General features: G+C 38.1%; 2 protein-coding genes, 2 non-coding genes and 2 pseudogenes across 5 annotated transcripts; 1 reads left to right on the plus strand and 5 right to left on the minus strand.

The window, feature by feature from the left end:
- Window positions 1–49,515: 49,515 nt before the first annotated feature.
- On the minus strand, window positions 49,516–824,742 carry VPS13B (vacuolar protein sorting 13 homolog B). Its single transcript, XM_052651420.1, has 61 exons — window positions 824,596–824,742; window positions 811,792–811,935; window positions 776,593–776,713; window positions 767,035–767,202; window positions 763,693–763,874; window positions 760,246–760,420; window positions 751,569–751,837; window positions 747,891–747,986; window positions 747,294–747,416; window positions 746,692–746,829; window positions 745,735–745,822; window positions 737,210–737,401; window positions 731,839–732,008; window positions 728,568–728,762; window positions 719,494–719,618; window positions 690,077–690,258; window positions 615,301–615,435; window positions 614,340–614,513; window positions 515,169–515,278; window positions 509,965–510,112; window positions 487,158–487,285; window positions 472,025–472,259; window positions 447,620–447,840; window positions 428,956–429,159; window positions 403,945–404,116; window positions 403,256–403,370; window positions 401,383–401,449; window positions 397,150–397,558; window positions 391,445–391,556; window positions 348,001–348,204; window positions 333,014–333,140; window positions 330,020–330,163; window positions 280,250–280,937; window positions 256,881–257,018; window positions 230,021–230,416; window positions 211,707–211,909; window positions 209,164–209,371; window positions 208,679–208,863; window positions 161,845–162,041; window positions 149,846–150,027; window positions 148,320–148,669; window positions 142,332–142,493; window positions 115,443–115,598; window positions 107,046–107,309; window positions 106,293–106,376; window positions 105,940–106,115; window positions 105,349–105,519; window positions 104,476–104,677; window positions 103,178–103,366; window positions 99,731–99,877; window positions 97,471–97,754; window positions 93,718–93,845; window positions 93,319–93,518; window positions 76,189–76,307; window positions 69,933–70,738; window positions 65,786–65,962; window positions 63,560–63,730; window positions 56,981–57,157; window positions 53,920–54,022; window positions 53,198–53,447; window positions 49,516–49,874 (listed from the first exon to the last, which is right to left on the minus strand). The coding sequence occupies exons 1-61, from the start codon at window positions 824,740–824,742 to the stop codon at window positions 49,626–49,628; spliced, it is 11,982 nt and encodes a 3,993-aa protein (XP_052507380.1). The 3' UTR covers window positions 49,516–49,625.
- Window positions 177,371–177,505, minus strand: LOC128059709 (small nucleolar RNA SNORA70). Its single transcript, XR_008200633.1, has one exon. It is a non-coding gene; the product is annotated as a small nucleolar RNA SNORA70 (small nucleolar RNA).
- On the minus strand, window positions 535,496–535,568 carry TRNAS-GGA (transfer RNA serine (anticodon GGA)). Its single transcript has one exon. It is a non-coding gene; the product is annotated as a tRNA-Ser (tRNA).
- LOC128059064 (chromobox protein homolog 1-like) lies at window positions 554,420–554,967 on the plus strand (annotated as a pseudogene).
- Window positions 824,743–830,050: 5,308 nt separating the features above from the next.
- On the minus strand, window positions 830,051–830,588 carry LOC128059206 (ferritin light chain-like; annotated as a pseudogene).
- A 69,714-nt stretch (window positions 830,589–900,302) lies between these two features.
- Window positions 900,303–907,895, minus strand: OSR2 (odd-skipped related transciption factor 2). Of its 2 annotated transcripts, none has more exons than XM_052651793.1 (4): window positions 907,577–907,895; window positions 902,792–903,566; window positions 901,606–901,705; window positions 900,303–900,762 (listed from the first exon to the last, which is right to left on the minus strand). In XM_052651793.1, the coding sequence occupies exons 2-4, from the start codon at window positions 903,445–903,447 to the stop codon at window positions 900,688–900,690; spliced, it is 831 nt and encodes a 276-aa protein (XP_052507753.1). In that variant the 5' UTR covers window positions 903,448–903,566; window positions 907,577–907,895; the 3' UTR covers window positions 900,303–900,687. The 2 variants fall into 2 exon arrangements, with proteins under 2 accessions (XP_052507753.1, XP_052507752.1); XM_052651792.1 differs by having other exon boundaries at window positions 900,303–900,844.
- Between the last annotated feature and the right edge of the window lie 137,740 nt (window positions 907,896–1,045,635).

Raw genomic sequence — 1,045,635 nt, forward strand, 5'->3', positions numbered from 1 at the left:
GACCTGGGTTAGCAGATTGGAAGCATTAGACTTCCACTTTACTACCATCCCAGAAAGTATATTCAAAGTAGAAACTACCATTCCTAATTGTTTAAAGAGTTAAGCATTGTATAGGGGGGAGAGCATCAGGAGAAAGACTTCAGATATCCCACTTGTTTTCTAAAGCAGTGGGTTTGGACACCTTTTTTTTAAGTATCAGAACCCTGTAGTTTCCTCTGTTCCCATACTCCCCTATACCCTATATTAGTCAAGAAGTTTGTATCTGTTTTCCATTCATTGCCTTTTTTTTATTCCATTCATTTTCTGCCTTTTGATTTTAACTAAGCCACTCCAGTACTTTTGAGCCTGGAAAATCCTATGGACAGAGGAGCCTGGTAGGCTGCAATTCATGGGGTCACTAAGAGTCCGACCTGACTGAGCAACTTCACTTTCACTTTTCACTTTCATGTATTCGAGAAGGAAATGGCAACCCACTCCAGTGTTCTTGCCTGGAGAATCCCAGGGACGGGGGAGCCTGGTGGGCTGCCATCTACTGGGTCGCACAGAGTTGGACACGACTGAAGTGACTTAGCAGCAGCAGCAAGCATTTTCTGTGATTTCATTTTCTCTCTTAGTGTATCAATTATACTTCTTTTTAAAGTTGTCTAGTTAGTTGCCCTAGAATTTGCAATATACATTTACAGCTAATAAAAGTCTACATTCAAATAATACTCTGCTGCTTCATGACTGCTTCATGGGTAATGCAAGTATAATACCTTTTAACAGAATTTTCCAATTCCCTCCCTCCTATCTCTTATCATATTGCTGTCAATTAATTTCACTTATCCATAAGCTATAATTGCTGAATGCATTGTTGATGTTATTATTTTTAACAACTGTTTTCTCCTAGGTCAACTCAGAATAAGGAAATAAAAGGTATTATTTTACCTTCATTTATTCCCCTAATACTCTTTCATTCTTTGTGTAGATCTGAGTTTCTGACCTATACCATTCCCCTTCCCTCTGAAGAACTTCTTTTAATATTTCTTTTAAGGAAGGTCTATTGTTTGCCTTAAAACATCTTTATTTCTCCTTTACTTTTGAAAGGTAATTTCACTGGATACAAAATTCCAAGTATTTCTTTTTTCCTTTCAATGATTCAAATGCTTCACTCTATTTTTGCATGGTTTCTGAAGAGAAGGCAAATGCAATTCTTTTCTTGACTCTCAGATTCCTTCAAGATTTTCTCTTTATCTTTGACTTTCTGCAATTCAAACATGATAGGTGTAGATTCTGTATATATGTCCTGCTTGTGATCGCTGAGCTTTTTGGATCAGTAGTTTTGTGTCTCTCATTAATTTTTGAAAATTCCATCATTATTACTTCAAGTGTTCTGTTCCTTTTTCCCCTGCTATCTCATTATGTACATGTCACACCTTTTGTAATAGTCTCATAGTTCTTGGATATTCTTTTCTTTTTCATTGCTTTTTTTTTTTCCTCTTTGCATTTCAGTTTTGGAATTTTCTGTTGACTTCTCTCTAAGCTCACTGATTCTTTCCTCAGCTGTATTTAGTCTATTGATAAATTCATCCAAGACATTCTTCAGTTTTGTTTCAGTGCTTTCAGTTACTAGCATTTTCTTTTGATTCTTTGTTTGAATTTCTGTCTCTCTGCTTATTTTACTCAGATGTTCTTGCATGTTGTATACTTCTTTCTATTAAATCTCTTAACATATGAATCGTAGTCATTTTAAGTTTTTGGTCTGATCATTTGAAGTCTCTGTCATACTGATTATGATTTGATGCTTGCTTTTTGTCTCTTCAGATATGTTTTTATGCCTTTTAACATGCTTTGTAATATTTTTTGAAAGTCAGATACGAGGCATCAGGTAAAAGGAACTGAGGTATATGGACCTTTAGTGTGTGAGATTCTATATTTATCTGACTAGGAGTTAGGCTGTATTTAATGTTTGCCGTATCTGTGGTGTTAGTGACTGAAATTTCCTCTATGTCCTTGTTATTTTCTTCCTGTGCTTTTGGGTTTTCTTAGAGATCCCTTAATAGGGTCTGAGGCTTGCAGTTCTTTTATCTGTAATCACTGACATTATATAGGAGCGCTGTTGATGTGGTGATAGAATGTGGGAGGAGGAGAAGTATTATATAGTCCCATGATTAGATTTCTTTCCTTTAGTGAGCCTGAGTTGGGTATTTCCCCCCTCCCATGTCAGTTCAGTTCAGTTCAGTTCAGTCGCTCAGTCGTGTCTGACTCTTTGCGACCCCATGAATCACAGCATGCCAGGCCTCCCTGTCCATCACCAACTCCCGGAGTTCACTCAGACTCACGTCCATCGAGTCCATCGAGTCAGTGATGCCATCCAGCCATCTCATCCTCTGTCGTCCCCTTCTCCTCCTGCCCCTAATCCCTCCCAGCATCAGAGTCTTTTCCAATGAGTCAACTCTTCGCATGAGGTGGCCAAAGTACTGGAGTTTCAGCTTTAGCATCATTCCTTCCAAAGAAATCCCAGGGTTGATCTCCTTCAGAATGGACTGGTTGGATCTCCTTGCAGTCCAAGGGACTCTCAAGAGTCTTCTCCAACACCACAGTTCAAAAGCATCAATGTTCGGCACTCAGCCTTCTTCACAGTCCAACTTTCACATCCATACATGACCACAGGAAAAACCATAGCCAGTTAGGCTTTGGTAAAAACCACAGTCTGTTAGGCTGTGGCAGAATAGTTTCTGTAGGGGGCAGGCATTGTTAGGAAAAAATGGATATATTCCAAAATTGTTACTCTGTCCTTCCCCCTACCAGAAGCAGGAGAGGGGAGTTTTCTCTGATGGAAGTTTTTATATTATAAATATTTACATGTTCATTTTTGGCCTACGCTGAAAGCATCTTACAGCATGAGTTAGTCTCAACTTTTGCCACTAGAGTCAGTTTCCTTATGTTAGTGCTCAGGAAGAATCTTCTCATTAGTTCTACTGATTTCTTAACATGCCTTCAGTGCGTTTTCTCCTTCACTCATCCTGCAATGGATGACTGCCTTATTTCAGATTCTTGACACCTTGGATATGAATTTTAATTAGTATCTCTAAAATAGACGTTGTTTATTTAGCATGACATACATATAAGGCCCTCCTGTCTTCTGATGTAAACAGTGATTCAGATCAGACATTCGTTCCTCTGGGATGCTATCTTTGATATTCTTATCTCACTGCAGATTTCTAAACAGCTGCATGAGTTATCACTCACTCTTCTGTCCTAACACTGTAGCTTGTTCATTACTCTATAATAGGTACATTGATTGTAATTTAATTTCCTGGTTAAAGCTGTCATTTGACTTTCAGTATCTTACATAGAACATCTGTAAAGTAGATGCTCTTTAAGGATTTGCTGAAATGAAAGAAATATCTGCACTGTAAAATCTCTGGAAAGCAAAAAGTCACTGCTCATTGAAGAAAGTCAGTAAAATGCTATTCAAACAATGTTTTCCATTGGTGTTTTTGTAATTAGAAATGCACAGCAAAGTGGCTAGTTTTATATAAAGTATATTTAATAATCTTTATTGTAACTACATCATTTTTTCATGTTTATGACACTAGATCTATGTGTCATTGTGGCTTTCAGAGAATAAATTAATACTTATTAAATCACATTCGATCACTTAAATCACTTTAGGCTTGGATTTCTCAGTCTTGGCACTGTTGACATTTTTGGCCAGCTAGTTCTCTGTTGTGAAGGACTCTCCTATGCAATGTTGAATGTTTAAAAATATACCTGGCTTCTACACTGTGTGTTGGTAGCACCTCCTCTGTTATCACAACCCAGAATACCTCCAGATGTTGCCAAATCATCCCTAATTGAGAACTATTACTTTAGACTTTGGAACATTTTTATGTGTTACTTTTTGAAATCCCTAATTACAATGGAGTCTTCAAATTATACTTATCTAGCATATCATTTTTTTAAAGTATCACACCTGCTATCTCTGTAACACTGCCAAGAGTGCCTTCTAACTAAAGATAGCTTACTTGTTTTAGTGGTATCTGTTTTACATTCACTTGAATTATTTCTTCTTTTATATCATCTTTGGAAGTATAATGCCTAAAGGAGATGCTCAACCAAGGTTTATTGAATTAATAGAACATAAAATAAATTTCTTACTTAGATTTAATGTCAGTGACATACACTATATTTTAGGTAATCTTAAAAGTGCCCTTAAATCTGCATTGGATTTGTACAAATAATAAATTCTAACTGAGTTACATGTTTACATCTGATATGCTTCTCGATTTTATAAGTCCTCATAAAGAAAAAACAACTTACTTTTAGAAGTCTTACATTTTAAAAACACACAAATTACTCTGTAAAGTATGTCAGCTTACACCCTTCAATACATGGGAAAATTGTGCTTATACTTTCTTTATATTATTGTTTGCAGTGAATAACTATTTTGAAATAAATACAAGAGTGCGGTAATCTCAGTAATGTGGCCAGTTGAGCCAGATTCAGATTGTGGATATTATTTTTTTCATAAAAAATTTAGTTTTAAAGGCATAACCTAATTCATGTTACATTTCTTAAATGTGTATGTTTATAATTTATTACATAATTGAAAATTATAGAATTTAGTGATGGTATCACTGACTCAATGGACATGAGTTTGGGTAAACTCTGGGAGTTGGTGATGGACAGGGAAGCCTGGCGTGCTGAGGTTCATGCAGTTGCAAAGAGTCAGACACAACTGAGTGACTGAACTGAACTGAACTGAATCTGTGAATAATTTGTTTCTTAATTGACATACCCTTTAAAAAAATTACAGTAACCTTTTTACTTCAAAAAGTATCTCAGTTGGTGTATATCCAAAGATTCAGTAGAAATTTGTTCTAATCTTGAATCTGTTACTGTCTTTCTGACATAGAGCCACTTATTTTTGCCTTTTTGGGTCTCAATTTACTTATGTATAAGAAACAAAGGGCCCTTTTTTAGCACTAATATGTAATTCTGTGAGTTTATGATATTGGAGACTTTTTACTCTATAACTGTATATAGAGTTTTAGTGTATTCCTCAATGAGCAGTTATTTCTGTATTTTAAATTAGAGACTTAGGTCAAAAGATGAAGTCGGGGAGGGTTCAAGATGACAGTGCAGGAAGATCCTGAACTCACCTCCTCACACAGACACACTCAACAGGTCTACAATTGCATATGAAATAATTCCCTGAGAAAGGAACCTGAAAGCTGGGTGAATAAAACTTCCACAAAAAAGGTTAAAAGAACACCAGTGAGACCAGTAGGGAAGATGGAGGTACAGGCTCACCAAGGAAAAACCCACACTCCAGACACAGTAATTCACAATCGAGAGGGATTTCAAAGGTACAGACCTTTCTTCTAGATGAATGAAGGATTCAAATGCCACATCAGGTACACAAGCTTCTAGATACTGTAAAAGAGAGATAAGCACCCAAATACCTGGCTTTGAAAACCCAATTGGGAATATGCACAGGAAAACTATAGAACCAAGAAATGGGAAACCTATTCTTAAAGAATTTATACATAGACTCACTTGACCTGAAAACCATCACAAAAACACCAGTTGGAAGAGTTCATTAACCATAGGAAAAATGTACTATCTTGAAGCATCTTTTTAGAGAGGCAAAAATCAGTTGCGTTACTCCTTGAGGACTGAGTCACAGGCAGGAACTATTTATGCAATCTGAGGCTACCTTGCTAATGGCAGTACTGGTGGGCACCACCTCTAAGAAGTGGATCCAAAAAGATACTGCTGCGATTTATTGTAGTATAGTCTGAAATCAGGGAGCTTGATTCCTCCAGCTCCATTTTTCTTTCTCAGGAAGGGATGCTATTCTTCAGTTCATTGCTTAGTTGTGTCCCAACTCTTTGCGACCCCGTGGACTACAGCATGCCAGGCTTCCCTGTCCATCACCAACTCTTGGAGCTTGCTCAAACTCATGTCCATCGAGTCGGTGTTGCCATCCAACCATCTCATCCTCTGTTGTCCCCTTCTCTTCCTGCCTTCAATCTTTCCCAGCATCAGGGTCTTTTCCAAAGAGTCAGTTCTTCACATCAGGTGGCCAGAGTATTAGAGTTTCAGCTTCAGCATTAGTCCTTCCAATGAATAATCAGGACTGATTTCCTTTAGAATGGACTGGTTGGATCTCCTTGCAGTCCAAGGGACTCTCAAGAGTCTTCTCAAACACCACACTTCAAAAGCATCAGTTCTTTGGTGCTCAGCTTTCTTTATGGTCCAACTTTCACATCCATACATGACTACTGGAAAAACCATAGCTTTGACTAGATGGACCTTTGTTGGCAAAGTAATGTCTGCTTTTTAGTGTGCTGTCTAGGTTGGTCATAGTTTTTCTTCCTAGGAGCAAGCGTCTTTATTTCGTGGCTGCAGTTACCTTCTGCAATGATTTTGGAGCCCAAGAAAATAAAGTCTGTCACTGTTTGCATTGTTTCCCCATCTATTTGCCATGAAGTGATGGGACCGGATGCTATGATCTTCATTTTTTGAATGTTTTAAGCCAGCTTTTTCATTCTCCTCTTTCACTTTCATCAAGAGGCTTTTTAGTTCCTCTTCACTTTCTGCCATAAGGGTAGTGTCATCTGCATATCTGAGGTTATTGATATTTCTCCTGGGAATCTTGATTCGAGCTTGTGCTTCATCCAGCCCAGCGTTTCTCATGATGTGCTCTGCATATGAGTTAAATAAGCAGGGTGACAATATACAGCTTTGCTATACTCCTTTTCCAAATTGGAACCAGTCTGTTGTTCCATGTCTGGTTCTTACTGTTGCTTCTTGACCTGCATACACATTTCTCAGGAGGCAGGTCAGGTGGTCTGGTATTCCCATCTCTTGAAGAGTTTTTCACAGTTTGTTGTGATCCACACAGTCAAAGCTTTGGCATAGTCAATAAAGCAGAAGTCGATGTTTTTCTGGAACTCTCTTTGCTTTTTCTATGATCCAACAGATGTTGGCAATTTGACCTCTGGTTTCTCTGTCTTTTCTAAATCCAGCTTGAACATCTGAAAGTTCTTGGTTCATGTACTGTTGAAGCCTCACTTGGACAATTTTGAGCATTACTTTGCTAGTGTGTGAAATGAGTGCAATTATGCAGTAGTTTGAGTGTTCTTTGGCATTGCCTTTCTTTGGGATTGGAATGAAAACTGACCTTTTCCAGTCCTGCGGCCACTGCTGAGTTTTCCAAATTTGCTGGCATATTGAGTGCAGCACTTTCACAGCATCCTCTTTCAGGATTTGAAATAGCTCAGCTGGAATTCCATCACCTCCACTAGCTTTGTTCATAGTGATGCTTCCTAAGGCCCACTTGACTTTGCATTCCAGGATGTCTGGCTCTAGGTGAGTGATCACAGCATCGTGGTTATCTGGGTTGTTAAGATCTTTTTTGTATAGTTCTTCTGTGTGTTCTTACCATCTCTTCATAATATCCTCTGCTTCTGTTAGGTCCATACTGTTTCTGTCCTTTATTGTGCCCATCTTTGTATGAAATGTTCCCTTGGTATCTCTAATTTTCTTGAAGAGATCTCTAGTCTTTAAAGTACACACAAAATTTCACATGGTCTGAGTTCCACCACAGAGGCAGTAGTTTGAAAGGAGCCAGTGTCCAACCTGTTTATTGATCTTGGAGAACATCCTGGAGATGCAGGAGTCAGCTGGGACTTCCCTTAGGGATGGAGACATGGCAGCAGCCATTTGGGGAAGTCATTTTACTTCAATAAAAATGGTGATGGCACCTGCCACTTTGGAATAATCCCTCTAGCCTACTAGCACTGGGTGCTGATATGCCCACCAGCAGGATGGCTCCAGCATCAGGTCCCCCCAGGTCAAGCAGTCAGCCATACAGGGACCCAGCACTACCCACCAGTAGGCTAGTACCAGCCTCCAGTCCCCTCAGGCCATACAGGCAGCTGCATGAAGACCACGTTCTGACTTCTGTAGGTGACAGCCTCTGAAGAAGACATGGATTTAACCGATTCAGGGTCCAGACCTGCCTATCAGGGCACCCTGTATAGTCAGCCCTGCCACAACCTAAGGAAATATACACAGCCTGTGTAAGGGGAACTTCTAGAGCAAATACCTCTGATGACCAGAGGGGAGCATTTTGCTGAGCCTCATATGGCATCACCCATATAAGATAATTCTCTAACATCAGTAAATACAACCGATTGACCTCTGTCTAGAAATAAACAGTACTGGGCAAAATGAGGAGACAGAGGAATATCTTCTAAAAGAAGGAAGAAGACATAACTTCAGAGGAAGAACTAAATGAGGTGCTGCTAAGCAATCCACCCAATATAGAGTTAAGGTAAAAATCATAAATATGCCCACCAAACTTGAAAAAAGAATGGAAAATACAGTGAGATTTTTCAGAAATGAGAAGAAGAATCTGACAAAACCAAAAAATACGCTAACCGAAAAGATACAGTAGAAGAAATCAGCATCTGTATTAGATGATACAGAAGAATGAATCATCAAGCTGGAAGACAGAGTAGTGGTGATCACCAAGCTGAACAGCAGAAAGGAAAAAATAATTTTTAAAAATGAGGATAGTGTAAAAGACCTCAGGGATAACATCAAGAGTACTAATGTTTGCATTATAAGGGTAGAGAAAAAGAATAGAGAGAAAGGGGTAGAGAACTTTTATGAAGATATAATAATGGAAAACTTCCTTAACCTGGGGAAGGAAACAGACATCTAGGTTCAGGAAGCACCAAAAGTTTCAAACAAAGTGAGGCCAAAAATATCCAAACCAAGACAAATTGTAGTCAAAATGGCAAAAATGAAAAAAAATTTTTTAACAATAAGGAAAGATGTAACTAGTTACGAATAAGGAACTCCCACAAGACCCTTAGCTGACATTTCAGCAAGAAGTTTGCTGGCAATAAGGGAGATGCGTGATATTTAAAGTGGTGAAAGGCAAAAAATCTACAGCAAAGTATACGCTAGCAAAGTTTTCATTTAGAGTTAAAAGAGAGAGAAATAATTCTACAATCAAAACCTAAAAGAGGGGCTTCCCTGGAGGTCCAGTGGTTAGGACTCCGTGCTTCCACTGTGGAACTGGGTGGGGAACCGCATCCCACATGCTGCCCAGTGTGACCAAAAAAAACACACACACACACACAAAACCAAAAACCCAAACCTAATAAAAGAGTTCAGTCATCTATGATAAAAACACTCAACAAAGAGAGTATAAAGGGAACATTCCTCGGCATAATGAAGACCATATGTGACAGATCCACAGCCAATATACTCAACTGTGAAAAGCTGAAAGCATTTCCTCAAAGATCAGGACCAAGACAAGGATATCCACTATCACCAGTTTTATTCAACATGGTATTGGAACTAGCCATAACAGCTAGGTAAGAGAAGGAAATAAAGGAATCCGAGTGGAAAGAAAGAAGTAAAACGATCATTCTTTGCTGATGGCATGATACTATCTATATACAGAAAACCCTAAACAGTCCACTAAAAAATTTTTGTAACTAATGAATTTAGTAACAGGATACAATATCAATACACAGAAATCTGTGACTTTTCTATAAACTAATAAAGAACTTTCAGAAGGAGAAATTAAGAAAACAATTCCTCTTAAAGTTGCATCAATAATAATAAAATATCAGGAATAAATTTAATCAAGGAGGTAAAAACATGTTCATTAAAAACTTATAAGACACTGATGAAAGGAATGGAGAAGACACGAATAAGTGGAAAAGTATTCTGTGTTCATGCATTGGAAGAATTAATATTGTTAAAATGTCCTAACGTAGTGTCTAAAGCAATCTACAGATTCAGTGAAATCCGTATCAAAATTTCAATGGCATATTTCACAGAAGTAGAACAAATAATTCTAAAACTTGTGTGGAATCACAAAAGACCCAAAGAACCAAAACAATCAAGAATGAAGAACAAAACAGGAGGCATCATGCTCCCTGATTTCAAGCTATACTACAAAGCTACAATAATCAAAACAGTATGGTACCGGCACAAATACAAACGCACAGATCAGTGGAACAGAATAGAAAGTCCAGATATAAACCCACACATCTATGGACAATTAATTTACAACAAGGAAGTAAAAATATACAATGGAGAAAAGACAGCCTTTCCAATAAATAGTGTTGGAAAAACTAGATCACTGTCTTACACCACATACAAGAATTAACTCAAAATGAATTAAAGTCTTGGTGTAAGACCTGAAACCATAAAATTCCTGGGAGAAAACAAGCAATATCTTCATTAACACCAGTCTTAGCAATGTTTTTGTGGATACTTAATGAGAGAAAGTGTGTGTGTCAGTCACTTAGTCATGTGTGACTCTTTGTGACCCCGTGGACTGTAGCCTGCAAGGCTCCTCTGTCCATAGGATTCTCCAGGCAAGAATAGTGGAGTAGGTTGCCATGCCCTTTTCCAACTTAATGAGAGAAGATATTTGCAAATCATATATTTGACAGGAGGTTAATATTAAAAATATACAAAGAATTCATAGAATTAAAAAAAAAAAACCCTGATTTTAAAATAGGCAGAGGACCTGAATAGACATTTTTCCAGTGAAGACATACAGATGACCAACGGATACATGGAAATGTGTTCAGCATTACTAATTATTAGGGAAATGCAAATCAAACCCATAATACAATATCACCCCATACCAGTAGAATAACTATTATTAAAAAGACAAGAAATAGCAAATGTTGGTGAGGATGTGCAGAAAAGGGAATTCTCATACACTGTTGGTGGGACTGTAAATTGGTACAGCTACTGTGGAAAACATTATGGAGATTCCTTAAAAGATTATGACTATAACTACCATATGATCCCACTATTCCACTTCCAGGTATATATCTGAAGAAAATGAACACACTAATTTGAAAAAATACATTCCCTATGTTCACTGCAGCATTATTTGCAATAGCCAAGATATGGAAAGAACCTATGTGTCGATCAATGGAATGGATGGATAAAGATGCTCACACACACACACACACACACACACACACACATGTCTGTATATAAGATGTTGACACATCTTATATGTATGAGACATACAATGGGATAACACAATACTATTCAACCATAAATGAAGGAAATCCTGCCATTTGAGACAACATAATGGACCTTGAAGATATTAAGTGAAATAAGTCAGGCAAAGACAGATACCATATGATTTCACTCATATGTGGAATCTAAAAGAAAGCAATGAACAAACAAAAGAACCCTCATAGATATAGAGAACAAATTAGCAGTTACCAGATGGGAAAGGGATTGGGAGGTGGGCAACATGGGTGAAGGGGATCAACTGCATCGTGATGGATGGCAACTAGATCTGTGATGGTGATCACTTTGTAGTATATATCAGTTCTGAAGTATAATTCTGTACATCTGACTCATATAGTTTTTAAAAGATTAAAAAATTCTATACTGTTTTGTTTTCCAGAGTCAAATACTTAGTGTATATGCCTGTCCTGAAATAGTTGTTAGAGACTTTTTCTTTAATGTAATTATTATAAAACTAGTTTTTTTTAAAATTCAACAGCATGTTACTTTTAAGAGATAATCAGCCTTCTCAAACCTATTGGCAATAGAGGTTGCTGTTTCCCAGCGTCTATCCAACACATTCCTTTTAGTCATGAAATCTCCAAGTTTTAGCTGTGCCCATGACTACCTGAGCTTCCCAGGTAGTGCTAGTGGTAAAGAACCTGCCTGCCCGTGCAAGAGACATGAGACATGGGTTTGATTCCTGGGTCAGGAAGAGCCCTTGGAGAAGGAAATGGTAGCCCATTCCAGTATTCCTGCCTGGAGAATCCCATGTTACTTCTGACAGCTTAGAAGGCAGAACAGTGCTTGCTGTGCCCACACTTTTCTTTTTTTCATCAAATGAACTTTTAAAATTTAAATTTTATTTCTTTATTTTTGGCTATGCTGGGTCTTCACTGCACATGGGTTTCTTTAGCTGTGGTGAGTGGGGTCTGCTCTCTAGTTGCAGTATGAGGGCTTCTCACTCTGGTGGTTTCTCCTGTTGAAAAGCATGGGCTCTAGGCACGGAGGCTTCAGTAGTTGTGACATGTGGGCCCAATAGTTGTAGCTCGAGGGCTCTAGAACGTGGGCTCAGTATTTGTGACCCACAGGCTTAGTTTCTCTGAGGCATGTGAGATCTTCCCAGACCAGGGACTAAACCCATGTCCCCAGCACTGGCGTGCAGATTCTTAACCACTGGACTGCCAGGGAAGTCTCTGCTCATAGCTTTTTAAGGAAGTATTCTCCCACAAAAGAATATTGGTGTCTGTTTATGTGTTGGTGGCTGTTTATTTGTTACACTTTTATCAAGGTATCATGAGAGATATATTGGGCAAGAATTACCCTGATTTTCAATTAAAAAGGAAAGCTAAGGGAGTCACATTCTGTGAGTGTGACTTGCAATTAATTAAAATGGAGGTAAAATCTGATAGTTTGGGCCTGCAAAGCTGGGAATGTCAACTGCAACTATGCCTCATAAAACAAAGCCTTTGTTCAGTGCCCTTTTCAAAACTTGCTCATTAAGAGTTTTCATGTGGACAGTGGTGGCCCTATTACAAAGGTCAAAATCCAGCCTACTGTTTTAGATGACCATAAAATAGCCACCATTAAAATAACAGAGAGTGAAATGTGCTAAGCACAGAAGTGAATACATAAGAGTTGGCAGGCTTAAGAATCATGACAAGAAGAAATTTTGACATGGAACCAGTAAATAGATTGAAATAGATTGAAAACTTACTAACTTTTGATGCAATTACATTCACAACAAAACCACAAACCTGGCCTGAAAATGCCTGTAATTTTTCAGTCTATAAAACAACCACCAGCTACCAAACTTACATCATCATCAGAAAGCAGGCTGTGAAATTATTCAACCTCCAAAGAGGCCCACTTTCCAATTCCAACTTCAGACGTGGCTTAGAGGATAATAGATAAGGAAGCTCGTCTCAGAAGGCAAAGTCAGGAGCCCCAGAGCATGAGGGACAATGGAGTTTCTCCCATACAGTAGCACCAGAATCTAACAAAGTGTCTTAGTTCAAGGTTCTATAAGAGAATACTATTGACTGGATAGCTTATAAACAACAAATTTATTTCTCCCAGTTCTGGAGGCTGAGAGTCCAAAATCATGTTGTCTGTAGTTTCAGTATCCTGGTGAGAAGCCTCTTTGGTTTATAGATGATGGTCTTCTTGCTGTGTGTGTGCATATGGCAGAAAGGAGAAGGGAACTTGGGGGTCTGTATGATAAAGGCACTAATTCCATTCATTAGGACTCTACCCTCATGACCTAATAACCTCCTAAAGACCCTACATCCTGTAACATCACACTGGGAATTAGGATTTCAAAGTATGAATTTGGGGGGGCCATAAATACCCAGTCCATTGTAAAAAGGTATCTTCACAGTTCTAACCAAGAAGATGAAATGTGACTACTATGTTTTGTCCTTTCAAACCATCATAATTGTTTGTTTTTTCCACCCTGGTTTATATGTCAATATGATCCAGTAGGAAGTTGCTCAGTCGTGTCCGACTCTTCGCGACCCCGTGGACTGTAGCCCACCCGGCTCCTCCGCCCATGGGATTCTCCAGGCAAGAACTGGAGTGGGTTGCCATGTCCTCCTCCAGGGGATCTTCCTGACCCAGGGATTGAACCCAGGTCTCCCGCATTGCAGGCAGACGCTTTAACCTCTGAGCCACCAGCGAAGCCCAATACTGCAGTGGGCTACCATTTCCTTCTCCAGGGGATCTTCTCAACCCAGGATCGAATCCAGGTCTCCTGCATTGCAGACAGACACTTTACTATCTGAGCCACTAGGGAAAAGTTTCTCCCTTACAGATATCGTTAAAACCTCTGATCCTCTGATGAATTCCTTTCCAATCTTCAATACTGTTATATATTTATTCTCTTTGAGCTTCTTTACTATCACATCTGTAGGTTTTTCAGAAAGAAATGTTAGAAAGCATATGCTTAGTTTTGACATATCAAATGTGGTGCCTTTAGCAACTTAAAAAAAAATTACTAAATTGTTAAGTAGGGTGGGACTTGTAGAATGACTGAGTGAGAAGTTTAGCAAATCGTATCACCAAAAAGGAACAACAAAACTAGACAGAATTCCCAAAACAACTACTTTAGAATTCCAGAGATTGAAAAAAGACATATAATAAATTGAGAAACATTTATTCAGGAAAAACTACTGAACCTTAATAGAAATAGTTGGGAGTTTATGGAATCTTGGTCTAGGCCTGCTTCCATTCCCCCAATCCTGTTCCACAGTGGAGTAGTTCTACCAAAGTAAGACAGCCCTAAGGACCGATAACCTTGCTGCCAAGGGGACTGATTTGATTTTGATTAGAATGTGGGGAAAAAACTCGTTCCCAGGAGTTTTGTCAATACGATGGAACAATCCAAGAACAAGAGCAAACATCCAGGAAGGCCAGTCTCATAGTCTGACTGAGACAGAGATCAATGTGATAGAATTGAGAATCCAGAAATAAATCCATATATTTATCATCAGTTAATTTTCAGTGAAGGTGTCAGGGAAATTCAGTGAGAAATTATCTCACTCAAAATTGATAATAGATCTGTATTAAGCAACAAAACAGAAACCCTTGAAAGGAGGCAGGAGAAATATCCTTATGACCTTGAGTTAGTCAAAGACTTTTCCGCATAGCTCTATAAAAGAAAAAGTAGATAAATGGCACTGTATAACATTTTAAAACTTTGTGCTTCAGAAGATGCCATTAGGACTTAGCCAGTGGTCCGCTGCTTAAAGAATTCACCTGCCAGTGCAGGGGACACAAATTTGCTCCTTGGTCTGGGAAGATTCTACATGCCACAGGGTACCTAAGTCCATGAGCCACAACTGCTGAGCCATGTTCAGCAACTGTTGAAGCCCATGCGCCCTAGAGACAGCACTCTGCAACAAGTCAAGCCACCACAGCGAGGTGCCCATGCAACACAATGCAGAGTAGTTCTCTCTCACCACAACTAGAGAGAGCCCACGTGCAGCAACCAAGACCCGGGGCAACCAAAAAATAAAATTATCAATAATAATAGAAGTTTTTAAAAGATCCCAGTAAAAAATGAAAGATAACAAAGGACTGGAAGAAAATATTTGCAAATTATATATCTGCCAAAGGATTTATATTTAGAGCATATGAAGAACTCCTAAACTTCAATAATAACCCAATTTTAAAATGAGCAAAATATTAGAATAAACCATTCAGCAAAGAAAAATATATAAATCGCCAATAAGCACATGGAAAGCTGTTTAACATCATTAGTCATTGGGGAAATAAAACCACAATAAGATACCAACTCATACTCTCTAGAATGTCTGTTATCAGAAATACAGACAATGACAAAGAGTTGGACCATAAAGAAGACTGAGGGCTTAAGAATTGATGCTTTTGAGTTGTGGTTTTAGAGAAGACTTTTAAGAGTCCCTTGGACAGCAAGGAGATCAAACCAATCAATCCTAAATCTTCATTGGAAGGACTGATGCTGAAGCTGAAGCTCCAGTACTTTGGCCACCTGATGCGAAGAGCTAATGTACTGGAAAAGACCCTGATGCTGGGAAAGATTGAGAGTGGGAGGAAAAGGGGATGACAGAGGATGAGATGGTTGGATGGCATCACTGATTCAATGGACATGACATTGAGCAAACTCTGGGAAATAGTGAAGAACAAGGGGAGCCTGGAATGTTGCAGTCCATGGGGTCACAAAGAGTCAGACACAACTTAGCGACTGAACAATAACAAGCAAATGTTTTACAAGGATGTGGAGAAACTCAAAACATATAGATTGATGGCGGGAATGTAACTGACACTTTGGAGAAATTTGGCAGTTCCTGAAAAACTGCCAAATGGTTACTGTACTACTCAGCAATTCCACTCCTAGGAATCTACCTGAGAAAAATGAAGACATTTCCACACAAAACATTTGTATGCTAACATTCATAGCAGCCTTATTCATAGTAGCCAAAGTGTGAATACTATACAAATACCAATTGACTGGTGAGTGTATAAACAAAATGTTGAACTTGCATACAATGAAATAGCATCAATGGAAAAAATACTGTTGTTTTCCTTGATGTAACAGACTTTGTACATTTTTGAATATACATTTTCTAAATACCCAAGTCTGAATAACTATAATTTGTATCCCAGTCTTACCAAGTGAAATGGTGCTCTATGAGAAGAGTGACTGGGTCAGTTAGCAACTCAAGCAATTACACAAGTGCTTTTTCTGGAGATAACCATTATACTTTCGTATGTGACAGGCATGCTTCCTGTTTACTTCCCATTTCATCAATTAGAATATTATAATGGTATGTGCTCAGCAATCAATATTAATAAAGTTAATACTTTAGGCATTCTTAAGCAAAACTCTTTCTTTTTTTCCTATAAATGAATGCCACTGAAGGCTTCCCTGCTGTCTCAGCAGTAAAGAATCTGCCTGCAGTGCAGGAGACATGGGTTCAATCCCTGGGTCAGGAAGATCCCCTGGAGGAGGGTGTGGCAACCTTTTCCAGTGTTCTTGCCAGGAAAATTCCATGGGCAGAGGAGCCTGGAGGGCTACAGTCCATGGGGTTGCAAAGAGTTGACACACTGAAGTGACTGAGCACACCGCCTTGATACATATAAAGGTGCCAACAGTTTTACCTACGATCACATTAGCATTATCAGCACAAATATCAACACAGTGAAAAAGGCACATGACATCTTAGTAGTAGTATGAAAACTACCTTTACCTCACAGACCTCCTGAAAGAGACCACTGAACAAATTACTTACAGCTGACATATAAGTTGTAACTGTTTCATATTTGTTCCCTCTGCCTGGGAATCCCTTCCCTCTTCTACCTGCACTGCCCCAATTCGCATTTCACAGGCCCAGTTCAACCATTCTCTCCTCAAAGCCTTCCCCGATCCTTTTCTACCCCATCTGAGTTGCTCTTTACCTCTTCTGTCTTACACATATCTTGCTATGCATGCCTGCATGCTAAGTCACTTCAGTGGTGTCCAACTCTTGCCACCCTATGGACTATAGCCCGCCAGGCTCCTCTGTCCATGGGGATTCTCCAGGCAAGAATACTGGAGTGGATTGTCATTTCCTTCTCCAGGGGATCTTCCTGATCCAGGGATCAAACCTGCGTCTCCTGTGTCTCCTGAACTACAGGTGAATGCTTTACCACTGAGCTACTGGGGAAACCGTGATATCTTGCTATAGTACCTATCAATTGTGTTGCATTTTTGTTTACAATATGTTTTATTCATACCATTATTAGATGCTGTAAGCATCTTGGCTGCAAGCATTTTCACCACAAACATTTTTACCACATAACTAATTTTCCTTAAGGCACTTTGGACATAAAAAAATAACTGGTTGACAGTTTGGTGTGGCAGTTTAGTTTAATTTCTCTATTGATGCAGTACTCCCATTTTTATATTACATAAATCTTAGCCCTGGTAATGATCTATACAATGATGAGTAGACGTGGTGATCTTAAAATAGTGAATGATAACTACACATATCAACTTAATAGATGACATGGTGATAAAACCTCCTGGAAGTGTGAAGTAAGACAGTGTAAAGCCAGACTGCATCCATCTATACTAGACAATGATAACATCAGTTTGAAAATCCTTCAGTGATTTGAAGATGTATCATGGAACCCACATTTCTCATAAAACTTTGGAAGGTCTATTAACACACATGTGATGATACACCAACAACAAATGGTGTAGGAGGCTTTCAAAACACAATGCACAGCTCAGTTACAGATTTGCATCCTAGTATTTGGAAACTGACGCCTCTCTTGACAAAGGAAGAACCTTTAGTGAAAATGAAAAAGTGTGATGCCCAAAGAGGAGACAAATCAACAAACAAACAAAATGTGTAGTACTATGGAAGACTGGAAGATAAGTGCTTAGGTACGATTCACAAAATAAAATCCGTTAATTGAGCAGTATTGCCATGAATCTACATACATTTTAAAGGTATTCAAGTATTTTGCACTTCACAATACTTTTTAATTGTCATTCATTTCTCATGTTTCAATATATCCTTTTTAATGATTCTCTTATTTTTCATTATTTTATCTTTCACAACAAAATTGCCCAGTTATAATGTGGTGACACTTTTGACGCCAAAATGTCTACAGGCAAAAATACTTATGATCAAATGCTATGAAGCCATCATTATCCTGCTCCCAAAACCAGACAAAGATATAATCAAAAAAGAAAATTACAGGCCAATATCTTTGACTAATATAAATGCAAAAATTCTCAACCAAAATATTAGCAAACTGAAGCCAACAGCACATAAAAAGATGATACACCATGACCAAGTGGGATTCATTCCAAGTTCACAAGGATAATTCAACATATGCAAATCAATGTGATATACCACATCAACAAAAGACAAAAATCACATGATCATCTCAATAGATGCAGAAAAAGCATTTGACCAAATTCTTTCATTATAAAAATCCATTCAGTACAAAAATGGGTATAGAGGGAACATATCTCAAAATAATAAAAACTATGACAAACCCACAGCCAATATAATAATCAATTGTGAAAAGATGAAAGGCTTCCTGCTAAAGCCTGAAATATGGCAAAGAGGCCTGCTCTTACCACTTCTATTCAACATAGTATTAGAAGTCCTAGCCACAGCAATACTACAAGAAAAAGAAATAAAAAGGTATCCGAATTGGAAGGGAAGGTAACATGCAGGTAACATGATATATATATGATATATATAAATGATATATAAAAACCCACAAAGACCACACAAAAACCATTAGAACTGATGAACGAATTCAGCAAGGTAGCAGTTTACAAGATTAACCTATAGAAATCTGTTGCGTTTCTTTACACCAACAATGAAATATCAGAAAAGAAATTTTTAAAAGTAATACCTTTTAAAATCACAACCCCCAAAATAAAATACTTAGGAATAAACCACTCCAAAGAGGTGAAACGTTCAAAAGTATAAAACATTAGTAAAGGAAAGTGAAGATGATTCAAAGAAATGGAAAGATATCCTATTCTCTTGGACTGTAAAAATTAATATCATTATAATGGCCATACTACCCAAAACAATATACAGATTTAATACAATCCGTATCAAATTACACTTTTCACAGAAACTAGAGCAAACCTAAAATTTATATGAAACAATAAACAAACAGAATTCCAGAACAATCCTGAAGAAAACAAAGCAGGAGGCATAACCTTCCCAGACTTCAGACAATGCTATAAACCTACAATAATCAAAATGGTGTGGTATAGAAAGCCCAGAAATAAACCCCCACACCTATAGTCAATTAATTTTTGACAAAGGAGGCAAGAATATACAAGGAGAAAAAGGCAATGTCTTCAGAAAGTGAAGTTGGGAAATTTGGACAGTCACATGGAAATCAATGAAGTTAGAACACACCCTCATACCATACACAAAAATAAACTCAAAAGGGCTTAAAGACTTAACTAAGACATGACATCATAAAACTCCTAGAAGAGATCAAGGGCAAAACATTCTCTGATATAAATCTCACCAACGTTTTCTTAGGTTTTTCTCCCAAGGCAACAGAAATAAAAACAAAAATAAACAAATGGGGCCTAATCAAACTGAAAAGCTTTTGTACAACAAAGGAAACCATAAAACAAAAAGACAGCCTTTGGAATGGGAGAAAATATGTGCAAAAGAAGTGACTGACAAGGGATTAATTCCCCAAATATACAAACAATCATACAACTCAACAACAACAGAAAAACAAACAAACAACCCATTCTAAAAGTGAGCAGAAGATCTAAGTAAACATTTCTCCAAAGAATACAGATAGCCTTGAAAAATACAGGCACATGAAAAGATGCTCAACATCGCTTATTATTAGAGAAGTGCAAATCCAAACTACAGTGAGGTACTACCTCACACCAGTCAGAATGGCCGTCAATAAAAAGTCTACAAAGAGCAAATGCTAGAGAGGCTGTGCAGAAAAGGGAACCCTCCTGTACTGGTTGTGGGAATGTAAGTTGGTGCAGCCACTGTGGAAAAACAGTGTTGGAGGATCCTCAGAAAACTAAAAACAGAATTACCGTATGATCCAGCAATCCCACTCCTGAGCATATACCTAAACAAAACTAGGATTCAAAAAGACACATGCACCCCTGTGTTCATAGCAGCACTGTTCATAATAGCCAAAGCATGGAGACAACCTAAATGCCCATCAATAGATGAATGGAAAATGTGGTGTGTGCTAAGTCACTTCAGTCTTGTCCAACTCTTTGCGACCTATGGACGGCAGCCTGCTCCTCTGTCCGTGGGATTCTCCAGGCAGGAGTACTGGAGTGGGTTCCTGTGCCCTCCTCAAAGAATGCGGTGCATGACAACAATGGAACACTGCATGCGTTGCATGCTCAGGCGTGTCCAACTCTGCGACCCAATGGACTGTAGCCTCCCAGGTTTCTCTGTCCATGGGACTACCCCAGCAAGAATAGTGGAGTGGGTTGCTATTTCCTCCTGTGGGGATCTTCCCAACTCAGGGAGCAAACCTGCATTCCCTGTGGTTCCTGTATTGGCAGGCGGATTCTTTACCACTGAGCCATCTGGGAAGCCCACAATGGAATACTACTCAGCCATATGAAAGAAAGAAATAATGCCATTTGCAGCAACATGGATGAGCCTAGAGATTATCATACTAAGTGAAGTAAGTCAGAAAGAGAAAGCCATGCTATATGGCTATAGTCAGAAAGAGAAAGCCTTTCTCTTTCAGGCTGTGTCAGAAAGAGAAAGCCAAATACCTTATGATATTATGTGGAATCTAAAATATGGCACAAAAGAACCTATCTACAAAACAGAAACAGACTCAGAGAGAACAGACTTATGGTTGCCAAGGGAGTTTAGAATTAGCAGATGTAGACTATTATATATAGGATGGATAAACAACAAGGTTCTACTGTATAGCACAGGGAACTATATGCAATACCCTGTGATAACCCACAATGGAAAAGAATATTTAAAAAACAGAATGTCTAGGGACTTCCCTGGTGATCCAGTGGTTGAAACTCTGCCTTTCCCCACAGGGGGTACAGGTTTGATCCCTGGGGAACTAAGATCTGACATGCCTTGGAGTGTAGCCAAAATTTTTTTTTAAAAAAAGAATGTATGTGTCAAACTGAGTCACTTTGCTATACAGCAGAGATTGGCATAACAATGTAAATCAACTTACTTCAGTTAAAAGTAATAAAATGCATAGAGTCAAAATAACTGAACACAACTTATTTGGGAGCCCTATTCATTAATTATTCACATACCAAATGTGACTCCATGGACTGTAGCCCACCAGGCTCCTCTAGCCATGGAATTCTCCAGGCAAGACTAACGGACTTGGTGGCCATTTCCTTCAGGAGTTCTTCTCCACACAGGGATTGAACCTGGGTCTCCTGCTTTGCAGGCAGATTCTTTACGATCTGAGCCACCAGGGAATTCCCATAAATAAATGTAAACCCATCTATTACAGTTCCCATCATAAGAGTACTGAAATTATGCGTAGTATTTTTAATTAAAGTTCTTATCAAAAAGCCCTTTTTTTTAAGTTAAAATAACATGTATGTACTGTTAGTCTCTCAGGCGTGTCCAACTTCATGTGACCCCATGCACTGTGGCCCGCCAGGCTCCTCTGTCCATGAAATTCTCCAGGCAAGAGTACTGGAATGGGTTGCCATTCCCTTCTCCAGTGGATCTTCCCTACTTTTTCCATTTATCACTAAAAGAAGAAAATAACTTACATTTCTTTCAAAGAATAATTAATTTGGCTCATACGAAAGACACTTTATAACAGTGATAACACTCCATCTGAGGATTTTAAGTGAATTGTTAAATCAGTGTGCGTTTTTTCATTTTGTATACTGTTCATTTTTAAGGCTGTCAGCAGACCACAAAAATGCACTTAATCCAATTGTGATTCTACTTGAAGAATTTTTTTTTGTCCATTAAGACTATTATGGGCAAGGATCTTTTATGCCATATGTGTTTGAAGTTTCCATCTTGCCAGAAATATAATTTTTTTCAAATCAAGAGAATTATTTCTTCTCAGAAAAATATTCTTGCACACAGAAATACAATCATCTCATTCACTAGAATGTGAAATGAGACAAACGACAGGACAAACAAGGAACAAACACATTGTCATACAGGAAGAATGTGCTAGCGTGTAACAGCTTATGCATTACTGTTGTTAAGACAAATAATGTGATATATCAACAAAATATATAAAAATGTTTATAAGTGTCAGGGGTTGTGTGTGTTTGGAGGATGGCTATCCTTGTTGATATATATTCATTATTATATTTCACCCTAAGCAGAATGATGGTTTTAATTCAGATATAATTCAGCAAAGACCACTGTGTAATTATTATAGCCATCAACACACTGATTCATGTGCAGTTGGTCCAAAAGTTACAAAAGCTGTTTCTGAGTTCTTATTTGTACCCACCATCTTAAGATTACATCAGAATTAAAGCATGCAGGACTTGAACTGACTTCAAAGACTAAACTTAGACTTTTAGCTAGTTTAGCTTTTTTCTTTTATTGCTTCATGTTTTCCATTTGGCTTCCATATCCTGTTTTAGCTTGATGCCCCTTCTAGAATTTCATTTACAAATCTTACAGCTTTGGTTGGTGAAACACACTAATTAATGTTGTGGTGTAGGCTGAGGATTTTAGAAATCTCATCCCTCCTGCTTGAAAAAAATATCTGTCGTTTTTCCACCCCATGTCTATTACCATACTGAACATGGCAAAATGCATCTTAAGTGGAACTCTAAATGCGTTTAATCAAAATGCATTTAAGGAGGACTGTTTACACTATCTGCTGCCAATACTATTAATCATGAAGCTCAAACCTTTCAATGCAACAGAAATATGAGATCTACTTTTTCCTAATTAGATTTTTTCAAGAAAAAAACAATAAAGTAAAAACAAGTTATGATATTTTTGAAATCCCAAGTAGTGCTTAAGCCAGCAGCATTTCAGCTTTATAAAATGGACAATTCCATGGGCTTTGTAAATCTCTCATGAATGCATTAAGCATTACCAATTTAAGGGACAAATTCCAGCTCCAAAGGTCGGCCAGCCTGAGAATCCTGTACAGGCAACCAAGCTCAGATTTGCAGCTTTATGCTTGAAGAGAGTTTTCTGGTGACCAACTTCTTAAAAAATTTTTGGTTAATACTATGGCATATCCATCATATTTTAGCTGGAACTGAATAAAGTTAAAAATACTTGTGTTAATATGCCTGCTATGATTTTAACAGATCGAAAGGTGCTGTATATTTTTGATTGAGTCTAATTAGGGTCATTTTATCTGCATGCCATCTTGTGAGAGTATCAGTACACATCCATTCAGTGTTTTGTTTTTTTTTTCAGTGTTATTTTGAGCAGCAGGTAGGGGCCAGACTTATAGTAGGTTTAAAATGTTAGAATAAATAGTTGAATGGTTTTATAAGCACCATGTTTTATAGCTCCTGAAGTTATAGTTACGTTTTCAGTTTTTGGTAAAAGACAATGTGACCTTAAAATAAGTAGATAAATAATTTCAATTTCTGGATTTCTCCAACTCTAGCTAGCTGGTAAAGAGGAAAAACAAGCTACTTTTGAAACTCCAGTGTGCCTGGAACATAACACCCTTGTTCAGTGGGTTGACTTGGCCATGTCAGTTGGCATCTATAAACCCAGGGAGAAGGAAGGGAGACTTCGTGAATCTGTGCTGTAGATGTAGCAACTTACACTGCCAAGTTCAACCTCTGCTTGCCTGGTTACCTTCTCCAAATCTTCACGTATTTGAAAGCTTTATGTGTCCCTTGAGACATTCTGATGAATGTGATTCCACCATACTTCCAAGAACCTGGGGATCCAAGATTAAATAATGAAAAGATAATTTATAATGCATTTACCTTGAGCTCTGATGGTAGTGTTTGTGTTAACAGAGCCGCTGTGTTCCATCTAATGTGTGTGTGCGCAAACACAAAGGAATGACAAGCTGGTTCCAAAACAACAGTTTAAAAATGTATGAGGAATAAGCCTGTATGTGGCTTGCTTAAGGCTGTTTTCCTCACAATTTAAAAATATCTCTTCAAAGATGGCATGCTCTGATTTTTTGAGATTTAACTGAAAGTTTCTTTTGAAGTATAAAGAAACCTAGTTCAGAAATGTATTCCTTGACTTCTACTTTTAAAACTACCACAATCTCTGTATGCCGTTTATAGTAATAATCCTATTTTATTAAGGGGGGTAAAAAGAAAGCCCCCAAATGATAAAAATCTATTCACATCCTTGTACAAAATGAATGACAAAGTTGTGGTCAGCACTGAATTTCCTTACTATAGTGATGATGATTGTGATCATGATGATATTTGCTATCATTTATTAAATGGTGATTAATTACTGGCTTGTTCTACATTCCTTACAAGAACAGAACCATCACTAAAAGTGATTATTTTATAGATGAGATAACTGGGATAATTTACATGTGGCTATGCTAACAGTTTATATCATTAAATCATGCTGACTTCCAGCCTTAATTCCCTTTTTAGCATAGCCAGTTTTGTATCATTCTGACACCTTGCCTCAGTGTCAAGGGAGAATTAAAGTCCAAGCTCTATATGAAGCAAATTAGTCTTCTCATTTGATATTAATAATAACAGTGCTTATTTCCTAGAAATGAAATATCTGTTTAAGCAATAAAGGCTGATCTCATCACTCTGGGCAGATGGGTAGAATAACCTCTTTAGAAGTGTTTGAATTTTCTAAAATGTGATGCTTGGCTTTGGTTAATTTAGACTCTAATACATGACCTAAAGATACTAACATTGATACAATATATTTTGATAGTATAATTCTTAGATTGTACTTTTGCATTTTTGGTCATATAAGAATTGATTAATCACTTGAACTCTCAACAGATGAAGTGAGAAAATACTTTTTTCCCCCCAAAGATGTGGAAGTTACTTGTTGAATGATCTCTGAGATGTACATTATGGTATGGCAACTTAAATGTTTATATGTGTGTGTGTATGGGAGATCCAACCAGTCCATTCTAAAGGAGATCAGTCCTGGGTGTTCTTTGGAAGGAATGAGGCTAAAGCTGAAACTCCAGTACTTTGGCCACCTGATGCGAAGAGTTGACTCATTGGAAAAGACTCTGATGCTGGGAGGGATTGGGGGCAGGAGGAGAAGGGGACAACAGAGGATGAGATGGCTGGATGGCATCACCGACTCAATGGATATGAGTCTGAGTGAACTCTGGGAGTTGGTGATGGACAGGGAGTCCTGGTGTGCTGCGATTCATGGGGTCGGTCGCAAAGAGTTGGACACGACTGAGTGACTGAAATGAACTGAACTGATGGGAATAAGTTTTCATCTAAATGCTAATGCATATGCTCTTGATGCTATTGTTCATGGATGTTAACAATATGGATGCTGTATGACTTCCTTTTATTTATTAAAAATAGTTTTATGATATTTTTTGATGGGAACACTGGTCAAGCTAGGCCAGGCCATACTATTATAGCAAACCCCGAAATCTAAGTGACTTAAAATAAAAACACTGAATGGTACTCTGGTAAGACTTAGGTGGATTCTTGATGTTTTAGCTACGTTTTTATGAATTTGTAAATCATCCTTTCTGGATCCTCAGTGCAAGCTGAGATTACTAAAGTCATAGGAAGCACACAGATAAGGATTGCCCATGTCTCCTAGCCTGTACAGAACTGGAAATGACATAATATAGGTTTACTTACCTTTAATTTCTTATTGTATAAATATAAGATTGATCTATGAAAACTTAAGAAATATTTGTGAACTTGTGGCACTGGACATGATGAAGTAACTAGTATCAGACCTCCCCTTTTGTCATAAACAATGATTCATCTTTTGACCTAAACAAATAGACTGCCAGTTGTTTCTCCAGCAAAAAAATAAGAAGGGGGGTGTGTGAGGGATAGTTGTGTTCAGGATCAGCAGAGAATTACAATTTGGGGTCTGCAGTCATGACAAGCCACATGCACAGTAGGGGAAGGAGACTTCCTTTACAAAGGAGCTCGGAAGGGCTATAGTAAACAGTCTATGACTTCTCACAAGCTGAGTTATTGCCACAGGAGTCTTTCTTCTTCCCATTGGTCTCTGCTATTGTCAGTGTATGACAGCTCCCCCTTCTGGCCTCTTGGTTCTGTTTAACTGAGGGTTTTGTTTATTTGCTGTTATTGTTCAGTCACTCAGTTGCGTCTGACTCCACGACCCTGTGAGCTGCAGCACACCAGGCTTCCCTGTCCTTCACCATCTCCTGAAGTTTGCTCAAACTCATCTCCATTGAGTCGATGATGCCATCAAACCATCTTATCCTCTGTCACCCCTGTCTCCTCTTACCCTCAATCTTTCCCTGAATCAGGGTCTTTTCCAATGAGTCAGTTCTTTGCATCAAGTGGCCAAAGTATTGGAGCTTTAACTTCAACATCAGTCCTTCCAATGAATATTCAAGGTTGTTTCCTTTAGGAATGACTGGTTTGATCTTGCAGTGCAAGGGACTCTCAAGAGCCTTCTAAAGCATCACAGTTCTAAAGCATCAGTTCTTCAACTCTCAGCCTTCTTTATGGTCCAACTCTCACATCCATTCGCTCAGTCCATACATGACTGGAAAAACCACAGCTTTGACTATATGGTCCTTTGTTGGCAAAGTGATGTCTCTGCTTTTTAATACACTGTCTAGGTTTGTCATAGCTTTTCTTCCAAGGAGCAAGCGTCTTTTAATTTCATGGCTTCAGTCACCATCCACAGTGATTTTGGAGCCCAAGAAAATAAAATCTGTCACTGTTTCCAATTTTCCCCCATCTATTTGCCATGAAGTGATGGGACTGGGTGCCATGATCTTAGCTTTTTGAATGTTGAGTTTTAAGCCAGCTTTTTCACTCTCCTCTTTCACCTTCATCAAAAGGCTCTTCCGTTCCTCTTCTCTTTCTGCCATTAGGATGGTGTCATCTGCATACCTGCAATTGTTGCTCTTTCTCCTGACAATCTTGATTCCAGCTTGAGCTTCATCCAGCCCAGCATTTCACATGATGTACTCTGCATATAAGTTAAATAAGCAGAGTGATAGTATGCACCCTTAATGAGCTCCTTTCCCAATTTTGACCCAATTTTTTGTTCCATGTCTAGTTCTAACTGTTGCTTCTTGACCTGCATACAGGTTTCTCAGGAGGCAAGTAAGGTGGTCCGATATTCCCATCTCTTTAAGAATTTTCCACAGTTTATTGTGATCTACACAGTCAAAGGCTTTGGTGTAGTCAGTGAAGCAGAAGTAGATGTTTTTCTTGACTTTTCTTGCTTTTTCTATGATCCAGTGGAAGTTGGCAATTTGATCCTGGTTCCTCTGCCTTTTTAAAATCCAGCTTGTACATCTTGAAGTTCTTGGTTCACATACTGTTGATGCCTACATTTCCCCCTTTTATTCAAGATCTTTCTCTGAAAACATCACGGATCAGCAATCAGGTTTTCAGTTTCAGTGGCTTCTCATCCCTCATTGCCAGGAAAGACCTTTCCTGGGTGTAGTGTCTCACATCAGAGGGAAAGTACACAGATTGGAAACCTATTGAGATCACATTTGAGTAGCAAGAAGAAGTGGGAGGGAGGACTCTCAGGCACTTTTTATCTAAAGTCCTGTTATCAAGATCACAGACACTGGAGACCATCTGAAGTGTTGTGTCATTATCAAAGGTTTCAAGCCTGATCAGCTGTCTTGGAAAAGCTGTCTCATCAAGGTGTCATCAGCTTCAATTCTGGGAAATCTTTAACTCACCAGATAACACGCAGAGCCAGTCAGCTTTGGTGTTTCCTATATGTGCGTCATGTAAACCCAAGAGTCTGTTCACATTTTTGTGCAATCATCACAACTATTTCCAGAAGCTTTTCACCTTCCCAAAGTAAAAGGCTGCACCCACTAAAGAATAACACTCCCATCGTCACCCCTCCCCCTGCCATCCTACAGCCCCAGGCAACCACCATTCAACTTGCTATGATTCTGGGTATCTCCTATGAGTGGAATCATACAGTATTTGTCTTTTCACACCTGGCTTGTTTCACTTAGCATGATGTCTTCAAGGTTCATCAATGCAGAAGCATGTGTCAGAATTTCTTTTTAAAGCTGAGTAATATTAATGGCCTGTAATTAATATAATTATATATTGTAATGTAATTATATATATATATATATATATCACAGTTTGTTTATCAATAGGTGCTTGGGTTGCTTCCAAATTTTAGATACTGGGAATAACACAGTTATGAACATGGATGTATAAATATCTTTTTGATATCTTGCTTTAAATTCTTTTGGGTATTAACCCAGAAGAGCAATTGCTGTATCATATGGTAATTCTATGCTTAATTTTTTCAAAGAAATGTCAGATTATTTTCCATAGTGGCTACAACATTTTAGACACTTACCAACAGGGCACAAGAGGTCCGAATTTCCCACATCCTTGCCAGTGCTGGTTATTTTCTATTAAAAAAAATATATATCCATCCTGGTGGGTGTGAGATGGTATCTCATTTTGATTTGATTCGAATTTCACTAATGATTAGTGATATTGAACATGTAATTGACCATTTCAATATCTTCTATGTCTATTCAAGTCCAACGCCCATTTTTGAATTTGTTTTTGTTGTTGTTAAGTTGTAGGAGTTTTGTGTGTATTCTGAATACTAACCACTTATCAGACATAGGATTTGCAGATATTTTTTCCTGTTCTGTAGGTTGCCTTTATACTCTGATTCTTTTGATGCACAAAAGTTTTAAATTTTGATGTAGTTTACTTTATCTGATTTATCTTTTGTTCCTTGTGTTTTTGATGTAATATCTAAGAAAACATTGCAAAATCCAATGTCATGAAGCTTCCCTTGTGTTTTCTTCCAAGTCTTATAGTTTTAGCTCTTACCTTTGGGTCTTTGATTCAATCTGAGTTAGTTTTTATATATAATGTGTAAAAAAAGGGTCCAAATTCATTCATCCACATGTTTCCCAACACCATTTGTTAAAAGATTGTCCCTTCAAAACTGAATGGCCTTGACATCCTTATGGAAAGTCATTTCACTGTATATGTAAGGGGTTTGGGGTGGCTGGGAGGGGTCTCTAGTCCATTGATTGATCTATGTTTGTTTTTATGCAAGTACCACATTTTTTGTAATTGGGAAGTGTGAGTCCTCCAACTTTGTCCTTTTTCAAGTTTGTTTGGCTATTTACAGACACACACTACCTTAACCAAGTCGTAAAATGTTAACATTACAAGGAATGAGGAAGCTGGCACTGTGCGCTTCCTGAGGACGCGCGTGCTAACTAGTGTCACTTCTGTGTTATTCCTGCCAAACTCGAGAAATGAGAATATATCAAACAAACTCAAACTTAGTGACGTTTTTCAAAACAATTGGCATATACTTTTCTAAAAAAATGTCAAGGGCATGAAAGACAAAAAGAGGTAATCTTCCAGATTGAAGGAAATTCAAGGGACATGATAACTAAATGCGATATGTGATCCTAGATTGGATTGTAGACTTATAAAGAACATTCTTAGGACAGTCAGTGAAATTTGAGTGAGATCTGTGGGTTAGACGGTAGTATGGTTTCAGTGTTAACTCCCTGAACCTGGGTCATTCATTATATCTACAGGTTACTTTCAACTGGTTAAAAATTATATTATGTATAAATATCAAAAGTCAAGTATAAGTATATACATATACATATAGAGAGACATAGGGACAGAGAGAGACAGGAAGACAGAATAACTAAGCAAATGTGGCAAAATGTTAAAAATTAAATGTTAGCAGTTAAGAAGAGTATTTGGGAGTTCTTTGTATTATTCTTGTAATTTTCCATAAGCTTAAAGATAAAAATAGGAAAATGATGGCTAAATGTAGACATTTTCAGAAAAACAAAAGCTACAGAAATTTATTGGCACTAGACCTGCAGGGCAGGAAATTCGAAGTTCCCAGGGCTGAATAGAAATGATCCCAAATGGGAGCCTGCATTTGCAGGAAGGGAGAAAGCCCTGGAAATAGTAATATTTCTAAACTACACCTTCAGGCTTGTAATTCTATATAGTGGACTAACCATATGTGCTTAGCTCCTCTTATTCCAAACCCCTAAAAATTACTGTAAAGGATATAGTTATAAACCTGCAGAAATAAAGAGAGGCCTTCAGTTTATCAGAGGTTTCAATCAATTTCTGAAGACGGAAGGTGGGTGATGGAGCGAGTACTTAGTGAGGCAGAGAGGAGAAACTGCTCTTGAAAGAAGGCAGGGTGGGTCATTGTAGTTGAGCAGATGGTACAACTATGATAGCTTATGAACGATGTTGGATTCACAATCTCCAAAGAAGATTAACCTTTGGGACCAGCGACCAGGCTTGACCACTCAGGGCTCTTGTGTGGCAGAAGTTTTATTACAGTGAAAAGGGACAGAGAAAGCTCCTTACATAGACATCAGAAGGGGGCGGAGAGTACCCCCCACCCCCGCCCCCTGCTAGTCTTAGCAAGGGAGCTATATACTTTCTCAATTGGTTATTGCAGTAAATCAAAAGAATGTCTCAAGGTTGTAAAGATCTTACCAGAGCCACTCCCACAATATATATTTTAAGATAATAGGATTAGTCAGAAGGTTCTCAAGAAGGAGAAACATGTCCTCAAGCAGGACACATTGCTCTATCGACTAAGACAAAGCAATGTAGAAAAAAACGTTTATCCTTTTTTCCTCCTTGAGAACTCCAGAGCCCTATCTCCTCCTCCAGAGCCTCAGACCCCTTTCTCCTCCTTGGGGGACCCAGACTTCTTATCAGCCTGCCTAGGAATTGAGTCTCTCAACTACATCCCATAAACCTGGAGAGGCTGAGCACTCAGATGTGCTAGGTCTTCTGAGACAGCAAAATAGGCTTAAAATAGAGGAGTTACTAGAAAGTTTGTAGGCAAAATCAATATACACGTATCTCTGTAAAGAATGTCCCATTCTCCCCAAGCAGAGGAAGAGAGGCAGAGAAGGCAAGGGTAAGAAGGAAAGACTGATTGATTTCATTTTAAAAGAGATGGAAAGATACCATTTGTTTCTTTTATATGTGTGCTGAAAACACTTAAGATCCAGTCTCTTAGTAAATTTTAAGAATATAATACAGTATTGTTAACTATAGTTGCCATGCGGTACCTTACATCCTCAGAACTGATTCCTCTTAGTACAAACTGAAAGTTTGAAACCATTAGATAGTAGCTCCCATGGACAGTAAACCCTGACAGGCTACAGTGCGTGGGGTCAGAAAGAGTCAGACACGACTTAGCAACTAGACAACAACCCCATTTCCTCCACCCTGCAGTCCCTGGAAACCACCAGTCTTCTCTCTGATTCTGTGAGTTTGACGTTTTTTTTTTTCACATAGGAATGAGATCATACAATATTTGTCTTTCTGTGTCTGGTTTATTTCACCTAGCATAATGCCCTGCAGGTTTATCCATATTGTTGCAAATGGGAGGATTTCCGTCTTTATGTCTGAATAATATTCCATTGTATATAATCTCACAGTGTATGTATACATTAAAGCATCACGTTGCACACTTTAATGAGAACAAAAAAAATTGCATTGTATAACCTAAATTTATATAACTTTTGTCAATCATACCTCAGTAAAGTTGAGGGGAAAGAAATTAAAACAAATTCATAAGACCTAAAACCAAATACCAATAAAACAAAAGAAATGAATTGTCTGGTGAGAGATTGGTCAGTGAACACGTGAGTTGGTGTCTTGATCAGCACATGTGCTTCCTCATTTCATTTTTGTTGTTACTGTTTAGTCACTAAGTCACGTCCGAATCCTTTGCAACCTCATGGGCTGTATCCCGCCAGGCCCCTCTGTCCATGGGATTTCCCAGGCAAGCATACTGAAGTGGGTTGCCATTTCCTTCTCCAAGAGATCTCCCCAAGCCAAGGATCAAGCCCGCATCTCCTATACTAAGGTGAATTCTTTACCACTGAGCCACCGGGGAAGCCCTATGAGGTCTAAAACCTCAATGCTTGCTCCCTGTCTCCTCACCTAAACTGACATCTGCCGGTTGACAGACCCTGCCATGGACACAGAGCTGGAGATGAGCTTCTATATCGCCTTATTCTTAAGTATGCATGGGCAACCAAACATCTTCAGAGAGAAATGTGCAACATTAAAAAAGTACAAAGCAAAACTGACTCCCTAGGGCAGCAATGGAGATGAAGACACAGACGACAGACCTGTGGACACAGTGGGGAGGAGAGGGCGGGACAAACTGAGAGAGTGGCACTGAAGCATGGACTTTACCGTATGCAAAACAGGAAGCTGCTGTATGCCACAGGGAGCTCAATGCAAACCTGGTTACCTGTGACAGCCTAGAGAGGCAGGATGGGGTGGGAGGTGGAAAGGCGGCTCAAGAGGGAGGGGACATACGTTACCTATGGCTGCTTCATGTTGATGTGTAGCAGAAACAAACACAGTATTGTGAAGCAGTTATCCTCCGTCTAGTCAAGGCTATGGTTTTTCCAGTGGTCACGTATGGATGTGAGAGTTGGACTGTGAAGAAGGCTGAGTGCCGAACATTGATGCTTTTGAACTGTGGTGTTGGAGAAGGCTCTTGAGAGTCCCTTGGACTGCCAGGAGATCCAACCAGTCTATTCTGAAGATCAGCCCTGGGATTTCTTTGGAAGGAATGATGCTAAAGCTGAAACTCCAGTACTTTGGCCACCTGATGCGAAGAGTTGACTCATTGGAAAAGACTCTGATGCTGGGAGGGATTGGGGGTAGGAGGAGAAGGGGACAACAGACAATGAGATGGCTGGATGGCATCACGGACTCGATGGACATGAGTCTGAGTGAACTCTGGGAGTTGGTGATGGACAGGGAGGCCTGGCGTGCTGTGATTCATAGGGTCGCAAAGAGTCGGACATGACTGAGCAACTGAACTGAACTCCCTAGGAGTTGGTTCATGGGGAAAAAAAACTTTAAAAAGTTTACAGTTAGTATCTTCAGATATATCTACAGCTGAGAGTGAAAATGAGAACGAGAGATCCCATAAAACAAAAGAATTGAAATTAGGGTCTCAAACTGATATCTACAACCCATGTTCCTAACACCATTATACACAATAGCCAAAGGTGAGAACAACCTCAGTTTCCGTGACACTGACACACCCATGAGCATATAAACAAAGTGTGGCATATAGGTACAACGGCCTTAAATAGGCAATTCTGCATGAATGAAACACCATATGATTCTACTTACACATGTCAGTCAGTCAGTTCAGACTCTCAGTCTTGTCTGACTCTTTGTGACCCCATGGACTGCAGCAAGAATACTGGAGGCAAGCATACTGGAGTGGGTGGCCATTTCCTTCTCCAGGGGATCTTCCTGACCCAGGGATCGAACCTGTGTCTCTTGCCTCTCCTGCATTGGCAGGCAGATTCTTTACCACTGTGCTACCTGACTACCCTTAGGTCAGTGCATGTAGAATGTTTTTCCTCCCAAGTGAATGGTGGCAGTATGGTCAATGGGAAAGCCCAGGTTAACATCTCCAAATACTAATAGCTACACTGATTTTTAAAAAACAAGTCAATTTAAGGAAGAATGTTAATGAGTAATAGTATAGGGGTGTGCAGGTAAGCAAAGCTTGGAAACTTTGGGTTAAGCTGCAGGCACACTAAGATCCTGTCTCCTGGGGCTGCATTCACCTTTACTTGTCCTGAGTCACTCTCTCTGTCTCTAGAAGGCAAGGAGAAAAGCACAGAAAATTGATACATGAGCTTAATTCTATCAATAATGAGAATAGCTGGTGGTATGAAAGAGATGGAAAGCTTAGAAGGCAGTGTCTTGGAGTTTAGAAGGAGGAAGTAGGACTCTGGGAGCTTGCCAAAGTTTGAGACTGACTCATGGTCACGTTTGCTTCCACAAAAACTGCTGTGAAGTATAGCCCAGAGTAACCTCAGTAAACGTTTATAAAATGAGTCCCTTAGACTGAGAGGGAGTAGAATTTTTGTATTAATTTATTTAGGGTAATGCTAGCTGTGGTCTGATTCCACTTAAAATAGGATGGCTTGGGCTTCCCTGATGGCTCAGTGGTAAGGAATCCGCCTGCCAGCGCAGGAGACAAAGGTTTGATCCCTGGTTCAGGAAGATCCCACATGCTGCAGAGCAACTAAGGCCGTGCACCACAACTGCTGAGCCTGTGCCCTAGAGCCCTGGAACGGCATCTGCTGAGCCCACATGTTGCAACTGCTGAAGCCCGTGTGCCTAGAGCCGGTGCTTTGCAACAAGAGAAGCCACAGCAGTGAGAAGCCTGCCCACCAGAATGAAGAGTAGCCTCCACTCTCTGCAACTAGAGAAACGACCACAAGGCAGCAAAGACCCAGCACAGCCAAAAAAAAATTACTTAAGAGGAATGAGAGGACCAGAAATTGAAAATTAAATTTAAAAATTAAAATGTAGTTATGGATAATCTCAATATGGCAGAAAATAAAGGCCAAATGGCTTTCAGATGAGGTTGGCATTTAAAAGCCTATATACAAAAAGGAAAATGAAAGGTATGAATCACCTCCAAGGATAATACCAAGAAGGCTGAAGAGTGGTCTGAAGCTTGTAAATAATGCTGAAGATATTCATTTGTTGCAAATATTTTATTGAGGAAAAACATCAAACATGTGCAAAAGTAGACAGAATAGTATGATGAAATACTGTGTAACCATGATCCAGCCACAATAATTCCTATTTGACTAGGGGGTCAGCAAGTTCTGGCCTAAGGGCCAAGCCCAGCCCACTAGTTTTTTTATAGATAAAGTTTTATTGGAACACAGTCAAATTCATTCCTTTATATTAATATTTTGCCTGTGGCTGCATTCACATTGGATCTTCCCTGGTGGCTCAGACGGTAAAGCGTCTGCCTACAATGCGGGAGACCTGGGTTCACTCCCTGGGTCGGGAAGATCTCCTGGAGAAGGAAATGGCAACCCACTCCAGTATTCTTGCCTGGAAAATCCCATGGATGGAGGAACCTGGTTAGGCTACAGTCCAGGGGGTCGCAAAGAGTCGGACACGACTGAGCGACTTAACAGGATAGTTGGATACTGTCAACAAAGACATTGGCCCACAGCCACTACCTGGCTCTTCATGAAACCATTTGCTAACCTCTGATTATTTCTCCCCTAATCAATACCCCTGCCACATTTCTCTACCTGCCTGCCAGCCCCACTTGTATTATATTGAAGGAAATAATCATCAAGCCGCTTGATTGAGAAATAGTTCAGTATGTACTTCTAAACCGTAAGATCACTTTCATTCCAAAGAAGAGATTTTACAGTAATTTCTTAATTTCATAAATAGCCAGTATGTGTTCCCATAATTGGAGAAATTAGGATCCCACATGCCTCAGGCAACTGGGCCTGCACACCGCAGCTGCTGGGCCCGCATGCCTGAACTAGAGAAAAGCCTGCTCACTGCAGCCAGGAGCCCCTAGCACCACAACAAAAGATCACGCCTACTGCAACTAAGGGCTGATGCAGGCAAAAATAACAAAAACGGAATTTAAAAATAATAATTGAAAAGCTATAGCTGATTCTTTTTTTTCTCCAGGGACCCCTTACCCTATCCACTAATATTATCAGTTGTTAGTCTAGTTATTATCTTAAAATGTGTGTCACAGCAGTAAAAAATTTTCTTTGTCAATTACTTTGTCAGGTATTTAATTGTGCATTTTAAAGTCCTTTGTCATGTACAGACAGTTATTATTGTATTCTGATGCTTTTGCAAAAGTGCTTCATCTTCCAGAAGATTCATAGTAAGGACTTTGGGACAAGTACATGTTTCTGATAACTTTCAGATCATACTGCTGAATTTGGTAAGAAATGAAAGAATCCTAATGGAAAATCTGATGGTGTCATAAAACTATTAAGAAAAGAATTGCTTGTTGAGTGAACTGGTAGATATGGTTATATTAATTTTCATGCTTTTTTGTCTGGAATATTATTGGTTTTGATCTGTGTTTTCCAGATATAAGGAAACCCTTCCCCTCATGCTAATTATGATTTAAAAGCAGTTTGGTAAATTACGTCTCTATGAGTAGAATTGAAGCACTTATCTTTTCTTTCTACCTGATTCATCCAGAAATCTGAAGCACTTAGGTTCTGAACAGCCTTATCAGGCAAACAGGAAAGGCTGCTTCCTGGCAGGTGCAGGAATCTAGATATTTGCGGGACCTCTAGAAGAAAGAAATTCATCCAGCCTTTGGCATGGCTTTCCTGGCCTTGAGAGGCCTATAAACAGTTCAGTCTGAGACTCCTTATGAAAAGTCTCAATATAGCTAGCGTAAAAACCCTATGTAATCAGTTAACCGGACTTAATTTGTAAGCAAATTAGTCTCAATTTAGTTGTATGTGGTAAAAGTGAGGGTAATTTTGGAGAGAAAAAGGTTATATTTCAATGGCTATTAAATTCTAGTTCTGTTAGTTAAGGTCTGTATTTACGCTCTAAGACTCACCTTCCAGATTACTCACCTCCTAGATATATAACAGCTTGTCTTTGAGTTCTGCAGAACGAAGGCCCTCACCCACCCAGGTGGAGGATGGTAACGCGAGGCTGCGCACGAGTCCTGGACACCGCTTGGTTTCTTCACCACCAGCCAACTGCAAGAAAGTCACACAATCTCTAGCCCTCACCCTAAAGTTTGTGTTTAAAAACTCTTCCCCCCAACCATCAGGGAATTCAGGTCTTTTGAGGATGGCTGGCCTGTTCTACTTGTGTGTGTGTCTGCTTAGTCGCTCAGTCGTGTCTGACTCTTTGCTACCCCATGGACTGTAGCCTGCCAGGCTCCTCTGTCCATGGAATTTTCCAGGCAAGACTACTGGAATGGGTTGCCATTTCCTACTCCAGAGGATCTTCCTGATGCAGGGATTAAAGCCGTGTCTCCTGCGTCTCCTGCACTGGCAGACGGATTCTATACCACTGCACCGTCTGGGAAGCCCATAAACCTTTCTCTGCTCTAAACTCTGACATTTCAGTTTGTTTAGTCTGTGTCTTGGGACAACAATAAGTAGCCTGAAAAATGTTGCTGAGGTACAAATCTACTTTGACTTTCAGTTACCACCATTTATGACTGAAAGGTTTCACTCCCCAGAACCATCTGTTAACAAGTCTCCGAGGACAAAGACTCCACGACCTGCTTGATGATCTGCCTGACTAATAGCAGAGCCTGGTATCAATCCATATATGTTGAATCAATATCATGTAGCCTATAAATCCTTCACAGCACTTGCTGAGTTGACTTCAATAGTGCAGTACCAAGTCAGGTTATTTCAATAAAAACCAAGTCTGACACCCCTAAGGCACAAGTCTTAGACTGCTTTCCATAAACTTCCAGATGTCTTCCTTTAAAAACACCCGTCTCTTACTAAAAGTCCACACAAGTACTTCCATCAAAATTTGTTCAACTCTGCTAAGCAGGTAATTGCTTCTGCAACAGCTAGGTCAGCTGTCTACTACAGCATCCATTGGTTGGGATTCATGATATTACTCTGTTTATGTCTGTCTCATTTGCTGGGCTGTGAGCTTCTGGAACTTGGCTGTCTGGTTCACTGTTTACCCAAACAAGTGGCTATATGCATAAGGATAGTCATAATGAAAATGTTGGTTTGTGCACATGGTTGGAGCAATCCATGTCCAGGAAGATTTTTGCTCTATTTGTAGGGTATATATTTATTTAAATTCACACATTTAAAATCTTTGAATTCCTTAATCAGTTCATATCAACTCTGTGTATGAGGAAGATCAGTATCTCCAATTTACTAAGGAAACTGACGCAGAAGGTCACAGTCTAAATAAATCCAAGGTTACCCGGGGAAGAGACTGAACACCCTGGTTAACGTCACCTGTGACCGGCGGGAGGCGCGCCGGAGGCCTTTTGGACTCTTTCGGCCACCGTAGCCGGGTCCTCTCTCCCCGCCCTCTATTTATGCGCCTGCGCGCTGCGGGAACGCCGTCCATTTCTCCATCAGCCTGAGAGGACGTCGCGGTTGAGGTGAGTCGTGCGCCTACTGCCTCCCTTGTTTGGATTCCCCCGCCTGCAGCCTCCCGCCGCGGGTCTGCCTCTCTAGCCGTTACTCTGCATCTCTGGGATCGGGAAACCTCGGACCTCTGACCCGTGTCGACCCCAGCTTCCCGGCGTTGCGGTCTCTTCGGGGAGGGTCTCCCGGGGACCCCGGGTTTGCTGAGGGGCGTGAGAGGGGCCTCGAGGAACCGCCAGGCTTCTGAGGCAGCCGGCCCGGCCCCGGGGACCGCTGCGTATCTCACCGCGCCGAGCGTGACCTTGGCGGCGTCCTTTGACCTGTCCGGTCCCGGTGTTTTCACCTGCAGGAAGGGAGTGGTTTCCTCCTCGGGGCTCCGTGGGCGCTCGGTGGCTGTGGCTTTGTGGTGGCGTTCGGGGTTGGGGTTGGGAGGCTGGAGGGCGGGGGCGGGCCTGCCGCAGCCCCCTCCGCGCGCGCACGGCCTTCTCGCCCCGCGCGGGCGGCGCTCGCCGGGAGCCCGGGGGACCTGCTGGGGTCCCGCCCGGGTGTTAGTCCTGACTGCGCGACCTTGAGATGGCCCCCTGACCTTCGTGCGTCACGGTTTTTGTCAGTAAAACGGGCAAACCCCTGCTCACAGGATTAAGTGAGTTGGTGGTAGAGTTGCTCGCACTTGTGCTATCAGCCTAGAGCCGCTGCTGATCTTTCCTGTAATTCGGAGAGGTCCGTGTCTTTCTTGTACCCCGGTTACTGTTGGGCCGCAATCGGCTTGCTTATTTAGGGTGGTCGTTCAGTGTGTGAAAGGGAAAAAGATGAAGTCACTAAGCCCCTAAAGAGCTTAAGTTTTGGTAGAGGAGTTGGTCCACTGTCCTGCTCGTGTCTCTAGGTACTAAAATGTATTATGCAGAAGAGTTCTAAGAGCTCTCTCTTCATTCTAGCCGTCGAGAAGAAAAACTGCCATGTCCACTGCTTTGGCAAAACCTCAGATGCGTGGCCTCCTGGCCAAACGTCTGCGATTTCATATTGTTGGAGCATTCGTGGTCTCCCTGGGGTTTGCAACTTTCTATAAGGTATGTATGTTTTATTTTTACTTTGTGCTCGCGGTCCAAAAATGTTTTCGATTTGAAAATGTATTTCATTTTCATACATAGTTCTTAGAGTCTTTTAAAGAAATTCGTTTTGTAGGGTGCTCCCTTGCTCTTACCTTTCTCCACCCACCTCAGTGTGATGGGGGCAGTATCTCATTCTCCACATGGCTTGTCTTCCATCTTTAAATGAAGCTTAATTTGGTAGGGCTGCCATAACAAAATACCACAAAGTGGGTGGCTTCCACACTAGAAAAAAATTTTTGAGGCTAAAAATCCAAGATCAAGATGGCTGTGGGGGACTTACCTGACCATCCAGTGGTTAAGACTCGAAGCTTCCAGTGCAGGGGGCATGGGATCTATCCCTGGTTGGGGAACTAAGATCCCACCTGCCACCAGTGCCCCCCAAAAAAACAAAAAAACTTTGGGGTTGATTTCTGCTGCTGTAGAACATGTCTGTCTTCTCTCTCTCATCACATGGTCCTATATGTGTTAGTATGTTTCTGTCTGAATTTTGTCCTCCTATAAGGATGCTAGCCAAATTAAGATCCATCCTAAAAAGTTCCTTTTAACTTATTACTTCTTTGTTGTTTAGTTGCTAAGTCATGTCCAACTTATGTGGCCCCATGGACTGTAGCCCGCCAGGCTCCTCTGTCCATGGGATTTCACACATAGTAATACTAGAATACTGGAGTGCATTGCTCTTTCCCTCTCCAGGGGCTCTTCCGGGCCCAGGGATTGAACCCCGGTTGAATTGTTGACCACCAAGCCACTAGGGAAGCCCTAATTACTTATTTAACGGCCTTAATGAAATAATGGGCTTCAAGGTGAACGCAAACTTGGTGATTTATGTTGTCTTTAGATATTGTTTCTAATAATCTAAAAAATAAACCCTGAATGTGATTGTTACCTTTTAGTTTGCTGTGGCTGAGAAAAGAAAGAAGGCATATGCAGACTTCTACAGAAATTATGATTCCATGAAAGATTTTGAGGAGATGAGGAAGGCTGGTATCTTTCAGAGTGCAAAGTGATTTGGAATATAAAGGTAATATGGTTATTTTAAGTTACTGTTTAAAATCGTTCAGTTGTGTGTATACATAAAATATACAATCTTAATTACATACAGTTCAGTATTGTCAAGTACCTTTACATTGTTGCACAACCCATCTTGCAAATGGGTATCCATCTGTACCCATGAAATATTTCCCCCTTCCCCAGGCAGTCACCATGCTTCTGTCTGGGTACCTTATGTAATATCCTCAAGGTTTACTCATTACAGCTGTGTGAGAATTTTCTTGTTAAGGCTAAGTAATCCATTTTTATCTGTATACCATATTTTGTTTAATCATTCATCTGTTACTGATTCCTTATAATCATTAAATCCTTATAATCTGTTAAAGATTCTTTATACAGCTTTTGGCTCTTGTGAATAATGCTGCTGTTCTGTGTGCATATCTCTTTGATACCCTGCTTTTAATACTATTTTGAGTGTACACTCAGAAGTGGAGTTGCTAAATCATATGATGTTCTGGTTTTAAATTTTTAAGGAACCACCATACTCTTAAATAGTGGCTGCTCTATTTAACACTTCACCAACTTTTGTGTGCAAGGATCTTTCCACGTCCTTGCCGACACTTGTTTTCTGGTTTTTTGATAGTAGCCATCCTAATGAGTGTTAGGTATTGTTTTCTTTTGGTCTTTGTTTGTATTTCCCTAATGGTTAATGATGTTGAGCCTCTTTTCCCATGCTTGTTAGCTGTTTGTATATCTTCTTTGGAGAAATATCTATGCAAGTCTTTTGCCCATTTTTAATTGGATAGTTTTTTGTTGAGTTGTAGGAGTTATTTAAAAGCCCCTATCAGCTATGATTTAGATATTTTGTCCCATTCTGTAATTGCCTTTTCAATCTATTAATTGTGTCTTTTGGTGAACAGACATTTGAAATTCTGATGTTTTCTGATTTATTTTTTTGCCTGTACTTTTGGTGTCATATTTAAGAAATCATTGACAAATTCACTGTGATAAAGTATTATTTTTTCCTGAAGTTTTATAGTTTTATTAGCTCTTACCTTTAGGTCTTTGATCTATTTTGAGTTAATTTTTGGATATGATGTTAAGGAAATGGTTTGCTTCATTCTTTTGCATGTGAATATCCAGTTTTCCGAACACCATTTGTTGAAAAAATTTTCCTTTTCCCGTTAGTCTTAGTACCGTTGGTGTTCTTCTCTATCTGGATGGGTTTATTTCGGTACTCTAGTCTATGGCATTAGTTTATATTTCCATCTTTATGCTGATACTACACTCTTGATTACAATACCTTTATAGTAGGTTTTGAAATCAGGAAGTGTTAGTCCTCCAGAGTTGTCTTTTTCAAGATTGTTTTGGCTGTTCATGATCTTATTGATAATCCACATGAACTTTAGGATGCATTTTCCTATTTCTCAAACGCTGTTGGGATTTTGATAGGAATTGCATTATACAGATCACTTTGGGTAGTGCAAACATCTTGACAGTTACAAGTATTCTAGGTCATGAACACAAGATGTGTTTCTGTTTATTTGTTTCTTTAATTTCAGCAATGTTTTATACTTTTCAGTAGATTAAGTCTTGCCTCCTTGTTGAAGTTTATTCCTAAGAATTGTAGTTTAATGCTAATATAATTGAGATTGTTTTAATTTGCTTTTCTGATTATTCATTGTTAGTGTATAGAAACACTACTGATTTTGTGTGATTACATATCCTGTAGCTTTGCAGAGTTATTCTAACAGTTCTGTGTGTGTGAGAGAGAGATCGATCAATCTTTGAGGGTTTTCTGCATATAAGATCAGATCATCTGCAGATAGCTTTACTTCTTCCTTTCCAATTTGGATGTCATTTCTTTTCTTCCCTAATTGCCCTGGCTAGGATTTCCAGTACTGTGTTGAAGAGAAGCGGCAAAAATGTGCATCCTTGTCCCCGCCAACCCCGACCTTAGAGGAGAAACTTTTTAAGTCTTTTACCATTGAGTATATTAGCTGTGGGTTTCTCATATATCACCTTTATTATGTTGAGGTAGTTTTTCTTCCTATTCTTTATTTGAATTTTTTTTTAATCATGGAAAGGTATTAAATTTTTCAAATGCTTTCTTGAATCAGTTAAAATGATCATGTGACTTTTTGTCCTTCTGCGGTGTATTTTTCATATGTTGAATCATCCTTGTTCATGGTGTATAATCCTTTTAATGAACTGTTGAATTGTTGGCTAGTATTTTATGAAGATTTAGCATCTGTATTTGGGCTATTGCTCTGTAATTTGTGTTTAATATATTTGATGGTCTTATAGAATGTGTTTTGTTTTTTTTTTTACTTTTATTTTTGGCTGTGCTAGGTCTTTGTTGCTAAGTGGGCTTTTCTCTAGTTGCTGTGAGCGGGGGCTTTTCTTTCCAGGGGCTCCTCTTGTTGGCAGAGCACAGGCTCTTCGGCCACAGGCTTCAATAGCTGTGGCTCATGGGCTGTCATGGCAGCTCCCAGGCTCTGGAGCACAGGCTCAGTGGTTGCAGCGCACGGGCTTAGTTGCTTTGCAGCATGTGGGATGAAACCTGTGTCTCTTCATTCGCAGGTGGATTCTTTACCACTGAGCCACCAGGGAAGCCCCAAATGTTTTGTATTTTTAAATAAGATGGTGAGTCAGATGTGGCCACGAGACGTGAGAGAGACAGGAAAACATGGAAGGGCAGTCTCTCCCGCATACACGTTTAAGATGTCTTTACTGTTATAGAAAGTTAAAAAATACATAGAGTGAATTTGAAAGTGTTCCCCTCTCCAGTTTTTTGGAAGAGCTTGAGGAGGATTGGGGTTAACTTTTTTAAATGTTTGGTAGAATTAACTTGTGAAGCCATCTTATCCTAGGCTTTTTGTTTGTTGAGTGTTTTTTGATTGTGGATTTAATCTTCTTACTTAGTTAAAGTCTGTTTCTTGGTGTGTTTTTTATAATCTTTATTTTCTGTGGCTTTGGTTTAGCTTTTCTTTCTCTGCCTTTTAAGGGGTAAACTTAGGTTGTTGATTTGATCTTTTTAAACTTCTCTTCTTAAACCTACTTTGACCCATTGGTGGTTGGAGAGTATGTTGTTTAATCTCAACTTATTTGTGGATTTTTCTATTTTCCTTCAGTTCAGTTGCTCAGTTGTATCCGACTCTTTGCAACCCCATGGACTGCAGCGCACTAGGCCTCCCTGTCCATCACCAACTGCCCAAATTGACTCAAACTCATGTCCATCAAGTCAGTGATGCCATCCAACTATCTCATCCTCTGCTGTCCCCTTCTCTTGCCTTCAATCTTTCCCAGCATCAGGGTCTTTTCCAGTGAGTCAGTTCTTCGCATAAGGTGGCCAAAATATTGGCGTTTCAGCATCAGTCCTTCCAGTGAGTATTTAGGACTGATTTCCTTTAGGATGGGCTGGTTGGATCTCCTTGCAGTCGAAGGACTCTAAAGAGTCTTCTCCTACACCACAGTTCAAAAGCATCAATTCTTCAGCAGTCAGCTTTCTTCCTAGTCCAACTCTCACATTCATACATGACCACTGGAAAAACCGTAACCTTGACTAGATGGACCTTTGTTGGCAAAGTAATGTCTCTGCTTTTCAATATGCTGTCTAGGTTGGTCATAGCTTTTCTTCCAAGGAGTAAGCATCTTTTAATTTCATGGCTGCGATCACCATCTGCAGTGATTTTGGAACCCCCAAAATAAAGTCTGTCACTTTTTCTACTGTTTCCTCATCTATTTGCCATGAAGTGATGGGACCAGATGCCATGATCTTAGTTTTGTGAATGTTGAGCTTTAAGCCAGCTTTTTCACCCTCCTCTTTCACTTTAATCAAGAGGCTCTTTAGTTTTTCTTCTTTCTGCCATAAGGGTGGTGTCATCTGCATATCTGAGGTTATTGATGCTTCTCTTGGCAATCTTTGATTTCCAGCTTGAGCTTCATCCAACCCAGCATTTCTCATGATGTACCCTGCATATAAGTTAAATAAGCAGGGTGACAATATACAGCCTTGACGTACTCCTTTCCCAGTTTGGAAACGGTCTGTTGTTCCATGTCCAATTACAACTGTTGCTTCCTGACCTGCATGCAGATTTCTCAAGAGTCAGGTTAGGTGGTCTGGTATTCCCATCTTTTTCAGAATTTTCCAGTTTGTTGTGATCCACACAGTCTTGGCCTTGGCATAGTCAATAAAGCAGAAATAGATGTTTTTCTGGAACTCTCTTGCTTTTTCGATGACTCAGTAGATGTTGGCAATTTGATCTCTGGTTCCTCTGCCTTTTCTAAAACCAGCTTGAGCATCTGGAAGTTCACAGTTCATGTACTCTTGAAGCCTGGCTTGGAGAAGTTTGAGCATTACTTTACTAGTGTGTGAGTTGAGTGCATTTGTGCGGTAGTTTGAGCATTCTTTTGCATTGCCTTTCTTTGGGACTGCAATGAAAACTGACCTTTTCCAGTCCTGTGTCCATTGCTGAGTTTTCCAAATTTGCTGGCATATTGGGTGCAACACTTTCACAGCATCATGTTTTAGAATTTGAAATAGCTTAGGTGGAATTCCATCACCTCCACTAGCTTTGTTCATAGTGATGCTTCCTAAGGCTCACTTGACTTCGCATTCCAGGATATCTGGCTCTAGGTGAGTGATCACAGCATCGTGGTTACCTGGGTTGTTAAGATCTTTTTTGCATAGTTCTTCTGTATATTCTTGCCATCTCTTAATATCCTCCTCTTCTAGTTTAGGTGCATACCATTTCTTTCCTTTATTGAGCCCATCTTTGCATGAAATGTTCCCCTTGGTATATCTGTTTCTTCTGTTAGGATTTCTAGTTTCATCCATTGTGACCAGCAAAGATACTTTATGTGATTTCAGTCTTAAAATCTGTTGTTCTATGACCTAACATGGAAATTAATCCATTATGCACTTAAGAAAAAGTATATATATTCTGATGTTGGGTAGAATGAGATTTGATTGGTCTGTAGTGTTCAAGTCCTCTTATTTTCTTAATGATCTGTCTGGTCATTTCAGTTATAGCCATTATTGAAAGTATTGGGTTTGCCAAAGAGTTTGTTTAGGTTTTCTATAAGATTTTACATTCTAAGTCACCTGCTATTACATAGAGCTGTATGTTTCTTCCTTCAGTTCTGTTAGCGTTTGCTTCATGTATTTCCCGGCTCTCATGCTTGGTGTGTATATAATCTGCCTTCTTGGTGAACTGACCCTGCCATTATAAAATGTCCTTTGTGTCTGTAGCATTTTTTGACTTAGTCTGTTTTGTCTGCTAACAGTATAGCCACTCTTGCTTTTTAGATTGCTGTCTGTATGGAGTCTCTTTTCATCCTTAACTTCAAAAGTATGTGTATCTTTGGATCTAAAAAGTGAATCTTTTGTAGATAGCTTGTAGTTGGACCTTGTTTTGTATCCATTCCTCAGATCCATGACTGTTGGTTGGGACGTTTAAACCAACCTATTGTTATAATCTATTTTGAATTGCTGATAACACACATACAAAAATTTAATCACATACAAAAATTCTCTTTTACAACCCTGTTCCCCTACTTTGTTATTAATGTCACAAATGGCATTTTTAGATATTGTGCCCATTAACACAGATGTCTTTCTTTTAGTGCTTTTACCTTTTAAATACTACAAAATTAAAAGTGGGGATATGAAACATGATTAACACTGGCTTTTATATTTATTCATATATTTACCTTTGCCAGGGAACTTTATATTTCAGTATGGCTTTGAGTGATTGTCTAGTGTAATTTTGTTTCAAATTGAACAGTTCTCCTTGCAGATCTAGTAGTAATGAACTCCTTATCCTTAAGCTTTTGTTTATCTGGGAGTGTCTTAATTTCTTCCTGATTTTCGAAGGACATTTTCCTGAGAAGTCCACTGATAATCTTACAGAAGCTCCGTTATAGACGGTGAATCTTCTTATTGCTTCCAGGATTTATTGTCTTTGGTTTTGACAGTTGGATTATAATGTGTCTTGATGTTAGGAGACTTTGGGTTCATCTTACTTCCAAGTAACATATTTGTATATACATTTCTTTCCTCAGATTTGGGAAGTTTTTGGCCATTATTTCTTCAAATAAATTCTCTGTCCCTTCATGCACCTCCACAATACAAATGTTGGCCTTTTTGATGGTGTCTCATAAGTCCCTTAAACACAGTCACCATTGTCACCAGTGTTCCGAGATAAAGATAGAAATAGTCCCTTGGGAGGCCCTCAGACAACCCAGAACATTGTGTGCAAGGTCTGCTCTTTCCCTCTTCCCTGAAGTATTTGAAACCTTTTATGGTTTGTTATTTGGAGGTCCACAGGTGACTTGGTGGCTTTCTAGAGATTCTGGTTTGGGTAGTCAAGGTCCACTGCCTCATGGACAGTGTGAATTAAGGTTCTGTGTCTAAAATTTAAGGATAATTTTGAATATAAATAACTTTTGCCTAGTGTTAGATTCAGTTCTGTTACATTCCATTTCTGTAGTTGCTTTCACAGATTGATACATGTGTATTAAGTAGCCACAGTTTAATATATGTAATACATAATAGTAGAAAAACAAGTTTATTCCCAGTGGTTGGAAAACTGATAGGAATTGTAATTTCCATCATGGACTGTTATGTCTGTTAGAATTGATAATCACAAAGTAACAGGAATTACTAAAATAGAAAACTAAGAATGTTTTATGTAAAGGGTGATATTTGTTAAAAGTGAATAAGAAAAAAGGCTGAAGGTAAAAAGATGAAGAAAATACTAGTTTTTTGGGTGTGGAATCTTAACACTGCTGTTTTCTTGTACTTTTGAAATTTTCAAAACTTTCACAGTGGTTATGCTTTTCATAAATCAGATGTTAACAGACTGATTTTTTAAATACTTTTTTTTTAACCTTTTACTTATAAGAAGTTGATTGCTTAAAAAACAATAAAAAGAGGAGCAGATTTGGAGACAAGAATACAAAAGTTTAGAACAAATGGACTGCTGCTTTTTAAGAACAGTCTGGGTCTGACGCGGGAACGCTTGGGGTGGACTTGGAGGAAAAAAGGTAGAATTTGGTACATGAAAGCAGGAAACCTCAGAAAAAGATGTGAATGCCCCACATGGAAAAGAGGTTGGACAGAGAGGTTGGGGAGCGTGGGGAGAATGGACCTGGAGCCCAGGCAGCCTGCACGGGGCCGCTCCTGGACTAAGGGCGGGGGGGTGGCGAAACGTGGCCCGCGTCGGTGGTGGGAGCGCTGGGGGGGCCCAGCGTGGCGAGCTATTAAGAGAGTGACTGTCGTTAACTTGGTCACTCTGTTTTTCTCCACAGAATCATCTCTTTGGGTTGAATTCCTTGGAAGTTTGTCACTTTGCTGTGCTCCTGAACTATGAAACTGTGACTCTCTCGGGTGAGAAATAGTCTCTCAATAAATAAACAAACAATTGACAAATACTGTGGACACTTAAGTCTTTGTTCAGTTATTCTCACCAACATGTAGAGTTTGGGGTACTTGTATTAGAATTGGTCAGGAATTTTTAACTTTACGAGTCTTAGGAAGGTAACTTTAAATATTGATTAAAATTTTTACTGTTCTAGGACATTTTTGACTCTTCTCACATTTTGTCCATTTCACTGAGATAGATACTGCCTGGGCCATGGGTTTAAAGGATCTGCATGAACCTACATGACTATATATATTGTGGGCTCTTAAAAGGAACAGACTGTCTTTCAAATAAAATATGTCTTTGGACTTCATTGTTATCAGATTGCCCTGCTGGATCCAGCCACTGGACAGATGGACATTTAAGGCTCTTTATTCAGTTATATCACTTTATTGAAGGCCTAACGTATGCATGTACAATATGGAATACACACACAAAAAATTACTTAATTAATTGGAACTGAGGTTGAGTAATATTTGCTAATTGAGAGTGTGGTAACATTTTTCAGAGGTCGTCTTAGGACCTTTCTCTCCTTTAGTAATTGGTTTTGTTGTGATCAGAAGAGCTTTAAGAATTGTGTCATTTTAGTGAAAACTAACTGAATCCCCAGTAATTGAATCCCCAGTTCTTTCATTGGGTTAACAAATTTTCTTGTGCAGAATTCTTGAGTCCAATAATGTAAGCTGTAATAAACCCAGCTATCATCAGTGAAAACCTGCATTTTAAGAACCCACGTTTATGTATGATCAGTAATTCAAGAATTTGTTTTATTTTAAACAATTTCATATAACAATTAGAAGTAGTATGCAAAATTATCATAAAAGATACAAGACTTAATACATATTTACAAGGTTAAAAATAGTTACTCTTGTGGTTGACAGAACTGTCACTTTCCTAAATGAGTATGATACAGCAAAGTAATGGTGGAGCCATTGTTTTCATATTCAGCCTAAATTGTCCATTAACAGTAAACAAACAACTATGCAGTGATCTCTTATGCCCAGTAACATGTGAGGCTTAAGTTAAAGCGCACATTTGAAATTGAAATTCCTTAGCATCTCACAATTGGAGGTATCAGGCTGCAGGCCAAAGTTTGGATGTAATGAGTAAAAATGTGTTTTAGTTGGAGTATCAAATTTTTACTGAATGCTCAAGGTGTACGTGGTGCCCCAGGATCTTGAGCCAAATCCATTTTTTAAAAACAAAGAAAATCATGGGAATATCTTTATGCTGGATCAAGCTAAGTCATCAAAATGAACTACTGTTAAGGTTAATGTTGGGGTCCTTGACTTGGCTAAGGCATCAGGGTGAGTCCGTCCATAAAAGAAGTATCCTGTAGTGGGAGTTCCCCAGTAGTGCGTTGCTTATGGAACTAAAGAAACTCACCTGAGCACCCTGGATCTGTTTTTAACAAACAGTAGACAAAAAAAGATTTGCTTGCCTAGCAAAACAAATTAGACACTTTTCCAAAATGTACCTGGATAAGTCATCAGTAAAATTTCAGTAAAAATTTAGAGTAGGAATGTACATGGCCGCTTTCACTTAAAATGGCATCACGTTTAAATAACATTAACAAGTTAAACAGTGAGATCCTAAGCTTTGAATTTCATTGAACGCTAAACTTCTGCAGAGAAGGGTGTTAGGCAAAGATGATGTCTCATCCTAAAAAGAGGCAGCAGGAGATGAAGTTTACATCTGTTTCCAATGCCTGACTACAGAGTTGACGATTTAATTGAAGTAGAAATTTTAGCAAAAAGCAAAAAGGAATGTATTTTCAGTACATGATAAGACCCAAACAGGAAGGACTAAGTTTTTTAATCACTCAATTTTGAAGTATCTTAGTTGTAGGAAAAAGGAAGAATTTGAGTTGAACAGTGGTTTTGTGTCCACAATAGATGTTAAAAGCTCATTAGGTTTTTCAAAAATAAATTGCACAAGCAGCAATCAACACCTTGGAGGGGACTCAAGGGAACCCTTTCCTCAGGGCTTTATTTTTCACCATGGTAAATTTACTAATGAAAACTTGCGCAAAATGTGGATCAACCATGTAATGGTACGTTTTCACAGTGGAGGGGAGCGGTTCCACAGCCACCACAGGGCATGATGTCTGCACGGAGGAGCAGCCGGGGCCCAGGTGACAAGAGGTCTTTGTGATGTAGTCCACAAGTCTGTTATACTGTTGCTCTGACAGTCTCTCTCGAACTCCATCCACCTGCGACCCAAAAGAAGTTTTCAGTTGCCAAACCCTCTTAAGGACACTTCCATAACAAGATTATTCCTTCTCTTGCCTTGATACACTGGATGTTGTGCCTTTTAGGTTATCTAATAAAGCCACTGAATAAGCATTTGGTGTTGTGTGAAAGTCCCCTGTTTGACGATTTGGGAATATTTTACTCTTAACTCTTAAAAACATCTGTCACTGCTCTCTGCTAGTCTAGTCCAGGAACAAAGGAGTATCTTTCCTCCGTTTCAATCTAATCAACATTAAACCCTGAGATAAAAGCTCCGCTTGTCTCTGGAAACCTCTCCAGACAGAACCTCTTTACCTCTTTCAAACTAGTGGCTTTGGACAGAGTATTAAGAAAACAAATACCTTTTGAACTGTAACATTTTCTGCTTTATAAATATGAGGATTTAAAGCCAGAGAAAATGAAAAAAAACTGGGCAGAGGAACGGGAAGTTTTTATGGAGAAGAGGGAGGATGCAAAGCGCATTCATGGTCTGTCAGGGTCTGGCGTATCTTCTGTGGAGCTCAAATAGAAGAACTGATGGGCTTCCCAAACTCTTAGAGAGTTTCTCAGGAAGTACCCATCAGAGGCGAGTGGAGCTATAAATGCCCCCCATCCTGGAATTCTCTAGCTGTCTACTGTGTAAATCAAGTGGAGTGGGACGTTTCCAGTAAGCCACTGGTCTCTGGGAATCAGGTAGCCACTGACCTCTCCATGGCCTTTACCTACCAAACGTTGGGAAGACTACTCTGAAAGACTTATAAACATTTTAATGAGGACTTCTGAGTTCTTGAAATAGTAGTAAAGAAGGTATATGTTTCTGTGTAGGGCACAGAGACAGTGCAGCCAAGGATGTCTTACAGGCGGCAGAAAGCCAGTGGGGTGGTAAATAGGGCTGCCTGCCAGAAAAATAAGGAGGGCGTCCATTAGAGTTCAGTCTCATATTTTTAAGTTTGGGCAAGAAAATAAAGGCCCCCAAAGATTCACTGACAGATGAAAGCTGCACCACCAGGCAAAAGCCAGAACTCTGATGATATCATTTGATGGGGTCAGGATTCAGCTGGAAAGCTTCGAATACACAAGAGTCTTAATTGCTCCTCCTGAACAGCAGCACAGGAAAACCCGTGTTGTGAAAGGAACACGGCCAAGGAATAAATTGACCTTCTGACTCATTGTGAGCCTCTCATAAGGGATTTCAATAATGTGCCAGGCATATTAAGCAATTATTACCCTAAAAATGGCTGCATTTAACTAAGAAAAGCAAATGATGAAAAAAAAAAGTCCTGCCGTATTTAAATATACTGAATGATGTCATCTACAAATTAATTGCTTCCAAAATCCAAAGGAGCTATGTTTGCTAGCATCTAGAGCAAAATCCCAGAAAAACCATTTCATGTAAAGATTTTAAAACACTATTCTTTAGTTTTCACTGGAAGACAGTGGGTAGGCTTCCCAGCCCGGCTTTAAGCCCGAGGCTTAGGTTGGGCGTGGCCACTGAGGAAAAGGCACTGTCAGGCAGCACTGCTGAGTGACCCCCACTCCCATTTTGGAAAGACTGGATTAGAGCATTAGTAACGAAGCGTCTACTGTCTCCAAAACATTTTGGGGGGCATTTTTGTTCTGCAGCCTGGGTCTCCATTGGAGTGAGTGGGGGAGGGGAGGGTTTGGACACAGGATTAACGGGGCAGTTACTTTCTGTTTGTTAATAAGGAGTTGGGGTTAGAGGTAAAGGGTGAGAAAGTGGAATTTAGAGGCTGAAGGGTTGCAAATCTGCTGGTCTGCCCAGCGCCTCCTGCTGCTGTGTAAGCTGCCCTGCAGTGCTCCTGCTCCCAGTCATCTCTTCCTGCCTCTGACCCCTTCATCCTGAGCACCCTTGGGAAACGAGTGGTGACTCCACCAACCATCTCAGTAACCCCCAGGGAAGCTGAGGTGTGTTCCCCTCCAGCTACAATTCCCCACAGTACCCTCCTCAAGCAGAAAAGCCAAAGAGAAGAGTCACAGCAAATGCTGATTCTCTAGTCTCAATAGTTTAAGATCTGAAATAGTTCCCAAGCAACTGAGGAATAACGATGGTCACAGATACTCCTCAGGGCTTTGGAAGTTTCTCGTTAAGGACCAGGGACTTGAAGATAATGATACTATCCCCTGCCAAGGCCTGTAGCCAGATTATTGCTGCTTTATTGTCAACTGGATCAGAAGATTTTGGCAGATCTAATAAAGTCAGGCTGGACATCTGACCTCTGTTTATTCCCAGAAAGTCATCAACTCGAACCAGCAATGTAGTCTTAGTGCCAAGCCCCTGCTTAAAGCCTGACTGATTATGATCCAAGAAACTAGAGAAATCTCAGAGTTGTTGTGGTTGGCTGCCTTCCATCTTCTCAGATAATTTTACCCAAACAGTGGTGTGAGGGAGATGCAGGCTCCCATACCAGGAAGAACATAATGAAAGAAGGAATCAGGCAGGACCTGCTAGAGGCAAGGTTTGCTGGCCTTTCTGGGAGCTACTTAGACCCTAAGTTAGGACAGGCAGGTTCCTCTTAACCTCTGATTCAACCCCAGTCTAGCTGTGTGGGAAAAGATGTCCGTTTCCAGGTCAACTCTCGGGGCCCCAAGGATCAGGCCGTCAGCAGGGAGCCAGGGGCAGGGGGCAGGGCAGGGTTCCAGTGGGTGCATGTGCTCACCCTGGTCTGGACGGCAGGAAGCCCACGATCATCTCTGACCCCCAACACCCAGAATGGACCCCCTCCCAGCTGTTGTGTGGCCAAGGAGCCTGCCCCCGGAGCCTGGGCAGTGTCCCCAGGAGGTACCGTGTACTGCTCAGGGGGTGGGAAATGTCCCACGGGGAAGGGGACACAGCTGCACGGAAGACAGAGCAGGGGGTGGGAGAGAGCTGGAGACAAAAAGTTTGAGCCCAAGCTCTCACGAGCTGGGGCTGAGAGAGGCAGTGCCTGTGCTTGTCGCACGCCTGACGCCCCTTGCTCCTGCGTGGCCCTTTCTCGGCCCTGCTGGAGGGACCGGCTGCAGCACTCCCAGGCCACGCGCAGACTCAGGCCTGCCCTGTGGACTTCCGACAGGCTCACTCTGGAGCTCCCGCACCCCAGCCCCACACGACTGACCTTGGACTCTCGGGTGGCTGAGCCCCAGCGGTGAGTCCACTGGCCTCCTGCCTCCCCTGGCCCTGGCAGCCTTCCTGGGCTCTGGTGCCCACCGCAGGGGCTGCCGGCTCACAGACACCCGGTACCTGCGGTCACCCCGGGTTTCAACGCTGCCGGCAGCTAACCCCGGGCACCCTGCTGTCGAAAGGTACCTCTGTGTCACAGGCCACTCTGGGCTGCTTGAGCTGCACGACGAGCAGGCCGCTCTGCTCGCGGTCCTGTGCGCAGTCGATCTCCGTGACCGGGAAGGCCTGCTGCTGGGTGTCCTCGCTGACGCTCACCACGAAGAGCACGTCTGACGTCAGCAGCAGGCAGCCCTCGTGCTCCTGGCCTGAGCCCCTCACCAGAACGACCTCCAGGGCCATGTGCACTTCCGGTCTGCCCAGAGACTGGAGCATCTTCCTGTGTCAGAGGAGAAAGGTGAGGCCACAGCCAGCTTGGGAGAGATGCTCACCTCTCAGGGCTCACGGTTTGAACCAAAGCGAGGGCCCTCACCAATCTTATCATGAAATGTGTAATTGTCACTTTAGTTCTGATTCTGGTCAATCGAACCCAGCTCCTCCTGAAGACAAAGATACCCTTGGTTTGGCGAGTCTTCTTCCCCCCGTTAGAAATGTCACCCCTAATGAGGACACAGATAACCTCAGGCCTATCGTGGGCCCTGGCACCTCTGCCAATGGACATCCTGCCCTGAGTGGGACATGGGGACAGGTGTTCTGCTGCCAGCCCAGAGCTGTGGACCAGCAGCCTCCCCTGAAAACAGCTGCTCCTTGTGGGCTCCCCTGGAAGGGTGGCCTGTTAGCTTGAGAGGAAGCCAGGCCCTGTTAACATACAATGCACGTGTGCAGCTGAACCAGCCTCCAGATAATCTTACCAGACGTATTTGACGTGGCTGTTTGGAGCCTGGTCAGCGTGCAGATCACTTGGCTGATAGCGCTGTTTGGGAAGCTGAGAAAGTCCAGCTCCATGTAAAATACCTGTAGTAAGAGAAGTAAGGGGGTTTTACTAGTTGTTTTCTGGAAAACAGCTTCATGCTATAGTGATGTCATTTGCTCAGAGCCATCTATAAAACGCTACAGTTCCAAAATGATGTCACATCTCTGGAAGTAAGTGTACAGATAATCATTAAACATTGCAATGCTCTTAACCCGAGTGATCTTATATTAGCTGCAAGCTGAAATATGAATGAGCTACAGTCCAAGTACAGGCGGGCAATTAGAGGAAGCATGATGCTCCTGGGAATAGTCAGGCCTGAGCAACAGCTTACACATCGTTTACAGCTGATGTGGCGCAAAAGTCAAGACTGTTGGTTGACTCCCTGGCTTAATCTCACAGTATGTCTGTATCTGCGGTGTGGCTGTCAAACAACAACGCACAGAGATGCACACGAAGGCGCGTGGTCTGCCTAGATACAGTGTTTAAATGACAGTCCAGCTGTTAGACATGAATCCATATATATTTATGAGCGCTCGTGGGGCCTCTGGTTTGCTGCACGCTCTCCCTGGTGCCAGCACCGAACGAGGGCACCACGCAGTCCTCCAGAGACGCTCCGGAACCAGAGATGGTACAGCCTGTGTGCTTTCTGAGGGCTTGTAAATGTTTATAAACGAGGCACAGTCATTAGACCAAGAGTTAGTGGTTTGTAAAACCTTCAGAGCGGTAATAAAACTTTTACAAGAATGATGGAAACCAACGAGGCCATGTGAAGCTCTGCTCTGAGACGCTCTTACATAAGGGAGAAACCCCACAGCCTTGGGAAACACGCAGTGAGGGACAAAGGCGCTTTCAAGACCAGAGGCATTTATGAAGTCTAAGTTGACTATATCTTGCTGCCGTCCATGGCAAAAGGAATACTGTTTCTGTGAATGTACGTATTTGATAAGGGAGCATTTAACTTTGTCCAGTTATGAGTTGTGGCAGTACTTTTCGTCAGTTTCCCTGTGAGTGAAAATGTCATTCATGTAAGGAGAGAGAGGCAGGCATGAGGGGGAGGCGGCGAGGGGAAGGGGAGGGAACACGTGTTCCTGTCTGTGTGGTCTCCTAAAGGAGCCGCTCCGGAAGGCTGCCTGAGCGCGGGCATCCTCCCCGCTCCCTTCCTCTCAGACACGGGGTTTATGCCCTAATCTGGCTGCCTCTTGTCAGATCTAGCGAGGTGCGGAGCCGCAGGCAAGTGCACCCCGCGGACTCTACGGCCAGATGCAGTTACACGTGCAGGGCGCCTGCCCATCACTTGTGGTGCCAGCCAGCCACCACTTCGTGACCCAAACGATACCGGTGCCAGGCACAAAGGTAACAGTTCCAGAGTCCCTGGCGGTCCTGTTGTTAGGACTCTGTGCTTTCACTGCAAGGGCAAGTGTTCAATCCCTGGTCGGGGAACTAAGGAAGATTCTATAAGCCTTGCTGCTGCTGCTGCTAAGTCACTTCAGTCGTGTCCAACTCTGTGCGACCCCATAGACGGCAGCCCACCAGGCTCCCCCGTCCCTGGGATTCTCCAGGCAAGAACACTGGAGTGGGTTGCCATTTCCTTCTCCAATGCGTGAAAGTGAAAAGTGAAAGTGAAGTCACTCAGTCATGTCCGACTGTTCACGACCCCATGGACGGCAGCCTACCAGGCTCCTCTGTCCATGGGATTTTCCAGACAAGAGTACTGGAGTGGGGTGCCATTGCCTTCTCCACTATAAGCCTTGTGGTGAGGCAAAAAAAAAAAAAGTAATTCCAGTTACCTATTTGAGGAGAAGGGGACGACAGAGGATGAGATGGTTGGATAGCATCACTGACTCAATGGACATGAGTTTGAGTAAACTGGCAGTTGGTGATGGACAGGGAGGCCTCGTGGAGTCGGACACGACTGAGTGACTGAACTGACTGACTGACCGTCACCACTTTGCAGTAACTCACACTGCAGCCCTGCTGACACTCATTTTCACAAGCAAATGCCAAAGTGTCTTCAAGGTAAAGTACCATATTTATTGTAGTATCTATGCATTTAATTCATTTTTAAAAGACTTCTTTTTTTAATATTGGATGGTTAGATAGCATCACCAACTCAATGGACATGAATCTGAGCAAACTCTGGAGATAGTGGAGGACAGAGGAGCCTGGCGTGCTGCAGTCCATGGGGTCACAAAGAGTCAGACGTGACTTAGTGACGGAACAACTATTCATGTCAAGTCAGTTAATGCGCTCTGCCCAGAATGCAGAAAATTGGCACAGGAAGAGGCGCTCCCTTTCCCACACCCCCACTGTGTGTGCACGGCTTTGTGGGGAGCCCTGGCACCATCCTAGGTGCTAGTTCCACGAGCCCGGCTCTCCGCACCAGTCTGCTCTGCGAATGGTTTTCAGTGGCAGATGATGTGCCTTTGCTGACCCTGGCCGGGAGACCGGGCCTGGCTGCAATAGCAACAGAGTCTGATGGCGAGAAAGCCACGCCTGAGGCCAAGCTGCACGGGCAGTGTGCGTGCATCCACCGACACACACGTGCTCTTTCATTCTCCAAATTCATAGGCATTGTTTTTTAAAGATAACCTTCCTGCTTTAGGACCTATTTTTTTCTTTCAAATTGCTCACCAGAAAAAGTCAGTCTACTCTCTGCTTTGATATATTCAACTTTCTGTCCTCAACCTCTAAGTCGTTATTTTCCATTAAAGCCTGCTTTGTTAAATGACTATGAAAAGATCCCATGACACAAATACACTGAAATTACTAATTGATTTCCTAGCTCTATAATTTTATCATAATTTATTAGTAATAGTCCAATTTTACTCTTCGTGTAGATAAGCCTAGGGAGGTGAGGCAAAGAACTATTATTTATAGCTTTATCTATTTTATTTTTCACTCCTTGGTCATGTGAGGGGCTAGATTATCTTAGGGAAACCTTGGTATACTAACACAAAGTAACCAGTGATGTCCGAGTTGGCCAGTTCTCCAGGACTCACCATAGCCAGTCTGTGACACCAGCTCAGCAGCCCCACCGATGGGCTTCGTGAACACCCCCATGATTCCTTTCCCCACGCCGGAGATAACACCCTTGGCCTTGTGTCCTGCTGAAGCTTGAGCCTCCGATGTTTTCTGGAAGTTCTGCATTGGCTGATCAACTATACCAGCAATTGCACCTGAAAAATAACGAAAGCCTGGGTAAGGACTGAGGCATGAAATCCTGAGAAAGTGAAAGCTTTCAATCTGGAACAGTTTTGTTTGGATTGAAAATGAAACCCCACCCTCATTATAAAGCTCTCTACCATGCATTCATTTACCCTTTATCTAAGGACACTGAGGCTATTAGACATTTATTATTGCAGTATCTTCATCAAAACACGATGTTCTGACTAGGTTTGCCCCAACACAGCCAGGATCTATGAAGTTCAGTTTAGAATTTAATAAACATGCCGGACTATTTCCAAGCGCACCCATACACCTTTCTCCAGAAATCAAGCAACACAGTTTAGAGAAAAGCACGAACAATTCCTTAGGAGAGTGAGCCGAATACAATTTCACTGAATCTGGGGATGAAAAAACTGAAAAGGGCGAGCCTCTTTCTTGTTTGCTCTTTTAGTAAGAATAAGAGCAACTGTTTAATATAGTGAAATGAGTGAAGTGAGCTCGCTCAGTTGTGTCCGACTCTTTGCGACCCCATGGACTGTAGCCCACCAGGCTCTTCCATCCATGGGATTCTCCAGGCAAGAATACTGGAGTGGGTTGCCATTTCCTTCTCCAGGGGAACTTCCCGACCCAGGGATCGAACCCAGGTCTCCTGCATTGCAGGCAGGCGCTTTACCCTCTGAGCCACCGGGGAAGCCCGTTTAATATAACAATATTAATATATTAAGAATTATATAATAAGAGTAATTATTGATATAGTAATAATTTGTATTACAGTAAATCTGTCTCAAGGGCTAAGGGCTTACTTGTAGGAGATTATTAATTCTAACAATCCTCAAGAGTCACGGTTTTTATCCTCAGCTCCTAGACAAGGCCGCCGAAGCACAGGGAGGTTAAGGAGTTTTCCCAAGGTCACACAGCTGTCCTGTGCTTGCACCAGGATTTGAGTCTAGGGAGTCAGAGTCACAGCCTCATTCTTAACCAACAAGCTAGTCACTGATCCTGTTTATAAAACAAGCTTCTCTCCTTGATCAGTCTTGGAAAAATCTCCTTTTCTCTCACTTCAACTGAGGGTTGGCCACTTATCTCTTCGCTTGAGAACAGCTAGAAGCCCAGAGCTCACGGCTGTCTGCTCTGGCAGCTTTCCCAGGGGGCAGCCGGGCCAGGTGTGGAGCTGGCGTGTGAATCCCTTGGCTTCTGTGGGTCCCCTCCTTGCTCCTCTCACTCTGAGGGACCAGTGGTGAGTTTGAGTAAAGGCCTCAAAAGTCCAGATTTTTCTGCCACAACGGAGTGAAGGGTTCCCTACCCCAGCAAGAGGTAAAAATTTCATTACAATTCTTGACAGAATTCCGTTTTCAACTCAAACCTGCTAGCATTAATGAAAATGCACCGTTCCTGGGTGGAAATTTTAGCTCGTGTCAAACCCCATTATTCCAAATGCCACTAATTCAGAGTCTCCTGGGTAAAGGGAGATTTCCAGGTCTCAGTTAATGACCTGCTAATTTCAAGTCATATTCCACTGAACAAAGTCCAGTGAAACAAAGAGGCCAGTTCCTTTGTGTCAGTTGTACAGGGAACATTCTTCATGGATTCCACCCTTCTAAATTTTGACAGCACCATTTAGGTTTATGTATTGACAGATTAACAGTGACCTGAGGCAAAGAGTCTGTTTCCCAGCCTAGACCACGGCTTCCCAAACCTCTTATACACACGAGGCTGGAAGCAGGGGAGGCTGCTCACGGTTGGCCTGGGCCACCCTGGCGGTCTCGGGTACCCTACGACAGCCGGTCTCGGGGCCTGGGCTGGGAGCTCGCCCCGCATCTTCAGTCTGAGGAATCTGAGGTTCTGTTCCCCATCTATGAGGTCAGGAGTCAGGGCAGCTGGGAAGTATTAACGGAACCGGCTACACTGGGAGGGGCAAGAACCTTGGGGTCTTCTCTTCACATCATCTCACAGCAGGCAGTTCAAAGCGAAAAGCATCATATCAAAGAACATAGCCTTTGCGATATCGCTTCCTGATTTCTTTGAAAGATGCCCATGCTGAGAGCAGAAAAGGTGGGGTCAATAATAACAAATTCACTATTAAATTAATTGCCTTTCTGCACTTTTCTGGTAGAAATGTCTTTTCTCAGGTACAGATTTCCATTAAGACTATTAAAACTGAGTTAGGAGGGGGACAGGTGAAAATCTCCCATTTTCCTTTAACGTGCCAGGCCTGTGCCTGGGGCAGCACCCAGCCCGGGCTCTGACCTCCACCTGCCTAAATGCAGACAGGAACCGCAGTGAGGCTCCCCTCTGATCCTCCACTTTCTCCAGCCACCGGCCGCAGTGAAGGCTCAGTTACCAGGGCTTTGATAGATAAACTCTTCGGCTGCCTCCGAAGTGGGAAGCCTGAATACTGCAACAGGTGTTAGATCCTAAGAGGCAGAGGAGGAGCTGCAGGGGCCCAGGGGCCCGGGTGGAACGCTGGCCCGACGCACACACAGGGCCCGGGTGCCTGAGACCCCAGCCCCGCCCGCAAAGCAGCTCTCAAAGAGGCAGAGGGCTCTCTCGGTAAGCCTAATCCAGCCAAATCCCACCACCGGTAAATAATTTATTGCCGTATATTCCAACTCTGCTCTGAGGCTTTAGGTAGTGGAAATGGATCCCAAAACTTGTCCCCCCCGGCATCAGGCCATGGAGGGCAGCCACGTGGAGCTGGCTGTGATGTGACGAGGTGAAGCGGGGAGGCGAGGGGGCTTCCAGGGACCCTTTCTGTGCTGGCCGGCCCGGCTTTGCTTTCTCCTTTTCTTTCATTGCCATGCCGTGTGGCCTGTGGGACCTTAGTTCTCCAACCAAGGATTGAACTCATGCCCTCACGTGGGAGGGACAGGCAGAGGCCTAACCACTGGACCACCGGTTCCAGACGTGTTTCCTTTCCTGCCCTTCCTTCGCTGGAAGAGGGGGGCTTGCTCTGTGAAGCAAGGGAACGAAAAGGCTCTCCTCACCCCTTCTGTGACTCGCTCAGCTTTAGGCTGGGTCACTATCTATTGACGTTCTGCCTGTGTGGCTGTCCCAGTGCTGCCGTGTTGCATGCTGTAATTTTATTTTGGGCTTTTTTGTTTTTAATCACGATGGTGGAGGCACAGGCTGTGACACCGCTCCAAAGCTCACCATTCCAGGGACAAACAAGCCCCACAGAGTGTATTGGGCATCCCAGCTTGAGGCTCACTTGTTTTTGACCAGAACAGATCAGCAAACCGAGAAGGAAGCACGCTCGTTGTTCCGAAACTCCCTTCTAACTGGAACACAGGGTGCTGATGGCTGAGGGCGGCACCAGGGGGACCGCGGCCAGCGCCTTCTGGGTGCTCACGTCCTGACTCACCTGGTGGAGGCGTATGGCCGGGATTCCGAACGTCATCCCGAAAGTGGCCGTGGAGACGGGGCGTAGCTGCTGGGAAATCCAGCAACTAACTCGTCTTAAGTCAGAGAAGGGAGTTCTGACAGCCTGCCTTTGGTATTCATGAGAGAGAACTCCCATCTGGGAGGTAATGTGCCCGTAAGTGCCACACGGAGCTCATATCCCCTCTCAGCAGGCTCCAGGCCGTAGTAGAAAGTGGGGCTCTCTGGGGAACAGAGCTGGTAAGTGCAGGGAAGTCTGACGCCAACTCTGCAGGCTGGACAGAGCTCTTCCAAAAGCCACTGCTTTCTGAAAACAGTTGTAGACCTCCTCCAGGAGCTTCGGTGGCATCCCTCTCTAGGCCATCACTTCCTCGCTGACCCGGGGCGATGGGCCTGGCCAGGAGCTATAGCTGTCCTTGGATTTTTTCAGGAGCCTCATAACACTCCAGTGTCCTCATGAGGGCTGAGCTGAGTCAAGAAGGCCCATCAAACTCATAAACTTTTGGGGGAAATGTGTTTTCCCTACTCTGCAACTTCCAGTTGTTCAGTCTCCCCACATCCTGATTGTTTCCAGGCGTGGAGCCCTTCAGGGTGGGTGACATGTGGAAAGACCCAGGCTCTTGTCCCGCCTGGATGCATGACCTGGGCAAGTCACCTAACCTCATCCACATCTAGGGTTTGAAGACCAGACAAGATGACTCATGTGGAAGTGCTCTGACAACCCTGGAAACTGAGGAACTAGCTTTTTTATTTCACTAAGCGTGGCTATTATACATAAACAGCTCTAATGTCAGCTGGGCACTTACTGGCATGCGGCAGTTTTATACACCATTTCTGGGGATGTATTGCGTGGCGACAAATCCATACTTTCCCAGGGGAGGAAAGTATAGATTGGTTCTAGCCTCCCTTTTTTCTTCCTGCCATACATCAAGGACCAGATGTTTTGAGATGACCCAGCGATCATGTGGGATACAGTTACTGAACTCTTCCAAGAAAGGAAGCTGGTTGGCTCAACCTTAGTCTGAAGAGCATAGAAATGGACACATTGCTCATGGCGTGTTGCTGGGAGCGGAGCTCCTGGGGGCCCGGGGTCAGGCCACTGCTGGCGGGTGCAGTCAGGTTCACATCATTCCCAGAACTCCTCGGTTTGCAGAAATTAGATTCTGAAAGACTCCATGAGCCTACTGCAATTTCCACAGACAGCCTAAATGATTCCCTTGCATGGAGGAGTGTGTACAAAACATGATGACTATAGCAAAGTTCAAAGGTTTGGGATTGTCTATTATTAACCAGGGTAAATAATAGGAGCTATGCTCCAAAGGGTGACGTCACAAAGGCAGAATCACAGCTCCCCACGTAAGTGATTTCTACCACCCGGCACAGTCTCAGATAGTGGAAAATGGGGAGTGGGTGTGGGCGTTTCTGGGTGGGAAGAGCCCAGATCAGCCAAGATGGAAACAGCCACATGCCAGCCAGCTCAGGTCTCCTCTGCTGAGTGCCTCCATCCAAGAAGATCCTGGACAGCGGGGAGGAAGCACTCCTGCCCACAGCAGAGGGCATGCAAGGTCACAGTTCTTAGCAGAAAAAGGTCCCACGGTTGCCAGATAACGACCTGAGGCCTCCACGGTAACCTCACAGTCACTTCCTATGGTCACAGCAACCGGACTAAAGCTAAAGCCAAGACGCCCCAGCCACTGGTCAGATGGCTCTCTCTGCTGGGACACTCGCTGAAACCAGACGGCCCTTCTCGTTTCCTTGCTACCATAATATAATGAAGGTGCTGCTGACCAAACATGGACGCTGCGTCTGGCGCGCAACAGACCACCACTACTTCTAGTAACAGCAGAGTCATTTCCAACCCACGTTTACAAAAGAGAAGCCCTGAGGTCACAAAGATAGGGACCTGGAACCCAAGCCTGGGGGTTGCTGACTCCTGAGGACCATGCCCCCCTCCCCCCTCCCATCCCCCCACCTACACCAAAGCAGCCATGCCAGCAGCGAGGGGATTGCTCCTTAAGCAGCTGCTCCACCCCAGGTCCCCATTCCCACACGTTATCACCCGGCCATGCCCCACATCCCTGCAGGTTCGTTAGGACTTAAACAATTTCTGGTAACTGCACCTGAACTTGAAACATCTCACTGCTTCCTGTCAGAGCCTCACTCAGCTGGCCTCTGTGAGAGGAGGGCTTGTGTACAGAAACACAGCCTGGAGAGAGGGCAGGTCCTTTCAAGCTCATCGTTTCTGACCTTTGCTCTCCCTGCTTTGGGCCTCTTTGATCTCCCAGAGATGCAAACTCCTTCAGATGCTCGGCAGGCAGGCGGCCAAGCAACACAGTTTTAAATTCCTTTGCAAACAAATAAACAGAAGATACCCTTGAAAATCCTGCTCTGCAAAATTTCAGCTCTGAAGCTTCCTTTTTTTATAGATTTTTTTTTTTCCAGAGCAACTTGTTTTTCAAACGTTTGTAATATTTGGAAATACCCAGAGCAGTCTTCCCCTCTCCGTGTACCATCTGGCTGCTGGACAAACGGCAATTACTCAGAAAAATAAAAGGAAAGAGTGGGCTCCTCACTGAAGTTTACATGACATTTGCACATGGCTCAAGTGTTTCTCAAACAAAAGCAGGCGATTCGATTGCTGACTGCCCTATCTGAGGCCGAGAGGCGGTAAGGCTTCAGGAGGCTGGCAAGCAGGCGGCTGTGGGCTGACATTCTCCAGTTGATGCCCCGAGCGGGACCCTCCTGGGTGAATGACGCCTTAAGGATGCCACGAGGGGGCAGAGAGGAGGCGGCGGGAGAGGCGACTCCCACCAGCGCGCGGAAGGGCGGGGCCCAGGCCGCAGGATGGCCCTGCGCAGCCAAACCAGGATCGGCGTGGGGACCAGGCTGCGGGCCTCGTCTCAGCCTCAGCTTCGTCTGCAGGAAGCCGGAAGGGCCACCCCGCCGCCCAACTCCGGTCCGGCCGGGGAGTACCCGGCCGCGGTAGGGCCGCTAGCAGACGCCCGAGCGCCCCCGCCCCCTCCCCGGCCCCTTACCGAGCAGACTGATGCCCAGCCGGGACAGGCCCTGCCGGAGCCCCTCGCCCAGGCTCTCCGGGAGCTGCCGCCGCCACTCCTCCTGCCGGTTGTAGTGCTCCTCGTCCAGCGACAGCCGGTCCATGTTCCGGGCCAGGCTCGTGGCCAGGTTGGTGATGGACGTGAGGGTACCTGAGGACACAGAGGCACGTGGGTTTGGGGTCCTGGTCACACGGATGCCGCCCCAGGGGAGGGGTCCCCGGAGCGCTGCGGGCGAGCGGAGTCCACAGCGGCCTTCTGGCCTCGCCCACGGACAGTGAGGGCGGCTTCCCCCTGGGCAGGGTGAGGCCGTGGCCTTCAGAAAATGAGGTGAGGTGAACACTTTGAGGAAAGGTGATCCACTCAGCCCTCACAGAGGATAGGATTAGGCCCTCCCTCACCAGAAGAATGCCTGCAGTCTCACACGGAGCTATCATGCACTCATCTGACCGCCAGGGCTTGGCTACAATAGTTAGTTTTGAAGATCTCAGGGAGGCCCGGTTTTTTGAAGGTTGCAATTTGCCTGCTCTCATTTGAAGGGGTAAGGTTATGTTGCTGAATTTTAAACAGATTGTAAAGGAATGTTTCCACTTTAGAAGTAAGATCTATTCTTCCCCATTACTCTAGCCATAGTAAAGGAAGACACTCAACTTTATCATTTGACAGTCAGGAAATAATTATTATGCCACAGAGAATATGTGTGATTTTGATATTCAGGCTGTGAGCTGGAAAAAAAAAAGTGAAGACAATAAAGAGAGTAAGGCATGTGAAAGCCAGGATTCTGTCTGGTTTTCCCAAGAAAGGCTATTTCTGCGTCTTGCTCAAGACAGTCATAATCCCCTCCAGCAAGTCTGCATAGGTCTCCATGAGCATAACTGAAAGACATCAATGGACATATCCTGAAGCTAACGAATTAGTTCATCTGTTATTGGATGTCTAGGTTCAAGAAGAAATGGAAGATGTTTTTGCAGCTGCATCTTTACCAGTCATCTGAGAAGAAAAAAAAAAAAAATCCATGCGCACACACACACACACACACACACACACACACACACAGACAAACCAAACAGATTTTGCTAAGAGGAAAGAACAAGTGTAAAAAAAATTCAGTGAGTCACTACGCTAAAATTACTGCTAGAGTTCGATTTAGCAGGTGTTGGTTGTCTTATTCTAAAATAAAAACAACAGAACCACAAAGATTCAAGTGTCAGGAGTGAGAAATCTGCAGTGACTCACCCGTGGGTTCCTGCGGCTCAGCTCACAGGCCTCCCGGATGACCGGGGGCCCCGGGGGGAGTGGCCCTGTCACTGTCCATGGAATTTGGTTTATTGCTCTTGCTGTTCTCTTGCCAGTCCCCCCTCTATGGATCATGGGTTCTCGTATTTCAAGCTCAAGTCTTGTTGAGGCCTTCTAGAGACTTCTATAACCTGCCCACTCATAAGAGAGTTGCAGTACTGTTGACTGTAAAAGGCCTTTTACCAGACGGGGGGGAGAAGGCCTTTGCCCTGTTTCCCCTGCCTCCCGCTGAGAAGAAACGGGGACTCAGATGGACCTTGTTAGTTCCCGAGTTACTGCCAACTTGACCAAAATATGGGCAAGCAAACACGGATGAAAGGGAAGCACGCTCTTTCTCGAGGTGGGGAGTGGGGGTGGCCGACTGCAGTTTGGGTCCTGTGCCCGATGACGCGTCTGGGCCACAAGGTGGCGCTGTGTACGTGGCGAGCAGGGGGAAAGCTGGCCCGCTCACCTCCCCACCGGCTTCCACTGTCAAAATGTATCCTGCTCCTTAAGAACGTTATGACAACTGTATCTACATTTTTATATATATATATATATATATATATATATATGATGAGGCAACACAGTGTAGGATTTCTGATGTTTAGCAGAAGTCCTGAACACCTTTAATATTTCTGCATTTATCACATGGAATAACAGTTGAGCCAATCCTTGTTTTCCCAATGGGAGGTTTCAAATTCTGAAATTTCTGAAACATTTTCACACAACTACAGGCAAGCAGTGATCTGTTTAAAACATAAGACGTTATATATGAGCTTTGTTACAAATCCAACGTCTCACTGCCAGCTAACAAGTCAAACAAAGCTAGAGGCAATATTAATTCACGGAGAATGTTTAACGCGTTCTCTAAAAAGTAAGACAGGGAAGGAATGAAAATCAGGCCTCATTACCAGGAACCCGAAGAGCTACCTTTGGAAATGTGCTTCACAAACGATGTAGTCCCTCTGGAAACCCCACTCACGAAGGCTCCTGGGCCTCGGGTCAGCCCCTCGTACGGAAGCCTGAAGAAGTCAGCGATGCCATTCCCGATGCTTCGCACCAGACTCGCCGGGCTGCCAAGGATTTCCAGGGATCCAACCACCCAGCCTGCGAGGGAGACCGGAGGGAAGGGGTGACTGAAACCTTAAATGCAGCACTTTCAACATTTGGGAAAAGTGACCCATATTCCCTGCAATTCATTTTTCACACTAGAATTGAGAATGTAATAAGCTCCTTTGGAGCAAAATATGGGAAATAACTCATTCACTATGAATTCATAAATGGCAAACTTTCATACTTTATAAATCAAAGTGATCCTTTTGGCAGCCTCACAAATAGCTTTAATATGACTTCCCTGCCTCCCGTATTCCTGCTAAAAGGGACCCATGTGCAGGGGGATGACGCTCCCACCCCCTCCAAGCCAAGGCGGCCCCTGGGGTGGCAGGTGTCTGCAGGCTCGGGAGTTCTCCTTAAAGCTCCTTGGTGCAGTGAGGGGCCGGGACGCGGGGGAGGCCAGATGCTAAATGGGGTGCTGCAAAGAGGACGCGCAGCTCTGACAGGGATGGAGGAGTTATTTTTAATCTTTCCCAATCCTACCAAGCTGAGCGCTTCCCTTTGGAGTGGAGCTGGAGCCAGAGAAATGTCTCCCCTTCCACCCCGGCTTCAGTTGTGTAAACTCTGGTGACAGGGACATACTGATTAGCTTAGCGAGAGGGGCGTGTTCCCTGAGGGTCCCAGGCGGGGAGCTTGGGATCTGGTTTCCTATTAAAGCTGAGGCTTGCCAGGAGCTGGCCTGCTTGGCGGCCTGAGTGTGGAGCGCTTGGCCCTGTGGGAACGTGGCTGAGTGTGGACCCCGGAGTGGCTCCCCTCCTTCGCTCCTGGGTCGGGGCTCGGGGCTCTCACTCAGAGGATTCAAGAGGCAGGCAAAGGCTGGGGGCTCAGGAGAGTATGAGTCCACACATACAGTGTCTTTGGGGAACATGCTGACCTCCCCAGCCCGGGGCTGAGAGGGCTTTAAGGGGAGGCTGCTGGGCAGGGCCCGAGTGGGAGCCAATCCTGCGTCCCCTGTGGCAGGTCCTGGGAGGCCGGGCCTGGGACAGAGAGCCCCCCAGTCAAGTCACCAACCCCAGAGGGTTGTGAACATGTGGGGGCAAGAGCCAAGCCACAGCCCTGAAGGGTCCCCAGGCCCAGCGCTTTGGAGAGGAACATCCTTACATCTGGAACCCCCTTCTCTCCTCTGGAACATTAGAAGACAACATCAGGGTTTAGGTGAAAAGAGGGAATTATTTCCAGAATTTGAGGATTATAAACGGAGGGGCCTCTGGGTGGCCAGGCATTCACCTCACTTACTTCGCCCAGTCACTCTGCAAGCCTTAGTACCTGCCTTCAGGTAAATTTAGATTTAGCTAAGGACTGAGCCTCTCCCCAGGTGAAGGGACCATGCCAGGCTCGGGGGACAGGGCCTCATGTGACGTCGTGTCGCCCTGTCGCCAGCGTCTTGAGGGCGGGCAGGACAAGGAGGGGACTGTGGCTCGATTCTCCCCATCTCCCTGGAGCTTAGAGACACATGGGAGGGCTTCAAGGCCAGGCTTACCCAATTCCAAAGCCCACCCTCCCTCTTCCTGCGAGCCCAGGCCTAACTGAGTAGGCAGGCTACCATGGAAGGTTGTGGAATATTCTTCCTCAGAGGGCCTTCTCCGGATGTAAAGAAACAACAGATTTCCTTTAGCCTGGAAGAGCTGGAAGGTTCACTTGGAGGCAAGAGATTGGACTTGAAACAACTGCCCTTCTCTCCAAAGCTTCCATACCGAGATGAAGAAAGGAGAGTTAGCTACTGCCAAGCAGAGAGCACGCACTGTCCGAGGGGCCTGGTCAGGCTGGCGCAGCGGAGCACAGGGAGCATGGCAGGCAGCCAGCCCCACCTTCCAGCCCACAGCCCGGCCACAGGAAGATGAGGCAGACAGTCCTGGATCAGGCCACTGTGGATGGGGAGTCCAGGTATGGACCAGAGCTACTTCTCAAGGCCCCAAGCTGGCCAGAGGAGGACCAGAGCACCCGAGGGCATTCTGCCTTTATTTCTCTCCAAAAGCAAATGTATCGTCTTGCTTACTGGGTTTGGAGATTTTATTGAAAAAAGGTAACTGTCTGGCTGCCCATAGAGCCAAGCCTTGGAAATAGAGAGGGAGCCCGGGAAATTAGAGAGTCCACACAGTCTCTCCTTCAAATAGGGTCAGTGGTCACTCATTTCTAATCACTTTATTGTTAAAACCTCTATAAGGACTTCCCTAGAAATGAGGTCAGGATATTTCAGCCATTTAATCAAGTCCAATGGGTGAATCCTGACCCAAGTGACGCAACTTGCCCACTCCCAGGCCAGCCCTTCCTTTCCCAAGAAGGCTAGCACATTCTCTCTGAGACGCTTCTACCCAGGGGTAACCTATCCTCTTCCCATTCCCACTGCTTTCCTCCAGATAGTCTTCAGACTGTCTGTAAGGCCTTTAGTGACAGAACTCCCAACAGGCCTAAAACTTGGCTCTCTAGTGTAGAGTTTCTTGTTTCAGCAAATAATGAGACTGGGACAGCAGCTTGGAGAACTTTTAGGTAGATTACCAAAAAATCCAAACAGAATGTTCCTGTGAAAGCTCATGAAAAATGAGAGAGGTCACTTTTAGCACAGAGGCTGCAGGACATGGTTCCCTGGCGGTGGTCACAGCTGGAGTTTCCCTGCCAGCTCACTACTCTGACGGGTGCTCCCACACCTTTGCCCAAGGTGATGACTGGGTGGACGGGAAGCTTACTCCTTCCTAGGCTCCAGACCAGAGCTCAGTAACCTACTTGCCTGCTTCTCATGGGAAAAGCAAAAACTGCCTGAAAGAGTAAAGCTTTTCATATACCTGTCTATTAAATTTGAAATGGTAGGTGCTTGTTTTAAGATAATTTCTTAGCAAGAGGGAAATCTTTTCTTCCTTGTGGTACAGGCTATAAGAACAACAGTTTCAGGGCAGGGACCTCCTCTGATCTGGCCATCCAGAGTTCTGGGTAGCTATGGATTTCGTTCCGGAGAAAATATAATCTTACCAGTATGGCAACAACATGGGTCGGTCGGCCACTGCTACAATGTTGTCTTATCTGGAATGCACTCACCAAGGACAGTGTTACCACATTCTGTCCTGCATTAGTTTTAGAAAGTAAGACCTCCCTGGGTTTTACCAGAAGGGGCTGCAAGACCAGCTCCGGTTGGTTGGTGTTGGTCGCCTGGAGTTCATAGCAACATGAGGAGCCCGATTATCAGACTGAAACCGTTTGAGAGTGAATTTAGGTCAGGAAGGCGAGCTCTGACGCCCATTACCATAGGGAATCCGGAGACAACCTGGCCTCCAAAACAACCTTCAGCTCGCAGTACTCCCCACACCACACTCTGTATACACAGCCAAGCACCCCCCGCACACTCTTCCCGCTCAGGTCGTGGAGAGGCTGAGACACCTACAGCCTTCTCTTTGCCATCTGTCTAGACAGGCAAGGCTGCACTGGGTAGGTAGAAGGCTCTTTATGCATATGACGAGCACACAAATCCTCTGAATTTCTCACCTAGAGCTATTCATGGGCTGTAATGAAGCAAGTTAACAGCCCAGAACTACATTTCTTTTAGGCCCAGGGGCTGAGAGGGCCTGGGCTGGTTTTCCTGGCTGCACTAGCTCCCTGATATAGAGCCTTGTGCCTTCAAGGAGCCGAAAAGGCGCTTGCTAAATGGGAATCAAAATTCTGTTACATAACAGCAAATTTAACAGCTGCTACTGCTTAAGGGTTCATTAAGCGCCACCCTAAATTCAGGGGACTTCACATACTTTCATTGTTTTCTTGTCAGAAATCTTAAAACCCACCTTATGGGTGAGGAAACTGAGATGGGGGAGGTTCAGTAACTTGCCCCCAGCCTCCCAGCCAGCAGTGGCAGGGTCTGGATTCCAACCCACTGCTATCTAACTGCTCCTCACACTCCCATGCTGCTTCCGGGTGTCTTGGAGTCAGGACCACCCGGAGCCTTTGTTTCTCGCTCAGGCTCCCTCTGCTGTGTCCTCACCTGCTCTGAAGAGGGCCCCCGCAGCGTAGTGCATGGCCAGGGCGTGGACGAGCTGCCTGGCTGTGGTGAAGATGGGGCCTCTTTCAAACACCGAGAAGGACAGCGGAGTGTGGTCAGAGGCAATGTACAGCTTGAGGGACGCGTGGATGCTGACGAGGAGGTTCACCGGCTGTATCACCAGCTTCCGCAGCTTCACAGGATGCACCAAGGCCCTGGCGTGCTGCCTCACCTGCACGGGCAGCACCTGTCTGCCACCTGCGAGGGCCGTGGGCTGAGCGCCTGGGCTGCTGCTGGGCAGGTAGGTCTCAAACAGAGTTTTGATGTAGTAGACAAACGTGTCTTCCACATATAATCGGGCAGGTTTCAATTCAAAACTGAACTCGTTCACATCGAACAGGACGTCCTTGCCCTCGGTTAAGGTGAGGCAGAGTTTGATAAAACAGTTTTTCTTGTATTCTTCCAAATCTTCGCTGGATACGAGGAGACTCTGCATCTTGGAGCACTGAGGAGATTCTGTTTTCTCCCCCTGGCAGACCAAGACAGCGAAGTGGAAATTGGACTTGTTGTACAGCTGGTTGTCTAGCTGCAGGTCCCCGCAGCAGACCTCCACTGAGTAGATGTGAAAGGGGGCGGCGGCCATCTCTTCCCCAGGGAGGTGGCCAGCCACGGGGGCCATCTGGAGGAAAACGTGGTCCAGTGTGAGTCTCAGAAGCTCAGATGACGCTCTGTGGTGGGTGAGGTCATCAAACACCGCCAGGCTCAACTGAGTGACGAACATTTTAAATGTCACGATCTTCTCCAGAGTTCTGGAGGAGAAAGGGAAGAGAATATGAGCATCTCTCCTCCACTTTTCTTTTCCTCTCTCCCTCCCTTCCTTAATGTCTTAGTAGATTTTCAATGACAGAGCCTTCTTAGAAACCTCCTGATGTCCCATCAGATTCTCATAAGAAACAAATTAAGAACTGAACTTGCAGTACATCGTGTCTGGAGAGCCGGGCACACTCCAGCAGCCCCGGGAGATGTTCCCAAAGGGACCATTACAAGCTCTCGTCACACCGCTCTATCGTGTTCCCCTCATCAACACCAGATTTTTACTCCCAAATCCTCGGAGTTCTTTGTGCACTAATTCTCTGTTGTGATCATCATGAGGCGAAAGGTCATAATAAAATAACCAAGATGCCTTATATTGGGAAAAGTAAGAGCAAGCAAGAGAAAACTTCCCATGAACCCCCGGCACAGCCCAGAGGCCAGCATCTCAGGGCGCGTGCTCTGTTCTCCCTGTCACATTTAGAGCTGAGCAGCCCGAGCTGCTCCACGAATCTCTGTCCTGAGCTAAGCCACCATGCTCTCACCCTCTTCAAAGTCATCACTCCAGCAACTCACTCCCTCCTACACCATTTCTTCTTCCTTACCAGCAGCTTATAAACATGCTATTATTTCTCTTAAAAAATCCCTCTCGTTAACTAACTCCTCCTCTAGCTACCCTTTTTCTGATCCCCTTCACATAAACACCCCAAAGCACATACACCTCGTCTCCTGTTCCTCACTTTCCATTTTCTCTTAGCCTTGCTCCAGGCAGGCTCTGTCCCACCTCCTCCACCAGAGCAACTCCCATCAGGGACCCCAAGGGGCTTCCTTGTTGCTAAATTGAAAAATGGGCTTGAAGTCTGTGACTCACGCCCCCTACTGTGGCATTCGAGTGGATAACTCCCTCCTTCTGGGAATCCCTTCTTGGCCCGTCTGCTCTCAGCTCTTGTATGTCTCATCACTCATCACCTATGGGACTCCCTCCTCTTAAAGGTCAGGTGCCCAAGCTTCAGCCCCTGGCCCTCTTCTCTCCCCATCTCCACTCACTCCCCTTGGAGGACTTCATCTGGGCCCGAGGCTTGGCATCTATATGCTGATGACTTCTACAGTCACACATTCAGCCTAGAACTCCCTGTGAGCGCGGATCTTGCGTTTCTAACTGCCCATCCACACAGGAGTCACTTACAGGTCTCAGACGTCTCAAGGGTCATGTGTGTGGTCATACTCATGATCTTACCCCCAAACCCACAGAACAGTTGTTCTCACCTTAGTTTATGATGACTACATCCTACTAGTTGCTCAGATCAAAACTTTGAGAGTTCTTGATGCCTCTATTTTCAACCCACATCCAATGCATCAAGGAAAATTTCATTGGTTTCTTCTTAAACTGCATCACGAATCTGACCATTTCTTACCACTTTCCCTGATAGTGTGGCCTAAGCCATCAACACCTCTAGTGTGAATAACTGTAACAGTCACCTAACCGGTCTCCTTGCTTCCTCCTTTACCTCTCTAGGCTGCTGCTGCTGCTAAGTTGCTTCAGTCGTGTCCAACCCTGTGCGACCCCATAGACGGCAGCCCACCAGACTCCCCCGTCCCTGGGATTCTCCAGGCAAGAACACTGGAGTGGGTTGCCATTTCCTTCTCCAATGCACGAAAGTGAAAAAGTGAAAGGGAAGTCACTCAGTTGTGTCCGACTCTTAACAACCCCATGGACTGCAGCCCACCAGGCTCCTCCATCCATGGAATTTTCCAGGCAAGAGTGCTGGAGTGGGGTGCCAATACTTCTCTGTAGTTTACTTCAAAAGCATAGGGAACTATATTTAATATTCTGTGACAAACCATAATGGAAAACAATGTGAAAAAGAATATATGTGAAATATATATATATATATAAACTATACTTCAATAAACTTAAAACAAAAGAAAAGGAGTCATGGTCTTCTAAAAATTTATGTCAAATCAGGTAACTTCTTCGTTCAAACAGATCCATTGACTTCCCTCTTTCACTCAGAAGAAAACGAAGCCCTGCGCAACGTGTGCCCTCCTTCCAGCCATCGCCTGCCTGGCCCCGGGCCCTGGTTCCTCCTAGCTCACCCACTGCACTTGGCCGGCCCTGGCCTAGTCCCTGCTCCTCCAATATGCCGGTGTACTGCTTCTGACTTCTGAACTGGCTGTGCCCTTTGTCTGGAGAGTTCTCCCCAGATAATCATGTTACTAGTATCCCCTGGCTGTTTTCAAGTCTTTGCTTAAATGTCAGCTTCTTGGTGAGGCTTACCTATACCAGTTTTTCAAAACTATCCTCTTTCTGTTCCTACAGCCGGGTAATTCCTGGTCCTGACCAGGCTTTGTTTTTATTGCTGCAGAACTCCAACCTTCCACTAAACCATAAAATTTCCTTTTTTATTATGTTCGTTCTGTCCTCCCATTGCACACCTATGAGAATGTGATCTCCGTGGGAGCAGGGACTTGGGACTGTTAGGTCACAGGTGAGAATAGCACTGGCATCTAGTAAGCACTTGAGAAATACTTGCTGAACAGATGAATTAAGGAAACACAAGTAAATGCTTAGATCTTTCTTATTTCTACCACTGAATGCATGGTTTGTTGCTACTGTCACAAACAATGCCCTACTAATGCCCTATATAAAACATTCCTGAAGTTGTGTGGGCTTGAAATCCTGGCTTATGCAATTCAAAATTTAGTCTTTGGTTCTATTACACTATTAATTTGTTTTTACAAACTCTTCTGGTCAAAGGAAACCATCTACCCAACCTATTTTCAATATTATAAATTCAAATTAATCATAATATGGCAAGGTCCAAATTAATGAGTTTTTAACCATATATGAAAAGCAAGGGATTTAGAAAAAAAAGAGCTTAAACAAATGTATAAAAGTTGATGACACTATTTTATATTTTAAATTAAAATTTAAATAAATTAACTTTCTGATTATAAAATATGTTCTTATAGAAATTAATAAATAGAAAATCATTAAGTAATCACTTATAACTGTACATCTATTAACAACTTTGATTCTTTTCTTTCCAGTGTTATTTCTAGGAATGTTTTCTGTATGTATGAGAATGTGTGTGCATATATGTACTTAAGTGTGAATATGTGTGTGTGTACATAATTAGAATATATTTGTATATTCAAATTTATAGTTTGCTTTATTTTAGATTCATCACATGTATTTTTGTATCCCACTAAAATCCTGTAATGGTATATTCTGTGGGTATACCATTTTTTGTACAACTATGTATCATCTGTTTCCCTGCTGACAGGATCTGTACTCTGAATATTTTGCCATTATAATTAGTAATGTGATCAAATCTCTCTGTATATCTTTGCCTACTTCTCTAATTATTGCTTTAACTCTTAAGTTCTTAAAACTCTTAAAAGTAGAATTTCCAAGCCAAAGGGATTTTAAAGCTCTTAATATATATTACTAAAGTGCTTTCTAGAAAATAGTCACAATTTACACTTTTAGTAGGACTCTATATGATGGATATGTGTGTTTTCATCACTCAGTCATGTCTGACTCTTTGCAACCCCGTGGACTGTAGTCCGCCAGGCTCCTCTGTCCATGGAATTCTCCAGGCAAGAATATTGGAGTGGGTTGCCATTCCCTTCTCCAGGTATATGATGGAACATCACTGTTAATTCAATATGTAATGTCTTATTTAAAGTTTTCATTTCTTTGGTTATTTGTTTTTCCACTTCCCAGAATTTTCCGGTTGTGTTTTTTACCCTTATTTAGTTTTAGAAAAGGCAGAGGAACCAGAGATCAAATTGCCAACATCTGCTGGATCATCAAAAAAGAGAGTTCCAGAAAAACATCTATTTCTGCTTTACTGACTATGCCAAAGCCTTTGACTGTGTGGCTCACAATAAACTGTGGAAAATTCTGAAAGAGATGGGAATACCAGACCACCTGACCTGCCTCTTGAGAAACCTATATGCAGGTCAGGAAGCAACAGTTAGAACTGGACATGGAACAACAGGCTGGTTCCAAATAGGAAACGGAGTATGTCAAGGCTGTATATTGTCACCCTGCTTATTTAACTTATATGCAGAGTACATCATGAGAAACGCTGGACTGGAAGACGCACAAGCTGGAATCAAGATTGCCGGGAGAAATATCAATCACCTCAGATATGCAGATGACACCATCGTTATGGCAGAAAGTGAAGAGGAACTAAAAAGCCTCTTGACGAAAGTGAAAGAGGAGAGTGAAAAAGTTGGCTTAAAGCTCAGCATTCAGAAAACGAAGATCATGGCATTGGGTCCCATCATTTCATGGGAAATAGATGGGGAAACAGTGGAAACAGTGTCAGACTTTATTTTTTTGGGCTCCAAAATCACTGCAGATGGTGACTGCAGCCATGAAATTAAAAGACGCTTACTCCTTGGAAGAAAAGTTATGACCAACCTAGATAGCATATTCAAAAGCAGAGACATTACTTTGCCAACAAGGGTCCATCTAGTCAAGGCTATGGTTTTTCCAGTGGTCATGTATGGATGTGAGAGTTGGACTGTGAAGAAAGCTGAGCACCGAAGAATTGATGCTTTTGAACTGTGTTGTTGGAGAAGACTCTTGAGAGTCCCTTGGACTGCAAGGAGATCCAACCAGTCCATTCTGAAGGAGATCAGCCCTGGGTGTTCTTTGGAGGGAATGATGCTAAAGCTCCAGTACTTTGGCCACTTCATGCAAAGAGTTGATTCACTGGAAAAGACTCTGATGGTGGGAGGGATTGGGGGCAGGAGGAGAAGGGGACGACAGAGGATGAGATGGCTGGATGGCATCACGGACTCGATGGACGTGAGTCTGAGTGAACTCCGGGGGTTGGTGATGGATAGGGAGGCCTGGCGTGCAGCGATTCATGGGGTCGCAAAGAGTCGGACATGACTGAACTGAACTGAACTGAATTTTTGGAAGGAGGGACTATCTTCATATTATTCCTACTGAATTATAAGGATTCTTTTAAGTTAAGGATATTAACTCTGGTTCATATTTACAAAACCTGATGGCAACATTCAGGTCGAAGTGGGGAAATGTGACTTTACTTTTGCTGTAGCTCTCATTGCTCAGTCTAATTACTGATTACTAGGTGGTCATGTGGACAGAGAGGCATTAATCTGTATTTCACGCTAACGATAATGTGTAATTCTAAGATGCATGTCTCAGTCTATAAATCAGTTCATTAAACTTACCAGAGAAGAACTGGAAGGCGTACCCATGGAAGATGATATATTGCTTCTTATGGGTATAGTTAAATGCTAATAACCATATCCTTATCCATTACAGAATAATTAACCAAAAGCTTTATACACACACACACACATATATATATATATATGGATAACAAAAAATGGTGACCAGTAGGTTTACAACTTTATAAATTGACACTTACCCTACTGCTACTTGGATACTAGTTAAGCCTACCTGTTGGTATTAGTTACGACAGGCCCAGCTTTTCCTTCTGGGGCCACATTGATGAAGACTGTGCCACAGTGATGGACGGTGTCCACGTACACATATCCAAAGCCAGTCAGAAACACAACCTGTGAAAAGAACATTCAAAATCAGGCTGGGAAGCAATACAAAACACTGTTGAAAAGGCTTCAAATATCTTCAGTTCTGACTCAATACCACAAACACTTGCTGGTATCCACGTGTATAGGCTATTCAGCTGACTTGAAAAAAAAAATCAGATCCAGATTTTCAATATCCAGCTGTAAGGTTCATAGGAAAAAAACGATGGATGACAGGGCATGAGTGTCTTCATTCTCTCCTTCTCTGGAATTGGCAAATAATTCTGCATGGGCTGGAGACTAGCCATTGACCAGCTTTATGTGCGCATATGAATCTCTGTGGGGGAAAAAAATCCCTGAATTGAAATGCGATGTGCAAAACCTTTCAGGCTTTTGAGTTTTGACTTAGCTACCATAATGATGCCCTTCTGTGCTGTGGACACCAAAACATACCTGAAAACCCACCAACAAGACATGTTATAATCTCCTCAAGGTCCCTTGCATAAGTTGGAACAAGAATGTCAGGTCATTTCATTTGCTTGGAGTAAAAATTGATTTTTCTTCCATGAGGAGGTGGACTTAGACTTAAAAAAGAGTTCCATCTCAGAAGTCAGGTGCCAGGCTAGCAGAACAGATGTCCTTTCAGTATTAAATACCGATGTTGCTTAAATGGATAAATATTTGAAAACAGAACTATTTGAAAAATAACTCCAAGAACATCGTGTTCACAGCCAGCATTACCTGAGGGTAAGGGCAAGAACCTCCTCCTGTTTGGGAACACTGATGCGGATGATGTATATTATCAATTCAGTCCACACCTGGGCCCTTTTTATTATTAGAACAGCAAATAAAAAGAAGACAGACTGAAAATTCCTGGATGAAGGAACAAAGCTAGGTGTCTGCTTGGCATGGGATGAATGTGTTCTAATTTTGACCAAATGAAGAGGTACCTGAAAGAATGTACACAGAACCACAAGAGTCTGTGATTCTCACCCTTGGATGTGACTTCAAGGTCACTGGGCTTCTTTCTTATACTATGGCCCCTCCTTCAGAAATCCTGATCGTCTTCAATATCCAGGGCATCTGGAGGTCATCTCTGCCTCCCCGTTTTCATCTCTTGCTCCGCCAACTCCTGCAATAGCCTTCTTTCTTATTCTACGGCTACTGCTCTAGCTCAGACCCTTGTCCGCTCCTCAGCACCATCTGTGCAGAGAAAGCACTGTCCCTCTATGCAAATCCTTTCCAAATCCTGTGTATCTTTGCACATACAGGGTGTTGTTACTCAGTCACTAAGTTGAATCCGACACTCTTTGCAACCCCATGGACTATAGCTAGCCAGGCTCCTTTGTTCTCCGCTATCTCCTGGAGTTTACTCAGATTCACGTCCATTGAGTCGGTGATTCTATCTCACCATCTCCGCCTCTGTAGCCTCCTTTTCCTCCTGCCTTCAATCTTTCCCAGCATTAGGGTCTTTTCCAGTGAGTCAATTTTTGCATCAGATGACCAAAGTATTGGAGCTTCAGCTTTAGCACTAGTCCTTCCAATGAATATTCAGGGTTGATTTCCTTTAGGATTGACTTGTTCAATCACCTTGCAGTCCAAGGGACTCTCGAGAGTCTTCTCCAGTGTCACAGTTTGAAAGCATTAATTGTGTGGCTCTCAGCCTTCTTTATGGGCCAACTCTCACATCCATACATGACTACTAGAAAAACTATAGCTTTGAAAAGTTATACTGGAAAAACTATCGTCAGCATAAGTGATGTCTCTACTTTTTAATACACTGTCTATGTTTGTCATAGCTCTTTCCAAGGAACAAGTGTCTTTTAATTTCATGGCTGCAGTTGTTCACTATCCGCAGTGATTTTGGAGACCAAGAAAATAAAATCTGTCACTGCTTCCACATTTCCTCTTTCTATTTGGCATGAAGTAATGGGACCACCTGCAATGCGGAAGACCCAGGTTTGATCCCTGGGTTGGGACGATCCCCTGGAGAAGAGAGTGGCTACCCACTCCAGTATTCTTGCCTGGAGAATTCCATGGACAGAGGAGCCTGGAGAGCTACAGTCCAAAGAGTCAGATGTGACTGAGCAACTAACACTTTCACTTCTCACAGAGGGACTGGATGCCATGATCTTAGTTTTTAATGTTGAGTTTCAAGCGAGCTTTTTCACCCTCCTCTTTCACCCTCATCAGGGACACCCTATTCAAGGAAGATATTCTGGTTTTTCCTGTTCTTTTCCTCAGATTGATACCTATAGCTACATTCCAAAAGCACATTAACTATACTTCGGTTTCATCACCAATCTTACTGTTTGTATTACTGTCACCGGTTTTTATCATAGACTCAATCACTAGATTGTCAACTTTTTGAGGGCAGGAGTGGAGTTAGTTTGTATTCTCTATGGACATGTTTCCCAAATGGATCATTTTGCAAAAACATCTGTTTCAAAAGACTGTATCCTGAATTTGCCCTTTCTGTTCCAAGATAAGAACTGAACTTGACAATGATAAAATGTGGAAGGCAGCCAACCTAAAAAATGGCTCAGCTCACGAATCTAAAACAAAACAGACATTCTTTGAGAGCCAGTCACATTTATAAAAGCTATTATTTTATATGATATGTAGAGTAAGTCAACTGCTTTGTTACTAGGTTTACAGACATGGGATTATTCATTTGCCACAAGCGTTTTAAAGGTCTTAACGCTCCCATCTCCATTCCTTCCTCTCAAGGACTGTCCTAACTTCAGAGGATACCTTAGGGTTTTAGCAGAGAGTGTTAAAAACCGAAACTACCACCGCTCAAAGTAGGGAAGGAGGGGACCAGAAGAGGAAAATACTTATTGTTCAGCTCATTCTCAAAGCAGTCTGCAGGCCTTATGAAATGAGGATTTATTTACTTCCCAAGATAGTAAAGATAAAGAAGCTGAGGGTTTCCATTAACTTTCCAGGAGACTCTGAATGCAAGCAAATTAACCTAAACCATTAAGGTATTTCTTCTGGCCAAAACCTTGGACTTGAGAGAGAAATTCTGCTGGGTGTCCCTTTTAGTTATCACTAGAATGGAAGGAATGCAGACTAATTCTTGGAGCCTACTCTTGCTTCTTTTCACATGGAGAGAAACCACTCGCAACATCAAGCATTTGGTACAAAGTGAGTTCTAGGGACTAGAGTTAGCAACGTCAGTGCCAGAAGAATTAGGCACCTACACCCTAGAAATTAAAACAAATCCTTGTCTTGGTCTGGTGGTTTGATCATTTAATCTAGGGACTAGAGAGTTAGGAACGTCAGTGCCAGAAGAATTAGGCACCTACACCCTAGAAATTAAAACAAATCCTTGTCTTGGTCTGGTGGTTTGATCATTTAATCATTAATTAAATCAATGATCGGATACTTAAGGTGAACCCACAAAGAGCTCCTCACTGCAGCAGGCACTGAGAAGATAAAATCACACCCTCGGTTGCTCCCAGTTTGGTTGGTGAAAAAGCCAAGTACATGGATAATGAGATAAGAGCTAAAAGTTCCAGGACAGCAGTGTATATTTTTCCATCTTAGAGCATTATCCACCATGGTCATGAGGGCAGCACTTTTGTGTGCATTTTCTTCAGTCTTTACAACCAGCACTCAGTAAAGAGCTGAATGGGCGTCAGCTCAAGGTGGCTCTCGTGGTAGAGATTTCTAGTGTTCACCCACGCCCAGCTGCCCTCTCCTTCCAGGCGCAGAGCAGGCTTACACCCGTTAGCCCCTTGCAGTGAGACCAGGCAATGAGACCAGCTTTGGCCAACAAGCTAAAGGCAGTATTGACAGGTGTTAGTTTCAAGCCAAAGGGTAAAAGGGCAAGACTTTTCCCTGAGCTGCAGAGACTGAACAAAAGCTTTATGTTCCACATTAGTAGTTGGCCATATCCACTTGGATGCTTGTTTTTTGGTAAACTTTATTTTGTATTGGGGCACAGCCGATTAACAAGGTTGTGACAGTTTCAGGTGGAACTGAAAGGGGCTCAGCCATACATATACATGTATCCAATCTCCCTCAAACTCCCTTCCCACCCAGGCTGCCACACATCATTGAGCAGAATTACCTGTGTATACAGTAGGTCTTTGTTGGTTATCCATTTTAAATATAACAGTATGTACATGACTGTTCTTTTAAACACAGTTTTACTGGAACTTATTTACATATTGACTCCATCTAACAACAGAGTTGAAAGCTGGTTGATAGAGACTATATGCTTTGAAAGCCTAAAATATTTACTATTTAGACCTCAAAGAAAAAGTCTGTTGATTCCTTGTCCAGGTGGTGGTTATGGTAGATTATTCTCCATTAGGGAATTGCACATCCCAGGGTCTATGCCTTTGTTTAATCCCTTCCTATACTGATATGAAGCTTGGCTTTGTGACTTTCTTCAGGTAATGGGATGTCCGCAAGCATGAGCCAAGAAGTGTGAAAAAAAAGCTTGCTTTGGGGGATTTTCCCCCTTGGCAACCATGTGAGGAAGCCTGACTTAGCCTTCCTATGGAGGAAAGACCACGTGGTAAGAGAGCTACCCAGGCTTCCTGGATGAACTCCTCCTCTGCCAACCCTCCAGCCAAATGCAGCTGCATGGGCTCATCCTGCAAAAACACCACCCAACCAAACCCTCCAGATCACTGCTGTTTCAAGCCTCCAGGCTTTGGGCTGGTTGTTACAACGGGGTAGACAGAAGATAGTGAAGCCTCTGTCAACCTGGGTCCCTGACTTACCATGAGGACAAAGCCCTTGATGACAAACACTGGGATACAGCACGAGCAAAAAATCAGTGCTAGGACTGTGATAGACAGCATAGTGTAACCTAAACTAATGGAGGGAGATATCAGTAATGCAAGTAGGGTTCCAGCAAAACCTAAAACGGGAGTCTGCTTAATGCTGTGTACGTGTTCAGTCACTTTAGTCGTGTCTGACTCTGCGACTCTAGGGACTGTAGCCTGCCAGGCTCCTCTGTCCATGGAATTCTCCAGGCAAGAATACTAGAGTGGGTTGCCATGCCCTCTTCCAGGGGATCTTCTCGATCCAGGGGTCGAACCCGAGCTGCCTAAGTCTCCTGCGTTGCAGGTGAATTCTTTACTGCTGAGCCACCAGGGAATTCTGGCTTAACGGTAGCAGTAGAAATTGATACTGAAAGCTACAAAAATGGGAATTTATGTTGTGAGTGGCAAGACACTGAGTGAAACTGTTGTCTAAGATTACTTGGGAGGCATATTATAAACCTAATAGATTTGTAGCTCTAGAAGATGAGGTTTGAAAACAAAACCTTAGCAGTGTGTGTTGGCTGCTGCTGACTGCACCTGGCAATGTACTATGAAGAAGAGATGAGCTCAGGAAAGAACTGGCTGGTTTGCAAAGATAAATTAAAGAGAATAAAGAGATTCCAGAAGTCCAGAGCTTCACAAAGGCAGTAATGCTTTTTAAAATTTAATCTTTGAACATGAAGGCAGATTAATACTTAGACTTAGGGCTACACATAGGCATCAGAAGTCACTGTTGAAATTTTTTATTGTTAAAGTTACTCAGAAAAAATTTTAGAATGACTGTTTACCATTGCCACAGAAGCTCCCTTAAATTCAGAGAGAGGTAAGGAAGCAAAATAGTATAGAAATATGTCATTAAAAGGACCAAGGATCTAGTTATTAGCACATGGGATTCTCTGGAATCAAACAGATGAGAAGCCCACTGAGTTTCTGAGAAATTACTACTGCCTGATAAACTCACGAGCCTAGACTAAAAGAGTCTGTGATTGATTATTCGAGACTCAATGCGACTCCAGATGTAGCCAAGGAGGGTCTCTGAGCATGGACCCAGGGACGAGAAGGATGATGGCGAAGGAGCTCTTCCATTTGCAGAGATACAACTTAGAGAATATTCCTTGCTTCTGAGATTAAAATCCCCAAGATATGTGCTTAAAAAAATTTTGGAACTGTTATGGGTAACAGCATGTGCACGTGTCTCGTTCTTCCTCTTTCCAATCTGGAGGAGTTCTTACTATTTTTTGTCCTACAATTTGGCAGGGTGAGGGGAGCCAGTGAGCTTATAGGTCTCTAGATGAAAAGGAGCCATATACACACTAAGAAAGCATCACTGAGAAATACTGGATTTCCACTGGGGTGTGGAGACTGGTTAGCAACCTGGGGAGGAGAGTTATTCTAGGCAGAGGTTGAAGGTGGGGTTCGGTTCAGTTCAGTCGCTCAGTCGTGTCCGACTCTTTGTGATCCCGTGGACTGCAGCATGCCAGGCCTCCCTGTCCATCAGCAACTCCCGGAGTTTACCCAAACTCATGTCCATTGAGTCAGTGATGCCATCCAACCATATCATCCTCTGTCGGCCCCTTCTCCTCCTGCCCTCAAGCTTTCCCAGCATCAGGGTCTTTTCCAATGAGTCAGGTCTTTGCATGAGGTGAACAAAGTATTGGAATTTCAGCTTCAACATCAGTCCTTTCAATGAATATTCAGGACTGATTTCCTTTAGGATGGAGGTGGGGTAGCGGTGGAGAATGAATTAAGTGATTGATGGCAAAGGGGATATTTTTAATTATTATTGCAGAAGAAGCTAGTGAGTCCTATTCAGTGCTGTCATTTAGTTATTTTTGACTTTCTTCACCTCATATTGGTAGTGTGGGCGTGTGTAGAAGGTTATAGGCAACAAATAGTGACTTGCTGCTTTGACCACAACACATCTGGGGAATGGTCTGTGTTCTGTCACTCTTGTCTCTGTTGGCGCACCCAGATCAGTATGACTTTAGAAAACCACTGAGGCCTAGGTCTGCCGCCCACTTAGTACATTATCTTTTCCTACAATTACAAATAAAGGAACAGGGTAATATAACCTGTGCTTTTTACACATTCAGTTACTTTTATAAATATTAAATTTATTTACTATATTTATTGCTACTAGAGATCAGTGGAGAAATAACTCCAGAAAGGATGAAGAGACAGAGCCAAAGCAAAAACACCACCCAGTGGTGGATGTGACTGGTGACGGAAGCAAGGTCCGATGCTATAAAGAGCGATATTCCATAGGAACCTGGTTCCATGAATCAAGGCAAATTGGAAGTGGTCAAACAGGAGATGGCAAGAGTGAACGTCAACGTTTTAGGAATCAGTGAACTAAAATTTAGGACTGGAATGGGTGAATTTAACTCAGATGACCATTGTATCTATATCTGACTATATTTATATCCAACAAACATTTTAATTTTTACTTTACTGAGTAATTAGGTTATAAGGTGACACCTGGGAAATAACTGAAAGTATTCTTGGAAGTCCGTCTCTTGTTCTTTCTCTCCCATTGTCTCTCTCTTTTCTTCTCCTGACAGGCTATGTGCAATAAACCAGGGATAGTCAAGAGGGAGTTACACGGAATCCCAGCACTTCAGTTCAGTTAAATAACAGGCATTCCTATTATTAAAAGTCCTTAAGTCACCCCTCCTATGATTTGTACTAATTCCCTCTGTCACTAGGCTCCAGTCCCGATCATGGTACACTTGCTGGACTTCATCCCTCTTCAATCCTCTTTCTTTTACCTGATTCATTTTGCCCCACCTCACATGTTCACTTCTTTTTGGATGGTCAACTTTGTGTCAGCTTGATTGACCACTGGGTACCCAGATGAAAACATTATTTCTGGATGTGTCAGTGAGGGTGTTTCCAGATGAGATGAGCATTTGACTCAGTGGACTCTGCAGACTGCCTTCCCCAGTGTCGGTGGGCATCGTCCAGTCCACTGAGGGTCTGAACAGAACAAACAGTGGAGGAAGAAGGAACTTGCCCCCCTTTCCTGCCTAAGTGCTAGAGCTGGGACATTTCATTGCATCTTTTCCTGCCCTTGGACTGGAATCTACACCATGGTTCTCCTGGGTCTCTGGCTCATCTATGGCAGACTGGGGGATGTCTTAGCATGAACTGATCTGAAGAGGTGATAAATCAGGCATTGTATTTGTTCTGCTGATCTCTGGCAAAAATTCGTAAGACATTTCACCCTCTATTTTGGGAAGAAATAAATATAAATTTTACTAATTTTATGAAATTAAACTAAAATTAATAAAAGGCTTCCCTGTAGCTCAGTTGGTAAAGAATATGCCTGCAATGCAAGAGATCCAGGTTCGATTCCTGGGTTGGCAAGATCTGCTGGAGAAGGAAATGGCAACCCACTCCAGTATTCTTGCCTGGAGAATTCCATGGACAGAGGAGCCGGGTGGGCTACAGTCCATAGGGTCGCCAAGAGTCGGACACGACTCAGCAACTAAACCACCACCACCCAGATCAAATAGTTTGTAAAAGAGTATCATAAGAAGGAAAACCCTGGAATAGAAGAATTCAAGACTTGAAAGGGAAGAAGAAATTTCCATACATGCTATGGGATTGAACACTGACCCACAGAGGGAATAAGGAAGTGAGATGTGGTCTACTTGATTGCAGGCAGTGATTTGTCTTTAGCAGCCAAGTGGCCTGGAGAGACTTTTCTGGCTGGACTCTGTTTTACTCACCACTGTGGTAGCAATTGTGGAGGCAGGTTTGAGGGTAGGAAGCTTGACAATGGAGAGACTCTTTAAGTGGCTGTTGCTAAAATCTGACCAAGGGGTGATGAATAAAAGACTTGAAGTGGACCCTAGTCACAAAAAGAAGGGGAAGATACAGAGATCCATCTTAGGAATTTATGCCAGAACTTGTGGGGGAAGTGTGGGATAGGAAAGTACTGGGATGCTGCAGGAAAAGATGGGCTTGGAAGTCAGACAGTCCTGGGATGGAGTCCCAGGCCCACATGCTCTGTGCAAGTTAACCTCTCTGAGTTTCGTGTACCATCTACCTGTGCAGACTAATGACAGTATTTGTGTAGAATGCTTGACATAAAGCAGGTATTCAATACGAGTTCATATCAATGTTACTGAAGGTTTTAACACTAAAAAAATGGGGGTGCTATTAATTAAAGCAGAGACTCCAGGAGAAGCTGGTTTGAGGGAACAGAAAATGAGCCCTCTGGTTTCAGATGATGATGGCGGTTTGAAGCGTCTGTAGGTCTTTCGGGCAGAGATGTCTGGTGGGTAGCTAGAAACACAGAGTTGGGGCTTGGGAGGGATGACGTGGCCAGAGATGAGATATCTGGGAGTGACTGGATGATGGGAGCTAAAGCTTGGAGATGAAGTAGCTCTCTGAGAGAGGAAAAGAAGGGGGAAGAATTTCCAAGATAATCAAGGTAGAAAAGACTGGAGGAGGAGAAGAAAGAAATAACAGATATTCTGGGTGTAAGTCTAGTCCAAAAAAGTCTGTCTAGTCAAAGCTATGGTTTTTCTAGCAGTCATGTGTGGATGTGAGAGTTGGACTATAAAGCTGAGTGCTGAAGAATTGATGCTTTTGAACTGTGGTGTTGGAGAAGACTCTTGAGAGTCGCTTGGACTGCAAGGAGATCCAACCAGTCAATCCTACAGGAAATCAGTCCTGAATATCCATTGGAAGGACTGATGCTGAAGCTGAAGCTCCAATACTTTGGCCACCTGATGTGAAGAACCGACTCACTAGAAAAGACCCTGAGGCTGGGGAAGATTGAAGGGGGGAGGAGAAAGGGACTGTAGAGGATAAGATGGTTGGATGGCATCACCGATGCGATGGACATGAGTTTGAGTAAGCTCCAGGAGTTGGTGATGGACCGGGAGGCCTGGCGTGCTGCAGTCCGTGAGGTCAGAGTCGGACACGACTGAGCAACTGAACTGACTGACTGAAGTCTTGCTTCTGTATGTTGTTGTTATTGTTCAGTTGCTAAGCTGTGTCCAACTCTTTGTGACCCCATGGGCTGCTAGCATACCAGACCTCCCCATCCCTCACTATCTCCCGGAGCTTGCCCAAGTTCAGGTCCACTGAGTCAGTAATGCTACCCAACCATCTCATCCTCTGTTGCCCTCCTTTCTTTTTGCTTTCAATCTTTCTCAGCATCAGGGTCTTTTCCAGTGGGTCAGCACTTCGCATCAGGTGGTCAAAGTATTGGAGCTTCAGCATCAGTCCTTCCAATGAGTATTCTGGGTTGATTTCCTTTAAGATTGACTGGTTTGATTTCTTTCTCTATTACTAAAAAATACTTTAGAGATATCCCTTCTACCAAGTATCTTTGGAAGAAATGGTGATTCAACTAGAAGAAACTGTAAACACATAGAAGACTCTTGACCAGGATACTTGGCAGATGTCAGAAGTGGATGCCAATCTGCTGATATCTCTTCTGGCCCTGATAATGCAGGGGGGATAGGGAAGGTGACGGAAGTAAGCAAGAAGCCAAAACATCTGCCCCACACATTTTATAAGTCAGATAGTCCCTTGCATCGACAACCACTTCTCTATGTAAAAAGTGGGGCTGGAGGCTTATGAAGTCTCTGAAGATGATCACATGCTCTTTGAGCATTAGTGCTCAGCATTACCTCCTGTCTGATCAGCACCAAATGGGCTAATCACACATTTGAGTCCTGGCTCATCAGGGCATTTACCAAAGTGTCTCATGATATTCTTGTAAGCAAGATAAGAAATATCTTATACAGTATAGTTTAAAAGTACTTTTATAGATGCATTTTCTTATTGAAGAAATATGGGCTAGATGAAAGTACAGTCTAGAGTGTTACTGGCTGGCTGAACCCACGCATTAAGGAAGTGTCTCATGATTCACCACAGCACGTAGACCTTGGACTTGTCCCGTTCAACATATTTATTAATAACTTGGATGAACACATAGAATGCAGGTTCACCACATCTACAGATGACCTAAAGCTACTAGGGATACTTAATAGGGTGGATGACAGCATCACAATTTTTTTAAAGTGATTTCAACAAGTAGACTAGGCCAATAGCAACAAGATTTAATTTATTGGGGATAAATGTAAAGTCCTGTCACTGGGTTCAAAAAGTCAACTGTACAGCAAGTCATATGATAAAGACCTGGAGGATGTGGTTGACCACAAGTTCAATAATAACAAACAGTCTGAACTCATTAATAAAAAGCTAACTCAATCTTCTACTTTATTAATGGAAGCATAGGGAGGTAATAGCTGGTTAGACCACATTTGGAATAGTATGTGTAATTCTGGCTGCCAGACTTTTAAAAAGGAACATAACACACTAGTGCATTCAGACCAGGGTAACTGTGGTGATGGGTCTGGAAATCACATTTACTGAAGGAATGATTCAAGGAACCAGAAATATTTGGCCTGGATAAGGGAACAGTTAGAGAAGATGCTGAAGCTGCCTTCAAATAATTGCAGTGTTGCTGTATTAAGGGGGAAGTAAATACTCTGTGATGCCTCAGGGGGTTAAACAAGGGTGGGTAAATGGATGGGACAGAGTGTAGCTTGACACAAGCCAAGACTTTCTCATAATCATTGCTGGAATAAGCCATGACTGTGAAATCAACTCTGAATATTCACTGGAACAACTGATGCTGAAGCTGAAGCTCTAATACTTTGGTTACCTGATGCAAAGAGCTGACTCTTTGGGAAAAGACCTTGATGCTGGGAAAGACTGAAGGCAAGAGAAGAGGACAAGATGAGACAGTTGGAGAATGAGGTGGTTGGATGGCATCATCAACTCAGTGGACATGAATCTGAGCAAACTCCAAGAGATGGTGAAGGACAGAGAAGCCAGGCGTGCTGCAGTCCACGGGGTCACAAAGAGTTGGACATGACTGAGCAACTGACCAACAATGACACGGGTAGTTTTCTAGGGTGGGATGCCACAGAAGGGGCTCTTGCTCTAGGTAAAAGCGGGAATTAGAAAACCTCTTCTCACCTGTGCTTTCACTGACTTTCAGTTGGCAATGTTTGTAGACAGGGCTGGACTCCAAAGGACAGTGACCCTAGCTTGGTAGAGCAAAAATGACTAGGCCACATGTGAGCAGACCCAGGTTTCAGCCTGATGCTGCTTAATTATAAACCACCTAGCAGATTACTCTTTAAGCCTGAATCCTCTCATCAGTAACATAAACATCAAAATTACTGCCCTGACTACCTTAGAGCTTTTGCAGTGATCAAAGGCTCTATCTTAGGATTTACTACACTTGACTGCATTAATTTAGTTACCCCAGGTGCCTTGAACGTGGGAATTAAACACATTCAGAGCACAGGGTTTGGCCCTAGATAGGTCCTCAGTAAGAGTTTGCTGGATAAATGGATGGAAGACTAAAGTCTGGAGGGGAAAGCACTTTGTAAAGGTCCAGAGTTTATCGGAGAAGAAAACGGCAATGATGCTGGCCCCACTAAACACTTCTGTTAAGACTCAAAGATCATGAGAATTTACTGGATATTTGTAGAATTTACCTGCAAAGGGATAATTTTAACCAGCCTTTTGGGGTTTAAACTATTGTTCTTTGGCTCAGAAATTGCTTTTTATAGACAATTCAATCACTTCCTGTGGTTCTTAAAAACCCAAATCCTTGTTGGAGCTACAGGATCCTGCCAGGTTGGGCCTTGAACCGCCTCACTAGCCTCCTCCCTGGGACCCCTTTCCTCCTCTGGCCACACTGGCATTTAGATCGCTGGAAGCCATCCCTCTGACCTCCCTCTCTGAGCACCAAAACTTTGAACCTGCTCAGTCTGCTGAGAAAGTCTCCCATTCTCTTGTCTAGTTATTGCCTGTTCCACTTCAGGGCTCATACGCAGGGACTGCTGCTGCTGCTGCTAAGTCGCTTCAGTCGTGTCCGACTCTGTGCGACCCCATAGACGGCCTCCCACCAGGCTCCCCCGTCCCTGGGATTCTCCAGGCAAGAACACTGGAGAGGGTTGCCATTTCCTTCTCCAATGCATGAAAGTGAAAAGTGAAAGTGAAGTCGCTCAGTCGTGCCCGACTCTTAGCAACCCCATGGACTGCTGCCTACCAGGCTCCTCCGTCCATGGGATTTTCCAGGCAAGAGTACTGGAGTGGGGTGCCATTGCCTCCTCCGTACGCAGGGACACAGCCTCTCAAACTATTAATCGTCCACTGTATCACAGCACACCTGTACCCGCCTCTCCTTCAAAACTGTGATCAGAGTTCATAACAGCACAACCACCTGGGATTGCTTATCACCTACCTCCTCCACAGGAAATCTCCTTGAGGGAAAGGGCCATGTTCCATTTTTGTTCACTGTATTTTATGTAATCCGAGCTCCAGGTTATAATATAACGAATGGCACATATTAGAAACTCAGTAAGTTTTGTTGATTGAACGACGGAAGCATACTTCACTGTGTTTATATTAGTTAAATGGTAAATACTGTGTTTTCCGTATACCTTATCTGTCTTGAATTTTTCAAAAGAATGTTGTCTAGCTTTGACAAGAATAAGGTTTTGGACTGTCAGCAACTGAAAGCCCGTACACTATGACAGGATTCTAAAGAATTTCCCTCACAGGATCAAAATTATGACTTAAAATGATCAACATAGTGGCTGAGATAGTAAAGAATCTGACTGCAATGCAGGAGGCCCAGGTTCGATCCCTGGGTCAAAAAGATCCCCTGGAGAAGGGAATGGCTACTCATTCCAGTATTCTTGCCTAAAGAAGTCCATGGACAGAGGAGCCTGGCGGGCTACAGTCCATGGGGTCACAAAAGAGTCGGTGAGTGACTAACACTTTACTTATTTACCTCCCCTGTTGTCAGGCTTCCCGCACTGTCATTATGGATAAGAGCCCCAGCTGTCACTGCGGGGCCTCTGTCCCCACCCAGGTGTGAGCCAGGGACACAGCCCCAGAAAACCCACACCCATCAGAATTCTTAGGTCTTCTCAGTAACTCTTGATCCACAGAACACTTCTTTGTGTAACTATAAAGTTATTCTCTGCACATTTCCTCTCATATTCCACCTCAAAATTATACATGACATGGTCTGATTTACAAAACCTGGGAGGCACCGAGGGGGCATCTCTGTGATGGACAAAAGCTAGAGGAGTTTTCTTCTCTGGGGCATAATGGAGACTTTTTGGGGCTTTAATTCTGCTTTTGTTAGGTCAGCTTTGAAATCCACATCATGAGCCCAACACCCAGGGCTGAGGCAAGGCTCCTGGAAGACAAGCTTCCTCCTACTGAAGGGCTGCTTCCTTTCATCAGAGGACACGGCTCCCCACGCACCCCTCCCCCAGTGATTTATACACCCTTGTGTGTTCCCAGGGAGACGTCAGCAAGGGTCTGAAACGAATCTTCCTCCAGAATAGGAAGTGAGCCACGGTCTGCAGGACATATGGCTCACAGCTCCTCTAAGATTAATGGGAACACGAAATTCTGCTGGGTCCTCGGACCGGGGGTGATATGGGTGTTGGAAAGAGTACCTCCTCTCAGCTTTGAAGTATCCCCGACTACAAAGGTTTGAGAAAATTTAGAGTGAATGGGAACTCCCAAAATAAGGTTTGGCAGGCAGATTGCCTATTGTAAAGCATTCCCTAGACACACATAAGCAAGGCTTCAGACACCTTCGCACGGATGCAGGGCAGTTCAGGGGCCTTCGAGAAGCTGGTGATGCTTATTCTGTAATGGACGGAGACTGGGAAAGCCTCCAGAGGTCGTGCCACCCCTGTGGATTTTCCCTGGTCATCACCTGAGCGCTGCGGGGTGAACATCACACCCCTCCGCAGTTTGGAGCACCACAAGTGCAGGTCTCCCAGGTGAGCGGGGCCCCTCCTGCACCTGCCCATGGCCATGTCCTTCACTGTTTCCACAGCCACGCTCTCCCCAGGCCCCCACCCTTTCCCTCTCTCTCTCAGCAGATGTGCTCTACGTTCCCTGATAAACTTAGGGCCACTGGGTATCACTTCACTCCATTTCCCCTCCAGAGATCTCTACCTACCCCTGTGTGCCCATCCCCACCTCTTTCCTACCATCAGAGAAGAGGGCGTGGCCCTCCTGTTCAAGGAGAATTATATTCCCCGTGCTTTGAACCTGTCTCTCTGGCGATTCCTTGCACATGTTCTCACATCTCCTCCACTGACTCCTCTCCTGCAGCATATAAAAGGCTTCCTCTCCAGGGATCTCATTTGTTTGTTCTCCACTGTCCTTGCACTCTCTCTGGACTGTAACTGCTGATGTGATCTCGCCTGCCCGCTGCCCACCATCTTCCATCCTGCAACCTCTCTCTCTCTCAGGGGCTTCCTGTCTCCGCCCTGCCCAGCTCCTCCTCCGGCCACTCTCCAGCTCCTTCTGCTCCTACATCACACTCACATGGCAGAGGTTCCCAAAGTCAGGCCTGGCACCCTCTTCTCCTCCTTGACAAGACCTCTCTTGGTAGTCTCATCTTCTCTTTCATTCATTGATTCATTTGATATGTCTTCAGATCTCACTGTGTTGGCAGGCATTCTGCCATAGGCTGTGCATGAATAAGGCAGAGGTCTGACTGCCAGGAATCTTGACTTGGTAGGAAATCATTTACAGAAGTAAATGTGATTAAATGTTAAAAATGTTATATGAGTATGTAGAGGGTCCTGGGATGGGTAGGGACTTCACAGGGGTGTAGGGAGAGAACCTCTTGAGAGATGAGAAAAATGTGCCAGCAGGACTGGGAAAGTAGGGGAGTTAAAGAACTTCAGGTAAGGAAGTAGCATTCAGAGCACAGCAGTTCAGAGCACATGCCGTGGAGTCAGGTAGGTCTGGATAAAATCCTCATCCCTTCCCTCGTAACATGTGGGAATTAGACCATGTTTCTTCGGAGATCTCAAGTTTTCAGTTCTGTAAGATGGACATGACAGTCCCTATCTTGTCTGCCTGTTTCACAGGTTAGAGAAGAATGAATATAAAGTGCTTAGCACAATGCCTGGCATACAGTAAGTGCTTATTAAGGGATAACCATTATTATTACTGTAAACACATTTTTAATTTTAATATGTTTTATTACCATTACAATAGGACCTACTTCATAAGCTAGTTGTGAAGATCAAATGAACTAACAGATGTGAAGGGACTTTTAAAAAGTACAGCACAGGATTATTCAGCCATAAAAGGGAAAGATGTTCTGACACATGCTACAACATGGGTGAATCTTGACGATATCATGCTAAGGGAAATAGGCCAGATGCAAAAGGATGAGTGTTGTGTGCTTCTCCTTACATGAGATGCCTGCAGTAGGTAGGGTGAGAAAGCACAGGAGAGGTTACTGTGGGTTGGGGAGAGGGGGGATTGAGGAGTTACAGGTTTATAGTATCAGCTCAGGATGATGAAACATTTCTGGAAACGGATGGGGGTTATGGTTTTACAACACTGTGAATCTATTTATTGTCACTGAATTGTACTGAAAAATGGTAAATTTTAAGTAGAGCAGAAAGGGAATTCTAGGCCCCTGAGCCATTTTCAACAAAAATATTATCTCTAACATCTTGAGCAAGACAGGGACAAATCAGAACATCTGATCTGTTCAGGGTTTTAAAACTGTACTTGCATTTGCAAAGTTTCATGTACTGCCAGGAATAATATGCATATTTCAAAATTAGTATATTTTCAAATGAGGTAATGAATCCAGGGTTGATATTATGATTGTCTTAAAATCTGGACAGCTGGATTACCTTTTACATGAAGAAGATTAACACTTCCATTTCATTTTTTACCTGGGTTTAGACCCAAGATGGGCTTGTTTAACCAAGTGTTCCCCTTTCATACATAGTTGTATAGTATACTTTGGGGATGTACTTCCCAGGCGGTGCTAGTGGTAAAGAACCCACCTGCCAATGCAGGAGGCCTAAGAGATGCAGGTTGGATTCTTGGGTTGGGAAGATCCCCTGGAGGAGGGCACGGCAACCCATTCCAGTACTCTTGCCTGGAGAATCCCGTGAACAGAGGGGCCTGATGGGCTACCTTCCATGCGGCCACCAAGAGGTTGGGCACGCCTGACGCGACTGAGCAGCAGCAGCGTACTTTGGGGATACATACTTGTGTTTGAGAATTTATAGCCCATGAGGGTGTAAACGTAGGTACACATGTGCCCTCACACAGAGACAAGACAGTCAGTGTTTAGAAGCAGACAATCACCAAAACCTTAGAAAAGGGACCTTTTCTCCAGGCTTTGGCAGGACGTGTGGGTCGCTGACCTGTGTCCCCTGATTGTTGATGTCGATGGCGTCACTCCACTCGGCTGTCATTTCCTCCAGCAATTCCACTCTCAAAAGGAGGCTAGGAAGGAGGTCTCTGGTCTTGCAGTCTGGATAACTGGAAATCTGATGATACAGCTCATGATGAATTGAGCACTCAGGAGGAATTTTTCTGCAATAAACTTCAAACTTCGGAATATCTAAAATTAAAAAAAAAAAAAGGCACATTCAGACTTAGGCCTTGAAGACAAAGACTTAGGGATATTAAATGTAATGTGGCAAGAGAAACTTCTCAAATAAGTTCACTTTTACTTAAGGATCACAGGCAAATACTAAGTCAAAAACTTCCAGACAGAATATAGGTTTTATATTATTTAAATTCAATACTATAACATATACCTTTAGTATTTTCCTTTATAAGTATTGTCACTGGACATCTGTTGTGGAAAATTATTCGAGGACTAGGGTCTTCTGAGAGGGTTAAATAAGTCACTCCAAGGTGTTCTTGATACGTTAGTGCTATTGCCCTAGAATAGAATCAGATCAAATAACAGAAATAGCTTAGAAAAAAATGCATGATTTTTCTTCTGGTACATATTTATTTAGATTTGCAATATTCAGAACCTCTGTAACACCCTCCCTCTTACACATCAGAGAAAATGTTTTCCAGACAATGGAGGCCATCCGCTCCTCTATTACCTGCCAGACACTAATGATAGGTTTACTAATTTTTTTTCTGACAGCAGTAACATTTTTTATCATAAAATATTCAAAAAATATGTAAACTACTGTATAGCACAGGGAACTCTGCTCAATGTTCCATAAACAACCTAAAAGGGAAAGGAATTTGAGAAAGAATAGCTACATGTGTATGTATAACTGAATCACTTTGCTATATACCCGAAACTAACACAACACTGTTAATCAACCATGCTCCAATATAAAAAGAATTACAAACATAAAATAAAATTAAAAAGAAACCCATAACTTGTAGTACTCAGAGAGAATCACAGATATCCTTGTGCTAGCTTTTCCTTCTGTTCTTTTTCGCTCTACATACATGTGTCTTAATCTCTAGAGATGGGGTGCCTTCCTCCTCAAAAGTGCTTGGTAAGTTTTGGTAAAGGAGGAGCCGATGTGTTTCTAGAAGGATGACTGGAGAATCTGTGTACTTGCTATTTTTAATTCTCAAGGTAGGCAGGTTCAGTATGTTTGCTGTCAATTTTCACAAATCACCGTACTTTATAGGATCTCCATTTTGGCTATCAAGAGCAAAGCAGTATTTTCTATTTGGCCTCAGAGAAACTGCTGTGTGGGCATAGGCTGCTCTCTGCAATGGACAGAGAAAAGGCTCCAATTTAGACTGAGAGACTATCAAAAAATATTTCATATCAAATCAGGAAAAAATATCTCTCTGAAGTTTAAATTACATGGACTGGTTGTTCAAATTAATCAAAGAAATCAGATTATTTGCCAAACGTGGCCCTCAGTTTACACTGATTATAAGCGGTCAGTAACACACTAAAGAGTTTCTCATTCACTATCTATTCTGTTTGGCAGTGTGAGTTCTTCCCAAAGATTGCATTTGTCTGAAATGCCAAGGTGAACTGTTGATTTGGGAAAATCACATTAATAACACCATCATATGTGCACTGTAGGATTGAGGAGAGGAGAAGAAACACTTTCACAGTATAGTCTTCGGATCTTCTCCCAGCCTAATTCTGGAAGAGCCAGGCAAGCTGACCACAGAGAATGTCTTATTGATAACCAAGAGAGCTGCGGTCAGGACTAAAATATGGTACTTTTGCAGTCATGAAATTAAAAGACGCTTACTCCTTGGAAGAAAAGTTATGACCAACCTAGATAGCATATTCAAAAGCAGAGACATTACTTTGTCAACAAAGGTCCGTCTAGTCAAGGCTATGGTTTTTCCAGTGGTCATGTATGGATGTGAGAGTTGGACTGTGATGAAAGCGGAGTGCCGAAGAATTGATGCTTTTGAACTGTGTTGTTGGAGAAGACTTTTGAGAGTCCCTTGGACTGCAAGGAGATCCAACCAGTTCATTCTGAAGGAGATCAGCCCTGGGATTTCTTTGGAAGGAATGATGCTAAAGCTGAAACTCCAGTACTTTGGCCACTCCATGCCAAGATTTGACTCACTGGTAAAGACTCGGATGGTGGGAGGGATTGGGGGCAGGAGGAGAAGGGGACGACAGAGGATGAGATGGCTGGATGGCATCAGTGACTCTATGGACGTGAGTCTGAGTGAACTCCGGGAGTTAGTGATGGACAGGGAGGCCCGGTGTGCTGCGATTCATGGGGTCGCAAAGAGTTGGACATGACTGAGCGACTGAATGAATGAATGAGTATCATAACTGGGCTTCCATAGTAGCTCAGACGGTAAAGAATCTGCCTGCAATGCAGGAGACCCAGGTTCAATCCCTGGATCAGGAAGATTCCCTGGAGAAGGAAATGACAACCCACTCCAGTATTCTTGCCTGGAAAATTGCATGGACAGAGGAGCCTGGCAGGCAACAGTCCCTGGGGTCGCAAAGGGTCAGACATGACTGACTAATGCTTTCACTTGTCACTTTCAATCTAATAGCTAGCTCAATAGTTATTTACATTTACAATAAACATTTACATTAAATTAACAACATCTTAGGATTTTAAACATAAATTCTAAGTGTTTATTATAAATTTTGTGTTTTAGTTTTAAAAATAAGTTTGTTTTCCATACATAGGTTCACACTGCTTTCAAAATACTTCCTGAAACTTACCCTGGAAATGCTGTATACACTAACTATATCAACACCAACATCCTAGATGTGATACTAGGTTTGTAAGATGTTTTGTAAGATGTTTCAACTGGGGGAACTGAGTAAGGGATCCAGGGGACCTCTCTGAATTACTTCCTATAACTTCATGTGAATCTAAGATTATCTAAAAATAACTCTTAGAAAACATTTTTTAAAATTGATTTATAATACTGTGTAAGTATACAGCTCAGTGATTCAGTTATACATATTCTTTTAATACATATATTCTTTTCCCTAATATGTTATTACAGGGTACTGAGCATAATTCCCTATGCTATACAGTAGGTTCTTGTTGACTATTTTATGCACAGAAGTGTATATGTTAACCCTGCCCTTCTAGTTTATCCCTCCCCACCCCTCTTTCCCCTTTGATAACAATAAACTTGTTTTAGTAACAACAACAACTTACCATACTTCTCCAATCAGGATACAAGGACAATCACTCCTCTTGAGTTGGGGATGGAAAGTGATTATAAAATCATGGATGCTTGTGAATGTTGTGAAAGAAGGGATGTGTGTAGGGAACAGAGCCTTAACTATTAAGGACAACTTGATTTAGGAAGTTATCTTTTAAAATATTACTACTAGAAATCTCTATATACATCAAAGTTAAGATGGCTAAAATCTTAGTCTATAAATTCATAATCACAAAAAAGGTACTTCTCATAAGGTTACAATATGCTTTCTTTTGTACTTTTTTATATATACCATAAGTAAGCTATTCCCGACAGCTACAGAAAGGATGTACTGCATGCCAAACAACCACAAAATAAAAGTCCAGTATGAACGAACCATTACATGTCTCTGGTTTGATTCTGTGGTTGTTATTTGCATAATTGGTAATTGGTAATTGGAGTAACTTGCGTGCAGGAACAACCACAGAACAGAGTCTTCTGTGACTTGTGTTTATCTAAGTTATCTCTCTTAATGACTTGAGAAAAATTCCATTTTGAAATAGAAGTAAAATACGGGAAAAGAAAAAGGTTTTCCAGCTTGACTCTCTCATATTTTACCCCTTATTTCTTATCACCTGACAGAGGCTAGGAAGCCATAGGAGAAGGGAATCTTTTCATTATGATAGACTGTGGCTACTCTATGGTACAAACACCATTCCCCCCTAATAAAAGCCACATAAGGGAAAAATCTCATCCGTAGTTCACTGGGACAACCCATGTGTGATCCTCACATTTGTCCAGTTGTATGCAAAATACAGAAGCCATGAAAAATAAAAGCAAAAGTTAAGTTTATATGTGGTGAGCACTGCCAACTATTCTCCTGTCTCTCCCAGCACATGGATGAAGCAAAGAAGAGCATTCACAGAAATGTAAAATACCTGGTACAGAATCCATTTTCCCTGTAGTTCCCCAAGGGCACTGCCACGCTCTGTCTGGGAAACTCCTGTCTAACTAGAGCTGGCAGGCTCCAGCACTGGGAGCTGTCGGCGACGGCGGTGGGAGAAAAGGCCAGCAAGACCTGCTTCTGCAGCAGGGATGCGTCCAGCGCAGACTGGCCGAGGTCGGGCATTAGGTCCCAGCAAGGAAGGGAGCTGGATCTCACAGCAGGCTGCTCGCCCCCCGGGCAAATGCTGAAAGTAGCACTGTCTGGAACGTGAAAATACTGAAGAAAGACAAGACAAGGCGGAGAGAGCACAGTTACACAGTCCGACACAGAAGCTAAGCTTCTCCAAAGCACTGCTTCTAAGAAACCATGACACATATTCTCAGGAGCGGGGGGGAACATGGGAATATTAGATATCCTGTTTCCATGAGGAAGCCCGAATGAGACAATTACAAGCAGCAAGAGCAGAGTCTGCTTCTCTAGGCATAAGGAAAATGATAAAGCTGATGTGATCTGAAGGGGTGGGGGTGCCAAGTTCTCCATCTCCCCCAGGTACTGCAAAAAAGCCAGATGCCACGGGGCAGAAATGCTGTGTGTTGGGAAGGGAGTCGTTGTGGAGAGGGTGTGGCTGGACTGAAAGGGTGGCACCCCGGGGGGACCGTGGGCAGAAGCGATCGGAATGAGATGAACAAGGGGAAACCAGAAGCTTGGAAGACAGATGTTTCCGAAGGCTCATCCTGAAGGAGTAGGAGACCCTGACCTCCTGCCCTCAGCTGGAGTTCCACATGCTTTCTGGCACATGAGACAGTCTCAGGACTTAGGGCTTAAAGAGGACCTGGAGGGATAATTTATCTGAAGCTCCCTGTTCACAGCTGAGGAAGCTGCTTCCCAGAGAGCAGATGATGGCATGTGGCATCACAGAGCCAGTGTGTGAAGTGTGTGGCAGAGCCTGGCCGGAAGCCAGGCCGCCTCCTTTCCTCTCTGCTGTGTCTCCCATTGTTCCAGACCGTCTCCCTGAGTGGGGAGGGATGACCCTGTCTCAAACAATTCCCACACCTGCCTGAAGTGGGGTCAGGGCTGAAAAATGGGGGCCCCTCAGCTGCAGAAAGGATGAGGGCCCTCCCCTTCTCACGAGGAGCCCACTGGGATGCTGGTGTGGAGATGGCTGCCGGCAACTCTCTTTTACTGAGTGCCTGGACTTTTTTTTCTCAGATTATCTCACTGAACCTTCACCCAGACCCTGCAAGGAATGCAAAATTATGCCGCTTTTCAGAGGAGGCAGTGCCAGTGTGGAGGGCGCTGACCCAGTGCTTTGGGAAGCCTCTAGGGTGGGGAGAACTGGGAAAATTTTCAGGGCACACGCTGGTTTTTTCCTCAAATCCTCACCTACCATGCAATTACTGTTGACCTCTATTTCCCAACATGGGGCTTCTGGTCACCTATGTATTTTAAATCAATACTTCAATGAACCAAGATGAAATTCTATTAATCTGCCATTTTTATAAATCCTATAATGCACTGCAGGCTTAGAAGAGTTAGACTTTCATCCTAGTGTATTGTTCTAATGTAATTTTTAGGAGCTGCAAGTATGGGCTAACAATAAATGAGGATGAAAGTAAAGAAAAATAATACTTTTCTGCGTGACGGTTTCAACAGCATAAAACAACAGCATACCACTTAGCATATTCTGTTTGTAAATCCTTTAAAAATATCTCCTACTCTCTTAAAATAAAACTGTTCATCTGAACTGTATAAAGCATAGAGTAAAAAGAAAAAAAAAATCCTTCTTGGATTCATTTTCTGCATATTCTGTCACAGAGATGTTAACATAAATGAGCTGGTACATTTTCACATTTCCTCTCCTCCTGGACAGAGCTCAGTGCTCCCAGATCTGGGGCTCTGTTGGGGCTAAGCCTTCTGCACACACGGCTTCTCTGCGAGGCAGATGTTCTTTTCTGCAGCCTCGCAGCCAGCCCTGAGGCCAGCTTCCCGCCAGGGCGTTAGGAGCGCTGGCAGATGTGCTGGCAGCCTGCAGCCGCCAGGGCGTCCGGATCTGCTGCTTGGGAGCCTGTCTCCTTGTTAATGACCTTGGAAGCGCTCATCATGACACCACGGTTTTAATGAAAGTACAAAGAAATGAATCCTTCACCTATATTTGGTGTTAGATTTTGCTCTGTTCTGGGTTAAAAAAAAAAGTTGATCCTTACCATTACTGATTTAAGAAAACTTATAGATTAAACAAATTCATGGCTTACCTCCTTTCCAGAGTGGGGTTTGGTGGCAGTTAATTGTGGCTTATAAAATATCTGATATGGTGTGTTATTGATTATTGTAGTCTTATCTTCAATCTGAATAATCTGTATGCCTTGTTGTACCATGGAAGAAATGCAGAACTGGCACAACTGCAGAACAATTGAGCAAAGAGTAATTCTTTAAATATCATATGGTATATAAAAACTTCTTTTTTTTTAATATATATTTATGTGGCCACCTCATCGTTTTGGCTGTCCCAAGTCAGAAAAAGAAGGGATATTTCATCAGAGTAGTGCAATTCAGAGTGAATTACACGGATCTGGTACCCATGTTTATGAAGATAAATGCAAAAAACATACTTAAATCAGTTATTTAACTAAATATAAGTGGTATGTGCTTCTCAACATGAGTCTTTTCTAAGTAGTATATGGACGCCAGTTAAAATAATACAGTAAGGAATCACATTAAACTATGTATGAAGTACTGTCTAGACATCTCGATGGTACACACTATCATGGTAATAATATTTTTAAAAGGTCATTTTATCTACTGGTTTGCCCAGGATAGTATCAATTTTATCTTTTGTTCCAGAGTATTTAGTAGAGTTCCCTTTTAGTCTCAAAATTGTCTTGGTCACTAGAAGGAATCACTACTCTTCAATAGGGTGCTTTAGCACTCTGGTTACCTCTGCCTTAAGAGTGACAGAGACTTGTTTTTGAGTTATTTAGCCTATCTCCTCACAAAATATTTATTTATAAAAAGCGCTTACACATAAACAGATGCCACTAGTCAGATGCCACTAAAGCACTCAGTCCAGTATTCCGTCTCACGCCCATGGTAGCAGCTAACTCACTGAATGTGTACAAGGGCCAAGCGGAGTTCTGAGCACTTTAATGATGAGGACAACGATGAAGCAAACAGTAACAACTCCCCTTATATACTGCATTCTTGTGCTCCTGTTTAAAGTATTTTATGCATATTAACTCACAGAATCCTTACTACACCTCTATGGGGTAGCTACTATTATTCTCATTTTACAGAAGAGAAAGAATGAGACACAGAGGTAAGCAACCTGTCCTAGGTCACAAAGATAAAGAGGGTCTAGGGGTTGGAATTAGAAGCCATGTAGACTGGTTCCCTGGTGCTGCCCTTAGCCACTGTGTGTCTCATCTCACTGTCCCACCACATTGTATGAGGAACCGATGCTCAGAGAAGACATTACTTGCCTAAAGACACCCATCTAGTAAGTGGTAATGTTCTCCAAGTATGGTCTGGGAACACTTCAGGATGTGGTCTTTGACCTTTCAGGAGGCCCCAAGGTCAAAACTAATTTAAAAATAATACTAAGATGCCATTTGTCTTTTACACTGTTTCACATAAGCATACAGTAGAGTTTTCCAGAGGTTCTATGACATCATCACAGATATGTCATCATAGGATGATGTCATCATTCTTATGGCTAAAGACATGTTTATTTGTGAATTCTCATGCTTAAAATTTTTTATATTTTAATTTCTAATTTGACAAAAATCAAATAGATATAATCCACACAAACAAAAGCGTTTTGGAGGTCCTCAGTACTTTTAAGAGTATAAAGGGGTCCAAAGACTAAAAAGCTTGAGAATCACTACTGAAGAAAAAAGAGATATAATGATATATTTTCCAACTATATTTTCATTCATTCATTCACAAACATTTATCTGTATTTATGTGGCCACTTCTGGAGGTACTGGGTGTTTGACTGTGAACCATAACTTTCCAGGTTTTGATGGTAGTTCTCAACTTACAACTATTCAATTTCGGGTGATTCATGCTTACAGCCCTTTGCCATTCACACCCATGTTACAGAATTTTGGCCGGCAGAGGATAAACATATGTTGCCCAGACAACTTTGAGGAAATGGATACCAGCCTTGAATACTGAAGATCAACTTCTTTGTATCAGAGAAATTTATTTTTAAGAAGTCACCAAATGACCCTAACCTTTTTGAAGAGGCTCTTCAAAGATGCCTGTCAAAATCTGACTTCTCCTCAGAGAAAGAGCACTCTGAATTACACAACTCTGATGGAGTGCCCTTTCTTTTTCTGACTTGGGACAGCCACAATGACGAAGATACCATTAAGCACAGCACGAGATTTCTAGATGGTATACTATGGTGCTGCAGTTTAATGTGATTCGTTAGTCTATTATTCAGCTTAACTGGCCTTCAAATTCTACTTAGAAAAGATTCATGTTGAAAGCACATACCACTTATATTTAAGTAACTGATTTATGCATCTTTTTTTTGGCGTTTATCTTCGTAAACACGGGCACCAGATCCCTGTTCAAGAACACTACTCCCAGAGCTTTTCTGGTGGCTCAGTGGTAAAGAATCTGTCTGCTAATGCAAGACACACTGGTTTGATCTCTGTTCGGGAAGATCCCACATGCCTCGGAGCAACTAGGCTTGTGCCTAACTGTTGAGCCTGTGCTCCAGAGGTGGGGAGCCACAACTCCTGAGCCATGTGCTGCAACTACTGAAGCCTGAGCACCCTAGAACCCGTGCTCCTCAACAAGAGAAGCCACCACAATGAGAAGCCCCTGCACCACAACGAGAGAGCAGCCCCGGCTTGCTGCAACAAGAGAAAAGCTCGCTCAGCAACGAACACCTAGGACATCCAAAAATAAATAAATTGTTGTATAGTCACTAAATCATTTTTGACTCTTTGTGACTCCATGGACTGCAGCACATCAGGCTCCTCTGTCCTCTACTATCTCCCGGAGTTTGCTTAAGTTCAGGTCCATTGAGTCAGTGATGCTATCTAACCATCTCATCCTCTACCACTCCCTTCACCTTTTGCCTTCTGTCTTTTCCAGCATTAGCATATATATGTATGTATGTATGTATGTATGTATGTATGTATGTATGTATGTAAAGAATCAACTCCCTCTTAAAACGTTGGTTCTATGGGAGAATTAGATCAACCTACATCCTTTCACTCAGGATACCCTTTCCAGGAATATAACTTTTCTTGCAGGAGCCTCTGTCCTTTCACTCAAAACCCAGAATATTAGCAACTCTACTTCCTGCTCTAAAATGAGGAGGCCAAGTACAATTTGTGGATATTTTGGAATAAGTTCTTTTTTCCCTCCACATACGATAAATCAAGTGACTGCTGAGTGTTCTGAAATAGAGTGGTTATTGGATAAATTATGTGACACAGCTTTTATCACTGGTAAAGGAAAGGAAAAAAGAAACCCTGTAAAACAGAAAGGTCTAAGAAATCATGTGTTGCACTATTATAAACTGTTTGGAACATATAATACTAAAAAGGGATTAGAAAAGAAAAGGGAAGGCTCATTTTAAACAAGTTGAGGGGATGGCATGTTATTCCCAGCTCCACCCTGACCCCCTACTACTCCCCATCCCAGCCAAGAGCCAAGCAGACTTTGAGAGGCTTTGACCCTACCTTCTGATGTCCTGGGAAAGCACCAAGTCTTATTTCAGCATGAACAAACCCTTCTTCATCCAAAGACACAACTTCACCATTGCCTCCATCTTTCCACTTTGGAGAGGTCAGGTTGTGGGCCAGTTTAATGGCTACTGACTTGTGCACAGTGTTCGTATTTGCCCAGTATATTCCAATTTGAAAAGCTTCCTGGAAAAATAATGTCTCAATTATAAAACAGTTTTCTTAACTTTGATATTTTTACCTCAATTCATAGGAATTTTTTCTATTATAGGTCTACCTAGGCAACCACATCCTTTTTACTTTTTTTTGGTAATGGCAACATACCTTTTATTTCACTTCCCAATGCCTTCTTTGAATCACAGTGGAATTTGTATTTATGGAAGGAGGGAAAAAACATCAACCCAAACTGGGACTACCCTATAAATACCAAAGGCTTAGAAACTGAAGGTTTCATTTTATTTGATAAAAGAATAATATGCAATATTAGGTCCATGCAGGTCAACATTCCGATTCCATAAGGTAACATCATATGATTATTTTTTTTAAAAAAGAAAAAATGCAATTGAATAATATTTATAAACTGGAGCTAAAAGAAAAGGACTCTCAAATTGTTCCATATCAGAAAAACATTTTATTTAGGAATTCCATGTACCCTATTCTCTTATAGATTTATATGCTTTCTTGGAACTGGGCTAGCCTTATCAAGAAAGTTCTCTTGTGATGAAATATAAAATCTTCCTATGAAGTTCTGTTTTACAACCAGATTTTTTTCCCCCTTGTTAGTAATGATTCTATGTTATTATCAATAACAGGTGGGCATCCAAGATTATGGACAGGCAAGTCCACTTATAAAGGAAAAGGGGCCTGACAAAAAAGGCTGTTCAGAAATCTTCTTTTCATCTTGCAAATCTATGAGAGTTTCTATAAAAACTACAAAAACATCTAGAGGGTAGCTTAGCACAGCATACAGCTCTATTTTCTTAACATATCCTGAGTAGACCAGTCCTAATACTTGTCAAACATCCTGTTGAGGAATGGAAATGAGAATGCAACTAGTACAAGTTATCGAATTTAATGATAACTCAAGCGTGAATACTGCTGATGGGTGGGGAAAAAAAAGACATCTGAGATGTCTTTGAATATCAAAGAACATTCCATACCCCTTACATATGCATCTAGGAGGACAGTTATCCACAACTGATTGAGTCTGTTAAGAACATAAATGTAACCTCAGAATGAAAGATGGTTGTTGAAAGAAAAGAACTCCTACTAGTTTAAAAAAAGAGTTATAGTACCTGAAAATTAGGAGGGATAATAATTTTGCCAGCAGGAACCTGTAGAACAATCTTCTCTCCCTCAAACAGCCAGAGGTCCCACTTGGACTGATTGATAAGCAGGGCCCAGGGTAGCAATTCTATCAATAAGGTCCTCACATATGGCTTCCAGGCTGACAGCTTCACTCGCATTGGGCTGTCCCACTGGCTCAGTTGCTCATTCCTGTGCCAAATACCACATCCAAAAGACTCAATGAAACATGATGACTTCAGGACTCATGAAACGTGTTTCAGAATTCCAGACACACAATGCTACTATGGTACCTCTTCACATCAGAGTCATGAAATGCCAAATTTGCATCCAGGAGGAAGAAACTTTTCATGGAATTATGTTCTAGATTAAGAACGAAGCAATTTACAGAATACATCTACTAGGAGATAAAGGTCAGAATGTGACAGATACATGCAAACATTTTCTTTTTTAAAATGTTTTCTGGGGAATCTAACATTTTTGTGAACGTTCATTCATTTAATATTGAGAAACATTCATAGAAAAACAGTCAGAAAGTGAAAAGTTTAAATGAAAGTTGTTCAGTCATGTCCGACTTTTTTATGACCCCATAGACTATACAGTTCATGGCATTCTCCAGGCCAGAATACTGGAGTGGGTAGCATTTCCCTTCTCCAAGGGATCTTCCCAACCCAGGGATTGAACCCAAGTCTCCTGCATTGCAGGCAGATTCTTTACCAGCTGAGCCACAAGAGAAGCCCAAGAATACTGGAGTGGCTAGCCTATCCCTTCTCCAGGGGATCTTTCTGACCCAGGAATCAAACCAGGGTCTCCTGCATTGCAGGCAGATTCTCTACCAACTGAGCTATCAGGAAGCCCCTTACCTGTCAGAATCCTTTTTATTATAGGGCCATGTGGGTTGAAGGAACTTCTCTGGCCCATAGAACTCATCAAGTATCTGAGTGACTGTGCCTCCGGGGTGTATCTTAGTGGCTATCTGCTTAATGAGGGATGTTGAGATGGGAACAGCACAGTGTGAAGGGTCATCCTCTTCTCTAGGAAATGGAAAGGAAAAACAAGAATGATTATCAGATGTATTATAAACCAATGTGTGGTGTTTTTTTTTTTTTTTTTTTTTGTGAGAGCAAGTCAATTTTTGGTGCTTTAGGGATGATGAAACAGTTTGGGGAATGAGCTGGGACTTTCCTCCCCAGTGCTTGGGTGGAGCTCTCTCATTCCTCTACAGAAATTATGTTGTCAATTAGATTTTCTGATCATCCCTCTTTTTCATTTTGAGTGCGGCTGTATTTTATCTTCAACTACAGAAGAGAACAGGAGAACACTAGGCAAGAATGATAAAAATAACATTCTCATAAGAAATCACACAAAAAACTCTATCCTTTCTTGCCCCCCTTGACAGGACAAGGTACCTTTTCTTCTGAATTTGAGGAAAAAGTTAAGGATTTTCCCAGTACCTTGCTTGAAATGTTAGGTGATGTACAAGGTCAGGTTCTATGTTTTGCAGTGGTTTTTCCTGTCCTTTTCCTGGAATAATTTGTGTTTCACTCAATCCCAGACTCCTTTTCTCCAAATGTATGATAATGGGGTCTGGAAGATGACTCCTCATGATAAAAAGAGGGCTGAACACAATCTATAAAAATAAAAGAACAGAACAACTTTCATATTTGCTTTGTTGCAGTATTCCAGCTGTTTGATGCTGAGACAAACTTGTAATAAATCTCTTCCCTGGGTCACTCTGACCTTAATTTATTTCAGAACAGGAAAGGTCAAAGTCGTATGCCATATTTTAGGATCTGAAAGCACTCACCATTCGCTGCTGCACTTGAGAGCTGGGTTCTAAAGTCAAAACTGTGCACCAGACATAAATAATGGAGCTGTTTGAAGATGGCACCTGCACATGAGAGAGAAAAGAGTTCTATTAAAACACTGAACAGTTTACTAATTAATCAAAATAAGGCGTAGATATAATATCAGTTTGAATGATAAAAAAACTTAAAGTTATTGAAAAAAGCCATTAAAAAAAAAGAATACCTAAGCAAAAACAGACTTCACTATGGCATAAAGTGATCGTGCAGTGAGTCAATGGGGCCAATTATTTCCATAAAGATGAAGGGATTTGTATGTGGAGTGACTGATAGTGAGTGGGAGACTGAAAGAGAGATTTGTGCTTCGTGGGAATGAAAGTGAGTGGAGATTGAGAAAGAGATAAAAAAAAGTATCAGGTCATCATAAAGCTTCTCAAGCGGGGAGGACACGCTTTTTTCCCTCCCATCCCTTCAAAGCCCTAGAGCATCAGAATCTTTTTCAAGATATAACTCATCTCCATCTGGAAGGGTAGAGTCTTGGCTACAGGAACTACTGGAACTGATACAAATGTGTCGTCGTGGGATGGGGAGGAAAAAATTTGAGAAGTAATATTCAAAGTCTTTGCATATTATTTCAGGCCTCCCCTCTTTTGTACCTATCATTTACTAATAAATTAAGTGCTACACTGAATGAAGAACATGAGAACTTTAAAATTTTAAATTTGCTCTGTTCTGGATTGTGCTACTTCTCACACCTGAATGACGACGCTATACTCAGGGGCCTTGGATTCCAGGCACACGTCTCTCGACCAGTCTTCATCTCCTTTGGCCTTCACACACAACTCAGTCAGTTCGCTGTTTTCTAGTATGTACGAAGGCAATTTCTGTTTGGCTGTGAGGCAGTCAAAATGTTCTCGAACCACAGCTTGTCCATCTTGACCAATGTAATGCTGAACCACTTTTAACTCTATGCTTTGAGACAAGTAACTACAGATGATCTGTCTTCCACAGATGATAATCTAAAAACAAACAAAAAACAATCAATCAACTGCTCAATCAACAAGACTTCCATCAATTCAGACTCCATGAACTGGAAATAACGCAAACTTGGGAGATATTGCAGGTTTGGTTTCAGACCACCCACAATAAAGCAAATATCTTAATAAAGAGTGTGATAAATTGCACTCTTATGCAATACAAGATCTCTGTATAAACTGATAATACAAACAACTTTTAACTTATATGCTGAATTATATTTTATCTTATTCACATTTTTCTTATAGTGTAGAAGCATTTATCTTTATAAAACACACAGAATTATCCATTAATCCTGAGAATTATTTAACTTTTCATCCAGTTAAGCATATAATTCAGGGCAGGCATTAAGAAATACTAATATCTCTTTTGCTGGAAACTGATGCAGTAAATACTTTTAGAAAGCAAATCCCTGTGTAATATGAGTTTTCACCATGGTTGAGGAAGACAGGACTTTCAGATACAGTTTTCCTTATTTGTAATATTTTTCCAGGTTACAAAATATATAATAAGTAATACATATATGCCATATTTAAAAGTCTAAGGATATGATCTAGCTCTAAGGTCTAATTTTATGTGTCAACTTGAATGGGCCATGGGTACACAGATATTTTGGCCACACATTACGCTGGGTGTGTGTGTGTGAAGGTGTTTCTAGATGAGATTAATATTCGAATTGGTAGACGTTCTAAAGCAGATTGCTCTCCCTAACTGGTGGGCCTTATCCTAGCAGCTGAAGACCTGAAAGAACGGAGAGCCTGGGTCAGGAGGCAACTCTTCCTGCCTCATGCTTGAGCTGGACACTGGTCTATTCCAGCCTTTGGAAACAACTGAAACATCAGCTCTTCTTGGTATGCTAGCCTGCTGGCTTTCAGACTGGAACTACACATCAGTTCTTCTGGTCTTCCAACCTGCAGACTGCGAATCTTAGGACTTCTCAGCCTCCATAATCATGTGAGCCAACTTATAGTAAATCTCTCTTTCCCCTTCTCTATGTGTGTATGTATATACATACATACAAGTATATGTGTGTGTACACACACAAACACAAAGACACACCCTATTTGTTCTATTTTTTTCCTTTTTGGAGAACCTAATAAGTATTTTCACAAATTATCTCTTATTTTCAAAACAACTACATAAAACAGGTGCTATAAAGAGTCCTCATATTAACAAGGAAAAAACAGAGGCAGAGAGATGTTGAATAATTGGCCTGATGTTACCCCGACTGTCTGGTCCAGAGTCTGTGTTGATCACTACCACGATAGCCTGTATCTCATAAAATCAGTACCTACCTATTAAGAAAACAGAAACAATATAAAGAGAATAAAGGCTGCTCATCATGAGATAATGTATTATAGCTGAAACCAGTGGTTCCATTCCAAATAACTTCTGTTTCTTTGTTAGTCTTTCCATTTCTTTTGCTGTCTAAATCACTGATTTGGTTTAGGCCTCAAAAAGCAGCCCAGTCCTCAGGGAAGGTGGACACCTCTCAAGACCCCTAAAGGCTGTATCACAGTTGGTACATGCTAATCCTGGTAACTCCATTCCCCCACTGCCAATGATTAGTGGTGAACATGGGGCTCTGTTTTGGCAAATAATACAAAAAGGAAGGCTGCTAAAAGTTTCTGGGAAAGATTTTACTCTTTGATAATAAGGGAGACAATTTGAGAAGAGAAAACCCTCCTTTTTTTCTGCCATGGAAGATATTAGGAGAGGATATAGATTTTGCAGCTATCTTGAGGGCAGGAAGGCAAACTCAAGAGGACAGCAGAGAAGCAGATAGAGTACTGAGCGCCTAATTAACTACTCAACACCAAACCTGCCTTAAAATAGGAACAATAGTATCTGCTTCATTAATTTGCTATGAAGATTAAAAAGCCTATTTTTGTAATGTCATGGTGAAAGCATCCTAATTGATACATTTTCCTATGTCATTAGGAGCACTTTGTAACCACCATTAAAAAAAAAACTTACTTATAAATATATTAACAATTATTTATGAACTATTATTTATCCCGGACAAATCTGCTAGATTGATAGACCAAAAATTAAAGTCATTGTTGCTTCAACTTGCATTACTTGAATAGTGAGGTTTAGCAATTTCTTGAACATTTATTTACCAACAGTCCATTCCTTAGAATCTTCTTTAGAAGGAACACGTCTGCAAAAACCAGGCTATGCTCAACTGTTATATTCCCCCTAGATACTCTGGCCATTATAATGTTTTAAAACAATATTTTCAAAATAACAAAACACACACAACTCAACTGAACTATGAATCCTAAATCAGCACACAAGATTTACTGTAGCACATGTAGGGGTTACTAGACACTTATGATAAGCCTTATGATGCCACAGCATTGCCTAATTTTGAATAAACATGTGGAAGCGCTGAGGCAGTAGTTAACTCTGTTCCTCTTCTGGATGTGTCCGGGCCTGGCAATGTGTGTTCAGTGCTCTTGCTTCAGAACCTTTGGGCCCCATGAGATTTAGGAGAGAATTTGGCTGTCTCTCACAGAAACCACAGAATCTCTGCAACCATCTGGGACTCACTTTGTCTAAAGACAAAGATCCTCTTGGTGGGTTTTTATAGTTTCATTTTCAACCAAAAAGCCTGTTAAATAGGCTTCAAATTTGATAAAAAGAAAATCCTTAAAAGTGGCCAGGGAGGAAAGGCCACTAAGATGAAAGGAAATCCAAAATGGCTGAGCCTTGGAACTGTGCTCTACATGGCTGCTCCCTCGCAGGGTTCAGCGGCAGCCATGCCTGCGTTCCTTCAAAGTGGCAACACTTAGAGCGCTGATATTTTGAAAATTATGGTTAGAATTTCAAGATTAATTTATCAGTTGAAGACAGCTACTTAATTTTTTTAATGTAGGGTTTCTCTTTAGTACACATTTCCAGGTTTCGCACCACTTCCCCTTTTTCTCCAAAGCCACAAAGATGTGTATTGAAGATTTCTACATATGATTTTACTTAGCAGGTTTCTGAACTCTTATTAGATCAGTGCCAAGAAGAATAGCAATATTAAAAGAATAATTCCAGAGCACCAGATGCACGGGAAAATGATATCTTAACCATGATTAAAAGTGTATGTATAAAGATACAAATATATATACATATATTCATATATGTACATTAAAACTTTTAGAGCCGTAAAGCTCTCCTCAATTAAGAGATGGAAAACATAGAAGCAAATATGTGTACGTAAGTAGTGGTATAATATACAAAGTTCCTGGGAAATGTTATGTGTGGTCAATTTTTATTGAATTGGAGAAATGAGAAGGGTCTAGGAAAGGCAGGGTACAGGCAACTAAACATCATTGTTCCAACAAGCTTTAGCCAATTCTCCACTGTTCAGAGGTATGGTACACGGTTAGGGTACATCAGGGAGCTGCACACACTCACCTCCCCAAACGAGGTGTGGTAATTAGGCAGCTGCGGTTTCTTGTAACTTTCCAGGCCCAGGTGGGATAGAAGGAAAGAAGCCAAGACGAGAGGGAGGAAGGAGCCCACCACGCTCTTCTGGAAGCTTGGCTCCTACCTTCCTTCCTAACCTGGCCGCCTACAGAATCCTGTGTCTCTGCTGTACTTTAACTAGAGCTAATCTGAATGTTAGTTAATCTACCCTGACCATAGGGAAAAAAAAAATCAAATGTAAAAGGAAGTAATACTTTGTGTGTGTTGGGGGGTGGGGTGTGGAGGGGAGAGGGGGTAGACAGAGAGACAGACAGACAGGAACAGACAGAGAAGTGGGGAGAGAGAGAGAGAAAGAGAAGAAAGGCTGAAAAACACTGACTGGGAAGTTTTTTTACAACTCGGATACATGCAGTGTTACGTCTGAGGTTGCCATGGTGGTCTGCTGAACCTCGTTATACCCAGGTTCAGTATAAACCACTTCCCATTTGCTTCAATTTTAGGTTAACGAATGGTTGTTTTTGTGTTTCACTTTTCCCTGCTCTGCTGAGTTTTTAAAAATGGCTCTAATATAGAGCACAGTCTCATATGATGGTGATAAGAAATGTTAAAACTCAAAATAAGTTATGTGTGTAAGGCCTCCCATGATAGTGGGAATGTAAAATGGACTTTCCCAGTTAATGTGGGAGAAGAAGACACTTCTTCTCAGAAAGGTAAATGCCATGTGGGGCTACTTACGCTCCCATTATTTCTTTCCACATACCCCTCTCCTGTCTGGCTAGACTTGACCTTTTTTTTTTTTTTTTTTTTTTTAAGAGTATTTATTATAAATGGGTAGAAGCAGAGAAAAGTGTGAAAGGCATTCTCCCCCCAATACCCAGAAAAGGATTATTAACATTTAACAGGACAAATAACATTTGGAAAAGTCCTGAAATGTGATTTGGCACCAGATGCCTTAAAATCTATATTTGGCATTAACAGAGAGAGTGATTAAAATAATTCCTTAAACTCTCAATGCACGGAAAATTTTTTTAGCTCTGATTTGAACCCTTCTTAAATATTTAAGGTTTAAAAAATGCTAATAGTTTGAAAAACTCATGAAGTCGGCAGATGTTTTAGGAAAAATATATATTTAGTTATTTAAAAGATTAGTGTAGTAGCAATAAGACTCTGGTAAGTCAAAACAGTGAATTTTGTCTAAGAAATAAAGTACATCTTTTTAATTTGGAAATATGTATCAAGCATTACAAAAATATTCATGTCCTTTGGGCATGTAATTTAAATTTTATAGCAATTATTTTAAGGACAGATACAGAAATGTGGCCATATATTTATACAAAAGATATTTATTGCAGGATCTATTATAGTGACCAACTGGACATTAACTGAATGTTCAACAACAAGGAAATGTCTAGGTGTGTTTCGATATACCATATGGCAAATGACTAGGCAACCATTAAAGGGATAACTTCAGGACTTTTAAATAACAGGAGAAAATAAACATTACATAAAGTTAGAAGAAGAAACAAGTTGGAAAATTGTGATTACAGTTCAATTTCACTCAGATGGTAAGGAATCTGCCTGCAATGCGGGAGGACCTGGGTTCGATCCCTGGGTTGGGAAGATCCCCTGGAGGAGGGGATGGCAACCCACTCCAGTATTCTTGCCTGGAGAATCCCCATGGACAGAGGAGTCTGGTGGACTACAGTCTACAGGGTTGCAAAGAGTCAGACACAACTGAGCGACTAAGTATACAAAGTCAGATTTTGAGTTGTTTCAAAGAAAAAAAGTAGAAAAAAACTTACCAAAGTAATAATAGAATATATTTTTTGGTTGGTAGATTTATGAGTAAGTTTAATTTTCTTCATGAGGCTTTTTTGTGTTTCTAGATATATTTTATAATAGTTAACATAAAAATAACAGTGTGAACTAGTATTTATTGGGTGTTTTCTATTATAAAAGGAATCTGAAGCATAAAACAGTTAAGAAATTTGCTTAAGATCATATAGGTAATAAGTACAAGGGCTGAGAGATCTTTTACAATCAGAAAAAAGGTAGGTAAAATTTTGTGAGAATTAAAAAATGTATTTTTCATGACAAATTTTTTTGACTTATGGTATATACTGTTGCAATAGTATCTACTCAGGTACAGTGTATATTCTAATTTATCCTGAAATTTAATATCAGTTCTTGAAAGTAATAATATCTATGGCAAGAATGAGGTGTCTATATGTAGCAACACAAAAACACATGTGTTGCTCATGCCTGGAAATATTTCATTATTATAATAATAACTGAAGTTCATTGGGTTATGACAGTGGGCCAGGCACTAGTGTAAGCACTATACATATACAAACTTCTGTAATTCTCACACCTACTTCACGAGGAAGGCACTATTATTATTCCCATTTTACAGATGAGAAAAGTGATTCACAACGGTAAATAGCAGCTAGCAAGGGTGCCTGTGATTTTAATCACCAGGACATATCTTTAAAACATTTCTCCACAGAAGGACCCTGCCACTCCACTGATTGGTAAATGTCCTCTAAACTCTGAACACAGAGCTGAACGAACTGGAAAACTTCAGACCAGAGCTATGGTAGTCAAAGCATCTGAGAACTTGTTAGAAATACAAATTCTCATGCTATACCCAAGAGCTACTGAACCTGGAACTCTAGGGGTGGGAATCCAGCAACCTGTGCTTCATTCAACAAACCTTCCAAGGGATTCAGAAACATACTCAAGTTGAAAACCACTAGCCTAGAGGGAGAAACATTAAGGGGAAATATGCTAATTCCTCATGATTTTGGAAGGCTTAATATAGAGGAGAGGCAACAAGTTGCGTGTTTTCTGTGTATGCCTCCCAAGTTCTGAGGAATGGTAAAAAAACTGGCTAAATGGTAACAGATCTTGGCTCAAAATTAGGGAAGAATTTATTTCATTCAAAATTAGGAAAGAATTTATTTCATTAATAGCTGGAAGTGACCGACAGCTGGAAGCTGCCATGTGAGAGAATGAGCCTCTCGTCGTTCAGAGTATCCAACAAACACTGTATGACCATTTCTCAGGCACGCCGGTGAATGGGAAGGCAGACCAGGCATTCTTGAGAGAGCGTGAGTGATGGAATCAGAAAACCAGTGGGTGCTGGGCAGATGTTTGTTGAGAGCACATCCATGAAAGCAAGCTCTGAGGGCAGATGGAAGAAACGATTCCTGTTTTTAAGACTTTCCAGCTCAAAGCCCACTCTAGCCATGCTGGTCTCCTCCTGAGTCCTTGGGTAAGATCCATCTGTCCCGTATTTGCATCATTGTTTATCCTATACTGCTGAGTGGGAATGCCCTCTCTTAATCTCAATTCGACATGCTTTGTAAAGCCCAGTTCAGGTCAAATCTTCTTAGTGAAACCTCTAAATTCCCTTCACACTTACTGTCAGCCATACACTTTGTTGGGTTTACATCAATTTATCTAAATTTACACTTTGAGAGCAAAGGTTGTGTCACATACTTCGAGTCTTCCATTTTACCCTGTTCTACAGGAGACAATCAACAAGTACTTGGGGGAATGGTCAGTTGACGGGGAACACTCCTCCATGCTTTTTTCTGAGACCCTGCTGCTACCGTACTCTTCTCACTTGTTGCTCTCAATAATGAGAGCACGAAGTCCAGCTCCCTGATTAGGTGCAGACCAAGAATGCACACGGGACGGGTCCTACTGTTCACCTTACGGGTTACCTCCTGCTTGCCCCCTGGGCACACAGCAGTGAAGGGGCCCCAGGTGCTCAATACGGAAAGCTCCCTTTTTCCTTTTCCAGGGACTGGTGCTGTGTCTATCACGTCTTCAGTTCTCATAAGCTTTGGAAAGATTGTTATAATCCAGATGCAGATGTATATGTTAAAACTCTTATGACAAATCCAATTACTATGTGTGCAGTGAAGCCAGTTTTCAGATTTTAATACTTCCTTTTTTTCTTTCCACTCTTGTCATGTGCTCCATGCTTGAAAAACATCTTTTAAAAACCACATTTTCACATCTTAAGAACACAAAAAAGTGTCAGATACTTTCTTTTCCCCCTTTGCAGTCTTAGAACTTCAAAAACAGCCAAAAGGAAGTTTTATAAAATACGTAAAAATATGTGCTGAGAGCTGAGGTTTTATAAGCCAAGAGTTAGACTGCAGTGAATTTTTACTGCAGTTAATATTAACTCCTAGGAAAAGAACGCTTGCTGGAGACCCAGGCCCATTCTGCCATGGGAAAGAACCTTGACACTTTCTTGCAGGTTACTCTTGCATGCCTGAGAATCAACTCTTGGTTATCCACTGCTGGATTATCCAGGGTCCCCACCATCCTTGGCTTCTTTTCCTTCTCAATAAAGACCCTTTGGCCATTTCACAGCTCATTAGCACCTCCACCAGAAGGTAGGTGGTGACAGGGAGAAGAGGTGAAATGAAAATCAGTAAATTTTACTGCTCGTTAGCAGCTCTTGTAAAAGACCTGGGACAAGGGTACGAAGCCATCAGCATCATCAGGATCAACAACAAACACTTAGTGAGTGTGCATGTGCATGGCTGGAGCAGGCACAGCTAGGAAGAGCTCTGTGATTTTTTTTACGATTATTATTTGCATCTCATTAAGTTTCCATTCCATTATAACATCCAATGATTCAGAGTCGTCTGGGCCATGGACACACAAGAACTTACCTGTTTTTGCACGCCGCTGACTTGCTGAGCCTTGATGATGAGTGAAGCAGTTCGACCCTTGTACTGAATAGTTCTAATAAAGGTCCCCGCATGGTCCACACTGAAGGGCTCTGACCAACGCCAATTGCCCCAACCTTCAATACAGATGTGTAACAGCTGGAGAGAGAAACAATAATCGTCATAATGCCAAAAGTGCCAACAAAAATCTAGTCCTAAAATGAAAGTCTCATTGCTGGAAAACCTTCCTATTTGTAATACTTAGCATCTGTTTTCTTTCTAACCTGCATTATTCATCCACTTCCAGCTTATTCAACCAGGCTAAGAATAGCAAATATGCCACATAGAGTCAATGCGGTTTTCCAGATCACATTTTAAACCTTAAAAATAATTGTCCTATCAAATGGTGAAAGGGCCTGTTGAACATTTGAGGAAAGACTGTTTCATTCATCTGGAGGACAAGAAGGCTGAAACGTGAGATCAAAGAATCATGGTCTTGGCTGATAGTTTATTCCTTCCTCTGGCTAGACAGTAATTAAAGCTAAATTTGGTTTGTAGCATTATTTTTGACCCTAAATTGCCATTCTTTATTTTTCCTTTTGATAAAGAACAAAATAGCAATTTGAGAATGCAATTCATTTAATATATTCATTCTCCTTATGAGATCACATATATCATATTAGAAATACCTTTAACATTTTGAATGTCTGTTCTATTCCTTTTCTTAGTATGTATTTATTGTAATTTTTACCAGTTGAGTCCTTGATCCACATTCACGTTTATCCACATAGTACTGCCACTTTTAGTAATACTTAGATTTCTTTCATGGACATCAAATACTTTCTATTTCTATTGCTACCTATTAACTGCAACTAAGTATTCCAAACTTAAGTCCACTAACTGAAAAAGTATTCCAAAACAACAATGACTGTTTCTTTAGGATACATGTTTAAATGAAAATAAACAATGTTCCTGTTGTTCAGTCACTAAGTCGTGTCCAACGCTTTGCGACCTCATGGACCGCAGCATGGAGGCTTCCCCGTCCTTCACTATCTCCCACTTATGTCCACTGAGTCAATGATGCCATACAGAAATAACACTGACATTTTAGGAAGAAGGTTTAGATAATATACAAACAACAGTTCCCTTCATATCATACATAATGTTTAAAAGAGCTAACCAAAGGTTAATCACATGAAACATTTTCCAATTAACAGAATAAATAAAACTTTGAAAATATTATATAAGAGCTATCACAATGGGCTCTTAAATACATTAAGGACTTCATGAGAATTGCCATAATAATGAAGTCTTTTGATTAGCAACATTATTTTTTAGTTTAAACATTAAGAGGAACCCTTATAAAGTGCTTAAACTTGAAAATTTCCCAAGGTCACTGTTCATCATAATGTAACGTTTGGTGGAAAATTCAGAGATTTTTTGTTTTGTTTTTAAATATCTTAAAATACTTAAAAAAAATCTCGTAACTCATCTCCCTGCTTTTAATATGGCCCCACTCAGTTCTTCCTCCATACAACTGCCAGTGATCTTGTGAAATCAAAAGGCTACCAGTCAGATGATTTCTAAAAAAAGAAGTCTAACAGCAAAAGAATAAAAAAATAAAAAAATCCTGGACAGCAAATAAAATACCTTTAGGGAAAATTTGGTTTTATATACAGTCTTCAACATAAAAGTACCAGAGTATCTTTGATGTTTAAATATTAGTTACAGGGGAAAAAAAAGAAAAACAATAGTGGTGTTTGGAACCATTTCAGTTTTTTGTAGCAGCAACTGGGAATAAAGCTCAGGGTACACACAAAACTAAAAGAAACAAAGAAAGTTGTTTTCTTTGGAGGGACTAGTAGCTGGAAATGACAAAAAATAATGAGGCAAGGTACTTAAGGTCAAGCTCAGCTGTATTTTTCTTGAAAATTCCATAGCTTCTAAAGAAAGTTTTAATGTACACAGCGTAATTTTAATTGAGGAGTGTTCACATTTGCATATGAGCTCAATCTTAGGTAGCTGTTCACTCTGTGTGCACAGCTTTTAATGACGGAATGTCACCAAGGAATATGCTGTCGGGTTTTGCTTGGCAGCTATTTGTTCTCAAAACGTTGGCACATGTATCACATATATTGTCTTTGAATTATGAAAATTCAGATATGTTTGGAGTTAGTGCACACAGAAAAGTTAGGTGGGAGAAAAACATGACGTTTCTTCCCACCTGTATGACCAACAGAATATTTGTAATGTCTGGCCTGCAGTTAAAAAACATTTAAATACCACTGGCAACTACATGTATATATAATTTAATAGGGAAGGAATGACATTCCTCAGAGAGAAAAATCTACAGAAAGGAATTCAGGAGGCCTGGCAGTACTTCAGCCCTAGTACCCCAGTACTTCAGCAGTACTTCAGTACAGTGCCCAGTACTTCCCATGGCACTGGCAGGGTGCTCAGGTACTCCTGGACATCAAATGAGGGTGGAAAATCCTGTACTTGTTGGACTGATTCACTAAATTTCACTGTTATAGGTACTGAGAAGTCTCCATTTAATAACAAATACCCATATGTCTATTTTTATTTCTATAGCAAAGAAACTATAAAATCAGGCATAAAAATGTGAAATTTGTATTAGATTGCCTAATCCTAATGAGACTTGTTTCTATTATTGATCCAATACATTTTTATTAGTCAGATACTATAAGGAAGGCAATATGTGAAAGACTATGGAGGACATAAAAAAGAGCTTTAGTCTTTATCCCACAAGGAGCTTAAGATTTTACAGGAAAAGTAAGGCCTGTATAACTAACCCACAAGACGCATTAAGAGAGGTACACACTGATACAGGAGTCTGGAGGAGAGAGGGCTTGTTCAGGTTGCTGTGATTATGAGAGCTTCCTAAAGCATTTGAGCCTGAGAGTTTGGGTAGGACTTCAATTGGTAAAGATCACAGTCACTGGCCAAGGGGAACAATCTGAGAGATGAAGTCAGAAGGTTTGCTTGGGGCAAAGTTCATAGTCTCTATTGGTTGGAAAAGAAGCAACCTGTCAAAAAAAGAGTGAGGATAAGGTCTGAGAAGCAGATCTAGATGGTGGCCAGCCCTGATGATTTGCTGAGCTAAGGAATTTGTGCTTTATTCAGGAATTAGCCTTGTGTGCAGATGAGCGATGTGTTGAAAGGATGGTGAGAGCAGAGTGTGGAGGGGTCTGGACAACTGCAACAGAATGAGAGCAATGTGGGCCAGAAACAGGAGAGAGGAAGGATCCGGCTTAACAAAATATCACTATCCATTCTGCCTAGAGCCCATGGTGTCTTTAACATTCTCTTAACAATTTGGAAATTTTCTTTCCCCTTGTTTCCATTAAGTTTCCCTTTCAGATTCACTTCCTTTACCATCTTTCTTTTCCATTCAGGTTTTTCACTCTCTGTGGCCTACTTAGCTAGTGTCTAATTTTTTCCATTGGAGGAAAAACAGTCAAATAGGAACCACTCTTGTTTGAACTTTTCAGTGGGAAATGAAATGAAGCATAAGGCAGGTTGTACAGTAGCCACACTCAATGGAAGGCCTCAAGGGGCTACACTGACATTTTTTTCTAGCAGACTGCCCTATTCCAGGGCCACACTGGCAGCAAGATCAAATTCCACTGAAGACCTCAAATGGGAGCATAGAACTTTCCACTCATTTTTTTCAATAAAAAATAAAACTTAAAACTGAATTACTGATCAGGGGCTTGGGGATCAGCTCTCAGGACCACCCACAGTCACATCCAAAGGGAGAATTCCTGAGTCGACAGATTACAGAGGAAAGAAAAACAAAATGAAATCTAGGATAACAGGGTACACCAAGGAAGAGAAAAGAGGAGGGCTGTTAAGAAAAACCTTTAAATGATATCTGAAATATAAATGAAAGTACTAGATACTTTTCTGTGAACTTTATTTCACTATTCATTTAAAAATTGTTATCAAGATGCTTTCTACCTAGTCAGAAATTGAAAATTTGTCTTCGGAGTTATTTGCATATTTTTTATACTTTATAGTAATTTATTGTACAGTAATATGCAATGTTCCAAAAAGAAACTGAAAATCTAAATAATGTAAACGTATTTCTCCAATATATTTTATTCTTGACAGAAATTTTAGTTCTGAAAAGTTATGTGAAATGCAAGTGAAAGAAACTACTGAATATACGCTTGTAGTAAATATATAGTATATAATATATATTAATGTATACAAAAGCTTAAGCATCATATTTGTTTTTTTAACTTCTAAACTCATATTTATATCCCAAGATCCTAGTGCACAGTAGGCACTGAATAAAATGTCTGTTGAATAAAAAATCAGGATTTTTGAAAAATAACCAAAATAACCTAAAGGAGATATCAAAAAATTTTAGTGGTGATATTTGGGCATAAAATATCATAAAATGAGAATCAAAATAACAGAAACAATTTCTATTTTGAGTGACCTTTCAATATAGATTTATAGATTTGCTTTATGTGGATAACAATACTAGATTAAGTTACACATCAATGAAATCCCTAAAATCTGTAATTCAGACACTGCAACATGATACTAAAGCATAAAGAAGACCCTAAATGATATATACCAGGTAAGCATGACAAATGAAAATTAAGTTAAAATATGAACAAATTCTTGTCTATCCAAAATAACATCTAAAAAGCTATAGATCAAATTAAATAGATCAAAGCTAGATTGCTTGTTTAGAATGCATAAGTGGAACTGACAGTACATTTCACATCAATAAACTAACATGAAAACAAAATGAAATATGTTGCTCATTATTGCTTGTTTAAGGCAGTTGAATTTCAGGATGTTCAGAGTATCTGAAATAATGCTAGAAAATATCTAGATAGTTGCCAATCCTTGGTGTCACTCTGATTCAATATTAGAACTCTTAGGACTCTATATCTCCTTTCCATATTTATAGAGTACAACTTAAAAGAATGATAAGGTAGAAATAAAGCAAATTGAATTATTTTCTAGTGGACAACTTGGATTCTTTGATGCAGTGTATTTTGGAAGAAAGAGGAGAAAGAAAAAGATTTTCAAATCAACCTTCCAGGGGGTGATATAATGGTCACTGTCATCACCCAAGTATCAATGACACAAAAGATGAGAGCTTACATGCAGGTTTTCTCTCAAGACTGTTTGAATTACATGAAAGCTACAAATTCTGTGCAACTGCGTAAAGCAACCTCTTACAGGAGAAGGGAAACCTGGCACACTCAAACAATGGTTAGAATGAAAGTTGTACCTGGAGAGTAATCTTTCTATAAAAAAATCTAAGCTTCAGATACTCACTGGACTCATAAATTCTAAATAGGAATTTATCTTGATAGAATAATTATAGACATGTGCAAAGATTTACCTAGATGTATGTTTATTCCAGCACTGTTTTAATAATGAAAATATGGCATTACTAGGACATTAGTCAAATAAAATATAGAAAAACAATAATAGCTATCAGTTATTAGACACATACTTTGGGCTTTCCTGGTGGCTCAAACAGTAAAGAATCTGCCTGCAATGCAGGAGACCTGGGTTTGAACCCTGGGTCAGAAGAGCCTCTAGAGAAGGGAATGGCGACTCACTCCAGTATTCTTGCCTGGAGAATTCCATGGACAGAGAAGCCTGGCGGGCTACAAATCCATGGGGTTGCAAAGAGCTAGAATGATGACTGAGAGACCAACACTCACTTTTTCTTTCACTTCCATGTATCAAGCAGTGGGCTAAGTGCTTTTTATATATGCTCTTATTTATTCCTTAAAATAATCTTAGGTGGGAGATACTTTTATTTTATGAATGAAAAAGCAAGCTGAGCTACAGAGAGGCCACAGTGCTCAAGAGGGCAAGATGTAAGATTTGAACTGAAGTGTGCTTACGAAGAATCTCTTTTCTTAATCATACTTATACTATAGAATCCTCTGAAACTATTGAAAAAAAAATCACAGCATGAAAAAAACATGAACAGTTTTACTTAGCCAAAGATTAACCAGAAAAAATTGCATTATAAAAAGATATGTGCAATATATACTCCATTTTTGTAAAATGAACAAAAAGTATACATGTTTATTCCTAAAGGGAGAAAAATGGCTAGAAAATATACCAGAATGTTAATAGTGGTTATCTTGGGGATGTGACTTTCCTTTTTATGTGTGTGTTTTGTGTGCTTTTATGTAATTTCCAAATTTCACACTATAAATATGTATTACTTTGCAATCAGATAAAAATTAATGTTATTAAAATCAAAAAAGTTCAACAGAAAGCATACAGAGCCTTCAAGTAAAAAGAAATTAGACATTTCTATTTTAAAAACTCAAAATCAGCTTCCTGCATGAAGTCTCCCCACCTGTCCTGGTCAGTGTCACAGATTTCCCATTTGCTCTGCTGGCGTTCTGCCGAAAGGAAGACATGAGACTCAGTTCATTTCTGAGGCCTCCATCACTGCTCTTCACACAAGGTCTGTCTTGCTGTATTATTTACTCATATGATTCCTGGGGCAGTTTAATGAAACTATTTGAGGGTTTTTTCCCCCCTAAGGCAAAATGTTCTTCCCCTCAGTTTCGCAAATATTTTCAGGATTCCCATCTACTAAATGCTCACCATAAGTCAACTAACTGTACTACACGTGGTGGTGGTTTACTCGCTAAGTCGTGTCTGCCTGTTTTGCGACCCCATGGACTGTAGCCCGCTAGGCTCCTCCGTCCATGGGATTTCCCAGGCAGGAGTATTGGAGAGACTTGCCATTTCCTTCTCCGGGGAATCTTGCTGACCCAGGGACTGAACTCATGTCTCCCGCATTGGCAGGCAGCTTCTTTCCAATTGAGCCACCAGGGAAGCCCACATGATGGAGACAGAGACGAATGAGATGCACACTGAAACCCTCACAGCGTAGCGGGAGAGGTTCAGCAAGAAGCAGCATAGTGTATAGTTTACGAGAGGAAGAAGAACAATGTAGGACTCTAGAGGAACTATGCTTGCATGTGTGCTAAGTTGCTTCAGCCGTGTCTGACTGTTTGCGACCCCATGGACTGCAGCCCATCAGGCTCCTCTGTCCATGGGATTCTCCAGCCAAGAATACAGGAGTGGGTTGCCACACCCTCCTCCAGGGGACCTTCCCGACCCAGGGATCAAACTCTTGACTCAGGTCTCTTGCACTGGCAAGTGGGTTCTTTACTACTAGCGCCACCAGGGAAGCCTTATTATGCTTGGAGAAGTTAAAACGTGTGACCAGAGATTGATATATTTTACTTATCCAAGGAAATAACATGAAAAAAGATACTAGAATAGAATAAAAGATATTTTTGTTACTTCTCATAAACAAAAGCAGGTGACAGCCAAACCTGGATTGGTTTTTCCTGGACAAAATTCATGTCTAAAAAACCCACACTGATTCCATTACAAACAAGTCATAAAAGTAGCAAACTATAGCTTTTGAGATGGGAATACCAGACCACCTGACCTGCCTTTTGAGAAACCTGTATGCAGGTCAGGAAGCAGCAGTTAGAACTGGACATGGAACAACAGACTGGTTCCAAACAGGAAAAGGAGTACGTCAAGGCTGTATATTGTCACCCTGCTTATTTAACTTATATGCAGAGTATATCATGAGAAACACTGGACTGGAAGAAACACAAGCTGGAATCAAGACTGCCGGGAGAAGTATCAATCACCTCAGATATGGAGATAACACCACCCTTATGGCAGAAAGTGAAGAGGAACTAAAAAGCCTCTTGATGAAAGTGAAAGAGGAGAGTGAAAAAGGTGGCTTAAAGCTCAACATTCAGAAAAAGAAGATCATGGCATCTGGTCCCATCACTTCATGGGAAATAGATGGGGAAACAGTGGAAACAGTGGCAGATTTTATTTTGGGGGGCTCCAAAATCACTGCAGATGGTGACTGCAGCCATGAAATTAAAAGATGCTTACTCCTTGGAAGAAAAGTTATGACCAACCTAGATAGCATATTCAAAAGCAGAGACATTACTTTGCCGACTAAGGTCCATCTAGTCAAGGCTATGGTTTTTCCAGTGGTCATGTAAGGATGTGAGAGTTGGACTGTGAAGAAAGCTGAGCGCCGAAGAATTGATGCGTTTGAACTGTGGTGTTGGAGAAGACTCTTGAGGGTCCCTTGGACTGCAAGGAGATCCAACCAGTCCATTCTGAAGGAGATCAACCCTGGTATTTCTTTGGAAGGAATGATGCTAAAGCTGAAGCTCCAGTACTTTGGCCACCTCATGCGAAGAGTTGACTCATAGGAAAAGACTGATGCTGGGAGAGATTGGGGGCAGGAGGAGAAGGGGACGACCCAGGATGAGATGGCTGGATGGCATCACGGACTTGATTGACTTGAGTCTGAATGAACTCTGGGAGATGGTGATGGACAGGGAGGCCTGGCGTGCTGTGATTCATGGGGTCGCAAAGAGTCAGACACGACTGAGCAACTGAACTGAACTGAACTGAATAGCTTTAAGTAGGGAAAACCATTAGACCATTCAGGTATGACCTAAATCAAATCCCTTATGATTATACAGTGGAAGTGAGAAATAGATTTAAGGGACTAGATCTGATAAATAGAATGCCTGATGAACTATGGACGGAGGTTCATGACATTGTACATGAGACAGGGATGAAGACCATCCCGATGAAAAAGAAATGTAAAAAAGCAAAATGGCTGTCTGAGGAGACCTTACAAATAGCTGTGAAAAGAAGAGAAGTGAAAAGTAAAGCAGAAAAGGAGAGATATAAGCATCTGAATGCAGAGTTCCAAAGAATAGCAAGAAGAGATAAGAAAGCTTCCCTCAGCGATCAATGCAAAGAAATAAAGACGACAGAATGGGAAAGACTAGAGATCTCTTCAAGAAAATTAGAGATACCAAGGGAACATTTCATGCAAAGATGGGCTCAATAAAGGACAGAAATGGTATGCACCTAACAGAAGCAGAAGATATTAAGAAGAGGTGGCAAGAATACACAGAAGAACTGTACAAAAAAGAGCTTCACAACCCAGATAATCACGATGGTGTGATCACTCATCTAGAGCCAGACATCCTGGAATGTGAGGACAAGTGGGCCTTAGGAAGGATTACGACAAACAAAGCTAGTGGAGGTGATGGAATTCCAGTTGAGCTACTTCAAATCCTGAAAGATGATGCTGTGAAAGTGCTTCACTCAATATGCCAGCAAATTTGGAAAACTCAGCAATGGCCACAGGACTGGAAAAGGTCAGTTTTCATTCCAATCCCAAAGAAAGGCAATGCCAAAGAATGCTCAAACTACCGTACAATTGCACTCATCTCATGTGCTAGTAAAGTAATGCTCAAAATTCTCCAAGCCAGGCTTCAGCAATATGTGAACCGTGAACTTCCTGGTTCAAGCTGGTTTTAGAAAAGGCAGAGGAACCAGAGATCAAATTGCCAACATGTGCTGGATCATGGAAAAAGCAAGAGAGTTCCAGAAAAACATCTATTTCTGCTTTATTGACTATGCCAAAGCCTTTGACTATGTGGATCACAATAAACTGTGGAAAATTCTGGAAGAGATGGGAATACCAGACCACCTGACCTGCCTCTTGAGAAACCTGTATGCAGGTCAGGAAGCAACAGTTAGAACTGCACATGGAACAACAGGCTGGTTCCAAATAGGAAACGGAGTATGTCAAGGCTGTATATTGTCATCCTGCTTATTTAACTTATATGCAGAGTATATCATGAGAAACGCTGGGCTGGAAGAAGCACAAGTTGGAATCAAGATTGCTGGGAGAAATATCAATAACCTCAAATATGCAGATGACACCACCCTTATGGCAGAAAGTGAAGAGGAACTAAAAAGCCTCTTGAGGAAAGTGAAAAAGGAGAGTGAAAAAGTTGGCTTAAAGCTCAACATTCAGAAAAAGAAGATCATGGCATCTGGTCCCATCACTTCATGGGAAACAAATGGGGAAACAGTAGAAACAGTGTCAGACTTTATTTTGGGGGGCTCCAAAATCACTGCAGATGGTGACTGCAGCCATGAAATTAAAAGACGCTTACTCCTTGGAAGAAAAGTTATGACCAACCTAGATAGCATATTCAAAAGCAGAGACATTACTTTGCCAACAAAGGTCCGTCTAGTCAAGGCTATGGTTTTTCCAGTGGTCATGTATGGATGTGAGAGTTGGACTGTGATGAAAGCTGAGTGCCGAAGAAGTGATGCTTTTGAGCTGTGGTGTTGGAGAAGACTCTTGAGGGTCCCTTGGACTGCAAGGAGATCCAACCAGTCCATCCTAAAGGAGACCAGTCCTGGGTGTTCATTGGAAGGACTGATGCTAAAGCTGAAACTCCAATACTTTGGCCACCTCATGCGAAGAGTTGCCTCATTGGAAAAGATTCTGATGGTGGGAGGGATTGGGGGCAGGAGGAGAAGGGGACAACAGAGGATGAGATGGCTGGATGGCATCACCGACTCAATGGACATGAGTTTGAGTGAACTCCGGGAGTTGGTGATGGACAGGGAGGCCTGGCGTGCTGCGATTCATGGGGTTGCAAAGAGTCGGACACGACTGAGCGACTGAACTGAACTGAACTGACTGACAGCTTTAAATCTTTGTGCAAACAACTTACTGTCAATATAATGTGGAAAATTAACTTTATATTATGAACTCATTGGCTTAGATTCTTCTAATAGCTTCTAATCGACCATAACCCAGATAGATCCCATAACCCATGGGATTTTGATCCTGGAAAGGAAAGAGTCAAACTGGAACAAAAGTCATTGTTTCAGGTCAGATCTTGCTCTCAAAGCAGCCATGTGTACAGATTCTTGGGGATGAAGAGAGGTGAGAGTTAGGGAGAGGATCTGCCTAAGAGAGGATGGTACAGAAAGGGAGGCTGAAGAGGCAATGAACTCTTACATCAGGAATTGCCACTTATTTTCCGAGCACCAGTCATCAATGAACACCAGAGAGTGAAGCATTAAAGGGACTGAAACATAGTAACTGATAGTCATTTGGCTGTTTGAAATTATGCTATTCACTATGTGGCTGGTCTTTCTATATATATTCAGAAATAGTAGCTACCAGGAAACAACAGATTCTAGCAGCACCCCAGTGTTTATTTTTATGAATGGTTATCACAAGGCAAACACTGATGAAGGAAAATCAGGAAAAAATAAACAAAAAAAACAGTTGCGTGAATGAAGCAAACTGTAGCTTTGCATGATTTTTGACAATTCACAATAACAAAGAAGCATGGGAGGATGTAGAAAACTTTCATCTGTGTATAGTTGAGAATATTAGGAAATGCCAGCTGGAAAATGGGAAGTAGAAAAGGAGTTGACTTTATTATCTGCCCTTGAAGCTGGAGAATAAAAATCACCATTCCACAAATAATATAGTATAACAAAGGACAATCCATAATATGATATAGTCATTAATAAATAGCAAAAAGGACATAAAAATAAGCCATGAGACCTTTGAAAAGATACTGCAAAGCAAAGGAAAAAGCATATGACTGACATTTACATACTAGAGAGAAAAATAAATTAAAAAAAAAAAAGAAAAAGTCAGGTGAAGAGTAGTGGTACTTTCATATATTATCTACAAAACTATGATGCTTAATGAGTATTGCTTGCTAAAAAGCAACCTAAAAGAAAAATAATTCACTTCACAAATTTTTTTTTTCAAAAAGATTTAAGGAGCAAATTTTCTCATTAGTTAAAATACAATGCTATGTAAACTTTTGGGGAATTTATTAATCGTGAAATCAGATATAAGCGTATACAGTTAAAAAAAAAGCATGAAATGATATATAGGCTTGTTTTAAAAAGGTCATTTCAACATTACACATATCTGTTGTTTTCACGTTTCTAAAGCGCATGGGCTTCCCTATATTTAAATGACATACAACTGAAAAAACAGGAGCTGTGATACTAATAGCTGCCTTAAGTCTAGAACTGTGTGATAGTCTTTGAGGCTGTTCATCCTTAATGCTACCATAAGGGGCTGCAAAGTGAAAATTCAGACAAATTTTACATGTATGCTTGTGTGTCTATACAGAAAAGGGTGGTCTGTCTGTAAAATATGAAATAATTAACACTTAAAAATAAAATAAAATAAATACAAACAATGCTTGCTTAATTGAGTGACACTAACAGTCAGAAGATTTTGGTGCTGGGTAGACACACTTGACAGAATGATAGTGAATGGCTGTCATGCTCATGGTTGAACCCAGCTCCTCAGTGGAAGAGATAAGGGTAAGTTGGATCGAAAGAATAAAGAATTCTTTAGGTAAGCCAATAAACAGAAGCCAATAAGGTAAACTGGAGACACTGTTTGATAGTCATTCAGACTTGGATAAATGTTCTGAGCTTGTGAGCCAGATTGTCAGTTCTTGTTTGCTTGAAAATCAGTTTTGACTAAATACAAATATAAACCATGGAGGAAATCTAACAAAAGTTTGAATAAAATTGTTCTTTAAAATTTTCTTTTAAAATGTTCATTCATCATTTAGCAAAATTTAGTTGAATGTAAAATAGAAGACATGCCAACATGTGTCCTAAGAAAAGATCAGGTAGTTCTATGCAATCTGTAACTTATTTCCAGTGATCATGGCCATTTAGACAATTAAAATTGTTATGCCTAATTTTTAATTAGAAAAAAAAGAAGTCAACAGATGGGATATAAAAGACATCCAAAAGTTTTACAGTTATTTATTTTCATTTAACTAAACTGCCTTGCCATACTAAGAAAACATTTTTGTAAAGGTTAAATAAAGTATTTCATGGCAACCGCTGCTTCTTAGTGCCTGTATAACAAGAAACATGAGCCAGCCAAAGTTGTGCAAGTTGGTTTTCTTTCCCAGTTAGGGAATGTGGTATCTAAGACCTTGTCCTAACTCATTTTATCCCCAAGTGTAAGTCAAGCAAGTCAAATATGAACTAATGCCTGAAGGGAAGTCCCTGACTCCAAAAGTATGGATTATTTCACATTTATCTTAAAATCTGCTCTCAGAGTTCTTAAAATTCACTAACTTGGCAAGTCAGGAATTATCATGAGAAATGAAATAATTTCATAACTATGAAGTCATCCAACATTCCATGCATCTGACACTCATTGGGCTTGGCCATGTCTTGGGCATTTTTCTGACCTTTAGATAATAAGCTCTTCAATATCCTGCTCAGCATGGAAATAATTAAAAAGTGCCACAGTATAATAGGTATGCCATTGTCTTTAACAGAGTTAATGCTTTTGTTACACAGGCTTGTGGTAATAGGTTATGATTAACCGCAATCACATTCTGAATGCTGAAATCTTTATAACATTCTTAATCAGTATTTCCCATTACTTACAAATGGCAAAATACCATGCTTTAATGGTCCAGCTGCATTCCCTTTCTCCAAGCACTCTGTATTAAAATTCACATTTAAAATTAGTTCAGTCAAGGACCTTTATGTTTAGACATCAAGAATTCACATTTGCAGAGCACTAGCTTGTGAAAAGCCTTTGAGTGTCTCGTAAAAAGCTTAAGGGATCCTCAGTACATTTTTCTCCAAAGCTATATTTCAATATCGAAAATTTATTGCCAGAGAAGGGATGGTGAGACCATTAGCAGCACCAGCAGTCACTCCTCTGGGTGCTCCACAGTTGAAATAATCCCCAGTTGTGCCCTTTTGTGCAGGCTTGTAGAAAACTCTAGAAATCAGTCCTGGGACTGGATAAAGTGTCTTATCACAAACTATCTTTGCTACTTTCTTGTGGAAGACTTTACAAGTCTTAACAAGGTCACACTGCAAACCATTTTTACATAGTGATTTTGAAATATACAGGAAAAAAAAAAAAGACCCCAAACTTCTTCCTCTCATTTAAATAGAGTAAATGTATTTACCGACAGAAAACGAAGAAATTCCAAACACCTCTATCCATTAGATATTTAATGACCAAAACTGCCAGGGTCCCATTTACTCGTGACTTCAACAAGGCACTATAACCTTCCTCAGAGGACATAAGTTTCTTGGAACCTCTCAGGAAACAGAAAACATTTGACGAGAGAAAGGTGAAGAGACAAGTCTTACTATTTTGCTGTTTCAGTGACTGCTTAGAACTAAAATAAAAAAGCAGCTGATGGTGACTGGCTAGTAGGTCCCGGGTACTCAAATGGAGTTAGTGTTTACAGAATATTTTGGATTAAAATCCTTGCCAGATGGTCCCACGAACTGTTTACCTCACTGTTGATTTTAGCTATCTTAATGTCAGCAACAATAAAAAGAAGCTTGTTACTGCCACTGGGGAGCAAAGGCACACAGTCCTTCCACCCCAAACGGAACTGCTCATTGTGGACAGCTGTGTGCTACGCAACAGTAAGGGCGATAATGTAGTTTCCGGGAATCTATTTCCATGATTAGAGAAAGAGAAAATATAAGGCAAATTTAACTTGAAATAACGTCTACTTTAAATCAATACTATTTTGTAATTGTACAACATACTTTCAGCTTATGATAAATAATACAATTTTTTCAGAGTTAAACAAAAGCAGGCAGAGTTGCACGTGCACGTGGACCTGAAAGCTGGTCTCCTTTGAAGTATCCTGCTAGTCCTCTCCTGCAGCATCTCCCTGTTTCATAACAGTTCCCATCAGAGGCCACTGGGAGGCCAAGGGGGCAGAGGTGGCAGAGACGAGCGGCTACTCTTGATTACGAGTCCAGTTACACAGACAGCATACAAAAGCATGTATTTTAAGCTCAGAGGACCTCTTTTGGTGTGTCTGTACAACACAAAGAAAAGCATCCAATATGACCCATACTGTTTACAGTGGTCATATTGTTAAAATAAGCTTTTAAATCTATATTCTTGAGAAATGTCAGATGTTATGAGAAATCTGAACATTTTTACTCAGTGTACACTTATCAAATGCCAATTATGAGCCGGATACAGGATTAGATATTGTGGAAAATCATGTTTTAAAAAGCCTCCCACTTTCCTTCCCTCTTTTCACTTTAAGCAAATACCCACTACAACCACCTCAACATTTATAGTCAACCTCAGTTCTCTCTCCTGTCTCAAAGCAGGAGGAGGCTTTTGTGCTAAGTTAAAAATGGTCCCCAATTCTCTCAGCAGCTCACATCAAGAGGTTACGATCTTGCTTCTCATCCTCTGGATCTGGCCTCACCTTGTGACTTGCTCCACCTACCAGAATGTGGGCAGCAGATTCTATGAGGGTTCTGAGCTTAGGCTCAATAGGTTTTGCAGTCTTTGCTCTTGTTCTCCTGTCTAGGCGAGACTCCTGGAAGGATCATATGGAAGAGAACCCTGGCCAGTGGTCTGCCAAGTACCAAATGTGTGGGCAGGGCCATTATGGACCACTCAGCTGCAGCTGGCCGACCAGGTGACTGCAGCCTCATGAGTGAGCCCAGCTGAGACTAGGAGAAGACCCTCTTAACTAAGTGCACCTAGATATCTGACCAACACACTTATGAGCTAATAAAACTTTAAAATAGAAGTTTTGGGGTGGTTTGTAAATAGCAGTGGATAACTGGGATAATTCCACCCTGGGTCCATTCTTCTACCTGTAATCTGGATGCATTCTTCTTCTCTTCTTCTGGGACCTTATGCCATTAATCACTCTTCCTGTCTTCTGTATCATCAACCTATCTGCTATTTACTCCTTTTCACATATGAACATGCCTAGTTCAGTTCAGTTCAGTCACGTCTGACTCTGTGTGACATGAACCATGAACCACAGCACACCAGGCCTCCCTGTCCATCACCAACTCCCAGAGTCCACCCAAACACATGTCCATTGACTCGGTGATGCCATCCAACCATCTCATCTTCTGTCGTCCCCTTCTCCTCCTGCCCTCAATCTTTCCCAGAATCATGGTCTTTTCAAGTGAGTCAGCTCTTCGCATCAGGTGGCCAAAGTATTGGAGTTTCAGCTTCAGCATCAGTCCTTCCAATGAACATTCACGACTGATCTCCTTTATGATGGACTGGTTGGATCTCCTTGCAGTCCAAGGGACTCTCAAGAGTCTTCTCCAACACCACAGTTCAAAAGCATCAATTCTTTGGGGCTCAGCTTTCTTCACAGTTCAACTCTCACATCCATACATGACTACTGGAAAAACCACAGCCTTGACTAGACGGACCTTTGTTGGCAAAGTAATGTCTCTGCTTTTGAATATGCTATCTAGGTTGGTCATAACTTTCCTTCCAAGGAGTACAAGCCTTTTTATTTCATGGCTGCAGTCACCATCTGCAGTGATTTTGGAGCCCCCAAAAATAAAGTCTGCCACTCTTTCCACTGTTTCCCCATCTATTTCCCATGAAGTGATGGGACCAGATACCATGATCTTAGCTTTCTGAATGTTGAGCTTTAAGCCAACTTTTTCACTCTCTACTTTCACTTTCCTCAAGAGGCTTTTTAGTTTCTCTTCACTTTCTGCCATAAGGGTGGTGTCATCTGCATATTGGAGGTTATTGATATTTCTCCAGGCAATCTTGATTCCAGCTTGTGCTTCATCCAGCCCAGCGTTTCTCAGGATGTACTATGCATAGAAGTTAAATAAGCAGGGTGACAACATACAGCCTTGACGTACTCCTTTTCTTTTTGGAACCAGTCTGTTGTTCCATGTCCAGTTCTAACTGTTGCTTCCTGACCTGCATACAGGTTTCTCAAGACGCAGGTCAGGTGGTCTGGTATTCCCATCTCTTTCAGAATTTTCCACAGTTTATTGTGATCCACACAGTCAAAAACTCTCACCTGACCCTTCAGCTTTCTTGAGCCAACACCCAATCAGGATTTTTTTTTTTTTTAAATCATGCTCATTTTCCCCACTTCCTCACCTCCCATTCATTTTTCAACCCACTCAATCTGATTTCTATTACTATCTAGCCACAGAAAACTCTTTCCTTGGGCTATCAATGAACTCCCCATTGCCCATCCAGTGGTCTCTTCAGTTATTGCTTCACTCAAATCTCCTTGGGGCAATCTGAAGAAGAGAGGTGGGCGGAAAAAGAAGATTCAAACAAAATGAACAGAACTGCAGGGACTTGTGATGACTGGGGTTCCAGCTAATGCCTTGACTACACGAATCTTGACTTGTCAGAGAATCTGAGCTAGAATCACCCAGGTAAACTACTCCTGAAATTTTTGGCTAATGAAACTGAGAAATAATGTTTTGTTTACTTAAGTTGTGGGCTAGCTGTTAAACAGCAGTCTGTAATAATACAGGGTATGGTATGTGTACGTGGGTGTGACTATAACAGAAGCCTACGATGTGTGTGTGTGGGTGCTTTGGAGCAAGAAGTGGGCAAAAACCAGAAGAACTTGGAAGTATTAGTGTCTGGGTGTGGATTTCTTTCAAATGCCTGTTTGGAGTTCTCTGAGCTTCCCGGGTCTGTAAATTTCTGTCTTTCACTAAGTCTGGGACATTTTCTGAGATTATTTCTTAATGGTGGGGGGAGCCCTATTCTCTCTCCTGTCATTCTTTGATTACAGTTATTCATATATTAGACCTTTTGATTGGATGGATTTCTACTGATCCATCTTCAACTGAGGTGTCAGCTGGGCTGAATTCTTTTTTTTTTGTTTGTTTTTAATTGGAGGATAATTGCTTTACAATGTCATGTTGGTTTCTGCCATACAGCAAGGGCTGCATTCTTATCTAGAGGCTTGACTTGGGAAGAATCCTCTTCCAAGCTCACTTGGGTAGCTGGCAGAATTTATTCCCTGGTGCCTATATGAGGGGGCTTCCTAGGTGGCGCTAAGGGTAAAGAACCCGCCTGCTAATGCAGGAGATGTAAGAGACCTAAGTTTGATCCCTGGGTCAGAAGATTCCCCTGGAGGAGGGCATGGCGACCTACTCCAGTATTCTTGCCTGGAGAATCCCATGCACAGAGGACCCTGGCAGGCTACGGTCCATACGGTCGCATAGAATCAGACATGACTGGAGTGACCTAGCACGCATGCATGCCTGTCTATGAGGAGGCATGTGAGGAGGGTTCTGACTTAATGACTAGCACTGGCAGCCACCTGTACATCTCCGTGGCTTCTCACACCTCCCTGCCCCATGGCCCTCTTCATAGGCAGCTATAACATGGTAATTTGCTTCTTTCAGGCCAGCAGGAATGTATGTTATCTATCTCTCTCTCCTGACAAAGGGTCCAGTTCCTCTTTTAGGGCTTTTATCTGATTAAATCAGGCCATCTAGAATCGCCCTGTTTTGATTAACTAAAAGACAACTAACAGATATAGAGAACTAGTGATCACCAGTGGGTAAAGGGAAGGGGGAAAGGACTCGATAGGAGTAGGGGGCTAGGAAGTACAAACTACAGTGCAAAAAATAAATAAGCAACAAGAATATATTGTATAGCATAGGAAATATAGTCAATTCAATATTTTGTAATAACTTAAAATGAAGTCTAATCTATAAAAATTTTGAATCACTATGTTGTATGCCTGAAACATATATTGTAAATCAACTATTTACTTCAACTAAAAAAGAATGTTAAAAATCAAACTAATTTAGGAATTAATTATACCTGTAAAATCCCTTTTCTGTTGCCACAGTGGCTTTAAAGTATATGCATGATAATTTTAACCTCTGGGTCATCTTGACATTGGCATCTGTTAATCGTCTCTCCCTTGAAATTGAATAATTCTTTTTTTTTTTTTTTTAGATTTTTTGAGACCTGTCAAGTAATTTTGGGTCATAGTGTGGACACTATAAATGCTCTCTGGTGAAGACTGAATTCTCTCATAATTCTTCCAGAGTGTTAATATTTCTAATAGGTAATTAACCAGTTTAGACTCAAAGTAGTGGTAAAGAACCCGCCTGCCTGTTTAACACAGGTTAGACGTACACACACAGGTTTGATACCTGTGTCGGGAAGATCCCCTGGAGGAGAGCATGACAATCCACTCCAGTATTCTCGCCTGGAGAATCCCATCGACAGAGGAGCCTGGCAGGCTGCAGTCCATAGGGCTGCACAGAATTGGATATGACTGATGCGACTTGGCACAGCATAAAAACTCTTAAACCTGGGTGAGTGGCAGTGCAGACTAATTCAGTTCTTTAAGGCTGCGTACAATCTGCTTTCAGTCTGGCCCATGCATGTGTGCTTCAGCAGGAAGCAGTTAGGTGGGCCACATTTAAACATATTTCCCTATTCTCTGGATTTCCCTTTCCAAGATTTTCTCTTCACCCTCTAGTGACCTTGGCTGCCTGAGTTCTTTCACCTGGTACCTTGCACCAGAAAGACAGTGGGCCCCCCTTGCACAGCTACAACTGTAGTTGACCTCAAACCAAAGCCACAAGAAATGGGTGAATCACTGTGAGTTTACTGGCTCAAAGATCCCATTCCCCTCCAAAATCTGTCTGCCTCTGTTCATCTCTAGAGGTAGATGTTTTGTGTTTTGCTCAGAATTTATAGCTGTCATTCACAGGAAGATCAGTCTGTTAGCCAGTCTCTGACTTCTGCTCTGTCTTGGCTCAGTTACTGTAATCTCTCACTCCTGGGTTATGCAGTGGTGTCCACACAACCGCATGCATTCTCAGCCTCCTCTAGACTGTTTACACAACTGCAGGACAGGAACCTTTCAAAAATGCAACTGTGACCCTGTGATGATTCTACTTAAAACCCTTCGGTAGACAAAAGCTGCCTGTCACATACAGGTATATCTCCTCAAAATGCTCTTCAGAACATAACTCCTCCATATAGCAGTGCTCTGGAGGTGGGTCATACTTGTTTGTGAGAAAGTATTGCTAAATATTCAGGAATCTAGTGAGCTGGTTGTTAAATCATTGGTAGCCTAAAATCCGGAGAAGGCAATGGTACCCCACTCCAGTACTCGTGCCTGGAAAATCCCATGGATGGAAGAGCCTGGTAGGCTGCAGTCCATGGGGTCACGAAGAGTCGGACATGACTGAGCGACTTCACTTTCACTTTTCACTTTCATGCATTGGAGAAGGAAATGGAAACCCACTCCAGTGTTCTTGCCTGGAGAATCCCAGGGACGGGGGAGCCTGGTGGGCTGCCATCTATGGGGTTGCACAGAGTCGGACACGACTGAAGCGACTTAGCAGCAGCAGCAGCAGCCTAAAATCAGCTATGATGGGAGTCCTTACACCATGAAAGTTGACCAACTCTACAAACTAGTTTTCTCATCACCATCAAAGAGCCAGTTTCCTAGCACACATCTCCTCAGCAAGGCCTGCAGTTTTAATGCCTGTGTTTATTCTGAACAAAACCTGAATTCCCTTGAAGCTGACAAGCTGCCTGCCTGTCTGTCCATCCCATGGTTCTGCCTCATGTGCACAGCATACAAAGGCCCTCAGGGCCTTCACTGACTTTACGGTCTTGCAATTCCACACATGTACTCTACATTGTAGTCAAATCAGTCGAGTGCTACCTTGCCATGTTCTTTCTTGTCTCTGTGGCTTTCACACACGTTGGTTACTTTACTCGGGAATACACCCCTTTCCCACCCCACTTCACTGACCTAGCACTTACTGAAACATGAAAATTCAATATAAATATGACTTCTACCAGAAAGCCTTGGCAGACTTCCCTCCTCATGTTAGGAAACATTTCCTTTGAGTCCCCATTAAGAACTTGTCCATATTCAGAGGCAGGTGATTTTACTTTCTGGTCCTCTTGCTTTTCTTCCTATGGCTGGTATTTTAACTCAGTTACCCATCATGTCTCCCTGTCTGCAACTACTGCCACAAAATCCTCATAGATAATGATCATGTCTCTAATTTGTTTCCTTTCTGACTCTCTCATTAGACAACATGTTTCTTAGAAGAATGCACACATTTACAAACACACAACAGGTCATATCAATGGGATATAATAAGCATCTAGATGGAAATAATGAGTCAGGTCTTAGATGCCAGATAATTTGGGTATATTTAATAGATGATGGTTGTAAAGACTTTTGGACAAGAAAGTATCAAAACATCATTTAGGAAACTTATTTGAATTGTAGTTTGCAAAGCAGACTGAAGTGGGGCAAAGAGGTAACTAAGGGAATAACTGAAAAACACTATTTCAATAGTTCACAGAGAACCATTCTTGAGATAGTATTATACTTGCCACTGTTCTAATTAGCTTTTGAAATTCCTCCGTCTATATAAATATTTTCAGAGTTTTTATTTCTTTCTGACTTAATAATCTGTATTCTTTATTTTAAAAAGTTGAGAAGTATATAAAAATGTAATACATTGGAAAAAAAAATCACCTTAAAAATATAACATTCAGAGGCAACATTTTGACATATCTCGTTTCAGTATTTTTCTATGCATTTATACTTAAATGGTTAAGATCATATGGTATGTACGGAGTTTTATATTTTGCTTTTCTGACTGATATGATAAGCTCCAATAGTTTGGCCACCTGATGCAAAGAGTCGACCCACTGGAAAATACCCTGATGCTGGGAAAGATTGAGGGCAAGAGGAGAAGGGGATGACAGAGGACTAGATGGGTGGATGGCATCACCAACTCAATGGACATGAGTTTGAGCAAGCTCCGGGAGATACTGAAGGACAGGGAGGCCTGGTGTGTCCACAGGGTCGCAAAGAGTCATTAACATGGCTGAGCGACTGAACAATGATATGGTAGCACTCTGCCTTCCTACATAAGAATGTAAAGGTCCCATAATAATTCATCTCATAGGTATGCCAGATTTCTCTTACCTATTTCTTTAAAATGGAGCTTTTTGATTTTTAAAATTTGATAGTATGAATAAAATTGATAAACATTTTTGTGTATACACCTTTGTATTAATTTGGACTGCTCCCTGAGAGTTGATCACTAGTAAGAGAATTACTAGGTCAAAGGCTATGATCATTTTAATAGCTATGATGCTTCTTATCAAATTGCTTTCTAGAAAGGAAATATCAATCCCATTTGTACCTTCTGGGTGTAAAAATGTCTGTTCATTTGCCCTTTCTAACAAACTCTCATAGGCATACCATGTGCCATATAATAGCAGAGGCCAACACTTGAAAATTTATCAGTGAGAACAGTTTGCCAACATAGAACATTCACCTGCCTCCCTCGTTCAGTTCAGTTCAGTTCAGCCGCTCAATCATGTCCAACTCTTTGCAACCCCATGGACTGCAGCACACCAGGCCTCCCTGTCCATCACCAACTGCCAGAGCTTGCTCAAACTCATGTCCATCAAGTCGGCGATGCCATCCAGCCATCTCATCCTCTGTCACCCCCTTCTTCTCCTGCCCCCAATCTTTCCCAGCCTCCCTAAGTCTGATTTTAAATTTTTAAAATTGTGACAGTTGCAACAAGAATGTGTTCATTCTTTAGATATATGTGTACAGATACATTATATAAAGGGATATGGAGAGAGTGGTAACTGAATAAGAAATTACAATCTAATAAAACTGACAACTGACTGGAATTACCATAAGATAGCTAGAGACTCAAAAGCCCATTACTTTTTCTTTAGACAAGAGGAAAAATCAGATCTCACTTTTAAATATTTTCACATCTGAAAAAAGAACAGCAGAGCTTTCTGTCTATATGGGCGAGAACAAGAACAATACAAATATTTTACTATTATGTGGTATGCTACAGTCTACGGGGTCTCAGAGCTGGACACGACTTAGGGACTCAACAATAACACTGTTATGTGGTAAGCACAGGTTGATTTTATGTGTTCAATTTAATACATTACCTGTCATTTCATAATTTCTGAAACATGTCACCAAGTTCTCAAGTGATGGGAATATCATTTAGAGCAGAGCAAAGACAATTTTCTGTCAAATCTTTAGTCTACTGAATTTTGTCAACTGAGGGATCTGAAAGCAGGGGTTGACAAATTAGGCATGACCTCTGGGTCATTTGGTGCGCTGCCTATTTCTATAAAGCCAGTGAGTTAGGAGTGTCTTTAACATTTTCAGATAATTGAAAAAAAAAGAAGAAAAATACTACTTTGTGATGTGTGCAAATTATTGGAATTCAAATTTTCTTTTCTATAAATAAAGTTTTATTGGCACACAGTCAAACTCATTTGTTATGGCTGCTTTTGTGCAAAGCTAAATGGCTATGAGAGAGGCTCTAAGGCCCTGAAAGCCTAAAACAGTCACTGTCTGGCCCTACTCAAAAAAGTCTGCCAAACTCTGCCTGAAACTAATGCCTGATTTATGTTTTCTTTCCTAAATCTGATTACTTTGATGACTATTTCCCAGATGCTCTGCCACTCTTCCAAACTGACTCTTGTTGCCTTTCTCATTTTTAACTATCTGCCATTTTCACAAGCTGATAAAACTTCCTATTACATCCATTTGGAGCAATCTTTTATTTTCTATAGCTCTGTCTGAAGCCTATTTTCACCTTGACTGATGGTTTGGTTACCAAATTAAGTCATTGGTAGTTGGAATTCTGCAAACCTGAAAAAAAAAAAAAGAAAGCACAATCTATAAATTGTGCGTGTTTCAAGGGTAAAGCAAATGTAATTCCTTACATAAAGCTAGAGGCATTCTTGTTTCAAGCAGTTTAATTAGCCAACAGTGCTCTCTCTTAACCAGAACAGGAAGTTAACTTGAACAGCTTACACAAAAATCCTACTACGATAGACGTGTCACTATATCCAGTTTGGTTAAATTAAACAGAGCTCCTCTTGACTCTGAGCTGCACAGACTGTCCATATTCTGGGGAAAGATTCCATAAACTCACACATGCAGTCCTTAGATTCAATTCCATATACTGTGAAGCACTTCTCTGTAGACCATTCCTTTGCTGGTTACTGTTCTTGTCCAACTGAAGTAAAGTCTCCTGGAGTGGGATATTTAAGGGCCCTTTGAGGTGGCATATATGGCTGTGCAGCAGAATATATTCAGTTATCCCCTAGGAAATTGTTTTGTTCTTTCTTTGTTTGTTTAGGCAAGCAAATGTTGTAGGATAGCCAACATTTTCAAGTGATTCTGCCTCAGAGTGTGTGTTAGAAACTATAGGGAGAGTTTACAACTTTTCAACTTTAAAAAGGTTTTTCAGCTTTGGATTTCTGGAGTTGGTTGTGTCCATGTTTTCCCTTATCCTTTTGGGACTTACTGTTGTTAGCAACCTCCTGTGTGGTTCTAAGACATGCTGACCTCTTTGAAACCTTTCCAGGTGTCACTGCTACTTTCTTGATCTCTGCAATATAAGCTACATTGTTTAGTGGAGTTAAGTTCTCTGAACTTTAGAAATCCTCCCTGAGACTATGAATTGACTAACACCCAAGGTAGCATAAACATTCAGACACAAATGTTCCTAAAACCAAGCCTGCTGGGCAGCGCAGGATATGACTTGGAGTCTGGCGAAAGGGAACAGTTTGCTTACTCCTGTGTCTGTGACTACCTCCAGGTGCAGTCTGAAGCTAAGTGGCTAGTTTTTCTGATCCTCAGATGTAACCTCTCATTAGAACACAGCAGAATCTGTAACTATGGACGTAAGGAATTCCATGAAGACCCCTGGGCCCATTAAGACCTAGCTGGCTTCAAAGGGTCCTAAAACACACTTCTTTCAGCATACGTAGCTGTACTAAAGGGACACCTTTTATGAATACGATCTAAGTTTTAGTCTAAAGATTATGATGACTATAGCTCATCTTAACGTTTGTATCCAGAAGATGCAGTTACAAATTAAAAAGAGAAAAAAGTTTAATAGATACCTGTCTTATGTTTCCAGTTTGACACTGAAAGGTTCTTATTGGTTTTTTTTTGTTCTTAAAGCTCTGCAAGGGTTCATATTGTACTAAGAATGCCATGTTACTCTAACTTTAAATGTGGAGTATTATAGCAGTGATTTCTCAGCCCTTCTCTTAAAACCTCACAGTTTGGCTCTTCTAGCAGACAAATCCTGCTGCCAAAACCTAGGAGAGTTTAACAATGTTGTGGAAATAATAGTATATTGAAAATGAAAAGACATGGGATTCAGTCCCAACTCTACCACTATCTTAGCTTAACATTTCTGTCTCCTTATCTATAAAATGTGCATAACAAAAATACAAATCACACAGGGATACTATGAAAATAAGACTAGTAATAAATACAAAAAGACCTTGAAAAAGTACAGAAGAGTTTATATATGAAAGGTACAGTATGGCAGTGGTCGGCCATTCTTTTTCCTGTTCATGTCCTTTCCATTCAGAAACTGTACATCTACAACATGAAGACACCTGTTACTCCACACCCCTGAGCCCACTGTTCTTAGCATCATCCTTCCCATCCTGGCTCCAGCATCCAGAGAATCTTCAGTCAGGGAGGGTCATGATAGTCTATGCAGCTTGAAATGACTTTGAAGGAAAATGAGCTTTCTCTGCTTTGCTTTCTATTGGCTGAGGCCTGCAGCTTGCATGTATGAATGGGTAAAGTGGCTACAGGTACAATGTATGACCACACATTAACACACCTTCTCAGAGGTTTCTTTCCTGTCACTACCAGTTCATTTCTGGGAATGCAATGGTCATAGAAGTCTTTTGAAGGTCTTAACATGGATTGTCTCTGGGTGGTTGGAATTACACGTTGTCTTCTCTCTCTCTCTTTTGGTTTATATATCTGGTCTATATTCTTACTTTTGCAATTAACAGGAGAAAAATAACTACTTAATTTTTAAATGAAACAACTGACCAAGTGTGCTTTAATGATATTACAAGGAGCAAACAACCAAACAACTTAAAAAACTCTCTAACATGCACATTTCTCAAAAGGAGAATTAGAAAAATAAGGGCAAGCCATTCATTCTAAAAATACAAGTGCAATATCATACCATACACATTTCTGAAAGAACTCATTAAAAAAAGGATATATGGTGTTTTACCATCCTGTTACATTAACCAGAATTAAATACATAGACTTAAGAAGAATTTCACTGTATCTACTTTGCCAAATTTGATACTAATAGTGTGGCAATATGATTAAAAAAAAGGCAAGTAAGAAATCAGAATCTAGCTACTGGAAAAAAAACAGCAAGAGGGAGCCTGAAGATATAACATATCCTAAAGCTGGCCTATAGACCAGATGGGAAAACTTGTTCTCTAATCTAATGACTTTCTTTTAATCATAAGCAGACAGTAGTTTCATTATTACCCAGGGTTTTAGAAATACATTATTCTTGAGAGTACTTCCTAGGATTTCTTTTACTCATTTAAGACCACATCTTTGTATTTAATTCGTCCTCACTTATCCCTGCAGGGCACATCCCTCTAATTATTCCCATCTAAAGTGACAGGAAAATGGAATTACACTCCTTGGAAAATAGACATCCTTTGGTGTATCTTTTCTCAGTGCTCCCTTGGGTACAGTCTGTCACTGCAGTCACTGTCACCGACTGTGAGCTGTCTTTGGAGGGTGAGGGCTTTTTCACCTTTGAATCTCCAGTGCCTAGACATGACTGGCAGGAACTATACACAGAGTAAGAATCCGCATACACAAATGGAAAATAACTCCCAATATACAATGTTTACAGTATATCAAGCACTCTTTTAGCACCTTTTATGTATTCACTTATTCAGACCTCACAATCCTATGAATCAGGTACTATTATTAGCCCCAATTTACATATAAGAAAACTGAAGCACGAAAGCAAAGAGAGGCAATCCAGAGCCAGGAGCCAAGTCTCCATACCCTGGCTCTGGAGTTCAACATCATTGTCACCACACTACCCTCCATGGTGCCCACGTGAACACGAGAATGTCCACTCCAAGAGGAGCACGGGTACGCTGCGCTCCCATCTCTAAACATTTCTGGGTTTCTGTCAGATGGAGCTATATATACTATGTGGCCCCTTGGGAGACTTAAAAAGGGAAATAACTGGACACAGGCATATAAATGCAGAAGAAAGGCATCCCCAACCTTAACAATTGCTGGGTTTGTAAAGCTGTTTCTCAAGTACCTGTGGGGATTTGTGAGAGCGCCAGCTGTACTGGTGACTGCAGAGACTGGCCAGCAGGATATTTTCATCAGTATCCACCTGGCCAAACCGCAGTGTCTCCTGTGTGTCATTACAGATCACAAAATGGCTGAAGACCAACTCTTCTACCTCAGGGCATTTGTTCTGAAAGAAAAAGAATACGAAAGCCAACGTGCATCAGATTAATTGCAAGATGTTTGGCAGCTGTCTGCCCAGTGGCAATTGTTACAACACAGAAATACTAAAAGATCTGTTGTCATTAGCTCTGGTATACAAAGTATTCTATACTTCCAGGATAAGCACCAAAAAATACCTTAAAGAGATCTTAAATGTTCCAAGAATATGTTTTGATTTATATTCCTGCAAAATAAATCATATACACAGAAGAGGAAAAAGAACAATGAGATCCCTCAAACGTTTAATGTTTTAAGATGAATTAACATGCTACAAAGAATGCTGTACTGGGTAGTGCACGTTTTTGAGCATAGTACCAGAGGCTAGAATTACCATGTTCCCGGCCTTCTAAACTTGACAATCAAGACCAATTACCAAAGCCACAGCTTGTACCCTACAGAAAGCAAGGATCATTTAGGTAATACATCCCCAGTTCCCTTAAGGGGGAGGGTGGCCTGTGTCTCTGTGTGTGTGTGTGTGTGTGTCTCTGTGTGTGTGTGTCTGTGTAAATCTGCTCAGGGAGAGATGTAAATAAAACCGTAACTTTCCCTCTATTGTTAACAGGCTGAACACACAAAACAGATCAACTTCAGAGTCTGTGTAAGCCAAGCTGCAGTTTTCAAGAGAAAATGTTAGTTGAAAACCAGTTGCTGGTGTCTATTTCAGCTAATAATCAATCAGCAAACGTCTTTCATTAATCTACTGAGGCTCAGCAAATTAGTAATATGCTCCTAATATGTGGATACCTCCTTCTCCACTGGTTGCTGTTACATCAAAGCACTGGCTGAGTCATAGAGCATTTCTGTGTTTATTCTTTTTATCACCCTGACTAGGTTATGGCTTAAAAACAATCAACATACCTTTGGTAAACAGAATAGCTAAATAAATGGCTAACTTGAGAATGCAAGAAAAAAATCTTAATTAGCCAATGATTTTTCAGATAATGGGAGGTAATATGTCACTGATAGGGCTTCCCTGTGGCTCAGATGGTAAAGAATCTTCCTGCAATGCAGGAGACCCGGGTTTGATCCTTGAGCCGATTTCTCCAGTTGGCCTCTATTTCCTGGTTGTGGCTCTAAGTAATGTAATAAAGCCACACTCCATCATTTGCCATTTTACTAAGGGGAGGGAGAGTAAAAAGGGCTATATCATCTTGAGCATGGAGATTTAAATGACTATGTGGCCTGAAGCCTAGGAGTTTATGGATGAATGTACTGGAATCCGGCCTGGACCAAGACCTGATCTAGAACCTTATGAGAACAGTTATCCTGGGAGGTACAAGCACCTCCTAATCAACCAGAAGGTCCCCCAAGTGCGCAGACAGAGCTCCACAGCTGCAGGGAGTGAAGAGGCCTTGAAATATTGCCTTCTTCTAGAGACATCCTTGACGGACTTCTAAGTGCTCACTCTGTCATCTGCTTATTCTCACCAACCCTCTCTGTTCTCATGGAGTGGAACCTTGCCTGACAACCACACTAATCATAAAGAGTCTCTGGGTAAGTGAGACTGAAGCAGTTATAACCAATAATTACCTGCTGTCTACCCATACTCCTTTTTGCTGTGGCTTTTAATCATGAGCTGTGATTTCAAAACTGGACTGCCGGCGGGTTTCAGGCATTCTGCCTGGTCTGGCCCCTGCCGCATCTTGAACCACTCTCCTCTAGACCCCAGCTCCACCAGCCCCTTTCAGCTCCTCCAACACCACAGGCCGCCTCTCAATTCATCCAACACGTCAAACTCCTTCCTGTTTCAGTGCCATTCTTTTGGTTGGACCTTTTTTCCTCCTTGCTCAATTAATTTGTTCCGACTCAGTTTTCAGGTTCCTGTCTTCAGGTCACGCTCTCAGAGTAAGCAGCCTCCTGAGATCTTCCAAGATCACCTTAGGTCCACCTATTTTTTTTTTTAAATAATATTTATTTTTATTTATTTATTTGACTGGGCAGGGTCTTAGTTGCAGCATGTGGGCTCTATTTCCCTGAGCAGGGATCAAACCCTGGGCCCCCTGCACTGGGAGCATGGAGCCTTAGCCACTGGACCACCAAGGAAGTCCCAGGTCCACCTATTTTATGCTTACACAACACTGTATTTTGCCTTAACCATACTGATCCCTGTGCTATGCTCAGTCGTTCAGTTGTGTCTGACTCTTTGTGACCCTAAGGACTGTAGCCTGCCAGTATCCTCAGTCCTTGGGATTCTCCAGGCAAGAATACTGGAGTGGGTTGCCATGTCTTCCTCCAGGGGATCTTCCTGATCCAGGTATTGAATGCAAGTCTCCAGCATTGCAGGCAGATTCTTTACCGTCTGAGCCCCAGGACTGAGTAATTACTTGCATGATTTTAGGTCACTGTTGTCTCCATCATTAGACTCTATGCTGCATAAGGGCAGGATCCAGTTTGGTGTTATTTACAACTTCATCTCCTGTTCTCAGTATCATGCATGACACGTAAGTACTCAACAAATACTCATGAAACAAATAAGTGAGCAAATTTAATATTATAAATGTAACACAGGTTCCAGTAGAAAGAAAATACTGGAAGCACTGATTTTCTTTTTATGAAAAAATCTCTAATTTTACACTCAGAGATAACTGCTATTAACATTCTGGATAATTTTTTTCCAGCAATTTTTCACTTCTGGTATCCTGTTTATTCCCATTCTGATCTATCCTATCCAATCCTATCTTATGTATCTTTTTTAAATAGTGAAAATATACAGCTTTACTAATGAAACTCAAGAATCAAAAGACCAGCTGGATTCCTATTCCCCAGAAAAGGGTTGCTAAGAGGATGCTAAGGAAATGGTTATATGTAAAACAGACCAATCCTATCTTATATATCTTATATACTTAAAGGTTTGTAAACCTTTAATTAAACTGGAGTCACAGTGTATAATTAGTTTGATGAGATTTTTCCATTTAGCATTATATAATCAACATAAACTGCTCTCCTTGTAAACATTTTTCTCCTTTAGGTCCAAGAGAACAAACATGAAGAAAGGGATATGATTCCAATGTCCCACTTAAGATAGTCAACCTGAGACTGAAATTCAATTTTCTTAATGAATTGGGATCAATTTGCTGGTTAGACAAAGGTTAAGTTACCAGATGGTGACTGAGTAGGAAAAAAATAGTCATATTACTTTCCTCATCTCTAAAAACTGACCTTTAATAAATGATGAAGGTTTTGGGGAAAAATGTAAATGAAAGAATACAAGAGGGTTGTTTACATTTTTCTAAAGAATATTCAAAGTCCTGAGGGAACTGTTTCTCTAGTGCTCCTTCACCTGTGGGGTTCATTATAACTGTAAAAGGTTTAAGCATTTCTTGGAATGCTTAAATTCTAGTGTATTATAAAAAATTGGTACATATTGTATATGACATCATATAAAAGCAAAACCTCAGAACACTTTTGTAATTAAAAGATGGCTTATTTACATTTAAGATTTGTGCGGGAGTGTTAGGCATTTAAAGAGGGATATCCTTATGGTCTAAGATAAGACACATGAGCATTATCTTAACGTTTAAATAAAAATCTCCTTTATAATGCTATTTGGTCCAAATGTGGGAATGTGACATAGAAATATAAAGCAAACTGCAACTGGCATTTTGGGTCCTTAATCTGGTTTCACAAAACATTAATCATTCACAAAAGAGAAAAAAAAATCTACAGCCAGAGAAATCAGACACTGATGAAGGCTTCTGTTAATCTTGAACTTGTGACCTAAAGGTGAAAGGTCAAATTGTTTCATGCTTCAACTGTCTGGTTCATCCACACTGGATACAAATGACTTGTCTCCGATACAAATCTGATAAAGTATGTGGAGAACTCAAATAACATATCCTGCTTATTAAATTCACATTTCTCATTGGCAATAATTACACTGTATATGAGCATTATATACACAATAAAATCCAAGCTTGGGAAGCTAAGCTTCCCTTCTAAAGGGGATAAACCACATTCAGAACATCTTAGCAACAATGAACTTAATAACCCCTCTATAAGATCATTTCAATGTCAAATGTCCTATAATTTCAAAGTAGTGCATTTTTGTATTTACTTTAGAATACACAGGGCTAGATGCCTACCACATTAAAACTTGGTGGCAAGTACCCTTGACATGGGAGGAAACAAGAAAATTACAGCAACAATTACAGAAGTATATCCTCTTGTGGCTCATGTTAACATTGCCAAATCTCTGTATAAATCAGAACCAACTATTCATAGAATGTACCTGTCAGCAATATGCTACGTGACATATGGCTCTACTTAATCAAATATACAATTCCATTTTTTAAAAAAACTCAGAATATTCCTTCAAGGCACTGTGTTAGCCAGTCAGTCATTCACACTCTGATGTGGTTTAAAACATTTAAATATTTATGCACCGTGTTTTATTTATATGTATAGCTGTGTCTAAGAGAATATTTTTACCCTGGGAGGAAACTGATATTTCTGAGGGCCATTTTGCAGTAGTTGCTACACATGAGTCCTTTTATAATGGTACTGATACCAAGACAAAAATATCCTGGGTTTAAATGCTCTATCAATGACTCTCTTGTATTCTCTAGGTTTGTTTTTTATTAAATGCATTGTTCAAAATATGACAAAAAACAGAAATTGGAGCCACGGAGGTTTTTTTCACATCGCTATTCGAACCAGCTGCAAAGATTTAGATCACACTAGCTCTTATTTTACGCATGTCCTCTGCAACAAGAAAACCATGGAATGCCCTTAAAAAAGAATTTTAAAATATGAAACAGATGTGTTATCTTCTTTCCCTTTGCTATTGTAGTGCCATGTTAGGTAATTAATTCCTTAGTCTTGTATAGGTCTTCATGCATATAAAGAAAAGAGTTCATTCCCATAAAAATTCTTAAATTAGAGAACTCAGCCTCCCCCCAATTCCACTGTCCCATCCCTACATAAGGTCAGGGTGGAGTGAAGGACCATTTCTCTTGGGGAGTTAGTCTGCACAAATGCATGTAACATAGCAAATGTGGGGAAACGTCTCAGCTTAAATAACAACACGGGCTTTATGAAAATGCAATATTATACTGAAAATCAGTAAGGGAAGCAGAAATAATTTGTTATTAAATCACTGAGCATAGTATGATCCAAATATTTTGTGAAATTATATTTATGATAGTAAACACGGTCAGGTTCCCCATTTTAAAGGTCATTCAAAACAGACATATTCTATCTCTTTTCTAATACAGCTAATTTCTGACAAAAGATAAAAGTAAAACATTACTCATCAATAGTCTTTAGCTGGTTAAAAAATCTAATACTGAGTGCTTTTTTTAGTGAATCAAAATGGCAGAATAATGGGAGAAAAGCTAAGATTGTATCGTGCTCACATATTTCCTCTCACTGCCTTTTTGCTTTGAAAGATGAAATGCTTTTATCAGAAAGACTCACACAGGTTCTTCATTTCTGCAATGGCTGCTTAGACAATTTGATACATACCAAGTTGAAGCTTTGGCAAACTAAAGCCATAATACTTGGAAAAAATTTCTGGGAATATGTTACTTTCCACACAGATGTGGTACATTAGTCACAAAAATGTGGGCATGATCTCTGATGCATGTGTAGAGAACCCATATTCCCCAAAGGTTTTAAAAATAACCTGCATCGCTTTGCCAAAACAGAAGAGGCCCCAAATATAATGATGCCCGTCAGATTCTTCATTCTCTCACATTTTTGTTTGTGCTTAATTTATTATTAGAAGTGATAACACAGAGTGTCTAGTAAAAGATCACACACGGACAAACTGTAAACTGTTCTAGAATGTGCATACCTGTTGCCAAGCTTGTACTGCAGTGTTGAGAGAATGAACTACATGTTGCCCAAAGTTTACAAATATTGAGTCAATGATGATGGAGCAATCAATCAGCTTCTCTACTGCATTGCTGGAAATTGCAGTCTGTCCAAAGATGCTGAAGGGTTTCACCAAGCTTTGCATTGTCACATTTCTGCACTCTAGAAGTTTACAGTCTGCTTGAGCTGAGAACTGGATCTCCTGACAGACAGAACTATTGTTCCACTGTCGAAGATACATGTGTGGTTCTTTGAAGGAAATAACCATGTATTCTAGTTCAGATGGCACATTTTTATCAGAAATAAATGGCTGTAGGTATTTTGGTGGAGCTGTTGAGAAAAACAAACAAGAAATACAGCAGTTGAGATGAGCCAACACGTTATGGAAATATAGAGATGACATTTATGTTACTCACTTCTTGGTTATTGAAAGCAATAGTTGCTGGTTAATAAATTCAAACATTCTTTTGAAGATAATATAACATTTGAATTACCATTTGGTATTTGTAAACAACACTTTTGTTCAAAAAGACAAAACAAAAAAAATAAATTAAAAAAAAAAAGGAAAAACAAACCAACAAAAATAAAGTAACAAACAAAACTGACAAAAAACTGTTTTGTTCAAACAGCAGGTCTTTTTCCAAAGGTTACTGTTGCGGACAAAAATAAAATGAAGAGGAGGTAAATATTTAAGGTGTGTTTCACAGAAGTGCTCTGTATCTACCCACCAAATCTGAAAACCAAAAACATGACCCCGAATTAGAAAATACAGGTTAAGCTCCATTTTTGCTGAAAAGGCAAGATGCTTAACAGCAGCTGTGTTTAGTTTTAATCTGATTTTTTTTCCTTTTTCCATTACATGTAGGTTGAAAACCTAATACCAGAATCAAAATGTATTAAGGAGAAAAGATTTGGTACAGACTTTTAGGAATAATTATTCATGAACATGAGCAAATTTGTAAAAGGTAACTTTTGATATGTGGAAAAACTTACTCTTCTACCTTATAAACTTGTAAAAATGCTAGTCTTTTAAAATATTGGAGAATTTGTCCATTTTTGGTGGAAGGTATTTATACTTATCGAGATAAAGTAATATCAAGTACTTTTGGAAACTATTTGCCATTAATGTAATGGCTCAGAATATAAAACAAAAACAGATGTACTTCTTTCAAAAAATTCATAATTGGAGTAATAGTAAAAACCTGCAATTTTTGTAACTTCCTTGAAAATTCTCATTAGGAAATGCACTAAATCATGGTAATTCAATATAACTGGTAACCTATATAATAAGTAAATGAGATGGTTCAAACATAAGGGGGACAATTATATGAAATAAAAAAACTTCAGAATAACTTTGCTGGTGCTCATTGTCGAAGGAAATAAATGCTGCTTCTAAAAATGTCCTCTTTCCCCATGTGAGTGCTGGTCATTTGGGAAAGAGCTTTGTGCAGGGACAAAACAGTAACTATTAAGTGGATGTTATTCTGATGCTAAAATAAAGAGTACCTGTGCCAAGCTGATCAAGGTGATGACAGAGATGGAACTCCAGGTGAGCAAACTGGAAGGAAATGCAAAGAGACGGGACAAACCATGGGGTAAAACAGGAGTCAACTCTGGTACAGGCAGCCAGGGCTGTTGGAGTTACAAGTTGGTCACAAGTGCTTTGAGAACCAGATTCACTTGCAGAGCTGTGGGAAATAATTAATAAAAGTTCAGTAACCTAAAATTTCCAACATCATATAAATGAAACATCTTTCTATAAAGGTTTTGAAAACTAGCTCCCATAATCCTATAGTCAGTATATTATCAAATCTTCCATATTTGTTCACATAAATGAGTTTCTTTTAAAAATTAAGTTCTTGTTGATTATTCTCTATGAGCTATTAGCAGAAAAGTTTCATAGGATTCCTGAAACCTTAGACCATATTGACTGCCAACCCAATTTTCTTCCATCCACATTTCACATGACTTACAGACAACTTGTTCTCATATTAAAGACCAACACAATACAGAGTATGACTCTGCTGTTCAAAAGACCAAATGTTTTCAGCATCATAAATCTTTTGTTTTACTTCTCCAGATTGTCCATATCCATATTCCCATATAAGTTAGTCAATACTATTTACTGAATATCCACTGAATACTGTACTAGGTGCCATAAAAGTTATGACCATGTTCAGAAGAACCAAGGTCTCCTGGACAATTATACTGCATGAATACTGAGTACACATATACTCAATATATGTATTGGGTCCTCTCTTTATTTGTCCATCCCCCTAACACATTTTATACCAGAAAAATTTGATTAAAATAAACAGTGAAGGCATCTGTAGGAGGGAATACATTTTCTTAAAGTGGCTGCTGGTATGCATGGGAAATACGCAGCCTCGTTACCTCGCCTCAGTTTGCTCGTAGAAACAAGCTGGGGACTGGGAGATGCCAGGGTGCATTCTGGTAATTGTGGCTCACAGATGCAGCTCCAGTCCCCCTCACCGTCTTCCACCCTTTTCTTGCCAAATCTGAAATTTGCTTATAGCTGTGGTGGAGCCTGGCTCCCACATCCATGAGGAGCTTAGAGTAGAAGCACTGGCTTATAGTTTCCTCGGGAGAGCTATGACAGGAAAAACTAAAGAAATAAATCCTAGGTTTTCAATGAAGTCACAGTCTAATTGGTGGTATAAAATATGTAGACATTTACAAACAGTATAAAATGGAACAACCACCGGGGACTAGGAAAGTTGGAAGTGCGGCCAGAGCAGAGACCTAAGAGGAACTCAGAACAGCGTGGGGTGGATCACATGGGGTTCTCAAGAGTGTGAATCTTCAGCTGGGTTTTGAAAGAAATGGGAAAATGCTGGTGAAAAGAAAGCTAGGTTTAGTGAGTGTTTAACTTCAAGGAGTTTACAGTATGGTGGTATTTACTGCAATGCTATGACTCTGTATGCAAAATTCCATTGTATACAAAGAAAACACAACTCTGGGCCAATATGTTTCTGATGAAATGTTATGCATGAAAATGCAGCTAGGTATACTCTTAACACTTCTATAAACGGGCATACTAATCCAAACAGCTTTCTAGGAATTGATTTATGGGGTTATAAATGAAGATCTCATTTAAAATAAACAACAAGGCCCCACTGTATATAGCACAGGAAACTATATTCAATATCTTGTAATAACCTATAACAGAAAAGACTATGAAAACATATATATAATATACATTATACATATGTAACTGACTCACTTTCCTATATACCAGAAACTGACATAACACTGTAAATCAACCACTTCACTGAAAAAAAATCACAGGTAAAAAAGATCTCACTGGTAAGGTAAAATTAACATTTATATTTATTCAAAAAGGCCAAAATGTATTAGTTGTATTAATACATGTATTTTACCCATATGAACTCTCTCCCTTAAGAAGTTGTTAAAAATAGGGTATAGTGTTAGTCAAAATATTATTAAAAATCCAGGTGAGAGTACTTTGAGATCAGTTCTAAAACTGTAAGCACACAATTTGAGGTGTTTATCTGAAGAATTCTTTTTGCCAACTGCCATTTTTGATACTCTTGATATTTTCCAAAATTTACTTTTCTCTCTCCTGAGAGTAGCAAATACTGTAATAAGTTGAAAAAGTTGCTAAGGTATCACAATCTTTATTTATAACAAGTTGATTGACTTTTTACTTTTCCTAAATTAAATGTAAAAATCAATGGTTAAAACAATATTTTTAGGTCTTATAGCAACTCCTAACATATATATTCAAACAATCAGTACTCTTTCAATCTTCAAATCCTTCTAAAATGTTACTAATCTATATTTAAAAACTTGAGTTATAATAAAATTAAAATGTCTTAAACATAAAATTAATATGGCACATGTAATATGAATATGCTTTATGTTTTGAATCAATAAATTTGAAGTTTTTTGATGTTCACCTTAATCTGATCATCACTAATCAGAAAATTAAGATCATGGCATCTGGTCCCATCACTTCATGGGAAATAGATGGGGAAACAGTGGAAACAGTGTCAGACTTTATTTTTTTAGGGCTCCAAAATCACTGCAGATGGTTACTGCAGCCATGAAATTAAAAGACACTTACTCCTTGGATGGAAAGTTATGACCAAACTAGATAGCATATTTAAAAGCAGAGACATTACTTTGCCGACAAAGGTCCATCTAGTCAAGGCTATGGTTTTTCCAGTGGTCATGTATGGATGTGAGAGTTGGACTGTGAAGAAAGCTGAGCGCTGAAGAAGTGATGTTTTTGAACTGTGTTGTTGGAGAAGACTCTTGAGAGTCCCTTGGACTGCAAGGAGATCCAACCAGTCCATTTTGAAGGAGATCAGGCCTGGGTGTTCATTGGAAGGACTGATACTGAAGCTGAAACTCCAGTACTTTGGCCACCTCATGCGAAGAGTTGACTCACTGGAAAAGACTCTGATGCTGGTGGGGATTGGGGGCAGGAGAAGAAGGGGATGACAGAGGATGAGATGGCTGGATGGCATCACCGACTCGATGCACATGAGTTTGAGTGAAGTCTGGGAGTTGGTGATGGACAGGGAGGCCTGGCGTGCTGTGATTCATGGGGTCGCAAAAAGTCGGACACGACTGAGCAACTGAACTGAACTGAACTGAATACACTATAAAGGGCTTCCCAGGTGGTGCTAGTGGTAAACAACATGCCTACCAATGCAAGAGACATAAGAGATGCGGGTTTGATCCTGGGTCAGGGTCAGGCAGATCCCCTGGAAATCCAGGGTCAGGAAGATCCCTTGGAGAAGGAAATGGCAACCCACTCCAGTATTCTTGCCTGGAGAATCCCCATGGACAGAGGAGCCTGGTGGGCTGCAGTCCATAGGGTCACACAGAATCAGACATGACTGAAGCGACTTAGCACACATGAACGCACATACACTATAAAAGTAGCATCTGTATGGTTACCTCTTTTATAAGCATTAAAAATATCTATGTATAATAAAGCTAAACAGTCAAAGATGAGAACAGTGATGGTGCTGGGGACATTTATAGCAGCTTCATTTCCTTAATTAAGTATGATGGAGTTTGATCCAAATATCAAAAGGAAAAACATAACTTATGAGATATGTAATAATCAGAAATAGAAAAGCAAAAACGGCTCTAAGGAGCAAAACCTCTCAAATAGTAATACATAGAACTTAAGATTCAATAGTTCAAATAATCAATTAGTTCCTAACAGAAATTCTAATTTTTAAAACAAAGGAAATATTCTAAAAAGTAGAAAGTATGGCAGGAGTTTTACATATCCATACCTTCATTATAGCCAAAGAAACTTATAGGCTGTCCTAGGTGATCCATAGACGGGAATCAATTCCTTTAAACAAGGAGTGTTTTATGTTTTAGTAAGTCTGGATCCTGATTGATCCATAGGTACTGCAGGGACCCAAGCATAATCCTTAAAAATTCACTCCTGTATGTCACTCTAGGTATCCGACAATACCTCTGCAGGTATCCAACAACAATCTGACTTGACTGGAAAAGCCTTGAGCTTTTTTCTGGATCCCTCTGTGGTAATAAGAGTTTTATAATACAGCATAGAGATTAAGCAGAGAATGACTGATGTAAGAAAACCTAGATGAAAATGCTTGAACTGCTACCACTTATATTGTGAAAGTGAAAGTGTTAGTTGCTCAGTCATGCAGGACTCTGTGATCCCATGGGCTGTAGCTCACCAGGCTCTTCTGTCCATCTAATTCTCCAGGCAAGAATACTGGAGTGGGTTGTCACTGCTTTCTCCAGGGGATCTTCCCAACCCAGGGATTGAACCTGGGTCTCCCACATTGCAGGCAGACTCTTTACCATCTGAGTCACCAGGGAAGCCCCACCACTTATATTGTAATAGTGGGCAAATAATTTCACCTTGCTGAATCTCAGTCTTCTTATCTGTAAAGTGACTATAGTAATTGGACTTGCTTTTGAGTATCAAAGGAAGTACTACATACAAATTGCTTGGCATAAGGTCTACCACTCCATAATAGGGAAAAAAAAGCCTATCCCTCTTTTCCTGATTGGCAAACAGGGTACCATATTGGGTCCTTAGTTTAATGTTAATTGTTGGTGATTACCCTCAGTTCCCAAGTGAAAGTGAAAGTCACTCAGTCCTGTCCAACTCTTTGTGACCCCCATGGATGATACAGTCCATGGAACTCTCCAGGCCAGAATACTGGAGTGGGTTCCCTTCTTCAGGGGATCTTACCAACCCAGGGACCGAACCCACGTCTCCCGCATTGCAGGCGGACTCTCTACAGCTGAGCCATGAGGGAAGCCAAAGAATACTGGAGTGGGTAGCCTACCCCTTCTCGAGAGAACTCATCATGCCGTCATTTCCCAGTGCAGCACTATTTCTCAACACTGGTTCACCTAAACTCTCTCTTGCCTACTGCAAAAACACTGCCCTGTCCACTCTGGGAGAGCACTGAATGGATGAGAGAAGACGGGACAGTGTGGGTGCCTGCTACAGCGTGTTCTCTCTAGAACTGTCTTTTTGGGGGAGAATGTCTTAATTCAGAACCAAAATAAAAAATACACTTCTGCTGTAACCTAGTACACACATAAAATGGGAGGGGGGATTACTCAAAATATGATACTCTCTGATTTTTTAAAGTTGTGGTAAAACGTACATAATGTGAATTTCTCTGTTTTTACCATCTAACAGTTTACAGTTCAGTGGCATTAAGTATGTTCACATTGCTGTGCAATTCTCAACAGCATCTATCTTCAGAACTTTTTCATCTTCCCAAACTGAGATTCTATACGACATGGATGGAGCTAGAGATTATCATATTAAGTGAAAGAAGTCAGATAAATACTGTATGATATTGCTTATATGTGGAATCTAAAAAAGTGATACAAATGAATTTAACTTACAAAACAGAAACAGACTCAGAAATAGAAAACAAACTTAGGGTTACTGAAGGAGATAGTGGGGGAATGTCATGAGAAAGGGATAAATTAGGAGTTTGGGATTAGCTGATACAAACTACTATATATAAAATAGATAAACAAGGACCTACTTTACAGCACAGAGAACTAATCAATAGCTTGTTACCAACTATGACAGAAAAGGATCTGAAAAAGAATATATCTCAAGCATTTGCCTGTACATGTGAAACTGATACAACACTATGAATTAACTATACTTCAATTTTTTAAGAATTGGTTAAAAAATTTCACCTGCAACCTGCTATGTAGATTCCATGACCCGCTAATGGATTAAAACTACATATGCAGTTTTAAAAAGATGGGAAGAAGGACTGCCTGGCAAAGCCCAACTCCCTGACAGAGGGGTAAGGAGTTGTTACATTGAGTTTCATTACCAACTAAAAGAAAACAGTAAAAGGATTCAAAAAGATAATTGGGGAAGAATACAAGCATTCCTCACGCAAGGGGCAGAAGACAAAACCTCACATTTAGCCCTAGGAAAGAACTTTCTGGATATCCTGGATTACATCATTGTGGGAGAAAAAATAAGTAGCAAAGCAGTTCCAACCAAGATTATTGTCTGAATGGTTTATTAAAGTCAAAAGGTTAAAAAAAATGGTACCCAAGAAATTTATGCCCAGACACTCAGTTGTGACTGACTCTTTACAGCCCTATGGGCTGTAGCCTGCCAGGCTCCTCGGTCCATAGGATTCTCCAGGCAAGAATACTGGAGTGGGTTGCCATTTCCTTCTCCACCCAGCAAATTTAGGTACATCTAAAAGTACAGCTCTAAGTAGCCAAATGGAGGGGAATGGTTATCTAGTGGCCACAGTGATCTTCTGGTGGAAAGTCAAACAGTGAGAAGAAAGGAAATGATCCAGGGACTTTGCCATCACAACGCTCTTTCTCTGACTCCTGGACTACCTTTACATACAAGAAAGAAGGGTGGGGAAATGAAGAGCATCTCTCTCTCTCTCTCTCTCTCTCTCTCTCTCACACACACACACACACACACACACACACACAAAGTTATGGACCACTGTCCTAAAGTACACTGAGTGCGAGCCGACAGTAACTTCTTTTACAGGATCTTCAGGGAGTGGGAGAAAAATATTATTATTATTTGTACTCTAAAAACTCAACAGAGTTTTGATGTTCATTGCATGAAGACAAAATCACACACTCCTTAAGCCACTTCTCTTTCCAGGATGCCTTCCTCTACGAACCTGCATTTTTGGGGTGAGGATTCCTCTATGAGCCTGCATTTTTGGGGTGGGGACAAAGTTCTTGTCAGTAATCTACTCTCACATGTTTTAACACTGTGAGAAAGTGACCATGTAATATGGGAAAAAACACCAAAGACTTGGCACAGGTGAACAGTTTTTGTTGTTGTTCAGTCACTCAGTTGTGTCTGACTCTTTGCGACCCCATGGACTGTAGCATGCCAGGCTTCCCTGTCCTTTACCATCTCCCAGAGCTTGCTCAAACTCATATCCATTGAGTCAGTGATGCCATCCAATCATCTCCTCTGTCGTCCCCTTCTCCTCCTGCCTTCTATCTTTCCCTAGCATCAGGGTCTTTTCCAATAAGTTGGCTCTTTGTATCAGGTGGCCAAAGTACTGGAGCTTCCACTTCAGCATCAGTCCTTCCAATAAATATTTAAGGTTGATTTCCTTTAGGATTGACTGCTTTGATCTCCTTGCTGTCCAAGGGACTCTCAAGAGTCTCCTCCAGCACCACAGTTTGAAAGCATCAATTCTTTGGCGCTCAGCCCTCTTTATGGTCCAAGTCTCACATCCCTACGTGACTACTGGGAAAATCAAAGCTCTGACTGGAGGGACCTCTGTCAGCAGAATAACATCTCTGCTTTTTAATATGCTGTTTAGGTCTGGCATAGCTTTTCTTCCAAGGAGCAAGTGTCTTTTAATTTCATGGCTGCAGTCACCATCTACAGTGATTTTGGAGCCCAAGAAAATAAAGTCTTTCACTATTTCCATTGTTTACCCATCTATATGCCATGAAGTGATGGGACTGGATGCCATGATCTTAGTTTTCTGAATGTTGAGTTTTAAGCCAGCTTTTTCACTCTCCTGTTTCATCTTCATCAAGGGGCTCTTTAGTTCCTCTTTGTTTTCTGCCATAATGGTGGTATCATCTGCATATCTGAGGTTACTGATATTTCTTCCAGCAATCTTGATTCCAGCTTGTGACTGATTCCAGTCTGGTATTTCACATAATGTTCTCTGCATATAAGTTAAATAAGCAGGGTGACAATATACAGCCTTGACGCACTCCTTTCCCAATTTTAAACCAGTCTGTTGTTCCATATTCAGATCTAACTGTTGCTTCTTGACCTCCATACAGGTTTCCTGGAGGCAGGTAAGGTGGTTTGGTACAGAGTTTAGCATTATCATCAAACACCTTGTTATAAAACTAGCTGGATATATATACCAAGATCTTCACAGTTATTGTGTGTAACACAACAATTGCCTGAAACTTGTGACTTTATATAGTCATATACTTCCAGAGTTAGCCATGTGGGGTGAAAAGTAGGGGTGAAACCAAGAAGAAAGTTGGTTTGGTCCATCCGAAGACATCTGGTTGATACCAAACTCAGGGAACCTAGAAGAATAGCCCAAAGCGTGAGACCTGGGTCCACCAGTTCATTTCTCATCTTTCCTCCCAGGTCCATCACTGGGTAAGAAACCATAAATTCCAAATACAGCATGTGCTCGCTAGCCATCATGTTGGCTCTTGAGATCCACTTTCTACCCTTCCCTGTCCTATTCTCTGCCCCTGACTGTATCAACGAGCCACTGTGTTCTCAGCGTGTCTTTTGGTTCAGCCAGTGGAAGGTGCCCACAGGAGATCAGAAGATGGGAAGAGACTAGAGGGACGGCCTCCATTCCCCTGGCTCCTTCTTAGTCACATTTCCTCACATTGCTGCTGCAAAAACAGCTACAATCATATGTTCTGGGTTAGTTTCAGTAATGGCTGTATCACCTGGCTCTTCCAGGACTAAGAATGGGATGGTTCCTCATGGTTTCTAGCCTCAGGGTACTCTCCTATCCCTTAACCTTGCCAGCACTTTGGAAACAGTCTTTACATTAAACTCTCCTCAGGTAATCTGTTTGAGTGTGCTGGCTGTTTCTTGTCAGGACCTAACTGGTAAAAGGGGTTCATTTACTTTAGCAGTGGGTAATGGGGATGGACAAACATATACATGATGAGATTCAGAATAAATAGCTAAAATGGCTATCCTGAAAGTGAAAGTTTTAGTCACTCAGTTGTGTCCGACTCTTTGTGACTGCAAGGACTATAGTCTGCCAGGCTCCTCTGTCCATAGCATTTTACAGGCAAGAATACTGGAGTGGGTTTCCACGCTCTCCTCCAGGGGATCTTCCCAACCCAGGGATCGAACCCTGCATAGCAGGAAGATTCTTTATCATCTGAGCCACCAGGTATCCTCCAGGTCAGGCCTTAAAGACTGTATCTGCTGTTTCAGTCCAGTGCACCACAAATAGAAGAAGTCTCATAAAGGTCAGTACTACTGTGGAAACTAAGACTAACCATTACCCAATATTCATTTTCATATGACCAAGCAAACCATTAATAAAAGACAGTAGAAAATAAGTATTACAAATACATGGGGACTGAATTAAAGAATATATGCCTGTATGGGATACACAGACCAAGGTTTAAGATACTGAATCTTTTTCCTCCAGTCCTATGTACTGAAGGCTACCTACCACCCTTCAGACTGGTTAGCTCCTACCCCTTCCTAAGCCTTCAGCTCAGAAATCAGGTTCCTGGGGCCAAAGAGCTAGCTGGGGATGGAGCCAGGACTTAAACGGGGTCTCCTGACTTGAAATTCTCTAATAAACAGTGCTCCTGTTTACATACACATAGTGATGCCACTCGGAGAAGGCAATGGCACCCCACTCCAGTACTCTTGCCTGGAAAATCCCATGGACAGAGGAGCCTGGTGGGCTGCAGTCCATGGGGTCGCTAGGAGTCGGACACGACTGAGCGACTTCACTTTCACTTCTCACTTTCATGCATTGGAGAAGGAACTGGCAACCCACTCCAGTGTTCTTGCCTGGAGAATCCCAAGGATGGGGGAGCCTGGTGGGCTGCTGTCCATGGGGTTGCACAGAGTCGGACACGACTGAAGCGACTTAGCAGCAGCAGCAGCAGTGATGCCACCAAGTGTCCTACACTGTTGCACTTTTTGACAATTGTGGGCAGGATACCTTTCTTTTTTTAGATTAAGCTTCATGGGACTTATTTTTATGAACTTTCTTCTAGTAATGTACAATGGTCTGATGCATATCTATCTCAAACCATAAATATTATTTAAGATAAGACAAATTCTAATCATGAAAGTGTCAGGTTTTCACTCCGTTTTAGATCTCTCATGACAGAATATATTCGATCTAATTATAGCAGTTTTATCTCTACATAAAATGTTGAATATTATCAAAGCACTGATGTTTTCCTTCAAGAAACTGAATGAAATTTATTTACTGTCCTTTTTGAAAAATGTCTTAATGTTGGTGTTTTATTATGCTGACTTTTAAACCAGCTCTTTAAATTTAATTTCACTATTATCAATTTCTACCTGAAAAATTTATGTCAAGCAATTTAAAGCAAGATCAATTATGAAATATTAGGCAAGATGAAAAAATCCCAGGTGAGGACAAAAGACCTGTGATTATAATATCAAAAGCCTGGTGAAAAATTGCCTAAATTTGACTGCATAAATTTCCATTCCCTAAAGATTCCACATTTCTGCAGTGCTAGATTTTTATGAATGTTTCAGATTCAAAGGACTTAACCTGTTCAACTGATGAAAATGTATTCTTTCATTATTAGAATCAAGAAATGATGTCTAACTTGATACTAATAATAAAACAGTTCTTTGTTTTTCCATCAGTTTCATTACCGATAGCTCTGTTTTCTGAGATTTCCTGGTTTCTGACTAGGTAATTTATGCTTAGAAGAGGCAATCTTTCTATCCACGTGCTAACTCCTCACAGGAGGGTGTTTTTTTCACAGTTGCATTTCATACATGTAAAATCAACAACCCATTCCTCTAACATATTTTCACCAGTCGTACTTTAGTAGGTAACATACTAGGAAGATAGTTATTTTTTAAAGAGCCCAAATGACCTAGAAATAGAGTATGTAAAGTATAAGACATATTATTATTAAGCAAACAAAGTAATCAATGAAAAAAAGACTGAGGCTACAGACTAAAATGAGAACAGAGGTTTGTACTGTGTGATATGATGATGGGTAGTGGTATTATTTTCTTTATTTCCCAAATGTTCTTCAAGGAGCACATATTATTAATAATTACAAAAGAGAAAGTATTCACAACTATCTATAAAATAGGAATCAGAATACAAAATGGTATGCTATGATTATGACCCTGTAAAGGCATACAATGATGGCAAAAATAAAGGTAAAAAAAAGAGAAAACAGTTCAGCTGCAAGGAGTTGGAATAGAGGATTTTTTTTCTCTCTGTTAGTGTCAAAATGGTGCTTGGGAAAGAAAGGGAGGGAGGGATTAAATATGAGGAATAAGATGACGCTAAAGCAAATCCATCAGGAGAATTCAAAGGTAGGACATTGAAAGTGATGGGCAGCAATATCAATGTGGGTCCACAGCACACATATCACATGACCCAAGAAACTGTTCCACTTATGGTGATTCAGTGTCTTTTTCTTGTCATTATGAGAGCATGAACAGAAAGATATAACAGATATGTAATCTAGAAGGAGCGCTGAAGAACACATTGCTGAAGCCATTTTTTCTCTAATTTAGTGGATGTATTAAGCAAGCAAACACTGAAAGTGGGAACAATTTGTCTCTGTTTTGTCACTAACCAGATATCCTGTAGGAGGTGTGGAATAGGAAGTTCTAGGGACATGATTCAGAATACCTGAAGTCTACAGCTTTCAAGATACATTACAGACAGATAGATTCAAGAGCTGCATAAAGCTCTGGCTATCTGAAATCCTTTGAGTATAAATTATTTTGGTTAGCCAAGTTTTCCTAATGTCTGGAGGTCTGTCTTTTAAAGGTTTTTTCTTTTAAAACCATGTAAGAAGGAAATATTTCCAAAATTTATCTTTTCAGAAGGAGACAATTATTTACTTAAACTCTCTTTTAACGCCCCATGGTTAATCATTTACATATACTGATGACTGTCATTAACAGTCTACTGAAGCGTGTATGGCTCTTTTCATCTACAGTTTTTAGTTCAGGATAAATGAATCTTTGTAGTTTGCCTTCTGCTCGCTTTTCCTTTTATATCTAAGGAACAAGCACTCTGAGAGAGCTCACAGTAAAACAGGAATTTTAATACACAGACTTTGAAACATCAGCTTCTACCTTGCTTCCTGGTTCTCATGCATAGCTCCGACAGATGCAGCTGATAGAGCGCTAAAGGTGGGGCCACTAGACAAGATGATTTGACTATGACTTCCTAGTACAACGCCACTATTTCATGTTTCATTTTTTTCAGAGTTACCTTTGGTCGTCAGCTCCGTTTTGGCTGCTGTTTAAGACAATTCTCCAAAGATCCGAGGATACCAGTTTCTTCTGGTCGTTCACAAGATTGATATCTGGCAATTGCAGTTCACAAACTTTGCTTTCAGACAGACTAAATTCTCGAAATGCAACAAAAACCTTCTGGAGTTCATCCCAGTATTCCAAACTACAAGGAATCTATATTAAAAGAAAGAAGATTTTAGAAGTTGCAAAGAGAAACTATGCTTTTGTATTTGTTGACATGCAACTCGAATCTTCATAAAAGTTACAACTTAAAAGGGGGAATAAGTATAAAGGACAGTAATTTAGGATTTCTTTTCATAGTTATATTCATCCTGTTTACCTACTTTACTTTAAAAGGCCCATTCAAGAACAATATGTGGAAACAGTCAAAAAGTTTTTAAATAAAGGAGAAAGAATGGGGAATTAATTCTACCAGATGTTAAATGTGTTACAAAGCTATACTCATTAAAGCTAAAGATAAGGTTGGAGTAGTAACATACATACAAAAGAACAGAAAGAAGAATAATAAAATATAAGTACAGATAAATTTTAGTATATAATGAAGGTACTATTTCAAACAAGTTGAGGAGAGACCGGAAGTGAGGTTGCAAGGACTGGTTAGCCTGGTAAAACAAAGTGGGTCCCTACATGATTCCTATAACAAAGTAAATTCCAAAAGGATCAAAATGTTAAGACTAGGCTAAAAGCTGAGAGCATAAGGGAAAAAAAATCAGTTAATATTTCTATCATAATAGGGTAAACTTTTCTGTGTGTGGCATGAAACCCAAGGATGGTAAGACAAACAAACCTCACAACCGTTAACATCAAAATTAATAAAAAGCAAGCTAGGATAAAAACAGGTAGTATTTAATGACAGATCTGGGTCCCTGTTGTGATAGCAGAGAACTCTTATAAATCAATGAGAAAGTGACAAGTAAGCATATAGAAAAGTAAGCAAAGGCAGTTGTTGGAAGAGGCCCTGAAAATCCCTGCATATTCTTGCCAGGTACGCAAAGGATGCGAGGCCCTGAAAGCTATTAACTGGGGCCATTTCTCAGGTTGTGTTTGTAGAAAGCATCCTTGAGCGATGAGGTAAAGTTTCTTTCCAGGACAAAGAGCAGACTTGCTCTAAAATGGGTGGATTTGACAAGCTCCACGTTCCATGCTGTGCCATTTATCTACTGCATGCTGAGAAAACCCTGGGGGCCTTTCTGCATGGCCCCTGTGGGACTTGGGGGGAAGAGGAACCAATACAAAGATGATGTTCATGCTGTCTGCTGTGCCACAAGCAATGATATTCTTTGTTTCTGACCAAAGTCTAATATCTTCTGTAAGCATTCATAAAACGTTAACAGGCTATTAGTCTGGATAAGGTAAAATCCCAGATTTGGACAGCAATTAATTCACAGAAGAAAAGATATAACCAGTCAGTAAACATGAAAAGATATTCAATTTCATTAATACTTATAGAAATTCAAATTAGAGCAATAATGTAACATTTTTATTTATTAATGTGGCAGTTTGAAAAGACTGACAGTTCTGTACAGGTATAGGAAAAAAAAAGCATTTCTACCCAATATCTTTGGAGAATAATTTGGCAATATATATTAAACGCTTGGAAGGACACATCTAAGGATTTGTTTTACAGATATTCCAATGCAATGATGTGTGTATGTGTGTGGATTTACTTCAGTACTGTATGAATAAGAAAGTAGAAACATTAAAATATCTGCCAATATGAGATTAAATATAACATGTAGATCTATAGAATGGAATCTGTACAACCATTAAAATGAACAAGGAATTTCCTAATTATGACCATTCTTAGAGCTGATCACTACCTTTCTTGTGTCACTTCCATATCTACCACACTCTTCTACCACAGAGGTCATTATACTTTGCAATTCCTTATTCGTGTTTGTCTCCTTTAGCTGACCCTGTGATCCTTTATTAGCATCTAACAGTGTGGGGAACATAACAGTATATTTAGTAGATGCTTTCTGAATGAATAGACTTCTCTTTAATCTTTCTTTCTTAAATAAAGCAGTTCTTAATCTTTGAATGGGAATAAATTTTACCTCCACCTACAATAATTTCTTTTCCTTAAACAGTGACTTGAGCATCCATGTATGGAGAGGAGATAAATGGAAGAAAGGGGCACGAAATGGATATGTCTAAGAGTGAAGAAATGCAGCATGTTTTCGTTGGTGATAAGGACAAGTGACATATCAATAAATTCTACTTTCAGTCACCATTTCTTGAAATTCTCCTTCTTCTTGCTTTCCAAGACACACACATTTTTCTAACTTTCTTCTCACTGGGTGTTTGTTCCTATATTCTCTCTCTGTCTGAAATACCTATAGCATCTTTGGTTTCTCATTGTCTAATGTTTAAATCTTTCCCATTTATCAGGGTCCAAATGAAATACCACCTTTCTTTGAGCCTTTTCACCTCCCAGATGGAGAAATGCTTTCCCTTTTCTGAACTCCAATAGTTTTTTTAAAATGGGAATCTGTTTCATAGCTCTTATCACTATACACCTCATGTTACAGTTATTTCTATACATGACATTTTCCCTGATAGACACATTCTTTGAGGGAATGATTTCCATTTGGCTAAGCTCTGGATTTTCACAGCACTTGGCAAACTGTATACAGTGTACGTTCAAAAAAGTTGCTGAATAAATGAATGAATAATTCATGAATGAATGAACAAATAAACACATTCTGAGTGATTCAGTCCATCTCTGGCACACTAAAAATTCCCCACAGAGAAGTACAGAAGATTAAAGCACACACTTTGGAGTTACATCTAATGGGATTCAATTCCTAGCTCCACTAGCTATGGGTTATTGGGCAAATTAATTTTCCTAACATCAGTACTCATATCCCTAAAAAGAGGATAATAACAGAATTGGCTCATGAATTGTTGCGAAGATTAAAAGAGACAAACATTCTATTTAATAGCACACAATAAAAGCTTAAGAAATGTTAGTTACTAAGTATTTATCCTTCTCATGCGCAAAGAACACTTCTTTTATTATGGATCTATTCCAACTCTCTCCTATGCATCAAAACTTAGAAGCTTGGGCATTGTTAAAAGAATCAGGTAGGTTGTGAATAAGAGTCCTGTTTGTTAGATTTCTCAACAATGGGTTGGACTTGTGGAAAGAATAAACCTTGAATCTGGATGTTCAGGAAGCTTGTAATCATAGTTCAATATGGTTTTCTGCTGCATATCTATTAAGATGTGTTCCTGAATGATGGCTATTATTTGAGAGATAAAGGAATATCTCCTTGCTGAACTCCTTTCTAGACTGCCAGTAAGTCAGTCCTTTATCAGTTATGGATAAGATGTGGGAAGTGATGTGAGACACATAAGAATCTCCTGGGAGAGGGCAAATGAAAAAACATATTTAACATACTTATTGTTTTTTATTAGTAGTAAATTAACAGAACGTAAAGTTCAAAAATCATCTTCTTGATAGTAAGGTTACATACCAAATGGGATGGGATGGAAAAAAGACTTGTTTCTGGTATTGTCTCCAGAAGTTCCCCATTAAAATTAATGTATAATAGCTTATGAAAATTAGCTGTCACACTGGAAAGCAGAGTGAGACATTAAGAGAAAAGTACTACTAAGTTTTGATGTATAGGAGGGAGTTGGAATAGATCCATAATAAAAGGCAAACCAAGCTGGGAACCACTGTGGGAAGCCATTAGGTAATTTAAGGGGAATGAAAGTGAACTGTACCAACATTGGGGCTTAGGGAAGGAGAAACTGTGAAAGTTCAAAAAGAGAGATTTGGAAGAAAGCCAAAGAAAAATTTTGTTTTGTTCACAATTTTGTGTGAGGCTGGCTCTGTGGTTACATACTTCAATCGCAACATTCCAGGCGACTCTCAAAATTAGAAAACAGTAGAGAACTACTATAGACATACATCCTAAAATCTGTGCTGTGTGTTCATCAGGATTTTCCTTTATACCCCCTATTTTCCTTGGTTAATAAAGGGGTGTTAATAAATGAAACTTCCAAATGAAACGCTGTTGAAAATATTTAAAATTGTGTGCCTATAAGTGCATTTACAAAAGTCATATATGACTCCTTTCCACCATTTTAGAACAGTTTTGTCTTGAAAACCTCAAAAGAAAAGCTGACAACAACACTTAGTACAATTAAACATTTTAAAGGTAATTTTAGTCATCTGTATACTAAAATACATATTGAGCCACAAATTTATAAACCATATAAATATAATCTTTATTTTTTAAATTTCATCATAAAAAGAAAAAAAATCTTGGTATTTCATTGGATAAAATTCTGGTCATGACCCTTAATCACCACTCTGAGACCTTGAGCACCTTATTTAATGACACTGAGTCCGAGTTCCCTCATTGGTGAAAAGTAAGTAATAAAACCAAATTATTTTAGTCCATGATAAGGATTCTAGACTTTATCTTAATGCCTATGAGATAACTTTGAAGGGTTTTAAGCAAAGGAAAAATGCTTAAAGTCAAATTTATATTTTTAAAAGCTTCTGGATACTGTGTAGAGAATGTGTTAGAAGAGAATGAGATGAGCAAGAATATGAACAGATAATTACGAGGTTAGGACAGTGGTCTATGCTACAAACTAGATGGCTTATGGTATGGTTGGTGGTATGTGGGAGATTCTTGAGACATAAAAATTTGTTGACTGATTAGATACTAGAGAAGGAAGAGTTAAGGATGACTCCCAGGTTTCTGGACCAAGCAACTGCATGGGTGCTGATGTCATTTACTGGTATGAGTAAGACTGACGCATCCTGTTGGGGAGTGGGTTTGTGGTCCGTATTGGGTAGAGGAGGGGAGAACCTAAGTTCATTTTTGGACAAGTTGAGTTGGAGACACCAATGAGCCATCTAAGTGGAAATCCTGAGTATGGAGTTGGCTCTTCTAGAATGTGGGAGAGGGAGTTAACTGTGTTGATACATACCTGTAGATTCAACCAGCCTTAACCTCTTTCATCAAGAGAATGCAATGGAAAGACAGCAAAGAAACTTATAGTACTTATTCTCAAGAAGGTGTTTTAAATGAATGAAGAATATAAACTGTTTAGAAAGGGATGTGAGAACAGAGCAAGCTGATGGATAGCGAGAAAGCAGAGAACTGTTAAGTTGCTATACATAAAAGTTTAATGAATGATGGTAGTGGGGCTTGCCGAGTGAGCAGACTGGAGAGACGGAAAGATTGCTAGTAAGATTAGGATGCTGGAATGAATGATTTAGGAGAAGGGGCAGTTTGGGATGTTGACAAGTTCCAGGGCTGGTGTGTGGGAGTGAGTACTTAGATGGAGCAGAGGAGGACAGCGCTAGAGTGAGGAACTCAAGCTGGGGTCTGGCTGGCTCTTTCACATGGATGCTGACAGCTGTGAAGAAAAAGGCCAGACGCCACGGGCTGAAGACTTCTGAGGATGAGGGAGCAAATAGTCAGCAGGTGGCAACAACGGAGAGGGGTGAGGGGGATACAATCGGGTGTGACAAATATCCAAGAAGCAGGAGGTTTTTACAGGAGGGGAGAAGAGTGCAGGCATGTGGCACAGGTGAAGAGCAGATCACTTTATCTCCTAAGCCCGAGGCAAAGTGATGTGGAGAATAAACTGCTCACACCTCAGTGGGTTACAGTGCTGTACAGAGTCCCAAAGGACAGAAGAATTTCATTTAAGGAGGAGAGGAAATTCTTGAAGAGGAGGCCGAGGTTTATCAAAGTTCACTAGTCATTGAGCAAGTGTTCCAGAGGGCTCAATGGAAAAGTCTGGGAAGCAGAGGAGGAAGGAGGTTTGGGAAGAGCAGGAAAAAAGGGATACAGATCAGTCTCCAGATAGTCAGTTCAGTTCAGTCGCTCAGTCATGTCCAACTCTTTGTGACCCCATGAATTGCAGCACGCCAGGCCTCCCTGTCCATCACCATCTCCCGGAGTTCACTCAGACTCACATCCATCGAGTCGGTGATGCCATCCAGCCATCTCATCCTCTGTCGTCCCCTTCTCCTCCTGCCCCCAATCCCCCCCACCATCAGAGTCTTTTCCAATGAGTCAACTCTTCACATGAGGTGGCCAAAGTACTGCAGTTTCAGCTTTAGCATTATTCCTTCCAAAGAACACCCAGGGCTGATCTACTTTAGAATAGACTGGTTGGATCTCCCTGCAGTCCAAGGGACTCTCAAGAGTCTTCTCCAACACCACAGCTCAAAAGCAGTGATTCTGGAGCCCCCCCAAATAGCCTGCCACTGTATCTACTGTTTCTCCATCTATTTGCCATGAAGTGATGGGACCAGATGCCATGATCTTCGTTTTCTGAATGTTGAGCTTTAAGCCAACTTTTCCACTCTCCTCTTTCAATTTCATCAAGAGGCTCTTTACTTCTTCACTTTCTGCCATAAGGGTGGTGTTATCTGCATATCTGAGGTGATTGATATTTCTCTCTGTAATCCTGATTCCAGCTTGTACTTCTTCCAGTCCAGCATTTCTCATGATGTACTCTGTATAGAAGTTAAATAAGCAGGGTGACAATATACAGCCTTGACATACTCCTTTTCCTATTTGGAACCAGTCCGTTGCTCCATGTCCAGTTCTAACTGTTGCTTCCTGACCTGCATACAGGTTTCTCAAGAGGCAGGTCAGGTGGTCTGGTATTCCCATCTCTTTCAGAATTTTCCAATTTATTGTGATCCACACAGTCAAAGGCTTTGGCATAGTCAAGAAAGCAGAAATAGATGTTTTTCTGGAACTCTCTTGCCTTTTCCATGATCCAGTGGATGTTGGCAATTTGATCTCTGGCTCCTCTGCCTTTTCTAAAACCAGCTTGAACATCTGGAAGTTCACAGTTTATGTATTGTTAAAGCCGGCCTTGGAGAATTTTTGAGCATTACTTTACTAGCATGTGAGATGAGTGCAATTATGCAGTAGTTTGAGCATTCTCTGGCATTGCCTTTCTTTGGCATTGGAATGAAAACTGACTTTTTCCAGTCCTGTGGCCACTGCTGAGTTTTCGAAATTTGTTGGCATATTGAGTGCAGCACCTTCACAGCATCATCTTTCAGGATTTGAAATAGCTCAACTGGAATTCTATCACCTCCACTAGCTTTGTTCTTAGTGATCCTTCCTAAGGCCCATTTGACCTCACATTCCAGGATGTCTGGCTCTAGGTGACTGATCACACCATTGTGATTATCTGGGTCAGGAAGATCTTTTTTGTACAGTTCTTCTGTGTATTCTTGCCATCTCTTCTTAATATCTTCTGCTTCTATTAGGTCCATACCATTTCTGTCCTTTATCGAGCCCACCTTTGCATGAAATATTCCCTTGGTATCTTTAATTTTCTTGAAGAGATCTCTAGGCTTTCTGATTCTATTGTTTTCCTCTATTTCTTTGCACTGATCACTGAGGAAGGCTTTCTTATTTCTCCTTGCTATTCTTTGGAACTCTGCATTCAAATGGGTATATCTTTCCTTTTCTCCTTTGCTTTTTGCTTCTCTTCTTTTCACAGCTATTTGTAAGGTCTCCTCAGACAGCCATTTTGCTTTTTTGCATTTCTTTTTCTTGGGGATGGTCTTGCTTCCTGTCTCCTGTACAATGTCATGAACCTCCACTCATAGTTCATCAGGCACTCCATCTATTAGATCTAGTCCCTTCAATCTATCTTTCATTTCCACTGTATAATTGTTAGGGATTTGATTTGGGTCATACCTGAATGGTCTAGTGGTTTTCCCTACTTTCTTCAATTTAAGTCTGAATCTGGCAATAAGGAATTCATGATCTGTTTCACAGTCAGCTCCCAGTCTTGTTTTTGCTGACTGTATAGAGTTTCTCTATCTTTGGCTGCAAAGAATATAATCAATCTGATTTCGGTGTTGGCCATCTGGTGATGTCCATGTGTAGAGTCTTCTCTTATGTTTCTGGAAGAGGGGTTTGCTATGACCAGTGCGTCCCTTGGCAGAACTCTATTTTGCCCTGCTTCATTCTGTACTCCAAGGCCAAATGTGCCTGTTACTCCAGATGGTTCTTCACTTCCTACTTTTGCATTCCAGTACCCTGTAACAAAAAGGACATCTTTTTGGGGTTTAATTCTAGAAGGTCTTGTAGGTCTTCATAGAACTGTTCAACTTCAGCTTCTTCAGCATTACTGCTTGGAGCATAGACTTGGGTTACTGTGATATTGAATGGTTTGCCTTGGAAAAGAACAGAGATCATTCTGTTGTTTTTGAGACTGCATCCAAATACTGCATTTCGGACTCTTTTGTTGACTATGATGGCTACTCTATTTCTTCTAAGGGCTTCTTGACAAGAATCCAGACAAGCAGGTGAGAAATCTCAGTTCAGGGAGTGAGTAGGACAGAGAGAAGTGAGGCATGAGTTTGAACTGAGATCTCATTTAGGAGGCAGGGACAATGGTTATGACTTCAGGAGTAGCTTATTGCTCCTTCCTGAGGCCTGGTAGCTATTTCTCCAATAAACTCACGGCACAGAGTCTGCACATGGTATATGCTCAATAAATAATTTAAAAATTTACAAATGAAGATAGGTGCTGAAAAAACAATCTTTTTTTGTTTACAGTTTTCTACTCTAAAAAGGTCTTATTTTACATATTGAGCTCTCCCTTCAAATTATTTTGTGATCACATTCAATTTTACCAAACTTTTCATTTGCTTACTAATCTTCCTTTACCATTCAGCTGAAAGTAGACATTGCTAATCTCCAGGTTGGAAGTAACATAATTAAACTAAAAATCTAATGTGGTCACACTGTGCTTCATATGGCAGCAATTATTCCCTGGTGGCTCAGGGGTAAAGAACCTGCCTGCCAATGCAGGAGAGGAGGAATCGATCCCTGGGTTGAGAAGATCTCCTGGAGAAGGAAATGGCAACCCACTCTTATATTCTTGCCTGGAAACTCCCATGGACAGAGGAGCCTGGAAAGTATACAGTCCATAGTGTTGCAAAAAAGTTGGACACAACTTAGTGACTAAACAACAACTATTCTCAGGAATAAATCTGTGGTCTATTTTGTGTGATCTATTTAAAATAGCTTTATTTTGTGTTTTTAGCTTTGAAAGAGATGATGTGAACGATCTTTAGTTACATATCAAAACTGAGGATTTATTATTAATGCTTGCACTGAATAACTTGAAGGAAAGATGACTATTCCAAGAATGTTTGGTTGCCAAAAAATAATTTAGAGAGCCTAAATATCTAGTACTGAGTCATGGGAAGTGGGAACGAGTAAATTGGTTTCACTGGAAAACACTGCACATGTAACACATGGTACATTTCAAATGACTGTCAAGATTATATATATTTTTATTACATTTTGTTTTCCTATCCATTATTTGACAGGACCTAAAAAATTAGCCAGCCATACATAATAAACTGTACTCTAAGCATATGTGGTCTTTGCATAGAAATATATTTTAGGTTGTATATCTGCCAGTTGGTAAAAGCACATGTATTCTTGCATTTAAAATACGATTCCACAATTTGTTTCCATTTGACGGCTAACTTGGGAAGATTTGCCTGTGTGTTGGCCATTTAAAAATATTTTTGGTACAAAGAATATTTTGGCACTTAATTTGTTTTTTATTAGTTAATAGTACTGCCAAGACTATTAGCAGGGTAGCAACTGCCCATCTGTCCTCATAGATAAACAGTTCTGAATTCTTTGTCCAGGGGTTGCTAAAGCTGGACCCATTCATTGCCCCTTTGCCCACTCAGTGCCACCAATCAACCTAAGAAAAGGATACAGAGGAAGTGCATTCCCTGTAATTATGTACATATTAAAGAGATGGCAGTATTAGCAAGTGAAATAATCTATCAGTCTGATTCAACTGTCCTCTCCATTATCTTATGACAAGATAGAGAGCTCAGCTGACTGTGTAGGGCTGGTTAGTGAGCACAAAGCTGGAGCTGCCATTCAGGAGTAAGTTATTAAGGCTTGGTTACAACAGAGGATATCATCTTTATCATTCCTTCCACCACATATCCAGATTTCCTGGGATACCAATTAACAGGAAAGCATAGTAGGGCTAAAACAGTTTGCTTTCCCCATCATTACTCATGATTTTGGTCGTATGTTAGTTGCTCAGTCATGCCCAATTCTGTGACCCAATGGAATGTAGCCCTCCAGACTCCTCCATTCATAGAATTTTCCAGGTAAGAATACTGGAGTAGGTTGCCATTTCCTTCTCCAGGGGATCTTTCCAACGCAGGGATCAAACTTAGGTCTCCTGCATTGTGGGCAGATTCTTTATTGTCTGTGCTACCAGGGAAGCCCCAGTAATAAAAATACTGATGGAAGCTGTGGTAGAAAAATAATCTTTTACAATTTACAAAGTTTTTTCTTTTTGTATATTATCTTAGCAAGGAATACATTATTCCCATTTTACAGGTAAGTGAACTGTAGCTTAGAGAAGTTAGGTAATATGTTCAAGGTTACACACTTAGTAAGTGGCAGACCTTTTGCCTATAAATCCTTTGCTCTTTAAACTAACTACCTTTAGGTTAAAGAAGAAAAACAGCCCTATAGTGAATCATTTACAATTTCCAGTTGCAGTTTCTTTACAGTGGATTCTCAGAAAGAAATCTGAATGCAGAATACATCTTGGCCCTTACAATTTATCCCACTGTTAATAGTCACTTAACTTGGCAATAATTTTCTCTTTAGCAGCCTTTTGCTTTCAGCACTTTGAATATGTTCTCTCTCTTCCTCTGGTCTCCATGGTTGCTGATGAGAAATCAGCTGTTACTCTTAGTGAGATCCCTTATATGTGATAAGTCACTTCTCTCCAGTTACAGTCAAGGTTTGTTTGGTACAGAAATCTTTGAGTTTTGTCTAAGTTCACTAAACTTCCTGGATGTGCAGACTGATGTTTTAAATTAAATCTGGGAAGTGTTTGGCCATTAGATTTTCAAACTGTCTTTATTCTCCTTTCTCTCCTTTCCTTCCAGGCCTCCCATGATGCACATATTGATAAACTTGATGGCATTCCACAGTCTCTAAGGCTCTGGTCATTTGTTTTCATCCTTTTTTCTTTCTGTTCTCTATACTCATCATCTCAGTGGACTTATCTTTAAACTTACTCCTTCTTTCTTCTACCTGTTCAAATCTGTTATTGAGCACCTCCAACAAATTTTTAATTTCACTTACACTTTTCAACTCTGGGATTTCATTTTTTTTTTCTTTATAATTTCTATCTTTTCTTTTAAAATTGATACTCTCTATTTGGGGAGACATCATTCTCATATTTCTCTTTAGTCCTTTATACAAGGCTTTCTTTAGGCTTTTTTGAACATGCTCAAAATAGACAGTTCAAGTCTCTGTCTAGTAAGGACCACATCTGGGTGTCTGAGGTACAGTTACTACTGGTTGCTTTCTTCCTCTATATATGGGGCATACTTTCTTGTTTCTTTGCAGAGTGCATACTTCTTTGTTGGAAACTGGGCATTTTAAATGATAGAAAATTTTATTATATCAATGAATATTATTAACTATTTTACTATTATTATATTCTTAATAAATAATGGCAACTGTGGAAATCAGATTCTCTTCCTCCAGGGCTTGTCATTATTTGTACTTATTTTGTTGTTGTTGTTACTAACATTTATGAATTAATTCTAAAAAGTCTGTTTATCATGTGGCCACTGAAATCTCTACTTGATGAGCTTAATGATCAGTTAGTGATTAGACAGAGACTTCCTTAAAGGCCTGGAAACAATAGCCACATCTAGTCTCTTCCAAGTGGCTTTGTGTGCCTGTTAAGGCATGCTTTCAACTCTGCCTTGACCTTCCCTTCCTGCTTATACAGAGCCTTAAGGGAATCCAGAGGTGAGAGCACAGGCCTTCTTAGGTCATTCTTGGCATGTGCATAGCCTGGGTTAAGTGCATAGACCTGGGCTTAGACAAATCCTCCGAGTTTCCCAGGAATCTGCTGGAACTTTTGAAGTCTGTGTGGACATCTCACCCCCCGGTTCTTTCTGTTGAGCCTTTTGTTTAGCTTACAAGTTTTCTGTTATCTACTGCCTCAAGTATCAGTTCAGTTCAGTTGCTCAGTTGTGTCCGACTCTTTGCGACCCCATGAATCGCAGCACGCCAGGCCTCCCTGTCCATCACCAACTCCTAGAGTTCACTCAGACTCACATCCATCGAGTCGGTGATGCCAACCAGACATCTCATCCTCGGTTGTCCCCTTCTCCTCCTGCCCCAAATCCCTCCCACCATCAGAGCCTTTCCAATGAGTCAACTCATCGCATGAGGTGGCCAAAGTATTGGAGTTTCAGCTTCAGCATCAGTCCTTCCAATGAACACCCAGGCCTGATCTCCTTTAGGATGGACTGTTTGGAACTCGTTGCAGTCCAAGGGATTCTCAAGAGTCTTCTCCAGCACCACAGCTCAAAAACATCCATTCTTCGGCACTCAGCTTTCTTCACAGTCCAACTCTCACAGCCATACATGACCACTGGAAAAACCATAGCCTCGACTAGATGGACCTTTGTTGGCAAAGTAATGTCTCTGCTTTTCAATATGATGTCTAGGTTGGTCATAACTTTCCTTCCAAGGAGTAAGCGTCTTTTAATTTTATGGCTGCAATCACTATCTGCAGTGATTTTGGAGCCCCCCAAAATAAAGTCAGCCACTGTTTCCATTGTTTTCCCATCTACTTGACATGAAGTGATGGGACCAGATGCCATGATCTTCATTTTCTGAATGTTGAGCTTTAAGCCAACTTTTTCACTCTCTACTTTCACTTTCCTCAGGAGACTTTTTAGTTCCTCTTCACTTTCTGCCATAAGGGTGGTGTCATCTGAGGTTACTGATATTTTTCCTGGCAAGCTTGATTCCAGCTTGTGCTTCTTCCAGCCCAGCGTTTCTCATGATGTACTCTGCACAGAAGTTAAATAAGCAAGGTGACAATACACAGCCTTGACATACTCCTTTTCCTATTTGGAGCCAGTCTGTTGTTCCATGTCCAGTTCTAACTGTTGCTTCCTGACCTGCATATAGGTTTCTCAAGAGGCAGGTTACATGGTCTGGTATTCCCATCTCTTTCAGAATTTTCCACAGTTTATTGTGATCCACACAGTCAAAGGCTTTGGCATAGTCAAGAAAGCAGAAATAGATGTTTTTCTGGAACTCTCTTGCTTTTTCCATGATCCAGTGGATGTTGGCAATTTGATCTCTGGCTCCTCTGCCTTTTCTAAAACCAGCTTGAACATCTGGTAGTTCATGGTTCACATATTGCTGAAGCCTGGCTTGGAGAATTTTGAGCATTACTTTCTTTCTGACCTACACCCCTGGGTGGGAAAAGAGCTTTTCAAACTGGAACATTCCTGGTTGATAACTTTCCCAACAGTTAATTGTTGTGAAACCCTTATTTTTTAACAGAAAGTTAACTTATCTTACTAAGCAAGTAAAAGGATACACTACATTTATCACAAGGCCAATATATTTGGTGATAAGACCAAATATATTCCCCAGTGTGGATGCACTAGAAAAATTAGGGGCAGAGAGATTAAAGAGTTTTAAATTGATGACTAGAGTATAGGTAAGTGGACAGTTAAAACAGAGAATGAGAGGCCAAAGCATAAAACAGTGGACTGAACCAGAACCAAAAAAAAGGGAAAAAGAAAAAAAAAATAGTGGATTGATGGGTGATTGAAAGAGACAATGTATAAAATATTGTATTATTACATAAATTAGAATAACTTTTATATATTATAGAAATTAGGATAAATGGACATCTGAGATCCAACCAGTCCATTCTGAAGGAGATCAACCCTGGGATTTCTTTGGAAGGAATGATGCTAAAGCTGAAGCTCCAGTACTTTGGCCACCTCATGCGAAGAGTTGACTCATTGGAAAAGACCCTGATGGTGGGAGGGATTTGGGGCAGGAGGAGAAGGGGACGACAGAGGATGAGATGGCTGGATGGCATCACGGACTCGATGGACGTGAGTCTGAGTGAACTCCGGGAGATGGTGATGGACAGGGAGGCCTGGCATGCTGCGATTCATGGGGTTGCAAAGAGTCGGACACAACTGAGCAACTGAACTGAACTGAACTGAACATATTATTATAGAAATTAGGATAAATAAATAGCAATATAAACATTAAAACCGTAGCAAGCTAAAAAACCAGCCTTGCCTCTACAAATACTTAAGTGGTTTCTATTTATGATTATTACTGGACTTAACTGTCCTTTTAAACATGAAGAACACTCTACAATCGATTATTCATAGAAGAGAAACATATTCATTACACAAATCAAAAGCACCTGAGTAGAGATACTTTTCAATAGTTAATTAAAATAAAATTGAGTTACAAATAAAATGTATCCTGATAATGGTATGTCAGTTTTTTGTGCTTCTACTTCAACATATAAACCTACCATTTAATAATGACATAAAATACAAATACACATGTAATATAAAAATTTTTTAGCTTATAATACCAGTTTTTATATGTATCTGCTATTTAGTTGATTTTGAAGAAGGAAAAGAAAAGCTTCTATACATTTTCTACTAATAGAAGTCATACCCCCCAAAAAAGGAAACCTTAAAATATTGGAACCAGTTGAGAAACCACAAGTATTCAAATGCAGGAAATCATGATTTTATAACATTTTAATGTGATCTACTCTTGGGAAACAAAGTTAACCAAACTCCATTTCTGTACAGGAAATATTCCAGCATACAGTTGTAATACATTGTGGTGAAGGGGTACAGCTGCAGATTTTTCACCTGTAATGCCCCACTGGTATTCTGGCTTACTGCATTGCATCAAGACTACCTTCCTGTCCGGAAAACCCTCTAAGTACAAACAAGACTCTCAGTCCAGATTTTATTTTCCCTTGGTATCAGAATATGGTAATTTAAGAGTCCTGAGAAATACTTTTTTAGCCTTTAAAAGGAAATGTGTAACATTCTTTTATTAGGATCTATGTTTGGGTTGGTTTTTCAAAAAACTTAACATATGACCCAGTTATCTTATCAATTTATCAAGCTACCAAGTTTCAAGCAAATGCAGGTGTGTAATATGACATTTTTCAATATAATATTTTCCACAAAGACAAATAATAAAAATATATTAAGAACTTCTGAGTCAAAACTAAGGTTGGACCAAGGGCAACTTTACTATTTTATGGTTTTCTTTTAATGAGGCTACAAACTGTAAACTCACTATTGTGTTCTAGTCTCAGCTCTAATTGTTCAGGTACTTCACTCACTGTATGGAATAGTCAAATGTACATGGTCTATTATAAAAAACATTAATTGGGACTCTGACCTTCTGAAAGTGGTTTCTCAGTCGTATCCGAGTCTTTGCGACACCATGGACTGTAGCCTACCAGGCTCCTTTGTCCATGAGATTTTCCAGGCAAGGGTACTGGAGTGGGTTGCCATTTCCTTCTCCAGGGGATCTTCCCAACCCAGGGATAGACTGGGGACAGCAGGCCAGTCATGAATGCCCACTAGAAAGAGTTGTTTCCAAGGTCCCTTAGGGCAACACATACAGGCAACAGGTTGCATACACTACCAAGGAGGCTCCTGTTTGCAGCCATTGCACACTGGGCCCCCATGGGGAAAAGAGCACAGTCAGCTTAACTGGCTGTAAAGAACAGAGAACCAATAAACAGACTAGCTAGACTCAGGGGGACTTATTTCTAACCTAAATTCGGTTGCAAACTAGTTCTGTCACCTTGAGTTGAAGTAACATAACTAATCTGAGCCTCAATAATCTTACTGGTAACAAATTCGGAAGATTTGGAATAAGGAGGAATGAAGAATAAGACTACTCTAGCTCTTTAAAATTCTAAAGTGATATATAAATATAGGACTTGATTTTTTACTTTACATTTTAGGAAGAGAGTTTACATTTTAAAGTGCATTCTGTGTGCCAAGATTTTCATTATTTTATTCAATCTGAATGGTAATTAAGTTAGAAGAGTATACCCATTTTACAGATGAGGAAAATGAAGGGTTGAACAACTTGCTAAGGTTCTCAATCAAAAGGTACAGAGCTGGGAGTGTAGGATTCTAGAACCCAGGGAGCTCATTTACTTCTTTACACTAATTCCCATATGTTAGTTACCTGGTTGTATCAGAGGTTCAAAAGTATGCAACCTGACAAATAAGCAATGCTTACAAACCTGTACAGTGATACTCTGCTATAAGACTGTTTTTAAAACTAAAAGAGTTAAGAATACAGTAATTATTGATAATTGTTCTTAACAGCCCTTTGTAATAAGAAAAACTATAGTGCAGAGTGTGCTCATTCAGTCATGTCTGACTCTTTGCAACCTCATGAACTACAGGCCACAAGGCTGCTTTGTCCATGGGATTTTCGCAGCAAGAATACTGGAGTGGGTTGCCATTTCCTTTTTCAACAGAGACAATAATCTTTAATAATTGGGAAGAAGTCAATTGGGATCACAGAATAACTGAAAAAAAATGCAAATAGTTTAGAACCAAAAACAAGCCTGAAATGTCTTATGAAGGCTTGTCATAAAGTTAAACGTTTAGATCAAGAGGTCAACAAAACTGTTCTATAACAGATGATGGCAAACACTGGAGGCTTTCTGCATTGTATGTTCTGTGTTGCAACTACTTGACTGCCTACTGCAGCAGGTGGATCACAACAAACTGTGGAAAATTCTTAAAGAAACAGGAATAACAGACCACCTTACCTGCCTCTTGAGAAGCCTGTATGTAGGTCAATAAGCAAGAGTTAGAACCAGATACAGAACAACAGACTGGTTTAAAATTGGTAAAGGAGTAGGTCAAGGCTGTATACTGTCACCCTGCTTATTTAACTTACATGTAGAGTACATCATGTGAAATGCGGGGCTCGATGAATCACAAGCTGGCATCAAGATTTCCGGGAGAAGTATCAATAACCTCAGATATGCAGATGATACCACTCTAATGGCAGAAAGCAAAGAGGAACTAAAGAGCCTCTTGATGAAGGTGAAAGAAGAGAGTGAAAAAGTTGGCTTAAAACTCAAAATTCAAAAAACTAGTAGGATCCCATCACTTCATGGCAAATAGATGGGGGAAGAAAGGAAACTCTGACAGACTTCCTTTTCTTGGGTTCCAAAATTATTGCAGACAGTGACTGCAGCCATGAAATTAAAAGATGCTTGCTCCTTGGAAGAAAAGCTATGAGCAACCTAGACAGCATATTAAAAAGTAGAGACATCACTTTGCTGACAGAAATCTGTACATTCAAAATTATGGTTTTTCCGATAGCCATGTACGGATACCATAAAGAAAGATGAGCACCAAAGAATTGATGCTTTCAAATTGTGGTGCTGGAGAAGACTCTGGACAGCAAGAAGATCAAATAAGTCAATCCTAAAGGAAACCAACCCTGAATATTCATTGGAAGGACTGATATTGAAGCAGAAACTCCAATACTTTGGCCACCTGATGCGAAGAGCAAACTCACTGGAAAAGACCGTGATTGAAGGCAGAAGGAGAAGGGGATGAAAGAGGATGAGATGGTTGGATGACATCAATGACTCTATGGACATGAGTTTGAGCAAGCTCTGGGAATTGGTGATGGCAGGGAGGCCTGGTGTGCTGCAGTCCATGGGGTTGCAAAGAGTCAGGTATGACTTAGCAACTGAACAACAACATTGCAGCATATAAATAATATCTAAATGAGTATGTCTGTGTTCCAATAAATTTTTATTTACAAAATCAGGTGGTAGGCCTCATTTGATGGGCAGGCTATAGTTTGTTGATTCCTTGATTAGATGAAAAGTGTTACCCTCATAGAGGCCCTGTAAGAGTATATGTCTCTTAGGAAATACTCCTCCATAGGTCTATGACATTCCCACGTATCTTAGAAAAAAGGCATTATCTTTGCTCAAGATTATCTTTTTCAAGTTCATATGCATAGCAAACAGCTATGGAAGACAGAGACAGTGTCTCTCTACAAAAGGCAGGCATGCTAATCTCCCATTTCAAAAGATTCAGTTTCCCCAAGTTCAAGGTTCCAGTCTTGTAATGTAACTCACTATGTGTTTAAGCATCACCTGGCTCTCTTCATCACCCTTAAGGGAACAGAGGCTTGGAGAGCTGGCACATATGCAGACATACTGTTGTAGGTAATAAACTGTCCTTCATCTCTGATCCAGCACTCCCATATGTTCTATAAGCATCCAAGAGACTCTGGCAGGCTAAGCTGTTAACTTGCAAATGGGGGTAGAGCTCAAAACCTTCACAATTTCTGACTATATTTATAGTTTGTTTAGGGCTTCCCTGGTAGCTCAGCTGGTAAAAACTCCATCTGCAATACAAGGGACCGACGTTCAATTCCTGGGTCAAGAAGATCTCCTAGAGAAGGGATTGACTACCCACTCCAGTATTTTTGGCTCAGACAGTAAAGAATCTGCCTGCAATGTGGGAGACCTGGGTTCGATCCCTGGGTTGGGAAGATCTGGACAAGGAACAGCTACCCACTCCAGTATTCTGGCCGCAAGAATTCCATGGACAGAGGAGCCTGGCAGGCTACAGTCCATGGAGTCGCAAAGAGTCAGTGACTTTTTGCAACTTTCAAAGGACTGAACGACTTTCACTCACTCGCTCACAGTTTCACATGTACCACACATATCATGCATATATTTAAATGGATGTGTAAAAGTGAGATTAATTAGCTTATAAGTATTCTTAATTTTAGAAAAGGCAGAGGAACTAGAGATCAAATTGCCAACATCCAATGGATCGTCGAAAAAGCAAGAGAATTTCAGAAAAACATCTACTTCTGCTTTCTTGACTATGCCAAAGCTTTTGACTGTGTGGATCACAATAAACTGTGGAAAATTCTGAAAGAGATGGGAATACCAGACCACCTGACCTGCCTCTTGAGAAACCTGTATGCAGGTCAGGAAGCAACAGTTAGAACTGGACATGGAACAACGGACTAGTTTCTATTTTTCCAAAAAATAGAAAAAGGAGTACGTCAAGGCTGTATATTGTCACCCTGCTTATTTAACTTCTATGCAGAGTATATCATGAGAAACGCTGGGCTGGAAGAAGCACAAGCTGGAATCAAGACTGCCGGGAGAAATCTCAATAACCTCAGGTATGCAGATGACACCACCCTTATGGCAGAAAGTGAAGAGGAACTAAAAAGCCTCTTGAGGAAAGTGAAAGTGGAGAGTGAAAAAGCTGGCTTAAAGCTCAACATTCAGAAAACAAAGATCATGGCATCCGGTCCCATCACTTCATGGGAAATAGATGGGGATACAGTGCAAACAGTGACAGACTTTATTTTTTGGGGCTCCACAATCACTGCAGATGGTGACTGCGGCCATGACATTAAGACACTTACTCCTTGGAAGGAAAGTTATGACCAACCTAGATAGCATATTAAAAAGCAGAGACATTACTTTGCCAACAAAGGTCCGTCTAGTCAAGGCTATAGTTTTTCCAGTGGTCATGTATGGGTGTGAGAGCTGGACTATAAAGAAAGCTGAGTGGCAAAGAATAGATGCTTTTGAACTGTGGTGTTGGAGAAGACTCTTGAGAGTCCCTTGGACTGCAAGGAAATCCAACCAGTCCATCCTAAAGGAGATCAGTCCTGAGTGTTCATTGGAAGGACTGATGCTGAAGCTGAAACTCCAATACTTTGGCCACCTGATGTGGAGAACTGACTCATTGGAAAAGACTCTGATGCTGGAAAAGGTTGAGGGCAGGAGGAGAAGGGGATGACAGAGGATGAGATGGTTGGATGGCATCACTGACAAAATGGAAGCGAGTTTGAGTGAACTCCGGGAGTTGGTGATGGACAGGGAGGTCTCGTGTGCTGTGGTTCATGGGGTCGCAAAGAGTCGGACACGAGTGAGTGACTGAACTGAACTGATTGATTCATAATTTATTCACCAAACATGTATTGTTTCTATATTAAGGGGAAGTCAGGGATCAACTGGCCAGAAAGAGAGAGAGATGTGGTTCGTGCCTTCACGGAGCTTACAAACAAGTAATACATAAATAGTTAAGTACCTGGTATTGCCAGAAATGATTTAAAGTATGATTAAGAAAAAAAATTTTTCACAGAATTACTCCATACTTTCCTGGTAAATTTTAACCAATCTTTACAGTCCAAATTAATGTGGTTTAACTATTTATCCATGGGAGAGTTTATCTTCTCAAAGCATAAGTCCATAACTCCATGCTATCTTTTCACCAGATCTTTTATAGAACTGCTAATAAATATTCAAGAGTGACTCGCGATTTTAACTCTGCATGGAGGTAGGATGGGAAGAAGAATTATTTGTAGGCAGATAGCCGGAAGAAAAAAGAAGAAAAAGTATAAAGAATTAAACAAAACAAGCCTGTATATAATCAAGCCCTGAATAAAGGGCAGTCTGTACAATACAGTTTTCAAAACAGTAACCCTGGTTGAGCTCTGGTATTCTGGATTAAATGTTCTAAGGAAAGAAATCTCAATGTGGTAAAAATGAAACTCTGCACAAATTACATTAACATTCCTAAAGAATTATGCCCCAATTCTGGCCCTTTCCTCTCTCCTCATCCTAACCTCCTACGTTTATACTACATATCACCTTAGTTGTCATTAGTTTGTCTCCATCAGTGCTTTTTGAAATCTCATTCATCTTTAAAAACTTTTTGTCTTTTTTCTAGAGAAACAAAACAAACAAAAAACTCTTCTCTAATAATCAAAGTAAGAAGTGATTTCTCTTCAGAATTCCCCAAAGACACACAACTTAAAGTCTTCTTACTGGCACTTAACAACAGTACTTTTTCTTGTAGTTATCTGTGTATATCTGTGTGTATACAACTCCAGCTTGTGTACCTCTGTAAATCCCTGACTCCTCTGTGCAGGCTTAGGCTGTAAAGAATCTGCCTGCAATTCAGAAGACCTGGGTTCGATCCCTGGGTTCGGAAGTTCCCCTGGAGAAGGGATAGGCTCCCCATTTCAGTCTTCTTATCTGGAGAATTCCATGGACAGAGCCTGGCAGTCTACAGTCCATGGGGTTGCAAAGAGTCAGACATGAATGAGTGACTAACACTTTCACCAGCTTCTATACTCTGTTCAATTCTCTTAGCAGAAATATTAGAAGGGTCTCCTTGTCTTCAGCCTGCTCATTCAGGAGGCTTTACAGATCTACCAAACCAATCACGACAATAGAGCCCAGACTACAACAAATATGCAGGCAGGGCCTTACTTTGGCAACTACCTTCAGGAGACTGTCTCAATACATTAAGCTAAGCTTACTCTATTTCATTTTAAGCTTTCACTCAGTCACAGTCAACTTTTACTAAGTACTACGTTAGGCACTGGAGAGCAAAGATAAACATCATATAAATGCCTTCAAGAAGCCCAATGTGAAGGAAGGAGTCAGTAATAAAAACAGGCCCAAGGTGTCCTAAAGAAGGGCAACTTTCCCATCCTGGGTGGAGATAGAGTATATCCCCTGGAGGTCAAGAAATGAACAATGTATAAAAGGTCACTATAAATATAAAAATAATAAAAATTCACATATATACAAGATATATTTCATCTTTTCAGGATTCCATTTAAAGTCTTCTGTACCTGGGAAATATTATATTACGACTGAATACAAAACACATATCATTAAACAAAATGTACACTGTCATATTTCAAACATACATAAAATCTAGTTGACAAGAGATGACAGGTCACTGGCAGAAATCATTTTTTTTAAATGAGTAAGATTTGACTATAAACTTGAAAATCAGCAAGCATTAATTCTTTTTTTATCATTAGGTACACAGTTAAATTTTGTTCACAACACATAAGACTATTTGGAGTTTCAAATATATGTTCAAATCTGATGCAGCAAAAATGAGTAAACTGTACAGCTTCCTGGGGCAATGGCCACCTCAAAACTATAGTCCCAAAGTGACATACATGCAAAAGGAAAGCGATCAGGCACACAGGTGATTTATACCCTTACAAGGAAACATGACTGGCTTTGACACTGACTGTGATTCTTTCCTTATTTCATGTCATGTCAAATTGGCCTGAAATGACGACTTACAGTAGTTCAGTGCCAATCACTCTTAACTTTATACTTTTCTGATTTACCATTAAGAACAGCTACAGGGTGTTAGAAAATATGTCTATTTACATACCAACTGAACATATCAAACCACAGCTCTGTTCAGCTGGTTTGTTTTCAGGTTTCAGGTGGCTAAGGGAACAAAGAAGGCTCTCATAGTTATCTATAATTTTCTAAGTCTTGCAAAATCATCTCAGAAAATCTACGGAGAGGCAAATTTCCTGGGCTGGAATGACTGGCTCTTTCTTCACAAATCTGCAGATAGAATTTCTGGCTGTACTGACCACCGTTATTTGGTGGTGACCTATGTCCTGTTAAGCGAATCATCATGTAGAAAGAATGCAATGTGGAAAAGATGAGTTTGGGGAATGCTTTTTAGACAATTTAGTTACATTCATAACACATCATAGACTAGAATAAAAGCCACAGACACCTAATTTGTTGCTTAGGGGTACATCACATACTTTATGGGACAAATTTTTCTCTTGAGATTCATGGAAAGAAAAAAATGTAAAACAGAAAATGAACAAACAGTATGGGTGGGATTAAAAAGAAAAACAACAACAACCCAGCAACAAGCTGTGCCCACAGAACAGTTTTTCCATCCACACAGAAAGACCAAGCGCCTTCTTGGGTGTTCCCTACAGGATCCTCTTCCTCCGACCCTGCTGCCCAAGGGAAAGAAGGATTTTTGGAACATGTCACTCTCAAAAAAGTAAAAAACCACAAAGAACAAATTCTTTTATATTCCCCAATACAACCACTTCTTAAAAATTCAGTAAGCGATTAAAATAAATGGTAGTAATTTTAGAAATGTTTCCATATAAGACAAAGAACAGCTTACTTGCAGGGTTAAACAGCATAAACATTTCTGTCATATGTTATATAGTTAAACAATATTTTAAAGATTTTGATTTTCATTTGTAATTCTCAATGTGCAAATACTGCTAATTCCAAAGACCATCGGAATGATTTTACTCCTGAAGGAAAAACACAGGATTACAGATTCTCTAAAAAGTACAATCTGGCATAGGTCTGAGGAACTGAGAGTTGGTCTGCATTTCCTTGAATGGAATGAACTATAATTTTTTCCCAACTAAATATCCTCAACCACAGGACTGTATTGTACCTCAACTGAATATTACGGCCTAATAGTTTGATTTAAGTATCAAAAAAAAAAAAAAATTCTTTTGGCTAAAGGCCAAATTCAAAACGTGTGTGTGTGTGTGTGTGTGTGTGTGTGTGTGTGTTTCTGTGTGTGTGTGTGTGTGTGTGGTGGGGGGGAGTACAACAACATATCTATTTCTGACTCTTGGCCTGCTTCTTTCTCCCTTTGGACCTCATCCCTGACAGACATCTGTATTTTGTAACTTTTCCTACATGCTGGCTCTGAAGATACTCTTGAGTTTTGGCCTAATAATCCTTCTCTGTTTGAATTCATTAGTGTGAGAATCACAGGACTAGAAAGGACTTTGGGAGGTCATGTAGACATCAACTTGCTCTGGACAAGACTAACTCCAAACGAGGAAGACAGATGATGTTTAAAGACTTGTAGACGAAATTTCAAGATTTCTCTCATCAACACTGCAGTGTTTTGCATGCTTAACTATTAGAAAATGTTTTATGATATAGTTTTCATTTTATAAAAATGTTATTTGGCAGACAGCAAGACTTTCTATAAAATGAAGTACCATATAGCTTACATTTTTAGTCCATTAAAGGGATATTTAAGACTGAAATAAATTATTTGTTGGACTCCAATGGACCATAACTGGGACAAAGGAGGTACCTAGCTTATGTGACACTGACATCATTTACTGATAGTAATACAAATGCTATAGATGTTTTCATTCTCATTCAATTTGGTCTTTATATTTAATCTGTCTTGTTGCTGCTTAGTCACTTCAGTCGTGTCTAACTCTGTGCAATATCATGGACTATAGCCCAGTAGGTTCCTCTGTCCATGTAGATTCTCCAGGCAAGAATACGGGAGTGGGTTGTCATGCCCTCCTCCAAGGGATCTTCCTGACCCAAGGATTGAATCCAGGTCTTCCACACTGCAGGCGGATTCTTTACCGTCTGAGCCACCAGGGAAGCCCTGATCTATCTTATCTACTTCTTAATGTAAGTAAGAACTAATATTTTCTTAATATATATAAGAATTAATTTTTTCTGTAAAAATTCTTCCTAAAACCAGTTCAACTAGGTCATTTATTAGCTATATGATTTCTCTATTTGCAGGAGCTTAGATGGTAAATAATCTGCCTGTAAAGCGGGAGACTCAGGTTCAATCCCTGTATCGAGAAGATCGCCTAGAGAAGGAATGACAACTCACTCCAGTATTTCTTGCCTGGAGAATTCCATGGATAGAGGAGACTGGTGGGATACAGTCCATGGGGTAGCAAAGAGTTGGACACAATGGAGCAACGAACAAAACACTTATCTATTAAACTAGAATGATAACAGAATGCACAAAATTTGGGGAAGGACAAATCAAAGAATGTAGCAAAACTGCCAAGCAGAATTTCTGGCACATAGAAATTGCTCAGTAAATGAAAGGGGCCTTTTCCCTCTTAGTGAAAATTAAATCACTGAATTTAATTTCTGTGCGTTGAGGACCTTGCTGACAAACTGTTCAAATCAATGAATGCTAAAACCAGTGTGTAAAAGGGGAACTTGATGATGATGACCCGATCTGTGTAAACACTGCTCAAAGTGAAATAAGCAGATGTCATGTGCTTCCCATTGATATAACAGGAAGGATACCATGTCACTTTGGAAGCCTTCTTTAAAAGAAAGAAAAAAGCAACTAAAATCTAATCAAGCTTCCATAACAACTACTTACTACATTACAGAAAATATGGAGGATAGAGGATAATGTTAAACAACATTTTCAGGATAAAGTGAGCCAGAATATAGGAAATTCTATAGGTCAAATGATCTAATTTCTTCATCAGATAAATGACATAGGGGAGAAAAAGGAGAGAGGGGACTGTTATAGACTGAAAGAGAGTTAAGAACCGTATTAATCAAGTGTACGTGTGGACCTCAGTGTGCTCCTGATTCAAACAAACCAACTCTAAAAGAGTAGTTTTGAGACAATAGGAAGAATTAAATATAGACTATTATATGATAGTAAGGAATTTTTGTTCATTTTGTTGGCTGTGATAAAGATATTAAACTTACGTTTAAAAATATTTACTTGTTGGCAATGCTTGTACATATGTATGTGTATTCAGTCACTCAGTCAAGTCCAACTCTTTGCAACCCTATGGACTGCAGCCCGCCAGGCTCCTCTGTCCATGGTATTTTCCCGGCAAGAATGATGGAGTGGGTGGCCACTTCTTCCTCCAGGGGATCCTCCAGATCCAGGGACTGAACCCATGTCTCTAAGTCTCCTGCAGTGCAGGTGGATCTTTACCCCTGAGCCACTGGGGAAGCCATAGCAATGTTTACTGAACTATTAATGGAAGGAGGTCAGCCCTGGGTGTTCTTTGGAAGGACTGATGCTAAAGCTGAAACTCCAATACTTCGGCTACCTGATGCGAAGAGTTGACTCATTAGAAAAGACTCTGATGCTGGGAGGAATTAGGGGCAGGAGAAGGGGACGACAGAGGTTGAGATGGCTGGATGGCATCACGGACTCGATGGACATGAGTCTGAGTGAACTCTGGGAGTTGGTGATGGACAGGGAGGCCTGGCGTGCTGCGATTCATGGGGTCGCAAAGAGTAGGACATGACTGAGCGACTGAATTGAACTGAATGGGTGAAATAAAAGGATGTCCGGACTTCCTTTGAAATACTCTAGAAAAACAATGAGGATAAACAAAAAGTGGTGAGAGGAACAGATCTAACAAGGATAACAGGACATCCATAATTACGAAAAATGTGTGAAAGACACACAGAGTTTGTTATACTAGTCTCTTTACTTTTGTGTATGTTAAGTTTTCAAGAGGAAAGCTTAGAACTTTTTTCAAGGGACATCATCAGATTTTTTTCCCCTCACCTAAAACTTACATAACAATAGATGTCTTTGTTAGGAATAATATAGGATCAATCAAGAAAAATTTACATATTGCTTGAAACTTCCTTCAATATCAGTTTAAGAATCATTTTAGAAGGCAGAGTTCATAAAACGAGAAATTCTGATGAAAGCATGTACATATCTCACAAAAGGCCATATTTGTACTCAATCCAAAAAAAGAAAAAAGAAAAGGGGAGAAAAGAGAGTTAAAAAGTGCCATCGTCAGAGAAGATATTTGTAAATTATGTATCTGACAAGAGGGTAATACCTAAAATACAATATATAAAAAACTCATACCACTTAATAGCAAAAAAAAAAAAAATCTGATTAAAAAGTGGGCAGAAGATCTAAGTAGGCATTTTTTCCCAAAGAAGGCAAACAGAGGGCCAGTAGGCAAATGACGAGGTAGTCAACATTATTAATCGTCAGGCAAAAGCAAATCAAGACCACAGTGAGATACTGCCTCATGTCTTTGTTAGAATGGTTATTATAAAAAAGACAAGAAACAGCAAGTGTTGATAAGAAAAGAGAACCCCTGGGCACTGCTGGTGGGAAGGTAAATCGGTCTAGCCACTATGGAAAATAGTGTGGAGGTTCCTTAAAAAATTAAAAACAGAAATTATCATATGATTCAGCAATTCCATTTCTAAGCATTTTATCTGAAGAAAATTAAAAGACAGAAAGATATATGCACTCCCACATTCACTGATACAATATTTATAATAGCCAAGAAATGGAAACAACATAAGTGTCCATCGATAGATGAAAAGATAAAGAAAACGTGGAGTCTATATACACAGTTGAATATTATTCAGCTTTACATAAGAAGGAAACCTTGCCATTTGTGACAACATGAGTATCCCTGGTGCTAAATAAGTTGGACAGAGAAATATAAACACTGTATGACCTCACTTATATGTGGAATCCAAAAATCTAAAACACAAAACCAAATTCACAGATACAGAGAATAGACTGGCGGCTGTCAGAGGCAGGGGCGGAGGGGTGGGGAAAATGAGTGAAAGTGCAAAGTGAAGCAGCTCAGTCCTGTCTGACTCTTTGTGACCCCATGGACTATAGCCTATCAAGCGCCTCAGTTCATGGAATTTTCCAGGCAAGAGTACTGGAGTGGGTTGCCATTTCCTTCTCCACAAGATCTTCCCGACCCCGGGATCGAACCCAGGTCTCCCACATTGCGGGCAGACACTTTACCGTCTGAGCCACCAGGGAAGTCCTTGGGAAATGAGTGAAGGGAGTCAAAAGTTACAAACTTCCAGTTACAAAATAAGTCATATGGATGTAATGTATAGCAGGGTGACTATAACTGATACTGTATTGTATAGCTGAAAATTGCTAAGAGAGGAGATCTTAGTTCTTATCACAAGAAAAAAAACTGTATAACTATGTATGGTGACAGATGTTGAACAGACATTTTGGGGAACATTTTGCAAAATATATATAAGTATCTAATCATTACATTGTATGCGTGCCTGTGTGCTCAGTTATGTCCGACTCTTGGCGACCCCGTGGACTGCAGCCTGCCAAGCTCCTCTGTCCATGGGATTTTCCAGGCAAGAATACCGGACTAGGTTTCCATTTCCTCCACCAAGGGATCTTCCTGACCCAGGGATCAAACCCACGTCTCCTGTATCTCCTGCATTGACAGGTAGATTCTTTACCACTGAGCCATCTAGGAAACCACATTATGATGTATACCTGAAACTAATGTTATCTATAAATTATACCTCAATTTAAAAAATGCCATCACCAATAGATAGTATCAAATGATAAATTTTAGTGTATTCCATACATACTTGAGAAATTGCCTCATCAACTGAGGTTCTTTATCCTACCACTAAATGACAGAACTGACTTTAGTGATTTGGCTATTTTATTGGTCTATGTTGGCTATATCAATGATATGGTATTTTATGAAGGTCTACTTTATACTTGATGGTAAAGTATCTAGTGGAGATTTTCAACATAGTATATAAGTTTTAAACAGATCAAGGTAATATTTGTGGAAAAAAAGTAGGGTTGTATATCTAGATGGAGCCAAATATACAGTAGAAAATTATAAGAAACCTAATTCTTCAAGATCACTTTAAAATTCTTAATATACTAAAATACACTACAATAATCACTGAGATTACCTTACCTCAAAGTTAAGCTTTGGATTTTCTTAATGTGCTCAACAGAACATTTTTCAAATGATAAAAAATTCAATAATCAGAGGACTCATTTTTTTAAGACAAATTTTTAATGACATATGAAGCTTGCTGAAATCTGAAAGCTTGCTACTTCACACATACGTAGCTAAAAAGAAAAAGATATTGGTCAATGTTTGGAAAACACTTTTCCTCATGGAGTAAAAAAGAGATGTCACAATAGGGGAGTCAAAATATGGGTAAGATTAATGAAATCATTGTTAACTTTCAAAGAATGGTTCAAAGTTGGCTTATACAGCAAATCCATTTCTAAGGCTAAATATTTTCCAATCAACAAATGTAAGATAAAACTGTGAATGCAACGTTATATATATTTCAAGATCATTGCACTGAAATGAAGTTTTGAGAGTTGTGTTAAGAAAACTGGTTGTAGTGAAAATGAGTCCATTGAGAATCCTGGTTCTGTTTATAAATAGCAAGACCCACAAAAGTAAACAACAACTATATTGTTCTCTCTTCACTGAAAAAGGCCTTTGATGAGTATTTTTTAGAGGGTGTCCCCTTGCACACTGAAAAAGCAACCATTCCAGTCCAATATATGATATAAGAACTATTATCAAGAAAAAAAACTTATCAAAATTCCTTGTAATAGAAGCCTAAAACTGACATATTACTTAGCTGTTTTGGAAGCATTCTGGGCATCCCTCTCGGTGATTCATTATTATATGGCTGATAAGGCAGTGAAAAAAGAACTGCCATCTGCAGTGACTTACTTAAGTCTAGGTTTTTAAAACACTGCAACACCAAGATAGATAAAACTGTCTGACATATACTTTGGTTTCAGTTTTATAAAATGTAAGAGGATCTCTCTCAGTAACTAGTTGTACAGATAATGAAACAGACAGAATATCCTTTTATAATAATAGTAAAACTAATAAAAATGCACTGTAGAGTAGAATATAGAATTTGGTTACAAAGTAAGAGTTAATTTCAAGAGTCTGTGTTTGAAGGAGGCTGCTTTGGACCATCCCATGGATGCCAAAATGTAAGAAACAATGATGTCATGTAAAAGTATGTTTCACAAAGGGCATCTTTTAGTAGATTATCTTCAGCAGGTTATGGCTCTCTGAGCTGTAGTTTCCTTAATAAAATATGAATAATAGCTTTTGAAATGTTGTAAGAATTAAGTGAGGTGGTTTCCCAGATGGCTCAGGGGTAAAGAATTTGCCTGCGATGCAGCGACGTGGGTTTGATCCATGGGTTGGGAGGATCCCCTGTAAAAGGAACTGGCAACCCATTCCTGTATTCCTGCTGGAAAAATCGCATGGACAGGATGTAGCCTGGGGGGCTACAGTCCATGGGGTTGCAAAGAGTTGGCCATGACTGACTAAACAACAATCATACAATGCTCTTAGCAATGGCTGGTGCTAAATAAGAAAACAATAAATGAACAATGAATGAGGTGAAAAAAAGTAAAAAACTACCTTTTCCAATCCGGAAAGCTTAGGGTCTTTTTCCAAGTTAGTTTTCAGTCCTTGGAATACTACAAATATTGATACTTCTATCAATTGATATATATTTATTTTGATAAATAATATCTATCAAGGATTGTTGGCTAGTACACAAAAGCATATAGATACTGACCAAACCTTCATTTATGCCTTGTCATTTTCATCTTACAACCTTGAAAAACTGACATCTTGCCTCTAATTTCTTCTATCTCCAAGGAATGAAACTTATCATTCAAAAACTCTCTACTTCTAAGTCCTCCAACCAACAGCTTCCTCCATAGAATTCAGTTCAGTTCAGTTGCTCAGTCGTGTCCGACTCTTTGCGACCCCATGAACCGCAGCACGCCAGGCCTCCCTGTCCATCACCAACCCTCGGAATTTACTCAAACTCATGTCCATTGAGTCAGTGATGGCATCCAGCCATCTCATCCTCTGTTACCCTCCTCTCCTACTGCCTTCACTCTCCCAGCATCAGGGTCCTGTCCAATGAATCAGCTTTTTGCATCAGGTGGCCAAAGCATTGAAACTTTATTCTTCAGCATCAGTCCTTCCAGTGAATATTCAGGGTTGATTTCCTTTAGGATTGACTGGTTGGATCTCCTTGCTGTCCAAGGGGCTCTCAAGAGTCCCTCATTTATAAAATACTTTATTGCTAAAAATTGCTAACCATAATCTAAGCCTTTAACAAGTCGTAATCTTTTTGCAATAGTAACATCAAAGGCCACAGATCACCATAACAAATATAATCATAATGAAAAAGTCTGCAATACTGTGAGAATTACCACACAGTGACACAGGGACAAAAAGTCAGCAAATGCTGTTGGAAAAGTGGTGCTGATAAACTTGCTTGAAGCAGGATTGCTACAAACCTTCAATTTATAAAAACTGCAAACCTGTGATATGCAATAAAGTGAAACACAGTAAAAACAAGGCATATCGGTAGTATCCTCCAACTTGCCTTTCCCTCTGTAATCAGCCATGGTTGTTGCTCAGCTTGATAACCTTAATGACTACCCTCACAGAACAAAGTGCTTGTGGAATAAGCCCAAATGTCTCAGCACAGCCTTTAAAATCCTCCACTACCTGGCTTTAAGCCTATTTTTCAAGCTCATCAACTACTATATGAACTTCTTCCCCTGTACACCCATTAACACGTAGTGTATAACACTGGGTGATTGTTGCTTATGTGTTTGTTTCACGCAGCCTGGATTGTACAATCTTAGAGATAACGCTTATAAGAGCATCCTGTAAATAGTATTAATCGTTGTCACTACTTTTTGGTCCTTTCCCTCAAGTCCATTGGACAGTACAGAGACTAAGTGAATAAGAATTCAAAATGTGCTAATACTCTACTTTTATTACAGTATGAATTATCCAGCAAGAGACCCTATGTCGTGGGCACTATTCTTGTTGATGTGTGGCCCACATCTGCCTGTCCCTTCCCGACCACACCTAACTTATTGCTGTGTATCTCTGCCACTACCTTTCTGTACCTCTGCAATAAAGAGTTTTTTGGTTTCAAAAAGAAAAGGTGCTAACATCCAAATGTTCAACAACTGATGAATGCTAAGTAAGGAAAATGTGGTAAATCCCCAAAATATATTTCTATTTGGTAACAGAAAGTATTGAAACACTGATTCATGATTTAAATGGGTGGACTTTGAAAATAATATGCTAAATGACAGAAACCAGTCACACACAAAAATCACAAATTATACAATCCCGTTCACCTACAATGTCCAGAACAGGTAAATATACAGAGACAGAAAGTAAATTAGTGGTTGGCAAGGACTTCTCTGGTGGCTCAGACAGTAAGCATCTGCCTACAATGCAGGAGACCCGGGTTTGATCCCTGGGTTGGGAAGATACTCTGGAGAAGGAAATGGCAACCCAGTACTCTTGCCTGGAAAATCCGATGAACAGAAGAGCGTGGTAAGCTATAGTCTATGAGGTTGAAAAGAGTTGGATACAACTGAGTGACTTCACTCAAGGGCTGGAAGAGAGGGAAGACTAGAGAATGACAGCTGAAGGGTACCAGATTTCTTTCCAAGATGATGAAAATATTCTGAAATAGACAGCATAGATAACTGTACAACTCCATGAAAACTGCTAACATCCGCTGGATCATCGAAAAAGCAAGAGAGTTCCATAAAAATCATCTACTTTTGCTTTACTAACTATGCCAAAGCCTTTGACTGTGTGGATCACAATAAACTGTGGAAAATTCTTAAAGGGATGGGAATACCAGACCACCTGACCTGCCTCCTGAAAAGGAGGTCAAGATGAAACAGTTAGAACTGGACATGGAACAACAGACTCATTACAAATAGGAAAAGGAATACATCAAGGCTGTATACTGTCACCCTGCTTATTTAACTTCTATGCAGAGTACATCATGAGAAATGTCAGGCTGGATTAAGCACAAGCTGAAATCAAGAATGCCTGGAGAAATATCAGTAACCTCAGATACGCACATGACACCACCCTTACGGCAGAAAGCAAAGAAGAACTAAACAGCCTCCTGATGAAAGTGAAAGTAGAGAGTAAAAAAGTTGGCTTAAAGCTTAACACTCAGAAAACTAAGATCATGACATCCAGTCCCATCACTTCATGGCAAACAGATGGGGAAACAAAGGAAACAGTAAAAGACTATTTTTGGGGGGCTCCAAAATCACTGCAGATGGTGACTGCAGCCATGAAATTAAAAGACGCTTCTTCGAAGAAAAAGCTGTGACCAACCTTCAGTTCAGTTCAGTCGCTCAGTTGTGTCCGACTCTTTGTGACCCCATGAATCACAGCACACCAGGCCTCCCTGTCCATCACCAACTCCCAGAGTTCACTCAAACTCACATCCATCGAGTCAGTGATGCCATCCAGCCATCTCAACCTCTGTCGTCCCCTTTTCCTCCTGCCCCCAACCCCCCGCCCCACCATCAGAGTCTTTTCCAATGAGTCAACACTTCACATGAGGTGGCCAAACCTATAGCATATTGAAAAGCAGAGACATTACTTTGCCAACAAAGGTCCATCTAGTCAAAGCTATGGTTTTTCCAGTAGTCATGTATGGATGTGAGAGTTGGACTATGAAGAAAGCTGAGCACTGAAGAATTGATGCTTTTGAACTGTGGTGTTGGAGAAGACTCTTGAGAGTCCCTTGGACTTCGAGGAGATCCAACCAGTCCATCCTAAAGGAAATCAACCCTGAATATTCACTGGAAGGACTGATGCTGAAGCTGAAACTTCAATACTCTGGCCACCTGATGTGAAGAACTGACTTACTGGAAAAGACCCTTATGCAGGGAAAGAATGAAGGCAGGAGAAGAAGGGGACGACAGAGGATGAGATGTTTGGATGGCATCACTGACGCGATGGACATGAGTTTGAGTAAACTCCGGGCGTTGGTGATAGACAGGGAAGCCTGGTGTGCTGCAGTCCATGGGGTCGCAAAGAGTCAGACAGGACTAAGTGACTAAACTGTAGAAAATACTAAGAACCATTGAACTGTACCCTTTAAATGCATGAATTGAATAGTTTAATAATTGTATCTCAAACAAGTTGCTAAAAAAAGTGCTAACAGTTAAAGAGAATCAAAATTCTTGACTTTGATGTTGCATTTAAAATGTTGCTACAGGAGCTGAATCTGCCTGCCAAAGCAGGAGGCACGACTTCGATTCCTCATGTGGGAGGATTACACATGATGCAGAGCAATTAAGCCCCCTCCAGGGGATCTTATAGAAGTTCCTGTATCCTTCCTTTTACCCTTGCTTTATTATATGTGTGCATGTGTATACAAACAAATGGATGTAAGTGTGTGTTTTCATGCTCAGTCACTAAGTTGTGTCTGACTCTTTGCAACCCTATGAACTGTGGTCCACCAGGCTCCTCTGTCCATGAGATTTCCCCGGCAAGGCTACTGGAAGGGGTTGCCATTTTCTTCTCCAGGGTATCTTCCCAACCCAGGGATCAAACCTGAATCTCCTGCACTGGCAGACGGATTCTCTACCACTGAGTCACCTGGGAAGCCCCCTAAGCACTGGACCATTAAAGAATCCCCAGACTCTTTGTTCTTAGCAACTAGGCTATATTACTTCTTTGGACCTTACTTTTCTCTTTCTGTTTGTTACTGTCTCAACAATGTAGATTCCAGGGAACAACTCAAATTTTTTAAACAATGGTTTTTACTATAACTCTCATAGGGAGAAGTACTTCTATTTAGGGAAGAATAAGTCATAAAAAGACGATCATACACCATCAGCTCATATTTACTGTCCTTTCATTTTTTTATACCTCAAACATTTTTAATACTGACCAATAAACATCAAACATGCTTATTGCTAGGCATAGTTCTTCGCTTCCAGGAAAAAATAAAAAACTTCCCCTCCCTCCTTTTTAAATGCAGGAGTATTTAATAGGAAAAGAGAAATAGGCTAATAAAATTTCTACCACCAAATAAAGTGACAGGGCAAAAATGACTTCAGTATTCTTGCAGTTTGCAAATGTTTTCCATTTGCTTTAAAAGCACGTCTTACTGACAGATTCCTTCTCCACCTCTTATTCTTTTGAAGCGCAAGGAATGCTAGCATTTCAACTACTTATTTATATATTTTATTTCAAAAATATCATTTGCTTTTTAAGTTTTCTCCACAAATTCTGCCTCGGCAAACTATTTACTCATGGGCTAGAAAGTGAGTTCTCTTACTGCACCGCAGACTGAGTGATGAATGAGTTTCACAAGCAGGCCAGAGGCAGAAGCAGGCACAGGCTGGCTTACACAGCAGATAGCATGGACCTAGATCCCTGGGGAGTTACAGCTGTGACGCCAGCAGGCACTTCTGGTGTCTCCCAAGACCTCTCTCCTTCCCTTCCTCCTCAGCAAATGAGTCCCAGGTAGCCCTTAGGAGTAGCCACGTGATATAGTTCTGGACTCTGGGATGCTGGCAGCACGGCGTGCAGGGTGTGGCTTCCCAGGAACAGCCTTTTCTCTGCTCTTTGGTTCCCTCCTCTTCCTCTGGCTGGACTGGGGACAAGAGGCTTCACGCTCATGCGGCCATCTTGGACCATGAAGGAAGAGCAAGTGCTGGGGACAGCAGAGCAGCAGGAAGCAAGAAGACATCTGGGCCTTCACGACTTTGTAGAGACACGTATAGCCCTAGACCATCTGCCTTCAGGTTATTCTCATGTATGACCGGAAAAGAAGCTGGTTTTGCCTAAGCTGTTACTGTTTTGTACTTTCTGTCACTCACATCTAAACCTAATCCTAAAGGGCACAGACGTCCAGTAGCTCTGGCAGGATTCCTTGTTGGGATTCTTCATCAAAGATTCATACATTTTACAGGCACCCATAAACTTTTTGAAACTATATGTGAAGTCATGTGTGCTTTCATGCACTTTTCAGGGAAAAGAGGCTCACAGCAACTCACGTAACTTTTCAGATCCTCAACTTTCTTATCTGTAAGAAGGGGAGAACATCGCTCACTTCTGCAGTTGACTTCAGGAGCAGATATAAACTGCATACAGTGAGTAGCGTGGAGAAGAGTGCCTAACATGAGAGGTACTCTTCTTATTCCCAAATTTTGTAAACAGTCTTATCGTATTTCCTATGAAGCTGAAGTCTAACTGACATCTATGCTATGACTTCTCTTACTCACTCTCATTAAATTGCGACACTGGTTGTCAAGAACACAGATTATTTCTCTATGTCTCCTGCATTCATTTCTTTTTCTCCATACCAGGTATTATCCCCCATCTCCTCACACCCTATCCCTCCAGTTATAGCTTTTGCCATCTCTTCTCTGAGACCCCTAACAGGTCTTCTACTTTTTTTAAAAAATTAATTATTTTTGTGTGTGTGGCTATGTCACATAGCTTGTAGGATCTTAGTTCCCCCACCAGGAATTGAACTCTGCAGTAAAAAGGCCCTGGCAGTGAAAGCACCAAGTCCTAACCACTGGATTACCAGAGAATTCCCAGGTCTTCTCATTTTTGGTCTCTTCTCACTCCATTCCACTCTCTACCAGGCTATCAGATTAATTTACCTAAGGTCCTGGACTGCCAATGGTTTTCCAATGACCATCAAACAAAATACAAACTCCATACTCTAAAAGTAGTCAAGCTGTACAACACAGAAGAACTTCTGATCAATAAAAACCTAGATTTGAGTCTCAGTTTTACCTCCTTACTTGCTTTATGATCTTGGAAAGACTAGGGAACTTCTCAGAACCTAAGTAACCCTGGCTCTAGAGATAACAGGACCAGCTACACAGGGTTACAGAGAGGATACAAGAGATATGACATGTAAAAGGACAAGTTTGGTGCCTGGTACATACTAGATGCTCAGTAAATACGTGACTTTCTTTCTCTGCATGGAATGGTTGTAGACTAAAAACCCAAGTCTATGGCTTATCCCTTATCCACTAATCTGTTACTTTCATAATTTGTGCTGGTCAAACCAGATTATTTGAAAACTGCCAAGCATAAATTCTGTATTGTTTTACTCAATTTTGAAATTTTGCTCAGGCTCATCTTTTCTTCCTATACCCTTTTCCCCTCATTTTGTATGTTGAAATCCTATTTGGCCTTTAAGGATTGCCATCAATTGCCATCTCCTCCGTGGAGGCTTTTCCTGGTGTTGCCAGTCAGATATAAACTCTCCTTGCTTTAAGGCCATGTTCTCCAGGTGTCTCCCATATCAAATCACAGTTCTGTCTTGCCTTATTCTGTGTGCTTGCTATCCCTCCTAAAGACTAGAGGTGCCTTGACAGCAGAACTAGAGCCCTCTCCTCCTCTGTATATTTAATGGCCCTAGCTTAGATCTTTTTATCTGTATTTACTGAATTAAACCTCAAAGTTCTCAGGCGGAGCTCTTTTAATGTATTCCTAGATCCTTTTTTTTTTTTTTAAATACTTTTACAACACCATGAAGACAGGATGATTAAAGCGTATCAAGGGAATACTCTATTTTAGGTTCCTTTCATTGTCCAAAAAAGGAGGCAATGGCTTCTGGATGCAGAACACTTAGTAGTCGATCCAGCACTGTTAACCATCATTCAAAACCATTTATTTTTGTGTCCACTGAGTATGCAGGACTTTTTCCTTTCCTTTATTTTCTAAGAGTCTGGCTCTGCCTCTTACTTCCTCAAAGCCCGCAAGGCTTCTTTTTCTTTTCTGTATTTCAGCAACAATGAATCTTGTATCTGGCTTTGAGCACCCCTCCTAAAGATGATGGATAGGAGCAAGGCCTTCTGGGACACATTAGCACAGCTGCCAGTGGGCAGGAGGTGCTTATAAAATAAAAAGACTCGGGATTCTGGGAACATATGTGGAGCTATAAGTGAACCGCCCAACACAGTTGAAAAGAAACACCCAAGAACACTTCCTTTTATTCTTTTTCAGTTGTGCGTGGAAGAGGCAAATCATATTAGATTGCAAGTAACTCTCTGAAGGATTCTTTTCCCCTAGTGTCACCATGTGCTAATATCATAACCTTTACCTATCAGGTCCATGTGCTTTAGAATCATAGGAAGATTGTAAAGTCAAGTTTAAAGCAGCAAAAGTCTAGTTTTTAATTTATTGGGTAATACTGAGTATTACTCTCTGACTTGGAACATTTTTTCATGTAATTAAAAAAAAAGAATAAAATTCACACAACCGTGAGGTTTAAGGAAGCTTCAGTTCAAGCTGTGAATAAGTAAGTAAGACGTCATTAGAAAAACCAAACAAATCACCAAGATACAGACATTAGGCATCACAATGTAAACTCAGTTTCAAACAGAAAATTATTTTATAGGTAAAGCTCTCATACATACTAGAACTGAGGGAGTATTTATAGAATCTGTGAAGTTGCTAATGTGTTACACAGTCATTGCATTTAAAAAGGAAGCACTGATCAAGATAGATACTTGGGGAAAAGAAAGTATCTCTTATGTATCTGTAAGACATAGAAACTTGCTTAATCTATCTTTTGGGAAGACAGCTGGGGAGGAAAATGAGAAGATTTAAAAAGCTTGTGATGTATAGAGAGAAACAGCTTTGCCAGATATTTGCAAAAGGAAAAGCTGGAGAAACCATAGCAAAAAGAAGTAAACTTCTTTTAGTGAGGCAGTCTTTCTTGAGATCCTACTGGCAGTGGAGACTCTTCTCCAACACTACAGGCCACATATAAAAGGGTTCCCTCTGGCAAGAGCAGAATACACTGTGAAGATCTTCAGAGGTGGTCAGACAGGAAAGAAGCAGCCGACAGCAGGAGGCCAGTACCGACCGTGAGCTGGGCCAGGCTAGCCAGGGTGGCGAATGAGAACAGTTAGAGCTATGACATAAGATAACTCCCTCTGCGGGTATCTGCAAAGCTCACAAATGACCCTTAATTCACAGCCATACTGGGGAATTTGATTCCACCCCTTAGCTGAATGGGCCAAGAGCTCCTGACACCAAACGAGGCCCATCAAGAATGTGGTACTGGACCAGAGGCTGGACTTGTAGATGTGACTTTGAGAGCCCTGGGAGTTGAGGGGAGACTACCAGGTGGTCTGAGAAACAGGGCAAAAAAGAAGCTAGTCTGCTGAAAAAGAGTAAAGCAAATATGAGGAAAGAAGCAGAGAGAGGAATAGCGGGTCAATACTCCCCTGGATTCCTGTTTTCCATTCTTGGCCCCGTCCTTTACTAAAGGCCCAGACGCATCTCGCCCTTGCCCTCTAGGACTCCCCCACTGTCTCTTGACCCAAGCTGTCGCCTCTGTTTTTCGCTAGGCCAGCTTGAGGGGGTTTCTGCTATCTGCTGACCTGCTACCCTGCAGGCACTGATGGTATAACTGGGGGAAGGTGGCACCTCATCTAACAGCCATTCTCAGTCAGTGAAAGCATTTCATTAATCACATGCAGAGCCATCATTCTCAATAAGTACTATGACAGACTGCAACCAGAAAAGTGTCTTTCTCAGAAAACAGGCTTTCTTGGTCTGTCCCAGTAGAGCTGAGGGCCTCTGATCAGTTGAGGGGACAGTGATGAGGATGGCGATGTGAGAATGACAGCAGTTACTGAGTGCCGTAACAGCCTACTGAGCCTTTAACTGTGCATGACATCATAGCACGTGAGTGAAAGGCGCTCAGCCGTGTCCGGCTCTTTGCAACCCCATGTACCATAGAGTCAGTCTATGGAATTCCCCAGGCCAGAATACTGGAGTGGGCATCCTATCCCTTCTCCAGGGGATCTTCCTGACCCAGGGATTGAACCAGGGTCTCCCACATAACAGGCGGATTCTTTACCAACTAAGCTATCAGGGAAGCCATACCTGGAGCTTAACATAAATTGTCTTTTTCTTCCTCCCAACTCTTCAAGGTAGTTAAGAGTAGGGTTTTGTTTGGAAAGGTTTATGACACACTGTACAATAGAGACGTCATCCGGGAGAGGCCAACGTGCTGGGAACGCAGGTGCCATGGGAGGGTACTTAGCATGACAGATTCATCATGATTTACGACCTGGCCATGGGTCTTGCAGTCTCAAAAAATGCCCATGGTGTCCCAGGACTGGCTAGATTTAAGAATGCTGAATCATGTAACCAAGTTCACTAGAGACTGATATATAAACCAGATGCCAAGTTATTAATTTACCATGAGATGTATCACTGCCAAGCAGCCTGGATACTGATGCTGGCCTGAGAACTCTCTGTAGACATACTGCATCAGGAGTCAAACTATTAGAAGGATATTTGGGTGGTTAGATGATTTGGATGTTAGACCCAGAGATCTGACAGCTGCTACATTCATCTCCATAAAGGGGATTTAAGCTACCAGGTGAACCAGACACTGAGGCACCGTTTCTTTGGATGCTGCCAGGAGGGCTTCTTCCAACAAATGCTTCCATAACCATCCTAGGCTTCTAGAACTGACCAGTTCTCCTTCTGAAGGAAAGGTTCTTTATTTAGATATCCGAATACCCAAACAGTCTTCTGTGTCTGGGAGTCCTTTTATTTATTTAAGGTTATTTTGCATTTTGGTCTGACTCATTATTTCATGATTGAACAGTCTGAAGCAAAAGAATAATTTTATTTTCTTTCCATATTTCTCAACAGAGTTCCTAACTATCACTCATATGTGTCATTTATAATGTGAATACTGTATTGTTTTACAAATACGGTAAAGAACATAAGTTTTGGAGTCAGAAAGACCTGGGATGAAATTCTGGCTCTTCCATTTTTAAGTTTAATGATTCAAGACCAGTTAATTTCTCATGGCCTCAGTTTCCCCACTTATAAAATGGGGATACTGCCCAACCCCCCACAGCAAAAATGAGATTTAATGAGGTTATGTACTCGAAACACCTGGCACAGAGCTGGGTGTAAAAAACAAAGATGATCATAACACTTTGCAGCAAAAATAACATAGATCGCAACCATTTTGATTCTCCTTGGCTTCTAACTATGCATTGTTTTGTTTGTTATTCTCCCAATGTGGTTTCACTTTGATTTTTATAATCATATTAGTGTTACTTTAAAAACTAATTTCCCTGACTTTTGAGTTGGATAAATAAAAATGAATTGGGAATGAGTACACTGATTTCTTTGGCTTACCATTCTCTTTCTCCACCAGAAATAAACAAATGACACAGTCTGCTTTTTGTCTTTTTGTTCCTGTTATCCTAGAGATGATATCTTTTATGAACACTGGTCATTTTTTTTTTCATGTAAGAGATTTGTACCTAATTCTGAAGCTTGAAAATGCCTTAACTGTGAAAGTGCTATGAAATTATAGAGCTTTAGTATCAAACTTATTCTTTTTGCCAATTAATTCAATTTACTCTTTTAAATGTCATAATTCCCCAAATCACATGGTTTCTCCTATATAAATGTGTCTATCCTAACATATATTCAGCTACTCTATCTCCTGCATTTGCACATGTAATTATGGCCTTTCTTTTCAATTAGATTATAACCCCTACAAGAGTAGAGGTAGATATTGTCTCTTCCTATCTTCACTGTCATACGCTATACTGAAAAGGTATTCAACATTTATTGATGATAAATGCTACAATGTGGAAATAAAAGTAACAGATATATATGTTTATCTTCTCATCTGTTAATTATATTCACATTTTCTGAAGGTATAGATCTGATTTTAAATGTCTATTTCATTTTTCTAATGTAAGGTTTTGTGAACCTGTGTTCATTTTTTCTCTAAATTAAACATTTTCTTTCCCTTTTATCTGACTTTAACACCAGTAATCTTATGTATACCCTAGATACTTCCTACATTAAGAGAAACTTCTGATTTTAGCTCTTATGTCTTTACTTTCAATCCATACAGTATGTTATCCTTTATTTTACTTCTTTAACTTTACTTCACATCTGCTTATATTGCTCCAGTGATCCCAGCCCAATACTGAATGTTTATCTTGAATTGTAATATTCAAGCTTTATACTCTTGAGATCCTTGGGGAAAGATGATTATTTAGTTTGGGCTACTATCACATACCTAATGAAGATATCTAAACATTTAGTACAATATATAAATGAAAATAAATATTAAAACCAGAGTAATACAGTACTGAGAGAACAAGAACAAGCACCATGACTGATCTATGTGACGATTAAAATCCCCATTACCAATTCCACTACAAAGTATAAATTAAAATTTTACAATCTGAGAACATGGGTATTTCCAAAATGGAAACCTCAGTTGGCAGTATACACAACAGGATGAGGAGAGAGGAAAATCTACAGAATATGACAGACACAGTGCCAGAAATTTCTTATATTTCAGCTCACTTCAATAGCACATCTATTCTGCTGCTGCTGCTGCTAAGTCGCTTCAGTCGTGTCCGACTCTGTGTGACCCCACAGACGGCAGCCCACCAGGCTCCCCCGCTCCTGGGATTCTCCAGGCAAGAACACGAAAGTGAAAAGTGAACGTGAAGTCGTTCAGTCGTGTCAGACTAGTAGTGACCCCATGGACTGCAGCCCACCAGACTCCTCTGTCCATGGGATTTTCCAGGCAAGAGTACTGGAGTGGGGTGCCATTGCCTTCTCCAACATCTATTCTAGGTTGATGGTATTACTTTACCTTAAGGTGGCGCTAGTGGCAAAGAACCTGCCCACCAACACAGGAGATTCAAGAGAGGCAGGTTTGATCCCTAGGTTGGGAAGATCCCCTGGAGTAGGAAATGGCAACTCACTCCAGTATTTCTGCCTGGGAAATCCCATGGACAGAGCAGCCTGGGAGTTACAGTCCATGGAAATGCAGAGAGTTAGACACGACTGAGCAACCGAGCACAAATACACTACTAACACTTACAATTTAACATGATAAAATTGAATGCTAAATATGCTCCTTTTGCTTTTTGTGAACATTAATTTCAGGGTCTTTATTCTGAACCTATGGCTAGTTTAACATTATAGAACTGTTTTCCATATTTTTCAGTACAATCACAAAATAAATTCCATAAAGTCATATGAGGAGCCTGGTTTATAAATTCCAATATTAATCATGGAAAGACATATAAACAAATACATTTAAGGAGTCTATGTAAGGTCAGTTTTTTTATGAACCAAATAGTACTGAAGGAAAAAAAAATCCAAACTCGATTTTGTTTTTAGGACTAAAACCAAGGAGATTAACTTATTTTTGTACTTAAGAACTAGCCCCTGCCTAGGGGGCAGTGGGCTTGGCAGAATATTCAATGATCTCACCAAGAGCCCATGTAACATAATGACATTAGACTGTGTGTTTATAGTAGGTAATACCACTGAAGCATAAAACACAATGCATCCTGACATAATTCAGTTTGTAAAACCAAATGCATTCAACTGCCCCATAAAATAATGGCAAACAATGGAATATGTCTGAATTACACAGACTAGGAACATAGATATCCATGTACTTATCCACCCATTCAATATACTGAGCATCTCTGCAGCAGTGGGTACTACAAGGAACATAATGACAAATCACACATGACCATTTCCTTTGGAAACCTACAATCTAGGTGGGAGACAAGATATGGATGACTAAAACGTGAAGACCAGGTGAGAAACAGCATAAACGTGATGCCATGAAGTGTTACAGGATGTCAGAGAAAGGCAGCATCATGGGTGGAGAGGGTATCCAGGAAAAGCTTCCGGATGGCACTGGAGCTCTCTGGAAGTGTGGACTGGATTTCAGCAAAAAAGGGAGAGATGCCCAGGCAGAGGGAGTGGTCCAGACTTGGGAGGCCATCAGCCCCTTTGACCAGAGCAGAGATTGTATATAAGGGAAGGAAAGGCAAAACTGGGCCTGGAGGTTTAGCAGGGCCCTCAAGGCTGGTCTAGCAGAGTGACAGGACCACTGAAGGTTTTCCTCCTAGAGAAGGAAATGGCAACCCACTCCAGTACTCTTGCCTGGAAAATTGCATGGACGGAGGAGCCTGGGAGGCTACAGTCCATGGGGTTGCAGAGTCAGACACGAATGAGCAACTTCACTCACTACTTCAGTCAGTCTAGCAGTGACAGGACCCCTGAAGGTTTTCCTTAGGGAATGACACAATCCACCTGTTCCTTTAAGAACTCAGTAGGGCAGGTTGGAAGAAGAGATTGAAGGCTGAAATTCCATTTAGGAGGCTTTATTTTGGTCCAGGCATTTGAATATGAAGGAGAAGTGGAGGGAAGGAAACTAACATTTATTAAGAGCTCATTTTGTGTAAGGCATTTGTTTTAGCTTTAATATTTCACTTAAATCTCATGGAAAAAACTCTGAAAGGTAAATAGTGTTAACTCAGGTGTTTGGTTGAGGAAATTAAGGCTCCAAAAGATGAGCAGTTTGCCTAAGATCACTGAATTAGTAAAACACAAAGCGGGAGGGGACAGGAGTCAGCAGCTGAGACTTTAATGTCCAGGTTACCTATACTAGACCAGGCTGATAAAAAGATTTCTTTTCAGAGGTTCCCTGCTATTCAGGATTGGGAGTTCAATATTTTAGCTGTGTCTCTGGTACAGATCTAGAGATATTTACATAGACTGGGAGAAGGATTCTGACAACACAGAGATTTAACGCTGAATGCTTGAATTCTGAAATTACAGAAACTCTTCTGCCCCGAACAACCACAGAAACCTGCCTGCTGCACAGACAGCGTCTAATGACTGGACAGTGTCTCATCCATCTATGATCCCCCTCAGGAGTATGCCCAGGGTCTGGCACTGCCAGGGCTCAAGAAAAAAGCTGTCATACTTTCACAGATAAGGTCACCCCAACCCCTGGGATGAATTTTGCTCCTCAGGTGAATATAAGGCTAGGCCAGGAGCTCAGTAGCATGGCGACTTTCTGCCCATCTTCTCTGTTCTTCCGTCTCAGCTGTTAGCTCTGGGTATTCTCGCTTAGCATTGGGATCTAGCCTTCCACTTCAGCTTACAGTAGGTACAACCCTGTCTTGCTTCTTAGACCAGCAGCTTTATCTTTGAACTCTGCCACACATCAGTTCCTCTCGATATGAAATATAGCAGGACTTCTCTGATACCGACTCTCGTCTTTTTGAAACCTGCCAGGCTTCCCTCACGTGGTGCTTATGTGCCAAGTCTACTGTAAAGGTCCCCAAACTGTTCCAGATCGCCTAGACTACTTCTGCTGGTCTGGAGAGTCATTAGACTCCAGCTCTTTCTGGTCTAGCCTGTGCTTCCGCGTGATGAAAAGACTTTTGGCGATAATCATTGTAATAGTACTGGTAGTACCCATACTTACATAGCATTTACTATGTGCCAGGCATTGTTCTATGTGTCTTATAAATATTCATTCCTATAGGCATTACATTATTAATAGCCTCATTTTATTGATGAAAGAAAAGCAAAACAGAAAACCTGAGGTCGAGAGATTACTTTACTTGTCTAAGGCGACACAGCTTGCGAGTGGCAAAGCCAGAATCTGAGCCCAGGCATTCTGGCTAGAGTTCATTCCCATAACCACTCTGCTCTCCTGCCTCTCCAGTGGCAGTGAGAAGATGAAGAACATGTCATTAGTGAATGTACTTTCGAACTTAAATGCTCTGTTTAATGCAACTGGCGTAATACTGCTACCAATGATTATCAGGCTTAGGATAATTTTTAACTATAAATCTGAACCCTAAAATCAGTTACAAAAAAAGCCCTTTACATGATGCTGAAACATTGATATATGAGTATTTTCATTGTGACTGAAAATACTACAGATGTTCTGCATTTTGGCTAGTCTAACAAGACAGTAGGATTCAAAGACAATGCCACTTTGTTCAGCAAAAATAATCCAAGAATACTGGTAGAGAAGATAATCATGAATATGACTTTGACAGACGGGGAAGCAAATGTGAACATTTAAAAATCAAAGTAGAGTTGCTACGAGGATATATCTTAGAAGTCTTCGTCACAAGGGAAAAAAAATGAAAGTAGAGACAGTTGACATTGTGGCAAATTGGATAGTTCTGCACACTCTGGTTTATTTGACAAAATGACACATTTCATTGTTATCAATTCAGAAGGTGAACATCTGACTATATTACAATCAAGAATTGAAATAAGAATTAAACAAGCCTATAATAATACCTATGTTTATAGGTAGTGTGGACTCCTCTGATTTGTATTATTATTCTGACTTAAATATAAATCAGTCATTAAAAAAAACCAAACTGGTTTATATTTATTTATGAGGGGCTAGAGATAAGTGATCAAGACATACCAGAGAGGTGGGCAGTGCAGAGACCATAGGTCCTTGTGGGCCAGAGTAACATACTGAATTCTGTTCTCAGTATCAGAGGAAGGTTTCAAGTTAGGGGAGTGAGGTAATCTCATCTACATTTTTAAAAGATCACTCTGGTTGCTATTTGCAAAGCGCATTTCAGGGAGTGAAGGATGAATTCACAGAGACCAATTAGGAAGCTACTGTAGTAGGGAATAGAAGACAGTGGCTTGGACTCAAATTGTACCAGTAGAAACACAGAGAAGTAGATGGAATAGGGACATGTTTGGATGTAGCGCTGACAGGACATGTTGATAAATTAGATGTGGGAAGTTAGAGAAAAAGAGCAATCAGGAATGCCTTCAAGTGAATGACTGTGTGATTGAGCAATCGGTGGAAAACTAGGAGAAAAACAAATTTTAGGAGAAATTCAGATCTGTAGAATTAATAAGTAGAATAATGATACAGTGATATCTGCAGTCGAGGAAATGATGGACAACCAACTTTGCATAAAATCATAGGGAATATAATCACTCATTATTTGGCTTTCCTATAAGCCTACCACCAGTCCAGGACCATTTTCAACTTTGGAAATGAAATGAAAATTAAGTCACCCTTTCTGGCCTTACGGGGACATATCTTATTTCATAGAACAGCTCTAAACAAGCTGAAGGGTGTGAGCACATGGCAGGTTATTCGGAAGATGTGTGGCAGGGGCTTCCTTGGTGGATCAGTGGTAAGGAATCTGACTTACAGTGCAGGGGACACGGCTTTGATCTCTGCTCTGGGAAAATCCCACATGCCATGGGGCAACTAAACCTGAGTGCCACAACTACTGAGTCAGTGCTCTAGAGCCTGGGAACCACAACTACTTAGCCCCTGGGCTCTATATGTGCTCTGCAACAGGAAGAGCCACCGCAATGAGACGCCCACACACTGCAACAAAGAGCAGCCCCCAGGCACCGCAACAAGAGAAAAGCCTGGGCCGCAGTGAAGATCCACCCCAGCCGAAAATGAATAAACCTTAAAATAAAAGACAAAGAAACTGTGTGGTGAACTCAGTGGCACTGCTTGCCCCATTACAGCTGGAGGCCACGTAGGCTACAGGTCAAAGAGGGGAGCCAAGAGCTCTCAAAACTGCTGGGTACCATGAATCTGAATGACTTCATCCCCCTCTTGTAAAATTTATAGTCTGCATGTGTCCTGTGTGTATGTACGTGTACATATGTATGTTTTTGTGTGCACATACATGTACATTTCTCTCTGAGACAACTGGCGGAAAAGATAGGTATGCTCCCAATATTTTTCCAATTATCTAATCAGCGCCTTCCCACAGTGTTTTTATTTTGAAATGAAAAGTCATTCCAAACCTGCAGCATGTCACCAAGGTCTGCTGTGCTAATGTCTGGATCTTCGGTGGTGTTGAAGGGCACGGGAGTTATGCGTACAAGGGTGAGCACTCTAGGTTCTGGGTATCTCCACAGCATCATCCCTGGGCTATCTTCGGTTTCATTGTAAAACAAGACTTCATAGACACCAGGCATTTTCAAAGGTTCTGTTAAATGAAAGTATAATTAATTGTATGCTTCTGAAGTGGGACATGTTGGTTTATTAAAGCAAGAAAAAATTATGAATATAAAAGAAAAGAATATAAAGAAGCTGTCTGATCATGTTTAAATGGTTTAAGAGAGGAACAAATCAAGAATCTTCCCTTAAGAGAGACTGAAAGGCAAAGTACTGTTTTGGTACGACAGGTATTCATTCTATGCACTTAGTTTTCAAGTGATGTTGAACTGTTATCATTTACTTAATATGGAGGTAAACACACAATCATAGTGAGGCTATCGCTACTTACCAGCATCCCGTATATACTGAAATAGACCTGTCCGTAGGTCATCTGAACTTTGTTCACCTTTAAATATCTGATTTTTTTCCAAAGGAGATGGCATTTGTGGAACTGCTTCAGAAACATGTGCTTCAAAATTTCCCTCCTCGTTAAGGTATCCACTGAGTAATTCATGTAGAAGAACTAAGCAATTCAAATGTTCTTGACCCCAGAAAACCTTTAAAATCATATGAAAAATTTTACTGGCTTTAAATACAGATATCTCATGAGGATAATTAGGTACAATTATATTTGAACTAGTTCAAGACTATAATTACATTTATTTTAATTACTGATAATAACCAACCTGTAATTTTTAAGAAGCAATTGACCTTTGGGATGAAATTCTATTCTTGGGCAAATACATAGAAACAAGAAAATCAAGCAAATCCTGTAATGTGTGGGTAGCAATCAATTTTAAATGCTGAATTGATAATAAAATTATGTAGATCAGAGGTAATATTTATGAATTAAGGGAAAAGAACATTGAATACAGTATGAGAGAAGCAATGAAGATCCTTTCAGGTCAAAATGTTAATAATAATAGGTTTGTAGAATGGCTTTTATTTTGTCATGAGATTACATGAACACATCCTGCTATTAGGGTTCCTGTCTTCGTACTTTTCACTCTTCAGAGAAAAAGAGAAGGAAGATGCTCAATGAGCTTGAACTTAAAAGGCTCCCAACTTCAGTGTTTAGTGAGAAAGTACCAACCAGCTCAGCCCTTGAGAACCAACTGCACAGGAGCTTCAGTAGAGTTTCAGAACAAACTCTTGCTACTTCATCTACCAGAGAGGATCACCTTCCCTTTTTCTGCAGGTGAAGACTTAGTCTATAACAGAAGGATGACCAGTGGGGAATAGTGATTAATGTCAGAGGACTCAAGCATTTAATAAAGTTGAATTTCTCCGAATATTTCGGGTGAAAGCATTACAACCGTAATTTCCAACAGAATCAGGTAACACAGAAAAGAAGAAAAGAACATACAAAGGTAGAAAAGAATAAGCCTATGCTTCGTGGGCAAGTTTTCAACCCTAAGTTTAAGTCCTACCTCTGGAATTAAGGCATCTCAGAAATGAAGGTAAGAGATATGATACTAAGTCTATTTTTTCCTCATCAATCTTATTTGTATTGAATCCCAAAAAAACAGTGATAGGTGAAAAGTCAAGTTGGCGAGTAAAATACCATGCTCCAGCTTTTAAAATGTCAAGAGGCTTTATAATGCAGAGATTATATACTTTGTTTTGCTTTTATTCTTCTTTTAATGTGGAGTTACTTTGCTTCCTTGGAAAAATGGTAATGCAATTAATATTCTTGACAAAACAACACATAATCACAAGCTTAGTAAATATATGAAGATTTATAACAGATACTAAAAATTTCCAGACCAATATAAAGCAGTAAGTTAATGGGCTCTGCCCACATCGAGCTGTGTCAGTAAGAAAACTGGTGAAACAGTGGAGGCAAGGCAGCTTTTAGATGAAAACAAGAAATTCATATTTAATATGCCTCAACTATTAACAAATTAGTCATTTCCACTTTCTATAACTCTGAATTTCTCAAGCTTTTTAGATTTGTGTCACATTTGGGGGACATCAAATCATACGAAAAAAACCTTCAAATTCTATCCAAATAGAAAATTATCAAGAAATAAATTGGATAACCTCACACATTCCACACTTGGCTGCAAATCAAATGCATAAAACATTGCAGTGTGAAGTTGTATGTCATGTTAGTCATCAGACAGCATAACAGCTAAACAACATGTCATTAGGAAACGGCTCATATATTACTGATGATACTGCCTGAGACAGACTGACTACTTTAGAGTAGAAAAGTCTACACATTAGGAAAAAGTTTACTGATTCAGCAATTCCAAACATGTCCTCACAATACTTATGTACAAATATTCATAGCAGCATTATTCATAATAGCCAAAAGTGGATGGAATCTAAACATCCATCAACTGCTGAATGGATAAATAAAGTGAGGTACATCAATACAGTGGAGTATTACTTGGTTGTAAAAAGGAATAAAGTACTGGCACCTGCAGAAACATGAATGAACCTTGAAAACATTATGCTAAGTGAAAGCAGCTCTTCACAAAAGACCACATTTCATATAATTCCATTTATATGAAATGTTCAGAAGAGTCAGAGATAGAAAGTAGTGGTCTCTTAGTTCTGGGGAGGGGATCAGAGGATGATGGGGAGTGTGAATGGATGAAGGGTTTTGGAGGTAGGTGTGTGAGAATATTTTAAAATGGATTGTTGTGATGACCACATGACTCTGTGAATACATTAACAAAATCACTGAATGGTATACTCTAATTAGGTGAATTGTATGGTTTGTGAATTATGTTTCAATAAAGCTGTTAAACAAGTTTAGCAAAACACCAATCCAACAATACCCTTTCTTACCACACTAAGTTTAAAATTTAATGAAACAGTTCAAAAAAATGAACAAAGGCTAGTTTAAAACTTGTGGGAAAAATAGGGCCAATCCCTACAGACCTGTAGCAGACCTCCTCTTAAATCAATGGATATTTTTGGTATGGACTGTTCTGGGCCTGGATCGCCACTGTGTTTACACCATTTAGCTTCCAAATTGGCAGTAGCACAACACGGTCCTATTAGAATCCGACTGCTTTCTTTGAGACACGTTTTAAGGAGAAAATCATTTACGCTGAGTAGAAAAGATGACCCAAGAATCACACCTAGGGGATAAAAAAAAAGAAGAGATTGAGAAAGGTAGATAATATAAGTCTTCCTTGTCAAGAAAAAGTGTATGATTGGGCAAGAATTATCTGTATTTTTTAAGAGTGTCAAGTCATCCTTTGTCAGTTTTCTTTTCAGTTGGCTTTTCCCCAAAGTTTCATGCCATTTATATAGAATTCTAGCTATGAAGCAGGTATACCTTATTCACATTCCTAACAAAGCAATATTTGCCAAAACATTATGACTTTTTCCATGTGTGAGCATTTTAAGTTTTATGAGTAGAGACATTTTCATTAAACTGTGCAAGTTTTTCAAACAACTACATTAAGAATGAGAACAGCTGCTTCATTTGTCTATTGTTAACATGATGGGAGAGGGCAATTTTCTGTGATTTCTTAGAGTAACAGAGTACAGTATATTACTTTGCTAGACACTCAAGTTTTTGACTGGCTCATGTTAAAATTCAAAACAATCAAAATATATAACATGTGTTTTCTAAAAAATTTAGTTTAATCCAAACTTCACACATCATAACCACTTGAAGTTTACAAAGTTTTAAAAACAGATAGTGGCAGGTTAGATTTATGGGAAAAACTATATGCTATAGTTCAAAGTAAATATATCCAGAAAAGGAATACAGTTTAAAATGGAGCTTTTCTTTTGAACTTAAACTAGAAGTGTAGATCAAAACCTTTTCATAAAACCAATGGCACACTTTAAGATATTTGGATGAAAAGTCAAAGTGGTGGGTTAACTTTCCCCTAAGGAGTTCATATTCTGAATTGTCATTGTGAATATTGAATTTCACCAGACCACATTTGTAATGTCCATGGCTTATTTTTCTAATGATATTTGATCCTTAAAAGACATGAAAGATTAAAAAACACCTTAGACCCACAGTATACATGTTTCAAAGTACAATAACCACGTTGGCTTTTTAAACTCTGTGGAGACTTGAAAACTGCATGTATGTTGTATGTTCCTACTTTAGAAATAAGACACACCACACAACTTCTAACCTTCCATGGAAGACAATCACATTGACAAGAATGTTAAGACTTTTGTTAAAAATCGTGACGGTGGAAATCAACTTCTTAAATTTGTTCATCAAATGTATTGTGGCAATAAGACTTCCGTTTCACTTACATAATTTTCTACACTTCGCTTAGAATCAACAATCATCTTTATTAATGGAGAGATAGAATGACTTCTGACTTACCTGCATTATATTTCCTAAAATGTTTAATTCTCAACAGTAAGTACTTGCTAAATGAAACATATCAATTCCTTATTCAGAAATTTGTCATAATGGGATTATAAAGGTAGGGCTTAATTGAGTACAATCATCTAGCAAATGAGCATTAAAGGAATGTCAGAATTACAATACCCATTATTCTCAAATATGAATACATGCATCTTCATACTACCCTACAATGAAATACCCCATTATCTGGTGGAGAATTCCATGGACAGAGGAGCCTGGCAGACTACAGTCCAGGGGGTCGTCACAAAGAGTCGGACACAACTGAGCAACTAACAACAACAATCTTAATGTGAATGCCCGATTAGTCCTTCACACAGGAAGTGTTAAAGGTCTTCTAGGTTTTAAAATCTTATTTAGTGTTTATCATTCTCATCAGGCACCCGGATTGGATAAATCTGGGGCCCACTTTGAGGGCTCACTCTTAGATACATTTCTAACAGTTATCAATTTCTATATCATTCTATCTAACTCTATTCTTTTAAAACACCAAAGAAGAGAGACCTTAGTAATCTAAGACTGAAAGGAAAGACCACATCTACTTTACCAGCAGACTCCGAGCATCCCAGAAGCAAGGACCATCTCATGCAGTATAGGACTAGGCACAATGATAGTTATTCAGGACAGATCCCACTGCACTAAATTGACAGTTTAGAATCTGATCTTATTTTCAGCTGTCACGATGTATTTAATTGACAGACAAGAAAGAAAAGTGCTTACCTCTCTGCCATTCTTCCTTTTGTATTAATTATATCATGTAATAGAAAGGCTGGGTGGAAGAGACCTTAGAAACCATCTTTCCAAGTCACTTCCTCTTAAAAAGAAAACCACACACAAAACCCTTTTGGTTTTGAAATAATGTGAGACCTACTAAAAAGTAGACTTCCCTGGTGGCTCAGTCAGTAAAGCGCCTGCCAGCAATGCGGGAGACCTGGGTTCAATCCCTGGATCGGGAAGATCCCCTAGAGAAGGAAATGGTACTCCACTTCCATACTCTTGCCTGGAAAATTTCCATGGACTGAGGAGCCTGGTAGGCTACAGTCCATGGGGTCGCAAAGAGTCGGACACGACTGAGCGACTTCACTTTCACTTTGTTTTACTTTACTAAAAAGTTTCAAAAATATACAGAGTCCTCATATATCTTTCACCCAGCTATGTAACTATAAAACAAATACTGATATCAGGAAATTCACAATGGCATAACACTATTAAGTAACCTACAGATCTTATTTAAATTTTGCCATTTCCCTCACTAAAGTTCTTCTTCTGACCCAGGATCCAATCTAGAATCCTTAGTTTTCTTTAATTAGTGACAGATCCTCTAGGGTGTTTTTTTTTGTCTTTCATGACCTTGATTCTCTTAAACAGTGCAGGCCATCATCTTGCAGAATCTCTCTCAATTTGGATTTATCTGGTGTTTTCTCATTAGAATGAGGTTATGCATTTTTGGTAAGAATACAAGAGAAGTGATATCTTTTTCAGTGCATCATAGTGGAGTGATATTGATGTTTTACTAACTGCTGGTAATATTAATCTTCATAACATAGGTAAAGTGGTGTCTATCAGCTTTCACCACTGTTATTTTTCCATATGTAAATAACAGTTATCTTGTGGAGAGGTATCTGGGGATTATCCATGTATCCTCTTTTACATCAAACTTTCAGTCACTAAGTTAGTAGCATTCATCAATGGTTCTTGCTTGCAACAGTTATCACTGTGGTGTCTGGTAATGTTAATCTTCAATTTCTCTCATTCTTCTACATTTATTAGCTAATTCCCTGGTGGCTCAGATGGTAAAGCGTCTGCCTACAATGCGGGAGACCCAGATTCAATCCCTGGGTCGGGAACATCTCCTGGAGAAGGAAATAGCAACCCACTCCAGTACTCTTGCCTGAAAATCCCACGGACGGAGGAGCCAGGTAGGCTACACAGTCCATGGGGTCGCAAAGAGTCAGACATGACTGAGCGACTTCACTTTCACTTTCATTTTACAGTAAAAAGAACTGTCCCTTCTACCCTCTTTATTAGTTCAATTATTTATTTATACCAGTATGGACTCATGGATATCAATTTTATGAGCACTAATCTAATACTTTCATTATTTTACTTTGTTGCTTAAATTTTTGGCCATTGGGAATCCCTTCAAGTTGATTCCCATGTCATTCTGATATATCCCTATCATTTTTTGATAACTTCTTTATTTTCGGGCCACAAGATGTTTCAGGCTCAATAGTATTTTTTTCCCCATCCCATCTCTAGCATTAGTCATTTCTGCAGAGCTTTGATTTCTTTTGCTAAAGAACGGTAGCTAGAAACCAAAATCTGGGTGGTAGGTATGCTCACTGCTGCCAGGGTGTCACTGCTCCTAGAGCCTCTCAGCAGAGTAGGCTAAGAAGTACATGTATGTTTACTGCACATGTATACACACACATCAATATTTCTGTATCAGTAAGTACATTAAATGAATTCATACTGATACCTCTAGTTTTAATCCAAAACCAAAGAATTTGGTTTCTAGCCTATTCTCTCTTTTTTTAACTCTTTATTTTGCATTAGTGTGTAGTCAATTACAAACAATGTTGTGATGATTTCACGGGAACAGCAACAGGACTTGGTCATACATATACATGTGTATCCATTTTCCCTCAAACATCCAGGTTGCCACATAAAATTGAGCAGAGGTCCTATGCTGTTCAGTACATCCTTGTTGGTTATCCACTTTAAATGCATAGTCCCTTTTCTTATTTGTAATCTCTTCTTATGATAGTGAGAAACCTACAGAGTATTCCTTCAGATGGACTCATTTCTAATCATCCCCAAAACATCACTTGGAGAGAATGGTCAAAATTAAAGCAAAAGAACTAAGACAGACATAAAGGACAACTTCATTAAAGCAAAGGTAATCATCTACCAAAAAAAAAAAAAAAAAGAAACTATCAAAAGAAAGGGCTGATATTTATTCCTGAAAGTCTAAGAACGGGCTTGACAACATTTTGTCTGGAGCATACAGATGAACATTACCTTTCTCACTCTCTCTATAGCACTTTTCATTTATACAAAGATATTTGTAAGCACATAAAATTTTCTGTTGTCGAACTAACTTCATACATACATACAGAATTTGAACCTTTTAGTCATATCTAATATGCAGCGATGACCTCAAAATACTGATCCTATACTGTCTAAATTAGTTTCTGTGGTTTTGCCTTTAAAAAAGAGCAGAACTGGAATGACAAAATTTACTATGTATTCCTCAGAAAGTGCTTACTTCTTCTCAAAGAACGCCGTGTTGGTGGAAGGTTTTTCTTAACTCCCTAACATTACACAGCTAGAAGTATTTATTACTAGAGTGAGGAGGGGATGTAAGAAAAAATTCTAGACTTGCATTTTTACATTAAAAAAATCGAAATGTTGACAGCCTTTGTGTTACTGTGTACACTGCTCAACACATGAACATCTTCCTACTGTCATACAAATTCTATTCATTTTTGCTCAGGTAGAGAGAAAAAGACACCTAGAACTCCTGGGCGAGTAAAGTTAACGGTAGGGACTGAGATCTTGAGAAAATGGCCCAGATATAGTGAATGAATGGTCAGGCAAACATCTGGGAGCCTGAAACAGGAAGAAAGGGGGATCAGACTCAGGAGTGCACTGAGGAAGGCGAGAAGAGACACACTACGACTGAAATTCAAGAGACCTTGCAGGTGAGTCAGGTGCTGACCCAGCTACAGCTATATTTTAGTAATGGCAGAATTTGATAACTAGTTTTCTACAAAGTAGACTCATAGGGCTAGGAACCTGCTGAACTTTCTAGATTTTCAGCTTTGATTCTCACTGGAGTTTGATCTGGTTCAAGAATGAACATGAGATTTAATGAAAAACAGTGAGGCTCAGCTAGTAAAGAATCTGCCCACAACACAGCAGACAAGGGAGATGCGGGTTCAGTCCCCGGGTTGGGAAGATCCCTTGGAGGGGGAAATGGCAACCCACTCCAGCTGATGGACTAGAGGAGCGCGTGCACGCGCGTGTGCACACACACACACGCACACACACAGAGCGAGGCACAAATCACACACACACACACACAGAGTGAGGCACAATACTACTTTGGGGAAAGAAACCACACACACACACACACACACAGAGTGAGGCACAGTAGTAGTTTGGGGAAAGAAACCACACACACACACACACACACACACAGAGTGAGGCACAAATCTCACACACACACACACACACACAGAGTGAGGCACAATACTACTTTGGGGAAAGAAACCGTTGCTTTCCGGTTTTGAAGTCAAGAAAATGAAGGCTATCATGGCTTTAAGGATAATTTCTTAGGACATTATTCATAACTATGCCTCATTTCTTAAATAAGTGCTACTCCCATGCTTCTAACTTGTCTATAAAGAATTTGGATATCCTGGAAAACTTCTAACTTGATATTTATGTATCAGGCATGTATTCGTCATCAAACCAAAATTTACTGGTTATCTACCATACGGTGGAGTATACACAAAGATAAAGCGAATGCTTTGCCATTCTCTTCTACATCACAAGATTTTGCCATTTGTTAGCCTCAAGCCTCAATTTGTCAGCTTCAAGTTCTGAGATCTCATTAAGTATGAGAGGGAAAAAAAAAGACAACCAACAATATGTATAATATTGACTCTGTTAAGCAATATTGACTCTATTATGACACAAATCTTTGTTTTTGCTTTTTATTCATTTTATCTGCTGTCTGTTCTTTCACTCTAAATCAAATATGTAATTGAACACCTTTTCTGTAAGGCCCTGTTATTTTCTTTTCCTCTTCATTTCCCCAATAGCCTACCCCTCCCTCTATTCTTACTTTTTCTAATCCTTTACAGTTGGTACATACATACATACTAAGTCATTTCAGTCATGTCTGACTCTTTGCTACCCTATGGACTGCAGCCCGCCAGGCTCCTCTGTGCATGGGATTCTCCAGGTAAGAATACTGGAGTGGGTTGCCATGTCCTCCTCCAGGGGATCTTCCTTACTTTCGGATTGAACCTGCATCTCTTAATTCTCCTGCACTGGCAGGTGGGTTCTTCTCCAGAAGCACCACCTGGGAAGCCCCTCTAGCCTATTTCTCAAGTCTACCAGCACTGATCATGAGTTTGAACTCACAGAGGATACTGAGAATTAAGAAACTAATGTTGACAGTGAGGATGTAGGAACAGGCATTGCCTAAAGCCATTATGCAAACACGTGACCTGTAGACATAAATGTGCCCTACTGGGTCCCTTCTGTCTCCTTTCTTCTCTTTCATGTCTTACACCTACAAGCAAATTAGGTGTGGCTTACTCTTGAGACTGAAGCAAGTAATTTAACTTATCCCCACATGCCTACCTGTCCACTACACCTGCTACACACACCAAAGCTGTGGCTTTGCTCCTCGATGAGGAGATCCAGTTACTTGTGGGATCACAGAAAGGTTAACCCACAAGTACCGGTTTTTAAGTTTAAAATAGAGCCTCCATTTCCTTCTGAACATTTCCTGCTACATTTTTAAAAAGCTACAATAAAATAAGAGAAAAATATATTAGTTCAAGTGGTTTTAATCTTAGTGTAAATGACCAGTAATAAGAGATTATGGTGATCACTTCATAAGAAAGAGTGGTGATAAATTTCACAGAGTCATTTATAAATGGTAAACCAAAGTTCACACTTTTACCACAAAATATGAAAATAATCCCTGGGACTAAAGACAGGGTTATTAATTCTCCTTTCCCCTTTCTTTTACTCTGTGAGAAGCTGGCCTATGGGACATCATCCCTTCCTTTTTGTTTTCTTTGTTTTTTTTTCCCATTAGGAAACATACTAAATATCTTCTTTGCGATGAAATGAATCTTATTTTATATATCACCACACATATAAACCCAAAGCCACAGAGAATACTCAGAGTTCATTTAAGATGGATACTTATCCATTCAAAATCTGGAATAAATGGCAACAGAAAGTGAGTTAAAGGCAATGTGTTAATCTTCTTCCTAATGGACTAATGCAAGGTGGGACAAAATGACTACAAGTAAAAATGATAACAAACCCACCAAACTTCTTAGCACTGAAACACTGGAAAAAGTTGAATAAATTTTGAAGTTTTACCACTCCCCTGCACCTGTGTGTTCACATACAGCAAATATGATAAGATGCGTATATCTGTTCTAGCTCAAGAGTATATAGGCATTTGATGTGTTATCTTTACATTTTCTATACTTTTAATTTTCCCCTAAATTTCCAAAAATAATGAGAAAAGAAAATAAAGAAATATGCTGCAAAATTATAAGATTTAGAATGATCACAAAATTTAAAAGCATGAATATTTTAAAAAACATGGATATTATTAAAGCTATTTATGCAATCACTGATCAGGTCATTTTGTAAAATTTAATTTTAAAATAATTTCAAGCTTTCCACAAAATTGATGTCTTTCATTTAGTTTCCCTTACTGTTAACAACTCATATAAACGATAGTACTATTCTCAGAAGCCAGAAAATTAATATTAATACAACACTACTAATAAACCTTATATAAATTTCACCAGTTTCTCCCTTCATGTCCTTTTCTTGTCCCAGGATACAACCCAGGATCCTGTCTTGCTTTCTGCAACTGTGGGATCAGGTCATTTTTGACCAAACATATCCCCTCTTCTCTCTACCTCCTTACATTCAATAGACTGCTTCTCTGCCTGACTCTTCCACTGGCCTCGTCCAAAGATCTGTATTTATATATTTAATTTCAGTTGTAGGAAACTAATGGCAGATACTTAATTAAAGTAAATGAAGTGTATCAACATGGAGAAGTTAATTTCAGAAACAACTGCTGTGATAAACAGAAATAATCTTGGTTTGTTTGCATATTGACATACTTTTCATTGAGTGTAAAAATTCAGTTCAAGGAACAAATAGTTACCTGACCTTTAAAATACTCCTTCAGAAGACTAATAAATGCAAACCACTTGTTTTGGAGAATGTTTACAAAATGCTGCCAGCCCTACCTCGTCAATCTCTGCTAGATCTTTAGCAAGGAGCCTACTATCTACATGCTGACTGTGCAAAGTGCGGGCTACATCAGGCTTCTGTACATCAACAGAAAGAGTACTCAGTGATGACATGTGCTAGCAAAGCATATCCAGGTATTTCTATCTAGCTGGAAATAATCTACGGTTACTAGAAAATCAGCAAGCATTGTTAGATACATCCAGAAGTCAATTTGCATACTAGTGAAGCATGAGGATTACTCAGAAAGTGAGAAAGGAAAATTTTTAAGAGTATGGTATGTAAAGAGATGACTGTAAGTGATTAGATGACTAGAAAAAAAAAAATTCTGTTTAAGTCTGGTCCACGAAAGAGATGATTAGAAATCTTTTCGTTTCTAGTTCCTTCAACTAATTATGTTGAAGCATTAAAAAAAAAAAAAGGCACTTGAGTATATTTATTCTTTTTTTTGGGTGTGCCATGTGACATCTTAGTTCCCTGACCAGGGATCAAACCTGTGCACCCTGCAACGGAAGCACAGAGTCTTAGCCACTGGACTGCCAGGGAAATCCTTGCACTTGGGTATTCTAATCATGAAAATAGCTGGGTTTTCCCCTTTTGATCAGAATATGTAAGTGGTTCAGATCTTATTTAATTACATCCTATTTTGTAATATGCCTATATCTGTATGTTATTAAATTTGTAATATAGGATAAGATTAAGGTATGAAACAAAATATAACAAAACTGTTAGAGAACTACATGAACACCACTGTTTAAGCTGACAGGGATGTTCTTCCCAACAAAGTTACTAAAAAGTCTAGCTCTCAAAATGAGACTCCGGTTGGGTAGTCAGCCTGCTAACACATGTCCCTTCTCTGAAGCACCTGATGATTTTCCACCGGTGAGATTTCCAGGAACTCTCATCTAGGCCTCATCGATAAGTAAAAGCTGGAACTTCTAGTCTAATCCAAACCTATTCTCTGGACATGAGAAAATGATAAGCAGCAGGAAAAGATATTTTTTTTCACACAAATAAAGGCAGAAAGGCTATTTATACTTGGCCTGGGAAAGGCTACCCACTCTAGTATTCTGGCCTGGAGAATTCCATGGACTTTATTTATAGTCCATGGGGTCTCAAAGAATCAGACATGACTTTGACCTTCACTTGTCTGGAAAAGGTATTGTTTGGAGAAATGTTTTAGAACTCTCAGATCCTAGAAAAACTAAACTGAACATGCCAAAGGGAGATGGTGGATATGCTTTGCCTTTCTTCCCCTCCAATCTGCCACCATGCTTACTGTTTTTACAGTTGTGTCAGTTTATTAGGAAAGTAAAACTTGACTGGATCATGCAGCTATATTTAAAAAAAGCAAACTAAGAAATCTGTGCATACTGGAAAGTGTAACAATCTGCTTACAGAGGAAAGAATAACTGTAAATATATACTTTGAAAGTTTCTTGGGTGAACATAGTAGCTAGTTAACCTAATGAGGAAACTGCTGGTGGATTAATTTTTTTTAAGTCAGTCACATGAACAGAATAACTGGTATCAAAACACTGTTGAAAACAAAATGGCTTCCTAAGCGATTCACTGCAATGGCTTAGAAACCGATACTCATCTACGTGATCCAGGTTTTTAGACTGGTTTAATAGAAACCAGAGGCTAGGAGACATGTGTTATTGCTCCCCCTGCACCCTGGAGTACCCCTGGACAAATCACTTAATCTCGGCATCCTTAAGTAAGGGAGTTCAGACTAGCTCAACGGGCCTCAACCTAGGGTTCTCTGATATGCAAGGAATCCCATATAGTAATGCTGGTCCACGAGGTATGTTCAGTATTTCAAAAATCCTGGAAGAAACTTAAATGAATTTGTTGGAGACAGGGCTTGGCTACAGTCATATCAAGTTGGTACAGTCAAGTTAGCTATTTTATCCTAAATACAGCATGTGTGGATGATGGAGCTGGATAAAAAGTGTTCCTGATAAAGGAGAGGATGATCTCTGAGACAGTTTTCAGCTCTAAAATTAAATGCTCTACAACCTCAGCATTCATGGGGTATGACTGAGATGGGAGAGTGAAGGGGAGGAAGATACAAAAAACACAAATATTTATTGAGGAATTTAATAAATTTGTGCCAAGGAATGTGTGGAGTACTGTGTATACATTATCTCACTTAATCCGCTCAACAGCCCTGTGGATTAAGTGTTTTTGCCTTTATTTTGGAAATGAGCTGTGTTGTAACTTTTACCAGGATCAACTGCCAGCAAGTAGCAGGGCTGGGATTAAGAGTGTCTGCCTCTTTCCAGCACCATGTTGCTTTATAAAAACTGCTGTTAGTTAGCTCTTAGTAATTTCATTTTTCCAACTGGTAACAGGGTTGGGAATAAACGATTTTTCCTGTCCCCTCTTTCTTGCTCAGTCTCAGTACCTTAGGCCAACATAGCCTACAGGTCCAGGGGCCCAGCCAGAGAGCAAAAGAACATCTAAGATGTGTCTTCAGTCACTCATCGCTGGCAGGGTTGCTTTGCCAAAAACTTTCCTAGCAAACAGCCTTCTGGCTTATGTGGATGAGAAGGCAATTTGCTGTGACCACAGGCAAAACTAAATACTGTCACAAATTCAGTGGAGTGGGAGAAGAGTAACTTCTAACCGTCTTCTTTTCCCACAGTTTCAGTGCTATGGGCGACAATAATTCTGGTTCATTTCACCTAATACTAACTTATAAGGTGCCACTGTTAGGATGCAAAGGAGACACTATTAAGAAAGAGATGTCTAATATTTAATTGCTAGGACTGGAAACTTTCTTCTCCAATAGCATTTGCACAGTGAGATATCTTCCTGTTAATTAACAGATTTTTTGTTGTCTCAAACACCCTTTTCCCTCCTGTCCAAGAAACACTGTTTTAATATGTGTCTATGAGAAATTTTTATTAGTTGTCCCCTTTATCCCCTCAAATATATCTAAATCTAGAAGAATGGTTCTTTATCATATCTTTGTTAAAGCTAGGAGAAGAAATAAAAAGCAGTGTTTTTTAAAAAAGCATTTTTTTTTCTACAGTACATAAGACGCACGAAGTTTAGTACGATGGGACACACTTCTAAAATACATAACCCGAGGCCAACAATTTTCTAGCAATCTAGATTAAATTTGGGATTTGGTAACTGAAAACAATAGGGAGGAAGACTACTACCTGGAGACAAGATTTGAAAGTGAACCTATTTGGAAGAGTATAATAATTATGCCAGATTTCTCATTAGAAGGGAGCAGAGCCTTAGGAAGACTTCACATTCCCCAAGAAAACCATATTTACACAATTAACAATTCTTTTGTTGAAAAAAAAAAAAAGCTTTCCTTATTGCATGCGGACACATGTGGGCTGTGTAAAAATATAAGAGATGTGTAACCCACGGTAAACACAAGGTAATGATCCTAAACAGGCCAAATCCTTGAACTCGTCATTAATAAATGTCTCTCCTGCATTCAGCTACCCGGGCTGCTGGAAGCCTGTTTTCTTCAAGTACTTCAAACACGGAAATCCAGGAACATTTATTATTTTAATCCATTACAGGCAGTGCTTGATTTAACTTTATTGGTTGTGGTGGTGGTAGTGGTTATAAGTGGGGGTATAGCAATGTTCTTTTACACATCATTTCAAAAGGGCTTAATTATATTTTATAGTTTGGGCCAGGAATTCTGCTTGTTTTTTTTGTCTAACAAAGTTCAAATGGAGTTCAGGTCGGCGATTAATCAGAAGAAAAAGTCGGAGATGGCTATCTGTCTGAGATGAGCTCATCTCCGTCTATGAAAGGCTGGGCAGGTACATGGTGTTCACTGCGCCACAGACCATGAGCATGCTCGGACATCTGAAGATGGCTGCTTATGGGACGAATTTTACTTTCCAGGCAGCCTGGAAATGAACACATCAGAAATTTCACCCAGTGGTTTTCTTCTAAATTTCTGAAGTTACTATCCTAAGGTATTTAAAGGCTTCCCATTAAAATCCAAAGCAGTAAACTTAGTAACCTCACAGCACTAAAAAAAAGTGTACATGAATAACAAAAATCACGTGACAATAAAAAAAGAAACACATAAACCCTTTAGCACAAAAATTTTAAATATTCCAAATGAAAGATGTCAAGACTTAATATAATTTGGTTAAGCAAAATAAAAAAACTATGACCACAGAAATATGCCTGAACATCATATATCTACTAGTAAGTTTTTTTTTTTAATATCAAACGTTAATTTTTTTGCCTCTGTTTTTTGAGGGGGTGAAAAAAGATAATTTCTAAGATAGCAGTACTAACATTATTTATTATTGTCCAAAATTCTATCTAATCATATATTATTGATAACAACCACAGCCAAGAGGATAAAATCTGTATGTTGGGATTTCTTTTCCATTGCATATAATTTCTAAGAGAGAGGACAAGAAAATTACTCACCAAGAGACTTAGGCATTTACCTTTTTTATTTCCTACTGTATTAGAGGAAAAAATAATGGGACATTATTTGGAAAAAATAAGTTATGAGAACTTTACTTTTTCCACCTATTTCTCATTCCATTTTTAGAACATCCTATGGTTTGTGAATGTCTCAGTAGTTCACCATTATGCACAGAAAAATCATCATTGAAAAAAAATAAATAATTCACAGGTAATTTAAGAGCAAAAAAAGGAGGACAGGCCAGTTCATCAGTAGCAACTTTGAACCTTGTTATAAAGTAATAGGAGGGAATCTGACCAGGATTAATAGTGGTCCTCAGTGCTGGGATGAGGGGTGTCAGGTTTCACAGACTCTAGGCCATCTGTTCTGCCTGCCTACATTTTACTTCTGCAAAACTATAAACGTACCTCTACCTCAGGGACTATAGAGAGGCATTAGAATTCTTCTGCTTTTCATTATCACAAGATTCAGTAACTCATTTCATTGTCAACATAATCCCCTTTTACTCTTTCTTTTGCGCTTGCTGGGTATGCCAAAATGACAAATAAAACCCCAGATGTTACAGGCCCAATGAGGTTTCCACCTTTCCTTGAGTGTTGGGTTTAAGCTACTTGGGACACGGTGTCAAATATGACAGGACCCTGATGCCCACACCCAATATTCATTAAGGTTTGTTAGTGATTTGTATAGCTGTCTACAAGCTGTACTTCCACTTCAATCCTCAGTGGCTGTTTAAAAGTTAAGTGTGTCCTCTGGCCTTAACTGTTGAAGAATTCATTTCCTATTGTTCAGGCATTGGAAAAAGATGCTATTTCTTTCTAAAAGTAACAAAAATCTTTGGGGTGTTGTAAATGGCTTGTTATTGCAATATATTATTTTAGGTAGTCATATTTAATTTAATGTTTTATTTCCCCTCAGGCTTACTTGCATTTCTGCAGCATCCACTGGCTATGACAACGCCTTAGGAGATTGTCCTCAGGAGAGTGAGTCGACTCTGGAATGAAAAGCTGGAGCTCCGCTCTGTATCAATTAATGACCTAGTTTCACTTTTCAGGACATGAAAAGGAGCTTTAGTTCTTTACATTTTTATTGGTCCTGAATGCAGTGAACATGAGAAGAGGCATTTGTATCCATGAAGAATAATGTGGTTATGCTTGCTTGCTTTCTACTTTTTGTTTATACACAAAGATAAGTACATATGGATGACAGAGGCTGGGGTAGTGAAAGTTATTTAAACCACAGTTCTTTGACTAGGAATTCAACTTATTGCTTTCTGCACGGATAAAAGTCCCCTAAGTCCCTATGGAAAGGGGATTCTTGCAATTTTTCCTTGATTTGGACTAACATGCCAGCCAAGATGGCCTCACTCAGGCTCTTTCCCAGTCCTCTGTGCCACCTAACTTGTTCATACCCTATTCTCCCTTTTCCTCATCTACAGGGAGCTTGCTAATAGACGTCCCCCTAAGAAAGAGCAAGGCAGCTTAAAGCCAGCTATTTCACAGCCTGAATTGTGTACCCTTGTTTGCCGAAATCTAAGAAGTGCCGCCCTAATAGAGCCATAATTTACTCTGACAAGGAGAGCTAAAGTCTGCAGCTCACTCTCCACCCTGCCTGTGCAAAGTGCTACACTGCTGGTTCAGAATTTATAGCTACATACTTAAGGTTTCTCCAAAACGCCATACTTCAAATGGCAAAAAAGACGGGATGTATGTCTGTGTATGGGGGCGGGGGGGGGGGGGGGTTGTTACGTTTTTTAAGAAGAACATACTACAGAATGGACCAGATTTAATGGACAGTAAAAGAAACGTTTGCCTTTTAAAATGTTTCAGAAAATAAGATGAAAATTTTAAGCAAGATTAATTTTGTTATCAATAACATAACCATAGAAAATTTTGCAGCATTATACACAAGCATAGAAATTTTGGGGATTATACACCAATTAAAAAAAATACAAGCATTACATCTTGTATGTAAAGTTCTAAAATCAGAACTTTAGGGCCATTTTACCAAAGACACATGGGAGAATATAAGTATTCTAGCAGAAATATGAGTTGGGTTATTATAAGTCACTGCTACACTAGCATCTGTAGAATGGAATTTTTAAAAACCCATGTCCCTTGAAACTCGGATAGTTTAGGGCCACGGAATAGTACGGAAGGCTAAGAAGAACTCACAGACTTTCTTTTAAAGTGGAAAATATTTAACCATTTCATTCTGTTTCAAATGATGAAAACATTTCAGTGAATAATCTGTACATATTTTGTTGTAAAAACCAGTAAATGAACATAAAAGCATTTCAGATTTAAATGTAGTGAGAATGTCGTGGGGAGAACATTAACTTTTCTCTCTCATTCTTTTATTATTTCCTTTCTGCACACACTTCCCATAAGCTTATGATGGTTTACATGATAAAAAATATAATCATTAGGCAAACTCAAATATTTTTTGTACTTTTCACAAGTGAAGAAACATGCCTAAGACACATTCCCAATTGTGTTTCTCTAAATATTACTTAGAATGTAAGATTCCTCTAGCATTACAAATCTATTTCAGCTCCTAAATTAAAACTCATCTGGAAAGGACTGTTTTACCCTGTTTATATAACATTGTCACATAGAGAGTGTTAAAAAAAATATTTCACTAAAAATAGCTTGCGTAGTTAGGGATTAGAGTAGTTTCTGCTGCTATAATTGTTCCTTTGTAGTTTTTTCCATGATGTTTTTGCAGTGTTTTTGACTGTGTTTATTAAAGTCAGCACATCAAAAAGGATCAAAGAGAAAGTGAGTGAGAACCAAAGAAACCCCAAGTGTGTTGTCTCATTGGGGAGTTATGCAGATTCGCATAAACAAGTGCAAATTGTTGAGGTTTTAATGAAAATTTTCTACAATTATTTTATCTTAAGTCATTCTATACAATAACATCTGTACAGCAGATGGCTATGCTGTACCAAGGCAACGCTCCTTTTTCTTTCTCTGTTTAATAGTACATCTGAGATGACTACTTTTGTCACTGTGCTCAATTTGGTTCAGCAAATAATTTGAAAAGTGCAGCTGCTGCAGATGGTCACAATACTTATATAAACTGTAAAATCAAAGACACAGTTAAGTATTTCTGTATTAGATTCAAACTACAAAAATCTGACATTAACTCCATTGGGCTCAAAGATACACTATAAAAACTTTTGGTTGCGTACAGACGATGGCACTGGAAAATACAAAAAGAAATACGACTACTGGTAGGACATTTTTTGTTTTTTTTGGCTGGAAAATACTTTTTACAACTTACCAAAAATAAACCTTGAATATATATTTGCATATATTTCATCCAAGTTGCAAAGTATGAATTTTTAAGATAGGTAAATATACAATTAAATAAATGTGCAGAACTTATATTTTATTTCTTAAAAATTTTCCTTGGTAGAAAATCAATGTCTGAAAAATACATAGTCATCTCTTAATTATAATTTCCTAGAAATCAACCTACAGCAATAACTAGAGCTTTCAATCTCACTTCACTTAATCATAATTTATTATTATTTTGCCAACATTGTTTTCTTTTTTTTGAGCATGCCATCACATCAAGCAGAAATGTACATAAAACAGATTTGGTATTTGTTACACTCATACTAAAACTATTTCTATCCATATTAATTAAGTGGCTAACTTCAATCTGATTTGATTTGTTGATGCAAATAACTACTTGAGAACATTTGCTGGACACTGCACATTATAGTTGTATAAAGTATTTCTTAGTCAAGGGTATAGTTTCTACTGCATTTAACTAGATTTTAGAGTTATAACTATAAAAAGAATGGGGTACTAAAGGGAAAAACAAGTTACATGACCAGAATGCATCTACTACTTCGAAAAGATCAGTGAGAAGATTTTAATTATATTTTAGAGAAACTTACTGAGAACAGACACTATTAAATATGAATAGCAAATGAATGAAACAAGAAATGAGGATGACTGAGCACAGTATATATTAAATGCTTTCATTCTACTTCAGTCCTAACCTTTCCTTGCTATGACTCAGGTACAACTGGAAAGACGTGGGAACGGTCCCAGTGTGGTCTGGGTTGTAATTTTTTATTTGTGGATAAATCAGACACTGTAGCCTTCAGTACTTCATAGTCTTTCATGTACCATGGACCTTACATTTTTCATTTCTAACTTTTAAGACAATAAAAAAATACAGTGCTTTTAAGCTGGCTTGGTCACAAATATTTCTGGTGAGAAAGAAATAAATCATTTACTTTTTGGCCTAAAATTCATACTTCTCAACTACAAAACTCCTTCTTTATCTCGTCAACTACTGTGCCCAAATTGACTATACAATTAGTCCCAGCTGCCACTTTTTAGTAAGCAACTGAGTTGCATACAGTTTCAAGATTTACTTTATCCCCTGTACTACCCCTCTAGCCCCACTTCTTCCCTCCAAATTAAAGTGGAAAAAAACCTTTTCCTTTTGCTACTTTTACTTTCAGGGCAGTTTCTGGCTTCAGTGCATTGAACTTTAACAGTAGCAGTTTCTGTGATTGAAAATGGTTATTCCCCACTTGTAGCTTGTTTTTTCTCTTCCCTTCCTCACATTCCTTCTACCTACTCTTTTTGATTCAGTGTGAAAAAGCACCGAACAATTTAGGCATGGTAACAAAAGAGGAAAATGTAGATGTCACTGTCCATTAACTTCTCACCTCTCCACTCATCAAGGACATTCAGTTGCCAGGTCCAGGCTCCTCTGCTCAGCTGGGCACTGAAGCAGAGCCTTTCCTTGCAGGTGTTGCTGTCTGAGAATCTTCAGTGGCACTGCCTCTGCAAAGTTGAACCTTGGCTTCTATTACTTTTGGTGTAGCATTTCTGCCACCAGAGCAATTTAAAAAAAAAATAAATTGTTACCAATGACTTAATGGAGCACATCGGAATAACCTGTAGGGTTTTTTGGAAGACGTTTTTCTGGGCGCCATGCCCAGAGTTTCTGATTCAGTACGTCAGGAGTAGAGTCAGAATTTGCGTTTCTAACAAGCTCCCAGATGTTGCTGGTTCCAAAACTACACTTTGAAAGCTACTACTCGGATGGCTTGCAAAACCTGAGGCTTACTCTGTTCTTCCACTACAGCTATGTTAGGTAAAAACAAATTTAGGAATGAACAATTATAAAGACGTCTGTAGGAACACGCCTGAAGAGGCAGACAGGAACACTTTAGGGCATAAAATACTTAGGCTTAAATAATTTGTTGTCACACTCTTTAAAATAAGGCAACAAACCAGAAATGTGCCCATCTCTAATGGTGCTTGAAACTTTTTGCCTCTACATAATACAAACCTTCAACATTATGCAGTTTTAGATGTTAACAAGTCATTGGCATCTCTCTTGCCCCTTTACTGTGACTTACCAGGTACTCTCTGCGCTGCTTTGACATTAAGGCTTCCATTGAGGGTGGATAAAGATGCCAACAGGCATGGTTTATTAGGATGGGGGACAGTTTCCATGGAGACCACAATCTGAGTAGTATGAACAGAAATTTTTTGAAAGCAGGAAATTGTTCTCCATATGTTTTCTTGAAATGGAATCTTTTGTGCTCCATCACCATGAACTTTAAGCTTAGATAACTTTCCACGGTAACATTTGGAGGCTGGAAATGCATCCTTATTCAGCACGGTGTCTGACGGGGCTGAGGACACTTTGCTGTGTACATTTTTTATCTTCTTCAGAAAATGGTTTATTTGATCCAACTTGGTAAAACTCAGGTTTGCTTTCAAAGGCTTTGATATATCCAAGTTGATGTCTGCTGTAGAAGTGAAAAGGGTAAGAAAATTATTGAAGCTCTCTTATTGCAAATAAGTCTTTACATCCCTGTCAAACTCCTATTTCAGTTTCCCAACACCTGTACTGTGGACTCATTAGGATGCCAGATGTTATAATACTTTTACTTACCACCTATTCTTTCCATGTAGTTACTTGAAGGAACACTTTTCCTGCACTACTCTCTTGCCTACATTCCTATTCCAATCCAAACAGACTGTCTGTCTGTTCCTGACAGACCGAAGGCCACACATGGACATCTACCCTCTACCCTCTACTTGGAGGCTAAGTTGAGCAGCCTTTCCAGTTTGTTACTGGACTGACATTCTTCCTTCTGTGGTTAAAAGGACCTCTCTTAGTACCCAGCACAATGTTTGACACAAATACTGGTATTAATAAATAATCTGTCCAACTAATTAACTGAAGTAGCCTCCCCACCACTGTCTGATAAAGTTATATAGGCAAAACGTTTGTTTCTCCTCTGCAACCCGCTAAAACCCAGAAAAGTCCCTACATCTTTCCCTGTATTCTGTGTTGAATAAGTTTCAAATATCTCATCCAGTGTAACCTGGGTAGACTGAGATCTCTTAAACTCCATTTTACATGTATCACACACCAGATGTTGTCCTTATTTGTCACTTAATCACCTGACATTAAGACGTTTCTGTTTTTGTGTTCTCACTTCCGTTTTTGTCATCAATAAGATGTAAGACTATAAGGGTCGTGAAAGCAGAGTATGGCACTCATCTTTATACCCAGTGCCTGGCACAGTGTGTTTCTCATATGTATGTGGTCAGTAAATGGTTGAGTTTAACTGAACCAAATTAAGCATTCTTTTCACTGCAGCCTGATATAAGGAAAGTGAAGACGCTCAGTCATGTCCGACTCTTTGCAACCCCATGGACTGTAGCCTATCAGGCTCCTCCCTCCATGGGATTCTCCAGGCAAGAGTACTGGAGTGGGTTGCCATTTCCTTCTCCAGGGGATCTTCCCGACCCAGGGATCGAACCCGGGTCTCCCACATTCCAGGCAGACGCTTTAACCTCTGAGCCACCAGGGAAGCCCATAGATGAAGTTAGGAATAGCAAATTATCAAGCAGACAAAGCTCATATTCTGTTTTCAACAGGAGGACCTCTGCTCATCTTCTTCGGATTTCAGCACCTTAAGAGTTTCCTCCTGGCTACCCAGGCTTGCTCCGGGTACCATTCCCCTTGTGTGCCTTTCTTTGGGTTTCTTTAATCAGACTAAGCAAAATTCTGAGAGTACTGGTTCTAGCTAACTGTCCACTGGAAAGGGTCAGACAGTTGAGTCAACCTTCGGCAATATTAAAATGTTCTCTGTTCCTTATATTTCTTTAAGCAGGAAAAAACATCCTAATTTAAAGAAATTATTTTTTAACATCTTTATTGACATATTAACTCACATATTTAAAGTGTACAATTCAATAGTTCTTTTATATTCACAAGATTGTGTACTAATCACTAATCACCACTATCTAATTCCAGAACATTATCACCACCACTAGGGGAAGAAATTCCCATGCCATTTAGCAGTCCCTGCTCATTCCCCACTTCCCACCCTCAGGCAACCAATAAGCTAATTTGTCTCTATAGATTGCCTATTCTAGATATTTCATATAAACTGAATCACATAAAATCCTACTTTTTGTGTCTGGTTTCTTTCAGTTAACATAATAAAAAATTTTAAGGTTCATTTGTGTTGAATCATATGTCATCAGTACCTTATGCCTTTTTTCATGACTGACTAATACTCCATTGTGTGGATATACTGTAGTATACTGCTTATTCATTATCTGTTTGTGGACACTTGGGTTGTCTCTACTTTTTGGTTATTAATGGATGATATTGCTGGGGCTTCCCAAGTGGTGCTAGGGGTAAAGAACCCGCCTGCTAATGCAGGTAGACCAACATAAGAGACACAAGTTCGATCCCTGGGTGGAGAAGATCCCCTGGAGTAGGGCACGGGAACCCATTCCAGTGGAGAATCCAATGGACAGAGGAGCCTGGTGGGCTCCAGTCCATAGGGTCACACAGAGTCAGACACGACTGAAGTGACTTAGCACACATGGATAATACTGCTATGAATGTTAATATGAAAATTTTTATATAAACATGTTTTCAATTCTTTAAGGTATCTGCCAAGAAGTGAAATTGCTAGGTTATATTTGATTACAGCAATCCTAGTGGGTGTGAAGTGGTATCCCATTGTGATTTTGATTTGTATTTTCTTAATGATGAATGATGTTGAGCATTTTTTCATATGCTTATTGGTGATGTGTATATATTCTTAGAAAAATGTCTATCACCTTTGTTCATTTTTAAATTGGGTTGTCTTCTTCTTATTAAACAGTATGAGTCTTTTACATTGATATATTCCAGATACAAGTCCCTATCAGATATAGGATTTGCAAATATTTTTCTCCCATTCTGTAAACTGTCTTTTTAGTTTCTGTGATTATGTCATTTGCGGCACAAAAGATTTTAATTTTTGTGAAGTCCAACAGATTATTCTGTTTGAGCTTTTGGTGACATCAAAAAATCATTGCTTTATCCAAGGTGATAAAGATTCACAGTTATGCTTTCTTTTACAAGTTATAGTTTTACCTTCTTACATTTAGGTCTATAATTCCTCTCAAATTAACTTTTGTGTTTTGTGTGAGGTAGGGGTTCAACTTAAATTTTTTTTGCATAGGGAAATCCAGTTACACCAGCATCATTTTTGAAAGGCCTTGTTTTTGACTTGCAGAACAGGTTGGTGGGCAAAATATTTTAGGGTACTGCATGATTCAAATGACTCATACATTGTCCTGCTCTACCTGCAAAGTGTTTTATGTGGGCTTCTAAATTTTGTGACCTCACAGAAAATAATACCACCTTTTACCACAATGAAGACAATGAGCAATCTTAACAGATGACAGCAGCAACAGAAAAACTAAACAAAGCTAAAGTGGAAAGAAGACTCAGATACTGGGGCCAGAAGCTATCTGCTTTTGCCTGGATTCATGAGCTTTAAACTAAGCACCAGAAGTAGCCATAGAACAATTTACTGACCTACTCAGGAATTTGCCCAAATATCTACCTATACCAACTGCTGAGCCTAAGCGATCCACTTTCCCTGACTGTAGATTGGCAAAACATCCCTAGAATGGTATGCATGAGAGCTGCTGAGTGCTATCTCCATATGGATTCTTGTATCTCAGATATGGTGGTCCCAGGGGCACAAGAAAAAACAAGAAAACCCAAACTCTTTATCTTTGGTTATTTGCGTAACTTGTCCTTTGAAACTCTTTCAGTCATTTCTTCCCGAAAAGCCTTTCTTGATCACTGTGGCTGACTGAGGTGCCTCTCATTCATTGCTTCCAGAATATTCTGATTGTGTCATCATCAGGTATCTATTTATATTATTTTTATAGCTATGGCTTAGAGTCCAGATAACTATGAGCTCCTGAAAAATAAGGACTGTTCTATATCTTAATATTCTGAGTGCCTAGGTGTTGCTAGTGGTAAAGAACCCACCTGCCAGTGCAGGAGTTATAAAAGATGCAGGTTCAATCCCTGGGTAGGGAAGATCCCCTTGAGGAGGGCACACGGCAACCCACTTCAGTATTCTTGCCTGGAAAATCCCATGTACAGAGGAGCCTGGCAGGCTACAGTCCATGGGGTCACACAGAACTGGACATGACTGAAGTGACTTAGCACGCATGCACAAGTACAAAATGGATATTTAATGATGTAATGAAGGGGGGAAAAAAGGAATGGATTTTTTCTTGCTACTTAACTCCCACAGGCTCATCATCAAGTCAATTCATCCAAAACGATCCATCACCTCTTCTCATTGTTGGTTCTTGTTGTTGTTTAGTCACTAAGTTGTGTCCAACTCTTTTGTGACCCAGTGGACGACAGCCCGCCAGGCTCCTCTGTCCATGGGATTTCCTCTCACACATGCTATGTTCTCTGTCTCAGTTAATAACTCTAATCTACCAACTGGCTCAAATTAAAAAATCTGACTTTTTTACTCATTTCATTCCCTCTTTTCTTGGTCCAAATCTACTCAATGATTAAGTTCTGTCAATTTTATTTCCAAAATAATTGCCTGAATCCAATCTCTTTCTCTTCAGCATTCCAACCACTCCCCATTTTTTCCCCTTCATGCCTTTGATATTCTTCAGTTAATATAAAGCCTCCTAAAAGGTTTCTCTGTCTAGACTGATTCCTGTTAATCCAGGCTCCGGAGTAATTTCCAAATGATTTGTTTCAAATGTGATCTCGACTGGTTCACTATTGCTTAAAACTGTGTAATGGCTTTTACCTAGATAGAAGATGAAGCTCCTTAGAATGGAAAAAAAAACATCCTGCCTTTTCTTATCCACAGCCATTGCCTGCCTCAAATATTAAAGCTCCAGAAATATCAAAGAGTTTACAGAGCCTACATCCCCCAGCCTGTGCGATGTCATACCATTAGGCCTTTGATCACGTTGCTCCTTGGTCTAATGTACCCTTTCTTTGCCTAATGCCTAATCTCCAAGAAAATGCTCAACATTTTCTCCAAGTAGTTCCACAAAGCTGGTCCTGCATGAGTATCTTTTGTGAGATTATGTCTCCCACCAATAAAGAAGATCCTTGAGTATACATTTTTCATCTTTAATACCTAGTGTTGGGCCTCAAACTCAGCATGAAGCATTTATTTGGTCACTTCGTGTTGGAGCTCACCAGAACTCTCTAATCTGGTTCTGTGGGAGGCAGAATTCTGAAGATGACCCCCTTTTCCCAAGATTCCTGTCCCCTGGTTATTGATTCAAACACTAAGCCAGGTACTGCTGTGCTGGAAGGGGTTTCATAGGTGTGATAAAAATTCTAGGTAAACTGAATTTAAGCCCAAGATTACCTGGTGGGCTGATCTATTACTTGAGCCTTTTACAAAGTATAAGGAAGAGGCAGAAGGGGAAATCAAGAGAGATTTGAAATGGGTCTACGATCTGTCATTACAAGTTTGAGAATGGTAGGGATCATGTGAGAAGGAAAGGGTACCCTAGAGGTGAGGGATTGGAGGCACTGGGCAATCACTAACAAGGAATTAGGGACCTGAGTCCTACAACTACAGGAAGTGGATTATGCAAGAGATGGAATGAGTTTGGAACTGGAATCTTCCGCAGAGCTTCTAGATTAAAGCCCAGCCCAACTGACATCTTGATTTTGGTTTTGTGAGATTCTGAGCAGAGAATACAGCTAAATCCAAATGGACCTCTGACCCAGAGGACTGAGACAATAAATTTGCATTGCTATATGCCATTATATTTGTGGTAATTCATCAATAGAGAACCAATACAAATTCCATATGCTAATATGGAGTATTTCCAGTTTCTAATGTGATTATAAATAAAGTTTCAAGGCCTAGGAATGTTTGCCCTAGTTTCTTTTACCTTTTCCCTCTAAAGCAAAAAATTCTAATATAGTTTGCTTTTTCTCTTTGTTAGTTGCCAACTCTTTTTCTTTAAATATTATTTCAGGGTTCCAGGAAAGATGGAACTATAACATCTGGAGATATTACAGCTTAAAAAAAAAACAAACAAAAAACCTACAAAGAGCAGCTATTTGAAGACTCTGAAAAGTAAATCGTAACAGGTAGATTGGGGAAGATGACTAAATTTCAAAATACCACCAAAATGGTAGTAAATTTTTCATTTTTTCTGGCAATATTCTATAGTCTGGGGCAGCCAAAAACCTGAAGGTGGGCATCAGGTGTGGATAGAGGGAGTAGTCAGAAAAAGCCTCTATTTCTGGCTTCAGTAATGGGAAGGGAATTCCTAATGCCCATAGGGACTATGAAGATCCCTCATTTTTTCCTTCTTATTCTTGTACCACAGAAAATAGGAGACAATATACTTAAATACATTTTATGAAACCATCATTACTGGTACCAAAACCAGACAAAGATAACAAAAGACAACTGCAGACTAGTATGCTGCTGCCAAGTTGCTTCAGTCGTGTCTGACGCTGTGCGACCCCACAGACGGCCTCCCACCAGGCTCCCCCGTCCCTGGGATTCTCCAGGCAAGAACAAAGGAGTGGGTTGCCATTTCCTTCTCCAATGCATGAAAGTGAAAAGTGAAAGTGAAGTTGCTCAGTCGTGTCCGACTCTTAGCGAACCCATGGACTGCAGCCTACCAGGCTCCTCTGTCTATGGGATTTTCCAGGCAAGAGTACTGGAGTGGGGGTGCCACTGCCCTCTCTGATAGACTAGTATAGTACCCATTAATTTTCCAAAGCAATATCAAGAACAGTCCACATACATCATCATTAGGAATTAGAAAAGTACAAATAAAAATGACAATGAGACATCTATTAGAATGGCTAAAATAAAAAAAAAAAACCACTGACAGTATAAGCTGCTGGAGACGATATGTAACTGGTGGGACCCTCATACACTGCTGGCGTAATGTGAAATGATACAGGCAATTTGGAAAGATTTTAGTATTTTCGTGTGTGTGTGTGTGTGTGTGTGTGTGTGTGTGTGTGTGTGTGTGTCACTCAGTCGTGTCCACCTTTTTGTGACCCCCATGGATAGCAGCCTGCCAAGCTCCTCTGTCCATGGAACTCTCCAGGCAAGAATACTGGAGTAGGTAGCCATTCCCCTCTCCAGGTAATCTTCCCGACCCTGGGATCAAACCCAGGTCTTCTGTATTGCAGGCAGATTCTTTACTGTCTGAGCCACCAGAGAAGCCCCTTCTTATGACTTATATGACCCACCAATTCCACGCCTAGGTATTTATCATAGAGGAATGAAACTTATAATCACATAACTACTTATACACAAATGTTTAAAGTAGCTATTCATAATCAGCAAAATCGGAAACAACTTATATGCCCTTCAATGGATGAATTCTTATATGGCACATCTATGAAATGGAACACTACTCAGCAATGAAAAGGAATGTACTAATGACAGATGCAACAAATCTCAAGGACAGCATGTGAGTTAAAGAAACTAGTCTGAAAAGGTTACATGCTGTATGATTAGATTTGTATGACATTCTCAAAAAGACAAGACAAAAATCCTAAAGTGATGGAGAGCAGTAATTATCAGAGATTAGGGCTTAGGGGCAAGTGTGATTACAAAGGACTACCGTGAGAATTTAAGGTGGCAGAACTGTTCTGTATCTTGACTGTGGTAGTGGTTACATTAATCTGTTCATGTATTAGAATTCACAGAACTATGTACCAATGAAGGACGGTTTAATTTTTTCTCTTTTATTTAAAAAATAAAAAAGAAACAAAATTCTTTCAATGACTTTGTCATATGCATGACAGGACAGTTTTTTCCACCCCCTTTACTTTTCACCCTCACATGTAACGGCTGAACTGTGTGTGCCCTTATGTCTAGGGGAAGCCCACTTTAGACCTAAGTGTTAACCAGCTCTGTACTGGGCCAGTTTTTCAGGTTTACTTTCGATTCTCCATGGCCCTTCCAACAGTGTAGCAGAACACTTACACTAACACCTTTAATGGTGAGATCAGGGTGCCCTTTCTGCAGAAGGTGAAAAAGACAGAATGCTACTCCTAAATGTTACAGAAGCCACAGGATAATTTCTAATCTTACTGACACCAAATACTGTGGCACATGAAAATTAGAGGCTTTAATTAAATAGCTAGACTAGAATTAGTTAAATCGGTAAAACTGAAAAGCACAGGTCAGTTTGGCACCATCTCAACTAGTTTAATTAGGAAAGACAATATAGTCCTTCCTAGGTCTTGGCTCATATTACAAAATAAGTTTTAAAAGAAGGTTCTTTTTTGTCAGTAGAAGTCAAATGCTGATAATTCAGAAAAAGAAATGTGTAATACAAGCTAATCATATTTGTGAATTTCAACTATGAGTCTATTTGAGTTACATTATCAACCTTACTCTACCAAATATGAACTTTAAAAAGTTTAAAAATCAGAAAGATCAATTTCCCGAAGCAACATCAATAACAGCTCACAATATTTATTCAGTACGAGTTTAACAGCTCAAAATGGGTTAAGCTTTTTGCGCTGTCTCCTGCATCTTCTGCACTGCAGGCGGATTCTTTATCTCTGAGCCACCGGAGAAGCTACATACAAACCACAGTCTATATAGAAAGCACCAAGACAAGTGTTACGTTAACTTTTTGTAAGAGATGACTAGATATTTAAAAGATTTAAATAATTTCCATTTTAGACGGTTTCTGTATGTCTGTCTGCATACAGTGCAACCAACCTTTGTGCATGATTGCCCTCCGCTGGCCCACAAAGACCCCCACTCTCAGCTCTCTAGAGCTGGAGTGTTGAGCCACATTCTTTGCAAAACACAGCCTGTTCTATGTATAAGCAGAGGGACTAGGGCAGTCCCATTGGACAAGTCAGATAATATTGCAGGTGAAGAGCCCCAAAAGCAGAGCTTACAATGAAGCTATTCCTTTCAAAGTACCTGGTCCATGAAGAAATCTGTAGCATGTACCAGAATGAGAAACACCACAAATGCAACAGCACTCTTTATTGCTTGTAAAGTCCATCAACATGTGTAACTCCTTCAACTAAAATCACAAGCTCACTATCACATCTGATAATTAAACAAATATGTACTGTTACTTCTATTTCCTAGTATAAAATAAGACTTTGACATCCTTTAACTAGTCAGGTATTTTGGGGGGTAGAAAATTACTGTCATTATTATAAATATTTGTAGTTTCATAACGGTAGGAAAACTTATTTTTACAAGTGGGAAAACTATGCAAAAAAAATCTGGTATTTTAAAAAATTGAGCAATGATTTTCTTATCTTCTTTTATATTTTTTAAAGTGATGAAAAACATTAACTTCACTATTAAGATGAAAACATTAAAGTAATGGACTATAAAAGTTTTATTCAACAGACACAGTTGGAACTATATAAAATGATGATTTACAAGAACTGGAAATATAACTGGATAAAGAACCAGGCATAGATTGTTAATGTGAATTTTATTGCACATTTATCCAATTATTATCAGATTCTTGTTTTAAAGGGTTTAGATTTTTTTTTTTGGTAATCCTCAATGAACTTTAATAAATGGATTATTTTCAATGTTTAGATTTTAAGAATGTGTAGCAATAGTGAATTTCCCAGCTGAGTCATCCATTTCTCTGCCAGATCTAATTTCTCACCATCTCCAGAACACATTCTATATCTTTAAGTTACCAAGTAAACCCATGCCTGTCAATTATTAGACTCTAATTACCCTTCAAAACTTTCCTAAAGCTACCAGGAAACAGAATGATGGAATGATTATTGAGTTAAAAGGAGATTAGACAAATACAAATAAATTACACTTATTTTATGCTTCCATCACCCTAGGAGATGACTTAATAGGAAAAGGAAAAGAATCATATTATAATAATGAAATCAGAGAGGGAATTCAAGCCCCAGAGGTGATTCCCCTAAGTTTATGTTAACGCACACCTTGTGGGGGACCAAACATCAACTGGAAAAGTTTCCTGAAAACTGTTCCAGCTATTTTCTCATTTAAAATGTTCCAACTTTACTTGACCCATTAGTCATCATATTACTTACATTTATGATGTATTTTGAAATCTATTACCCAAAACCCAATGGATTCAATATGGCTTGTTATACCCAAATCATAACATTTATGAAAGAAAAAATTCTTTGTTAAGTGCTTCTTCCTTTGGAATTTTATTTGTAAAAGACAATTTTTTTTTTATAGACAAGTTGGGCTTGTTAGGAAAACAAGTCAGTGGCCATGGTGGCTATGTAAAGACACAGGAATGATGGCCCCCCTCCACCACAGTAAATACAAATCAAAGAACAAATATTTAATCAAACTTGACTTTATGTGTTATTGTAACTCTAAATATTTTTTATTATTAGGTCATGGTTCATAGTACACTTCTTTTTCTTATTCAGCAATTCAAGTTCAGATTTTTGTTACAGTGCTCAAGTAAAGGTATTCATGATAATAACAGACAATGGAGACTCAGTATTCACAGGTGTGAGAGCTAGAAAACTTGGAAAGCTGCCCCTGACAGCAAGATCAACATGTTTTCATTGAAGGTGTGAAGTGTAAAGATCTCAGTGGTGGCAGACGTAAGTGTGTCAGTTAACAGTGGTACACCAAATGGAACTGGTTGTAGGCTGACCCATGTGCCACTGAGGAGGCTCAGAGACATGACTGACACATGTCCTTGGGTCAGCCAGCAGCAGCTCATTGTGCTTATCACTGCGAACTGGGCATCATGTTTACTAGCATAACTGCTCATGGACATATTCTTATCATCAAGCAATGACTTTATTTTGACTATACTGTCCTACCCTCAAAATCACAACACAAAAGTTCTGATTAAAGGGTAAATGAATGGGTTTTCTAAAATGAATTTATCAAACTGAGCTCATCTAAATGAGCTTCTCTCCATCTAAGTAGCTATCATAGAACACTAAGTACATTCCACTACTCGAATCACTGTGACAGTGTTTTTGGTACTCATTTCCTTTTCTTTTCTTCCTGTTTTCAATGATGGCATATACTCATCCTTGGAGACAGCATATCTGATTTTTATCTGATTTTTAGGAATAGCCAAATGTTTTGAGACAAGGAAGCAAGGATTCCAGACTGAGGAAAGATTAAAAACATAGACAATCCAATTTATAGAGACTACAACTGCCAATGAGGAGACAATTTGAGCATTACTAAAAATAACAAATCCAGAATAACACCAAATAACAACATTGATAAATGGCCAACAAAGGAATAGTTAGAAAATTAACTCACTTCTCCCCAGTTTTACTGATATAAGATTGACAAATAAAATTGTAAGATATTTGATCTGTACACTATGATGACTGATATAGACTATACACTGCAAAAAAGTTCCTCCCCATCTGGAAAACCGAATTTATTTTTCTAATGGGTAAAGAAAGGGAAAGAAGTAAGCATTTATCCTACCTTTCTTAGGTAAACAATTCTACTAAGAAACTGAATTAAAATGTTACTGTTTGCAACCTCCAATGACTTTATGTATTTAGCGTCAATAACTATTAACATCACAAGAAGAACCTTTAGACATTATGTGCCTCCTGATGGAACAAAATAAAACCTTTTATAAAACAGTCTTGCTAAAAATAAATAAAATAAACAACCTGAATTAGATTGAGCCATCTATGAGTTTATATGCGGGAAATACACAGAATAGGGACAGGCAAAATTCAAACTGTAAAATTTACATGATAACTTACCTGGTTTCTTTAATATATTTGAATCATGCTCCCTGACTTCGGACTATAGTACAAAGCTACAGTAATCAAAACAGTATGGTACTGACCCAAAAAGAGACACAATGATCAATGGAACAGGATAGAAAGCTCAGAAGTAAACCTATGCATTTATGGTCAATCTAAGATAAAGGAGGTAAGAACATATACTATGGAGAAAGACAGTCTGGGAAAAGTGCACAGCTATGGAAAAGAATGAAATTCGAACACTTTCTAACACTATATAAAAAATAAACTCAAAATGGATTCAGTTGAGTTCAGTCGCTCAGTCATGTCTGACTCTTTGTGACCCCATGAATGTAGCACGCCAGGCCTGCCCATCCATCACCAACTCCTGGAGTTCACTCAGACTCATGTCCATTGAGTTGGTGATGCCATCCAGTCATCTCAGGCTCTGTCGTCCCCTTCTCCTCCTGCCCCCAATCCCTCCCAGCATCAGTCTTTTCCAATGAGCCAACTCTTCACATGAGGTGGCCAAGTACTGGAGTTTCAGCTTTAGCATCAGTCCTTCCGAAGAACACCCAGGACTGATCTCCTTTAGCATGGACTGGTTGGATCTCCTTGCAGTCCAAGGGATTCTCGAGAGTCTTCTCCAACACCACAGTTCAAAAGCATCAATTCTTCGGCGCTCAGCCTTCTTCACAGTCCAACTCTCACATCCATACATGACCACAGGAAAAACCATAGCCTTGACTAGATGGACCTTAGTCGGCAAAGTAATGTCTCTGCTTTTGAATATGCTATCTAGGTTGGTCATAACTTTCTTCCAAGGAGTAAGCGTCTTTTAATTTCATGGCTGCAGACACCATCTGCAGTGATTCTGAAGCCCAAAAAAATAAAGTCTGACACTCTTTCCACTGTTTCTCCATCTATTTCCCATGAAGTGATGGGACCAGATGCCATGATCATTGTTTTCTGAATGTTGAGCTTTAAGCCAACTTTCTCACTCTCCACCTTCACTTTCATCAAGAGGCTTTTTAGTTCCTCTGCACTTCTGCCATAAGGGTGGTGTCATCTGCATATTTGAGGTTATTGATATTTCTCCAGGCAATCTTGATTCCAGCTTGTGCTTCTTCCAGCCCAGCGTTTCTCATGATGTACTCTGCATATAAGTTAAATAAGCAGGGTGACAATATACAGCCTTGACGTACTCCTTTTCCTATTTGGAACCAGTTTGTTGTTCCATGTCTAGTTCTAACTGTTGCTTCCTGACCTGCATACAGATTTTTCAAGATTTCTCATTTTTCTGTAGCTTGTATCATTACCTGACACTGTCCAGTACTTCTACACATTTTTCTCTTGGTTTCTTTGACATAGCACTCTCCAGATTTTCCTCTTAGCTCTACTTTCTTTTAAAGTTCCTCCTTTTCCTCCTGGCCAGTAATTACTGATTCGACTTCTTCAGTCTTAAAGACTCTTTTTTCCTACTTCCTCTCTTTTTTTTCTTCCTCTTTTCCCTTCTGAGTAATAATCTCATCCAGGTCTGTGCCCTCGATCAGCGCCCATATTCCCCCAAACTTTCAAAACATTTAATCCTTTACCACTAGTCAGACTTTTGTGTGAGCAGCAGATATGCATGCACAATTACCAACACAGAACTCATGATCTCTCCCTACTCTCATACACAAACATGACAAACAAAATATACCTTTTCCCAAGCATTTTCTATAACATATCAGTCAACAGGACACCAGTTTGGGATGCCATACTAAAATACCACAAACTGTGAGATTAGACAACAGAAACTTATTTTCTCATAGTTCTAGAGCAGGAATTCTGAGATCAGGGAGTGAACGCAGGTTGGTTTCTGGTGAAGGCTGACTTCTGGGCTTGCCTGGCTGTGTTATTACTGTGTCCTCACATGGCAGGGAGAGACAGAAGGACAGCAAATTGTCTGGTGTACTAATCCCCACCATGAGGGCCTGACCCTCATTACCTCATCTAAATCTAATTACCTCCTAAAGGCCCAGCACAGTGGGGACTAGAGCTTCAACATATTAATTTTGTGGGGGACACAATTCAGTCCACAACACAATATTCCTTCAGTTAGATCAGTCAGGAACCCTTAAGTCATCCTTAAACCTCTCTTATACAACATCCCCTCTACTCCAATACCAGTCTATGGATTCTGCCTCCATATTTATCTACCAAATCGTTCACTTTTCTCCATTTCTATTACCATTCCATGACCCAACCTATTATCTCTCACCAGTACTACTGCAATATTCTGCTAATTTGTTGTTTGCCTCTACTCTAGAGCTTTTTATCTATTCTTTATCCTGCAACTAGAATAATTTTTTTTCAAAATGCAAATATAACCATATCAATAAACACTCATATCTCTTCTTTCCCCATCATATGTATGTCCTACTTAAAATTCTTCAGTGGTTTCCCAGTGCTCTAAAGATAAAAATCCCCAAATCCTTTATTGTGGCCTACAAGGCCTGACCCATAACTCTCTCTATAGCCTCACCTCCTGCAACTGTTCCCTCTCTCTGACTTGTTTTCATTTCCTTCGGTGTGCCACAATCCCCTTCCTCACAGGGTCTTTTGCATACATTCTGTCAGAAGATTGCTGTTCCCTCCATGTCTTTGGTTAACTCCCTTTTATACAAGTGTCTGAACTCAGCTCAGACAAGCTTCCCTAAATCTCTAATCTTTTACAAATCCAGAAAAGTTTATGACACTTATATTAGCTTATAATTATATAATAAATACTCTGGGTGACTACTTGCTAATCAAATCCTGTCCTTTCTACTAGATGGTATGCATTTCCTGAGAGAAATTACTGTGTATCTTTTGCTTACCACTGTAATTCCAAGGCTTAGAAGATTACTTGGAATATTATAATTGCTCATAAACACTTGTTGTGAAAAATAAATGAAGAGTTCCACTGGGGATTACAGACATCATTTTAGAATTTGCAGGAATCTCAGGACAACTCTCTTATGATACAGAAGAAAATACTAGGGTTCAAAGAAGAAAAATGATCTCACTTAGAATTACTTTCGTAGTGACAGTAAGCCTGGATTGTCCAGATGACACCAGGTTAGATTCCCGAGGTCTGAGGACAGTTATGATTTGATTAACTGAGGGAGGTGGGTGGTCAAGATTCACATTAGTTTGCAGAGGAAAGAAAAATGATTGAGTAAAAGAAAAATCTGAAATGAGGGTCACCAGTAAATAGACCAAAGAAGTAATAAGGGCACAGGTAGGTGGCAGGTATAATGGAGAACCATTTCAAAGGAAAAACTAAAAAGGCTTGAATGAAAAAGGGACGACTTGAAGGTGGCAGTAAAACTGTGAGAAGACCTGAATGGAACACTGCTGCCATCACTAGCAAATGTAAAGAAATTTGGAGACTGTACTAAGAGATGGAGCCAATAAGAAAAAGAAACAATTTTTGACTTAATAGTGAAAGTGAAGTCGCTCAGTTGTGTCCGATTCTTTGCGACTTCATGGACACCAGGCTCCTTTGTCCATGGAATTTTCTAGGCAAAAGTACTGGAGTGGGTTGCCATTTCCTTCTCCAGGGGATCTTTCTGACCCGCGGATTGCACCCAGGTATTTTAAATAACTAAATGCATCTCACAGGGAGATGAAGAAATAGTGCTGAAGGTGGATAATGAATCAAAATTAGAAATAGGCATTGGAGGTTGTAGGCATAGAAGAGATAGCTGAGGTTATTTTCTGTACAAAGAACAGAAGACTGAAGACAAAATTCAACAACTTCATGATAAAAACACTCAAAGTGGGTATAAAGGGAACACATCTCAACATAATAAAGTACATTTATGACAAACCAACGGGACTTCCCCAGTGGCTCAGTGGTAAAGAATCCACCTGCAATGCAGGAGACACAGGAGATGTAGGTTTGATCTGTGGGTCGGGAAGATCCCCTGGAGGAGGGCATGGCAACCCACTCCAGTATTCTTGCCTGGAGAATTCCATGGACAGAGCAGCCTGGCAGGCTACAGTCCACAGGGTCACAAAGAGTCAGACATGACTGAAGCGACTTAGCACTCATGCATGCATGACAAACCCACAGTCAACATAATACTCAGTGATGGAAAGCTGAAAGTCTTCCTGCTAAATTCTAGAAGAACACAAGGGCGTCCACTCTCATTGCTTCTATTTAACATAGTATTGGAAGTCCCAGCCAAAGCAATAAGAAAAGAAAAAGAGGCATTCGAATTGGAAGGGAGGAGGTAAAACTGTCACTATCTGCAGATGACATGATGCTCTGTATAGAGAACTGTTAAGTCTCCACCCAAAAACTGTTAGAACTAGTAAATGAATTCCGCAACATTGTAGGATACAAGATTGATGTACAAAAACCTATACAGTCATAATGAAATATCAGAAAGATAAAGTTAAAAAAAAAATCCTATTTAAAACTGCATCTCCTTTCCCCCTCCAAACAAACAAAAAAACAGCCTGATTACCCAGGAATAAACTTCACCAAGGAGGTGAAAGACCCATACACTGAAAATTATAAAACACTGATGAAGAAAATCAAAGATGATTCAAAGAAATGGGAAGACATCTCATGCTCTTGGATTGGAAAAACTAATATTGTTAAAATGGCCACACTACCCAAAGCAATCTACAGACATAATGCCATCCTTATAAATATCACCCATGATATTTTTCATAGAACTAGAATAAATAATCCTAAAATTTATTTGGAGCCACAAAAGACTCAAAAATCTCCAAAATAATCCTGAGAAAGAAGAACAGAGCTGGAAGTATAACTCTTCTAGATTTCAGATTATACTACAAATCTATAGTAATCAAACAACATGGTACTGGAACAAAAACAGACACAGAGATCAATGTAATGGAGAGCCCAGAAAAAAACCCACACATCTATAGTCAACTAATTTATGACAAAGGAGGCAAAAATATACAATGCAGAACATCTCTTAAACAAGCATTTCTGGGAAAGGTGGTCAGCTTCATGTAAAACAATGAAATTAGAACATTTTCTCACACTATATACAAAAATAAACTCAAAATGTTTTAAAAACATGAATATAAGACATAACACCATAAAACTCCTAGAAGAGAATACAGACGAAACATTTTTTGACATAAATCATGTTCAGTTCAGTTCAGTCACTCAGTCGTGTTCAACTTTTTGTGACCCCATGAATCGCAGCATGCCAGGCCTCCCTGTCTATCACCAACTCCCGGAGTTCACTCAGACTCACGTCCATCGAGTCAGTGATGCCATCCAGCCATCTCATCCTCGGTCGTCCCCTTCTCCTCCTGCCCTCAATCCCTCCCAGCATCAGGGTCTTTTCCAATGAGTCAACTCTTCACACGAGGTGGCCAAAGTACTGGAGTTTCAGCTGTAGCATCATTCCTTCCAGAGAACACCCAGGGTTGATCTCCTTCAGAATGGACTGGTTGGATCTCCTTGGAGTCCAAGGGACCCTCAAGAGTCTTCTCCAACACCACAGTTCAAAAGCATCAATTTTTCGGCACTCAGCTTTCTTCACAGTCCAACTCTCACCTCCATACATGACTACTGGAAAAACCATAGCCTTGACTAGACGGACCTTTGTTGGCAAAGTAATGTCTCTGCTTTTGAATATGCTATCTAGGTTGGTCATAACTTTCCTTACTCCAAGGAGTAAGTGTCTTTTAATTTCATGGCTGCAATCACCATCTGCAGTGATTTTGGAGCCCAAAAAAATAAAGTCTGACACTGTTTCCACTCTTTCCCCATCTATCACGGGAAACAGATGGGGAAAGAGTGGGTAAATCATATTAGGTTGGTGCAAAAGTAATTGCAGGTTTGCATTGTTGAACTCTGACATTTGATATTAGAATACATTCTTAAACAAATGTGGTTATGTTATACATCATTTTAATGTGGATTTCTCACTTTATGTTTTCTTGGCTAATGACATTACTTGCTGTTTATTTTATATTTATTTTAGACTATAGAAAAGATGTTAGACAAAAAGCAAATTTGAGAGATTTTTAAATTTGAGTTCAAAATGGGTTGTAAAGCAGCAGAGACAACTTGCAACATCAATGATGCATCTGGCCCAGGTAATGCTAACGAATGTACAGTGCAGTGGTAATTCAAGAAGTTTTGCAAAGGAGACAAGAGAGCCTTGAAGATGATGAAAGTGGTGGCTGACCATCAGAAGTTGACAATGACCAATTAAGAGCCATCATCAAAGCTGATCCTCTTATGACTACATGAGAAGCTGCCGAAGAACTCAACATTGACCATTCTGTGGTCATTTGGCATTTGAAGCAAATTGGAAAGGTGAAAAAACTTGAGAAGTGGGTGCCTTCTGAGCTGACTGAAAATCAAAAAATTGTTTTGAAGCATCGTCTTCTCTTATTTTATGAAACAATGAACCATTTTTCAATCAGATTGTGACATGCAACAAAAAGTGGATTTTATGCCTGACTAGCTCAATGGTTGGGCTTTCCTGATAGCTCAGTTGGTAAAAAATCCGCCTGCAATGCAGGAGATCCTGGTTTGATTCCTGGGTTGAGAAGATTCGCTGGAGAAAGGATAGGTTACCCACTCCAGTATTCTTGGGTTTCCCTTGTGGCTCAGGTGGTAACGAATCTGCCTGCAACGTGGGAGACCTGGGTTCGATCCGTTGGTTGGGAAAATCCTCTGGAGAAGGGAAAGGCCACTCACTCCAGTATTCTGGCCTGGAGAATTCCATGGACAGTATAGTCCATGGGGTCGCACAGAGTTGGGACATGACTGAGTGACTTTCACTTTTCACTTTCAGCTCAATGGCTGGACTGAGAAGAAGCTCCAAAGCACTTCCCAAAACCAAACTTGCACTAAAAAAAGGTCACAGTCACTGCTTGGTGGTCTGCTGCCCTTCTGATCCACTACAGCTTTCTGAATCCTCATGAAACCATTACATCTGAGAATTATGCTCAACAAATTGATGAGATGTACTAAAAACTGCAATGCCTGCAGCCAGCACTGACCAACAGAAAGGGCCAAATTCTCTACCACAACCCCTGATCCCCCATTACACAACCAAAGCTTCAATAGTTGAACGAGTTGGGCTAGGAAGTTTTGCTTCATCCGCCATATTCACCTGACCTCTCATCAACCGACTATCACTTCTTCCACCATCTTGACAACATTTTGCAGGGAAAATGCTTCCACAACCAGCGGGAGGCAGAAAATGCTTTCCAAGAGTTTGTTGAATCCTGAAGCATGGATTTTTACGCTACAGGAATAAACAAACTACCTCTCATTGGCAAAATTATATTGATTGTAATGATTCCTATTTTGATGAATAAACATGAGCCTAGTGATAATGATTTAATATTCACAGTCCAAAACTGCAATTACTTTTTGTACTATTAGGTTGTATACTACTTTTTATACTATTAGGTTGTATACTATTTCTTAGATCATTTTCCTGAGGCAAAATAAATTAGAGCAAAAAAAAAATAAACAAATGAGACCTAATCAAACGTAAAAACTTTTTTTCACAGCAAAGGAACAAAGTGAAAAGACAACCTATGGAATGGGAGAAAATATTTGCAGACAATGTAACTAATTAAGGGTTAATATCTAAAATATACAAACAGGGACTTTCCTGGTGGTTCAGAATTTGCCTTGCAATGCAGGGGACACAGGTTCAATCCCTGGTCAGAGAACTAACATCACACATGCTGATGAGCAACTAAGCCTGTGTGCCACAACCAGAGAGCACTTTCTGACACAACAACTGAAGACTGCATGCTCTGGAGCCCATGTGCCACAACTACACAGTCCATGCAAATTAGAAGTATGGGGTTAACAGATACAAACTACTGTACATAAAATGGATAAGCAACAAGGATATAGTGTATAGCACAGGAAATACAATAACTGACAATGGTCTCCTAAAAAAATGCTGAATCACTATGCTGTATACCTATAATTAACACTATATTGTAAATCAACTACTTCAATTAAAAAAATTCAGCAATAAAATAAAATTCTTGGTCTACTCTCTATTTGACATTCTGACTTCAAGTTTATTGTTTTATTTTGATAAATCATAGGGAAAATAAACGATGATAATACAATGCTGACGCTGCAAACTGAAACCCGTAACACCTAGGAAATGTGAAAGTCAAGGTTCTCACAGTTTTATTAACTAGTTTACATTTCTTAAATGTAGAAGATAGCTTGCTAGTATGGTTGTAAAACTAAAATAGAGATAGGACTCCAGTGACCAAGGTGGGGACCTTGGCCCTATTTCTGGAAAGAGAAAAGAACAAGGGGTTAACTATCAGAGTTACAAGAAGAAGACTAAATTAATTAAAATTAGCTTTTCAAGATGCTTCCTTTTACTTTGTATCTTCTTGTATAAAAAATCATATTACCTATTCTTTATTTTCTACTCCAGAAAAGTCAGGACGCTATTTGTGTTTTTTCAGGTTATCTTAATTTCCCTGAGTCAGTCATCTTCTACCTATGTCTGGATTAATTCCCAATAGTAATGAATTCTGTAATAACAGAATATAAAAACAGATATCATCATGAAAAGTAAGCACATTTTAAAAATACACAAAATTGGCAGTAAACAACTTAGCATTTCTACTTTATATTCATTATAAACAAACCTATTTGAATGGTGTGATACTATATCTGAGAAGCTTTTAAAGTAGTATTTCACATTATTCCAGCATGTATTTTCATTCAAATCAAAGAGGCTGTGAGAACAGGAAATTGTAGGATGGTTAGGATTTTTTTTAAAGTGAAAATTAAAATCCCTGCAACCTATAAAACACTAAATTTATAAAAAATGGACTACACCTCCAATTAAAATAAATAAATTTATATTTTTTTAAATGGACTACAAAAAATTAAAAGTCAAATAATATCTTAATATAAAAATTAAATAAAACCAATCCAAAGCTTGAATGAAATCAGAAAAACTGAAAATGACACAGATAAATGAATTAACAAGTTAGTTAAGTAGAGAGTAAATAAATGATTTTATTATGAGAAAAACTATCAGTGGCTATGTGTTTCAACAAGTGACACCACATATATTAAAATAAAAGAAACAGGAAATTATAGTCATAACTTTGATATAACCATGTTGCCTAAAATTATATGAAAATTGTGATATGCTAATTATTTATAATAAAACATACATGTGGGAATGTTCTCCCAATTTGGCAAGTTTTTCTTTCCTATCCTCTAAGTGTCATTTAGTGGCTACAGTGACAGTATTCAAATACATGTCTGCAAAGAAACAATGAAAAAAATACCAGGGAGTTCAAATATGTCTGTAAATGACCTTAAGTTAATTAGAAAAATCTGCACCCTTCCTAGTTCTTCTTCTCAAGTGTCAGCTCTCATTAAATTAAAAAAAAAAAATTTCATTTCAAAGTTAAGAAATCCTATAGTTAACAAACTTTTAAACTGGGATCAAGGGGGCACATTCCTAAGTTTCTGTATGATGTCATATGAAGCAGTTCACAGCTGAATTTGAATCTCCAAGAAGTATGAATGAGTTTTCAATATAAGAAGTATCTAACAGTAATTTCTTCTCTATAGGCTAACTGTGCTGGTAACAGGTGGCCCTGCTTTCAATTATGGAGGGCTAGCATGCCAGTGTGAGGCCTGGATTAGTTCACCTTCTCATGGGGAATTTTCCTCGGTTGGGAATGGATTTATTATGGCTTCACACATGGAATAGAGCTCATGTCAGCTGAGGGCAGTGACACATCATATGATTCAAATTAACCTGCTGTGGACTGTTCCGCGGGGCTTAGATTGTGTATTAAAATGACGACATTTTAAAAACAGCTTGAAAGAAACCAGGATTGCTGGACTGCAATGGTTCCAATTTGTTCCAACTAATCTATCACCTGCTGGATATATTATTCTAGTGGGTTTCTGGTAGCTGCTGTTTTCCAGGTTTCTCCAAGCCAGTGACCTTGCTAATGGGTACAATTGTTGCCTCTGAAGGAAGGAGGTGGGGGTTGAGAGAGCTTTGAAGGGGTTTTTGATGTACAAGTTGGGACCTACCATTTGCTCTAAGGTACTATTAAGTGAACAGAGGAAATCAGGGGATACTCAACACACTGAGTTATTTTCACAAAACAAATGCTAAGGAGCAGCATATGCATCACCTTGTTTAGATAAAATAATCCCTTAAAAAAAATCTGAAAGGCTGAATTCAAAAGCCGTTAAGTTTGCACCTTAGGAAGAAAATTTAAGGTTAGGTAGTTATAGTTGGCATTTCCTCTACTCTTCAGGGCCATAACTTTTATTGCTACTGAAACTTTAATTCAAGAGCAAGAAAGGAGTAAATGCAAATACATTATTTTAGAGTTGTAATATAAAGCATTCTTTGGGAATGATACTTAAACAAGATGTGCATACAGGTTAAACTAATGGTATCAAAAGATTCTTAATGATAATACTGCATAATACTTAGAAGCATTCTTTGCAACACTAAAAAAAAGGGGCTTTTTATTTTTCAAGGGAAGAGAATGGTACTGGGGAATATTATAAAGCTGAATTTTGTTCCTCCAGTCAGCATAAATAATACTGCTCTTAATATACTATTTCCTAAAATCTGGAAAAATATTTTTTTTCTTGAGTTGCCAAAAATATATAAAATAATACATAACCTAGAGCCAGACATCCTGGAATGTGAACTCAAGTGGGCCTTAGGAATGCTCACTATGAACAAAGCTAGTGGAGGTGACAGAATTCCAGCTGAGCTATTTCAAATCCTAAAAGATGATGCTGTGAAAGTGCTGCACTCAATATGCCAGCAAATTTGGAATACTCAGCAGTGGTCACAGGACTGGAAAAAGGTCAGTTTTCACTCCAATCCCAAAGAAAGGCAATGCCAAAGAATGCTCAAATTACCGCACAATTGCACTCATCTCACACACTAGTAAAGTAATGCTCAAAATTCTCCAAGCCAGGCTTCAGAAATACGTAAACTGTGAACTTTCAGATATTCAAGATGGATTTAGAAAAGGCAGAGGAACAAGAGATCAAGTTGACAACATCCGCTGGATCATCAAAAAAGCAAGAAGAGTTCCAGAAAAACATCTATCTCTGCTTTATTGACTTTGCCAAAGCCTTTGACTGTGTGGATCACAATAAACTGTGGAAAATTCTGAAAGAGATCAGAATACCAGACCACCTAACCTGCCTCTTGAGAAACCTGTATGCAGGTCAGGAAGCAACAGTTAGAACTGGACATGGAACAACAGACTGGTTCCAAATGGGAAAAGGAGTACGCCAAGGCTGTATATTGTCACTCTGCTTATTTAACTTACATGCAGAGTACATCATGAGAAACGCTGGGCTGGAGGAAATACAAGCTGGAATCAAGATTGCTGGGAGAAATGTCAATAACCTCAGATATGCAGATGACACCACCCTTATGGCAGAAAGTGAAGAGGAACTAAACAGCCTCTTGATGAAAGTGAAAGAGGAGAGTGAGAAAGTTGGCTTAAAGCTCAATATTCAGAAAACTAAGATCATGGCATCTGGTCCCATCACTTCATGTCAAATAGATGGGGAAAGAGTGGAAACAGTGTCAGACTTTATTTTTTGGGGCTCCAAAATCACTGCAGATGGTGACTGCAGCCATGAAATTAAAAGATGCTTACTCCTTGGAAGGAAAGTTATGACCAACCTAGATAGCATATTAAAAAGCAGAGACATTACTTTGCCAACAAAGGTCCATCTTATCAAGGCTATGGTTTTTCCAGTGGTCATGTATAGATGTGAGAGTTGGACTATAAAGAAAGCTGAGCACAGAAGAACTGATGCTTTTGAACTGTGGTGTTGGAGAAGGCAAGTCTTGAGAGTCCCTTGGACTGCAAGGAGATCCAACCAGTCCATCCTAAAGGAAATCAGTCCTGGGTGTTCACTGGAAGGACTGATGTTGAAGCTGAAACTCCAATAATTTGGCCACCTGATGCAAATAACTGATTCATTTGAAAAGACCCTGATGTTGGGAAAGACTGAACGTGGGAGGAGAGGGGATGAAATAGCTGGATGGCATCAACGACTCGATGGACATGAGTTTGAGTAAACTCCCGGAGTTGGTGATGGACAGGGAGGCCTGGTGTCCTGTGGTTTATGGGGTTGCAAAGAATTGGACATGACCTAGCAACTGAACTCAACAGCAAAAAATGCTTTATTATGTCTCATTACTCCTATTGCTCTCTAAATTAATGTACAGTAGCTGTTTACAGAGAGATAACAATTTTTATTTAATAACACTTATGTACATACTTTACATGACAAACTATTTATAATAAGGAAATTTTCTCTTAAGGTGGCAAATTCTGGAGAAGTTCAAGGCTGTTAGCTTAATGTTCTAGTGGGATCCCACAGAACTGACATATCATTCAAACTAATCTCCCCTCAAATAATTTATGATAGAAAAGTACTCTTGGTTAAAAAATGTTTGAGACTTTGAAGAAGTTAAACCATTTTATACTGGATATTGTATTTGATTTCTCATAATGAAATATCATTTAAAAAAACACTCAGGGCCTCCCTGGTGGGCCTACACCCTGCAACTAGAGAAGCCAGCACAAGCAGTGAAGACCCAGAGTAGCCAAAATAAATAAATAAAATTAAAAAACAGTCATTCTTTGTATCATTTCCCGCTCTCCTATGCCCCCAAATATCTGCAGTTTGAGTCTCAGTAATTGTACTGATGGCAAGTAAATCATTTATAAACATATATTATTAATGTATGAGTCATATAAAATCTTGGTACAAAAAGTGTAGTCTCCAGATCCATAATATTCATTTTACCTGTGAGCTTGTTAGAAACATAGAATTTCATCACTATTAAACCACATTTGCATTTAACTACAACTCCAGAGATGTTCAAACGCACACTGCAGTTTGAGAAGCACTGTTGTAAAATAACTATTTCAATTCATTAATTTAAAAGTTTGAACCCCCAGATAGGCAATCTTATTACTGAATGGGCATAAAATCAGAAATGGCAAATATGTAGTTTCCAATTTTAAAAAATATAATAAACACAAAGTACAACTGTTGTAAAAGTCATACACAGTTAAACTGAATGACATAATAAAAATGTAAGTTTTAATTTGCTCATTGATATTTCTCAAAACTCAAATTATATGGGATCCACAAAAATATGGTACACAATTTACCGCTGACTTGAAGATCCCATCCCTGTTAGAAACAAATCAACGTAAACTAGAAGGGAACTTTCTAGCCAAAAGGTGAAAGACTGTGCCTAAAAGCAAAAGAAATCTGAAACTAAAAGAGAGAAAAAGGAAGTAAATGCAAGTTTCTCTATCACTTCTCCATGAACTACTCACGTTCTTACCCTATTTCATTCATTCTGGCATATTCAGTCTTTTGTCCTGCAACTGATGAAGTAAAAATGCTACCGACTCTCTGCCTCCCTATGGACTGTAGTCTGCCAGGCTCCTCTGTCCATGGGATTTCTCTGGCAAGAATACTGGAGTGGGTTGCCATTTCCTTCTCCAAGTTGCAGGTGGATTCTTCACCACCTGAACCATCAGTGAAATATCATGTATATTATATATATATATATATATATATATATAATAGCTTAAGTAGCAGGTATTTTTTTCTTTTTTTCTTAGTAGTTTATAAAATGTTTTTTCCTACATTGACGGTTGCTTGAATTCCATGAAATACGGTACGGTACTTCACACTCACTAGCCAAGGACTCACACACTTTTTCAACCGTCCAGCATTCCAAAGGATGCTTCCATCTTTCATGAATCCTTTAGACTTCATCATCAGCTTCTTCCCTTCCTTCAACTCTTTAAAACCACACCTATATAGTCAATCTAGATACTAAAAATTAGAACTAATTCTTCATATATCTATATGTTTTAAATCCAAGCATCAGATAAACATGTATAAGAAGAACTGAGCCCCAGTGAAAGGGCCAACCGAGGTTATTTCTACTCTAGTCCCGATGGTGGGCCACTTTCTCTATTTGTAGTCATGAATCATAATTTGCTGGCATGCTGTGGCACACAAACTTAATCAGGTCTACATAGGGATAGCTTTCAATCACCAAAATTCATGCCTTGCAGTATATTGCTAGAGATCTTAAGACAGTATAACACCACAGTTTTAAACTCCTAATGAAGAAACTGGTATTCTTTTAATGACTAACATGTTCTGGAGCACTGTGAGTATAACAAAAGGAAAACTTAACTGTATTAATTTTTTAAAAAATAAACAGCTCAGATCTCAAAGAGATGATATAAGAGTAACAAAGAAAAGAAGAGGAATTATCCTCCAATTAAAAATAAAAAAAATTAATTAAAAAAATGAGATGAAGGAGGAAGAAATAGAGCAGCAAAAAGAAAGAGCATGAGGAGGAGAGAGACAAGAAAGAAAAAACCTTTAATTATACTAAAATTAGCGCAGTATAGAAGTGACCTAGGTCTTTGGAGTCATAAAGACTTGAGTTTGAATGGCTGCTTTGCTACCGTGATCTCAGGCAATCGACTTCATTTTTCTAAGTCTTAGCTTCTGTATTTGTAAAATGGGAATAATTATAGAGCCTACACCTTGGCTTTATACAAGTATATAAAGTACCTAGTACCTGGGACATAATAAGCACTTAATAGCTTTTGATATCTATATCTATTGAAAATTGAGTGTTAATATGTCCCAAGCGCTTTGCTAAGCATTTCAAATGTGTATTTACCTAATCCAATCTACCTATGTGTATTATCTTGTGTATGTATTCATGTATCTTATCCACCTATCTATCCATTCATGCTCCCACCCATCTATCCATCCATTACCTATTTTATCTCTTCATTTACAGGTAAAGAAACTGAGGCACAGGAGATTAGACAATGGCCTAAGGTCCCACATTTAATTAGGAGAAAAGGCAGAAATAAAATGACAACTACTTTTTAAATTGACAACTACTTTTTGTCAACTAATGGTAATTTTTAATGCATATTAATATTAGCCTTTTGATCTCTAAAATAGGTAGCCTGAGAAGAGTACACGTCTGGAAAACAAATTACTCATGGTTGGAAAAGAAAGTCAAGATTACTAGCAGACTCCATGTACACATTGAGAGACTCACAGGAAAAAAAAGTTTGAATTATGACTTTCTTACCTGGTCCGTTAAGAAAATCTTTAATTTGTAGCGTTACAAGTGAAGGTGGAATACCACTTTTGCTGTCTATTTCTCCAGGTACCGTCTGCAGCCAAACTGTGCAATAATCAAGGGCTTCAGGCAAAGTCTTCCCAGGATCTGAAGAGACAAAATTAAAGCTGAAAATGTCAATTACAACACAAACATCAATTCTGGTGTAAGAGTTTGAGCTGATAACCAAGAGAAAAAAGTTAAAATATTGTATGTCACTTTCATTAATGCATTTGTTTGTATACATTCAGTACATAAATACTTAAAGAGAAGCCCTCTCTGTACAAGGTAGACTGAGGAAACTATGTTTTCCAGAACCAGGCCAAAGAGGAAAAAATATTTCAAATCTTAGCTCATATCACCATTGAGTAAAGGCAGCTTTTGTACTGAGCTGCTGACTGTTAACAGTTGAATAGATAGATTTCTTTTTTAAAGGGATGTTGGAAACAAGAGGAAAAAAAGGGCAACCTTTCCAGCTTAAAAAGAGGCATATACATGTTCAAAGATGCAGTAGATTAGTACTACTTAGGGGTTATTCGATCTGTTTCAGTTTTACTGACATTACAATCACTTTTACTGCTAGGCTTTTGAAGTTAACTTCAGTAGCTTTCCCATAACCTTTTTTAATGATAAAATAGGTCAATCTTTCAACAGTTCCAATTATGACTAAAAGTGGACTTTTTCAGTTTTGATTTTTCTATTAAATATTGTGCATTTTAAGTTTTTTAAGGTTGATATTGTATATTTTTTTAAAGTTTCTTTCAGTTATTGGTGATGGTAAATGGAATTTACTTTTTAATGCTTGGCAATCCAGTTTTTATTGAAATAGCTCTTTAAATAAAAACGACTGCTATATCTTGGCATGCAATGTAGTAGGCTTTTTAAAAACTTCTAAATATTCACAGTTTTTCTTTAGTTTCAAGATTGTTTTACTCTCTGTGTTTTAATGGCCTTTCAATGTCAATTTTACAGGGATGTTCTTGCCATAGAGTCCATCTATTCCATTTTCAGTTGATTTGAAATGTGTTATTAAAGTGTTATTTATTTTAGGTTTTATTGATTGGATTGCATTCAAGAAGAGCATTTACATACTGTGTATTATATTCAACATATGGTTATACAGTATTACTGTCATATGTGAACTGGGCATATAAATTCTGCCTTGGAATTTGTATTTCTTGACCTTATCATGTGATCCTTATGAAACTTGGCACATATGAACCTTTATGTGATTTCAAAGAAAATACTGAAAGCAACTCATTGTGATGTTAGATCTATGTGGTAAAGATCAAACACTAAACTAGTGCATTCTTCTCTTTTTATATAATCAGTGAATTTAAAGCAGTGAGAATATGCATAGTAGATCTATTACACAGTAACACTATACTATTCTGTTGTTCAAACATAACGGTAAAGTCTGGTGAAAGGATGGCAAACGTCTATTGCTGGTAGGTCTATAATCAGTCTGTAGGCTCTGTGTAGCCTGTCAGGACCTGAGCATCTCTTTCTAGGTCTCACCTATGTAGCCATCATTAAGAAGAAATCATTATTATCAAGTAAGTGATACTGTGCCAGACCTATATGAGGAGAGATAATTCTTGATTTTACAGGTGATACAATCTAGAGAGAAAAGAATGATCTGAAGGAAAAAAAAGATAAATGATGTTGCTGGATAAATAATGCACAGGAATGAATTAAACTGATGTAGAAAAATTAATATGATGTGTAAAAACCTGGCAAGTAAAAATGAGGATGGTAAGTATAACAAGGTATAAAAACCACATATTTAAACTTATATGGCAGAAAAGGGATATCATGACTATATAGTTTGTATAATCAATACAGACACAGAAAAATGGGTGAAGGGTAGAAAAAGCACTTATTTATGAAGAAAATAAACAAGTAATAAATGAAGGAAAACAAATGGTATAAAGCAGTTAAAATATAAACATTAAGAGATACTACATCTTAGAAATAATTAAAGGAAAAAAAAACCTTTTTAAAATAAGTCGAGTTTTCTACCTACCAAGACTAAAAAAACTGATAATGTCTATGCAAGAAGAGAGTGAAAAAGCTGGCTTAAAACTCAGCATTCAAAAAACTAAGATCCATGGCATCCGGTCCCATTACTTCATGGCAAACAGATGGGGTAAAAATGGAAACAGTGACAGATTTTATTTTCTTGGGCTCCAAAATCACTGTGGACGGTGACTGCAGTCATGAAATCAAAAGACGCTTGCTCCTTGAAAGAAAAGCTATAACAAACCTAGACAGCGTATTAAATTAAACAGCAGAAACATTACTTTGCCAACAAAAGTCCACATAGTCAAAATTATGGTTTTTCCAGTAGTCATGTACAGATGTGAGAGTTGGACCATACAGAAGGCCGAACACCAAAGAATTGATGCTTTAAAACTGTGATGCTGGAGAAGACTTTACAGACGACCTTGGACAATAAAGAGATCAAGCCAGTCAATCCTAAAGGATATCAACCCTGAATAGTCATTGGAAGGACTGATGCTGGAGCTAAGGCTCCAATACTTTCACTACCTGAAGTGACGAGCCAACTCAAAAGACAGTGATGCTGGGAAAGATAGAGGGCAGGAGGAGAAGGGGGTGACAGAGGATGAGATGGTTGAATGGCATCATCGACTCAATGGACATGAGTTTGATCAAACTCTGGGAGATAGTGAAGGACAGGGAAGCCTGGAGTGCAGCAGTCCCTGGGGTCCCAAAGAGTTGGACACGACTTAGCGACCGAACAAACGTAACAAACACACACATACAAATTCATTGTATAATTGTTTATCATAGCAAAAAGTAGAAAAGAACTAAGACATCCATCAATGGACTAATATTTAAATAAAAACCAATAACCCATACAATGTTTAGAAGAATCAAGATTTATATGTATTGACATAGTAAGACAAACATTTTATGCTAGTAGTAAATAACAAAGGTTGAATATTTTTTCATTTATTGGCCATGTAGGATTCTTCTTCTAAAAATACTCATTTTTCTATTGGGTTTTTTTTCTTACTGATTTGTAGAAACTCCTTATATATTACGGGTGTTAATGCTTTGTTTGCCATGTGTAGCAAATGTTATTTCCTGGTATGTTAGTTGCCTTATAGTTATATCCTGATGCTTTTTACATGCATACTTTGGAAGAGATGAGGTAAAAAATGATTAACATATCTTACGGATTTATGCCTAGGTAGAGTATATATTTTCCCATAGTCTATTGAAGCATTTCTAAGATCTGTTTTTACCTTTAGCTATTTAATCCTTCTGGAGAACACTGTTTTATGAAAGAGGAAAAAAACTCCTCAGTCTCACTATTAATTAAGTTCAGTTCAGTCTCTCAGTCATGTCCGACTCTTTGCGACCCCATGAACTGCAGCATGCCAGGCCTCCCTGTCCATCCCCAACTCTTGGAGCCTACCCAAACTCATGTCCACTATTAATTAAGCTTATTTAAAACAAGAAACAAATTTTTTTCACTTGACAGATAAACAAAAACTTAAAATGTATAATATCTTGTGTGGGGGAGGAAGAAAAATTGATATTGATACCATGTATCATAGGTAAGAGTGTGTTAGTTGCTCAGTCATGTCCAACTCTTGCCCATTAGGCTCCTCTGTCCATGGGATCTCCCAGGCAAGAACACTGGAATGGGTTGCCATTTCCTTCTCCGCGGATTTTCCCGACCCAGGGATTGAATTCCCCTCTCTTACATATCCTGCACTGGCAGGTAGATTCTTTCCTCCTAGTGCCACCTGGGAAGCCACATATTACATCCCTGGTTTAAAATGTATAGCTGCATTCAGACGGCTGATATAAGAACAGAATAACTGAAATTAAGAACATTCAGGAAAACGTAGGTTCATGGTTGATGAATACTGAATGTATGATAGGGCTGGTGGCTACTCCGAGTTTTGGCTAAAACCTCTACTCTGGATATGCCTATAGTCACTGTGGTGAGATGAAGCAGCAGCAGTAGCAGAAAGGTGTATGAGAATCCCAGAGGATAGATAGCTCAGGTGTGTAAATCACTATTTAGTCCCTTTGGCTCTCATGGCTAGATGATGTGGGGGATGACTTCTAGACTTCCTGAACTGTCTTCAATTTAGCTTCTCCTTAATTACATCATCAGGTCTAGAAAACAGGATTCATATTACACATTCCTTGGGGTTAATATATAGCTGGAAAAGCACCAGAAAAACCAAGATTAAAGGAGCCTGTGAATATGATACAAACGGAGTAACAAATAGGGATGACTTTATCATACTGGAAGCTCTGTTAGACTTGGCCAGCTTTCTTCTTCATACTCAGCTAACACCTATTTATTTAAGTACAGGAAGCTCTCAAAAAGAATAAGCCCCTGCTGATGTTAATGAGCATGTTTACATTTACACTGTTGTCCCTAGGCCAAAGAAACAGGAGAAAGCCATATCTTATTATGAGTAACAGACTGTGGGAAACGGGTCAGAAACACACGATAAACTGCTCACAGCCATAAATCTTGTTCAAAGTCAGTTAGCATTCACTTCCATGAGATACTGGTATTGACAAAGTTATAATATTTGTTTTTCTTCTAGGTTGACCTGGACTTCAAAACAAAATACTTCATCATATTATGTCACAAAGAACACTAAAGGGAAGATTCAGAGCTTAAAGTCCATTCCCAGATGGACCAAGGTACTGTTGGCTTTTATAGAGCTTGATTCAGATTATATTCTTTGTGCTTATAGATTACTTTGTCTTCTTCACAAAACCTACATTTTATTTAACTGCTTAGGAGGTTTTTCTCTGATTCTGATAAAGTCATCTTTCTAGTGCTGCTCATTATTATTTTTTGACCCTTAGCAGATGTTCACAGAGTTAAGTATGTCTTTGCTTAACATTTGAATTACATAAAACATAACATGACTCATGTGTTCAGCTCACAATGAAACATTAGAAATGAATTTATTTTCTTTGCAATCTTCTACTTACAAAAAACTTATTTTCCATGCTCATATAGAACAGCAGAGTGCTGCAGACTTTGTAAGCTTCACAGTTTCTCGGTTTTGTTTTATTAATACTATGTGGCAGGATATTTCTTTCTCATAACTAAGCAGAATTTTCAGTAAGGTCCCAATGAGGATATATTTTCCCACAGATTTCAGTGAGAATTTCCTCATTTTAAGATTGATATAATGCTGAATATATAATGAAGTCCATTTACTTTTATACCAGATACTTAAGAGAGACAAAAACTGTTTTGTTTTGTTTTTTTGCCATGAGTACTACTTTTGTGCTCAAGAACACCTCTCACAACTGAACTGGTTAAAGAAGGGCAGAAAGAGAAATTAGTCCATTGGTTATTTTCCCTGAAAGTTCCAGGCAAAGTTTTCATGGAGGAAGATGCAAGTAATTACAGTCACCATAATGTTTCTGACTCTTTGATTCAATTTTCTCATGATACCCTTGTCTTTTACATTCTGTGGAAAATGAATGCTAAGTTATAGGGAGCAAGGTCAAGGGAATCAAATTTTCCTGTGATAGAGAGTTCCTCTAAACTTACGTTACCAGAAAAAATATTATTAATTGAAATTTGGGGGATAAATCTTAAAAAATAAATATGATTAGTTGGGTTTTGGTGTGCCTCACTTTAAGCATGTTTTCTACAGTAAGCAAATAATCTGTCATCTTATTTCTGTATTAGCTTCTTGCTGTACTAATGTAATCCTGTTGCTGTTTGCAATCCTAACAAAATCTTGCTCAGTATTATCAAATACTTTTGAAATTATATCATGCTTTTTCAATCCTACTGATGCTTACTGATGATATATAATTAAAATTAATGTGTTCCCTAAACTGTTACTGTAGATTAAAATTTCAGCAACTTTTGGCTTTGATTTCATATTGCACTGAGTTTTCCTTCCTTTCTCCCACCCACCCTGAATTTTCTGATGGAGCACATCATGAAAACATCACAAATTTCTCAGCGGCACAACACAAATATTTGTATGATGTAGCACTGCAAATAGCCTCAAGATTTTACTTGTCTCCATTTTACTAATTCTAGAAAGTCTTGAAAGATCTACTATTTGGTTTTTAAAAAGGAAAACCAGATTATATATTTTATTCACTTTAAAGCCACCTGTTATTACGTCACAAGCATGCTGAAGTCTGCTGTAGGTACTGAACCCAGGCATATCCCAGGATGCCACAGAACCAAAGTGGCTTCTATGACTGTTTACGGAGACTGGTTCTCTTTGGCCTGAGGTATCCAGAGCCATCATGTTTATGAAGTGAAGTGAAATGAAAGTTGCTCAATTGTTTCCGACTCTTTGTGACCCCGTGGCCTATATAGTCCATGGAATTCTCCAGGTGAGAATTTTCCAGGCTGAAGTGGGTAACCTTTCTCATCTCCAGGAGATCTTCCCAACCCAGGGATCAAACCCAGGGATCGAACCTAGGTCTCCTGCATTGCAGGCAGATTCTTTACCAGCTGGGCCACAAGAGAAACCCAAGAATACTGGATGGGTAGCCTGTCCCTTCTCCAGCAGATCTTCCTGACCCAGGAATCAAACTGAAGTCTCCAGCATTGCAGGCAGATTCTTTACCAACTGAGCTATGAGGGAAGCCTCATGTTTATGAAAGAGCATGTTAAGTGACTTCTGATGAACTCTCGAGGGCCAACTGATAAGTGATACGATACTGTCACATGAAAGAGGTTTGTGAAATAGTTTATCACTGACCCAGGACTTACTGAAAACAGCCTTTCTTCCATGGAGCTTTCTAACATGTTCTTAAAGAAGAGTTTCTATCAGTCTGAAGTGAAAGCTTCTCAGTCATGTCTGAATCTTTGCGACCCTGTGGACTATGCCGTCCATGAAATTCTCCAGGCCAGAATACTGGAGTGGGTAGCCTTTCCCTCCTCACCCCAGGGATCGAACCCAGGTCTCCCGTTTTGTCAGTGGATTCTTTACCAGCTAAGCCTCTAGGGAAGCCCAAGAAGGTCACTGGGCCCGGGACACCATCAGGGACTCAGTTTGTAATAGGAAAAAAAGTGTGTAGGGTGATGAAAGAACATGAATTCAGAAGGTACATAGTGAAGTGAAAGTGTTAGTTGCTCAGTGTGTCTGACTCTTTGTGACTCCTTGGATCATAGTCTGCCAGGCTCCTCCGTCCATGGAATTCTTCAGGCAAGAATACTGAAGTGGGTTGCCATGCCCTCCTCCAGGGGATCTTCCCAAGCCAGGGATCAAACTGGGATCTCCCACATTGCAAGCAGATTCTTTACCATCTGAGCCACCTGGGAAGCCCTGGAGGTACATAGATCTGGATATAAATCCTGACTCCTTAAACTGGGTAAATTTAATTTTAACTTCCCTGAGTCTCCAATTGTTTTCAAAATGGGGATAGTAAACTAAATTATGGGGCTGTTGAGAATATTATATAGATAATATATGTACTGTGGTTTGTATGGACATGTTATGGTAGATGTTCAATAACAGTCACTATTTTGTTTCTTAAACACAAACTCTAAACAAAATAAGAGTATATGTGTGGTATATCTTTCAAATATCATTCTTTTTAGTTTTTTTTTTAAATTTTGAAAAATCTTTACTGCTTATATAAAATAAGAAGAATATAACGTAAAAGGTAAAAAAATAGTGGAAATTATACTCAATTATGGGCTTCCCCTGTGGCTCAGATGGTAAAGAATCCGTCTGCAATGCTGGAGACTCAGGTTCGATCTCTGGGTCAGGAAGATTCCCTGGGGAAGGGAACGGCAACACACTCCAGTTTTCTTGCCTGGAGAATACCATAGACAGAGAAGCCTGGCGGGCTACAGTTCATGGGACAGCAAAGAGTCAGACACGACTGAGCGACTGTCACTTCACTTCACATGCCCAATTTTAACCTTAAAAGCTACTAAACTTCTTAATATTTAACTTTTCAAATAATAATTATTGAAGTCTGAAATATGAGTCAACATATTTTACTTCCATATAAAATAATCTTTGCTAAGGAGAAATTATAGACCTGACAATTTCTTTGCATTTTGGTTCTGATAGTTATCAAAATTGTATTCTCAGCTCCTTTCTCATCCTTTAGAAATGCTTGGCCTACAAGTGAGTCAAGGATATGGAATTTGCAAGCCAAAGTTGATTCCTTTTTGTTTTTTAAACTAGAGGTTAGAGACTCCTTTTACAAAGGTGGCTGGGTATATCAACCTTATACAAAGGAGACTGAAATGACACTTTAAAATAATTTATAAGTAAATATAGTGAGTCCATAAGGATTTCAATTTCACAGGGCTTTATTTTTAAGGAAGAACAAGAAGAGTTCATAACTAGCCAGGGGAGGGAGGGTGGGAGGAAATACCTAAAGAGGACTCAGGGTAACTAACAGGCAAGGGCTTAGAGTCCCTGCTCTCCTTTCCTCTCTCTGGCTTTATCGAATACATGTTCCTAGATGGTTCTTTAATGGAATCCTTTTATTACCAGTCAAAAATACACAAAAGTTTCCCTTAACATAAAAAGAATAAAATGTCAAGGAAAGCATTTTGGGAGAATCTACTATATGTGATCAATTTGCCTCTATGTACGAAATTCATATGGTTAGAGCTCCCAAGGGCCTCCTTCAGAAGCCATGGTTATACTTAGTTTTGGTATGCTCAAAAATGATTGGAAGTGTAACTCCTTTCAACCAGTGATTACTATCAGAATAGTCACCTTCCAACCACTGGATATGCAAAAGGCAAAGCTATAGGTTTACTGAGTTGCTTATACTTTTTTATATTTATTTTTTGCTCCTTAGTTTAAAGGCTATCTTATTATTTTTCTTTTTTTAAATGTAGCCACAGAAGCAAATCTAGTCCACGAGGCTTCTACAATACCTGAAAACTAAATCATGAAGGAACCTAGATCCATAAAATACAGTAACAATTCAATGAAAAAAACAGCAAAATCAACCAAAAATTCAATTCTAAATTGCTATATAAATGGTCAGTGGCACCATTTCCTTGTCAATATTTAGGCATTTGACTAACTCTAACCATTTTTGACTAACTCTAAGCATTTTTTTCACCTCATAAGATGTGACAGGAAGGGGAAAAGGAGATTTCCAGGTTTGAAATTTCAAACCTGGAGCACATAGGAAGGAAAAGAAGAAAAAATTAAAATGGCTATTGGCGTATGTGATCACCAGGGTCTACCAGTTCTTATTTTTTGAACCAAACTTTCCATACCCTGAAAGCTCATTCTTTCCACTTAATGATGCTAATCAGCAGATAACATGTGAAACATCATCTCAATTAATTCCTTTAATTTTCTACACTGTTTCGTGTTGTGCTTGATCCATTTACTATTTTTTTGTTATTTTAATGTTGAATTCTAATGTTGGTGACTTCCTGGTGGCCCAGTGGTTAAGAATTTGCCTGCCAACGCAGGAGACACTGTTGGATCCCTGGTAGGGGAAGATTCCACATGCCTTGGGGCAACTAAGCCGCAACTACTGAGCCTGTACTCGAGTCCATGAGCTGCAACTACGGAAGCCCATGCACACTAGGGCTCATGGTCTGCAACAAGGGAAGCTACAATGAGAAGTCCGTGTACCACAATGAAAGAATAGCCTCTGCTTGCCACAGCTAAAAGAAGCTTGCAGGCAGCAATGAAGACCCAGAGCAGCCAAAAATAAATAAATTCTAATGTTGGTTTCAGACACTTTATATGACATCTGATTAAAATTCAGAGCAAGGACACAGAGGAAGCTGTTTAGTCAAAAAATGTAGTCATATAAATTCATGGAAGATCAAATTAATCTGAACTGCAAGCCTCAGCTCTGCTCTAAGTTTGGGTTCTGTAACACTGAAGGCAAATCCAGTGACTATAAATGATTCTTCTCATTTTTCCTTCTCTATGAATATATGCTGATGATTACAATTGGTGTTAAAAAGGGCCAGGACACTAATCTCTTTATCGTGTCCAAGAAGGAAAGTCTTATTACCATTAAGCCCTCCTTTCTAATGCTAATAACTACAGAAGTCCCAATTTATAGTTGATTATTTCATAGTTTCAAGGTATTTCACAAATATTATCTCATTTGGAGGTCAGACTAACCCATCAAACTACAAAAAACACATATTATTATAAAAGTATACCTTGTTTTATTGTGCTTTGTAGATATTGACTCTTTCAGAAATTGAAGGTTTGTGGCAACTCCCTCAAGCAAGTTGATTGGTGCCATTTTTCCAAAAGCATTATCTCATTTTGTGTCTTTGTGTCATCACATGTTGGTAAGTTTCCGATATTTCAACTTTTTTCATTATTATATTTGTTATGGTGATCTGTGATCAATGATCGTTGATGTTACTATTCTAATAGTAGAGCATGTGGGCTCAGCAATTGTATTAGGGCGCCACAAAACACGCCTATATAAGATAATGCAGTGTTGTATGTGTTCTGACTGTGCAACTGACTGGTCATTCCCCCATCTCTCTCTCTCTCTCCTCTGGCCCCCCTGTTCTCTGTGCTCAGCCACTACTATCATGTCCGCCTCTTTGTGACCCCATGGAGGTAGACTGCCAGGCTCCTCTGTCCACGAAGGAATATCTCAGGCAAGAACACTGGTGGTGGTGGTTTAGTCACTAAGTGGTGTCTGACTCTTGTGACCTCATGGACTGTAGCCCGCCAGGCTCCTCTGTCCATGGGATTTCCCAGGCAAGAACACTGGAGTGGATTGCCATTTCTTCCTCCAGGGGGTCTTCCTGACTCAGGGATCGAAACCGCATCTCATCTGTCTCATGCACTGCAGGTGGGTTCTTTTACCTGCTAAGCCATCGGAGAAGCCCCATTCCCTGAGATACAACAATACAGAAATTAGATCAATTAACAACCCTACAGTGGACTCTGAATATTCAAATGAAAGGAAGTGTTGTACATCTCTCGCTTTAAATCAAAAACTAGAAATGATACAGCTTAGGAAGGCACACTGAAAGCCCAGACACACCAAAAGCTTGGCTTCTTGGACCAGTTAGCCCAGTTGTGAATGCAAAGGAAAAGTTCTGGAGGGAAATTAAAAGTGCTACTTCAGTGAACATGTAAATAATAAGAAAATAAAACAGCTTTATTGCTGATAGGAGAAAGTTTTAGTGGTCTGGATAGATGATCAAACTAGTCACAACACTTTCTTAAGCCAAAGCCTAATCCAGAGAAAGGTCTTAATTCTCTTCAATTCTATATAGGCTGAAGGAGATAAGGAAGCTGCAGAGAAAACTGTGAAGCTAGCAGAGGTTAGTTCATGAGATTTAAAGAAAGAGGCCAACTCTGTAACATAAAAGTACAGGGTGAAGCAGCAAATGCTAATTCAGAAGCTGTAGCAAGTTATCTAGAAGATCTGATATCAAGACCCAGAAGCTAAGATAATTAATGAAGGTGGCTACACAAAACAACAGATTTTCAATGCAGTCAAAACAGCCTTATATTGGAAGAAGATGCCATCTAGGACTCTCATAGCTTAAGAGGAGAAGTCAATTCCTGGCTTTAAAGCTTCAAAGGCTGATTCTCTTTTTAGGGGTCAGTGCAGCTGGTGACTTGAAGCCAATGCTCATTTACCAATCTGAAAATTCTAGGGCCTTTAGGAATTAAGCTAAACCTACTCTGTCTGTGCTTTATAAATGGAACAAAACCTGGATGACAGCACATCTGTTTACAACATGGTTCCCTGGATATTTTAAGCCCACTGTTGAGATCTATTGCTTAGGGAAGAAAAGATTCCTTTCAAAACATTGACAATGCACCTGGTTACCCAGGAGTTCTGATGGAGATATTCAACAAGATCAATGTTGTTTTCATGTCTGCTAACACAACATCCATTCTGCAGCCCATAGATCAGGAGTAATTTCAACTTTCAAGCTTTACTATTAAAAAAATACATTTTGTGAAGCTATAACTGCCATAGATAGTGATTTCTCTGATGAATCTGGTAAAGTAAATTAAAACCTCCTGGGAAGGGTACACCATTCTAGATGCCATTGAGAACATTTGTGATTCGTGGGAAGAGGTCAAAATATCAACAATGAGAAGACGCTGATCCCAATTCTCATGAATGACTCTGAGGGGTTCAAGACTTCAGTGGAGAAAGTAACTGCAGATGTGGTGGAAACAGAAAGAGAACAAGAATTAGAAGGGAAGCCTGAACATGTGACTAAACTGATGCAATCTCATGATAAAGCTTTAACGGATGAGGGATTTTTTCTTATGGATGAGCAAAAAAGGAGATGCATGAAGATTGTTGAAATGACAACAAAGGGCTTAGAATATTACATAAACTTAGTTATAAGGTAGCGGCAGGTTTTGAGAGGATTAACTCCAGTTTTGGAAGAAGTTCTACATGGGTAAAATGCTATCAAGCAGCACTGCATGCTACGGAGAAATCACTCATGAAATGAAGAGTCAATCCACATGGCAAACTTGACTGTTATGTTATTTTAAGATGCTGCCACAGCGACCCAAACTTTCAGTAATCACCATCCTGAACAACAAAGAGGCAAGACACTATACCTGCAAGAAGATTAGGACTTACTGAAGGTTCTGATGATGGTTAGCATTTTTAGCAATGAAGTATTTTTAAAGTAAGGCATGTTCATTGTGTTTTAGATATATCACTATTGCACATGTAAGGGACTATACTATACAGTGTGAACATAATTTTTATATGCACTGGGAAACCAAAAAGTTGTGACTTGTTTTACTGCAATATTTGCTTTACTGCAGTGGTTCTAGAACCAAAGTCACAGTATCTCTGAGGTATTTCTGTACCTATCTTAGAGAAACGGAAATTAAAGCACCAAGAAGCTCAGTTATCTGCATGAAAGAGCTTTGGCATTAGAGCCCTGACTAAAAGTCTAAGCTTCTGATTTCCATCCCCAAACTCTTCACCATACATAAATCCTCCCACTGGCTGGGTCACTTCTTTACTTAACTTTCTCACTACAACTCTCCCTGAGTGACATACAAGAGTGCCTCCCATTTAAAAGACCAACTTACTTGTTGAGTCCTGTCAAAGCAATAATTTCATTTCACATTACTGGCCAGCGAAAAATTTTCCTAGCAGCTAAATTTTCAGATAAATGTTCAAGTTGTGATCGTTATGACATTAAAGTCACAGGTTAATTCTAAGCCTTTCCAGGGATATTAGCAACACTGTTAATTCTAAAGAGACATGTAATTCAAGCCTTCTCTTAAACTCACAAGAACTAAATGAAATCAAGATATGATTTATGAGGTGTTACAAGCCAGTTTATGATTTTCTAACTGTTGGTTTACTCAAATGTCTTTGGCACATTTTCTGCAGACCTACCCATGAAAAAGTACAAAGCCAATTATTATAACTGAAAATCTTCAAACTATACAATAGCTATAATTGAATTGAAATGATGGGAAGTTTTTTTTTTTGCCAGTTACAACCACTGTTTTAAAATCAGCTTAAAGATACTAGCTGTGATGAAAAAAGCAACAACAACCTTAACATTAACATCCACTGAGTTCTGTGCTACACATTTAGCTAAAAGCTTCATATATATCGTTTAATCTTTACAGCAACCCCAGGAGGTTGCTACCAGTAAAGATAAGGAACTGAAGTTTAGAGAGGTTAAATGACTTGCCCAAGGTTACACAGTTGTATGCAGTAGAGCTGGGATCAGAACTCAGAACTATTGGAGAAGGAAATGGCAACCCACTCCAGTGTTCTTGCCTGGAGAATCCCAGGGACAGGGGAGCCTAGTGGGCTACCGTCTATGGGGTTGCAGAGAGTCGGACATGACTGAAGCAACTTAGCAGCAGTATTAAATTGTATATATGTACTACAATGGAGATGCAGACATTGAGAACAGACATGGATATAGAGGGTGGGAGCAGGGGAAGGCGAGAGTGAGACAAATGGAGAGAGTAACATGGAAACATATACACTACCATAAGCAAAAAAGATCACCAGTGGGAATTTGCTATATGACTTAGAGAACTCAAACCAGGGTGCTATGATAACCGAGAGGGGATGGATGAGGTGGGAGGTGGGAGGGAGGTTCAAGAGGGAGGGGACATATGTATATCCATGGCTGATTCATGTTGGTGTATGACAGAACCAACACAATATTGTAAAGCAATTATCCTTCAATTAAAATTAAAAAAAGAAAAATATTTTAAAAATAAAATCACTAAAAAAAAACCAAAAAAACTCAGAACTAACTAACTCCAAATCTTGACTGCTTAATAAACTATCCCATGTCTGCCTCTTAACTGAACCTAAAGTCATATCTGTAATATTATAAAACCTTACACTGAAGAAAGGGCCCATTACTAGAGGTATTATGACATGAATTTTACACAAGAGTTGTGTTACTACCTGCTGGGTTTTACACAAGAGTTGTGTTATAACCTGCTTTTTCAGTAGGATAAGTTCTTTGTTGTTGTTTGGTCTCTAAGTTGTGTCCAACTCCTTGTGACATCCCTCAACTGTAGCCCACTAGGCTCCTCTGACCATGGGATTTCCTAGGCAAGAACACTTGGAGTGGGTTGCCATTTCTTCCTCCAGGGGATCTTTTTGACCAAGGGATCAAACCCATGTCTCCTGCTTGGCAGGCAGATTCTGAGCCACCTGGGAAGCCCCAAGATAAGTTCTAATCAACTGTAATTTCTGTATTTCAGTTTGGCTAATGCCTGAAAAATGATGTTAAGATAAAAAGGTTGCAAGAGGATGAAAGTAATGTTTTCAAACTACTTTGTTAGTTTCTAGCACCCATAAATGAGTAATAAGATCCTCGAATGACTGCATACTGAGGAAGTATAGTGGGGGTGGGGCAGGAATAGTGAAGTTCCCTCAGAATGGTTCAAGCTCTTCACAATTGACCAGATGGCAGAGTCATTTCTTCAAAAACAAACAAAAAGCCCCAAACAAGAAGAAAAATGACTTTTTGAGGCTGCCTTGGGCTGCATAGTCAAGATATGAGGCAATTTCCAATCTGGACTCCATTACCTTAAACAAAACAAATACCAACTTTTAAATATTTATAAACACAACTAATATGATTATGTTAAAACAACTACGTACATCTTTATTTAAATGAGAATTGCCAATAATACAGCTGCTACATGTAAAGGTGCTGGCAGAAGATCTCATTTCTGTTGGAGGTTGCTCTAAGTTACAGGGGCAAGGAGAAAGGCCATATTTTAATATTTTAAAAAGAAACCTGTTGACTCATAGATGTACTATCTACTTGGACTAGATGGGCAATCATTCGTAGATTATTAGTACCAATATCTAGAAAAGAAATTTAAGTTGATAATTTATACTTCAAATAATTTTCCGTTTTTTAAAAATTATGGAGAATAACACAAAACACTATATGTATACTTTCAGGTATAACTGGCATAATTTAAAACCTGGCAGACTACAGTCCATAGGGTTGAAAGAGATGGACATGACTGAGGCGACTTAGCATGCATGCTACTCAAGATCACTAAATTACGCAGAATGGGGATTATATTTTATTAACGACATGTTCAAAATCATAAGCAATTATCATCACTCTTATTTCACTTCAGTTTTCTCAAACAAATGCAGATATAGGTATACATGTAGATTCCATTTTATTCTGGCTGGCATCTCATATATAATTAGGTTTTTAAATATATGTGCATAAAGTATATATGACACACATATATGTGTATATATATAGCCACATCTGCTGAGAAGGCAGACTGACATAAGGAACAATGAGTTTTACAGCATTTCCTCTTTTAACTTGATTTTATAATATATGAAAGAATATCCCTAAGAAACATATTGAAAGAACACTACTACCACCCTTTGAGTATTGGGGTATGTTCTTTGCTTAATGGTGACATGGGCAGGATCAAGTTAATGCTGACAACTCCCTGGGAGCAGTTATTATTCACTACAATATATTTAACTGATCTGTGCTCATAGATGTAAAGATATTAAAGTATCACTTTTAGAGGAAATCCTGTATTAAGTTTCTTAGAAAACCATGCCTCTGCTAATGGACCAGAAAATATTTTCATTATCTTAAAATTGCAGGATTTCTGGTGCCAGCCAAAACTGGAATACGCTTACTACAGTCCAATCCCCATGCTGCTTAAATTAACTCAAGAAAAAGGACAAAACACAAATACCTGACAACTCTGAAAAGTAAACAAGAACAATACAGACGGGGGAGGGGAGTTAAATTTGCAGATATGATCCTACGGTGGTGAATCTTCCATTTGTTTTCCATCTTTTTCCTTATGACTCTGATTTGAGAGTGAGTTCTAAGTTGTGGTGCACAGTGATGGCAAGAACAGCCAAAAGTCCAACAGAAACCTCATCTGGCAGATAAGGCCCATGTGGTTTTCAAGACTGATGGGGAAACCAGCTGCTTTTTCTTTTTCTCTCTTCTGGTTTTCACCCCTAGGGTAGGGTGCATGTGTGTGAGTGTGTGAAGTAGTGCAGTGGCTGTGCTACGATGGCAGTGACACTTATGGAGGTACTATGTTTCATGAGATACAGGTAAACATGCTGAAATGAATGGAAATACAAAGGTTCTCAGAAGTGAAGAAGAAACTATAAAAAACAATCAAATGGAAATATTACAACAGAAAAGTCCAATAGAAATTATTTAATATGAAGAACAGAGAGGGGGGAAAAGATGAACCATGAATGGAGTCTCAGGAATCTGAAGAATAATATAAAAAAGTTTAACCGTGGAGTCCTAAAAGAAGAGGAGAAAGATTGGTACAGAAAGAAATAATAGCTAAAAAGTTCCTAAATTTAATTTTTCAATATTTATAGAGTCAAGAAACTCAGAGAACCTCAAACAGGATAAATTTAAAGAAATCTAGACCAGAAACATCACATAATAAATCTCAGGAAATCAAAGGTAAACAAAAAAAAATCTTAAAGACAGCTAGAGAAAACCAACACACTACATTTATGGAAGCAAGGGTTGGAATTATCATGCATTTCTCATAAGAAAGCAGAGAGGATAGAAGACAGTGGAACAATAATCTCTGAAGTACAGAAAGAAATATCAATCTAGAATTCTATATCCAGCAAAAATATCCTTCAGGAATGAGCGGAAACAAATACTCCCAGATGACAGAAACTCAGAGAATTTGTTACTAGTAGGTCTGCTCTCAAAGAAACGCTAAAGAAGTTCTTAATGTTGAAGGAAAATGCACCAGAGAAAAACTCAGAACTTTAGGAAAGAAGGAAGATCTCTGGACATGGTAAATACCTGGGAAATATTTATAAAATATACTAGTTTTTCCTCTTTAGTTCTTTAAAGTATGTAAGATTACTGACACAAAGGTCAAAATCATATCTGGTAGAATTTTCAGTAGGTGCGAAAGTAATATATATGATAACTATAACATAAATGGGGAAGAGGAAAGGGACCTGTATGATTATGAGGTTTCTATATTTTCTTGAAGTGATAAAATATTACTACTAAATAGACTGTGAAAGATTAAGTATGAAAAGATGTTAACTCCTTGGATGAAAAACTATTACAAAACTAGACAGTGTATTAAAAAGCAGAGACATCACTTTGCTAGCAAAGGTCTGTATAGTCAAAGCTATGGTTTTTCCAGTAGTCACGTACAGATATGAGAGTTGGACAGATATAAAGAAAGCTGAGCACTGAAGAATTGATACTTTTGAACTGCGGTGCTGGAAAAGACTCTTGAGAGTCCCTTGGACAGTAAGGAGATCAAACCAGTCAATCCTCAAAGAATCAACCCTGAATATTCATTGGAAAGGCTGCTGCTGAAGCTGAAGCTCCAATACTTCGGCCACCTGATGCAAAGTCTGATTCACTGTAAAAGACTCTGATGCTGGGAAGGATTGAGGGCAGGAGGAGGGGGATACAGAGGATGAGAAGGTTGGATGGCATCATCAACTCAATGGACATGAGTTTGAGCAAATTCCAGGATATAGTAAAGGACAGGGAAGCCTGGCAAGCTGCAGTCAATGGGGTCACAAAGAGTTAGAGACGACTTAAGACACTGAAAATCGAGCAAAAGACTGACTGTGAAAGATGCAGTATGTACACTGGAAACCTCAGAGCAACCACAAACATTACAAAGAAACACAGACAAGAAGCGGGCAGGTAAATTAATCAGAATACTAAAAATGATTCTGAATTGTAGCTAGAGAGAAACCTTGGTGTTGTTTTTGTTTAAGTCACTCAGTTGTGGTATCCCGCTCTTTTGTGAGCCCATAGACTGTAGCCTGCCAGGCTCCTCTGTCCATGCAATGTCCCAGGCAAGAATACTGGAGTGGGTTACTATTTCCTTCTCCAGGGGATCTTCCTGATCCAGCGATCCAACCTGCATCTCCTGCATTGCTGGGTGGATTGTTTACCACTGACCCACCAGGGAAACTCAGAGAAAAATCTACTACTATGAAAAAAAAAATGAGTACTCTTATTTCATTCCTCAAAATTCAAGCAGTTTTCATTAAATCACCCCATTCAAATGATACTAAGCTTTCCTTGGGGCTTCCCAAGATCATGGGGGCTTTTCTTGGGGCTTCCCAAGTCAATGATCAAGTGACTCATCATTTTTATGACCCTACTGAATAAGAGAAACAAAATCTGAGAGGATCAGGGCCTACAGGTCTCCTGTATATGAATTTTGGTAACATTCTTATTGGTTCCCTCATTAATTAATGAACTAAGTAAAATCTCTGACATCTTCATTTTATATTTATATAAGAATTATGACTTTTTGAAAAATTATCCTCTGAACATGATATGTTATTAAAGAGTGAAACAAAATTCTTTGTTTACTTTAAATTCTATATGATTTCCATACAAAGGAACATTAGCACATGTAACAATGGTTTATGACTTTCACATAAAACAGTAAACAATTACAAGTTGTTGTGTTATAAATTTTAAAAAATCAAATGTTTTTGTCTTCCTAAAGAAGAAAACACATTATATCCATAACAACTTCTGGCATTTCTGAAATGCTAAAATTGGGCAATCACTGAAATTCATATATATGCTAAAATTGCTAAGGGCTGGCTGCCACTTGAGTTACCTTATTAAAAAGGATTAATTTTAGTATTGAGAGAAAGCATGAACACTACAGAAAGACATATTACTTCTTTAATTTTTAACTTATGATGCTTTTAACTTTTCTTTGACCTAATTTCTTAGAAAGTTACCTGGTGACACCCTTTTTTGTCCCTCCAATTAAGACACTGTAAATAGTCCTTCACGTCAGAATCCAGGAATGCAAATGGTCACCTTTACCTTACTGCTTCTCTTCCCTATGAATGTTAATGCTATGGTTATTCATATTTTCTCTGTTTTCTTACCCACATGGTTACTATTTCAAGGCTTCAAAAGAATCCTGGACATGGAACATTGCTTTCTTCAGGATAAAAAAGTGCTACATGAAGTGTTTCTGGATAGCTAAATTGGTAATGGGACTTGGATAGCTCATTCAAGTGGACCAATTTAAAACAGAAATTCCTCACATCAGTTTTTGAAAAATAACTTCATTAATATTTTAAAAATTTATGTATTTAAGTATTGAATAAACTAATGAATGGCTCACTAAAATATCAAATATGCATATAAATATGCATCTTTAAAACAAATTGAAATATACTGTAATCTGATACAGTAGTGGCTTACAGATGTCAACTCTCTAAGGCCAAAGCTAGTTTAAATATTTTTAGAAAGGTAAGTGTACGGAGATGAATTCCAAATTACAGAATGAGAAAACTCTACACCTGGAATGAACCTTGTTGGTATCTATTATAATCATTACGTTTTCTACAAAAGGAAGCAGAAACCCAAAGAAGTGAAATGCTTGGCTAAGATCACTCTGCTAATAAATAGCAGGGCCAATTAAATTCCAGGCTTTCTACTTTGTAATTTCCTTCTCCAGGGGATCTTCCCGGCCGTGGGATCAATCCCAGGTCTCCGGATTCTTTACCAATGAGCCACCTGGGAATCCCAGTAATCTTTGTACTATTAATAACTAAAACAGTAGCAGCAAACATTTGTGAGTTTGTGAAGGTGCAGTACTTGCATAGCCTGTTAGGGGAAGCACACTGAAACCACCCACCCTGGCCAGGCACCATAGTAACCATTTGCATGAGTTGTTTTATGACAGGAGATCCTGATAAGGAATATGGAACTAATAAGCCACCACCAACCAGAAGAACTCAGGAAAGGTTGAAAGGAGACACTGGTGGTCTGTGCACTTCCCAGAATCCCTCTCACTAGCACCCATCTTTGGTGAGCGATGCACTCGCCACCAAGAAAGACTGAATTAGAATGACTGGCCAAAGACCACCTGGAAACTAATCCCATCACCATAAAACCCGAGACTGCGAGCCACATGGCAGAGCAGTTCTCCTGGGTTCCCTTACCCTACTGCTCTCCTTTCCCAGTAAAATCTCTTGCTTTGTCAGCACATGTGTCTCCTCGGACAATTCATTTCCGAGCGTTAGACAAGAGCCCAGTTTTGGGCCCTGGAAGGGGCCCCTTCCTTCAACACTTTCACTAATGATCTCTTTTCAATTTCATAATCGCCCTATGAGATGGATGGGTACACGTCTCCTAAGTGAGAGTTAGAATTTCAGCTCAGGTTGTCATAGTACCAAGAGAGGCTGTACTCTGTAGTCACGTGGACACATATATACAAATTCACCAGTTAAAACAAAGAAAAGGAACCATTTGCATGGTCTGGAGGACAATGGAGGTTGACTGAAAACTGAGATTCATATTTTTCTCTCCACTCTAAGGATCCATACAGGTTGAGAGACCAGACTCAGAAAGTCCAGAAAATCTTGGTTTTGTATTTTAGCTCTGTTTGTCATCTTGGAGAAGTGATTTCTCCAAACTTCAGTTTCTTTACATATAAGATGGGAACATATTTCCCATAGAGCTGTTAGGAGGATTAAATGAGATAATGCATTTAAAGCAGTTATTACAATGCCTGGCACAGACTGAGTACACAATAATTGCTAGTCATTTTTTTTAGCTGTTAAATTTAACTACTTGTTTCTGACAAATGTCACTAAATTCATTTTAAGGAAATATGATGACTTATATTGATGACTCTATTTGGACAGTGTAAATGTCCAAGGAGATGCTTTTTGTGTAAAGCAAGGTATCCACAAGAATATTATGTAAAGAAGGCTCCTTAGGAGGTAGTAAGACGTTTCCTCCCACACATAAATCCCCTATACTCAATCTGGTATATAACCTTCTAAACTTCGTCTGCTGAAACTGGGTTCCACATTGGTCTAGCACAAGAAAGTTTTTTTTAAAAGATAATTTATCATTTCAAGCTAGGAACCTATTATAATTCCAGTGTATACCTTTACTATGATAACTCAGCTGAACTCAGTTATCAATATTTTTTAGCAGAAGCTGCTGAAGCCACCCACCCATAGAGCAACTGCAGATGAAAGCCGTTAGGGAGGGATGTGGAAAGAACTTTTGTTCTCCCAGTCGTACATCTAGTTTTTGTTAATGCTAAGCAGATATCCAAACAGGTATCAGGTCTATAGGCATGAGTCCTTGAATAATATAACATAAACTACCTCAGCACTTCTCTCATCTCCATTGAACAGAAGTAGCCATTATATTACAGGTGCTCAGTAAACGAAAGCATGTTTGAAGAAGGGAGGCAGTGGTTACTGATAAATGTTTAACGCTGGCTCTCAGAGTAGGAGAGCTGATTAACAGCATTTGCCAATATCTGTTTTGTAAATACTCTCACTATGGTGATTTAAACTAGCAGTGGTTTAACAACTGTCTTTCAAAGTTCCTAAAAATTTAACAATTAGCTCTTCTGAGCCAGTATGATCCAGCACAAGCACTAATGGAGAGATGGCTAGCAAGCAGTCTAAAAGGTAACCCTAGGCTATTCCTCCGTAGCAACTGGTCAGTTACCACTTTCTAAAGTCAAGGACTTGAACTATTCCTCAGCAAGAGCCCAGGGCTCCTCTGACTTATTTCCTGGGACTCCTATCTACTCCTCAGGAGCCTGCTGTACAAAACGACTCTCCTTAGCGCCAAGAACGAACCAGCCTGACTTCCAGAATGGACAAATAATCCAAATGCCTTACTGCTGATGTTCATCTGATAGATGGGACCACCTGAGAACAATAAAATGCCTAAGTTATACCTGAGCTTGTGAGGGCCCTCTTCCAATACCAGATCTTAGATGATCCCGCTACCCTTTCTAGGAAGTGTTTCCTGACAAATCTCTAATTCTGCATTGCTGCTAAGTCGCTTCAGTCTTGTTTGACTCTGTGCAACCCCAGAGATGGCAGCCCACCAGGCTCTGCCGTCCCTGGAATTCTCCAGGCAAAAACACTGGAGTGGGTTGCCATTTCCTTCTCCAATGCACGAAAGTGAAAAGTGAAAGTGAAGTTGCTCAGTTGTGTCCGACTCTTCACGACCCCATGGACTGCAGCCCACCAGGCTCCTCCGTCCACGGGATTTTCCAGGCAAGAGTACTGGAGTGGGGTGCCAGTGCCTTCTCCGAATTCTGCATTAACTCTGGGAGAAGGTCTCTGTACCTGGTCTGGCCCTGTTTTCATTAGCTCTTATTACTTAACAGCACATATGTCTTAAATCTGAATCCCTGATCACTTTCCTAGTCTCAACATGCAACAAGCTTCAGACGTTCAATGTAATTATTATAATAATATATGGTGCTCTCTGGTTTTAGGCAAGCCTGGATGGGGCAACAAGAAGCAGTTGGCCAACACCCACTAGTAAATATGCTTGTTGTAGATGTGTAAAATTGTTGTCATCTTACTTTGCTAATAAACCTTCTCAAATACATTTAATATCAAGCTGTTACAGCAAGATGATTATGGCAAAAGAATACCAAAACAATAAACTTCATTTTCTAAAGTTTTTCTTTTTTTAACCTTAGCAGCACTGACATGGAAAGCAAACCTAAGGGCCATTAATACGAAAAAAAACCCCACTTTGCTTCTTAATTATTGGAAATTGTTAAGCATTTCAATAGCCCAGAAAGAGCCCCTGTTTTATTCAGCTCCTGGAAAAAAAATTCAGAGGCACGGTGAGAACACCAAGGCTAAATCCTGTTACTTTTCAAACATTTACTTAAACGTGATTTAGCTGTGGGACATGAACTTTACGTATTTACATATTTGGTAGAGAAAAGAAGTTTTGTCTGGTTTGCCAGCTGTTTCCTGTTTGATCAACCTTAAAACTTTGGGAATAAAAGTTAATATGTACTAGTGGTTATTAGCACCCTAGTAAATGTGAAGGCTCTTACCTGTACATTTGTAATCAGAGGCAACCCCTTTAAGCACAGCATCGAAAATGGATATTTCCACTCGTTGCTTCCTGTGGTGACAGCTCAGAAGCAAAGAAGGCTGGGATACAATAAAGTACAAGAAAGGTTCTAGTCGTAAGTCACCGGTTCCTCTTCTTCCAGGCTGCCGAACGATAGTTATGCCGAGGGCTTGTCTAGCAGATGACCTCGTGGATGCATGCAGACTTTCGAGAGAGATGACCCCTATTTTTTTCCCTGAAGGAAAAGATATGTTGCTGCTTAAGAGATCTTCTGCTGTTACCATGGAAATACATGCCTGGCTGGGCTTTGCGACATCTGAATCGACTTCTGGCAGGTTTAATGAACTCTTGCCTGTTTTTTCATTATCCTTTTGTTCTTGCGATTTCGATTTGGGTAAGGCTGTACAGGAATAGGTCATTAGTGAGATTCTACTTGCAGTAATAAATATGTCAAAAGGAATAAAATTTAGATTTTTTACAATTGACGACTGGCGTGAGGGACGGGCAATGCGGTGCTGACTGGCACCACTGTGCTGCTCTATCTGTACTATTCTGATTTTAACGCTGTCACTGCCGATTCCACTGTCCTGGGCACCACTGTACCGAGATGAGCTATCAGCCACGCTTCCATCATATGTATCCATTTTTTTCTGTTCTTGCTTAGCGATCTGCAAGGAAAAACGATAAAAAATTTTAAACTAATTATATTCCAAGTGTTACTATGTAAATGTTATAGAAACACTAAAACTGGGTCTAGTATAATAGTAATCATAAAAATAAAGTAGGTACCCTTTCAAGAAATTATGCATATTAGAATGCCAAGACAATCTTTGAGAGAAACATCACATGTGCATTTCAATCATTAAAAGATACTTTTCAGGGGAATTCTCTGGCAGGCCAGTGGTCAGAACTTGGTGCTTTCACTGCCAAAGGTGAGGGGGTGAGGGTTCAACCCCTGGTTGGGGAGCTAAGATCCCAACAGCCACGTGGCTCAGCCGAAAGAAAAAATAAATAAAAGAAAATATACTTTTCAATGTCAGACTTTACTTTCTTTGGACTAACACAAATAGTATGTGTTTACATATAATGCCTCAGTTAGTATCCTTTATGGTGATTTTCCAAGTAGCACATTAAACTGTTTTCAAATTATGATTACTATTGGTTGAAATTAATTTTAGGCAGGAGTAGATTATACTGTTTACTCTATCACTGTAAAACTGATTTACAGGATTTTGGATAGTAGGAGAGGGAAAAGTCAGTAGTCCTAAATTATGAAAGACAAAGAAAAGTAAACTAAAATAAATGTGTGCCATTCAAAATGATGTTTATTTTCCTTTACTACAATAGGACTTGAAACAAGGATAAATGTAAGTGATCAAGCAAAATGTAGTAATTAAAACCTTTGAATGTTGATTTTTCCTTTGTGCACTAAATGTATCCGTACTTTCTCAAATACTTCCACCAACAACTGCCTACGTAGAGAACAAAAAGCAACGTGGTGGGAGCAGCAGTTATGACTATTTTGTCAGCACAACTGCAAGACCTCCAGTTTGATTCTTGGTTCCCTTTCTTAGCCCCCCAACCATTAATTAGTTTCTAATACACTATTGAGTCCTAGATACTCACTTGCTTTTTCACTGAATTAATTCAGATTCATTAAAGAACTCATTAAAGAACTCGGGCTTCCCTGGTGGCTCAGCTGGTAAAGAATCCACCTGCAATGCGGGAGACCTGGGTTTGATCCCTGGGTTGGGAAAATCCCCTGGAGAGGAAATGGCAACCCACTCCAGTATTCCGGCCTGGAGAATTCCATGGATCGTATAGCCCATGGGGTTACAAAGAGCTGGACACGACTGAGTGACTTTCACTCATAACGGAAGAACTCATGGAAAATCTGAGAGAAAAACAAAATCCTCCCAATTCCCTTCTTACTACCAGATGCTTTACTGTCTGAGCCACCAGGGAAGTCTTTTTTACTGGAGTGGGTAGCCTTTCCCTTCCCCAGGGGATCTTCCCAACCCAGGGATCTAACCCAGATCTCCTGCATTGCAGGTGGATTCTTTACCAGCTGAGCAACAAGGGAAGCCCCTTCTTACTACCAAACACAACCAATGGCAATCTTTTAGTGTATTTCCTTTTGTCTTTTTTCCCTACTTGTGCGTAGGTTCTCCTCACCCCTACCCTGCAGGGTTATAATAATACTGCAGAGACAAATTGGTAATAAAAATTTTTAACATATTAATATACTCTACATAAATGTCATTTTTTAAAAGCTGCATAATGTTTCATTCAGTGTTAGGAGCACTTTGTTCAACTATTCCCATATAGCTGGACAATTAGGTATTCAAGTTTTGCCAACAAACATCTATGACAAACATCTAAATAAGATTTTCTTAAGACAGGATCCTAGAAGTAGAATTACTAGGTAAATGGTATGAAAAAGTTTAAGGTTATCAAATATTGCCAGCACCTTTCCAAAAAGGGTGTACTAATCTGTATTCCCCTTTCACTTTCATGCATTGGAGAAGGAAATGGCAACCCACTCCAGTATTCTTGCCTGGAGAATCCCAGGGACGGGGGAGCCTGGTGGGCTGCCGTCTATGGGATTGCACAGAGTTGGACACGACTTAAGTGACTTAGCAGCAATCTGTATTCCCATCAGCAGTGAAAAAACATTCCCCACGGTACTGGCTAATGAGCTTCATTTTGTAGGCTCTTCCTTAATTTGGTCAATCACTTTTCCACATTTTAAGTTGCTTGTGAAAATGTTAAAGGACAGTTAATTCAAGACAATGATGTAACAGTCATTAAAATTTTTCAAATAATTTTTTTGTTAATTTATTTTAATTTTGTGGAGAAGGGCACAATGTTATAAAAAAATATAGTATTTTAAACAAAAATAGCTAATCCCTTTTCTCTGAAGACACCCCGTTCTTTCAAACCCTTCTCTGTATACCATGCTGCTTCCCTGCCTGGAGCCCCTTCTGAAACTGCTGTAGCACGCCAACACTTAGCTCTCCATGAAGACTCAGAACAATGACACCTGTCTGGGAGTTGCGCTTTTAATTCTTTTCCTTCTTGGTGTTCCTAGTACTTAATTCATACTTATATTTTTGTTGCTGTTCAGTCGCTCAGTTGTGTCTGACTCTTTGCAACCCCATGGACTGCAGCACACCAGGTTTCCCATTCCTTCACTTTAGGATTTATTATTTTCTACTAGATCTTTTATTTTCTACTAGAATATTCTAGAGTAGCCTAGAATATTCTGTGGTGGCAGATTCAGATAGTGTTAAAACAATCTAAAGGTCTTGGAGTCAGACAGAAGCAGGGTTAAGTGCAACACTTTCTGATTGTGTGCTATTGGATAAATTACAATCCTCTTTAAGGCTACATAATCTCATCTGTAAAATGGGAATAATAAACCCCATTTCAAGGGGTTAGCATAAGGATTCAATGAATTAATGTACCTAGAGAGGTCAGTGCGTTGCCTGGCATACAGCAAATACCCACTAATGGGCAGCTGCTGAAGGACTGCTAGAAGGCCTGTGCCGTACTGTTTCGTTTCTATCACCAAAGACTATCTCATCAGTGACTAGCACACTGAAGAGAGGATCCATAAAAGTTCGATGAGATGTCAGTTTCTGATACAATATTAAATGAAAAAAAAAAAAACTGCCCTGCAGACAAGAAATATTTAATTGTTAATATGTAAATATATGTGTACACTGTACTCTTTAAGGTCTGTCCAGATATATTCATGAACTTTCCTTACTGGCATCCTCCATACTGTGTGCTGGTCACACTTCAAGTAGTCCTCTGTCTCTAACAGATGCTCGTCCTCACACTGGGGACGCTAATACCCAACCGACAAAGTTGCTGCAGGATCATGAGCTAATGTACTGACCACATGTAGTAGGCATTCAATAAAGGGTAAGTTAAAAAAAAGAAGTCACCTTCCTTATGAAGACTTTCTCAACCTTTCTAGATGGTGCTTGCATTTTTAGCTTCTGTGCTTTCATAACAAACTAACATTTTCATAGCACTTTTCAAACACTGGTTTGTCTCAGAGATTGGGAGCAATGGAAGATAAGAAATCAGATACCACTAAGTATGTTTACTAGGGCTTTCCAGGTGGCTCAGTGGGTAAAGAATCTGCCTGCAATGCAAGAGATGCAGGCAGACACAGGTTCAATCCCCAGGTTGGGAAGATCCTCTGGAGGAGGACATGGCAACCTGCTCCAGTATTTCTTGCCCGGAAAATTCCATGAACAGAGGAGCTTGGTAGGCTACAGTCCATGGGGTCTTAAAGAGTCAGACATGACTGACCACGCACACACCATACCACGCCAAACACTGGCAGCATATTACATATGTTTTGTTTACTAACTGTTACAACCCTTTAAGGGGGTACTGTTATCCCATTTTACAGCTGAGGACACTGAGGCTGAAAGAGATTAATCAATAGGTCCAAGGTCAGACAGCTAGTAGGCAATGAGGAGAGAACACCATTAGTATTTGTAGCATACACCACATTGCTTTAAACAATGTTAAAGTTCAAGAAGTGTGTGCTGACCAAACAAATTAATGAACATATTTAATTTTAAAATTCAGTAAAATAAAAATATGACAATTATCAAAGGGATAATTAAATTGGAAAGATTTTAGTTACTTATTATAAGAATTTCAAATATACCTCCAAATCTAGTATGAGCTAGGAATTCTCAAATAATATGTGAAAAGATAATAAAATCATTTACATAAGCAATCTAGGATCTACTGTGCAAACTATATCTGTGTAGCATAACTGTAAAAAATCCTCTAAGTTGCACAAGAAACTCAAATCAAGAACTCAACTGTTTTTATTCTCTCAATCAGGAAAGGCAATCATAATCAACTACATGAGTCTATACCTTCTATGCACAGAGCCTTATATTTTCTTCTCCTGATGTACAGATTTGCATTTAAAAATCTAGCTTCTCTTTCTTTAAAGTGTTCCCTATCAATGTTAACATGATAAACAAGCCACTTACAGGTAAAGGTAAATAAATGTAGTGTCCAGCCCTATTACCTGTTGAGATTGCCACGTTAGGCTCTAGCGAATGTCAACTGGCATGATCTTGCAATATACATAACCAGCAAGGGCAGGATGGCAGCTATCTGCTCAGGTCACACGGGTTAGTGAACAGAAGTCAGATGGTAACTAATTCTAGTCACTACTGAGCAGAATGGAATTTGAACCAATGACCCAGAGATGAAAGACTCTGACTCTCATTGGAAGGGAAAAAAAAGTACAACTTTCCCAGTATTAGAAGACTAAATTCTTAAAAATGGGTTAAAAGCCAAGATTTCCTTCATTTGTCTGTTTCCGCACTATTATGTAGAACTGAAATAAATAAGCTGATGATTTTGAGACATATTTAAAAATCCATAGGTTTGTCACCAGTCCACTACAGATTTATCTATTATATTGAAGACCATCTGGCCTATCAAGGAAGTTTTACAATTAATTATGTGTGCTCAGCTCGAAACTTAGGCATCAATTTACTATTCCTTTGTGGAGAAAGAAAAGTTCACAATGTAATAACTCTGAAAATAACTTTTCCTTTATTATTGTCCAAGGGGAGTAATAATTTAAGTTGTCAAAAATAGCAATATGTGCTTGCTGTTAGTGAGGGCAGCAGAAAACATGTATCTCTGGGCAGTGCTATTACATCAGCTCTCCCACTCTTTACCTAACTCATTTAAAATGAACAATAAAAGTTTTCTTTAATTAGCTACTGGTGTGCATTAACATGATCATGATTAAACCATAAAAACCAACTGTACATTACTCTGGTCCCCTCTTCCATATGTTTTGAATTATTCTGTTTGAAAATGTACTTTGCGTCCCTTTTAAAAGTTCGACCTTCTGCTTTCAGAGAATTAAATGCATATTACTGCAGAGAAGAAGATAATGTTTCAGACCTCCAGGCATATATTAAACACACTGGCAGCACTTGAGACAAAATGCTTTACTTATTAGATACTTCCTATTCTAAACAGTGTCATCAAAGGCTAAAAACAAAATCCATATAAAAGCTGCACAATGCTTCCACACAGAACCTGTGCCAAAATCCCTGTACTTTCCAACTAATGAGGAAAGGATGTGTACTCTTAACATATGAATGTAAGATTTTCCAAGCATTCACTTTAGGAAACTGGGCTATTGATTCCATATGGGTTATGTTAAATGAAACTCTATTGGTAAAATAACCTTTAAGATATCTGGCATGATAACTATAATTAAACAATATTCAAAAGACTAAAACAAAAGGGAATTTGGTTCCACAATGGCTAATTAAAATAAAATGAAAAAACACAGCATGCCATCTATCAAGATAAATTGTTATTGTTTAAGAACTATTTAAATACTGTTAAAATATACTTTCAGATAAAATCTGAAAGAGCTGGAAAAATATTTGTGGCTTAAAAATGGATAGTTTGGTGAAGAAAAAAATATAGGACTCTGAAATTTTATGCAGAGATAACAGCTTTAAAGCCTTGAGCACAACCAGATGGTACTTAAATCAGAGGAATTCTCATTTCACTATCAATGGGTTTCAATATGAGAAGGTTTTCAATAGCTAGGGAAACATGTCAAGTTGATAGTTTACTTCTTAGATCATTTCAGCGCATCTCCCCATCCTTTCACAGCTATACGTGGTACAGTTATTAGCCACCATGGAAAAGGTGCTGAAAGCTGACTAGTAGCGAGGGGAACTGAAGCTAATTCCTCCGTTTAATGGATTGAGATAGGTAAGTTTACTCATTCACCCTGGAGTCTAGTAAGAGCCACAGTATCTCAGGAGTAGTGGCTAAAATCACACTTGAGTAGGCAACAATACCAAAGAATGCATTAAAATAATTTCAAATGATATTAATTAGATGTTCTGCAGCAGAACTCTGGAGTGAAGAAACATAAGCTTGATGGATTGAAACTTCTTGTTTGGCCATACGAACATTTTTACAGGCATATTCGGAAGCTAGCCATATTAATAAGAATGCTGCAAATAAGTGGACATTTAAAATTTTAAAGAAAAATATGTGGAAATCAACTTTGAGAATTAACAAAGACTAAAACAAATATAATTTCTATTTTGATGGCTGCCAAGAAAGGATAATTCAGCACCTATTCCTGTATCTTAACTCACACTATTTCTTTTAACTTGTTTTTTTAAGGAATCTTTATACACCCAAAACAAACATATCCACATATTTTGCACCTTCTCATCAAAATTATGGTTATATATCAGCAGCAGCTACACTTTGACCTTGATCAATATATCTTTTGCCAGTCATGAGCTCACTTTTCACATCTTATAAATTATGATAGAGTCAAGTGTGAAACCACAAAATCAAAGTGACAGTCACTTCCTCATATCACTGTGACATTTATTATATTTTTGTTACCCTTGCAAAAAAATGTAGTCATGTTTTCAAATAAGTAAACGTGCTGCCTATGATATAAAACAAAACAAAACAAAACTTGGTTACAGTATTTCAATGGTTTCAGATACTGGAATTAAAAAGGAGAATTTTAAGAAACTTAACAGAATTATGTGCCTCATTGTCTAAATATTTGCAAATATACCCTTCTAGCTGTATCAAGAAAGGGTTTGGTTTTGAGGATAGGGTAGAATGGTTCTGCTGGGAAAGGCTGTTGTATGCCTTTAACACAGAGCTTTAGACAAACAGCAAATCGTACCAAGCAGAGATACTTCAACTTGATTAACTTAGTCAAGTGAACAATAAAAGTAAATTTTTAAGTCTCAAATTTTCAGCGATATCAACATTGCACTTCACGAACTTTTATCATATTACAGACAAAATGCCATCGCAACTCAGTGATACACCAGATAAAATTTATCTAAGCATATTAAATTAAAAAACATTATAAAGAATAAATTGACTTTGATATGAAATGCCTCCTTCAGTGTTACCAATCCATGTTATTTTTCACTAATAAAACTTGAACAAACCCTGTATGTACTTGGGTACTACAGAGTGCTAGAAAACAAGGGGTTTTTAATATTTTATTTCTCTAAGCCAAATGTTACACAAGAGCCCACAGGATATAATTGTTCCCAGTTGGATGGCAAAAACTTTTCACAATACTGCAGTAATTATGCAAAAGAGCAGAACTAATGATACCCATCACTGCTTAACAGATAGAACACTAAAGAGTACTGTAGTTTCAATACTCCTTTAGTGAAGTTACTTTTCCGGCTCTTTGAAGTAACAGTATCTGGCCACTACTGCCTGCTAAGTATCATTTCAAATATTCACATTTCAAACCACTGCTAACTGCAAGAAAAGAAGCTTGGAGACAGTTCAGGCAAGGTTGTGTTTTACTGTAGTTGTGTTTGGTTTATTGTCTTAATTTAAGTTGTAAATTATGAAAAGGAACCAATTATTGTGCTAAGCTGACTATAATGCCTAGAATCATTATCAGTGTCCATTTCAATATGATAAACCAAACAACTCCCCCCCCCCAAAAAAATTTACACACCAATCTATCCACCAAGTTCAAATCCTACATACTGAGATTTCATCAACAGAGCTGACCCTGAAGCCTTTTGTGCCTGTCTGCCCATTCAAACATATATGATTTCACAGCATATGCTTATTTTCAGGGGCTTTTAAATTCATGAAAAGAAAAAATCAATTCCAGGCAAGACTTCACATATGACTTCTTAACTCAGAAACAGTCCTGATTCTCTCTCCCTCTCTTTCTCTACATCTCCCACAAACATAATTGGAATGGGTTGGTCATTTTTGTTCAAGGAAACTAGATCTAACTGATTTATTCTAACTCCTGAGTTTAAGTTTGACTTGTTTGCTTTTTATAATGAATTTAGTTTTATTTTGTTTTTTAATAAAACCTGACACATTCTGGGAACCTGGATATTAATCTAAGTAGATGCCTCTACATCAGAAACAACCTGCTTTGAAATGGCCATGATGTTAACTCTTAAAAAGTGGCTACTATGTGTACAAGGTAGCAACTCTTCATACCAATGAAATCCAAGGTTCATTCCACAGATGTCAATGTGGAAACTATTTTGTCCCATGGCTGCTTAAAGATTTTCAATAGGATTAAATCAGCTGCAAGTCCTCATTATATCAGGGTTTACAATTGTGTCTGAGTTGGAGCCTGTTTCTCATAGAATTTTACTTAGAGACTGACTTAGATTGGCTCCTTAGAACTAGTCCGATTTTACTAGAAACAACTGTATCACATCAGCCACTCTCATAAACTTGTAGTAAGATTGAATCAGCCCTGACCCTGAAGCAGATGAAAGTTTACCCAGCATAGGCTTTCTCTGTAAGAGTCACAGAGAAGCTTGCATTTCGTTTCTGCAGCAATGTAGAAGGAGAATATGCTTATTAACTATTCGAGTAGGCTTTTGCCTGGCAATTGTGTTTCTGATAAGAAAACTAGAGTTGACTTTGGAGAAATTTCCATTGATAAAGCTATACAAATCCTTGACTATTTTATCCCTCAAATCACATATGCCCTTTTAAAGAAACTATGCAGAGATTATGGAAACAAAGCAAAAGCATGTGTTAAAAATTTCCTCTAACATTCAGTACCAGTTGAAAAATAATGGAAATGGTTTAAGTACATCCATAATTGACTTTAATAACCAGTAGCTGATTTTCATTGCCAAACAGAATATAGTTATTTAACAAAAATATTAAGCTGATTTTTATTATTATATATTTTATTTACTAGATCTGAACAAATCTGGTTTAGTTAACTGCAATTTTCTTCAAAGTATCAGTATTCTGTATCAGTATTTCTTCAAATATCAGTATTCTCTACACTGTATCTGATTTTATCGAAGCACATCAAGACATTATAGAATACAGGGTCATTTACAAATTTTTATTGGCTACCCTTAAACTTCATGATGGCAGATTAAATCTAAATTGAACTAAAGCTACACATTGATTCTGTGTCATATGTTATCAATACCTTAATGATGCAACAGACGTGAGATGCAAAATAGTCAAGATGTTAGAGAGAAACATTTATGCCCTGCAGCCATTTCTTCTTTTCCATTAGAATAACTTTGTTCTTCTCTGCTACTCCATAAAAATCATCACTAGGCCAAAATGACCTTCCATACAAACTGCTTTGATCATATTAACTTCTCACTTCAAACCTTAGAAATGTGAAGTATTCTCTAAATCAGGTAAATATGCCTAACTTTAGCTCTGGTCAGCTAGGCCTACAACATTGGTTAATTTTCAAATGCTGATACTTTCCTAGTAATTCTTGCAGTTCTAAAAGAAAAACTTCCTGTACATTAATGACGGTAATTCAACTTATTACCTTAAGGATATTCCCAGTCATGTGGGACTGCTTAAATAAAAGTTAGAAAGTGTACATTACTCCCTCCCAAATATCAAGCATCATCTCTACAAACATTCAAGTAGTAACCAAGTCTGGAAAAAAAGTACATCTCTCTAAACTAGCTAAGGAATAAAATTTCTATTAAAAATATTATATTTAACTCTTCAATGAGTTTAAACTGTGTGGGTCTTCTTATATGCAAATATTTTTCAACGGTAAATACTACAGTACTACATGGTCTGTAGTTTGTTGAACCCATGGATACAGAGGAAGCCTGGATACAGAGGGTCCACCGTAAGTCATACACAGATTAACCCTTGCACTGTTCAAGGGTCAACTGTATTTTTAAGGTAACATTATTCAGTCAAGTATGGTTAATGTTTGGACTTTAGCTATAATAATTTTATTGGGATAAAATATTTCTTGAGTTTCCTCAACACAGAGCCAAAGTTAAAATTACTGAGCAAAATGTGGAATAATAATTTTATTTCACATTATCGATTCACTTAAATTCTTACCAAACATCTACCATGTTCTAGACACTGGCTGGGGATATAGCAGAAATGAAGTCCTTACCTTCATGGAGTTTACATTCTAGTGGGGAAGTCAGGTAGTAAAAATTTATATGATACCACACACATTCACAACCCCTGCTTGCGGATGGACAGGATGTTGTGTATTATGAGAGAAAGGCAGGAGTCTAAAATGATTTGTTTTTTGGCCAGTCAACTACAAGAATTCAGAAAGATGATTTTCCAGGCTACCCAGGCAGCTTCCCAGTCAGTTTACTTGTTAGGCCAATGATTAAAAATCTGCCTCTCCAAACTTAGCCTGTTTTCGCAAAAACCATAAATGACTGCCATCACTGTCACACAGGGAGATGATACACTACCATACCCAATTTTTTAAAATTTATTTTTATTGAAGGATTATGTTGAAGTTTGACAGAAAACAGCAAAATTGTGTAAAGCAGTTACCCAATTTTAAAAGACTCTGTGGTTCAATTACTACGTCTTTCAAGTTCCTCCAGCTAGCCAAGTCCCCCATCAGTTAAGAACCATTTCAAGAAAGGGCACAATTAGAGATGAACTTTTGGAGCTGGGCTGAGGCGTCATTCTAGACAGACACTTGCAGACAGGGAAATGGGGCCAACACATGGAGCCATGTCACATCTTCAGAAAATTAAATGAGACACAGACTATCTCTTGGGTAGATTCTGGAACTGCTGGGATTGAAGAAAACATTGATGAGTTGAGCTGAAGAAGGGAAAAAGGAGAAAGGATTGGGCTCTTCAAAGATCCCCATATTTGTAGTTGCTACTGAGCATTTCTATTCAGATGTCCCATTATTAATATCATACATCCAAAAGATCACCGTAACATTTAAAAATACCCCTTCCCCAAATACTACCTCTACATCTTAACTTTTTACTTATTTGTCCTTTCTCAAAAGGCTCAAATATTAAATATTCTTTCCTGGCCCCGACCAAGTCATCCCTTCATTTCATTAATTAACCTTGCTATCTCCTCTGTATCTTCTATTCTCACTGACCCTTCCCACTCTACACTGGCCAATTACTAGAGTTCCTTAATTAGTTTCTTTCACTGGTCTCTTTCCTAAAGTATTCCATATAGCACTGACAGACAACTCTTCTCAAAATACCTTCAATATTTACTTTAAAATGTTTGACCCACTAGAAGGAAAGGTCCATGAAAACAGAGACTTTTAGGGTGTTTATTTTTCTGCTTTATCACTAGCAGTTAATACACAGTAAACATTCAATAAATATTTCATTAATTAAATTAAGAAAAGAATAAATGAACTGAATCATTTGAAAAGTACTCATTTAGGCCCCTGCATGGGGGAGTAGATATAAAATCAGTTAAACTTGAACTCTGCCTTCTAGGTTAAAGATACTTAAAGATGTTTTTAGGACATATCTGAACCAAGACTGAAAGAAGCCACAATCTGGACTTGTTGAAATGGCAGTAAGGATACCGAGGCTAAGGAAACCACATAAACAAAAAAAGACAGAGAAGACAAAAACAGGTTATGCGTAAGTGTAGAGAAAAGGAAATGTCTCCTTTTGCTGAAACTAAAGATGTATTAATGAGAACAGAGAAAAGTGAGGTTGGATAAAACAAGATTCTAGGTGGCAGGTTAAGAAACCTGGACTCTTAGTTTTATGCCAGTCTTCCTCAAAGCAGAGCCACTTGATCACCTGAATCGGAATCCCCTAGGGTTTGAACAGATTCTCAGGCCCCATTCCAGAAGTATCCTACCTGAAGGTGAGAGGCGAATTGCACTTGTGATAAAATCCCAGTAATTTTATGCACTCTAACAATGGAGCAACTGCTGTAGACAAATGGGAAACTAAGAACATTCTAAGCAAATAAGTGACAAAGGAAGCTTGAGAAAAATTAATGTCTCTGAAATGTGCAGTGGGAGTAGCAGATTGGAGGGCAGAGAGATTGTAGGTAGCACCACCAATTAGAAAGCAATTGACTAGATGATGATGATATGGATGTGAAAGAAAGTAACACATGAAGCAGTGGGTCTCCGGAGACAAGGGAGAGAAGTTTTATTTGATCACTCCAGCTCAGAATCCAGTCATGGCAACCACTGCCTACTGAATATTTAACCAATATTCTGAGGCCTCTTCTCTTAAGCCACCCCTCGTTATTCCTCTATTCAAATTCTCCATTCTGGAACTTCACATTCACCTTCTTGCCTCTACATCTTCACTCATGCCAGCCTGGAATGCCCTCTTTCTTAAGGGTCTATTTCCTCTACAAAGCCCTCTCCTTTATGAACCCATAATGACTGTTCTCTTTCCTTCAGTCCTATAGGATATACTTGATCTTTTATCTGGTACTTAGCATTTGCTATTTTCTCTTAATTCTTACACTCTCTTAACTAGATAGGATTCTTGATTTCAGAAGCACACCACATTCCATTTTTGTAAATCCTGTGCATGTATATATGATGAGATAAGTATATGTAGATGACAGCGATGAAGGTAGTTAATATAGCAGTGGTGATAACTTAACTAGTTGACGACCTAATGTTGTGAAAGGCAACACAACCAACACGCAGATAACACTTACCAGATGCTTAGAATGTGTCAGGCACTTTCCTATGTGCCCTTAGTATATATTAGGCATTATTCTATATCAACTCACTTAGTCCTCAGAACTCTAGGTACTAGTATTATCTCTTTATTAAGATAAAGACACTGAGGCCCAGGCAACTTAATTTGCTCAAAATCACACAGCTAGTAAGTGGTGAAGCTGGGATTTGAACATTGGCAATACGATTCCAGAGCTCCTTTTAAAATCATAACCTACATAGTTTCGACCCCAGAACTTTCTTCCTTTCTTTCATAGACCTTATGATAATGAAATTTTAAAACTTTTATGTTGCAAATATATTTCTCTCTAGTAGATGGCAAGATCTATAATGGTAGGGGTGAGTTCATTTTGTTCAGTGCTGAGTACCTAGTGCTGGGTCCAGAGCAGATGCTTCATAAATATAAGCTTTGTAAATAAATAAATGAATGAATGAAAAAATAAGGAAGGAGGAGAAAGGATTAGAGGAGTGAAGCAACAGATACTACTGTGAATATATAAGGTCTAGGGAAGTTTTTTATTGCTGCAGATTTCAGACAGATGGCTTCCCAGAGAAAGGCTTCGTCAATATATAAATTTATTTTGAAAGGTTGAAAGAAAAAAAAACCATCTTGCAAGGTGCTGGGACCAGGTGCCTCTACTTTAGCAAATCACTGTATTCAAGAACAGGAAGCAGAGCTCAGAGATAGAGCACTACACTAGGGAACTGAAGACCTGGCTGAGTTCCACAGTTTCCACTAAGTCACACCTGTGTGCCGCTATGTGGGGGAAAACTGTCTTTGTTCACAACTTTCCATTTGTTGACATGGAGCTAAAATGGGGTAATCTAGGCCAAATTCAAATTCTCAGTTTGGTGTATCGAAATAATGGCTTCCTAGAGCTGGAAAGGTTCTGGAGTTCATTGTTTCCAGAGCTCTTCAGGCTACTTTTAGGCATAGTCCACAGAAAATCTTACAGGGCAATGGGGCAGTAAAAGGCAGGTAGGGGAGGATGGATGCACAATATGCAAAACATAACAGCAAAGCTGCCCAGGATGGTGGTGTCATAAATGTACATGTGATCTGAGGACCACAAAGCTCCAATCTGCTACAGGTCAACTAGCCCTTGATGTCATTTTTAAATATATGCTTGATAACAGTTCACACACTACATAATGAATCTATGTAAAGTATACTATGTTTTTTGATATATGTGTAGCTGTCAAACACTACAATTATTTTTTTCATATTTTTGTCACTCTCAAAAGAAACCCCATACCCATTAGCGGTCACTTTTCTTCATAACCTCATTTCTCCCCCACCAGCGCCTGGGAACTGCCAATCTGTTTTCTGTCTCTATAGATTTTCCTGTTTTAAACACTACATATAAATGGAATCTTTTGTGACTGCTTCTTTCACTTTGCACCACTTTACAAGGTTTCAACCCTGATGTGGTATGTGTCAGTACTGCATTCCTTTACATGGCTAAGTAATAGTTCACTGCACAAAATCAGTACATTTTACTTCTTCATTCATTAGTTGACAGACATGGGTTGCTTCTACTTTCTAGGTAGTATGAATTAAGCTATATCAGTTTAATATAATATTCAAGTTTTTGTGTTGACATATATTTTCATTTCACTTGGTTATATAACTGAGGAGAAGGGGATGACAGAGGATGAGATGGCATCACTGACTCGATGGATGTGAATCTGAGTGAACTCCGGGAGTTGGTGATGGACAGGGAGGCCTGGCGTGCTGTGATTCATGGGGTCACAAAGAGTCGGACATGGCTGAACTGAACTGAATATAACTAGGAGTGGAATTGCTGGGTTAAATATACAGTAACTGTATGTTTAATCTTTTGAGGAACTGCCAATCTTCCGAACAGCTTCAACATTTTATTAATATAGTCCCACCAAATATACGAAGGTTCCAGTTTCTCCACACCTTCAATAATACTTGTTATTATCTTTATCAATGTAGCCATCCTACTGAGTGTGAAGGGGTGCCTCATGGTGGGGTTGATGTGCATTTTACTGATGGCTAATGATATTTGATAGTTTTTTCATGATTCACTCATCATTTGTACATCTTCTTTGGAGAAATGACTACTCAAATACTTTGTCCATTTTTAAATTGGCTGCCTTTTTATTTTTAACATGGAAGGCTTTAAAAAAAAAAATTCTAGATAAAAGTCTCTTACCAAAAAGGAACCCTCTTATACTGTTGGTGGGAATGCAAACTAGTACAGCCACTATGGAGAACAGTGTGGAGATTCCTTAAAAAACTGGAAATAGAACTGCCACACGACCCAGCAATCCCACTGTTGGGCATACACACCGAGGAAACCAGAACTGAAAGAGACATGTGTACCCCAATGTTCATCACAGCACTGTTTATAGTAGCCAGGACATGGAAGCAACCTAGATGTCCATCAGCAGAAGAATGGATAAGAAAGTTGTGGTACATACACACAATGGCATACTATTCAGCTCTTAAAAAGAATGCATTTGAATCAGTTCTAATGAGGTGGATGAAACTGGAGCCTATTATACAGAGTGAAGTAAGTCAGAAAGAAAAACACCAATACAGTAATATTAACACATATATATGGAATTTAGAAAGATGGTAACAATGACCCTATATGTGAGACAGCAAAAGAGACACAGATGTAAAGAACAGACTGTTGGACTCTGTGGGAGAGGGCAAGGGTGGGATGATTTGAGAGAATAGCATTGAAACATGTTTATTATTGTATGTGAAATAGATCGCCAGTCCAGGTTTGATGCATGAGGCAGGGTGCTCAGGGCCAGTGCACTGGGATGACCCTGAGGGATGGGATGGGTAGGGAGGTGGGAGGGAGGATCAGGATGGGAAACACATGTACACACATGGCTGATTCATGTCATGTATGGCAAAAAAAAAAAAAAAAACCCACAATATTGTAAAGTAAATAGCCTCCAATTAGAAGTTTTGGTTCTGTTGATTTTGTCTATTTTTTTCCAAACTCCCCTTGTTATTTTACAGAAACTTTATAGAGAGGGAAGAGTTTGGGCTGAAGGAACAGTAGCTTCCTACCCATCCCTTTATTCAAATGACCACACATCAGGGATGCCCAAGGCAGTACTATTTCACAACTATTCTCTTCTTTATTAATAGTGTCCACTGCAATTCTCAAAATTTTCCTGATCAGATGGCAAGTTATACGGTCACTCTACCATGAACCCTGGTCTGAAACTGGACTTCCTCCAGGTTCTACCTTCCTTCCTGCCCCTATCTGTTTGAGTGTTCCTTGTAGTCCTGGACTCAGGCATAAAATAAAGTAAGAAATTAAAATAAGGACAATATAAACATTTGATCAAAGAAACACACTTGCAGTCAGATCAGCGGGAATTAAAAAAAAGACTTCTGAGAATGCTTGCCAACTAAGAAAAAAAATAAGTAAAAGAGTTAAAAGAGTTAGTTTTCACTTGTCTCTCTCTCTTACTCTGTTCTTTTTATTCTTTTATAAACAAGTATACACTGTGGTTAAGGTCACAGGGAAATATTCCCAAGGACTGCTGTGGATAAAGCAGCCTGACTTTCCCATGGAGCCAGGCCCTGTACTCTATTCTCCAGCTATGCCTGTGTACACGCTCTTCCTTAATGGGAGATGGCATGACCCAGTACAGTGACACCCTTCTAAAAGGGAAGTGATATCCCTTCCTTGAAAGACAGGTTCCAGGTTGAAGGTGCTTAAGAAATCATAGGGATCACACTACCCTCTTTCACCACCTGCCTCCCACACCATAATCAGTATACCCAAATCTATCAGATGTCAAGAATTCATTTTCATTCTATCTGTTCATTCCCACCCTGCCTTGGACCCATACTCTCAAGGGAGAAGACGGTTCTGTGATTCTATCTACCTTAGCATCACGAATTTCCTACTAATACAGTTGAAGGCATTTTATCAATTACTGGGTATAGTTCATTTACAACAGAAGTCAGGCAATTGTACTTTCACCATTTATAGAAGCACTGTGCACTAACACATTTTAACATATGTTGTTCGAATCCTAAAATTATTTCTTTGTAGTTTATTAATCTAGAAATCCGATCTGCTCTGTTGGCCTGACTACTCCATGTTACTCACAAAATTTCATTTTATTTTAACCCAATGTGCTTTCTTCCCCCAGCTGGGGGAAGAAACTGGTCTTTTAAGAGGGGATATTTTAGGAATTGCAGTTTTATAATATTTTACAAGAACTTGTTTGTTAGTAAGAATTTGCTTGATATCAAAGTTAAATCACAATGAAAAATCTGGTATGTTCAGGGTTTTCAGTGGAACAAAAATGCTCATTAAAAGTCAGAGAAAAATATTACTGCTGTTTTTGGCAATAAAACACAATGATGAAACAAAGCTTCCTGAACAATGTAAAGACAGTGGGACAGTGACTCAAGCACTGTCAGACATTTTATTTTGAGACCTAATGTAGTTCACAGAATACCAGTTGACTTTATTCTTAGGAACACATTTAAAAATTGCAGTGATGAAGTTTCAGGCCTGGTTACACCTACCAGGAAAATGACGCAATCATTATTCACCTCTTCCAGCTACGGTTTTTACTGTCATCTCCTATGAGTTACACTTTGGCACTCTTCTAAACATCATCGGGCCACAAGCTCAGTCTAAATCAAATATTTTCACAAACTAAACAATCTAGTGCTAAAAAGCTACCCAAGTTACAAAGACCCTGTGCTGTTTCCGTTCCAAGGAATGGCCTCTTTTATAGGGAAAAAAGTGCTTACTACATAAAAAGAGAAATAGTACTTTAAACCAAGAGAACCAGACTGGCCAGAACATCAGAAAAACACTGCTAGGATCAAACGTCCACTGGCCGCCAAATGATAGACATACCCATTAGTGACCTTTTCCATTCTCTGTATCTCACAAGACCTCATAAATGGACTGTCTAGGAAGGCTTTAGTTCATTTAGTATTGGGTTAGTTAACTTATATTCATACAGGGAAAAAAACTGTGTTTCACAGACATAGCCTATACTCCTAGTTCTGGCTAATACTTTTACAAATGTGAGCCACTATTCACATTATCATTATAAAAAACAATTTCAAAACCAAGTACATGGTCTACTGATGACAGGTAACTAGCATTGTCTCTGTACGCACAGAGCATCTAATTTTCAAAAAGTTGAAGGGAAGCATATAAGCAATGTTGGCAAGCCAATCTCACAAACCAGTGAAATTTTCATTTTTCTACATTAAAATACAGATACACTAAAACATATGCCTTGCAGTTGCTACAAGTTTCAATCTGAAATTAGTTACCTAGTGTCTGGCACATAATAGTTATATTGAAAAAACACTTGTTTGAATGAATGAATAAAAAATATCTGATATCTTGCAGATCTGGGAAAACCATACCAACCATACCACGTCAAGTGTTAAAAGTAATATTTAGGAAGCCACAGGCAATTTCATTATACATTCTCTTTCCCCTTTAAAAGCAAAAGCTACTCTTGATTTGAGTAGATTTATAATTAGACTAACTGCTCAGCCCTACAGATCTCTCTCACTTCTGTTACCTCTATCAGTAGTATTAACACGTGGGGCTTTATATCGGTTAACTGCCTTTGGAACCAGCGTAGTATTACCTCCTCAGCAACTGTACAGTCTTTACTCAGAGGCTTTCATTAAATACAACCATCATGCATTTAACAAACTCATATTGAACTTGTACTATGTGCCCAGTAATTTTAGGCACTAGGGTTACATCAGTGAACAAAAAAATTAAGCCAAAACCAATTCCCAAATCTGTCCTTGTGGGGCCTATAGCCTGAGGAGGAAGAGAAGAAAAAAAAATGTAACAAGAAAGTAAATGACATAGTATGTTAGTTAATTAAGTGTGGTATGAGAAAAACAAGAACAGGGTAAAGGAGAAGAGAAGTTCTGAGAAAGGACTGCAATTGTGAATGGCGTGGTCATGGCAGGTCTCGTTAAGGAGGAGATCTCTGAGTAAGGACTTGAGGAGCCCCTAGGAAAGAACCCCTGTAAATTATGCCGGGCATTTCAAGGAACAGCAAGGAGGCCACTGTGACTGCAGTGCAGTAAGAGAGCAGATCAGATGGTAAGGCAGGGGCCACAACATAGAAAGCCTGGGAAGCCATCACTGTAAACACCTGGACTTCTCTCTGAGAGAAACATGAGCCAGTGAAAACACTTTGAGGGGTCAACAGAGTCATTTAGCTTAGGTTTTTAAAAGGGTCATTCTTCCTGGGGTGTTGAGAATATGAAATAAGGAGAATAGGATGGAAAAAGGAGATGGGTCAGGAGTCTACCTAGTGATTTAGCTGAGAGATGACGGTGGCCTGGACTGGGCAGAACAGGGAAGGTGGTGAAAAGAAGCTGAATTCTGGATATATTTTAAAGGCAGAGCCAACAGGGCTTCCTGACAGATAAGATGTGATGTGTAATAAAAAAGAGGAGGTGAGTATGACTTCATAAATTCTGGCTTCAGCAACTGGAAAAATGGGAGTTGTCAATGACTGATATGAAAAAAGATGATGGGTGGAGTATGTGCAGAGGAAGGAAAGATCTGTTCCATTTTGAAGATGTTAACCTTATAGAGTGAAATGGCATAATCCTCAGTTTGCAACCCCAGTTCATTCTCCTTAGCATACACTTATGTGTAGATTAACAATAAATCTTTGGCCTTTTATTCTTTAGGTACTTGACCTATGTACTAGATAGCTTTAGGTACTAGAACTATGTTGAAGACCTTACAAAAAAATAACTTTTATCCATTAAAGCCAACATTTCACTCACTGTAGGTCAAATATTGGCTCTTCCACTTATCTATGGTGGGACCTTAACATCTTTAGATTTATTGATGACAACATAAAATGGATAAAACACCTACTTTACAAGGATGGTGTGAGATTAAATGATATAAGTGAAGAAGTTTCATGTTATACTAATGTTAGAAGCTATTACTAAAGTAATAGCACTGCTTTAGCAATATAGAAGTATATACTATATAATATACAATATAGAAGTATATACTAACTATATATATACTATATATAATACAGAAGTATATACTAAAGAGTTATACTGTTAGAAGCTATTAATATTATTATCCATAGCTTGCCATAGCTTTTTTACTGCCTTTAGTTGTTCATTTATTAATTCATGCATCCCATCATCTTATAAAAAAGAATGAATTTGGATAAAGTTCTTCAAATTTTCTCTTAAACTGGTAGAAGATCTCTGAGAAACTTTTAGGGGGCTTCTTCACCATTTTCATCTCACACCCTTCAAAGAGCTGCCTAGACAATGGTTACAAAAATGACTTATCTTACATCGGTCTGATTCCATTACAATGAATTCTGCAAGAAAATATTTAACTGAAAGGACAAAAAAACCCTGCTAAAGTAATAGAAAGCAGCATGGTAAAGCAGAAACAGCAATGAAAAGTGGGCCATGTTATTATACATTAAAGGAAAAGTCTACTGGACTGTTCAAAAGTGCTGGGGTAGGAACAGAGCAGACTCTTTAGACATAATCTGTAGAAGATGAGAATGATGACATAATGCAGGAGAGGAAAAAGAGATGGCAGTAGAGATTAACTATCAAGGGGCTGGCCCTAACTACTGTCAGTTTAGTTTGTAAGAACTTTGGCCTGCCCTTGATGCCCCTCCATTCTTACTATTTGAAGAAGTGAAGGCATGCAGGTAATCTTTCTCAACTATATCACTATATGCAAACAGACTGGGATTTCTATTGACAAAGGAAGGTAAGTGCCCGGTTTTTAGAGGAGGAGTCTAGTTTTCTTATGAATCTTAGCGAATTAGCATTAGAACAGACAGGGTCCTGTGTTCTTAAACAAACCAAGGAATAAACAACAAAACCCTGTGGGAAATAATGTCAAGCTTTAACAGCTTTCCCCTAACTGACTGAAGGAGTTTGGAAGACCCAGGAGGATTCTTTAGTAATTCTTTCTCCACCATGCTCTCACACTCAATTTTATTAAGGCACTTCTATTCCTGGGTTTGAGTAACATAATTATTTACTGATGGGGATCTACTGACACAAGGTATGAGCTCCCTCAAGGCTGGGAAGATATTTTATCCATCCTTGTAAAACAGCCTCTGGCACAAACATAACACAAAGTCAATAAAAGTCACTTTCCTGATTCCCCTTTTGCATACCGCTTTCCCTCCCCAATCTTCTATTTCCGAATTGCTAACTCCAGAGCTCTCTCAGTGAACTTTCATATATACTTCATTACCCTTTTGTGTCAAAAGCTGCTCATATAAAACCGTCAAAGAGGAGCAATTTCAAGGCAGGAAACCCAAAATTTCAGACCATGCATTTTCTCACAGTGGAATGCTTGCAACATAAAGGGACAATATCATTTCAGCAATTCATCTAAATCATCATCTAGGCTCCACTAGTGATATCTTGAGAAGAATAATTTTGGCTTCTAGATCTTCTGAGTCACCTGTAGTGATTTTTTATTTCAACACCATCATTCTAGGAAACTCCTTTAAAAAAAAATAAAACAAGCCATCATGAAAATATTCAAATGCACAAAAAAGGTAAAGTATTTTATAGTAAGCATCTGTATACCTACCACCTTGATTCTCTAGTGAATATTTTCTTATTTATTTGTTTCAATAACTATCTAGGGATGAAATGGGTCTTATAATAATAGGCAGTTTAATTTTACTTATTGCCTATGATTTAAGAAATCAACAAAACTGTTAATAACAACCATAGTTATTTATTGCATCTTTGTGTACCTTGCCTACACTACTTTTAATGCTTAGAAAATTCCTACAGGGAAACTGAAGTTTAGAGGATTAAGAAACTTGGCCAAGTCCCAGGGCAGGTCTCTGGAAGCTAGACTTAACACTAAACCTCACACTCTTTAATATTCTATTCTGATCCTAAAAGGCAAAGGAGGGAAAAAAAAAAAAACAACTGAAGGAGGCATTATTGGCTACCTGCTCATCACTCACTTAAATTTCCCCTCATCCTAAGGGAAATTAATTTTTCACAAAATCATCATCCCTACCCTCAATGTCTCCAAGATAGTTAAGCAAACCCCCCAGTTCCCAGGGATGTGGGTCTCTTTCCTTTGACTGGTTCAGAAATTCACTCTGAATCCAATGAGATAGGAAACTGCCTAAATCACAAGGCTTGCTAAAAGAATGAGCATGTAACCTAAGTTGGTTTACCAATTCACAGGAAAAAGTTTTCTCAGGGCTTCTGGGGAAAAGCTTCCTCGCCCCTAGAAGGTAGCTTTGGGAACAACTGGATGCCATGAAATGCAGACATGGAGCCAGGAACTATGACAGTCATGGTGCCACCATGGGCAAAGCAATTTCAGGATGGAGCCAACATATCAATGAAAACAAGGCAGCGGGAGTCAAGAGAAGAGAAACGATTAGACTGAAATAACTCTTAAGTCTCTCCTACTTGTGGAGTTCAGGCTGTAGCTGGCAATACATTTCCTTACTGTAAAATATGCTTTGGGTTTTTTGTTATAATATTTCTAGTTACAGACCTCACAGATGATAGGGAAAACCACTCCCAAAAATACTTTAAAGAAAAATGTGATAGCTAGAAGAGAACACAGTGGAAGGGATTTATTCATGAGGGAAGAGGCTGCAGTGAATGGTAGGCGTTCTGTGGAATTTCATTTCCAGGGAGGGTTCAGCAATAGTAGCAGTAGCTTCCTGAGACTGTTCACACACGGAACCCTGAGGCCTTCCTTGAAGAACGGTATTTATATTTCCATAAAAGATCACAAAGGAATGGATTCTAGCCAAGCTCTAAAAGTCTAGATGAGTTCTCATCCCCACAGGCAACCATGTTATCACCCAGGCCTGAAACTCTTCATTCCACTTTTGACACTGCAATAACTAGGTGTCTGCAGAGCAAGGTTCTAATTCAGACTCCCATCAACTACTCTTATCACCATTTTCTAGGATTATATTTCCAAGCAGAAAAGTCCTAGGGTTATTCTCAGGAGTTACTGATAGACTATTTGTGAAATACAAACATGAGAAATTATTATTAAGGACATATATAGTATGTTAGCTATTGCTCATTAGTATAGGGCTTTTTATCAGTAACTATCAAATTATAAATCATGCTAAGAAAATCACCAAAATGTTATCTAGAGAAAGTAGTAGATTATTTTCCATTTTCATCTTCTCTTTCCCAGATGGTTGGTGCTCATGGAACAATGTAGTTCTCCAAGGAGTTATGTCATTAACATCACTGTTAATATTTACTGCATTGGAAAGTAAAGGGCAGCTTACCAGATGAGGACATTTTGGGGAGAACAAAGTATCAGAAAAGAAGGCTGAGTGCTGAAGAATTGATGCTTGCTAACTGTGGTGTTGGAGAAGACTCCTGAGGGTTCCTTGGACTGCAAGGAGATCCAACCAGTCCATCTTAAACAAAGTCATCCCTGAATATTCATTGGAAGGACTAACGCTGAACCTGAAGCTCCAATACTCTGGCCATCTGAAGCGAAGAATTGACTCATTGGAAAAGACCCGGATGATGGGAAAGACTGAGGGGAGAAGAGGGTGACAGAGGATGTTATAGCTGGATGGCATCACCTTCTCAATGGACAAATGGAAGGAGGGTTTTGTGAAAAATTAGACTTCCCTTAGGAGGGGGTAACCCAATGGACATGAGTTTGAGCAAACTCTGGGAGACAGTGAAGGACAGGGAAGCTTGGCATGCTGCAGTCCATGGGGTCTCAAAGATTAGGACACAACTTAGCAACTGAACAACAATAACGGCTGAGAAACTATCAGTTGCCAGGGCTGAGTATACAGTTGGTAACAAACAAAAATGGCAGAAGAGAGGGAAAGGAAAACATATTTCTTCTGCGTGACAGTTTTCCCTGAGTTGGGACTAACACTATTTATTTACTTTGCCTTCTTAAAACAACCAAGCCTAGAAGAAATGAGAGTAGAAAGTTGTTTATAAATCTTTCAGTGTGATGGATGTCTAAGTCCAGGCTCATACTGTCCTCATTTCTTATAAGAGTTACAACCAACTCTATCCAAAGCAGGTTATGTGTTAAACAAAAGAAAAAATCTAGGTCCTACTGTTCAAAACACTGTTATTTGTAAATATCTCAGACCATCAAATTTAGTTTTCAGTGTTAAATTAGATCTAACAAACATGTAAAGAATTACTTTTGAGATATAGGAGAGATGTAATTCTTAACTCCAAATTGATTAACTTATCTGAGTTACCAAATATTATGACTCTTCAAGGGTTGTTTGTGCCTATCTGTGTTAAAATAACTTTTTAAAATTTAACATCATAATTTGCCTTCAAACACTAAAATATTTTACCACTTTGCATGTAGTCTAAGAATCTTTTAACGGTTTACTTCAATTCCTCCTCTTAGCTTTTGTATTAGTACTGTCATATATTACACTTTCACATATGTTATAAAGTCCCAGTTACAGTTATTATTTTAGTTTGTACAGTCAATAGTCATTGGGAGAGATTTAAAAAGTGGGGGGCGGGAGTCCTTTACAGTTACCCACATAACTATCATCCTCAGTGATTTTGTTCTTTTGGATAGAGACAGATTTTCATCTAGTATCATTTTCCATCTTTCTAAAGAACTTCACTTAATATTCTTTGCAATGTAGGTCTACTGGTGATAAATTATTTCAGTTTTGTCTGAAAAAAAATTATTCCTTTGCCTCAGCTTTTGTTTGGATATAGAATTACAGGTTGAGATGTTCTGTTGTTCTGTACCTCAAAGATGCTGCTTCACTCTCTTTTGCTTGCATGTCCAACAAGAGGTCAGCTGCAGTTAATTTATCTTTGTCTCATTTTTTCCTCAGATTACTGTTAAGATTGTGTCTTTATCAAAAGTGGCTGTAAACAACTCGACATTGGTACAGTTTTCTTCCTGTGTCTGGTGCTCAGGGTTCTTCTTGGATCTCTGAGGTTTATAGTTTTCATCAACTTTGAAAACTGTTCAGCCATTATTTTTTCAAAAAAGTTTTCCTGTCTCTGCCTCTCCTCTCCTCTCAGTGCCATGACCATACACCCACTAGGCTGACTGAAGTCTCTCTCAACAGCTTACTGATGCTCTCTGTTCCACTTATCCCTCCATATTCTCTTCTGTATGTTTTATTTTGACCAGTTTCTATTGATATGTCTTAAAGATCACTGATAACTGTCAAATCTGCTGAGAATTCCACTCAGTTGTTTTTAATCTTAGATACTGTACTTCTATAGAAGTTCAATTTTAAAATATCTTTCAGGTTGTTCCTCAATATGTTCCTGGTTTACTGTCGTGTACAGAGGACATGATTTATAATAACTGTTTTCATGACCTTGTATAATAATTCTATCATCTTTGCCATTTCTGGGTCATGTGGGTCACGTTTTCTTGCTTTTCTTTCCAGTTTTTACTGGATGCCAGACATCATGAATTTCACTCTCTCTGAATCAAGGTATTTTTCACTTCAGTCGCTCAGTCGTGTCCAGCTCTTTGTAACCCCATGAATCACAGTATGCCAAGCCTCCCTGTCTATCACCAACTCCTGGAGTTCACCCAAACTCATGTGCATCGAGTTGGTGATGCCATCCATCCATCTTACCCTCTGTCATCCCCTTCTCCTCCTGCCCTCAATCTTTCCCAGCATCAGGGTCTTGTCAAATGAGTCAGCTCTTTGCATGAGGTGGCCAAAGGATTGGAATTTCAGCTTTAACATCAGTCGTTCCAATGAACACCCAGAACTGATCTCCTTTAGGATGTACTGGTTGGATCTCCTTGCAGTCCAAGGGACTCTCAAGAGTCTTCTCCAGCACCACAGTTCAAAAGCATCAATTCTTCGGTGTTCAGCTTTCTTCACAGTCCAACCCTCACATCCATACATGACCACTGGAAAAACCATAGCCTTGACTAGACAGACCTTTGTTGACAAAGTACTGTCTCTTCTTTTTAATATGCTATCTAGGTTGGTCATAACTTTCCTTTCAAGGAGTAAACGTCTTTTAATTTCATGGCTGCAATCACCATCTGCAGTGATCTTGGAGCCCAAAAAAATAAAGTCTGACACTGTTTCCACATCTATTTGCCATGAATTGATGGGACCAGATGCCATGATCTTCTTTTTCTGAATGTTGAGCTTTAAGCCACCTTTTTCACTCTCCTCTTTCACTTTCATCAAGGGGCTCTTTAGTTCCTCTTCACTTTCTGCCATAAGGGTGGTGTCATCTGCATATCTGAGGTGATTGATATTTCTCCCGGCAATCTTGATTTCAGCTTGTGCTTTTTCCAGCCCAGTGTTGCTCATGATGTACTCTGCATATAAGTTAAATAAGCAGGGTGACAATATACAGCCTTGACGTACTCCTTTTCCTATCTGGAACCAGTCTGTTGTTTTATGTCCAGTTCTAACTGTTGCTTCCTGACCTACATACAAGTTTCTCAAGAGGCAGGTCAGGTGATCTGGTATTCCGATCTCTTTAAGAATTTTCCACAGTTTATTGTGATCCACACAGTCAAAGGCTTTGGCATAGTCAATAAAGCAGAAATAGATGTTTTTCTGGAACTCTCTTGTTTTTTCCCAGCGGATGTTGGCAATTTGATCTCTGCTTCCTCTGCCTTTTCTAAAACCAGCTTGAACATCAGGGAGTTCACGGTTCACGTATTGCTAAAGCCTGGCTTGGAGAATTTTGAGCATTACTTTACTAGCACGTGAGATGAGTGCAACTGTGCGGTAGTTTGAGCATTCTTTGGGATTGGAATGAAAACTGACCTTTTCCAATCCTGTGGCCACTGCTGAGTGTTCCAAATTTGCTGGCATATTGAGTGCAGCACTTTCACAGCATCATCTTTCAGGATTTGAAACAGCTCAACTGGAATTCCATCACCTCCACTAGCTTTGTGTGTAGTGATGCTTTCTAAGGCCTATTTGACTTTACATTCCAGGACAGGTGACTGATCACACCATCGTGATTATCTGGGTGGTGAAGATCTTTTTTTGTACAGTTCTTCTGTGTATTCTTGCTACCTTTTCTTAATATCTTCTGCTTCTGTTAGGTCCCTACCATTTCTGTCCTTTATTGAGCCCATCTTTGCATGAAACGTTCCCTTGGTATCTCTAATTTTCTTGAAGAGATCTCTAGTCTTTCCCATTCGGTTGTTTTCCTCTATTTCTTTGCATTGATCACTGAGGAAGGCTTTCTTATCTCTTCTTGCTATTCTTTGGAACTCTGCATTCAAATGGGAATATCTTTCCTTTTCTCCTTTGCTTTCCACTTCTCTTCTTTTCACAGCTATTTGTAAGGCCTCCTCAGACAGCCATTTTGCTTTTTTGCCTTTCGTTTCCATGGGGATGGTCTTAATCCCTGTCTCCTGTACAATGTCACTAACCTCCGTCCACAGTTCATCAGGTACTCTGTCTATCAGATCTAGTCCATTAAATCTATTTCTCACTTCCACGAAATTTAGGTCCATGAATCAAGGCACACTGAAGTGGTCAAACAGGAGATGGCAAGAGTGAACGTCAACATTCTAGGAACCAGCGAACTAAAATGGACTGGAATGGGTGAATTTACCTTAGATGACCATTATATCTACTTCTGTGGGCAGGAATCCCTTAGAAGAAATGGAGTAGCCATCACGGTCAACAACAGAGTTAGAAACGCAGTACTTGGATGCAGTCTCAAAAATGACAGAATGATCTCTGTTCGTTTCCAAGGCAAACCATTCAATATCATGGTGATCTAAGCCTATGCCCCAACCAGTAATGCTGGAGAAGCTGAAGTTGAACGGTTATATGAAAACCTACAAGACCTTTTAGAAGTAACACCCAAAAAAGATGTCCATTTCATTTATAGGAGACTGGAATGCAAAAGTAGGAAGTGAAGAACCACCTGGAGTAACAGGCAAATTTGGCCTTGGAGTACAGAATGAAGCAGGGCAAAGGCTAATAGAGTTTTGCCAAGAGAACTCACTGGTCATAGCAAACACCATTTTCCAACAACACAAGAGAAGACTCTACACATGGACATCATCAGATGGTCAACACCAAAATCAGATTGATTATATTCTTTGCAGCCAAAGATGGAGAAGCTCTATACAGTCAGCAAAAACAAGACCAGGAGCTGACTGTGGCTCAGATCATGAACTCCTTATTGCCAAATTCAGACTTAAACTGAAGGTACTTTTATACTCCCTTAATAGCTTTATTTTCTTTAATGTCCCTTTAAATGTCTGCTCTAAGATGCATTACTTGAAAAGAGTTGGATCCTTTAGTTTCTGCTTTGAAGCTTTGCTGAATGAGATGAAAAGAAACCTAGGCATATGCTCTTTGAGCCTGGTCTCCACAGGATTTTTTGGGGTCTGTCTCCTCAGGCAAGGGAAGCAACAGCAAAAACAAGTATGAGTACATCACACTAAAAAGCTTCTGCCTAGGGAAGCAACCTAACTGCACAGCAGTAGATGAATAGATAAAGAAGATACGGTGTGTATATATACATACACACACACACACACACACACACACACACAATGGAATATCACTCAACCGTAAGAAGAATGAAATTTTGCCAATCCCAACAACATGATGGACCTAGAGAATAGTATGCTAATAAGTCAGAAAAAGGAATACTGTGTGATTTCACTTATTTTTATTTCTCTTGCTTTTGCATATCTTTTGTCTGTTTATCTATTTGGATCTTGGTAGATGTTTACAGTAATGTGGATAATCCATAAAGATTATTATTAACCACTGATCATATGATTTGTCTATTTTTCTAATGTTAGGTTCTTTTTGCTTAGAGAAAAGTGCTGGTTGGACTCAGAACCTCTAGAATCCAGTTCTGCATCTTTCACTCAGTAGCTGTAATAATCTGTAATCTCTCTAAGTGTCGATGTCTTCACCTATAAAGAGAGCATTGTTAAATAATATTTAAGAGCTCTTTCAATTCTAAGATTTTAAGAATAACAGTAATTTCAGAGTGGTTCTAATACTTAAGTTAGTCTAATGAATTTTTCTCTGAGACAGTGATAGGTGTATAGGTGTGATTTTACGCAACACAAAAACATGAGCTAATACGCTTTGCTTATGAAATATTTTTGAACGACTGGAATGTGTATCCACTCACTCAAATTTAAAAATCTGGTAATCTTTTTGGATTCATCTATGTCTATCAACCCTCATATATTTAAGATACCACCAAGTCCTTGAAAATCTATTCTATATTATTCTCTCTTCTTGCCATCTCTAATCTAATCATGGCCCTTAGAATCCTGAGTAAACAACAGAACAATAATAATAATGGCAGAAGCTAACAATGACTGAGTGCTTATTGTTGGAACTATTTCAAGTGCTTTAAACATATTATCTTATATCAACTTCACAAGAATTCTGGGTGATAAGTAGTAGAATTATCTCCTCATTTATACAGGAGAAAATTTATGAACCTGTAAGTGACAGAACCAATATTTAAAATAGGGTCTCTACTCTTCAGAAATAGTTGCAAGGTGTAACACCTCTGCTATATATCTTGGGACACTCAAAGATCAATCAGACTTTGAGCCTATCTTCAAAAAGAATTCAGGGTAGTGAAATATCTTCTTCAATTAAAAAAAAATCCAGCCCAGTGTAAAGAGTAAAGAGTCTCAAGAAGTAAACATTTAAAAGTCCAAGGGTGGTTCAGGTACGAAGTGGAGGGATCTGGGAATATAAGAGGGTTAAGCTAAGGGTTAAGTGACAACAGCCATGGATGTAGGAGAGGTAGACAAATTCAAATAAACAGCAGGATAAAGGAAGAATGATAGGAAAACAGGGAGTATGTAGGAGGAGAAACAGGAAGAAGAAATGTACTCCCCACACTTGGGTGGGACCATCTGTGTGAGACTGTCACACTCACGAAAGGACTTGGGGCATTCCTCACCTTAACACTTAGGTTGTGGCTCCACGGTAACTTCCACAACCTTCTAAGATACTTCTAAGCAATTCTATTCCCATCCCAAATGAGAACTACTCAAGTTTTTATGTAGGAGAGAGAAGCTGGAATCCTCAGTATCAGCCATAGTTCTTACTTAATTCACTAGCCAAAGAAAAAGCATTGAAGGTTTTGAACAAAGGAATGATATAGCCCTAAATAAACTTTTGGATAATTACCCCTGGCTGCTATGTCTATTGGAGAAGGCAATGGCAAGCCACTCCAGTACTCTTGCCTGGAAAATCCCATGGGTGGAGAAGCCTGGTAGGCTGCAATCCATGGGGTCACCAGGAGTCGGACATGACTGAGCAACTTCACTTTCACTTTTTACTTTCATGCACTGGAGAAGGAAATGGCAACCCACTCCATTGTTCTTGCCTGGAGAATCCCAGGGACGGAGGAGACTGGTGGGCTGCCGTCTATGGGGTCACACAGAGTCAGACACGACTGAAGTGACTTAGCAGCAGCAGCTGTGTCTATTGGACTGGTTTAAATTTAGATAGAAGGTAAAGTGATGTAGGAGAATACTGATAGACAGTGCTAAGAGCCATGGGTGGAAATGAGGCACTCAGCAAGAGAAACTTTATTTCATTATTTCACTGCCATAGACTTTTTCATCTACTTAGCACTTTTGTGGACCAAGAATTGTGCTGAGTGCTCTACTTTCTCATTTATCCTCACAAACCTAAAAAGCCTCCCAAACTTTCTGTGACCTTAAAAAAGTTATGAAAAGCAAAGAACCTCTACTCTTAATCCCATTTTTTAGATAAGTACATTGAAGTGCAAAGAAGAAATAAGAAATAAGGACATGATTAATAAGTGGAAATGTCAGGATCAGGAATCCTGACTGTTAGACTAATGCAAATGAAGGACATACAATCTGGATTGCAATCTTGGCTTTGTCAGTTATCAATTATATGATCCTGGGAAAATAACTTTCAAAAAACCCATGCTTCAGGTTTGTCCCTTTGAAAAACAGGAGTAGTAATAGATTTTGTATTTTATGGGCTTTAGAAAGAACTGAGATAATGCTCATATGGTACTTACCATACCTAGCTAACAATAAGTATACAATAAATGCCTGTTGCTGTGGTCATCATCATTATCATTTTGAGTCCTTAGGTATGAAGTCCTAGAATTCTTATACATTATCTGGTATCCTTCCTCCATCTGTGTTTTCTATGAAAAAATTCAATCAAACCTATAAGAACACTATTTCTGGAAATATTCTTTAACTTACAGAATGACTAGGAGACCTTTCAATTCATTTTATTAGTGTTAAAAAATAGAAACTAAAGTCACATTATGCTAAGAAACTGACTCAGAAACAAAACAAAACAAAACATCCACCACAAAACAATTCCTGCTCAGAAATAGAAGACTACATGGGAGACCGCTTACAGAGTTGCTTAGGTCAGTCAAATTATTCCTATGACAAATAAATACATGTCACTGATTACTGAACCCAAAGCCTTGTTTTTGTTTGTTCTTTTGTGTCTTAATTCTTAGTGATGTCAGTAACTTTCTAACTTAGCTATTTAAGAATTAAATGAGATAATGAATATAGTAACACAGAATAGTATCTGCCACATGGTAAGCAGTTAATGCCTATTATCTATCTACTGTCATCATCAGTATCACTACTGGGAACATCTGATTCTTGAGAATTTTAAGATAAATATTCATTTTAAATGTCTTCTCAATTATATGACTTCTGCTAAAACTGTATCACAAATAAAGTACTAACAAAAATCAATCAGCTAATAAAATATCTATATTTATTTGATGTTTATTATATTTTATATAGAAAGTTAACTTGTAGATTTTTATAGACCTAATTCATTCAGTTTATTGCACAAGTCATGTATATCTCTAGCAATAATAAGTTTTATAACTAAAGACACATTTCATTCAAAAAATATTTCTTTGTTTCAGTTCAGTCGCTCAGTCGTGTCCGACTCTTTGCGACCCCACGAATCGCGGCACGCCAGGCTTCCCTGTCCATCACCAACTCCCGGAGTTTACTCAAACTCATGGCCACCGAGTCAGTGATGCCATCCAGCCATCTTATCCTCTGTCGTCCCCTTCTCCTCCTGCCCCCAATCCCTCCCAGCATCAGAGTCTTTTCCAATGAGTCAACTCTTCACATGAGGTGGCCAAAGTATTGGAGTTTCAGCTTTAGCATCAGTTTAAATGGTTTCATTTCCAGAGAACAGTATACAGGGGAATTCACCATGAGAGTGTCAGAGTGTCAGCATAATTTATAATCAGTTTGTAATCCAGGAGTATTTTTTACAACTTTAAGAAGATAAAATTGACACATAACATTGTGTAAGTTCAAGTTGTACAACGTCATGATTTGATATATATTAAATATATATACACTGTGAAACAACTATCATCAGTAAGAGTAGTTACCATATTCTTCCTCTCACATATTAACAATTTCTGTGTGTGTAGTTGAGGACATTTAAAATTTACTCTCTTGGTAACTTTCAAGTATACAATGTTAACTACAGCATATCAGATCTCCAGAACTTGTTCACCTGTGACTAGAAGTTTGAACCCTTGGACCACCAGCACCCATCCCCCTCTACTCCTTTCTAAAAGAACATCATTGCTTTTGAAGCTTGAAAAATGGTTATTTGAAGATTATGAAACATAACAAATTAAGCATACACTTTGGACTGTTGCTTTTTTACTTTTAAGACATCATGATATTTTACATAGATTTTATAGTGAAACAGCCTATAAGAAGCTACAGTACTGTAGTTAAGAATCAGAAGGCTTGGGTTGCAACTTAAAATGTACAGCAAGTTAGTCAGTTAACTTGAGACAAATAAAGGTTCATTTCCACTATTTTTCATTTTCAAATGGTGGACATTGTTTACTTCCAAAATACCTTTAGATTATGGAACTACCAAAAGCAGTGCAGATAGAAGAAATAAGATTTTTAAAAGTATACTCCAAAATAACAAAACATATTTGTTTCTATAAAAATGGCATATGGCTTTTCATTAAGCTTCTGGGAAATATAATTTTTAAAGAAGGAAAAACAAAGCTTAGTGTCTGGACAGTATTTCTCAAAGCATGGGCTATGGACTCCTTAAGTTCCAGAGACCCTATCAGTGAGACAGGTACCTAACAGTGTGACCTTAAAGTCAACACTAACATTGCAATAAAGCTAAGACATAATTTGTCTTTTTCACTATGTTGACAATTGACTGATAGTGTAAAAGGAATGGGGGTACTTTAGCAGGAATACAACTACAGTGCTCCACCATACAGTTACAGAGTAAATAAATGAATCAAGAAACAGTTCCACTTAAGAATGTTCTGGATGAAACAGCAAAAATTATCCATTTTATTAAATCTTGACCAGTAAATAGGTATCTGTTTAACATGCAGTATGATAAAATGGGAATTGTCCACCAAGCACCTGTGCTACATACAAAAGAATGCTAGCTGTCTTGAGGGAAAGCAGATACACAGCTGAATTGCATGTTTTACTAGCGGATTTCTCCATAGAATTTTTTTTCTCCACAAAATTTTTTTATTTGAAAGAGTGATTGACAGAGCTATGGTTATTAAGAACTGGGCATTCCACAAATATTTTCTCTAAAGTAAACTGTTCCTTAAAGGAAACAAATGAAAGAATTAATTGCCAATAAGGAAATTTAAACTTTCAAGAAAAATTAGCAGTTTGAAAAACCTGTATTTGCTATCATGAACTGGTAGCTTCCCAACATTTAGACTTTTCTAATGAGATCAGTAGTAACACTTAAAAATATGCATTTTAGGGCTCAAGTTATTCTAAATGGCATCACCAACTCAGGGGACATGAGTTTGAGCAAACTCCAACAGATAGTGAAGGACAGGGAAGCCCGGCATGCTCCAAGTCCATGGGGTGGCAAAGAGTTGGACACAACTGAGGGACTGAACAGCATGCGTACAGTTGATGCACATGGGCTCCTACAGTGCTTCTAGAAGCTGTCCCAGGGACTACCCAGTGAGCTCTGTCTTGAGGGATACCATGAGAATCACTATGTAATCTACTGGACCGACTTATGATGGGTTAGAAGATCATGCCAGAGATATGCCAGGCATCAGATCTTTTATCTGGCTCAGAGTCAGATCTGGCTTAAAGCTCAACATTCAGAAAATGAAGATCATGGCATCTGGTCCCATCAATTCATGGCAAATAGATGGGGAAACAATGCAAACAGTGAGAGACTTCATTTTTGGGGGTTCCAAAATCACTGCAGATGGTGATTGCAGCCATGAAATTAAAAGACATTTGCTCCTTGGAAGAAAAGCTATGACCCACCTAGACAGTATATTAAAAAGAAGAGACAGTACTTTGCCAACAAAGGTCCGTCTAGTCAAGGCTATGGTTTTTCCAGTGGTTCTGTATGGATGTGAGGGTTGGACTGTGAAGAAAGCTGAGCGCCGAAGAACTGATGCTTTTGAACTGTGGTGCTGGAGAAGACTCTTGAGAGTCCCCTGGACTGCAAGGAGATCCAACCAGTCTATCCTAAAGGATATCAGTCCTGGGTGTTCGTTGGAAGGACTGATGCTGAGGGTGAAACTCCAATACTTTGGCTACCTCATGCGAAGAGTTGACTCATTGGAAAAGACCCTGATGCTGGGAGGAATTAGGGGCAGGAGGAGAAGGGGACGGCAGAGGATAAGATGGCTGGATGGCATCACCGACTTGATGCACATGAGTTTGGGTGAACTCTGGGAGTTGGCGATGGACAGGGAGGCCTGGCATGCTGCGATTCATGGGGTCACAAAGAGTCGGACACGACTGAGTGACTGAACTGAACTGAACTGAACATTACAGGAGCAATAGAAAACTAATACAGTGGTAATGTCATTTCTCATCCACAACTGGTTGAGAGATATTTAGCATAAAGTTAATAGAAAGTTTCAGCTTCAAGTACTTTTGCCTGTATAAGATATTAAACCTAATTTTATATTTGTAATTTGTTCTTTCTAAAAAGGGCCAAATTCAGATCCCCAGAAACCTATATCCTCCCCTTGAAAAATGGTAAAGACAATATTAGAGGAACGTCCCCATTAGAAATATATTCAAATTAAACAGGTTCACAATATATTCTAAGATTATTTGGGGAAAAGGCAAACTAGAGTTCATATGAATATGTGTTCCAAGAGAAGAGAGAAGCTATGTGGGAAAAAAAATGAAAAAGATGGCAAGTTTACCAGAAAACAGCTTAGGAAAACTAAATGAATGACTGAAAAAACTACTAAATTATTGCAAGAAATATCATTACAGCAGAAGTGATGTTTTGAAGTGATTATATACAGAATCAGAGTTACCTATATGTTGACAAAAAGAGTTCAGACTATTTCTTTCCAAATGGCTGAAATTTCAAAAGAACAGAAAAAGACATTTCTGGGTCACTTTTAGACAGAAATTAGTCATATCATAGAGAAATTGAGACTTGCAATCAACTACTACTAAGTGAAGGAAAAAACTAGCAACTGTCTTGCTTTTGAGTGTTGCTTTAACTATCTGTTTCAACTCATCTCAATTAACAGGCATTTATTTCTCACAGAGCAGTATGGGTTACCACTGGAGGTCAGCCTTGGGCTTTTCCCCAGGTCAACAAAGACATCAATGAAAGACAAGAAAGGGAGGTGAAGGTCAACTGCATAGTCTAAACCTCTCATTCTGCAGATGGAGATACTAAAGTTCTAACAGAATAAAGAAATGCCAGCTTATAAGGGATTAACTACAGTTGCAATCTATACTATTTAATTGATTTTTCCAAATTTTCAGTGGGTGAATAGACAATCTCCAGTACAAAGAATTCCCAAATGATTTATGTGGATATACCCTCATCAACATTAGACAAATCCAAATTAAAGGACATTCTACTCCTGACTACTGCTCCTCAAGACAGGTCATCAAAAACAAGTAAAATATGAGAAACTGTCATAGTCTAAGGAGTCTTTGGACACATAACTAAATGTACTGTGGTATCCTTGATGGATGCCAGGAACAGAAATAAGACATTAGTAAAATCTTCTTAGTGAAAAATAAGGAAATCTGAGTAAAGAATAGACTTTAGTTAATAATTACATTTAAATACTGGTTCATAACCTATGACAAATGTCCATAATAGGGACATTTTTTGTTGAAAATAGAGAAATTTAGTGCAGGGTATACGGAAACTATATTTGCAACTGTTTTGCACATCTAAAACTATTTTAAAATATAAAAATTATTTTTAAAGATCTATACATTCCAAAAATCAGTAAAACTTTTAAGCAATTTATTAGTATCTGATTTTTTCTGTTTTGGCTGCCAGGAAATTAAGAGCGCAATCCGAGGTTCAGTCCTTGTGGCTCAAACTTATGTTGTGTTTTTGTTTCTCTGGTCTTACTTTAAGAAATCTTCATATTTCACTATTATTTGTACGCATTTTTAAAGATCCTGATTTATATTTACTGGGTAAAAAATTAAAGTTTCGAAAGAATACGTAGCTTCTGGGCCCCCATCTCAAATTTCTGAACCCTGCACCATTCCTTAGATGTCCTTTCATTATGCCTGTTCAGTCTCTCAGTTGAATCTGACTCTTTGCGACGCCATAGACTGTAGCCCACCAGGCTGCTGTGAGGACTTCCCAGGCAAGAATAGTGGAGTGGGTTGCCATTTCCTTCTCCAGGGGATCTTCCCGATCCAGGGATCGAATATACGTCTCCTGCTTGGCAGGCAAATTCTTTACCACTGAGCCACCAGGGAAGCCCCAGTGGATGTCCTTACACTCTATTTCATGGAGTAAAATACCAAATGAGCACCTCCTCAACTCCCAAATCCGTATTATTAAACTTTTAAATCTTCTTACATATGTGACCATCCATTCTATCTTTCCTTCTGCTACATTAGAAGAGGTGTCAACTCCTCTACCTTTTTCTCATGAGATGTTATTTTCTTGTTATTTTAGGAATGTTACACTATTGATTTTCCCTTCTCATCACAACATATTTCAATCTTTCTTCCAACTGAATCTTTCTCACTGACATTTAAACATACTTGTCTTTTCCATACTTAAAAATAGAACCAAAAAGCACAAATAAGAGCCCTCTCTTGAACTTCTAAAATGACAATAGTTCAACATTTTTATTTGGGGGCATATATGAAATAGTGAGCTGAGTATTTGAGAGTTCAAGTAGGTGCAAAGTACAGGGAGATTCCAAACTGTGGTCTTTGAATTCAAGTAGAGCTGACACCTGTAAGCAAACATGTAGCAGGAGAGTCACTGCCTTTTGTCATAAAATTTAGAAGAGCTGGGGAAAAAACGATCTAGAGCCCTATCTTTCCTCCAAAACATGTGCTGAGACAAACCAGCCCATTTATCATGGTTTTATTTTCAAAGAATAATACTGAATTAGCGAGAACCTATTTTCCTAGGACTTTCCTCCTTCTATACGTCCTTTCAAGCAAATGCAGCTAGCCCAATAGTGGCCTTCCTCCTCTTCCCTAAATCAGTGCTTCAGTTTTGGATTCTCATCATCTGGAGCTGCCACTGGTCTCCCAGCCAATCCACCTCCCAGTATACTCTGATGAAGTTATGCTCTTGTTTTAGATCCTTTAGGGGCTTACTATTATAATACAATAAAAGGTAAATTTTATATAAGAACAAATAAGGCCTGTATAAACAAGTTTTTGCTTAATCTCCCTGTTGAAACACTCATATTCATACCAGTTAGGTCACTGAATTAACAGCACTTTTAACCACTATGTTCTCAAGCGGGGGGTAGGGGGAATAGTTTGGTTCTGATACTGATTAGTTATACAATCTGGTGCAAATCATAGGGCTTTCTTGACACTCAGTTTCCATACCAATATAGTTTAAGAAAGAGCCCCAAACTCACAGGGTTACTGAAGGACTAAAGGAGTTAAACTACCTATAACGCTTAGACTACTTAGCACATGGTGAGCACCCAGTGTTGGCTGGTGTTACAGACACTGGGCATCCACTTCAGTACTTCAGTAATAGACACTCTGTCACTAATAGGGATCGCTGTTGCTAAGTGGATTTTTGTGTCTTCCAAAGCTGTGTTACTAAGCAGTCAAATGTTCTTAAGTCAGGTTTACTGGCATGTAATTTGCTGGTAATAAAAGTCACTTTTTAAAATATAACAGTTAATGGTCTTTGATGAGTGTCTACAGTTGTGTAACGACTGCCACAATCAAGAAACAGAATACTTCAGTCTTCCCAGTGCACTTTTGTGTCTTCCAATGGTGCAGTACTGAATGGGACAATTTTTATAAAGAAAGGTATAAAGGCACCTATGGCACATTTGCTGAAGTCCAGGAATCTTAAAAAAGGGTAGAAGGAAGATTATTTGATTTAGGTCTTGGTGTTTATTTTATGTATCTCTATACTCTGTGAGAGGGTTTTTAGTCATTTTCTATAGAAAACCTTTGATGAAAAGCCAAAGGTCTAGAAATAAGCAATTTTAAAATGTATGAAATCTTGGATGAGAATTATATACATTCCCATGGCTCTGATGTTAATTTTTTTTTAAGTCGACTCTTCCATGTAAAAGTAACTGAAAGTCCAAAAGTGTGCTTGTTAGAAAAGTACAGACTGTCAGATATGAAACTAAGCAAATCACTGACTCTCAAGTTATTTTGAATAGCTAGCTCTTTTTATCATATTTTGACTCAGAAGAGATAATAATTAGCTATAACCTATTTTCCTAGAGCTTTCTTTCACCTTACAGATGAATACCATGAGGAATAAGGTATTAAAAGACAGTGTTGGAAATTCACAAGACATATGTAAGAAAGACAGAGATTTCAAGATCACAGAGAAGGCATATAACTTAGCACAGACAGGAAGAAATATAAACATAGAACAGACAAGGAGGCCTAGGTAGAAGCACAGATGAAAGGGAAAAGAAGTCTTTAGACAGAGCTGTAGCTAAGGGACCTGCATCTTATCTGACCAGTTTGATTATAACTTCTTTTTAACTGTAATTTTATCATGCTTCTTGGACAGCTGGATACGCTGCTTTATGGGGTTCTTAATTCCTTAAATAGGTATGGAGGAGTCAAATACAACAAATAAGAGGAAATCTTCTTGGCGAACAGTAAGCTTATTTTGGTAGAAATATCCATTATTTTAGAAATCTGAAGAAATATAGAGTAAGTACTGTTTATTTTATGATCATTAAAGTTAACTTTTTGGGTAAATAATATTTTCCTTTAAAAAAATTTTTTTTAGAGCTGTCAGAATATAAGAAAAGGTACCAAAGCAGGCATGGAACAGGTTACTAAGTGAGTCATTGCTGGAGACTGAAAAGAAAGAAGAGCTAAGGAAGTGCCTAAAACCAAGTGGTTAAGTGGAGGAGGAAGAGGAGGAAGGCGAGAAGGCAAAGGAAGAAATGCTCAATTAGTCTTAGAAGCTGTCTACACTCCTCGCCAGGATCTGCAGTGAGTGGATCAAAGAACCTCCACCTTCAGATCCCCAGTGATGTGGTTCCATTCTTTACCCCTAAAAATATGGTTTTTATTTTGCTACAAAAGTTTTATTTACTCTAAAACACTGATTTGAAAATGAGCATGTGTTACTCCTTACATACACTCCCTCTGTAAGTAGGCTTAATAAGATGATTACTTGCTATTCAGGAATAACGGAGTAATTACTGTAGCCATATGAACATAACCTAGGGCAATCTTAGCCCTCTCACCCTTCTATTTAGTCCATTTTAAAAGTGTGTCCTTTTTAAAAATTTTTTTAATTATATATCTATATATAAGAATTGTAGCTTCTGGAAACAATAGGTGATATTATATGCTACAGCAATTTCAAATCCTAACTGAAATAAACTGATACTGTAACAGAATATAGTATATTCTGTTATGTTAGAATAAAAGAAAATATAAATGTAACTATAACATTTGTGTTTGAAGATCACATACCTCCTATCAGTGTGTGAGTACAGTTTATAGGTTCAGTCTAAAATGGATCTGAGCTTCAAAGCACACCTGTTCACAGTTACTCTCTAGCTTAGCTATTTTCAATTACTCTCTACTGCCTAAATTACTTAAAACATTACAGTCTAGTATTGAAAGCTTTCAATATATACCCAGCCTGTCTCCATCAAACATACAGTTAATCATCAATTTCTTCTAGTTTTTTTGATATTTATGTGTCATGTTCTGTGCTAAGTCCCTTCAATCGTCTCCAACTATGTGACCCCATGGACTGTAGCCTGCCAGGCTCCTCTGTTCATGTGATTCTCCAGGCAAGAATACTGGAGTGAATTTCCATGCCCTCCTTCAGGGGATCTTCCTAACCCAGGGATCAAACCCGCGTCTTTTTCATCTCCTGCACTGACAGGCGGGTTCTTTACTACTAGCACCACCTGGGAAGTCCTGTATGCAGCATACATCTTATCTTTGCTATTTCTATGAACAGAAATAGGACTTCCTGTGAATTAAGGAATTCATTTACTAATTATACTACAAGCATTTATTCAGCATCAAATTCTATTCTGTGCTCAGTACTTTCCCTCAGTACTTTCTCAGTATCTCCACCTCAAAACACTGCAATATTGTCTGCATCAGTGAGTAGTGGGTTTGGCCTTATGTAACAGACAGCCAAATAGTAGTGGCTTAATAGTTTATGTTTACTTTAACATAAAACAAAGTCTAGGGCTGGTTGCAGTGGCTCCATGATGTCACTTACATTTTAGGATTACACTACCCACTACCCCACTGTGCTAACCTCAGTGTGTAGCTTTTGTCCCAATGTTTGTCACCACATAGTAATAAGTAGCATGTCACTTCCACGCTGTTATTTCAAGGAGTAAAAAGAATGTGGAGACTTTCCTAGAAATAAGTAGAATACTTCTCTCCTGTAACTCATTGACTAGAACTGTGTCAAGGGAGTCAAATGATGTCAAAGATTTTCTCTTTCGCTCAGTTTTGTTCATTTCTGTAAGTTCAACACCTCTTTTCTGACACAGATTTTCTTCATGTGACAGTAGAGAAGAAGAGTGGGACAGTGGTCAAAGAAAGCTCCAATATGACAACATCTGAACTTAATGATCCCTAGCAGAGAGGACTTATTCTTCCCAGTGTCTTCATATGCAACACTGCACTTGCTGGAGTAAACTGCCCATATGTGGACCAATAACTGGGTCAGGGAGATTGATATGATAACTAATCAGGCAGGAGATTGATATGATAACTAATCAGGCCTTTGTCTCCTGTCTAGCCTGAAATGGGAATTCCTATCAAAACCACATAAAGTATTACTAGGAGAATGTTGTTTAGCCAAAGGAAGGGGAGTTCTATTACCAGAAGAGAGTTAGAAATGCTGAGTAAAGACAACACTTGTCCCCTATAACAGCACTGAATGATCTGCAAAATTATACGGTGTAGAACTTTTTAGGATATGTTTAAAGTATTGAGGAGAGCAAAGGTTGCTTTCTGAGGACTATGCTAACTAAATATCAGGTGACCCTGAAGTCTCTGTGGCTTAGGCTGTCAGTTGTACCCCAATATTTATTATCTTCTTTCATGATAAAATGCCTTTTAGCAGGGCATATGGTCTTGTATTAGAAAGACTACATTTCCAGCCTCTCTTGCAGCCAGGTGTGACCACATGACTAATTTTGGGCAAATGGTAGGTAATGAATGCAACTAGTTATGTGCATGGATGAGTCTGTACATATGTATACATGCATGTATATATGTATGTTTATATATACAGTCATATATTACTAGTTATATAGGTGTCAATATATATTGATCTAGTTCCAATTATTCTTCACCTCTGAATATATGAGCACTAGAACATGAAATCAGAAACTTAACCTCTTTTCTTTAATGCTGTTACCCTAGTACCCATAACAGCATTTGACACAAAGGAAGGGTTCAATATTTACTGAGTACACAAGGCAGGTCACTCTTCTCTATTTAAACCCAACTTCTCTATGAAGCCAGATCTCTGACTACCTAGTTTTTTCCTTATTCTGAGTAGTTATTACAGCACTAGTTTTAAATAGAGCTTATTTGACACATTTTGTTTACTGTTCTGAGTTCTTAGTTATAAATTTATGCTTTATTTTACATGAATATTATAAAATCCTAGAGGGCAGGGGCCACGGTATGTTTATTTTTCATACCTCTATCTGTTTGTAGCCAGTATGTCTGGTATAGAGTAATCCCTCAATGAATACTGCTGAAAAAGACTAGGATGATAGTTCAATAGTGCCTCAGGAAAATTTGGCACATTCACTGGTCTTCTGGGCAGGAAATCTATATGGGATAAATATCAGAATGGCTGGAAAATTAAATTTTTTCTTGCTTTTTTGATGTTCACGATCTACCTTTTAGTAACTACAGCGTGTTTCTTTCTAAGAATAAGCTTATTTATCAGGAGAAAACTATACTATTTTTAACACTGACAAGGTCTAACTTCTTGAAACAGGTGTGATTGCTCAGTGGACCTAAGAAGTCCTTCCCTTGGAGAGAATAGGTAGTAATATACTTAGTATCATTCCCAGGTCTACAGTTGAAGAAATTCAAGTTATTTCCTCCCAGGCCCTCATGTCCATTTAAGGCTCTGCCTGAATCCATATTTTACTGGGGCTTGGGTTTATTGCCTGGTTACAAGTGGTTCATCCAGATGCCTCTGAAGGGAAACAAATGCTCAGCATAGTAATGCTAATAGAAAGACACCACAAGCATGTTATCCAAAACCCCTATGTCCTTTTCTAATGAGAAAAGTTACAGAAATACGTGAACTCTGAAATGGCCTCTCCCATTCATGTCCACCTCAAGACAGGAAGCACTGAGACAGACCCAGAACATCAACATCCTCTCCCAAACCAGCCTTAGTTCCTGCTTTCAAACCCTACCTCCAATCATCTGTGTTCTTAAGGTACATTTGCCTTTGTTTTGCTCATCTTGACTAAAGGTCTACTCCAGAAAACACCTGCTACTACATCACCACTCAAAGTCGATTCTCCTCTTCTTTATTTCTAAGTTCCAATGACCTCCAGCAATCCTTAGGTTAGTCAAGTATGTCTTGTAAGAATTTTACACTGTTGACTAAAAATTTCAGAATTTCCATTCCTAAAATGAATCAACTCCAAAGCAGATAATTTCCAACCTAAAATAATAATAATAATAATACCAAAAAACAACCTATGTCACCACTCCTAGGGTATATACTCAATCACTGCTCTAAAAAGTCCAACCTATTACATCCTATTTTATGGCAAACTGTAAAAACACCCAAATAAACTATATTAGGCATGTGTAACACAGATGGTGATTGCAGGCATGAAATTAAAATTAATTTAATTAAATTAAAAATTAAAATTAAATTACTCCTTGGAAGGAAAGTTATGACCAACCTAGATAGCATATTCAAAAGCAGAGACATTACTTTGCCAACAAGGGTCCGTCTAGTCAAGGCTATGGTTTTTCCAGTGGTCATGTATGGATGTGAGAGTTGGACTGTGAAGAAAGCTGAGTGCCGAAGAATTGATGCTTTTGAACTGTGGTGTTGGAGAAGACTCTTGAGAGTCTCTTGGACTGCAAGAGATCCAAGAAGTCCATTCTAAAGGAGATCAGTCCTGGGATTTCTTTGGAAGGAATGACGCTAAAGCTGAAACTCCAGTACTTTGGCCACCTCATGTGAAGAGTTGACTCATTGGAAAAAACCCGGATGCTGGGAGGGATTGGGGGCAGGAGGAAAAGGGGACGACAGAGGATGAGATGGCTGGATGGCATCACTGACTCGATGGACGTGAGTTTGAGTGAACTCTGGGAGTTGGTGATGGATAGGGAGGGCTGGTGTGCCGCAGTTCATGGGGTTGTAAAGAGTCGGACATGACTGAGTGACTGAACTGAACTGAATAAGTTATATTACAATATTTTTCTATACCATCATTATTTCTATAGAGGACTGAAAATATCTAATATTTTAGAATGGTGGGATAAAGATACTGGTGATTTTATTAATTTATATTCACAGAAAAAATATTACTTACTTGATTACCTATAATCTCCCAACATTCTACTATTACCTTAAAATATCACAACCTTCTCTCATCTGAATCAGTTGTGTCAAGTATGCAGCAAGTTGAGAGGACTACTGGTCCAGGAAGAAGGTAGAAGTAAAACTTTAGGAAAAATGGTTTTAAAGGAAAAGCAGAGGTGACATTATAAGTCACAAAGTGTAAAAAATTAAATTATATACCAGGTATTAGGTGTTGGTGAGAGTTGGGATTGGGGTAGAGAGAGAGAAGACATAGAGATTTAGCAACAATAAAAAACCTGAGCAAATAAAAAGAATGTGGCAGTGATTAACTTTAGGGAAAACAGAAGAATATAGGAGAGAAATATAATCATATTATAGTCTTTATGAAGAAAACAATTCATAATGACTTTAAAAACATAATATAAAAATATTGGAAAATGCAGGAGTGAAAGAGAAGTGTAAAAGAGACAGAATCTTCACCTACAGTAAAATAAAATGAATAGGTAATACTACAATAAGTAAATTAAGAGATGTTGTGGTGGTGGTTTAGTCGCTAAGTTGTGTCCAACTCTTGTGACCCCATGGACTGTAGCCCACCAGGCTCCTCTGTCCATGGGATTTTCCAGGCAAGAATACTGGAGTGGATTGCTATTTCATTCTCCAGGGGATCTTCCGAACTCAGGAATAGAACCCAGGTCTCCTGCATTGCAGGTAGATTCTTTACCGACTGAGCTGAGGGAAGCCCAAGAGATGTTAGTCTATTCATTTTATTCAGAAAGATGGCAATAAATACCAGAAGGAAAAGCTCAGAGAGTTAAGAAAGGCTAAGGGGATGCTAACATACTGACATTATCATGATATATTTAGTTTAGCCACATTTTGTTGTTAAAATTCATGCACTACTTTGAGAAAAAATTAGCATTTCATTAAAAAATTAACCATTTCAAGTAAACAGACTAGTTTTAGTATCTTATCTATACTGTTTATAGTTCTATAGACTTCAGATTATTCAGCTTTCATCTTAGTTTAAATCATGTAATACTTGAAATTCTGTACAAATTATCTTTTTTATGGTGTATTTTTTTGTGAGTGTGTGTGTGTGACTGCAACTGGAATAAAATGTTTAAAAAGTAGTCTCCAGGCCAGAATACTGGAGTTGGTAGCCTTTCCCTTCTCCAGGGGATCTTTCCAACCCAGGGATCAAACCCAGGTCTCCTGTATTGCAGGCAGATTCTTTACCAGCTGAGCCACTAGGGAAGCCCAAGAATACTGGAATGGGTAGCCTATCCCTTCTCCAGAGGATTTTCACGACCCAGGAATCGACTGAGGTCTCCTGCACTGCAGGCAGATTCTTTAACTGCTGAGCCAGCAGGGAAGCCCTTAAAAAAAGTAGATTTTTTTGTTTTATTTTTTATCAACTCCTTATAATGTCCTGAATACCAACAGCTTTAGGAATACTTAAGATGATGTTTAGTTTCCTTTTATTATCATATAAAAATGGTCTGCATTACTAGCCTATAAACAGACCTGCACAAATTCAAGTTAACTCTTTGTTTAGTCATTATGTCCTTCAAAAGTTTCCTGACATTGGTACAAGGAGTTAAAGTAGCTCCCTTGTTAATTCTTCTTTCATAAATGTTATGATTATATTACTAATAACCACTTTTATACAATTGGACCTTTATGGGACCTAGACTACCTTATAAAACGGTAAAGAATCTTCTAAAGAGTAAACCAATTTTGCCCTGCTAAACATTAGAAAAGAAACCATGGATGAGTCGTAGAGCTCTGTTTTTGGAGAAAAATTAGAACTGTACATTTAGATTTGATTATGAAGTTATCTTGGAGGTGAACTTCCAACCTCATGTGACTGACAGTGAACTAAGATATAAGAAACCAGATAACATTCCTATTGTACTAGTGCAACAGAGCCAGATGTTATCATAGAGACACAAACTATAGAATGTAGAATGACATGTACTTTGTAATATGGAATTAATTGTGGCTTTTTGAATAATGGCTTCCCTGATAGTTCAATTAGTAAAGAAGCCGCCTGCAATGCAGGAGACCCCGGTTTGATTCCTGGGTTGGGAAGATCTGCTGGAGAAAGCATAGGCTACCCACTCCAGTATTCTTGGGCTTCCCTTGTGGCTCAGCTGGTAAAGAATCCACCTGTGGAAGACATGGGTTCGATCCCTGGGTTGGGAAGATCCCCTGGAGAAGGAAAAGGCTGTTTAGTCCATGGGGTCACAAAGAGTTGGACACAACTGAGTGACTTTCACTTTTGATTACTACATGTTTATTTTTCTTGCATATTTTCTCAGCCTGTCATATATGCATAGAAAAATAAGAAAAGGTTAATTTACAATGAAGAAACTGCATATTCTGGGAACTAGAAATCATGGAAGTCATAACATTTGAAGGAAACACTGAATATGAAAGTGTACAAATACATAGTGTTTGATCACTAGGCAGTATGTACACTTTTAGAGCAAAAATACTGGATTGTAATCAGCTGGTCATTTTATTACCTGAAAGGCTTCTCTTTTAGTTATATACTTAAAAGTTTTATTATATGTTAGTTGTCTATATAAGTAAACATAATATTAAATCTTGGTTCTAGCAATAATCCTTAGATTGGTTCAGTTTTCCTTTCGATTTTCAAAGACCTATCCATCTTTCTTCCTCTTTGTTTATACTGTAGATATGTTTCCTCTAGTAACAAAATCACCTTTTCATGCTCCTGAATAGTTTTTAAAACTAATGTTTCAAATGAAACCTTATAAAACATTTTTTGAAAATATTAACACCATTAAAAGTAAGCAGGGAAAATGAAATAATAATTAGAGCATAAATCAATGAAATTGAAAACTGGAAATCCAAAAAAGAAAATGAATAAAACCAAGAGTTAATTCTTTAAAAAGATCAGTAACACTGACAACCTTCTAAGCCAGGCTAACCAAAACACCAAAAACTAGAAAACAAACGAAAAACCCAAAGAGAGGAATCACATTACGAACATCAGAAATGCATAACTACATAACTACAGCTCCTACATAAACTGAAAGAATAATAAAGAAATACTACGTCCAGCCCATACCATTTGAAGAAAACAAACCAACTCCTTGAAAGACAGACTCTAACAAAACTCATATAAGAAGCAACAGAGGATCTGATTAGGCCTACAAGTATTAAAGAAGTTGAATCAATAATTAATCAACTTCACAAACAGAAAGCTTCAGGGGTCTAGATGGGTCACTGGTGAATTCTATCAGACATTTAAGGAAGAAATTATACCAATTCTTTACAGTATCTTTATGTATCAGATACGAGTTGTGTTACTCACTTATGAATAGAAAAATATTCTAGTTCATGGAAGATCTTTTTTTTAATACTGAAATTTCACAGACATACCTTACTGAGGCGGTGGAAAGGAATAAACTGTCTTTCCTCATTGGAGTTTGTACTTCTTTTTTTTCCAATTGTGGTAGAACACACATAAAATAAATTTTACCATACTAATCATTTTGCAGTGTACTGCTTATACTGTATTTCAGTATACTGTCTGTACTTTTAATATCATCTCCAAGAAGGAATAAACAGCCAAAGACATATTTTTAAAACAGCAAAACCAATCCTAGCTTGTTTATGGAACTGTGAGAAAAGACTTGACATTCAGGAAAGAGTTGTTAGTAGTCTAACTCTGAGTGGGCCTTATTTACTAACATCAGATCCTACCAATAGATATTAGAAATAGGTAGGTAAATAGTTAGCAACCAATTGCTAAATTCTATAAATTCCTAAAACACATCAGAAATCCATGAGTTAGGTTTCACATGACAGATTCTGTTATGACGGGTTCATAAAATTGGCACAAATAATGTAACGGTTTGTTTCCAACCTAAGCTGCTTCAAATGTCATGGGGAAAATTTGTTGCTCTGCTTACTTTCATATCATATATTTATATTCTTATGGATGGTCTAAAATATATTGGGGGAAAAAGTCAGTATTTTGAAGAATATATAGCTTTATAGTCCTTTTAAAAGATACTGAGCAAACAAATCAGGGGGGTTAAAGATGATGCAGTTAAGAGAATCTTTATGAAAGGTAACAGTTTTTATCATTTTTAAATAATTTTTTAAAAAGGTGACTGGGACTAAGGTAACAGTTATAGCACAGCAACTGTGGTAGAATGAATAAAGTACTGACTGGAAAGATTTAAATACTCTGATTCACCATTTTTTAGTGATGTGTGTATGCTGTCAGGCAGGTCCCATACTGTCTCTGAGCCCCAATGTCTTAATCTGTAAGATGGTGATAATGCTCACATCTGGCTCACAGAGTGGTTGTTAATAACATGCTTGAAGGCACACAAGTTAACTTACATGAAAATACCTGGCACACTTGCTTAGTATCAAGAGGCTCTCAGGGAACACCTCCTCCTTCCCTTCCTTCTTAATAAACAACACTTAAGAGACTTCTGCATCTAACTCATGACAAAAATATAAGCAATGTCATTTTCATAGATAAACAGGTTCTTCATTACAGATTTTATAAAATAATTAATTACTCTAAGTACAGATGTGATTATAGCAGTAGGGAAACAAAAAGCAAAGCAACAGTATCTTGAGAAGCATCTAACAAGCAGCTTTCTTTGTTTCATGTTGACATACTTTGTGGTTACAATGCAGGCTTCCAATGAACACTGGATCAAAATTAAAATTCTAGGCAGGCATTCAAGTTTTTTGATTATGTCCATTCTTCACTGAGCATGGGAAACAAATGCTTTAGAAGCTGTTTTTTGAAGCTATTCCCATTGTACTCTTACAAAGTTCATTTCCAAAAGGGGCCCCGTCCCTGTAATGGATCTGAGTAAGGGAAAGCTATACCAGGTTTTGTGCACTGTACTTTAAAAACTGCAGCAGGGCAATAAAATCATGCTTTTAACAGTGACTTTTCTGGGCCTGGGCCACAGCAATTTTGTAAAGGTGCATGATGAATTATGGGAAAAGAGACCAAGCAAATTTCAAAAATAAAGAATACCAATCCCAAATGATTTATATACATATTTTGAATAAACTTAAATATAGAATAATTAGCAGAAAACATTTAATTATTGTTTTTCTATTATCAATGTAAAGTTGGCACAAATGCAGTAAGCCTAATCAAAATCAGGTAAGAGTTACCTCTGTGGCTTTGTTTGATGGTTCCAGTCCAGTCATATTTGCTACTATTAACTGATGTAAGAGCTGAACTTGAGCCACACTTAGGAAGAAGTCCAGGTTTGTGGTTATATTCACTTCCAAGGAATGGCCACACACTAAAATCTCCTGAAGGAAAAAGAAGTTGAATATAGATAAAGAAGCATGATAGGATTATATGATAATTTATCATTTCCACTTATTTGAGCTTTATGAATGTTGATGAATTCTCCTGGGACTCAAGTTTATATGCTAATGAGAAGAGCAGATATGGTGAGCACAGTTACTTGACACAGTTTAGTGGATTAAATTAATAAACATTTATGAGGGCCTGTTGTGCAGCAGGCCATGTGCTAGTTACAAGGAAACCCACTATAATAACAATTTTTCACCATTTCATACGCATTTGGCTTTTCACACCTCAAACTACTATCATTATTTCAATATGTAGGCAGTGATGTATCTAATTCTTTAGCATAATCTTGTTCATCCTCTCAAACAGACAGATATTTAGCATTTCATAAGAACCATGCAGCATATTAAGAGTGCTAGGAACATCAGAGAGGGTGAGATTAGTCTTGAAGGGCAATCTGCCTTTGAGAAGATTACAATCTAGGTGGGCAGACAGGCAATTATAGGCACCAATTACAGTCACAGGTGGTATGGTCTGAGTATTCTCCAAAGGATCCATTCCAAATGATTCATAACAAAATGGAGTGCTGAAGCCAAAGACAGCTAGACTAATTAATTTCACTTCTTTAAACTGCTAAAATCTTGGCAGTATTAGGTAGATGTCTACTACTTAATTGATGCTGTTCTGCGTAACAGAGTCACTTGAACATCCACTGTTGGAAAACCATTCAGCAAAAGAAAACCAAAATGAAAAACAATTCAGAAGTTTCACTTAATAAGCAGAAGCCCTGCCTCTTGTCATGAAGTGCATGTGGACAATGTTCAAATGCTTGGAAATGTCCAACAAACCTTCTCTTTATTAGTGTCATCCAAGAGAATGGATTTAAGGAGACTTATGATGGGTCCAAATACAAACTACACAGCTTAGAGCAGCTTTTAATAAAGCCATAAAGAACAGCATGCCGGAAATGATCCCCCCCTTTTTTTTAGTTAAATAAACTTTCTCTCCAAAAGTTTCCAGATTTTATTCATTATAGTTAGAATTCTTATTTTATTCCTTAAGTAATGATGAAAGCAATACACTTGTGTATTTTAAACAAATTGTGTTACTAAGTAACTGAAAGATATTAGTAGACTTACTTAATTTTTATACAATTTTTGTGGATATAAAGATATCCTGTCTAACCTAACTTGCCCTAGCAGGCTCAGTCATGTCCGACTCTTTGCGACCCTATGGACTTTGGTGCCTGCTAGACTCCTACTCCATGGGATTTTTCCATCAAGAATACTGGAGTGGGTTATATTCCCTTCTCCAGGAGATCTTCCAGACCCAGGGATCGAACCAGCATCTCTTGTGTCTCCTGCATTGCAGGAGGATTCTCTAACTCTGAGCCACTGGCTTCCCTTATCAGGGTTATTACAAAGATCAAATAAGATAACACAAAATACCGTTCTTTAAAAACTCAGAGAAGGATGTAAACTTTTGTCACCTTAAAATAATAATACATTTAATTTGTACATAATATTTCCAAAGTTTTCATAACAACTGCTTATAACTATGAACGATCAAAAATTTATAAAGTTTTCAGCATAACATAAATTATGTTATAAATTAACATAACATAAAAACATAACATTAAACATAAAGAATCCCATTATTATTATATTTCTATTTTAGGCATAGAGGCAAAATATAGCATAGTGATTAGACTTCAAACCTGGATCCATTAGTAACTGGTTAGTAATGTTGGTCAAATTACTTAATTTCTTTTGATCTCAGTTTCCTCATCTATAAAATATGTATACTCATAATATCTAACTAATGGATGCTGAGAGGACTAAATCTGGTAATTTGTGTAGAGCTCTCCTTGTAAGGTAATCCATGTGAGAATGCTAAGTAATCTGTCAGTATTATTGCTACTTTTATTAGAAAGAGGTTGTGCAGATCAAGAGTATATGGCCAGGAACCAGACCAGTTGGGTGCATACCATGTTCTGCTTCTAACTACTTGTGAAAATTTAGACAGGTTAACTCTCCATGCTTTAGTTTCCTCATCTACAAAATGACGACAGTAAGAGATGCTAATAGGATTACTATGACAGCTCAATGAGTTATTACATGAAAAAAGAAAATAAAAGTTAAAGCTGCTCAGTCATGTCCAGACTCTTGCGACACTTGGACTGTAGGCCTCCAGGCTCCTCTATCCATGGAATTCTCCAGGCAGGAATCCTGGAGTGGGTAGCCACTTCCTCCTCCAGGGGATCTTCCTGACTCAGGGATAGGACTCTGGTCTCCTGCATTGTGGGCAGACTCTTTACCGTCTGAGCCAACAGGGAAGCCCAGATATTACATGAAAGCAATACATAAACAGTACTATAAAATGAAAGTCGTTCAGTCGTGTCTGACTCTTTTTGATCCCATGGACTATATGGTCCATGGAATTCTCTAGGCCAGGATACTGGAGTGGGTAGCCTTTCCCATCTCCAGAGGATCTTCCCAACCCAGGGAATGAACCCATTCCTGCATTGCAGGCGAATTCTTTACCAGCTGAGCCATAAGAGAAGTCCAAGAATACTGGCATGGGTAGCCTATCCCTTCTCCAGGGAATCTTCCTGATCCAGGAATCTAACTGGGGTCTCCTGCATTGCAGATGGATTTTTTTACCAACTGAGTTATCAGGGAAGCCCTAAACAGTACAAAATGTGCTCAATAATTATTAGACACAATAATAACATTAATAATAAGCTAATTTGATATACTGTGCACGGAAATTATGAAAACTCCAAACACAAAAAGAAAAGCTGCTCCATTATTCAGACTAAAATAAAACCTAAATTAAGTTCTAACCTCAGTGTGCATATTTTCTGGAGAAATTATTTTGGTGAAAATGATGGCAGGTGCTCCAGTTACTCGAACAGAAAAATCTGTTAAAATGGGAGTCAAAATTGCTCTTCTTTCTTGATGCCGCCGTATGCTAAAAGATAAAGTAAAAAATAATTAGCCATTTTTAACGATAATTTTCATTAAATGTGTACAAGTCTCTGTACTACAAACATGTATGACAAAATTTCATTATTTTGAGTGTGTCTATTTGTGTGTTTTATAGTCTTAGTTTTGTAAAGTCAATTTCTAACTTCAGAGTCATAAAAGGAAAAAAACCTAATCAAAAAATTCAGATGTAATTAATTAATTTCACATTAGTACTCTCCTGTGCATGTGCATGCTAAGTCGCTTCAGGTGTGTCCAGCTCTTTGCAACCCTGTGGACTGCAGCCTGCCAGGCTCTCTGTCCATGGGATTATACAAGCAAGAATACTGGAGTGGGCTGCCATGCCCTCCTCCAGGAGATCTTCCCGACATAGGGACAGCACCTGTGTCTCTTATGTCTCCTGCATTGGCAGTCAGGAAAGCTAGTAGTAGTCTAGGACCTTTCAATAAATTGCTTCTTCTATTTTTAATTCCTTTGGTTTCTACAAAAAGTTTAGCACTCTTTTGTTAAAAAAAAATCTTACTCTTTTGTGATCATTTTTAATTTCCTAGTTTTAATATTTCTGACATTCTATTTGACAGCTGCCTCCTTTTCAATTTCTTTAGTTTCACAAGCATGTTCATTTAATCTCTGACTTCTCTTTTCTTTTTTAAACTCTAAGAACCATCTGAGTTCATAGATTATAACTTTCTGTGTGTGTGCATGTGTGTGTGTGTGTGTGTGTGTGTGTGTGTGTGTGTGCGCGCTCAGATGTGTCCAACTCTTTTCAACCCTATAGACTGCAGCTCACCAGGCTACTCTGTCCATGGAATTTTCCAGGCAAGAACACTGGAGTCGGGTGCCATTTCCTACTCTAGAGGATCTTCCTGACTCAGGGATCGAACACATCTTCTGTGTGTCCTGCACTGGCAGGCAGATTCTTTCTCATTGCACCACCTGGGAAGCCCTATGAATGCCTTTACAGTTTGTGAAATGTCTTTTGGGACTTTGATACTGAATTCTTCCTCACAGCAATCCTGTATGTGAAGTAAGGACCACTATTAGCTCCACATCACCTATTGGAACAAAGGTTCCACAATTATAGGGCTGCAGGGCAAGTTGATACCAGAGCAGCATTTGACCTCTATCTTAATTTTTCTTTACACATTCTTATCTTTTGAACAGTTATCTAGCACACTATTTCTATACTACACTCAAAATTGCTAATTGCGAGTAATTTTAAATATTATTATGAAATCAAAACTTGTGCTAGTACAGATTTTCAAGTTTATTGAAGTTTTTCAAGTTATTTATTCATATTCTTAGTTATCATTTTATGAGATAACACAGTTCCATGTTTTACTAGCAAGTCATACCTCAAAAGTTACTGGAACCATTAATGTTATATTCCTTATAAATATGTCCCTATTAGTCTCTGCTGCTGCTGCTGCCACTAAGGTGCTTCAGTCACGTCTGACTCTGTGCGAGCCCATAGACGGCAGCCCACCGGACTCCGCCGTCCCTGGGATTCTCCAGGCAAGAACACTGGAGTGGGTTGCCATTTCCTTCTCCAATGCATGAAAGTGAAAAGTGAAAGTGAAGTTGCTCATTTGTGTCCGACTTCTAGTGAGCGACCCCATGGACTGCAGCCTACCAGGCTCCTCCGTCCATGGGATTTTCCAGGCAAGAGTATTGGAGTGGGGTGCCACTGCCTTCTCTGCTATTAGTCTCTATTATTATAAAATAATCAAGGTGAGATCAGAGAATTGGCATAAGTTATCTCATGAAAAAGCACAGATAAAACTCAAGTCTGTTACATCTTTTTCTACCAGAGTAGTCTAGAGAGTACTTGCATCTTTTATTGAACTGGGCAACGGGCAGAGCTTTATATGCTCTTTGCCAAAAAAACAATCAGATCATCTGGTTCTGTGACACGTAAGTACTGAATTTCAAGAAAGTCAATTTTAAAGAATTAAGAGATCTGGTGAATAGAAGGTAGCAGGAAGAAGTATTAAAATCTGAACAAAGAGGAAGAGTTGAGATCCTGAGAGACACCACAATTATAGCTTAATAGCTCAAATTCCATAAAATGTCCAATGTGAGACACATGTAACATCTGCTGTGCTCTCATAGGGGAATGCTAAAATATGGGATATATTAAAAACACCTGAAAATGGAAAAGGCGGCAGGGAATGAAATGAGGGCAAACTTTAATTGAAGCACTGATGGGGGGAGAAAAAAGTACTTCTTCATATTCTAATCATTTCCCATTGTGTGAATTAAATCAGGAACACAACATATGAAAGACCTATGACGTTAGAAATTTTAAAAAAGGTTTAATAAGTCAATGGTCATAAAACCAGAACTTTACTGGTATATAGAATGCTAACTTTTCTTTTGTATTATCTCTGGTAAATATTTAAGGATACATATTTTTTAAATCATAAAACTTTTTTTATAGATTCAATTATTTTCAAGGATGAATTCAAAAGAAGGAAAAAATAAACACTGCAGAAATAAGTGCAACAAGAATTATATTCTGTCAATACTTTACTAGACAATAGTCTAGGGTTTAAAATAACAAGAGAGAAGTAAAACTCAAAGTATTAACTGACATCGTTAATGACTTTAGGGTCTTAGCTACTCTCAGTAAGCCAAGGGAATAGATTCCCCCTCGCCCCCAACTCCCACCTCAGAAATAGATTTTTAATGGCCATATGGAGACAACAGGCTAATCCTTACATCCCTGACAGGCAAAGATTTTGAGATGAGAGATCAACTTAGATCTGGGGCCCTTAAAAGGCCAGAAAAATAACTTCCAATTAGAAACAGAAAAGAACAAGGAAGTCTGCCTGTTTTGGCAAGAGAGTTAATCGAAAAAACAGAGATCTTTCTCTTTTTTCGACTTAAAAATAAAAATAATTAGAAAATGAAAAAAAAAATGGGAAATATCCCATGTGTGTTTGGAAGCTGTAATTTATATTATGTGTGTTGGTCCAGGAATACCAATATTAAGTTATTTATATAAAGTGGCATCAGACCTTTGATAACCCCAGGGCATCAGTCAGAAATAGATACAAGTCTCTTTGGAAAACATGCTTTCAAACTGACAAAAAGGATTCTAAGGAAAAAAGACCACTGAAGATAAACTCCTAAATACAGATTTCATATATACTCCAAAATCATTTTTCTATTAGAAAGAACAGAATTCACCCCATTACCAAACTCATGATCAAGAACTTCTGATAATGGAATTTCCACATGTCGACAATATAATAAATTTCTTTAAAATCATTAAAGACATATAGGATGGAATGAACTACATGAGGAAAAAACCCAAAGTATTAATACCATAAAAGAAGGCAAAGCAGATTTGAAAAACAATCAAATAGAACATTCAGAAATAAAAATATAGTTACTAAAATTAAATATATGATAGATGGTAAATAGAATTTTAGATATAAATTTACAAATTAGTAAACTAGAAATACGACAGAGAAAGATAGACCAGAAAATACTTAAGACTTATGGCAATCAACAGAGATAATCCATTTCAGTAGATATTCCTGAATATGAAAAATAGTAATATTTGCACACATTTATTATAAACAATAAATATATATAACATACTTTTGGAGAAATTATTCATTATAATTTGATTAACTGTACCTATTTATACAGATTCCTCTCATTTTTAGAGAGTCACAAGGATAAGTCATTTGATAAATACTAGTTAAGAGTTGAAGTCCATTTTAGTGCATGTGGTGTTTTTTTTTCCTTCCAAGAGTAACATTTTCTGTTGCATTTCTAATGCAATTAAGATAAAATTAGATGGTATATTACTATGATGATTATATTCAACTTAAATATTTTCTGACTTTTTTGAGTATCTACTGCCTGTTAGTAACTATGCTTGTGTCTATGCTCACTTGCTCAGTTGTGTCCAACTCTTTGCGACCCCATGGACTGCAACCTGCTAGGCTCCTCTGTCCATGGAAAAATACTGGAGTGGGTTTCCATTTCCTACTCTAGGGGATCTTCCTGACCCAGGAATCAAACCCACGTCTCTTCCATCTCCTGTACTGGCAGATGGATTCTTTACCACTGTGCCACATGGGAAACCCTATGACAGCCTTTAGTTTGTGAAATGCCTTTTGTGACTTAGATACTGAATTCTTCACAGCAACCCTGTATGTGAAGTAAGGACCATGCTGCTGCTGCTGCTGCTAAGTTGCTTCACTTATGTCCGACACTATGCGACCCCATAGTCGGAAGCCCACCAGGCTCCCCCAGTCCCTGGGATTCTCCAGGCAAGAACACTGGAGTGGGTTGCCATTTCCTTCTCCAATGCTTAAAAGTAAAGTTGCTCAGTTGTGTCCGACCCTTAGCGACCCCATGGACTGCAGCCTACCAGGCTCCGCCATCCATGGGATTTTCCAGGCAAGAGTACTGGAGTGGGGTGCCATCGCCTTCTCCATTATTAGCCCCAAATCACCTATGAGGAGATGAGTTTCAGGGACTGGGCTAAGGCCACTCAGTTGGAACAAAGGTTCCACAACTGGACCTGCAGTGCAAGTTGATACCAGTAACTACAGAAGAGTCAGGCTGAACAAGACAGATCTACGTCCTTTAATCTCTGTGCCACCTTTTTAAGTTGCCAAGGATATCTTCAGGTAGGAAATATTTGCTGGCTGCTGGGAAGTATAAACCGGCTGCTTCTTCCTGCTGCACCAGGATCCCTTTTCCCTTCACACTCAGTTCCCGGGTACTTTAAGCAGCAGGAGGAAACATCCTCTCACATAAAGTCATGAAAAAGTTTAACAGGATTATTATAAAATCACACAATTCAAGAAGGTTTAGGTGATCCCAGGCATTAGCCTATAAACTATGGGAATCAGACTAACTTCTAGCCTATAAATTTGCTTAGGCATTAGCTTGATATCCTCACAAATAAAGACACAAGTGATGGTTTTCAAGGTGAAGAGCAAAATCAAAGAAAATGCTTTCTTTCCACATTCCTGTTTATAATTTCACAGGAACAATTTTGGGAAAAATCTGTTTGATCAATCATAAATCAAAATACGCAAAGGCTCCTATGAACATGTGGGTAATCACTTAAAAAAATAAAAACTTAAGAGATCAAAATACAGACAGAACAGTCATGATCTCTCAGAATTAAGGCCAATTATTTATGCTTCAGGTAGTTTAACATCAACACAAAGCTATACTTCCACACAGTCAGTGTTACTAATCTTGTGAATCACAGAACTGAGTTTAAGAATGTGTCAAATTCAAATTCAGCCTGCTAAGAATTAAAACAAAAAAAAATTTTTTAATCCAATGTGTGGGGGAAATAGTCCAAAGGGCAATACATGTAATTTGATACATGTTTATAAAAATACTCAAACAAATAAATATGTTCTATTTCCTCACAATAAAGTCAGAAAGATAAATTACTCAAGGAAATAAAATACAGACAGTGAGAGGGCCAAATAAAAGTATTTGGTATAAATGATTTATTTTTTTTTAATTGCAGCTTTCAAGTCTGTTCAAATTATATCTTTAAGTACTATAAACAAGAAAATCAGACTCACTTGGAGGATTTAGGCTTACTGACATTTTCAGGAAATTACAAGATAAACTTTCTATGCCATCCCCCTACCCTCACTCCACCCCGACTCCAGATACCCTCAAAGTTCTAATCATCATGAACAACAGCATCAGTGATTTTACTGTGTAACCTGCACATGGCATGCATCAGTATGGGCTATTTTAGTTCTCAGCACTTCATTTTCTCAGATTATAAAATTAGCCCAGATGTAGTAAAAATCACTGCTAAAAGAAAAAGAAAAAAAGCAATTTACTAACAATGAACTTTAGCATAAGTGTAAGGGGTCAGAGAATTGAGTACAAGAAAAGTAGCTGGCTAAGAGGAAGCAAACCAGGGTTCCACACTTAGCTGTATTTTAAGTGACATTGGACAAGTGAAGAATTTCCTCAAACTTAGTTTTCTGTAGTGCTTTTGTTCTATAATGTGCTAAGAATAGTTCAGAGTTTAGAAAGAAGTCTACATGAGAGTTGGAATGTAGAAGAGAAATAGATAATGGACAATATTCTCTGAAAGTTGCACTGTTTTAAACAGTAGAGAAAACATGATGCAGAAGTGCCAACAGATTCCAGCCACTCCTCACTCTTTCCACCTTCATGACAATAGCAACTGCAGGCTGAACTCCAGAAGCACGAGTAACAGCCTCCCACAGACCTGTCTAGCGGCCTTCGGTGGTCCCTCTAGCCACTAGACAAAGCTGGCTTCCCAGGTTTCCTAGAGTGCAACAGATTTTTTATCCAGGTTACCCAGCTTATTCTACAAATGGATAAGTTCTTATTCCTAAAATAAATCCCCTCTGTTACAACACTTACAGTTGTTGTTCTGACCTGACTGAACCCTGATATATTCTGTCAGCTAAAAATTTAAGGTTTTAAGAACAAAATATCAACAAATTTTAAAATCTGATGAGTCTTTATGCTTAACTACCCTGTTTCTTTCTCCCCATCATACACATAGAAACACATTATGATTAAAGACAAAATGTGAGCAACATGTCAGGAGGAATCCCGAGTCAGGAAAAATAAATCATTATAAAGACTGTCATTTAATAATGGGTGGGGGGAGTAAATTATTCTTCACTGTGTATCTTTTGAATTCTACTGGTAATACTTATTGAAAAACAAAAAATGTAATGATATTAAAGCTCTGTATTATATTTCTGTGAAGATTAATCAGCACAACTAAACAACATCAAATATAACATTTCTTGTCTTTATTTGAATGAGTGTCTCTCAGAAACACTCACATTCAGTCACTTGATTTGCTAGCTCTACTTAATCATCTTGTCATTCAATTTCTCAGTTCAATCAAATCTTCACTAACTTCATATTATGTGCCAAGCATGATACTCTGTGATTGGTATTTAGAAGTGGAAAAAACAGGGCAGGTTTTTAAACTGGAGTATCTTTCTTAGTTCAAACTGCTCCCTTCCCTCTCCTGCCATTCCTACTTTGTGGAAAAAAACTGAAGTCATACACATTGTGAAACGTTCCCTGAAAACCCACACATAGAGTTTCTTTCTTTAATTTTCTGTTTGTACTTACATCAATTTTAGAGACATTTATCATTCTATTTATGTGTTATGTCACATCTATCTGCCTAAGATGTCTTATTCTGAAGGAGATCAGCCCTGGGATTTCTTTGGAAGGAATGATGCTAAAGCTGAAACTCCAGTACTTTGGCCACCTCATGCGAAGAGTTGACTCATTGGAAAAGACTCTGATGCTGGGAGGAATTGGGGACAGGAGGAGAAGGGGATGACAGAGGATGAGATGGCTGGATGGCATCACCGACTCGATGGGGACATGAGTTTGAGTGAACTCCGGGAGTTGGTGATGGACAGGGAGGCCTGGCGTGCTGTGATTCATGGGGTTGGAAAGAGTCGGACACGAATGAGCGACTGAACTGAACTGAAGATGTCTTATGTACATGAAATGTGTTTATCTCAATTTTTATGTGCCTTATTTTAATCCTAAGTATCTTTTATTTATGTCTATCAGAATGGTTTCCACACTGTACTTGAATATTTAATTAACCAGTCTGTCTTTTTGACTGGGAGATCAGCTCTGTAAGGGATGGGCCCATATCATAAGTTATTCTACTTTGTATCTTTAGTTTAAAAGATATTCCATGGTGTATACTTGATATTAAAACAGTCTTTAATTTCTGACAAAGGTGCAAAGACCATTCATGGGGAAAGAACAATCTCTTCAACAAATGGTGCTGGAACAACTGGAGAGCCAACATGCAAATGAATAACTTTATACTCTATCACATACTCTATAAAAAACAACAACATTAAAATAACTCAATAACCCAATTATAAGCATTAAACCCATAAAACTCGTAGTATAATATAGGCATAAATCTTCATGACCTGGCCCAAATCAAGATGGCAGAATAGAAGGATGTAGAGCTCACCTCTTCTCACAAATACATCAACAATACTTCTACATGTGAAACAACTCTCACAGAATACCTACTGAATGCTGGCCAAAGATCTCATAAAAGCAAAGCTGCAGGAAAGATCACTATGTAACCAGAAAGCACAAAGGAAAAATAAAAGAATCAGGACAGGATCTGCACTCCTGGAAGGGAGCTGTGAAAGAGAAAATTTCTCATCACCATGGGAACCTCCTGCATTACCTAGAAATCAGCTAGGACAGAAAAGCAGCCTAAAAGGCTCAGAAGAGAGAGTGTAGCAGCCAGAATGGCACAGGTACAAGAGAAAGAGACCAGCACAGATGGTCGTGGCTACCTTGATCCACTCCTAAGCCTCAGACGTGTGCCTGCTGGTGTGTGTGTGTGGACTAGGGAGCTGAAACTCTAGCTTCAGAAGACAGACTGGAGAAAAGATTGGAGTTGGCTGGACAGAGACAGCCTGAGGGGCTGGAGTGTGGTTGAAGGTGCAACATCCTAGGTCTGTCATTGCTAAAGTACTCTCCAAAGAGAGGGCAGGGCTCCATCATAGCATCCTCATTCTTGGAATGCTCACAGCAGGCATAGCTATGCCTCTGTAAGCCCTGGGAGCAGGCAAGTGCCAGGGGTGGCCCACACATGGAGGCAGGGCTTAAATCTGAGCTGATTCCCAGGGGTTGCATTATTTCAGGGGATTTACTCCACTGGTGGCTTTGAGAGTGCAATGCCTGCACTATACCCAAGGGGATTAATAGCACTCTAGTGGCTGCAGATAAAACCCAATCTACGAGCAATGAATAGTGAACTAAATGATACAGAAAAATGATTAAGTTATCTGAAAGAGACAGAATAATACAAATCACTCAATCAGAACTGCAGATAGAAAGACAAGGCAAGAAAAAATGAAAGCAACATATGAAATCTATGAGGTAATATAAAGCGTGCCAATTCATGCATAATAGGGGTTCCAAAAAGAAAAGGGAGAGAGAAGGGAATCAAGCATGTATTTGAAAAAATTATGGGTGAAAAATTCCCAAACCTGGGGAAGTAAACAGATATTCAGGTCCCAAATAAGGGAACCTGAACAGATCCACACCAAGACATATCATAATTAAAATGGCAAAAGTTATACAGAGAATTCTAAATGCAACAAGAGAAAAAAAGAAGAGTTAGTTCGAAGGGAACCTCCATAAGACTATTAGCTAATTTCCTACAGAAATGCTGCAGGCCAGGAGGGAGTCATAAGATGTATGCAAACTTCTGAAAGGAAGAAACTTACAACCAAGAATACTTCATCCAGCAAAATTATCATTTAGAATAGAAGGAGAGAGAAAGAATTTCTCAGACAAGCAAAAGCGAAAAGAATAGAGCAATATTAAACCTATCCTAGAAGAAATATTGAAAAGTTTTCTCTAAATACAAAATAAAGAATAATCTATAGGACAGAGAAAATCACAATTGGAAAGTAAATCGCCTAAATAAGCCAATATACAGATTTGAAAAACAAAACAAAACAAACTTGAGCAAGTGACAACTACAATGAACAGCAAAAGGATAAACATGAAGATGTAAAAGACGATACTAAAATCATAAAATGTGGGAGAATAGAGTAGGAAAATGTAGATTTTTTTTTCAGAATGTGTTTGAGTCTATGAATATCAGTCTAAAGCAAACTATATACTATAAAATTATAGTAATACTTTAACATACCTGAAAAACTGGGAAATCACAAATCAAAAACATACAATTGATTCACAAAAACCAAAAGGAAGAGAATATAAGCATAGTTCAAAAGAAAATCATCAAACTGCAATAGGAAAAACAAAAAGAAAGGAACAAAGAATAAATATAAAATCAGCTAGAAAACAAGGTTAAACATGCCACAAATATATATCTATCAATAATTACCTCAGATGTCAATGGACTAAATCCTTCAATCAAAGACACAGAGTGCTAGACTGGATAATGAAACAAGAACCTACAACATGCCACCTAAAAGAGACCCAATTTAAGGTGAAGGACACACACAGAGTGAAAGTGATGGAATAAAAAAAGAAGTTTCACAAAAGTGGAAATCACAGGAAAGCAAGGGTAGCTATACTCATATCAGACCAAACAGACTTTAAAACAAAGGCCATAGAGAAAGATAAAATAGGACAGCGCACAATGATAAAAGAATCAATACAAGTAGTGGATACATACTTGTAACATACACACACCCAATAAAGGAGCACCTAGATACATAAAACAAGTATTAATAGACATAAAAAAGAAATTAATAAGAATACAGTAACAGGAGAATTTAACATCCCACTGACATTAATGGACAGATCTTCCAGACACAAGAATCAATAAGGCAACAGAGGTTACAAATGACACAACAGTACAGACAGACTTAATTGATATTTTCAGGAAATTATATCCCCAAAACCTCAGAATATACATGATTTTCAAGTGCACATGAAACATTCTGTAGGATGGACCACACAGTAGGACACAAATCATAGGGAACAGAAAACTATTTCAAGTACTTTTTCTCTCCTCACGGGTGTGAAACTAGAAATCAACCAGGCAAAGAGAAACAAGAAGGAAATGACTATAAGGAGACTAAACAACACACCACTAAAAAACTAATGGTCAATGATGAAAAGAAAAGGAAATTTTTAAAAATACCTTGAGACAAATGACAATGAAAACACAACCATTCAAAATCTATGCTTGCTTGCTAAGTTGCTTCAGTTGTGTCCAACTCTGTGCAACCCTATGAACCATAGCAAGCCAGGCTCCTCTGTCCATGGGATTCTCCAGGCAAGAATACTGGAGTGGGTTGCCATGCCCTCCTACAAGGGATCTTCCTAGCCCAAGGATCAAACCCACGTTTCTTATGTCTCCTGCACTGGCAGGCAGGTTCTTTACCACTAATGCCACCTGGGAAGCCCGTCAAAATCTACAGGATGTAGAAAACCAGTTCTAAAAGGAAAGCTCATATGTGCCTTCTTCAAAAACAAGAATATCTCAAATAAATAACCCAATCTATCACCTAAAACAGTTTAAAAAAGGGCAAAAAAACCCTAAAGTCAGCAAAAGGGAGGAAATAATAAATATCAGGGAGGAAATAAATATAATGGAGATTTTAAAAAACAGGAAAAAAATTATGAATGAAACCAAAAGCTGGTTCTTTGAAAGCATAAACAAATTAACAGAGCCCTGGCCAGACTCATCAAGAAGAGAAGACCCAAATAAACAAAATAAGAAATGAAAGAGGAGAGATAATAACCTATACCACAGAAATACAAAAAGCCTAAAGAGCATACTGTGAACAATTACAAGAGTAAGTTGGACAACCTAGGAGAAATGGGACAGGTTTGTAGATACATACAGCCCACCAAACCTCAATCACATAAGAAATAGATAATTGGAACAGACTGATCAATAGAAGTGAAATAGAATCTGTAATAATACTACTAATAAAAAACATCCTTGCAAATGCAAGTCCAGGACTAGATGTTTTCACTGAGAAATTCTACCAAACATACAAAGAACAACTTAAGCCAATCCTCAAATTTTTCCAAAAGACTAAAGAGGAAGAAACACTTCTAAAGTCATTCTATCAAGCCAACATCACCCTGATATCAAATCCAGAAAAAGAGAGTACCAAAAAAGAAAATTACAAGGAAATATTTTTGATGAAAATAGATACAAAAATTCTCAATAAATCACTAGCAAACTGAATGCGACAACATATAAAAAAGATCCTACACCATGATTAGGCTGGATTCATCCCAAGGTCACAAGGATAGTTCATCACATGTAAGTCAATCAATACAAGCAAATAAAGAAAAGAAGAAAACCACATGATCATCTTAATACATCCAGGATCAGTATTTGACAAAATTCAACACCCACTCATGATAAAAATGCTCACCAAAGTGGGTACAGAGGGAACAAATTTCAACATAATAAAAGCTGTTTGTGACAAACCCACGTAACAGGGTTAAAACAACATAATGCTCAATGGTGAAAAGCTGAAAATCTTCCCAGTAAAATCTGGAACAAGAGAAGGATGCCCACTGCTACCCCTTGTATTTAACACAGTATTGGAAGTCCTAGCCACAGCAATCAGGGAAGAAAAATAAATAAAAGTTAGCCAAATTGGAAGGGAAGAGGTAAAACTGTCATTATATACAGACGACATAATACTATAGAGAAAACTGTAAAAACTACACAAAAACAGCGCTGATAAATTCAGCAACATAGAAATACACAAAATAACATAAAGAAATTGGATGCATTTCTGAATGCTAACAATGATATATCAGAGAGGGAAAGCAGAAAACAATCTCTTTTAAGACTGCATTAAAAAACTTAGAAATAAACCTCACCAAGGAGGTGAAAGATTTATATACGCTAAGTCCCAGCACTGTTAAACCAATATTGAGGGAAAAGAAAACAACAGAGGCATAACCCTCCCAAACTTCAGACAATACTACAAAGCTACAGTAATCAAAACAGTGTGGCACTGGCACTAAAACCAGATATATGGATCAGCAGAACAGAATAGAAAGCACAGAAATAAACCCACACATCTACGGCCAATTAATCTTTGACAAAGGAGGCAAGAATACACAAAGGAGAAAAGAAAGTCTCTTTAGCAAGGGGTGTTGTAAAAGTTGGACAGACGCATGTAAGTCAATGAGTAGAATACCCCCTCACACCCTACACAAAAATAAATTCAAAATGGCTTAGAGACTTAAATATAAAACATGACACAAAAGAATGCCTAGAAGCAAACACAGGAAAAACATTATCTGACACAGTTTGTACTAATGTTTCAATATTTTCTTAGGTCAATCTCCCACAGCAATAGAAATAAAGGCAAAAATAAAGGACTCAATGAAAGTAAAGGAAAGCATGAACAAAACGAAAAGACAACCTAAAGACCAGGAGAAAATATTTACAAATGATGTAACCAAGGGCTTAATTTAAAAAATAACAAAAACAGCTCATACAACAAATTAACAGAACAAACAACCTAATCAAATACTGGGCAGAAAACCTAAATAGACATTTCTCCAAATAAGACATACAGATGAACAACAGGCACATGAAAAGAGGCTCAACGCTGCTAACTATTAGAGAATTGCAAATCAAAACTATAATGAGGTATCACCTCATACCTGTCACAATGGCAATCATTAAAAAGTCTATACAAAAAAGAGTAAAGAATATATTTCTTTTTTCCCACATCTGTTTAGGAGAAATGACGTTTTGCATCCTAAATTTAGTACAGAGAATCTGATTTGATAAAATCTTGAGACTTTTCACAACAATCTTTTTATTTTCTTGTGTCACAGGAAAACTTGTATGAAAGTTTACATCTATTGCTAATAGATAAATCTATACTTGAAAGTATGATTTGAACAAAGCCCCTCACAAGACTTTAAGACTTACAAATTATTGCCATGTTCTGTGATTATGACTTTCAAAAGAAAAGTGAAATTGATCAGTTGTCTTATTAGTTATATGTGTACTAGGAGTAATGGTTCAATTGGAATCTATTTCTAAATTGTGTAAATTCTTGTAAGTTTGTTCTATATGAAAAGAATAAAATAACTGGCACCTCTCCTCTGCCCTCAAAAATGCTGAAGTAGGTGTTGAGAAAAGGGAACCTTGCTATATAGTTGGTGGGAATGTAAACTGGTGCAGCCACTATGTAAAACAGTATGGAGGTTCCTTAAAAAACTAACAGTTGCCATATGATTCAGCAATCCCACTCCTAGGCTTATATCTGGACAAAACTAATTCAGAAAGACACATGCACCCACCCCTCCATGTTCACAGCAGCACTAGTTACAATGCAATTATGAACCAACCTAAATATCCATCGACCAGATCAATGGATAAAGAAGATGAGGTACATAGATACAATGGAAAATCACCCAGCCATTAAAAAGAATGAAATCATGCCATTTGCAGCAACATGGATGGACCTAGAGACTGCCATACTAAGTGAGGTAACCTGGACTAAGACAAATACCATATGATATCACTTACATGTGGAATCTAAAAATATGTACAAATTAACTTATTTACTAAACAGAAATCGACTCACAAACATAGAAAACAAACTTACAGTTACCAAAGGGGAAATGGGGAAGGGGAAGGATAAAGTAGGATTAGCAGATACAAGCTACTACATTTAAAACAAACAAGGTTCTACTGCATAGCACAGAGAACTAAACTCACTATCTTGCAATAAATCCTAATGGAAAAGAATATGAAAAAGAATATGTATGTACACATGTAATTGAATCACTCTGTTGTACACCAGAAATTAACACAACTGTGATTCAATTATACTTAAATAAAAATTTTTTAAATTCAAAAAATTAAATAAAAAAAGAACTACAAATCATCAACAAAAGGACCTCTCAATTTAAAAATGGGCAAAAGACTTGAATAAACATTTTTTTACAGAAGATCTACAAAGCCAATAAGCACAAGAATCTGATAAGGAAAGAGTTAATATTTTTTTGATTTGGGATATAACGGATTTTAAGGGAAATGTGAATGAATCCTTAGCCTGAAGTGGAATTTTTCATCAAATAACAAGCTTAAAAAAAATTCTGACATTGACCATAAATTTGTAATAATTGCAGTGTAATAGCGGTAGAACTCACAGGAGTCCAAGCAACAGCATCAGCTACAGTTACAAAATATATTTTATGAAATGCAGAAACAATACCGAAACACTTAGGTTTGGCATGCTAAAAAGCGCATTAACTGTTCTTCTGGCAATGAAATATTAGAATGTGGAAAAAGTTTCTCAAGCATTTCCTACCTGCTGGCCATATTCCACTCAAGGGCTGGATTCTGAGAATTTCTTTCAGTCTCTGTTAGCACCCCTCCTGTGCCATTTTCCTTTTCTGGTTTCAGTTGATCCCACTGAGCAGTACCAATATTGATCGACTGCAGATCTATTTGGTATTGTCGGTCTTCAATCTCTGACCCAGGGTCTCGAAGAATTCCTAAATTCAAGGCTCTTCTGTAAAGGCAGTGAAGAAAAGTAATCAGATAAAATAAGTATTCTATGCTTCTTTTGCTCACTAACATCTTGCTATTACCATTTTTCCCCACGTTGGATTACTAAGTTAATGAAATCTATGAAGCAGGTATTATAAACTTACCACATACTAATGATTTCAAAATGTATCAAAAAGTTAGTACTTAGTGTATCTACTTTATAATAAATTCTTATGTTATTCTCAGCACTGTTATTTTTCTAAATAAATACTTTTACATATATGATTTAAATCCTTGAGCTGTCGTGAGGTTGTAATACCTCCTTTTTCACTAAAGAGAAAATAATACAGAGTTGTTGAAAGACTTAGCCAAAGTTAACTGAGTTAGTATGTGGCCAAAACTCCAAGTTAAATCCAAGTTTTGCTTCAAAACCTTGTCTTCTTTCCAATGTTAAACATCTACTTTTTTTCCTCAGCACTTTGATGTCTTGTTAGGAAAAGTGTTGAAGCTTTGTGAATTTACTTAATTCCCCTACCCTTTGCCTTTAGTCCTTTATATAACCCACTACCACATAGACTAAATTATTGACAAAACTTCATTGTTTACTGATGTAGAAACACAGTAAGGATTACTGGCTGATATAGAGTTGGAACTTTCATCTTATTGGACCCAAGGCTAAGCAAATGAATAAAATTATCAGCAGCTTAAAGCTAGATTAGAGAAAGTAAATGGTCAAATTTTTCATGAAGGTTTTAGAATGAAACAGTAAGGCACTGTGACAGGATAAGAAGAATAGGGTTTGGGAATTGCAAGCCAGATAAGTTTAAGTTTGTAAGAGTTGGGAATTTTTTGGTTATGTTGGTTCATAAATTCTTTAAAATGAGTAACCAAAAGGAAAGTAACATTTTCCCTCCAAGAAAGTTTCAATCAATAAATAATTGAAATTACATAGAGGGTAAAAACAGTTGTTACAAATATAGACACAACTGTAGAGATAAGAAAAAATACAATTAGTTATACCAATTGAACACTAATGAAACAAATTAGTGGAGGGAGAGGGAAGAAATCACTTGAATCTTAGTGTGAAAATTAAAGACAGTATGAATATGATCAAGACTATGTCTTGGCTAAGTAAACAGTGAGGGTCAGACCATGTCCAGAAGTTGGTCAAATACTGATGGAAGGTGGAGGACTACTGAGACCCTAGATGGCAGGTGTCCCCAGATACATAGGAATGGAGATGGCATGCATCAGGCCAGACAACGTGACGGCTGAGACTAATGAATTCAAATCAAGAGAAGAGGAGGGAGAGAACTGCAAATGAACGACCAGATAGCTCAGGTAGGGAAATATTAATATAACACGGTGTTACAATAAGGAAACAGGAAAGAAACAGGCGTTGGTCAAGAAGTCATAATGTGAGGCAGAGAAACACAGATGGATGGAGTCTCAGTATTATCCTAAGGTGAGTGTTGAATCTAATTTTCATCTTTTTTCTAACTTAGAAAAGTTCTGTCTAGGAAAGAGCACGCAAAGAAAGGCAGCCTAAAGTATTACATGAACCCATAAAATGGGTCATGAACATTTTCATTTTGCCTTAATGAAGGTAAAGAAAAAGAGAGTGAATGCAGGTGCAGGTTGTGGGGGGAGTAACCTTTTGAGTCCCCCTATTTTGGCAGAATGTTCCTTCATTTGAATACTGGTGTAATTCTATTAATTCTAAAGACCCATCTCAAACTTCACTATTTTAAAAATTGTATTTCTCTATTTTGGGGTCTTTGTTGCTGCACGCTGGCAGCAACTGAGGCATCTCCTTAGTTGTGGTACATGTGCTTCTCAATCATTGTGTGGCTTCTGTTGCAGAGCAAGGGCTCTAGAGCACATGGGCTTAGGTAGCTGTGGCTCATGGGCTTAGTTGCCCCACAGCATGTGGGACCTTCTTGGACCAAGATCGAACTCGTGTCCCTTGCAGTGGCAGGTGGATTCTTAACCACGGGACCACCAAGTTAGTCCCTCAAACTTCACTTTCTAAGAAGCCTTTCTTGACCACCCTTTCTTCAAATTCCCTTTTCCCTAAATCTGTGCTCTTAGGGTCTTTCTAAACTTAGAAGTACAAGAACATCACAATCACCTGTCAGTCTTTCTCAAAATAGCTTAAATTTCTTGAAGTTAGAATCTACATCTCCATCAACTGATTAGTAAATGTTGTTTCAAGTCACTGATTCGAACTGAAACAAATCTTTGCAAGTCTCAACTGGAAACAGTATATGTCTACAGCAACAAGAACACCCAGTCTTTACACAGTAAACTTCTGCAGTACGGCCACACAGACTCTGACATAGAGCAAATGTCTTTGGCATCTTGGTAGCCTAGCTTACCACTCCAGTATTCTTGCCTGGAGAATCCCAGGGACAGAAGAGCCTGGTAGGCTGCCATCTCTGGGTTCACACAGAGTCGGACACAACTGAAGCAACTTAGCAGCAGCAGCAGCAGCCTAGCTTACTACTCCAGTGTTCTTGCCTGGAGAATCCCAGGGACGAGGAAGCCTGGTGTGCTGCCGTCTACGGGGTCACACAGAGTCAGACACGACTGAAGTGACTTAGCAGCAGCAGCAGCCTAGCTTATTTCCCTAGATTATTATTCCCACATAAAAATTACATTTACTCAAACTAGCCAGTGCTTTCTGTTGTTGCCTAGTTGCTCAGTCATGTCCGACTCTTTTCTGACCCCACAGACTGTAGCCCGCCAGGCTCCTCTGTCCATGGAATTTTCTAGGCAAGGATACTGGAATGGGTTGCCATTTCCTTTTCCAGGGGATCTTTCAGACCCAGGGATCAAACTCATGTCTCCTGCATTAGCAGGCAGATTCTTTACCACTGAGCCATCAGGGAAGACCCCATACTTTCTACATTTTACAATAAATTTCCTAAGCCTACTTTTAAAGAAAATCAAAATACTTTTAAGAATCCCTTTTTAGAAAGAAAAGGTATGCTTGGAAATATAATTAGTGCTATATTAAAAGATAACCAAAGCAACCTAGCCCAGCATTAACATCAGCCTTTCTATTTCTCTTGGCACATGGAGAAACTGCAAAATCATGAGATAAAAATCAGAAAAACACTGAATTTCATTAAAGTTTTCACCTATGCTTAAAATGTCCCATATTTAGCCTTGACCTTAAATCAAGCTATTTTCTTATCATCTATCTGTGGAAAGCATGACTTTCCACAGGTTCTTCTTCTCAACACAAAAATGGACTATATATTGAACAATAGCTTAATACTTTTAACATGCCAATTTCAAAATTTTAAGAATCAGGATTTGAGATTTTACATTTTTCTCTTTTTGTTCTCCTTTAAAATTAAAATATATGTCATTTTAACCTGATTTGAAATTTCAGAGAAATGTACAATATCTGGGTATATAAATCTAACTTAAAAGTTAACTGCAAAACCACTTAAATGTGAGTTGTAGAAAATAGGATAAGCAAATGACTCATATGAACTCTGGTCTCAAATTTTTCAATGATCCTGAGCTTGGAGAAATTATTTACCTTCTCTGTTTTAATTACATCAATGTTAAAACTACTATAGAAATAAATAAAATGCATGACTTAAAATTAAACCATTCATGTGCTTAGTCACTCGGCTGGGGATTCTCTAGGCAAGAATACTGGAATGGGTTACCATGCGCTCCTCTGGGGGATCTTCCCAACCCAGGGATTGAACCCAGGTCTCCTGCATTCCAGGCAGATTCTTTACTGTCTGAGCCACCAGGGAAGCCCATGAATACTGGAGTGGGTAGTCTATCCCTTCTCCAGGGGATCTTCCCAACAGCGGCTTTGAACCAGGGTCTCCTGCATTGCAGGCGGATTCTTCACCATCTGAGCCACCAGGCAAGCCCAAATCATTCATAAAGAGGTCAATTATAAATTTAATGACCATTCCTGGAGTACATTATTTTATATGGTTCTGAATGAAAAATATACCTCAGTACAGTTCAGTTGCTCAGTCGTGTCCGACTCTTTGCAACCCCATGAATCACTAAATGCCAGGCCTCCCTGTCCATCACCAACTCCTGGAGTTCACTCAGACTCACGTCCATCGAGTCAGTGATGCCATCCAGCCATCTCATCCTCTGTCCTCCCCTTCTCCTCCTGCCCCCAATCCCTCTCAGCATCAGAGTCTTTTCCAATGAGTTAACTCTTCGCATGAGGTGGCCAAAGTACTGGAGTTTCAGCTTTAGCATCATTCCTTCCAAAGAAATCCCAGGGCTGATCTCCTTCAGAAAGGACTGGTTGGATCTCCTTGCAGTCCAAGGGACTCTCAACAGTCTTCTCCAACACCACAGTTCAAAAACATCAATTCTTCAGTCCTCAGCTTTCTTCACAGTCCAACTCTCACCTCCATACATGACCACAGGAAAAACCACAGCCTTGACTAGATGGACCTTAGTTGGCAAAGTAATGTCTCTGCTTTTGAATATGTTATCTAGGTTGGTCATAACTTTTCTTCCAAGGAGTAAGCATCTTTTAATTTCATGGCTGCAGTCACCATCTGCAGTGATTTGGGAGCCCCAAAACATAAAGTCTGACACTGTTTCCACTGTTTCCCCATCTACTTCCCATAAAGTGATGGGACTGGATGCCATGATCTTCGTTTTCTGAATGTTGAGCTTTAATCCAACTTTCTCACTCTCCACCTTCACTTTCATCAAGAGGCTTTTTAGTTCCTCTTCATTTTCTGCCATTAGGGTGGTGTCATCTGCATATCTGAGGTTATTGATATTTCTCCCGGCAATCATGATTCCAGCTTGTGTTTCTTCCAGTCCAGCGTTTCTCATGATGTACTCTGCACAGAAGTTAAATAAGCTGGGTGACAATATATATACAGCCTTGACGTACTCCTTTTCCTATTTGGAACCAGTCTGTTGTTCCATGTCCAGTTCTAACTGCTGCTTCCTGACCTGCATATAGGTTTCTCAAGAGGCAGGTTAGGTGGTCTGGTATTCCCATCTCTTGAAGAATTTTCCACAGTTTATTGTGATCCACACAGTCAAAGGCTTTGGCATAGTCAAGAAGGCAGAAATAGATGTTTTTCTGGAACTCTCTTGCTTTTTCCATGATCCAGCGGATGTTGGCAATTTGATCTCTGGTTTCTCTGCCTTTTCTAAAACCAGCTTGAACATCAGGGAGTTCACGGTTCTCGAATTGCTGAAGTCTGCCTTGGAGAATTTTGAGCATTACTTTACTAACATGTGAGATGAGTGCAATTGTGCGGTAGTTTGAACTGACCACCAGATAATCACAGATGCACAGGCACCAGGAGAGAACAAAGTCAACTTTTCTAATTATGAAAGAACTATTAATGAAAACTATAAAGATAGATGCTCTTTAATATTTCCATGGTTACCTGTATCCAAAATATGGCATATTAGAAAATCTGAGTGAATCTTTTGAGTGAAATAACTAAAATGCTTGAAGACAATTTAAAGCATCTTTTAAAATACATTTCAGGGCTGGCCAGAGAATAGAAGGTGCAAAGTCATCACAAAAAATGTGAGAACAGGAACAGTAAAAAATGAGCACCTGCCAAAGTCAGCTTTTCCTCTTAGGATTTCTGCTGAATCCTACAGTGATTTTCTGCTAAGTGCATAGGAAGTGAAAAAGCTCAAAGCCCACCTAAGGAGATGGATGAATCTACTTAATAGGAGACTGCATAGAAAGCTGGGGTTATGAAGGTCTTGAAAGGGTGATTTAAAAATAGCTCTCCTAGGACAACCTGTGACAGAACAGTTCTGCGTCTTGTGATGGTAGTTATATGAATGTACATATGTGATAAAACACACATATAGACATATAGATACAAATGGTTAAGAATACAACTGGTGAGGGAATTTCCTGGTGGTACAGTGATTAAGGCTCTGAGCTCCCAATACAGGGAGCACAGGTTTGACTCCCGGTTGGGGATAACAACCCATATGCCATCTGTTATGGCCAAAAATCCAAAGAAGAAACAAACAAAAAACAGGAAAAAAAAATGCTGGTGAAATCTGAATACAACTGTGGATTGTACTGATTCAATATCCTGGTTTTGATATTGTACTCTATAGAATGCTTTCTAGGTGGCAGGGAGTGGTAAAGAATCCATCTGTCAATGCAGGAGATATGGGTTCGAACCCTGGGTCAGGAAGATCCCCTAGAGTAGGAAATGGCAACACACGCCAGTATTCTTGACTGAAGAAATCCATGGGGTTGCAAAAAGTTGGACACAACCGAGCATGCATGCAGTATTACTATAGTTATGCAAGAAGTCATGCAAGATCTAGAACCATAAAACTCCTAGAAGTAAACAAAGGGGTGTATGCTCTATGACATTGGTCTTGGCAATGATTTTTTTGGATTTGACACGAAAAACAAAGATAGCAAAAGTAAAAATAAACAAGTGTGATTACATGAAACTAAAAATCTACTCAGCAAAGAAAATTATCAACAAAATGAAAAGGCAACCTCCAGAATGAAAATATTTCCAAATTAAATGTCTGGTAAGAGGTTATATCCAAAATATAAGAGGAATTCATATAAATCCATAGAGAGGAAAAAAGAAAACAATTAAAAAGTTGGGAAAGGATCTGAATAGATATTTTTCCAATGAGATGTAATTGGCTAAAAGGTACATGAAAAGGTCCTCACTAGTTATCAGAAAAAATGCAAATCCAAACCATTATGAGATTTTCACCTCATCACTGTTAGGGTATCCATTAGCAATAAGACAAGGTGTAATAAATGTGGGAAGGATATGGAAAAAAGGAAACCCTTGTACATCGTTGTTTGGAATGTAAACTCAAACAACCCCTATGTAAAACAGAACAGAGGTTCCTCAAGAAATTAAAAGCAGAATCAGCATATGGCCCAGCAATCTCATTTCTGGGTATATATCCAAATATATATATATATATATAAAGAAATCATTAATTTCAAAGAGCTATCTGTACTTCCACGTTCATGGCAGCATTGCTCAAAAGCCTCTTCCATATTTTGAATGGAAACAACCTGACTGTCCCTCAATGAATGAATAAACAGATCAAGAAAATAGAGCAGATGCAGTTGACCCTTGAACAATTTGGGGTTTAGTGGCACCAACTCTCTATTCTATAAGCCACAGTTCCTCCTTATCAGTGATTGTACATTCACAATATTTATTATTGAAAAAAAGAGTGTATGAGTAGATCCATGACACAGTGTTGATGGGTCAACAGAATATACAATGAATTTTTATTCAGCCTTAAAAATTTCCATCATTTGTGAATTTCTATGTTTTAATCTACATCTTATTTATATTATGCTGTGTGAAATAAGCCAGAGAAAAACAAATATTGAATAGTATCACTTACATGTGGAAATTTTTAAAAAGTCCAATTCATAGAAACAGAACAGAAAAGTGGTTTCCATGGGCTAAGGTGTTGGGGAATTAGGAAGAGGCTGGTAAAGGGGCACAAATTTTCAGTTATAAAATGAATAAGATTGAGGATCTTATGTATCACATCCGTGACTACAGTCGACAACACTATTATAAAACTGGAATTTGCTAAGAGAGTAGTACTTAAATGTTCTACAGACACAAAAAAGGGTAAGTATGCCAGGTGATAGATATGCTAACTCAATGAGGGAGTCCTTTCACAATGTATACATATCAAATCATAAAGTGTACACTTTGAATATCTTACAATTTTGTTTGTCAATCATACTGCAAAGAAGCTGGGGAAAAGTTTACACTGAAGGGAACTAGGTAAAGAGGACACAGAAGATGTATTTACAACTTGGTGGAAATTTGTATTTACATCTTTAAAAGATTTTAAAAATGGAAAAAAGCCCTGCTAAGGTCCATGTTAAAAAAGACAAGGTAACTTATCAACTTACCCATCTTGACCTTAGTGTTAGCACAAGGTGAAAAAAAATTCCCTCTAAGACTTTGCCATCATAAGACAGCATCTTGTGGTTTGAGTTGCTAATGTGGCATGAAACAATTTTAATTTGGAGAAGCTTGTCCCAGGTAGATAGTGCTAGCAGATGACAGGTAAAAGCAAATTCTCTTAAGATGAACTCAATCTCAACAAAGAATTTTCACAGATTTATTCCAAGTGAAATGAGATACTAACTGGGCAGAAGAAACAGACACTCAAAGACTTCACAAACTGGATTAGTAGACATGAAATATTAACTGTTTATAAAGAAGAAGAATGGTTTTCAAAGTATGAACAGGCTCATGAAGATATACAGATGGCAAATAGGCATAATGAAAAGATGCTCCATGTGGTACATCATCAGGAAGAAGCAAATTAAAACAAAAAGATACCATTATACACCTATTAGAATGGCCAAAATCCAGAAGACTGACAACACCAGGTGCTGGTGAGGACGTGAAGCAACTGGAAATCTCATACACTATCGGTAGGCATGCAAAATGGGATAGCCACTTTGGAAGATAGTTTGGCAGTTTCTTAGAAAACTAAATATACTCTCACTATATGAGCCAATAACTGTACTCCCTGGTTTCTACGCAAAGGAGTTGAGAACATGTCTATACATACAGGTGCACATCAATGTTTAGAGCAGTTTTCTTCATAATTGTCAAAACTGAAAGCAACCAAGATTTCCTTTTGGAGACGGACCTGACAATCCACTCCAGTATTCTTGCCTAGAGAATCCCATGGACAGAGGAGCCTGGTGGGATACAGCCTAGGGGGTCTCAAAGAGTCAGATGCGACTGAGCAACTAACACACTGGTGGCTCAGACAGTAGAGAATCTGTTTGCAGTGCGGGAGACCCAGTTTTGATCCCTGGGTCAGGAAGATCCCCTGGGGTAAGAAATGGCAATCCACTCCAGTATTCTTGCCTGGAAAATTCCATGGACAGAGGAGTCTGGTGGGCCACAGTTCATGGGGTCGCAAAGAGTCGGACACGACTGAGGTATATCACAAAAGATGTTCTTTAGTACGTGGATGTGGAAATAAACTGTGGGAAATCCTATTATTCAACGCAAAAAGGAAATGAGCTATCAAGCCAAGAAAAAGACAACATAAGGATCATTAAAGACATATTACTAAGTGAAAGAAGCTAATCTGAAAAGGCTATATACTGAATAATTTCAAGTATATGTCATTTTGGAAAAAGTGAAACTATGGTGACAATAAAATGATCAATTGCTAAAAGGGGTTGGTCAGTGGGAAGAGTTTGAGGGCAGTGAAAATAGTCTATGTGATACTATAATGATGGATACATGTCTTATCATAAATGTGTCCACAACCAAAAGGTGTTGCTAGTGGTAAAGAACCTGGCTGCCAGAGCAGGAGACACAAGGTAACGTGGGTTTGATTCCTAGGTCAGGAAGATCAACTGGAGTAGGAAACTGCAACCCACTCCAGTATTATTGCCTGGAAAATTCCATGGACAGAGGAGCCTCGCTGGCTATAGTCCATGGGGTCACAAAGAGCTGGATACGACTGAGCACACAGGGAGATAACACAGTGAATGCCCACTCATGGAGGTACTACTTGCAGAGATACCATTCTTCTACAATTGCTGAAAAATGCCAAACCTTCAAAGCAGCAGCCCAGGGAAGCCCCAGAAATAATAAGGAAGAAACTGGTAAATATATGGGTAAAACTAAAGAAACAGTATCTTTAAAATATTAAATAATGCCCAAATTATGAGGCAAAATTAAGCTAAAAATAAGACTCTGGACAATGATAGTGTATAAACCAGGGGATCAGGTAATTTGAGGTACATATGCTCAGTTATGTCCCACTCTTTATGACCCCATGGACTATAGTCTGCCAGGCTCCTCTGCCCACAGAATTTTCTAGGCAAGGACACTGGAGCAGGCTGACATTTTCTACTTCAGGAGGATCCTCCCAACCCAGGGATTAAACCTGTCTCTTGTATCTTTTGCATTGGCAGGCAGACGCTTTAATTTGAAGTAAAGTATTCCAAATTCCTTGCATTTGAGAGGGAGGGGGATAAAGACAAAGATATTTAACTTCACACTTTGTTAAGCACATCTGCTAAAATAGCCAGAGTAATAACGAAAATAATAGACATGGAACGTATAACTTTAAAATAAGTGGGGTAGAGATCAGAATGTAAGGAAAGAAAAACAGCAGAAAAAGTTGGATAAATATCTCATAATAAGAATAAATCCAAAAATAACTACCGTCAGAGTAAATATAAATGATTTAAGCTGTCCAATTAAAAGATAAAACTTCAGATTGGTTTTAACAAACTACAGTTTTATTCTGTTTTTAATGAAATATACCTCAAACTTAAGTGCACAGGAAAATTAAGAGTCAATAAATGGAAAAAAATATATGGAGGCCAAAAGAAAGACAGAGTAGTTATATTGACATCTGACAACATAAAATTTAAGGAAAAAAATTATGAAAGGCTTATTACATGAATTTAAAAGATCCAATGCCTGGAAGTTAAGACAGTTTTATATTTATTTGGAATGATATAAACTTGACACATAGAAAAACGGACACATCCACAAAGAGAAACTGACAAATGTATTCACTCGTGGTGGAAAATTTTAACCTACCTCTCTCAGTAATGAACAGACTAAGCACATTATGAAAAAGTAAAATACAGAAAATTTTAAAAATACAATTAAATAAATCTGATGAAATGGACATTTATATAGCACTGTATCCAACAAATGTAGAATAATAATTTTTGTCAAGCCCATAGAAACATTTTTTGAAACCAAGTACCTGGGAGGCAATAAAACTAGCCTCAACACATTTCAGTAGGTTAGTATCACACAGACTAAATATCTGGGCATAAAACAATTAAGTTAGACATTTTATTTTAAAGAAAGGATTTGGAAAATTGACTGTATTTTTAGATTTAAAGACACACTTCTATGTTAAGTCAATCCCTGGGCCAAAAAAAAAAAAATTAGAAATACTTAAAAACAAAATGTGTATTAAAGGTTGTATGCAGTTAAAGCGGCACTTTGAGGGAAATTTATTGTCTAAGATGTTGTTTTAACATATAAAGAAAGGCTCAAAATTAATGAGTTAAATATAAAAAGCCAAAATAAACTAAAAGGGGGGGAGGGAGGAAAAAAAAGAGCAGAAATAAATGAAACAAAAAAGGCAGAGAAAATCAACAGAACCAAAAATAGACAAACTTAGCATTCAAGGGGGAAAAAAAAGAAATAAAGAATGAAGTGCAATAAATTATATTTGCAATAAAAAAGGAAACATAACTATGATGTTCTGGAGATTAAACAGATAATAAGAGATTAGGAAGATTTGAAGCAATAAAGATTTTACAACTTGTTTTGGAAAAAAATCTATCCGACTTATCACTGTCCCTGGAAGGCAATTTCTCATCCCTTTCCCCAAAGGGATGAACATAAACATTGTCCTCTCATTTCTTCCACCAAATATGTTATTTCTAATATAGCTCTTTTTCTAGACAAAACTGATCATTTAAAACCTATATCCTGATAGTATAAAACTACTGGCAATATAGTAACTGGTGAAAAACAACCAAGGTCTTTCCCCCCCCCCCCTTTTTTTTTTGGTCTCAGTCAGTCAAGACTATCAAAAGTGCATCCTCCTACCTAAATAGCCCTGTCTCCAATGAGCTAAGTTGCATTCGTTCATATAAAGCCTATTTATGGGCTGCCTGCTAGGTTCTCCGACAGGGCCTGAGGATAGTGGGTCTCTACTCTCTAACAGACAGAGGCAATGACAAAATTGTCAGTGTTAAACAAGGTTAGGTAGAGAATGCATTTGGAAACACACAGGAGGGACACCTGACCCAGATCTGAGGAGCCCAGGAAAGAGGAAGCAGTGTTAAAAGGAGCTCAAAAAGCCCAATCTCATTTACCACAAAGAAGAAAGTACTTAGGAGCAGAAACGACAGGTTCAAAATTGTAAGAGAGCAATCCATCCAGAAACCCTGAAGAGGCTCTAAACGGCTGTAAAGCCATAAAGCTGGAGAGGCTTTAAGCCAAAGACAGGCCATTCTTCACAAAGTGTGAGGGGCCTGTACCAGCCTGCTTTGTGGATAAAGAGGTATGGCCCACAGGTTAGGCTTGCCTAACAAAATGGCATTTTCTCCTCTGTCAAAAAGCTTATAGAAATTATGCAGTAGCAGAGTAGTCAAGAGCAGAGAAAGAAGTGGGTTTCTGTCTTGATTATAAAAATTAAATGAGATAATATACAGAGAGCCTAGCACAAAACTAGACACACCATAGAAACCTCAGTGTTAGGGAAAAAACCATCCACACTTATTCTCTCCTAAGCCTTTACAAAACATGTCAAATAGAAATGAATTGCCTGGAAAGTGAGAACAAGAGAGACTTGTCCCAGACAAAGCACATATTAAGATTCTGAAAAACAAATTCCTGAGAAAACAGAGCACCATGGAGCTAGAATTTAATTAATCCAACTGAATAAATTCTACCTACATTTAATCTATTTCATCAATCTAAGAATATTTTAACATTAATAGCATGCTCATCAGTATGTAATAAAACCCTTAAGATAAAAAACATTTTTTCAGGGAAAATCTAGGCTAATTAAAAATACAGTTGTATCTTTAAAAAAAAAAATCACTTCCCCAACAAATTTTTAGCCTCCTGAGAGATCAAATGCAATAAATAATGTATCTCCTCTGCAGAGAGTTTTCCAAGTATAAAAATTTAAATTATTATTATAAATAATAAAGGTAGGCCATTTGACATCAGTTTAATATAAAGATTAAACATATTTCAAAGCAATAGCTACTATTTACAAACTGTACATGTTTAGTTTGATAGTTTGATTTTGCTCTGATAAAAATAAAGGATAAACATTTCAAATTTAGATAATAAAATCTAATTTTTCTTTCTTATTACATGATCCATATTATTTTTAATTCTTTATAGTCAGAAAATATAGAGGTGCATTGATTTACTTCATTATCCAAAAAAGCATTTGATTTTTTCCCTTAACTTGAAATAATCACTAATTTTTATTCTTTAAAGTATAAGATATGCCCACTTTGTTGTATGCATACTTAAAACCAATTTCAGTAATTAAAATATAGAATATTCAAAGTACTATGTTTTTCAGTACTAAATTAAGAAAACATACTCAAAATGTTTTCATTTAAATATTATGCACTTTCATCAAGCAATATTAGAACAAGATGTCTTAGGGAAGATATATTTCACATCTCATGGTACACTAGATATTTAAATATAAATATATAAACAGTTATAGACATAAGATTTGAAATAATTTAATTTTTTTCAAAGACTAGAAATCATTGTACAACTTTTAAAATGCTATTTTCCCTAAGTGAGGACATTATAACTAAAAATAGCCTAAAAGTGAAAAACAATTTGACTGCAAAGCCAAAAATTAAAGTATATTTTATTCAACAGAGCTTTGATTTATTGTATCACATTTTCACAAGAAACAGTTGCAAAATTATTTAAGAATTCTAATAGAAAGCTACTTTACTAGGGAAGCAATCATAGGAAAAGAACTTTATGACTTTGGTGAGGACCAGAATGCTTAATATTAACAATATTTGCCTCAAAAAATACAGTCACAATTCTTGATAAGAAAAGCTGCATATTATTTCCTAGCCAACTTCTTCCTAGAAATATTTGACATCATAAACAAGAACCAAATTTTCTTGTCTCAACTTCACATCCCTCTAAAAGCTCTATGAACTTTGCTCTCCCTCCTTATTGTAGTCTTTAAAATCTTTTAGCAATTCAAATCAGGAAAGGGAGTGAGTCAAGATGCCCATAACTTCCTTACCCTTAACACAAAAAGCTGCTTTATTAGCTAAAATGTAGGAGTTATAATTGTAATTGCTTTGCCCTTCCGAAACTCATCTCCCATACCATTTTGAACCATTCAGCAGGTGGTGTAGGAGGATAAACTCAAGTCTGAAATAGTTGGTCAATGGTATAATCATAAGGAACCAAAGAAGACTTTAAGTATATAACAGGAAACATAGCTTTAATGTTTTCCTTTTTAAATTGATTTAGTCTGGGTCAGGCCTTTTGTATGTTTACATAAGAAACAGCTCATGTTGAACCATTTACTGCTTACTGCTGAATAGGCATATCTTGGGAACTCACTGTAAAGAAGCAAAATTCATTACTTACGGCTCAGCTGAGATCTACAAAATGTTAAACAAGCTAGAAAATAGGAATGTAAAAAGAAGTAAAATTTATATGTCTTGATTAAAATAAATGCTTACATTTTTATCATCAAGTCTCCATAAGTGACAGTAATCTTAAGAGTGTATAAGGCAGGGGGTATAAATGGCTGACCATCAAGGTGAGACCGACTGCTAGTGACTTAGGGCAGGGGTTCTCATCTTCAGCGTGCAAAAGAATAACCCAGAGTTTGTTACAAAAGTTAAGTTTCCACATCTACAGAAATTTTGATTCGGCAGGTCTGGACTAGGGCTGAGGAATATGCCTGCTCTCTTAATCTTTTTTTTAAACAACCTAAATCAGCATTCTTATTGATTCCAAAAACCACTTTCTGATACTTAGAGCATCATATCTCTTGGAACAGCCTATCTATGCTCCAAGAACGGAAGGAGCAAGGACAAGGACCAGTAAATCTCAGGCTACTTTACTTACAGAACAGAGAAATTTTTATTTGTGCTGCCTCATTCACCAAACTGTTCAGGAGAAGCATCTCTTCTCTTCAAGGCCAAGATCTCTGTTAGTTCACTATACTCTTGAAGTCTAGGTCAGTGTCTGTTTTCTCAGCAGCTTGTACTCAGCCATACAACTTGGTACACAGTAGGCTTTTCATATATTAAAGTTGAATAAATAACAAATACTCTTCTTTATTCCCTTCACTTTCCTTGGAGACCTTACTCAATTTTTTTTTTCTTTTTCTCACCTGCAACTTTACCATTCAAGCTAAAATATATTCAAGTTTTTCTCCTTGTAAGAGAGAAACTCTCTTCTGTATACCCCTCTGGCTACCACCTTGTCACATTCCCTTTTAAATACAAATTTATTTTTCTCTCAGTATTTCTATTTCCTTACTATTTATTTTCTCCTCTAACCAAAAGCAATCAGGTGCCATCCTTATTCTTCCTTTGAGATTTTCCTGGAGAAGATTCTCAACTTTTAGATATTCTAATTACCAGAGCCAGTGAACGATTTTCGGTCATTAGCTTCCCCATTCAAAATGGCAGTACAGCATGCTTGTGAAAAGCAGACGGCACAGTTCGCATGCCTGGATTCATAATTCCAGCTCTGCCATCTACCAATGGGTGCCTTTGGGTAAATTAAAGTTTCAGTGCTTCATTTTATTCATCTGAAAAGTGAAGTCATTGAGGAGTCAAATGAGTTAGGTGTGTGTGCTCAGTTGTGTCTGACTCTTTGCAACTGCACTGACTGTAGCCAGCCAGGCTCCTCTGTCCATGGAATTTTCCAGGCAAGAATATTGCCATTTCCTCCTCCAGGGAATCTTCCTGACTCAGGTTTCGAACACGTCTCTTCCACCTCCTGCATTGGTAGGCAGATTTTTTATTTTTTTTAATCAGCTGAGCTACCAAATAACTAATATACATAAAGCTATTCATACAGTCTTGCTTATTCTTGAAATTTCCCTCATGAGTTTCTATGGTTTCATACTCCCTCGACTGTCCTTCCTTAATCTCCTTTACTAAATTCTTTTCTTCTGCTTGCCCCTTCAATTACTAGTGATCACCAGGATGCTATCTTCAGTTTTATTTTATGCTTTATATGCATTCACTAGCACAACTGACTCACAAATGCCAGCACATGTACTTCTCAATTGTATCTCCAAAGAAGAAGATAGGTTTCTCAGGATTCCTTTTATATCTTCTGGTCCAGTCCATTCTATGATGACTGGTATATATCTGTAAGGCAGTTGGCTACCATTAGGGTTCATGGTCAAAGAAACTGCAGTAGAATGATACTGTATTAAAAGCATGCATTTTAATGTCACAATTATATTCAAATTCTGATTCTACCACTTACAGACTACACATTTATCCTTGGAGAAGGAAACTAAGTCAGTGAATATCAGATTCCTCTATAAGGAGATAATCATTCCTAGCTACACAGGCTTCCTTTGGGAGTAAATGCATAATTGTAATATGCTTAGTATATTATAAATGCCACCTGGTTACTGTTATTACTACAATGGAGAAGAAAGAAGTTGGTTGGCCTGATTTTGGACTGAATGAATCCATTGGTCTCACTTGCTCTGTATTATAAAATCCAAAAGTACACTCAAGATGCAGAGACTTCAACTTAAGCAAATTGGCCCTAAAATAATTCCTTGAGCTGAAACAGAATATTAGGCAAGAAAATACTGTCTCTACATTTCTAATCTAAATGATAAATTAATCATGTATTTCATATTCTTAAAAGAAGGGAGTTATAAATGTAAAGGAGCAAAAACAGAGTAATTGTTATTAAGTCATTTTCTAAGAATTTCATACCTTTCAGAAACTAAAATTAATTTTTAAGTAAACTTTTTCACAGACAAGCAATTTCACATTTTCTAATGGAGTAACACACATTTTAAATGATTTATGTTTACAAATCCACATAACACAAGTATAAAGTAAAAATGACATGACAGCAGGCTTTACCAATTATTTTCCTTTTGATGGCTATATTAATATGCAACTTCATTAGAATATGAAATATTTATTTCTTTCTCTTGATGAGTCTCAAAATATTCTCATCAATAAGCAAATAAGAAACTTGATTTTCATAATCTATCTTCAGGGAAACATGAGTTTTGAAGTTTTTTTTCAGTTACAGATTTGTACTGATCAGTCCTCATTTGTTCATTCATGTTATAGATGGGGTATATTTATAAGATGATTTAAAAAGCTGTAAGATGTACAATGTATGACAGATGTGAAAAGTATATCAAACTATACCAAATGATTCTCATCTCATTAGAAACATGTTCTACAGAAATGTACTAAATGAACACGCACTGCATTGAAAAGTTTGTTGATGTGATCAAAGAAACAATGTGTGACCTCAGAGAAAAGACTAGTAAGGAGACTTACTAGAATATATAGAAATGGAAATGCTATTTCAGCTTTATAAAATAACTTAATTATGATGTTTATCTTCAACAAAATTGATAATCCATTCATCAGAAGGGTTTTGAGCACTTGGAATAGAAAGTGGTATATATTAGAAGTTACCTGAATTAAGTAAGAAAAAATCAAGCCAAACCAAACCTATTTCCATAACACCATGGTAAGTGAGAAATAAGCATCAGTATTATGGAACTTGATGTTATAAAGATGTGTAACTAAGTTAAGATAATTTTTGAATGTAAGAAAGAAATATGGACTTGATGACAATGTAATAAAATGGATTTAGAGCTGGTTTAATAACTGATCCAAATAATATCTATTTGGAGTCATGTCTCTAGTAACATGCCAGAGGATTTGGCTCAATAACTTTTATCCTTCAATAATTTTAATGAATTCATATAAATCTGTCTTATCAAATTTTCAAATGACAAAGTTGGGAAGTATAGCTAACACAGTGAATGAGAGAATCAAGGTTCTAAAACATCTCAAAATACTGGAACAGAGTCAAACTAATAGGATGAAATTTAACAGGAACAAATGCAAAACTCTACATACAGGTTCAAATAGCCAGTTCTATATGTACAATACATGAAGGACTTGACAACACTTTAGAAAATAAAGGACAACAATAAAAGAAAGCCTAGAAAAGTTAGGCTGGTTTATGAGAAAGAAAAAAAAAAAGAACAAAAGCATCGTCAAATGTCATTCTAGCCTTTTAATTTTTACAGCCTAACATATACCACACACATACTATAAAACTTCACAGAGATTAGGCAATCTCTTCCTTCTTATACTAATAAAATAATGCAATTCTTAAAATGCTATTTTTCATTAATATTCAAACATTAAATCTTAGAATGAATTTTTATTTGCATTACTTCATTTCAAATAATAATACATAATCATTCACTGACAATATGAAATCAGAAAGCTTTTTCCAGAATGTCATAATAATATATTACAGGTGTGTTTACATAAAATCTTCATGGACGTTTAAAACGTGCAAGTTCTTGGCATAAAAGTTAACTTCTTTTATATATTAAGAGTCCAGAAGGGTCTTACTGAGCAATTTCCACATAGGTGACTTTGAAAGGCTAACTGTAAATTTAGTAAAACCTCTGCATTCTGTAAGTTTCCTCAGATTTCAATGCTTTAGGTTTCTAAAGATGGTAATCAAATAGAACAAATTTATAATGTGTCCTTATTAAAAGATAGTCAGACCTCCTACTTGCTTCTAATGTTACTGCAACACATCTTTGGCAACATTCCTGATTTAGGATGCTTCTATTAAATCTTCTGCAAGTCAACTCCTATTATATAAATCATGAACCACCCAGACTTTATCCAACTGTGTTAGCATCCTTTCTCATTCTGATATTTTCTTCCCATCTTATTCCATTTTTTTTCATTTCATTTACTTAGAACAATTGGTTTTCATAGTTAACCAGATTTTGATTTATTTCCAAATCCAATTTGAAATTCTTATTTTAAAATTTCTATGCAAGTCTCATGTATAACATTCTCTTTTTCTCTACTAATCAATCATTACCTAATATCTCCTACTCCTAAATTATTTTTACAAAGAATACTTCCAAAAAATCACCATTTAAATCAAGATTCAGAACTGGTTCCCCTTTATTCAAAATCTCAGCTAAAGACTGTCAGCAATAATAATGATATTTAAAGACACTGGTGAGTAATTAGAAATGAGGTTTTGAATGACTATTTAATTACATAGAGAAAGAAATGTTCATATGTATTATTAAATAGGAAACAAGTTCTTTTAATTTTCTAAATCTTCTACAATAAGAAAACAATCCTATAACCCTAACAAGCATTTATATAAAGCACACTGTAGGTGAATTATTTGGATTATAAGGTTTTCTAATTCTAAATTGTGTGGGAAGTCTCTAAGAAAAAATGTTAAGAAATATATCTTTATCTCTTACCAAATTCATTTTTATTAGTATGCTTCTTATTCTATCATTTAAACCTTCTTTTCTTTAATTCATTCTTATTACTCTACATTAGTCCCATCTTCTTACCACACTATAAAGTGCTTCATCATGCAAAATACAAAAATATACACATTATATGGTAACATTAATAATACTTTAAAGTTTATATACAGTCAAATGGTTTGGAAAGGGTTTTTCAATATCATCTCAAGTAAATTACCAACCACAAGGTTGGTCGACAGGGAGACTCTATTTTATAGATGCTGATGACTTAGGTAAGGAGACGGACAGCAGAGTCTATACTGGAAACCACACCTTCTGATTGCAAATTTAGTCCTCTCTCTTACCTCCTTTCTATACTTAATATGGGAACTGGTTTTCAAAATAAAACATAAGCTTGTATTTCATTAAAATAGTGTGATATGTACGTATATGTGTATATGTATGTGATATAGTTGGGTAAACAATTGAGATGCCAAAATAAACTTAATAATTCCAAGACAATTGATTAGAGTAGACAGAAAGAGTTTTTGGGGTTAGAGCTGGATAAGCAATGTTTAGATTTGGTATATAACAAAGCAATTTCTTTAAAAACATGTTGCCACATTATCTTATATAGTTTATGCTGCACTGAGTTGCTTCAGACCCACAAATGTTACAGAAGGGGGTCAAAGAAAAATAGGAGCAAGAACTAGAGATTCTCAGATTTATATACAATAATCATTAAGCAACTCTGATATTTGTAAAGCAAAATTAGTAGTTTTTAAAAATGCAGGAATAGTTCAGAAAGTATCTTAATATGTGACATCAAACCATGAATATCTCAACATGCAAAATAATCAGAATAAAAGTGTTCTAGGAAGAGGTGCTAATCAAGAGTCTTCTAGTCAGCAGTAAGTACAGTCTCATATTTGACTTAAAAATCTGGTATAGATCTCTGTTGTATGGTAGGCTAGTACCCTTCTATCACCGTACATTAGAGGGGACACATCTGCATCTAATCTTATTAGGAAATCACAGCATTGCTTCCAGTTGTAGAGAGCAAATATTCTTCTCTAAGAGTCTTCCACTTACATCTAGTCCCAAGACAGTCCTGTTTGTAGCGTCTAATATAACAGTATTAATGGCAAATGTCTGCCAGAACGTAGAGCAACGGCAGCTCTCACCTCAGCCCCTGGGAATGTAAATCTGATAATATCACTTTGAAAAACAATACGGCAGCACTGAAGCTGTGCTTCACCTGTGCCTTGATTCCACTCCTATCTATATAACTTAGAGACATGTTGTCCAGTACAACAGCCACTAGCTGCATGTGTTTACTGAAAATTAAATTACCTAAAATTCAGTACAACTTTAAAGATTTAGTTCCTTAGTCACAGTAGTCACATTTAGGTATGCAACAGCCCATCTGTCCAGTGGCTACTGTATTGGACAGGGCAGATACAGACCACTTCCACCACTGAGGGAAGGCATTCCTCTAGAGAAACCACATCTAGGAGAAGAGTGAAAAATATTCATTTTAACACTATATGTGATAGAGAAAAAAATTTTAAATGCTAATGTCCATTAGTAGAAGGAAAGATTAACAATCTGGAATATTCATGCAATGGACTATTAAGTAACAATCAAAATCTAAATGAATGAGATTATGAATATCTAAGTGATGATTCTAATATGCATAAGTGTAGTGAAGTTGCTCAGTCGTGTCTGACTCTGCGACCCCATAGACTGTAGCCTGTCAGGCTCCTCCGTCCATGGGATTTTCCAGGCAAGAGTGCTGGAGTGGATTGCCATTTACTTCTGCAGGGGATCTTCCTGACCCAGGAATCGAACCCAGGTCTCCCACATTGCAGGCAGATGCTTCACCATCTGAGCCATCAGGGAAGCCCATAATATGTATAAGGCACAGTTAAAAAAGCAAGTTATAGAACAGAGGTAGGTGGTAGGTATAGAATCCATTTTCTCATCCTCTGTATTATTCTGATGTAGTTGTTTTCAAAATCAAGGCCAAGAAGAATTATAAAGTAGTGGGGTTAAGAGCTCAAGCTGGCTGTGTGAACGCGGGCAACCATGAGGTTGGTTTTTCTCCACTGCAAAATGCAATTCATAGTGCTAAAAAGTGCTAAGGGCTGCAGTGAAAAGTAAAGGAGGTAAAATATATGAAAGTATTCTGTAAACTATAAAATGCTATGAAAAAAACAGCTAGTATTAAGTAGGGCATAAAACTACAAACTGAAAATTATCTGGGAATTTTAAACTGACACAAATCCCTTGAGTAGGTAGGATTAGGTGGGATGTGTTTTTATGTGGCACATAAAAAATTACAATTTCTTAGTTTGTCAGTGATATTTATTTCATCTTGCATAAGCAAGGGCTAGAGGTGGAATCATTTAACAATTTAATCAGAACAGTATGGCCAGATGAAGTAATTATTTCAAAAATATTCCATCAGTTATAAAACTTATGACAACTAATACAAATAAGTATTCAGTAAATATTTTTGAATACTTACTATATGCCAGTCAAACTCTACATGCTTTGTATGCATTAATTTATATAATCCTCACAACAACCCTTCCCTGGTGGCCTGCAATGCAGGAGACCCAGGTTCGATCCCTGGGTTGGGAAGATCTGAAGAAGGAAATGGCAACCAACTCCCATACTCTTGCCTGGAAAATCCCATGGACAGAGGAGCCTGGTAGGCTACAGTCCCTGGGGTCTCAAAGAGTCAGACCCAACTGGGTGACTTCACTTTCACAACAACCCTAAAAGGTAAGTAGTATCAGGCCTACATTATAGAAAGGAAACTGAGGCAGCTAAGTACCTTACGCTGGCCAAGGGCAGTTGGCAAGCGAGTGGAAAAGCTCAGACTTGAATGCAGGCAGTCTGGTATCATAAACTGCGCTCTTTAAGTACCTATTATGTCCTTAGCACTGTGTTTGATCTTCCAAATATAGTACAAACCTGAATGAAATAACTCAGGACCTCCCCAGTTCACCCAGGCAGTGAAGCATAATCTTTAACTTGAAATTCAAAGCTTCTACAGTCTGACCTCAATTGCTTCTTCCCGCCTCTCTCTCGATATGCCCCTAAAACCAATCCTTGGATACCGAGAGAAGCCTGCTTAGGTCTCTAATTGTACCTCTCTCTCTCTTCTTTGACCTGTTTTTCCTTCTACCTGATATATTTGCTGCAATTCAATACATCCTTCAAGGGTGTCTTACCTAGTTCTAACAGTTCCATGGAGATTCCCTCTGGTTATCATAGCATCACAAGGTTTCTCTATGAGAAAATCTCCCTAACTTACCATCTATAATGAAAATGTCATTAATTACACCAATCTGATTAGGATACTACATGACAGTAAAACAGCAATGCTACAGCAAGGAAAATTTGAAGACATTCCTATTAGCAATAAATGGATAAACTGTCAAGGCATGTGGTAGCGGCTTTCCAAGGTTTTGGATTAGAATTTTATTCTTCTGAAAAAATTTCCCTATAGAAACTGAATCTCAGGAAATGAGATTTTAGAAAGATTTCTATTAACTCCAGTTTGAGTTAATTTTTCTAAGGACTGAACACTGTCTAGATTTAAACAGAAATAATTTAAGAATTTAAAACATTATATACTACTAGAACACCACATAAAGTATTTTATCCCTGCAGGCAGTATAATGAATCTGAAAATAAATCACTACCTAGTTCACTCAGGAAGGAAAACACTATCATGCCACTACTAATATGAAGAATTTTTTTCTTCAGGAAAATAACATAAAAATATTCTGCCCTATCTTATCCTCCAAAGTACAGAGATATTTTTATTTACTTTGAGCATAAATTTCTTAACATGGGAAGAAATTTAAAAATGGATTGATTTTTGTTGATTAAGTATCATGTCATAATATGCAGTGTTGACTTGAGTCAACAAAATATGAGCTATCTGATGAAAATATTTAAGTCATACTGATTAAGAATATATTTTATATAAGCTTTAATTGATACCAGAGAAAAATTTTCTTTTATAATTTTAAATTATAATTTAATTACTCTACAGAATAGTTTCTAAATATATTGCCCTTAGACATATTCCAAGCTATAATTAAAACAGAAAAGGAAAAGGGTGAATTAAGGCAACATATGAACAACCTAATAATGTACATTTGGCAATTTTTTATAAACAGAATAATGACTACAAAAAAATTTAACCTTTAGAAGTTTTGATTCTATACCATGACATTTTAAGAAAACAGCCTTGTAATAGAAAATGTTGAAAAATACCAAAGATAAACACTTAAAACATGAAAGTACAATTACTCAAAACAAGGGCTCAAGACCACAGTAAAAATTCAGAGAACAATTATGAAACTTCTACATTTTGGTTAAAAAATAAATGTAAAAACAAAATGCTTTTTTATCTTTCAAAAGGAATACAAAAGAAACTGATTTAGGTAAGATAAAATTTCTTTTTTACCTGTGAATTCAAATTCAAAATTTCACTTCTGAGAAAGACATGGTCAGAAGCAGGGGAAGAGCTAGGAAATTACCAATAAAATTGAGAAATGAAAGAGGTGGGAAAAAAAGATGTTTTTCACACTTTAGCATGTGTTTTGAGGCACAAGCATTCAAACTAAAATTTATGAATTGAGAAACAATGAGGTCAAACAGCTGTTAAAGAGATGCTACAAAAATGACTCCCAACATGGCTGGTGATGAATTTTAAATCTCTTTTCTTACATACACTGTAAAGTATTCCTTTAATATACAACAGTTTATATATAACTGCTTATACAGAAAATATATTTTCAGATTTAGTGTATCAAAAAGAAGTGATTATACCAACTCTCAGAGTAGCTGCTTCCAAAAGGAGGAGACATTATTATACTTACTTCTAAGCATCTTTTCTATCAACAATTTAACTAACAATTACCTATGACACATTCATATCAGCTTTATTATGTAAAAATACTTCATTTCCCAAGTATTCACAAAATCTGCTATTCATATTGTGTGTGCATAAATTCACACTGATATTAAAATACAGAATTCTTATTCAACATTAACATGTTTTTGAATTATACATGTTTTATACCATTATCTTAATATATTGCAGAAAAATACAAAAGAATTGCAGCAAATTACTATACCTTTCTTTAAAAGGTCAACTGAGTAATTGTCCACAAATTATTGGTGAAAGTTCATAGTTACCTAATTTTTTAAATTTTGTACACTATTATGCTTAAAATTTAACCATTTTATTATGATCTTGAATATTAACATCATAAGCCATGGCCTGAAAGTGACTTGTTACAATTAAGACTTTAAATTTCAAAACTAGTGAAGCATTTCTTACAAGATAAAATAATGAAGATGCTACAGTAATATATACTAAGAATATTAAAAAATTAACTGAGTTCTTCCTTTATATTGTAAATGTACCATTTATTTATCAAAAAGTGATGATTTAAAAAATCAGTCAGCTGATACACTTTAAGCATAATTATAAAGATGGTTAAACTATGTTCCATGAAGTAAAGACTGTGGATATTTTATTATCACTTTGTAGAAGTAGTATAGCCCAACATCTAGGAAGTGTTTAGTAAATGGTAAGCACTCATAAACATTTTTGAGAAAATAAATGACATAATAAAACTGATTTATTTTGTATTTATTATGTAACAAAAACAACAACTTTATCATTTCTGTATTTTAGAAACCACCTCTTTGGCACCTAGTAGACTGTGTACTAACGATGCATCCAGCACCAGCAATGGGAGAGAAAAGGCAACTACAGAAAATATTTGGACGCTCATATGTGGGGAAAAGATTAAACTAGTTCCTCAAATAAATAAACAAAATAACCTTCCATATACACTCATTCACTCACCCACCCACCCACCCACCCATCCAGAATAAAGCATGTATTTCTTCAGAATCACCGCGGTCAAGTGGTCAATGACGAATGGGTAAGCTAATAGTGAAAGTGAAAGTCGCTCAGTCATGTCGGACTCTTTACAAGCCCATGGACTATATAGTATCATAGTAAAAATAAAGTTTAAAACACCCAAAAAGCAAATATAGAGGTTATAGAGAGGATGAGTATGAAAAAATAAAACACCTATTTTCATGTAGTTTACACTGAATGAATAGCAAAAAACCCTAAAAAGGTAAAACAGTACTTTAAGATTTAAAGACACAATGAGTATAAAACTGCCATTTTCACTACTTTTTAAGATGGTAATTAATTACAGTTGAAATTTGTCTATAAATCAGGAAAATATCAAGAAAAACAATTGTTCATATACTAGTAATCACAGGTAACCGTTGACAATTTGGTGTGTAACCATTCAGGCTATCTTCTGTTCACATGTAAACATATATACAGATAAGACCATATTATACATGCAATTTTTAAAAGTTTGTTTCACTTAACAAATACCTAAACTACATTTCATGTCAATAAATAGGTACCCATACATCCTTTGTGATGGTTATTTCTAATTTCACTGCATGAGTATATTATTATTCTATTAACCAATCCTCTACAGTGAGCATTTAGATTGTTATCAAATCTTTGCCATTACACTGTATTAATTAGCCCCTGTTGCTCATTCATGTTTTCTTATGTTGAAAACACAGCCTAAATCTACAGCCAATTAGCACTCAACTGCTTCTGAACATGTAATCTTAGAAAAGTAAAGAACAAACTTTGTTTTATTAAAAGTATGTAATATTGCTGACAGTGATTTTGTCAATAGTTATTGTTTGTAAGACTCACACTCCCAGGAAAACTATACTATAAAACTAGATGTAATGCACAACATGATTAATAAAATTAATACTACTGTATGTTATATATGAAAGTTTTTTGAATAAATTCTGAATTCTCATCAAAAGGAAAAAATAATTTTTTCTCCTTTTCTGTCTCTATGAAATGATGGAGGTTCACTAAAATTTTTGTGTAATCACTTCGTGGTGTGTGTAAGTCAAATTATTATGCTGCACACCTTAAACTTACACAAAGCTGTATGTAAGTTATATCTCAATAAAACTGGAAGAAAACATTTATTTTTAAAATTAAAAAAAATAAAAAAGCTAGTCCCCATCGTGAACTTTACATGCTCACAGGAAACTATGGGAAGAAAATGCTGATTTAAACAGCAGGTATACAAGATAAAGTAAGGAACCCTAACAAGCATTCAGCTACATTTTGTTAGTATTGGCAGTCTCAAACACTGAATCATCTCTTTCATGAAAATCAGTCTCTAGGAGGGTTATCCAATTATGAAAAATAAATACTTTAATGAAAATGAGAGGTGGTTATTTAAAAGAAAACGGTATCCTTAATTATAATAATGCTGCTAGGTATAGTTAATGACCCCATACACTGAGGAAGGTCAAATTTTAATGACCTGGACCACACCAAGGTCACAATTGGTAGCAGAACATTGATCAACATATAAAAGCCACCAAACACATGAAAGGAATTACAGTACATCACACATCAAACATTTTGGCCTGGCGCTTCCTTCCTCTAATCCTGCTGGCAGGAAATGCTCTACATATCCTTTGAGGTGACCATACACATTTAAAAGTGGTCCCTTGTTAAAAAAGCTCTTGGATACTGCAATTTTCTCCAAAGGGAAGAGCAGCTTCTGCTCAGCACTGATGCACGACATTTCTACCTGCAGCACAGAGATGGAGCTCCACTGATGAGGTACTGTAACCGCATCATCTAATTTCTTCTTCGAAGGGTTAGAAGCATAGAAAATAAACTTGGAAAGGTATTTTTTCACATTTTATATGATATTATAGTATCAGGCAAGTTGACCCACAAATGTTACGGCTTGAACTATTTTGTTATAGCTATATGTAAATAAAGTTAAATAATATACAAGAAAACACGTTTTGAACTACATCACCTTATGAGTTAGAGATTTTTACCAGAATATATTTACGGTACTAAGAATAAATTTTAAAAGAATATATTAAGATGCCTATACTTAACTGGAAAATGTACAAATGATTCAGTTACACTATTCAAAATGATGGTTGCTAAGTTTCTGAGAATAAACAGTTTCAAATAAAATAATTATATGAAGTTGGAAAAAAGTAGTGTCCAATTCAGATTGAAGGATAACTTTCCCACAAGGATATCTGTTGTGATAAGAACTAGGATAGGAAAAAAAAAGAATTTAATTTTATTATTTTTCTACAGCATAAGTATGTTTACAGCCTAACAAAATGCTGTTTACTAGAATGACAGGATGTTAGGTAATTACTGTATATTTCATCAATATCCATTCTGTCAGCTAACTAAACCAATGACATTGTAATTTGTAGCTATGCATATTATTCTTTTTCCTAGTTTTTGGATAATTCTTAAAGTTCAGTGGGACTATACCTCAGTTTTATCAGGTGTTATTTAAAATCACCTGGAAATACTGAGGTTGTGTTTCACTGAACATGAGCTCCGTGACTTCTATCCAGAAATTAAATGACTGGATCTTTTCAGTGCCAAAGACGTGCTGTCCACAGTGTGTTTGATAAGCTGACATGGGACAGGGACTCTTTTCACTGTTGTGTCAGTTTATCAAACCCATACGTGGATGACATTCAATTCAGTTAGAGGACAATAAAGTCCTGGAAAACAAATAATTATTTCTTTTTGAGAAGCAGTATATTCTTTAATGTACAAATGCCACAGACATGTATAATGTATATGACAATCTGTAGTAAATAACTGTTGCAATAAATAAAATTCATAAATTGGTTCAAAACCTCAATTATAACCAGAGTTATTAAGCTATATCCTTGGAATATGTCCAATGAATAGAGGTACATATTAATAAAAATTTTAATATTCACACCAGACACTTTTATTTTTTCCTTATATTCATTAGTGACTTACATGGAAAATATCATAGTGGATGAATATATAATTTAACATTAAGATATGACAAACTGAGGTTGAAAATTGTTTTTTAATTCTGATCGAAATCACATATTTTGAACTGTGATTTGACACTGACGACTATGTTGAGTAGATTTACATATGATAAGTTATGCTGAGAAAGTATTTTTTACAACTTAATTCATTTTAACATTTAGTTACGTCAAAACTGTTCAATGGCTATAGAGGTAAGAACAGTGGTTATCTACGGAGTGCAGGATACTGGATGGGCCAGGAAGAGGAAAGTTCCTAGGGAGTTGGGTGGCTGGAACATGGCTACACACGTATGCGAAAGTCCCTCATGCTGTATACAAATAATTAATGTACTTTCCTGACTATAAGTTGCAACTCAATAAAAAATAAAAAGATATGGAAAAAAGTTCAAACCAGCCTTGAAAGCTAAAAAATTAGCTTTGCACTGATCTATTTTGTATCTATTTTTACAATCAACATTTGTATTTTTCATTACCCTTGTCAATGTGGAATGATTTTCAAGTAAGTTTTTGTTCACAGCTCAATGTGAGAAATGACGTACAAGAAAAGTATTTCACATTGAAGAAATACCTTTCTTCTCAGCAGAGGATGCAGAGTTTCCAAACAGACAGCAAGTATTTCTAGCATACAAAACAGTTACAATTATAGTTTACTTCACGGCAGTGAGCTAGTGGACACAGAATAAAATAAGATATAAAGATAAATGCATGTATTAATAGCTATTGTTTAAATTGGCACTTTAGAAAATAATAGCATCTTTGTTCTCATGTTAAAATGACAAGGGTTTTGGGGCAGAAGCATCTCATTATTGGTTAGCAAGTTCTCTTATACAGCATGTAATTTATTATTAGTTCTATACATTAAATGAATGCATAGATGCTTGCTTCCTACCTTGCTTTCTAATTAGCTTCTGTATTTGTGGAGGGGACTGGAAGGTATTGGCTGAAAACAGACACACTAGTCATGAAAGGGTAAAATGGGTCTTCCTCAGATTGCAGTTACAAAGCCACCATTGCAGTACCCTTTACAATATTCTTAAACTCAAAGCTGAGCAAAGACTTTTATCAATCAATCAATCATCTTAGCTCTCATGTTTAATCCATTTAGGATGTTGAGCAGGGTATACTTGAATAATTATAATAAGCATATGATGCTTTCTAGGGGGAAGGGATGGGAGGACACGATAGTTAGGAAGTTCGGGATGGACCTGTACTTACGGCTATATTTAAAACGGATAGCCAACAAGGACCTAGTGTATGGCATATGGAATTCTGCTCAATGTTATGCAGTAGCCTGGGTGGGAGGGGAGTTTGGGGGAGAATGGATACATGTGTATGTATGGCTAAATTCCTTTGCTGTTAACCTGAAACTATCACAACATTGCTAAGCGGCCATACTCCAGTACAAAAATAAATAAATAAATAAACATTCAGATTACTTTTTAGTTACAATAACACTTAGCACAATGTTTTACTGTTTTTTAAAGAGCTGTCTTATATGTCGGTGGTTCTAGTGAACATTCATCATATCCCAGAAACTCACCTGTCTTTAAGCCGAGAAGTGTTTAGTGTTTAGTGTTTAATTTCACATGATGATGTTAGTGCCTCAATTAAAACACATAATCAGGAATGTACATAAGATATTATATATCCAGTGTACCTTATATAACTAGAATGTACTTAAAATAAGATAGACTTTCTAAGTTCACAATAAAAAATTATGATGCAAACCCCCCAAAATTCTATTATTCTGTAGCATATTTTTCAACATGAATTTCTAGAGGAAAACATCAAAAATATCAATAAAGGGTTAAATATATTTAATATAACATTCTGAAATGTATGACAGTAGAACTTACAGTCATTTTCAACACTGTTATTGAGGTAGCTTTTGGCAGCAAATAGAAACACATTCATAGAAACCTACATCCTGCTACAGGAAGCCACAAAAGACGCAGTTACTTTGGTGAAGGCCAAATCCAAATCCAAAGCCTTCACACTAGATCAGCTAAAGAACACGACAGGGACTAAAAGTCTGCCAACAGTATTTTCAAACAAAGCTTTCAGGCAAGCTACTCTAAATACCTACTATCCCAATCTCCCTGACTTGCTAAAAGGGAGTTATTTGAAACCAACACTATGCATTATAGGATTAGGAACCTAACATCATGAGATATGAAACATACCTTGCCAAAAGCCAACACAATGGTTATTTTGAGAACATTTATATAGAAAGAAAATTAGGAAGAAATTAATCATTGGGGGAGGGTGTGGTTTTGTAGAATTTAATCTCTGCAATGTATTTTGGAACTACAGTTCAGTGTTAAAGTAGATGATAAGACAGGTTTTAAGAGAAACTGTAAAAACATACAGTAGAGCAATATCTCATCCTAAACTACACATTCATCAGGAATAAAGAAGGGCTATTATTAATATTTCCAGAAAAGCACATTTTTTTTTTCTGTTTTGAAATAAAGATAATTTTTCAAAGCATAATGTACAACTGTTAATGATGCTAAGCTTATCGGAAGGATGTTAATCTCACATATGAATTTCTGTAGGTCATATGCTTCAATTGTCCAGGCCTATATAAATTGTTGAAGTACACTTGGAAAACAAAATTTAAAAATTAAGTCAATCTCAACCATGAATTTCACTGGTTCTATCAATTTAATGTTAGTTCATGTTGGGAATATTAACCCTTTGAGAAATCAAGACACCCATAAATCATAACACCCACAATATTAAACAATATTGTCAAAGTTTTGTGTGAAGGAATTGTGTGACTTACAAATCTACATTCTGGATTGCATCAAGGTCTATTTATTTAAAACTTTTAACAAGGTACTTAATTCTTGAGTTTTACTAAATTATGATTTTAAAAAAATCTTAGTATAGTGATTATACATCAAAGTCAATTAAAAATCAGAAGACAATTTGTAGTAGTTAAAGAACAATCTGCTTAGTTTTAACAAGCTTCCAATAAAGCTTCTATTTAGGAAATATGCATTTTTTTGTGTGTTGAATGTTTATATTTCTGAAATATTAGTCATAAAGTTAGTTTTCATAAAGAAAGTAAACTTTTCTCATCAACTAGATAGAAAGCAAGCATGTTTTTCCATTCTTTCTGTGTTGGTGGCATCAAATCAGGTTCACAGTGAGAAATGGAGATTAACCACTGTTGTGAAAGTTGACCATAAAAAAAGCAATAAAGACACAGAAAACAAATTGTACATATAATGCTTGAAGAACTCTACTAATGCAAGTCTTCTAAATGTAAAAATGAATCATATCCCCTAACCTTTATATTTCTTTGAAGGTAAAATTCCATGACTTAAACAGCTACACCCAGGGTACACCTGTCAGAAGACTCATTTATAAAAGGTGTCTTTAAAACATTTGCCAAAATCACCATGGATTTTTTCATATAATGATGCTTGTGGGCAATTTTTAAGAGAATGAAATTCTCTGTGGAGAAAAGCTGAAACCCAATATTAGATTCAAATCTATTAAGTACTGAAAGCACTAAAAAGGATTAGCAAATGTCTACAAAAAAGAAGTGGTTGAAAAATCCAACAACTGACAAAGTTTTTAAAGAGCTATGGGATAAATTAGTCACAGATAAAATTCCATAAGGGACATCAGAAGACCCACAAATATTTATGGCATGAACCAAAAGCTGTATGCAGAAGTTCACAAACGTCCAATTAAAAGAAGGATATAGTCCCTCAAGTAAAACATGAAAGTTTAGAAACTTTGTAATTAAATATACTACAAAAACAAAGAGTTCTGCTTTTTTGCATTTTAAAATTCTTTTAATGTACAGAATATTTTGGAAAAACGCATAAATTAAATTATTTGTTAAAATCACCAGTTTATTTTTTAAGTCTTTTAGCATAGGTATTAAAAGACTAAACTTTAGACAGTGTGACAGAGCAGTTCACAAGGGAGACAACATATAAACTTAAATGGCTTCCAAATTTATATATCTAATTCTATAAACCCTATTTCCAGCTTAAACACTATATTGCTCAACTGTATAGGATTAGAGAGAAAAAGCCCAATTTTGAGAAACTCCATGACATACTTATTCAACTTTGATATAATTTTGGTGAATGAAAAATACCTGTGAACACAGAGTGTGTAGTTGCTTTAAAATAATAAAATCAGTATTTTTTCCAATATAATTAAGAGAAAAATAATAATGTGCAAGAATACTCTGGGTAGAAGACAGAATTAAAACCAAGAAAAATAGTTTTAACTTATCTCTTTTTCTTTCATAACTTTGGGACAGAACCAGAGTAATCACTAAATTATACTGAAGCAAAAAGAGAAAGATATTTCTTAGGAAATAAAAATCACAAAAATATATTGAGTTTATTATTCAGCAAATCTATGTTAATATTTGTATCTGGTCATGGTTTACTTCAGAGCTTATAAATGATGTGAGAAAAAGCTAATGATCAAAATCATTAGCTAGATATCTAGGGAGCTACTGGGAGCTATTTTCTGAAGAGCAAATGAGTATTAAGTACAACCTAATGAGAATTCTTTTAATTTCCAAGTATCCTTAAGACTGAAGACCTCAAAACACTAGGGTTATAAGAATTTTCACCATAAATAAATTATGGCTCTAATATCTATAATATTAAATCCATCCCAATTTGGAATATTTTACAGAACCTAAGGAAAATGCACTAAAAATTCAACTTGGTACCAGTTTACTCACCAGTAACAAGAATTATGTCAAGAAAAAAAAAAAAAAACTCTACCATGTAAACAGCAATAAAATTTAATGCAATATGAATGTGAAACTTCAAAAAAAATCAACCCTCAAACTTACACTGGTTAACTAGAGTTAGTTAAATCAAAGCCAGTCTGTCTTAAATTCAGTTACAGGCAGCAAGATGTATTTTGGCAATATACAATGGGAATGGGAACTGGTTTTGGTCTTCACTTTATGTGTGGCTCAAGATAAATTATTTAATATCTACAGACTCAGTTTTTTGTCTTTAAAATACAGACAATCCTAATACTTGACTCTAAAGGTTATTGTGATGCATAAGCACTGCACTGAATGCATCAAGCAGAATCTTCGACACACACAAAAAATATATTATGGTTAGGTATTACTGTTGCTACCACTACCACTTCTGCTACTGTTGTTACTATTATGTTAACAATTATAGAAGGTAGGTCAGACACTGGTAAAGAAGGCCAGTTTACTTCTAAGTAGAGCCATCATAAAATGTTAAAAAAAAGAGAGCAGGATTTAAATGACACATGAAAAGACAGATGTGATTCTTAAAAAAAAAAAAACAGAACAATGCTGAACAGAGAAAAAAGATTTTTAAAGTATCTATAACCTCACCAATGAAAAGTTTCATAACAAAAACTCTTTCAAAGGCTAAGCTGTAAGAAAGCTTTATTTCAACAAACTTGAAAATTCATACATAAACAAGGGCCATAGAAAAGCATTACTAAGCATTACTGGGAAAAATAAAATATTTAACTTGAACAAATGTCTTATGTAAGAAAGCAATTAGTGGTAAGATTTGAAGTCTACGCTGAGGTCAAATCACCAAAGAAGATGCATATTCGGTTAATAGGGATTCTGTCATGTTAAAAATTGAGCACTGTTGACACATGTTAACAGAGCTGCTATAGTCAAATAATGTTTCAAAGTGGTATGCTAAAGCCAAAAAAGCCTAGAACATTTTAATTTACACAGTAGTGCTGAATTGTGAATCACTTAGCCTTTGCGATTCAAATGGTAACAGAGAATACTTAGGCTATACTAATTTCAGTTTCCTTCTGGTACTGATTTGTTCTTCAAGGACCACCCTAGCAGCTATTTCACTGAAGGAAAAAACACTTTTCCTTTCACATTTTCTCAGGTATAATAAGGTTTTGAAGTCTGGGAAGTCTTGGTCACAGTGTGTTCTACAAAAGTTAAGTTTTCATGGAGCTTTATAATTATGGAGAATATTTTGTTGGTTAGAGACAAAAAAGTAGTCTTTAAAGAGTCTTTTGATCTATGTCATCTAAAACAGTTAGTTCAAAAACAGACACATGTTTCTGAATACGATGACAGTAAAGGCTACCCACAAGCAAGTTGCATAACAAACTGTAGAGTACAAACCCATTATTAAGACAGAGACAGTCATACACACACACAACACACACACACAAATGGCCTAAAAGAGTGTCGACCTAACCATTAACAATGGCAACAGAGAAAAGGAGCAGTCAGAATAAGCCTTGGAATTCCATTTTCCATGCACACACTTTGGTATTATTTACTTTGAAAATATAAACACTATTACACTTTTATTTTAAAAACTTACTAGTACTAGTTTATCAATAGATTAAGATAAAGGTAGATTTGATATTAAAAAGTCATTCTACCAGTTGACTTATAAATTATTTTTAATCATATATTAACCTCATATTTTAATTTGATAACAAGATGACCAAATAATGATAAACTAAACTGTAAACAATATTTTTTTAAAACTAGGAATATAAAGTTTTTAAAGATACTTAGAATGTACTGAAGAGTGACATATTTTACTTACAGGGCCTCATGAATAATTAATGTTACAGTTTCTATTCTCTTGGCTACTTTTAAAAAGAAAAAAATATTTAAATAGAATTGAAGAACACTATTCTCTATTCTTTCCTATGAAAACTGCAAAACTAGATGGAACTTCTGGAGTCATTCTTTCCACACACACTAATTTACAGAAGGCTCAGGACAGAACACGTAAGGACACTTACGATAAAAATGGAACCATGAAGAAAAGTTTAGGGCACAAATTCATAACTTCTGATATTGCTTATTTCATCAATTTAGGCATTGTGGGAAATGTTATAGAAAAAGTATAAATTATTAATGTTATCAAATCTATCAGAGCTTTACAATATAATTTCACTGACTCAAATGACATGGTTGAGGTTTTAAGCTCCATGGAGGGAGGGACCATAGCTCTACTCAAAAATATGTATTTATCACTAGAGTCAAATACACTGTCGGCACTCAATAAATATCCGTTAAATAACTGAATTAATCAATGTATATTTAATAAATAAATGAATTAATGATTGAATTCATGCATGCAGTCATGTAATGAAATGGCATAAATGTCTCAAGGATCCCTACTGTACTAATGACTCTGTACAGCTGTTTATTCTACTTCTGACATAGAAAGCTATTTTTGAAAAATTGTTTAAAACAAAACTCACATCAGCTACTCACAGAGTATTCAAGATCACAGTCAAATTTTTAGAGAAGTCTTAGGAAGAGAATAATATAAATCCAATGTAATTTTTTTTTATAGCAGTTATACTACAAGATGGCTTAAGATCCTGACTGAGACCTACTTTCATTTTTTTAATAAATAACCAAAACCACTATAATTAATGAGCTGTAGATGATATATCAGCATTTGTAGAACAAAAAGTTTCTAAAAATATATACATAAACCATTTATACAAGAGTAAGCAAATTTATTAAATTCTTTTAAAATCTTTTTTATTAATTCTTAATATATTTAAAGTTACAAAACATTTAGGCATTTTAATTATACTTCTTTTTATCCCTATTTTATTTTAATTTCCTTAAGTCAGTCTATGAAGGAACACTGCCAATACAGGTAAATTTTTTAAAAGTCTGCCTTTATAATCTCATCCTTAATTGTTTCTCTGTTTCTCTTTTAGCCTGAGACAAGAACTTGAATTACGTCTCGGGGAAAGAGGCTGGGCAAGATAAAGGAAAAATCTTAATGTCAGGCCAGATTGTCTGTGATTCAGAACTTCTGTGTTAAGTCAAGGAAATGGTTGAACATTACACAGAATAAGAAAATCTCACTGGTACTGATAAACCTATTAGAAGGGCAGCAATGGCGGTGCAGACATAGACAACAGACCTGTGGAAACGGGGGTGGGGGCAAAGGAGAGGGTAAAGTGGAAACATACACACTCCATATGTAAAACAGATAGCCAATGGGAATTTGACTCAGGGAACTCAAACCGGGGCTCTTAAGAACCTAGAGCGGTGAGACAGGGTGGCAGGTGGGAGAGGTTCAAGAGGGAGGGGACATATGTATACCTATGGCTGATTCATGTTGATGTATGGCAGAAATGAATACAATGCTATGGAGCAATTATCCTTCAATTAAAAATAAATAAATTAAAAAATAAAGAAAATCTCAGGTTGAGTGGACAGGACTGGGAGATTGGCTTGTCCAGGAACAAGCAGCTGCAAGCAGGCCAGGAGGGAGCAGGTGAAGAGCACAGACAGTAAAGAAAGGAGCTCAAGACTATGCACAGCTTGGCTTGAACACTGAAGAAATAACATGTATGCTCTGCTGTTTTCTAGTGGACCAGATGCTTTTAAGAAAAAGAATAAAGTATGAATTCATATAGGGTGTTAGTAACTTAACAGAAGTTTTATTTTACACTATCAACTGAAAGTTTATAGAAATTATGAAATTTAAAACAGACTCCACTGAGTGATTGTTAGGGAATGGGTAGGAAAGCATGGGAGTGGAGGATACTCAGCTTTTGTGGTTGTTTGAATTTTTAGCAGTAAAATGATTAACATTTCTTAAATCTGTATTTTAAAAAAATCCTCGTTTTTAAAAACTTTTTGGAAATTGTTGGACCACAAGGTGTGGTCCTTAAAGCAGCACATTAGCATGAGGCGGTATCAGTGTCTTCCCCAATCACTCTTGATATAAATGTCGAATTTCAGGCCTCATTCAATATCTTTGAAGTCAAAACCTGTGTTTTAACAAGATCTCCAGGTAATCTATATGCACATTTAAATTTAACTCAACATAAATCACAACCCCCTCTCAACCTTTCATGTAGTTGATCAGCAATGGGTAGCTTAGAACACCCTGAGACAGTTAACATTTTCAAAAATAAATTCTTGATCTCCACCTGCCCAGCCTCCCAAATTAAGTCCTCCCTCAGTTTTCCTTCCCTTGGCTAATTTTATCCTTCATAGTTGCTTACGCCATACAACTGAATTATCCTTATCTCCTGTCTCCAACCCCATGTGTAATCCATTTGCAAATGCTTTTGGCTCTACCTCTAAAATATTTCCAAAATCTGACCACTTTGCACCACCTCCACAGCCACAACCATGGGCCAAACCACCATAATGTCCTGCCAAGATTACTGCAACAGTCACAGAACCTTGCCCTTCCCTGGCTACAGTCTAATCTTCATATGTTGACCTGAATTATGTGCCTAAATATAAACTGAATCACACTACTTCTTTGCTCAAACCCTCTGAAGGTTCTCATGTGATGAAAAAAATCAACTTTAATAATCAAAAGAACTCCATATCACACATATATTTGAGTCAAATAACAGAAATACTCCTTAACATAACTTCTTTAGAGATAAATATCAAACTCCCATTTGCTTTTTTGAACTTGACTCTGTTTCTGAATACAGATTTCACCTCTTTTGTATATCTTTATTCCCTGCTGGTGAGCTCTTCATTTCTTTTAATAGGTTGATACTTGGAAAACAATAATAAGTATTTTAAAACTGTGCATGTGTGAACTATTTCCCCCCACAACTACATCTCACTCAACATAATGGCCAAAGCAACCACAGTGGCCTAGGAGGCTCCCAGCCTAGCGTGTCCCCAGGCACACACTGCTACAGCTGCCACTGGCTTCTCCCGTGCACTCCGTTTTCAGGGCCCCGCGCTTTCTCAGGGAGTGGCCTCTGACCAGGGCCATGCTGTCCAGCTCCAGTTTCCTCCTTCCTATCTGCTTCCTTGTTAGACTGCCTCAGTAAGTGCTTCTTATAGTTAATATACCTGAATATTTATTTTTAACTGTCTTCTCTGGGCTTCCCTGGTGGTGCAACAGTCACACATGACTTAGCAACCAAACAACTAACTGTCTCTCTCCTTCATTAAATTTAGTAGCAGGGATTTTTGTCTTCCACACTGATTTATACTCAATACCCAGAATAGTGCCTGATGTGCAGCAGGCTCCTAATAAAACATTTATTAGATAATGAAAAGTGAAAATGAAAATTGAGTCCCTCAGTCACGTCCGACTCTTTGTGACCCGGTGGACTGTAGCCTATCAGGCTCCCCTCTTCATGGGATTTTCCAGGCAAGAGTACTGGAGTGGGTTGCTAATGGCTTGTGAACAAACAGTCCCCGGGTCTCCTGCACTGCAGGCAGGTTCTATACTGTCTGTGTCACCAGGGAAGTCCCATTCATTATTAGACATATAATTTGAAAGATCTTAATAACACTGAGCTGCAGTTAGTGTCATTATTATATCAACTAATTTAATCATTCTAGGTCTATTCTTAGCTTCAGAAGGAATGACACAAATAGGCCAAGTTATTGAAGACTGACACCATGGCCACTAGTTTTCTCATCTTCAAATTGAAGACCTTCCTTTATTTCAGTATTACTGTTTCCTTCAAAGGTAACATGTCTTTTTATCTATGAATGTATATTTTACTGGCTGAATTCAAGATTTTCTCAAACTTCACAAAAGACAAAGGCATCTCATCTCTCCTGCAATCTGTGTTAGGCCTTGAAATCTGTTGGGAGAGAAAGACATTGTTGCATTCTCTCTCTTCTTGCTCAGTACCCTGTCTCAGTCCATCAGGAAGGGGTCTCTCTATCTTATCTCTGATTTTCAGTCATTTGAACATGCTTCTAAGTGTAGTTTTCTTTGCATTTATTTTTGCTTGGATTGAGGATAGCCTTCTTGGGCCTGCTGGTTAATGATTCTTGACAAATTTGGAGGAGTCATGAGGTCTATCTCTTTAATTATTTCTTTTATTCCATTCAATCTCTTTTCTACTTTCTTTTACTTCTTGTACTCTCTTTACACATACGTTAGACCATCTGACTACTCCACATGGTTTTCCTTTTGTTCTCTTTTATGTTCTTGTCTTCTTTTCTATGTTGTCCCTCCTCTCTCTCTCTCTCCTTCAGTTTGGATAATTTGCCTGAAACTATCTCCAAGTTTACTAATCCTTTATTTTACTTTGTCCATCTGGTATTATGGCTATCTAAGGAGTCCTTAATTTCAGATACTGTATTATTCAGTTTTGGATTTACTTTAAATAGAGCTCATTTCTATGAAATCTTCCACCTTTTCAACATGTTTCTTTACAGTATTAATAACAATTATTTCAAACTTCTGTCTACTTACTCCAAATCTCAGTCATTTGTGGGTCTTTTTCTACTACTTAAATTTTCTCCTAATAATGGGTCAAATCTTCCTGCCTTTTTAGTATCTTTTTTCTTTTTTAATACATATCAGATACCATGTATAAAGACTATGGAAACAGAAGTCAACGTTATTTTTGCTGAGAGAAGGCACATCTTTTCCCATAAGGTAGCGTGGATAAGGAGTGGATCATTTCTGTCCAGTTTTTGGGGTTGGTTTGCAACTCCAACTAAACTCAATTCATCTTCCATTTGAAATGTCTCAAAGGTGACATGTCCTGTATTTCTTATGGGCCTCCTACAGTGTTGCACTGTTCAACAGAAATATAATGCAAACCACAATCGGAGACACCAATCTAAATTAAAAAATGCTGGCAGTCACACTGAAAAAAGGATTTTAGAAAACAGTGGGAAAATAGTTTTCAATTATTGAGCTCTAAGAGTTCTTTATATATTCTGAACACAAGTCTCGTGATTTTTAAATATTTTCTCCCATTCTGTGAATTATCACATTCTTGACAGAGTCCTCTGCACCACAGAAATTTATAATTTTGGTAGAGCTCATTTTATCTTTTTTTCTTTTTTCCCTTATGCTTTTGGTGTCATTTTAAAGAAACCATTATCTAATCAAAGGTCACAAAGACTTACTCTTATCCTTCCCCCTGTAAGTTTCAGAATTTTAGCTCTTAATTTTACATTTCTGGTCCTTTTGGCTTAATTTTTATACACAGTGTCAGGTAAGGATATAACTTCATGTCGATATTCAGATATCTAAGTACCATTTGTTGAAAAAGTATTCTTTACCACTGAGTTGTCTTGGCTCTTTTATCAAAAACCTACTGACGGTAAATGTGGCGGATGGTTTATTTCTGGACTCTCAATTCTGTTCATTGGTCTAGATATCCTACTTTCATACCAGTACTCCACTAGCTTGATTACTGTTGTTTTGTCATAAGTTTTGAAATTTAGCAGTGAGAGTCCTTCAACTTTGTTCTTTTCGAAGACTGTTTTGGCTATTTGGAGTCCCTTGAAATTCCATATGAATAATTTCCTTATAGGTTGTAGAAACTTTGCCAATTTCTACAAAGAAGCTAGCTGGAATTCTGATGTGAATCATACTGAATCTGCAGATCAGTTTAAGAAGGATTGACATCTAACAGTATTAAGTGTTTTGATCAATGTACTTGGGCTATAATTCTGTGTATTTAGATTTTCTTTAGTTTCTTTCAACAATGTCCTGTAGTTTTCAGAGTAAAAGTTTTCTGATTCTTCTGGTAAATTTATTTGTAAGGATTTAATTCTTTTTGATGATATTATGAATGGAATTGTCTTCTTACTTTCACTTTTGGATAGTTCTTTGCTTATTGCTATTGTGAACTGATATTTACACAGTCGTTCCTTGGTACTTGCGCAGGACTGATTTTAAGACCCGCTGGGAATACCAAAATCCAGAGACATCCAAGTCCATTAGTCAGCCCTTCACATCCATGGTTCTGTATCTCAGATTCAACCAACCATGAGCTGTGTGGTAATGTATTTACTATTAGAAAAAAAATCCACATATTTTGAACCTATTGCTCAAGGGTTAACTATATACTGATTTTTTTTTTTAATCTTGCAACTTTCTTGAACTAGTTTATTTGCCCAAAAGTTTTCCAGAGGCTGCCTTAGGATTTTCCATATATAAGATCATGTCATCGGCAAAAAGATATAGTTTTTTTTCTTTCTTACCATCTGGATGCTTTTTATTTCATTTTCCTACCTAACTTCCCTGGCTTCAACCTCTAATTCAATGCTACATAGAAGTGATGTCTTGCTCCTGATATTAAGGGGAAAGCACCCAGTTTTTGATTATGAGCTATTATAGCTGTGGGGTATTTTACAGAAGCCATTTATCACATTAAGGAAGTTAGAAAAAACAAGACAGAAAGAAGAAACACAAAAGGCAGATTAAAAGAAAGAGGAAGTAAAAACACATGGGAAGGGAGCAGGAGAATGAAATCGCTAAATCACATCATCAAGGGAGGGACTGAATGATAGAAGTATGAATTTAAAATAACTGAAGAGGATTCTAAGATAGATTCTGAAATGCTCTGCCACTGAAGCATATGCTTTTGGAAAAATACATAAAATTCTATGTGAATTGTCAATTAGGCTTTTGTCAATTAGGAAAAGAAAGTGAATTAGGAAAAGAAAGTAAGGGCATTTACTCTAGAAACAGAACAGCCATTATGTACTTTCTGTGTACATATTTTTACATATTTTCTGTGAGGCAGGATGTGAGGCACTGAAGATCTAAAGAGATAATGTACATTTTCAGACTTAATTCACTTTTTGGCATTGTAATTCTGTATCCTATAAAATAAGTCAGACTATTAACATAGTGAAACAGGGAAAGAAGTAAGATATAGTGAAAGAAGGCAGAAAGTAAAGAAAGAAAAAATGTGAAAAGGGAAGAAAGGTAAAGAATGAAGAAAAATACAGAAAGGGAATGAAAAGTTAGGTCTCAAAAAAAAAATCAAGAAGTGAGTAAGGAGAGAGACTGAAGGGAAAAGAACATTCAAGAAGGACAAAGGGGAGGAAGCAACGAATCATGAAGAGGGGAGTCACATCTTCATAAATGACGGCTGGAGAGCCAGAAAGGAGAAAGGGTAGAGGAGGAGAGGAAGTTAATACCTTTAGTGACTCACTTTATTGATGGTGACAGGGTCTTTTAATAAGAAACATATTTCTTTCACCAAAAGTAAAGTAGAAAACTCTTTGAGGACCACTTACTTCTGAAGTGGAAAAGAAAAGATAAATATACCTGATAGAATTTCCAAATGTTAGAAAATTAAATTGCTTTCACCCACAAAGGATTCTACTGTAATCCTTTCTCTAGATACTGAGGAAGTCAAAGCATGAGTGGTGATATTGGCTCTGTCATTACTTGACAAGGGACAGTGATTCTTTTGGCTCCTCAGGGTCCTAATCTATAAATAAGGAAACCAATATTAGATGATTCCTAGAGCCTACTTAAAGCCTACTATATAAGCTACCAGAAAAAAAAGTAACACAAGAAAGTAACCAAGATATAGAATTCAAAGGCAAACAACAATAAAAACAAACCAACTCTAATAACAGAAAAAATTGAGAAAACAAAATCCGTAGGTCCCCTTAAAGAAAAAATAGCTGTCATCCTCTAGGTGGTAAATGCATTATAAAAATCACAATCTTTCCTAGCAGTAACATTTATTGGAGAACAGTAGAAATGTATTTCTTGTAAGAGTAAAAGAATATAACATCTGAAAAACAGACCAGCAGGAAAAATAAGACACTTGTTCATCTGTATTTCTGTGACTTTTCTCACTTGGTATTATTTGCAACTGTACTTTTGTGTCTGGCAGCTGTGCCAACTTCAGTACGAATGATATATTATTTTTATCATGTTGATTACATGTGTTCACCAGTTTAGTTGTCCGTATATGCTTGGTGTGGTTTGCAAATACTCAGTGACAAAATCCAGAGCATGGCATTTTCACAGAAAGTGTTTACTGTGAAATTTCTCCTTAGAAGTTTGCTTTTCTTTACAGCTTTGATCCATATGACATGCACAGTCCTAAATTTCAAATAATGGCTTATAGTTAAATTAAGAAAATGCTTCAGTGTGACACAATATGACTACACTAAGATGTGGTAGTTCTAGAAAGGACCTCATTTTCTCATGTGATTAGAGATCTGGTCAAATTTAAAGTCTGCTAAAATTTTCTGAACTGCGCTTCTTCAGTTTTACAGTGACTTGGTACTTACATTCTGTTATTCATCAACACTTCACAGAAATACTTGATTTGTCTGAATGAATTTAAAAACCCACAACTGAAGAAAATCAGAAAAACCTGGTTTTAAATATCAAAAGATCCTGAATGAAAAGTATTTCTGCAGGCCACACTACACAAGTTTTATTGATCAGTGTATTTCTTTGCAGTATGAAAATGTTGCAAAATTGGACATAAAAAAATAAACTTACTGGTAAATATCTTTCCTGAGGACGGATCTGCCAAGGGGATTGTCAGCCTGGGGAGCCATAGCAACAGAGCCAATCTTCAGAACCATGGTATCTTCCTTTGCTGTCTGATTAACTGTAACGAAAAAAATAGATTCATGAGGAAACAGCAGATCTGTGTGCAACCTCATGTATAGGGAGAAATTTTTGAAGAATGGGATAGACACACATTAAGATAAGACCATAAATGAGGACAAGAAAAAATTTGCTTAAAATAGAAATATTTAATGCTCTGTCCATTATTTCTTTTATATCCCAATAAGTAGTTCTCTGCACAGACAATTAAAAATGGCAATAAAAAAATTCACCCAACATAAAAACATGCAATATTAATTATATATAAGTAATACTGAGTAGTATATTTATCTAATTTCATGATGTGATACTACTACATATTTCTCCCAAGTGATTTTCAACCCTGAGTTTTCAACACTGTACTGTTGTTTACAAATACATTAAAGGATATCAGAAAGTAACAAATTCTCCAAGTTGTTTGAATTTACATAATTGTACTAATACAACACACATATACATACAAACACACAAGAGCACTTTAAGGTGTAACATGTCAGCTGAATGGCTGCAACAGTAAAGAAAGAAAAAACCAAGTAACTGATTAATATATAAGGACATTTCAACTTGCTATTCTAGGTATTTTTTTATGTTAATAATTTCTACCGTGGAACTGCTTGAGAAATAGTAATTTGAATCAGTTCTGATGAGATGGATGAAACTGGAGCCGATTATACAGAGTGAAGTAAGCCACAAAGAAAAACACAAATACAGTATACTAACACATATATATGGAATTTAGAAAGATGGCAATGACGACCCTGTATGCAAGACAGGAAAAAAGACACAGCTGTGTATAACAGACTTTTGGACTCAGAGGGAGAGGGAGAGGGTGGGATGATATGGGGGAATGGCATTCTATCATGTATACTATCATGTAAGAATTGAATCGCTAGTCTATGTCTGACGCAGGATACAGCATGCTTGGGGCTGGTGCATGGGGATGACCCACAGAGATGTTATGGGGAGGGAGGTGGGAGGGGGGTTCATGTTTGGGAACACATGTAAGAATTAAAGATTTTAAAATTAAAAAAATAAAAAACTATTAAAAAAAAAAAAAAGAAAATCCCACAGGAAAAAAAAAAAAAAGAGAGAGAGAAATAGTAATTTCACACCTGTGTAAAAGTCCTATTTCCTAATGGAACCTAAAACTAAGGTAAGTATTCTCAGAAAACAAGAAAAGGTAAAAGGGTGTATTAATTCTGATTCTTTAAACTGAATTAAAAAAAAATTTATCATATGTTCTCATGTTACAAAGCTAAACAATTCTATAAGCCATTGGCTAATTCAATGTCTTTTTAAAAATTTATTTGGAATAAAGAACTTTTTTGGATGCCCTCATTAATTTACATTAAATTTATTCCCTCTTTTGCCACAGATGAGTCTACTGCAGTAGCCGTTCAAAACTGTTTAAAAATTGTTAACAATATATACTTTTCCGGGTTTTGAAGAAAACATATAGTAAAATTCATAATTTCTTTCAAAGAACTATCATCTGCCACAAATGGAACAGAAAAGGACTGGCTGCAAGACCTCAGGAATATCCTGAACAGAACATGCCTACAAAGGCATACAATCCATATTTCCCAAACTGTGGTGCCCAAAGAATGCAAAAGCTAAGAGATTATTTCCAGCTGCTTTGACAAAACACTTGGTATGGTCTGACTTAGATTAGTCTAAAAAAGAAAGTCAGAATTAGGAAAATCAGAAAAAATAAGAAGAAAGATATTCGGTGAGGAAAAGAAGGAACCAGAATAAGATGTACATAAGGGAGAGGCAAAATGGCAGGGGAAGGGGTAAGACAGCAAAGGGGGAAGAAAGAGATGAGCTATCATAATAAACATCAGCATGTGGATGCTGCAACACAGATGATATTTTTGAATGTCCACAGCAAAAAAGATCAAATTAAACACTACTTCTCATGAAGTTACACTATTTTCAAATGACTAGAGGTCTGGCTTGATTATAGGTCCTTATACTATGAAAACTGTTTACATTTCACAGATCCTGCATTTTATGTCAGGCTTATCAAATAGTTTCATGTGGGTAAAACCTCTGATTAAGCAGAAGGCATCAATTAAATCAATAAATAGTAAGCCTGGAGAATAGACCATACCACAAAAGTGCGATTAGTGTACTTGCTAACTGTTCTTCCAGGCTACAGATACTACCCACCATAGGAAAGTCTAAAATGTAATAGAAACACTGCAGTAAATGAGGTACACATGGAAGAATGACGTCCTTAGTGTTACATACAAAGCCAGATCCAAGAACAGAATTCTGTTTCTGTTAGAGCCAAAAGTATTCTCACTAGATTAAACTGACTACAAAGTTATATCATAATAATAAAAACCATTTAATGTGTATCATTCATGAACTAACTTAAAATAATCAATTTTATTATAGAAAGTATTCAGCTTATCAAAATGTATCCGGAGATATAAGAAAAACTAGTAAAAATAGGTATTTATATAAGAAAGCGCCTTGAGTCATGTCTTTAGTTATTTTATAGCTAGGGGGAAAAAAAACAAAACAAGCTTTCCTTTTTTGGTTTATTTCACCTGCATTTAATAGTTGGACCAAATGAGGAAATATTCCCTCTAGAAGCATTTTCAACATGAAAATGAATGCCTTCCTTCTTTGCTGTAACTGTATTTTTAAAAATTGAGCCTCATGAGGAACTACTCACTCTAGAAGACTCATACCAGATCCAAAAAACAGCCCTCTGTTATGAAATAAATAGCTTAAGCTGGAAGTCAAACACCTGTAGATTCAGAATCTTGATAATAATCGCACATAAAGCAAGCAATATTCAAGTCGAAAACCAGACTTTAATATAACTTCTTTAAATATTAGAAAGTTAAATATATTTTTATTATTAATTGAATTTTACAGATGAACTATTAGAAACTTGTACATTTCATGTAAAATGAAACGTATGTCTGAAAGTCTTTATCTTTTCTTGAGGCAAGAGAGTATGTATTGAAAATGAAAAGGCTAAGAACAAATCTGAAATTATGAGCTTGATTAAGTAACCAAAAGCTTAAAAGAGCAGAATCTTCATGAAATTGTCAGACAATATCAGACTGTTGTCCATAACTAAGTTTTTAAAAAATTCGATATGAAATAAAAACATTTTAGAGACTTCAATTTTCCTTTAAGATTCTCAGTATAAACTCTATATAATAAAACATTTAAAGTCTCAAAGTTATTTGAACTTGCCATTGCAATGTTAAACTTCTATAAAGCCACAGCTATAATGACAACCTCACATAAAGCTATCAACAAAAGGTACTATTATTGATATATTTTCAGCTGAAGATACAATGAAGGTTCAATACTATGTAACCCAGTGATTATGTACATTAATGGGAAATACAGTCACATCCAGTTTGCCAATCATCTCTGACAGACAGACACAAACTTCTTGGAGATAGTTTTATAGTTTCTGCTAAGAAGTATGAAATAGCAACATTTCAGTATGCTATCACACTCAATAAGACATAATTTACATTCAGTTTAATTGATCTGAATAAAAATATTATGCTCATCTGAATTACAGCAGTAATGAAGAAAGATAAAGTGTTCCCAAAATTTAACATAATATGTCAAGACAATGGAATTTTTGACAAACATTTATATTCATATATATTTTGTGGATAGGCACATGTTTTGGCAATTCATAGTATCTCAGATATAGACATGAGAACAGGTATAAGCAAAGATATACATGCTGATATAAATACAGGTGTACACAGACAGACAGACAGACACACACACACACACACAGAGTCAAATAGCAAAAAAAAAAGAAAAGACGTGTGCAATACACTGCAGGTCAAACAACAGGCTTCACACACAGACTTCTTAATAAATGACGAAGAACGGATGAGCAACTCTTTAGGAAAAAAAGTATACTTTTCATTAATGAGACTGACAAAAGATAAAAAAGCGTGACAGATCTCTATTACAAACACAGCAAGGAAACAGTATAAACTGGTCAGGCAATTTATAGGAGGGCATTTTGACATCCCTTAATATTTTTAAGGTAGATACCCTTTGATCTAGCAATCCTTTTGCTAGAAATTTTTTCTATATATGCTCACCCAAGTCATGAAAAATACCAGCAAAAGGTGTTTATTACACAAAGTGTTCATATAAGCAAAGGATCAAAATTAACCAAAAGTCCACAGAGAAATGTGGCAGACAGTATTTTCCAAAGATGGCTGTAACAACAAGGCCCCTTCCCTAACTTCTACCTCATATGCTCTCATTCAAGGTTAATTGCTTAGCAGGTACTTCAGGATCAGAATTCTGAAATTATACCTTAAAAATTCCACCACAAGCAGCACCAAAAAAGAACAAAGGAGCTTGAAAAATAAACTAGGAAGAATCTAGAAACCTTCTGTAATTACAAACAATTGAAGATTTTCCTACTTACAGCAAGGAAATGGGAAATTTAAAGCAGTATCAACAAAACTGTGTGATACACAGTACTCATCACAAAATTTAAATGTTCATAAAACAATAAGCTAACAAACAAAACAAATATATGCACAAAAGAGATAAAGCTTTTCCTTTCCCTCCCTTTTCTCAAATAGCCAGATGAGTATCCCTTGGGACATCTATACAAATCAATGAAGCACAGAACCTGTTTCGATAAACCACCACTGAGTATGACAGAAAAATGAGGCGAGGGTCAACCAATGAAGCTCCTGACCTCCGTCTACTGTGAAGGTGCCTCAGCACACCCACCACCTTTACTAAGAGGCAACACCCTCCACGCTTCCTGTTGACTCGACACTATCATTCAGAAACTGCTACAAATCCTGCCCTCGTCAAAAGAGCTTCAAAGAAGACTGGTGGTTAATCAAGACCATGGAATTCTCAACAAAGAACTGCCATATAAGCCAGCAATTTACCCCCGAGGTACATACTCAAAAGAATCAAAAATGAGCTTGAACAGACAAGTATATAGCAGCATTACTCACAGTATCAGTGGAAACAATCCAAGTGTCTGATGGAAGAATGGATTAAAAAAGAGGGGTATATCCATACAATAGATACTATTCTGCCATACAAATAAATGAAATTATGATGCATGGTATACAACGTGAATGAACCCTGAAAACATTATGCTAAGCGAAATACGCCAGACAAAAAAGGACAAATATTCTCTGATTCAACTCATATGAAATACCTACAACAGGCAAATTCAGAGAGACAGAAAGTAAGCAAGGGGGAGTTATTCTTCAATTTGTAAGGTACAGAGTTACTGCTTGGGGTGATGAAAACATTTTGGAGATAGAAAGTGGGAATGGCTGCACAAGATTGCCAATATAATTTATTCCATTAATGCAGTATGTGGAGTGTTGGCTAATTTTTTAAAGCAATTTTTAGTTATCTTAGGTATATAGAACAGAATTTTGGAGGTCAACAAAACAAATGACAGAAAGTATAAGCTTTATTAGCAAAAGACCTAAAGAAAAACATCTCCTATTTCTTACTCTAGTAATCAATCAGCAGAGTCAGAAACACACACAGTATTTAAAAGTTATTTAAAATAAGACTGGAAAAAAAAATTCTGAAGAGAATACCTTCAATACTTGGCTGCATTTCTTCTGTTTTTGGAACAAAAATTCTGATTACGCTTGTGTTGATATAAATCAAAGGTAAATTGCGTGAAGTCAGTGTATGGGTCCTCATGGGCTGACCAGGAGATTTTCTTTTCTCTTTTTGGGTTCTTGATAGTTTTGCTTGAAATATACTTGCAATGGCATTAAGTAAAGGAAAACAAAGGACAATATCAAAGGCTTGTGCTGAAAGAAGTATTTCATGAAGAAAATGAGGGGAACCATCTGTTAAACCTTCAGATAACTTATGAAAACTTCTTCGCTCATTTCTTGATGTTAACTTGTGGCGAACATTTTTTGTTACAGCTTTTGTGTATGTCAAAGACAGAAATCCATGCTGCTGATGAGAGCCATCTAGAAGCTTTGCAGTTGTCTGTTCCAGAAAGAGGAAATCACAATACATATTTTATTCAAAAAGAAAAAAAAAATTTGAAAGCAGAAAACAATCTAGGTCGGTACTATAATCTTTTGTTATGTCCATACTTTTTCCCCATGATTGATCAATGTTTAATATATATAAAAAAATAAAAACACACTTCTTAACGAGCACATTACTGATCAATTCTATAGACAGGGCAAAAGCCTCTACGACTCAGAATGACTGAACTCAGTTTAGGAATCCTGAGTTGTAGTTCTAGGTCCTGAGAGAGGTAATTAACCTCTTTGTACCTCTTTCTATAATTTCTACATTTTCTACAACATTCAGAATTTGGGACAGTTCATATATACATTTATCTTTCCATTCTTGATAATTTTTCATTAAGAGTAGCAATATGCTGTCATAATTTGGGTCAGACAGGGTTTGTTTATGAAAGAAAAATTTAAATAACCATGTTATGTATTTTCATTTGTGATCAACAATGTGAAAAGTTGATTGACTTCACATTTATAAAAACAAAGTTTTTCTTCTGTAATCTCACTAATATATATGAAGAGCCCATAAGACAAGCATCACTGATATCACACTGATAACTGAATTAACCATTTAATGCATATAAAGAGAAAATGGTATCACAAGACAAAAATAGCTCTCTTTTAGAACTTGTCTATTTTCTGCGACTATCATATTGTTTATAAAATCTACCTAACAACTCTCTTTCAACTCATATTCCCTGGGTTTATACCATATTAAGACATATAAACATCTGATTGAGACTGAAAACTATATCATAACAACTTCAGTACCTGTGACAAAGCTTGTCCAATAAACTTATATTCAAATCGAACACTAAAATTATAGTATAAGAGCATACTTTTAAGGGTAAAGTAAAACATGTAATTTGAATTTCTCAACATATAAAAAGGATAGTTTTGAGAAAAGTTTTCCTGAACCAATTAGTGTACATAAAATTCTATTTTGCAAATTAATCAAAATATAATTACTCAAAATACAACCCCTCTTCCCAAGGCTTGATGAAGATTTTTAGTTATTGGAGTTTAAAGAGTGATGTTAAGAGAGGAAGTGAACTGAGGAAGAATGAAAAAGAAGGAAATACATTCACATAAACAAGAAAAAAGTGAGAAGGAGCAAAGCAACAATATGTCAGAGCCTATGTTATTCCATCATCAGTAAACCTCTTCTATTTTCTGCCTCTCATTTTGCTGCCTATCACACGAGAAGAAAATAGTATGAAACTCAGTGCTCTGTTAATTTTGTTTTAAATTTGGATTTTATAGTGAAGAAAGACAAGATAAAATTTACCTTTGCAAAAGTATCTCAAAATCAATTTTTTGACCATTAAAAAGAGCTTGTAAAGTAAGCATCAAATAGATATGCAATATAATAACTTCATATAATTGTCCTGCCCTCAGAACATTTTTTACTTTGTCCAACTTTCTCACTGCATTTTATCTTATTTCCCTCTCTTTTGGCTTTCTACACTCAAAACAAAAGGAAATACAGTAAAACAAGAAAAAGAGATTGGAATCTCATCACTATGATGCTGAACTGCGGGCAAGCGTAGATGGACAAGGGTGCTGCAGCTGGCTGCCACAGGAGAGGCCACAGCAACGCTGTCTCTAGGTCTCAACTGGGATGAGGGTGTGGAGGGGTAGAACCAACCCCAAATCTACATAAATCACCCCAAAGCTTAACGAATGGCAACATTTGAATCCTGGAAACGGTATAAAAAGTGTTTGACAGTATAAATGTTTTGATTTGGTAAAGATACCTTTAAACATGTTGACTGTAGGTATTCTTAAAAGGTAAATACCCATGAGAGCAAGTGTGCTGAAGTGCTGCATTCCTAACTGCGCTAGTAAGATGAGGGAAAAAACTTAAAAGAATGGATAAATACTAGCTGGAATTGAGATAAGTATTACTTTTCATACAGTAATAATAATACTTTATACTACTTAAAATGAAAGTCAGACCAATGATAATTATTGAAATGTTAAGAAAATTCAAAATTTAGAAAAATTGATAAAATTCTAAAACACATTAACAATAATTTTGGTTTGCTTTCATGAATACATGTTAAAATTGTTAAGAAAGCTTCTCATGGATGCTAATGAACATTAAAGAGAAGAAAATAAATCTAAACAGAATGTCCATTAATACAAAGGCCACATTTAGGGACAATTTTTATCCAGACTAGACTAGAAAAAATTCAAAAATCAAATCAGAAACTAGTATTTGCTATGCAATTACAGTGTTAAACACTAAATCTAAGAACACAATTATTTAAAATATTTGGCTAATTTTTACACTTTATTTTTAAACGTATATGTCTTAATACCTTTTAAGTTACAAAAAAGGGGAAATGAATACTAGTTTTCAGATGCTGAGAAAATATTTAATAACATTTGCACTTATTTAACAGTTTCTTAAGAGGATTTCTATTATCATTGTGAAAATCTACTCTTAATATTTAAAATTTACATGTATTTTTATTGACTTAAAAATACCATTTAAAAGAACTAGCTTAATAATATATTCAGATATTTTGTACCACCAGGGGGAAAAAAGTTCTAAACTTCTAAAACCCACTGGTGTACAGACTAGTGTTCCTCTTTCATCTAGTAATTGACAGATGTACAACCTTGTCCAGATTTAAGAGGCACCAAATAAATAAGGCACTTGGAGTTAGTTCTGAGAAGGAAACGGCATAATAACAGGGGAAAAAGCAGTGCAAGGAAGAATCATAAAAGGAATGACGAAAGCAGTATGGTCAACTCTTGATCAGTCAGTATATGTACAATTTAACAAGCATACATATACATCCCACTTTGATTTTCCAATGATGATGATAAAATTAGTTTATATTCAGTAAACCAGAATGACAAAAAGCATTATTCAAGTAACCCAGAAACAAACTGGATTATAGTGAAAACAGTCTATGATTTAAGAATACATAATAGTTCATTTACAGAGCAAAAGACACAGAGGAAGATAAAAATCAAGAGTTGACTCTATGGATAGTTCCATTCCTTCTCTGGGTTCCTGTTAATGGGAGTTCTGTAGCATAATTTAAAAATGATTTCTTACAGAAGGAAAGAAGGCAGAGCAATTACTGAAAGGGTCCTGCTTGCTGATGGGTCGAACCAACAAGGTGCGTCTGTTCAGCTTGTCAGTACAGGAAAGGAAGACACCTCCACATTGCCCCAGAGACCAACACTCTTCCCCAAGGCTTGAGGTGATGGACAGGAGCAAAGAAGGTGAAAAGACAAAAAGCAATAAAAGCCATAAGCAAAAAAAAAAAAATCTGGACAGTTTTAATTTTGCTCAAGTTTGCAAAGGTTTAGGTTTGAGCCACTGCTAGGTATGGCCTCTGTCTGCACCATCTTCTGCAAAAGCATTGTTAATGGAAGTAAACAAAAAATTGTTGCTTTTAGTGTAAATGACTACTTTTAATTTATAATAAAGGACAATCCAACATGAACTCACTTATGGAAAAACTTAGGAAAAACTTCTAGAAAATCAACATACTAATACATTAATGACAAAGTATATTAATAAAAGCAATCCTACCTTGACCTTATTAAAAATTTACTTAGTTGCTATAACAGGAAAATGGTTACAAAACATAAGCAACTTAAAGGAATAGTTTTACTTTGTAATGTAATTTTGTAAGAATAGGTCAAAAAGAATTTGCTGAGCTCTAATTCTTATAACCATTAGTCCTACTGCATGAAAGAACAAAGATAAACAGTTTATAATATATTTTTAATAAGTCATAATTACTAAATGAGTCTCACCACAGGTTTTTCTTTGCACTGTAGAAATACTCCTTCAAAATGTCCTGACTGCCAACCTTCCCCTGGCCTGGAAAACATAAGTTCACCTTATCTGTTCTCTTCAATTTTTCTGAGTTAAGAAATTGAGCATATATAACTATTTCAAGTCATTATGATGTAAACAGTACTACACTGAACTAAAACGTGAAACTGACAAAGCAATCAATAGAACAATTCACATTAGCACCACACCCTGGTAGTTCTGCAGAGAGCACCTGTCTTAATGGTAAATTATATATTTACCAAGGTTATTTTTCTATCTCATTCATGTGACTCTGGGCTCCCCTTGTGGCTTAGACTCCAGTATTCTTGCCTGGAGAATCCCATGGACAGAGGAGCCTGGCGGACTACAGATCATGGTGTCGCAGAGTCGGACATGACTGAGCAACTAAGCATGAGCACATGTGACTCTAAGGTCCATAAGGGTATGTTTTATGTCTATTTTTGCTGAACACTATATCCTTAAGTGCTTAGTATAGTGCTTGGGATATAATACACACTTAATAAACATTTTGATTAAAATGAATAAACTAAATATTTAAAACTTACATAAAATTAACAGCAAAATCATTGATAATCTATAACATAAATTGTAATATTCACATAATCAAGAAATTATTTCAGCAATAAAATAAAATTCACATATATTTGCTAGGATCATTTTGATACAGAGATATACCGTTCAAAAGGAACTGAACCACCCCATTATCAAAAATCTATCACTGATTCACTGTTACTCCAACAGAAACAATTATCATATACTTGGGAAAATAATACTATTATAACAGGTCTTAATATATACCCAGCAAAATATTTTGACCATCACAATTTTGACACAATTTTTGGCTTTGACAGAGTTGATAGTTATTTACATAAATGATATACATAATAAAGAATGAAAAATCAAATGTTTTAAATGTAGAATTAGGAATCTCTTTAAAAAGACTTTGGTTTTTAGAGTATATAATGTATCGATAAAGGTACAGAAACATGTGTACTTTTGCAGACACTTAATTGTTGATGAATAAATAAGAATCCAGGGAAAAAAAGGACTTTAAGGCTGCTTCTTTGCCAAAATACTATGAAAATGAATATATGATGTTGTTTAGAAAACATTTTTAAAAAACTACATGTGAGTTTTATAGTATATGAATCATATTTCAATTATTAAAAAAAAAATTCCAGGGTAGCATTATAAACCAAAAAAACCCCAAAGGCATCTGTATTTTTATTTGGGAAAAATTGATGATAAACTGTTATATATATATCTTTATGGAAATATCTAAAACTTTATTTTTTTACTACCATCATTCAATATTATAAAAAAATCATACTTAATCTCCTTTTGGTAGAAATTTATTAGGAAGGAAAAATATGGTTATAGGAACATCTGTTAATACCACAGGTATATTAATCTGTGAGTTAAGAAGTCCTCAGAGTTGTAAGGAACGTGAGAAGCTGCTCCACTTCTACAATGGTATAGGGAGTGGGTGAGGAGTGCACAGCAAAAACCAAAGCTATTAGCTGTGTCCCAGGCATCTTAGCAAACATACAACACGCACAACAAACTGTGAAGTGATTAGTGAAAGCAGCTTATTTCATTTAATATGACAAGGTGGATATTTAGGAACAGATTTGCCCTCTTATAAAATAAAACTTTATTATATTCCATATATGAATGATACTAAGTAAAATTAATATATCTGTTAAGAACCATCTTTGGGAATATCTATAATATTTTTTTAAATAACTAATCAAATAAAAATATAAAAATTCTTTCATAGACTTTGGTCAAAGAAAATAGTTTTTCCCATATTCATTATTCATTACTTACTTGCTTCTATAGTGATCAATATTGAAACTTTCTATTTTACATTTCACTTTGGTGTACACATCCTGGACATCTATTGAAGCACTGAGATCTTCTAGTTCACTGACCATACAAAGTTCTGCAAGAGGAAGCAAATACTAAATTAGTATAGGGCTCACAATCAACATAAAAACTTTCAATTTTACATTTAATGTTGCCATATATATCCTTGACATGTACAGAGGGACTGACAGTTTCTGTTCATTAACCACATAAAATTTTATAATAACTAGCAAAATTAATATTAATATATGCATCAAAATTAAGATAGGATACTTATTTCAAAATAAGGGAAATACCAGTTAATGTATGAAGTATTACATCTAGTATCAGTCAACAATCTCTGCAATATTTTCAGTGATATGACCACTGAAGAAAGTACAAATACGGTTAAAATAATATGTTTTATATTGGTGACTTTTACCACAATTAAAAAAAAAAATTACCTCATGGCTTTTGGAGTGAATTTTAATACAAACAAGACAGAATTGAGGTAAGATAGGCACCACGTTAGTACTGCTAATAGAAATCACTTGAATTAGATCTAATGATGTTTGATTTAAATGACAATGATTAAATAAAACAAGGTCTCCAATTTCTTCTAAAAACGGTGTTTAATATTTTATCTGTAGAGTAGAAAAATAACCCTATACCTATGCCTTTATTGTCAGGATCTGGAGCAAAGAGCTTTACAGTAATCTTGGGGAGCACCCACTGCATCCACAGACTAACACGACCACTGGATCCACCGATGTTACTTGTCGTCTGTTCCAAGGTAACAGAATCTGAGAATGGTGAATCATCAACAGCTTGTACAGAATCTCCCTGGGATAAGAAATAACAACAATAGTTTTTAACTTGACTAAATATAAGAAAAAATTTACGGTTTAAGTAAATATAAATAAATATATATATAAATAAACAATAATGTTTATATTTATATTGATATAAACATAAATATTTATATAATATTAAATGTTAGAGTGTATAAATAATAAATATTTATATAAATATAAATAAATAAAAATTTACCATCTGTAATTATTCCTTATAATTTATATATGATAATGCAAATCATATAAGTGCTTGTATATAATGCCAATAATACAAACATAGACTAATCATATCATTTTCATAGTTTCAGTGTACATGCATGCCATTCCAGATTCCTCTAAACAAGTTAGGATCATACTAATGAATATTTTCTTATAGAATAGCTATAGCCAAGGGCCAAATCTGGCTCTATTTTTGGAAATAAAGTTTAACTACCTCACAGTCACATCACTCATTTATCTATTGCCTATGACTACTGTTTAGCAGAGACATGTAGTTGCTTTAGAGATGCTATGATCCACAAAGCCTACAATATTTACTATCTTGCCATTAAAATGTCTGTCTACCCCTACTATGGCGCATTTATGTATGAATCTATGACAATCATAGAAAAATATAGCATAATTAGCATGATTTAAAAAACAGCAAAGCATGCATCATGCCTCACATAGTTTAATAGTAAGAGGAGTTTTAAAAGTTAGCAGATTCAATGCCAGATTTTTTAAATGACTGATGTGGTTAGAAGGCTCTTAATTAGAGGTAGAGAACATAAGCTTATTCAATTCAACAAATACATAATGAGTTCCAGTTATGTATAAGGTCCTAAATTTGGTACTAACAAACTTTCTGAAAAAGCTCTTTTGGGTGGTATTTTTTTTTTTAATCTTTTCAACAGATGAAAATAAAACCTGGTTTGAAGATAAACAGGTTCAGTCTCAAAGGTAGGAAGAGATAGTGCCTGAGACAGTGATTACTCATGGATTACCTAATTAAGGATTTAGGTTTTTTAAATCCCAACCTTGCTGTCCATTGAAAACATTCAAAACAACTTGATAAGCTAAACCCATTCTCTGTGAACTGATCAAATACACCATAGCATGCTTGCTTAAAGATGTATATATATTTAAATACTCATTATATGCACTTAAGCTTAGTTTGGCAGGCAACATGATGCACTAGGATAAGGACTTCGGACACTAGTCATGTAATTTGACCTCTCAGAATTTGTTATCCACCACTTCAAAATGGTTATTAGAATGATATTTATCTCTCAGTTATGATTAAGTAAGAACATGAAGGAAAAGTGATTACACATAATGCATAATTCACAAATAGCATGTACGATTATCACCATCAAGTGGACCACTTTAGAAACTGATACAATCCTATAGAATTTGGTATGCTATACCTTCTTGCCCTTCTCATTCTGTCACATTTATAACTTCAGCACATTTCTTTTGCCATAAACATTCAATCTATAATACTTAGTTGATGCTTCGAGTGTCTCAAAAAAATACTCACTTCCAATGCTAACGATTCATGACCAGTAGTGAACTATCAGCACAAAACATCCCTTAACGTTTAATAGAAGACAATACAAAAACACTTCTTTTCATGGGTAGTTTTTTGGAGTAGAAGCCACTAATCTCTTAGCCAAGGCATTAGACAGCCCCTGAGAGAAGAGACAAGTAAAACTTCTTACAAAACCAATGACCCTATGTTTGTTACCACAGACATGACCTCTATGCAGGTATAGTGACGTCCTATATAAAGTTTTTCCCTTGACCTCAGTTCTACAACTTTCAATCAGAAGAAAATTCAATTTCCTTGAATCTCTGAAAGGAGATCAAATAGAGAAGATTTTCACAAAGCAACAGGCCAATGTTTACCAGGCACCAAGCACAGCAAAGCAATAGTGTCTTGTGATTTAGTGTGACAGAAAATTATAGTCTTAACATCTGAAGACATAATCATTATTTGTACAATTACACCAAGAAAAGCAAACTGCTCATTGCTGCTGATGTTTTCATCTAAACATTTTCCCCAAAATAAGTGGTCCTAAATCTACTAAAATTGAAATTTCTAGAATTTGAGAAGCTATACACAAACGCAGATTTTTCATTAGCTGTCTAAAGTAACACAACATCTAATGAAAAGCACAAACTAATGCCAGAGAAAGATACATTTTACAAAGTCAAATTCAGTAAAAGACTACATAATGTAGTCACTATGCGTTTCTCTATGAATTGGTTCTTTAAGCAGAACTCATAGATTAAATTCTCTCTCCAACACTCAGAAGAACATTATAACCTCAAGAATGGAAATTATAGGGGGGAAAAAAAATCTCAAATCAACAAGACCTTAATTTTTAACACTACTAAGTATATTGAGCAGGAACGCTAAGAAAACTGTGGCTTCAAATTCAATAAGCAAGCGCTCCTAAGAGAGAGTTTTGCTCTCCTTCTTCATGTAGTTTCAGTTTTCATTTTGGATTTACAACATTTTGTGTGGTATTGTTAATATGTCTGTGCATTCATTTTCTGCTCAATTTCTAAATGTACAGCAAAAACTGAGCCAGAATTGGAGATGCTGACTATCTTCCCACAGGTCTTTATGCCAAGGTTTAAAATATACAGTTCAATACTTTCACCATTTTGTTGCAAATTGACCAAAATACTGAGTTTATTTTGCTAGCTGAATTTATCTTTGTTCATCTGGAAGAGCAAACGCTTCAGCTCTTCATCCTTGGCCTGTTTCAGAGCTCAGGGATGATCAGACTTTTGGCTACACTGTGGCTCTCTTATCAAAATAACTCCAGCATTCGTGTTCAGTCACAAAATTTCCCAAAGGGCTAAACACTTCCACTGTTGGTTGTACTTAAGTCAAGGGTACAGAGTGGCCTGCTGTGGTTTCCACTACTTAGGCGCTCATCATTCCAATGTGAAGGGTAGGAAACATTAACTGTCTTAAACTCAGTACTTAAGCCTGTCACTCACATTTGTTCCTCCACTACCATTCAGATCAGGATTCAGGAGGCTAGGACTATATCCACTGAAAAGTATATTGCTCATTATCAACGTTTCACCATAAAAAGAACGGCTCAGTGTTTAACGTATAAGTCATCACAGGATCATACAATCAAATACTTCTCTTCTACTTAATACAAACAATTGTTAGGAGTGAGCTTTTTTAAGCCCGATTCATTTATAGTGAATTCTTTATAGTGAAAATAATTTAAAAATAATAGTAGTTTTGACCCTACTTAGATGCATTTGAACTGTGTTGTTGGAGAAGACTCTTGAGAGTCCCTTGGACTGCAAGGAGATCCAACCAGTCCATTCTGAAGGACATCAACCCTGGGATTTCTTTGGAAGGAATGATGCTAAAGCTGAAACTCCAGTACTTTGGCCACCTCATGTGAAGAGTTGACTCATTGGAAAAGACTCTGATGCTGGGAGGGATTGGGGGCAGGAGGAGAAGGGGATGACCCAGGATGAGATGGCTGGATGGCATCACGGACTCGACGGACGTGAGTCTGAGTGAACTCCGGGAGATGGTGATGGACAGGGAGGCCTGGCGTGCTGCGATTCATGGGGTCACAAACAGTCGGATACGACTGAGCGACTGAACTGAACTGAACTGAACGGAGACAGAAATACCTCAGTGTTTTTTAAACTTCATACATTTTTGGAATGCAAATAATTAATTAGAAATGTAAATATACAAATATATATTATAAATAAGCACAACAAATATAAGGTGACCTCAGATTAATAGGTTATATTTATATAAGAAAACTATTTTAATTTTAAAAAATAAGCCAACAATTGAAAACTTAGAGACATCTTCTAGGACTTCCCCAGTAACTCAGTGGTAAAGAATCCACCTGCAATGCAGAAGATATGGGTTCGATCCCTGGGTCAGGAAGATCCCCTGGAGGAGGAAATGGCAACCCATTCCAGTATTCTTGCCTGGAAAATCTCATGGATGGAGGAGCCTTGCAGGCTACAGTCTATGGGGTCACAAAGAGTCAGACAGGACAGCAAGAGCTAGCGACATCTTCTGGCATGATTATTTTGAAACGACAAAAGCATTAACAACAAACTATTGTGCTGATTTACATGCGAAGGCTGAACAATAACCTGCTATATGTATTGCCTTATTCAATTAATTAGATGACATTAAAAATGCTAGAATTCCTACATTTTAAATAACATTTTCATCCTAATGTGAAGATAAAATCATTTAAAGACAAACATTTAATGAAATAAGTTTATTATGAGGAAGAAATTTAAAACTACGAGACATTCTTAAAATAGTACTTGAGTAAAAATGTTCAAACTAAATTTCCTTTCTAAAAGTTTGTCAAAAATAGTAGTTGGAGGTAGATAACTGCTTATGTTACCTGCACTTAAATAACTGAAAAACTAACAATAGTTTTGCTGTATTAGTTCATACCAAACAACTTCTCTCTCTTTTTGTTTTTTGGAGATACACTGACATATAATAATAAAATTTTCAGGTATGTAACATAATGATTCTATGTTTATATATACACTGTGAAATGACTACAGTAAATCCTGTTATAATCCATTTTCACAGTCATAAATTATTTTTCTTGTGATGAGAACTTGTATGATCTATAACTTTCAAATATTCAATACAGTATTATTAAATACAGTTACCACAGTGTACATTACATCACTATAGCTTATTTATTTTATAACTGGAAATTTCTACCTTTAGATCACCATCAATCATTTTGTGCCCCCAGCCCAAATTTTCACTTTGGATTTAACTGACAATAAATGCATTTTAAATAATTACTGGAGTCTATGAATCACTTCACGATGGATTTTTTTCTGGAAATATATATATATATATAAAAAATTGAAGTACAGTTGATTTATAATACTATATTAATTTCAGATATACAATATAGTGATTCAATATTTTATAGATTATACACCATTTAAAGTTATTATGAAATATTGACTTATTGGCTATATACCATGGTATACAATATAGATCACGCTGGATTTTTTTCAAGAACTAGGCTGCTGAAGTAATTTTAATTCCAGAGTCAATTAAAAAATGCAATTCAAATTTTTATATGACCCTAAGATTTCAACATTAGTGGTTTATCTGTCAATTTTTACCTTTGTTGAACTCTAAAATCAATATTCTAGCATTTATTCAGCATTCCATATTTTTCTAAAGCTTCAAAATTGTTTCTTTAAAAATGCTTAATGGTTTGCCTAATATCACAACTTAATTGGAGAGATTTAATTTCATCAACACAATGTTTGTTGTCGTTTAGTTGCTAAGTTGTGTTCTACTCTTTTGCAACTTGATGGACTAGCCTGTCAGATGCCTCTGTCCATGGGATTTCCAGGCAAGAATACTGCGTGGGTTGCCTTTTCCTTCTCTAGAAGATCTTCCCAACTATACCTAATCATAATAGCTGTCCTTCCTATTACACTTTCACGGAAAAAAATGAAAAGCCAGATTCAAAATTAACATTTTATATAATTAGGACACCTTCCAATATAGTTTATGTATTTACTCTATAAGGGAAATATGTGAATATGTATTTGTGTACTGCATGTATATTTGCTTTGTGCGTACGTGCGTGTGTGTGCGCGCTCAGTAGCGCCCAACTCTTGGCGGCTCAATGGACTGTAGGCTACCAGGCTTTTCTACCCATGGGATTTTCCAGGCAGGAATACTGGAGTGGGTTGCCATTTCCTTCCACAGAAGATCTTTCTAATCAGGGATCAAATCTGCATGCCCCGTGTCACCTGGAGATGTTAGCAGGCGGATTCTTTACCACAGTGCTGCCTGGTTGTCATTAAAAGCAAATTATCAAAATACTAGCACTTTTAAAGGTACTTTTTATTATTGGGGTGTTGGAGAAGTCTCTTGAGAGCCCCTTGGACTGCAAGAAGATCCAACCAGTCAATCCTAAAGGAAATCAGTCATGAATATGCATTGGAAGGACTGGTGCTGAAGCTGAAACTCCAATACTTTGGCCACCTGATGTGAAGAACTGACTCATTGGAAAAGACCCTGATGCTGGGAAAAACTAAAGGCAGGAGGAGAAGGGGACAACAGAGGATGAGATGGTTGGATGACATCACTGACTCGATGGACATGAGTTTAACCAAGCTCTGGGAGTTGGTGATGTACAGGGAAGCCTGGTGTGTTGCAGTCCATGGGGCCTCAAAGAGTCCGACATGATTGAGTGACTGAACAGAACTGATTTTGCAACATAAATGGCATAATATTTCAGATTATATAGTTTTTGAACATCTTCCTGAACACAAATTTTTGACAACCTAAACCAGGTGAAATACACTGAAGTACGTTCTTCCAGTACACAAGTGAAGTCTTACTTTGGGTCCATGGTAACAATTACTGTCCCAGGGACATCTTGTTATATAGCAAATATTTGCTCCCCCTTCTGTGTAATAAGGAATTTTCTCTGGGAAGCAGTAATGAAGTTATGGGCTAAATTTCCCAGTCCACCTATGTATTATGACTATGTACATATTCATCTTCCAATTTAAATATTCAATATTATAAAGTTCTTTAAGGATAAACAACTTGAGCCTTAAATGCTTACTTTTTAAAAAATGCTGAACAGTATTAAGTATCCGCATCTACATTAGCATGATCATTTTATGGAATAATGAAAAAAAAGCTATTGAAGTATGACAGCCCTTTTATGACCTTGGACAACTTTCTTTTCTAAAACCAGTTTGAACAGTGGGCATTATTTTGTATATATAAAACTTCATATACATGCCCATTATAGCATGTATATTTATGTTATGTGAACTCCCTCTAGCAACTCTCTTTCTCTATTCTGAACTGCAGTTGTATTTCTGGAGCCAGCCTTTTGCTTTCCTCCCTTTCTCCCACCCTTCCGTCTCTTTTCCTTCCCTCGTTCCCTCCCTCTACCCTTCCTTTCATTCTTCCATTCTCCTTTCCATCTTGCCATTTGCATGTTTCTCTGACAAAAGGCAACTCAAGGAAGAAAGACTTTAGCAGCTGGTTTAGTATTTTTAGAACCTGAATTGTGAGAAACCATGTTTTTCTGAGAGTCCATTACATTAAGATGAGTAAGTATAAAGAAATGAGTTAAAGTGCTAATCCGGGAAATGAACTTTGGCAATTCTGAATATGAGCTTAAAAAACCAGACTGCTTCATTATTACTTACACCAGTGTGCCACATAAGAACCCTGTTGATAAAAAAAAATTATCAATACTAATTGATAAAGTACTAATTTCATCTGCTAGTAAAGGTCAGTGCATGCTTTGGGGCTTCCCTGGTGGCTCAGTGGTAGAGTCCAACTGACAATACAGGAGACATGAGTTTGATCCCTGGGTCGAGAAGATATAATGGAAAAGGAAATGCAACCCCCTCCAGTATATTCTTCCCTGGAAATTCCATGGATAGAGGAGGATGGCAAGCTATAGTCTGTGAGTCATAAAAAGAGATGGACAGGACTTAGCAACTAAATAACAGCAAATTAAGCTAAGTACCCAATTTAAGAAATTAGAAAAAACAGAATAAACCCCCTCCCCCCAAAAAGCAGTATCTGTCTTAGCCTAAGTAGTAGGAAAAAAGTTACCTTTGAGACTTTTTAAACACAACTCAGGGTTACACATAGGTTTGAGGGCTTGACTTCATACTACAAAAAAGTTTCAAAAAACATCCAGCTAAGAAGTTAATAATTAAAGGGTCTCAGGTTAGTGATGGCCTTTGGAATCCCTCAGAGAGGGAAATACATGAAATCCCTATTGGGGAACAGGCCCTCAAACACTATGAAAGAGTTTCATAAAGTCCCACTAGTGGAAGAACTCTGAATAGAAGAGCTCATAACACATAAAGAAACACTCTAACAGCAAGAGTTACAAATGTAACAGTACGATTAAACTATCAAGATTCAGATAACAGATTTGATAAATAATATAAAAGAATTTTACTGGATGTGGAACAACAGACTGGTTCCAAATCAGGAAACGAGTACATCAAGGCTGTATATTGTCACCCTGCTTATTTAACTTATATGCAGAGTACATCATGTGAAATGCTGGACTGGATGAAGCACAAGCTGGAATCAAGATTGCTGGGAGAAATATCAATAACCTCAGATATGCAGATGACACCACCCTTATGGCAGAAAGCGAAGAAAAACTAAAGAGCCTCTTGACGAAAGTTAAAGAGGAGAGTGAAAAACCTGGCTTAAAACTCAACATTCAGAAAACTAAGATCATGGCATCTGGTCCCATCATTTCATAGCAAATAGATAGGGAAACAGTGGAAACAGTGAGAGACTATTTTTCTGGGCTCCCAAATCACTGCAGACAGTGACTGCAGCCATGAAATTAAAAGATGCTTGCTCCTTGGAAGAAAAGCTATGACCAACCTAGACAGCATGTTAAAAAGCAGAGGCATTACTTTGCCAACAAAGGTCTGTCTAGTCAAAGCTACCGTTTTTCTAGTAGTCTTGTATGGATGTGAGAGTTGGACTATAAAGAAAGCTGAGCGCCGAAGAATGGATGCTTTTGAACTGCAGTGTTGGAGAAGACTCTCAAGAGACCCTTGGACAGCACGGAGATCCAATCCGTCAATTCTAAATGAAATCAGTTCTGAATATTCACTGGAAGGACGGATGCTGAAGGTGAAACTTCAATACTTTGGCCCCCTTATGAGAAGAACTGATTGATTTGAAAAGGCCCTGATGCTGGGAAAGATTGAAGGCAGGAGGAGAAGGGGGCGACAGAAGATGAGATGGCTGGATGGCATCTGCGATTCGATGGACATGAGTTTGAGTAAGCTCCAGAAGTTGGTGATAGACAGGGAAGCCTGGCGTGCTGCAGTCCATGGCGTCGCAAAGAGTTGGACACGACTGAGCTACTGAACTGAACTGATAAAAGAATTATGTTTAAAACAAAAGACAGAAAAAACTGAAAAAATGAATTCATTATATTGTTTTAGGAATTTATATAAAAATATATTTATAGTGACAATGAATATACACATCTCTATGCCCTGTATCATCATAAATCAGATTTCATTTAGTCAAAATTAGTTGATTTTGTAAATCATTTAACATCCACATATTAAAGAACCTTTTAAGTAGCTTTTAAGTAGTTTCAAAGCTACTCTATATCACGGGTACAAAGTTGGTACTGGTTGCTTAAATTAGGGTCATGCTATGATAACAAAGACAACAGGTAATAGAGTGATAGTGCAAAGTTTATACTCCACATCAAGTATGGATGGTATCGAAACAATATAATCATCATTTAACATTGTTTCTTCTCAGTTAATGTAAGCCTCTCAGGGAGAAGTAAATTACCTCTAGCTCATAATGTCTGACTTAACATTTATTTCAGATGAAAAAAATAGCATAAAATGCACAACACAGAAATAGAAAAAAAAACAGTGTCAAATTTTCATTACATCTCTTGCTATTTGAAGAAAATGTGTTTAGAGCTGAAGCCCGCTAGAAGTTTTCCTTCACACAAAATTACTATCAACAGAGAAAATTATGTTCAACTTAAAAAATATTACCTTATATTGAAAAAGTTAGGTGAAATATTTATTCAATATATTACTGAAAATCCTAGCCAGAGTAATTAGGCACGAAAAAGAAGTAAAAGGCAACAAAACTGGATAGGAAATAGCAGAATTATTTCTGTTGATTAACATGACCTTGTATGTATAAAATTCTAAAAACTCCACAAAAAAACTGTTAAAACTAATAAACTCATCAAGATACAAACTCAAACATACAAGTCAGCTGTGTTTTTATAGAATAACAATGAGTATCAGAAAAGGAATAAAACAATTCTATTTATAATAGCATCAAGAAGAGTAAACTACTTAGGAATAAACCAGGAAGTGAAAGACTACAAAGTATTGCTAAAACATATAAAAAATATTTTAAAAATGCACATATAAATGTTCCATGTTTATGAATCAAAAGACTTAATGTTAAAATGAACAGCTGTTGTTTGATAGGTACCACATTTCAGTTGGGAAAATTTTTTTTAAAGTTTTGGATACGGTTGATGGTGATGGTGGCACAGCAACCTGAATGTACTCAATGTCACACAATAGTACACTTAAAAATGGTTTAAAAGATAATTTTGCATGGTATATTTTACCAGACAAAAAGTGTGATGTGAAACTCTTAACTGGGACGTAAAATCATAATCTCATAGTATCAAAAAATTCCAGTGTATTTGTTTAGCACTTGTAGAACATATGTTCATTAGTTTTATTTTATACAGACTGGGTTACTACAGTGGCATAAAAAATATTTGACCATTAAATATTACTTTATCAATGAGCAAAATAAAATTAATTTTCTATGAACACAACAGTATTATTGTTGGAGTTGGAAACCTGGAACAAGATGTGCACCTATACTCCCTTTAAGGCTTTCCTGATAGCTCAGCTGGTAAAGAATCTGCCTGCAATGCAGGAGACCCTGGTTTGATTCCTAGGACAGGAAAATCCACTGTAGAAGAGATAGGCTACTCACGCCAGTGTTCTTGGGTTTCCCTTGTGGCTCAGCTGGTAAAGAATCCACCTGCAATGTGGGAGACCTGGGTCCACGGGGTCACAAAGAGTCAGACACGACTGAGCAACTTTCACTTTCACTCCCTTTAAGGATGATAACATTAGTGTCCTCTGTCTATCCAGTCCTTACCTGTTTCCTAATAGTCTTCTAAGCTAAAGCTTTTTCTATATGCAAATAATGCCTAACTAAGCCTGGAGAATCCCAAGGACAGAGGAGCCTAGTGGGCTGCCGTCTTACGGGGTCACACAGAGTCGGACATGACTGAAGCGACTTAGCAGCAGCAGCAGCAAGACCCAGTTTGTTTATTTTTTTTTTTATAGTTTTTTATTTTTTTAATTTTAAAATCTTTAATTCTTACATGTGTTCCCAAACATGAACCCCCCTCCCACCCCCTCCCCATAACATCTCTGTGGGTCATCCCCATGCACCAGCCCCAAGCATGCTGTATCCTGCGTCGGACATAGACTGGTGATTCAATTCTTACATGATAGTATACATGATAGAATGCCATTCTCCCAAATCATCCCACCCTCTCCCTCTCCCTCTGAGTCCAAAAGTCCGTTATACACAGCTGTGTCTTTTTTCCTGTCTTGCATACAGGGTCGTCGTTGCCATCTTTCTAAATTCCATACATATGTGTTAGTATACTGTATTGGTGTTTTTCTTTCTGGCTTACTTCACTCTGTATAATCGGCTCCAGTTTCATCCATCTCATCAGAACTGATTCAAATGAATTCTTTTTAACGGCTGAGTAATACTCCATTGTGTATATGTACCACAGCTTTCTTATCCATTCATCTGCTGATGGACATCTAGGTTGTTTCCATGTCCTGGCTATTATAAACAGTGCTGCGATGAACATTGGGGTACATGTGTCTCTTTCAATTCTGGTTTCCTCGGTGTGTATGCCCAGCAGTGGAATTGCTGGGTCATAAGGTAATTCTATTTGCAAATTTTTAAGGAATCTCCACACTGTTCTCCATAGTGGCTGTACTAGTTTGCATTCCCACCAACAGTGTAGGAGGGTTCCCTTTTCTCCACACCCTCTCCAGCATTTATTGCTTGCAGATTTTTGGATCGCAGCCATTCTGACTGGTGTGAAGTGGTACCTCATTGTGGTTTTGATTTGCATTTCTCTAATAATGAGTGATGTTGAGCATCTTTTCATGTGTTTGTTAGCCATCCGTATGTCTTCTTTGGAGAAATGTCTATTTAGTTCTTTGGCCCATTTTTTGATTGGGTCGTTTATTTTTCTGGAATTGAGCTGCATAAGTTGCTTGTATATTTTTGAGATTAGTTGTTTGTCAGTTGCTTCATTTGCTATTATTTTCTCCCATTCAGAAGGCTGTCTTTTCACCTTGCTGATATTTTCCTTTGTTGTGCAGAAGCTTTTAATTTTAATTAGATCCCATTTGTTTATTTTTGCTTTTATTTCCAGAATTCTGGGAGGTGGATCATAGAGGATCCTGCTGTGATTTATGTCTGAGAGTGTTTTGCCTATGTTCTCCTTTAGGAGTTTTATAGTTTCTGGTCTTACATTTAGATCTTTAATCCATTTTGAGTTTATTTTTGTGTGCGGTGTTAGAAAGTGATCTAGTTTCATTCTTTTACAAGTGGTTGACCAGTTTTCCCAGCACCACTTGTTAAAGAGATCGTCTTTACTCCATTGTATATTCTTGCCTCCTTTGTCAAAGATAAGGTGTCCATATGTGTGTGGATTTATCTCTGGGCTTTCTATTTTGTTCCATTGATCTATATGTCTGTCTTTGTGCCAGTACCATACTGTTTTGATGACTGTGGCTTTGTAGTAGAGCCTGAAGTCAGGCAAGTTGATTCCTCCAGTTCCATTCTTCTTTCTCAAAATTGCTTTGGCAATTCGAGGTTTTTTGTATTTCCATACAAATCTTGAAATTATTTGTTCTAGTTCTGTGAAAAATATGGCTGGTAGCTTGATAGGGATTTCACTGAATTTGTAAATTGCTTTGGGTAGTATACTCATTTTCACTATATTGATTCTTCCCATCCATGAACATGGTATATTTCTCCATCTATTAGTGTCCTCTTTGATTTCTTTCATCAGTGTTTTATAGTTTTCTATATATAGGTCTTTAGTTTCTTTGGGTAGATGTATTCCTAGGTATTTTATTCTTTTCGTTGCAATGGTGAATGGAATTGTTTCCTTAATTTCTTTTTCTACTTTCTCATTATTGGTGTACAGGAATGCAAGGGATTTCTCTGTGTTGATTTTATATCCTGCAACTTTACTATATTCATTGATGAGCTCTAGTAATTTTCTGGTGGAGTCTTTAGGGTTTTCCATGTAGAGGATCATGTCATCTGCAAACAGTGAGAGTTTTACTTCTTCTTTTCCAATTTGGATTCCTTTTATTTCTTTTTCTGCTCTGATTGCTGTAGCCAAAACTTCCAGAACCATGTTGAATAGTAGCGGTGAAAGTGGACACCCTTGTCTTGTTCCTGACTTTAGGGGAAATGCTTTCAATTTTTCACCATTGAGGATAATGTTTGCTGTGGGTTTGTCATATATAGCTTTTATTATGTTGAGGTATGTTCCTTCTATTCCTGCTTTCTGGACAGTTTTTATCATAAATGGATGTTGAATTTTGTCAAAGGCCTTCTCTGCATCTATTGAGATAATCATATGGTTTTTATTTTTCAATTTGTTAATGTGGTGAATTACATTGATTGATTTGCGGATATTGAAGAACCCTTGCATCCCTGGGGTAAAGCCCACTTGGTCATGGTGTATGATCTTTTTAATGTGTTGTTGGATTCTGATTGCTAGAATTTTGTTGAGGATTTTTGCATCTATGTTCATCAGTGATATTGGCCTGTAGTTTTCTTTTTTTGTGACATCTTTGTCAGGTTTTGGTATTAGGGTGATGGTGGCCTCATAGAATGAGTTTGGAAGTTTCCCTTCCTCTGCAATTTTCTGGAAGAGTTTGAGTAGGACAGGTGTTAGCTCTTCTCGAAATTTTTGGTAGAATTCAGCTGTGAAGCCGTCTGGACCTGGGCTTTTGTTTCCTGGAAGATTTCTGATTACAGTTTCAATTTCCGTGCTTGTGATGGGTCTGTTAAGATTTTCTATTTCTTCCTGGTTGTTTTGGAAAATTGTACTTTTCTAAGAATTTGTCCATTTCTTCCACGTTGTCCATTTTATTGGCATACAACTGCTGATAGTAGTCTCTTATGATCCTTTGTATTTCTGTGTTGTCTGTTGTGATCTCTCCATTTTCATTTCTAATTTTATTGATTTGATTTTTCTCTTTGCTTCTTGATGAGTCTGGCTAGTGGTTTGTCAATTTTATTTATCCTTTCAAAGAACCAGCTTTTGGCTTTGTTGATTTTTGCTATGGTCTCTTTTGTTTCTTTTGCATTTATTTCTGCCCTAATTTTTTAGATTTCTTTCCTTCTACTAACTCTGGGGTTCTCCAATTCTTCCTTTTCTAGTTGCTTTAGTTGTAGAGTTCGGTTATTTATTTGACTTTTTTCTTATTTCTTGAGGTATGCCTGTATTGCTATGAACTTTCCTCTTAGCACGGCTTTTATAGTGTCCCACAGGTTTTGGGTTGTTGTGTTTTCATTTTCATTAGTTTCTATGCATATTTTGATTTCTTTTTTTATTTCTTCTGTGATTTGTTGGTTATTCAGGAGTGTGTTGTTCAACCTCCATATGTTGGAATTTTTAGTAGTTTTTCTCCTGTAATTGAGATCTAATCTTAATGCATTATGGTCAGAAAAGATGCTTGGAATGATTTCGATTTTTTTGAATTTATCAAGTTTAGATTTATGGCCCAGGATGTGATCTATCCTGGAGAAGGTTCCATGAGCACTTGAAAAAAAGGTGAAATTCATTGTTTTGGGGTGAAATGTCCTATAGATATCAATTAGATCTAATTGATCTAATGTATCATTTAAAGTTTGTGTTTCTTTGTTAATTTTCTGTTTAGTTGATCTGTCCATAGGTGTGAGTGGGGTATTAAAGTCTCCCACTATTATTGTGTTATTGTTGATTTCCCCTTTCATACTTGTTAGCATTTGTCTTACATATTGCGGTGCTCCTATATTGGGTGCATATTTATTTATAATTGTTATATCTTCTTCTTGGATTGATCCTTTGATCATTATGTAGTGGCCTTCTTTGTCTCTTTTCACAGTCTTTGTTTTAAAGTCTATTTTATCGGATATGAGTATTGCCACTCCTGCTTTCTTTTGGTCTCTATTTGCGTGGTATATCTTTTTCCAGCCCTTCACTTCCAGTCTGTATGTGTCCTTTGTTTTGAGGTGGGTCTCTTGTAAGCAGCATATAGAGGGGCCTTGTTTTTGTATCCATTCAGCCAGTCTTTGTCTTTTGGTTGGAGCATTCAACCCATTTACGTTTAAGGTAATTATTGATAAGTATGATCCCGTTATCATTTACTTTATTGTTTTGGGTTCGGGTTTATACATCCTTTTCATGTTTCCTGTCTAGAGAATATCCTTTAGAATTTGTTGGAGAGCTGGTTTGGTGGTGCTGAATTCTCTCAGCTTTTGCTTGTCTGGAAAGCTTTTGATTTCTCCTTCGTATTTGAATGAGATCCTTGCTGGGTACAGTAATCTGGGCTGTAGGTTATTGTCTTTCATCACTTTAAGTATGTCTTGCCATTCCCTCCTGGCCTGAAGAGTTTCTATTGAAAGATCAGCTGTTATCCTTATGGGAATCCCCTTGTGTGTTATTTGTTGTTTTTCCCTTGCTGCTTTTAATATTTGTTCTGTGTGTTTGATCTTTGTTAATTTGATTAATATGTGTCTTGGGGTGTTTCGCCTTGGGTTTATCCTATTTGGAACTCTCTGTGTTTCTTGGACTTGGGTGCTTATTTCCTTCCCCATTTTAGGGAAGTTTTCAACTATTATCTCCTCAAGGATTTTCTCATGATCTTTCTTTCTGTCTTCTTCTTCTGGGACTCCTATAATTCGAATGTTGGAGCGTTTCATATTGTCCTGGAAGTCTCTGAGATTGTCCTCGTTTCTTTTAATTCGTTTTTCTTGTTTCCTCTCTGATTCATTTATTTCTACCATTCTATCTTCTATTTCACTAATCCTATCTTCTGCCTCCGTTATTCTACCATTTGTTGCCTCCAGAGTGTTTCTGATCTCATTTATTGCGTTATTCATTATATTTTGACTCTTTTTTATTTCTTCTAGGTCCTTGTTAAACCTTTCTTGCATCTTCTCAATCCTTGTCTCTAGGCTATTTATCTGTGATTCCATTTTGATTTCAAGATTTTGGATCATTTTCACTATCAATATTCGGAATTCCTTCTCAGGTAGATTCCCTACTTCTTCCTCTTTTGTTTGGTTTGGTGGGCAACTCTCCTGTTCCTTTACCTGCTGAGTATTCCTCTGTCTCTTCATCTTGGTTATATTGCTGTGTTTGGGGTGGCCTTTTTATATTCTGGTAGTTTGTGGAGTTCTCTTTATTATGGAGCTTCCTCACTGTGGGTGCGGTTCTATCAGTGGCTTGTCAACGTTTCCTGGTTAGGGAGGCTTGTGTTGGAGTTCTGGTGGGTGGAGCTGGGTTTCTTCTCTCTGGAGTGCAGTGGAGTGACCAGTAATGGGTTATGAGACATCAAGGGTTTTGGAATAATTTTGAGCTACCTGTATATTGAAGCTCAGGGGAGTGTTCCTGTGTTGCTGGAGAATTTGAGTGGTATGTCTTGTTTTGGAACTTGTTGGCCCTTGGGTGGAGCTTGGTTTCAGTGTAGGTATGAAGGCATTTGATGAGCTCCTATTGCTTAATGTTCCCTGAATTCAAGAGTTCTCTAATGTTTTCAGGCTTTGGATTTAAGCCTCCTGCTTCTGGTTTTCAGTTTTATTTTTACAGTAGCCTCTAGACTTCTCCATCTATACAGCACCGATGATAAAACATCTAGGTTAAAGATGAAAAGTTTCTCCACATTGAGGGACACTCAGAGAGGTTCGCTGAGTTACAAGGAGAAGAGAAGATGGAGGGGGTAGTTAGAGGTAACTGGAATGAGATGCGGTGAGATCAAAAGAGGAGAGAGCAAGCTAGCCAGTAGTCACTTCCTTATGTGCGCTCTATAGTCTGGACCGCTCAGAGGTATTTACGGAGTTATACGGGGAAGAGGAGAAGGAGGAAGTAGACAGAGGTGACCAGGAGGATAAGAGAGAGGAATGAGAAGGAGAGAGACAAATCCTGCCAGTAACCAGTTCCTTAGGTGTTCTCCACCGTCTGGAACACACAGAGATTCACAGAGTTGGATACAGAAGAGATGGGGGAGAAAAGAGACAGAGGCCACCTGGTGGAGAAAAAGGAGAGTCCAAAGGAGGAGAGAGTGGTCAAGCCAGTAATCTCGCTCTCAGGTAAACTTGGGTAGTGAAGTTTGGGTTTTTAAATGTACAAAATTGACAACAAAAACCTAAGAGCAAAGATTAAAAATCTAGAGTAGAGGTTGGATTTTCAAAAATACAATATTAAAGAAAAGAAGCAGAAGGAAAAAGGAAGAAAGAAAAAAAACAAGAATTATTAAAAAAACAAACAAAAAAACAAAACAAAACAAAACAAAAAAACCAAAAAACCACCAACAAGGACCCAGTTTAGATAAGGGGTGAGTTGTACCCAAGTGCCTTTTCAAGCAGGATTACCTCGTTGACTACCTTGTTGATTATCATACAGTGACTGTGGAATTTCTACACAAAACAAATTTTCTGTAGATAAGTAAAACAAGAGGGAACACTTCCCATATCATTTTATGAAGAAAGCACAGTCATGACACCAAAATACAACAAAGTTTTCATGTAAAAGAAAAGTTAAAGGTCCGTATCACTGATGACTATACAAACCCAAACCCTAAATAAAATATTAACAAACACGATCCATCAAGATATAAAAAAAAACTATACCGCAGCCAACTTGGGTTTGCTCTAGACGCAAGATCAGCTTAATATTTGAAAATCAGGGGCCTCCCTGGTGGTTCAGTGGTAAAGAAGCTGTCTGTGAATGCAGGATTCATGGGTTTGATCCCTGATTTAGGAAGATCCCACATGCTGCAGAGCAACTAAGCCTGTGCAACAACTATTGAGCCTGTGCTCTAGAGCCTGGGAACTACTGAAGCCTGTGTGCCCTACAGCCCGTGCTCCACAAAAAGAGAAGCCACTGCAACGAGAAGCCTGAGAACCACATTTTGAGAGTAGCCCCCGTTCACCACAACTAGAGAAAAGCTTGCAGAGCAGTGAAGATCCAGCACAGCCAAAAATAAATAAAAATTTTTTAGAAAGACAATCAACCAAAGTTACTAGTTCCTTAAAGGAAGAGGAAGAAACTAGTATATAACCATATCAATTGAACAAAAGTTCCAAATACCAAAGAATATTTATATAATAAAATGGGGATGATTTCTAAAAAGAAAACCAAAATCTTACTGAAATTAAGGAAAATACAAATAGAGGAACATACCATATTCATAGATACTCAATTAATATTTGTACTAACACATTGAGATGAATATAATCTCCATTTTTAGAGATAATGAAACTAAAGAGCAGAGGTTAAATAATGTGATCACAGGGCTTCCCAGGTGGCTCAGTGGTTAAGAATCTGCCTGCAGTTCAGGAGATGCAGGTTTGATCCCTGGGTCAGGAAGATACCCTGGAGGAAAGCATGGCAACCTACTCCTATATTCTTGCCTGGAGAATCCCATGGACAGAGGAGCCTGGTGGGCTACAGTCCATGCGTTGCAAAGAGTTGGACACAACTGAAGTGACTAAACACAATGTGATCATAAACTTTAGAGACAAAAACTCAAGTTGTCTGATTCCAAAGTGTTTTCTATAGATTCCATTAACTTAGAATCACACTTGGATGAGTCGGCCTAGTCCCTGGTTTGTGTGTCACTAGCTGAAATTCACTGCATTTCAGTTTTCTAGTAAATGAGATTCCCAACAATCCCTTTCAATAGAATAGCTGTAAACTGATGGAATTAAGAGAAATTTCTTTGCTCACTTGTCAAGCTCTGCAAAATTATTATCCCAAATTAGAGGGAGGCAATCCTTAAAGCTGACAAAGTAGAGTCTATGACAAAAAGTGGGGAAGTAGCAGACACAACTAGCTGGTTTTCCTCAGGAGAAAAAAAAAACACACCTTAGAGAAAATAAATTACCAACATTCTACTTTTATGTTTGCAAAGTTACTATGGAAACTAAGTAAATGACTTTTAATTTTCACTTCTTTTCTCTTTGGTACTACATTTTTTGGCAAAATTTGAAATATGCTTGAATTCATTCAGGGATAATATTAAGTGCTGTCTTAATTCTATACCATCCATATTGATAGTAAGCAAATCATTAAAATGACAGAAATGTGCTCTTTTGATTAAGAAAATCAGTACTAAATACAGTATACTGAATGATTCTACATTCACTTTCCTCTACTCCTTAACTTATGTAATAAATAACAGTTATCAACATATTTCAATAGGTAAAGAAAAATTAAAATAGCATTTCTAGTATTAGTTTTGAAATGGATTGTCAGGCACAGGTCATATAAAATGCATACAATATCTTCAGACAAAATAACTTCATTAAGAATTAACCAACCGTTATATATCTGTGTTCATACAGCATTATTCATAATAGCTAAAAGGTGGAAATAACCCAGATGCCCATCAACAGATCAATGGATAAATAAAATATGCTATATAAACAAATGGAATATCAGCCATAGAAGGGAATGAAATTCTTACATGTTACTATGTGAATAAATCTCTAAAAGATTACACAATGTAAAATAAGCTAAACAAATACTTACAATTTGTCTTTTATGAGGTTCCCAGAATAGATGAATTCACAGAGACAGAAAGTATTAATAATGGTTATCAAGGATGGCGATGGGAAAATGGGGAGTCACTGTTTCATGGGAGAAGACTTTTTGTTTGAAATGATGAAATAGTTTTGAAAATGGATAGTTGTTATGGCTGGGGCACTGAATATCATTTAATAATGCCAGTTAATTATAAATATAAAAATGGTGAAAATGGTAAATAATGTTACTTATATTTTACCACAATAAAAATATTCAGCAAAAAAAAGTTAACCATTGATTTTGAGAATCTAACATAACACATACAAGACAGAATGAGGAAAACAAAGATTCCAAAGACCGGTTCTCAGTCCTCAAAGATGTTAAAGAAATTTAAAGTCAAGTAACATGCCAGATCAAGTTGAAATGAATGTTTTCCATTTCTACCACGAAAGCACTGAAATTCTAGATAAAACACAAGAATTTTGTCTTTTCTTTCATCTATTCTTTTTCAATCATTAATACACTGTTTATCTGGAAGGCTAACCTATGTGAACAATATGTACAAATATTCTTGTCCTCTGCTTTCTAGTTGTTCTGTGGAACAGCAGCAGGAGACAGGAAGGAAGAAAAAAATTTAAAGTCAGAGTATTAGTCCCTGTTTTCCATGCCTTTAAGCCTATTTATAGCAATAACATCCTAGTGTTACTAGCTCCAGGTACTATACTATCTCTGGTGGTTTCCCTTCCTAGTCAAGACCTTTGTCCTTATGAGAATGTCACTTTCCTCTGACTAATAAAATAGTGAAACTTGAAACAAATAAAAGGAAATCTCAAGATGTCAGAAATGAAGAGGAAACACAAATCTGGGTAACGAACGGGAACTGAGTCTGTGGTGGTAAATGGAGGTATCAAACTCATATAAGGATCTAGAGGTTTGAGCAATGTCATTTTAATTCTCACTCAGGGCAAACTGGAGTCTAGGTTGGAACCAGTTACATAAAGCCTGGACCCAAAAAACCAGCTGCTTTTTCAGTAAAACAGACGATTCACATGAGGCTTCAATGAACTATAGAAGTGTCATGAATATTTTCCATATGGGGCACCAAAATGGGTACGGAACAAGAAAGAAAAACACCAACCTCTCTCTTCTCTCACCTTCCAAATCCTTGCTTGCATCACTGATTGAAACTAGGTGGATAAGACATAGTTAAAGGGATACTTGGTAAAGTGGAATTTAAAAAGGAATTGAGAAAATGCCTTGGAATGAAAACAAAGCACTAACGACAGTAGAGAAAGAAAGAAAACAAATAAAAATCAACTAACAAATAGTGGTTCACAGACAAAGAGAGAGAACATGATAAGTTCTAGAAAATAATGGGAACGTAGAAGAATCTTCCTGCTGTTGTCTGAGAATTTTTTAGAACTGAATAAAAATATTCCACAAAACCTCAAGTGCTGAGCAGGAAAAAGGAGAACACACCTACACTTGCTGGCAACAATTTACTTTTAACATAAAAATTTATCAATGAATCAAGTTCTAGAATTCATATGATAACACACATTAGGGACCCTGGAGTTATAACGCAGAAGTTTTCATTTTGGCTTTGCCACTTACCTATATGATCTCAACCAAGTCACTTAACCTCTGTAGTTACAAATTCTTCATTGTAAAAGGGAAACAATTTTACCCAACTCATAATATAGGTTTCAGAATTAATAGAAACAATGCTTGCAAAGTGCTCAGAGTTGAATGATTGCAACAGAGACAGCATGGCATGCAAAGACAGCGTTTACTGTCTGGCTCTCTACTGCAAAAGATTTTGACCTCTGCTTGAAGACGGTACTTGCTTCTGGGCTACCCCATGATAACAGAGCTGTGGGCAGTTGCCTTCTCTCTTATGTGCCCTACCTGGCAAGAACACCTCCATCAGAGCCATATTAGGGCAAAGGGCAGAGACACCACCAGGAAGGCAAGACAAGCCTTGATCAGGCATGAGGAAGGGCCAGCCATGCCAGCTCATGCCAGCTCTACTCACAGAAATCTTCTAAATATTTAACATGCCACCTCTGAGTGAGTGAGTGAAGTCACTCAGTCACGTCCAACTCTGCGACCCCATGGATTGTAGCCTACCAGGCTCTTCCATCCATGGGATTTTCCAGGCAAAATACTGGAGTGGGTTGCCCTTTCCTACTCCAGAGGATCTTTCCGACCCATGGATCGAACCCAGATTTCCCGCATTGTAGGCAGATGCTTTACCAACTGAGCCACCAGGGAAATCATGTCACCTCTAGGAACACACAAAACTTTAAATTTTCTTCTTAGCACTGACTACATGAAGACTTTGTTGAACTAATTAAATGGTATACCACAGTAGCACTATGCTGTTATAAAACGATTTTGTTACAATGGGGAAGGGATAGAATATAACTATAGGATAATTTCAATGTGACAATTAAATTCATCAACATCAATACCCTTTTACTGAGGCAATAATAAAAATATTAAAAATATATTTATCAAAGTAATACTATTACTCAGAGTTTACTAACTAAGAGACACGACAGGATGTGTCAAAACTTTGCTGGGACATGGAACTCCTGGCCCTCAAGGTTTTAGAGTAGAGCCTAGAGTGAATGGAGCTTTCAATGACTGAGAGATTCTTTTGATTACTCCAGATGCAAACATCATCTTCTATATATGTAATGACATGAAAATGGTAGGGAAGCACTACTGTAACTAACCACAAAAATATATATACTATGTATATATTTTTATAGTTAGTTACAATGTTGTGTTAGTTTCTGGTGTAGAGCATGGTATTTCAGTTTTATATATATATATTCACACACACACAAATATATTGTTCAGATTCTTTTTCATTATACCTTACTACAAGATACTGAATATAGTTCCCTGTGCTATACAGCAGGTTCTTGCTGTTTACTATTTTATATATAGTAGTGGTATATGTTAACTTGAAACTCCTAATTTGTCTCCACCCCCACACACTACCACTTCTGGTAACCAGTTTGTTAACTATGTCTGTGAGTCTATTTCTGTTTTGTAAATAAGTTCATTTCTATCATTTTTTAGATTCCACATATAAGAGATACCAAAAGCTCTTGCAGTAAAGTTCTTACAATGCATAGTGTTCTTACAATGCAAAAGCTCTTGAGACCAAGAGATTACTGTATTAAGCAAGTCAGACAAAGACAGATATAATATGGTTTTGAAAAATCAAGAACTTCAACTTTCTTTAATGTAGTATCTTCCAAACTTATTTAACCAAAGACTTCTTTTTTCACAGCCAATATGTTGACATTGCACAAAATACACTTTGTGAAAAACTTTGGTAATCAAAAGCTTATGGTGATACATTGATAGGACAAGGATAATACAAGTGAAACTGATAAAAGAAGTTAAATACTCTGGGCACTTCACTGGTAGAAAGGAGAGTGTCCCACTAAACAACTGTTTACTAAGTACTGTATTAAACAATGTTAAGATGAGCATGAGGAAGCATGTATTTGGGGAGCAGCCTTTTAGAAAGAAATATTTAAAAAACATTGCAAGTTAAGAAAAGACAGGGCTCATCTGGAATGAACACCTGCTGGTTATACATCTAGGACCTGCCATTCACACAAAGTACAATTTAAATGGTACTTTCTAGAAATGTGCTGTGTCCAAGCTAAACAGGACATGGTAACCCTGATTATGAGATCTAATACAGATGAACATGCCCTGCAATTTTCAGAAGGAAGTCAATGTTTTTATCCCAAAAGGGTATGTCCCATTGACTCCATATCCCAAACAGTTTTAGATTTTCATTTGGGGAGGAAAAAAAAGTACTTCTGTCACTTAGGTCATTGTGATTCTTAAGATCTGGAATAAGCAGGAATAGAGGATAGAGAAGTTGCTTATGCAAGGGTCAAATATCAATAGTACTACTCCAACATGCAGTACTTGGGTGCAATCTCAAAAATGACAGAATGGTCTCAGTTCACTTCCAAGGGAAACTGTTCAGCATCACAGGAATCCAAGTCTGCCCCAACCACTGACGCTTAAGAAGCTGAAGTTGATTGGTTCTATGAAGACCTACAAGACCTAAAACTAACACCAAAAACTAACATGTCCTTTTCATCATAGGGGATCAGAATGCAAAAGTAGGAACTTAAGAGATACCTGGAATAACAGCAAGTTTGGCTTTGGAGTACAAAATGAAGTAGGGCAACGGCTAACAGAATTTTGTCAAGAGAGCACATTGGTCATGCAACACCCTTTTCCAACAACTCAAGAGACAAATCTACACAAGGATATCACCAGATGGTCAATACCAAAATCAGCCAAAATGGAGAAGATTATCTGACAGTAATTGAAGTAGGTGAAAATCCTGTTTATAAGTAAATATTTGAGCATTAAATCCTGTTTTAAATCTAAAAACAGTATTTTTTGTATTTATGCATGATTTTAGTATATATTGGACAAGGAAATGGCAACCCACTCCAGTATTCTTGCCTGGAGAATCCCATGGACTAGAGGAGTCTGGTAGGCTATGGTCCATGGGGTTGCAAAGAGTCAGACAAGACTAAGTGACTGACACTTAGTATATATTAAGACCTCCAGAAATGCAACTACTGAAAAGAACAAAAAATTCCTTTTCTTTGAAATTTTATCAAGTTTGCATTATTTCAGAAAATCACACCAACAATGGTCCCACTTGCAGCATTTAATACAGTCCTGTAAAAGTATGTTTGCATCAGATACATACCTGGCAACTGCATTACAACTTCTAATGTAACCATGCCTGCGTATTTACATATTACAATAATAATTTACTATACTTTACTTTCCTTTAATTCTTTATATTTTATTCAGAATACTATTTTTGAAAACATATGTATATGCAGGTTATGTTTATTTTCATTTTAGGATAGAAAAGGAGGGGCTTTGAAAATATTTGTTATAAAAAGGGCACAGATATATTGGGTGAGGTCACAATGTGAAAAATGAAAAGGAAGGTTTCTATGATCAGAAGGACAGAACTTTGCATTGGTCAAGATTGAAAATCACAATCTAAAGATAGTAAAGACACTCTGGTTCTGAGCCTCTTTTGCAGTCAGCTTCTAAGTTTCCATACTTCTGAGAAGCCATACATTTACTGTGCCTTAGTTTTTGCCATTTCACAGAACCTCTACTTTCCTGAACTATCCCACTAACTACTGAAAGTGATGAAAATCCTTGAACCTAAGAAAAACAGTAACACACAGCCATACCTACGATAGCACTTCATGAGCCTCTAAACTCATCAGCTTCCACAGAGGTAAGGTCATCTTCATTCTCAATCCTGACATAGAACTCTGTGGTATATATATCACCCTTCATTTACTAACACAATTTTTCAAACACTTACCTCAGTAGTAGTTCCAATGTCAGCAGATGGGCTACATGTGCTATTATCTGGAGGAGCTGTGCCTATACTGCTTCTAACTGGAGAGCTAGGGAAAGGCCCCACCATGGATTCCGGGTAAGCTGAAGAAGAACTGAGATTGCCTCTCTTCTGAATCTTATTCCAGACTTTATTCATGATACCTGTTAACTCATATAAGAGCTGCACCTAAGCAGAAGGAAAAAAATAAAAAGCAAAAACAAATCTTTTAACTTATGGTCAAAACTGACTAAAATACTCAATGTGAGAAACTTAAAACTAAGTCCACAGAAATAAGAATACATGAAATAAAAATCTATCAGTAAATCATTTATCATAGTACTCTATCATGATCTATAATATATACTCTAATTATTATATACATATTATCATGATACCATCATTCTGATGATATAGAGACAAATAATTCAAATATACAATATTAAACATTTAACCATGAATTGAATTTGAGACAAATATAATAAATTTAATCATACCTAAAATTGGTCCCATATTTATAACTTGATATTTTATAGCAAGTTAGCATTTTTGTAGGAAAATCATACTAATAAAATTAAATGCTAATACAACAGCTTATGATTAGACAGATTTCTTTAAATAAATGACTAATAGAATCACAAATAAATGCCTCTTAAACAGAGCCCTCAGGATCAAAAATTAGAAATCAAATATATCCTAGTATATATGACTATTTAATAATATATAATTGCCATTCTTAGTTTTTAATTATTTACAGTTTAAATTTTCTCTATTTTCTGAAGAATAAATCTGAAAGTGGATTTCTTACCCAGCAAATACAGTAAAAAAAAAAAAGATATAACAGAGAATAGTAAAAGGAAAATGTTATATGAGACTTTTCTATAGGTAAAGAACATAAACTATCCAACCTACTATTCCCCTCAGATTTGTCATTCCAATATCCAGAAAAAAAAACTGTTTAACTTGCACGTTGTTTGACTAAGTTCTAAGATATTTACATAAGATTTCATAAATAAGCATTAATCATGGAATTTGTATGACAACATATTGCCATATACTGTATAAAAGAAGCCTAGGGGGAAAAATGCAAACACAATATATAAGCAAATCCACAGCTGGATACCATATTCTGCTTGCCATTAAAAAAAGAAAGAAAGAAATTCTCATATTTATAAGAAGTTTCAGCCGCAGGACACATCCAGATGATAAAGCTGGCTTCTTATGTGGGCAGAACAGATGCCTAAAAACAGTGTTGTCAATCCTTATTTGATATAAAACAGTACATGGGTTACAGTTTTTTCTTGCTTTTTGTGTGGGGAAGTCTCAAATCTCAGGGTATAGCTCTTTTTTTTTTTTTTTTTTTTTTTTTTAAATCTAATGGCTAGAATTCCTAGAAAAAAGCAGTTAGAAAATTTTAAGTTTAATTCCTTTTGGCTTTCATAATCATTAGTACTCTCTAAAAAGAAATCGTTTTGTTCCAAACCAAATTTTTAAAAAGATTATTTTACTTTTTCTTAAATAATTAGAACTGACGCATAAAGAAAGTATAAACAGTTTCTAAATACTTTTCTGGGCATAAAGTATATTTACTTAAGAGAAATGATGCTGCCTTTATTGTCACTACTTCTGATTTCCTTTAACTCTAACCATTAAATAATTGTATATGAATGTCACCAAGTATACTGTGTATTCAGCATGTCAAATAAGCAATGATATAAACTTGAAAAGTATCATTATTTTCAAAGAGGAAAGTTACTATCACGGAATCCAGGCTTCTTCAATCCAGAGGTTTAAAATAATAAGGCAAAAATTCTGAAGATAAATGTTCAACTCATATCCTTCAAGCTGTACTGAAAAATATACCCACAAAAGCCACAATGAGCTACTACTAACGACCTATTAAGACATCCGAAATTAAAAAAGTATAACCAGACCAAGTATCAGTGAAGATGTAGAGCAGCTAAAATTCTCATTTACTGTGACAAAAAACAAAATTTAGAATACAGTTTGTCAGTTTCTGAAAAAGACATATCTACCATATGTATGAACCATTTCCTAAGTGTTTCCCCAAGAAAAATTAAAATCTATGTCCACACAAAGACCTATAAAAAACTATCCATAGCAGTTTTATTTCTAAGAGTCTAAACCTAGGAAAAATCTTAAATGTTAACTAGTAAGTTAAACAACAGTACAACAGAATACTTAGCAATAAAAAGAAATAAATTATAGATTCATGCAAAAACATGGATTAATCTCAAAATCACAATGCTGAATCAAGGAAGCTAGGCAAGAGAGAGCAAGAGAACACAACTGTATGATTCCATTTATACAGAATTCTAGCAAATGAAAATTAATCAGTAACAGTATCAGTGATTATCTGGAACTAGGGGAGGAGTGAAAGGGAGAATAAAAAAGGGGCACAAAGAAACTTTTGAGGATGATGCATTATCTCAACTGTGAAGGTGATTTCATGGGTACATTAGCCAAATGTTATCAAATTAGATAACCTAAACATGTGCAATTTATTGTATTTATGCTGTTGTAATTTAGTGTCTTCAGTCACGTCCAAATCTTTTGCAACCCCATGGACTGTAGCCTGCCAGGTTATCTCTGTGCATGGGATCTCCTGGGCAAAAATATGAAATGGGTTGTCATTTCTGTCTCTAGCAGATATTCCCCACACAGGGATCGAACCCACATATCCTGCATTGGCAGGTGGATTCTTTACCACTGAGTTACAAGGGAAGCCCTGTATTTATGTAAATCCCCAAAAAATTTTTTTAAATTCTCTAAAAAATGAGCACCACAGGAGGCAACTTTATATTGGGTATGTATGAGGGTGATTAAGTATCAGTAATATTTTGTATATATGCAAGATATTAACCATAAAATGTAACATTACATTCTTTAAAAATTAACTGCACATATATTTTTCATTTACGCTTATAACCAATCAGAAACAAGACTTAACTGGGCTGGAAAGGCAAAGACAAGGCTCAAAAAAATATACTCTTGAAGAACAGACAGGATTTCAGTGGGTGTAAAGAATCATTCCAGTCATAAGAACAGCAAGAGCACAGCCAAGTGCATAAAATAAAAGACATAATATGGAGGCCATGAGAAGTTTTGAAGTATATTAGGAGGGTCAGATAGAAGAGTAAACAGAAAGGTAAACAGGAAGAAGAAAATTCATAGATAAACTATCAATGGAAACCAAGTAGGAATGGAACTCCAGCAAGCAATGTCTGATCCATGTGTAACAAGAAAGAGCTTTAAGTGAATATTTAGAAAGGCTATTTTGTTTAGCATACGGACTGTTACTAAACATTAAAATTCAGTTTCAAAAGAAAGTTTCTGCCAAAAAAACTCAAAAACGAACAACACTCTGGTCATACAGAGCATTACACTTAGTCACACTATTTGTTTACAAAATAAAACTGAAAATCAGAAGCATAGAGAAATTTAAAAATGATTGGTACAAGAATACAAATCCAGTTTTGTCTGAACTCAATGATTGTGTTCTTAGACAGTAATGCCAAATTCCAATATTGTGGTGAAAACTGAACTTAGAGCAAAAAAACCCTGAATAAATGGATAGGAAAGGAGTATAAAATCTATTCTTTCTCTAGTTTCCCATACTTAATTATTGGTAGAGAGAAAACTGAAATTTTATTATGTTAAAGAAGATTCTACATTAAAGAGAATTCATTTAATTTTTGAATAAACACGGCTTTTAAGGTTTGAGAGACTAGTTACTAAAGACATTAAAGGAAATGGGGTAACTGGTAAAATATTTCAGATGAAAGTCAAGGTTGATGGAAATCACTCCTACGAACAAATACTTTGATTCAACCAGGTTAAATATTTATAGTGTCCAAGGCTTTGACTGGCAATGAATAAGTTCTAGGAACTGACAGGGCAGTTTAGGTCTCTGCAGATGATGCAAGGATCTGCAACAAATTCAGACATGACAATAAATCTGTTTTAGGTGTGCCCTACATATAGAGATTGCACTATATTTTAAAGTATATACACTACTTGAGAGCTCTAAGCAATAATGAACCAAATTAATTAATGTGTATGTGCAAACACTTCTGATGTCATTCTAACAAAAAACGGTATGGAAGCAGGAATTGAATAGAATCAAGAAGCGTATACACTGGGCTATAATCCAAAGTCCACAAAGTTTCTGACAGTGTATGTAAAATTTAGTAGACATATACACTGTTCTGGGGGAAAGGCTTTTATAAGATTCTCAAAGAAGTCCATAGCACAAAGAAGGATAAGAAGTACTTCAAAAAAAACATAAATGGGAAACAAACAAACAAAAAAACCCCAGATTAGCTAGTGAGAAACCTCTCATAAGAAAGATGTTTATTTAGGGTCATTAATCTTAAAATAAAAAGAGTAAAATAAATTTTAGGGATCTTACACGTATTATTATAATACAAACACGTGTTTGTATTTTAGGGCCCGCAACACTTTATAAGCCAGGACACCCCCCTCCAAAAAAAGTGTTATAGGTATACAAGAAAGATTAAAGATTTTTGGCCAAAAATGCCATAAACATTAAACCAAATAACTATATTACAGGGTCTGCATTTATAGAATATAAGGAGGCTCTTCAAACTGCTAAGAAATTTGACAGAAAAATTAAGTAAATGATATGAAATAACTCATAAAAAGAGCAAATTAAGTGGCCAAGAAACAATGAAAATCTGTCCATCTGCATTAATAATTAGGAAAATACAAATTAATGTAAACAAAATGAACTGTCAGTTTATAAAAGAGCAAACTCAATGGCCAATAAACATTTGAAAAGTTGCTCAAACATCTGGTTTCATTTCCCTTCAGCATGAAGGATTTCCTTTAGGATTTCTTACAGTGTAGTTCTACTGGTGATAGATTCTTTCATACAAAAACTCCTTTTATTTTGTCTTCATTCATAAATGTTACATATTTTTTATTTAGAATTTTGAGTTGAGAGGCTTTATAAAAATTTTTTCATGATTTAATGATGTTGATCTTTTGATTCCTACAGTTTCCTATGAGAAGTAAGCGAACAATAAAAATTCAGTCCTCTTGCATGTAATGTGTCATTTTTTCTCTTTTTCTAATACCTTCAAGATATGTTATCTGTGGCTATCAACAGTTGGATTATGATGTGCATAGGCATGGCCTTCTTCATGTGTTTATCTTACTAATCTTTCCCCCTCATTTCTGGCCTATATGTAGCACTCAATAAATATCTGCTAAATGCTAAATGCACTGCTAAATGGAAAAAAAATCAAGTCATCATCTGTAATTTTGACAGAATCCAGAGGGAGTCTGGAATACAAGCTAAAGCAATCACTCACAAAAAGAGGTTTATTTGGAGTCTCATGTTTTACCATTAAAATTTAGGTTAATCTGGCACACAAGGATATCAAATAGTATTTGCAAAGATTTTGAGTATTTATAAAATAATAAAATAAATAATTGTTAATAAAATTACATTTCCTTAGTACATTTATTTCTGAAAACTGAAACTGTTAGTGGCTCAGTAGTGTCCGACTCTTTGTGACCCCATCTACTACAGCCCGCCAGGATCCTCTGTCCATGGAATTCTCCAGGCAAGAATACTGGTGGGGGTGGCCATTCCCTCCTCCAGGGGATCTTCCCAACCCAGGGATCAAACCCAGGTCTCCTGCACTGCAGCCAGATTCTTTACTATCTGAGCCACCAGGGGAGCCCATTTCTGAAAAGAGTTTTCAAGTAAATCCTTCAGCGATTAGACATAATATGTTTGCCTTCATAGATTCCTAATGAAGCAATTTCCAGAGATATGGAGATATAATAGGCTATATGGATACTTACAAACTACATGTAAAGTCTCAAATTCAAACTTGTACCATTGGTTCAGTGTATTAACCAGTGTTGTATTGCTTTATCCTCTCAATACATGTTTGATACTGTGGTTTAAAATTTTAAGTCAAAGACTTGTTAAAATTGGAAAGAAAAAAAAAAAAAACACCTCCCTTATCTAGCTTATCTATTTATTATGCAGATGTCTGTTTAATCGGGCTTCCCTAAGTGGCTCAGTCAGTGGTAGAGTCTGCCTGCCAAGCAGGAAACACAAGTTGGATTCCTAGGTCAGAAGATCTCCTGCAGAAGGAAATGGCAATCCACTGCACTATTCTTGCCTGGGCAACGTCACCAACAGAAAAGCTATGGGGTCACAAAAGAGTCAGATAGGACTTAGCAACTGAACTACAAAAATCAGCAACAAATCTTTGAGTACTTGATTCTTCAAAGTGCTGTGTGGTTTTGTAGCTTCTAGTCCCTTCAGGAATACTGCCATATTCCATCAGGGATATTCAAGATAATTTACATAGAGGATCTCAAATTTTATATCAGAGTCAATCTAAACTATCAAAATGTCATTTATACAGCATTTCAGAACTTGCAAGGTTATTTTCATAAATATCTCACTTAAAGTTCCCAACAATCTTGTGATCAATTTTGGATATAGCAGTTGGTAGCAGTTTAACAGAAGTTGGTTTATTAGGACTCATCAAGAAAGAAAAGCGGAATTAAATGCATAGATAAAATTCATTACATTTTGGGTACAGAGGGATTCTCAGGGCATGAGGTTCTTTCAGCCTTCATTTATTTCTCAAAAAAAAAAAAAAAAAAAAAGTCTTTGGTGTTTGGGGAGCAGCAGCAAGGAGCCCCTAGAAATCAAGTGATTGAGGAAATGTAAAGAAAAGAGGAGACATAATAAGGGAATACCAGACCCAAGTAAGTTATTTATGTGATGACTTGGCTTAGAACTGCTTTATATTTAAACAACAACAATAAAACATGAGCTTAATTCTAAACAAGGTGAATATCTAAAGGGGATATTCCAGAGCTCTAGTTTTGAGCCAGTCTTACCTTTAATAAGACTTACAGAAATCACATACTATTCCGTGTGAAAGTGAAGTGAAAGTGAAAGTCATTCAGTCATGTCTGACTCATTGTGACCCCATGGACTATATAGTCCATGGAATTCTCCAGGCCAGAATACTGGAGTGGGGTAGCCTTTTTCCCTTCTCCAAGGGGTCTTCCCAACCCAGGGATCAAACCCAGGTCTCCCACATTGCAGGCGGATTCTTTACCAGCTGAGCCACAAGGAAGCCCAAGAATACTGGAGTTGGTAGCCTATCTCTTCTCCAGTGGATCTTCCCATCCAGGAATTGAACCAGGGTCTCCCGTGTTGCAGGCAAATACTTTACCAACTGAGCTATCAGGGAAACCCCATTATTTTTAAGTTTTTTCTTAAAAAAAACTAATAATAAAAAAATAAATAAATAAATAAAAATAAAAAAAATTAATAATAGTAGTAGTTGCTGTTGTTGAGTCACTAAGTCGTATCTGACTCTTTAGAACTCCATGGACTGTATAACATGCCAGGCTCCTCCATCCTCCATTATCTCCCAGAGTTTGCTCAGATTCATTTCCAATGAGCTGGTGATGCTAATCTAACCATCTCATCCTCCACTGGCCCCTACTTCTTTTGCCTTCCATCTTTCCCAGCATCAGGGTCTTTTAGACTCCCAGGCTAAAACATTAACAGGAGCAGAATTCATCCTTAGATGGGATAGTTATGGATAACAAGATTATGTGGAGTAGGATAATCCTTCCAAGGCTACAATGAATACTGAAATAAGTCCTCAAAATATAAGGTCTCTGGTAGATAACTCCAAATAGCGGTAAGCTTTTTTTTTTTTTTAATTTTAAATGGGAGGGTAATTGCTTTACAATGCTGTATTGGTTTCTGCCATACAACAATGTGAATCAGTCATAATTATATCTCCCCTTCCTCTTGAGCCTCCCTTCTACCTCCCATCCCACCTCTCCTGGTCATTACCAAGCATCAGGCTGGGCTCCCTGTGTTATATAGCAGCTTCCCACTAGCTATCTATTTCACATATGATAGAGTATGTATGTCAATGCTACTTTCTCAGTTCATCCCACCCCATTTCCCCTGCTATGTCCACAAGTGTGTACTCTATGTCTGTGTCATCATTCTGTCCCTGTAAATAGGTTCATCACTACTATTTTTCTAGATTCCATCTCTCTCTCTCCATATATACATACATACATACATACATACATATATATATATATATATATATATATGTCTATTACATAGGCATTGAGTTACTACTGGGCTTCCCTTGTGGCTCAGCTGGTAAAGAATCTGCCTGCAATGTGGGAGAACTGGGTTTGATCCCTGGGTTGGGAAGATTCCCTGGAGAAGGGAAAAGCTACTCACTCCAGTATTCTGGCCTGGAGAATACCATGGACTACAGTCCACTGGGTCGCAAAGAGACGGACATGACTGAGCAACTTTAACTGAGCTGCTACTAATATAAACTATGAATAACAAATTTTCTTATTACTGCCAAAAGTTTCTTCATATCCCTTTATAACCTATCCTTCCAATCACTCCCTTCTCCTTCCCTATTCCTGCCCTACCTCCAGACAACAAGGAACCTACTTTCTGTCACAATGTAGTAGTTTACTATCATAACATTATACATAAGAAGAATTATTCAGTAAGGACTTTTTGGTCTGGGATCCGTCACTCTGTAATGCTTCTAATATTCTTCCATAATTTTACATTTTATCAATAACTTGTCTTTTTTATGGCTGAATAGTATTACATTGTATGGATAGGATAGAATTTGTTTAATTCACTTACTAATGAACATTCAGGGACTGCCCTGGTGGCTGAGAGGGTAAAGCGTCTGCCTGCAGTGCTGAAGACCTGGGTTTGATCCCTGGGTTCAGAAGATCCCCTGGAGAAGGGAATGGCAACCCACTCCCATACTTTTGCCTGGAGAATCCCAAGAACGGAGGAGCCTGGAGGGCTACAGTCCATGGGGTCACAGAGTCAGACACGACTGAGCGACTTCACTTTCACTTTCAATGAACATTTGGGTGATGTTTAGTTTTGGGCTATACAAATAAGCTGTTAAATACACCAATGTAAAAGTCTCTGCATGCATATACATTTTTGTTTCTCTGAAGAAATGCTCAGGGAGAAATGACTGGGTTTGTTGTACAGTAAGATTTTTCCCCCCTTCCAGGAACTTTCAAGTTGTTTCCGAAACTGTTATGTAATTCCCATCATTAGTACACAAAGAGCTCTAGTTGGTTCACAATACTTCATCTTTTAAATTTTAGCCAATCTAACAGGTGTATAGTATTATGCCTTCTTGTTTAATTTTCCCCTGATGAATAACGATAAGCATCTTTTCATGTTTTTATTGACCAATCATACACCTTGTGTGATACTAATCTTTTCCCCATTATGTGTGAGTGAAAGTGAAGTTGCTCAGGCGTGTCCAACTTTCTGTAACCCGTGGACTGTAGCCCACCAAGCTCATCCGTCCATGGGATTCTCCAGGCAAGAATACTGGAGTGGGTTGCCATTTCCTTCTCCAGGGATTCTTCTTGACCCAGGGATCGAACCCAGGTCTCCCACATTGCAGGCAGACGCTTTAACCTCGGTTCCACTAGGGAAGCCCTTAAATACAAGAATACAGTCTCTCAGAAAACCTCCTATAGAGACACAGGACTTCAGATCTAAGTACTAACATCAAAGATTTCAAGGGAGGAAAGGAAGCCAGGTTGAAAGAAGGGGGAGGAAGCGGGAGAGGGGGGCAAAAGGGGTGGCTTTACAGACATCTCCTGCCACCTACAGATACCCAGACGTTATGGGACTTTTCCCTGGGCCTCCAGAGAAGGGAGGACTGGAATTCGGCCCTACCAGAAATCAGACCAGACTAGAACCAGAATTCGAGTTCTCTGCCAAAAGGAGGTGATCAGTCTCCAATCCTCAGCTCAGGCAGAGGGCCCTTTGACCAGATTCCTGCATCCAGGACCAGGGGGACTATAAAAACAGGGAAAGATAGGAAGATTAAGGACAGGAAAGAGAGAGGGAAGGGGAGAGGTCAATAAAGTCTCTTGTTCCTTACCAGTTGGGGCACTCTGGCCAGTTGTCCGCGTCAGGAGGAGACCAGGGACAAAAGGGTCCCAGTTGCAGCCACTGGGTCTGGTCCATTGGCAGGCAAGCTGGCCCCTGAGTACCCCGAGTGGTCAGGATTGTCAGTCTCAGCGAAGAAGAGTCCCCGCCAGAGTCGCCATTTGTTGCAGGAAGGACGCCTTCCAGGGCCCGAAACATGGCTCTTATCTAACACTCGGAAATGAATTGTCCGAGGAGACACATGTGCTGACAAAGCAAGAGATTTTATTGGGAAAGGGCACCCGGATGGAGAGCATTAGGGTAAGGGAGCCCAGGAGAACTGCTCCATTATGTGTATTGATATTATTTTATTTATTGCTCTATCTTCATGTCATCAATTAGAAAGGATTTCTTAAATTTCTGGTAACAGTTTGATAAAGATGTTGCTATACTTCTTTCAAGTGTCTGGATTTCTGCTATCTTAATGATACTTTCAAGGAGAAAATGTTTTTAAAAAACAGTTCAGTTCACTCGCTCAGCCGTGTCCAACTTTTGCGACCCCATGAATCACAGCACGCCAGGCCTCCCTGTCTATCACCATCTCCCGGAGTTCACTCAGACTCACGTCCATCGAGTCAGTGATGCCATCCAGCCATCTCATCCTCTGTCGTCCCCTTCTCCTCCTGCCCCCAATCCCTCTCAGCATCAGAGTCTTTTCCAATGAATAAACTCGTCTCATGAGGTGGACAAAGTACTGGAGTTTCAGCTTTAGCATCATTCCTTCCAAAGAAATCCCAGGGCTGATCTCCTTCAGAATGGACTGGTTGGATCTCCTTGCAGTCCAACGGACTCTCAAGTCTTCTGCCAACACCACAGTTCAAAAGCATCAATTCTTCGGCGCTCAGCCTTCTTCACAGTCCAACTCTCACATCCATACACGACCACTGGAAAAACCATAGCCTTGACTAGACGGACCTTAGTCGGCAAAGTAATGTCTCTGCTTCTGAATATACTATCTAGGTTGGTCATAACTTTTCTTCCAAGGAGCAAGCATCTTTTAATTTCATGGCTGCAGTCACCATCTGCAGTGATTTTGGATCCCCCCAAAATAAAGTCTGACACTGTTTTCCCATCTATTTCCCATGAAGTGATGGGTCCAGATGCCATCATCTTCATTTTCTGAATGTTGAGCTTTAAGCCAACTTTTTCACTCTCCTCTTTTACTTTCATCAAGAGGCTTTTTAGTTCCTCTTTGCTTTCTGCCATAAGGGTGGTGTCATCTGCATATCTGAGGTGACTGATATTTCTCCCGGCAATCTTGATTCCAGCTTGTGCTTCTTCCAGCCCAGCATTTCTCATGATGTACTCCTGCATATAAGTTAAATAAGGAGGGTGACAATATACAGCCTTGATGTACTCCTTATCCTATTTGGAACCAATTTGTTGTTCCATGTCCAGTTTTACCCGTTGCTTCCTGACCTGCATATAGGTTTCTCAAGAGGCAGGTTAGGTGCTCTGGTATTCCCATCTCTTTCAGAATTTTCCACAGTTTATTGTGATCCACACAGTCAAAGGCTTTGGCATAGTCAAGAAAGCAGAAATAGATGTTTTTCTGGAACTCTCTTGCTTTTTCCATGATCCAGCGGATGTTGGCAATTTGATCTCTGCTTCCTCTGCCTTTTCTAAATCCAGCTTGAATATCTGGAAGTTCACCGTTCACGTATTGCTGAAGCCTGGCTTGGAGAATTTTGAGCATTACTTTACTAGCATCTAGGATGAGTGCAACTGTGCAGTAGTTTGAGCACTTTTTGGCATTGCCTTTCTTTGGGATTGGAATGAAAACTGACCTTTTCCAGTCCTGTGGCCACTGCTGAGTTTTCCAAATTTGCTGGCATATTGAGTGCAGCACTTTCACAGCATCATCTTTCAGGATTTGAAATAGCTCCACTGGAATTCCATCACCTCCACTAGCTTTGTTTGTAGTGATGCTTTCTAAGGCCCACTTGACTTCACATTCCAGATGTCTGGCTCTAGGTGAGTGATCACACCATCGTGATTATCTGGGTCATGAAGATCTTTTCGTACAGTTCTTCTGTGTATTCTTGCTACCTCTTCTTAGTATCTTCTGCTTCTGTTATGTCCATACCATTTCTGTCCTTTATCGAGCCCGTCTTTGCATGATATGTTCCCTTGGTATCTCTAATTTTCTTGAAGAGATCTTTAGTCTTTCCCATTCTGTTGTTTTCCTCTATTTCTTTGCATTGATCACTGAGGAAGGCTTTCTTATCTCTTCCTGCTATTCTTTGGAACTCTGCATTCAGATGCTTATATCTTTCCTTTTCTCCTTTGCTTTTCGCTTCTCTTTTCACTGCTATTTGTAAGTGAATACAAATAGTCACTCCCCAGACAGCCATTTTGCTTTTTTGCATTTCTTTTCCATGGGGACGGTCTTGATCCCTGTCTCCTGTACAATGTCATGAACCTCATTCCATAGTTCATCATGCACTCTATCTATCAGATCTAGACCCTTAAATCTATTTCTCACTTCCACTGTAGAATCATAAGGGATTTGATTTAGGTCATACCTGAATGGTCGAGTCGTTTTCTCTACTTTCTTCAATTTAAGTCTGAATTTGGTAATAAGGAGTTCATGATCTGAGCCACAGTTTTGCTGACTGTATAGAGCTTCTCCATCTTTGGCTGCAAAGAATATAATCAATCTGATTTCAGTGTTGACCATCTGATGATGTCCATGTGTAGAGTCTTCCCTTGTGTTGTTGGAAGAGGGTGTTTGCTATGACCAGTGCATTTTCTTGGCAAAACTCTATTAGTCTTTGCCCTGCTTCATTCCGCATTCCAAGGCCAAATTTGCCTATTACTCCAGGTGTTTCTTGACTTCCTACTTTTGCATTCCAGTCCCCTATAATGAAAAGGACATCTCTTTTGGGTGTTACTTCTAAAAGGTCTTGTAGGTCTTCATAGCACTGTTCAACTTCAGCTTTTTCAGCGTTACTGGTTGGGGCATAGGCTTGGATTACTGTGATATTGAATGTATTGCCTTGGAAAGGAACAGAGATCATTCTGTCGTTTTTGAGATTGCATCCAAGTATTGCATTTCGGACTCTTTTGTAGACCGTGATGGCTACTCCATTTCTTCTGAGTGATTCCTGCCTGCACTAGTAAATATAATGGTCATCTGAGTTAAACTCACCCATTCCAGTCCATTTTAGTTTGCTGATTCCTAGAATGTCGACGTTCACCCTTGCCATCTCTTGTTTGATCACTTCCAATTTGCCTTGATGCATGGGCCTGACATTCCAGGTTTGTAAACATGATTATACCCAATATCTAGGTCAATTTCAGGATAGCTGCCATCCTAACAATGTTGTCTTCTAATCTACGAACAGGTATCTCTCTCCAGTTAGATGTTCAACTTCTCTCAGCAATGTTTTGTGGTTTTTAAGGTAGAGATCTTGGACATGTTTTGTTAAATTCATTTGTGTATATTTATTGGCATCAATTTAAACAGAACTGATTCATTATTCCATTTTCCAATTTTTGGCTCCTAGTACGGAAAAATACAATTGGTTTGTAGACATTAATTTTGTCTTCTACAACCATAATAAGTTTATTAGTTCTAGTAATAGCTTCTTAATTACTTGGGGAATTTTTTTTTTTTTTTACTTGGGGAATTTCTATAACATATTTGATCATATGAAAAAAGGGAGAGTTTTACTTCTTTTATCTTTAGTCTTATTATTTCTTTTGCTTGGGTATTTCTTTCTTTTTAACTGCAATGGCTAAGATGGTCAGTATGACATAGAGGTGATGAAAGAAGGCATCCTGTGTTTTTCTTGATCTTAGTGGAAAACAATATTTTGCAATTAAAGTGTTGCATGTTGTTTCACCGGCTCGATGGACTTGAGTTTGAGTGAACTCGGGGAGTTGGTGATGGACAGGGAGGCCTAGCGTGCTGCAATTCATGGGGTCGCTAAGAGTCAGACATGACTGAGCAACTGAACTGAACTGTGGTTTCTCATATTTCTCCTTTATGAGCTATTGTTTAATGTCCAGATATTTACAGTTTTCTTAATTATTGATATCTAAATATAATTTGACTATGGTTAATATACTGATTTTAATTCTCTTCATACAATGAGACCATGCATATATGAAAGTATTATGAATTCCATGGTTGTTGAATATTGTGTTCTATAAATGTCAATTAGATGAAAGTGGGTTCACAAGTATTTTTCATATCTTCTATATCTCCAGTTATTTATTTTTCATCTAACTCTTTAATAATCACTGAGAGATGGGATAATAATTTTCTAATATGACTGAATAGAATTGCCTATTTTTTCCTTTAATTCTGTCTATTTTTCTTTCATTTCGTTCATCTCTGAGAACACTCCTTTATGTCTATTTTATTTGATATTAAAATGAACAAATCCATCTTTCTTATACTGTTTGTATGTTTTCCTATGCATGTATTTATATTCTGTTTCTTAATATTTCAAGCGTTTCTCTGTTATGCAATGTATAGTAGAGTGCTGCTTTATTACTACTCTGTTAGGAGCAGCTAGACCAGGGATCAGCAAATTTTCTGTAAATGGTCAAATAGTAAACATTCTATATTTCTTAAGCCATAGTGTTCTCCCTTGCTGTTACTTCATTTTGTGGCTGTAGTGGTACCACCTGCCAATGCAGGAGATGTAAGAGACATGGGTTCGGTCCCTGGATCCAGAAGATCCCCTGGAGGAGGGCATGGCAACTCACTTTAGTACTGCTGGTGTGGAGAATCCCATGCACAGAGGAGCCTGGTGGGCTATGATCCAAAGGGTCGCAAAGAGTCAGGCACCACTGAAGCAACTTAGTATGCACACACAGTATGATGGCATTCTTGGACAATACATAAAAATGTGGGTGTAGTCTAATTTGCCTGCAGGCCTTAATCTGCTGAATCCTGGTCTAACACTCCACCAGTTAAGATCATAACCTTTAAAATAACACTTGTTAAACTGGGTTCAGCCCTGTAATTTTATTTTTCTGTTTACTATTTCCACCCTGTGTTATGTAACTCTGTTATCATTTCTTTTTTCTTTAGATTATTTGAATTTTTTTTAGTATTTCATTTTAATTTATTTACTGGTGTGTGGCTATATCTCTGTATTTTTACTTTTTTTAGGCTCAGCTGGTAAAGAATCCACCTGCAATGTGGGAGACCTGGGTTTAATCCCTGAGTTGGGAAGATCCCCTGCAGAAGGGAAAGGATACCCACTCCAGTATTCTGGCCTGGAGAATTCCGTGGACTGTGTATAGTCCATGGGGTCACAGAGTTGGACACGACTGAGCGACTTTCACTTCACTAAGAAACTAAAATATATACATAAAAACTTTCACAATCTAAAGTTACACTGTAACACTTCATGAGATATTTAGAAATCTAAAAACCACTATAAGTTCCCTTAATGATGAAATTTTCTTGTATATTATATCTACATACATTGAAAGCTCTAGCAGTCAGTGTTATATGTTTGCTTTCAACAGTCATACATATTTTTTTAAAGCAGCTTTTTAAAAAGATTTATCAAGCTATTTATTATTTCGGTGGTTTTCTTTATTTCTGAAAATTCAAGGTTTCATCTAGTATCATTCCCTTTTAACATATAGAACTTCCTTCAGTATTTCTTGCAAAGCAGAGCTGCTGGTAACAAATTTTCTTAGTTTTTCTTCATCTACAGTGTCTTTATTTCACTTTTGTTTCTGTGGACACACACTGGCTTGAGAGTGCTTTTCTGTAAGCATTTTAAATATATTGTTCCAATGTCTTCTGTTGTCTATTATTTTTAATGACAAATTTGCAGTCATTCAAATCATTGTTAAAGTATATGTATATATGTATCTTCTTGTAGCTGCTTTCAAGATTTTTTAAAAACTATATCTTTCTTGGTTCAGCATTTTAATCACAATGTCTCCAAACAGGTTTTCCTTTGACTTTATCCTCAAAGATAAACTTGAGACTAAGTGAACTTTCTGAATATGTAAAAGCCTACCTCTTTCTGAAATTTTGGACAATTATTTGTTAATATTTTTCTGGTTCCAGCTTTTTCTCCTTACCTTCTGGAATTCCAATTACATATGTATTTGAACGTTTTGTCCCACATTCACTAAGCTTTGATCTTCTTTAAAGTATCTTTTTTTTTCCTGTTTTTCAAATTCAATACTTTCTATGCTCTGTGTTCAAGTTCAGTGACTCTTCTGTCACATGCAGACCACCTGTAACCTTAGACGGTATTTTTTTTTTCATATATTGTATTTTCAATTCTCAAATCCGATTTGTTTTTATACTTTACTTCTCCATTATGAATTCTTACCTTTTTCATTCAGTGTTTCTTTCCTTTACACCTCATGAAGAAAATTTCAATAGCTGTTTTTAAGTCCTTTTTGCAATACAATTATTTTAAAAATAAATTGGAAACATCAATTTATATTGTTAGTTTTTGCTTTTTTTCCCCTGGAATATACAAAAATAATTAATAGGATAGATAGGCCAAGGCGGGCTTCTGTTACTATGATAGAACTAAGCTAAATCTATTTTTCCCTATTTAACGCCTTCTATGATAAATGATCTAACAAAAGTGAACCTGTCTCTCGACAATCTGCTTGGCTAGAGCTGGCACATGAAAGTATCAAGAAGTGAGTGGCTTAAAACAACAGAAATTTATAGTTTCATGGTTTTGGAGATATAGAGAATCCCTATACAATGTGTCAGCAGGACCATGATCTGAGACTCAGAAGATTCCTTCATGCCTCTTGTTCTCCTGATTGTAGCTAGCAATTCTGCTGTTCTTTGGCTTGCAGCTGGATCAGTCCAATCTCTGTCTCCATTCACAAGGCACTCTCCCTCTGTATCTTCACATCAACTTCCTCTGTTTATCTAATTCTAATTTTCCCCTTTTTATAAGGATATCAATCACAGTGGATGAGGGCTCACCCTAAGGACTTCATTTTAACTTGATTGCTGCTGCTAAGTCGTTTCAGTCATGTCCAACTCTGTGCAACCCCATAGACAGAAGCCCACGAGGCTCCCCCGTCCCTGGGATTCTCCAGGCAAGAACACTGGAGTAGGATGCCATTTCCTTCTCCATTTACTTCTGCCTTAACTTGATTATCTCTATCCAATGAACAGATAAAGTCACAACAATGAGATACTAGATGTTAGGAATTCAACAAAACTCAACCAAGAAGTTTTCCTTCTGCTAGGAAGTGAGTTTCAAGAACCATCAGAAGCAGCATTCAAAGAATAATTTGAGAGGGTAAGTCATTTCATAATTATTCTCTTTTATTCCACTATGGGTCATAATAGAATGGCAAATAGCTATTAAACTGGTATATTTACTAATGTTCAAAGAAATTTATTCAGTTCAGTGGCTCAGTCGTATCCGACTCTTTGCGACCCCATGAATTGCAGCACGCCAGGCCTCCCTGATTATAAAAGAAATTAGTCTTGTAATACTGGATAAGCTATTAGTTTAATATATCTGCTTTATCATAATTCTAACGATATGCATTTTTATAAGGTCATCACCAAGATATTAGCAGGTCTGATTTTGTCCAAATGCACAAATATATATAAAAATTAAGCCAAAATGTTTAATATACAGTATGTGGAGTGAGACAAACAGAAGAGGAGAAAGAAGGAGAATGGTATCAGTAATAAGGCTATATAAAATACAGAATAATATTTGAATCGACTTTAAAAGACACTTTTATTTTTTTGATGACCCAGAGGGATGGGATGGGGAGGAAGGTGGCAGGGGGGTTCAGGATGCGGAACACCTGTACACCCATGGTGGATTCCTGTCAATGTATGGCAAAACCAATATGATACTGTAACGTTTTTTTAAAAAATTAATTAATTAATTTAAAAGAAAGACACTTTTAAAACTGGCTTGTAACTACTAATGCTGGGATAAACAAAGATTTATCAACACTGATCTGTCAAATTCAATAAAATTTTTTAAAGTATTGTTTTAAAAATATAATTTCAAATATTATTCAACATTGATAATCTGAGTAGAAATTATACTAGTGTTTGCTTAGGTCAAATAAACAAGTATTAAACTGTATGCAATTAATAATTTGTACAAACTCAGGAGACCTGAGCTCATACTAAATTATAAAACTGTCAAATATATGTGTTTGCCCTATTCCAACTGGAATGTTAAATGATTAACAAAATGCCTTTTTTAAACAGTCAACAGTGATTTAAAATAAAAATACTACATGTTGAGCAAATGAAGCTCTGAGTGAGAATCTGATTAGAAATTACACGTGATCACTTCAACAGACTCTTCCAATCTGACAGTAAAGTAGTTCTTCACTGTTCAAAAACCTTACATCTGCAACTGATTTCATTCCATCAGCCAAAAAATGCATTTATGCTGCCACCATTACATTTTCAGAAGAGTTTAAATTACAAAACTTAAGAGAACTTCAAAGCAATACTTAATCTAACCATTCTGATCTTGATGGCCTTGTTAAAAATAATTTAGGACACTTAACAGAAAAGAAACCCTTCAACAAAATGGGTAACAATTGTTCTTAAATCACGTTATTTTAAATTTCCTTTCATAAATCAAATGTACCTACCTGGGGGTTTGAGCATTTTATCTCAAGTGACTCTAGGTCAACATGCAGACAGACAACAAATGAATGCCTCATATCAGGTCCTGTAGCAAGCAATTTTGGGGATGTAACAGCTAGTGTAGAGGTACACCCCATGGGTTCCACTAGGCAAAGTGTCACTTGTTTTCCAAAAAGGGTGTATATGCTGAAATGATGCAAGCTGATTGTCCAAGGAAAAGCATCACCTGATAATATGGACAAAAGGGGTGAGGGAGGCAGACATACAAAAATACAGTTAACTGTCATTTGATATTAAGATGTCTACTATCGATATTATCTACTACCAATATTATGTACTATCAATATTTAAAATAGAAAACACTTAATATGGCATCATAAAAAACATACATTGTATCATAGACCAATATGTTAAATAGCTCACATGCTATCGAAGGGTTACTTCTTAATATTTGTATTTATTACACATACTACTATATCAATAATCAAGTTACATTATAAAAGAAAAAAATAGAAATTAAGGAAGGCGATAAAAATATAAACACAAGCCCTTATGGCAGAAAATGAAGAGGAGCTAAAAAGCCTCTTGATGAAAGTGAAAGAAGAGAGTGAAAAAGTTGGCTTAAAGCTCAACATTCAGAAAACGAAGATCATGGCATCTGGTCCCATCACTTCATGGGAAATAGATGGGCAAACAGTGGAAACAGTGTCAGACTTTATTTTGGGGGGCTCCAAAATCACTGCAGATGGTGACTGCAGCCATGAAATTAAAAGACGCTTACTCCTTGGAAGAAAAGTTATGACCAACCTAGATAGCATATTCAAAAGCAGAGACATTACTTTGCCGACTAAGGTCCGTCTAATCAAGCCTATGGTTTTTCCTGTGGTCATGTATGGATGTGAGAGTTGGACTGTGAAGAAGGCTGAGCGCCGAAGAATTGATGCTTTTGAACTGTGGTGTTGGAGAAGACTCTTGAGGGTCCCTTGGACTGCAAAGAGATCCAACCAGTCCATTCTGAAGGAGTTCAGCCCTGGGATTTCTTTGGAAGGAATGATGCTAAAGCTGAAACTCCAGTACTTTGGCCACCTCATGCGAAGCGTTGACTCATTGGAACAGACTCTGATGCTGGGAGAGATTGGGGGCAGGAGGAGAAGGGGATGACCCAGGATGAGATGGCTGGATGGCATCACAGACTCGACGGATGTGAGTCTGAGTGAACTCCGGGAGATGGTGATGGACAGAGAGGCCTGGCATGCTGAGATTCACGGGGTCGCAAAGAGTGGGACACAACTGAGCGACTGAACTGAACTGAACTGAAGTGAAGTTCTAACTTTGTATTCCCTTACTGGTTTACTAGTGGGTTGCACAGTGTAACTCCTGGGATGTATGTACCTTGGAGACCATAAAACGTGTTAAATTAAGAAAATGGACTAAACGTGGCCCATGATCTGACTGCAGAATAATAAAAAATAAATAAACAATTTACTATGGTCTGTTGGAATGTCTGCATCAGAATCATGCAGATGCTGATACAAAATATAGATTCCTGGTTTCCACTTCAGACCTACTTAATCAGAAGTCTCTGCAGGTTAAAACTCAGGATGCATATCTACATCTTCAGTTGAATACCCTTACATATGTATAAAAGGATATATACATACATATATATATATATACACACACATGTATATATTTGATTTTAAAAAATAAGTACTCATACATTTCAAGGTTAAGAGCAATATTTTGTTGTTTGAAACTTTTTTCTCTTAAAAATTTATCAGAGAAAAGAACTGTCAGTATAAATTAATGAGACAAAACCATCGTTTTTACAATTGTGGCTACCAGTAAAGTGCTTCATGAAATAGAATTTAAAAGCGTACTTGTATTAGAATATTTATATACATTGGTCCCATCACTTCATGGGAAACAGATGGGGAAACAGTGGGAAGAGTGTCAGACATTTTTGGGGGCTCCAAAATCACTGCAGATGGTGACTGCAGCCATGAAATTAAAAGACGCTTACTCCTTGGAAGAAAACTTGTGACCAACCTAGACAGCATATTCAAAAGCAGAGACATTACTTTGCCTACAAAGGTCGGTCTAGTCAAGGCTATGGTTTTTCCAGTGGTCATGTATGGATGTGAGAGTTGGACTGTGAAGAAAGCTGAGACCTGAAGAATTGATGCTTTTAAACTATGGTGTTGCAGAAGACTCTTGAGAGTCCCTTGGACTGCAGGGAGATCCAACCAGTCCATTCTGAAGGAGGTCAGCCCTGGGATTTCTTTGGAAGGAACAATGCTAAAGCTGAAACTCCAGTACTTTGGCCACATCATGCGAGGAGTTGACTCATTGGAAAAGACTCTGATGCTGGGAGGGATTGGGGGCAGGGAAGAGGACCACAGAAGATGAGATGGCTGGATGGCATCACTGACTCAATGGACGTGAGTCTGAGTGAACTCCGGGAGTTGGTGATAGACAGGGAGGCCTGGTGTGCTGTGATTCATGGGGTTGCAAAGATTTGGACACGACTGAGCGACTGAACTGAACTGAGTACTAGGATGGCAATTTGATGGAAAATATGTTCATATGACTCTTTTTGACTCTGAAAAACTTGTTAGTATGTTGTTGTTGTTGAGTTGCTAAGTTGTAACTCTCTGTGACCCCATGAACTGTAGCCTCCCAGGCTTCTCTATCCTTCACTATCTCCTGGAGCTTGCTGAAACTCATGTCCATTGAGTCAGTGAGTCTATTTAACCATCTCATCCTCTGTTGCCTGCTTCTGCTCCTGCTCTCAATCTTTCCCATAATCAGGGTATTTTCCAATGAGTCAGGTGGCATCAGGTGGCCAAAGCATAAGAGTTTCCATTTCATCATCAGTCCTTCCAATGAATATTCAGGATTGATTTCTTTCAGGATTAACTGGTTTGATTTCCTTGCTGTTGGAGGAACTCAGAGTCTTCTCCAGTACCACAGTTCAAAAGCACCAATTCTTTGGAACTCAGCCTTCTTTATGCTCCAACTTTCATATCCGTACATGACTACTGAAAAAACCACAGCTTTGACTATATGGATGTTTGTCAGCAAAGTGATGTCTCTCCTTTTAGTCATAGCTTTCCTTCCAAGGAGTAAGCGTCTTTTAATTTCATTGCTGTAGTCACCATTTGCAGTGATACTGGGGCCCAAGAAAATAAAGTCTGTCACTGTTTCCACATTTTCCCCTATTTGACATGAAGCGATGTGACAAGATATCATGATCTTAGTTTTTTGAAAGCTGAGTTTTAAGTCAGCTTTTTCACTCTCCTCTTCCACTCTCATCAAGAGAATCTTTAGTTCCTCTTCACTTTCCGCCATTAGAGTGGTATCATGTACCTATCTGAGGCTGTTGATATTCCTGGCTATCTAGATTCCAGCTTGTGCTCCATCCAACCTGGCATTTCCCATGATGTACTCTGTATACAAGTTAAATAAGCAGGGTGATAGTATACAGCCTTGATGTACTTCTTTCTCAATTCTGAACTCGTCTGTTGTTCCATGTCCAGTTCTAACTGTTGATTCTTGACCTGCATACAGGTTTCTTAGGAGACAGGTAAGGTGAGCTGGTATTCTCATCTCTTTAAGAATTCTCCACAGTTTGTTGTGATACACACAGTCAAAGGCTTTAGCATAGTTAAACAAGACTTGTCAACAGAGATAGGATAATATAGACTTTAAGTATCTGGATTGTTTCAAAACAAATTTATCTTCTAATTAGAGAGGTACTAGTACCTCACTGAAAATAACTTAGAAAATATATAAAGGAAAAAAAATAAAAACCAGCCATAATTCACCTTCCATCTTGCTACTCCCAGGAATATACACTATTACCATTGTTCTATTTCCTTTTTTTCTTCCCTTACAGTGTTGGCCATGCGTACAGAGAGTTGAAACTAGGATCACACTGTACTTTTAGGTTCATATTATTCTTTTGGTAAGGAAAAAGAAAAGATTAAATGAATAACTAAGTAGATCATGTTCTAGATATATATATTAAAAATATAAATATGCATTTGAATTGTGAATGGTGATATTGAAGGGGTACTACAAGATAGATTCTCATAGGTTTGAACATTCAAAATGTCTTAATCAAGAAGCTAATAATATTAAACCCGGAAACTTTGAAGTTGAGACTTGAATAATAATATAATTGTAGCTACACAGCAGTCCACAATAATTTGACTGGAAACGATGAAAACTGCATAATAATGTGTGGTTAGCACTGTGGTACTCCGCCTCTCTTAAGACTTAAAATATTTTGCCCTCAAGAAGAATGACCAACTTTAAATCATCTGTAACTAATTCTGAAATTGCTTAAAAATCTACACAAGTTTCCATGCTATTTACAAAATAAACGCTTTGCCAAATTTGTCTTAAAATATTTTGGAATTATTTCAGGCTACATATTTTAAAATTGGTAGAGAGCTATATATAGTCTTTCAAATTTCATGTTATCCAAGAAATGCTAAATGATGATTATGTTGGATTAAAAAAACACCACATTTAAATTCATGAAACTGAAAAAAAGGACTCCAAATGACACTGATACTATCTTAGATATGTGTCTGCTTCTTCTTTGGAATCAGACCATAAGTTGAAATTTGGTATATCATTTTCTAAGTTTTAAACAGAGCCTTTTAATGTAATACTTTACATTCATTTATTTGGCAAGCAGATAATCTATTTTAAAAAGCACATTTTACCTAGAAGATCTTAATGTGTAATGACAAACATTCCCACAATTAATCACTATGAAAAAATTACCAAAACATAACACATTATTATTGCACAAATATTCCTTTTAAACACACACACACAAAAAATAAATAAATAAAAGCACCTCATCTATTTACAACACTGGCAATATACTGTATGAGGAGTTGTTAGAATATGACAGACCAGGACCATATACTATTCTGAGGCCTTCAAGATTATTTCAGAAAAACTATTTATTGCTGGCAGAATTCAGAAAATGTCTAACAAAATGTCTAAAGAACAAGAAAAAGAAAGAAGGCTGAAAATTCCATTTCCGTGAGAATTTGTAAAACGTCTATATTATCAACAGAGAAAAGACTAGTGATAAATTAATTCTCAGAAAAATGATAATCAAATACTGAACTACTTCGTATAAAATAATGTAAGAGAGTGAATATGACAATGCTTTAGGAGAAAATTAATAAATAAAATTCAATGTAAGACTATGTGATACATGTCAACAACTGGGAAGGGGGACTTGATTACATAATAGTAACTTAAAACTAAGTGAAATTTTAAAAATTACATGGTATGGATTTCCTTACACAGTATCACACATTGCTGATTTTGCACAACACAAAGCATAAAATAAAGGACCGATTTGGCTAACTGTGTGGATCACAATAAACTGTGGAAAATTCTGAGAGAGATGGGAATACCAGACGATCTGACCTGCCTCTTGAAAAATCTGTATGCAGGTAAGGTAGCAACAGTTAGAACTGGACATGGAACAACAGACTGGTTCCAAATAGGAACAGGAGTACATCAAGGCTGAATATCGTCTCCCTGCTTATTTAACTTCTATGCAGAGTACATCATGAGAAACCCTGGGCTGGAGGAAGCACAAGCTGGAATCAAGATTCTCAGGAGAAATATCAATAACCTCAGATATGCAGATGACACCACCCTTATGGCAGAAAGTGAAGAGGAACTAAAAAGCCTCTTGATGAAAGTGAAAGAAGGGAGTGAAAAAGTTGGCTTAAAGCTCAACATTCAGAAAACAAAGATCGTGGCATCTGGTCCCATCACTTCATGGGAAATAGATGGGGAAACAGCGGAAACAGTGTCAGACTTTATTTTCTTGGGCTCCAAAATCACTGCAGATGGTGACTGCAGGCATGAAATTAAAAGACGCTTACTCCTTGGAAGAAAAGTTATGACCAACCTAGACATCATATTAAAAAGCAGAGACATTACTTTGCCGACTAAGGTCCGTCTAGTCAAGGCTATGGTTTTTCCAGTAGTCATGTATGGATGTGAGAGTTGGACTGTGAAGAAAGCTGAATGCCGAGGAATTGATGCGTTTGAACTGTGGTGTTAGAGAAGACTCTCAAGAGTCCCTTGGACTGCAAGCAGATCCAACCAGTCCATTCTAAAGGAGATCAACCCTGGGATTTCTTTGGAAGGAATGATGCTAATGCTGAAGCTCCAGTACTTTGGCCACCTCATGCGAGGAGTTGACTCACTGGAAAAGACTTTGATGGTGGGAGGGACTGGGGGCATGAGGAGAAGGGGACAACCCAGGATGAGATGGCTGGATGGTATCACTGACTCGATGAACGTGAATCTGAGTGAACTCTGGGAATTGGTAATGGACAGGGAGGCCTGGTGTGCTGCGATTCATGGAGTCGCAAAGATTTGGACACGACTGAGCGACTGAACTGAACTGAACTTGGATAACAAAAGAAAGCACTATCTACAGCAAAACAAAAAGAAGTAGAAAAACCTGCATATGTACATTTCGACAATCTTATTATCGATGTTGGCATCACCAAACAGTGACTAGTTATACAGACGAAAAAGTGTATATACTTTGTGCCTAGGTAAATAATCTTATAAACATCAATATGGAAAATGAAGAAAGTTGGTTAATATTTGAGACACTCTCTCAGTTTTCTTTCCTCTCATAACCTTCATCAAGTATCTTTAGAAACAAAAACAACAAGAGGAGTGCCTTCCTCTACTCCTTATGTCTTTTCCCCATGTCCAACAATACAGTATGACTAAGGTAGATTTTTATTTCAAATATGATTAGTGGAATCAGGAATATCTTATTGTTAATTGCAAAGGTTAACAATTTGGAAATGGATACACTGTTTTCTACAAATATAAATAAGCCAGAACTGCTGACACTTTTTCCCCAAATCACTTAGCATTAAATTGATTTAAAGACAGTTGAGATAAAAGACTTTTTTTAATTCTACACGATGTTAATTTGAACATTGGGAATGTCTGAGTAATGAAGGCATTTAAAAAATAGAAAACCTAATCAATTCTCCTGGCAGAAGGGAACTGCTGAAATGCCTGGAAGAAAAAGAAATAAAAACGGGCAATGTATAATTTTATTTGCTCTGTAACCAAATTTCTACATTTAGAAGAAAATATTGCTTTCTATTAGAAAATGTGAAATGTATTGCATGTATAAACTAATGCAAGTTAAAGATATAAAATTTATATTTAAAACCTCATGATTAACTAAATAGACATTTCTCCAAAGAAGACATACGGATGGCTAACAAACACATGAAAAGATGCTCAACATCACTCATTATTAGAGAAATGCAAATCAAAACCACAATGAGGTACCACTTCACACCAGTCAGAATGGCTGCGATCCAAAAGTCTACAAGCAATAAATGCTGGAGAGGGTGTGGAGAAAAGGCAACCCTCCTACACTGTTGGTGGGAATGCAAACTAGTACAGCCACTATGGAGAACAGTGTGGAGATTCCTGAAAAAATTGCAAATAGAACTGCCTTATGACCCACCAATCCCACTGCTGGGCATACACACTGAGGAAACCAGAATTGAAAGAGACACATGTACCCATAATGTTCATCGCAGCACTGTTTATAATAGCCAGGACATGGAAACAACCTAGATGTCCATCAGCAGATGAATGGATAAGAAAGCTGTGGTACATATACACAATGGAGTATTACTCAGCCATTAAAAAGAATACATTTGAATCAGTTCTGATGAGATGGATGAAACTGGAGCCGATTATACAGAGTGAAGTAAGCCAGAAAGAAAAACACCAATACAGTATACTAACACATATATATGGAATTTAGAAAGATGGCAATGATGACCCTGTATGCAAGACAGCAAAAGAGACACAGATGTGTAGAGTGGACTTCTGGACTCAGAAGGAGAGGGAGAGGGTGGATGATTTGGGAGAATGGCATTGAAACATGTATACTATCATGTAAGAAACAAATCACCAGTCTATGTCCGATGCAGGATACAGCATGCTTGGGGCTGGTGCACGGGGATGACCCAGAGAGGTTATGGAGAGGGAGGTGGGAGGGGGGTTCATGTTTGGGAACGCATGTACACCCGGGGTGGATTCATGTCAATGTATGGCAAAACCAATACAGTATTGTAAAGTAAAATAAAGTAAAAATAAAAATTTAAAAAAAAAAAAAAGAAAAGAAAAAAAAAAACCTCATGATTATTAAATAATGAAAAAATAGATAATTCATTTCAAATTTGATAGATATTTTCTTTACATCTAGAAACCCAAGCATTCAATGCTAAGTACTATTCGTTTCTGAAAATTATTACTGATTTAATAATAAGTTAACCATCAACATTACATTACTACATAAAGACATATAATACTTGCTGTTTTTTAAGTCTTTAAAACCTAAGATTGCAATTATAAACAATGCAAAACCAGAACAATTATTGCTTTTAAAAAACTAAAACAATCTCATAGCTTCACACTGTCCTTCCAGCAATTAATATATTAGTAACTACTTAACAGTTTAAAAAGAAATGTCAAAATTATAGCAATGTTCTGTTTATTTAAGGTCATATGGTCAACTAACAAGATATACCCTCAGTTTATATAGGTTGTCAAGAGATATTACAATTCTATGTATTTTCTAAAGCGATTTACCACTAACTAATGGCAAGGCTCACCTCACTTATTATTATACAAAGACAACTACATAATTAAGGAAGCATTATCATAAAATATTTCTTTGGTCTCAACACTCAGTGATATATGGATTATAACTTAAAAATAAATATAGGGTATTATTTTCTATGGTTAGCTGGTTGTTTTCTATGTTAGCTTTTTCTTAAATAACTGAATAGTCAATTATCCTTTATTAAGCTATTTAATTGAATATGTATTTTACCAACACTGTACTCTGAAACTTAAGACATGCTGAAGACATGATTCATTTTTCAAAACATTTTCAGATACATACATTATATTTACAACAATAATGAAAATACTTAAAAGATTTACAACAGACATTCTAAATAGTGAATACATTTATCATTTTCCTTAACACAACACATAGTACACATAGTCATTTTAGTCAATTTGAGCTAAATCTAGTACCTTCTGAAGACTTCTACAGAAGAACTGTTTGCTGCTATTAGATGAAAACCGAGACTGACTAATATATAAAAGATTCGCTATGTTAACTCTCCTAATAAATAAGTATTTGTTAGGGACAAATGATACACATGTGTTTATTTTACATTACTGACTTTACAGTAGCCATATCAATTTACTTAAGTTGATAAACTGGTTTCTTGAGTGCAACAGAACATGATAATACTACCTGCAATTCTTCCTGCACAGAAGAATGAGCTGGATTTCGCACCAGAGACTTCAGTAAGAATGAGCGCTCTTACTACCCCTTCTTGTTTAGAGGAGAAATTCTAATTCCTAAATCCTTTCCTGTTTCCGCATGAAGCACTAAGCCAACCCATGCCGTTTCCGTTCACAGGAATTGAGAGGACTACTTCACTATAGTAAAAGAATGAACTTAGTGACAAAAGGAAAGACAAGACTAATGAGTAAAGTAATGGGAAAAAAGTATTTTGTAAAAATATAAAAAGTAAAGCCTTGATAAATTTCACTCCTTTTATTATTTAGTATTACTATTTAAATACTTTTTTTGAAAGGTAGAAGTTCATGGATGACATACTCTTTCAGTTCAAACAACTATTCCAAATTCTAAATGAAGAGTCTGAATCAATGAATTTATGTAGAATCTCAAAATGAAGGGAACAGTATGGAGGAAAACCTGAGCCCTGCAGTTCATGTTTCTCCATAACTTGGCACCTCAAATATGGCTCCATTCTCTGGAGCTCAGGTGAACCCCTTTAAAAGCATGCTAAAGCTGACAGGTGTGATCAGGGACTTAGCTATGAATTAATGAATAGAGCAATGTTTGGTACTGAAAATAGCTGTTACTCTCTAACACAATATTCTATAATGTTTTCACTGCCAGCTGATGGACAATCTAGGTCAAATAGATACCTAAGGATATAAAAAAGAAACAAAGAAGTCAAATATTTGAAAATCTTGTAGACTTGTAAACCATCAGTGAAAAGGTGATAGGTTAAGTATAGATCTAGATGAGAATATCTAGTAAAGCGATACATGTGAAGAACAAAGTATATAGAGAAAAGAACCCACAAAAGAGATTTAAAAAAAGCAGCAATTATTCACAGAAAATGAATCAAGGCAAGTGGTTATTCCAAAAGTCAAGAAAGAATTTCAAAAACGAATCAAAGAATATCAAGGGTTAAAAATCTTTCATTGGATTTCCATGTTCTGTTAACTAAGCTGAAAGAAATGTTAGAATTTTTATATGACAAGCATTTAAGTAAGAAACTTATCATTTCTGAAGCAAGTTACTTAAAAACATAGTGCATAGAATATAGTATGCACTCAATAAATATTTACTTTATGAAGGAAGGAGGGAAAGAAGCTAGGAAGGAAAGGAGAAAGGGAGGGAGGGATGGATGGACAGAAATGGATAAAAAATGGGTTGGTCCTAAGCAATGAGAGCAGACTAAAGACTTATTTCAGGTAAGGTAGATTCACTTGTTAAACAAGTTATTTACTGAAATAAATATGTACTAGATGTTATTCTGGAGAAGGAAATGGCAACCCACTCCAGTACTCTTGTCTAGAGAATCCTGTGGACAGAGGAGCCTGGTGGGCTACTGTCCATGGGGTCGCACAGAGTTGGACACGACTGAAGCGACTTAGCATGCATGTGTGCATTGGAGAAGGAAATGGCAACCCACTCTAGTATTCTTGCCTGGAGAAACCCAGGGACAGAGAAGCCTGGTTGGCTGCCGTCTATGGGGTCGCACAGAGTTGGACATGACTGAAGTGACTTAGCAGCAGCAGCAGCTGTTATTCAGGAGACCCAGGTTCGATTCCTGGGTCAGGTAGATCCCCTGGAGAAGGGACAGGCTACCCACTCCAGTATTCTTGGGCTTCCCTTATGGCTCAGCTGGTAAAGCATCTGCCTGCAATGCAGGAGACCTGAGTTTGATCCCTGGGTTGGGAAGCTCCCCTGGAGAAGGGAAAGGCTACCTACTCCTGTATTCTGGCCTGGAGAATTCCAGGGACTATATAGTCCATGGAGTCACAAAGAATCGGACACGGCTAAGCAACTTTAAATGTAAAAATAGACATTATTCAAGGACCTAGGGAGAGAGCAGTAAACAATATAGCCTCACTGTTCTCACGGAGCTTGCGTTCTAGCTGTGGAAAGAATAATAAACTAATATCTTAATGAAATACAGTATTTTGATAGTTGTAGATGTTCTGCAAACAATTAAGCAGGATAATAGAATGGAGTGCTGCCACTTTAAGATAGGATAGTCCAGAAAAGCCACTCAGAAAAAAATGACATTCCATAGAGACAAAAGGCATGAAGTTACTTAGAAAAAAAAATATTCTACAAGGTGAATACCAAGTATAAAGGTCCTGCATCAGGAACCTGTTTGGATGGGAAGTGGTCAATGCTTTCATTAACATAATGAAGAGTCTGTATGCTGGGTAGGGGAAATAATCAGATAACCTTGAGAAAACCATGAAAGTGAAAGTGTTAGGCACTCAGTCTTGTCGGACTCTCTGTGACCCCATAGACTGTAGCCCGCCAGGCTCCTCTGTCCATGTAATTCTCCAGGCAAGAATACTGGAGTGGGTTGCCTTCCCCTTCTCCAGGGGATCTTCCCAATCCAGGGATTAAGCCCAGGTCTCTGGCACTGCAGGCAGATTCTTTAACATCTGAGCCAGGAGGGAAACTGGTCTCTAACAGCTTTTATAGGGAGTGGAAAGGCATTAAAGGAATCAGTAAAAGTTTACAAAGTTATCAATGAGGGCTAGAAGTCATTTAAAAAAAAAAAAACAAACACACTGTCAAGAACTTCAGTAAAGAAGCTTAAATGTCAAACAGTTGGAACAATCCAAGGCTACATTCCTTCCAAGAAACTGAGAATCCACAGCATCCAAAATACATGAACAACTCAAGTAACTCTATCATAAAAACAATCTAATTTTTAAAAATGGGCAGAGGACCTGCATAGACATTTTTCTAAAGGAGACATACAGATGGCCAACAGACACAGGAAAAGATGCTCAACAAAACTAACCATCAGGGAAACGCAAATCAAAAGTACAACAAGATGACATCTCACACCTGTCAGAACGGCTATTATCAAAAAGACAATATATAACAAATACTGGGGAGGATGCAGACAAAAGGGAACCCTTTGTGCACTGTTGATGAGAATGTAAATTGGTACAAACATTATGGAAAATAGTATGAAAGCTCCTCAAAAAATTAAAAACAGAACCACCACACAATTTAGCTATTCCACTTCAGGGTATTGATCCAATGAAAACAACAAGACCACTAGAAAAAGGTATGTGTACCTCAATGTTCAGAGGAGCATTATTCACAATATCCAACATATAGAAGAAAGCTTAGGTCTATCAATAGATGAATTTAAAAAATGTGGTATTTGAGGAGGATATAAAACACGATGTTAGAGTAAAGGACACTGAACTCACCTTCCCCAACAAACATCAAAAATACATCTACAAGTGGAGCAGCTCTCACTGAAAACAAACTGGAGACTGGCAAAGAAAAGCAGTTAATCACATAGAACAATGAAAATAAAACTATACTACTGGGTTACGACACATAGAGACATAATATTTATATGAACAGAAAGGAAGAGAGAACAGAACTATGTTCAAATAATTATTTTATAATTTAGCAGTATTAAGTTAAAATATATCTGAGGTTGAGTGTGATAAATTCAAATGCACAAAATAATTCTCAGATCCATCATTATTTAATACATAGTAAAAAAAAAATCAATGGTGGAAATGAAATGGTATACTACAATACCCATTTAAAACAAAGACGGTATAAAAAACAAACAGAGGAACAAAAATACAAAAGAAACAATTAACAAATAGCAAATGACCAATTTAATTAAAATACATCATTACATGAAATATTGATGATCAAATCATCCTACTTAAAAATCAGAGATTATCAGACTACACAAAAAAAATCAAAACCTAACTAAATTCCATTTAAAAGGAAAACACACTGCATTCAAAAATTAAAAGTTTTTCTACTAAAAAAATTGTTCACCGATTCTACATGGCTTCACTGGTGAATTACATCAAATATTTAAATAAATGATGCCAATCCTCCACAAAGGAAATATATTTCAGAAATATAGGTAGAGAAACAACTTCCCAACTAATTCTATGAGCAGTATTAGTGAAGTGTCTAACTCTTTTTGACCCCATGGACTGTAGCCCACCAGGCTCCTCCATCCATGGGATTTCCAGGCAAGAATACTGGAGTGGGTTGCCATTCCCTTCTCCAGGGGATCTTCCCAACCCAGGGACAAAAAGCAAGTGATTTTTATTTATTTTTTAATTTTCACTTATATGTGTTATTACTTTTCCAAATTTCCTGTAATGAGTGCATTATGCTGTTAGATAAGCCAGACAAAGTAAGATAAATACTGTATATCACTTGCATATGGAATCTACAAACGCGAACTCATAAAAAGAAGAAGAATGGTGGTTACCTGGGGTTGGAGAGATATTGAAGAATTAAAGGGTGCAAACTTGCAAATAGAAGATTTGAAGATTTAAGGCCTAGCACTTAACATTGCAGTCAACATTACTACATTACACATTTCAAAGTTGCTAAGAGATTAGATCTTATATATTTTCACCAAAAAAGAAATGATAATTATATGCCCTGATAGAAATGTTAGTTAATGCCACAGTGGTAATCATATTGCAATATATATCAAATCAGCATGCTGAATACCTTAAACTTATATAATTTTATATGTCAACTGTATCTCAATTTAAAAATTCCCTTTAATTAGAATGTTACCTTGGTATCACTCAAAAACCATATTTTTAAGATCTTAAGGCTGTAAATTATACAGTTTATTTTTAAAAGGTGAGCAGGATATTAGATCTGCCATACTGGCTTTTGTTTTTAAAATAAATATTTGTGTGGGTAGAAATGCAAAATTAACAGCAAATAAAGTAAGGTTCCTTGTCTGGCCTTTAAAAGTCACAGAATCCACAGGTAAACAAATGATTGAGCAGGATGAATGTGAGTTACTGATGAATGTGAGCTACTGAGAAGAGAACAATGTATGTAGCTATTATATTAAATATGTTTAGGCAGCTCAACAGCTTAACTTCATTTGTTATACCTATAGGATGTCTTCCAAGAAATTTATTTAAAAACAACATCCTCAAGAACAAATCTATAGCTCTTTTCTGGGCTTTCTCTTTTCCCCAGGCCATCTCATTTACATAAGGTTTAAGAATTAAAATTACTTTAATTCTTAAAAACTATTGCAAAAAACTAAACCAAAAAAACTATTGCAACAGTACATCACCATCTTTCAGAATAAGTGGAAATTACAATAATCAAACTATGACATTTAAAAAAAAATCTATATTGTGTAACAATACATATGAACTACTGAGGTGACCAGAATTACACAGAAAAATAGCTCTCATGTTTTCCATAGTTGTTCAATGATTTTCATATTAGTTTTTATTACAACTCACTAAATCCAACAACGGCAGAGTTTTAATTTATAAATGATCTCAATATTCCAAGTCTGTCAAAATATTTTAATAAAGTCACAGGCAACTCTTTCAAAGAAGGAAACACAAACTTCTGCTAGGCACAGGGTAGAAACCCATCTGCTCAGAGGTGTGAGCTGGATGTAGCAAATTACATCTGCAAGCCTCACTGCAAATGCTCTCTAATGAAACCCAAGATGTTGATTTTGACCCAAACACCCTACACAGATTGGATCTGGCTATATTAGTAATCATCTCTCCCTTCCATGGCAATTGAAATCAGATGACACATTTCAACAAACAGTTTCACATTCTGAACTTTAGAAGTCTAAATTCAGTATAGAAGAAGGCTCAGATCTATATAATGAGAACCCTTCTGTTCATTCTATTGATCATCTTTTACTGTAATGCTAAAGGAGTTTTTTTCATTATGTTCATATGATCATTATGTTTGCATGATCTACTCTATCATTAATGACTAGATCACTGTATTTTGAATCTAAACACTAGTTTCAAAAATAAAATTTTTAACTGAAATTTAGCACTCCAGAATGATAACCAAGGAACACCAAAGACAAAGAGCGAGAGAAAAATAACTGTGCAGAAGCTACAAGTTAAAAAAAAAAAAAAGATTAAGAAATAAAAGTTCTTAATGAAGAACTTACAAAGACCATGGTCTTCATAACCATTAGTAAAATGGTGATGAAATATCAAAATTTTAACTACATATCCAAAGTTGCTTTCTACAGCGGGATATAGGCAATGAATCAATGTTTCATTTTTGCTTAGATTACCCTGATTTGGTTTCTGTTGTTTACAACCAAAGAGTATCAAGGTATACATAAACCTCTTTCTCAAATATTTTTTAAAAGACACTATAAATTTGTCCTAACAGTTTTTCACTTTCCATTTAGTCCTTAGGGCACTATCACCTGACTTGCATTAACACTATTCCTCTGAAAGTATGACGGTAAGAGAAACCAATTATCCAGAATTGTCAAATTCCTTTCACATCTTTTAATCCTCATCTTGGAATTCCCTGGCGGCTCAGGAGGTAAAGAATCCACCTGCAATGTGGGAGACCTGGTTTGATGCCCTGTTTGGGAAGATCCCCTGGAGGAAGACATGGCAACCCACTCCAGTATTCTTGCCTGGAGAATTTCGGTCTTCTTCTTCCTTTTCAGTCAACATTAGTATTCTCCCGCTTTTTCTATATGGATTATACATTTGTTTCTATATAAGTGACTTTAGGTGATGACATCTTTTTTCATCATTTTCCCTGCTATCACATTATATATCTCTAACAATGATTTCCTCTTTTGAACTCTAGACCTAAATATGCAATGGCTTATTAGATAAATTTACTTCAATGTCCCACAAACACTTCACAATATGCACCAAGCTAAATTCATCATTCCCATCTTCCACACCCAAAACTAAATCTTTTTATTTATAATCATATTGACCATATAAACTTCTACATAGATATCCAGGCTAGGAACCATGGAGTTATTCTACATATTTACTTCTCTTTCACTATCTATAACTAATACAGTCACAAAGTTTAGCCAACTTTTTGTTAATCTCAAATATGTCTCTATTCTTTCCCATTTCATCCATTCCTAGCACCACCATTCTGGTTTAGACAGTCATGTTTTTATACAACTATCATAGCTAGCTGCAATATCTAATCTCCTTGCCCCCAGTTTTCTTATCTTCCCCTGCGCCATGTCCCCCAGACCCTCACCAAATCCACTGCCTACATTTATCAAAAAGCATTTATTAAAAAAAAATATTGTGCTCAGTCGCTCAGTTGTGTCCGACTCTTTGTGACCCCTCCATGGGCTGTAGCCTGCCAGGCTCCTCTGTCCATGGGGATTCTCCAGGCAAGAATACCAGAGTGGGCTGCCATGCCCTTCTCCAGGGGGTCTTCCTGACCCAGGGATCAAACCCAGGTCTCCCTCATAGCAGGCGGATACTTTACTGTCTGAGCCACCAGGGAAGCCTGAACAAAAATGAACATGAAACAACAGTAACAGAGGAAGAGACTAGAAAGGAGTATATTTGGAGGGTGGTATATAGATTCAGACACATTCCGTATGTGGTTGAACATGAATGACTGAAAATATTTATCTACATTCTGAAACCAGGAAAATGACAGTGAAAGAGAAAAATAGCATTGTAAATCAAAATGAGGATGAGAACAGAAGACAAAACAGCAGATGTGTAACATCGATTTTTTTTAAACTTATAGCAAGTGACTGAGGCACAGAGAAATAAACTATAAAGGTTCAACCTGATTCATGACATCCATCATTCAACAGGTTCTACACTCAAATATGTTGGAAAAAAGACAATGCAGAGTGACACTGAAACCAGGACTAGTTGAAAACTGAAAATGAACAGACCTCCAGATTCTTTCTCCATCTATGCACAGATACAAAGATACAAAGTAAAGTACTCTTTATACATAGGCATCAAAGGGTTCTATGCAAATTTTTCTACAAACAACTTTTAAAATGAAAAAAGCATATTTATGGTATTTAATAAGAAATTAGTATCTATAATTTTCTAATGTCTGGAAAAGTTTTAAATATCTTGAAATAATCTCCTTCCTTCAGGATAGGTTTGGCCAATGCAATAACCAGGTGGTTAAAAAATTGTTTCTACTTTAGGTTTCCATGTTGATTATGTAGTCACTCTGTAGTCTCCTAGGGAGTATGAAAAATAGACCTTAGAAGTTTCTATTTGATTCTAGTTCTCTCCATCTGGTAAACGATTTTTTTTAAGTTGAAAATAAACTAAGATTCTAGAAAAAAAAATCACAGAATATAATAACATCATATGCTTTAAAAAGGGAGATTTCTGTAGTTCTTAACTCATTCATAGTATATTGGAAAAACAAGATAAGAATAAAACAATTCATTAAATAAAAAGGACAAACAGTTGAAGTTGGCAGTAGTGTTACAGAAATAAAAAGGATTATAAATGAGTATTGAAGAGATACCAAATAATACAGTAGGATATATATATTACTCCTTTCATAAAATCTACTGCAGGGGCAGCTATAATATTGTCATAACATCTTTAAATTACTGGGGGATTCTACTTCCAGAAACAATGGCAGATTTTGTGCCCTGAATGACTTTTGCACTAAAAACAAATGAAAATCAATGTATTTATAAAATGTTTCTATACCACACATACCATGATCAAAACTTATATCTGTTAACACAAACACGCACAAGTACATACACTAAATAAAATCATTAATAAGCTTCTCCCAATAGTAAAGATTATTAAGGCCATGGAATAGAAGAAGCCAGAAATTAAGAGATAAGCAAAACAAATAGCCTGAGGCACTTCTAAACAGGTAAAATTTGAACACTCACCTGTTCACACTAAGGCAGATTAAAGACAAAGCCTTAGACCAATTTGCAGTGTAGACCTTAACTGGACACAAGGCTTGCATGCAAATCACTACGATAATGATGTTAGGGTAAACCTTAAATGGAACTGTCCCATTTTTCCCATTAATTTATGCTTTTAGGTATCAAGATATATAGGTTAAATCTAAAGAAAAAGAGGCTCTCAGGGGACTACAGAAGATCATCTGGTAATATTTTTTATCTTGATTCAGATGTAGGAAATATGAGTAGCTTTAGTATAAAATGTACCAAGCAGGGTACTAAGAATTGTACAGTTTTCTATATGATACAGTTGAACAATGATACAATGAACAACTTTAACAGCATATCAGACACAACTTTAAAAAACTAATGAAATGAAGGATCAGATTAAAGAAATTACTGAGAATGCAGGTCATCAAGTCAAAGAGAAAAATCATAGAAGTACAAACAAGAGACAAGAATGATGCTGCAAAAAAGGTGGAAAATTCTAAAATACATATGAGAAAGAATAAGACACAGGTAATACACAGGTCAGGAAGCAACAGTTAGAACTGGACATGGAACAACAGACTGGTTCCAAATAGGAAAAGGAGTACATCAAGGCTGAATATCGTCTCCCTGCTTATTTAACTTCTATGCAGAGTACATCATGAGAAACTCTGGGCTGGAAGAAGCACAAGCTGGAATCATGACTGCCAGGAGAAATATCAATAACCTCAGATATGCAGATGACACCACCCTTATGGCAGAAAGCAAAGAGGAACTAAAAAGCCTCTTGATGAAAGTGAAAGAGGAGAGTGAAAAAGTTGGCTTAAAGCTCAACATTCAGAAAACGAAGATCATGACATCTGGTCCCATCACTTCATGGGAAATAGATGGGGAAACAGTGGAAACAGTGTCAGACTTTTTTTTTTGGACTCCAAAATCAGTGCAGATGGTGACTGCAGCTATGAAATTAAAAGACGCTTACTCCTTGGAAGGAAAGTTATCACCAACCTAGACATCATATTAAAAAGCAGAGACATTACTTTGCCGACTAAGGTCCGTCTAGTCAAGGCTATGGTTTTTCCAGTGGTCGTGTATGGATGTGAGAGTTGGACTGTGAAGAAAGCTGAGCGCCGAAGAATTGATGCTTTTGAACTGTGGTGTTGGAGAAGACTCTTGAGAGTCCCTTGGACTGCAAGGAGATCCAACCAGTCCATTCTGAAGGAGATCAGTCCTGGGTGTTCTTTGGAAGGAATGATGCTAAAGCTGAAACTCCAATACTTTGGCCACCTCATGTGAAGAGTTGACTCATTGGAAAAGACTTTGATGCTGGGAGGGATTGGGGGCAGGAGGAGAAGGGGATGACCGAGGATGAGATGGCTGGATGGCATCACTGACTCGATGGACAGGAGTTTGGGTGAACTCCGGGAGTTGGTGATGGACAGGGAGGCCTGGCATGCTGCAATTCATGGGGTCGCAAAGAGTCAGACACAACCGAGCAACCGAACTGAACTGAACTGAATATCTGAATAAATCATGCCAGAAAACTTGGAGAAATCTTTATGTCTTTTATAGACACCAATATACAAACTTTAAAACACAAAGACTGTTAAAATTCTTAAAGCAGCCAGACAGGAAGGACAAAATATCTCAAGGAAACATAAACTGCACGTGGATCTCTCAATAGGACAATGAAAAGCAAAAGAGTCAGCACAACAGTATCTTTAATTGGTGGTGGTTTAGTTGCTAAGTCGTGTTCGACTCTTGCAACCCCATGAACTGTAGCCTGCCAGGCTCCTCTGTCCATGGGATTCTCCCGGCAAGAATACTGGAGTGGGTTGCCATTTCCTTCTCCAGGAAATCTCCTGACCCAGGGATAGAACGCAGTCTCCTGCATTGCAGGCAGATTCTTTACCAACTGAGCTACAATGAAAGCCTCTGTATCTTTAATAGGCCAGACTAAAATAATAAGAAATTATATAACTAGCAATAAATCTGGATATATAAACTATATATCTAGCAAAAAAAAAAATATTCAAACAAGTAAAATTCAGTTTGCTAACCACATATCATCACAAAAAGGGAAAAGGAAAATGATCTGCCATGGATAAAGGACTGAATTGTAAGAAGGCACGTCTAGAAAGGCACTAGTTTAAGAGTCAGCAAGCACGGCCCATGACCAAATCTATCAGATTTTGTAAATAAAGCTTCACAGATACACTGCTGCTAAGTCACTTCAGTCGTGTCCAACTCTGTGCGATCCCATAGACGGCAGCTCACCAGGCTCCGCCATCCCTGGGATTCTCCAGGCAAGAACACTGGAGTGGGTTGCCATTTCCTTCTCCAATGCATGAAAGTGAAAAGTGAAAGTGAAGTCACTGAGTCATGTCCAACTCTCAGCACCCCATGGACTGCAGCCCACCAGGCTCCTCCATCCATGGGATTTTCCAGGCAAGAGTACTGGAGTGGGGTGCCATTGCCTTCTCCGAACAGATACACAGTCATGTCAATTCATTGACTTATTGTCTATGGATGTTTCTTCATGCCAAAGGAGGGTTCAGAAGTGGTAACAAGACCAAGAAATGGATAAAACTGAAAACAGTTACTATCTGGTTCTTGATTCCCTGGTGGCTCAGACAGTAAAGAACCTGCCTGCAATGCAGAAAGCCCAGGTTCAATCCCTGGGTAGGGAAAATGCCCCAGAAAACAGAATGGCTATCCACTCTAGTATTCTTGCCTGGAGAGTTCCATGAACAGAGGAGACCGAGTGGTTACAGTCCATGGGGTTGCAGAGTTGGACACAACTGAGCGACTAACACTTTTCTTCACCAAGTAGGTGTTCCAAACCCTGTCTTGATTATATACTCACAATAAATACAAGCAATTATTCCTTAAATGACAGCCTATTAATCCAGATAGGATGAATGAATTAAAGTATTTTCAGACCTGTGTGTGTTCAGAAGCACAGTAAATAGCTTGATTTAATGCATAATTTAATAAACTAAATATGCAACTTAAGATTTCTAGACCTAGAGTTGACTTTAATCAAAGAGTGCTAATTTCTAATATTAAAAAAAAGAAAAGAAAAAGAATAGTTAAGGGATAATTTCCAAAACAGCAGGGGATAAATGAATTCTAATAAACATATATAACAGTATAAAGGAAGCAAACTTTTATTTACATAATTAAATTCAAACAATTAAGATAATGAAAAGACTGGGAGGATGGGAGAAAATATTTGCAAGTCACATATTTATTAAGGGTCTGATATCAGAATATATAAAGAACTCTTATAACTCAACAATAAAGAGAAAAATAACTAGAAAGTGGGCAAAGAATTTGAATATAAGAAGAAAATACAAAACAAGATCTACAAATGGCCAATAAGTATATGAAAAGATGCTCAATATCATCAGACATTAGGGAAATGAAAATCAAAACCACAAGATAACACGTCACAGCAACTGGGATGGCTGGACACAACAAAACAGTAACAATACAACAATAATAAGTGGTGACACAGATACGGATAAATTAATGTTGTGCATCAACTGCACTTCAGTATAAAAAATTAGAACCTCCATTCTCTGATGTGGGGTTCTAAAATGGAACAGACATTTTGATAAATAGTTTATCAGTTTCAAAGATAAGGACAGAGTTACCAAATGACCCAACAATTCTACTATATGCATCTAAAAGAAATGATGCTGAAGCTGAAACTCCAGTACTTTGGCCACCTGATGTGAAGAACTGACTCACTGGAAAAGACCCTGATGCTGGGAAAGAATGAACACAGGAAGAGAAGGGGATGACAAAGGATAAGACAGTTGGATGCCATCATGGACTTGATGGACATGAGTTTGAGCAAGCTCCGGGAGCTGGTGATGGACAGGCAAGCCTGGCATGCTGCAGTCCATGGGGTTGCAAAGAGTTGGACACAATTTAGTGACTGAATTGAATAGAATTGAATAGAAATTAAAACATCATAGCAGCATTATTTATAATTACTAAAAAGTAGAAACAACACAAATGTCCATCAAATAATCAATGAATAAATGTGGTATATTCATAAAATGAATTTGTATTCAGCTATAAAAAGGAATGAAGACATACATACTACAACATGAATCAACCTTGAAATTTATGACCCAGCAATCCCACTGCTGGGCATACACACCGAGGAAACCAGAATTGAAAGAGACACATAGTACCCCAATGTTCATCGCAGCACTGTTTATAATAGCCAGGACATGGAAACAACCTAGATGTCCATCAGCAGATGAATGGATAAGAAAGCTGTGGTACATATACACAATGGAGTATTACTCAGCCGTTAAAAAGAATTCATTTGATTCAGTTCTGATGAGATGGATGAAACTGGAGCCAATTATACAGAGTGAAGTAAGCCAGAAAGAAAAACACCAATACAGTATACTAACACATATATATGGAATTTAGAAAGATGGCAACGACGACCCTGTATGCAAGACAGGAAAAAAGACACAGCTGGGTATAACGGACTTTTGGACTCAGAGGGAGAGGGAGAGGGTGGGATGATTTGGGAGAATGGCATTCTATCATGTATACTATCATGTAAGAATTGAATCGCCAGTCTATGTCTGATGCAGGATACAGCATGCTTGGGGCTGGTGCATGGGGATGACCCACAGAGATGTTATGGGGAGGGAGGTGGGAGGGGGGTTCATGTTTGGGAACACATGTAAGAATTAAAGATTTTAAAATTAAAAAAAATAAAATTAAAAAAAAAAAAAAAAAAGAAATTTATGGTAAGTGAAAGAAGCCAGTCAGACAAGACCACAGGTTTTTTTATTCCAATCATGAAATGTCTAAAACAAGCAAATTCATAGCAAGACAGTTCCTAGCGGTCTTGTAGGATGGGAGTAGAGGACTAAGTGCTAATGATGTACCAATTATTTTTACAGTGATAAAACTATTCTAAAATTAGATGGTGATGGTGGCATAAAAACTGTAAATATACTAAAAATCATCTAATTATATACTGTAAAAGGAGGAATTTTATAATATGTGAATTTTAGCAATGAATTTTAACAAAAATCAACATACAAATCAATTTTTAAAAAATCATTCCAGAGTTAACCTTTTTTTTTTTTTTAAGAGGAAGCACTCCCCAGCTCACTTTATGAAGCTAGCATATCCTTAATAGGACACATAACACCTATCATGATAATAAGGAATTTCCTGTAACCAAAAATGAATAGCAAATAACAGCTATGCCCAATATGCTAGAGAAAGAATAAAGACAAAGAGCACTTCACAAGAACTCTTAAGTTCCTTCTAACTACTAGAATTCTATGATTTTATGATAATAGTATTCACGTCATTAAGTACCAACCTTAATTTCTGGATAAAATCATGCTTACATAAACCTAACAAAATTAGATTTCAATGGAAATCACAACAGAGAAAGGGAGACAGAAATCAACCTTAAGTCAAAGTAAAAAAATTGAAGACTTTACTAACTTTTCAGTAACAGTATGTGGTAATCTGAACGATGTCCGGATTCAGACACTTATATCCTAATAATATGAACAAGGTGTTGACCTATTTAGCACTGTCAAAAATTTGAGGCTTGTTATTAAAATATAGATTCACACTATTGACTTTGTGACTCAAAAACTTTTCCAGGTTCACATAGTTTGAAATGAATGGATCCAAGTTCAAAAGGGTATGAACCTGCAACTGAAAACACTGCAACATCAGAAATCAAGTATTTATTAAAGAAAGAGGCATGGCTCCAATCATCACACAATTATCTACTTTATTTAAATAAATGAGTAATCTAGGAATATATCAAGTTTGATATAAATGGTGTAAATAATAAATATACAATTTCTGTATTTATGATACATCTACTCGTAAGTTAAGTGGCTTAAATTAAAATAAACCTACTTATAATTCTTAGTTCAGCTTAATGCAAACATCCAAAACCAATTTTCTTCTCTTTATTTGTGCTTAGCATTTCAGTGATTATACTATATGCCATATAATCTTTGGCAGACAGTCTCTGTCTAAATATATGTATCTTGTCTTCATCTACATATAATAAAAGGTGTGGCTATCAATAAACAGCATCACTTAGTTCATTTACTTTGTACATTTGTCTTTTCAGAACTACTTTGTAGATCACTTAGTTCATTTCCATTAAGTTCTTTCAATGAGAAGACTGATTTAGAGATGCACTGGGATAATTAAAAAAAAAAAAAACGGTAAAACTAAAAATATCAGTATAAAATATAATAACCACAGGAAGACTTTAAAATAAAAATGTACCTTCTTCAAGGATGGGTCGTGGGATGACAAACGGAATCTCCTGGAGAGGGTCCATATACTTGTGGCCAGCACTAACAATCTTTATTTGAGGCAGACAGAGGACAAGTGTTCCTGGCATGCTGGTTTGTCCATGGTACCAACTTCTTACTGTTCCAGGAATGTCACCAGATACAATTGTACTAGGAGAAGGCAAACTATCATTTGGGATAAACACACAACAAGACTGTACTTCAAGCTAGAAAAGAAAAAGAGAATAAAAATATTTGGATCAGATTAAGTTTGAGAATAAACAAATCTCAATCACCTAATATATTTACCAGAATACACAGGCAAGCCCAAACAAGAAAATGTCCCATACTTATGTCTTTATGAGTTGATTTTACTAAAGAATACGACAAACACTGGAAAAGGTATTGTTTCTTGCTACAAATTTGATCAAAAGAGCACAATGACATGAAATGAACACATAGCTGCCTTTCCATAGTTCTTTCCAAGAAACATGATTGAGTTAGAAAATGTGCTGGCAAAAAAAGGTGAGAAAATCCTCCTTTTTTTGCAGTTCATTACATTTTGTTAACACCAACTAAGGCGTTAGAGCTGACTATCATTTTACTGCTTACTTTAAAAAATAAAAAAACCACAAACATCTATTTCTATGTGAATTTGTCCTTTTGTCCTTCATTTTACAGATAGAAATTTAAGAAAAAATACTTTAAATGCTCAGATTATATCTCTAGATAAACATTAAAGGAGAACACGTTAGTAACATAGTAATGAGGAAAATTCAGGAGACTTAAAAATCAGAGCGCTATTCCTTACTTTTATCATATGTTGAATTATTACCTAAATTGTGATTTCATGTGAAATTTTTATGCTTCCTTATCCCCAGTGTACTTACTTAGGTTGCCAGCCCCTAACAGAGTTAATGGCAACCCACTCCAGTGTTCTTGCCTGGAGAATCCCAGGGATGGCGAAGCCTAGTGAGCTGCCGTCTATGGGGTCGCACAGAGTCGGACACGACTGAAGCGACTTAGCAACAGAGTTAAAGTAAGACTAAGCAAGACCAAATAAAAAACTGAATACATCATGAGTACTTAATTCAAAAGGTATGCTTAAGTTAAAGCCTATTAGTCTAAGCTGACTCTATTACAAGGTAATATTCTGTACCTGGCTAGTAAACAGCCCCAACTGCCTAGCATACTTGAATTATTTTTAATAAGATACAAAATGTAACCTGCTAATTTTTATAAAATAATTGGCATATAAAGCTACTACCTGAACTTATTATCTAATAAAAACTAAAATTTGTTTGCTTGATAAATGTTTGGATAGTCTAGCAATTTAAAATAACAAAGAGACTATATTTTACAAAAGATAACTAAGACTACAGTCACAGACGTATTCTTGGGGTTAATATATTCCTTAGTGAGATCATGGTATGTAACAGGTCTGCATTCCTTGATATGATAAATAATTTGCCAGTCTTATAAGTGCACTTACTCATTTTTCCTTCAGTATTTCTGTGCATTGATAAACCAATGAATTCAGTGAAGAAAAATATAAGTAAAAATTTACAAAAGTAAGTACATTAGTTCATACAGTATGAAAATTTTTAGTTCTAGAATTTAATCTTATATTACATGATTTTAAAATGTATATGTTAAGTAGTTCATCACTGACTTAAGATCACAACATTTATAACTTCTGAAATGGAAGTGTATATTGTCTCAAATATGTTACATTTTGTTTCAAATATATAACATAATTCATTAGTGATACTAAAGTACACAAATTAGAGTGGCACACTGACAGCATATTCTCCTATATTAATTATGGTTATAAGCTCAAATAATGATGGGTATTTAACATTTTATTTTAGATACTGATGCTATGTTGACAAATGCTTTCAACAATGTGAGGTAATTAGTTTAATACGTCACTGTATACAATTTCATACACAGATGTCTTGAGAAACAAATTTAAATTGTGCCAAAATTTCCATAATCACAATATATTCTAAGTTTCTACTAATTCAGAAATAAATTATTTAATCAAATCAAAACAACCTGAGAAATGCATATAAAATCAACAGCATATTAACCTGATACACATAACAACGTTAAAAAATAAACTTTCTAAAAAATGATATATGTTGTGGGGATTCTTTTAACGATAAGAACTAAAACATATAATCCAAATTGCTCAAACTTGTTATAACGTTACATCTATTATATATACTAAAGCTAACACATAAATCTTTTTACACTTTTAAAATAACTGTTAAACTGTATGTCTAAAATTTTGGTTTTAATGTAAAATGTTGAGTGATTTATGTAAGTGAATATAAATCTGCAGCAGTAAATTTTGCATTAATGTAAGGATCTGACAATCCAAGGGAAAGAAAATGAAGTAATCTGCCAGTAAGAAGTCCTCAAACCGGGGGTCAGATCATGTTCATGGAAACCATCTGGTTGGGACCCTCTGAGCCACACCAAACACAAATGATCTTTTAAAAAAATATCCTATTCATTAATGCATCACAGCTGCACTGAGTGTTACTTCATTTTTCCATGGCAACATCCTTTCTGTTTCAAGGATCTTATTTCAGTTTTGGTAGCAACATGTTCTTTCGCCAATATTGAACACATTCATGTGTTAAAGTGAAGGGATTATTACAAATTCTTGAAGTAGAACCACCTCTATTTTGATTCCTATTAGGTCAAGGGCTACATAGCTAAGTATCACATCCTGAGGATAAACCACTAAAGTAGAAATTATTTGGTATTATTTCAATAAGTGAAATGATTATCATGCAATTTTTATGAAGTTCCAAGTTCTGTTTTTTCCTGAAATTTCAAGTGCTGCTTAAAAAGATATATGCCATTGTGTACCCCCCATCCTCTACAAGTACAGTTTGGTAACCTTTGATTTTTCTAATGTGTGCCCTCTACAACTGTGATCACAACTCAGTTAAAAAGAAGAAACTAAGACAGGCTTCATTTATGCATTAACCTAAAAAGCATTTTAATTAGCAAGCTGTCCATCATATAGACTAACTTTATATAAATGCTTTACAATGTTATACCATATTTTCTGCCCTTTAAAATAATACGATTTCCCAAATGTTTTCCTTTCTTCAAAACTTGAAAATCTAGTGATAATTGTATTTACAAAATTTATACAGAATAAAATGTTTTCTGAATGAATGTATTTACTCCTCAGGACACAGTTTCAAATAAAAAATAAGAATGAAGAAACTATGCAGTTTGTATTTTCATTCACTTTTTCTTTCTTTTATTCATGAATTCTTTAACAGTCACCATTTACTGAGCTCGAAGTCAGGACTATAGAGAAAGGACATAGTTCCAGCATTTAAAAATAGTAATAGCCTTACATAATTTTCACTAGAGCATATAATCTATAATGTCAGACACTGTGCCTATTCTTTTCACGCTACAGTCTCAGTACACAGTACTGCACCTAGTATGAAAGAGGTATTAAATAATTGTTAAAGAAGGGAACAAAATTATTTTTATTAGCACCAGATAATTATGTTAATTAAAATAGTTGTTTAATGCATGTTGTTCACCATTTCATTCCACAGACACCTAGTAGAGTGATTAATAAAACTGACTTGTCAGCCAGATGGGTTCAACTCTAGCTGTGGAACCTTTGACAAGCTATTTAATCTTTTCATGACTTCAGCTTCCTCATCTGTAAATGGGGGGAAATCAGCTTTGAAATAAAGGTTAACATATTAACTGTCACCAAAATGTTTGCTAAATAAAGTCAATGAACATACAATAAGTATCTACTACATGCCAGATCTATATATTAATTCTCAAGGATTTGTAAAAGATGCTCACAATCCTTCTATTTTAAAATGCTATTGGCTTATGGTTTAGCTATTTATGCATATAAAGACCACCAAAATAAGTAGTATTATATTTGCACTATGAAACATAAATAAACTATTGCCCAAACCTTTTTCTATTCTATAAATTCACAATACATTATGAAACTATTTGGAATATTCTCCTATTTATTTAGTACAAATTTAAATATACACAGTTCAGGACATTAGCTAAAAACCTCAAAAGTGCACCTTGGTTATCTTCTTTCCACAGTGAAATGTTATAAATCTCCATACTTTTCTCATAAATACTTGTCAAGGGGAGACAAGAAAAAAATTCCTACACTGTAATAAGGACGTCCTCTTTCTAACAAACTATCGTGCAACTGATGTCACTTTCTCAATGTCTATAAAAAAACTATAGCCTTCTATGAAAATTTTAAGCATTAAATGTAATTGATTACTTTTAACATTAATGTGACTGACAACTGATATGTCTAGTATCTACTCTCACTTAATCCTGCAGATAAGCCAGAAAGTTCACTGGACTTGAGAACATTAGGTGTATCATGTAACATGATTACTTATACATTACTTATACATCTCTTCTTATACATATATAACTTTATGGGAGAAAAAAAATTCAACTGTTCTAGCTTATCTGACTTTGACACTCATACTAAAATCTTACAGAATGTGGGAAGCTGTCTCCTAAAAGGAATAAAACATTATTAGCAAAAGAAAGAGCTCAGGATCTTTCAAATAGAAAATAAAGTGTCCACGACACCATGCTGTCCATTGTCAGAAACTAGACAAAACTTGCAGGAAATGCCATAGGACAGCAACACAATCTTCAATGTAAAAGTCAAGAAGACTGATTCTGGCAAACACCAGAGTAATGTTCTCCTTCATTAGTGAATCCTAGGCCAGAGTACTTCTATTTTGTCAACCGCATGCCATTGCCAATTATGTCGTTCTGGAACAAAAAACGTAACAGACAGAAACTGTGCTGGTAGGTGAACAGAGGAAAACTACAAAAAACAATGAGTTTATGCTAATCTATCTTGAAAAGGCCCTCCAATCCAAGTTCATTTTAAAAACTGTTCAAGACTACATTTAGTACTATAAAACAATTGAATTATAATAAAGTATGAAATTCTTTTTCCCATTGAAAAATAAATAGGTTATCATAAATACTGTTGATGTCTTAATCCAATGTACATCTTTCTAAAATAATAAAGTACATGAACTTAGCAAATACCAACTTTGGCTCCAAAATCAACTTTCCAGAAACTCTGATTCCAAGCACATTTACTTGTTCAAACTTCCATTAAAAGAATAATCCTTTGATGACTTTAAGTTATGGTGTTTTGTTTAATCTGATGACAACTTCAGGGTTTTCTTTTTTATATTTGGCTCATAAAACGTCTTGGAGAGTGGACACAACTCTTTTAAAAACTCAGTTTTAGGGCCTAAATTTTTATCACTGAATCAGAATCTAGCTTTATTCTGAACTTTTTCAGAATATACAAACAGTTGAAAATGTCTAAGTATATGGTATGTATAAGACAGGACTGGGACTAGGAGTGAGGTAAGAAAGGTGCCTTGATCATTTTCAAAATAATCTATACAAACGTAAATCATTTAGTACTCCTTTAATTAAACGTTAATTTATACACAAAAAGCTTAGTCAACAAGGAAGATCAGACTGAACTGTACACTTAAACATGGTTAAGAAGGTAAATGGTATACATGTATTTAGCCAAAATCAAAAACAAAAGAGAAAAAGAGAAACATCAGTATCTTTACTTGTAACTAATCCAGAATGACACACCAGATTAAGTTCACTGTTTGTAAAGCTAATGAAGGCACTGCATCATTACGAAACAAGCCTAAGAACTAAAAGAATCATATAAGAACATGAGAATAGTGAATACCTTAAATATTACTTAATTTAACCATTTCATATTGCAAATATGCAAAGTAAAGCCCACAGCTAACATTAAGAATCTGGTGCTGTTGACAATGGCTCCTTGAACTCTCTGACCTTTCCTCCAACATTTCTGATTTTTCGTTTAGGGTTTTCTTCAAGGAGACTTTCTCTTCTACTGACTACTTTAGAAATGGTATTCACTTGGCCCATTGCTCTTTCAACTTACCATACTTTTTTTAATTCTCCTAGTTTTAACCATCTGTAGATGATTTCTAAAATTATATTTATATGGTGGATCTCTTCCTTAAACTCAATTATGAATATTCAGTGTAAGAGATAACTGGATATCTCATACACATTTCAAATACACATGTAAAGTCAAACTCTCAATTTGCCACTAACCTGAAAGGATGCTGCTCCTATCATATAATCGCATCGCTATCTACCCAAACCAGAAGCTGGAACACCAATTAGATTCCCTCCTTTTATTCTTCAAGTGCATAAGTCACTGGTTTCTGGTGATTTTTACCTTAGGTCTCTCAGGGTTTGCTGTCTAACTTTTCTTATTGTCTAGTGTTTTGAAACCACTGTTCAATAAAATTTGCCCATTTCTTTTTTCGTTGTTTGAAGTAGCAAAATAAATCCAGTTCCCGTAACTTCATCCTGGGAAGAGGAGTATGTTTTCCAGAATATCTTACATTGTGGAGCTTGCATGTATCTACTTTTTGTCATTCAGTTGCCCAGTCTTGGATGACGCTTTTCGACTCCGTGGACTGCAACACACCAGGCCTCCCTGTCCCTCACCATCCCGAAACTCACCCAAGTTCATGTCCATGTATCTACTTAATGGCTTACAAATTTTATAAAGATTTCTGACACTTGGAATTTTACCTGGAAGATTTTCTTAGAGGCATCAAATAATCAGGTAACCCTAATACTATCTTTTTTAGCACCCTTTACAATAACTTCTCAAAATGTGATCAAAAAAGGATACACTAAACTAGTCCACCTTTCTATAGTATCTGAGTCGCTCGCTAGACATGACCTACTCTTTGTGAACCCATGGATCATACCCTGCCAGCTTCCCTGTCCATAGAATTCTCCAGGTAAGAATACTGGAGTGGGTTGCCATTCCTTTCATCTTCCCAACCCAGGGATGACCCCGGGTCTCCTGCACTGCAGGCAGATTCTTTACTCTTGGAGCCACCAGAGAAGCCAACGGTTTTCTAGTGGAATGGCTAAGAGAGGATGAGGTTATCTTTATTACAATTACTTATATCATCATGAAATAATATTTAGGACCAAATTAAACCTCAAACAGCTATACAATTTTTATCACTATTATAATCTGGAGAATGCTATTATGTCATCTAATTCTAAAGATCAATAAATATTAATCTGAGATAGTATTCAAATTAATCACAAACCTGGCAGAGCATGCCCTAGATATCCTTTCAATAGATGACATTTACCCTGAAAACTCCATGTCTCTTTTGGATGGCAAGAGTTTTATAAGGGATCTGTCTAAGAGACACGCCCCACAAGATGCTTCAATACAATGGATATTTGTCTTTTCCCTGCTAGACCAAGAGAACTACTATACTTCTTTTGTCTACTCAGGATCTATCATAATATATAGTAAAATTGAGTGCTGAATGTGATAATGAATGAAAGAATAATAAATGGAGGGAAAGAAAACATTCTGTAATGTATTACTAGGCAACTAGATGTTTAAAAAAATAAATAAACAACCTTATACTGGGGTACTAAAATGTTAACATGCCTCTGAATGTTAAATAAATACTTATATGCAACAGGAAATTTTTAGAAATACAATGTTTATCAGAAACTATGTATGTACTTTTTTAACTATGTACTTTTTTTCTCAAAAAGTAAAGGAGGACATACTAAAGAGCAATAGGGCCTTGGAGCTAATCCTCAAATAATGTTACACCTGTTCATCAACTCTAGTGCCATTTCTGAAAAAAGTACAAAGTACCTAATTTTAAAAGGAAACCTAAGTCCCACTACATTAAACTTTTATTTATATACAAACATACTGCATATATATATTTCATACATAAGAAATGATTACAATATAAGCTTATTTTGGTATCAAAGCATTCTCACTTGAATAGAGAAGGAAAACTGAGCAAAAACAAAGGAGTTGTGTTGCCAAGAAGAGAAAGTTGCAGTTAAGAGTCGAAATGGAACAAATTTTTTCTGTTAGGATAGATACCAAAAGTTGAGAGAAATCAATATCAAAATGAGAAATTAATATTAAAGATACTTTAAACAAAATCCCATGTTTTAAGTGTCCATTTTTAAGTGACGGGTGTACCTAAGAAGGCATAACAAGGAAAATTAGAAAATATGTCATAATAGAAATGAAAAAGAGAATTTAACAGAATTTGCTACATGCAGCTGAAGTTGCTTGATGCAATTAAATATAATATGGAGTTTTGAATAACATATAAAAACAAATAAAAGGGACACCAGCAAAAAATTTTATGGAATTTTAATAAAATATCTACTTTACTTCATAATACTGTATCTTTCTTATCTGCAATCACCCTAGGTGTTTTTTTCAGTCTAACTTTATTTAGGGTTTCGATGGCTAAGTCAAAGATCTCTCGGTAAATGTCACATTGCACTAGAAAATATGAAGGTTATTTAAAAATGTTTGTATTGATATTTAACATTATCTGATGGTGAAAAGAGAACAGACTGTGTAATTTAAAAACCTTTAGACTACAAAACTTTTGCAGTTTGTTTTATGCCCCTGGATATGTTTTCAGTGTCTCCTAATTTAGAGCCTTGACATACTCCTTTTCCTATTTGGAACCAGTCGGTTGTTCTATGTCCAGTTCTAACTGTTGCTTCCTGACCTGCATATAGGTTTCTCAAGAGGCAGGTCAGGTGTTCTGGTATTCCCATCTCTTTCAGAATTTTCCACAGTTTATTGTGATCCACACAGTTAAAGGCTTTGGCACAGTCAATAAAGCAGAAATAGATGTTTTTCTGGAACTCTCTTGCTTTTTCCATGATCCAGCAGATGTTGGCAATTTGATCTCTGCTTCCTCTGCCTTTTCTAAAACCAGCTTGAACATTTGGAAGTTCATGGTTCATGTATTGCTGAAGCCTGGCTTGGAGAATTTTGAGCATTACTTTACTAGCGTGTGAGATGAGTGCAATTGTGCGGTAGTTTGAGCATTCTTTGGCATTGCCTTTCTTTGGGATTGGAATAAAAACGGACCTTTTCCAGTCCTGTGGCCACTGCTGAGTCTTCCAAATTTGCTGGCGTATTGAGTGCAGCACTTTCACAGCATTATCTTTCAGGATTTGAAAGAGCTCAACTGGAATGCCATCACCTCCACTAGCTTTGTGCGTAGTGATGCTTTCCAAGGCCCACTTGACTTCACACTCCAGGATGTCTGGCTCTAGGTGAGTGGTCACACCATCATGATTATCTGGGTCATGAAGATCTTTTTTGTACAGTTCTTCTGTGTATTCTTGCCACCTCTTCTTAATATCTTCTGCTTCTGTTAGGTCCAGACCATTACTGTCCATTATAGAGCCCATCTTTGCATGAAATGTTCCCTTGGTATCTCTAATTTTCTTGAAGAGATCTCTAGTCTTTCCCATTCTGTTGTTTTCCTCTATTTCTTTGCATTGATCACTGAGGAAGGCTTTCTTATCTCTCCGTGCTATTTTTGGGAACTCTGCATTCAGATGCTTATATCTTTCCTTTTCTCCTTGGCTTTTTGCTTCTCTTCTTGTCACAACTATTTGTAAGGCCTCCTCAGACAGCCATTTTGCTTTTTTGCATTTCTTTTCCATGGGGATGGTCTTGATCACTGTCTCCTGTACAATGTCATGAACCTCATTCCATAGTTCATCAGGCACTCTATCAGATCTAGGCCCTTAAATCTATTTCTCACTTCCACTGTAGAATCATAAAGGATTTGATTTAGGTCATACCTGAATGGTCTAGAGGTTTTCCCTACTTTCTTCAATTAAGTCTGATTTTGGCAATAAGGAGTTCATGATCTGAGCCACAGTCAGCTCCTGGTCTTGTTTTTGTTGACTGTATAGAGCTTCTCCATCTTTGGCTGCAAAGAATATAATCAATCTGATTTCGGTGTTGACCATCTGGTGATGTCCATGTGTAGAGTCTTCTCTTGTGTTGTTGGAAAAAGGTGTTTGCTATGGCCAGTGCATTTTCTTGGCAAAACTCTATTAGTCTTTGCCCTGCTTCATTCCATTCTAAGGCCAAATTTGCCTGTTACTCCAGGTGTTTCTTGACTTCCTACTTTTGCATTCCAGTCCCCTATAATGAAAAGGACATCTTTTTGGGGTGTTAGTTCTACAAGGTCTTATAGGTCTTCATAGAACTGTTCAACTTGCTTATTTAACTTATATGCAGAGTACATCATGAGAAACACTGGGCTGGAAGAAGCACAAGCTAGAATCAAGATTCTCAGGAGAAATATCAATAACCTCAGATATGCAGATGATACCACCCTTATGGCAGAAAGTGAAGAGGAACTAAAAAGTCTCTTGATGAAAGTGAAAATGGAGAGTGAAAAAGTTGGCTTAAAGCTCAACATTCAGAAAACGAAGATCATGGCATCTGGTCCCATCACTTCATGGGAAATAGAGAAACAGTGGAAAAAGTGTCAGACTTTATTTTTGGGGGCTCCAAAATCACTGCAGATGGTGATTGCAGCCATGAAATTAAAAGACACTTCCTCCTTGGAAGAAAAGTGATGACCAACCTAGATAGCATATTCAAAAGCAGAAACATTATTTCGCAAACAAAGGTCTGTCTAGTCAAGGCTATGGTTTTTCCAGTGGTCCTGTATGGATGTGAGAGTTGGACTGTGAAGAAAGCTGAGTACCAAAGAATTGATGCTTTTGAACTGTGGGGTTGGAGAAGACTCTTGAGAGTCCCTTGGACTGCAAGGAGATCTGACTCGTCCATTCTGAAGGAAATCAGCCCTGGGATTTCTTTGGAAGGAATGATGCTAAAGCTGAAACTCCAGTACTTTGGCCACCTCATGTGAAGAGCTGACTCACTGTAAGAGACTCTGATGCTGGGAGGAATTGGGAGCAGGAGGAGAAGGGGACGACCGAGGATTAGATGGCTGGATGGCATCACTGACTCGATGGACGTGAGTCTGAGTGAACTCCAGGAGTTGGTGATTGACAGGGAAGCTGGCGAGCTGCAATTCATGGGCTCGCAAAGAGTCGAACACGACTGAGAAACTGAACTGAACTAAACTAATTTACAGTCTATGGGAACTTGAAGAGAATTTATGTCTTACCATGGTGTTAAAATTATATAAATCTGAATTATTTTGAATTGTATCACACTGCTTTTCAGGTCTACAATATCATTCTACTTCTCTGAATATTCATCCTATTAATTTTTGACAGTTTGATATTGAAATTCCATATAAAGTCTTAATTTACCTACTAAAAAATTGTAATATACAGTACTGTATGTAATCTTGTTCTGTATTTTCCAAGTCTCCTATAAATGTGTTCTTATACTTTCATCATTTAAAAAAATTTTAAAAAACAAGAAGTAAAATATTAAGAGATGGCCTTGAAAACCTATTATACACTGAGTCTCAGAAAAGAAACTAAAAAACATACCTTTCTAACCATAGTTTTTAGTCCCAGTTTAATGAAATCAAAATACAACTAACTCCTGAGTACAAAGGACTTAAGGTACGGTGCTAAAGAAAAACATGATATGAAAGATAAAATGCTAGAAAGAGATCTAATAATATTAGGATTATTCCTTTTTTACATGAAGTATTATTTGCATCATACTATAATTTAGAACCTCATATGGAGCTATAATTAAATAAGTTCACTGTTATATATATATATATAAATTATAGTAGAAATATGTGTGCTCAAATTAGTTACTCATCTTAAGTTACTAATCACTTCAGTATTTACATTTATTGACTACCACACAATAAACTGTGGAAAATTCTTAAATAGATGGGAATAACAGACCACCTTATATGTCTTCTGAGAATCCTGTATGCAGGCCAAATGCAATAGTTAGAATCGGAAGTGGAACAACAGACTCATTCAAAAATTAGGTAAGGAGTATGTCAAGCCTATGTACTGTCACCGTGCTTATTTAACTTATATGCTGAGTACATCATGCGAATGCCAGGCTGGAATCAAGATTGCTGGGAGAAGTATCAATAACCTCAGACATGCAGATGATACCACCTAATAGCAGATAGTGAAGAGGATCTTAAGAGCCTTTTGATGAAGGTCAAAGAGGAGAGTAAAAAAGCTGGCTTAAAACTCAACATTCAAAAAACTAAGATTATGGCATCTGGTCCCATTACTTCAGGGCAAATAGATAGAGAAAAAGTGGAAACAGTGACAGATTTTATTTTCTTGGGCTCCAAAATCAGTCGATGGTGACTGCAGACAATAGACAGCATATTAAAAAGCAGAGACATCACTTTGCTAACAAAGGTCCATAATAATCAAAACTATGTTTTTTCCCAGTAGTCATGTACAGATGCGAGAGTCGGACCATAAAGAAGGCTGAATGCCGAAAAACTGATGCTTTCGAATTCTGGTGCTAAACACTCTTGACAGTCCCTTAGACAACAAGAAGATCAAACCAGTCAATCCTAAAGAAACTCAACCTTGAATGTTCATTGGAAGGACCGATGCTGAAGCTGAAGTCCCAAAACTTTGGCCACCTGACGCAAAGAGCCGACTCATAGGAAAAGACCCTAATGGGAAAGATTAAACAAACGCAAGAGGAGGAGGGTAAGACAGGGGATGCAGTGGTGGATGGCATCACTGACTCAATGCACATGAATGTGAGCAAACTCCAAGAGACAGTGAAAGACAGAGAAGCCTGGAATGCTGCAGGCCCTAGAGACACAAAGAGTTGTATACAACTTAGCAACTGAACAACAACAAAATGTACCACAGATTACTCTTTTCAGAAGATTACAAAATAACACATAAACAGATGATGGGTATTACTCATCAGGGAAAAAAGCATATATTTCATAGGTCATTTAAATAGTAGAAATAATGTGTTAAATCAATCAGTGAAATTAGAGGAGCACAGAACGGTTAGTAAGGCATTATACAGAAAGAGAAGAAATAAAAAACTTAAGTTTATTTTCTTGTGACCACAGAGTAAGCTAAGAATACAGATTGAGGTTGACCAACTTCAGAAAAAATGAATAAAACTGAGATACAACTGCCCAGGTATCTCCCTCATTCCCATCAGCAATGTATCTCCCCTGAGATTAAAGATTTTATCATAAGAAAAGCTACATATAGTTAAGTGAATAAATATAGTCATCAGAAGCAAAACCACACCTAGTCTAGTTTGCTCTATCATGCACCATGGTTAAATGTTAATACAAGGACAGGGTGATATACAATGAAAGAGAACATAAGGATACAGTCTTTTACTATAGACTAAAGAAAGTAACATTGACTACAAACATTCAGCAACATCTTAGGAGTACTGTCTATTTTCTGCTTCTATAATCAATCTCAATCAATGTAAGTGAAGTCTCTCAGTCATGTCCGACTCTTTGCAACCCCACGGACTGTAGTCTACCAGGCTTCTCCGTCCATGGGATTTTCTAGGCAAGAACAATGGATTTGATTGCCGTTTCCTTCTCAAGGAGATCTTCCCAATCCGGGGACTGAAACCTAGTCTCCCACATTGTAAGCAGACGCTTTACCATCTGAGCCACCAGGGAAGTCAATGTAAAGGCACTCAATATCTCCTGCATTCATGGAGTCTCACCTTCCTGTCTCATCTGATGCCATCAATGCATCAGAGGAACCACTAGAGAGGAATACAAGTAAGTCAACAAAATGAGTCACTAGGATAATATTAATAGCATAAGGCCTCATGCTGGCAGAGATTGTAGGACACAGCTGATACCTGTGGACAAAGTCATTTTCCCTTTCAGCTGAGAGTTAAAACAACAACAAAAGAATAAGAAAACATACTTTCTCTCTCCCCCTCTTCTCTTAATTTTATGTAAGTATCATGCTCAAAAAAGAGAGGCTGTAATAGATTGCCAAAACGCAGGTCACCGGCTCTTGTATTAAATAGTACTTTAAATACAGTAGACCCTAGAACAGCACTGACCCCTCGCAGCAGAAACTCCATATATAACTTTACAGTCTACCCTTTGTATTCACTGTTCTGAATCCACGGGTTTAATCAACCACAGATCACGAAGTACTGAAGTATCAAAAAAAAAAAAAATTCATGTATAAATGGACCTGTACTATTCAAACCCATGTCATTCAAGGGTCACCATGTGAATTAATCATGGTCACATACTGATACCAAGGAATTGGATATGTTTTTAGATGTTATTTCTAAAAAGTGATTTTAAAAGTTTTCATTATACTTATTAAACTATATTATAGCTAGACATAGATGTTTGGATCATTTTTCTACACACCATAACAAATTACCACAAACCGAGCAGCTAAGAACTGCACATGTGTATTATCTTCCAGTTTATGTGGGTGAAGCATCCTGGTATAATTTTGCAGATCTACCTTGCTCTTTCTTGTTCATAAGGTGGGAGCAATATTCTTCTGCAATTGTCAACATCTCAAACAGAAGTGGAAGGTCCCAAAACTTAGATATTACTGTCTGGTACACATAAAATTCTATAAAGATGCCTCTGTTATCAATCTGTCATATCTTATCTCAAGAAAAAATAGTCTATATGAAAACTTAAAAATGGTTGTGGTACCCTTACCCAGTTCCTATTAAATGGAGATAAGGATTTAATTGTGTATTTCTATCATTTAAAACATGATTTAGAAGATGTGTAATTCAGTAAAATTAAATTCTGTACATTTAAAAGTAAAAAGTGGTAAGAAAACTTAGTAACAATAGTTATAATTAATATTTTCATATTTAATATGTAGCTAGGAAAAATAATTAGGTAATCCTTTTAATTCAATTTAAGCTTTTATTTCAGTACTGAAATAGGTATGCTATTGGTATATTGACTATTTAAAATATTTCAAATAATGCTTAAAAGAAACAAAAAATGAATTTTTAAAAATTCAAATAACATTTCAAAATTTGCATAATTTTGTAACTTTATCAGGAAGAGCATATGTTTCATATCATTTTGTTATTAATCTGCAAAGAGCACCAATAATTTTTATTTAAATTGTGAAAGTGAGGTTGTATACATGAGTGTCACCAATGAGAAAATTTTTATTGATCTTAAAAACACTGAAAATTAAATGGCAACAGAGAAATTAAACCATGGTATTTCTAATTTTCATTTTACCTGCAGTGTTAGACTCTTAACTGCATTCCATACTACTCCAATAAACTCTTTCATTCTTTCTTCAGGACTTCTACAGCCTTCAGTTATAGTCAGCACAGCTTTCACAGGAACTGACAATGGTCTGGATTCTAAGAATAAGAACAGGTAGGATGATTTAATAGAAATGTACCAGTAAGTTTCACAAAAATATACAGAAAATATTTCCACTATTACTTCTTCCTGTGTTTAAAATTTAAAAATATATGAGATTATAAAATATATTAGATCATATTTACTGAAAGAATTACTCATTTTTACAATTATTCCAAATCAAAAAAAAAAATCTGTTAATAGTTAAGAGAGTGAAAATGACTGTTTTTCAGAGATTGATGACTGGGATGTTGGTTTATGGAGTAACAGTAATGCTCTATTTTGAATACATGGATGTGTTTACATTGTGAAAATTTACTTAATTATAACCTAACAATCTGTTCATTTCTCAGTATGAAGTTAAAACATAAATAAAAATCTTATCGAAATAGAAAACTGAACTTCCTTCATCCAGAATTAATAGAAAATGTGTCTTCCCAAATGTGAATTTTCCTGAGAATAAAACCTTACTCATAGTATCTCTCTACTTAAAACACTGGTTTTGATAGTAAGCAAAAGAAGCACTGGGCTTCCTCAGTGGCTCAGACAGTGAAGAATCTGCTTGCAATGCAGGAGACCCAGGTTTGATCCCTGGGTTGGGCAGATTCCCTGGAGAAGGGAATGGCTATCCCACTACAGTATTCTTGTCTGGAGAATTCCATGAAGAGAGGAGCCTGATGGGCTATAGTCCATGGGGGTCACAAAGATTTGGACACGACTGAGCAACTAACACTTTCATTTTCACTTTCAAAAGAACTGATCACAGAGAAGCCAGGTAGATGTTACAAGAATTTTCTCCATCTAAATCAAGGAACTTAGAGAACTTCAATAATTCTTATAATGAAAATTTCAGAAATCAAATAATAATTTATAACAATATATGTGGACATGTCTATATATATGTTACATTTTTACGTACTGCATACATATAATTGATAGGGTGCTATTTTAAATACCATAAAATAAATGACTCAGATCTTGCTTTTCAAGACTTTTACTAAGCTGAATTTGATAATCATTGGACAGTCTACAAAGTAAGTGCTACCACTTCATCACTATGAGAATGACAAGTGCTATTATCTACTCATACTTTCCCTTTCCCCTCTATTTGGTTCACATATTTGCATTTATAGTAGATTCAAAGTATCTTAAGGGCATGGAACATAAACCTTTTATTCTCATACTAATAATACCATAGCCTACCACATTATACACATTAGAAACATTCAAAAAATGTTTGTAAAAAAAAACAGTTGGAGAGAGATCCATAGAGTTAGAGCATTCTAGGCAGATGGGAACAACACTGCAAAGCACCAAGATGGGAGTGTACTTAGGATTTTCAAGAAACCACACAAAAGATAGGATGGTTAGAACAGAGTAAGAATGAGAGAAGCAAGAGATGAGCTCAGAGGTACCAATAGGGACCAAATCATACAGGGCTTACACAGGCCATGGTAAGGAGGTTGGGTTTTATTTTGAGGGAGACAGGATATGACTCTAAACAGTCTTGAAATTAATGGACATATTTTGAGAGAATTTTTCTGGCTACTATGTAGACAACGGTCTACATAAATATTAAAACAAGAAGACAAGCTGTGAGAGGTGGTAGTAGCAATAGAGCTAACAAGAATGGGGAATTTCTGTATTGTTTTTCAAAGATGCAGCCAACAAATTTACTGATGGATTAAAATTACAATAAGAGAGAAAAGTAAAGCAAGGATAACTCCAAGGTTTTATATTTGATCACTTGGAAGAATGGCACTAGAGGGGAGAGGAAAAGGAAATACAGTTTTATACCTATCAGGCTAAGATTTCCATTACAAGTTCAAATGAAGATATCAAAGTGTCATATGGATAAACAACAAAAAATGGAAAAAATATGAACAAATAATTCATATAAAACATAATTTGGCCAAAAACCTTACTAAGATATAATCAACTTTCCTAATAATAAAATAAAAATTAAGGCAACAATCAGATATTCTTTCCAACTGTCATGTTGGCAAACATTTTAAACAGTTAATTTGTATTTTTAAAAACATCTGACATTGTTGAAGCCCTTTGTTAGAATGTTTCATATACTGGGACTATAAGGATAGCTTGCAGAGTGAAATTACAAGACAGGATATTTAAACATGCAAGTTTTTCTACAAAGTAATTCCATTTCTAAAAACCTATGCTACAGAAATACTAAAACAAATGACATGTGAGATCATATCAATAATTTGAAAAATGTTTAGTATCAGCAGTATTATTTGAGATAGTGAAAAAAAGGGAGAGAAGGAAGGAGGAGAAAGGAGAGGAAGAAAATGGTAAGCAATTAATCTATTCATCAAAAAAGATATGGCTGAATTTACTTTGGAATACTTATGATAAGGATTATAATTCAATCATTTAAAAATGAGGAACAGTTCAACATATGACAGAAATCATATTTTTGATACACTGTGATATAAAATATATGCATTTCTGTAGTTTAATCCATATGTTTTTAAAAGAGTATGTGAGGTTGAGCATGTGTTTATTTATCTCATTAACACAGAGCTACAGAGAGGTAAAATACAAACCCTTCACAGAGGTTACCAGTGAAGACAGTAAAATGGAATTGTATGAGGGAAGGAGGTTTTTAACTTTTTACTGTATATTTCAGAATTAATGTTTTACAAGAGTAAGTCATGTCCGACTCTTTGCGACCCCATGGACTGTAGCCTGCCAGGCTCCTCTGTTAATGAGATTCTCCAGGCAAGAATACTGGAGTGGGTTGCCATGCCCTCCTTCAGGGGATCTTCCCAACTCAGGGTCAGAACCGAGGTCTCCTGCATTGCAGATGGATTCTTTACCATCTGAGCCACAAGGGAAGCCCAAGAATGCTAGAGTGGGTAACCTAACCCTTCCCCAGGAGATCTTCCCAACCCAGGAATTAAACCGGGGTCCTCCCACATGGCAAGTGGATTCTTTAGCACCTGAGTTACCAGGGAAGCCCCATTTTAAAATAAAACACACCTTAATTTACATCAACTCACCTGGACCTTACAGTTATTCTTTCATATATTAGCAGGTATGAGAAGAATATGGCGACATAAACTTATTGTAGAACTCTGCCAATTTAAATAACTAAATTACATGTAGACCAACCATATCCAAACATGCACACAGATGTTTACAGAAGCCTTATTCATAACTATCAAAACCTGGAAGCAACCAAGATGTCCTTTAGAAAGTGAGCTGCTAGATAAACTGTGGTACACTTAGAAAATGGATTATTATTCATTAATAGAAATGAACCATAAAAACACATGGAGTAAATTTAAATACGTATTTCTAAGTGAAAGAAGCCCATCTGAAAAGGCTACATACTGAATGCTTCCAACTATGTGACAATCTGGAAAAAGCATAACTATGGAAATAATAAAAACATTAGCACAGAAGTTAAGGAGAGAAGAGCGAACAGGCAGAGCAAAGAATTTTGGGGACATTGAAATTACTCTGTATATCACTATATTAGAGGATATATGTTGCTATACATTTGTTCAAACAGAAGAATATATTACACCATGAGTGATCCCTATTGAGAAATGAGGATTTTGGATAATAATGATGGATCAGTATAAATGCATCAAGTGTAACAACATACCACTTTGGTGGGGGTTTTGATAATGAGGGAGACTACGCATGTGTGGGGCAGTAGATACGTGAGAAATCTCTGAACCTTCCCCTCAATTTAAATGCAAGCCTAAAACTGCTCTAAGAAAATAAATTCTAAAAATATAAATAATTTTAAAAAATGCAGGCCAAATTTTAAAACTCCTTGAAACCATGGATACCAAAGGTTTCCACAAAAGCTGCTTACGGTCAAATTTTTAAAATCTACTGATACAGAATATTCAGTTCAGTTCAGTCACTCAGTCGTGTCCAACTCTTTGCGACCCCATGACTCGCAGCATGCCAAGCCTCCCTGTCCCTCACCATCTCCCGGAGTTCACTCACACTCACGTCCATTGAGTCTGTGATGCCATCCAGCCATCTCATCCTCGGTCGTCCCCTTCTCCTGCCCCTAATCCCACCCAGCATCAGAGTCTTTTCCAATGAGTCAGCTCTTCGCACGAGGTGGCCAAAGTACTGGAGCTTCAGCTTCAGCATCATTCCTTGCAAAGAAATCCCAGGGTCGATCTCCTTCAGAATGGACTGGTTGGATCTCCTTGCAGTCCAAGGGACTCTTGAGAGTCTTCTCCAACACCACAGTTCAAAAGCATCAATTCTTCGGTGCTCAGCTTTCTTCACAGTCCAACTCTCACATCCATACATGACCACAGGAAAAACCATAGCCTTGACTAGACGGACCTTAGTCGGCAAAGTAATGTCTCTGCTTTTGAATATGCTATCTAGGTTGGTCATAACTTTTCTTCCAAGGAGTAAGCGTCTGTTAATTTCATGGCTGCAATCTGTAGAAAATTCTGAAAGCGATGGGAATCCCAGACCACCTGACCTGCCTCTTGAGAAATCTGTATGCAGGTCAGGAAGCAACAGTTAGAACTGGACATGGAACAACAGACTGGTTCCAAATAGGAAAAGGAGTACGTCAAGGCTGTATATTGTCACCCTGCTTAGTTAATTTCTATGCAGGGTACATCATGAGAAACGCTGGACTGGAAGAAACACAAGCTGGAATCAAGATTGCCGGGAGAAATATCAATAACCTCAGATATGCAGATGACACCACCCTTATGGCAGAAAGCAAAGAGGAACTAAAAAGCCTCTTGATGAAAGTGAAAGAGGAGAGCAAAAAAGTTGGCTTAAAGCTCAACATTCAGAAAACGAAGATCATGGCATCTGGTCCCATCACTTCATGGGAAATAGACGGGGAAACAGTAGAAACAGTGTCAGAGAATATTAGTGTTGTATAAATAATGTTATTACAATTTGAAAATAAAACCATCTAATAAATGTTAATATTATCAAGTAGACTGGACATCATTACCTGACTGTTGAGTGATATTTCAAGTCACTACACACCAAAAGCTGTATTTGCTGATATTATGATTTAAGCAGTTATACAAGGTGTTGAAATCTCTATGTGGCTTAAAAGTGTTTTCCAAAAAGCTATATAAAATATAATCAGTTTAAAAATCTCTTCAAGTAGAATGATCAGGCTATTAGAAGTGTAAAAGCTCCTATTTTAGATACACTAATTTTCAATCCATCATATTATCTAAAAGACAACAGAATAGGAAGACAAGCTTGTATTTTCAAAAGATAATTTTTTCTGTAATTATGTACATTTTACAGGTAGCACAGGCATACTCTATAATACTGCCAATTTTGAACCATACTTTATTTAACCAAAATGTCTGTAACATCTACTACATGCTGGGGACTAATCTAACATCAGAAGTTAATAATAAGTACATCTAAAGTCAAGAATACTACTCATGTTAAATGTTGCATTGTGTAATAAGAAGTTCATTAAATTACTTTAAATATAGAGAATAATAATTAAAAATTAACTGATATGAGACAAAATACAGAAGATATAGAAAAAACTTGAAGATTACCAGATCTGAAACAAAGTGACTTTCCTTTTTTATTCACAATGTTTTAGTTCTACCTTAAACATCATTTCCTGAGAAACAGTCACTGAATTCCCCAAATTAGATTTGGCCCTTCCTCTATAATCTCATAGAATTCTGACATAATTCTGTATAATATATTTAATTCTTCATGGTATAATGCAAAAGTTTCAGTATTTGTTTCTCCAAAGGAAGCAGAAGAGCACAGTAATACTGTACAGCAATAAATGCAGTGGTGAATAGTTGGACTTCAAAGATATATTCTGCCTGCCCCTCCCCACTATTCTTACTCTTTCAAAGCAAAAGCCTGAAACTCCAAGCCACAGAAGTAAATGTCTATATTTTTTGCCTCTGTAGGTCAGTCAATGATTTACATCAGAACATCCTTTTACCTTCTCATGGCTGAACTGGAACCTGGTAACAATGTATGTCCAAAACCTCTGTTCTTATTTTGAGGATTTAAGTAATGGTATCAATGGTTAAATGGTAACTCTGAGTATCCTATAGTATGTCTAGAACAATGGCACCAAATAATGACATTTGATAGCAAATGGTTTATGTTCCTGAAGTTCAAGATTCTCATCATAACAAGGTTACTTAATGATACTAAGGAATCAAAAAACATTTGTTCAATGACAGTAGAATTCAGCTCTCAGAGTAAGTGTTTCTCAGAATTAAGCCATTTCTGTTCCAAGTTTCTATCATCTGTTGCATAGGAGTCTTAGAGAGGTGCTGTAACAAAAGTTGGCCAACTTTGGTTTTTGGTCGACAAGGAAGGAGGACTTCTAATGGGAAATTAAGAAAAAAAAATTCCTATAGCAATTTTTCCTTTAAACATTAAGACTTCTAACCACCAATTTCTATAATTATGTACTTTATTCAGTAAAATGCAATTCAGTTTTCGTAGTGCTAAAACCAAGACAGTATTAATTTCACTGCAAGGACAATCCATGTTTCCTATATTCATTTCATGTAGCACCATGAAATAATAAGAATGCCTTGCTCAGTAAGCATTAGTTGAAATCAATCATTAATATTTTAAAAAGAGGAAAAAATCATATGTGCATCTTCTTTAAATAAATCTTTCCCTAGTAGTGTATTGACATTGTTTTTAAAACATACTTTCGTGTAAGGTACATATTTATGATTTATAGTTTCATTTTATTTACAGTTTTCAATAATCACCAAGAAAAAAACTGTATCAATCTTTAGTTTCTCCTGTATGTTACTGGGAAATCAAGTTGTTCAGTCATGTATTTACTCTTAATTTTACTGGCCCAAGTCCTTAAAATGGCTCATAAATTCCTACAGGATCAGGATCCCTACTGTCCTTTTGACTTCCCCTTCAATCCTGGTTCCCGGGACTTTCTGCTTCAGTCAGACTGTCCTCCTTACTATTTCTTGAAGGCAAGACTACTGGAAAAAAATGATGGATTGAAGAACACAGCAGAAGAGGAATCACACCACCTGTCTCTCAATCCCCCAATTCCTTACTCTGAAGGAGATCTCATAAGGATTTAGGGAATCACAACACAACAGAAATAAAGGCAGATTTGTGTATTTTCTTATATTGCTATTCTTCCATTCCATTGGTGTGGCTTAGAAAACAGTTGAAAATGCGATAGAGGAAAATGCTATCCCCTTCCAAGACTTATGAGCTATGGAAAGTTGCTTAGTTCAATTCAATAAGCATTACTGATTGCCTAGTTTTGCTAGGACCTTCAGAAACAAAGAAGCATAAAGATGGAGATCATGTCTTTGAGGAGCTTACACTGGAAAGACAGAAATGAATGAATAACAAACTTACTAAATGGGTAGGTAGCACAGACCTATTTTAGAAAATTTTATCATTATGTGGAGAAGGAGATGGCAACCCACTCCAGTATTCTTACTTGGAGAATTCCATGGACAGGAGCCTGGTGGGCTACAGTCCATGGGGTCACAGAGTCAGACATGACTTAGTGACTGAGCCTGCACCGCAAACGCATAGCTACAGAAAAGAAGTTGTTAACTCACTCATAATCCTAATAATGACTCTGATGTCACTGGAAAGAAATATACTTCTTGCCAAGGGTAAGAAAAATATAAGCTGCTACCTCTCCCAAATATTTGAGAAATATCCCTGGGGAATGTGGGAGCAAACTTGAAAAGTTGCAGGATCTCAGTTTAAATCAATAAAGGATGGAAGATAAATAACGCTAAGGAATGTGATTACTATGTCCCTAAATAAAAATAACTAAAGAAATAGAATTTATTCATTCATGAAGCAATTATTTACTTCATTTGCTCAATGCCAGAAATAGCTGTTAGATTCTGGGAATACAAATGTGAGTAAGTCAGATACAGTATGATAAGCATTATGAGGACAGAAAAGAGGTCCTAAGGTAGGGAAGCTTGGAAGAATGGCACAGACCTATTTTAGAAAGACGGAAAGGGAAAAGTTTCTTTATTGAGAGGATAACATTTAAATAAAAACTTAATAGTTATGAAAACAGCAATGGAAGCAATAGAAACAGAACATGCAAAAGAACCCAGGCAAGAAAAAGCATGCAGTGTTTGAAGAAGTGAAAGATGATCAATGTAACACAAAATGACAAAAGATGAAATGAAAGAAGCCTACAGAGAGAGGATCAGGTCAAACTCTTGTCAGCCTCGGTAAGGAGTTCGGATTCTACCTTAAGCGTGACAGGAAGTCACAAAAGCATTTCAAGTAGGGAATAAAATGATCCAATTTAGATTTTTAATAAGATGACTCTTGCTATCATCTAGACAACAGATGATAAAATAATCTGGAAATGACACTAGGGAGACTAATCAGGATACCCTTATATTATCCTATATAAGAATTATACAGTTCTGACTAGGAAGCAGCATACAAACAGACTGAAACAAAAACACTAAGAATAACTTGGAGGCAGAACAGATAGGGCAAAGAGATACTAAAGATGAGTCCTGGGTTTCAGCCTTGAGCAACATGGGCACTGGTGTTAAGGGGAGGTACAGAGTTGTACACATGTGATACAAGTTTGGCTTTAAGGACCTGCCTGTAAGATATCCAAACAGAGCTGTCCAGGGAACTGAACCTGAGACACCTTAAAAAAAAAAAAAGAAGGAAATAGAAGAAAACAAGCAATAAAGCAAGTTAGTTAAAACAAATGTAAAATAGAAAGATCATCAGTATGAAATAAATGTTATTATATAGACATAAATGGAAATATTGGGTTTTAAGTCAGCTTTAGAATGATTATGATCAAATAAACAAGAAAAAATAAAACTACACTGCAGTGTCAAAACCTAATAAATAAAATAAGCTTCACTTTGCTTGAAGTCTGTACCTTTCCTCTTAAAATGCAAACATAAAAGATGTGATCATATGTTTTATCTGAATTGCATTTTACCATACACATATACAGAACTTTCACATATCTTACGTAAGACTTAAAACTGTGAGATAGTTGGGTACACTTACTACCATATTATAAATGAATAAATTGCGGCTATCTGAGGTTAGCTTAACATGGGAGGGGAACTGGGTTAAAACCGTTTATTTCTGTCACTAACCTACTAGTTTTCCTACTATACCTTCATAATTATTGATCTATACTTCACAGTGATCATGGTTTTAGGCAACACTATTTGGCAATGGGGTTGCCTGGTGGCTCAGCTGGTAAAGAATCTGCCTGTAATGAAGAAGACCCCAGTTCAATTCCTGGGTTGGGAAGATATGCTAGAGAAGGGATAGGCTACCCACTCCAGTATTCATGGGCTTCCCTGGTGGCTCAGTTGGCAAAGAATCCACCTGCAATGTGAAAGACATAGGATAGATTCCTGGGTTGAGTAGAATCCCTGGAGAAGGGAAAGGCTACCCACTCCAGTATTCTGGCCCAGAGAATTCCATGGACTGTACAGTCCATGGGGTCACAAAGAGTTGGACATGACCAAACGACATTCACTCACTCACTGTTTGGCAATATAAAATTAAATAACCTAAAGAAAAAGTGACCTTTACATAGTAATGTTATTTTAAAATTTCTGGAGTTTGGATAATATATAAACCTTTAAGCAACTTGCCATAAGAACTGCAATGATGCCTGAAACTTTTCATTAAAATACAAACTACATTTGATACTATCACTCCTGAAAGCCCCTTGGGAAATAATGGCTTTTGGATTCTGCAAGTCAGCGTGACATGGCATGCAAAATTGCATCTCATGCCGAGCCAACCAGGAAAATATATGTCATCACTATGTGACATTCAGAATTTCATCTGGAAACTATAATCTTGTTCTGACTGCAAAAGAAGGGAAAAAAGACTGCATACAAAACAATTCGGTTGAATTTTTGCTGAATTCTTGCCAGTTTTTATAAAATATTAGAATAACTCATTTCCAAAGAAGACCATACATTTGAAAACCTTTCCAGGTACTTAATATCACCATATATTCTCAAAAAACTTCAAAATTAACTGACAAATTTTAAATTCTGTTATAATTCTAATTAATGAATCTGCTTAAAACTGTTTATAATGAAACAGTTTCAAAATTAATAAATTCTGCAAGGTAGAACTTTATTTTCAAAACTATATATAACAGAACACCTCCTAATTCCTTTTCCCCACATGAATAAACTATAGGTTGAGAAACAAAACAAATGAACACCTGCTATAAAGTTTGCAATCTTATGCATCCCATGTCTTGGTCTTCTAAATTATTTTTCACCCTGCCCTCCATTCACGCATGCAATACCTTCAAAATTCACTTATGTTATTCCTATCAAAACAGAAATGCATAAGTGTGATTTAGTCTATATGTTATGCAATCAACATTTTGTGTTTTAAAACTGCTGTGATTAAGCATAAAATGAAAAATTAGTAGACGTGAATTGAGATAGATAATTGCCTTTCAAAAATTATCCCCAGGAGCCATGTTTCTGCTATCCCTACATTTTCTGGTATCCGTATCTCACACCCTTGAACACAGAGGTTGGACACTTGACCCAAGCTGGGCTGCCACTGGCCAAGTCATAATGACTAACCTCCTTGACCACAGTGATTGTCCAAGATGTGTGCACATGAGCCAAGAAAGCCCAAAGAAAACTGCTTCCAATATTTTTTCAACAGGTACTGGACCATATCATTGTCTCCTTGATCAGAGTTAAGCATTTGAGTCCAGAGGTACCACAGCCATGCTAGGTCAAATACACACACATTCACATAATAAGAGAGAGATAAACCAAAATGAAAACACAAGAATCCTCACAGAGTGGAATCAGATTCAAAGTCATTCCAAAGACAAGATCTGTATTGTATTTGTCTTTCTTACCATTTTGGTTATCAGAATCAATCAATTTCCCCCCTCCCCTTTTCTTTTAACTTAAAATTATCTGAATACAGTTTTCCTCTCTTGCTATCAGAGAGTCCTTCCTAATTCAGAAATGTAAATTCCTTCTCCAGTAAGGCAATCTCCTATTAGTTAGGAGAAAATGAGGCAATGTTAGTAGTGGTACCTGCACAGACCTTGTAGTAACACTGCATAGCCTACATAGGCTGCAAAGTGCTACAACATGATTTAAACATACCACTGGGCTTACTTCCTCAAGAACTACTCACCTTCATGCCCAGCCTAGCTTATCTGGCTCTCGCTCCTTCCATTTCCACATTTACTGGTCATTATACCAATGACTTTCTGCCTAAACTGCATGTTTGTGGAGATGTTATTGACTTTTTATTCCTTTAATCATTTCTCCATCCAGAATTCTTGAACTACATTACCCAATACTTTGTTCAGTTTAACTTGGCTCCTTGGGACCCTCCCACCTGGACCACATATGACAGACTCTCTCTGTTTGTGTTTTGGATCCCAATACAGCAGTGTCCCCAAATGTGATGCATAAAACTACAAGACCATCTACTGAGCTACAGGGATACATATGAGAATAGTCACTCATACTTACTTTTACTCAAAAATAAGGACATACAGTTAATATTTAGTAAAGCAGAAAAGCACTGTGTATCTTTCCCATGACAGAAGAAAGCACGTAACACTACATTAAATATACTGAAGGAAGAGAAGACACTCAGTAACGGAAGGAACTGGCACTCTTCTGTTTCAGTTAACTGATGCATATTATAATTTACGTATACACATTTAATCAAATTGACAAATTTTATTATCTACATTTAGGGAAAATAAATTATCTACTTTATATAAATTATAATTAATAATTAATAAATTATAAATAATCTAAATATTAAAAATATAATAATTATAAATTATTCCTCAATTTTAAAAGATTCCTGTAAAACACAAAGGGCCAAACATATGAGTTAAAGATACCACGAACAAAAACATTAACAAATAAAGATGCCACTAACTTATTTAAAAGAATAAGGCAATATCTTTCCACTAATTTAGAAGAATATCTTATTTATACAAGCAAGACAGAAATGTACTAAACCTTTTCAAAATGGATGAGAATGAAAAATAAGTGTCCTGTGTGCATCATTAAAGACATTCCCAGGCTCAGGTCAACGAATCTCTCAGTGAGGGAGATTTTCAGTTATGTCAGCCACTACTGAAATAAACTGAATTAAGAATTAAATCTTTAAGTTGTTATTACAATGAAGTATTAACTATTTTTTCAATGAAGCACAGTATTACTCTCACTACAATATTATTGATGTATTACTAAAATTCTATCAAAATAATAAGATTCAAATGTTAAAATTAAAATTATCTTACATGCTCTATATTAATATAGTGTTAAACATATTTAATGCATGACTCATAAATGACTCGTGAATGCTTACCTGAGATTTTTTACTCATAGAAAAGTACTAAGAAAAAAGTTTGAAGGCTAATACTCTAAAGATAAACTATTTCAAATAGTTTCTGTTCTCTGTACTTAAAGTTTTAACTCATTCTCTTACTACTGTAATCAAAATGTGAGCCTGTATCAGTTGTGTTCAAGGAAACTAAAAATAGTAGTTTTGTTAGTTTTTTCTACTTTATCCTGTTTCGTCCTACACTTGGTTTAGGACATTTAAAAGGCAAAGGAGTAAGGTAGTGAGGACAATAATTAGTGAGTTAGTGAATAAACTAACTCCAATACGATGGAGAATGTAAAAGTACCTTCTCAATATTTAAATGATTTACCATCTATCTTCTCTGGAACGTAGCACTGAAATGTATACAATGCCGTGTATAAAACAGGTATCTAGTGGGAAGTTCCTGTGTAACACAGGGAGCTCAACCAGGTCCTCGGTGGTCTCACCCTAGAGGGGTGAGATGGGCGTGGAGGGTGGAAGGGAAGCTCAAGGGTGGGGGATCTATGTATATTTATGGCTGATTCACACTGTTGTATAGCAGAAACTAATACAGTATTGTAAAGGAATTATCCTCCATTTAAAAAGAAATTTTTAAAAAGCTATCTCCTCTGACAAAATTCAGTGAAGTCTATATTCTACTTTCAAAGTAAAAATGAGAGTTAAACTTGGACATATTAAAAGAAAACATACATCAATTTCCTCTTACTGTCTCAGAAAAATTAAAAAAAAAAAAAGGCCAAGGAGGTAAGGAAACAAGTATTTTTTTAAATTAAATATGAAATAACGACTGGTCTAATTCTTGAAAACTGAGGCTTCAAGAAGAAAAGGCATTATGAGCATGCTATACAAACCGTAGTATATTTACATATAAAAATTAATAAACCTAGTTTGTTTAACAAACTTAACACATTCTTGAAATGAATCAGCAAACATTAGAAGCATTCTTCTGGACACATAGGACACACTAAAAAATGTATAAATTACATTTTTTAACAGAGCCTATGATTTACTTGAGGACTCCTCATATGAACACTAGCAGTGCCAGAAATTCAGGTATGCAGTCGTGCCAAGTGAGTAGTGCAATTATCAGACATGTCCATAAAAGATCATCATCAAGTGATCCAGGGATGTTCATGAAACATAAAAATTAAACGTTAAAAAACTAGTCTATAGTTAGAGCCATCTGGATGATGGCTAAAATATCATATGATCATCTGGCAACTATTGGAATCCTTTAGCAAAGTAAGCTTACAAATTGTCTCATTATAAATTACTGCCCAGAATAGCACAGAATAGTTTATTATCCAAGGTAGCACAGAAACAATGTATAAGTTAATGTGAATATTAAGTAGAATTTTTAAATCTATAGACTGATAATAGTTTTTCCCACAAGTTTTAGGTTTACAAATAAATTCTCTTACAAAGTAAAAAAGGGAAAAGAACACTTTAATAAATCTATATTTCATTAAGTTCTCTGATTACTTTCTGAATAATATTTTTAATTTCTTTTATTTTAAACATACTTCATTAGATAAACTTCATTTTATTTTAAACCTTTCTTTATTCTATAAGGGGAAAATTTTTGAGATCTACATTTTACCCCGAGACAATAAAATCAATTACACATTATACATTAGTGTGTACTCTCACGCTTTAATATTTTCCTATGAAACTAAATAATTAATCACAAAAGAATGGAATTTTATGCTAAATTACATGATTAAAGTGAGCATCTTCTAATATACATAAATCCACAAAAATATATTTCTTGTACATGAATACTAATTCCACACTATAATTAGGAACATATCTGCTCAACATTTAAGCTTACTCATAGTAATGATGACTTAAGGAAACGGCAACCCACTCCAGTACTCTTGCCTAAAAAATCCCATGAACGGAGGAGCTTGGTGCAGGCTACTGTCCATGGGGTTGCAAAGTATCAGGCACGACTGAGTGACTTCACTTCACTTAAGCAGATTTAGATGAATAACTATATTGGTATGCCCCATTTTACTTACAATCAAAAATTATTACAAAATTAGAATCCAGAATATATCAGCACCTTCAGGAGCAACTAGTATTAGCAAAAATTAGAAATGTACCTCCTTAAAACCATCCTATAAGTTATACTGCCTTGGATAGAATGATTTTTTAGATGAAGGCATTTCAAGCTTAGAGTAAAGTGTTAAACTGATAAACTAATAAAAAATATTTGGCAAAGTGTAATATCACGTTTTATTTTCTTATAAGGAGCATATTACTTCCATGTGAAAACCAAGGAGCTTGCCTTAAAAAACTATATATTTACTAATCTCTTACATTCTCTGAAGCAATGCAAGGAAATCAGTACTTATCCTGCATCAATACTTATTTGCAGAGAGACTATTAACTAAACTGACATATAATGATAGATACTTTATCTTCTTACATTTTCCTCAAAGTGGCAATTCTGTTAAATCTTATACCTGCTTATAAGATCTTATATTCAACTTTGTCTGTAATCTCACTGTTTAAATTATAAACTTTACTGTAGCTCTAATTTTTCCTTCTTTCCCACTTCCCTCACTTTAACTATTGACATACCCAAGTTTCAGTACAGTCAAATTTCATGAAACAGTGGGATACAGAGGCTGTCTCTACATATTCAACTTCCATTCATTCGTTAAAAACTAAAGCTCCTCTGGCCAACAGACATTGGCCAATTAGTTTTTCACCTTCATTGTTCTTGGTAGTATTTAAGGAGTCAAACTAAAAGTCCTTCTATTATTTTAAAGTACTTACAGTACTTTAGACTTTAGAGGTACATAAACATGTAAGATGAAAATGGGTAGTATTTTTTAAAGAGCTATCATTTATGAAGGATACTGTTTTTTAAAGTTTTCATCTCCATTACAGACATCGGACAATTTCATCAAGAGTTCCAAATTAACATTCATAACGTTTCCAAAACATAGGATAGACAGATGTCATAACTTTGAATGGCTTCTTTGTTTTGAAGGATACACAGATTCTCTAGATTATTTCGAATTCTGTGATAATATCTTCATGTGAAACATGCTTTCACTCTGACTTGGCCTGCCCTACGTGCCTATGTCACTGCAATAGAGCTGTTCTGCTGTCAACACATTTCCAGCCATCAAGTACGTGTTCCCCCTGCAGCCAACTACTTAAGTCAGTTTCACTGAGACTGGAAGAGGATGTGTGCTTCTTGATAAATAATTAAAAAGCAAAATCAAACCCGGTGCAGTATCACCAAACCTTGGTGTTCACATGCCGGAACTGCTACATAATGTGTGTGCTGTGTGTGTGCTAAGTCGCTTCAGTCGTGTCTGACTCTTTGTGACCAAATGGACTGTCTGCCAGGCGCCTGTGTCCATGGGATTCCCCAGGCAAGGATACAGGAGAGGGTTGTCATTTTCTTCTCCAGGGGATCTTCCTGACCCAAGAATCGAACCCACATTTCTTACGTCTCCTGCATTGGCAGGTGGGTTCTTTACCACTAGCGCTACCTGGAGAGCACTCATAACTTGGGGATGAACTTAAGACCAACTTTGGACCTTAGGTTGCAAATACAAAAACAAAAAGATTATTTTAATAAGAATTCAGGCATAAATTCACAGACAGAGCTACTTGTAAAATTCAGTTAAATAATTAAAATGTGCATTTCACAACACTGTGAATACACATTCTCCTCAACATATGATGGGGTTATGTCTTGATAAACCAATCATAAAGTGAAAATGTCTTACGTTGAAAATGCATTTAATATACCTAACTTACTGAACTTCAGAGCTTAGCCTGCTGCTGCTGCTGCTTAGTCACTTCAGTCGTGTCCGACTCTGTGCGACCCCACAGACAGCAGCCTACCAGGCTCCCCTGTCCCTGGGATTCTCCAGGCAAGAACACTGGAGTGGGTTGCCATTTCCTTCTCAAATGCATGAAAATGAAAAGTGAAAGTGAAGTCACTCAGTCATGCCCAACTCTTAGCAACCCCATGGACTGCAGCCCACCAGGCTCCTCCATCCATGGGATTTTCCAGGCAAAAGTACTGGAGTGGGGTGCCATTGCCTTCTCCGAGAGCTTAGCCTAGCCTATCTTAAATGTGCCCCAAAGACTTCTATTAGCCTACAGTTAGGAAAAATTATCTAACACAGAGCCTATTTGATTCTAAACTGTTGAATATCTCATGTAACTTATTAAACAGTGTACTGAGAGTAAAAACCAAAATAGTTGTATGGCTGTGAGTCTATTGTTCTTTCCTCTGGCAGTTACAGGGCTGACTAAAAGGTGTGGCTCACTACCCCTGCCCAGCATTACCAGAGAACTCTACCTCATATTGCTAGTCTCAAAAAAGATCAAAATTCAGGTTCAAAGTACAGCTTCTACAGAATGCATATGGCTTTCACAGTATCATAAAGTCGAAAAACCTTAAGTCAAAAACTATTATGAGTAGAGTACCATCTCTGTACTTAACACAACTGAACTGGACACTTAAAAAGGTTAAAATTAAGATGGTAAAAGGAAAACAAAAATAATAAGGAAAAAGGTTTGTAAAACCATATGAAAAACTTAACAAATTCATTATAGCTTATGATACAATGTAAATAATAATTAAAATAGTGGTAACTACAAATAGCTCTGAAAAGAAGAGAGATGAAAAGCAAAGGAGAAAAGGAAAGCTATAAGCATCTGAATGCAGAGTTCCAAAGAATAGCAAGAAGAGATAAGAAAGCCTTCTTCAGCGATCAATGCAAAGAAATAGAGGAAAACAACAGAATGGGAAAGACTAGAGATCTCTTCAAGAAAATTAGAGATACCAAGGGAACACTTCATGCAAAGATGGGCTCAATAAAGGACAGAAATGGTATGCACCTAACAGAAGCAGAAGATATTAAGAAGAAATAACAAGAATACACAGAAGAACTGTACAAAAAAGATCTTCATGACCCAGATAATCACAATGGTGTGACCACTCATCTAGAGCCAGACATCCTGTAATGTAAAGTCAAGTGGGCCTTAGAAAGCATCACTACGAACAAAGCTAGTGGAGGTGATAGCATTCCAGTTGGGCTGTTTCAAGTCCTGAAAGATGATGCTGTGAAAGTGCTGCACTCAATATGCCAGCAAATTTGGAAAACTCAGCAGTGGCCACAGGACTGGAAAAGGTCAGTTTTCATTCCAATCCCAAAGAAAGGCAATGCAAAAGAATGCTCAAACTACCGCACAATTGCACTCATCTCACATGCTAGTAAAGTAATGCTCAAAATTCTCCAAGCCAGGCTTCAGCAATACGTGAACCGTGAACTCCCTGATGTTCAAGCTGGTTTTAGAAAAGGCAGAGGAAGCAGAGATCAAATTGCCAACATCCGCTGGATCATGGAAAAAGCAAGAGAGTTCCAGAAAAACATCTATTTCTGCTTTATTGACTATGCCAAAGCCTTTGATTGTGTGGATCACAATAAACTGTGGAAAATTCTGGAAGAGATGGGAATACCAGACCACCTGACCTGCCTCTTGAGAAATCTGTATGCAGGTCAGGAAGCAACAGTTAGAACTGCACATGGAACAACAGACTGGTTCCAAATAGGAAAAGGAGTACGTCAAGGCTGTATATGGTCACCCTGCTTATTTAACTTATATGCAAAGTACATCATGAGAAACGCTGGTTGGAAGAAACACAAGCTGGAATCAAGATTGCCAGGAGAAATATCAATCACCTCAGATATGCAGATGATACCACCCTTATGGCAGAAAGTGAAGAGGAGCTAAAAAGCCTCTTGATGAAAGTGAAAGAGGAGAGCGAAAAAGTTGGCTTAAAGCTCAACATTCAGAAAATGAAGATCATGGCATCTGGTCCCATCACTTCATGGGAAATAGGTGGGGAAACAGCGTCAGACTTTATTTTGGGGGGCTCCAAAATCACTGCAGATGGTGACTGCAGCTATGAAATTAAAAGACGCTTAGTCCTTGGAAGAAAAGTTATGGCCAACCTAGATAGCATATTCAAAAGCAGAGACATTACTTTGCCAACTAAGGTCCGTCTAGTCAAGGCTATGGTTTTTCCAGTGGTCATGTATAGATGTGACAGTTGGACTGTGAAGAAGGCTGAACGACGAAGAATTGATGCTTTTGAACTGTGCTGTTGGAGAAGACTTGGAGAGTCCCTTGGACTGCAAGTGGAACCAACTGGTCCATCCTAAAGGAGATCAGTCCTAGGTGTTCATTGGAAGGACTGATGCTAAAGCTGAAACTCCAGTACTTTGGCCACCTCATGCAAAGAGTTGACTCAATGGAAAAGACTCTGATGCTGGGAGGGATTGCGGGCAGGAGGAGAAGGGGACGACAGAGGATGAGGTGGCTGGATGGCATCACCGACTCAATGGACGTGAGTTTGGTTGAACTCAGGGAGTTGGTGATGGACAGGGAGGACATTTAAAGGACTCAATTTTTAAATTAAAAGCAATATAGGAATTGTCTACTCTAATTAAAAATAAAATAGAAAATTATTATTATTTTTATTTTGTATTGGGATATAGCCAGTTTAAAACGTTGTGATAGTTTCAGGTGAACAGCAAAGGGACTCAGCCATATATAAACATGTATCCAATCTCCACCACACTCCCCCATCCAGGCTGCTACATAACATTGAGCACAGTGCCATGTGCTATATCCTAGGGCCTTGTTGGTTATCCATTTTACATAGCAGTGTGCATGGGTTCATTCTAAACTCTGTAAATATCCCTTCCCCCAACCCTCCCCGCAGCAAACGTAAGTTCATTCTCTAAGTCTATGAGTCTCTTTCTAGAAAACAGAAAATTTTGAGACATAATTCTAAGCAAAGAAAATGATTAATACTGAGCACTCAACAACGAAGAGAATATCAACAAGGTTTCCTGAGAACTGATAATGGTGGGCATCCAAAGAGCACAATACATTGGTCATAAACTAGAAAGGTTACATCCACGGCTTTTTACCATGTATACATGCCAACAGTCCATAAACAAGGCAAGAACAGGCATTAGTTTGATAACTGCTAATTGTACGGCTTCCCAGGTGGCATAGTGGTAAAGAATCTGCCTGCCAATGCAGGAGATGTTGGGTTTGATCCCTGGGTCAGGAAGATTACCTGCAGTAAGAACTGGCAACCCACTCTAGTATTCCTGCCTAGAAAAAATTTCATGGGCAGAGAAAGTTAGTGGTCTACAGTCCATGAAGTTGGAGAGTCAGATATGACTAAACACACATATGCACACACACAATTTTTATGCTAGCTTGAGTAGCTGGAAAAACAGACATCATTAACTATAATGAGAATATCTACAGGATATGGAAATTAAGGGTTCCAGAGATGAGGGAACACTAAAGAAAGGAAATGCAAATATCCATATCCACAACTCAAATGCAAAGAACCACAACTCAAATCCAAAAGTTCACATTTATAATTTGAAATAAAGAATACTGTATTTGCCTGATCACATGGTAGTTTTATTGTTAGCCTTTTAAGGACCCTCCATACTGTTCTCCATAGTGGTTGCAACAATTTTCATTCCTACCAACAGGGTAGGAGGGATCCCTTTTCTCCACACCATCCTCAGCATGTACTGTTTTGTAGACTTTTTCAAGGTGGCCAATCTGACCAGTGTGAGGTAATATCATATGATCCAGTAATCCCACTCTTTGGCATATATCCAGGGCATAATTCAAAAAGATAATGCACTCCAATGTTCACTGCAGCATATTTACAATAGCCAAGACATGAGAGCAATCTAAACGTCTACTGACAGAAAAAATGGATAACGAAGATGAATAATGAAAGAAGAAAGAAAGAAGAAAGCCATAAGAAAGAAGAAAACAATGCCATCTGCAGCAATGCAGGTGGACCCGGAGATCATCATCATTAGTGTTAAGTAAGACAGAGAAAGACAAATATTGTATGATATCACTTACATGTGGAATGGAACAGAATTTTTTTTAAATGAGATAAATGGATTTATTTATAAAACAGAAATAGACTCACATTTTGAAAACAAGTTTATGCCTCCACAAAGGGGCAATGTGTGGGAAAAGGATAAACGAGGAGTTTGGGATTAACACACATACACTACTACATATACAACAGACACCCACAAGGACCTACTATATATAGCACACGGAATTGTAATCAATATTCTGTAAATAACCTGTATGGTAAAAGAGTCTGAAAAAGAATGATTATGTGTATATGTATAATTGAATCACTATTTGGTACATCTGAAACTAACACTGTAAATCAGTTATGCTTCAATAAAAATTTAAAAATAAATGCATTTTTTTTAAAGAATAACGTGATGTTTATGTTTTCAGATTCTAAAGAGTAATAATTACTGATGAGAGATTATGTTCAAGGTTTTTCTTAAAATATTAATTTCTTGTAATTAAATGGGAAAGTGTAAGAAAGGAAAAATGGGGCTTCCCAGGTGGCGCCAGTGGTAAAAGAACATGCCTGCCAATGCAGAGGACTTCAGAGACACAGGTTCAATCCCTGGGTTGGGAAAGATCCCCTGGAGAAGGGCATAGCAACCCACTCCAGCAATCTTGCCTGGAGAATCCCATGGACAGAGAAGCCTGGTGGGCTACAGTCCATAGGATGGCAAAGAGTCAGACACAACTGAAGCAACTCAGCACCCACAAGAGAGCAAAATAAACCTCAGCAAAATATCATTCATGAATTGATAGACAACTGATGAAATGTGAATTTACCTATAAAATTTCTCCATGCATAGTAAATATTTTCTATATAGTTCTATGTCATACAATTTCATTTAAAGAAGTATTTTCTATCATCTTTACTCATCCTTAACAATTACTTTAATTATTATGTGGTTTAAAGAACTGGACTAAATATAGTAAAGCAGGAGGTTAATGTGCATATAAAATTAAACTTATCAATTGATACTTAATGAACATTTACTAAGAGCTGATATTTATAAACCATTATGTAAATTACCAGATCAAGCAATTTAAAGTATAAAACTTAGCATGCTATCTAAAGGAAATGTCTAATTTTATATTAAAAAATCAATTCAAGTTACAGACCATCTTCCTATGATACAAAAAATAAGCATAGTCATTTTTTTATCAAATGGTAAAAAAAGTCTCAACGGAGCAAAAGGCCTGTGAATACTGATAGGTGGAAGTCGAATGATTCCATAAAACAAACATAACATAATATTTTAAGAAACAGAACACAAAATAATAGATATGAATAAAACTCCACAAAAATGTATGTTACTACTTTTACCATTGTTGTTTTTAAATATGGTAAGGAAACTAACTTTTCCTGTAAACAAACACTAGCATGAACCTTCCTGTGTATTTAAACATATTTTAAATTCCTCAAGGGCATCAATCATGTCTTATTAATATTTCTACCCACAAAATTACTTACAACAGAGTCTGGCCCATTATAAATACTCAATAAGTGTTTTTTGATTATTGAAAATATAAAATATTTTTTTATATGGTTGGGGATATATGCGTTATATGGAATAAAGCTGAATATCTAAGGGATAATATTAGAAACGTAAAACACTACTTGAAATCACCAAGTGGGTTTTTTAAATTACATAAAAGGAAATAAAAGATAATGTTTTATGGAAGAATATTTAAGCTTTATATTTGCACAGCTCATATAGCTAACGAAGTAAGCAAAGGGGGAGGAAAGAGGATTGAGATGTAGGGTGGACTGCAAGGATTCACTTTAAGAAGAAACATACTACTGGGAGATGATTCTCCAAGGGTCTCTTGTTTTTGCCTGTCTTACAAGTAGAGGCAGAGAGTACCTTTGTTTCCAGTGGTATTTTCAAGGATATCTGTACAGTGTACAGCCTCAGAAAACAAACATGTTGTCTTTCATCTGAGCAAACAGCAGATTTGCTTACAGTCTTGCAAGACGCATATGGAGCCTTCCTCCCCCAGAGAAAATGGAGGCATAGCTTTTACCCATTTAAAGCTTGAGGTTTCTCTCCTGTAACATAATCCACTATATACAGGTATCTCTTAGCCCTCTTTGTGCCACCCTGTGGGAATAAGGCTTAGGGCAGGGACACACACACACACACACGCACGCACACACACGCGCGCTAATACTTTGGTAAAACTGCTAATGCTATAGATAATAAAGTCTTTTATCTCTGTTCCAGGAGTCTTGTGTCTTGGTCAGCTTCATGAACATGTGGCCTGGATAACTCCTTAGCTAGGAGGGAAGGTGAAATCACAGATCCTTTAGAGTTTTGACACATACCTGTTACGGTTTTTGTTTTTACAGGGCTGCTGGCATATTCAGATGCCTGATATGACTGTTGCTTTGCCAAGGGTGCACTTCCAACAGACACCTCATCCTCTTTCCTTCTGCTAACTGGCATAACAAGAGGAACTGCAATTACAGGCTGCTGGAGAGAGTCAAATGAAAAACTGAATTATTTACTATTTCTTAAGTATAAACATAGCATCACTGAAGAAACTCCTTCACATGTTGGGGTCAATGCTTTACTACTTAGTATTATTTTTTAAATTAATAACCATCCATAATCTCCACCTTCAGAGATAACCATTATTAGCTATTTCCCCTCTATGTCCACATATTCTGTTTTCAACTGAAGTATAATTGAGATACATCTTTATGTTACTTTATGTGCACAAGACAGTAGTTGATATTTCTGTACATTACAAAATGATCATCGTGATATGTCTAGTTATCCATCTGTCACCATACAAAGATACTGTGACATAACTGACTACATACTCCATGGTATATACATGGGGCTGTATTATTTTAAATCAATCAATCAATTACTCTTGCCCTCCCTTTTTATCACTGTTTCTCTCACATATACCCACAGGGACGCATAACAATTTCAATCTCAATCAGAATTCTGCTCAAAAACCAAGAGCACTTGGAAATAATTAAAATTTCATGTAAATTTTAGCAAGTAGTATAAAGATAACATGGCAGAAGCAAATTAAAACTAAAATTAACTTTGAAAATTATGATCACTAGAAAATGAAAAATTATCCTTATAAAATGATATTCAGGGAAATACTTCTATAAACTGATTATGTCCACTATTAATAAAGACAGTCCAACTTTGGGGAGAATTGCTAAAATTCTCTATCTTTTTTCTGACAAAGTGATATCCACAGCATATTTAGAAAGCACAGAAAAACATCTATAGTTAAAGAAAGCTGGAAAACATTATGATCTTATATTGAATGCCTGAGTGCTGATCTCGACAATAAAGCAGCTGTTTCATCTTTATTCACTGAAATAAAGTCTGATGTTACAGCTGATGACGCCCAATACAATCTTGTCAGATTTTTGGCAAAAAAAAAAAAAAAAAAGGTATTTTTAAGTTTGCTGTACGATCAAAGATCAATGTTGAACTGAGTGGAAAACAATCATCAAATGTTGGGTTTCAGCCACAAATTGAGAAGGAAATTGCAGTTGGGGAAACAACAGATGATAACTGTGATACAGCTGCATCAGATGATGAATCTGGAGGGGGCTGTTAGGCAGCAGTATGATCTAATGTTACACTCAACACTACAACATCCACACTTTTACAGATCCAACTTCAAGCCTCACCAACTTGATGCTTATTTAATATTGCTTAAATTATAAATTAATATTTCAATGAGAACATATGCACATTATATAACCATATGATATAATAGGAAAAAGCCAAATCATGTTACAAACTATTACTTTGATTAAAAGGACAAGACAACTGATAAACAGAAAATGAAAAAATTACATGCATTGTGGGAAACATCACAACACAGAATATCTACTTTCCTGTTAAGTATTTAGTGAAACTGATAATATTTATATAAATCTAAATAGGAGATAGTATTTAACACCTGGATAAGAAATAGTGAGTCTAATTTAAACTTATTCATCTACAATATAAGGGGGTGGAGATGTCTACTAGAAAATCGCTTTATGCTCTAACATTTAGTGATTTCATAATCCTTTGAATTTCCTTGCCATCATTTATAAGCATGGAATATGATGAAGCACTCTAAGAAGTTACAATCAAGTTTAGAATCAAAATTAATATATGAAAAAAATTATGTGCTATATAGTCTGATATTTAACTCATGCACAACAGTTGAAGATGAGACTAACGGAAGCTACGGTATTGTAAATACCAAACAACAACAAAATCTTTATGTTCGTGGTTCACACTCTGGGTGCAAGCTTCCCTGATGGCTCAGTGGTAAAGACTTTGCCCGCCAATGCCGGAGACAGGGGTTCGACAGATTACATATAGTGTATAAAATATGTAATATATAATATATATATGCAGGGTCAGTTCAGTTCAGTTCAGTTGTTCAGTCGTGTCCGACTCTTTGCAACCCCATGAATCGCAGCACGCCAGGCCTCCCTGTCCATCACCAACTCTTGGAGTTCACTAAGACTCACGTCCATCGAGTCAGTGATGCCATCCAGCCATCTCATCGTCTGTCGTCCCCTTCTCCTCCTGCCCCCAGTCCCTCCCAGCATCAGAGTCTTTTCCAATGAGTCAACTCTTCGCATGAAGTGGCCAAAGTACTGGAGTTTCAGCTTTAGCATCATTCCTTCCAAAGAAATCCCAGGGCTGATCTCCTTCAGAATGGACTGGTTGGATCTCCTTGCAGTCCAAGGGGCTCTCAAGAGTATTCTCCAACACTATATTTCAAAAGCATCAATTCTTCGGCACTCAGCCTTCTTCACAGTCCAACTCTCACATCCACATATGACCACTGGGAAAACCACAGCCTTGACTACACAGACCTTAGTCGGCAAAGTCATGTCTCTGCTTTTGAATATGCTATCTAGGTTGGCAATAACTTTTCTTCCAAGGAGTAAGCGTCTTTTAATTTCATGGCTGCAGTCACCACCTGCACTGATTTTGGAGCCCAAAAAACTAAACTCTGACACTGTTTCCACTGTTTCCCCATCTATTTCCCATGAAGTGATGGGACCAGATGACATGATCTTCGTTTTCTGAACGTTGAGCCAGCTTTTTCACTCTCTTCTTTCACTTTCATCAAGAGGCTTTTTAGTTCCTCTTTACTTTCTGCCATAAGGGTGGTATCATCTGCATATCTGAGGTGATTGATATTTCTCCCAGCAGTCTTGATTCCAGCTTGTGTTTCTTCCAGTCCAGCGTTTCTCATGATGTACTCTGCATATAAATTAAATAAGCAGGGTGACAATATACAGCCGTGACGTACTCCTTTTCCTATTTGGAACCAGTCTGTTGTTCCATGTGCAGTTCTAACTGTTGCTTCCTGACCTGCATACAGATTTCTCAAGAGGCAGGTCAGGTGGTCTGGTATTCCCATCTCTTCCAGAATTTTCCACAGTTTATTGTGATCCACACAGTCAAAGGCTTTGGCATAGTCAATAAAGCAGAAATAGATGTTTTTCTGGAACTCTCTTGCTTTTTCCATGATCCAGCGGATGTTGGCAATTTGATCTCCGGTTCCTCTGCCTTTTCTATCTGTTTTCATCAGCACTCTATAGTAGTGCTGATGAAAACAGATTGTATATCAATTCTGGAATCAAACTGGCAGTATAACAAAAGCATTAAAATATGCTAAACCACATGCCTGAAACTACTACATTTTAAAAAATATATTCTAAGTGAATAATTAAAGAAAAATGCAAATATAGAAATGTTTATCTCAATATTATTTGTATCTGTGAATGAGGACTGGATATTTGTAGTTTTAAATGAAATGCAATATTATTGAAATTAAAAAATATATATATATATTTATAATTGAGTGAAAGTCGCTCAGTTGTGTCCAACTCTTTGAGACCCCATGGACTGCGTGGGCTGCCAGGCTCTTTCATTCATGGAATTCTCCAGGCCAGAATACTGGAGTAGGTAGCTGTTCCCTTCTCCAGGGGAACTTCCCAACCCAAGGATCAAACCCAGGTATCAAAGAATTGCAGGCAAATTCTTTACCAACTGAGCCACCAGGGAATATTTAACTAAAATCTACTTATAAAACACAGTAATAAAAATACAATAAAAATCTTTAAAGGTGCTTGGTATCAATCAAACAAACATTAGTTTATTTAAGCTGCTAGAACAATACCTGGCAATCATGCATATCTATGGTGAACTGGAGATAATCACATCAGTTATAAGACAACCAATGAAAAATTTATAATACAATGAAATATTATTCAGACCTGAAAAAGAAGAGTCTTGGTATTTGTGACAACAGGGATGGACCCTGAGGCCATTTTGCTAAGTCAGATAAAGAAAGGCAAATAACCACATTTATATGTGGAATCTAAACAAAATAAAACAAGACAATACAAAAAAACCCCAAAACATGTAATTCATACATACAGAAAAGAGAAGGTGGTTGCAAGAGACATGGGAGTTGGGGAGAAGGGGGTATAATGAGTAAAGGCAGTCCAAAGTACTAACTTTCAGTTATAAAACATAATGAACAATATGAGGACTATAGTTAATGCATGTGTGTGTGTGTGTGCACGTGCACACACACTAGTGACTCATTCATGTCACCTCTTTGTAACCCCATGAACTACAGCTCACTAGGCTCCAATGTCCATGGAATTATCCAGAATTATCCCACTCAAGAATACTTGAGTGGGTTGCCACTTCCTTCTCCAGAGAGTTAATGATATGCATTGTATATTTGCAAGTTACTAACAGAGTAAATCTCATCACAAGGGAAAAAAATGTTAACTATGTGTGGTGATGGATGTTAACTAGACTCACTGTGGTGATCATTTTGTAATATATACAAATAATGAATGTTGTTGCTATCTGAAATTAATATAATGTTATATGTCAATTATACCTCAATAAGAAAAACATTTACAAATTTTTCTCAAATCATCCCTGTCATTATTCTTAATTTCTCCATCACTTGTACTTTGTATTTTGTCAAACTTTCTAAAATCTAAGTCTATATTAGTTTCCTATACTTCATCTGTACCCTTCAGGATAAAGTTTTACCATTACAAATTAACCATTTAAATTTCTGGTTTACAAATAAACCTAACATTTACCATTAAAATATTTTATGAATTGGCTTTCAATTTCTGCTACTGTCTATAAGAACACCTGGCTCACGCCTGGAAACACTGAAGGCTCCTTTCTTGCCAAGTTACTCCATGTTCTTTGCCTCTGCTGATAAACTTTAGTTGAGAATGAGTCAGTAAAATAGGCCTACCTAACCTGCTCTCTCTAAAGTTATCTTCTTTCCAAGCAATTGTAGAGCAAGTCCCTTTAACAATCAAGCAAGTGTATTTTGAGCTGTAATTTCTTCTATAGAAATTAAAGAGCCAAACTGCTTGAAACAGGTAGAGTAGGGAACAGAAGAATTCTGGTACCTCCATAAACAAAATCAAGCTAAGAAATATATAACTTCATTAAATAAGAAAAAGGTATTTGGAGAATTATAAAAACTTCTCACCTGCTGCATATGTTTACTGCTTCGCTTCTGAGGTTGATAAATGAGCCAGGTGTATAAGATAGGGTCAATATTAATTGCTAGTCCTTGGACATTACAAAGGAGTACAGCACCTAAAATGCAAGATTTTTAAATTATTATATTCCTCTTAAAAATAATAAGCTTGATATCATTTTACACCTATTACAGATAGCCATAATAAAAAGACAAACAATAAGTGTTGCAAAGGATGTGGAGGAATTATACCTTCATACATAGTTGGTGGGAACAGAAAATAGTGCAGACCATTTGGAAAACAGATTGGTATTTCCTCAAAAAGCAAAATAAACAGTTACAGAGTGTGTGTATGTGTGTGACAGATTGAGCCTGGTGACAGGAGCCTCACCAGGCTCCTCTGTCCATAGAATTCTCCAGGCAAGAATACTGAAGTGGGTCGCCATTCCCTTCTCCAGGGGATCTTCCCAAACCGGGGATAGAACCTGGGTCTCTTGCATCGCAGGCATATTCTTTAAAATCTAATCCACTCACAGAAGCCCATAAAGTTACAATATGACCCAACAATCATATTCCTAGGTATATCAACTAATCAAATATCCATGAAAAACCTGTCCACAAATTTTCATAGCCACATTATTCACAACAGCCAAAAAATGGGAAAAGATGAATGTCCAAGAATTGCTGAATGGATAAACAAAATGTAGTAGAACCACAGAATGGAAAACTATTTAACCACAAAATGGAATGAAGTACTGATACATGTTATAACATGAATAAGCCCTGAAAACATGCTAAGTGAAATAAGCCAGTTACAAAAAGTCACATATTACACAACTGCGCTTACATGAAATGACCAGAACAGGGAAAACCATAAATCAATGCATGCCAGGGCTGGAGGAGAAAACAAAGGGAAACAAATGCTAATAGAAAGGTGGTTCCCTGGGGAGTGATGAAAATATTCTAATCAGAAAATGGTGATTGCTGCACAATTTGCAAATGCACCAAAAACCACTAAATTATGTACTTTAAAATAATGTACTTTATGGAATGTGAATTGTAGCTTATTAACTGGGTATTTGTCATTAAAAATATACTAAACTATTTTATTCAAGTTTTTTATTATAAAATTATAAACTATTTTCTAGGCAAACAGCAGTGTCTATACTGGCCATGAGAATGGAATATTATCTCCTTTTTTTGTTTATATTATAGAACTAAAGGAAGCATCATTATAACCACTTAATAAATCACTGTAAATTACAGCTTTAAATGTTCAGAAGCAAAGAGAGAGAGCCGTCTAGATGAAATGCAGGCTAACATTCTGACATAAAACACAAAGCTGCAGTGTAACAAGTTTCTATCCTACTAACTAAAACATTTTTGTCCTTCTCTGATAAAAGCAGCTCACATAAACTTAACTAAACCAGAATGTCCCATTCTTAATATATGTGGGGCAGGTCATGTATATCTGTAAATAACATAGTAAATTTCTTTACATATTTTTTTATAAAAATAGTATTAGCTCCATTAGGATGAACAGAATATGAAGGAAAGAATATGTCAGTTTTGCCCTCAACTGTATCTCCAACATCTAAAAAAAGTACCTGCCTCATGGTAGGAGCTGAAAAAAGAAATCACAATAAATGGTAGATAGATAGGTTAGTTGAAAAAAGTCCATGTTGAAAAAGTGATGTTGAAAATGTTTAAAATACTAAAGTATGGAATCATGATGAAGAACTATGAGAAAGTATTAGCAAAGAACATATTTTAAAGAAAAATGGAAAGTAGAGAAATGACAGATTTAGTTGTTGAAGTAAAAAACTCATTACTGTGGGTTTTGGTGTTTAGTCACTAAGTCCTGTCCAACTCTTTGCAAACCCATGGATTGCAGCCCCCAGGCTCCTCAGTCCATGGAAGTCTGGAATACTGGAATGGGTTGCCATTTTTTCTCCAGGGGATTTTTCCCACACGAGGAATGAATCTTCATCTCCTGCATTGGCAGGTGGATTCTTTACCAATGAGCCACCAGGGAAGCCCCCTAAAACTTCATGGAATTCTCCAGGCCAGAATACTGGAGTGGGTAGCTGTTCCCTTCTCCAGGGGATCTTCCCAACCCAGGGATCAAACTCAGGTCTCCTGCACCGCAGGCAGATTCTTTATTAGCTGAGCCACCAGGGAAGCCCAAGAATACTAGAGTGGGTTAGCCTACCCCTTCTCTGGGGGATCTGCCCAGTCCAGGAAGTGAACCAAGGTCTCCTAGCTGATCTACCAGAAGAGCTCCCTAAAACTCATTGAACAGGTTAAACAGCAGATTAGATATGTGAAGAGAAAATTCATAAAATAGAAGAAATACAATAATTTATAACATATCAGAAATAGAAAAATAAAAGGAAACAAAATGATATTAAGAGATAAGAAAATTGAGTAAGAAGAACAAGCATATATCTAATTAAATTCCAGAGTAACCAAAAGATGAGAAGAGCCAATACTGATAAAAATTAATTACTGAGAATCTTAAATAACTTCCAAGACATATTATAACTCACACCTAAGAAGTCCAATGAACCCAGACCGGATAATCAATAAACCTACATTAAACAAGCAAAGAAGAAACAAAACACTAAAGAAAAAAGAAGATCAGAAAAGAATCCTAAATAGAAAGATCTCCTGAGGTGTAAAAAAGCAAATAAACTGACTCAACTTCTCAGCAAATATTCAATGTATTGATTATATTTTACTTCAAAACAAATTCATGCATACCAAGTGTTACAAATACAAGATGATAAAGAAAAAAAAGAATAAATTGACTTTTAGATGTAAATAAGTCTTTTTTTTTTTTTTTTTGCTTTTATTTGCATTTATTTTCTGCAGCATTTATTTCTGGGCCATAAGTTTTCGTTTCTTCAGTTTCTTCTGGGATATCTTTTTCTTCTGTGAAACCTTCTCTTCTGGTTTAGAAACAATCTGATCTTTCTCAGTAAGGATCACCTCAATGTGGAAAGGAGAGCTCATGTATGTGTGGATCTGACCATGAGCTCTGTAAGTCCTGGGCCTGTATCTTTGGGGCTGTGTTCACCTGGATGTGCTCAATGACCAGAGAATCTACATCTAAGCCTTTAAGATCAGCATTACTGCCTGAATTTTTAAGCAAAGGCAGTAAAAATTTAGTACTCTTTCCAGGTCACCAACCCTGTGTCCAGACCCACTGTTTGGCCTGTGCACACCTATCAACTCTAAGGAAAACTCACTGGACAGATCAAGTAGCAGATTAGCTATAGGTGAAGACAAAATTAATAAAATAGAAGAAATACAGTAAGATAATTTAGAATGTATCTGAAATAGAAAACATAAAGCAATCAAAATGGTGTTAAGATATAAGAGAATGGAGTAAGAAGAACACTCATACACCTAATTAAATCCCAGAGAGAAGAACCAAGGAATGAGAACAGGCAACAGAAGGAACGGCACACATGGCTTCTTTAAAGTGACATCCTTCAGACACTTGGTGGCTTCTCAGATATGCATACCCTTAAAGGCCTGGGTAGTTTCACGAGTGTTCTTAAAGTGAACTTGAAGATTTGCACCTCTTGATTTGCATGATTAGGGTGGTTTTCTGGGGTAAGCGGAATAGCGTATCATTTGTAGAGGTCACCTCGAGCCACTAACCAGAAAAGAATTCAGTAAAGTTTTGTTCTAATGTCATACTTTCACCACCTGATGTGAGGAGCAGACTAATTGAAAAAGACCCTGATGCTGGGAAAGACTGAGGGCAGGAGGAGAAGGGACAATGGAGGATTAGATGGCTGGATGGCATCATCAACTCAATGGATGTGAGTCAGAGCAAACTCCAGGAGATAGTGAAGGACAGGGAAGTCTAGTGTGCTGCAGTCCATGGGGGTCGCAAAGAATCAGACATGACTGAGCAACCAAACAACAACGAAATACTATCCATTTCAAGTACAAGCCATGTACAAACTTTTTCAAAATTATGATGAAAATACAGGGAAAAATCTATATAAACAAAGCAGTTATAAATTTAAAAGTATACAAACTTAAGAAGACAAAAGTAAATTAAGGAATTATAGAATTCTCCTTATTAGGCAAGTTATTTTAGTAGTCTTTTCATATGCTCCAAAAACTGAACAGGTTGAGTAAATGTTTAAAAACTTTCCCAGTAAGTTATTAGCACATCTTTAAAATGGGAATGGTAGAGAAAAGGAAAGGAAAACAAATGAAAACAGATAAATATTTTCACGTGGACAATTAATTTTGAAAGTCTTACTATATTATACTGAAAAAATTAAATACTTCACCCACAAATATTCACATGGTACACAACTGCATTATACCAAAAATGACTAAATGACGAAGAGCCAGGCTTCGACTTCATGAGTGCTAAACACCTAATAAAAGAGAACAACCTATTAATTTAACAACAATTTTGCTGAAACTATAAATTAGAGGTAACATTCTTTTACATTTAAAGGGATATTTTTATATTATATTCAATTTACGAGACAAGACCTTTAAAAATAAAACACAAGTTTTGCATATAAGTGTGCAGACAATTAGTCTGATACTGAGTTGACTCAGAACAGATGCCCCATACATCACTAAAACTTGGCAATATATTACTCTGTTTAATTTTAGCCTGGGAGACAACTAATGAGAAAAGTGTGCTTCACTCCTCTGTTCACTGCCCAAATGGCTCACTTATACACATTCCATTCAGGCTTCACCAATTAGTTAAACCAAGGCACCAGTGTCATTTTCAGTTACATCCTAAGCTAAAAATAAGAACTGAAATAAGGGTTAGAGACCAAAGTTGCACAGCATGAAATTAAACATACATGCTTATCAGTAACAGAAACCTTGCCAACCAATGAGACTGTCTTGCAAAATATCAAGTTATTAACAGGAAAAAGTACTTTACATTTATCATGAACCAATGAATGAGACAAAAACACAGACATATTAATCTTCATCTAAGTTTAAGTAGCTAAAACTTACTATTTTTTTTTCTCATGAAACTCATCACTGACTCAATGGACATGAATTTGAGCAAACTCTGGGAGAGAGTGAAGGACAGGGGAGCCTGGCGTGCTGCAGTTCATTGGGTCAGAAACTCAGACATGACTTAGAAACTGAACAACAACAATAATAAAGAACATTTCAGATTAATATGGCTCTTAAGAAATTGTTACCCTGATTTCTAACAGTAATTTCAAAACTTGACTACATAATTAAGTAAACAATAAGTGAAGAATAACTACTTCAAAAACAAGGGTAGGGAATAAAGGCAAGAGAGAATCCGACACTAAAAAACAACAAAGCAGAGATGAGCTGCCAACTACTGGCAACCTTATCCAAGATAACAGTCATACTTGTAAATGAATCGTAAGAATTTTAGGTGTGTGTATGGTAGCTCATGTTACTTAATAATTATTTCCCTTTCTCATAGGATACAAAAATCACAAGAGAATTCTCTCTCACTGTAACAATAAGAGGAAGCCAGGTAACCTATCAAAGCTTTTCAACATTCACTAGACAGATTTTTATGAACAGAAATCATGAAAGTAAAAGGCCCCCCTCATAGGGCAAAAGGAATGAATAATGGCTTTTATACTTGAGAAAGCAATAGGAGGAGAAGAAAAGAAGGAAACAACTGAACTTTTAACAAATATATAAAGAGCTAGTTTGAGACAGACTGACACTTTAGGATCTATGAAAACAGTAGAAACGAGTAATCTACCCAAATGCCACCCTTTTTCAATAAGCCTCCATCAAATGCTAATAAGAAAAACGGGACAGAACTTGAGAGATAAGAAAGATCCCACAGAGATTCAGGTGCATGGAGCCTGAGGAAGTCAGGGCAAAGAAGGAAAACACAGAGAAATCTTCCAGCCACTCTAAATATTTCAGGGAGAACCAAGCAGGGCAATCTGTGCTAGAAGAAATGAAGATACCTCCCAACAGGGATTTCTCAGGCTTGCATCTGGTAACATGAATGCTGAATTTATAGAGAATATTTGGAAGAGGAGAGGACCCTCTGGCCAATCTTTGAGAGCAGGCACCAGTCCCTACCCACCACGAAGTCAACACAAGCCCCAGGACAAACCTCACCCACCAGGGAGCAGACAGCAGAAGCACAAGGAACTATGGCCTTGCAGTCTGTGGAAAAGGGACAATAAACATACTAAGCTAGACAAAATGAGGCAACAGAGAAATATGTCTCTGTAGAAGGAGCAAGGTAAAAACACAAGACAAAAGAAATAGAGGAAGCAGGCAATCTATGCAGGCTTCCTAGGAGGTACTAGTGACAAAGAACCCACCTGCCAATGCAGGAGACACAAAGACATGGGTTTGATCTCTGGGTTGGGAAAATTCGCTGCAGAAGGGTAGGGCAACCCACTCCAGTATTCCTGCTTGGGAAAGTCCACGGACAGAGAAACCTGGCAGCCTATAGTCCACGGGGAAAGAGTCGGACATGACTGAAGCGACTTAGCACACATGTACACAGGCAATGTACCTGAAAAAAAATTCAGAGTGATGACAGTAAAGATGGAAATAGGATGTATGCATGATCACGAAGACTTAAGAAATGTTTAATAATGACACAAAAGAACTAAAAAACAAACGAACAGTGATGACTAACACAATCACAAATGAAAAGTACAAAAGGGAATCAATAGCAGAATAACTGAGGCAGAAGAACAGATAAATGGCATGGAAGACAGAATGGCACAAATAACTTCTATGGAGTAGAATAAAGAAAAAAGGAATGAAAAGAAATAAGGACACTCTCAGGGATTTCTGGGACAAATTAAATCCACCAATATTCAAATTACAGGGGAACCAGAAGAAGAAGGTGAACAAGAGAAAAGGTCTGAGAAAATATTTGAAGAGATTATAGTCACAACCTTGCCTAAAATGGGAAAAGAAATAGTTACCTAAGTCCAAGAAACACAGAGAATCCCATATAAGATAAACCCAAGGAGAAAGACACCAAAACACATATTAATTAAACTAACAAAAATTAAACACAAAGAAAAAATATTAAAAGCAGCAAGGGAAAAGCAACAAAAAACATACAAGGAAATCTCTGTAAGGTTATCAGCTGATTTTTCAACAGAAACTCTGTAGGCCAGAACAGAGTGGCAGGATTTTTTTTTTTTAAGTGCTAAATGGGAAGAACCTACAACCATTATTACTCTACCCAGTGAGGATCTCATTCAGATTCAATGGTGAAATCAAAAGCTTTACAGACAAGAAAAAGCTAGGGACTTCATCACCACCAAACCAACAAACCAACTTTACAACAAATGTTAAAGGAACTTCTCTAGGTGGGAAACATTTGAGAAGAAAAAGACCTATAAAAACAAACCCAAAACAACTAAGAAAATGGTAACAGGAACATACATACCAATAATTACCTTAAATGTAAATGGATTAAATGCACCAACCAAAAGACACTGACTGACTAAATGGATACAAAAATAAGACCTGTATATATGCTGTCTACAAGAGACCTACTTTAGACCTCAAAACACAGGCAGGCTGAAAATGTGAGGATGGAAAAAGATACTCCATGCCAATGGAAATTCATAGAAAACTGGAGTAGCAATACTCATATCAGACAAAATAGACTTTAAAATAAAGGCTATGATAAGAGACAAGGAAGAACACCACATAATCATCAAGGGAATCAACCCAATAAGAAGATAACAACTGTAAATATTTATGCACCTAACATAGGAGCACCTCGATACATAAGGCACATGCTAAAAGCCATACAGGAGAAATCAACAGTAACACAATGAAAGTGCGGGACTGCCTCCCTACCAACACCAATGGACAGATCATCCAGACAGAAAATTGACATGGAAACACAACCCTTAAATAACACATTTGACCAGAGAGATTTAATTGACATTTACAGGACATTCTCTCTGAAAGCAACAGAACACACTTCCTCTGAAGTGCACAAGGAGCATTTTTCAGGAGAGATCACATACTGGCTCACAAATCAAGCCTCGGTAAATTTAATAAAACTGAAACTGTATCAAGCATCTTTTCTGATTACAATGTTACAAGATTAAAAATCAATTACAAGAAAAAAAGTGTAAAAAACAAAAAGACATGGAAACTGAATACGCTACTAAATAACCAACAGATCACTGAAGAAATCAGAGACAAAACTGGAAAAAAAAAAAAAAGAGAGAGAAACAAATGACAATGAAAACACAATGACCCAAAACCTATGAGATGACCCAAAAGTAGTTATAAGAGTGAAGTTTATAGGAATACAATTCTACCTCAAGAAACAAGAAAAATCACAAATAAACCACCTATCCTTACATCTAAGGATATCCTTATATCCTTATATCTAGAGCAACCAGAGAAAGAACAAAAGCCTCACAGTTAGTAGAAAGAAAGAAATCATGAAGATCAGGACAGAAATAAATGAAACAGAAAGGAAGCAAACAACAGCAAAAATCAATGAAATTAAAAGCTCTTCTTTGGGAAGATAAGCAAAATTCATAAACTTTTACACAGACTCATCAAGAAAAAAAGGAAGAGGACTCAAATCAATAAATTACAAATGAAAAAGGAGAAGCTATAACTGACACCACAGAAATCCGAAAGATGATAGGAGACTACTATAGGTAACTGTATGCCAATAAAATGAACAACTTGGAAGAAATGGACAAATTCTTAGAAAGCTACAACGTTCCAAAACTGAACTGAAAAGAAATAGAAAATTTGAACAGACCAATCACAAGTACTGAAATTGAAACTGACTAAAAATTTTCCAACAAACAAAAGTCTAGGACCAGATGACTTCACAGGTGAAGTCTACCAAACATGTAGAGAAGAGCTAACACCTATACTTCTCAAACTCTTTAAGAAAACTGCAGAGAGAGGAACACTCTCAAGGTCATCCTACAAGTCTACCATCCCTTTGATACCAAAACAAGACAAAGATATACAAATAAAAGAAAACTATAGGCCAATATCATTAATGAATATATGTTTAAGTCCTCAACAAAATACTAGCAAATACTAGAATCCAACACATTAAAAAGATCATACACCATGATCAAGCTGGATTTATACCAAGGATGCAAGGATTTTTCAATATATATAAATCAGTCAATCAATAAGATATACATTAACAAACTGATGAATAAAAGCCATATGATCATCTCAATAGAAGCAGAAAAAACTTTTGATAGAATTCAACAGTGATTTATGATAAAAACTCTCCAGAAAGTGAATATAGAGGGAACCTATCTCAACATAATAAATGCCTTATAAGACCCACAGCAAACATCATTTTCAATGGTAAAAAACTGAAAGCATTTCTTCTAAGAACAGAAACTAGGCAAGGATGTCCACACTTTCTACTATTATTCAACATAGTTTTAGAAGTCCTAGACATGGCAATCAGAGAAGAAAAAATAAATAAATAAAAAGAATCCAAACTGGAAAAGAAGTAAAACTGTCATGTTTGCAGATAACATCAAACTATATGTGAAAAATTCTAAAAACGCCACCAGAAAACTAGAGTTCATTGATGAATTCGATTAAGTTGCAGGATACAAAATTAATGCACAAAAATCTCTTTCATTCCTATACACTAACAATGAAAGATCAAAAAGAGAAATTAAAGGAACAATTCCATTTATCATTGCAACAAAACAATAAAATATCTAGTAATAAACCTACCTTATGAAGCAAAAGACCTATACTCAGAAAACTTGAAGATACTGATGAAAGAAATCAAAGACAACATAAACAGATGGAGAGATATACAATGTTCTTGGATTGGAGGAATCAGTATTGTGAAAACAGCTATACTAATCAAAGCAATCTACAAACTCAATGCAATCTCTACCAAATTACCAATGGCATTTTTCACAGAATTAGAACAAAAAATTTTACAAGTTGTCTAGAAACACAGAACACCCCAAACAGCCAAAGCAATCTTGAGAAAGAAAAACAGAGCAGGCTCCCTGATATCAGACTATGCTACAAAACAATGGTACTGACACAAAAACAAAAAGACAGATTAATGGAACTGGATAGAAAGCCCAGAGATAAACCTATGCACCTATGGTCACAAAGTATAACAAAGGAGGCAAGAATATACAATGGAGAAAAGACAGTCTCTTCAATAAGTGGTGCTGAGAAATCTGGACAGTTACAAACAAAAGAATGAAATTATAACACTCCCTTACAATACACACAAAAATAAACTCAAAATGGATGACAGTAAAGACCTATACGTAAGGCTGGATACTATAAACCTTTTAGAAGAAAACGTAGAACACTCTGTGACATAAATCACAGCAAGATCTTTTTGGATCCACGTCCTAGAGCAACAAAAATAACAACAAAAACAAACAAATACACTTCTCTCCAAGAAGACAAACAGAATGCCAAGAGGTATGTGAAGAGATGTTCAACACCACTAATTATTAGAGAAATGCTAATCAAAACTACAATGAGGTATCACCTCACACTGCTCAGAATGGCCATCAAAAAATCTACCAACAATAAATGCTGAAGAGGGTGTGGAGAAAAGGGGACCCTTTTACACTGTTGGTGAGAACGTAAATTGATATAGTCACTATGGAGAACAGTATGGAGGTTCCTTAAAACTCTAAAAATAGAACCACCACATGACACAGCATTTCTATTTCTGGGCATATACCCAGAGAAAACCATGATTTGAAAAGATACATGCATTCCAATGTTCACTGCAGCATTATTTACAATAACCAGGACAGGCAAGCAACCTAAATGCCCATCAACAGAGGAAAGGATAAAGAAAATGTGATACAAAGATACATCAAAGTGTGCTAAATCATTGCAGTCATGTCCAACTCTGTGCAATCCTATGGACTACAGCCCACCAGGCTCCTCTGTCCATGTGATTCTCCAGGCAAGAATACTGGAGTGGGTTGTCATGCCCTTCTGTAGGGGATCTTCCCGACCCAGGAATTGAACCCACGTCTCTTACATCTCCTGCATTGGCAGGCAGATTCTTTACCACTAGTGCCACTTAGGAAGCCCCGGAATATAGATACAATGGAGTATTACTCAAACATAAAAAAAGAATGACATAATGATATTTGCAGAGATGTGGATGCTCCAAGAGACTGTTAAACAGAGTGAAGTCAGAAAAACAAAAAGAAGTATTGAATAGTATCACATAAATGTGGAATCTAGAAACATGGTACAGATGAATTTATTTGCAAAGCAGAATAAGACACAAATGTAGAAAGAAACCTGTATAGATAACCAAGGGGGTAGGAGGAGTGAGATGAATAGGAAATGAAGATCAACATATCTATTAAACAGACAATTAATGAGACCTAATATATTGAGAACTCAATTGAAAACTCTGTAATGACCTATGTGGAAAAACACTCTAAGAAACGGCAGATATATGTATAACTGATTCACTTGTGCTACACCTGAAACACAACATTGTAAAGTGACTATACTCCAATAAAAATTAGTTTTTAAAAAATCAGCACTAGGAGAAGAAAATAGAAACAGATTCCTCTGTAAGCATAGATTTTCCAGGCGTTATAGACAAATATATATATAAGCATATGTTTATATATAATATTTAAGCATAAAATAGTGATATGTCAAGGTGTCTGTAGGTGAATATATAAGTGATATATTATTTTAAAAAACAGATCTGCAAGTATATTAATCAAGCTATATATAAACCAAGGTAGAACAAACATATCATTTCATGTTATAAAAATAATGTATTAATTATAGTCTAAAACTATGAAACTATATCTGCATTTTTCCTGATCAAAGTTTTTAATTTCAATGAAAACTTCAGTTGATATAAGAAAAAAAGCATAAATTTGATTGATACCAAGTAAACACCATTTTAAAAATTAACAGGTCTCATAAAAGTCTCTCTCTTATTTATCTTCAGTGTGTCATTATTCTTTATTCAGGATTTTCTTCATTCAGAAACCCATCCCAGTATCCTGCACCAAATCAATATAAACAAACACAGGATTCTAGAACTAAAAAAAAATTTTCTTAACCAATTCTTCATTTTAAACTGGATTTTACAGAACAACTATATGATCCCCCAATCCCACTCCTGGGCATGTATCAAAACAAAACTATAATTCAAAAAGATACATACATCTCTATGTTTATGACAGCCAAGACATGGAAGCAACCTAAACATTCATCGACAGATGAGTGGCTAAACAATTTGTCGTACACACACACACAGGAATACACAGCAATGTGCATGCAAGTACAGATTATCATACTATTAATAAGTGAAGTAAGTCAGAAAGACAAATACCATATAACATCACATATGTGGAATCTAAAATATGACACAGGACTTTCTTGCTGGTACAGTGGGGAGGAGTTTGCCTGACAATGCATACAACATGGGTTCAATCCCTGGTCCAGGAAGATTCCACAAGCCACAGAATACCCAGGTTCATGTGCCACAGCTACTGAGCCTGCCCTCTAGAGCCAAGGAACCTCAATTACCGAAGCCTGCACGTTCTAGGGCCTACAAGTCAGAACTACTGACCCTGCTAGCTGGAACTGCTGAAGCCTGTGCACCTAGAGCGTGTGGGCCTCGAGTCTGTGCTTTTCAACAAGAGAAGCCACTTCAACACTTCTCTGCACCACTGCAACAATGAAAAATCTATGCAACGCAACGAAGAGGAGCCCCTGCTCTCTGCAACTAGAGAAAATCTGCAGGAAGCAACAAAGACCCAGTGCAACGAAAAATAAAAATAAATAAACAAATTATTAAAAAAATAAAATAAAATAAGACACAACTGAACCTATCTATGGAACAGAAAATGACAGATATTAAGAAGAAACTGGAGGTTCCTTGGGGGAGGGGCAAGCAAAGTCATGGTTTAGGAGGTCGGGGTTAGCAGAGGTAACCTTTAAAACATAGAATAGATAAAAAAGTTTCCACTGTATAGCAAACAGAATTATATTCAATACCCTATAACAAACTATAATGGAAAAGATTATATTAGAAATGTATATATGTATATGTATGACAGAATCACTTTGCCGCAGAGCAGTAATTAACACTGTTCAATTCAGTCGCTCAGTCGTGTCCGACTCTTTGCAACTCCATGGACTGCAGCATGCCAGGCCTCCCTGTCCATCACCAACTCCCAGAGTTCACTCAAACTCATGTCCATTGAGTCGGTGATGCCATCCAACCATCTCATCCTCTGTCATCCCCTTCTCCTCCCGATTTCAATCTTTTCCAGCATCAGGGTCTTTTCAAATGAGTCAGCTATTCGCATCAGGTGGCCAAAGTATTGGAGTCTCAGCTTTGACATCAGCCGTTCCAATGAACATTCAGGACTGATCTCCTTTAGGATGCACTGGTTGGATCTCCTTGCAGTCCGAGGGATTCTCAAGAGTCTTCTCCAACATCACAGTTCAAAAGCATCAATTCTTTGGCGCTCAGGTTTCTTCATAGTCCAACTCTCACACCCATATGTGACTACTGGAAAAACCATAGCCTTGACTAGACGGACCTTTGTTGACAACGTAATGTCTCTGCTTTTTAAAATGCTGTCTAGGTTGGTCATAACTTTTCTTCCAAGGAGTAAGCATCTTTTAATTTCATGGCTTCAATCACCTTCTGGAGTGATTTGGGGGCCAAGAAAAATAAAGTCAGCCTGATTCCTGTGTTTCCCCATCTATTTCCCATGAAGTGATGGGACCAAATGCCATGATCTTAGTTTTCTCAATGTTGAGCTTTAAGCCAACTTTTTCACTCTCCTCTTTCACTTTCATCATGAGGCTCTTTAGTTCCTCTTTGCTTTCTGCCATAAAGGTGGTGTCATCTGCATATCTGAGGTGATTGGGATATTTCTCCCAGCAATCTTGATTCCAGCTGGTGCTTCATCCAGCCCAGCGTTTCTCATGATGTACTCTGCATAGAAGTTAAATAAGCACAGTGACAATATACAGCCTTGATGTACTCCTGTTCCTATTTGGGACCAGTCTGTTGTTCCATGTCCAGTTCTAACTGTTGCTTCCTGACCTGCTAACAGATTTCTCAAGAGGCAAGTAGGTGGTCTGGTATTCCCATCTCTTTCAGAATTTTCCAGTTTATTGTGATCCACACAGTCAAAGGCTTTGGCATAGTCAATAAAGCAGAATAAATGTTTTTCTGGAACTCTCTTGCTTTTTGATGATCCTGCGGATGTTGGCAATTTGATCTCTGGTTCCGCTGCCTTTTCTAAAACCAGCTAGAATATCTGGAAGTTCACGATTCACATATTGTTGAAGCCTGCTTGGAGAATTTTGAGCATTACTTTCCTAGTGTGTGAGATGAGTGCAACTGTGCAGTAGTTTGAGCATTCTATGGTGTCGCCTTTCTTAGGGACTGGAATGAAAACTGACCTTTTCCAGTCCTGTGGCCACTGCTGAGTTTTCCAAATTTGCTGGCATATTGAATGCAGCACTTTCACAGCATCATCTTTTAGGATTTGAAAGAGTTCAACTGGAATTCCATCACCTCCACTAGCTCTGTTCATAGTGATGCTTCCTAAGGCCCACTTGACTTCGCATTCCAGGATGTCTGGCTCTAGGTGACTGATCACACTATTTTGATTATCTGGGTCATGAAGATGTTTTTTGTACAGTTCTTCTGTGTATTCTTGCCAGCTCTTCTTAATATCTTCTGTTTCTGTTAGGTCCATACCATTTCTGTCCTTTATTGACCCCATCTTTGCATGAAATGTTACATTGGTATCTCTAATTTTCTTGAAGAGATCTCTAGTCTAATTAACACTGTAAATCAAAAAATCAACTATATTCAATAGAATAAAATCAATCAATCAAATAAACAAAACTGGATTTTCTTTTACAGGAAAACATAATCAAAATATAGATTATAAATTAACACATAATCATTATAAAATGTATTATCATTAACTCATATACATCTGTAAAATCTTCTCTATTGCTAGTATTATGACAGTTTTTTCATTTCAAATATTTCTGTATCTCTTTTACATATAGGCCCAAAACTCCAAAGTATATCTTACTCATATTTGCATGTATTAAATAACCTAAGGCTATAAGCACTGCAAACAATTACCTTTTGAAATAATGAGACATAAAATATGAATTAAGGTATAAAGCAGTATTCAGTTTGGTTTACGTTTTTTAAAGCCAACACTGATAATCTCGGATCATGTTTAATTCGAAATAATTAATCATGAAGTGACTTTGCATTTTAATGTTATTGACTCTATGAAGCTACATCTGGCTTAAATTTTAAGCAGACAGAATTAAGGATCATAGGCATGTATCTCTTTAAATAGATACTAGCAGAAAACAATTTTTTTTTATTACAACTTAAAATCATCTAGAAGAAGGATCTTCAAAGTCATCCACATTAGACCATGTCTACAGTTTAAAATTCCATGGACCAGCTCTGGTTGGAAAGGTCTCTTTCAAAATTATGATAATATTCAGCAAACTAACTAGAAGACAGAATATACATTTTGATTTAATTATGAAAGCTTTAAATATTAAGCATGTATTAATAATAATAATAAATCTTAACTTGGAAACTAAAAGCAATGTTGTTCTGACTGAAACCAGATAAGCATGTATTTTCTGATACTTAATACCATTACTTCTCATTTCATCTAAAATTGCATGGCATAAATCACAGGATAGACTTCTTAGCATTCCTAAGTCCAGGACACTTCCTTCCATTCCATCAGTCATCCTTCCCCAGCCTAGTTATTTCTCTCAGTTTTTTCAGAAATTAAGGGTGCTTTTTTAAATATAAGAACCTTAGGATTACCACTTTGCAAACATCAGTAAAAAAAATTTTTCTAGAGAATCTCTTATTCACATGTATCAACACAAACAAAATTCCAATATTTATATTTTTCACCAAGCACCCTGAAACTATAATGATTTTTCCCCCAAAATGACTTGCTTCTGGGGGAAAAAAATGATAGCTGAAAAAAAAATGTGCATGTTTAATCTATCCTATTTCTATTTTCCAAAAATATTTAATACAGTACTTGAAGGTTATCTGGAATTTTACTCTATACCATACAGACCACCATAAAAAGAACAGCAAGTCTCTGAAATATGCCAATGTTTTATTCTACTTGACGAAGGTTTAAGTTTTGACATCTTTCCTTTATAACTCAGACATAAAACACTACAAGATACACATAAGTTTGAAGAGAAGGCAACTTTAGCTTTATATAGCATTCTCAAGAACTAAGATTACAAACCTTAGATAGGTGTGAGGATTAGTTGACAAAATTATAAACTTTAAAATTCATATTTCTGACTTCTGCACAGCATTATAGTATTTTTTTTGCTTCTTTTTTAAAAAATTAATTTATCTATTTTAATTGGAGGTTAATTACTTTACAATATTGTATTGGTTCAAATTCATGGCTGCCAACCATTAAAACAATTAAGTCATTAATATTTCTGGAGTTTAAATTGGATTACATTCTTTTGTAACGTCAAAGGTTAATACGGAGCAAGTGTATACAATCCACGGAATCTCAAAGAGTCGGACACAACTGAAACAACTGAGCACACACATATAAAACACAGGACACAAGGAATAGCTGCAGTGATTAAAACCAACCACAATTCACAATTAAAAAGTATATTAACTTCATAGGACAACAGAGGATGAGATGGCTGGATGGCATCACTGACTCGATGGACGTGAATCTGAGTGAACTCCGGGAGTTGGTGATGGACAGGGAGGCTTGGCGTGCTGCGATTCATGGGGTCACAAAGAGTCGGACATGACTCAGCGACTGAAATGAACTGAACTAACTTCATATTACCTTATTATTGTAAAACATAACAATGAAACTTTGAGTGACATGGGATTTAAAACTATTTTAAATAAGTTTGTCAAATGTAATTTCAAAACTCTGAGACACACAATTTTCAAAGTTTAAAAAGATACTAGCAAGGTATGGTATAACTGATAGTGTAACATAGACTGTAATCCACAGACTCTGGGATATTTTACTGAAATTATTTTAATTTGGAACACAGCCACACCCATTTGTTTATGAATAGTCTACGGTCAATTTTGTACTAAAACAGCAGCTGCTAGAGAGACTATACAGCTCACAAGCCTAAAATTTGTAGTATATGACCCCATAAGAAAAAAATTTGCTAATCCCTGTTAACACACTGCTGGTAGGAGTATACTGTAACAGTTTTGCATATGAATTTGGTAACAAAAAGTTAACACCTTTTAACTAATTAATTTCCGGAAATCTATGCTAATGAAATGTAGGAATTAATATTAGGAATTTCATTTATAGTTATATATTATAGAAAATACTTGAAATAATCTAAATTTCCAAAAATGAGGGCTGATTAAGCAAACTGATGTACTCAAGTGACAAACTAGTACATGATCATTAAAATGATGGTTTCAAAGACTATGCAATAAACAGAAAATTCTTAGGACATAAAGGAAAATTTTAAATACAATCTAAAACAAGACAGGGCTTCCCTGGTGGCTCAGCTGGTAAAGAAACCGCCTGCAGTGCGGGAGACCTGGGTTCAATCCCTGATTTGGGAAGACCCTCTGGAGAAGGGAAAGGCTACCCTCTCCAGTATTCTGGCCTGGAGAATTCCATGGACTATCCATGGGGTTGCAAAGAGTTGGACACCGATTGAGTGACTTTCACTCTGTAAGCTATTCAAACTCAAATTAAATGCAAGATAAATAAATAGCAGGGGGAACTCTAGCAGGTCATATGTAAAAGAAATTTCAATGGCTTGTGACTGATTGATGAGTTAATTTTTTTTCCTGCTTCCTGGATTTTCTAACTTTCCAAATTTTAATTACTAAAGATACAATTACTTTCATCATAAAAACTTGAAACAATGTATTTAAACATCTAAAGACTTCATATGTTTAGATGATAAATCAGACTCTGTTATTCCTCTGCTTAAACACTGTCTTCCCAATTCCCTTTGCATTAAATGTAAACTTCTCATCATACCCTATGAAGCCACGCCAGATGACTCACATCTCTCTGAAATCTCATCTCTGACACTCTCCCCTGGTGACTATACTCCAGCTACCCTTGCACATGCCAAATGCTTTGCTACTTGTTCAGTCACTTCTTATATCCTTCACGGAGGCCTGTCTCTAAACACTCTAGAAAATTAAGTTTTCATCTAATATCTTTAATATTTGTGATTATATAATTTTTTCCTTACTCATTGTCTACCTCCTCAGATACAATATAAGCTCATGAGATCAGTGACTATCTCCACTGTTCATATATAACCAATGTCAAGCAAAGGTTTCACTTTAAAAATACTGCATTTAATGGATGAATATGTAAATTAAATTTTACATTTACCTTTAACCTTTCAAATACTTTATTACTAAGTATAGCTTCATTTCTGGAGGAGGAAATGATGACCCACCCGCATTATTCTTGCCTGACAGATCCCATGGACAGAGGGGCCTGGAGGGCTACAGTACACTGGATCACAAAGAGTTAGACATAACTGAGTGACTGATCATGCATGCACAGCTTCATTTCATCCGGAAGTAATTATTTTAAAATGTGCTTCAAACCAAAGAATACTCCAAATATTACTTAATATAAGACACACTTTGATTACTGATAATTCTCCAGCCTGTTTTCCAATATTCCAATGTTATACACTTTCATCTATGCTGTATTAAGCCTTTAACCTAATTATAAAAATAATACAGACTATGTGGAGATTTGTCACAGTCCACAAAACTAGGAAGAAAATATTTTTAATTAATATTAACATTTGGTTGTAGATCAGACTCCTAATATTTGAGGACTGAACTCCAGCTTTTCAACATCTATGGCTACACTGCAGCCACATGAAGCTGGTATCTGGAAACAAATATATTTTTTAAAGATATAATAGGCATCACATTCTATAATACATTTTTTCTTTATGTTTTATGATGCTTAAAAAAATACATGTGTTATGATGAACATTTTCCTTTTTATTATTTTTTACTCTCTAGCATTCCATTCCCTTGTCTCAGATACCTCTAATTCTCCACCTGACCCTAAATCATTCTAGCAGTTGCAGTGGTAAACAGCTCTACGCAGCTTCCTAAGCAACTCCACACAGGAAAAATTGACAAAGCCTGTGTCCATCCAATATGTCTCCTGCCTCTGAACTCAGAGCTTGCAATGTACTCCTATAATATAGAGCAATACAGCTCTTCACTTGGTGCCCATAAATATACACAGAAGCTAGATGAGCAGCAAAGGCAGTGTCCTGAGGAGTAGACCCTTGAACAATGGAGTATGTAAGCAAGTGGGGAAAAAAAATCTCTGAGGAAGAACGGTTCAAGAAACTTGTGACTAATTAGATTATATACCCAAATAGGTCTCCCTCTGCTGACTCATAATGTTAATCCTCAATTATAATCCACAATAACAGGAGTACATAAGCCTTTCTCTTAGGCTTTCCTCTCTGAGAAACCCCTACAAATCTCTTGTCTCTTCTGGTAAAGCACTCAAGTTCCCTTTGGGGAATTATCACAGTCCCTCCCCTGAAATCACATACAGTTTATATGAAAGAATTGCTCAAGTCACTGAGAAGATACAATTATTAATTAAATGAACTAAAATAAGAAAGAGGTTTGAAGAGAAAAGTGAAAACTGCAATTTGAAAAATGGGGAATTCAGGGTGTCTATGAGATACCAGTTCAGTTCAGTTCAATCAGTTGTGTTTGACTCTTTGCAACCCCATGGACTGCAGCATGTGAGGTGTCCTGTCCATCACCAACTCCCAGAGTTTACTCAAACTCATGTCCATTGAATCGGTGATGCCATCCAACCATCTTATCCTCTGTCATCCCCTTCTCCTCTCACCTTCAATCTTTCCCAGCATCAGAGTCTTTTCAAATGAGTCAGCTCTTCGCATCAGATGGCCAAAGTATTGGAGTTTCAGCCTCTACATCAATCCTTCCAATGAACACTCAGGACTGATCTCCTTTAGGATGGACTGGTTGGATCTCCTTGCAGTCCAAGGGACTCTCAAGGGTCTTCTCCAACATCACAGTTCAAAAGCATCAATTCTTTGGCACTCAGGTTTCTTTATAGTCCAACTCTCACATCCATACATGAAGTGAAGTGAAGTCACTCAGTCGTGTCTGACTCTTTTCGACCCCATGGACTGTAGCCTACCAGGCTCCTCCCTCCATGGGATTCTCCAGGCAAGAGTACTGTAGTGGGCTGCCATTTCCTTCTCCAGGGGATCTTCCTGACTCAGGGATCGAACCTGGATCTCCTGCATTCCAGGCAGACGCTTTAACCTCTGAGCCACCAGGGAAGCCCATTAACACATCCATACATGACTACTGGAAAAACCATAGCCTTGACTAGACGGACCTTTGTTGACAACGTAATGTCTCTGCTTTTTAAAATGCTGTCTAGGTTGATCATAACTTTTCTTCCAAGGAGTAAGCGTCTTTTAATTTCATGGCTGCAATCACCATCCATGGTGATTTTGGAGCCCCTCAAAAAATAAAGTCTGACACTGTTTCCCCATCTATTCGCCATGAAGTGATGGGACCAAATGCCATGATCTTAGTTTTCTCAATGTTGAGCTTTAAGCCAACTTTTTCACTCTCCTCTTTCACTTTCATCATAAGGCTCTTTAGTTCCTCGTTGCTTTCTGCCATAAGGGTGGTGTCATCTGCATATCTGAGGTGATTGATATTTCTCTCAGCAATCTTGATTCCAGCTGGTGCTTCATCCAGCCCAGCGTTTCTCATGATGTACTCTGCATAGAAGTCAAATAAGCAGGGTGACAATATACAGCCTTGATGTACTCCTGTTCCTATTTGGGACCAGTCTGTTGTTCCATGTCCAGTTCTAACTATTGCTTCCTGACCTGCATATAGGTTTCTCAAGAGGCAGGTCAGGTGGTCTGGTATTCCCATCTCTTTCAGAATTTTCCACAGTTTTTTGTGATGCACAGTCAAAGGCTTTGTCGTAGTCAATAAATGTTTTTCTGGAACTCTCTTGCTTTTTCGATGATCCAACGGATGTTGGCAATTTGATCTCTGTTTCTTCTGCCTTTTTAAAAACCAGCTTGATCATCTGGAATTTCAGAGTTCATGTCTTACTGAAGCCTGGCTTGGAGAATTTTGAGCATAACTCTACTAGTGTGTGAGATGAATGTAATTGTGTGGTAGTTTGAACATTCTTTAGGACTGGATGGGATACCAAGGTAAAGATATTTATCAGCAGTCGTAATACATAGGCCAATATTATTTATGGAAACATTATACCTTGGCCTAAAAGTGTAACCATGGAAATAAGGAGTTATATTTAATTAACAACCATAAGGTAAAATTAAGATAGACACAAATTTAAATATGCTACAACATAATAAACAATGAAAGTAATGCACACATATAAATAGTATAGTCATTATATATTAAAATGTATTATGTATAAATATTATATATACGTGTAAATAAACACAGCTAAAACCAGAGTAATCAAAAGAAAAAAAATAACCTCAAGTTTCCATTCATTAAGGAAATGAGATGACTATGGAGAAATGAAAAAAGAAAACTAAAGAATGGTTAGAAAGATGGAATCAGAATACAAAAAAAAAAATCAAGATATTAAACATCTTCTCTCTTTTTCCTCAGTATTTCCAAGGGAATGGTCCAAAGCACCAAACGCTAATTAAATCAAGCTTAATTTATATATAACAACAATTTTCTTACTGAAGCTTGCTGGTTCTCTTTCCTTTAAATTGATTTCACTGTTTTCAGGTAAAGTGTCATAAATAAAGGCAAGTGACTACAATTAGGTTCACGATTATAACCTACTCACTTGGAAACATGATGGTAGTTTCTCTTTCACAATAATTTCAACAGAAATCTTAGAAATGAATCTCCCTGTGTTGGCTTGCCTTATTTGATCATCCCTGAACCAATCACTTCAATAAAGGAACAGAACTGGGTTTTGAGGCACAGGTCCCATGTTCAGTACTGGAACTACCCTGTGAGATCAATCCCCCTTGAGCTATATAGCTTGCAAATATCAGACAGGGAGGAAATGAATGCCGAAAAGGCTAAAATGAAGGAAATGTCACACTTCACACCTAGAAGTGATCATAATATTGTAGTTCTTTAAAAAAATGTGATAGCTTTAATATAATTCCAAGCTTCAGTGCTACAAGAATAGTACACGGAAGTTCAAAATATCTTTCAAGCAAATCCTCCAATTTTCTAAATTTGGACTCACATATACCAACATATCTGCATATGTGTGTCTCAGTATATGCATAAAACCCTTTATGATCAATTTTAGAGTATACTGGATACATGGTGCCCATATACCTCTAAATATGCCAGTGTCTATTTATTAAGGACAAGGACATGTTCTTACATAAATGTTGCATTTTCGAATAAATATTGTGAAAAATTTTTAAATCTTTCCTAATACTGAAAGCTCCTTAATTTAACAACAGCAAAAAAAGAGGTCTGTGTCACAAGTCTCTTAATATTCCTGGAAAGAAAAGATATTTCCATTACAAATAAAGAGAAAATGCAACATCACTAAAACAATGTATTCCTCGGTCCATTTCTTTTAAAACATGTGATTTTCATTACTGAGAATTTTTTAGTTCTTGCCAGTAGTCAGAGAAGAGATTCAAATTTCATTTACAAAGTTCTCCACTCCCAGGTGAATAATAATCAATGTCTACAACCCCTGACAAAGTAAACCAATTGATTATATACTGCACCCCCGCAAAAGTCTGCCAAGTCCAGCCAGTAGACTGCCAAAGCACAAATGTTTGACATGCGAGATAGTGAGGGTACATGGAAAGATGACATGAATTCTTCACAGGAATCTCAGCAGAGTTAATATGAATTTGGCATACTCTTGAGTCTTATTTTCTCCATTTTAAAGATGAAAGGATTCCACATCAGGCTAAGTTACAGGACCAGATTTACCCTCTCGTGTGAAACAATCAAAATGTTGGTGGGGGGATATATATGTAGTGAAGGTATGCAAGACACAGGAAATCAGGCAACAGAGGACTGTGGACCCTACCACACAAAAAACAAGGGGAACACTGCAAATTATCTCAGCTGACTGTCTTGAGAGAACTTCCAGGATCTAGTGCAGAGAGAGCAACCAACCAAAGCTTGGCACTCTCTCTAAGAGACAGAGCTGAGAATACACAGTGATCAGAGTGCCTAAAGCTCTCAGGAAAGTGTACCAAAGAGGACAGAGCTGCACAGAGACACAACTCCACAGAACTTCAAAGGATCTTCTCAAGAATTCAACAGAAAGGAGAAATAGGTATGGATATGTAAATGCTCAATAATCACATTAAAAGCTGTTCAACATCATAAACCCACTAGGAAGACAATACTCAAAAAAAAAAATCAAAAACAACAAATACTGACAAGGATGTGGAAAAACAGGAATCATTTAGTACATTGCTAGTGGAAATAAAAATGGTTCAGCTAATGTGATAACAATCTGGAGGTTCCTCAATAATATAAACATAGACTTATCATATGATCCAGCAATTCAACTCGTAGATATATTCACAAAATAAGGAAAACCAAGTACTCAAACCAACATATGTAGTCATATATTCTAAATATGTATACATATGTTCATAGCAGCACTTATTAATAATTTCCAAAATGTGGAAACAATTCAGATGTTTATAAAGGATGAATGGATAAACAAATAATAATGTATAGACACAACAGAGTATTATTTGACCACAAAAAAGGAAGAAAGTACTGACATATGTTATAATGTGGAGAAAGAAATGGCAACCTACTCCAGTATTCTTGTCTGGAAAATTCCATGGCGATAGGAGTCTGGTGGGCTGCAGTTTATGAGGTTGCAAAGAGCTGGACAATACTGAGCACACACATACACACATGCTGTAATGTGGATGAACCTTGAAAGTGTGCCATGTGGAAGAAGCCAGGTCAAACAGGTCACATAATTCAAGTGGGAAATGAAGAGGAACCAGACAATAAGAACAAGAAACAGAGAAAAAAGAGAAACCCAGAGAAGTGGCACAGGGAAGAAAGTATTTCAAGGAATAGTGATCAACATTTAAATTATTGCTGCCAAGTTAAAAAAAATAAGGATTGTGAACTGCCAGCTCAATGTAACAGTTATTTAGATTACCAGTAATTTGGACAAGCTCAGTTTCAGTGGAGCAGGGGGAGCAAAAGACTGAATGAAATGCATTCAGAAACAGGAAGAGAAGAAATGGAGATGACAGGTATAAGACGATTCTTTTGAGAAATTTTATTGCAGAGGGCAAATAAATATAGTGATAGCTGTTGAGAAGAAAGTGGGATCCAAGGAAAGTTTTGTTTGTTTGTTTTCCTAAGACAAGAGACAGCATGTTTACAGCCTGCGAAGAATGATCCAGCAGACAGGGAAAAAGTGAATGACACAGTGAGTGAGTACAGATTTACTGCAGTGATATTCTTGAATAGGGAGAAGCAATGGTATCTAGTGACTCACCGTCAGATTGTAGCATAGTTATTTCATCTATAGTAACTTGAAAGCGGAGCACTGCAAAGATACTGCAAGGTAAGTTAAGATGGTTGTGCTCTTGAGTGTGTGTATGACAGCTTCTTCTCATAGCTTCAATTTTTTTTCCCAGAGAAGCAGGAGGCAAAGTCGTTATCCATGAAAGGGATTTCAAGGAGCTGAGTGTCACGGATGGAGAAGGGTTTGAGGGGAGTATAAAATGAGAAACAGTGGTTTAAGGACAGTGCTTCTCAAATTTGAACGTGCTTAAAAGTCACCTGGGGAACTGTATTAACACGCAGGTTATGATTCTATGGATCTAGTGTGTAGCCTGAGATGGTGCAGCTCTAACAAGCCCCCATATGATGCTAATATAAGAAGAATAGGAGAGCACAGGATAACGAGACTAGCGGGGGAAAAGGAATGACTACAAAGCAGTAAGATCCTGCGTTTAGGATGCTGCTGCTGTTTAGTCACTGAGTTGTGGGCAACTCTTTGCCACCCCATGGACTGCAGCCCTCCAGGCTCCTCTATCCATGGGATTTCCCAGGCAAGAATACTGGAGTGGGTAGCTATTTCCTTCTCCAGGAGATCTTCCCCACCCAGGGACTGAACCTGGGTCTCCTACGGGGCAGGCAGACTCTTTACCACTGAGTCACCTGGGAAGCCCGCTTTTAGAATAGTGGTCACAAAATTATAGTAAGACAGTCAACTGTCTTACATACAATGACTATGTATTTTTCTGATTTCAAAGAGTTGTTACCTGGAACAACAACAACAAAAAATCTCACTTTAAATGGCTGTTGTTTTCATTATATATAAACGTAAAAAAGGGTAAGTTGTGATTCTTAACTTTCAGGTAACAAAATAAAAATAATAGCACTTTTCATGTACTAGGCACTACTCTAAAAACCTTTAAGGCTTTTCCTCCTTAATTTTAACAACAACCCAAGGAAATAAGTGATACACTAAACTCATTTTACAGATGTTAAAATTGAGTCCTAAAAAAACATATCATGAGGATCATAGAAGCAATTAAGCTCAGAAGATTGGATTTAAAACCAGATCTATTTGACCATAGAGCCCCACAATTATAATCTCGGATCTATAATACTTCTCAAAGAGGTCATCTCTTCCAAGTATCCACTAATGGGTTTTTTATAAAATATATAATTCAACTAAATAGCCTATTCTCCCCATAACACTTGTTTTAAGTCTTATTGTTTCTTCCACATACACTTAACATTTCACTGAAACCTCCTCTAGCTTCTGTCTTTTTTAACTGTATGTTTGTTCACATTATTTTCCATTTTCTAGTGTTATACAATAGGCTATGACTAGATTGTTTACTAATTACAGTAAATATTTTTAAACAATAGTGAAAAGACATCCTATTTTGGAGTTAAAGTATAAGTCTGTATCTATTTTGAGCTAAAAGCCTTATTTATAAACAGTCTGTTAAACTATAATTTATGTTTCTTTAAAGCTACTCAACTAAACTATGATTGGTAAATAGGGTAATGAGATCAGCACACATAACCAAAAGGTTATATTGACTCATACATGACTTTTCTCAGCACATTTCGAAGCTATCAGCTTTCTCACCATGAATGAGAAAGCTTTAGCAACATATGATGTGAAAAGGCTGATAATCCCATGGAAGAGCTCTTCTCCCACACAGAGAGTGAGTAATTCAGAGTCTTCCTGATCACTAGATCTTCCATATGTTAAGCTATCTGAAGATGGGAGTGCAGATAAAGATGCTAAGACATTTATCCTAAGCATAAAAAAATACAAGTCTATATACTGATTCAGAGTTTTTCATTTTGAGGAGAATGGTCACTCTTAAATGCAAATTTTCTCAAAAGTTTATATCTCAAACAAACCATGAGACCCCAAATTTAAGGCTACTTTGACAACGACGCTGATTACAATTGCCAGAGGAGACTTAACTACAGTATTCTCACCAAAACTTTTAGTTTGGTAACTCTGGTTACCAGAGTAACCAGTACTCTGGTTATAAAGTTCTATATACATGTACATACGCATATGCACATGTATGTACCTGCTTCTACTCCAATTTTCCCTAAAAGCCCTTTTAAACATATATGCCAAATGGAAGATTTCTTTAGGAATGAGTGTATGGCATTATGGCAGAAATGGTTCTGCTGTAGAATGAATGCCTTTACAACCATATACACACACACACGCATGCAAATGTATATGTGTGATATTATTTGCAGGATCCTCTCATAAATTTTCAATTTACTTCCCATTTCAAAAATCAGGATTTATTAACTCTGAATTACTACTTGTAATCTTCAATATATACACACATATGCATATATAAATATGCATATGTGTACAACATGTATATATGTAAATGCAGAGAGAGGAAAAAAGAGTAAGAAAGGGGAAGGCGATAGGGAGAGAAAGACAGCAGACACTTACTATGTATCTGTCACTATTCTAGGCCTGACATGAGTTAGTATTTCAAAAGGATATGACATTTTAAAAATCACCTCAAATGATAACTTTATATATCTAATGATTAGATAACACAGATAGTCTCAACAAACAATAACCATATATAATGGCATTAGAACCATCAAATGGTTCTTAGGAAAGACTCACTCTACATTAAATGACCCTCTTTACTCATCCTACATGATTAACAGGGACTTCCTAATTTATATGTGACCATTCTTCCCTTATTTTACCATTAGACCGCATAACTGTCTTCAATCACCAATTCAATCAGCATTCATCAGGCTCTACAATAGGAGCTGAAGTTACAAAGACATATTTAAAACAGAATCACTGCCCTAACCAATGTTTAGTAGAGAAACTGGAGTAAACAAAGAAGAGCAATGCCCAAGAATGTAAAAAGTTTAATGAGAACTAAGAGGTGCAGAAAGCTTTGAAGCCAAAGGTGTAGGACTGAATCAGGCATTGACACCAACTGTAAGTTCCTGATCTTATCATTTCTCTGCATATATTTTCTTAATATAAAATGGGATTAACACTGCATAATGTATAGGGCTCTTCTGAAGACTGAATGAGACACTGTTGATAAAATGACTGGTACACAGAAACCAAAAAGTGACAGTTACTGCAATCATTATCATCACTGTCATCAAAACCACAGCTTAGGGATGAAATGAGATGAAGTACTAAAAATAGTTCTGTCTTTAGATTTTGCAGAACTAGACATGTCATTTGCCAGCAACAAAAGCTTCTTGAATTACTGGGTTAAGGTAACAAATCCTACAAAAGGTCTTCTAAGAAACAGATGTACAGGAAGAAAAACTCAGCATCTTGGGGGTTGGGGTGGGGTGGGGATACAGTGCTGATAGGTACATTCAAGAAATGAAAATCCTGTAGAATCAAAATTACAAATAGTGAGGAGTTCCTTAATCAAACCAGTCTTTATAGGAGGGCCTGGAGAACACCAATATCTACATATGCCCAAAGGCAGCTTCCCTGGTGGCTCAGACAGCGAAGAACCTGCCCAGGTTTGATTTCTGGGTCAGAAGATTTCCTGGTGTAGGAAATGGCAACCCACTCCAGCATTCTTGCCTGGAGAATTTCATAAACAGAGGATCCTGGTGGGCCACAGTCCATGGGGTTGCAAAGAGCTGGACACGACTGAGTGACTAACACTTTCACTTTCAAAGACAGCCATACCAAATAGCACACCTTTTCATCCCCTTGTATTCAAAGTATGTCTTCATGATAGTTCACAGAGAATTACTCTGTCCCTAATTGATAAAATCTGAATAGGCCAATTCTGCACATTAGGAAACCAGGGTGCACAAACCTCACTTATCTAATAAGCCGAGGATGGGAAAGACCGACAATCCTGGATATTATTATCCAAAAGCTGTCTTAATTAGGATCAGCATGGGTTAACACTTGCACCAGAAGTACAACTCTGATTTCCCTCCTTCATGGGAGATGCGGTTCTGATATTCTGCTATAGAGACTGCCTGTAATCCTGCCCCTCCCGACCCTGTGTTTCTATTCTAACGGGTTAGCAAATACAGTCTGCAAGCCAAATTCAGTGTATCTTCTTCTGTACAGATAAACTAAGAAAGACTTTAACATTTTTTTTAAAGTTGAAAAAGTTCAGAAGAATAATATTGTATGAAAATTATACTAAATTCAAATTGTGGTGTCTATAATAGAGTTTGACTGGAGCACAGCACATTCATTCATTTACATGCTGTCTCCAGCTGCTTTCTTGTTACAGCAGCAAAATCGAGTAACTGAAACAGAGACCTATGGTCTGCAAAATCTAAAATGTTTATTATGTGGCCTTTTGTAAAGAGTCTGCCAACCCCTGATGTGAGACAATGAATGAGAGGTACGGCTCCAAACCGCAACACTGAGAGGCACTGAATGCCTATCCATTCCTTATAATGCAGTGAGTGTCCAATGGATTTCATAGTAAGACTCTGTTGGTAAGATCACTCTGAAGTCCATTTCCGATAATAATACCAGGTAATAGCCATCATTTGCCAAGCATTTACTACTATATGCCAGGTATTATCATTTTCATTATATGAATGAGGAAACTGTATGAGTGGTGGTAACTTGTTCAAGTTAACTACAGATAGTAAATCAATCCTACTATTATCACCTGTAGGCATAAACAACTGCCTGAAATAAGAGTACAGAGAGTAAAAAAAAAAAAAAACTGGAAGTAATGATCTGCCTCAAAACAAAATAATTTTCCACAATGATGTGGAAAATGATGAAATAATGAATACTCCATGGAAAATAAAACCAATGTCCCTGAGAGGAAGGGACAATAACAACGAAACCTTTCGAAAGAACAAAACTGGCTCTCATTGTTTGTTGCCTTGTTTCTGTCAGTGACACCACAATTCTGCCAATTTTCTAAGTAATATAACAGACTACTTACACCACTTTTTGCTCTTACCAGTAGATCTTACCCAAGTAGTCATAAATCTAGGAGAAAAAGATTATCAGAAAAGAATATATATCTTTATTCTCAAATTATACACTTCCGATTCTTAAAATATTAGCGTTTTCACATTTTGATTTCTAATTGAAGGAGATTTTAAATAGTAACTTTCATTTTTTCTTATTTGAAAAAGTTAAGAAACTTGGTATCAAAAAAAAGAAAGCAATATAAACTTATAGTAAGAAGTCTTCATTGTCTTAGTTATAATATCTTCAAGTTTACAAAATAATGTTTTGAAAGAATAAAACAGTGGCTTTTCCTTGCAGGCAAGTAATACTAATGTGTGACTTTGATTGCACATTGATTCATAACCAAGAAGCCCAGCTTTTCAATTAGAATGAGCACACTGCTAAGTGGTTAACCCATATATTAAACTAGACACATTCTATTTAACTCTATACTTATTCTTTATTTCTATTACAAATACTCACTGTTGAGCAACAGTCAACTTTGGTAATTTACATTTAAAAAATAAGTTTACATTTTAAAATTACCCATAGGACTCAGTATTTCTAGTATACCTTCATTATGATACCCACGTTCTTGTGCTTCTTATCCTTTATATTTATCCATCATCATTAGCATGGCTTTTTTTTTTTAAAGGAATTACACTGAATATAACTGATATATTCACTTTACAGCCAAATTAGAAAAACCTAGATATATTTTAATAGAGAAAAATATTAAGGATCCAGCTGTTCAAAATAAAAAAAGTATAAAGTAAATCATTGGGAGAAAATATTCTAGCTTTTAAGAATATGTTACTTTAAAAAGTCAGTGTTATTTCATGATTATAAAATTTTATTCAAGAAATAGCAAAAATATTTTAATTTGCAAAGAACTATATTTTAAAAGTGAGTTTATATTCTACATGTTACAAGAGTAATCAAGACAAAATCCAACAAATACACCATACTTAAATACTTATTTCTAAAGATATGACTTATTTCATAATAATATTAAATAATCCAGAGAAAAAGTATTATCTACCAGAGTAATCTCAAATATTACTACATATTATAAAAACTATTTTGTTACATATGGCCAAGAATTTGAAGTACTTTTATCCATTATTACCACAACTGAAAAGACCTCAAATTAAAAATTTTACTGGGATCCTAAAGATTAGACAGTAAGTATCCAATGATGAGAATGTGTATTTGCTTTGGAAAGATAACTGCCAAACTGATGTCTTCCTTGCTTATCCTCTCCTGATTATCAAGATGTGTGTAATGACAGGACACTAATAGTAAATGGCAGAGTATAGCAAGCACCACAAGGTGGTGCTAATATCCTCTCATAACTGGCTGGATAGACCACTTCTGCTACTCTTCAGATGTGGGCTAAGGTGATGCTCTGCAACCCACAAGATGGATACCCAACCACAACATTCTCTGGTCTAAGAGAAAAAGCAAATCATTAACAATTCACATGGTTTTTATTATTTGTTGTAGAAAAAAAATTGAATTTATAATCCTCTAGACTTAATATCTGGACATTTTTCCCATTTAGTTACAATATATTACATGAAAAGAACATGTCTATGAGCAACTCCCTTTACAATTGCTGTTTAGTCACTATGTTGTATCTGACTTTTTGATTCCATGAATTGTAGGCTGCCAGGCCCCTTCGTCCATGGGATTTTCCAGGCAAGGAGACTGAAGTGTGTAGCCATTTCCTTCTCCAGGGGATTTTCCTGACCCAGGGATTGAGCCTGGATCTCCTGCACTGGCAGGCAGATTCTGACTGCTGAGCCACAAGAGAAGCCCCAAAGCATGCACTGATTTTACACTATTATCAGATAAAATTAGTACTTTATCATTAGTAACTTTATCAATAAGTTTCTTAGGTGGGACACCAGCAAAAGTGACAACAAAACAGTTCAGTACCTTAAAACCCATATTCATAATTGCCAAAATCTGGCTCCCAAATCAGCACTTTCCCTCATTTCTGTACACATACTCAGCTTAATGTAATGGATTCTTAGAAAAACAGTTTCCCACAATGTAGGTTCTAAAAACACTAAACCAATTCTAAAGTCTTCCTTCCTTGAATTGCCTTTAGTCAGACAAACACACAGATGGATGGCAAGATGGAAGGGAGGATGAAAGGATGAAAGAAGGGTAGAAGGAGCGAGGGAGGGAAGGAAAAGACACAGAAGGGTAAGAGAAGGGAGGAAAGCAATAGGCTGCCTCCAGAAACACAACTGCAATTCAGAATAGAGAAAGAGTTGCTAGAGAAGGTTCATATAACATGAATATATATACTGTACTGGGCATGTATATGAAGCGTTATATATACAAAATAAACAAACAGTGACAGACTTTATTTTGGGGGGCTCCAAAATCACAGCAAATGGTGACTACAGCCATGAAATTAAAAGATGCTTCCTCCTTGGAAGAAAAGCTATGACCAACCTAGACAGCATACTAAAAAGCAGAGATATTACTTTGCCAACAAAGGTCCATCTAGTCAAAGCTATGGTTTTTCCAGTAGTCATGTATGGATGTGAGAGTTGGACTAGAAAGAAAGCTGAGTGCCAAAGAATGAATGCTTTTGAACTGTGGTGTTGGAGGAGTCTTGAGAGTCCCTTGGACTGCAAGGAGATCCAACCAGTCCATCCTAAAGGAAATCAGTCCTGAATATTCATTGGAAGAACTGATGCTGACACTGAAACTCCAATACTTTGGACCCCTGATGCAAAGAGCTGACTCATTGGAAAAGACCCTGATGCTGGGAAAGATTGAAGGCAGGAGGAGAAGGGGATGACAGAGGATGAGACGGTTGGATGGCATCACCGACTCAATGGACATGACTTTGAATAAGCTCTGGGAGTTGGTGATGGACAGGGAAGCCTGGTGTGCTGCAGTCCACTGGGTCACAAAGAGTCGTACACTACTGAGTGACTGAACCGAACTGAACTGAAATAATGCCCACTGTCCAAATGGGTTTTAGAGAAGAAAGCTGCCCAAGATCATAAAAGGACTATCAGACTTCAAAGACTCTTTTTCATTATTCCATAAAATAATCACGCTAATTTCAGTGAGGACAGTTAGTATAGCAACAAAGTAGCAAACGAAGTAGCCAAAAAGTAGCAACAAAGTAGCAACTATGTGCCAAGCTATGTGTTAAGCATTTTATGTTTCTCAGTTAAGCCACACAATAATCCTAAAAGGTATTATTATTTTCTATATTACAGATTAGAAAACTACAGCACAGAGAGGTTGAGTGACTTTCCCAAGGTCCTACCACTATTAAATGGTAAAGCTAGGATTGGAATCTAAGCAATGTGGCTATAATAAGTCTGCCACTTACCCACTTCAGAATATTGCCACTCATAAAATACCAAACTATTTCCTTTGGGAATAAAATAAATGGCTATTTAATGAGGAGTAAAAGAAAAAAAAAAAACTTTTATTAAGCACATAAAAAGATTTAAAAAAACAATGCTACAACAGACCCTATGGACAGGGTCATAGAAGAGCATGAAACTGCTATAGGAACATACAATTCATTAGCTTGAAAAACATAATAACACTTAAAAACCACAAAATAAGATAGTAAAAAAGTAAACTGGTTAATTACCAATGACTAAAGAAAACTAAAATGACTAAAAAAACAATATAAGATATCAGAAAGGGTAAAGTATGATTAATTACAAACAATAGCTGACATGAAGTTTTTTAAAAACAGCAATCACTTCAGATACAGCAGACTGGGACAATCACTAGAGAAAAGGTAGATTTTACCTGATTCTTTATGGACAGAGAGGTTTGGACAGGAAGAAGGAGGAATAAAGGACATCCTGAGTATTTTAATATAAAAGTGAACGTATGAACAAAGGAAAGTGAAAATTGTATTCAGGAGTAGAGTTTTTCATAGAAAATGTTAACAGAGAAAAGCTGAATGGGCTTTACTCTTCTTCAAATAGTCCTCAAAGCCTGGAAACATATCCATGTTTCTAGCTAGTTAAAAACATGTTCTATAATAAATACATCAGAAAGCACTAAAAAACTATTACAAATTATATGAAAACCCAATCAAAATAAAAATTGGCTGACTGGAACAGAAAGGAAAACAAGACAGACAGAAATGAAAAAACTAATGGGGAAAACCTGAAAGAAATTATTAAGTCAACCAATTTGCCATTCATAAAATACTCAAAAGCTGCATTAGAGATTCTCTAAGGTATTTATTTTTATTTTTAAGTCATAGCTTCATATAGAACATGTAATACAATTATAACATTAAAGTTCATATTTTTAAATTACTTTATCATTAAAAGTAGGTAAAGTTATTTGATATCTTTGTGGCGGAGAGAGGATAATGGAGAATTTATTAAAATAATCAATGTGGTACTTCACAAGAAACTCCTAAACATACTATTTCATTTAAACCTTAGACTCTATGAGAAGTTACTTTACAGAAGAAGGAACACAGTCAATGAAGTATAGTGACTAAACCTAATATATATTAAAGCTGAAAATGCTGATTCAAAGCTAGTTTTCCAGACTTCAGTCTGAAAATACAATTTCACTGTTGCCATTTGCTTTCTAATTTCATTACAATAAAACTTATAGGGCAAGCAAGTGGAGTTTCTAAAAATTATAAACAGTACCACTTGGACAAAATACACTAGTATTACATGGATAGCACATCTAGCCCCAAAGCAGTGACTGATACAATTTTCCATGCAACAGGTAAGTATTAGGTGTCATCTATATGCCAACCACCACTGTAGACACTAGAGATATAGTAGTTAGTAGAGAAATAAACAAAAACAGGAAAATATCATATAGTGATAAGTATAATTCAGAGAATTATAATAAAGTTATAGGGGAAAAATGGGTGACTCCTTAATACTGAGTGGTCATGGAATACCTTTCTATGAAACTGACCCATAAGCGGACACAGAGGCAGCCAACTACAAAGCAGGAAGACCACCGTTCCAAACAGAACGCACAACTAGAACAGCCCTAAACAGAAATATAAAGGCAGTGTAGCCAAAACAGAGTGAAAAAGAAGCAGAGTTACAGATCTGGTAAGAGGTAGGTAGGGGATTTTTAAGTTAGAAAAAGCAGTTGGAATTTTCTATTCTCAATATGATAAAAGAGGGTAGAGAATAACATGAATTTATTTATATTAAAGAGGGAAAAAATATCAGTTTTGTATAAAGAATACAGAGGAACAAACTTGGAAGCAGACACAGCAAGTAGAGTTATAGTAGTCTAGGAGCTCTTAACCTTTTCCCCATCCCAAATACCTGCAGGAAATTACACACTCCAACAAACAGCAGCAGTGGAGAAGAAATGCTGATAAAACCACTTGCTCTCTTTCAGAGGATCTACTCTAAGGACTAGAGCAGGTAGTGTAGGTAAGTAGCATTATCCACTGTTACTCTCAACTTCCCTTCTCTCATGACTGGACATTTTCTCCTTTCTTTGTTCCGTTCTTATCCTCTGCCTAGCCTAAAAGTCCACTTTGGATACTACTCCATCAGAATTAGATTTCTGTCTCAAAAGACCACTGAAATTACCTGAATTCAACATTCCTGGTACTTTAATAAAGTTCTGATTCTGGACAGAGGCAACTAAAAAGACACCTCCACAAACAGATTTCTAATGTCTTATATAAGAAAACTCTAAAGATAATGTAGACTATAACAGGCAATTTTCATGTAAAAAATTCAATTTTGACATGTTTTCTAGATGCAGGCAAATTTTTATCCAGTTTCAAAATAAATATTTAAAGATGAAATTCAAATTCCTAGCATATGAACATACTAAAAACATCTATGAAAATTAAAACCACTCTCTGGAATCTGATGAAATATCCAATTTTAGTTTGTTTCATTTCTTTGAATCCTAAGATATTTCTTTGCTATTGTTTAGAAAGCACAGGGGAGAAGGCAATGGCACCCCATTCCAGTACTCTTGCCTAGAAAATCCTGGATGGAGAAACCTGGTAGGTCGCTAAGAATCGGACACAACTGAGCGACTTCACTGTCACTTTTCACTTTCATGCATTGGAGAAGGAAATGGCAACCCACTGCAGTGTTCTTGCCTGGAGAATCCCAGGGACGGGGGAGCCTGGTGGGCTGCCATCTATGGCATCGCACGGAGTCTGACACGACTGAAGCAACTTAGCAGCAGCAGAAAGCACAGACTTTGAAATATAAAATGAAGAGAAGTAGCAAGCTCACAAAAATGATTTTACCCCAAAATTGTAAGTTCTCATTTACTAACAGTAAAAATTAAAACTCATTTTTCAGCTTAACCAAACGTTTCCTAACACTAATTCTTAGAAAGCAATCTGTGTTGCTATATCTATTCCTCTAAACAAAAATTCTTTATTGTTTTGGCATGTTCATTAGGAAACTAAACTATGCGCTGAAATGACTTAAGTCAAATCTCATTTTCTCATACAAACAATGTTAAAATAATAGGTATTTTCTTGATCATGAAACTGATAATTTTGGAAATCAATATAATCATTTAATCAATTATAAGTGACATACCTATATACTATAAAACTTTTTCAAATGAAAAAAATCACAAAAAATCAAACATAATATTATACAATAACATAGTGTACATTTCAAAGATCTTTTCTTGTTCTTCATAGTTATTTTAACTGCCACAAATCATTAAGGAGCCTTCCACAAAAATATGGAATCCAGGACTTTTGGGGAAATATTTTCAATCACTTTCAAAAGAAAGACTTTGGGGGAGACTCGGGTCATGTAAATGAAATGACAAGAAACAGATTCAGGAATGCCTTTAGTGCTATCTTTTCTTAATAAGTGATAACATTAGCAAAGGAATACCGTGTATTCTGATGTTTTCAAAGATGTCTGCTATATTAAGACTGTGTCTCCTCAAAACAAGTTCAACTTAAATCTTAGGTAGGCAGGTCTGCCTGTAAAATCAATGAACTAATCTTTATTTATCATAAAATTAATCATTTTCCTTTAACCTCTTCATTATATGCTGCTATATAATGTCAAAGAACTAAAATACTAAAGGCTATTTCTCCTAGTTTCATATGATTAAATCTTTTATCATAAGGTTGTCATTCAATTTTCCTTTAGAATATTAAGACTGCTTTTCCTTTTTAATCAGTTATTTTGCAGTACTGATACATGTGTGACTATCAAGAACAGAAGTATTTTTATTTTTTGCTTTTAACTAAATATATCAGATTATGCTCTCACTGCATAATAGTGTTGTCTTGTTTTTTGTTTTGTTTTGTTTTTAATGTGGACCACTTTTAAAGCCTTTACTAAATTTGTTACACTATTGCTTCTGTCATTTACATTCTGGGTTTTTGGCCATGAAGCATGCGGATCTTAGCTCCCTGACCAGGGATGGAACGCACACCCCCTGAATGAGAAGGTGACATCTTAACGACCAGACTGTCAAGGAAGCTTTGCAGAAAATTTTTAGAATCTGCCTTTTGGAATTTCTTAGAAGAGAAATCTGTTCTTCAAATTATATAAAAAGTTATTTCTTTTACTTGTTAGCCAAAGCAAGGTCAAGGTTTCTCAGTCATATATAATTTTTATCTTTTTAAAATTTAGCTTCTTTCTTATAACTTCCCATTTTTTCTAATTACTCTAAAAAGCTATTTGTAAACCAAGAGGTCCCTATTTCTATAGGAAGACTGCAGAAACAAACTAAGGCTGAAAATAAGTTGATGAAACTCTTCAGAAAAGACACAAGACACTGGATGAGGTAATTTTATTTGTGTGAGCCCTGCCTTCTCACAGTAACAGAGGAACGACAAGATGGTATAAGCTGTCAGCACCTAAACATCTGAAATTACTGGAAATAAAATCACTTAAGGGAAAGGCTGCCTATAATCTACTGGGATAGCTTTGAAATCGGATGTTTTAAACAACAGAGGTAGATTTATTTTAGTTACTTCTACCATGTTTCATTTATAAATGTTTGAGAATGCTAAGATGGCATCCACAATGAAGATGGCAGGAAAGAAAAACTCATCGGGCGTCTTATACAGAGTGAAGCAAGTCAGAAAGAGGAAAACAAATATCATATATTGACACATAAATGGGGAATCTAGGAAAATGGTGCGATGAACCTATTTGCAGGGCAGGCGTAACGACTCAGACCTAGAGAATGGACTTGTGGGCACAGTGGGGTAAGAAGAGGGTAGGACAGATTGAGAAAATAACACTGACATATATACACTACCATGTGTAAAACAGATAGCTAATAAGAAGCTGCTATATAACACAGGGAGCTCTACCTGTTGCTGTAATGACCCGGGGTAGGGGGGTGGGGGCTGTGGGGAGAGCTTCAAGAGGAAGGGGATACATGTATACTTACGGCTGACTAGCACTGTTATATAGCAGAAACCAACACAACATTGTAAAGCAATTAATTTCTAATTTAAAAAAATTTTCAATTAAAAAAATCCATCTGACATAAGAATGATGGATTATAACCTTATACTAAAATGTGTTAAGAGCAGCTGAGCTCCTCTATTAAAAAAAATTGATCCCCCAGTCAGAACTGACCATTCTTCCAAGAACACTTTCAACCCATATAACACTACTACAGCGATTTGTAATAAGACATGTATTTTTCTCTCTGGATATTAAGATAGTCGAAGACTTTTCAATCACTACTATTGCAACAGGACTCATAAGAAAAGTTTATTGACCATCACATGCTAGTTCTCTTGAACACACACATTTAATGTGAATAGATATTTAAATAAAGTACATGTGATATTATATAGTAAATATATAAATAAGATGCAATGCAAATTTAGAGAAATATGATAGAGGAAACCACTCAGTTTCTCCAGAGAGTGGATGCATTTTAGAGGAGCTAATGTCTGATCTGGATCTAAAAAGTTCAGTAAGGTGAATTTCCTTGTGGTTCAATGGTCAAGACTCCACATTCTCACTACTTAGGGCCCAGACTGACTCCCTAGTCAGGGAACTAAGATTCCAGAAGCCATACACTATGATCAAATAATAATAATAAAATAAGACACTGAGGAATTAACACACACACACATATACACACATTTATGGTTCAGGACCAAGAAAAGCAATGAATGTAAGCCAGTCAAGAGAGTGAAAGTAAATAGGTGATATCACTCAAGTTAATTAAATTTAGACTAAAATCCTGTGGGCAATTAGGCTTCATAGAAAGTTTTAAGGCAAAAGAGTTACTGATCAGAACTTCTGTGGGAAGATGGATAAATAAGTGAAACGGATTGATTGACCAATGACAGAGAAACCTAAAAAAAGGCTACAAATACTGTGGAATAAACATTAGAAACAGTAACAGCATGAATACATTTAAGAACTCATGGTTGGCAAGTCACCTTATTTCAGAATGGTATTTTCAAATCAAGAATCTATTTTTCCAATAGAATAAATTATTGAAAGTACTGCAAGAGTGTGAGGCCCTTTTGTTTGGCTGAGGGGAGGGCAGCTGGCCTGGGCCAGGTACGCTTCAGGGAGGGGGTTCGACCAAGGTCACTGGGTTGGCTGCTTTTCTGGCCGCCACTCCCCTGGCTGGCCAGACAAGACTCGCCAGCAGTGTGGCAGCCGTTGCTCTCGTGCTTCTGGGCACTTCTGTGAGCAGTGTCACCCTTTATACCAGCAAGTTGGCACTATGGGGAAAAAGAAAACCAGATGAAAGTGGAGGGACGTGCTGGAAGAAGAGGAAGAAAATGTGTGGTGGAAAAAGTTCCAGACTGCCCAGTGGTACACGGCAAAGTGGAGCACCTCCTGAAGTGGAAGGGGTTCTCAGAGGACAATGCATAGAGCAGAAGAGAACCTGGAATGCCCTGGCCTCATTGCCAAGTTTCTGCATTTACAGAAGAAAGCACACTGGACAAATAAATCAGAGGGAGGCAAGTGCAAAGCTCATTCTGATTCTGATTCAGAAAACAAGGTGGAAGAGAGCAAACCAAACAAGAAGAAACAAGAGTCAGAAAACCCCTGCCCAGGGATTGGAACTGGAACAGGCTGCTGGAGTGACAGACTCCAGTGGAGAACTAACGCTTCAGATGAACGGGAAAAACTGATGCCACTGACTTGGTCCCTGACAAGGAAGCCAAGGTCAAGTGCCCACAGATAGTCATACACCTCTATGAGGAAAGACTGACGTGGCATCCCTACCCCTCAGAGGATGATGACAAAAACAATGACAAGAATTAACTCTGCTGAGTACCAGCCCCTCTCACATCTGACTGTGGGTTTCAAGCCGGGGGAAGGAGGAGTTCTACTTGTCTTGACACCATAACGATGGCTTGAGAAGATGTCCCTTGACGAGCCAGTCCTGTTTCTGTGCTCTACAGCAGCCCAAGTGCTTTAAAGCTGTTCCATGCTACATAGTTTGCACACCCATCCCAGTGGAGGGAAAGGAGGGTCAGTGTTTCAAGGCAACCGATTCTGAACTTTGTTAAGAAGAGCAAAGGCCCTTCTACGAAGGACAAAACTTGCAGGATGGGATGTGGGGGACTAGGAAACACTGTACAGACACTTAAAAGAGCAATTCAACAGCCCACAGCCTTCTGCCCAATAGTGTGACCTCTGCGATTCTTACAGCAAAGCATACGTACAGTTTTTGGCTAGAGTGTTATTACCAGTGTATTATTTGGGGTGGGTAGGATGGGGTGCGAAAGAAGGGAGATAGGTTAGGATCACTTTTGTTAACGTTTGGGGAAACAGTGAAACAAAGGAAAGAATCACTAATGATGATTGGATTCTGTGTCCAGTACTACAGCTTTTCAAAAAATGTCATTGGCAACCTGAATGAGGATAGTGAGAGACTGTTTAAAAGCTACGAATGCCTGAAACACAGAAGCCATAGTGTTCCCTGCCTGAGCTTAATGCTGTTCCCAACAATGGACTAAGCCAGTTAAGAAGTTACCAAAGCTGCCCCTTGGGGGATGGGAACTGGTTGTGGAGGTAAAGTCTTATGAACGTTGGCAGATCATTTTGTCTTAGAGGTGCTCATTCTTGAAACAGACAAGAAGACCCTTTCTTTTCCAATTATAAAGTTAAATTGAAGAAAGTAGGGAAAATCACTAGACCATTCAGGTATGACCTAAATCAAATCCCTTATGATTATACAGTGGAAGTGAGAAATAGATTTAAGGGACTAGATCTGATAGACAGAGTGCCTGATGAACTATGGAATGAGGTTTGTGACACTGTACGGGAGACAGGCATCAAGAACATCCCCAGGGAAAAGAAATGCAAAAAAGCAAAATGGCTGTCTGGGGAGGCCTTACAAATAGCTGTGAAAAGAAGAGAGGTGAAAAGCAAAGGAGAAAAGGAAAGATATGAGCATCTGAAAGCAGAGTTCCAAAGAATAGCAAGAAGAGATAAGAAAGCCGCCTTCACCGATCAATGCAAAGAAATAGAGGAAAACAACAGAATGGGAAAGACTAGAGATCTCTTCAAGAAAATTAGAGATACCAAGGGAATATTTCATGAAAAGATGGGCTCAATAAAGGACAGAAATGGTATGCACCTAACAGAAGCAGAAGATATTAAGAAGAGGTGGCAAAAATACACAGAAGAACCGTACAAAAAAGATCTTCATGACCCAGATAATCACGATGGTGTGATCACTCCTCTAGAGTCAGACATCTTGGAAAGTGAAGTCAAGTGGGCATTAGAAAGCATCACTACTAACAAAGCTAGTGGAGGTGATGGAATTCCAGTTGAGCTGTTTCAAGTCCTGAAAGATGATGCTGTGAAAGTGCTGCACTCAATATGCCAGCAAATTTGGAAAACTCAGCAGTGGCCACAGGACTGGAAAAGGTCAGTTTTCATTCCAATTCCAAAGAAAGGAAATGCCAAAGAATGCTCAAACTACTGCACAATTGCACTCATCTCACATGCTAGTAAAGTAATGCTCAAAATTCTCCAAGCCAGGCTTCAGCAATACATGAACCGTGAACTTCCTGATGTTCAAGCTGGTTTTAGTAAAGGCAGAGGAAGCAGAGATCAAATTGCCAACATCTGCTGGGTCATGGAAAAAGCAAGAGAGTTCCAGAAAAACATCTCTTTCTGCTTTATTGACTATGCCAAAGCCTTTGACTGTGTGGATCACAATAAACTGTGGAAAATTCTGAAAGAGATGGGAATACCAGACCACCTAACTTGCCTCTTGAGGAATCTGTATGCAAGCCAGGAAGCAACAGTTAGAACTGGACATGAACAACAGACTGGCTCCAAATAGGGAAAGGAGTACGTCAAGGCTATATATTGTCACCCTGCTTATTTAACTGATATGCAGAGTACATCATGAGAAACCCTGGGCTGGAAGAAACACAAGCTGGAATCAAGATTGCCGGGAGAAATAACAATAACCTCAGATATGCAGATGACACCACCCTTATGGCAGAAAGTGAAGAGGAGCTAAAAAGCCTCTTGATGAAAGTGAAAGAGGAGAGTGAAAAAGTTGGCTTAAAGCTCAACATTCAGAAAACGAAGATCATGGCATCCGGTCCCATCACTTCATGGGAAATAGATGGGCAAACAGTGGAAACAGTGTCAGACTTTATTTTCTTGGGCTCCAAAATCACTGCAGATGGTGACTGCAGCCATGAAATTAAAAGACGCTTACTCCTTGGAAGAAAAGTTATGACCAACCTAGATAGTATATTCAAAAGCAGAGACATTACTTTGCCGACTAAGGTCCGTCTAGTCAAGGCCATGGTTTTTCCTGTGGTCATGTATGGATGTGAGAGTTGGACTGTGAAGAAGGCTGAGCGCCAAAGAATTGATGCTTTTGAACTGTGGTGTTGGAGAAGACTCTTGAGAGTCCCTTGGACTGCAAGGAGATCCAACCAGTCCATTCTGAAGGAAATCAGCCCTGGGACTTCTTTGGAAGGAATGATGTTAAAGCTGAAACTCCAGTACTTTGGCCACCTCATGTGAAGAGTTGACTCATTGGAAAAGACTCTGATGCTAGAAGGGATTGGGGGCAGGAGGAGAAGGGAACGACCGAGGATGAGATGGCTGGATGGCATCATGGACTCGATGGACGTGAGTCTGAGTGAACTCTGGAAGATGGTGATGAACAGGGAGGCCTGGCATGCCGCGATTCATGGGGTCACAAAGATTCAGACACGACTGAGCGACTGAACTGAACTGAACTGAACTGAAAGTTACAAATATCAGCTTCTCCATCCAAGCCACTGGATGAAATATTTTGGGAAGGGCAGAGAGTGGTATGGGCTTGTCTGGTGGCTCAGGCAGTAAAGAATCTGACTGCAATGCTGGAGTCCTTGGTTCAATCCCTGGGTTGGGAAGATCCCCTTGAGGAGGGCATGGCAACCCACTCCAGGATTCTTGCCTGGAGAATCCCATGGACAGACGAGCCTGGCGGGCCGCAGTCCATTGGGTTGCAAAGACTCGGGCATGGCTGAGAGACTAAGGAGAAGCTCAATAGGGTGGTACAGGAGGTAGGTGAGTAGAGAAAGACAAGGGCCAGTGCTCATAGGGTGGAAACTTTCGGAGCCTCTGTTTTTGAACTTTGAAACTATTGGGGCACGGTTCAGTTACTGACAGTACAAGTTCAAGAGTAGAATGATTTCAAAAGCCCTGGTCTCAGGAGAAGATTTAATTTTCTTACTGGGGCAGTGGTTCACTTTAAAATAAAATAAAATTTTTAATCATAAGAATTAACTAAAACCCAAACACTATCTTGAATCATGAGAGCCATCAGTTCCTGACATCATCGAGACCTGAATCTAGAACCTCACTGTAACTTTTAAGCACCTGTTAGGTTTCTGTGAAAACTTTTGTTTAAATGTAAACTTCACATCAACGCTGTCAGTTTTTCTCTTAATAAAACTATAGATTTATTTTTTTTAAGTACTGAGTATCTCCCTAAGAAAAGCTAAGAAAGGAACTGATACTTTTTATTTTATAATTATCATTATCATAATTTTGTCACAAATAATGAAAATTAAATGACTTCAAAATCATTTCAACTCCATGTATATGAACATGAACTAGTACTAAATGACCAAACTTAATTTCAAGGTAAGTAGTATTTTAAAATACTTTCATATTACATATGAAATAATATTCATATTATATATGAAGGTGCAGATCCATGCACCTCCTACTATCATATATAATTTCAAAAATTCCCCACATCATTTCATTTTAATTGCGAACCTTCCTCTCTAGAGAACTCTTTTAAATTTTCATTAGCTTTGCTATTACTTTTAATTGCATTTACTGTGCAAGTCAGAAACCCAGATGTTATCCTGAAAACCACTTCTCTCTTGATGACAGCCATACATCATCATTAAATACCAAAAAATTAACCTCCTAAATAATCCTCAAATCTTCTACTCCTCTCCATCTCCAGCCTCCCTACCAAGATCAACTCCTACTTATCTCTCATAAGAATTTCTACCATATCATCTCTCTACTGGTCTACCAACATCCTCTCTCATGGCAGCACCCACTGATCACAGCAGTTCTCCACAGTGCAGCAAAAATGATTTTTTTAAACACAAACAGATCCTGTCAGCACCACCTGCATCATACCCTTCAATGGCTTCACACTGCATTAAGGAGGAAAGCAGGGAACACAGGTCTCAGCAGAACGTAGCCCCTTTCTTTCTCTCCAACTTCATCTTGTCCTATTCTCCCGCCTGCTCTCTCCCCTTCAGTTTCTCCCACTCACCAAGGTACTTCTCACTTCTCATTCTGTCAGAAAGGCTACTCTCTTCACCGCGTTAATGCCCACACTAACTCTTTCACACTGAAATTCAAACTTCACTTCAATAAAGCTTTCACTAATTTTTCAAATCAAGTCAATTTTCCTGTTGTATAATCTCATAACATTATAATCTTTCTTTTGTGAGACTACTGTAATTTCTATTTTCTATTTACTTGTGTGATTACTTCTTCCAACAACTTATAAGCTCTATGACAGTACCCATCAAGCATTTTTTATAATCCAAAGTATCTTTACCATTTATATCAAAATTTCTTAAGCATGAAAAAATATAACCATGCTGCAATGTATTAAAGCAATACAGAGTATACAGAAAGAATGCAAAATCTTCCCTCCTCCTCTCTAATCACCAGAAATAACAACCATTACTATTCTATTCTGTATTATTCAAGACTTCTCAAGAATTATAGTAAAGTATATATCTAAAAATTATACTTTTTATAAAAACTGAATCACATTGAGAGTTGCCATATTTAGCAAACAGAAATACAGGCTGCTCAACTAAATTCAATTTCAGATGAACAATGAATTCTTTATCATACAAGTATGTAACAAATATTATTTGTTGTTTATCTGAAGTACAAATTGATATCCTATATTTATCTAACAACGTTAATCATACTGATTATACCTCCAATAAGGAACTATAAAACTAAATAGGAAGAAAAAAGCTCATCATTTTCAAATATGTAAAGCATTCTACATTCCTTAAAAATAAACTTCCATTTTCCTTTCCATGAGACAGAAATGGTCTACTTTAAGTATGAAAAACTGGAAGCCTGCTGAGAGTTGCAAATTTTCTCAAAGTTAACACTCAAAGATGGGCATTCGGCAGAAACTTTTCGTGGTATGAAAAGACTCCTGTAACTCAACTTTGTATGTATTTCAAATATATAAACTATATATCACATTTTATCATTAAATTTACAGGATAAATAAAAATAATTTATACTTAAAAATAAAACATTCAAATCATTCTATGAATAAGTGAAAAATAAAGCCTTTAAAAAAGCTTCCTCACAAGTAATGAATCATGACTGAACTTCATTATTCTATGAAGATAAAATGATATGACCATTCTTACATCATTTAAACCAAATTTCAAAATGTTAATACCAAGCCTCGTTCTCTAATCAAAATCACCTTGACATTTAAAATAGAGTTGTTTTAAATGGTTCCACAGGAGAAACAGCATCATCTAATTATGTCCACAGTGTTTAGCATTGCAGAGGTAAAACAAATAACTTTTGCATGTCATCTAAAAATATTTATCTCCATAATCACTTTATTTAGCAATCATGATATCATCTATGATCAGAAATATGATAAACATGGGCTATAAAGAGTTTATTTTGTTAGACACTTTAAAACATGACTATTTATTTGTTAATTATACCTCAAAAAAGCTGAAGGGGAAAAAAACAACACTATAAGACACAAAATTAATCTTAGCACCACATGGAGAAATCTTATGACATGTACTTCAGAGGTATTACTGGTTCAAGTTTGATCACAGTCAATCAGCAGATTATAAAAATAAAATGATAATTCTCAGGTATAGGCAATAATACCAGTTCAGTCGATCCAACCTTATTGAAATGAACAGGGGCAAGTTATATAATGATCTGAACAACATTTCTTAACATAAATTGAGGGTTATTTTTTTTTAACAGGATAAATAGTTAGACCTAAAGTTAGACCTAAAACTTAAAAGATTATTGAAAAGTCTTGATGAGTAAATAAGGAAACATGTACAAGAATATTCATGACAGCATGACTTGTAATTTAGGGCAACAGAAAATTACTGAAAAATGAAAAAAAAAAAGTGGTACATATTCATATAATGGATTAATATAATAAGAGAAAAAATGAATGAACTATATAGTTATACGTAAGCTGAGTAAGAAAATGAAGCTGGAGAAAGAATATAAATGGAATGATATGTGTGGCAGCTAATGTTTGCTCAGTAACATGCCACCCCAAAACTGAAGAGTGTTAAAACAATGAACATTTATTTGGCCTCTTATTCTGCAGATCACCCACTAAGGCCTCTTATTCTGCAGATTCACCCAACTGGAAAGTCCACCTGGAAGCCTTGATGGATCTCAGTTGAGGCTCATTCTGACATCTGTGATCAGTTGCCAGGTTAGAAAGACGCTGATTTCCTGCAGAGTACAGCACCTTACCTTTCCTCAACATGGTCTCTCATATTCTTGTTCAAACTTTTTCACATAGGGGTCTCAGGGCTCCAAATGTAGCAGAAAAGCAAGCTTCAAAATGCAAATGTTTTTCAAATCTCTTTGTCTTGTTTGCTAACATCCTTTCGGCCAAAGCAAGTGATATGCACCAGCCAAATTAAAGAGATGATCCTTCCACTTTATGGAAGGATCTACAATGTGACAACTTGCAAGAATAACAGGGATGAGAGAAATTTGTATCAAGCTTTATAATTTACCACAATATCACTTGCACAATATTACACAAAAGTATACTCTGTACTGCAGAATGGCACATGCACACACACAAGCATACCAAAAGTATGGATGTATGTACAGTAACACTGAATGCCAGGTTCAAGACAGTGACTACTCTTGGCTGGAGAAGGGAAATGAGAAAGGGAAAAATAAAGAGGGAGCTTTACCTAACTTTATAATTTTTCCCTGGATTAGCTAAAAGAAGGGTTTATGAATATTCTTAAAAAATAAACTATTACACCTTTTAGCATGCTTAAATAAAACGAAATTCCTATAAATTAAGGGACTTATAAAGATCCATCAATACATATTACTAAATACAGACTGCAAAATAAAATCTGGCATAGTTTTTTAAAAGCTCAAGTGAATTAGAGGATCAATTTTCCATAATCTGCATAATCAAAAAAACCACAAAGACATTAAAACAGACTGATAAAATCTGTTTAGAAATAAAAGCTTTTAAAAGATACAGATGCTCAACACAGGTTACAAAATACCCCCTTAGACAATTCAGTATCAAATAAGGGCCAATAATTCAAAATTACAAAAATGAGAAAATAAACTATCATGATCCATGATCAAAAGGAAACAACAACAAAAACAGACCTGAGAAAACTCTAAATAACAGCATTATTAAGTGCAGATGACAGTATAATGTTTGAATTAAAGAACAAAATGATGGAGTGGAAAATTTAAGAATCAATTATAATCAAAAAGACTAGAGAGCTGAAAGAAGTTCAAAATGAATTTTTAAAACACTGCCTTCACTGAAACTAAAACACAGAGGATAAGTTAAAACAGCAGATCATACAAATTAGAAAGAATTCATACCCTGAAAAGTTATCAAGAGAAATCACTGAGAACATGACACAAATTATAAAACATTAAAAATATAAAGGAGGGATATAGAGACAAGAATGACAGAATAATAGTATCCAGCATATGTTTTATCAAAATTGCAGAAAGAGAAAAGTGGGGAAAAGCAATACTTAAGGAAATAACAACAGAGAATTTACCAGCATTGCTGAAAGACAAAATTTCAGATTCAGAAAGCAAAATGATTCCCAAGTAAGATAAAGTGAAAACCACAGGTAAATGAACTAGGTTTAGATTACACCAAATAACGGTAACCACAAGATAGGAAATGAAGTAAAAAGAATAGACACATTACCTAAAAAGGAATAACGATCAGATTAACAACAAGCTTCTCAAAGAAAAAAAGAAAGTAATTATCAAGGCATAATTCTGTAACCATGTAAACTAACATTCAAGTCTAAAATAATGATAAATTAAACAGGGCAAAATTTTCTGGGTGACTTCTTAAAAAAAAAAAAACTTACCAAAAGTAATTCAACAGAAGTAGGAAATATGATGGAGAAGGAAATGGCAACCCACTCCAGTGTTCTTGCCTGGAGAATCCCAGGGACGGCGGAGCCTGGTGGGCTGCTGTCTATGGGGTGACACAGAGTCGGACACGACTGAAGCAACTTGGCAGCAGCAACAGCAGGAAATATGAATACTGAACCTTCTATAGGTTTCCCTGGTGGCTCAGATGGTAAAGAATCTGCCTGCAATGCAGGATACCTGGGTTCAATCCCTGGGTCGGGAAGATCCCCTGGAGAAGGAAATGGCAACCCACCCCAGTATTCTTGCCTAGAGAATTCCATGGATAGAACAGTCTGGCAGACTACAGTCCATGGGGCTGCAAAGAGTCGGACACAACTCAGTGACTAACACATAGACACGCACACAAACCTTCCACAGCAATTGAAACAGTAGTTTAAAATTATTTTTAATAGAACAAAGAAGAGGAGAAAAAAGAGGAAGGAAAGGAGGAAGGGTATGGAAAAGGGGTTATAACAATAGAAAGACAAAAACACAAAGAAAAAAAAAAGACAAGGAAAAAGGGAGGGGAGTTAAGATGGATGAGAAGAAAAGTGGGAGGCAGGACTGAAGAGTTCTAAGGAAAATTCCACCAAACTTTTAAAGGCCATTCCAATCTTTTACAAAATCTTTCTAAAAACCAAACTTTAAAGTTTTAATTAATGAAACTGGAACCAGTTATACAGAGTGAAGTAAGCCAGAAAGAAAAACACTAATACAGTATACTAACGCATATATATGGAATTTAAAAAGATGGTAATGATAACCCTGTATGCGAGACAGCAAAAGAGACACAGATGTATAGAACAGTCTTTTGGACTTTGTGGGCGAGGGAAAGGGTGGGATGATTTGTGAGAATGGCATTGAAACATGTATAATGTCATATAAGAAATGAATCACCAGTCCAGGTTCAATGCAGGATACAGGATGCTTGGGGCTGGTGCACTGGATGACCCAGACGGATGGCATGGGGAGGGAGGAGGGAGGCGGGCTCAGGATGGGGAACACATGTACACCTGTGGCGGATTCATGTTGATATATGGCAAAACCAATACAATGTTGTAAAGTAATTAGCCTACAATTAAAATAAATAAATTGAAATTAAAAAATAAAATAAAGTTTTAATTATTCGAGTGTATACAATAAATTTCTAGGTACTGCATTAGCTATCTCTCACAACATTTGACACACATTATTTGTCATTTCAGTTCAGTTGCTCAGTCGTGTCCGACTCTTTGCGACCTCATGAATCGCAGCACGCCAGGCCTCCCTGTCCATCACCGTCTCCCGGAGTTCACCCAGACTCACGTTCATCGAATCAGTGATGCCATCCAGCCATCTCATCCTCGGTCGTCCCCTTCTCCTCCTGCCCCCAATCCCTCCCAGCATCAGAGTCTTTCCAATGAGTCAACTCTTCACATGAGGTGGCCAAAGTACTGGAGTTTCAGCTTTAGCATCATTCCTTCCAAAGAAATCCCAGGGTTGAGCTCCTTCAGAATCGACTGGTTGGATCTCCTTGCAGTCCAAGGGACTCTCAAGAGTCTTCTCCAACACCACAGTCCAAAAGCATCAATTCTTTGGCGCTCAGCCTTCTTCACAGTCCAACTCTCACATCCATACATGACCACAGGAAAAACCATGGCCTTGACTAGACGGACCTTAGTCGGCAAAGTAATGTCTCTGCTTTTGAATATACTATCTAGGTTGGTCATAACTTTTCTTCCAAGGAGTAAGCATCTTTTAATTTCATGGCTGCAGTCACCATCTGCAGTGATTTTGGAGCCCCCCAAAATAAAGTCTGACACTGTTTCCACTGTTTCCCCATCTATTGCCCATGAAGTGATGGGACCGGTGCCATGATCTTCGTTTTCTGAATGTTGAGCTTTAAGCCAACTTTTTCACTCTCCTCTTTCACTTTCATCAAGAGGCTTTTTAGCTCCTCTTCACTTTCTGCCATAAGGGTGGTGTCATCTGCATATCTGAGGTGATTGTTATTTCTCCCGGCAATCTTGATTCCAGCTTGTGTTTCTTCCAGTCCAGCGTTAAAATAAAAATAAATCATGATGAAGATGGGTTTGTTGTAGGACTGCAAATATAGTTTAGTAATGGAAATTTCACCACCTGATTAAGATATCAGCAAGATATATATATTTATATCACATCATATTTAATACAGTTATATATCACACTCGGGGATTCCCAGGTGGTGCTAGTGGTAAAGAATCCACCTGCTAATGCAGGAGACACAAGAGATGTGGGTTTGATTCCTGGGTCAGGAAGATGCCCTGGAGTAGAAAGTGGCAATTCACTCCAGTATTCTTGCCTGGAAAATTCCCTGGACAGAGGAGCCTCGAGGGCTACAGTCCATGTGGCTCCAAAGAATTGGACATGGGGGCAGGAGGAGAAGGGGACAACAGAGGATGAGATGGCTGGATGGCATCACCGACTCGATGGACATGTGTTTGAGTGACCTCCGGGAATTGGTGATGGACAGGGAGGCCTGGCGTGCTGTGATGCATGGGGTCGCAAAGAGTCAGACACGACTGAGCGACTGAACTGAACTGAAGCTTTATCATTTCCTGTCCCAAACCAGATAAATGAGTAAATATCCTTACTCTGAAAAGGATACAAAAAATTAGAAGAAGTTCAACAGATGTACAATAACATTATGATTAAAGACACTAAATGAAAGCATTTTTAATGTTTTAAAAAGAAAAGTGAAGGAACAATTCTCATCAGGAATAATATAAATTTTCTTTAAGACACTGAACTTCATCTAATGACATAACTGAAAAGAGGACTGAAATAGTCCTAAATTGCTTCTTAAGGCAAGGGAAGGAAAAAGAAATTTCTGACTACTGGCTTTTAGTCAGTTACCACGGGAACTTGGAGATTCCTTTTTTTTTTCCTTTAAGTTTTCTCTTAAAAGCCACTGAAAGAAAAAATATTGATGATTTCTGTTCTGTTTAGAGACAATGACTAGGATAATTAATATTATGGTAGCAGCTTGTATCACTATGATTTCCTTCTAACTCCTTCTCTTTTCAACACAGCACTCCATTTTCCCACAACTTATATGTTAGGAGACAATCAAAAATCAAAATACAGGTGATAATAGTTGAATATTTAAAATGAAGGAATAAAGCAGGTAACATTCAGGAAATACAATTAATTCAGAATGAGGATAGGAGTAAGGGAAGAAAAAGGAGATGACAACAGGAGAAATAATGCAGGAGCTTGTGCCAAGGGGGAAGAAATAAGGATCTTGAGTGCCACTAAGAAAGATCAATCGTGGGACTTCCCCGGTAGTCCAGGGGCTATTGATGCAGCAGGGATGTGTTTGATGCCAGATGATGCAACTAAGAGTTTGCATGCTGCAACTAGAGATCCCATATGCTGCAACTGGAAGATCCCAGTGCACCTATTAAACAAATAAAAAATCAATACTGTTCTGATTCCATCTACTCAATACTTGAGACTTTGGGAAAAGCACTTTATCCTTCTGAGTGTCAGTAAAATGAATAAAATACCTACTTCCCTGTGTTGTTTTGGGCTTCCCAGCTGGAACAATGGTAAAGAACCCGATCCCAGTGCAGGACACTCAAGAGATGTGGGTTTGATCCCTGGGTCAGGAAGATCCCCTAGAGTAGGAAATGGCAACCCACTCCAGTATTCTTGCCTGGAAATTCCCATGGCAGAGGAAACTGGTGGGCTATAGTCCATGGGGCCACAAAGAGTTGGACACAACTGAGCACAGTGTTGTTTTGAGGCTTAAGTCAGATAATGGAAAGGACGTATGGGACAGTTTGCTCAACAAATAATTACTGAGTACAGTAATTGTGGGATATAACAGTGAAGCAAATTGATAATTTTGGTGTTCATGGAGTTCACATTCAGGAGGACCAAATAAATACTGATTTTCAATCAGAGAAAGCAAAGAAATGCCACATATACACTTGTATATATAATAAATCCCCAAGATTTAATTCTCCTTTCTCTTGCAAAGCCCCATCCTTCAAATAAGATAACTAAGTAAACACACACAAATTCCATCACTCGGTGCTGACTAGTACTTGATATTCTCTATGTATGACCATAAAAATATAACAATGCAGAGAGTACTATCACTGTTTGGCATTATATGCGTGATCTAAAGGTTTTAATATGGGATACTTTTACTTTTAAAAAACAATTCCAGCACAGTTACATTCTGAAACAGTAGCCCCAATATAACTATTCCAAATAATATGTCCATATTTTAAACCCCTTTCTAAAATCCTAGGGAAATACTTTTAAATAGGCATCTCTAGTAAGTTAACATAAATTACAAAATAAAACACACATGCTAAAGCAGTGGTTCTTAAATATCTTGGGTTGTCGCAATTTGGAAGGTATGTCTGGTACCTAGTTGGTAGAGACTAGGGATGCTGCTGCTGCTGCTAAGTCACTTTAGTCGTGTCCGACTCTGTGTGACCCCGTAGATGGCAGCCCACCAGGATCCCCCGTCCCTGGGATTCTCCAGGCAAGAACACTGGAGTGGGTTGCCATTTCCTTCTCCAATGCATGAAAGTGAAAAATGAAAGGGAAGTCGCTCAATCGTGTCCGACTCTTTGCGACCCCATGGACCGCAGTCTACCAGGCTCCTCTGTCCATGGGATTTTCCAGGCAAGAGTACTGGAGTAGGGTGCCATCGCCTTCTCCGAGGGATGCTGCAAAACATACTAAATGGCATGAGACAGTCCCCAGCAATAAAGAATCACCTGGTCCAAAATGTCCACAGAACCACTGTCAAAAATTATTTTGCTCTAAAAGAACACTGAAGTTTAGTAAATTATTTACTGACAGAACCTCTGCACTGCAGTATGTCATTAGATTACTCACAATGATAAGCGAGATATTATTTAGTGAAATCCCGTAGGAAATATTGTCATAGCACAGAACAGGAAGCTAAAGATCACTGAGAAAACTTAGTGGTCAAATTTAATATAATCCACTAAAGCTGATGGCTCAAAAAGAAAATACATGGCTTCAAAACTTAAATTGGCAGTAACACTGCAAAAATATCCATTTTATTTATAATCTGGAACTAACAGGGTTTTTCCCCTTAATGCAGATGGATTTCCTTGAACCATTAACAACATGCATTGGATATCAAAGCAAAAAATGTAGACATAAAATTTAGATCAGCGTTCCCTAAGGTGATTTTGTCAAGCAAGCAAGAAATATAAATCTGTTACTTAAAAATATATGCTTTCAAAATTAGTCATTCATTTTACTAGTAGTATAGAATCTAATTACAGTAGCTGCTTAAGTAGTATTTATTAAAATGAATGATATTTAAAACAATATGCCCCAAACTAAATTATAGGGTTTAGAACGCTAAAAAAATGTCAGAAGATTGAAATTTTCCCTCAATATGTTTCACATAAAACCGGTAAGATAATACTGCCCAAGGAGAAAAGTCCTCTAATCCAAGAACAGCCGAAATGAATGAAAATTTAGAAGTCATCCCAAGCTAAACTTCTCAAAGGAGGGTCTTTCCTCCTAATTATATACCTAATTAAAGGTGAGCCATTCTTAAAATTCTCTTCTCTAGATAGCTCAAAGATAATGTTGGCTACATTGATATTTTTAGCAAGATCTGAAAACTGGAAGTGAAGCGGCAGCCATGTGTTTTTCACACTCAGAAGGTGATACTGTTATTCATGCACTTTGTTGTTTATCTGCTGGCTCATCTATTTGGCACAAGCAGCAGCTGCCCCTTAACTCCAGCTTTTACCAAACCTCCTCTTTCAACTTCTCTGACTCCTGGGCCAGGAGCATTATTCATTGTGAGCTACGAGAAGAAGGATGTAATATTCTCTCACAAGATAACTGTATTCATCAAACTAGGAAAGAGTGAGAGGGCAGTTTCCAATAATCCTCACAGCTCCCCTTTTGTCCTTGCTTCCCTTTACTTCGTGTCAACATTCCTTTATTGACTTTCTGCCTTGATGACTTTGGGCAACAGCACCAACATAGAAGGACCAACCCCACAAACTGTTTAAACAGCTCCCAAAACTGAGTGTGGAGAAGTCTTTATAATAAATCCTTCAAATGTGTATCTCTAGTCGTCTGCTTCTCTGATTAAACCTTGACTAACAGAGGATTTCTGCAAGGTGCCCTTTATGTTGTTCAAGAACACTCTATTACAGTATAAGTCCAGGAAAATAAGATGCATAAAACTCCGAAGAAACATTAACCATTTGGATAGTAAATTTTAAAATATCTTATGAGATACAAGTAGAACTCATAAAATCTGTGAGGAAGCAAGAAGCTACTGAAACAAAATTTGCAAAATATGTTAAATATAGGTAGCAAATTAGCAATCTGTTAGGGAGGGGGAGAGAGAAAACACATAAACGTTGCATGCCACAGGATACAGGATGCAAGCAGTGTGGACTGTCCCGCTTACATTTTTACCTGTGCATGCTGACCAACTTATCTCTATCTAGCCTTTTGCTTCTCATTTGTGTTCTAATTAATCCTGATAGTGTTCTGATGCAATATTTTACCTTTATTTGACTTGTAACCTGCTTCACAGACTTTATTGAATATTTAGAACAAATTAAATAGGTGTGCAAGGATTTTGTTAACCTGTTTTAAGAAAAGACAACTACAAACTGTAAGACCCTACTTAAAAAAGTCTAACCACCAAATTTGTTTTTTTTTTCCTTAAGATGCTCAATATGGTTCTTTTTATATTGAGAAAATCTGAAAAAAACTTCATATTATGATTCTTTTTTATTTCTTCCAAGGATCTATTACTATTAGAGAAGATATAATTTGTGAGCTGATATTTAAAACATATTTATATCAACTCCCTCTTGATTTATGTGAAGCTTAACACATATTAGGATGGACAAAATCAAAGTAGAGAAGTTCAGTACTGATATTGTGCTGTAGCAGGGGACACACACAAAAAGTCAATACCAATTAAGAGCTTTTAATACAATCTGGAAATGAGTAATTTCATCCAAGATATTTAAGGGAGTGAAACAAAGGATTTATATAGGTATTATTACGCCCTGAAGAAGATGCTGTTGGCTCCTCTCCAGCAGCCACGCTTCTCTTCCTTCTGAACAGAATCCCAAACTTTATGCAAGAACCCAGAACTGAATGCTACCTCCACTCTAGGTCTCAGCTTGTCACGGCCATTCCATCCCCCTTTACAGGTTTTGAAGAACCTGAACTAAAGCTGATCAACACACGGTATTCCATGGCAATTACTGGTTTAAACGTGGGCATGTGGCTTAAGTCGACCCAATCACATTGAAAGAAAGAAGAGGTTTTTATTCCACAGGTGGGTAAAAAAGTCTCTCACTGTCTATCTAGCACAAGTATAATGTTAATTTAAATTGGCAAAAGTTTCTTATATTCAAGGTAATGGTTCTTGGAACCATTAAAATAAGAATTTTGTAATTCTAAGAATTAAATTTAATTCCAAACAATTAAAATTTTGTAAAAAAATTAAAAAAAAGGATTGAAGCTACTAAAGAGAAACCTATCTGCAAAGTATGAACCATTTCAAATTTGAGAAAATAATACTTTTCAAAACTATGGATATAGTTAACACATTAAGGCTAAATAATCTACTAGTGCAATTTCCATCTTGAAAGAAAAATCCCAACTATTTTCATTTAGTCATTGATTCAAACTGAACTGGGCTAACTCAATTCTACACTGCTACTGTTTTCACTCATTTATGTTGGTTATAATGCTGTATTCCTTCTTATCAAACACCACCAATTATGATATACTATTGTTTCATACATCCATACTGAAGCACCCCAGGAGTACATCTTTGTATAAGACTTAAATAAACCCTCTTAGTTTATAGAAAAAGGAACAAAACTCATGAAATAGCCTTTACTCTGAGTGAAGGATAAGGGACACAATCTCTGGAAAAAAATTTAAACCACAAAACAATACTCACACTGTGAAGGCATTCTGAGTTCATACTCACAATGAAATTCAAACATCACCTAAGAAATAACTAATACAAAGTGGTCTCAGGTTGATGATGTCTGAGATCACTGGAAGATGCAAAAACAAACTCTCTTTATAGGAACTAGACTTCAACTGAGAACAAGGGTAATAATAAAAGACCACTTTAAGAAATGCTAAAATCTGGGGGGGGGGGTGGATAACTCAAAAGTAACTCAAAATTGATGATTACGGTATGAATTATGTGTGACAAATGATACATCTATAACAGGCAAATACATGAAAATTAATTACAAATATGGGGGCCTATGGAAATACTTTCAGTTACTGCAACATGTAGTTTTAAATCTGGCTGCTGCTGAAGTCATTCTCACCATCTATTTTCAGCAAAACAACCATTTCAAAATAGATTAATTTCTAACATGCATTCACTCAAGTCTTTTTAACCATCTTGAACTAACATATGGCTAAAAGCAGCTGAGTTTTATCCTACATGTTCTTCTCTTTGTAACTATAAGATTCTGATATCATTTAACTGTATTATATTTTCTAGATATTCTCTAATCAGAATTTATTTCTTAATAGAAAATTTTAATTTCAAGTTCATTTTCAACTCTTAAAAGTAATACCTTGGTTTGTCAAACTGAAAATTTCCATTTTAAGCAAAATCACTTTCCCAGACGAATCTGCTTTCAACCAACTGGGTAGGAAGAAATTCTGCCTTATTCCTAATTATTTAAGCTTTCCATAAACTATTTACTTACTCAACAACTGGAAACATTCACATATCAGAGAAGACACAGTCTTTGCTCTCATGAAGTTTAGAAGCAAACTGAAAACAGGTTATACATCTCAAAGCTCATATGTGAATAACACAAGTTTATTCACTCAATATATATACTGAATACCTGTTGTATGTATGTCATGGAACATGTAAGTGTTTTTAACCAGGGTTTCTCTTCTGAACCATAAAAGATAGAAAATTATTTGAGACCTTATCTTCTCAGTATTTCCAGGTATGATACACAGATGCACAGAAGGGAAGCCAGTAGAGAATAGATGAAAAGGAAAGGTGATGATTAAGATATATTTTTTCTTTCAATAAAATTAGTGGAAAAGATAAGTAACCCAATCATTAAAGTACACTATAGGAACATGGGAGAACAGTCCCCAAAGCCACTTCCTATGGGCAACATATAATTTAATGAGGAGGAAAAACCCAAAGGAAAAAAGATTATTTTCTTTAAAATAGAAAAGACCTTGAAACAAATGTGTAATTTAACTATTTGGAAGGTAGACACAAAGGGATAATATAGAAAGTATCATAAGAATGATAGGCACCTGTATAAAGATCACCCCAGAAAAACAGGCTGATAACTTGAAAGTTCAGACACCGTATCCTACCAAAATTGTTCTTTTTTCTACAAGGAACTAACATCTTGACTAAGGTCCTTGTCAATCTCGTAAAATAATGCTCTCAAGAGAACATGATCATAACTTTCCCCTGAGATATCAGATTTATGTTGATTGAGATTTTAACCTAAACCATACATACACAGGTTAGAATTACTCTGCTTTAACTATTCTCAGCAATAAATTTTACAAAACTGTCTTTGAGAAGTAGACTGAAGTGTCAATACCTTTTAGCCTAGAGAGTTATATTTTGAAGAAAAACTGAGGCATAAAATTAAACTGGCTTGTTTCACTATGTTAGATAATACACGAGCAGTTGAAAAGGCTGAAACAATGGATTTCACCAGATAGCTAATAAGGAGTCACTGTGTGGTTTTCAAGTGATAAAATTAGCTGACAATTTATGAAGAATGAATGAAAGAAGCAAAATTAGAAAGAAAAAAAAAACTATCCAAACTATTCTGTGATTAATGCTGCCAATCTAGTTTAAATTATGGGAAATAAGAATAAAAAACAAGGTAAAGTTGAAAGAATCCTACAGAAAAAAAACCCTTAAGACCTGCTGACTAACTCAATAAACAGTAAAGAACAGCACAGATTAAAATGTGCTCTTTTAAGAGTGTGCTTTTCAGAGTAACAATACCAGTTTACATATTCAGAACCTAAATGAAAATACGGATGATTACTAAAACCTCAGATTTCACCTAAAAGATATCTTAATAGTTTATCCAGTGAGAGGAAAAGGCATTTCAATTAAAAGTATTAAAACATAAAAAACAATTATTTTAAAAATAATTCTAATCTCTGCAACTAAAGATAATTCTATGAAGCTGATTAAAGTAACAAATCTAAAAAGTTCCCCTCAACCTATAAACAACCATTTCTTTCCTTTAGAATACATGATTCAAGGTAATCTGCATATAACGAGTGCTCTATTACTTGAACTGCAATCACAAAAATTTTGAAAATACATTTTAGGATTAATATCCTATTTGCTGAACCCAGGGTAGGCAAGGCGAGCCGGGGAAGCCAGAAGAAACTCAAGGGGCTGTAGGAACTGCAAACACATTTATTCTCTCCTGACTGGCACAGCAGCAGTAGCAGCAGACACACTATATTCTTTCCTCTGGTGGTTAACCCAGCAATCACAGCCGTTAACGCAGCCTCACCACCATAATGCAGCCGTACACAACACAACACAGCATTCCTTCAGGACTTTTCCAGGTGGATCGTATATATGCTTACATAACAAAAGTAGCCTGTGGCCAAGCGAGTACCTTGTGACGCGCATGAGCAGTGCTATAAGTACATGTGAAAGTCACTCAGTCCTGTCCAACTTTTTGTGACCCCCCACGGACTGTCACTCCAATGAATTCTCCAGGCCAGAATACTGGAGTCCGTAGCCTTTTCTTCTCCAGGGTATCTTCCGAACCCAGGGAATTATTATAAGTACATAATCATTCACAAAACGTGGGGCAAGAGAGCATTTGGCTAATTTGCTCTTTCCTTACAGCAGCTAAATATGAGTCTTTAAAACTTTCTTAGCAGCAGAATTCTTTACTCAAACAAAATCTTAAATAGTAGTCCAACAAACTAATCAGAAAAAAATCAGTTACTTTTATAGAATCTAGAGATACAGGTCTAGAGCCTTACCCAATGTCAACTCTAAGAAATCCTGGACTCTGTAGAGTGCAAATTTTAAAATAAAATTAAATGGAAAAGAAAACACTACATGTCACTTTGTCCAGTGGAATAAAACCTACACAAAACTAAAATCAAATTAGTTATCTTATTGACAGACTGAGATATATAAGTGAAATAAGCAGTCCTTGAAAGCTGAATGGACTAAAAAGGCTAATATTTGGTTAGAGGAAAAAAGTACTCAGCAATTATTTACTTCAATACTTTGAGAAAGTGAAAATTATCATGAGAGATTGCACTTGCTTAACTTTAATTACTTTCCCATGTTCATTCTACTGCTTGGCTTCTAAATCTAAATTTCAGAAAGAGTTTGATCAACTGCTGAGTTAAAAAGCTCTCCTACTGCTTTTATCTTTGAGTAAAGCTACCATCTCCAAAGACCTCCCCCAAGAATCATGGGCTATGAACTATAGGAGGCCTCACGCCTAGTTGCTGGTGTCCCAGCCTGCATTCATTACTTCACCCCATTAACATTCCACGCTGGGAGTCCTTTGCTAGTTTTATGAGGCGAAACCACAAAATGTCAGGTTAACAAAATCCTCACACAGCAATTTCACCTTAAAATACTGCCTGCCAAGCACTTGCTTCCAAGATATTCAATAAATCACTAACTCTATAAAGCAGGTTGCAAGTCAAATAAAGGTAAAATTTGCATCAGAGTACAATAAAGACTAATCAGAACACAAGCTGGTTATTTAGAACTAAAACCTTTGGGGAAAGAAGAGTCAAGCAGTGTGATTCAAGTATGCTTGAATCGTACTGGTAACCTCAGTTTTTAATTGGGTTTACAGTCACACAGATATACTTGACTCTCTATTATAACCAATCTCCAATCATTCAGATACCTGATTTCAGAAAGTTTGATAGGCAGTAGAGAGTTTTGGAGACATGAACGTGTTGGGTCCATTCCTGGTTCGCCACTTGTTAACTGTGTGTCTTATCTCCTTAAACCTTGTTTTGTCCATGTAAACATGAAGAAAATAATTTTCTTCATTGAGTTATTCTGATTTAAACAGATGTCAGGTAAAAGCACTAAGCATAGCACATAACAGCCATAATAACATGTTTTATAATGGTAATAACAGTAAATGTTCAGTATTTGTTAGTTTTCTGCCCTCTATCCGCTGTAGAGATGAAAATTGCCAACCTGAGTGAGATTTACTGTTCAAGCTCTCTACAAGCTCTGAGGATACCACAACCAAGAGATCTTATCTCTGCATCTGCAGTCAGGGAGTCAAGAAAGTCACAATAAGTATGAAAGGGAAAAAGAAAGTGAAAGGAACACTTTTAGGCATACCTGTAAGGGAAAATACACCCATAAACACATATGTCTACACTCTTTTCTCCTTCGTTCAACAGGAATGAGAGAATATAAACGGGCTAACCCTGTGCACCCACTCTCTAAGTTGATGATCCCTGTCATTGCTAGTATTTGGCTGTCATGACTATTATAATATTAAACCACGTTGGATAGCAACCTTCAAAGCAAGTATCTTTAAGCAGAACAGCCCCAGCTTAAATAAATCTTTACACTCTCTGGTTGACCAAGCTGCAGACTCTTTATGGTGGACTTTAGTTTGAGACTGCCTAAATGGACAGAAATTAATCCCAGTGAAATCTGAAACCTACATTCTATTCTGGGGTTGAAATTAACTGCCTGAGAGCTCCCTCATTAAATGTTTATTAGACAACTATTAACTACCAGGCATTACAGCTTTCTCAGAACTATCATCAGGATCTGGAAAGGATGACCACTTTTTCAGGTCTGAAACTGTTTCTACCAAGAAAATGAATAGAAAAGGTGAAATATGATTATACTCAAATCATATAATGAGTACCTGTATAGTATAGGGAACTGACATGAAAGCAGGTAAAATTCATACTGTCCAACACTAATTTCCCAAAGGAAAGTAATTCACACTCTGATTCTGTTCTATACTTAACAGACAAAAATTATTCTAATGTTAATGACCTTTGTAAGTAAAAAGTGCAGAGGATAACATACATCAGTCAACTATCAATAAATCATGGCAAAAATATTTAAGACTCATAACTGCATGACTTTCACATGTTCTCATTACTATCCTAGTAATAAATATTATTTCTTTTCTTTGAATCCATTTCAATTTCTTCAAGTCCCTTTGTAAATGCAGATAACAAAACAGAATAGGAACCAACATAGAGGACTCTTCCAATAGCTAAATCCTTGCATATTTATACTTTCCACTTCCAATAAAAAAACATAAATCCTTCCCACTGACATGTGGATTGCATTCCTATTAAACTCTTAATTCAAAAGTTAAATGAGCATTCATGTTCTCTATCTCATAAGTAAAGTAAATCTAAAAGAAAATCGGTTAATATTAACAATTCAGATTAAACACTATAATCACTGTTCACATTAGACTCATATGATCAAAAACCAAAACCAATCCTCAAATTAAAATTTTACTTCTATTTTCCTCAAATGTTCTTTTAGGATTCAGTTCAGTTGCTCAGTCGTGTCCGACTCTTTGCGACCCCATGAACCGCAGCACGCCAGGCCGCCCTGTCCATCACCAACTCCCGGAGTCCACCCAAACCCATGTCAATTGAGTCAATGATGCCATCCAGCCATCTCATCCTCGGTCGTCCCCTTCTCCTCCTGCCTTCAATCTTTGCCAGCATCAGGGTCTTTTCAAATGAGTCAGCTCTTTACATCAGGTGGCCAAAGTATTGGAGTTTCAGCTTCAGCATCAGTCCTTCCAATGAACACTCAGGACTGATCTCCTCTAGGATGGACTGGTTGGATCTCCTTGCAGTCCAAGGGACTCTCAAGAGTCTTCTCCAACAACACAGTTCAAAAGCATCAATTCTTCAGTGCTCAGCTTTCTTTATAGTCCAACTCTCACATCCATACATGACCACTGGAAAAACCACAGCCTTGACTAGACAGACCTTTGTTGGCAAAGTAATGTCTCTGCTTTTTAATATGCTGTCTAGGTTGGTCATAGCCTTCCTTCCAAGCAGTAAGCATCTTTTAATTTCATGGCTGCAATCACCATCTGCAGTGATTTGGGAGCAAGAAAAATAAAGTCAGCCACTGTTTCCCCATCTATTTCCCATGAAGAGATGGGACTGGATGCCATGATCTTCGTTTTCTGAATGTTGAGCTTTAAGCCAACTTTTTCACTCTCCTCTTTCACTTTCATCAAGAGGCTCTTTAGTTCTTCTTCACTTTCTGCCATTAGGGTAGTGTCATCTGCATATCTGAGGTTATTGATATTTCTCCCGGCAATCTTGATTCCAGGTTGTACTTCCTCCAGCCCAGCGTTTCTCAAGATGTACGCTGCTTAGAAGTTAAATAAGCAGGGTGACAATATACAGCCTTGACATACTCCTTTTCCTATTTGGAACCAGTCTGTTGTTCCATGTCCAGCTCAGATTTTTTAATATGCAAATTTATATTTGTACATCTAATACAACATAAAGAGAGGCAGCATAATCTTGGGTCTCCCAAATCTCAGAAAACATTATTGTTTTTGTTCAGGTGCAGCTGCTAAGTTGTGTTTAACTCTTTGTGACCTCGTGAACTGCAGCACACCAGGCTTCCCTGTCCTTCACTATCTCTCAGAGTTTGCTCAAACTCATGTCCACTGAGTCGGTGAGCTATCCAGAAAATGTCAACGATCTAGTAAAACCCTATATCTAATAATTTAATCTTACTAATAACTGAATACATTTTAATAGAGCCTTATATATTTTAGTGATGTAGAGATCTCAAGTATCTCACTGAAAAAGATGGCTCTTCTGCTCCACACTCTTAGTAAAAGCCAGTCAATAACAAAGAGCTCTAAGAAAAGAACAAAGTCACAAAGACAAAAGCAAGAAAACCAAAAATCGAGGATCTCATCAAAATGATACAATTAAAGGAGAAAACACTCTCTGGACACAGGCAAAAAGAGAACACAATAAAACCAGGGCCTAATACCTGAGAAAAGCCTGTTTGCCTTCCAAGAACAATTGCATCACAGAAGACAAAAAAAAAGCCTTCCTAGAAATTTACAATTTCATCAGTAACTCTAACAACATGAAAGTCCCACCTTCTTTCTTGCATATATAAAAGATATCTGTGCAGTCCACAATCCCCGTATTTCAAAGAAACAGAAATAAGACTGAATAAATTATTTATTATGACTAAGTCTTAATCTGCTGGATATCTCATATCACATTCCTTGTATGGCAAGACTTAAATAAATGGTCCATTAAGCTTACTAAGGAAAAATAATGTTATTTGGAAGTAACGTGAAACTATAAATGCTATTCAAATACAAATTTAAAATTATCCAACACAGAACCAGAAAGGAATAAAAAGCTTATCTGATATAAGTGTGATAACAGAACAAATTAAACAACTTTTCAACTTTTTATAGGAAGAAGAAAGGGTCATTACCCAATATCGTTATACACCTTAATTATGTAAGCAGAGTTATAAAACTGTGCATAAAAAAATCTTCCATCTAACCATCTGAACCAATCTGAATTTAATCAGATAAGTTTTCAGTAACTTACAGCATGCTCCATGCTTAGAATTTAATAATAGAATCTGAACTGGCAATACTTACTCTTTGTGTGGAAGTAACTGAATGTTTAAAGACAAATGGTTAAAACCAACAAATACTAAACATTTGTTTAGTTTTATAGATTTAAGCACTCACTGGCTCAGAACCAAACTTAAATTCTGAGTAACTAAAGGTCAAGGGTAAGCTTATTTGCAAAATCAGCAGTGCTGACCCAAAGGTGACCTGGAGGAATAAAATGAAAACAGAAAATTTTACTTTTTTTTCATGCTGTAAACATCAAAGCACGGTGACTGTTTAAAAAACTCATATTCATAATGATCATCAAATATTTGGGGGAGGTAAATTTTAATAAACATTTAAGGAGAACTTCAATACTCATAGACTTCAATACTCACAAGGTTCACCATTTTATTAAGTGTAGCACAGCATTTACAAATTAAATGCTTCCTCTCTTAAACTGTATGGCAACTTCAAAAGGAAGACAAGGGTCTCTTCTAACATTTTCTTTCTTTTCCTTTTTTAGCAAATGCTTCATTTTATTTCATGGTGAATAGATGCGTGTATCGGGTGCAGGGAAAAGGGATGACTGCCCTAGGCTGTGGGCAAGGACTTGTAGCCTCCACAGTCCTTTATGAGCTCGTAAACGGCTTGAATAATTATCAGGAAGCCAGTGGACAAAATGATGACGTGGGTGATAATCAAGAGGAGGCCCAGAATCAGGGTGCAGATGTTCAGGCACTTGGCAGTGAAGGCGTAGCTCTAGGCCTCAGTGATGTTGCCCACCATCTTCCAGTCGCTAGACTTCATGGAATGGATGACTGTCATAAAGCCCAAGCAGCACCAGTTCATGAAGATTCTGTTGAACAGGGATCACATGATGTGGTCAGGCACGAAGGCCTCACTGCAAATGCTGACCACTGTGGTCATAGCAGGTGCTGGGCTCTGGGAAGCCTCCAGCACAGCCACCTCATGCTCCTCCTTGAGCATCTTACAGGCTGGGGGGACCATGTTGTGGGCACCAGGGAAAAAGGGCTGGGATGTGCAGTTCATGGTGGGGATGGAACAACTGTGTTCCAGACGACCACTTATGACATTTTCAATGTAATTAGCCTCATTAAAATAGCCAGAAGCAGCTATTCAATTGCAGTCTGTTAGTAAATGGTTTGAACTGACCAAGATGAAAGACAAACAAGTCAAATAACTGGACAAAGTTCCAAAATATTTACTGAGAAAATACAATGTGTAAACTTCAATTGGTCATAATGACAGGAAGAAAAAAGATGAAAATGGGAAATTATTGATGCTATATTTTAAGAATCTGTGTAACAAAGATCAGGATTACAAGGAGCTGAAAGTCCTTACACTCTTACCACATCTCCCACTAACACTTTGACATTAGCAAAACAACATAAATTAAAAAGACATTAGTATTCTGGAAAATTAATGTGCTTACTGAGATAGACTTCCTGTATAGGTCTCTTTCAAACAGAAAGCAAACCACTACATTTCTAATTTAATACTCTCTTGGAAACCAGAGGCTATAATCCAAAGAGCTAGCATTCTCAACTAAAATTCACAAAGTTCCAAAACACAAGAGTAGAGACACACATGATAGCCCTAGGGCCTATTATAAGCCACCCCTCCATCACATGTTTTTAATACTGGAATACAGTGTGACATATGAGAGTTAAGTAATAGTAAGCAAATATTTATTAAATGCCTACTAGTATTGGCAATTTTTGGCCAACTGATGCGAAAAACCGACTCACTGGAAAAAGACCCTGAGGCTGGGAAAGATTGAAGGTGGGAGGAAAAGGGGACAACAGAGGATGAGATGGTTGGATGGCATGACCAATGCGATGGACATGTGTTTGAGTAGGCTCCGGGAGTTGGTGATGGACAGGGAAGCCTGGCATGCTGCAGTCCATGGGGTTGCAAGGAGTCGGACATGAGAGAGTGACTGAACTGACTGACTAGTATTGGAAAGTAACGTGGTAAGTCAGACAGAAACAATCCCATCCCACATGAAGCACAGGTCGGGTATCTAAAATATATTGTTATAAGCTCTTAATAACTCCATAAGATATTATCTTCCCAGTATTTCAGAAAGGGATCTGAGACTATGAGAGGCTAACTAACTGGCCCAAAAAACAAAGTCCAAAGAAGAAGAAGGGTTTACAATGAAATTCAAGTCTGTGACTCCCATCTGTAACCCATGATCTTTGTTCCACATTCAGTAGATTCTTTATGAGGGTTGTGGAAAAGCCGGCTAAAAACTCAAAATAAAAAAATACTAAGATCAAAGCATCCAGTCCCACCACTTCAAGGGAAACAAAAGGGTAAAAGATGGAAGTTGTGACAGATTTCTTCCTTGGGGCTCTAAAATCACTGCAGAAGGTGACTGCAGTCATGAAATTAAAAGATGCTTGCTTCTTGGCAGGGAAGCTATGACAAACCCAGACAATGTATTACAAAGCAAAGACATCACTTTACCAACAAAGGTCTGTCTAGTCAAAGCTATGGTTCTTCTAGTAGTCATGTATGGATGTGAGAGTTGGACCATAAAGAAGGCAGAGTGCCGAAGAACTGATGCTTCTGAACTGTGGTGCTGGAGGAGAGTCCCTTGGACAGCAAGGAGATCAAACTGGTCAATCTTAAAAGAAATCAACCCTGAAGATTTATTGGAAGGACTGACAGCTGAAGCTCTTATACTTTGGACACCTGATGCTAACAGCCAAATTATTGGAAAAGACCCTGATGCTGGGAAAGATTGAAGGCAGAAGGAGAAGAGGGCAACAGAGGATGATATGGTTGGATGGCAATGGACATGAATTACGGGAAATGCCCAGAGACGGTGAAGGACAGGGTGGCCTGGCATGCTAGAGCACACAGGGTCACAAAGAGTTGGACACACCTAGTAACTCAGACGGTAAAGCATCTGTCTGCAATGCAGGAGACCCGGGTTCATTCCCTGGGTTGGGAAGGTCCGCTGGAGAAGGAAATGGCAGCCCACTCCAGTATTCTTGCCTGGAAAATCCCACGAACTGCAGAGCTTGGTAGGCTACTGTCTGTGGGGTCGCAAAGAGTCGGACATGACTGAGCGACTTCACTTTCACTTTCAGTGAATGAACAACAATAAACATCCTCTAGGGGCATTTTTGGAAATTAATGCTTCTGGTTGTCACAATGATTAGGAGACACTACCTGACATTTGGCATCAATCAAGACATCAAAGTTGTTGAACACTCAAAACAGTCTCTTGTACAACAAAAAATGATCTCACATTCCGTAACAGTTTTAAAGTATCCTGACATTCATGTGAGTGAAAAAATCTAGTCATAATTATTTGAACCTAGAATCTCTTTTACATTTAAACATACAGTAGCTTTCATACCTACTTTAATGAATCTGAAAGCTCCAGTAATTTAACTATCAGGAATACAGAAGAAAAATTATATCATTGAGAATTTGACCAAGAAGTGTTTACCATTTCAGAAAAATCACTTCACCCATGGCTATCCCACTGGACTATCTGCACTAGCAATTTATCAACATATGGGCAAGCAAAGTGTATAACTGTGCTGATGTAACACATGTGGCAGGCTAAGTGTCTTAACCTGAGCAATTTGTGCCTTCTAGTCTAGTTACACTCTAAATACTGAATGAATTACTTCCTCTTATTTTCCCATTCCTACAACTATGGCATTATATTGATCTCTCCGTAAGTTATCAGCTTAAAAATGTACCTTAACTATGAATTTTATATCAACATAGTAAAGAGGCATCAGAAAATACATGCTATCAAAAGAAGCATGAGATTTCGCTGCTGAGAACCACTACTATCATTGTGCCCCTAACAGTGATACTAACTGTGCCATATCCTTGGCCTAAAAATAATACAATTGAAACCACCTTAATTATATGATTCACCTCTACTCATGAAGACTTTCACACAAGTTATTCTCAATGGCAGAATGTCTTCTTGTATTGAACTGAAGTACCTTATTCTATCATTTAAATATATTTACTATTTTCTCTGTTCTAAAATAAGATCTGGGTAGGACAAGAATAGCTCAATAAAAGCACCATATAGCAGCTATATTTTATCAGTGAAATGTGTTTATCAGTCTCCCTCTTTCATTTACCATATTTCCCAGTATGTGTTCAAAGACTATCTATTCACAGAATGGTAATTCCACAGTATTCCTATTCAATACAGTATATCATGAACTGAATAATCAATCAACCAGTGTATAAATGCTTTCTACTCACAATAAATTTTTTTGAGTATAGAGGTGCAAATATTACTCCCATCCAATATAAAAGTGAAAGTGAAAGAGGAGAGTGAAAAAGTTGGCTTAAAGCTCAACATTCAGAAAACGAAGATCATGGCATCCGGTCCCATCACTTCATGGGAAATAGATGGGGAAACAGTGGAAACAGTGTCAGACTTTATTTTGGGGGGCTCCAAAATCACTGCAGATGGTGACTGCAGCCATGAAATTAAAAGACGCTTACTCCTTGGAAGAAAAGTTCTGACCAACCTAGATAGTATATTCAAAAGCAGAGACGTTACTTTGCCAACAAAGGTCCGTCAAGTCAAGGCTACGGTTTTTCCTGTGGTCAAGTATGGATGTGAGAGTTGGACTGTGAAGAAGGCTGAGCGCCGAAGAATTGATGCTTTTGAACTGTGGTGTTGGAGAAGACTCTTGAGAGTCCCTTGGACTGCAAGGAGATCCAACCAGTCCATTCTAAAGGAGATTAGCCCTGGGATTTCTTTGGAAGGAATGATGCTAAAGCTGAAACTCCAGTACTTTGGCCACCTCATACGAAGAGTTGACTCATTGGAAAAGACTCTGATACTGGGAGGGGTTGGGGGCAGGAGGAGAAGGGGACAACCGAGGATGAGATGGCTGGATGGCATCACGGACTCGATGGACATGAGTCTGAGTGAACTCTGGGAATTGGTGATGGACAGGGAGGTCTGGTGTGCTGCAATTCATGGGGTCGCAAAGAGTCGGACACGACTGAGCGACTGAACTCAACTGAATATAAAAATTCACAAAAAGAATGCTCAGTTTGCAGAGGTAGTAAATTAGAGAAAGCATACAATGGAACTGGCTTACTACTTGAATTTTTTTTTTAAGTCAAGGTTTAAAATGTTAACTGTGAATTAAGGTTTTCCAAGGATCCCATACTTTTCTAACACAAAGTACAAATAGTTGTTTGGAAATATATATTAATCTACAGGAAACAGATATCCTCTACTAGCTATGGACTTTAGAGAGAAGACTTTGGTGCATACACCTAAATTCATGACAAAATTTTAAAAGAGTAAGTTGAATAATTCTTGCCCTATTGCAAATCTTTATTAATAGTAAACAAATCCTCCAATATCTCTTACCTCAAAAATAAGAATGGGATGCCACTGGTTAAATAATAATTGAATGGCCCAGCTTCTCTAGGCCTTTTACTAAATTTCAGATCAAGGGCTGCTCACTAAATAATCTTGCAAGGTACAGCAATAATAAACTGCCAGATCTGGGACAATTTTCAAAGAGATCTCAGACAAATACAAACCTTAAGAAATTTGAACCATGAACTGATACTCACATAGATTTGCAGCATGGACTCACACTATCAAAAAAGTCCAGAAAATTCACAAGCAGATAATTTAACTTGTAATTCTCTCAAGTTGCAGTGCCCCTACATGGGTAGCAGAAGCAAGCAAATAATTTCTCTGACAGCCTTTGACCTCAACTCAGGCTATGACCAACTGTCAGATATCATTAACTATACAAGGACTCCTAATTTCATAGATGTTAAAATATGAAAAACCACAAAACTAATAATCAATGAGATAGCACACAGATGCTTTCAGAATTAATGAAAATGCAATTATATTTAGGAAACAGAACAAAAGGAACTAACTATCTCAAAATTCGGTGATTTTTTTCAAAGAAGAAAAAAACAAAGTTCTAGCTAGGGAATTACAGTTTCCTGCTCACAAACTGAAAGCACCTTTTTTTTAGTGATAAGGAAAACATTTATATTTTAAAAGAATCATACTGAAAGCACCTCTTTCTTAAGGAGTATTTACAATAAGAAAGAGGTCTCAAACCTCTCTTTGCTTTTACACCTGTCAGTAAAATTATATTAACTACATAAGCTACAAAGCCCAAGGACAGTAATCTGTAACAGTTTTTAAAAGAACACAACTAACTGAAAAGTTAATCTTTTAAAACACAATTAAAAAGGAAGTTTAGAGCTTAATCCCATTATCTCTGAAGTTAAATAAGCATATTTGAAAGTCACTCAGTCATGTCCAACTCTTCGCAACCCCACAGACTGTAGCCAGCCAGGTTCCTCTTTCCATGGGATTCTCTGGGCAAGATACTGGAGTGGGTAGCCACTCCCTTCTCCAGGGGATCTTCCCAACCCAGGGATCAAAACTGGGTCTCCTGCATTATAGTTAGATTCTTTACTGTCTATATAAACATCTACAAACACACACACGCACACATATATAAGGATACATATATATGTATATATATGTATATATATGTATATATATATACATATATAAAGATACTGAAAACATACATGAAACCCTAAATTATTGCCATTTTTTGTCACAGAAGATTAGTGACAGGTGAATTTTTGTGTGCCTTTCAAAACTGGGTCTCCTGCATTATAGTTAGATTCTTTACTGTCTATATAAACATCTACAAACACACACACGCACACATATATAAGGATACATATATATGTATATATATATATACATATATAAAGATACTGAAAACATACATGAAACCCTAAATTATTGCCATTTTTTGTCACAGAAGATTAGTGACAGGTGAATTTTTGTGTGCCTTTCCATGCTAATCAGATTTAAATTCACAATTTTATCAGTACTGAACCCATTATTACCAACTTGACAGATCCATAAGAGAGTGTACTTTGACTCATGTACTTGTTTAATCGAGTTAATTAATCACAGCCTAACCAAAATATCTCAGACAGACCTCACACAGCATTCAAAGTGTAGCTTGAAATCTAACCCACCCTCCCTTTTCTTTAAACTGGCTCAGGGGATGAAGTCAATAAATTGTCAATTAATAACATACTTGCTTTGATGATTCTTCAGTAATTTACTGTCATCCCACTTCATAAATTATTTTAGTAAAAGTAGTGGGATTTCAAGAAAGATACCTCTTCCATGGGAAAACTCAGTTTAAGCGTTTTCTGCTGCCAAAAAGCCAATAAGACAAACTAGCTGATAATCCTCCCACACTATACCGTGTGGGTATAAGCACTCAACCAGTGAAAGTTTAATTTGTTCCACCAAGGGCACAGAAAACCACTCAGATTTGTTCACTAAACAGGTATCAACATTAGTCTCTAGCTTTTCATTAAGGGCAGGTTGAACTAGGTTATTCTTATTCATACTCAAAAATAAATAGTTTTGTACCTAGTAGTGTCAGTACAATAAACATAAATGTTATCCACTTTCAGAGTCCAGGTGCTCCACTGTTTATATGCTTTACAACTTCTAATGGGAATTCACTGCTACTCACAACCAGTCTCCTTCAAACAGCATTTTCCTTGCACTTAAAAGCCAGATACCCCTAAATAATAATTAAGACATATAAACCCCTAACATGTTGGCCTTTCTGGCACTCGAGATATCACTTTTACCTCCTATCCCCATAGTGCTGACCTCCTAAAAACTCCCTAACTGACATAAATTTAGCCTGGCCACACAGTTCTCTGACTTCTTATTCTGTAAATAACAGATCCATGTTTCATGCCCTCCACAGGCAAGTTTTCCTAACCAATCTGTCAGACTCCCTTAAATAGCTCAATGAACCCACTTCACATTTATGATAATAAATATGTAAACTATGGGGGAAATGCGTACTTTTGGTCATCTAATAAAATAAAAATAACATTAATTAAAAGTTATAAATTATAAGTAGATGAAAGGTACTTTTTGACAGAGTGACTATGAAAGGTACTTTTTGACAGAGTGACTAGTATTAACAAGAAAAATGGTAACACCAAACAGTTATAGCCAAAGTGGTAAATAAATAAGACAAACTAACAGAATGACTAATTTCAAAGGGGCAAAAGCGTGGAGTTCAGTCCATTTTTGCCTCCTGAGAATAATTACTAGGAATTAATCTCATTATCTTCCATTAAAGACAAGTTTACCGTGTACATGTTACCAAGGACTTTGTTCTCATTCAAATTCATTTATTAATTCAACAAACTTTTATTGACCACTAACCATTTGCCTAAAACTAAGCATTAAGCATTCACAGATATTAAGAAACAGTCCTTGTATTTGAGTTATTATAATTCAATGGAAAATGCTGACAAAAATTAATCATCATAATTTTTGATAAATGGTTTAACAAAATTGCCTAAAGGGTTACAGAATGTGGGGGTGGGGGTAAGCAAACATGAAAGGGCACCTCACTTGTCTTAGAAGGTAAACCTGGGAATGAATTTTTAATGCTTTAACTGTAGAGTGGAGAGGAGCAAACCAGGGTGCTTCCTATGCCCTGAAAATTGTACGCACAAATGAAGATGGTAAGGGAGAACGGCATATTCATGGAATTCAAAATAGTTCCACACAGTGTAGTGAAAACATTACCTAAGAACAAATTCGTATATTTGGCTAAGAAGTCTGTCCTTTATCCAGAAAGATATGAGAAAGTCACTGAAGGGTATTTTAAAAATAAGGGAAAGGATCAGATATGTTTTACAGAAAAAATTTATAGAAAAGTCTTGAAAAACTGATTACTGCCCAAACAGGAAACAAGGGAAATGGAAGGGAAAAGTTCAGGGCAATTACTAGGTATCTGACTGGACTGGTAATACTACCATTCACTGGTTAAGGTGCAGGGCTGGAGTAAAATGGTAAATTTAAGGGCTGAGTATAATGTGCTTGTGAATTATTCAAGAGAAAACGTTTCACAGATGACCAAAAATTTATCTGCTGATCAGGGAAAATGTTGGTACTCCAAACAGTAGGGAGCAGCATAAATTTAAGAGTTAACTTTACAGAAATGATTAGAATTATCTAATGCTAGATACATACTATCAATTCATTTTACACACTGGATACAAAGTTTTATTCCACACACACACAAAAAAAAACAACTGACCTTAATTAAAAATTTCCTTCTTATACCTAAATATCTTTTCACAGGAAAGTAATTTCTGATTAACTAGAAAATAAATACTAGTTTATTTCTGTTTGGGGAATTCTAGTCACAAACTTTTACCATGACAATGATAACTACTGAGGTTTGCATGGGACAAATCTTACTCTAAAATAGTTTCCCCACATGAAATCACTTAATCTTGTAATAATCCTGTAACACGGACACTATTATTATCTCCATATTACCAATAAGAAAACAAAGTTACTGAAGAATCCAAAAACTTGCTCACAATCACAGAGATGGTATGCAATAGGGTCAGAAATCAGTCTGAATTCAAAGCCCATGCTTTTAACTACTATACTATCTATCATGTATGCTGTCATAAATTACTCTAATAAATTAGGATCATGGAAACATCAAAATTTATTCAAAAGTTGTAGAGAATTACAGATAGACCACAAATAAGTAGATTTGAGTGTAAATGGAAAAGCAACTCTCCTTAGTGAGACATCTGTAGTATAAATTTCGTTTCAGGCACTGAGACAAACTCAGCACTAAAGTGGTCGCAAACAAGAAACAAGCACTCTAAAGCTCCACGGCATGCACAGAATTCTGCAGCTGCTTCGAAATCCTTCTACTACTGGAATTTCACTTTTGGATTCACTGACCCTGGAATGCACTAGCCTTTAAAATACTTGAAACAGACTTCATTCCTAATGCCACCTCAATTCCTACAATGGTGGCATCACTATAGAAAAAAACATGTAATTATAAAGTTAAAACATAGTATGAATTATGGGGTAATCTTCACCTTGCCAGAAATATGGGCCCACTGTCTCAAGCATCGATTTTACAAAATAATGATGCTTTAGGTCTTCTCTTTCTCAACTGGTTTCAAATAACAAAGAAAGACCTTTTCATAATGTTAATTAGCATATTTTACTGGTATTCAGCATTAAAATATCAATATTGATATGCTAATCTGAAGTCCTACAGATTACTACAGATTGCCCTAGTAACCTGGCTATAGAGAATAAAGTAATGGCCAAATGAGTCTAGGAATAGACAGAAAATTCATTATCTTGAAACCCCCGGATGATGACTAGATAGCAGTCTTAGTGTAGCAAAAAATCTAGAAGGCCCTGTATAAGCGATAAACACCCAATAAAGACACAGCTGAGATGGGAACCCAGCTCTAGATTAACACAAGCAATCTCTCTTGAATAGGTTAAGTAAAGTAAAAGAAATGTAAGTAAGAGAACACAGAAAAGACCCCATCATATTTCCCAGTAAAAGCCCTTTCATAATTAACACCAAGACTGGTAGAAACAAACCAATAATGATCTGGAAACCTATACTGTACTCTTAACCAAACAGACCGATCAGGGGGTATAGCAACAAATTTAAGCTACAACTCATTGAGTTAAGAAAGATTTAAACAGATTTCAAAGAGTGTTTGTGTTTTGTTTTTTAGAATACAGAAGACAACCCACACAGCAACCTTACCATGCTCCAGCTGCATACTATTTCAGTATTTACTCTACCACCACCACTTTGCTTAGAAGTTTTTTTTTTCTAAACTGACAAGTTATTTTTCAAATGTTGACATAAAATTATTTAGAATAAGCAACCATCTATTTATCAAAGAACAAATGAATGCTGCATGTGTTATTCACTTAGGTATAACCAAAGATAAAGCCCAGGAACTACTTCAGAACTGGAATAAGAGAAGGGCATAGGAAACAAAAAACAGTATATGAACTGATACCATGCTGGGGGCAGTGCTGCAAAACTGCTCCCTCTTGGGACTTTCCTGGTGGTCCAATGATTAAGACTGCACTTCCAATGCAGGAAGTGCAGGTTTGATCCCTAGTCAGGGAACTAAGATCCCGCATGCTGTGCAGTGTGGCCAAAAACAAAAAACATACACACACACACACACAAAACAAATAACTGCTCACCTTTGGCTAAACACATATATGCACACAAATACAGGTTTGTTAAAAGGGGTCTAAATAAAAAACAGTCATAGAGAAAGATATTAAGATATGTTTAAAAGAAGATTTAAAGATTCAGAAAAACATACAACTCTGATTTTGTAGATAAAACTTTTCTTTGAGGCATGGGCTGCTTCCAGACAAGTAGGATACAGTTACAGGAGCATGTCTTGAAACAGAGCAAAGCAGCATCTCCCTGGTGGTCCAGTGGTTAAGAATCTGCCTGCCAATGCAGGGGACATGGGTTCAGATCCCTGGCCTGGGAAGATCCCACATGCCATGGAGCAACTAAGTCTATGGGCTGCAACTACTAAAGCCCAAGTAGCTCTAGAGCCTGTGCTCCACAACAAGAGAAGCCACCGTAACAAGAAGCCTGCTAACCACAACGGAGAGGAGGCCCTCCTCCCCAGGACTAGAGAAAAGCCACCTTGTGGCCACGATGACCACAGCCAAAAATTAATGAATTTTTTAAAAAAAGCAAAGCAAACTACTTAGCTCATGTTAACTACAGATTGATTTTTTTTTAATATTGATATAATGATAGTTACTATGAGTATGTCTAAAATTTTCTCATTATGTCACTGGCATAATACCTGTAAGTATAGGATCATCAATTGTTAGTCAATGAGGATGATATCTTATATAAACACTTTTTAAGGGTGAGAAATATTTTTAACAGACCAACTTAAGGGAGGTGGGAGGGGGGTTCATGTTTGGGAACACATGTAAGAATTAAAGATTTTAAAATTAAAAAAAAAAAAAGAAGAAGAAGAAATTGGTCAAACATGGCAACATCAATATTATCTGTAGCTTATTAACCAGTCACATGGTACCTTACTTAATTTTACTTCCATCTGTTCAATAGTGTCATAACATGCTAAGTTTGTAAGAGTAATAATTTTACTGTCCTCTGTCTGAAAATCCTGAAATGAATAATAAAAATAATATTAATTAGCAAATACACTTGGTTTACGACATGAACGATGACCTCTTTAAAGGGATGTCTCTGTACAGTGGACAGTCCACAGAAAACTATTCAATGCCTGGTGTTGCAATCATGTAATGGATTAAGACACATTCAAATTGATATCATGTGATTTATACAAAGATAAGGTTCCACAATTAAAATGCAAGAAACAGCTTCAAAGTTACAGATCCATTTCTTCCTTCATATAACAATCTCGTCTTAGACTATCCTTTATCATTCCATGTTTTCTAAAATTCTTCTCCTGACTAGACACCAGATGGGAGTAAAAAGATGACAAAGAAGTACTAATAGTTAGTTGCTTTGTTTATAAGTAGTTCTGATTTAAAATAGAGCCACAGCCTGCATTATAGGAAATATATAAAAATTTTGCACATGAATGGATCGATTATATAAATACTTACCCAGAACAGCAAAACGTTGAGCATATTTTGTGAATGATGGAGACAAAAACATTGCAGGATTCATTTAAAGTAGACAAGCAATATCTATCGTGTCATCTAAAATACTTAAGATATTTAGTAATCGGAATATATGTGATAAGCTTGAGCAAAGTAAAATCATCTATGTGTTAGATTTCTGTAAATTTTAAATACACTGTATTTAAACACGATCTTTTAAGTTACAAACTTCAGAGGTTGACATCAGAGGCTATCAGTATTAAAAGCAATGCATAAAGCTGGTCAACAATTACACTGATCACATCGCCATGAAAACCTAAACCTGGTAGATGACAATGGAGCTCAACATCTTCCAGCTGCTGAGAGTAGGGCTTTCAGCATTTGGATATATGCAGGCATCTTATCTTCCCAGGATTTCAAAGTCCCCATGCAGGCTGCTGTTCAGCTATTATAAATGAGTAATTCAAGTAGGGCATGACTGCTTCTTGTATTAACTTGATAAAGATGTTTCAGTCCAAATGCATCAACAGTTGTGTTAAGTCACCCCTTTCACAGGCTGACTGAGGCTTACTTACGATACGGCTTGTTAACAAGGCATACAATTTAAAAAATTATTAACTTCCTCTATTTCTTTTTCTAAAGCTAAAAATCAAGTTCCACTTAATATTAATAATTAACTTCAAGCAAGGCCATATAAATACAATCTAATGATCCAAATATTTAACTTTTAAAAAGTGTCTTTAGGAAACAAAAGCAGTAATAGCAAGTATTACAAATATTTCATATTGTATAATCACACTGTAAAATTTGAAAATTTTAAATACAATTTTGATTATAGTTATCTGAATATACTGAAACACTTAAGAAGACAAACTCCTTTACTATAAATATAACCCATACACTTTTAAATAATTAAACTTTAACAAAAATATACTTTTAAACTTTATAAAAATATGGATTTGTACTCATAAAAATTGTCATTCCATCACTAAGTAGTCCATCTCTTTTTGTGACCCCCATGGACTGTGTAGCCTGCCAGGTTCCTCTGTCCACAGGGTTTTGCAGGCAAGAATACTGAAGTGGGAAGCCATTTCCTTTTCCAGGGAATTTTCCCGACACAAGGATCAAACCCAAGTCTCCTGCATTGGCAGGCAGATTCTTTATCCCTGAGCCACTGGAGAAGCTGACTCACAATATTACCAAACATTTAAAGTAAAACAATGTCAGAAACTGAAAGTATTTGCAATGTTTAAACAGTAAGAATTTTCAACTCATATGTAATCTTCTATCATTCCAGGTTTCAATATCTATCCTTATTTGAGAAAACTTTCCAAGTATCATCCAATCCTCTCTTCCCATTCAACTTAATTTCTGCCATCTATTTTCAGATAGATGTAGTTTTCTCCCAATCAATTACAGTATCTGTTAAGCTTATTTTCTAGAATTAGTTATAGGGGTATATTACTCAATGGGGACTGGTATCTAATATATCTAATACGTTTTTATACCACCCTTTAGCAGTATCATGCATGTACCTAACAGCCAATAAAAGAAATTAAGCAGAATGAAATGAGCTGATTAGTCAATTTTGGGGGATCTGCATTCTTCCCTACTCTTTGCTCTTAGTGTAATGGGAAAGTGTATGAGTTCTACAGATGGACTGCTTCGGTTCTACTTAAAATGCTTACCGAAATACCTGGTGCATGAGAAGAACCAGAAAAATATTACTATAACACCAACTGTCTGTGTGTGTGTGTGCATGCGTTATTCGCTCAGTAGTGTCTGACTCTTTGCGACTCCAAGGACTGTAGTCTGCCAGGTTCCTCTGTCCATGGAATTCTCCAGACAAAAATACTACAGTAGCTTGCCATTTCCTACCCCAGGGATCAATCTTCCCGACCCAAGGATTGAACACGGATCTCTTGCTATCCCACGTTGAAGATCAGGAAGGGCGGCGGTAAGGAGATACCCCTCGTCCAAGCTAAGGAGCAGCGGCTGTGCTTTGCTGGAGTAGCCGTGAACAGATACCCAACACCCAAGGTAAGAGAAACCCAAGTAAGATGGTAGGTGTGGCAAGAGGGCATCAGAGGGTAGACACACTGAAACCACACTCACAGGAAACTAGTCAATCTAATCACACTAGGACCACAGCCTTGTCTAACTCAATGAAACCAAGCCATGCCTGCGGGGCCACCCAAGATGGGCAGGTCATGGTGGAGAGGTCTGACAGAATGTGGTCCACTGGAGAAGGGAATGGCAAACCACTTCAGTATTCTTGCCTTGAGAACCCCATGAACAGTATGAAAAGGCAAAATAATAGGACACCAAAAGAGGAACTCCCCAGGTCATTAGGTACCCAATATGCTACTGGAGATCAGTGGAGAAATAACTCCAGAAAGAATGAAGGGATGGAGCCAAAGCAAAAACAATACCCAGTTGTGGATGTGACTGGTGATAGAAGCGAGATTCGATGCTGTAAAGAGCAATATTGCATAGGAACCTGGAATGTCAGGTCCATGAATCAAGGCAAATTGGAAGTGGTCAAACAAGAGATGGCAAGAGTGAACATCGACATTCTAGGAATCAGCGAAATAAAATGGACTGAAATGGGTGAATTTAACTCAGATGACCATTATATCTACTACTGTGGGCAGGAATCCCTCAGAAGAAATGGAGTAGCCATCATGGTCAACAAAAAAGTCCAAATGCAGTACTTGGATGCAATCTCAAAAACGACAGAATAATCTCTGTCCGTCTCCAGGGCAAACCATTCAATATCACAGTTATCCAAGTTTATGCCCCAACCAGTAATGCTGAAGAAGCTGAAGTTGAATGGTTTTATGAAGACCTACAAGACCTTTTAGAACTAACACCCGAAAAGATGTTCTTTTCATTATAGGGGACTGGAATGCAAAAGTAGGAAGTCAAGAAACACCTGGAGTAACAGGCAAATTTGGCCTTGGAATGTGGAATGAAGCAGGGCAAAGACTAATAGAGTTTTCCCAAGAAAATGCACTGGTCATAGCAAACACCCTCTTCCAACAACACAAGAGAAGACTCTACACATAGACATCACCAGACGGTCAACACCGAAATCAAACTGATTATAATCCTTGCAGCCAAAGATGGAGAAGCTCTATACAGTCAACAAAAACAAGACCAGGAGCTGACTGTGGCTCAGATCATGAACTCCTTATTACCAAATTCAGACTCAAATTGAAGAAAGTAGGGACAACTGCTAAACCATTCATGAATGACCTAAATCAACTCCCTTATGATTATACAGTGGAAGTGAGAAATAGATTTAAGGGCCTAGATCTGATAGATAAGAGTGCCTGATGAACTATGGAATGAGGTTTGTGACATGGTACAGGAGACAGGGATCAAGACCATCCCCAGGGAAAAGAAATGCAAAAAAGCAAAATGGCTGTCTGGGGAGGCCTTACAAAGAGCTGTGAAAAGAAGAGAGGCGAAAAGCAAAGGAGAAAAGGAAAGATATAAGCATCTGAATGCAGAGTTCCAAAGAATAGCAGGAAGAGATAAGAAAGCCGCCTTCACCAATCAATGCAAAGAAATAGAGGAAAACAACAGAATGGGAAAGACTAGAGATCTCTTCAAGAAAATTAGAGATACCAAGGGAACATTTCATGCAAAGATGGGCTTGATAAAAGACAGAAATGGTCTGGACCTAACAGAAGCAGAAGATATTAAGAAGAGGTGGCAAGAACACACAGAAGAACTGTACAAAAAAGATCTTCACGACCCAGATAATCATGATGATGTGATCACTAATCTAGAGCCAGACATCTTGGAATGTGAAGTCAAGTGGGCCTTAGAAAGCATCACTACGAACAAAGCTAGGGGAGGTGATGGAATTCCAGTTGAGCTGTTTCAAGTCCTGAAAGATGATGCTGTGAAAGTGCTGCACTCAATATGCCAGCAAATTTGGAAAACTCAGCAGTGGCCACAGGACTGGAAAAGGTCAGTTTTCATTCCAATCCCAAAGAAAGCAATGCAAAAGAATACTCAAACTACTGCACAATTGCACTCATCTCACATGCTAGGAAAGTAATGCTCAAAATTCTCCCAGCCAGGCTTCAGCAATACGTGAGCCGTGAACTCCCTGATGTTCAAGCTGGTTTTAGTAAAGGCAGAGGAACCAGAGATCAAATTGCCAACATCCACTGGATCACGGAAAAAGCAACAGCGTTTCAGAAAAACATCTCTTTCTGCTTTATTGACTATGCCAAAGCCTTTGACTGTGTAGATCACAATTAACTGTGGAATATTCTGAAAGAGACGGGAATACCAGATCATCTAACCTGCCTCTTGAGAGATCTGTATGCAGGTCAGGAAGCAACAGTTAGAACTGGACATGGAACAACAGACTGGTTCCAAATAGGAAAAGGAGTGCGTCAAGGCTGTATATTGTCACCCTGCTTATTTAACTTCTATGCAGAGTACATCATGAGAAACGCTGGACTGGAAGAAACACAAGCTGGAATCAAGATTGCTGGGAGAAATATCAATCACCTCAGATATGCAGACGACACCACCCTTATGGCAGAAAGTCAAGAGGAGCTAAAAAGCCTCTTGATGGAAGTGAAAGAACAGAGGGTAAAAGTTGGCTTTTTAAAGTTCAACATTCAGAAAACGAAGATCATGGCACCGGTCCATGACTTTTGGGAATAGATGGGGAAACAGTGGAAACAGTGTTAGACTTTATTTTTGGGGGCTCCAAAATCACTGCAGATAGTGACTGCAGCCATGAAATTAAAAGACGCTTAGTCCTTGGAAGAAAAGTTATGGCCAACCTAGAGAGCATATTCAAAAGCAGAGACATTACTTTGCCGACTAAAGTCCATCTAGTCAAGGCTATGGTTTTCCTGTGGTCATGTATGGATGTGAGAGTTGGACTGTGAAGAAGGCTGAGTGCCGAAGAATCGATGCTTTTGAACTGTGGTGTTGGAGAAGATTCTTGAGAGTCCCTTGGACTGCAAGGAGGTCCAACCAGTCCATTCTGAAGGAGATCAGTCCTGGGATTTCTTTGGAAGGAATGATGCTAAAGCTGAAGCTCCAATACTTTGGCCACCTCATGCAAAGAGTTGACTCATTGGAAAAGACTCTGATACTGGGAGGGATTGGGGGCAGGAGAAGGGGACAACCGAGGATGAGATGGCTGGATGGCATCATGAATCGATGGACGTGAGTCTGGGTGATCTCCGGGAGATGGTGATGGACAGGGAGGCCTGGCGTGCTGCAATCCATGGGGTCGCAAAGAGTTGGACACGACTGAGCGACTGAACTGAACTGACATGTATCCGCCACGGGTATACACGTGTTCTCAATCCTGAACCCCCCTCCCACCTTCCTCTCTATGCCATCCCTCTGGGTCATCCCAGTGCATCAGCCCCAAGCATCCTATATCCTGCATTGAACCTGGACTGGCGATTCGTTTCACATATGATAATATACATGTTTCAATGCCATTCTCCCAAATCATCCGATCCTCACCCTCTCCCACAGAGTCCAAAAGACTGTTCTATACATCTGTGTCTCATTGGCTATCTCGCATACAGGGTTATCATTGCCATCTTTTTAAATTCCATATATATGCATTAGCATATTGTATTGATGTTTATCTTTCTGGCTTACTTCACTCTGTATAACAGACTCCAGTTTCATCCTCCTCATTAGAACTGATTCAAATGTATTCTTTTTAATGGCTAGGTAATACTCCATTGTGTATTTGTAACACAGCTTTCTTATCCATTCGTCTGCTGATGGACATCTAGGTTGCTTCCATGTCCTCGCTATTATAAACAGTGCTAAGATGAACACTGGGGTACACGTGTCTCTTTCAATTCTGGTTTCCTCAGTGTGTATGCCCAGCAGTGGGATTGCTGAGTCGTATGGCAGTTCTATATCCAATTTTTTAAGGAATCTCCATGCTAGTCTTTATAGTGGCTGTACTAGTTTGCATTCCCACCAACAGTGTAACAGGGTTCCCTTTTCTCCACATCCTCTCCAGCATTTATTGCTTGTAGACTTTTGGATAGCAGCCATTCTGACTGGCGTGAAATGGTACCTCAGTGTGGTTTTGATTTGCATTTCTCTGATAATGACTAGCAAACAGAATCCAACAACACATTAAAAAGATCATACATCATGACCAAGTGGGCTTTTTCCCAGGGATGCAAGGATTCTTCAATATCCACAAATCAATATAATACACCATATTAACAAATTGAAAAATAAAAACCATATGATTATCTCAATAGATGCAGAGAAAATCTTTGACAAAATTCAACATCCATTTATGATAAAAAAAAACCCTCCAGAAAGCAGGAATAGAAGGAACATACCTCAACATAATAAAAAGCTATATATGACAAACCCACAGCAAACATTATCCTCAATGGTGAAAAATTGAAAGCATTTCCCCTAAAGTCAGGAACAAAACAAGGGTGCCCACTCTCACCGCTACTATTCAACATAGTTGTGGAAGTTTTGGCCACAGCAATCAGAGCAGAAAAAGAAATAAAAGCAATCCAAATTGGAAAAGAAGAAATAGAACTCTCACTGTTTGCAGATGACATGATCCTCTACATAGAAAACCCTAAAGACTCCACCAGAAAATTACTAAAGCTAATGAACGAATATAGTAAAGTTGCAGGATATAAAGTCAACACACAGAAATCCCTTGCATTCCTATACACTAATAATGAGAAAACAGAAAGAGAAATTAAGGAAACAATTCCATTCACCATTGCAACAAAAAGAATAAAATGCTTAGGAATATATCTACCTAATGAAACAAAAGACCTATGTATAGAAAACTATAAAACACTGGTGAAAGAAATCAAAGGAGACATTAATAGATGAAGAAATATACCATGCTCATGGATCGGAAGAATCAGTATAGCGAAAATCAGTATACTACCCAAAGCAATCTATAGATTCAATGCAATCCTATCAAGCTACCAATGGTATTTTTCACAGAGCTAGAACAAATAATTTCACAATTTGTATGGAAATACAAAAACCTTGAATAGCCAAAGCAGTCTTGAGAAAGAAGAATGGAACTGGAGGAATCAACCTGCCTGACTTCAGGCTCTACTACAAAGCCACAGTCATCAAGACAGTATGGTACTGGCACAAAGACAGAAATATAGATCAATGGAACAAAACAGAAAGCTCAGAGATAAATCCTCACACCTATGGACACCTTATCTTTGACAAAGAAAGTAAGAATATACAAGTAGAAAAGACAATCTCTTTAACAAGTGGTGGTGGGAAAACTGGTCGACCACTTGTAAAGGAATGAAACTAGAACAGTTTCTAACACCATACACAAAAATAAACTCAAAATGGATTAAAGATCGAAACGTAAGACCAGAAACTATAAAACTCCTAGAGGAGAACAAAGGCAAAACACTCTCCGACAGACATCACAGCAGGATCCTCTATGACCCACCTCCCAGAATATTGGAAATAAAAGCAAAGATAAACAAATGGGACCTAATTCAACTTAAAAGCTTCTGCACAACAAAGGAAACTATAAGCAAGGTGAAAAGATAGCCTTCAAAATGGGAGAAAATAGCCTTCAAACTGGGAGAAAATATTAGCAAATGAAGCAACTGACAAAGAATTAATCTCAAAAATATACAAGCAACTCCTGCAGCTCAATTCCAGAAAAATAAGCCACTCAATCAAAAAATGGGCCAAAGAACTAAACAGACATTTCTCCAAAGGAGACATACAGATGGCTAACAAAAACATGAAAAATGCTCAACATCACTCATTATCAGAGAAAGCGGTCATGTTTGAAAAAAAAAAGGCTATATGATGATCTTTTATCTATTGTGTTTCACTTTTTCTATTTCATATTCAGTGCTCCCATTTCATTAAGTTTATATTCTCCAATTTCTCCATCTATTTTTGTTGTTGTTCTTTCTCAAGCCTTTATCAAGTGTAGTACAAAAACTTATATATTAATATGTATATATATATTTCAGAAAACTTAAAAATGTTTGCCTAACTGAAAAAATTATGACATTTTGATTCCACTTGTTTAATATAAATATAATGCTAGATTTCAAATTAAAAAACAGATATGCAGCAAGCAACAAAGGTTTACTCTATAGCACAGGCAACTACAGGCAGTATCTTGTAATAAACTATGATGGAAAATCATTTTGAAAATAATATAGTGTATTTGTATAACCAAATCACCTTGCTGTGCACCTGAAACATTGTAAGTCAACTATACTTCAACAATATATATATATATTTAAAAATAAATAAAATATATTAAAAACATGTATTATTCTACCCTGCATTACTGATTATAACAAAGTCTTATTTTAAGGGTAACTGACAATGATTTAAGAATATAAAATCAATTGTTTTAAACTCTTACCTAATAACTGCTTGTTTACTGCTGTCTACTCCTCCTTCCTTCCTCCTCTCCATTCAGTGACTGCTCATTACCATATTAGAAAGTTTCAGGCCCATCAATTTCCCTTTTTCCCAAAGACAGTTCACCAAGCTCTGTCTGCCTTTCATTAATTAGAACTCATAACTTCAGAAAATTACCAGTCGTGTCTGACTCTTTGAGACCCCATGGACTCTAGCTCACCAGGCTCCTCTGTCTATGGGATTTCCCAGGCAAGAATAGTGGAGTGGTTTGCCACTTCCTATTCCAGAGAATCTTCTCGACCCAGGGACTAAACCCACCTCTTCTGCATTCCTTGCAGTGGCAGGTGAATTCTTTCACCACTGAGCCACCTAGGAGTCCTTAGAAGTAAACTTAATCATGTCTAATAATCATAAATTATGCTTGAATGAAGAATAAAATTAACTATGTGGAAATGACAGTAAAAACAACAAAAAGCAACAGTTATCAACCTCTAATGTCCGTGAAATGCCAGTGAATATCTTTAACTGTCTGCCTAAAAAGTATCTTTTAGAATTCTATTTGCATAAGTCTACTTTTACCTGAAACAGAACAATTATAGATATGAAGATTTTTTAATTTATTCTTCCATTAAAGTACTATTTTCAAAGTACTCATTTCTACTAGTTTTCACTAAAAACTTAAGAGTATTTCAACTTCACTGTGAATTTAAGAAGAAATTTGAGTTGGCCTTGAATTTTAACTATGACAATTCTTTGATCTTATGTATTCAAAATCTGTATTCAAATATCCTAACCATTCAAATATTCAAAGAGCTAATTCATAAGTACAAGCGTAAATCAAATTTCACTGCAGCGTTTTTGTGTAGAATGATCCCAGATAGCTGATAAGGAAGACACTTTATAAATACAAAACAAGTTAAGTGAAAAATAAAATCATTTTAAACATTTTAATCACAAGACTGAAACTATTTAAGGAGAAATGGAAATTATGCCCTCTTAAAATCTGTTATTTTATTCAGCTATACACTAACACCCCCCAAAGTATCTATGAAAACTAAGCTGTAAACTCTGGATTTTAGGACACACATGTTGTTTTCAAAGTGAAATTCTATTTAAATATCAAAGATTGTATATGATTTAGTGTGCAAGAATGCTTAATTGTGAGCAAGATAACCATAATAATCCATAAAATAGTTGAAAATAAGCATTTTAAAAAAGAAATATTTAAGCATACTCTTGGCAGAAAATACCAAATACTCTTCCTCTGAATATAAATATTAATGAGAAATGACTCATAATCCCATAAAACACTGATAATCATTATTAAAAATTAATTTTTCTAATACATGTAAATATATATGTATATACATGTTAAGAGAAATTTTTAAAAACCCAAATTTTATTATATATAGGTTTAACATTTTTCCACACAAACTTTTATTATAAAGATTTTTTTATGATATATACTTTCTATTGCTTGATTTCAAAGATGCTCTTCTTTAAATTTATCTTTATAATTTCCCTACTATTGGACAACAAGGAAAATTTGTGATTATTATAAGTAAGCTGATATGATTATGCTTACATTTTAAATACAAGTCTTTAAGTGCATCTGGGATTACTCCTTTAATGATATAGTCTTTAAAATAGAATTATGACTGATTACCACTTTTAAAGTCCTTAATAAGTTTTGCTAAATTGATTTCTGGAGAGTTTGCACAAATTAATAGTCCTACCACATTTTAATTTAAGTGAAAATGAAATGTCATCATTTAAATGAAAATGAAATGAAATGCCATCTTCCTGTGATGCATTTTTTATTTTCTTTATTGCTTTTTATTTATAACTGAGTTCTGCACAACTCTGTCTACTCTATTCTTACAAATACTTTCACAATATTTCAGAATTCTCTCTTCAGTGGAAAATATCAGATAAGATATAATTTTCACATTTGAAGAAAGGCTTTTATAATTTAGATAACACTGTATAAGACATTTAATTCTCAAAGAAAAAATATAATTATCCAGTAAAATAAAAACATCATAATCAAGCAAAGGTTACTTCTGTGAGGTTCAACAACTCCTCTTTCGTGTGTGTGTGTGTATGTGAAATCATCTTTCTCAATACTTAAAGCAGTATGAGATAGAGAGAAGGTATTCAAATTTTTGTTGTATGAACACTTTCACCAGGAAAGCCTTTTAATAAGTTAGAACACATTATTTACTTTAAAACCAGGTCAACATATCTTATATATTAACAAAATAAATAAACATAAGGCCTTTTTTAGTTGCAGATACTAACAAAGCACCTGGTTGTAGGGAACTTAATATGACAAGATTTCAAAAGTTAAATTCAAATTAAGGTCTACAGAATTAGCCCAGAATTCTTCAACAATCAATGTATCCTTTGATGAGAGGAAACTGTTAACTTCATCACTGCCCTCTGCCGGTGGTATTATTTTCCTTTAATTTATCTTCCATGTACTGAATATTTGCTTCACAAAATTACTTCTGACCTGCCTCTATATTTAAACTGTCTCAGCTAAAAATAGCCTAACCATCTGGAATTCCATTAAGGCTTACAGGGAAAAAATTGTGTTTCAATGAAGAGCTCTACATTGTTCAGAGTACACCTTCAGAGGTTATCTGAGTGTGATTCTAGAGGGACTCTGTACCTATCATTGCCTTTGAGTTCTCTTACAAATCTCTAAATGATAGATACCGATAGCAATGCAAAATAATTATTCACTATAGATGCAAATAAATTCTGTCAGGTAGAAATACAAATGACCTCCCTTCCTCACTGCAGAAAGAGCCTGTTTTGCATCCATTTCCAAATTTTTTACAGTAGTACTGATCTAGAACTGTCTTTTTATAAACTCCCCTTTGATCTAGTTGTAACATCTGACTGGTTCTCTCATTGACAATGATGTTAATAATCTTTAAAATTCATTCATTTTATACCTATATGAGATAATAATCTTTAACATTTGTCTATTTTATTTATATATATATATATGTATGTATATATATATATATGAGATAAGATTTCACTTTTAAAAAACATTCTTTAACAGGCTGAAGCCAGACTACATTTTCCCCCCACAGATCAATTTAGAAATAAAATGATGTGGGCCTGTAGACAAAAAGATTATATCAAAAGGCAAAAATCATTTCCTTAGGACAAGTCTGTATTTACCAAATACTTATCATGTACTTGTTATGATCCTGACCAGTTTCATGTGGAAAGAATCCTATAAAGAGTTATGACTGTTTGCCCTGTGATATGGTGCTGCTTAGAAGGGGGTTATTAATTAGGAAGGGAGAAGAGAGAGAGAGAAGAAAGAGGAGGAGGAGGAGGAAGAGGAGGAAGGATAGAAGTTAAAAGAAGGTGAAATTAAAACAAAACAATCTTAGAAAAGTGATTAAATTCTTACACATTAATGGACAACTAACTTTCATCATTTATTTGCAAAATGAATTAACTGCATAAGGATGATTGCTGTCAATACTGTGCTGACAGAACAGATGTAAAAGCTATCTCTGGAATCAAGTTTCTTCTAGAAGGGATACAACAATTAGGGGAAGAAGCAAGTAGCAAAAACTGATAGGAAATTTACTCCTGTTTTGTAAATCAACTCATAGTGGTTCACTAAGGCTTCTATGTCTCGTTTGACCAATATGACAGCTACTACTCAGCTAACTTCAAAGTCTAAACAGAAAATGTAAAAATAAAAACTCGTTTTGAAGACATCATTATCTAAAATATAAAAATAAACTGAAGTAATAATGTTAGCTTTTTGATCCATTGAAAATACACAAAACATTATATATTTTATACTGAAGTTCACTTAAAGCTCATTACAATGTAAAATACTTCTTATATAATAATATACTATTTACAAATGAAGCTATCACTTACTCAGAATACCAGTTTCTTTTTACTACACAAGCAGTAAAAAAATACAAACTTTTGAATTTGTGCTATAAATAAGGAAAACAACTGGTCACCCACAAGGCTCAAGAGATTTCTTGCATTGCCTTTCTTCCAGAATATGGGACCTTTCAAAGAAGCAAGCAAAGTAATTTCCTGTTGCTATTGAACTGTTTCTGACTCCTACCATTATGCCATCCAGCAGACATTTCAATCTGGAAGAAGGTAGAATTCTGGGATTGGGTAAAGGATTTGCTCGTAGCTTCAGAAACACAGGTTTACACAGTTAACTTGGAGGAAATTTTAAAGTGGACAGGGATCAGCTAACATACAGAGAACATGATAGGAAAGAAAAGGATTCAAGAGAAAAACCATGAGCCTTCAATAAAAATAATGATTAACAAAGATTACTACTTTGGACAGAATAAAGTTAATACTTAGAGTTTCCATTATGTTTTACAATTACAATGGACTTGAAGACAGAGTGTGTAATTTAATGTATATAACAATCCTAACAATCGGATAAAAATACACTCATTTTACAGATGAGAAAGCAATACTCAGGAGTTTAACTTGCTCAAAATAATATAGCTTACAATGGGTAAAGCTATACTCAAAATATAAGTTGTTTTAGTAAGTCATTCATTCATTTATTCATTGATTTAATCTTGGTGTTTATATGCCTATCTCCTCAATATATCATAAATTTCTTTACAGCAGAGATTTTGATGCACCATTTTATTTCTATATGCAGAAAACTTGCAAAAAATTTGTTGAATGAGTGAATAATTTTACTTAAAAATATAAAACATAAAATATGAGAGTAGCAAAGAAATACGGCAGAGTTTTCCTTAGCTAAAGATGAATCAACCATAAGACAAACTTCATGATTTGAAAAAGTTTTAAGTGTATATCTGCTTTAATACAGATAAATGTATGCTTTATATATATGCAAAATTCCCTTAATTACTATGCTAGATAGAATTTCTTTTCTTATACTTAAAAACCTTGGGCTGTGTTAATATAAAATGTTTTTTAAACTTTTGCCTTGAAAGTTATAATGAAAACACATTTGGCAAAAATTTTATCAAACCTTTCATTGTATTTGTGTGTATATCTGTGTATCTGTCTAAATGGGGAAAAAAAATGCATAATCCTTAGTATGATGAAAAAATTCTCTGTGCTACAAATGCAACATTCTCAAAAGCCTATGTCCTGGTAACTATCATAATCCTTTAGAAATTGTTTATATTCTGATTAAAAATCACTGTGCTCCTATATTCCCACAAATAGTTCATATGGTAAAGAAATCAGTAAACTTACTTTTATGCGTAACATCTTTAACATTTGCTCCCCTTTCTGTGCTTGTGATTAAATGTAACATTTTGAAATCCCAAAGTTCTGAGAAAAACATAAATCCTTGTCTCACAGCTGCTGTTTGACTCTGGAAACACATGCATTTTCTTTTCAAGCATCTACCATCAAAACTCCCAAAGGGCTTGGACTGGAGAACACCTGCATCTCTTCATTTAGTTCCAATAACAGAGCCTAAACTCCAAAATTACAAAAATAGACGCTCTGTTCAGCTGTAGTTACATTTTGCCCCTAATTCCCGTGAACAAAAATGCTAGGAGCATGAAATCATTCAGGCAAGCTCTGTCATCAAGAGGATAAGATTTTTTGCACCAGAAGCCCAGTGGGAACATGATAGAAAACTGGCAGCAATCACAGATAAAGTACATAGTAAAGTCCTCGGGGAGCAGAGAGGAAATGTAACAAGATAGATGGGTATAATTTTTACACGTTTATGCCCAAACCACAAATGTGAATTGTCTTTAATTGCTACAATATATAAGCATTCTGACTCATGTATCCTGTCAAAAATACTAAAAATATAACTTCAAGGCAATTTACTTAATTCTACATTATGAGAAGAATTTTTTTGAACAACAACAAAAAACATTTCTTCCAAATTAAAATTTACAATCCAAAATATACTGTCTTCATTTTAAAGGTTACTTAATCCATATCCTAACCAACCAACTAAAAATGGTGAGAGTAGAGTGTGTGTGTTTGCTGGTATACTTTAATCAGGAAAGAAAACTATCTGCCCAATTTAAATATGAGTTTCCAGAGAACAGAACTGTGACTGTCTTTCCCAAAAACTACAATCAAAAGTACATATTTCATGGGCAAAATGTAAAATAACTTTTAATACAGGCCAATCTAGTAAAGTTAAAACAATTTCTGAAACTGATTAAAACCAGGGAATAGAAAGTTCAGCTTAAACTATCTTATAACTTAAATTACATTTTAAGGTACAGTTGTTTTAAATGATTTTTATATATCCTCAAAATCATTAAATTCTATTTTTCTAGTATTAGAAAGAAATAGTTGTTTTGAGTTTTATATGTCAAAAGCAAATACACCATGTTCATCTTACTTGCACAAGTAACTGCAGCCTGATTTTAAAAGATTATCATCTTCCTTAATGGTGAACAAAATCAATTAGATGAAATTTTCTAGGAATAAATGTAACATTCTGCATGTAAATTTATAAATTCATTAAAATTACAAAATACAAAACAGTGTCTTAACAGTAGCTTGTGTGAAAAACTCTAATTTCCAGCGGCACAAAAGTTCAAGACAAGTAGTAACTAAATAGAAGTTCACTATATATATCTGGAAAATACACCATAATTTGTGCTATGTGAAGGATTGTATTAAATTTTAAAAGAGAACTTTTTCAGACATGTCATGGAATCATGTAGGCAAATCACATGGAAGTGAGTAAAATAAATTTATTCTGTTTATCCTGGACTACTCAGTTAAAAAAAAAAAAGTTCTGTGGAACATCTACGATATGCAGGAGAGAAAGAAGGTGCAATTAACCTAGTGCTAAAATTTTCACCATTAAGACGTAAATAGCGCCATTAACCGGAGAAGGCAATGGCACCCCACTCCAGTACTCTTGCCTGGAAAATCCCATGGACGGAGGAGCCTGGTAGGCTGCAGTCCATGGGGTCGCTAAGAGTCAGACACGACTGAGTGACTTCACTTTTACTTTTCACTTTCAAGCATTGGAGAAGGAAATGGCAACCCACTCCAGTGTTCTTGCCTGGAGAATCCCAGGGATGGGGAAGTCTGGTGGGCTGCTTGCTGTCTATGGGGCTGCACAGAGTCGGACACGACTGAAGTGACTTAGCAGCAGCAGCAGCAGTGCCATTAACTGAAATTGAATGATGGAGTATCAGGTGGGATGAGGGAAACTACACTGAGTTTTGCTTTAAACATGTTAGGCAACAGTAAAATATCCATTGGGCAATGGTCAAGAGGTGGCTGAAATTTGGAGTTTGGCTCTCAAGAGAAAATAAATGGACACAGAGAAATACACAGAGGGGTGGTTGCTAAACACACACACACACATACACACACTGTTGGTTAAATCAAATAAACAGAAGAGGACTGGTCACACTATCAGAAACAACATATACTTAAGATACAAAGGAAAGAAACGCATTTGAGGAAGGAAATGAAGATGGTTCAATAAGGAGAACCAACAGACTATACTGCGCTAGTGTCAAGAATTCTGAGCTATAATGAATGATGTAGAAGACAGGAGACTCCTGAGTCAAACAAAGGTCTATATTACTCATGGCCCAGCAAGCAGCATGAGTATCAACATATGTATTTATATCAGTTCCTTTTGCCCTCAAGTTTCACAGAGAAAAAACAAAGATGTATCCGGGTAGATGACTGCACATGCAGTGGAATGCATTATAAGAAATGAATCCTGTACCTGAAACTAACTCAACACTGTAAATCAACAGTACTTCAAATAAAAAAGGAGAAATTAACCCTGTGTTGAGGAACCAGATCTTTTATAATGGGCAGTAAGCAGGCACTCCATTGGCTCCAGAGGGACACTGGATCTATCTCCCAGAACTGTTCACTATACAAATATCCTTTAAAAGCTAGTTCAGAATAAAGAGCAGTCATTGTTGCCATTCACAGTATGTACAAAAAAGCAAAAGATATCAGGTGTTATAACTCCTGAGGGCCAAGAGAGAAAGAGAGATGAAGGTTTCAATGGAAAAGGTATGATCATACATAAATGCCAATGAAACATAAGATAATAAGTTTTGTCATGTATATATAGGGTTGATTCCCAGGTGGCTCAATGGTAAAGAATCCGCCTGCTGATGCAAGAGATGCAAGAGACACAGGTTTGACAATTGAGTTGGGAAGATCCCCTGAAGAAGGAAATGGCAACCTGCTCCAGTATTCTTGCCTGGAAAATTCTATGGACGGAAGAGCCTGTTGGGCAGGCTATAGTCAATGGGGTTGCAAAGAGTCAGACACCACTGAGCACACATGTGCATGCACATATACACACACACGTGTGCGTGCACATATTACACACACACATTATTTCATGTCACTTATACGACTAAGGAATGGAAGCTTCAGCCCAACAAACTGAGGACCTAATACTAATCATATCTGTTTAACAAAGAAAGATATTGGTAGGTATTCTCTCCAGTGGGGGGTAGGGGATGTTTGTGGCTGTGGGTGTGTGGGTAGGTGTGTGTATGCCTGGAAAAGGAGGAAGAGGAAGAAACAGGGAGAGAAGAGGGTAGATGGTTAACATGTATTACATTAAGAAGTTACGATTTATCTGTCAAATGCATTCATACCCTTGACCCTCCGTCATAATAATCCATTTATTCATTCATTCAATAAAAGATTTTCTAAGAATTCCCTATATGTCAGCAAATTTTAGGTACTGGAGATAAACTGATAAGCAGCCAGTGACTAACTCTGTCCTCTCAGAAATCACTGTCAAATGGTGAAGACAGACAGCATTCAAGTCACACAGCTACATAAATACTACTGTCATTAAGTGCTATGAAAGAAATATACAGTGAATTATGAAAATGAATGTAACAGAAATACTTAATCAAACTGGGAAGGTGAGAAGGGAAAAGTAGCCTTCGGGCTTACTTGAAGATATAGTAAGTGAGCTAAGACCTCAACACAAAGCTGAAACTCAAAGAGGGCTAAGGTAAAGTGGTATGGACAGTTGTAAGAATCCCAGACAGGCAAAAAAAACAGAATATGCAAAACCATAATCACCACTGAGAAATTTAAAGAAGGCCAAGAGATCTGAAGCACAGAGAAAAAGAGGGACATATCAAAAAGACTCCTAACACTGACTCACAAATTGGAATGATTGTCCTGTAAGTTCCCTTTGATCCTAAGCTAATAGTATTTTGTAATCATTTTATATTCCTAAATAGCAGGCACTCAAAAATTTATTTATACATTAGTATCAGATTAACAAAGACTAAGAAAGAACTTTTTAACAAGCTGAACCTGCTATAAATCATAGGCAAAATATAGCATAAAAAGAAGAGCTAAAGTTTATATTTAAAAAAAGAAAAGAAAAAATGTTGAGAACCTATTTTAAAGTATTTTACATACACGACTTATAGTCACCATGTGCTTCTACTTCTGAAGGAAGTGAAGAAGAATCTAGTCTCTCTATTTATCTATACAAACGTTAAGTAACAGAAATGCCACTGATTCCTGTGAATAATAGCAATGAATTCGGAAGGTGGGCTGCACTGGACTCCCAAGGAGCTTTTAGCTCCTTTGCTGGAATCAGCACCAGTCAAGTAGAGAAAGTGATCAAGGGAGGAGAAGGAAAAGAGAAAATGGAGTTTGTAAGACTTCAAACACAAAGCAATACTGTGACACCATGGAAGTGTGGCTCTTTCGATAGTATTTAAGATGAAGTCAGGGCTTCCCAAGTGACTAAGCCATAGAGAATCCACCTGCCAGTGCAGGAGACAGGGGATCAATCCCTGGGCCGGGAAGATCCCCTAGACAAATAAGTGGCAACCCACTCCAGTAATCTTACCTGGGAAATCCCATGGACAGAGGAGCCTGGCAGGCTACAGTCCATAGGGCCACAAGGAGTTGGACACAACTTCTTGTAACTAAACAACAATAAATATGAAGTAAAGAAGGAGATTCTCAAAGTTAAGAATGTATAAGGCTGGGTGGTACAATGTTTACAATATGGATGTTAAGAATAAAAGACACAATAATAAATAACCTGAGACAGTGGAAAAATATTATACAGTTAGAAGACCCATATTCAGATTTAAAGTCTGACTTGTTAAACATTTGGACAATTTCTGAGCCTCAATTTCCTCCTCTGTTAGACAAACTAAATTTGTTGTGCTTAAAACAGTCTTGTTCTGTAAACAAACTGAAAAACTTACATGCAAGTGATTTATAAGTTGCAAAATATTGTGTCCATAATAAGTTTTATTAATACTGTTAATACTTCTTTTAGTCAATTATATTTAATACCATTTAAAAAGCTGTCCATTTTCTCACATTCTAAAGTCACAGCCGAAAAACTCTGCCTCTTTATCCTGAGTGAGCTTCTCTCAAAACTCACTTCCTAATATATTCAATAATATTCACAACATGATCTGCTTCCCAATTTCAATAACCCCCTTCAATTTAGAAACATATGCACAAAAGCAGTTGTCTTCCATACAGGATGCCGTGATAATCAGAAGCCAGTTAGAATGACCACCAAACTCCTCTAAAATACACCATTTGCCACATTCCAAAACCTCTCATTCAAAGTATATAAATCAATGGGAAAAGCACATTAACAACCTCTTTTGGATGGTCTGTCTCTAAAAAAGACAGCAGGGATTACTTGTGCTTCCCTTAATTGTTCATCTAGAAGAGTTCAGAATTCTATCCAGAATCTTTTTCTCCCCCCTGAAGCAAACATCAGTAATGACTCACTGGGTGCTCCAGCCTCAAAAACCAAAGAAAAGCAAATACAATCATCACTTACTAGCTCATTCATTCAGCAAATATTTGTTGATAGCCTACTATTTGTGGGATATTGTTCTAGACACTAGGAATACATCTGTGATCAAGAAAGACAAAAAATTCCAGCCATGATAAAACATTAAATTCTAATAGCAGGAAAAAAAAAACTCAACAAGACAAATCAGTAATATATATACTACGACAGAGTATGATACGAGAAACTTTAGAATAGTAAGAAAACAAAATGTGTTAGTGTCAATGTGTGTTTAGTTGCTAAGTCCTGTGAGGCTCTTTTGCAACCCGATGGACTACAGTCTGCCATGTTCCTCTGTCCATGGGATTTTTCAGGCAAGAATACTGGAGTAGGTTGCCATTTCCTTCTCCAGGGGATCTTTCCGACCCAGGGACCGAACCCTTGTCCCCTGCACTGGCAGGCAGATTTTTACCACTGAGTATGCACATATATGCAAACAAGAGAGAAAAAAGTTTTTATATACAGTGGCTAGGAAAGAACTTGCTAAAAGGGTTATATTTCAATAAACTTGTAAAGGATTATTAATAAATTATTTCTTCATTTAAAATTTATTTACAACTTGTTTATACCATCAGTCATACACACACACACACACACACACACACACACTGATAAACACACACCCTCTAAACTTTATTACAGGAACATAAGATTAATATTATTTTAGAAATAGCTTTTAAAAAAAATACTTATGAGCTCTCTCATAACCATATCATAAATACCTAAGTCATGAATGTGGGTGGCAGTTCCTAAGATGGATGGAAAATTTAAATTTAAAAATACCCTAAATAAAGTATACGAATGTAGTTTAACTAAAAACACATTACATTTTAGGATTAAAACACACCCAAGGAATATCTTCAAAGAACCAAATGCATGATCATATTAAAATTTTACATGCAAATGCATAAACATATCACTAAATGTACTAATGCTGAACATTAGATGAATCTCCTTAACAGTAGAAAAATATAAAATTTTATCTTAGAACTATCATATGTATAATTTTACAGTACTTTACTTTTATATAAAGGTTCAAAATGCAAATATATATACTGAGATCCTGAATATGCATTTAGATTACAAAGAATAATACAAATACTGTTATGAGAAAGATCAGAGTATTATCTAAATATGCTTGACTCGGTTCATTCTAGTGGTACACATGGCAAAACAAAAAAAATGAAGAGCCCCTATCCTGTGTAGGAATACGCAGTAAGGACTTCCATGGTGGTCTGGTAGTTAAGAATCCACCTTGCAATGCAGGAGACACAGCTTCAAACTCTGGTTGGGGAACTAAGATCTCACATGCTATGGAGCCACTAAGCCCATGAGCCACAATGAAAGATTCCGCGTGACGCAACAAAGCTCCTGCATGCCTCAACTAAGATCCACAGATGCAAATAAATAATTTATTTTTATTTTTTTAAACTGTTAAACAAAAAGCATATGCAATAGATTCTAGTAAGCTTAGTCCCTTCTTAGGTATAAAAATTCTAACCAGATGGTCTGGTCATTCTAATAACATTTTAATGATTTGAAAACAAAACCTACCAAAAACTACTATTTGGACAGTTATAAAAAGGAGATTCTCCAATAGCGTATTCAAAGAATATGACTAAATAGGCATTTTAAAAAAGCATGATTTAACCACGAATCATTTTTCCCGATGCAGGGTAGGTGATCCACAAAGGCTAATCTTGCCCACCTCCTGTTTTGTGAATGAAGTTTTACTGGAACACAGTCACACCCATTCATTTTCCTATGGCTGTTTTTGGTCTTCCTTGGTGGCTCAGTAAAAAGAATCTGCCTGCAGTACAGGAGACCCAACTTTAGTCTCCAGGTTGAGAAGATCCCCTGGAGAAGGGATGGCTACCCACTCTAGTATTCTAGTATTCTAGTCTAGAAAAGCCCATGGACAAAGGAGCCTAACGCTGCAGTCCTTGGGGTTGCAGAGTCAGACAGGACTGAGCAACTAACACTTCCACTTTTTCACAGCTTTTTTTGTCTGCTAAAACAGCACAATGGAAACAAAGCCCATATGGCCCATAATGCCCAAAATGTTAGTAAAATGTTTACCAAGCCCTACCTTAAACTACTAGTAAAGTCTTCTAGCCATAAGGGATAGGTAGTGGCCTCATCCTTACATTTTTTTCCCTCAGGGTTCCACACTCAGCCTCATCAAGATGAAAATGTCTTTGTGAGGAGATCTCTTCAAAAGAATGTTGATTCAGGGGTTCTCAGACTCACCTTTCAAATACTAATTTCCAGTTTCTGGTGTGAATGCCATTCAGCTACAAATGTTGCTCATATCAAATTCTGCTTTCAAATGGTTTTGCATCACTGCATATGTACCTTGCTTCAAATATTCACTCCATATAATCTCTGTCTTCAGTTCAGTTCAGTCACTCGGTCGTGTTCGACTCTCCACGACCCCATGAATCGTAGCACACCAAGCCTCCCTGTCCATCACCAACTCCCAGAGTTCACCCAATCTCTGTCTAGCTAATTACAAATCTTTTCATGGTTTCTACTTTGAACTTAGTCAAAGTGAACTTACTTTGAACTTATGTTTAATGCATTTCCTATAAGCTACAGTATTTGTTACATATCGTTAATTGAGCTCTACTCTTACGGAGCTATTTGAAATCACCTCACTGGCCAATTAATTCTACAGAAAAAATTCAGCCCACTGACTGGGGGCTGATGAATATCTTTAAGAACATCTATCTAGCTATCTTATTTCCAGTATCATTGTCTTGGCTTTACTAACGACATACTAACTGAACTCACTGCTGACGTCAGGCTCTCCTTACCACACCTCTTTATCCCCAGGCTTCACTGATCCTCCTAATATCTCCTCTCAACATGAGAGGAGTGGATCTGCTATTACGGTAGTGAATAAAATGAAATAGATAAAATGACATGAAATAAAATGAAACAGAGGCAAGGAGCTTCTCCTCCTGCGTTTTTCCCTTTGTTACACCATCAATATCTTTTCCCTCCTGTAAATACACAGAACGCTCAATCCACTATTTCAACATGGCAAACTATGGGTCACAAAGTACTACTATCCCAAGAAAAATATTTTCTCTTTGCAATGTTTTAAATTTCTTTTACTCCTTTCTATGTATTACATAATATATTTTAAAACTCAGTTGGATTTAGTACTGGTAGTAGCTGAACCTGAAGGTTAACTGTTATACATACAAAGAAATTATCTCTTAATAAAATAGAATAAAATCATTATTGTTTGTAAACACATCATTTATCAAAAATGATACAAAATACTTCATTTGAATTTTCAAAGAGGATAACTGCAGGGTGTATCCCAATGGACACAAATGAAAAAAAGAGGAAGAATGGACGAAAATGAGGAGTGAGGGAAGGGGAGGTAAGGAAAGGAGAGAAGCAATGAAAGAAAGTGCCTTTTTAATAGTCTTGCTGGAAAAGAAAATTCAAAACAAGTGAATACTGGTATACTTACCAGAACTGTGGCAGTAGTCCATACACTGTGGAACCTGGACTGTGAAGGCTATCAAATCTGGAGCTAAAAGAGATTCTGGCTTTCTGCTCTCATTGAGCCACTTGCTGCTATGAAGGTCTTTAGTGTCAGAAGGACCCTGAAGCAATGGAATCAACTTCTCTTTTCCACTGTCACCTGAATACACAGATGTATGAAAAAGAAGGTTATCAAAAAAAATATATAGGAGTAGCCTGCAGATGCTTGATTTTAAAGTATACTAACAATATAAAATTTCTATTTACACCTATTAATTTTAGCAGTACATTTAGTTATATTCTAAAAAGTATGACTGATAAAAATTAAATGCGTTTTTAACTCTTAAAATGTTTTAGTATTTAGTTGATAAATGTAGAACACATTCAGAAAAACATGTAAAATAAAACAACATGAACACACTGTATTATAAATATTAAAGGGAATCTGTACCTCTTTAAACTTATCTAGACATTTAATCCACATTGGAAAAAATTAAATAACAAATAGTTTAAGGAAAATACTATGAAATCAAGTATTGGAAGGAAAGCAAAGTCAATTACAACCTTAAGGTGAAAAACAGCCGGGGTTTCTGTTTAATTTCATTATACTAGCAACATTTTAATTTAATTTTTAAGTGTCATATACATCTATATCTCCTATTCCACCCCAAAAAGTGTAAGACTAAACTTTCCTTTAATTTTTCTTCCCTCATAACCATTCTTAAAACTATGCAATATTTTTTTCTTAAGTAAAAATTAATTTATTAATGTCAAGAAGTATCATCCTGGCACAATTAACAACTTTTTTCAAGTAAAATAAAAAAATTTAAAACCTCTGATTCATAGGAACAATGAGTAAATTCTTGTTTCAGTAACGCTCCTTGTAAAATGCAAGGCCAATTCTCCTATACAGGCAATAAAGTTTTACACGGTCCAGCTGCACATACCTGGGGCTTTGGCACAAATTTTTATTGATCCCACGGTCCCAGAGGCACATTTGACCAATGATGTGCTGCAGTACTTCAATTCAACATTCTGGATTGAGCCCTCAAGAGTTGGCAGGGGATTCTTAGATTTCACACCTAATAAAAGAAAACTGCAAATGTACTAGCCGATTGAATTTAAATAATTTTTATACTCCTTCACCGAGGCATTTAAACTTAATTATACTTTAATTATCTACCTCAGATGTTCTTACAGTATTTGTGTTAGGCTTCACAGTTTAGTGTTTAGGAGGTAAAATAATGCAATTTTAAAACAAACAGGTTGAACTCTTAAAACTGTACTTATGCAAATTTTAAACAAACAGTTGTTTAAAAATATGGATACTAAAAAAAAATCACATTTGGTTTTAGAATATGGATTAAGATTTTCACTTTGAAACAAATTAAACTTATAAACTGACTTTCACTTATGCAGACGCATTAATTTAAGCATGAAACTACCTGTATAAACAGACTCCAAAATATCTTGGTTAGGTAGGATGCAAAGAGAGAAACAAGATAGCTCAAAACAGCTCCTAAGTTAAAATACAATAGCTTATAAGCAAAATCTATATGCCAACTGTAGCTAAAAGAAACCAAAGTGATTCTATACCAATTAACAAAAAAAAGTGAGCATTATCTTTTCTACTGTATGCTACTTGCTGAAGGACATAAAGCACAGAAGCAAACAATTACCATGACATAACTGGTAGGGAAAACGTAATTCAAAGAGGAGAAACTCATTTTGGCCCTGAAGCCTAGGTAAGAATTCAAAAGGCAGAGAAACCTTAAGAACGTTACACTAACATTATTGTAAACCATAAAAAAAATGATGATAATGTGAAGAACTCTAATCCATTAACATATACCAAAGGACTTACTGTGTGTTATCCACACATTTTATTCTATCCTCAAAACAGGGTGGTAATAAAAATGTCGTTCTCTCATTTTACAAATTGGGATACAATGGATTAGAGGAGTTCAGTCAGTAATTTTCTCTCTGCACAGTCCTGCAGCAGAGGAAGAGCTGACACAATTTGATCTTATCACAGAAAACTTCATCACTCATTTCACCAATACTCATGAAAAGAGGCTTTCTTTTCCCCATTCCACATTCCAATAGAATATGTATCATCCTTCACATGTGAAACTTCATGAAGCAGAACTAAGTATGAAGAATTAAGAAAACTATGAACGTTTATGACATATATTAAACATACCAAAATCTTTGATTTCAAACTCCCATGTGTTCAAGAAGCCCTATACAGTCTTTGTGAGATGTGGCCCAGGAAGCCTGCAATTTAACTAAAACACTACATGGTTATCCACTAGTTAAAAGGACATCATCTTGAGAAACATCTCCCATATACTAATCTTTGCTTCAGAAGAACCTCTAAATTTGCTCATTTCTATTTGACTGTTACAGGAACATGTAACAGTTGGTTGCTATTTCTCAGTATTCACCATTTGAACCTATTATCCTCATAGCAGGAGTCTAAATGCTGTGTACTTAGATCTTTTCTATGATTTTATCAGCTTTTATCAAATTCTCCAAATCTATGACCCAACAAACTTAAGAAGCTGTATTTCAGAAAGTTAAACAATGCCTACAATATGACATAAACATAGTAGTAACAGTAATAATAGTAATAACAGCAGCAGCAGTAGTGCTAATTATAGCACCTAACACACTGAGCACTTAAAGTGCCATGCACTACATCTAATTTGCTATTTTTACTCATATCAAAAGAAAAAAAAAAAAAGACCTAGCTATTACTATTCTATCTCATATTCAGGAAAACCAAAGTTTAGAGAAGGAAGGATTTTGCCCACGCTCAAGTCAGAAAGTGAGGAGGCTTGGATCACATTTCTGCTCGTAAGAAAGGAAGCTGAGCTATCTCAGCATATTTAACATCTACTGTGGATGCACAAGTTATAGTCAGTGATAATTTACCCTGCTCCAATCATTATGTTAAGTGATGAGAAGGATACAAAATGGAGTAATACCTTATTCTAACTCAAGCACCCACAGTCAGACTCATTCTATACCAGTTTTTTTGGGGAAAAAAAAAATTTGAAGAATCTAGATAATAATCAGGAGGCAAGAGCTAATGAAAGATTCTCTCAAGGGTTAGAATTGAAAGAGTTCAGTTGGCTGCAAAACTAAAAATACATGGATAGACAAACATGGCTTTAAAAAAATTACTTTATAAACTGCTTCTTTCACAAAGTTTACACCAAGTTAGGGCTCTACCTTGACTCTCAAATGAAAGGTCTAAGTCTTTGTTAATATCTATTGTGTGCTATATATATTGTTAAGATTCTGAAGTCTTATCAGAAGAGCTGTAATTTATAGCACAGGGAATTATACTTGATATTATAATAATCTAATAATCTATATTATAATAGAAAATAATATATATATATATCTGCATCACTGTGCTATATACCTGAAACAACACTGTAAATCAACTATATTTCAATAAAAAATAACTTAAAAAGAACTTGCCTGAAATCTCTTCTGATAAGAATGACATACATGAAAACAAAAGAATGACATATATGTATAAAGCATCTTATTTTAGATTACAACTATCAAGAATTTACTTCACTTTTTTATTATCATTAAATTTCTCCGGTATTTTAAAATGTTTTATAAACTAAAACATCCTGCATAGTTTCTCCTTAAGAAAATTTTTTTCCTAAAGTAATTTTTTTTAATTGCTTAACCTCAGAATTTTTAACAGATAATTATAGTCATCTCTTGATACACTTCAACAATGGAGAAAAGCTGCTAACAGAAAAATAACCTTAGTAATATAAATTATGAACCTTAAGTGATATGACGTGTCAATATGGTTCATCAGTTGTAACAAATATACCACCCTGGTGAGGGATGTCAATATTGGGGGAGGCTATGTAAACTGGACCACGCTGGTGAGGGATGTCAATATCGAGGGAGGCTATATACCGGTACGGAGGCGGAAGCTGTATTGAAAACTTCAGACCTTCCCTTCAATTTTGCTGTGAACCTAAAATTACTCTCAACAAGAAATCGTATTCATAAAAATAATTTAAAAATAAACTTGGCTTCTTTCCACTCTACCATCAAACCAAAATTTGTAAAATACCCCAAATACACGTACTAGGAAGAGATAAAGGAACAGAGTCTTGGCATTGAACAATTCATGGCACCCCTCACACTGTTTTCAAGCTACATGAATGCTGCTTCCTAAAATTGTGAAAGGAAATCTTCCTGTTAGAAACACGAAATGGTGCAACAAAAAGACCAAAAACTCTGAAACTGAAAAATCAAGGCTACAGGATTATGTATTTAGTAGTTATATGGCTTAAGGCAAGCCACTATTAATTACTGTTTCATGTGGAGGCCAAAGACAGCAGTTATTGTTCAAGGTATTTAACTCTGAGAAATCTGAATTTTATACGGAACTTAACTTAGGGAAGAGGTGCAAAATTTTGGACAGTTGTATAGTCATCTGATATGAATCAACAGAACAATTACAGACAGTGACAGTATCTTATAGTTGAAATGACTTCACAAAGCACTGTCATATGCATTTACTCAAATATTGCTATCAAAATCTACGAGAGGAAGGGAAGAAGGAATCCCTATTCCTTAGGGATTTCACATGGTATATACTATCAATAGAATAACCTAAAAATACTGAATTTTCATAATACTTAGTATAAAATAATATACTATTATTTCTTGTCCTTTTAGTATTTTTCTGAATATTAACTCAACACATAATCTCAGTCCTGTGGTACACCATTAATTCAGATTCTCTTCCCACCATCTTTCTCCTTTTTTAAATTATTTTAATGGAGGCTAATTACTTTACAATATTGTAGTGCTTTTTGCCATACAGTGACATGAATCAGCCATGGTATACATGTGTCCCCCATCCTGAAACCCTCTCCCACCTTCCTCCCCATCCCATCCCTCAAGGTAATCCCAGTGCACCGGCCCTGAGTGCTCTGTCTCATGCATCGAACCTGAACTGGCGATCTATTTCACATATGCTAACATACATGTTTCAAAGCTATTCTCTCAAATCATCCCACCCTCACCTTCTACAGGGTCCAAAAGTCTGTTCTTTATCTCTGTGTCTCTTTTGCTGTCTTGCATATAGGGTTATCATTACCATCTTTCCAAATTCTCTATATATGCGTTAACATACTGTATTGGTGTTTTTCTTTCTGACTTACTTCACTAAGTGTAATAGGCTCCAGTTTCATCCACCTCATCAGAACTGAATCAAATGAGTTCTTTTTAATAGCTGAGAAATATTCCATTGTGTACCACAGCTTTTTTATCCATTCGTCTGCCGACAGGCATCTAGGTTGTTTCTGTGTCCTAGCCATTGTAAACAGTGCTGCGATGAACACGGGTACACATGTCTCTTTCGATTCTGGTTTCCTCAGTGTGTGTGCCCAGCAGTGTGATTGCTGGGTCGTAGGGCAGTTCTATTTCCACTTTTTTAACGAATCTCCACACTGTTCTCCATAGGGCTGTACTAGTTTGCATTCCCACCAACAATGTAAGAGGGTTCCTTTCCTCTGCACCCTATACAGCATTTATTGAAGACTTTTTGATAGCAGCCATTCTGACCAGGGTGAGATGGTACCTCATTGTAGTTTTGATTTGCATTTCTCTGATAATGAGTGATGCTGAGCATCTTTTCATGTCTTTGTTAGCCAACTATAAGTTTTCTTTGAAGAAATGTCTGTTTAGTTTTTCCACCCATTTTTTGATTAGGTCATTTATTTTTCTGGTATTGAGTTGCATGAGCTGCTTGCACATTTTTGAGATTAATTCTTTGTCAGTTGCTTCGTTTGCTATTTTCTACCATTCTGAAGACTGTCTTTTCACCTTGCTTATAGTTTCCTTCACTGTGCAAAAGCTTTTAAGTTGAATTAGGTCCAATTTGTTAATTTTTGCATTTATTCCCATTACTCTGGGAGGTAGGTCATAGAAGATCCTGCTGTGATTTATGTCAGAGAGTGTTTTGCCTAAGTTTTCCTCTAGGAGTTTTATAGTTTCTGGTCTTACATTTAGATCTTTAATCAATTTTGAGTTTATTTTTGTGTATAGTGTTAGAGAGTGTTCTAGTTTCATTCTTTTACAAGTGGCTGACCAGTTTTCCCACCACCACTTTTTAAAGAGATAGTCTTTTCTCCTTTGTCAAAGATAAGGTATATGGATTTATCTGAGCTTTCTATTTTGTTCCATTGATCTATATTTCTGTCTTTGTGCCAGAACCATACTGTCTTGTAGCTTTGTAGTATAGTCTGAAGTCAGGCAGGTTGACTCCTCCAGTTCCATCTTCTTGTTTCTCAAGATTGCTTTGGCTATTCGAAGTTTTTTGTATTTCCATACAAATTGTGAACTTATTTGTTCTAGTCCTGTGAAAAATACCATTGGTAGCTTGGGTAGTACACTCATTTTCACTATATTGATTCTTCTGATTCATGAACATGGTATATTTCTCCATCTATTTGTGTCATCTTTGATTTCCTTCATCAATGTGTTATAGTTTTCTATATACAGGTCTTTTCTTTCTTTAGGTAGACTTATTCCTAAGTATTTTATTCTTTTCACTGCAATGATGAATGGAATTGTTTCCTTAATTTCTCTGGTTTTTCATTGTTAGTGTATAGGAATGCAAGGGACTTCTGTGTGTTAATTTTATATCCTGTAACTTGACTATATTAATTAATTAGCTCTAGTAATTTTCTCATGGTGTCTTTAGGGTTTTCTATGTAGAGGATCATGTCATCTGCAAACAGTGAGAGTTTTGTTTCTTCATTTCCAATCTGGATTCCTTCTATTTCTTTTTCTTCTCTGATTGCAGTGGCTAAAACTTTCAAAATTATGTTGAATAGTAGTGTCCACATCTTTTTTATCCAACATAATTCTCCTAACCTCACAGACATGTTAGCCCCTCAGTGTTCAGTATGATCATTCCTATAAATTAAAAGATAAACTAATGAGAATAACCTGTATATCTGAGTGGAAGTAAACAATTAAAGATCAAGTGATACATAAGTTTATTTCTGTTTCTGACTTAATTTTTAGGGCCCAATACCAACAAAGAAATGAAAATGGAAAGATAGGAGCTAAAAGTACAACTCTCAAAGAGGCAAGCACTGTCATCAAAATTTCAGAAGATACATACTGATGAACAAGTAGCAACAGGATGACTTAGAGAAAAGTGCCTGTGAGTTACCATATGAAGAAGCACACTGATCGGCAATAAGCCCTGGAAAGGTAAGAATTAAAGAAGCCAGGTAGTTCAGAGAGCAGGAATGCAGATGAGGCTAAAAAGATGAGCAGTGACTGAAAGTCTATCTAATGACCACAGATCCTTTGCTTTAATCCATGCAGCAATGCAAGTATCCCACTCTCATCCCAACAACAATGGAGAAGTGGAACCAGAAGGACAATGAACTAAAGGACACCCCAAGGAAAGGGGTGCATACTAAAAATGGGAGGTTGTCTAAAAATGAATATAAAATAGTTGTACTGAATAATGAAATATTTTCTTTTACTCTCTAAGAACCCTGAATGCCAGAGTTAAAACCTGCAGCAAGGAAATGGAAGGATTTCTGAGTAAACTGGCCAGTCCAAGAAAAGTGAACCAGAAATACTGATAACACATTATCCCCTCACCTCTGAAAAAATGAAGAAGTGTCCAATTCTCCTACAATGACACCTGCCATTCAGTAAGCTTCAACCTCACAAACAGGTTTCTAATTTAGTTATTTTCCAAGTTTTAGCTATTTAAAATTTATTCTACAATATGAGGGACAGAGGATGAGGTGGTTGGCTGCCTTCACTGACTCAGTGGACATAAGTTTGAGCAAACTCAGGAAGATAGTGATAGACAGAGAAGCCTGGCATGCTGCAGTTCATGGGGTTGCAAAGGCTGGAAGAAGCACAGACTGGAATCAAGATTGCCGGGAGAAATATCAGTAACCTCAGATATGCAGATGACACCATGTTTATGGCAGAAAGTGAAGAGGAACTAAAAAACCTCTTGAAGAAAGTGAAAGAGGAGAGTGAAAAAGTTGGCTTAAAGCTCAACATTCAGAAAATGAAGATCATGACATCTGGTCCCATCACTTCATGGGAAATAGATGGGGAAACAGTGGAAACAGTTTCAGACTTTATTTTTCTGCTCCAAAATCACTGCAGATGGTGACTGCAGCCATGAAATTAAAAGACGCTTACTCCTTGGAAGGAAAGTTATCACCAACCTAGATAGCATATTCAAAAGCAGAGACATTACTTTGCCAACAAAGGTCCATCTGGTCAAGGCTATGGTTTTTCCAGTGGTCATATATGGATGTGAGAATTGGACTGTGAAGAAGGCTGAGTGCCAAAGAATTGATGCTTTTGAACTGTGGTGTTGGAGAAGACTTGAGAGTCCCGTGGACTGCAAGCAGATCCAACCAGTCCATTCTGAAGGAGATCAGTCCTGGGTGTTCATTGGAAGGACTGATGCTAAAGCTGAAACTCCAGTACTTTGGTCACCTCATGCGAAGAGTTGACTCAGTGGAAAAGACTCTGATGCTGGGAGGGATTGGGGGCAGGAGAAGGGGACGACAGAGGATGAGATGGCTCTGGATGGCATCACCGACTTGATGGACATGAATCTGGGTAATCTCCAGGAGTTGGTGATGGACAGGGAGCCTGGCATGCTGCAATTCATGGGGTCGCAAAGAGTGGGACATGACTGAGCGACTGAACTGAACTAAGAATAAGCCACAAATGATTGCCTCTAAAAAAAACAGTGGAGATTTTAAGGACCCACAGAACTGCCCTTTTTGTTACAGGCCTTAAAAAATGATAATGTAATAAAATAAAGCAAAAGGTCACTCAAGCAGGCAGGACTCATTCCAGACACACAAAAATAAAAACAATCACAAGATAGTGAACCAACAGTAAAAGTTTCTATAGAGGGAAAAGGCAAATTCTTTTAAAATGCACATTGAAAGAATAGTCATCTTAGCAAAGTTATTAGAGAACATTTTACAATAGCGAAGAGCTTCTAAATGGTTGATAGTGTAATAAAAACTAAGCATTAACATTTCAGGGGAAGAATAAAAGGAGAAAGCAAGATGAGAGGCAGATTTATTACATGAGAGGAAAGCAGAAGTCTCAACAAGAGTGACTGGGCAGGCAAGGACAAACAGGTGTCACCAAGAAAGCTAGCTGCTGCTGCTGCTGCTAAGTCGCTTCAGTCGTGTCCAATTCTGTGCGACCCCACAGACGGCAGCCCACCAGGCTCTGCCGTCCCTGGGATTCTCCAGGCAAGAACACTGGAGTGGGTTGCCATTTCCTTCTCCAATAATTTGGGATTCTGGGTTTACATTTCTAAAGGCTTTCTTTTTTAAAAACATTGCCAGAGTTAAGGGTATATGCCAAAGCAAATATTAGTATTTGTGTTTACTATTAAATACCCAGAGATGTAACCAGTCTACCCAGGATCACATTTTAAGTAAACTTGTTGGTTTGATGGTTCCTAGACCATGAAAAAATTAAGATCTGAGCACTGACAGGACTGTGGTTACAAATTCACAGGGAAAACACCCACTGTCTTCCACATCAAGGCCAAAACAAAGAAGTTTCTTTGTTAAAACGAGAGTGGGACAGATTTTTAAAACAGTCCATCTTTCTACTAGTTCTTAGAAGTTATGAGCTCAGGGAAATGGAAATCACTTCCCAATTCCTCCTTTCTGGTCCCCACCCTTTTCTGGTGACTAAAGGCCAAGCCCACTGGTAACTGAGTTGCCACAGCCCATTAGGATAGTCAAAGCATGAATACCTGTTTCCCACTCTAGTTTTCCATTTCCTCCTTGTTTGGGGATTTTTTTTCTTTCTTTCTCACAGGTTCAGCAGTTCACTTACTAATAGAGTTATATGTGTTATACATTTTCCAGCATGGGTGTTCATAAAGGAAAGGATTTCAGGTAATTATCATGCCATGCTACCAGGCATAGAAGTCACATCACACTATGCCATATGTTTCTTAAATAAATATACATCATAATTGAACGCTCTCCTTCCTAGGATTACACCCACACTAGATGAGGAAGCAACAAGTAGTTTTTGTGGTTAAACACTAGAGGTTATGCAGAGATACAAAACACATTATAAATCCCAAAATGTACTAATTTAACTATTTTGTTTCCATAATTATAAAGTGGGTATAATTCACTAGCTACCTTATAGAACAGCCCTTGCAGAAATGATAGCAGAGTATCCAGCATGTTAGGATTCAATAAATATTAGCCTGTATATTCTGACTGTTACTATCACTACCACCAATAAAAGCTTATTGGGGAAGCTCAGTTTATACATAAGGAGTAATAAGTGAGTTTAATAAATGATACATTAATCACTACACTTTTATTCTAGTACAAATTCTGCCATCAAATAGCTGTATAATTTTGGGTTTAAAGTCTCTATGATTCAGTTTCTTCATCTGAAAAAAAAAGAATGGCTGTATTTGATTATAACTAAGCTTTCTTTAAGCTTTAAAAGCCAATGATTAGCTGCAGTGTAGGAAATTAAAGACTGTATAACAGGACCTGGAAAGGAAAAGTGGCCTTAGATGGGAACAATACTGTCATATACCATCAGCATTTTTTAAAGGCAAAGAAAAATTACACTAAATGGAACTGGTATGTTTCTGTATATATGATAGAAAAACTATGAACTAGGTAATGTCAGTAACTTTAATGAAAGACGAGAAAAACAAAATTTTCAAAACTACAATTTACACATTGATATTGCAAGAGTAACTTTTGAAACATTTTCTATTTCCCCTTAGCCTCTAGAGCTATACTGTCAGATAAAGAACAATAATTATTACTTTATGAGACAAATAATAAAGTGGTACATTATTATATTTGGTTATTCTATACAGAAAAGTTCTTACTTTGAATAATTAAGTAATAATTACTGTTATGATCATTCAGTATTATGCCCACTGCTGCTGCTACTGCTGCTAAGTGACTTCAGTCATGTCCGACTCTGTGCGACCCCATAGACAGCAGCCCACCAGGCTCCCCCATCCCTGGGATTCTCCAGGCAATAACAATGGCGTGGGTTGCCATTTCCTTCTCCAATAATACCCACACAAAAACTTAAAAAGAAAGTAACACTTAGGATAATAGAGTAAAATGCCTAGAAAAAAAAATATATCTGCTTCTTGAATTAGGTATTTCATAACACATATGAGATGGAAATACATGAAAATAAATTCTCATTAATAACCACTGGTAGAAATATCTAAAGAAGGAGCACTACGTAAAAGTCATAAAGATTTTTTAATAAAAAATTTTTAATTGTGGAAAAGAATGCTAACTTACTATCTGGCAAAATAAAAGACATCACAGTGAAGGGCAAAGTGTTAGTCACTCAGTCATGTCCAATTTGATGCAACCCTATAGACTGTAGCCTGCCAGCCTCCTCTGTCCATGGGATTCTCCAGGCAAGATACTGGAGAGGGATGCCATTCCCTTCTCCAGGGGAATCTTCCTGACCCTGGGATCGAACCCAGGTCCTCCTGCATTTCAGGCGGATTTTTTCACTCTTTTAAATTAAGTAAACATGTGTTTGTGCATGTGTATGTGTACATAGAGGTAGGTGGTAAAGGGCACACCAATATGAAAATAAATACAACATTCACTCCCTCTGCATAGGACAAGATCATTCTTCTTTCCTTAGTTTAATTCTGCCATAAGGGTGAGACGGCTGGATGGCATCACCAACTCGATGGACGTGAGTTTGAGTGAACTCCAGGAGCTGGTGATGGACAAGGAGTCCTGGCGTGCTACGATTCATGGGGTCACAAAGAGTCGGACACGACTGAGTGACTGAACTGAACTGAAGGCACTGTCAATTCTACCACAAGTAAAAGTGCCCAGCCAAATATCCAACCACTATGAAACCTTGACTCTATCAAGCATTCTTTTACTATACGAACTCTGACTGCATACAACCAAGAGTCATTCTTGCTATTTCAATCACTGACCTCCAAGGGCAAAATCAAACGCCTACCACGTAGACCTCTGGATGTTTCTCACAGTGAAAAGCAGTCACTCAGGCTTGAGGATGCAAGCTTTTGTCTGCATCACCTAAGGAAGATCATCTACTAATGGTTCTTCAGGCATACACTAGCACCTACTCTCATGTCTCATTCACTCACTGATTCACTATGTTTTACTAAACACTGCTATACACCATGCACAGTCAAGGATTACAGGGGTAAACAAGACCAATTCAGGCTCATCTCTCATGAAATCTACAATCTAGCTGAATGAGTAAATAGATCCATGAATCAGTGAATGATAAAGAAAACAAAAGAAAATTCACCTAACAGGAAATATAAACAATAAAAAGAAATATGACAAAAGATCAATTTTGCTATAACTAAAGAAAAGTGAGTTAAAGGAAAACTGAAAATTTAAGCAACAGCATTTACAGTTGTTGAGTTTTATTAAAACAACCATTATCCTTCATTACCAGTGGCATTACATATTCATGGAATAATTTGAGAGAGCAATACATAATTTTTTAAAGTTTATAATCCATAACCAAGTAATTCACTCCTGGGAATTTATCTCAAAGAAATAATTAAGAAGAAGGGAAAATGCTTTATAGCATATTAATTACAGCAGCAAAAGTCAGAAAACACTTTAAATTCAGAAGAGGGGAATAGTTAAGTGTATTATGAAACAACAATATCTTATTATTAATTTAAAAAACCTATGTTACTTGATGTTTATGTGAAAGTATACAAAATGTATCTATAAGAAATGTTAAACAATAATAGAATATAATGCAGTGCATGCAACATGGTTCCAACAATGAAAACAACACATGGAAAAGTATTAGAAATTATATAGAAATTGGCATTAAAATAGAAATTGGAAATCTTATAAAACTCCATACATAATCTAAAAATTGACCTACTAATCAGTTTCAAAGCTTTAATACCTTCATATAATAAATAAGGGTTCATATTAAAGATCGCAAACAAATCATACTCTACAACAACTGTAGATAGACTCCGAAGACAATGACAAAAAAAATCCCCCTACTAATTCTGGCATTTATATCCAAAATTACAAATTAAAGGAAAGACAACAGAGGTTAATATGTAAATTTACAAATAACACCAAGCTTTCTGATAAATAATCCAAATGCAATAAAAATTAAGTAACTGAAGATCTCAAAAGTCTAAGAAAAACATTTTTAAATACACAAGTAGAGTACGGTGTATAATCTGAAATACTGAATCATTATTTTGTATACTTGAAACTAATATAACTGTAATAAAAAAGAAAAGAAAAGGAGTGAGATGAGTTACTTTACACTGTATTGTTAATGAAAAACAAAAAAAATACAAGTGGAGGAGAAACAGAAATGATAGTCCAATCTATACATAAATTGGGCTCTAAATTATTCATTAATCAGTGCAGGCCACATCCCTAAAGAACAAACATTACTATTGCCAAATTCAGAGTAAAATATTCTGTCAGAGAGTTAGGTATGTTTAGGCTAAGAAATAATAGCATCAACTCATAGTCACATTCACCCTTATTCTAACCAAAAAGAAACATAATCAAGATTTTTTAAAAGATAGTTCTCAGTTCATTATAGAAACAAACTAGTTCCACTTACAGGAAGACAGAATAGATTTTCCCCTATTTCCCATGCAAAGGACAACTAAAATCCCATTATTATATATAAAAAAAAAATAAGACTCTGAAAGATGGAAAGAAGGCGGCCCATCAGTTAGGGACCTCAGGATCCAAAGACAATCACAGTGGTGAGGTGCATAAGCTTTGTTTTTGCCTCACATTTTCCAGACTTGAAGCTGAAGAAGCCAGCAACCCATGAAGGCCAACAGGTACAGACATAAAATATGTTAACAAAATTTCACTCTCCCTAGCCAAAGGAACTGAATAAAAAGCATCAGCAGCAAGACAAAAATCTCACAGACAATAACTGCTCTACTCCAGGTAAACACCACAGAAAAACTGTTGTCCCAACTCCCACCATACTAGCAAAGGTCTACTAGACTTCTACTTTCAACATGCCCTAACAAGGAAACCCAGTGCCCCAACTTGAGTAGTACAGAAGGAGACTTAATAGGGAACATGGACTTCCAACCCAACCCAGCAATAAGGAGGCACCCCTCAACTTTCCAGGGTGAGATCAAAGAAGCCCTTGCAGAGTTAGGACTGTCACCAACCTCCAGCAATAATGAGCTACTCTACTACCATGGTATCAGTAGAGACCTCATGCAGAACAGCAATGAGGTCTTGTGATCCAACCACTGCAAGCCAGAAAATTATAACTGGAGTTCTGTATAAGAGCTAGAATTCCCACCCTGGGCCAGAACTTACCGGCCACTCCACCACCCTTAGATACCAATGGAAGTCAAAAGGAAAACCTGGACTTCTACCTCCACTGGTGAGTAACAAGGGTGCACGTTCCCTTCCACAGTTGGAGCATTATCAGATGAAGCTGTATAAGCTAGAAAGTTTAAATAAGATCCAGGGCCTCAGAAAACAATTTCCAAATTTTTAGGTTTCAGTCAAAAATCAACTGTCATACCAAAAAACAAGTTCACAAAGTGAATGAAAAAGACAATTAATATATGCCACTGAGATGACAACAGATGTTAGATCTGACAAATGCTTTTTAAAAGGCATCCTAAAAGTATTTCAATGAGCAATTATAAGCATGCATGAACAAATGAAAATGATAATTTACCAAAGGAAAGCAGGTAGGGATGGTAACGAAAAAAGATTCAAAAAGAAATTTTAGAACTGGAAAATTCAGCAACAGAAATAAGGAACTCAATGAATGGGTTCAACATCAGAATGGAGAAGATAGCGGAGAAGGCAATGGCACCCCACTCCAGTACTCTTGCCTGGAAAATCCCACAGATGGAGGAGCCTGGTAGGCTGCAGTCCATGGGGTCGTGAAGAGTCGGACACGAATGAGCTACTTCACTTTCACTTTTCACTTTCATACATTGGAGAAGGAAATGGCAACCCACTCCAGTGTTCTTGCCTGGAGAATCCCAGGGATGGGGGAGCCTGGTGGGCTGCCGTCTATGGGGTCGCATAGAGTCAGACACACTGAAGTGACTTAGCAGCAACACAATAGCAATTATCCATTCTGAATCACACAGAAAATAGGAGAAAAAAAAAAAAAAACACCACACAACAGAATCTCAAGTACCTACAGGATCATAATAACAGATCTAACATTCATGTCACCAGGGTACCAGAAGTAAAGGAGAAAGGTGGGGCTGAAAAAATACATAAAGAAATAACAGCAAAAAAACTTCTCAAATTCAGCAAAAGACATAAGCATGAAAATTAAGAAGTTGCGTTAACCCCAGAGTAATCAAAGAAATCAAAACACAAAGATAAACTACTAAAAACTAAAGACAAAGAAAACAAAATCTTAACAGGAGTAAAGGAGAAGTGACACCTTACTCACAGGGGAAAAACAATTCAAATGACAGTAATTTTTTTTTTACTTGAAACCATAGTGGGAAGTGGCACAACATTTTTCAACTGCTGAAAAGACTTCAGGATTGAAGGGAGAAACCAGACATTCTCAGATGAAGGGCAAGTAGGAAAACTTGTAACGTGTAGACCTTTCCTAAAGAATAAAGTTAAGTTCTCCAAGCAAAAAGGATTTAAAATAAGAAGCTGTGATATATTAGGAAAAAAGAATAAAATAAAAATAGGATATATATTAACAGACTTTTATTCATTTCTTGAGATTTCTAAAATGTTTCCTGTCGAAGCAAAAGTCATATCTGATGTGGTTTTCAATATACATAGAGGAAATATTGAAGACAACTGTATTATACAGGAGAGGGTTAAGAAACAAAGTTAAGTATGGTTTCTACACATCAGTTGAACTAGAAAAATGATAATACCAGTAGACTACAATAAGTTAGATATTTGAAATGTAAACCCAAAACAACTATCAAAAACGCTTCACAGGGTACACTCAAAATGACTACATATAAATCAAAACGGCATTCTAAATAACATTCAAGTAACAAAAGGCAAGAAAACAAAGACATTAGAAACAGTAATCAAACAGAAAGTCAAACCTGAAAACTAAAACGGCAGACTTAAGGCCTAATCAACCAAAGGCTACCTTAAATGTAAATGGTCGAAATCTAGCTAATAAAAGACAAGATTGGTCGACTGGATTAAACACGATCCAACCATATGCTATCTGTGAAATCTCATTTCAAAGATGAGGTAAGAGTGTTGAAAGTAAAAGAACAGAAAAGGGTAGATCACAAAATATTAATCTAAAGAGAACAGAACACAGTGAGACATAATTTCACACAATTAGATGGCTAAAAACAGAGACAATCAAAAGTACTGGTGAGGAAGTAGAGAAATTTTTGACACACTTACACTGCCAGTGGGAATGTAAAATGATGCAGCTGCTATGGAAAACAATTTGGCAATTCCTCAGAAAGTTAAAGAGGTAACTTAAGGTCCAGCAATGCCACTCCAAGGTGGCACACAAGAGAACTGAAAGCACACATTCAATCAAAAGCTTACCCAAGGATGTTCCCATAATGGCACTGTTCTTAATAGTCAAAAATAAATGCCAAGATACGGATGACCCTTGAAAACATCACACTAAGTGAAAGAAGTCAGATAGAAAAGGTAACATATTGCATGATTCCGTTCACAGAAAATATTGAGAATAGATAAATCCATAAGGACACATGAATCAGTGGTTGCTGGGGGCTGGAGTTAAGTGGAATGGGGAGTTATCAATAAAAAGATACGGGTTTCTTTTCAGGTGATAAAATACGTCTTAAAAGTAGACAGTGGTGATGGTTGCACAACTTTATGAATATAATAAATACCTCTAAGTTGTGCATTTAAAAATGGGTAAATGGTAAATACTGCGTATGAATTAATGTGTGTGAATTTAATCTCTTAAAAAAAACAAATAAAAAGCAGAAATGCTTAACATCAGATACAACAGACTTAAGAGATGAAAAAACAATAACATAGGAGATACTCCAAAAATACACAGCAATCCTAAATGCATATGAAACTAACATAGCTGAAAAACTGTAGCACACAGCTAATAAAAAGAAAAATAAATCCACATTTCTAATTGAACACTTCAACAGTTCCTTAACAATGGAAAGAAAAAACTACAATATCAACAAAGATATAGAAGATGGAAAAAAGTATTACCAATCAATAAGCTCTCTGTGATATCACAAAACAAAAGAAGAAATATTCAAGTGTCTACAGAATATACACTTCAATAGACCATAATACCCTGAGCCATAAAAGAAGCTCAATAAATTTAAAAGAAGTGAAGTCAGAGTTTCTTCTTTAACCACATGTGATTCAAATTAGAAATCATAAGAAAAGAATAATAGGGAAATCTCTAATTACTTGGAAATTAAGGAGATCTAAATATTCCATAATTTAAAGAGGAACACTCAGGAAAAATTAAATATATACACAGAACTGAGTAAAAATATGACATATCAAAATATATGTAACACAACTAAAGCAGTGCAGAAAGGCAATTTTATAGCAGCAAATGTACACACTGGAAAAAGTAAGTAAGTCTGAAGTCAATAATCTAGGCTCTCACTCAAAACATAGAAAAAGGAGAGAATGAAAAGCTGAAAGCAGAGGAAGCTATAATTTTTTAAAAAAAGGAAGCAGAAATCAATGAAGTTGATTTTTAAATAACTATTTTTTAAAAAATAATTGAAATTGAAAAAATTAGCAAAAGGGGAAAAAAAGAGAAAGGGATGATAAATTGCCAATATCAGAAATGAAACAAGGTTATCACAACAGACTGCAAACATCAAAAGGTTAATGAAAAACTGCTACAAACAAGTCTGCATACAGCATGTGACTGCTTTGATGATACAGATCAGTAAGTCAAGAAAAATGCAAAAAACAGCAAATGGTAAATCCGGGACACATGGAAAGTTTATCGAATCTTTGACAAAGAACTGATGTCCCTTCAAAACAATCTCTTCTAAAATAAGGAATAGGAGAAAACACTTAACGAAGCTAGAATTACCCTGCTTCCTAAACAAAGACATTGCAAAAAAAAGAAAAGGAGTATTATATACAACTATTCCTCATTAATATACATGTGAAAATACACAACAGAGCATTACGAAAGGAATTCAGCGATAAGTTTGTGGGTACATAACTATAAATAAAAAATATAAATAAATAATCATGACCAAGTGGAATTTATTCCAGGAATGGGTTTTTAGTTCAATATGGAAATATTAATGTTATCCCCCATAGTAACTGGCTCAACAATAAAAATCATAATATCTACTGATGTATAAAATTACATTTGACAAAATTCAACACCCACTCATGATAAACATTTTCAAGGAAACAAGAATAGAGAATTTTCTTAACATTAGAAAGAACATCCACAAAAACAACTAAAATTACTTAATAGTGCAAAACTCAATGTTTTCACACAAAGATTGGTACAAAGCCAAGGATGTCAGCTCTCATCTCTGTCTTTCAACATAATGGTAGAAGTTCTATCTAGAGCATTACAAGAAAGAAAAATAAGAGGTACAGATGAGAAAGGAAAAAACTGAAAATGACTCACATGTCCTTCAATAGATAACTGGTAAAACAAACTGTGATAAACTCATACCATGGAATATGATGCAGCAATAAGACTCATCTAATTATACACACAACAATGTAGATAAACATCACATATTATATGATTCCTTTTTCATGGTATGTCCATAATAGGCAAATTCATTGAAACAGAAAGCAGATTAGAGATTATCAGGGAATGAGGCAAAGGAGAGACTGTGAAGTGACTACTCAAAGGGGAAAACATGTTTTGAGAGAGTGATGAAAAGGGTCACCACATTGTAGATACACTAAATATCACTGAACTATATACCTTAAAATTGTTAATTGTGTATTATATGAATTTCACTTCAGTAATACAGAGAAAGAGAGAAGAGAAAAGTCAATCAAAAGAAAAAGAAAACCCACTGGCTCACATATTTAAAATTGAAAGGAAGTTTGAAAAGTACCTATTTATTATCTTTTCCATCTCGCTTTTACTTCATGTTTATGAAAATTCATTTGTGGAAGAATGTTCACTGTTGAAACTATTAACAGGTGCCTATTCTAAGAGTACAAGTTAAGAGAAACATAGGCATTTGTGTATGTAGGTGGAATCACTAGAAATCTTTACAGACTAATCAATATACTTTTTAATCACTCATGATGTTCATCAGTTTGTTGTAGAGCTATCCTAAAAAGTTATTTTACATTCCAAAGGTTTATGAAATTTTTAATGCATATAAAACTCTACAGATCTTAAAGAAGGAACACTAAAAATACAGTGAAATATTACTTAAGAAATTCTTTGAAAATACTTTTAAATACACCTACCTTTAAAAATAAGTTTGTTAAGTGGTGTTTCTTTATCATTAACTAGATAAAAAGAAAAACTACAGAACTATTCCAATGTGTCCCTGAAAGTAATTTTTCATAAGCAAGTCAGAGAAAAATTTCACATGCTATGTAATACTTCTGACAGGTTATTACACCAAGAGAATATTAACCTTCACTCCCTGACTCATTCAAGAAATGTTTGCAAGAATACTTTGAGCCTCTTTATCTGGTCAAAGAACTAGAAGCTAAGTGGTTGGTGTCTGTACAAACCAATCATTTCACCAGCAGTTTTATATTTCTTTAAAGCCTCATATAAAAAGCACCTGCCTAAAGTGAGTAATGGAGTTTTACATTCATTGCACTTAGGAACAGCGTATGTAACCTATTCCGTTTTCCTCCCTTGTGGAATATATTTCAGCTTATATTGCACAACACATTACCAATGCATATAAAGACTCTCTGATCAGCCATTTGGACTGCAGTCAGCAACCTGCCTGAGTGCTTTTTTCCCCTGCCCTAAATAACATACTCACTTAATTCAACAACTCAAATGAAAAAATCTTTTTAAGATGGTGATCTTACTTTCTTAATAAATACGTAACACATGTATGTGAATTGACTGTATTTGGAATACAAATGGTGAGACACAAAACTTGAACAAAGTTTGTGAAGTAACAGCTGAAAACTAGTTGAATACATCAATCTAGGGGAATAAAACAGAAGCCTGTATGGGATGTCTTCTTGGTTTTTTTTTCTTTTTCTTTTTTTCCTGAGCAATCTACAATTTTAAAATTACTGTAACCACACTAAAAACTTAAGTTAATTTTGACCCATTAAAGGCCTGGAAATAGGGCTAAACTGTTATTAAAACTGAATCACTTGCATATCTGCCAGACCCCAAAGCATTTTCAAGACATACATATCCCAATCATTGTCAAAATTTGCTGAATATGAATGAAGGAATATTTTTAAAAGAGCAACAAGAATAAAAATGTCATATGCTATTTAGTAGCTGTTGTTTACTCACTAAGTTGTGTCTGACTCTTTTGCAACTCCAATAACTGCAGCCCACCAGGCTCCTGTCCATGGGCTTTCCCAGGCAAGAATACTGGGGTGGGTTGCTGTTTCCTTCTCCAACGGATCTTCCCAACCCAGAAATAGGATTCTTTACCCCTGGTCACTGGTGAAGCCATTCTATATCTGAGATAGATTTAAAACTCAAGTACAACGGATAAAAAGAATAATGAAGACTGAAGGGAATTGCAGAAATGGAAAAGTACCAGAAATGTGCAATAATTGTAAGATTATGGCTTGGCAATATTGTAAACTATTATCAAATCTGTTTTTACATGTTGCAATATTACACATAAATAGGTAAAAAATAAAGAATTGAAAGTGTCCAAGGCAAAAGGTACCCACTGCCCCTTGCTGGTACACTCATGCAATAACCTAAGGTCAACAGCATCAATTAAAGAACATTTACTTAGACTCACATATGCAAAAATTTAACCATAGTAAGTGTTGAGGTATTCAAAGCCTATAAAATATGGTACCTAACCTCCAACAGATCACAATCCATTAGGCAAGAAATGAAAAGCTAAAAAAAAAAATTTGGTCAATTCACCAATTCCCTCAAGTATTAACATGAAGTCTAGAAAACTGGCAAAGCTGTGATAATCAGGCTCAAACCTGAAGCGAGATTTGGCAAACTTTTTCTATAAAGGTCCAAATAGTAAATATTTAACCTTTGTGAGCAATAAGGTCTCTGTTGCACTTATTCAACACTTGTTACTGTAGTAGAATAGAGCCACAGACCAAAAGTAAGCAAGGAACTAAACAACCCCTGTGTGTACCAGTGAAAAATAGGCAGTGCGCTAGATTTGGCCTGTGGGCTGTTCTGAGCAGTTGTTCTCGACCCTTCCATCTGTACTGGATTGACATAAAAAGGTTTCTGTGTTTGTTTTTTAATTATCAAGATCTAATTCCAACCTCAGAGAACTCCATAATAAGAGGTCTGGTACAGCCTACTAAACAGCATATTTTAGAAATTTCAGCTACCACTAGGGGACAAAGTTTTGATATGAGAATCATGCAAGACTGAAAGATTTGTGTTCTTGCACCCATCAATTTTTGACCTAAGAACAGAGAAGAACAATGGTAGGTGACAGCCTATAGAGATTACAAGGCTTATACTCACAAATGACCTGGCATTAAAAATAAGTATATTTTTATCAAAGAAATCTCTGCTTTCCCATGTCCACTGAAGCATTATTCACAATAATCAAGACATTAAAACAATAGGTGTCCATCAACTGATGAATGGATAAAGAGGTATGGTGCGTGTGTGTATGCATGTGTATGTGTGCATGTGTGGATAATGAAATTATCATTCTGCCATCAGAAAGGAAATACTGACGTTTGCAATAACATGAATGGACCTTGAAGGAATTACGTTTAGGGAAATAAGCCAGACAGGCCAAGAGAAATACTGTATATTATCAATTATATGTGGAAACTTATTTTTTAAAAAAAAGCCAAACTAATAGACTAAAAATTGGCTGCCAGGGGCAGAAGAGTAGGAGGAATATGTAGAAGTTTATAAAGGGATACAAACTTTCAGCTACAAGATGAATAAAATCTCCGGATCTAATGTACAATACAGTAACTACAGTTGATAACACTGAATAACTGAAATTTGCTTAAAGAGTAGAATGTAAATGTCCACATTAAATACGTACATGTGTGCATGTGTGTAAACATGTGAAACATGATGTATATGTTCATCCTTTTACAATCTATATGTATATCAAATCATCATAACTCTCAAATATGCAATACACCAAGTCTTTCAATTTTGTCAATTATACCACAATAAAGCTGAAAAAAATGAATCATATTCAAAAAATAACCACAATCAAGTTATATATAAAATAAGCTATGAGGCAATATTGACAACATGAGGGATACAGCACCAATGTAACTATATATGAAGTATAATCTTTTAAATTGTGAATTACTACGTTGTACACCTGTAACTTATGTAATATTGTGCATCAATTATACTTTAATAGAAATAAATAAAAAGTTACTTGTGTTAGGTAAAGAGAAATAAGAAAGACTAAAATACATATATCTCTTCATTTTGTCCATACTCAAAAAATAAATCAAAATTGTTTTAATTCCTAAGTCAAGGTACTTGGTAATGAAGGACTGTTACCACTAAAGAAAATCAGCAAAGTAGATTGAAACTTACAGAACCAATAATATATTCATTCTAATTAGCTATTGAGTACTTAGCGTTCAAGGAAAGGTGGCAAATGCCTAGCAAGCAGCTAAGAGCAAGACAAACACTCTCAAAACAAACAAACACTCTTCCTCTTCTCAAGATGTTGAAACTGTAGGTGAAAATAGCTAAGTTTTATTGAACCTTTAAATATGTGCAAGACAAAATGCACAATGCTTTATTTTTCTAAAATAATACAAAAAGAACATGAGTTAGACTAATAAGTACTGTCATTGCAGAAAAACTGAGTATTTAAGAGGCTAAATAACTAGTCCAAGGTCACATAATATAACCAAACTGGGATTTGAATCCAGTTTAACATTGAAGATTATGTTCTTAAATACTATGTTACAAATGTTCACTATCCATTAAAAACACTTACAACACTAAAGGGATTGTGAAATGAGAGAAAACACAATGAAATGAGAGAACATGGAGAATAATAATAGATCAGTTCACTCGCTCAGTCGTGTCCAACTCTTTGCGACCCCATGAACTGCAGCACGCCAGGCCTCCCTGTCCACCACCAACTCCCGGAGTTCACTTAAACTCACATCCATCGAGTCAGTGATACCATCCAGCCATCTCATCCTCTGTCGTCCCCTTCTCCTCCTGCCCGCAATCCCTCCCAGCATCAGTCTTTTCCAATGAGTCAGCTCTTCACATGAGGTGACCGAAGTATTGGAGTTTCAGCTTTAGCGTCAGTCCTTCCAAAGAACACCCAGGACTGATCTCCTTTAGAATGAACTGGCTGGATCTCCTTGCAGTCCAAGGACTCTCAAGAGTCTTCTCCAACACCACAGTCCAAAAGCATCAATTCTTTGGCGCTCAGCCTTCTTCACAGTCCAACTCTCACATCCATACATGACCACAGGAAAAATCACAGCCTTGACTAGACGGACCTTTGTTGACAAAGTAATGTCTCTGCTTTTGAATAAGCTATCTAGGTTGGTCATAACTTATCTTCCAAGGAGTAAGCGTCTTTTAATTTCATGGCTGCAGTCACCATCTGCAGTGATTTTGGAGCCCCCCAAAAATAAAGTCTGACCCTGCTTCCACTGTTTCCCCATCTATTTACCATAAAGTGATGGGACCAGATGTCATGATTGTTTTCTGAATGTTGAGCTTTAAGCCAACTTTTTCACTCTCCTCTTTCACTTTCATCAAGAGACTTTTTAGTTCCTCTTCACTTTCTGCCATAAACGTGGTGTCATCTGCATATCTGAGGTTACTGATATTTCTCCCAGCAATCTTGATTCCAGTTTGTGCTTCTTTCAGCCTTTGCAACCCCATGAACTGCAGCATGCCAGGCTTCTCTGTCTATCACTATCTTCCTGAGTTTGCACAAACTCATGTCCATTGAGTCAGTGAAGGCAGCCAACCACCTCATCCTCTGTCAGCCCCTTCTCTTCTTGCCCTCAATTTTTCCCAGCATCACAGTCTTTTCCAATGAATCAGCATTTTGCCATCAGGTGGCCAAAGTATTGGAGCTTCAGCTTCAATGTGAGGATAACTTTTTTAAATGTTCAAGTCCTTGAATTTTTTTCTCTGTAAGAAATATTCTTGTGTTTCTAAAATAGATTCTTATGTGTGCTGAAAATGTGATATATCTGGAATATGCTACTTAACAAATCTACATTAAGAAAGTTTCAAGGAAAACACTAATATTTTAGAAAAGCAAATTCTAACATTCATGAATTAACAATTAACTCTAGAAGTCAAAAAGTTTATTATAAAAACTATACTGGTTCATATTTCACTGTTTAGTATCAGTAGTTCTTAATGCAACTTGAAACATTTATAATCTTGTAAGTTTCAAAGAATTATTTTATTACGTGGCTTAATTTGTGAGAAAATAGCTTATATGAATGCCAGTTGTATTTCTTTGGAAAGACAAATGTAAACCTATTTAGTGATCTGATTTTCCCTTTCATCTTGTCTCCAGTTTCTGTGTAGATTTATAATGTTCATTGTTTCCAATTTTAACAAATCACCTAATGGCAGAAAGGAAAATATGTTAACCTTGGAATTATTTGCAGTTGGAGAATTCCCTTTTGTCTGGCCCAAACAGGGCCTGCAATCTGTTTTAAACACAGATTGTCTGTCTTTCGTCTGACAGCCACCAAGCTGCACAAATTACTTTCTGCCTGTTCACCTGTTTGCAGCTGCGTCTGTGGCTAAAGATTCTGCAGTTTGACTTGAGCAACCACTTCAGCATTGATGACATGTGCTGCTGATAAAGTGAGCAATTTGAAGAAATTACTGGCTATAGTTATTGAAAGACATCTGGGCACGAGCTGAGAACTAGAAGCCTTCAATCATGTGCTTGCAACCTGCGGTGGCGGCAACCGTGTTTGAAGTGATACCCTACTAAAAAGAAGTTGGCCCTGGCACTAAATAACCAAGTGATGCATGGAACATAATCTCTCAAATGAGTAATAAAAGATTTGGTCTTTTAGCTATACAAATTAGAGGTTTGGTCCTTTCTTTAAAATATTAAGAAAAAATATAAGGCAACAATGAATCCTTCCCATTTGTATCCTTTTCTGAGTTAATTTTACAAACACCTCTAATTTCCTACTTATTTCAAATTGCTACTACTATTGCTACTAAAGAAAAGGCAAGCATTTATTGAATATCTACTACAGGCTCCACACCCTAAGCCTAGGAAGAGATTTACATCTATTACCTTATTAACACTCACACCAACCCTATTAAACCAGAATTACTATTCCTTTTCTCTGGTAGAAAAAGTAAAGTTCCAGGAAACTAGCCTCATGTCACAAAACTGTGCATAACAAAGCTAGGGATTGTCTATCTCCTGATCAACAGCTCATTCAACTGTACTATACTGCCTTCCTGTTTTGCCTTTTTATTTTTTTGGGTGGGAAGGTGGGGGAGGTGGACTTCCTGTCTCCTGATATATACTTCTGATGTGTGATCAATTGTACATTTTGTCAGAACCATTCTGTCCCTCAGGTTAGCTATTTGTAGATGTGATTTCTATTCTCACCTTTCTGTCTCATTATATAAACTTTTTCCAAATCATGCTGTCTTCATGAATTCAGAAGCCTGATTCAATCAAAATTCATGCTTTTAACAGTAAGGGATAATGCAAAAACCTCAGACCCTTGTCATATTTCCTGAAAACCAAAGTTCAAGTAAAATCATGCTACAAATAGCAAACGCATGTCCTTTTGTGATAAATGTATGCCTACTACTGAAGAAAAAGAAATAATGCCACTAAGGTGTTACTTAAATAAAAAGGCATTATTTAAAATATTAATGAGTTTGATGACATCAATAACAATGAATAATTAAAAAGACATACAAAACATGAGCACAAATATAATCAAATATAGCACTGTCTGACAGGCAGTTCTGTAGAGACAGAACAAACATAAACTACACCAATTAATGAAGAATCACTTAGTATCACTATACTTCAATGCACAAACGTAAAACACACATTTAGTCTGTTTCAAATGCAAAGTTAGATGGAAGATTATGGGCTAACATTTGTATAGCATCATCACATTTGTCTAATTAAAATTAATATGATTTTGGGTAAGCATTTAAACTCCTTTTCTCCATTTGCAAACAGTTATAAGCCAGTACAGGTCACATTCAAGATAAACCTATTCAGAGATCATAGGCAAAGCAAAAACAAATATAACCATTCAGATGACCAGTTTTTGTGCAACACCTAAAATTCTTAATTTATAGACAATGAAATTAGTAAAAATCAATAATTTCAAAATTGTTCATTTGAGAAAAATAAAAGAGTCCGTTAATACTAGAAACCAAACTTTGAAAAAATTTATTAGCTGGTAAGCTATGAAAGTTCTTAGAGAAAATGACTCCAGCAAACACTAATCTAAAATAATTTCAAATCTAAAATATTCTGCAGTTAAATAAAAATATAAGAATGTTAATTTGCAAATATTAAAGACCAATTTTCCAACTATCAAATCATTATTTTTGTTTAGGGTGGACATATTAAATAAAATGGATTTCTTCATTTTGTTAGAGGGGACATGTTCTTTTAAAAAGCCTCTCTCAAAGATGCTTTTGAATAACTGGCTTTTCAACTACTTTTACATTGGTGTTTAAATTTCCATAGGGTTGGAAAATATCCCTGTAAACACGGGGGTTTTTTGTTGTTTTTTTTTTTGTTTTTTTTTTTTTTCAGAAAAAAATTTAAATACATTGGTAAAAATGCCATCCAAAATACACAATCATTTCAACTGTTGAGGATTTGAGGATAATAAAGAAATAGAAAGACCAAAGACTTCAAGTTACTGTATAAATTTGGCCTTCACATTTCAGTATTCATAAATTGAATTAAACACAGACCTGACTGACTCTAGCCACAAAAGATATATACCAATGATTATAATAAATCAAGCCTTATTTATGTATATAATGATATAGCAACAGTAACATTCTTCTACACAAAGATACTCAAACTATGTTACTATCCTCTTTCCTAATCATGTCATGAGTTCATATTTTAAGAGCACTTTTTATTTTAAAAGACTTAAGTCATGAGAACATTCTTATGTACCACTTCATAACTTTGACACAAAGTATATACAAAAAGATTAAACTTTATTTGGTATAAAATCAGTTGGCAGTTTTACATCTGTGCATGCAACATAAATACCCCAGCTGGCATCTCAAGCACACACACATATGGACTTCAAAACAGAAACTTCCTTATTTGCAGCACTGCCAGGGTAATTTTGTATCCTCTGCATACTACAGCTATTTGTCAGGCCCCTGCAGGTGTGCACTGCACATAAACACACAGCTGTAGTCCAGCAAGCCAAGTGTTCCATCAAACACATAAAGGGAAACCTCAGCAGTTGGATTAGTCATCCCTACAACAGGTCCAGGGAGAACAATATGGGTTAGTATTTTTGGAAAAAGCATGGATAGGAAATTTATGATTATGCTAGTCTTACCAAATAACTGGTGGATTGTGTCATTTTTAAAGATACGTCTACTTATTAAGTTTTTCTTAGAAAGGCTGCGAAAAGTGGAATTTGTTTTTTAGTTTTAAACTTAACCAATAATCTATAAATGAGCTTATTAAGTGCAAAATGTGAAAAAAATCTTCAAATTTGTTTCAGTTTTTGGCAGTTAATGCAGTTGAATGCCTTGGAAATAATCATTTACAAATCATAATCACTATATCTTAAGACACTTATCAGTTCTATATTTTTATATTTATAATTCTACTTTTCAATTCATATGTATTTAAGATGAAATTGCCAATGCAAGTTATTTGTGTCCAAAATTACATTTGACATTTAACTGTCAAAAGTTACATGCTGTTTTAATATTAGACTGTGAACAAATATTTACTTCTCAAATATGATATGAAAGAATATCAACCTACAAATGGCAGGGGAAATAAACGAAAATATAAAACATGATCATTTTGCAATCAGGAGAAAGCTCCCAAAAAAATTAAATGTGACCTTATTCATATTCTTTAAAATACCAAGTAAGCACTTCAAGCAGTTGATAATTATGACTACTTTAACCACATTTCCCCCAAACTGCTCCAAGTCCACCTGGCAGTTGACAAAACATGAAAGATAACTTAGAAAATGAGCTTGAATGCATTATGCCTAATATACTAATCTTCAGTGAACTTGAGGTCAGAGAGTTAGTAATCAAGGAACACTAGCAGTCTCTGACATGAAGGAACTCACATTTTCTTATATGTGGAAGGTATAACAGGACATTAAAAACTACGTTAGTCTGATACAAATTAAACCCTTCAACATGAAACCTAACTTTATTAAGTACTATCATAGTTTAGCTGAGCCACAAAAACAGGATCGAATGTAGGAACAGAGGTAAAGGGTTCTCATCACAATGAAGGAATCCGTTTTCCTTTATCCTGCATCTATTTGAGATGATGGATGTTCAGTAAACTTACTGTGGCAATCATATCATGCTGTATGTAAGTCAAATCATTATGCTCTAAACCTTAAATATACTATACTATATGTCAATTATACCTCAATAACACTGGAAGGAAAAATAATAGCAAAGACTTGAAAACTGTCCCAGTTTTATAAGTCAGGCTGGCTTGAGGCTGACGGGTATTTCTATGTACATATAAAACACTGTGCCTGATAAGATCTACTCTCCTAGCAAGTTCAATGTTTACAATACAATATTGTTGTCTAGAACCACTACACGGTACACTGGCTCTCCAGGACGTATTAATCGACTAGTTTCAAGTTTGTACCCTTCAACAGCATCCCTCTCACTTCCCAACTAACCACCATTTTACTGTTTCTATGAGCTCTGGTGACATAGGTACTAGATAACGTCACAATGGCAGTCATACTGCAATACATAAACACATTAATTCAATATGCTGTATACCTTAAACATAAATGTGTCAAAAGTATGAAAAGAGACAGCAAATGTGGAAAAAATGTAAAGGTTTCTAATTAATTAATTAGATTGCTTTATAGTAAATTATCTCACATCTTATTCTTTTCTGAAACTATAAATAGGAAATACTTGAAATTCAACCTGGATCTCAATATTACTGATGGGTCCCTGAGGTGTGATTCATAGCTCTTTAAAGCTTCCTAGTAGCCTTAAATGCTCAAGGCTAGATCCAGCTGAATTTTGGTTCTGAACCACACAGTAATTCTTTTTCAGCAATTCTATCTCAAACATTTACATCACTACCTCTTTGCTCAAAATACTGTCATCAAGAAAAGTGTCATATGATGAGAGTGAATAAAGTATCTTGGCCTTTAATGTCCACAATAAAATACATTTAAAACAAATTTTAGTTAACAGTATCTGTTCCAGTTATTTATGGCTGTGGAACTATTCCAAAACTCAGTGGCTTAAACCAACAATCTATTTTTATCTCATACAGTTCTGTGGATTTTCTGGACTCATCTGGGTGGATCTCGCCTGTCTCGCTCTCATGCAGCTGAAGTCAGATGGTGGCTGGGACTGGAATCATCTGAAGACTCCACTGAGCTAGTGATGCAAATGGTTTCATCACTCATGTGTCAGACATCTCAGTCAAAACAACTGAACCAACTGGGGACCAGGCAGGCATCTCCTTCCCTACATTAGTGAATCCAGTTGGCTACCTTGGACTTCTTCACAACATGACAGTCTCACGGACAACAGACTTTTGATGTAATACCTGACTTCGCTCAAAGCAAATACCCTAAGTGATGCAGGCATAAAATGCAGAGCTTATTACTTAGTCTCAGCTGTCTACAGTATCCACTTTTGCCACAATCTATTGGTTAAAGGCACCATGGGGCTAGGCTGAACTCAAGGGAATGACCATACAGAATGAAACTTAGAATGATAGCTCATAGCCATCTGTGGACACCAGCAAACACATCATAGCAGTAAAATTGTTCTAAAAGAATCTGAAAAAACAATGAATATACGTATAACTGAATCACATTGTTGTGCGCCTGAAATTAACACAACATTGTTAATCAACTACACTTCAATATAAAATAAAAATTAAATTTAACAAATTTAATTCCTCTTTTGCTATCAATCTGCTAAAGTGTTATTTGAAAATTATTCTGTTATTTACAATGATATTACATGATATTAATATGTACAGATTTGATTATGAAATAGAGTGACTTCCCCAGTGGCTCAGATGGTAAAGCATCTGCCTACAATGTGGGAGACCCAGGTTGAATCCGTGGGTCGGGAAGATCTCCTGGAGAAGGAAATGGCAACCCACTCCAGTATTCTAGCCTGGAAAATCCCATGGACGGAGGAGCCTGTGGGCTACAGTCCATGGGGTCGCAAAGAGTCGGACACAACTGAGCAACTTCACTTTCACTTTCAATATGCATGGACTTGATTATGAAATAGAGTGACTAAGAGACAGTAAGGTATGATATATGTTTATTTCAAGTTGCTTTCCCTGACTCCACAGAGATTTAATCTATACCCAAAATTAATTCCACTTCTGTTTATATTTTTCAATAATCAAAATATAAATACTGGAAATTTTCCTCAGTTACAAAAAATGATCAATCTTTATCTAAAAGTTGGTCATTAAGCTAAACAAATCATATCTCACTTGTTTAAAAGTACTATACTTAGTAACTAATTACTAGAACTTTGAAGACATCCGCTGGATCATGGAAAAAACAAGAGAGTTCCAGAAAAACACCTATTCCTGCTTTATTGACTATGCCAAAGCCTTTGACTGTGTGGATCACAATAAACTGTGGAAAATTCTGAAAGAGATGGGAATACCAGACCACCTGACCTGCCTCTTGAGAAATCTGTATGCAGGTCAGGAAGCAACAGTTAGAACTGGACATGGAACAACAGACTGGTTCCAAATAGGAAAAGGAGTACATCAAGGCTGTATATTGTCACCCTGCTTATTTAACTTCTAGGCAGAGTACATCATGAGAAACGCTGGACTGGAAGAAACACAAGCTGGAATCAAGATTGCTGGGAGAAATATCAATAACCTCAGATATGCAGATGACACCACCCTTATGGCAGAAAGTGAAGAGGAACTAAAAAGCCTCTTGATGAAAGTGAAAGAGGAGAGTGAAAAAGTTGGCCTAAAGCTCAACATTCAGAAAACGAATATCATGGCATCCGGTCCCATCACTTCATGGGAAATAGATGGGGAAACAGTGGAAACAGTGTCAGACTTTATTTTTGGGGGCTCCAGAATCACTGCAGATGGTGACTGCAGCCATGATATTAAAAGACGCTTACTCCTTGGAAGGAAAGTTATCACCAACCTAGACATCATATTAAAAAGCAGAGACATTACTTTGCCAACAAAGGTCCGTCTAGTCAAGGCTATGGTTTTTCCAGTGGTCATGTATGGATAAGAGTGAGACTGTAAGGAAAGCTGAGCACCAAAGAATTGATGCTTTTGAACTGTGGTGTTGGAGAAGACTCTTGAGAGTCCCTTGGACTGTAAGAAGATCCAACCAGTCCATCCTAAAGGAGATCAGTCCTGGGTGTTCATTAGAAGGACTGATGTTGAAGCTGAAACTCCAATACTTTGGCCACCTGATGCCAAGAGCAGACTCATTGGAAAAGACTCTGATGCTGGGAAAGATTGAGGGCAGGAGGAGAAAGGGACGACAGAGGATGAGATGGTTGGATCGCATCACCGACTCGATGGACATGGCTTTGGGTGAACTCCGGGAGTTGGTGATGGACAGGGAGGCCTGGCGTGCTGCAATTCATGGGGTCGCAAAGAGTCGGACACGACTGAGCGTCTGAACTGAACTGAATTAAATGTTAAAAAGCACTACATATTACATAGCTTACCTTTATAATACTCTGCTATAACATGGATGAATTACAAACACGCCATTGAGAGAAAGAAATCTGATACGAAAGACTGTATGCTATATGACTCCATTCACATGAACTTCAAACACAGGCAAAGCTAATCGATGGTGACAGAAATCTGAACAAGAACTGCCTCTAGAGGTGATCAGGAATGATTTGCAAGGGAACATAAAGAAACTCCTTATTACTGAGCCTGAAAAATTCTGAAATTATTTCTGGTTCTAAAACACAGAGCAAGACCATTTATCAACAAATCATTTGATATCTTCGCTTCTTTTTCTTCACTTCCAAGTAAATAACTCTCAAAATACTAAGTCATCATTTTCAACACTTGGAAACACTGGAAGAAACTGAGGTTCTCAGAGGTCAAGTAACTTCACCAAAATTCCATGACTAATCAAGTAGAAACCACATTCAGAATTTAAGCTTTCTCCGTCTTAATTCACAGCTATTTTTCCTTGCATTTTACAAGTGTAATTTCCAGATTGTATTATGAATTTTATTGGAAGTTTTCAGCTGTTCTCTCCAAAAAAAAGTAGTAGGAAAAACAAAGGCAAGCCTACATTTTAAAACTGAAGGGCTTAAAAAAAATACTATAAATTATGAACTTAAAATAACTACAAAATCTCCCTCAAAAGGTAAAAATAAACTTTAGCTGCTTATAACACAACTGATGCAATGAATTGGAAAAAAGCAGATAATAAGACAAAATAATTGGAAAATTATGCTGCAATTCAATCACATTGATGACATTTTGGTCACAGATTTATGGGTAACTTTTCATTTTATGTTTTATAGTAATTTCCACATTTCACATTTTATAGTAATTCCTATGTTCTATAACCTATTTTTGTTTAAAAAAAAAAGGAATGTAAACTGTTACATATCTTCAAAAGAAAATTCATTAAGCTGAAATTCACACTCTCTTTGACCTACAATCTCACATTTTAAATTCATCTCACAGAAAGAAAATCAAAACTGTAGAGGTTTTATATACAAGATTCCATTCCACCACACAGTCATGTCTGACTCTTTGAGACCCCATGGACTGCAGCAGGCCAGGCTTCCCTGTCCATCACCAACTCCCGGAGCTTGCTCAAACTCATGGCCATCGAGTCAGTGATACCATCCAACCATCTGATCCTCTGACATCCCCTTCTCCTCCTACCTTCAGTCTTTCCCAGTATCAGGGTCTTTTCCAAGGTGTCAGTTCTTCGCATCAGGTGGCCAAAGTATTGGAGTTTCAGCTTTAGCATCAGTCCTTCCAATGAATATTCAGGACTGATCTCCTTTAGGACTGACTGGTTTGATTTCCTTGCAGACCAAGGGACTCTCAAGAGTCTTCTCCAACACCACAGTTCAAAAGCATCAATTCTTTGGCGCCCAGTTTTCTTTATAGTCCAACTCTCACATCCATACATGACTACTGGAAAAACCATAGCTTTGACTAGATAGACCTTTGTTGGCAAAGTTATGCCTCTGCTTTTTAATATGCTGTCTGGCTTGGTCATAACTTTCTTCCAAGGAGCAAGCGTCTTTTAATTTCATGGCTGCAGTCACCATCTGCAGTGATTTTGAAAACCAAACAAAGTCTCTCACTGTTCCCATTGTTTCCCCATCTATTTGCCATGAATTAATTGATGGACCGGATGCCATGATTTTAGTTTTCTGAATGTTGAGTTTTAAGCCAGTTTTTCACTTTCCTCTTTCACTTTCACCAAGAGGCTCTTTACTCCTCTTTGCTTTCTGCCATGCGGGTGGTGTTATCTGCATATCTGAGGTTATGATATTTCTCCCTGCAATTTGGATTCATTCCAGCTTGTGCTTCATCCAGCCGGGCATTTCTCATGATGTACTCTGCACAGAAGTTAAACAAGCAATATAAAGCCTTGACGTACTCCTTTCCCACTTTGGAATCAGTCTGTTGTTTCATGTCCATTTCTAACTGTTGCTTCTTGACCTGCATACAGATTTGTCAGGAGGCAGGTAAGGTGCTCTAGTATTCCCATCTCTTTAAGAATTTTCCACAGTTTGCTGTGATCCACACAATATATGCAAAGTTATGCTGCACCAATACAACTAGTGGCAAAAAAGGGGCAACAGTCTATATGTTCATAAAGAGGGCAATAACTTAATAAATAATAGTAGTTCTATATTATAAAGCAGCATGAATATATTTAATAAAAGTTATATTACTATAATACTGAAAAAAAAACATAATATGGTATTAAGTGTAAAGTGCAGGTTACAGAATATGCATACGCTTTTGCTGAAATACATACACATACTCAGTGCAAACCTACAAATGTGGTGTTTTTCTCTCTTCATACTCCTAATTTATCCCTCCCTCTTTCTCCACTTTGGTAATTGTAAGTTTGCTTTCTGTGACTCTATTTCTATTTGGTATATTTATTCATTTGCATTACTTTTCAGATTCTTCATATTAATGTTATCACACAGTACCTGTCTTTCTCTGTCTCACTTGCTTCACTATGTATAATATTCTCTACATCCAGCCATGTTGCTGCAAATGGCAGTATCACATTCTTTTTTATAGCTGAGTAATACTTCATTGTGTGTGTGCATATTTATATATATGTATGTATATCACATCTTCTTAAGCGAATTTTCTGTTCATAAGCATTTGGGGTGTTCTCACATCTTGGATGTAATAAATAGTGCTGCTATGAAAAAGGGAGTGCATGTATCTTTTCAAATTGGGTTTTTCATTTTTACTGGAAATACAGCCAGAACTGGGATTGCTGGATAATATGGCAGCTCTATTTTTCGTTTTTAAGGAAAATTCCATACTGTTTTCCACAGCTGCACCAACAGTGTCGGACAGTTTTGTTTTTCCACACCCTTTCCAGTGTTTAATATTTGTAGACTTTTTGATGATGGATGACTACTCTGACCTGTGTGAGGTGATATCTCATTGTGGATTTTATTTACATGTCTCAAATAGTGTTTTTAAGCATCTTTTCATATGCCTGTTGGCCATTTGCATGTCTTCTTTTCAGAAACATCTATTTAGGTCTTCTGCTAATTATTTAATTGAGTTGTTTGTGGTTTCTCTTGATACTGAGCTGTATGAGTTGTCTATATATTTTGGATAATAAACTCTTGTCAGAATCACCATTTGGAAATATTTTCTCTCATTCCACATGTTGTCTTTTTGTTTTATGGTTTCTTTTGCTGTGTAAAAGCATGTGAACTTAATTAGGTTCCATTTGTTTACTTTTGCTTTTATTTCATTTGTCTTGGGAAACCGATTTAACAAAATATTGCTACGATTTATTTGAAAAAATAATTTCACCACTGTTCACCTCTAGAAGTTTTATGGTTATGCATTATGTCATATATGTAGGTCTTTAAACATTAAGAGTTTCTATTTGCATATGGTGTAAGGGAATGTTCTAATTTCACTGATTTACATGTAGCTGTCCAGTTTTCCCAACACCACTTGTTCAAGAAACTGCCTTTTCTCTATTTTATATTCCTGCCTCCTTTGTCATAGATAAACTGACCACAGGTACATCCGTTTACTATGGGTTGTCTGTTCTGTTCCACTGATCTGTTTATTTTTGTGGCTGTACCATGCTTTTTCAATTACTAAAGTTTTTATAGTACAGTGTGAACCTTTGTTCTTTTACCTCAGGATTGCTTTGGCAATTCTAGATCTCCTGTGATTCCGTATAAATTTTAGAATTTTTTTCTAGCACTGTGAGAAATATGGGTATTTGTGGGATTGCACTGTATCTGTAGATGCTTTGGATACCATGGTCATTTAAACATATTAATTCTTCCAATCCAAGAGCAGGGGACCTCTTTCCATTGCTCTGAATCGTCTTCTGTCTCCTTTACCTGTGTTTTATGGTTTTCAGCATATAGGTCTTTCATCTCCTTGGTTAAGTTTACTCCTAGGAATTTAATTTTTTGGATGTGATTTTAAACAGGATTTTTAAATTTTTCTCTTTCTGATATTTTTCTATTAGTGTAAAGAAATGCAACAGATTTCTGAATATTAATCTTGCATCTTGCTACCTTGCTGAATTCATTCGTTAGTTCTAATAGGTTCGGGGTAGAGACTTTAGGGTTCTCTACACAGTCATGGTATCTACAAACAGTGACAGCTGTACATCTTCCTCTCCAATTTGGATACTTTTTTTGGTTTGTTTGACTGCTATGGCTAAGACTTCCAATACTATGCTGAACAGAAGTAGTGAGACTAACAATCCTTGTATTGTTCCTAAATTTAGCAGGAAGGCTTTCTGACTTCACAATTGAGTATTATATTGGTTGTGGGTTTGCCATAAATGGGCTTCCTTGTGGCTCAGCTGGTAAAGAATCGGCCTGCAATGCGGGAGACCTGGCTTGGGAAAATCCCCTGGAAAAAGGAAATGCTACCCACTCCAGTATTCTAGCCTGGAGAATTCCACAGACTGTATAGTCCATGGGGTTACAAAGAGTTGGACACAACTGAGCGACTTTCACTTTCACTTTGCCATAAATGGCTTTATTTATGTTGAGGTATGTTCCCTCCATATCCATTTTATGAGATTTTATCATAAATGGATGCTTAATTTTGTCAAATGGTTTTTCTGCATCACATGAGGTAATCATGTGGTTTTTGTCTTTCCCTTTGTTAATGTGGTGTCTCACAAAGACTGACTTTCATATGTTGAACCATCCTTGCATCGCTGGAATGAATTCAGCATAATCATGGTGTATGACCCTTTCTATACATTGCTAGATTTGGTTTAATCATATTTTGCTAAGGACTTTTGTATCTATATTCAAAGAACTGGCCCAGTATGAATTTTAACTTAATAAAAAACTTAAGAGTAAAAAAATATAAATGCCTAAGCTTTCTCTTATGAATAAAATAGAATCAAAGAATAACCAAGATTAAAAACAAACTTATTCTTTTACAAAGTCAGTTAGAAAAACATACTGCTATATTCCAACATTTTTTAATTGACTATTTTTCAAAAAACAAATTGACAGTTTACCAGAGATTATGAAGATTTTCTTACTATCAGGATATGTCACTGGTGGAAAGTCAGAAATACCAAACTAAACTGTACAAGGTAAATAAATGTAAATTACAATTATTTACACTATTAAATATTTCAGACTTTTCTATTAATATTGCTCATTCTTATTTTTCCAAAGACTATAATAATAATAAACAAAAAGGCTTATAACACAATTTATTCTGGAAGGTATGTACCCACTGGATATTTCTGGAAATCCAAGATATATCTAAAACATACTCTTACCATTCACTGCTGCTGCTGCTAAGTCGCTTCAGTCATGTCAGGCACATTATGTGTTTTTAACATAATGCTATTCATTCTTTAACATGCAGTTAATCTCAGTGCTTAAAATTATTTTTTAAATTATTTTCATTTTAAAATGAACTGAAATAAGATAAGCTGGCCAAAACCTGTCAATCTTAACATGAAGAATTTGAGCATTTTGAACTGTTCTTTTAGATTTTTCATGTGAAATTAATTTCTTATAAAAGTTTTATTTTTTCTGATTTGAATACGAATCTTATTGTAAGCAAGTATCCCTTGACTTCCTTTTTATTCAACTAAAATAGTTTCAGAATACATTTTTTTAATCATAAAATTTAGTTTTACTAGCTACCAGATCCAGATTTACCCATCTTACAAAGCTCAACACAGGCATCATTTTTCCACCTAATTGCCTCATGGCCACTAGTTCTCCCCCATTCTCACCAAGCAGGACAAAGAGGTAAGGTAATATTTAAGTATTTAATAAGTGTTTCTTGAATTTAAAAGCTGATAAATACTAGAACCAGAATCCATTCATTTAAAACACTTATTTTATGCATGCTAGCCACAGACATTGTCTTTTCCCACAAAAACTGTCTAAAACTCAGAAGTGACCAGGAATTATGGTAAAATATGATACACAGTATGATGGGAGAAATATAGGGTATATTTAATTTTTATTGATATATATTGGAGTATAATATCTAAATTAAAGGTGTATAATATACTGACTCAAAATTTTTAAATGTTACACTACATTAACAGTTACTTTAAAATACTGGCTATATTCTTGTATTGTACAATATATCCTAGTAACATATTTTATATATCCCCTGCCCCCTTCTGTCTCTCCTCATAGTTTATTCTCTAAATCTGAGTCTGCTTCTTTTTTTGTTATATTCACTAGTTGGTTCTTTTTTCTAGATTTCACAAATTAGTGATACCATAAAGTATTTCTCTCTCTCTGTCTGGTTTATTTCATTTAACACAGAACCTTCCAAATCCATGTTGCTGCAAATGGCAAAATTTTATTCTATTTTTATGACTGAGTACTATTCTATTGTGTGTTTGTGTGTATTTGTCATGTTAGTCACTCAGTTGTGCCTGATTCTTTGCGACCCCATGGGCTATAGCCCACCAGGCTCCACTGTCCATGGGATTCTCCAGGCAAGAATACTGGAGGAGGTTGCCATGCCCTTCTCCACGGGGTCTTACCAACCAAGGAATTGAATCCAGGTCTCTCTGCATTGTAAACAGATTCTTTACCATTTGAACTATCAGGGAAGCCCATATATGTGGGTGTGGGTGTGGGGGTGTGTGTGGGGGGGGGGTGTTGGGGCAGGGTGTACACACACACCACATATTCTTTATCATTTATCTGTTGGACACTTTGGTTGCTTCCATATCTTTGTAACTGTAAATAACACTGCTGTGAACATGCGGTGCTTTTATCTTTTCAAATTAGTGCTCATTCTCACCACTTTCATTCAACTTGTATTGCAAGTCTTACCAGTGCAATCAGACAAGAAAAAGAAACAAAAGGAATTCAAGTTGGAAAGGAAGTAAAACTGTCACTGTCTGCAGAATGCATGTTTCCATACATAGAAAATTCTATGGAGATCACTAGGAAACTATTAGAGCTTATCAATAAAGTCTATACAGTTGCAGGACACAAAATTAACATACAGAAATTGGTTGCATTTCTATACACAAAAAACAAACTATCAGAAAGAGAAATGAAGGGAAAAAAATCCCATTTATCACTGCATCAAAAAGAAGAAAATACTTAGGAATGAACTTCCTTATACCCTGGAGTAGGAAATGGCACCACACCAGTATCTTTGCCTGGAAAACTCCATGGGCAGAGAAGCATGGCAGGCTACAGTCCGTGGGGTCGCAAAAAGTTGGAGACAACTGAGAAACTGAGCACACGCGCACATGCACACAGACACACATACAAGGAAGTCAAAGACCAGTACTCAGAAAACTACAAAAAACTGATGAAAAAAGCTAAAGACAACACAAACAGATGGAAAGATATACAATGTTCTTGAACTAGAAAAATTATTATTATTAAAACGACCATGCTAACCAAGGTAACTGACGGATTCATTCAAATGGAACTTTTGGAACTAATGGAATTTTACACGGAACTAAAACAAATAATTTTAAAATCAGCATGGAAACACCAAAGACCTCAAAATAGCCAAACAATCTTGAAAAAGAAAAACAGAGCTAGAGGTATCATTCTTCTTTCATACTATACTAGAAAGCTACAGTAATCAAAACAGTATGGTACTGAGGCAAAAACACACACACATCAATGGCACAGAACAGAAAAGCCAGAAATAAATCCAGTACTTTTGGTCAATTAATTTGTAACAAAGGAGGCAAGAATATATGAGAGAGAAAGGACAGCCTTCAATAAGTAAAGCTGAGAAAACTAGATAGCGACATGTAAAAGAATAAAGTAAGACAGTTCTCTAACATCATATACAAAACTTGAACTCAAAATGAATTAAGACCAGAAATCATAAAACTTCTAGAGGAAAAAATAGGCAGAACACTGTTTGACATAAATCACAGCAATAACTTTTAGGATATATGCCCTAAAGCAAAAAATAAAAGCAGACAATAAACGTTTAATTACACTTTAAAGCTGCTGCACAGCAAAGAAAACCATTCACAAAATGAAAAGACAACCTAAATGGGAGAAAATATCCGCAAATGATATAACCTACAAGTTCATATCCGAAAATTATAGCTAATACACTCAACATCACATAAAAACAAACAACTCAATTTAAAAATGGGCAAAAGATTTGAACAGATATTTTTCCAAGGAGGAAATGCAGATGGTCAAGAGGCATATGAAAAAATGCTCAACATAGATAATCACCATGGAAATGCAAATGAAGTCCACAATGAAATATCACCATTTACACCTGTCAAAAGGACTTCAGAAAGAACTCAAATAGCAAATGCTGGTGAGAATGTTGAAGACAAGAGAACCCTCATAAACTATTAATGGGAATGTGGAAAACATTCCAAAGGATTCACAAAAAGCTAAGAACTACCATATGAAACAGTAATTCCATCCCTGTGTATATATCTATACAAAAATAAAAACACAAATTTGAAATATATAGGCTAAATTATATAGGAAGGGACCCCTAACCTGATCTAGAGAAATATGACTAAAAGATAAAGACAACTAAACCAGAAAAAAAGGAATGAGGGTAGTGAACTGGAGTACTACAGGCAATGGAAAAGCACTAGCCAGGAACCTGAGGAAAGATCTACTACTGTCCACAAGAGCTACTGAAGTTCATTCAGTTAGAGAGGAACTCATTGGAGGGTAGAGCTGAGAGTGATATGAGATAAAAGCTGGATAAAGAAAAACCATTAAGAGTTTTGTAAGAAATTTGACTATGCCTAAAGTTAAAATAGGAAAAGGAGTATGTCAAGGCTGTATATTGTCACCCTGCTTATTTAACTTCTAGGCAGAGTACATCATGAGAAACCCTGGGCTGAAAGAAGCACAAGCTGGAATCAAGATTCCCGGGAGAAATATCAGTAACCTCAGATATGCAAGTGAAGACGAGCTAAAAAGCCTCCTGATGGAAGTGAAAGAGGAGAGTGAGAAAGCTGGCTTAAAGCCCAACATTCAGAAAATGAAGATCATGGCATCCGGTCCCATCACTTCATGGGAAATAGATGGGGAAACAGTGGAAACAGTGTCAGACTTTATTTTGGGGGGCTCCAAAATCACTGCAGATGGTGACTGCAGCCATGAAATTAAAAGCCTCTTACTCCTTGGAAGAAAAGTTATGACCAACCTAGATAGCATATTCAAAAGCAGAAATCTTACTTTGGCAACAAAGGTCCGTCTAGTCAAGGCTATGGTTTTTCCAGTGGTCATGTTTGGATGTGAGAGTTGGACTGTGAAGAAAGCAGAGCGCCAAAGAATTGATGCTTTTGAACTGTGGTGCTGGAGAAGACTCTTGAGAGTCCCCTGGACTGCAAGGAGATCCAACCAGTCCATTCTAAGGTAAATCAGTCCTGGGTGTTCACTGGAAGGACTGGTGCTGAAGCTGAAACTCCAGTACTTTGGCCACCTCATGCGAAGAGCTGACTCATTGGAAAAGACTCTGACGCTGGGAGGGATTGGGGGCAGGAAGAGAAGGGTATGACAGAGGATGAGATGGCTGGATGGCATCACCGACTCGATGGACATGAGTTTGGGTAAACTCCAGGAGTTGGTAATGGACAGGGAGGCCTGGCATGCTGCGATTCATGGGGTCGCCAAGCGTCAGACACGACTGAGCAACTGAACTGAACTGAAACTGCATTACTGTAGTAATCAAGTAACAGAAATTAATTACATATCCCTATGTGCAAGTGTGCGAAGTCACTTCAGTCATGCCCAACTCTTTGCAAGCCTATGAACTGTAGCCCACTAGACTCACATGTCCACGGGATTCTCTAGGCCAGAATACTGGGCTGGGTTGCTATTTTCTACTCCAGTGGATTTTTCCAACCCAGGGATCAAACCTGTGTCTCTTGTATCTTTAGCACTGGCAGGCAGGTTCTTTACCACTAGTGCCACCTGGGGGGCACTATAGTATCGAAGGGTATAAAGTAAAAGTCTCTTATTTTGCCCTCCTCCACTAATAATCTTAATTCCATTCCCCAAAGGTAGTCATTATTAACGTTTTTGGTATATCTTTCTAGGCATTTTGCTATGGATATGCAAATGTAAGAATATACTTTAAAATATACACACACAAATATGATCACATTTCCCCCATATAACAATAAAAACAATCTATACTGGGTTTGTTTTTACATATCACCACAAATAGGTATTCTTCTAAGGTAATGAAAAACAAAGAAAACCTCTAAGGATTTTTAAATCCGAGGATTAATTCTTTCATTAGAATTTAATATGGAGAAATAGGAAAAAGCATTCTATTGCGGAAATTACTTATACAATGCCATCCTTAACTGACAACCTTTAGTGCCGTATACCTACAAGGTGTCCCTATTGTCCAAAGACATTCATTACACTTTTTGTTTTAATCATGACTTTTTATTAATGTTTATTCATTTCTTACTGACCATATATTTCTATGACTTGGTTATCTGTTAACTAAAATAAGCCTATTATTCTGGTCACTTGCTCCTACCATTTTATATAAGACTTTAACTACTACCCTTGCATTGGCAACATATTGAAAAATAATTGTGATAGAATTTTAGAATTATACTTCTAATTTCATAGCAAATTTTCAAGTTCTTATCAACTAATTCAAAAAGTATCTATAATAGCAAACACTAAATATTTGCATTTATTATATTTACATATATATATATATATATATATATATCATTTACTATGTAAGTTAAAATAACCATAGGACTGGAATTTTTTATAAGTGCTTTATGTATAAGACAGTTGAGACAGCATCATGAAATGGTAAGGGTTTCCAAAATATTCTACACATAAAATTTCAATTCTTTCTTCTCCATTCTCTGCTTGCCTTCTTTTAGCAATATACATTATTTTATAGGGTGAATGTTTAATAGGTCATGATGATAATTGCTTACCGAGTTAGAAACAAATTCTTGTAACTCATCTGTTCTCTGCTTTAGGAAACATGATAAAATCATCAGTTTCATACTTAAAAGTCATTAAAAACAGATTTTAGAAACTCCACTAAATTGACATCAACAAATGAATTATATTAATATGTTAATTAATATAATTAATATATTAGACTTATCATTAAAGCAATATCCATGAGATCTGTTTTCCGGGCCTTAGATAATGCCTCCATGGTACACTTGGCCAATAAAGGTTGATAAAGCAGTAGTGCTTTTGAAGCATCAGCATATAAATGCCACTGTGGCTTACCACAAGCGGGAAGCACACCATATTAGACCTCAGTTAATTAAATTAAACCAGTTTCTGTATTGTTAAAATATGCCTTGTATTACTTATTTGCATACCACACAATTGCTTTTGAACTATAAAAGCGCCATCCCCACCTTCTCTGTTGCATCTATTGGAAATGGAATCAATAAACAGTTACCAGAATGTTCCACTGCAGCCAAAGCAAAAAAGCAAAATTTATTTATGTATCACCCTCCTCTATTTCAGTTAGTGCTTTAATGACTATCTTACCAAAGACCTGAGAGCAGATATTATAAGTACTGATATAAGGGGAAAATGAAATAATATACAGAAAATGTTTTCATGATACTATTCTTTGTATGGAAGTTATGTTAGAAGGTACTTCAATTACTTTTTTTTAAATGTGGAGGTAAGGTAGTAAGAAGGAAAACATCTGGCAATGGTTATGATTGAACATGCGCAATATATAATATACTAAATTATTAATTAAAATAGAAACTGGCCTCTGAAAATTTGTAGATTGGAAATGCAAGATTTTGATGTTAGAACTTTCTTCTAAAATTATCCAATATTCTATATACCCTTGGTAAACTGATTAATACTTTAGGTATGTAGAAGGAGAAAAAGAAAAAGTTTACTACTTTCCTATATTGTTTTTTTAAAAAAAAAAAGCATACTTCTCAGGTCTAGTCAAAGCCATATATCATCATAACAGAATGAGTTTCTGAAATATGAGTAATTATTTCAGTAAAAATTATCACTATAATTTTTATTAAGCATTTTAAGAGCTGACTTTTAATCGATAGTATAGTATACAATTTCTCATTTGCTGTAGCTGCTAGGTTATTTCTGTGGTCTCTAGTCTGCACACACTCGGTACTAAATATATGTTCAATTGCAGATGGGAGAACAAGATTCCTTTGGCTAACACTGTTGATGCTGATCTTTTCACTGGGCTATTAAGTTTTCTTACATCCATAAAATAATTAAACTTCCACAGAAATGACTAGAAAGTATGCCTGTAAAAGTCTATAATTTTGATTGAGAAAACAGAATGTGTTCTGGATATCTTACTGTTCTCTAATACCTTCTTCTTTTCACACTCATTATATTTTTTCACTATTATAATCAAAGATAATTTTCTTAGATATGAGTTAGCACCATTCTGAGTTATCCCTCCTCAAATATTCTGATTTCTGTGTTTAATCCAACCTTGTAAGATGTGAATTCCCAAACAGGATCATATCTTGAGAGACTTATTGCTAAAACTAGAATATTAAGAAAATTTTAAAGTTTTATTAATGCTAACACATTAAAAAAACTATAGATTCTACAAAGAGTGACAGTATAATCCAACTTCTATTTTTATTAAATCTTTAAGTTTTTAACTTAGAAAAATGAAGAGACCTTCATAAAGTTACCTAAATAAGGTATGATATTAATATTTATGCTACCTATCAATCTCTACACCTAATCATTGAACTTTTAAAATAATAATTACTGTTACACACAAAATTAAGTGTTTAAAACCATTTGTACTTATAGTATTTTTCTTTTATAATAAATAATTATACTTCTCACTGACAGAGTTTCGACACATAAAACCAACGAGGAAATGCTCATTCTCGGTTATACAGAGAATGTTTTACGTGTAATTGAAAGTGAAAATTGAGACCTTAATAATAAATCCAAGTGACATGCCTCATTTATTAAACTGATGCTGTTAGGCTGCAAGAATTTTTACACACAATTTCAAGAATGCCAAAAATGACACTGAAGTGGCTATTCTGCTATTCAATCTTTCAAAGACTGAGGCCAGAACTAAAGCCGAAGAGCAGATTTTAGATGAAAACCAAACTGAATCTGTACTTCCATGCAAACCTAATAAACTAAAACCTAGAGCTTAAAATAAGAGTGAAAAGAGTGACAATTTACACTTATGGAACGATGGTGGTAAGCCAAACATTTTGCATTACTTCCCTTATTTTTCACCACAGGCCTATAAAGACAGGTACCACTGGTCTTCCCCATTCTACAGAGAAGGAAACTGAGTCTTAAAGAGGTAAAGAGACTTATTTAGGTCATGTGGTTAACAAATGGTGGGGCCAAGGTTCAAACTTTAGTACTGAGAAAACACTTTTCAGAAAGAACTAAAACGATTTTCAGCAAAAAAAAAAAAAAAAAATACAACCCTTAAATAAGAATCGTAAATAACTAAAATCATTCTATATTGGACAAGTCAATAATTTGAGTGGAGATAAGAGTCCTAAAAATTCCTGTGGAAGGAGGGCAAACTTCTGATAGCAAGAAAAATAAGAGCAGCTCTGGAAGCCAGCAATGTGCAGGTCTCTGCTATATGCAAGAAACCTGGGATCTTTAAATTCTGTCCTGCACTACACCAGAGAGTTGTATGGATTCAGTAAGGGACTAGTTAAACTTTAAAGACTCACAGAACATTCTCACAGAGTTTCAAATGCCTAAATAAAATTCCAACAAAGAAGTTTATTTGCATTTTTTCCAGAGCTAAGAATAGGCAAAAAGGAACAACAAAAAAAGGTTCTATACATAGCTAAAAACTATAATTAACATAACTTATAACTGAGTATCAAATAGTCACTTAAAAACAAAAGAACTGATTAATGGGTTACTATAGAAATAAAAGAAATCAGTAAAAACATTCTCTGATAATGGAAATAATGTGTTTTTAAAGGATGTGGGTGTGTATGTATGTATGTATGTATCTTTTCAGCAGATATTATATTATACCACTGCCAATGTAAATGTAAAAGAATCCTCCAACTGACTACATGGTGTATCAAAAGTCAAAAGTCAAGACGTATTTGCACCATTACTACTAAATGTGGAAGCTGGTAAGCAGAAATAAACTTTCAAATCGTAAGTCAAATTGTGTCATTCCTCTGCTTAAAACCCTCCAATGACCTCCCATTGCAATTAGAACAAAATCCAAAGTCCTTACTGTGGCTTGCAAGGCCTTCCAACTCTGACCTCATTTCCCTTCCTTTCCTGTCCCTCCCTGTCTCCCTCTCTTTTTCAGAACTTTGCAGCCAAAGTGGCCTTCTTTCGTTCTGTCTTCTGTGCCAAACTGTTACCCTTAAGAGGGGCTTTATAACCAATGTCCCTTTTGTTTGGAATACTGCTCTTCCAGATCTTTCCCCTACATGACAACAGTGACATAACTGCTTTACTGACCAGACCCATGTCTAGCACTACTCCTAGCACATGTGTCCAGTGGTAGTTGAGGCTTCCCTCACAGCTCAGTTGGTAAAGAACCTGCCTGCAATGCAGGAGACCTAGGTTTGATTCCTGGGTCGGGAAGATCCCCTGGAGAAGGAACTGGCAACCCACTCCAGTATTCTTGCCTAGAGAATCCCCACGGACAGAAGAGGCTGGCAGGCTACAGTCCATGTGGTTGCAAGAGTCGGACATGACTTAGCGACTAAACCACCATCGCCACCAGGGGTAGTTACTGAATGAATGAATGATTAATATCATTCCAAGACCCAAGCCATCTTTGTGGCAGACACGTATCTCACCTTAGGCGACCCTCCAACAAAGACACACTGCCCAGCTGTACAGAGTACGGTTAGCCGACAGCCTCCAGCTGGGCTTCTTTAGAGTCTGCTTCAGCTCTCCAATGAAGGATGCACAATCTTCCCCGGGTATCAATGGAACACTGGTTCTAAAACCTGCACTCTCTCAGCCGCAACAGATATCAAAATCCGCAGATGTTCAAAGCCCTTACAATCGACCCTCCCGGTCAATGACTTCCAAATCTGCAGACTCAACCATCACATAGATCAAGCAGTACTTTGCACCCAGTGCAGCAGGACTCCTCCAACTTTGTTCCTAATGTTCCTGACTGGATTGGTAGAGACTTGGTCAAGTTAGCTTCACAACGTGAAGACTGGTTTGACCACTCCTGCTCCCATTCTTTTCTTTTCACAGGTGTCACTCTCTAGTAAACAAATTGCAGTCCTAACTCCATCTCAGTGTCTGCTTCCTGGAGAATCCAACAAACACAGTTTCCATTTCAAAAAACCTTTCTTTCTGCCTACAAATTAAAATGTTCATTTTTAATGGTGCACAAAACATTCATTTAGTATCACGCATCTGATGAAATAACTACCCACCACCCTCATTCCACACTAATGTTCACACTCATAGCCACATGCCATTTAGCAGATTCTTACCTTACTTATGTCTTAGTTAAATGCTACCTCTTCTATGAAGACTTCAAAACCAATTAAATGATCTTTTTTGTGTGTCTCTCTTTTCAACATACAGCAGTACCTACTATACTGTATTATAATTATCTGCTTATTCATGTATGTTTCTCTATTAAAGATGAAGCTTTTAATCTATGCCTGCCTCACCTAAGTAACCCCAGTGCCATATAACGCACCTGGTTCAAGTACAGTGTTCTATAAATTTCTTGATGAAGACAGGAAATGAACTAAATGAACTAAAATAAGAGTAATTTTAAAAGATAAACCTTTAAAACCATATGACTTTCACTTAAATTTAATCTATAAGCTTAAGTTATTGTGGTCAGCATACTGAAGCCCCAAACATCCATACATTTTAAAAATAACTTTATTCCTCTTAGTGACTAAACTTCATTGTGTTTTCAACAGGCAGTTATTGTTAAAAATTGAAAGGTATTATGCAATTTAGAGGTCTATTCATTCTGTACTTTTTAGGACACTTCCTTACAAATAACATATTAGTTACCAAGGAAAAATGAAGCACTGATATTTTTTATAACTCATTTAATTTCTTTTCAACTTCATATAACCTATCAGTTCTCAATTACACCCTCCCAAGACAAAATCAGGCCAAACATCCCTAGCATATAAACATAAAAAAAAATACTAAACCATGAAATACACAAATATACACAAAAGAACAAAGTGTCTAATAGAAAAGCACTTTATAAATGAGAAAATTTTAATTTTGAGAGTTGTTTAACACCAGTGGTTAAGTCACACTAATTTTCTTTTTAAATTCAGTGAGCTAAAATGAGCAAGCAGCATTACTTATCTACCCAGTAATCATAGAATAGGTGAACAACTTAAAAATGCTAGTATTTTAAAGGAAGGCTAAGCCTCCCATAGGAAATAAAAGTGGAAATGAGTCCAAGGGAGAAAATGGCTTCGTTCCACACCCTTAAAACTGCCTACAGCAATGCATCAAAAAAATAAAATAAAATAAGCCCCCAGAGTCTGGGTCAGCAGCATAGTGTTACAACTTAAGCATTGGGTCATCAGTGGCAATGGTAGGCTGATTACAGGCTGAGGTAATATATTTACTTACTATAGTAAGGAACTGTGTAACAGTACTGCCAACAGTACAAAGAGTTCTTGTATGGATAACATGCACAAAGAAATACTATAACCATCTGCTTATTTTTCAATACTGAAATATGTAACATACCAGAACAATACTTTAAATAAAGAAATAAACACAGATAAACTATATTATAAATACTATTAGTTCAACCTGTTATATAAAACATTCAGCAATCTACTAATTATACTTTCTGACAAAAATTTACTTTATTTTTATTACTCATTAAAATCTGATCCTAACTCAAACAACCTTCCTCTATCATAATGGATAAAAATTAAAATACCACGTTAATATAAAAAAAGGCAGTTTTACAAGTATGAACCCATCCTCAAACACAAATAACAAAAAAATTGTTAAATTTTTATGGCATTAATAGTTTAACATTGATTTGTCTTCCTATTTAACGGGCAGTTCCAATTAGTGGGATAAATATACATGAATTATATCATATGAATTACTGTTCAAAGCTCTTAGGAAATCTATTTTGCAACTAACCAAGAAAAGAATTGGGGCTTCTCAGGTGGCACTAGTGGTAAAGAAACCACCTGCCAATCAGGAGACCCAAGAGACTCAGGTTAAATCCCTGGGTCAGGAAGATCCCCTGGAGGAGGAAATGGCAACCCACTCCAGTATTCTTGCCTGGGAAATCCCATGGGCAGAGGTGTTTGGTGGGCTATAGTCCATGCTCATGCAAACGAGTCAGACAGGACTGAGCACATACTTTGATTAAGAAAAGAATTAGGGTGAAGATCAATCTTACTATATTTGTGTTCCCAGTGACTGGCACAAAGAGTGACACACAGTGGCGCCCACAAATGTTTACAAAATGCAAAAATTAATAAATATACTAAAGTTTTTTATTTTTTGGTAAGGATTTTAAAAAAGTCTTTAAATCAAGAAAATATTACCAGTACCAATTTCTTGATTTTAAAAATCACTATACCCATTCTATAATACATATTTTGGACAAGATTGATATTAAGAATCATTATCCAAAGGATGATGTCCAAGAGTCACAAAGTGTCCTAACCTTTAATTCAATATTTCTTGGAATATTTTGCAGGAAAATAACTTATAAAAATATTAATATGTGTAAAGATGCAAAATGCTCTATCTAGTAAATTCATCACTTAAATTTCAAGTGTTAGTTTTTTGGGTTTTTTTGGGGGGGCGGGGTTTCGTTGCTAACTCATGTCCAACTTTTGTGACCCCATGGACTGTAGCCTATCAGGCTCCTCTGTCCATGGGATTCTCCAGCAAGAATACTGGAGTGTTCAAGTGTTAATGAATTCCCAAAACATTAACTCAAGGGAATAAAATTCAGTAATTCAATTTAAAAAACATTTTTGAGGCATATACTATATATCTGGCATCATGTTAGACAGCTTACCCAGAGAATATAAAAGAAGTATACATAACTCAAACTGAAGGCTATGAAGCTTCAGTTAAGTCTTAAATGAAAAGTAGTGGTTAAGCAGGGAAGAGGAAGAAACAGGTAGGAGGGTAAAAAAGTTGTTAAACAAAAGAGGTATGGGAACGTGTATTTGGGCACCTCGTAGTTCAAAACGGCTAAAGGAAGAGACTTGAAGAAAGATTTCAGAGATGAGTCTGAAAGATCATGAAATGATCTTGGAGTTACATGCAAACAAGTTCCAATTTTATCATGTAGACAGATGGGAAACCCACCGAAGAACATAGTCAGAATTCTAATTTATAAAGATCACTGAGACTGCAATAGAGAGAAAGAACTGGAAAAGAATAAAAGAAGGTAGAGTTCTAGACTAAAGAATTAAATAAAGCACTCGTCAGTGTATGGGTAGTAACCAAAGTTATATAGAAAAAGATTACTCCAAGCACTTCCTCAAGGTCAAGGTGAAAGCCAACAGAGAAAAACCTACAAATCAAAAAGTGTTCTGTGTGTCAAATATGTAAAAAGAAGATATAAACTGCAAGACATACACTGGATTCAGCATCAAAGCTGAGTGGAATGGCAACATCTGTATCATTCTCAGCTACTTCTCTGTGAAAGGAAGAGGAAGATAAAATGAGAAGTTGAAAGGGTTCACAATCTAAAGAAATTTTCTTTCTATGTTTTCACAATGGAAAAAACAAAAGTAAGTGAACACCAAAAAGAAAAAAAATTTTAACATAATGTTATAAAAGAAAAGCGTAACATAAAATGGTATATACATAATAAACAGAACCATGTAAAACTTTATATACAGGAACATGGGTTTGAAGGGAAAATGGAAAATTAAAAACAGTCATGTTTTACTTGTGGTATTTTTCTCTTTATGATTTCCTTTAATGTTGTCCTATGCTGTTACAATTTTAAAATGAGCAAAAAAGAGAATAACACTCTATACATTTCCTCACCAAGTCCCATGATAATGTTAAAATAATTAATGAGGGATGGATAGTTTTATGATTAATCACTTAATGAAAAATATATCCATGATTCAATCCTAGTTTTCTAATAATCATCTAATTCTAAAATGTGCATTCCTAAAAGTGATCTGGTTGTTTCAAAACATCCCAGTTCTATAAGACTTCTATGTCTCACTAAACTTGGAAAATATGAGGCAAATGACATATTAACTTAAACAATCATAAAAATGCTTAGAAAGTAAAAGCCTCATTTAATGAAAAAAACTTCGAAATGTTTCCATATGTTTTTATGAAGTATTCTTTCTCTCACTAAATGAACACATTCAAGATTTTGTTTCTGGCTTTGTTTCAGAAAAAACCCATCTGCATAGTACGGCACTTACAAGTACATCTCAGTCATGCAATAGTTATGTCACAGCTCATATATCAAATAAAAATCACATTCAAGCCCACACAACCTCACAGACCCAAAGTCTTCCTTTCTATTACAAGTATTCCTGAGAGAGCTTTCAATGCACCTCGCTGCTGATGTCACATGACTTTTGTTAGGAAGTTAAATCCTAAAACTAAAATATCAAACAGTCTGGAATACAGTTGTGAATGACCTAAAAAAAACCCATTTTCCCCACTTATAAAGTATGAATATTTCCTTTTCACAGAAACAGGTGCAGAAGCGGTGAAAAACACTATACGTCAGCACACTGTGATCCTTTTAATACGGCATTACTTCATTCTATTAAAGGAATGATAAAGTGATAATGCTTCATTTAATACTTAGAATAACCTTGATAGATATGTTGAAAACATCTCTATTTGATCCTATATATGTATATATGGAAATATATTCATTATAAATTAGAAATATTTTACTATTTGGAGTTTTCATATTTTACTATCATGGAATTTCATGTATCTGTATACCAACAATATCACTGCTACCCTATCCATGTGTCATTTATAATACTAGTTACTTAATAAAGTAAAGAAGCAGTATTGCACAGTGGCTAAAAGCTTGAAAACTGTCAGAACACATGGACTAATACTCAAGCTTTGCCACGCATGTGATCTATAACCACGGGCAAGACAATCTCTCTGAGCGTCAGTGTCTCATCTGCACAGTACCTTTGTCTCAAGGTTGTTTTGAGAATTAAATGAGTCAATAGATGACAAGCTCTTAGAAGAGAACCTGGCATACAATAAACAGAAAATAAGTAACTAACTAATACTGTTGTTAATATCTTCTTTTAAAAATACCCACAGTTCTTTATGTATACTTCATGGTAAATTTATTTCATGAGCAAACTCTTTTTCCACTTTTATCTTAAGCATTTAATATCTGAAATCATGAGTTTACATAGGGGACATATTTTTTTCCTAATATGCAGCAAAAAAAATAATTTTTACCATTCCAACATATACATTACCAAATGTAAAATTAGATAGTCAGTGGAAATTTGCTGTATGAAGCCGGGAGCTCAAACCCAGTGCTCTCTGACAACCTACTGAAGGGGTGGGAGGTAGGGGAGAGGTTCAAGAGGGAGGGGACATACACATACCTATGGCTGATTCATGCTGACATATGGCAGAAACCAACACAATATTATAAAGCAATTATCCTCCAATTAAAAATAAATAAATTTAAATTTAAAAGACTTTAAAAAAACTTAAAGCTCCCAATATACTACTGAAAACTACTGAAAACCATCTCTCATTCCAACAGTGATATTGAACTAATAATGGCCATCTTTTGCAGTACACATTAAAAACTGTGCTTTTAGGGACAAAATCCATTTAGAGGAAATGGAGATATTTAAATAACTGACATACTGTGATCACACTGATAACTACTGTAAGCGAAACACACAATGATTTCTGTAGGAAAGGATTAGAAAACAAGTAAGCAATGCGATGCCATCTCATGAAGTCTTGTCATGCTGTTCCCTTCCAACCTTAGAGATTTAAAATCCCACTGGTTCTTCCTTCCATAAAAATAAATTCCTCCAAGTTCTTTGCTTATTTCTTTCATTTACAGATTAGGAAAACCTGAAACTTTCAGAAAACAACCCAAGACATATTTTATTATTACTATCAAATAATTAATAATAGTAGCTATCAATTATTACACCAGACACATTGATGAATACAATTTATCACAACAAAACCATGAAAATGTACTATTATCCATAGTTTACAATGAAAAAACTAAAACTTTAAGTATCAAAGCAACATGTCTAAGATTCCACAACTAGTAAACGGAACTAGGTAAGAAGGAGCTGGGTGAGAGAATTTAAACTGCAGGTCCTGACCATGCTATACTGAACTAGCAGAGAGTCAAGAATCTAACTACACCAATGTTTCACTGATCAAAACATTTCTGGTACTCCTTAGGTACAACTACATTTATGGCCTTCAAGTCATCCTTCTGACTTGTCCCAGTGATGACAAATCCTTTCATTTGAGGCATGAATCTGAATACTGAAAGAAAGAAAGAAATACAGTCAGCGTGAAGAACAGTGAGTAAAGTTGACACTGGATCTCAACAAATCTTTATTTTCTAACACAGGCATGGTACTAGATATGTATTCAAGATGATATTTTGTTTCTCTGACACTGTCTTTAAAAGAAAAGCAAGTGTGTATTTAAAACTAAGGTATTAATTTCCTCAAACGTCTGCTAAACTGGCTACTAAAACAATTTCAAAGAGGTTTTCAAGATCTGTGAACCTAACAGTATCTATGGATTGGAAAGTACAGACCAAAAGAATCACTTAGAAAAGCAAGTCATTTGGATATATAAGTTTTATTTTCACTATAACAGAATAAGTTTTAAAGATTTATTCTTTGCAGAATAGTCATTAATAGTCTGTGATTTTTTTAAAAAACCTGTAACATTATTCTTTTGTTAGACTTTTTTCATTTTTCTTCCTCTTCAAAATAGTTCATTTAAACCTGTTCAGTATTTTTAAAAAATATTTTCTAATGTATAGTGAGCAATACTCAAAATTCTGATCACTAAAGAATAAAATTAAGAAGTTTCTCAGTTCTTCCTCATGAATTATTTTTATCTGGAATCAACCCAAAATCATTTTAGCTCTTTCACCACTGTACTAATTCATGTTCAAGCTACGGCTTCATACTCCCTTAGGCAACCAGTATAGCCCATAACTTTTCTTGCTTGTTTCAGTCAAATCTTTGCTATCTAATTTTATAACATTTTTTATTTTTTAAATTATTTTAACAAGCTTTACATTTTAGAACAGTTTTAGATTTACAGAAAAACTGCAAAGACAGTACAAAGAGTTCTCATGTACCCTATACCCAGTTTCTCCTATTAACATCTTACATTATTATGAAACATGTCAAAATTAGTATTAATTTTACTTTTAATCCAAAGCACATTTTAACCTTTTATATTTCTTCCCAGTCTTAGAGATTCACTTTAAGTAATTCTGATCGATTTATAAATAATACCTATTTAATGTGCATATATTTTTTATTCCTTCTTCCACAACATCAATATAAGTAAGTAAAAATAGGTCTAGGTGAAATTCCAATTAATATATCTCTGATAAAGATGCCAAGCCATCAGTATTTATATTCTGCATTAGACAACAATAGGTATTTGTTAGGATTCGTATTGGTCAGAAACAGAAATCCAACTTAAACTAGCTTAACCCAAAAGCTGAGATTAATCGGTTTACAGGACATAGAGAAGGGCTGAAACCCAGTGGTGATAAGAAAAGACAAGGCCCCAGAAACAACTGGTAGGTACCACAGTCGCAAATGACTCCAGAAGTCTGTCTCCTGGATCTCTTTAGATCACTTTACCTTTCTGCAGTGATGTTTCAGCACCAAGGCAGTTAACAAAAATAATAATTCCCAATTCCTACATTTTATGTCTTCTACTACTGGAAAGAACTAATCTCATTTTCTCTGGTTTCAAGCTCAAACTCCCAGAAAAAAAGATTCTGACTGGTGTGACTTGGAAACTTATGGACTTTGAACAAGTAGGAACCCTAAATGACTCAGTAAAATGGCCAATTCCTACATCAAAAGAGCAAATCAAAAGCATTTTTAAATGATATTGAGTTTATTCACAAAACAGAAACAGACTCACAGATTTCAAAAACAAACAGTTACCAAAGAGAAAACACAGGGGAGGGAATAAATTAAGAGATTAATAAACACACACTACTATATAAAAAATAGATAACCAACAAGGACCTACTGTGTATCACAGGAAACTCTACACAATATTCTGTAACAACCTATATAGGAAACAAATCAAAGAAAAATTAACGTATGTAATGCATAACTGAATCACTTTGCTGTGCACCTGAAACTAACATAACACTGTAAATCAAATATACTCCAATAAAATTTAAAAAGAAAAAAAGCATACCTGGCTTTGCCCTCCCAGCAATTTCGATTTACATGAAAAAGTGGCAATTACCGCTTGTTAGGAACCTTAACCTCCACTCCTGCAAATGAAGGAAAGCTGTAGGCTATAGTAGCGGGGTGGCTCAGAGGGTAAAGAATTTGCCCGCAATGCAGAAGACCCAGGTTTGATTCCTCAGTAGGGAAGATCCCCTGGAGGAGGGCATGACAACCCACTCCAGTACTCTTCCCTGGAGAATTCCACAGACAGAGGAGCCTGGCGAGCTACAGTCCATGGGGTCACAAAGAGTTGGACACGACTGAGCGACTAACACATTTGATACACAGGGATTACCCAAAATGCCTTAATCTGATTCACTGATGGTTCAATGAAACTGAAATGTAATGGTGTGCACTATGCTTCTGCTGCTGTTCAATCTCAGCTCCAGCAATGTGTAAACTAGCTCAGTAACAGGATTCAACTACTGACCCCTGGGTTCTTGCCAATGGCCTACCTATCTGTCTGCCTCTCAGAAAACTAGAGGCTGGTGAATTAAAGACTAAAGGTTAGAGACCACAAATTATAGAAAAAAAGACACTATGGGAAGGAAACCCATAGGAAAAAAATCACAGATAATCAAATCATATGGGTTACTCAGACTGATGCCTGCAGCAGAGACTCTCTCACTGATGAGCTCAACTAGAATAAATGTGCACCATCCAGACTGCCACCACTGCTGCCTGAATCCATCATTATACAAGAGATGGCAAAATATTCATAATCATGGATTTTTGGCATAAAGTAAAATATTCTGTTCCTAATGTAGAGGTCACCATAATATGATCAACTCATGACCGCACAGTCAACAAGGTTATAATGGCGTGATGGAGGTCAACACTGCCAAAGGTGCTGCCACCCCATCCCTGTTGAGCCTACTCCTGGCAAATTCACTACATCAGACTTTTTAACCCTAATTCTCAGTGTGATCAGCTAACACCAGACATACCAATGTCACCATCAAAACTAAGCTGTTCTATGTTCAAGACCATTTACCAGCTAACAATGGTGTGACTTCTATTATAAAGGCCACACAACAGGTCAAAAGTTGGAATATTTGATGAACATTCCATGTCCCTACCTAATCCCCAGGCATCTAATATTGTTGAGCACTGGAATGGCCTCCTGATAATTCAACTAAGAAAGATTTCTGACTCCACCTCTTTCACCTTCTTTAGGTCCACAAAATTCAGTAAAGTAATATGGTCAACAAATGCAGCTGTCCAAACACAAAGTTCATCTCCTCTTGACCACCTCCAGGGTAATAATCTGGAAAAAAGCAGTGAGGACTATAAAGACAACAGAGCTCAGCAAATCCTCCATGTAAAGGGCTAGAAGTAATTATTTAGACTTTGTGAACCACATATGATCTCTGTCACATTAGTCTTTATTTTTAACCCCAATCTTAAAAAACTGTAAAACAACGACTGTCGGTTTATAGACCTTCTTTTATTGAAGGCCACAAGCCAGATCGGATTCAGGGGCTTTAGTTTACCAACCTCTGGTATATACATTGGAAACTTCAGGATTCTACTCTGAACATTCCTAGGCAGGATGTACCTTACTTTCCTCTGACAGCAGTCCCAAGCAAGCCTAACTTGTGTACCATCCAGGTAGCAGCCCAGCCAAAGGAAACCTAGGGTTCAAATTTAACTATGGCCCAGCGACCTGGATTCTCTTATTTTACTGATATGTTTATTAGGCAAAAAACATTTTATGAAAAGGACCAAACAGTGTTTTAACTTCTGTGAATCATAGGCTCTCTATTACAATTACTCAGATCCAGCACTTGAGTGCTAAAGCAGCCACAGACAGTAAGAAAACAAATGGGTACAACCAGATTTGCCCCAGAGCAAGTTAAGCTGCTGGTGGTTTTCTCTTTCTATATGACAGAAGGAAGGGGAAGCGTAATAACTCTTCCAGCTCTATTTCTATCCTGGAAGGACTTGCATAGAAAAAGGAGTCAACTCATATGCCTTTTACAATAGTAAGGTTATAAGGTTCATATTTATGCTGTTCTGTATTCTGAGATTCAACACTATAGGACACGAAAACAACCATATATACCATATCTGAACAGTTTGAACTAAAAACTATGCCTTAATTTGATTCAAATAAAAAATATTAAATGCTTGGTATGTAGTAAATCAAATCACATACCCAGAGACTGGAAATTATATTACCTCATTTAATCATCCAAATCACCTTCTGAGGTACTATCATTACTAGACATGGAAATTAAAATTCAAACATACTGTATCCCTAAACATGTTATGTAATGTCTTTATGTTCCAATTTCCTCATGTGGAAAAAACGTAATAACTATTTATCTAAGAAAAGTGCTTCTAAGTAATATATGGGTTAATGCATACAAAGCACTTAGAAAGGTACATACAATAAGCCCTTATACATGAACAATTATCATTACTATTTTAATTTATTATTCGAAGGGGTATACGAAGACTACATTTTAATAAACCTGCCAATTGATCTCTTATACTTGTTCTGACCATTTACTCAACATTTTTTGAAGTAAACAGCAAATTTTGTGTCACTTTTGCCCACAGATTAGTTACAACACAATATAAAAGAAGCACTTATATGCTATTTTTCAGTTGGTTACTTTTCCTCAATCAATATATAATTTAAAATTTGTGTTTACTACATTAAGAAAGTAAAAGTAGGTGAAATTAATTTTAATAACATTTTAAAATATCTAAGTTATTATCATTTAATATATCTAATATATTATATATCTAAGATATATCTAAGACTATCTAAAATAAGATATTATCATTTAATAATCAATGCAAAAAATTGTTATTTTTACATACTTTTGTTTTACTAAAAGTTGAACCCAATAAGTATTTTGCACTTACAGCCATCTCAGTTCATCTTAGTCCCATGTGGGTAACAGCTATCATATTGGATATCACAATTCTGAGTTATTAAATACATAATTCTCAAAAATGTTAAATTTAAGTCTTTCTCCCTCCTCCTCTTCCTCCAGCACTCCTCTTCCCTCTTTACCCAAATTTTAAACTCATCCATTCATTCATGTGATATGCTGAGAATATATTCCTCTGGAAATGGAAAAAGACAAATAAACAATCTTAATACAATTGGAAAGTGATCTGAGAGCTCCCTTTAAGAGATCTGAGGGAGAAGGTAGAGAGATACAGATAGATGAAGTCTAAATTGAAACACCAAAGGTAAGTCAGGCTAAGCAAAAATGGGAAGGACACAACAGGCAAAGAAAACAAGAAGGAAAAAGTCCTGTAACAAAAAAAGAGTTTAGAGCAGCAGTCCCAACCTTTTTGGCACCAGGGCCCAATATCACGGAAGACAATTTTTCCATGGAAGTGGGGGTCAGGTTGTGGAGATGATGGTTTCAGGACGATTCCCATAAGGAGCTCTCAACCTAGATCCCCTGTATGTGCAGTTCATGCTTCTGTGAGAATCTAATGCCACCACTGATCTGACAGGAGGCAGAGCTCAGGTGGTACAAGTGATGGGGAGCTGTAAATACAGACGAAGCTTCTCTGGTTCACCCACCACTTACCTCCTACTGTGCTGCCCGGTTCCTAACAGGCCACCAACCTATACCGCTCAGTGGCCCAGGGGCTGGGGACAGTCCCCTGGTTTAGAGTACAGACCTGAAGAACAGAATGAAGATCAATGCAACTTAAACAGAATGTACAAGGATAACTGTTGCAAATGATTTGCCCCATCAGGCATTCAAACGTTCCCTACAGGAAATATGAAAAAAAAAAACTAGAATAAAGTCATAAATAGTTGTCTACTTAAAACTCATTCCCCAACTTTGCTCAGGGGAGGAACATATCTAGCTAAAAATACTCAATACTCTCCTCCCTAACTAGAATAAAAAGCAGATGTTGCCAGGTAATATAAATACTGTTTAAGAACTATGCATAAAACACTTTCACAGTAGCAAGTTGAAGGCTGCTAACTTTAGCAAGGCCTACTTGGGAAGTTGGTCCTTGACTGACAGCACCTGGGAACCTTTATTACCTTTATTCTCTGTTATCAGTATGGTCTGCTCTACTTAAAAGACTTTTATACAAAAAAAAATAATTTATCTCAACACCTGCTTTCCTTCCGGGAGTCTGGAATTTTGTAATGTGCTAGATAAGAGGTTGCATGTATGAAAAGACCCAGTAAAAATCTGGGTCACTGAATGACTAACAGGCTTCCCTGAGAGAAGCAGTGCATATGTTGGTATATATTTTGTTGGTAGAGAAAAGCAGTTCAAATGTACCTTCCCAGTAGGCAGAGGGCTTAGAAGGAGGATTGTGTATGAATTTCAATTCTATTTTAATCATTTTTCATAGTTCATTTAAACTACAGTATTCTCTTGCTAACGATCATCTTCCATAACTTACCAATGATTACATTCTTTAAGTATCTTCCCTGGTGTCTCAGTCAGTAGAGTCTGCTGCAATGTGGGAGACCTGGGTTCAATCCCTACGTTGGGAAGATCAACTGGAAAAGTAAATGGCAACCCACTCCAGTATTCTTGCCTGGAGAATTCCATGGACAGAGAATTCCTGGTGGGCTGTAGTCCATGCGGTCACAAAGAGTTGGACATGAATGAGTAACTAACTAACACTTTCAATTTCATATTCTTTAAGTGGTGTACTTTTCTCATTCACTAGCAAACAGAGATTTCAAGCTCCTATCTACACTACACCACACATTACTCTATCTACACTTCAACATTATATAGATAATTTGGGGGGCGGGAGGAGGGGGAGGGAAGAGAGATGACCTTAAAAATGGGTACAATTTATAGACTATTTACATTCTAAACACTCACTCAAAAACACAAAGGAACACTTACATCTTTAGACATTCTCAATAGAAATCAGTAGCCTCTGGAGATAAAGCAGAACAAACTGAAACATGCCATCTGGCCTCATGGAACCTATTTTCTATTTAAAGAATCTTCCCCACAAGTGACATCTGAGCCAGGCTCTGAAGGTTACGTTGATATAAATAAGTGAAACAGAGGGAGGACACTGCAGAAGGATGAAAAAGCTTGAGCAAAGCCCTAAGACAAAAAGAAGCATAGCTATTTTGAGAAACTGAAAGGTTAATACAGAGCAAGATTTGAGCTTTCATACTATTAATAGGAAATCATTGAAGGTTGAGTGCTATAATCAAATCTGAACTTTCCAAAGCTTACTCAGGCACATGGTAAGCCATGGATTGGAAGAGGAAAAAGAAATGATGAAGTTGCCCTAAAGTAATAGAAGTAAAAATGGAGCAAAACAGATGTATTATAAATGTACCTAGAAAATAAATTAGACAATCCTTGGTGATTGATTTACTCTGGGTATATGATTAAACAAGGTAAAAAGTATCAATTATTGTAATGGCATAATTCTACTTAGCATGAAACACTTTAACAAAACGGTGTTTAAAAATGAAAAACGTGACATGGAAGCAACCTAGATGTCCATCAGCAGACGAATGGATAAGAAAGCTGTGGTACATATACACAATGGAGTATTACTCAGCCATTAAAAAGAATACATTTGAATCAGTTCTAATGAGGTGGATGAAACTGGAGCCGATTATACAGAGCGAAGTAAACCAGAAAGAAAAACACCAATACAGTGTACTAATGCATATATATGGAATTCAGAAAGATGGTAACGATAACCCTGTATGCGAGACAGCCAAAGAGACACAGATGTACAGAACAGTCCTTTGGACTCTGTGTGAGAGGGAGAGGGTGGGATGATTTGGGAGAATGGCATTGAAACATGTATAATATCATATGTGAAATGAATCCCAAGTCCAGGTTCGATGCATGATACTGGATGCTCAGGGCTGGTGTACTGGGATGACCCAGAGGGATGGTACGGGGAAGGAGTTGGGAGTGGGGGGTCAGGATGAGGAACACATGTACACCTGTGGCGGATTCATGTTGATGTATGGCAAAGCCAATATAATATTGTAAAGTAACTAGCCTCCAATTAAAATAAATAAATTTATATTTAAAAAATCATAATAAAAATTTTAGAAATGAAAAAAGTTAGCAACAAAGATTATCTAAAGTGTAGGACATCTGCCTAATATGTGAATAAATGATTTTAAAAATTACATGGAAGTCTCATGAATAAATATACTAATTTTCTCACAAAATTTCTATGAAAAAAAAATACAAGGTTTTAAAAAAGCACCAAATAAAAAGTACAAGGTTATAAACCTATATCAGGACTTCCCTGGGGGTGCAGTGAATAGGAATCTGCCTGCCAATGCAGGGGACCTGGGTTTCACTCATGGTCAGGGAAGATTCCACATGCCAAGGAGAAGCTAAGCCTGTGCACAACAACTACTGAGCCTGAGTACTCCAAGTACTGAAGCCCATGCACCTAGAGCCTGTGCTCCACAACGAGAGAAGCCACCACAATGAGAAGTTCATGCACCACAACAAAGAACAGCCCCCGCTCACCATAACTAGAGAAGACCTATGTCCAGCAACAAAGACCCAGCTCAGCCAAATAAATAATAAAATAAAACTTAAAAGCAAACCAACCTGTACCAATGGTCAGCAAATTGTTTCTGGTACAGGACCAGAAAGTAAAAATTTTCGAATTGCGAACCATATGATCGCTGCTGCAATTACTCAACACTGCCACTGTAGGACATAAGACACCAAAGACAATATTTAAAGGAACAAGGGAGTTATTTTCCAATAAATTTTTTTTTACAAAAACAAGCAGTGAGCTAGAGCTGCCAACTCCCGATCTAGATAAAGAACACATAGAATATGCAAAAGTTGAGCCAAGTGGTCAGATCAGATACCTGGCCAATGAGAAGCAAGGCAGTAAGCATTTCAGCAGGCATATGCAATATGATCAATAATTATCTTTCTTTGAAAAAAGGTAAAATTGGCAGTCAGTAGGTATATCCTTCAAAAACAGTCTGGTAACATTTAGTGGAGAGTACCACATACACAAGACTGAAGTTAAGGAAAAAGCCTCCAGAATCTATGGAAGTCTGGAAAGGGAAATTTATGACCTTAGTCTTTGATGAAACAAGGAATGGCCCAGCAGAACAGACATCTAGGAACTGAAATGGCAGTTAAACATGGAAGCTTGGACAACTCAAGGAGAAGTTCAATCAACAGAGCTAAGGCACCTAGTCAGAGCAGGATTAACTGCACAGCTGAGTAGATGCTCCTGAGTCAACCTGGATGTGTATTTCTTAAATCATTCCGAGATTAACAGAATCAAACCCAGATGTGAGGCACAGATGAAAAAACAAGCAGAGATCAAGTGGATGTGACTATACAGAAAAGTAAGGTGGTTGCAGAGTATCAAGCAGGCTCTTAGAAAAATGAGGAATTACAAATAGTAACTACTACTTACGGGGAAAGATCAACAAAACCAGGTCAAGTCAGATAATGGAAAAAAATCATGAGTTTTTTTTACTGATAAATTCTGCTTTCCAATTTACAAATAATACTAATCTAACAGCACATGAGATTTTCTAATGCTTTCTACTCATAATCAATTAAATTTCAATAAAACAGACAAAAACTGTATCTAGTTACTTACTAATAAAATTTTTTGTAAGAGGACTATCTGTTATTTACTTCTGACAATAAAATCTGGGGTAAATGTTATTATATTTGATACTTAAAACCAATGACTTTTTAAATTTACATTACTTGCATATTTTCAATATATTTATAATCTAGTTCTTAAAATTAAGTAATAACTGAAAGATAATTCATATGATCATCTAAATAATATGATCTACTGCAGCACATTAGATTTTATCAGAAAACCTCAGGACAAAAATAACAATAAAGAATAATGTGTGCAATCAAAGATCACATATTTCTCAGGTACACTGATACATCTTTGAAGCAGAGTCCAAGTCTAGCAGTTACTAGGGTATTAATAAACAACTGTTTAACTGAGCTGATATATTAACCACAATACCACCACAAAAGAAAACGTAATTAACTCTGCCAAGCACTGGCAGAGGAAACAGTAACACTAATACTGAAAATTAATATTAATGTTATATTTAAAATAGAAAAGAGGAAAAAATAAAAAATAAATAAAATAAATAAAATAGAAAAGAGGTAATAAATCAGCCCTTCTTTTGGGGTGTGGTGGAGCATGAAGGCAAGGAATTTGAAGAGCAAGGTATGCGGGATTTGATTCAACCAGAGATGATGCATGAGGCTCGATAGAATGCTGGTCCTAAAGGGTTTTAAGTTTATCCTGAAAGCAATGGCGAGTCACTGATAATTCTTAAGAAATGGACTGATGAGGTTACTCTTCCTTTTTTGATGCACTGTTCAGGAAGAGTGAGGCCAGCAGTACTCTGGTAGCCAGATAAGGCTACTAAACACATCCCTGGAATGAAAGGATGGTTCAAAATATGCAAATCAATAAATGTGACACAATCACACTAACAAGAAGAAAAAAAAAGCATACAATCATCTTGAAAGACACAGGAAAGGCATTTGGAAAAATTCAACTTTCATTCACAATAAATACACATAAAAAACTAGGTGGAGAAGGAACATACACAACAAAATAAAGGCCATAAAAGAAAAGCAAACAGCTAACATCATCCTCAGTGGCGAAAGGTTGGAAACTTTCCTAAGATCAGAAACAACAAAAGGGCACCCACTCTTACCAATCCTACTCAACATAATACGGGAAGGCCCAACCAGAGCAAACAGTCAAGACACAAAAACCATATTTAGAAAGGAAGAACTAAAACCATCTCTATTTGCAGGTAACATTATTTTATAGAGAGAAAATACTAAAGACATCACTAAAAACCTATTAATCTCATGAACAAATTCACAAACGTGGCAAGAAACAAAACTGACATACAAAAATCAGTTGCATTTCCTATATAAGAATGACAAATTATGTGGAAAAAATAAAATAGTTCCATTTACAAGAGCATGAAAAACAATGAAACCTTTACAAATAAATTTAATCAAGGAGGTGAAAGATCTTAACAGTGAAAATTATAACCCATTCATAATGAAAAAGACGGAAGACCTAAATAAATGAAAAGATAGCCCATGTTCATGGACTTAAAGAATTAATCATGTTAAAATGTTTATGCTACCCAAAGCCAACTACAGATTCAGCATAATTTCTATCAAGATTCCAATATCAGTATTTTTTCCCAAACATAGAAGAAAAAAAAAACCTAAAATTTACATGAAACGACAGAAACCTCAACAGTCAAAGCAAACTTGACAAAGAAAAGCAAAGCTGGAAGCATCCACTTTCCAGTTTCAGACTATATTAAAAAGCAACAGGAATCAAAAAACTATGGAAAAGGCATAAAACCAGTTGTATGGAACAATGGAACAGAATCAAGAAGGCAGAAATGAACACAAGCATACTAACATTTGATAAGAGAGTAAAGAACACTCAAAATCTTCAATAAATGATGACTGAGAAAACTGGATATTCACATGTTAAAAGAATAAAATTAGATCCCTATCTCACACCATTCTGGATATAATAAGAACACAAGCAACAGAAGCAAAAATAAATGAGTACATCAAAACTAACAACAAAAAAATAGAATTCTACACAGCAAAAGAAATTCACAAAAAGAAAAGGAAATCAATGGAATGGGAAAAAAAATTCAAAATCATCTATCTGCTAAGAGGCTAATATTCAATATATAGAGAGAGTTCATATAAATCAACAGCAGGAAAAAAAATACAATTTAAAAATGGGTAAAGGACCTGAATAGACATTTATCCAAAGAAAATATACAAACAGCAAACAGGTACACAAAAATGTCCTCAGCATCACTAATCATTAGGGAAATGCAAATCAAGACCACAAGGAGGTATCACCTCATACTTGTTAGACTATCTATCATTAAAAAAGAGAGAGAAAAAATAACAAATGCTGCCCAGGATGTGGACGAAAGAGAACCTTTGAACAGTGCTGCTGGGATTGCAAACTGGCATGACTACAATGGAGAACAGAATGCAAGTTACTAAAAAATTTTAAAATAGAACTATCATATGACCCAGCAAATTTTCTTCTGGGTCTATGTCCAAAGGAAATAAAATCATATGTGAAAGACACATCTGCACTCTCATGATCACTGCAGCATTATTTACATAGCCAAGATATGAGAACAACCAAAGTCTCCATCAACAGATGAATGGATAAAGAAAATACAAAAATATGCTGCATACACACATGGAGTACTCCAGTTCAGTCGCACAGTCGTGCCTGACTCTTTGTGACCCCATGGACTGCAGCATGCCAGACCTCCCTGTCTATCACCAACTCCCGGAGTTTACTCAAACTCATGTCCATTGAGTTGGTGATGCCATCCAACCATCTCATTCTCTGTCATCTCCTTCTCCTCCTGCCTTAAATCTTTCCCAGCATCAAGGTCTTTTCAAATGAGTCAGCTCTTCACATCAGGCGGCCAAAGTATTGGCATTTCAGCTTCAGCATCGGTCCTTCCAATGAGTATTCAAGACTGATTTCCTTTAGGATGGACTGGTTTTATCTCCTTGCAGTCCAAGGGACTGTCAAGAGTCTTTTCCAACAACACAGTTCAAAAGCATCAATTCTTCAGCTTTCAGCTTTCTTTATAGTCCAAGTCTCACATCCATACGTGACTACTGAAAAAACCATAGCCTTGACTAGATGGACCTTTGTTGGCAAAGTACTGTCTCTGCTTTTTAATATGCTGTCTAGGTGGGTCATAACTTTTCTTCCAAGGAGCAAGTGTCTTTTAATTTCATGGCTGCAGTCACCATGTGCAGTGATAGTGCATAAAGTCTCTCACTGTTTCCGTTGTTTCCCCATCTATTTGTCATGAATTGATGGGACTAGATACCATGATCTTAGTTTTCTGAATATTAAGTTTTAAGCCAACTTTTTCACTCTCCTCTTTCACTTTCATTAAGAGGCTCTTTAGTTCTTCTTTGCTTTCTGCCATGAGGGAGGTGTCATCTGCATATCTGAGGTTATAGATATTTCTCCTGGCAATCTTCATTCTACCTTCTGCTTCATCCAGCCCAGCATTTCTCATGATGTACTCTGTATAGAGGTTAAATAAGCAGGGTGACAATATACAGCCTTGATGTACTCATTTCCCTATTTGGAACCAGTCTGTTGTTCCATGTTCAGTTCTCACTGTTGCTTCTTGAACTGCATACAGATTTCTCAAGAGGCAGGTCAGGTGGTCTGGTATTCCCATCTCTTTCAGAATTTTCCACAGATTGTTGGGATCCACAGTCAAAGACTTTGGTGTAGTCAATAAAGCAGAAGTAGATGTTTTTCTGGAACTCCCTTGCTTTTTCAATGACTGAACAGATGTTGGCAGTTTGATCTCTGGTTCCTCTTTTTCTAAATCCAGCTTGAACATCTGGAATTTCACAGTTCATGTACTGTTGAAGCCTGACTTGAAGAATTTTGAGAGTTACTTTGGTAGCATGTGAGATGAGTGCAACTGTGCAGTAGTAGTTTGAGCATTCTTTGGCATTGCCTTTCTTTGGGACTGGAATGAAAGCAGACCTTTTCCAGTCCTGTGGCCACTGCTGAGTATTCCGAAAGTATTCCACGGAATATTATTCAGTCAAAAAAACAAAGGAAATTCTGGCATTTCTTACACACACACACACACACAAGAAAAGACGGTCCTTAAGGGCCATCTTAAGTGAAGTAAGTCAAGAAAGACAAATACTGTTTGATCTCACATATATGTTGAAAGTAGGAGGAGAGGAGACCTCACAGAAAAAGAGAGCAGATTTGTGATTACAACAGGCAAGGTATAGAGGGTAGAGAGAAATTGGATAAAGGCAGTCAAAAGGTGGGTAAGGAAACTGGATAAAAGCAGTCAAAAGGTGGGCTCCCCAGGTAGCTCAGCTGGTAAAGAATCCACCTGCAATGCACGAGACCCTGGTTCAATTCCTGGATCAGGAAGTTACCCTGGAGAAGGGATAGGCTACCCACTCCAGTATTCTTGGACTTCCCTGGTGGTTGAGCTGGTAAAGAATCTGACTGCAATGTGGGAGACCTGAGTTTGAGGCCTGGGTTGGGAAGATTCCCTAAAGGAGGGCATGGCAACCCACTCCAGTATTCCTGGGCTTCCCTGGTGGCTCAGACAGAAAAGAATCCACCTGCAATGCAGGAGACCTGGGTTCAGTCCCTGGATTGGGAAGATTCTCTGGAGGAGGGCATGGCAACCCACTCCAGTGTTCTTGCCTGGAGAATCCCCATGGACACAGGAGCCTGACAGGTCAGTCCATGGGCTCACAGAGTCGGAAACCACTGAATGAGTCAGCACAGTCAAAAGGTGTATGCTTCCACTTATAAAATAAATAAGGGACTTCCCTATAGCTCAAATGACAAAGAATCTGCATGCAATGTAGGAGACCTGGGTTCAATCCCTGAGTCAGTAAGATCCCCTGGAGAAGGAAATGGCAATCCACTCCAGTATTCCTGCCTGGAGAATCCCATAAACAGGAGCCTAGTGGGCTACATTCCATGGAGTCACAAAGAGCCAAACACGACTAAATGACTAACACATACACATATAAAATAAATAAGTACTGGAAATGTAAAGTACAACATGATGACTATAGTTAACCGCTGTGTATTATATTTGAAAGTTGCTGAAAGAATAAATCCTGTAAGTTCTCAGCGCAAGGGGAAAAATATTTTCTTTTTTTATTCTAAATATACAAAGCAATGGATAGTAACTAAATACTGTGGCAATCATTTCCCAATAAGTGAAAGGCAAGTCACTATGCTGCAATCCATGAGCATGAGTATCTTTTTCATTTCTGTCTTTGCTATTTATCTTATTAAATTATTATTCTGATTTAAACATCAAAAAGTCTTACTGGTAATTTTAATGCAAATTTAACTCAAGTATTTTTATTTATAGCCAAGGATAAATTAAAACTCAGTACTTCTATCTAGAAAGAAAATTTTATCCCAGTTCAAAATACGTATTTCAGAACGCACTGGACATACATGTTGAGGGAAGTAGTGAGGGATAGAAAAGGCATATCACTGCACCTCAAATCTTTTTCCCAAATGGTTAAAGAACTGTTCAGCAACTCCAAAACCCTTTTTATATGCACACCTGGGAAGAATACCAAATCCGAAACTTTCCTCAAAGTTACACTGATGTGGTTTCAGGCCAGATGTTTAAATGTTACAGTATGTACATTTTCTTCCCCTCTTCTAAGGCAGAAGTAAAGTAAGAGGAATATTTGACTTCACTCCACAAGAGACCTATTTAATAGTTTGGCGGTTGTGTAAGTAAAGGTAGCTTGGCTAAGTCAATGTTGACGACATACAGAACGACATGATCCTAATGAGTTGGAAAATATTGGCTCTCATGAGAATAGACCAGATGCTACTGAGCTGAGAAAGCTACTGTATTATTGAATTTCATTTTTATGAGGTAAAATTTATTATTCAACCATTAAGGTATCCCACATGAAATCTTGCGTAAAATACTTTTACAGTTACATTCTGGAAAGTAGATTTTTATTTTAACATTAAGACATCACTTAAATAACAGATTCAAATGTCCATTTGATCAACTTGCACACAGATTTTAAAGTCTGTAAGTAATTTCCCAACAAAGACCAGAACTAGACTGTCAACAAAACAATGAACTATCTGAATAAAGAAAAAGAAGTAACAAGTCTTCGTTTCCCTGAGCAAAGAAAAGCCATGTGTGACTTTGTATTTTAACCCTGAGCAAAAGGACAAAGCTTATAACCTCTATGATGAGTACCATCAGAAACAAACAATAAAAATGTGTAAATCAAGATCTCAATTACTAATACATACTTACTTCCAACCTTAATATCTCTGCTTTATTATTTATAATTTTTTATTATTTTAACTAAATTCCCATTATTTTATATTCTTTCATTACATGATTTCTATGGAATAGAAAACTTTGATTATCTTACTTTTTTTCTGGTCTTATTTACCATAGAGTTTGGTTGATGTAGCAAAAATAAATAATAACAGAAAGGTCCAAAGCACTGGCTTCAAAAACTAGCTTACTTCCTGAATATCTCTGAGATGATACCTGAGAAATACACTGAATTGTTCTAAGCAAAAATTTTCACGCCATGTAACAGAGGATACATAACCTGTTGACATCAATATTACAAGTAAGATAAACAAATTAATGCATGAGAAACATCAGCCTAAAAAAGGTGAGTCAATTCAGACTGTTCAAGTAAGTCTTATGGTATCCAGTCCCTGCAAAATGCAGCTCAGTAAAGGAAAAATGCATGGTAGACAACTGTATAGTCTGTGAAAAGCAGATTAAAGGACATGGTTTCATATACTTCTAGCATCCCACTGTACTTCAATATTCTGTTGCTCCACTCTCCCTTGGAATCTCTAGCAGAAGAGAGAATATATGGTTCTTCATAGGTGACCAAGAGCTTGGTATAGCCTCTTGTAAACAACTATATTAAAGAGGTACAATGTACAGTCTCTTCAATAAGCTCAAACAAGACTTTATCTACATCTTGAATTTTGTTCTTCTTTTATATAATTCACTACTTTGTTATCCTATTTACTTTCTTCCTTACTCTTGAATTTACCTTTTCCCTTATTATCTTCTCAGCTAAAACACTGGATCAATGAGACTCCAATTCTGACAGTCGTTATCTCCGTCTCCAAGAACCTCACACCTTACAACCACTTTCATAAGCAATATCCCCAGGTATATGATGCCAGCAGGAACCTATAGCCAGGACAAGACAACAAATGCACTCCACAAATAATATTGCACTTCACAAATACTCTATGAGTAGATCAACAAATATTATCACCACTTTCTAAATAAAAAAGTTAATTGAAATAGAATGAAACAAATTGCCCTTGGTCTAGACATAAATAGATGACCATACTATAATTCAGGAAATTTTAATAGTTGAAAAGTAAAAATACTCTTATTATCTGAGAGACAGTAAGGCAGTCACTATACTAGGATCTATATGTAACAGAAAGGTTAATATAAGATCATGGCATCTGGTCCCATCACTTCATGGGAAATAGATGGGGAAACAGTGGAAACAGTGTCAGACTTAATTTGGGGGGGTCCCAAATCACTGCAGATGGTGACTGCAGCCATGAAATTAAAAGATGCTTACTCCTTGGAAGAAAAGTTATGACCAACCTAGATAACATATTCAAAAGCAGAGACATTACTTTGCCGACTAAGGTCCGTCTAGTCAAGGCTATGGTTTTTCCAGCGGTCATGTATGGATGTGAGAGTTGGACTGTGAAGAAGGCTGAGCGCCGAAGAATTGATGCTTTTGAACTGTGGTGTTGGAGAAGACTCTTGAGAGTCCCTTGGACTGCAAGGAGATCCAACCAATCCTTTCTGAAGGAGATCAGCCCTGGGATTTCTTTGCAAGGAATGATGCTAAAGCTGAAACTCCAGTACTTTGGCCACCTCATGCGAAGAGTTGACTCATTGGAAAAGACTCTGATGCTGGGAGGGACTGGGGGCAGGAGGAGAAGGGGACGACAGAGGATGAGATGGCTGGATGGCATCACGGACTCAATGGACGTGAGTCTAAGTGAACTCCGGGAGATGGTGATGGACAGGAGGCCTGGAGTGCTGCAATTCATGGGGTCCCAAAGAGTCGGACACGACTGAGCGACTGAACTGAACTGAACAATGCACAAAATTATATCTCTAGCAGGCATTAGCACAGAAAGTTTTACTATTTATTTTAATAATTGTTCATTTTATTCTCTTTTTTAAAGGCTGAGAAGAAAAATCCAGTGTAGCTTTAAGAACATGTAGCATAATTCAATATTCACAAAGATATTCACTTAAAGAGAACACAGAGTCTATTAAAATAATAAATAAGTAATATAGACGCTATAAAGAAAATGACTTTTCTTCCTTAAAGGGATTTGCAGTTTTGAGATTTGAAACAAAATTTGACGTTTCATTTCTGAAGCACCATTATTATCTAGCATTTAAAGACAAGTGCACAAAGCTGTTGCATATTCTATGACCCAATGAAATCTATCAACCTAAAGTTACTTGATTTTACATATACAGACATGTTTAATACCTTCAGTTATTAAAAGAAAAAATATTAATTAAGATTAAATAGGTATTTTTAAGACACTAATGAGGTGAATAAAATAGTAAAATAACTCTGTACCTTTAAACCAAGAATAAAGGATTATTATTCTGTGCTTAGTTTTCTTTATATAAAAATGCTGCATAGGAAGTACAATTCTTGCTCTACTGCTAAAAGGTAATCCTCAAAATCCTTCAAGGTAGGATTCAGCAGTACCTGAACCAAGAACCTACAGATGTAGAAGCTGGATTTAGAAAAAGAAGAAGAACCAGAGATCAAATTGCCAACATCCACTGAATAAAAGAAAAAGCAAGAGAATTCCAGAAAAAGAGCTACTTCTGCTTCATTGACTATGCTGAAACCTTTGACTGTGTGGATTTCAACAACTGTGGAAAATTCTTAAAGAGATGAGAATACAAAACTAACTTTCCTCCCTCCTGAGAAACGTGTATGCAAGTCAAGAAGCAACAGTTACAACCTGGCACGCAACAAAGGACTGGTTCAAAATTGGGAAAGGAGTACATCAAGGCTGTATACTGTCACCCAAATTATTTAAATTCTCTGCAGAGTACATCATGTGAAATGTCGGGCTGGATAAGGCTCAAGCTGGAATCAAGATTGCCAAGAGAAATGTCAACAACCTAAGATATGCAGATGGTACCACTTTAATGGTAGAAAGCAAAGATGAACTAAAGATGATGAAGGTGAAAAAGGAGAGTGAAAAAGCTGGCTTGAAACTCAACATTCAAAAAACTAAGACCATGGCATCCAGTCCCATCATTTCTTTGCAAACAGATGGCGGGGGGCGGGGGGGGGGGGGGGGGGGGGGGAGTGGAATCAGTGACAGGCTTTATTTTCTTGGGCTCCAAAATCACTGCAGATGGTAACAATGGTCATGAAATTAACAGATACTTGCTCCTTGGAAGAAAAACTATGGCAATCATAGACAGCATATTAAAAAGCAGAGACAGTACTTTATCAAAAAAGGTCAGTCAAAACTACAGCTTTTCCAGGAGTCGTGTCTGGATGTGAGAGTTGAACCTTGATAAAGGAGGCTGAGCACCATAGAACTGATGCTGTCGAATTATGGTACTGGAGAATACTCCTGAGACTCCCTTGGACAGCAAGGAGATCAAACCAGTTAATCCTAAAGTGATTCAACCCTGAATATTCATGGGAAGGACTGATGATGAAGCTGAAACTCCAATACTTTGGCCACCTGATGCAAAGAACTGACTCATTTGAAAAGACCCTGATGCTGGGGAAGATTGAGGCCAGGAGGAGAAGGGGACAACAGAGGATGAGATGGTTGGATGGCATCATCGACTCAATGGACATGAGTTTGAGCAAACTCCAGGAGATAGTGAAGGACAGGGAGGTCTGGTGTCCTACAGTCCATGGGGCCGCAAAGAGTCAGACACAACTGACTGAGCAAACACCAGAAGCACTGTACTAAGAATACAATGAACAGAGTAAGACTTGGGGTGGGGGGATGGGAGCAAAAAAAAGAAAGAAAACTAGACACTTGGCAATCAGGCTTTTAAAACATATTTTAGCTGATTAATTCAATGATACACTTTAAATCTGCTTCATTTGATAAAAATAAGAAATCTTGAAAAAGAGATAAACATTTCCTAACACATTTCATTTTCCTCAACTCCCTTAATCTCCAAAAAATTAGTCCCAGATTATCATAAACCACTGGTTTATTATTATAAACCACTTAACCTGTGATTACTTGTCTATTCCATTTTATTAAGACCTATGGCAGAATCCTATCAGGAGGGAATGTTTATAGAGTAAGAAATTTTAAATAAGATGTTTTTACATAGCACAGTCCATTCAGTAAATTCAGAAAAGGAAATATGGAATTAATTTGTCAGATTGAATATTATAAAGTAAGTATGATCAAAAATTAGTACGAAGTTTTAGGCTATCTAAGCAACAAAAACAAAAATTTTAAATAAAGGTAGATTAATACAATGAGATGACTAAAGAGCCTTGTGATGAGGGTGAAAAAGGAGAGTGAAAAAGCTGGCTTAAAACTCAACACTGTGTTTTCAATTCTCAGCTACGAGTAAAACTGCTGGGTTATATCCCAGATGGCGCTAGAGATAAAGAACCCATCTGCCAATGCAGGAGACCTAAGAGACCGGGTTTGATCCCTGAGTCCGGAGATCCCCTGGAGGAGGGCATGGCAACCCACTTCAGTATTCTTGCCTGGAGAATCTCCATGGACAAAGGAGCCTGGTGGATTACAGTCCATAGAGGTGCACTGAGTCGGACACGACTGAAGCAACTTAGCATGCACACATATTAACTCTACATTTAACTTTTTGAAGAACAAATTGTTTTTCAAAGCAGTATCAGTTATTTTGTAAGTTAATAATTCAGTAAGAGGATACAAATTTCAAACAACTATACAGAGGAAAATCAAATGAGAAAAATAGCATTTTTTAAAAACAGTAGGGTAACTAAAACAGTATAAAAGGAAATGAAACAGTAAGATGATAGAAACAAGGACAAAAAAATACAATCACAAGTATAAATGGATTGAATTTACCAGCAAAAAGGCAGATTATACAATTTGATCTAAAATATCTAGTTCTATGCTATTTTCAAATATATACTTACAGCATAAAAATACAGATAAGTTTTAAGTAAAATAATGAAAATAGAAGTATAGCAAAAACCAACCAAAGATAAAACAATTGTAGCTATCTTAATATGATACAAATATATAATTCAAAAGACTAAGAAACAGAGTCACTACATTTAATAAAAGAATCAAATTAAAAAGAGAACATAAATATGGATATGTGTATAGGTGTATATACACATAAAAAGATCTGCACACTATCTCAGGGGATTTAGAGAATTCAAAACCCTTTCATAAGCTAAGAACTTCTAAACAAATGAAACATCAGTCCTATAATCTCTATAGAATACTAAAAACCTGACAAAGAACAACCATAAAACTTTGCATTAGGCAATGGCTATATCAAATTTTTTAAAGGCTCTAATTAAACTGCATCTTTTAAGAATTTAAAACACTCCCATAGTAAGGTCTGACCTTAAAACCTTAAAAAGCATTGTATAACAACAAACCAAATTTATTTTAATAAGTAATGTATAAAATAAAAATAACATTTTAAGCATAACTACACAATAAAAATACATCCTTCTTTTATGTTACCAACAAAAGTAACATTATTTGAGCTGATACAATGTAAAAGAAGCAAGCCTTCTATAAGTTTTCCTATTTACATATAAAGTGAGTGGTAAGATGAAGATAATATACTGGCATCAAAGTAAATTTTTAATTTTCAGTAGTTCATTCATTCAGGGTGTAAGACTCAAGGTTTTCACATAAATAAAATAAATAACTTGTTTACCAAATGCTAAAATAACTACAATTAAGAATTTTTTTCCAGCACCTCGGTTTCAGTTCCCTGAATCATAGAGCAAATGGCCACTGGCTACCTATTTTACATATTGTAATATATCAACCTAGTGGCGAGGGATGGGGAGGAAGGTGAGAGGGAGGTTCAAGAGGGAGGGGGCATATGTATACCTATGATTGATTCACGTTGATATTTGGCAGAAGCCAACACAGTTCTGTAAAGCAATTATCTTTCGGTTAAAAAAATAAATTTAAAATAAAATTTAAAAAGGAATTTTATTCCACTCTACCAGCATAATCAAATATATTATATTTATAATTGACTTTAATCATTTCAAATATGCACACTGATCTCCTCAAAAGTTGTCCAAGAATCTGTACAAGGACTTGGTAAAAAATAATCTCTTGCAACTACAAAGTATATCAAAAGTTGATGGCAGAAAACAAATGACTTAACTCATATCTTGGATTTTCCACAGGAACTATAAATACCTGCTTTCACAGAAATACACTTCAATTTAAGTTGATCATGCTATCAAATGAATCTGAATGATAAAATATTAGTCACTTCTAATAAGAGTTTTCCATAGACTTGTCAAGAAGACGGTGTTCTTACCTACAGTCTGGAAAACTTCATTCATCAAAGCTTCATTAACTGCTAAAGAGGTGACATTTCCACTATGAGACCAACTTTGATATATCGCTTGAAGCAGAAGTGTCTGAGCTCTTGTAGCTTGAATTGTGAGATTTGGAAGCTCAAAAATGCCTTCAGTTATAGCAATCTGAGATCTTTTGGTCCTGCATAAGAAAACAGAAAGCATAACAAACAATGTATTAAGTGATATTTATAAAAAAACAACATATAAAATAAAGATGCAAGACAAAAAAGGTATCCAGGGACATTATTTTAATTAGAGTTTCATCAACGAGAAATGCAATTCTACTAACTTTATTTTAGAACCTGTAACAATAATAAAAAATACAAACTAGAATAATGTCCACACACATATATACTACTCGAGCATTATACTTTAATCAAGTCAATCATCAAAAATAAAAATAATACTAATTAATACTTAAAATAGGATTTACTAGTAGATCTGCCTTATTCTCTTTTCTTAAATTTACTTTCTGCACAATTTGGAAAGGTTACTCTCCATTTACAGTTATCACAAAATATTGGCTACATTCCTCATGTTGCACAATACATCCTTGAACCTATTTTACATCCCACTGTTTGTGTCTCCCCTTCTGCCCTTCAAACACACTACTTTGTTCTCTGTATCTGTGTGTCTGCTGCTTTTTTCTTTTTTTTTCTTATTACATTCACTAGTTTGTTGTATTATTTTTAGATTCCACATATAAATGATATCATACAGCATTTGTCTTTGACGTATTTCAGTTGGCATAAAATCTTTCAAGTCTATCCACATTGTTGCAAACAGCAAAATTTCATTCTTTTCCACAGCTGAGTAGTATTCCACTGTGTGTATATACACACACCACATCTTCTTTATCCATTCCTCTGTAGATGGACACTTGTTTCTATATCTTGGCAACTACAAATAATGCTGCTTACGAACACTAGAGTACATTATCTTTTCAAATTAGTGTTTCTATTTTTTTTTAACATTTACCCAGGAGTTGAACTGCTAGATCATATGATAGCTCTGTTTTTAGCTTTTGGAGAAATCTCCACACTGTTTTCCACAGCGGCTGCACCAATTTACATTTACTAAACCAAATTCAATAAAATTAAAAGGAATGAAATCATACAGAACATGTGTGTAGATTACACTGGAATTAAACTATAAACTAATAAAAGTATCTGTTAAATCCTCAGATATTTAGATATTAAAAACATAAAATACACTGAGGAATAGAGCACATGAAATTGAGAAAGTCACACACAACTTTTGCAAAAGTATAAAATGATTTTAGAAAAGGACATTGATATGACTGTCTGAAAAGGATAACCTAAAATATACATAACTGATACTCCTAGAGAAAACAACGAATAGAGAAAAAAGCGCTATGGGCATTCATTTTAATAAAGTAACATGGAGGGACCAGGACTTCTCCAGAACTTCCCTTCTACAAAATTCCCTAACCTGTCCACTACAGACTAGTAAAAACAATCAGTGTATGGGGGCTACCTAACCATAAGACTATAAAGGGGTTTTAAGCAATACTCCATACTGATGAGACACTGGCAGTCTCATGTTAGTTGGTTACTTTTACATTTTTCAGGCAGGCTTTTTTTTTGAAGTCTCTGCAGACACTATTCTATTTGTTTTTTTGGCTGCGCTGTGCAGCATATGGGATCTTGGTTTCCCAACCAGGTATCAAACCCATGTCTCTTGCATTGAAAGCACAGATTCTTAACCATAAGACCACCAAAGAACACTTCCAGAAATGCTTCTAATATCAGTCATCTTTAAAGTCAATGGGCTCCTTTTCTAGCCATTGGTATTGCAGCTAAGAACCATCTTGCTATTAATAATAAACTTAACATCCTTGAAAGTTAAGACTGGATTTTTACTTTGCAGTTCTAGCGTTGTAAAAAAAAAAAAAAACAAAAAGAGCTACAATGCTACTATCACTTTGACTGTTTAGGTCTCATGTTAAGCCTAGCTGGTATTCAAGCTTCATGGTAAAGCTGTTCTCTAGAAAAATCTATAAAATCAACATATATTTATTAAATGCCTATGTATAGCAGTCAGGCACTACCTACTTAGGAATTATCCCAGGTGGCGCTAGAGGTAAAGAACCCACATACAATGCAGGAGCCATAAGAGACGCAGGTTTGATCCCTCCATTGGGAAGATTCCCTGAAGAAGAGCAATGCAACCCACTCCAGTATTCTTGCCTGGAGAATCATACTGACAGAGGAGCCTGTCGAACTACAGTCCATGCAGTCACAAAGACTAGGACATGACTGAGGCAAGTTAGTACTAGCCATTTTAAAACATCAATGAACAAAAGAAAGAACAATAAGATAAAATCCCAGGGTCCTCATTTTAATGGGGATAGGAAATATATTTTAAAAATCAATCAATAAACATAAACAAATGATATAAGGAAGTTAGAAGACAAATGCCCTCAGAAATAGGAAAAGAAGAGCACAGAACAGGAACTACTGAAGAGGGAGCAATTTCATATACAGTGGGTAGTTGTGGTTCAGCTGGTGAGGAATCTGCCTGCAATGAGGGAGACCTGGGTTTGATCCCTGGGTTGGGAAGATCCCCTGGAGAAGGGAAAGGCTACCCACTCCAGTATTCTGGCCTGGAGAATCCCATGGACTGTATAGTCCATGCAGTCACAAAGAGTCGGACATGACTGAGTGACTTTCACACACACAGTGCAGATCTTATTAAAAGGAAAGGTTTAATTCCAAGCAAAACTTCAGCAGACTAGAAGAAGGTAAGTGACAGTTATGTGAGTATTTCTGGAGAGTGATTTAGGCAGAATTAGTGATTTAGGTAGAATCCTAAGGACAGAGGAGCCTGTCAGGCTACAGTCCATGGGGTCACAAAGAGTTGGACACAACTTAGTGACTACACAATGAAAATAACATAATCATCCCTGCCCAATCGACCACAGAAACTATAGTTAAAATCAATCATGTGCCTTATCCCTCAGTCATGAGCAACTTTGTTAGCTTAATAGACACAATGTTCTCTGCTAGTAATGGAAGACACAGGCACTATCTTTACACAAAGAATTCAGAATCCAGTTGTGAGACAATAAACCAGTAAGTAGAATTTAACAAAATAAATGCTATAACAATGCTGAAGACAAGTTCCTGTGAGATACACTAAAATGGTTGAGGGAAAAGTGCAGCTGTTATATTTAAGTTGAATCCTGAAGAATAAATATGAATCCTTTTAAGAGAAAAAATTATAAATTCATTAAAGAAAAAAGATACCTCAATTCAAAAATGGTACAAAGATATAAACAACAAACTCACAGAATGTGAAAATAGAAATGATCCATAAACATGAAAAGATTCTTGAGCCTAACCAGTAAAAAGGGAAATTCAAATTAAGACAACGTATGACTTTCAGGCTTCCCTGGTGGCTCAGCAGTAAAGAATCGGCCTGCAATGCAGAAGACATGGGTTTGACCCCTGGAGGGGAAGATTCTCTGGAGAAGGAAATGGCAATCCATTGCAGTATTCGTGCCTGGAAAATGCCATGGACAGAAGAGCCTGGTGGGCTACAGTCCATGGGTCACAAAAGACTCAGATACAACTCAGCGTCTAACCAACAACAAATGATTCTTTTAACCTATCGGTCTAACAAGCCTCCCAGCCTCTAATTCACCTTTCAGGAATCTATCTGAAAAGAATTTTCACATGAGTCTGCTATAATATTTACATAATGACAGTGTCAGCAGCTTATTTACATAGCCTCAACCTGAGAAAATCTCATTGAACAAATTTTGATACAATGACTTAATGCAAAACTACTCAGATAGGGTTTTGCTGGTGGCTCAGTGGTATAAAGAATCCATCTGCCAATGGAGGAGACACGGGTTCAATCGCTGGTCGGGGTAGATCCATTTGCCTCGGAGCAACTAAGCCCACACACCACAAATATTGAGCCTGTGCTCCAGAGCCCAGGAACTGCAACTACTGAGCCCCAGTGCTGCAGCTACTGAAGACCATGCACCTAGAGCCTATGCTCCTCAACAAGAGAGGCCATTGCAATGAGAAGTCTGCACGCTGCAACTACAGGAGCCCCTGCTCGCCACAGCCAGAGAAAAGCCCACACAGCAACTAATGACCCAGCACAGCCAAAACTAATTGCTACAAAAATTCTCAGATAGTTAGAAAAAAAGAGAGAGAGGGATAGATGAAACTACTGAAATGAAAGGAGATGCTGAAATACCGCAAAAGCATACATAGTTGCATTATGATTCCGTGTAACAGCAGGAAGTGGTGGGTTACCCACACATAAAAATATGTCTGCATTGTTTATATGTTGAAAGAAAAAAATTCTCCATAGAACTACTGATAATGTTCATTCTTGGGAGATGATAATAGAGGATGACTTTACACTATCTTTTCCCTATGTAAATATCTGTATTCTTTTGCTTGGTTCTTTGAGAAACATATATCATTATTTTTTCAAAAAATTCTGACTGCAATACTTCAAGAATGGACTATGGAAATCACAAACTATATCAAAATGAATTAATTTCATTAAACATTTTTAAAATGACAGGGTAAGACATGAGCATTACCAACGTATCAAACTATCTCCACTCGGTGACTCAACACTGAATTACCAGATACTTTCTTACTTTCTCACAAACTTCACTTTTAAGTCAGACAGAGAAAGACAAATATATGATATATCACTTAACACCCGGAATCTAAAGAAGTCATACAAATAAACTTATTTACAAGATAGAAACAGACTCACAGACATACCAAAAAATTCATGGTTGCCAAAGGGGAAGGAGGGATAAATGGGGAATTTGAGGTTACATACTTCTATATGTAAGACAGAGAAACAACAAGGAACTATTGCATAGCACAGGGAACTATATTCAACACCTTATAATAGTCTATAATGGAAAAAAAAAAATCTGAAAAAAAATATATATATAGATATACATATGCAACTGAATCATTGTGCTATACACCTGAACCACTGTAAAGTAACTGTATCTCAATTAAAAACATTTTAAATAAAAAAAAGAAGACAGAAAAGTTCATTTTAAAACTTCCAAAAGTGAAATGGTATCATCAAAAATGGTAGAGTAAGGTACACCAAAAGTTTGGTGGTGGTGGTTTAGTCGCTAAGTTGTGTCTGACTCCTGCAATCCCGTGAACTATAGCCTGTCAAGCTCCTCTGTCTATGGGATTCTCCAGGCAAGATACTGGAGTGGGTAGCCATTTCCTTCTCCAGGGGATCTTCCTGACCCAGGAATCGAACCCGGGTCTCCTGCATTGCAGGCAGATGATTTACCAACTGAAGCAACAAAAAAGCTGGCAATACTGTCAAAAATCGACTTTTTCAGAACTCGAGAAACTAACAAAACCTGTAACAAACAGGAGATCACATCATCAAAAATTTTTTTTTAATTTTAAACAACTCAATTTCAGTAGGAACAGTAAGTTCTGCGGTATTTTTATTTACCTATGTTACCTCCTCTGGTCCCCAGCTCTGCAGTGATACCAAATAGCTCTTATCCCCAGTTAACAGATAACAAAGCAAAAAAAGATCTTACACAAGAAACTGTGGTTGGTTGTTCTGACCGGTCTGGTAGCTTACCTAGAGGATCAACACAGAGAGCCTGCTTTCTCTCTCTTAATTCAGAACTCTCCCAAAACTAAAGCAACTACCCAAGGGCATTTGTAGAAAACATTTACAGACAAGTGTACTGCACTAGTCCTTGCTGCCTGGGATAACTGATAACAGAAAAGGCAAAAAAAAAAAAAAAAGACTAGCCAAAATCTTAGAAAGCAAGCCAGGGAAATGATGCTTTGGGGAATACAAACATTGAAAAGCTCAGGCACCTTTCTGGGAATAAGGAAGGCCAAACACATGCTCTGGCTTCCTTGATAGCTCAATTGGTAAAGAATCCGCCTACAATGAAGGAAATCCGGTTCGATTCCTGGGTTGGGAAAATCTGCTGGAGAAGGGAATGGCTACCCACTCCAATGTTCTTGGGCTTCCCTGGTGGCTCAGCTGGTAAAGAACCTGCCTGCAATGCGGGAGACCTGGGTTCAATCCCTGGGTTGGGAGAAGAGAATGGCTATCCACTCCAGTATCCTGGCCTGGAGAATTCCATGGACTGTATAGTCCACGGGGTCACAAAGAGTCGGACACAACTGAGCGACTTTCACTACCATGCTCAGGCTGTGCACCGGCAGAGGGAAGACAAGAGAAAGGCCCTAAGCTCTCACTTCTGGTTGACTTTCAGGGTCTTCACAACAAAAAGTGGCAGAGTTGAAAACTGCCTGGTTGAGCTTCGAAGGCATTCCTCACAAGAAACCATGGAGGCTAGAGGGCAGTGGCACAAAATATTCAAAGTGCTGAAAGAAAAAACTGCTAGTTAATAATTATATTTCTGACTTAGCTATCCTTCAAAATGAAGTAGAAATCTTCCAAGGAAAATCCAGGACCAAAGTCTTCACTCCTGAATTCTACCAACATGCAAAGAAAAAAGTATCTATCCTTTTCAAATTTGGGGGGAAAAAAAAGGAGAGAATCCTTCCCAATTTTTTCTATAATATCAGTAATACCCTGATACCACAGCCAGACCAAGACAAGAAAATTACACTAATATCCCTTGTGACCATAAATGCAAAAACTTCAGTAAAATACCAGTAAATAAAATTTGGAAAAATATTTAAAGCATTATATGCCATAACAACTGAACCTTAGCCCAGAAATAAAAGAATGGCTCAAGAACTCAATGCAATACATACTTATAGAAAGAAGAGGGGCGAAAATACGTCTATCACAACTGACAGAGGAAAAAAGTATCTGACAAAATCCAACACTCTTTCATAATATAAAACATTCAACACGCTAAAGAGAAATTCCTCTACATGATATGGGACATTTATGAAAAACACACAACTGACAGCTTAACAGTGGTGAAAGTCTGAAAGCTTGCACTCCAAGATGAGGAAGAAGTCAAGTATTTTTCACCTGTCATTCTAACTATTCAACACTGCAGTAAGGGTTCCAGCCACAAACTAGGCAAGAAAAAAATTTGAAGACATTCAGATTGTAAAAATAAAAGTAAAACTATCACAGATGACATGATCTCATACACTGAAAACCATCCCCATACACACCAACTACTGGGGCTAAAATCAAGTTCAACTAAATTGCAAGGTACAAAATAAATAAATAAATAAAAATAAATTGCAAGGTACAAGGTAACTATACAGAAATCAAGTATTCTACCCATATACACTTAAAATGGCAACCCACTCCAGTGTTCTTGCCTGGGAAATTCCATGGATGGAGGAGCCTGGTGGGCTATAGTCCATGGGGTCGTGAAGAGTCGGAACACAACTAAGTGACTAAACAACAACACATTTAAAATGAATAATCTGAAAAGGAAATTAAAATAATTCCATATATAACAGTAACAAAAAGAATAAATACTTAAGAATAAGTATTTTACCAAAGACGTGTAAGACTTTTACAATGAAAACTACAAAGCACTGTTGAATAAATTCAAGAAGAAATCTAAATAAATGAAAAGACATTTCACATTTATGGACTGGAAAATTTAATACTGTTAACTGACAGTACTCTCCAAATTACTCAATAGATTCCATATGATCCCTATCAAAATCCTATCTATTTTGAATAAATGATTAAACTAATCCTAAAATTCATATGGATTTACAAGGAACCATGTATAACCAAAACAATCCTGAAAAAGAAAAACAAAGTTGGAAGACTCACATTTCAAAACTTACTCCAAGGTACACTTATCAAATATGCATATACATATAAATCAGTGCACTAGCACTGAAAGTCTACAAATAAACCCATACGTCTATGATCAATGGACTTCTGATAAAAGGTCAAGACCAATCCGTGGGGAATTAATAGTCTTTTTAACAAACGGTTTTAGAACAATCAAATATCAAAATATCAGAGAATGAATTTGGACCCCTACTTCCCACCATATACGAAAACTAAGTCAAAATTGATCAAAAAGCTAAAACCATAAAACTTCTAGAAGTGTAATTCATCACAATCATGGATTAGAGAACAAATTCTTAAATACAATATCAAAAGTGAAAGCAATAAAAGGAAAAACAGATGAGGACTTCATCAAATTTCAAAACTTTTGTGTATCAAAGTAAAATATCCAAAACCTGAAAACACAACACACAAAATGGGGGGAAACATCTGCAAATCATATATCTAAGAAGGTCTAGTATCTGGAATGTGCAAAGAACTCCCACAACCCAACAGCAAAAAAAGATAAACAGCCCAATTAAAAATGGACAGTCATTTCTCTAAAGAAATTTTAAAAATGGCCAATAAGCACTTAAAAAATGTTCAACATTATTCAACATGAATAAAAAATATTCAACATCAACACCACACAGAGGGACTTCCCAGTGGTCCAGTGGTTCAGTTCAGTTCAGTTGCTCAGTCGTGTCCGACTCTTTGGGACCCCATGAATCGCAGCACACCAGGCCTCCCTGTCCATCACCAACTCCCGGAGTTCACTCAGACTCACGTCCATCGAGTCCGTGATGCCATCCAGCCATCTCATCCTCTGTCGTCCCCTTCTCCTCCTGCCCCCAATCCCTTCCAGCATCAGAGTCTTTTCCAATGAGTCAACTCTTCACATGAGGTGGCCAAAGTACTGGAGTTTCAGCTTTAGCATCATTCCTTCCAAAGAAATCCCAGGGCTGATCTCCTTCAGAATGGACTGGTTGGATCTCCTTGCAGTCCAAGGGACTCTCAAGAGTCTTCTCCAACACCACAGTTCAAAAGCATCAATTCTTCGGCGCTCAGCCTTCTTCACAGTCCAACTCTCACATCCATACATGACCACTGGAAAAACCATAGCCTTGATTAGATGGACCTTAGTCGGCAAAGTAATGTCTCTGCTTTTGAATATGCTATCTAGGTTGGTCATAACTTTTCTTCCAAGGAGTAAGCATCTTTTAATTTCATGGCTGCAGTCACCATCTGCAGTGATTTTGGAGCCCCAAAAAATAAAGTCTGACACTGTTTCCACTGTTTCCCCCTCTATTTCCCATGAAGTGATGGGACCGGATGCCATGATCTTCGTTTTCTGAATGTTGAGCTTTAGGCCAACTTTTTCACTCTCCTCTTTCACTTTCATCAAGAGGCTTTTTAGCTCCTCTTCACTTTCTGCCATAAGGGTGGTGTCATCAGCATATCTGAGGTTATTGATATTTCTCCCAGCAATCTTGATTTCAGCTTGTGTTTCTTCCAGTCCAATGTCACATAATTTAAATAAACAGCTAAACATTAAGACATCTACAGCCCTGTCCATACAATTCTCAAATAAATAATAATAATATGAGGCTCTATTTGGATTTGCCGTTCACTCAATAAACCTGGTCACATTTTGCCAAAAAACTCAAAGGATTGTAATAAATAGACAAGGAGATAGATATGTTCTGAAAGGTCTGGCAGTCCAGTGGTTAAGGCTCCACACTTCCATTGCAAGGGGTGGAGGTTCAATCCCTGGTCAGGGGACTAAGATTCCACATGCCACGTGATGGGGCCAAAAAGTTTTCCAAAAATTTAATAAATTTTAAAATGTACCAAGTAAAACATTCCTTAAACCACACAGGCAACATAATAGAGATCAAATGAGGGAGGAGAAAAAAACAGTATCTAATTCATAAATTTATATTTATTCTTGCTGGTTTCTTTAGGCTTTCTAACATTGTGCCCATTATTTAAGTCACTTTCTTTTCTGTTATTACGGGTTTAACAGTTGAATGGTGGTTCTCTCTCTACTATGTTCTCAAATTTCTGTTCAAAATTCTATACAAAAAAACAAAAATACAACAGTTTACCAGTAATGATACTAAGTAAACAGAACACACATTTAGAAGCCTACAATATAAAAATGTATAATTAACTTAATAATATCTATCTTTAGCCAGATATTCTGTGGTATTCAGGAAGTCCTATGGTGTAGCCAGAGCCATGTTCTTATAACTCTAGCAATAATTATTTATAAGGCAAAATTACAGTCAGGATTCTTTTTACAAGTGGGCCTTTACTATTTCATAAAAAATTCAGCTACTGTATATGGTACTCTAACTTGCAAGCCATCATATGTCACATAAAATGATTCCCCAAAGAATAACATAGATTTGAATAAAAACTTAAACATATGCAAATTCAAAAAGATTAATTTAGTCTACATTTTAATACTGCCCAAGGGTAGAACGTAATGCTCTCCTTCAGGTTCAACTTAATTTAACATCAAAGTAAATAATTTAACTTTGTACAAAAGCCAAAATTCAATAACAAACAAGTAAATTATAGCATACACGTAGGGAATGTTTTGTGATTTGTTTTATTTTCCAGCTGTAACTGACTGCAAATAAAAGTACATTTTATTATACTTCTGCTAAATACTCCAGTATCATCTGAACTAAAATCATTTATAAATGATTTGGCAGATGGCAGAATATAGGATGTACCTGTTGGTGTAACAGTATCAATGAAGAGGGTTTTTTCTCTTTTGTTTTTTTCAACTTTGAGATATTTCTAACAGGTTAATATAGAAAACAGGAAATATCCATGGATCCATGTCATCAAACACAATTCATCAAACCATACCATCATACTGTATTTGCTTCAATTATTTTTTTAAAGAGATCAATAGATTTTATATAACTTTAAGCTAATTTGGGAGCTCATTAAAATGTCAATGAAAATGAACAATAAAAGTATAATCTTCCATGTGATTTATACCACTGCAAATTTATTTAAACTTTGCTTAAAATAAAACAGCTCAATAAAAGTTACATTAGAATTACCTAACAACTTCTGGATTTACTTCATGTTTTTGAAATATCACTAAACCTACATTTTAACAGTTAAGTTGGTGAAAATAAAATAATTTATTTAACAAATGCCTATTTCACATATCCAGAAGTCCAAGTCAGAACATATGTTCATTTTACAGAATGGGTTTAAAACTATCAATTCAAACATTACTCTCTAGGGAAAAATAAATCCTAATATAACTAGTGGGATAAACAACTCATTAAAACTCAACTTGGACAAACTCCAGGATAAATTTAAGGAAATAGCAACAAGTAGGTCTTGATTGTGCAGTAGCAAAGACTGAAAATGAATATGCCCTAATTAACAAACACTTCAAAAGATTTTGTATGTATCATTTGCTGACAAATTACAATACAGAGCTGATAAAATTCTTGGACCAATCTGACATTTCTGTAAAGAAAATTCTTCCTTCAAAATTTTAAATAAAAAACATGGAATGGCTTTAACTACTCATGCAAAGGAATTAAACAATCCACTCACATTCATAGCAATACTATAAAATTTCTGCCATACATACACTTCAGGAACAATCATCCATTCTTTTAAAATCAACACACCTCACACAACTGAAAGAATATCCTCAGCAACAGCTGGATCTAAAGATTTATACAGAGTCCCCAAATGCAAGATCTGAACCTACAAATTGGTTCCAAAAATGTATTTTTGTTATTACTCATATCCTGTACAGTAAAATAAGATTAGATCACTTTTTCCAAAATAAAATGAGTACAAAACTCACTAATTCAACTGAGAAATGAAAGCAGTTTAAAAAGCTGGAAATTTGTATTTCATTCAGCAGAAAATGACTCTTTAACTTACACAATGTATCAACACTCATGGATGAGAAAAACTTTTTTACCTAAATGGTAGATAAAATGAAAGGATAAAGCTCCTCTTTCCTCCTCCTTCCCACTCCACTCCCCACAATAACCACTTTTTATGAATTCAGCAAACAGACCTACAGGCCTCTGTCTCTATATGATTCATAGACATATTTATAATTTTAATGAAGATATACATATATATATGTCTTATATACATATATTTATATAAGCCTGCTTTTTATTACTAAGCAACATATCTCAGTGATCAAGATCTTTTTACATAACTACATACTCTTCCACATTGGTCTTTTTAATGCATACTTGACATTCTGTTGTTTGAATCAAGATTTACATTCATTAGCCAGTGTATCACTTTCTCAATATCCCTACAATATTGACTGCTATATTTAATTACAACCATTTGAGCAATTTCACATAGCTGCAAAATACAAATTATATTCTATTGAGATATGAGAAATTTTATCATTTTCCAAATTTTTGAAATGATATTTGGAACTTAAATATGAGATGACAAATGGACAGAGAAAATCAGAAGTAAATGTTCTCTATCACTAAAATTAAAAATTAATGAATGCCTTATTATAACATATAAAGTTCAAAATCTTACAATGAACTACAGGTGGTAGCAAACCAACAAAATACAGAAGAGCAAAATGCTGTTTCTTCAATAATCTCATCATCTCTCACACAAGTTAATTCAATATAGACAGTTCACATACTTCAGCAAAAAAGTTTACTTGGGAAAAAAGAGAAGTGTCTTCATGCAATATATCTTATATATGTAATTAAAAACATTCAAATATTATTTTGAGAATTCTGATAAGAAAAAATCACTAAAATTTTAGTTCAATTTCATTAAAGTCATTGATTTTTGCTCTGGCCAAGAGCACATTTTACATATATTATGTAAGCAAAAAGGATACAAATTTGATCATCAGAAAAAAAACATACAAACTAAAATCTTGATCAAAAAATCAAAAACCACTAAAATGGCTGAAGAAATTAGCAACTGCATGTCAATAAGTATTTACTTATATTTACCATAATTTCAAGGTTTTGAAGATTAATGACCTCCATAGAAAAAGAGACGGTCCTTACTGAACTTAATGTAAAAAGGGGAAAAGCTATTAAATAATCACCCCCCCCCAAAAAAGTGTAAAAATCACTCCTATGAAAAGTACAATGCAAAGCAGGAAAAATAATCTGTTAAAAAATATAATAGGGGGATGATCCAGAGAAAATACCAGTTGAGTCAGTATCTGAGGAGTGAGTAAAAATTATTTAGGCTACTGACTACTGAGACAACATGGTGAAAGACTTCGCTTTAAAAAAAAAAAAAAGACACTGAAAAAGGCAAGAAGTTGGGAAGGGATAAAGAGGAAGATACTCAGATGAATCCAGACAGTTAAGAAGGGGCCAGACAACAGAGGATATCACTGAAAGTTTTAAATGTTCTAATCTTTACAATAAAAGCTATGAGATGCGAAGTGTTTTAGGCAGGATAATGGCATAAAGAGAACTTTCTTCCAAAAACAAATTACACATATTTGGCTTCAGATGTATGTATTAGCTGGTAACTGAGAGTGAGTGAAGGCAGTCATGTCTGACTCTTTGTGACCTCTGGGACTATAGCCGGCTGGGCTCCTCTGTCCGTGGAATTCTCCAGGCAAGAATACTGGAGTGGGCAGCCATTTCCTCTCTCGGGGATCTTCCCAACCCAAGGATCGAACCCAGGTCTCTTGCACTGCAGGCAGATTCTTTACCATCTGAGCCATCAAGGACTAACAACTCCTCTCTAAATACTTAGAGAATCAAGAAAGAAAATGAAAAGACTCGTATCTTACTCATATTGGGACTCGAAGGCCTACAACACAACAGTTTGCACTTGACAGGTACCAAAAAATTATTTTTAAAGCAACTGAATGGGACTTCCCTGGTGGTCCAGTGGCAAAGACTCTGAACGCTCAATGCAGCAGGCCTAGGTTCTATCCCTGGTTGAGGAACTAGACCACACGTGCTGCAACTAAGACTCATTACAGCCATATAAGTAAAAAAAAAAAAAAAAAAAACAAGAATAGTTGAAACTTAAAAAGTGCTGAGAATTAACAGATTCATCTACGAAAATGGAAATATTTTTAAAGTTATAAATTATAATGAAGAATACAAAGTCATTATCAAAAACTCGTTATTACCAACTACTATTAATGGCTCCATCACCAACACTAAACTAGACCTCTAGAACATCTAAAATAAGTGGATTTCTAGATACGGCAGATTTCATCTCTCTCAATCCATTGCATCATCTTGCCTAATCATCCATTTCCATATCTATAAAAGTTCAGTCAGTCAGGCAGTTCAGTCGCTCAGTCGTGTCCAACTCTTTGCGACCCCATAAATCACAGCACTCCAGGCCTCCCTGTCCATCACCATCTCCCGGAGTTCACTCAAACTCATGTCCATTGAGTCAGTGATGCCATCCAGCCATCTCATCCTCAGTCATCCCCTTCTCCGCCTGCCCCCAATCCTCCCAGCATCAAGGTCTTTTCCAATGAGTCAACTCTTCGCATCAGGTGGCCAAAATATTGGAGTTTCAGCTTCATCATCAGTCCTTCCAATGAACACCCAGGGTTGATTTCCTTTAGGATGGACTGGTTGGATCTCCTTGCAGTCCAAGGGACTCTCAAGAGTCTTCACCAACACCACAGTTCAAAAGCATCAATTCTTCGGCATTCAGCTTTCTTCACAGTCCAAATCTCACATCCCTACGTGTCTACTGGAAAAACCATAGCCTTGACTAGACAGACCTTTGTTGGCAAAGTAATGTCTCTGCTTTTGAATATGCTATCTAGGTTGGTCATAACTTTCCTTCCAAGGAGGAAGCGTCTTTTAATTTCATGGCTGCAGTCACCATCTGCAGTGATTTTGGAGCCCCAAAAAATAAAGTCTGACACTGTTTCCACTGTTTCCCCATCTATTTACCATAAAGTGATGGGACCAGATGCCATGATCTTAGTTTTCTGAAAAAGAGGTTATTAAAAGAGGTAAAAATAACTGACTTGTTTATTTCAAATGTCGGTTGTGAGGTTCCAAGAAATCACTGTACGCAGTGGAATTAAGTCAAAATGTTATACAAGAGTATTATGATGCTGTTCTTAAGAGATTTTCTTCTATGACAAACTATGCACTGTATGATCTTTTGAACACAGGGACCTCCAATGATTATTTGTTCCTATATTTGAAGTTAGTGTGTTAAAAGAGATTAAATCACCAAACACAAGAAAGTAATTTAGAGGCAATTACTAAAAAAAAAAAAAAAGAAAAACCTTTAAACTAAATGTAGTGCTTTCTAACCAAGATATTTCTCTTTTAATAAGGACATTGTATACTAACAACTTAGAATTATTTTCAATATACTCAAGTTTCAGTTCCAAAGAAATAATGAAACACAGATGTATTTAAAAGTTACTGTCACTAGAATAAGATGCTGTCATAGAAAACACTGACGTTGAGACAGAACAAAGTGTCTCCCACTCCTGTACCTAGATAAAATTGAACACTGAGAAAAGGCTTGTTATTATTCTTCTCATAGAAAGAGATGTAAGTCTTAAAGCAATATTCTCCAATGCTGAAAGATCAAATTTAAAGGCAACACGCTAAGAAGAAACTATAAATGTTCACTTGGCAACACTAAACAATTTTACAAAGTTTAAAACGTTTAACAAGAGAAAGAGATGGATCATAATTACCTATACAACTTCATACCCAACTAATCATAAAATTGCCTGTTGAACATCAGATTTTCCAAAAGCAGAATCAAAAGAAACTTTTTGTTCTCAATGGACTAATACTTTCTGGGATATGTTGCATGCTCTTCATGCCCCTGCTTAAAGGATCAAAGGGGAAAACCTAACTAGTACAAAGATAAATGATATTTACCTACAGTTGTGTTTTTCATGTCTTTTTAATTCCATACTCATATACACTCATTTAAAAACTATAAAAGTAAGTCTTTTTCAACTGGTCATTTATTTAAACATATTATAAAATCAGAATCAAAATATGATCCAAAAAATCTGGTAGGGCTATTAACACATAAAAATTGGTCTTTCCAGGAACTGATTTTTTAAACAATAATGCATTAATATTCTAAATAAATGTATTCTACAAGCTAAATATTAAAGCATTAGTAATACAATGATTGACAATATTTATAATTTCATAATTGAATCTTTTATACCTAAAATTTGGCAAAGTGTTAAAAGTAACCAAACTAAATTGCACATCAAAATAAACAAAGATTTTATAAGTTAGTAATTGTACTAGAAGGTGAAGTGTTAGTCGCTCAGTCATGTCCGACTCTTCGCAACCCCATGGACGGTAGCCCTCCAGGCTCCTCCGTCCATGGAGTTTTCCAGGCAAGAATACTGGAGTAGGTTGCCATTTCCTTCTCCAGGGGATCTTCCAGACACAAGGATTGAACCCCAGTCTCCCACACTGCAGATTCTTTACCATCTGAGCCACCAGGCAAGCCCCTAGTAACAGTACTAAGAAAGATACAAATAAAACATCAGATGAAAACATGTTCAGAATCAATTATATTAACTTAAACTTTAAGATTCTGGACTAATATCCATATAAAGCTAATTGAGACATTATTTAAAAATTTAAAACATAAATGTTATTTAAAAATCATTCAATCAAAACAAAATTATAGATGAATTAATGACATATTTAGGAGGAAAACATCTTTAATCAAAATAAAGCCTAGATTCACTTCTATTATTTTTCAACTCCCCAAAAGAAACATAAATAAAAATAAACTTACATGGATTTACATAGTATGACTATTCTTTCTGATATGAACAAACTGTTATTTCAAATGCAATTTTGGTCAAAATTTTAACTTGAAATATAAGGTTGTAAATATATTCATCTAATTAAGTCAAATATGCAGAACAACAGTAAAACAAATTTTTTTAAGTTAATCTTTTTTCAGAGTTACACTACTATGCTTATTGTCACAAAATACATTAGAGTCCCATGATATCTCACAGTAAAATCACATTTCTCTTTTCCTAATTTTATTACTCTTTGTAAATTATCTTTTTAAAACATAAAAAAATGCTCAATGAAATCAAATGGAGATACATGAAAGTGTGTATATAAAACCCAGCCTCAAAATCCTTTATTATGTAACTGAAAATGCTATTTGCCTCAGTCTCTGGCAGCCTTTTGAGCTAGAGAAACCCAGAAGCCCTAGTGAAGAGAACCAGTCACCTGACAGGTCTGAGTGAAGGATGGAACAGCAGAGCAAGAAACAGTGGGCTGCAAGCTAACAAGCTGCCAGCCAGGCATCCCCTACAAGAATAGAGTCTAAACAGGCCATACCTTTACCATGAGCTAACTGTCCCATCAAAAGCTGACAAACTCCAGGAGGAAGAAAGAGGGACTGAACAGAAGAGAGATTTTTGAGGGGTGACAGAAAGGTTCCATAACTTGATTTTGATGGCGGCTACATGCCTATAGGTATCTGTAGAAAATCACTAAATTGTTGTCATATAAAACTGTTGAACTTTGTTGCATTTAAATTATAGTCTAATTTTAAAATGAAAATGTTGCTGAAAATACTGGTATAATTCATATTATAAACCATTAAAGAGAAGTTTATAAATCACATTCTATGTAGCTCTGAAGTACTATGAAAGCTTGCTATGGTTACACAGTATTTCTTGGTGTAACCAGACCCCTAAGTATTTCTGTAATTTTTTAAGTTACAGGAAGTTTATGAGAATAAGACAACAATACTTTGAGAAATAAATTAAGTATTAAAAATTAAGCATTCACCAACATTATTCTTCCCAAAATCAGTTAAAAGAAAGAACATCATGAAACTTAAAAAAAAAAAGACTAATATCTAAAGAGAGAAATGCCAAGAGTATTCATATCTAAATGCTTGCATTTATCAGACTGAATAAAAATTGAAGATATTAAAGAATGATACATTTAACTTATATTTCTCTTTAGATGCTAGACTCTAAAAGAATATTGCTTTAGAATATCACAGCTTCACTTATTAAAAAATTAAAGATGAACAAAAAAGGAAACTGAGTTTAGGCAGTTTGCCTGCCTTCTCTTCCTTAAACATTAATGAGACTCAACACATCTGTTTTTTTTCCATCCTCTTCAAAAGGCAACTGATTTTAAAATATTTATAAAATTAATTAAATTCTAGTTTGGCTCATTTTAAGGAGCATTTATTGAAAGTCAACTATATGCTCTTGGGGTATAAACGCAGATGTGAAAAGTAAAACCAGTCAAGATGCAAAAATGATACATAATGACAAGACCAGGCATTTTCAAAGTGAGTTAACTTACCTATATCTAATTTAAAAAAAAAAAGTGGGGGGGAGCCCAAGAATACTAGAGTGGGTAGCCTATCCCTTCTCCAGCAGATCTTCCTGACCCAGGAATCAAACCAGGGTCTCTTTACCAACTGAGCTATCAGAGAAGTCTCAATTTAAAAAAAAAAGAAAGAAAATTACCCACTACCAGCTATTCATCTCCCTGAGACAGACATCTCTGATACAGATTAAATGCTATATTTGTGAGTTTTAATACTAATAATCACAGAGCAAGAAGGAATCCAAACACCATCCCCACCTTTATAATTTCCCAAAAATTATGGCAAAGGTTTATGTCTAATAAGATTGAAGAAGAGGCTAATGACACAACATTAGAACATCACAGTTAACAGCGGCAATTGTAACAAGGTTGTGAAACTCCTCATCCAACTTATGAATTTAAATATCTCTGGATAATAGTAAGGATAGTTATTTGTAAGTCTGACTACATTTTACTCAGGTAAAGAAAGCCACACAGAGATGCAGAATAAGAAATAAGTTAGTTGCTAACACATGCTGTGTGTCAATGATGATCTTCAAAACTATTATGGTAAGTAAAAGAAGCCAGAAATAGGACACCACATTTTGTATGATTCTATTTACATGCCAGTAAAGATAAATATATGGAAAAAGAAAGTAGATTAGTGATTACCTACGGTTGGAGATGGGGATTAAACGTAAATGGACATATGGGATCTTACTGGAGGGATGAAAGTGTTCTAAAACTGACTTATGTTAACAGTTGCACCACTCAGTAAAGTTACTAGAAATCACTGGATTGTACACTGAAAAAGCGTGAATTTTATGCTATATGAAGTATACCTCAATAAAATTTTGTTTTATTTTATTTATAAATTAAATACAAGTTTGCCAAGTTATTTCCGTAAAAGGAGGTTTAAGGACGCAATCTTAACACCAACTTGCAATATACTCATCACTGGTGGAAGGAACTGCTAATTTGGGGACTAGATTCAAACAGACCTAAAACTGAATTCTAGCTTCACTATTTATTTGTATAAGCATTAAGAAGCTAAGGCAAAGAAAGATATGTATAAAATGTGTACAGTAGTATCTATCTCAGAAGGTTACATGAAGATTAAAGAGATAGTGCATATAAGACTCAGCACTGCTCCTAGCACACATATGCTGTTATTAAGTCTGTGTTATTAAAGTTCTCTCACAAATTTCTCACAGACACATAAGTTGAAAAATAATTCCATACATGAGTTTTTCAAATACAACTTACATGCAAATTAGAAATACAAGTACTTCCCAATGAATATAAAAAGTAACTGTTAGCATGAGCTGTGATGATGAAGTAATGATATTCTGAAAGTCCTGCCCAAAAAATTAACCTCAGTAATTTGTAATCAAAGAATGTATCTTCACATGAACACATTTATTTTAATACTTTATAATAAAAAATATTTTAATCAGAAAGACTTTACAGATTGCTGAGATATATTTACACTAAACATTATAATGTAGAAAAGTGGAATTAAGACTATAAAGTAAAAATGTAATTAAGTATCTATACTTATAAATAGGTCTTAAATGCCTTAACATAAATTAACCTCCATAAATACTGGAGATTATACACATGTTAAAATAACTGCTGAGAAATCAAATTTTTAGAAAAGCTAACACTAAGTCCATAATTATCAAATATACTCTACAAATCGTTCAATAATAACTGAAGAATGTTTTCAAAAGCTGGAAAATGGAAAAACAATAGATTCAATTTATTAATTCAATTAGTCCTCATCTATCTGTGAGAACCTATATTTCAGTTCCAATCACCATTTGCTTTACTACTAATTAGATGGTTTTCATTTCAAACATAAATCATATATAAAATTAAACAGAAAAATACTGAATAATGTTAAAATATTAGGCACCTCCTTCCAAGGCCCAAAACAGAAAAAAGGACAATTTTATAACTAGATTTTAGTTATATAATATATATATATATATATATATAAGACAATATAAACTGCCTCTTAAAGCAGTTTTTCCTCTCCTTAAGATTCCTTTAACATACTGTGTATTCTCTGCTGCTGTATTAGGTAAGTATCTTGCCTATTTTATTAGTGCATCTCTAGTCAGCGCCCTGCAATGCATACGGCACACAATGGGCATTCATCACTTATCTGTGGGATAGATCTGAATGAATAAATAAAAAACAATCTTTGCACAAAGGCAGATAAACATACTGAAAAACCTCATTGGTGTTTTTAAAAACTTGTAGCAAATTGGGGAATACTCTTCAAAAACTGAGGAAAACACACATCCTGTCTAATCTGGTCAGCCTTCCCTGCTTTAATCAACTCAATAAAGTCAAAAAAGAAAAATTAAGCATTTTTTAAAAGTTAGTAGAAGACAAAAACAGTATGAGCAAGACAAAATAGATTCTAAGAAATATGCAAAGAAATGCTTGATTTATAATAAAAAGATGACTGAATTAACAAAACAGAGCAAGTCACACAACACAGACTTCCATAAGATGGAAGATTAAGTTACATCATGCACAGAGCATCCAGCATGAGTCCACTGTTGTATGCCTGACCTGAGATTACAGTTCATATAAAAATACAGCACCTCAGTACACAGTATTAGTAAGACCTAACCATTTGCTACAAAGGAAGTTATTACAATAAAAAAGAAAAAAATTCAGCCAGTTACCCAAATCAAAAGAAAAAAACTATAATGAGAACAGTTTGTACTATGAACTTTCCAAATCAAATTTACCATATGATGTAATGGAGAAATTGATCAGATGGACTATTTTCACTGTGATCATGCTTAAGGATCTCTAATGTGTAGGCTAATGAGATTTAAAAAAAAAACCACACATATTTTGTTTCCTTCAAATCTATAAAATGTGGACTTACTCCTTGCTTAGGGTCTCACAAAATATGACATTCTTGTGTGTCTAAATTTTAGGTAGACCCCCCCAAAAAAAGAGAATTTTCTAAGGAAATTCAAAGTTCACACTCAAAATCAATCTATGAATTGAGCCAAGACAAATGAAGATTGCTGTATGTCTTACTCTCAAACTTCCCTAAGCTTCTTCAAAAGATCCATAAATTTTTTAAGAACTGTATAGCTATTTGAAATAAAGTACCACTTTCAGATGCCATTCATACACTTCAATAAACTTGAATCTTACTTTGAGGAAGAAAGTACACTTTGAATTAAAAACCTGTTATCAGCAATGTATGTCCATTTCAAGAGGATGCGACAGCGCTACAAAGCGAACACTGCTAGATCTTTTCAGAGTCTAACATATGAATCCCAGTCTATCCTGAGACAGTTAGCTATGTGACCACACACATCTCAGTGTTCATATTTGCTTGGATTTGTTAAAACAAATTCTCTAGCATCAGATCGTTAAACTCAGTGTTAATCTCTATCACTAAAGAAATAATCTTGTAATCAGAATAAGTGTCTTGGCTGAACTAACTTACCATTTAATAAAGCCTCAAAGAGCTCTATTTCAATATTCTCTTCAGTTTCAAATTGAATAACAATGAACAGTAGGCCTGTGATAGTATTTTTTTAATGAATAATACTCCCCAAAATAATTTGGATTCCTGCACCATTACCTATTTTTAAAAAGTTTCCATAATTAGTAACTCCTATTCCTAATAACAAAAAGGTGACAAAATAAATATGTATATGGATTTCAAAATATGACATATATATATATGTCAACCCAGAATGGGAACCGTGAGGTGTTTATAAATTTATGTTAAAAATAGGTACTAAGATCCCAACCTTCTTACTATTTTTAAAAACTTCTGTGTCCTCCTAAAGACTATTCTAAATGAAAGAAAGTAATCAGGTGAATTGTCATTTAACTGACTGTTCATCTATTTTAATTTTGATTCTATTTTGCAGTACTGAGCTTGTCTATAATCTAAAGATTTGTAAATTCTATGACAAGCACTATATCTACCTTTTGAAGAACTCAACAAATATATATCTTTAAACCATGTTTAAAATGAGAAAATTAAACAGAAAACTATCTCCCTATATCACAGAAAGGTATAAAATCATTCTGCAGAAAAACAACTGTAAGTAATAATCTCACAAACAGTAAAAGCAAAAAATACTGAAAACATAAACTTGTAAACAACCCTAACAAATTCAGCTATTTCTTCTCTTCCCCAAATTAGGTAGACTTATTCTAAAGAAACAAAATTAACACTTCTGCTTGCTTAAGCTATACCAATTCTTAAGAAAATATGTGTCAAATCTGAAAGTTAAAATTTCAAACAAAAAGCAAATGATATAAGAGAGATAAACTCAGCTTCTGGCTTTGGAGTTAGCTTAAGGTAGCGACAACTTAACATTAAAAAGCAAAGAGTCCAACAGAATTGGAGAAAAACTTTACAAAAGAACATCTATATAACAGGGGATTAATATACAGAATATATAAGGAACACCTACAACTCAACAATAAAAACTGTCCAATTTAAACATGGGCAAAGGACTTAAACATATATTTCTCCAAAGATGATTATAAATGCCCAGTAAACACTTGAAAAGATGGAGGCATGTAAGGGGGTTGCATGAAACAGATAAAAGGGATTCAGAGGTACAAGCTTCCAGCTATAAAATAAATAAGTCATGGAGATGTATATACAGTATAGGGTATACAATCAATAATAATGTAAAAACTTAATATGGTAACAGATGGTTACTAGACTTATCAAGATCATTTCATAATTTAAATGTTGAATCACTATGTTTTACACCTGAAAGTAATATAATATTGTATGCAAAATTACTTCAAAAAAAATCTCTAATCATTAGAGAAATGCTAATCAAAACCACAGTGAGATAAATTTCACATTCAATATGATGGCTATTATAAAAAAATGGAAAATAACAAGAGTTGATAATGATAGAGAAACTGGAACCTTGTGCATTGCTAGTGAGAATATGATGGTGCAGTCACTGAATACCAATTTCTCAAAAAATTAAACACAGAATTATCATATGATTCAACAATTCTACTCCTATGTATATACCCAAAAGAACTGGAAGAATGGACTCAAACAGATAACTTGCACACTCATGTTCATAGTAGCATTATTCACAATAGCTAAACGGTAGAAATTACCCATATATCCATTGATGCATGAATAGATAAACAAAATCTGACATTTACATACAATGAAATGCCTTCTCTCTCTCGCTCTCTCCCTGTCTCTTTTTTTAGTCGCTAAGTCGTGTCCGACTCTTGAGGCTCCATGGATTATGGCCTGCCACGCTCCTCTATCCATAGGATTCTCCAGGCAAGAATACTGGAGTTAGTAGCCATTTCCTTCTCCAGAGGATCTTCCCCACCCAGGAATTGAACCACAGTCTCCCGCATTGCAGGCGGATTCTTTAACTGAACTATGAGGGAAAAAATGGAATGAAAAAGAAGGAAAAGAAGGAAGGAAAGGAGGGAGGAAGAGGGGAGGGGAAGAAATATAGGCTACAGCATGGATGAACCTTGAAAACTTTATGCTAAATGAAGTATGTCAAATACAAAAGGACAAATCTTCAATAATTCCATTTACATATGGTATCTAAAATAGTCAAATTCATAGGGATAGAAAGTAAAATAGTAGCTACCAGGAGCTGAAGGGAGTAACGGAAGTTACTGTTTTAATGGGGACAGAATATAACATTTGTGGAGAGTGGTAATATGAATGGTGGTTAACAGCAGCACAATGATATGAATGTACTTAATGCCACAGAACTGCACACTTACAAATGGATAAAATGATAAACTCTATGTTAGGTATATTTCACCATGATAGAAATTAAAACAATAGTAATTTTTAAGGTGTTGTGATACACTTGAAAGAACTCTGAATCAAGAAAATGAAAATCAAGTTCAGGTACTGATATTAACTGTGTGCTCATAACTAAGTAATTTGACCTCGCTGGGATTCAGTTTTTCATCTTTGAAATAAGAAGGCTGTAGTAGATGATACTGGTATTTCTTTTCAGTTAGAAACGTTTCATGAAAGAATATTCCAGACACCAGAAGAACCAAAGCTGAAAATCAGGCTGTTGCCACTCAAATGGAAATAAGAGAGTTAACATCTCAGTTACATCTTACCAGTTACATCTTACATTCTGTCACAGACAATGTTAATCACAAAAGCAGATAGATTATAATAAATACAGCTTTGGAAACAAAGGAACAAAAAAGATCTATCTAGAGTAACATTAAAAACACCCAACTCTTATGTCTTCTGTGGCCTCAAACTGGGTAGTTGAGCAAACACTGTTTTTAGCCCTGTTGGATGGGTTACTTACTCTGTTTACTAATAAGTGTAACAGGCATTTTTGTTATACTTGAAGGGCCCAGCTTCCATTAGAGCTAAAAGCACTAATTCATACAGCAGAAAAATGGCTGCTTCAGTTTCTATTTCAGGGAAGCAAATGATCAGTTATCTGCCCCACCTCTCCTCATCGATACCATGAACCTGCTAGCACCAAATCCTGTGTTTTCTATTTAACACTGAACTTAAACACAGATTCCACAGAAGTATCTTCCTCCCACAAATAAACTGCTCAACAACTTCACTAGCCAAAACCATGATACCTTTGGCATTGGACTAAGAATGGATACTAGAGGAATCCCTAAACTTGTAAAGAAATATGTGTTTTCCCCCATTACTACGAGTATGAAAATGGCTCAGATATAAATCAGCAAGCAATAATTATGAAGAAAGAAAAAATAAGAAAACAGATTTCAATTCAATATAAGAAAGAGCTTTAGAGCTGCCCAACAATGACTATGGCTGCCTCAGAAAGTAGCTAACTCCCTGTGCATAAAATGTTCAATCATAGATGACCATAAATCAAAGCTATGCCATAAATATGACTCAGAAATTGACGTAATACCTAATATGTCACCTAACCCTAATAACTCCAATTCTCTGAGATTAGCAGCACAATAATATCTATTTACCATTAATTGCTACCAGAAAAATTCATATTAGCTATACTATCATAACTAGCCTCTCTACATGCGGAAATCCGTATTAACTATAAGGCAAGATAATTAACAAAGGATAATGTAAACCTTCATTCCTTTCAGGTAAGGTAGGGATCAAGGACTTTGGAATTAAATAACCCTCCGTGAGAATCCTTGTCTAGGAACTGTGTGACTTTGGACAAGTTATGTAACCTCTCTGAGCTTTAGTTTTATAAGAGGGAACATCAATCTCACAGGGTTGTTAGGAAAGCGTTATTAAACTAATAACAACACTCTATAAAAAAGTACAGTATTCTCTTTCAACTCCTACCCATTCTTTAATAACCTGCTTAAAAGTTACCTTCTCCATGACTTTCTAAGCCAATCCAATTTTTCACTGAACTTACAAATTTATTTATGAGTAAGATCACATTTTTGAACCCACAATTATAGGAGAAACTGAACTCAAAACTGTATTATGGTTGCAGTTTAATAAGCTGGATCATAAAGAAATAGGACTAATGAACATTTGATTAACTCTATAACTATTTTTAAGTGTTCATATGGAAAACGTAGACATCCTCACTTGTGTACAAGCCTGAAGTAACTTTCCAAATTCTTCCCCCACTGTATTCATTCACAGATTTAATGAACTAATAACCCTTACTGTTTGACAATGTTGTCACCTAAAAGCCTCTACACCCTAACTAGCCTTTCAAGAATTGGATATCTGACTGGTTCAGCCATTAAAGCCCAATTCTAATGTCTCTTCTCTGAAGTTATTCCTGAGGTCTTAGAGAAATTCTCTCATTTCTTTAAACAAGACATTCTGCTTAAGCCTCAATTTTGCAATTTAATGACAACTGTTTTCACATATGTCTAGTGTCCTTCCCTACTAGATTTTAAGTTTTTATGGTGAGGAGATATCTTTCAACTTCACTATATTATAATTTACTATTTCCTCAATCCTAACACTTAGCACACTGACTATCAAAACACAGAAAAATACTTAATGTCATCAAATGTCCCTTAACACAACTGAAACATCTTAAAGGAAAGGAAGAAATGGCAAAGGAATAAAAAAGAAATTGACACAAACTTTAAGTACTTATTTTTAAATTAAAACTGCAGATCAAGAACGTGTAGATTGTCAGTGTTCATGTAATGTAACACTGTATACTGACAAAAGCCAACAGTCTGAAGTCACATTACACAGGATAGATGAACCTCACAAATTTAGGTATGATTCCATTTACATTAAATCCAAGAATATACGCTATTAGAAATCAGAATAATGGCTAATACTGGAGGAAGATGGAAGAGAGAGGCTTTCGGGATGCTGATATTTTGTTTCTTGAGCTGGCTACCAAGCACTCACTTCAGTTATGAAACACTGTAATATATGTACTTTTCTATAAGATATTAATATTTCAGTCAAAACATTTAAAAGAGTTGAAATATATATCATTTCTCTGTTTTGAGAAAAATGGCAATGCTAAGAATACATCTAAAAGCCTAAAATCGTCATCACTGTAGAAATTTTAAAAATAACTATGAACAGTAGACCAATGCTTAATTCTGCTAGCAATAACAATGCTCATACTTTATTGCTCTTTAATCAATCGCTTACTGCCCTTTTTTAAAAAAACTCGTAACTGAAGAGTCAAGTGAAAATTTAAATTAACTGCTCAAAATTTATCCCGTTAAATATTATTGGTCACTGTTTTTGTCACTACATCCTACACATTTCAATCCTGTTCCAAGAAACTAAAACAACTAAAGTTTACCTGATACAAAATAATAAAAAAGCTTTTCTGAAAAGCTTATTTTTATATGTTTGAAAACTACATAATATAGAATGAAAGATACAATATAACCAAAATATCTTGGAAAAAAAAAATCTAACAAACTAAAGTTTTGTAATAGCTTGCTCACTGAGATTAAAATATTTTACCATGAATATTTAAATGGAAGATAACCTTTTTTCAATGTTACTTATAATTCACATATTTTTAAAATTACCAGACCTGATTAAATATTATTAGTTTCAAGATTCATATAAAATTAACATCCCAATTTAGAAATATTTTTAAAAGTATAAACTATTTTGCTGACTTAAATAAAATCTAGATTTACATTAATAACATACCAAGTAAAAATTTTTCAGTGTACTATAAAATGCCTTTGTTTCAAAAGCTATGGTCTGTAGTGAATATGCTCTTCTCATTACTGCATGAAATACAAATAGAGCATGATAAATATGCCTTAAGAAATTCTGGAATGTGAATTTTAAAAAACCAAACAGCTTGTATTATCTGAGGAAGGGAGAGACTGTGAATGGGGACAGACTTGACATAATCCTCACTCCCTGCAACCATTAAACGAAATTCTCAGTTCTCCTATGATTTCTATTCCACAGAAGTATTATATGATATATTTTATCTGGTACTTTATATGCTTTATTTACCTAAGATATATCTCTCTGACTTTTGTATTGATTACTTTCCATTTAGAGCTGCTAAAAATTATAGTTTATTTTGTATTTGCTAAGGAAAACAACTTGAAGAAACTATTTCAAAACAACATACTTTCGTAAAGCATAGCATTTTCATACCACTGAAATAACGGAGAAGTGGTCTTAACTGCAGAAAAGCAAATCACATCCAAATAAATATTAGCATTCTGTGATCTCATGCTTTTAGTATTTAATTGGAATATTTTCATTCAGATGTCAGCAGATATATCTTAAACCAAATTTGGCAATATTCAGAGTAAAATCCTTAAAATCAGCACACATCCTTAAAATAAGCCTTACCTATTTAAATATTCATCCTTTTTCATATAAAGTCTATAACTCACTTTGGAAATTTTGGCTGCTTTATTTTTAAAAACAAGTATTTTCTACAGTAAATACGGCACTGTATCTAATAAAATTTTAGTGTCATGAATAATAAATCAGTAGATACAAGAATCTATTAAAGTTAATATCAACTGGGACATATCCCATGGTATTTTGTAATAGATCAGAATATATAATTCTTGGCTCAAATGCAACATATAAACACCAATACAAAGTTGAAAAGTGCAATCTCTCACAATATAATAAGTGCCATATGAGGCATATGGACGAGGCATAATATGCCATATGAGGCCTAAGGATAAAATTAAACTTATCAAGAAAAATTAAGAATAAAATCATTTAACTGATTTAATTTATAGAAAAACTGGCTCCAAGACTCAGTTTACTTTACGTTCTGTATCTTTTCAATTTTCTGAATCAATAGGCAAATTCCTTTGAAAATGTTACCATTTACTTTACAAATTTCATTTTAAAAGTTATACATTATTCAAGGAAATATATCTTTAACAAATCAAGTACTTTAAAGAAGTCAAATCTATTTTTTGAAAGGTATGTTGCTTTTCATAAATAACTAATGAAAATAAAATCCTACAATAATAAGCTTGCTAATTAGGATAAAAAAGCAAAGATGTATGTCAAATAATTGAAGTAATTCATATTTTAAAATATAGAAATATTTCACTAGTATATAATTTCATATATTTTCATCTTATTTCATACAGTTAAACAATCATTTCTTTAACATTAAAAGCACTGCTTCCGATTGAAGGAAAAAAGGTATGATTAGTAACTACTGACTCTCTTTCTATAAATCTCTTTTAATTCAGGAAGAGCGACCTCCAAATAAAGGAATCCAGTACTAAATGAAAGTAAGGGCTAAAATCAGTTTCTGCCCAAATGCAGTGACTGTACACAGACACATCAAAAATACTAGATTTATGTCATAAGAATAAATGACATAATCACTTTTCTCAGTGGTTAGGAATATACATGAAATTGGTATTTAGCTGAAATACCTTGGTCTTGTTATTAATTTGCAACTTTAAAAAAAATTTTGTATTCTCTCATTTAAAAAAAAAAAACTTGCCCTTGCAGTTCCTATACAATGTGAAACACCAACATTTTACTATAGCTGCAACATGGATTGATAGTTATTACCCCAACAACAGTTATCTCTACCACAAGTACTATAAACTAATTGATTTCAGATATTTAAAAGCGATTTCTAACATCACAGTTTAAAAAAAAATGAAGTATTAACTTCACATATTTTTCTCAAGTTTTATATAAAACTAATACATTGACGTAAGACAGATAAGATTGTTTTTTTCCCTTCTAAGGTAACTGAAAATTATCATAAACTACACTTTAACATAATACTTACCAGCATGTAGGTAGTTTCAGAAGTTTACCATAAAGAGCAGTGCTGAAAGAGGGAACAATTGGTACAGGTAAGCAGTAAGATCCCCTACAATCCAAAGACGTCAGTCCTGCCTGGAAACCAAATATCTGCAACAAAAAGAAAAGACCCAAATGTTCACAGAGACAAAGTTTTAATAAGCACAGGATGAAATACGTCAGTTTCAATTTGCTCTACAACAGCTGCACACTAAATATGTTCCAATGTCTTTTTGCACTTCCCAAACATCAACATTTTCTTTTATCCACTTTGACATTAACTAAATCAGAATTAATAAATTTAAATATAAAGTATTTCTTTCATATCCCTGAGAGATTACTGTTCTTTTGATCAATTTTAAGTTTCATACTTTATCTCTATACATAATTCTCACTTAGCATTTTACAGTCTGCTAAAATGTACATATTCTGTTAAGACAACTGATTACATTGTACACATCACAGATATTAACATTAATAAATTACTGTTATATCATTTTATGCCTCAAAGAACATTAACTACAACAAAAACAATCTTAAAAGTATTTTGCCTTCAACTTACAGTATGCACACACAAAAGGGATATCCAAATATATCCTAAAAAATGTTACATCTTTTCCGTTTCTTTTGTGAAAAGGACAGGGAAAAGGTTTTTCACCTCAGGAAATTTGGTAAATGGCATGAATTACTTTTTATATGTTTATACTTAAAACAAGTAGATCACACTCCCTAAAATTCCTGAACACTACATTGCCTTAATAGGAAGAATCCATGTAATATCACATTTTACATGAAACACTGCAGAGAACTGAATATGATATTTCTTCTTCCACTATTTTCAATAAAGTAAATGTTTCAAACTGGAAACACACAGAGATACAAAATGAAGTTACTATTTTGAACAACATGCAAAAGCAGTTTAAGCCCAAAGTTTATCTTTCATAATTAATTTTTATTCCTTCAGTTTATAAAGCACTAACTTTCTTACCTCTAGGATTAATATTAGCTCCTAAAATCTACAGAAAAACATATTTAAAATACCTCAATAACCAATTTTCAATATAAACTAATAATCAATTTCTTAGAAAGCAGTATTAAACTACTTTCAAACAGTCTCAAAAAGCTATTGTGCTATCATTTATCAAGTTGACAATGTCAAATCTTTTCCTGTAAAGTCAGTTAGCAATAAACAAAGTAATTTTCTGGAAAACAGGCATCAGAATTTCGCATTTTCAAACAATTTCAAAAGACCTACTTAATTGCTATCAAGAAAAATGAAAGTGATATACCTATTGATTCCTGTAAATCCCACTATTAACCAAGATATAAGAAAGTACTGAGAAGAAAAAAGCATGTTTCTAATATTTAACTGGTCAACTTTAAAAATTAAGTCATTTCACACTTACATTCTTTGAAGACTTGCTCTAAGCAACACTATATGCAAAGAACTTCTGGGAACTGTACAGTTTCAGAACTTCACATTTCCTCTGAAAGACCCAGTATTTAAAGGTTTCTGAAACTTATAATTATCAATACTACTTGATACAAAGTATGATTACTAAAACAATACCCAACTTCCAAATATTTCTAAAGTACAAATCAGGGTAAAACTTTGTCAAACTAGATTATCTGTGTTCAACTAAGAACTCTCTCAAGCTACTTTCTAATAGTCTATAAATGTCCCAACAGTATAATCACAGATGCTATCATTAATGTATTCAGATGGAAACTGGGTGTTGAGGAGATCCCCTGCTGGTTGTTTTCAGAACTGCAAAGGACTTTGGAGAAAGTCCTGCATATTATTCAATAATTTTTTTAAACTTTTACTAAATTTACAAACTACCCAGAGAGGACTCCAGGTAACATTCAAGTATAAACTACAGTGGAAAAGGGCCTATCTACCACATCAAAAATAATTTCAAAATAACCAATTTTCAACTCTTTTAAATAATAGCAATAAGATGCGAAGATTTGCAATACCTATATAACCAGATAACCTCTCAACAACACTTGGTCAAGATTACAAATACTTTATCCAGAAAAGGGAAATCAGCACTGTATGAATTGAGGTTGTTTTCATCAGGACTGCTCATAAATTTAGAAATACAATAAAAGTACTTAACACTGCAAACCAATAGTCTGAGGCAAAAAGAATGTTTATGAAACAATTAAGTGCAACTACTAATAGAAGTCTCAGCTGAAGGAAATATCAACTTGAGAAAGATGACATATATCACGTTAAATGAAAAGTTAAACATGTACTGCCATCTCTTAAAAACTTCTATTAGAGAACAATTGAACTAAATCACCTCCTTTTTTTTTTTTTTCATTTTTTTTTTTAATTTTAAAATCTTTAATTCTTACATGTGTTCCCAAACATGAACCCCCCTCCCACCTCCCTCCCCATAACATCTCTGTGGGTCATCCCCATGCACCAGCCCCAAGCATGCTGTATCCTGCGTCAGACATAGACTGGCGATTCAATTCTTACATGATAGTATACATGATAGAAGGGGAAAATGAAGTCTAAAAAGCACAAAAGGCTTCTCCAGAATGCTGGAACAGCAATACAATGGTTCATTTGATTTAGCTCATCTTTTAGCTCACAATTTCACTGCTTTACTGCCTCACCCTACCACTTCCTTCCCCTATCCAAAAATATATGGTTGATTCTCCACTTACTCTTAAAGGTAAAAAACAATCTTACCACTACCTCTCCCCTCCAACCATTAGTGAAATTCCATTTCTCATTTGGCATCAGCAAAAATCTTTAAAATGTAGGCTGTAAAATGCTACATTTTTTTCATTGCCTACTCATTCCTTAAGCCCTCTAAATCTAGTTTCTAGTCAGGTATTCACTGAAACAAAAACAAACTTTGGACTGAAACTGACACCTTATGCAGAAAAACCAAGTATTTTCTAATTTTTTTCCAACAAAATTTAAGTTAGGAAACAATAAGTAATAAGAAATTTTTTCATCACCCAGATTTTTTAAATGAATATTGTCATGCTGTCAACTATAGCATTAATGAAATAAAAGCCTTCAGAATACATAAGGGCAAGATTTTAATATTTTCCAAAGAATATAAACAAATGTCCAACAACCACATGAAAAGAAAACTCAACATCATTAGTCACTAAGGAAATGTATCAAAACCACATGAAGACACCAGTTCACAATCATTAAGATGATTAAAATCAAAAAGACAGTAACAAGTGTCAGTGAGGATGTGGAGAAGAACCCTGAGCCACTACTACTGGGACAGTAAAACAATGCAAGAATCCCTTTGAAAAAAAAGTTTGGCAGCTCCTAAAAATGTTAAAGAACAGACAGCTGCACACCAAGGTATATACCCAAGAGTAATGCAACTTGTGTTTACACAAAAACTACACAGAAATGTTCATAGCTATCTTATTCAGAACAGCTAAATATTGGAAATAAGTGTCCACTAATCAGATAAATGCATAAAAAAATAGAGCACATATCCACACAATGTATTATTCTCTCATAAAAATGGAATAAAGTACTGATACATGAGACAACATGGATGAATTCTGAAAAACATTACGCTAAGTGAAAAGAAGTCAACCACAAAAGAGTGTACGTGGTATGATTCCCATAAAATATCCAGACTAGGCAAATACATACAGAGAGTAGATCAGTGTTTATAGAAGCATGAGGAGTAAATAGAGAGGAAATACTAATGCTTTCTTTTTGGGGGGTGACAAAAATGTTCTGGAACTAGATAATGGTGATGGCTGCTTTAACTCTGGGAAAAGATTAAAATCACTGATTTCTATTCTTTCAAAAAGGTGACTTTATGGTATTCATGTTACCTCAATAAAGGTAAACCCTCACACTAGTCTCAATGAACCCCATCCCCCATCATGCCTTGATCTTTCAGGAGTTCAGAATGCATTCCGTTCTTTTATTACACATTTATAAACCCTTGGTTTCTTTGGAAGGAATGATGCTAAAGCTGAAACTCCAGTACTTTGGCCACCTCATGCAAAGAGCTGACTCATTGGAAAAGACTGATGCTGGGAGGGATTGGGGGCAGGAGGAGAAGGGGACGACAGAGGATGAGGTGGCTGGATGGCATCACCGTCTTGATGGACATAAGTTTGGGAGAATTCTGGGAGTTGGTGATGGACAGGGAGGCCTGGCGTGCTGCGATTCATGGGGTCGCAAAGAGTCGGACACGACTGAGCAACTGAACTGAACTGAACTGATATCTGAACAATCTTTAGCACTATTTTATCTTCTTAATTTACATAAATGGCATCACATTATACATACTATTATGCTTCCTGATATTCCCACCAAAAATTATGCTACAGAGGACTATTCATGTGGGCATTTATAGACCTCAAGTTGTACATACCTGTATATGCAAAAATTTCTCTAAGACAAGGGTCAACTAACTACAGCACACGAGTCAAATTCCAAGCACTGTTTTTGTACTACCTACAAGCTAAGAATAAGTTTTATACGTGTACATTTACAACTGATTTGATGATTGGGAACACTAAGTTAGTTTAAACTGCAGTTGGGTAACTGCTATGGGTTTGGGTGGACTCCAGGAGTTGGTGATGGACAGGGAGGCCTGGCATGCTGTGGTTCATGGTGTCACAAAGAATCAGACACGACTCAGTGACTGAACTATCCCAAAAAAAAGAATTTCATTCTCCTCATTAGTAAAATTATATTACAAAAAGAGAGTCCTATCCTGCATTTTTAATTCTGTCAACTTAAATGCATGGAAATTTGTTCTCTTATTATTTACGTACCTATTTGGTATCCTAAATTTTGCCTCATAGCCCACAAAGCCTAAAATAGTATCTGAACCTTCAAAGAAAAGCTGGCCTCTACTACAGTATATATGTTGAAAACTGGAATGTTTGTGTTTTCAAATTTATGAAATCCTTCAAAATCCAAATGATACCACATCCACCAGCCATATATGAAAGCACAATTCCTTGAACTCTCCAGGGAGAGCTCTTTAATTGATGTTAAATATTCACAAATTCAAGAAAGTCAAAGGGTTTTAATCCTACTAGAACCTTCTTGATCTCTCTGAAGCATTTGCCATAGCTGATCCTTATGAGTAACAAGGCCTTAAATCAGTCACTGTGTTAGTCACTCAGTTATGTCCGACTCTTTGCCACCCTATGTGACAAGGCCTTAAATTTATCTATTTTTCTATAATTTACAGAATGCTTTCACTAATGTATTTTTTATATGCTTCAAACCTCAGATGCCTTGCAATGTCTTAGCTACTTGATTCCACACATATTCAAAGATGGGTTTAGCATTTAAATAAAGAGGACTTGATAAATAAAGAGGACTTGTTAAGATATATGAAAGTTCCATCTGTATGTTTCCTTCCATGCCAACTCTCTCAATTAATATATGTCATTACATGAAGGGGGAAGAATCTACTATCCTGTCACATAGTCAATACATTCACATATACAATTAAAACTTAAGCATGAGTATTTAAGTGAAAATTAGAGTTTAAAATGCCAAACACATGAAATAGGCATTTAAATCCTTCACTATAGTTTTTTAAGACTGTAATAGTGAAATTAAACTTTGAAAACGTCTTCAAAGGTTATAGTAATCATCCCAAAGTAACATGAACTGCTATAAACTTTATAACAAATTGGTATTTTTAGCCAGTTCCAAATAGCCACAAAACTAAAAGCCTTTACCAAATCCTTAAAGTTTTAAAATGTACTAGTTCACTGAAGAAGCATTAGAAATGCAATTAAATTTTTTTAAATGCAATCAAATTATTAAGATTCAAGGCTTTATTTTTTAGAGTATTCAAAATTCTTAACATCAGTGAAAAGTTTTTCTACATATACTATGCCCAACACTAACTTCCTGGGACATTTAACTTTTCCATTACAGCTGGAGTCTAACTAAAATATAAACGACAACTAGATAAAAAGGGAGTGAAGACCTTTTCCCGAAACATAATGTTATCTGGACTACACTTTAACTTTTACAGTTCTCTGGAAGTTCAAGTGAGCATTTAATATATTACCAATAACTTTTATGTCAGCATGAATGACAATCATATTGGTGACCAATAGCTTTGGTAATGATTTTCCTCAAGGATGGGGCATGCCTAACTCATTTTTAATGCTAAGTATCTGCAAAACAGAAAAAACTCAGCATTTACCAAATGAATGATCCCATGTAAGTATAATACCTTGGAAAGAACTGCCCAAAATTAGACTTGCTTTGATAAAACAGGGCAGATATTCTTAAAAATATAATCTGATATTCAAGTTGTGCCAATACACCTCAGTGTATTAATTTTGGGAATAAATAAAAAAGTACAAGTGTAATATATTCTCTGTGTATATAACTTTCACTCTCCATATGACATAAAACACTTGTAATAGATCATTAAAACAATGGCGCCTAAAGAATCATACTATCCTGTGTCTACACCTCTTTGAAACATAATACTGTCAACTCCTCCATCAAGGGAGTAGAATTTCCTTCTCCATCATCTTAAAAATCAAATGTGTTTTCCCATTACGCATGGTTTGAAAACAGTCAAATTTTGATGTCTTAAATTTAAATATGCCTGTAGGTGATATAAAACTAATATCTTTCAATTGGTTTCTCTTTATACAGACACATATTTAAGAACTTTAAAACATCAAACTATCAAGCATGAACCAATAAAGTCAAAAGTCCATTTTTGCAGTCCTCTAATTTTCATACTTTACATTAGTACTTATTCTTGAATTCAGCTTGGCATAGTTTCCTTTAGCCTATAAAACAGAATTAGGTATATACACTCTCTACTTACATTACATATATCTGTTTGCTTAGTAAAAATACTTATTACTCAAAATCTGAGTTTACCTATTTGTAAGTACCTATGCTGTGAAAGTGCTGCACTCAATATGTCAGCAAATTTGGAAAACTCAGCAGTGGCCAGCGCAATAAAAGTAATGCTCAAAATTTTCAAAGCCAGGCTTCAGTAATACATGAACTGTGAACTTCCAGATGTTCAAGCTGGTTTTAGAAACAGCAGAGGAACCAGAGATCAAATTGTCAACATCTGCTGGATCATCGAAAAAGCAAGAGAGTTCCAGAAAAACATCTATTTCTGCTGTACTGACTATGCCAAAGCCTTTACTGTGTGGATCACAAAAAATTGTGGAAAATTCTGAAAGAGATGGGAATACCAGACCACCTGTCCTGCCTCTTGAGAAATCTGTATGCAGGTCAAGAAGCAACAGTTAGAACTGACTGGTTCCAAATAGGAAAAGGAGTACGTCAAAGCTGTATATTGTCACCCTGCTTATTTAACTTATATGCAGAGTACATCATGAGAAACGTTGGGTTGGATGAAGCACAAGCTGGAATCAAGATTCCCAGGAGAATTATCAATAACCTCAGATATGCAGATGACACCACCCTTATGGCAGAAAGTGAAGAGGAACTAAAAAGCCTCTTGATGAAAGAAAGAGGAGAGTGAAAAAGTTGGCTTAAAGTGCAACATTCAGAAAACTAAGATCAAGGCATCCAGTCCCATCACTTCATGGCAAATAGATGGGGAAACAGTGGAAACAGTGGCTGACTTTATTTTTCTGGGCTCCAAAATCACTGCAGATGGTGACTGCAGCCATGAAATTAAAAGGCGTACTCCTTGGAAGGAAAGTTATGACCAACCTAAACAGCATATTAAAAAGCAGAGACATTACTTTGCCAACAAAGGTCTGTCTAGTCAAGACTATGGTTTTTCCAGTAGTCATGTATGGATGTGAGAGTTGGACTGTGAAGAAAGCTGAGTGCCAAAGAATTGATGCTTTTGAACTGTGGTGTTGGAGAAGACTCTTGAGAGTCCCTTGGACTGCAAGGAGATCCAACCAGTCCATCCTAAAGGAGGTCAGTCCTGGGTGTTCATTGGAAGGACTGATATTGAAGCTGAAACTCCAATATTTTGGCCACCTGATGCAAAGAGCTGACTCATTTGAAAAGACCCTAATGTTGGGAAAGATTGAAGGCAGGAAGAGAAGGGGACAAAAGAGGATGAGATGGTTAAATGGTATCACCAACTCGATGGACATGAGTTTGGGTAAACTCTGGGAGTTGGTGATAGACAGGGAGGCCTGGCATGCTGTGGTTCATGGGGTTGCAAAGAGTTGGACACAACTGAGCAACTGAACTGACTGACTGATACTGGAATGTATTACTTATTTATTTAAAAATAAGAGAGAGAGAGCGATGGAAGAGCTGAACAACGTCTCCAACAATTAACTTTACATAACTTGATCTAAGGGGCTTCCCTGGTAGCTCAGCCGGTAAAGAATCCACCTGCAATGCAGGAGACCCCAGTTCAATTCCTGGGTCAGGAAGATCCGCTGGAGAAAGGATAGGCTACCCACTCAAGTATTCTTGGGCTTCCCTGGTGGCTTAGCTGGTAAACAATCCACCTGAAATGTGGGAGACCTGGGTTTAATCCCTGGCTTGGGAAGATCCCCTGGAGAAGGAAATGGCTGCCCACTCCTGTATTCTGCCCTGGAGAGTCCATGGGGTCACAAAGAGGCAGACATGACTGATCGACTTTCACAACTTAAAGTAATAAACTTTTCCTTTGCATTAAGAAATTAAGATGGATTCAATAAGAGGAAAATGACTAAAAACAAACATGTTATGCCCACTTTGCAAAACACTGTCTCACATAAATATTCCCTTGAAAGAAATTATGAATTTTTTAAAACATCCTTAGTTTTAAAATTTCTCATTGCTTAAAATCAACGATACATAAAATCTTCAAAAGTTTTAATTGCCGTTATCTTATAAATACCAAGCTATTAACACCAAATAATTGAAGAAATTTTAATACAGGGACATCTTTATTTTTATGTTAATTATACTGAATAATGACTATATACATATATTTTATTTAAATCTCATCTAATGGGGTACTAATTCTATAAAACTACAACTGCAGAAAAAAAAAAGATGTATTTGATTCTCCCAAAGCCAACCATATACTAACACACAGGAAAATTCACTTTTCATACCTTAAGGTAGCAATGTGCATAGCAATAATGAAGCAGATTATCAGAAGGCTGAGTAAGGCTGCTGACCACATGCACCAACTGTTCAGCATACATCGGCACAGAATGTTCCAGATTAATTTTATCCACTAGTATCTGAACAGAAGGCAAAGGCCGGAGAGACTGGAAGTTTGTAGTATTCATGAAGTTACTTGAATTCTGGAAAATAATAATGATCACTTTATACTTCTGGAGAAATAACTGGTATGCCATGGCCTCTAGAGACACTTCAGAGTGACAAATAATGCAGTGACATCAAATTATCCTAGAAATGATGCTTTCCTATGGACTCTCTTACCATAACCAAACAGAAACACCTTCTATTTTTAAGTACTCAAGTCGTGCCAATATTTAATTAAGAAAAAGAAAAAGATTTCAAAGAAGGCCTATTTACTGCAAAATTATCAATGCCCTTTTAGCTAGAGCTTTTTGTTTTTTCAGTCAACTAGAATATTCTAACTACATGCCTCAGTACATTGAAAGTATTTTCTTAACTTGATAATTTCCCCCCAAATCCCAGATATTGCAAAGCCTTTATCTTCTTTCTTTTATTCACATTTAGCTGACTAAAGGACTAAGTGGACTACTCTAGACAATCTGAAAGACACTGGCAATAAGCAAAGTTTGTAGGACAGAAAAATTTCTGATCCATATTATATCTACTAATAACAAATAACAAACATGCTAAAGGCTCATAAAGTCCTAAGAATCTCAAGGTAGGCTTTGTATTTTTAGTGTTAACAGAATTTTTCTAAGCCTCAGAGTAAATGCAGATAAATTTCCGCACATCCAGGGTATGAAATTCATTAGCAAGCCATCAACTATGGTCCTTGAACTTATTTCCATACCTGTAACTCTCAATGAGGAACAGTATGACCCTCCAGCCGAAGGTATGCGAAAATATGTGGGAAAGGCAATTTAATTGTTTTGTCTGTCTTTCATCATCACAAAAATAGGGAAACCATACTGGCATTTAGCAGGCATTAGCTAAAGACAGTGAGTGCTACGTGACACTTCTCTAGCCCAAAAGATCAATAGTGCCATTATTGAGGAACACTGTGCCTAAAACTAAGCTGGACATACAATTCTTCTTTTCTGACTCACAAATAATTTGTAAACCATCATTTATTGAGCAACTACTATATTAAAGGATTATTAAAATACAGGAGCCCCTGGTGGCTCAGACAGTAAGGAGTCTGCCTGCAGTGTCGGAGACCTGGGTTTGATCCCTGGGTCAGGAAGATCCCTTGGAGAAGGAAATGGCAGCCCACTCCGCTATTCTTGCCTGGAGAATCCCATGGATGGAGGAGCCCGGCAGGCTACAGTCCATGGGGTCACAAAAAAGCGGACACGGCTGAGCTACTTCACTTCAGAAGTGAAGATATAATATACAGTAAAGCATACAAATCTTAAACATACAGCTCAACAAATTGCCATGTATGTAATCACCACACATTTCAAGCACACTAGTAGGGCCCCACCAGGGGCAGCCAATGTTCTCACCTTGATCATCACAGATTAGTTCTGTCTGTTAGTCAACTTCACTTGAACAAAATCACACATAAGTATATACATATGTCTGCTTCTTTCATTCAACATATCGTCTGATAATTATCTAATGTTCACTCTTTGCGTCAACACATATCATATGGAATGACTATTTTTATTTCTACTCATAACTCTTGTCTTAAGCTCTACATTTTCTGATTCTAAAATAGCCATTCTATCCTTCCTCTGATTGGCAATTAAACAGTGTATCTTTTTTTATCCTCTTTTTTCTAGCTTATGTTACTGTTTTCAGTTCCAGAATTTCATTTTGTTCTTTTTTTAATGCAGTGAAATCTTATGAACGCTTCTACTTTTTTGTTTCTTTCTTCAACTTATTATGGTTACTTTAAAATCCAAGTCTATACTATCATATTTTAATTTTTCTCCTTTAAAATTTTACCAGATGATCTCTTTACCCAGCAACACAATGAATAAATTACCAGTGGCTGACAGAGAACAAATACACGAAATTAATGCATCTTAATTCTTTGTCATACCTCCACAAGCTCTTATTTAAAGTGTGGACAATTTTTATTTATATAATCATTGTGTCACCATGAAAAGAAATATATCCCCCAAAGTAATAAATTAAAAATAACACATAATACCTTATATGTATATAGCCAATTCAGAAAGCAATACATTGGTTATGGACCTAAAATATTAATCATCTAATAAGTGTTAACAAACATATTCACTGGGTTCCTAATATGTGCAAAATGGTTTAGACACATTATCTCATTGAATATTCTAAATCATTCTAGGAGCTAGGTACTTTGGGGGAAATGTTAAATGCCAGTACCCTGGCAATCTTAAAATCCACGCAGACCACAAAGTAAGGCTTAAACCACAAGAGACCTAATGGCAGAGCATCCTGTGATATTATCAAAACAGGGGAAAACAGAACTACTAAAAGATCGTTTCTCACTCAATTTCTCATCTTGAGAAATGCTGCTATGGGAAATTTTCTCATTAGCATCCCTCATTCAGGGGGTTTTCCATCTACTCTTTCAGAGTACACTGTAATTGGAACCAAATCCCTGTCATCAAGGTACCCTACCATGTGTGCTGGAGCTCAGGTGGCACCCTAGATTCAGGGTTGTCCCGAAAGGGAAAAGATGAGCTGACACAATTACTGACTTGCTTTTGCTGTCTATTAAGTAATTAACTATCTGAATCTATCTGGGACTTTTTGCTTCTTTACTGGATGACTATCAGCCTAAATGAAAACTTATAATTTTCTTTTGTTTCTCAGAAAAGGAAGACAAGGGTTAGAGATTAGATATAAAGCAAAGTCTCAAAGGTGTCATAGCTTATACACGGTCTGATATCTACACCCATGTGCTTCACCATTTCTTCATAGAGTTTTGGCTTGACGTTAACCTATCTAATTATTTATACATGTTGTTGTTCAGTCACTAAGTCACGTCCAACTCTTTGTGACCTCATGGAATGCAGCACACCAGGCTTCCCTGTCCTTGCCCATTTGCTCAAATTCATGTCCATTGAGTCACCGATGCTATCTAACCATCTCATCTTACTAAGAATTAACAATCATAGTTACATTGCTTAACATCATCATGGATAACTATATAAAAGATACTCTCTTACACAACTTACTCTTACAGTATCATAGGACCAACAATATGTATATATGAGAAAACAAGTAGTGAATGACAAAGTATACCTTTTCCCCCATAATAACAGGTAGCAAATGATCCAGCAAATTGAATTCAGCCATGAAAATTGTGAAGGTACATTTGAGGAGAGTAACACTTGTATGTCGAGTAGGAATATATTCCTCCAAACAGGCCACTTCCTCAGGATTCAGCATTGTTTCACTTTCATCCTTAGTATCTAAAATGAAATAATAAAAATTCAATGAAAAATTATTTTTAAATAATTTCCTTAGTTAACTAAAAAATTAATTAGTTCTCCAAATTTGAAGATCAAGACCAGCAAACTTTTTCTATAAAGAGCCACAAAGAAAATACTTTAGGTTTTGTGTGTGTGTTTGTCACAATTATTCAATTCTGCCACAGAATTACAAAAGCAGCCACAGACATAACTGAATGAGTATGACTATGTTCCAATAAAATTTTATCTATAAAAAATGAAAATTAGATTTCATATAGTTTTCATGTGTCACAAAATGTCAACCTTATTTGTATTTTTTCCAATATTTGAAATGAAAAACCCATTATCATCTCATGAGCTGTACAAAAAGAGGCAGTAAGTCATAACTGACCAAACCCCTGATCAAGAGCAACTAAACGTCTCCGGCACTACTGACAGACATACACTTGGGAAAATGGTCTGGAAATATATACTAAAAGTAACATACATAATCACTTTACCTAAGTGATCCTACTCTTAAATTCCCAACAGAAATGAATACATATGTTTATCAGAAGGGATGTACTAGAATTTTGGTAGCATCACTACCATAATAACCAAAAACTAAAAACTAACCAAAAACTCATCATCAGTAAAATGGATAAGTAAGTTATGGTATATTCAAAAAAGGGGATACTGAAAGGAAAGGAGAATGAATACCACAAACATAATGTAAACTAAAGTCACAGACAAATGAGTACACACTGTGTGCCTACGTATTCATGAGTTCTAAAATGTGCCAAAAGATATGCTCTAGGGGTTAAGAATCTGCCTGCCAATGCAGGGAGCATGGGGTGACTCTCTGGTCCAGGAAAATCCCACACGACACAGAGCAACTAAGCCAGTGTGCCACAACTACTAAAGCCTGGATGTCTAGACCCTGTGCTCCACAACCAGAGAGGCCACTGCAGTCAGATGCCTGCACACCATAACAAGGAGTAGCCCTGCTCGCAGCAAGCAGAGAAAGCCAACGTGCAGCAATACAGACCCAGTACAGTCAAAAATAAATTTTAAAAAAAATTTTTTTAATTAAAAAATAATTATTTTATTTTTTAAATAAAATATGCCACAATAAATATAGGATAAGTATGGAGAGTATTTACCCTTGGGGGTCAGAGTAACAATCAAAAGAGAGCAAGGAGTATTCTGCAGTGCTGGTAAGATTCCATACCCTGAACAGTTAATCACATAGATGTGCCTAAGTTTACAACATCCACAAAATTTTACCCTTAAGATTTTGTGTGCTTTCCAGTACATATATTACATTTAAATGAAATAACTAAAAAAAAGAGTGGAGGAGAACTACTAATTACTCAGAATGAGAACTGCATGTATAAAGTCAATTAGCAGCAGTTTCTTTACATAGGTCATATTTCTGAAATTATAAACTCCTTCAAATAATTCATTTTACATAAACACGTATATGCACATGTGTATTATGTGTGTAAATAGCATAATCCAACTGTGGAAGAGACTGCAAATGGCTTTTTTTTAACAAAAAAAAAAAATCTGAATTTTAAGTCAAGTGGATGGACTCCTAGAGAACATATTTTCCAACCTCCGTGGCTGCAGGGTACAAGGACAACCACTAAGTCTGGGTCAATGAGATGACTGAGCCATGTCATTAAATGAAACTACATACCTAATATTTTCTCTTACCCCACTTGATACAGATTAAATTCAGACATTGTAATGCTGGGTCAACATTGAGCATGCAGAAGAGGTGTACCTCAGATGGCAGGAAAACAAGATAGAAGGAATTCTGGGTCTAAGACATCATCATCAAACAGTCACCCTAGTCTCCTGGATTACCTACTAGTGTTGGCTTTAACATGATAAAAATTAATTATATACTGTTTTTTGTGTGAACATTAGTTTTCATTTCTCTAGGTTAAATGCCCAGGAGTGCAGTTGCTGGCTACATGGCAGCTGCATGTTAAGTTTTTTAAAAATCTGTCAAACTGTTCTTAGGAGTGGCTGCACCATTTTACATTCTTAGCAGTGATGAATCAGTAACCTAGCCTTCTTCACATCCTCCACAACATGTGGTGTTGACACCATTTTCTGTACATACTATCCTCAGTTCAGTCGCTCAGTAGTGTCCAGCTCTTTGAGACCCCATGGACTGCAGTACGCCAGGCTTCCCTGTCCATAATCAGCTTCCGAAGCTTGCTCAAACTCATGTCCATCGAGGCAGTGATGCCATCCAACCATCTCATCCTCTGTCATCCCCTTCTCCACCTGCCTTCAATCTTTCCCAGCATTAGGGTCTTTTCTAATAAGTCAGCTCTTCACATCAGGTGGCCAAAGTATTGGAGCTTCAGCTTCAGCATCAGTCCTTCCAATGAATATTTAGGGTTTTTTTTTTTTAGGATAGACTGGTTTGATCTCTTTGCCGTCCAAGGGACTCTGAAGAGTCTTCTCCAGCACTACAGTCCAAAAGCATCAATACTTTGGCATTCAGCCTTCTTTATGGTCCAATTCTCACATTCATACATGACTAGTGGAAAAACCATAGCTCTGACCACAGGGAACGCTGTCAGCAAAGTAATGTCTCTGCTTTTTAATATGCTGTCTAGTTTGGTCATAGCTTTTCTTCAAAAGAGAAAGTGTCTTTTAATTTCATGGCTGCAATCACCATCTGCATCTGATTTTGGAGTCCAAGAAAATAAAGGCTGTCATTCTTTCCATGGTTTCCCCACCAACTTGCCATGAAGTGATGGGACCGGATGCCATGATCTTCGTTTTTTTTAATGTTGACTTTTAAGCCAGCTTTTTCACTCTCCTCTTTCACTTTCATCAAGAGGCTCTTTAGTTCCTCTTCACATTCTGCCCTAAGGATGCTGTCATCTGCATATCTGAGGTTATTGATATTTCTCCCAGCAATCTTGATTCCATCTTGTGCTTCATCCAGCCTGGAATTTCACATGATGTACTCTGCAAAGAACTTAAACAGGGTGAAAATACACAGCTTAGACATTCTCATTTGCAATTTGGAATCAGTCCATTGTTCCATGTCCCATTCTAACTGTTGCTTCTTGACCTGCATACAGATTTCTTCATTTCAGTTCAGTTCAATCGCTCAGTCATGTCCAACTCCTTGCAACCCCATGAATGCAGCACGCCAGCCCTCCCCGAGTTCACCAACTCCCGGAGTTCACCCAAACTCATGTGCATCAAGTTGGTGATTTCTTAGGGGGCAAGTAAGGTGGTCTGGTATACCCATCTCTTGAAGAATTTTCCACAATTTGTTGTGATCCAAACAGTCAAAGCCTTCAGTGCAGTCAATGAAGCAGATGCTTTCCTGGAATTCTCTTTTCTATCATCCAATGGATGTTGGCGATTTGATCTTTGGTTCCTCTGCCTTTACTAATTCCAGCTTGAACATCTGGAAGTTCTCTGTGTACATACTGTTGAAGCCCAGTCTGGAGAATTTTGAGCATTACTTTGAGTGTCAGATGAGTGCAATTGTGCAGTAGTTTGAACATTCTTTGGCACTGCCTTTTTCTGGGATTGGAATGAAAATTGACCTTTTACAGTCCTGTGGCCACTGCTGAGTTTTCCAAATCTGCTGGCATATGGAGTGCAGCACTTTCACAGCATATTTTAGCATTTTAAATAGCTCAGCTGGAACACTATCACCTCCACTAGCTTTGTATATAGTCATGCTTCCTAAGGCCCACCTGACTTCATACTGAAAGGTGTCTGGCTCAAGGTGAGTGATCACACCATGATGGTTACCTGGGTTATTAAGATCTTTCTTTCGTATAGCTCTGTGTATTCCTGACACCTTTTCTTAATATCTCCTGCTTCTGTTAGGCTCATCCCATTTCTGTCCTTTATTGTGCCCATCTCTACATGAAATGTTCCCTTGGTATCTCAAATTTTCTTGAAGAGATCTCTAGTCTTTCCCATTATACTGTTTTCCTCTGTTTCTTTGCACAGATCACTTAGAAAGGTTTTCTTATCACTCCTTGCCATTCTTTGGAACTCTGCATTCAGATGGATATATCTTTCCTTTTCTCCTTTGCCTTTTGCTCTTCTACTTTTCTCCGCTATCTGTAAGGCCTCCTCAGACAAGCATTTTGCCTTTTTGCATTCATTTTTCTTGGGGATGGTTCTGATCACCACCTCCTGTACAATGTTACGAACCTCAATTCACAGTTCTTCAGGCACTCTATCAGATCCAATCCCTTTAATCTCCTTGTCACTTCATATTGTACAATCTACTGTACAAATTACAATACAATCATGATTTGATTTAGGTCATACTTGAATGGTCGAGTGGTTTTCCCTACTTTCTTCAATTTAAGTCTGAATTTGGCAATAAGGAGCTCATGATCTAAGCCACAATCAGCTCCTGGTCTTGCATTTGCTGACTGTATACAGCATCTCCATCTTCCACTGCAAAGAATATAATCAAGCTGATTTCAGTACTGACCATCTGGTGATATCCATGTGGAGAGTCATCTCTTGTTGTTATTGGAAAAGGGTGTTTCCTATGATTAGTTCATTCTCTTGGCAAAACTGTTAGTCTTTGCCCTGCTTCATTTTGTACTTCAAGACCAAACGTGCCTTTACTCCAGGTAATTCTTGACTTCCTACTTTTGCATTCCAGTTTCCTATGATGAAAAGGACATCTTTTTTTGGTGTTAGTTCTAAAAGGTCTTGTAGATCTTTAAAGAACAGTTCAACTTCAGCTTCTTCAGGATGAGTGGTTGGGTCAGACTTCAATCACTGTGATACTGAATGGTATCATTCCTAGCACTCATCAGTATGATTGGCATGGAGCACACATTCAAACAAGCTGCAAAAAAAGAATTCATGAACATACCAAGCATTTATGGCACTGTGTTATGTGATTTTACAGGCACTAATCTTTGGATGAAGGTTCTATTAGCTCTTATTTTAAATACATCATTTGTATTTGCATGTGTGTGTTAGTCGCTCAGTCGTGTCTTTGCAACCCTCCTCTGTCCATGAAATTTCCCAGGCAGGAATACTGGAGTGGGGTGCCATTTCCTTCTCCAGGGGATCTTCCGGACCCAGGGATCAAACCCAGGTCTCCTACATTGCAGGTGAGATGCTTTACCATCTGAGCTACTAGGGAAGTTGTCATTCAAATCAACTTGCAAGAGATTCAAAATTAAGCCAAAACAAACCTGGTTTTAGTCTACTATATGGTTCATATTCATGTTCCAAGGCACAAACAACCATTTTTAAAATTCTGTGTACTGCACTGCTGTCCAAGCGAAAATCAAGAGGACCTATTACAAGGCTTTTGGTAGACTTTTCCTGAACTGTTCCCAAATCTTCACTCTTCCCTGAAGAAAAGTCTTGTTGATTTGCAGAACCTACAAGAAGCCAAAATTCATATTAATATTGTAAGCATCAATCAGATATATCAAGTATGTATTTTAACATTACTCTTATCTTTTCAGCTTAGAGCTTACTGCCTTAAGAAAATTCTACATCAGGTGGATACATAGAACCCTGCTGATCTATTTTTCTTTATGCAGATGAGATGTTATCAACAAAGAAACCAGTTACTTTAAAAAACAATTATTCCTGTTGTCTATTTACTGTTATAAGATCTGCCATAAAACTAAAATTCTTGAAAAATTATTCTCAGACATTTAACTGGCCTATACCCAGTAATTCTGCAGACAAAACTATTATGTTGACTGGGAAGTCAGATTCTGGAAGAAGTTGCATTTTACTACTATTTTATCTTAGAAGTTTCACTGAAAAATTGATTGTTTAAAACTACATGTTCAAAGATGACTTGAGAGTTTTATAATGACCATGGAAGTAAACAACAGGTATTACCCACTTTGAACTTTTTCTAGAATAAAATCACTATGGCCATGCTCCAAGGATGGAAGCCAACTTCCTCAATCCCTTATCTGCCCATATATCAAAGAGGAACCAAGGCTGTTTTCTAAAGCAAATCTTGGCTCAACCTATAGGTATTTCCTTTTATCTAGTATGTCCACACTTACATAAAATATAAATTCACTATTTTAAGTGATAACATACAGTAAATTTCAATTCTTGAGTCTTAGGTTTATTCAAACAAAAATAGGAAAGCAAAACTTTCTAGCATTTTACTACTTTTAGTTAAACACAAAAATTCTCCATCCACGTCCACTTTTTAATAACTTTTTAAAAAGTACATTTCCTTCATTTCAGAAAAAAGGAGTCCAGCTCAGTCTCTAGTTTCAGTACCACATACAAAAAAAAAATATTTATTATTTATACATTCTTAACAAGATGACTATATACAAATGGAAATGTCACAAATAAACAAATGAAGTTAATCTTAAAATATATTTTATGATACACATAAATAATATTGAATCGCATTACATATTAGGTGAAAATAACATTATCATGAACATAAAAAAGAAATCACTTTCCATAGATAAACCAGGTATTTCCAGAGTTACCTGTTAGGATGAGGCAACTTGAAGATAATCAGAAGGACTCTGGTTGGAAATCAATATAATCTAAAACAAGGCAAATATCCTGCTTTTGAGTCCTGCAGGAGCTTCTAGGCTTCTTTTTAAAACTGACACTTCATAAGAAGACCATTCTTTTAGACATCAGATTGTCTCTAAAACAATGAAGTCTAGAGGATTCTTTTTTTTTTTTTTTCCAGATAATGCAACTTGACTACAATGCAGTTTAAATTTAGATGCCAGTCGCTTATCTAAAAGGTAAAACTGTGACTGACTTTCAGCTGCATCTTTTCAGCAAGGTATTTTACTCATGCCCACCTCGGTATGTTTGGTAATTCCAGCCCCCTGAATGTTTGGTATTCTTGTTAAGAGTAAAGATAATACCCAGTTAGCCTAAGGATAATAGAGGACTTGCCAGTCTGTCCATGGAGAATTTTGAGCATTACTTTGCAAACATATGAGATGAATCCAATTGTGAGGTAATTTGAACATTCCTTGGCATTGCCTTTCTTTGGGATTGGAATGAAAACTGACCTTCTCCAGTGCTGTAGCCACTGCTGAGTTTTAAAAATTGGCTGGCATATTGAGTGCAGCACTTTAACAGCATCATCTTTTATGGTTGAAATAGCTCAACTGAATTTCATCACCTCCACTAGCTTTGTATGTAGTGATGATTCCTAAGGCCCACTTGACTTCGCATCCCAGGATGTCTGGCTCTAGGTGAGTTATCACACCATCGTGGTTATCTGGGTCATGAAGATCTTTTTCGCATAGTTCTTCTGTGTATTCTTGCCACCTCTTCTTAATATCTTCTGCTTCCGTTCTAGGTCCATACCATTTCTGTCCTTTATTGTGCCCATCTTTGCAGGAAATATTCCTTTGGTATCTCTAAATTTTCTTGAAGAGATCTCTAGTCTTTCCCATTCTATTGTTTTCCTCTATTTCTTTGCACTAATCACTGAGGAAGGCTTTCCTATCTCTCCTTGCTCTCCTTTGGAACTCTGCATTCAGATGGGTAAATTTTATCTTTTCTCCTTTGTTTTTCGCTTCTCTTCTTTTCTCAGCTATTTGTAAGGCCTCCTCAGACAACAATTTTCCCTTTTTCCATTTCTTTTTCTTAGGGATGGCCTTGATCACTGCCTCCTGTACAATGTCACAAACCTCCATCCATAGTTCTTCAGGTACTCTATCAGATCTAATCCCTTGAATCTATTTCTCACCTCCACTGTATAATCGTAAGGGATTTAAGTCATACCTGAATGGTCTAGTGGTTTTCCCTACTTTCTTCAATTTAAGTCTGAATTTGGCAATAAGGAGTTCATGATCTGAGCCACAGTCAGCTCCCAGTCTTGTTTTTGCTGACTGTATAGAGCTTCTGCATCTTTGGCTGCAAAGAATATAATCAGATTTCGGCACTGACCATCTAGTGATGTCCACGTGTAGAGTCTTCTCTTGTGTTGTTGGAAGAGGGTGTTTGCTATGACCAGTGTGTTCTCTTGGCAAAACTCTGTTAGACTTTGCCCTGCTGCATTCTGTACTCCAAGGCCAAATTTGCCTGTTATTCCAGGTATCTCTTGACTTCCTACTTTTGCATTCCAGTCTCCTATAATGAAAAGGACATCTTTTTTGGGTGTTAGTTCTAGACGGTCTTGTCGGTTTTCATAGAAACATTCACCTTCAGCTTCTTCAGCATTACTGGTTGGGGCATAGACCTGGGTTACTGTGATACTGAATGGTTTGCCTTGGAAGTGAACAGAGATCATTCTGTCATTTTTGAGATTGCACCCAAGTACTGTATTTCAGACTCTTTTGTTGACTCTGAGGGCTACTTCATTTCTTCAAAAGTGAGAAGAAATTTGTGCTACAGTAATAGATATAATGGTCATCTGAGTTAAATTCACCCATTCCAGCCCATTTTAGTTCAATCATTCCTAAAATGTCGATGGTTCACTCTTGCCATCTCCTGTTTGACCACTCCCAATTTGCCTTGATTCATGGACCTAACATTCCAGGTTCCTATGCAACACTGTTCTTTAGAGCATTGAACTTTACTTCCATCACCAGTCACATCCACAGCTGGGTGATGTTTTTGCTTTGACTCTGTCTCTTCTCTGGAGTTATTTCTCCACTGATCTCCCATAGCATATTGGGCACCTACCGACCTAGGGAGTTCACTTTCAGTGTCTGATCTTTTTGTCTTTTCATACTGTTCATGGGGTTCTCAAGGCAAGAATACTAAAATGTTTGCCATTCCCTTCTCCAGCGGACCACATTTTATTAGAACTCTCTATCAGGACCCTTCCATCTTGGGTGGCCCTACACAGCATGGCTCATGGTTTCATTCAATTAGCCAAGCTGTGGTCCATGTGATCAATCTGATTAGTTTTCTGCGATTGTGGTTTTCATTCTGTTAAGGCTAAAAGGCTTATGGAAGCTTCCTGATGGGAGGCAGTGACTGAGGGGAAAATTGGGTCTTGTTCCGATGGGCAGGGCCATGCTGCGTAAATCTTTAATCCAAGTTTCTGTTGATGGGCAGGGGCTGTGTTGGCCAAACTATGGTGGAAATAATGAAGATAATGAGACCTCCTTCAAAAGGTCCCATGCATGCACTGGCGCACTCAGTGCCCCTGACCCTGCACCAGGCCATGGCCAAGCCACGCCTCCACCAGAGACTCCTGGACTCTCACGGGCAAGTCTGGGTCAGGCTCTTGTGGGGTCACTGCTCCTTTCTCCTGGGTCCTGGAGTGCACTAAGTTTTGTTTGTGTCCTCCAAGAGTCTGTTTCCCCAGTCCTGTGTAAGTTCTGGTGGCACTATGGTGGGGTTAATGGCGACCTCCTCCAAGAGGGCTTATGCCATACCCAGGTCTGCTGCACCCAGGCCCCTGCCCCTGGGGCAGGCCACTGCTGACCCATACCTCCACAGGAGACAGTCAAACACTCAAAGGCAGGTCTGGCTCAGTGTCTGTGGAGTTTCCTAGTGCACATAAGATTTTGTATGAGCCCTCCAATCATCTCTGGTGGATATGGGGTTTGATTCTAAATGCGATTTCACCTCCCCTTGTTGAGGCTTCTCCTTTGCCCTTGGACGTGAGGTATATTTTTTTGGTGGGATCCAACATTCTCCTCGGAGAAGGCAATGGCAACCTGCTCCAGTACTCTTGCCTGCAAAATCCCATGGACAGAGGAGCCTGGTAGGCTGCAGTCCATGGGGTCACTAGGAGTTGGACACGACTGAGCAACTTCATTTTCATTTTTCACTTTCATGCATTGGAGAAGGAAATGGCAACCCACTCCAGTGTTCTTGCCTGGAAAATCCCAGGGACGAGGGAGCCTGGTGGGCTGCCGTCTATGGGGTCACACAGAGTTGGACACAACTGAAGCGACTTAGCAGCAGCAACAACATTCTCCTGTCAATGGTTGTTCAGCAGCGAGTTGTAATTTTGGAGTTCTTGCAGGAGAAGATGAATACACGTCCTTCTATTCCATCTTCTCATCTCAGGTGTGAAAGTGAAAGTCACTTAGTCGTGTCTGACTCTGAGACCCCGTGGACTATATAGTCCACAGAATTCTCCAGGCCAGAATGCTGGAATGGGTAGCCTTTCCCTTCTCCAGGGGATCTTCCCAACCCAAGGATTGAACCCAGGTCTCCTGCATTGCAGACAGATTCTTTACCATCTGAGCCACAAGGGAAGCCAAATTTGAATTACAGAAACAAATTAATATAAAGTCTCAACAAATCAGGAATTTAGATAAAATATTTCTCTGAAGAATTCAAAATTAACCTCTTGAGAATTCAAAATATTTTCCTTTAGGTTTATAAATACTAAAAATTCCACAAATTTCCTGTTTCAAGTAATCCAAGAAAGAAGAAATCTGAACAGAGCAGGGACAAATGCAAGCTGTAGAGTTAAACTAGCTGGGTTCAAATCCCACATATATGCTGTGTGATCTTGGCCAAGTTATGAAATCTGTATAGGACTGGCTTTTTCCTCATCTGGAAAATGGGGATATTGGTATCTACCTTACAGGGTTATTACAAAGATTAAATAAACTAATACACATAAAAACATCTAGAAGAGTGCCTTCCATTTAAAACCATTCAACAAATACTAGCTATTATTATCACCATCACTATATTATAAATGAATATAGATTCACAATGAGAAAAAAAAACATGAAAGCAGCTACCAAAAAGCAGGCAACAAATAAATGAACAAATTGTTGGGTGAATGAAAGAACATATTTTTAATGTACATGTGACATTCACAAGTTAAATTAACAGTGGATTTTTATTATTTTTTCTCAAAAGTATTATCTGCTCACACACCTAAGAAAGTGTGTAAGCAGTGAACCAAAACGATGACCACAAATCTCAGAACAGCAGTTTCCTACAGTGAGGGAAGGAGAAGACCTGGTGGAAGAGGAACACACAGGGTGCTCGCAACACTGGCATCATCCTGTTACTCGGCTCATGCGGGAAACACACAGGTGCTTATATTTCTTTGCTATTCTGTACACAAGCGTACAGAACCTTTCTGTTTGTATGTTATGATCTAAAATTTTGTTTAAAAAGTTAAAGATTAAGATATACAACAATATATAGTATTCACAGGAATGAAGTAAATGAGTAATTCTAAAGTTAACAAACTACCAGCATGTCACTCAGAAAATAAATATGCATCCTAAGTAAATATAAAATCATGTGTCAATCTTTTAAAAACTTTAGAAGCAAATATATACAAATAAAACTTTCAGTGTGAGGTTTCCTTTACTTGAAAGGCAGACTACCTCAAACTTCGCCTCCTCAGGTAATACCAAAGACACAGCACCTGCAGAAGACACCACACTAAACAAGAAGAAACCTACCAGCTTACTTTTGGCAACTACAATACAATAAAAGTTTGCCAAGCTCTTAGAACAGAGACTTTGGAATTGCACTTTCTTATACAATTATCCCTTGCTTTTCAAAAGTTAGCTTTAGGCCATTTTTCTTTTACAGAAGTTCTACATTAATACCTGTTCCCCTAATCAAAAGAAATCTGAAGAGAATTTTTACTTCTACATAAAAAGGTGAAAATAGCATTCACCATTTGTCTCACAGTGAAGCATTTCACAGGCAGCCCCAGCATGGAGAGGGGGCTCCAGCAAGCTCCTTCCCCAGGAACTACATCATTCAGAATCTCAGTATCAAGCCACCATAGCTGTGAACTGTGTCTCTGAGCATCTGAGCTTTATCTCCATTTATTCTGCACATCCATTAACAAGGTCTGCAGTTAGGTAACTGCTTCTTCATTTTATACCATTTCGGACTACCAGCGGTTTCATACCAATGCTGTAGTGGAAGAAACCTGAAACATCTCTACCAATGTCCACGGGTACCTCAAAACACATCCTTTCCTCCAAATATCTTCCTTTTTTGTCTCTATCTTCTGTAATGATTATCACTATCTACCAAGTAACTCAAGACCAAACTGGGTCAACTATTTGAATTTTATTTTTAAATAAACCAATGCGAAGGCAGTGAGAATTTTAAGCACAGAATTAAACCAGTCTGATTGCAGTATGGATCATAGGAGGGCAAGAGTGGAAAGAGAAAGCCAGTGAAAAAGCTGCTAGAATCTAGAGATGATAAAAGAATGGATGAGAGCATTAATGGTGGAACTTAAGAAAAGATAGATTCAAGAGAGATTCTATAGATAAGATGTGATGAAATGTTCTGAAGGGTTGGATGTTAGGAGAGAAAGTGTGATGGATGATTCTCAGATTTCTGGCTTGCACAACTAAAAGAGAGCAGGTAAATATTCTAATAAGAAAACCATGAAAATGGGTTTCCCAGGTGGCACACTGGTAAAGAATCTGCCCGCCAATGCAGGGGACACAAGAGATGTGGGTTCAATCCCCGGGTTGGGATGGTCTCCTGGAGTAGGAAATGGCAACCCACTCCAGTATTCTTGACTGCAAAGTTCCACGGACAGAGCCTGGAGGTCTACAATCCATACAGTCACAAAGAGTCAGACACGACTGAGCATGCAAGAGCAACAGAACCATGAAAACAGGGGAAAAGTAGTAGGTGGATGTGTGTGTGTATGCTAGTCACTCAACCACATCCAACTCGTAATCCCATTGACTGTGGACATGAGGGTATCAAGGATTCAATTTTGACATTCAATGCTGAGATATTTATGAGACACAGAAGTGAAAGTGTCAATTGTGCATGGCATATATTTAATTCTACATTTTAAAGAGTAAGTATGGACCAAAAATACAAATATGGGCTTCAACAACATATAGAAGGTACCCAAATCCATGAAAAAGAATCAGATTACTTCAGGAAGAGTTCAGGGAAAGAAGTGAATCCAAGATCTGACCAATGAGAACACCAACATTTAGAAATCCATTTTGAAAAGAGGAAGCAGAAAATTACTGCTCTTGCCTTCTGTTTTCATCTAACAAAACTTAACAATCCTTCAAGATCAACTCCTCTACAAAGTCTTCTCACCTGGACCTCTTTTAGCTGTCTGTTTATATTACTATCTCTAACATGCTATATTCAAATCATTTATTTAAGTGCATAAATACTACTTATTGCTTTCTTGAGAAAGGCACTGCTCTTCTTTGCATTCATAATATCTAATTCATCACCTAACACAAAGAAATCATGTACTAAAATATGAAAAATTAACAAAATATGGTGACCCTATTTCGACTAAGTTTTCAATATGAAAGAGTCAGAATAATAAGCAAACATAGTACAGTTAAATTTCTGAAATCATCTGATTGTTAATACAATGAATGAAACATAATAAAATAAGACTGTGTCCATAATTTCTAGAAAAAGATATTTCTACTTTTGTTTGCAACAACAAGCTCTTTTTTTTAATAAAAGGATCTATTTAACCTCCAAAATGTACTTAAATACAGAAAAGGAAATGTTCAGGCTCTTCGACAACATGAAATTTGATGTATCAAAATTTTTAATATGTGGTACATATTAAAAACTAATTCTAGTTAATAATACAAAATATAGTATTTTCAATCAGCACAAAGAAAGGACTAAAAATGTTAAGAATCTATGAAAGTTCTAACATGACATTAAATTATTCCCCAAAGTAACAAAAGATAACTCTCATGTTACAGAGTGCAATTAGTCCAGGACCAATTGATGCTAAAGAAGTCCGATTTCTGTTGGTCAAGCAAAGGCAAACATAAAGGAAAGAAACCAGTACCTTTGCCAGTGGTATTCTCCATTGTATACAGGTAATCCATGTAAAATGCCCCGAACCTTTGCATTCCAGCTATCTCAGTATATGTCTCCTGCCAACAAAGCAAAGTGAACAGAACACACATTGTACAGAACAGACTACTGGGTTAAAAACCTGACAGGTCAAGAATCAGACATACATCCTTATGGAGAACATGTACCAACTCAAAAGATTACCAAAACATAAAGAAGAACAGCGGTTACCCAAAGAATTCACTTCTAAAAAAGGCAGTATTACCTCTATTGTAGACCACACAAAAGGACATCTATAATTCTACTAGACAATTTCACCACTTTGTCAACAATGTCTGGTTAATGAATACCTACAATGGAGCAGGGCAGTATGGTCTTAACCTTTATCACCATCACAAAACTGTCTAATATATACTCTCAAATAGAGTCAATCGTTAATATTTCAGTACACTTACATGAAACAGTTCAAACACTAAAAAATACTAAAATATCTTTAAATGTATGTTAATTATGCAGGTCAAAATTAAATACTTTACTTTCAACTATAAAATTAAGTCTGTAGAAACTGTAATTACTACATTAATTCTTGGTACATTTTTTGAATTTTAAATTTATTTCATAAAAAGTACATTAATATAATCTTATATGAAAAATTCAAATAAGACTAAGACTAACAGTAAAATGTGAAATTATTCACGTCTTTTCATTAATCCCATACTTCAAAAGTAACTGAAATGAAAAGAAATAATTACACATCTTTCCTCCATGACTATTTTAACAGTAGGGAATGGATAAATAAACTAATAGATACAGAAGCTGTATAAAAATATTCTAGATGTTTGAATAAACAACTAGCATTCAGAACAGATTACTGGGAAAGAAACATGGCAAGCACAAGGATTCCACCCCAGCACAACCTAGAATTCAGCTCAAAAATACATGTGCTGACCTTATGAGTAGCTGCATCCAAGATAAATTCTGCACGAGTACCATTATTTTCTGGGCTTCGGTAATCAAACAATGAATTTGTGAGGTATGTCAAACCTTTTATACTCAAATTTTCACCACAAACGAAGAAACAGGCTTCCTGAAAATAAATGCAAAATTTTTGAACAGGAGGAAAATTGTTAAAGAAAATAAAACATTGGTTTTGTAACATCAATTCAGTAGTCAACAGAAATGATTACAACTTGAAGTCCTGTAAAAAGGCAAGGAATGCTGTCTCCATCTTCACTGCCTATTTTGGCAAAGAACATTTTAACAAACCAAAGAGGAACTCCAAGTAGCTGCCATAGACAAGAAAGAAGAAACATTTATGAATTGGAAAGAATTTGGAACTACTGTCCAGGTGTTAAGTACTACCAACTTTCTCAATTCCCCTGAGCTCTATAATTTCTTACAGGGGAAAACAGTAAAGTTCCCCTCTGAAGCCACAGATATATGCAGCCTCACAGATTTTTTTGGTATAGTTAAACACTTCAATAAGCACCTCATTATCCCTGCATTCTATCCAAAAAAAAAAAATGGAGAAACGGGGAGATTTTGACTTACGGTTTCACTTCTATTCATATTCTCTTCAAAATCTTTAACACCCATAATTCCTTTAAGGCACGTGGCTCTGCAACCTACAAAACCAATCTGGCAATCAAAGAAAGGCTCTCCCATCATAAGGGCCTATAGAAGGAAAAGAAGGATTATGAACTTGAATTTCAACAAAAATGTTACAGGCTTTCCTTGTAGAATTTCTAAATCAGCTGAGACATCTTTAGGATTATGACCTTTTCAAATTTATTCTCCTCAGATTACAAACCTGATTAAAAAAAGAAGCATCTAATTTGTCTCTGTATCCTGAAACCTTTGTATCCTCAATGATTGGCACTTGAAGAAAATTAATCCACACATAGCTATGAGCACACACAAGTCAAATGAAAAAATGAAAGAATAAACTAATGTTGCATATTCCAGTAAAATCTTCAGTAAAGAATATTTTTTTCAGTCAATAGTACTGATCACCAAAATAGAAATACAAAGCTATAAATATAATTTTAAATATACAATTTATGATTTAAAAAACCTGTATTTATTAAATATTAACCTTAAAGACCATTCCAAAGATTTCTGGAAGTACATTCAATGTTGATGGATTACCTCAACGGTAGTTCCTTCTTGTTCCCAACATAATACTTCTTTAGATTTTACTTTTTGAGGGCTGTAATAACTACTCTCGGCTTGCATTTCAGTAAGCTATGAAACAATATAAGAAGATTAAGTAAGTCAAATTAGTATTAAATGGCAATAAACTGTCATTATTATGATGAATTGATGGAAATAAGGCCAATTTTAAGATTCGGGAAATTTAATTATTAAGCAGGAAAACAGGTGCAACAAAAACAGCTGTAACAGATTATCCATGGTATAAAGGTTGAATATGCTAGTCTACTAAGATCATACAGAGAATATAAATACTTTACTTTTATTTAACTCCTTTTTGTTAATATTGCTTAAAAAGGCAAAAGCTATGTAGCTATAATAGTTCCATACTCATAAAATGGTTCATATATTCTGTGAAATATTTATGCATATTTTAACCTCATTCTATCTTTACTAATTTATTCAATCAGCTTTAGTTCAATCATTTCTAAGATTTCTACCAATCTGCACTTTTAAAGAAAGCTGGGAAGAAACACAGATTCAACAAAACTTTTTTAGTTCTAGGAGGGAAACAGATCCAAGCACTTTACTTTCAAAGTATGTAATCTCATGGTATGTGCCGCGGACTCACTCAAGCATGCAAATATTTACTGAGTGCCTGCTCCATAACAAGGATTAACCTAGATGCTAACAAAACTATATATATATATATATATATATATATATATATATATATATATATATACATACATGCTCACTTCCCTGAAACTCACAGCATATTATTTCTACATACTAAAAAATTACATAATTGAAATTATTGTTAAAAGAAATTTTTCTAAACACCATGTGGTACCCTGCTTTGGATCATGTTACAAAAAAAGTCATGAAATTAAAGTCTGTAACTTACTGGTAATACACCAACACTGGCTTCCTAGTTTTGACAAATGCACTGTGATAGTGTAAGATATTAATAATACAGAAAACTGGGCAAGGAATGTATGTGAACTCTCTGTACTAAGCATCTCAGAATTTTCCTGTAAATCTAAAACTATTCCAAAATAAAGATATTACTTAAAAAAACAAACATATTCTGCTCACGTTTACTAATAATTGATGCTTACTAATGACTAATAAAGTCGCCTTTATTCTTATGAAATGGATATATTCTTCTAACTTAAATGCAAAATCAAAGATAACATTTTTTAAAAGTACCTTTATGTCATATCGAACTTATTGAACTGAAAAGCTACAATTCTAAGCATGATAACCTCTTGAAAACCTTAGGAATCAATAAATTATTGTCAAATTTTACAACAATAAGTTTTTATATAAGGCTTTATTTCTTGGATGCTCCTAGAACTGGTATACATGATGCTGCTGTTTCAAAGTACAGTTCTATAATCTAAAATGCTTAAGCAAAATTGAATATTTTAGTTGATTGCCATTCAGCTGTCTACAGTTATTGTAGCAAAAAAGCAATTAATTGATTAAAAGAACTCAAACATTACAAGAACAATTTTCAACATTATTTTTTAAATGCTACGTTTAATTTGGCATGATTTTTGTTGGATTGATATCAACTGTTCAGAATGCTAATGCAGAAACATGACCTTATTTTCTGACCAAACTATGAACCACAGATTAATTCCATACATTCTTCAAACCCAAGCTGAACAATGAATTCTAATGTTTTCCTCCTAAATATCAACGTATTTCCCTTAGAGAAACAAAAGTGCTTTAAAGATATATTGACTAATGACAAATAACACCCAAAAAGTCTATAAAAGTTTTGTATATGAAATGTCTATTCTGACTGACTCGATTTAATACAATTCTTCTCATCAGTGAAGTTAATAGAAACATTACCAGAATGATTTCAAATTTAAAAGTAAACATGTAAAAGTCACCAGAAAAGACAGTACTTTACTAGCCAATCCTTGGCTTCACTCATAAACTTAAAATAAAAATAACTGCACTTGGATCATCTAAAATTGGCAAGACATCTAGCAACAATTTGCAACAGTTGTTTTTTTGTTATATTTTTGAAGAGTCTGTTCTATCATTTTTATTTTTTTCAGATTGGCCCATATCCTTTTAATTTAAACAAAGCTAAATCAGTGAATTTCAGATGCAAAATTTGTTTCATAAAATTCAGAAATAATAAACAATAGTGTTAAAATAGTAGAGGTAACGTTTATATTATTTATCATTTCTTTCCCAAACTATCCCCCTTCCAAAAAAAAAACTTTTAAATTAATTAAGCCATGACTAAACTTCTGTTGAAAATTTCTCTACATTTTTGACCTTTGTCAAATGAGAAAATATGGAATAGTTTTAATTAGAAAAATCTTCAAACACTACTTATTTTAAAATATTTTTAATCTACCATCTGCTAATTATAAATTATACAGCTTTACTACTAATTGAAAAAGCTTATATCAAGCAGTTAAACAGTCTAAAGTAAATTTAAAACATCAAAGCAGAAATGGTTTTTCATTGCTATGTTTCCAGTATCTAACAGTTGCCTGGAACAGTACATGTATTATTACTTCTACAGGCTGGACACATGAGTTTATCTTTTTCAGAAAAGTGCATCCATAGAAAAAATAAATCCACAAAGACAAATAAAATCAAAGAAAAATAATCTAAAAGAGCATCCCAAAATTTAGAAAAATGCTAAGTTAGATAAGCAGATGGGTAGATGGACAGATGCTGCTGCTGCTGCTGCTGCTGCTGCTGCTAAGATGACTATGTACCAATGCTGACAATGAACTAGACAATTTCCGAGAGCTAGAGATACAACTAGTCTTTTTTCAAGTTACTACTTACTAAGTTTTGCGTACTATCAAAAGAGAATAGCCACTATTTTCTGAAAAGACTAGTATTCCTTCATCTGTCTAATGGACATTTAAGTTGTTTCAACTTTCTTGCCATTGTAAACAGTGCTTTTATGAAGATTCACGTACAACTACTTGTTTGAGTTCAAACAAAGATTTTTCTTATTAAAACTATTCCATATTTTCTAATTTGACAAAAGTTAAAAAGAACTCAATTCTTTTTACTATATAGCTAGGAGTATAATTGTTTGGTCATTGATAATTCTTCATTTAACCTTTTGAGGAACTGCCAATTTTCCATGGTGACTGCACCCTGTTACATTTCCAACAGTCTTCCCATTTGTTTTAAAATAACTCCAACTAAGATTCCACCAGTGTCAAATCACCGTTCTGGTCAAAATCACCAATAATTTCCACACTGACAAATCTAATGAATTCATTCTCACAGATGACTTACTCAGGCCATTATAAAACATTTATGACACTTAGCTTCCAGACAGGCACTCTATTGGTTTTCCATCTAGATCATTAGTCACTAATTTTCCGAATCCCTCACTGACTTCTCAAAAGCTAAACTCCTGAGATTCATCACAAGCCGAATCCTCTCACGTGCATATGCTCAGTGGTTTGCAACTCTGTGGGACCCTATGGACTGGAACCCATTAAGCACCTCTGTCCATGGGATTTCAGATGAGGGGACATGTAATTTTATGAAGCAAGGATAGTTAGACTCCATCTCACATCTACTAAATGTAAAATAAGCTAGATTCTTACTAGAAGTCACAATTTAAGCATTAAAGTTGAAAGTAAACATTAAAAAAAGAAAAAGAAAACCTACTTTGAACGTCACAGTTGCCTTTGTACAATAAAATCCTATAGAAACAATAGGATCCTTCAAAGTCTGTGTTTTTTGTTGATGTGTAGTTGATGTAGGATCATTCCCAAGGTAGTCTTCCTCGGCATCATCATAATTCACAATGGCAGGGACAAATGACCAGGCCCATGATACCCATCCCTGTGGCTGGTCGTCCTCTTGCTGTGAATACAGCTCTTGGCCTTTGTACTGAGCAGAATACTGCATATCTATTCGTGTTTCATCTTCAGCACCTATCAAAGTCGTAGTAAATAAAGAGAATTAAAACAAAAGAACAATTAGGAATTTAAATAATATAAAAATGTTTCTCATACGTGATTCTTTCTACATATAAAACATGAAATTATATACTGGTTATTATTATTTGAAACCAATAATTTAGCATTACCACTTTCAAGTTTCTATGCATTATACTGGATCAATCTCCTTTAATATAGTGTTACACGGTGAGTAGTTTATTATATACTTTTGATAAATTTTGATAAATACAAAGAATAAATTCACTCTTTAGGACTTCATTCACTAATTTAAACAACAACAACAACAACATAATACTTACCTCCCAAAAATAAAGCTAAGGTGCTGAAAAAATGACTGCTCTCAGAAACATCACAAAAAGCAAAGAACAGTTCTTGATTTCCTGATACACCCAAAAGATAAAGAGAATGGCAAGTGTTCCTAGGCAGAATGTACTCCTCTCCCAAAAAAAGGATTATCCCAAGGATGAAAGTAAATGTTATGATGAAATTATTCTTAATATGATATTAAGAAAAATAAAAATCAATGATTTTCTTATTAGTGAATAACAGACACCTAGAGCCAGTCATCCTGGAATGTAAAGTCAAGTGGGCCTTAGGAAGCATCACTACAAACAAAGCTAGTGGATATGATGGAATTCCAGTTGAGCTATTTCAAGTCCTAAAAGATGGTGCTGTGAAACTGTTGCATTCAATATGTCAGCAAATTTGGAAAACTCAGCAGTGGCCACAGGACTAGAAAATATCAGTTTTCATTCCAATCCCAAAGAAAGACAAGGCCAAAGAATGTTCAAATTGCCACACAATTGCACTCATCTCACATGCCAGCAAAGTAATGCTCAAAATTCTCCAAGCCAGGCTCAACAGACGTGAACTGTGAACTTCCAGATGTTCAAGCTGGATTCAGAAAAGGCAGTGGAACCAGAGACAAAACTGCTAACATCCACTGGATCATCAAAAAAAAGAGTCCCAGAAAAACATCCACTTTGCTTTATTGACTATACCAAAGCCTTTGTGTGGATCATAACAAACTGTGGAAAATTCTTCAAGAGATGCGAACACCAGATCACCTGACCTGCCTCCTGAGAAACCTGTTTGCAAGTCAAGAAGCTGCAGTTAGAACTGGACATGTAACAACAGACTGGTTCCAAATTGGGAAAGGAGGTCATCAAGGCTGTGTATTTTCACCCTACTTATTCAACTTATATGCAGAATACATCATGTGAAATGCTGGGCTGGATGAAGCACAAGCTGGAATCAAAATTGTCAAGAAAAATATCAATAACCTCAGATATGCAGATGACACCACCATTACGGCAGAAAGCAAAGAGGAACTAAAGAGGCCCTGGATGAAAGTGAAAGAGGAGAATGGAAAAGTTGGTTTCAAACACAACATTCAAAAAACTAAGATCATGGCATCTGGTCCCATCAATTCATGGCAAATAGATGGGGAAACAGTGGAAACAGTGAGAGATTTTATTTTGGGGGGCTTCAAAATCACTGCAGATAGTGACTGCAGCCATGAAATTAAAAGACGCTTGCTCCTTGTAAGAAAAGCTATGACCAATCTAGACAACATATTAAAAAGCAGAGACATTACTTTGCTGACAATGGTCCCTGTATTCAGAGCTATAGTTTTTCCACTAGTGATGTATGAATGTGAGAGCTGGACCATAAAGAAGGCCGAAAGCCAAAGTATTGAACTGTGGTACTGAAGAAGACCCTTTAGAGTCCCTTGGACTGCAAAGAGATAAACCAGTCCATCCTAAAGGAAATCAGTCCTGAATATTCATTGGAAGGACTGATGCTGAAGCTCCAATACTTTGGCCACCTGATGGCCTACTTGTTGGAAAAGACTCTGATGCTGGGAAAGATTGAGGGCAGGAGAAGGGGGCGACAAGGATGAGATGGTTGGATGGCATCACTGACTCAATGGATATGAGTTCGAGCAAGCTCCAAGAGTTGGTGATGGACAGGGAAACCTGGTGCTTTGCTACAGTCCAGGGTGGTCACAAAGAGTTGGACACACTGAGCAACTGAACTGAATTAGTGAATAACATCTTTCTTATTCTACAGATGAAAAAATCAGAGCAAAGAACTTTTATTTGGTTATAAATTGGCAAACTAAGGATTTAAATTCCAACTACTGTAACTTATTCCATCTTTTTAAAGAAAAAAATCCATCAAGGTCCTTTAACATTATTCTAACAATACAAACAAAAGAGGCAGATCATCATGGAATTTAGGGGAGAAATTATTTTTAAACAAATTCATGGTATAAGCAGCCGCCAGCAGATTCACTCATATCTACTCTTCACTGATAAATCTATAAACACACATACTCAATTAAACATCATCCTCATTCAGACTCACTTCTAGGTTTTCTGGCAAGAAAAACAACTTTTTTAATCCTCATGACAAGACATTTTTGGAATATCATAGACTTTTAAGTCACAACATATGCCTATAGACCTCTTTCAGCTGGGACAAAACTTGATAAATAATAACTAGAGTACCTAAAATACAGTACCAAGAGACATTAGTCATTTTACTTCAACATAAAATAGAAAACTTACAAATCCAGAAAATGTTTTATATCATCTTCATATCTTGCTATTTAACCATAAATACCATATAAATTTCTACTGAGGAATAAATAAAGCTTACTATTAACTGTCCCTAATAAGATCTCAAATAGGGCATCATCACTGAATATCATCTTGGTAATAAAACAAAAAGTCAGGCCAACTCAACCCAAGACCAGTCTGGGTCCACAGAGCTGAACTCTGGACCTCTCCTATCAAAACCATTCAACAGAAGGAGTATCCCACTGCTTGCTCTTCTGAGGCAAAAGAAATATCACTCAGAATTCTAAGACATCAGTCACTATAATTCACACTTATTATTAATTAATAATGAGAGGTTTTTTATGAAAGATGCTTTTGAAGTTCCAAATCCTTGCTTACTCCTTTGTCAAAAGAATGAACTAGGGGGGGAAAAAAGAATGAATTAGGACCTGGAGAAGAAAAAAGCATCTCTTTGATCTCTGGTCAGAATTTCTTAAAATATTCTTTGCCTTTGAAACAGTGCATCTTAACATAGGACCCATTGGCAGAATTCAGGAATTTCATAACTTTCAATGAAAATATATATATTCAGTACTTAACTAAAATGAAGCATTCATCTAATTATGAATGCAGGTAACAAATCACAGTTACACCACTAGTACCTTCAATTCTAAAACCTAAAGAAATCATAAATATATCAAATAACAGTGGTGAAGCTATCTCAAAACACTTTACACATGTCAGTACTTTGAAACTATAATAGGTATTAGACTTTCTGCTATACTTCACTGTTCAACATGTTAATACTGAAGCACATATTTAAAAACAACAAAAAGACAAAATACATGAAATAACAGTTTTCAGACACTGGACTTCAGGCAACGAAGGACAGTACGTTCTGAGAGAAGAGAAACAAGAGAAATGCGTTTGACTGGCCCAGCGTACTGTCTGGAATGAGTTTCTAAGCTACAATAAGAAAGAGGGAATCCAACTAGAGCTCAGAGTCTCACAGATGAGAAAACAGAGTACTGAGTGTAGGCAGACTAAGGTGTCTAGAGTTTGCAGAACAGAGCACCAAACAAGGGGACCTGCTCAGAGAGAGTGAGCTCCTGAGCCTACAGAGGGCCCCACTCCAGTCTCCACCTGAGTATTCATCAGTTTCATGTAAGGAAACTAAGGCCTTTAAAAGAACAACCAGAAAGGGGCAAAGAAAATACTCCCCAAGGCTTACAACCGTGAATAGTCTGTGTTCCTACCACCAAGAAAGAGAAAAGCTCTAATTCACAGAAGACCAGGTACAGTACTCAAAGGGGTAATTATCTCAATAATGGAATAAAATTGGGCTTAAGCTAATGGCTGCTAAAGGTTTTAGACTCCATCTAAATTCAATTGCTTCCAAATAACTTAAAATGTTTTCTAGAATACAATAATATCCAACACACAACAAAATAAAATTCACAATGTCTAGCATCCAAATATCAGATGTGCAAAGAAGCAGGAGGATATCACAATGAGGAAATATAAAAGTTAGTCCACAGAAAAAGACCTGGTAATAACATATTTCATAGCATTAATAAATGAAAACATTAAAACAGCTATCTAAATAAAATGAAATTCAAAAAAAGCACATTATTTTTAATAATCCCAACTGAACCTCTAGAGATGAAAAATACAGTATCTGAGATGAAACATAAAGTACATGGAATTAACAGCAGATTAGCTACAGAAGACTAGTCATCTTGAACAGAAATACAAATTATCAAAAGTGAAACCAAAAAAAAGGAAGGAAAAAGAAAAACATGAAAAGAACATCAGAGAGCTCCGTGGAACTTCAAGCAGCACAATATATGTGTTATTCAAGTCCCCAAAGGAGGAGAAAGGGGAATTGAAACAGATATTTGAAATAATACCCCCAATTTTTCTAAGTATATCTGAAAACTATAAACTCAAAGATACAAAAACCTTAATGTACTCCAAGCACAAATAACAGGAAGAAAGGACACGAAGACATTAAAATCAAGGTGCTTAAAACTTTCCAAGGAAAGGTTCATTGGCTTTACCAGTGTGTCAAAAGAATCTGTAACATGCACAAAAGAAGGTTAAGAATTTCTGCTTTAGACAGCTGGAAGAAAAAAACAATTCAGATGTGTTTGGAAGCAAGCAACCTTTTTCTTTACAAAAAAAAAAAGAGCAAACCTAATCTTCTTAGAACACATAAAGGAATAGTCATAAAATTTTGAAAACTGCATTCAATCAAAATTTAAAACTGCTCAAGAAACACCTATTAGAAAATGAATTAGGCAAGTCAGAGACCAGCAAAAAAATATTCCCTAGGGGTATTTGACATGTATTGTCATTCTTGAATTCAAAATATATAAAGAACCACCTTTATACATAGCCAACTCACTTCGCTGGACAGCAGAAACTAATGTTAACACTGTAAATCAACTATACTTCAATAAAAAAGATTAAGGGAAAAGTCACCAATCAGTAAGGAAACAAAAAAGTTTTAAAAATAGGCAAATATTTAACAAATGGCACAAAGTCAGATATATTGTCAAAAATCACACCAAAAAAGTTCAAAATAATTGATCAGGGAAGTGCAAATTAAAACCACAATGAGCAACCACAACATATACATCAGAATGGCAAAACGTGAAAAAGGACTGACAACAACAAATGTTGCCAAGGATGTGGAGCAACTGGCATACATTGTTGACGGGAATGTGAAGTGAAGTCGCTCAGTTGTGTCTGACTCTTGGCGACCCCATGGACTGTAGCCTACCAGGCTCCTCTGTCCATGATATTTTCCAGGCAAGGGTACTGGAGTGGGTTGCCATTTCCTTCTTCAGGGATCTTCCTGACTCAGGGATCGAACCCAGGTCTCCTGCATTGCAGGCAGACGCTTTACCCTCTGAGCCACCAGGGATGGGAATGTAAAATGGCACAATTACTTTGGGGGAAAAGCCTGGTAATTTATTTTTTTTTAAAGTATGTAATAATTCTTCTGTTAGGTATTAAACCAAGAAAAAGAACAGCTACATGTCTTCAAGAGACTTTCAGAAGAATGTCCAGGTCATCTTCACTTGTGATAACCAAAACTGGAAATAACTCAAGCATTCATCAACAGGGTAATGTCTAAATAAACTATGTTACATTCATATGGCACAGTCATTCGATGTACTTAGCAATAAAAAGGAAACAAACACTGATATATATAACAATACAGATGAACCCCTAAATACTATGCTTTTAGAGCAGTGAAAATACTATGAATGATACCACAATGATGGATACATTTGTCCAAACCCACAGAATATACATCAGCAAGAGTGAACTTTAACTAAACTACTGACTCTGAGTGATAATGATGTAGGTTCATCAGTTGTGATAAGTACAGGGATGCTGATAATGGGGGAGGTTATGCATGTATGAGAGCAGGGGTATATGGGAAATCTTTGTACCTACCCTTCAATTTTGTTGCAAATCTAAAATTGCTCAAAAAATTAAGTCTTAAAAAGTTTTTAAAAATAAAAAGTAAAAAAAAAAAAAATATTATGCTTAAGGAAAGAATCCTTTCACAGAAGAATTTATACTGTATGTTTTCTATTTACATGAAATTCCAGAATCAGCAAAAACTAATGTATGGCTTCTTTCTTTTTAGAGATTCGTAACAGGGTTTTCTTGAGTGGAAGGGAGGGTGGGCAGGCAGTTGGAGCAAGGGAAGTGACTGAATAGTGGCATGAGATAACTTTTTGAGATATTAATGACACATATTTTGATGAGTGTCCCATATCACACAGGCATACACATTTCTCAAAACTTCTTAAATAGCATACTTAAATTAACATTTATGCATTTCACCTTATGAATTTAACCTTTAAAAAAAAGAGAAAGAACTGTCAATAAACATAAACTCTAGATAGGGATATACTGCTGAAATCTAGTGGTGAAGTACACTGATGTCCATAACTTAACCATGAAATGCAGCAAAAACTGGTTGAATTGATGGAGGGAAAGTGGTGTTAGATGAACAGATACATGATAAGCAAATGTGATAAATATTCACTGTAGAATCCAGATGATGAGTAGATCCTACACATCTACTCAACCACATAGTGCCTGTTGATTGTATAATACTTTCAATTTTCCATATATTAATACTTGAAATTTACCATAATAGCATGGTGGAGAAAAAGAACTGACCAGCTTCTATATGCTAGGTTTTGTTCAACTAGTTTTTGTTCTACCAGTTCTGTCATATAACCCTAGGAACAGAACTGATGGATAATATAGTAACTCTATGTACAACTTTTTGACAAACCAGATTGTGTACCATTCCCACCATCTGTGCTTAAAGGTTCCAATTTTCCCACATGCTGCCAACACTTATTATGAGTCGTTTTTAATTTTAACTACACTGGTTAGTAGCTATAAAGCACTATCTCATTGTGGTTTTGACTTGTATTACCCTTCATGACTAATGATACTGAGCATATTTTCACATGCTTGTTGGCCACCTCGATATTCTTTCTGGAAACAGCTCTATAAAGGCCTTTTGCCCACTTTTTAATGGGGTTATTTGTTCCCAAGTTTTAAATGCCCTTTAGCTAAAGGCTCTAACTATGGAAGTCAATCATCACCTTTTCCAAATTTTTCCTGAGACTCAGACCAACACAAGTCAAAGCCTACCACTCCTTTCACCATTTTTCTACTTCCAATCGTTAATACCTCTAATATTAGTAAGTCAAACATCTGCCATCCACTTAACTGTTTAAGTGCTTAACTAACTGTTCACATGTCTGTCCACTCCAAGGTACATTAAGATTTTAAATCTGTCTCTGTACTTTCCCACATTTCTTTATCTCTGCATTCTCCTACATTCCCAGCAATAATGTCTTACACACAAATAGGCTTTAGTAAAAGTATAATGAACTGAATAAGTGAAATTAACCCACTAAGTATCTTTCAATGAAGTAATGCTCCAATTAATTAACTAGGTATCCTCCAAAACATACAGTTAATTAGGTATAATTATAGTTTATTATAGACTATCCTGGTCGCTCAGTAAAGAATCCACCTGCACTGCAGGAGACCTGGGTTCGATCCCTGAGTTAGGAAGAACACTGGGAGGGCATGGCAACCCACTCCAGTATTGTTGCCTGGAGAATCCCCATGGACAGAGGAGCATAGAGGGCTGCAGTCCATGGGGTCACAAAGAGTCGGACACAACTGAGCGTCTAAGCACAGCACACATAGTTAATTATAATTACATATGATAATTAAGTATAAATAACTTAGCTAAAATAACTCAGTGAGACTTTATAGAAAAGTTATCAATATAGCTGCTCCTGAACAAGGTGGTTACGAGTACAAGATGAAAATCCAGGTATAACTTTATAGACAACTCACCATCATATTTACAGTTCTGTATCTGAGGATTCAACCAACCATGGATCATGCAGTTTTACTGAAAAAAATCTGTGTGTAATTGGATCTTGCACAGTTCAAACCCATGTGTTCAAGGGTCAACTGTACTATAACTTACTAGGAAATCTTAAGGTTGGACTATCCTTTTATATAATGTATATTCTGAACACTTATACCTACTAGAAATAGTCAAGTTATTTTTAGCATGTAGAAAAAAGAAAGTGAGAATAATAAGCAAAATGTAGAAAAGAAAAAGATCAGTGTTAAGCAAATCATCCCATCACATTGGAATAATATAAACCATAATCTAATGTTGTAGCTTTTCAAGTTTCACAATGGTGAAAACACTTGTAAGAACAACAGTTATAAAAACTTTGTTGTATTTACCTGTAACATTTCCCAACATATCTTTATTGTGACAAGCAGAATCTTCTGTTTCTCCATCTTTAAAATTTCCTATTTCTCCATAGTAAAGAGCAATCCCAAGTTGCATTATACGGATAAACATAGGCAACTGTTGATCAGTGATAGAAAGTTTCAAACTCTCTACTAAGGTATGAATCTGTATTTTGGAGAAAACAAAAGCATCAACAAAAGTATATTCAAAGAGAATACCATTTAAACATAAGTACAGAAATGTTAAGCCTTAAAATGGAGTACCATAGGAAAAAGTGTAATGTCTCAATGTTTCTAATATTTAAGGCAAAATGACAGTTCTAAAATCTTAGAAATTTAAACAAATTTTGCTATGATGATCACTATCTTTAGACAGAAGCAATGTTAATCCCAACTAAGTGGAAATAGAAACATGAGAAGATACAGTCACAATGGATTTCAAGATTACTTTTCCAAAAATCTTTTAACAAAATACCCATCCTATAATATTAAGAGTATAACAGTACTCCAACAAAAACCATAAAGATCTCTGTCACAAATAAGAATAAAGGTTCATAATGTCATTTTTTAAGTCGTTAATCCACCCTTTCCAGCTTTATTAACCAAAAAGAATGCAAACATATCCTAAAAACATACGTTAAGTGAGCAAACTACTAACACTCTAACTATGAAAGTATGCATATGGTAAAATAATTTTCAGATATAGAAAACAAAGTGAAAACATGACCAGGAAAATTTCTCAAACAAACTTTAAATAAAAGAATTAAACATGGTATAAAATTTACAACATGAATCAATTATAAGAAGACTAATTATTATCAGTAGGGCACAAAGTCAACAAAGTTCTCCTTATAGAACAATACATCAATAAAATATAAAGACAAGCTCAATATAATAATTTCTTATTGCTACATAAATATGGAATAAAACCAATTAAGCCATAAAGTAAGTCTTTTGGAAGGTTTATTTTAACTAACTGGTATTTGAGTGTCTATGAAACTTGAAAAAGTAATGGCAATCAGCATATCTTTAGGGATAAAGGCACAAAAAAACTGTACTTGAAGGGAAGCAAGTTATACAGGGAGGTATAAAATACCATACTCAAATATGAGTACAAGTTTTAAAAACTGACAAAAACCATACACCAAATAGACTATGAAGAGGTAAGAAAATTGAGAAGGGTTGTGCAGGTGTGCAATGCAGGCGAAGCTCTTCTGAAATCTGGCATTTATCTGCCACATTCTTTTAAATACCATATGGCACCAACAGCACCAGTGATAGCTGTCTTAGCGAAACCAACCCCAATCCTGTATGCACATATGTATGCACTTAAAATCTTATAAACATACATACCTTTAAAATATATATTTTATATATTATACATATAAATATCTTTAAAATCAATAAAGCTAACCAATAATAGGAAAATTGACAAAGACCCTGAATGAATTTTTCAAAAAAAATAATGGCCACTGAACATATTTTCAAATATCTAAGTTTGCTAATATTCAAATTAATACTAAATTGCATTATTTTTGCTAAACAAGTTGGCTTTTATAAGTATGATCATATTTAAGGATAGTAGAGTATAATACAGGCATCTCCCTTAATGTTCATGAGCATACACACTGGTTAAACATTTCTGGAAGCAATTTTATAGTTCAGATGACAGGCCTTAAAAGTTTAAACCCATTAATAAGATATTTGCAATTACAGAAATCATTCCTAAGGAATCAACCAGAGATGTAGTCGAAGATTTATGTGTAGACTTTCATTCCTCTGAAAAACTGTTACGAAAAAGTAAATTTTCACTAACGGGAAATATTCAATAACACATCTGTATGCTCTGTATCTCATAGATGATATAATCTCTAAGACATTTATTACTCACGAAAGGTAGAAAATTACAAAAAGTCTACCCAAATACAAATAAATTCAAAAGTCACCTAATGAAACATATATGAGAACCTTAGACAAATAATGAGCATCTCAAACATTTTTGGAAATTCCCTGTCTTTGATATGATCAATGAGTTTAACCATGTCCATTTAATACTTATTTCCTAGGACTAAGCGCTGAAACAATGATGGCTCTAACTCAAAACACCAAATCTTATATCACAGTACTATTAATAAAAAACTGAAAATTTAATTTCAGTTAAGCATAAATAGTACCCCTCTCCTCTAATTTACCCACATCCTAAAATGTACAATTAAATCTGTATTAAAGATCAATAAAAAAATTTTTATATGGTAAGGTGTCCCCATATCCATTACTTGCTTTCAAAATATATCTTGAATTTACTCTTAACATTCCCCAACTTCACTGGTAGAGTCAAGGTCAAAGAAGGAATGTTTAAGTCCATTTTCCTGGGATAGGGATACAATTAGAATGGAATCAACACTATTCCATGCTTATATTTGTCTAAGAAGCTAATTCAAAAACAGAAGGAAAGAGTAACATAATTTAAAGAAAACAATGTGTCCTGTACAAAGTGTAAGGAAAAAAATATACTCAAGAGTGAGCACTACCAAACAAAAGTAGGTGGAATTCATGTATAAATACAAAGCTACATAAAATGACATGTCTTATGTTTTAAAAGCACAATGTAAAAATAATAAATAAGTTAAATAACCACGTCAAAACAAGCACAGTGGTCAATACCAGTGTTCAGACTTAGGACTGGCTTTTTCATTACAATACAAAAGCTTATAATTCAATAATAAAAATTTATTCCATGTGAAAACTTAGTTAACAAGATCACAAGTCACTATGTCAATTCTTTTTCAAAGACCGATAAATGGATAAGAGATATAGAATATTTTTATGCAATAAAACAACACAAAATTTACACTTAGAGAATAACTATATACACTAAAAATATTTGCCAATACCTGGAGAACAAATTTTCATGTGGATCAAAAGATATTACTGAAACATTCACATATTCTTAAGATTTTAACCACATTTTGAAACCACAGACAGCTAAAATTCCCTAAACCAATAAACTGATATGCAAATTAAGTCTTATAAAGTTATCTAAGGAAAATAAGGGTCAGAAACTATTATTATCAAATGAAAAATTTATAAGAATTGAAATAAAGACTAATATTCAGTCCACCATGGGTATAAATACACTTTTTGATATGATCTCCTCTATCTAATTGAAGAGAAAAACACTAACAATCACCTGGAAAAACTAAAATGGAATCTAAGTCACAGGGTAAAAAAGTTGTCCCCAAAATATCTCTATTAGAACACTAAATGAAAAAAAGTTATAATACATAACAAATAACATAAAAGTTATAAACAAAACTTTTTTACATTATATATTTGAGGTTAATTTCCTCATTGCTTTTTAACAATGATTAGTATGTATAACAATCAATAAACAAAGTAGAAACATGCAACTTGATTACTAGAAAAAGAAACACCTACTTTTATAACAGATGGCATCTTAGAATTTAGGTTATCATATGTAAAATGCAGGCGAGTTCTGAAGGAACACTTGTACAATAAAGGATCCTGGTAGAATTCTATTTTACCACTGGCATTTCGTTTATCAAGACAAACTGTACAGTCAGAAAAATTGATAACCTTTCTCAACACCAGATCAGTTGCTAAAAGAAAAAAGAAGAGAAAAACATTTTAAGTAAAAAGTAAACTTAGAAGGAAAGAAAAGGCAATTCTTTATTAGTACAACAGTAATAAAAATAATAATAGCAGAAATAAGATTAATAAAGCATTTAATATAGGACTGTCAGCACCTAAGAACAGAACTTCACATTTAAGGTATCACTGAAAGCTTCCAACAATATTATTAAATAGGCACAATAATCCCCATTTAATGTATGAAGAATCAAATAGAAACCAAAGAAATGAAGCAGCTGTCCCCAATTTGCTGGACTCTCAACTACAAATTTAAGACAAAGTTTATAAAAATTTTTCTACATTTCACTATCTGCAATGGAATATTAAACAACAAATAAAATTCTTGAAAAACTACATTATAAAAACATTTGAGTAATAGTCGCTTATTTAACATTTATTTCTCCACTGAAAAACTTGCTGCTGTTCTCAAAGCTTGCACTCTTCAATATGGTAGCCACCATCAATACAGTGTTATTTAAATTTACCTATGAATTAATTAAAATTATATGGAAATAAAATTTCAGGTCCTTGACTGCATTAGCCACATTGCATGTACTCAAAAGCCACATACAGTTAGTGGCTAGGGTACTGGACAGTAAAAAGTAAAACATTTCCATCATCACAGAAAATTCTAGTGGCCAACATGTTTTTAAATAATGACTAATGAAGAAATTACCAAATTACCAGTTATAAAGTTTGTTTTCAACGGAATAAAAATGGAAACAATTGCTGGTAAAGTATCAAACTAGAGAACAAAACCTGTAGAAAATTTATTCCTAACTAACAATAATTCCTCGGTAAATATCAGGCCCAAATCTACCTAGTCAGTGATTTTAAGTTGGCAACTATCCATACACTATGGCCATGGCAATCTTCAAAACAATAAACTATACTTTAGTCCATTCTATTACTGAGAACATCCTGGCAACCTCTAATTAATTCAGCATTTAATTTTGTTTTCTTCTTTTGGATTTTGGTTTTTAAGATGTATAAAGAATATGTACATGTATGAAAATAGTAAGGTTTTATTAAGGAAATAAATTTTAAATTTTTTACCTGAAAAAAATACAAACCACATTATTTCATATTATACAGTATATAAATGATTTAGTTACTATTATATACATGTACACAAATTAAAGAAATTATCAAAATAGGAAAGAAATTATCATAAGAAGAAATGAAAGAAACCCTCTAGATGCTTTCTTCCCTCTCTTTATAATAATCATAATTCACTGAGTATTTGCTATTAGACACTACACTAAATCTTTTGCAGTCATTCTCTCTTATAATATTTATATGGCTCTGTTTAAAAGCTGTGGAATGAAGGCACAATAAGGGTAAATAATTTGTCTTGTCAGACAGTTTATAAAGAGCAGAGCTATAATTCAAACTCTGAAAACCTTACTCCAGAGCACATGTTCTTCTCCATTACACTATAAAAATCACTTTATGCTAAAGTAATCATATTTCAAGGATATTCTAGAAAACGTTTTTGTGAAAGTGAAAAGGATTAAGTTTTGAAAAATACTTTCCTAAACACTAATAAAAATGATCTTAAAAACATACAAAATGAATTCTATGTCTGGTATTTTTAGATTATGTGCTACAATCCAACCTATAAAATGAGGGTAATAATTATGCTCACCTAATAAGCACTGTAGAAAAAGACTCTGCATTAGTTTCAAAATGTGAACATTTGCATATCCTAACAAACCCACTCGTAAGTTCTATGTATGTCCTAAAGAAATGCTTACATGCATGTATAATGTTTTCAAGATTCATTCATGTTTTACCATATATGAAGACGTCATTCTTTCTTAACTGTTTTGTTTTACTCCTTTAACTTCTGAAGTAGATACTGCTTCCCCCTTTAGAGGCACTGACAATATCTCAGAAACAAGCTTGGGTTTTTGCATATGCCCTTATTTATGCCTTACAACAGAGCTGCAATATCAGGATTATTTTTCATTTTTAAAATGTGAAGGCCAAACCTTAAAGAACACATAAAACAACTGTATTTCAGTTCTTCTACTTCCTATTTGTATGCCTTAACAAGGCAAGTTAGGAAACCTTGAGATTCAATTTCACTTTGCTTTCATGTAACTAGGACTTAAATAAATGAATATACAACTAACAAATGAGAAAGGATATCACTTTATGGAATTGTAATGAGAATCTGAGAAAATGAATTTAAATAAGAACAGCAACTCACTTTCTGAGCACTTACTATGTACCAAATACTTTTATGCTATGGTATGTATTTGAGGAAAATAAGAAACCACAAAGTAACTCACACAAGATCATACATCTCTATGAAGTTGGGAGAGTCAAGATTCAAACTCAGGTAGTCTAACTTTAGTGCCAGCACCTTTAGCAATTATGTACAATGGCAAATCACAGATAAAAGGCTTTCACAACAGTCTCCTTACTATATTTTCCAAAAATATCCACTCCCTACACTATCAGAACGTGTATCTAAAAGTGTTGTGACTTATTTAACTATTATGTCTTCTAGCAAAACAGCAGCACTTTTTTCACAGCTCTATTTTCAACGTTTCACAGCATGCCTACCTTCCATGTTGAAAATATATAAGTATATTTGGTAGTTATTAAAAATATATTATTATTAAATAGTTTTTTTAATATAAGCAGAAGGAAAATGCAGCACATAATGAAGGAGGCTTTGTGATTATCCAAAAACCCCAAATATGCTCTGCAGTATACAAATCTAAAACATACATCAGATACACGGTTTTGCCGTTACTGAACTATGTAAAAGCAACACATTCCCTTTCCTCTTTCAAAAACATTCAAAATTTTAACTATTATTTAATTTTTATTCCTTCAACCCACACTACTGTAAAATATGACATTAACATTTGAAACAAGCATGAGATAAGAATAAAAATTAGGACTATTAGAAAACAAGTCAGATTTCTTAATCTGAAGGTCTAATAATCTCCTATAATTGTATGCTAAATTTAATATATGTGCATTTTTTTCAGGATGAAGATATAAAGCTTTCAGTAGACTTAGCAAAGAGCCTGGTGGCCCAAAAAAGGTTTAGAATCCAAGATAAATGTTTCAACAGAAGAAAAAGCTTTAATAATCTTGACGTTTACTCACCAGAAATATCCATGAATGCACGATCCCACAATTCACCTACTGTATAGCATTCTGCAGATGTGATGTTGACTGAAAGGACAATATCATCTTCAACATATTTTAGTATCAGATTATTTATAACAATATTTACATTATTTACAACTCGTCTGATCAGACTCTGTACATAGCCTATAAAATAAGGGAAAAAAGATTCCAATTAGATGTTAAATCAATAATTATTCTTAAAATGTTACTGAACTTAATGTACATGAACGATGAGTATCATTCTGCATCTTTTGCAAAGATGAAACCAACATTCAGATAGGGAAATAGGCTTGCCAAAGCGTTAATAAGTACCAGATCCTTCTCAACAAACACCCCTGCAAAGAAGTTCTGTATCATGAAGTTTCATGTACTAGAGAAATCACAGAAGCCACACCTTTTTAACAACATAATACTAGATTCCATTCAAAGGCCATGTAATCTACAAGTACTTTGATTTCTGCCCATTTTATAAACATTTTCTCAAATGAAACAATGTTACTGTATACTGATTATACAATATATAAGAAAAGCTTCTTTAAGGTTATTTTTTCAGCTACCATCTTCTCCTCCTACTTTTAAATAGCTATTAAAATACTCAAAAATTAGGGCTCGAGAAAGGAAGATAAAAGAAACATGACCATCACAATGAATTTGACTCAGTTCAGTTCAGTCACTCAGTTGTGTCTGACTCTTTGCGACCCCATGAATCGCAGCTCATCAGGCCTCTCTGTCCATCACCACCTCCCGGAGTCCACCCAGACTCACGTCGATCGAGTCAGTGACGCCATCCAGCCATCTCATGAATCTGACTGCTTCTACTTAATATTGTATAATAGCGAAACGGGAAAGGGAGAATATGACTGAGGAAGAAAATACAGAAAGTACTAAAAGAGAGGGAAAGAACACAAAGATGAAGACAAAAGAGAAAAGTAGGGGAAGAAAGAGAACAGATAGAAGCATAACAGGAATTCATAATATCAAAAGTTTTTCACACAATAAGCATATACAGATATATTACTGAATTTAATAGAAAATATAAATAAAACTAAGCATGCTTCACTCGTGTCCGACTCTGTGTGACCCCTTAGATGGCAGCTCACCAGGCTCCCCCGTCCCTGGGATTCTCCAGGCAAGAACACTGGAGTGGGTTGCCATTTCCTTCCCCAATGCATTAAAGTGAAAAGTGAAAGTGAAGTTGCTCAGTCATGTCCGACTCTTAGCGACCCCATGGACTGGAGCCTACCAGACTCCTCCGTCCATGGGATTTTGCAGGCAAGAGTACTGGAGTGGGGTGCCACTGCCTTCATAAATAGCATTAAAAAAGACAGGAGAAAAAGATTAAAAACTATTCAAATGTATTTTCCACTATAAAATCTATATAAAAATAATTTAAAATTTAGCTATATAATTAAATAACTATCTGCTTATATTCTTTAAACCACAAGTTTACTGGACAAAACAGAATCAACTTCTGTCAGCAGCTGACATTGTTAACACCTACACTGAAGCCTGCTCCAAGAAAACTTCTTTAAAGTTATTCAACCATAACATGCTTGCAAAAACCAATTCCTTCACTCACTCCCAATGAATACAAACAGAAAAGAAATGTACAATGACTAAATTCAAGTTTTTCTCATATTAGCAGCTTTTGAAGTGCCAATTATCATATGCTATAAAATTAACACACAAAATATTAGTAAGATTAAGGTTTCAGATATTATTGTACCAGGGAAGATAGATGCTAAAATGATATATAAATTAAGCTTCAAAAATAAATTTTAAGTATCAAAATGCTCACCCTTAAAAAGTATATTTCCCTCATGCTATCACTATTCAACACAGATGTTAAAAATAAACAGCTTCTGAGAAGTCAAGAAGCATGACTAATACTGATTTTCCTATTTCTGAAAACCTGTCATGAATAAAAAATTCTTAAAAACCACTTAAGAGTTCATGAGTTTTTATTGTGGGGGGAGGAAGAAAAGGGGGGGGCAGTGACTCTCAGAAAACATATAATGCAAAATAATAACAGAAACATAATACTATAAATATATTGTAACTGATAGAAAAACTGATGGATTTTTCACCTACATTTCAATACCTTCTCTCAGTTTCCCATTATACAAGCTGAGATGAATAGGCCAATTCACCACAGTAAAATAACCAAGTATTTAAAAAGAGGGCTTCCCTGATTGCTTAGATGGTATAAAACCCGCCTGCAATGGTGGAGACCCAGGTTCGATCTCTGGGTCAGGAAGATCCGCTGAAGAAGGGAATGGCTACTACCCACTCCAGTATTCTTGCCTGGAAAATTCCATGAACAGAGGAGCCTGGTGGGCTACAGTCTATGGGGTCGCAATAGAGTCGGACACAATTTAGTGACTATTAACAAAAAAGCTTGTTTTACAAACCCGCTTTACAAACAGACAGTATTTGCCCTAACATGGTCACTAGGAAACCAACTTGCTCAGAAACAGAAATTCCATGGTTGATGACTTGGTTACAGTACCTAAAAACTTCCTGATCAAGTTTTTGGTATAAAATTTAGCTGGAGTTACTGAAGCATCATATAGGCAAAGTGAAGTCGCTCAGTCGTGTCCAACTCTTTGCGACCCCATGGATTGTAGCCTACCAGGCTCCTCCCTCCATGGGATTCTCCAGGCAGGAGTACTGGAGTGGGTTGCCATTTCCTTCTCCAGGGGATCTTCCTGACCTAGGGATCGAACCTGGGTCTCCCGCATTCCAGGCAGACACTTTAACCTCTGAGCCACCAGGGAAGCCATCATATAAGCAACTTATGCTCAAATAATTAAAGGAAAAGTAAGTTCTCTATAATGTTCTTGCCTTTTTTGGAAGGCTGAAATTATTTCAAAATAAAACTTTTTTTAGAAGGTTAAGAATAAGAATTCCTATTGGTAATACGTAGAGAAGTTCAATAATTTTTTTTAATCTATCAGCTTTGGTAACTAAAAGATAACTTAGGACAGCTACTGTAGGAGCTAAGGAAACTAGCAATGAGTTGAAGATACTTATCAGTATTATTATTTAAGATAGTCACAGAAGTTATAAACAACTAAATTAGGGTACAAAAGAGAAATCAGTGTAAGTACTGACAAGAAGAACACAAAATTATCATTACACGAAGATGACTGTTTTTTATACAGAAAATCCAAAAGATATAACTGAAAAATACTGAATATCAATCAGCTAACAAAATGCAAAAGTTAGCTTTTCTACATCACAAAAGGACAGGAGAATAACATGGTAAAGAAATTGATAATTCCACTTAGAAATAAAAAATAAATAGCATTTTTCATCTATAAAAGATTCAAAGAAATACAACAGTAAAACACAGCATTGGACCAAAAATGTGCTTGGAAGAAAAAACTGTTACATTTTTCACAGGGAATAATTTGGTCATACATGTCAAAACCTTAAAATTATTCACAAATTTTGATGCTATAGACTAAACAGAGGTATGTGCAAAGATTTACATGCCAGTATGTTTGCCAGAGAATTTTACAAAACTGAAAATATAAAATAACCCAAAAAACTAACAAAAAGGGATTGATTAAACAAACTGTGGGACATGGTAAAATACATGCTAATGATTAAAATAACAATGAGAAAAAGGGAACTTCCCAGGTGATCCAGTGGCTGGCACTCTGTGTTCCCAATGCAGGAGACAGGGTTCAGTCCCTGGTCTGGGAACTAGATCCTGCATGTCACAACTAAGACCCGGTACAGCTAAATTTTTTTGTTTAATGTGAAAAAATTAACGTCCTTGAAACATGTTCCTAACATTAAAAAATGCAAATTACAAAAGAAAATGTATAAGTGTATGTGTATATGCATGCACACACACACAGAAAAAATGACTTCAAAAGGCTGTACATCAAAATGTTAACAGGTTCCAGTTCTAAGTAACATACAAGTAAGCATATTCCATTCTTTCTCACTGAAATAGCCACAAAACCTAGAAAGAAAGTATGGAGCAGTTATTTCAGGACACTGAAAAGTAAACAACTAGCATGAGAGGGAAATAGAGAAATGAAAATCAGAGCTTACAAAGAAAAAACAAATAATAAAACTGTAGCAATCAATTCAACCATATCAGTAGTTATTCTAATTTAATTGTATTGTGGCCAGAGAGGATGGTCTTTATGATAATGAATCTCTGAAATTTTTCAGGACCTTTTTAACCAAGTCTTTTTCAGTGTCTATAGATACCAAACGTGTATATCAAAAAAATGTACACTGTCTTATCTGCTGGGAACAGAGTTTTATGTTTCTATAAAATAATCCTGTCAATTTTGGTATTTAAAGATCCAGTTTGGGGATTCTTTTTTTTTTGTGGTGGGGGGGTGGGCAGGGGGGTCTGCTTGATCTACCACATTTCAAAGGTAGGTTGTTAAGGACATGAAAAGTCATCATATATTGTTTGGAGAACTGTACGTTTTAATATAACTCAGCATCTGGCCATCACTGTTTTTGCATTAAGTTTTATTTTGGCTGATTTTATTTTTGGATAGTACTGGTCTACTATGCCATTTCCCATCCTTTCACTGTCAGTCTTTCTTACCTCTCCATTTTACCTTTGTGTGTCAGAGGACACACATACCTGGACAAAATTGCTCCTTCCTTTTAATATCCCAAAAGCATTAATTGCGTTTCCTTACTTCTTTACTCTGGTTTTGTAGTTAGTAGTCTACAATATCTCCTATACAGAGCCATTAATTCTGAGGGCAAAGATAGCCTTCAACTAGTTGCTTCAACATACAGCATACAGATTTAGGGAACTGAACAGCCTGCCTCCACTAAACAATATTTTGAAATTCAGTGTAGTCAGAATGAAGTAAAAACTCTCCAGTTATCACTTTTTTCTGTTATGAACAAAACATAAATGTTAGATATCATAAAGGTTATTGACAAAAATCATAATGTCCTTTTCAGTATATTAAAGAGAAAGAACACCTGTATGGCAGAAATGGCTAGCTACCCATCAATATTTGCGCTCCCCCTTTCAGAATACAGAACTATTACTGAGGTATGACTCTAAGACATACATAACATCAATAAAAATAATTTTCCTCAATGAAATTTGAGAAGAATATACATCACTTTCAACCTGGGGGTAGCAAGAAGTGGACAGGTCTCCTCCAGAGCATCCTCTTGAAAAAGCTGAGAACAGTACAATTCAAAACCTAGGTAAGGCACAGCAGAGCCTCTGGATAAAGGGAGTCTGGGCTTCCCCTGAAATTTATGTTAATGTGTCCTCCAGTTAACATTAATTTCACTTACACAATTAGTCACTTCTTTTAAGTTTTCCCTGAAAATGTTAATTAAAAAATGTTACAATAATATAGGCATAAAAATAGAAAATGTAAAATAAGCTATGCATTTCTTTTTCATTTACAACAAGGTATTCTATTCTTAAATGTTCCAGAAAGGCACAGTGATGAGAGTTTAAACTGCTGAGCTTCTGCAAGTAGTTAAGAAATGATTGTGCTATCTGCTAGAATAACACACTGCCGTTTGGGGTTCAAGCTCTTGAACAGTTGATACATTACAAATATTCTTAAATTATTTGATATATTCTCCAGCTATTATTAAACTCCCTACAAGAGATTATTTTTCAGAAAACCAAGCCCTAACCAGCCTAAGGTGACAAGCATTAAGCAAACACAGATACACAACACAGCTTCCATTTCATATTCAGTATTTTCTGCAGAAGACAAAACCTTGATTAAATGACTACTAATTTAACAAGGTATACCTCACGTATACCACAGGTGTGTGCATGCTCAGTCACTAAATCATGTCCAACTCTGCGACCCCATGGTCATGTCCGACTCTGCGACCGCATGGACTGCAACCCACTAGGCTCCTCTGTCCATGGGATCTTCCAGGCAAGAATACTAGAGTGAGTTGCCATTTCCTCCTCTAAAGGATCTTCCTGATCCGGGGATCAAACCCACTTCTCCTGTATTAGCAGGCAGATTCTTTACCACTGAGCCACCTGGGAAGCCATATACCACAGGTATTACAAATTATAATAAGGTATTTGTCATCTACATCAAAATATCTAAGTTGCCATTTTCTCATCCATAAAACAAAAGCTAGACCAGAGGCTTAGCTAGGGCCTATAAATAGACTTCAGTGAGTATGTGAATATCCTAAAGTGACATGCAAATTTTAAATGTGCATACATGGGTCTATAACTATTTCAGAAGATTTTCAAAGGTCCACATCCCAAAAAAGATAGCTAGCTAAACCAGAAACGTCTGAAGTAGATTCTCCTTCTACATTTCAAGGACACTATGACCCTGATTATCACAGTCTGAAAACTCTGTGATTTTGTGCAGTTGAGTTTTTGTGCAATGCAATAAATACATAAATGGCTATTAAGAATCAGACATTGTATTAGATCAGGGGCTGACCAAATGAGGCCATGCCATGTTTTTATAAAGTTTTATTGGAACACAGTCACAAACATTAGTTTATTTAGTTTATGACTGATTTCACCAGTACATCAGAAAAGTAGAATAGCTGTAACAGAAAATATATGGCTTTCAAAGCTTAAAATATTTAATAACTGGGTCTTCACAGAAAATATCTGCTAACCTCCATGACAGATGATGAATATCAAAGACATCTAGGTCACTTCAGACCCAGTGGGTATGATTTTTAATTTCTCTATACCCTAAATATTTCTATCAAACCCTGTACATGTATACATACATATAGATATATATTCTGAGTAAAAAGGTAAGGAGAAAAGAAGAGACAATTATATGACAAAAGAAAAAGGATCTATGCACTGGAACACAAAATTTATCTGAGCTTCAAATAAGTAGGAAAAATATTTAATCAGAAAAAACACATCAGTTAATTAAGAAGCTCTGAATAAATTAAAGGACAATACCCTTAAAGCCGTTTTAGAGAAAATGTAGAGGCAGTGCATGAAAGGCTGGCTTCTTACAATGACCTTCAACAAAGCCAACGGCTGTACACTTTAGAAAGCATAGGACTACAGAATCAATTAGAAGTGATCCCATTTCTAAGCTAGATAAAGTACAGAGACTACTGAGGAAAGCATGAATGAAGAAAGAAAGAAATGAAACATCCTTAAACTTTCCCTCTAAATAGGAACTGTCAATATATCTTACTGAGTATCTTAGGCCCACAACTCAACTTGTTATTTTTAGCAGTTATTGAAGTTTCTGGCCTATATATTAACTGAAAGTAAATGTGAATGGTTCAAATCAGGCAGATTCAGACTCTTTTGACCTCTCTCCCAGCAAGAAATATTACATCATAACCCAGAATAAGCACACATATGTGTAAGTCTCTTGAAATATGATTAACCTTTACTACATGCCACACACACTGAGGTTTTCTCGTCTATGCTATATATTTTTTAAATGCTTTCCATGACCCACTAAACTGCTTTCACAATACACTCACTGGTCAGGATGCATAATCTGAAAAAGACTATTTCACATAACAAGATCAGAAATTGCAAAGAAAATGAGATATCGACTTGCTGTTCCTTTCCTATTGGAGAGGTGCCCATCCTTCATGATACAAAACAATTATTGGTAACACTGAAACTTTTCTCAAAAAAGTAACTCTGAATCTATATAAATGTTTGAATTCCAAAATTATAACCACAGATGCTGGAAGAATAACTTTGCCCAAGAAATTCTGAGAACAGGAATTCATTTCTACCATGAAAGAACTTTAATATAATTTCCAGGCAGGATAATATTACAGAAATGAGTCCACAAATAACCATGAGTTAGTCTTTAAATAAAATGATTTACCATTATCCAACCGGATTCTCAAATTATCCCTTTTCTTTCCTTTGGCAATATTAAGTTTAGCTGCTCTGCCTCCCAGTAACTGCCCAACAAGTTCAGTTACTTCCTAAAGCAACTCCTTTAACTGTGATTTATGTCAGCATGAAAAAGGGCTGAGTCCTCCTATTAGGTAAGGCAGAAAAGCACATTAACCCAAGAGCTACCCCAAGCAGTTCAGTAGAAAACAGCTCTGTTTTCTGACACTAAAAATAGGACATTTTATGCTACGTCTGTTTTTATGTTTTATACTTCTAAAAATAGATCAGTTCTCATCCTAAGTATCAGTGTAAATTCCAACACAGACTCTTAAGAATCATTAAAAGTATGGGACCTGTTTCAAGTACATGTAAGTTAGCCCACAGAAGATTTTTATCAGTGAAATCAACAACTGACAAAAGCTTTAAATTTTTCTTAAACAAGTTCTTTCCTAAAAGAAAAAAAATGTCATGAGACTCAACAGTTAAACCTAAAACTGATTCTTTGCCAGGATACTGATGGAGAGAGTTCTATACAATGAGTTGGCTTCAGAAGTTTTACAGGGATATGTAGCCAGAAATTTGGAGGGACATAGGGGTTGCTCATTTAACAAATAAGAATAAGCTATAGCTTAATTTAATTTACAGTTTAATTAAATTCAACAGGGATTTCTCCCAAGGAGTTAATAATTAAGTTAAAAATTTATCAAGTGCTGTAAACATCACACTACTCTAAGAAGAATTAGAAACATTCAGAATTAAAATAACTTCTTTTAGCACTTTCTCCAGCCATGGCAATTTATCTATTTATTCTAAAGCCAGAGGGAATAGTGAGACCTGTTAGGTAAAGTTCCTAAGAACACAAAGCATCAGTAATAACATCACAATAACACTAGTTAAATACGCTCAATTCAAATGTAATTTAGAACCTACATTTTAGACAGGAGGGCTATGAAATGATGAAACTAATGCCAACCTTTTACAAGTAAAGTAGATGGTGCCAGAAGACGGTCAAAAAATAACTAGTCTGAATCCAGCAGAAAGCTTACAAAGCTTTGGGGCAGAAAACAAGTATATACCAATGTCAGCTATACCTCAAAAAAAAAAAAAAGTAACTGATAAATGAAAGAGAAGTGACTGACAACTGCTAACTGTAAAAAGGCAGCAATGCACCTTGGCCACAGAGCCATCATGGAACAATCACTGCTTTGGGTTTTTTTTCCCTTCATTAAATATTTATCAAGAAACTGTTATTTGAAAGCCACTACTCTTCCAGATAAATAAAAATTTCAGGAACTAAAAAGAGAGATGGTCTCCCAGTTACAAAACTCTGTGCTTCTGTTAGTGAATTTTACAGTTTCCAGAAACTGAGATCAACTTAGTGTCATTCCTTTGTTTATCAAGAAGCAAGAGGAATGAAGAGACTATAAGTATTACTCAGAGGCAAATCACTGCTTGGAGAGGATGTAAGAAAGAAACTTAATTAATAATCTCGAGCAAACGAGCACCAAACCTTGAACGATTCCAAAGCTCTCACAAATGTCTTTCAATCTGTTCTGACATTATGCAGCAAATGTGCATATACTTTAAATACTTTACGACAGTAAAAAATATGGAATATATATATCCTACAAAGGGCTACAACAATGATCAATGACAATCAAAATTTTGGTTTTATCAATCCCCTTAGAAGTTACCTGGTGGCAAATCAGGATCTGTGGGAGCGGCCTGCTGAATTCTTCGGGGTTTTGCTGATGTTTTTGTGTTCTCAGTAGTACTACGGTTGGTAGAATTAGAACCACAGCTTTCATGGTCATCCTATTTTTATTTGGAAGAAAGAAAAGCAAAGTATCAATCACCATTCAAAAATTTTAGAAAGTTTTCTTGAATGTATGTAGGTTACTAAAATTGATGTTAGACTCTACCAGCTTTATATTTTTAGCTGTAAAAACCTATGTAACCAAAATTTTTGTACTTTGCACTCTTAAACAGCATTTTTTAAACAAGCAGTAGTTTAAAATTAGAAAGTTTCTTTAGTTGATATCAAAACAAACCACTTGATAATGTCAAATATGGCTTTAGCAAAAGAATACAATTCAATTGAAGCCTTTAAACATTTTCCATTTGAAAATCTGAAATGAAAGGAACGGGTTTTAATTTTCATGTATTTGTTTATATATAAAAACCCTCACTATTTTGTGAGTTGAGAATCCAAGCTGTCTTCTTAATCACATTTTTTTTTAATTAGTAATTTTGTTTGTTTTAGTTTCTAAGTTGTATCCAACTCTTAGGGCTCCACTGTGGATTTCCCAGGCAAGAATACCTGAACAGGTTGCTCTTCTCCAGGAGATCTTCTGGACCCAGGGATAGAATCCAGTCTCTTGCATTGCAGGCAGATTCTTTTCCACTGAGCCACAGGGGAAACCCATCTTTTTTTCTTGGTAATAATTTATTGTTTGTTTTTTTGAAGTCTATTTCTTAAAGCTCTTTTTTTAACTAAAAGATAATTCCTTTACAGTATTGCATTGGTTTTTACCAACATCAATATGAATCAGCCAGCCCACCTTTAAGGATTAAAATTAATCATCTTTAGAATTCTTGGCACCCATTTAACAATGTTCACTGAATTATTATTATTCAGATTAGATATGAGGTTTAACTAGTTTCTAATATGGATAACATAAAAACTTCAAAATACACATATTTTTGAAATTTACACAACACGAATGAGTACTCTTTTCCTGACTTGATTCAACAAACATTTATGAAATGTTTTTATGTGTTAATTGCTAGATTTACAAAAGCAACTGTCCTCAAAGATTTCAGAATCTATTTAAAACATATAAAACCAGTCTACAAGAGTACTTTTTTGTTTATTTAAGTACTAGGAACACAAAGAGTCATTATATTTGGAAGAACCAGAGAGATCAGGTCATTAAAACTGAGAGAATGTTTCAAGTTAACATTAGAGGACTTCCCTGGTGGCTCAGACGGTAAAGCGTCTGTCTACAATGCAGGAGACCTGGGTTCGATCCCTGGGTCAGGAAGATCTGCTGGAGAAGGAAATGGCAATCCACTCCAGTGCTATTGCCTGGAAAATCCCATGGACAGAGGAGCCTAATAGGTTACAGTCCATGTGGTCACAAAGAGTCGGACACGACTGAGCGACTTCACTTCACTAGAGGTTAAATAGGGGGGAAAACTATAAATAGCACATACAAAAAATAGTGATCAGTCAAAAGGAAAAAAAAAGCCACAACAGACAACATTTAAGATGGGAGAACAATACCAAAAGCTAAAGGTCTAGTTCAATAAAAACGCAGTCATGTAAAGAACTATAGAGATGTTCTCAACCTTCATTCTATTTGACACTCAAGATTTGGTAACTAGGAGGAGGGTGCCAATAACCAAAAAAAAGAAAAAAAAAGGTTTGGTAATCCAGTATAGGGAGTGGGAGAGGTAAAAGAGCAGATCAAAGGGTGAATAACAAGTTAAGATGGAAAAAATAAGCATAGATTGCTCTTTCAAAAAAAACAGGTATTACGAGGAGGAAATAGATGGGGTAGTAATATGAAATAAAAGCATCTGACATCACCTTATTCCTTTGGGGAGGTTAAACTAGCACATTCTGCTTGAGAGATGCATATGAGGAAACAGAGATCAAACACCTCTCCAACACAAAGGGAAACTGAGGGTGTACTATGCATCATTTAACTCATTAATCAACAATAAAACTATTTCATAATGCTTAAAAGAATGGTCATGAATTTAGTTTTTCTCTTATATATTTGAAGAGAAAATTTCAAGAACTAAAAGAAGGTTAACTCCTAAATTTACCATTCTAATAGGATACTAGAGGCAGTAAGAACAATGATAGGCCCTCCTTTAGGATACAAAAAATGTTCTTCACTACAACCACTAACAGGATTATATAATAATAAAAATGAATCTTTTACAATATGGCATGACTTCAGATGCTAGTCATACATTAGTAAAAGAAAAAATTTCTGTCTGAAACTTTGTTACAAGCAAAAAGTTCAAAGATTTGCTATAATAAACAATGAAGGAAATTTCTGCATGAACTTATATTCATTTTAAATTAATGCAAAACAAACTTCACAGCATTTCATTCCACGAAACAACTTCACTATTCAATCTTTTTAATGACATCTTCTGTTATTTTGGGGAATGTTATAGTCTCTAAATACTAAAAGACTACTACTGTGAATAAAACCTCACTGTAATTACTTTTAGTTCAACTTAGATCCTTAAAAATGTCTGTAGTCATACACTTCTGCACAATGTTAACATTAAAAGCACACTATTAATTTTTGAAACATATGGTTGTCTCAAAAGCCCAGAAGTAAAACATATTCATTAAAGAGATGTGAAAAAGTTCCAAGTGAACTGCCAAAACTAGCATAATTATGAAAATATTTAACACTGACACCATCTGAAATCACATACTGTATATAGATTACAGTGATGTCATAATAAACATTCCAGCCAAAATGCACTAAAACTACTGCAGTCCAATAAATCTGGCATACACTAGATGACAAATATCTTAAAGCAAAAGAAAGAACAAGTTATTTTATTTTTAAAGTTATTAGCAGCAAAAAAGGGTAAACTGCATAGATTAAGTATAAGTTTTCAAAAAGTCTTTTAAAAAGTGAATAAAGCTTCCCTACAAACTACACGTTTTTATCATTTAAAAGAAAAACAAACTTTATTTATTTAAACAAAAATTTTAATAACTTAAAATTTCAGTGTGCCTTAAAAAGGGGCATTAATCATGGTACCCATAGGAATGAAACAAACATTACAAAATATGTAAACACTTCTTTCTTAATTATGCTTAGGAAATCATGGGTGCATATATATTATAATTAGTAAATAATCCTTTTGATAATTTCACCTTGTTTTCATTTCAATTACATTTTAATTGCATCAATTGTAAGTGAGCTTCCATTCAAATCATGCCCCAACTAACTTAAATAAAAATAAAGTAAAACAATTATAATATTTACTATTAACACTGGAATCATTAGTTTGAATTCATCATCTGCTTTTAACCAATACATATCACTTTGGGCTATTACACATTTTAATTCATTGAAAGTCTCTAACTTCTAATAAAAGAAACTCTGTTCTCAAAAATACTAGTTAAAATGTTTTGAGATAATTTTTAACCCCAAACATATTACAGTTATATCTTTCTTATTTAGGTTGCAATTTTTCCAAAACGTCAAGTTAAGTATATTTCATGGCAAAAGAATGTTGTCTCTTGGGGACCACATGGCTATTTCTGAAAATACTGCCCTTTGCTCCTCATGAAACAAGCAAGAATGTCATTTCCTTACAAAAGTTCCTAACAGAGGGAAAATGTGGCAAAACCCTGTATTTAAATAGATCTGTTACTTTCACACTGACAGATCATGGGATCATGTTGCATACTTTTCACCTTAGTCCTCGAAGGGCTGGTCAATTAAAACTGGAAAGCCATCAACTCCCGGATTCACAACAGTAGAGTAAGATTGAGGACAAAACTTAAAACCGGTGACTGAATCATTCTAAGTCCTTGTTTTAGAAAAAGGTTAAGAGTAAGAAAGAGCTGAAGAAGGAAAGACCAAAAGACACAACTAAGAAGTGATGTGTCTTGCATTCTTCAGCCTTGCAGCACCAGACTTGGCAAGCAGAGGACTAAGGCTCACCTGGCAGCTCTAGTCACTCCTGAAGAGAGTGTGAGGGTCTTGGAAATGAACTGCTACAAAGCCCGTAGGTGAAGTTCACCTCTAACCCCTCCAGAAGCAAGTGCAAAGACAACAGTCGCCAGAAAGAATCTCAAAAGGTAAGCCTGTACTTTGGAGAGTCAGAGAGCCAAGGCAAGTCAGCAATGCAGAGGGACACTTGTAGAATATGAGAGCTAGCCAGGAAAAAATACATATATATTACCTTCTGGGCTAAAATTGGGAATCTCTGGATCCCTTCTACTCTGACAAGAATATTAATAAATGTAACTTTAGTCATTTAAAAAAAAAAAAAAAGCCAAGCCACCTCAGTAAAGGAGGTGTGTATACCGCCAGCCTCTTCACACATCAGCTTAGGCCCACACAAGAGGCTGCTTCCCTCTTCCCTGCAATCAAGGGTGTGACAGGCTAGGAAAGAAGAAAAGAGAGCTGACGCTCCCCTGCATTCTTTTACTGGAACCTCCCAAAAGGAGGGACAGCTAACCTAACAGGCCAAAACTGAACATACACTAAGACATATTAGGCTACATTTTAACAGAGAAAGAGATCACTGTCCTAACTATAAACACCTGTGTGGTGGAGCCACTCTTCTACCTGAGAGCCACATTCCCCACATGACGCGACAACTAGCTCCTCTGGCCTTCTTTTCACATTCCCAGGATACTCCCCCTGCCAGAGAACAATCAAACTATACTGGGTAACAGCATAATGTCAGAAAAAAATCTGTCCTTTATTATTGCCTGTGACATCCTTTTTCCTTAGAATCAGTCAGTATATATCATATAGGCAACCTCTCCCCTCTTTTTAAAAATCACTGAATTGAAGTGCTTAGACTCATCCTTAGATTTGGAATGTGATATTGGCAGAAATTAAGGGAGGAGAGAACAAAAGTACATACAGAGACATCCCAGCCTAAGCCACACTCCACCGTCTAATATTTACCAAAATTCAGTAGGGATTGGGTGAGTGAGCCGATTAATAAAACTGCACTTTGTCTTCTTACGTGTATAACTTCCCTCAGCAAGAACCACTTGACTTTTTCTTTTAACTATCTGTTAGGCATTTTGAGAGAAAACAGGTAGTACAAATAGATGGTACTTATCCTGGTAGCTTTACTTATATGCATAAAAAGATTAAGAGCAATTCAAGTTAATCAGCTATTTATTACATAGGTCTCACACACACTAATGCAAAAATAACAGTAAAATTTACTGAGCATTTATATGTGCCAGACCTCCAGTATTTTAAGGATGAGGAAATTGGGGCTTAAGAGGTTCTAAGGTCAAAAAGACATGAAGGAAAATAGTCAGGATGAACACCCAGATACATCTGATAGAAAGCCCCTTCCATTGCTACTGATAAAAGACAGGAAAGCAAAGAGAAAGGGAAGAAAAAAGAATGGCAGAGAGAGAGGAAAAAAGACACACAGGAAAAAAATGTCTATTTATGGCGTTTTCAATGGGTTACTGGAGAAGAAAATGGCAACCCACTCCCATACTCTTGCCTAGAGAATTCCGTGGACAGAGGAGCTTGGTGGGCTGCCATCTATAGGGTTGCACAGAGTCGGACACAACTGAAGCGACTTAGCAACAGCAGCAGCAACAGGCTATATGAATATCAGTTCAAGAAATATAAGCTTTATTCTACATACTGAGGAGCCAATGAAACTTATTAGTAGGAGACTAACAAGATGAAGTACTTCACTCAGGTAACGTGACAAAGCACAAAAGAAGAGATACTAACAATTAATAAAAATTAATAAGCTATTATTAGTCAGACGGGGAGTTGACTGTGGCTTAGATCATGAACTGCTTATTGCAAAATTAAGACTAAAAAGGTAGGGAAAACCATTTGGCCATTCAAGTATGACCTAAATTAAATGCCTTAAAATTATATGGTGAAGTGACAAATAGATTAAAGGGATTAGATCTGACAGAGTGCCTGAAGACCTATGGATGGAAGTTTGTAACATTATGCAGGAAGTGGTAATCAAAACCATCCCCAAGAAAAAGAAATGCAAAAAGGCAAAACGGTTGTCTGAGGAGGCGTGATAAATAGCTGAGAAAAGAAGAGAAGCAAAAGGCAAAGGAGAAAAGGAAAGCTATACCCATGTGAATGCAGAGTTCCAAAGAAGAGCAAAGAGATGTAAGAAAGCCTTCCTCAGTGATCAATGCAAAGAAATAGAGGAAAACAACAGAATGGGAAAGACTAGAGATCTCTTCAAGAAAATTAAGAGATACCAAGGGAACACTTCAAGCAAAGATGGGCACAATAAAGGACAGAAACACCTAGGACATAACTAAAGCAGAAGATATTAAGAAGAGGTGGCAAGAATACACAAAAGAACTATACAAAAGATCTTCATGACCCAGATAACCACAATGGTGTGATCACTCACCTAGAGCCAAACATTCTGGGATGTGAACTCAAGAGGGCCTTGGGAAGCATCACTACGAACAAAGCTTGTGGAGATCATGGAGTTTCAGCTGAGTTACTTCAAATCCTAAAAGATGATGCTGTGAAAGTGTTGCACTCAATATGCCAGAAAATTTGGAAAACTCAGCAATGGCCACAGGACTGGAAAAGGTCAGTTTTCATTCCAACCCCAAAGAAAGTCAATGCCAAAGAATGTTCAAACTACAGCACAACTGCACTCATTTCACATGCTAGCAACCTAATGCTCAAAATTCTCCAAACGAGGCTTCAATACTACATGACCTGAGAATTTCCAGATGTTCAAGCTGTATGTAGAAAATGAAGTGGAACTAGAGATCAAATTGCCAATATCTGTTGAATCATAGAAAAAGCAAGAGAATGCCAGAAAAACATCTACTTCTGCTTTATTGATTACACCAAAGCCTCTGACTCTGTGTATCACAACAAACTATGGAAAAGTCTTCAAGAGATGAAGACCACCTGACCTGCCTCCTGAGAAGCCTGTTTGCAGGTCAAGAAGTAACAGTTAGAACTGGATATAGAACAATGAACTGTTTTCAAACAGGGAAATGAGTACATAAAGGCTATATACTGTCACCCTGCTTATTTCACTTCTATACAGAGTACATCATGCGAAATGCCGGGCTGGATAACCACAAGCTGGAATCAAGATAGCCAGGAGAAATATCAATAACCTCAGATATGCAGATAACACCACCCTTATGGCAGAAAGCAAGAAACTAAAGAGCCTCTTGATGAAAGTGAAAGAGGAGAGTGAAAAAGCTGGCTTAAAACTCAACATTCAAAAAACAAAGATCATAGCATCCAGTCCCATCACTTCATGGCAAACAGATGCGGAAACAATGGAAATAGTGACAGACCTTATTTTCTTCAGCTCCAAAAGTACTGCATATGTTGACTGCAGCCATGAAATTAAAAGCAGAAAAGCTACGACAAACCTAGAGAGCATATTAAAAAGCAGAGACATTACTTTGCCAACAAAGGTCCGTCTAGTCAAAGCTACGGTTTTTCAGTAGTCGTGTATGAATGTGAGTTGGACTGTAAAGAAAGCTGAGCGCTGAAGAATTGATACTTTTGAACTGTGGTGTTGGAGAAGACTCTTGAGAGTCCCTTGGACTGCAAGGAAATCAAACCAGTCAATCCTAAAGGAAATCAACCCTGAATATTCACTGGAAGGACTGATGCTGAAGCTGAAGCTCCAATACTTTGGTCACCTGATGTGAAGAGTCGACTCATTAAAAAAGAGCCTGATGCTGGGAAAGACTGAAGGCAGGAGAGGAAGGGGGCAACAGGATGAGATGGTTGGATGGCATCACTGACTCAATGGACATGTTTTTGAACAAGCTCCAGGAAATGGTGATAGGGAGGGAAGCCTGGCATGCTGCAGTCCATGGGGTCCCATAGAGTCGGACACGACTGAACAATTGAACAACAGCAACAATAGGCCATTGTAATAGTTTAGAAATTAAATGATGCAGAAAATTAGCAATGAGAATTCTTTTAAAGGCTAGCAACTCATACTCAATGGTAAAACAAAATTTGTGGAGCTTCCCTGGTGGCTCAGTGGTAAAGAATCCACCTGCCAAAGCTGGAGACATGGATTCAATCCCTGGTCCTGAAAGATCCCAGGTGTCTTGGAGCAAATAAGCCCCTGCACCACAACTTTTGTGTCTATGCTCCAGAGCCCCGGAGCCACAACTACTGAGCCCACAAACCCTAGAGTTCACTCTGCAGTAGGAGAAGCCACTGCAATGAGAAGCCCGCATACCATAGCTAGAGAATAGCCCCCGCACTCGCCACAACTAGAGAAAAGCTCACGCAGCAACAAGATCTAGCATAGCCAAAAATAAACAAAAATTATCTTTTAAAATGTCAATCATTCTAATAACATTTTTAAAACTCATGGATCCTGCAACAGACTTATTTCCCCTAACCTCTATTCCTCAGGAAAAAAAAAAAAAACAGTCCTTTCCAATTCAGTCAATGAGTCAACATAGCTACTATTTACTCAATCTCCTAAGACTCCTTCTGTGTGCAGTCACTCAGTAGTGTCTGACTCTTTGACACCCTAAGGACTGTTGCCTCCCTGGCTCCTCTGTCCATGGAATTTTCCAGGCAAGAATAGTGGAGTGGGTTGCCATTTCCCACTCCAGGGAATCTTCCCAATTCAAGGATCAAAGCCGTGTCTGTTTTTCCTGCCCTGGCAGGCAGACTCTATACCACTGCGCCACCTGGGAAGATGTTGTATCTGTTATAGTTTTGCAAAATGACTACAATGAGCTTTTAAAATTTTAAGTACAGAGATCCCTGGTTAGATTTACTCCTAGGTATTTTATTCCTTTTGCTGTGACTGTAAATGGGTTTTCTTTATGTCTATGAAAATTCATCATTAGTCTATAGAAGCAAATCAGGTTTTTGTTTATCAATTTTGTAACCAGCAACATTACTGAATTTACTTATTAGTTCTATTAATTCTCTGGTGGCATCTTTAATTCTTTATCTATAATATCATGCCATCTGCAAACAGTGACAGGTTTATTTCTTCCTTTCCAGTTTGGATTCCGTTTCTTTTTCTTGTCCAATTGCTGTAATGAGAACTTCCAATACTAGACTGAATCTTTGTCTTCTCTTGATCTTAAAGGAAAAGCTTTCAAATTTTCACCACTGGGTATTGGTTTTCACCACTGGTGTTGGCTGTGGGTATGCCACATATGCCTCTATTATATTGAGGTATGCACTTTCCATAGCCACTTTGTTGAGAGCTTTTATCAATAACAAACGTTGAATTTTGTCAAAAGCTTTTTTCTGCTTTCACTGACATGGTCATATGGTCTTTATTCTCCTATTTGTTAATGTGATATGTCACACTGATGAACTTCTGGATATCAAACTATCCTTGCACCCCTGAGATAAACCCCACTTGGTCATGGTGTATGTAATGTACTGTTGAATTTGGCTGCCTGATATTTGTTGGGGATTTTGCAACCATGTTATTCAGTGATACTGGGACAAAAATTTGTGTGTGTGTGCTGTCTTTCAGTGCAATCCCTATCAAAATACCAACTGCATTTCTCACAGAACAACTAACTCTAAAATTAGTATGGAAACACAAAAAAAAGCACAAAAAAACCAAACAGCCAAAAAGGCCTTGAGACAGAACAAAGCTGGAGGTATCACACTCGCTGCTTGCAAGCTATACTGCAAAGCTTCAGTAATCAAAACAGTATGGTGCTGGACCAAAGACAGACACATACATCAACTGAATAGAGAACACAAAATAAACCAATGCTTCTTATATGGTCAACCAATCTGTGACATAGGAGGCAAGAATATAAAATCAGGAAAAACAGCCTCTTTAATAAATAGTATTGGGAAAACTGAACAGCTTCATGCAAAAGAATCAAACAGGACGACTTTCTCACACCAGATATAAAAATAAACTCAAAATGAGTTAAATACTTAAACGTAAGATCTGAAACCATAAAATTCCTAGAAGACGACATAGGCAACACACTCTTTGACAGAGGTCTTGGCAATATTTGTTTTCAATTTGTCTCCTCAGGAAAGAGAAACAAAAGCAAAAAACAAATGGTATGACATCAAACCAAAAAGCATTTACACAACAAAGGAAACTATCAACAAAATAAAAAGTCAACCTACTGCATGGGAGAAAATGCTTGAAAAAGATACATGTAATAAAGAAAGGGGTAATTTCCAAAATATACCAAGAATTCACAAAACTCAATATTGAAAAAACAAATAATCAGATTAAAAATTAGGTAAAGGACCTGGGCAGATATTTTTCCAAAGAAGACATACAAATGGCCAACAGATACATGAAAAGATGCTCAACATCACTAATTATCAGGGAAATACAAATCAAACCTACAGTGAGACAGCATCTCACACCTGTCAAAATGACTATCATCAAAAAGACAACAAATAACAAGTGTTGGTGAGGACAGGGTAAAAAGGGAGTCCTCCTGCATTGTCGATGGGATTGTAAATTGGTCCAGTCACAACAGAAAACAGTATGGAGGTTGCTCAAAAAATTAAAAACAAAACTATCATATAATCTAGCAATTTCAATATAGGGTATTTGCCTAAAGGAATCAAAAGCACTAACTTGAAAAGATATATGCACCCCAATATTCACTACACCACTATTAATAACAGCCAAGATATGGAAGCAACCTAAGTGTCTACTGATAGATGAATGGATAAAGAAGATGTGGGACACACACACACAGTGGAATATTAGCCATAAAAAATTAAATCTTGTCATCTGCAATAACATGGGTGAATCCAGACAGTATAATGCTAACTGAAATAACTCAGATAAAGAAAAACAAATACCATATCATCTCACTTACACGTGGAATCTAGAAAAAAAAAAAACCAAACCAGACTCGTAGATACCGAGAACAAATCACTGGTTGCCAAAGAGGAAGACGGTGAGGGGTTGGGCAAAATAAGTGAAGGGGATTAAGAGGTACCAACCCCTAATCATAAAATAAATAAGCCTTGGGAATGTAACATACAGCATAAAGACTATGGCCAAGAGTCATGTAATAACTTTATATGGAGACAGATCATTACTAAGTTTACAGTGATGATCATTTTGTAATGGAAACGACTGTCAAATCACTATGTAGTACACCTGACACTAACATAATGTATGTCAATTATATTTCAATTTAAAAAATGAATAAAAGAAAGCAGCCATAGACAATACTTAGCTGTGTTTCAAAAAATCCTTATTTATAAAAACAGGCAGTAGGCCCATGAGCCATAAAGTTTAATTACTCTTGCTTTAAAACACTTGCCTTAATAAAAAATACAGGATAAACAATAATTCAATCTGAAATTGTTTTGGAATCCAGTATTTTCATTATATAATACAAAAAAAAAAAAAGACAGACTACAATATATCTAACTAATACAATATGTCTCACTAACGAGGGACTCTTTAAAATATCCTGGGGGAAAAGTACAAACTTTTTGCCTGGCTACAGCACTGCTAAGAAGACATTTCTATCATTATCCCTTTTATAACTAATTTCTAATAAAACAACAAATGTTGACTAAGAAAAAGAAAAGCAATTTTCAGTAAGAAGATAGCCTGAAGAAAATTCTACAGACCCAAAGAAAAAGAAAAATAAAACATTTCTGAAGAAAATAATACATCAAAAAAGCGCATTCTAAACATATGCAAAAGGAGAAGTTAAAAATTTGGCTAACATGATAAAGAAAGGAAAATGTAAAACTAACTTGGAGAAAAAGAGATAGAAGAGTGGGGAAACAAAACTGGATACAATTCCCAACCCAGGGAGCACTGAGTACATAAGAATACATTCTGAGATAAATTTTCAGTAAAACACAGAATTTTCTCAATAGTATAATACCATAAATACATCTCAATAATACTAATGAAGACAATTAAGATTTTACATAACTGCAGTAAAGGTTAAAAGATTTAAATTATACACTATAATAAGAAAAATTTTTTAATTTTATATTAGCTAAGTACTCAGATAATGATGCTTCATTTCATTTTTGCTATGAAGAGGATTCTGGTAGAGCTATAGTATGAGTGTGCTGCTGCTTTAAAAAAAATAAAAAGGAAAAAATCTCAAGAGCCATAATGTTTACCATATCTCTGTTTAAACAGATAACTGTTTATTTTGTATTTGAAATCCCATAAGATTATTCTATACGTGAGTGTCCATTCATACTCACAGATACCTTCAACAATGGTTAAGACTAGATCGTAATACTTTAACTGTTATAGAATAACAACATATTATCTTTAAGAACTTAAAATTAATGTATAAAATAATCTTATTTTTCAGGTAATATAATCTTTAACAGGTTAGAAAAATAAGAATCACAATATTTTGCTTCTTAAACATATATCCAGTCTCTTATTGACTTTCCTTTGATGGACAAGGAAATCCAGCTAATCAGACTGTTGCTGTTAGTCAGTGAGTTGTCTGACTCTGCGACCCCATCAACTGCAGCACTCCAGGCTTTCCTGTCCTTCACTACCTCCTGGAGTTTGTTCAAACTCATGCCCATTGAGTAGATGATGCCATTCAATCATCTCATCCTCTGCCACCTTTTTCTTTTGCCTTCAGTGTTTCTGAAGCATGAGCTGGCTTTTACCATCAGGTGTCCAAAGTATTGGAACTTCAGCATAAGTCCTTCAATGAATATTCAGGTTTGATCTCCTTACACTCCAAGAGACGCCCAAGAGTCTTCTGCAGCACGACAATTCAAAAGCATCAATTTTTTGGCACTCTAACATCCATACATGACTACTGGAAAAACCACAGCTTTGACTATATGGACCTTTGTTGGCAAAGTGATGTCTCTGCTTTTTAATATGCTGTCTGGGTGTGTCAGAGTTTTACTTTCAAGGAGGAAGCATCTTTTAATATCATGGGTGTAGTCTCCACTAGCGATGATTTTGGAGCCCAAGAAAATAAAATCTGTCACTGCTTCTATTTCTTCCCCTTCTGTTTCCCAGGAAGTAATGGGACTAGATGCCATGATCTTGGTTTTTTGAATGCTGGGTTTCAAGTCAGCCTTTTCACTCTCCTCTTTCACCCTATCAAGAGGTTCTTTAGCTCCTCTTCACTTTCTGCCATTAGAATGATATCATCTGCATGTCTGTGGTTGTTGAGATTTCTCCCAGCAATCTTGATTCCAGCTTGGGATTCATCCAACCCAGCATTTTGCATAATGTACTCTGCATAAAAGTTAAATAAGCAGGATGACACTTTATGTCATACTCCTTTCTGATTTTGAACCAGTCCATTGTTTCATGTCCAATTCTAACTGTTGCTTCTTGACCTGCATACAGGTTTCTCAAAAGACAAGTAAGGTGGTCTGGCACTCCCATCTCATTGAGAATTTTCCACAGTTTTTTCTGATCCACAGGCTTTCAAGTACTCAATGAAGCAGATATTTTTCTGGAACTCCTTTGCTTTCTCCATGATCCAATGAATGTGGGCAATTTGATCTCTAGTTCCTCTGCTTCTTTGAAACTCAGCTTCTACATCTGTAAGTTCTCACTTCATGTACTGCCGAACCCTAGCTTGAAGGATTTTGAACATAACCTTGCTAGCCTGTGATAGGATCCTAAATAACATTTTTCCCCTTTTTTCTTGGCATTGCATTTACACTGTAAATATTAGAAACATTTTACTTACAGTCAACAATGATACTTTCTATGTTCCTGTAAAACAAATGCAAATCAGAGATAAATAATGGTTCTACTAAAAAAGATAACTAAACTTGAGAATGAGATCTAACATGAGGAGATGTATAGTCAGCCAAGCTGAGGCAAACAGTAAAGCATGCCTAAGCTAAACAGTGCAATACTGTTGGAGGTGAGAGTCTAACCTTCAGGAAAAGTTCAACAACTAGGGAGTGCAGATCAGGATCTCTGTGTAGGCAAATGTACAAAATAACCATCAACACAAAATAACCATCAACAGGAAATGAAATTCACTCCCTAAAATTATTCCATTTCTGGACAATGTTGCAAATTTAATTCTTCACCAATAAGATAGCAAATCTGAATACTACAGTATTAACAATCATCTCAAACTAGTAAGTCTTTTGGCTTCCCAGGTGGTACAGTGGTAAAGAATCTGCCTACCAATCAAAGAGACACAAGAGACATGGTTCAAAGCCTGGGAAGATACCCTGGAGAAAGAAAAGGCAACCCACTCCAGTATTCTTGCCTGGAAAATTCCATGAACAGAGAAGCCTGGTGGGCTACAGTCCATGGGGTTGCAAAGAGTCGGACACAACTGAGAGCACATACATACAAACTAGAAAACCAAAACTTAAGATTTACTACGACTACTAATAGATGACCACAGAACTTTGAAAGAATAATTCATTTATAGTGGTGAGGGAAGAAGCCATATTACTTGAGTTAACAAATGAGTGGATGCTGAGTAACTTGAGACAGGAAAAGACTATTAGGTCTAGAGCCTGAAAATAATAAAGTAGAATGAAGGTGGTAAAAGATCAAAAAAAAACAAAAAAAAAAGCACCTGCTATATTCAGGATACACAGTGCAAAGCCAGAGGCAAAAGTTGTTAACAGTGGGGAAGAAAAGAGTCCTTATCTTCAGAATATTATTTATAACGGAGTATTTTTAAAATCAAATAATCCGTAAACTGCAAAATAACACAATAAGTAACTAATTATTTACTGTCATAAACAATGCAAGTGCTTTATATTCATTGTTCATAATCATCACAAACATCCTATATTATTTCCATTTAACAAATGAGAAAAACAAAGTTCAAAATTTTTCAACAAATAACATTAGAGTTTGTTAACAAAGTGTTTAAAGAGTTCATAAAAAGAAGCCATTACTTGAAGCTATTTATATTGCTTCTACTAACATCTTTTCATCTTCTGTTGACCACCTTTCTCTCATTCCAACTCTTGCTATTATCCTCTTCTGAAAACAAAACAGACACAGCTGCTACCAGACAAGCCCAACCACAGACAGATGAGACAGAAATGATCCCAAAGGTTAAATCCAGAAATAAGAATCTTTCAGCAGAGAAAGTAGAAGACCTCTTCAAACAAACAAAAGCTCAAAGAATTTGTAGCAGGATAAATGCACTACAAAAAAAAACGATGCTAGATTAAAAACTTTGATCTACATAAAGGAATGAAGAGTGTCAGAAGTAACTATGTGGGTAAAAACAACAGACACTTTCTGCTTTTTAATTTCTTAAAAATTAATTAACTGCTCAAAGCAATCATAACTATGATGATGATAAAGACAATGATGATGACAATGTAGTCCTGGAGACTGTAACACAAACATAAGAGTTATAACAAGACTAGTATAAATGATGACAGGGAATAAAGAGAATCACACTATTGTAAAGAATACTAAAAAAAAATACTTACATTATACATTAGGCAGTATATTAGTATTCGAAAGCAGACAATGAGAAGTTAAGCATGCCTATTTGTCAACCCTTGAACAACCACTAAGTAAGAAAATGAAGAACATAGTAAATAAAACAATAATGAAGATAAAATGGAATGCTAAAATATATACTCAATTCAAAAGAAGCAGGAGAAAAGGAAGGAAAATTAGATGGGACAAATTATAAATAAATAAAAAGACAAACCTAAACATACAGAAAATTATATAAAATATAAATAATCTAACACACTACAATTAACAGACAGTAACTGTTATTCCAAAATCACTGCAGATGGTGACTGCAGCCATGAAATTAAAAGACGCTTACTCCTGGGAAGAAAAGTTATGACCAACCTAGATAGTATATTCAAAAGCAAAGACATTACTTGCCAACTAAGGTCCATCTAGTCAAGGCTATGGTTTTTCCTGTGGTCATGTATGGATGTGAGAGTTGGACTGTGAAGAAGGCTGAGTGCCGAAGAAGTGATGCTTTTGAACTGTGGTGTTGGAGAAGACTCTTGAGAGTCCCTTGGACTGCAAGGAGATCCAACCAGTCCATTCTGAAGGAGATCAGCCCTGGGATTTCTTTGGAAGGAATGATGCTAAAGCTGAAACTCCAGTACTTTGGCCACCTCATGTGAAGAGTTGACTCATTGGAAAAGACTCTGATGCTGGGAGGGATTGGGGGTAGGAGGAGAAGGGGACGACCGAGGATGAGACGGCTGGATGGCATCACTGACTCGATGGATGCGAGTCTGGGTGAACTCCGGGAGTTGGTGATGGACAGGGAGGCCTGGCGTCCTGCGATTCATGGGGTCGCAAAGAGTCGGACACGACTGAGCGACTGAACTAAACTGCACTGAACTTTTATTCAGATTAGTAAAACCCAATTATAATCTAATTAGAGAAAGCTAAGTTTAGATATATAGACTCAGTACAGTTTCTAAAGATATGATACCACAAGTTTCAAAAAGAAAATCAAGGCAAAAATGAACCAATCCAAAAAAAAAGAAAATTAGCAGCAGCTAATTAACAAAACAAAAATCAGACAACTGCTGCATTTTACGAATAAAAAGGGAATCTAGAGACGACCTTGTGAACCAGACCAAAATAAAAAACTAGAAGCTGCAGTCTGTGTTCTTCATTGTCTTTAATGCCAGCTAACACACTGGGATGGCTTAAAGCCAACAGGGGAAGAAAGAACTTGCAACCACCAGCAAGCTGCAATGTTTCATACCAGCTTCTTTTTTCCCCCAACATTCAGACATAGAAATTATAGAGTCCACAGCATTGAACACTATAATTAGGGTTGTACTGGCACTTCTATTACAACCCCATATTTTCATTCATAACATTCTTAGAAAGTCCTTCACAAAACTAAAGCCTTCCTTTCTTATCTCAATCCCAATTTTTCTTCTTAACATAGAAGAGCTATAAGAGATCAGCTCCTACAGCTGAAAAAAATAAGTAAATAGAAGTCTTCCCAAGGATAAAACAAATACAACAGAACCCCCCCACAAAAAAAAAACACCTAAAGTGGCAAGCAAGAATTAAAACTTTCTTAATGTTAAAAAAATTATCAAATCAAAAATCCACCTTAAAAAATTATCAAATCAAAAATCCACCTTATACCAAGTCTGGTTTTCATGCGGCACAAATTTCAATCTTATACATGACATAACAAAAAATTCTACTCTATGTATATAAAATATGGTCTTCCCTCATGGCTCAGGCAGTAAAGAATCTGCCTGCAATGCAGGAGACCCAGCTTCAATCCCTGGGTTGGGAAGATCCCCTGGAGAAGGGAATGGCTACCCACTCCAATATTTCTGCCTGGAGAACTCCATGGACAGTGGAACCTGGGCTACAATCTCTGGTTTTGCAAAAAGTCAGACACAACGGAACAACTAAAACTTTCACTTTTATTATTTATATATTTATACACTACATATGTACATATATATAAAGAACTAAATCTTTATAACACATAGCTGTTGTTTTTTCCAAACAGCTAACTAAAAGGAGTCCTCTCTCTACCACTTCTGATTAGGAAGCTTTAGACACAGGTAGAAGTTTAAGAAAACATGATTTCTCCTATTTCTGAATTTTTAAGGCACAAAATAGAGTTTAAGACATATTTATCTTCATTTTCATTCACCCACAAGTTATCTGTGGATGTTCGCGGCTTTTGTTTCTTTATTTCCTTTTCAATAATGTTTTTAAATTATTCAAGTTATTTCACCTCAAAAACAAATCTAAATTTAAAACAAAGTATTTTACCACCTGGTTGTTCTAAGACTACAGACAGTATTTCCACACTAAAATTAAAATCAGAAGCTACATATGAGATAACATTTTTTCCTTAAAACATTCAAGAGGGCTTCCCTGGTGGCTCAGTGGTGAAGAATCCACCTGCCAATTCAGGAAACATGGGTTCAATTCCGGATCCAGGAAGATCTCACATGCCTCAGAGCAGCTGAGCCCAAGCACAACTATTGAGTCTGTGCTCTAGAACACAGGTTGGATCCCTGGGTTAGAAAGATCCCCGGTTAGGAAGATCCCCGGGTGAGGAAGATCCCCTGGAGGTACTTTTTGAATTGAAAAAAAAAAAATCCTCTGAAATAAATAATATGTAAAAATAATCTATTGAGAGTAACACTGACTTTGTAATTTATTCTGCTTTTTCCTTACTACAGCTCTACAAATCCAATTACTGGTCGTCTTTCTACTCCCAAGTAAAAATGAAAACAATTCACATTTCAATATTTATTCAAGGTCCAATATGTGGAAATAAAGTAAAAATTTTCCTTAAAGTTTTCCAGTTGTGGCAGAGAGATTATTGAGAAAAAACAATTAGAGGAAAATTTAACTGTCATCAGAAAGAAAGAAGCAGCAAATGTAATTTGCCTTTTTATAATCCTATGATGTACCTGGCATCACAGGAATTATGTATGCTAGAAGGCAGAACAAAAAAGTATGATGATGTCAAGCTAGATAATTTATACAGATGTCAAGAGTTTCAGTGGTATTTAACGACACAAATCCTTTTAACTAATCAGGATAAACATTTAGAAATAGCTATTACTTTACAAATGAAATGTCCTTTTACTATATTAGATATAGCTATGCAAAAATGTCAGTACACTTCAGTTTGGCAAAAATGTCAACTCTACATATAAAGTAAATGTTAAATATATTATTCGCTTTTTATCTTTGCATATATAATACAAGGAAAATCCAATACCATGGAAAAAATATGTTAATCTATTGTACACAATTCTTGATCATCTATGTATCAATGCAGGGGAACAGCAGTGTTGAAATGCAATAGAAAACTAAGAGTATTTACATTTAATTTCTGATTACCTTATTTGAAATTTTTTGTAGATGTGTCTCTACCAACAAATTTGTTTATACAAATATTAAGCTTATTCAAAGTTCTCTAGAGAATATGAGAAAGCCAGAGATAAGACATAAAATTGTGTGCAATTCATCCACCAGTGGATAACTATATAAATATCAAAATTGAATTGTTGTATGTATTTTCATAAGGACAAAAGACATTTTAAAATACTGCCTGAGGTGGGGTAGGAGGGAAGGAGGTTCAGGAGGCAGGGGGGATGCGTGTACACCTATGGCTAATTCATGTCGATGTATGGCAGAAACCAACAGAACATTATAAAGCAATGATCCTCCAATTAAAACATTAATTTAAAATATAAATAAAATATTGCTTACACTAAGTTTGAAGTAAAGGATATTCCAGTTAACCAATATATTAATGAAAATTGAGCATCAAGACTTTATCGGTAAGATAATGAAAATAGTGTTCAGAAAAATCATTCTCACCTATTACTCATGTCCATGAATGAACTGCTTACCATATTTATACAGATGCTATGGTAATCAAGATATTATGAATGTGGAGAAGGAAATGGCAAACCACTCCAGTGTTCTTGCCTGGCGAATCCCAAGGACAGAGGAGCCTGGTGGGCTGCTGTCTATGGGGTTGCACGGAGTCGGACACGATTGAAGCAACTTAGCAGCAGCAGAGGAACTACAAATAACTCAGGGAAGCTGAAATTTGAGAGAAAACAAAGTGACCCCAGAGGCTGGAAGACTGAAAAGATTGAGAACTGTGAAAACAAAAGGAGGGTAGCCATTAAGAAATTTTAAGCCCAGTAGTTATATAGTTCAGTTTACATTTTGGAAACATCATACGCAGAGAGAAGTATCAATGAGGACTAAAATAGATATATGCAAAAGAGATAACTTAACAGTAGAGTCCAGAGTAGGACAAATAACTGGATATAAGGGATGTAGAAAGTTCAGCATGACTTCAGGGGTGCTAGTCTGGATTAAAGGTAAAAAGTGGAATTTTTCACTGAAATAGGAAACATACAAGGAAGAAGGGATTTGAGGTTTAAAATAAAATTCAGTTTGAAACATTCTACGGAGATATAAATCAAGGTCCATTTTGCTCTTGGTCTTGGAGCTCAGGGGTCGGGGGGGAAGAGACCGGACCCTAAAATAGCATTTTATGAATAAACAGCATATAATAATTAAATCTACTAGGGAATAAAATGATCCAAGGAGAGGCAAGGACTAAAATAATGAAAGCCTAAGAAACGCCAATTAAAACTCTGGGATGGGTAGCAGAAATGAAGCCCCAAGAAGAGCCAGAGAAAGGGTAGAGAGAGATAGGAAGAGAGCCACAAAAGTGAAGTTTCCAAAAAGAGACCAAAAAGTAAAGATTCTGCAACAATGATGTTATTAATGACCTCTGCCAAAATGTTTATAATGGCATCATGGAGGCAGATTCAGTGAAGAGGTATAAATATTAAGTCATAAGTTAACAAGGAATGGAAGAACATCTAGATTGGAAACAAACAAAACTATTTGTATTAATAGTTGACATGATTGTCTGGAAAACAATTACAAGTAATCTACAAAAAACCCTCCTGTAATTAACAAAGGAAGCAAAGTTGCAGAACACAAGATCAATACAGAAAAATCAACTGCATAACAACAAATAACTGGAAATGAAAATAAAAACTACAATAAGATTTATAAATACTCCAAAGAAAATAAAATATTTAGCTATAAATCTAGGAAAACATATACAGGATCCACAGGCTGGAAAAACAATGCTGATGAAAGAAATCAAAGAAAATCTAAGTAACTGAAGAAACATACTGTGTTCATGGATTAGAAGACAACATGGTAAAGATGTCAACTCTCCCCAAACTGTTCTGCACATTTAAGGCAATTTCTGCCAAACTTACAAGGCTATTCTAAAATCTGGAAAGAAAAGACTCTTTCTAATAGACAGAAACAATTTTGAAAAAGAATGTATGCAGAGTATATCATGTGAAATGCCAGGCTAGATGAATCACAAGCTGGAATCAAGATTGCTGGGAGACATATCAACAACCTCACATATGCAGATGATACCACTTTAATAGCAGAAAGTGAAGAGGAACTAAAAAGCCTCTTGATGAGGGTGAAAGAGAGTGAGAAACTGGCTTAAAACTCAACATTCAAAAACAAAGGTCATGGCATCTGGTCCCATCACTTCATGGCAAACAGATGAGGGAAAAGTGGAAACAGTGACAGATTTTATGTTCTTGGGCTCCAAAATCACTGTGGATGATGACTGCAGCCACGAAATTAAAAGACACTTGCTGCTTGGAAGGAAAGTTATGACAAATCTAGACAGCATATTAAAAAGCAGAGACATCAGTTTGCCAACAAAGGTCCGTCTACTCAAATTTATGGTATTTCAGAAGTCATGTACCGATGTGAGAGGTGGACCATAAAGAAGGCTAACCACCAAAGAACTGATGCTTTTGAACTGTTGGTGCTGGAGAAGACTCTTGAGAGTCCACTGGACTGCAAGATCAAACCAGTCAATCCTAAAGGAAATGAACCCTAAGCATTCATTGGAAGGACTGATGCCAAAGCCGAAGCCTCAGTACTTTGGGCCATCTGATGAGAAGAGCCAACTCACTGGAAAAGACCCTGATCCTGGGAAAGATTGCAGGCAAAAGGAGAATGGGACAGCAGAGGTTAGATAGCAACAGCGACTCAATGGACATGAATCTGAGCAAACTCTGGGAGATAGTGAAGGACAGGGAAGCCTGGCATGCTTCAGTCCAGAGGGTCGCAGAGTCAGACACAACTTAGCAACTGAACAACAAAAGTAGGAGGACTCACTCTTACTAATGCTAACCCTACAGTAATCAAGAGAGTATGTTACTGACATAGGAATAGATATATTAATTATATGGACAGTGTAGGAAACCTAGAAATAGACTCAAATACACCCAACTGATTTTTGACAAAAATGGTAAAAACAATTCAATGGAGGAGGTGCAATGTTTTCACACATGGTACTGAAACCAGTGAATATCCACAGGCAAAAAGATGAATGTCAAACTAAACTTCATACTTTATATTAAAATTAACTCAAAATGGATCACAGATTTAAAAGTACAACTACAAAATTCCTAGGAAAAACCACATAAGAACTTTAACATATTGGGCTAGGGAAAGAATTCTTAGATCTGACATTGAAACCAAAGTGCATAAAAGGAAAAATTAATAAATTGGACCTAATCAAAACCAAAACTTTTCACTCTGCAAAAGACCTTGATAAGAGCATGAAGAGACAAATTACTGAGAGACACTATTTGCAAATCACATATCTGACACAGACAAAGAAGACAAATTCTTCTTGCCTGGAGAATCCCAGGGACGGGAGAGCCTGGTGGGCTGCCGTCTCTGGGGTCGCACAGAGTCAGACACGAATGAAGCAACTTAGCAGCAGCAGCAGCAACATCAAAAACAACAAACAACCCAATTTAAAAAAAACAGGCAGAGGACCTGGAAAATTTTTCAAAGAAGATATAAAGATTGCCAACAGACATGAACAAATGCTCCACATCACTAATTATCAGGGGAATAAAATTAGCAAATCCACAATGAGATACACCTCACACCTGTCAGAATGGTTATGGTCAAAAAGACAACAAGAAACAAGAGTCAGTGAGGATATGGAGAAAAGAGAACCTTCATGGACTGTTGTGAATGTTAGCTGATGCAACGATCACAGAAAACAAAAAGGGGGTTCCTCAAAAAATTAACCATATGATCCAGCAAGTCCACTCTTCCAAAGAAGAATAGTTTTCCAAAGAAAACAAAACACTAATTTGAAACAATATATGCACCCCTGTGTTCACTGCAACATTATTTCCAATAGCCAAGATATGGAAGAAACTGAAGTGTCCATCAAAAAAATGAACAGATATAGAAAATGTAGTATATGCATACATATATACACACACAATGAAATATTATTCAGCCATTAAAAAAATGAAATCTTGCCAAATGCAACACGGACAGACCTAGAAGGCATTATGCTAAGTGAAATAAATCAGAGAAAGATAAACACCATACAATTTCACTTACATGTGGAATTCAAAAACACAACAAATTAACAAATATAATAAAACTGAAACAGATGCATAAATACAAAGAACAAACAAATGATTGCCAGAGGGGAGGGGTTTGGGGGAAAGAAAGAAGGTGAGATAGACTAAGAAGTATAGATTTCTAGTTATAAAATAAATAAATCAAGGGGATATAATGAACAGCATAGGGAATATAACCAGCAATATTGTAACAACTCTGTATGGTGACAGATAGTTGAGACTCATCCTGTGATCTTTTTGTAATGTACAAAAATAGTGAATCACTATGTTATTCATCTGAAACTAATACTGCAAGTTATAGTCCAAATAAAAATAATTAAATTAAAAATACATATGAAAGTATAAATCTCACTGGTAAAGGTAAATATAGTACAGTATAAATGCAGTAAATGTAGTGGATTAATTACCTATAAAGCTATAATGTGTGAAGGTCAAAAGACTAAAGTAGTAAAAAGATAACTGTAACTACAATAATTAAGTTGAGGTATACACAAGATAAAAAGATGTAAAATGTGACATCAAAAACATTAACATGAGGGTGGGTAAAAGGCAGTGCTTTAGAACATATTCAAACACATCAACTTAAAACAGGTTGTTATATGCTGTTATATACAAGACTCATGGTTCAGTTCAGTTCAGTTCAGTCGCTCAGTCGTGTCCGACTCTTTGTGACCCCATGAACTGCAGCACGCCAGGCCTCCCTGTCCATCACCAACTCCCGGAGTTCACTCAAACTCACATCCATCAAGTCAGTGATGCCATCCAGCCATCTCATCCTCTGTCATCCCCTTCTCCACCTGCCCCCAAACCCTCCCAGCATCAGAGTCTTTTCCAATGAGTCAATTACAAAGCAAAAACCTATAGCAGATAAAGGAAGTCTTCAAATCACAAATGAAGAGGAATAAAAAAGGAAAAACTACAAAACAGCCAGAAAAAAACTAACAAAATGGCATTCAAATGTAAATGGACTAAATTCTCTAATCACAAGACATAGTGTTGAAAGGATAAAAAAACAAGACCTAACGATATGCTGCCTACAAGAAATTCACTTCAAATGTACACACACAGACTGAAAGTGAAGGGGTGGAAAAAGCTATTCCATGTAAATGGAAACAAAAAGAAAGCGGGGATAGTTATGCTTTCATCAGACAAAATAGACTTTAAAACAAAGGCAGTAATTAGAAAAAAAGGGCATCACCTAGTGATAAGGGGTCAATCCAACAAGAAAATGTAACATTTGTAAATATTTATACACCCACCATAAAGGGATTCCCCAGTGGAAGTAAAGATGCTACCCATCATTTATAGGGAACTCTGCCTCATTTTTCATAGAAAGAAATCTACAGACAGAATCTAAACTACACTATCTGCTATCAGCATCACCACCATCACTATCCTATAGCAGCGCAAGTGAGGGAATCCATAATAGTACCGTAAATTCCACAACCTGAGTCAGCAATTCTGTGTTTTTCCTTAATTTCTGAAAAGGTAGTTGTTTCATTCCACTTAGGCTACTGTAACAGAACACCACTGACTGGGTAGCTAAAAAACAACAGAAATTTATTCCTCATACTTCTCATAGGCTAGGAAGTCTAAGGTCAAAGTGCCAACATGGTCTGGTGAGGGCCCTTTATCTGGTTGTCACTGTGTCCTCATAAGGCAGAAGGGGTAGCAATCTCGCTAAATTCTCTTTTAAAAAGCACTAACTGAATTAATGAGGTCTCCACTGTCATGATTTTCAAAGGCCCTACCTCTTAATACACCACTATCTCTACAAATTAGGATGTCAAAACAGGAATTTTGAGAGGACATTCAAACCAAGGCAGCAGTCAACCAGATTAAACTAGCTTCAGATAAGAGAATTACAGTGTTAAAAAACAAAAAAGACATATAAATATTGTTAATAGCCTTACCAAAACTTCCTCTAGCCTAATAGTGCACAGGCTTCAAGGACAGGATATGATACTCCTCTATTCTCTTAGCAACTATCTAAGCCAATAACCAATTTCCACTGCATCAAACATTCAAGGAAAGAGAACAGGCAAGATTGCTCTGTAACTCCAAGCACTAACCAGGATTTAAAAGCATATACATTAACCAAAATCCTAGTTCTTTATCTCGCTTTAAATGGTATCTTAAAATTTTGATTTAGGTTCAGAAGATTTTTTTTTTTTTTTTTTAGGAATAGCAAGTATCACTTATATAAACACCTTGCAAATGGTTACATGTAACAGGTCAAAAGACTGAGATTTTACTTTCTAGGTGGCACAAAGAGCAGAATAAAGATGTACTTTAAAAATAGGGCGGTCCTCAGATGGCGGAGGAATAGGACGGGGAGACCACTTTCTCCCCTACAAATTCATCAAAAGAACATTTAAACGCTGAGTAAATTCCACAAAACAACTTCTGAATGCTGGCAGAGGACGTCAGGCACCCAGAAAAGCAGCCCATTGTCTTTGAAAGGAGGTAGGAAAAATATAAAAGACAAAAAAAGAGACAAAAGAGGCAGGGACGGAGCTCTGTCCCAGGGAGTCTTAAAAAGAGAGAAGTTTCTGAACACCAGGAAACACTCTCACTGCCGAGTCTGTGGCGAGCCTTGGAATCACAGAGGGCAACATAATAGGGAAGAAACATTAAGTAAATAATTAAAACCCACAGATTACAAGCCCAACAGTAACTCCACCAGCAGAGAAGCAGCTCAGACCCCTGCACCCACCACTAGCAAGCGGGGGCTGGGCAGGGAGGCGCGGGCTGCATTGCTTAGAGTAAGGACCGGGCCTGAATGCCCTGAGGGTAATCAGAGCGAACTAACTTGGGCTAGCAAACCAGACTGTGGGATAACTACCACAGGAAAAGCCCTAAGACACCGCCAGGCCCGCTCACAGAACAAAGGGCTGAACAGAACCAGCCGGCTGCAGACCATCCACCTCGGGTGACAGGCAGCCAGAGCCGGAAGGGGGCAATCACAGCCCCAGAGAGACATTATCTACCAAACTGCAAGCAGGCTTCTTGCTAACCAAGACTTCTTGGGGTTCTGGACAATCATCATCCGCCTGAGAAGGTGCGCCAGTTGTACACCCAGAAAACCGAGCAGCAGGGACGGGAGAGGCGGTAAGTCGCAGTGACCGCGCTCGCCAAACAGCTCGTGACCCAAGCTGCTTGGACCTGGGAAAGGCACAAAACGCAGGCCCAACGGAGTCTGCGCCTCTGAGGACTACCCGAGTGCCTGAACCTGAGAGACTTAGACCTGGGAGGTGCATGCAGCCCAGGGCCGGCCTCAGACGGTTCCCAGTGGAGCAAACTAGAGCCTGAGCAGTGTGGGCAGGGAGAGCACATGCACCGTGAGCGGGGGTAGGCCCAGTGTGGCTAAGGCACTGAGAGCACACGCCAGTGTTATTTGTTTGCAGCATCCCTCCCTCCCCACAGCGTGACTGAACAAGTGAGCCCCAAAAAAAGTGTCCACCACCGCCCTCCTTGTGTCAGGGCGGAAATCAGACAATTGAAGAGACCAGAGAACAGAAGAAGCTAAAACAGAGGGAACCGCCTTGGAAGTGACAGGTGCAATAGATTAAAACCCTGTAGTTAATACCGACTACATAGGAAGGGGCCTATAGATCTTGAGAAATATGAGCCAGACCAAGGAACTATCCGAAAATGAACTGACCCCACACTGCCCACAACACCACCAGAGAGAGTCCTAGATATATCTTTACTATTTTTACGATCATTCCTTTCTTTTTTTTTAACTTTAATTTTTAAGTCCTCTATTACTCCTTTAATCTTCATTTTTATAAGCTACTATTACTTTTCAAAAAAAAAGATTATTTTTTAAAGCAAACTTCATATATATATATATTTTTAATAATTTTTGTGACTTTTTTTCTTCTTTTCCTTAATATTGTATTTTTGAAAATCAAACCTCTACTCCAGAATTTTAATCTTTGCTTTTTGGTATTTGTTATCAATTTTGTACCTTTAAGAACCCAATCTTCAGTACCCATTTTTACTTGGGAGCGAGATTACTGGCTTGACTGCTCTCTCCCACTTTGGACTCTCCTTTTTCTCCAACAGGTCACCTCTGTCTCCTCCCTCCCCATTCTCTTCTCTATCCAACTCTATGAATCTCTGTGTGTTCCAGATGGTGGAGAACACTTAAGGAACTGATCACTGGCTAGATCTGTCTCTCTCCTTTTCATTCCCCCCTTTTATCCTCCTGGCCACCTCTGTCTCCTTCCTCCCTCTTCTCTTCTCTGTATAACTCCATGAACATCTCTGAGCAGTCCAGACTGTGGAGCGCACATAAGGAAGTGATTACCGGCTAGCTTGCTCTCTCCTCTTTTGATCCCACCTCATCTCATTCCAGTCACCTCTAACTCCCTCCACCCTCTTCTCTTCTCCATGTAACTCTGTGAACCTCTCTGGGTGTCCCTCACTGTGGAGAAACTTTTCATCTTTAACCGAGATGTTTTATCAACAGTGCTGCATAGAAGAAGAAGTCTTGAGACTACTGTAAAAATAAGACTGAAAACCAGAAGCAGGAGGCTTAAGTCCAAATCCTGAGAACATCAGAGAACTCCTGACTCCAGGGAACATTAATCAATAGGAGCTCATCAAACGCCTCCATACCTACACTGAAACCAAGCACCACCCAAAGACCAACAAGTTCCAGAGCAAGACATACCATGCAAATTCTCCAGCAACACAGGAACGCAGCCCTGAGCTTCAATATACAGGCTGCCCAAAGTTACTCCAAAACCACTGACATCTCATAGACACTTCATTGCACTCCAGAGAGAAGAAATCCAGCTCCACCCACCAGAACACCAACACAAGCTTCCCTAACCAAGAAACCTTGACAAGCCATGGATACAACCCCACCCACAGCGAGGAAACTTCATAATAAAGAGAACTCCACAAACTGCCAGACTACAGAAAGGCTACCCCAAACTCAGCAATATAAACAAGATGAAGACACAGAGGAATACCCAGCAGGTAAAGGAACAGAATAAGTGACCACCAAACCAAACAACAGAGGAAGAGATAGGGAATCCACCTGATAAAGAATTCTGAATAATGATAGTGAAAATGATCCAAAATCTTGAAAAAAAATGGAATCACAGATAAATAGCCTGGAGACAAGGATTGAGAAAATGAAAGAAAGGTTTAACAAGGACCTAGAAGAAATTAAAAAAAGTCAATATACAATGAATAATGCAATAAATGAGATCAAATACACTCTGGAGGCAACAAATACTAAAATAACGGAGGCAGAAGATAGGATTAGTGAAGTAGAAGATAGAATGGTAGAAACAAATGAATCAGAGAGGAAAAATGAAATAAAAGAAATGAGGACAATCTCAGAGACCTCCAGGACAATATTAAACACTCCAACATTCGAATCATAGGAGTCTCAGAAGAAGAAAACAAAAGAAAGACCATGAAAGAATACTTGAGGAGATAATAGTTGAAAACTTCCCTAAAATGGGGAAGGAAATAATCACCCAAGTCCAAGAAACCCAGAGAGTCCCAAACAAGATAAACCCAAGGCGAAACACCGCAAGACACATATTAATCAAATTAACAAAGATCAAACACAAAGAACAAATATTAAAAGCAGCAAGGAGAAAACAACAAATAACACACAAGGGGATTCCCATAAGGATAAAAGCTGATCTTTCAACAGAAACTCTTCAGGCCAAGAGGGAATGGCAGGACAAAGTGATGAAAGAAAATAACCTACAGCCCAGATTACTGTACCCAGCAAGGATCTCATTCAAATATGAAGGAGAAATCAAAAGCTTTACAGACAAGCAAAAGCTGAGAGAAATCAGCACCACCAAACCAGCTCTCCAACAAATGCCAAAGGATATTCTCTAGACAGGAGACACAAAAACGGTTCATAAACTCGAACCCAAAACAATAAAGTAAATGGCAATGGGATCATACTTATCAATAATTACCTTAAACGTAAACGGTTTGAATGCCCCAAACAAAAGACAAAGACTGGCTGAATGGATACAAAAACAAGACCCCTATATATGTTGTCTACAAGAGACCCACCTCAAAACAGGGGACACATACAGACTGAAAGTGAAGGGCTGGAAAAAGATATTCCATGCAAATAGAGATCAAAAGAAAGCAGGAGTAGCAATACTCATATCAGATAAAATAGACTTTAAAACAAAGGCTGTGAAGAGAGACAAAGAAGGACACTACATAATGATCAAAGGATCAATCCAAGAAGAAGATATAACAATTATAAATATATATGCACCCAACATAGAAGCACTGCAATATGTAAGACAAATGCTAACAAGTATGAAAGGGGAAATTAACAATAACACCATAATAGTGGGAGACTTTAATACCCCACTCACACTTATGGATAGATCAACTAAACAGAAAATTAACAAAGAAACACAAACTTTAAATGATACAATAGACTAGTTAGACCTAATTGGTATCTATAGGACATTTCACCCCAAAACAATGAACTTCACCTTTTTCTCAAGTGCACACGGAAACTTCTCCAGGATAGATCACATCCTGGGCCATAAATCTAGCCTTGGTAAATTCAAAAGAACTGAAGTCATTCCAAGCCTCTTTTCTGACCACAATGCTGTAAGATTAGATCTCAATTACAGGAGAAAAACTATTAAAAATTCCAACATATGGAGGCTGAACAACACGCTACTGAATAACCAACAAATCACAGAAGAAATCAAAATATGCACAGAAACTAATGAAAATGAAACCTATGGGACACTGTAAAAGCAGTGCTAAGGGGAAAGTTCATAGCAATAAAGGCATACCTCAAGAAACAAGAAAAAAGCCAAATAAATAACCTAACTTTACACCTAAAGCAACTAGAAAAGGAAGAAATGAAGAACCCCAGGGTTAGTAGAAGGAAAGAAAGAAAGCTTAAAAATTAGGGCAGAAATAAATGCAAAAGAAACAAAGGAGACCATAGCAAAAATCAACAAAGCCAAAAACTGGTTCTTTGAAAGAATAAATAAAACTGACAAACCATTAGCCAGACTCGTCAAGAAACAAAGGGAGAAGAATCAAATCAAAATTAGAAATGAAAATGGAAAGATCACAACAGACAACACAGAAATACAAAGGATCATAAGAGACTACTATCAGCAATTATATGCCAATAAAATGGACAACATGGAAGAAATGGACAAATTCTTAGAAAAGTACAACTTTCCAAAACTGAACCAGGAAGAAATAGAAAATCTTAACAGACCCATCACAAGCATGGAAATTGAAACTGTAATCAGAAATCTTCCAGCAAACAAAAGCCCAGGTCCAGACGGCTTCACAGCTGAATTCTACCAAAAATTTCAAGAAGAGCTAACACCTATCCTACTCAAACTCTTCCAGAAAATTGCAGAGGAAGGGAAACTTCCAAACTCATTCTATGAGGCCACCATCATCCTAATACCAAAACCTAACAAAGATGCCACAAAATAAGAAAACTACAGGCCAGTATCACTGATGAACATAGATGCAAAAATCCTTAACAAAAATTCTAGCAATCAGAATCCAACAACACATTAAAAAGATTATACACCATGACCAAGTGGGCTTTATCCCAGGGATGCAAGGATTCTTCAATATCCACAAATCAATCAATGTAATACACCACATAAACAAATTGAAAAAGCCATATGATTATCTCAATAGATGCAGAGAAAGCCTTTGACAAAATTCAACATCCATTTATGATAAAAACTGTCCAGAAAGCAGGAATAGAAGGAACATACCTCAACATAATAAAAGCTATATATGACAAACCCACAGCAAACATTATCCTCAATGGTGAAAAATTGAAAGCATTTCCCCTAAAGTCAGAAACAAGACAAGGGTGCCCACGTTCACCACTACTATTCAACATAGTTTTAGGACATGGAAGCAACCTAGATGTCCATCAGCAGATGAATGGATAAGAAAGCTGTGGTATAAATACACAATGGAGTATTACTCAGCCATTAAAAAGAATACATTTGAATCAGTTCTAATGAGGTGGATGAAAATGGAGCTGATTATACAGAGTGAAGTAAGCCAGAAAGAAAAACACCAATACAGTATACTAACACATATATATCGAATTAGAAAGATGGTAACGATAACCCTGTATGTGAGACAGCAAAAGAGACACAGATGTATAGAACAGTCTTTTGGACTCTGTGGCGGGGGGGCGGGGGGGGATGATTTGGGAGAATGGCATTCAAACATGATAATAATATCATATAAGAAACAAATCACCAGTCCAGGTTTGATGCAGGATATAGGATGCTTGTGCCTGGTGCACTGGGATGACCCAGAGGGATGGTATGGGGAGGGAGGTGAGAGGGGGGTTCAGGATTGGGAACACGTGTACACACGTGGTGGATTCATGTTGCTGTATGGCAAAATCAATACAATATTGTAATTAGCCTCTAATTAAAATAAATAAATTTAAAAATAAAAGAAAAATAAAAATATTGTACAAAAACAAATAAAAATTGACTACTCTCCTTACACTGGAGGTTTTTTTTTAATTATAAACACAATGAACAGAGAAAGCATACACAATCAAATAAAAGAACTATGTAGAAAGTCTTGTCCTATTTTACAGATGAGGTCCATAGAAGATAAACAAGAATATGCAAAAGAAGAGGAGCTTATAGTTCAATGTAAATTACTGGTAAGGTTTTCAACCTTGAGCTGTATGCTGGTTCCACATGTATTTTTTAGACTAGACTAGAGTGGACAAAAATAGCTAAATAAATAAACAAATCAGACCTGGATCACTAGTGATGATGTGTCATGAATCAAATTCTGTGTCTTGAGTCCAAAAAAGAAAAATAAAAACAGTACAAATCTGCAGGATCTAAAGGTGAGTATAACTAACACAGACCTGTCTCTCAGCGTGAATACAATGCTAATTAGAATATCAATATATTAAAATAATTCAGAGTGAACATCAAGATGACTTTACCTAACACACAAGTTAGTCACCTTCACATAAAAAAAACTCTATAATTAAAAATGATCAGAGACATGTTAAGGCAGTATAATTATCATTGGAGTCACAATTATAAATCTTTTTTCCTAAGTAGTTTGCAGAAATTACGTATCTTGCAATGCTTTTCAGTGTGCTGACAAGTTAAAATAAAATCAACAAATGTTAGAATTTAATTGAACTTTACAAACTGCACATGCCTTTTTATCAAGAAATTTAGCAATATTTTTATAATGATTTCTAAATAAACCTCAGATTTCTTTCAAATTTTATTACTTTCTCATACATTAATAGTATTTTCACCAGATTCATATCTGTAACTCTTAAAGGCCCCTTCATTTTACCTACAATCCCATGTTAATTTTATTTAGAAAGTAAGTCTTTTCTTCATTATGCATTTGTAATAATTAGAAATAATATAAGTCAAATATGGGCTTACTCAATTTTACTAGTACATATATGATTTTTTAACTTAATTTCCTATTATACTAATCAAAGCTTAAAGTAGGAAAATAAACTATTTTAAAATGTTTCCTCTATAATGATTTCACCAAAAAATTAACACCAGGGACTTCCCTGGTGGTCCAGTGGTTAAGACTCTTGTGTTTCCACTGCAGATGACCGGGCTTCGATTCCTGGTTGGGCAACTAAGATCCTGCATACTTCATGGCACAGTTAAAAAAAAAAATTAATTCTAATCACCAGTATAAACTGAAGCATAACTCTCCAGGGGTGCACACTGCTGAATAATTTGTCCAAATGTCAATTGCAATTTTCAAAAATCCTTTCAAGCTCAAAATTTTAAACATCTGTAAAAAATACTTGTTTTGAGAGTGGTTTACACTCATGACACTTGACCTTTTGCTGTACACACCACAAAATTCAAGTCTCAAATACCACACAAGCAGGAAATCTGATCATTCCTGCAGTAGCCATATGCATGGTCCAATATCAAATATTAGTTCTAGGTTACGCTGAGTCATGTGTTACAAATCTTTTACTGAAACCTCTATAATTAGTTGTAATTTGCCTCTTTTAAAATGTGTTTCTTATGGGACATCTGGCCTTGAAAGTTCCACCTTCCCACTGAAAAAATACTTAAGTGTCTGGATTTTTTTTTTCCACTTAATATGGAACACTGCATGGGTGGTATAACCAAGTCCAGACTTCTTAAAAAAATTAAATTTCAAGAACATAATGATTAAGAACCATTTAAGTATTACTAAATGTAAATGTAAAATAAAATTTTGTTGCCCATAACTATCTACAGATTCCCAAATCAATATCTCAAATATCTAAAGTTCACAAAATGAATTTTAATGAGAGTACAGCACTGATACACTCATTTTCAGGAATTTACACTAGTTAAGTTGAAATGGAAAATAAAGGTTCAGAATTAAGGGATTTCACAGAAAGAAAAAAAGTTTGAGCCCAGTGATTTCATATGACACTCAAAGTTATCTACTTCAAGAAGGAAATGATCTTACCAATTTATAAATAGCCTTAACTTGTTAGCAACGGAATGAAACACCAACACTGCAGAGTGGTTTGAATCTTTTTACTTTTTCTCCTTGTTTTTTACAGCTGCTTTATTTTATATGCCTTGCACAACAATCTACAGGGCAAGTTGGCAAGCACTATAATTCAGCGACTATACAGTGCGCAGGCACAGGGCGAGATAACCTTTACCTTAACTTAGTTACTGCAGCTAAGACTTTGTTTGGGGGAACTTCTTTATCAACTTAGAATCCGTTTTGTCCCTGGGTCTGTTCCTTTTGAGGAATCAGAGAAACACCCTTGTGTGCAAGAAATGTTCTTTTCCCACGGGAACAAACAGAGGATTCTTAGCTGAACATCTCATTTGCAAGAATGTTCAGCCCTGGTTGAAAGTCTCGTTTGCAAGTACTTCTCAACCTTCTTTATACCTTGTTCCCTACATTAACTCATTTCACAGAGATTAAATTTAACAATACTCATCAATTCACTTGGTTCTAGAAAGGCTTCCTTAAAATTGAAAATTAAATAATGGGCTAAGGAATAAATCATAAAAATGAAAGACTAAGACACTACTTTTATACAGGATAAAAGTGGAAAAATCCATCAAAACATGCTGCTGTCCAAACCTGTTTGCTTCCTAAATTAGAAAATTTTTCATACAAACTCCTTAAAATCAGTATTATACCTTAACAAAAAATGAAATATAACATGGGTCAAAGAGGAATTAAGTCCAAAACATCAGATTCTAATGACAAAATTTCAAAGATACAGTGAAATTTGGTATGAAGGTAAATTCAATATATTTTCATCTTCTCAAAATATAACTTTAAAACATTTCATCTCATTTAGAAATGTCATGTAAGGAAATAAAAATCATACAGATCCTCTGAAAATTCAAAAACCTTCACCTAAAAATTGAACACAATCAGACCCCATTTCTTACAGATAAAGGTAATAAGCAATAAGCATAATCCCTACTAAGGCTATGACTAGAGTAAGTAAGATTAATATGAAAATAACTGCTAGGATGTTTTATCCAAATTTAAGAAAACTCTTTTGCAATTGTTATTTTCATAGTTCTGTTTAAAAAAAAAAAAATTAAGTGTGGAACTTCCCTGGTGATTGAGTCTGCCTTCCAGTACAGGGGACGTATGTTCAATCCCTGGTAGGGGAACTAAGATCCACATGCCACAGGACACCTAAGCCCACATGGCACAACTACTGAGCCTGCAACAGAGACCCAGTGAAGCCAAAAACAAAAAAGTTAAGTGTATAAGCTAAGATTTGTTTATGTAAAAGCTGGCCTGTTCCAAAAGTTAAAGAAATAACAATTACTAATAACTATTAAACTGGTCGGGGCTTCTCTGGTGGCTCAGTGGTAAGGAATCTGCCTGCCAATGCAGGAGACACAGTTTCGATCTCTGATCCAGTAAGATCCCATACGCAGCTGAGCAACTAAGCTCACGCACCACAACTACTGAGCCTGCGCTCTAGAGCCCAGGAGCTGCAACTACTGGAGGCCACACACCCTAGGGCCTTGGCTCCACAACAAAGGAAGTCCATCACGATGAGAAGCCTGTTCACCACAACTAGAGAGTAGCCGCAGCTCGCCACAACTAGAGAAAGCTGACTCACAGCAATGGAGACCCAGAACAGGCCCCCAAAAATAAAGTATTTTAATTGGTTAACATAAACAACTAGGTTCAATAATTTCTTACCTGTATTCCATCTTTAAGTTTCAAAATGCATTCCATTGTATTGATGGTAATTACCACTGGTTCTGAACCCAGTTTTGTCCATGGCACGTGGATCCTCAGTTCATGAATATGTCCACTTAAAAAAGTGAATGGTAATTTCAATTCCTTAAAACACAAAACATTAAATAAAATTTAGTAAGAGCTTAATATTTTTCATTCTAATATCCAAAATACTTTCTGAAAAGAGAAACAAAATTTCCAACACAAAAATATTCTAGGGAGGGTGGTATGAATTGACAGAGTAGCACTGACATACATATACTACCATCTGTAAAACAGCTAGCAAGTGGGGGGTGGGGGGGGGGGGGGCCCACTGAGCAGTGCTGGGAACCCAGCTCGCTGAGCTGTGATGACCTAGAGAGGTACGATGGAGGGGGGATACAATGGGGTGGGAGAGCAACTCCAGAAAGAGAGGATACAGATATATACTGAGAGTTGGGTTACACTGTTGTACAGCAGAAACCAACACAACATTATAAAGCAATTATCCTCCAATTTAAAAAAATATAAAAAGCAATAAATTTCATCATATAACAACAACAAAAACAAAATTCAGGGAATTACTGTTCATCAAAAAGCAACATCAAATAACTTGCTAAATTATAGTTACTGATGAGCTACAAAAACGTATTGTGCAAGTTATATTTAATAAGGCACTTAACCTGTCAAGGTCTCTGTTTCTTATTTTGCTAAATGGAAATGACAACAGAACAGGATTTTAAGGCAAGATGAAAGAGGGGAACTGAATTAAAGACAGGAGAATGACCTGACAAAATAAACACTGATCAACTTTGGGAAAAAAAAAAAGTCCTGAACTTTACCTAAAGATCATACCTAGAAACTATATGATGATAAATTTTAAATGTTTTATAACTGTTTCGTGATTAAAAAGGTTAGAAATGAAAACAAAGGTTACCACAACCACTTTATACTAAATCATTTCACCTTCAGATAAAATGTCATAAACCAACAACAAAAAAAGTAATAATAAATTGCATTTAGACTGTATTTCAGTCACATTATTGTAACTCTATTTGTGAAAGTTAAAATAAATATTAAGCTGTTCCTTCATCCAAGAAGTATCCACCTTGGTTTAGCAACACAGCAGTAATGTAGCTAAACATACATATATAGACAGTACAGCAAAATGGTTAAGACCAATAAATCTGGAACCAGCACAAGGGGATTTAATCCTACACCTGCTACTTACTAGCACAATGACAAGAGGCAACTTGTACCACATCTCTGCATCTCAGTTTCTTTATCCATAAAACTGGATAATAGTAGTGTGTTTGGGGATTAAATCAATTAATTTACATAAAGTGCTTAGGACACTGTCTTCCTCAAAGGCCATCAATATAAGGACACTATTTATTACTACAAATGTAAAAGCCTCTTTTATGTCTTCAACAAGCTTATTAAAGAGCAGAATACTAAAAATCTATTGATATTTCTACTATTCTAACAATGTCACAATTTTAACAGTTCTCAATATTTCATTAACTTTAAAGATGCAGTAATTTCTCCAAGCATTGATCAATGGGAGAGATTATATTTTGATCAGTGTCTATAATGAATACCATGTTAATGAGCACTTACTGTGTACCAGGCACTGTTTTAAGTACTTTACGTGCATGCAACCTTTAATCTTTGTAGGAACCCCAAAAAGTAAATACTATTATACCCACTTTATAGATTTAAAAAAAAAATCTGAGGCACAGAAAGGTCAAATAACTTTCAAAAATAACTCATCTTAGAGAGAGACATGATTCAAAACTGGAAAGTATTATGCCAGAGCCCTTGCTCTTAACAAAACTACACTGTTTCTAACTTCCTTTACGAGCAACGAGTACACTTCCATTGGTTATACATTCATTTGGATAATGTTTCAATGACATTTCCAAAATCTGAGGCACAGAAAGGTCAAATAACTTTCAAAATAACTCATCTTAGAGAGCTGAAACTGGAAATTATTACACCAGAGAGCCCTTGCTCTTAATAAAACTACACTACATCTAACTTCCTTTACGAGCAACGAGTACATTTCCATTGGTTATACATTTATCTGGATAATGTTTCAATGACATTTCCATCTCTACCCCTGAGGTGTGTAACAATGATAGGTTTGTGAAATGACTACCAAAACTTGCAATCTATGGGCAAAATTGGATTTTCTTAGAAGAAGTTAAAAGACACCTAAATCAAACTCAAGACCTTGTTATCACCAGAATACTACTAATCTTACCTGAATGACTAATTGAACATTAACATAAGGGACAATATTCTATATTAAAACATGGAATTTTGAATCACATGGCCCATGCTGGTAATCCAACTGAAGTTCACTTAAATCAACTCACTGTAAGCAAAATCATTTCCATTTCCTCATCTCAGAGTTGCTGTGATAAACAAATAGGAACATTTACGCCTTATAAAAGGCAAAAGAAAATGTTGACTGTTAAAACAAGTGGGTCATCCTAAGGTAACCAAAAGAAATGATTTTCTTTTCATTCTTTTTCATTATTGAAATATACTGTACAACTTAAAAATATTTTATTTACTTGGAACTACTCAGGAAAACAATGCATCCCTAAAACAGAATATCTATGGCTGCACAAAGGAACTGAATAGCTCTCATAAATCACATTGTAGAAAGGCTATTACAAAATATCCTCACAGGAAAAAAAGGGATACTTTAAAAATGACTGTAACAGGGCACAAAAGCAAAAATAGATGAATAGGACTGTATCAAACCTGAAAACCTCCAGAAAGCAAAGAAAACAGTCAGCAAAACAGAAAGGCAATCACATGGGAGAAACAGAAAGGATCTGATAAGGGTTTAAAATCTAGACGACATAAAGAACTACAACAACAACAACAAAACAATAACCGAATTTTAAAAATGGAGAATTGACTTGAATAGAAATTTTCAAAAGAACACAGACAAAAGGCCAACAAAAAGGAAAAAATGCTCACCATCATTAATCAGAGAAATACAAATCAAAACCAGAATGACAGGGCTTCCCTGGTGATTCAGGGGTAAAGAATCTGCCTGCCAATGCAGGAGACATGGGTTTGATTCCTGGTCCGGAAAGATGTCACAGACCAAGGAGCAACTAAACCCACGAGCCACAACTACTGAAGCCCATGTGCCCTAAACCTTGTGCTCTGCAACAAGAAAAGCCACTGCATTGAGAAGGCCGTGCACCACTACTAAAGAGTAGCCTCCACTCGCCCCAACTAGACAAAAGCCTGCGTAGCAACACAGACCCAGCAAAGGCAAAAATAAAACAAATAAATAAAATTTTTTTTTTTTAAACCCACAATGGCAGATCTCCTTGGTGGTCCAATGGTTAAAAATCTGCCTGCCAATGCAGGAGACAGGAGTTTCATCCCTGGTTCAAGAAGACTCCACATGCTGCAGTGAAACTAAGCTCGTGCACCACAACTACTGAGCTCGTGTGCTGCAAAAAGAAAAGCCACCCCAATGAAGAGCCCACACACTGCAGCTAGAGCAGCCGCCACTACTCTTGCCTCAACTAGAGGAAGCAGCATTCAGCAACGAAGACCCACCACAGCCATAAATCAATTAAATTAAAAACCACAATGACATACCATCTCACATCTGTTAGCAGGGCCCCTATCAAAACAAAACGAAACAAGAACAAAAACAAACAAACAAAAAAAACCCACCACCACAGAAAGTAATGTGTGGTAAGTATATAAAGAATGTATAACCCTTGTGCACTGTTGCTGAAAAGGTAAAATAGTGCAAGCACTATAGAAAACAGTATGGAGATTATTCAAACAATTAAAAACAGAATTACCATATAAGCCAGCAATCTCAGTTCTGAGCACACACTAAAAAGAAACCGAAAGCAGGATCTTGAAAACATACTTGTACAACCATGTTTTTTGCAGCATTATTCACAACAGTCAAGAGGTTACTAAAACCTGATGTCCACTGAAAGATAAGGATAAAGAAAATGTGGTATATACATACAGTGAAATATGACTTAGTCTTTAAAAAGAAAATTCTGTTATAACCTATAACATATAATGACCCTCAAGGTCATCGTGATAAGTTAAATAAGCCAGTCACAAAAAGACAAATATTGTCTAACTTCACTTACAAAACGTACCTAAAGTAGTCAAATTCCTAGACACAGAAGAACAGTGGTGGCCAGGGGGAGACAGAAAAGAGAAGCAGTAGTTTCATGGGTACAGAGCTTAAGTTTCAGTGCCGGGAGCCAGTATGAGGAATCCCGCCCATGGCAAAGGTCATGAGGAAGAGACCCTACAGACAAAGGCGAGTCAGATCTCGAGGGAACCTCCCTGGACCTACTCAAGCATCTATCCCAAAACCAGAATCTGTCTGCCTTACTGTATTATGCCTTTCACCAACTCCTCTGACATTAACAGGAGGCTGTCCGCCCACCACCTTTTTCTGGAAAAAGTTAATTTAGAGCTTTTAGATAATAAGTCTCATGGGCATAATAAGAGTGTTTCAATCCAAAAACCACTTTGATGGCTTTCTAGCCTGCCTGACAGGTTTATCCAAACACTTACAGCTACGCATGTGATTGTTTACAGCCTCCCGACCGTGAGAGGAACAGGAAGCTTAAAAAATTCTAGAAATGGAAAGTGAAGGAGGAGAGTGAAAAAGCTGGCTTAAAGCTCAACATTCAGAAAACGAAGATCATGGCATCTGGTCCCATCACTTCATGAGAAACAGATGGGGAAACAGTGCAAACAGTGTCAAACTTTATTTTGGGGGGCTCCAAAATCACTCCAGACGGTGACTGCAGCCATGAAATTAAAGGACACTTACTCCTTGGGAGAAAAGTGATGACCAACCTAGATAGTATATTCAAAAGCAGAGACATTACTTTGCCGACTAAGGTTCGTCTAGTCAAGACTATGGTTTTTCCTGCGGTCATGTATGGATGTGAGAGTTGGACTGTGAAGAAGGCTCAGCACTGAAGAATTGATGCTTTTGAACTGTGGTGTTGGAGAAGACTCTTGAGAGTCCCTTGGACTGCAAGGAGATCCAACCAGTCCATTCTGAAGGAGATCAGCCCTGGGATTTCTTTGCAAGGATTGATGCTAAAGCTGAAGCTTCAGTACTTTGGCCACCTCATGCGAAGAGTTGACTCACTGGAAAAGACTCTGATGGTGGGAGGGATTGGGGGCAGAGGAGAAAGGGACAACCGAGTATGAGATGGCTGGATGGCATCACGGACTCGACGGACCTGAGTCTGAGTGAACTCCAGGAGATGGTGATGGACAGGGAGGCCTGGCGTGCTGCGATTCATGGGGTCGCAAAGAGTCGGACACGACTGAGCGACTGAACTAAACTGAACTGAAGGGCCTTCTGAGGAGTCAAAATCATTAAAATAGAACTAATTAAGGGTTTCATTGTTGAGCCAATACATGCTGCCAAGTTTCATATCTTTTATTTGTTGATATAGTTGGTATGTAGAAAAAACAGGTAGTAACCCTGACATTATGATTATACAGTAATCACAATGAGAAATAGGTTTAAGGGCCTAGATCTGATAAATAGAGTGCCTGATGAACTATGGAATGAGGTTCGTGACATTGTACAGGAGACAGAGATCAAGACCATCCCCATGGAAAAGAAATGCAAAAAAGCAAAATGGCTGTCTGGGGAGGCCTTACAAATAGCTGTGAAAAGAAGAGAAGCAAAAAGCAAAGGAGAAAAGGAAAGATATAAGCATCTGAATGCAGAGTTCCAAAGAACAGCAAGAAGAGATAAGAAAGCCTTCTTCAGCGATCAATGCAAAGAAATAGAGGAAAACAACAGAATGGCAAAGACTAGAGATCTCTTCAAGAAAATTAGAGATACCAAGGGAACATTTCATGCAAAGATGGGCTCGATAAAGCACAGAAATGGTATGGACCTAACAGAAGCAGAAGATATTAAGAAGAGGTGGCAAGAATACACAGAAGAACTGTACAAAAAAGATCTTCACGACCCAGATAATCATGATGACGTGATCACTAATCTAGAGCCAGACATTTTGGAATGTGAAGTCAAGTGGGCCTTAGAAAGCGTCACTACAAACAAAGCTAGTGCAGGTGACAGAATTCCAGTTGAGCTGTTTCAAATCCTGAAAGATGATGCTGTGAAAGTGTTGCACTCAATATGCCAGCAAATATGGAAAACTCAGCAGTGGCCACAGGACTGGAAAAGGTCAGTTTTCATTCCAATTCCAACGAAAGGCAATTCAAAAGAATGCTCAAACTACTGCACAGTTGCACTCATCTCACATGCTAGTGAAGTAATGCTCAAAATTCTCCAAGCCAGGCTTCAGAAATACGTGAACCGTGAACTCCCTGATGTTCAAGCTGGTTTTAGAAAAGGCAGAGGAACCAGAGATCAAATTGCCAACATCCGCTGGATCATGGAAAAGCAAGAGAGTTCCAGAAAAACATCTATTTCTGCTTTCTTGACTATGCCAAAGCCTTTGACTGTGTGGATCACAATAAACTGTGGAAAATTCTGAAAGAGATGGGAATACCAGACCACCTAACTTGCCTCTTAAGAAATCTGTATGCAGGTCAAGAAGCAACAGTTAGAACTGGACATGGAACAACAGACTGGTTCCAAATAGGAAAAGGAGTACGTCAAGGCTGTATATTGTCACCCTGCTTATTTAACTTCTATGCAGAGTACATCATGAGAAACACTGGACTGGAAGAAACACAAGCTGGAATCAAGATTGCTGGGAGAAATACCAATAACCTCAGATATGCAGATGACACCACCCTTATGGCAGAAAGTGAAGAGGAGCTAAAAAGCCTCTTGATGAAAGTCAAAGAGGAGAGTGAAAAAGTTGGCTTAAAGCTCAACGTTCAGAAAACGAAGATCATGGCATCTGGTCCCATCACTTCATGGGAAATAGATGGGGAAACAGTGGAAACAGTGTCAGACTTTATTTTTTGGGGCTCCGAAATCACTGCAGATGGTGACTGCAGCCATGAAATTAAAAGACACTTACTCCTTGGGAGAAAAGTTATGACCAACCTAGATAGCATATTCAAAAGCAGAGACATTACTTTGCTGACTAAGGTCCATCTAGTCAAGGCTATGGTATTTCCTGTGGTCATGTATGGATGTGAGAGTTGGACTGTGAAGAAGGCTGAGTGCCAAAGAATTGATGCTTCTGAACTGTGGTGTTGGAGAAGACTCTTGAGAGTCCCTTGGACTGCAAGGAGATCCAACCAGTCCATTCTGAAGGAGATCAGCCCTGGCATTTCTTTGGAAGGAATGATGCTGAAGCTGAAACTCCAGTACTTTGGCCACCTCATGCGAAGAGTTGACTCATTGGAAAAGACTCTGATGGTGGGAGGGATTGGGGGCAGGAGGAGAAGGGGACGACTGAGGATGAGATGGCTGGATGGCATCACGGACTCGATGGACGTGAGTCTGAGTGAACTCTGGGAGATGGTGATGAACAGGGAGGCCTGGCGTCCTGTGATTCATGGGGTCGCAGAGTCGGACACGACTGAGCGACTGAACTGAACTGAACCCTGACATTAGCAACATTAGATCTTTGAGTTAAGTACTTTATTATAACCCACTGCACCTTTGTTCTACAGGAATGTAACTTTATTTAGTACTTTGAGGGTGATGCAGATTAAAGAAAAAACACTTCAAGGGAAAATGAGTTTTCTGGTTGATAAACATTTATCTAGGACAAGAGCCATAAAAATGTTAACAGGCCTCTTGGCCAGAAGATAATGTAAATCACCTGAGACCTTTTATATATGGGAAGGTATGCAAAATAAGCCTGGTCTCAATAAGGGTCAGGACTGCTGCCCCTGCATAACTCTGCATATTCCATTACTTCTTTATGCACAACTTGGGGTATATAAGCTGCCTTTGAAAATAAAGTTGTGGGTCTTGCTCCGATGCTTGGCTCCCCCATGTCGTTCTTTTCTTATTCTCCCGTTTCAGGCTGAATTCCCACCTGGAGCATAGAGGCTCACCGTGTCTACTGATTTGCCTGGGCTTCTAAGACCCACGCGAGAGGGAACCCAAGGTGGGGCACCCTCCACTATTCAAGCGGGTGCCTGCGGCCTATGTAGATGGTGCAAGTCCCTTGTCTCGGAGCTTTATAGGCTTTCTATGTAAACCAAGAAATACAGCCTCTTTTCTCCTCTGTTTTTTCACTACACTATTCTTTCTTAATCTCTCTTTATATCTCTAAATAAATAAATCTCTCCTCACCAATGCCATCTCCCCTTGGAATTACCCTGGATCCACCAGGGCTGGACCCTGGCATTTCAGAAGATGGAAAGTTCTAGAAACCTGTTGAATAATAATGTATATATAGTAAACACGACTGCCCACCGAAAAATGATTAAGATGGTAAATTTTATGCTATATCCATTTTTACCACAAAATAAACATAAATTTAAAACCGGACTTCTAGAATTCCAAGTTAGAAGGCTGGCAAATTCTCTCCCCAAAAAGCAGTGAAGAAACTGGACAAAGTTATTTAAAAAAAACAACAGAAATCTCAGGGGCAATGAGGGAATGCTACCTTGAAAGAGATGGGAATACCAGACCACCTGACCTGCCTCTTGAGAAACCTATATGCAGGTCAGGAAGCAACAGTTAGAACTGGACATGGAACAACAGACTGGTTCCAAATAGGAAAAGGAGTACGTTAAGGCTGTATATTGTCACCCTGCTTATTTAACTTCTAGGCAGAGTACATCATGAGAAATGCTGGGCTGGGAGAAACACCAGCTGGAATCAAGATTGCCAGGAGAAATACCAATAACCTCAGATATGCAGATGACACCACCCTTATGGCAGAAAGTGAAGAGGAACTAAAAAGCCTCTTGATGAAAGTGAAAGAGGAGAGTGAAAAAGTTGGCTTAAAGCTCAACATTCAGAAAACGAAGATCATGGCATCTGGTCCCATCACTTCATGGGAAATAGATGGGGAAACAGTGGAAACAGTGTCAGACTTAATTTGAGGGGGCTCCCAAATCACTGCAGATGGTGACTGCAGCCATGAAATTAAAAGACGCTTACTCCTTGGAAGAAAAGTTATGACCAACCTAGATAGCATATTCAAAAGCAGAGACATTACTTTGCCAACAAAGGTCCATCTAGTCAAGGCTATGGTTTTTCCAGTGGTCATGTATGGATGTGAGGGTTGGACTGTGAAGAAGGCTGAGCGCTGAAGAATTGATGCTTCTGAACTGTGGTGTTGGAGAAGACTCTTGAGAGTCCCCTGGACTGCAAGGAGATCCAACCAGTCCATCCTAAAGGAGATCAGTCCTGAGTGTTCATTGGAAGGACTGATGCTAAAGCCGAAGCTCCAGTACTTTGGCCACCTCATGTGAAGAGTTGACTCATTAGAAAAGACTCTGATGCTGGGAGGGATTGGGGGCAGGAGGAGAAGGGGACAACAGAGGATGAGATGGCTGGATGGCATCACTGACTCAATGGAGTTTGGGTAAACTCCAGGAGTTGGTGATGGACAGGGAGGCCTGGTGTGCTGTGATTCATGGGGTCGCAGAGAGTCGGACACGATTGAGTGACCGAACTGAACTGATGAAAGTGAAAAAGGAGAGTGAAAAAGTTCACTTAAAACTCAATATTAAGAAACTAAGATTATGGCATCCAGTCCCATCACTTCATGGCAAATAGATGGGGAAACAATGGAAATAGTGACAGACTTTATTTTGGGGGGCTCCAAAATCACTGCAGATGGTGACTGCAGCCAGGAAATTAAAAGACACTTATTCCTTGGAAGGAAAGTTATGACCAACCTAGATAGCATATTCAAAAGCAGAGACATTACTTTGTCAACAAAAGTCTGTCTAATCAAAGCTATGGTTTTTCCAGTAGTCATGTATGGATGTGAGAGCTGGACTGTAAAGAGAGCTGAGCACAGCAGAATTGATGCTTTTGAACTGTGGTGTTGGAGAAGACTCTTGAGAGTCCCTTGGACTGCAAGGAGATCCAACCAGTCCATCCTAAAGGAGATCAGTCCTGGGTGTTCATTGGAAGGACTGATGTTGAAGCTGAAACTCCTAGACTTTGGCCACCTGATGCAAAGAACTGACTCACTTGAAAAGACCCTGATGCTGGGAAATATTGAAGGCAGGAGGGGATGGGGACAACAGAGGATGAGATGGCTGGATGGCATCACCGACTCGACGGACATGAGTTTGAGTAAGCTCCGGGAGTTGGTGATAGACAGGGAGGCCTGGTGTGCTATACAGTCCATGGGGTCGCAAAGAGTCAGACACGATTGAGCAAATGAACTGAACTGAAAAATAAGGTATCAAAATACTATTACCTGTGTGAACTTAGCCGTGTAACTTCAAGACACATAAAGTCAATGTTGACAAAACTATAAAAAGGAAGTAGACAAATTCACAATCATAGTTGGAAATGTTACCATTAAGATATCTCTCTTTGTAATTAACAGAACAAGCAGACAATGAAAATATATATGGATATATAAGATTTGAAGAACTCGAGTAACCAATTTGAAGCAACTAACATTTATGGAAGAAAAAGGCAAAAACTGTAGGATACATCTCTCATCAATTACAAATGAAATATTTCCAAAAATAAAAATTCATGACCACATACTGAGTCAAATTATAATGGATCAAAATCACAGAGAATATGCTGAACATTTGGAATTAAATTAGAAATCAATAACAGAAAGATAACCAACTATTCCCTAAATGTCTGAAAATTAAGCAACACACTTCCAAGTAACCCTTGAATAACCACATGCAAAAACATACGAACTTGGATACTTGTATCATATGCAAAAATTAACTCAAAGTGATCAAAGACCTAATGTTAGAGCTAAAATTATAAAACTCTTAGAAGAAAATATAGGGGGAAAGCTTCATGATACTGGATTTTGCAATGATTTCTTAGATATAACACCAAAAGCCCAGGCATCAAAAGAAAAATGTGTAAGCTGGACTTGTCAAAATTTAAAACTTTAGTTCTTCAAAGGACACTATCAATAGCGTCAAAAGTCAACCCACAGTGGGTGATAATACTTGCAAATAGTATCCGATATGGGACTGATACCCAAAATATATAAATAATTCCTACAACTCAGTAACAAGTACAAAAAATTTTTAAATGGGCAAAGGACTTGAACAGACATTTCGCCAGAAAGAGATATACAAACAGTCCATAGTACATGGAAAGGCTAAAAATAACAAACTCATTGTTTAACAGCAAAAAATGAGAAGTAACTGTAACTCCCACACATTACTGGTGAGAATGTAAAGTTGGGAAGATCCCCTGGAGAAGCAAATGACAACCCATTCCAGTATTCTTGTCTGGAGAATCCCATGGAAAGAGGAGCCTGGCAGGCTCCAGTCCATGGTGTTGCAAGAGTGGGATACAACTTAGCGTAAGTAAACCACCAACACACCAGAAAACTATTTGGCAGTATCCATTAAAGTTAAACATATGCCTGCCTTCTAAGGGAAATAAACACCTATGTCCAATACAAGTATGTTCATAAGAGCTTTCTTCATAATAGCCAAAAGTAGAAAAAAATCCAAATGTATATCAAAAGGAAAATAAATACAAAATATAGGCAAAATGAATCTTTATACAATGGAATACAACAAGGCAATACAAAGAATAAACTATCTTTCATGCAACAACTTGAGTCAATCTTAGCCTCAATGTTAACAAAAGAATTCAAACACAAGTGATTGCCATTTATTTAAGTTTCAAGAAGAGGTTCAAGAAACGTGTGTTGACAGAAGTCAGAACAGCAATCACCTGTCTTAGGGGTGGGGCTGCTAATTACAAAGAAGCCAGAAGAGCCTTTCTGAGTGCAGGAAATATTTTATTTCTTGATCTGGATAGTGGTTACAAAGGTGTCACCAGTATGCAAAAATTAAGCTGTATGCTTAGAATTTCTGCTCATTAAAAAACAACGAAAATATTAAGATAATCAATCTTAGAGAGAGGACGAAGAAACCAAGAATATTATTTCTCAGTGTTAACTCTAGATTATTCAATAGAGAAAGCGGTGGGATATAACCAAAAATGATTAATAACATCACCATGGGTGTGAATTCCCTTATCTCCTAAATAGCATCTAAATCTCCTAACAGAATTACCTGATATATGTTAATAATAAACGTAGTAAGTGACCTAATATATAAACTTTGAAGTTACAGTTAATTTGCATCAGACCATTCTCACGTTAGAAAGAAAATTTAAAAAGTGATTAAGAAAGAAGTTTTCAATTATGCTGTCATTTTCAATCTTTATCTGTCTACTCAATATTCTGAGAATTCCATGGGTAATGTCATCTTTCCTACGAAGAGAACTTTCCTCAAGATCTGACCTTGTTGTCTTCATTACCCAAAAGGGAAAAAAGGAATATAATATTTTCCAGCATCATTTAGAATCCTAGCAGTGTAAATTAGCATATTCGGTAATGTTTAAGAACTGAGTAAAATGGGGGAAGAATTCTGACAAGAACAATGAAATTGTTTTTCGGTTGCGGCAACTTGGGGGATTACGATTCTAACAATCCATCACTAGCAACAAACTGTAAAAGAAAAAACTTCTGAAGAGGGTCTCTAGTTTCAAGATAGCCCTAAATACATTAGCAGAAAAACGAAGGTTTTAAAGCATAAAATCCAAGTGCAGGAAAGACCAGATTACTTCTAAACAGGCTGAAAACGTTTCCAATCCGTGACAGCTGCACCGCTTACCTGCTCCAGCACATCCAATTTTAACTCCAGCTTGCTGAGAACCACGTCTCCACCCCATAGCGAAAGCTGTAGATCTGACGGCTTTAAGTTCTTGATGTAGCGATTCACATAGCTCATTAAAATGGGAGTCACATACGACTCCAGCATCTTTTAAGGTACACAGGAGTCACAAAGTCAGAAGCTGAAACGAGGTAGAGAGAGAAACAGGAGAGGGAATTAAGTCTGTGGTGCAATTCCTGAGAGAAAAAAAGCATTTCTCAGGAAGGGCTGTAGAGGCCAAAAAGCAAGAGCCCCACCCCCCCCACCCCCCACCACCAAAGCGGCCGCTCGCCTTCTCCCAGAAACAGAGAAAACTCAAGTGGGCTCTACAGCAACGCCTTCCTCATTAGAACTCCCCTCAACCCGCCCGGCGAGCAGCAGGAGGAGGAAGCGGTGGTGACAGGAAGAAAGCCGGTGCCGGCGGTGGGAACTGAAGGGAGGCGGGCTCGCCTTCGGCCACGGCAGCCCTTTAGCCAGCCCAGCCGCCCCGGAGGCCCTCGGCCCCCGGAACCCGGCCGCATGTACCGCCGCGGAACCAGGCCGGCTTCCCGCCTCTTGCGCCCTCGGCTGACACTCACGCCCAGGAGTACCGTGGCGTCTCCTCCACCTCCCGGTACCTGGCACCCGCCTCCGGAGGCGGCGCAGCGCCCGTACCGCGCCACTTCCGGGTGCGCGGCGCTCGGTGCTCGGAACGAACTGTTCCTCCCCCTCCTCGCACTCGACTCCGAGGCAGGACCGGGGTTCTCAGACCCTAGACGCCGTGCAGTGCGTCTTCTAGGAGGGGACCCCTCGCGCTCGCTCGGCCAGCCCGCGCCTCCGCTCCGACCCCACTGGTGGTCGGACCAAGCTCTAGGAAGTGCACGGGGGAGGTGGGCGGACCCGTAAAATGGAGACGCCGGAGATCCGGAAGTGGCGCTGCGGGAAGACAGCCGCTTAGGTGGAGATGGATTCCGAATGAGGAAGTGCAGAGGGCCAGAGATCCGATGAGGAGGAAGAAAGTGGGTCGTGGTCTTGAAAGCCCTCAAAACCAAGTGGTTTTCGTTTCTCTCTGGAAACGGAAGGGCTAGCGAGAACTTGGGTTCGGTGGGCAGAGCAATAGCAATTTAGATCGAAAGCTGCTTTGCCGGAGGAAAGGAGAAAAGGAAGGAATTAAGGTATGGTGTAGGGGAGAGCGTTTTGCCCAAAGGTGTAAACCAGCTTTGGCGTACTTTTTAATACTTGAGCGAAGAAGTGGTTATGCTTACATTTGTGCGGGGGAAAAATAAAGAGAAAATCGTGGCGGTCTATTGGACTGCAGCTGATACATGCAACTGCAGAAACGGGTATGAATAGCAGAAGGCAGAAATGAGACTACGGAAGAAAATGAGACTTAGAGAAAGCGAAAAGCAATAGCTGAAAGAGAATGAATTCAAAGAGTCGGTGCTGGTTATATTAGGCTGAAATGAATGTATAAAATACTACCTTTCCTTCTAGTGCCTTGAAAGCTGACACAGGCAACAAACTCTAACACCTAACACCTGGTAAACACCCAAATTACTGGGCTTAAAGGGATAGCATAGGACATGCTGCCTAATTTTTGACCAACGTTTACTATTTTTAGTAACTTCTGAAGACACCACTGCATATTGAAAACAGATTTAAACCTTATAAAGTAATTAAAATATACACCCATGTTCTCGTTGCATTGAAAAGACTTTGTAAATACGTTCCTAAAAAACTCTTTACTGAAAGTCAAGATTTCTTGAAAGTTTCAGAAACTGCAATAGGAAAGAGGCACAAGTGAGGATACCTTAGTTCCTTATTTTCATTAACAAAACGGATCTAAAGTTTCAAAAAGAAAGAACAGGGGCGAGGGGCGGCGGGGAGAGGGAGTTGAAGAAGGGGGAAAAAGCAGCAGCTAATGCTAACTCAGAGCAATTGTCCTCACAAAAAGCCTTCACGAAAAACCCAAGTAACTCAGATCTTATTAAAGCCTACTAAACCAGTCAAGTAAATTATCCAAGTAATATCTTAGTTATCTGCTTCACTTGAAAAGTGAAGGGATTGAAGCCATGACTCAGAAGTTTTAATATAAATGGTTCAACTAATTGTATGAAACCCCTAGGAAGTCTAGAGAAGGAGCTCCAAGCTTCCTTATTTTTCTAAGGAAAGAAAAAGGGCCTAGTCTTATTTGTGTGGCAATTTAACCAACCAGTGAGTAAAATAGCTCAGTCGTGTCTGACTCTTTGCGACCCCGTGGACTGTAGCCCACCAGGCTCCTCTGTCCATGGAATTCTCCAGGCAAGAATACTGGAGTGGGTTGCCATTTCCTTCTCCAGGGGATCTTCCCAACCCAGGGATCGAATCTGGGTCTCTTGCATTGCAGGCAGACGCTTTATCCTCTGAGCCACCAGGGAAGCCCCAACAAATCAGACCAATGTATTAAAATAAATTAGCCAGATATTTTTAATAGATTTTTACTGTGCTGTATAAACTAATTATGGAATACTAAACATTTTTTGTTTTATTATGCCATTTTTCTCTTGGAGCCAACAAAAGAAAATTGCCAAATTCCTGCCTTGGAAAAATTATTTAGGCACTGATTTTTTTCCTTTCGTTTGAAGAATCAAAAAATAGTGGTTTTCAACCTGTTCTGCTGTGCCCTGTTTTATAAGCAGTCGAGATACATTTCATTCCTTTTCACTAATATATTTCCATAATTGCTGTTTTTTTGTCAAATAAACAGCACTTCCCAGATCTCCTACTGTTATGTTTTTTTTATTGAGAGATATTCCCTCCCTAAAAAAATATTTTTAAGTCTTAATAAGCCTTTGAGGCAGGATGGCTATATAGGCAGTAGTTCTCCAGGGTGAGGTGAAATTTTTTGCTTTTTTTAATTAACTTTATTTTTTTAGCACAGTTACAGGTTCATGAAAAAATTGAGCTGAAAGTACCCATATAATCTTTGAGCTGAAAGTTCCCATATAATCTTTGCCCCCACACACGTAAAACCTTCTCCATTATTGACATCCCCCACCAGAGTGACACTGATGAATCTACATTGACATACCATTATAACTCAACATCTATGGTTTACATTAGGGTTCACTCTTGTACTTCCTATGGATGTTGTATACTAGTAAAAATTCCTTAGCGAAGAGGAGTTTTGCAATATCCCACAGAGTTGAAAACTCATTTAGTCTAGCACTTTCACTTGTAAGTAATACAGTGAAAGACTTGCATATGTGAACAAGGAGACAAGCTTAACAGTATTTTGCAGCAACATTTGTAATAGTAAAACTGCAAACAACTGAAGTATCAACAGGAAGAATGTGGTATATTCATATAATGAAATATTAATGATGAAAATAGTTAGAGCTATGACTTTCAAATGTTTTATTCAGTTAGAAATATAGTTTACGCCATGACTCAGCTTATATATAAAGAGAACTTTCACAAACCTATACTTAAAAATTGAGTACCTGTGGTGTATTCTATTTTCTTTGTTATTCTATTTCTTTTTTCTAAAATAGTTCATGACCTATCAAATTAATATGACCTACAGATGGTGACTGCAGCCATGAAATTAAAAGATGCTTACTCCTTGGAAGAAAAGTTATGACCAACCTAGATAGCATATTCAAAAGCAGAGACATTACTTTGCCGACTAAGGTCCGTCTAGTCAAGGCTATGGTTTTTCCTGTGGTCATGTATGGATGTGAGAGTTGGACTGTGAAGAAAGCTGAGTGCCGAAGAATTGATGCTTTTGAACTGTGATGTTGGAGAAGACTCTTGAGAGTCCCTTGAACTGCAAGGAGATCCAGCCAGTCCATTCTGAAGGAGATCAGCCCTGGGATTTCTTTGGAAGGAATGATGCTAAAGCTGAAGCTTCAGTACTTTGGCCACCTCATGTGAAGAGTTGACTCATTGGAAAAGACTCTGATGCTGGGAGGGATTGGGGGCAGGATGAGAAGGGGACGACAGAGGATGAGATGGCTGGATGGCTTCACAGACTCGATGAACGTGAGTCTGAGTGATCTCCAGGAGTTGGTGATGGACAGGGAGGCCTGGCGTGCTTCGATTCATGGGGTCGCAAAGAGTCGGACACGACTGAGCGACTGAACTGAACTGAACTGGACTAATGGTTTGCAACTTGGTCTACCAAAAAAAACTGAACAAAGTTAAATATTTACCAATATCTGAAAAATAAAACATAGAGAAAATAACAAATATAGCATATCACATATATAATATATATACATATACATACACGTGGCATTCCAAGAAATATATGGCTATATATTATGAAAGCTACATATATATTGAGTTAGCCAAAAAGTTCCTTTGGTTTTTAAGTAGAAATGAAAGAAAGTAATTATCTTCAATAAAAAAATGAAAAAAAAAAGATACTTTTTTCATTTTCACCATGAACTTTATTGAACAATGTACTCCGTTTTGCTTCACTATCTTCTGCCATTTTTCAGGCAGCTTCATAATTCCATCTTCCCAAAACTTTCTATCATTTGAATAAAAAAAACCTGTTCTTTTGGCAATGCCTTTGGCAGTCTTCCAAGGAAATGAAATTTTATCCATTAAAGGAATTTTGTAAAAACTGAAAAAAATGGAAACCCAAAGTTGCAATTTCTGGTGAATACAGTGGATGCATCAGAACTTCCCAGGCAACTTTTTGCCTGGTCATCAAAGAAACATGCATTGTTGGGGTATTCTGATGGAAGATTATGTGTTTTCTGCTGAATAATTTCAGACACTTTTTGTCAAGTGTTGCCTTCAGTTGGTCTAATTGTGAGTAGTACTTGTTGGAATTAATCGTGTGGATTCCCAGACACTGTTAATAGAGGACAACCTTCCAATCCCACCATATACACATCAGCTTCTTTGAATGAAGGTCAGGTTTTGGTGTGGTTGGTGCTAATTCATTTCACTTGCCCCACAATCTCTTCCATTCCACACGATTGTACAGTATCCACTTATCATCACCTGTCACAATTTGTTTTAAAAATGGAACATTTTTGTTACACTTAAGTACAGAACTGCATGCAGAAATATAATCAAGAAGGTTCTTTTCATTTAACATATATGGAACCCAAAAATCAAAGTGATGAACATAACCAAGCTGTTGCACTGGATATTTGAGTATGTCCCTGCATGGTGTAACATGGATTATTCACAATTAATGTCTGGACTCGATCGCTATCAACTTCAAACATTCTACACCATCTACCTGACCGTGGAGCATCGTCCAGCCAGATATCTCCAGCACAAAACTTCACAAACACTTTTTTTTTGTTTTTGCTGCTGAAAGCTTTATGGTTTCCATTTGGTCCAAGGCTTGGAGGAGGGCTCCATAGTGTTAAAAAGCTGCCTACTGTCAGCAAAGAGAGGCTTCAGGCAGAAGCCCTAACATTAGGGGGTCTCCTCAAAGGTCACTGGGCTCCAGAGGTTCCGAGTCATACTTGAGGGTGAGCCTTTCAAAGAGATATTGTCCAACCCAACCTGGGAACCAGCCAGACTGCAGAGGTTGGTCAGGCGGTCACCCATCTTCTTGATGAATTTCACCTCCTCATTTAGGAAGTGGCTCTCCAAAAATTCACAGATGTGGGGGTCTGCTTGGGTAGACCCTGGCCATGAAGTTCCAAAAGGGCCTGGTTAAGGTTCTTCTCCTTGAGAAAGGCAGCTTCCATAGAGTCCTGACTTTTACCCCACTCTTCTTGAAATGCTTCTGCACATTGGCCACTGTGCTGGTTTTGCATTTTCAAGAGGTGTTCTGCACCCTCCTGCGTCTCCTTGGCCAATACATGGAAAAAGTGGCCCACACCCTCCAGAGCCACATTGTCCTGGTTGAAATACAAGCCCAGAGACAAGTATGTATAGCAGGCCCACAGATGCATTTTGACCAGGCAGCTGATGGCTGCCTCCACCTCAGTGAAACAATTCTGATGAATCTTGGAGTTCATGGTTGATCATAAGGAGTTAAGCTCAAAAAATGGTGTTTCTGGTCCTGATGTTTGCAGACAGCTCAGTGGCTGATTCCAAAGATTGCAACCAGAGAAAAGGTTGGAAGGTGGTCAGAGGCTGGAGCAAGGGGCATCCCTGGGTCTGTTCCATCCAAGCACTGTTGAAGCAAGAGAGAGCCGAGGGACCACTGACTACACTGCCCACAAACCTCTTTTGAAACGTTCAGTCAGTCACAGCACCTTCTCAATACACTGTACAAATCTTTTTTAGTGCACTTCTGTTGCATTTATTATTTGTTTGAAATAATAAAGCATAAAGTCCCAAAAATGTTTATTTTACTCCATCATCATTATTAAAATGGCTACACAAAAATTTACCAATTTTGATAACTTTTTTTTTTAACACATGGTGATATGATAGCTGTTTACAATACAGTCTAACGAAATTGTTTTGAATGAAGTTAAAGACAATTAAGCACCACTAGAGTCACCTTATGAAAAACTGAATGAATCTTTTCACCAACCCAATATGTTTAAATAGTATATTAAATATTTTAATGACACAGAGAAATACCAAATTAAGGATGGTAATTATCTCTAAAGAAGAAGAGATGGAAGAATAAAGCAGAGGAAGGGAATACAAAGTATTTCAACTGTATCAGTAATTTTTTTTAATAATACAAAATTTAATATTTGAGAGTTAGGATGTAAGTACATAGACATTTTTGTATTTTTCTGTTATTGCTGTTCAGTCACTAAGTTGTGTCCAACTCTTTGCAACCCCATGGACTGCAGCATGACAGGCTTCCCTGTCCTTCACTATCTCCCTGAGTTTGCTTAAACTCATGTCCATTGAGTCAGTGATGCCATCCAACCATCTCATCCTCTGTCACCCCCTTCTCCTGCCTTCAATCAACATCAGGGTTTTTTTCAATGAGTCAGCTCATCACATCAGGAGACCAGAGTATTGGAGCTTCAGTTTTAGCATCAGTCCTTCCAATGAATATTCAGGGTTGATTTCCTTTAGGACTGACTGGTTTGATCTCCTTGTAGTCCAAAAGAATCTCTAGAGTCTTCTCCAATACCACAGTTCGAAAGCACCAATTCTTTGATGCTCAGCCTTCTTTATGGTCCAACTCTTACATCTGTACATGACTACTGAAAAAAAACATAGCTTTGACAATATGGACCTTTGTTGGCAAAGTGATGTCTCTGCTTTTTAGTACGTTGTCTAGGTATGTCGTACCTTTTCTTCCAAGGAGCAGGTATCTTTTGATTTCGTGGCTGCAGTCACCATCCACAGTGATTTTGGAGCCCAAGAAAATAAAATCTGCCACTGTTTCCATTTTTCTGCATCTATTTGCCATGAAGTGATAGGGCCAGATTAATACCATGATCTTAGTTTTTTAAATGTTGAGTTTTAAGCCAGCTTTTTCAATCTCCTCTTTCACCTTCATCAAGAGGCTCTTTAGTTTCTCTTCACTTTCTGCCATTAGGGTGGTGTCATCTGCATATCTGAGGTTGTTATTTCTCCCAGGAATCTTGATTTCACATGGCATTTCACATGGTGTACTCTGCATATAAGTTAAATAAGCAGGATAACAATATACAACCTTGTCACACTCCTTTCCCTATTTTGAACCAGTCCATTGTTCCATGTCCAGTTTTAACTGTTGCTTCTTGACCTGCATAAAGGTTTCTCAGGAGGTAGGTGAGGTGGTCTGGTATTCCCATCTCTTTAAGAATTTTCCAGTTTGTTGTGATCCACACAGTCAAAGGCTTTAGTGTAGCCAGTGAAGCAGAAATAGATGTTTTTCTGGAATTCTCTTGCTTTTCCTATGATCCAGTGGATGTTGGCAATTTGATCTCTGGTTTTTCCGCCTTTTCTAAACCCAAGTTTTACATCTGGAAGTTCTCAGTTCACATACTGTTGAAGACTAGCTTGAAAGATTTCAAGCATTACCTTGCTAGCATATGAAATGAATACAATGGTATGGTAGTTTGAACATTCTTTGGCATTGCCCTTCTTTGAGACAGGAATGAACTTATAAGGACTGACTTATAATGAACTGGATAAGGACTGACCTTATCCAGCCCTGTGGCCGTTCCTGAGTTTTCCAAATTTGCTTGCATACTGAATACAGCACTTGTATTTTTATATATGCACAAAATATTTTATAATAAAATATTAATCAATTAGACCAATATTTCTCAACTTTGTATCGTATCTTCAAAAATCATAAAGCTTACTTTTTCTAAGAAATTATATATCTTCAGACATTGATTATCTTATTTAAATTTTAAAGAAATAAAATTTTTAGTCATATATTAGGGGCTATCTTAAGGATATCCTATTTTGCCAGGCTAATTAATAGTGATAATAGGGCTAGTGAGCTGCATGGTGGCCCCACAAAAGATATGACCACATCCTAATTCTCAGAACCTGTGAATATTACCTTGATATTAATAGTATAGTATTTAAAAAATTGAATATTACCTTATATAGCAAAATATGTGATTAAGAATTTGGAGAAGAAGAGCTTTCTCCTAGATTTTACAGTGGGTTTTAGATCCAGTGACAAGTGTCCTTATAAGAGTAAGATAAAGGAAGATAACAGAGAAAAGGAGAAGGCAATGTAATTATAGAGTCTGGAGTGACGCAACTCTGAGTCAAGAATGCCAAGAACCACCAGAGATGAAAGAAGTAGAAATAGATTCTTCCCCTACAGCCTCCAGAGAGATTGCAACCCTGCTGGCACCTTGACATTTGACTTCTGCCTCTGGAACTACAAGAGAATAAATTGTGTTGTTTTATACCACTTAGTTTGTAGTAATTTGTTACAGCAACCACAGGAAACTAATACCCTAGGTTAGAATGACAAGGGACACAGTCTTCATATAACAGGAAGATTAACCCTGAGCCAGCAGAACATAAGTTAAAAGTCTTATCTTGAAAGGCCAAAAGACTGAAGACAGAAAGGCAATGGGGACTCTTTTACAGAGAAAGACTGGTTATCTCTCCATGATGTCAGGATTTTATGATAATTAAATAATTGAAACATTCCTTCCAATATGTTAGGAAGTAAACTTGAGAGGAAATATATATGGTGTGGTGATTTTAAAGGAAAGCTATATCCAGAAACCTGATTATGGGCTTAACACTTCCTTTCCTAAATCAACAAAATCAAAGATCCTTAAAATCTTTTTATGCACTAACTTCCTTGTTGGTTGCACTGGTTTTTAAAATGTCCACAAATTCTTTAAAAGTACCCCCTTCTAAAGGTGGAGTCTAATTCCCCTTCGAGTATGGGTTGTATTTAGTGACTCACTTTTAAGTCATTTGAGGAGGCAGAAGGAACAATATGTGATTTCTGAAATTAGAACAAAAAAGGCATTGTGACTTCTTCCTCTTTTTGCCCTTTGCGTTACTTGCTCTGGGAGAAGCCAGCTACCATGACATGAGAATGCTCAAGCTTCACTAGGGAGACGTTCACATGGTGAGAAACTGAGGCCTTCTGCAAGGGTGAAATTGGGGTTTTCTGTCAACAGTCAGCCTTAAGATGACAGCACTTGCTGACATCTTAACTGCAACTTCATGAGAGATCTTGAGTGAGAAGGACCAGGCTAGGCTCTCCTAAATTCCTAAACCATAGCAGAAATTGTGAGATAATAAATGTTTATTATTTTAATCTGCTAGATTTGGGGGCACTTTCTTACACAACAACAGGCAACTAAAACATTGACACACCTTCCAAATAAAATACGTCAAGGCTGTGTATTGTCACCATGCTTATTTAACTTACATGCAGAGTACATCATGCAAAATACCAGGTTGGATGAAGCACAAGCTGGAATCAAGACTGCCAGGAGAAATATCAATAACCTCTGATATGCAGATGACATCACCCTTACGGCAGAAAGTGAAGAGGAACTAAAGAGCCTCTTGATAAAGGTGAAAGAGGATAGTGAAAAAGCTGACTTAAAACTTAACATCCAAAAGACTAAGATCATGACATCCAGTCCCATCACTTCATAGCAAACAGATGGGGAAACAATGAAAACAGAGACAGACTTTATTTTCTTGGGCTCCAAAATCATTGCAGATGGTGACTGCTGTCATAAAATTAAAAGACACTCGCTGCTTGGAAGAAAAGCTATGACAAATCTAGACAGTGTATTAAAAAGCAGAGACATTACTTTGCTCATAAAGGTCCAAATAGTCAAAGCTATGGTTTTGCCAGTAGTCATGTACAGATGTGAGAGCTGAACCATAAAGAAAGCTGAGTGCCAAAGAATTGATGCTTTTGAACTGTGCTGTTGGAGAAAACTCTTGAGGGTCCCTTGGAAAGCAAGGAGATCAAACCAGTCATTCCTAAAGGAAACCAACCCTGAATACATTGGAAGGACTGATGCTGAAGCTCCAATACTTTGGCCACCTGATGCAAAGAACTGACTCATTGGAAAAGACCCTGGTGCTGGGAAAGACTGAAGGCAGGAGGAGAAGCAGACAACAGAGGACGAGATGGTTGGATGGCATCACCGACTCAATGGACGTGAGTTTCAGCAATCTCTGGGTGATGATGAAGGACAGGGAAGCCTGGTATGCTACAGTCCATGGGGTTGCAAAGAGTCAGACATGACTGAGCAACTGAACAATAATGATACAACCCAGCCATTCTACTTCTAAGTAGTTACCAAAGAGAAATAACAGAATTAGTCTACAAAAAGATTTGTACAAAAGTGCTTAAAGAGGATCATCTGAAATATCTCAGATCATTTGTATGATTATTTTTAATTGTAATGGAGAAGCAAATTGTGATATAGACATACTATGGAATACTATTCAACACTAAATTAAGTAACTATTAATGCATGCAACAACGTGGAAAAAAATCAAAGTAATTATGCTGAGTGAAATAACCCAGACAAAAAAATGCAACACTGTATTATTCCACTAATATAAAATTCTAGAAAATGTAAACTAATGCTTAGTGACAGAAATTAGATCAGTGGGTGCAGTCAGACAGGGTTGTGGAGTTGCATAGGACAACAGAAGAGCATGTGGAAGCTTCTGAAATGAAAATGTTTATTTTCTTAATTACGGTGATGAATTTATATATTTACACATATTTTAGAATTCATATTATAAATTTTAAATATATGCGGTGCATTGTACATCAATGATATCTAACAAGTCTGTTTTTTAAATATAAATAAGTTAGACATACCTAGCTAGCCTAGAAAAAGTCCACGTCATAGCAGCCTTATTCATAACACGTGAATGGTGGAAACAATCCAGATGTCTATCAAAAAATGGATAAATAAATAAAATAAGATATATCCATGTAGTTGAGTATTATCTAGCAATAAAAGTTATACTACTTAGTAATAAAAGAAGTACTAATATAAACACCATGCATGCCTAGAGCTCAATGCTTGCTCAGAAAAGACCTGAGTGAGCCCTAAGCTTGCACCTCTGGCTGATCTTTTGGGTCTACACAAGCAGAAAGTAAAACTCTAAGGTAGAATTAGATGAACTGTGTAAGGGTTGAAGGATTGCTTACAGTCAATCTGCTCAGAGTTAGTCTATAAAAATAAGGAGAGAGCGTGTATGGCTTTTTTTCCCTTTTTGGCTCCAGCTACTTAGGGAAATCTCTTTCAGGTCACTGACTGACCACTAAGATAATGCAATAGAGACTCAGTAACCACACACAAATAAGAAATACAATCTTTCCAAAAAGAGTATGGGAAAGTTACTAAACTAGTGGATGACTGTAGCCTTCAACAAGCCACAAGAGTGAACTCTGGGGAGGAGGGTAAATTTGTTTTCCAGAGTTACAATATCAAAATGTTCAGTTTTTTACAGAAAAAAAACCCACAAGGTATACAGAACAGTAAAGTATGGCCCATTCCTTGGAAAGAAAGTAACAGAAACATTCACTGAGGAAGCCTAGGCATACTTAAATATACTCAAAAGTTAAAAGAAACCATGGGCAAAGAACTAAACAGAAGCAAGAGAGCCATATATGAATATAGACTATCAATGATAGTCAAAAATTATAAAAAGAAACCAAATAGAAATTCTGGAGCTAAGAAGTATAGTAGCTAAAATGAAATTCACTAGAGGTAAGGTTAAGAGCAGACTGGAACAGGCAGACTAAAGATCAGCAAACTTGAAGATAAGACAACTGAAATTATCCCATCTGTGGAGCAGAATGAAAAAAAAAAATTTAAAGAACCAAAGGAACTTGTGAGACATCATTAACTATCTCATTATGTGGGAGTCCCAGGAGAGAAAGGGACAGAAAGTGTATTTGAAGAAATAATGGCCAAGGACTGCCCAAATTTAATGAAAAACATGAATCTATACATACTTTTGCCTGGAAAATCCCATGGACGGAGGAGCCCGGTAGGCTGCGGTCAATGGGGTCGCAGAGTCGGACACGACTGAGCGACCTCACTTTCACTTTTCACTTTCTTCCACTGGAGAAGGAAATGGCAACCCACTCCAGTGTTCTTGCCTGGAGAATCCCAGGGATGGGGGAGCCTGGTGGGCTGCTGTCTATGGGGTCGCACAGAGTTGGACACGACTGAAGCGACTTAGCAGTAGCAGCATACATTACAGAAGCTCAACAAACTACAAAGGATAAAGGATAAAGTCAAAGAGATTTACACCAGGACATATTATAATAAAACTGTCAAAAAATTGCTGAGACACCCAAAAAAGCACCAAAAGTGACATGTACAAAGGCTCCTTAAAAAGATTAACAACCTATTCTCATCAGAAACCATGGTAGCCAGAAGTCAGTGGGATAACATGTTTTAAATGTTCAAAGGAAAAAAAAAAAACTGTGACTCTTAAAATTTTATATCTGCAAATCTATTCTTCTAAAAATAAGGGAGAATTAAGACATTCTAGATAAAAGCTGAGGGAATTCACCGCCAATAAACAAGCACTATAAGAAATGCTACTTGTGTTATTGTGTTTACTTATTCATATGATATTAATAAATAAAGCATGCTTATTCATATGCTTTGTTCATATGGCTTTTTGTGTTATTGTCTAACATCAAGGAAATGAAATGTCCTTAGACAATAACACAGAAAGGCATATGAAGAAAGCAAAGATGCCAGCAGAGATAACTACACAAGTAAAGGGAAAAGCCAAAATTATAATACTTTTGGTTTGTAAATCTTCTTTTGTTTCTTATGATTTAAAAGACAAATGCATAAAATCATTTGTTTCTATACTATTTCCAAGTATATGTTAATAGGCAATAGTATAATGATACAATTTGTGACAACAGCAAAATAAAATGGGGAGGCAAAGCTATATGGTAGCAGAGTTTTTTATCCTATTGAACCTAAGCTTGTATAAATTGAAACTAGATTGTTACAAATTCAGGTGTTAACTGGAAGCTCCAACATAACTAGTATGAAAATAACCAAGAAATATATGGAAAAAAGGAATTAAAAGATATTATAGAAAAACTCAATATCAATTAAGCATAAATTAAGGCAGTATTTGTGTGTTGAGGAACAAAGAATATATATAAAACATAAAGGAAATGAACAGCAAAATGACAGAAATAAATCCATTCTTATCATTATTACCTGAAATGTAAACAGATTAAATTCACAGATTAAAAGACAGATAGGCTGAATGAGTTTTAAAAAGAAAAGCATGATCCAACTATATGCTGTCTACAAGAAACTCAATTTAGATCCACAGACACAAATAGACTAAAAATGAAAAAGTGGAAAAAGATATTACATGCAAATGGTAACTAAAAGAGATCTCAGATGTCTATACTAACATCAGACACGATAGACTTTAAGTTAAAGATTGTGATAAAAGACAAAGATGAACAGTATATATTACTACAAGGGTCAATTGATTAAGAAGATAGAATAATTTCATCCTGTAAAAAAGCAAAAGCAGGTGTTCACAAATGGGAAGACCTAATATTATTAATACTGTTAGGAAAACAATACCACTGAAAACAATATATAGATTCAATGTAATACTTAACAAAATTACAACGGCATTTTTGCAGAAATGAAAAGCCCATTCTAAAGGTAGTAAGAAACTTCAAGATACCCCAAATGGTCAAAACAATCTTTAAAAATAAAGTTGTAGGTCTCTCACTTCCTGATTTCAAAATATATTACAAAGCTACAGGTAATCAAAACAATGTGGTACTGGGATCAGGACAGACATATAGACCAGAGAGCACAGAAATAAACTCTATGGCTAACTGATTTTTGACAAGCCGGCCAAGACCACTCAGAGAGGAAAGAATATTCCCTTCAGCAAATGATGCTGAGAAAACTGAATATCCATGTGCAAATGATTTGATTTAGACCCTTATTTCAAAGGATACAAATACACATACCACATACAAATATTACCTCAAAACGGATCAAAGATTTATTTTTTTTAATGACCGAAATATTGAATTATATCTTTTATTTATTTTTTACTTTACTTTACAATAATGTATTGGTTTTGCCATACATCAACATGAATTCACCACAGGCGTGCATGAGTTCCCAGTCCTGAACCCCCCTCCCACCTCCCTCCCCATGCCATCCCTCTGGGTCATTCCAGTGCACCAGCCCCAAGCATCCTGTATCCTGCATCAAACCTGGACTGGTGATTCGTTTCTTACATGATATTATACATGTTTCAGTGCCATTCTCCCAAATCATCCCACCCTCTCCCTCTCCCACAGAGTCCAAAAGACTGTTCTATACATCTGTGTCTCTTTTGCTGTCTCGCATACAGGGTTATCATTACCATCTTTCTAATTCGATATATATGTGTTAGTATACTTTATTGGTGTTTTTCTTTCTGGCTTACTTCACTCGGTAGAATAGGCTCCAGTTTCATCCACCTCATTAGAACTGATTCAAATCTATTCTTTTTAATGGCTGAGTAATACTCCATTGTGTATATGTACCACAGCTTTCTTATCTATTCATCTGCTGATGGACATCTAGGTTGCTTCCGTGTCCTGGCTATTACAAACCGTGCTGCAATGAACATTGGGGTACACGTGTCTCTTTCCATTCCGGTTTCCTCGGTGTGTATGCCCAGCAGTGGGATTGCTGGGTCATAAGGCAGTTCTATTTCCAGTTTTTTAAGGAATCTCCACACTGTTCTCCATAGTGGCTGTACTAGTTTGCATTCCCACCAACAGTGTAAGAGGGCTCCCTTTTCTCCACACCCTCTCCAGCATTTATTGCTTGTAGACTTTTGGATCGCAGCCATTCTGACTGGTGTGAAATGGTACCGCATTGTGGTCTTGATTTGCATTCCTCTGATAAGGAGTGATGTTGAGCATCTAACACCATACACAAAAACAAACTCAAAATAGATTAAAGATCTAAACGTAAGACCAGAAACTATAAAACTCCTAGAGGAGAACATAGGCAAAACACTCTCCGACATAAATCACAGCAGGATCCTCTATGACCCACCTCCCAGAATACTGCATATAAAAGCAAAAATAAACAAATGGGATCTAATTAAAATTAAAACTTCTGCACAACAAAGGAAACTATAAGCAAGGTGAAAAGACAGCTTTCGGAATGGGAGAAAATAATAGCAAATGAAGCAACTGACAAACAACTAATCTCAAAAATATACAAGCACCTCCTGCAGCTCAATTCCAGAAAAATAAACAACCCAATCAAAAAATGGGCCAAAGAACTAAACAGACATTTCTCCAAAGAAGACATACAGATGGCTACCAAACACATGAAAAGATGCTCAACATCACGGATCAAAGACTTAAAGTTAAGAGCTAAACTATAAAACTCGTAGAAGAAAGTACAGAGGCAAATCTACACAGCTTTGGATTTGACTGACTTCTTAAATGACACTTTTGGCAGGCACAGGTAAAAAAGAGAAAAAAGTACAGAAATGGAATTTCATTAAAAATTAATAAATAATAATAATAAATAATAATAATAATAATAAATCTGATAGGATGTAAAATCCAGCATATACAAAGAACTCTTAGAACCCAACAGAAAGACCAACAACCCAATTTTTTAATGCATAAAGCACTTGAAAAGTCATTCTCCAAAGAAAATATACAAAAGGCCAATAAGCACATGAAAAGATGCTCAGCATCATTAGTCATTAGGGAAATGTAAATCAAAAACATAACAAGATACAACTTCACATCAACTAGTGTAGCTATAATTTTAAAAAGAAAAAATAACAAGTATTGATGCTGCTGCTGCTGCTGCTAAGTCACTTCAGTCGTGTCCGACTCTATGCGACCCCATAGACGGCAGCACACCCAGGCTCCCCCGTCCCTGGGATTCTCTAGGCAAGAACACTGGAGTGGGTTGCCATTTCTTTCTCCAATGGAAGAAAGTGAAAAGTAAAAGTGAAGTCACTCAGTCGCAACCCCATGGACTGCAGCCTTCCAGGCTCCTCCGTCCATGGGATTTTCCAGGCAAGAGTACTGGAGTGGGGTGCCATTGCCTTCTCCAAGTATTGACGAGGATATGGAAAAATTGAAACCTTTGCACATTGCTACTGGAACTGTAAACTGGTGCAGCTGCTGTGGGAAACAATATGGTAAATTTTTCAAAAAATTGAACATGGAATTACCACAAGACTCATCAGTTTCACCCCTGAGTAGATACTTCCAAAGTATTTAAAACAGAGATTGAAACAGAAACATATATGTGTATTCTCAGGTGGTGCAAGTGGTAAAGAACCACTCCCTGGGTCAGGAAGATCCCCTGGAGGAGGGTACCGCAACCCACTCTACTATTCTTGCCTGGAGAATCCCATGGACAGTGGAGACTGGCAGGCTACATTCCATAGAGTCATAAGAGTTGGATACGCTTAGAGACTAAAACAAAATTACTAATTTTTTAAAAATGTGATTAAGAAGACAGCTTAGATTCTGAACTCACAAAATAGTGAGGGTCTTAACATATAATCAAATATGGGAAAATCAAGACCCTTTCCATTTATTTCAGATTTTCAAATGAAAAATCTTTAAAAGCTTCAACTGAATTGTCTTCTTTTGCTAAAGCAGTATTTAAGAATTTTTTTGACATTTAGTTCAGTTCAGTCGCTCAGTCATGTCCGACTCTTTGCGACCCCATGAATCGCAGCACACCAGGCCTCCCTGTCCATCACCATCTCCCAGAGTTCACTCAAACCCGCGTCCATCGAGTCAGTGATGCCATCCAGCCATCTCATCCTTTGTTGTCTCCTTCTCCTCCTGCCCTCAATCCCTCCCACCATCAGAGTCTTTTCCAATGAGTCAAGTCTTCGCATGAGGTGGCCAAAGTACTGGAGTTTCAGCTTTAGCATCATTCCTTCCAAAAAAATCCCAAGGTTAATCTCCTTTAGAATGGATTGGTTGGATCTCCTTCCAATCCAAGGGACTCTCAAGAGTCTTCTCCAACACCACAGTTCAGAAGCATCAATTCTTCGGTGTTCAGCTTTCTTCATAGTCCAACTGTCACATCCATACATGACCACTGGAAAAACCATAGCCTTGACTAGATGGACCTTAGTCGGCAAAGTAATGTCTCTGCTTTTGAATATGCTATCTAGGTTGGTCATAACTTTTCTTCCAAGGAGTAAGCGTCTTTTAATTTCATGGCTGCAGTCACCATCTGCAGTGATTTGGGAGCCCCAAAACATAAAGTCTGACACTGTTTCCACTGTTTCCCCATCTATCTCCCATGAAGTGATGGAACCAGATGCCATGATCTTCGTTTTCTGAATGTTGAGTTTTAAGCCAACTTTTTCACTCTCCTCTTTCACTTTTATCAAGAGGCTTTTTAGCTCCTCTTCACTTTCTGCCATAAGGGTGGTGTCATCTGCATATCTGAGGTTATTGATATTTCTCCTGGCAATCTTGATTCCAGCTTGTGCTTCTTCCAGTCCAGTGTTTCTCATGATGTACTCTGCATAGAAGTTAAATAAGCAGGGTGACAATATACAGCCTTGATGGACTCCTTTTCCTATTTGGAACCAGTTTTCTGTTCCATGTCCAGTTCTAACTGTTGCTTCCTGACCTGCATATAGGTTTCTCAAAAGGCAGGTCAGGTGGTCTGGTATTCCCATCTCTCTCAGAATTTTCCACAGTTTACTGTGGTCCACACAGTCAAAGGCTTTGGCATAGTCAATAAAGTGGTTTATTTTGATATCAACTAAAGCAACAGTTTCTGACTTTAAACTACTACTTGTTTTAAAAATGCTGCTTAAGAGTGCAAATTACCAAAAAAAAATGCTTACATAGATTTTTAGAGCTAAAAAATTAAAACTAAAAGTCTATCATCACACTTTAGTAACCTATATACAGTCAGGGAGCCTGGCAGGCTACAGTCCATAGGGCCACAAAGAGTTGGATATGACTGAAGTAACTTCGCACTCACGCATTCACAGAAGTATTACTCACAATAGCTAAAAGATGGCAGCAACCGAAATGCCCATCAACATATGAACAAATAAGATGTGGTATATACAAACAATAAAATATTATTCGGTCATTAAAAAGAATGATGTTCTGATACAAGCTACAACATGAATGGACCTCAGAAACATGCTAAGTGAAAGAACACAAAAGATAACATGTTATATGGTCGAGTTTATAAGAAATATTAAGAATGGGTACCATAGAGACATCTTGTCAGGAGCTAAGACAGAGAAGAATGAGAAGCGACTGCTTAATGAGTATGAGGTTTTCTTTTAGGATAATGAAGAACTTGCTGAATAGAGTTGGTGGTTGCATGACTGTTAACGTACTGTCACTAAATTGTACACTTTAAAATTATTAATTTTATGCTAGGTATTAATAACTTCACCTCAAAAAAAGAATATACTGTATATTTACAATATAAATGGAAACAGTGACAGACTTTATTTTCTTGGGCTCCAAATCACTGCAGATGGTGACTGCAGCCGTGAAATTAAAGGATGCTTGCTCCTTGGAAGAAAAGCTATGACCAACCTAGCATATTAAAAAGCAGAGACATTACTTTGCCAACAAAAGTCCGTTCAATCTAAGCTATGGTTTTTCCAGTAGTCATGTATGGATGCAAGAGTTGGACCATAAAGAAGGCTGAACACCGAAGAACCGATGCTTTTGAACTGTGGTGTTGAAGACTCTTGAGAGTCCCTTGGACTGCAAGGAGATCAGACCAGTCAATCCTAAAGGAAATCAGTCCTGAATATTCATTGGAAGAACTGATGCTGAAGCTGAAGCTCCAATACTTTGGCCACCTTGATGTGAAGAGCTGACTCATTGGAAAAGACCCTGATGCTGGGAAAGATTGAAGACAGGAGGAGAAGGGAATGACAGAGGATGTGATGGTTGGATGGCATCACCAACTCACTGGACGTGAGTTTGAGCAAGCTCCAGGAGTTGGTGATGGACAGGAAGGTGTGGCATGCTGTGATTCATGGTGTCGCAAAGAGTCAGACACGACTGAATGACTGAACTGAACTGACAATACAAAATTCATGTTGAGGTTTGACAGAAAACAGCAAAATTCTGTAAAGCAATTATCCTTCAATTTAAAAAATTAATTTTAAAAAACGAAAGAACTTTTAAAAATATATAGTATGAACCCATGTTTGGCCTAACACAGGTGCAGTTGGTTATGTAAATATTTACAGCTATGTGTATGTGCATGCACAGTTATTTCCATGCTTTGTCACTTGAGAGGCTATAGCTGCACACACCAGTAGCAACATTCATACCCAGTGCCTACCTCCTATTCTCTAAAACTATTCTCCAATAAAAGGACCCAGAGCTCCTTGGAGATGTGACTAATTTTAGGACTCCGGCAGGAAATATTTAAGATGAGCGGGGAGCATCCTGTGGTGCCAGAGAGTAAGGAAGTGATACACACACAACACACACACATACAGAGCGAAGTGTGCTGAGTCGCTCAGTTGCGTCTGACTCTTTGTGACCCCGTGGACTGTAGCATACCAGGCGCATCCATGGAATTTTCCAGGCACAAATACTGGAGTGGGTTGTCCCTTCCTTATCCAGGGTATCTTCCTGACCCACGGATTGGACCTGCATCTCTGGCAACTGCTGCATTGACAGGCAGATTCTTTTACCACTAGAGCCACCTGGGAAGCCCATACAGAGTGCTGGGGTATGTCAAAAGAACACAGGAGCCGACTGCAAGAGCTCCTAATGGCCGAATCTGGGACAATTTGAGCAAAAATCTAAATACAATAGTAGAATTGTATAACGCATAAAATAAATACCCTATTCAACATAGGGTATTTTAATAAATAATTGAATGAATTTGTAAATTAATGAGGGAAACAAATCTCATTTGCAGAAGAATTTCAAACAATTTATGCATATACCCAAGAAGATGGAGCATAACTTCTCAGTCTTTAAGCAGGGACTGAACATAGTGTATACTTTCAAAGAGTACAGTACGAAAAGGTGAAAAAGGGAGGGGCAGAGTAACTCTGGTGGAAAAATCTGACAAGACTACCAGCTCTGGTTAAGGTCAATACCAACAGTGATAGGTTATGTTGATAGTACGTACCCTTGGTAAGATTGAGGAAAATGGCACTTTATCTCTGTGGTCTTTCTTCCAAAACTCCATAACCAATCTAATTATGAGAAAATATCAGACAAATCTCAACTGAGGAGGGTTTCCCTGGTAGCTTAGCTGGTAAAGACTCTGCAATTGAGGAGCATTCTACTAAATATCTCACTGCTGCTGCTGCTAAGTTGCTTCAGTCGTGTCCAACTCTGTGCGACCCCATAGACGGCGGCCCACCAGGCTCCCCCATCCCTGGGATTCTCCAGGCAAGAACACTGGAGTGGGTTGCCATTTCCTTCTCCAATGCATGAAAGTGAAAAGTGAAAGTGAAGTCACTCAGTCGTGTCCGACTAGTAGCGACCCCATGGACTGCATGCAGCCTACCAGGCTCCTCTGTCCATAGGATTTTCCAGGCAAGAGTACTGGAGTGGGGTGCCACTGCCTTCTCTGAAATATCTGACAATACTCCTCAAAACTGTCTAAGGTCATTGAAACATGGAACATCTCAGAAACTCACCGCCAAGAAAAGCATTAGGAGACGTGACAACCAAATGTAATGTGGAATCCTGGATAGGATCCTAAAACAGAAACAGGACATCAGGTAAAAAGTAAGGCAATCTGAAAATGTATGGACTTTAATTAATGATAATTGACTGATAAGGGTTCATTGATTGTAACAAATGTAACCATACTATTGTATGATATTAATAACAGGGAGACTCTGAGTATGAGGTGTGAGAACTCTCTGAACACTATTCAGAATTTTCTTATAAATTTAAAATTGTTCTTAAAAAGTAGGAAGCCGCTGTATACCGCAGGGAGCTCAGCTTGGTGCTCTGTGATGACCTAGAGGTGTAAGATGGTGCGGGGCAGGCAGTGGGACTGAGGTTCAAAGGGAGGGAACATTCCCACATGGCTCAGACGGTGAAGAATCTGCCCCCAGTGAGGGAGGTCTGGATTTGATACCTGGGTCAAGAAGATCCTGTGGAGACGGAAATGGCAACCCACTCCAGTATTCTTGCCTGAAGAAGTCCATAGACAGAGGAGCCTGGAGAGCTACAGTTCGCAGAGTCGCAAAGAGTCGGACACAACTGAGTGACTAACACATATATGTATATGTATAATTGATTCACATTGTTGTACAGCAGAAAATAACACAATGTTGTAAAGCAATTATACTCCAATAAAGAATGTTTAAGTATACAGATATATAGTTATAGTCTTATACCTATTTTTGGACAATAATTAATGCAGATGGAAGCATATTGAACTTAAAGGTCTGAGTCTCAAGCCTCTACCCATGATTTGCTTCATGATTTGCTTCATGATTTCAGCTAAGTCACTTAAAATCTCTAGACATTAATTTGCTCACCTTATATTTTACAGACTGAGGGCCCTGAAGTCTCTTTAAAGTCTAAAGTTCTAAAAACCCTGATTCTACTACTATACTAATTAAGTTATACCTGAAAAGAGCACCTGGGAAAATGAAGAAACATTCAAATGATTTTGTAAAACTTAAGAAAACAAGTTCACTAAAATAATTTTTAAAATCTATTTCATTATAATAACTCAAATGTTAACACATAGAACTTACGAGGTGGTGTGAAGTAAAGGCAGGACTCATTACCTAGAGACAGTGAAAGCTTCTTATAAATTACCTCACCATGCTACAGAACAGATTTTGTTTAAATTTATATCATCCCCCATTGATGTATCCTTTTGTACAAAGAAGGTGCATTTTTTTTTCTGTAGTATTTTGAGAATACATAATGTAGTATTATTTTAATCTCCTGATGTTAGAATTATTTGAGGATCTTTCATTAATATTAAATGATTCCGATTTTTTTTTTTTAAAAACCTATATTTTATTGACTTCCCTGGCCATATAGAGGTTCAGACTCTGCACTTCCACTGCAAGGGGACATGAGTTCAATCCCTGGTCATCGGGAAACTAAGATCTTGCATGCTGCATGGCATGGCCAAAAAATAACTAAATAAAAATGTAATGTTAAAAAATAACAAAAATAAATAAATAAAAATTTTAAAATGTTAAAAAACCCACATTTTAAAAATGTAGCAATTCACCAAAAGTATTTAACACATTAACTATGTCAATGTAGAGTTTATGTAAGAAAAATAATTAAATGTTGTGTAAGGGCATCTTTCACAGTCATTACATACTTGTAAATATACCACAAACATAACAAAATTTTAAGGGAAAAACATTTTATCTATGCCAAGCTAAACTTTTTGAAAATTTTTCAATAACTAAATAATTTATAAAAGTTCATTCTCAGGCTAGTTATCTGTGATTAAGTCTGACCTTATGAGATGCCCAGAGGGTGTACATTAGATTAAAATGTTTGATTTCTTATTCACTCTGACAGTAATATAATCTAAAACAAGACTCTGAGGCTTACTTTAGCCTGAAAGGTCAAGGATACGATAACCCTCTAATCTGAAGAGTGCAATACTTACCAGCTTTTCTTTTTGACTTTTTATGTGAAAGATAGGCATAAAATGTATTTCTCATATATGAAATTTCCATATCAATAAAGAAAAAAATTAAGTAACAAGGGGATAATTATAGCCTTATACATAATTATAACTTCTTCTATTACTAAAAATGTTCAGTATAGAAAAAAATCATCATAATGTGATATCAAATACCCTTGGGGAAAGAGGAAACATTATTATATTCTATTATTTAGCATGTGACCAAAAAAATTATCTTTCTTCAGCTTCCAATAAAATGAAGTCCAAATCTCCAATACATTTCAATTATCTGAATAAAAGTTTCAAAAGCTATCATATTTTCTTAAAGCTTTTAGGAGGTAAGAACTGCATTGGATTTTTTCCTATTTCTATTTTTAAAATTCTATTTTTGCTAGATTTTTATCTGCAAACTAGTTTCATTTAGCATCTTCGAAAGTGTGAACACTTTTAAGTTTTATTAATATTCTCATGACAACATCAAAATTTAAGGATATCATCAAAAGGAGTTCTCGTATTACTTGCTTTGTTAGGTTTGCAAACTTTTCTTCATATTATTTGCTCTTACATTTCCTGCCTGCCATCACCTTTAGTTTTAGTGTATTTTAAATTTCTTCAAATGGTGGAATAAAAGACAGAAATGTGTATACACATTACATTTTTAAGTATTCATTACCTTAATCTACTAAAGTAAACTTTTGTCAAGGCCTTTTATCTTAATGGTATTTCTACATAAAAAAGCGGTAGGGAAACAATCCTATCTGACACCCCTTCGAATGCATCGTGAACTGTGTTAGTTTAGTGTCAGTTATTGACTGCTTGAGCTGGAGAACCCCTGCCCATATCAGCAACAACCAGTCAAAGCTACACAGTACCTTTAACATCAAAAACACTTCACAGGAATCATTATCATCAGTTACTGATAGGAAGAAAGATTGCACAGAGAGAAGATGTCTTCAACAGAGGTTGTGTTCAGTGAAGAGAAAATTAAAGGTCTAAATGTAAGTCAGTAGTAAATCCAAAAACCATTTCTTTCAAAGAAAGTTTAACATTGTGTTTTCTGCTTTCATCATCAAAGAGCTATTCTTTTCTGGTTCAAATCTTGCTTACCTCCTTTTTAAAGTAATTTCTGAAAACGTTAGCCCAGATGAGTTAATTTCAGATGGCTTATTTACCTGCTTATAGATTTATTTGCCACCTGCTTTTGCTTTTTTTACAGATGCAAAGTCAACCTCTGGGGCAAAATCCCACCTTTCTCTTTCTGCCACACAAGTGGTAAATAACATTACCCAATAAATTTCAGCATTTCCCCAAATGTATAGGATACAAAAAATGTATTCATTCGTGTGAGATATAAAAATGTACACTCACACTTCTGAAATCAACAGCCAGCCATTTCACACTTGGGCCAAAGGCAAACAAACATAATTCTCACTGGCAGCTGGACAACATTCCAAGCTGCCACCACATTAATTAACTCACCTCAATCAGATTCCACTTCAACTTGCACAGCTTGCTGCCAAGACGCCTAGCAATAAATTGTTAGGTTAAATACTGAACAAGGTAGGGAAATACCATATGGTATGTTGTTACAGAGGGTGGGATATTCTTGTTTAACACTAGTAGCAGGTTTTTCCCTTTACTTTTTATTGTTGTCTCCGGTGATTTCAGGAAAATGAGCATATGTTCTTGCTGATAAATGATCTTGCTTGATTATAGTGATGGAGAATGGAATGGTAACAAGACATTAATAACAAAATACTTTTGTCCACAGGCTTCTATAATTGATGTTCCGAAAATTTCAAGGCAACAGCTTACTTAGCAGGTACTGGGAACTCACTAATGGTAAATTATTGGTATTAAACTTGGGGGTGTCAAAGAACAAAGAACTCAAATAAATTCTGTTTTCACTGAGGACTATTGAGAATTTACAAGTAAATACAAACTGCTTGTATCAATAGCTGAAAAACTTCTAACATGGGAATGAAAAGATTTGAGTTTGAATACAGTTTCTGCCTTTGACGGGCTGTGTCACTTTCATTAAATCACTTCACTTCTCTGATATTATTTCCTCATCTGTTATATAATGCGGTTTGACTAGAGGAGTGCTTCCCAAACCTTAATGCACATATCAATTTAAGATGCTTGTTAAAAATGCAGATTTTTGGATGTCACCCTTAAGGACTGAAATTGATTAGGTTCTGATGTGGAGGCCAAATCTGGATTGGGAGTGAGCAAGAAATTTTTCTGCAGATAAAGGACCCACACTCTGAGAAATACTGGACTGCATGATACCAAGATTCCCCTTACCTCTGACAGTTACTTCACTTACCAGCCCATGTCATTGCTCTCATAAACTGTGGTGTGATTTTAGAAAGAGGTATAATTGGGAGAGTTGATTCAGGACTTAATCTGCACTCATTCAAATGCCTAGTCAGAAAAAAAAAAAAAAAAAAAGCTGAAAACACCAGAATATGACTACCCAAAGTCCTGTATGCATTTTCCTAGGGCTGTGGGGTGAGTCATAGAGGTGACAGCTGATTGGCTGCAGCTGCTTTCTCTAAAACTCCTGTCTCTATATAAAGGAAGACTCCCAAAGAGAACAAACCAGTCAATCCTAAAGGAAATCAATCCTGAATATTCACTGATGATGAAGCACCAGTACTTTGGCCACCTGATGTGAAGAGCTGACATTAGAAAAGACCCTGAAAAAAAAAAAAGAAAGAAAAGACCCTGATGCTGGGAAAGATTGAAGGCAGGAGAAGGGGATGACAGAGGATGAGATGATTGGATGACATCACCGACTCAATGGACATTAGTTTGAGTAAGCTCTGGGAACTGGTTATGGACAGGGAAGCCTGGCGTGCTGCAGTCCATGGGGTCGCAAAGAGTTGGACACGACTGAGCGACTGGACTGACTGAAGTCACCACTCTCCAGCAGAAGTCTTTCTTTCCTCTAAATGTGTCATGAACACTCATTTCATCTATATTGCCTCTTTTGTATGTGATGTATTCTGCTTCTATTTTAAATGCCAGAAATCAGGAAGACATTCTGTACTTGTTTGTAAGATTCTCAAAGGCTAGGGACTTTGGGAAACCTCATTCTTCCTAGCTTCTAGGTCATGACTTGATAAGGAAAGCAAAAAGCTCTTACTGGTATACACTGAGTTTCTTTCAGATGGGTACTTATGAATTTCTATTAAGCCATGTATCTACTTCCATCCGATTCCTCTATGACCAGCAGAGAACCATCCCATAAGACAGTTGCCTGGGGATAGCCTTAAATTAAGAAATGAACAACCTTAACTGGCCTGCATAAAACAGTGTGCAACACAGGCCTTTCTCATCATATTTACAAGCTCAACGAGGATTCAAAAAACAGACTTCATTACTTCACTACTTAAAACTTGAAATCACCTTTTTTTCTTGCTCTCCATCAGTGGAGAGTGTAAAAAAGGCAATGCACCAGTTGCTTTACTACTGAATTTGCACAAAAGAAACCTGATTCTCTTGAAATTAGTCCTTTCCAAGATAACCACCACAAAAATCTGCAAGTTCTAATAAAGTTCCTTCGAATGTGGGTGGACGATCTCTTACTAAGCTTTTTGTGTTCTCCTCAGCTACTAAAATCAGGCTCTTAATAGATGCTCAATAAAGGAATGTTGGCTTGAAGATACTCCGGCAGAGAAGTACTAAATCCTGTTGCAGCCTTCTTCATCCCCTGCAGGTGGTGCTGGGAGACAGTTTACTTATTTACTTATTTAATCATAATTGTATGGGCAAGCAAAGGTGTTCTCGGTCCTGGTTTAAAGCTGTTGTAATTATCTTAATTTCTTCCTCCTCTTCACACTAATAACTGGGTCATAGAGAACAAAAAGACTGAAAACGGTGATGCAGATGAAGAGAAGCAGGGTTTTAAGATAATTGATGGTGTCTTCCAGGCCTGGCAGTGGAAATATTCTGTAGAGATTTAGGAGAAAAGGATTTTGTACATTTGTACAAAAGATTTTGTACTTTCCAAAAGAGAAGATATATTCAGGAAAGTCTCCTATACCACCATCTGACCATCTCCCACAGATGTGCTCTATTAATTCTAGCTCTGTATTAGTCAACCCCATACTTCTAGTATTTTTCACCAAGGTTCGATATGACTGGCTGTTGGTATTTTGGGCTTCAATCTTTAAGACTTCCTTTCCATATCACAACATGTTCATTACACTTCCAAGTCAGTCAGTTTAAAAGATGAATCGCTTACCTTTTAATATCCTGACTCTCCCACTTGATCGAGAGCTGTTAAAAGGGTAGGGACTGTGTCATTATCATCTTTGTATCACTAGTGCTTGTCTTGATGCTTGAAATGTAGCAGACCCTAAACAAATTAAATGAAAAAAAGCAATCAGTGAATCAATAGGAATACTGCCAGCCACATACCTTATACTTTTCTCTTCTATCACCCTTTTCCTGAAGTTTTCTGAAGCCAAAAGTAGAGGCTAGCAATTACAGTATTAAATAAGGAAACTGGTATTTTTTAACTGACATAACATAATTTTCCCAACTACATTTCTAACCGTATCTCTTGCACGCCCCCCGATATGAATCCTTCAGAACAACCAAATTGGGGTGTCCACTCTCTCTGATAATGCTTTATGCTTTCCTACCTCTGAGATTATGCCATTCCTCTATTTTGCCCTCAGTCTATCTTAATTAGTAATTCTCAAAATGGTTCTCAGGGGAAGCCATGATATCAGCACTACGTTCATAGTACTCTAAGATACCATTTACTTTTTCACCTCATTCTCTCACAAGTATACAGGGGAGTTTTCCAGAAGCCATAAGACATGTGATATCACAACAGAGCAGATGACAGAATCCAGCTGTCTTTTGTTAAGCCAAATATTAAAATACCAAGTGTAAATAAATTTTAAAAATGCAAAATGTAAAACAACACCATTTTTCTGACTAAACAGTTTTGTTCTGGAAAACACAGACATTTTTCATAAAATTATTTACCTTAACATGTAATTTATTTTAAATTACATTGACAAATATTTTAAATTTTCTTGATTTTAATTTCTAATATGACAAATATATAGTCCTGGTGGATCAGTCTGTAAAGAATCCACCTGTAATGCAGGAAATCACCTGCAATGCATATGACCAGGGTTCAATCCCTGGGTCGGGAAGATCCCCTGGAGAAGGGAATGGCAACCTATTCCAGTATTCTTGCCTGGAAAATCCCATGGACAAAGGAGCCTGACAGGCTACAGTCCATGGGGGTCAGAAGATTCGGAAAGAGGTTAGCGACTAAACCCCCACCATGATAAATATGAATAGATATAACTCACATAAACAAAATATCTTTGAGGTCCTCAACAATTATTGTTGATAATGTACAGCAGTGCAAGATATTTCTGTGCATTAATTTTGTATCCTGCAATCTTACCAAATTCACTGATTAGTTCTAGTAGTTTTCTGGTGGCATCTTTAGGATTTTCTATGTATCGTATCATGTCATTTGCAAATAATGACAGTTTTACTTCTTCTTTTCTACTTTGTATTCATTTCTTTTTCTTCTCTGATTGCAGTGGTTAGGACTTTCAATACTATGTTGAATAATAGTAGCAAGAGTGTACATACTTGTCCTGTTCCTGATCTTAGAGGAAATGCTTTCAAGTTTTCACCACTAAGAATGATGCTTGCTGTGGCTTTGTTGTATATGGCCTTCATTATGTGGAGGGAAGTTTCCTTTTTATGCCCACTTTCTGGAGTTTTTCTCATAAATGGGTGTCAAATTTTGTCAAAAGCTTTTTCTGAGTCTATTGAGATAGTCATCTGGGTTTTATTCCTTACTTTAATATGGCATATCATACTGACTAATTTGCATATGTTGAAGAATTCTTGCTTCCCTGGGATAAATAAATCCCACTTGATCATGGTGTTTGATCTTTATAATGTGTTGTTGAATTCTATTTGCTAGTATTTTGTTGAGGATTTTTGCGTCTATGTTCATCAGTGATACTGGTCTGTAATTTTCTTTTTTTGTGATATCTTTGGTTTTGGTATCAGGGTGATGTTTCGATAATTTTGAAAAGTATTAGTAAGGAGTCCCAAGACTATAAAGTTTGGCATGCTGATCTAAATCTTCTGTACCCTTTAAAGTCCAAAAAACAGTCTTCCTTCTTGATAAGCTCTTTGACCACAGCAAGTGGGGAAGAGCTCCTTCTCTGTCTATACCAAATACCTGGAGCACTTACACACTTGTGCTTCTGTTACTCAAGTGACCTAGTAGAACTTGCACCTCAAAGAAATTAGTATTGTTATCCTAAGAATGATATTTAAAAACATTTGTGTTTAATGATGAATCATAAATAATCATTTTACTTTCCAGTCTCTGATTATTGTCTTCCCAGCCTCAAAAGAAGAAAGTATTTTCTACCCTTTTCACCAAAATAGATAATGATAATAAAGTTATATATATATATATAACATTTTTTGTGAAATCTTATTTTATTTGTTGTGAAATTTTATTACACTTATAAGTCTGATAAGTGTTCATTGAAAAAAAATGAAATAAAAAATTAGAAATTAAAAAAATTAAATTCACCTACTAATGAAATCAACCTAGTAACAACTGCTAACATTTTTTTCACTAAATTTAAGTTATACTGAACATACTATTATCACTTTTATATACTAAGATGCTGTTTTGCTTCTTATACTTATCATACAATGTCTTATGGGGGATTTAAACAAATTAGTAATGTTCATTTTAATAAGTGTGTGGTTGATACAGGTATTCATTTTTTCTTTAAATTAAATACATACATTTTAATTCTCTTTTGTATGAAGGATAACAATAATAAATGAGTTTTCATAATCAATGAATTTTTAAAATAATACATGATGAACATTTTTCTATGTCATTAAGTATTATTACATTATATGTCTTCTAGGGTTTACTTAACCTATATTTAGCCCCACTGTTAGCATTAAAATTATTTTAATTTTTTAAAACTACAAATAATGCTTGTGTTTTCTTCCTTGTATACACATTTTGCATACATCTCTGTGATTTCCTGAGACTAAATGTAGAATTACAAGGTCAGGAAGTATAAACAATTTTAAGATATTTAGTCCAAAAAATACAATCAGGGGCTTCCCTGGTGGCTCAGTGGTAAGGAATCCACCTGCCGAGGCAGGAGACACGGGTTCAATCTCTGGTCTGGCAAGATCTCACATGCCATGGGACAGCTGAGCCCATGCGCCAGAACTACAGAGCCAGTGCTCCAGAGCCCGTGCTCCACTGCAGGAGAAACCCGAGCACCGCAGCTGGAGAGTGGCTCCAACTCACCGCAACCGGAGAAGGCCCCGAGCATGGCAACCAACACCAGCAAGCCGTAACTAACTAAATAAATAATGGTGCCACTTCTGCTTTCTCACTAGAAGAAAAACAACTCTGCGGATGAGGAGAAGAGGTAAAGAGTTTGAGAGACCATGAGAGAAAGCTGGAAAAGCATATGTTGGGAGGGAAACTCATAGAGAAAAATTGCTGCCAAAGAAGAAACAAGAGACGGGAAGAGTGGGAAGAATGAACAGAGTTGAAGATTGACTTCAAAGGGATAAACAGGGCATACTGGAGACAGAAGGTTTTAGAGTTAGGCAGATGATGGATTTAAAACAACTCATCCATTGTTTAACATTGTGACCTTAGGCAAGGTACACAACTTGTTCTCTGTAAATGTGAAAAGCAAAGAGCTTGACAAACAGTTGGCACACAATAAATGTGTATTTCCTTCTGAAGAAATGGAATAAAAAGTGGGGAGAGGCAAAGGTGGGAGAAAGGAAATGGAAATGAAAAATAAGTGAATGTACAGAAAAACAAGAATTGTTTCTGAAGCTGAATGAAGCTCTAATACTTCAGCTGCTTAATATGATGAGACAACTCACTGGAAAACTCTGATGCTGGGAAAGATTGAGGGCAGGAGGAGAAGGGGGAGACAGAGGATGAGATGGCTGGATGGCATCACTGACTCAATGGACATGAGTTTGAACAAACTCCGGGAGACAGTGAGTGAAGGGCAAGGAAGCCTGGCTGCTGCAGTCCAAGGGGTCACAAAGAGTAGGACACAACTCAGCCACTGAACAACAACAACAGAAAAACAAGACTGAAGGAAAGATCCAATTTCACTTCACAAATTGTTACTTTTGTAAAAAGTCCCGATATAACATGTAACAATGAAACAGAGAAATGAAAGAAACCAAAGCCATACATGAGTATATGCCTTGAAAGGAATGAAAATGAAAGGAATGCTTGTGAGAAAAGTAACTAATACATGAAAACAAAACCAAAAAAAAGAATGTTAAACCTAAAAAATCAAATATGGACTCAAAATATTTGCAGATTTTTTTGACTTGGTATTTCCACTTAATAAAATGTTACTGTAGTTTGTTAAAAAAGATAAATGAGAAAGATGCTGATGAGAAAAAAGGAAGTTATGATTCCAAGCACATTACATTCATTAAAGTATTTTTACAGTCGGAAACAAATTGAAAGCTGGAAGCAAATCAACTTCAATACTCATTATTTTCACTGACCTTGAGCCACCGAAGGCCTGCACTTTATACCTTTGCTCACACACATGCACACCCTTTATCTTTCCCTTCTATCGAGTAGGAACAGGTGGCAACACCCTTTTATTATTCTGCTTTCTGTTACTTAACTTCTGGTCTTTGGTTTCTCTTCCACAAGCTAAAGATAGTTCTAGGAGTTAATCTCATCTCTGTTGTATTTCCCAAGCTGGACTAGAAATCTTGAGAAAACAAGTTGTCTTTTTCTCATGAAAGTTTTTGGCACTTCATGCTTTTAAGTGTGCCAAGAATGTCTTGAGACATTTTATTCGGATTTTCTGCTTGAAAATCTAAATTTTCAAGAACCTGCCTGCTCAGAGGTATAAGCATATCACCAAGATTTAATATGATTCCAAGAGAAAGTTAATCAAATCTTAGATTCATTTTATTTTAATTTAGAGTAAAGACCTGAATTGGTTTTTATTTACTCTGCAATAATGCTTTCTTACTGTTTTAAATGGCTAACTTAGTTTCAGATTGGTGGAACTATCACCTCAATGTGCTTAGTCACTCAGTCACGTCTGACTCTGCGACCCCATGGACTACAGCTTGCCAGGTTCCTCTCTCCGTGGAGATTCTCCAGGCAAGGATACTGGAGTGGGTTGCCATGCCCTCCTCCAGGGGATCTTCCCAACCCAGGAATCGAACCCAGGTTTCCAGCACTGCAGGCAGATTCTTTACCACCCAAGCCACCAGGGAAGCTCATCACCTCAATAGGTGGTGGAAAATGCACTGTAATTGATTTCCGTATTTGACTCCTTGTGGAGGAAAATGATAAGGAATAATAATGGCTTTTCACAGAGCAAAATTTCTTTAGGCACTAACCAAGAAACATTAAAATGTTATATAGCAAATATACCATATACTTTAATTAAAGACACTCATCTTTAGAAAATAGGATAAAAAGCAACCAGTTGAAATAAAGATGATCTTATTCCAGTGTAACAGAAGCATAACAGGAGTTAGACTGCATGCCTGATGTATTCTGGACTGCTCTGGCTAACCATTAATCTTATCTCCTCCCACTCAGCAAGAATATCTTCCAGCCAATTCTCCCTTGTCTTCTCACTTTCATAATATCCATCTTCCCAGAACTCTGAAGTGACTGGCGATCTCAACAGAGATGAGTTAAAAACCTGTGTGCATGCTCTAGATCAGTTCAGAGTTCCTAGGTCAAATTAGCTTCTCTGCCTCATTCCTTCCTTTGTCCTTGTTTTTCAACTTCCCCCTTTGGTAATTCCCTCTACCAGGAACTCCAAGGCACAGACTTCAATTTACAGAAGTGTTTGATCACATCCTCATAAAAATGGTGAAATTCTTCGATAGTGATTCGTATGTAAAATTTCTGGGTTTTAGATTTCTAAAAATGTTAAGTGTCTTAAAGTGTTAGTCACTTAGTCATGTCCGACTCTTTTCGACCCCATGGATTTTATGTAGCCTGCCAGGCTTCTCAGTCCATGAGATTCTCCAGGCAAGAATACTAGAGTGGGTTGCCATGCCGTTCTCTGGGAGGATCTTCCCAACTCAGGGATTGAATCCAGGTCTCAGGCATTGCAGGCAGATTCTTTACTGTTTGAGCCATGAGGGAAGGTTTTAAAGGTTCTCAGAAAATACAATGAAAAGAACCTTATAAAAAGTGCCTGTTAGTCTACGCTAAAGTTCTTTTTCTTTTTTTTTTTTTGGCCATGTATCACAGCATGCGGAATCTTTAGTTCTTTGACTAGGGATAGAACCCTTACCTCCTGCAGTTGCCGCCAGGGAAATTCCTATACTAAAATTCTTAACACAGAGTCAACACCACTGTCTTTTCTGTGCCAAAATTCTAGATCCTTTGAGAAACAAGAGAGTATCCTTTTAAGATGTCGGTGTGTGTATATTAAGTCACTCACTCATGTCCGATTCTTTGCGACCCCACGGACTGTAGCCCACCAGACTTCTCTGTCCATGGAATTTTCCAGGCAAGAATGCTGGAGTGGATTACCATTCCCTTCTCCAGAGGAACTTCCCAAACCAGGGACTGAACCCTGGTCTCCTGCATCGCAGGCAGGTTCTTTACCATTTGCACTACAGGTAAGTCCTAACATAAGATGCCTAGTTCTCTTAAATATACCACATACAACAAGCTTTTCAGGCCATGAAGATATTTTTGATACAAGAATGTGCATCTTTCTAGTAATAAGACATATAATCAGCATTCCCTGGTACCTCATATGGTAAATCTGCCTGCAATGCAGGAGACCCAGGTTCTATCCCTGGGTTAGGAAGATCCCTGGAGAAGGAAATAGCAACCCACTCCAGTATTCTTGCCTGGAGAATCCCATGGACAGTCCATGGGGTCACAAAGAGTTGGATATGCCTGAGTTACTAACACTTTCATAGATTACAGATCAGTAAACAATGGAATTTTACTGATAATACTGTATATAGCCTAGATCTGTCCAACATGGTAGCCACTAACCACATGAATTAAAATTAATTAAAATTAAATTATAAATTCAGTTCCTCAGTCACACAACCTACATTTCAAATGCTCAGTAGCCACATGTGGCTATTAGCTACCCTCCTGGACAGCACAGACAGAACATCTACATCATTGCAGGGAGCTTTATTGGACAACACTGGTCTAGAAAAATTAAAGATAGCCTCAGACACTAATCAGTATAATTATCAGCCAGTTATAAACAAATTTTAATTATATCTAGAAAGGTGATTATCTCTTATTTTCAGCAGTCATAAGATGATATCATATAATCCTAATTAAGTAGCTGAAAAATGTGTTAATTGAACAATTTAACCAAACGCAAGAGAAATGTTTTAATTCACATAAACTATAAAACCGTTCTTACTTTCATCCTTCCTGTTAGAAACTGACAAGTGCACGTGTACCTTTCCAATATATATGATCAGTTTTAAAAGTTTATTTCCCATGAGTTCTATGGCAATTCTTCTCCCAGAAATAAATGAAGAATGAATCAAGTTCTATGAGAATGGGTGGAAACAGAGATTTTCCCAGTGGCTCAGTCAGTAAAGAATCCGCCTGTAATGGAGACCCAGGTTCGATCCCTGGGTCGGAAAGATTCACTAGAGGTAGGCGTGGCCACCCACTCCAGTATTCTTGCCTGGGAAATCCCATGGACAGAGGAGCCTGGTGGGCGACAGTCCATGGGGTCACAATAAGTCAGACACAACTGAAGCATCTTAGCATACACATGCTTTCTTAAATGTTTTAAAATTCTATTTCCTTTATATTTATATATAATTTTTATTATTTTTTTCAGCTATACTGTGGAACACGCAGAATCTTCACTCCCCAACTGGGGATGGAACCTGTGCTCCCTGCAGGGGAAGCACAGTGTCTTAACCAGTGGACCTCCAGGGAAGTCCCTAATTCTATTTTCTTTTAAAGTTCTTTGAGAGGTTAAATTTCATGAACTGCAGACATGGAGAAAACTATACTGATGAAAGCAACTTTTTCCCTATTTCCCTCTTTGCAAGAATGTGGACAGAGCATTCCAATATATCTCCTGCCAAAGGCTTTCAGAGAATGGCTACAGATGAGACTGTTTTGGACCTGGAATTGGTTAGCTGTATTTTTCTTTCTGTTGTCAGCCTACACTGGGAAAGACACCTTGCTACACAGAGCTCATCATTTCTAAAATTATCTAAGAACTTATTACTCTTGCCAAAAACTGTCCAAGTCAGACAGTTTCACAAAGCAAACAAAGAAAATTCCCTTGATCCAGAGTTTTCAGGATGTAATGCTGTGTCTCACTGCCTCACCATGCATGGATTCAGAACAGGAAAAACCTAGAATTCTAGGGTACTGAATCAGTTGTGCTGTGCTTAGTCGCTCAGTTGTGTCAGACTCTTTGTGACCCCATGAACAGCAGCTGTCAGGCTCCTCTGTCCATCAGGATTCTCCAGGCAAGCATACTACAGTGGGTTGCCATGCCTTCCTCCAGCGGATCTTCACAACCCAGGGATCGAACCCAGGTCTCCTGCATTGCAGGCAGATTCTTTACCAGCTGAATTACCGGCAAAACCCCATTGAATCAATTATCTTCTCTCAATAAAGCAATCAGAAACCTATAACGTGCTTTTGTGTTTGGCATCAGTTCAGTTCAGTTCAGTCACTCAGTCATGTCCAACTCTTTGTGACCCCATGAATTGCAGCACACCAGGCCTCCCTGTCCATCACCAACTCCCAGAGTTCACCCAAACCCATGTTCATCGAGTCGGTGATGCCATCCAACCATCTCATCCTCTGTGGTCCCCTTCTACGCCTGCCCTCAATCTTTCCCAGCATCAGGGTCTTTTCAAATGAGTCAACTCTTCACATCAGGTGGCCAAAGTATTGGAGTTTCAGCTTCAACATCAGTCCTACCATTGAACACCCAGGACTGATCTGGTTGGATCTCCTTGCAGTCCAAGGGACTCTCAAGAGTCTTCTCCAACACCACAGTTCAAAAGCATCAATTCTTCAGCGCTCAGCTTTCTTTATAGTCCGACTCTCACATCCATACATGACTACTGGAAAAACCACAGCCTTGACTAGGTGGACCTTTGTTGGCAAAGTAATGTCTCTGCTTTTTAATATGCTGTCTAGGTTGGTCATAACTTTCCTTCCAAGGAGAAAGTGTCTTTTAATTTCATGGCTGCAATCACCATCTGCAGTGATTTTGGAGCCCAGAAAAATAAAAGTCTGACACTGTTTCCACTGTTTCCCCAACTATTTGCCATAAAGAGATGGGACCGGATGCCATGATCTTCGTTTTCTGAATGTTGAGCTTTAAGCCAACTTTTTTACTATCTACTTTCAGTTTCATCAAGAGGCTTATTAGTTCTTCTTCACTTTCTGCCATAAGAGTGGTGTCATCTGCATATCTGAGGTTATTGATATTTCTCCCAGCAATCTTGATTCCAGCCTGTGCTTCCTCCAGCCCAGCATTTCTCATGATGTACTCTGCATAGAAGTTAAATAAGCAGGGTGACAATATACAGCCTTGATGTACTCCTTTTCCTATTTGGAACCAGTCTGTTGTTCCATGTCCAGTTCTAACTGTTGCTTCCTGACCTGCATACAGGTTTCTCAAGAGGCAGGTCAGGTGGTCTGGTATTTCCTTCTCTTTCAGAATTTTCCACAGTTTATTGTGATCCATAACAGTCAAAGGCTTTGGCATAGTCAATAAAGCAGAAATAGATGTTTTTCTGGAACTCTCTTGCTTTTTCGATGATCCAGCGGATGTTGGCAATTTGAACTCTGGTTCCTCTGCATTTTCCAAAATCAGCTTGAACATCTGGTGTTTGACACAGTTTCCTCTTTTACCAGCACCTTTCACAGCACATTCAACTTCTTTTACACTGAGTGGAGAAAAGTTCAACAGATATTTTATCAACGCTTTCAGTCACAAAAACCAACTTCAGTATGGCCCCTGCCTTCAACAAGCTCATTTTATAATGAATGATAGCAACAGATGAACAGATAAGTGCTGTCCAAGAGATGCATAAGAACTCCAATGGAAAATCAAAGAAGAAAGTGTCACATGACCTGCCAGTAAGAGTTCCTCTAAGTCACATTATCCAAGCAGAGTCTTGAAAGATGAAAATCTTCCTTCCCAGCCAGCTAATCAAGGAGTGAGAAAAATTTTACACAAAAGAAAACCATGAGCTAAGCACAGAGGCAAGAAAGCATCATAATAAATTCCAGGAATTATGTGTAGTCTTTTATTTCCAAAATAAGTGTCACAGAGATAGGGATGGGATAGATTACTGTATTGAATGCTAAGATTCATTTTCTTCTGTAGGTGATGGGGAGTTATTAAATGTTTTCCTAGTGAGAAGTAATCTGTTCATGTTTGTGATTTAGAGAGATCATTTTCTTGACTCTGGTAACTATATTGACGCTAATATAGAAGGTGCAGATTTGAGAAATGTTAGGAATAAAGAGAGCATGGCCTGGTGGAATTAAAAGAAGTTCCAAGCAATTTGCAAAGTAGTAATAACTGAGGGAGGAATAAAAGGGAAACTCAAAAGGGAGAGGGTCAGGGTTTTCAGGAAGCAGAAAGGTTGTGGGTATTTAGTTTTGTTTGGTTGGTCGGTTTTATTAGAACTCCTATGAAAGAGAAAGTAATGAGAATAGAAAGGAGAAAGTACAATACAAAAATGTTAAGAAATAAACTACCACATGAAAAATAAAGAAATAAAGCACTGATAGTTACAGTCAGAAAAATCCTGATAATGAATCTGAGCAAATCAAAAGTCAAGTACTAACCTGTACTGAGAAAACCCAACACACAGGTAAAGATCTTCATTAACGATACAGAGCTGAAGAGTAGACAGGAATTCTGCTGGTTAAGGAGATGATGTAATTATACCAAAGAAATAGAAAAACAGATGAAAAATTAACACATTTTAAAGAAGTCAGCAAGTAAGTAGATGAAAACATAAAGTTAACTCCAAAGTAAGCCCCAGATCTCTATATGGCCAAGAGATGTGGTATTCAAACCTCAGTCTACTAGAAGAATTTTTATTTCTGTAAACGGATACCATAAAATTCTCTTGCCAGTCAGGTACTTTAAAGAGGAGGGAAAACTTTTTATTTGACTTTAAAATAAATACCATTCCTTAAAATAGGATTGTATGGTTTCCTGCCTTCAAAACATTAATGACACCATCTGCATCTTGAGGGTTTGAATAAGTACTTTTATTGCTTTTGTAGATGCCCCAACAAAATATCATATACACACACACATACACACGTACTTTACAAAACTGTTTTGATTACTTATTCCTCCTAAATGAACAGATTAGTGACCGAAAGAATGAAAGTAAAGTGGTGCTGAATAGGAAATCCAACCAACCCCCTCCCCAAAAAAATATGTGCATGAATTGGAAGCAAAATCTTTTCTCCCTCTTGTAAAAACAGAGCCAACTTAAGCTGATGTTGGATTATTGTGTGCAAACAGTTCCTGACTCGTTCACCAAGTGAAACAAAAGCTGTAAATGTTTTTCTATGCTTCTTCTAACATTTTGGGAAAGGTTTCTGAAAGGAAAAAAAAAATAGACTCAATTTAATTAAGTCTTTCACTCACACACACACAGGAACACACTTCTTTCCCTTTTTAGGAAGAGTTAAACATTTGAATAACTCACAATTATAAAACTTTGAATCGCAAAAAACATGAATTACCTTTAATGCTTAAAGAAGGCTCCAGTCATATTAGGGATCACTTTTTTTGGTAAGGAAAACAATAAAAAAATGATAATTTTTTTTAAAATGAAGGAATCTATGGTGATATTTTAAATAAAAATAAGCCAAATATAATCATCTGAAAGGGATCTAAACTGTTAAGTTTAAATTGCTTTTGTACTTTCCTATCTTCAACTAGCTAAAACTTCCTCTTTTGGATAAAATATCTATAGCTTACAAAAAATAATGCAATAGAAATTTTATTTATCTGCTACAGGTCAAAATATAATTAATCAAAATTGTATAATTCAAAGCAACTGCCATTATTCAAATGTCTCATTATTATATGATTACATATTAATAACTCAAATTGTCTAAAACAAAATACAGAATTCAAAATATTCAGTCTTATAAATTAGCAGTCAATTTAAACAATGACTTTGAATTTTTATTTTCAAGTATCCAGTTATAAATTTTAATTATTTTATATGTAAAATTTATAAAATGGCAAATAGGTATGAAAAATAATAGACTGGATTTGGGGAGGGAGGAAGATTCCAGTTAAAAGAACCACAGAAAATGAAAAGCATGAAAATTAGATTTACAAAAAACTAGTTATTATTAGGCTTTATTAAATTTTAAACTGTGAAATAGAAAATAACTGAAATTTTAAAGTACACAGGTTAAATCATATCAACTGCAGCTGTTATTATTAAATGCTTACTCTGTGTTAAGCATTGTGCTGGTCATTTTATATCATTTCATTTAATCAAAACCTTGCATGAAGGACCTCATGAACCATCTACACATATAGAGTACTTTGAAATTTTCAAAAAACAGTCTATAATTTTCTCATAGACAAAAGGCAAAAGCAATTATTGGCTCTAAATAGATTACAGATAAGAAAATAAAAGGACATAAAGATTAAAATCACTGAGTCAGTAAAAAACAGAATTAAGGATTTAGTTGTCTACCTTCTAATCCTGAATCATTATCCACTATATAACATTAATATCAGAGAGTCTTAGATTTAGGATTTCCTAAACGATTTAGGAAATAGCTTAAAGATAATCAGCAAATGTTCATTGAGTTTCTACACTGTATAAAACACAGAAGAATTTGTGTGATATAAAAAGAAATAGAAAAAGAGAGGGAAAATTGAAAAAAGAGAGGAAGAGAAGATTCCATTGAAGAACTTAATATTTGGCTGAGAAGGACACATTAATCTCTAGAATAATTATAAAATAATATATCATTCAGTGTGAAATAACTGTGAAAATACCTCATCTGCTGATGTAATTTAACCCTGCTCAAGTCTGATAGCAAATTATATATTTTTTATTTATTTGGTTTAATCAAATCTCAGAAAATTTTATCGTACTAATTCTCTTTTGCTAAACAGAAATGCTATATAGAAATTATTGCTACAAAGAAAAAAAAATTAACAACTATGATATATCAGGCAATCTTTTCAGAAATTTTAGTTCTAACAATATCTGTTATAATAGAATGTAATTTCAGTTGAATATATAAGAAACCAAAATGTTTGTCAAAATCCCCTCTCAAAAGTTATTGAGTATGAATGGAAAAGTTTAAATTATTAATGACCATACTCAAGATAAATTTAAACAAACATTACCTTGGAGAAGAAAAACTTTGTACTGTTAGATGACAAAAAAAAGAAAAAATTATGATGTACGCACAAATAATATTTGGCTCAGAGTACTATTTGAAGAATGGCAATAAAAAGTTAAACAAATTTATAAGATATAGATCTTATTTTTTAGAAAAATAAGACAACTAATCAAAGGTAAACTTCACACACACAGACATATAAAAGCAGTTAGGAGAAAGTCACTATATGCTTGTGAGAATAATTTCAAGATAAAATTATGTGCGGAATGAATACTGAGTTTAAAATAGTGGCATATGAAAAAAAGACAAGTCAGGACTTGATTCTATAACTTCTAAGAGAACTAACACATTGTTATTGCGGTATCTTTTTTTTTTTAAGTGAATGATGACTTCTGCCTTTTCTCATATATGCTTTACCTTCATCTTCTAATTACTAATTATTTTCTTCTCTTTCAACAGTTCCATATAATTGTTACAGACAAACCTCACTGATACCGTAACATGTCTGAAACTAGATTGGGAACAAAGCATTCAATAAACTATTTGTGTACCATCTATATGCTAAGCACATATCTAGGCACTGGGGAATAACAAAGTTAAAAAGAAAGAACATAGTAACTGCTCTCAAAACAGAGATTAGCTCAAGCCTTTCAAACTGCAGATTATGACCTTTCAGGAGTTTTGAATCAATTTAGTGGGTTTCAGACCAACTATTTCAAAAGGATACAATGATTAGAACAGAATCTTAAAACTCACTATACAGCACATAGTAAGGTAAGTATTGTTTCATGAAAGTTTTGTTTCAGTTACCTACATATGTGTGTGCACTGAGCCACAGTGTAAAATTTTTTCATACTGTCAAAAGTTTGAGGGGAAAAAAAAACACCTTTGTTTAGGAAAATATCTGCAAGAAAGTTTCACAAAATAGTTCATCCCATAAAGATGTTCACGAGCTGGTAACTTCAAATGTTCTAGTCTACAGTAACTGACATGACTGAATAAATGTCTTACCAAAGAGGTAGTCAAGCACAAGCAATATCCTTCTTTTGAAAAATGTTATCTTTATTTAGATCTCCTTTATTAAAATGTTCCCCAGTCAATCACAATGCTATGCAGTTCCAACCAAATATTTTTACCATTAGTTAATACAACATAAAATGAAATGAATATGATACTTCTCTAACATGCTTGGGACTAAGAAGAGGGGGTTTGGGGATATAGTTATATTATCCCTGATGATACTCAGAAACATTATACTCTGAGTTGATTTTTAAGAATTATAAGTTTCCTCAAAGATGGTAAACCACTTTCATATTAATCAAGGAGTGCACAGTATCAAAATATTTACATTATGAAATGCTAAGTAATTTAAACAGTTCCAACAAAAGGTTGACCGGCCAGTCATACCACACTTTTTAGAGGCTGATTCATTCCAGCTAAACATATCTGAGCTTCACTGAGCTTTTTACGTTTACTTACTTTTTTAATTTATTTAAAGTAAACTCTGACTAAATCCTAAACAGCTTGAAGTCAGAGAACACGTCTTATTCAATGCTTTGCATACACATAGTGAATGCTAAATGACTACTGTTGAATCCATTGTTGTTATTTATTTTATACTTTCACTTTACAAAAACAACTGAACTGATGTTCCAGATATACTGACAGATCTGTCTCCATTGAAAGTTCCCAGAAAATCTAAACCCATATGATCTATGCCTTTGGAATACTTAAACAATTAAACCCAGTATGCATTATAGCAATTATTTTGTCTTAGCAAATACAGACACAGACTTAAATTACAGAATAAAAGTATGTAAAGGTCACTTGATCTTACCCTTTCTCAAGGGGAAAATAAGATCTCAGAGAGGTTATGCAGATAACCTGTGCAGGGCTGGACTAGGACTCAGGTCTTACAGTACTCAGCAGTATTCTTTCCTCTGTAACGCACACTTATTTTCAGTCTGCCTCCACTTCACTTTTTTTTTTAATTCTATTCTATGTGGAAAATACTTCCTAAGTCATCTAAGGATTTAAAAAATTAAGACAGTCCTTGGTATCAAGGTACTTTAAAAAATAAAAATATACACAAAAATACATTCATAGATTTACAGGGAATTAAGTTTTAGTAAAGATGGGGAAACAGTGGAAACAGTGTCAGACTTTATTTTTTGGGGCTCCAAAATCACTGCAGATGGTGACTGTAGCCATGAAATTAAAAGATGCTTACTCCTTGGAAGAAAAGTTACGACCAACCTAGATAGCATATTCAAAAGCAGAGACATTGCTTTGCCGACTAAGGTCCATCTAGTCAAGGCTATGGTTTCTCCTGTGGTCATGTATGGATGTGAGAGTTGGACTGTGAAGAAGGCTCGGCGCCGAAGAATTGATGCTTTTGAACTGTGGTGTTGGAGAAGACTCTTGAGAGTCCCTTGGACTGCAAGGAGATCCAACCAATCCATTCTGAAGGAGATCAGCCCTGGGATTTCTTTGGAAGGAATGATGCTAAAGCTGAAACTCCAGTACTTTGGCCACCTCATGTGAAGAGTTGACTCATTGGAAAAGACTCTGATGGTGGGAGGGATTGGGGGAAGGAGGAGAAGGAGACGACAGAGGATGAGATGGCTGGATGGCATCACTGACTCGATGGACGTGAGTCTGAGTGAACTCCGGGAGTTGGTGATGGACAGGGAGGCCTGGCATGCTGTGATTCATGGGGTCGCAAAGAGTTGGACATGACTGAGCGACTGAACTGAACTGAACTGAACTGAAACTACTATAGTAATTCAATTTAAATCTCATATCCTCCAAAGAATCATTCGTGACCACTTCAGATTGAAATATTATCTCTCTTTGGTAGTAAGAGTACTAGATAGGCAGTATGAAGCCTGGTTTTGTGTTGTGGCTCAACCACTAACTAAATGTTTGAAAAATAATTGTACAGCTTCAGTTACTGGTGTTTCAAATAGGGAGAGGGTACAGGAGTAAACGAGCTTTGAAGGCCCCTTTCAGATCCAAGCAACAATTGTCTGTACCAGACCATCCCAGACTATCAAAGCCATCCACTTACACAGTGTAAAAGTGCAGCTTTATCACCTGGGTTGTTGCAACTGTCCACGGCTCTGACCTTACCCTTTATTTCTCCTGCTAGTCCAGTGGCTTTCTGGCTCCTTTTTTCAGGCTATCTCTTACCTGCTTGATGACTGAACTCTGTTTTCCTGGTTCCGATCCTCACTGCTTTCTAAAGAATTTGGTTTGCACAGATCCTCTGGTTCTTCTTATGCCTGAACATGTCAGGAAAACACTCCCACATCATCTGCCTCTGGCCCATAGGATCCAAGACTGAGTACCTGCCCATTTGCAGGGACACCCAAGAAAGACACCAAGTTTGAGGCATCTTTCCAAGTAATAGTTTGAGATATTTCTCCTATTATGAGTGTTACTTAAATATTTTATCATTTAACTTTTTATATTTTTTTAATTTTTTATGATGTGAAACTTTTTTAAAGTCTTTACTGAGTTTGTTACAATAGAGCTTTTATTTTATGCTTTTTTTTTTTTTACCTCAAGGCATGTGGGATCTTAGCATACTCAATCAGGGATGGAACCCACACCCCTGACATTGGAAGGAAAAGAGTTAACTACTGGACTGCCAGGGAAGTTCCAATTTTTGTATGTTACACAGATCTGCAATTCCCAAAAATCTTGAGGTCAGATACATTTTGGAAGTCAGAATTTTTCAGATTTCAAAAATATATGTAAAACATACCCAATGTAATTAAAATAATTAATATATCTGAAGTTAAATATAAGAATATTCCTCTTTTTATGAATATTACTCTTAAGTGAAATAAATGAAGAATATAAAAAGGCTTCACATCAGTTCAAGTCAGGTTTTCTGACCTGAATTAACCATTAACCAAATGAGTTAATCTTGACTTAGATTTTACTGCCAAATATGATACAGAAAATAACAAAATTTAAGTTTTCTGGGATTTCAGAATTACACATAAAAGACTGTAATCTAATAAACTATGTGAACCTTAGTATCAATGTAGGTATCACAAAGGCAGAAATCGTGTCTTTTAATTCTTTGTACTTCTAGAAAAGTACACAATGCTCAATAAAACAGTTCATATTTATTTGAAGAAATCTTCATCGAGTGCATACCACATGCCAAAACTATACTCAAGTGTTGTGAAGCATTAAAAAATAAATCTTATAACACCTAGAACCCGTCTTCAGAAGCATTACAATCCCAGTGAGAACAAAGCATAAAACAAATGTTAAAATGCAAGCTTGGAATTGGTGCCAAAATTACTGATTCGGGCAATAAGGATGTCAAAATTGAGAGCAGTAAGTTGAAATGTGATGATTGTAATTTATTTTAACTAGAGCTGTCAATATCTCTCAACTTTCAAAGTTGGCATAATGATTTATAGTATGGAGAGGAAGTACCGTGTAATTTAGTATGAGAACTCTATTAGTCACAAAAGATTAGATAGAAAATCACTGTAACTTTTGCTTCAGATATATGGATTTTCAGGCAAAGTTTCATTCACACTGATGCCAGAAATAGACAAGCATAGGGATGACTCTACAGACTTAAAAATGAAGATGAGTAAAACTGAGAATCAGCACCATATCACTACACAGAACTCCCCTAGATGGGACAGCCTAATCCTGTGCAAAGAGGAAATTATTTTTGACAAAATGAAGTTTGAATTCAACTTTTTCTTGGTCAGTTGGGTCTACTTCGAAAGGAGTGGTTCAGTTCAGTTCAATTCATTTCAGTCGCTCAGTCGTGTCCGACTCTTTGCGACCCCATGAATCGCAGCACGCCAGGCCTCCCTGTCCATCACCAACTCCCGAAGTTCACTCAGACTCACGTCCATCGAGTCAGTGATGCCATCCAGCCATCTCATCCTCTGTCGTCTCCTTCTCCTCCTTTCCCCAATCCCTCCCACCACCAGAGTCTTTTCCAATGAGTCAACTCTTTGCATGAGGTGGCCAAAGTACTGGAGTTTCAGCTTTAGCATCATTCCTTCCAAAGAAATCCCAGGGCTGATCTCCTTCAGAATGGATTGGTTGGATCTCCTTGCAGTCCAAGGGACTCTCAAGAGTCTTCTCCAACAGTTCAAAAGCATCAATTCTTCGGCGCCGAGCCTTCTTCACAGTCCAACTCTCACATCCATACATGACCACAGGAGAAACCATAGCCTTGACTAGATGGACCTTAGTCGGCAAAGCAATGTCTCTGCTTTTGAATATGCTATCTAGGTTGGTCGTAACTTTTCTTCCAAGGAGTAAGCATCTTTTAATTTCATGGCTGCAGTCACCATCTGCAGTGATTTTAGAGCCCCCCAAAAATAAAGTCTGACACTGTTTCCACTGTTTCCCCATCTATTTCCCATGAAGTGATGGGACCAGATACCATGATCTTCGTTTTCTGAATGCTGACCTTTAAGCCAACTTTTTCACTTTCCACTTTCACTTTCATCAAGAGGCGTTTTAGTTCCTCTTCACTTTCTGCCATAAGGGTGGTGTCATCTGCATATCTGAGGCTATTGATATTTCTCCCAGCAGTCTTGATTCCAGCTTGTGTTTCTTCCAGTCCAGCATTTCTCATGATGTACCCTGCATAGAAGTTAAATAAGCAGGGTGACAATATACAGCCTTGACGTACTCCTTTTCCTATTTGGAACCAGTCTGTTGTTCCATGTCCAGTTCTAACTGCTGCTTCCTGACCTGCATACAGATCTCTCAAGAGCAGGAGTGGTAGATTCTGGTAAAAGTCAGTAGTTTCTTGAGCCAAGAATAAATCAGACAGGAATGAGACACATTCACTCAGATCACACATTTGTAAATCTCTAAGCAATGCCAAAGATATCAGTGATCTAATGTTGGTTGTAATATATTAAACTTATTTTTATGATAGAATTTATCTGGAATCTTTCAAACCAAAATGTTAAAGAACCATCAAAGGTGACAAATATGATTGCATCTATTTTACAGATGAACCCTTGAGCCTAGTGATACTGAAGGGCTAAAGTTCAATTAGATAATCAGTACATTATTCAGTTCAGTTCAGTCACTCAGTCATGTCCGATTCCCCGTGACCCCGTGGACTGCAGCACACCAGACCTCCCTGTCCATCACCAACTCCAAGAGCCTACTCAAACTCATGTCCATCGCATCGGTGATTCCATCCAACCATCTCATCCTCTGTTGTCCCCTTCTCCTCCCACTATCAATCTTTCCCAGCATCAGGGTCTTTTCCAATGAGTCAGGTCTTCACATCATGTGGCCAAAGTATTGGAGTTTCAGCTTCAGCATCAGTCCTTCCAATGAATATTCAGGGTTGACTTCCTTTAGGATTGACTGGTTTGATCATCTTGCTTTCCAAGGGACTCTCAAGAGTCTTCTCCAACAGTTCAAAAGCATCAGTTCTTTGGCACTCAGCTTTCTTTACAGTCCAACTCTCACACCCATACGTGACTACTGGAAAAACCATAGCTTTGACTAGATGGACCTTTGTTGGTAAAGTAATGTCTCTGCTTTTTAATATGCGGCCTAGGTTGGTCATAACTTTTCTTCCAAGGAGCAAGATCTCTTAATTTCATGGCTGCAATCACCATCTGCAGTGATTTTGGAGACCAAAAAAATAAAGTCTCTCACTATTTCCATTGTTCCTCCATCTATTTGCCATGAAGTGATGGGACTGGACGCCATGATCTGTTTTCCAAATGCTGAGTTTTAAACCAACTATTTCAGTCTCCTCTTTCACTTTCATCAAGAGGCTCTTCAGTTCTTTGCTTTCTGCCATAACAATGGTGTCAGCTGTGTATCTGAGGTTATTGATACTTCTCCCAGCAAAGTTTTTAATATAAGAATCTTAGTCCAACTTCACTGAGCTGATTACTATTAATAACCAACAACCAAATCTAGACAGAACCATTTGAAAATTTACTGACCTATTTTCTTCTCCAATATATAACCATCTTAAGTGGCCAAGGCAAACTAATAAAAATGATTTGTTCATTAAAAAAAAACAACTTCCCAAGCCTTACTTGTCAATTCTTCAATATCTGGCACATAATGAAGAACTAGGAAAAAGCAAGTTATCAGATAAGAGGTAAAGTCCATTCCATTCTTTCTGGTCACACCCCCTACAGTCTTAAGGCAGTAACATTCCAGTTTGAAATTTACAAACCAAATAATGAACACTTGTTTCAAATAAGACAATTGATTTGACAAAGGAAAATTATCTTTGTATCATGATCCTCTTAAAGAAGCTGAATTCATTATCTGGTATCAGGTGAATTGTGAAGTATTTTTAGAAGATTTTTTTCTATCAATTGAATAAAGAAAAGGAAATATTCAAGCTGTCTAAATTTGGGGATAACAACCTAGCAGACTGTTACTGGCAAAAATGAAAGGAAGCCTGTAACTGATATCAGATGACATCTTCCATGGGGTCATTTTAGTAGTGATACCATCTGACATCTTCTATAGGGTTATTTGGGGTAAGTGTGACATTTTCTTAATGAGAAGATTAGGAAGTTGCCCTAAAAGAGCCTTATATAATGTATAAGGCCAAGGAACATATGGATAAAGAGTTGCTGGAGAAGTGTAAATATGACTCTTGAAGTAGTAAATGAAGGTTAAACATTAACAGCTGGTCCAAGGGAAATGAAGAGGTGGGGGTTGGGGGGGGCGGGGCTGGGAAGTAAGCTGTCTGCTTCAGACTGGTGTTTCACTAACCACTAAGTCATCTTTATCTGTTTTCTATTTCAGATCACCTGGCCAAAATATATTACATTCCAAAGTTTAAGGTAAAAACCTCTAAAAGTTGCTTTCATTTAGTTAAATTAACCAAAATAAAAGACATTTTAGGATTACAACTTTAAATTTTGAGCTGCATAGGGTTTGTTTGTTTGTTTCCTTTTAAAGAAAGAAGTACCAACAAATAAGGCAGGGAACTATACTCAATATTTTGTAATAACCTATAAGGGAAAATAACCTGAAATAGATATATATGTATAACTGAATCACTTTGCTGTACACCTGAAACTAACACAACATTCAAATCAACCATACTTCAGTTTTTTAAAAAGCAGTACAATTTTAGCCACAAACATGTGTGCTAAGTCACCTCAGTCATGTACATCTCTTTGTAACCCTGTGGACTCCAGCCTGCCAGGCTCTTCTGTCCATAGAATTCTCCAGGCAGGAATACTGGAGTGGGTTCCCATGCCATCCTCCAGGGGGATCTTTCTGACCCAGGGATAGAACCCGTGTCTCTTGTGTCTCCTGCATTGGCCAGTAAGGTTCTTTACCATTAGTGCCACCTGGGAAGCTAAATATATCATATTACAGTTCTTAAGGATTCTCAATTTGTACTTAGACTAGAAAAACCATCAACCCCCCTCCCCATCCCCACCAACCTTCCACTTCAAAACTATATATATCACAACTTTGCTTCTGCATTCTCTGCTCAAAATCCATTTATTTGCTTCAGGAACACCAAGTGTTACGGACAGTTTGAAAATCAAGATATTACTGGTTGCTGATTACTCAAGTTGCATGGGGGAGTTAATTGAATTAGATGTAAGAATTAAATGTCCCAACAAATTTACTATAGAATACTATGGCATCGCTTCTCAGCCTTCTGGCTAAGATCAAGTGTAGAAGAGCCAGCTCATTCTGCAAGGGTATGGCATAAACTTCAGTCAGTAAGTATATCTATCCCTAGCACACTTCTTGTAGTACTGCATATATGAAATTACTGGAGTGAAGAGCAAGAATTTTCCACTGAGATCCAATCCTATTCTGCCATTGGGACAAAATCATTTATAATTTTGGAAGCCAAATAAATAAACTTAAGAAGCTCCTTTTGCCTCAAATCATGTTCTAGGAGTAAAAAAAATAAAGAATAGTGGCTTATGATTCAGGTGTTTTTTTTTTAAACTTGCCATTCAAGTACTAATTTTTCCTAGTGTTAAAAAAAAAACTAGAAAATTGTAGTAACACAGAATGTTAATCAGTCTTTCATCTCTGGAAAATATATGCAATGGTATTGGGTATTGTTATATCACATATCTTACAGTCTGGAGAAGTAGTAGTATGTAATTTGGTAAATAAATTCTGTTAGCCATAAAAAGCTATACTGAAAAATCCCTATAACTTTTGTTCTAAGTATAAGGCTAATGTTCAAAGTTTCAGTAAATATAATGCTATTAATATATCATGAGGTTAAAAAAGACTGTTCAGTTCAGTCACTCAGTAGTGTCCGACTCTTTGGGACCTCATGAACCGCAGCACACCAGGCCTCCCTGTTTATCACCAACTCCTGGAGCCTACCCAAACTCATGTAAATTGAGTCAGTGATGCCATCCAACCATCTCATCCTCTGTCATCCCCTTCTCCTCCTGCCCTCAATCTTTCCCAGCATCAGGGTCTTTTCAAATGAGTCAGCTCTTCACATCAGCTGGCCAAAGTTTTGGAGTTTCAACTTCAACATCAGTCCTTCCAATGAACACTCAGGACTGATCTCCTTTAGGATGGAACTACCTCTAATAAAAATGATCATGACCAATACTGAGCATGCCACTCATTTTGTTAGGGCAAATATATATTTGCTTATAAATTTTACCAAAAAACTTATAATCAAGTTGCATAAGCTCATATTAAATAGAACATGTATACAGTTTTGGTTTTATTCATTTAGTTAACAAAAATGGAATACAAGACATCATGCTAGGTAAGTTGTCTCTACCCACAAGAAGCTTAAAGTCTAAGAGGTAAATTTAAAAAAATGTACACAAACAGGAAGCAACTGGAATAAATAAAAGCTGTAAATAATGAAAGAAATACAAAGCACCAGGAGAATTTACAGATGGGAGTGATCAGAGAACTTCACAGAGGAAGAGGTATCTGACAGGCTGAATTTCCTGTCTGAAATTGAAGGATGGATTGAATTTCCAAAGAGATGAGGTGGGGGATTACATAAATACACTATTTATGGTGTATTTATTATATCCAGTATATTCCTAGCACATGTAAGGTACTAAGGATACATCTATTAACAAGATAGATAAATACATTTTCTGCATGAATGAAATTTGTAGTCCAGTGGGATATATATCCTAAATAATAAACAAAAATATTCTGACATATAAAACCAATGAAACACAAAAATAGCAGGAGGCATATTGCATAATTGCGCCAATTTAACATAGAACATATTTAGGTGCTGGTTAACCTAAGTGTTGGAAGCAAAATTTTTGATACATTTCAATCATTCGCACCTCCATGTTGTCTTTACTGGAGTAAAATAGATCATCCAGTAATCTAGATTGAGTAATTTGAAAGAAACTTTGATTAAAAGTCTAAAAACATATGTTTAAAATCTACCATTTTAAAAGCAAATATACATAAAAAAGAAATGTCTACCTATATCTGGAGTTTGACTCTTTCCTCTGCTACAGACTGGCTGTGTGAACTTGAGGTCACCACTGTCTGCCTGATTCCCCAGTGACAGAACCAACACAATGGTATCTACTTCAGAAGGCTTATTGTGAAAATCAAATGAGATAAACATAACTTAAAGCACTTTATAAGATACAAAATACTACACAAAGGTAAGGTAATGTAATTATTATATATATTTAACTTCCCGTGTAATTTTACTACCTACTTAACTAACGTAATCTTTATCAAATAAAAAATAAACCATTCTATTCAACTACTTTATATACATATTCAAAGAAGACATAGAATCACACTATCAGAAACTTGCATATCAGGTTGAAACTAAACTGTAAGCAAAACCTTGAAGGATTTGTTGTTGTTTAGTTGCTAAGTCATGTCTGACTCTTTTGTGACCCCGTGGACTGTAGCCCACCAGGGTTCTCTGACCATGGGATTTTCCCAGAGAAGAATACTGAAGTGGGTTGCCATTTCCTTCTTCAGGGGATCTTCCCAACCCAGGGATCAAACCGGTGTCTCCTGGAGTGTCGGATTACCACTGAGCCACCAGGGAAGCCAGAAGGGTTCCTTCTGGTCAAGTTCAATTATCATCTGTTTAAACCATAAACTCTTTCTTTTCCCAAAAGTTCATGCAGGTTTTAAGTCTAATATCTCGAGGTCCTGAAATAGTTACTAGAACAGGTTCACTTTCAGATCGCACTATGTAAAATAAATGATAATTTTTTTAAAATAGAGGTGTTGTTTGGAAATTAGTTCTTCCATATATTAGACTAGTCATTAACAGAATAAAATGTCTCGTTATAGTCTGCACATTTTAGTCATTTTATATTTATAATCACTGCTGAATAATTTCCAAAACAGCATAAAATCACTTCAAAAACCAAAGTTCAGGAGTGCCAGTATCTACCAACAGGCAGATCTCTATGAGACTGAAAATATACACAGATTAAGGTAGTGCCATTCAATCTTTTCATAGCCCTACCATCTATACAGAACTCAAGAATTTACATTGGCCATAAACACAACGAGTTCAGGAATTTCCTTTTATTTCTGATGGGAGTTTTCCAAAGATTACTCACTAATATGATTTGGTCCTACACTTAAGTATGATTATAAATTCAATAACACATTTCATTTTCGCACAACTGCTCCAGTTCCAGTGGATTCACTAATGATTCACAGACCATGACACATTTGCAAATAATAGGATTCTTACAGTTTGATAAAGACCATCCCAAACACAATATTTTTATGATCATATTGGAATTTTAATTATATATTAGAGTTACTTCTCCTTGTTCCTGTTACTGATATGTGAGCTTACAGAGAGCAATAAGCAGAAATAGTTTTTGAACAAACCCCTATTTCTAGAAAAAAATTTGAACCAAACCCTACGAATGAGTATGTCTTTAAAAAGTGTTAGATTCATTTGTCGATCTTTAACAAATGACAGTGATAGGCAAGCCCTTTGCAAATAGTCAAGAATCAGAATTTCTGCCTTACATCTCCCTTTAAAACCGTCAGCGAATCTGAATTAAGATTTTCTACTTATGATCTCTTTCGCTGACATTTCATCCTTCTAACTCCCTCCCAACACACACACACACACACACACACACACACACACACACACACACACACACACACACACACACACACACACTTTAAAGAGGAGAGGAAGAGGATGAAGGCGGGACTGGTCTGGACAGGTCCCTCAACTACAGGACTCCCGTCCTAGATGCGAAAACGCCATCCGGAAAATCTTTGAATTCTACGTCGTCCGCACAGCGCCTCCTGCCGGCCGTGAAGGGCCGCGAGGGTGGAGGCCCTGGGCCGGGCTGCTTCCCTGGCTCCGCCGCCCTCCTCCCGCCGGCCAGCCCCAAGCCCTCCGACCCCGCTGCGCACAGAAGGCAGGAAAACGCGGGAGACGGAACAGGGCCCCGAACTCTGGTCTGCGTCCCAGTGATCCCGTCAGGCCTCGGCTCCGTCTAGGGCGAGTCTCCAGGATGGGGCGGCCTCGACTGCGCGCCCACGTCAGGCCGCCGCCCAGGCTTTGCCCCCACGCGGGCCACGCCGGACGCCCCGGACGCGGGACCCGGGTCAGTCTGTCCGCGTCCGGCCCCGCGCTCCCATCCTGACTGGGCCGCGCGCCAGCCTCCCGTCTGGGCCCGCGGCTCCGGGCCGCCCCTTGCTCCCCGCGTAAGGCGCGAGCGAGCCCTGGCTGCCGCGAGCAGTCACCATCCTCGCCCGAGTCTCCGTTCTTCTCCTTTCCAGCCACCTCCTGGAGGGTCCGGCCGGGCGCGTTCCCTTCTCACGGCTCCCCACTGCGCTCCTCAGCGCGTAAGACGCGCAGGAGTAGCACAAACGAGCGACAACCGAGGAGCGTCCCTCGAGGGCCCCCAGCCTCCCGCTTCGCATCTTTGCTCCGGGAGCTGGGCCCGCACCGCAGGAGCCTCCCTCCCGGACCGACGGTCTGGGCGCGCGGGGCCTCGCTCGGGGCCTCGCTCGGGCCGCGCTCACCTGGCTTCCGGCCTGCGCGCGGGAGGACGGCCGTCGAGGCAGCGACCCCTTGGTTCAGGCGGAAGGCGTCGGGCCTCCTGTTCCGTGTAGGATGCACGGCGCGAGGCGGGCGCGCTGCTGGCCGCGGAGTGAGCGCGGTCACACAGCCGGACGGCGCTTGGCAAGACGGGGAGGCATCCCGGGAGCGCCTCTGGGGAGTTGAGAGACTTTTCCTAGAGGTAGAGGGCACTGAGGAGAGGCCCACACATTAGGCCTCTCTCTCTCCCCACCTACCTCCCCTCGAACCCGCTCCTAGGCGCTCTAGGTCCTTCCCCCGCCCCGCGCTTTTACCCTTCTCCCCCTTTTCCCTCTCCTTCCTCCTTCGCCATCTCCCCTCCCTCTCTCTCACCCACCTCCCCCCCAACACTCTCTTTTCTCTTCCCTCTCCTTCTAACCCCCTGAAGCCCTCTCCTCTCCCCACCTCTTTTCCCCACTCCCCCTCTCGCCTGCGTCCGCCCCTCACTTGGCACTCAACATCTAAAAAGCTAATGTTTCTAAAAGTTTACTAAAAGCAAACTGTCCCCGGATATGAGGCTAATTTCATCTTTTTTAAACTACAGTACATAATAGAGTTTCTGGTATACAAGGGGAGCTGCCTCAATAATCTATAAATAACTCTCAAAAGGAAATGGATCTCCATGCGCGGTTTTCCTCCTTCGGTAAAGTCGAAGGTCCGTGTTCTCCATCAGTGAAACCCGAGGGTTTGATGTTTGTTGTAACTCAAGACCATCCGTCTCTGACCAGGGCACTGCCCACGCTCCGGAGGCTCAAGGACAGACAGAACCGGGGCTGTCTCTTACGGGCGTCGCGCGGGGCAGTGAGAAACTGGAGGCCGGGGGTCCAGGCTCCTAAAACGCCCCATCCTCGAAGCAGACGCGCAGGCAGGTGCCTGCATCCGGGCGGTGGGAGCGCCCTGACCCCCTGCCGCAGCCCCAGCCCCGAAGCTCAGAGCGGGCGCCCAAAGGTCAGGCCAAGCCGACTCTCCGAAGACTCCTGCCAAGGACCGGTTCCTGGAAGTTGTCTCTCGCCAGGCGCCAGAGACAGGCGTGCCTCCGGGTTTCGTAGAAGGCCCTGCTCCCCGCGCAGGCAAGGCCCTGGTTTTCCCTTTGTGCATCATTTCACTCTTTGAAGAAAAGCCCCAGAGGAACAGTGCTCTGTCCAGCTCGGGGCTGCTGGTATCCGCGAGCCTGGAGTGCCTTGGCGACCTTTCTTACTTTCTCGGGGGCAACACATCGGAAGCCATGTCTGAGCTCTGAGCGTGGTCGACCACGTGGCTTCTTTCTGCCCAGTGTGTTAACTATAGTTAACTATGTATATATGACATATATATGTATATATTCTTTTTTAAAAGTTCAAATTTATTACTTGCTCCGTGTGGGCAATAATCTAAATCACAAAATTGAGGAAAATCAACTTTGACGTGAACTATAAACGGCCAACCAAAGTCAAATGATTTTTGATAAATCATTTTATCAAAACAATTTTAAATTAGACAACTTAAAATTTTTAAATTAATATACAATTTGAAAAATTAAAAATTCAAAGCAATTTTAAATTAGACACCAATACATGATGTTTCTCTCCCAGAGAAGCCCTGAATATTTAATAACTTTTAGTTAGCTTGTCATTTATTAGCAATGTTTGGGCATATTAACTTTCTCTTTTTTAATGATTTTTATTTTTTAAACCAACAATGGAGGTAAGAAAATACCCTTTATTCTTGAAACTATTTTTAGCATGGTTTTATTTAGTGGTTAAGCGGTGTCTGACTCTTTTGTGACCCCATGGACAGTAGCCAGCAGGCTCCTCTGTCCATGGGATTTCCCAGGCAAGAATACTGAAGTAGGTTGTCATTTCCTTCTCCATAAACAGAAATGTATTAGCTGTGGACACAAGTAGAGAATCTTCAAGGAAAAAGAGATTGCCAAGACTGGCATTTGGGGGACTTAGGACCCAATACAACTCTTGTGCTCAACTGGTTAAGTTTCTTTGGGCAAGTCACTAACTCCCTTTTTCCTTTCATTTCACTGTTTACTAGATAAAGTTGTTGAGTAAGCCATATGGTTCCTATGCTCTTTTTTCAACTCAGACGCTCTCCCCCATTAAGAGGTTTTTTAAAGAATTTGATGACCATTTGAATTAGTTGGTTTTGATTTTCTTTTTATCTCTGTTACATTCAGAGAAAGAGAAGTTAGAAATAGCTTAAAATTTTTAAAGGGAAAACATTCAGAAAAGTTACCCAAAAAATGCAGAAAGAAAAAGAAAGTGATTAATGTAATTACAATAATTTTTAAAGTATCCTAATTTAGGGGGTAAAAATAAAACCAAACAGAGACGCTTAAGACTAACTCTCTGGTTCAGGTTTGCAAAGGGGCACTGAAGGTCAAGTTTGTAGAGGGCAGGGCGTGTGTTGGTTTGGTGGGTCCCAATCACACTATCTCATCTCTCTAGGCCATCAAATGGAATACTTTGCATCTTAATTGCTTGTTCCATGTGCACGATAAGTCCCTTCAGTCATGTCCAACTCTTTGGAACTCTGTGGACTGTAGCCCACCAGGCTCCTCTGTCCATGGGATTCTCTAGGCAAAAATACTGGAGTGGGTTGCCATTCCCTTCTCCAGGGGGGTCTTCCCAACCTAGGGATCAAACACGTGTCTCTTATGTCTCCACCACTGGCAGGCAGATTCTTTTCCACTAGTGCCACCAGTGTATCTAAAAGGTGTTTGTTGTCTTAATGTTCCTAAGGTGAGTGGTGGAACCTGGCCATAAGTAAAATGGAAAAACGACTGGGTGGGGAAGAAAGGAGATTTAAGGAATCTCCAGCAATGTAATGTCTTTAAAAAAATATAACAAAAAACTTTCTCTAGCTTCTTAGGTTTACAGAGCCAAAGGTTGAAATCTCTCATCCTAAACTCATTCCTTCATAAACCAAGAGTCTGTCTGCATCCATTGTGGACTGGATGCTACAGGTTATGTGCTAGGGCCCCTATGTTGGACAAATCTGGGGATCCAGTTTACAAACTAGTGAAAAAGATGGGTGGTATGAAACACACTCTGACATAGCAATACATGGGTGTATTAAGAAGAAATACCAGAGTCAAAATTAAGGAAAGAGTTGGAAGAGGAGACAGCTAGGCAAGGGGGCAGCAGAGGGGGGAGGAAGGAGGGAAGGATGAGCATCCAAAGGACATGCCTGAAGGCCCAAGGGTAGACATAGCTTCCTTTAGAGAGGTTCATTGGAAGGACTGATGCTGAAACTGAAACTCCAATACTGTGGCCACCAGATGTGAAGAGCCAACTCATCAGTAAAGACCTTGATGCTGGGAAAGATGGAGGGCAGGAGGAGAAGGGGGTGACAGAGGCTGAGGTGGTTGGATGGCATCACTGACTCAATGGACATGAATTTGAGCAAATTCTGGGAGATAATGAAGGATAGGGAAGCCTGGAGTGCTGTAGTCCATGGGGTCTCAAAGAGGCGAACATGACTTAGGGACTGAACAGCAACAAAACAAGAGAGGTTCACGCAATTCTTTAAAGCAAATACAAAGAGTCAAATGAAAAAGGAATAGTGGGAACTAAACCTTAAGAAGTGGGAAGAAGTTATATCTTGAAGGGCTTTATGTGCTGAATTTGAACTTTGTCCTGAAAGTTACGGGAAGCTCTTAAAAGATTTCAAGTGGGAAACAGATGACACAGTTTTCTGTTTAGAAAGATCATTTTGTCAGTAATGTTGAGGACACATAAGAGGGGTTAAGTAGTTTGTAGGGAAACCAGTTAGAAGATGATTGCAGTATTGCCTGATAGAGGTGGTGAGAGTCTGAATTTAGGCAGTGATGGTGGCTGTAGAAATGAAATTGAGGGAGGACAGGGAGAGACAGAGGGACTGACATAAGAGATAATAAAAAGAGACTGGGAGAACTTGATAACTAATTGAGTGTGAGGGATGAGTGAGAATGAGGAGTAGAGAAAGATTTCCAGGCTAGGTTAGATACCAGGAAAATTGATGATGTCACTTACTGAGAGAGAAGTCAGAATGAGAATAGAGAGATGACATGTTCACTTTGGGACATAATGAATTTTGTGTGTCTACGAGACATACAGGTGGAAATGTCAGATGAGTGGATATCTGAGTCTGGAGTTCAGCAGTGATTAGGGCTAAAGTTAAAGATTTAGAGGTCACCAGCATAAAAATGGTAACTGAAGGCCCTGTGTTAAGGAGAATGCTTAGATAGAAAACAAATTTAGGGGACATGAATTTAGCAGGCCGTTAGAAGAGGAAGCCTTGAAAGCTATTAAGCAGGTTTGTCCAGAAAGACAGAAGGAAAGCATAATGATAAGCACCATTTTGCTGCTGCTGCTGCTGCTGCTGCTAAGTCACTTCAGTCGTGTTCATCTCTGTGCGACCCCATTTTGGGGGACACCTATTGGCTTCTAGTCAATGGCCTGAGACCTTTATATACATTATTTCCCTGAATTCTTATGGCAACCCTAGAAGTTAGATGTATCGAACAGAAAAACTTAAGTTCTGAGAAGTTAAGTGATTTGACTAGAGTATGTTCAACCTCTGGAGTCAGATGAAACCTCGATTGAAATCCCACCCCCTGGTAGCTATGGGATGTGTACAAATTTGTAATCTCTCTGAGTCTTGATTTCCTCATCCACGTAGGACACAAATAGAACCTACTTCTGAGAACTGTTGTGAAGATTAGATGAGAAGGCCTATGTAAAGTGCTTGGCACAAAGTGGGTACTAGATACCTGATAGTTATTATTCTTATTAATAAGCATAATAACCAGGCTTCCCTTGAGGCTCAGATGGCAAAGGCTCTGCCTGTAATGCAGAGTTCAATCCCTGGGTCTGGAAGATCCCCTGAAGAAGGAAATGGCAACCCACTCTAGGATTCTCGCCTGGAGAATCCCACGGACAGAGGAGCCTGGTGGGCCACAGTCCATGGGGTAGCATAGAGTTCAACACAACTGAGCGACTAACACACAGCACACAGAACTATGTTAACAGGTTACTGTCTCTTCTTTTTAGCTCCTTGAGCTGAAAATGTACTCCAGATTCTCACCTAAAGTCCTTAGTGTACAACTGAGACCTGAGCCAGGCTAAACTCTCATAAGGCTTTGCTAAAGACTTGCACATAACTAGATGAGAATGAACACAGAGAGCAACATAGAGCTTGATAATCTGAAAGTGTATCACTTCATCTTAATATCCCCTATAAGGTGTTGCCTTCCTGCCCAGCCCAATCCTCAGAAGTAGGTTCAATTTGTGTCCTACATGGATGAGGAAATTGAGACCCAGAGAGATTACAAATTTCCCCACATCCCATAGCTACCAGGGAGTAGGATTTCAATCGAGGTTTCATCTGACTTCAGAGGTTGAACATATTCCAGTCAAATCATTTAACTACTCAGAACTTAAGTTTTTCTGTTTGATAACACCTAACTTCTAGGGTTGCCATAGAATTCAGGGAAATAATGTATATAAAGGTCTCAGGCCATTGGCTAGAAGCCTAGCTGCCTTCCTGCCTAGCTGCCCTCTCCCTAGAAAAATGGGAGAAGCCATTTTTCTGTACCTCCAGGGAGCATCATCAAATAGTCATTATATCTAAAAGTCCAGCAAGAGTGTGATCCCACAGGGAGTCAGGGGTTCTTGCCCAAGTCCAAGACCCACCTTCTAAGATCTTGATACTGATCTGAGGACATTCCCTTTCCAGATGATTGATATAGGGATGCTTCCTTTCCTCAAAGAGGATCATTTTTATCTCTAGGAGTATGGCCTTATACTATGGCCTCAACAGTAGAGCCTTCTTAGAACACAATCAAATAAGCGCAACATTCATACAGGTGTTACACCCTTTTCATAATTCCTAGAAAAGATGAGACTTCTTCTGCAAATTCTTCTTAATCTTTCAAAACCCATTTTCTACTCAAAAGTCACTATGAAAATTGAACGTGAATACAGAAATTGACTATAGTCAAAGTACAACTGCAAGCATATAGCAAAAGGGACCTGCCAGATTGAGAGTAAGAAAAAAGGTTTTGTCAGTATAATTGAGAAAGAACCATAAATTTATGTTTTTAAAATTAAAAGATGTAAGTAGATATAGAAATGAATAAATTATTGGTTAGTGTTCACTCATGTGCTTTTAATCCTATAATATGATTAGGTATTTCAAAGTATAGAGACTTTTGATCATGGCTTTAGTACAATTCATAATGGCAGTTCTTTTATTTGTTTCTTCACACTTGTTTCAAGGAATGTGGAGACATAGTCTGCCCTAGGGCTCCAATCCGTTTTCCTCTACTCTAAGGTAGGGATTCTATGCAGACTTTTTGAGTAGTCAGCACAGAAATTCAGTCAGCAAGAGACTCCAAGCCGTGGCCCAATTTGCCTATTCTAAAAGTCATCTCCATTAACCATTTTATGGTAATAGTTACCTGTGAAACATAGAAAAGCTGAAATGCATTTCACTGACCCAGAACATCCATTTTTCATGGGAAATTATCCTCTTTAGGTTAAAGTTTTTAATGGAATCTGTCATGATGACAGTAGGTCTCCCCTCAACAAAAAAAGAGGAGCGTTATTGTCAGGGCAGTGCAGGAAATGCTGGGTTATGCTCTCTTAGTCAGATCTCTTTACTACTGGGCTTCTTTGAGACCTTAACTATTTTTTTAAATTAATTTTTATTCAAGTATATTTGCCTTACAATGTAGTGTTAGTTTCTACTGTACAGCAAAATGAATCAGCTATACATATACGTATTGAGTTGGCCAAAAAGTTCGTTCAGGTTTTTCAAACCAAACCAACCTTTTGGCCAACCCAGTATATCCCTTCGCTTTTGGACTTGCTTCCCATTCAGGTCACCACAGTGCATTAAGTAGAGTTCCCTGGTCTGTTCTCATTGGTTATCTATTCTATACATAGTATCAACAGTGTATATGTGTCAATCCCTAGAACTGTTCATGTACATTGTGAAGTTTCAGATGTATTTGACTACAAAATTCTTTTGTCTCAGAGAGTCTAAAGAGACTTTTGTGTCATGGATTATGCTTTAAGGAAACTGTTATTTGCCATAACTATTTGATCTTTACTGGCATAGCTTCTTGCATTGGAGAAAGTCACTTGAATGCTCTCTCTTTATTAAAATCACATTTACCTTCTCTAGGGAGTATCCATTATCCCCCCTCCCTTTCCCTCTCACTGACTAGGAAAACTTCTACATATCTGCCACAGACACCAATATATACTTGGATCATGACATTTATTTATTTATTCATGTTTTTCTTGTATTTGTCTCTCATTCTAGATTAATATGGTGCCTGACACATGGAGATATGCAAATATTTTTTGAATAGCTAGCAAATGAATGGGAATTATTGGAAGAAAATATAAATTCAATCAAAGGAATTTCTTGGTTACAGATATATCTCAGGGATTTCATAGTATCTCAGGTTTTTATCAAAATAAAAAGGACACCCCCTATGGTACACCCACTAGGCAAACACCTCTTCCGTATTCTTTTGTCCAGGCACACTTAATCATTACCAAGAGCTCCTGTGAGTGGAACCATAGCTGTATAATTCCATTGGATTGTTTCCATAAGGCTTTTAACTCAAGAAAAAAAACATGACTAGTGAAAAGGAATCCTTAATTACATCTTAAAAATATGATCAAAAGCAACATTTAAGAAAAGTGTTTCCAGGGGAGAGCTGAGGATGACACCCAGTTTATAATACTCGTTTCCCCAAACCTCTGAGCATGTGATCAAAGCTGATACACATTATCTCAAGTTGGTACCAGAGTGACTCTTTTTTTTCTTTCTTTTTGGAAGTTATTATTTGGAGGAATTAATGGATGAGGAAGAGCCAAACCTGGTCCAGCCAGGTGTAGACTCTAAGAGTCCTGCTGCCTGATCTCTAATAATATCTTTTTTTCTCTTTTTCTTTACTTATTTTAAATGAAGAAATTGTGGCCTTTGGCAGCTTGAGCTACTATCATGCAATTCAGGCCCTTTTAAATAAAGATACAAATATAGCAAGTTAGAACTTGTAGGAGGAGGACAATGGAATCCCCTCATTAAAGGTGTAGGTGGTTGCAAACAGCTTCGTTATTAGGCAAATGAGTGTGATACAAGTACTCTCCATAGCCTGTGTGCTCAATGCTGGGATCATTCAGTTAATCTGGGCCAAGGATTTAAAGGATTCTTACCAGTAAGGTTTCAGCTCTAACCAGTTAATCCTCCTTCCTACCATACCACCAGAGAAGGAAATAAAACAATGAAGCTTCTAATTCCCTCTCCTTCCTCCTATAAGGTGCGCTAACATTGAATCATTGGTAATTGTTGACAGATCTCCCAGGAAGACTGAAAATTTGCTAAATTCAGACACATTTGGATGAAAGAGATGAAAACTTCTTAATCCAGACTCTAAGCAAAGAAAAGAATAAGCAATGTATTTTTCTGAGGATCTAGTGATGCGCTGACCCAATTCCCTAACAATTCTAAACATTGTAAAAAGCACAACTCAAACATCTCATCTGTTTATATAAGAGAAATTTTCCTCCCTCTCACCTTCCCCTTCCTCCTCTAACCATTAGAGAAAGTAGAGGACAGGATTGAGGCCAGTCATTGGAAGGTGCAAGGAGGTGAATTTTGAATGGAGCCTAAGACTTTTCTCTCATTCCGTGTTATTTAACAATGGAATCTGCAACTTCTTTAAATAATGAGTGCTCTTTCCACTAGTAATACTATGTGAGGGATGGACAAAGACATTTCTAAAGTACTTTCCAATTCAAAGACATTTCAATTTTTGAAGCAGAATGAAGACCACCACTTGAACATAGGCTAGCTGTCCTGCAGAGGAAATTAGTGCCCATCAGCTCTGGTCCTTAACTTGTTTGATAATAATGTTTCCTTCTTCACTGGTGCTGAGCACTGGTAAGGGAGGTGGGATTGAAAAAACAAAACACCTGCTGAGCAAATAAAACAACTTGTTACATATTTTAATAGAAAATTTAAAAGTTGCTCTCTCTTTCCAAAAGGAAGAACCCTGTTGGAATAAATACTCTGTTCACCAGAACTGTGAGATCCCCATAATGAGAAGAAAGTTGATTGGGAATCATATTCCCAATCATCATATTGGAAATCATCTATAAAATCAATTTTCAACTAATATTTACTAACAGTCTTCTAAGAAAGGCCTGAAAAATGGATTCTTAATCTGATGTTTTCCAACCATATATATATATATTACAGAGTATATTATTTCTAATATCAAAGAATAAGATTTTAAACATAACTTTAAATTGGCTCCAAACTATTTTAGGCATAGGTTAAATTCTTCTAGTCTTTATACTAATATATATGATTTTACTCTGTCAATTGTACTTTAATTTTTGTTTGTTTTTCAAGACATATTGGACACATCATATGCACACCATTGTGCTAGACACTTTCACATAGCTTGCATTTGGATAAATAGTTGTAGGGCAATGAGTTAGCAGAGGAGTTTAGATTATTAGTTCATAGGAAAGCTTCAGGGAATTCAGTGCATATAATAGTAATTACAATAATGATAAATATCTAGGGTCCACATTGCAGTTTTTATCTTTTAAAGTGCTTTACTGTACACTACTTTGTTGGGATTTTTTTCTCTGCTTTACTGTTTTTGGGGTTTTTTTGTTAGTGACTTTATTGAGGTAGCATTCATATACTATAACCTTTACTAATTCTTAACCTTAACAGTAAGAGATAAAACAGAAAAAGCCTTAACTGTTAAAAAAAATGAGCAATTCTTTAAGACTCCATGTTTCACTATTATTTAAATTTAAGTACGTTTTAAAGGCAGATTAAAAGGAAGAAAATATTTTGAGGCAAAATTAGATGAGTTTGAGGAGAGAATAAAGGCATCTGAAGAAAGGAATAGTTGATTATAAAGTATATATATCAAGGGAGTGAGTCTGGAAACTAAGTTTGGTTTGGTGAATATCTAGTGAGCTGATAGGGGGTTTTGAGAGAGGATGGGAAAGATTAAGAGACTAACCAAGTTAATTTGGAAATAAGCCAGCTTCACGTATAAGAAGCAATTGGTAATTTAAGAAGGTGGCCAAAGAAAGCTTGCTGTACAAGGAGCAAAGATAAATCAAAATAGACTGATGTCTGAAGTTTAACTCAAGGGATAAAAATAACTTGTATATATATTTTTGCAATATAAAATGAGAACAAGTGGCAGATAGCCTATAAATTAAAGATTCATTCTGTTTCTGCATTCTGTGTTTTGAGTCCAATCTAAAGTAGATGATTCACCAGGAAAATCACACTTAAAAAAAAAAGTCATTAGTCTACCATATACTAATCTATTTTAAAAGCCAAATGTAATTATAGGATCCAATTAAAACAATGCTTTTTAAGAATCACATGGAGAGAAGAAATGATATATTGTATTTGAGCTTAAAGTGACCTCTTAAATTTTACCAACTGTTCCAAATACATATGTAGTGATAATTAATGTAATGGTGATCAGATTATTTTGTATTCTGTTTAAATGTTACAAACTTATATTCAGTGGATTTTTCACATCAGAATTTATTGTACTTACTGTTCCTTATGAAATGAAATTGCTGTTTTTACTCAAAGTGGATTTCAGTCACATAAATTAATTCATCTACTTTAATTACAGCATAATTAATTAATCTAACAAATATTATTGTTACTAAATATAATGAAAAAATTTCAAGCTTCTTTAAGATTTTAATCACTTTGTGCTACCAATACAACATATTTTTGCTTTTCAACCAAATTATTCTTTTTATGTTATATATTCCAAATAATCAGTGATGTTACTTTTGTTAAACCTGTTTGAATCAGAGTGTATATGTAGGTGAATTTAGTCATAATTGAGATTTCAAAATTACCAAAATTCTGGTCATTTGTTAATTTAAAAATTAGTTGACCTTGTGAAGCATTTTAAAAGTTATGTACATTTATGTACTCTTAGTAAAAAAGAAATTGAAAACTTTGCTCATTCAGACACTTTGAGAATTTTCAGATACCTAATATGTAAAAAAATAAACCAACATTTTAAAACTGCTTCTGAATCACAGATGTCTCTGAAAATTTGATGAAAACTGCAGCTTCCTCTTCCTAGAAAAAAGCGCATGTGTGTATATGCACATGAAGTTTTGCTTAAATTTTACAGTTCATGGACTCTCTGAGGTCTGCCTATGGACCCACCAGAAGTCCATGAACTCTGGGTTAAGAACCTCTGCAATAAACCCACACTTTGCTTTGGCAAAGTAGAAAACTTAACCATTAGAAAGTATGATTGTTTAAGCTTTCCTTCTTTAGGGGCATGTATCTGAAAGGAAGGATTTTTTTTTTTAATCTCCCTAAAAAACTTTGGCTCAGTGATCCCTCCTGTTTAGCCTTAAAATGAGGACCAATTTCCTTTGGGTCAAACCCCAAACTCCTAGTGTCTCGACTTTTTAAATGCTTGACAACTATAGACACTTTAATGAAATCCAAATGGGTGAAATTCAACACTTCATTCTGATTTTCTTTACAGATGTTCTTAATAAGGACACTGAAGAAATCCTTAGAAGCCTAGCTTCACACATCAGCCAAGGGAAGAAAGAATTCATTGGAAAATTAAGATAATAAGTAATTCTGGAGTGTTCCTGTATCAGTCAATATTGAGTACTTAGAGCATAAACCTATAATCAGCTTTGTAGGGAAGTGTGTAAATGACAGGGCTAAAGTCTGCTGGTAGATTCCTGGGAAGCAACAGAGTTAGATTATACTACCTTCTGGTGTTGGATATTGATTCTGCTCAATAATTTTCCCCAGAAAGACTTAATTTGTCTAAGTGACAGGTTTTTTAAAAATGAATACAGGAAAAAGAAGCTGGAACAGTTCCCTTTGGCTGTCATAATATTGAAACAATTATTTCAATAATGAAAGATAATAGAAACTATATTGCTGGAATATAATATAAATTATATGACTGGAATTTTATAAGTAGAATGGATGTTTAAATACCACACGTAGGTAGAATAGGTCACTATAATCATTCTGTTCTTCCACACCCTTTACTTGCTAAAGGTGGATAAAAATCAGTCTTCAAAGCTCTGAACAGAATAGTTGCAATCTGGAGAATCATTTTCCTGAACATTCTTTGAGCCATCTGAAGAGAAGGATTAGCACACTTAGATGGACACAAAAATTTACGTGGAACATTTTCATCGATAAATTTGAAACTTTGGAGGTGAAAAAATGCTCAATTTGTCTGATAAAATATTAGTGTTCTGGTCCATCTTAAAATTTCCAAGAGTAGTGTTGACTTTATAGGAATTTGTCAAGGGAGGCACATTAACCTGAAAGGAAAGATCAGAGAGAAAGGTACTCATGATTTTGAACTACTCAGAGTTCTGAATTCTGATCCAGAACCTGTCACTCCTGTTAATATTTCCCGCAGAGCTTTAGGCAATTTACTTCACCCCACTGCCACTCCCAAGCTTATCTCTTTCTTATTCCATTAAATGAAGATAAAGCTGATCTAATAGGAAAGTTGTATAAATTTAATGTCATGTTAGAAATATTTCAATAGTTTTAAAGCTTAAGTTTTAAAGCTAAGTTTTAGCATCTGGTAAATTTGTCCCTTTTGCCTTACATTTTCAGTTGAACATGGCTGCAAAACAAATGAGCCATTGTCAGTGAGTTTGTGACTAACACCATCAATAATTAGAATAAGTTAGTAGGTGACTGAGGAGAAAATAGAAGTGTACGGGAAGAAAAGGTTCTAGAACTGACTTATACCATAGGAAAATAACTTCACTTTTCTTTTCCTCAATTTCCTCATCCTCGAAGTATCAATAAAATCTTCTGTGTGGTCCTTAGTAATACCTGTTTTTGTATAGTTACATGTGTTTTTTTTTTTTTTTTTCAGTTTGGCCTCTTTCCAGTAAACTATAAGCTTTAAGGGTGTAGAGAATTTATCTTTCTCGTATATCAGCGTATCTCCAGTTTCACAGAGTTGCTGCTTATTAAATATCCCATAATAGATGATTCCTAAAGTCCTCTTCAATTCTAAAATCTTATTCTTTTATTAAAAAATGTTTATTATGAATATTTCCAAGCATATTGAAAAGTATAGAGACTAATACAACAAACCCCTTATACGCATCACTCAGTTTTGTCAAGTCTTAACAACATCTACATTTGCTTCAGGTTTTTTTTTTTAAAGAAACAAATATCATAAATACAATTAGAATCCCCCTCCACATATACCATTTTCCAATTTCTTTCTTCTTTCTCCCCAGAGGTAACTATTTTCCAGAATTTTATGTTTATTATTTCCAAGAATGTTTTACACTTTTACTATATATAAACTACATATCATGTCTTCAAACATTACATGAATGACATATGCTTGTCAATACACAACTTGCTTATTTTTTCACACAGTACGTGCTTGAGATTAATCCATGCTGATACACATAATGCTAATCCATTTTAACTTCTATTCCATTATTTATTTATCCATTTTCCTGTTAGCAGACATTTATGTTCTTTTGAGTTTTTTCGATTATAAACAATATTTCGAACAATATTCTCACTCACGTCTGTTTCTACAGACGTGCTTAAGTTTCTGTGGTGGAATCAACTGAACAGATAAAATCTTCAAATTCACTAATCTAGACTACAATATCTGATTCACTTGCCTATATTTTTATGGAGATAGTTGATCAAGTTATTTCCTTTTTATTTTTTCTTTTGACCTGAGCAGGAAAGGAAATATTAATCAAGTTGACAAGAGCATCATCTTTTTACTTCTAGTCTTTCTACCTCTAACCAGACAGAAATAGGGCAGAAACCTTAGAAAAGTCACGATTAACATAAAATAGGGAAATGCAGATGTATCTAGATCAGAATCACATAAAAACAAGGCCATGTCCTGTCATCACATAATATTTACAACACAGCACTGTCAATATGTGATGTTGTAAAAACAGTGCCACATGGTAAATATCGAAGAGGCCTATGAGTAAAGTCCCTCTGAAAGCATATGACTATGACCCAGTTCATAAGGAAATAATTTTTAGGACAGAGAAGCAGAAACTTTTCAGACCAAATAGCAAAATAATGGGAAGTGTTCAACTCTGAGCCATAATACCAATTAAACCACTGTTTTAACCCTGTCCTTAAATAGGCAAAATATCTCAGTTTAACTTGACATTCCAAATTTTTAATCTTGCCTTGAATTTCAGATAATCTATGTGGAAAGATAGGATATAGGAGAAGTTTTCAGTCTGTCTATACAGTTAAACAGCTACTATATTTCAGTAGATATTCCCTCATTCAATAAATATTAAAGAATTTGAGAGCATTTGTATTGTCTACTTAATGCAGTTTCATTTTCAAAGATTAATTTTCTTGTTTAGATAAAAGATGTAGGGCATGAACAGAACAGTTTCACTGGGAAGTTTACCTTGCTAAAAAGACAGGAGCTATTACATTCTATCTTGTCAATGATCCATGGATAATGGGTCACCAGGGGATTTAAGAACTGTATCTTTCAGTTCTTGCCAGGGAGGTATATCAGTGTGCATTGATGTGAACCATAATATGACACACCTTGAAGAATCTTCAAAACCCCCAGGCACTCTCTCAGCTGCTGTCATCAAGATATGTGACTAAAGGTTGTCAGTTAAAGATGGTATCTTACAAATAACTTCAGTAACAAAATGCTTTTTCCTATTTCTCCATATTAAATTATAATCAAAGAATTAATCCTCAGGTTTAAAAATCCTTAGAGTTTTTTTCCCCCCACTATCTTAGAAGAATACCATTTCGTGCTAATATGGAAAAATAGATGGAATATAGATTATTTTTTATTGTTAAATGTGTTGGGGTTGGGGGGAACAGGTTGCAAAACAACATAACATGATCATATTTATGTTGTATATTTTTAAGTATGTTCTTACATTTGCATATCCACAGCAAAATGTCTAGAAAAACATACCAAAAGTATTAATAATGGCTACCTTTGGGGAATGGAATTAACAGCGTCATTACTGAAGGAAGGAGAGATAAGAGACTTTGCTTCCCTGGTAGCTCAGATGGTAAAGAATCTGCCTGCAATGCGGGAGACCTGGGTTAGATCCCTGAGTTGGGAAGATCCCCTGGAGGAGGGCTTAGCAGTCCACTCCAGTATTCTTGCCTGGAGAATCCCCATGGACAGAGGAGCCTGACGGGCTAAAGTCCATGGGGTGGCAAAGTATCAGATGTGACTGAGCGACTAAGTGCACACACACACATATTATTTGAATTATTTTTTAATAATAAGCATGACTTTTGTGTCTAAAAAATAATTTTAAGATACATGTATTTTTCAATTTAAAAACATTACTTTCAATGGACAGTCTTCTAAAGAGTCTCTAAAAGTTCAAGAGCTTTAGGAAAACAAATGATACAATATTTTCAAGTAGAACTTAATTTGTAAACCCACATTTATTTTTACTGAATTAATGAAATATTTTATGGGAGTGAAGTGAAGGAATTTCTTAATATTTTCTAGCTATTGTGAAGTCAACAATAGTTACTTAACAATGTGTTTATGCTTATCCCAATGAGAACCATTCATCCCACAAGCTAGAGAAGACCTTATTATACAGAGTAAATTCTCATTTTATAGGTGAGAAACTGAGTCTCAGAGAGGTTAAATGTCTTGTCTGTAAACAGTTCCAGAGCGTAAAAAAAATTAAATCTTCTGACTACATGTCCATGACTCTTTCCATCACAAAATTGCTTCCTACACTGAAATATTAGTGTAATGATAATGTAAAGAACAACAATAACAAAAAAAGGAAAACAATGTAATTTAGGTCTGATCTTAAACCAGCATACATCCACACCACAATACCTAAAGCATCACTCATAGCAAATTAATGTTCTTCATACAGAAGCCAAAGTAACAGGTCATCTGGTTACAATATTTAATATGCCAGTTGAAAAAAGAATTATTTTTACTTCTCTGTGATTTTCTCATCTTAATTATCACACTCTCTTTTTTCTCCTTCCTCTTTAAATTAGTGGCTGGATTAAGCAAATAAAGAAGGGCAAAGAAATAAAACATGGAAGCCAAACATACCTATTTATGTAAAAAAGGAAAAATCAAGTTTTGGGGACAGAAGCAATAGAAAAGCAGATGAAGAGACCATGGTAGAGTAGGAAGAATCAAGGCAGAGAAAAATATGACAACTTCAAGGACAGTGAGTTGTTGTTGTTGTTGTTTTTTAATGAGCTGAGATTTGTTTTATATTTATTATTGTAGGCAGATAGTAAATGGCTGATGGATAAGATAAAGGGGATGATGATGTCAAGGCTAACAGTTCTTAGTTTCTAATACACATAAGAACTACCTGAAGTGTTTCTTTAAAATGTGGAGTCCTGAGTCTTTATCACCAGGAATTCCATTCAACTCACCCATTGAATAAGGGAGGGCCTGGTGGTTCAAGATTGTAAAGAATCTGCCTGCAATGCAGGAGATCTAGGTTAGATCCCTGGGTCAGGAAGATCCCCCTGAAGAAGGGAATGGCTGCCCGCTCCAGTATTCTTCCCTGGAGAATTCCATGGACAGAGGAGTTTGGCAGGCTACACTTCATGGGGTCACAAATAGTAGGACATGACTGAATGACTAGCACCAGAAATAAGTACCCTGGATAATTCTAATGACCACACCTGGAGGAACACTGAACTGGAATTACTGGAACTCTTAAAAGGTAGAAAGCAAAGAATCAGGATACAGAAACCTAGAGAAGAGAAAAGATAGAAAAGAGAGATTTGAATAGAAATCAAGGAAGAAAGAAAAGGAAATAAAAGATGTAACTAAATTAAAGGAATGATTTAGAAGAAGCATGAAGGTGGGTGTGACTAATTGGAAGCAATAAAGCAAGATGAAAACTAAAAATATTGAGGAAATGAAGGCTTTATCTTGGATTTTAAAACTAACATTTATTATTTTTCTCCTTTATAGCAATAATACATACTTATTGTGGAAGAGTTGAAATATAAGAAAAGAAGAAAAATGGACTCTTAGTTTGTTAGTTGCAAATAGCTCCTGTTAACATTTCTGTGTATCTTCTGTTAGTCTTTTGTTTCTGCTGAGTTTCTGGAAGGTTTTGTTTGGTTATATAGTTTACCTCACTATCCAGAAGTAGAGCCTCCCAAGAAACCTTTCATAAGAAATGGTGTAAACCAAAGAAGCGATTACCTTAACACACATCTTGCTAATGGATACACAGAATAAGTTGAGATAAAGCACAGATGCTCAGAGACACAGTGCAAAGCTATGGAAGCTTGATGGTGAGATGCCAAGTCTAGTTCTCAGAGAAGAACCTTGTCAATGCCATACTCCCTGCTCGGCGTGTGGCACTGTCTCTATAATAGATCCTGCAAAACAAACGCTAAATGCTATTTTCACCTTTTTATGTAAAAGCGAAAATCCTCTTGGCATTTCTTTCTAATCAGTGAAAACAGATACTGATGTCTTTGGGAAGAATAAAACGGAGTAAAGTAAAAGCAGGGGATATCTGTATATGTCATTAAATATCCTGCTTTTATTACATAAGCATCTCCTAACATAAGGTTATTAATGGAAACATCATTTTTAGCATCTGAACAATAGTCAGTTCTCCTTTCTTCCTTACTGACAGAACTTAGGTTTTTCAGGCAGTCAAGATCTTTAGAGAAGGCCGGTTCCATTTGGTGGGCAGAATGTGAATTTTATTTGGTCTAAATCAACCAGGATGTAATTCTATTCTCATTGGTAGTGGTTGCCTGAGGAAGGAACAAGTGACCTAATTCCAGCCAATAAAGTATGAGGGCAGGTATAGAGGTTGGGTTTATGGGAGAGATTCTTAGTTCTTAAAAAGTGATAACAAGGAAAAGGTAACCCCCTTTTCTGCCTATAGAATGTGTATGAGAAGGAAACACTGGAGCTGGTAGTTGGAGCTATTGCAGCCATCGTGTGGCCATGAAGGGAGCCAGCTACACACTTAAGGTGGAAGAAGAGGGAAGTAGAAAGAACTGGGCTCTGGAAAATCTTGTCACTCCAATTAATCACACAGCCTTGGGCCCTACCTTGAGACTTCTTGTTAGGTCAGAAAATAAATCCCCTATAGTTTAAACCCCTTTAAGTCAGGTTTTCTGTTTCTTGCAATAGAAAGCATCCTAACAGGTATAGTATTATAATTTCCTAACAATTTTCCTCTTTAGGCTACTTGTGTTACTTACAATTTTTCACTATCAGTTTTTTCAAAGAAAAAAAAATTACATAGCTTACATAGTAATTTGTGTTGGGGAAAAAAAAAACAGGCAATAAAGAAAAGAAACAGGAATTAACTTGAAATATCTCGGGTCATCAAAGCTGAATCACTCTGAATCTCCACTCCCTTTATTGCTCATTGCTGTCAGCAGAGGTGGTTATCAGTGGCAAGTTTCATTTCAGAAGGAAAAATTGGGAAATACAATCTCAACATAACACGCTATTAAGGTGAACAGAAATACTCCTCTGAAATAGAAAAGCTATTCCTGTTTGTAGTGTTACATGGCTGTATGAACTTTTTCTCTTTATTATAATAAAATTACTTGGTCATAAGAAAGGCAACCTGTTATGCTGTGGTAATTACATTCTCATGTTAAAATTTGATTCTACACTGTTTGATCTAAATGCATCTAGTCTCTCCCACTGACAGTATTCAAAACCTAATGTTTCCCAAGGGCCTTCCAGGGGTTGGCTGGGCCTTCCAGGGGTTGGCTGTACCTCCAGAATCAAAACTGGCGCAAGAGTCCCCAACTGAAATGATTTAAGTGAAGAAGTTCAGATGTCAATGCTAATATCTGACAAATGAACAGTAGAAGAGACCTCCAGTAACTGCCTCTGGTTTCATCACCAGTAGTGGTTGGGTCCATTTATAACTTGAGAATTTAGATTTGTTTACTTCTTAAATATTTAGTTGTCTTAGAGTGAAATTTTGGGAAGGTTCCTCATGTAAGAGAGGATATGCCTGTGCAAAATAACAATTTTAATCACTGCATTTATCAAGCACTAGTAATAAAAACAATGACTTACATTTCAATATTAGCAACAATAACACATTCAGAATATAACAACTGATTACCATGGAATTCATTTATAGAACTTATATTTAAAATCCCACACACAGATTACAAAATGAGACTAAAGTCACAACTAAATACTTCACTGTTGTTCGTAAAGTTCTTCAGCACTGTGGTTATGACTCGTGACATTTCAGGAGTATTGATTCATGAGTTGACTATGGTAGAGGGTGTAAGGAAAACACAGGCTAATCTAAAACTCAAATAATGACTCTTTTTTTCCCAAACCAAAAAAATACCCAACAAATCAATTTCATAAGCTACACGGTATCACTTCCCCTATGAGGTCTCATAAGTTTGTCTCATGCAAGAATCATTTCCTGCATACTGGAACATGCAAAGAAGAAGAAAACAAAACTCCAAATGCAGGGAGGAACCCACTATTCAAAAGTTCACCTGTCATCAACCAGAGTGTGAGAAGAGTCTTCACTGAGGCTGTTTCCTTCTAAATCTAGATGGATGCTGGATATAAGAGTCCAGATTGAGGAGAACCATTCATTTAAGCCCTATTACAGATTTTTAACAATTATCTAAGTAGTCCAGATTCCAAAAATGAGGACCTCTCTGGTGGTCCAGTGGCTGAGAATCCACCTGCCAATGCAGGGGATGCAGGTTCAATCCCTGATCTGGGAAGATCCCACATGCCATGGGACAACTCAGCCCGTACACCACGACAACTGAGTCTGCTCTAGGGCCCACACACCAAAACCACTGAAGCCCTGCCGCCCGGGAGCTTGTGCTTGGCAACAGGAGAAGCTACTGCATGAGCAGCCTGAGCACCGCAGTGGAAGGGCATCCCCTACTCTCCCCAATACAGAAAAGATCACAGCAGTCAAGACCCACAGACATAAATAAATAAATAAATCTTAAAAAAAACCCAAAGGATTCCAGAAACAAGCTGCTAGATATAGAAGGGCAGAAACTGATCATAAAAGTCATTGGAAACTATTAATAGCACAGGGCTTGGCACATGAAAAGCACATAATAAACTTTTGTTAAGGAAATGACTGCATAAGTACATTTTCAATGAATTTACCTGAATTTTGATAGTGTGTATATGGAAACGGAAATTGCTTTTTCCACCTTCTCTATTTTTCCTCATTCACTATTGATTCCCACCTTCCCCCCTCCTTTTTTTTTCAATAAAAATGAATGGAGAGGAAGAGTATTCTGATTGCACCTGTCTGTATTTCCTTGTGACAGGGACTTCAAGGATATGCCTGAGCTTGGTAACGAGCAAGGGTCAACCTCTGATAATTCGACTGAACCCTGTGCTATGGAATCGTGCTGCTGGGAGTCAGTTGGGGTGGGTGGGGCAGCAAGACTGACTACATGGAAAAAGCCTGCTGGATTAGGGGAGCTCCAGGGACAGTCAATGTGTAACCCTGCCCTAAAGTATTCAAATCTTCTGTGCCAAGGTGGGCAGGATCTTGAGGGAGTAGGGGTAGGGAGGTCACCGAGTTAATTCTGTACAAACAAAAGAAGACAAACAGTTTCATTCCTCCGAATACCACACACACATGCACCCCCTCACTCATCCCCACCCCCTCTCCTCCACAATGCCCTTTGGGCCCATCCCTTGTTGGGAAATGCATTTGTGTGAGCACTAGACACACAGGCTTAGCCAGTGGACATTTTGTGGGAGAAAACTCATCTCCCATAAGAAGGGACTTCTGACCGGCACCCGTGCAAAGTGAACTGTGAGTCAGGAACACTTTTTGAGACCTCCTTGTAAGTTGTTTTGAACAAGGCATAGGTGAAAAATTTTGAGTCTGGTCATCAAATCCCTACCTAATCTTCTGGACGATTCTAAGGTAGAAACTTAGGGCATTTTGCCTGGTATCTCCCTGAAGATGAAATATGCCATGCCCACACAAATACACAAGTGAAAAAAAGAATCTGAGGATACTTAATTCACCCTGTTGCTCAGTATTAAAGTTTGTGAGGATATGGCCACTGGGCCCAGGTTCCTCTGATAATCCCTCTTAGGTGCAATTATGTCCCTTTTGGTCTCTGCAGTAGTGCTGCCTTTTGTCTGTATCCAAACCCTTCCACTCAGGTCCTATAAGAGGTTGTCATATTCTTAGTGTCATATTCCCCAGGAACCATTTGGAAAAGAACTGAAGTGCCTCAGAAGGTGATTACATATTTGCCCTGAGCGCTATACACAGAACAACCTGTACTTCTGGCATCTTCCCAGGGACAAAAGGCCAACCAGTGATGGAAACCTTGCTAGTGACCTCAGTCAGTTTGCTTTGCAGATAAATCTGAACCTTCTAGAAGAAAAGATCTCCACTCTTGGGGAAAAAATATTTTGTGCAAATATAGCTAAGTAGTTTCTCTTTTCTCGTCTTGTCCCCCATCTTCTGAAGCTTGTACTTGCCTGTATTCTTCTGTAGGAGGATCTGAGACTTCTCCCCCAAAGGCGGGGTAAATTCTGTCTAAGAGCCAAATCATAGTGTTCAAAGTCTAATGGTAAGAGAAGTTGCCCATCATAAACTATGACAATAGGTCAAGGACTTCTAAAAGTGAAGTGGTGAGAAACTCCCTTCTTTTTCCTTATGCTTCTTCCCACCTTGTGCTTTCAAGTGGGTTCAGTTATTGAAGTTGCTGGTTATTAACAGTGATAATTATACTTTTACTAAAGGAATAATACACAAGGAATCAGAATAAACAAAAAAGGAGAAAAACCTCAGAGGTATCAATTTTAATATCTTCGAAAGCCAGAATGACAGCGCAGTTGACCAGTTCCAAAATGCCACAGCACTAAAAGGGAAGAGATGAAGGTTCCGTAAAAGGATTGTGAGAAGTCTTATTTAAAAAAAACCTCAGGATAAAGAACGCCTTTCAATACGGAATATTTCAGAGACACACCACGCCTCCAGAATCCAGAGGAAAAACAGAAGTCAAATAGCAAGACGCTTTTGCAGGAGTGTTGAAACAAACAAGAAAACATTTTTATTTTGAAAATACAGTCTTTAAAGATAAATTTGGCTTCCATTTCCCATACCTAGGTGCATCCAACAAGGTACAAAAACAGACAAAACAAAACAACGAAACAGAGACCCTCGACATTATGTACAGAGCTCTAAAATGAGCTGTGAATATCTACAAGAAACTAGCATATGCGCTTTGTGAAAGGATGTACTTGTGTGGCTTTCTACAGTTCTCAGTCCTGGGGAAGGAGAGTTAACCCCCTGAAGCTGCAGGTGTGGCTGCAGCCGGGGAAGAGCTGGGGTCAGTGAAGGGTTGGGGGCGGGCACCCCCGGGTGGGAGGCTGGAGAGGTGTCTGGGGAGGGGGGCGGCGGCGGCCCGGACAGATCCGGGGCTTCTCTAGAAGTCCTGCCGCGGGGTGTGAGTCAGACTGTGCCGCCGCAGATCACAGTTTCGCCTGAACACTTTGCCGCACTGCTCGCAGCTGTAGGGCTTGATGTCTGTATGGGTGAGAAGGTGAGTTTTCAGATTACTTCTCTGATTAAAGGTTCTTCCACATGTGGGACATTTGTGTGGAGATTCCTGTTCAGATGTGAAGCAAGCAAAGGATTAATCCTTCACACCAACACGGCACCCTTCTCAACAGTCTCTGTCTTATCGGCATCACAAGCGTTAACAGAACACGCGCACGACAACAAAGAGGGGACCTGCAGCAACAAAGCTGTGCTCCTAATCCTCCAATCGCGAAAACACAGGCAGGGGCACACACAGGGGCCTGATCACACTGATAACCGCCAGTGGCCACTGCTGTGGGCTTTGTGATTTCCAGCTCTTTACATTTCATCACCATGTCATAGGCAGGAAAGGGGGGAAGGAAAAACTCTAATCCTCTCTTAAGGAACGACACTCTCCCAGGTAATAATGCCCCTCTTTGGTGCAAAATTAAACTATTCCTCAATGTTCTGAAAACTACGAATTATGAGGCTCCTGGGAGAGAGAGCGTATGGGATTTCACCATGCCTCCATTATCGAAATTACCTTTATTTCCTCCTAAACACGAAAGCTTTAAATGCAGGGCACATCAGGTGAAAAAAGAAATAAAATTCTAAAATTAGTATTTAGAAGAATGAGAGTGGCCTCTTCTTTAACAAAAACACATACAAGTTTTATGTTAAATAAAATTAATTTCATGTATAAAAAAATCGAGTGTTGCTTTCTCCACCTAGAAAACTGATCTAAATAGAGCCTTTTATGAGAAAGAGCCTGCCATTGAACACCTTTGGTAGAGCAAAAATGATAAAAACAGAACCAGTCACTGCTTTAAAACAAGAAAACAAACTTACCTGCATATGTAAAGTTTTGTGAACAGCTAGAGTTCTAGACTGACAAAATCCTTTCCCGCACTCCTGACATTTGAAGGGCTTCTCTTTGGAATGGATATACCTGAAAAATCAACATAAGGTCTCACTGAAATTGGCTTTACCACCACGGTGAGGAGTTTCTCTTGACAATTGCTTTAAATGAAGTTGTGAGTGGGGGCGGGGCAGAAAAAGGATTTCCATTATTTTTGTTTTTACATTTTTCTCCCCTGCATAATTCTGTTTATGGTTAATCTCAGCTAACAGACTCTTCAGAACATTCCCCGGTCGCCGGCTTTATCTACACTTGATCGCCCTCTCTGGTGTATCCTGGAGCTTGAAGCCCTGCGGAATGAGCTCTTTCTGGCCTCTGCGGCTCTCTCTGAGATTTAAACTGGTCAAATCAGGATGTAAGGCAAGGATGAGTTTAAGGGGGACCGATTTTAGCGAACCCCTTGGAAGCCGCAGAGGATCCCTACAGAAGTCCTACTTTGGGGTAACAACAGCAAGTATAGTCCAGGGAACAGATACCTTCATCCCCACTCCTGGGAAGTTCCCCCCCATGTCCCCTCCCCGAGGAAAACACTGACATTATGGTATTTCTTCAATTGCCTTTGATTAATGCGGAGTTGAGAGTATGGAGGGGATGTGGGGAGCTGTTCCTAAATTCTGTAATCTCAAGAACCCCACAAATAAGTTTAAAAGAAAGGTTGCTTATGGCAGGCTCTGGGGTGCACCTAGGGGCCAGTAAGGAAAGGGAGGGAACCAACAGGAGGTGGCCACGATAGATTAACAGAAACGGTCCTAGGGCAGGCGGTACCTGGACCACCAGAGAAGGTCTTCCAGGCTCCTGGGCTCTACCTGTCCCACCTCCTAAGGTCCACCTGGTGGAAACTGGAAAACTGCTCCGGAACCAAGAGCAACCCGGCAGATTTTAATTACCAAAGGATGGAAGGACCCTCCCTCATCCCAAACAAGACACTGCAGCAGGGGGCCCTGCTGAGGAAAAAGGTAAAGGTTGGGGGTTGGTTACAGCTGGATGGGAAGGGATTTGGTGGGGAATATAGTCTAGTTCCAAGAGGATTTTAGTGACACTTGGAATGTCTATCAAAACTCAATATTCTGGATAAATTGTCCTCCCATCCCCAGGCCACCCTCCTCCGCACCTCACCTGTGATCCCTCAAGTGATCTTGCCTCCGGAAAGCCTTGTGGCAGATGTCACAAGTGTATGGCCTCTCGTCGGTGTGGGTCCTCTCGTGGATGAGCAGGTTGTAGGATTTGGTAAAGTGTCTGCCGCAAAACTTGCAGATAAACTCTTTTTTCGTTTTGGAGGGCAACCTCCCTCGGGAGGGCTTTCTGTCCGGAGTCAATTTACTGAGGCCAGAGATGGGGCTCCCCAAGCCCGGGCTCAGCTTGCTCAGGTCTGCTATCTTAGGGGGATCCTCTTGCGTGGCGGCCACGGCCAAGTTGGCAAAGTCAAAACGGGGCCGGTCCTTGTGCAGGGCCGGGAGGACGTGGGCAATGGCTCCCTGCTTGGGGTGGAAGAGGTGGGTGGTAAAGGGCAGAGCCGGGAAGGAGAAACGGGCATCTACGAGGCCCTGCGCCGCCGCCATCTCGGTGATGGTGGAGCGGGTGATTTCGTGCACGCTGGGGTACCCCAGAGTCCAGTGGTTCATGTGCATGGTCTGCACGGCGCTGAGACCGTACAGGCCCTGCAGGTGGTCCACCGCGGCGGGGAAGGTGTTCACGGCCTGCAGGAAGGAGTAATTGGTGAGCTGCAGCGACGGGTGGAGCGGAATGGGCGCCGGCAGGGCCTTGCTCCCCATTTTCCGGGATGTTGCAGGGCGGGGGCAGCCACCCCTTTTTTCCAGGACTCAGAAGCGGATGGGCGTGGGGCTCTGGCGAAAACCCAGACAACGGCACACAGAGAGAATCCTAAAGATGGCTGGGGGAGAGAGGGGAAAGTCGTGACTATTATCCAAGCCTGCTTGGTCTGTCCCTTAGCACCGCGTGGGCTTCCACACCTTCCTTCTAAGACCCCCTCCCCACCCACCCCAAGGCTCCCCCAGAAGGAGCGGTGAGGGGACCTTGGCGCGCCTGCCCGGCGAGTTGACACCAGGCTCAAGCTCAATCCCAAGGGCCAGGGTGTCAGGCGTGGTCGCCAGCGAGAGCGGGTGGCCCGTGGGAAGATCGGATTCCGGGCACGCGCGGATTCCAGGAGCTGGAGACTCGGGCCGGGGAGGAAGAAAGGCGGGCGGGGGGCTCCAGGCGGCACCCAGTCCGGCCCACTCACCCCCTACCCAGTGGGGCGAAGCTTGGTCATCCCTGACACCGCGCTGTTCCAGCGCCCGCCGGGCCCGGCCGAGCCTCGGTCGCACTGAGCCTCCAAGGTCCCAGGAGACGGTGCGTCGTGGGTCGGACCCGGGCTTGAGGGCCCGGCTTAGCCGGAACGGCTCCTACCGCCGAGCCCGAGACCGCGGCCGGGCCGCCGTTCCTGCGCTTGCCAGGGACCGCGCCGGAGGTGTGGGTGCGCAGCCCGGGGACGCTTTGCGCTCCTGGGCTGCCTGGCCCTCGGAGGGGCCGCCTTGCCCGGTGCTGACCTCAGAGGTTTTCTTTTTCCTTCCTCTGCCTTGGTCCCATTTATCAGCGGTGACGGGCCACAGGAAAGAAAAGTGACACCTCGGGCCAGTGAGGCCTGGAATCGCCCCCTCCTCCTTCCCAGGGGCCGTCCCCTCCCACCCCCCACTAAGATCCCTTCCAGATGGTTCGGGCTCAGACAGCGGGGGTAAGGGGGTGGCTGAGGCCAGGGCCCGTTCTCCCAGACCCAGCGCCCAGCTCTCGGGAGTACCCGAGCGCCTCTCGACCTGGCCCCCGGAGCGGCTCCTACACCCGGGAGGCCTCAGGAAAAGAGGAGACGGGGTTCCCTGGGGAGGAAAAGGGAAGGAGCAGCAGGGGAGCCGTTCTGCCAGTTCGACGGAAGCTTGTTTATCGGCCTGCAGTAGAGGGCGACGCTGCTTCTGCCCCTGGGAAGCCCGCCCGGGTCGTCGGCCTTGGGCCTATACCGGGAGCACGCGCTTGCCTTTCCCTGCGCCCCCAACGGCAAGGCGGAGGTCTGGTTTCAGACCCCGTTTCCCGCGGCACCTCACCTGCCTTCAGGGCAGGCCCACCTTCTCCCACGGCCAGCCCCCTTTTTAGCAGCCCGGGATGCCAGCTCGGCGGCCCGGCACCAGCCTCTGAAGGCGGCTCCCCAGGTGCGGGCGTCACAAGCTAGGCGCTTTCCCTGGAGAAGTGCAGGCAGGCCTGTCTGAGCCATCAAGCTTTACGCCCGGCTTTTGAACCCAGCAGGAAGATGGGGGAGTCTGTTCAGACTTCATTGCGTACTAGCCCTTTCTGCACCTAAATGTCCTTCTCTCGTGTTGGAGAAGAGTTGCCTGTGGCTCTTTCTGAGGGCAGGCTTAAGGGGCTGCGCTAATGACACAGCGCTCCGGCCAGGCAGAAGCTGGCGGCCTCCACGAGGGCCCACACCTTCCCTCCCTCCTCTGTTTGAAACGACTGGGAGACAGCGATTTATTAACGAACCGCTTCTGCCTGGTGGTATGCGGTCTGGGAGTTGAGGTCGGGAGTTAATGAGAGGTGTGTAACAGTCAGGGGGTCTCAGTCAGACCGTTCAACCGAAACTGTAAACCTCCATTAGTAATAAACTTTCCCACCACAAATCACAATTCATTTTTCTTCAGTGGCAACCCTTAAGCCCTCTCCTAGAGAGGTAGGGGGGAAAAAAAGGATTCTACTAGCATCTCTGGTAATCTGATTGTTTTCCTCTTCCATTAAAAATAATAAGTTATACCTTTATTTCCTTCCTTTTGCATAAGGAGGATTTTCTAGAGATTCAAAATATTATTTTTCCCCTAGTATTAAAAAGTAGTCTCCCCACATAAGAGAGGAAACCCAAATTATTATTTGGGTGTATTCCCAGACTGGACTTCTTAGAAATAAATACAGGAGGCAAAGTGTAATTCCCACCACGTTCTCCTGGTAAGTATGTGCATGTGTGTGGGTTGTGTTGTCGACAGAAGAAATAGCATGACTTGTGAGTATGATTCCAAATGTATAAAGTGAACTCTGCCGTAAAGGTTACATGTTAATTCTGCCAACAGAAACTTGAGAGCCATCTTCCTTCCCTTTTCACTGAATGGTTTATAACCCAAATTATCGACTCTGTTATAATTCAGCTTCATAGTGGCACAAAAGTGCTGTTTCATAGTATGTGTTCGTTTTGATTTGCAGGACAAATAGTTTCTTCATAGAAGACAAAAAGCAAGTCCTTCACGAACAGAACCATCCTAAATATTCATTAAACATTTTTTCCATAAGTAATTAGGGAGTTTAGGTTTTCACTCTCCTGCTGAGTAGTTGGAAATATATGTCAAAAGATACTTTAAGTCAATGCAGAGATCTAAAGTACTTTCGTTTTTGTCTAGAGCTGAGCATGTAGTTCTCACACTCAGCTTCAGGCAATAACAGCCATCATCTGCTGTCACTTCTTCACCACCCCGTTCCAGAACATTGGTTACTTTTAATTTTGCAAGGAAAGAAACTTAAACCAACAAAAAGACATAAATATTACGGTGGAATTGAGGCTTGTTTTCTTTCATCGGTCTTCTTCACAAGAATTTCCAGACATGTACAGAAATTCTGTAAAATTTAGCTCACTGGCTGTCAACAAGTGAGAGGTGTAGGTACTAATTTCAGTGCAGTGAAGCCTTCAAAACATTGGAGGGGAAAAAAATGGTAATTCGATAAGGAGTCCTGCTCTTTGGTAATGTGTTATTACACTGAATTATCTAAAAAAATATACAGTCAGGGGTCATCTGCTAAAACCTGTGGGTTGGTGTCTGAGAGAAATGACTGATGGCTCCATAGGCTCGCTGAATTTCAGCCCAAGCCACAATAGAATTTTACGTTAATCAGAGAGCTATACTCCAAGTAGATTTAAGAGATCATTTTTTTTTAAATAGAAAATAAAAATGGCCAGACTGGGTCAGGTGAACAGAGAGAAACCACCGCGAAGTTCCTGCCCCTTCGCTGCGCCTCTGCCTTCCCAAGGAGTTAATTAAATTAAGATGCCTTCCGCATAATCTGGGTTCTGTTTCTCTCTGCTCCCTCGCTCCCCCTGCATGAGTAATTTTCTTGTTCTGCTAGGGACTGCAGTTTGTTTAGCAGAGAAAGTAGCTGTCTGCACCGTTTGCTCCGGGAAACTCCAGCCCTCTTTGTTCCCCTGCTAACAGGTAGGCAGACAGAGCCAGCGCACCCTCCACAAACACCTTTTTCTCCCTCCTCGTTCTACAGATGCAATACCATTCTCCCTTGCTATTTCTGGAGAATCCCAGCGTTTAAACCCCAGGGGGATTTGCCTTCTGCCCGCCTCCGCCAGGACTGGAGGGTGGGAAGAAAATCAAAAGGCCGGCACAAGGTTGGAGAATTATCTAGGACTGAACTATTAGTTTCCTCCTGAAACGCGCTGGCTCGGCAGGCACCGTGTGTCCCGGCCCGTCCGCGGTGCCGCGGCTGCCCCGGGACGGCTGCCCCTGCTCTGGAATACTATGGCAGGGTAAGCGGGGGGGCGGGAAAGAGGGTGGGGGGAGCGTGTTGTGCGGTTTTATCTCAACGTATGTAGGTCAGCTTTTAGAAGAAGCTTTGCTGAGGGCTTCGATTCAGTGTTGCAAAACAAAACTAAAAACAGTATGCGAAAGCGCGTGTTGTTGCCTGTTATCTGGGAGTGGCGAGCCTGGGATCTCATAAAGTGAAAAATACAATGCCCCGGGAATGCATCCATGTGATTTATTTCACCCGAGTTCGGAACTTGTGGCACGCCGGACCGAGACTCGAAGCGCCCCGGCTGCAGCCTGCTTTCCTTAGGGCGGCTGCAGCCCCCTTCCCAGAGTGGACACTTACCTCCAGTAGAAAGGTCCGCCTGGGCAGCGCCACTCAGACCTGGTCCAGGCAGTGAGGCGCACAGCTTGGAAAGGTCATTGATTCCACGCCGGCCAAACTGCTTTTTCTGCGCGGAGTCCTGGGAGCCGCGGACATGATCTGGAGGATTACGGGCAGCCAAACCAAGAGCGGATCCTCGCCTTCGTCTGTGGACGTAGAATATGCAAGGACCGGGGGATGGTAGAAGAACGCGCTCAGCGCTCGCCCGGAACCTCGCGCCCCCGCGAACCTCTCGCCGCCGACTCCGGGTAAGGTCGGAGCCTGCAGCCTCGCAGGGCCATCACCCTCCAGCAGCAGCGAGCGCGCCGAGCTCTGTCCCCGCCCGCGTCCCTCCCCAGGCTGCCCGCGGCCGGCAGTCTTCAGCTTTAGTAGCGGCCCCGCCTCCCCTTCGGGCGGGCGTCCCGCCGCCGCGCGGGGCCCCCTGCGCCCAGGCTCCGCCTCCGCGCCCGGCGCCCGCTAATGGTCCACTCTGTTTACTTGTGTTTGGATAGCAACTGAGTCTTAAAGGCACAGGTTTGCTCGAGGTTTCCCTGTTACAGACGCAGAGCCAAGGCGACGCGGTTCAAAACTCACACACAAACACAACGCCCGGCCCCTTTCTTCTCCGTGCCACTTTTCCTTATAATGTTAGAAGCTGCACAATTGGCTTTCTGCCTTCCGAAGACCCCCGCCGGGAAACCCAAAGGGCATTTTTGTAGCTTTACTTGGCGCGCTCGCAGCGTTAATTTCCACATCTTAACACGTTTAACATAACTACCTTCTTCATAGGTAAAACCAGTCACTTTTAGATTGTATTCTCCAGCATATATCACCCTTCCCCCAATTTTAAATACAGTTTTGCACATACTTATGGTCAATTATGACTGTACGGGTAGTCTGTTTTCGCCTGCTGTTTTCAAAACGAAGTTTGTTTATAGAGGTGACAATTGACTAATTTCGTAATTACCTTAAAGACATATGTGGAATATCCCAGGAGAAATTTCTCCCGAAATTTAAGCTTTAATCAGCCAGTATACATTTCATAAGCAGTTAACCAACTTGGTTAAAGGGGTGGGCATCTGCAACCCATTGGCAAACAATAAAGAATCCATCTGGAATGGGTGAAGAGCAATCATTTAAAATATTTAGGAAAATACTATTCCAGCGTCTCAAACTTGTACATCTTCATTCCCAGCGGAAAAAAAAAAAAAAGTTCATTGTTCAGTCGCCAGGAAACTTAATCGAATTTGAAGTATAGTGATACATTTTTTCAGGTTCTTCTAAAGAGTTGGTCTTGTGTGAGTGTAATTGCAGAACGCACTTCAGCTACTCTGGAAGTAGGGTGACCGAGTGACATAAAGGGGATGACATACTCTCGTTTTAAACAGCCTCTTTGCAGATGAGATCTGCCGAGCAACACTGAACAAAACGCCCTTCGTCCCAGACGAGTTCGCCAGAGGCGATTTACATCAGCCCCCTGCAAGTCGGCGCTTTGAGGGGCACAGATCTTCAAACCAAGAGGCAGTACAATTCAAAGGTGTTCCGCCAAAATATGGTTTTGAATGTGCCGCCCCAAATAATCTCAATTGTGCGGGGAAGTGGACACGTATAAGCAGAAGACTAAAAACTGTCAAAAGGTCAAACAGTGATTGGGGAGCCACGCAGAAGCCACGGGTTATTATTTGGATATAATCTCTTCCATTTTATTTATGCAGAGGTGGGTAGATTTTTTTCGTTCCTTTGGTAAAACATAATTCAGAGATAACAGATCTTTTTTTTTTTCTTTCCAATTTCAAATTTGCAAAGGTTAAAAAGTGAGCTTGGAATGAAGAGTGTTTAATATCCTTCAACATTTAACTGCTTCAAAGTAGACTTAACTAACAGCGTGGAATTACGGAATGCCTGAGTTTAGGACTTAAAAAAAAACACACAAAAAACCCGTTTTCCCTAGTGGATTCTATAGGGGTGCTTTCATTTTAGCGCTCAGTCCTGAGCCCCAGGCACGGGGGTGCCTGCGGTCCCCTCTCTCTAACCGCTTCATTCCTTCTGCAGCTTTTCTCAATTTGGAAGATTTGGAGGGGAACTTTCTCTTCTTTCAGACCCCCAGGACACAACTCCCGGGGTGGTGACCTGCAGAGTGTTCCTACGCTTCATATTTCCTTTTCTGCAAGTGGAGGCCACTCCCCAGGGGTGGGCTTCACACCTTCCCACTGTGTGTGTGTGTGTGTGTGTGTGTGTGTGTGTGTGTGTAAACTCCCCAGGGGTGGGCTTCACACCTTCCCACGGTGTGTGCGTGCGTGCATGTGTGTGTGTAAACTCCCCAGGGGTGGGCTTCACACCTTCCCACCGTGCGTGTGTGTGTGTGTGTGTGTGTGTGTGCCGCATCGCCTTCTCTTCCTGGGAGGTAAACAGAATTTCCAACCAGAACGGCTCCCTCTTTTCCGCAAACCTCTTAAGCCCTGGTTTTTCCACAACCGTGTTTACCTCGCCCACCCCAGGTTCCGAAGTGCCACAATGGCGTCTGGGCCAAGCCGGCCAGAGCCTTGCGGCGGTTGGAAAGGTAGGGAAGCGTCGGCGACCTTGGGGAGAAGCCTCGTGGCAGGATGGCGCGTCGGCAGCCTGCAGGCCCGGCCATCGCCGCGCGCAGGTGTGCGCCCCACGCGGAGAACCACTGGAGGCGGCTCGGGGGGGGCGGTCCCCTCTGCCCCGGGGCAAAGCACCCTGACCCCGCCGGCGTCGAGAGCGCACGGTCGGTGGAGGCCCACCCAGGAGGAGCCTCCTCGGCGGGACTCCCCGAGCGATCCCGCCTGGGAAGGAAGATGGGCCCCGCGGCGAGTTGACGGGTGGGGTTGGGGGTCTGGGGGTGCGCGCCCTGGGGCTGAGTCCCAGCTCCGCCTGCGCCCTCCCCGAGCTGAGCTGCGGTTCCCTCCGAAGTTTCCGCCGACTGATCGTCTGCTGTCCTCGCGTCTCTTGGGCTTTCGACACCAACCAAGGACGCTTCCAGGGAAAGGGCTAACAGACTGACAAGGGGAGCGCGAGCACTTGCAGCCCAAACCCGAACCTCCTCGGGCGCAGGCGGGGGAGAGGACGGCGGCGGACAAGTGGGAGGAGGAGGGGGTTCGTCAGCGGTAGGCCCCTTCCCCCCAACCTCTCCCTACCCGCCCCGCCGGCCCACCCAGGAGGCTCCGCCAGTTAAACCCCGCGAACAGGTGTCAGACACACTTCCCTGAGGCCGACGCTGAGCCTCTCCCTCTGACCCGCGCGCTGCGGACATCCTAAAAAAAGACTCTGGCCCTTGATGTCACAAATTATGGACATCCCGTGTTTTCCCAGGGATCCCAGGTGCCATGACCTTTGAGGACTGAGGACTCGCCTCCCCTTCTCTCCCGCCTTCCTTGCCTCTCCAGGGCCGGGTGGTGGTGTTGGGGAGGGCGGGGGGCACCTTTTGCATTTGAACTTCCCGCACTGTTTGCCACTTTTCGCCAGGAGTCTGGAGTCTCCATCGAGCCCGGCTCTTCTCTGGGCGCGTGCCCTCCAGCCCCAGAGTCATGAGGAAAGCTAGAGGACGGTCGCGGGCTCTGGACTCAGGAACTGAGGGTTGTGACGGCGGGAAGACGTGAGAGTTTGCCCTTGTAAGAAGTTTTCGCTATTGCGCTCTACAAAGGGTACAGGGTTGGGAAAGCGCGGCCGCGGGCGGGAGCTCGGCGGGAAGAGCCGCAGCGCCCCCTGGAGGCGCGGGCCGAGCACGACGCGGCGCGGCCGCTGGGGGCGGTCACCCGGGCGGGCTGGCTCCGGGGGTGAACGCCTGGCGGCCGGCGGTCCTGCCCGCCGCTGGGCTCCTTTCACCTCGTCCTGGGCCCTTGGCCCGGTGTGTGTGTTGGGGGGGGGGGGGGGAGGGTGTGTAGAGTCGTGTGCGCGGCACGGGCGCTGCGGAGAGGGCCTGGCCTGTTGTCAGAGCCAGGGAGCCGCTCTATCCTCATCGCTGGGGTCTTTCTGGGCATCTCCGCCCGGTGGCATTGCACAGACTGCCCTCCTGGCCGGTTGTCCCTAGACAGACTCTTGTCGCTGCCCAGGGAGACTCTGACTTCCCCAGGGCAGGGGAAAGACATCCTCCCGTCTCTCGGGGAGTTGGCTGCTGCCGGGTGATCAGCTCAGATTCCAGCAGAGTCCCAGGCCGTGGACGTGGTCCACGGGGAGAGGCAAGAGAGATTGCGCAGGACTGCATTTGGAAAGGCTCTCCCACTCCCCGCGACGTACGCCTCATCTCACCCAGCTTTTGAAACCCTAACGGAAATGGATCCCTGGGCAGGCTGTGCTCTCTCCTTAAGCCCGAGAGCTGAACGATGCGCGTAGCGAGGCGCACCAAGAGCGCGGGAGCCTTCCCGGGCCTTGGGGACCTGAGGACCACCCGCCGCCTCCAGCCGTCCCAGCCCCGACCCCCCCCGGCCACCTCGGGAGTCCGGCCGGGCGGGACAGCCTCAGGCACCCGAGGAAGGCCGAACCTCGAGGGCTCTTCCCGGGGTGGGACTGGGGGGTCGGGGGGCGCTGGTGCCCGCGCTCCTCGATCAGCTGCGCTCCACCTGAGGGAGGCCTCGGGGGGCGCCCTTCCAGCCCACCAGCTGGCGCCGCACCGAGTCGCCGGGAAAGCGGAGCTACCTGTAGACGCGGAAGACCGGGTGGGAGGGTTTAGCTCCGTGGCCACGCCGCAGTTGGGCAGACCCTCCCGCGAGCCCGGGGTCCGTCCGAGTTTGGTTCCTCCGGTGGGAGGTGGTCGGGCGCCGCCGTACCCAGGCCAACTCGAGGCCGCCCGGCGATCTGTCCGCCCCTCCCGAACGCGAGTGCGCCCCGGCGCTGTCCCCCACCGCCCGGCGTTCCGGGAGGTCCCAGCGCGGTCCCCAGGCACGTGCTGGGGGCGGGCTCCCGGGACGTGCGGGGGTACCACGCGCTTTAGCCTTCAGCGCCGCAGGGAAGCGGGTCTCCCGCAGTTCGCCTCGCCGGAGACAGCCAGGTCACTCCCTAGGAGGCTCCCGTGTCCAAGGGCAGCTTCCAGTTCAAGCTGCTCTTCTAACTGAGCCCGATGGCATCGGTGACTCGGAAGACCGGGCTTGCAGGAGATTTCCGCAGCCGAGGGAGGACAAGACCCGGGTGCCTCCCTGGGATGGAGATGTGCCCCCTGTGAGCCAAGGCCCAGCCCTCGAGCTGAGCAAGATCACCTCAGAAAAGACGAGGGCTCAGTCTGCAAATCTATTTTTATTAGGTTATCACTTAAGCACACACACACACAAACGACTACTTGCGAATCCTTATCCGGTGGGAACATTCTAACGAAAATCTTGATTTCCAAACGCGCTCCCTCTCCTTGACGCGGCAGTGAGCTGGCCGGAGCCGAGCTGTTCTGCTGTGGTCTGCGATCTGTTTTTAACATGCCGGGCCTGGGATTGCCTTGGAGTTTCCGTTTCTCGCTGCAGAGGTCGTTTCTCTGGGACTCTGGGATCGGTCCAGAGTTACCGTCGTAAGGTGTGGTCCAATAGCATCAGCCACCTCCGGAACTGGTTAGAAAAGCAGATTCTCTGGACCTGACACTCTGGGAGCCGGCGGGCGATCTGCGTTTGAACAAGCTCTCCAGGTGATGCTGATGCACGCTGAAGTTTAAGAATCACTGACCTAGATGGAATTCACTTTTGGGAGCCATCGCCTACGCGCGATTAATCTTTCAGGTTCGCGCTCTCTCCCTAATTTTCTCCCTCCTTTCTTCATTTTCTCCCTCCTTCCCTTCCTTTCCTTTCTCTCCAGGGAATGCCCGCCTAGTCTGGCTTAGGACAGCTAGTTCATTCCTTCGTTCATTCATTCCCTCACTCATTCATCTGACTTTTTCAGAGTCTCCCTCCTTGGAGACTTGTAGAGAATCCCCAGGTAAACTAGGCGCGACCCCTCCTTTCAAGGACTCGGGTCGCCTGCAGAAGAGCAAGGGAGGGAAAGCCCTACGGATTAGAACGGGTGTACTCAGTCTCTCAGTCGTGTCCGACTCTTTCCCACTTCGTGGACTGTAGCCAGCCTGGCTCCTCTGTCCATGGGATTCTCCAGGCAAGAGTACTGGCGTGGGTTGACATCTCCTCCTCCAGGGAATCTTCCCCACCCAGGAATGGAACCGCATTGGCAGGCGGATTCTTTAGATTTGATGTGACTTCCGGAAATAGCCCTATTAGGGACTGAATAGGAGCAATGTACCCCGTTTTAAAGTTTCTGACTCCCTTCTTCATCCAGGTTGAGGCTAATTTTTTTCCTGGTTTTCATCACATCCTAGGGATTCTGTGTCTGCTGCATACACTTCTACACACACCTTGACATACACTGCCCGCATCTTACCTGCCTTCTGCACTGGGTCAGAGTGCTTGGCACCTGGGGTGTGGCAGTGTCACAGTCGCTGGGTGGGAACGTGATTGGACCGGGCTCAAAGTCTCTGAGCCCTTGGATTTCCCTGAGGCTGTTCAAGGAGATCTCAGTACTGAAACTGACACACATGCTGGCTCACAGACCTTGGGCACTAGCTCCCATCTTGCATCCAGCTGTCCTGAACTGACCAGTTTCCAAACCGGGTGGGCGGGTGGGGGTGGGGTGGGGTGGGGTGGGGTGAGGTGGGGTAGGGGGGTGGGGGCAGTACCCAGATGTTAACATCCTGATCCTCAACCTGCAGATTTCTCACTTTAGGATTGCGTCAAATCTCCTTATCTGTCACTTGATAGTACAAAATTTTGTTGTTCCCCCTCATAGAGTTTCTGTAATTCCAGATGAAACTCTCACTTTCTGGTTTTCTTATACCAAATCAATCTCCCTTAACCTTTCACTTTGTCCCTTCTCTCCAGGACCTTGACGTGAACTTCTGTCCTCAGCCAGGCAAAGAGACGCTTCCACTGGACCATTTGCTACCCACTGAGATTTTCTCATTGTTAGGCAGTAAGAACAGCGGAAGGCACTTTGCCCCTTAGTCAGTGGCCAGTTGCTTAAATATCTGGAAACCTCTTGTCTCTTTTCAGTCAGAAAAAAAGTTTTGATTTGAGTGTGCCAGTACAGGAAAGCCACTGAAAATGCCCGCAAACAAAAATGAATTTTCATATTGCCCTAGTCACAAATTGTCTAAAAGTACTCAGCTTCACTTTGACAAAGAGTTGCTATTTTAGTATGACCTTTTCTTATGGGGATTTTCAAAATATTAAACATATAATGGTCAGGAACATGATAATCTTTTTACAACCTGTGATCATATTTCTTAACAGGATTTTGCTTTCCAGTGCAGATGGTCTGACATAGTAACATTCAAAGCAGCCAGCACTTAGGAAATGCCAAGGCCAGCATTTGAATGCAGATACAAGTTTTAACAAAGGAAAATGTATATCCCCGTAGCTGTTTGCCTGTGAATATTCCCCAGAAGATTAATACACTATTCTTGAATCTATGCCAAGTCATCAAACTCTCTGAAAAGCCTGAGAGGTGCCAACTCATAAGGCGCATAGAATTCCTTGTCACCAAATATATTTGAGTGTCTACTGCATACCAGGTACAAGACAATTGTGTTATTGTTTGAGACCCTGAGCTTTCATCCTGACTTGGGGTGGGGGCAAGGGAAAGGAAGGTGGAACTTTAAGGTTGCTTTCCTCTGGTTTTGTTAAATTGTTAAGGTATTTGTACTTAATAGCAATCTTTAAAACATTTATTGAACTTTCTCTTACATTTTTAGGTCACTTTTACAAGTCAAGGAGAGAAAGTCAGTGTTTGAGCCAGCTCATTTATTGGAAAACGAATGCCAGCACAGGCTTAACTTTTGGCTTTCCAACTGGAAGGCCTTAATATCATGACAGCATTTTACAATAATGTTATTTCCATCATGCCAGGTGATAATTTAGCTGTAGATTCCTTATGACTGGTGACCATAGCTCACTCAAGCCTGTTTTCACCTCCTGACTCTGTAAGGAGCCACAGAAAAGAAAAACACCCTTCTTCCTCTGGCACTCTTGCTGGAGGGAGGGGGAAAAGAAGTGGCAGACAGTTAGGTTGGCCCCATGCTCACTCTTCCTCAGCGGAACTTGGAGCAGAAGCAGCTCAGATCCAGTTGGATTCGGGGAATCCAGGTCTTACAAGAAATGGTGAGCTCTTTTATCTTTGCCTCTGAGCAGTGACACAGCTAGTGTCAATGTATATGGAGACAAACACATCATTCTACCCTTACTCCATGCACTGTGTTGCAGTACCTGGTCACACTGCATGTCTTAGCCACATACTCCGTTTTATGGTGCTTAACACTTTTCCCACATTCTTTTCCTCTACACCTCTCCCCAGCCCCAACCGCCCTCCCCCTGCCCAGGCCCATGCCTGGCAAGTGGGCCAGCCTCCAGGAACCAGACTGGGTGGATGCTATGATGTCAGGACACCAGGCAGCAGCGTTTCTAACATGTTAGACCACGGTTGCCTTTTCCTTTCCCTGGAAAAGTACACAAAGTGCAAGTCGTCTCCCAGCCTGTGAGGCACTCATCCAAATGCCCTACGTGGTGGGCCCACCCAGGCCCAGGAGAGTGTGGAGGAGAACATGCGTGTGTCATACGGGTGTGTTCACTAGGCCTGCTCCCCTCTGTCTCATCCTTGACCACATTCTCTTGACAGGCCATATGGCCTGGGAGTGACCTGGAATATATTAAAAGCGTTGGCTTGTAGAACCCTTGCAGAACAAGGCAGCAGTGGCAAAGTGAGATTTCATACTTGTTAATTCATTTAACATGTATTTATTGAGGATGTTTAGCATGGCTGGCCCTGTGCTAGTGCTGGGGATACAACAGTGTGTAAGGAGCTATGGTCTCGTGGAGAGACAAACAAGTCAATAAACAATTATGATATAGTATAAATTACAAAGCCTGGATCCAAAGGTACCAGTTAATAGTTTATTATCTTGGGCAAGTCATGCCACTGACTGGCATCTCAGTTCTGTATCTGCAAATTCAGAATATTCTGAGGGTTAAATGATATGAAGTCATATTAATGCAAAGGTTATGATGTTTTTCTTACCCCTTAACATAAACTGACCTCTTCAACACAAAATTATTCTTGTCACCTCTCCAAGAATTTGGAAAGAAAACTGAAGGGAAGAAATTTGACCTGGTACCTGGTATCTAGTGGTCAATTGTATACGAATTAAGTCATTGCAACAAGTATTTCTAGAGAAAAAGTCATCTGCCTTGACAGTAAGACTTTTATCAAGAGTTATTTTTACTGTTGATACTAAAAAACAGGAATACTGAATGGTATATTACATTTTTTGGTATTCTGTTTTATTCAATTAGAGAATTCGTGGAGTAGATCTAAGAAGAATAGATTTTTTTTTTAGGCTTCAAAGCTATTATTTTGGATGTTACTCATTAGTGAAACAATGATACAATTAATTTTGAGGTGTCATTGACATTTCCTGAGGTCTTAAGGGGCAAGAGATTGTATCAGTTAGAATACAATTGAGCTGTGAGTTTCGGGAAATCCAAAATAATGAGAGTTTAAGCCACAAAGAAGTTATTTTATCTCTCACATAAACATAGGCAAGTCAGAGTCAATGTGGTGTCTAGCTCTTCAAGAAATGACTTTCGGGATTTCCCTGGTGGTCCAAAGATTAATAATTCACCTTGCAACGTACGGGAATGCCGGTTTGACTCCTGGCCCGCTTACTCCTACTTGTGGCTGCTGTGATGACTTTCTGCTTAGAGCGGGGAGGTGTGAACTAAAGTGGGTGAGGTTGGGAAATGAGGGGTGGCGGGAGCCTGCCTGGGGACGATGGATCCATCGATCCTGGAGAACACCCTTTGTGGGATGGGCACTGGGTGATAGGCCGACCATGTAAGTGGGCGTTCTGCAGGAGTACTTCATTTTTCCCTTGAAACGTAAGAGGAGGAATGAGATAGAATACACTAGAGGAAAAGCGGAGGTCCTGGATTCTTCCTAGCCCCGTCACTGTGCAAAGCAGGTGTGGGGGGCAACTGCAGAAGCCAGGATCTGCCTTTCTACAGTCTTGGCAGCCTGAGGCTGCAGCAAAAAATGTGCAGCTCAGGTTGCCCTGAGGGGCAGAATCAAAGCTGCCAGTGGACCCCCCACACAGCAGAGAAGGCCTTGCGCAGCTAGAGCCCAAGGACAGTCTCCAAAGATAAGTGTGGGGAGACTTAATTACCATGTGAAGCTGGCCTGGCCTGACCTCTCTGCCTGGTTAACTTTGCTTCTGAGCCTTATCCTCGGTTAATACAGGCTTTATTCTTTCTCCTAGCCTAGGAGGATGCTTGCAACAAAGGTGAATTTCTAGGTATAGAGAGAGGTGGGTGCGAAGGGCCTGTGGATCCCCAGTTTCATCTAGGGGGGTCCTTCAGGGTGCTGCTTGGCCAGGGGCAAGTCTGAGCGTGGAGGTGACACGCACAGAGTTAATGCCAATGTAGGGGGAAGAGGTTCCCTCCCCTGCAGAAACATCTGGCGTGACACTGGGGACACAGTTACACACATTTACACAGGCCCAGGGGGTTGCCATTCTTGAGAACTGGCTAGATAATTCCTGGTACACATTTATTTCCTTGAAGGAGGTATTTTATATTCTACCCTGTAATTCAATTCCTTTGGCTCCCCACCCTGCTAAAAAGGAAAAGAACATACAGTCCAAACAATTTTTAAAAACCAGATTTTTTCCCCCTCCAGATAGTACATGTGCACAGTTCGTGCAGCTTTTATACACATCTGTAAGCGATGACTTGTTTATACCAGCCCTTACAATATTTTAAAAATAAAGTATAATGTTTTTCAGTCTGTATACAATAGCATTTTCTTTTATCAACCCTCCACATACAAATGTATTTCCCCCCTTTAGGGTGTAACTACATGTCTAAATAGTAATGTATACAATCAATGTATAGGAAGGATATGCACATTTTACAGCAAACATACCAAAAGGATGTATGACACTCTTGCTGATTTTTTTAAAATACAGTAATTAATAACCTGCAAAGTTAGAAAAGGCCACCTAAGTTGGTTTGAGCCTATTCTGTGTTCTGGGGTTAAAGTATTTAGGACCCTGGAATGAGAAAGTATTCCAGAAACAACATAATTCAGTCTTGTCATTTTACCTGTGTGATCACAGAGGCTTAGGAGGAAAGTAATTTTCTCAAGCTGCTGACTTTTCCACAGCCCAGAACCAGGACTCCTGATTTCAAACGGGGCTCTTTCTATCATACCTCACAATCTCTAGTCTGCAGCTGGAATTTTCCTCCGGAAAAAGCTGATCCCAGCAGCCTGTTGTGCCATACCAAGCCTCTGAGCACCAGAAATCCAGCCTCAGCCCTCCTCCAGGACTTAGCTTTTCAAAATGTGGTTGGAGGACCAGCACCTTTGGCCTGATTTGGGGGCTGCTTAGAAGCCAGACCTACTGATTGAGAATCTGCATTTTAACTAGATCTCCGGGTAATTTAAATTCAGCAGCAACTCTCCAGGCTTGTGTCTCTACTGCCACATTGTTCCCTAAAAGACCTGTTTAATCACTTCCCTCTAAGGTGTTAAGAACCCTGATCTGATGTTAGACTTCATAGGTGGATCTGGAAACTGAGATATTTCAAGCTGTCCACTTGTGACTAGCCTTCATGGGTCCTTAAATTGGCAGTTTGGGAACAATTGACCTAAGATGTTGTGTTGGAATAATTTAGAATAGGTAAACCTGGGAAGGCTTTCCTTGTGGCTCAGTGGTAAAGAATCCGCTTGCCCATGAAGGAGATGCTGATTCGATCCCTGAGTCAGGAAGATCCCCTGAGGAAGGACATGACAACTCACTCCAGTATTCTTGCCTGGGAAATCCCATGGACAGAGGAGCCCAGCAGGCTACAGTCTACAGGGTCACAAAGAGTCAGACAGGACTGCGCAACTGAACAACGATTAGAAACCTGGGGAGTGAAAGTCGCTCAGTCGTGTCTGACTCTTTGCGACTCCATGGGCTATACAGTCCATGGAATTCTCCAGGCTACAATACTGAAATGGGTAGCCTTTCCCTTCTCCAGGGGATCTTCCCAGGGGATTGAACCCAGGTCTCCCCCATTGCAGGTGGATTCTTTTCCAGCTGAGCCACAAGGGAAGCCCAGGGAAACACGGGCAAGCAGCAAGCATTTCTCCCTGCTATCTTGTTTTTTCCTCAGAGAAACACAGAAGTCAGGTTACAAAAGCTGTTTTTCTACTGTCTGTTTTCTATCTTATTTCTTTCCCTTTCATCGGCTTCTCACTTGATCCTGATTTGAGAAGATAAACTGGAGTCTTAAATTTCCTCTTCCACTTCCCCCTGGTTAATCAGGAACTAAGTATCCCGGAGGCCTATTTAGACCATTCTGAGATCTAGTCATCGGAAAGGTCTGGCTGCCTTGTCTGCTCTCCCAAGGATCCTCAGGACTGATTTGACTAATCTGGTTTGCTAAATGCAAGTCTGCCCCTAACTCATCATTCCTGAGGTTATGATTTGGTCTGAGGGAACAACATTTCCAGAACGAGTCAAGGTTAAATGCCAGTTAATGAGCTCTATTTTTCAGAGTGAAAGAAAGCGCTTACCCATGGCTCCCCGCTCTGAATTTGAGCTGATTCCAGGAGAGGGGACAGTTGTGTATACCAGAGTATAATCTAGTTCGCCTTTATTGTTTTTGTTCTGAAGGGCTCCTCTCCTAAGAGGCAACGGTTTAGGGCAGGGCCAGTCAGCAGCATATTTTATGTTTATAAAAGACTGTTTGCCAAAAACCCATTGTCTCTCATGACTGTTCACCTTTACCCCAGTGATATCTGCCGAGTATTTGGGCTCACACTGACCACAGCAGAGGCCTGGGTATTATTTGCTCAAATGATTTATTCCTCTTCCTCCTTCTCTCTCTGTCTCTCTTTTTTTAAAGTTAAATATGTGCCTGATAGCTCAACTGGTAAAGAATCCGCCTGCAATGCAGGAGACCCCGGTTTGATTCCTGGGTCGGGAAGAGTCACTGGAAAAGGGATAGGTTACCCACTCCAGTATTCTTGGGCTTCCCTGGTGGTTCAGCTGGTAGAGTCTGCCTGCAACGAGGGAGACCTGTGTTCAGTCCCTGAGTTGGGAAGATTCCCTGGAGAAGGGAACGGCTACCCACACAGTATTCTGGCCTGGAGAATTCCATGGACTGTCCATGGGGTTGCAAAGAGTTGGATACGACTGAGCAACTTTCATGTGCAAGATGGATCAGGCTGGGGCAGGATAGGGTGGGGATGGTGAGCTTCTTCAGTATTGTACTGCTTCCATAAAGTAGACTATGAGTTGTACACTTGCATTTTTGTTTTCTGACTTATTGTTCTCTATCCTTCAGTTGTTCTATCAATTTGATAGTATATGGTTTCAGCCAAACATTTGTTCCAAATTCTGCCAGATAAAGGGCATGTCTCCAGACCAAAACTCTTCCCAGGAACCCTCTGAAGTAAGCAGAGCTTCATCCACTCAGCCCCCGGCCACTGCACTGTTTCCCCAAGGGCCTTTGGAAGCTGAATGGAGTCCCTTGGTGAACCCCAGCTTAGCTCATGTCAAGACTCTCTGTGTGTGTCTCTCTGTGATGAGGAGCATCCACGGGCAATTCTGTGACCAGCTCAGGGGCAGAAACACAGGTCAGACAGAAGCAGTGGGTTAGGAACCAGATCTAAGTGTTGGAAAGTGAGTACCAAACTTGTGGGGTCAACTCCTTCCTTTGTGGAGTGAGTGTCTTCCTTCAGGCGCTATGTAGGCCATTCACAGCAAAGGCATTCACATTCCCTTCGGTCTGCTTTTGTAATGCCCGGGGGATTTGCTTGAGTATAGAGGTCACTGTCTGCAACAATTAAGCTTTAAAGTTAATTCCCAAGATAAATAGAGCAAATTGACACCACTTTGGTTATAATTTTTCTTGCTTTCAAACTCCAAAAGACAACAGTGAACCAGCTGCCAGACTTGGTTCCTGGAAATTCAAGAAACATAGGCATTTTATTTTCTACCTTTCTAAATGAGGCAATTTAGGGCTGTCAGAAACAACAAAATCCATGTAAAAGTCTTAATTTTACAATTTTGCTGGCATTTCTGAGAGGACAGAGAACCTTTGTTTCTATTTTTTTTTTTTAAACTATATAAGTAGTGGTTTCTTTTTAAACTGGGATGATACAGGGTTGTAATCTTTTTAATTCAGACCTTGCAGCAGGAAAGCTGGGCTCACTTGTGAGCTGTATTATTCAGTAACACACTCTGCATGGAACAGGGAAAGTAAATAACTGAACACATACTTTATAATTACACGCGGAGGGAATTCAAAGCTGTGGCGGGAAGCGGAGTTTGGGGGCCTGGGGTGGCAGCTGCAGTTTCTGGCTTCTCCCCTCATATGCTGAAAGCATGGGAGGGATCTAGAGGTCCCAGCAGAAACCCCAGTAGTGAGGGGAATTGAGGTGCACAGAGCAGAAAATGAAGGTTCTGTCTCTCTGGGCCCCAGCCAGCAGGAAAATAATGAGGATTTATAGAATAAAACGTGCACCTACTCAGGGACTCCACAGATTCACTCCCATTTTCCTAGGTGGTGTTTAGGACACCTCAAAATTTCAATAACTTTGCTGAGGAAAACGATTTCATGGTCAAATAAACTTGAAAAAGATGTATACTAGATTCCCTGCTGGACAATCAAAAGTCATGTTAGCACAGCCAACGCGATGAGAGGTCCTATAGGAGAGACATCTGTTTAACCCCATCTTCCCATTTCTATTTCGATTTTTTCAGTTATGAAGTTCTATAGGTTCTTGCTGACCAAGCAGTTTCTGGTTTCCAAACTAGTTCATTCGATGACAGAGAAAACTGTGATAATTCAGATTTTAAAGATTGGATTATACCACACTCAAACTAGAGGGATTTAATTGTTCTCATTGGAGAAGGAAATAGTGACCCATTCCGGTATTCTTGCCTGGAGAATCCCATGGACAGAGGAGCCTGGCAGTCTACAGTCCATGGAGTTGCTAGAGTCAGACAAGATTTAGCAACTAAACCATTGTCCATGTAAACTGACAGGCTGTCATAATTTAATTGTGGTAACCCGAACTGTTCGTCTCCAAGGCAAACCATTCAATATCACAGTTATCCAAGTCTATGCCCCAACCAGTAATGCTGAAGAAACTGAAGTCGAAAGATTTTATGAAGACCTACAAGACCTTTTAGAACTAACACCCAAAAAAGATGTCCTTTTCATTATAGGGGACTGGAATGCAAAAGTAGGAAGTCAAGAAACACCTGGAGTAACAGGCAAATTTGGCCTTGGAATGCGGAATGAAGCAGGGCAAAGACTAATAGAGTTTTGCCAAGAAAATGCACTGGTCATAGCAAACACCCTCTTCCAACAACACAAGAGAAGACTCTACACATGGACATCACCAGATGGTCAACACCGAAATCAGATTGATTATATTCTTTGCAGCCAAAGATGGAGAAGCTCTATACAGTCAACAAAAACAAGACCAGGAGCTGACTGTGGCTCAGATCATGAACTCCTTATTGCCAAATTCAGACTTAAATTGAAGAAAGTAGGGAAAACCGCTAGACCATTCAGGTATGACCTAAATCAAATCCCTTATGATTATACAGTGGAAGTGAGAAATAGATTTAAGGGCCTAGATCTGATAGATAGAGGGCCTGATGAACTATGGAATGAGGTTCGTGACATTGTACAGGAGACAGGGATCAAGACCATCCCCATGGAAAAGAAATGCAAAAAAGCAAAATGGCTGTCTGGGGAGGCCTTACAAATAGCTGTGAAAAGAAGAGAGGCGAAAAGCAAAGGAGAAAAGGAAAGATATAAGCATCTGAATGCAGAGTTCCAAAGAATAGCAAGAAGAGATAAGAAAGCCTTCTTCAGCGATCAGTGCAAAGAAATAGAGGAAAACAGAATGGGAAAGACTAGAGATCTCTTCAAGAAAATTAGAGATACCAAGGGAACATTTCATGCAAAGATGGGCACGATAAAGGACAGAAATGGTATGGACCTAACAGAAGCAGAAGATACTAAGAAGAGGTGGCAAGAATACACAGAAGAACTGTACAAAAAAGATCTTCATGACCCAGATAATCATGATGATGTGATCACTAATCTACAGCCAGACATCTTGGAATGTGAAGTCAAGTGGGCCTTAGAAAGCATCACTATGAACAAAGCTAGTGGAGGTGATGGAATTCCAGTTGAGCTGTTTCAAATCCTGAAAGATGATGCTGTGAAAGTGCTGCACTCAATATGCCAGCAAATTTGGAAAACTCAGCAGTGGCCACAGGACTGGAAAAGGTCAGTTTTCATTCCAATTTCAAAGAAAGGCAATGCAAAAGAATGCTCAAACTACCGCACAATTGCACTCATCTCACATGCTAGGAAAGTAATGCTCAAAATTCTCCAAGCCAGGCTTCAGCAATACATGAACCGTGAACTCCCTGATGTTCAAGCTGGTTTTAGAAAAGGCAGAGGAACCAGAGATCAAATTGCCAACATCCTCTGGATCATGGAAAAAGCAAGAGAGTTCCAGGAAAACATCTATTTCTGCTTTATTGACTATGCCAAAGCTTTTGACTGTGTGGATCACAGTAAAGTGTGGAAAATTCTGAAAGAGATGGGAATACCAGACCACCTAACCTGCCTCTTGAGAAATCTGTATGCAGGTCAGGAAGCAACAGTTAGAACTGGACATGGAACAACAGACTGGTTCCAAATAGGAAAAGGAGTACGTTAAGGCTGTATATTGTCATCCTGCTTATTTAACTTACATGCAGAGTACATCATGAGAAACGCTGGACTGGAAGAAACACAAGCTGGAATCAAGATTGCCGGGAGAAATATCAATAACCTCAGATATGCAGATGACACCACCCTTATGGCAGAAAGTGAAGAGGAGGTAAAAAGCCTCTTGATGAAAGTGAAAGAGGAGAGTGAAAAAGTTGGCTTAAAGCTCAACATTCAGAAAATGAAGATCATGGCATCTGGTCCCATCACTTCATGGGAAATAGATGGGGAAACAGTGGAAACAGTGTCAGACTTTATTTTTTGGGGCTCCAAAATCACTGCAGATGGTGACTGCAGCCATGAAATTAAAAGACACTCCTTGGAAGAAAAGTTATGACCAACCTAGATAGTATACTCAAAAGCAGAGACATTACTTTGCCGACTAAGGTCCATCTAGTCAAGGCTATGGTTTTTCCTGTGGTCATGTATGGATGTGAGAGTTGTACTGTGAAGAAGGCTGAGTGCTGAAGAATTGATGCTTTTGAACTGTGGTGTTGGAGAAGACTCTTGAGAGTCCCTTGGACTGCAAGGAGATCCAATCAGTCCATTCTGAAGGAGATCAGCCCTGGGATTTCTTTGGAAGGAATGATGCTGAAGCTGAAACTCCAGTAATTTGGCCACCTCATGCAAAGAGTTGACTCATTGGAAAAGACTCTGGTGGTGGGAGGGATTGGGGGCAGGAGGAGAAGGGGATGACCGAGGATGAGATGGCTGGATGGCATCACGGACTCGATGGACGTGAGTCTGAGTGAACTCCGGGAGATGGTGATGAACAGGGAGGCCTGGCGTCCTGCGATTCATGGGGTTGCAAAGAGTCGGACACGACTGAGCGACTGAACTGAACTGAACCCAAACTTTTAATTGTCATGCTGTTACTCATCAGCTGTGTGACCTGGGCTTTCACTTAACCTCGGTTTCTCCAGTTTTGATCTTCGAATTAAAAATCTTTTACAGCTCTAAAACTTGTCCTCGGTGGGGGATCGAGTGGAGTATTGATTAGAGACTTTCTTTCAATTGTTCTTCCAGCTGTTAATTGCTTTCCCACTATTCCATCACAGAATCTGTTCATTAGAAAAGTAATACCAGATATTGAAGTTGTTGGAAAACCAAAGATTAATGAGCAGTTACTATGTGCCAGACACTGTTGTATGAGTTTCACTTGTGTTAGCCCCAAGGCCAAACCACACCAAGGCCCACTTCTCTGTGAGCCCAGGAGCCTAGAAAGGACATGTTTAATGAGTCAAATGTGGAAGTGAAGTTGCTCGGTCGTGTCCGACTCTTTGCAACCCCATGGACTCTAGCCTATCAGGCTCCTCCATCCATGGGATTTTCCAGGCAAGAGTGCTGGAGTGGATTGCCATTTCCTTCTCCAAACAAGTATAAAATCTACTACCTCTTCCTGAAGGATCAACCAGCCAAGTCCCCAGTCCCCTAACTTTTTAAAAAGGGGCATGTAAGTGTGTTGCAAGGAACAACCATTGCGATTATCTTGCTTTTCACAGTTTCACAGGTGTGCCCTTTTTGTATTCAACCAGATTTCTACAGGTTATTTGCAGTGTGCTATAAACCTAGGCATTGATAAAGCAGATCAAACATTTCCTCCTCGTGAGGTGATAGCTTTGTATTGCTTTAACTTTAAACCTCTCTCCAGGGGCCAGTGGACTCTATCTAAGGGTGGCAGTGGGGGTGGGGAATAGTCAGTATGTTTACAGAGCATCCCTGAGGCAGGGCGCACTGGTGATGTGAGGACAACTGGAGCCATGGAATGCCATAGCAACTGTACACATGTCATGTGTACAAAACACAGGATGCCATGTGTGTTTTAACATCCTGACCCATCTTCTCCAACCCTACCAGTGCATATGAAGTTACCCCAAGGACAAGTCTGTATTAATGAGGACTCATTTGCAAATAACAAAAGCACAACTCTAACTAGCTTAAGCAATAAAGGGTGTTTCCTAGTCCCTATAACTGAAAAGTTAGTCCCTAGTCCCTGAAAAGTTCATGGGTTGAACAGCTTTGGGCACACCTAGATCCAGGAATTCAAGACATATGATGAAAGTCTCTTTCAACCTCTTTCTCTGTTTCTCTCTCCTGTTCAAAATGTAAGGCCTCATTCTCCTCTACAGCAGACAACTTCCATGATGAGGCCTGGGAAGATGGTTACCTGTATCTCCAGTTTGTATAATCCTTGTAGTTTATAGTCCCAGAGGAAGCAAGTGCATCTTTCCTTGCACAGCAGTAGCCTAAACTCTGGGACTCAGCTGCCTGGTTATATAGTCTGTCTCTACCACCTAGATGTATGGTCTTAGACAAACTACTCTATCTCAGTTCCTTTATCTGTAGTGAAAGTCGCTCAGTCGTGTCTGACTCTTTGTGACCCCATGTACTATACAGTCCATGGAATTCTCCAGGCCAGAACACTGGAGTGGGTAGCCTTTCCCTTCTCAGGGGATTGTCCCAACCCAGGGATCAAACCCAGGTCTCCTACATTGCAGGCGGATTCTTTACCAGCTGAGCTATCAGGGAAGCCCTCCTTTATCTGTGGGGGTGGGGGGGGGGGCGGAGATAATAGTATCAATCTTTTGAATTGATGTGAGGATTAAATGCATCTGAATTATTTAGAGCAGTTCCCGGCACAGAGCAAGTACTCAATAAATGCCAGTATTTGGAGAGGACCTTCAATAGAAAAGTTGGCTAAGCTGATCTTATCTGCTATCTCTGGAGAAATCAGTGTGGGAGAGCAAATGAAGCAGTCTGATTGGCCAGACCTGAGTCACATTTTCACCCCTGTGCCCTGGGGAGGGCAGTAACCAAATCACAGTGAGTCATGGAGAAGTCATTTCCAAGGAAGGACTGGTAGGCAGACAAATGGCATGTGTCCATGCCAGACCAACACCTGGTCCAGACCTGACTAGGACAGGAAAGAAACAGGTGGCTCAGCCCTGATCTCCGGTGTGATTTGGAATGAAGTTGAATTACCAGCATGAATTACTTACATTCAATCTTAATGGAGCCTGGGGCCTTAATGTAGTCCTGGAGTGGAAGCGTCATCACCCTCACTGTCTCAGAACAGAACCCATCTAGATGTCTTGATTCCAGCTGGATAGCAGCTTGGTTACCCAGCCTTGAACTCCTGGTCCTGAATACACCTGGGACACGCTGTGAATAGCATTTTGCTTGGCCATGGCCCTTACACAGCCTGGTCTGGATTCTGGTCCAGTGACTCCTGTGGATCACCCACGCTACTACCCACTGTTGCTGCCTGAAACCCCTTGGCCCCTTGCCTTACCTACTGGTTTGGTTGGTACTCACTGAATGGGCATGTAATTTATTAGCCAGCTAGAGAAGTGGTACTGACCGCACCTCAGTTTGGGCTTTCCAAGTGGTGCCAGTGGTAAAGAACCCACTTGCCAATGCAGGAATGTAAGAGACATGGGTTCGACCCCTGGGTCAGGAAGATTCCCTGGAGGAGAACATGGCAACCCACTCCAGTATTCTTGCCTGGAGAATCCCGTTGACAGAGGAGCCTGGGGACTACAGTTCACGGGGTCTTGAAGAGTCGGACGTGATTGAAGCGACTTATCATGTATGCACACCTCAGCTTGCTGCGTCCTAAGATGTTGTGTCTTGGATATCCTGGGGCCAGTTTTCTCATGGATTCACCTCTGTCCCCGAATTTCTTCTTGTGTTGCCCCAAATCCCAACATGTGTTGGCCCCATTTTGACGAGATCAGGCTGCACCTTGTTTCTCAATGACCTTGCTCTTACGGCTGTACTTGCAATGCTGTCTCTTCTCTTCTTTCAGGGCTCTCGCTGTTACTCAGAAACCTCTTTTTATGTCCCCAACCATCTTACTGGGTAACATAATTTAAACATTTTCTCTTGAAGAGAGCATCATTTTTAATGCCTTAGCCTAGGGCAGTTATGTGGAGGCAAATGGGAGGTGCAATAAGCTTGAGTCTCCATAAATGGCCTCTTGGGTAGGGTGGAAAGTTCTAGATTCACTATGCATGCATTAGCAGACAACTGGTTCTGAAGCTCGCTAATAAATCACATTTTCGTTGTCAGCGAGTAGGTATTTATTTTACAATTAATGATTCCCCAAATACAAGAACTTCTAAAGAGCAGATAAAAGCAGCTGCAAATGTGGTCTTGGAATAAATATCAAGAAAGGAAACACAAGCAGCCTGCGGAGTTCCAGCTGCTATCCCCCCAACGCTTATCAGCTTTCTTACGGTCAGGCACATTTTGAAGTTGGAAGGCACATTTCCAACAGCTCTTACCCTTATATATGATTCTTGAAATATTACAGACATTCTGGTTCCTATCAAAATAGTAGTCACAGTCACCAAAATAATTCACTCCCTCCTCTTCCTCTGTTCTCCCTCCGGCCCCTCTTTGGCATCTGCAGCCTCCATCCTGATGCTCAAGATGACAAACCCCAATTGTGGGGAATCTGTGACACTACACACTCTAACACGAGCCAAGTGGGGCCAAGGTTAGTCTGTGATTTATGTGATCAGTCTGTTCGCCGGGGCAAGCGAGGCTTTCTCAGTCCCACACCTTTAATCCTCGCCTCCTCCGGACCAGTCGCATTTCCATCTTATTGTTGCAGCTGCAGTGCCTTCCTTGAAATGAAACTGCAGTTTTCCAGGGATGGTAATTCCATCTTCCTGAGCTGATTCAAAGATTAAACAGAGTGCTTTAGAGACTGCATTCTCAGCAAGCACCAAGGGCAATCAAAAAGTGGTGTTTGGGCCAACAACAATACAAATTACAGATGGAAAGGGGGACTGAAAAAAAGCCCTTAAAATTAGAGGTATTGGAATGAGTGTAGATTTTTGACATTGAATGCTATGGGGACTGCCTTCTACAGCATAAAATGCTAAGGATTTTATGTCACTATTTCTTCAAAACTTGGGTCTCTCAGACAAATGAATGAGTGAAGCATTTAGTGCTGTTCTGCTACTAATCTGCTTATTGACCTTGAGAGCTATGAATTTTTTTGCAGAATATTCACACTTTGCTCTTTAAATTTTCAATGTGTCTTCTTATGTTTTGTGATACTGCAGGTCTGGACGCCTTACTTTGTTGTTTTTAACTGAAAGATAAATGACTGCTAACTTTAAGCCTGCCAGAAAAATTAGGATTATTGAGCCAAAAGATGGATAAAAACTTTGTCTTGGGTATTGTCAGAAAAGCCATGGCAGTCTGGTGCATAGGGAGAGATAGCAATCAGAATCTGAAGGGTGGGGACTTCCCAGGTGGTCCCCTGACGAAGACTTGACGCTCCCAATGCAGGGGACCCAGATTCCATCCCTGGTCAAGGAATTAGATCCCACATGCCACAGCTAAGAGCTCTCATGTCTCAGCTAAAAATCCTGGGTTGCCACCCCTAGGGCCGGGTTCAGTCAACTAAATAAATATTAAAAAAAAAAAAAAGAATCTGATGGATGATACATCTTTGAAGATTACCTGCTCTCTCCGGCCAATCTGCCCTTCTGGTGGCTACCCTGGAGAAGGTTTGGAATGTTTGGACACCCTGACAACACTGTTCTCATTGCAGGACTACCTACCAGCGGACTCGAGCTTTGAAAGACTTTTATGAGCAGTGCGTCTCCTGGTCGCTTCCTTTGTCCCTCTCCACTGTGTCAAGACCAGAGGGTTTTGTCCTCTTCCTTCCAGTCGGTGTCATATCATGTCACCCATTAGCAACAATCCTGGGACATGTTATGGCCCCAAGGCCCATCTTTTGGAAGGAACTCTCCCAGCTTCCACGTCCCTGGGGGAACAGAAAGCTGGGTTCACCCCCATTCTCTTGAACTCTCACAGCCTCTCACTGCACCTACTGCTTTCTACAGGCCTGACTTCTAATCCTGACCTTCCCTCTTTTCAACCATTTGACCCTGAGCCAGTCACTTAAACTCTTTGCCCCTCAGTTCTGGCTTTTAGAAGGACTGCTGACTACAAAGTATGAAGTAAAGTTCTCTTCTCCCAACATAAACTCTCCCTCCATGCCTCAGATTCAGTCTGTAGTGATTCAGTTCTTTGTCTGTCCACCATGCCCCCGCCCCCACCCAGCCCTTATTTCTTTTTAAAGAATCTTGTGAAGAAATCCATTGGTTCCTGAATAGATTGTTGAAAGATGAAAATAGTGGTTTCATGAGCCATCTGGACTTTTGGAAGGGGAGAAAGTATGCATAAAAAAAGCAAGGATCCCCAAGAAATAAACTGTACTAACTTCACAGCTCTACCCAGGGCTGCCTGCTTACACAACCTTGTCATTTCTTTTTCCTGTGTACATGAAGTCTTTATATAACCAGATAGCATAAGCAGAAATTCAATTTAGCAGAGAAACAGAAGCAGATAATGTTTGTTTATTGACAAGGGAAGCAATCAGCCTTTGTTCCCTAATGTATTAAACAGACAAGGGTTCTTCTCCCTGATGTCCAAACTGCTGCCTGAGGAAGCAAGAGGTGGGAGGCCTGCTGAAGGAGGGGCACACTCTCCCTGGAGTTTTCAGGGGCAATAATAGCATTCTGGGACTTCCCTGGTGGTCCAGTGGTTAAGAATTCGCCTGCCAATGCAGAGGGACACAGGTTCGATCCCTGGCCCAGGAAGATTCCACAATCTGGGGCAACTAAGCCTGCTTGCCACAACTACTGAAGCCCCTGTGCTCTAGAGCCCAGGCTCTGCAACAAGAGAAACCTCCACAGGGAGAAGCACCGAAATGATAAAAAGCCTGCGTCCAGCAACGAAGACCCAGTACAGACGAAAAAAAAAAACAACAAAAAACCCAGCATCCTGGTCTTCATGCTTCCTTTTTTTTTTTTTTTGACACAAACTCTTTGGGCCCTCCAATCTCCATGAGCCCCATAAGAAGGTCTGACAAATCTTACAGGGTACCATGGACGGTTTTAGTGCTAGGGTTTTTCTTTTTTCTTATATCATGAATCTAAACAACTTCCAAAGGGAAGTAAAGAAAAAGAACTAGTTAGCGTGACATAAAACCATTAACCATGCCTCCAAATTCTCTTCCATCACTGTCAACACACGCACATGTTGTTGCAAAGCTGTGATCTGTGTATACACGCAATTTCACGTTATGCTTTTTTCACTTCACTGTATTCCACATATACATCTCCATGACTTGGCTGATACTCCAAACTTAAAATTTTTAATGGAGGGTATTCCATCTTGTTCTGACTTAGGCTACAGGACCATTCATTCGCCTATCATGGAACTCTAGATAGTTTCAGCCCGTTGAGAATCAATCTTTGAGTAAATATATCCCTCAGTTTCCTGGGCCATTTTTGTAGGGTGTGCTTGGTTTTAAGCTTATTTGTTTGTTTCTATGATTTCTTCTGTCACAGTTCTCACTTTGTGTTTGAGGATGTCATTTCTAGATGTGGTTGCTTTAAAAACGATCCTATTGTCTAGCTATCAGTGCATTCAGTGTCCTGAAATGTAATCAGGGCCCACTCTAAAAAGCAAACAATACAAGTGTTGCCAGCTGTTGACGCACAATTCATTACACTTGTTTCACTTGGGCTCTGCTGAAGATCAGCATAAAAGGAAGAGAAAATGTATTATAATTCCCACAAACTTAATCCCCAGACTTATTAACATAAAATTTGCATTTTCCTGTTCTTTTTGTTATGTTAGACCTTCTTCTAACATGGGTCATTGATTGTAAGCTAGTATAAATTTTGCTTCATTACAATTTGCATTAGATGTATTTAAAACCTTTCCATTTGATCAAGGCTCCACATTTCTTTTTAATTTAAAAGTTCCAAACATCAAACATTTTGAAAACCCATGGATAGTATGGATCCTAGTGCTCTAAATGAAATGATGTCAGCAAACAGCCAGAGTTTGTCAATCCTCAGCGGAACCAATTTTCGCTAATTCAAAGATGAAAAATAGCTTCCATATTTCATAGAAAGAGTTCTACTAATAACCACAATAGAGGAGCAGTTACTTTTCTTCAGACTTTAAGAACGAATGAGTATGTGTGCATTAAGAAAATAGGCAAACAGCATGCACTTTGTTAAACCATAATTTATATCAAAGAGGGAGAACCATGAACCCAATTGTTTGTAACCAAGATTTTATAAATACTATTCTTCTAAAATATTCAGCTGAATAATACATTCTAACCACAGCCCTCACTCATCAACAGGGAATGCCTTATATGTAGCAGGAGGTCAATAAATGAATTCCTGAATCCCTTCTTATTCATTTTTTGACTTGTTCACTCTTCATTCATTCAGTAATTTTTGAGCTCTTACTATGTACCAGGTTCAGAACTATGTGCTTGGAAATAACAGGATGGATAAATAACCGTCTCTCGCCATCTATCTAAAGTAGAAATTAGAAAATGCCAGTTACAAAGTGTTTGCTCGTAGGGAATAGAAAATAGACTAATTGTAGTGCAAACATTACACATGTTTATATCATCTCACTTAACAAGAAGGGTAGAGGAAGCTCTACCCTTCACATTTGGCTACCCAATGTGAAGAGCTGACTCATTGGAAAAGACTCTGGGAAACATTGAGGGCAGGAGGAGAAGAGAGGCAATAGAAGATGAGATGGTTGGATGGCATCATCGACTCAATGGACATGAATGTGAGCAAACTCCGGGAAATGGTGAAGGACAAGGAGGCCTGGCATGCTGTAGTCCATGGGGTAGCAAAGAGTTGGACACAACTGAGTGGCTGAATAACAACAACAACAGTGGTTCCAGGGATGATTCGGTGACTCGGTGAAGATGACTGTCATAGAATCTGGCTTTTCAGAGCAAAAAGAAGGGAGAAAGAGCAATACCAGCAAGCTCTCCAAGTTCTTTTGTCTTTTTTTTTTTTTTTTCAAATCAGGAATCAAATCTTGTCCCAGAAGTACCCCAGCAGACTCACACTTAAGCCTTCGTTAGTCAGACCGCTAGCTGGAAAGAAGACCTCCCAACCTCCATAGAGTGAGAGAGAAAAGGAGAAGTGTATTCGTTCGCCAGAAGGGCTCGCAGATCCCCAGCTAACACTTCTACTGCTGCAAGAACCTGGGGTCGTATGAAGTTCTGCCAGGGACTGTGGCGACTTCAAGAGTCAAAATGCAATGTATTCCTTCATTCAGTAAAGAATACTTTGAGGATTTTCTCTGGGCTGGATCATGATGATAGAGCTGTGAAGACAAACACAATTCCTTAGAGAACTTAAAGTATGGAAGGAAAAATATTAATAGATGATGAACTAGATAGATGATGAATTTGTCATCTGTGAATAGATGAATAGATATGATGAATTTATCACCATCAGACACTAATGACTCGGGACTTCCCTAGTTGTCCAGTGGCTAGGATGCCTCACTCCCAATGCAGGGGGCCTGGGTTTAATCCCTGCTCAGGGAGCTGGATCCCACATGCTGTAGCTAAGAGTCCATATATCACAACTGAAAGATCCTGCATGCCACTACTAAGGCCCAGCTCAGCAAAATAAATAATTTTTTAAAATTACTAATGACCCCATTAGGATTTAACCCCAAATCCAACCTTGCCAGGCCCCACTGATCCAGAGACGACCTTACCAAATTGCTATAGGTGGGATTCTTTTCATCTGATACAGACACCCATCCACTCAAGCCACTGACCCATTTCAAGAGTGTGTTTCAAACACAAGGATTACAATCAGTTCAGTTCAGTCGCTCAGTCATGTCTAACTCTTTGCAACCCCATGGACTGCAGCACAACAGGCTTCCCTGTTCATCACCAACTCCTGGAGTTTACTCAGACTCATGTCCATCGAGTTGGTGATGTCATCCCACCATCTCATCCTCTGTTGTCCCCTTCTCCTCTTGCCTTCAATCTTTCCCAGCATCAGGATCTTTTCCAATGAGTCAGTTCTTCTCATCAGGTGGCCAAAGTATTGGAGTTTCAGCTTCAGTATCAGTCCTTCCAATGAATATTTAGGACTGATTTCCTTTAGGATGGACCAGTTGGATCTCCTTGCAGTCCAAGGGACTCTCAAGAGTCTTCTCCAGCACCACAGTTCAAAAGCATCAACTCTTCAGTGCTCAGATTTCTTTATAGTCCAACTCTCACATCCATACATGACTACTGGAAAAATCATAGCCTTGACTAGACAGACCTTTGTTGGCAAAGTAATGTCTCTGTTTTACTTTACTCGAGCTGAATGTGGCTCAGATCATGAACTCCTTATTGCCAAATTCAGACTTAAATTGAAGAAAGTAGGGAAAACCATTATACTATTCAGGAAGTGACAGATAGATTCAAGGGATTAGATCTGATAGAGTTCCTGAAGAACTATGGACGGACATTCGTGACATTGTACAGATAGCAATGATCAAGACCATCCCCAAGAAAAAGAAATGCAAAAAGGCAAAATGGTTGTCTGATGAGGCCTTAAAAATAGCTGAGAAAAGAAGAAAAGCAAAAGGCAAAGGAGAAAAGGAAAGATATACCCATTTGAATGCAGAGTTCCAAAGAATAGCAAAGAGAGATAAGAAAGCTTTCCTCAAAGATCAGTGCAAAGAAATAGAGGAAAACAATAGAATGGGAAAGACTAGAAAACTCTTCAAGAAAATTAGAGATACAAAGGTCCGTCTAGTCAAGGCTATGGTTTTTCCTGTGGTCATGTATGGAGGTGAGAGTTGGACTGTGAAGAAAGCTGAGTGCTGAAGAATTGATGCTTTTGAACTGTGGTGTTGGAGAAGACTCTTGAGAGTCCCTTGGACTGCAAGGAGATCCAACCGGTCCATTCTAAAGGAGATCAGCCCTGGGTGTTCTTTGGAAGGAATGATGCTAAAGTTGAAACTCCAGTACTTTGGCCGCCTCATGCGAAGAGTTGACTCACTGGAAAAGACTCTGATGCTGGGAGGGATTGGGGGCAGGAGGAGAAGGGGACGACAGAGGATGAGATGGCTGGATGGCATCACTGACTCGATGGACGTGAGTTTGAGTGAACTCCAGGAGTTGGAGATGGACAGGGAGGCCTGGCGTGCTGCAGTTCATGGGGTCGCAAAGAGTCAGACACGACTGAGTGACTGAACTGAACTGAAGGGAACATTTCATGCAAAGATGGGCACAATAAAGGACAGAAATGGTATGGACCTAACAGAAGCAGGAAATATTAAGAGGTGGCAAGGATACACAGAAGAAGTATAGAAAAAAGATCTTCGTGACTCAGATAACCATGATGGTGTGATCACCCACCTAGAGCCAGACATCCTGGAATGCTAAGTTAAGTGGGCCTTATGAAGCATCACTACGAACAAAGCTAGTGGAGGTGATAGAATTCCAATTGAGCTATTTTAAATCCTAAAGATGATGCGGTGAAAGTGCTGCACTCAATATGCCAGCAAATTTGGAAAACTCAGCAGTGGCCACAGGACTGGAAAGGTCAATTTTTATTTCAATCCCAAAGAAAGGCAATGCCAAAGAATGTTCAAACTACCACACAATTACAATCAGGCCTCTCTGCAATTTCACAGGCATGCTCTCTGCAGGCTGTTTGTATTCCACTGGCACCTCCCAGTTGTTGACACTGTCTTAGAGACCCAGGCACTCACAAGGCAGATCAGTTTTGTCGAGCGAAATCATTGCCCTTTGCTGTGCTAACTGCAGCCTCTCGCCCTGTCTCTCCAGTGACCTGAGGGTGTGGGCCGGCAGTGAGCATGGCTGCAGGCCAGCACAGGAGTCTGGGGGGCTTACTTGGTGTACGCTGGTGACATGTGGACAAACTGGAGCTGCTGGAAAAATCAGAGAGCAAAGCCTCAGCCCTGGGAAAAATCGTCAATGGACCTCGCCAGGCCCGAACAACGGCTGGGCCACTTGTGGCAACATAAAAGGCCGACATCCCGGCCATGAGTAATGTGCTCTTGGCAGCTGTTAAAAGGGGCCTAAAACCCCACTGGCTCCCGGACCCAGCCGGACGGGCCAGGTGCAGGCTGACAGGAGAGCTGTGTTGATTCTAAAGGCCAGAGATGTTATTTTGAGGTTTGACTGTTTATGTCTCATTACTGCTAATTTCCATGAGTTTGCAGGCCTCGGTCTGTCAGCCCCATCTCTGGTGGAGAAATCCATTTACGCATGAAGGCTATTCACTAACCCGTCCCCACCCCCCAGGTTTTGTTTGATGACAATCATTTCTGGGAATACAATCTTCGTATGGAGGTTTCTCAAGCAATTTGGGTTTGTGGCCCCCTCTCCCCCAACGTCTCTTACTGGGTATGAGCAGGGCTGGCCTGGGACTCATTTAAACAGCATTTATACCTTCTACCCTCCCCTTAGAGTGCTTGTGACTATTAAGACAGGGGCCTCTGTAAATACATAAATAGTATTAAGTTTCTCTTCTACAGTTAGAAAATTCCAAGGGAAAGGATCAGATCAATAAGACAAAGAATATGCAACGTGGAGGATTAAATTTGACAAGAAATGTGCAGGTGACAAAGGGCCCTCGTTCCCCGGGCACTTCTGGTCCATTCCCCATGCTGCCCTTTGACCCTGTGGATTCTCATCCCATGTAGCCCCTTCCTGGACCCTGGTTGTAACCCTTCTGCTTTTTTTTATTATGGAAAATTGTAAACATATACAAAGGAAATCAAATAGTATAAAGAACGCTCCTGTACCAGTTACATGCTGCCATTTTTAGCTTATGTATACCTCTCCTCTCCTCCCCCATCTCCATTATTGTTTTTTTCACAGCTTTTAAAGTAAACTTTATATGTATTGAAATGCACCACTCTTAGCTGTACAAGTTTGACAAATGGATACACCACCCATGTAAGTTATAGCCCATCACAGTATAGAATTTCCAGGTTCCCAGAAAGTTCCCTGGTGTACCTTCCCATTCAATCCCCTCAGGCAACCATTGTTCTATTTTTTTTTTTTTCTTAAACCTTAGTGGGTTTTTTGGGGTTTTTTTTGGCCTGTTTTAGAACTGACAAAGATTTTTCTGATCTGTGTCCTATCTCTGAACTCTCTTGTCTGTTTCCTAAGACAGGAGCTAGCTTATCTGCTGAGACAATAGACCTTCATCCATCCATTGGTTCATGCCAATGGATGGATTTGTTGATGTTCTCAAGTCAAGTCTAGCCATTTCACAGAGGTCTTTGGTGACATAGACAGTAAACCCAAAGGGTCTTTCTTCCAAGGTGAGGTCTTGTGGCCAGCTGGGTTGGAAGAGACAACACTTATTCCCTTGGGCCTATTGTGTGTGGTGCTAGCCAGGGAGGAATACAGGATTTGTACACTGATACACAGGCACATCTTTGCTTGTGAACACTCTCTAGTTCCTCCCATCATTACTAGGGTTTAGTTTCACTGTTGTGGGCCCACCTGTTAGAGCCAACTCCCCTAACCCTTTCTTCTATTTGGCTGTAACCCTGCTGCTCTCTTTCACTCAAGGCGGATCCTGGCATGGCAGAAAGGCACCCAGGTACCCTCCTTACACTCCAATTGTAACTTCTGAGGGATGGATTTGAACATTGGAGAAAGCCACCAAAACAAAGATTTGGATTTTTTTTTTTCTACAATTGATATTAAGTTGTTTTCTCTGAGGTACAATAGCTATCTTTTAACATAGTTCCTGGTCTGATGGTGAAACGGTGCCTCAGCAGAGAGGAAGGAAAATGTGCTGAGCTTCTGTTATGTGCCAGGCTCTCAATCAGCTTCTAGAATAAGTTATAGTAAAAGGTACCCCCAAGTAGCTGGCTTCTGTAAATCGTTCAGCAGGACTTTGGCTGTTCAGATGAACTAGGGCTTGCTTCAGTGGGGAGAACTGATGACATTGCTATCATTATAGCTGTAACACGTTGAGTACTCACTATGGCCTGTTGTTTTATATACTTTCTACTAGTGCTTTTGAAGTAATCCATTTTAGTCTGTAGAGGAAAAGAAGGGAACACCATTTATTGCATTTCAATGTTGTAGCTGACATCTTAGACTGTGATCTAAGTACTATCATTATCCTTTCTTTATAGATGGTGGAACAGAAAATTAAATGAGTTAATACAATAAGGTCCTTAGAACAGAGCCTGGCCCACAGAAAGCACTGTATAAATGTTTCTGATATTGTTTTTAGGTAACTAACTCACTCAAGGTTGCCTAGCCAGTTAGGAGTAAAGAAGGGGCTTCAAGTAGGTGATCTTTCCTCTACCCCACTCTCTAGGGACGGCTTCTGAGCCCTTGGACCCAGAAGATATGGCGCTAAACTTGACCTCAGTTCCTGGTATTTGGCAAGGGGCTGGTAGGATCTGGGATCTACAGCGAGATAGGAGAGGCTTCTGTTAAGCTGGATGAAGAGCCCACCTCTGGATTCTGCTCCCTGGAAAGATATCTTCATGCTGTTCTCTTAAAAAAGGCTTTGCTTGCGCATCTGCCTGTTGCTCAGAGTCCTGGTCAATTAGGCTGTTAATCACAGATGTAGTCAAGGCAATACCCACAGGAAATCCAATAAATATAAATATTTACTAGGGGCCTTTTATGTGTTGAGGCAATGAAATAGGTTCTCAAAAACGTGTTCGTTTAAGCAGGCCTCTGTAATAATCCTGACCCTGGCCTCCATGCCCTTGCTGCCATCTGTTTTCTGACTTTGTCTTCTGTTCATCTGTGGCCTGCGTCCTGTGCTCCAGTTACAGCATTATGTCGGGTACTAGCCATCTTCCTACCCCACGGACACAGCAGCTCACGTCCATCTCAGGACCCCTGCAGATGCTCTTCTCAGCCTGGAAATTTCCTCTCCTAGATCTGCTTGTGGGTGCCTCCTTCCTTTCACTCAGCTCCAAAATCCCCATCCTCGGAGAGCCATTGCCATATCCCCTCTGCTTTTTTCTTTTCTTTGTTTTTTTTAACTACATTTCCCTGTTTATTTCCCACCTAGTGCTAATCCCAACCTGAAATTATTTTATAATTACTGAGAAAGCTGGGCTTCGAAGGTGGCATTAGTGGTAAAGAACCCACCCTGCTAATGCAGGAGATATAAGAGATACGGTTCCATCCCTGGGTCAGGAAGAGCCCCTGGAGGGAGGGCATGCCAACCCATTCCAGTATTCTTGCCTGGTGGGGCCATAGTCCATAGGATCGCAAAGAGTCAAACCCGACTAAAGCGACTTAGCGTGCACACAGGAAGCTGGCCTGGGGGCAGATTTAATGCTGAATCCTCTCTGCCTAGGACAGTGATCTCAGTTCATATTTGTCGCATGCATGATAGTTAATAATCGTCATTCCATTTGGATAATGCTTAGCTGCCACTCATAGTCATGTGGTCCTCCCAACAACCAGAGTAGCCAGGGAAGGCAATTACGGTACAGAATGAGATGGTTGGATGGCATCACTGACTCGATGGACATGAGTTTAAGCAATCTCCGGGAGTTGGTGAAGGACAGAGAAGCCTTGAGTGCTGCAACCCATGGGGTAGCAAAGAGTCGGACACAACTGAGCGACTGAACTGATGATGACAAATGAGAAGCTGAGCCTCAGTTACGGAGACTGACTGTACACCTGCTGCGTGTTCCCTGTTTCCTCTTGAAGTTGCTTTGCATCTTTCCCTATATGTCCAGCTCAAGGCCGGAAGCTGTTTATCTGGGGGAAGCTTGCCCTCTGGAGCTTGTTCAGGCTTGTGCCACAGCAGAGAAATAAAAAGTATATTTGAAACAGTGAATGAAAGCTCTGTAGAACTTCCAGCAGGAGATGTTGAATTGGCTGTTCCGTTGTAGGTCTTTGAAACAGGAAGAATTGTCTTCTACTTTAAATGGTTTCTGGAAAAACTATCCTAAAATAGGAAGAGTAAAATAGCCCCTATAATCCTTGATTTCTGTCACTGGAAAAGGCAGTATGAGATATCATCGGGGCATTGGGAGTGGGGGAGTACTGCTCATTGGAGAAGAACTGAGTGTATATATGTATGTGTGTGTGGGGGGGGGATGTTTTCTGCCCTGTATGACAGAATGATGAATATATCCTACCTGGGGACATTTTAAAATAAGATTCAGTTTTTAAAATTATATACACACACAGAGTCAGTGATGATTATTATTTGCATTTCAAAAAATTTCTCCAATGATAAAATAATTATTTTAATATCCAGAAAACTTGAGTATATTAAATAATATGTCAGGCACTTTTGCATACAGTCTCTTACTCAATGCTCATAACTCCCCTTTGAGATGGGTGTTTTATCTACACTATTCCGAGGAGAAGCTAAAACTGAGAGAGAGGGCTTAAGGACTTTGCCTAAAGTTACACAGTAAGTGACAGAGATAAATCGGGACCTAAATCCAACGTTCTTTTAAAAATGTAGTCCTGATGAGGGAATTGTCCTATAACACACAAAGTGTGATTCTATCTAATGAAAGACATGTGGGTCTTCAATTTTTCAGCACTTTTCCCTTCAGTCAGCCACTATATTGTCCTGTGTCACACATCCGTCTTTCAGGCACATACTCAGCGTATCAGTACATTTAGCTCTTACATGCCCCGGAGCGAGCAGTGCTGGCTCAAACATCCTGTTTTGAGGACCCGTGTTCAGAAATCTATTCCAGTTAAAGAAAGATGAGGACAGTTTGAAAGAACTAAAAACAACTTGGTACAATTAACATGTCAATGGCAGCAGCACAAAGTACAAGGTTGAGTAATTTGGGCCTGTGTGAACAAACAGTTGAAATAATTCAAGCTCCTTCCTCTGTGTGTGTGTATACACTCATACACACAAGCCTATCTTGTGTGTGTGTTAGTTGCTCAGTCATGTCCGACTCTTAGCCCAACTGTAGCCCGCCAGGCTCCTCCATCCATGGGGTTTTCCAGGCAAGAATACTGCAGTGGATTTCCTTCTCCAGGAACAAGCATACTTTTTTGAATTTGTGTTAACAGCAATCTATCACTGACATAGTTTTCACCTTAATCTACTGGATTTCCATTAGAATATTTGGATAGAAAGAAACAAGAATCATAGAATTTCAACACAGTTCCAGACTGATGAATCCAGCCTCAGTATTTTTGAGCTAAGGATGGAGAGCCTGAAAGAGACTCAAGGTCTTTCAGTGAAGAGAGGCCCCAGCTAACAGCCTGTGGCTGCCAACGGCGATGACCGTGGAGGACTCTGTTCTCATTCTTGGACTTCTGTTTGCTCCTAAGTAGAGATATTCGTTTGTGGCTGATGTGGAAGACTCTTTTCCTCAGGTTCAGTCTCACTGTGGTATGGAAAGGGATTTAGTTTAATGCCTGAGTGGGCAAACGTGGTGCAAGGGGCTTGAATGCTGAAATCCCTACGTGAAAAGCTCCTTCCCCGGTATTTCCTTCGCAGCACTCAGATGCATGTGGACACCTTGTCCCAGGGAGCCTGGATGAAGGCCAGGAGTCTTGCACAGCAAGTGTGGGTGTTGAATCAACATACCTGGTTATAACTCTCCAGGGACTCTTCACTGAAGGTTGTGCAACTCCAGCTAAGAGGTTGGGCTTTCCTTACTAGTTTTAACACTGGATTAGCTTTTTAAAAACAAACAACAGTTTCTTTACTCTCTTTTCAGGACGTTTTTATGTCTTTGTGTCTGGCTGAGTAGTCTTTAGGGAACAGAGCAAGAATTCTATTAGGCATGGCAATGCTTCTTCTAATTTTAGTGGGCAAGACACTTCATTTGTGGAATATGAAAGAAGTACAAGACAACTACACATACTGTTATGTATTTTATTTTTTTCCTTGTGGGATCTTAGTTCCCCTAGCAGGGATAGAACTCGTGCCAACTGGACTGCCAGAGACATCCTTATTATTGCATGTGTGAAAAAGAAAGCTCTTATTTGTTTTAAAAACACAAGAGCTGCTTCTGTTCAGTGACTTTTTGCTTCCGTTTCTGTGTGTTTTTGCATTGACTTGACACCAAAATTTTTATTAGTTTAGGAAACAGTCAAAACTGTTTCTTAGGCTCACATAGCCTTAGTCATCTGAATGAAGTTTTTACCATTTGTCAAGTCACGGGTGTGTTGGGATTCTTCTTTTCCCGTAGTCTCATAGTTCCATATAGAAGGCTTCCTTAAAGTGACATTCCTGGGCTCTCTCTAGTCCTCTACATTTGGTTTGTTTGGGAATAAGAACTGGGCCTCCATGGCTCAGCCCTTTGGGACTTCAGTATCCTCTTGGCCCAGCCATCTGCAGATAGCACGTCCTCTGATCTGCTCTCCATGTAGTATAGCTGCAGGGCCCCATCCATCCTTGTCAGGACAGCCTTTGGTTTTCCAGCCCTTCCTGTGACCAGGTAGGTAAGTTTAATTTGGGGGCAATATGTAAGTCCAGCTTCCCTCATAGCTCAGTTGGTAAAGAATCTGCCTGCAATGCAGGAGACCTGGGTTCGGTTCCTGGGTCGGGAAGATCCCCTGGAGAAGGAACTGGCAACCCAATCCAGTATTCTTGCCTAGAGAATCCCCATAGACAGAGGAGACTGGCAGGCTACAGCCCATGGGGTTGGGCTTCCCTGGTGGCTCAGATGGTAAAGCATCTGTCTGCAATGCAGGAGACCCGGGTTCGGTCCCTGGGTTGGGAAGGTCTGTTGGAGAAGGAAAGGGCAGCCCACTCCGGTATTCTTGCCTGGAAAATCCCATGGACGGCAGAGCCTGGTAGGCTACCGTCCGTGGGAGCGCAAAGAGTTGGACATGACTGAGTGACTTCACTTTCACTTTCTTTCTTTGTAAGTCCACTGTGGTCACACATGTAAAGCCACGTTCTCTAATCCAGCCTTACTAGTGATCAAGACAGAAGTTTTGATCTTCAACTAACTCTCATGCCTATCGCTCAGTCTCTGCCTTTTAAACTCAGAAGGGAGGAAAAGGCTCAGTTCTCTAAAATATTCACTGGTGGCTCAGATGGTAAAGAATCAGCCCTCAATGTGGGAGATCTGGGTTCGATCCCTGGGTAGGGAAGATCCCCTGGAGAAGAGAATGGCTACCCATTCCAGTATTCTTGCCTGGGGAATCCCATGGCACGGGGAGGAGCCTGGCGGGCTACAGTTCATGCAGTCCCAAAGAGTCGGACACTACTGAGCAACTAACACTTTCACTTTTCACTGTATCTAAAACATCAACAGATATGATGTTATGTAGGCAAATTCTTAACTATATACAAATTCTTAACTCATCTTTTTGGACTAGGAGTAATTTTTGGGTCAATATTTCCAGGTTGGATAGCACAGCAATAAACTATAAGAAGAATGAATCATTTAGGTTTAAACTTCATCTTCATTTTTTATTTTATTCTCTTTCATTTAAAAATACATGCCCTTTGGGACTTCCCTAGTGGTCAAGAAGTTAAGATTCCATGCTCCCAGTACAGGGGGCTCAGGTTCCATCCCTGGTCAGAGAACTAGATCCCACATGCTGCAACTAAGTGTTCACATACCACAGCTGAAGATCCCATGTGCCACAACTAAGGCTTGTGCAGCCAAATAAATACATAAATAAAAATAAGCATTAAAAAATGAATGATGAATGAAGCATTAAAAAAAGAAATGATGTTTAAAATAAATACATTCCCTTTGAACATAATTTGGAAAAGGTGGAAAAGTAGGATAAATACTCTTATAAGACCAACACTCAAAATATACTGAAACCAATGTTTCAGTATATTTACTTTAAGAATATTTTCTATGAGTAATTAATATATCCTTATAGCAGCCTTAGTCATTTTGTAAGGGAGGTGATATGTTATTGATATATATTATTGATCATATCCAAGGGCAGAATTTTGACCTAACTATTAGATGTAGTCCACCTAATGTGTCTGTACTTAGGGAGAGCTTCTTTAACTTAGAACTTCAGGATGACAACAGAATAATTTGTTGAGAAGGCCTAAACCCACTCTTTTTTAAAAAAAATTTCATTAGAATATAGTTGATTTACAATGTTGTGTTAGTTTCAGATGTACAGCAAAGTGAGTTGGTTCTACATATGCACTCTTTTTTAGATTCTTTTCCCATATTGGTCTTTATAGAGTATTGAGTAAAGTTTCTTGTGTTGTACAGTAGGTCCTTATTTATCTAGTTTATGTATAGTAGTGTGTATGTATCAATACCAGTCTCTCAATTTATCCATCCCCCCTTACCCCTTCGTAACCATAAGTTTGTTTTCTGTAACTCTGTTTCTGCAAACCCACTCTTGGTAAAGAGAATTGGAGTTTACTTAAAGATTATATGCAATAAGCTACACAGAGTTGAACAGTGTCATCTAACTCCAGTTCTTCCTCAGAAACAATGAGTCCTAACCTTCTCCAGTGTGTTCTTCCTTCTGAAGTCTGCAAAACTGCTGGTGACCTGCTGCCTTGCTGTGTGTGGGCATTTTCAGGAGCCTGGTCATGTTTCTGAAACAGGAAGAGGAAAAGGCACAAATGTCAAAAGAAAGAAGAGGGGGACACAGATGTTGAGAAAAACAGGATATGGACAAAAACTGGTTAGAACCAACATGGCCCAAGATGGTGGAAGATTCGACTTCCAGCAGGCTCTGAGCCTCACTATATGCTCATTATAATATATTAGTATATGCCAAAGGACACACCCACCAGCGCCATGACAATTCTGAGGTTGACCATAAAAGGCCAGAAGTGGGCAGTGGCCCAATTCCTGGAAAGCCCCTCCCATCCCCTTAAATAGTGTTCCTTTACAAAGTTACAGTCTTCCTGTTAAGTATGAAATTGCTGCTGTTGTTGTTCAGTCGCTCAGTTGTGTCTGACTCTTTGCAACCCCATGGACTGCATGCTTCCCTGTCCTTCACTGTCTTCTGGAGTTTGCTCAGACTCATGTCCATTGAGTCTATGATGCTATCCAACCATCTTATCCTTGGTCATACCCTTCTCCTCCTGCCTTCAATCTTTCCCAGCATCAAGGTCTTTCCCAATGACTTGGCTCTTCCCATCAGGTGGCCAAAGTATTGGAGTTTCAGCTTCAGCATCAGTCCTTCCAATGAATATTCAGGATTGATTTCCTTTAGTATTGACTGGTTTGATCTCCTTGCAGGCCAAGGGACTCTCAAGAGTCTTCTCCAGCACCACAATTTGAAAGTGTCAGTACTCCAGTGCTCAGCCTTCTTTATGGTCCAACTCTTAAATCCATACACGATTACTGGAAAACCATGGCTTTGACTAGATGGACCTTTGTCAGCAAAGTGATATCTCTGCTTTTTAATATGCTGTCTAGGTTTGTTATAATTTTCCTTCCAAGGAGCAAGGGTCTTTTGATTTCATGGCTGTGGTCACTATCTACAGTAATTTTGGAGCCCAAGAAGATAAAGTTTGCCACTGTTTCCATTGTTTCCCCATCTATTTTCCATGAAGTGATGGGACCAGATGCCATGATCTTAGTTTTTTGAATGTTGAGTTTTAAGCCAACTTTTTCAGTCTCCTCTTCCACCTTCATCAAGAAGCTCTTTATTTCCCCTTCACTGTCTTCTATAAGTGTAGTGTCATCTGCACATCTGAGGTTATTGATATTTCTCCTGGCAATCTTTATTTTAGCTTGTGCTTCATCCAGCCTGGCATTTTGCTTGATATACTCTGCATATAAATTAAATAAGCAGGGTGACAATATACAGCCTTGACATACTCCTTTCCCAAGTTTGAACCAGTCCATTGTTCCAAGTCCAGTTCTAACTGTTGTTTCTTGACCTGCATACAGGTTTCTCTGGAGGCAGGTAAGGCGGTCTGGTATTCCCATTTCTTTAAGAATCCAGCCCATAAGAATTACAAACCCCACACTCTGCTCTCACCTTCTGAGAGCCATTGCATTCATCCTATGGAATGTATTTCTGTCTAAAAAAAGTGAAAGACACTTGCTCCTTGGAAGAAAACCTGTAACAAACCTAGACAGCATATTAAAAAGCGGAGACATCACTTTCCTGACAAAGGTCCATAGTCAAAGCTGTGGTATTTCCAGTAGTCATGTATGGATGTGAGAGTTGAATCATAAAGAACGCTGAGTGCTGAATAATTTGATGCTTTTGAACAGTGGTGTTGGGGAAGACTCTTGAGAGTCCCTTGGACTGCAAGGAGATCCAACCAGCCAATACTAAAGGAAATCAGTCCTGAATATTTATTGGAAGGACGATGCTGAAGCTGAAGCTCCAATACTTTGGCCACCTGATGGGAAAAGCCAAGTCATTGGGAAAGACCCTGATGCTGGGAAAGATTGAAGGCAGGAGGAGAAGGGGATGACAGAGGATGAGGTGGTTGGATGGTATCACTGACTCAATGGACATGAGTTTGAGCAAATTCCAGAAGATGATGAAGGACAGGGAAGCCTGTTGTGCTGCAGTCCATGGGGTCGCACAGAGTCAGATACGACTGAGCAACTGAACAACAAAAACCACTTTACTATGGCTCACTTTCCAAGGACCCTCACTCAGCAGCCCATTCCAGGGGCTTTCCTGAGCCCTGGGATGTGACCATTCTCTTGTCCCTGCTTCGCCTGCAGCTCTTCAGCTCTCTGCTTCCCTTACTGAGTGCAGTGGCTGGCTGCTAAGCTCTCCCCAGGAGGCTATGCACCTGTGCTTTCCCTGGGGCTGTGATCTCTCTGTCCAGTCAGTTTTCTCTTGGCCACTGTAACCGAGGGGAGGACATCTTAAAGACGTGGAGAGACTCATTCCCTCTGGAGTCTGAGTTAAAGAAGGACACCCTCACAAGCAGAACACAGATTTCAGGAACACTTCCTGTGTAATATCATTTAATATTGCTATCTCCTACAACCCTGCAGCAACTGAGGGGGATTAATGATTAATCATCCAATAATGCTGGCCACATGGGGATAGGACGTCATTTAAAAACACAGTTGTAAATCCTGTGCTACATATATCCAAAGAAAGACAAGGTTTCCTGAAAAGAATTCCTCAGAAAAGAGTCACCATGTGTTAAAGTCTTTATAAAGTTTATCATATGATAGAAAGTTGATTAATTTGTTTTGAATAACAATATGTTATTCAGGAAGATATTTTAGTTTAAGAAGCTTCAGTCAGTTCTAGTTTTCCATTTTTCCACGTTTCTTGTGACCACTTGCTGGAATCTTTACAAGTTAATTAAGAAACTTAATACCAAGTCACTAATTCTTTCTTGAGTGTGATGGTTGATTTTATATGGTGATTTGACTGGCCATGGGGTGCCGGGATTAAGCAATGTTTCTGTGTGTGTCTGTGAGAATGTTTCTGGAGGAGATTGTATTGGAATCAGGGGACTCAAAAGCAGACTGCCCTCCCCCATGTAGTGGGCACCATCGATTCCGTTGAGGTAAGGACCTGAACAGAACAAAAAGTGGAGGTAGACAGAATTTCCACCGCAGCCCTGTCACCCCCACCGCCCACTCTGCTGAATTGGGACAACTCATCCCCTTGTGGACAACTCTTCTCCTGCCCTCAGATTAGGATCGAGCTCCCCTGGTGCTCAGGCCTTCTGACTTTTGACTAAATTACGTCACCGACTTTTCTGGGTCTCCAGCTTACAGATGGTAGGATTTTTCAGTCTCCATAGTCATGTGAGTTAATTCTTTATAATAAATCTCCTTTTATATCCATTGATTCTGTTTCTCTGGAGAACCCTAATACACTGAGGTCATAACCACACAATTGTAAATGCTGGTTATGTTTATAAGTAAGCCTTTTCTAGGTCAATTCAAAAAAGTATAGGTGGCTATATTAAAGACTATTGCAAATAGACATCTACATGGTGTATTTTAAAGATCAGCTATCCTGGAACTCCACTTCCACAATGCTGGGGGCCTGAGTTGGATCCCTGGGCAGGGAACTAGGTCCCACATGCTGCAACTAAGGCCTGGCACAGCCAAGTAAATTTTTTTTCCCTTAAATCTACTATCCTAAAACTCAACAAAAAAAAGCAAATAACCCAATTAAAATTGGCAGAGGATCTGAATAAACATTCTTCCAACGAAGATATCTTCCGAGGAAGATATACAAGTGGCCGATAAACACAAGAAAAGGTGCTCCGTATGATCAGTCACCAGGGAAATGCAAATCAAAGACACAGTGAGATATCACTTCACATTCACCAGATTTGCTAGAATAAAACAGTCAGATGACAGCAACTGTTAGTGAGGACATGGAGAAGTTGGAATCTTCATACACTACAGTATGGCTGCTTTGTAAAACAGTCTGACAGTTCCTCAAACAATTAAACGCTGAGTTTCCAGCAATTCCTGGAATTCCAGCAATTCTACAATTAGATATATACCCAAGCAAAATGAAAACATATGTCCACACAGAAAGCTGTACATGAATGTCTATGGAAGCATGATTCATAATAGCCTAAAGGTGGAAACAACTCAAATGTCTATCAACTGGTGAGTGGATAAATGAGATGCTGTATAACCACATAGTAGAATATTATTCAACCATAAAGAAAAACAAAGTACATATATATTCTATAGCATGGATGAGTCTTGAAACCATTATGCTAAGTGAAAGATGCCAGTCACAAAGGACCACGTATTACATGGTTACATTTGTATGAAAGTCCAGAACACAAATATCAATAGAACAGAAAGTAGATTAGCGGCTGCTTAAAGTTGGGGGATAGGGTAGGGACATAGAGGGGGGTGACAATTAAAGACTATGGGATTTGTCTTTGAGCTAATGAAAATGTTCTACAGCTGTGAATATACTGAAAAACACTGGATTGCACAGTGTTGAATTGCATGCTACAAGGACTCTATCAAAAGAAAATCAAGTGAACAAAGAATAATTCAACATCATCTATCAATAAAATACACTTTGTTGTTGTTCATTCACCAAGTCGTGTCTGACTGTTTGCAACCCTGTGGACTGCAGCATGCCAGGCTCCCTTGTTTTTCACTATCTCCTGGAGTTCGCTCAAATTCATGTCCATCGAGTCAGTGATGCTACCCAACCATCTCGTCCTCTGTCACCCCCTTCTCCTTTTGCCTTCAACCTTTCCCAGCATCAGGGTCTTTTCCAATGAGTTGGCTCTTCACATCAGGCCAAAGTATTGGAGCTTCAGCTTCAGCATTAGTCCTTTCAATGAATATTCAGGGTTGGTTTCCTTTAGGATTGACTGGTTTGCTCCTGCTTCTCCTGCATATTGTATCTTAGGGTAATCAAGAGTTAATGAGAGAAAGTTTTTCCTCATAGAAGTATGTCAGCTAATAAATGAGGAAGGAATGATAGAATATCACCATTTTCCACCCCTAATGCAATAGTGGGTCAATGCAATGGTTATATTATGTCAAAAAGAAAGACAACAAAGCATTACGTGTCTCTCAGTGAAAGTACTCAGGGCACTTCCCTGGTGGTCCAGTGGCTAAGACTGCGTGCTCCCAATACAGGAAGTTAGGGTTCAATTCTAACTTGATTGAACCCTAACTTAGACCTGGCACAGCCAAATAAAAATAAATATTTAAAAATCTTTTAAAAAGTACTCAGTACCATCCATGAAATATTCTTGCCACTGAACAAACAGAATGCGAATGTGATAAAGTCTTTAGAGCTAACTACAAGTTTCCAGAAATAGAAGGAACCAGAGGAACATGTCAGGTGATATTGCAGGGATGGAATGAGCAAAGTTCCGGATATGGGAAACTCTAAAGGACCCATCAACGAATACATTGTATGAAAAGGAAGAAAGAGCAAGAGAAAGGATGACACCTATGGATTAATGACAATTAAAAAGCCTCAGGCTTCGCTGGTGGTCCAGTGGTTAGGAATCCGCCTGCAACGCAGGAGACACCGGTTCCACCCCTGATCCGGGACGATCCCGCAGAGCAACTAAGCTCGAGTGCCACAACTACTGGCCTGTTCATCCTAAAGCCCTTGCTCCGCAACAAGAGAAGCCACCACAATGAGAAGCCCAGAGGGTAGTCTCTGCTCGCTACAACTAGAGAAAATACGCACAGCGAAGGAGACCCAGCAGAACCAAAATTAAATAAGCAAATAAAATTATATACATATAAAAATGCCTATTGACCAAATGAAATGTCTGCAGTTAGTCTGCATCCGGATTTAAACAACTTTATGAGACAATGGAGAAATTTAAATACTTACTAAATATTTCATAATGTGAGGAAATAATCAACTTCTCAATGTGCTATATTGGTGTTGCAGCTGTATTTTTCAAAGGTGTTTATCATAGGGATACATATTGGAATATTTTTGGATAAAATGATGTGATGTCTGGGATGGGGGAATAGAAACAAAACACTGGCCATGAGTTGTTAATTGTTGAGATTTCTATATACTTCTGCTTATGTTTAAAACTTTCTGTAATGGCAATTTTTTTCTTTTCTAAGGAAAGTATCATTGCTGCAAACAGTTTAGAAAGACGTGAAGCCCTGAAAAACTGGTAGGTATCTCTTTAGAGATGATGAAGACACATATCAAACATGCCCCTGAAGAATGTGAATAAAATTTTTCCATGAAATATGAGAATGGAAAAAAATTTTAACAGTATATTTTCGATACATGTGATTTGGGATATGTATTTTATTTTAAACATATTTATTATTGATATTTATATGGCTGCATCAGGTCTTAGTTGCAACACTCAGAATCTTTGCTGCAGTGCGCAGGCCTCTCTAGGTACACTGGCTTCTCTCTAGCTGCGGCTCTGTAGTTGCCTCACAAGGGCTTAGTTGCCCTTTAGCATGTAGGATCTTAGTTCCCCAACCAGGAATCGAACCCGTGTCCCCTGCATTGGAAAGCTAATTCTTAACTACTGGCACCAGGGAAGTCCCTGTATTTTATTTATTTTTTTATTTTGGCTACTCCAGGTCTTAATTGTGGCACATGGGATCTTTAGCTGTGGCATGTGAACTCTTAGTTTCGGCATGTGGGATCTATTTCCTTGACCAGGGATCAAACCTGGGTCCCCTACGTTGGGAACGTGGAGTCATAGCCACTGGACCACCAGTGCAGTCCCTGGATATGTATTTTAAGCTAAATTAATGAAAGGCAATGCCAAAGAATGCTCAAACTACCGCACAATTGCACTCATCTCACAGACTAGTAATGTTTAAAATTCTCCAAGCCAGGCTTCAGCAATATGTGAACTGTGAACTTCCAGATGTTCAAGCTGGTTTTAGAAAAGGCAAAGGAACCAGAGATCAAATTGCCAAAATCCGCTGAATCATGGAAAAAGCAAGAGAGTTCCAGAAAAACATCTATTTCTGCTTTATTGACTATGCCAAAGCCTTTTGACTGTGTGGATAACAATAAACTGTGGAAAATTCTAAAAGAGATGGGCATACCAGACCACCTGACCTGCCTCTTGAGAAATCTGTATGCAGGTCAAGAAGCAACAGTTAGAACTGGACATGGAACAACAGACTGGTTCCAAATAGGAAAAGGAGTACATCAAGGCTGTATATTGTCACCCTGCTTATTAAACTTACATGCAGAGTACATCATGAGAAATGCTGGGCTGGAGGAAGCGCAAGCTGGAATCAAGATTGCCAGGAGAAATATCAATAACCTCAGATATGCAGATGACACCACCCTTATGGCAGAAAGTGAAGAACTAAAGAGCCTCTTGATGAAAGTGAAAGAGGAGAGTAAAAAAGTTGGCTTAAAGCTCAACATTCAGAAAACGAAGATCATGGCATCTGGTCCCATCACTTCATGGCAGATAGATGGGGAAACAGTGGAAACAGTGTCAGACTTTATTTTTCTGGGCTCCAAAATCACTACAGATGGTGATGCAGCAATGAAATTAAAAGACGCTTACTCCTTAGAAGGAAAGCTATGACCTAGATAGCATATTAAAAGGCAGAGACATTACTTTGCCAACAAAGGTACGTCTAGTCAAGGCTATGGTTTTTCCAGTGGTCATGTATGGATGTGAGAGTTGGACTGTGAAGAAGGCTGAGTGCCAAAGAATTGACGCTTTTGAACTGTGTTGTTGGAGAAGACTCTTGAGAGTCCCTTGGACTGCAAGGAGATCCAACCAGTTCATCCTAAAGGAGATCAGTCCTGGGTATTCATTGGAAGGACTGATGTTGAAGCTGAAACTCCAATACGTTGGCCACCTGATGCAAAAAGCTGACTCACTCTTTGCTGGGAAAGATTGAGGGCGGGAGTAGAAGGGGACGACAGAGGATGAAATCGTTGGATGGCATCATTGACTCGATGGACATGGGTTTGGGTGGACTCTGGAAGTTGGTGATGAACAGGGAGGCCTGGCGTGCTGTGGTTCATGGGGTCGCAAAGAGTCGGACACAGCTGACCTACTGAACTGAACTGAATAAATCATATATTGCAAGAAGATAAATATTTCGCCTTCATCACTAAAAGCTTGCATATTCCAGTTTCATGCCCCCTTCCCCTAAAAGCTCAACTGTTTCAAATTTTTCAATAGGATGTTTTGGGATTGTGTAATATTCAATGTTGCTTACATGTCCAGGCATATATAATAAAGGGATTACACATTTTCATGCAAAGAGTTGACTCACTGGAAAAGACTTTGATGCTGGGAGGGATTGGGTGCAGGAGGAGAAGGGGACAACAGAGGATGAGATGGCTGGATGGCATCACCAACTTGATTGACATGAGTTTGAGTGAACTCCAGGAGTTGGTGATGGACAGGGAGGCCTGGCGTGCTGCGATTCATGGGGTTGCAAAGAGTTGGACACGATTGAGTGACTGACCTGAACTGATACATTTTCACTCAGTGTATTCAAGGTCATAGCCAAGCCATTTCTCCATGCTATTATGAAGTTGTAGTAAAAATAATTTTAAAGGCTGCATACAATGTGGTGGATATACTAATATTTATTGTAAGACATTTGATCTACCTTGTTTTTCACTACTATAAATGATTATACAAAAGCAATTTCTGCATTAATCTTATTTTCTTACAACAGAGTTCCTGAAGTAGAATTATATTATAAAGACTGTAAATATTTTAATATTCTTCATACAGGTCAAATTTTTGATAAGATTTTTTTTTTAACCCATTGACATGTTCACCATCAAAACATTAAAGGGTCAGTTTCATCATCAACATTAAGAAGTTTTATTTATTTTTTCATTGTGGCTATTGAAATAAATTTAAAAGTATATCTCATTTCTGTTTCAATTTACCTGGCTATTAATAACATAAAATATCCCCTTTTTATTTATTTTATTCCAGTTTTGTTAATTGTCTATTGGTATCATTTACCTTTCTATCTACTGGGGAATGTAGTATTCTTATTAATGTGCATGTATTATTTATTCCATAAAGATAAATTTATTTACTTAACAATATTAATTTAGCATCCAACTACGGTTTAGTCTCCGGGGATACAGTGGTGAAAAAAGTGGTCATCATCTCTGCTTTCATGGAGCTTATGTTTATGGGAGAGGTAAACATTGAACAACTTTATGTATACACATATAATTAATTTTTGTAAGTGATACAAAGAAGAAAGAATGGATGACGTGAGAAAGCATAACGTAAGAAACTTATTTCCATTTAAAAGTTTATTTATTATTGATTTTGGCTGCGCTGGACCTTCTTGCTGCATGCTGGGGCCTCTAGCTGTGGCACTCAGAATTCTGGTGGTGGCTTCTTAGATGCAGGGTGCCGGCTCTAGGCAGGTGGGCTCGGTAGTTGCAGCTCACAGGCTTAGCCTCTCCACGGTGTGAGGAATCCTCCCAGACCAGAGATCGAACTTGCGTCTTCTGTTTGGAAAGTGGAAGGAGAATAATTTAGGTAAGGAATTTGGACAAGTTCTCTTGGTGAGAAAATGCCAATAAGGTTGTGTCCTGAAGGATCTAGAACAGTAGCCCACACATAGGGAAAAGTGTTACTGACAGAGTAAACTGTATATGCAAATGCCCTGAGGCAGCAAAGTGCTTAGGGTTCTAGAGTCACTGAAAGGATATTTTAACTAGAAAACAAGAGCAATGGGGATGAAGGAGATGATGGGCATAAAGCTGGATAGAGTCTTGGTCCCATAGAACCTGTTAGGTGAATTAGAGATTTTAGACTAGGTGAAAGGCTGAACAGCAATAATTGAAGAGCCTAGGTTTGGGGTTCAGACTGACTGAATTCAAATCCTAATTCTCGTTCATTCTAGTTCTATTATTTTGGGCAAATTACTTCATCTCTCCAAGCTTCAGTTTCCTTATTTGTTAAACAGGACGGTAATCGCCAGGTTGTGAGGATTTGTTGAGATAATTTAAAGAAAGGTTCTTTGCACAGTTTCTAATACATTGGCAGTTAAAGTGCATCAGAAAGTCACTGAGGTGTTTTGTGTAGGATAGTGACACAATCCGTTTATCATGTTTTTAAACCATCCCCCCATGGACGGCTCCGGGGATTAGCTAGCTGGTCATGTTTTTAAACGATCCCCCCATTGCTATATGGACGGCTCCAGGGATTAGCTAGCTGGTTATCAGAAGAGAAGGCTTGGACGAGGATGTTGATAGTGGGAGGATGCAAGAAATATTGTAGAGGAGGAATTGAGAGGGGTTTGTGTTAAACTGGAATGGGGCTGGTGAGGGAAGAGGCAGGAGGGGGGCATATAACTCTTAGGTCTCAGGGATGATGAACTACTGAGCAGATGGGAGTGACTGAGAGTTACTGAGACGGGAATGCTGGATGAGGGGACAACTTGAGGGAGTCACATTTTGGACCTGTTCAGTTACAGAACCTTTCTGAGTCATCCAAATTTAAGATTTGTATGTTGGAGTATTGGACGTATTGGTATAGAGCTCAGAAAAGAGATCGGAACTGGAGATGAAAATGTAGGAGTCACCAGGATGTGGGCATCCCTGGTGGCTCAGACAGTAAAGAATCCACCGGCAATGCCAGAGAACTGGATTCAATCCCTGGGTTGGGAAGGTCCCTTGGAGAAGGGCATGGCAACCCAAACTCCAGTATTCTGGCCTGGAGAATCCGGATGGACAGAGGAGCCTGGTGGGCTACAGTCCATGGGGTCACAAAGAGTGGACACCACTGAGTGATTAAGTACAGCACAGCACAGATGTTTCAAATCATGCAAATGAGTGAGGTCACCTAGGAAGAAGGAAAGCCCCAAAAGAGGACAGGGCTTAGCGCCATCCCCCAAGCGATGCCTAAAGGTCAAGTAGAAGAGATATTGCTGACAGAGGAGGGTGAGATGCAGGAGGAGAAAGAGAGGAGAGTTTTAAGAAGCAGCGAGGGCTCAGCTGGGTGGGAGGGCACCGGAGTTTTCCTGGCCTAGCCCCAGGCGCTCCCTTGGAGGAGCAGAACTCATCCTCCAAGTAGGAGGGTGACTGGAACCAGGAAGTGGCGCCCACATGTGAAGTCAGTCCTTTTGAGAAGGCCTAAGGCTGACCCCTTGTCCTCTTTATTGCCCATTCTTTCCCAGCTTGCCTATTAATGATTTATTTGCCTCACTGCAGTTTCACATTTCTCTGTAGGGATCAGCCCTTCTTTGAAAAGCTGAGGATTTCAGACAACTGAGAAGCTCTCTGAGAACGCCTAAAGCTGCCCTGCTCGCCCCAGCTGCCTCCATCCCCGGCCTCGGAGGCTTTGGGCATCCCAAGGGAACCGGCGTGGAATGAGGCTGCAGGGAGGGAGCAGGTGGGCACAGCCCACACGGCCCAGCCGTGGCCAGATCTGCCCTGTGAGCTACCTGGGAATGGAATTTCAGCCTGGGGACCCCCGCTGCTCCTGCTGAGCCACCGGATGGTAGCCGAGGAGAGCGTGATGTGCAGCAGAGGAGGGCATGGCAGGGCCTCCCACCAGCCATCTCGTCCCCTCTCCTTCTCTCTCCCTTTCTCCTGCTCCTCTCTTAAACCTATGTAATCTCTAAGCATATTTGTGTAAAGCCACTGAGGAACTAAAAATGTGAAGTAATGCCGCATGGATGGAGAAGGAGAGGAAGCTTAGAGTAACACATAGTTGGGAGTGCTAGGTCGCTTCAGTCTTATTCTGACTCTGCGACCCCATGGATTATAGCCCACCAGGCTCCTCTGTCCGTGGGATTCTCCAGGCAGGAATACTGGAGCGGGTTGCCATGCCCTCCTCCAGGAGATCTTCCCAACCCAGGGATCAAACTCAACGTCTCTTATGCTCCTGCACTGGCAGGTGGCTTCTTTACCACTAGCTCCACCTGGGAAGCACTACAGGTAGTTGTAGTCAACAATCAGCACTTAGTGAATAACAAAAGCCTGGGGGTTTTATATATGTGATCTCCCTTAGTCCTCACAATAATATTTTGAGGTAGGAATCATTATCCCCATTTTACAGATAAATAAACAGAGTGAGTGAGGTCACCTAGGAAGAAGGAAAGCCCAAAAAGAGGACAGGGCTTAGCGCCATCCCCCAAGTGATGCCTAAAGGTCAAGTAGAAGAGATATTGCTGATAGAGGAGTGTGAGATGCAGGAGGAGAAACTTCCCTAAAGTTGCACAGTGGTAAGATGGCGGAGCTGAGGATTCTATTCTAGGTTTCACTCACAAGGAGTCTAAACTTTCCATCACCTTGCTACTCTCCCTCATGACAGTGCGAGCTTGTGTGCTAAGTCACTTCAATCGTGTCTGACTCTGTGTGACCCTGTGGACTGCAGCCCATCAGGCTCCTCTGTCCATGGGATTCTCCAGGCAAGAATACTGGAGCGGGTTGCCGTGTCCTCCTCCAGGGGATCTTCCTGATCCAGGTAAACCTACGTCTCTTATGTCTCCTGCATTGGCAGGCAAGTTCTTTACCATTAGTGCCACCTGGAAAGCCCTCACGATAGTGAGGGTGAGAGAAAAATGTTCCATCTATTTGTAAATAGCACACATTGTAAGTAGCATAGTATTCATACTACTTATGACTTATTCATAGTATTTATGACAATGTTAAGTGAAAAAAGCAGAATATACAACTCTAACAATGTACAAACAACACATGGGAAAACAAGCAGAAAATATACAAAAAGCTATGTGTGTATATAATGGAATTTTGGGTGGTTTTAAGTTCTGTATGTATTTTGCACTGTGAAGAATGTTAAAATTGACATTTCTTTAAAATACAAAAAAAGGAAAAGCATTCCAGATTGGAAAAAAACAAGGAAACCAGGCTTGCCCGGCAGGTCTCCTTGTGACTTAGCTCTCTGGACGCCAGTGTTTCATGTGTAGACTTGTGATATTACTAGTTCACATTTATTGAACAATTACTATAGTCCACACACATTTACAAATGGAACAAAACTGAAGTCTCCCTCTAATTCTCTGGGCTTTCCTGGTGGCCCAGACGGTAAAGAATCTGCTTGCAATGCGGTAGACCCAAGTTCGATTTCTGGGCTGGGATGATTTTCTGGAGAAGGGAATGGCTACTACTCTAGTGTTCTTGCCTGGAGAATCCCACGGACAGAGGAGCCAGGTGGGCCACAGCCCATGGGGTCGCAAAGAGCCGGACACGACTGAGTGAGTAGCACTTTCACTTTATAATTCTCTAAGGGAGATGACTCTACAGCTGAGGAAATGAACAGTCAGAGAAGGTTAGACAGGAAGGCAGTAGAGAGACTTCAGTCTGGCTGTGTATCTCGGCCTCCCTCTTAGAAGCTGGCTGGTTGGGAAAGTCACTCTCTCAGAGGCTCAATAATTTCCATCTTCCAGGGTTCCTAGGAGGAGTAAATGTGATTATGCATATCATGGCCTTGGCACAAAATAAAGCACTAGATGAACAGTTATTATTAATATTAAGCATCTTGCAAAAGGCTTAGCAAACTAGTACAGGAAAAATAGATGGTCACTCCTAGGGCTGTATGAGAGCAAAGCCAGGCTCCTCCCCTCACAAGCTATTGCGGAGATCGTCCTACGGCACCCTCTGTCCCATCATCCAAGCCTGACAGTTTACCATCCTAACATTTTCAGCTGCGCTATTTTTTATCAGGTTTTAAAACTTTTATTTAAAGTATTTAAAAATTTGTGCATTCCACTAATTAAACTTGTTTGAACTACAACAAAAAAGGCACTCTGATTTTATAGCCTGTTTTGAAATGATAAGTTGAGAGACAAAGTCACATATTGTGTGGTGCTTTTGTTTATTTTTCATGAAATGTGTTCATTGCCAAAGACCTTGGGCTCACGGGTCAACCTCTGGTCCCTCTGTGTAAGTGAGATGTGTGGGTAAGCTCATTCCAATCCCTAACGGAAAGCTCTTTTGTGTGTGTGGGGTGGGGGAGGGCGGCAGACCCGAGGACAAGGGAGAGGGGAAGGGCCCACAGGGGTTAGATTTTGTCATTGGCTGTGACTGAGCCTGTACTAGGTATGCTGTGCTTGAATTAGCTCCACATTAGAAGTTTATAAAACCCTATCATCTTTGGTGTCCTCTTTAAAAAAAAATTTTTTTTAATACTGAAGCAATACTGTATTATGTTTAAGGTTTTGGTGTCCCAGAATGTCTTCAGAAGAATTGAATTTTTTGCATTTGGGTAGTTTCCCTCTTCTTTAGGTCTGCTTCCTGTGTGTTTTTCTACTGGGCAGAAAGGTTAAGTCACTGCTCAGTGAATACGGTATTTATATAAGCTTTCATTATAAAGCATATTTCCTTTTTTATTATTCAAATCATATATTAGACAAATACATATTGCCTTTATCTTTTCAAGATATGCAGCAAATTCATGATGAAAAAATAAAAATACATTCTTTTATACTATTTGTAAAACTTTCAGAAGAAAACATAGGAAAAAAATTTTTTATGTCTGAAGTTAGGCAAAGATTTCTAAGATATTATACCTAAAATACAACATATCATTAGAATTTTTAAAATTGTGCAATTCCAAAGACAGGGATATAAGAATGAAAAGACAAGAAACAGACTTGGAGAAAATCATATATCTGTTAAAGCTTCTGTGCCAGGAATATATAAAGATATCTCAAAACCCAATAATAAGAAAATGAAAAACACAATATAGGATGGATAAAAGATTTGAACAAACACTTTACAAGAAGATCTGTGTATTGCTGGTAAACACATGGAATGATGATAGACATTAATAATCATTAGGAAATTCAAAATGCTAACACAATGAGATACATAGAGACAGAGAGAGGACTGATAAGACAAATAGCTGAGGAGATGGAATTTATTGGTGAATATAGTTAAAGAAATCAGATTGATTATATTCTTTGCAGCCAAAGATGGAGAAAATCTATACAGTCAGCAAAAACAGGACCGGGAGTTGACTATGGCTCAGATCATGAAGTCCTTATTGCCAAATTCAGACTTAAATTGAAGAAAGTTGGGGAAACCACTAGAACATTGATGACCTAAATCAAATCCCTTATGATTATACAGTGGAAGTGACAAATAGATTCAAGGGATTAGATCTGATAGACAGAGTGCCTAAAGAACTGTGGATAGATGGATGTTCACGACATTGTACTAGAGGCAGTGGTCAAGACCATCTCCAAGAAAAAGGACTGCAAAAAGGCAAAATGGTCGTCTGATGAGGCCTTACAAATAGCTGAGAAAAGAAGAGAAGCTAAAGGCAAAGGAGAAAAGGAATGATATAACCATTTGAATGCGGAGTTCCAAAGAATAACAAGGAGAGATAAGAAAGCCTTCCTTAATGATCAATGCAAAGAAACAGAGGAAAACAACAGAATGGGAAAAGACTAGAGATCTCTTCAAGAAAATTAAAGATACCAAGGGAACATCTCATGCAAAGATGAGCACAATAAAGGAGAGCAATGATATGGATTCAATCCTGAATATTCATTGGAAGGACTGATGCTGAAGCTGAAACTCCAATACTTTGGCCACCTGATGTGAAGAGCTGACTCATTGGAAAAGACCCTGATGCTGGGAAAGATTGAGGGCGGGAGGACAAGGGGACGACAGAGGATGAGATGGCTGGATGGCATCACTGATGCAATGGATATGAGATTGAGTAAACTCCAGGAATTGGTGATGGATCAGGGAGGCCTGGCATGCTGCAGTCCATTGGGTCACAAAGAGTCGGACATGACTGAGCGATTGAACTGAACTGATAAAGAGCATATAGGCTGTTTTCATACAAAATTATTTTCTAGAGAAACTGAGAATTAGATGACACATAATAATGCACATTTCTTAATATTTTCTGTGAAGATTGGATGTATTTGGTTCAACAACATAAAACATTTTAGAAAAGGAGAGAGAAGTGTTCATGAAGCACTAGGTTTGTGCCATGCCCGCAACCCCCTCTTCTGAAAACTAGTTCTTCCTACAATAAAGTTGCTAGAGTGGTCCTTGAGGGAAACCAACCCTGATGCCTTGGTCGCAGCTGATTGAACCAGCTCTGTCTGACCCAGAGACAATCAGGTGTAAGCTGTATTTGTGGGAGGTTAACAGCCTTTGACAGAGTTGACTGGGAAACTCTGCCTGACCAGCAGGGTTGGTTGGATAGGGATGAACCGATGAGGAGTTCACACAAAGAAAGCTGGTCAGTCACACTCTGCGTCAAGTTTCCCACATGGCCACAGAAGTCGGGGATGCAGAGACAGAAATGGAAGCTGCCCTATATTCTCCCAAGGGACCCTACTCCCACAGGGCCATCTGGTCACCCGAGTGCAGCTTCTCCAAGCGAACTCGAAGAGTCCCTCTCAGAAATAATTTAATTAAGTCCCTTCTTACAGGTAAGAAATACCAAGGCCTAGAAGACAAAGTAGCCACATAGTTATTAACAATTAGTAGTGCTCGTGGGAGGGAAGCTTAGGTTTCTTGATTTCTAAGGTGGTTCTTCCAGCTGCCTCATGAGGCCTCATGAGGTGCTACCTCATGTTTTGATAGTCCGTGGTGATCATATAAGTGTGCTTTCAGTTCAGTTCAGTTGCTCAGATGTGTCTGACTCTTTGGGACCCCATGGACTGCAGCACGCCAGGCTTCCCTGTCCATCACCAACACCCAGAGCTTGCTCAAACTCATGCATGTCCATCGAGTCAGTGATGCCATCCAACCATCTCATCCTCTGTTGTCCCCTTCTCCTCCTGCCTTCAATCTTTCCCAGCATCACACAAATTAATATTACCTGAATATTTGCTCAGTATATTTCAGAATACATTCATAATATTTGTTTCAGAATATTTGTTTTTGAGGATTTTTTTTCCAGTGCACCTGCTAAGTGGCTAGAACTGAGCTATTACAGAAACTGAGGGGAAAAAGAAAATACAGGCTGTATCTTCCAGTCATTTAGAGTCCGAGGAACCATACAGATCAATCTATTTTATAATTAAGTAAAAATAATGTGAGTCTACAGAATGACAGAATATGAGCTGTTATTACAAGGGATAAAAAAGACTTGTTTTCGCTTTTTTTTGCCTTTTGGGAGGTTGATAGTGCTTGACTATGTGACGCATAGGAAAGGACATGAACTCAAAGGAAAAGACTCAAAAAGAAGCATGCATGATGGGTTGGGATTGCCTAGTAAAGCCTGCTCTGTGGATGCTGGGAGAGTTGTATTTTGTTGTTGTCATGTTTCTTGTGGAGGTGGATCAGTTTTACGTAAAGGTGGACGCACAACATTCCTGATGCAAGAAACAGGCTGAGCAAAGAGTTGAGAATGAGTGCGTGTGTTTGAAGGGTTGTGGGAAAACTGATTAAGGGAATCAAGAATGGGGGCAGTACAAGAATGACAAGTGGAAGTGTTTGATTGTGTGACATAGTGTGAATGAAAGCTCCATAACTCCTCAGGGTTCAGGTGTGTTTGGAGGGTGAAGTAGGGGTGGGGAGTGGGCTGGGGTGGGGTGAGTGAGATTCTGTCTGCCCCTCACCCTTCCCTATGTCCATAGCACAACACTGGTTTACCTATTTTACATGTTGGGACTTCATGTAAAAATTTTTTTACCTTTGAAGAACTGTTCCTCATTTTAATAAAAACAAGTTTAAAGTTTTCCTCCGTGAATTTGATGCTTTAGAAAGACTCATGGAGTACTAGTTTGTAGACTGGATCTGAGAGGACTAGCAGGGCACTGTTGTAATTTTCAAGTGTGAGGAGACAGAGCTCTGATTTAGGATTAGGGAGGCTGAACCAGGGCAGCATGTAAGTAATAACAATCATTTCAGAGGCAGAGTCAGGGAAGGAGAAGCAGTCTCCATCCAAGAAAGAAAGAAAATTAGATTTGGTTAATCTCACTAACTTGGACTCAAAGTAATTTATCTTGGAGACTCTAAATTTTGTGAGGGTAGGGATTATGACCGTCTAGTTTCCTCAGGAAAGTACCTGGGACATAGTAGGTATTCAATAAATATTTATTCCCTAAAAAAAAAAAAGGTGGTATGTAACTATTAGGATGATTTCTGCTGCAAATAAGAGAAATTTTGATTTCAAACTGGCTTAAAGAATAAGGATATTTATTAGATCAAAGACAGAGTAAGTTCCAGGCTCAGCACAATCAGCAGCTAAGTGATGTAACTAATAACCCAGGTTCTCTCCCTCTTTTCACTCAAACCCCTGGCATTGGCTTCATCTTAAGGTGCTGCTACTCAGGTTACAGGATGGCTGCCTGCAGTGATCAAGGCACAGGCTTCCTGTTGAAGGACAGTAGAAGGGAAAGAGAAACCTCTCCCCTAAATATAGACTAAACATTCTGAGTTCCTGTCCCCATTCTCATCAGCTGGAAGAATGCCTTATACTCATTGGCTTTGAGCTCCATCCCAGTCTAACCTTGAGGCTGGGGCGAGGATCATTTCCTCTGAGTGTTAGGGAAGGGAAGATTAGACACGTGAGCAAAGTTGGAGTTTACTAAAAGAACTTAAGAGGGAAAGGGTGCTGAGTTGAGTACACTTGAAATTCAATGTGTGGTTTGAGGACTAGCAGCCTCAACATCACCTGGGACCTGTTAAAAATATAAAGCTTAGGGCTCACCTCAGGTTTCAGGTGGCGCTGGTGGTAAAGAACCTGTGTGGCTTGCAGGAGACCTAAGAGACGTGGGTTTGATCCCTGGATCGGGAAGATCCCCTGGTGGAGGGCATGGCAACCCAGCCCAGGATTCTTGCCTGGAGAATCCCATGGACAGAGGAGCCTGGAGGGCTACATACAGTCCATAGAATTGCAAAGAGTCAGACATGACTGAAGCGACTTAGCATGCAAAGTTCCCTAAACTGGTGTCTGCATTTTAGCAAGATTCCCCAGGTGATTCGTATACATATAAGTGACATTTGAAAGCATTGCCCTACACCGTGTACTTTCTTTCTAGGACCTTTGCCTGGCATGTAAAATAGATGAACAACTCCGTCTTCTTCAGGACCAGGTGTAAAGAATTACCTTCGGTGCTGTCACTCCTGAGCTTCCTGGCATTTTGTTCCTACCTCTATCATATCTCTTCATCTCACTGTTTTGTAGTTAGTTGTTTAAATTATCTTAGAATCTGTGTTTCCATTGCACAGGGCATGGGTTCAGTCCCTAGTCGGAGAACTAAAATCCTTCAAGCTGCACATCATGGTCATAAATATATACATAAATAAATGGTACTCAGTGAGTTTCCATCCATTCATTCATTTATTCAACAGATTTTATTGAATTCCTATAATCCCTGGAGGCACAACAATGAACAAATTTCCCTTCTTAATGAAGCTTAAGTTCTAGCTAGAGGAGAGATGTATTTTAAAATACATGCTTTGTTATATATATTTGTGGAAAGGATTAATTAATCCAACAAATATTTATTGAACACTACTGTGTGTGGTGATGGACAGGGAGGCCTGGTGTGCTGCGATTCATGGGGTCTCAAAGAGCTGGACACGACTGAGCGACTGAAATGAACTGAACTGAACTGAACTGTGTGTTAGGCACTGCTGTAGGCACTGGTAGGACATCAATGAATAAAAACAGGTACAAATCCCTATCTTTAGTGCTTTTTATCTTCTAGTAGGAGTCACAGAGAGACTGATCCATGGTAAATAGATAAATTAATTAGTATTTTTTTTAAAAGATAATGCTGTTTAAGTGTTGCACTCAATATGTCAGCAAATTTGGAAGACTCAGCAGTGGCCACAGGACTGGAAAAGGTCAGTTTTCTCCAATCCCATAGAAGGGCAATGCCAAAGAATGTGAAAACTATCATAAAATTGTGTTCATTTCCCATGTTAGTAAGGTTATGCTCAAAATCCTTCAAATTAGCTTCAGCAGTATGTGAACTGAGAACTTCTAGATGTGCAAGCTGGATATAAAAAAGGCAGAGAGAGTGAAGTAAGCCAGAAAGAAAAACACCAATACAGTATACTAACACATATATATGGAATTTAGAAAGATGGCAATGACGACCCTGTATGCAAGACAGGAAAAAAGACGCAGCTGTCTATAACGGACTTTTGGACTCAGAGGGAGAGGGAGAGGGTGGGATGATATGGGAGAATGGCATTCTATCATGTATACTATCATGTAAGAATTGAATCGCTAGTCTATGTCTGACGCAGGATACAGCATGCTTGGGGCTCGTGCATGGGGATGACCCACAGAGATGTTATGGGGAGGGAGGTGGGAGGGGGGTTCATGTTTGGGAACACATGTAAGAATTAAAGATTTTAAAATTAAAAAAAAAAATTCACTCTACATACAACATTAAATAAGAAAAAAAAAAAAGGGCAGAGAAATCAGAGATCAAATTGCCAACATCCATTGGATCATCAAAAAAGCAAGGAAATTCCAGAAAAAAAACATCTACTTCTGCTTCATTGACTATGCTAAAGACTCTGTATGGATCACAAAAAAATGTGGAAAATTCTTAAAGAAATGGGAATACCAGACCACCTTACCTGTCTCTGGAGAAACCTGTATGCAGATCAAGAAGCAACAGTTAGAACCAGACATAAAATAACTGGTTCAAAATTGGAAAAGGAGTATGACAATGTTATATATTGTCACCTGGCTTATTTAAATTCTATGCAGAATATATCATGCGAAAGGCCAGGCTGGATGAATCACAAGCTGGAATCAAGATTTCTGGGAGAAATACCAACAACCTCAGAAAAGCAGATGATACCACTCTAATGGCAGAAAGTGAAGAGGAAATGAAGAGCCTCTTGATGAGGGTGATAGAAGAGCATGAAAAATTGGCTTAAAATTCAGCATTCAAAAAACTAAGATCGTGGCATCCAGTCCCATACCCATCATGGCAAATAGATGGGGAAACAATGGAAACAGTGACAGACTTTATTTTCTTAGGCTTCAAAATCACTGCTGATATTGACTGCAGCCATGAAATTAAAAGATGCTTGCCCCTTGGGGGTAGTGCTATGACAAACCTAGATATTGTATTAAAAAGCAGAGACATTACTTTGCCCACAAAGGTCCATGTAGACAAAGCTATGGTTTTTCCAGTAATCATGTACAGATGTGAGAGCTGGACCATAAAGAAGGCCAAGTGCTGAAGAATTGATTCTTTCAAATTATGGTGCTAGAGAAGATGCTTGAGAGTCCCTTGGATTGCAAGGAGATCAAACCAGTCAATCCTAAAGGAAAGCAACCCTGAATATTCATTCACTGGAGGAACTGATGCTGAAGCTCAAGCTCCAATATTCTGGCCACCTGATGTGAAGAGCTGACTCATTGGAAAAGATTCTGATGCTGGGAAAGATTGAAGGCAAAAGGAGAAGGGGGTGGCAGAGGAGGAGATGGTTAGATAGCATCACCAACTCAGTGGACATGAGTTTGAGTAAACTCTGGGAGATAAGGACAGAGGAGGATAGACGAGCCTGGTGTGCTGCAGTCCATGGGGTCACAAAGGGTTGGACACAACTTAGCAACCGAACAACAACAACAACCAATTAGAAAGTGATAAGTCCTGTGAAACATGTGGAGCAAGTGAGGACGTAAATCAAGACTGCTGGGGCCTTGGTGTAGCAATTTTAAATGGAGTAGTCCAGATGGGCCTCACTGAGGAGGTGGCAGTTTATGTCCTAGTGGGGAGAGTGGAGTATTCTGAAGTGTGACTGAAGGAATGATGGTACCACTGGGAGAAGTAAGGACATCGCAACTGTGGGTCTTGTTGAAGGGAGGAGGCAAGATAGGCAAGATTATGAGTTATTTTGGACTTGTTGAGGTAGAACTCTTGGTGAGATATTCAAAGGGAAATGTCCTATTGACAATGAAAAATGTGGGCCTGGAGTATGTTGGTAAGATCAGGGTGGATATTTTAGATTTAGCCATCATTAGTATGGTGGCTCAGATGGTAAAGCATCTGCCTACAATGTGGGAGACCCAGGTTTGATCCCTGGGTGAGGAAGATCCTCTGGAGAAGGAAATGGCAACCCACTCTAGTACTCTTGCCAGGAAAATCTCATGGACGGAAGAGCATGGTAGGCTACAGCACATGGGGTCACAAAGAGTCGGACACGACTGAGCGACTTCACCTTAGTATAGTGCCCAGAGCTAAAAGTGAGAGCCACACTTTACAATTGGTTCACCCAGGTCGGACTCCATATGGGAGAGAAACTCATGGCTAAACCTTGGTGAAGGCCCTAATCATAGGATTGAAGGAAGAAGACATTTTTCCTTTGCCCTGAAACATCACTGAGTCCTTCACTGAGGTCAGTGGTGAAACAAAGAAACTTGTCTTCCATATTATTCTTCCTCTATCCTAATTATAGATAAAAGAATGTACATGGAAAGGGAAATATAGGGAGTATGGGATGTAGAGCTTTAATATGTCTCTGAAAGGCTGTGATAAGCAGAAAATCATAACCTTCTGTATCTAGACCAGTTCAGTCCAACTGGCCAGGAAGAAACTGTCTGTCCTGTGACCTCCGCCTTGCCCTTTCAGCTTCTCCATAGCATAGGCCTAGGGTTAGCAGGCAATCATCAGGCCAGGTCTGACTGAAGCCACTGAGCCAAGTCCAGGTACCTCGAGTTCAGCCCAGGTTTTGGAACTGACCTCTCCTTGGTGGTAAGCTCAGGGAGGTGAACAGGAAAGAAACTCAAATCTTGGTCATTATTTTCTTTGGACCCATGAAGGGTGCTCGTTCTTTCCTTCCTTCCCAGCGCCTTCCTCTCTTGGCTGAGCTTTGCCTCTCTGCTCTATTCTGGTTCTCCAGAGCCAGTTCTACCTTAATTTCGTTAACACTCTCAAACATATTCTCAGAGAGCTGTGGTAAGAAAATCATACTAAAGTGTGAATTCCCAATATTACTAGTTAGTAGAACATAAGCCATTGCTAGGGCTTCCCAGGTGGAGCTGGTAGAAAAGAACCCATCTGCCAATGCAGGAGACAAAAGAGAGGTGGGTTAGACCCCTGTGGGAAGATCCCCTGGAGAAGGAAATGACAATCCACTCCAATATTCTTGCCTGGAGAATCCCCTGGACAGAGGAGCCTGGTGGGCTACAGTCCATAGGATTGTAAAGAGTCGGACACGCACAGCACATGGCCTTTACTAGAACTCCTTTGTTCATTGAGTGGACAAATACGTATGAACTATTATGTGACAAGCATTGTGCTAGGTCCTGGAAATACAGTAGTGGATAAGTGACAGTTTCTGGTGTTCATGAAGTACCTAGCCCATTTGGGAAACAATTAAGAGAGTCAAATATTTAAAGCTGAGATAGTAAGAAAGTGCTACTGCTGCTGCTGCTAAGTCACTTCAGTCATGTCCGACTCTGTGCAACCCCATAAATGGCAGCCCACCAGGCTCCCCCGTCCCTGGGATTCTCCAGGCAAGAACACTGGAGTGGGTTGCCATTTCCTTCTCCAATGCATGAAAGTGAAAAGTGAAAGTGAAGTCACTCAGTCGTGTCCGACTCTTCACAACCCCATGGACTGCAGCCTACCAGGCTCCTCCATCCATGGGATTTTCCAGGCAAGAGTACTAGAGTGGGGTGCCATCGCCTTCTCCAAAGAAAGTGCTAAGGTAGGGATAAATTGGGCTTCCTTAGGGTCCAGTGGTTAAGAACCCATCTGCCAAAGCAGGGGATATGCGTTGGATCCCTAGTCTGGTAAGATCCCACTTGCCCTGGAACAACTAAGCCTGTGTGCCACACCTACTGAGCCTGAGTGCCCTAGAGCCCAGACTCCGGCTGCAACAAGAGAAGCCCCCACAAAGAGAAGCCAGAGCAGTGTAACAAAGAGTAGCCCCCACTCGCTACAGCTAGAGGAAGCCTGCACGCAGCACTGTAGACCCGATGCAGCCAAAAAAATAGTAACAAATACATAAATTAAATAATGATAATAATGATGAATAAAGTAGGGACAAATTTAAGTTTCATGCTGTTCATGGGGTTCTCAAGGCAAGAATACTGAAGTGGTTTGCCATTCCCTTCTCCAGTGAACCACGTTTTGTCAGAACTCTCCACCATGACCCATCCATCTTGGGTGGCCCTACACGGCATGGCTCATAGTTTCATTGAGTTAGACAAGGCTGTGGCCCATGTGGTCAGTGTGGTTAGTTTTCTGTGATTCTGGTTTTGGTTCTGTTAAGGATAAGAGGCTTATGGAAGCTTCCTGATGAGAGAGACTGACTGAGGGAGAAACTGGGTTTTGTTCTGATGGGCAGGGCCATGCTCAGTAAATCTTTAATCCAATTTTCTGTTGATGGGTGGGGCTGTGTTCCCTCCCTGTTGTTTGACTTCAGGCCTCCTTCAACAGGTCCCATGCATGCACTGCTACACTCAGCGCCCTCCACCCTGCAGCAGGCCACTACCGACCCACACCTCTGCCTGGGACTCCAATACTTTGGCCACCTGATGCGAAGAACTGGCTCATTGGAAAAGACTCTGATGCTGGGATAGATTGAAGGCGGGAGGAGAAGGGGATGACAGAGGATGAGATGGCTGGATGGCATCACCGACTCAATGGACATGAGTTTGAGTAAGCTCCGGGCATTGGTGATGGACAGGGAAGCCTGGCATGCTGCAGTCCATGGGGTCGCAAAGAGTCGGACACGACTGAGCGACTGAACTGAACTGAACTAAACTGAAATTTAAGTTTACTCTTTGAGGGGGAAGGTTAGAAAGTGGGAGGGGGTGTTCTAAACAAAGGGGATGATGTCTTCAAGCTCTGGAAGCAAGACTGAGGGACCAAGAAAAGGTGAGTGTGGTGATGAGAGGCAGTGGTGAGAGACAGGGCTGAGGAGTCAGCAATAGCCAGACCACAAGGGCTTCGAGAACACTGTCGAGTAGCCCGGATTTCATCCTGAGGGCACGAGGAACCAGCTAATGGTTTTAAGCTGGGGATTGTCCTAAGCAGATTTGCACCTTAGAAAGATCCCATTAGTTGTGGTGTGGAGAACAGACTGAAGGCGCAGAGATAAGTCGGGAGGGAACTGCAGTTGCCCTGGCAGGAACTGGCGGAGACCTGAACTATGGCACCGTCAGAGGAATGAAGATGAAGGGACAGAGCCAAGAGCTCTGTAGGAGGATCTTGTGATTGATTGAATGGGGTCAGAGGAGAAAGAGGAGCCAAGGATGATTCCTAACTTTCTGACCGGGATGGAAATACTCCTTAATGGCAGAATTGCAAGGCATCCGTGACCCCGGGTCTGTAAGCATAGTTATTTTTTGGGTGGGGCGCATGCTTGTCACACTTAAAATCACATTATGCAAACAGCTGCCTATCCCAAATATTTACCTTTAAGGATGGCTCTGGCACTCATTTTTACTTACTGGCATAGGGAGGCTTTTTGTCGTGCTAGGATGGGAGTGTCTGTGGGCTGAGTGCTTTCAAAGTGTAGTGAAGGACTACAAAGGGTATTTCTTAGAATTAGTCAGGTTATTGGCAATTTTCACCTAAATGATCTCTTGAATCCAATCCCCACCCCATCTCTCACATTATGAAGTTTCATCTTTATACAACCTCTTTCCCCTTTGGAGCCTATTCTTCCCATCTTCTGTTTATAGTGGAGGCAGTTGACAGCTGAAAGTCTTTTAATAGCATGACATATTGAATTGAATCAGCTTTCTTCTACTACTGGCTTTTACTACTGTTTATATCTGAGTACTGTGTACACACACACACACACACACAAATGGCTTTATTTTTTAAAAATATGTATGATTTACAAAATCTTTAACAAAATTCCAGGCAACCCAAATAGCAACCCAGGCTGTATAACTATCGCGAGGGCTGTAGCACAGATATTCCGATGTTCTACATTTCAAGGAATCTACCTAGAAATCATTATCCTTAAATATGTATTCTAAATTCTTATTATGATTTGTAATGCAACAAAGCGTGGTTAATATGGTAGACAAAGAATATTAAGACCATAAATGAGAATATTTGACAAAGCAATGAGATTTAAAAAGAAAATAAGTGCACCTGGTCTGCCTTAAATGCATTTTAAAAAAGACTCTTTCAGGAAAGTTCCTGTAAGTGAATTAAGTCTCTGTTTCTCCTGGGGCTGCCAGGGATTTTTTGGCCAGTACAACAGCTGCACCGCGCGGTGCTGAGCTGAAAAGGCTCAGCACAGAGCTGTGGTTGCAGCTCCAGCCCTGGCAGACTAGCCTGTAGAGACTCCTGTGTGTGTGTGTGTGTGTGTGTGTGTGTGTGTGTGTGTGTGTGTATCTGTCTGTCTGTCTGCACTCAGTTGTGTCCTACTCTTTGTGACCTCATGGACTGCAGCCTGCTAGGCTCCTCTGTGGATGGAATTTTCCAGGCAAGAATACTAGAGCAGGTTACCGTTTCCTTCTCCAGGGGATCTTCCCAACCCAGGGATCAAACCCACATCTCTTACGTCTCCTGCATTGGCAGGCGGACTCTTTACCACCGTGCCACCTGGGAAGCCCGCAGAGGCTCCTAGCTGGCACCTTTAAGAACTGTTAGGAAGTCAGATTTTTTGCTTGTGCAACAGTGTATAAGCTTTCAGTCATCCCTGTAAACTGAATAAAAGGCATTTGCCAGTTGGACAGTGTGGCCATCTTTCAAATTAAGCCTCTCAGTGTCTGGCATTGATAACCATGCTCAAGGCTAAGACAATAAAATGTGATCATTCTTCAATTCAAGGACAAACACAATGCCTGGATGAGTGGTGTTTAGAAGATGTATCTTTACCAAAGTAATGGTTTATCTGTATATCTATGCTTTTAGATAATGGATCGTTATGAACCCTGGCCTAAACTCCTAAAGGGTTTCATGTCTCTGAAATGAGAAAAAGACTAGTTTTATAGGTGTTTGTTTTTTCTTCTTCAAGGGATTCTAGTTGCTGAATTATGTGTTGCACCACGGCCTTTGGAGGAAGAGGGTAGGTTGGTGACTTAGAAAGGTCTAGTGAAAACTTCTATTTATGTGACCCTGGTGGCTGATGGGAGTGATTGGGGCACCTAACCTATTTTTCTTAGAGCCTAATTGCTTTAGAATAACAGAGTAAGCTGACTGACACACAGGCTCTGGTTGGTTGTTTGGGAAGATTCTATCATTACTTGCTGTCTCATAAACAAAGTAGATAGAAAAGCAAATAAATGGCTGTATATTTATTCACATATCCCCCATAGGTTGTAACTGTGACAATTTGCTGTGTCACAGACTGCTGTGACAATTTGCCTGCCCAAGTCTGCCTGCCTGTCTTGGGCCCCAGAGGAGCTAAATGAAAAAGGAAGGGAGGTTCTGGGCTGGGGATGTGAGCAGAGGAACTTGGCCTCTGCCAGTGCAGAGACGATGATGAGGGGAAAAAAGAGCCGAGGGGAAAATCAGTAGGAATCAATCAGGTTGGCTTCCCTGTTTTTTTTTTTTTGGTCAGGTCCATTTGACCCATTTGGAGAATGGGAAGTGGGAGCCACAACCTCTGGGTTCTTTGCACAACCACAGACTAGCTGGGAGACTCTGCACAAACTGATTTTCTCTAAACCTCAATTTCCTCACTGGGAAGATGAAAGTGTTGGACCAGGTAGTGTCAGTTTCTGGATCCTTCTGAACTCATTGCTTTGCTCTTAACCTTTCCTGACCCTGCTAGGGAAGGCTGGCTTCCTCACAGCCACATACTGCTGGCTGAAATAAAAGAAAGTGAAAGTGAGGTCGCTTAGTCGTGTCTGACTCTTTGCGACCCCGTGGACTGTAGCCTACCAGGCTCCTCTGTCCATGGGATTCTCCAGGCAAGAATAGATTGCCATTTCCTTCTCCAGGGGATCTTCCCGACCCAGAGAGTAAGTAGAAATCAGTAGCTGTGTGTCTGCGTTCCCCATAGAATTGGCAGATGCAGATCACCTAAGTCAGGGGCTCTTTAAGATGAGGTCTGGGACACGCAACCTGGGAACCTGTTAGAAATGGCTGCTCTGGGGACCCCTACCCCTCTGGCCAGACTCCCAGGGATTGTGAGAGTGGGGTCTGGCAACCCGTGTTTTAATAAGCCTTCAGGTGATTCTGACACATGCTCATGTTTGAATGAAGCATAATATATACACTGAGGTAAAAAGCACTCAACTGTTGTTTCTGTTATGTTTTGCTGGTCCTGGCATAGCCTAATAGTTTGGTATTTTTATCTTTGAAAACATGCCCAAGGGCCCTAGTGATAAAATGAGATCTGAAATGAGCTGAGTCAACTCTGTACGTCAAAACGTTGTCACATTTAAACATTTCAAGTGTTTTTTTTTTTTTTTTTTGACAATTACAGAGTCAAAAAATATATATAAAATATAGCCCCATGCATGCACAAAGAGAACTCTGGGAAATGTAGTTTATTTATTTATTACCGGATTGCTTTGTAAAAGGAGCTGGGGGAAGTTTGGAAACTGTCTCCCTGGAGAGATATGAAGTTTTCCAGGGCACCCCAGACTTGGTGAAAGAGGCCGTTTCTGCCATCGCTGTCAGCAGCCCTCGGGTAAAAGCCCACTGCATTTTATCTTTGCGTGTTTGTTTGTTCTGCTTGTTAAACACTGGCTTTCATACCATCTTGTTCTGTAATTCAAAACTGACTTTATAATTAGGTCTGAAAAGGAATGGTTCCCAGGCAATTCCTCTATGAAACTGGTAAAGACAGTTGCGTTCACTTTGGCTGGTTTCAGTGTAATTTGTCTGAGGGGCTGCAGGGCTGCTCTGTTTGAAGTTATATTGGGCTGGCCTCTCTGTGTATTTGCAGCGGGTGTGGGGAGGGGAGGGTGAGGACCGAGTCCTGCTCTTGGGAATCTTCTGTGGACGAGCAGAAGATGTTGGCAGACTTTTCCCTTTCATCTTTGGACAATAAACTATGAATTGGTTCATGCGTTTAAGCCCACCTGGCTCAAGTTTAGTTGTTTGGCCCCGAGGAAAAGGTTTAACCAGCTAAATTACAGGGGCCATAGGGGACTGCTTGGAGAGCAGGCTGAAAACGATTATTGGTGTACTAATTCAAAGTTTGTCTTTCTGAGTTCCATCTCAAGGAGACCTGAGACTTTCTAGTTAATTTGCATACTTGAAAGTTGGAGTTCCAACCTGACTTCTCAATAGAGATGATTATGACTACATTTGTGAAAACTCTTTGCTTCAGCATCTGGGTTCAGGACCATCAGGAGGCCTAAAAAGAGGAAAGCAGGTCCAACCTGGCAGGACCTTGGATCCCCACCACTGGCTTCCACTAGAGCAAATCCACTTTATTTGTTTTGGTTGTTTACACTTCCAGTTAAGATTTCCTTTGGAGAAAATGTTTCACGGCTTTAAAAAGTTTGAAAACTACTGGTTTAGACTAGCAGTATCCAGCCCAACCCTTGCCCTCTAAATCAAATCAGTCCACCTGTTAGCCTGAAGACCAAGTCTCAAACTCTGGAGGCCCTGGGGACCACCCTTTGCCATCCCTGGTACACTCGACTCGCCTTTGCCCACAAGCTCAGACTTCAAACCCGCCTCTGCTTCCAGCAGCCCTTGTTCTGCTCTTCCCCCAGCGTGTGGAGTCCCTTGCCCTGTTAGAGGCTACCTTGCCTGCGTTCTCTGGTATCCTACTGTCTGGCATCTAGCTGGGGAGGGCTCTTGAGCCATAACATCCCTGTAACTTCTTGGCTTTGTGGTTTGTCCAGACCTACATAATATGGTGTTCTTCTTAGTGCCTTTATCCAGAATGGAGTCACCCCAGCTCACTGCTTCTTGCCTGAATTCATCTCTAGAACTACATTTTTATTTTTTTGCCATACTATGCAGCTTGTGGAACCTAAGTTCCCTGACTAGGAATGGAACCTAGGCCCACAGCAGTGAAAGTGCCAAGTCCTAACCACTGAACAGCCAGAGAATTCCCTGTGACTACATTTTGAGAGAATGTAGGTTGATTGCCGGCCTTCTACCAGAATTGAGTCATTGAATCCTTTGAATGTTTTACTCCCATCACTTTTGTGATTGTTCCATTTAAAATAAAGAAATGGCAGCCACTCGTTTGTCATTGCCCACCACGCAGACGGTACAGGGAAACAGAACGTCAGGAAGCACTGCTTCCATGGAGAAAACCTCACTTCCATCACCTCCACCTGGATACCATTAGGACGGTTCCTCTGTGCCACTGACCGATTGATGAAGAAACTAGAGGTGTGAGTTTACCATTCACAGCAAAAAGTTAGGCTTTGAAATCAGGAGGACTAGAGTTCTTATTCTGTCTCCTTTGCTTCCTAGCTGATGACCCAGAACATTCCTCCTTGTCGTGGCGGTCCGAGTGCTGGTTGCACAAGAATTTCCAGGTACAGGGTATTGCCGCAAGGAATGAGTTTATTATGAACAAAGAGCAGAGATAATGTGGGCGCTGTGAGCACAGCGGGCCAACCTCCTGACAGACCAGGGAGAGATGACAGAAGCTGTTAGAAAAGCAGGCTGCTCAAAGGAGAGCCAACCCCTTTGGTGGGTTAGCAGCCAATTTTTACAGCCTCAAGACAAAGGACATGCCTGCTGGAAGGGAGGCATTTGGTGATTGGTTAGGCTGGGTAGTTTTCCTCATTTGAGGTCCAGAAGCTGGCCGGTAAGGCTCGGGGGGTTTTTGGCAACTGTTACAATGGGGCTCAGTCAGTTCCTAAGGTGACCTTGGTTCTGGGCTCCACTTCTATGACCTTGATGCAGGGCCTTGTGCCTGTAACCTTGGGGTGGGAATCCACACTCCTGAGCCTCTGATTGCTCATCTATAACCCAGAAGTGATAATACCATCTCGTAGGATCCTTGTAAACTCAAACGGCAATGTGAGTGTACATGTGTGCATGCATATTTGCTAATATCACTTAGCATCTGCAAACGTTAAAACAAATATTTTCTTCTGTCTTCCCTCAGCGCCTTCCATAGCACATAGTAGGTGCTCAAAAGTGCTAGAACTGCTGCCGTAGAGGCCTTCAGTTAGGTCTGGAGAATGGTATTCTGTGTTTCCCACTCTCTGTCCATATGCCAGTTGGGTTTGATTTCCCACCATGGTGATCCACAGGTTCACTGGAGCTTTGCTTTGTCTTAGTGTTCACGGCATTTTCCTTTTGATAGCCTCAGCTCTACAGAACAGCTGATAATTATTTTTTATTTCAAGTACAGCTGCTAGTTATGATAACGACTTTCTCTTTTTTTTAAAAAATTACTTATTTGTTTGGCTGTGTCGGGTCTTGATGCGGTATGAAGGATCATGCAGGATCTTCGTAGCATAATGTGTGGTTGTTTTGTTGTGATGCGTGGATTCTCCAGTTGTGGTACATGGGCTCAAGAGCACTCGGGCTCAGTAGTTGTGGCGCATGGGCTTATTTGCTTCTGAGCATGGGCTTCCCTGGTAGCTCAGCTGGTAAGGAATCTGCCTGCAATGCAGGAGACCTGGGTTCGATCCCTGAGTTGGGAAGATCCCCTGGAGAAGGGCATAGCAACCCACTCCGGGATTCTTGCCTGGAGAATCCCCATGAACAGAGGAGCCTGGTGGGCTGCAGTTCATGGAGTTGCAAAGAGTTGGACATGAGTGACTAAGCACAGCACACATATGGGATCTTATTTCCCTGACCAGAGATGAACCCACCTCCCTGCACTGGAAGGCAGACTTAACCCCTGGACCCACCAGGGAAGTCCCCCTCAATAACTACTTTCTTAAAACACTTTTTTTTTGGTCATCTCATTGCTTTTCCATTAAAGTCCAAAATTTAACGTGGCTTGTTGTACCTGCCCTGTCCCATCCTGCCTCCTCTCAGTTTCAGCTTGCTCTCTGTCTTCTGTCATGTTCTCAGCTGGGCAGTGTCCCCTCAAGCCCCTGGGCCTCTGTACATGTCACCCCTCTGCTTAGAGTGCCTTCCCGTGCCTGCTCCCTTCACCTGTGTCCCCCACCGCCTTGCCCCAGTCATTTGCTCAGATCCATTTCCAGCTGTCTTCTGCTTGATATAGTAAGGGACCAACCCATGCAAACTCCATTTTCCACACTTCCTTTCCATTTGACTTCTAGTTCTGTTTGGCCAATGGAAAGCCCTGGCAGGAAATTAAGAAGGCAAGGGGAAGGTGGAAACTCAGGTAACTGCCTCCACCTCCCCCAACTTGCAACGCTTCTCCTAGCAGTACCTGTATTACCCTCCTGGCTTCAGCATCTGCACATGGCCCCTTCCTCTGTGTTCTCAGCTCTCACTTCTAGCTCTGGTTCCTGGGCTCTATACTAGGTCACCCCAAGCCCTGGGGTGGCTGCAGGTTACTGCTGTTGATGATCTCTGAAAGTATCCCTGTCCTGTTTGCTCTTCCCATCCTAGTAACTCATAACTCCTAAATTAAATCCCCTCTAGTGAACTGCCTGGTATGAGTTCTTTCTTCAAAAAAATTTTACTGGTATATAGTTGATTTACATGTTATGTTATGTTAGTTTTAGGTGTGCAGCAAAGTGATTCAATTGTTCATATATATACATTTATTATTTTTCAGATGCCTTTTCCATATACGTTATTACAGAATACTGAGTAGAGTTCCCAGTGCTATACAGTAGGTCCTTGTTGGTTACAGCTATGTGTGTATGTTAATCCCAAGCTCCTAATTTTTCCCTCCCCCTGACCATGGGCTGTTTTCTTATCTGAGCCCTGACTGATATATTACTCATCTAGCCTTTGAATCTCAGCTCAACTTTCACTTACTTGGGGAAGCCTTCCCTGACCTCCCCTTCTGCTTCCACAACCTATAGCAACTAGATCAAAAATCTCATTATACAATTTCATAGCACTGTGTACCTCTCCTGTGTAGAACTTCTCCCAGTTACAATTTCACTTTAATCTGTGATAATTTGATTAACTTGTCTCTGCCATTAGAATATAATCTTCATGAGTAACCATGTCCTTTGGGGGGCATTCACCATTATTTTCTAGGTATCTAAAATAGTATCTAGCACATATAATGTGCTCAGTGAATGAATGAATCCTTTTGAAAACTTTAGTGATGCTGGGGACGATTGTTTAAAAAAATTATTTTTGTCTAAAATTGCAGAGGATACTGCAATACCATCTACCAAGTTCCTTGTGTGGTTGGGCATGGCTTTGTAAAAGAGGTTTAAATAAATCTCAGAAATTGAACTGCCTTATTAACAATGAGAAACGTGTTGGACAAGTCCCTGTAACTCAGTTGTAACTGACCACATCATTATGGAGAATGGCCTTAGGGACTTTCATAAACTTCTCATAATATACAAGAGCCCGATCTTGCCAAGGGTGTAAAATCACTAGCTAATTCACTGAACCAAACTAGGCCTGCCTCTTTGCCCCAGCACAGATGGGCTCTGATTACAGATGGACATGGTTCATGTTTAATGGTGAGTAAAGGAACTTTAGAACAAGAACTTACCAGTGACAGGTAATGGTGAAGCCAAACTTTTCCTTCTTTTAAAAGAGTAAAGATGGGTTGCCTTCAACATTTGTGGTGCTTCCTTGAATTTTATATTTTAGCTTTTTTAGTTATTAGATAAGAAGTGCATTTATTTGTAATGCCCCAAATTGGAAACAATTAAAATGTTCTTCAATTGGGTGAAAGGTTAGACAAACTATTGACACCTATGCTACTGCTACTGCTAAGTCACTTCAGTCGTGTCCAACTCTGTGCGACCCTATAGACGGCAGCCCACCAGGCTCCCCCGTCCCTGGGATTCTCCAAGCAAGAGCACTGGAGTGGGCTGCCATTTCCTTCTCCAATGTATGAAGGTGAAAAGTGAAAGTGAAGTCGCTCAGTCGTGTCCAACTCTTGGCGACCCCATGGACTGCAGCCTACCAGGCTCCTCCGTCCATGGGATTTTCCAGGCAAGAGTACTGGAGTGGGGTGCCATTGCCTTCTCCAACTGACATCCATACCATGAAATATAACCCAGCAATAAAAGGAACAAACTATGGGTTTGTTGATCTATTCAGCAACTTAGATGGATTGCAAGAGAATGATCCTGAGGGAAAGAAAGCCAATATAAAAATATTACATATTGTATGATTCTACTTATACAACACTCTCTAAATGATAAAATCATGGAAAACAGATTAGTGATTTCCAGGGCTTGGCAATGAGGAAAGGGGGATGAGCATGATTACAAAGGGGTAGCATGAAGGATTTGTGATAATAGAACTTTTTTATATCATGATTGTGGTAGTTCCATGAATCTGCACATGTGATAAAATTGCATAGAACTGTATACATATATATGCATGTAACTGCATATAAAACTGGTGAAATCTGAAGAAGTTTTGTGGACTGAACCAATGTCAATTTCCTGATTTTGATACTGTGTTAAAGTCAAGTAAGATTTTACCTTTAGGGGAAGCTGGGGAAATGTATATGAAACCTCTTTACTATTTCTGCAATTTCCTGTGAATCTATAATTACTTCAAAACTTAAAAGTTTTTAAAAAGCAATACAAGGGATTTCTATTAAAACAACACACATTCAATATACTTATTTGCCTTTACTTCCTTCTGAAATCCCACTAAATGGATAATAAAGAAATAAAAAAGACAAAATCTAAAAGTACACACACACATGTACATATAGTAGTATGAGATCATAAAGGCAATAAATGACTATAACAATTTGGAAACTGGAAAATACATGGACAAGAGAGAACCTAAGTGGTTTCAGGGAAGAAAGTCAATAAGCAGCAAGTAGGTTCATCCCACTGAATTTCAGAAAATTTCAAAGATTGAAGACACCAAACGTCCAAAGGCAGGGGGCAAGGAGGGCCTGAAACCAGTGGGATTGAAAATATGTGGGAGAGAGTTTAGAAGTGCACGTGGCCTCCCTCACTGTCAAAGCCAGTGCTCAGCCTCTTCCTCCCAGTGTCCAACAGAAGGTAGAATAGTCACCAGATGGAGGGGTCAACGCAGAGGCTTTAGTCCCATGGAGGCCAGACACAGATATGGTGGGATGAGGTGCGTGCTGAAAACAGAGTCTGTAGTACAAACTGCCTACCAGGCAGTAAGATAGCTTGCAACACCGGCTGCTGAACTTATACATCACAGAAAGGAGATCAGAGAGTTTTTCTCTCTGGGGAAATTCAGTGGCTCAATAGAAAAGTCCTAGAGCAACTGATCTTGGAGGGTCCCTCAACCAAAAAGGCTGGGTTCCTGCCCACTCACTTTCCAGTGAACACACAAGTCAACATGCCCTGCCCATGCTTTTGAGAGTCTCATTCCTAAACATAAAGGACAGATAGTCAAGGATCACAGACATTTGAGGAAAGCCTTTAACAAGAAAGGCTAACACAAAAGCAGATATATGGGGGGGAAAAAAACCCACAGAGGAAGTAGGGATAATGCAGAAAGGCAGAAAAATAGTTAACAAAAAGGTATTTTTGGAGAAATAAGAGACGACAGCATATCATGAAAAAAGAACAGTTTCCTATAATAAACAAACATTGAGAAAACCTAACCTGCCTCTTGAGAAATCTATATGCAGGCCAGGAAGCAACAGTTAGAAGTGGACAACAGGCTGGTTCCAAATAGGAAAAGGAGTACGTCAAGGCTGTATATTGTCACCCTGCTTATTTAACTTCTATGCAGAGTACATCATGAGAAACACTGGACTGGAAGAAACACAAGCTGGAATCAAGATTGCTGGGAGAAATATCAATCACCTCAGATATGCAGATGACACCACCCTTATGGCAGAAAGTGAAGAGGAGGTAAAAAGCTTCTTGATGAGAGTGAAAGAGGAGAGTGAAAAAGTTGGCTTAAAACTCAACATTCAGAAAACGAAGATCATGGCATCCGGTCCCATCACTCCATGGGAAATAGATGGGGAAACTGTGTCAGACTTTATTTTTTTGGGCTCCCAAATCACTGCAGATGATGATTGCAGCCATGAAATTAAAAGACGCTTACTCCTTGGAAGAAAAGTTATGACCAACCTAGATGGTATATTCAAAAGCAGAGACATTACTTTGCCGACAAAGGTCCGTCTAGTCAAGGATATGGTTTTTCCAGTAGTCATGTATGGATGTAAGAGTTGGACTGTGAAGAAGGCTGAGCGCCGAAGAATTGATGCTTCTGAACTGTGGTGTTGGAGAAGACTCTTGAGAGTCCCTTGGACTGAAAGGAGATCCAACCAGTCCATTCTGAAGGAGATCAGCCCTGGGATTTCTTTGGGAGGAATGATGCTAAAGCTGAAACTCCAGTACTTTGGCCACCTCATGTGAAGAGTTGACTCATTGGAAAAGACTTTGATGCTGGGAGGGATTGGGGACAGGAGAAGAAGGGGATGACTGAGGATGAGAAGGCTGGATGGCATCACGGACTCGATGGACACGAGTCTGAGTGAACTCTGGGAGATGGTGATGGACAGGGAGGCCTGGCGTGCTGCGATTCAAAGAGTTGGACATGACTGAGCGACTGAACTGAACTGAACTGAAGATTTAAATTTCTTCACCAAAAAAAATTCAATAGAAAGATTGGAAGATAAGTTGAGGAAATCTCCAGCAAGTAGAATAAGAGAGAAAGAATGATATCTGCTGCTGCTGCTAAGTCGCTTCAGTCGTGTCCAACTTTGTGCGACCCCATAGACGGCAGCCCACCAGGCTCCCACGTCCCTGGCATTCTCCAGGCGAGAACACTGGAGTGGGTTGCCATCTCCTTCTCCAATGCATGAAAGTGAAAAGTGAAAGTGAAGTCGCTCAGTTGTGTCCGACTCTTGGTGACCCCATGGACTGCCTACCAGGCTCCTCGGTCCATGGGATTTTCCAGGCAAGAGTACTGGAGTGGGTTGCCATTGCCTTCTCTGAATGATATCTAGTAATACTGTATTGTATATTTGAAAGTGACTGAGAGTAGATCTTAAAAGTTTTCATCACAGGAGAAAAAAATTATAACAATGTATGATGATGGATGTTAACTAGACGTATTGTGATGATCATTTTACAATATATAGATAGATACTGAGTCATAGCACACACCTGAAACTTATATCTCAATAAAAATAAGAAAAAATTAGTTTATCAAAACAAGAGACATAGAGATAGAAATTGGAGAGAGAGAAGAAAACTGATGGATCACACATGGCTCATTTTCTTCAACAGAGGAATGATATAGATAGAAAGGGGTGAGTGGTGGAGGATATGTTAACCAGATGTAACATGGGCCTTGATGTAATCGTGCCTTGAACTTCAAGCCAATAGTGAAAAGACACGTTAAAAAATAATCAGAGAAATGTGAATGTGCACTGGGTAATACATTATATTAAGAAATTACAGTAATATTGTTAATATGATATGGTAGTTATTTTTTTAAAGTTTCTATATATTTGAGATATATTTGTTGTTGTTTTGTTGCTCAGCTGTGTTTATATCTTTTGCAGCCCCATGGACTGTAGCCTGCCAGGCTCCTGTGTCCATGGGACTTCCCAGGCAAGAATACTAGAGTGGGTTGCCATTCCCTTCTCCAAGGGATCTTCCCAACCCAGGGATCAAACCTGAGCCTCCTGCTTTACAAGCAGATTCTTTACCACTGAGTCACTAGTGAAGATAATGAGGTATATTCTGAAATATTTATTGGTGAAAAGTGATATTATATCTGGCATTGCTTTATTTTAAAATTTAACTTTATATTTTGGTCACACCACGTGGCTTGTAGGATCTTAATTTCCCCACCAAGGATTGAACTTGGGCTCTAGTGGTGAATTACTGAGTCCTAACCACTGAATCACCAGGGGATTCTCTAAAATATACCTTTTCAAAAAGGTAAATATTAATCTTTATACTGGGTGATGAGCATAGAAGATTTTGCTTGGCTGTTCTCTCTGCTTCTTTTTTTTTAAGTTCTGTAATTTCTATCATAAAACTTTTTATTGAGAAAGAAAATTACAGGATCAGATGAAAGCCAAATATCTGACTAATAGGAATTTAAGAGAGTAAGAGCAGAAGAAAGAAAAGAAATTATCAAAAAGTAATTCAAAAAAACCTGTCAGAACTGAAGAACATAAATTTCTAAAATCAAAGAATCCCTTCATTCAGGATTGACAGAGGGAAAATACAAGCTGAGGCTGGAACATCTCTTGTGCCAGAAAGAAAGGAAGTCCTTGCAAATGAAAGGAACATGTCAGAAGGAACTCGAAGGAACTCTCAGTGAATATTCATTGGAAGGACGGATAATGAAGCTGAAGCTCCAATACTTTGACCACCTGTTACGAAGAGCCAACTCATTGGAAAAGACCCTGATGCTGGGAAAGATTGAAGGCAGGCAGATAAAGGGGTGACAGAGGATAAGAAGGTTGGATGGCATCATTGACTCAATGGGCATGAGTTTGAACAAACTCAGAGAGATGGTGGAAGACAGGGAAGCCTGGCGTGCTGCAGTCCATGGGGTCGCAAAGAGTCAGACATGGCTAGCGACTGAACAACAACAACTGGTGGCCAAATTGGCACAATTTGAGCATCAAAATAAATAATGATAGAAATGGATTTGTTCTATGAAGATAGAATAAAATAAGAATTCATGCTTCTATACTGATATAACTAAATAATTGAATAAGTAAATAGGTCGAAGGGAAAACTTTTGTATTCATTTGGACAAGACAAAAGCATCTCCACGTTGTTTCTTTCTTTCTATAAAGTAGAACACTTCAAATATATTAGTTTTATTCTTTTTCAACAGAATTCATTTTATTCTGGTCCCAGGAACTGCTTCTCATTTCAGGATTCACGTTTTAGTAACACATGTGTACCCATTGCAGCCAAAAGAGCGTACTTGTATTTTGGATAGTCATTCATTATTACAGTGACGATACCGACATATGATTAAAGGCCTTTCGATCTTGCCACCAACGTCCTTTTTGAGCCAATGCTGGCCTTCTTTGCAGAAGCTTCTGTCATCGACTTCATTACTATCTTCTTTAGTCAGAAATTTGATGTTTCCATTATCTTTTTTCATGAACTTTGATCACTGTGAACTCTTGGAACGTCTAGTCCCTCAACTTAAAAACAAACTATTGCCAGCTGTAATAGGATCTTTCTGGAAATTTGTTAGGAATTGATTTTCTCTATCAACCAACCCTAACTAATTTGTTCTACTTTACACACTCAGGGAGCAGACCTTCAAGTTCACCTATTATAGGCTCAAAATCTGTACGTTCCTTGATTATATTATGTAGACTCTATGACAGTAGAGAAGGGGTGTGCTTACACAAGTATACTAACTTATAACACCCATCTTCTTAAAAGAATCTGCTATCAATAGACATTTTGCAATAGGCTTGGCTATGATTAATACCACCATTAAGGACAGGACAGTTCATCCAGATCTCTGAGCCCAGTTTCTTCATCACTAAAATCAGAGAACCAACCAGTTTGCTTAGGTCTCCTCAGCCTCTATAATTCTTTTCTTTATTGTGTCTTAGAAGTGTGTTGAAAACATTTAAAAAATAGCACATAGTAGTCATTCCAAACAGTCTTTTCAAGTTATTTTTTTCGTAAAATATGGAATGACTAGATTTATCAACATAGCATCATCACTAAATTTTAAAAAGTGAGCATAAGAATGAAAAGTCTAAAAAAACAGTTGAGAGCATTAGTTTAACATCTTAAGCTCTAGAATTTGAAAAACAGGCTGTACAATCTTCTGGGCTAGAACAGAGACAGTATGGAGGATATCAGCCTGGCTATTATTTTTAAATTCCAGATCCATAGTTGATAGATTGTAACTGCACTGTAAGTGCTAACCTAATGTGTGTGTGTGTGTGTGCGGGTGTGTGTGTGCATACATGCACGCACGCATCCTAAGTAAGTCACTTCAGTTGTGTCCAACTCTTTGTGACCCTATGGGCTGTAGCCCGCCAGGCTCCTCTGTCCATGGGATTCTCCAAACAAGAATACTGGAGTGGGTTGCCATGCCCTCCTCCAGGGGATCTTCCTGACCCAGGGATCAAACCCACATCTCTTATGTCTCCTGCATTGGTAGGTGAGTTCTTTACCTCTAGTGCCACCTTGGAAGCCCTGACCTAATACTGCTTTGTTATCAAAATGCCCTTTTATATTTAATTATGGACAGACTGGTCATTACATAGCCTATATAAACCTTAGAAGAACCATTTGCTTTGAACCTCTAGTAATAATACATGATAATGCACATTGTTTCAAAAATCTTTTGGAATAAATGCCACAATCCTAAATCACAGTTATCTATCTAATCAGAGTCATCCTAGCTAACAAAGTTTACGAAATGCATAACAATTTCTTAGATAACACTACAAGGCTATGTTAGAGTTTTAATGGAATAGCCAGGATCTTTTCGTTCCAGGCAGAATAAAAGTTCCTTTATCTGTTCTGTGAGGAGTTTGGCAGTTGACTCAAGGGCATTTCTAACTTTTCAAAATGCAGGATTTCAAGCATATTGCCTGTGTCAAAAAAAAAACAAAAAAACAAAACACGTGTATTTTCTTCTTTTGGTCTGTACAAAAATTCTCTGTGGCAGACAAGGTTACTGATGTCACTCCTGTGTTAGAGAAGAAGCTGAAATAGAGAGGTGGAGAGTTTCTCTCATTCACACAACTTCTTGGAGATGTTGAGCAACGAACCTGGCTGAGCCCTAGGAGGAGGTCATCATCCCAGATCTGGAAGTTATATATTTTGGCCCAAGAGAGTTTCCTCTAGACCTGGAGACCAAAATTTTGAGCAGCCCAGCATGGTGAGGGTGTTCCTGTAGTCCTTCCCAACCTAAATGCCTCCATTTCTCTTGTCTGTGTCTTTGGTTTATTGTGGCCCTTTCTAGGCACCATTTGGCTTGTTGGCTTTGCTAAGAATTTTAGGGGCATTTCTCCCTAGTATGATAAAATGGTTTCTTGATTCATTGAGGTTAATTTCTGTTGTTTCCTGCAGTAAGAAAACAAAGCAAAACCAAAAAAAGAGGGGAATTTCTCTCCCTTTGTCCTTGACCCACTCCTCCAAGCAGCCTGGGGAGTGGGCCTGCTTTGGTTCCTGGAGGGGATTCAACCCTCCTCCCCCCTGCCACCCTCCAAACCTTAGGCTTCTAAAGGGATTAGAGCTGAGTTGTACTAGAAACAGAGGGACCCCTAGGGATGAAGGGGGCCAGCTACTCCCAAATTGTGCTCCAGAAGGGGCAGGACTTTTGCTGGGGATGGAGAGAAGCAAAAATAGAGACCAGAGTCACCAGTAAAAGCTATTTCCTTTGTGCCACAAGGAACATTTCTTATGGCTGCTTGGCAGTGAGAGTAATGGAATGAATAGGACCACTTGCCTTTGAACAGATTCTGCAGGCCTGGGCCATAAGTATCTGCAACTGGGGTGGCCTGAGGAATAGATGCGCTTCCATCTTCTGGGTACCACTTATCCGACACCATCTCTATTCTTGGGTGGAGGTGAAGAAAATTGTTCTCCAGGGGAGGAGGGCAATATTTGTACCCATCATATCAAAGATGATAGCTACTATTCATTGTGGGCTTCCCAGGTGGTGCTAGTGGTAAGGAACCTGCCTGCCACTGCAGGACACAAGAGACACGGGTTCGATCCCTGGGTCGGGAAGATCCCCTGGAGGAGGGCATGGCAATCTACTCCAGTATTCTTGCTTGGAGAATCCCATGGACAGAGGAGCCTGTCAGGCTACAGTCCATAGGATTGCAAAGAGTTGGACACGACTAAAGCAACTTAGCATATACGCACTATTCATTGTACATTTACCATACACCTGACACACTGCTTACTTAGCAGGGCAATTTATGAAAAATTTCATGTGGTGGAACAACTTGATTACAGTATTAACTGTATCTGTATTCAAGGATGTAGGCTGATCAGGAAAGAATGAGAGGAATTTTTCAGTATCTCTTCCCAGGAAGGAACCTAGGCGCTGTGTTCTGAGGCCTAGATTTCTTTTACCCTCTGGGAAGAGTCAGGTGGCCTTTATTTATGAAGGTCCGAATCACAGATAGAAACCTAGGGACCTGAGTTTCTGTTTTATTTGGCCTAAAAAATGTTTCAGGAGAATTTGAATTAGAAACCCACATTTTAAAAATAGGGATTTTTAAAGATCAGTTTTTCTAAACCAGATTTTATATAAAAATTCTGAATTTCTCATGTGTGTTGAAAAATCAGAAGATTTGGTAACATTCAATCTGACTCCATTGTGACAACAATCAGCTGGAGCTGAGTTGAGGCTCTCGGGTGACACAAGCTTGCTCTTCTCATGTTGCCACTGTCCCCAAATGCCTGGGGATCTTCTGTGGGGCCCATTTCATTGAAGAACATTCCTGCCTATGAGCGTCCCCTATGAATGTTTGATCTCTGCTCTGGGGCTACTGAGGGGAAAAGAACTAGATATTTCCAGATCATGGAGGAAGACTGGCCCAGAAGTGACTTCTTTAAATCTGGACAAGAGGACAGGATCTGCGGCATGTCCACAAGCACATGTATTGGGTGTAAAGCCTTTTAAATCTTATTTTTTTCTGCCAAATATGTAGATATAGACCAAACATCCATTGAGCCATGCATAGTTGTCATGTAATGTGTAAAAATTGGATCATTATTTTAAATGGATCCTAATTTATTTAAACTTAATTTACTGAATATAGAAACGAATCATAAACATCTTCATAGGTAGTGAAGATATGGGTTATATAGGGTTTCCTTGGTGGCTCAGCAGTAAAGAATCTGCTTGCCAGTGCGGGTTCAATCCCTGGGTCTGGAAGATCTCCTGGAGAAGGAAACAGCAACCCACTCCAGTATTTTTGCCTGGAGAATCCCATGGACCAAGGAGCTTGGCGGGCTACAGTCCATGGGGTCGCAAAAGAGTCAGACACGACTGAGCGACTGAACAGCAACAATGGGTTATAGAGGAAATAATTGGTGTATTGGTTTCCTGTGGCTGTTGTAACAAACTGCCACCAATTTGGTAGCTTAAAACAATAGAACTTTTATTCTTTTGTAGTTCTAGAGGCCAGAAGTCCATAATCAAGGTATTGGCAGGGCTACATTCCCTCTGAGGACTCTAGGGGAGACTCCTCCCTCGTTTCTTTCGGCTTTTGGCAGCAGCAGGCCGACTGTGCAACTGCAGTGAGTATGTCTGTCTTCACATGACCTCTGCGTGTCACCAATCTCCCTCCACTGTTCTTTTGTAAGGACACCTGTCATTGAATTTAAGGACCACCCAGATAGTTGAGGATGGTCTCACCTTGAGATCCTTAATTACCTCTGCAAAGACCCCTTTTCCACATCAAGTCCCATGTACAGCTTCCAGGAGGACATACCATTTGAGGGAGTGGAAGTGGGAAGAGGGCACTGTTGAAACCACTGTGTGCTGTGCTCAGTCACTTTAGTCGTGTCCATCTCTTTGCAACCCCATGGACTGCAGCCCGCCAGGCTCCTCTGTCCATAGGATTCTCCAGGCAAGAATACAGGAATGGGTTGCCATGCCCTCCTCCAGGGGATCTTCCTGACCAAGGGATCGAACCCATGTCTCCTGCTCCTCCTGGATTGCAGATGGATTCTTTACTGCTGAGCCACCGGGGACAACACTTAGATAAATAATTTTTCTCTTAAAAATGATTTTTAAAAACATTGATTGGTTCCACTTTCTGGGTCCCTTTTTTGTGTGGTTGCAAGGTGGGCAGAACTGAGCTGAGGGCAGAACTCATTTTGAGTCATTGAGTGGCTCCAGGGTATAATGTGGTGATAAAATACTGGCCACACACCTAAGAAATACGCACTGAGGGTTTAGATCCCTGTGCTTTGCCCTCTGGAGGAAGTGGTGGCGAAAGTGCAGCAGCAAGGTTACCGATCCCTCTCCCCAGGGTGTGGGACTCGGATGACAAAACTCAAGCGAGGCTTCTAGAGAGCCCAACAGCCCCTACTCGTTCATGCACTGTCCAACATTTCTAAAAAGCTGACTTCAATAAGGGGTTATTTTGTTTGGCAGACAAGAAAGAGCTATTTTAACAGTTCTCTTTTATTTATTCGGCCTCCGGGATTATGCATGGAAGGATTCGATGCGGTTGGCACATAGTTCCCTTTCAGATTTCTGAAGTTACCCTAACCACCTGAAAACTAGATTCTTAGAATATCCAGGTCCTGGGAGCAATCCAGAGCCTTCATTGGTGATGAGGCTATGTGTATGGTACCCGGAGTGAGGTACCATTCTTTGAATATGGTAGCAAGATTCAGCAGAACCTTCAAGAAAACATTTCCTGCACTGTCCAAAAAGTTCCCATACATGGGAATGTTATAACAGTCGATAACATTTACCAGGTGCTTCGAAGAGCCCTGGCACAGTGCTGGGCCCTTGGCAGGTACTACGTTTACTCTTTCATTTAAAGTTTATAGTAACTCTTGAGGCACACGTTATTTTTGTCATCCCCATTTTATAAACGAGGACACGGAGGCACAGAGAAGTTAATGACTCACCCAAGATTGGTGAGCAGCACAGGCGAGACTCAAAGCCAGCCAGAACAGCTCTGGAGACCACGCTCTTAGCCACTTCATCGGCATCTCCCACTCTCTTTCTTTTCCTTTGGCTGCTCTGGGTCTTCGTCGCTGAGCTTGGGCTTTTTTCTGTCTAGCTGTGCTGATCGGGGGCTGCTCTTCCTTGTGGTGCTTGAGCTTCTCATTGTGGCGGCCTCTCCTGTTGCAGAGCTCAGACTCTAGGCGCACGGGCTTCAGTAGTTGTGGCTCACGGGCTTAGTTGCCCCTCAGCATGTGGGATCCTCCGGGACCAGGGATGGAACCCCTGTCTTCTGCATTAGCAGGCAGACTTAACCACCGGACCACCAGGGAAGTCTTCTCCTACTCTAATTCTGACAAAACTGTGCCCTGGCTAGGGTCATCTTCAGTGTGCCCCCATCCCCTCCCTCCTTTTCTTTCTCCTTCCTTTCTGAGACCAGGAGGGTGGAAGAAAGCCTATGGATTTTTCAGTCAGTCTCACCTCAATTCAAACCCTGTTTGTGTACACCTAGACAGGTTAGATAACCTTTCTGAGCCTCAGTTTCCTCAGTTTAAAATGCTCATTATAATAACTAGCTCATAGAATTGTCATGTGAATTGAATAATATATGATGCTCTGAATATTACCCAGATCACCGCTGGGACCAGGGCACCCTTCACTTCCCTCCCCTGCTGCTGGGACTTTGCCTGCTGACTGTTCGGAGCTGAGCCTCTTCTGGTGATTGCTGTTAGCTGAAGGGAGTCATATTAAAAAGTAGAGACATTACTTTGCCAACAAATGTCCATCTAGTGAAAGCTATGGTTTTTCCAGTAGTCATGTATAGATGTGAGAATTGGACTATAAAAAAAGCTGAGTGCCAAAGAAGTGATGCTTTCGAACTGTGCTGTTGGAGAATACTCTTGAGAGTACCTTGGACTGCAAGGAGATCTAATCAGTCAATCCTAAAGGAAATCAGTCCTGAATATTCATTGGAAGGATTGATGCTGAAGCTGAAACTCCAATACTTTGGCCACCTGATGTGAAGAACTGACTCATTGGAAATGACCCTGATGCTGGGAAAGATTGAAGGCAGGAGGAGAAGGGGACAACAGAGGATGAGATGGTTGGATGGCATCACAGACACAATGGATGAGTTTGGTAGGCTCCAGGAGTTGGTAATGGACACGGAAGCCTGGCATGCTGCAATCCATGGAGTCGCAAAGAGTCGGACATGAGTGGGCGACTGAACTGAACTGAAGGGAGTCAGTCACTGGAAGTTCTGCCCCCTCCTCAGGGTCAACCCGTATCCAATAACTTCTTAAATAAATGTGGAGAGAGGGCATGAGCCCAGCCCCTTTACCTCAATTTAGGACAACGCTGAAGGACCATCCCAGCTCCAGAGGCTTCCCATAGGAGGAATGGCTGATGTTGCTATAGCAGCTACGTCATCACTCCACTTCTCCCTCTGCCCAGTCTTGCTGCCGTTAGCCCTCTCGGGTGTTGGTGTTGACATCACTTCCCAGTGAACTTTCATCCCCTAGTCTGTTTCCTGAGGAAACTGATCTACAGTAGTTAATGTTTGCAGGATGTCTGACACATGGTGTACATTTGATAAATTCTTTCCAAGGTTCCTGCTCACCTCAGGTACATCCTACAGCAATGCCTCACCACTTGGGAGCGTACTGTGCCTTGGGTTACCTCTGTTTCACCAGAATTTATCAATCCCACGTCTTACATCCACAGGGGAGCACCTTGTCAAAAGCTGGTTAGTCATGGGTCAATGTCTGTCTTCACCTGGATGGGGGAGGGGGGCATGTAACCTGCATCAAGTTGGTCACAGGGTGAGCCTGATTCTAGAGGAGACCCTGTCACACCATGTAGGTAACTGCCCACAGCCCCAGACATAAAAGGCTTTCAGTGAATGTTTGTCGTAAGGCTGTGATGTAATGATGGAAGGCTGCTACTGACCCTGAAGAATAGACATTCAGTTTTCAGAATTCAAAATAGATGGAATTCAAAAACTAGACACAAACAGTCTTTCAACAGTAAGTGCTTTGAGAACTTCATAACATTTGGAATTTCTGTGCCATCAGCAGCATGCCTGAGAAATCTAAGCAGTGTGGCCTAAGAGCTACAGGGTATAGATAGAGCAGGGAGCAGCTACAACGCACAACTAGTGGGGCACGTGGTCTTGCCCCCTGGCAACGTTGCCTGCAGAGCCTCTGACCACCCCAAGCTGGGGACTGTATGGCCAGGAAGGAGAAACAATCTGGGGCAGTTCCGTGCATTGTTCTGTGGGCAGGCTATGCACTGCAGAAAAGGCAGTGGGCTGTTCCAGATGATGGTCACTATGGGCCTTGATTTTCCACTTCATTGCAAGATAATATGAAGATGGGAGGTAATATAAATATGTATAGAGTGATACTCTATAGCCAACACAACTGGCCTGCTGTAGTGTTAAAGGCATGTGGTATACCTTTATCAAGGAGTATCCCTAAGCAATGGCCTATGCTTTATAGTAACTAATAAAAATAATTCAGTGCAATCCCTATCAAGCTACCAATGGTATTTTTCACAGAGCTAGAACAAATAATTTCACAATTTGTATGGAAATACAAAAACCCTCAAATAGTCAAAGCAATCTTGAGAGAGAAGAATGGAAATGGAGGAATCAACCTGCCTGACTTCAGGCTCTACTACAAAGCCACAGTCATCAAGACAGTATGGTACTGGCACAAAGACAGAAACATAGATCAATGGAACAAAATAGGAAGCCCAGAAACAAATCCTTGCACCTATGGACACCTTATCTTTGACAAAGGAGGCAAGAATATACAATGGAGAAAAGACAATCTCTTTAACAAGTGGTGCTGGGAAAACTGGTCAACCACTTGTAAAAGAATGAAACTAGAACACTCTCTAACACCATACACAAAAATAAACTCAAAGTGGATTAAAGATCTAAAAGTAAGACCAGAAACTATAAAACTCCTAGAGGAGAACATAGGCAAAACACTTTCCGACATAAATCACAGCAGGATCCTCTATGACCCACCTCCCAGAATATTGGAAATAAAAGCAAAAATAAAGAAATGGGACCTAATTAAAATTAAAAGCTTCTGCACAACAAAAGAAACTATAAGCAAGGTGAAAAGACAGCCTTAAGAATGGGAGAAAATAATAGCAAACGAAGCAACTGACAAAGAATTAATCTCAAAAATATACAAGCAATTTGTGCAGCTCAATTGCAGAAAAATAAACGACCCAATCAAAAAATGGGCCAAAGACCTAAATAGGCATTTCTCCAAAGAAGACATACAGATGGCTAACAAACACAGGAAAAGATGCTCAACATCACTCATTATCAGAGAAATGCAAATCAAAACCACAATGAGGTACCATTTCACGCCAGTCAGAATGGCTGCGATCCAAAAGTCTACAAGCAATAAATGCTGGAGGGGGTGTAGAGAAAAGGGAACCCTCTTACACTCTTGGTGGGAATGCAAACTAGTACAGCCACTATGGAGAACAGTGTGGAGATTTGGAGATTCCTTAAAAAACTGGAAATAGAACTGCCATACGACCCAGCAATTCTACTGCTGGGCATACACACCGAGGAAACCAGAATTGAAAGAGACATGTAGACCCCAGTGTTCATTACAGCACTGTTTATAGTAGCCAGGACATGGAAGCAACCTAGATGTCCATCAGCAGATGAATGGATAAGAAAGCTGTGGTACATATACACAATGGAGTATTACTCAGCCATTAAAAAGAATACATTTGAATCAGTTCTAATGAGGTGGATGAAACTGGAGCCTATTATACAGAGTGAAGTAAGCCAAAAAGAAAAACACCAATACAGTATACTAAGGCATATATATGGAATTTAGAAAGATGGTAATGATAACCCTGTATGCGAGACAGCAAAAGAGACACAGATGTATAGAACAGTCTTTTGGACTCTGTGGGAGAGGGCGAGGGTGGGATGATTTGGGAGAATGGCATTGAAACATGTATAATATCACATGTGAAATGAATCGCCAGTCCAGGTTCGATGCATGATACAGGATGCTTGGGGCTGGTGCACTGGTATGACCCAGAGGGATGGGATAGGGAGGGAGGTGGGAGGGGGGTTCAGGATGGGGAACACGTGTATACCTGTGGTGGATTCTTGTTGATGTATGGCAAAACGAATACAATATTGTAAAGTAATTAGCCTCCAATTAAATAAATTTATATTTAAAAAAATAAAATAATGAAGCATTAAAACAAAACAAATAACTAATAAAAATGAACCTCCCTGATGGTCCAGTGGTTTAGAATCCACCTTGCCAATGCAGGGAAAACGGATTCTGTCCTACATGCCGTGGGGCAGCTAAGCCCATGTGCCTCAGCTACTGAGCCCATGCAACCTAGAGCCTGTGCTCCACATCCAGAGACGCCACCACAATGGGAAGCCTGAGCACCACAACTAGAGAGTAGCCCCTGCTCACTGCAACTAGGGAAAGCCCGAATGCAGCAACAAAGACCCAGTGCAGCCAAAAGTAAATAGATAAAAACAGTACAAATAACCTTAAAAGTCCCCAAACCTACTAGGATGCACAAAGGCCACTTCGTATTGCTTATGTTGGGAGGTCAAGAGGTTTGCCAAAAAGAACACAAGCTCTGGTGCAAGACTGAGCTGCTTTTTAAATTGGGTCCACTTTATAAGTTTAACCTGATAACCTTAGAAATTATTAACCTTATAGATCATTCCTTCAACCGTGGAATGAACATAATTTTTCCTCCTAGTGTTTGTTGCAAGAATTTAATGAGAACATTCATTTCAAATCTCTTTGATATGAAATACTACTCAAATATAAGATATTCATATTGCATGGAAATAGTGATATTTAAGCACTCCTTGGTGAACAATTTTGGGGTTCTCAGGAAATCTTCCTTAGACATTGTAGTGGGAGTCTGTTCATTCTGGCCTTTCTTTGGGTAACAGAATACTTCTTCTCTGTAGGAAATTCCTTTCATGTGATTTGCTAGCAAATGACCTTACCTCCTCTAACCACAGAAGGCGAGAACAAAATTGTCCTCTCTGGCCATGTCATTTGGTCCAGGTATGAATATACAACCCTACTTGGGTTAGTCAGAGCCTTCTCCAAACTATTGGGCTAGAGATATTGGGAAAGATTGTTACTTTTTGCTAGATTGCCAGACTGGTAGAATGTTAAGCTGGGGATGCTGGAGAATGTCTGGAGCAGGCCTGTCCAGGAGGTGGTGAGAGTGAATCTCAAAAGAGCATGAGAGCCTGGATCCAGCCACCCTAGGAACTAGCTACACCTCTACACTTCCCAGATGTGGAAACCAAGGACGTTCCCCTTTTCCTTAAGTTGGTTTGAATCTTGCAACCAACAGGGTTGCAAGACTTCATAATAAGTTAGCAGACTTGAATCAATAATACCCATCTATTTCCAGAGAATCAAATAGGTCTTAGCATCTCCATTTCCTCACCTGTAAAATGAAGGGCAGAATATTTACTTCCCAAGGCGCTTATGAAGGTTCAAAGAGGTAACATATGTAAAATTCCTTCTTTGGGGTTCATAAAATGTTAGCTACTCTGCATTGGGCATGGGAAGTCTCTACTGGATTTATATGGCTCAGCTCAGTTCAGTTGCTCAATTATGTCTGACTCTTTGCGACCCCATGGACTGAAGGACGCCAGGCCTCCCTGTCCATTACCAACTCCTGGAGTTTATTCAAACTCACATCCATTGAGTCGGTGATGCCATCCAGCCATCTCATCTTCTGTCATCCCCTTCTCTTTCCGCCTTAAATCTTTTCCAACATCAGGGTCTTTTCAAATGAGTCAGTTCTTCGCATCAGGTGGCCAAAGTATTGGAGTTTGACTTCATATAGATGTTTCTCACTTTAGGGAAAAATATCTCCTGTAATCTTGAGTACCTGGTTACCCTCCACAACAAATTTGCTTAGTTAAGCTTTTCCTCCATAAATTAGCTTCAGTCCTGTTCTGTATAGGACTGACTTCATCCCTAGGTGAGGCAACAACCTCCTAATATTTCTTTAATTGCTGTTCCACCAATCCTCTTCATCTTGTGGCTGATGCTTGGAATTGTACCATCAGAGCTTCATAATTGAAAAATAAAACTATTAAAATATAATATATATGTGGAAATGTAGACATATTGTGAGTATGTGCTTCAATGAATTTCCACCAACTATAGCCCTCATCCAAGATACGAAACACAAAATTACTAGCATCTCAGAAGCCTCCTCCGTGTTTCCTGCCCTAAGCCATTATATTCCTCCAAAAGTTACCTCTGTCTTGATTTCTAAGAGCATCGATTATTTTACCTGTTTCTTCTTCTTTATATAAAAGAAATTATCTGGGGCTTACTCATTAATATCTGACTTCTTTTGCTCAGTATTATTATTATAAGATTCATTAATGTTGTTGAGCTACAGTTTGTCCATTCCCATCACTGCATAGAATTCCACCCTTCTATTTATTCATTCAGCTGTTAACAGGCATTGCTTCCCTGGTGGCTCAGTTGGGAAAGAATTCACTTGCAATGCAGGAGACCCAAGTTCAATCCCTGGGTCGGGAAGATCCCCTGGAGAAGGAAATGGTAACCCACCCCAGTATTCTTGCCTGGGAAATCCCATGGACAGAGGAGCCAGGAGGGCTACAATCCACGGGGTTGCAAGAGTTGGACACAACTTATTAACTAAGTCACCACCACCACCACATGAATAGCGTTGCTGTAAATGGGACTTTGTTTCCAAGCTGATGCTAGTGGTAAAAAAACCTTGTGCCAATGCAGGAGACGGCAGAGACGCAGGTTCGATCCCAGGGTCGGGAAGATTCCCTGGAGAAGGAAATAGCAACCCACTGCAGAATTCTTGCCTGGAGAATTCCATGGACAGGGAAGCCTGGTGAGCTGCAGCCCATGGGGTCACAAAGAGTCAGATGTGACTGAATCAACTGAGCTCATACACACAAATAGAACTTTTAGCTGAACATATTGATGCACTTCTGTTGAATGTATACCTACTAGATGGATTACTGAGTTGTGAAATATGCTTTTTTTCAGCTTTAATAGATATCACATAACATTTTCCCATGATGTTCCATGTCTTTTAACATAAGGTTTTCTTAGTGTTGGAACTTGTTATGAGTATGATATTGCAAGCCAGGGAAAATAGAGTTATGCTTTCAAAATTCTGAGGGAAAATTATGTATAGATTTTAACACAAGAAAAACTCTCATTCAAATGGAAATATAAAATATGTACATTTCTAGACATATAAAGTATCTTGTACTCCCCTCCCCAAATTTTTAGATTGCCCATAAAGAGTGGGAATATGGGTGGTTTTCATTCTTTAGAAAACTTTGTGTACTAATTGTTTCATAGTAAGCTTGTTTCATTGTTCTAATCACCCATACAGAAATATAATAATAGCTAACCTTATTTGTTGCTAATTGATTACTTATTGATTAAGATCTAGGCCTACTCTAAACAGTCTGTATTTTATGAATTCTTCAAAGCAAGTCTTTGAGATAGGTGCTACTGTTATCTCCATTATCTATATGGGGAAACTGAAGCACAGGGTGGTTAGGTGACTTGCCCACTGTCACCTGTCAGTATTCAAACCCAAGGAACCTGGCTGAGAGGCTGACCCTCCTAAAAGGAAATTAAACGAAGAGAACAAAAAGAGAAGGCAAATGCTGCCAACAATGACAACATCACTCTCACTATTTTCACAAAGACAAGAGCTGCAGCTCCAGCATCCTTCATGTTATCTTGATGTGCTTGCTGTGAGGTGAGGTCCTTCACTGGGGACATTGTGCGCACAGCAGTAAAAGGAACATGCCCACCTGAAATCAAGTGTGTCCCCACCCCGGGAACAGTGAGCCTGGGCTCTGCTCACTTTTAAATGCATTTGGCAGCTTTGGCAGTTCTGGCCATCATCAATACCACTTCACTTAATTCCAAGAAGTCTGGTGTGTTTGGGAGCACTTCTTTGCCTCAAACTAAATTGGCCAGTCCCAAGGTGAGCACCTGAATCTATACTAGACTGGTCTGAACCTCTTCTGTGTATATAAGAATGAAAAATATTAGACATCACTCACTTCATCCAATTAAGTCCTTTATTTAGTTTTAATAGTAGAACTAAGAGCCTGACCTAAGTTATTCCTTCTTCAGTAGATGCCATTTCAATGGATTTTGCAGTCCCTCTGATAACAGTATTCTTATTTCAGCCATCTTTGTTTCTTTAAATAATTGCATTAAATAAAATCTCATAAGCTGAAATTGTATTGACTGTATCTGGTGACATTTGTGCATTCCAATGCCTCCAAAAAGCCCCGTTCAGTCTGGTATTGAACTGTATCCAAATGGAAACCCACTAAAAAACTATTTTCCTGGCAAGAAATAATTGATATGAACCTAGACTAATGTGGTATTAAAGAGGCCTAGGAAGTTACACAGTTAAACATTTGTTTGCTAGAATCCCATGTCAGGCAATGTAAATGTTTTCTCCCTGCGGATGTACTGTCAACTGATTTGAGGTTAACCTGGTTTAAATCCTGGCAAGTGGAGTTAGTGTTTCTTATGCTTGGATTTTGTTATAAAAATCCTGGCAATAAATGATTTTAGCCCTATTGTATTTTAACACCCTTGAAACCAATGTCTGTATTAGCTTCCTATATCAAGAAGGGAGAAGATTATAACTCTAGGGATTCTACCGTTTTTCTCCTCGCATCCTTTTTGGCATAAAGTTAAATTTCTTTTTTCACTTCTCTCATTTTCATAATAAGAAGTACTAGATTCTCCTGGGGCTTCCTAGGTGATGCTAGTGGTAAAGAACCCACCTGCCAATGTAAGAGACTTAAGATACATGGGTTTGATCCCTGGGTCGGGAAGATCCCCTGGAGGGGGTCATGGCAACCCACTCCAGTATTCTTGCTGGAGAATCGCATAGACAGAGGAGCCTGGCGGGCTACAGTGTGGAGGCTCACAAAGAGCCAGACATGACTGAAGTGACTGAGCCACATGTACAGTTCTCCTACTGACCCCACTTTGAAGCCTGCTTTCTCCTCAGAGTCTATGGATTCCCTGTGACCCACCCAGGCTGGGCCTCCCAGAACCCCCCAGCCATGACCCTGAATTTCAGCCAAGCTTGAGTGGAATAGACCACTAAACATTTGAGTCCAGCCGGCACTTTTCCTTAACATATGCAATTAAATCTCTTGGCCTGGCATTCTTTCAGATAGGGCAGCTAGGACTCCAAATAATTTTCCTTGGGTCCCACAGGGAAACAGTCCACAGACTTTGAACTTGGGTTCACAAGTCTGTCTCCGCAAAACTATCAATTTGTTTTGATCCAAAAGACGCAAGTGTCTCATTACTATGTCCTCCTTCATTATAAAGATAGAAGGGTTATAATCATCTGTACAAATTCATACCAAGGTGTTTTCATTCCCTCTTCAACTTCTTAAAGATGAAATGCCCAAATAAATGAAGTACTAATAATAGCCTGCAAGATAATTACCTATCAAGTGTCTTTGCATTTTAATTGGGCATTATCTTCCTGTGTTTAGTCGCTCAGTCATGTACGACTCTTTGCGACCCTATGGACTATAACCCACTAGGTTCCTCCATCCAAGGGATTTTCCAAGCAAGAATACTGGAGTGGGTTGCCATTTCCTTCTTCAGGGGATCTTCCAGACCCAGGGATCTCTTGGGTCTCCTGCACTGCAGGCAGATTCTTTACCTGTGAGCCACCGGCTTCCCTTAGGTTAAGTGAATGTAACTCTGAGGCTTCAGTGAGTCCTGAGAGGTTTCTGGTGCAAAAGAAGGTGGGTTGACTGATGTGTCAGGAATCACTCAAATCCCACTGTATCAGAAGCTTAGCCTTCCAGCAGTGGACAGTCATCCATCGCCCACCCTCGCTGCTGCTGCCCCTGCAGTTTAGCTTGATCTTAGCCCAAGGTCTGGACTTCCATGTTTTTGGACCATCCTTGTCCATAGTCCTTCTCCCTCAGCTTTATGTTTGCAGCCATTTCTGAAAATATTGTGTGTGCAAGTTCAGTCGTGTCTGTCTTTGCGACACCATGGACTGTAGCCCACCAGGCTTCCCTGTCCATGGGATTCTCCAGGCAAGAATACTGGAGCGGGTTGCCATTTCTCCTCCATGGGATCTTCCTGACCCAGGGATCAAAATTGAGTGTCCTGCGTTTCCTGTATTGGCAGGCAGATTCTTTACCACTGGCGCCACCTGGGAAGCCCATGTTCTGAAAACATTGGGTTGGCCAAAAAGGTCATTTGGTTTTTCCATAACATCTCATGGAAAAACTTGAATGAACTTTTTGGCCAACCCAATATAATTCAAAACCTATCATCTTTAACTCCTGTTTCAAATTCAAAGAAAAAATAATTTTCATATATCTGTGCACTCTTCACATTGCTGTATAATTGCCTGCATGTTCGCTCTCTTCTATTGGGCCTGAGGGATTCTCAAAGGGAAGAACTAGGTCTTCCTCCAGCCTTGTCTGTCTGACTTCTCTAGGCTCACTCAGCAACTATCCCTGCCCTTTTTCTGCTTCTCCAGCGCACCAAGCTCCTTCTCACCTCAGGGCCTTTGCACTTTCTGTCCCTTCTACCTAGAGAGTTCGTCTTGTACATCTTCATGTGACAGACTCCTTCTCATCAACAGCTGTCAGACAGCTGCCACCTCTCTGAGAGACGGTTTCTTTTTAAAAAAGAAATAGAAAACACAACCTACTCTTGGTGAGAGGAGAGATTTTATTTGTTTAGTTTTGACTGTGCTGGGTCTTCATTTCTGTGTGTGTGTTTTCTCTGGTCTCCTTGAGGCGGGCTGCTCTTCGTCGTGGTGTGCGGGCTTCTCTTGTTTCGGATCACAGGCTGTGAGTGAAAGGGCTTCAGTAGCTGTGGCACACGGGCTTAGCTGCTCTGTGGCATGTGGGATCTTGTCAGACCAGGGGTTGAACCTGTGTCCCCTGCATTGGCAGGCAGATTCTTTGTCTACTGTGCCACCAGAGAAGCCTCAGAGAGACTCTTTCTGATATCTCATGTAAAGAAGCCTCCAACCTCCAGTCACTCCGTCACATTTGGCTGTGGGATCTTAGTTCCCCGACCAGGTGTTGAACTCAGGCCCTTGGCAGTGAAAGAGGGGAGTCCTCACCACTGGACCACCAGGGAATTCCTTGTTTTGTTTTCTTCACAGCAATATCTGATGTTATCAGGTTGATTTTAATCTTTTAAAGCAAACAAACAAAAACTCTGTTTTAACTCCCTGAGAAAAACATCTTGTCTTGTTCACTGCTATGTTCTTAGCACCTTGAAAGGTAGCTAGCATCTAGAAAACAGTCAATAAGTACTGATGTAATACATGGATGACGAGTAGTACTCAATAAATGTTACTTGAATGAATAATAAATGGATGTGTTTGGTTCCCCTTCTGATCACTCACATCCACACCTTTCATGTGGCATAATCACCTTTTCCTTTATATTGGAATGACCTCAATTCTCTGGGTATTCTTGGAGCTCAAATAGGCAGGAACCCTGTGGAATTTATCTGTGTATCTTCCTTAGCATGAGAAACTCACACTGTAGTTTTCAGCAAGCATCTGAGTGACTCCTTTCATTTTCTTTTTTTAGAAAGTCTTAAAAAAATTTCTTTTTTCAATTTTTGGCGGCTCTGGGTCTTGGCTGTGGTGTGTGGGCTCTAGAGTGCGTAGTTCAGCCATGCAGGCTCTCTAGTTGTGGCATGCAGATTCAGTAGTTGCAACACACGAGCAATTGCTCTGAGGCATGTGGGATCTTACTTCTCCAACCAAGAACTGAACCAGAGTCCCCTGCATTGGAAGGCAAATTCTTAACCACTGGACCACTAGGGAAGTCCCACTCCTTCCATTTTCAAATATCTAACAGAGCCCAAGAAATGCCACTTGTGTTCTTACCAATGACTCAAAGTAACCTGGCATTCTGTCTTTATGGGTAAGCATGCATGTTCATGATGCTTAGGGTAGAAAAGCACGATCTGCATGGCCAAAACTTCTATTCATGCTTCTGAATCTCAGAATTGAATGTGCTGAAAAGGTCTGGACAGCAGTTTCCTCATTGGTGAAATTATCAACAGTATCAATTGACTTGCTTCCAATAACCTTGTATTGACCTTTGAACCTCAAAAGCACATCAAGATATCTTTAAAGAGCACCCTTAGAAATGCCCTGTGCTCGGTTGTGACTTAACAATCAAATCCATGTACAAGCAGAGCTTGGGGTATTTTCCCCCTGATGTGTGTTTTTTAACTTATACGTAGGCCAAAATTCATCTGTCATTTTTACTTTGCATAGTTTATTCCTGTCATTTTGGCATATCATTCCCTGTAAAAATTTAGTATCATTTTCAAATTTAGAGATTTTACTGTGCACTCTCTTTTCCAAAACATAATAAACCATTAAATTAGATTGGTCTAGGATTGATTCCTTGGGAAATTCCACAGTTTACATTTTTCCACTTAATACTATTTCCATTATCTTGATACTAATTCTTTATCCATAATAAAACCCTCTGTCTAATCCTAAGGTAACTCAATTAAAAAACAACTATTGCTGTGAAAAATTTTCAAAGGTTTTTCCAAGAATAAAATACACTTGATATCTTCTTTTCCCACATGTTTATTTTTTTTCCCTGAAAGAATTTTACAGATTAGTTAGGCATGATTTCTTCTAACAGAAATTGAGTTGGCTTTTCTCTAATTGACAAATACTCAGTAATCCTATTTTTCATTCACATTTCCACTAATGTGTAGATATCTTCCTTTTATAGTCTTGATTCTCTCCCACTAAATACTTTAGACTGGGTAAATAATGATTACATCTAGAATCTCAATTTTCAGCTTTTCTTTGTTAACATAGGAAGTAGATAGAAGAGAGTACTACAAAAACAAACAAAAAAACCCACCATATCTACCTTACTATTTTAAAAATTATTTTATTATGTGATTAAAAATTACTGTCCATGTGCCACCTTTAGCCACTGGTAAACGTGTGAGAAAATTAGTAAAAAATGATCTGACCAAAATAATCATATTTTCAGCATCCATTTAAATATTTCAATGTTTTTCTTTTCTCTTCTCTTTAGCTTGCCTCCTAATTCGTTCTATCATCCTCTCATCCAGATATTGTTACAGCTCTTTCCTCAAGATTTATTTATTTTTTTCCTTTTATCTCTAACTCTTTTACTCTGTGTTTAGTTTCATTGCTAATAGCCAGTAGTTGGTCTAGTAATGAATTTTAACTTGGAATACTCATTCACCCTCTATTTTATGGCTATTGACGTTACTCTTACAAGTTTTAAATGGACTTAAATGCATGCTTCCTTTTTGAAGACCTTGAAATGCTGGTAACTCTGAAGTTTAAACTCATCTATTATTCTCTAGCATACTTTTCTAAACAATCTGAGCAAGTAAAACATTTAACCTTTTTTCTTTATTCTGCTCTCTTTGATAGAAACTCAGTACTCTTGATTTGTTAATAAGACAAATAAATCCTCCTTTGAAAGACATGATTAGTGCTGTTCTTGTGCTTAGAGTCATAGCTAGAAATTCTAAGCTCCCAGGTAACAATTTTTCAGAATGCTTCTTTAACCTACATTAATTGCAAAATAAACAGATACACAAAGCTAAACCTTCAGAAATCTGTGCTAGATGTTCAAAGCTTTCTAATGTTTTGAAAAGTCATCAAATACAACCCTTGAATGGATTTGGCTTACTGTTTGCATGTTTTCTTTAACAGCTTTATTGAGACATAATTTACACATCATACAATTCACCCTTTAAAGTGTGAAGTTTAGTGGTTTTTAGTACATTCACAGATGCAGTCACAGTCAATTTTAGAACGTTTTCATCACCTCAAGAAAAACCTCTGTTTTTTGGCTATAATCCCCCCAGTTCTCCATCCTCACCCCACTTCCACCTCATCCCCACCTCATGCCCTTAAGCAACCACTACTTGACTTTTTGTCTACAGATTTGTCTGTTCTGGACTTCATGTAAGTGAAGTCACATGATATGTGGTCTTTTGTGACTGATTTCTTTCACTGAGCATAATGTTTTTAAGGTCCAGCTATGTTATAGAAGGGCTTCCCTTGTGGCTCAGCTGGTAAAGAGTCTGCCTGCAATGCAGGAGACCTGGGTTCAATCCCTGGGGTGGGAAGATCCCCTGGAGAAGGGAAAGGCTACCAACTCCAGTATTCTAGCCTGGAGAATTCTAGTCCATGGGGTCGCAAAGAGTCAGACACTTTTGGGCTTCCCTCATAGCTCAGTCAGTAAAGAATTTGCCTGCAGTGTGGGAGACCCGGGTTCAATCCCTGGGTTGGGAAGATCCCTTGGAAAAGGAAATGGCAACCCACTCCAGTATCCTTGCCTGGAAAATCTCATGGACAGAGGAACCTGGTGGATTGCAGTCCATGGGGTCCCAAAGTCCATGGGCACAACTGAGCGACTAACACACACATGTTATAGAAAAGTGCCAGGATTTTCTTCCTATTTATCACCAAAAATTATTTCACTGCACAGATATACCACATTTTATTTATCCCTAGTCCTTCCCATTCTATTGTTTTCCTCTATTTCTTTGCATTGTTCATGTAAGAAGTCTTTCTTATCTTTCCTTACTATTCTCTGGAACTCTGCATTCAACTGGTTGTGTCTTTCCCTTTCTCCTTTACCTTTTGCTTCTCTTCTTTTCTCAGCTATTTGTAATAGCTTCTCAGATAACCACTTTGCCTCCTTGCATTTGTTTTCCTTTGGGATGGTTTTGGTTACTGCCTCCTGTACAATGTTACTAACCTCTGTCCGTAGTTCTTCAGGTATTCTATCTACCAGATTTGATCCCTTGAATCTATTTGTCACCTCCACTGGTATAATAATAAGGGTTTAGATTTAGGTCATTTCCCTACTTTCTTTAATTTAAGCCTGAATTTTGCAATAAGGGGCTCATGATCCAAGCCACAGTCAGTTCTGGGTCTTGCTTTTGCTGACTGTATAGAGCTTCCCCATCTTCAGCTACAAAGAATATAATCAATCTGATTTCGGTATTGTCCATCTGGTAATGTCCATATGTAGAGTCTTCTCTTGTGTTGTTGGAAGAGGGTAGTTCTTATGACCAGTGTATTCTCTTGGCAAAACTCTGTTAGCCTTTGCTCTGCTTCATTTTGTACTCCAAGTCCAAACTTGCCTGTTACTCCAGGTATCTCTTAACTTTCTTTTTTTGCGTTCCAATCCCCTCTGATGAAAAGGACATCTTTTCTTGATGTTAGTTCCAGAAGGTCTTGTAGGTCTTCGTAGAACTGCTCAACTTCAGCTTCTTCAGCGTTAGTGGTTGGGGCATAGATTTGGATTACTGTGATGTTGAATGGTTTACCTTGGAGATGAAACAAGATCATTCTGTCATTTTTGAGATTGCACCCAAGTATAGATTCCTAAAATGTCAGTGTTCTCTTTTGCCATCTCCTGCTTGACCATGTCCAATTTACCTTGATTCATGGAACTAATATTTCAGGTTTCAGGGAACATTCGTGCAAAGATGGGCACAATCATGGACAGAAATGAAAGGAGCTAACAAAAACAGAAGAAATTAAGAAGAGGTAGCAAGAAAACACACAAGAACTGTACCAAAAGTGTCTTACTGACCCCGATAACCACAATGGTGTGGTCACTCATCTAGAGCCAGACATCCTGGAGTGAGAAGTCAAGTAGGCCTTAGGAAGCATTACTATGATCAAAGCTCGTGGAGATGATGGAATTCCAGCTGAGCTATTTCATATCCTAAAAGATCATGCTGTTTAAGTGCTGCACTCAGTATTTCAGCAAATTTGGAAAGCTTAGCAGTGGCCACAGGACTGGAAAAGGTCAGTTTTCTTTCCGATCTCAAAGAAAGGCAATGCCAAAGAATGTTCAAACTTCTGTACAGTTACACTCATTTCACATGCTAGCAAGATAATGCTCAAAATCCTTCAAGCGAGGCTTCAATAGTACATGAACTGAGAACTTCCAGATGTTTAAGCTGGGTTTAGAAAAGGCAGAGTAACTAGAGATCAAATTACCAACCAACATTTGTTGGATAATAGATAAGGCAAGGCATTTCCAGAAAACATCTACTTCTATTTCATTGTCTACACTAAAGCCTTTGACTGTGTGGATCACAACAAACTGTGGAAAATTCTTAAAGAGATGGGAAGACCAGACCACCTGACCTGCCTCCTAAGAAACCTGTCTGCAGGTCAAGAAGCGAGTTAGAACCAGATCCAGAACAACAGACTGGTTCAAAATAGGGAAAGGAGTACGTCAAGGCTGTATATTGCCACCTTGATTATTTAACTTATATACAAAGTACATCATGCGAAATGCTGGACTGGATGAAGCACAAACTGGAATCAAGATTGCCGGGAGAAAAATCAGATATGCAGATGATCCTACTGTAGCCCCTTCCCAGGTGGCACTAGTGGTAAAGAACCTGCCTGCCAATCCAGGAGACGTAACAGATGCGGATTCGATCCCTGGGTCGAGAAGATCCTCTGGAGAACGGCATGGCAACCCACTCCAGTATTCTTGCGTTTGTTAGTCTCATGGACAGAGAAGCCTAGAGGTCTATAGTCTAGAGTGTCGCAAAGAATCGGAAAAGACTAAAGCAACTTAGCACAATGGCAGAAAATGAAGAGGAACTAAAGAGCCTCTTGATGAGGGTGAAAAAGGAGAGTGAAAAGGCTGGCTTAAAACTGAACACTCAAACAACTAAAATCATGGCATCTGGTCCCATCACTTCATGGCAAATAAATGGGGGAAAAATGGAAACAGTGACAGCCTTTATTTTCTTGGGCTCCAAAATCACTGCAAACAGTGACTGCAGCCATGAAATCAAAAGACACTTGCTCCTTGGAAGAAAAGCTATGACAAACCTAGATAGCAAATTAAAAGCAGAGATATCACTTTGTTGACAAAGGTCCATCTAGTCAAAGCTATGTGTTTTTCCAGTAGTCACATATGGATGTGATGTGAGAGTTGGACCATAAAGAAGGCTGAGTGCCAAAGAACTGATGCTTTTGAATTAAGAGCTGACTCACTGGAAAAGTCCCTGATATTGTGACAGACTGAGGGCAAGAGGAGAAGTGGGCAACAGAGGATGAGATGGTTGAATGACGACACTGACTCACTGGACACGAGTTTGAGAAAACTCGGAGATGGTGCAGGACAAGGAAGCCTGGCGTGCTACAGGCCATGAGGTGAGAGTCGAACACCACTTAGTGACTGAACAATAGGTTATACCTAATCAGTTTATGGGCATTTGGGTTGTCTCCACCTCTTGCCCATTATGAATACTGTTGCTGTAAACATTTGTGTACATGTTTCTGATCTGCCATATGTTTTCATTTCTCTTGGGCACATACTTAGTTGAATTATTGCTCAGTGGCTGCATCATTTTATATTTCCACTGGCAGTGTGTAAGTTTTCCAATTTTTCCGTGTCCTCGACAAAAGTTTTTATTATTTGACTTTTTGATTGTAGCCATCCTAGTGGGTATGAAGTGGTGTCTCCTTGTGGTTTTAATCTGTATTTCCCTGACAACTAATGCTCTCAAGTATCAATTCATGTGCTTATCTGCCATTTGTATCTCTTCTTTGTATAAATGTATATTCAGATCTTCTCCTCAATTTTAATTTATTTTTTATTTTTGAGATGTAAGGATTCTGATGCTGGGAAAGATTGAAGGCAGGAGGAGAAGGGGATCACAGAGGATGAGATGGATGAATGGCATCACTGACTTGATGGATATGCGTTTGAGCAAGCTCCAGGAGTTGGTGATGGACAGGGAAGCCTGGCGTGCTACAGTCCATGGGGTCACAATGAGTCAGACATGACTGAGTGATTGAACTGACTGAAGGATTCTTTATATGTTCTAGATACAAGTCCCTTAGCATAAAAGTTTTGATTTTGATAAGGTACACCAATTTTTTATTGTTACCCTTGCTTTTCAGCTTCATATCTGAGAAACTATGTCCAAATTTGAGGCCATAAAGATATGCCCATGAGTTCTTTCAAAAGTTTATAATTTTTGCTCTTACATTTGTGTCTTTGATCCATCCTGAGTTAATTTTTGTGTATGGTGTGAAGGGTCCAGCTTTACTCTTTTGCGTGTGGCTATCCAGTTGTCCCAGCACTATTTGTTGAAAAGACTATTCTCTCCCCATTGAATGGTCTTGACATCCTTGTCAAAAATCAGTTGACCGTAGATATGTACATTTACTTCCTGACTCTCAACTTTATTTATCTTTGAGCCCATACCACATCTCAATGTGGCATCATAATGTGGATGTTGCCTTGTAGTATCAATAAGTTTGGAAAGTGAGAATGTGAGTCCTCCTACTTTAATTTTTCTTTTCAGAATTGTTTGGGCTATCCTGAATCCCTTGAAATTCCATATGAACTTTAGAATCAGCTTGTCAGTTTGTTCAAAGAAGTTATCTGGAATTATGAAAGGAACTACATCAAATGTATAGATCAGTTTAGGGATTGTTGACATCTTAACAGTGCTAAGTTTTCTGATCCATGAATGTGGGAATGTTTTTCTATTTATTTAGATCTTCTTTACTTTCTTTCAAGAATACTTTTGGTTCTCAGAGCATTAGTTTTATACTTCTTTTGTTAAATTTATTTCTAAGTGTGTTTTTCTAAGTATTCTTTTGATGCTATCATAATTTGGTTGCTTTTTAAATTTCATTTTTGGATTTATCATTGCAAGTATAGAAATATAATTGATTTTTATATATTGATCTTGTGAACTGCAACCTTAATGAACTCATTTATTGATTCTAGCAGTTTTTTAAGAGAATTCCTTAGGATTTTCTATATGCAAGATTGTGTCATCTGTGAATATAGTTTTATTTTTTCCTTTCCAATCTGGAGGTTTTTTCTTTCTTTTTGTTGCCTGGTTTTATCCATATTCATAAGAAATATTGTTCTGTGATTTTCCTGTGATGTGTTGTTTGATTTTGATATCTGTATAAAACTACCTTCATAGAATAATTTGGGAAGTGTTCTCACCTCTTCTGTTTTTTGGGGAGAGCTTGTGGAAGAATTGATATTTAGTCTTCATTGGATGTTTGGTAGAATTCTTTGGGGAGGTCATCTGGGCCTGGTTTCTTCTTTGTAGAGACATATGTATATACACACATATAATATATAGGCTTATAGGCTTATATATAAGCTTACATATATATATATATAAAAAATATATGTTTCCCAGGTGACACTAATGGTAAAGAATCTCCCTCAAATGCAGGAGATTCAGGTTCAGTTCCTGGGTTGAAAAGATCCCCTGGAGGAAGGCATGGCAACCACTCCTGTATTCTTGCCTGGAGAATCCAATGGACAGAGGAGCCTGGCAGGCTCAGTCCATAGGGTCACAAAGAGTTGGAGATGACTGAAGGGACTTAGCCCACATGCGTATACATATATATACATTATATTTGATTACTGACTCAAATTCCTTATTTGTTATAGTTCTATTCCAACATTCTACTTCTTCTTGAGTCAGTTTTGGTAGTCTGTGTTTTTTTCTGGTTCCCGATTCTCTGCTTGAGCTTCCCCACTTGACTATCTGTCTAAGCACTGGCAGCTGATGTGATGAATCTACACCAGGATTATGGACCACAGATGAGTCTGGTTGGCTGCAAGACTTGGAATAAATAAAAATCAGTGAGGGGTCAGCAACCTGTGACACAACAGAATCCAGAATGTGCTTTTGCTGGGAAGTCAGAACCAGCCATGAAACAGAACCAAACCCCAGAAGGAGGATAAGAACCAGGAGGTATGCAAACCTGGAAAGGGAAAACAGCAACAGAAGGAAAGGCAGACTAAGGCTCAGGCAGAAAGATCAGAGGCCAGCAGTGAGAAAGGAACCTAATGCCTGGTAATGAATTCACCTCTGCTTCAACCCAGGAGCTTTTCTGTACTTGCACTGAAGGAAGAAACCACCCTGTAAGCTTGGTGCCTTGGGAGTCAAAGATGCAGATGTGTGGGACTATCTGACCACACTGGAGAATGAAAGAAGAAAACTGAAATAGTGAGAGAATCGTAAAAGGATTCAATTAACCTTTTAAGACATTCCCTAAAACCCACCCCCTTAACTATGACAGTTATTTCCCAAAGAGAACAATTCATTTAATTTAGTATTAGTGTATATATTTAAATATATTTAAAATCCATTCTTGAACTACCCGTGACTATACCAAAGAATGCACAATTAGACTGTCATTTCCTATGTCCCAGAGACATGAAATTATTTTCTCACATTTTGGAATACAAAAGCTGAGCCTTTATTCCAAATTAATTCTCTTCCAAAAAGCACGGGTAACATGAGTCCATTCAATAAATAAAAGAAGTAAAATGGAAACTATTTTTGATCACATATTTGATTAAAATATTTAGTATTGTGTATCTGGAAAAAGAAGCTCCCTTGAGGAATACAAATTCCAAGTCAGATGGGGTTTATTTTAAAGGGAGAAAGCCACAACTATGTTAATAATCCCTTTTAAGATTCTGTGGATAACATGAGACCCACAGTAGCATCTAACATAAACATGTATGGAGATTTGAGAGAAACACAGCAAAAATAAACTGTGAGAATCACCCCTACAAAGGTTTTTCCACTCTCTGGCTCTTTGAAAATCTGTAGGAAAGCATGAGAAATCCAAGGATACTACAAAAAGTAAAAAAAAAAAAAACAGAATCAGATAAATGAATCTGTGAACTATTTCCTTACAGTAAGGAACATATTAATAGGTAGGGATAGAGGCAGAGTTGGATACAACTGAGTGGCTGAACAACAGCATAAAGAGGAAGAGACACGGATTCAATCCCTGGTTCAGGAAGATCCCCTGGAGGAGGGCATGGCAACCCACTCCAGTGTTCTTGCCTGGACAATCCCATGGACAGGGGAGCCTGGTAGGCTACCGTTCATAGGGTATCAGACATGACTGAAATGACTTAGCATGCACACAAGCATAGAGACAGAGAGATGATTAGATTTATTATTAACTGAGCCGTTGAATTCAGCCAGTTGGATTCTTTGGGATGAAATTCCAAAAAAAAAAAAAGACACAAATGAGCTTAGCACCAAAGGTGGCTTATGGGCTCGCATAACTGCAAAGTCTGAGTGCTGAGATTTTGCTGGATGCTACCTGTTACTCTCTTGCTCTTTCCATCTCTTGGCTTTGCCTGTTTCTTCTTCCTCTTTTTCTTCCTCTTCCTCCTCGTCTTCTTTCCCCTCATGTTGCTTCAGTCTGCAGATGGATTCTCTTGTGTGGCTGGGGAAGAGAGTGTCTGATAAAAATAGCTTTTCAGGGACTTCACTGTTAGTCCTGTGATTAAGAGTCTGCCTCCCAATGTAGGTTCATTCCAAGGTCAGGGGTTCAGTACCTGGTGAAGGAACTAAGATCCCACAGAGCTCACGTGCTCTAGAGCCCACGCACCACAACTACTGAACCCCGTGCACTCTGGAAGTAGACCACTGTGCCTCAGTGAAACATCCTGTATGCTGCAACTAAGACCCTGTGCAGCCAAAAATAAAATACACAAATACGTTTAAAGATAACTTTTCGTGTCTTTCAGAGCTAATTGTTTGTTGGTTAAATGAAACAATGAATGAATATAATTGAGGCCGGAGAGCAGTAGTAAGATAGAAGGCAAGATAAAGGGCCCAGAGAAAGGCCATCCTTGAAGATCCCTCTGACTCTGACTTCTATCCTGTCACCAGGACCCCAGAACAAGAGTCTTTCTGCCCACTGGCCTGAGCGTGACGGCCTTCTGCACATTGCCTGAGTATGAGTATGGCTTTTGTCCTTTCCATGTCATCTACCCAATACTCGTTCTTACCTTTCTACTATGTATGGGGCAATGTAGCAATAAGACAGATGAGGTCCTCTTGGAAGTTACATGTGAGTAGGTATGTGTGTTGTGTTTGGGGGTATAACTTCCTTCGATAAGGTGGCCAGTGAAAGCTTCTTTGAGAAAGATGGGGAGGCCTCAACCATATGAAGATCACTTCCTAGGAGGGTTGAGAAAATCTCTGTGCAGGTACCTGCTGTTTTTGTCTTAATCACAAGAAGAAGATGAACATGTGAAGGTCACACACCTGCCACATGTCCCTAATTGTGACCCTCACCATTTTTCACCCTTGTGACTGCAGTCACCTCTTGAACAATCTGGTATTCTGAAGGGCCCTCTCCACACCACTGTTAGAACTGACCTTCTAAAATGTAACCCTGATCAGGACGCTCTCCTGGGTAAACATTTACCCCAGGATGAAGTCCAACTCCCTGGCACACAGCTGCAGTGTTATTTCTGAGCTGGCCCCTGTGAACCTCATCAGTCTTGTTCTTGCCACTCACCTTGCACTGCTGGACCGGTCACACTGAACTCAGTATGACCTGTGCTCCTGTGACCTGTGATCAGTGTTCCTGTCTCATCTCGTGTCCTTTCACATCTTTTTGCCTTTCCACATACTGTGCCTTGACCTGAAATTCCCTTCCTTTTTGGGTCCCCATTCCCTATCCATTGAACACAACCTCATTTCTTTAGAGGTTAATATCTCTTTTAGGAAATTTCTAAATCCCCCTGGGCTGGATTGGATGCCTGTAATTACCTTAATCATATCACTTATTATAATTTTACAGTATCACCTATTGTAATTTTCTGTTTATTTGTGTCTTTCTCTACTAGGCAGTATCTTTCTGAAGACAGGGTCCTTACCCTATCATGATATCTGGGGTAGATTATACCAATAGTACATTTTTTTTTTAAATAGATGATATTATAGGAACTTCCCTGGTGGTCTAGTGGCTAAGACTCCATTCTCCCAATTTAGGGGGCCTGGGTTCGATTCCTGGTCAGGGCACTAGATCCCACATGCTGCATCTAAAAATCCTGCATGCTGCAACTAGGACCTCACACAGCCAAATAAATAAGATACATAAATAAATATTTTTTTAAATGAACAAATAAATGATCATCTAAAAAGTGTGGGAGGCTAATTACAACCTTTCTGAAACCTAAGTAAATGACATATGGTGCAAATTTGAAAAATATTTCATGGAACATGGAGAAAATTGATAGATAAAAATGAAAATGAAGAAGTAAGCATAATAGATATAGAAGGTATACTGGACAGTTGTTTATTTTCTGCCTTCCAGGGTATATTTCTTTCTTCTGGAAATATCTCTCCCCAACCCCTAGTGTGGATATCAATAATTTGACTCCACCATCCCTTCCATAGGAATGGACATGTAATCCAGGCTAACCACTCTAAAACCTTGGACCTGGAAGCTGAACCAAGAATAGAACTCACCCCTTCAGTCTCCCACCAGGCCAGCTCAATTAGCATTCTTATGAAGGGACAGATCTCTTTTGGAATCTTGAATCCTGAACTTCTGGAAGCACTTCTGCTATCAAGTGGAGTAAGCCCACCTGAGAATTAAGCTAAAGTAGAAGAGGATTGCTGAAAAGTAAAGAAATGGCACCTGATTTAAAGTTTTTAAAAAAATCATTTCTTTATTTGTTTGGCTGTGCCAGATCTTAGTTATGGCATGAAGGAGCTTTAGTTGTAGCACATGGGATCTAGTTCCCCAACCAGGGATCAAACCCAGGCCCTCTGCACTGGGAGCATTGCATCTTAGCCACTGGACCACCAGGGAAGTCCCTGATTTACAGTGTTAAACCATTGCATCCATCTGTGTCTGAAGTTAGATCTCACAATCAAACTCCCGATTAGGTGAGACCTAATTTTTGTTCACTTGTAATCATAAGATAAATATTGGAGGTAGAATATAACAAGTGTCAAGGCCTTAAAATATAGAGTTGTCCGAGCTGAGGTGTGGTAAGTGGTAGTGAGAATTCTGTTCCCACCTGCCAACTGAACATCTGGGTTATAGGGTAGACACAAATTAGACTGTCACCTGTTTGTGTTTTGGAAATCTGATTACGTGTCTCCTGCGATGAGTGCTTTAGTGGCTTGTTGAAAATGTCAAGATGTTGGAGTGAGTTAATGACTTTTTGATGTTTTTAATGATGTCAAGAAAAACAGGCTTCATCAAACAGTTAAACAGAGCTAGCATATGCTCCAGAAATTCCATTCCTAGATACTTTAAAAGAAATGAAAACATATGTTCACATAAAAATTGTACAAGAATGTTTATAGCAACATGATTCTTAATAGCCAAGAGGTGGAAACAATCCAAAAGTCCATCATCTGATGAATGGATAAACAAAGTGTGGTATGTGCATGCAGTGAAATAGTATTCAGCACTAAAATGAATTAGGTACTAATACATGCTACAAATATCGATGAGCCGTGAAAACATTATGCCAAGTGAAAAAAGGCAGTCGCAAAAGACCACATAGCGTATGATTTCGTTTGTATACGAAACGTCCAGAACAAGGAAATCTATAGAGGCAGAAAATAGGTTGGTAGTTTCCAGGGGCTGAGAGGGATGGGAAGCCTGGGAGGTGAGGGAGTGATTTTTCTTTTGGTGGGTAATGAAAATGTTCTAAAATGTATCACAGTGATAGATGTACAACTGTTTGAGGATACTAAAAGCTACTAATCTGTACACTTTAAATGGGTGAATAATATGGCATGGAAATATCTCAATAAAGTTGTTAAAAAATGCAGCCTCTAGCCTAAACAGCAAGTGGAGGGGAGGAGCATATAGATTTACAGATAGGCCCTTCCTGCCTACAGCTAGCCGTCCAAGATACCCTAGAGTTAGCTAACCACATGCATTTGGAAAAGTCTAAGCTCCAATGCGTTGGCCACCTGAGATGAAGAGTCCACTCACTGGAAAAGATCCTGATGCTGGGAAAGATTGAGGACAGGAGGAGAAGGGGACAACAAAGGATGAGATGGTTGGATGGCATCACTGACTCAATGGACATGAGTTTGAGCCAACTCTGAGAGATAGGAAAGGACCGGGAAGCCTGGTGTCCTGCTGTTGATGGGGTCGTAGAGTCAGACATGACTGAACAACTGAACAACGGCAACAAGAATGGTATTCTCTACTTGAACCTGAAGCTAAAGTTAGTGAGAGTGAAGACAGGGAGGTGGGAAGTACATTGCAAAATGGAAATGGCAAAAGTAGAAGGGGGCTCCGCTGGGTTTCACCCAGGCACCTCCTTCTGTTCCTTCTCTGATCAACAAAGTTAAGGATCATTCCACCACTGAGAGACAGACCCTGGATGCAATTCAGAGGATTAAGAGTGCTGGAATGCTGGGTCACTTTTAGGAACAGAAGCTGGAGGAATACAGTGAAACCTAGGACTTCGGAAATGGGCAGAATATCAAAGTCTATGGCAATGAGAAAACGTGATAAGGTTGGGAGTCATGACCCTGCCAGGCCTCTGGCTTTGGTTACTCATCCACAGAGCTGATGACGTGGAGGATTCTGTTGTCAGGGCTGAGAGTTTGCTCTTTCTTCCAGCAGGATAGGAACCTGCTGGAACCTATCCTGGTTAGAGACTGGTTTCCTATTTCCTTTCCTTTAAAAAAAATTTTTTTTTAATTAATTTATGTATTTTTTACTGTGCTGGGTCTCCGTTGCTGTGCAGGCTTTCTCTGACTGCAGCAAAGTGGGACTACTTTTCTTTGCAATGCACAGGGCTTCTCATTGCAGTGGTATCTCTCTTCATGGGGCACAGACTCTAGGGCCAGTGGGCTTCAGTAGTTGGTGCATGTGGGTTCAATAGTTGTGGCTCCCAAGCTCTAGGCCACAGGCTTAGTAGTTGTGGAGCACAAGCTTAGTTGTTCTTTGGCATGTGGGACCTTGCCAGAGCAGGGATCAAACCTGTGTCTGTATTGATGGGCAGATTCTTTACCACTGAACCACCAGGGAAGCCCTCCCATTTTCAAAGAAGAATTCTTGTGGTAGCTTTCTGTTTCCCCTCGAATATTGAAATTTTAAATATGTTGCGGGTAGTTATATTTCTTTTAATAATTTATCCATAGGTTGCTAGATAATGAGTCATATCTGGGCCTAAAACCCTGTACTTTAAAGCATGAAGTGGTAACTACATGAGTTTGGGGATTTCTTCTTTGGGTGAGGGGAAGGATATGTGTATTTCATTTGTGGAAGAGGAATCTGTATTGTCATAGGAAGGATCTCCTTAAAATGAATGTACAGAAATAAAATTGAGTATGTATGTCTGTGTGTGTGTGTCTGTGTGTATGTAGGTGTGTAGTACACTAGGTAATCTTAGGGATGGAACATACCTTTTCAGTTTGGGAACAGCCTGACCAACATCTGGTGGGCATATGATATATGTCCCTCCATACTCTGATTGGTCTGAGGTGCATCACATATTAAAGCCAATTAGAAACATTTTTTGGTGAAATTTATTTGGGTTTGGGGGCGGATAAAATCCTTTCTCCTTGTGTAATCTCAAGAGACCTATAAACTTGCAGCTTCTTGGGATCACTTTTGATACCATTATCAGAGAATTTGCCAGAGGACAAAGTTAACAGAGAGGAAAGTAAGCCCCAAAGAAGACAAAGATCTGTGTGTGTTTTGTTCACTGTGGCACCCCCAGCACTGTTAACAGTGTCTGGCACGTAGTAAGTGCTCAATAAATGTTTGTTGAATGAATAAAATCAGAGCTGAAGAGCAAGGAGAAAGAGAGAGAAGTGGCTGGTGATATGGTTTGAACTCCTCGTTCCTGTCATGTCTAGAGTCAACTCTACCTCTCAACTTCTCAAGTACATTAGTCAGTAAATTCCCTTCATTCTGTTCATTGCATGAGTGTGCGTAGAGTCGCTCAGCTGCGTCCAACTCTTTGTGAGTAGCCCACCAGGCTTCACTATTCATGGCATTTCCCAGGCCATAAAACTGGAGTGGGTTGTCATTTCCTCCTCCAGGGGATCATCCTGACCCAGGGATTGAACCCGTGTCTCTCATCTCTCCTGCATTACAAGTGGATTCTTTACCACTGAGCCAGGGGGAAGCCCCATTCTGTTCATTAGCGTGGCAGATGATTGCAAATTGTCTCAGTTGGTAAGAGTCTGCTGCTGCTGCTAAGTCGCTTCAGTTGTGTCCGACTCTGTGCGACCCCATAGATGGCAGCCCACCAGGCTCCCACGGCCCTGGCATTCCCCAGGCAAGAACACTGGAGTGGGTTGCCATTTCCTTCCCCAGTGCATGAAAGTGAAAAGTGAAAGGGAAGTTGCTCAGTCGTGTCCGACTCTTCGCGACCCCATGGACTGCAGCCCACCAGGCTCCTCCGTCCATGGGATTTTCCTGGCAAGAGTACAGGAGTGGGGTGCTATTGCCTTCTCCAGGTAAGAGTCTAGCCCCATATTAACATGACTCTGTGTACCAGAGGCTGGAAAACTAAAGTCTGCATTACCCAGGTGCCTTTGCAGTGAGAATTTCTGCATATGATGTAGCATCCGTCAGATGCATTTGAACAGGGCTTGGGAGGCGGTTATGAGCACTGTGGAGAGGCTGTTCCAGCAGTACAGCAGCAGAGCTATTTTGGTGCTTTTGCAGCAGCTTCATCAGAAGCCCTGATGTCTGGTCAGTCATTGTTGATGGCAGGAACTCGCTGGTCTGGTTGCCCTAGTGACTATGGTAGAGGCAGCATGGTCTTTTTTTTCTTTTTTTTTGGCTGTACTGGGTCTTCAGTGTGGTGTGTGGGCATCTCTAGTTGTGGCACATGGGCTAGTGGCCCTGCGGCATGTGAGATCTCAGTTCCCCCACCAGGGATTGGACCCATTCCCCCTGCATTGGAAGGCAGATGCTAAACCACTCAAGCACCAGGGTTAGTCCCAGCATGTCTGTATTTCTCAGAGGTGGTGCAGTGGCAGCGGCAGAATCTTTACTGTGGAAGATTTTAGTTGTAGTTTCAGGTCCATCTTGTTACTATAAGTCTTTCAATCACCTTGTAGTAAACTAAGGCTCCTTAGGAAATCTCTCTCTGCTTTTACCAGCTAAAGTGAATTCAGTTGTCTACAAATGAACTCTGACCCATATAACTAATTTAAATTGATTTCCTGTCAAAGCAACTTCAAGAATTTAGATGACTTTGTAGAAATTCAGACACTAAAAACAACAAAGATACAGAAATAATTATACTGTGAAAAAACTTGCAAGTATTTAAGCATATAAACATGGTATTTTCAGTGGAAAAATATCAGATTGGCCCCAGGCCTCTATGCAGTACTAAATACTATAGAACAATAAAACAATATCCATAGAAACTTGAGGGTGGGAATGCTGTCATTTATGTGTAATGTCAAAAGAACGGCATTCTCAGGTATAAAGATCTCAGAATTAGACCATCTATATGTCTTGTCTGAAAATTTTATCAAAGATGGGCTCTATTTTATTGAGAAATTCATCAAAACTAAGGCATTAAAAAATTGGGAATTAGTAGCAGAAAAAAACTGCTGTCATACAATAAACTAAGTAAACATACAAGATAACATTCATAAATATAGAACTGACTGCAAAACAAAAGCAATTGTGAAAGAAATAAGTTTTTATTATTATAGGAAGGTATATCTGCTGGGTAGAGAAGGGAATGGCAACCCACTCCAGTATTCTTGCCTGGAGAATCCCATGGACAGAGGAGCCTGGTGGGCCACAGTCCATGGGGTCGCAAAGAGTTGGACATGACTGAGTGACTAACACACACACACACACACACACACACACACACATATCTGTTAGGGCTCTTTGCAAGCAACAGAAATGAACTCTAAGCAAAGAAAGGAATTTATCAGAGGGCTATGGGGTAGCCGCAGAATCCAAACAAAAACTAAAGAATCTAGCGTCAGAAATGATAGGAACTCAGGCAGGTCCAGAGATCCAGAAGGAACTACTTGACAATCTCGTCATTGCCACTAGGATGCCTTGTTGCAACCAGTACTGGTTTTTGTCAGATGAAAGCAGAGTGCTTCTGGTTCATTTCCTAATTAGAATGTATCAATAGAAAAGACTATTTCCTAGCTCCAGAGCTATATACTAGCGCCTTAGGCGGTAGTCTTTTGCCCCATATATAAGCTGATAGCACTTGGAACTAGAATCCATGTGATCATGTTAGCTGTAATCTATTGTCATTCTTCAAGAATGTTTTGGGAAACTTTCAGCCCCCACCCCCCCACCCCCAGTAGGCTTTCCCTCACAAATCATTGGCCAGAATGGCATCATATTGCCATTCCTAAGTCAATTAATTCAAGGAGAATAGAATTAAATTCGGGTTTACTTAGTCTAATTAAGATTCACCCTTGTGTACCTGGGAGGGGTTCAGTCTCCTTGAGGCACAGAGTTGACTTACAACTTTAAAATAAAAAAGACATTGTGGTGAGCGAGTGAAAACAGCTGTTGGGTAGGCCACAAACAGTGGCCTTAATATCTGAAATTCCCCCAGGGCTATAGCATTGCTTTTGATTTTTTATTTTAAAAGGGAGAGGGAAACCAGTGTCTTCCATTTGGTTCTTCTAACCATAATAGTCATAATAGTCAGACTTCCCTGGAGGCTCAGACGGTAAAGCGTCTGCCTGCAATGTGGGAGACCTGGGTTCAATGCCTGGGTCGGGAAGATCTCCTGGAGAAGGAAATGGCAACCCACTCCAGTATTCTTGCCTGGAAAATCCCATGGATGGAGGAGCCTGTTGGGCTACAGTTCATGGGGTCGCAAAGAGTCGGACATGACTGAGCGACTTCACTCACTCACTCAATCAATCATAATAGTCAGGGGGAAAAAGTCTGGGAATTTTTACCAGTTGTTGAGAATATTCTAGTCAACGTAAGAACTGGGGAAATATCCACAGGGTTTAGAGTTTGACTGGGTCAAATTTCATTTTTTTCCTGACCCAGGTATGTCCATTCTGACAGGTAGGTTTCAATGGATTTCTGTGTGCCAGAAATTACTGTTAGCTCAAAGCAAGTATCTAAATGTTTCCCAAAAGGCTTTAATTATTTCTCTCATTCCAGATACAGTTATCCTACTGAATGGCCATTAAGAATATCCAGGAGGAATAGTCAGAGAATGAACTTCAGCTATCATCATATGGTACCTAGTTTCCCTATTAAGCAAGATGTTGTAGATCTGTGGATTCAGCTCTGGAAATTGGCTGAGGTCATGATTCTATTGTATTAGCTCAGGTCAGACAATTATTCAACACATCTTGGCTATTCTCGTTGCACAAATCAAGTAAGACTTTAGCGGAGTTGCCTTGCTCAAATAGGCACGGTTGATTACCAAGCTGATGTTCCAGCCTGTTATAGTCATGCATGAATTGGCTCTGATTGTTGAGGGAGACTGTCTCATGTCTACAATTCCAAGACTCTCCTTTCCTAGTTGAAACTATGGAACACATTTTAATTGCAACATTTCCCACCAGCGAGTTCCAACATTCAGAACAGAGTGAAGCATTAAAAAAAAATGTTGACATTTCTTTTAAAAGAGCAGATCTCAAGGTCTTGAGGAAGGGAATAGTCATTCCAGTGCTTCTTGGGGCAACAGTTGGGGGTACACCAGCAGGACACTCACAACAGATCTAAACCTGCATTCCTGTCTCAAGCAGTCTCTAATTTCCTTCCTGTATTTATGTCAAGTGGTTTTTGGCATCTTCTCTTTCTTTAATGAGGGCCAGTGTTGGAGCCTGATTTGTCTTATTCAACCCAGTTAGACACCCAACTGCTTGAGCCAGCACTTTGCATGTGGCACTTCTGGTAAGTACATCCACATTGACCAATTCAGCCCAATCTAAAATGATGTTTTACTCTTCTTGGTTGAATACTTTCAAAATATATTCTCACAGAAATTTCACCAACAGTTTCTTTAAAGTAGCAAATCACTGTAAGCCTTTCAATTAAAAAACAACAACAACAACAACCACCTTGCCTTGGCAGGAGAGTCCTGGCCAGTTATCTGAGGCAGATGTTTTTGCGTCTTCATGTCTGTTATGTGTTCACTGCAACATGGAGAATTGGAGGACTCATACTTAGAGTGACAGGAATGTCGTGGATGAAATCTGACAGGAGCATTCCCCCTAACACCATTTTCCAGTGATTCTCAAAAGGGTTGAGGGTAGGAAGTATCAAAATCACTTGAGGATTCTTTGCAAAATGTACGTACTTGCCCTTACCCCTGAGGACAAGTCAAAATGGTAGTGGAAGTTGAGAGAGGGAGGTCATGCCTGTTAAGAAAGCTCTTTGGGGACTTCCCTCATGGTCCAGTGGCCAAGAATCTGCCTTCCAATGCAGGAGACATGGGTTCAATCCCTGGTGAGGCCCCACAGGCCATGGGGCAATAAAGCCTGCATGCCACAACTAGAAAGAAGCCTGTGTATGCAAATATAAGATCCCCATGCCACAGCTGAGACCCAACACAGCTAAATAAATAACTAAATATGGGACAAAAAAAAAAGAAAATCTCTTTAGATTTTCTGATAGGTACCCTCCCCCACTCACAATTGATAACCACCAGAACCACTACAAACGCCCATCTTAACCATGATTATAGTATAAGGGAAGGGATAAAGCTACAGTTACTTTTATTTTTAATTCTTTAATATTTCTTTATTTGGTTGCACCAGGTCTTAGTTGCAGCATGTGGAATCTAGTTCCCTGACCAGGGATCGAACCTGAGCCGCCTGCTTTGGGAGCTTAGAGTCTTAGCCACTGCGCCACTTGGAAAGTCCCTACAGTTAATTTTAAGGAGGGTGACTCTTCTCACCTTGTGATAAATTGTGTTAATGTTTCCAGCTATTCTCTTTTCTATAACAGAACAAATAAAGTTTACTTTCCCAGCCCATTTTCTGAGTCTGTCACATGACTTGGGTCAATGTTAGATGAGAGGAAGTGACCATATGTTAGTTTGCTTTTCCTGATACCATGGGAAAAGGTACTTCATTAGCCTGGTCCCCAGAATAAGAAGATCCATAGAATAGAGTTGCAGTCACTGACAGATACCATGAATAGTAAATAAATGCTTGTTTTTGGAAGAGGAGCTATAAACATTTCAAGTTTGTTATTGTAGCAAATCTGACTAATGTACATGAAATAAGTTTTTTTGAGGGGCAAGCACCTAGATGGGTTTGGCTAGATATTTTAGATCTAAACTTCCTTATATAAGAGAGTGGGAAAACTTTTTGATTTGGTAGAGGAAGGATTGGCCAGGGAAATTAAATGGAGGAAGTGGACATCTAAACAATGAAGCTAAATGATGGAGATCCAAGAATTGTTAAAGAGCTTTTAGGTCAGGTGCCCCTAACATAGAATTTTATATTGTTTCCGTTTTAGTTAAATATACTACATGTGACTCAGTAGTAAAAGAATCCGCCTGCAATGCAGGAGATGCAGGTTTGACGCCTGGGTCAGGAAGATCCCTGGAGGAGGGCATGGCAACCCACTCTAGTATTCTTGCTGGGAGAATCCCATGGACAGAGGAGACTGGCGGGCTGCGGTCCATGGGATTGCAGAGTCAGACACGACTGAAGCGACTACGCACATATGCATGCACACTACATATACACGTGAGTGTGTTTTGGTGAAAATCTAAGAAAAGCATTGAATTCCACATTCAGGTTAACTGCCCAGAACAGAGGAGCAAGAAACAACATCCAAGTCCATCCATCGGCTGATCCAATTGAGCAAAAACAGGAACTTGAGGTTTGAGGGGTCCACGGGAATATAAACCTTCCTGGGAATTTGTCGAAGCTATAAGGAAGGGTTTACTCCCACATGCCATGTGATGGGCATTTGAAACAATCTTTTCTAGATTTTAAAGCCTACATTTGAAAATTCTAAATCAACGTTGGTAGATTGATTGTAACTTCACACTAAAATGATAATCCACACTGACAAGTGGTATTTGTCTCAGGAATCTAAGAGAGTTTCAGTGTTACAAAGGTTATTAGAATATTTTCTGTTGAATGATGTCTGAAAATTACATAGTAGTTTCTTTAAGGAAAAAACCTATTTAAAACATGTAGTAGAAGAGAACACTTTTTAACCATGATTTGAAAGAAATATTTTTAACTCTCATCATCATATTTTCTGGTGAGAAAATCCCCAATGACTTTTTCCTGGAAATTTTATCCAACACAAGAAGGCAGAAAACAGAAGTAAGAATTATAAATGTTAGAAAGTGACAATATTATAAATACTATAGATAAAGTGATTAAATAGCTAGGTCTAACATGATTGTGAATAGCATTAACAGGATAGACCTACATGAATAAAATCGACTGTAGTGGACATATCATATTCCTTTTAGACAAAACTAACCATTTTAGAGATATTAACACTTCCCAAATTAATTTATAGGTTTATTTCTAATTCATTTCTATTTGTTATTAGTTTTTAAGTTGAGACTAATTGGCATACAACAGTGATCTCTGACCTTTTTTGCACCAGGAACGTGCCTCGTGGAAGACAATTTTTCCACAGACCGGCGCAGGTGCTGGGGGGTGGTTTCTGGATGATTAAAGCACATTACATTTATTGTGCACTTTATTTCTATCATTATTACATTGTGACATAGTAAAAATAGTTATACAACTCACTATAATGCAGAATCAGTGGGAGTCCTGAGCTTGTTTTCCTGCAACTAGACGGTTCCACCTGGGGCTGATGGGAGTCAGTGACACCCGAAGTGTGTTACTTATGTCCCTCTACTCAGCCATCTCATTTTGGTTGCTGTCACTGCAGAAAATCGCACTTCACAAAGATAGGATGTTGAAAACGGAAGCAGGTCTTTTCAGTGCTCTTTTGGCAATCTCAGGATGCTCCGGCTGGACTTTAATCCAGAACGTATGGAGATTTGAAGTTGTCTCAGCATACGTTCAAGGCCATTCTCGTTTGTGATCTCAAGCAGTTAGTAGACTCACTTCTAGCATGGACAAACTCAATTCGCCCGGCTTATTCACAAATGGGTCATGGATCCATTCCTTCCCAGTTTGGGAGGGTCTTTTGTGGTTGAGAAGTAATGCCCAACCTCTTTTGAAAACTGAGGTAGGTGATCACACATGAACTAGGAGAAAGCAAGCCCTGGCTTGGTCTCTCAAAATCTCTGCTAATATTTGAAACAAGCCAAAAATCCCAGTGTTCACTCATCACCCGCATAATTCCAGTGTGGCTTTGAAGGCAGTCACTTTATCTGCTGACTTGAATACAGTTATCATTCTCCCGTGCAAGGACAGATTGAATTCATTGAGGAGGTTGAATATATCACACAGGTAAGCAAGTTTTGCGACCTATTCTGTGTCACTGAAACGTGCTGCCAGTGGTGACTGTTTTTTAAGAGACATCTCTGGAGCAGCTCTTATAACTCAGAAATCCCGGCCAGTGATCTACCTTTAGAAAGCCATCTCACTTCTGTGTGTAAGAGAAGATGTGTGTGCTCTGTGTCCATCTCCTCACAGAGCTGCACAGATGTGAATTAAGGGTATGTACTTTAATGTGGTTGATGATTTTAATCACATCCTGCAAAACATTAAGTTCAGGTGACATTAAGTACTCTCACCTGGAAAATCCCATGGATGGAGGAGCCTGGTGGGCTGCAGTCCATGGGGTCACTGAGAGTTGGACACGACTGAGCAACTTCACTTTCACTTTTCACTTTCATGCATTGGAGAAGGAAATGGCAACCCACTCCAGTGTTCTTGCCTGGAGAATCCCTGGGACGAGGGAGCCTGGTGGGGTGCTGTCTATGGGGTTGCACAGAGTCGGACACGACTGAAGCGACTTAGCAGCAGTAGCAGCAGCATTTCTCTGTGGATGATACAGTGCATAGACTCACATTCAGAACTGATTTCTTTGACCTGAGGAGTGAAACCAGAAAGCTGTCCAGTCATGTCAGCCACTCTGTTTGAGTATATTCTGACACGAAATAACCAATTCAGTTTTCCTGATATGTAATCACTCGAAGACTTGAATAGTTGTGCGGCTGTGGTGTTAGTTGGCCACAAAATTGCACTAACATATCCTCCTGCGCATCGTCCTGAAAAATATTGTGCAGAAAACAAACTTTGTTGCCTTGCTGTCGATACTGGTAGACTTGTCAACCTGGACAGTGACTCATTAATTCTCTCTAACAATCATGCCTTAATATCCTTCGTTATTTCATCAATTTGTCTAGTTATGATGCTAGCTGAAAGAGGAACACATGCCACCCTTTGAACTGCAGCCTCTCCTTAAAGTTCATGACAAGTGTCCTTAGGGCAGGCAGGATCAACTCTTTACCAATAGTAAAGGGCTTCTTAGCTTTAGCAATGCAGTTAGCCACTAAGAATGATGCTCAGTGAGGGCACATTTGATGAAGTGGTGGCCTTCAATAATTGCTTCTATTCTTCGTGTTGGTGTTTTTTTTTTTCTTTTGAAAAATTCCAAAGGCTTGTCTTTTAATGCAGATTACTTGGCCTCCATGGGCTGAAGCAGTTTTGAAGGTTTTTGTGGCTTTGTTGGATAGCCAGTCACCACATATTATACAAAGTGGCTCTGAGAATGTGAATCACCTGTTGCAATGAACCCCTAAATTAAGTAGGACTCTTGGTATTTTCTTTTATTTATTTTTTAATATTGGAGGATAATTGATTTACTAAGTTGGGTTGGTTTCTGCTGTACAACAACTCGAATCAGCCGTAAGTATATACATAACCCTCCCTCTGGTGTCTCCCCCCCAGCCCAGCCCCACCCCTCTAGGTAACGCAAAGCACAGGGCTGGGATCCCTGGGTCACACAGCAGCTTCCCACTAGTTACCTACTGTAGACAGGGTGGTGTCTGTATGTCAGGGTGGTGTCAGGTATTTTCTTTTAAATGCAGTTCTCTTTTTGCTGGTAGTTTTAGTCTCCTGCTGTCTCATCATTAGATCTTTTCCCCCTTTCAAAGAAGCTCTCTAGCAACATGTGTTTTTCACTCATTTTGGTTAGGATTGGCTTACCAAGACTGTGACTGAGCATGCAATGCAGGAAAGAAGTATGGACGGAAGTGGTAACTGAAATAATGGGCCGCCCATGCGCAGACTAAAATAAGTGTCAGATTCGGACTTAAAGCCTGCCACCACATGCAACTATGTAACTGAAGTACATCCACTCACTTGCTACTACGAAGCCTGGTGCAGCTTAATTGTTACTTGCTGCTCACTGATAGAGTTTTGATATGAGTCTATGGCAATTGGTTTGTTATGATCTCTGTGCAGCCAAGCCTCTCTGCTAATGGTAATCTGTATTTGCAGATGCTAGTATCACTGTCTCAGCTCCACCTCAGATGATTCTCATAAGAAATGCGCAACCTAGATCCCTCACATGTGTGATTCATGGTAGGTTTGAGCTCCTATGAGAATCTAATGCTGCTACTGATCTGACAGGAGGAGGAGGTCAGGTGGTAATACAAGTGATGCGGAGAAGCTATAAATATGGATGAAGCTTCACGTGTTCATCCGCCACTCACCTCCTGCTGTGTGGCCCAATTCCTAACAGGCCACAGGCCTGTGCTGGTCCATGGCCTCGGGGTTGGGGAGGGCAGACAGTATTATGCCAGTTTCAGATGTCAACATAATAATTCCATACTCATGACTGAATATATATGTTGTGAAATGACAACATATAAGTCTAGCTAACTTTCATCATCTATCTATATCTGTATTTGTATCTATATCTTACATCTTCTTTATCCATTCATGCCTTGGTGGACACTTAGGTTGCTTCCATGTCTTGGCTATTGTAAATAATGCTGCAATGAACATGAGTTTGCATTTATCTTTTTGAGTTAGTGTTTTCATTTTCTTCAGGTAAATGCCCAGAAGTGGAATGGCTGGATCACAAGGGAGTTCTGTTTTTAATTTTTCAAGAATCCTCCATACTGTTTTCCGTAGTGGTTGCACCAATTTATATTTCCCACCCGTGGCATACAAGGGTTCCCTTTTCTCTCCATCCTCCCCAATACTTATTATTCACTATCTTTTTGATAACAGGCATTCTCATCGATGTGAGGCCTTATCTCAGTGTGGTTTCAATTTGCATTTCCCTGATGATCAATTATGTTGAACACCTTTCCATCTATCCCTTGGCTTAATATCTATATATCTTCTTTGGGAAAATGTCTATTTTGATCTTCTGCCCATTTTTTAACTGTTTGTTATTCACTTGATTTCTAGGATTTGACACAACGATTCTAAAGTTCATTTGTAATAATAAACACTATAGCAGAAGATGAAAAAGTTGAGTAATGAGGAAAAGCTTATCCTATCTGAATTAAAACAGAACAAAAATTTTAAAAAAATGCATAGTGGTGATAAGAAAAGAACATGGACTTTGCATCCAGCAAACTTAGGTTTGAATTCCTGATTCTGACACATTCTATATATGTTAGTTCAATTCAGTCACTCAGTCGTGTCCAACTCTTTGCGACCACATGTACTGCAGCACGCCAGGCTTCCCTGTCCATCACCAACTCCCGGAGTTTGCTCAAACTCACATCCATCGAGTTGGTGATGCCATCCAACCATCTCATCCTCGGTCGTCCCCTTTTCCTCCTGCCTTCAATCTTTCCCAGCATCAGGGTCTTTTCAAATGAGTCAGTTCTTTGCATCAGGTGGCCAAAGTACTGGAGTTTCAGCTTCAGCATCAGGACTGAATATTCAGGACTGATTTCCTTTAGGATGAACTGGTTGGATCTCCTTGCTGTTCAAGGAACTCTCAAGTGTCTTCTCTAAGACCACAGTTCAAAAGCATCAATTCTTCGGCGCTCAGCTTTCTTTATAGTCCAACTCTCACATCCATACATGACTACTGGAAAAACCATAGCCTTGACGAAACAAACCTTTGTTGGCAAAGTAATGTCCCTGCTTTTTAATATGCTGTCTAGGTTGGTCACAGCTTTTCTTCCAAAGAGCAAGTGTCTTCTAATTTCATGGCTGCAGTCACCATCTGCAGTGATTTTGGAGCCCCCAAAAATAAAGTCTGTCACTGTTTCCATTCTTTCCCCATCTATTTGCTATGAAGTGATGGGACCAGATGCCATGATCTTAGTTTTCTGAATGTTGAGCTTTAAGCCAACTTTTTCACTCTCCTCTTTTACTTTCATCAAGAGGCTCTTTAGTTCTTCTTCACTTCCTGCCATAAGGGTGATGTCATCCACCCTCTATATGTAATCTCAGACAATTAACTTAACATCCTGTAAAGCATGTATTATAGACCCTAACTGTCCTCCTTCCTCATCTTCCCTCCGTATTCACAACCTGTCGTGGCCTCATCCTGGACAGAATATACTTCCCTGCTTCTTGGCTGTGGGTTTGGACCCGTGACTTGGTTTGGTTAGTAGCATGTAGGCAGATGTAATGATGCTTCAGTTCCAGTTCTAGGCCTCTGCTTGCTCTCGGGCACCCCTGCTGCCTCTCAGAGAAGAGCTTCTCCTGACTTGTTGCCCCTTTATCCTGGGCCCCACAGTGAATGAATGCAGAGCACAGCTGCCCTTCTGGTGCATGAGAATCAATAATTGCTGTTGTTAAGTTACCGAAAATTAGATAGTGAAACATATTAGTTATTTCTTAAGGAAGATCTCAGGAGGTCCCACAAACACTTCTGCTTATATTTTATCAGCCAGAATTTTAGTCCATGTCCAATTCTAACTGCAAAAGGGGCTGGGAAATATGACCAGCTAAATTTGGTATTTTATTACTGTAAAAGATGTGGAGGATTACTTGGCGGGACAACTAGCAGTCTCAGTTACAGATGTGTCTTCCCTATCAGTTGTTTTTAAAAGTGTGATAAAATACATGACCTAAAGTTTTTCATCTTAACAATTTTTAAGTGTACAGTTCAGTGGTATTAAATGCATTCATAATGTTTTGCAAGCATCAAAATATTGATGGTTGATTTTTGGATGTGTCTTCAAACATGTTCAAACATATTAGGCTTCCCTGATAGCTCAGTTATTAAAGAATCCGCCTGCAATGCAGGAGACCCCAGTTCAGTTCCTGGGTTGGGAAGATCCCTTGGAGAAGGGATAGGCTACCTACTCCAGTATCCTTGGGCTTCTTTTGTGGCTCAGCTGGTAAAGAATCTGCCGGCAATGTGGGAGACCCCAGTTCAGTTCCTGGGTTGGGAAGATCCCCTGGAGAAGGAAGGGGCTACCCCCCTCCAGTATTCTGGCCTGGAGAATTCCATGGACTGTATAGTCCATGGGGTTGCAGAGTCAGACACAACTGAGTGACTTTCACTTCAAACATGTAATTACTTATTTTTTTAATAAATGAAATCATTCTATTTAATTATTCATCTATTAGCTCTTGCTCCAGTAAACTCTCTAAGAGAAATTTTCATGTCAAAATTATAGAGGCAATTAATTCTTCTTAACAGCTTTATGTTTCCCATAATATGACCAAAATACAATTTATTTTCCTTTAGTCACACTATTTCTATTTTCTTCCTAATTCAAACAATGTTAAAACAAAACCTTATACATCCATATTTGAATATATATATAACTATTTTCATTGAAAACATTCCTAGAAGTGGGATTGCTGGTTTAGAATGTATATGCATATAAAATTGTCCTCCAAAAGTCTCTAATAATGTATAGTTCCAAATGAGTATATCCAATATTTTGTATTTCCAATATATTTTAGAAATCAGTTTTTGATAGTAATATGTTGAAAGCTTTGAGCTGCTCATGCTTCTTGTCCCATTAATTTTGTTTATGGACATTATCCTAGAAAATAATTCTAAAACACAAATTCTATGTAAATATATGCATTGTAACAGTTGATATAATACTGAAAAGCTGGATAAACCTAAATTTTTTTTTAATGGCACAAGTTATTATAAAGCTCCTTGTAGCAATTGCAATGATGATTATAAGGACTCTGGTAACATGGAAAATGCTTATGATATAATGTTACTTGAAAATCACAAGTTCTAATTAAAAGTTTAATCAAAACATTCAAGATAGTTATGCTTCAGAGGCATACTTGTTGATACTACTTTCTTTTACTTAGTTTTCTACTTTTTGTATTTCCCACATTTTCTCTATTGAAGACTGTTCTCTTTTAATTAAAAATTTTAATCATAGCACTCAAGGAAGTGTTTTGCACTTTCCAAGTATTCAATCAGTTCTCTGCTGACCATCCTTGAAGCATGTTATAAAAAGGAGTCAGTTAAAAATACAATATAGCAAACATCTTGGGTTCATTACGGTGTTATCCATATGTTTTTGTTGTCGAGTCCCTAAGTTGGGTCTGACTCTGCGACCCCATGGACTGCAGGACACCAGGCTTCTCTGTCCTCCACTGTCTCCCGGAGTTTTCTCAAATTCATGTCCACTGAGTCACTGATGCTACCTAACCATCTCATCCTTAGCCACCCCTTTCTCCTTTTGCCTTCAATCTTTCCCAGCATCAGAATCTTTTCCAATGAGTTGGCTCCTCGCATCAGGTGGTCAAAGTATTGGAGCTTCAACTTCAGCATCAGTCTTTCCAATGAATATTCAGGGTCGATTTTTTTCTCCATACATACAGCTCTCATTTTTTAAGCAAAATCATGAAGGACAGAAAGTTTGTTTTTTGTTTTCATCTTTCATGCGACCTTCCTTTCAGTTCTCAGGGTTTATATTCTGTGTTGTATTCCCAAAGTCTCTTGCTTTAAAATTGTTGCTGCTGTGTAAACTGGTAATAGCATCCAGAGTTACTTGCGTTTTTAAAAGATCTCACACCTAAAAAAGAAAATTAATGTAAAACTCTTAGCACCAAGTGAATTTTCAGTAAGTGTTGAAGATGATAAAGATGATGGTAATGATCATGGCGAGGAAGTCTTTAGGAGTAAAATGGGGCTTTGTGGAAAAAAAGTGATTATTCTTCATTATAACACTTGAAAAATATTTGGAGTATGCCTGGAATTTCCTTTTCCTTAAAAAAAAAAAAGCTTATAATGGATCCATAGTCTGTGATATTAGAGATAACTATAAAGATTACAATATCCTTCTCAAATCTGTTTGCATTTTCAACTTGTATGATTGCATGAATTCGTGAATTCCTGTTATAGTCCCTATTATAAAACATTAGCACTTTCTTTTAGTAATATTTCCTCTTAAAGCTTGAAGGGGCACCCTTTCCTGCTAATATTTTTGTGCTTGTGGAGTAAGTTTAATTATCCTATCCATATTTGATGCTTGCCATGACTTTATTAGTTAAAGCATGTGAGGCTATTTATTTCCTCCTAGGCACCATGCTAGAATTTGATGCCCTTAGGTAAGTGGTTGAGCCTGGACATGGCCGTGTGCCAAAAGTTAGGATTCCTCTAGCTGTGGACAACTAAGACTTACAGCCTAAAATCTTCTGTATACAGCTGTGTTTTTTCTGTAAAAACAACCATTCCTCAAGCTTAGAATAAATATTAACTAGACACTTGATATAAACACTTAATTTTTAAGGAAAGATGAAATTTAATGCAAATTTTAAAATATATCTAGCCTTGAGGCCATTTAGTATCTTCCTGAACACCCTTCAGTGATATGGCAGTCAAATCTAATTCTGTTTCTATTTGTGCTTTACTAAATCTCTTCCTAGAGTCCAAAGACATTTGGAATTTACATGCATTTCCAATTCTGATTCTAGCTCTCTTCGTATATTGCCTTATTTTAGAGCAAGCCTTTGGGTGCCACCTTCCCAGCCCAAAGAAGTTTATCAAGATATTTTCCTAAACAAAGGTAGCAATTATTTTCATTCTACCTCCCTAAGTTTTGTATTCAGCTTTGCAGTTTATAGCTTGTCTATTGCGGGCTTCTGGAAGTCTTGAGCAGCTATGTATTTTTTTAATCTCACACTTTTAAAGGTGATAAACACAAGTTTCTCTGAGTATCAATCATATACTCTTTCTAATTGAGCAGCTATGTATTTTTTTAACCTCACACTTTTAAAGGTGATAAACACAAGTTTCTCTGAGTATCAATCATATACTCTTCCTACTGCGGTCTTCCTTTCCCTGCCCCCCTCTTATTTCCTCCCCCAGGACTTAAAAATATTGCTGTTGCTTTATTTGCATTTTCCTGATTCTTGGTGAGGTTGAGCATCCTTTCATTTTTACTTACCCTTTGAATTTCTTCTGTGATTGTGTCACTTGAGATGCCTCCCCCATTTGTCTACTTAGACTGTCTTTTCCTAATTAAGTTTCTTTCTCTCTTTGCATTCTAGATATCAGTCCTTTATCTAATATATATGTTGCAGATACTTTCATTTCATTGTGGGATGTTTATTAACTTTGGTTATTGTCTTTCTTCTTCTGCAAGTTTTTAGGTCTCATGTAGTCATATCTGCTCAGTTTTTCCTTTCTGCTTTCTGAATTTTGCATTTTGCTTGTTAGATCTTTTTCTATCTCATGATTATTAAAATATTCTCTTATATTCTTTTCTAAAACATATCCTGGAGGCTTTTAATGTGTTTAAAACATTTAAAAATAAACTTTGAATTTTACTTGTTTATTTAAAAGCAATTTTCTTATGTTATGTTTTTTTATTTGGCTGTGCCTTAGAGCATGCAGGATCCTAGTGCCCAAATCAAAGATTGAACCCATACCTCCTGCAGTGGAAGTATGAAGTCTTAACCACTGGGCCACCAGGGAAGTCCCAAAACTTCTAATTTTGGAGTAGTTTTAGATCTACAAAAAAAGTTGTGAAGGTCGTACAAAGAATTTTCGTATAGTCCAAACCCAGTCTCCCCTTCTATTAACATATTAGCATGGTACATTTATCCCAATTATTGAGCCGATATTGATATCATTATTAACTGAAGCCTATACTTCATTGAAATTTCTTTGAGTTTTTACCTAATGTTCTTTTTCTGTTCCAGAGCTCCCAGTATATTTGGAATGCTGTGTTTGTGCTTAGTTGCTCAATCGTGTCCAACTCTTTGTGACTGCATGGACTGTAGCCCGCCAGGCTGCTCTGTCCATGAGGATTCTCCAAGCAAGAATGCTGGAGTGGGCTGCCATGCCCATATCTCATTACATTTAGCCCTTATGTCTCCTTAGCCTGGTCTGGTCTGTGATGATTTTTCAGACTTGTTTTTGATGACGATCTTGACAGTTCTGAAGACTAATGGTCAGATGCTTTGGATAATGGACCTCAGGTGGGATTTGTGTGATGTCTTTTTTTTTTACAATGAGACTAGTATTTTGTGTTTTGGGGAGGAAGGCCACAGAGGCAATGTGCCCTTCTCATCACACCATATCAACAGCACATACAACCAATGTGACTAATCACTGTTGTTAACCTTGACCACCTGGCTGAGATTGTGTTCCCCTGGTGAGAAGTTAACTTTTTTCCCTTGTAACACTAGTCTTTGGAGGGAAACCACTATGTGCAGCTTGTCCTCCTAGTGTGAGGGGTTCTGCCCTGCTTCCTTGAGTGTAGAACATCCTGTTTGTCTTTTTTTAACCAGTTGGATCTTTGATGAATTTGGTATTTATTCTGATACATTGTCCTAGTGGATACTGAGTCTTTCCTTCTTTCCTCTTTTGTGTAATAGGCATTTCTTGCATTTAGGGTGGTCATAGTGGAAACTGACACCATCCGTAGCTCTAAACGGCAATCCACTCCAGTATTCTTGCCTGGAGAATTCCATGGACAGAGGAGCCTGGTGGGCTACGGCCCATGGGGTTGCAAAGAGTTAGACATGAGTGAGCGACTAACATACAGAGCTCTCTCTAAAAGAGGGTCCTGCTATTTTAGACCAAACAGAGAGTTCCCATCCATCTCCTCACACTGATTTATTCAGATAAGCCAATCATTTCTTCAGGCATAAGTCAAATCATTGCATGTTAGGAAGTCCAGTTCAGTTCAGTTCAGTCGCTCAGTCGTGTCCGACTCTTTGCGACCCCATGAATCGCAGCATGCCAGGCCTCCCTGTCCATCACCATCTCCCGGAGTTCACTTAGACTCGCGTTCTTCGAGTCCATGATGCCATCCAGCCATCTCATCCTCGGTCGTCCCCTTCTCCTCCTGCCCCCGATCCCTCCCAGCATCAGGGTCTTTTCCAATGAGTCAACTCTTTGCATGAGGTGGCCAAAGTACTGGAGCTTCAGCTTTAGCATCATTCCTTCCAAAGAAATCCCAGGGCTGATCTCCTTCAGAATGGACTGGTTGGATCTCCTTGCAGTCCAAGGGACTCTCAAGAGTCTTCTCCAACACCACAGTTCAAAAGCATCAATTCTTCGGCACTCAGCCTTCTTCACAGTCCAACTCTCACATCCATACATAACCACAGGAAAAACCATAGCCTTGACTAGACGGACCTTAGTCGGCCAAGTAATGTCTCTGCTTTTGAATGTGCTATCTAGGTTGGTCATAACTTTTCTTCCAAGGAGTAAGCGTCTTTTAATTTCATGGCTGCAGTCACCATCTACAGTGATTTTGAAGCCCCCCAAAATAGTCTGACACTGTTTCCCCTGTTTCCCCATCTATTTCCCATGAAATGATGGGACCAGATGCCATGATCTTTGTTTTCTGAATGTTGAGCTTTAAGCCAACTTTTTCACTCCCTTCTTTCACTTTCATCAAGAGGCTTTTTAGTTCCTCTTCACTTTCTGCCATAAGGGTGGTGTCATCTGCATATCTGAGGTGATTGATATTTCTCCCGGCAATCTTGATTCCAGCTTGTGTTTCTTCCAGTCCAGTGTTTCTCATGATGTACTCTGCATATAAGTTAAATAAGCAGGGTGACAATATACAGCCTTGGCCAGGCTAACAGCTTGAGCCAATGAGACAGGTAGGAAGGTTGTGGAAGCACTTTGGAAAAGGAAGTTTCTCCTTTTTAGAGAGCTTCTAAAAAGGGCATTCCTCTTTCCAAAAAGGGCAGTCTGGTACGCAGATTTGAAGTTTGAACCTTGGGTGGTCATTTAGCTTTAGAATGAAGCTGACATCGCAGAAGTTAAAACCCAGAGATGGAAAAAGAAGACAAAAAACAAATTAAACAAAACCTCCCAGTGTCTTTCATGTCACTACTGAGCCACTAAATCAAAGCAACCCTACAGTCTGCTCTATTTCTGGGTCTTCCAGTTAAATGAACCCTTTGTTGTATAAGGCAGTTTGGGTTAGGTCTTCAAATGCTTGCAATATAAAGAAGCCTGATACAGGGGTATATCAACAGAGATTTAACCTTATTTATTTATTTTTCCAAACAGATTGTCAGTTATGCTCATACAATTTATTGAGTAGTTCATTCTTTCCTCTGTGATGTGAAATGTCACTTTATCATAAACATTTCCATATAAAAGTGATTCTGTTCTAAGCTCAGTATTCATCACATATATTAATTTAGCTGTTTCTGAATTAATACCATGCTTTTGTAACTACTACAATTTTATTTTATGTTTTGCCATCTGTATGGGCAAACCTTTCTTCATTATTCTTCTTCCCACCCTCCCCCCCCCCAAGTTTATGAGCTCTTTTTATGTATTTTCTCTTCTCTTTGAACTTGAGAGTTAGTTTGTTCAATTAAAAAAAAATCTCAGGATTAAAAAAAGCTGTGTGTTCAGTGGGTCAGTTGTGTCCATCTCTTTTCAACCCTATGGATAGCAGCTTGCCAGGCCCCTCTGTCCATGGAATTTTCCAGGCAAGAACACTGGAGTGGGTTGCCATTTCCTCCTCCAGGGGATCTTCAAACCCAGGGGTGGAAGCAGAGTCTCTTGTGTCTTCCACATTGCAGGTGGATTCTTTACTGCTGAGCCACTGGGGAAGCCCATAAAAAACACTGGGATTGTTTTAAATTTACAAATTAAATCTGGAGGTGACTGTGACCCTGGCCAATACCTGGATCACAGTCTTTTGAGAGACCCTGGGCAGAAGGGTGGGTCCTGGGAAGCTGCACCTGGATTCCTCTCATATAGAATCTACGAAATAATAATGGAATAATTTGTTATGTAGCAATAGGTAACTAATATAGTCAGAAATTTATTAGTTAGGTTTATCTAGGTTTTCAATGCTCTCATTCTTTTTTTTTTAATTAATTAATTTTGCAGCTCCGGATCTTAGTTGTGGTATGTGGGATCTAGTTCCCTGACCAGGGACTGAACCTAGGACCCCTGCACTGGAAGTGCAGAGTTTTAACCACTGGACCACCAGAGGAGTCCCTCGGTGCTCTTACTGTTGAATGACATTTTAAAAGATATTTTCAGTTTACCAAGTATAAATCCGTGGTATTCAGAAGATTCTCTCTTATTCTTCTCTACTTCATTTGTGGCTAAATATAAAGAGATAATCCACCTTTGTCAGCAAGGTACCCTTAGGAAAATATTTCCTAATACCTTAATTCCAAAAGAGATTATAAAAACCATGGTCATCTTAACCTCTTTCTCAATGAACACTGAAATTGAAAACATAGTTTAAATGCTTGAAGGAAAGTAGCCATGTAAAAGTATTCCATGGGTAATTATTGTAAAATGATTACTTCATTAAGCAAAAAATTACCTCTTGTAAGAGAATCATTCCCTTTGGAAAGAAATTCAAAAGAAGGAGCAAGGTAAAACTTTTAATGGGAAAATGTTGTAGTTTCAGTGTGGGGGCCATACCTCATTGTCTGTGCTCGGCGACTTAATAAGCAAATGTTGATTGAAAGAATGTTTGATAGGGACAAAAATATTGAAGGCTGAGTGTTCACAGTCTTTATCCCTCTTGATTCCCTGGCTCCCTTAAGGAAAGGGTCCTTCATTTCTTGTCTCCCAGAACTATGTTGTGCTGACTAGAAGAGCTATGGAATCAAGAAAAGGAGTCAAATTATTCTCTGCAGGGTAGAGCTTGAAGTAACAGCAAAAGGAAGGAGAGGAAGGGTGAATGAGTATAACAGACTTAGGGCTTCCCTGGTGGCTCGATAGAAAACAGTCAGCCTGCCAATGCAAGAGACGTGGGTTTCATCCCTGAGTTGGGAAGAACCCCTGGAGTAGGAAATGACAATCCACTCCAGCATTCTTGCCTGGAAAATCCCATGAACAGAGTAGCCTGGTGGGCTACAGTCCATGGGGCCTTAAAAGAGTCAGACACGACTTAGGGACTAAATAACAACAACATGAAAGTTTAGGGAGAAAGCCAGGTAAAGAAGGTTTGTAGGAAGCTGTGCTTTGTTAATATGCCATGTGATTCCTTCCTCGGCATGTCCATGAGACTGTTCCTGAAAACCTACATCTTTCCAACTTTGCGAAGTTAGATTTGAGTTCGATTTTGAATGTATCACATGCTAAGATTGGCTTCAGGGTGGCTCAGTTTTATCACAAATTCTGTGTAAGTCTCATTGTCCCGCTTCCCAACAGTGTTTACTGCTTGCTGTCGCCACTGCATATCTGTGTAGGAGGAGTCTTCTAGCTCTCCTGGCCTACAAGTAAGTAAACAAGTTTTCTTTTTTCTTCATTTGATCAAGGCAAATTAGAAATTATTTGGAAACCATAGGCCGGAATAAAAAGAAATTTAAAGAAGCAAAAATAAAAAAAGAGAAATTGTGACAGCATAGCACTGATTAGTTCATTGAGAAGAAGTCCCTCATATTAATGTAACTAAAGGTCAACTATGGAAAGGGTTTAAGTTGTGGAGTTTACCAGGTTGTATTGATCTGTTTCTTTTCCTTCACTCTGTCCCCATGTGTAGTATCTTAGTCCATCATTGCTGTGTTTTTGAGAGATCTTTAGCGTGTTGAATTTATATTTGTATATAACAAGCTGATTTTCGCCTTATAGTGGATGTATAAGGAGGGTGGGTTTTGTAAAATGGAAGCCATTTTTGTTTTGCTGAGCTCCAGCCCTCATTAATTTGAACTACACACCTTTCTGAATGACAGAAATTAGATAGTTTATTATATACTCAGTTGAGCCATTATTTTACTTATATGACTATACTATATTTTCAACCAAACCATATTCTTGGAGAGCAAGGGCTGTATTTTCCTTATTTTCCTCCTATAGGTCCTACTTATGGTGTTTACATAAAGCTACTGTAGATAGATGGGTCTCAAAGTGTAATCTGGGTAACTTTGAGGGTACCTGAGAGACTTTCAGTGGGTCAGTAAAGTCAAACTATTTAAAAAACAATACAAAAATATTATTTGCCTTTTTTCACTCTCATTCCCTTGTGAGTGTGTGGTGGAAGTTTTCAAATGCTACATGACATGTGATGATGTCATTGCTCTGATGGATAATGGAAAGTGTACTTGTGTACCCATGTGTTTAAAAAGTGTCTCAATTTTAAATTCTTAATATCAATAGACGTGACTTCAATAAACAAAGGCTGTTTAAGGTTCTCCACGATTTTTAAGAGTGGAGAGCAAAATGAGCCTGAGACCAAAAAATCTGAGAACTGCTTGTGTAGATAATTACATGCTAGACTGAAAATGGAATCAGTCTTATCTTATTTATCTTTCTTTTTTTTTTCCCCTGAGTTTACAGTGGGGACTGAGATTCTTTGCTATTATTCTCTGTATTCGTCAAGGTCCAACCTTATACAGAAACCCCAATACAGAACTCTTATACAGAGAGCACACAGTTATTTGAATAGAGAACGTGTAATAATAGAAAGAATTATTAACTATAAGAGGGGATTGGAGTAACAAGAGATTGGCTTGTAAGAAGTAAAGAGAGCTCTGAAGAATGTAGGAATAGCAGTAATCAGGAGCAGTACTTTGGGGGCTGAGATGGAGCCCCCGAAGAAGAAGAGGCCCCCAGGTTGAGAGGCAGACCTTGTTGGAGAGAGCACAGCTAAGCCTCACTGAATGGCAGAGAAGTTGTTTGGTGCCATGCTAGTGGAACTTGCTGAAAATCTGCCCTCTGGAATTTTCTGAACAATCTTAGGCTGCTGGAAAAACAAGCCATAGTGAGGTGTCCTGCTAGAGGCACTCTGCAGAAAAAGTGCCTCAGGGAGGGAGCGGTTATGATGGAGAGGGAAACCTGCGGGCACCTAGGGCTGCTGCCTCCGTGCGGTAACAGGAATCAAGTGTTGGAAACACGGCATGTCCTGCAGGACCCAGGGGAGCTGTGCCTCTTCTACCCTGGTGCTGGGAACACACACCAACCAGGAAGGAAGACTTCTTTTGTAACGTCTCCCCATGGTCCTCCAGTGAGAAAGCTTCATTTGTCTTACTACCTGATAAAGAAAAGCGCTTCCCAGGTGGTGCTAGAGTGGTAAAGAACCTTTCTACCAATGCAGGAGACATGGCAACCCACTCCAGTATTCTTGCCTGGAGAATCCCATGGACAGAGGAGCCTGGCGGGCTACAGTCCATAGAGTTGCAAGGAGTTGGACATGACTGAAGTGACATAGCAGGCATGCACTGATAGAGAAAAATATTTAAAGGCAGAGCAAGCAATGAAGGATAAATTTGGAACTGAGAGGAAATAAAATGATAAATGGCACACTCATTTTCACTTAAGATGTAGGTTATAAATTATCTATATCTCCTAATATTCTTGATGTTTTCTTTGTGTGGAAGTCTATTCATCGACTCAGCAAACATTTATTCAGTGACTGTCACATTTTGCTACTGCTGCTGCTAAGTCACGTCAGCCGTGTCCAACTCTGTGCGACACCATAGACGGCAGCCTACCAGGCTCCTCCGTCCATGGGATTTTCCAGGCAAGAGTACTGGAGTGGGTTGCCAGTGCCTTCTCCACTGTCACATTCTAGGTACTTATTTTTAGCAGATTCCTGCATCCTTTGTTAATATAGAGTCTCAATTTTGTTCTTTCATGCTCCTCGTTGCCATAAGCTTCTGGGGAGGCTGGTCCCAGCCTCAGCTCAAAGCCCAGCCCCATGGGGTGAGTGGCAATTTGTCTACACAGGTATTTATCTATTTATTTGGCTGCACTGGGTCTTAGCTGCAGCATGTGGGATCTAGTTCCTTGACCAGGGATTGAACTTGGGCCCCCTGCATTGGGAGTGTGGCGCCTTAGCCACTGGACCACCAGGGAAGTCTCTACACAGGTTTTGTGACACCATTTTATTTCTCACAAATAGTTCTGTGGCATACTTCTGGCCAACAGGATATGAAGGAGAACCTGCAAGAGGGTTTTTAGAATAGACTTTTCCACCATCTTAAAAGTGGTATTCAGAAAGAAATAACTTTCTGTTGATGGACATTGTCATGTCTCCATGTGATGCCTGAACTACTGTGGCCATTATTTGAGGGGAGAAGATAGCCTGAGGAAGACCCTGCAGTGCATGGTAGGGCAGGAAACAGAAGAAATCAAAGAATTACTCAAACCTAGGAACATCATCTGAGAGGGCGATGGCACCCAACTGTGGTACTCTTGCCTGGCAAATCCCATGGACAGAGGAGCCTGGTGGGCTGCAGTCCATGGGGTCGCGAAGAGTCGGAGACGACTGAGAGACTTCACTTTCACTTTTCACTTTCATGCATTGGAGAAGGAAATGGCAACCCACTCCTGTTCTTGCCTGGCGAATCCCAGGGACGGGGGAGCCTGGTGGGGTGCTGTCTATGGGGTCGCACAGAGTCGGACACAACTGAAGTGACTTAGCAGCAGTGGGAACACCATCTCTGGGCTTCTTGTCTTAAAAGTCATTTTGAGTTGTTGCTTATATTTAACCGACACTAGACATTTGATATGACAAGTATGGATAAGATATTGGGGAATAAGTGAAATAAATGAAATAAAAGTTTGATTGCTATGATAAAAAAGGATAGTGGTTGAATTCAAATGCAACATGCTAGTTCCAGATGAACTATAACATTAAATTAGAAAAGAGAAAACAGATCTTGAGAAAATGTTTTGTAAAGCTGCCTTTTGGAACACTTCCTTGCAAATAAAAAAGTTACATAATATATTTGAGCAGAGCTTTCTTTTTGTCCCAAACTCTTCCTGGTAAGAAAGTTTAACAGTTGTTAATTAGTATTATTTTTCAAATAAATATAAAATTGAGAAAAAGAGTAATATAAACTTGTAGTTTCAGTCAATAGCAGCAACTAGTATGTCAAGGACAAATAAAAAATTTTAATAAATTGATTTATTTTTTAATTGAAGGAAATTGCTTTACAGAATTTTATGTTTACATTGTTTAATTAATTTTCTGTCAAACATCAACACGAATCAGTCATAGGTATACAATATGTGCCCTCCCTCTTAAAAATATTTTTGTATCTGTAAAACATGGCAGTGTATGTATTCAGTGACAAGAAATGCACTTTCGTTATTCAAAGGAACTGGGTTCAAAATTGAAGCTTTCACTCCCCTTTTTCTTAAAGCAGGGGTCTCAACATGATACAGGCCTGCGGCCTGTTAGGAACCAGACCGCACGACAGGAGGTGAGCGGCAGGCGCGCGAGCCAAGCCTCATCTGTAGTTACAGCCACTCCTCAGGGCTCACATTCCCGCCTGAGCTCTGGCAGGTCAGTGGCGGCATCAGATTCTTAAGCGCGTGAACCCTACTGTCAACTGCGCATGCGAGGGATCTAAGTGGAGCGCTCTTTATGAAAACCATCCAGAAACCGTCCCTCCCCACTCCGTGGAAAAATTTTGTCTTCCATGAAACCAGTCCCTGATGCCAAAAGCTTCGGGACCCCTGTCTTAGAGCACTTAGTTGGGAATTCTCGTGAGTTGTTTACTAGCATAATTAAAGTATATACTTAATTTTGATTCCAGTTGGAAGCAGAAACAGATTATGCTGCTTTCACAGTTAAGTGAAGCTGACCGATTCTTATCTAAATCTGAAAATTGCCAACAACTTTCATCTGTTCATGAATGCTGCTGCCTCGTATTTGCAGGTTAAATGATGATTTCTATGCTTTCCTCCTTGGAATCTTCAGACTGACTTTTCACAGGCAAAACAGAGACTTGAGGCAATTTTTAAAAATTTTATTTTCTGAGTAATTCAGGAGAAAAACAATTCCTTTTATTCACTAATAAAGAACATGCCAGGCAACCTGGCCTTAGGCTTTAGCGCTTACTGTTGTTCCCTTGGCCTCACCCTTCTGTTCCGACAGCAATCTTGGAGGCTCTCCCCTCACTTCCTCTTCAGTCACTCTCTCGTTAAGGCCTTCCCTGGCTGCTTTTTCTAAATTTCACGCTTTCCCTCCACTTTATATTCCCTCTCCCGATTTTGTTTTTCTTTCTTACCAGTTTTCGGATGTACAAGCTGGATTTTGAAAAGGCAGAGGAACCAGAGATCAAATTGCCAACATCCGCTGGATCATAGAAAAAGCAAGAGAATTCCAGAAAAACATCTACTTCTGCCTCACTGACTATGGTAAAGTCTTTGACTTTGTTATGTGGATCATAACAAACTGTGGAAAATTCTTAAAGAGATGGGAATACCAGACCACCTTATTTGCCTCCTAAGAAACCTGTATTCAGGTCAAGAAGCAACAGAACCAGACATGGAACAATGGACTGGTTCAAAACTGGGAAAAGAGTACATCAAGGCTGTATATTACCATCCTGCTTAGTTAACTTCTATGCAGAGTATGTCATGTGAAATGCTGGGCTGGATGAAGCACAAGCTGGAATCAAGATTGCTGGGAGAAATATCAATAATCTCAGACAGACAGATGACACCACCCTTATGGCAGAAAACAAAGAGGAACTAAAGAGCCTCTTGATGAAGATGGAAGAAAAGAGTGAAAAAAGCTGGCTTAAAACTAAACAACCCAATCAAAAAATGGGCCAAAGAAGTAAACAGACATTTCTCCAAAGAAGACATACAGATGGCTAACAAACACATGAAAAGATGTTCAACATCACTCATTATCAGAGAAATGCAAATCAAGACTACAATGAGGTACCATTTCACACCAGTCAGAATGGCTGCGATCCAAAAGTCTACAAGCAATAAATGCTGGAGAGGGTGTGGAGAAAAGGGAACCCTCTTACACTGTTGGTGGGAATGCAAACTAGTACAGCCACTATGGAGAACAGTGTGGAGATTCCTTAAAAAACTGGAAATAGAACTGCCCAGCAGTATCCCACTGTTGGGCATACACACCGAGGAAACCAGAATTGAAAGAGACATGTGTACCCCTATGTTCATCGCAGCACTGTTTATAATAGCCAGGACATGGAAGCAACCTAGATGTCCATCAGCAGATGAATGGATAAGAAAGCTGTGGTACATATACACAATGGAGTATTACTCAGCCATTAAAAAGAATACATTTGAATCAGTTCTAATGAGGTGGATGAAACTGGAGCCTATTATACAGAGTGAAGTAAGCCAGAAAGAAAAATACCAATACAGTATAGTAACACATATATATGGAATTTAGAAAGATGGTAACAATAACCTTGTATGTGAGACAGCAAAAGAGACACAGATGTATAGAACAGTCTTTTGGACTCTGTGGGAGAGGGCGAGGGTGGGATGATTTGGGAGAATGGCATTGAAACAGGTATAATATCATATAAGAAACGAATTGCCAGTCTAGGTTCGATGCAGGGTGCAGGATGCTTGGGGCTGGTGCACTGGGATGACCCAGAGGGATGGTGTCGGGGGGCCGTGGGAGGGGGATTAGGGATTGGGAACACGTGTACACCCGTGATGGATTCATGTTGATCTGTGGCAAAACCAATACAATATTGTAAAGTAAAATAATAATAATAATAAAGAAAGAAAAAAACCCTCAACATTCAGAAAACTAAGATCATGGCATCTGGTTCCATCACTTCATGGTAAATAGATGGGGAAACAATGGAAATAGTGACAGATTTTATTTTCTTGGGCTCCAAAACTACTGCAGATAGTGACTGCAGCCATGAAATTAGAAGACGCTTGCTCTTCGGAAGGAAAATTATAACAAACCTAGACAGCATATTAAAAACCAGAGACATCATTTTGATGACAAAGGTCCATATAGTGAAAGCCATGGTTTTTCCAGTAGTCATGTATGAATGTGGGGTGCTCAAAAAGAAGGCTGAGCACCGAAGAATTGACACTTTCAAATTGTGGTGCTGGAGAAGACTCTTGAGAGTCCCTTGGATTCAAGGAGATCAATCCAGTTAATCCTAAAGGAAATCAATCCTGAATATTCACTGGAAGGACTGATGCTGAAGCTGAAGCTCCAATATTTTGGTCACCTGATGGGAAGAGCTGACTCATTGGAAAATACCCTGATGCTGGGAACGATTGAAGGCAGGAGAAGGGGACGACAGAGGATAAGATGGTCAGATGGCATCACCAATTCAATGGACATGAATTTGAGCAAGCTCCAGGTGAAGGACAGGGAAGCTTGCTGTGCTGCAGTCTATGGGGTCACAAAGAGTCACACATGACTGAGTGACTGAACAACAACAACATTATTGATTAGCTACTCGTCTTATTGTGTTTCCCTAGTGTAAACTTCACAAGAGCAAGAATTTTTGTCTGTTTTCTTTACTGTTGTATCCCCAGCACTGTGAACAGTGCCTGCTTACATAGTTCAGTTCAGTCGTGTTCAACTTTTTGTGACCCCATCGACTGCAGCACGCCAGCCCTCCCTGTCCATCACCAACTCCTGGAGTTTACTCAAACTCATGTCTGTTGAATTGGTTATGCCATCCAACCATCTCATCCTCTGTCATCCCCTTCTCCTCCTGCCTTCAATCTTTCCCAGCATCAGAGTCTTTTCAAATGAATCAGTTCTTTGCATCAGGTGGCCAAAGTATTAGAGTGTCAACTTCAACATCAGTCCTTCCAATGAACATTTAGGACTGATTTCCTTTAGGATGGACTGGTTGGATCTCCTTGCTGTCCAAGGGACTCTCAAGAGTCCAACACCACCGTTCAAAAGCATCAGTTCTTCATTGCTCAACTTTCTTTATAGTCCAATTCTCACATCCATACATGACCACTGGTAAAACCATAGCCTTGACTAGATGGACCTTTGTTGGCAAAGTAATGTCTCTGCTTTTTAATATGCTGTCTGGATTGGTCAAAACTTTTCTTCCAAGGAATAAGCATCTCACCATCTGCAGTGATTTTGGGGCCCCCAAAAATAAAGTCAGCCACTGTTTCCACTGTTTCCCCATCTATTTGCCATGAAGTGATGGAACCAGATGCCATGATCTTAGTTTTCTGAATGTTGAGCTTTAAGCCAAGTTTTTCACTCTCCTCTTTCTTTCATCAAGAGGCTCTTTCGTTCTTTACTTTCTGCCATAAGAGCTCAGTAAATATTTATCACCTGGCTTACAGTGGGATAAGGCATGGCTTTGGAGTTTTAAAGGCATGATTTAGAATGCAGTTTTTCTATTGGGTCTAGAAATTTGCCAGCCCCTCCACCTATTTGAGCCTGTTTCTTCACCCAAATAACCACCTAACAGGACAGTTTTAAGGGTTTAATGAGATAATGCAGGCCAAATGTCTGATCCCATTGGGGTCATACAATAATTGTTAGACCCCTGTTTTTCAAACTAAGGAGAGACCTCAGAGATTTGTTTTCTGATACTATTCCTCCTCATTCTACAAAACTTCTTTATGGGTGTCTCAACTAGGGTTCCAACAGGAAATGCTTTTGAAGGTACAGTGAAATTCGGGTTATATGAGGAGGGCTGAGGTCTAGGGGAATGTAGAGAATAGAGGCATCAGAGACACCCAGGGCAGATGCCACCCCCTGGCCTGAAGGGACTAGCAGTGTTGGGGATGAGGATGTGAGTGAGGGACGGAATGAGGTAATTTTAAAGGCTCTTCCCAGCTTTGACATCTTAACAACTGTCTTGTTACTTCTGAACTGTTAGTCTGTGGCTCTTCAACAAATGCAAATAAGTATACATTCTGTAGTAATCTCTTTTGTTCACAAATTTTGACTTTCAGTTTCAACAGCAAATGATCTCGACGCATTGAAAATAACTAAGTTTAGGGGGACAACCTAATGGTTTGAAAATAAATCATGTAAGTTTATTACATAGCAAAACTGAAAATAATGCAAAAGACCCTAATCTGTTAATAGACGAGTGTGATTTGAATTAATGTTCACCACATTCTCTGCTCTAAACTTCAAAAAACTCTGACTCTACATCTTGACAATTTCTGACAAAACAAGCAAATGACATACACAGTAGCTGTGTATGGTCGTAAGAAAAGTTACCTAAAGATGAAATTTAGGGTTAAATGGTACACACCCAATATGGGTGCACGAAGGGGCCTAATTACCATGGGGGTAAGGTCCTTGGGGACAGGTTGGGAGGAGGGGCGGCAAGAGGGACGGAAATAAAACGTTCGGAGGACTTTTCTAGGGACTCATAATTTGTGATAGTTTTGCTCGGTTACCTAATTGAACAGCCGGCAAGGCCACACTGAATGTAGTGCATGAGAGCTCTCACTGCAGTTAATAATTTTCTTTTTAATTAGACATGATCCATAAGCATCCCGAGGACCAGGGGCTGGCTGGGGGAAAACAACCAATAATCATGAGAACTAGAGAGGGAAGCGTTGGCAGTTAGCAGTACTTCAAAAGGTTGCTTCAAGATGTTTGGAAGGGTATCCTTGGGAAATCCAGAGAAACGAGTCAAATCAGATAGGGTCAAAAGCAGTGAAGGCGAGTGAGGAGCC

This window comes from Budorcas taxicolor, chromosome 14 (assembly GCF_023091745.1).
Source record: "Budorcas taxicolor isolate Tak-1 chromosome 14, Takin1.1, whole genome shotgun sequence".
Lineage (NCBI taxonomy): Eukaryota > Metazoa > Chordata > Mammalia > Artiodactyla > Bovidae > Budorcas > Budorcas taxicolor.

Coding starts and splice junctions, on each gene's coding strand:
- VPS13B (XM_052651420.1), bottom strand. CDS start 824,742: ATGCTGGAGTCGTATGTGACTCCCATTTTAATGAGCTATGTGAATCGC. Junction 391,557..397,149: donor AATGCAGCCAAGTATTGAAG/GTATTCTCTTCA, acceptor TTTTCGTTACAG/TTAATCAGACAGCAAAGGAA. Junction 107,310..115,442: donor TCAGCGGCGTGCAAAAACAG/GTAAGTTCTTGT, acceptor GTTTGTTTTTAG/ATTATCATCTGTGGAAGACA.
- OSR2 (XM_052651792.1), bottom strand. CDS start 903,447: ATGGGGAGCAAGGCCCTGCCGGCGCCCATTCCGCTCCACCCGTCGCTG. Junction 901,706..902,791: donor GATCACTTGAGGGATCACAG/GTGAGGTGCGGA, acceptor TTGATTTTTCAG/GTATATCCATTCCAAAGAGA. Junction 900,845..901,605: donor ACAAAACTTTACATATGCAG/GTAAGTTTGTTT, acceptor ACATCTGAACAG/GAATCTCCACACAAATGTCC.